This window comes from Maylandia zebra, linkage group LG17 (genome assembly GCF_041146795.1).
Source record: "Maylandia zebra isolate NMK-2024a linkage group LG17, Mzebra_GT3a, whole genome shotgun sequence".
Classification (NCBI taxonomy): domain Eukaryota; kingdom Metazoa; phylum Chordata; class Actinopteri; order Cichliformes; family Cichlidae; genus Maylandia; species Maylandia zebra.
The window spans coordinates 29,161,764-30,021,915 of record NC_135183.1 but is presented as its reverse complement, the minus strand read 5'-3'; the positions used below and the strand labels follow the sequence as shown (position 1 = coordinate 30,021,915).

The 860,152-nt window shown below is 40.1% G+C and overlaps 17 protein-coding genes and 4 long non-coding RNA genes across 50 annotated transcripts; 10 read left to right on the top strand and 11 right to left on the bottom strand.

The window, feature by feature from the left end:
* Window positions 1-15,073: 15,073 nt before the first annotated feature.
* LOC101468867 (proline-rich protein 5) lies at window positions 15,074-35,117 on the top strand. Its single transcript, XM_004548224.3, has 10 exons — window positions 15,074-15,341; window positions 20,370-20,452; window positions 23,691-23,858; window positions 24,571-24,651; window positions 25,233-25,339; window positions 27,260-27,351; window positions 27,422-27,562; window positions 31,583-31,727; window positions 31,864-32,169; window positions 34,265-35,117. Exons 2-10 carry the CDS (start codon window positions 20,427-20,429, stop codon window positions 34,618-34,620), a joined length of 1,422 nt encoding a protein of 473 aa, XP_004548281.1. The 5' UTR covers window positions 15,074-15,341; window positions 20,370-20,426; the 3' UTR covers window positions 34,621-35,117.
* A 3,003-nt stretch (window positions 35,118-38,120) lies between these two features.
* Window positions 38,121-48,865, bottom strand: napepld (N-acyl phosphatidylethanolamine phospholipase D). 5 transcript variants are annotated; one of them, XM_004548227.4, is made up of 10 exons: window positions 48,598-48,865; window positions 45,977-46,064; window positions 44,663-44,767; window positions 43,631-43,771; window positions 42,859-43,083; window positions 42,662-42,765; window positions 42,372-42,537; window positions 42,021-42,169; window positions 41,534-41,648; window positions 38,121-39,441 (listed from the first exon to the last, which is right to left on the bottom strand). In XM_004548227.4, the coding sequence occupies exons 1-10, from the start codon at window positions 48,735-48,737 to the stop codon at window positions 39,310-39,312; spliced, it is 1,365 nt and encodes a 454-aa protein (XP_004548284.4). In that variant the 5' UTR covers window positions 48,738-48,865; the 3' UTR covers window positions 38,121-39,309. The 5 variants fall into 5 exon arrangements, with proteins under 5 accessions (XP_004548284.4, XP_012773823.3, XP_012773824.3 ...); XM_012918369.3 differs by having other exon boundaries at window positions 48,699-48,864; XM_012918370.4 differs by lacking the exon at window positions 48,598-48,865 and adding an exon at window positions 47,631-47,953.
* Window positions 48,866-49,228: 363 nt separating this feature from the next.
* yeats4 (YEATS domain containing 4) lies at window positions 49,229-53,389 on the bottom strand. Its single transcript, XM_004548229.6, has 7 exons — window positions 53,147-53,389; window positions 52,815-52,934; window positions 52,634-52,700; window positions 52,401-52,495; window positions 51,396-51,485; window positions 51,192-51,279; window positions 49,229-51,092 (listed from the first exon to the last, which is right to left on the bottom strand). Exons 1-7 carry the CDS (start codon window positions 53,195-53,197, stop codon window positions 50,923-50,925), a joined length of 681 nt encoding a protein of 226 aa, XP_004548286.1. The 5' UTR covers window positions 53,198-53,389; the 3' UTR covers window positions 49,229-50,922.
* Window positions 53,390-56,327: 2,938 nt separating this feature from the next.
* Window positions 56,328-69,344, bottom strand: cpsf6 (cleavage and polyadenylation specific factor 6). 2 transcript variants are annotated; one of them, XM_004548231.5, is made up of 11 exons: window positions 69,210-69,344; window positions 67,480-67,689; window positions 67,289-67,392; window positions 66,882-67,027; window positions 66,427-66,603; window positions 65,316-65,423; window positions 63,894-64,392; window positions 63,636-63,751; window positions 63,247-63,400; window positions 62,932-63,129; window positions 56,328-56,933 (listed from the first exon to the last, which is right to left on the bottom strand). In XM_004548231.5, the coding sequence occupies exons 1-10, from the start codon at window positions 69,267-69,269 to the stop codon at window positions 62,943-62,945; spliced, it is 1,761 nt and encodes a 586-aa protein (XP_004548288.1). In that variant the 5' UTR covers window positions 69,270-69,344; the 3' UTR covers window positions 56,328-56,933; window positions 62,932-62,942. The 2 variants fall into 2 exon arrangements, with proteins under 2 accessions (XP_004548288.1, XP_012773822.1); XM_012918368.4 differs by lacking the exon at window positions 65,316-65,423.
* A 1,578-nt stretch (window positions 69,345-70,922) lies between these two features.
* On the bottom strand, window positions 70,923-170,312 carry cacna2d4a (calcium channel, voltage-dependent, alpha 2/delta subunit 4a). 2 transcript variants are annotated; one of them, XM_076875567.1, is made up of 39 exons: window positions 169,356-170,312; window positions 168,094-168,263; window positions 165,649-165,730; window positions 162,278-162,394; window positions 162,058-162,117; window positions 160,586-160,748; window positions 160,362-160,493; window positions 159,786-159,846; window positions 158,454-158,604; window positions 157,580-157,654; window positions 155,461-155,550; window positions 155,190-155,303; window positions 154,996-155,074; window positions 153,880-154,013; window positions 152,839-152,916; window positions 152,271-152,351; window positions 152,097-152,171; window positions 151,906-151,992; window positions 151,734-151,805; window positions 151,513-151,574; window positions 151,286-151,353; window positions 151,156-151,201; window positions 149,819-149,916; window positions 148,920-149,013; window positions 148,688-148,780; window positions 147,759-147,886; window positions 145,690-145,758; window positions 87,734-87,795; window positions 79,695-79,709; window positions 79,189-79,233; window positions 78,886-78,948; window positions 77,577-77,647; window positions 76,678-76,753; window positions 76,539-76,591; window positions 75,667-75,722; window positions 74,869-74,989; window positions 74,096-74,216; window positions 73,652-73,729; window positions 70,923-72,443 (listed from the first exon to the last, which is right to left on the bottom strand). In XM_076875567.1, the coding sequence occupies exons 2-39, from the start codon at window positions 168,243-168,245 to the stop codon at window positions 72,351-72,353; spliced, it is 3,315 nt and encodes a 1,104-aa protein (XP_076731682.1). In that variant the 5' UTR covers window positions 168,246-168,263; window positions 169,356-170,312; the 3' UTR covers window positions 70,923-72,350. The 2 variants fall into 2 exon arrangements, with proteins under 2 accessions (XP_076731682.1, XP_076731683.1); XM_076875568.1 differs by having other exon boundaries at window positions 145,690-145,755.
* Window positions 107,471-137,495, top strand: lrtm2a (leucine rich repeat transmembrane protein 2a). The gene is made up of 7 exons (XM_004548233.5): window positions 107,471-108,518; window positions 116,517-116,716; window positions 130,097-130,326; window positions 130,854-130,979; window positions 131,515-131,603; window positions 132,096-132,253; window positions 133,388-137,495. The coding sequence occupies exons 2-7, from the start codon at window positions 116,632-116,634 to the stop codon at window positions 133,906-133,908; spliced, it is 1,209 nt and encodes a 402-aa protein (XP_004548290.1). The 5' UTR covers window positions 107,471-108,518; window positions 116,517-116,631; the 3' UTR covers window positions 133,909-137,495.
* A 7,065-nt stretch (window positions 170,313-177,377) lies between the features above and the next one.
* Window positions 177,378-188,951, bottom strand: dcp1b (decapping mRNA 1B). 5 transcript variants are annotated; one of them, XM_004548237.5, is made up of 12 exons: window positions 188,535-188,950; window positions 188,140-188,180; window positions 187,128-187,255; window positions 181,941-182,007; window positions 181,676-181,823; window positions 181,307-181,405; window positions 181,018-181,143; window positions 180,408-180,888; window positions 180,203-180,253; window positions 179,590-179,816; window positions 179,254-179,466; window positions 177,378-179,066 (listed from the first exon to the last, which is right to left on the bottom strand). In XM_004548237.5, the coding sequence occupies exons 1-12, from the start codon at window positions 188,691-188,693 to the stop codon at window positions 178,989-178,991; spliced, it is 1,818 nt and encodes a 605-aa protein (XP_004548294.1). In that variant the 5' UTR covers window positions 188,694-188,950; the 3' UTR covers window positions 177,378-178,988. The 5 variants fall into 5 exon arrangements, with proteins under 5 accessions (XP_004548294.1, XP_076731609.1, XP_012773818.1 ...); XM_076875494.1 differs by having other exon boundaries at window positions 179,590-179,798; window positions 180,408-181,143; window positions 188,535-188,951; XM_012918364.4 differs by having other exon boundaries at window positions 180,408-181,143; window positions 188,140-188,177; window positions 188,535-188,951.
* Window positions 183,177-405,650, top strand: cacna1c (calcium channel, voltage-dependent, L type, alpha 1C subunit). Of its 5 annotated transcripts, XM_076875490.1 has the most exons (53): window positions 183,177-184,783; window positions 249,992-250,424; window positions 257,213-257,318; window positions 323,140-323,279; window positions 330,066-330,205; window positions 331,460-331,612; window positions 333,742-333,941; window positions 336,172-336,275; window positions 340,900-340,987; window positions 341,343-341,427; window positions 350,317-350,407; window positions 353,778-353,804; window positions 356,169-356,329; window positions 356,474-356,547; window positions 356,636-356,787; window positions 358,743-358,944; window positions 359,144-359,264; window positions 360,265-360,379; window positions 360,919-361,036; window positions 361,131-361,200; window positions 361,362-361,494; window positions 361,635-361,764; window positions 363,824-363,883; window positions 364,166-364,272; window positions 364,664-364,678; window positions 368,239-368,326; window positions 368,433-368,540; window positions 368,632-368,684; window positions 368,774-368,920; window positions 369,461-369,662; window positions 370,252-370,410; window positions 370,496-370,606; window positions 372,977-373,060; window positions 380,009-380,092; window positions 382,642-382,779; window positions 384,069-384,134; window positions 384,503-384,594; window positions 385,407-385,569; window positions 385,804-385,931; window positions 386,226-386,322; window positions 386,684-386,786; window positions 387,020-387,121; window positions 387,322-387,449; window positions 387,571-387,711; window positions 388,475-388,839; window positions 389,101-389,127; window positions 393,207-393,335; window positions 393,457-393,584; window positions 393,691-393,788; window positions 393,915-394,011; window positions 394,097-394,205; window positions 394,288-394,456; window positions 394,612-405,650. In XM_076875490.1, exons 1-53 carry the CDS (start codon window positions 184,660-184,662, stop codon window positions 395,113-395,115), a joined length of 6,969 nt encoding a protein of 2,322 aa, XP_076731605.1. In that variant the 5' UTR covers window positions 183,177-184,659; the 3' UTR covers window positions 395,116-405,650. The 5 variants fall into 5 exon arrangements, with proteins under 5 accessions (XP_076731605.1, XP_076731607.1, XP_076731606.1 ...); XM_076875492.1 differs by lacking the exons at window positions 364,664-364,678; window positions 372,977-373,060; window positions 380,009-380,092 and adding exons at window positions 368,073-368,138; window positions 373,913-373,996; XM_076875491.1 differs by lacking the exons at window positions 364,664-364,678; window positions 380,009-380,092 and adding an exon at window positions 368,073-368,138.
* Window positions 405,651-406,585: 935 nt separating this feature from the next.
* Window positions 406,586-410,486, bottom strand: LOC101473214 (uncharacterized). Of its 3 annotated transcripts, none has more exons than XM_004548240.6 (8): window positions 410,346-410,486; window positions 409,941-410,155; window positions 408,989-409,099; window positions 408,730-408,825; window positions 408,391-408,501; window positions 408,159-408,276; window positions 407,873-408,073; window positions 406,586-407,786 (listed from the first exon to the last, which is right to left on the bottom strand). In XM_004548240.6, exons 1-8 carry the CDS (start codon window positions 410,362-410,364, stop codon window positions 406,774-406,776), a joined length of 1,884 nt encoding a protein of 627 aa, XP_004548297.3. In that variant the 5' UTR covers window positions 410,365-410,486; the 3' UTR covers window positions 406,586-406,773. The 3 variants fall into 3 exon arrangements, with proteins under 3 accessions (XP_004548297.3, XP_012773883.3, XP_076731610.1); XM_012918429.5 differs by having other exon boundaries at window positions 410,316-410,472; XM_076875495.1 differs by having other exon boundaries at window positions 409,941-410,069; window positions 410,346-410,461.
* Window positions 410,059-417,979, top strand: tspan33a (tetraspanin 33a). 2 transcript variants are annotated; one of them, XM_076875496.1, is made up of 8 exons: window positions 410,059-410,167; window positions 412,901-412,958; window positions 413,191-413,318; window positions 413,614-413,688; window positions 416,366-416,461; window positions 416,551-416,679; window positions 416,774-416,932; window positions 417,017-417,979. In XM_076875496.1, the coding sequence occupies exons 3-8, from the start codon at window positions 413,229-413,231 to the stop codon at window positions 417,116-417,118; spliced, it is 651 nt and encodes a 216-aa protein (XP_076731611.1). In that variant the 5' UTR covers window positions 410,059-410,167; window positions 412,901-412,958; window positions 413,191-413,228; the 3' UTR covers window positions 417,119-417,979. The 2 variants fall into 2 exon arrangements, with proteins under 2 accessions (XP_076731611.1, XP_004548296.2); XM_004548239.6 differs by lacking the exon at window positions 410,059-410,167 and adding an exon at window positions 410,830-411,131.
* Window positions 417,980-421,644: 3,665 nt separating this feature from the next.
* smo (smoothened, frizzled class receptor) lies at window positions 421,645-431,864 on the top strand. Its single transcript, XM_004548244.3, has 13 exons — window positions 421,645-422,105; window positions 422,249-422,530; window positions 424,373-424,572; window positions 424,709-424,918; window positions 425,019-425,191; window positions 425,335-425,554; window positions 425,667-425,790; window positions 425,915-426,007; window positions 426,450-426,558; window positions 428,178-428,363; window positions 428,909-429,057; window positions 429,175-429,309; window positions 429,438-431,864. The coding sequence occupies exons 2-13, from the start codon at window positions 422,269-422,271 to the stop codon at window positions 430,052-430,054; spliced, it is 2,478 nt and encodes an 825-aa protein (XP_004548301.1). The 5' UTR covers window positions 421,645-422,105; window positions 422,249-422,268; the 3' UTR covers window positions 430,055-431,864.
* Window positions 428,396-433,540, bottom strand: LOC143413147 (uncharacterized). Its single transcript, XR_013093733.1, has 3 exons — window positions 433,303-433,540; window positions 429,764-429,905; window positions 428,396-429,652 (listed from the first exon to the last, which is right to left on the bottom strand). It is a non-coding gene; the product is annotated as an uncharacterized LOC143413147 (long non-coding RNA).
* cax1 (cation/H+ exchanger protein 1) lies at window positions 433,094-442,315 on the top strand. Its single transcript, XM_004548242.3, has 20 exons — window positions 433,094-433,332; window positions 434,096-434,269; window positions 434,493-434,623; window positions 435,761-435,875; window positions 435,996-436,112; window positions 436,192-436,253; window positions 436,418-436,594; window positions 436,791-436,982; window positions 437,387-437,486; window positions 437,970-438,111; window positions 438,646-438,829; window positions 438,925-439,024; window positions 439,119-439,237; window positions 439,418-439,455; window positions 439,545-439,672; window positions 440,998-441,131; window positions 441,308-441,402; window positions 441,525-441,603; window positions 441,694-441,802; window positions 441,951-442,315. The coding sequence occupies exons 1-20, from the start codon at window positions 433,254-433,256 to the stop codon at window positions 442,022-442,024; spliced, it is 2,349 nt and encodes a 782-aa protein (XP_004548299.1). The 5' UTR covers window positions 433,094-433,253; the 3' UTR covers window positions 442,025-442,315.
* A 297-nt stretch (window positions 442,316-442,612) lies between these two features.
* Window positions 442,613-451,332, bottom strand: klhdc10 (kelch domain containing 10). Its single transcript, XM_004548245.3, has 9 exons — window positions 451,091-451,332; window positions 448,096-448,317; window positions 447,787-447,941; window positions 447,522-447,670; window positions 446,983-447,067; window positions 446,499-446,565; window positions 446,363-446,410; window positions 446,106-446,245; window positions 442,613-444,845 (listed from the first exon to the last, which is right to left on the bottom strand). Exons 1-9 carry the CDS (start codon window positions 451,179-451,181, stop codon window positions 444,636-444,638), a joined length of 1,167 nt encoding a protein of 388 aa, XP_004548302.1. The 5' UTR covers window positions 451,182-451,332; the 3' UTR covers window positions 442,613-444,635.
* Window positions 451,333-453,134: 1,802 nt separating this feature from the next.
* Window positions 453,135-457,132, top strand: zc3hc1 (zinc finger, C3HC-type containing 1). Of its 2 annotated transcripts, none has more exons than XM_004548246.3 (10): window positions 453,135-453,319; window positions 453,825-453,927; window positions 454,048-454,198; window positions 454,345-454,428; window positions 454,547-454,674; window positions 454,851-454,990; window positions 455,105-455,375; window positions 455,549-455,746; window positions 456,007-456,219; window positions 456,326-457,132. In XM_004548246.3, exons 1-10 carry the CDS (start codon window positions 453,186-453,188, stop codon window positions 456,398-456,400), a joined length of 1,497 nt encoding a protein of 498 aa, XP_004548303.1. In that variant the 5' UTR covers window positions 453,135-453,185; the 3' UTR covers window positions 456,401-457,132. The 2 variants fall into 2 exon arrangements, with proteins under 2 accessions (XP_004548303.1, XP_004548304.1); XM_004548247.4 differs by lacking the exon at window positions 453,135-453,319 and adding an exon at window positions 453,341-453,473.
* A 706-nt stretch (window positions 457,133-457,838) lies between these two features.
* ube2h (ubiquitin-conjugating enzyme E2H (UBC8 homolog, yeast)) lies at window positions 457,839-482,086 on the top strand. Its single transcript, XM_004548248.5, has 7 exons — window positions 457,839-458,135; window positions 472,827-472,903; window positions 473,888-473,962; window positions 474,053-474,092; window positions 475,333-475,385; window positions 477,109-477,237; window positions 477,399-482,086. Exons 1-7 carry the CDS (start codon window positions 458,083-458,085, stop codon window positions 477,521-477,523), a joined length of 552 nt encoding a protein of 183 aa, XP_004548305.1. The 5' UTR covers window positions 457,839-458,082; the 3' UTR covers window positions 477,524-482,086.
* Window positions 482,087-482,520: 434 nt separating this feature from the next.
* On the bottom strand, window positions 482,521-492,867 carry LOC143413256 (uncharacterized). Of its 3 annotated transcripts, XR_013093891.1 has the most exons (4): window positions 492,660-492,867; window positions 488,473-488,924; window positions 485,284-485,385; window positions 482,521-483,212 (listed from the first exon to the last, which is right to left on the bottom strand). It is a non-coding gene; the product is annotated as an uncharacterized LOC143413256 (long non-coding RNA). The 3 variants fall into 3 exon arrangements; XR_013093890.1 differs by having other exon boundaries at window positions 482,521-487,235; XR_013093889.1 differs by having other exon boundaries at window positions 482,521-485,385.
* Window positions 492,868-495,588: 2,721 nt separating this feature from the next.
* Window positions 495,589-497,226, top strand: LOC101475532 (uncharacterized). Of its 2 annotated transcripts, none has more exons than XR_013093844.1 (3): window positions 495,589-495,910; window positions 496,744-496,837; window positions 496,954-497,226. It is a non-coding gene; the product is annotated as an uncharacterized LOC101475532 (long non-coding RNA). The 2 variants fall into 2 exon arrangements; XR_191108.2 differs by lacking the exon at window positions 495,589-495,910 and adding an exon at window positions 495,928-496,629.
* A 3,197-nt stretch (window positions 497,227-500,423) lies between these two features.
* On the bottom strand, window positions 500,424-517,896 carry nrf1 (nuclear respiratory factor 1). 4 transcript variants are annotated; one of them, XM_012918435.3, is made up of 12 exons: window positions 517,767-517,896; window positions 516,111-516,222; window positions 515,814-515,958; window positions 515,157-515,271; window positions 514,896-515,022; window positions 514,339-514,479; window positions 511,429-511,587; window positions 510,244-510,459; window positions 510,037-510,135; window positions 508,631-508,788; window positions 506,790-506,911; window positions 500,424-501,575 (listed from the first exon to the last, which is right to left on the bottom strand). In XM_012918435.3, exons 2-12 carry the CDS (start codon window positions 516,177-516,179, stop codon window positions 501,415-501,417), a joined length of 1,512 nt encoding a protein of 503 aa, XP_012773889.1. In that variant the 5' UTR covers window positions 516,180-516,222; window positions 517,767-517,896; the 3' UTR covers window positions 500,424-501,414. The 4 variants fall into 4 exon arrangements, with proteins under 4 accessions (XP_012773889.1, XP_012773891.1, XP_076731837.1 ...); XM_012918437.3 differs by having other exon boundaries at window positions 510,052-510,135; XM_076875722.1 differs by having other exon boundaries at window positions 516,123-516,222.
* Window positions 517,897-518,522: 626 nt separating this feature from the next.
* Window positions 518,523-531,680, top strand: LOC143413366 (uncharacterized). 3 transcript variants are annotated; one of them, XR_013094000.1, is made up of 5 exons: window positions 518,523-518,716; window positions 527,211-527,289; window positions 527,475-527,526; window positions 530,078-530,123; window positions 531,315-531,680. It is a non-coding gene; the product is annotated as an uncharacterized LOC143413366 (long non-coding RNA). The 3 variants fall into 3 exon arrangements; XR_013094002.1 differs by lacking the exon at window positions 530,078-530,123; XR_013094001.1 differs by lacking the exons at window positions 530,078-530,123; window positions 531,315-531,680 and adding an exon at window positions 528,236-528,415.
* Window positions 531,681-613,362: 81,682 nt separating this feature from the next.
* Window positions 613,363-858,120, bottom strand: plxna4 (plexin A4). Of its 4 annotated transcripts, none has more exons than XM_076875467.1 (32): window positions 858,034-858,120; window positions 829,463-830,811; window positions 815,377-815,559; window positions 722,449-722,577; window positions 708,716-708,816; window positions 691,072-691,195; window positions 687,638-687,791; window positions 685,308-685,407; window positions 684,642-684,756; window positions 673,584-673,784; window positions 672,640-672,736; window positions 670,470-670,657; window positions 667,178-667,329; window positions 662,774-662,891; window positions 661,667-661,803; window positions 660,710-660,877; window positions 660,307-660,400; window positions 658,116-658,349; window positions 657,534-657,680; window positions 656,771-657,005; window positions 655,927-656,069; window positions 651,209-651,477; window positions 645,144-645,210; window positions 643,257-643,403; window positions 642,177-642,336; window positions 637,713-637,816; window positions 634,529-634,628; window positions 631,041-631,231; window positions 625,151-625,320; window positions 620,504-620,716; window positions 617,831-617,981; window positions 613,363-617,448 (listed from the first exon to the last, which is right to left on the bottom strand). In XM_076875467.1, the coding sequence occupies exons 2-32, from the start codon at window positions 830,705-830,707 to the stop codon at window positions 617,353-617,355; spliced, it is 5,733 nt and encodes a 1,910-aa protein (XP_076731582.1). In that variant the 5' UTR covers window positions 830,708-830,811; window positions 858,034-858,120; the 3' UTR covers window positions 613,363-617,352. The 4 variants fall into 4 exon arrangements, with proteins under 4 accessions (XP_076731582.1, XP_004548308.1, XP_004548307.1 ...); XM_004548251.3 differs by lacking the exon at window positions 858,034-858,120 and adding an exon at window positions 855,789-856,280; XM_004548250.3 differs by lacking the exon at window positions 858,034-858,120 and adding an exon at window positions 855,308-855,385.
* Between the last annotated feature and the right edge of the window lie 2,032 nt (window positions 858,121-860,152).

The window sequence follows — 860,152 nt, the reverse complement described above, 5'->3', positions numbered from 1 at the left end:
TTTCTTTGCAAGCTCCTTTGACTACGATGACCTGGATGACTGAGAACCTTCACAGACAACCATGTTATAAATATGTTATAACCAACCATGTTATAAACATGTTATGACCAACTATGTTATAACCATGTTATAACCAGCAATGTTATAACCATGTTATAACCAACCATATAATAATGTTATTACCAACCATGTTACAACCATGTTATTACCAACCATGTTATAACCATGTTATTACCAACCATGTTACAACCATGTTATAACCAACCATGTTATAACCAACCATGTTATAACCAACCATGTTATAACCATGTTATAGCCATGTTATAACCATGTTATAACCAACCATGTTATAAACATGTTATAACCATGTTATAATCAACTATATTATAACCATGTTATAACCAACCATTTTATAACCATTTTACAACCAACCATGTTATAAGCATGTTATAACCAATCATGTTATAACCATGTTATAACCAACCATGTTACAACCATGTTATAACCAACCATGTTATAACCATGTTATTACCAACCATGTTATAACCATGTTATAACCAACCATGTTACAACCATGTTATAACCAACCATGTTACAACCATGTTATAACCAACCATGTTATAACAATGTCATAACAAATCATGTTATAACCATGTTATGACCAACTATGTTATAACCATGTTATAACCAACCATGTTATAAACATATGAATGACTAGCCAATTTAGCTTCCATTTAGCCATTTGGCTGGTAGAAGGGTTTTAAAGGTAGAAAAGCCAACTGGCTGCTCTCCGGGGCTCTAAGGAGAGAAAATGGGAAAACAACAGGCAGAAAACGAGAATGAAAACATGAAGAAAAAACTGTTGGAAGCTCAAAAAGCATTGGAGGAAGAGAAAACCACAGCACAAGAAGCCAAAAATAAATATCAAACTGCAAAGAAGGAGGCAGGAAATGTGATACAGGAATTACAGGAGGTGCAGGAAGCTTTTGAAGAGGAAAAAAGGAAAATGCAGTTGGCAACACAAGAAGCTGCAAATGTAATGGCTGAAGCTGAAATACTAAGGAATGAATTACTGCATGTAAAGCAACAACTTGAAGAGGAGAAAAAACATAAACATGAGGCAGAAAATGAGATTGAAAATTTGAAGAATTGTTGGAAGCTCAAAAAGTGTTGGAGGAAGAGAAAATCAAAATACAGGAAGCAAAGAAAGAAATGGAAGATACAAAGAGTTACACTCAAAACATGAAGAAGGAACTAATGAAAGTGCAAGAAGAACTTCCAGAAGAGAAAATTGAGGTGAAGGTATTCAAGAAAGAAATGACCGGCTCTGCGGTGACCAAGAAAGACTGCAAAGACGCACTTAAAGAAATACGAAAGCACAAAAAGGAAGCTAAAGAGTTCCTCAAACAGAAAGTGAAACTGGCCAAACCGCAGCTGAAAGAAAAATTTAAAGATGCCGAGGAGCAGCTCAACAAAACCATAAAAGAACTGAAGGCAAAACAAAAAGAAGAGAAAGCCGAGGACAGGAGGGGATTCTGGAGCAGACTGCTGAGAAAGAACTGACCCAGCAGCATCAAGTTTGAGGAGATCAATAGTTTCTTCCTCCTTCCCCCTCTCTCCACCTTTCTTTCACCCCATCCTTCTTCTTGGGACGTTTGTTTGTTTTTTAAAAACTCTAATCTAAATACATGTACTGAAATACAAAAATAAAATTGCCATAACTTGACTTCATGTTGCCTGATTCTTTTCTTGTGTGTCTGTGGATGTAAAACAGCAACACACTTTCTGCTCTGTGTCTTTAATTGTAAATAAATGCTATTGTTTTCATTTTAAAATGCAGTGCAACAAACTTCTGCTCTAAATCTTTTCTTTTTTTTTTAGCAAAAAGCTTTTTTTTTGCCTGTTGTGGAAGTTTTCCATTTAAATAAAGCCTGCAGACGAGCGGTGAGCGGTAGCTAACATTCTTTAATCAAAACACACAAAGAACAGACAACCAAGCTTGATGAAGTCCCTGCATGACCGCGGGACAGACGGTCAGCAGAGTCTCCCTGAGCCTAGCATGGCTCTCAGTTAAATACCTTCTCCAGGAACAAAAGGCAGTACACAGCTGTTTCACACCTTAAGGTTCACACTCCCTTGCTACTTTCCAGAGTCCTCAAAGAGACACAAGATTCTTCCTGTGGAGTTGTCTGCTTCCCCCAACTTCCTTACTAGACCCCCACCATTTGTCTTACTGTATGAGTGTGAGACATGTTAAAATCCAGTGGCACCAAGGTATCATACAATAAAATAATGTGATTAATACATAAGCAAAAGAAATTCCTATACAATCCCACCCTTTGATTCTTAAATCAAAGAATCACATTAATACCAGAATTTCTTTCCTGACATTCTGTTTATCACATCAACATTATTGTTCACTTAAGACTTTTGCACATTATTGCAGTAAATATTATTATTGTTATGTTTGTAAGTTACAAATTCAGACAGTTTTGTGTTGTCTGTGAGCAAATTGAGACGTTGTTATTGCAGTACCAGTTCTTGCCATGTGGCTGCAGCACCTAACTGCATTCAGTCTGCCACCTGCAGGTTTTACAATATATACTGGCCTACTTCCTGTTATCCAGACTTTATTAAAGAGCTTCTTGACTCAAATCCAAACAGGAAACAGCTCGTTGTGAGGTGTGAATCTGTGCTCATTATCTGATACCATGGATACAATGAACACTGTTCAGTTATACCAGAGAGAGAGAGAGGCCAGAGGAAGGAAGAGAGGAAGGAAAATGAGTTTTACCGGTACATTAAAACAATAAATTTCCATCATGCAGTTTTCCTGCTATGTTATGAATACTATACTGCACACAGCAGTCCTACAGTGGGATTGTTGGGATTTCACTCTGCACTTAGCTACACTTAGTCTTTCAAAGCTGGAAGAAGATATGAGGATACAAGAGGTGCACATTTTCAGAGGTATTGTCATTATTTATTTCCTAGCTGCTGCTGTTCGTGCTTGAAGGGGGGGGGGGGGGGGACAGATGAGGACAGATGGTACACAAAACAAATTCTGAACTTCATACACACTTGGACTATTTACACCACAAATGACAAGGTCTCATATTCTCTCTACAACAGATTACCAAGACATATTTGGCTTCTTTAAGCTTTGCATCAGATGTTTTTAATCTATCGTCCCCCCAGTATGTACATAAAACTTTCTAATGTCACCAGCTACTTGCTGAAACAGATTTAACTAACTAGAGTATATTGAAATAACAATATAACGCAGTTTTTTTATTACAGAGAAATTCAATTATTTCTCCTTCATATGGCAGGAAATCACAGACATGTGGAGCCTGAAGTTTGGGTCGATGGAGGCTTGAGAACAAGAGTGTGTGTGCGTGCACCTGCGACAGAAGCAAATCATTAATTAAGATCTAATATTTATCGATTTATCTTAATAGTGGTTTAGATGTAAAATGCATTTTCCGGAAAAAAAAAAAAACCCATCAAAGCAAACAAATAAATTTTTCTCTCATAACATTATTATCTTAACAAACACACATTTATCAGTGCATATTGATAATTTAATCTCTGTCAGAGAACACAGATAAGTTCATTTTTCAACAGTAGAATGTGTATTATATCCACAGACTGCTCACTGGTTTATGCTACAGTAACACTTCAAACCAGTAACTGAAGACTGTGACATCAACAATGAACTTGTGATCCTGTTGCCTTTGAAATGGTTTCTTTGAAGACAGGGACCAGCACTGTGCATACTTGTAATGGTCATTAATAGCTGAAGGTGAGGACAACACCATGCCCTACCTATCAAGACAGGGAGACGCTGGCTTACATCATGCCAGACAGAAATGCTACTATGACTTTAGGCATCAGCTGGTGATCTATTCAGTCGGTGACCTCATCATCAACCTGATGGACAGTGTAACTTCAATTGTTCACGGGCCCCCTCTGGGTGTCACAGAAGCTTGAGGAGGTCAAGTACAGGTTAGCCAGGTTTGACGCAGGCAAAACGTGGGAGTCTTCCACATCATGAACATTCAATCATTCTATTCCTGGATATTCTTCTTCTGGGTGGTGGGCTCCAGTAAGCAAGGGCCCAGAGGAGACGGGTGCAGGTGGCTTGAGCCTTGCCCTCGACCCCAGCGGATGGCGACACAAACCCATGTCTCCAGCATTGCCTGATGGGGAGGCGTTCGTTTCAACTGGGTGCAGCTGAAAACAATTATCATTGCTATTAGTGGGAGATGTGACAGCCGTTGTTACAGCATTGCACCACTAGGCACTCCTCCTTTGCCAGGTCTTTGTTACACACTGTGAGTGTGTAACGGCCAGTTTGACGGTCAGCAGAGTCGAGTCCCCGGTTGCAAAGAAATACGTTGCAGATGAGTGAGTCATAAGACTGACTCAGATTAGAAAATGTTGGCAGTCTGTCTGCATTTATATATTAGACTGTGCTTAACCTTCACCAGCCTGTCTGAGACTGATTGCAATCAGTCCAAATTGGTGACTGACGAGATTGCAATCGTGACGGTCACCCAGAGGCTGAGGTTGTTCAGCACCATCTACTTGCAACTGGTTGCTGAAACCAAAATAAATAAATAAATAAAGAAGCAACCACAGATTTTCTTTAAAGTCACAAGAAGGTTTCCATAATATTATTACTCCAGTGTGACTGAGACATTATGATCCCTTTTGAAGTCTAAAGTTGGGGGTGCGATGTGGTGATTTTTATTTGTTATGGTAGTTGTTTCTAATTCTTGGTAACATGCAAGCAATATAACTCTAGAATTGAACTCATCAGAAAAATCTGATCACTGACTGCTTGGGTGGGCTGGCAGCACAAATAACCACACAGGAAATTGGGTTGTTTGTAACACTGTTCCATTAAAGATGCCCTAAAAAGAGTGAACACCAGGAAAGTTTAATGACTCAAAGCAACCACACCTGTTATCAAGAATAGTTTTGAGCTACAGTTCAAGGTAAGAGAGTAATGATATTTTTGAGGAGAAAATAAGCTATATATAGCTTATTTTATAGCTCTCGCTCTCTCTCTCCCTCTCTCTCTCCCTCTCTCTCTCTCTCTCTCTCTCTCTCTCTCTATATATATATATATATATATATATATATATATATATATATATATATATATATATATGAACCTGCGGGCGGTTTATCCTTCAAGCTCGGGTCCTCTACCAGAGGCCTGGGAGCTTGAGGGTCCTGCGCAGTATCTTAGCTGTTCCCAGGACTGCGCTCTTCTGGACAGAGATCTCCGATGTTGTTCCCGGGATCTGCTGGAGCCACTCGCCTAGCTTGGGAGTCACCGCACCTAGTGCTCCGATTACCACGGGGACCACTGTTACCTTCACCCTCCACATCCTCTCGAGCTCTTCTCTGAGCCCTTGGTATTTCTCCAGCTTCTCGTGTTCCTTCTTCCTGATATTGCTGTCATTCGGAACCGCTACATCGATCACTACGGCCGTCTTCTTCTGTTTGTCTACCACCACTATGTCCGGTTGGTTAGCCACCACCATTTTGTCCGTCTGTATCTGGAAGTCCCACAGGATCTTAGCTCGGTCATTCTCCACCACCCTTGGGGGCATCTCCCATTTTGACCTCGGGACTTCCAGGTTATACTCGGCACAGAAGTTCCTGTACACTATGCCGGCCACTTGGTTATGGCGTTCCATGTATGCCTTGCCTGCTAGCATCTTGCACCCTGCTGTTATGTGCTGGATTGTCTCTGGGGCATCTTTACACAGCCTGCACCTGGGGTCTTGCCTGGTGTGATAGACCCCAGCCTCTATGGATCTTGTGCTCAGAGCTTGTTCTTGTGCTGCCATGATTAGTGCCTCTGTGCTGTCTTTCAGTCCAGCTTTGTCCAGCCACTGGTAGGATTTCTGGATATCAGCCACCTCCTCTATCTGCTGGTGGTACATACCGTGCAGGGGCCTGTCCTTCCATGATGGTTCCTCGTCTCCCTCCTCTTTCTTGGGTTTCTGCTGCCTGAGGTATTCACTGAGCACTCGGTCAGTTGGGGCCATCTTCCCAATGTATTCTTGGATGTTCCTTGTCTCATCCTGGACTGTGGTGCTGACACTCACCAGTCCCCGGCCCCCTTCCTTCCGCTTAGCGTACAGCCTCAGGGTGCTGGACTTGGGGTGAAACCCTCCATGCATGGTAAGGAGCTTTCTTGTCTTTATGTCAGTGGCTTCTATCTCCTCCTTTGGCCAGCCTATTACCCCAGCAGGGTACCTGATCACGGGCAGGGCGTACGTGTTGATGGCCCGGATCTTGTTCTTACCATTCAGCTGACTCCTCAGGACTTGCCTGACCCTCTGCAGGTACTTGGTGGTTGCAGCTTTTCTAGCGGCCTCTTCATGGTTCCCATTCGCCTGCAGGATCCCCAAGTACTTGTAACTGTCCTCTATGTCTGCAATGTTGCCTTCTGGTAGTTCAATCCCCTCAGTTCTGACTACCTTCCCTCTCTTTGTTACCATCCGACTACACTTCTCCAGTCCGAACGACATTCCAATGTCATTGCTGTATAGCCTGGTAGTGTGGATCAGTGAATCGATGTCTCGTTCACTCTTGGCATACAGCTTGATGTCATCCATGTACAGGAGGTGGCTGACAACTGCTCCGTTCCGTAGTCGGTATCCGTAGCCAGTCTTGTTAATGATCTCACTGAGGGGGTTCAGGCCTATGCAGAACAGCAGTGGGGACAGAGCATCTCCTTGGTAGATCCCGCACTTGATGGTGACTTGTGCTATGGGCTTGGAGTTGGCCTCTAGTGTTGTATGCCACATCCCCATTGAGTTCCTGATGAAGGCTCTTAGGGTCCCATTGATCTTGTACAATTCTAGGCATTCCAGTATCCAGCTGTGGGGCATTGAGTCATAGGCCTTCTTGTAATCAATCCAGGCAGTGCACAGGTTGGTCAGTCTGGTCTTGCAGTCTCGGCTGATTGTTCTGTCTACCAGTAGCTGGTGTTTTGCGCCTCTGGTATTCTTGCCAATTCCTTTCTGTGTCCCGCTCATGTATTGACCCATGTGCCTGTTCATCTTAGCCGATATGATGCCTGACAGGAGCTTCCATGTAGTATTGAGGCAGGTTATTGGTCGGTAGTTGGAGGGGACCGGTCCCTTCTTGGGGTCCTTGGGGATCAGGACCGTCCGATCTTCGGTTAGCCATTCCGGGTGTCTCTCGTTAACTAGCAGCTGGTTCATTTGTGCTGCCAGACGCTCGTGGAGTGCAGTCAGCTTCTTCAGCCAGTAGGCGTGAACCATGTCGGGCCCTGGTGCTGTCCAACTCTTCATACTAGAGACCCTTTCTTGGATATCTGCCACTGTGATGGTTACTGGACCCTGTTCAGGGAGGTCGCTGTGGTCTGCCCTCAGATCCTCTAGCCACTGAGCATTGCCGTTATGGGTTGCGTCCTTCTCCCATATGCTCTTCCAGTATTACACCTTTGCTGGTTCTGTGGAGAACAGCTGGTTTATTCTCCTGCCTTCTATCTCTCTGGTGTACCTCCTCAAGCGGCTGGCCAAGGCTGTGAGTCTTTGCTTGGCAGTTTCCAAGGCCTCAGGTATGGACAGCTTGCTGTATTTCTTAGGCACCTTATTTGTCGCACCTTTCTGCAACTCCGTTAGTTGGCTAACCTCCCTCCGTGCTACTTTGATCTTGCCCTCTAGCCTCCTTCTCCATGGAGGGTACTGCCCCTTGTTGCTGTTCAACTTGTAGCCAAGCATCTCACTGATCACTGCTGCCGTATTGTAGATCAGCTTGTTAGTGTCGGTAATCGTGGTTGTAGGTATTGCCCGTAGTGCTGCATTAACATCATCTAGCAGACCTTCTGAGGGAACTTCACGTAATCTTGGTAACCGGCTACGGGGGATCCAGGTTTCAAGCTTGGCCATGATCCTATTTTTCAGGTCAGGTCCTCTCGCACTCAACGATCCTTTTCCTATCGCACTTGGGGCTATGTACCCAATCTCGGGTGGGGGTGATGATATCTCCCCCCTGACCTGGCGTCCTGACTCCTCCTTGCCGTAGCATTTGTGTTGTACCTCGTCAATCTCTAGCTGTGAGAGCAGTCCCTTCTTTCGAATGTTGGAACACTGAGCTACTAGTTGTTTCGCCGTCATTGTGGATGTTGGGTATCGAAGAATCCATAGGTCCCTCATCCTATTCATGTAGCCCCTTCCGCCGGGGTTACTTGCGTAGTAGCATTCCAACAACGCCCTGTTTTTGTCTCTTGCCCACCGATGCCTTCTTGTTCCAGTAGCCCACTTTTCGTCAGGGTGCCCTGGTTCCTCAACACCTGACGCGGACCTTGTTGATCCGGGCGACGTCCGAGCAGGCATGCCTTCATATTTATCTGTCTCGCTCATGTCTGCGGTAGGCTTGCTTAGCATAGGGGGTCTAGCCTTAGGACCCTTACTGGATACAGACGCCCCAGGCGTATATATAGGCGTGTATGTATATATATATATATATATATATATATATATATATATATATATACACTCAACAAAAATATAAACGCAACACCTTTGTTACTGCTCCCATTCCCCATGGGATGGACGTAGAGACCTAAAATTCATTCCAGATACACAATATAACCATCCCTCCCAAACAGTGGTCACAAATCAGTCCAAATGTGTGGTAGTGGGCACATCTGCTATATTGAGATAATCCATCCCACCTCACAGGTGTGCCACATCAGGATGCTGATCTGACATCATGAGTAGTGCACAGGTGTACCTCAGACTGCCCACAACAAAAGGCCACCCTGGAATGTGCAGTTTTGTCTCACAGCAAAATGCCACAGATGCCACAAGCAATGAGGGAGCGTGCAATTGGCATGCTGACAGCAGGAATGTCAACCAGATCTGTCGCCCGTGCATTGAATGTTCATTTCTCAACCATAAGCCGTCTCCACAGGCGTTTCAGAGAATATGGCAGCACATCCAACCGGCCTCACAACCGCAGACCTCGTGTAACCACACCAGCCCAGGACCTCCACATCCAGCAGGTTCACCTCCAAGATCGTCTGAGACCAGCCACCCAGACAGCTGCTGGAACAATTGGTTTGCACAACCAAACAATTTCTGCACAAACTGTCAGAAACCGTCTCAGGGACGCTCAACTGCATGCCCGTCGTCCTCATCGGGGTCTTGACCTGACTCCAGCTCGTCGCCGTAACAGACTTGTGTGGGCAAATGCTCACATTCGATGGCGTCTGGCACGTTGGAGAGGTGTGCGCTTCACGGATGAATCATGGTTCACATTGTTCAGGGCAGATGGCAGCTGAGAATGTCCCAGTTCTTGCATGGCCAGCATACTCACCGGACATGTCACCCATTGAGCATGTTCGGGATGTGCTTGACCGGCGTATACGACAGCGTGTACCAGTTCCCACGAATATCCAACAACCTCGCACAGCCATTGAAGTGGAGTGGACCAACATTCCACAGGCCACAATTGACAATCTGATAGACTCCATGCGACGATGTGTTGCACTGCATGAGGCAAATGGTGGTCACACCAGATACTGACCGGTTCTGGGTCCCCAGACCCCCAATAGCGCAAAAAACTGCACATTCCAGGGTGGCCTTTTGTTGTGGGCAGTCTGAGGTACACCTGTGCACTACTCATGATGTCAGATCAGCATCCTGATGTGGCACACCTGTGAGGTGGGATGGATTATCTCAATATAGCAGATGTGCCCACTACCACACATTTGGACTGATTTGTGACCACTGTTTGGGAGGGATGGTTATATTGTGTATCTGGAATGAATTTTAGGTCTCTACGTCCATCCCATGGGGAATGGGAGCAGCAACAAAGGTGTTGCGTTTATATTTTTGTTGAATGTGTGTGTGTATATATATATATATATATATATATATATATATATATATATATATACACGGTTAATTAAAGGTGGTTCAGAGGAAATAGTGTTCAGAAACAATATAATTCCTGATGTTATTATTATCACCATAATTATAATAACAGATCAAATGAAAACTATACCTGTACTTAGTCATATTCCAAATCTATCCAACGCAAATCTGACCACAGACACAACTGCTCACTCACACAACATAATTATAATTGCATATGAATACTAGAAGTGATCTCTTTCAGTTCTGCACAGTCCCAAAAAACCTCACTCCTTCCAAAATCCGTTGAGCTGTACAAATCTGCGAACAAAAATAAGCTGAAGTGCAGAGCAGGCGTGACTCAGGCACATTTTTTATGCATGCAGTCTGCTTTGTGTCCAACAGTTCATTCTGTTGTATGAAATGAGAAAAAACACTTTAAAGACCAAAGATGGAGGTGGGAGAAATGGTGGTGAGGAAAATGTTTGCATATGTGCGTGTGTGGGGGTCTTCAGATGTCATGTGTGGGTGAAGATAGAATTACACAGACTGTACACTGAGAGAACAGCCAGTTCTAGGCTACAGTTTATGTAAATGTTACAAAAATAAACTTCAGATATGATTTTCCCTGCGTGAACCTACAGTCTTTAAGAAAAGCCTGCACGCTTTACTTGTTATCTTGCCAGTCAGACTATTTTATCTGTATGTTGAGGAAATTCCTGCCTTGATATTCAAGAAGAATTTACACAGATGTTGCTGTGAAGGCAAGGGGATCGTCAGCTGCCGGCCAGCTAACTGTCACAAGTGTCAAATCTTTTATCTTAATTGGTTTGTTGATTCTACTGATATTGAGAGTCAGTGCAAGCAGTCAACACCCACAATCCAATTTATGTATTACAGAAACTATTTTGTCCGAGAACTCGTGTGGGGTTTAGTCACTGCTGTGTTTAAAGCTGAACGCTAGCAGGCTGATTTTAGATTAAAACTACACCAAAGGTCATGGAAATACATTCAACAGCTGATAAAGTGTCTAACTCTGCACCAAATAGGTGAGCTAATGATTGCATTGGGTGTGTCACCTGTGGCCTCTATTTCCTCATGTGCATCTTGAGCCACAGAAGCTTTTTCTGTCAGTGTTTTCAATATTTGTGTGATAGCAGCACACTCTGTCTTTACGGTTAGAAGAAATAGCCAAAATAGCACACAAGGTTTGCAGCATCCCGACATTTTTAGGGTTGGGGTTGTAACTGCGGCTGTCAGTTTGACTTCTAGAAAGAGTTTCCTACGATGTTCTTGTGATTGTAAAGGTTTTAGTGTAACTCAAAAATGATAAGCAAGCTTTAGGAAATAACTTTATATGTCAAGGCTTATCTTAACCACAGGTGAACCACACTGACAACCACAGATAACAAGTCAGCCTAGGAGTCACTGACTGCACCATTAATTTGTAAAGCGCAACCAGGTCAATTTTCAAAGCACTTCTCGGAAATTTTGCAGCACAAAGCAGGAAGTGGTCATTGTTTGCCAAACTTTATTAAATGAAAGACAGTCAGACTTTTTCACAATATCAGATGACAGCTAAAGTAAATATGTTGATATCAACTTTATATATTAAACTACAACATTAAGACTGTTTAACAATGCCAGCCGTGCATATTAAAAAGTCAAAATGCATGCTCCAAAACTACACAGTTAAACAGATAATACATAAAGCCAAATATTTGTGTTAGTATAATAGCATAGGAACACTCAGATCATTAGTATCATGCTAGTGCTGTAGCAGGACCTACCAGTGTAAGATAAAGAGCTATTTCATGACAGTTTAAGTGTATATATTTTTGATAATGGCATAAAATAACGTGTGTGTGTTTACTCAACAGTGGTCACCTTTGTATTCTCTATTACCGCAAACATTCCCTTAGTATATAATCAAGGTCTGTTTCTGTTGGCTTCATGTCACTTTTGGCCAAAACACCAATGATTTCTTTTCTTTGTCCATCCAGTAATTATGTATATGTTTAGAAAAGTTAATTTTTGTTTTTAGATAACAAATTTTATACCAGAATCAGTCATTTAATTAGCCTACAAGCTGAAATTATATAATAGTGTCTTTAATCTTGCACTTCTTAAGCTGTCAGTTGCTTTCCGGTTATCTTCAGCTGCCCTTGAATAAAGCATTTAACCTCATAACTACACCTTGGGACGCTACTGAAGTGGAACACCCAAACCAGCTTGTGATCTGGGTAAATAAGGTCAGGTCTGACTCTTGCCCTGTGGTACTGAAGGCAGGTTAAAGATATTTTTTCCAGTTATAATATCGCAGATAACACAGATTGAAACAAGGACAGGCAGGTGAATTTGAGTAGGTTTACTAAAGCTGAAAAAAACTTTAAATTGAAATCGTGAAAAAATATATCATTTGGTTTCTCGCATTGACAACATATTTTCTAGTTTTAAGATAAATTTCTTTTTTGGTGTACGAGGAATGATGTTGTTGTTCCTGTGTTTACCTGTAATCATGTAGCTGTGTAAGCAGAGGCTGCGGGTCTGCACTGGGTGATGTGGGCTCATAAGTGGAGTCATTAATGTCATTATGTAACATTAAGTTCCCGATGCTGTTTCCTTTGGTCTGTGGGTAGCTTTTCTCCTGTCCTATCTGCTTATGCAGGGTAAATAGTGCCCTAGTTAGTCTGCTGTCCGTGTGCGTGTTTGAGTATTTCAGTAAAAGTGTGTGTTCACCTGTGCTTTAAAGAACTTTTCCTATGTGTGCTGTGTGTGTTTGTTTGTTTGTGTTGGCTCAGAAAGACTAGAGGAGATGAAGCTTGACACAAGCAAACACTGCCTCTATACAGATGGACTTCAGAGTTAGACTTCACTCTTACTATAAACAGGGTTATGTTGTATTGTAAAATGTGATTTGCATCCATAGTATTTGACTTTTCATTCTTTAAGACTATTTGTACACATGTAGTTTCAGAAGAGTGTTACATTAGTAGATTGTGTTGAGGATTTTATTCATGTTAGACCATGTTAAGGTGTTGCCTCTCTGAACTTTTATAAAATCACAAAATAGTTACCCCAAACTAAAATTGTTAAAACAGTTATTTCGGTTTGCAGAGCAGGCATCATTGGAAACACATGACAATAATTAGGTCAGGATAAACCACTGCAGAGGTGGGTTGCAAAGTGGCTTGCAGGGACAAGCTAAAGTCAGTTATGTAGCACAAATTCAGCCCTTCTTCAGTCCTCCTCAGGCTTTTTAGATTTTTATTCACCCTCCACTTGCCAAGGTTAGGGAAAGGAAACCATGATGGGGAAGTTGTCACTGTTGTTACAGTTGTTACGGAAGGTAGTTTCTCAGCAAGAAACTATTTATAAAGTGCATGAGAGAGAGGAAATGAAAACTGAAGACCAGGGAAGTGTGAGTTACCTGTTCCAAAACTTTCAGGTTTCACACATATAAGGAGCAGTGCAAAACTTTTTTTCTCTTGAAGCAATAAACTAAATGTATTTCATATCCTGTGTAGCTTCGGAAAGATTCTCAAGGTGTGCTTTGTGGTCTTTCGACCCAACAGCTTCCTTAGTTAAAATAAAGTGTTGAAAGTGTTTTGTAAAAGTGTGAAATGACTGGCATAAAACATAAAAGGCAGAGGGTGTGAAAGAGCGGGGGGGGGGGGGGGGGGGGGGGGGGGGGAGCAGATTCACATATAAAGAGTGGAAGAGTTAAAAGCATTGAGTGAGTCCAATCACACTCTAAACAGAACAATATTAATCATAGAAAATAACAAAAAATAAAGCCATTGCTTATGTGGACGCTAAGGATGACAGAGTTTTCTGAAACAGTACATTCATCCTGTACTTACTGGTGTCAAAATACACATTTAGATACAGAGATATCCAAATGCACGTCCAAACTAAGCAGGTTTCTGGTTTTTGTGGACGTGCGTTATGACACTGGGTTAAAGGAATGTCCCTAAACCAACACTCACTAACTACAAGAAGTTGTGTCATTCATTCACTACAGGCACGGCCACACACGGGTGATCAAAAGCACATTCTGTGGAGACTCGAAACTGATATTGGTGGCTGCGTTAAAAACTGTGTTTGTGGCTCAATACAGAGTGCAAACCTGACTTGTTTATGTAATGTTATCTGATTAGTGAACTTTGTCACTGTGGCTCTGTGTTGGGGTTTTATGCTCCAAACAACCATTAAAAAACAATCTGCCCTTGACCGGTTGACTTTGCTGTTATAAACCTGCTTCTTATTACAGGGGGAGGGGAGGGTGAGAACAAAAGATCTACCTGCATGTGAGTGTGATGCACTGTCAGTAGGAGTTGAATGCCTGCAAACAGACTGCAGTTTGCTGGATGTGAAACACTGAGCTCTGTGGTTAATGCATTGATCTGTACATTAGATATGAGTGATGCTAATGGGCCAAGGCAGTGCTGATCATGCCACATAGAAGCCAGTGTAGCTGCTGAGTAGCCTTGTCTGTCCAGTGGTGGTAAAAGCACAAATGTCCTGTAATGTTTAGCAAGCTGCTGTTGTATTAGTTTGGCTGTGAATTATTTCACTATGAATTAAACATAATGGGACTTCATAAAAAATGTTTGCAACCAGCTGACAAAGCTGATTCTAATGTGCCATAAAAAGTTGAATTAAGTTCAGGTTTCTCTTTCTTTATCAGTTGTCTGCACAAGGTGCATCTAAATGAGATCCTCTGACTTTCCTTTGTTGCCACCAACAGGTTATCGTTTTTCTTACAATAAAAAGCTATGAATATGTTTGCAAATTGATGAATTTGCAAGGCTTTTATTCATTTATTGGTTTATTTTACTTGTGGATCGACCTTCCATCTCATCTTTGCACCCCGTGCAAACTTTTCAGTGTCCCACAATCGAAGGAGTGGAATCTTTAAAAGATCAAGCCTCGGCTCTTTTCACCAGTGGCAGTACACGTGCATGCCATGTAGGCCTACCTGTAGGTGTTTTGTGTGTGTAGTTCACACTCTGGGCACACACACGCTAAATCACAAACATTTTCCATATTCTACCGACCCTTGCACACACACAGCATTTACGCACACACACCCCCACACACCAGCCTCCTCCTCCTCTCTCTTTCTCTCTCTCGGTTTCTCACTTCCTCCCTCTCTTTCTCTCTGTCGGAGAGTGACTTAAACCGCACTGACAGCTCACAGCTCACGCTGGCTGCTGTCTGATCCTCATATCGGATCTTTTTAGGATCGCGTGCGCCACCTTTACGCGCTCCTGTCTGGGCTGACAGGTTGGAAGGGTGCGCTGTTATTTCCCATCCTATGGAAATCCAGTCCTCACAGAAAAGCTGGAGTTACCGTTAGCTTTGCTACGCCATTTAAACTCAAGGAGTACTTGCTTTAATGGAGCGAGGTAGACGTCTGCAAAAGTGAGTATTACCTACTCTGACCCAAGTTAAGAAGAGGTGTTATCCACTAGCTGCTCGTGGTTTGTAACGAGAGAAGAACAAATACAATATATAGCAAGCACGTCTCAGATATTGAACTGAGCCCAATATATGTAACCCATATAATATGATATGGTATAAAATTATGGGTTCTCCTTTAAATGCTTTCCTACCAGGAGCTATCTTTACGCGCCATGGTACCCTATTTCTGCGTATTGCATATTTTAGACCCGCGCCCACGGGATGACAGGACAGCCTGTCTTGATGAGTGCATGTCAGAGCAGGATACTTCTTAAGCAAATATACACCCGTGGTTTCCTTTTTTATATACATCAGGACCTCCAGTTTGTGGTTTGGTTTTCTACCAGAGTGGCTAGTGCAGCAGACAAACCTGCTGCAAGACCCAGACATTTATTTCAGCACTTGTCTGGTGCAAGGGTTGTAATTTCCCTGCCGTGCTGCCATTCTGCAGAAAGAAATGTGTGCCCGTGTGTGTTTGTATGTGCGTGTGCATGTGTGTATTTTCCAGTTGAAGCAGATTAAGGGTGTTAATTTTCAGCACCAGGGCCCCAGATATCTACTTAGTCCAAACTGTCTGTTGGTGAGTGAGAGTAAAGGAGGAGGCTTTACACAGAGAGAGGTCAGGCTTTAAATGAGTGGGAGAGGGCTGGTTTTGTTTCATGCAGTGCTCATGAAATACTGACCAGATGCTGAATGAAAAATGCTCTGTAGCCCTCATAACCACAATCCATGAAACCACAGTCCCTGTGCCCCAAGCAAGCCATTATACCACTCTGTATTGTGGTGCAAGAAAGAGGCAGAAGCAGACAGGAGTGCTTGCAGACCAAGGTTTAAGCCTCGGTTCATGTGTATCATTCAGTTCGGATACATTTTCAAGAGCACGGCCAAGTGTAAGTTACCAGAGCCTCTGTGAGCCATAGACAGCCATCAAAGGAAGTTGTGCCTGTTCTACTCACTGGATTTTAACCATACATTAACATTAGCAGCTCTGACACTGAAAGCGGTGACTTTCCGGTCTCCTAAGTGTTTGACCTTGATTTCTTACTGAGCGTGTGCTTCATGTAAAAATGAGTCAAAAATAAAACAATGAAAATATGATAGCTATGAAAGTCCTGCTAGTTCATATAACTGCAGCTGTCAGGCAATAAAAGATCATGGTGTATATTGCATAGCGGCAAATACAGTTTCCAGGAACTGAAGGACGAACCACTGGAGAGTGATTGCACCTGTGTTTTAATTTAAATAGGTCATGAGTACCCTGATCATGACCTGTTTCACCTAATCACCAGTATACAGTGGGGCAAAAAAAGTATTTAGTCAGCCACCGATTGTGCAAGTTCCCCCACTTAAAATGATGACAGAGGTCAGTAATTTGCACCAGAGGTACACTTCAACTGTGAGAGACAGAATGTTTAAAAAAAAATCCATGAATTCACATGGTAGGATTTGTCAAGAATTTATTCGTAAATTAGGGTGGAAAATAAGTATTTGGTCACCTCAAACAAGGAAAATCTCTGGCTCTCACAGACCTGTAACGTCTTCTGTAAGAAGCTTTTCTGTCCCCCACTCGTTACCTGTATGAATGGCACCTGTTTGAACTCATCATCTGTATAAAAGACACCTGTCCACATCCTCAAACAGTCAGACTCCAAACTCCGCCATGGCCAAGACCAAAGAGCTTTCGAAGGACACCAGGAAAAGTATTGTAGACCTGCACCAGACTGGGAAGAGTGAATCTACAATAGGCAAGCAGCTTGGTGTGAAAAAATCAACTGTGGGAGCAATCATCAGAAAATGGAAGACATACAAGACCACTGATAATCTCCCTCGATCTGGGGCTCCACGCAAGATCTCATCCCGTGGGGTCAAAATGATCATGAGAACGGTGAGCAAAGATCCCAGAACCACACGGGGGGACCTGGTGAATGACCTGCAGAGAGCTGGGACCAAAGTAACAAAGGTCACCATCAGTAACACACTACAACGGCAGGGAATCAAATCCCGCAGTGCCAGACGTGTTCCGCTGCTGAAGCCAGTGCATGTCCAGGCCCGTCTGAAGTTTGCCAGAGAGCACATGGATGATACAGCAGAGGATTGGGAGAATGTCATGTGGTCAGATGAAACCAAAGTAGAACTTTTTGGTATAAACTCAACTCGTCGTGTTTGGAGGAAGAAGAATACTGAGTTGCATCCCAAGAACACCATACCTACTGTGAAGCATGGGGGTGGAAACATCATGCTATGGGGCTGTTTTTCTGCCAAGGGGACAGGACGACTGATCCGTGTTAAGGACAGAATGAATGGGGCCATGTATCGTGAGATTTTGAGCCAAAACCTCCTTCAATCAGTGAGAACTTTGAAGATGAAACGAGACTGGGTCTTCCAACATGACAATGATCCAAAACACACCGCCCGGGCAACAAAGGGGTGGCTCCGTAAGAAGCATTTGAAAGTCCTGGAGTGGCCTAGCCAGTCTCCAGACCTCAACCCCGTAGAAAATCTGTGGCGGGAGTTGAAAGTCCGTGTTGCTCGGCGACAGCCCCAAAACATCACTGCTCTCGAGAAGATCTGCATGGAGGAATGGGCCAAAATACCAGCTACTGTGTGTGCAAACCTGGTAAAGACCTATAGTAAACGTTTGACCTCTGTTATTGCCAACAAAGGTTATGTTACAAAGTACTGAGCTGTATTTTTCTTATTGACCAAATACTTATTTTCCACCCTAATTTACGAATAAATTCTTTACAAATCCTACCATGTGGATTCATGGATTTTTTTTTTCACATTCTGTCTCTCACAGTTGAAGTGTACCTCTGGTGCAAATTACTGACCTCTGTCATCATTTTAAGTGGGGGAACTTGCACAATCGGTGGCTGACTAAATACTTTTTTGCCCCACTGTATAGGTTTGGCTAGTTTCATGTGCAGTGCAGCACATGAAACTAGCCAAACCTATATACTTTATTTATTTATTTTTCTTTGAAGCTCCATAGTGTTTTATAAAAAGATGCATAAATGTCTGTGAATAACTTTGCATTTTTATTTTTCTGTTTTTTTTTCTTTCTTCAAAGCATGCAGTAAAAATAAAGTTGCTTTGCTCAAAACTTAAAACCATTGAAACAGTTTCAGGACAGGTGAGGATAAAGCCGACTAAAGTTGACTTGTCTGATGTATCAAGTGTGACATTCTATCTGTGTGTGTGTGTGTGTGTGTGTGTGTGTGCGCGTGTGCGTGTGCGTGTGTGTGTGTGTGTGTGTGTGTGTGTGTGTGTGTGTGTGTGTGTGAGAGGGGGGGGGGGGGGGGGAGAGAAAGCAGGGGCATTTGAGTTTGCGGAAGGATCAAATGTCTGTCTCAACCACTTTACTGTAATTTGATTAGAATAGTGTGTCTGCTTCGCTAGTCAGGCGGGTATCAGTGAGTTTATCTGTCTGAGAACTGTTTTATAGTAAAGGGAAAAAGAAAGTACACCCTTTCTCAGTTCACCTGGTACTTACCAAGTTCTAGGATTATTTAAATGCAACAAATGACATGTTACACCGTGTCATTCTTTACTTAACAAAATAAAGCCAAAATGCTGAAGCTGTGTGTGGAAAAGTAAAGCACACACCATCATTAAAAACCATGTAGAATCACCTTTAGGAGCGATAACTTGATGTAATCGTTTTCTGTATGACTCTGTTAGTCTTCTGTCGTTGTGGAGGAATTTTGGCCCACTCCTCTTCACAGCGTTGCTTCAGTTCATTGAGGTTTTGTGAGCATCCGTTTATGCACAACTTCTTAAGGTTCCACCACAGCATTTCAGTTAGGTTGACTAGGCCATTGCAGTGCCTTGTCTATTTTCTTTTTTAGCCATTCTCTTGTAGATTTGCTGCTGTGCTTGGATCATTGTCCCGTTGCATGACCCAATTTCACCCAAGCTTTGGCTGCATGACAGACGGCTTCACATTTGACTCGAGAATACTTTGGCAGGAGTTCACGGTTGACTCAGTGACTACAAAGTGCCCAGGTGCTGTGGCTGCACAACAAACCCAAACCATCACCCTTCCACCGCCGTGCTTGACATTTGGTATGAGGTGTTTTCACTGATACATGTGGTGCTTTTCACTGTGGGCAGACTTCTCCACTTTAATCTTCTCGGTCTAAAGGACATTGTTCCAGATCCAGAAGTGTTGTGCTGCCATTTTCAGAGAGAAGACTTTCTCCCTTTAATCCTTCCCAACAAGCCACACTTGTTAAGTCTTTTTTATTTATTTTTTTTAACTTGCACTGTCATGAACTTTAACATTTAACATGCTACATGAGGCCTTTAGAGTCTCACTGCATGTAGCTCTTGGGTTCTTTGTGGCTTCTCTAAGCATTTCACAGTCTGACATTGGGGGAAATTTGCTGGGACGTCCACTCCAGGGAACGACTATCTGGCAGCTATCTCGATTGTTTTCGACTTGTGAATAATCTTTCTTACTGCAGAATTTTGGACTTTGGAATATTATGTTACAACCCTTCCCAGATTGTTACTACTGTTACACATGTGGCCACACCTGCTGATGATCAGTTGGTCAAGTACATTTAATTATGAGCACCTTTGAGACTACTTACCCTATTAATTCCTGTTTATTAGGAAAAGTACATAATATCGTACCTATTTCATATCACTGTCCTGAGCTGAAGTATGTGGGTGTCACAATCTCTTTGTCTTGTATACGCCACACAGATTCCACTCTGCGATTCTGTAACAAAAAACTCTGTAACAAGTTTAAATATTTCAGGGAGTGAAACGAAAACAACTGTTAGTGTTTTCCTCTGTGTTCTCTTGCTGTGACATGTCAATATGTGCTCTGTGATAAAGATGTGTTTACTGAGGTTTCATTAAATTAAAACTGAATGCAGTTTTCTAATTTTTACAGAAGTTAAGTGGCTTAAAAGTCACTGATATTAGCTGACAAAATATATATTTGTTACCTAATAATCCTAATAATGTTTCCTTTTTCAGATGTTGATTCTTCAGTGGCAGTTTCAGGGTGGTTGCTAGCCATCTGTCGAGACTAACATGGAACGAGAGGGCTCATTTAGAAGGTAAGCATACACACACACACACACACACACACACACACACACACACACACACACACACAGAGACACACTTCACCAGCAAGTCCTATTCACTACACAGAGTTCCATTTTTTCCATCCTTTGAGACACACAAATGTTGATCAAAGTGAAAAACACACACACACACATTCCTGAGTGACCTCATTCATGCTTTCACTCATTCAAACATCCCCATTGTTTAGTAATCAGAGGGCAGCTATTTGTCGTTAAACTCGTCCTGTTGATTTAGTGCCAAAAAAAAAAGTTTTTTACTTCCAAGTTATGTCAGCATCCTTTCGTTTATAAAGTAAATACCTTTTCCCATTAGAACAATACACACCATGTGTAGTTAAGTTGTTATTGTGAGCCTCACCATTGTGTTTTATCTTCTGCATCATCCATTTTTCAGGAGGAAGCTTTTGGCTCAAGCGTGTATAGATTCAATTTCGCTCTTTCAGAGGTGCAGCTCTGAACTTAAACTTAAAAAGTCGTCCTGACTTTGACATGAACTCTGCACAGGGATGTGTGCTGTCTTTTTGCATGTGTGACTGAGCCCAGGGCTCCAGTTTCTTGCTCTGACCCATTTATGCAGAGCTGAACTAAGATTCAGGTTGACAGATGGACCAACAGCAACTATACCTTCCATCTCCTTTTCCTTATTTATTTATACTCGGCTCAGATTTTCCATTCCTTTTTTTCTCGTGAGCTTTCGCACTTCCTTAAAATTCTTTTCATATCAGTGTGTCCGCTGATTACCGATCATTCAGTATGGAGAATACCAAAAATACTGAAGGTTCAATATTAAATAAATAGAGTCATTAGTCTGTATTTACAGCTTGACTACAGCTTCTCCCACACTCTGGGAGGCAAGTGGAAGGTAAAGCGAAATCTGTGTCACCTTTAAATCCTTCCTCTCCCTCTTGGCACCATTCGAACCTCAAAGGGTTCCTTTGTTCGCCTGACACAAAAGCTCACAGGGTCACATGCTGACCAACTGGCACAGACTGGCAAAGGGAGAAAAAGAAGGAGAGCGGTAAAGTGGGAGAGAGGAGTGGGTAGAGAAGAGCACAAAGGGTGACGGTGGGAGAGAGGGAAAGTGAAAGGATATGAGAAGAGACAGAGACAGGCCTTGTTTCATCTCACAGTCATGGAGTGGGGATATGTGGTACCTTTTCAGTTGCTAGAGTAAGTACAATACCTGCAAGTATATTTGAGGGTTTTCATATTTGCTAAACAGTGACTGCCATTTAAAGGTGTTTTTAAAATTTTTGATTCACCTGTAAATTCAGAAGTGATTGAGTAAATGTTTGATAGACATTACCCAAAAATGGACATGTGCACTTTGTTTGTTTGTTGGGTTAATTTACTAAAATTTCAGTATAATTAAAATCCAAATATTAACACTTTCATTTGCAGAAAAAGACTCACTCTTACTATCTCTAAAGCGCCTTTTCCTCTTCATCTACCTCTTTGTACACTCCTCCCACCCTTCTTTTATCTTTGTAATGTCTGTGGTTTCAATCTCTGCTTCTTCTTTTTTTTTTACTGTCAACGTGCTTTGTTTGCTTTTTCTGCACCTGATCCGGCATGTGTTATATACCTTTATCCACACCCTGTTTCTTACTCTCTTTTTGAGCTTCTTACTCCCAGGTCTTTCCCCACTCTGTCCTCCCTGTTTATTTTTATCCTGTTTGACTGGCACCCATCTCTTTGCTCAGTGTTTGAAAAGCAGTATCGTTCCCAAGCTAGTGTAAACATTAACAGATGGCTAATAAAAAGCAATCACCTGTTATTAAATGCTAATTTTGAAAGCCATCAAAATCTGGAATATGACTGAAGTGTATTTGCACAGCAGCTGATACTTTCATATATTTCCCCCCCTTTGTGTAGCAAAGTAACATTTTACAGTATAATAGCTTTTAATTTGCATATGCCAAAATGAAGATCATACATGTGTTTGTATTTGTAATATATAACATAGCTGCTACATTTTCAGTCCAGTCCTTGTACCTGGCTATTTTCAGTGGATTGTTTTTATTAAGCTTCTTAACAAAGTATGATCTATAAAGTATTCAAGCATAAAAAAAGTAGTCTAACTTAAAGGGTGAACCAGTGTTGGGTCTGTATATATATATATAACAGGTGTATTAGCAAAGAACCAATTTTAAATGACATCTTTAGGCACTTTTTTACTAACAGCTTGTCACACATGCACATAATTCGGTTCAATTTCTTTACTTGAATCTACGAAAAAGGCCAAATATGACACAGTTTGACAGGCATGAAATAATATTCCATAGTATTCCCAAACACCTGGTAGCTGAAAACATATCTTGGCACAGTGTGCAGTGTCTCCTGAGGAAATGGGACAAATGGATGATGAAAGACAAAGTGGCAGGCCTAAAACGTATCTACAGCCAATGAACTGCACTTGAAAGTAATGTCCTTAAAAAATATGGAAAAAAAAAAAGACGTGACACAGGAGCAGAGAAGTGCATCTGACCTTTCAGTTGATCTGTCTGCAATTCACTGAAACCTCATCCAAAATCTTTTCATGTAAAGGTTGGCTGTAAAGAAGCCATTCTTCTGGAAGGGAAAGGGAAAAAGGCTGAGGAATGCCAAATTGCACAAGAACTGGACTAAAAATCAGTTTGACTTTTTTGGTGGAGGTGGTTAGGAGCGACAGTGAGTGTCTACATCCAGCTGCAAAACGCGGTGGAAGCTCTGTCATGATTAGGGGGTGCATTTCAGCCAGCGGTGTTGGAGATGATGTCAAAGCTGATGGAATTATGAACGAAGAAAAGTACCATCGGATTTTGATCCAACATGTAATACCACCTGGAAAATTGGCAACAGTTCTTTGGCACAATGGTGATTGCAAATACACTGCAAATGCAGTAAAAGCAAACCTGGACAGGAAAACACACAAGGGAACATTTTTGGTCATGGACTGAAGAAATCTTTCCTAAGAGAGTTCACACCAAATATTGACTTCCAGGCTTGTTAGAACTGTACAAACTTATATATCGTATAAATGGTTGTACATTCAAGTGTAAATTGTTGCATCTATTTCCCATTTTTCCAGCAATATTTGAGGAAATGAAATTAATTCATTTAGATGACCTTTACAAATAAGGCTTTTCACATCATCTTTTCCAGTACACGTAAGAAATGAAAGTTGGTGCTTACAAGCATTTTCTCTTTCTTCCTGTTGGCTTTCAAGGAGCCTCCATAATAAACTGAGGTTGGGGACCGGCTCGTCCTCCAGTCTGACTGACCTCTCCCAGGCAAAGACCCCAACAGGAGGTGGGGAGAAGGGAGGAACAGAGGAGAGCAGCAGAGACAAAGGGACCCAGCAGAGGAGGGCCGGGGCTAACGCCACCTGGAACAGGTTAGCCCTGTTTATTATAACCAATGTCAGTTTATATTTTAGTGAATACTTTATTTTGTTAATGGATAAGCCATCACACATTTTTACATGAACAAGTGCTTGTGCGTGTGTTTCCTTTACTAGTGGGAAGCTCTGTCAGTGCTGTTGTCCATGCTATGAATAGGACAGTCTCCTTTCACATACACATGAAAATACATATACGCACATGGACATCAGCTCTTTCTGCCTGCCTTCTTCCCTCAGGGTCCATCACTACCACACTTTATTTCCATCCATCCATCCCTTCCTCACTCCCTCCTCCTTTTTTCCCATTCTGCCTCGCAGGTTTCTTTCTTCTTTGGATTTCTTTCTTCTCACTCTTTTGTATGGTTGTTTCTAACGGTGTTTCTGCTTTATTCAACACTAAACAGCACAGAGTAGAAAGCAAGAGCTGTCAGTTTGCTGGGTGGCTGAAAGGCTATGTGAACAAATTAAACTGGACACAAACCTTCAGTCAAAAAAGTTCATGCCCGTCTCACTGTAGTATGTTTTACCTTTCTGATGGCCTTCCTTTGGTAAAGAAACCTTTTCAAAGTTTATTTTTAACCAGTTCTTTTGAGGTGGCTTCAAGAGCTCACCGATTGTTCAAACGGCACAATTAAAATAAAATAAATGCATGTATCTGTGTCACTCTTTCTAAATGCATTTCACCTCTCCGTGTGTTTATTTCTAGCATCCACAATGCAGTAATCTCAGTTTTTCAGAGGAAGGATCTGGGAGAAAATGAACTCTACAATCTGAATGAAGGTGTCAGGTTAGCTGTCTAGTTTTATGTCTCTTGCTGGCCTTTACACCAGTACCCTGAACTTTTAGCTGATTTGTATTTTAGAATATTTGATTAAATTATCACTGCTAAAGCTTTGATTTCCCATCTTACCTTACTGCAGCAGAATATTTCTTACTTGAAACATATATAAACATGCTTACAAGTTAACACAGGCATGTTATACTGTTCATAAATTGGATTTACCTTAAAATTGCTTTAAAGAAGAGACACTGTAACCTTGAAATTAGATGGAAATGCAGCATCTGTCATTTTAGTGTATTTAATCACACAGTGTTTGTTCTTTGAGCTGCTGATGTTCAATCATGATACTGAGCCAGTGCTAGCCTTTGCTAACTGTGGAAAGTTTTATTGAAATTTCCAGATGTTATGCATGCAGTGTGAGCAGCATCTTTTCTCATTTCCTGAGTCTGATGTTCCGTAAACACAGCATTCTGCAAACTCATTACGTCTGGTTCATTTCCAAGGAGGTATCGCTGATGATGTGTGACTGTAAGCATATCGCTTCATGTCCAGTATCCACTCATGTGCTGTTATTATAACCATTGCAGGCAACTGCTTAAGACTGAGCTGGGCTCCTTCTTTACTGAGTACCTTCAGAACCAGCTGCTCACCAAAGGAATGGTTATTCTGAGGGACAAGATTCGCTTCTATGAAGGTAAACACAAATTATTGAGAAAATAGACAGAAAGTGGGACGTATATACAGAGTGAGAAATTTGAACCTTTATTTCTATGATGGTATATCATGTTTTGAATAAAGAAATGGCTGCCAGAGACTGGTGTTTAAACAGTTTGATTACAAGCTTAAAATATAGACATAAAAGGGTAAAAATAAAATCAGGGTTGTCCCTTTAACCTTATAAAATATTTCTTTAAAGCGGTCAGATGTCAGAGCAAATTTACATGGATAAAATCTCTAAATATGCAAGTTCGTAAGTTTTTAGTTTGGATAAGAATGGCACAAACACAGGTTTTCAGGGAAATTGAAAAAAAGCACCCAATAAAAGAGCTACAGGCTCTGTAGGCTTCATATTGAATGTTAAAGTTCATCACATTATGATTTGTTTGGAAGGAAAAAGTCCCTTGGTAGCACAGCTTAGGTTTGCAAAGTTGTATCTGAACAAACCACATGACTTCTGGAACAGTGGAGATGTTTGGAGATAATGCACTTCGCCATGTTTGGAGAAAACCAAACACAGCATATCAGCACAAGCACATCATACTAACTGTGAAGCACGGTGGTGGAGGCGTGATGATTTGGGCTTGTTTTGCAGCCACAGGACCAGGACCAGGAGTTGACCATTAACTGTGAGGTCATCTGTTCAACAGACAGCTAAAGCTTAGACAAAAGTGATCCAGAGTACAGCAACAAATCTGCAAAAGAAAAGAATCAAATTGTTGTAATGATCCACTCAGAGCCCTTTTTTTTCTTTTAAACATTTTATTTATTTTTAACAGCAGAGTGTCCTGCAAAACCTTTTTTTTCCCATATGACTGTACATGTCTAAAGCTCTGATATATCAGAGCCAATTACCAGGGAGAAACTCAACAAAAGAGCAAGTTCAGAAATATTAATCTAAAGACTGCAAAAATGTGTATTAGCTGGACGTTTAACACCACCTGTATCTGCTTCTCAAGTAAATTGTGTGTCCTTCATTTTAACGGGGAAAAAACAACCTTTCGTGTCATTTAGGTTACTTATTTGCAGAGATATTTTTTCACCACGGTAAAAAAATTCTACAAAATTCTTTGCTGAGTCTTTAGTTTCAACTCCTTTGTTCATAGCCGACAAAGCCTTCTGGCTTTGATGAGGTGTTCACACTACCAGTAGTTTGTTTCAGGGGAAGTCCGAGATTAGTGTTTTATCTTAACATGACACAAGTCTAGTCTCTAATGGTTTCAAACAGGGCCAAATAATAACTTACTAAAGAAATTTCTAGATGCAGAGGTAACTGCATTAGTTAAATATTACTTTGACTGGTAAGATCGTGGCATTTTTCTGCACAAGGACACACAGAAACACACACTGATGCACACACACAGGTAGAGTGAGAGAAAGGTATTTTGTACTGTGGTAAATGTGTGACCTTTATTTGAAGCACTGCTGAATTGATATAACGCACACACTCTGATGGTGACAGATTTGTGTGACAGAACCGTCATCACAAAACCAGACAGGAAGCGATCCTTTACGTCAATAAGTAAGAAGGTTTGCGTGTGTGTGTGTGTGTGCATATGCAGAAAAATGTCCCACCAGAAATAAAAGAACAAAGCTGTAAAGTTGCTATCTGGATTATCAGATCTGTTTTTTATAGGTCAATAAGTATTTTTGCAATGACACATTTTTTTAATCTTCTGCCTCTGAACTCTGCCCTTGTGTCAAACAATGAAGCCGTGATTATAGTTCAAACCTTGAGCTTGAATTCAAGGACTCCAACAACAGTATTACATTAACTATTTGGAAACTACAGCCACTTTTATGCATAGTCCTTTAAGCATGCTTTCCACAATCCCAATATCTTTTTCCTACATCAGTCTTGATACTTTTATAACTGATCTGCCTGGTTGTATCGCAGGTCAAAAGTTGTTGGATTCTCTGGCTGACACGTGGGACTTCTTCTTCTGTGACGTTCTGTCCATGCTGCAGGCCATCTTCTATCCTGTACAGGTACACATTCTTGCAAACAAGTACTCCAATTAAAGGCCTTCATCACATTGAAACGTGTATATATCATCAGGGAAAGGAGCCATCAGTCCGTCAGCTGGCTCTCCTTCACTTCAGGAACACCATCACCCTCAACCTTAAACTAGACGAGGCGCTCTCTCGGCCCCGGGCCCGAGTTCCTCCCTCCATCATACAGATGCTACTAATACTACAGGTGAGCACACTTTTGTGGTCTGCCTCTCCCATCGTCTTCGTCTGATAATCTCTCGTGCTATCTCTTATATCAGTGTGCACCATTTAACACTGATATCCATGACTTGATGACTGTGACATGAGAGAACAGGGTAAATGGCAACAGATGAGTGGAATGAGTGAGGTGGATCCAGGTACAGACACAGATGAGGAGCCAAACTGAGCTTAAGGAAAAGTGAGCCTTTATTTTGGGGCTGACACTCACAGCCAAGAAGCAAGACAAAATCAGGGAAAATCTAAACTTAAACTGGGAAACAATAACTAAGACTTTCACTATGACTTTGAGAATGAAAACCATGACAGGATGTGGGGTAGGTAGCACAGACGACGCGACAGTGAACAAAGGGAGACGGAGGACTTAAATACACACATGAGGTGATCAGGAGAAGTGGAGACACATGAGGACACAGCTAACTCGAATGAAACATAATGACAACACAGGGGAGAGTAACACTGGACACACTAACACGAGACACGGACCTTCAAGGTAAAACAGGAAACATGACAGGCACAGACTAGACACTGAACTAAACCTATGAACAAAACTCTTAACTAGAATAACACTGAAACTTAGGATTATAATGTTCAAAACAGGACAACTAAAGACTTAGAAAATAAACCATAAAATAGAAAAAAACACCAAAATACAAGAAACTGAAAAAAGTGGGTCAAAGTGACCCAGAACCAACAGGCAAGTGTGCTTGGTTACACCCTTATCGACCACTTAGCGCTAACAGGAGGACAGACATTTGTTTAGAACTCTTAAAGATGTCGAAGAAGCAAGCTCCTTTAAGCAATTACTTTGGTGTTCCTCCACCTCCAAAGAAATGTCAGGAGTCCGAACCGCAAAAGAAGTGCGTATTCTCGGAAAAGTGGTTTCAGGAGGTGAGCTGGTTTCAAACAAATGATGAACGCACATATATGCATAATATGCCGTGAAAATCCCACTCTAGCAGATAAAAACAGTGCCTTTTATATTACATTAAAGGCACTGTTTTTGTCCACTTTCCCGAGAATACGCACTTCTTTTGCGGTTCGGACTCTTTCTGACATTTCTTTGGAGGTGGAGGAACACCAAAGTAATTGCTTAAAGGAGGTTGTTTCTTCGACATCTTTAAGAGTTCTAAACAAATGTCTGTCCTCCTCCTGAAAATCTTATGTACGCAAACGCGCATTGCAACTTCTTATCTGGTGCGCGTCTTTTATTTTGAAAGCGCACCTGCAGACCACTTATGTGCACCCCTGTTAATAGACCACACATTTAAACCAGCCACACTTTAAACTTTAACAACATCTAAATTAATTTTTTTTTAAGTCATACATCATAGAGTTGATATGAGAAGAGGATTTGCTAAAGCATTTAATTGTACCAAACTGTAAATGTGCTTTTTAATGCCCCTATGTCGTGCTAACAAGCTAACATACTAGTCTGGGGATTGACTCACTTTTGGAGCGTTGCAGTGCTTCTCAAGTAGGCCCAGAAAATATGGGTGTGTCTTGTAACTGAGGTAGCCATGTGAGCTTTCCTCTTCTGTCACCTATTGGTTTTTATTTTACTTTGTCTCTTCTTCATAACTTAACAATGTTTCATCAGCCTGTAAAAAATTGTTAAAAGGAAATCAGCTAAAAACAGTCCCCTTGATTACACACAAAGATAAAAGTGTCAAAGAGTGACTAATTCTCAGAAGGATACAGAGGAGACCAGATGAATACCATGAAAAATGTAGGTGTTGCTTAAGTAACAACAGCTGTGGTACTTTCTCTGAATTTTGACATGGTTGGAATATGTTAAAATCAAGTAAAATAGAATAAAATAAGACTAGTGTGTGGGCCATTTTTAGATATTTTACCCATCTACCAAATCTTTTAACTTAAAAGCACTTGGTACAAAGATTCCTGAGAGGTACTAGTCACAGATAAGCTGTGGTCCTGGTAGTGCATGACAGTGGGTTTACTCAGTGTTGTAGAGGATGCAGAATGGGGTTGTTTCTGTTTGGCTTAGCTTGGACATTATTATGATGACTAATTGACCCAAATCTGGTCCTTCCAGATTCAGACTGAGAGGGCAAGACGAGACGAAAATAGAAAGCACAATTTATTTATTCCCTTCTTTTATTCATTGTGCACAGATATACTGCAGAGTTATTTTAGTTTGCACACAGCGAATATCAACAGAGAGCAAAGCGGGAGAAAAAGATGACAGGTAGACAAAAAGAAGGAAGGAAGTAGGGCAGCTAAGAAAAAGGCTGTTTGTAAGAGAGGTAAAATTTGGCACTGAAATAATGCAGTTTTTGCTAATTCCTCAATTCATCTGTTCGTAATTTCCCTTTCATTCTGTTAAGCCTCTGTGACGCCAGTTCACTGAAGTCTGTGCTATTTATGTGGTTTGTTTCTGTGCTGTGGTTTTCGTGCATGGGCTTAACAATTTAGAATATTGAAACTTCACTGATCTATCCCTTGTCATTTTGAGATATTGCAGTGAGGTCTGGAGCCACATGTGTCTCATGTGTTTCATGAACAATGTTGTGGAAGTAAATTTGAACTACATCCAACTGTAGAGCAGCAGTTTGGCTTTAACTGAACAGAAACACAAAATCGGAAACTTTCAAACAGCAGAAGTACTTTTGTGTTAAAGATGATTTATATCTGTGGATCAAATGACTGTGTGGTGTAAAAGATCCACTGTGCAGTTCCTCTCCGCTCGAACTTTCTTTTAGCTCATTGTTTTCACTACCATCAAGATCATCATAATACAGATTTTCAACTTTTTGTTCAGCTGCAAAAGCCGGATCTACTAAATATTGATTTAATTTCTTTTTCTGTGGTGCCCAAATGTATGCACCTGCCTGATTTTGTTTGAACAATTATTGCACACTTTCTGTAAATCCATTAAACTTAATTTCATTTCTCAAATATCACTGTGTGTGTTTCCTATATGATATATTTAACTGACATTTTTTATTGTAACAACCAACAATTCATTTATGATTCATTAATGTTGAATTGTCTGCTCTAACTGCTCTATTCCCATGTTGTTGCAGTATATTAATGGCTAACATTGTACTGTGGATGGATTGTCTCAGTTGTTCTCCTGACTGAAGTTTACAGTCCGTTTAAAGCATGCTGCGTTGCGATTGCATTTGTCCCCAACCATCGGGAACTCTCCCATTAACTTTTATTGAGTGGAAAATAGTTAGTATTCATCCTCCAGCTTCACTGTGTTTATATTATGCTAACATAGCCATGTCGCTAGCAATCACATCCTTATATACCAGCTAGCCCAACTACAGTAACCCTACAAAAGTCACTGCTTGTTTAGTTTTTTTTGTATTTGTTTATGTTGGAAGTGATAGCAGAGCTGTACGTTTTAATTTTTTCAGAAATCTGTCAGTCAGAACATGCTATATCATGTTTAGGTGGAAACTAGCGAGCTAACTTCCTGCTAACTTCTAACTCTGTTAAATTTAATAAATCCTGTTTTGATGGATGCCTGGGTGTTTAAACAATTATTGCACGCTTTCTGTAAATCCAATAAACTTCATTTCACTTCTCAAATATCACTGTGTGTGTCTCCTATATGATATATTTAACTGACATTTTTTATTGTAACAACCAACGATTTATACAGAAAAATAATGACTATTAACAAGGTTGCCCAAACCTTTGCATCCCACTGTATATGTTTATACAAGGCTAACATTCACACCAAATTGATTCTGCTATATTTAATGTGTTCTTTTCGGCCTAGCCTCTAAAGACATACATGTTTTGAACTGAAAAAAGGTTTATCAGAGATCTTTCACAGTAACTGGCAGAGTGTTTGATAAAATCACAGAAAGCCAAATAGAGAACTTTCTCTTTCCCCGGTTTTTTCTTTTTTTGCTGCTTCTAAAGTTTCCATTAGTGTCAGCCAACACACTGCAATTACCAGCTAAGACAAACTTATGTTTTTTATGTGTATGTTTGTGTTCCTTTGATCCAGGGTGTCCATGAGTCTAAAGGTGTAACAGATGATTACCTGCGCCTTGAAGCTCTCATCCAGAAGGTGGTCTCTCCTTACCTCGGCACTCATGGCTTATATTCCAGGGATGAATCCTCCAGTATGCACTGTTCTTCCTGTCTGTTGGGTAAGTGTGTGCTTGTGTGTACTTGAAAAACTCACAAATTCCATTTTAATTCAGGCTTTCTGTGGTTTTTGCGGAATGTTTGCAATTATAAACTAATAAGGTTTCTCTTTCTGCTTCTCTCTTTTGTCTTCGTTAGAAAAACGCCTACAGTACTCCTGGTCCTCCAAACTAAGCAGTCCTCCTGTTGTCAAAAACCCAGTGGTCCGCTCTAAGAGCTACAATGTTCCCATGCTAACCCCTGTAGTAGAGTATGACATAGATTCCTCCTCAGGGAGCGGCACAGGCATCAGGCGGCATTCGGTATGTGAGATGACGTCTTGCGTGGAGGAAAGCATCCCTAAGACAAAGTCCACCATAAGTGCCCCTGACAACAACAGTAACACCAGCACTTCGAGCCTCGCCAATCACTCCTCAGCTTCCACCACCTCTGCTTCACTTTCAGGTAGGACTATATGGCTAGAGTTAATGAATCCCTTTAAAAAGACAGTGGAACTCAAAAGTAAATATACGTGTTTTTCCTCAGCTGTGCAGCGCTATTCATCTGTCTAAATTATAGATGAGTACATATGAAAAAAACTCCACAACCCAATCAAAGTTTGGGATTTTTTTTCATGATTTCCTGAAAGATTTCTTGACTTGGATAAGTGGAAGATGCATGGATGGATCAGTGGTTCCTTGACAGAGACTGACAGTTTTTTATATGTATTTTTGACAGATTAAAAATAAGTGTTAGTGTTTTCCAATGCATTAATACAAGTGATATTTACCTTTAATTTAGGTTAAAAAAAAATTAATTAATACGTACATTTTGATTCTTACTAAACTAGGAGTAACACTTCTTCTGCACAAAAAATATTACAAAACTGAATGGATTTTGGTTTTGAAGTGGAGCAACATTTTAATTTATCGGGTTAACCAGATTAGCCAGAATCCAAGATGTAAGTGAGAGATAAGTTTTCAAGAATGCAGGCAGAGTGGAGATTTCAGGCCATAATGCACAGACTTGCATTTGGAGAAAACCTGTGAAATGCTGTGCCAGGACCTTAAGAGAGCTGTGCATAAGTGAATCTCAACAAACCTCAAAGAACTGAAGCAGCACATGTGCATTTTGGTTTATTTCTGTTAAATAAATGTGTTGCTGTTCAGTTGAGGTTGTGTCTGAGGTCCTGGTAGGAACCTGATATATTTTCTTATTATGTCCTGGTATTTAAAACCTTAGAATTGACAGGGGATGTACTTTATTTTTACAATGACTGTCGATTACTGGAAGGGAGTAGTACTGAATACATTTATGAATTTTGAAATGAGCATGGTGATGTTGAAAAACAGAAGTGACAAAAAATAGAGAATTAGGAATAGCTTATATTACCAAGAAAAAAGGAAACAGAGACAAATCTTCCTTATTTCTTCTTCGTTGTCGTCTTCTTTTAACTAGTCTCGCTTTAGTAGTCATCAAAGGGTAATCTGCCTCCATCTCACCCTGTCCCTGGCATCTTCCTCTGTCACACCAACCTTCTGCATGTTCTCCTTTTGCTACATCCATGAACTTTCTATGTGGTCTTTCTTTTTTCCTCCTGCCTACCAGTTCCTCTTCAACGTCCTTTGTTCAATATATCCTCTGTTCCTCCTCTGTACACGTCCAAAGCATCTTCTGCCTCTCTCTGCCATTCTCTTCGTCACCTCTCTTATACACTGTCTATGACTTTGGATGGGTGACTCTAGCTATTTAAACTCATATAACTTCACTATCACTACTTTTTTCAGCTTTTTTGTTACACCCGTCTCCCTCTCATTCTCACACATGTATTCTGTTTTGCTTCCACTGACTTTGATTCCTCTTCTCTCCAGAGCATGCTTCCACCTCTCCAGGCTCTCTTCCAACTGCTCCCTACTCTCACTACAAATCACAGTGTCCTCTGTAAACGTCATGATGTATGGAGACTCCTGCCTAACCTCATCTGTCAGCCTGTCTACCATCATTGCAAACAAGAAGTGGCTGAGAGCCAATCACTGATGTAATCCCAGCTCCACCTTGAACCCATCAGTCTTTCCTTCTGCACACCTCACACACTGTCTTGCTCTCCTCATGCATGTCTAGCACCAGCCTCAGATTCTTCCATTTGTTACAATTTTGCAGAAATATAAAGAAATGGAGTGAGATTTAATTGCCGTATTCTTGAAAAAGTAGGATGCATGCTGTGTAGGTTTTTCACATTAAGGTCAAACTATATTATGTTACGAAATCTCTCAGAGCTGTGAGACAGACTGTGGTTTGAGATGTTTAGTGAGGTTAAAAGGCAACATGCTCTGCAGAGGCAGCAGTGTAAATCCTGAAATCACTGGAGTTATCTGGTGATGTTTCTACCATCCCATGATGCATCTGCTATACAGTGAAATCTAGACAGAAATGCTTAATATTGGCACAGCTTTATTATTGGAATCTTTGATCCAAATGTATTTTTTGCTAACAAGCTACAGTACAGAAACGTAGAGGAAAATCAGTTTCACCTCCAAAAGTTTTGCTTTACTTTGTGCAGACGGTGCAACCTCCAGCCAGAAACTCCGAACCATAGGTGCTGGAAGCCAAGCAGCTCCCCACCCTACCCAGCGTCAGCAACACTCCCCTAGCATCTTCCCCGAGCCTTCCCCAGACGAGGACACACATTGCACTGGCTCGCTGGAGTTCGACTCTTCCTCCTCCTCCAAGGTTCTGGCTCAGGACACCAGCTCTGGTCCCAGTCCTTCTTCCAGTCCGGAGATGATGATGGATCACATGATGGAAGATTCTCTGGACTCGGAGATGGAGCTTGATGGGATCTTCCTGAACTTCTCAAAACAATCTTCAGGAGGATCAGCGGACACCAGAGACAGCAGCAAGGAGAGTGTGGCATGACACACAGACCAATGTGTGTGCGTGTGTGGATGTGTGCAAACTTCACCTGTGTGATGCAGGTCTGAGCCACGACTGACATTCCTCAAACTGCTGTTTTCTAGAGACTCTAGATCTTCAGGGAATCTTTAAAACTGGATTATTTTTCTGTGTCTTGTGCTTTTTCACTAAAATCAAGTCTAATTTTATGATGCCTTTTGTAATATTTCATTGTAGTTAGTTAGAAACATCGACACTGGCCCCTGTGGGGAGATTTATATTATTCATTCACATTCAAACTAAACAATCACAAAATAAAACTATAAATGAAAACATGGAAAACACATAAAACACAGCAAAAGGGCAGAAGCATGAAAAACGTGGAGATACTTTTTGAAAAGCTTGGACAGTCAAACTCAAACTTCTAACATTTCATATGTTTTGGAAAACTACCATGTTTGACAAGCAATGCAAATCATATTTTATTAAATTACTATTAAAATACTCATTTGATTTTAACATTTTTTTTTTGTCTCTGTTTCAAATTAAGACTTAAACTGGTGGGAACTCTTTCCAAAAGAGGCTTAAGCTACAGTCAAGTAAACCACTTATTTCTAGTACATCTAAATGCTGTGCTTTTGGGCTGTTCTACATCGGTGACAGTTTTTCTATGCAGTTGCTTCAGAAAAGCGCTGCGAAAGAGCATAAAACACAGTGGAAATAGATTAAAAACACATACAAACACGCAGAACGGAAGTTGAGGAAAACGAAATGGAAGTAGAAACACAAAAACACAACGGAAGTGTTTTGGGGGGAGATATGAGTGACGGAACAGCAGCAGAATCCAAAAATGTGTGAAGGATTGTTCTGAGACACATTTTAAGGATGTGGAGGATTCGTTGGTGTTGTGAGCGAGGGAAAAATAGCAGGTAATGTGTCTTTTAATCATATGATTCATATAATATTGTAGAGTCATGTTTGCTATTAGCCGTTTACTGTTAGCTTGCTACTCTTATTCTCTCCCTAAAAACGCTTCCGTTGTGTTTCGTGAATTTTTGTTCTTGCTGGCGTTTTCTTATTTTGCTTTTGGTAAAATGCAGTTTTAAATAAGGATTTGTGTCGAAAATGCACACTGCCAGCTGAAGTTGCAGTTTTGTTCTAAAACGTCGTTCAGTTTTGAAGCATTCAAACAACAGTTGACAAACATTATTCTGCTTCTTTTTTTTCTTAATCCTTTACATCTTTTTGTCAAATCAAAATAGTCTCTGAAGAAATTGTGTGAGTCAAATGTTAGGACATGTTAATCAAAGACAGCCTTATCAGCAAAGCATAGAAAACTTGTTCCACTCCCAGATTTGGCATCTTTTACCAAACCTTATCTTGTCCCCTTTTCTTATCTCAGCTCTTCTTCCATTGTGTTAGTGTCCACTTAAAATAGCAGAAAGCCAAGTGTAAATCATTTGTCATGGAGCAACAGTCTGTCTAAACAACCTTTAATGTGAGTTTTCCTTGTTTACACATCTGGGCCTAAATCAGAATCAGCAGCATGCGCTTCCTGTTTCTGCATGAACGCAGCCGTTAAAGTTGTGCTGACAAACTGTATTTTGCGTTTTGCAACGTATATTAGTTGTTTGCGTTTACTGAATATGATCACGAGCGCTCAATGTCTGAATTAATTTTTTTTAAGTACACCGTCCACGTTACTTTCTTTTCTCTTTTTTTTTATTTGAACAATTGAACAACAAATATACATAGTAATGTAGTTATAGAAAGGGTATGAAAACTTTCACAGCTTGCAGTATCTTTTACAAGTCATATATACAAATACAAGTACGTAAACAAAAAAGTATACTTTAGGAGAAAACAAACAAACAAAATAACCGATTAAAAAAAGAAAGAGGTGCTCAAGGTATAAATAAACAACATATAAGTCAAGTGAAACTATACATTCGACACAGCTCTTGTGTTTTACATGCTTTGGAGTTGGTGCTGTTCTTTAGATTCTCTAGATAATTGGAAAACAGGGCTTTAAAAGCAAATATGTTTGGACGCTGTTGAAAATTTTGTACAATGTATGTGAAATTTGGCAAAAATAATCAGAAGATTGATAATATTTTTTTTTCCTGGATTTATTTTATGGGTATGTGAGAGGCCAAATAGAATATGTTGAAACTTCAGTTTACATGAGGGATCAATTTGTCTGAATTCATATTTGAAGTTGTGCTCCTCAAACTTTTCACGTCACTATATGGTGAGGGGGGAAAAGGTAGATGCTGCCACCTTGTGTCGTTCGTATTAATGTGCATCTGCCAATAGGAGAAGGAAAGGTGCAAACCTAGAGCAGTAGAGGGGATGCATGTAGACCAGGGGTGGGCAACTCCAGGCCTCGAGGGCCGGTGTCCCTGCAGGTTTTAGATGTGTCCTTGAACCAACACAGCTGATTTAAATGGCTAAATTAGCTCCTCAACATGTCTTGAAGTTCTTCAGAGGCCTGGTAACGAACTAATCATGTGATTCAGGTGTGTTGACCGAAGGTGAGCTCTAAAACCTGCAGGACACCGGCCCTCAGGGCCTGGAATTGCCCACCCCTGATGTAGACAATCAAAGAGAAAAGAAACACAGCATGAAAATGCAAAAAAAGAAAATAAATCTTTAATATTTGTCTTAATTACAAGATGTTATACAAGATTTTTTTTTTCCAAGAACCATTTGGATATACTGGACATCCCTGGGCAGCCATGTGCTGCTATGGAAAAGGGTTTGAATTCATATTTTATAAAATAACCTCCTTGCCTTTGTTGGGCAAATTAAACCTTGACTGTCCCTGAAATCTTTTTTCTCAAATATTTAGCTCTGGGTCGTTTGAACTTAATTGTTAAACTTATGTTCATATTAGTAATTTTAACCAAATTGTTTTCAATCCTTAATTCAGTCTGAAATCCAATCTTTAGCCCGGTCAATAAAAAGTGAAATTTCAAAACTATATCCATGGAAAATGGAATAAAGAAGGGGACTAAAGTAAATTACTCTTCTTTCGGTGCACCTGTTCAAATGCCAGCAAATCAGCCAAATAGCAACTCAGTACATTTAGGAATGTATCTGCTTAACTTTAAATTAAGCATCAGAATGAGGAAGAAATTAGATTTAAATGACTGAAGTTAAATTTGGATTTTCCCACACAACCAAAGCTAGGACTTACAGTGGTCAGAAAAAGAATATCCAGTTAGCAGCTGTTTGCTGGGGGCTTTAAATAAATTTCTAAGCCTGTAGGTGTTATTTCATACACTGACCTGTTTATTAAATGACATTAATAATTTGGGTGGTAGAAGCACAGTATTATTTTACACTAAAAATACAGAATCAAGACGCCAGAGTACTTCTCGCTGTTGAAAATGCCCACCTGTTTTTGTCTACCAGTGTGCCTGTTGCAATGCTAACACTTCGGGCACTAATGTTTGAAAAGTGTGCACATTTATTTTTTAGATCTTACTACTAACAAAAAAAGAAGAGAAAAAACAACACCATTTTAAATGCAAAGTAATATTTATTCTGTAAATCAGTGACACTGTGACATGTAAACAACATTTTTCTTTTTACCTTTATAAACCTGTTACTGCAGTACATGAGCTCAACATTGTGCTGTTATGTGTTCATACATTCAGGCATTAAAAACCGAATTTTGCTTCAACTGTGTTCAAAAACACTAATCTACTGTTGCTCTTTGACTCAAACCCATCCGGCTAAAAACGGAAAGGTAAAACTGGAAATGATCACACTGATAAGCAAAGAAACTGGTTTCACAGCATCAAAGCCAAATGTCTAAACCTGCAGCAGTGCATAATATTTGCAAGGCACGAAGCTGAACCCAGCTCAACTTCTACATCTAGACAGCACTGCTCCACGTTTGCTATCGGCACTCGGTCGCTGAGAGTTTCAGACTCTGATAATAGATAAACTATTTTTGCGTCGCTCAATTTTGAGTTCTCGTAGCACATTCAGAAAAGTCTTTGTAGTGTTGCATGATTTAACATCAATGTTGAAATATTATTACACCACAAAATCCTCTATCCTCTAGTATTTCTTTCATATTACAGCTTCTAAGATCCTGAAAGAAAACTTTACTTAAGATATAAGCACAGCAGATGTATTTTAACCAGATCCTCTGATCTGTAAAATTGTACCCGCAGAGAATTTTTCTCTCGTTCGGTGTAAAGCAGTGTGCACACCACGAAATTTCAATCACAATAATGCACACTAGAATGCAAGTTAGCATTTCACAAATACTGAGCTGCACAAAATAAGATTACTTGTTTGGCAATACAAAAAGTTTTTGGTGTTTTTAATACAGTTCAAATTTTAAAAATCTAGTTGTCTAAATTTGTTTGATATACTTTTACCATGTTTCATTTGCCACACTGACTACTACACAGAACCAAGTACAGATTCCAGGATCAAGTAAATCTTATGCCTTTTGCTTATTTATGAACCATGAGAAGAACAGCTCCTGTAGGTAGTACTGCCTACCAATGACCATGTGATGGCAGTGCAACATTCAATATTGTGGCCTAGTTTTGATTTCTAGTTGATACAGGCTGCATATACATATGCAATTATCACAACTTTTTTTTTTTAAACTGGGATTCTGCATGTTATGAATTTACTGCACTTTGTTACAGACAAATCCATAGAAACGGGCCACAAAAACACTGCACATCAGTCGAAGACGTCTTCGTCCTGTGCAGATATAAGGCGAGACTCCCCATGATGCAAAGTGAAGAAACAATCTGGTTTCAGTCCCTTCTGTTCCAAAGCCTCTCTGAGTCGAAGAGGTGGATCGAGGTAATACTGCATGACAAGAGAAAACATGCATGTTAAGATATTGTTCGAGCAGCTACTCCAACACATTCAGTTTTTGTTTAGTTCTGCAGATTTTTCAGTGATTATTACATTTATATCACTTCGATTTCAACAGAGGCTGCATTAAACTGGGACGGCTGCAGGAATACTCATGCAGCTCAACAATGAAACCTTTGTTTTACTGTGTTGCCAGAACATAATAGTGTCACAACACTATATCTAAACAACGAGCTCTTGCATTGATATGGCACTCACAGAGTAGCTCTTAGGTCTATTGCAACCTCAAATACTAACTGCCTTCGATTACAAAAAAATTGGAATGCTCTGTAAAATGTAAATAAAAAGAGAATGATGATTTGCAAATCTCATAAACCTGTGCTTTCCACAAGATAAACAGTCCATAAATGACTGGGTAATGAGTAGACCAGCTTTGGGAGAGAAATGCTGTCTCATTATTCTAATCTGACTCTGTCCATTTTAAATGAGCTATAGCCTGTTGAAGATCTTATGCCTGTTCCTATACGGCTACTTCTTTTCATGATGTAGATTTAGCCCACATTTGTGCATAACATGGTAAACTGTACTCACTGAGTGGTTTCAGGAAGTGTTCCTGAGACAATGCTTTGATTTTTCATGACAGAATCATGCAAATTGTAATGCAGTTACACCTGTGGGCTCAACGTTTTTAGGACATTACTGATTTTTAACCTTGGCCCTTGCACACAGATTTCTCCAGATTATCTGAATTCTGTAGATGATATGTACTATTTAAAGTCTTTTTAAGTCAATTTTAGAATTTTTTAAATAATTTACAAATGCAGTTTTTTTTTTTTTCTCAGGGTGGTTAAGATCACTTTGAAGAAACCCTCTTTTTATGCCAAATCATGTTAGTGACCCATTGCCAATAACACTAATTAGCTGTAAAGTGTTCCTCCAGCTGTTTCTCTTTAGTCTCACTTAGTTTATCAATCTTTTGTTGCCTCCATCCCAAATTTTTTTGAGATGTGCTGCTCCCATCAAATTCAAAATGAGCCAATATCTTTCAGGAAATGGTAAAATGTCTCTAATCATTTGATGCTTTTTTTATGTTTCATTATCAATCAAATATGGGTTTGAGATCTGAAAATCACTGCATTCTGTTTTTATTTACATTTCATACAGCGCCTCAACAATTTTGGAAGTGAGGTTGTATAATAGTAACAAAATACTAAATTGAATGCTACTGAAATACCTTGCATTATGTAACCTTTGTTGTAAAAAAAAAATAAAAAATAGAAACACCAGTCAGTCAACCTGTCAACTAACTTGTTTCAAAATGATTATATCCTCATGAGAACAGAGGAAAAAAGAATCTTCCCATTAATTTTGTGTGATTTCCTTCCTTTTTGTAGCTAAAAGGGGACCCAAACACATGACGTATCATTGGAAAGCCCAGGATGTCCTCTATTTAGTACACCAGGACTTAGTAGGGTAGCTCAAATAAGTCAAAAGATATAGAGCAAAAACACATGTGAACATTAAGCATGACCAAAGCACAAATATAAACATGTGTTTGCTTGTTAAAGAAATGGGGTTAGAGGGGGAAAAAAGACTAGGGGAGGCTCACAACTCAGATGTGTCTGTTACAACAGTAACGCAGGAGTGATCACTGGAAGTTAATCTTGGGAAGATAGTGAGATATGGACAAAATCAAATTTTGATGAGAAAGAGGTATGCATTGAGTAATGGAAATAGCATCATGACTTTAAATCCCTATAACCAATGTTTTAAAGCAAAGTTGAAGTATTCATGGTGGCAATGCCATGGTGACAACAAGAATCTTTAAATTCACTGTGCAGTAGTCCAGTGAATAGTCAATAGTTCAACATAAAACCACAAACTTAATAAACACATTGAGCCGGTAAGTGGATTCTGATGCTACAGAATTGATTATTCCATCTTTGCAAATCTCAGGCATTAGAGGGCCATTGATCTTCTATTCCAACTCTTTCAAAGAAGGCAAATCATCTAGGTTTTAAATATTTATTTAAAGAATATATAAGGGATCCATAACTAAATAAATGTATTTGTGTGGCATTACCTCATACGCGAGGGCAAAGGTGCCCCAGTGAATGGCCACCGACTGTCTGGCCTGAAGGTCCTCGTGAATCTGAACGGCCTCCTCTGGATCTACATGCTGTCCTTTCATCACGTCTCTGAAAAACCAAGTAATATTCAAGTAGTCTTTGATATCTGTTTTTGTTACAATAGGCACAGCATTATGGAAAAATGAATAGCTTAGAGGTAGAGTTAACTGCAATTAACTCTACCTACCGACTTTATTGTTGAAACATGAATGTGCCTCTAGAACAGAGTAAATAAAAACTGAATCTACAGTGCCATCATTTTCCCACATATGTTTACTTATTTAGAAAACTATTTATTTTTTTGTAATTGTGACAAAGTACTGTCTGTAGAAATGTTAAAATAATCATTAGACGTGTTCCGAATGTACATTACAAAAGCAAATTCAGTGGCCAAACATTAGATTGTAAGGATGTTCTTAATAAAGTGCACATGTGTATTACCTGGGCAGGTATGCTCCGATAGGGATTGCTGCAAGGTCAAATGGTCCAAAGCGTCGTCCTATTTCCGCAAAGGAAGAACAGTAGCCAGTGTCGCCAGCAAAGAAGAAACGATGGTCTGGACCCAAAACGGTCCAGCTGCTCCATAAAGACTGGAAAAAATGTTTTTAAAAAAAAGACCTGAATTTTATCAATTTTATCTGTTTTGAATTCAAGATAAAGATTTAAACAGAATTTGTTGTCCTATAAAAATGACAAAGTTCTGCTGTTGGCTTGTTTAGGGTCATGGCACTTCACTAAATCTTATTAAACAATTAAGCAATAATGTGCATATTGTTGTTGTTATTATCTTACTTTGTTATCATCCCATGCTGTGCGTTTGCTCCAGTGCTGTGAGGGTGTGCAAACAAACGTGACATCATCATGACCTGGGACACAGTTCTCCTCCCACCAGTCCAGCTCCATCACATTCTCACAGCCCATCTTCATCAGCCAGTCCATCAAACCCATTGGCACGAACCTGACACACACAATGCAAAAAGGTACATGTAATTTCTAATAAAGGGCACACTGTTTGACAGTGGGAAGTGAACATATGACATGAATGGAAATAATATTGTGAACCACTGATCCACCTCACGTACCAGCGTAGCTCTCCTCCGAAGCGAGCATTAAGACTGGCCACAGATCCAGCATCCAGATGATCGTAATGAGAGTGACTGATGACCACTGCATCAATCCTAGGAAGCTGTTGGCAGGAAAGTAAAAGAAGAACCTTAAAGGTGGAGGAATAAATAAAAAATTTTAACAAACAAAAATATATGTATGTATATATAGGAACCTGCTCCACAGTGCAAGGAGGACCTCTGAATCTTTTGGGTCCCATATATTGGATCGGCGATGCCCTCTGACTGAAGATTGGATCTGTCAGAACATTCACCCCATCGATTTCAACCAGAACTGTGGCATGGCCCAGCCATGTGACTCTCAGTCCTGGACCAGAGCCAGAGAGGTTTGGGTTCTGCACAAAGTATGGCTCCATCACAGGGAGCTCACGATCCAGGGCCTTTAGAGACAGAGAGACGAGGGAGAGGAACAGGCCATCCATAGTTTAAAAAATAAATAAATAACAGACAAAGTAAGATGTAAGAAGGGATGAAACAGATGGGTGCAGGAGGGGCAAATTATTTAATGCTGAAGGCCACCTTTGCTATAACTGTACTTTACACCTATGAATTTGCTAGTAGTTGGTAAGCACACCCATTTTTAAAAGTTTGAATATAGCAACAAACAGTAGAGTCTGTGCTAATAACGGGTTAACCTTTTTTCTGTTGCAGTGTGAAAGCAGCTTGTTAAGCCCTCACTGAGCTCAGCAGGTTTTCCAATAAGACCTATAAATAGTGTGTGTGTGAGATGAAATCGGCCAGTGATTCTTAGTAAAGATGTATTTGTCCTGAACTCATTTCCAAGGAGGCAAAATTTTGCCAACAGCTGTTTTCTATATAAACTTGAGACCTGCACATTTAAAAATTGATTAGTGACGCTTCACTGCGACTTGGATTAAAACCAACAGCTAATAGTAAACTGGTGATTATAAGTAAGTGATTACCTACCTCTTTACTAGAAGGTACATTGCTGTTATCTTTTTCTAAGAACAGGAACCTGAACAGCATCGAGTAGGAAGGAAAGCGCCACGTTGGCCAGGGGTTAGCCCAGCGGCCATGTTTGTCCCGACACGACTTTGTCACTTCTTCCTGCAAAAAAAGTAAATAATAGCATATTTGCTATGTTAGCAAGTCATTTTGGAATCTACAGTTGTATAAAATATACAAGTTTATTTTTCACAGGAAAGTCACAAAGTGCCTGATGCCTAAAGAAGAAACATTAAATAAAACCAAAACAACAAAACGGACACATAAACAAGACAAAGTCAGACACTAAGACCCCAAAGCCTGACTTTACCCATTTTTAAAAGCCCCATCTGAAGCAATAAAACAACTTATTCCAAAGTTTTGGAGCAAAAAGATGCCCCTTAGATAAAATAAACAAGTTCCACTCCTGACATAACAACCTAAAGAAAGGGAACTATTCAACATTACCCCAAGGTTACATAAGCTAGATTTAACAGAACGAACAAACCTACTGCCTTGTTTGAACCTTGGGATTGCGCTATCTGGGACAATGGTAAGAGTCTCTTTCATCAGAAATGAAATGTAGAAATTGTTATTTAACTAAAACTTGGAAATCAAACAGTTTGTAGAAATGTTTTTATAAATTAGATATTATCTTTTCAAGAGTTAACATCTACAAGCTAAACAGGATAGTTCCAAAAATGATCCCTGTGGAACACCACAGAACGAGGGAGGTTTTTCTGACATGATTAATAACAACAGAAAAACTTCTCTTTCTGTGAGATGAGATTTAAAGCATGCTAATGTAGATACAGACACAGCAACCACCTGATATAACCAATTTAAGAACACTGTGTGATCCATGACATTAAAAGCTGAACTCGGATGTAACAAAACACAACATGCGGAACTAGAGAGGAGGACTTCACAGAACGAAGAAGCTCTGAGGTGAAACTGAAGCCTCATGATTTGGGTTTTATTAGATAGCAGGGTGACAGTAATAGAGGGTCTTACCTCCAGTCGGTAGTCCAGGCGGAAGCTTTTGCGGGAGGAGCTGCTCTTCCTTGGAGTCCAAGCATCCACCTCTCCACCCTCAGCACCTCTAGGCTCGCCACCATCCTGAACAATGAGTACACATAGAAACTATAGTAAACTTGAATTCTTCTAAACATTTTTAAGAATTGAAAATAAACATTTAACATACAAGAACGTATTGAGAAAACATGAAAAAAATAATATCAGTGCTTTTATTAAATTCTGCAAATTCTTCTGGCGTCAAAGACTGACACATACATCAGGATTACACAACAGTTTTAAAAACACTAAGAAGTCCCTTTAACGGTTATCATGAGTTAATGACCTGAGCAGTAATTGCAAAGCCTTTTCAAAGCACCTATTTTAACATGTAATTACATTTGGCAGGTCAAAAGAAAAAGCACAGGTGTGTTTCGGAATGGGAATTAAAAACCGGTTTTCAAAGTTTACCAGGGCTGGCCTTTTTTTCCCCTCAACAGTTGGACACTGAAAAACAAATGGATCAAACTCATAGCAGTGTTGCTTCTGCACTCCTCAGTCTCTTTTTTCCCTTGCTCTGCTTCCACACTGTGTTCACAATCAGATAATAATACAGCTACACTGAAGATCTATGTAGGATTTCATTTGGTTCCCCACACAGAAAATTACTAAAGACTGAAATCAGAAAGTAACAGTTTCCTCCCTAGGGTGACTGGGCCTTCGGGATAGGGTGAGGGCCTCAGACATCTGGAGCGATCTCAGAGTAGAGATGCTGCTCCTGCATGTCAAAAGGACCCAGCTGAGGTGGTTCTGGCACCTCCTGGGCAAGCCCAACTGGGTGGAGACCCCAAAGTAGACCCTGAACCCTCTGGAGAGATCATATATCTCATCTGGCCTGGGAGAGCGCCTTGGGATACCCCAGGAGGAAGTGGAAAGTCTGGTTAAGGAGAAGGACATCTAGAATACACTGCGCAAGCTAATACCTGCTGCCACCGCAACCCAACTTTGGACAAGCGGAGGATGGATGGATGGATGTGAGAATACCAACGCTTTCAACAAAATCTTATCAATATTCACCTCCAGCTAAAAAACTAAAGCAAATATGCAACCAAATTTGCAGTGCTACCAAGCAGAACTTTGTAAACATGTGCCACCTTTTTCCATTATATTCAACAGAAGGCAGATGTCTTTTGTTGTGATGGTGCTGTATTAAGAGGATTATAGGCAAGAGGAAAAACATTTATATTTCATTTTGCGGTGAACTTTCCATTTAAACCACGGCGCCATCTAATTGCAGCTGATAATGTGCATTACCTCCACCAGGCCTTTTCTCTCCTCGAGCTCAGCTCTGTCTGAAGATGATGGCTTCTCCATGGCTTCAGCGCCCCGACCACACCTAGCACTGACACACAAACACAGTATTAACTTCACAACAGTGCTGCAAAGTCCTGCACAGCGAGCAGAACCACAATTATACCAGAAGACAATGAGAACAAAGACATTACATAAACACAACTGCAACCAAGTTATAGCCTGGCCCCTTTCACTGATAGAACTGTACTGATAACAGAACACACAAACAGCAGACAGTTAAACTGCAACACTTTGCATAAGACAAAAAGATGATAATCAGGCACAGTGACATCAGCTTTACTGTATTCAAATAAAACTATTATCTGACGTGACATTTAAATGCTTCCACTGTGTATTAAATTCAGTTGTTCAAACCTTGCCACCGCTTTTATAATTAAGGACTTGCTGGCAGGAAGAAGTGTGTTGACAGCTTTTTTCTCTTGAGTAACAGCGATTGAGAAGTAACTGATGTTCTGACACACACAAATCTAAAGACATTTGCACTGTAATTCCACTGTTTACCACATTAAAGCTTAACAGCGTGCAAGAACTCATGGGTACCTTAAACTGCAATTTTTTTGGGTGAATGTCTCCTTCAAACACGGTGGTGCAGAATTAAACTTTAAATGGAGTTTGCCTTGCCGTAAAGCATTCAAACAGGACTGGGTGTGTGACCGGAGTGAATAATGATTTCATCAGATAAAGAAGCATATATTTATGAAGGCACTTAGACGAGAGAAAGCCAAGAAGTCTAATCACAGCCCTTCCTTATCCTGCTATTATCCACAACTATCAGAGTTTGGAATACACCCTCACTATCATGCACTCAGCAATGCTTCCTTCATGGATCCTCTTATGCAAAGAGAAATAATCAGAATCAGAGAAACTTTATTAATCCCAGAGGGAAGTGGAGTAAATAAACCACTACATCTAATGCAGTTATGAAACAAAAAAACCAAAGTGCACTTGCTCTCTGTGGGGAAATCCACACATTAAACCATGCCATGCTGATGATGCACTTGGCCTCATGAATGGAACTTACACACACACCAGGTTAACAATGGGGCTCTGTGGATGACAATCAAAATAGGTCTTTGCATCTAGCCAGCATGCCTGCCATGGTTGTATAAACAACAAACAACCTCGAGTCAGGTTTTTCCTGAATTCAAGAGAAATATCACTTTACTATTGAATAAACGCACATGTGAGCTTTAAAAACTGGACAGCACATGCTAGAAATAACCTTGACACAAGTTCGAAATAGACTTAATCATATATACTGCTGTGAAATTAATTAAGAATTCATGAAAGGAAATAATTATGAACATGACAACAGCTGCCAACTGATCGAGTTTAACCAGCACATTATGACATTTATCCGTTTCCTGTTGCAAAGGTGTCAAACACGCGATAAGGATGGCAAACTGCAAACCACTACTGACAAACTAAACCATTATATCCTCACCAAGCGTAAGAAGGAAATACTGCACACTGCATTTTACCGAGAACTCGCCTAGCAAGTGTGTTCAAAAGGAAAACAATGACTCTAGGAACAGGCCACCATAGCATTATCGTATACCACAAGCGTCGTCTAACGTCAGGTTCTAGCACCTACCTTCCCGAAAACTTGAACTCAGAATACCACCAGTGCTTTCCTTAGCGAGGAGACATGTTCTCTGCATAAACGTTAGCTTCTGACTGTTAATGAGCAGCATTTATGAGGAGCTGCACGCATTTTGCAGCACAGTTTACATCACTGCAGCATTACCCCGGAGGGACTATCGACAGGAAACGTTAAGCCGGCTGTTAGCAGGACGTCGTTCAAAGAAAAAATGTGAAGTTCTTAACGCAGCAGGACGGTTACGGACCATATCTCGGTACCAGCTCGGCTTCTCTGACGTCGGTGCGAAAAACCCTTTGATCACGTGACGCGACAAACTCTCGCCGCGGCTGTGGGATATTTTATGAAGGAGAAAACCGCTGTAACGAACTATATTATTAAAAAAGAAAAAATTTTAAATCAGTATTTTAAACATTGATTCCACCGCCAATGTTACTAGTAATTATTATTATTATATTAATTATTATACCTCAGCCAAAACAAAAGTAATAAAATCATTCAATTTCAATACAATTTTATTTATTCAGCGCTAAATCAGAACAACAGTCGCCACAAGGTGCTTTATATTGTAAGGTGTACCCCACAATAATACATACTCTTGTGTGTGTGCGTGAGTGCTATTTAGTTGTGTGATAGGTATATAGCTGCACAAAAAAAGGGAATATTCTCTACATTAAATTTTGTAACTTGAGTGATGCCGTCTTTAATTAAAGACACTGCTTTTCATTTGGGATTTTCCACAGTTGTAGCAGCAGTGCAGGAGCCCCAGCTGTCTCTGTGTCACTGGTTCTAGTTCATGTAAGATAACCGAGAATTTGAATATTTTTAAGATAGTATAACGAAGAAAGCGGTTTGAAATGACGACTGAGACCCGGACACAGCAGTGGACTATGTGACTGTAGGGTTCCCATGAGGACTGTTTAAAAGAGTCTTTGTGTAGTTTATATACGACTTAACTTACCTCGAGTTCCTCCACCTGATGGACACCTGAAGGGAATGTAACCCAAGGAAACCCACTAAATTCAGTCGCGTCTTAACCTTATTAAACTTACAACTACATACCAAACACAACAGTCCAGACTTGGACAACACTGTTTCCATTGCAGGCCCTTGTATCTGACCATAATTACTTGGCAGTTTTCGGAGAAAACAACCAGAGGACACAAAGTTACGCACAGACGAGGTTTAGTGTCCGGACTGCGAAGACTGTGAGAACTTCCTGTTAGTTGCTTTCACTGACTTTCGGAAATCAGAATCTCGCTGATTTTAAACAAACTCGAGACCTTTAAGATTATTTCAAACAATTTAATTTCAAATTGGTTTTGAAATTAAACTTTGGATCTGCTCATCTGAAAATGCATTAACTAAAAACCCAATTGTGGCTGAATGAATTAAAAATGTATTTAGTGTTGTTCTTGTTTTGGTTTTTTTTGCCATAATCTAAAAATTAGTTGGTGTAGAAACTATAAATAATAGTTACACTTCATTTACTGCATTACTTGACAATCCTAAAAGCTGAATCCCTGAATATGGATTGTACAACATAGCACTGGTCACCAAATAAATTGTAATCTTAGATAGACAAACTACAGTTTTTAAATGATGAATTGATTTATTAAAGGAAAAGCTATCCAGACCTACAGAATATGTCGAAAAGTAACTGTCCTACTTGTTAAATCATGAATAAAATGTAATTAACCACAATGTTGAAAAACTAGTTGCAGTTGCCTGATTACTGCCAGACCAGGTGAATTACTAAACACTCAAAACTGTCTGACAAAGCAAAGATTCTCAAAAAGAAACACATCATGCCGATCTAAAGAAACTCAAGAATAGATGATTCTGATGGATGATGGATGTCAAAAAGTCATTGACATCCATCATTCTGAAAAGGGTTACAAAGCCATTTCTAAGGCTTTGGCACTCTAGTGAACCACAGTGAGAGTCATAATCCACATACAGAGAAAACTTGGAACAGTGGTGAACCTTCCCTGGAGTGGCTGACCCACCAAAATTACCCCAAAAGTAGATCCAGGATGTCACAAAAGAAGCCAGGTCAGAGTTCATAATTCAACTACAAGAAAAAGACTGGGAAAAAATGGCAACCAATTTGTGCCCTGAAGCTGAAACACTGTTGGGTTATGTAGCAGGACAGTGAACCAAAAACATAACAGCAAGTCTACCTTTGAATGATTTAAAAAAAAAAAAAAGAACGACCTAGTTTAAGTCCAGACTTCAATCCAGTTGAGATTATTTGGTATATTACTTGGATGACCTTATGTTCCAAACCCACCAGTGTGCCTGAATTAAAACAATTCTGCAAAGAAGAGTGGATCATGATTCCTCCACAGTGATCAGCGCCAGTTATCACAAATGCTGAGTTGCAGTCCTTGTTGCCAAGGTTGGCACAATCCGTTATTAGGGTTAGGTATAACTACTTTCTCCACAAAGGGCCAAGGAGGATTGGAGAGCTTATCTCTCCCCCTTAATAAATGAAATCCTTTATTTAAAAACTGCCGTTTGTATTTACTTGGATTTTTTCTGTCTAATATTAGAATTAAATTATGACCAGAAATATGTAACAAATATGCAAAACAAACAAACAAGAAAAAACAGGAGGGGGGCAAATACTTTTTTTCACAGCAGGTCACCTTCTTTATATTGAGAAAAAAAAGTATCCTAATGTTTATGAGCCGATTGTTAAAAATATTTACATAAAACACGAGGAAGCTAGTACTAAAGGACAAGCTATTCACACTGAAAGTCGTGTGTGACTAGTGCAAAAATGTTTGTCCTAATTGACACAGTAATAGTGACCTTATATCAGGATGACTGAACAAGACTGGCTTCAAAATCAAACCAGAGAAATGACAGCTTTGTGTTTCATCATTCTCCCTCACTGGTTTGATCATGTTTGGGGAGAACAAAAAAAAGATGCAGATGCATAGAACCAAAAGCAGACTTGATTTAGCTACAAGAAAAAAGGCTCACAACACTTTGTGATTTCTGACTCTTTAGAGTGTTGCAATAAAAAACAAAACTAGAGCATTTGTATGTTTAGAAGAGTTTTTGTGGCCGACTACATTTTTAAAGCACTTTCCTACCAACTCAAAACATATTTACATGTTTAAGATTCCCTTGGACGCTCAACAAAAATAAAATGCAAAAATCCTCAAACAAATAACAACACTGACTTTTTTTTTGTTTGTTAAATCCTTGGAGAGGGCAGGAGCACAGAAAATTGCTTCAACAACTGATTGCATCCATAAGCATATTTGTCCTTCTTTCAGTGCTCTTTATGGTCTCCGTCCTCTTCCAGTTTTCTAATCTCTGCCTTAAGGTGGTTGATGTTCTCTCTGCTGGCTTTGAGTTTGTCTTTCAGCTCCGCGATCTCTTGGCTTGTTCTCTTCTTTGCCACTTCCAGTTTCTCCTTGGTCCTCTGCTCCAGTTCACCGACTGGAGAAACGCACAGACATGAAGACAAAAGCGACTCAAAACTTGTGAATGCCTTTTTGTTTTGTTTTTTAAAACAGTGTTGAATATATGAATACATACACTCCGTCTCATGTTTGTAGGCTCCCAGGGTGAGTTGCCTCGATGTGGTCAGTAGCTGCTGCATCATGGCTGTTGGATCCTGAAAGATCTGAAACGCAGAAAAACGACGCATTCAGAGTTCTCGCTCTCAACAATAACATACAGCGATTGATGAGCTCACACAAACTGATATACAAACACCGTCAGAGTCTAAACCAATGGTACCATTTCATCGTAGAATTCAGACACAACTGTCTTCTTGGGCATGGCACTGGAATCTGACTGGAACAGCTTCAACAGGTGGTACAAGGTCACCTAAGAAAACAAAACCAGAAATTCAAGCAATGGATACAGGCACATTTTAAATAAGCTGATCCTCATAGACAACTATATATTACTTATCAAGTGCTGAGGATTACACAGTGCTGTTGTGTAAATATAAATCAGATGGCTTTTGATGTTTTTTTTCTTATAAGAAACCATACACTAAAGAAGAACCATTTAAACTGTACACTAAGAGAAATAGCACACCACACTCAAAAGTGTGTATTTCTTTTATTTATAACATGTGTATTTGAAATACTAGGGCGGTGGTTTAGACACTCACCTAACAAGTGATTTGGTGGTATATAAATAAAACTGATTAGAAAATTTTAAACTCTAGCTCTCTCCTATATGCATCTCTTGTTCCGTCTCCCTCTTCCCTTTCCCCTCACCCCCCAAATAAATCAAAGCAGATGACGGAGAGCCCGCTCATCTATCTCCTTAACCACTTATCTAATTCAGGGTCATGTGCTGGAAACTATCCCAGATGTCACAGGGTGAGAGGCAGGGTATACCTTGGACAGGTCTATAACAGAGCTAATACAGATTGAAAGGCAACTAATTTAGAACTAGTTACCCTAACATGTGTGACTGTGGGAGGATGACACTGAGAGAAGCTACGCAGATACAGGGAGAACATGCTCCACACAAAAATGGCCCAGCTGACCAGGAAGGACAAACTTTGCTTTGAGGCAAGGCTGCTAACCACTGTGTCCACATGCCACTCAAGCTCTAAAATGTCTATCATCAAGCAGTCAAAATATATTAAAACCCTTTCATTCTGGTCCACCTGTATGGTGGATTCAAACCCTGGACCTTGTTGTAAGGAAACGGTGATGACAACTGCACCACGGATCGCTCAGCTTTCTCTGAAACAGCTAAGTAACTATTTGTGTTGGCTCTTACAGGTCTCTCATTGGGATCGATGAAGAAGATCTTGATGATGATCTCAAACTCCCCCCAGCCTGTCTCTGTGATTTCATATGGAGGCTTAGTGACCACTGGAAATAAGAGAAACACAGAGAGCTTCACAGAATAATGAATTTTCTGAAAAAGTGTCATATATTAAAAATGGATAGATTACTATTTCCAGTAAATCCTTCAATATTTCATACTTGCAATGTAAAGAGTCATCTCACCTCTCAGAGGGTTACCATAGCTCTCATGTAGCTTGAACTGGATCTTTTTCACATAAGCTGACATATCCTGGTAGAAAAGTATTTTTTAAGTCTTTTCAAACAGCATTTTGTATCGTTTTTCAGGTAAATGACACATTTTGTAGGCCCTGCTAAATCCCTCTTACTGATGTGGATGCCTCACCTCATTTCTGTAAGGCTTCACATACACAGACCACTGGTGTGTGTGCCCATCCTCTTCTCTCTTCTTTCCAAAGTAGCGGGCAACATTCCCAAACACAATAGGCTTCACAATAGTCACTCCCTGCAGCCAACAGAGAGAATACAGAAATTTAAAAACAGGCATGACAACGGTACAAGTGGCAAATACAGAAGTACATAAATTGAATCCGACCACGCGATTTTCGTCAAGTTATCTCAATCCACGTTAAATTATTCTGCTCATTGTTTTAAATGATATAAAATCACAAAGTGGTTCGCCTACACTACACTAGAGTGTGGCGTTAGTTACGTTACCTTAACGCGCCCCCCGGAATCTGGACCAAATTCAGTCATCTTTTTGAACATATTACAACTAAAACAGTGCCGCTAATCCTTTAGTGCGTTATGCAGGACTCTTTGTTGTCCTCTCAGCTTTCTTGTCTAAAAACCTTGCCATTTAGGCATTAAAAGTAGGCGTTACACACAGCGTACTACCATTTTAAACTGCCAGCCAAACAAGCGCCGGAAGTAGGTAGTGCAACGTATTAATCTGTCCTGATAGAAAGGCTACCAGGATTCTAAGGTTCCGGGCCCGGCGGAAGCAAGAACGTTTGCGGCCATTACAAAAGCAACCAAACTATGGTCAATGAACCTTTTAGTTCTAGGCTTCTGTGATTTTTTACTTCAAGTGACATGATGATGTCTAACATGACTGACAATACAGAAAACAGCAATTACTTTCGGCAATCCTGTTTTCATTTGCTCATTATACTGGATATTTTCGTCACTTTTAAGGTCTAAAAATGTATTTATCTGTCAATGTTTCTAGTGAGGAAAAACGAATCACTTACGCAATGCTATTTTAAGTATTCGTTTTATCCAGCAGAACATTCACAATCGGACAGGATGTCGACTCTTTTTACACAATAGTTAAGTTTTAAACCTCCTCACACCTGATGTTCTGCACTTCTGTCCGACACTGTTTTATACTTTAACAACCCTTTACCATTATATTAGGATGGACTTAAAATTCTGTTCAAAAGTAAGCCTTCAGGTCTAACACTTAAGGTGCGAGGTCCAGGCAATCTCCAATGGCAAAACAAGTGTTTTGGCCTAAAGTTAAGAAAATACTTTTGGACATCATACGTGATTTTTAAGCAACTGCTCCAAAACAAAATTTCCTTTCCCACACTTGTTTCTAATAAAACGAAACGCATTATGCACAAATAAAACAGAACCACAAAACAAACTTAATTTGTATACTTTATTCTTTGAGAGCAAATGATAATCTATTTACCTGCAATGTACCACTACATGTAACCATTATTGGCGGTAGAAATACACCTGAACCTTAACTTAAAATCCCAAAGTTACAGTGGTGATACAAATTCAGCAAGTACTTTGCCCAAGTGAGACCATTTAATATGGAAGCTCATTTCATTTTTTGTAAAGTCAAAAACTATTTTACTCATCTTAAAAAACTATAACTTCAATTTGTAGCAGAAACATGTTTCCAAGTCATCATGCAAAGGCCCCTTTACTAGACAAGTGTGATTTTAAAATAAAGTATCTAGAAACCAGCAGCAGTTAGTAACTAACTAGCAGTTAGTGAAAACATCTTAGTCATACAAATACTGAAAACTCATAAATACATATGTATATACTTTCCAACTGCTTGTGCAGTTTAAAGACTCCCGCAGTCGATCAGACTTCTTGTTTCTTCACTGGTTGTGTTTGTAGACCTAAAAATCACTTACCTTTTCGTGCTGCGGAACAAAAGCTAACACAAAGAAAATGAAACCAAATTCCTGTACAAATGCTCTTATTCTGGAGGGCTACACTTCTGCTTAGCTTGACCAGGGCAGAACTCCATTGGAGTTACCAAATTCAATGCACAACTAAAGAAATAATTTAATAATTTAAATAAAAACGAATAAAAAAAAAAAGAAAGAAAACAAGGCACATGTATAGTATTTTCCCCAAACAGCTCAGCAGGAAATAAAATGAGGAAAAAGAGCAACTAACTAACATCAAATTAAGCCAATATCATTAAAAAACATGATATAGGGCCTTAAAACTTTCAACATTTTAAAACTAACTGTTCAGAAATAGCATCATTATATTCAAAAAGGTCCCATTTTTTTCTTTTTTTTAATATCAAAATCCAATTTACATTTTGTTTACATTACATCACACTTTCAGTGAATTTGCAAGGATACGGAGCAAAGGCACTTACATTCCCCAATAAGTCACTTTCTGAAGTATACTGAAAAAGAATACACTTCAAGAGCAAGACAATGGTTTCAAAAGATGCTGGTACAGTTTCCTGCACAGCCTGTCATTCAAATTCCTGCTGTGACTCTGAATCCAAAAGTTTTACATTCACTGGTTACGTTTGAAAATAAGGCATTTTCTAAATTGTTACGGAGTGAAATTGAAATGACATTATTAAAAGAATAACCCCCAGAAAGACAAGGTGTCAACACAAGTTTCAGATTTTTTTTGGGAGCAAATTAAAAATTTCACCAATGGCGATAATTTCACAAAAATGTGTTATGTTGTCTGCATGCAACTTTGTTCTCGTTAAAAACCATACAAAAGCACCATGTTATTGCGCTGTATTCATACTGATTTGCATTTAAGACACCCGATGACACACTGCAGCATCAAACCTCAACATACCTGTAATTTCCTGATTTCCATTAACTCACATTTTAAAAACTGGTGGTATAATCGTGTTATATCATGTGTGCTGGGAAAGCTGTGGCAATGTAATTTACACTTGGTTTTTTTTAAAAATAATTGTAAGTTATAATAAAAATAACTGAGTAAAAGCTAAACCAGTCATTGCTATTTTCCCAACCTTGCATGAAAAAAACAAACAAAAAAAAAAACCCCTAAAAGCTTCAACAAATTGCTGTCCGTCCATTTTGACAAACATGCAAAACAATAAAAATGACAGGTGGCAGAATGTTTTACACTGTACCGACAAATTAAAACGCATTTTGTTCATGGTTTAGTTATTTAGATCTATCATGGAAAAGCCTTCAAAATTCAAATACATAAAACATGTAACATCTAAAGTGAAAGGCATGTAACAAACTGGTTCATACTTCCCAATTAAGGAATAAACACTTTCACTCAAGCTTCAACTATGAAGGCTGCTTGAATTAAAATCTGATTTTAAATCATTATATGACAGAAGTGAAAGACAATTTGTTCATGCGGTGTTTCAGTGATAATTATTTAGCGGAATTACAAAATAACCCACCATCAAAAACCATTCCAAACAGCAGGGTCTTCTCTTTTTTGGTTTAGCATGTTGACTATGTAATGCAACATAAGATAAAAACAAACCAAAGTGACTACATCCTTGCCATTTACCAATGTAAAAAATAAATAAATAAATAATAATAATAATAATAAAAAATCTAAGTCAGTATATACATTTAATATAAATGAACGAAACGTAGAGGAATTCACTGAATGCAGAGTGTACCTCAGTAAACATTTTTTATTACAACACCATCTAATTTTAATCAAAAAGCAGAGACATTTACAAACGTACTAGCCATGAAAAGAATAAATGAGAACGAGAGAGTGAGGGTAGGAGAGAAAACATCAAGCACATACCTTATAAAAACTAATCTCTAAACTGTATATACACACACAATACAGCGAGCCAAAGAACAAGAAAAAAACAACAAAAAAAACAAAAGGGTGTAATGTTTGTGTCTTCTATTTGGGGATCGTGCAGGCCATTTATTTATTTATAAGTCGCAAAAAAGCATCACGCTTACTTTTCATGTCAAATAAAACATCATAAAAATAAAAGAGCTGTTTGGAAAGATTCTTTTGTCATCTTTAGTTACCATGAGTACAGAAGTTTGGATAACATAGCCTTACACAGGTCAGGGTCTTCCATCCGCTGCTCTTAAACCAGGCAGACAACAGATAGAGAGAAGGATGGGTGGAGAAGGATAGGAGAGGAGAAATGGAGGGGGTGGAGGAAGTGATGGTAGTTGTGTTCCTGTCCGGTCATGCACGGAGGGCAGGGAAAGAGTTCCTCCTTTTCCTTCCATCCATCCTTGATCCTCGTAAGCTGAAAGGTGTCAAAACGAAGGGTGGAGTTTGGTTTGGAGCCAGCCCAACAGTGAACATTTTCCCCACTCATCATTAAACCTCTACACTACATACACAAAATTTACACCAGGGCTGGGTTCAATTCACCGTCACTCTGAGCCACGAGGTTGGAGTTTGTTCAAGTCATTTTATCTTAGCAAAGGCAGTGCAGACAGAGAAGCCTCTTACACGCGGCATAAATGGCACTATGGTATTTAACTGCTACTCTTAACACTCTGTTGGCTGTGTATTGTCCCCAACCCTAGCAAAGACACAGAAACATATCATGCACAGTTCAACAGCTAACATTCAAGAACTTAAATTGAACTCTATGAGTATGTACACGCACACACAAAGAAAAGTATTTCAATCTTTCGTCAAGTCTGCGCTGCAACTACAGAAACATGGATTTCAAAGTATGTACATGCATATACACGTATATACATGTACAGATGTTTGCATGTGGCACTTAACTCTTTTAGACATAAAAATATTGATAACCATATGTAAATGCACTTAAATACCTGGGGCCATTTTGTTTGTTCCGTTACAGAATTACAAATTCAGGGATGGACAATGGTTATAGTGTCTAAATGGCCAAATTGTGTATGACCATTTCGTCTTGTTTACAATATTATTAAATGGTGTACCTGCATCAACATTAGGTAATACTTTCAGAATATTAAGTCTTACTTATAGCGTTTCAATTAATTTGGCTCTCAGAGGACTATAAAGTGCAGAAAACAGAAATAAATAACCTTTAAAACTTACAGGGAGTTTTATTGGAAGACCTGAGCTAAAAGTTTTTTTTCCTTTGACAAGTCTTTAACTATAGCAATAGGGATTTACCTTTCAATCACCTCCAAACATTTCAGTATTTGTCATTATGACCAGCAGGTTACATAACGGAGTACACTGAAAACTTTGCTCACTGTGGCAAATACCAGAGAAAACCATGGTTGCAATTTGTTTAAGCTGTATATTTAAGTGAAAAGACAAAGGACCAAAACAGTAATCAATCAAAAAAACAGCTATGAAGGAAAAAGCACATACGGCACATCTAGTGAAACCTTTCCTGCCCAAGCATACCAAGAGTTTTAATAAAACAGAAAAAAATATGACAGTGTGATTCTTACGGTGTCGCAAACATGGTCAAAGTCAGGAAGATGGAATATTTTGTGCTTGTAATGCTTTGCATAGACAAAGTTGAGCATGCAAAGTACAGGAGTCAGAAAAAGCTACCTCTAACCATAATTGTAAAGGACAGCAGCAGTGGGATTACAGTTCTACACAATTTAAAGCACCTTACCAGAAATTTGTACAATTTTAAGATGAAATGACAAAAATTGTGATAAAGAAAGTCATTTCAAACTTGTTGTTTCAACATTAAAATCACTGCTTCACACGCTGAAATGAAGCCAGATAGAACTGGTATCTACACCAAAATTCAAGTAAGTACAGGTGATTTTTTTACATTGTTTAATGATTCAAATGCATAATGAAATTTGATAGGTTTCATAATCTGAAAGGTTTTCTTTACACAGTATATGCCTGCAGACAAAAGCAGTTGAGCTTACAGCCACATCGCACATCTCAGTACTCCTCCCATAATCACACTTGACATAACTGAACTTTTCTCAAGGGTGAAACATTTAAATTATCAGCCCAATAAATCATTTATATCGGGTTCATTATATTTCATATAAAACTTTAAAATGTGTAGTAGGTGTGTCAGTTAATACAGAATGGAAATGAAACGGGACAGAGCCAAACCAGGGTCAAGCAGTCCATGAAATAGTCTCAGTCCACTAACTTGGCTATGTGCTACAAAAGGCTCGGCAAATAAGATTGGGCCAATACTTACCACTGCCTAGCTTATAGACTGCCGTCTAATCTTTCACTGTTATTACTTATGTGTGTATGATATTTCAGAAAACTACTCACAGACAGCTCATTGAGTATGAAAAAGGTACACATCTTTTTCACCAACTAACAGTTCATGTGTTATATACTGTAATAACTGTGGGGCTAAATATTAAGAATTAAAACCATGTCCATTTGCCTTAGCTCAGCTATAAAGTCAAACATTTTCTTTTTCTATATTCTGGCCAAAGGCCAAAATTAAGGACATGAATTACATTTCAACCATGTTATGGACATGAAGGCTGTTTGATTAGCTATAACCTAAACCGTTTGACTCTGGTTTGACATGTGTAAATAGCTTGGACATTAGGGCTGCACCCCCCAGCACACATACACCTACAAACAGGCTGAAGAGAAAGCATAAAAGTAACTTAAGCCTGGTACAAACACTGTGCGTTCTTGCATGGAAACATGAACAGATAAACAGTGTTAAGCACATCTCGAAACAACAAACGGCCACACTACAAGAAGAGGAGCAATGTACTTGGCACTCAATCTCAATTATTTTCCTCTTTAACAAGCTCACAAATATCAGTAGAAATGCAAAGGCATGGTGCAATGGAAAAATTGGGACATATCTCACCATCAACATTTTTGCTCGCTTAATTTTGATCTTTAGTCATTTTTACTGCAAACAACAATTTATAAATATTCTTCAAATGCATTTTGGTGCTTGACACATTGCAATAGGCTATTAGGCCTTGTGCCCACAGAGGATCTCCAACAATGACAACAAGATGGCTATTAAAGGAGACAGCAGCAACTTTCACATTTATTAGTTAGATTTTTTTTTTTTTTTTAAATTTGGACTTAAAATGAAAGTTAATTTACAAAAAAAAAACTTATGTATTTGACAAAATGTAATCTTTTGTTGTGAGGTTCTTGGTGGACACAAGGTTTTGCAGGAAAAACGTGAGCATGTAAAGAACAATTTTGTGGAACAGAGACCAGATCAACTCAACAAGCTAGAACTGACAGCTAAAATCAACATAACTCTCCAGTATTTACATGACAAATTGCCTTTAGAGTTTAAGTTACATTCTTTTGGCTACTTTCAAAATGCAGCAACTCCATAAGTTAAACCACCCCAGTTATTATTTTCCAGTATAAGAGAAATAGGCACACAAACAGGGAACAATGTGAATATATAAATATCTTTCCAGTGGGTGGAGCATAGTTCATGCTGTTTGAGTGCAAATACATGAAGATATCTTTAGTGGATAAAGCACATTTAAAATCGGGACAGATATTATTTGGGAATGGGGGCAACTGTACAGAGATGCTGTAGGGTCCACGTAACCTACTCAAGTCTGCTTTACATGCAACACTGTAGATATCTCAAAGCTTTGGCAGTAAAAGACAGCCAAAAAACCCAAAATGGCTGAAACACTATATCCAAAGAAGCCCCAAAACTTTTCACAAGTTAGCGGGTTATTCAACGTGCAACTGAAGCAATGGAAGAAAGCATCTTCACAAAGAGATTACATAACGACTTGTGAAACCCTGACTCTGAAAATCCCAGACAAAAACCAGCACAGGGCAGAAAGGCAGCCTAAAATAGTTGACTCAAATCATTTGAGAGCAATACACTATTAATGATTTTTGTATCCAACAACATTAGGTGCAAGCTGACAATTAGAATGTTCAGATAAATGCATCTACAACCACAGCACCAGTTAAAATTGAATTAGCTTGGATATAATGCTAAAAATAGACAAAAATCTCACATGCCTGCATGATCTCTTTGCTAAATTGGACCGATTAAACTGAATGCTGAAGCCTAACTCACTGTCATGAATGTTATGCAACAGTACAAGTTCTACCATAAAATTGTGACTTTCTTTTCCTGAATCATGCAGAGCCCTCTAAGGGTTAACACTGAGAATATTTTTCTGGACTAGGTTTGTGTTCTCTTGCAGTAATGTTTTCTCTGATCCATGTAAAAAAAAAAAAAAAAAAAGCTAAACTCTATTATGAAATTGCATTATACTCATTTTGACCACTACACGAGTAAGTTGACTTTCAGTTGTGACTGTTCAGGCACAGGTATTCAGTTACTACAGAAACTAGAGGAGCTCTTAAACTGTAGCTGTGATTTTTGACTAAAGTTGTTGGAAGACAAACTGTCAGCGTGATAGTGGCTGTGACCACAGCTGTGCGTTAGTTACGGTTACAGTTGTGACATACAAGGAGTCGTTTATGATAGGTCTAACATTGAATGCACATGGAGAATATATGTAACTTGTATTGAATATACTCTATTTCTGAACACTTGTGGTATTTTAACAACTAGCATTAAAGCATTTTAATAGTACAGCAAGATCTCCACTTCAGTCCATATGCAGAAATTATATTACTATGAGTGAACGCCACAATGGCCTACAAAAAATAAAATAAAATAAAAACTCCAGTGTAACCTTCTGGGGGAGCTCCACAGACTCAAAGAGCTTAGGATCTAAAAACACTGATTTTCTTAAGCTTGTGCTAGCTTTTAACTTTAAATCACTTTTTTTTTTTAAATTGTGTGTCAACATAATAGTATGATAATGCAAGTTATTATGCACAGATCTGAAATATTAACCAATTCTCATTACACAGACTCTGCAAACAATTTGATTTCAGCCACTGTTGAATACAGGCTGACCTTTGCCTCATAAAATGATTAGATGTGACACTGCGTGTAAAAACCACACCAGCATTTGGATATTCAGTAACATATATTTTGACAGATTATTATGTCAAGGGGACAGGCATTTTTCCCTCCTCCACTTCACCTCAACATCTTAAGTTAAGGTGCAATTATACAAAAGTGAGCAAACACTATGCAATAAAAACATTCAACTTGACACAGGTGAAATGTCAGGTGATATTATTGTCATGCAGATATGGCACAATGACATTAGTTTTTTTTTTAAGGGGTGGGAGGGGGCAAAAGTCATAAGATGTTGACACTGATAAATGTTTAACTTCTCTGAAATATCACAGGACAATGATAGATTTCAAATAACACACTAAAACTGGAATATGTACAACACTATGAATGAAACATTTACAAAATGTAGATTGGTCTACTACTGACAAGGTGTAAAAACAGTAATCAATTCAATCTTAACAGACCATATAAAATCTTAATTTGTACGAAATACTGTAAAAATGACTGTACAGTATTGTGACACCCAAATCTTGCCAATCAGGATTGAAGCGACCAGTACAAGCCCACTGATAAACCAAACTTTGGGAATTCACATATAATTAATATGGCAGTTCTGAGTGTTGATATAATAAAAATCAGGCACATTTGGTCCACTTGCCACAGTTCCTGGTAAAAGCCAAAATTCTGATAATTTCTACTTTATTGATGCAAAAACTCTTTAAATTTTATAAAAAGAGTAACTGCAAAAATCATCTCAACAGGTAACGTATGCTATTTTCTTGCCATGCACAGGTGCATACAACTTTTATTCTAAAATGTATTTGTTGTAATATCCAAAGCAACAAATGAACTTTGTAATTTACCAGCCTCTGAAGCCTGCAGACCAAAGAGTACAAAATACATCCAGAAATCCAGTGACTTATATTTTCTCATTTCAAAGGGACTACAGCGTAGATACAACACTTACAGACTCCACACTGTGCCAAAGTGAATACATCAAGTGTGTATTTTGCACATTTTGTGATACAATAGAAATTGTGATTACCACTGAAGAAATATGGTTTAAGTTGACTTACCTTATACCTACCTGAAGACAGAGGACTGAGTTTTGAAAGCCTTTTCGTTGCCTACCTCTTACTCTCCTCATGCAGTAATTTAATATTTTGATGATAACATCCATTATCAGATGTTTAACCATTATTTGGGTGTAAGTAGGATTTGGTTTTGGGATTTATCTAGAGCCAGTGAATCCAATGAGAGGAGGTGTGCAAACAGAGAAGACTTTAAATCTCAACTGTGCCACTTTCTGTTTCTGTCATGCCGTCTGAGCCTAAATTAGTTTGCCACAAGGTTTAAGACAAAGATGCTGAAAAATACACAAAAAAATAAAACTGGTACCCACCTCCTTTCCGGCTAACGGTGCCGGTATTCCCTCTCCCTCTCTCTTTCCCGGTCACGGTCCCGATCCCTCTCACGATGACGATCTCTCTCCCGACTGCGTTCTCTGTAATAGTCCTCATGCCTGTCGCGGCTACGAGATTTGTGTCGTCGACTCTTTTCTCTTGAGCGACTGTGGTCACGTTCCCTGGAACGTTCTCGCCTTGCAGAGACAAACGAACATCAAGTTACAGTTGTGAAGTTTTTAATAAAGTTCAAACACCTACATTTTCTTTTAGTATGTAACTACCTGTTTCAGTGTAATATTTAACAGGCTTACCTTGACGCAGAGCCATAGCTCTTTGACTCAATGCCGTGGAGACAGTCCTGCAGAGAACTGATGAGGACCTTGCAGCGGTCGTCTGCGGACACTTTGGACTGCTTAATCAGACTGATGGCTGTCACCAAAGTCTCTATAGCACTGCCATAATCACCTAAAAAGAGAAAACAGTGGAGTAAACTTTTCATCCATCCATCCTCTTCCACTCATCCTCATCAGGGTCGCAGGCGGGCTGGAGCCTATCTCAAGTGTCATAGGGCAAGCAGCCGGGTACACTGGTCTATTGCAGTGCTCTTTTACTTCTTTGAAGAAATTTAAGTTTTCCCTTACTGACAACATGTAAACGCACTTATTTAAATGTATTGGAAATATATCACCATTTGCCTTACCTGCACTGGCATCAGAAACTGCTCTAGATATGGCACTGGAGGATATGGCTCTGTTCCTGTTCATGATCTCCTCAAACTCTGCCTCACTTAGAGGGGTTCGTGATGTGTCCATGTCCCTAAAAAAATAACAGAAAAAAAAAAAGGATCAAGCATTAATTTATTTTTAATTCACAGTATCCAAGTTCTAGGCTACCCGAGCATTTTGAATGTGTATATATAGTGGTTTAATTTGTTGTTCTTCTCAGTAATTGTTCTTACCGGCCTCCAGGCCCATAATCTCCTCTTTCATATGGTGGCGGGCGGCCGTATGGGTCATTTGGTCCCGGTGGACCTCGGCTATCATTGGGTGGCATGCTGTTGTTGCCAGGGGGAGGAAAGAAGGCAGGGTTCACGTGCGGCGCTGGTGGTGGGCCACCTGGCGGGGGACCTGGCAGATGTGGTGGTGGAGCCAATGCCATAGGCGGGCCAATAGGTCCAGGAGGACGGGGTGGAAAGGGTCCTGGAGGGGGTGGGCCCTGCTGAGGAGGTGGGGGACCAGGTGGAGGACCATAGCCTGGAGGAGGTGGACCTGGAGGCAGGGGTCCCAGTGGTGGCTGGCCAAACTGCCCAGGGAAGAGAACAGGTGGAGGAGGCCTATCACCACGATTTGGAGGCCCAGCCATGGGAGGTGGAAGACCCTGGCCTGGAGGTGGAGGTCCTGGAGGTCCTGGGGGACCTGGTGGACCGGGTGGGGGGCGTGGAGGACCCTGCATGCCACCTAGAAAAAGAGCAAATTAACAAAAAAGACAAGAACAAAAAAAAAAAAAAAAAAAAAAAAAAAAAAGAACATGAAAGAAGTAAGCTCCAGTAAACCAAAATTATTGTCTAGAATGACACAGACTGAGCTCTCCACCTCTTTCTACAAGAACAAGTAACTGGCAGATTGAAAACATAAAATGTATACTGGCACAGTCGATTTGTGGACTCATTTTTGAAGTCTAGTGGCAGCCTGTATTTTTCTATGTATCTTTTGTACAGTGATACCTTTAGGTACCAAATGGCAATTTAAAGCAGGGACAGTGACACAAAGATGAAAGAAAGCCATTGCTGCACAGGACAACAATTGACGAAAAAAGGTCACAAATGACACTGAAAAATAAATCAAAGGGAAAGTGAACAGATGAGAAGCTATAGTTTCAAGCAGGCGTTGCCGTTTTAATTAAACAAGGCCTTGTATTGGACTGGACCCTTCTCATTAACACTTGACTCAGAAGATGCACTGCTATAAGTTTCCAGAAGCCCTAAAGAGAGTATATACAGTGTATAAACTGCAATGTGGAACTAAGGAGTTTGACTGCTTTACATCAATTACAAACCTGCGAAAAGAATTTTTCCAAAAGTTTAAAAATACGTTTTTTCTTGACACTGGGCCATTATGTCACCTGAAACAACTAATTTACCTAAAATGTACTTAAGCTCAAAAAAACAAAAGCACACGTTTATTTCTTTTGGTAAAAATGTTTTAAAATTTAAAATGCTGCCACATGTGGGGCAAATAATGTAAACTGTCGATTCAGAGTAAGCAATGAAGATCAGCTGCCTCGGGGCAGTAAATGTGACAGTTTAATTTGTCAATAAAAAGCCAAAGCTAGGATTATAAGGCCATCTAATAAATCAATTAGATTAATCGAGGTATTTCACCTCTGCTACGCCAGCTCCCGTTCCTGCCCCCCGGCTGGAAGGGATTGAAACTCATATCCATCAGAGGGCCATCTTGGTGCCTAACCAGATCTGGTCTCATGCCCGAGCCTAATGGGGAAAAAAGCAAACCAATCACAACTCCTCCCTTCAGAAACCTCTACCTGCTAACCGAAGGCCTGTCGCAGCCCAGCGGGACGGGGCACCAGCCACTAAGCGAAAGAAGAGATATGAAAAGGGGGAATGGAGAACAGCCTGCTACTCCATTCTCTTACTGCTTCTGACAAGCAGCCAAGCCAAGATTTGTAAAGAGGTAAGTTTGGCAGCGTACCAAGTCAAGCTTTGAGAAAACCTCTAAGTAAAGGAATGGTGTTGGAAATTTTCACAAGCAGGAAACCACACCATGAGAAGGATCAACTGTTCAACTTGAGGTTAAGTGAGACAAAAATTCAAACCAGACAAAGAAGGAAACATGCAAAGAAAGCCCTGCCAAGGGAGAGATGAGAGATCCCGCAATAGTAAAAAAAACATACTAGATCAGATGAGCCATGATCCCATGCAGGTGTGAGTAACAGCAATGCCTGGACTGTGCTACCTGAGCAGCACTGCCAGACAGAAAGCAGAACTTCCAAGTTTTTAAAACACTTGTGACTTTAAATCTGTTGTGCTGTAACATTATATGTATTTATTTTTTTTCAAATCATCACAGTCGACAATACTGAACAGAAATAAACTGACCTACAAAGTTCAATATGTGATTTAACACAACCTCTGCCAGCTGTGGTGGATCCATACATGACAGGTTGCACTTTTTGTGAGCTGTGTGTCTTTATGGATTTGCTTATATCCACAACACATCCACTCATGAACTCGTTTTGACTGCCAAGTCTCAAAAACTAATATATCCACCTCAAGTTCAACTATATATCCCTATGAAATGTGGTTAAACTTATTTTGGTAATAAGCCCACTCAGCATTCAAGACAACACAATCCATTGATTTGGAACGTTTCTGCCCCTAATTTATTTTTGATGATGAATTTTTGAATATCAATATTCATTTCTCAAGTAACTGAGTGTTGTCCCATACTACCAACACATCTTGCTAAACTAACCAGGAAGGTGTGGTGGAGGACCCCCAGGCCCTACGGGACCAGGGAAGCGGTCTCCTCCAGGGCCAGGTGGTCCGGGGAACCTGCCTCTCCCTCGGCTGCCCATGGGAAAACCGCCACGGGGTCCAGAACCAGGAGGACCAGCCTTTCCTTCCCCAGACATCTGACCTGTCTGGGTACCTGTGAAAAGACAAATACAAACTCATTTCATATGTAATCATTAATCAATATGTGCACCTGGCTAAGAGACAAAAACAAGGATAAATTACATGTATGAGTTCATACATATGCTAAGATTAAACACAGGTCATGTAACATATGTGATGTACTGTGTAGTCAAATATATTTATATTTAGAATAACTCACATTCCAACATGTGCAAATTTTTTACATAACTTCTTTTAACCAGCACTGATCTCTTCGGATAAATAAACCATGTGCACACTTGCCCTACTTACTTTTGCGTGATTGCATTTCAAACTGGCTGAGGGACTGCTTGTTGCATGGTGTGACAATGGGATTCTGACCATGGAGCTCCCTCTTTGACAGCAGCTCCATTAACTTTCTGGAGGATGCCTCTGAACCAACACACACCAGAGCAAACCTGGAAAACACGCAGAGGGCATACAGTCAGACAATTGATCGCATAAACATCAATGCACTGTGAAATTCTGAGCTGATAGTAATATCTAAACAAGGTCACTGGCACTCAAGAACATATGTCTTTAGAAACAACAGCCTTGTGGTAATACAATCATAAAACTGACTCAGTGTGATCCCACCCTGTACTCCTAACACGAAATATTTAACATACTCTTTGACTTAGTCCAACTGCATCATAGAAATAAAATACTAAAGACCTCACCCTTTTGACTGGCCATTGGCTCGGTTTTCAAAGAACTTTATCTCCAGCACATCTGTGATGCCTATCACCCGGATAGCTTCTGTCAAGTCCTCATCAGTTGTCCACTGCAAAAACAACCCCAAGCAAAATGGCATCATGTATGGATCACAATTAAATTTGTAAGTCCAATTTTTAGACAATCTGACACTCACCCATGTGAGGTTTCCTATGTACAGGGCGATTCTTTTTCCAGTGTAGGTGTACACCACGTTGGGCAGGGCGCTTTTCCCTCCCTCTGTGCCACCTGGGGCTGGCAGTGAATCCAAGTAATCCCGGTCTTCTGGAGCATCACCATTATTGGCTGATGGGGATATTACGTCATCATACAGGTCGATCTGCTCATGAACTGGGTAGTCAGCTTCCTGTATTAAGAATGCAAGAAAAGATCAGTGAAGCACTTAATATCTAGAGCTTGATAATGATTTGATGTTATTAACACCAAGGATATAATTTATCAGCTTCTATGTCTGATCTGATTCTGAATCGGTTTCCTCACCAACACCAGAATAGCAAACCTACATTGGTTTTCACCATCACATTGTACAAAAAGGTTTCCTTGTAACAGGTGTGCAAAATTCCCACTGAATTGAGTTTGATTTAATTGTTTTTGCAATAGGCAGTTGTCAGAAAAACATACCAGCACTCATTAAAAAGATGTAATTCACTATTGAATCAATTCAAGTTCAATAACACTAGCATCATGCAACTGCTTTATGCTGACCAGGAAAAGTCAATTTAGGGTTAAGGTTCACAGCATATCCAGATATTGTAGTATGATAATAATAATAACAGCATAAACTTGTGATCAGCAGATAGTCGCAAGCTTCGTAGAACTTATATCCGTATCAAATTAATTTGAAGTGGTTTATTTATGCACCCTGTGCAAAACCAATTGCTTCAATTGGGACAAATTAAAAGATTGGGGGTTTACTTAACCAATCTGCCAAAGTCGTGACTTAAATATATCCGTTAAATCATTTTATTCTAATACACTGGCTTACTTAAGTTCAAATGTGATCACCTGGATAAATTTATGCGTCGTGACTTTCCCCAAGCATGAATGCAAACTGAGTGTTTGTATTATGGGTCAAACTCAAGTATGTTTTGAAAGCTGTTTAGCAGTTCGAGACACAACACTATCTTCACATTGGCTAAGCTGAAATTATAACCACCGTCACAGAAAAGGGGCGTGTGGAGAAAAATATCTTCTGAATAGCCCCAACATTGACCTACTCCATGCTAACAACATGCCGTGTTTATTACACTATTCAGAGCCTACTAAGGTTGGGCGACTGCACGAGTTTATCGACGATAGGCTGAGGCTATCGTCAGCTATTGGCCTGACCATTGTCGGTTGGAAAATGTTTATACAACCTTAGAGCCTAAAGGCGTTCGGTTTAGCTTAAAACTTCTCTTTATCAACTGAAAAAAAGTAAAGACTTACTAGACACGACAGCGTGATAGCTGTGAATTAGTCAATGTCAGCTCGCTAACGAAAGTGCGTTTGTTTGTCTTGCTAGCCCGCCACTAACGACCATGCCAAGGCCTGAACCCAAGCTACGCCGTGAAGACGGCTGCTTTTAGCATTTACTTGAATAAATAACAACGCACATCACGAAACAACTGCAGCGTGCATATTAATTACTAAATACATGAAAAGTCGTGTTAAATGTCGACAACCCCACGAACAAACAAAAGTCTGCAAAGCACGCCGATAGCAGAGGCTGCAGGCTTGCAGCATGTTGAAAAGGCCTTGTATGTCAGAGAGCCTCTTTAGCCACAAAAGCTCGCCACTTTGTAGGTTATAATAAATATAGCAGATTATACAGATATTAAAAAAAATAACACCTATAAGCGAGGTAGGAAAATATGTATTTATTACCTGGCTGAACTCCTCCTCGACGTCGGCGTAGATGTCGATATGATCCACACCGTCCGCCATTTTCCTCTGACTACCAGCTCTCACCGCCTGCGGTGCAGACTACAACGACGGTACGCCACAAACAATGAAAAGAAGACAGGCAACGAGCGCCCCCGCAGGTTAATTTCATTCATTACAACATCACCCGTGTAGACCACGGGAAAATCTGTTGCAGTCACCACTGACTGTGAAACAAAAGCCCACCGTGTTAAAAAAGCAAAACTTATCAAACAGTTTACATGTTTATACATCCTCTTGCTTTACTTATGATTTATAGCATGTGTGACATCAATTTTAATTATATGGCCCCCTTTTTTTTTAGCCTTGAGACGACGTCCCACAATTTACTTGCTTTTGAGGATATTCCCAAGTCTGGCTTTTACCCAATTTATATGAAGGGAAGACTTTCTATTACAATAAACTGCTTTTTGTTACAATGCTTTGGACATCAGGGAAAGTTAAAAGACATCAAAACCTCCAGGGCTTTGCAGAGTTTGAATGATGATGTAAACTACCACAAAGAAAATGACACACAGAGAAATACACTTCTGTCTTTTTTTTTTAGTTTCACACAGGAGAAAATATAATGTGAAGAGACACAGAATATGTGTGTTATAATTATGCCAATCTACCGTCACATCCTTACTGACAATACAGGAGATTATAAAGACTGTTGTGTGTGAGCACTAGGACAAACTCTTGCTTTTCTTTTAATCGCTACAGTATTTATTCAACAAGAGAGCTTGGAATATAATATATGTGGGGTATTCCCCCAGCATTGTTAATGTTTTCCACTTTGCACTAGACAAACACAGTCTTTGCCCCATATTTAGTTTGTTGGGATCTGATCACCAAAACTGCCAGGCTGTCGTATCAGAACCCCCGACTGGTATAGATTTCAGAGTGAAACTCGGAACATTGCATGACCATATTTGTTTGCAGTTTACTTGTTTAGGTATTTAAATAATATCAAACGAGCTGTGAAGCAAGAGGCTTGAATGCAGCAATTTTAGAACTTTTAATTGACAATTCACTAGAGAGAAAAAAATAAATAAAAATAATGCTAATATTGCATTGGTGGTCAGGAGGATGAATTAATCTTCCCTAAAACTGCCATGTGTCTACTGGTGGTATTTGAAACTGGTTCTTTTACACATCAAATTAAATATATTTTATTAGTATGAAGATGCAGTGATTAGCAGTGTCACTTGAAAGCAAGGAGCTTCCTCTTTTGTGCCTCCTGGTCCACTGGGGCCTTTCTATATAATGTTTTATGTTTTACATTTGCCATTCTGGATGCTCTGGGATCCCCCCACAGTACTCAGACGTGCATGCTTAACTGGGGGTTTTAAGTTGGGTGTGAGTGTAGATTTTCTTTGTTTTCTGTCTATCTGTGCTAGACCTGTGATGAATTGACAGGATTTTATGCGTTCAAACCAAAGAACTTCAAAGTACGAATGAGTACAAAGCTTTGACTATCACTGAAATTCCAGTTAGAGTAATTTCTTTTATATATATTACAAAAAAAGATTTCTCAGGTTGTCAGTAGACAGAACTGAAGGATTGAATCCAATTACCAATAAAGTCATAATTTTGATAACTGTCATCCATTTACCTTTATGTGGCCAAAATAAATTACTCAAGTTTTTGTTTTAAGCAGATAAACAACAAAACCCAAATTTATAATTTTATTTAGACAGTACAAATCAGGGCCATAGATGTGGCAATGTCAACCCGTGGAGAGTACAAACAAAATCAGGACAGCTAAATAATTAACTTTCAGAAACTTAATAAGATTAACTTATATGTGTGCTTTGAGAGGCAATTAAAAATGGGTGTAGAAAAGGCTACACAGACACTCAGAGCCAAAAATGCATTTAAGTGCTCAGCAAAAAGTGCAAAATATAAAACATACAGGCAAATATATACAAAAATATCATATGCAGTTAGTTTCATAGTGCTAATTGACACTGAGATTACATTTTTATTACTGTGACATTTTATTTTTAGTGACTGAGCTATAATAGCGAGCATTGCTATAAAAGTTACATTTTAAATGAAGAAAAAAAGCCTTAAAATATACCATATATATCATAAACCATATAAAAAAAAACTATAAATATTTCTTAATCGCAAAAACATTTGTATATTTTTTCAAAAATGTAAATCCTTGGTGCCAAATACATTGCAAATGCATGTATGCATTGTTTTAATGTGAAAAGTTAGATATTTCCTTTTTAGAGTGTGACGATCTTCAGCTCATTTATCATTTCAGCATTTACAGCCCATTAGCCAGACATACATAATTAGTTACGGTATGTACAGAGAGACAAAAGACAAAAAAAGGCAGACAGATATGTAAAAATAATAGTCACAGAAACATACATTTATAGGATGGAAATAAAAAGTGAAAACATAGTTCCCATAGACGCTGACAACTCCATTCTATTTTACTTTATTGCATATTAATTTTACACAATGAGTCCAATTGTGCCTGCTTGTCCATTATTATCGTGACTCATTAGCAACACAACAGTGTCTCCCTGTATCCCCCTACTGCAGCCCTCTTCACACTGGCTATTCTGCATTTATAAAAGTCTGCAGATAATGCATTAGATGTGTTTACTGGATGTATCCAACGCATATATAATATGCATGTGTGTGGATAAATACACAGCTCATTGGGATATGGGAATTGAACAATGCATGTTTTTCTCTTTTCACTTTTTCATGTTGTACCGTGTGAATCGTTACTTCTTATTCATTAACACCCATCACAGCTAGCCGTCACCCTTCAGTCCCTTTTTGTTCAGAGATACAATGTGGAGCATAAGAAAATAACAAATGAAAAAAGTATCCATGGCAACAACAGTACAGCAAGTTCTCTTTTTTGCAGCTTTTAGTTCAAATGTAATTCTCTGAAGTTAAACAGCAACTGCTCATAACATCCAAGGTCTTTAAAGAGAGATTGTGTCTGTCGCCTTTGTGAGCAAAATGTGCAGAATCTGTTCAGTAGTTTAAAAAAAAATCCACTCAAGGATTTCAGTTTTTGTCGTCTTCTCCTTTATATGATGAAGCATAAAAGAGCGAAGTTATCCGTCATCAGGAAACAACAGCAGCAAAAAGGAGACACATGAAGGAAACAGAGGTTGACGGAGATATAAAAGAGGCTCCTCCACAGTCATCGGCGTTCTCCTGCAGAGACAAAGCAGAAAATGATTTCACCTGGCGAGTCTTCAATTTGCTACCAAGCATTGACGAAAATGTGATGTATTCAAACAGAAAATCATTTTAGGGCCACAGAAGCAGTTGAGTAATACGAGAGAAGAATGCTGGTTTTATGCATGCATGTTTAAACACATGTACAACCCAATTTTCAAAAACACAAAGATGCTCTGAAAAGGTAAATTAAAACTAGTACAAAGACAAAATATTGAATATTGAATGAAATAAAGTAATGTGCAAAAGTCTTGAGTCAGGAAACTGGGAAGGCCTTTGCTTATGACCACTTAAAAAATTACAACAGTCTTCCTCCTTGGAAAAAAAATATAAAGAAATGAGTGATGGCTCAAATTATGTTTTATTTATTCAATTTTTTTTAACATAATATATGCTCATTTAGAATTTGAAGCCAGTAACGTGTTTCAAAAAGATCAAGCCAGACAACAAAAATACTAGAAAAGTTTTATAAGATCTCACAACTAATGAGGTCAATTAGTAACATGAATAGGTGTAAAAAGAGCATCCTAGAGACTTTTTCATCAGTAAAGACAGGGAGGATTGAACAGTCTGGGTGATTAACTTAAGAGCAATGTTTCATAATGTAAACTTGCAGAGAACTTGTGTTTTTTTCATATACAGTAACATATCTTTAAATAGATTCTGAAAAACTAGACAAAGCAGAAAACCAACACTGAATGCTCTTCAGGCTCTGCATCGAAAACACAGATTGTGTAGTCAAAATTGCTGCATGGAAGTGGGAACACTTCTGAAAACCTTCATCAGAGAACACACTTTGTAGCTGCATTTACAAAAAAAAAACCTGTAGTTTGCCCACAGTGAGAATCTGTCACCAAATAGAAGCATTTGGTGCACTGTAACAGAAAAAGATAACAAAAGAGGCTCCAAGCTGCAGAGCAGCTGAAACCCTACATCAACCAAAAATGGGAATTAATTTCTCTTTCAAAAGTGCAGCAGATCTCCTCAGTTCAAAACATTTACAGTGGTTGTCCCTACTTTGTTTTGTTTGTCTAGTTTTTTTTGCAGGCATCAACTTAAGAAGGAAAAACCGCTCAGCTTTGAGCTCAGTTTTTATAGTACTTATTATTGTAATATTTACGCTTTAACAGGGTTGTATGAATATACGTGTTTTTTGATGTGTCATGGTGTGGTAAAATGCTGACCTGTGCGTGATAAGAGTGGCAAGACTCGGGGCGTCTGCGAACCTTTTGAGACTTCATCCTGTCACACTTAACTGACGAGTTATGTACAGCGGGGTCAAGGAGCAGCAACAGAAGCATAGTATGGTTTTCCTGCACGCTCATTCAAATATTACCACTAAAGACATGCAGTATAAACATTTTAAAGATATGACATGGCAGGCTCACACCCGGAATCTAACTTAACAGTGCGGCTGGTTGAGTCAGTTAAAGAAACACAACAATTTAGGCCAGCATGCTTAATTAATACACATGTTAGAATAAAGAGTCTGTACTGTAGGTACTGTAGGTCTACAAAGTGTGCCCAGATTGACTCAGTGTATAGGCAGGGTGATGCTGCAGTTAGGTTAAAACAAGCAAACTTTATGTGAACATGATTCACGTGATCCATGAATATAAACATCACAGGATATATCTGACTTCCTCTGGCTCCAGGGTGATGGGTGGGTACTGTTTGGAGCAGTCACAGTCTGCTTGCACCACCAGCATCAACAGGTTGCTCTCTGGTATCTGCTGCACTACAAACATCCTGACATAAACAAAAAGGAAAAGTGTGAAATAGACAAAAACACAGAAAGACAACCTTCTATGTAACATAATGACACAAGCCAGGCAGTGCAGGATGGATAAAATAACATAATTATGATCATTATTCACACGTGATTATAATGTCATTATATTAACAGCATTACTCAAAAACTATCATGGAGAGTGTGGACCACGTGTAGCTGTGCTGTGTTATACCACCATTAGCCTCATGAGGGTGATCACACCCAGCCTATGGTGACAACCCAGTGATGCTTTCCTCTTTTTACTCTACCCCCCACCCCCCGACCCACCTCCTAGTGCTTTTCCATCTTTGTTTCTGTCACTCACCCCTCCCCAGTCCCTGTACTTTTTTCATTCACCTCTCCTAATACTTTCACTGCTTTCCAACGAGTCACTCTCCCTTCTCCGCTTCTCAGTCTTTCCATAACCCCACACACCATGATCTAAATCAGTTCCTTTCTACTTATTTCCCTCTTTCTGCCACTCTCGTATTAATACAAACTGCTCTCAGTATGCAAAGCAGAGCAAAGCCGTAGAAAATGGATTCTGGAGGAACAATTTAATATGACTGGTGTAGGGCTTAGAGAGGACTACACTGCTATTTCTGTGTGCATAAGTGTGTGTGCGCTTACTTCTGGCATCGTCCGCACTTAATAATGCTGTTGGTCTCTTTGACTGACGGCTCATAAACAAAGCTGGGGTACTCGGTGTCACACGGCTGCAGGATGTCCCCTTTTTTCTTATGAACTGAGGCTAATAGAGAGATAGACAGGGGTCATGTTTCGAGATGAGAATTATAACAGAGCTTGTGTGTTAAAGTGTATGCATGACATTTTGCTGGTGACTGACAGGCTGAGAGTCTGTGACAGGAAATCGAAGGTCTAACGTCTCAATTCTTCACGCATCAGCCTTTTATTGCTGCTTCTTGCGTAAGCCAAATAAACCTTAGCTTGCTGCGTATGAGAGGACTAAAACCAGAGAGAGCCATAATGGCTTGTCAAAATGTCTTATCTTGTTCTGAGCCATGTTTTTGTTTGACTTCTTTAGAATTGCATTAACTTCAGTACAAATTTATGCCTGACTCTTGTTTTGAGGGACTTACCAGATGTGTCTGCTCCCACTGAAACCCACTTATGTAACAGACACAGTAAATACTTTTCTTGGTCTGAAGTATAATATAAAATAATACAGCACACCTAAAAGAATGCTTGGCTGTATCAAAGGATGATGATAATAAGGACCATTTGATTGACAGGTTTAGTGATGATGAATGATATTTTTTTAAGAATTGGTTTATAAACCCAGCATTACAGTCATTCAGAGCTGCTCTGAGGGTTGTGTTAATTTACAAAATAGAGTTGACACACACGAGATACAAAGAAAGAGTGCTTAGCCTTAATTAGCCACATTTATTCCGAATGTGAGCTCACCGTCAGCAAAATGCTCCGTGTGCCAGAAGCCACAGATATTGAACTCCAGGAGAAATCTTACAAAAGAGAGAGAAAAGAGGAGAGTGGAAGTCAGTTAGGTGGCTATCATTATAGACTAAAGCAGACTGGAAGCATATTGCATGCAGCCTTCCAAAACTGGGCCAGGACCCAAACTTGTGTCATGGGAATAATAAAATGGGTCCTCAAGTTATTCATTGGTAGCTTTGGTGGTTGTTTTTTCCCCTCCTAACTGGATAAACAGCCTGCTCTTTTATTGAGGCTGTTAGATTTATCAAGTGACTTTATCCCTACCAAGTAAACATAGAAAAAATACTGAGGCTGACTTTCTTAACAGAAAATTGCTAAAATGTTACTTCAATTAGATTTAATAACTACAGTTGTGTATTGCTTTTTTATAATGTTGTGTGTAAAAACATTAGATAAAAACAATCTGATTTTTTTCCATCTGTTGATGCGGTTAACACTATCTCTGATTTTTGGACAGCGATCCAGGCAGCTGAGAGCTTATGTTAATCATTTTTAATTTGGAATTTAATTGTTTCTCTATTATATATTTATTTATTGTGCATCCATCTGTGTTTTAAATACTGTCCGCAAACTACTGCACAGAATTTAGTTATTTGACAATAAAGAATCTTTGAATAGATTTTCAGGTAAGTTTTTTTTTTTTTTTAATTTATGGTTTAACTTTGCTAGCAACATTTTAAATTTGGCAAAACTGGTGATGTTAATAAGTAACATAAGTGCACAAAATAGTGTACCTTTGTAGAGTAAATACTACATAGTATAGGATATCGGACAATGTAGCAAAAACTGCATAGCCAATCCAGGTTGCCCCTAGCAACACTTACAGTAGGAAGTTGGAGAGGAACCACTTGAGGGCTGAAGCCAAACCGTAGAACGGCTGAAGAGATAGATGGACAAATTCTATTTAACGGAGAACTGATTTTGGGAATATTTCTGTATAGGGAGAGACTTCACTGTACATACACTGAGAAGTGGACGTGCGCTGCTGACAGAGTGCGAGTTCATCTTACACATGGCCTGGTAGTCGAACAAGGATACCCTAAGGAAACATGAGCACACAAACAAGCACACAGTGTTGCTCCTTTGGCAGTATCGACCCACATTGATTCCCTGACCCCCCTCCAGACTACCACACATGTTTGGCTGAGCTTAACCTTTACAGAATCCCTGAAAGCTATTGTAACTTACAATGATCCCAACGCTAGAATTACTTTTCAGACAACTAATTTTTTTTGTTGTTTTTTTTGTACGCAGTCGTCAAACACAAGAACACATAAATACAGAAAATCACAGAGTGTAAATATGCTCACATTGCTACTAAAGATCATCCATGCTCAAAACTAGTTATGTAATATCCTGTGTCAAATGAAGCATGACGAAATCTTTTAGCTGTTTAAAAATAGCACATCACTCAGGAGATTTCAAACATAAAAGATGGGCAAAAACTAAGCATGAAGAAAAAAAACATCCCAAGCCCTCAAACTCAAAGGGGAGCAAAAAGGAAAGGCACGGACAGCTTAATCACAAACACCGAGCCAGACGGGCGCATGCAGAGAGCATAGGAGAGAGACTGTACCATTACACTGCTTGCATACTAATGCAGTGTTTAGGTATCTAAGAACCAAAAAACAAAAGGAAAACATTTGCAAACTGCCACCCTGATTAACATAATTACACAACTACAATTAAAACCTGATAGCAAAACAGCATGGGGCTGACACAATTGCAATTACGAGCCAGATATTCGTTCGGAGACACAGGACCCATGAAGTGGCACTTCACACAAAGTCAGAAAACCGCAGGTTCTCTCAGGATGGCCGTTCAACCAGTCAATCAGGCGAGGAATGACAACCAGGCATTACCTTTTGAACATGCCCATCCTGATCAATGTGGTCATCACTGAGCCATCAATCTCGCCAAAGAACCTTCCCGCCTAACAAGAAAGAGAGAAGAAAGAAGTCTAAAAAAATCAGTGTGGCAGAACATAAAAAACTCAAGTCCCAATAATCTGATAGAGGAAATATAAGTTCACTTCTGCGATCTCCTGTCCACTTTCACCTCTGTGCGAACTGCGTGGTCGAGCATTTAGTCACAATAAACTCCCAGTTACGAAAACCTTAGGCTGCTGTGTACAATGCAAAATGCAAAGACTGGCAATCTCTAATTGACTGAAAAAGACTAGCTGCTAAACTATTATCCTATTGAAAGCTATGCAGTGAACCTGAATTTGATCATAGCATTTTTCTAACATAACTATGTTTTCAATGGACATAAAATCTGGACTTCAGACAGGCCATTATACCCATAATAAGTGCTTAAGTCTAGATATATCATTTAGTGTTAATGGTGCTTTCACAGATGTGCAAGTTAACCATGTCTTGTGTAACAATAGTCCTAATATCAACATAGAGGCTAGCTTTTAAATTGTGTGCTGATAACAACTGAGATCGTCCCTCTTTTACTTAGTCCAAAAGATATATTGATCATGATTTCCAAGAGTTGTTAGACTACAGAGGCCTGGGAATTTGAGAGTCCTGCGCAGCATCTTAGCTGTTCCTACGCTTTTGGACAGAGATCTTGGATGTTGTTCCTGAGATCTGCTGGAGCCACTTGCCTATCTTGGGAATCCCTGCACCTAGTGCATTTGTGGATGCAGTGGTGGACTACATTCACTTCTTCTATAGAATAATTGGTTTTAAATGCTCGTTAGATGAAAAAAGGCATCAAAGATCACAATGTTGTGTTTTTATGTGTTTTGAAATTGTGCATAATTGTCTGCGGAGAAATGTTCCTTGCACCTCTGAATTGGTGTACTACATTACAGTACAGCACTACCTCTGACTCAGTTCACTGATTACAGTTATTATTGATAGTCACTGTGGGAAAAGGTTGATATTTGAAAATGTAAATATGTAAAAGTAAAAAAGAGGGTACACTGCCCCAGGATGTCACTGCTATTTGGTTAAAAAAAATTAAATATTTTTCTCTGTTGGGCTGGTTAATAGTGGTTAACAGGATGAGAAGACAGTTAAAAAACACATTAACCGTTTTCACCTTTTTTTTTTCTTTTAAGGTAATAAATATTGAAGAGTGGAAGGGCCCTCAAACAATCAAGTCAAAGACTAAGGAGCACTCCAGCCATATTCTGTGAGTGCATGTGTGAGAACTCACATCATTGCGCTGTTCAGAAATGAGGACAAAGCCATTATTGTCAATCACATAGCACTCGATATCCTGGTAAGAGACAGAGGAACCAATTACTTATGTAAGGAAACATCTGTGTCGAACATCACGAACACAGATAACACAGACACCTAAATAATTTATACCACGTATTCATGAAGTGTTCACCTTTGTAGTTTTGTATAGTAGCAAAAGATAATAAATCTTATATATTTATAATAATAATAATAATAATAATAATAATGATAATACACTTTATGGCAGTGTCATTCAAAAGCAAGATATACTCACTAAGCTGTCACAGCGAAGAGGACAAATCCCCTCCACATTTGAGCACTGACAGTAAAGAAATCACGACAGGAAAATGTGTGATTATTTCACCATAATCCAACGTTAGAGAGATTTTTTTTCTTTAATCAAATCGACATCTGAGCTTAGATTAGGGCATGTTTGTGTGAGTGACACATGCTCTGTCTGTGTTTGGCTGTGGGGGTGTTAGGCTTGAGAGTGCGACAGTGTCGACAAGTGCATGTGTATGTGAAAAAAAATGTGTCTGTGTTGGTGTGAAATTGTTAATTTCTGTGAGATATGGGCTGTCTACCTGTGATGGGATCTGAGTGGCTTGTTAGCAAGTTTGTGCATGTGTAATGTTAGCATGTCTCCGACTGTGTGGATGTGAATGTGTAATCTGTTTTAACTGAGGTGCGAAGCTGATTTCACAGAGCTTAGCAGGTGCTGAGGACGTTAAATTTGGTTCAGTAGGAAAAAAAAGTGTGCGAGAAATTATTCATACTTACATCTGTGTCATTTGGCTGGGAAGACACAACGATGGCAACAAAGAGAGTGGAAAGAAATGACAAGCATTACATTATATAGCAAGTGGGCTGATTGACTACTTCTGCTGCTGTGAGCTTGCTAACAAAAAAAAGACTACAGATTATTTTCTTGAACACACATTTCAAATTCCTTTTTAATGAGTTTTCGAGCAGGCTCGTAAAACTTCAGCAATTTTGGAAAATAGTGTACAATTAGATGCTTTCTCCTAAAAAAAACCCATCAGTTTGTGCTATAAGAAAACATTAAAAGGGATCTGTATCACTGCAATCAGACTATTTGTCATAATACAAAAGTTTTTAACCATAAGCAAAGTCTGAAACTTTCCTTCTGTTCTTTCGTCTGTGGACTGATGATGAACACCAACAGTTTTCCTGATGATCTTATGTTGTCTGCAGTATATGTGGCTCGGCGTCTATGGACAATGTGTCTTTGGATTCATGGTCAGGCTAAACAGAGCATGTCGAAATGTGAATGAGACCATCTATCATCCTTTTCAATCCCATTACAGCAAAGTGTCAGTCTTTTTCTCTGCTTCCCATCGTCGCCTCCTGAAATAAACTACAATTTGGTGGACTGACAGAAGTGACAATGCTTCTCCCCCACACACTACGGGTAAATGGCACAGCTTGATGAGGAGCAGCACTTACGAGAAAAGGAACTGTCTCTTTCTGCTAACTGAAGCAGATCATGAAAATATACAACCTTGCTAATGAGTCCCAGGAATCACGCTAATCAATGTAGATATGAAGCAAAACTGATCAAAACCACCATACAAATGTGGTGACAGTAGAAGAAAAAGACAGTCAAATCAATAAGAGTTATCTTCTTTGCAGCTTTAATTTGCTTGGCAAATTAAGTGGAAAACCGCCCATTAGTTTAACATGATTTGTGAGCATGACAGATATGCGCTTTCAGAAGGCATCCAAGGTGGAAAAGCTTAATCTGTAGGGAAGCATTAAATATGTTTATTACATTACATTCATCTGTGAGTGAAATTTCTAACATGCTCTTGAGACTCTTATTTTTTCAGCATCTACAACTCTGCTAAAACAAAACAAAACAAACAATCAATAATTGTTAATAATGCGTTGATCTTCTCTTTTTATTTTTCTAATTATTTACAGTTCACGTATCATATCTCATCTTCACAGTTGTCAGTCAATCAATGTCAGGAACTCAATTCATTTAGGCATTTATATATGGTGAAAAAGAGCTGCTGAAGTTTAAAATGAGCATCAGAATAGTGAAGAAAAGCAATTTAAATGACTTTGCATGTGGCATGGTGGATGGTGCCAAACAGGCTGGTCTGAGTAGTTCAGAAAATTCTGATGTACTCTGATTTCCCCACACAACCAACTCTAGGGCTGTCATGGTCCTGGGTCATTTGACCCAGTGTTTCCAGTTTTCCTGTGTTTTTTGTCATTTTCTATTATGATCGATGTATACGTTCTCTTTACTAGTCTTAAGTTTATTTCCAGAGTGCCTGGTTATCCTGTTTTGAGTTTCTTATGGTCCCTGTTTAGTTCCTTGATTATTTAGTAATTTCCCCTTGTGTCGTTGCCCTCTGTGTGTCTGTGTTTGTATGAGTTCTTGTGCCTTCTTTCCCCTCCTTGTTTTATTCCATCATGTTTCCCCAGCCAGTCATGTCTCTCTCTCCCTCGTGTTCCCTCGCTCCCTCTCGTCTGCCTCTCCTCCACTCCTGCATCATGTTCCTCTGTTTCCTGTCTTATTGTGCAGGTCTCGTGTTTCCATGTTCATTCCGTTCAGTCTTGCCTTCCCTGTCTTGCTATGGTTATTCGTGTCAGCTGTGTTCCCCGTGTGTTCTCATTTCTCGTTATCCTTCTGTGTATTTATGTTAGTGTCTCCCTCGGTTCTGTGTCGTGTGCTCCCTCATAGCTGCGTGTACCTCTCCGTGTTTCCCCAAGTGTATTTTTATTAGAATTTTCCCAGTTTAGTTTTGTATTGGTTTTCATCCAGCAATAAAGCTGTGTTCTTTTGAGTCTACGTTTTCATCTCCGTGAGTTTGCGTTTGGGTCCTATTCCTGCCTGCACACAGCTGGTTTATGACAAGGGCTTAAAGAGAGTGGCACAAAAAGTGAAACTGTTCAGGGAGTGGCATCTCTCTGGATGAAAAGAACTTGCTGATGTTAGAGGTCAGAGGAGAATGGTCACAATGCTTTAAGTCGATAGGAAGGCAATAGTACCTCCAATAACCGCTGCTATTAAAAAAAAAAAAAGTATGTAGAAGAGTATCTCTGAATGCACAACACATTCAACCCTAAACCAACTAGGCCACAGCAGCAGAAAACCACACTGGGTGCCACTCCTTTTACCTAAGAACAAGAACATTGCTTCATCTCAATTTCTGCTGCGACATTCAGATGGTAGGGTCGGATTTTGATGAAAACAACATGAAACAATGGGTCCATCCTGACATGTATCAATGGTTCAGCTGGGTAGTGTTGGAATGGTCGTACACTAGGGGTATATACACCCCTTTGTACCATCATCTTTTGCCTTGTCTTTATGACTACAATGTGCCCATGTTCTAATGGCTGAAAGCAGCTATTAAGATGTCCCAAATGTCAAATCATTTCAAACTGTTTTCTTGAACATGGCAATGGTTTCACTGTACTCAGGTGGTCTCCACAGTGACTGAACCTCAGTCCAGTAGAGCAGCTTTGGGATGTAGTGGGAAAAGACTCTTATTATAGATGTTCATGTGACAAACCTGCAGTAATTATGTGATGTTATATAATATCAATGCCGACTAAAATCTCTTAGGAATGTTTCCAGCACTTTGTTGAATGTGTGCCTTGATAAATCAACACATCCATTTCTAAATGGAAAAGGGCACCCAACCTGAGAGTTCCCTGAGAGCATCTATGTTTATCACTAGTGCTTCCTGTTTCCTGTCCTACGCCAAATAAGAAAGAAAAAAAAGTGGATTTCCATAAATTTTCTGTAGCTGACTCCAAATCAGAGGTAATTAGTAGAACTGCCCACAGTCGCCACAGCAAAAGCAGCATCATTAGTCTCTGGTCTAGTCTGGGTATCTTATCTAATAATGCTCAAAACGTGTGTGTGTGTGTGTGTGTGTGTGTGTGTGTGTGTGTGTGTGTGTGTGTGTGTGTGTTTTACTAAGATTATGAAAAGTGGTGTATTTCTGGAATGAGACAGCAAGCCAAGACAAGATAATTTCTTTCTTCTGCAGGCTGCAGAAAAGGTCATCCATGCTTTTATCGCTATCAGACTAGACTGCTGCAGTTCACTTTACTCAGATCTCAGCATTCAAAACATCAGAAGACTGCAGTTGATTTAAAATGCTGCTACCAGACTTTTGAGGTACTAAGAGAAGTGACCACATTACCCCAACTGCCCTTCACTGGCTACCAGTGAGTTTTAGAATTGCTTTTGAGATTTTACTACTTGTTTTTAAAGCCTTAAATGCTGTAGCTCCTGTCCATGTCTCTTATGTGATAACTCCTGTGCACACCTGCTGCTTGAGATATTCTGGCAGGACTACAGTAATGGTTCCTAATTTGTGGTGCGTCACCAAGAGTGACCGGGACTTTACTTCCCGCCCCCTCAGCTGTGGAACCTGAAGATCTGAGGAATGCTAACTTTGTATCCTCTTTCAGATCTCCTTTTAAAAACGTCCTTTTTTAATGTCCATATCTTAAACGATGATGTTTTTTCAGATTCACTTAAAATATATTCTCGTTTTTTTTCTCAGTAAAATGTTGTACTGTTTTATTACATTAATTTCATTTTTTATAATCGGGGTCCACATAAGTGGTCCACAGGTGCTTATTCGCTGTCAAAATAAAAGACGTGCACCAGATAAGAAGTTGCAACGCGCGTTTGCGTACATATAAAAGGCATAGTTTTTGTCTGCTAGAGTAGGATTTTCACGGCATATTCTGCACCAGAATATAAGTAATTGCTTAAAGGAGCTTGCTTCTTCGACATCTTTAAGAGTTCTAAACAAATGTCTGTCCTCAAGAAAATCTTATGTACCCAAACGCGCGTTGCAACTTCTTATCTGGTGTACGTCTTTTATTTTGACAGCGAATGCGCACCTGCGGACCACTTATTTGCACCCCTGCATATAATTTCACGGTTATTGAGTAGTGTGATCACAAACACAGAAATAGAATGTAAGTACATAGTTAAAAACAGAGGAAGAGAAACACAGGAGTGTTCTCTATGAGATAAATAGGATGCCAAGGTGTGAATAGCACAAAATCTATCATCTTTTGATTCCCATTACTGTCGCCTCAGAACCCCTCACTAATCATGAATTGCTGTCAGACAAAATATAGCAGCAGTCGGCTGTGAGAGACACATGGAGCCTTATATTATAGGGTTTGCATTGTATTTTTTAATATCATGTATTTTTATGAAAGTCTGTTTTTCAGATTTAATCATTGTAGATATTATAATCTGTCAGCGGAGCAAAGCAATGAGACATATATTACTAGTCATATTTAATCCTTCATTTTTACACTTTCTGTTTCCTGTATTTGCATTTTTCACTGTATCTAACACACACATGACTTTTAAATTCCATGGATGTTATGAGCACAGTAGAGTTTTGTAAAAGGAGCTTCCTATTATGATCCTGACAGACTTCAAAAGGATCTTAGCTCTTGCTTTCTTTTTTCCCTAACTATGAAACTCATTTACTAATACATCAGGTTTTAAGATAGACAAGCTCCCACTGTAAGCCACAAAAGGGTGACCCTCACTCATGTGGCTTCTATTGACATGATAATTGTGCACAGTTTCTTGCCTTAATCATTTCTCAAAAACACAAAGCTAAAGCAAATTTTAATCAGTAATTAAGGCAATCCAATTATTAGTTGCCTTTACTTCATATACTGTATGTCTCTCGGAGTAAGCTAATGGTGAAGAAGTGTACAAATGAGAGGGAAAGCAATATAGTTTCTCTTAACACTGACTGTCTGTGCCCCAACACAGAGGATAAATATGACAACCCATTGGTAGCAGTATTTTTAGATAGATAAATAGGTTATAGCTGCCATGTGACTGATTATCTTTCCTGCTGAGACTAAGTCTTTCATTTAGGATTTACAGCAGGTACAGTATCTCCACCCCTCAGGGAGAGTACTTAAAATAGACTATAGAGAAGATTTCATGCACGTTTGCATGGATGGACATGCATAAACATACACAGAAAAAACAAGCCTATAGTGTAAGTACACACACACACAGACGCACAGACACAAACTCTCTAAAATAAAGATCTAGTACATGGCAGCAAGACAAGATGATTATGTAAACTACTTATGGGGGAAAAGAGAGGTTAGAGGAAAGGAGACAGCATGGGAGATAAGAAAGGAATGGATGTAAGAAAAGGGGCACTGCTGATAAGAAATGAAGTGTGGAAAAGTAAGGAGGAAAAAAGAAAAAATACAGATTTAGGAATGACAGTATCAAGTATTCACACAGTAAACAGGAATGACTTTGTGTAAATGCATCATAAATCTAGTGGATAACAACTCTGCTGCACATAATGCTAATGAGTTCATAGCTGATGGATATGGACATAACAACGCACTTGCACACAGATGGCCATGCATATGGTGTCTGCCCAGCACACACACATTACCATTAATAAGCACATATACAGATATAGAATAATATTTTCTTCAATCTTTTCTTCAAAATCCCACCATCACGACACCACAGACACAGAAACACGTGCACACATACACACTCAAAAACCTGGGTCCTGCTGTATTCGGCGATGGAAGCTATCCATCACTTAATGGCTAGCCAGATGCCTTAATGCTTTTTTAACTGCTGTCATTTACAGCCGTGGGACACGACGAGGCCAAGGGCCAAGATATCAAACACCTGCTGCAGGAAGTGTTAGGCCAAATTAAAAAAAAAAGTTTTCCCTAAATAAAATATTTTTCTGAAGGTGTGGAAGAACTCAAAAGGATACTAACCATGCAGCAGAACTACAGGGTGGGCTGTACAAAAGAAAAAGGTGGCACCTAAGGCAGGAGAGATGGTAGGACACACCCACACAGGCAACTTCAGGAGGAGGCCCTGCTAGGCCATAACATTCATATCAGTAATGCTCAACATAATGTGACGAGGAAGCAAGCAATTGACTAACCAAAATAACACAGTACAAGCTTAAGTTCTATACACTTGGTTGTCCCTGGAAACAGCATGGCAGCAGCATACTGCTGAAGAAGAATCAGAGTGAACATAAGATGTAAGAGTGAACTTTTCTTCTAGAAATTGCTGGGGAAAGTGTTTGTTTTGGAAGTTGGGGGCACATAGTCTCTAGAAAAATCAGCTCAGGTGGGGCTCGGGATCTATCCAGAGAAGGGCTGTTTTATTATAAACAAGTCTGTCAGATAAACCTATGTGGAACATCTGAACTGTAAGATGCAGAAAACAAGCAGAAACTACAAAGAAAGGTTATCTCTGATGTTAGCAGAGCTCTGTTTGTTTGCTAACAATCGTAGGTGCTAAGCGTTTGTGGACAGGACTCAGTGAAAATCTATAGGACACAGTTCTGGCAAAGCGCTGACAGTTTGAAACAATCGACCTATATCAATCAGCTGTTCTGATAATGTCTCCCTCTGGCAAATGAAATAAATAAATGCTCCAGGTGGCAACAACCACAGGTATGTGAGGTACAAAATAAGATGCATTTTCAGTATTGGATAATAGTGTAGTTTGCAGGTGACTGTTAAATGTTGGTTGTGTTGGTGTCTATGTCAGCCCCATGACTCCCAGACTGGCACCCAACTGGAGCTTTGCCCAGTGTCATTCGGGCTCCAGCCCCTCAGCGACCTTAAGTTGGATAAGCGGTTAAGAAAGTGGATGAATGAATTCAAGTCTTTGTAACAGCCTGAAAAAGATGACCTTTCACTTTTCAAACAAATTTGGACATAAAGGGATGCTTTATAAAGGCAATGAATAGCTGACCAGATTTAGCCCAGGAAATAACACACTTGGATGTCCCTGCGTCACTCAATCCAGTGCTGATTCTAAAAATCTCTCTTTAGCACACAAGATATGCAATGAAAACAACTCTAATGATGGCATTTATTCTTCCACTCCTATGTTTTAGGCAGGGTTAGCGCTCCTTTAATATTGGTAACAGTGATACAGAACACATTACATTAAGCTTTGGATGAAACAAAGTTTGAATGCTGTAATTACCAACTAATGGAGCAGAAAATGAACCTATAATCACAGGTTAAACTCCTGGAACAGACAGTGTATTCATTACCAACCACGTTTCATGCAGAATATTGATCAGGTTTATATTCACTCACTGCATTTCTCAAACTGGAAAAGCAGCTTAGGATGCAAAGTCCTGATAGGTAAAAAATACTCAGAAATTGCTGCGCTCTTTTCATCTCATTGTAAAACAAAGCTTTCACGACAGCGCTCAGCTAAAATTGAAATTGAAATCTGACAAAATACAAATCTTCTTTTGGATTGCACCAGAAATGGAAAAATGTGCATGCAAAGATATTCACAGTGTTCAACCCAAAGGAAATAAAGTAGGGGATATTGTTTGGAGGAGAGGAATGGAGTTATTATTTACAAGCTGAAGTATGTGCTGTTTTTTCTAAAAGCATCTTCAGTCTTTTACTGGGGGAAAAAAAACAAAGAGAAATAATAAATCTAATAAGGAAAAAAAAAGAACCAATACTACAGTAATTACAGGGCTTAATTTTCAAACACTACACACTTATATAAGAACTCATAGCACAGTTTTTCACTGAATAATAGAGCTGTGAAAGAATAAAGTTAATAACAGTCAGCGATGTAGCTACAAGTCAGTTTTATTTAAGAGTGCGTCCAAAACTGTCTTGTTCTCTATTCTAACATTCTATTTTTTTTTAGTAAATCTCAGTAACTTCATCTTTCAGCACTTTTACAAAGACTATAAAAAGTTTTATGGAGAGATCTTGCTCTAACAGACACTCTGTGGACCTACCTGCGCTGCAATGCCCCAAAATTTGGATTCAATCACCTCCAGAGTCATCTGGACCCCGATGGCTGTGAGAGAGATAGAAAGTGAGACATCAATCAGGTGCAATAAAACGTCTAATATAACACTGACTGGATAAATAATGCTGCAATCACTTCTCTCCGATATGAAGACGGTTTGAAAAAGCAATATTATGATTAAGTAGGGTGATAACAGTTTTATAAGTGGTAGCGGTAACAAAATATCAAGTGAGGCTAGTAGCAACATATAACTTGTATTAGTGATGCTCAAAGACGGCAGTGCTGCGGTAATATTTTCAGTAAGCAGTGATTGCTTCAGCAGCAATAACAGCTCCGTTAGTGGAAAAGGGAGGGGAAACTTTAGTTCCAGCACTTAGGAATAAAGAAAATTAATGAGCCGATTAATGTCTCAGTGAGAGACGACCATCTCTCAGCTCTGAGGCTGGAGGAGTAAAAGAGGACCTTCTGTACAGATCAGCTCTGCCTTCAGAGCTCAACTTATGAAAATCCTTTTACATTAAATGGCCTTCTGAGGCATGTGAACCTCCTATTCTTAGACATCGTGAATGTTTATGTGAGCGCACACGTGTGTGTCTCCGGCCTCTCTCTACAACACAGCACTCACAGCCAGAAAACATTAAACCTAGAATTAGTGCGTATCACTCACGCACTTACACACACACACGGCGGCAAAGTGATTGCTTCTGTCAGCTCAGGGCTGTATGTCTGTCAGCATTTCAGTTAATGCAAAAAGGAACTGTAATTGCATAAGTCCCCAGTGCGCACATACTGTATACACCGACACACATGCAACAAACACACACTCTGCGAGGGAAGATATGGCACTTCATATTAGCATCAAAGACTCAGCGTTTTTCTCCCGGCGAGCTCAGTACAGCTACTTAGGGAAAGCCTTTGCAATGCTCACAATACACAAAACAGATAAACACACACACATGCCTGCACACACACCCCTCCTTACAGAGCCACTGTAGGTACGCGTATTGTAAAGTATGTCAGCATATAACAATAATGCCAAAAAATCAATTAATCATTATTTCTGGGAAAGTGGCCCAGAAAATGTTTTATTTGTTTCTAGGCCACATTCCTGGAAATATTATAAAAGACAAGAAAAAATAAATGCTGTCCTCAGTGGTAGCTGTGGCCCTGTACAAACCAAATACTGCATTTTACACATTTGTATGCATTTGTCTCTCTTCCAGGTAGCCATTGTTTCCCCTCTCTACCATCAGAACTTTAATTAGCATGAAATTAGCGTGAGTTGTGTAATCAGTCAGCGTGAGCATCATGGATGAATTAGCTTCTGTCCGAGCTGCACTGCTGTTCTGCCACGTGGATGTCTCAACCTGGAAGGGCAGATGTGGTCAGCGAACTGAACATATTTCTTTCAATTTTGCTTGTTAAATGCAAATTATGGGATGAATTACAGATGCCCGAGGACCTATGTGTTCTCGTCGAGATCAGGATGTTATGAGGATAATGCTCCGATGTGTTCTGTCCTCAGGTGTGCGTTTTTGTGACTGGAAATGTGCTGGGTTTTGTCCAATCTCTTGAAAATCAAGCGTGATGCAGAGTCCCGGCTGTAATCAGCCTGTAATCAGTCAGGTAGACACTAAAAAAATACTAAGCTGATTGGGGAGCTGTTTAAAAAAATATCGGGTAAGTTAAAAAATATTCATAGGTGTTAAAATCTACAGACTAACATAAGTGTGATCTGCTGTGTTTTCTCCTTTGAAGAAAAACTGCCAGAAACTGTCCATTCTCATATCGCCTCTCCCTGCTGGCGCTAGTGACCTTGAAGTGTCTACCTCCACAATAATCTCAGATAAAGTGTTGTAAGGCAATAATAGAGGGCAGCAGTAATCTGCCTTTTGCCTTTCTGAGTTGGAGGCTGATAGGCTAAATCTAATTAAAATCACAACACTGATCCGTGTGTGTGAGTTTCTGAGTGTAAGCGGGAATGGTTGTGTTTTTCACAATGTGTGTGCACAACTTGCAAGTATTCAACACTTGATGTGTGTTTGATTTGCATACAATTGTGTACACAAGGATATGCATGACCCTGCATGGATGGAAGAGAAAATGTGTGCGCGCGCGTGATTGAGTGTGTGGAAGCATATCCTGCACACTCACAAAGTGTGAGGTGCAATTAGCGCAAGCTGCCAATCACTGCGCAGTACACTTCAAACAGGAAATTAATTAATGAAGAAATAAATAAAAAATTTAAGCAACCAAGAGCTGGAGTTAATTGGTTATTATACTGGCGAGACAGAGTCATGAGAGATGGAGGGAGGTGAACTGTGAATGACTGGTAAAAAGACTGAGCAAGAAGGAAAACAGGCCAGAAAAAAGGCCTGAATTTACAAGCATCTATTTTATCTCTGAAACATTTATAAAGTACTAGAATTAAGTTTTTATTTGCCTAATGTGACTCATTTTATTGCAATGCAGATAAATGATTGATCTTTGTAAATTTGATGCATATAAACACACAATAAACATAAAAAAACAAGATAATGAAGGTTGCCTCCTATTCAAAACAGAAAGTTTTTTTTTGTGCAAGCAGCTTATTATAATCCATCAGTATTATTAGGTAATCACTGATCACATGTTAGTCTGAGACAGCATCTGTTATTTCACCGAATGACCCCAAACAACATATGTTGTTAACATTACAGTGTTAAAAAGCCCTCTAGTGGGCATTGAAGTTAAGACAAAGGAGAAAAATTGGATAGATTGGTCCTGAAAAGTGCTCACAGGAAGCCTGAGGACATAGGTTGACTTTAATAATGTATTTCTAGTTAAAAAACAAACCAAAAACTATCAGTCATATCAGCAGAAAGGCTGGCTGGAAGACTTGCTAGCCTGGATCACATTTTAATGTTGGAAGTTTGCTGGTATGCTCATTCAGTATAATTTTCCTGCTGCACAGTGCAATTTAACACAAGCTGTTATACACATTGGTGTCACATTTGAGCATATCATATTTTGGTAAACAGAGCAGTTCATGTTCATGGCTGCAAGGTGGTCAGTCCTGTGATTACAAATCAAGTCCAAATCATCACCCCTCCACCACCGTGCTTCATAGTTGGTATGAGGTGATTGTGCTGATATAAAAACCAAATGTGTTTGGTTTTCATCATACGTGGTACTGTGCATTATTGACATGGATCTTCATTTTGGTATCGTCTGCCCCAGAAGTGTTGTAATTTGTTCAAATGCAACAATGCAAACTTATCCTATGCTGCCGTGTAATTTTCAGAGCGAAGAAGCTTTCTTCTGGCAAATTTCCAAACAACTTGTTCGGTTTTTGTCTAATTGTTCTGTCATGAACTTTAAGATTTAATATGCACACTGCAGCCTGTAGACTCTAAGATGTACCTCTTGGGTTTTTTGCAATTTCTCTGACTATTGCATTGTTTGACCTTGGGGTGAATTTGCTGAGAAGTCCACTCCAGGAAAAACTCAGTGGTTTCCACTTGTGAATAATTTTCCTCACTGTAGAATGATGGACTTTAAATTGTTTGGAAACAGCCTTATAGCCTTTCCCAAATTGATGGGCACCAACAATTGCTTCTCTAAGATCATTGCTGGTGTCTTTCTTTCTTGGTATTCTGTTAGCACACACCTGAATGCTCCAGCAACCAGCCAAAACGTGTGCTTTTATCATTCAAGTCCATTTGATTAGAAACACCTGAGTGCTACTTACTTATAAATTCAGTTTGAAGCAGTAAGGCCATACTTGGTTTTTCTCATACTGCTTCTGCATTTTGGGTTATTATTTATTTATTTGTTTATTAAATAATAACAGGGTGCAATATGTCATGTGTTGTTCAACTGAGGCTGTAATTTTCCTACATTTTAAGATCAGGTAAGGATAAGATTTAATATGTTCTGTGAAAGTGAAAGAAGACGTATTTTCTTTTTTACACGATTGCATTTTTTGGTAGTCAAATACTGATGGTGGATGTAAAAATCAAACCCTAGTGTCTCAAGTCTTTTGGCGTTGTGCACTTTCCATCCAGAGAAGTCGTGCAGAGAGTGGTAACCGTGCTGCTATTAATAGCTTCCCACTCTCACATATTTGACATTGTTTAACGTGTTTGCGTGAGTGTGTGTTGTATTGAGGTGGCACAGGAGGTCATCTTGTGTTAAATGATCAGTGAGCAGTTAGTGTTGATGGGTCCTTTAGCAAGACCCTGGAGTACAGGCTAAATATATAAGAACACATACACACACTGAGTCGATAAACTGCCATGCTGGCTAAGTCTCTATGCAAAGAGTGGACACTGAAAATAAGGCCACTTGTGAAGAGGTCATTTCATTCTTTTTTTTTTCTCTTTCACACAAACCTGGAAACACACACACACACACACACACACACACACACACTTAGAAATGACAGAAAGTTTTGTAATAGATGTGAACAGATATAATACACATAGCAGGGGAAAAGAGAAAAAGGATGAAAGTGAGCACACACAGCGGGCAGACTGAGACAGACAGAGAGCAGGGTGCACAAAGAAGATACCCACTGAAAGGTTGTCAACAGGGCATAGACAAAGTAATCAAAGGAAAGCATTAATTGATGTAATGGAGTCAGGTGACAAAGGTTGAGAGAATGATGGATGGATGAAGAGTGACAAGAGGGAGGGTGGGAAAAGGATAAAGGAATAGACAGAGGAGATGAAAGAGGATGAATTGATTTTTAATAATGTTATGAGCTGAAAACTCTTTTAATTTCAACCGAGCATGGCTTTTAATAATAGAGCTAGGGAGATCACATGGTTGTGCTTGAGCATGCAGCAGTGTGTGTGTGTGTCATTCTTTCACATGTGTGTCTGCATCTATTTGTGTTTGTGTTGTGGAGTACAGACTACAAAAGAATTGGAGGGGCGAGATGTGAAGGATGGGGTGTGTTTGTCTTCAGACCTACAACCCTCTAATTCCACAGAAGTTGGGATGCAAATCTCATAAATCCATATTTAATTCCCAAAAGAAGACAGAAAACTGTGAAAATCTCTTCTCTTAACAACAGTCTGTAAGCATCTGGGAACTGAGGAAAACAGCTGCTGGACTTGTGGGAGAGGAATCCTGTCACATTCTTGTCTGATATAGGATTTTAGCTGCTCAGTTCTGGGACTTATTTGTCTTATTTTGTATTTCATGACGTGCTAAATGTTTTGAGTTGGTGAAAGGTTCAGCTCACAGACTCCTCTACTACAAAGCCATGCTGTTGTAGACGCAGTATGTTGTCTAGTGTTCGCTTGCTGAAATATACAAGGCTTTCTCGAAAAGGGACATTGTCTCAATTGTCTCAAAAACCTGGATATAGTTTTCAACACTGAAGGTGTCTTTCCAGATGTATAAACTGCCAATTCTATTTACACATATACACACTATTTCATCAGAGAAGAAAGCACTAACAATAAACCAAATGGTCCTTGTCCTCTTTAGTCCAGAGAATATAGCATCCATGCTTTCCAAAAAGAAAATCAAGTTTTCATTTGTCTGACCACAGAGCAGTTTCACACTCCATTTTAAATGAGCTTTGGTGAGAAGATCACTGCTTCATACTTTTTCTTTGCATGCATAGATCTTTAACCTGCGTTTGTGGATGGCACGTTGAACTGTGTTCACAGACAGTGATTTCTAGAAGTGTTCCTGAGCCCATGTACTGATTTCCAGACAGAATCATGGCTGATTTTAATGCTGTGCCACCCGAGGCTCAGAAAAATCACAGGCATTCACTATTGAGTTCTAGCCTTATTCCTTGCGCACAAAAATGTCTCCAAGTTCCTACAATCTTTTCATGCTATTATATACTATAAAAGGCGAGCTATTCAAGTTTTTTTTGAGGAAAAATATTCTGAAATTATTTCACAATTTGTAGACACAGTTTTCTGCAGAGCGGGAATCCCCTGCTCATCTCTACTTGAGAAACACTGCCTCTTTTCTGAGCAGTGCCGCTACCATCAAATAAATAACAAGCGAATATTTTTCAGGAAACAGTCAAATGTGTCACTGTAAACATGTGATATAGTTTCTGTTTTCTATTGTGATTAAAATATGGGTTCATGAGATGGAGCTGCACTTAAACAAGATCTCTGCAGTCTCTTTAAATTTAACTAGTATTTTTTTCATTGTACTGGTAATAATAACCTACAGTAATCCATTAATACCTAACATTTCTTGTTAAAGGGTTAAAGGCTGATTCCACCAATGACCTTTTTTTGGTCTTACACCATCCATCTAGCCTAATTTAGCAGGGATCACTGAGAGTTGTATTTTCTGTGTATATAATTGTGCGAGGGTCCGCTGTGCACCAAGTGACATAAAGTTACATCATATGATGGGGAATGGAAGGTTTATTTGGGAATTGTGGCATGGTGAAACAGTAGTTAGCACTGTCAGCTCTCACCAATTAGCTTCTTGGTTTAAAGCCGTGCTGGGGCCTTTCTGTGTCGAGTTTGTATGTGTATGTGTGTGTTTTCCTTCCCTCAATCCAAAGCAATCAACTTAGACTACTTGGTGATTCTGAAATGACCACAAATATGAGGTACATAAAATGCCTGAAGCAACAAGAATAAAGTGCTGTATCAATGCAAGGTTAAATGTAGCTTGTAGCCTAAAGTGTCATGGTCCTGGGTCTGAGCGACCCAGGATCCCTGAGCAGTTATGGACTTGTTATATTATATGTATTTTTGGTGTTGCTGCCCCTCTTGCCATGCTTGTAGATATGAGTGTTTTTGGGTGTGTGTATGGATGCAGGTGTGTCTTAACACTTGTTTACAGGCGCCTTCAGGCCTGGTGGGTGTGGCCCTGCTAGGGGACTGGCCACACCCGAAGCCACACACCTGCTGCTGATCAGGGCTTGTCGGAGGAGCTACTTAGGAGAGTCTTGGAGCTCCCACCGACACAGGATCACTGAGTTAGACTCCCAAGTCAGTGTGTGTTAGTCCAGGAAGGACAGATCGTGTTTGCCCGCAGGGGTCAGTGTCTAACGGCTGCTTCCATTGTTTTCCTGCAGGAGGAGCGTGGAGAGGAAGGACAGCACGCACAGGGTGTGCAGAGTCACGACAGCGGGGATAACGAACGCGGACGCCACTGGAAGACACACACGGGAGTCTTGGGGAGCACGGGGATTAATTGTGCATCAATATTTACCACACTGTAAATAAATGCACTGTTGTTATTCAGAGCTCCGCGCCTGGGTCCTCATTCCTCACTTCCCCACGGTTGGCCATCGCCGACCGTGACATTAAAGCCCTTTGATCAGTCAGTAAGACTAGAAAAAATATAAAAAATATCAAAATTTTCTTGTCTTAATGAACACTTTCCTCTCTCAGTTTATAAACCACAATTTTAATTTGTGACAATTGTATAGCAGTTTCATTTTTGCACTTTAGAGCCTTATTTACCTTGAATTCACACATTTTCACCTTAGTCCTGTGATACAGTGGTAAGCTATCAAAGGCGTAACCTGCCTCTTTCATAGTAACTGCTAGGATAGACTTCAACCTGCCTAACACACTGTAATGGATAAGTACTTAAGAAAATGGATGGATGAATGATGACATCATTTATTTCATCATCATCATTGGACTGTGAGAGGAAGCTGTAGTAGCCAGAGGAATGAGAGAATGATGCTTAAGTACATTTAGTAGCAAAAAAGTTCAGTAGATTATTTAGATAAATACTTCTTCTATTAATGCATGAATTGTCTCAGCATTGATCAATATACCAGCTTAATTTAGCTTTCACATTTGTTCTGGGCTTTGCTTTTCTATTCTTAAAATATCTCATTAACACAATGAAATGAATTAATGTAAGATGCAAAAATATCATCATTAATTTTGGCTAGTACAAAAAAAAGCACGTTTTAACTATGCTACCAGCAAAAGTTAATTTCTGACCCTAAGTTCATGTGACTGATCACCCAGAAAAGCCCAGCGAACTCATTAGAACTTGTTTTTATTGCTGTGTTTGAATTCTTCCAGTTCATGACCTATTTAAACCGCTTCCTCAAAACCCATTTATGGGCATGCTGAAGGTTCAACAGTTAATATCTGCATAACATTACCTATCTTGTTTGAAGTCTTAAGAGTAAGTGTTCTTTATTAAAATTGAATTTGTAAAACAAGATTACTGTTTATCCGAACAAATGTCAAAGACTTATCATGTCTTTTGCTTTAGTGCCTCACTGTTTCGTAGTGTCTTGTACATGCACATAAACACAATCAGTGTTGCATGAACACAAACACACACGCCAACGCTGACAAAGAGGAAGGCAAAGCAACACAAACACGCACACAGATTACAGCCTTCCCACTTAGAAATGGCATTCGTATTCTCCGTCCCTCTGTCTCCTTCACAAACACACAAACACATAATTACAGTTTTTATCCACAAATGTCAAACATTCATCAGTAAGATGGAACAGAATGAGAGGCATTTCAGTTTTTTTCAGCCCCTTTTCTTCTCTTTTCTTTGTATCCACTTGTATCTCTGCTCACTTGCTGTTGCATATTAATAGGCTTAAGCTTAGTCTATTTGCACAAACTAAGGCACTTCAAGATGACAAACAGCATTAAAACTCAATAATGAGAGGAACGGTGCATGAATACGAAATAAAACATGAAAATAAGGAAAGGCCAAAAGGGATTTTATGATGATTTGAGTGAAATAATTAGCTAATTAGCTGCTGATGAACAAATCTTAAAAAAAGACCAGGATGTTTTAGGGCAGCATATTCAATACAAAAAAAGTCTTGGTCAGTATTTGAATTAACTACACATGCATGCATTGAAGGCCTAATGCGATATAGTGAGACAAAACACTGGCCTTAGTAAGGTAAACTATGAGAAAACACTGGGAGGCCATCATTCCCTTTTATTTTGAAATGTTACTGGAAATTGTGCTGTCTGGATTGGGTCTAAAAAGCCTAAAAATCTGTTTTCTCTCCTGCTGTTATCCTCCCATAATTGTTATTTTGGCTGTTGGCCCAGTACACAGAGAGACAGTAACTATGTAAAAAAGTTGACTGAGCTCAATACTGCTACTATATACATTTCAATTAAGTCTATTTTACGTCTGTAGATACAGTAGATGAATGACTCTTTGTAAAAGTCGTGTTTAAGAGAGACCTGATCTTACCATGTTTGGGAGCTGCAGCACATTTTCTGCAGGTGGATGAGGGCATCCTTTATCTGACTAATATATCCATTCCCACATACTTTTTCAAGGTTTCACAACCCTGACAAAAATAACAATCACTCCACATGCTTCACACTGAATAACCTTTCAACCGAAAGACCAAAAATTACTGTTTGTGTTTCCCTAAAGCAGCAATGTTCACCAAAGCCTTGGCAGATACCATGACTTTCTGATGGAGAGTGCTCAATAAAGTGATGTTGCCAGGCAACAAACTTTGTTCCAGCAAGGAAAAATGAGCAAATTGTGCTTGACTGCTGAGCGGTAAAAAAAAAAAGAAAGAAGTTTAGTAATAGTTGATTATAACGATCAATATGAAAAGAAATCCTAGCTGTCTGAACACACAAACAAGACACACACACGTAGCAAAGAAAGCCATTCATAAAACCATTCAAAACAGACTCAGGCTGATAAATACAAAGAAAGCTAAGTGCACCCACACCCACACACTCAACTACACACATACACAACCTAAAACAAAGACACACATCCTTTTGACCTACTGATTGGCGGTTTCACCTGACCTATGATCCTTAAGCTTTTTGCAGTTAAGTTACAGTTGGTTTTGTGGCAGCAATTGCCAAGAGAGACTTAAGAACACACACGCACACGCGCATGCATGCACATACACACAGACACACCTCTCTACTAATGCTCGCTAACCTCAGAGGAGTTGCTAGAGGCTGCACTGACATCATGTTACCAAAGCAACAGGCAGAGAATGGGGATTGGATGAAAGGATGATGACTCAACCTCCCTTCCTTGTTTTCCTCCTCTCTCTTACCATAATCTCTCATTTTCTCTCTGAAACTGTCTCTTACTTTGTCAACTTTTTGAAAGTCAAGGATGCAAAAAGAGTCACATGCATGGGCAGGGGGGACATTGTAGGTTTTTTTCAATTTTTCAAAAGAGTGGAATGCTGGCACGTGCCAGTGTGGGATAACTAGCTTTGAATTATTCACACAAGACACACAAATGCCCACACAAAGCCACGAATTGAACATATTAAAAACAGGACACATTCTTGTGAAACTTATTGACATATTGGAATAACTGACTAGCGCTGCTGTCATAACCCTTAAATCTTAAAGCTGATGGGTAAGAAGCGTGTTAAATGAAGGACCCGGTTTGATAGAAATGGAAATAAATGATGTTGACACAAGCTATATGTGTGTGGACCTTCTAAGCTGGCGCAGCCCACCTTAAGTTAACCTAGTTTCACAGCCTTCTTAAACGAGCCTGTTGGAGGCACACTCACTAAATCATTCATAGAGGAGAGGCTCAGAAAAAACATGTTTATGTGTGAGAGAGAAAGAAGGAGCAAAGGCGAACTGCTGTGCTCTTTCTTGTGGTCTGTATGTTTACATGGTAGTTTGTGTTCAGAACAGTGCTTTTTCTTTGCTACATATCCAAAAGGAATTAAAGTCATGACATTTCGGGCCATTAATCAAGTCTGGAATTCAATTACCTACTCAATCTTTTATAACGTGAAAGGAGAAGACCTTGGTACTGGATGTGCGTCTTTTCATATGTAATGGCCCCTCTTTTATTACCTGACTAAACTAGTTGTTTTTACTCTTCAATTCTAATGCAAATAATGCTTCTTTACCTTATACTGAGCCTCAGTGAAGCCCTTTTAGTTCATCTACTGTCTGAAACCACCCAGTTTTGCCTCATTTTCCTTTAAGCCAGCTTTCATGTGATGGATAGTCCCTTTTAAGCAGAGGGTTTGAACAGCATGTGCGTTTACTGCTTGAGGTGAGCGTTTTAGGGATTTCTCTGCTCTTTGACTGAGCTTTGAGTGAGCTGTTGGCTCACACGGATTACTATTCATATGCTGACCTCATTATTTCAAGCTCCATATTAACATGTACATTTACACATATATATGTATATGTGTATATGGCACCAATTAAGGAAAAAAGCATGAAAAACATCATCTGTAAAGTTTAGTTTTTTTTAATAAAACCAAAACAATAAGGAGGCTGATATTTGTTACACTGATTTATTACTACTTTGGACAAAGCCAGGACTGCTATCATCCTGATTACAGCTCTCTGTTCAGCAAACACATGAGTAACAAGTTATGGGCTTTTGCTGTAGTTTTCTGAATTGTCAGCTTCAAAACATGACAACATTTTAAGACGGCAAGGCCTCCGTCCCCTCTAGCTGTCCCGAGGTTTTAATGAATATGAAAAATGCTGTGAACCATGATGTTGTCATCATATCTCAAGCCAATTGAGATATTGGGTTGAGATATTGGAAATTTTGGTTCAGAGCACTACATAGCACCTTCCATGGCCATCATGACAACACCAAATTCAGAAAGATTTTTTTAGATGAATAGTTTTAGTCCTTCAAGTTGCATACAAGAAACTTAAAGGATGGCCAAGATAGTGTTCAAGGAAGCTGGACCAATTTACCCCTGGTAAGAAGTATGTTTTTTTCAACCCTTCCTTTTTCTACTTCCATGTTTCCTCTTGTGATTTCCGCCTTCTGCCTCTAATGTCTGTTTCCATCTGTCTCTAAGAAGACAGATGGGGCCTCTCCCCTCTTTATCTCTCAACTATCCCTCTCTTTTATCCCATATCTGTTTTTCTGTCTTATTGCTTTTATCTTTCTCTCTTCTTGCTTCACACTTTGTTATTGTCTTGCTCTCTTCATTTCATCTTTTTTCCAAAGTCCACATTCCTCTTGTTCTCCTTCCCTCACCACCATCTCCTCTATGCCCATCGCCACTCACTCTAACCCTCGTGCTCTCCTCTAGGAAATCCCTCTCTACCATCTGTCTGGCTGTGATGAATTCAGCCTCTTTCGGAACAAATCATCTTGGCCAAATTAATGAGACTCTCCGAGGGGATAAACTTTATGTGAGTGTGCGTGCTTGTGCGACTGAGAACGTGTATGTGCCGAAAATGCTTCATAATCCATCAACTGCACCACTTAATTTATCCAGTGACAGATAGCATGCTACATGGAAATACGTCAGAAACGGCCGTTGCACACATTGAGCTTTTTTCTTTTTTAAAGAGGAGGTCAAGAACTGTGGTGCGCCTGTTTTTGGTCATCCTCACATGTTAGTACGAACACTGTTCACTTACAGCCAGATCTTCCAACAACGATGTAAAGCTAGGGTGCCAAGCAAAAAAATACAATTATATACATAAATTAATGGACTGTGACAGATTCTGTAATTTTCCCTCTGAAATTGATTTTGACATTAAACAGACAATATGTCATTTACAAAATTTAAGCTTTAAGTCAAACGATTTAACCAAAGCACTGCATTGACCGTTCAGGAGCTACAGACACTTTTTGTACATAGTTGCCCATTTTTCAGAGGCTTAAAAGTAACTGGAAAATTAACTAACAAGTTCTTCCATTGTTTCATGACAAATTCAGCAGATTTTTACTTAGCCTGGCGGGGCGAAGGACACTGTCTCAGCCGAACTCTGGACACACACACACATACACTGATATGCACAGACTGATCCCCCCTCCCTTTCCAAACGCCTTCGATGCTTGTGCCCTACCGGGGAAGATGGCAGTCAACTGGACCAGCGCAGACATGCCGCAGGACCGGATGCGCTGTCTACACCGGCTCTCTCGTACCCTTTACCCGCCCCTGTTGCTTGTCTTGTGTTTCTATGGTGTATTGATAGTCATGTGCTTTTTGTGCTGAGGTGTTTTTTCTGTTATCAAACTGTTCTCCCACTAGGAGCTCAGTCTGAGTGTTTTTTTTCTCCTCCTCTTACCTCATGTTATGTATTTTCGTTGTTTTTTCCTATCAGCCTTCCTTTCTGACATGTCTCCCCAATGTGATGTTTGTGTAAAGTTGGTCAGAAGGTTCCTTTGTAAGTGCGCATGCGCCATTAGCGTGCTGCCTGCTGTAACCCTAATTTCCTTCGGGATTAATAAAGTATTCTGATTCTGATAAAGGCCAATTCTGCATGTTTAAATCACATTTTTGCTTTATATAGATGAAGTTTTATTAGGCCGAAAAGCAAAAAATAAAGCCGTCGCAGAGACAGCAAAAACTTTAGGAGTGCCATAATCTACAGTCTAGTATAGTCTTAAAAAGAACTGACCAACTGAGCAACAGCAAAAGGTTTGAAATCACCCTGAAGACAACTAAAGTTGATGCTCGCATAATTTTTTCGTTGGATAAGGAAATCCCTTTCACAAAGTTAAAGCAAATCAAAAATGCACTCTTGAGGGGCTGGGTTTATCATTGTCAGAGTCTACAATCAAGCAATGCTTTCATGAATACAAAACCTAGAGGGGTTACAAGATAGTAACACTCAAGAACAGGAAATTAGACTAGTAGAAAACCTCTATAAGAGTCTGCACAGCTCTGAAAAAAGCAATCTTTCCATGAAACCAAGATTAACATGTACCTGAATGATCAGAAGAAAAAATGAAGGAAAAGGAAAGAAACAGGTCATGATCCAAAGCAAACCCCGTCCAGCAAAGTGTATGTGTCAAATTATGAGCAAATGTGGTGGAGTGGTACCAGGTCACTAGCATTTACTGATAATGTGACCGCTGAGAATTAAGAGCATGAATTCTCAGGTGTGCATGGCTATATTGTTGGCTGAAATTTAGCCAATACTAATTGGACTGTGCTTTACAATGCAAATTAATAATGACCCAAAGCTGACCAGAGAAGCAAGCCAAGAGTTTCTCAAGTGACAGTAATGGATATTTTTCAGTGGCCAAGTGAAACACCTGATCTCAACCCAACAGAGCAGCTCTTCAGTTACTGTAGATAAAACTGATGCAGAAAGACACCCACAAACACGCAGCAGCTGAAGGCGGTGCTTTTGGTGATGTATTTGATGATGTCCAAGGGTTTTAGATTTCAGGCAGTGATGGACTGCAAAAGATTTTCATTCAAATATTAAAAATAATTCTCTTATTTAAATTTATGTTATCACCAATTAACCTAATCACACAAACTGAATGTCTGTGAATTTTGGGAGGAAGCTGGAGTACCCAGAGAGAACCCACACAAACATAGGTAGACCATGGAAACTTCACACAGAAAGGTCCTGGCCAGATGAAGGCAATCCTTTAGCTTAATTGCTAATTATATTAAAAAATAGTCAGGTGCTGCCGTTTAAAAGTGGACAAAACAGCTGATGTTATTAAAGTGTTATTTGGGACTAGCACAGCATGATGTTACCACTGAACAGGTACCCTGTTGCAAGGAAGCATCATCTATCTTTCTCTAAATCAACCCCTAAATGTCACTATGAATGTAAAGTATGCATGTCACCTTACCTAATTTAGTTAAAGGGTTGACCACAATAAGCGTAACAGAAAAAATTCAATATGAGGGGAAAAAACTGTTAAACGTATATAAAAGCTATACTGTATCTATAAAATAAAATAAAATAAAAAGGCTGAGGCACTGGAATAAAAGCCTGTCTGGGAAAATGTGTCTCAAGCCACAAATTAAAACATGATTGATTTTTTTATGCAGCAGTCCTCATTGACCATATTGACCAAAGAGCCATAAAACTGTCTGGCCACTATAAGGCTGATTCACGGATTACAAGGAAAAGCTGATGAATGGGAACAGGGACACCAGTCCAGACTCTGATGGAACCGTGAACATGTATAATTTTTCTCTGTGTGCAAGAAAAGACAGATGGAGCCTTGAAGTTACTTGCTCTATGCAGGAACTAGTGGTAGAAGTGCTAAACGTGCCCAGCCAGATCTGGTGTTAATACAAAGGCTAGGGCCAATTCATCTTCAGTGACACTCACCCAATAGCACAGTAAATTACGCAGCATGGGAGGAGGTAGCTGAGTGTGAGGAGATAGGGAAGGAGAGAGAGAGAGATATGAAGGAAGAGGGAGCTGGCATAAGAGAGTGAAAGAAGAAGGGGGGGGGGGGGGGGGGGGGGGGTGATGCTCCAACTTACAATGAATGCTACAGACTGGGTTTAAATTCATATATCATCAATACTGGAGGCAAGAGACAGCAAGGACTGCAGGGATTTAATTATGCCAACAAGATAATAAATAAAACAATATTCATGTAGCTAGAGAATGAATGTTTCTGTGCAACACCACAACAGGCATGCAGAAAACACAAAAAATACACTTTCCTGCTCCAAACCGTTGCAAGTAATCATTTTTCATAACACGTATTTCCTGCATCATTGATGGAACAGAACTGGCCATAAAAGTCGCCTTGGCAGGAGGTGCTGGCACTTAAAATGGATCCCAATGCCAGCATGCCTTTTTTGCCAGACATATAAACAATCCTAAAAAAAGAGGAAAAAATCCCTTGGGGAAACAAATAAATAAGCTTGCCTTGCATTCTTACCTGGTTGTAAAAAGCTCTTCCTTCTCAATCAGTGTGCAAAATTTTAAATGAACTACCTGAGCTAGAGGAGCAATCACACTCTCTACAGTGTTGTTTATTAAATTAAACATTTATCAGAATTTTTCAACTTGCTTTTAAATATGTATATATATATATATTACATGAACATTGAGAATTATAGCCACAGTGGACTCTTTCTGTTGTTTCAGAAAAGAGTTTCATTTGTAAATCTGGAGGTCTGGGACGAAGTGACTGTGCTGCTCTGGCGGGTTTGAGGAGACAAAAAGTCTCAGCACCCCTGCTACCTCTTGAAACTAAACAAAACTAAAAGCAAGCAACAATCAGCCAGGTGAGTCACACAGAAACAGCTATAGCTCTCGCTCTCTCACCTCTGTGTTTCCCACTGTCTCTCTCTCTGTGGACTGTTTAGTAAATAAAACTTTTGTCAATAATTCAATATTTGCTATCAAAAACAACAACAACAAAAAATTAAATAAGCTGGGAAACTAAAGGGGGGGGGGGGGGGGGGGGATTTAACAGTCTACTACACTGCACTCTGTGTCATTTCATCAGATCATAACACAGCAAACAGTGCTGCTGTCCGTGGTTCTGAAACAACAGCCATACTTTTCTTTTTTACACATAGAGTATAAAGATTTTGTTTTCATACAGATTTTGTAAGTAACAAAGGATTGAGCACATATTAAGCCTTGATTTTAGATCAGAGATTGGATTTTGCCAAATGCTAGTGCTGCTTACTTAATACCAGGGGTGCTAACTGTGTTCACTACAAGATGGGTGCACGTTACAGTGCAGAGGCTGGCAAACATGTCAGTGATTTACATGCAGTAGTTGAATTTAATGCAAAAAGCAGCACCAATTGTGCTTCTTTGGAGAAAAAGTAAGAACCTGATAACAAAGATGGCCGTAAGATATGAAAGGTTTTTTTTCCCTTTTCATCCACTGGGGATTGCTTTCAGGTTACATCACAGACAGGTGTCATTTCATCTGCTGCAAACCGCAAGGTCAATGAAAAAACAAAGTCAGAGTTGAAACACTCTGAATTTTGAGTGTAAAAATGGAACATGAGAGCAAGTGCCACCGCAAGGGCTCACATCTCTGACAATACCACAGAAGTGCAAGGCCTCTTTCAGATGCTAAGCAATGTATGATAATTAATGGGTGGTGCTAAGACAAAAGTCTGGCACAAGATACCAAATGTTTGGGTTTTGAGCCGACAGATGGATGCCTCTGACAAAACTGAATTGCCTTCAGTGTTCTTTCACTTGGTTTCTGAGTGGTGTTTAAAACTGCAGGAGGGGAAACATCTGCCGGTGAAAAATAAACAAAACAAAAAACCCCACAGCTTCTATTATTAACACTGGGCTTTAAGCACGATTTTTATATTTTATAACAACTGTGGCAAATAGTCCTTGAGCCTGGCACTAAATACCTGGCAGTGCCAAGCAGCTGACCCTGGCTGCTGACCTCTGCACCCTGGAGGGGATTGGCAGGACTAATTAGAGGACTAATTACTCCTTTGGGATTGCACACGAATGTGCAGACAAACACAGGAAGAGTTGCTACCACTGCTCATTCAAAAGTAGAATTTCTTTCTACCTTTAAATATTTTTTAACATCACTCAACGCTGAGATAAAATTGTTTTGTGCAACAGCATATTGCACACTCCATGCTATTCCTGTCATTCTAGCCAATCATTTTTAATACCGCTGAAGAGCATGTCCTTACAGCCAACACTATCCGGAGCTACTGGCAGCTAAAATAATGATTTCTGTCTGCCAGTAACTACGTCCATGTCATAAAGCCAGCACAGTGCCCACATTTGGACAGGAAACCAGAGAACTCAGTTGAGGTTATTCTTGTAAGTGTGTGTGTGTTGGGCAGCTGACCAATCCAATGTATTAACCAGCCTTTGTAAATATTTCAGCCTGGTAACAGACACTGACATGTGCAAACTGAAAGAAGGTGCACAGTTAGATTGGATGTCTTGAAATCCATTTCCAATTGTTTGGTCCAACCTCCAGAATGATGTTCCTGTTTCTTCTCTTCACTGTTTATTTTGTTCATGCAAAAATTCTTAACAAATAGATGTGTATTTACACTTACATCTTAAATGGTACAAACATTTGCACTCAGTTGGAAAAGTCTTTCTGTCCACCTGATAGATGTCCTTTCAAAATAAAATAATCGCCCTCCTTAAATTCTGCTCTGGTCTTTGCCATCTAAGGGAAATGTTGGGCACGCTAGCTGCTTAATAATCAGTATGTTCACCAGATAGTGGCTAACTATGTGCCAAGTTCAAAGTTACCTTATCAGGAATGCTGCAAACTTTTACTGAAGCTGTAAAATAACAAGATCATAAGAAGCTGGAAGATGTTCAAATGCTTTGAGGAGCTGCATAAGGCAACAGTCACACAGACCTAGAATTTTAAAGAGTGCGACTTTTACCTTGAAGGCAAACAGCCTCTGTTTTCGGTTTGCGTCACACTTTTCATTTTAACTGTCAGTCGGCGAGTAGTTGGCGACTACTTGCACTCAAGTCAATATCTTACATATGAAACACCAATCTGTGGAAATCTGCTAAAGACTAAAGCAATCAAAACGAGTTTTTTTGGTGCATTTTTTTCCCACCAATTTCATCTAGCCACGCCCAGCAACAACTCACCAACCAGGTGGAGATTACAGAACTGGAGCTTATCAGGGGTTTGTTTATTGGTCTCTAGGCCTGTATGAGTGAGGTCTAACACTGTAAAAATGTCACAGAGTGGCCCCATGAACTTGATATCAGCTTTATATTCCACAGTCCTTTGCATTGCACAGTTATTCGAATGTTGCTAATTGGAGCCTACTCTTTTCATTAGAGGGATGATATTATCAGCTCATATTAGCTAGTTTGCCCACCAAAGGCCAAGAGTCTGCAGAGCCTAAAAACTAAACTCAATAAGTACACATAAGTGTTAGGGAACTCTTTTTATATTTCATGTGTCTGAAATAAAATAAAAAATCATTGGTCAGTATTGGAATATCAGGTTTTTGAATAACCAAATATCAGTATCAGTGCATTGGTATTAGCATCAGTATTAAAAATCCTGTATCAACTGGGCTCTATTGGAAATATCCAAAGACAGGTGCAGCTTCAACATGAAATTTTAGACCATTTGTTCCCGGAAAGGTCAAAGTTAAGGATCATCTCTGATGTCTGGTCTGGTCTGGTTGGTGTATAATATCTATTTTGGCCATATTTGCCAAATAAAAACAGTAAAAATCAGTCATCGGTGGCTTCCAGCATGTGGAAAAGAAAGAGAGGATGAAAACCCCCCTCTGTTAACAATGCCAGTCCCTTTAGTGAAAGAGAGAGAAAAAGACGCTTGGCTCATGAGCGATTTTGGTTCAGTTTCTTATGGAAACAACTAGTCTCTCATTTGAACACTGAATCTGAGCCAAGCGATTCACATGCTCATTAACAGCACAATGTGTGTGTGTATGTGTGAGAGAGCTATGATTCAAGCCATGTAAGGAAGCAGCCAAGTAGTTATATGCTGTGTGCAAACAAACACACAGTCGCCCCACCAGTTCATACCCTACTCCCGCTTTACAAACCACATACTGTCTTACTAACACCTGTCTTAAACTTGTCAATGATATCTTCCACCAAAACGCTTCTCACAATTATTCACAAAACACTGCACAGGCATGCATAAACCTATCTAGTTTAATCTATCTAATTTACCTAAAAATGGACTGCTTTATCTCATGAGGATCACAGTTCTGTCCGTGAGATGTAAACAAGGACACACACACCAGTGCATGTGCTCATACAGCCACATGCACACACACAAACACAGCCGTTACGAGAGCTGCCACAGGGAATAGGATGAAAATGAAAGCTGAGAGAGGGAGACGTGAGGAGGAAAAAAAATCGAGGGAGGAGAAAAGCCCATGTGGCAGAGGGAGATTCTCATCTTTACTGAAATCAGCTGATCCCTCCCTCTCTCTCTCTCTCTTTCTCCCATCCTCCCTCGCTCCACTGCCACAGCTTTCTCTCTCAAATCTTTCTTCCCGTCCCCCTTCCATCAACCTCATCCCACCGTGTCTTCTGCCTCCCTTTTCTCCTACCTAGCTTCCTTATTTATTTATTTTTTGCACCCTCTTTCACATTTCTCCCAATGCCTTCCACTCCACTCTCTAGTTTCTCCTCACTCTGTTGCTCTGTATTTTCCCTTATCTCTCCTTCAGCTTTCACTCGTTCGTATTATCACGCACTCTGTATTCCACCTCCCTCTTCTTCTCTCTGTCACAGTGGGAGAGCTGCAGGCAGACAGAGGCAGCATACACTAATGTTACTATATTTGACAAGACACACACACACACGCACACACGTACATTCTCCTGCCACATGCACGGCTGCACACACGTACCGTAAAGAAAAACGGGGGAGGTGGGAGTATCGAGACACACACACACACACACACAGTCTAACAAAGGCGCACCGGAAAGACAACCCTCAAGTGTACATGCATGGATAAACACACACACACGCTCCGACGCGTGCTGAGTGCAGGAATCACAAACATAGCGACACAGAAGGGGTAGCGCATGACGCCAGCAACCTAACGCTGTTGCCTCTCTTTCTATCTCTCTCAGACACACACACACACACACACACCGTCTCTCTCTTTTTCACACATACTCACGCCTCTCAGACACACGGCAACACGCAAGCCAACGAGCAGGACAGCGCTGGACATATCATTCATATACGGAACAGATCCTAAGAAAAGGATTAACTATCTCCATCCCTCTCCCTCTGAGGACCTTAGCCTCTCTTACCTCCTCTTGTTCCTCTAAGCCTTTCTTTACCTCTGTTTTTTTTCTAAAATCCTCATCTTTTTTTTTTTACACAATCCGTCCCTTCACAATTTATCGGTGGGTTGAAGGGAAGCTGGAGGAATTGTCTTTATTCAGAGAGAAGGATTAATCTTACATTATTCATCTGACCAGGATCTTGAATGTATGGATTTTCTTAGTTGTAGTGGTGACAGCTTTTCTTCATTTTTTTTGTCCAGTCAGAAATTTTTGAGCTTTATTTCTTTCTTTTTTTTTTAAATAATATTTTTGGACGAATGGCTGATTGCAGAAAGCCATAAAGCTCGTGCTGTCCGAGATATTTGGTCAAAAGGTAAGTCTGGTTGACGGTGTTCACCCCACTCATTCATTTCTTCTTTTTTTTGACTGGAATTTAATATTTATAATGTCAAACAAAGTACACTGCAGAAAAAAAGAAAATTACATTTGTGTTTTTCTTGAAACATATGGGAATTCTAGACGGGGCCAAAAGTGCATACTGTGAGGAGGTGGAAGCCGTAAACGTCAGCCCTCGGGCTGTTTCCTGGACACACACTACACATTGACAGGAATGCCTAGGATGTGGTTTTGGGCCAAAGCTTGCAGGGGTGGGCAGTAGAAAAGTATGAGAGTTATGATTCATGGCATGCTTACTATAACAGGATATTCCTTCATTTCCTTTTTGTGAAAATACCTTAAAAACTATTGCTGTGCTGCAGTGCTGTGGAATAAACCTGGCTGTCATATTATAAAACATGTCTTAGTGGGCATGAACAGTAAATATTATGGTCTAAAGATCTCATAATATGATGTTAGAGAACAGTAAAGAAACTGAAATTCCCTCTGAAATGACTGCAAAATAAATTAATAGAAACTGTTGCTGGTAAAGAGGCTCCTGATGAATCATCTATTGAGATACAGCCTTTGGGAAATACACTGTAGCCTTTGTAAATATGCCAAATGCTCCAACCACAGATGTAGTAAAAACTAACTGCTACAAGTATCTGAAGGTGTATATTCAGTCCAATCAAATTAGTGAAAGAACTAATGTGAAAAACACCATCCATCCATCCATCCTCCTGATTTAAAGTTAAATGCTCTAAAGCTTATAAAGTCAAAACTGTTTCAATTGGACAATGCTGCTTGCTCAAAAGTCTCATGCATAACCTAAAGTCACATGATCTACAGGTCTGACTTTTGCCAGTACATCACAACCGCTGCACATCATTCTGCTATTTTTGCAGCCCTTTCTTAATGCACAGGGGGGGCGATCATGGCTCAAGAGTTGGGAGTTCGCCTTGTAATCGGAAGGTTGCCGGTTCGAGCCCCGGCTTGGACAGTCTCGGTCGTTGTGTCCTTGGGCAAGATACTTCACCCGTTGCCTACTGGTGGTGGTCAGAGGGCCCGGTGGCGCCAGTGTCCGGCAGCCTCGCCTCTGTCAGTGCGCCCCAGGGTGGCTGTGGCTACAATGTAGCTTGCCATCACCAGTGTGTGTGTGTGAATGTGTGTGTGAATGGGTGGATGACTGGATATGTAAAGCGCTTTGGGGTCCTTAGGGACTAGTAAAGCGCTATATAAATACAGGCCATTTACCATTTTTTTTTACCACAGTACAGAATATAAGCAAACCTGCTTTAATTCTTGAAATGATCTATGCTTACTTGTTTTTTATACTGTCCCTTCTACATGCTGTGATCTTACACTGCTCCAACAGTTTAATGGAAACTTGGTTGAACATTTCTTCAGTACTTTCTTTTCATGACCTTCACAATATCTTATGTAATATTAATCAATGTAGAGCCCTTGATAGATGCCATTAAATGGCACTGCGTTAATTCTCACTCAGAGGCCTCTGGGTAGTGTGTTGCTGTTTTTACCTGCTTTATAACACTTCACGGGCTCTAATCTCTTTTCAGATGGTGTGATGTAAGAGTGATTAGCTTGCAATAGCTGCACTGTGATTGTATGATCATGCAGTAGGTGTGAGGTTTCATCACCCTTTTGTGCCTCTCTGCTTTAGATAAAAATGAATGAAAACAGACTATTTTCCAAGTAACGCAGACACCTTCTGACATTATTCTAGAGAAAACAATTATAAAACTAATGGATTATGTGGCTGCACTAGTTTTGTATGTCTACTAAGAAACATGGCTAACAATTGAGGCCAGTCTGGGGGCTTATGTGAAACCACTCATTAAATGATTTAGATAATATCAGCTGCAAAGGATTTAATGAGTCTGGGTGATATTAATGATGCACTTAACTAAATGACAAATTTTACTCTTAGCCTCTTACTCCTAAGCGCTACTGTCAGATCTGGGTGGTGTTCAAAAAAAATGAGACTAGCTAAGATTGTATGTGATATTAGCAAAAACTGATCATTTACACAGAATAAAAGTAAAGAAAGCAAAAAAAATCATGACATAATATACAGTTACAATACCAAGACAATGAGTGTAAATAAAAATAGCTGTCAGCTGTCCAAACCTATCTGAAGCATAACTGACCATCTTTAGCAGGTTCTGTTTATCCACAGCTGAGGGACACAAGTCTGAAAAAGTTTTGTCTTGGAAAGAATTTTCCTTGACCTTGACATGGTGTAATATCGGTTCCATACTTATTAAAATCAACAGCATATGTTCAGTGAAATTCAACTCTTGGACAGAATGATATTCATATGAATGTTCAACATGTGGCTGCATACCCACATGCATGTGTCATAATATATCTGTACATATAACTGTACCATGTGCCTGTCAACACATACAGTACGTTGCTCTTTTTGTACAGCTACTGGCGTGTGGTTAGGCGTGTGTGTGTGTGTGTGCCATGTTGCCCCAATCTCTTCCCTCTCCAGTGTAACAAAGCCATTAAAAATTGATTTAGGGAGCTTGGCTGCCTGGCTCTGCCTTTGTCAGCAACCTGCACGGTTACACGCACATTTAACAATGTATTTGCACTCAAGTGTTTTCATGATTTTGTATTCCCTGTTAGTTTTGTATGCATGTCTGTGTGTATATAAGAGATTTAAAAGCATGGCTTTAAGTCAGGGATGTCAAACTCATTTTAGATGGCGGGCCACATCCAGCCCTCTTTGATCGTGAGTGTGCCGGGCTGGTGAAACTCTCCTTTCTGTCAATATGAAGAAGTTTGACTTTACATTTATGTAATGTATAGAATTGTGTACACTAGTTTATCTGTTGCTTAATTACTGTGGTCCAGTATGGATGGCCACGTGGGAGCTCTTTATCAGCCAGAAAAGCTGTAAAACTTATTAAAATACAATTTAAAGCTCAAAATTTATGCCCTCCCTCTTATTTTAAAAACATCCAGTGGGCCGGTTTGCATGCCCTGAGCCGTATGTTTAACACCCCTATTTCAAGTGAAGAATTTGGCTATTTGCTCAAAATCTACACACCTGCATCCAAACAGACATAAACGCACCTGCCTTTGCACACAGATATATAGAAATGAAACTGGATGACCTCCAGCTGAACCCACTAACATGACAAATCACGAATGATTAAAGCTCTTGTCAAGGTGTTTAAGTTGTCTCATTGCAGATGACCACAGTGTAGAAAAGAATTGATTTATTGCTTACTGCCTCTTGTAGCACTGAGTATCTTTGTTGTACATTATCCATCTGTTCTGCATCCTAAAGCATTTGTGCACATTTGCTATGGAGACATAAGACATGGATGGATTGAGCTCAAGATGGCAAAATATAAACATGTCTAGCTACTGTAAAAACATCACTCAGACATAAGGTTTGTTCCGATTCTTTAAGTTGCTTTGTTACATGAGCTGATAATCTTGTGGAGGACACATATGCATGTCCTGGAAATTGATTAGCAAGATCACAAAGTATAAACCTGTCAAGCATGAATGAAGTTAACTCGCTTCCTCACTATCAACAACCTCCTGCCATAAATGAGAGGAGAAACACAATCTGCCTGATTCATGTGTCTGCCCCAAGGCGTGTGGTCAAACGTTGCCCTGCATAAAGTCTCTGCGGTATGCAACTGCAGCCTGAGTGAGTACAGCAAAGAGTTAGTGACAAAAGTAGAATGTAAAGAGGAGAGGAAGAAGAGGAGCTGAGAGGAGGGGAGGAGGTGTTACGTGATTCCTCAATAGGCAGGGTCACTCTGACACCCAAGTATTTACACGTGTATGTATATAAATGCGTGCATAGGTGCATGTGTAGATTTTGGGTGCCCCCTGTCCAGGTCAAAAGAAGGTTTCTGAGAATAGCCTGGCAGGCTTGATGCCACATCACCAGTAACGTGGCTGCAAAGGTGACCTTCTGCTACACCTTCAATACATCAGTTCCAGCATACATAGGCACATGATGACATTTTGGCAAAGCTTAACATGAATGAATTGCAAATTTTAACAATTCAAATGTTATTTCACATGTGAAATTCTGGACTATTACTGATCTTGCTGATGAAATGCAATGTTTTGTTATTTATTCCCCAGTTTGTCCCACTTTTAAGGTCTTCAGCACTGTTGTTGTAACAGAACGAATAAGCATTGGCCAGTGTGATCAATAAAGTTAAATTTACTAGTCAAGATGCCCAAAGGGCAATATCGGCTGAAATATTTGTACCTCCCTCCAAAGTAGTTTAAAAATGGCAACACTAAGCTAATGAACGGCAAAAGAGAGGCCAAAAAAAATGTCAATCGCTCTTTGTCTAATAACCAGATGTGAGTTCCTTTCACTGTATTTGCAGCCATTTAGAAAAAATAATGATTTCATTGTTTTACTTGCTTGCAAAGAAAAGCACTGTTTTCCCTCCTTTGAATAAATCAAAACATAAACAGAGCCATGAATCATCTGAAAAATGGCCAACATAAAAACCCAGGCACCAGTTACAGTTCCAAAGGTGAAAAAGGAAATAAGAATTATTTCACACAGAAATATTCAATCTGATGGAAAATTAGTTCACAAGCATGAAGTTAAATCTTTGAAGAATGCACTCTTCAAATGATATACATATGAATTCTGCTGTGCCGAGGCTGTATAGGGGGCTCAGACAAGCAAGGACCCAAAAATACCCACATTTTGGTGAGTCTGTTAGTTTTCAGTCGTTAATTAATTGTAGAGACTTAAATTTGAATCACTCAGTCACAGTATCAACCAAGGTAATGTAGCTTTACAAGTCACACCCTACCAGCAAAATCAAAAATGAAACATTTGCGGCTTAGAGCTTAAACCAAACAGATGAATCTTCCAGAAGTTCCCTCCATTGCTCATTAATGCTTCTGAGTTTTCCAAAAGAAGCTCATGTGCTCAGTTAAAAAGAACAACTGAAATTTCCCAGTAGAGCAGAGCTAATGTGACTTTAATCACATGCAGGAAATCCATCTGCTGAATATCCTCGGTGCATGCCTCTGTTCCTTTGTTAAGGAGAGAAAGGGACCGAGAGGAAGAGAGGGAATGAATGAAAGCCACGAGGAGAGAAACGAATGCTGAATAAATGAAGGTCACAAAGAAAGAAAAAAAACAGGAATAAATGTGGAAATATAAGAAAACATACCAAAAGAGAATCTAAATAAAGAAACGCAACATCAGTTTAGTGCTTTATATTTTCCTCAGTGTCTGCCAGGTACTAATGAAAATAATGATACAACAAATAGGACAACTCAAACCCACACATACACATGCAAAAACACTAAAGAGGTGGTGCAGAAGAATTTTTATGTGCTTCTGTTTTACCCATTGCCCTTATTTTTACCTCCCTATTCCTTCTGGTATTTCCTGCCTTGTCTCTATTTTTCTTTTTATCCTTTCATCACTATCTTCTTACTATATCTCCTTTCCTCGTTATCCCACCTAATTCAGTGACTCCACCACTTTTTTCTCCTCTCCCCTAGTATTGATATACAACCAATTGCAATTATCATACTGACAACTGATTAGCAGACTGATAGAGCACATTGATCGACCGATACTTCTCAAAGTAAGCCTCCATGCACAGAAAGTTGAACAACACAACAGCATTATCCTCCAGCTACCTCGGGTTATTTTTCTTAACATGGCTATTTAAGGTAGTACAGGTGTAAATTAACAGTTGCTGCACATGTATCATCAAATGAGTGCAAATCACATGCGCAAATGCACCTTTGCCTCTGTTTTTTGTAAAGCACTTTGGTATGCCTAAGGCTTTTAATGTGCTCTATAAATAAAGGTTGTTGTTGTTGTTGTTGTTCAACTCGACAGCGAAATGAACCGTGTGGAAAAAGTCGGCCTGAGTTTTCCCTGCAAACAGCTAACCATCGAACAACAGCCTAATCTGATTAGTGAGATATTTCACACACTGCTGATTGGGTTGTGATGACACTTTGGGAAAAAGGCACATCTCACAGCAGCACACTCTAGCATTTTCAAAATTACACTGATTGGCCCAGGGGGGAGGGGGGTTATGAGTCAACACTGTGCCATGTCAGTCATGTCATAAGAGCTTTCTCCTATGGTAATTTCCCACTTGTAAAGACCTATTTTCACTGCAATTACTCAACAGTGACAAGAAAACTTTGTTTTTAAGCATGTGAGATAAGTTTCACTACAGTGATGTAATTGACACAGGTCATTCATTTTTCAGTCCATCTATTGAACTGATACAATAAACTTTTTTCCTCTCATTTCCTCTCTTCCCCTCTTCCACCTAGCTGGTCATGGTAGATGGCTGCCCCTCCCTGAGTCTGATTCTGATTTCTTCCTGTTAAAAGGGAGTTCTTCCTCCCCATTGTCACCAAGTGCTTGATTACCGGTGAATGCCTGATTATTGTGGTTATCTATCTAATTTTGTAGAAATCCTAAGGCAAGGGTTGCTTTGAATTGGTACTATATAAAGTAAACTGTACTGAAATTAGTTTACAGAGTTACAAGTCCAAACAACAACACATCTAGCTCTATGACTAACTCAAACAGGCCACAAAGACAAGTTTATAGTTTATAGCCGATCTCAGTCCATTCTACACATCCAGTTGGGGGCATTAACCTTGAAAGCCAACTAGGAGTGACCCTTTAAGCTTTTTTCTGAACTGAGTGGTTCCTGTCATATTTCATGCATGCTTATAGAACAAAATAACTGGGTTTGCATGAGAAGTTAGTGAGGGTGGTCACTGTCTATGCAGCTACTTTTGGAAAAACCAGTAAACTATTCTAATGGTTGTTAAATCATGTCTTTATCGATATATACTGCCGTTTCAAAACTGGTTTTTAATTAAATCAAATGTCATCTTTATGGGGGAAAGACTTACTAGTGCTTCGACCAGGGTACAGACGCAACACATCTAAAAGTCATCTTTCAGCCCACCTTCATCCCTGCTCCTCTTTTCATGTTTCATGTTTATCTGTTCTCACTCATGCCCTCTGTTGTGTTCTGGATCTTGCTGCTGCCTTGCCAATCTCATCTTTACCACATATGTGCGAGAAACGAATGGCCAGAAAGTCCAAGAACAGACCCGACCTAACAAATATGGAAGATCGACAGTCTTCTTTGAACTCTATCATAGTCCTAACTTAACTTAACAATATAAATATAAAAAAAAAACACCATAATATGTAATTATGTTTTCTGCAGCATTCTGCAATGAGGAGGTTCTGCAGATTTGCTGCCTCTATAAGGAAATCAATGAGGATAGTTTCACTGTTTCCTTTGCTAAAAGTTTTGTTGATTTTTTTTCATAGACTTGCCAAGCTGAAGCTTTAGAGAGTATGAGCAGCATTGTATCACCTTTTGCTGTCTTTGCTCAAGGGTAGTTCTGTAGCCCCACAATAACACTTACACTTGTTTATTCTTTCCATTCATCTCTTCTTTTCCTTCCCTCCCACTTTTGCTGTAATTTACAGATTCTACATTTATCCATCTCTCTGTCTCTCTCTCACTGTTGTCTTCCCATTTTCCCTCTGTGTCATTCACACTTTGTCTCTCGGTGCCAGACAGTTAGCACTAGGGGGTCTGTCTGCATTAAAGGCAAAATGATTGTGTAGACTAAAAGAAAAAAACATGTGTTATTTATGTCTATTATGTACCAGTGGTTTGTGATGACTGCATGCGCATACATAAATATGCACACTTGCCAGGATAGGTGCAAACGCAAAAGCACACTTTTAATGTATCACAAACATGAGTGTTCGCACACACACAGTATCCTGCTGCTTTAGCCTTCACTGCTGACGGCATATGGGAGTGCGCATGCATGTTTGCACGGGGGTTTTGGCAACCCGTGAGATAACAAATCGATGCGATACGGTCTCGGGATCAGGATTTGAGGTTGGATTGTGGATGTGTTTGTCATACTTGTCTTTTCTCTGTCTGTTCAGGTGATTTGGTGTGATTTTTCACATTCACCACATTGTCGGGAGCCTCATTCATGGCGCCTTGACACCGCTTCCACAGTCCCGTCCCTCCATCAGAGGAAGGCCGCAGTGCTCTGTCATGCCCCCCCACACCCACCCCCCCGGGGGCACTGGCCTTCCCCCAGCTAGCGCCACTATCTACCACTGCTACTTGGCCAAACCAGGTGAGTCAAGAAAACAAAGAGCAGATTAATAGGGACAAAATTGAGTGAGATTATGAAAAAAAAAACAAGAAGAGAGGAAAACATGCTGTTCCTCTCCGACTCAACTCCAGTCTATTTTATTCACGTCTATTGTACTCCAAACTATGCATGAAAGGAGGAACACTGTCTGTTTTGACAGCTGCTAATATTTGCATGCCAGCATGATTGAACACACACATACCCACGGACATGCGCGCACTCAAAGGACAAGGGCACTGAGCATACTGTGGCCACGTGCCAAGGCTTCCACAGAAATGCCACATTACTGTATTAATCCAGCCAGTGAGATGTAGTGATATGATATTTTCTTTCTTTAATTCACCCTATCGCTTCCTTTCCGAAACAAGATTTCCTTTCCTTTCACTTATTGTCTTTGTTTTTTCTGCATCTCACTCCTTTTTTCACCTGTCACCCTTTGCCTCTTCCTTTTATTCCTGTCCATCCCTGCATCCAAGTCTCTTTGGACCCATTATCTTTTTTCTTTTTTCCCCCCTTCGTCTCATATTGCGCGTACACTCAGTCAAAACAAAAATCCATCAGAAGTCGGGTGGCATAGCAACAGATAGGACAGCTGTATGCGTGTGTGTGTGTGTTGTGGAGCAGACAGTGGCACAAATGGTTCTCACTCTCTGAGCGATTCCAGCCAATTTTTCAGCTAATAGGCAAACACAAGGGCACTCCTTTCCTCTTTTGTTTTACATCATGCGCATGCTGAAGGAGCACATGCTGTAAATGAATGGCTTTACAAAAGAGAGAGACTAAGAGAACAGGGATCTTTGTCTTCCTGTTGGCGAGGTAAGGTATTATTGGTCCTGAGGTGTCTGGGGGGGAAAAAAAGACGCCCCCACAAACTGCTGTGTAACACCGAGGACACTAAATAACAGGGCAACACTATGTGTCTGAACCTCCAAACACCCACACAGAAACTCTAAGTCAACAGATATGCCTCCCTCTGAGCTTCTCGTTGTCTCCATACCAGCACCTTATACCTCTTCCTTTCTCTCTCTACCTGCACTTTACATTTTCTCCAACCTTCTCTCATCTCCGTATTTAATTCAAATCAGTTTAACTCGGATGCCTGCGTAAGCTTTAGTAGCATATTTGCTGTAGGGTCTACTCTAAGCTGTTCAGGAATAGTAATTCCTCTAAAATATTCTATCTGTCATCAAACGTCTCAGAGCCTTTCCTTGCAATTACACTGAATTAAAAAGAAGCACGCTGTGTTGATGCCAAAGCTCTCTCTCAGTTAAGATAAATGCACTTGATCGGCACATAATGTGCATTACAAATATTTCCAAACTCTTTGAAAACAGGTGTTTTCCCTGTCTTCCCTCTGCTTTTTCAATGTTGTTCTGTATGCCTCTTGCAAAGCAAAGAATCTCCCTCCGCTCTCTCCACTGAGGCTGTAATTCAAACACATACATATACTATATAACTTACTGAGAAACGGATATATCGAGAGTAGAAAGCAGTAAGAATTTCATTACATCAGCGCCAGCAATGACAATCAAATCATGAAGCCCACGTGTTGCTGAAGAAGTTCATTCAGAGCTAGAATTTGACAGGGAGGATTTGAAACTACGTGTTTCCACTGAATTGTCATTATAATTCTGCACGAACTGCAAAATGCTGAAGAATGGTGTGTTCAAAGGACAGAAAATGGATTAAGAAGAAAAATGGAGAGAGACTTTTGGGAAGTGTTTGTATTCTTCAGCGTCTGCTAGTTTTGGCCTTGATGGATGGAGGCTGTGGCAGACATCTTGTGGGTGTTCTGCAGTTGTTGTGCCAAATAAAATTATCAAATGCAAAAATGTATTTAAATGCTTTACCCTTTTTGTCTGGAAAATTGATACTCGGATACTAACTGACACTAAAATTACTATAGGATTAGATATTTATTTGCAACAACGCTGATATCAACAGTGCCGCACAGAACTCCCCCCATTTTCATTGAACCGTTATCACAACCTGGCCAGCACACACGCTAACAAGCTGTTTAAGTATTAGCAATTACCCACATTAGCTGCCATTATCATTAAGGTAGTGGCTAGCAGCTATGGCTAATGATAAAGTTAATGTGCAAGCTAGGCAACAAACATTATCAGGCCTGCTCAGCTGTAACTGGCAATGTTAATTTAACAGGATAACACAATTATTTGTCCTTTAAAAAGTGTTATGTTTCTCTTAAAGTCTCAGATTAAAGGAAAGAAAAGTTTATCAGCAACTACACCGAAACAGTGGCAGCCTACTTTATCAACTCTATTTGATCATCTGAAAATATGATGCCAAACCACCAGAAGACAAGAAATAAACCCAGCTGCATGGTTCATGGCATGCATTTGCACAAACCACTATCACATTACTTTAAAAACAATCCCCCTTGTGGTATTGAAAACGGTGTTAAGTATTTTTCTGGGTATCTGTATCAAGTTCGAAATTCTTGTATGGTAACAACCCAGATATCTATCTGGACTTTTATATTCCCTGGTGAATATACGAGCTAGAAAAGCATGCACTCCACAAGTTTGACCAAAATCCAGAAATACTCTAAATAGATACACTACACCATCAAGAAACGTTAAAGAAAAATGGCTAAAACGGCTAAAAGAGTTTAGACATGACAGTTAAATGAGTTAAATACATGAGTGACACAAAGTGAAATACAGGGAGCAAGAAAAAACGGGGAAACAGTGGGGAGTAGAGATGAGGAGGAAGAGGGATGTGAGATCAAAGAGGTGTAGTGAAAGAGAGCAGACAGTGAGGAAGAAGGAGGAGAGGCGAAAGAGGAGAACAGAGAGGTCTATGAGCGGCACGGAGACCATATGGTGCCTCCAGGACTCCACCATCCCAGCAGACTGTGAGACTCTTCTGACACATACACACACACTTGCACACAAGAAGGTATCAGTTAATTCCTACTCTCTCTCACACACACACATAAGCATACACAGGATCTGACTGTGAGCTTATGTGTTTGTTCCAACCCCAAACAAAGCCCTGGCTGCAGAGCTTCTAATCAAGAGAGTGATAGTGAAAGAGAGAATGACAGCAGTTGGGATTTGGCTTTGAACAGCGATATAATACACTGGCTGGGGTTACAATATTTGCTTGGAGTGAAGCCATAATACCATGACTTAGCATTATGCTTGGAGTACAGCTGTAATACAGTGCACTGACTAAGGGTGTAGCATTAGGTTTGGAATTTAGCCATCACAGTTAGTTTAGCCGCTTCAAACTGACTGCCATTAAAAACAGTAAAATGGCTTCAATAAAAAGTACTTTTTGGTCGACCTGCAGCAGCTACCAGGTTGTTAAACTGATTGATTAACAAAGTGTAATGATTTAGGGTCGATTGTAGGGTAGTCAAGATGCATACCAAATGAGCTAAAATGCCCTTTATCTCAGAGTCCCAGGATAAACTCCCACTCAGCTAGACCTTTGCTGCTTGTCATTCCCTGTTCCCTTTCCCCCCCGTTGCCTATCTCTGCTGTGCTGTCTAAATAAAGGCGAGAGGCAAGAAAAAAAAAATCCCTACCACCAGGTGGTTAGTAGCTAGTGGCACTTTTCAACCCTGCTGTGATGTTGGGTTTGGCATGAAACCAACCGCAGTGGGACACTGTGTGTGTGCAGCATTAGGGCTGGAGTAGAGGATCATCCCTTCACATAGTGTTATATGAGACTGGAATGACAGCTCGTTGGCAAACCATACAAAGCATCTGGCTAATTCAAGTTTGCGATCAATAGCTATTTTAATGTAAGGCAAGAAATAAATAAATATCCTAATTATTAAAGTCAACAAAAAACAAAATTGCTTCATTAAAGTAAAATGAAAGAGGATTTCTACTCTTTATTGTTTCTTTGTTCTATAAAAAAATGTAATTAATATTGTTCCCCTTTACTCAATATTACTTCAAATTTTCCATATAAACTTTTCATATTTTCTTATATGTTATTATATTTTATTGGGGTTTTTTTCTGTGCATATGTAAATATCATCTGCTAAAGGGTCACTGTGGCTTGCTCCCATAGCCAGCTTATTAGCTGTGTCTTGTAATATGGCGATTGATTGTGGCGAGCTATAATCTAGTTTGTTGTGGCCCTAATTTTGTGACAGCTCGGCTCAAAGGCATGCAGAAATCTCCCATGCATATACCCGCCAGCTCTTTCTTTTTTACCACTGTGTGGTTAGATGCAGGTACAACAGGAATGTGCCAGATGAAACACACAAATAAATGGTCCTGGCCTACTTTCAAAGGACACTGGCAGGGATAAATCCACTGGATGGTGTTTGTGGTGCAGATAAATCCTAAGCCCCACAAACAGCATTTTAACACTCGCCAAATGATAGAGATACAGTATCACACTCACAGCACATCTAGCACAGATCTAGCTTGACACTGATAAGCTATAATGATCATAGCAAGGCTATTCCTGACAGAAAATACTCCTTTCCTGGCTAAGTAATCACAGAAAATGGCTGATAATGGTCCTAAATTAATGGTCGATAACACAGCGTTTTGAGATGTCCTCATTTAGTCCTTGTGAAAAAAAATAAAAGCCTCTGAAAAGGTCATGCAATTAGGAAAAAAAAGATTTCTAGCACTTTGGAACTAATTCTAAATTCAGGATCAGAGCAGCTACTTCAGACCATTCTAAATTTATATATTACAATCATATAAAAAGGAGGGTTTTTTTCAGTCCTGTGACTGAAGTTCACTCTCACTGCTTCCACAAGAATTAAGAGGGTAAGGAGCAGTCAGGTGCTGCTAATTAAATGCACTTCAATTATTGATTATCTATAAAAACAGATGTTTGCAGGTCTGGAGCATTCAGGTGTGTGTAAACACAAAGCTGCATTTTTCCAGGGAGTGGATGTCTCAGCAAATTCACCCCAAGGTCAGACCATGCAGCTGCATCTCATACTTTACAGGGGTCAGTTAGCATGTTACAGGTTAAAGTTTATGACAGTACAATTAGAAAAAGACTGAACTGAACAAGCGTTCAGTTCAGTTCAGTTCAGTTCAGTTCAAGGGAACGTGGCAGCACAGCTTAAGTTCGCAAAGTTGCATCTGAACAAACCGCAAGACTTCTGCAATAGCGTCCTTTTACAGACAAGAGCAGACAAGTATTCTAATGTGAGGCCATAACATTTACATGGGTCATGCAACAAGACAATGATGCCAAGCACAGCAGCAAATCTCCAACAGAATGGTTAAAAAGAATCAAAGTGCTTGGATGGAGTACTGTCTTTTTTAACAATACTGTGAATTCAATTCTAATTATATGATGCTAAAAATTTAGTTAAAACACATTTAATTACAAAATAGCCAACTGAAGATTCAGAAAAGAAACTGGCATAAAAACCACAGCATGACAACTATTTCATATATAGAAGTTTGCGTGTGTGTGTCTGCGTGTGTGTGGATCAATACCATCTGCCTATCCATCCTGTCTGAAGAATGAGTGGGCATACATTACGACTTGTCACACATCCAAGGCAAAGTGTATTCTATTCCTGTCACGTTGATGCTGATGCGACATCAAAAGGCGGACGTCCTTCTTTTTCGTTCCAAAATTTGAATGTATTCAGCCTTGAACTACAGCCCTGGTGACTGGTCAGTACATAGTGCATCAAAGAGCTGGTGTTGCAGTGAAGTACCACGTGCAGCAGCTCCAATGAAGGTGTTGACACTGCCTGAAAATGATGCTTTCTTTTGCCAAAGCATGAATTCGTGGACCCCCCCCCCCCAACTCCTTTTTGCTTTATCTCTTTGTCTTACCTGCCACTCTTGCTAATTAATAGCCACTATCACAAACAACAATGTCAATGCATGTCACACGCTCCCACGAGGCCCACTGTTGTGTGAACGAGCACGTGTTCCACTACAAATTGATACAAATAGCAGGAATTAGAGAGGCAGATCGGCCTACACATTACCCACTCCCCGCTGCAAGTCAAAATAATGATACTGTCTTACTGCCGCATCACAGGAGAAATGGACAGGGGAGAGAGACTGACGCAGCAGGTGGGATAAAAATGGAGAATGAGAGCAGGGCTGGAGTAAACAGGAAGGAGAGAAGAAAGGGAGCAAGAAAGAGAGAAGGAGAGGTAATTGGAGGTAATCCTACCGGAAGAAGAGGTTTAAAAAAAATCAAGATTTGCAAGAAAACACTCTCTCCTCTCCTCATCACAGTGACAGCAGGAGTACAGCCTAAACCCCTACACTGTGTTCCTGCTTATCCTTAAATGCTACCAGTGTGTTTGTGAGTCAGTGTGTGCGACCATTACTTCCTGCGTTTGGTTAAGCGATTATAAACGGATGTGCCTGAAAGTCAGGCGGAAAGGTGCATGACAGAAAATAGATAATGTGGGGCAAAGAAGAACTTCTTTCCTCTCTTATCTCCAATAACATTATATGACTGATAATGTAGCTGTACTGATAGGAGCCTGACATTGTACAATATCTATCTATCTATCTATCTATCTATCTATCTATCTATCTATCTATCTATCTATCTATCTATCTATCTATCTATCTATCTATCTATCTATCTATCTATCTATCTATCTATCTATCTATCTATCTATCTAAGCCAAAAACACATGTAGTGCTGCAGTGTATTGTGTGTGTGTGTAGAGGTATTAACACACGCAGTCACACACACACACTAGCTGGCTATTTTCTGTCTGCTAAGTAAATAAGGTCTTGGGTTACAGTTGAGATCAGGCATATTATAGCCTCTGAGAAATTACATGGATGTTGCTGCTGCTGCTGTAGAAAAACAGGCAACATTACAATTCATGTTCTGATGTAATGCAGATGGTTGATTTCACGTTATATATGACAGGTTTTAAGATATTTGTTGTGTGCCATTCAACTTCAGGAAAACCACACTAGTCACTAACTGTCAATAAAATGCACCAAACACATGCTTTAAATGATATATACTTACATAATAATATATAATATTTGTACAGCATTTATCATATTTAAGGTGATATGAAAATAAAAACAAACAAGGATTAAAGCAGATTCTATAACTTCAATACAAAATACTGAAAGTGTGCGAATGCAACGGATTCATAGAACTACAAGGGCAGGTTGCTTGTTTAGGTTGTTTTTCCCCCCCCCCCAAAATACATTTTTGCCCTTTTCCCCTTTGTTGTGAGAAGACAGTGGACAGAAGAGTAGAAAGCTGGGAGAAAGATCAGGGGCCTCGGGGCAGATTCCAACCTGGGACTCTGCATTAGCCTTAAGGGCACATTAATCACCTGCTTCACACAAACCAGTGCCCTTACCCAAGCGTTTAAACAAACAAAACAGTCACGGAAAAAAATTAATGTGTACATTCAAAAAGCTGTAACCAGTAACAGTTTATCTGATTTATCACCTGATCACAAAATTAGCTGGATGGATGCCTGGATGAGGACTTTTGGGGTTATTATCTTATTCGCATAAAGGTGTGCTTTAACGTTATATCAAGGGCGTTATGTGGTATTGGCAATTGTGCCAAAAATTAAACTCTAATAGCAGCAATGGATTTGTTTTAAACTCCGAGCATAATGAAAAAAAGAGTGAAGAAACACGGGCCTGTGAGTCTGCTGCGCGGAGGACAGCTGGTCCTCCTCGTAACAAGATAGCAGCAAGTCTGTCGCTTGCATGGAAAACAGCTTGGCCCTTGGTAACATACAACTGGGCTCAGTAACAGTAGTGCCGGAGCTGATGACATCATTCCTGGGTTCAGTGTCACCCAAGGGCCCTTGAATATAAACTTACAGGCACAAGAGGCCCCTGAGGTGTCAAAAGCCGTTACCTTGGAGACATTGTCAAACATTGCCAGGTACACAGGACTGCAAAGGTCATCCCATACTGTAACATGTAACAACGATACTGTACTGCTACAAAAATTCAGAGGATACTGTAAAGTAACATATTCATCACAACATACAGTAATGCTATTAGTTTCACTTCTTAATTCAAGAAAAGAAATAAAATAAACATAAGGTGAGTCTGAGAGCCTGGTCAGCACATCAGGGCTTTTCCTGCATATAAAAGAAAGAAAATCACTAGCATTGTAATAAAATAAAAAAAACAGTTTTAAGTGGTTTTAAGTGGCATTTAATTTACTCAAACATAAATATATGTCATCCTATCACATGGCCTGTTATAACAGGAAAATGCATTTATACCGTTCAGTGAGATAGTACAGGCTCTTTGCTTAAATGCCCAAAAGCTCGATTTTGAACCAGAGAAACTTAATTTAAAAAAGCATTAAACTTACAGCAATAAGGTATTTAAATATAGTAGTGTAACAACATTAAAGAAACAAAACAATAGTAACCAAAAAAGTCCCTTTTTAGTTTATATCAAGAAGTTACTGTCTTACATTAAACTGTAGTTTCAAAGTATGTACAGTGCAGAACTTTTGTCCGTTTAATTAAAACGTGCATGTATTTCCATGCGTATGTCAGCACCAGCCATGACCCTGCAATCCTTTCCATATACAGAGAAACTATATAGACAGAAATCGCTGCCAGGGAAACAACTGACTGCGCACAGAAACACAAGGACACACATGAATATGCAAACATACACTGGCAGGGATAATCCTCTTTCAGAGATTACTTACGATAGATATGCCATTTGAACTCTCGCACAACTTCAAACACAAAAACCAGCACACATACATTGTAAATGGGTGGGCAAGCTATCATGTTAATTAAAAACAAACAGCTCTAATGATCAGTCGTTTTATTAAAATATAACTGGAAAGTCGGAAAAGAGGTTAAGAAATATGCATTTTCTTCATCAAGAGAAACTCTTCAGCCTTCATTAACAATTAAGAATGTGCCTATTATTGCACAAACACACTATATTTTCATTCTAATATGGTAAGAAATATGCATGGATTTGGAATCCAAGGCAGCAACCATTGATTATTAATACTCCTCAGGTTTGAGCTGCTTGGTGTCTAAAAGTTTCATGACTGTCACTTCTGACAACAAGATGAGGCTGTTTAGAATCTGACGAGCGATACTGCCCTTAGAGTTGCCTTGATCGAACACAAACACACTTCTGCATTTTAATGCTGCGTCTTAGTTTGTTTCCCATCGCTGAGAGCATCGCCAGCCCACACTTCCCAAGAATGTCAGCGCTTTTACAGATTGTGTTAGGGAATTCTTATAAAAGATTCAGTCTGAAGTCTGTTTGGACTGAGCTAAACTGCACAGAACCACTTAACTTATTTGGAAAGAATTCTCCCTGTCTTCCTCTAAATGTGGCAGAATATTTCCCTCCTTCTGGTTTGGCTGTGTGGAGCGCTGCATCAGAGAGGATTTGGAGAAGCTAAAATAAGCCAAAAAAAACAACAACCACCACCTCCACGAGAGCAGCTAAAACCACTCATAAATGTTGGAAGATCTGCTTCAGCACTGAGGGGAGGGTTGCAGCGGATCAAAGTCAAAGTCAAAGTCAACTTTATTGTCAATTCTGCCACATGTACAGGACATACAGAGAATAGAAACTACGTTACTCTCAATCCCTAGATAAAATAGCAAATGATGAGGATGAGTTATAATGTACAGTAGCAAAGGGATGGGAGAAGAGAGGGGCGGTGTTAGGCAACAGATATGAGAGAGTGGAGAGAGAGGAGGAATACCTTTGCAAAATAAAGCAAACGTATTCTTTGGTGCACAAAGACGACCGCATTTTGAAAATGTGACATTATATGAGAGGAGAAAAATAAACACAATTTCTCTCTCTCCAGCTCCGTTCTGCTCTCTCAGTTGTATAACAGTGCTTCTACCTCGGAGCTACATTATCCTCGCAAATCTCCTGCACTACTGTACCTTTACAAATAGCTCCAACCTGTTTTGGGAAATTCAAAGCCACTGTATAGCAAAAGCCTTCTAGATTCCTACTGAGCTGCTGGAGTGAAAGCCTGGCACTCTAAAGCGTTTCCACTACAAAGTCAGACGGCACAGGAAGCTTCGGGATACTATAAAAATCTCTCCTTTTATCCATTTGTGAAGTGGAGTTAATTTTTCCCAGAGATTAAGATTATACTGTAGGATAGAGAGAGTTCTAGAGCACTAGTACTTTTTTATGAGGGCACAGCCTTCACTTGCTGAAGCTCTTTGGATCAGAATGTAAAATAGGGCAATGTCCTGAGTGAGGGAGGTCATGTTCTGTCTGGAAAGGAAACTGTGAGAAAAAAGGGACTATTTCTGCACCAGTGCAAGTCTAAATTCTCTTAATCATGTAATATTATGATTAAAAGAATTATGTAAAAGGAACAAATGAAGTGCTTAGTTAAATTTATCAAGAATGAGGGAAAGTAGCTCACAAATAAGCTAAGAAACCAAAATAGCAATTCTTGCTTGGAAACAACTTTAATTGCTACCATCATCTAAGAAATTCAAGATTTAAAAAAAATGGGGGAATGAGCTTTATTTTGTCTTGCAAAGTTTTTAGATGAGAAACTCTATACCACTTTCACATGATCAGAAGTTGGTAAGATCACTCCCCAGTCACACAGGCCTAAAGAACAGTTAGCAAACCATCTGGCAATGAGAGAAAAATGTGTATTCCACTATTACCTGAGTTGTTTGATGGAGGCTGGTGAAAGTCGCTGTGAAATCAACCGCTAAAGTCCCATTCACCATATCTGGAGACAGGTTAGTGACCCTCTGGAAATCACTAGAGTGTATTCCGCAACTGGTTGGAGACTGGTTTCTAAAGGCTGCCGGCAATCACTAGCATGAAATTGGTTGCACAGAGGTATGTGGTCCTGTGCTGGTAGTAGCAGTAAGTCACAGCGTTCTCAGTTTCTGGTTTGTGTTTTACTAATGGTTAGCAGTTACTTAGTTAGGGTTTGTTTTCAGACAAGTTGATGAGTAAAATGCAAAATATGAGTTGCCAAGGCAATCTGATAGTGACAAAAGAAACTGCAAAGTGGATCTGGTGCAGTTTCACCTGGTGATAGCCAGCAACTTTAAGCAACCGGTTGTGGCACACAGTACATTTTTCCTTGGTGACAAGATTTTCCAAGTGGTTGCAAACTCATGAATAGCCAGGCAGGGGAGGAAAACAACTAGCTTAGAAAAAAATCATGCTCTCGAAAAAATTGGTATTTTTCTTGGATTTGAAAAGAAAAGAGGGGCAAACAAGAAGCAATAACTTAAAAAAAGACCTTTTAAGATATTTGTTGGATGATAATTGTTAGAACAGGAAAATTATAGTTCTAAATTACTGAGTGCTGACTTCTATTTAACTGCTGTAGTTTTAATTATATTGCAAACTCCGAGTGAATAATCTCATTTTAATTTCAAATCTGTTTTTGGCTTTTATCAGTAACATTTTAAGGCTATTAAAGTTTATCAGTAAAAAATAACTGAAATAAAAAGCCAATTCTGTTTCACAATGATGCTTTTGTTTTAGGCTTTTGTTATAAATCAAGCAAATTTTTTTTCTTTACAGTTTTAGCTTAAAGAGTTTAAAGTTTTAGAAAAGACAATAAAATAAATTTTGAATGAATATACACTGATTATGATTTTGGCTATAGCATTTTATCCTATAGAATAAAGCTCGTTTAGTGTATGTGCTCAATAAACTATACAGTAGACTATATAACAATTCGACATGAGACTACAAATACGTCCATTAATACATTTATCTCAGCATCAGTCAGCCCTTCATTCCATTCTGAAGGACTTCTCATTTATGATTAATTAGGCTAAAGTTCACTTTCTGGTAGTGAATTTCTTGGTTTTCTTCCTCACTGAAAGTCAATTTAGAACCAGTTCAAAAGGAATAAAACTTTATATTATTAATGCTCTTTCTCACTGCGCCATAACAAACTTCATATTTTATCAGTAATGAGATACAGAAGCCCTGAGGAAAGAAAAGCGGCTTTAGAAGAATGATATGACTTTCATATCACTCATACCTTCTGACCTTCATCATGTTGTTTTCTCTTTTTTCAGCTATGTGGTCTGGCAACCAAAGATCTATTTCACTGAGATTTGTCATATTCAGAGCGTTAAATGCCATCTGAACCACTGTGTGTGGTGAGGGGGGGAATGAACCTGAATGCAGATAAAAAATAATATAACAACAAGGGAGTGAGCGAGATTTAGTGTGGCAAAAGGGAGTTGTGCGCTAAAAATTAAATGCTAATAATATGCAGATGATGTAAGAGATGAAATCTGGTGGCAAAACAAAGAGTCCTGTCAGGATGTAGAAAGTGCTGTGTCTGTGTCTGGAGTATAGACAAAGTGGTTTTCTTAATATTACGCTTTGTTGCTGCTTAACACACAAACACATGCCCACACACACATACACTCACACACACTCATGCACAGAGAGAGATAAAGCCTAAGTCGTGCCGATAAGCAATTGGATGGAAAGAAAGTCAGCCACTGTAACGAGACACTGAGGGAATACAGAGCAGTGCCGAGAGACTTGGAGTGAAAGGGAATGAGAAAGATAAAGAGACTCGAGTGGGAGAGGGAAAATTATTGAAGGGAGAGAGAGACAGACAGATGTTAGGTCACACAGAGAAACAACGAGAAGAAGAATGAGTAAAAAAAAAAGTTTGAAGTAATAAAAAAAGAAAGAACAGTGAGGAAAACTTGAAACAAAGAGGAAGGATGTAACAGGAGAAATAAACAGAGATAATGAGCAGAAATGACGAAATGACGGTAGTCTGCAGGAAAACAAGGATCTGAAAATGAAATAAAACAAAGGGGATTTCCCTCATGAGATGCACACAAACACACACAGAGAGAAGGGAAAGAGAGACACGGTAACTAGTCTGAGTCTTGTTTTGGTTCAGCTGTGATAATTCAGGCGGAACATGTTTCAAGTTTGCATGATTTCTCAGATTTGTAGCGGAAATCTCTTCTGCAACTTTCAATCAGACAGCGATGAATCAGATTCTCTGTGCAGTTTCTAAAACGCTTTCTAAATCATGGAAATGAAAAATCAAATCAAAAACCACTTCTCCGAGTCTGTTTCCCTTTCCTCTTTAATTCTCGTTTACATCTTTCTCTACATAAAACTGTACAGTTCTGTGTATTTGACACAACTTTAACATCCTCACTGGCATCAAAGATAATCATTGTTTCTGCTTCCTATTAACGTCGTAGATTGAGAGGCTGTTTCACAGACACTTACCATGGGCTGGATAATGATTCTTGCACTTACTTTTTAATTAAAGTCATAATCATAATTTACACTTTCCCTCCAGTCCCTTCCGGTTGTACACATAATTGAAATAATAATTCACAAGTGTGTTTTCTCCTTCCTTTGCTTCCTCCCTCCTTCTCTCTTCCCCCAGTCTTCCTCTGTGTCCTCTGCCTCCTAGCTGCATTGCTGCCGCCAACCTGCTCCTGCCCTCCTCCCTGTCTCTGCTCCTCGGACAGCCTGGTGGTGGACTGCAGAGGCCGGGGTCTCTCCTCTCTGCCTCCCTTGCACCTCCTGCCTCCAAGGAGCCGCTCACTCCTGCTAACCAACAATAAACTCGCCTCGCTGGGAGCAGCTGCCTTTGCTAACCTCACTTCTCTGGAGGTTGTGAAATTTTTCTTTGCCTCAAAGCTGAACATGTTGTGGGTTGTTGTTACATTGTTGTTCATCACTGTGTGTGCAGCACAATAAGTGATATTGTCTGGCGGATCTTATATTGAGCAAACTGCAGAAAACCTCTGATCTCAGTCTGAAAAGTTAAGAAAAAGTTGACATTTTCAAGGTTTTGCAGGAAAAATTTGCATTTACTGTGGGTGGCAGAAACAAAACAATTGATAGTTTCTGTGCAATGAATACAACCTCATTAGTTACAACACTTGGCTGCTCTTTATTTATGAATGTCTCTTATTTACCATATCAGATAGAAGTAATTGCTTCTGTTTCCTGTCAAGGCTTAATGTACAATGAAACGTTTGCAGTTTTTGATTAATTCAGATTTTCATACCCACCAAAACACCACTAGTTATTTTAAACATAAGTGCCAGATTAAGTTAAAGTTATTTGTAATACTCAAAAAGATCATCAGCTACCACCAGTGTCTAAATTGTGCATAATTTGCATGTGTTTTTTAGGAACTGGACCTCTCTAATAATTACTTGGATAATTTACCAGCCGGATTATTCAGAGACATGTCCAACCTGACAAGATTGACTCTGCGCAACAACTCCTTAACAGTAATGGACAGAGACCTCTTCCAGGTAGGCACTCTAAATTACACAGCACCATACTTCGTAAAGCCTTCAACACTGCTCACTAAATACAGAATAAATGGCATTATTCCAACTATAAATCACATAGGACACTCAAATATTCCCTGCTAAAATGCATGGAAAACCTGTCTTTGTCTTCCGTGTACTGGGTGATATGTATTATCATTACAGTGTACTGAATGTGACTGAAAAAGAAAACAAAGCTGATACCACAAAGCTAAAGCTTAAGCGTCTGGATTTGAACTTCACGGGCTGTGCTTAATCGAGCCAACCTGAGCAGTTATACTTAAAAGATTGGGCCCCTGTCCAGGTGTTAAATTAGTAACAAACCATTTTCCCAGCACTTTCATCCACTAAATCAGAACAGTCAGTAGGATAAGTCTGTGTCATCACTTCACTTGGAAATGTAAATTAAAATCAGTAGCTGCCAGTAGCTACATGGGAAAGATGTGTAAAGCCAGTGGGTTTTATGAAAAAAAGTGCCCAACCATCAAACAAAGGCCTGCTTTTGATGTTTCTACAGGGTCTGAGCGGTCTTCAGAGTCTAGACCTGTCATTGAATGGTCTGTCCACAATTCCTCTCGGCCTACTGGATGAGTTGCAGAGCCTAAGGTAGGTACACACCAGAATACATTCATTTACACTGATTTTAATCGGGTGCTCACTTACAGGACCAAACACTAGAGTAAGATCACGATCCAGAATTATGAACAATGTAATATTCTCTCATGAGTTACAAGGTCAGAGTCGTGGATAATGTTCCAGAAGGAGAGCGCAGAGATCTTAGTTAACATAATCAGAAGATTATAAGATTATTGTAATTTCATAGAAGAAGGTGAAAATGTTGGAAACCTTTCTGAAGACACTGTGTCTATGCTGACCAGCTGGCACAGAAACTAAGCAGCACTACTCGTGTTAGTCAGGCCAAGGCAACAATGTTGACATAACCAGTAAGACTGATAGTAGTAGTACCAAACATTTTCAGTAAATAATTCTGTTTTGTTTTTTTTCCCCTCAATTTTAAGCGTTACATACCCATACAACACTGATTATTCTGATATAATTCTACTAAACTATTATTATTATTATTACTTTTACTCCAAGGTGGCTGTCCCTAGCGGGTAACAGGCTTCATGGTTTGGAAAGGGCAGCATTTGAGCCGCTGGCCAATCTGCAACACCTGGAACTGGGCCATAACCCCTGGGAATGTGACTGCAACCTCCGCGATTTCAAACACTGGATGGAGTGGCTGCTGTACAGAGGTGGCTGTTTGATTTATGTTACAAGAACTTTTAAAGGCTACGCTTGATTTGAACTGAGGGAAAAGGACAACAGGCCGAATGGGGTCACGAAGGAGTGGGCAGAAACGAGAGGTTATGTGGCTGGGTATTTGTTTCCATTTCTTATATTATACAGCTTCTGGCTGTATAATATAAGCGCATCAGTGTGATAATGCGCATTAACGCGCTCATTGTGCGCTTCCTTGTACTGTATCCACGTGTCTCTGTGGGCTGTTAGTACATCAGATAACCGCAGCTGCTCTCCGCTCTTTCTCCTCATGTGTAAAAATCTACATTCACCTCAGTGCCTTGGGCCCCAGCTGCCCCGCTAATGAAGCATCTCTTCTCTTTTATGCTCTATTCTCCTCTCTGCTTCATTCTGCTCTCTTCTGCTTTGCTGGGCTTAACTCCTGCTAAGTTCAGTACACCTCATAGGACACTGGACATCATAAGATGAGCAGACAAATTGCATGAAGACATTTCATAGCTCAACATGTAATCATGGCAGTAGCAGTCTTGCAGAAAGTAAGACAAAGCTTGAGAGCAGCCTGTGTTGACTACTATATATGCACAGCTGTAATATCTGGAGATATTTGTAGAGAAAGATGTGTTTGTAAAAGAGTCTTCTGTCACAGGCTGAGATAAAAATCTGGGGGCTAAATACTCATTCTGTCTTTCTGTTTTGCATTGCTTTTATCTTATTGTTTCTGTCACTTAACCTGCCCTATCTGAAAATGCAGATCAATGGCTTTCTAGCATGTGACCTTGTTACGAATACTGTGTTTGCAGGGCTGTACCCTCGTGCCACCAGTGGGAATTAGTGACTCAGATATTTCTCCTGTCTACACATGCTACCGCTTTTTGCTGAAGCCAGGCATGTCATCTCATGAATTATACAAGGGTTTAGTTGAGGCTATCTCCAACCTAGCGTTGCGGGCACAGTAAACTTGGTGTCTGTGAAGTGATGTATGACTCATCCCAGTGTTGGCACAGCCACCCCCGACCAAGTCTTTCCTACGTTTTCCGTTAATTGGTAGTGCTTTACCGACATAAGGCGCTTTATAAATGACCTCTCACTGTCCTCTTGTCTCTACACCTCTGTCTCTCTCCATTTAGGGGGGAAGGTGGATGCGGTGGAGTGCACACTACCGAAAGATCTGCGTGGGCGAGACATCCGTGGCGTTCCGGTGGAAATGTTCAACTACTGTCTCCAACTCGAAGATGAGAACGGAGGGGGTGAGGGTTCTCGTTCGGGACAAGGAGGCGGTCCTCCCTGCAGCAGGAACGCTCTCAATCCCAGCGGGTCGACGCCAGTTTCTGACAGCAGCGGCAGCACTGCTGATGATTCCTCTTCAAACACTGGAAGTGGGGGAACAGGTGGAGAGGCTCCACAGGACTGCACCCGCTCTCGCTACCGACCTGTAAGCGTGCGGCGCGCCATTGGTACGGTTGTAATTGCCGGCGTGGTGTGTGGCATTGTTTGCATAATGATGGTGGCTGCCGCGGCTTACGGCTGTATCTACGCCTCCCTGATGGCCAAATACCAGAGAGAGCTAAAGAAGAGGCAACCGCTAATGGGGGATGGAGAGGCTGATGGAGAGGACAGGGATGAGAAACAGATCTCCTCTGTTGCCTAAAGGAGTGATGGCATGGGGGTTTGGCACGTCAAAGGCTTAGGGATGAAAAGGGTGAAAATTAAAAGGGCTCAAAGAGATGAGAGATGGAAGAGCTTGTTTTAAACACACAGACGGTTATAGTATCTCTCCCTGGGACTCTCAAACTGACACCTCTCCCACTTTTTGTCTTCCTTTCTTTTTCTATTTTTAACCTCCTCCACTCTGTCGTTTTCTCTAACATACTCCCTCACACACATACCTTATCTGCTCCCAGATTCTCTCTTCCATTTGGACCCGTTCTCACTGCAGTATTCATTCCCAAACATCCCTCCAACTCGCCTACCAGCCACCTACTGCTGTTGAATTTACCAGTATATTGGCTAGGAGAAAAAAAAATTGGTTCCTCTCTCTCAGTATGAAACATATCATTTAAGTAGTTACAGAACACTCATGGTGCACGGTGAGCCAGTTTTTGTAAACCTGGGCTGAGATATCAGGGATTCATAATTTGTACGGTATTGACTGGACCAATATGAGAAGAATTTCTTGTATCAGGAAGTAGCCTGCAGTTCTCAGTTTATCTGTAACCTTCTCCTTCTCAGCCTCTCCAAAGCCAGTAAACCCCTCAAGAAACCAAGACCTGAGCACAGACCCGTTTACTCTCTTCTGGACTGATCCTCCTCTGATTTCTCCTCAACCTCCAAGACCTCAAGAAAGAAACTGACATTAATGAGGAGAGCTGATAGAAAATTAAGACGATTTGTAGATGGAAATCCGATCTACTACTTTATCAAAGGAAAGATACTGAGGCTAGATCTGATATATGTAACAGAAAACCATTTGGATTTACAGATGAGCATTCATTTATCACATTAGTGGGACTCTGGCCTGTTCGGATCAGACTTCACTTTTGCTCTGGATCTTCTGTGGACTAATTCGAGCCTGGAGGTATTCAAAAGTGAAGCTGTCCATGAGATTCTGACTTGGATCTTATCAATCAGCTCAAGGAGGATTAAACCATATGACTGGAATGTTGAATTTGCTGTATTCACCTGCTTCAGAAAAAGCTCCTACTTGTTTGATGCTTAAGATGGTTATGATAAATGTCCGGACAGATCAAAAGAATCAGATCAAATCCATGTTCTGGTGTTACTTGGACTATGCTTCTGGATCAAGGAAGATTACACCACAGTTACTGAGATCCAAAGGACCACAGACTTTGCTTTAAAGCACATGCTCTTTGTTCTGAACTCATTTTGAAACTCCTTTCACCTATCAGAGGTGAAAGTTTGCTACTATGGCATAAAAAAACTCTCTGAGAATCCTGGTTTTCTGGCAAGGACTACAAAAATTCATCTATAAACTACAAACTTCAGGCTTGTGCACTTTATTTCCCTAAACAGATTCCCTCTGGCTTCTCTCTTTCCGTCCTGTCCTCCTTCTTTCTTTCTAAGATGGATGAATTGCCTGGAGGGATTATTAAAAAAGAGGGATTAAACTAAAAAAGCTGCTATTTTTACCCCTCCTCCTTCTCATCCCTTTATCTCGCTATCTTTTTTTTCTCTATCCAGTGCTATTTGAGGAGGTTTTTTTCACACTCCTTAAAGACTCCATCCTTTTGTGCATCCCTTCTCCCATAGTCTTGTCTGTTTGTTTTTCTTGAACAGTCTGCAATATGCAATGGAAGTTGCATGAAAATGTCACTGCCAAAGAGTCCTTGTGTTTAAAAAGAAAACGTAATTATCATTAATTTGAGAGGAATCGCTTGATTAACACTCGTTTCTCAGTGCAGTCACATAAACGGTTTGAATGTTTGCTCTTTACGTAGTGTTTTCATGAGTATCCCTATCTATGGCCTGGTAAACGTTATTATTTTACAGTTAGCAGAGTACAATAACTAACTTAAGTTCCCCCCATACTAAAACTATCGTTCCCTCTCAATTTGTGATTGGCTGCGAATAAACTTATATTAATAGTGTGTTATCTTATATCTGGGTATGATGCAGATACATATTATTATACTAGTCTTCTATGGTGTGTTGGCCCAACAATCCAGAATCGTTTAAAGTAGCCGTTTACGGTTTTTCTGTATCAATTCATGATGTATGTGTTTTATTGTGTTAATGGCTTCTATGTTCTGTTTTAGATTTAAATATCTGTGTAACATTTCTTTGTTGTTTCCATTTATTTGTGTTGACTAGCTGGTAAGGTTTCTGAAAGAAGCATAGAAAGAGTTTACCAGTTTATGCCTAATGTTAATCTGGTTGGGATCATTTGGCATAGAGCTCTAACATGTATTTTTTTTTTTTAATTTAATAGCAGTGGCTTTATCTCCTACAAATATTTTTTCATAATGCGACTTAATCCCTGTTTGTACAGGATTAGTATTTCCAGGAGGACCAAATTATATCCCTGCGTGTGTATTTCATGCACACAAGTAATGTCTGTGTTTCATTTAAATATACTGACATAAACTCTGGATATGATGGCAAATGTTGATTGGAAAGTACTTGTACTATAAATAATAACACCTACCTTTTGACAGGTATCTACATGTTCCTTAAATGCTCCAAAATTTTCATTTAGAATTGCCAATGCATCTTCTGTAATCTTAAACTGGAATGAGGCAAAAAAGGTGTTTAATTTTCCTAATTAAGTGATTTCCATGATGAGGCTAATATTATCACAGGAATTCTGTAGGTAGGTAAAGTAGGCATCGAGGATTGGACTTTTTACTTCACAAAGTATGGCAGAGTTGTTGTTATGATGAACGACTGGAAGCCCTTGGGTAATATTTCAATCATGTGCAAACAGAGTTATTTTAAAATAAGAAACAGTATTTGCATTTATGAAGATACTTTCTGTCTATATTGCAATTACAAAGATGTCAAAATCTGTATCTACAAGCTTATTTTTAATGGATTGTTTTTACAATATAATAACTATGTTCAATGTGTATTTAAGTTACAATGAGAACAATTTGGAAAAGGTCAGAAAAAGTAAGTCTAGCTCTTCTGGATGCAAGAGAGCTGACTGATGACCAGAAAGAGCATCTCATCATAGAGTTCAAAACACCTTGGGTGTACATTATAACTTAAAATTTGTCAAAATTTAATAACAATGGCTGCTTCACTAACCTGAAACGATGCAGAAAGCGCTCAAGCAAAAGCAATTTCCAAATTAGCTTCACATTGGACGTCTTCATGGATGCACATGCTGACATTAAATACTGTGTGATATAACCTTGAATTTTAGAGACTCTGAGGTAGCGCCGTAACGAAAGCAAAAGCTAAACTCTGTCTTTGAATCCAGAAACACTGTCCTCTCACCCCCTGGTCTGCAGGTCTTGTGTTGTTTGTAGCTAAGTATCTTAGCTAGCTTGATCCTGTTCCTATAGTCTGTGTGCATAAAGAACAATAAATTCTAGTTTGTTACGTAAAAACTGCAGCAGCCATGATGACCAAGGGCCTCTGAGACTACACTGCTCAGAAATCTACATGTGTTGTGTTGTTATGATGATTGTGATTATGACAACGATGCTATGAAGATGGTGATGAAGCATTTCCTAGTTAATATGCATTGTTTTAAATAAAAACATATCACACCTATGTCATATTTGCATTCAGTCTAAATATAAGGTTTAAAAGAATATAAGGACTATTTATTTAATAAATATAATTTGGATTAAAGAGCACATCAGCAGATATAGGTGGAATAAGTATACAATGTCAAAAACACATTAATTAGCCTATACCTTCATATATATATATATATATATATATATATATAAGATATATATGTTTCAGCTTGCAGGGGTCTTTAACCTGTCGCTTGCCCAGTCAGTAGTACCAGCGTGCTTCAAGAACACCTCCACTGTGCCAGTGCCGAAACAATCAACGTGCCTGAACGACTATTGCCCTGTAGCACTCACACCCATAGTTATGAAGTCCCTTGAGCGACTGGTCCTGGCACACCTCAAGACATGCTTTCCCCATACACTGGATCCTCACCAATTTGCCTATCGAAGCAATAGGAGTACAGAGGATGCTGTATCCACAGCACTACACTGTGCACTCTCACACCTGGACAACAAGAATACTTGTGCAAGAATCCTGTTTGTTGACTTCAGCTCAGCATTCAGTACAGTTATTCCCTCCAAGCTGATCACTAAACTTGTGGAAATTGGAATCAGCAACTCTATGTATAATTGGATCATGGACTTTCTGACCAACAGAACCCAGCATGTTAGGTCATGCCATGACTGCTCTACCAACATCACACTCAACACTGGCACTCCACAGCGCTGTGTGCTGAGCCTGTTCCTCTACTGCCTTTTCACCCATGACTGCAGACCTAGGTATGGATCCAACTCCATCATCAAGATTGTGGATGACACGACAGTGATTGGTCTCATCAGTGACAACGATGACTTTAACTACAGGGAAGAGGTAAAGGACCTAGCTGTATGGTGTGCTGACAATAACCTGCTCCTGAATACCAGAAAAACCAAGGAGCTCATTGTGAACTTCAGGAAGGAGAAGAGAGACACCCATGTCCTCATCTACATAAATGGCACAGCTGTTGAATGGGTTTTCAGCTTCAAGTTCCTGGGGACATCTCCATCTCCAGCCTGGTCAAGAAGGCCCATCAGCGCCTCTTTTTCGTGAGGACACTGAAGAAGAATCACCTGTCTGCTGACTTACTGGGTAACTTCTACTGCTGTGCAATAGATAGCATCCTGACCAACTGCGTCACAGTCTGGTATGGGAATTGCTCTGTTGCTGACCACAAGGCACTGCAGCAGGTGGTGAAAACCACCCAACGCATCACAGGGACTCCACGTCCTGCCATTGAGGATGTCCACAAGCAGAGGTGTCTATGCTGGACATGCATCATTCCCAGGGACTATATCTTCCCAATAAACTCTTCTAGTTCCTCCCCTCCAGAAGGCTCTATAATAAGCAGGTTTAATACCAGCTTCTTCCCCACAGCTGTCACCCTACTAAACTCAGTCCCCTGCTGAACCTTTCCATTCACAGTCACTTAACCATCTACACTCCCCCTCATCCCTCCCAATGACCATGAACATTCACTGTATGCTCACATTACAGTACGTACTTACACTGTTCACTGTTCACTGTTCAAGAGTGCTACTCTTCCACTACTGTAGCTATATTCATAGCACTCTGTAGATTACCACACATCGGTACCTCTGTATATTTGTTCATAGTACATCTGCATATCTGCCCCTCTGTATAGCAATATAGAACATCTGTATACAGTTCCCTCTCCGTAAATCGCTACCTTATCGTGGTGGAGGGGTTTGTGTGTCCCAGGGATCCCAGGGGCTATGTTGTCCGGGGGCTTTTGCCCCCTGGTAGGGTCTCCCATGGCAAATTGGTCCTGGGTGAGGGACCACAAAAAGAGCGATTCAGAAGACCGTTATGTGGAAAACATTGAGGGAACAGTTTACCCTGCCCGGGATAGGGTTACCGGGGCCCCGCCCTAGATCCAGGCCCGGGGACAGTGGCCGAGGGTGAGCGTCTGGTGGCTGGGCCTTAGTCCATGGGGCCCGGCCGGGCACAGCCCGAAAAAGGGGATATTGGCCCATCCTCCCGCAGGCCCACCACCCACAGGAGGCGCCATAGCAGTCGGGTGCAATGTGTGCCGGGCGGCAGCCAGGAGCGGAGGCCCTGGCGGACTGATCCCCGGCTACCAAGACTGGCATTTGGGACATGGAATATCACCTCTCTGGTGGGGAAGGAGCCTGAGTTAGTGCGTGAGGTTGAGAGGTACTGGCTAGATATAGTCCGGCTCACCTATACACATGGCTTGGGCTCTGTAACCAGTCTTTTGGAGAGGTGCTGGACTCTGTCTCAGTCTGGAGTTGCCCCTGGTGAGAGGCGGTGGGCTGGGGTGGGTATTCTAATATCCCCTCGGCTTGCTGCCTGTATGTTGGGGTTCTTCCTGGTGGATGACAGGGTTTGTTCCCTGCGCCTTAGGGTCGGGGAACGGGTCCTGACTGTCATCTGCGCTTATGCGCCGAGTGGCAGTTCAGAGTACCCAGCCTTCTTAGAGTTCCTGGGTGGGGTGCTGGAAGGTGCTCCACCTGGAGACTCTGTTGTCCTACTGGGAGACCTCAGTGCTCACGTGGGTAACGACAGCGAGACCTGGAGGGGTGTGATTGGCAGGAACGGCCTCCCTGATCTGAACCCGAGCGGTGTTTTGTTATTGGACTTCTGTGCAAATCACAGTTTGGCCATAACAAACACTCTATTGTTCGAACATAAGAGTGTCCATAAGTGCACATGGCACCAGGACGCTCTAGGCCACAGGTCGATGATCGATTTTGTAATTGTATCACCAGACCTGCGACCATAAGTTCTGGACACTCGGGTAAAGAGAGGGGCTGAGCTATCAACTGATCACCACCTGGTGGTGAGCTGGATCAGGTGGCAGGGGAGGCGCTGGACAGACCCGGTGCATCTAAATGCATAGTGAGGGTGTGCTGGGAACGCCTAGCAGAGGCCCCAGTCCGTGAGATCTTCAACGCACACCTCCGGCAGAGCTTCAACAGCATTCCGAGGGAGACTGGGGACATTGAGTCTGAACAGACCATGTTCACCATCTCCATTGCTGAAGCTGCTGCATTGAGCTGCGGCCACAAGGTGGTTGGTGCCTGTCGTGGTGGTAATCCCCGAACCAAATGGTGGACAGCAGAGGTGAAGGGAGCCACCAGGCTGAAGAAGGAGTCCTATTGGGCTTGGTTAGCCTGTGGCACTTCGGAGGCAGCTGACAGGTACCGACAGGCCAAGCGGAACGCGGCTCAGGCAGTGACTGAAGCAAAAACTCGGGTGTGGGAGGAGTTCGGAGAGGCCATGGAAAAAGACTTTTGGACTGCCTCGAAGAGATTCTGGCAAACTGTCAGGGGAAAGCTTTGCTCTACCTGCACTGTGTATAGTGCTGGCGGAGCGCTGCTGACTTCAACTGAGAAAATTGTCGGGCGGTGGAAGGAATACTTCGAGGACCTCCTTAATCCCACTGACATGTCTTCCAAGGAGGAAGCAGAGTCTGGGGATGAGGGGGATGACTTGCCAATTTCCGGGGACGAGGTCACTGAGGCAGTTAAACAACTCCTTGGTGGCAGAGCCCCTGGTGTGGATGAGGTCCGCCCCGAGTTCCTGAAGGGTCTGGACGTTGTAGGGCTGTCCTGGTTGACACGCCTCTACAATGTTACATGGAGATCAGGGGCAGTACCCCTGGACTGGCAAACCGGGGTGGTGGTCCCCATCTTTAAGAAGGGGGACCGGAGGGTGTGTTCCAACTATAGGGGGATCACACTCCTCAGCCTCCCTTGGAAACTCTATGCCAGGGTGCTGGAAAGGAGAGTTCGTCCGCTAGTCGAAGCTCAGATTCAGGAGGAACAATGCGGTTTTCGTTCTGGTGGCGAAACACTTGACCAGCTCTTTATCCTCTCAAGGATACTTGAGGGAGCTTGGGAGTTTGCCCAACCAGTCTACATGTGTTTTGTAGACCTGGAGAAGGCATTCGACCGCGTCTCTCGGGGTGTCCTGTGGGAGGTGCTACAGGAGTATGGGGTGTCTGGCCCATTGCTACGGGCCATTCAATCCCTATACAACCGTTGCAAGAGCTTGGTTCGCATTGCCGGCAATAAGTCAGACTCATTCCCGGTGGGTGATGGGCTCCGCCAGGGATGCCCTTTGTCACCGGTTCTGTTCATAATTTTTATGGACAGGTTTTCTAGGCGCAGCCAAGTGGCGGAGGGCTTTCACTTCGGTGGCCTCAGAATCTCATCTCTGCTTTTCACGGATGATGTGGTATAAACATCTGTATACTTAACTTACTTGTACATAATCTGTACATAACTACTCCCACCTTTTACACTGCCCTTATCTGTATATAATCTGCTCTTCTTGCACTTACTGCTCTTTGCACTTCTGATTAGATGCAAACTGTATTTCATTACCCTGTATTTTTAAATGTGTACTGACAATAATCTTGAATCCTAATCCTAATCTGAATATAGGTATATGTTTTCCCATACTTTTCCCTCTTTTTCCTCTCACCTTTCATTGTTCTCTCTGGGTCCATTCCCCTCTCAGTTTTCTTGTCTCAATTTATCTTTTTGTCACTTCTTCTCCTATCATTTTTTAATCTTCTCACCTTCCTTTCTCTCATCTCTGTCTCTTTATCACTTGCTCAGTCTGGTCTATTGTGTGCCCTTTTTGTCTCCACCCTGATCTTACCTCCTTTTCTCGCTCATTTATATCCTTATTGGGTGCTTCCTCTCCTCCTCCATGTAAAATGTCTTCTCTTTATTCTTTGCCTGCTCTATCCCTCTGTCTCTGTCTTTTTTTATTTACACACACTCATCACTCTTTCCTCCTCTTTTCCCAAGTCTGCCTCTGCATCAGTAGGAATAGGTTTATTTATATACAGCATGTCACTTATGCCACAGAGATATTCTAATCCATTGCTGAGCCCTCAGACGGTATAGCCACAGTCTTTTTGTAGTCACTGTGCACTGATTTTGGATCAGCCTCTGACACAGGAAATCCATGGCCTTCATGAAAGAAGAAGAAATTAAATCTGCCACTAAATGAGCATGAAAGCTGAGCACAAGATGCACAGAGACGCTGATAGACAACTGACTGTGTTCTGTCCAGATAAACACTGACACTCAGTGGTTATACGTAGAATTGCAATATTTTTAGATACTTAAAGTCATGCAAATATTAAATATATTTTGAATTTAGGATTTATTTTAGTTAATGTGTAATTTGCAACATTATTAGGTGCAAACATTTGTGCAATTTGAAACACAGAAGTGAAGATAGTCATCATATATCCAATCAACTGAAAAAAAACAAGTTCAAACTATTTGTCTTCACATTTCTGTGCTTGTCTTTTTATTTTGGCACATGTGTGCAAGCTGTGCTTTTCATTGTGCTTACATTACCTTTCTCATTCTTCACAATGCATAAGCATGTAATGTGCATTACAAGGAGTGAATACACCTTTAAGCGTATGTGCTCGAGTTCCTTGACCAAGCAGCTTCTAAATATTTGATTTTGCTATGTGAATGTTACTCTCGACAAGAAACCCTCCATTGCAGTAAGTAACAAAGGTAGAGAGGAAGTTAGGGCAAAGGGGTATGAGAAAAAAATGACATGATAGGGAAAAGAAAAAGGAAACACAGAGAGGAGAAATGTGATGTGGAGGCAGACAGATCTGACAGCTTAGGAAAGCAGAGGCTAAGAAAAGAGAGATGTATGTGAGGATTTAAAGAGGAGCATCAAAGGGTGAAACACACTGAGTCATGTGCTTGTGAGAGACTTGGTGTGTGTATGTGTTCCTTACACACACATACCAATAAGTTTATAAAACCATCCCCTCTGAGTTTGCTGCAGCTTGGAGAGAAGTTGATGGACTTGGCATCTAGTGATGAACTTTAACTTTTGTGCCCACGAAATGGTGATTATTATATTTACTCAGAAAACACTCCTTGCTAGTACTGGGTTGGATTTGTTAGCAGCACATCCTCAATGTAACTCTCCTGTTTCACCACATCCCAAAGCTGCACTATTAGATTGAAATACATTGGCTCACAAAAGTATTCGGCCCCCTTGAACTTTTCCACATTTTGTCACATTACAGCCACAAACATGAATCAATTTTATTGGAATTCCACGTGAAAGACCAATACAAAGTGGTGTACGAACGAAAATGGAACGAAAATCATACATGTTTCCAAACATTTTTTACAAATAAATAACTGAAAAGTGGGGTGTGCGTGGCTGTAATGTGACAAAATGTGGAAAAGTTTGCAAGCCACTGTATGGTGACTGTGGAGGTCATCTGAATACAGTGAATGGACTGCTTTGTTCCAAAAACCAGTTTGAAATGGTTTGAGCTTTGTAACATATAGCATTATCCTACTGGAAATAGATCAGAAGATGGGTGCAATGTGGTCAAAGGGGTGGGCATGGTCAGCATGAACACTCAGGTAGGCTGTGGTGTTTAAAGAATGCTCATTTGGTATTAAGGGGCCCAAAGTGTACCAAGAAAATATCTCCCACACCATTATATCACCAGCATCCATTGATACAAAGCCATTGATACACTGAACCACTGATTCATGCTTTCATGTTGTATATGCCAAATTCTGACCACACCATTAAAACGTCACAGCAGAAATGGAGGCAGGCTAAGCAACCCAAATCTTCTACTGATCAAGTTTCAGGTTCCTGTTCTTGGCTGAAAGGAATGGCACCCAGTGTGGTCTTCTGCTGCTGTAGCCCATCAGTTTGAAGGCTTGACATGTTGTTCATTCCGAGGTGCTCATCTGCATACCTTGGTTGTCACACCTGATTATTTGAGTTGCTGTCGCTTTCCTATCATCTCAAAGAAGTCTGGTCATTCTCTTCTGACCTCTGACATCAACATGATATTTTTACCTAGAAGACTGCTGCTCCTTGGATATTCTCTTTTTTTTCATACGTCACTTAAAAATCAACTTTCTGATAGCCAGTTGGAACTTTGTCTTGACCATGTCTTCTTGAATATAACCACTGAGTTACAGCCATGTGATTGGATAATTAAATTAATTGTTTTAAGAGCACTTGAACAGCAGTTGAACCTGAAAAAGCTGGTGAATGTATAATTCAAAAAATGTTGTTGTTATAACCATATTTTTTGGAATATATCTCATTTATACTGTACACACATCAAATACTGTTTTTAGACATCATAATTATTTCACATCCATCTTTCCTTTGTAGCTTGTGGTTTAATGAAACCCCATAATAGATTCAGTAAGCCAAATTGTAGGTCTAAGTTCAGCCTTTTGCAACAGTGTGGATTCTAAACCAGCAGCAAGAGTAAGAATGTAGCAAAGGAAAGAAAACCTGTAAAAAATGACAATTGGCAAGGCTAAGAGAAAGACTGAAACATGTATTTTAAACTCTTTCTCATATCTCCCTTATCTCCTGTTTTCCACTTCCAAATTTAACAAGATTTTCACACCTGAGATTATTTCTAGGAAAGCTGTGGAACACAGATAAGCGCGTGTTTGTGTCAGTGTGTTTAACTGTGCTTCTGTCTATCTGTCATCGTAATGAGACACCAAATGCTGACAGCCACGCACGCAAACTTGTTCAGAGATTCTTCGCTCGGATAATTATGACTGATGAGTGTCTCAGTCACAGATGTACTTACCAGGGCAAACACACACAAACACACAAACACTAACCTGCACATCAGTGAATCAGTGAAACAAAGCCAAAGACTCTGAACGTACAAAATGAGACGCACTCACACACTCAATTACAGCTCCCTTTTTTTTCAAATGCAATAATGTGACACACTCATCAGTGTCACAAGGGGCCAGAACTTAAGCCAAACAAAGCAAAGTCTTGCTGATAATTCACACCACAGGCAATTAACATCCACTCAACAAGTTCGAATGTCATCAACAAATCCACCAATACATTTTGCAGCAAGCTGATTTTACTTGGTGAAAATGTAAGAAAATTCAGACACAGACGAGGGAGAAAAGAACAAAAGCGAGAGAGCAAACTGGAGAACAATATGCTTTAAATATGCAGGGGTTGAGTGTTTTACAAGAGAAATGGAAAATTTAGAGGCAGAGAAAACACTGAAAGAGCAATGAGAGGTAAGAGGAGATTAAAAAGAAATGAGAAAGAGGGAGGCAGCGGTGGGATGAAGCATGTGTGCAAGAGACAGATAGGGTGTGTATTAAAACAGAAGTTGTCATCCTACCTCCAGCAAGTGCAGTTTTCTTGCCCACCGTCACAGTGACAGCAGTGGCAGCAATCATGATCCTCCCTGCTGGTAGAACAACACACACAATTAGCAGGTATTTACAGTACCTTATAAATCCAAGTATGTGTGCATGCACGGATGCCTTCCAGATATACAGACATGCAGGATTACTGTATGTGCATGCGGAAAATGTTCTTAGAAATATTTATATCCTCGTACACTTAGTGATTGTGGCAGTTGAAATTTAAGCATGTCAAAAATGTGTGTTTTTTTAAAATAAAACATATATATGTGACAGGCTGACTTGGACTGGAGAGGTAGTTTGGATTAATGTAATAAATTTGCACATGCTTCTTCCGTGCATCTACTCTGAGCCTTCGTGGCAGCTGACGCCAACTGTCATCAAACCACACATACCAGCCAGATTAACATTTTAAGCCATTATGTAACACAGATTATGAGAGCTAATCGAGTAATACATTTATAACAGAAGGATGTTGTCAGTGTGTTATATTAGTCCATGTGCACCATGTTTATATTTCTGTTATTCGGTCACTAAGACGAAAAAGACACAATGACAGCATGGGAAAAAAATGATGCCCAAAAAACTATGTAACTAAGATGGCTTTACGAGAAGGCTTTCTAAGAAAGGAGAGGAGGTTTCCATACTTTAATTGCATGCTCATGCAATGAGAGAGAGAGAGAGAGAGTGAAAGAGAAAGAAGGGAAAAAAGAACGACAGACCAAGAAAAAGGCAGAAGAGAAACAAATCGAAAACAGGGACAACAGGATTTATCTGCTAAAAATCAAATGAAAAAGAGGAGGCATGCCAAGTAAAAGAAACAGTTTTCCTCTACCCTCCTCCTCCTCCTCCTCATTCTCCGCCTCCCTTGGATTATTCCCTCCCTCCTCCGCTTGGGTTTCCACCTCTTCTGCACTCAAGGTGGCGCTATAGTCAGCCTCATAGTCCCTGAATACATCTAAGAACAACACACTACATTTATCAAACTCCTAATACGTATTGGGAACTAGTTTATATTTAAAAGTGCATCTCACAAGCGTGGAAATACACCACAAAATGATTATCACCAGTCAACATAAAGCCCCTAAAATTCCTTTATAACTCTAAAAAACTATGCATGTAAGTCGAAGGAAATAGATGCAGAAAATACACAACCACTGTGTTCTGACATTAGGAGCAGCAGTGTTTCCAGCTGCACACTGTGTACTGTGTAGTGGAGATTAAATTTACATTCCTGCCCTCTGACGCAGGCTAAATCGCTTTAATGCCAACATATTTTTCAAAGCTCTTTAAAAATACATTTTATTCCAGTGGAGCAAAACAAGAGAATTTAATCCAGAGGCAGGGAAAAGCCAGGTTCAAACTTGCATGCTTTTTTTTCTGACTTTTCCTTTCTCAACTACAAAAAAAATGAGGTTAGTATGATGTGATGGCAAAGATGACACGGCTGTTAATTTTCACACTCTGATGCTGAAAACTGTTCATCAAGACATATCTTAGGATATACATCAAGCTGGATGAACTACTTTACACTTTGCCTCAATAAAAATCACATTTCCCGATCTCTCCTAACCAGTCAAAGAACTTTGTTGATGCAAATAAGAATAATAAGAATAAGAAAAACTTTATTTAGGGAAATTCACATGTCTGACGGAGCTCATCTACTATTTGTATGACACTTGAAAAGGCATACGGGCAGTGGGTGCGAATGTTCTCCTGTATCTCTTCACTTTACAACAAAAAGAGAAGAGTCTTCCAGTACTGCTGTTTCCTTGAAGATGTTATAAAGTGGGTGTTCAGAGTAGATGTTTCATGATGTTTCAGGATTTATGCAAACTGCATTAATATACATAGAGGGAAACAGAAAAGAGCAGCTGTACCCCCCTGACGGTACAAAAACTAGCCTTACATGGGGGATCTCTTTACTCAATTTGCTGAACATTGCAAAAAGAAAAAACACCATCATAAATAGTATTTCGTAGGATTTGTTTGTTTGTTTTATTTTGTGGGTGTGTGTATACTAAGTAAAGGTATGTCCTCCTACCTCTAGTGTCTTGTCTGGGCATGTAATATAGAAACTTTCCAGCTGGGTACTCAGCTGCTCTGCGGTACCACACTGGGAAATGGTCCAGGGTGAACATATTTTCCTTGTCTGTGGAGGTCAGGAAAGACCTGGGGAGAGACAAAATATGCTAAAAGAACAACCCATTGCTTAATTAACAAGAAGAGTCTTTGACACATGGAAAAAAGCAACTGGATAAAGTGGGAAACTAAAATTGGAAAACAAAAAAATAGTGATATTAAATTACCTTAACAAGACAGCCATTGCTTTTCAAGAGATATATCTAAAGAAAGGATTTACTAATGTTGAGAATAACAGATTAATGAATATACATTAGAGTTAAAGAGACTATAGTTTGGGATTGCTTGTAATATTGCAATATTGCGATTAATAGGTGTAATAATACAAATAGAGGGGATTCCCGGAATTGGAACAAAGAACAGGGGTGCAGGGCAGGAGAACAGCCAATCCCAAACCCAGGACAGGAAGCCAGAGGGACAAGCCTGGGGGAGGGCAACCCCAGGGTGAACAATAGAGAGAGTAGTGAGAGTAGTGGAAGACTTATTTGTATCTTCATCTTTGCTTAAATTGATGATTGTAGCTGTGTCTGTCATATCTCAAAACCCTGATGTCTAAATGCAAATACAGCCTAAACAGAAGTCAAATGTTTTGGATATATGCTAATTGTGTTTCTACACAGAAAATTCTCCCAAAAGATGCCACCTGGGTGTCAGGGATTAAGTTCAGTTTACCTTTAATTAACCAAGACGGGGGCATAAAGTCATCATCAGGTCTTCAATTACCATCAGTCTAAGGTAAACCTTTTATAGAGGTTTTTTGACACCAGTTTCTATTTGGTTTTGGATATAATAGCATGACAACATAGATGCAGTTGGACTTTTCTTACTCACTTGCCAATTCTTTTCTCGATACCGGCATACCTCAGAAACCTTATGAGGCCTGAACGGGTCCCTAAGAATGCTGTTTCAATTCCCTCATCCATACTGAGAGAGCAAGAGGGAGAAACAAACAAACGCACATACACACATAAAGAGGAAAAATATATGTTAGTATAGATAAGAATCACCAACTGTGTAAAAAGTTGGTGGCATGAACTGAAGGAACATTTGTGTTCATTTTCACCTGGATACGTTGAGCATAAGGGCGTTCCAGTAAGCTTCCATGGGAGCCGTGACCACAGCATCAAACAGCGTTTGTTGCAGCAGCTGCATATCACCTGTTCAGAGAAAGTATAACGGTGTGCTTTTATACTGCTATGGTCCCTGAGTTCTGGACCCTGGGCTTTGCGTTTTGCGAGTTAACGTTTCTTTTGGATTTTGAGAATGACCCTACAGTATGTTTGAATGCTGTTTCTTTTGTAACATTGCTTGTGTTACTTGTTCTTTGCTACCTCCCTTGTGGGGGTAACAAAGTATTCCCTGTTTAGATGTCTTCCTGATTCATTTTGGTTACAGTTTTCTATCTTGTGCTGAGTTTATTTCCAGTTTCGAGTCACGTCGTGACTCATTACTGTCTATTCCCTGTTCTAATGTCCAGCATATTAGTATCTCCCTGTGATTCAGTATTCTCTGGCATATTTGATGCTGAGTTGTACAAAACTCACCATTAAGTGCTTACTCCTGCACATCGCACAAAGTCACAAGTGACATATACTTATTGGTATATAAACTTAGCAGAAAAATGTATTAAATTTTTGCTGATTATTTCTTTGTTGTAACAGTGTTTCTTGGCAATAAATCAGACCAAGACATAATAAATCCTGGACCCATGAAAAACATAATCATCATAATAACTTACTGTATGTGCAGTTTATTGGATCGGATGACTGAATTCAAGAAGAAGCAAAATTAAACAATTTATTTATTTAATAAATATAAATGGCACCATTTAGGGGGAAATAAACAGCAGCATAAGATTTATTACCAAGAAGCAGCTACAAAAAAATATCCAACTAAACACACATTTTTATACTTCTGACATTGATGCATTCATGCGATGCTTGACATTAAGTCACGACTTACACTCCAGATCTGGCTCTTTGCCTGTGAGGTATTGTTCCACAGCTTGAAGCTGACTCAGCTTGCGGTGTGCTGGGTCAATGTCTGTCTCACAGTAGGTCCTACAAACGCACACATATGTCAATTAAGCATGGTGAGGACTTTCAAATATAGTCAAAGTTACTAAATAAAAACGAAAGAAAGAAAAAATAACCAACAGTTTATGCAACTGTTTCTTGTCTTAAAATATATATATTCTCCTTTGTTTATGGGCACCTTGTAGTATGCAACATGCTATTACTCCCAGAGGGTGGTGGTAATGCACCTTAGAAGCTATTTGCCAACCACCATTAAACAACAAAACCTATTTTTTTTCAATGTGACTATTTCAATCTAATATAAGATGATAAGATGTCTATAAAGAAAATAAAGAATATAACAGCAATAATACTGCTAAGAGTGAGGCAGAGATTAATGCTGCTGAAAATTGTGAACTCAGAGTCGTCATAAGCATGCAGAGCTGTAAAATAAATATATTATCTCAATCTAACATATTTATTAACATTATTAGTTTGCACTCACTGTGCAGCTGCTGCAGATCAGAGATATGAAATTTTTGATACGTTTAAACACAAGGTTACTCAGTGCATTCAGATTTAACTCTCTCCCATTTCCTAATCCAGGATCCACGGAAATCACATTAGTCTGCTACCAGATCAAAGAGAAAATTTATTTTATTGATTGAATGTTCTCTTTGATATATAGCCTACAAATGTGACCCATCAATCTTCTAATTTGGGTTCAAGCAGCTGCAATTCCAGCAGTGTAAAAGGGCCTTAGCAGCAGATTAGGATCAACATTTATACACAAAACATTTATTTTCTGCATCAATGTTTTATGCTGAATGTAAGAAAATTCCAGTGACAATGCCACACATACAGTTTGCACTGCTGTAACTTTACAGTTTCATTTGATGTAGTTTATGAGCTCTGACCGAATAAGCTCTATTTATAAAAAAATAATAGTACATCAGATAATCTAGACAGCACTTTACTATAAAAGCTGTCTAATGAAAATGTGGCGTTACCAACCGATTTCAAAACCGAAACCTTCTCCAGACCAGGTTATGTGTTCATCTTAAGTTAGGGTAAAAAGGAAGCACCTTAATTACACTGAAAACTCTGACTTTATGTGCAACATAGACGGTGTTCGGGTTTGTCAGAAGTCACCGTCAAATTAACCTATGGGTAGGACAACTTCCCAAAGTAGGACGGTTTGTCAGAACACCGGATAAACCACCCTGTAGAAAAATGGGAAACACAACCTATCTCACAACCTGTTACACTGCAAGTTAAACTCACCACTCGTTGGCTATGGTCAGATCAGGAGCCAATAAGTCGTGAAGACCTGCGTAAGAAGAGAAGTCAAGACATAAGCCAGGGTGTATGAAACCCAGACACAAACGCAGATGTACAGAGATTGGACACTTACCCTCCTCAACAGAGACATTTCCTATGAAGATATACTGTCCATATCCTTGACTCAACACTATACCCAGACTGTCAACACAGAGAAGGCCAAGACCGTTACAGTATGTGGGAAACTTTAACAAGGCAATATAGAAAATGTAAGAAGGAGACTTGTTTTGTTTATATGTTTTGTTTTGTTTTACTGGAGAATTTAAGGAATTTAGTAAAGTTTAAAGAAACTGGACAAACCTGAATGGTGTCTCATTGATGACAGTATAGTAGTAATCATTCTTCAGGAACATCACTCTTCTCTGTAAGAAAAACAGGCTTCATAAACACCACAGTGAGCACAAAAGGCAGCTTTTCTATTGAAAAAAGAGGTACACGGGACAAAAAGGGGAAATAACTGATATAATAGTCACTAAGTCTCCTTTTACATCAACAGATTCCTGAAGAACAAAATTACTCACTCCTTTATCGACTGAAGTTTTCACATCTAAAGACAAGTTTCCGGTTTCTCCTTTAACCATGGCGGTCCTCAGCTAAAAAAAAAGTTAAGCTATATCAGCAACTTAAACTATAAGTCAAAGAAAATAAGTGAAATTAAAGGGTCAAAAATGCGTGTAAGTTTATGTTACCCACTTTTTCTTCGCTGTCTTCCCATTCCACTTCTGACAGATCCACACTGTTGTAGTTGGGTTTAGGCTTTAGCTTCTTACCCTCTTTATACTGCCATACACAAGCACAGGCACACAGACAAAAGAGTATGCTTTTAAAATAAGAGGCATGTACTCATAATCCATTATCTAATACCAACAAAAAAATCCTCGTACCAGAGGTCGCAGGTCAGGATGAGACAAGATGTACCCATTATTGGTGATGAGGTAGGCGTAGCCATGAACACCCAGCTATAAAAAGACCATAAGCAGACAGCCATAAGGAAGCAAACTGCTGACAGTACTGAAGTACAGCATATATGTTACAGGGTGTGTTACTTTCTGGTTTACCTTGTATCTTGTAGCTACTCTCATCAGTTCTCTCAAGGCAACATCAGTTCCTACTACTCCCAGTAGAATCCCGTGCGATAACTTTATGAGGTAAAAATATCATTTTAGAATTTTAAATATATCAAAATCACATTAAATAGCGCTCACTCTGAAACGAAATATAAACAATAAGCTCAAATAAAATCTGAGATGATAACAGCATGAAGCCTCGATGGAGTATTGTGAACTAGCTGGAGATAAGTGAGTGACTTTTTGTTAATCTTTGTTTTCCAGGTCACACTGTTAGAGCAGTGGTTTTATTTTGCAGCCAGCTCTGATCTGAAGAAAGGACTTTTTTGATCTGTGGTTTAAAAGTTAATACTGAATCAAACAAGGCTTCCAAATTTAAGGCAGCCTGTTTCTTAGCAGATCAAGGCTGGTTCCTTCGGTTTTAACCCTATTTCTTATACAGATTTATGAATATAAACTCCCACTTTTGTTATGATCTATCACAATTTCATTTCAATTTAATTTACCATTATCAACACAAAGACACAATGTGAGGTCAAAGTTGTAAAAAACTACTTACAGTCTCTCTCTTCTTGCTGAACACAGGCATGGCTACTGAGGTCATCAGGAGCAGGCTTTGTGCCTGAGTGTTGAACAGCTGTGATACAATAAACACACTTTCAGATAAATTAGTTAGCCTGTGGACAAAAAATTAATTAATTAATAAAAAAAAAAAAACCAAAAGCAAATCCAGGTTTGTTTACAGAGTTTGAAAAAATAAGTGATTTGGAGATACTAGCTTTTTTAAGAGTTAGCTTGTTAAATTACAAGCTAACTCTTAAAAAAGCTAGTACCGGCTTGTATAGTTAAAAAAAAGTTTAAACTTTCCACTTTAGATTACATTTCAAACTGTTTAAATGAATTTATAATAAAGCATTTTGAAAAACCACTTGAAATGTGGTTTCAAGTGAAAAACAAAGACTTACAACATTAGATCAGCTGGTATCTCGAGGATGAGCTAACTTTAGCTTTAGCAAAAGCTACTGGAGCTCCAAGAAACTACTAGAGGTGACTAAAAACTGACAACCACTAACTAAACAAAACCTAAGCATGTCGTTACAAATGCTACACTTTATTTTCTTTTTCTAGCTAAAGCTCTAAAGCTAGCTCCACATACAATTACCTTTTTTGTACTTGGCAACTGAAGTTAATGGTAAATGGGGGGAAAAGCACACATGAATGGCTAAAGAATAACACCTCCAGTAAGATTGTCAAATTACAATGTAATATTTCTGTGGCCAAATGAAAGGGAGGAAAACATAAATTCATAAGAAAAAAAATGTTTAATATTAAATACATGTAATAAATGTGCCAGGGAGGTGGTGCTTTACATCTGCATTCTTTATAATGACCATAGTCTAAATATTCAGAATTAAGTGAATATGTGAATATATTTGCTTCCTTCCTCATTTCTCTTTATATATTTAGTTTTTGCATATTTGCTACACTCACATGTTTCAGATCATCAAAAAATATTAAACAAAGATAAAAACCAGTTCATTTATTAAATTTTGACAAAAATAATAATATTAAACAACAATAATAAGACAAGCAGACTGACCACACTGTCCATATAGGCCTCAGTCCAAATGATGTCATGATCGTGGTTGATGACCATTGGCCGGCTCAGAACATGGAGGTACTCCATAACGTTTTCCTGGACATCAGCCAGTGTTGAGACATGTGTGTAATAACCTGCAGAAGACACAGAAAAGACACACATGTATTGTAACTCGTATCATAAACTACTCAGATGGAAAACTGAGAAGCGTTTTTTCTTTTTTAGTTTTTGGAAAATAAATTGTTCACCTATTATTTTTAACTCAGGTTTCTGCCTTTGGGTATTAAATTTAGAAGAAGAAACTCATTTATCAGACATCAGAACACCCTGTATTCCAAAACATGAAACAAATATCCCAGCTTGAATCTCCGACTGATACAAATATGTTTTTGACGTTCTTTAAAGCTTGGCTTAGTCTAAGGTTTGTGGCATTTCTACAAGTGGGAGACAGTGACGTCAGTGGGATACCTGCAGTGAAGCTGCTCAGCGACAACAGGCTACTGAAGCTCTGCCAAGTGAATACGTGCAACATATTTCCCCTTGGTAACATCTCCCAAGAGCGCTGGTGCAAACACTATTAAGCAAACTGAAACTGCATCCAGAAGGTTTAAGCAGAAGCTGTTTGCAAGAAAACAGCAACAAAATATCTGTTTGACAGATATCTGCCTGCTAGTAGAAGCAACTATCAGTTTATGCAACAAAATGGATTGCACCTGTTATAGAGACACAGTTATGACATTTTTGGCCAGGGATATGTTTGCAGTGTATCTGTGCTGATTATCAGTTATTTAGCCATGGATTTTAATATGCTAGAAGGAGCTAATGTGATTATTTCCTAAGCTGCTGCATGATGCCTTGTAATTCACAAGAGGGCAGCACCTGATACTTAGTTCCTCATAGTGCCACCTGGAATCACCACAGGGCCAGCACACCTCTTTTGGGAGCACCAGGGGTTTCGTAAGATTCAGAAAATGATTCTTTTTTACAAAAAAATATTCTTTAATCTTCAATTTATTACTGTTGCTGTCTTCCTGTAATGATTATGAAGGATTTGTCAGTACAAACAAATGTGACAACACAAACAAAGCCATCAAATTTAAAGACACTGGGCTTTACCCTTGTTGTTGCAGGCAATCCATTTGACATTTTCAGCAAACGTCATCTCCCGTCCAATCAGATAGGTGAACACTCGAACCTGGAGAGAAAGTCAAGTGCTATATGTAGTACGGCGTGATAAGCCACGCTAATTTAATACTCAGCTACTACAGCTTTTAAAGGATGATATTTGTCTGTGCTGGTCTTTATAATACCCGTCGTTCCGGCCAGTTAAACTCTTGAAAAACATCTTGGAAGTCCTCCATGGCTCCGTCTGTTATCAGCATGATTGCCTGGTTACACAGGCTGCCCTGCCCCAGTGCAGTAGCCTAAACACATAAATATGCACATCCAGTTTAATCAGTTTTAAAAATCTGCACTCAAGCTCTGTGTATTGTGGAGGTAGGAATTCCTAAATAACTTTGCTTCGCTATTATTACGGCCAAGGGGTAGCAGTTGCTATGATTGTGGCAAGGAAAGACAAACCTCATTGAGAATCCTGAAAGACTCCTTCATTGCTTTTTTTACTTTGCCCTCTCCTTTCACATGAAGCTGTTCCACCAAAAGCTTGAAATGCTGGAGCGAGACCCAGAAAAGTAAACACACAGACACTGTCAGTGAGCCAATGCGCTTCCCTTCGGGCAAACGCAGCCGAATTAGTCACAACAGAAAAAAGAGAGCGCAGTAGAGAAATTATCCCCGGCTTCCTGGCACACTGACCACTAACACCAAAGCTACTGCAACACCAGAAGGTAATCAAGATTAATCAACACACAAACAAAGACAGATTCACATGCACATATGAGGAGGAGGAATGACCATGTAAAAGGGTTTTACTCAGTTTTAGAAAGCTGTAAGTGTGCATGAACTTCTTTTATAAAAGACAAACCCTGTAAAATGTTGCATCTTGCATAGCTCAAGGATGGATATAAACACTTCTCTAACTAGTCACTTGTATATGAAAATGCGGTTTTAGGAAGAAGTGAAATTTTAATGTGAAACATCATGACAAAACTGAAAAGGAAATGTGTTTTCTTTGGTGTCAAATACTAAAAGTATTTGAACAGAATACTTTTAGTATGAACAAAAACTGCTGCTAACTGCTATTGTCTCTGTGCAAGAGAGGGTTGAAATACAAAGCATTGGCAAAGCCACATACAACCACAGATCAAACATCTACATGCACGACCACTGCACACGGCTGCAGCTATTAATAGCACGTAAGAGGAGCTCTTGTGTCTGTGAATGTGAATAGTAAATAATTAGAACAATAAGAATAATTGCAAGCGTAGTGAAACTGATTTTATGTGCTGTAAATTATATTTAAATATAGACATTTAGTAAAAAAAGTGACTCAAAACTGTGGAACGATCTACTTTTAGAGATCAGACAGGCTTCTTCTCTACCTGTTTTTAAATCACCTCTTTACCCTGGCCTTTGACACCATGTGAGATATTGGTTTTTTTTTTTTTTTTAAGTTTTATTTTAGTTGATTCTATGCTGTTTTATCTTGTTTCGCTAATATAGGGCTGTTCTAATTTTTATGTATTATGTGTTTTATTTATTTATTTTATTCTATTGTTTTTAACTTATTTTCTGTACAGCACTTTGGTCCTGTACTGGGTATTTTAAAGTGCTTTATAAATAAAATTGGTTTGGATTGGATTGGAAACATGCTCAAAATAACTGAAATTGTTGTGAAGTATTATTAACAAAACAAAAATATTGCAAATTGCATTTAATCCCACATATCTGCTCTGTGCTATTCTGACAAATGAGACTGTTTGCTTATGTGCATTTGTACTGTGTCACTGGGGCATGTTGTGTACTGCATCTTTAACATGGTTGGCTTGCAGGTTTGTGTTAAGTAATCTTCCCAGTAATGAAAGCTGAACAAGACTGAAAAAGTGACCCAGTGTGACTTTCAGTAGGACTAAAAGTGAATGGTTATGTAGGAATATTGGAACTCTTGTATAACAACTGCAAAACTGATGATTGTCTTTCTCTACATGTGCGTTCCCTCTTGTGCAAGTGTGTCAGCCAACATCTGTAAGCCCATTCTGCTACAGAATATCCTATGTATTCACCCAATCAGATCCCTTGCTGACAGGTCATGTGACCAACTTAAAATTGTCAGCAGCCGGCGACCTCACCCAAACTGCCATGATGTGGAGGGGAGTGAAAGTAGGGCATACTTACAACAAATAAACACACACACACTGAGACTGAGCAGACTGAGCAGGTGTTGGGAAGTTAGAAAAAAAAAGGGAGGACAAAGGGATGAGAAGAAAAATAAAACAATGACATTATTGGTGTTAGACATGGAAATAATTCAAGAGAGGAGAAAAGAAGGGAAATTGGGAAGAATATTGATATTCTTAATATGTTAGCAGAGGCCGAAGTCACATACGCTCTCTAGGGTTTTACTGGTTAAATCCTTTAAAGGGCAGGTTGCTTTAACTGTGATGTGATTACGGCATAAGCTTTGTCTTCAGGGTATTAGCAAGATAACTTGGAATTATTAAATTCCAAGAGGTTAATTCACTTAATCAGCCATGAGCATGAACGCATGTGCCATTTGTCAAGAGCTGCTTGTGTGTCTTACCTCTCTGTTATCCAGATCAGCCTGTACTAGCGTGCCCTGGAAGCAGGGCTCCACGTAGCGAACATAGTCACTGTACTGGAGACAGAAACCAATTCACATAAACCAATATGGCGACTGAGCAGCTAATGAAGAGTCAACATGATTAACATTTGCAGCAGGGGACAAACAGTTGTTCGTGCAGTTTTACGACCTGCAGTCAATCACCCTGAACGTCACAAAGTAATTAGATTACACTTAATCTCTCCAACCAACCATCTTTAAATATTGACTGTTCATAATGTAACAATATTGAAGTTGTTGGACTAATATGGAGTATGATTTTAATGTGTTCAAGACCAGTTCTATCAAAGTCAAAGCTAAGTTTCATTTTGAATAGACCTCATAAAAATAATTAACTAAACCATTTTTTAAACTACAGAGTTTAGATATGAAGAAGTACTGTTTTTTTGTTTTGTATTGTTTTGCTGCACGGTCACTCGGCTGAAAGGCGTGTAGCTTTAAATTCTGGTAAAAATACATCTTAAAAGCAGGGGATTTGCAGGAGGCGTATGATTACACATGCAGTAATACCAGGATAAACCATGCTTATTACACAGATTTGTAGTTGTAGGGTTACACACAGCCAAAATCCCCCCCAAAAACCTAAAAAGAAAACAAATTTAGAAGCTTTCATGTTACTGAAAATTTGAGCCTGGCATGAACCAAATTTTAAATTTGGATGTGTGTGTGCATATGTACCTCCATGTTGACCTGTGCATTAGTTCCAGTGCATTTGTGTGTTTGGGCTTTAATCTCTATGTCACGCTCATCCAGACTTAGACAAATTGCATTCATTGCATTTGTCTTTTGTATGACTGTTTGCACATATACTTACAGCTATGATGTTAACAAAGTCATTTTCTCCCAGGGTGTCCAGGATTGTATTAATGGTGTGCTTGGCTATTGTCAGTCTGAGTCCCTTCATGCTGCCACTGACATCCACGACGATTACTACATCTTTAGGAGATGTGGCTGCTTGTATATACCTAAAAGGACATAGAGAGAAAGAAGAAGTAGGTATAAGATGCACTACAACCTACATTTCACACCAAGTATGACCAGATTGGGTGTTATGTACTGCTAGTCCAGCAGCTAGGAAGAGCAGACAGTGTTTATCCTTTTATATGTTCCTCTGTCCGTCTGTTCGGTCCCTCCATCTCTTTATTACCATCCCCTGATTTTTCCAAGCTAATTAACATAAATGAGATTTCCCCTCGAGCAGCAGGTGTGATTGGCAACTTTCCAGATTTACTCTGTCTGTTTCCTTGATCTCTGCTTCCCAGGACAACTGTATTTATGTCTGGAAACCAGACAGAGTTCCCACAATCTAAACAGTCCTTTGTCTTTGTGATAGATCTCTTTACAGCAAATAAAATGTCACATGTTTCAGCAGCAAGGAAATAAGCATAAACACTAAATTAATGATGGCTGAATTCTAGTTAACTACTTCAGTGCAACAGTGCATATTGCACTGTCGTGTACACTCACCGCACTTCATTAGTCACACATCACTAGCACAAAGTTAGACCCCCTTTTTCAGAACTTCCTTAATTTTGTGGTATAGATTCAACAAGATCCAGGAAATATTCCTCAGAGATTTTGCTCCATATTGACATGATGGCATCACATAGTTGTTACAGATTTGTTGTCTGCACATTCATGGTGCAAATCCCCTTTAACTAATAAATACTTTTTAGTTTCCTGTTCTTAGCTGACAAGCGTGGCACCCGATGTGCTCATCTGTTTCAAGGTTCAATGGGTTGTGTCTTCAGAGATGCTCTTCTGCATACCTTGATTACAACAAGTGGTTATTTGAGTTACTCTTGTCTTCCTCTCAGCTCAAAGCAGTCTGGCCATTCTCTTCTAACCTCTGCCATTCACTTGATAATTCTTGCTCCATTTCCCAAACACTCAACACCTCCTCTAGTATCAACAACCATATCAAATTCAGAGACACTTGAATCATCCTTCTTTCCCATTCTGATGATAAGAATTCTTGAGACAGTCAAATACAGTATGGGTGAACCATACTAGACTGCCTAATGGTGCATAGTAACTGTTGACTGGGAGTGATCAGATCTGTAAGTTGGGTTTGGAGCTTCATTTTGAGAGGGCTAAAGATAATCAAAAGGCATCAATGGGGAAGGACAGGGCAGTATCGCCATACCAGTTTCTGTTTCTGCAATCAAATGTGACAACACCGTTTTCATCTGGAGTCCACTGGATGCCTGAAAGAAAACAGAGAGAGTGCAGATGATGGTCAGAGGACAAACTCCTGCTTGGATGATTTTTTGGTTGAACGGATGAACAACTGATGTCAAAATGAATGCTGTGGTAGCATTGTGTGATGACAAACTGTCAAACAAGGCTGTGATGGGTGACGCAGAGGGTGAGTAAAACAAGCTGTCACATATCTTCTGTTAATTACCCTTGCTCTCTCTCACAAACACACACGCACGCACGCACTCAGATAGACATGTACACAGAGAATTTATTAGCAGCCAGACTCTCACCGAGACTGACTCATCATGTTTGACTGTTTCTTGCGCTGTCAGTTGCTGTGTAAGTACAGTACACTATTTGGCTTATGTAGCTGAATGTTTATCTACAGTGCTGTTCATGTTGTTTTAACACTGCATCATCACAGGAGAAAAGTGCAGCCAAGGGTACCATCAATTAACTCACTGTGCTACAATTCTGGGACGCACATTTGCTGGCCCAAGTGTAGGTGACTCAGACGTACCTGGATATAGCCTGAAAAAGCCCGTAGAACTGCCAAAGTACTGCCAGGTGAGAGTTGGATCCTCCTGGAAGTTATCAGCGAAAACATCATTCAGAGCCTCAGACATGTAGACTCCATTGAGAATATCAGGATCTACAAAACAGAGAGAGGTAATATATTCTACTGCCAATCTGGTGTATTATGCAGCATTTGCAATTATATTTAAGGCTTTATGGTTGTGTTACCTCTGTTGTAGACATTTGTGGGAACTTGTATGTTACTTTGCTGTATGTTGACTGGCAGTTTATTAAAATGTTCGTTTTCCTCCAATGTGAATTCTCCACCCAGTGGGACTGGATTCCCATCCTCATCCACAGTGTTGATCAACATGGAGTTATAATAGTCAAACTACAGAAAAAAGTGACAGTTGGTGGCTGTACATATATACTAACATGAGTAACCAATAAGAACAAACAGTTGGTTATAATTCAGTTATAAGTCTGTGGATTTTTATTTTCAAAAGGGCTGAAAATCAGCTCACAAACTGGATCATTAAAAGACAAATTGAAGCTCGCTCCACTCTTGAGGCTTCACAGTAGCTATCCATCTTTAATATACAGTTTGTGGTTAGCTAACAAAGAGTCCTATATTAAAATGCCTGTCAGGTCATTTCCCTTTTTGCAGCTACTGTACTGGTGATTAAAACACTGCCAAATTATATTTGGGTTTATGGTCATGCATTATCAGGTGTGCAGAGGTTTTGAGTGACAAGTGTGGGGCCGCTTTGTGTTTGCTGTTTGGTGGTGAGGGGTTGGGCATTTGATTTCTCTGGTAAAATGCGCTTCTGAGCTTGTTTTTTGCTAGCCTAATTTAGCATCCTATTTGTTCTCACAGTGAAATATAAGGTAGAGAAAAAAACGTTTAAATCTTAACTGCTTGGTGTGCGGTTACTGGAGGTTGCTGGCTATCACTGTGAAATCTGTGAAACCTTCTTGTGATTGCTTTGGTCACTAGCAGATTGTTGCAGTTACCAATGGTTCGCATGAAAGCCCCCAACTTGTCTTCTGACACTCAGCAGCTAAACACAGAGCAGTAGTGAAACTTGGCAAAAAACTGCAACGCAAATGGAAATGAAGAATGTTTGCCTTAAAAGTAAAAGCTTTGCCTTCAGTTGTTACAAGAGGCAAAACTTTTTAAGGTAATCTGTCTCTGTTTGCGGCTTGGGTCAAAACTTTCACAGCTTCACAACTGCTCAGTGACTAATTGTTGAGTCACTTTCTTCCTTGCAAACTTTGGGCAACTGTAGCAATCTACTGCCCTTAGTGTAGTTCCCTATACCTCTTTGAAAACAATTTCACTTAGCCAACCATTGGACAATGAATTGAAGAATATATATTTTTCCTAGAGTGTTGCCAGGGACTCACCAGCCAGTCTCGATGACAGGGTAACTAAGGCCTAACCAAGCTAGCTACTCAGCCAGCATTAGCATTAGCTCGCAAGTTGCTCACACTGCCCTTTTATCCAAATCACATATTCAATTCATAAAAAAAAAACTAACAAACAACAAAAATGGCAAAATTTGAGTTACAAAGCAATAGGTCTCATGGTGTGGACATATATTTTTACATACAGTGTCTGAGCTTTCTACTAGCAATGGGACTCTTATCCTGTATAAGCTGACAAATGAAAAACTTATAAGCAGATATGTCCCCCTTACCTCGAGTGTTTCATTGTACTCATGGTCCAGATCTGCATCCTCTGCTGCTTCTGCTAATCTCTGTGATAAAAGCATTACAGATTTTCTTTTTCTTTTTTAATTAGCAAAGTGCAGCATTACACAAACCTACACTAGTTTACCATGTATCAGTGTTTGATTTGATGATTGCCCATTTGATTGGCATTAAAGGTTTTTTTTACTCTGCATGCATAATTATTACCTTAACAGCTTTCATCTTCCTCCCAAGCATCTCTTCCATTTCTTCCGCAAACCTTTTCACCAGTTCGTCTCCATTCACCTCCTCTATCTTCACTGTACCTTCAATATCCTTGTATTTCTTTAAAACACACACACAATTCAATTTAAAAAGAAAGATTTGTTTAAAAAAAATGTAAAACACTGTGCCAGCCTTTGCAAGACTGTTTTAAGACAACAAAACACAATTATAAACGATTTCTACATTTTCAACAACACACGAAACCAAACAGTCCCCTCTGAAAACAGAGATCAACTGTACAGGCAACAATCCTGATACACAAACCTTCACACCAGGCATTTACAGGTGTCCTGACTTCATCCTCTCCCTCCACCCCTCACTATTTTGTACAAAGTGATGGTAATGTTTTCAAAGATTTATAATTCAGATGTATAATAGGCAGACATAAAAAAGAGTCTTAATCCTGACATGTTATTATAGCAGTGGCATTCAAAATGATCACCAAAACATTTTTAAACATATTTATGTTTTCTTTTTTTTCTAGTCCAACAACCAGTCGGCCAAATAATACTCATAGTATTTATTCACAGTAGAATCACAGCAGCTGGATAAATGCAATTTAAGGGATCCCATACAGTTACTGCATGAGGACTAAAAGGTTAATTTCCTGCACTAAAAATAATGTAATGACATTTACCCGTCTTGTTTGTTTTGTATTTTTCTGTTGCCTTTATAAAGATGATTACCATTAATTACAATATATTACAATTATTATCAAATTTGCTCAGGAAATAGATTCGATAAGCCATGTGTCCCATGCAACAGTGCAACATCCATCTAATAACTAAGATAAGTTAGATACTCATATGGTTAATAACAGATGTAAAATGAGAAAAACTCACAATATACGGATCTTTTGCAGGTTTGTTTGGGGGGAAAAGCCCTCTTTGTAGCTCCAACATGTTTATAACTGTCAAACAGAACCCCAAACACTCAATATCCTACCCAGTTTACTCAGGCAAGAAGACAGAATCACTAAGTGTTCCACTTATAACAAGAAGCCTATCGATTAGGCAGAGGTGGATGATTTATGGCTCCTTGGTGCAAGGATAAGACTTAAGCGCCGGCTGTTATTACACACCACTGGCTGAATAAAAAGACATTTTGCAGATAGGAAAGATACAGCAAATGAATAGGGCTGTTATGGATACAGTTACTACAGCAAGTGTTGCTCGTGCGATAACTGAAGCACTTACAAGCACCACAATGCTTTCTGTTTTTGATCAGGTTGATATCTTACAAGCTGTGAGGTTGGACAGTGTAGAAAACTGTTTATAACAGCTAAATCAGTAAGGATTGGTTATTTGTACAGCTTGTTTGGTTAACGTTGTTAACACACACTTTGTGAGCCTGCATAGCAGATGGTGAATGGACCTGCTAGCGATACTACAGGGTGGCATGCAGTGCAAGCTCACACGTGCTAATTACTAAAAGGCATGCCTGAATATTTGAATTAAATGTGTCATCAGATTGCTCTCTAGGCCATGCGCAGATGTTGTACAGCAAATGTATGTCAGTCTGCCGTGTTCTTATTGGCTGATGTAATGCACAGAAGGGGGAGAAATGACGAATTCACACTCTGCCCCTTTCAGTTTTGCAGCATAATGTTGTATTTTTTGTAAGATTTCTTTGTCCATTCCCAGCTTCCAGTTCCAACTTTAGTTTTAAATATTTGTGTAGCTGGTAATACAATAAGAGGTGCAGGTAGAGGGAGAGCTCAGCCCCAAATAACCTTCCCTGTATGTTCCTCTCTGTATACTTTTGCGTGACTAATCATCAATAAAGGCATGTTAACCATACCATACCATAACCATCATTAAATATAGCCTAAAAATAATCATTTGCCTGTCTGAAATGGGAAATTAGTGAAGCATACTATGTCTTGTAACATGTACTTGGGCATGATGTCTTGGGCTAGTATGTACTGTATGAGTAATAATTTGTTGATATCTGACAACCTCTATTTATAAATGTATTTTATATTAAATGGACAGTTCACCCCCAATAAAATCAAGTCCTGCTTGTTTTGATGTGAATAGCCCCATTTTGGTGAGCCTGTTGTAGAGATTTCTGTCCTATTTTGAATATAATGGAATCAAATGGCACTTCATTTGGCATGCTCAAAAGGGCAAGAAAATACATAACACTCAGCAGGAATGTTCCATCCATCCATCTTCTTCCGCTTATCTGGGCCAGATCGTGGGGGCAGTAGCCCAAGCAGAGAAGCCCAGACCTCCCCTCCCCAGCCACCTAATCCACCTTGTCTGGGGAAACACCAAGGCGTTCCCAGGCCAGCCGAGAGATATAATCTCTCCAGCATGTCCTGGGTCTGCCCCAGGGCATCCTCCCGGTGGGACATGCCCAGAGAACCTCACCCAGGAGGCATCCTTGTCAGATGCCCGAACCACCTCAACTGACTCCTTTCGATGTGAAGGACCAGTGGCTCTACTCTGAGCCCCTCCCGGATGGCCGAACTTCTGACTCTAAGGGTGAGGTCAGCCACCCTTCGGAGGAAGCCCATTTCTGCCACTTGTATCCGCAATCTCGTTCTTTCGGTCACTCCCCACAGCTCGTGACCATAGGTGAGGGTAGGGACATAGATCGACAGGTAAATTGAGAGCTTCGCTTTTATACTCAGCTCTCTCTTTAGCCGCAGCACCAATCCGTCTGTCGATCTCCCGCTCCCTTCTCCCATCACTCGTGAACAAGACCCTGAGATACTTAAACTCATCCACTTGGAGCAAGAACTCGTCCCTGACCCAGAGTGGGCACTTTTTCCGGCTGAGGACCATGGCCTTATATTTGGAGGTGCTGATTCTCATTCTGACCGATTCACACTTGGCCGCAAAACTGTTCCAAAGTCAGTTGGAGGCCATCACCCAATGAATCCAACAGAACCACACCATCCTTGAAAAGCAGAGATGAGAATCTGAGACCACCCAAGTGGAATGTTCCCTTCCAGAAATTCCGAACCAGTCAGCCGACTAATGTAATTCTCTCCTTTTTGCTCTGTTTTTGGTCTCCACCAACTCCAAATGGGAATTTCTGTCTATTTCAATAACTTGCTTGTTTTCAGCTTGCCATGTGGTCCTGGTAATTTGGCTTACTGTGCAGTTTTAGACCTGGTTACTGAAAAAAAGATAATCCAAAAACCTTGCTAGGAGCCATTTCATATAGAAGCTGCTTTTTCCCCCTATTGAACTCCTTACATGAGCTGTGTTACCATACTGACGAATGCAATGTAAATATTAATAGCTCACCCACCTGGCTGATAGTTAATAAAAATGTAACTTCATAGATGAACTGCCTCTTACCTTCTGCAGAAGTTTAGCTCCAGAGTACCTGGCGGACAAAGCAGTTATCTCTTTGCCAAATGACACGGCCCACTGCTGCACCCTGAACAGACAAAATACATTATCAATGGAAGGTAGATACCCTTATATAGGTAAAGACAGAGCTACTAGCTCAAATTAATAAACCCATTATAAAACACTGGAAATGACCAGAAATGTACACAGCAAAACATTTAAGCACTTACTGCACACTCACTACTGACAGAGTGAAGCAGATTATTTGAAGGTGATACTTAAAATAGACATTGTACCGGGTCAAGAGGTTATTCTATGCTCACTAACATGCAGCAATTCTACAAATCCTCAGTGTGAATGCCAATGAGGTAAGGTAATAGAGTTTAGAGAGCAGACAGGATGTGACAGATGGCTTAACCTATGGGGAGTCAGTCAGCTCGCTGCTAGTTTGCAGGCAGTCTTGCCAGCATCGGTACTGAAAACTGGCTTATCATTTGTTGACTTGTTGATATTGTCATTGCAAAATTTGAGCGTGTTCATTTTAAAATGTGAGGGCCAACAGTGTGTAAGCCGTCTGTACTGTCAATATTCTTCTTCAAGAGATTTCGTTTAGTATTACCATTCTGGTTAATCATAATCTTGCCGATCCCTGTTCCTGTTTCAAGGCAGCATCAAGAACTTTGGGTTTCAGTGTCATAAAACAATATTGTGATATTATTGAAGCAGGAGATCATCTCCTCTGACACTGGGTTAGGAAATTTGTGCATTTTTAATGATTTATTTTAAAATTAAACTTATTAAAATGGCTATACTGTAATTTTCGAACCAGTATCTGTACCAGTCAGATCAAGAACAGGTTGCAGAAACAACTTCAATGAACATTAAAAGTATTTTACTTACTTAATTTTTCAATAGAGAAACTTGATTTTATCCCCAAAGAAGAAAAAGATCTATGTGTACACTTATACTGTTTATTCCAGAGCAAAGACGTGTTTTTAGTAACAGCTCACAGAAAGGTGCAATGTTTCCTACTGGCATTAGGGTTGCATAGCCTTAGAGGATAAAGATCTGACCTTCTTGGCCTGAAATGTTCTGGTCGTGACACTGTTAACTGTCACAGCCATAAGGGACCTGCTGCCATTTCTTCCCTAGGCAGAGTGCGGCATTTGGGGCTTAGTGACCTATGTTGGACAGTTGAACTCTGGTGTCCCCAGAGCTTCATCTGCCGTCACCAGCCTGACTGCTGACAACACATACAGTAAACTCTTTAAGCTGTATAACTACAAATCTTATACACTGCACTGAATACAACTCTAATCTGCACAGGCAGACATTGCCTTATGGTTTTGGTCGATAGATGTAAGTATGTAAAGCCTGTTATGCAAACATTAACAACATCCATGCTAACAAAGTGCTGTGCTTCTCAGTCTCTCTCAACCCATTCAATTTTTATCACTTTTACATATACAGTCACACACACATGCACACAAATTCTTCTGCTAACACACAGCTCACACACAAACAAGGCTACTGCAGACTGACAGGACTGTATCGATCTGTTCTTGTCTTTCGTCAGCAAGGCGGTTGAAAACCGTTAAGGCGAAAGAGCTTCGTCTTGCCTTTGGAGAATAAACAAACACAGCATTTTGTCCCAAAAAGAAATATCCACCTGAGATAAACTGACCAGTAATCGTACACAGTCTTACAAAGTCAACACTCTGTGAAAGCAAAACACATTACGCAATATAAACCGGTCCCTCTCATGGGAAGGCAATCATTGTACATGTTTGAAAAGCAGTTTTACAGTAGAAGTAACAAGCCTTGTGATATGTACATATGATTAAATGCAAACATAGCAGGACTCCATCAATCTGTATAAGCAGAGCATTGGTGTTTGCCAGCATGGCTCTAGGTGACTGCTGTGCGTTGACAGCGCTAACCACTTGATCACCATGCTGCCTTTTCCTACACAAAATCTTTTCTAACAAAATAAATTGTAATTTTTATTTTTTTAAAATAAATGTCTCTTTATCTCTAGTCAGACTTATATGTCAGATTATTTGAATGTGGCTGTAGAGAGGAGAACAGTTTGGCAGTTCGCTGTACCCCACAGGTGTCCAGATGGTCCATATGTATGTAGAATAATCAGCCAACCTAGAAGGAACACTATTGACTCATCCATCTGACATATGGCTTTAAGAAGGATCATACTGCACGTAGAGCTGCCAGGGTGTGCACACAGAAATTACCTGATTTAAAAAAAGGCTGTGTGTCTATATTTGCCACTGAATGGCAGCACACTGGGTGCCACTGTGATTCAGGATACAGCCATGATATGGATATGTAAACAAAAACAAATGCAAAAATGAAATTAATTTCAGAATAAATGCAGCTTTATGCAAACACCAGACACCAGTCAACTGTCTATTTTTCTAGCGCAGTTTTACTTACGTTTCTGGTGAGATCTTCATTTGACCATCAGTCATGAGGCACAGTGAACTGGAGAGGATAATCCACATCAGCATCATCAGCCTCCCGCTGTATGGCCCACTTCTGTCTAATTTAATGGCATTCCTAGCTTTTCCCAGACTCCAGCAGTTCATCCCTGCAGCTGCCGTACGCTGGAGAGAAATTGAGGAAATCAGAACAGTGAAAAAGCATGAATTTAGAAATTTAGAAACCTACAGAGAGAGAAACCTGAAGTCTTGGCACAGATCTACACATACAGGGTGGTACACAATGCACCTTCTCTAACCGACATCTACCTCATTAACTGTGAAAAAAGGGTGACCATTAGCATTAACTTCCTCCCTTCTTTGGAATATTTAAAAGTAACAGAATTAGGCCAGCTAGGTTCTGCAGCACCACTTACAGGCTGTGTCTTAGCTAGTTTATGGCAGTAATAACATCTTTATATGAACATTTATCATTTATACCTAGATCACTCTCTGTCAAGTTAGGTTGTTGACTCTTTTGTGCATGCGAATTGAACTATATTCCAGTCATGTATGTTGGAGTTGCACGAAAGCACAGAGTATTATTGCTTCTGTAAAGTCTTGTAGCTATAATACAAAAAATTCCAACTACCACATGCACATCACTGAACTGTTATCACCTTGCAAACACAGTAAAACTAATGTACGTCTTGATCAGGAATGGTTCAATTAATTTTCTCAAGGGGCCACATGAGAAACTGGGACTGTTTTAGGAGACCGGACCAATTCTGTACTCAGAAGGTGTGTTTGATTTGGCAAACTGGTTATTGGATGCCCTTCCAAGGGGATTTGTGTCTTCCTTTGGGGGTTCACCTGAAAGGGCTCAGTATTCATTTTTCGTTATAACAATGCTAAAAAACGTTTTGGGGTTGTATTGAGTTTGATATGTGATGAATGATGAGTTTTCCAGATGCATTTAATGGCACTTCAAGTGCTATAAGGTGAGTGGCACCAAGTTCTGTTATACTCAGTCTCTATCTACAAAACAATTGCATGTATATGATTTTTGGGATGAACTACCCCATATAGTCAAAAGCTGCATTTAAACTTTATTAAACTGAAGTAAAGTGCAGTAAGTTATGGCAGAATTTTGGTCACAGACACATATGTATCACTCTTTTCATTATAAAATATTGGTCATCACTTTGTAGCACAACACCAACTCATCTTAAAGAGCAAAACAAAGAACTTGCTTTCAAGATCTTTTTGACTACTTGCCTGATAGATTATTTGTTCAGAAAAAATCTCAAGGTCCAGTGTACAGCCTTCTGAAAGACAGTCATGTATAGTCCAAATCTTAAGCCCATCAAGACGGGAAAAAAGAGGCTGGCTTTGTCACCAAGCAGGCTAAAATATGTAAAGATCCATAGTAACATTTAGAGAATCTGTGAAAGTCCAAACCGAAAGGATAGCAAAAAATAGAAAAGCATGGGCATGTGACTATAGGTTAAATATGCCATCTTAAAAACATTTACAGTTAACACTGACTTTGGGCTCATGTGGAAAGAACGTGAAACCTTCTTTCCAAGTGAAAACAAAGATGCCATCTGATGCCCAATTTAAAAGCTGGAATATTAATACACAAAATTAAGAAAATAGTTCAGTAAACCCATATTTTCAGAGCTCACAAAAGAACCAAAAAGTATGTAGGTCAAGGAAGAAAGTTGAAACATTGCAAGTGTGAATGATGATGATTCGATGTCAGCTGAGCTGGATGTCCCGGCATACAAAAGAAACTAGAAAGCTTTTGTCTCCAGTGTCAAAGGTCACTTCTGTGCACATGGGATCACAATAGAGCATCTCCATTTTTCTACGCCTCCCTCTCCAAGGCTCTTAATCTGATTTCTGTCCCCCCCATTATTGACGTCTGTTTTTCTTGCTTGCTCTCCGGATCAGCACAATCCGACAAAAATAGGAGTAAACTTCAGTCTTCACACGACTTCCATTATCGGGCAGTGTGATTTTGTTTCTTCCAGGTAAGGCACATGCACAGGTTCCAAAAACAAATCCAACCCTGCTGCAACTTCCAATTATTCTGCCGACCCTTGTGCTGACCTCACGTCTTCACAGGTCCAAAATGCAAAACAAAAAGCACGGGGAGACGACTACGCTGCTGGATGGAGGGTAAGACAGATGGACTAATGGATGCACGGATGGATAGTGGGACTTCCTCTCTCTCCAGAATCTCTCTTCCTCCTCTCCAGCACCAGTTTATACCATAATCCATGCAGGATTAAACCCCTCCTCCCTCATTGCCTCCTTTTCCCACTCCATGCCTCTTGCTCTCTCTCTCTCTCCATACAAGCACGCCAACACAATCTTTCTCTCTCTCTGGCCCTCATCTTCTCTGTATCGCTCTTTGACCCACTGTCTTTCTACTCTTTCTTTCTAGTTGCTTTTCTCTGTTTTTTTCTCTTAATCTTTCTTGTCAGGCTCTCACCTGCTGTTTTGTCTTTTCAATGCTTTCTCTTAATCTCCCTCATTATTATTATTATTATTATTATTATTATTATTATTTTTAACCAAAAAGGACAGTGGATTGAGGCTGTAATAAGAATTCAACAAAGTAAGGGGGGACACAAGAAGGGGATGTTGAGAGGAAGAGGAGGGGAAAGAACACGTTTAACTGACACAATCATAATACAAACACATTGAGACACCTAGTGGACTTTCATTGTCTCACATATACACGTGCACACATGCATTCACAATATTGCAGAATGAATCCATCAGCTCTGTCCATGTCCATATAGCACATTTTTCAAGTATGCTCTCATAGTTCTTTTTTGACTGTTAGAGACACTTTCATTCACACATTCATCCTATAATCCATTTAAAAATTGGTAGTATTATTTTAAATCACTTACTTTTACACCACTGCAAAAAACTGGAAAATAATACTGTACCTCATATGAATGTTGTTGTTTTTTGTTTTTTTGATTTTCAGGGTGCTTTTTTAAACACCTACTACAGTAGGTGTTTAAAAATCTTACTTGTGTGAGCTTTTCTAGGTTTAATAAGTAAGCACTGGGCCCCACTGACGAGATTTCAGACCCCAGAAAACAGCCCAGTAAGAAGTCTGGAGAGGGTTTCCTGGTGCAAACTACAGGGTGGGCCATTTATATGGATACACCGTAATAAAATGGGAATGGTTGGTGATATTAAAGTCCTGTTTGTGGCACATTAGTATATGTGAGGGGGCAAACTCCTCAAGATGGGTGGTGACCATGGTGGCCATTTAGAAGTCGGCCATCTTGGATACAACTTTAGTTTTTTCAATAGAAAGAGGGCCATGTGACACATCAAACTTATTGGCAATGTCACAAGAAAAACAATAGTGTGCTTGGTTTCAACGTAACTTTATTCTTTCATGAGTTATTTACAAGTTTCTGACCACTTATAAAATGTTCAATGTGCTGCCCATTGTGTTGGATTGTCAATGCAACCCTCTTCTCCCACTCTTCACACACTGATAGCAACACCGCAGGAGAAATGCCAGCACAGGTATCCAGTATCCGTAGTTTCAGGTGCTGCACATCTCATATCTTCACACCATAGACAATTGCCTTCAGATGACCCCAAAGATAAAAGTCTAAGGGGGTCAGATCGGGAGACCTTGGGGGGCCATTCAACTGGCCCACGACGACCAATCCACTTTCCAACTGTTCATCTAGGAATGCTCGGACCTGGCACGCATAATGTGGTGGTGCACCATCTTGCTGGAATAACTCAGGGAACATGCCAGCTTCAGTGCATAAAGAGGGAAACACATCATCATGTAGCAATTTCAAATATCCAGTGGCCTTGAGGTTTCCATTGATGAAGAATGGACCCACTATCGTTGTACCCCATATACCACACCAAACCATCACTTTTGTTGTTCCAACAGTCTTGGAGGGATCCATCCAATGTGGGTTAGTGTCAGACCAATAGCGGTGATTTTGTTTGTTAACTTCACCATTCACATAAAAGTTTGCCTCGTCACTGAACAAAATCTTCTGAACTGAGGGTCCTGTTCCAATTTTTGTTTTGCCCATTCTGCAAATTCTGTGGGCCGATCTGGGTCATCCTCGTTGAGATGCTGCAGTAGCTGGAGTTTGTAAGGGTGCCATTTGTGAGTAGCTAATGTCCGCCGAAGGGATGTTCGACTAATGCCACTCTCCAGTGACATGTGGCGAGTGCTACGCTGTGGGCTCTTGCTGAATGAAGCTAGGACAAAAGTTGTATCCAAGATGGCCGACTTCTAAATGGCCACCATGGTCACCACCCGTCTTGAGGAGTTTGCCCCCTCACATATACTAATGTGCCACAAACAGAACTTTAATATCACCAACCATTCCCATTTTATTATGGTGTATCCATATAAATGGCCCACACTGTACATTGTCAGCCACCCTTGAATGGCCTGTTAAGTTGCTGCAGTTTAAAAAGGTCTATTGTCGGCACACACTACTGCCTCAGTAAAAATTTGATTGGCCACATTACCCATATTTATAAACAAGCCTATGGAGTATGATCTATAAAACTGATAACAATTTGTTTCAGTTTGTCATCACATGTTTTATGTATAGAGTATCCAATGCCATTACCTATAATAAAAAATATGGTAGTCTACCAACCACTTATCTTTGTGTTTGGACACTCATGCAAGAGGGACATTAATTTAAAGAAAGACAACAGGGGAACAACATGCATGCCAACAACATGCCAGCTACAGACTACACTTAACTGTTCTTTAATGCAAATATCTAATAAGTCGATCAAATGGCAGCAACTCAGTGAATTTAGGCATGTAGACATGGTCAAGATGGTCTGCTGAAGTCCAAACTGAGCATCAGAATGAATAAAGGTGATTTAAGTGACTTTGAATGTGACATGGTTGTTAGTGAGTATTTAAAAAAACTGCTGATCTGCTGGGATTTGCTTATGTAGCCATCTCTATGATTTAGAGAAAATAGTCTGAAAAAGAGAAGATATGAATTGAGCAGCAGCACCTATAAGGGCGAAAATGCCTTGTTGATGCAAGACATCAGTGGAAAACGGACAGTCTACTTAGAGCTGACAGGAAGGCAACAGTAACTCAAATAATCGGTCTTTGCTGTATGCAGAATTGTATCTGTGAATGTGCGACACATCAAATCTTGAAGAAGATGGTCTACAGCAGCAGCGGGCCACTCCTGTCAGCTAAAAACAGGAAACTGAGGCTACAGTTTGCATGGGATCACCAAAGCTGGAAACCAGAACATTAGAAAACTGTTGCCTGGTCTGATAAGTCTTGGATTTCAGCTGTGACATTTGTATGGTAGGGCTATAAACAACAAGAAAGCATGGATCCATCTTGCCTTGTAATAAAGGTTAATGCTGCTGCTGCTGGTGTAATAGTGCTGGGGGTAGTTTCCTGGCACATTTTGAGCTTTTTAGTACCAAATGAGCATCATTTAAACACCACAGCCTACCTGAGTATTGCTGCTGATTTATGACCACAGTGTGTCCATCTTCTGATTGTTGCTTCCAGCAGGATAACGCACCACGTTGCAAAGCTTAAAGTATTTAAACTGATTTCCTTGACATGATAATGAATTCACTGTACTCAAATTTCCTCCACAGCCACCAGATCTCAATCCATTCGAGCATCTTTTGGTTGTGGTGGAATGGGAGAAGTTGAATTTATCATGTCAATAAGAACTCAAGTCTCTGAGGAATGTTTCCAACACCTTTTTGAATTTATTCTTTGAAGAATAGGGCAGTTCTGAAAGCTAAAGGGATCCAGCACAGTAGTAGCAATCATAGTAACAAAGAGGCCAGTGCATGTATGCGTATATAATTCGGGCAGGTCATAAACACAGCACCCTTCTGCACTTGTGGTATTACAACTTTTCATAGAAGTCCACTCAGGATGCTATGTCTTTCAGTATGAATCGGTATTTCTAATAAAACATAATGTATCATTAAGCTTTATTTAACTACATACATGCACCAACATATAGCTTGAGATAAATACTGCTACGATACACAGATATTAAACTCTCATGTCTTTGCATATTATACTGTACACACCCACCGAGAGAGAGCGACAGTAAAACATCTGCTCCTGCTATTATGAAAATGCTATAAAACAATTTGGCAGTGCACATAAAGCATTATGGCTGTGGTGGACGCAGGAAGGGATCAAATTGATAACAAACAGTTTAGATAGCGACATGCACCATCACACAGAGGCAATCAGGCAAGCATGTAAGTACCATGTACAACCACGCACGCACACCAGTAGTGCACAACAGCTGTGGGACTCCTACTCCCAAGCTGACCCAGATCACTGATGCTAGGGATGAAGTCTAAGCTCTGAAACTAAAGGGGATGATCGGACAACAGCTAACCTAGTCGAGAACACACTTTTGAGGAGGTGGGTGTATCATCAGTCTACAATCGGAGTCTACAATCGAGAGATGGCTTCATGAATAGAAATAGAGTGGTTTGCAACAGGGTGCAAATCACTGGTTACACTCGAGAACAGGAAGGCTAAATTAGTCTTTGCCAGAAAACCTATAAGTGAGCATGCTCAGGAAATTGGACAGATGAATCCACAATTCACTTGTACCAGAATAATGGGGAGAGAAGATTATGAAAAAGAAGAGAAATAGCTCATAATCCGAAAAGTATCATTTTTAGTGGAAGTGGCATGCTTTGAATGATGCCAGTGTTTATTGATGATGTGACTTCTGATAGAAGGAGCGAGATGAATTCTGAGGGATACAGGGCTGTACTCTGTGCTCAGGCTCAGACAAATGCTGCAAAACTGATCAGATGACACTTCACTTTTTTCATTCCAATATTAAAAATATCCTTTTTATGTTATGTTGTCCAATTTCTTTTGAGTATCTGAAAATGGGGGAGGGGCTTAAAAACATCTGAAATTCCTAAACAGCTTATGCAATACTTTTGATAAATTCCTTGAATTAAATCTGGAAGTCTGCACTTCAGTCATATCTTGCTTTTTGATTTAAAGTCCACTGTGGTGGTGTGCAGAGGCCAACTATCTGCATTTAACTGCATGTTCACACAGTTCGGACATGCAGGGATTTAGGCAGCACACAAGTGTACACCAGAGAGAATATGTGTATATTTATTATTTAAGTGAGACTTTTATTATTGGAGAACCTACCATTTGTTCTTCTTTAGTTAACTAATCGAGTTAGCTCCTGGCTCAGTTTTAAATGTCATATTCTTGTTTTTATCTGTGCAGGTGACAATAAAGGAATCTGAAGGTCTTATAAAATGCACTTTTCTATCAAAAAATTCCTTTTTTTTTCTAATCTCAATTTTAAATGTAGCTTGGCATCCTTACTTTATGATTTACATGCTAAACACACTTCTACTAACACTACGGTACTAGAGCAGATATCCCCAAAGAAAGTATTACTCACCTGTGCTCCTGCAGAGTTGGCTTATTGTCCCAGCCTGTGTTTGAAGAGTGAAAGACTGAGACTAGGAAAGTGAGAAGAATTACACGAATATTTTCTTGAAATTTAAAGTAGACCACTGCACAATATCTTCCTTTTGAGAATACAGCACTGACAAAAGTGATCTGGAGTCCCTATACAAATCAGAGACTCCGCCTCTCTGGGCAAGGGCACACACACACACACACACACACACACACACACACACACACACACACACACACACACACACACACACACACACACACACACACACACACACACACCAGAAGTCATTGATTACTCTAGGCCAGGTCTAATAGTCAGCCCTTACATTTAGCTCCATCAGCTAAAGCAATGGTCTGGAACCTCCGAGTCTTAGAAAAAAGAATATGTGTGCATGTATGGGCATCATCCCTTAATAAAAATGTACTCATAAAAAGTCTTAAAAATATTATCCATCCACCCTGACATTCACAAAGATCACCATTAACTCTTTTATTTGAATCAAAGTTTAACTCTGCTACACCGCTACTGAAGTTAATGGTAAGTAGAATCCATGACAAGGCTGGCTGAGGAGAGGAAGCAGGAAGGGAGAGGAGAGGAAGCCTAGTTTTCCCACACTAATCTACTGGGAGGGAGAGCGCAATGAGACTGTGTAAAAAGTGATGTTTGACGTTCCTGACAGTAAATAGCACTTGTGAAAGCAGACTCGGTGCCAGTTCTGGTGATTTTAGCCATATCACATGATCCAAATCTGCAGGCTGATTTTGTTTACATTTGCATTTCTATACAAGAAATCTACTTCTCATCTATGTACACGGCTTATGGCATTGTGAAACCTGCACAGGTTTTTGTCTTGAGTGTTTGGGACACTGAGTTTATGTATAATGAAATGATCAAATTGCCATTTGAAGGCAAGAGCAGTTTCACAAACACAACATCCATTAAGCGGGTACTTCCTGTGCTGATGTGGACGTGATTTATACATAAGCCCTGAAAGTGCGACCAAATGTTCCAGCGTTCCAGTTAAAATTACGCTGATGCCAGAAACCTTATTAAACTGTATTTTACTGTGTCTTTAGTTAACCGTCAAAAACAGGGAGCAATTTATTACTAAAAAAACTCACGCTGTATGATCGAGGTTGGTCTGTTCCATACACTTCACTAGGTACACCTTGCTTGTACAAAGCTTGCGCCCTTTGCCTTCAGATGTGCCTTAACATATCACAAAGGTGCTCTATTGGACTGAGATCTGGTGACTGTGGAGCCCATTTGAGTACAGCGAACTCATATTTAGAACAAAGTTTGAGATGAGGTTATGTTTAAAGCATCACATAAAACAAATTTGCTAACAGGGTATTGTGAGGTTATAATTATTATACACATTGGTTCATGGTGCAGTCAGATAGTTGTTTATACTTGAATTTGTAGTGTAGGCTGTAGAGGTAGCAACTTTAATCTGCCCTCATCTTTTTTTGTAATGAAATAGAAAAGTGAGCTGAGCCACCATCAAAATTGGATCCTGCTTGGTTGTAATAAATGTACCTTAAATAACTTTTCTTCCTCATTCTCATGGTCAATTTAAACTTCAGAAAGTCCTTTTGACCATGTCCAAATGGCAATACGCATTCAGTTCCCACCTTGTGATTGGCTATTTAGATATTTACATTACTAAGCAGTTAAACTAGAGCACCTAATGTAGTGGCTGCTGAGCGTAAATTTACTGAAATTACTTCAGGTTGTGCCCAACAAATATATGAGGACAACAAAAAAACAACAACAGACACAGTTTTTTTTTTTAACATTTAATAGCCAATAAAAATATATTCCAGTTTATGTAATGGGAAAACATCCCAGCCAAAAAGAAAAAAAAAAAAGCCCATAGAAACATTTTAATATTCTGGTTACAGAAACAGTACAGATGAGTTTTGAATTAAAACAGCATCTGACAATATGCTGTAAAATCTTAAACTTTACATTCTGATATACCTTTAAATACATGCTGGTTATTTGTACAATTTTCTTCTTGAGTAAAAAAATAGGGAATAAAATCTTCCTCTTTTTTTTCCTGAATGATATTCTCTGCTTTTGCTGCTGCTGATGTTTCTGCCTGGTAGCTACTGTCCAGGCTGGCTATGAGTTTAACACGCACGTTAATTACCAACTAAAAACCCGGACTCTGAAAAAATGTAGGCAATTTAAGTGCCGAATGAGAAACAACTGAATGAGAAATATCACTTTACGTGGCAAAAGTAGTTTAACAGTATTGTGCAAATGCAATAAAACCTTTTAAATTTTATGTTCAATCTCCACCGGGTCTACAACAAACCTGAACAATTAACAATGTTGCTGTTGATGATTTAATTAACCAAATTTTCTAAGCTTCAGATTATTAAATCATATTAATAGATCACTCTAGGCTTCATTTGTTTAGAACCGTTTATCAGCTTAGGTGATATTTAATTTTCTGAAATCTCTTTACATAAAGCGAACACAAATTCCTTACTATGCGACGTAAACCAATCACCTTTATGCCACTTGATTTAAAACACAGGTATACCTCCAAACTAGTTCTCTGTGAGGTAGTGCAGGTTGTCAGGTTCCTGTAATTTTCTTGTCTTTTTAAGCTGGACTGACATTGACGTTTTCCTTCCTTTCCCTTTCCTTCAAACACATTATAATATTCAGAAAGTGCTGCAAAAAAACCCCCTTTTCTTTCCTTCACAATTTCAGCGATTGCCGGATAAAGTTATGCCGCAGGCTTGCTCGTCCACTTCAATATGCACCAGCTGACAACAGTTAGTTAACTAAAATTACAATGTAGACACTTATCACTGCTCGTGTCTGTTAAAAAGGATAGGAATAAAAGTCATCACGACAATGTAATAACAGATTTAAAAACCTGCTGGTGGTAAAATACACAAACCTGTTATGCCCAAGTAAAATAATAAGAGATTAAAATAATATCTGAAGATGTCTTTTAGCTCTAGACTAGGAAGACTTGTTTGTTAAAGGCTGGCTGGTGTGAGACAACTGACTGAAAGGAAATATTGCTACACTTACTGGAAAAGAAAGAGTATCAGAAACATCCTGGAAAACTGGAAGGTTTGCAGCATGTTTTGTTTTTGCTAAAGACTCAAAGGGTGAGGTCAAGGGTAAAATCTGTATTCAACAGACTAAACCAAATTTTTTTTGAACATGATGTTACTTGTGATAGCTTTGTGCAACAAGAGACTTGGCTTGGAGCAAACAGAGTCAGGCTTCCTAACGATAGAGTGCAGAGGAGGTACAGAGTGTGTGTTTAAGTACGTGTGTGTGTGATTTGGAATAGGAAGTGGTGCATCCATATGAGGTGTAAGAAGTAGCCTCCGGGAAGGGTGCGTGTGTAGAACGAGGGTGTGAAGCTGCATCAATACTTGTTGCTGGAGTCCTTAGCAAAGCGGCTGGCATAGGCTTCATAGATGGAGTCCAGGAATGAGCTGTCGTTCTGAAATACACAAGCAGGCAACTTCATACAAAATCCTCAAGTGTGTGTGTTTGTTTTTGCTTATTCTCTGTTTTTCTCTTTGCAAACAAAACAACTGCACTGATTTGGCTACAACGTGAGCACAACAACTGGACAGCGAGCCCCGTTGTGAAGCCATAATAGACCACAAACTTTAAGGAATAATCACCTGTATCAGATGCAGCAGTGTGGCTTGAAGCTGACTTCTGGAAAGGATTCTGACCTCCTCCTGCAGAGGGGGTCTGGGCACAGTTGAGGGTGTGTGGGAGCTCTCCTGACCAACTGCAGACAACCCACTGCTAGGCTTTGTCTGAGTGAACATACTCGGGGAAAGGAGCAGATTTGGGGCAACAGTGGCTGGTATCCTCTGAGGCGAGATCACCTACACAGACAGGGAGCACTGTACTGTTGCAGCTATCAAGTCACCAATTTAACTAGCATTTGCCATTTGCTCTGTTTATATAATTGATAAAATCAACTACTAACTGTTTACACTGGGCTTTACCTGTAACTGCAGCGCAGCTTTCTGACCTGCAGTGGCTACAGTTGGGTTTGGAATTGTGCCTAAAATCACGCATGCACCCTGGTTTTGGGCTGGCCCCAGGAATCGAGGAGCCAGTCCTGGACAGATCCGAGGTGGCTCACTAGAGGCCAGGCTCTGCTCCTGCTGGACCAACTGGAGCTTTTGGAGGAGCTCATGAGGTGACACCATACCTGGCACGTGAGACAATCCTGACGAGAAAGCACGAAGGTACCAAAAACAAGAATTACTTTTAATGAGCAGCTAAACAGGTGCACCTAATGAAGTGGTTGGTGAGTGCACTCTACAGTAAATCATTTCCAAAAGTGTGGATTTCCGTGCATTGTGCATGCATGTACATGTATGAGCTCCAGTCCTGTGGGAAACACTGCAGGGAAATTACTACAGATAATGTGTCTTGTAACTGGGAAAAAAAATAGTTCCTCTGCAGTTTCTTAATTTAACTACTGTTTATATGTAGTTTCAAATTATTGGAAAAACTGGTTAGAGCTTCAGTAATGATCGGCTTAAGTTTGTGCACAACACTAAAACCCTGCTAGTTAGCGACTGCAAACAATAAAAAACTTGAATACTATACCTTGTGAAGGTTGAATGACTTGATTACTGGTCACCTGAGATGACAACAAACCTGGTAAAGCAAGGAGAATCCCATTAAAACTATAGAAAAGTTATTCTTCCCATAGTTTATTAGCATTGTAATTATAAAAATGTATGTAGCACACTGATTCAGTACAGGGTTAGCTTGTTTGTTTGTGAACACTTAACACAAAAGATTTTCCCACCTGTTCCCTGTGCAGCTGGAGCAGTCTGGCTGTTTTGCTTAATTTCAGGTTGAGAATTGGACAAGCTGATAAACAGCTGCTGGCTTTGTTGTGCTTGAAGGTGAGAGCGTGACACAGAATTCACCATTACAGGCTGGGAGGAGAGATGAGGGTTCTGCTGTAGAGAGGAAGGGTTGGAGCAACAATTAGGGGCCGCAGAGGAGAAAGAGGTGGTGGGTAGAGGAGGTGGTTGGGTTTGGAAAAGTCTCCTGATTGGATCAGGATGAAGCTGATGCTGGTGATGGTGTTGTTGTTGCTGATGGTGGTAAAGATGATGGTGGTGGTGGTGATGCTCCAGCGGCACCCCGTTGTCACACAGCCGGTTCTCGGGGGACTCGGACACGGTCTGAAGCACCCCTCCCACAGTCCCGACACCTCTCTGTCCCTGCATGAGCTTTGCGATGGCCGGGCAGTGCTGCTGCTGGTGAGCGCTTGAGGGACTCTGCAACAAGCCAGAAACAACATTTGCTCCATCTTCCACAGCCTTGATTCCTCCATCAGAGGCCACATTTCTGCCAGAGTTCACTGTATCATCGTAGGTGAGTGTGCGAGCTACAGGCGGGCGAGATACTTTTCCCGCTGATGATCCCAGTGCTGGAGCATTTGCAAAAGGGTCAGAGTCAGGTTTAGTTGAACGTTGCTGAGAGCCAAACAGAGTAGCCAAAGAAAGAGACTTGGGCTCAGCACCTTCATTGTCCTAGATGAGAGAAGCACAGTAGAATAAGAAAGATGATGAGTTAGAGGCACAAACAGAAACAACACTAGCAGGGTTTTATACACAACAATGGAAGAAAACCATTACAAACTCTCTTTTGTACATGAAAAATGTGATTTTAACAGGGTTAAACTGGGTGTTCTACCTGAGTGTTTGGTTTAACGGGTATTGGTTTAATCAGGTGGGGGTTTCCATAAAGAACACTGCTGCCACCAATCTCCTTTGGCTCTGAGGTTGATTTTTCCTAAGACAGGTGCACAGAGAGAATAGACAAAGGACAGACAATTAACAAAATAAGTAAATAAATACATAAAAACTATATCACAAAAATTGCCAAAAAAGTAGATTACTATAAGTGACTAACTGAGGATCCTAGAAAATACTCCCTGCATCCTATAGGTCTAAATGAACAAATGTAAATGCAAAGATTATTAGGGCTTAGCTATTCCCAGCATTTTAATCTGTGTTGTTCTAATTGTTTTATTCTCTTCAAAATCCTACAGTGTGCACATACCTTATCATACTCTGTGCGGGCTTTGGTTAACATCTGGATGATGTCCACTCCCTTTGCTTCACCTTTTCCCCCTCCCCCTGCTCTTACTTCTCCTGGGGATAACCAACCACCCTGGGACTGAGCCAGGACCTGCTCCTGCTGGGTCAGACTGCACACATGAATAAAAGAGTCTTCTGTCAAGCTTTGGCAGCTGGTCCATAACTCATTAGTCATTTTTAAGCACACCAAATCTTGTTTTGAAGATCATCCAATTACAGTTACTTACATCTTCATCCTCTGGGCGATGCGCTGACAGTCCTCCTTATCATAGAACCAAATCCCATGGATTGCCACTGGGGAAGAAGACAGAATTGAACTTTTGAGCACATTACATTAACAAAAATCCAGCAAATTATTTGCAGTAATGACCCTGTTGAAAATCTAGTTAGCTTGGTGTAATAATAAAACTGTCTGCTCAGTCCAGGTCAGCAGACAACAAAATGAGTTTCCCAGACAATTGAATGAATGTGTAGCCATGCTGTAGCACAATTTTGCTGCAATGACGTCAGTGCAGACCTAACAGATAGATAAACTGTTTATTATTAGCCCTGGTGGGTATAACCCCAGGGTTTAAAATGAGTCATTTCCCAGCCAAGCCAATAGGAACAAAAGCCAGCGATGCAATTATACAATGAAACATGGGCCCCAGGAGTGCCCTGATCTACGTAAACACGGTCAGCAAGGGAGGAAAAAGACACTTGCCCAGTTTTGTAGATGGGATGAACTATTTTACAAAGTGATTAATTTTACTGTTTGCATTTGTGCTTTCTTTTGAAAAATTTATCGTTGTTGCATAACCACTTAATTGCAGCCACTAAGGAAGGGCTTAGAATTTTGCATGGAAAAAATTAATTTCCCGTGATGTTCTAAAGAAGCCCAGATCCTGAAGTCGTTGAACTTTTTCCTTTATCAACTTGGATGTTCAACCTGCATGACAAGTTTATCAAATGAGAAGACATGTGAGTGGAGGGCTCTAGCAATACTCATGGTGCTACTCTGCCCAAGACAAAAACAACTTTGCTGCTGTTTGTTGATGTCTGGGGAAGATCCCAATCCCCAAAAAGAAAAGAGGCAAAGAGTAAAAGATATGAGAGTAAATTAAGTACAGAGAAAAACTTAAGTAACGCAAAGATAAGTAAATAAGGTAAAAAAAAAAAAAAAAAGAACAATCAGTGGGGTCTATACCATGACTAAGTTCTTATGTAATCCAATTGAATACAAGACACATTCCCACACACACACACAGACATGAACAAAAATACACACCCACTTGGCTACAAATGGGGCTGGGTAAGGCATCGAGGTCAAAGTGGATGAGGGGAACAGACAGAGAGGGAGAGGCTGAGACACATACGTACACAGAGAGTTCAGTTGAGCCTGGGAAAATAAGCCCAGGACCAAATAAGTAACTGCAGTGGGAGGCTGACTGGTGGAGCCAGAGCCACTTAGTGCTCAGTGTGCTCACAGGGGATGAGACTATTCGACAGAGACGGAGAGAGACACGGTGAAAGTCTGACAGCTGGAAAATGGAGGAAAAATGAGCAAGATGAATGGAAAGAAGTGAAGTGTGTTACAGGGGAGATCGTTAAGCACATCAAAATAGAAACATGTCAGTGAATACTAAAAAGAACCTGTGACATTTCAGACATTAGACACTCCATTTGGCCAGCATGTTGCTCTCTCTCAGTCTCAAAGAAAGGGAGAAGAAGATAAGATAAAAGATGTGCATGTGCTTTTAAAATAGAAGACTTCCACACCAACAGGACCTGTAGAAACTATATCAACAAGATAGGAAAGAGAAAAAAAGAGTGAGGGCGATAGAGCGATACAGAGAGAGAGCGAGCGAGAGAGCCGAAAAGTGGTTGTGGCCATAAGGTTACAAATTCGAGAGGGAGAAAGAGAGAGCTCCACTCGACACTGGAAATTGAAAGAGAAAGACAGAGGGGTTTTGAAATGTATGCCTCGAGCAAAGTACCAAACCAACTCGACCGGGAACTCCACTGAACGGCCACGTGGGACGACAACTTCAGCAGGACTACAACTTAAGCTTGAGACTGATATCAGGAAGAGTGACAGCTTCAAAAACCACCACAGACACAGCCTGTCTGTTACGGTTTGAACAAAATATATTGGAAACCCAGCAAAGCCTGTAAGTGATTCACAACTGAACCTGTGTGGTCCTTTGAAACCCTCTGCGCCTACGATATAGCAGCCCATCAGAAAGCACCAGCCTTTAGAAACTCTTCAACGGGACACTTTAAAAAAAAAAAAAGTCTTGTGTTTTATGTTTGAGAAACAACGCTTAAAGTTGACATTTCAGTTACTCTGTTACTGTGAGACTGTTTACCTTTAGTAGAGTCATAAATTCAGCCAAATTTACAAGCAGAAGTGATGACCAAGATAAATTTGGTACACTTTCACTGCAGTATGAGATCACCTTTGTGAAGGAAGTTCATAGTATCAGTCATGAGGAAGAGTAATAACATCCTTTTCGCCAGCGTTTAGTTTCCTGGAGGTTTTTCAGGATTTACGTGCTCCTGAAGTAAAGCAAACTGATGCTGTTGCATGAGAGGACATTTCAGGGAAAACTGGAGGAGGAGTAAATATTGACATTCACAGCTAGTAAAGTCTCATATACCACTTCTGTTACACCTTCCTCTTGAGACTTAACTGCAAGGATGTTCAAATTGCTCTTCTGCATCTGAAACCCTCATAATAAAGAACTACTGGGAAACCTGTATGTGTACAACCTGATATTTACACAGCGCCATCAGTAGATCTGTGGTCCTAAAGAAGAAAAAGGAAGCGGAGCATCGCGTTTGGCATCTATTGGCCAGATAAGTAATTACTGGCACTGCTTTTTAATATCAGTTCTGAGCAATTTTTACGTTGTGGAGACAGAAAGAGGTAATATCATCATCGGACTGTGAGAACACTGAGAGATCATGCTGAGGGGCCTGTTTGAGAGGAAACCTAAACATGAGAGGCTGCAGGAGGAACCCGAAGTCAGATTTAGAGGATTGCTGGTGACAGAGAGAGACCTGGGATATCGATACATCCCACCTGGAGGTAAGAATCTCCATATAGCCATTGATGTACTTCTTAGATCTATGACATACCAGACATACCAGTGGATTACATACCAGACGATCCGACCCACATCAGTGTTAAATCTAAGTGCTGATATTAGGGGTGGAAATGACTGATTAGGATGATGCTCACGACCTTTTACCTGTTTTATTTGTAGCACTTTGGTCAACATTGTTGGATGTAAAGTGCGTTATAAATAAAGATGCTATGCTATGCTATCACAGTACATCGATTTGTAATACACTAGAAGTCCACATTGCATGAAAGCATCTGTGCAACTGAAGAGTAAAAAGCACAGAAGTCAGGGTGTGTCAACTGTCATTATCATATCATTTTAACCGCACATCGATTCATCTTATTACCTCACTGATGTTTTTCCACCCACTGTGTTGAAACAGAAGTCTGTTAACTTCTCATCACCTAATCCTCATTCATTTGTTAACCACTGCCACAAAAAGTCATTAAAGCGCGACTCTGGTAAGTCAAATTTGTGAGTCCATTTGACATGCTTATGCATGATAATAAAAAGGCAGATTTTTGTTACCAGGGTACAGATAGTATAGTGCAAGAAAAAACAATACAATTTACTGCTGGACTGATAATGAGTTCTAACCAAAGCTGCAAGAAAGATTCGAAAATTTGTCAAAATCATAAAAATTAGATCATACAAGATTTAGCTCTATATTGCTCATCAGCAACAACCAAAATTCACAAAAATCAGCTGAACAGCTGTATGTGAATAACGGGGCAACTGAACATTACAAGTGCAGATGCTAGACAGGACTCTAAATAGTCTTCCTTTTAATCATGTAGACTAAGATATGTGCCTGGATAAATAATGCCTTGCTTTGGGCAAATATCTCCTCCCTAAATATTGCCTTGTTCTTTGGTATATCTCCGTGCTTTATTTTTAGCATTGGTTGCCACTTTGTGCCAACGGTCATTCCAGGAAGTTACAGCAGCGCTGAGAGCAACATGTTTATCTAATGATAAGATTCCACGGCCCCGTCCACACAGAGGTCATGGCGCATTAGGACTGGCAGCATTACCAGCAGCTTATGATTCAGACAATGAAGAACCATTTACAGCAATATAAATTTTGGCCCTGTTTATGCAGTTTTCTGGAAGGACACCACACAAACACCATCATCCTGGAACCGCTCAGTGAATGTTGGCTTAGTCATGCTGAACTTGAGATGTTTTTCACAGCATCTGAGGTGCAGTTTGTGTGGTTGTTTTAATACCATTGTTTGTTTCTGCTACTATTGTTTTGCATAGCTCCTTTTCTGATGTTTTATCATCTTTATTCAATCATCGTAATCAAATAGAGTCATTAGGGTAGACCATTAGGTTTGCCATGTAACCACCGACTCTTTGAGTCATAACTCCTCCCCATAATTGCATTTTATCAGAGGAAACCATCATTAACTGTGTTTTGATTACTAGTTTTATATGCTGTTAAAGTTTGCTCCTTCCATGGATAAGCTTGTTAGCTCACTTTAGATTCATTCTCCATTACTGATGCTCTGACCACAGGCCAGCGTTATCACAGATCATCTTTAATGCACCCCGAGTGCATTTAAGGCTGGTGCAAAAGGTGTAATGAGGTCACTGAGCAAAGTTTATGCCAGACGCATCATTGCTCTGAGCCTTCAGGATGTTTAATAATGGCTTTGTGTCAGTAAGAAAAATGAAGCACTACAGTAAGAGGATCGAAGCAGGCACAAGGAATTCAGTGGTATCTAAACACAGCATTCCACCTGCCATTTACTAAGCCTGATGGAGGGAGACCGAGGCAGGGAGGGAGGTCTGTGTGTGCCAGCGACTTCTGAGTGTATGTATGTGTGTTTAGATTATCAGTGACAGTTGCAGCGTATCTAATCTCCGCTGGCTGATTTTGTAGTGCTGTCAGACTCTTGTCCCAGAGCCACACTCAACAATGTGTTTGTGTATGTGGGAGCCATATGTAGGTCTCGGAGTCAGCCTGATAAAATTCACTGGAGTACCTTAGCTTAGTTCCTTATATGGAATTACTAGTTCCTACTTTAATGAAGTGCATGCTGGACTCTTTGGGCACTTTTATCATGTCATCATCTTTTACATCGATATCTTGTGGATATCGATGCAGTTGTCTTTTTTTAGTGTAAACATTTCAAACGATACAGAGTCTTTGATAGTCTTTGAATTGACTAATCTTCAGAAGTTTAGGTAAAATACTTTACTTCCCCTTTTGGTGTGATGGTAAAAACACTAGCAGTAAGAAAGCACAGTTCACATGGCATTAAATCACTGCAGTGTATTCAGTCAGTCAGTTTCTCCTTACATCGTGCGTTGCGGTAAAGCAGGAACGGGTCCTGGAGCTGGAAGTCCAGGTCTTTGGTGAGTGGCTCTGTCAGATTCTGCATGCTGAGCCGGTTCATAATGGTAAAACCATGCCTAGGAGAGGCCAACCTGAAATTTGAAGACAGCAGAATATAGTGTCATATTCTATGTAGTCCTGTGGAAAAACTAAGTATGTCACGTAGCTTGCAGAACCACTGTCAGCAGTAATAATAATTTCACTGTCTCACTTTATCAGTCTCTCAAATCATTGTGGAGGAATTTTGGCCCACTCTGCTTTACAGTGGAGCTTCTTTTCATTGAGGTTTCCAGGCATTCATTTATGTGCAGCTCTCTTAAGGTTCCACCACAGAATTTCAGTCATGTTGAGGTTGAGGTCTGGACTTTGACTGGGTCACTGCACCATCTTCATTAGTTTCTTTTTCAGTCATTCTGTTGCAGATTTACTGCTATGCTTGGGATTATTGTCATCTTGCGTGACCCAATTTCAGCCAAGCATTAGATGTCAAACAGATGGCCCCAGATCTGATCCTCATGGTGGGCTCAATTACGACAAGGTATCCAGGTCCTGTCACTGCAAAACAAGCCTAAATCATCAACCCTCCACCACCGTGCTCGACAGCTGGTATGATGCGTTTGTTCTGATATGCTGAGTTTGGTTTTCTCAGCTCTGTGCATCTCCACTTTTGCCTCATCTCTCAAAAGGACAGGATTCTTGTGGTTTATTCAGATGCAGCTTTGCAAACCTAAGCTGTGCTGCTATGTTCTGTTAAAAGAAAAGAGGCTTTCTCTTGGTAACCTTGCAGTTTCCCTGAGCATTGCTGCACCGCCAAAACTTTTGCTTTTGTAGAGGTCACGTTATATATTATTATAGTTTTGTATATTATCAAACTCAGTTCAGTTTTGTTACGTCCCGTTCATGCCAGCTTAACAGTTTGTAATTTAGTAAATGTGTCACAAATGACAATGATTAACAGTGTTAATATTTTCATTACCTTGTATATATAAAAAGAGTACCTTCCACTTCTGTCTTCTCCTTAAAACAAATAAGACAACATTAAAGCAACTCCATGTCATAATTGCTCAACCTTATCTCTGTTGATATTAACTTGTGCACCAGCTCGCTATTCTTTCAAAAAGAAGTCCAGTATTTCGACTTTTTGTAGGTGACGAAATAGTCAAAATAGCACATTTCAGGGAACTCTCCAAATATAATGTGAAGTAAAACATAACATAGCAACAACAATTTTTATTTTTATGGAAAATAACGTTAATAACAATAGTCTCTTACTCCTATAAGCTGAGTTAGTTTCAATCTGTCAAAGCGCGCCGAACGGGCAGTGACAAAGCTAAGTTAGCACATGATACATTCACCAACCCTCCGGCTTACCCACTCATTTGTCCTGTTGTTGTAAGTATACAGGGCAACTTGGCTCGCCAGGTCCACAATGTTATTGATGTATGGGTCTTGTCGCTGCAGAGCAGCCAGACTTATATCCAGTCCTTTAGCGGCAAGAGAGCTACTGCTACCTGCTGAAGTCGCTGTCATTGTTCCCTATGGAGACGCTAGCTTGTCAACTAGCTTTAACGGCTACCGACTCACAGTAAGAAGAGGTAAAATCCAAACAAACGGAAAGGAAAAGGGAGATAAATCGATGGCTGCACAGTATTCTATTTTTCAAGTTAAAAATTGATAGTTAAAAAACTAAGTCAAGCGCTCCCTAGCTCTAACTGCTACGAGTGAGTTTGAAAATGGCCATATTTCACCGAGATTGTAAACAACGAAGACGTGAGTAGTTGCGCAGCAGCTGCCGATTTCAGCCTTGACAATCAACGTCGAGAAATCGATGGAGCTGTCCTGCAGTCAACTGCACTGAATTTCCTATATATTTCCTTATACAAACCGTCCATGATTATATCAGTATGTACATTATGCTCTCTAGCTGCAGGTAGCATTCATTTAATTATATCTCTGTCGTCAGTACAGACTATACTGACGTCAGATGAGGTAATGTTATATCAAAAGGGCTTGCTAAATTATTTATATTGTCTATATATAATAATGGTATTGTTATGTAGTGTGTGTGTGTGTGTGTGTGTGTGTGTGTGTGTGTGTGTGTGTGTGACAGAAAGAAATTATATTTTGCTGTACACTGAGAGTTCATTAGTATTTTTTTTTTAATTTAAAGCTATCTTGTTTCATGCTACATTAATTGTGTGTGTGTCCTAAAAGTAAGCAGCTGACGTTTCTCTTTTATCATTCACCTTTCTGTTAAGTAGGGTATATTTCAGTGATGATTACTGATGGCACCATATCCTCTCTAACACCACCCTTCAAATGCACTAGGAGGCGCCAAAGGGATGGCTAAATCGGGCATCCATCCTTTCCCATTTCATCGCAAGAGCTGGACTTGATCTAAATGCAAAGGAAGAATACAAACAGGCGTATTTGTAAGAAGGCTTACATTGCAAATATATTTAATGTCTTGTTGTCTACATAAAAAGAAGAGTAGACACAAGCAGTCAAAAGCAAAACCACTTATATTCTAAAATGGACATCTATCCATCTTAAAAGATTTCCGTTTCATAAGAAAATAACCTCTGTCTCAGTGTCGAGATAGATTTTTCTTAATTGCATTTTTTTTCTGGTTCTGAGTCACATCAGGTGTTTTTCAGCCATTTGTGCTCAATAAGGAGTGATAAAGAGGAGAGAAGAAGGGCAAAGGCTGCCTTTTCTTGAAAGTCTTTTAGTGTCTTGTTGGACCCAGTTAAGATAGCCTACTTAGTGAAGTTTTACAAAGTTGACAGTTACAGTGAACATTTGTCAGGCATTTTAAAAGGATTTCATTTTTTTTATCTCACTGTTATGCAAAAATCTTTTTCCCCTTATTCCTAGGTCATTTCAAACTGTTTCTTCTTCTTTTTGGTTTACATTATCTACCAGCTCTAGGCTTCAGAAATGAGACACATCCTGCCTGAAATTAATACTCAAGGACAGGACAGTAACTGATACAGGAACAGGACTTTCAGGACTGTAAGTTCTTGAAATTCATCTCAGCAATTGCCATATCAGACAATATCACCTGACAATGATTCTCTATATTCAGTTCAACACATTCTGTTCTGTTTCAAGGGTGCTTGAGCAGGCATAGCAAACTCTTCAAGTGAACATATGAGCCCGGTCTCATTCCTCTTCTTCCTTCTGATAGTGATTGCACAAGACGTAATGCTCTGACTTGAAATCACAGAGAAGCTCTTCATCACTAAATTACTGTTTAGCTTTATATAGGCACTTCTTCTCATTAGTGTAACAGTGGTACGCTAACAGTTGCTTCAGTAATTAAACCTGGCACAAGTCTGACATGTAAAATCAAGAGCTGTATCAGAGTGTCCTTGAGAAAAACAATTAAAAAAAAGAAAAACATTCAGCTATTCACTCAGCCCAAGAAACACTGGATAAAAATATCTGCTTCAGATGTTTTAAGGTGAAGGGTTCACCACGCCAAGGCTGTACACAAATCCTTCTCTTAAATATGAATGAAACACTTCCAGGTCAGGCCAAGACACGCATGTCTCCATTAAGATGAAAATAACCTCCTGGTGATTTAGCATGAGCCTATTTGTCAGAGATTTAGTGCTGTGTGTGTTTCAAGGCGCACATGCACGTCTGTCGGAGTGTTATTTATCTGTTTGTTCAGGGTGTGAGTTAGTAAATGATGAGGCTAATGACTTATCCATCAGCAGGTCAATACTGCCGATAATCAGTCAAGACTGAATAGATGTCTTTAGTGGTGGACTAGTGGGGACACACCATGAGATGCTCATGATTGGCTCCCAGGCAGAAATGATGCATGGATTTATCTGGTGGACAGAGTGTTGGAATAGCAAGATTTGGATAAGCATTGTTTTCTGGGGTGTTGTGTTTCTATATGCCCACTGTGCTATACTGTACTAGACATATTGAAAGATTATTTTATATATTAAAGGAAATGCAAACTGATGTGTGCTGAAAAGAAAAAAATAGTAACATCATGTAAAACACTGTTATATGTACATATTTAAAAGTACTAAAAGTACTCATGTAAAAATAAATACACCTTATTATTCAATAGTTTGTAGAACCCCCTTCAGCACCAAAAACTCCTGTAATCATTTCCTGTAGGACCTTACAGGCTCTCACATCATTGTAGAAGAATTTTGGCTCACTCTTCTTTACAATGTTGCTTCATTTCATTGAGGTTTGCAGGCATTTGTTTATGCACAGCTGTCTTAAGGTCCCACCACAGTATTTCAATCAGGCTGAAGTCTGGACTTCGGCTGGGTCATTGCCACAGCTAGATACTTTTATTTTCCAGCCATTCTGTTGTAGATTTGCTGGTGCACTTGGCATCGTCCTGTTGCACGACCCGATTTCAGCCAAGCTTTAGCTGTCAGACTGATGGCCTCACATTTGACTCGAGAATGCTTTGGTATAAGCTGGCTGCTACTTATTTTCTTGATTCCCGTGAAAGCAGTGGGGAAACCTGCAGCCAGCTGAGACTGAAGAAGTCACTTTGATGAGTGTCGAAACGGTTCTCCCACTGAAAACGCTACGTCCAGATGAACAGAATCAACCTTTGGAGATTTACTTACCTGGATGATTGAGAATGCATCAAGATGAGAGCGTACTTTGTTTTTCACAAGTCTGCATAGAGTCCAGTGAAAACGTTCTTTGTCATGTGACTGTATCATTTATTACTTTAAGGGAATATCTTTGTAGGTGAGATAATGACCACAATGACTGAATGAGCCTTCCTACATTGTTCAATCTGGGACTATCTTCAGCCATACATCTAGATACTGGTAGACATTACATTTTTCTTCTAGGTCCTCATTAGACTTTAAATATAAAAGCTTGAGTTTATACAGTACCATGCAAAAGTCTTGAATCACCACTCATTTATTTATATTTTTCCATGAAAATTAGTGCAGTGATTTACTGAAACAGGTGCAAACTTACATAGCAATATAGTATGTACGGCAATAACAGTGTGAACAATTCAAATGAGTTTTAAAGGAAGTGTTTGAGCACCTTTATTCTCCAGTACAGCCTGAACTTTCTTAGGCATGCTTTCTTAGATCTTCTTTAAGTAGTCTTCAGGAATAGTTCTCCAGGCTTCTTGAAGGAAATCCAAGGCTCTTCTTGGGATTTTGGCTGGTTTTCTTCTTGTTTTTTGTCCAGATGATCCCACAATGCTTCAGTAATGTTGAAGTCTAGGCTCTGGGGCACTTGTCCATGACTGTGTTAATTGTGTTTCATCTTGTTTTTCTGTCCAGGTATACTTTAGTGGCAGAGCAGGTCATACTACTAGTCTCTCCAGTCTGCATGCCAAAATATCCTTGGGCAAGATACAGAACCCGAAGTTGCTCTTCATCTTTCATGTCTTGTGTCAGAGTTTTTCCCCCCCTATTTCTTTCTTTTACATGACTTTCAGATACATTTTTAAATAATTTTTAGCTCTTCCACTTGTTGTGTCCTCTGTGTGTCCTGTTTCCACATATTTGTTAAAGACCATACTGGGATATACCAAATGTTTAGCTAACAACTCTTGGGAATCACCTTGTTGGTAAAAAAAAAAAGAGTGGTTATTTTATGCCTTGTTATCTTTGGGGTCTGAATGTGTAAACACAGCACTGGATCATCTCTTGAGTTTGGTGCATGTTTTTTTTTTTTTCTAAGTTTTGCGTGAATGATTCATAGGTCAACTTTAAGTAACTTAAACTAAACAAACAAAAAAAACCCCAACTCCTCTGAAAATGGTCTGGTACAAAGAATGGACTACAAATGAGTGAAAAGGGACAAGTCTGGCACAAGTCTGACATGTAAAATCAAGAGCTGTATCAGAGTGTCCTTGAGAAAAACAATTAAAAAAAAGAAAAACATTCAGCTATTCACTCAGCCCAAGAAACACTGGATAAAAATATCTGCTTCAGATGTTTTAAGGTGAAGGGTTCACCACGCCAAGGCTGTACACAAATCCTTCTCTTAAATATGAAAGTGAAATGTTTGTGTTTATCTGAAAGGGACTCTCAAGCTCAGTATCCATTTTCTTTTCTTTCTTTTTAAGATAAAAAAAAATTAATGTTATTAAGAGATAATAAACCAGATGCTTTTTTTTCCTGTTTTTAAGGGGCAATGTTAAAAGTACACATTTTTTGATTGGTAATAAAAATAAAAACTTTCATCCAAAGTTTTGCATCTTTCTCTGTTCACCAGGGGATTCCCCTTTGATTGACCAGCAGGTTGTTGGTTTCCCACATGGGATACTAGCGTTTGAATGTTTGCCTGTACAGAGATTCCCAGAGACCAACTGGGCTTTAGACTCGCACACACATTTGCACATACAAAGGGCCTGGGTCCACAAATATAGAACAGTCATAAATAGAACTGGTATTCCATGTGCAGGCTGCATTACTGAGGACATTTGTGTATGTGTGTTTGTGCGTCCCCTGGGCAGAATTGTCTGTTCCCACGACCTGCCCTCCATCCGTTCTTCCTTCTCTCACTCATTCCCTTCCTCCCGTCTTCCATTCACTGGCCAGCATAATCAAACAGAAGCTGGTCTGGCTCAAAAATGAAGAATAAGATGCATCTCACAGTCCATCTGTGACACAACCAGTGCAGTAATGTTCAAGCAGCCATCTACAGCAGTGGGAATTTGCTGTTTTGTAGTGATTTCTACCTTCTTGAGAATTTCAGAGGCAGATATTTTTCTCCATAACATTTATTTGACATTTATGTTATATTTAAATAATAGGAAGAGGATAAACTGGTATAAATACAACTTTCTAGCCTGCTAACTCTCAACAGACATAAATAAATAAATTAAAAAAGCTGTGAAAGTAGTTAGAATCGCATCTTTATCATGTGACTCTTTAGAGAGGCCCTGTTGCTGGCCTGTTGGCTAGGAGCAACCACCCAATCACATCACCTTGACCAGCTTCATTGTTAAAATTCTAAATTTCTACTTAAACATAAGTATTAACTTTTGAATAATATGGTGATATTGTAGTCAACTGAGGCATATATTTTCTGCAGACAAAGTTCTTACTCACTGCTGAGATGCTATTTTATAATAACCTCTGTAATAAATTCTGGTATTATTTCATTTCATTCACCAGCGCAGGCATTCAACAGTCTGCAATTTCCGTCAAAATACAGTATATTAATATAACATATGATTCACAAAACACTATATATTCCTCTAAAAAACACAATTCAGTTGTCAGATGTCATCAATAGAATCGTTTATCACTCTTCTCCCTGTCTTTACTATGTCTGCAGTGACACATGTAGACAAAAAGCTTTATTCTATTACAGAATGGGTGGGTGGTGATTTTGCGCTATGGCACTGAACAAATGAATACAGGCTGGGTTGAGTCATCAGATTCACCTCCTGATTATAGCCTGCAGTGAGAATGACATGAGGCCTGCACATTGTGAAGTTTGTATTCAGTGTCAAGAAACAATTACATGGGCTGGCCAGTGCCATGAATAGAATCAAGAGTACCTTCAGTACTTTCTGATGTATTATTGAACCTAAGTATTATGTTTGTGGAGGTTTCTATAAGGCCTTCGTGCACATTTGATGTCTAATTATCATCCTCTAATTTGAAATGTTCAGATGCAGTTTTTTGTCTTCTGAATTTATTCGCTAAATAAAGGCACTCAAGGTTCTTTATAAGCCTGAGATAGCTTGTTTTATCTTTTTTATATCAAGCTGCCTGTGGACAGCTTTTAAGAAGCCAGCTCAATTTAAGAACTGACATGTTATTTGCGCAAGAAGCTCTATCCCAAAGCCTCTGTGAGCTATGCGAAGCTGACTCTGTGCCATGGAAGCCTGGTCAGAAGCTATTTAGTTAAGAGCTGATGTTGTTGACTTTGTTTGACATTTTACTCTCAAATGAGCTTCAATTCTTTGTTGTGTTACCTAAGAAAGTGAGCCCATGTCTCCAGAAAATGGCTTTGCGTGCCTCAGGGGCCAGGACAAATTTGTTTCTGGCCATGGAGCACAATGTCAAAGCCTGCTTCACTGTCCTGATAGCAAAGGAGAGCGAGAGAGACAGAGACAGAGAAAGAAAGAGAATGAGAGAGAAACATAATTACATTCCCCCCCAAAATCATTTTATTGCCCTCTAGATAAAAAGGTTCACAGTCAGTCCTTGAGCATTGACCTTCCTGAGCCCGTCTACTTTATGAGATTTGAGTTTGCATTTACACAGCATCCGAGGATCTAACAAATCAACTTCCCTGCGGTTTCTTCCTGCTTAAGAGAGCCATGAAAAGATCAGAGCTTGAGTCATAAAAGAGTTGGAAAAACCAGATATTTGGTGTGTGTGTAAACACAACGTTAGCCAAAGAAAAGAATGGGGTTGAAACAGTCCAGATGTGTGGGCACTACGGACAAATCAGATGTACACATAACTTCTCGGATCTCTGTTTGTTCCTGCAGAAATGAAAGTCTTTGTAGGGCTCAAGCCTGCCATGGATCATTATCCCGCTTTATTTCCCTTCTCTCACACACACGCAGGCACACTTTCCCCTTCTTCTTCCCTGTGCTCTCTCCCTCTCTTCCTGTCTGCAACACACACTCTCACAGGTTTCAGCACCTTTCTTTCATCGAGCCCTCTGTTCCCAAATATTTTGCATTTTGTGGGCCCTCCTCTCCTTTCACCACCCACACACTTCATCATCATCATCTTTGTCTTCCTCCTCACCATCCTCATCCTCATCTGGATACCAGCCGCCAGTTCCACACTATTCCATATACAGTCTCCCTCCTTCTTTCGCTCTCTCCTCTCTCTCTCCCTCTCTCTCTGGCACACACACACAGGCACACACACATCTGGAAACAGTCAAAGCGTCTACATGCACTGGGAGGGGGGCTACCTCTCGCTCTCTCTCTTTCTCTCGCTCTCTTTCTCACTCTCTCTCGGTATCACTGCAGAGCTGAGCCGCAGAGGCAGCAGAGGCAGAGAGAAGAGAGAGTTCTAACTCCCAATCAGTAAGACACAGGCAGACAGGCACACAGACTGACTGACAGACACACTGCCGGACCATCATGGACTGGATCAAGACAGAGAAACCCGCCTCCGGATGAGACAGGACGGCCTGGCTTCTGTTTTTGGGGGGACTCTGCTAAAGATTCGTGGAATAACCGACAACCTTTTGGGAGATTTAACCCCGTGCTTCCCGTGATGGAATATTTACGCTCTTCTCGTTTTCTAATTTTTCTCCTCTTCTCTTCCTCCTCCTTTTCTTCATCCATCACTTCCACCTCCCGTGCTTCATTCTCTCACATTTTGACACGCTGTTGAAGATGCGCCCGAATGCGTCTTTTGCGCACTTCCATTGCGACCGTCACTGACAGCGCCCGTTTTTTATAACATTTTCAATTGCTTTCTTTCTTTCTTTTTTGTATACATTTATTAAAAACACGAGAGAGGGGAGGAAGAAAGAGAAAGAGAGAGAGAGAGGTGTGAATTGAATTGAACGCGGTGCTGGTCTCATGTTTCTTGCCTAGGGCCCGGATGTACCGAGGGATGCACCGGTGCGTTTTCCCAGCCGGTTCCGCCGAAAGCTCCCTCTTTTTTCTCGCCTTCACCTCCATCATGGGGATTAGGTAATATTCACTCCATCGGAAGAAACCCTCCCCATAAACAAAAACAACGGAATACCCAAAACTGTCCGTGTCAGACAGTTATTTCTTCTTTCCTCCCCTCTTCTTTAATTTCTTTATTTTTTGGGGGCTTTCCCCCCCTCTTGTTATTTTCCTCTCCAGCTTTTTTCCCTCTCTCTCTTCCATTTACCTATAGGGATAACGCCGGACTACATTTATGGTAAATGAAAGCAAAAACATGTACATCCCGGAGGACACCCTTGAGAACCATCAAGGTATGTGGTGCCTTTTTTATTTGTAACTAACAAACATCTAACTGTGCATGAGGGAGGGAGGGAGGGAGTAGGTAGCCTATGATGTGGTCTCGAAATGGGGATGGGATGGGGAAAGGAGGAGGTGGAGGGAAGGAGGGGGAAAAGGGGGTGGTAGCTCTTCACTCATTTTCAACAGATGGACAGATGCAGCTCTCTTTTCTCCACTTCCCTTCTGTGTGTGCAGTTTGTCTATTTGATCTTTCCCCGCAGGCCCACAGCACTTTGTGCAGCAAGTGAACTTGTGCCATGATCACGCAACAGAAGGCTGCAGGTAGCCGCGAACAGATACGGATGAGGCCTTTTTCCCTTGCTTGATTTCGTCCACGCTTGTCGGTTTGACAAGCCGGAACTCTGTGAGCTCTGTGGCACAATGGGTGGGCAGTGGTCATATTTAGCCAACAGGCAGTTGTAGGCGGTGTATATTATTGTTCAAGAAACATCTGACAGCATTTTGCACAACTACACTAAACTGCAGATACAGAATGTTGACGATACTTCACAACCCGGCGTAAGGCGCTTGCCAACGAGCTCGACCACTATCGATCCCCTTTCTCCTAATCACTAGTTTTATTTTTCACATTTTAAAAGCAAGTTTTCAGTTTTCTTAGAGCTCCTTGATGGCAGCACGAGAGAAAATCGCAGAGATGACAGGTGGCAGTAGGAGGGCCTGTAGGACTTATTTGTCTGCTGAGAATTGGGTTGATGGTGTGCTATTTTTGGGATGGCAGCGAGGACAGTAGATTGTTTTGCACAAAACACGACCCAAAGTTCAACCTTAAGGAGTTTTCAAGTGTTTAAGGGAATCCGCGGGCAAAGAGTGGATTGAAATCCTGTGCCGTGCTCTGTTGTACTGTCAGTGGAAAGGCTCTGTTTGCATTGCGCAGTATTACGCGTCGCTCCTTCCACCCACGTTGCAGAGAGCAAAGCCCAGCAATGCATTCGCCTATGGCCAGCCGAACCATACAATTCAGCTAACCCTTATTTATCCGATCACTATTATCACCCTCCTGACCATCATCATCATCGTGGTCGTCGTCGACTTCATCCACCACCTCCAGCACAACCACATACCTCTTCCTTGGCGACAGGTTCCATAGCAACAGGGGATGAGGAGAGGGGTGGGGGTGTATGTGTGTGTGTGTGTGTGTGTATGTATGTAGCCTATGTAAGTGTATCCGTGCGTGCATCTGTGTCGCAGCGAGCCACCTTCACTAACAGTTTGTTTCAAGGAGGAACTCACCACAGGGTGGATGTTACCCAGGAGCCTGAGAAGCTAGTTTGATGACAGTCAGAACAGCACGATGATGTGTGTGTTCAGGTGTGTGTTCAGTCTGTAAGACAAGTGTTGCCCTGATTGCCACAATGTCCTCTTAATCCATTATTATCAACGGAAAAGATTTTTTTTGGGTCCCCTTTAAACGATATCCAAACAAGTAATGGATACCATCACCACCATGGGGTGTAAGTGAGAGTAAGCAGATGAAGAAAACTGCTGTTTAACACATGTGATTCTTTTCACGATTAGGCGTCACTTGTTATCTTGTGGGTCACTGTGCATAATGCTGTCTAAAAGTGTAGCATGCGAACTCTGCAAAATGTATTTTACTTTAGGACAAGTCAACAGCACATGGATACAGCACAGTTTAACAGTCATGTCAGCTTTTTCTAATGGAGATTGATTTATGACTTCACTTGTAAAAGTGAAGTTAAACCTTGTAACAACCTTTTCAGGTTCAAACATTTAAAAAAGAGTCAGATTAAGACTTTTAAACTCTATTAGAGAAACCTAAGTGAATTTTTGGGCCCTGTTATTTTTGGATTTAGCATTCTTATCTCAGGCTGCACATGTGGGTGGTGGTTTCAGCACCACGGACAGTTCATTCTTCATTGGTCTATTGACAGCTACATGACAGCTATTAAAGAACTACAAAGACATCGACGCTGAGATAGCATTCTTTATATCCTGCTCTACTCTAGTCATTTGTTTTTTTGTTTTTTTGTTTAATGGTGAATGAATCATTTGCATGTATGGGTCAAAGTCATAGAAACCATATTAAATTATGTGCTATATTTATCTGTAGTTTTCATTTGTTAAGAAGGGTTAAGTGGAGGGGAGGGAGGTGGATATATTTTAGGGGCCACTTAACGAGTTTTCTACACATGAAAGATGACAGCAGCCTCATGCAGTGTAGCTATAACAGACATCATGCTTTGGCTAAGTTACAGCAGTTCGGTTTTAATAATAACCACAGTTAAGCCCTTCCTGCCCCTCCTCTCCATCCAACCCTGACCTCTCTTCTCTTTATCGATGGACCTGAAAGAAAAGACAAGTCTCAGACCAGTCGATATGTGAAACTTTAGTTTACAGTTCCTGACATCTAACACCAGATCTGACATTCTCCTTCCTTCATCGATTAGCGTGCATCTTTAGATCTACCCTGTAATTCAGAGTTGATGATCATCTTTACTGCATAATCTCAGTTTTAAGGACTCTTTTGAGTGAGTTGTGAAAGTGCACTCTCGCACTGAGGCACATACAGACCTGTTGCTGCAATGCACGTGTGACCGACGGGGCTGGGAAACAAACAAACACCTGTGGAATCTCTAGTTATTGTAGAGATGCACACGCGCACAAGTATTCACACACAGAGGCATGCACACTTATTACAGCAGCAGTTTTTAGCTGTGTAATCAGCAAGTTGATTTTCCCTGTGGGCATTGTGCTAGAGGCATGATACAGCCGTTAGGGGATATTAATTGATTTGCAATTGTTACTCAGGGGTGTTGGCCATCTGCCAGTTCACCTCACTCTGTAATGACTTGACTCGATTTGCTAAACCCCTGCACTGACGTTTTTAAGGTTGTTTCTCACTTACAGACGTAAGCAGAGGTTTTTAAGTAGAAGTGGAGCTATGCAACAGCAGGTTTAAAAAATCTTCAGTTCCTATGCAGGACTAACAAGGAGGCTTAGACTGGCTTTAGGTTTGTTAGACTCAATGACAATAAACGTAATTAAAGAAAATCCAGATGAATCAAGGTATCTTTTGAGAAGTCAGATTAGCTGCAGGTGGTAAAGTTGTTGCTTTATTTAAAAAAAGGGCAAAAACTAATCAAGCATTTCTTCCAGACGTGTTTTAATTAGAATCCACAGGGGCAGAGTAGCTGCTAAGGAAGCTAAGGCATCAATCAGTGTGCTTGACATAGATGGAAATCTGGGCAATTAGGCGCCAGTCAGCTGTTACCCAAACCAGTTGTTGCTCAATATTGGTGGAATTGAATTCTTGGTGTGATAAAATGAACAGAAACCAATCATTCAACAGTGTTTTGTAACGTGAAAAGTGCCATTTAAAAATAATACGAGTCACAATTAACTTTGTGATCCCTTTATGTTAGTTTGCATTATTCTTTTTTAAAACCTACATTCATCCACAGTAAGGTAAAATCAGCTAATGTTGGGCCTTGTATCATGTCTTCAGTCACTGCAAGTTGAAGAAATAATCCTAGATACATTTGATTTAAAAACCAAGAAAAACAAAAAACCTTTTAAACATTTTTTAAACTTTTCTGTTTTTTAAAGACATACATGTCAAGCAGCAAACACAAACATAGTAGATAAAAAACAATAAAGAAAAATCCAACCTTGCTAGTTATCCCCCAACACTTTACATAGGATGGCTGTGGCTCAAGAATACGACATGCTTGTGTCCACATCTGTGAGCTACATGAGAATATAGAGACAGGGTCATCCTTCCAAGCAGTGATTTACACAGGACATAATCACCTTCAATAATTCAGTGCTATGGCTGAGATGATTAAATAACAAGTCAAAACTGCTGCATGTGTGTTCAAACCTTTATTTAAACCAACAAGGATTTGTTATGTTTTTTTCATTTTTTAAATCTTTTGCAGTTTTGCCTTTTGCATTCAACTGCAGCCCAGCATCATTATCTCACACGATCAAACCGGGCTGCTGTATGTCAGGAAAAACTGAGCTCTATATGCTGCGATAATAACTCAGTTTCCAGTACTGTAGTGGTCCAGTCAGATAGAGGAAGAACTACCGATTAGTTATTGTGATAAAGAAAATAGAAGCATATTTTCCCATGGTGAACTTAACATATCTGAACTATCATGATGAATTTATTATTATTGGTATGTAGTCACTTAGGTCATCGGGATGAAAGGTTACCATAAACGTTTATACATTGTTTTAGATATTTTTAGATATTCCTTTCTGCCACCGTAATCAGTAAAAATTTATTATAAAAGAATCCTTGAACACAAACGTTATCTTGTTAGAAAGTTTGTCAAGAGTGTTGAGGTACTTTCAGAACTATTTTGAACTGATGGCAAACTTGCGTCTATGATACTGACACAACTTTTACTTTTATTTTGGAAGTATTTTTTAAGCAACACTAGATGTCATGAAAAGATGAGCAGCCAACAGTTATTCAGTGTTGAAACGTTATCTGAGAGTCTATTCCTGGTGGTCACTGCGCTATTTCACCATTGTAAATTGTGTTTAGTAATTGATAATTTACTAAATGTTTTAACAAAAAGATAGCCATATGCTTACTTTGTCACTAACAGGTACTCTGGCTTTCTCCCACGGTCCAATTACATGCATGTTAGGTTGGCTGTAGGTGTGAATGTGAGCATCTCTGTGTTAACCTTGTGACACACTGGAGACCTGTACAGGCTGTACCCTGCCTCTCGTCCTCTGACAGCTGGGATGGGCCCCAGCCCTGCCATGACCCTGAATTGGATAAAATGAAGAAAATAGATGAACTGCAGGCTTTGGGTCAGAGAGACACAGCACCAGTGATGACTCTTGACATAAACCTTTGGTCAGTTTGACACCGAAGCTGATGTTTTCACTCTGTGTAGGCATGTGTAAATGTAAGTGGTCCGAACAGGAATGACATAAACTAAGGAGCACTAGATGGTGAAGCACTTTGCAGAAAAGTCTTCTGAAAGTCTTTTGCAAAGATTGAGCCAGTTTAACTCAGATATGTTTTCTGATTTTTAGAGGGGATAGTAGCAGAAATATTAAGCAGTGCATCAGATTGTTGAAGAGCCCCTATAATTTTGTACTGCCCTTCAGAATCCCTTTAATCTGGTGAACCCCACCCTGGAAGTTGAGCAAAACCACTTAGGTTTAGAAAAAAACTGATTTGCCAGTTACCAAATGATAATTCAAATTAACTCTTAAATAGAATTTCTTGCAAATGAGCTGTGGGCTTGCAAATAGGAATTGCTTTATATTATAGGGTCACAGACAAAAACATCTGGAAACTGCTCTCTCACACTACCCTTAATTCAGGCTTTACAAGAGTAGTATAGAATCATAGAGTCAGCTTATTGTTGACGGGATGTGTGTGCGAAGACATGTTAGTCACAGCGAGGTTGTAATGTTGTAGTGGAGGATGAAATGAGCGATTAAAGGCCAACTAGCATTAAAGAAGCTTATATTAGCATTTTAGAGAGTATAATGGCTTTAACTTAAGGATGTGACTCATCAACAGCTGCGCTTAACGTAAAACTCCATCTGAAAGACAAAAGAAGACAACACAAAGACGGTAGGAAAAGAGGGGTGGGGGGATCGAAGGAGAAATTAGAGAATGAAATGACAGATTGCATTAAAGGTAATAAAAGAGAAGCAAGACTGAGAGAGTGGAGAGCAGAGCTGGAAAGGAGGGATGGAGCAAGAACACTGCCTGGCACTGAAACAGAGGGATCGTAGAGGAGCAGACAATGGAGAGAAGAAACTGTAGGAGAAGGGAATCAAGGGATGGAACGACCATGAAAAATAGTGAGCATCGCAGGTTAGGGGACAGGGCTGGGGCCGAGGGAGAACAAGAACTGATGGAGCACAGTTGGAGGAGGAGAAGGAGGGAGGATTATCCGTGACTCTGTCTTGCTTAAGCCTCTGGTTGGATATTGGAAATCTATCCAGAGGCTGTCCTCTGCTCTTAGTGCTATCGGGCCTCAGTCTTCATTTCTGGTGGGACAATATGCCAACACCGGCAGCACTGAGTGTGTTTTGTGAGTGTATGTGTGTGTGAGAGTGTGCATTTGCAACTGGCTGCCTGCCTACATGCATTGTGCCTGCTTGGCTGCCTCAGTGTGTGTATGCGTCTGTGTTTGGACATGTGTCTTACCTCTCTGATGCAAACCCATACACAGACACACACACAGCCTCCTATTCTATTGATCTGGCTGAAGCCACAAGCGGAAATAATGAATACGGACCTGTAGCATCTTCTGCGCTCTCTACTCTTCACCACGCTCCCTCTTTTTGACTGCAAGTTCTCCGTCTCAGGTGCCTTACCTTAGCTAACCCTCAACTTATTGGCTGCTGTTTGACTATCAAAGTTCCCTAAAGCTTCACTGAGGATTAGTGCTTCAATAATGGTGTTATGGTTAGATTCTTCAATTTTTTAGCAGGAATTTTCCACAGATTGTGTTGATGTATGTCATGAATGCACAATTGATTATGTGGCAGTGAAAGTATTTTTCCACCTTACATGAATTTAATGATAAAACATCCCTGCAAAGCATTATATGCACTTCTATGTGCTTTCAAGAAAGATTTATACAAAACCAATTCTACACTAAACATAAGAGCAATGAAATTCAGTGCTGCAGGCCTATTAGGACATAGTGGGAGGGACTTGATTATAACTTATTCCACATTTAAGTCACATCTAGGCTCTTGCATGGACATATGGAAACTGGTTAAAAATTTATATTTCAGTCTTATGTGCCATGTCTATGTTTCATGTGATGCCTGCAGCATCACCAAGGATCTACAGCACCCATGTGTGTTTAACGCCTCCACTGCTCAGGAGCTGTATGCAAGTTTGTCTTTGGGTGTGTTTGCCTCCTCTATGATGAAGAAGTGAGAGAAGAGTCGGGAGCAGTCTGTCATTCATGATCTGTCATGCATTTGCCTCTTTCGATTTTTCAGCTTTTTTCTCTCTCTATCTCGCAGTTTCTAAATAATTTCTGCCTGTAGAGAAATTACTTTGAATTCTCTCATTTGCTCTCAACCCCAACCCGACCCGCCCTCCAATCAATCCGCTATCCATTTGGTTTTAGCTCACGAGGTTTAATACGTTTCCTTTCTTCTGTGAAATAATCGGTCCATCTGCCTGCATTTACTGTAAGGCTCGATAGCATTTGCTGTAGATATAACCACAGAAAAGCAAGATAGAAAACACTCTTTATTGCCCCAATGGGGGTGCTCTGCCTATAAGATCAACAGATTCACTACTCAACACAAAGTAGATAAACCACAAGTCAGTACACTAACAAGTATGCATCTGGCCTGTTGCTCTAATGTATATGCAGTAAGAGCTTTCCCCGTAGCCACACGGATGTTTTTGATAACCACTAGCCCGTTCTTTGTGCACTCATGACTTGATATTTATATTCTGTATTGCTTTAAGAAAGGTGTGTGCTTGAAAGGTTGACTGTGGAGATTTCTTTTTAGATTGTGTAAGTTTTGTCAGCAGACATTTAAAATCAGGAAGCAGGACATCCTCTGTGAAGCAGGAACGTTTTGCCTTATTTTAGAGGAAACACCAGAGCGGTGGGTCATGTTACTACTTGAGCTTTCTGAGAATTTACTCTGTCCAAATTAGTAGCCTGATGTTAGAGGAAATTGTCTTTCCACCCCGTTTCCAACCTCGCCTGATATTGTTCCCACTTTAAATGATTTCCATGTGAGAGGGGAGACCATAGCATCTGCCTCAATCTAACGTCATTGTATTTTAAAAGTGAAGCAGATCATTCAGCAGCAATACCAGGATTTGCTCCTGGTACTTGACAACAGCTAGACATTGACATTAATCTTAGCTTGTCCAACCCTGTGGTGTTTTGTATGTACGTGCACGATTTGATAAGTCTGCCGCTTTCTTAGCTATAAAATTCCACAAAATGACACTAGAAGAACAAAGGGGATGATGGTGATGCTTTAAGCGTGCAGCACCGTGAACTTCCCCCTGACGTCATCCTTTTACTGTTTATGACAGTCAACAATGTCAGCGCACGTCACGGCTGTCATTTTGTCTTCACTTCAAGAAACACATTAACTCCAACCAACATGAAAATGCCAGGAATTAAAAATAAGAAGGGGCTTTTTATAGTCTGTTGAAACACAGCAGTGTGGTTCGCGAAATGATGTGCCTAAAGTTCCCGAGAACTCGCCTCAAACTATTGCCTATAGCATCAAATATTTATGGGAACAAAACACTCAGCGATATGATATCATTATTTATGAAACATTTGTGTGCCGCACTCATTCATCACCATTTAGATTATGCAGTGTAAACACCTTTTTCAGTATTATTGTGTTATTTTCATTTAATTCTACTTGTCAGTAACCCCTCAGTAGTCAGTAAATTAGCTCAATTTCTTTTGGTATTATTGTTTTTTGGGGTATTGTTTGGCATTATTGGATAGGACAATATTAGAAGGAAAATACGTAGATAGTAAGACAGAATGGTTCCAGAAAACTGAACCATTTGGCATGCAGGTCACCTGTTCAACCAAGTGAGCTATAGTTTTCTAAAGAGCTACTAATTGATGATTGGTTCATGGCCTTCACCAATGAACCCAGATGACAAATCGCAGCAGAAATCTGTCAAGTCAAATAACAAAGTGTTCAGTTTTGGCTCAGCCATACAGATTCTAATAGCTTATTGCAATAAAAAATGCAATGAAATACTTTAAGTTTTGACAGCCTTTAAAGAAACAGAAGTGTCCATGATGTGTTGCAAATGTGCACACTTGATGTTGAGATTATTTCAGTTGCTATACTTCACATTTATGACTATCATAATCTAATCAAATGGAGTGACATGTTGACTAGTTTCTTTCTGTTTAACAAAGCAACTATATTTGTAAATAACATCCATGTTTTCATTTCACATGCTGTATTTCTCCTATTCTGACACCCGGTGACAAGTTTAACTACGGCTTGCCAGATCACACCCAACTTTGACCTATGTTACACTTGAGTGCACCAGCATGAAGTGTCAACTGTTCACACTCGCATTGAAGGAAGGACTTATGCCGTGTGCATCTGCAGTATAAGAGTAGTCTTTCCCTGTTTCCAGCTGAGTGTTCAGACGTGAGGCTGAGCTGTGTAATCTGCAGGAATGATGAAACCACTGTCCACATTAGAGAGTCTGACCCTGCATGCTCAAATATACACTGATCACATATGTGTGCGCCAGCAGTGGTCCCGACTGTGTTATGCAGGCATGCACTTGTGATTCACCAGACATAAAACACACCAGCCCTTTATCATTTATTTTCCTTAAGGCCAATTTAAGAAGGTGGGGCCTTAGCAGGAGGAAAAGAATTAAAGAAAGAGAATGTTTAAGATAGAATAATGGTACAGAAGGCACAGATCCACGAATTTCTGCAGCATGTTAGATTTTTGAGTTTGTGTTTCTATATATAGTCAAACCAGTGAATCCAGTTTTGCTACATTTTTCTTCTTTCAAATTGAATTAATTCAATTAATGATTCTAGTTGTTCACGAGTGTCCCAGCAGAAAACAAAGCATTTGGTTAAAATGAAGATTTGGAGTAAGGTCTCTTTTCCCCCAACAAGCTGCTAGTGATTTTCCATTATTCAATCAGTGCATTGCAGCAAATTGAATTTTATGCTATAATGTGTTCCTCTATTATTAGCTCCTACTGATATAAGAAAAAGTACATCACCCTTTAGAATGCATACTCGAATAAATGCTTATTTATTCATTCATTCGAGTATGCATCTTGCAGATATCTTGTTGCTGGGCATGTTTGACTCTCAGGAAGTGAGCTTTAAAAGCACAAAGGATTTCCACTCATGTGTTTTTGTCACGCTCCCAGTTCCAGAAAGTCTAGTTAGTCAGGCCTCTGGTGGGCTTGTCATAGGTGAAAAGCTGCCCTAAAGAGAAGCTGTCACCATGGGCATCTGCACGTAAACACACACTTTCCTCTGTGAGTGCATCACCCCGCTTGGTGGCGGCACCCAGACAAGACAGATAAACCTAAGAGTGGTGTGATGCAAGTCTTTGTGTGTATATGCATGTATATGTGTTTACCTGCCTCTGGGTGTTTGTAGATGTGCATTTTTTTTTCTTTTCCTTTTTGTTTTTTTGGTCGTGGGCCAAAAGCTGTCAGATCACTTCTTGCAGCTAAGAGTCACAGGTGACAAAAGCCTGTTGTGTAGCCCGGGGCACAAAATTCACTCTTTTACTTTTTCTATTATGCAGCAAGACTGGCAAAGGTTAAGTAACACCTCAGCTTGGAAGCGCAAAGGGCTGTTGGTTGACAGAGGTCATCTTGTTCTAAACAACACCATTTCCAGAAAAGATGCAAAAACCCAACATATTCTAAATCATAATTAGCACCAATGTTTTTAAAATTCTTTGTGCAACATCACTAATGAGAGGTTAGGAAATGGACTTATCTGGACTTGTGTCTGGGGGTGGGCGTCCGGGTACACACCGGCTCACTCCTTGGCGGCCGCTTGTCGGGGCCTGGGGCCTGGGGCTCGCTCGGGCCCCTTTGGAGGTGGGGTGCCCCCGGCCTCTTGGCCTAGGGCTCGGTCACTCAGGCGCAGCTGGGGGCCGGCGGAGCTCACGGGCGCGTCACTGCAACTCCCCCTGACTTCTGCTCCGCGGCTGCTGGGCGAGCCCTCATCTGGGACTCTCCTCAGCTCTTACTGGGACAGTGGCGCGGCTGCCCCTCTGTTGGTCTTCCATGGTCTCTTGTGTTCTGGGGGCCTCTGGATGTCTGGAGTTTTGATCTCCTCCATACCCGCTTCACACCCTGGAGGACGGGGCTGTGGCCCCCCCACACTCCCTAGCAGATCATTACATGGAGAAACCTTTGGAATGCAAGCATGCTGATCCACACAGGTATGCACACAGGTGTACACATGGGTATTCACAGACGCGGACTAAAGCTTTCTTGGCTGCTGCCTCAAAGCACACTGTGCGCTGTCTATCTTGCGTGCTGCACAATATCGTTTATTATTTAGTAAATATTGATATCTATGACTAGCTAGTTTATTGTGATGGTGCTTTGTTTTCTCTATTATTATGTTGCTCTTTGTTGTTTGCTGTCTCCTCTGTTTGTTTTTGTTTGTTTGTTTTTTTTTTTTTTTCTCCATACAGGTGACCCAGGAGTTTTTGTTTTTTTTTTCTCTCTCTTCCCCCCCCTTCTCACCGTCTCTTCTCCCCTTTGGTTTTCTTTCTTTCTCTCCCCTTCTCTCTCTCATTCATTCCCCCTGTCCTATTTATTAAAAAAAAAAAAAAAAAAAAAAAAAAAAAAATGACAAAGGATGAACTGAAGCTCTGCCATCACGTAATGTCGCATACTGCTGTTTCTGATGTCATTTAGAAAAAAAAAAAAAAAAAGAAAAAAAAAAAAAAAAGGAAATGGACTTATCAGAATGACTGCCATTCTGGTAAGTTCTTAGATTTACATGCACAACAGTTCAAACATCAAGAGAAGGTAGCCTATGAAAACATGATTCTTGTAGAAAAAGCGTCTTGACAACTGCTTTCGATTTTGACTTAAATCAACCAAGCAATTGAAATGTATCAGGAAAAGTCACCGGGAAAACCAAGAAAAATTATATAATTACTTTTAGGATTATTTGAAAATATCTAAGTATTTTTTGGTACAGTAACGGATAAAGAGAGAGACTGTTGTACGTATACAGTGCTCTTCTATTGTATTTAGCACTCAAAGCGCTGTCCTTCTTCCTTCTTCATCATGTCCTTCTTCTTCGTCATTCACCCAAGTGCTGTTTTCTGTGCATATGTGCTTTTAACCTAACATTCACACACACTCAGACTCGAAAGGATGCATAAGGGGCAACTTGGGATTCAGTATCTTCTTGTCTGTGAAGGTTCTCAGTCATCCTGGTCATCGTAGTCTAAGGAGCTTGGAAAGAAAAGTGTCTGGACTTCTTTAAGTTGCTTGAAGACGTTTCACCTTTCATCTTCAGAACTGAAGAAGCTTCTCGGATGAGAGGTGAAACATCTTCAAGCAACTTAAAGAAGTCCAGACGCTTTTCTTTCCATTCTTTGACATGGAGACTAGAGAAACTGGGGATTGAATAAGCAACCTTCTGATTGGTAGATAGCCCACTCTACCTTTAGATTTATGGAAAATACACTATTAAGACATGCGGTCTCAAATTTAATGGAGCAGTTTATTTATATATTTTTGAATGGCCACAAAGTCATGGTGCTTTGAGGGCTAAGGTAAAAAAAATTAAACGTTTCAATGGAAGCAGCAGCAGTAGTAGTTTGACTTTTAGTCCTTGGCCACATTGAGTTCTCATGATCTCTAAACACTTAAAATGATAAAAAACAAAAACAAAAAAACGCCTTCTCTCTGAGGACCGAGAAGACATTATATTGTAACTGGTCACACACTGACAGTAAAAAAGAGTTGCCCTTTTAAGCCTCTGTTGATGCTGGTTTATAGTGTTTTTTAAAGAAATGTCTTATATGAGACTTGTCATTAGCAAATGCACTGGTTACTGTACTGAAAACATGCATCACCCAAGTAGATTTCTTAAAATAAAAAAAACAGGGTTTATTATCGTGCATGAATTCACATCTGTGTTCTTGATCTTATCCTTTCTGTTTATTTCTATTCTGTTACTTTATTCCAGTTATTTTGTCGAGTCGCCAGTGACTCTGTTCTTTTCATCAACTCTCTCTGCAGAGATTAGGGTAGGATTGGAGAGGATGAAACTAAGGTTAGAAGGCGAATCTTGAGAAAATCCTGCAATAATTCGTCTCTCTTTCTCTCTTCTTTCACACTCCAGTGGCCCCTCTATTTTATTTAGTGGTTTCATCCCATCATTCTATCTTTCTTGTGCCACTTGTGTGTGTGTGTGTGTGTCCCCGTTCCCCCTCGACTCCTTTTCATATGAAAGACAAGGGTAAGGTGTTCTGGTATGAAATGATCCAACTATATAGGCCATAAGAGTGTCCTTGACTTTCTATGTGTGTAAAAGAGAAGAAGCTGTTATGTGTGTGTGTGTGTCCTGCCATCCCATCTATCTAGGCCAGTCTTGATGTGTGTGCTCTATGGACCACTTCCCCACAGACCACTGTATGTGTGTGTGAGAGAGTGTGTGTATTACAGAGAGACAGAGAGCAGTCCACTTCCCAAAAGACCAGACTCACTTTCACACTCTGGAGTTATAATGGCAAAAACAGGCTTGTTACATGACTCCTTTTACAGTGTATCCATGCATGTGCATGTGGACTTCCATCTCCAGAGATTAAAAACAAACAAAAAACCCAGGTCCAGCATAGTTCGAGGTTTTAAATGGCTGGTTTAACTGTTGAGGATTTTTGTGTTGTTTGTAGCTCTGTGGATAACAGTGTTTGTACATGGGTCAATCATTTCACCTATTTTGTCTCTACTGAAATCTAAAAATATATCCTTACCTAATAACTTTTGGCAAATCTTTTCTGTCATAGATGCGTATGTTTGTTCAAAGGTTTTAGTTATGTAGGTTGGTTGAGATGTTTATTGCTTCTGGAATCAAAATTGATGGCGACCTGTCTTTTTCCTGGCTAATGTTTGCTAAGATTAGCTTTTCTAGCTTTCCTTCTAATAGGGATTACTTTCTAGCTGCTGAATGTAGCATAATCCTGTTTTGATAGTTTAAGCTGCTAATTAGTGTTAGCTTTCCATTTTATCTACATTACAATCTAACCACCATCTAGATAAAATGGTAGCATAAATGTAGATAAAATGGTAGCATGTAGCATAGCTAAGTAACAGCTGGCTGGCTAATGTTAGCTTGTTACCTTGCTGCTGTAATGGAGCAATGTACTGTCTTGGTAGAGCTGTTCTTTAGCTAAATTGTAAAATTTCTTCACCAGGTTTCATGAATCACATATATTTCATGAAAGAATATTAATTTTATAATAAATGGATAAGTACGTAGCCCAACGGTCCCCGACCTTTTTTGCGACATGGATCAGTTTATGTCCGACAATATTTTCACGGACTGGCTTTTAAGGTGTCCCGAATAAATACAACAAAATAAAACCAGTACTGGTACCAAAAAAAGAAGATTTATTCATAACACATGAGAAAAGAGCCAGGGAAACTGAGTTAACAATAAAAATAAAAAAAAATAAAAAATGCTAAAACCGAGAAAAACCCAGAAAACCATGAATTTCACACCCAAGCTTCAACTCTTGCGGACCAGTACCAAACAACTCACGGACCTGTACTGGTCCGTGGCCCAGGGGTTGGGGACCGCTGACGTGGCCTATATACATTTTTCTGCTCTGAGTTAGCCAACAATAAATGTTGTAACTGTATAAATCCCAGAAAGAAAAATCTGTTCATCTGGACTTTGTATTTTCAGTTGGAGAAAATGCAATGTCCAGATGAACATAATCAGCTTTCTGGGATTTCCTTTCCGGGATGACTGAACGTGCCTCACATCTTTAGCTAATGATTGCTTTCCACAGTAGAGGTTTAAAGAGCAATTCAAGGCAGGGTTGGTTGACTGATTAGCATGAATGTAGCCCTTCACTATCAAAAGATTGACATTTAGGTATGCAATAGACACACTAACTTGTCAGTGGCAGTGGAACCTATTACCACATGTTGTTTAAAAAAAAAAGCAAGAAGGGAATGGTCAAAAAGCAATTAGCCGTTCTTACTAATGGGTGACGTCACAATGCCTATGTCCATCTTTTTATACAGTCTATGGTCTCATCTCTCAAGTAAAAAGATCCTCGCTGTTGTTTCCTTAATGTTCATGTCATTAATAGCAATGGAAGTGCAAGGCGTACTTTGTCATTTTGAATATTCTTGGAAATGAATGAGCTATTTCACACTTGCCCATCATGTATTTTGCTTACCATAGACAAAAAACATATCCTAGTAGGCAATCCCAGTCACAAGAACTCACAGAGAATGCAAAACGACTTAACATTCTCCTTGCAAAAATGGATTCAACAAATTGATTCTACATGTGTGTGCCTGTGATTTATACCAAAGTCACTGAGTATGGAACACACACTCCATTTTAGACAGCCGAGGGGAGATAGTGGGCATGGCAGTAGTTCAGATGTTAGTGTAGCTATTCGTCTTTCTCCCTCTCTTCTCTTGCATTCCTCTCTTCTTCGTCTTTTTTTCATCTCGTCTCCTCACCTTTTACCTCCCCTCTTTCATGTCCGCTTTGCATCTGTGATTAGTATTCCAGATCAATATGTCCCAGAGAAAGAGAAAGAGAGGGAGAAAGAGAGGAGATGATGGGGAGCTTTTTTGGGGATTGGCTTGGCGCCTGTAGTGATGTCATTAGAATAGGAGGCGCGACATCGCCTGTCTGTTGTCATGTCAACCGAAAGAGATTCTCATAAAGCGAGATAGATGGATAAAAGGAGGAATAAGGAGAGCGTTTGTAAGGTGTGTCTTTGCCTGTGAAAGCACTGATTTACCTCAGTGTACACCTCAGACTGTGTGCCATTGCTCTTTAATGTCTGCAAGTGTACCTCCCTTCGATGGTTTCAGCAAAATGTCATAGCTGGTCCTTTGCGTGCATGCGTCTAGGTTGCAGTGTGATAAAGTTGATGATTAACGACATTACCTCAGTGTGGCAGACGGGTAACCATGGCGACACCGCATTAAACAAACACTGTGCTCCAACAGGGACACACAGGGAGAGAGAGGGTAAGAGGCAAGGAGAGAGGGTGCAGGAGAGATGGATCAGATGGGGAAGAAAAAAAGGAGAAGAATAGCGAGATGCTTTTCTTTTTGGTCTTATTTTTCTTGCTGATTCATTGCGATTGTATTGTTGTAACATCCTGGGACCTTGATTGGTACCCACAAGTGGAGGTCAGACTCCCGCCTCAGACCTTTAAAGGGTCACTTCAGCTATACACTGTATAATGAATTGCCACTCTTCCAGGAAAGAATGACATAACTGCTTTTCTATTTGTTACGGGAACTGTTTCATGGTCACTCATGTACTGAGTGATTCAATATCTTTGGTTTCTGAAAGCTGTTAGAAACCACATATGATTTAAAGCAATTTCCTCTGGTCTGTATCCATTCTCCATCCTTCCTAACACCTTTTCTCCTTTCTGCTTTGCTTCCTCTTGGGTTAGCAGCATTGTACTCAACTTCACTTGGCTTTTTGTTTCTTTGCCACCCCCACCATTACCACCCAGCCCTTACCCCTTTCCACTCTCATGTCCCTTCTCTCTCCTCCTCCAGCTACTATGAACTCTCCTGCTTCCGTCTCCCTAGTCTTCGCTAATGAAGCAAAGATCTGCTTGGGGCCATTTTCCTCTCTATCAATATTCTATGCCAGTTATCAGGGTTCGGTTAATAACAGTGACACAGGAAACCATGTCCCACTGCTAACCCCCCACACGTATGTAGTCACGGTAACAAGGTAATATGTACAACAACCAGCATATGGGCATAAGAGACGGATATTTGGGTGACTGGTAAGAGCGATGATGATAATTCACACGTAAGTTCTCGTCAGTATTTTGTAGCTCCGTAATTAGATCATGCATGTGGGAATTTGTGAAGATATGCTTAATACTCTGATTTCTACTGAGAAAGTGTCAAGAGACTATTACAACATGCAGTCATGTGACCCACCAGTGGTAACATGAGCACTAGTTAGCGACAGTTTGCTGTGGGTTTGACTCAATCTACATTAAATTTAGTCCAGCATGAAAGGATTGGTAATTATTGAGTTTGTAGTGTTTCTACAAATCTCTCCATCACATTAATTTTCTTAACCAGTTTTGCAACCAAAGTCACTGGAGCTTAGGGTTCAAACTAGACAGGTCCCCAGCCTATCACAGGGCTAACACAGAGAGACAGAGAACAATCCACACTAACAAGTAACCTACGGCCAATTTAGTATTGCTAATTAACCTGACATGAATGTTTTGGGACTGTGGGAGGAAACTGGAACACCTGGAAAAAGCCCACACAGGCAAACAGAGACCATACAGGCTCTACACAGTAAGACATCGGCCAGCAGCTTTGAACCCAGAAACTTCTTGCCCAGAAACGACAGTGTTAACCCTTGTAGGCCGTACTTTACATTAGAATTTGCTCAGTGAGAAAAACAATTGTTGGAGGTGTTGCAGCATAATTTGGAAACCACTTCCCCCCTGAAAGCCTTTCTGTTTGCAGTTACACATTGGTAAAGGTATTAGACATCTATGTCGTCATCATCGCCGTCATCATGTTTTCCCTCTAAGCACATTTCACTTGGCCTTGGGGTGCTCCAGACTGAATATATGATCCAGCAGTTGCATAAACTTGACTCAATCCATCATTTTAGTTCTTACAAAATAGCACCTGCTTCTGGGAATCACTATTTTCCAGTCATACAAATATATTACAGATGTGTTTCAATTTTACCCTGTACTTGTTTCCTGGATATCTTAAAACTGCAGTTAATATCACCCTTTGCTTGTGTGTTCAGTTCCTTATCCTTTCTATGATTAGCTTGACTCTGGGCATTCTTCCGTTAAAAAGCTCAGGAGAAGTATTTTTCTAAGAAAATCATAACAGAAAAATTTCTATCTCCATGTGAGATATGATACATTTAAAACATAGATTAAAGAACATTATTTTTGATACCTGATATTGCTGTTCTCTTTCGTACATGATGTGTGCTTGTTAGACTATCTACTGCTTTTATCAATCGCATGTGTGCATCAGTCTTAATATTACATTCCCCTTAACACTACACACCCTGTGTGTTGTCAGTCACTGGGTGGAATATTTAAATGGCGAACTAATATCCAGTGCTTCTATATGCTAATGTTCCCCCAGAATAGCATTGGCTGTGTAGGTACTACCACTGAGCAGCTTTGAGCTTCCCCATAATTTTCTTCAGCTCAACTCCAACAACAGCCCAGTGTAGCAGCACAGTAATAAATGCAAATTTTCTCCACATTTAACTTATGCTAATGCTAATTATTACAAGTGCTAACAGCTCAACAGAACAGCAGGTTGTTGAGTGTTAATGATGCTGGATGTCACAGCACAGTAAGGCTGATTGGAGCACAGATGTTGAGGAACTTGGTAGAGTGGTTCATAAGGTGTTTTGCTGAGGTGGGTTGGGACCTAAGAGAGAGAGTGAGAAAGAGAGGGTGAGAGAAAAAAAAATCAATTATACATTTTTAGATGCTAGATCATTGGGGTAATGGTCTTTGAAGCATCCTCACCATGGGATCTCAAATTAAGTTTGGCTAAATATGGTTGAGTCTCACTGTAGGAGTCAGCTGCAGTAAAACAAGCACATAATTTGCAATAAGCTGCAACAAGTGCGATGCTTTGATTAGGATCAGGCCATGAAAGGAAGTCCCGTTCACTTCATGTCAACAAGCATGCCCCCTACTTACAATAATATTTGCCAAATGCACATTACTCATGCAGACAGTCATACAGAAGAGGTTTGTTCCCTTAAAACTAAAGCTCGTTTTCTATTTTAAATACATGCATTTGTGAATTTTGGATTTTATTTGATATACGGATAGACTTCCGGAAGTCAGAAATGAAAACAGGAGACCCTGATTCCTGTTTTAGGCACTGCCTTAAATAATTTAAATGGTTCCTGTTTTAGATTGTAGTTGGGCCTCGCTAATTCTGTTAGATATGCATTCCAACGGAAATATTACCCTCTAAATTGAAAATAAATTACTGTATCATGTCTGTCATTGTACATATATGCATATTTTTTGTGCGTTTTGTCAACAGCAGTTGTTATGACAGAGTCTAGACCAGGGGTGGGCAATCTCAGTTCACGAGGGCCAGTGTCCCTGCAGGTTTTAGATGTGTCCTCGAACCAACACAGCTGATTTAAATGGCTAAATTAGCTCCTCAACATGTCCTGAAGTTCTCCAGAGGCCTGTTAACGAACTAATCATGTGATTCAGGTGTGTTGACCCAAGGTGAGATCTAAAACTTGCAGGGACACCGGCCCTCGTGGACTGAGATTGCCCACCCCTGGTCTAGGGTTTCGGTGTTTGGCAGTTTTAGAAAGGCAATACCAATCGAGTCCCACAGTCTGAGCCAGCTGCTTTTTGACTGCTCAATCTGATAGGCTTGACTGATAGCAAGTTTCCAGTGAACACACACACACACAGGCTAACACTAGGGGTGAGCACATGCATGCACACACGGCGATGTACTGTCCTGTCACACACAACTGCCCTCTGGGAAGCAAAATGAAAATAAGCATTGTAATCCACCACCACCACCTCATCGTTCTCTCACACACATACAGACATGCGCAAATACCAGAGAGCAAACAACATCTGCAGCATCTGGCCACTCAAAGCTTTGATCTGGGGTCACATCCGAGCCATTCTGAAAAAAAAAATGTGACAGTCATCTGCCTTCACTCGTGTATTGTTTGTTCTCCAAAACAAACCTCACAAGGAGCATGGGCTTTTTGAAAAAAAAAAACACCAAAAAAACAAGTTGTACAAAGTCAGCACTTGCTGTACATGTTGTTGCAACTTCATAGTGTACACGCATGCACCTCTTTCCTCCTCACTCGCTCTGTCTTATTTACACGGCACTCCGCTTTTTTTTCTTTGCGGTCTAAGTTTATGTCCATCTCCTATTTTAAAGTTTTTATGTGTGTGTGTGTGTGCGTGCATACCTCTGTGCAAGAGAGTGTATCTCTATGTTGGGCATCTGGTGGCTATCAGAGTTAATCACCCAAGCTTCCTACGACTGGCTGTGTCACACAAACTGACTTGAACACACACAATGAGACACACACAACTTTTATTGGAACATGACAGCGCATTAGACGGTGTTGGAAAGAAATACTGACAGCCTAGCCGTGGCCAAAATGGAGGGGGGGATGGGACAAGAAAGGGAAGAATGAAGGATAGGCAGAGGGAGGGAATGAAGGTGGAGAAGCAGGAAGAAAGGTTCCAGGATGTGTGAAACGGGCTATCGCACAAAAATAGGAGGACTTGATAATGACACAGCTGTACAGCTTAAATGGATGTGAAAGAGAGGTGTGAAGTGGCCTGACAGCAAAAGCAGTATTCGTTTAGTGTGTGGGGAGGCAGGTGAATGAGTCAGGAGAAACACACATGAAAACAAAAACATCGGACTGCCCACAACAGAGTGATATCTCTTCTTCTCGTGAATTCATCTCTGAATAAGTGAAAAATTTAGACCGAATGCATTTCATCATTGCTCATCTTCTGATTGAATTGTGATATAAAAGAAGGTGGTGGGGTCTGTAAGCACAGGTCAGAGTCAAAGTCACATCTAGCAGCCTTAGAGCTGCTGTATAATATCACAAGTTCTGTGATTTGGTCAAAGACTTTTCATGGTCAGGGTCAGCAGTAATTTGCAGGGCTGAGTCAGAGCAGGGCCTCCCTGTCAGGAAGGACAGGTCAGAGCCTGGAAATGATAAATCCACTTAGGAATGTAAGACAGGGAGAGCAAGACAGGCAATTCTTCTCTGTTCTTTTCCACTAACGCCCTCTTGTTATGGGTAGCTTTAGAACTGAGATATATTACTGCCATTATGAAGTCAGAAAGGCTTTAAATTGCAGGCCTGTGTAGTTTTATTATTTTAATGGTTGTTAATTGTTTTGTTTTCAGTGAAATACAAATTCTTATGCCCCATGTTTTCTATTTGTTGGGCTCTTTTACTTTGTTAAGGCTTTGACTCACACTTTCCATTATTGATTAGCAACATTTTTGCCCGTGCTGTGAGCAAGGCCAAGTGGCGCCATGCTGCTCCATCCACCAGAGCAGTTGTCATCCTGTGTAAGGACAGCCGTATTCCATCTTAACTCCTTAATGTCAAGTGGACAAGGTTGGGACACCTGACATTCTTTGTATGCCTGCCATTCTTTCTCACTCTGTATGTTTCTGTGTGACCATGCCTTCTTCTTGACCTATATCCGCGCTGCTCAAGTCCTTCGTTCACTCTACATACACCGCATGCAAACTTTATACACGTTGCCAGCATTTGGCCGAGTTTGGACACTGGTTATTCACTTATAGTAAATAATATAGTTCAATAAAATGGCATACACTTCATGAAAAGCACTTTGTCGTGGACAGTAATATCTAAACTAGCACTCTGACCTTTCTAATACAGCACAAAATGACAGGAAATGATGTGTAGTCAATTTGCTCCACTGTTTGTTCTTATGAGACTGGATGCTTTTATTGGTTAGTTAGCATAGACGTCACCTCTTCCTCCTATTTGTGGTATGGATGCTTTTGTGTGCATGTGATGGGTGTGTCTTGTAATTGCTAAATTAAAGATTTCATCGTTTTAGGGGGAAATTTGTGTGTTTTAAAATGTTTCTATTTATTGACACCATTTAGAGCATTGTGGTGATTGGCAGCATTGCCTCACACCAAGAAAGTCCTGGGTTTGAATCTAGTATGAGGCCTTTCTGTGTTGAGTTTGCATGTTTTCTCTGGGTACTCTACCTTCTTCTCACAGTCCAAAGACATTGGGCTACGACAACTGGCAATTGGCAATAGGTGTGAATGTGAATGGTTAAATGACTGTCTGTGTTTGCCCTGCAAAAGATTGGCAACCTATCTAAGGTGTACCCTACCTATCACCCCATAACAGCTGGGATAGCCTCCAGCCCACCCAGTGAAGGAGATGATTGGATGGAAATGTATTGTTAATGTTCTCTATTTCTCATTGAAAATGTTTTTTTTTTCCTTTTTCTTTTTTTAATAAATATTGTTGTTCAAAGATACCTTACTTGATAACCAAAAAATCTATTTGGCACTGACAGAGAAAATCTGGAATTATTATCATTTTCTCTGTAAACACAGAAGTCGTGCTTGTACTGTTCTAGAAATAAACAGGCATAAAGGCGCAGTCAGAAATAGTGACATCATGGGAGGGAATCCATAATATGCACAATATGGAGGGAAAATTGGTGCCACTACTTAGTGTCTGCTGTTATATCATCCCTATACACACACACACACACACACACACACACACACACACACACACACACACACACACACACACGAGTCATGCCACTTCCTCCTGGGATGAGTGCGAGCAACTGTGCAAGCAGTGCAGTTGTAGTAAATCAGAACTTTCTCCTAACAGAAAAAGTGCAACTGAGAAACGTGGCATTGAGTGTCTGTGCTCTGGAAACCTGCGCACTCAAAGAATGGACCGAGTGTTTGCATTTGCTTGTTTTCTTCTCCACATTGTATTTACTGTTATTGGTCTTATTAATAATTAACTCCCCTTTAAAAATAACAAAAAACACCGCTTCCATCATCCCTTTGTTCATTGTACCAAGATTATTGTTGGAGTTGTCTTATGATTCTCCTCTCTGAGCGTGCTCACTCGCATCGCTTTGATTGGGTGGAGAGAGAAACACCATAGCAACAGCCAGCTGATGGATTAAAGCTGTAATTGGGGAGAGAAAGTCACTGTGATTACACACGCACACACAAACACACACACACACACGCACGCACACATATAGACATACACAGTGTCACTTGATTAAACAGACAGCGGAAGCCAGAAGAAAACTTACTTTCTCTCTCTGTGCGACACTGTTATCATTTATGTTCCCGCACATACAAACACACATGCACTCAATCAGGCTGTCACTCTCTCCCACTGCACTGTAGGAGCCAAACATGGAGGCTTCTCCCATGGCTACCACTGTTAGTATTAACGAAGCATAGACGCAGAGTTTTCCCCATTCCCCCTCCATCATCTGTGTTAATCAGCACCGTGTGGAGCCACTCCACTTTCATTACTGCTTGATTAATCCATTAATTATAAAGACATCTCTGTTAGATTATCACGGAAAAATATGAATGTGCGTCTCTGTTTGTGTGAGCACATGTGCTTTGTGTTTTTGCACATGTAGTTGGGTTTTTCTTAACTAAAGCCGTGCAGAATACACTATTATGCGAATGTGGATGTACTCTGTGGAGGACTAATAGAAAGTGCAGGCAGAGCTAGCAGTGCATTGCAAATTACTACACCCGGGCTTCTCGTTCTTGAAGGTGACATTCAGCTTCATGTAGTTCACCTGAAACGGTGTGTGTGTGTGTGTGTGTGTGTGTGTGTGTGTGTGTGTGTGTGTGTGTGTGTGTGTGTGTGTGTGTGTGTGTGTGTGTGTGATGGCGTGTTATCTCTGTCTCCACTTTAGCTTTGAAGTCTCCGCACAAATAAGAAGACCTGCAGCGCCTTGATTTGTGAGGGCTGTTTCTTGATGCTTACTTGGAAAATGATTCTGCTTGCGGTCTGCAGCCTTAGGAGAAACTGATGAAAATATTAATGCATGTCGGAGTTGAAAGCGTTCTTTAGAATCAGTCATTCGTTAGCATGATGTTTATTTGAGGTTTTTATTTAGAATCTCGCCACAGCTGGCATTTGTAATCCTTTTTTCCCCCCTCGCATGTATCCATTTTTAATGGATGCTTAATGGGTTTCATGCATTTTCCGTAATTTCTTTGTCATTTCTGGAGGTAATGCTCCTTGAATAAAGGTCCTCGTGTTCCACTGTGAACTTTCAGTGCTCCATATTCAGCTTTTCAACTTTTCAAAAGTGCAGGCCGAGGATTCTTTCTTTGTCCAATAATTGAACCAGCAGAATAATCAGCCTTTCCATTTTCTGCGGCTTATCTATGTGTGGGTAACAGCCACAGCAGCAGCATAGTTTTCACAACATTCTCCTCAGCTGTGTCCTCCTGAAATACTGGGCAGACACTTGGGGTGTGGGGTACGCGTGTCTATTTGCACAATTTATGCACCAAGATGAAGATAATTTTGACTTCTTTTGTGCTTACTTTGATGGAGTAGCTCATAGCACAGAGTGTGCCACCTAAAATCCAAGCTGACTCATGTACTTATTACTCATTACTTGAATTTTTTCAGTGTTTTGATGCTTTATTCCTATACAGTAAAATATTTAAGAGGAAAATATTGTGCTCTTTACTTGATTATATTTACCTGACAACTTAAGTACCAACATTAATTGAACAAAAAGCTCTTAAAATATTTAATAATCCTTTGTTAGACCGAATAATGTACACATTCTATCGTTCCAGGCAAATTAGTGAATTCCTGCTTATTGAGAATTTAAAAGTTAGACTGTTGGTTGCACAAAGCAGCATGGTGTCATTCTGAGCTCTGACACTATTTTATACCCACCTTTTAGTTGGGTATAGAGACTTGCTTGAACCACTTGCGCTTCAGCCAGGGTTGGAAAACTAAACATAGCAAACAAGTGAACTGTTTTACTCCTGCTTCATCTTTTCTGATGCCCAGAGCATCATCAGTTAGCTTATAGTGAAGGAGGAGGATGTAGCATCCCTCCCTAGCTGACACAATCTAACACCAACCTCCATGGAGTGGCACTCAGAAGGCATCTCATATCCCATACTCCCCCTCCACACTTAGGTTGTGCTTGCATTCCATATTGGCTTGACTCCAAGATGCTTGATCACCACCACTTTTAGCAGCAAGTATAGATAAAACCCACCATTTTTTCCAGTCAAGCCATGCCTTCAGGCTCGGACATAGTAACTCTAACCTTGTCACCTGCTCTATAAACTGCTAAGGAGTATCTCCAAAACAAGGATGACCTAATTTGGAATAAAAATTTGACCGTGTCTTGTCTGGATGTGCATTAGAACAGATCAGCCAAAAGATTATATGAAACAGCGAGGAAAGGAATGCTAATAAATTCACGCACAGGATAGAGTCTGTCACTGCTGCACATTGTCATTGTCTCCACTTCTTGCTTTCACTCTGCCTCTTTAGTTTCTTTTTTGTCTGTTTTATCATTTTGCTTGGCTTTATTCCTTTTCATCTTTAGTTTTCACCACCCTGTTTTCTCACCCCCACCCATCCTCTCGCTCCCTCTCCCTCTCTCCTTTCACCCATCACTCTTTCTCTCTAGCGGTGGATTATTTTTGGGCTGCCTGGTTAATTTCAGAAGGGAAGTCACGCTCAGTGCCAGGGAAAGTGGAACGCATATAAAGAAGCCAAAAGACAAACAGAGACATCAAATAGCTTCTCGTCTTTTTTCAGCATCTCAGCAAGACACTGCATTACAGCTTTGTTTCCAATATCTGTGGGTGCATGGATGTGTGTGTGTGTGCGTGCGTGTGCTTGGAAAGTTTTCCATTTGTAGTTAAATTATGTCATTAAATCACCTTTTTTCTCTTTTAAAAAAAAGCTGCCCCATGATCAGTTCAAATTGCAGCATTATCGATCTTTGGGTAACTTTTTGAACCTTGAATTACCTTTAAACATCATGTCTTACGAAAGTCTCAGGAGCTCGGTGTGGTGATCCTGTACAAACTGACAGCATCAATCCCAGAATTAAATAATCTGTCTATCAGCTGCTATGCTATTAGTCTGTTTGAGCAAGACACTCTGCCTCCACTAAATCACTGCAATTTACTTTAGACAGCAGCACCAATTAAAAGCTTCAAATGAACTGCAACAGTTTTACAGCCTCCCCAGAATTGATTTTTTTTTCTTTTTGCTTTAGGATGTAAGAAATACGCGTGTTTAATAATTCAAGAAGCAGTGGGCTTGATGCTGATGAATGTCGGTGATCCAGTCAACAGTTAGAGAGGTCTGAGAGCCTGAGTGGAGACACCAGATTATACCGTATTACACGCAAAGAGGATGATGGCGGTTATTAATTGAAATGCGGCTAATGGAAAGATGACATGTGTGATGCTTGAGAACACGAGCCAGTTTCGTGCGCGTGTTTTTCATCTGTCTGTGTGTGTGAGTTTATTCCCCCTGCTGTTTAATGCTAGCACTGCTTACGGCTGTGGCTCAGCGTGAGTAAGATTTACACTGTGTGCTGCGCTGACCTAGCTTATTACTGACTCCGAGGATATGTGTGTGCTTGAGTATGTGTCTGTGTGAGTGACAGCCACAGGTTACACTTTAGATGGTCTCCGTATGTAGGTGGCACATGATAGGCTTAGGGGACAATACGCTGCAGGACACACATGCACACGCGCAGACACACACACACACACAGGTGTTAATATCCTCTTGGGCATGTCTGACTCATACAGTCTGCTCTCTCTCTCTCTCTTTAACTTGGTGACTCACAGAGAGGTAGATTGCCCTCAGGTGTCATGGAGTAAGATGAATAATTCACCCCAAGGACCCCTTCACCCACTTTCCTTATCTCTCTTTTTTCTATCCTTCTCTCTTTCCCTGCCCTTTCTCTCACCTCCCCTCTCGCTCACCCAGACTAGTTCTCTTTTATTTTCCTTCTTCCTTTCTCCTCCTTCTGTAATTAGTCTGTGTGTGTGTGTGTTCGAGAGAGAGAGAAAGAGAGGGAGGCAAGTGGTTGCATATGTTGCAGCGAATCAGTCAGAGAAAGCAGGGAGGAAGAAAAAGCTTTAAAGAATAAAGAACGTAAAGAGATAACGAAAACATCAGTGAAAGTCATCAGGCGGTAGGAGCGGGGTTTGACAGCAAAGACAGAAACAAAGTAGGTGAAAATAATGAAGAGTGAAAGGTGAGAGTTAAGGGCCGTATGACGTGTGAGCAAAGCAAGTGAAGGAAGGCAGGGAAGGAATCTGGTTACCAACAAAACAAACAAACAAACAAACAAAGGAAAAAGCCCCCACACAAAAATGCACACAGTTTAGTTGCCCTGTGTTCTCCATGTCAAGATACAGGAAGGGCAAGGGTGCTATTAAACGGACTCGGTAAATTGTGTTTGGATGGCTGACAAAACACACATTTAAAGTCATACCTGGGCAGCAGTGCAGCTGGATGCATTTAGAATTCCTAAGATACACTTTTGGCTTACTGGAAACCCTATTCTTGTCTCTGCTATGCTGGTTTTGAACTCAACAGAGCAAACAACAGAGCAGCCCCATTCATTTGAATAAGAGTGTTGCTGGCTGCGAAGCTAAGGAATTATTATGTGTTCAAATTTTTTTTTTTTGTAATAATTTCTCAATGTAATAAAAACAAAGGGTAAAATAAGAAAAATCAGTGTAAACAGTGTAATTATTAGTCCAATCAGAACCACTTTAGTTATCTGTGGTAATGTAGATTTGATAACATCTCTGTTCTTAGACCTCTGTACTCTTCCATACGAACAACAACAATAAGACCCTCATACTGAACAAATCAGGCATCAATGACATGACATGATGCTCTGTGTAATATTGTCTGTTATTGGTTAAATCACTGTGAAATTACAAAATACTGCCACATTCATGCTACTCTTAACAGTTTTTTTTGTCACCAAATAACCTCATACCTTATTTATTTATTAGCTTTAATATCCATCCTCCCATTTTTTTCTGCTTATCCGCTGCTGGGTCGCTGGGGCAACAGCCTAAGCTGAGAAGCTGCGATATCCCTCTCCCCGGCCACCTCCTCCAGCTTGTCCGGGGGAACACCAAGGCATTCCCAGGCCAACTGAAAGATATAATCTCGCCACCGTGGCGTACTCCCAGTGGGAGATGTCCAGATCAAGTCGCCCAGGGGGCATCCTTGTCACATGCCCAAACCACCTCAATTGGCTCCTTTCAACATGGAGGAGTAGCGGCTCTACTCTTAAGCCCTCCCAGATGGCCAAGCTCTTCACCCCATCTCTAATGGGGAGGCCAGCCACCCTTTGGAGAAAGCTTGTTTCCGCCGCTTGTATCTCATTGTGAGGTGAGGGATCACATAAAGACATTAAAAAACATCTAGGAGTGAAAGCCTGGAGCCAGGCTTGAGGAGGGCACCCAAGGATGAGTGCCTGGTGGCCAAGCCTTAGTCCATGGGGCCCGGCCGGGCACAGCCTGAAAAAGTCACATGGGCCCAACATTCTGTATTCCCACCACCTGCAGGAGGCGCCGTAGGGTCAGGTGCGGGGTGTGTTGCGTGTTTGCGATACCAAGACTAGCAATTGGGACAGAGAGAGGTAGAAGAGAGGTCACCACCTGGTAGTGGCAGGGGAGGAAGCTGGACAGACCTTTGTCTGTCTTTGGTTGTCTCAGGATTTCGTCTTTGCTTTTTTGTGTTTCTCCACTGCTAGAGCAGTTCATAGCTGAGTGGGAAGTGGCAGGAATGAGAATTAGCACTTCCATGTCTGAGGCCATGGTTCCCAGATAGGATGGAGTCCCCACTCTGGGTCAGGGACGAATTGCTGTCCCAAGTGGAGGATTTCAATTATCTCAGGGTTTGCAGTGGTGCATTGAGGAGAAAACAGAGCTGAGTGGTAAGGCAAAGCTGCAGATTTTCCCGCTGATTTAAATCCCTGCCTTCACCTATGATCACAAGCTCTGGGTGAATACCAAAAGCATGAGATAGAAGATTCAAGTGGAGGAAATTAGTTTGCTATGAAGGTTAGCTAGGCTCCTGGGCACCTCCTGGGTGAGGTGTTCTGGCATGTCCTACCAGGAGGAGGCCCTGGGGGGATAGGTCTATGACACGTGAGTGGAGTTTGCTGGAGGAAAATGAGGTCTAGGTTTCTCTGCTTAGTTTGTCTGTCAGTCTGGTTAGCTTGGTTGCCTGGATGGATGCATTGATGGATGATGGATGTATTGATGGATGGATAGATGAATAACTTTGTGCTGCTTTATTCTTTCCTTTGTTCTACTGTTTCATTGCAGATTATATTGCATAATCATATTAAAAGGCTTGGGGCAGGTTTGAAAAGTGGCGTGCATAGGCACAGGAAAGGTAAGGAGGCTAAAGCAGGTTAAGTAGTAGTAAATCTATTAGCTTTATCAGCTGGATGCATAGAAAGGTGTCCGTTGAGCCATAAGCTAATGTGGGTAAGCACTCAGGTCAGCTGCTATCAGCTGATTTGTTGGGAGTGGAGAACTAGCCTGACTTCATGGCCTTCCTGAACTAAGGAATGCTCTAAGTAGCATAGCATGCCTCAAGAACATTCGGAAGTATGATCATTATTACTCTAGCAAACTTCACAGCTCATGTTGATGTTTTCCCATCACATACCCCTTTTTGCTGTTTTACATTCACACAGTTAAACAACATCACCATTAGAAGGTTATATTGTACTTTATTTGCATTGTGATTAACTAATGCACTATAGATATAAAATATTAGCAGGTTATAATATGTTATCATAACATATATCATATGCTAAATGCTGACATTTAGCTAATTTAAAAAACAAGAATTTATATCTGCACAAATCACCTGATTCATTTATCTGCTCTTTAATAGGTTGGCTTATGTGTTAGGGATCTGTGTTCCCATTTTGTGTCCTTAATGCATCAATAAGTTGTCAAAAATGAAAAGAAAACCAAGACAAAAATAGCTGTTTGGACAACTTAAGATTCTATTTCAGTCCGTTTCACGTTAGCTTTGAAGCTACTTGAAAAGCCTTCACTGTCATTTTCTCCTCCCTATTCACTCAAGGATCATCTGAAAACGAAAGCCTTCTTCTCTCTCGCGATCAGACCTCGGGTATTCAAAGATAAGCCCTTTACTGCAAATCGACAGGAGTAGAATGCATTTGTTGTATGAAAACAACTGTTTAACTGAAGTCTAAAAGACAGAAAAAACAAGTAGAAGAAAGACAAAGTATAGATCTAGAGATGGCAGAGAAAAAACATCAGGAAAAAAGGGATTTTGACATGAAAAGTGTTTGTTCACTGCCAGCATCCATCTGTCCGGATAGTCAGTTTCCGCTTATTTGCTCATTAAGTTCATCAAGTTCACTTCCTGTTAGGCTAGGTCACATCCTCCCTGGTATGACATGATTGGGTGAATAGCTACCATACGCTCCTACTGTCTTACATGCTCTCTCTCTGTCTCTATCGCTCTCGCACGCACACACACACACACACACACACACACACACACACACACACACACACACACACACACACACACACACACACACACACACACACATCACTCTCCTCCTCATCCTTTTTCCTTTCCAAAAATACCTTTAAAACCAATTAGTGGAATTAATTTCACTTATAGCAAGTTAATTATTTTGTGATGGATTGTAAGAGGGAGGAGGCAGGAAGAAAGGGAGGAGAGGAGGACGTTGAAAAGAGCAGAGGAACCTGAGAGGAGTCCTCAGGGGGAGTGCTAAACTTAGTCTCTCTTTTTAGTCTTTCTCTCGCTCTCTGTCACTCTGCCCGTCTGTCCGTTTGTCTTTTTTCAGCCTGTCTTTCATCTGCTTTTTTCTGCCTTTTCTCTTTTTTCGTGCTCTGTCACATAGCATTTATTTGTTCACTTTCTTTGTTTGCAAATGACATATTCAGAGTCATTTTGATGAGTTCTAACTGTACAGTTTAGCTGCAGGGTAAGACTTAAACGTGCGAATTCTAATTGAAGTATTTTTTTTTTATAAAGATTTAACTTCTGGTTCCACATGGCCCACAAAATGCATAAAGATTGATTGTTTAAGTCTTAGAAGATCCATTGCTGAATAGCGGTCTTCCAAAAGTTATTATCTTGTTACTTGAGTTGGGCTACAGAGCTCAAAAATGAAGCCAAAGCAGAAGGGCAAAAAACTGAAGTTCCTTAAATGGCCACTTGGGGCTGGCTCCAAATCAGTCCCCAAAGATAGATTGCAGTCCATGCCAGATACAGCCAGTTATAGCTAGGAGCTATATGCTAAACTAACTAAACTGTACCTTTAAATTGTATTTGTGTTGTTTGTACCATTTGGAGAATTTGAAGCAATTAAATGGCAAATTATATGTCCTGTTGTGTAATTTTATTAACAGCATGGCTAAGAAGCATGTTACTTAGCACTAATTAGCAGGTGTCTGTACAATGTACCAGCACATTCTTGGATTATCCTTGCTAATAAGGGTTGGTAGCATTAGCTACCCCTCCTATCCTCTAATGGTTAATAAGTAATTCTGATTTCAAGTAACCAACATAGTTGTAGCCATAAAGCAACTTCCATCTTTCATAGCAATAAAATAAAATACTAATCACAAAAGCATATGTGACCTAGTCTCTGTGTGTGGCACAAATTTCTTATGGTGATTTCTTATGTTATGATGGACTAGTACACATTTATTGACATTTAGTTTAGAGGTTACAAAGCAATAGTGGGCGCTATTCATTAGTAGCATCAACCACATGCAAACACTTTTTTGTTCTGTCCCCATCTGAACCTTCCTAATACTCTCTGAGTTATACCCAACATTTCCTGGATTAAGCTCTAAGATCAGCTCATTGTTGCGCAGTGACAAAACTGGTAGGAGGTTGTCCTCTGTGTGTCCTGGATCCACTGCTTTACATTGCTCTCAAGATGATGCTAAGCAAGCTTATGCCAGTTGATTTACTGAAGCCCATGCACGAGGCAAGACAGAGCAGATAAATGTTGAACACACAGAGGTCAGACTTCTGGCAATCTCTGCATGTAATCCTTATACAGAAGGGCAAAAAGTATCTTAAACAGAAAAGCTATTATACCATAAAGAAGACGCTGTCTAAGTCTGGGCTACCAGTTAAAGCTAGACTTACTTTGCTATTTTATGGGCTTTGCATTTTAGTGAATCATTGATCTCAATATTGTTTTATTCAGGTCTACTGAGCAGATCGTATCTACTAGTAATTAAATTTACTTCTCTTCTCTGCTCTTCTCTTCTCTTGTCGACATTAGTATAAACAGTAGTCTGTGGTTTTCCCTAATTTTCCCTACTGTCCCCCATCAACTCTATCCTAGTCTGGGAAAACTTCCAGTTGTAAATGCCACATGGCTTCCCAGTATTCCAGATAATTTTTTTTCCTGAAAGTCTAAAATTCTAGTGGAAACTCGGTTATACCATAACTTTTTTAGCTGAGGAATGCCTCCGGGAAACACTTCAGCCTGCGTGTGTTTTATTAGTTAGCCCATTACTTGAACAGGACAAACTCATGATGAGAAGAAAGAAAGAAAAAGTGCAAGAGGAGAAAGTAGTAAACTTTAGACACACACATAGACCTTCATATGTGTGCGATGGCGGCGTGATGGCACTTCAGTGTAAGTGCTTATAATGGGACTCGTTTGGTTAAGAAGAGAGGAATGCTGGAGAGAAAGAAGTCCGTTCGTAGCCAGCTATCTAATAGCTTTATGACTCAGACGCAAAGGCAGCCATGAGGTGCAGTTCTGTGCCTGTGTGTCTGTGTCTTACAGTCAAGCCTTGCACAAGCGGTAAATGAGAAGTCACTTGTTGTTTATTGAAACATCAAGTCTCCGAACCGCTTAACCACATATGCATACACAACTCATACTGACACATTGTGGTTTTTTTCTTGTACTTGAATACCATGGAAATATGGACACAGACACAAACCCAAACCCACACACACACACACATATCTTCAGGCAGGGGGTATTTCGCTTCTGCCCAACTCTCTGTGTGTGTGTTGAAAGTAGTCCAATGAGGCTCTTTCATACCAATATGATCTGCTCACCCTGAACTGTGCTATGTGAGCTTGCACACACCCGCTTCTGTGTATGTACACATGAGACAGTGCAGTCACTGTTTATTTTAGGTACAACAGTAAGCCCCTATAATGTCAATCACTAGATTGAGGAGAAATTGGATAGATGGATGGACGGATTAAGTTTAAGCTTAGGTTGGGTTAGGATAAGGTTATGGTAATACATATAGAACTATTACCATAGCATCCAAAGAACATTAAAAAGAAATAACAAAAAGGCAACATATTGCCTGATAGTTATTAACAGTTCTTATAAAAAACAGACCTAGTATACACAATCATGTTTTTGTTAAATATTAGAGACTGATATCAGATGTCAGTCTAGAGCAGGCTATACAGGACAGTGTAGCAGGATGAAACACATAAGGCCAATCATTTTGACTAGTGAACCAACAACTCCATGCAGCCCTTTCAAAAGCATTATGGAATATGGTTGTAGCCACTATAAGGATACTCAAGAACTACAATTGCTGGTTTTATCAACAGAGCAGTTATCAGCTAATACTAGCCAGTTTGATTAGTGTAAAAAAACTAAGTTCACCCAAGCTTCCATTGTTCCAAGGGTGCTGCTAATCAAATACACTTGTTTAATTGATCATCAGTAAGTGCGGATATCTTTATAAAAGCAGATGTTTTTGCAATTTGATGATCCAACACTGTCTGTGTATTAACAAAATGCAAAAGAGACACTTTTAGCAATGATCTGAAAGAAGGAATTCAAGCTGCGAACAAACAACTCCAAACAATTGAAAGGTTTACAGTGAGAAATGTTTTTCATAAGAAAAACAAAAAACAAAAAAAAACAACATTCAAGATAGCTGCTAATCTTCACGCAAGTAGTTGTGCCAATGAACCCTGAGTGTGATTCTCAGAGAAAGGGGAAAATAAGATGAAGTCATCTCAGACTCTACAAGCCTCAGTTTGCATGTTAAATATTAAAGTTCATGCCAGTGTAATTGGAAAAAGACTGAACAAGTATGACCTGTTTGGAAGGGTTTCCAATAAAAAGTTTTGTAACTCTAAAAAGAACATGGCAGAGCAGCTGAGGTTTGCATAGCTACATCTGAGCAAACCACAAGATTTCTGGATCAATGTCCTTTGGAAAGATGAGACCAAAGAGTTTTTTTGCCAACCTGAAATGCTGAATTGGGATCTTAAGAGTGTGCCACAAAAATGAAATTAGGCAGTGTTTTAAGGAGAGTGGGCCAAATTCTTCCATAACCATGTCAGAGACTGATAAAGTTATACAGAAAACAAGTCACAATTGCTACTGGAGGATGGGGGGCATGGGGATTTTACACATTGCTTCTGAATTATGGCCTAGTTTTTGTTAAATAAATAATGCCATGTGTTGCTTATTTCAGGTGGTATTTACCACCTAGATGTTTTTTTTTATTATTATGTCCTGATATGATATCTTTTCACCATGACTCTATGGATTCGTGTACGTGTGGTTCTGCAAATGTGTGCTTGAGGCAACGTTTCGACCGTAAAACCAGCAAACACATGATCTCAACCCTTTCAACACTCTGATTGCACAGTGGGAGGAGCCAGTTTAGTTTTACAGAAAATGTGCCCCCCCCCCCCCCCCCAAAAAAAAGAGAGAGAGAGGAAGCAAAATGAAGAGAAAAAGGCTGAATGAGAGAAAGTGAGAAAAAGGGAAAGTTAGATGTGCGACGAAAGAAAGATGATGCTACTGGAGCACTTGAGGATGACTCATCCATAAGCTGGTGATGCCTCATGGACCGACACGCACACACAAGTGCACACAAATACACACAGAATCATGCATCCTCAGACACGCATACGCTATACACAAATATTTAGTCACGTGATTGAACACACACCCAAACACCCACCCATACACACACCAGTACACCAGTCATCCATTAGTCTGAAACTGATTCAGTGAGACATGCGTGTTGGTTCAACAGCTTGTTACTAATGAGCCAAAATGGCCGCCGCCGTGCCACAGTTTCCAGGCCAGAGCAGGGAACGACGGCCCCTGGGGCAGAAAAACTGGGCGAGAGGAAGGATCAGAAGGGCTGGATTTAAATGGAGCTCATTAGCTTGTGGTAGCCATGAGAGGTCCCTGCACACTAAGGAGAAGTGCACACACACACATAACACACACACCGCGCACACACGCCCACACACACACTCAGGCATGAATGCAAACACAGATGGATTGTCTTATACGTACATTATGGACACACACAGGCAACTATAAAAGCTTTCTGCAATTTCCAGAGAAGAGAAAAGAATTAGTTTAGAGATCAGGAGAAGAGGAAAGAAGGTAAGAATGAAAGGCAGGAAAACGGAGGGAAAGAAAGGCAGAGAAACAATCATTTTTGGTTGGATAGGACCACTGGCAGGGTGGTGAGTTTTCCAGATGGCGGAGAGACTTGCATGTGTGTGTTCGTGTGTGTGATTTTTGCCAGTCGTACCCCCTTCCCTGCCTTCCCTGCTTGTCCACCCACTCAACATATGTCCTTCCATCCTCTCTTTCCTCCCTTCTTCTCCTCATCCCTAATCCATTTAATCATCAAATATTTTGTCGTGTCATTTCTACCAGTTCACTGAGTGAGCTGAAATATGGGTGGCACACATGTTTCTTTTGTCACAGGAAGTGCCCTTTGTGTTCCACTTGAGCTTTCTGATGTATTTATATCCATAAACACACACATACACACACTGTGCCTTTTTCACTCCGCAGCCAAACTCGCATCAAAGGGGTGTTTGATTTCTTCTTCTGCTGCCCAGGCCCCACATGTCCTAGTAGGCTGGGGGTAGAAAGAGCAGGGAGGGGCTGAGCTGTAAGCCTGGAACTCTCTGAGGCTCAGAACTATAAATCTGCAAAAACACCCAATTAGACGCTTTGCATTTGTCAGTCAAACATTTTGCTAATCTTTGTTGGAAATTTTCAATGCGAGATTTGTCATGAATCTGCTCCACTTTGCTGGGATTTTTTAGAATTATACATTGATGACTGGTGAAATGCAATTAATGTAGAATAAAATGGATAGATGAATGGATATTGTCAGTCTGGTTTAGAGTTTGATTGACTGGCAGTAATGTGTAATTCACATCCTGGTAATTTATCATTAATCTTTAAAGTTCATATACTGTTCCCAGTACAAAACCTTAATGTGTATAGTGTTTCTTGGTAAATATTCATGTGTTTTGTCCACACTTCTTAGGATGAGAGACACACAACAGTTTCTCATGTAAGAGCATATTTGTGCATCGTTGCGCTGGGAAGTGCTGTGCATTTGTGCAGCTGTAAATCAGAGAATGCCGTAATCTGATAAGCACAGCGAATATGCTAATGTGGGACTGTGCTCACTCGATGGATGCGTGTTGGATTATTTTTGAAGATATCCAAGCTTTAGGCCATTTAACTGACTGAAACTAAGTTTTACTTAGTGTAAAGAAAAAGAACGGAGGAGAAAAAAAATTGCAGTTTGGAAGGTAAACATCACAAGGTGCTTTGCATGATGTACAAATAAAATCACATTGCAAACTTAAAACCAGCATTCTGCAAATAAATGGATCACATATTGAATAACCTAAAGAGATATGAAATAATGGAATATAATGAAGTTGGTATAAATCAGGGCAGCACGTTGCTGCAGTGGTTAGCACTGCTCCCTCACAGCAAGCAGGTCCTGAGTTTGAATCTACCATCTGGCCAGGGCTTTTCTGTGTCAAGTTTGCATGTTCTCTCCATGTTTGCGCAGGTTCTCTCCAAGTACTCCGGCTTCCTCCCAAAGTCCAAAGACGTGGGGTTAGGTTAACTGATAGTTCTAAATTGCCTATAGGTGAGAATGGTTGTCTCTCTGTGTGTTAGGCTGGTGACTTGTCCAGGGTGTACCCCGCCTTATGATCTCACACTCGCAACCCTGATAAGGATAAGTGGAAGAGAATGGATGGATGGTGTGAAATCAGTTCACAATTTAAATTTTCATTGGTGCCCAATGCCTGTTGGGAGACCACATCACAAATGAATGCCACCAATTATAATTTGTCTAAGCAATCAAAGCACTTGCTGAGGTAGTTTGGGACACTTCTGGACAAATATCTTTTGCAGCATAAATGCTTATGTGTCATGATGTGTCTTCAGCAAAGACACGACCAAAAAATCTCACCACTGCAGGACCGGGTGTTTCTTTTTCATCTAGATCTCATGGAGCATTTTTGCTCGACAGCTGGAATGTTATTAAAAATCTTTGTTCTTGAAATGCTTGCTTTTAATTTATTCATTTGTGTGTTTTCGCTAGCTCTTGCTTAACAAATGCAGTGCCTGACTGGCGATGGACCAGGGGGTTAATTTGGCTGTCAACTTGTAATCCTATCACCTGACACATATCTCAAAAACAATGGTCCAGGATTTTACTGTTTACTCTTCTGTATATGACAAAATATATTTTGTTCATTGTTAGATTTAAATGCCACCATAAAAGAAAATAACTGGGCATGATACAGGAGAGTCAACTGAGACTATTCTGTCTGAAAACTCTGTCTCATCTAATAAAAAAAATCAAGTATAATGGGGGGGACAGTAACCTCCAGATGAATTGGAATTCCATGAAATCTATTAGTTATGGCTAAAGCGAATAAGAAAGGCAGTCTGTTGGTTATAGAGTGATTATAGAGTACCGGGGTCACAATTGTTTTTTGAGCCATTCTAACGACTGCTGTTCTGCTGGACTCCTAGCTTCTTTACTATTTCCCTTCTTTATGTTTTCCTTAATAAAGGCAAACATTTTGAGGCAAGAAGGAGACAAAAAACAATTAAAAAACAGATACATGATTCAGTGAGATATTAAAGAGAGAGAAACAAGGAGTGACATGACTGGAATTGACATCACAATTCACCGTCACTGTCTTCACCTAAGACACAGAAGAAGCCAGGATGGAGTCTGGTTTTTTTCCATTTACATTTATTAAAAGACCAATGACATTTTTATCCTGGTAGATTTAAAGAGTGTGCCGGGTAACTCGAGAGATCATAGGTATTCCAAATGTGCTTATCATCAATCTGTAAGCAACTTGTTTTATTCCTATTTCCTTTGCCTTTTTTATTGTACTTTATTAACACAGAATACTGACTGTTGCATAACTTGAGTTTAACTGCAAAAAAACCAGACCTTTGTTCCCATGGCCCCTCATCACCTGATGGGGGATGTGCAGGATGGGTAGAGCTGGAGCTATAAACTTAACGCACCCTCTGAGACTGTGGCTCTGCCAGACTGTGGAGCTAAACTATGAGCACATTCATTAGCATTTTATTGCTTGTAGGCACATCAATTAATCACAGACGTGCATAGCTCCAAGCACACACGCACACACACAGACACACTTTTTTGTCTAAACTTGACAACACTCGACAAAGAGACACACGCTCACCTTTGCTTCTGAGCACACACACAGACATTACAGCATATGTACTTCACTTGATGGCTCCCTGGTGTGTTGTACCTTAGACTACAATTTCTCTCTGGGTCGCCATATCACACACAGACATATTCGCTCATGTAATGTCTCTGTACAAACTGTGAAGACACTTATTGACTCAACAGTAAAACGGTGTCACCTCGGCTCCCCTCTAATTTCTCCATGAAGGTTTTATGGAAGGAATCTTAATAGTGGTTAATTGTAGTTTCATTTATAGTTTCAGGGCCATTTGTATTTATGTCCAGAGATGGGCAGTAACGCGTTACTTGTAACGCGTTACTGTAATCTGATTACTTTTTTCAAGTAACGAGTAAAGTAAGGGATTACTATTGCAAAATCGGTAATTAGATTACCGTTACTTTCCCGTAGGAACGCTGCGTTACTGCGTTACTAAAACCGTGATTTTTTTTGCGAGAATGTCTCATGACAGTGACGTAAGCAAGTGCGACGTTGGTGACAGCAGCTGTGTGCAGATCAACAATGGATAATATATCGAGTGCGGGAGAGAGTATGAGCGTGCAGCGTTTAAAGTGTGGAAGTACTGACCTTACTTTGAGTTTGATTCCATAAAAAGTGACAAAAACATTAGCGTCCATCGTGCGTGGGAAGAAAACTTCTTTTTACAGCGAAAAAAACCCCTAAACTTCCGAGCAAGCACCGAGTAGCTACGACGTGATGGGAAATTCACAGAGACACTCGCGCGGATTCTTCAACTGACCGCAGCACACCTGCACCAGGGTAACCCTCCGCCTACCCTGCTCCTGCTTTACAGGTGAAAATAGAGCAAAAGGACCGCTGAGTCTTTGACTTTATTTATTTTCTGCTGTGTTTTACTTGCATCTGTTTGAAAGAGTGAGTGAAAACACAAAAAATATTTTATTTTATGTGCTGGAATGTGTAGAAAATAGGTTTAAATGTTAAACTAATTTATTCAAGTCAGAGAATGTTGCATATAATTAAATGTTTTGCTTGATGCATAAAGTTAAAAGATTAAAACTGATAAAACAAGTTTTAAAAAGAGACTTTTCCATTTGATTACATTTTGTATGATGGATTATGTAGAAAAAGTAGAATTGGGCTGAAAGATCTATCACTTTATCACCTCTTCAGGTTGTAAATCGTGTTTTTAAAAAGTAACTAAGTAACTAAGTAACTAAGTAATTAATTACTTTTGAAAATAAGTAATCAGTAAAGTAACGGGATTACTTTTTTGGGGGAGTAATCAGTAATTAGTTACTGATTACTTTTTTCAAGTAACTTGACCAACACTGTTTATGTCAGAGCTCCTCATAATGACACAACTGCTCTTCTTAATGACTTTTAGTCGCGGTACAGAGTTATTAACCATTTTACAGTGAGATCGTGATTTGCACTGCAATATTCTTCCGTTATCTTTTATCCTCAAGGTATTTTACGATTTAGACTCCTTATGTGCGCTTTCGGTTATTAATTTCTCTTCTTTTTTTGAATTAACCAAGAGCTTTTGGACTATGTGACAATTTTCATTCAGTCTGATGTTCATGACCCTTAAATCCAATTCTGTTTTGGCTGGTTGTACGCTTTTCTTCTCCTAGATTAAGGTGGCAGCATCGGACGACTCTCATTTCAATCAAGTTTTAAACATCAAAAAAATAAATAAACCTTTTCTTTCATCTGAAGTGATTGTGTTTAGCTCAGAGTAAAGCAGATTTGCAGACTGAATTGGAAAATAGCCACCATAGTTGAAATAAAAACATTTCAGCAGGTGTGAAATTTAGAAATTTGCAACACACTGAAAAATGTAGACACACAATAGTCTAAGGAGCTTGGAAAGAAAAGCGTCGCTAACAAATTCACATGACTTTACAGCTAACTGTGTGGACCATAATTCCAAGATTCAGTAATAGTGATATAGCTGCTGTAGTAAGGTGATTTACATGGTGGCCCTGAGAGGCCAAACGGACTGCAACTTAAGAAAACACCAGCAATAAGAAAAACGCTGCAAAAGCACACAAAACACAACGGAAATAAGGAAAAACAACAACGGAAATAGGAAAAAACAAAACAGAAACTGGAAAAACAAAAACAGAAATAGGAAAAACAGATTTCCAAAAGCACAAGGGAAGTGTTTCAGGGGAGACAATAACCCGACGGACCAGTTGCAGGAACCCAAAACATGGGAGGTGTGTTTTATCATGATTCATATAATACTGATGACGGATTTTTAAGCTAAGTTAGGTTAACACACTTACCTCTCATCTTTTCTTTCCTCACAAAACCGATAGATCCTCCACTTCTTTTAAGTGTCTCCCAGCGCAATTCTTAGCATATTTTGGTTCCTGCAATTGGTCCGTCGGGTTATTGTCTCCCCAGAAACATTTCCCTTGTGCGTTTGGAAATAGTGATGGGAATTCCGACTCTTTTTAGAGAATCGGCTCTTTCGGCTCGCCTCACTAAAAAGATCCGATTCTTTCGGTTCCCAACCGGGGCCGTACCGGATCTTCAGGTTGTTTTAATTAATTTATTATCAACAACAATCTAAAATTATGCACAAAAGGAATTACTAATGTAAAAAAATGTGGTTTTATTTATATATGTTTATATATAAATATATATGGTGGCCCCTAGAGACAAAGCAGGAAAAAAGTGAGAGAGGGTGAGAGAGAGAGAAAAAAAAATCAAAACATGGCTCCCAATAAGCAGACTCGTGTTGTTCACTTCAAAGACCCGGCTCTAAGAGTCGTTTCGTTCGCAACCAACACATCACTATTTGGAAATCTGTTTTTTCCTATTTCTGTTTTCTTTTTTCCTATTTCCATTGTAGTTTTTCCTATTTCTGTTGTGTTTTGTGTGCTTTTGCAGTGTTTTTCTTATTGCTGGTGTTTTCTTAAGTTGCAGTCTGTTTGGTCTCTCAGGGCCACCGTAGATTTAACTGCAAAATGAAGTAGGCACTTAGCATCCTTGCTTTTATATGGGAATATATTCACAATGTAACCTGCTAGGAACAGGCTGAACTGAGTCGCTTGTTGCAAAAAGACTCGTTACAGATCAGATAGACTCCAATTGGTTGCAACTTGTAGGGGATCTGTCTACATTCATAGATTAAATGGCAGTTATTCATAAAAATTTGCCAAAGTGTGAGTGACGGCTTTCAGTTCAAATTGAACTGCAGTTGTTTGGTGTCAGATTGTTTGGCCTACGTGTGCGACTTGTGTTGTCACCTTGAGATCGAAAGTGGTTGCCCAGAGGTTGAGGGTTTTGCATGCTCTGACTCTGTGCCAGCACAGCTAAGGTAATGAACAAGTCATAAATAAGTGAAATCTGAATTGAAACGTGTGTTCTAACTAGATTAGCTGTTGTTTTTATGGCAAGGTACACAGTCACAGTGATGTTTATGAAAGCCACAAGCAAGATTCAAGTATTTCAAGTATTATTGTAGCTACAGGCTACAATGATCATTTTAAAATAAAAATGCATTCATTAATAATTTATCCAGCAGCCTTTTGTAACTTACAGTAACAAGGCAGTTTTAATTTTATGAGAACACAATTTTGAATAGAATACGAATACGATTTAAAATACAGTTTCAGCCCTGATTGAATGCTTGATCCATCTTATGATTTATTATATCTGGGGTGACCTGTATCAGCTGTAAGGTTGAGGTGATGTGTGCAGTGGTGTTAAAATCCTAAGGTCTATTATAATGTAAACATTACAGTTTATTTGTGAGAAGCTTGAATAATATGGATTTGTCAGGAACTGAGTTAATGTTAAACAATTAACAGCGTTTTTAAATGCAGGCTTTCCCAATAGGACCTGTTTAAGTTCAAGAGACAGCAGTCAAAGGGAACCTGCTGGTGAGACTTTCACCTTTTAATTAACTGAAATTAGCTCAGTGAAATCAAACTAATTGTTTGCATATGCATATCTGTGTAATATTGTTAAAACACTTAAGAAAAATCTATTTCAGATCTAAACTGAAGATTAAAAGCAGACTGAGCGCGAAGCTGTGAAATGTGAATTTATTATTGCTTAGATAAACTCAAAATATTGATTTTTAAATTTGTTTTGGCCTAGTTAACAAAAAGAAAGCTTCCCACAGGAGGCAGCTGACAAGAAAGAAACCCAGCTTTGTTCAAGCTAATTGTACTGGGATGTTTGCCTCACTACATTGTGTTGTGAGTCCTTCACTCTCTCAGCACCTGAAGACAATCTTTAAAAGAAATTTTTTAAAAAAGGAGAAAAAATCATAAAAGACTGAAAGCTTTTTTGTTTGATTTTGGTCACACAGAAAGTGGTGTTACAATTTGTAACTGCTTATCATCAACGCTCTGCTTCACAGTAACACATCTTCACACAATCCCTCCTCATCTCAGCTGCAGATTGCATCCACAGTCTCCTACTGCGGCTCCTGGAGCAAATACAATCCTTGCTTAAGGGCATATGGGGAGTGTAAGACACATTGTTATTGAGCATTTTTATTGTCTTTGATTTTGGCATTTTGGTTATTCTTTATGTTTCATTTTTAACCTCTTGTTGAACTCAAATGAACAGGCTCTTTTTAATGGCTAAGCCAGGCGACTGCTGCTGGCATAGCTGAGAGATTTGATATATTCTGCTGTTTGAAAGGTACATGGTCACACGATGACTTGAGAAAACGAGTGACCAGGCGGGCAAACGGTGACCTAGTTGGCTGCCAAAAAGATAGAGATAACAGCCAAAGCAGGCATCCATAAATATTTGAAATCTGGCTGGTGATATTTTAAAAGCCCAGCTGTAGAATCAATATAAATTCAATAATGCAGCATTTAAACCATTTAAAGAGATTATAAGATAACATGCATTTTGTCGAAAGGTTACCTTTGAGATGTCTTGTGGTGCAACTGAGGCCTGTGAGCCCCACATAACCGTGCCTCAGGTGACCTCAGTGGATCACACGATAGAGGGGTTCAACTGTTAACTCTCAGTTTTTGTAATGACTGAGAACTTTTTTCCCCACTTGGCTCATGTGATGATGCACAGGATCATTAGTCGATCCAAAGTGTACAACCGAGGAGGGTTTAAACACCTGTTACTCTCCACCTATTGTTTTTAGAGCTGAAAAGTCTCTTGGATGAGAAGTAAAACATCTTCACAAACTTAAAGAAGTCCAGAGTGCCTTCTTCTTTCAAGATCTTAAGACTATCATGACCAGGATGACTGACAACCTGCACAGACATACAGTCTTTCCAACTATCGTACTCCTTGAGGTTTGGGTATTGTTAAAGGCAATCTAGGATTTGGTGATTTGTGTCACACACCTGCTACTATAGTTATAGGAGCTAAATGAATACATACATTAATGAATAAAATTGCTGATACAGATGCTGCAGGGTGTATGCAGTATGTGATTTGTATTTTTCTTTTGCAGTGTGCTGATCCTCTAGTAGATGGTTATTTATTTTAACCTGTGTATAACCACTATCACGCCACCTGCAATGACTTGATTCTGCACTATACAGGCAAGGCTCAGTGGGTTTTGCATAAAATGACCTTGCCAAGGTCATGATTTCCATTCAGTGGGATTACAAAATGTATGCATTTACTTTAACAGAAAGGCTCTTTAGATGAACACATGCCTGAATGGCATAAGCTGTACAATGCAGGCGCCCACTGTGGCCTTTACAAAAGTAAAGGGCAGATGTGAAGTGGGAGGTGAGCCAGACAGGAAGACAAAAGCAGAATAGAAAGAAAAGGACCGAACAGGAGTTGTGGAGGAGAGTGGATAAGGTGGAACCTGCCACTAATAAATATTGCATGCCACTTTGTTTAAGCGTGTTTGTATCTCAAAAGGAGAAAATGCATTCGTTAGTGATGCTATTGTGTGGAACTTGTGTGTTGTTGGTTTAGCTTTTGACCTTACTGCATTCAGAATTTCTGCATTGGGAGTGTGGCTTATCAGAGTTCAGGAAATTAACTCTTTATGTTGTTTTAGCCAGCAAATATGTCCAATAAATGGTTAATATATACATTGCTAAGGCAGAGATTGATAGAGATCACAAACTTTAGATGCAAGGAACACACGCGCACACACAAAGACAGGTAGAGAAAACTGTTCGTATCTGGGTTACTCTGGCCTCACATCTCTCCACTGCAGATGAATATTAATAAGGAGTTATTAATATCTGCTGCCTGCGCTGTGTGCATGAATACTCGTGTATGCGAGGTCGGCATGGAGAGGCAGTGCGAACGAACCTTCCTCCTCTTGCCTCTCCTCCTCCTCTACACGTCACTTTCTCCTCTATTTTCCTCCTCCTCATGTTCACGCTTCTGTTTCCTTTAAGTTCTTTTATTTCTCGGCATCCTTTCCACTGGTTTCGCTCACGTTTTTCACCCTCACATTTGTCCTTTGTGTCTATGCTTTGTCAGCTATTAAGACACACTCCCTCTGTTTGAAATGTATTATACCCCAGTCATTCTGCAGTGACTTTTACTGTACATCACTTAGAGGGCAGATGTTCGCTGACTCTATTTGACACCTATAGTGGTAAATGGCGCAATGTTGAGACAGAAAGTGGCTTCTGACTGTTGCGTTCATGTTTTTAGGTCTTGTCTGGGTAAAGAATAGGCTGTATGACCATGCTAATTAGCTCTCAGCCAATCAAAAGCGGAGATAGACTTACTAAAACGCTGCTTCACAAATCTGAGCTCCTGACACAATCCCCAACAGATTTATGTCTCCTCTAAGAATCAAACCAGGGATCTTACTACTATTGCCAAACAATATTTAAACTCATTTCCACTCAAAGGTTGTGAAGAAGAAACACACTGTAGTTGAAATCACTCCACAGAAACTGTCTAAAAATGCCAAACTATATAATGGAAGTGAAGTTTAGGGAGGCTATAAGGCAGAATTTGGACAGAGCTACTGTAAGCTTGTTGAGTCTCTAAACTAAGCTTATGGGGTGCTCCTTGAAGAGTGCTGTTAATCTAATCACTTATTTAGATATGGAATAAGCATGCTGTCCAGAATGTTAAATAATTCCTTTGAAGGGACAGGTAGAAGAAGCCCGAGACATTACATTACAACAGATTATTACCTTAACTAAAATCCTGTTGTTGCCAAACCTTCAGGACTCTCAGCATCCAAAACATTTATTAAAGTTACTTAAAAAAAACCCAAAATCATCTCAGAGGAATTCACATTTCACTGTGTCATGAAAAAATAAGACCTCGTTGGATGTGGCTCAGACTCAAACTAGTCAGCCAAGCGCTGATTTGACTTTCAAAGTATTAAACAACTTAAAATCAACGTCTTATCTTTGGCTTAAAGTTAACCTCTGAGAATTTAAAATAATGTGTCATTATTGTAACAAGTGTCACTTCAAAAGGGATAAATTGCAAGTAGCTACATTTACAGTCCCGCAGTGAACTTCTTTTATTAATTTTCTGAAAGCTACGGCATTTGTGTGAATAAACAACCACTGATAAGACTGTTTTGAGAGTGGTGGATTTATCACACAGTATTAAATCCTGGATATACAGATTGAAAACTAATTGTACTACTATATATTAGTATTAGAGCTCTATTTTATTTTTTTACCCTGTGCTTTAAAGACGTGTCCTTTGTGATTTCCTGGGAATACGGAGACAACAACCAATCACTGCTTTAGAATCATGATTGACAGAGCGAGGGCTGAACCCATGCAGTGTTGAATACAGGACATTAATGCATAATTCAAACAACATTTACATTTTTGTGTGGAATATCCACATACACAGTTTCTTCACTTTTCATCACCAGGTATCTTGCTTAGTTTAATGAATAAATCAACAGGATTTTTATAGCTAATGCTTACACCAATAAATAACTATTACAATAAAAAAATGGCTTGAGCAACACAAATACACGCACTTGTTGTTAGTTTATTATTTATAACCAAAAAGTGTCAATATGTCTTGCTGTTACCTCTTTGTGTTGACATCACAAAGTGGGACAAACTACGTCAGCTGTAAGAGCCAGAGGTGTGTGTGCTGACTGGTTGTGTTCAAACCAATAAGAAGCATCTTACTTTCAGTGTGCGCTAAATGAGCCGGAATTTCTCCTGACAATAGGCTGCCCTTTTGCCCATTAACAGTAAATTTTCTGTGCAGTGTGGCAAATTTTCAGTTTGTTTGGTTGTCATGATTATTCAGCAATGCCCCAATCACAAGCATGTGATTTCCACTTTGTGTATTTTCCTTGTAAATTACATGCATGTCCTGCTTGTTTTATGTGTGTGTGTGTGTCTGCTGGGGAGTATCATAGATTAAGAAAAGCAGGTGTGTATGTGTCTTATTTTTCAAGGGGAGCAGGTGTGCGTGTGTGTTGAGGGTAGCAGGTGTGTGTTTGTGTGCCGTGCTCACTCGGCCAGATAATGGGCACATATGGACAGTGTGAGAGAGAGACAAATGAGAGACACACATGTGCACATACAGTGTGTACATGAAGGAGTAGACTGTGTGTATGTACAACAGATACATAAACCTTTTAACTTGCTTTGGGATTTGTGAGTACACTCGCTCCATGTATGTGTAAGTGTGCGCGTTAGTGAGTGGATGACACATAAATTGGTTAAAAAGTAGTATTAGCATTACAACTGGTATTTACGATGACAGCGATAATGAGGGTTAAGCGTGATGGGATGTCATTCAAGATCTGAAAAGCGTGGAAGAAGTGACAATCTTTGTCACTGAAATAATTATTTGTGTCGTCTTTTGCTTAGTGTCTTAGTCCAGGCATGAGGCCGAAGGTGACTGCTACAGGCGGCGAGGAAGGAGCGGTGTTGTGGATCTGATTAGTTATGGGCTAACCTCTCTTTTCAGCTAAGGAGATGGGTGAGAGCAGGAGTGAAAGAATAATTGTCAGCTATTTGGAGATGACAGAGAGGCAAGTGATGGGAGAAAGAGTGAGAAGCAGCAAGGCAAGAGAGATAGGGAAAAATGGAGAGGCGATGGGCGAGGGGTGGGGGTAGATTAATGGAGGAAGGGTGCACGACTGAAAATGAACTTGTCTGCTGCTGGAGAGTCAATGGAGGGAGTGACAGTTGTATAGATTAGGGAGAAAAGAAGGAAGGGGAAAAGAAGGAGAGGATGAGGAGGTGCGGGTTAGGGAAGGAGAAAGAAATAGAGATGAAAAGATAGAGGGCAGGCTTTTAAGAGGGTATTTGGCAATGATCAGGACCAAGAGGAGGAAAAAAATAGGAGAGGAGGAAACAGAACACTTAAAACAAAGGAGATAGTATTTTCATAAGATGGAAAACAGACCAGCTTTCGCCACAAAAATATTAGTTTTTTTCTGCGTCTTATTAGAGGTGACACATGTTTGTGCGTGCCTGCATGTGTGGACCCTAGCTCAATTAGTGTGTGATCAGGTGTCATCATCAGTTAACTGACTGATAATTGCATCTTTACTGTCCGTTCAAGCAGATCCCTGTTCAAAAGCAGACGGAGAGTGAGAGTGTAAAAACGAGTGAAAAAAGAAGCGAGGAAAAAAGACCAGATTGAGGGAAAGACTTGAGAATGATTTTGGATGGCATAATCTGATTGGTCCTTGTCTTTGTTCATTATCTGGTTGAGCCAATTAACAGAGCAAAGCGGCATAATACTTTGTAAGCTTTCCACTAATGCAGTTATTGACACTGTAAATTGCAAAGGAACCGTACTTTGCTGGTAACCAAAATTAGACCAACCGATCTGGAGAATACTGTCTGTGTGCAAGTGCAGAGCAGCAATGATATTTTGAGGCAGAGTGCTTAGAGTTGCAGTGATAGTATCTTTTGCCAGTCTTTATCTTTAAGTAGATAACAGCTCCACTGACTTTAGTTTGAATCACGGCTCATTACAGTCTCCAGCTCAGTTCACAGTGAAGTTTGACTCAGTTTCACTTCAGGTTCACTTCAAGTTCATTAAGAGTGAATGCTGACTGTCTTTACAGTACAAAGCTGGATGTATAAAGTCCCTCTGCTTCCTATTCATTGATTTGACCCTGATTTATCCCTGGAAGATCATAGATAAATTCATCACTGTTTCATTTAATTCTCATGCATTTTTAGTTTATTATTATTATATACCACAAGGGAGGGGACCCCTTGGGGTGCCCTGTGTTGTCTCCCGGTGTGACGTTGGCAGCAGATCCTTTGGGTCCTGTGGGCTTCAGGGTTTGGCCTCTGTGGACTGGCTTTGTTCTGCTGCTTGCTGCAGATGCTTGTACAGACTGGGATCTGGGGACTCTGAGAAGCACAGCAAAGAGCCTGAGGCACCGATGAGGCTCCCAAACAGTTTCTGATCAGTTTTGGCGGTGTGGTTCAGCTGGGGGAGGTCACTGCTTTTGGGGCTTGCCTTTGCTATTGGAAGCAGGTGCTTAGTCTTGCAACAATGTTTAGGTGAGTTATATTCATCAGAGTAACATGAAAGCACAGACAAAAGAACATTTATGATGAGTTAGCCTGGCCTAAATGGAGCTACACCACAAAACCTGTGGTGGATAGATGTTGAAAATGAAGAACCTTATGTCTGCGAGTCTACTAAAATAACAATAACAATAACAGCATAAAAATGAACCACTATTGCCATTACAGTGTTGTGTAATGACAATAGTGGTTTTAAGTCCTTTACACTTTTTTCTGTTCGCTTTTTCTGATGTCATTCATATATTTTTGTTTTCCCCTTCGTTAGTCTTTCAGCCTCTTCTTCCATTCATCCCACTCTTTCTCATGGTTTAAACTCCCTTCATCCTCCATCCTTTTCCTCATCCTTTGCTTGTCCCACCTCTCCCTTTCTCTAGGAATCATATTTCCATGGAATGCTGTGTTTCCATTAGAGCTGCTAATAGAATTATAGTCGGTCACATAAGCTTGTGCAACACACACAAACACATGTCCGTGCATATGCATGTGAGAGGACGGACGCACAGGAGAGACACGCGGTCAGACAGATTAGTATTATTAAAGTTTACTTGCCTCTAATCCTCTCAAACTCACTCATACAGCACACATACTAACAAACACACTCTCTCGGTGGGGTACACCCTGTGTGAGGAGCAGGCTATGTGAGATAAACTGATCACACAGCAGTACAATATGCTGAAAGTGATTATGTGTGAGTGTGTTTGCGAGTGTGCGTTTGTGAGAGATAGAGAGCAAAGGAGAAATGATGATGTGCAACAGAAGTCAGGAAGCAGTTATTAACTCGCACTGAAGGAAGATATGCTCCAGTATAAAGGAGCATCTGAGACAGAGCCAAAATGCATGTTTGATAAAAGAAAATTTTACTATGCTGATTTTAAGAAAATCTCTAAAATCAACCCCTCATTTTATTGAAAATAAATAAATAAATGAGGGGAGTGCAGTTTCAGCCAAGTAATGAGATGAAAGATATGCTCGAAAATTGAAACCACAGTGGTTTTTCTCATAGGACACAGCTGCATCTGATACCAAGTGACTTCATTGCTGGTAAATGTAAAGAGCACCTCCTTGGGCATGACTGCTCTATTCAAAGCACACTACTCTTTAAATATTTGCAGATCTGGTGCTGTTGTTTCTTACTGCATTTGTTTGTTTGTTTTTGTTGTTTTTTTTAAGACCACTTCTACCTTGAGGGCATCGCAGTTTATTTTGTAATAGAAGCAATAAAGTTTATTTATATAGCACTTATCCAAACAAATATTACAGCAGACTTGCCATAAAAAACAACTTACCCACATACACAAATAAAACCAGCAATCTACATTATTAATAGAACAAATCATAACAGAAAAGTCTGAAAATGCAAAACCGCTATATCAATAAATACTAAGAATGAATAAGAGTTCGCTAAAAGGCTAGCTTTGAGTTATATTGTTTTCCTTAAGGATGACAAGCCAAGCAAATGACGGATGTTATCACTATAAGGAGTGGAATATGGCTATCTATTCATATTTTCATATAACATTAACAGTAAGACTACATTTTGGTTGTATTTCAGTCACTAATCCCAACAGAAGGTCGTGTTAGTTGCTAGCTAAGCTAGCTTATGGCATGTAAACATGCTAAATCAAGTATTATAAGGATCTACTAAGTTATTTTTATGTCATTGCTGTATTATGGTTTTGTGTCTTGACTTCTGCAGTGCTGCAAAAAGTCCTTGATCCCAAGTTAACTTGTTGGTGATAGCTGTGAGTCAGAGTAGCTAGCTCTTTGCTATATTTCTAAATGTGTTGTGCAAAGTAAATGTAGCTGTATGCGCATAACATCTTATTCACTGTAGGCCATTTAAGCAAAGTAGGCTACGGATAATTTTCTACAATGTCTTAATATAGCTATGTCTAGCTGTACCATTGTGTTTTTTTTTTTGGTTACATTAAACTTATTAATGGTATAAAGTCAATAAAATTAGGCCTGCTACCATGAATGCATCAGTAAATCTATCTATCTATCTATCTATCTATCTATCTATCTATCTATCTATCTATCTATCTATCTATCACGCCACAGTTGCATGCAAAAAATGCTGAAATTAGTAACTAACTTCTCAAATAAGTCCAGTGTGTTGTTTCTTTCTGTCATGTGTGTATAATATTTGTGTTTTCTTGTTTTTATGATTGAATGCCTAACACAGTTATCATCATCATTGTCATGCATATTTATATAAATATTGGACTTTTTTGGATCACTTAAGTAGCATTTAAATACAAGCACATTTAAGATGGTTGTACTGTTTTTCATGGGCGTATCAGAGTCCAGTAGCTGTACATATTTGAAGATTCAGTGTGCTTGTTGAGGCTTAAGAGTTGTTGTTAGAGGCATGGTACATGGATTAAAAAGAGAGGGAAAGAAAAATAGGGAACTAATTATACTGATTAAGTAATTAGCAACTTCAGTAATGAATTTTAATATATCTTTAGTAAGGGATAAATTATTATGTTTTACATTGCCAAAAAGCATGTGAGATTTGCCAGCACCCTTCTAAGTTGCTCTTGATGAGTCAAATTCTGTGGATAATGCTACAGTCACAATGAATTTATAATCTTGTTGCCTTTGAAATAGTTTCTTCGAAGACAAGGACCAGGTTTGTGACCACTTGCAGGTAGCTGCTGTTTTCAAAACAACTTTGACGCTTCAAGATGGCGATGAAACGCTATCAGTCGGCTATCAGTTTGGCAATTACATGCAATTTGTTTGTGATGATATGCGAATTAACTCTTATAAACGCAAATATGTTAAAAATATTTTGCAGGCCAGTTCCGTTCATCGGCACAGACTGACTGAGATGGATTACGACATGTTGACAATCAATCACCGCAACTACTTGCATTCAGTCGCTGAATACGAAAATTTTTTTTTAGTCCAATCACCAGGCAACCATCCATTTTCCCTAGTCACAGGGATATTGCTGTCCTATTTTTACTTTACTGTGACTGAGTAAGAAAGCAGCACTTGCAGATGATTAGGCGATAGATGTATATACACTCTGTGCATGTGTTATAGTCACTATAGTCCTCAGGATGTGATGTACTGTTCCCTCAGGCCATCGCCCAGTGTGAGTGCATTTGTAAAAACCTGTAGCAGTGAAGTGAGAGGAGCAGGATTTTAGCAGACATTGTGAATGCCCTGTAATTGTAGGATAAATCTACTTCTCTCCTCCTCCTCCCTCTGAACCCACTCACATTTCTCCTTCCTCTGTCTTTCTAGCTCCTTATCTCTGTTGCAACAGCACAGGATGGATTAACTTTACAGAGGTTCTTTAACTTTTGGATTCTTCCTCTTCCAAAAGAATTTCACTTTATGAGATTTACGAATTCGACATTGCTAAATCTACAAAGATTAAGCTTTTCATTTCCACCATGCATTAGTTGTGCTAAAAGATCTAGTGATCTACTATATGGCACTGCAACATCGAGATAATGATATATATTCCAGTTTGTATGATTAAATAGTATATCTACTAAATCTATTGCGTTCAAACAATTTAACAATTTTAAAATTAGTTTTTCTTTTTAATCATTAAAAACAAACATTTTCTGCTTTGATATCAGTAGCTCTGACTACTGTTTCACAAACATACCCTTGTCTCTGCAAAGCACTGTTACTTCTTCCATCTGTAGAAAATTTCCATGTGCACTTGCACGCTTGGCTTTGTGTGAATAATAATTGTTTGCATAAAATTTCAGCGTATAATCTATATGCACAGTGGAAACATTTGCTGAGTTGTCAGAGAGAAGGAGGGCTGAGAGGATATTATAACTGTCTTTAATCTGGCTAAGCATACAGTATGGTTAATCCAGTGTCTTTGTTTTACACCGTCTTATTCCCACGATTTGTTTGCGTAAAACTATGTAATCTCACAGAGATTATTGTAATTCTGTCTCTCTCTTCTTTTTTTTTATCTTTTATTTCAATACAAGCATTTGTTGTCCCCAGTCTTATTCTTTTCAGGGCTAAACACATTCTGGATTAATTAATTAAAAGTGGGTATTAATCTTTAAAGCTGGGAGACCTATCATTTTAAACATGTTAGTTCCCTACAACTACACCCAAAGAACTGTTTGCTACTCAGTTGTTTTTAATCTCCCCAAGTAGACATTGCTAAATTCTTGATTGAGGGATCCAGCCATGCACAAGTGGTACTAGTGCCATCAAGTCTTTCACATGGATGTTGAAGTACTACATTTGATGGCTTGTGATGAAGACATCACAACATTGTCAAGACCTTAGACTTTCAGTTAAAGCGGTTAGCTCTTTTGAACTCGATAGCTAACAAAAATACAAAGTACAGGGCATCATAACTGATGAGTTTGTGCTTTATCCAGCCTCTTCAGAATATTCAGAATAATCTAACAAACCAACAAACTAAACAGTTTTTGAAGCAAATCCCTTCTATAAGTAATCCATAAATTTATGTAGCTAACTTCCTGTCTCCTCTGTCTTTTCTCTTTTTCTCAATTCCAGGCTCCGACTACTCTCCCCCTCCTCCTCTTCCTCGACCTCCTCCACCTGGCCTGACCAATGAGCACAGTGGTGGCACTAGCCATGGCGACCATGGTGGAGGAGGGGGCGGGGTCAACCATGGAGTGGGCGTGGTTGGTCTGGCTCCAGAGCACATCCCCACACCGGGGGCAGCCCTGAGCTGGCAGGCGGCGATCGATGCCGCGCGGCAGGCGAAGATGATGGGTAATGCCGCATCGGGTGGAGGGGCGGGGCTTGGGTCCGGAGGGCGAGGGCCCATCTCCACGGCCAGCTCCACGCAACGGAAGAGACAGCACTATACCGCTAAACCCAAGAAACAAACCACAACGACAGCCACAAGGCCGCCACGAGCTCTACTCTGCCTCACACTCAAGAATCCTATCCGCAGGGCCTGCATCAGCATCGTAGAGTGGAAGTATCCTTCAACAAACTATGGGCAAAGGGTTGTTCCCTGTGTAGTGCTTTCTCATAGATCAGATCCTTATCAATTGGTTGCATAGTCTAAAGAAAATCAGTTAAAAGTAGAATTTGTCCATGTCAGTTTCAAAATGTAAAGGGTTATGGCCCATCTTTATCAAGCGCTTTGGGTGCCTTGAAAAGCGCTATATAAATCCAATCCATTATTATTATTATTATTATTGTACTGGAGAGTTATATGATGACATTTCTATATTTTACAACTATATATAATGTTCCTGTGCAAACATATACATGTAGGATAAATATGTTTCAACTGCAAACCACGGACTTTATCTGATCGTATTTCTTTATTGGTCCTGTCCCGTTGTGAAGCCTCAAGCTAAGCTTTTTTGTTGTTGGCATTTTTGAGTTTTAAAACTGGATGTGATGAGAAAGGGGTGAATCCGAGTAAGTGATATATATATATATATATATATATATATATATATATATATATATATATATATATATATATATATATATATATATATATATATAGCAGTCTCCCAGAGTAGAAACTTGTCAGTCAAACGGTGATTCAAATCCTTCCCAAAAGCCCATAAATTCATGAGTAAAGTATTAGCAAAGGTTATAGAGCAAGGGGGGCAATTACAGTTTTCCCAGACTTCTAAAGAAAAAGATATTCTCCCTCTGCTGGCCATTGTATAGAATACAAGCTTAAAGCACTTCCTCATTGGCTCACCTTTAAGGCCCAGAAGCTACATCCATCTTTTATATACAGTTCTTACTGCAACCATATTCCACCCCCTTGTTTTTTAGATTTAGGATGAAATTATTGGAGAGACGCAGATGGAACAGCATGTCATAAAAAAATAGAATTATAGCTAATTGATGTTTTTATATGTATGATTAATAACTGGTAGAGGATGCACAGGTGGATTTACAAAAAGCTGATTCTGAAGCGTCTTTTTCTGTTATTTCAAAGTGGATTTATGTATGTCTTTTGGGCCTTTTTGTCCTACTGGACATCCATTCCCATTCTTTAATTTTAACTTTAAAATTTCTTTCCAGGACAATGAGTAAAAATTTCCATGGTCCACTGAGAATATTTTATCCCTCCCCCCCCCCATAATGATAATCCCGTTCGTATGGGGCTTTAATCAATCTCTCTCTGTCCTCTAGCTCTCAATAAGTGTGATTTTCCCTCTTCACTCAGTAGTCTTAATCCCTTCTCCCCTTCCTCTGCCTGCCCTTCTCCCTCTTTTACTACTCTTCTCTTTCATCTTACATTCTTTATTTCTGTTTTCTCACAGGAGGATGAAAAAATTGTCTCATTTTCATCCCTCCTTCACACTTCTCCCCTTGCTATTTCAAAGTGTATTTATCCTCTTTCCCCCAGGTCCATCCACACCTCTGTTCATCCTTTACCCCCACCCCCCATCCTCCACCTAGGAGTCTCAGCATTTAATAGCCAACCCTCCCTCTGTCCACCCAAATCCCAAATTCTTACTGTTCTTCCTTTCAACCCTGCTTCTCCAGTTTTGTTTTGTTTTTTTAAAATCTATTTTTAAGTTCCTGAACATAATGACATGGTTCTCCCTCAGGGTGCGAAAGAGACGGGGAAATGGAGAGATAGACAGAAATGGCCTGTGTCACACTCAAAATAATCAATAGTAGGTGCATGTCCACATAAGCCTCGACTCAGCAAGAGCACAATTGCACACGGTTCTTAGAGGAACAGAAGGAGAGGAAAAGGAGGGGTCAGGAAAATGAGAAAGGCAGGGATGTGGGCAGGACATTGATGTCGACAGGAGAGATAATGGAGCTGAGTAACAGAGAAGGGACGGAGGGAGTGAGAGATTGAGGGGAGGACGGAAAAGGTAAACAAGAAAATAGTGAGTGGAGTGGAGGGAAGGAGGTAGAGGTGTGGGTTTAGAATAGAAGGATCATAAGGGAAGAGAAGAGGAAGGAAGTAGAAAGCAGTGCAAAATGGTAGGAAATAGAAGAAGATATAGGAAGTATGTGTTTTAATGCATGTGCTGGGTGGGTTGCATTAACAAATTAACAAGTCACAATAAATCAGTGTTGATAATATTATAGGCTCTAATGGACCTCACATGTTCACACTATAAGCTAGTCTGAAAAACATTGTTCAGACTACTTGATAATGTCCAGATCAGAAAGCTGAGATTGTGCATTACTGTTAATTGTTTTACCCCTTAGTGTCTGTTAATGAACAAAAAGCAACACTGCATTTGGGCTGCCTAATGACTTCCAGACAGAAAGATGAATATGCTATACTAGCTCTTTTTGTAGCAGGGACAGATCTAAAGGGGGCAAGGGGAGCAACTGGCCCCCTGCTGTAGAAACTTGCCACATCCAGCAGCTGCCCCAACTTTTATGTCCTTAAAATACTTTTCGTCTGTGCCATTGTTTTGCCAGTGAGTACTGCACGGTGTGAGCAAAGTTGTTCTGCTTTAAAACTTGTAGAAAAATCCCTTTGTGTTTGTTTTCTTAGATGAGATAATGATACTTTAAATGGTTTTTGTGGATATTTTGGTAATTTGCCCCTGCTTTGCCCCACCATGTAAGGTTTTCTAGATTTTCCACTAACCCATTGTGGATACTACAAAATTCGTAGTATTAAGAGCTGTGCTTTGTACAACTTTACACCTGGAAAAACAAAATGGGAAGGATACTTTGGCTTTAGCTAGGTGGTTAGTTGCTAATGTCTCTTTACATTCTTTTCCTGTAAATTGCTAGCTAGAGCCTCCTTTCCAACTGTGTCATGAATATGGTGAAAGACAGGAAGCAGGAATAGTCAAGGATCAGACTCTCGTCTTTCAGGTCTTTCAGTCATCAAAAAGCAAATTTTATGACTATAACCTAGCCTAGCCTGGCACAGTGGGCATTGTTATCGTCTGAGCCTGACATTACAGGCTATATTTATCAAAAAACTACAACGAAAAAAGTGCTTAAGTTTCACAAATTTTAATTTGAACAAAAGTTTCCATTTACATAGATTCCCTCCATCATGCAGGTTAACTTGTGAATCTGCCATGAATTCATGAAAGTGGAGTCAGACCTATATTATTGAGTTTGTTTATGGAAACGGTGAGCGTGTTGTCCCGACGGTCACCTTGTGTATCTGTTATTATCGTGCCAATAACCTATCAACTGTCCAGCTGTGCAGAAGCTGGAAAATATAAGCCAAAAGCATGAATAAACCCTGAGGGCTGCTGGAACAATCTAACCCAGTGAACTGATGAGATTATTAGCCACAATTCCCTGAAATCATTCATTTAAACTGCTCAGTGTGGGAAGGAAAAGAGCGTTGGTGAGGTGACAGAAAGAAAATGGACATTAAAATGTGCTCTTAAAGAAAACTGCAGCTAAAAAGGCATGGCCTCTGAGTCACGAAGAAACGTGGAAGAAACACAATTAACACCATTAACACCAAGTCTTTGTTTTTCTGCTTTTCTATTTAACCTCCCTGCTATGGGATGTCCTTCGTAACTGCAGTGCGGGCATGCTGTTGAACATGTGGGTGACTCGGTGTCCACTCTGGTGTATGTTTTGTTTATATATGTGAGGCTTTATGCGTGCATGTCCTGTGTACTGTGAGTACCTCTGTCTCTGGAGATAGAGATCCAAAATCCTCCGCTTTTCCTCCTCTGTTACCATGACAACTGCTGCTGCTCTCAACAGGTCAATGGGGCCTGTCTAAGCTCACACAAGCACACACTCAGATTAGAGAACACACAGCAACACTCTTGAAGAACACACACGTACTTGAACACAGATGATAAAGGACTAAAACACAGACACACAGTGCTCTCGCGTGCTGTGTAATTATAGCCTGGAAACATTACCTGCACGCTGCAAGGTCAGCGAGAGAGACATCTTCCTAACTACCATGTTCTCTATATGAAATCACACTAAGTTGTAATTTTCAAAAGGTGTTATTTAGCGCATTTACAAACAGACACATGCATGCACACACTTCCCAGCTACAGCTAATAAACTCCACAGGCTTACATGAAGAATTGCACTGTTCGTATACATTTTCAAACTCAGGAAACTAGATATCGGGATATCAGCATAACAAGTAACCTCACTCTCCTCGATAGTATAAGTATAGCCCAGATTCCTTACGGGCTTTTGAAAAGATAAGAGATTATCTGAGTTATTGTAAACTGTATGTGGCGTTTATGTGATCCAACTGTACAGAGAGAAGCTCTAGAAATAACAGCTTCAGGGGTACTAGGATGCAATCCCAAAGTGAAATTCTGTTCCAAGCAACACAGTTAGCCTGTCAGAATGCAGAATATGTATCAGCCGTAAAAGCCTCTCAGCTTCATGGATGTTGATTTCAATTTTATTTACTCTGGTTAATTTTAGAGCTCTCAGTTTGCTTGCAGCAAAATGTTGATTCCCAGTGATATTTCTTTATTTCCTGTGGTCTTAAAGATGCATATTGCTATTGTTGTTATGCTAATTAATGTACGTTACGAATAGATTTGGTACAGACCTCCCAAATTTCCTCCAAGTGTTGTTTTGCTCTCAACAGCACAGCAGACAGTAGATTTATTATCATGCTGATGGAAGCAGACCTCAAGGGTTTTTGAAATTATGGGTCAGGAATGCAGAATGAGTCACAGGCCTATTTTTCAGTGGGTCCCCATATGTCTGAAGTGAGTTTAATGAGCCCTTGGTAGAAGGGTGAGTGATTAAGTTTGATGCATTTTGGTCCCAAGCTGAACGAGCTGAATGATCTCGTGGCCGATGGTGTTCAAGAGTCAATTCTTAATCCAAACATAAACAAAACATTTGCTTGATGGTAATAATTTGAAGCTCTTTCTCTTTTATGTGTTTACAGTGCTGTTCTTACAACAGAAGTTAAGCCTCTAAAATGAATAGGAGGTCTGTTTCTAGTCACACAGCAATTATTAATGGTGCAAGTAGTATGATTGCTAAAATTGTTGGGGCCATTTTTGGGGAATTACTTACCCATTTCTTATTGGTCATCTAAACCTATTGCAAGCAATACTTCAGAAGACTATAAGGCTGTGATCTGTAGAACTTGTTGGGGTTAAAACGAGAAAATCCAAAGTAAATTCAGACTTTTGCATCCAATTCTTGGTTTTTTTTGTTTGTTTTTTTTAAAGTCATTTAAGATGTGTGCTGCAGAATCATTCCACTCTGGAACAGTTCAAAGAAAACATTAAAACCCCCAAATTACCATGGCATTCATGCCCATGTTGAATGTATGTAAACTTCTAACCATATCTGAATGTTGATTTATTTTTTACCATCTGCAACTCTAAATAAGAAGTTTATGACAGGCCAGACGGATCCATGCTTTAATGATTTCTGCATCAAATTCTGACACTACCGTCTGAATGTAGCAGCAGAAATTGAAACTCATCAGACCAGGCAACATGTTTCCAATCTTCTATTGTTCAATTTTGGTGAGCCCATGTGAATTATAGCCTCAGTTTCCTGTTCTTAGCCGACAAGAGTGGCATCCAGTGTGGTCTTCAATTCCTGTAGCTCATCTACTTCAAGGTTTTATGAGTTGTGCTTTTGGTGATGTTCTTATGCAACAAGTGGCCTCAACCATGTCTACATGTATAAATGCAATGAAGTGCTGTCAAGCGATTGGCTGATTAGATTAATTTACCAGTTGTTACAGCACCTGCAAAACCGCCACTTCCAAGTCCAACAGTGAGATTCAGTGTAGTGAATAATTAAACCCTGGTCTCAAGGACAAAAAAAAAAACCCAACTGCTTTCGCGGTATGATGCAATATGTTACTGTCAGCTAATATATATGACTTTGCTGATGGTTTGTCTTCAGGATTGGAGGTTTTGACAGCTCGAGTCATCAGTACATTGCTGTTTACATTATACCTTGAGGTCTGGAGTCTAGACTAATTTGATATGCAGCCGAGAGTGAAGGCAGACAGGAGGGGAACAAAGTAAGAAAAGGAAGGTAAGAATAGAAGAAGAGGGAGGGCAAGAAGAAGGTGGAGGGAGGTGACAGCAGTGGCAGTTTGTAATTGTGTTGATGAAAACCAGAGCTCCTCTATCTCTCCTTCACACTCTCTCCCTTTCTTTCTCTTTATCTGTAGCCCTCTTCTCTCTCCCACCCCTCTCTTTCTCTCTCTCTCTCTCTGAGGCCCAAAATAATGAGGTCACTCCCCTCTGAAGGACCGTTCCAAATAAAAGCCCTCTGTGTCTCTCCTCTCTTATTCCATCTTGCTCTCACTCTTTCCTCATCCCGTCTTCCACGCGACAGGCCTGCTCCTTGCCGCACCCATATTAGGCCATGCAGCGTCTCTCTAACCCTCGCCTCCCTCCACTACGCACAAAGAGGTCTCTAAGTAAGCCAGCGTGTGTCATTGTTAACAAAAAGCCAAACTCACTGACTTTGATCTCTCTCCTTGTGTACACTCCTTGTGCACTCTGCGATGTTTATATATACCTATGCTTATGTAAAGATGTATTGCTGTGGTTAAAAATACTTCTCTGTTGAAACAACATGCTTAATATGAAGACTTTTTCTATACAAGGAGGTCAGAAACCAGAGTCTATATTATTTTGTGTTTTCCATCACAGATTTTAAAACCAACTCAGAGGTACTCCAAAAGCAGAAGAAATGTATTTGACTCAGTTTAATGTTTTTAAAGTGTACTCAAGTAAACCAAGATAATCATTGCTATGTAAATGCCTCTGTATCTCTTGTTTTGTGTACACTATTCCACCTTAACTTTTCACTCAGACCATTTGAGATCATCATCCTGATGACAATTTTTGCCAACTGTGTGGCCTTAGCTGTCTACATCCCCTTTCCTGAGGATGACTCGAACGCCACCAACTCCAACTTGGTGAGTAGTGCATGATATTTAAGCTCTTTTACAGCTCAGTATGCTCGCTTGCGGTTTGGTATAATAGATGCTGCTTGGTTCACTGGGTATGTTTTTGCAGTCCTGTTGCTTCGGCCTGACACTTGAGTTACCTTGTGTTTGTAGGGGGTGATTTATTAAGCAATTCATCAGCAGCATTTGCTGTTTTTCCTTAGCGTTCTAGCGTGTAATTTGCACATTTCCAGTTGATTCATCCTTGTATGATTTACTGTCATGAACTGTATGCGGTTTTGCCAAGTTAGCGAAGGTACAGCATAAGAATGAGCGAGTAAAATTAATGAAAGGCAGAAACTTTGGGGAAAACGGGCATGGAATTACCCTAATTTTTTGAAAAGGTTATTGATTATAACTTTTAACTTGAGTTCAGAGTTGTATGAAATATACAAAGCTTTGTGGGTTAATCTGCTCAAAGATGAGGCCTCATTTTTTGTGGGCAAAACCATCATTTTGGTCTGCACTGAGGAACTGCGAACTTTTGTTGGTGGCCTGACTTGACTTGTTTTAATTGGCTGATTTTCTTTCTTTCTTCTTTCATATTGTACTAAATGTTACATATTGAAGAAAAAATGAGTTATTAATAAAAAGAGATTTGCAAATTGTATTTTTGCATTGTTCATTCATATGTTAAGAGTTGATAAAAAGCTTTGTATTAAACCTTTGAAAAATTTAAATGGGTTTCAGAGCTACACTGACAGTAACCACAATGATGACACATTAAACTCAGCCACGATTTGATAAGCTTCTTGTGATGTTAGGAATGCTTGGCTTTTTCAGTCATAAAGTGTCCCCATAAATGCTCAGTGAGGCTGCGGTCAGGTGCTTGCAGATTATTACAGTCCACTTTAGTGGACTGAAGTGTTGTGTACTTCATTTAGCAAATCCCGCAACTGTGGTGAAGCTACTTTTCTGTCTTTCAGTGAAAATAATGCCTGATGTATTGATCTTTTGATTATGTGGTCAGTTTTGTTCTGCCTGACCGTGCTTGGGAAACAGCTGAACCAGTTTCCACAAGGCATTTGATGTGACTTACACTTCCCCCTAAGAATCCTTCAGCCTAGCCATGAGTTCATATTGAGAAGTCCTCTATTTAGCCCTCCTTTAGCACACTTGATTCTTCACATTTAGCGTCTCAGCTTCTTGTGTTTTAAAATGTTTCCAAGTGCTCAAAGGATTTCCAGGTTTCTATGACTGATATTCAGCGTGGTTCCAAACTTTTAGACTCGACTGTACATGTGATTTATGTGCGTCACATATGTGTGAATGTGTGTGTCAGCTGGCAAATGTATGCCAGTGTATAGTTACAGGGTTTTTCCTGGCTCGAATCTCTAGGGCTTGACTGTGACTGTTAAAATAGTGAGTCTATTTTAACTCATGTGACAGAAATCTATGCATTTTCTTGTTATTTCATAGAATTCTTCTATATTTGGTTAAAAACGAATGTTAATATAATGCTGGTGATCTTTCCTTTGGCTCTGGCTAAAACCTCTTTGGGAGATGCCAAAAAATCCTGTATGCAGACAAAACCTTATAGTTAGAGGAGACTAATCCCTCTGAGGCCTTGTAACATCTGGCACTCTGTTTCCAACTCTTTCTTTCCTTCTTCCTAAGGATATCTTGTACAACTCACACTTTACTATGGCCTTCACATTTCCACACATCTCTACATGTTTGGAGAATGGTTCCGTCTTGTCTTCTGAATACAAATAGCAGAAAAAGAGGCCCCATTTAGGCTTTTTTCACCTTGCATACTCATAATGTTGTGTTGGACTTACAGCACATCTGTGAATGATTAAATATTTGTTTTTATTTGTTTAACTGTATGCCAACCCTCTAATTTCTCGCATAAAGATACAGTGTCAGAGCAGGTGCATATGAGTCAGCAAACAGACAGCTGTTTTTTATCTTCTAGATCCATGCCCATCACCTACTCTCTCTGCTTATCACGCTTTGCTTTTTAGCTCTTTAATCACACTCTTTCATATAATTTGAAAGGTTCTATTTATGTTATCAAACCGTTAATAAGATTAGCAGCACAGACTGACAGAACTTGATCCTTCAGAGGCATCGAGAAAGGCTGAACTTTCAGGTGAAAAGCAGCTAGCGCAGTCATTCATGTTGGAAACCCAAATGGAAATTCTGTTTTATGTAAATATTATTTTGTCTTTCAGTGCAGAAGAGGTTTTTACTTGAAATCTGAACTGTGTAATAAGTCTCTCAGTTTTTCCCACCGTATGGAAGCACCGTAGAGGGCTTTAGTGTTCTGAAACCGTATAAAGCACAAAGCCCTGGCACACTGTGAGGAACACTGTTAGATAAAATGCAAGGCCTAAACAAAACTAGTGTCAAGTCATATATTTTAGCCAAGTTTTTCTTTTTTTTTTCTTTTTTGGACCCTACGGGTGGCCCCTCCCCACCTCCTAAGTTAATGAACAGATACAACACACACAACCACTACAGCTGTGCTCAATTAGTTTTATAACCTTCTGACAGACAGGAAGCAGTGCGCAGATGGACCAGAGTCTTAAATATACAGGCGAACCATGTATATGTAAGTGTCTGTGTCTGTGCAGTATTAACAACTAGGCAACTTAAATCAAAAAGTACTTTTTTTTTTTAGGCGGGTGGGGGGATAGATCTATTGCACAGCTGTCTGGCTGATTAATGTGTGGAGGCATCAGTGGTTCAGATCTCGTTTCACTCAGACACAGATGTCGTCAAATGTGTGACGGTACAAAAAATATGGTGGTGGAAATATTCCTCAGAGGTTTTGGTGCATATTGGCATCATAGCATCACACAATTGCTACAGATTTGTCAGTCATGCATCCCTGAGGCAAATCTCCCGTTTTACCACATCCCAAAGGTGCTCTATTGGTTTGAGATCTGGTGACTGTGGAAGGTATTTGAGTGTATTGAACTTATTGTTATGTTTAAGAAACAAGTTTGGGATAATTTGTTGGAGTTTCCATAGTTGCTACTAAGGGGTAAAAAAGTGTACTAAACAAATATCCCCTATCCTATTACACCACCGGTAGCAGCCTACTCTTTGATACAAGATGGGATTGATCAATACTTGCTGTTTATGCCAAATTCTGACCTTACCATCTAAAATCGAGGCTCTTCAGACAAGGTGGCATTTTTCCCAATCTTCTGTTGTCTAGTTTTGGCAAACCTTTGTGAATTGTAGCCTCAGTTTGCTGTTTATTAGCTAAAAGGACTGACGCACAGTGTGGTCTTCTGCTGCTGTAGCCCATCTACTTCAAAATGTGATGTGTTGTATGTGTCTCAAAGATGCTCTTCAACAAACCTTGCTTGTAACAAGTGATTATTTGAGTTATTGTTGCCTTCCTATCAGCTCAACGCACCCTGGCCATTCTCCTTTGACCTCTGATATCAACAAGGCAATTTCACTCAGGGAATTGCTGCTCACTAGGTAATCTGTCAGACACCAAGGAGCATGAGGCAGTAAAAGGCACTTAAATCACATTTCTTCTCTATTCTGATGGTCAGTTTAAACTTCAGCAAGTAATCTTGACCTTGTCTATATGACTAAATGTGACAGGCTGGTTAGATACTTGCATTAATGTGCAGGTGAACAGGTGTACCTAACAAAGAGGCCAGTGAGTGTATTTTTGTCTTTATTCAAACATCTGCCACTAAACCGATACACCGTTTAATGCTTTTTAAATGTTTTTTGGTGTTTTTTTTGTGACAAACACATGTCAGAATGAGAACATCATATTTAATAACAGTGCCTTCATCTGATAATGCCATAAGGGCCTCTTAAGAATGTTCTTTATGTTTACGCTATTTAACAACTGGCCCTATTGAGCTTTTTTTTTTCATTGTGTTTGCACAGCAGTAATTAAACCAAAGACTGCCAGAATCCATATTACTTTCCACTTTTTAATTTGCCAGAGTGTCTATTGTGATCCTCATTATATTCACATAATAATTTAGAGGATGGCTTTATCCAGAGCTGCTTTGATTAAGGACACTAACGGCCCAAATGACTCTTAATGCACATTTAGGAAGAGGGAACCTGTGACCATATTGTTTAACCAGCAGGAAACTCAGTGGCATGATCATTCCCGTTACACTAAGATAAGTTAGTGTCACCTTTCCAGTGCTGCAGACTGTGAGACAGCCCTATAATGTTAGTTTGAACCACGGAGTCTTATAAATACTGCCTTCCTCACAGCTTAACCTTAACCTTTTGTGTTGTTATTTAGTATTGTTGTAGCATTTTCCATCCTTGTTGGATATTGCTGCCATTAATTTTCTTTCCCATGTAGCTTATCATTATTATTTTTATCATTAAGTGTTTAGTCCCGTGTGATTTTGTTTGTTTACCAAAAGTTTTATTTCTTTCCATTTCTCCTTTTTTTATACAATTATCCTGCTGGTTGCATATGGCTGTTGCAGTTTGGAATCCATTTGCACAAGTTTCTGCCTTACCGTCTTCACTGCAGCAATGACACACTCCCAAGCTACTTGTTTCTCTTTTTTTCTATCCACTATTTAGTCCACCCAATGATCGATGCCACCTGTCATCAGTCCATTCCTGTGATCTTGTCTTCTAAAGTTTTTTCATTGGCATTAAATAAGAAGAACTTGCAGAGTAGCTGCCGTCAACTACAAATGGAACTGAGGAATATTCAAAATGTTCTTACAGTTATACTTTTAAGTATACTTGTAATAATGTATTTATAAATATACTCCCCCTCAACCCTGCTTTAATCATACCTGAGTTTCAGATTCAGTGTGGCACCCCCTCAGTAGGTTTGCAAGTCCTTGTTATGTAATACCACAGATCTGTTGTATTTCTCCCAGTTCAAGATTTCTATTTCTGTCTGCATCCCATAATGTGCCGCTCTGTCTCCTTGACAACATGCCCAATAATAGCAGCAGGAGAGGTTGTCATGGATATGGTAACCGTAGTGATGCGCCTCATCTGTCCTTGGTTACAGATGGGAAGGATAGGAACCAAAGTGTGAGAAAGTCTCTTCTCTCAGGGAGGATATATATGCTGCACTTTGGATCGTTAAGTTTAGAGACCACATTTTTTTCCTTTTCTTTTTTTAACTGTAAAATTTTTAAAATTTAAATGTGAGGCTAAATTTAAACACGTTCACTTCACCGCTTCTCTCTTTCCCACCAACGCCTTTGTTCTATTCAGTCACATTTTTACTTCGCTGCTCTGACTAATCAGATCAATATCTTTTAGATTGACAGAATAATGTTGCCATAACAAAGCAATTAGCTAATCGATACATCAGACTAGACACTGAGTAATTGAGAGGAGGGGTAAGAGAGCTACTGTCAGCTCGCTGTGGCATCCTGTGTGCACAAATACACATAACTAGTTAAATTTCTTTTGCGTTTCACAAGGGGTATATTTGTGTGTATCTGTAGTGCGTGACGGAGTCTTCAGTGTTGGATGAAGTAGCTGCCGGCTCTGCAGAAGGCATGTGAAATGAGCACCTTTGTATAAATGAATCACCTGTTTGAGGGTAATGGACCCTGGCACATCTCATACACACTCCTACCCAGTCTCTGTGTCTCATCTTTGCTTTTCTATCAACAGCAGTATTTGTTAACACGGTTAATTTTTTTTCTTTAAAACCAAACAGGATTTTTCTCTTTTCTTAAAGTTTATGGTGCTAAACTATATTGAGTGACACATTTTTGCTTTTTAACCACCTCCTTTATTTATGGTACAGGTTTTGCTACATATTACAACAACTAAAGTACTGCCTGTCTGCTGGTCTGCAAACTCCCATACAATCAAGAGTTGAAAAACCAAACTTCCCACACTGGTACATCTTAGGTCCCTGAAGGTTCTTATCTATATCAGATATTATGATGTAATCATGATGCCTAGCAACCACCTACCAAAGGGCTAAAATAACTCATTTTTAGCATTTATGCACCTCATAAAAGCTTCTTGTTGTTTTAATTTCACACCAATCTAACTTATATCCACAATCCTTGAATATATATCTATATATATGTGTGTTCATATTATAACACCCTGCCTGTCAAACACTTAACGATGAACTAAAACGATATTTACATGGCAGAGCAGGACAAAGGTATAGGCATGTACGATTAATTCACTGTACATAACTTCAAAATTCATCTCTGATGATTGCATAACAATTTTTTTATTGGCTGTGCCTGTTCAATTTGAAAGTGGATTGTATTTGCAAAGATTTTACCTCTTGATGGGCCTATATGTATCCTTGGATTAGTTTTCTTTTAATTAAAGTAATGAAAATTCCATTACCCATTAGTATATATTATGTTTATATTGCACATAGTTATTAAGTATTATTTATCACTGGAGCGAGTTGGACTTAAATAGGCAGTTATCTCTCTGGACAGCAGAAACCCAAACTGAAAGCTCTGTTGCCTTCCTTTACCGAGGTTTACTGTGTTGATCATGACACTACGAACCACTTCTTTTTTTGCAATCGCATAAGGTCCCTTTGACAAGAACCTTTTACAAGGTGAAATTATAGAGTGGCATAGTTTGAAAAGCTGCTTCTTTGGTACTTACAGTAAGCATTTGCCTAGATAGGGTTTCTTACTGGCCCTGGGCCAGTGAGCCATTGTTTATGTTAAATTCTGACCTGCATGTTCCTCCAAATATTGCCTGGTAAACTCTAGACTCTCCACTTGTCTTTCTCCACTTGTCTTGTTGTCATCTCATCATTCGTGCTGTAGAGGATCAAGTTGACATGCTGTTCCATTGGGTGCTACTCTGCTGGTTGCTAGGAATGTCTATTTATAGACCTCAAGGAACGATCAGCATCTGTCTTTATGTTCACTTATCTAACCACATTGGATCTATGTTTTCTTTTAGTGATAGTGATAGTGTGTGTGTGTGCGTGTGTGTGTGTGTGCGTGTGTGTGTGTGTGTGTGTGTGTGTGTGTGTGTGTGTGTGTGTGTGTGTGTGTGTGTGGTGGGGCGGTGTTGCACAGAAAATGACTTTTAAGCAAGAGATTGGAGCAACTAGGTGGGAGTGAAGGATGTTTTGACTGACCCCCAAAAATCAAGCACCTAGCCATCCAGTGTGGTTTTACTGACTAAACAAGTGGGTCGTTCTAAAGAGCTCACAGAGGGCAGCTATGATCCTCAGGTTATCTGTTAATCGAAAGGTTGGCGGATCGATCCCTGCCTCCTGTAGCTTGCATGTCAAAGTAACCCTGGGCTAGATATTAACTCCCAAGTTGCCCATGATGCCAGAGAAAGCACTTAGGCATAGATAATGTATGAATGTGTGTGTGAATGTTGCTTGAATAAGACTCAACTGAGTAGAAGCTGTTATGCAAGTACCAGTCCATTTACTGAATTAAAACTTTTATATTTATTCTTTTAAACTTTTTAAAACTTTTTACAGGATACCACACCTGCAACAAGTGAAAACTTTTCCCTTCTATATATTTCAACTCCGCTAGAAGTGGAAGACCACATAGAGCCACAGAGCAGTGTCGTCGAGCACTAAAGCACATAGTGTGTAAAAGATTCTGCTGATTTAATTATTTCAGAATTCCAAACTTCCTCTAGCATTAACATCACCATCAAAACAGTGCACCAGCGGCTTCATGGTCAGGTGTAATGTGTTGATGGCCCAGTACTTTTGTCCATATAGCTGCCTGTTTAATTAAAGGAAGCTTTTCCTGCTGCTGTTGCGAAGTGCTTGGTGAAAAGGGGTCATTTGATAGTTGGGGTTTTCTCTCTATTATTGTAGGGTGTTTGCCTTACAACAAGGGCCTGATGCGACTGCTGTTGTGATTTATAAATAAAATTGAATTGAATTGAATAGCATACGATGCAGTGCGAAATACAACCGGTGACTCTTGCAGCCACAGCCTGCACTTGCCACTAGCAACCCACTGTTACCTGGTTTGGCAATGAACAAATTGCTTTACATATGCACAGGGAAGGGCTTTTTTTTCTTTCTTTCTGCTAGAGTGACTACCAATGTTCCATCTAATTTTCCATGTGTCTGAGCTCCCTGGGCGATCCCTTGGACCACTGTGAGAAACAGCAGACGTGTGGACTGTGGTCATGCCAGCATCAAATCCATCCAAGTCACATGGTTAAAATTATATTAAATTATAATTATATTAAAATAATCAAATTACAGCATTTACATCTATGTTAGACTACTTTTAATGAACTGCTTTAGCCCACTTACAATGAAAATAAAAAAAAAAAGACCTGTGTAGTATGTTAACACTTTTGGAGGTAAAAATAACTTGAACTCCAATTTTGAAAACACAAATTTTTTATTTATTTATTTATTTTTTATAAAGCTCTGACTTGTATTATGAGTATGAGCTGTGGTCTGGGAGAGAGTTCTGTAACTCTCTCTGCAAAATACAGTATATAAAGACAAATGTTGGGCAATTACGTCTTCAAAAAAATGACTGAGTTTTGCAAACAACACAGCTTTTTGCAGCTGTTTACCTAAAAATGCAGCCAAGGCATTTTTTAAACAAACATTTCAAAATAGTTACAGAACAATCAGCTGTTCTGCATCAAATTTGATGCCACACAAATTATTTGTGCCACTCCAAAAAATAATTTCTGTCCACATAAAGGAGAACAACAGCCTGATACCTGCAGGCCTGACAGCAGGAGATGTATCACTCCTGTAACACCTGTAACATTCAGCAGTCGCCTCATTGTTCTGACACACACAACAAAACTATTGACTACACTACACACTAACTACACAAGATTTGCGTCGCAAATCTCTCACATCTCAAAACACCGCCGTCACTCCTAAAACTTCCTCCCGTTTCTTAACAACTAAATGCCACGTTGCCATATAATTTTTTGATTGGTCGACATGGTACATTTTTTGACCAATAGGAAAGGGTGGAGGGTTTTTTTGGTTTCATCTTTGCTCACAGGCGGAGAGTGCTTTCGAGATTTTTCCTTATAAAACGCCGTTTTTACTGTTTCTTCCAGCAGTAAATATAAACAACGATAGTATTCAGGAAGAAAACCAAACATAGCAAATATTTTTTATCATAATTCTGGTTTTACGTGGCCTATCAACACAATTTAAAAACTGGTATAAAGTCCACATTTTTCCCGTCAATGTCCTGCTCACATCTCCAATGGTTGTACACGTTGTCATTAACGTGGCGTCAGTCCTCATCAGCCACGCCGTTTTGCCAGCTAAAACACCGGTGTCGGCACATAAGGACGCTGCCATAGCCTGTCAACGACATTGATTAGCTCGGTATATGGGAATGTAAATCGTGTGATTGGCTGGACTATGGGATAAGGTGGCATCATTCTAATTATATACGGGAGCAGCCAGTCACTTACTTACTAACACTGCAAAACAGAATTGTTAAAGTTTTAATTTTAATTTCGATTCAGGTTAGATTTGTGCGCAGAGACCGTGCCAACAGTGCGCAATTGCGCACACGCGCAGCTTAGAGGGAACATTGGTGACTACTATGAAATAAGATAAGATAACCTTTATTATTAGTCCCACACGTAGGAAATTTGTTTTGTCACAGCAGGAAGTGGACAGTGCAAAAGTTATGAGGCAAAAATTAGAATACAATAAGAATAAATACAGTACACAACTGTACAGAATAGAATAAAATAAAATACTATATACAGTAGAATAAAATAAAATAAATATACAATAAGATAAAAATAGAATACAAATACAAATACTATATACAACTGAGTAAAAATACAACGATGACAGAAAGGATTATTGCACTTAGTATTATTGCATATGTATGGATGTGTGTGCTTGATCAGTTAAAGTCTTTATTATGGAGTCTGACAGCAGTGGGGAGGAAAGACCTGCGAAATCTCTCCGTCCCACACGTCTGTGTGTCTGATCATCTCCTTCAGGGTTTAAATTAATTCAGTACTTTGTGTACTAGCAAAGACAAATAAAAAAAATGTAGTTGGCATGCAGTATTTCCATACATGGTGCTTAGCCACATAGAGATACTGGATTATAGCTCCCAACTCGCTCCCAACTCATCATCACAGTCTTGACCTTGCAGGATAGTGCTGGAGAATAGACTTTTGCCAGATGAGGAAGCAAATGTGGAAGTAAATACTTAAAAAAAAAAATTGGTTAGTGTTTGGTTGGTCCAGCTACCAAAAAGATCGTTAAAAATGAATGATCAATAATCTACAAGTGCATTATTTAAAAAAGCAAAAAAAAAAAAAAAAAAAAAAAGCAAAAAAGAAAGCTGATCCTTTGCCTACATATTTTTGTATTCCAAAGGAAATCTTTTTAGGAAGAGTACAGGAAATAAAAGGGATAATTAATTTAAGTGTTTAGCAATATCTGCTTGTGTAGCTAACCATTTTCACATTCACACGTTTGTGCCAGGGGGAAAAAAGTGCGCTTTGACACTCAGTTTGTTTTCACACTGTTTTGAAAAGCTTTCATGGCATGGTTGTTAAACAGGAACCATTTGACTAAAGCAGAACATTTTATTATCCGCTTCGGTGATATCATTGTTTTGAACTGAAACTACACTTAAGCAAGAATTTTTCTTCCTTGCTAACCTCAGTCTGCCCCTCCCTCCCTGAGTCTTTCTCTCCTTCCCCTCACTGTGCTCCTCTACCTCTTATAAAAATGAAAGATAAAGACTAAATGATGGCAGCTGTGGCACCGCATCCATTACAGAACCACCCTTGCCCTCCTCCCCCTTTCCTCCTTCCTTACTTTTTAATAGTCCCATTTTGATGATAAAGATTTGGAGATTTCCACACAAACCTCCTGACCTCTGCCTCATTTTTTTCTCTTCTTTTTTTTTTGCGTGCATCTTTCTTTTTTTTGTGAAAACACTGTCTTAAGCATGTATTTCATGATTCCTGAGCAAATCCCTGGAAACTATCCTATCCTACACCCCCTGCTTATGCCAAATCTGCATAACACAAACCCCTTTGAGTTCTAAGCCATGTTTGTGTGTATATTTGTGCATATGTGTGTGTGTATTTGGTGCATTTTTTGTGTGGGAGGAAATATGTATATATAAGGATGTACCATACATGCTTGTAGATTTGAATTGCTGCATTGGCATTCAGTGCTGGAGTAATTTGGCAAGTGAGTAATGCTAAATCAGGTCAAATGAGCCTTATGAAACTAAAATAAAGTTTTCCTAACGCTCATGCCAATGTAGGAAATAGCATTACATAACTGTCTGAAATAGTTGATGCAGAGGTGAATTTTTTTTAAATCGTTTGTATGACGTTCCAGATGTGCCAGCAGTAATGTGGAGAGAGACAGAGAGGTGGTGAGAAAGACAGGGTGACAGAGAAGGAAGAGAAAGAGAGGATATTTTTACTGAGCTAAAAGTGTCCACCTCTGCCTCTGTTCGACCCACATTAGAGCTCACACAGAGCACGCAGGGAGATGAAAGAGTTATGTCTCTGTCCATCACTGAAACTCTGGTTCTCACTGCAACCTTTCCACAGGGAGCCGTGTCAGTCTTAATGTCCCCATTTCTATCAGGAGCATACTTGTCTTAGTTTGCTATTATGACAAATACGGTCGGCTTAAACTTAATGGCTCCTCTGCCCAGTAGGAAAAGCAGTTCATCATGGTAAGAGCAAACAAATCACAGAGCAGAGCCAAACATTACACATGTGTTGTGTAAATGTAATTATTGCAACATGCATAGAACGTCATAGAGATAGCGATAAAATTGAGCATGAATCAGCATGAGATTAAATAATGAATGAGTGATCACCAAGACAGTGGGTGGTGCAGAGGTTAGTTTCAAGTTCTGAATAAAATATGTTTAATTTTACTAAACCACCCTGGAGAAATTTGAATTTGACCTATCTATATTATTTTAACTCTGGCAGCCACATTGCTCCCAAGTGATCAAGGACAATGTAATGTGCACTGTCACGGATGGAGGCAATGAATGACTTTGCTCTTTTTAAAGTAGAGAGGCAGCTTTTACGACATTTCAGGCACATGTGTGCAAAAGCAAAAATGTACATATTAGTTATTCCACTGGTTTCTCAAGTCTGAAGTCCCTAAGCAAAGTAAAGAGCAAATGCAACCCATCAATAATGACACTTTGGCTTGGATCAGCAATTCCATACCAGCGTCTATTTAGTAAGCTGTGTTCTGTACTGTGACTGGGAGTCATTCCCAGAAAGTTGATTCTATTCAGATGGACGTAGGATTTTCAGTACAAGAAACATTTCGTCGCTCATCCAAGTGACTTCTTCAGTCTTGGCTGGCTGCATGTTTCCCCAACCTCAGAAAAAGTACAGTTGCATAACAACCAAAACTAGCACCATTTGCCTAACAATGAGCAATGAGCTTAGTTTCACGATTACTGATGCGCAAACTGATTGAGATTCTGGGAATTGCTGCAGTCGTGGCATTTTGAGATCTTACAGTGCTGTGATTGAAGACACTTTCTAGGATTTTCTTACCTGGATTATTGAGCATGTGTCAGGACACTGTGAGTCATTCTTTTTATGTGCAGTCCAGCCAGATTTAGACATTTATTAAATTTGATTATGTAGGACAGCGGTCCCCAACCCCTGAGCCCGTTTGGTACCGGACCGCGTGAGTTGAGGCTCGGGTGTGAAATTTATGGTTTTCAAGGTTTTTATCGGTTTTTAGCGTTATTTTTTAAAAAAAGTTTTTATCGTTAACTCTGTTTCCCTGGGTCTTTTCCTGTGTGTTGTGAATAATCTTATTTTTTTTGGTACTGGTACTGGTTTTGCCACCGGTCCGTGGCACAAAAAAGGTTGAGGACCGCTGCTGTAGGAAATATAGATTATCACGTAACTGAATTTACGAGATCATCCAGACCTGTTGTGACAGATAAGACCTTATTCAACTTTCCAAATGAATTTCAAAACAAGTATTGGATCTAGGATCTATAGGGGGAAACCAGTAAAAACATGAAAACCAGGCTTCATAACATTACACACATGTGCCTAGCAAATTGTGTATTTAGCAAATATCAGAGCCATGGCAACACATTGGTAATGGAAGATCACAGTAGATCTTTGGGTAGTTTAGGGTCGCAAACAGATGCCTTTTTTAATCCAGACTAATATTTGACTAGCCATAAAAGCCTGTTGTGACATCACGAGGAGAAATGCAAACTCTGCACCAGGTCATTTCGGCTCCCCCCGCTCCCCATTCCCCCGCCTCCATCCTTCCCCAAGCAGCAGGAAGCAGACTCGTCAGCAACAGATTTGCAGAATAACATGTTTTGTTTTTTTTTTCAAAATCAGCATGAAAATTGTTGTTGCTCTGTCACTCTGTGGTCACGCTCCTGCTTGTGGTTACTTTTTCGAAGCCCTGAAATGAAGTCTCAGCTCACTTGCTCACTGAATTAATAGGTGAAGCTGTGTTGCAGTGTGTACTCGTTCTGTTAGGGAGAAGTAGCTGTCATGTTGGTGTGGTATTCACTGACATTTAGCCATCTGGTCGTGGTTCTGGCAGCCATGCACTCTTTTTTTTTCACTCCCGTCCCTCTCTGTCGTGCTCTGTCTTGCTGTTACACGCAGACATGCAATGTAAAGGTTTTCATAGATGTACTCTATACACGTGTGTTGAAACTGTTGACAGTGTGCATTAGTATGATGTAGAACATTAGTGTGTGTAAGTGTGCGTTTGTGTCTATCAGCACACTTGCTAGCGTGCTTTGTGTGTTTTGCCTGCATCATCAAAGGGCTGGGTTCCCATAGAAACAGATGTTTCCATTTTCCTCCTTGGTGGCAACATGTGGCACAGTGTTTCATTGTGTTTATTTCTGTTTTTCTGTGATATACAAAGAGATTCTTAACATAGGGACATGTATTTTTTGGATAAATACATAATGAGGTAAATACAGGTAAACATCTCTATCCCTTTTTGATAACCCTTCTTAAAACTAAACCAACCACAGCGGATATGTACATAAAAGTTAAGCACAAAGAATGTTTTTTGCTCACTATGAGAAACAAAATCCTTACGTTTTTTTTTTACATTCATCATTTAGACCCACCTGGCATAAAGTCAGCAGCTCCAGGATTTGTTTTATTCTTATGATGACTCATTCACTATGTAATAGTGATTTCACATCAAAAGATGAATATCAGTTAGCTTTTGCCGCTGGGTCTTTATCGTTCATTGTTGAGAGGCTGGTGGGAGGCAGATTGGTCATGATCAATAGAGTGGCCTTGTTCATACTGTAAATTGCTGCTTCCACTCATATCTATTCACTGAAATCAGTTTAGTGTGGAATCAATAAGCATAAAAAGCATCTACTGTTTTCTGACAGGCAGCAGAGTGGGAGCATTTGTGATTAATGCATTGAGTACACAAAACCTTTGAAACTGTTGGATAACAAATATGGAAGTTGCAATTGATTTTCAGTTCTTATTTGCCGTACTACTGGCTAAATTAAAACTAATCAAAAATACTTGTACTGTTACTGATTTCATTCAAAATCTGAAGAAGCTTGATAAACACCAAGGGCCGAGAGAATAGTGAAGGTGAAGCGTGAAGGGAACAGTAGTCACTGTGGTAATCAGAAGACATGGGACAGTAGACCCCCAAATTGGGTGTGCAGACTCCAGGAAAGATATCTGAGTTTTGCGCAGAAAAGTGCAGTACTAGGAATAGCTAAAATACTACCAGGTAGACGACCTGAGCTTGAAGGACAAGACAATATATACATGAAAATAAAACTTAAAAACATAAATATATATACTTATTCAGTAAAAAAGCTAACATAATGACACCAATTATATCTCTCTCGTCTCCCACACTTTCTTTTCCTGTATCCGGCTTTGTAGGACAAATCAGGTGTGTCTATCCGTGTGTGTGTGTGTGTGTGTGTGTGTGTGTGTGTGTGTGTGTGTGTGTGACAGCGACCTCCCTCTGCTGCACCCCCCGCACCCTCCCGCTCCTGGGAGGTGACCCAGTTTCCCATGATCCAGTGCGGCTGCTTCTGCTGCGTTGTTGCCGTAGCAATAATGCAAGGTCCTTTAATGCCGACTGTGGCTGTGCCATGAATAATGGATAGAGAGAGTGACAGAGTATTAGACGCAAGGAGAGGGAGAGAGATAACAAAGAGAAGAAGTGATGGAGAGAGTTGGGATACTGAAGGAGTGTGTGGGTAGACGGGACAAGAAGTCCGAAATGGAGGAGACGGAAGAGGGGTAGGGGAAGAGAGATGAAAAAAGTACTGAAAGGAGAGGTGGATGACAGAAAGAGAGATGAGAAGGGAAAAATGGACCAAATATTCGAACTACTGAACCATCTACAGTCAGTTCAATAACAGCAATTTTGTGCACTTTGTCTCTCAAGACAGTAGCATAAGACTAGGCAAACAGCCAACAGGTCTTACTACTGACGTTAAACTTACCTTTAACTGAACATTATATATTATTGCCTGTAAGACTGTATCTGTTCTATTAGAATATTTGTATTTTATGTGTTTGATTTATGGCAAAGGAAAACTTTTTCTAAGGATGAATTCAGCTAGTTTAATTATTATTGCTGTTATTATTACAATGACATTACTCTCTTCATCTTAGTTGTCTGTCTGTCTTTGATGGACTCGTCATAGAGTTAAACACTCTTTACAAAGTACAGTAATTAAAGCTGTGTATTTGAAAATGAGCCCAGCAAATAGTAGTAACAGACGTGTTTACATGCGTTACTATTTCATATCAACATGGCTGCTTTGAGAAATTGTTCTTATTTTCAGATTTTAGCTTGTACTTTCGGTCCTGGGAAAAGGCCATGCCGATCAGCTCCTGTCTATGTCATTACATTTGCCTTCGAGAAAGTACACCGTTTTCTTTTCAGTGCTTTTATTGAGCTCCGTTTTGTTGTCTTGCACTGTAGCTTCTGAGGCGTTGAAGGGGTTAGTTTCAAACAAAACACACTTAGGTCTTCTTAGAATTCAACCAGAGGTCTGAGTGACTTATTGGTGGTCTCACGTACATCAGCGTCCTGCCACGAGGAGATGAGAGTCTGACCTTTCTGTCATTTGAAAGGACTTGGGAAATGGCCATCTGCTGCTCGAGGACCCTGTCAATCATGACCTGCCTAGATCCCCAAATAGTTGTCTTAGCAGACGCTCAGGCACATTCACCTTCTCCTGTGCTTCTGTCCACCTTCCTATAGAGCCTGATTGGAATATAAGTTGTGGGATCCTTTGCTCAATTCTACAAGATTACAATAAATGTGAACATATTTAATATCACAAGGATGTGCATTTGTGTTAGTGTGAAAGTGAGATTATCACAGAGTAGTAGCATATTCAGTTATTTTTATTCTTGCTTGCTTGTCAAAATGACTCATTATTACACACATGTAAATCACAGCACAGTTGTATATGTGATGCAAATTGATATTTTTTATTTGCCGTTGCATATGTTAATGTAGTTCATTTACTTTTAACGCTGAAGTTCTAAATGGATGGGTTAGAGACTGCTACTATACAGTCAGTGAGTAAAAGTGTGTGTGTGCTTGCTTTTATGGCTGCTGTGTAGCTTGTATTAAATCTCTGTTACTGCTGACTGCAGCAGCCACCTGTTGAATAGCATTTTCACACACTCGCACAAACACACACACACACACTCGTTCTGTGCAGCCGACACATACATACAGGGGCATGTAGAGGTGACTGCCTTTTACCTTTCTACCAGAGCTGTCAATCCTTGTGATGGCATAAAGTTTGTACATAAGTGGGTCTGAACAGGCAAAACACACGCACGCACAAACAACAAAAGCCTTCTCATTGGGTGTTGTGAATAATATATTTCACTTTATCCGAAAGGCTTTAAAGTGCCCACACAGCATTTTTACTTCAAAGCATGGTGTTAGCACATTTGCTTAGTAAAAACAATTAAAGAAAAAAAAAATACAACATGTAAGCAACCATCAATGCTTGGTGAACGGATGTTGCGGGGGCTAAAACCATGTTTAGTCTCTCGGTTTTCCTGTAGTAAATTTTTTATTGCGTTAACTGCATGTGCATAATTATGAAGAGCCAGCTCTAAGTCTGTAATAGCCTTTTTGTTGTAAACCAAGACCTCTTTACAGACAGAGCGACAGTGTCACTGCAAGATCTGCAGGACAGTTAAAAGTCTCCGACTGCAGTTTCGTCTCACACAAACCTAATCGACACGGAGGAATTTGTTCAGAAACTACATTTTAACACAAGTTTTGTGTTTCTTGCAAACACTTTTTATACAGTATCGTGCAAAAGCAGAGCCACTATTCATTTCTTTCGATTTTGCTAGGGGAATAGGTCAAACAGGTTGAAACGTGCAAACATAAATGGAAATAGAGTATATAAGGCAAAAAAAAAGGGTTTTGTTCAGTTCTAACCAGCTTGAAGGTAAACATTGGGTATGAACACCTTTATTTTTCAGCATAACCTGAACTCTCTTAGGCAAGCTTTCTTGCAATTTATTCAAGCAGTCTTCAGGAATAGTTCTTCAAGTTTCTTGAAGGTCTTTCAAGGCTTTTCTTTGGATGTTGGCTGCTTTTGTTTCACTCTCTGTAAAGATGATCCCACACTTCCTGAATATTCTTGAGCTCTGGGGAGGCCAATCCATGACTGATTCCATTATGTTTTTTTCTATCCATGTATGCTTTTACTGCATTTGCCATGTACTTAGGATCATGGTCATGCTGAAAAATGAATATCTTCCCAATCAGATGCTTTCCGAATTCTGATGGTACTTTTCTGCTTTCATTATTCCATCAATTTTGACAAGTTCCCCAAACCATGACAGAGCCTCCATGGTGTTTTACTGATGGCTGCATGCACTCATTCACCGCTGTCCTACATAAATATTGAAAATTTGAGACACAAATTCTAAATTTGGATTAATCACTCCATAACACAGTCTCGTTCAATTTTAACCTTCCACCAAGCTTCAGCAAACAATAGGTCGGGTGAAGGGTCAGATGTATGTCTCAGGTCCTGTTTCAGGTTTTTGTGGGATTTTTCCTATTTCTTAAGGATATGACTTTTAAATACTGTCAGGTACAAGAACTGGACTGAAAATGAAAAAAAAAAAGAAGAGAAATGTCCAAAGAAAAACTTTTAAAAACCTTCTGAAACTTTCTAAACCTGCGGCTCAGGCCATTTTAAACAATTACAAGAGAGTCTGGCTCTTTGGAACCAAAATGTAAAGACATAACTAATGTGTGCCTACACTTTTAATTGTAGGAGATCAAATATGTTTTGTTGTTGTTGTTGTTGTTGTTGTTGTTGTTGTTGTTGTTTTCAAATGTCTAGTCCACCTTTCTGTTCAGGTTGTAGCTAAATGTAATGGAACAGATTCCTAAACCTCCATGAGGGTGTATCTTTCCTCTTTCACTGATTGATCATTGTATCTATAAAATGTCAGTGAACAGAAAAATAATGTTATTACATTTTCCAGAGCCAAAGGTGGCTTTTTATGAATTTGTCTGGCTACTGATAAAAAAAACTTTTTATGGATTCATGAAGAAGGCACAGTTCAAAGTGGTTGACCTTTAACACATCTGCAGCACACACAAGCACATTCTGCACACTTTATCCTTCCAAACATCACATTATTCAGAAGATTAAGCAGCACATGGCTTCACGTGTTCGGTATTAGCCTTTACTATTAGTTTCACCAAGGCAGCTTGACAAGGACTCTGATGTGTGTGTGGGAGCCAAAGTATGAGACACAGACAGTGAGATGGGCAGAATAGACACAAGTACAGTATGCAGAGGAGCAGTAGCTCACATTAAAAATGTATATTTTTAAGTAATGTAAAAGTATATATATAATACTATATTTTAACTTTAAGGCTTTTTAGAGTGGTCACAATCAGAGTTGAAGCAGAACATGTCTCTCAAGAAGTTTTAGTATTGTTTATATATATTGCTAATATGACATTTTTACTTGGTTATGAAGCTTTTGAAATACACTGAGGTGATTATTTTGTGCATGTAAACACGTAACATATTATTTTGTGCACCCTGGGATGTCTGTGGAAGATTGTTCAATCACTCAACACGTCAGTATCTGACTGTTCTATTTCATAGAACAGAAAATAATAACTTGTGGGCACGAGATTTAAAAAAGATACAACTTTAAAGCGCAAATCAAGGCAGGCCATGAAAATGCAATTTCTTCCTCATTTGTGCTTTCTAAAGGCTGTTACACTGTTTTGTTCTTTTGATAACTAACAATCCTTTATGGTATGATGCACTGAGGCCCATGCAGCAGTTCTACACTGAACCTACACACAAGACCTCAGTTCTATCATAAATAAACACTGTCCAAAGCATCCGTGTTCATGTCTCTGGTCTATTTTAATGAGCCTCTGTTGCTTTGCAGTGTGCGAAGTTGCTCTCTGGTAAATCTCTCTCTTCTCTCTAGCTTCACTGTAGTTATAAAAGGATACAGATTGTTTCACAGCAATAATGACTTGGCAGTGAGATTCAAGCCAAACTTTTAGGTTGCCAGGCAACTCGAGCGACACCGGCAACCGTATATGGACATTTCTTTTTTTTTATCTTTGCTTTAGACTTCATGTCACTGTGATTCTCAGCTTCTTTCTTCTTCCACTTTCATTGTATCCTTCTCTTTAACTCTCTCTGTTTTAAATACAGTGAGGTATTTTCTTTTTCTCAAGCTGTGTTTTTTTCTAATTCTTGCACTCCAAAACAGTTACACATATTCAACTACTGTCTCTATTAATGTTTAAATTGGCTTTGTTAAAATCATGGGTGTGATAGCTAAGGGTGAAATTATGAGTTAGAAAACTTAAGAACAAGAAGAAAGAAAGTGAGAAGTGCACAAAGAAAAGATATATATGTATATGTATATGTATATAAACAGTTTAACTCTGTATGAGTTCTCTTAGTTTCAGTAAACAGTTCAACTCATTGAATCCGCTCCAGATCTTTTATCTGCTTAATTTGTCATGAAACAACAAGGGAATAGGACTCACCTGGGCATGAAACTGCTTGTCAGGGAATTGCTCAATTACATTTGAGCCTGAAAATGCAGGACAGTGTAAAAAAAATATCTGTATTTGCTAAACAGTTAATACTATACTTTTGTTAAACCCCTTGGATTAAAGCTGAAGGTCTGCACTTTAATTTTAAATCCACTGTGGTGGTGTACAGAAGTAGAACTACAAATATTTTGTGATGGTCTAAAACCTTGTGGATCTTACTGTATAATTTTAATTGTACATTTCCTTTAAGTCGGGGTGTCGAACTCCAGGCCTCGAGGGCCGGTGTCCCTGCAGGTTTTAGATCTCACCTTGGGTCAACACACCCGAATCAAATGATTAGTTCGTTACCAGGCCTCTGGAGAACTTCAAGACATGTTGAGGTAATTTAGCCATTTAAATCAGCTGTGTTGGATCAAGGACACATCTAAAACCTGCAGGGACACTGACCCTCGAGGCTGGAGTTCGAAACCTGTGCTTTAAGTCATTTAAAATCTGTGTTTATCAATTAATTCCACAAAATAAATGCTCTTACCAATTTTTGGACAATAGATTGTATTAACATCCAGTGACCCTGAGTGTTCATTGAACATCACATTTTTCTTCAGCAGTGGGTGAACCTGCAATGTAGCTACAACTAAAAGAAACAAATACAAAATTAGAACCTAAGTATGATTTTGCTTTGCAATATATGAACTATTTTTTAAACGATTTACACTTTTTTTAGTCTTTCCTATTTTGAAAACGTTCATTTAATTATGATTTTTTTTTTTTTTTTGGGGGGGGGGTTACTTTGCTCACAGGGTAGTGAAAATCATCACAACCATCATAATTTCCTTTCAGTTAGCATATTTAAAGATCCCCTTTATGTAAAAAAAATGCCTCAGCCTGTTAAGCTGAGTTTTGAGCTGCTTTTAGCTTAAGGAAATGTTCAAACACCCCATCTTTTTTCAAGAGCTTGGCAGTCATATAAAGCAGCAAGCCTGTTTGGCTCAATACAGTGTAACAAGAGATGATTGCATAGTTATGAAAGAAGATGCTTTTCCCTCTAATTATATAGCCAAAGGCTAACAAGGTAAGATGCATATGAAAGCATGCTCCTTTTCATTTCTCCCATGCTTGCTATCTCTTTGCTTCTCCATCTCTTCCAGCCTCACTCATTCGTCTCATGCGTCTGCTCCCTGATCTAATTAAAATGCCATCTTCAATTCACTGGTGAGCACCCTCCCTTCTTCTCTCTGTGCTCTGCTGCAGTGTAAACACGCTGTGTCATATTAAAAGTCTGAATCCGCTGTGTCATGATTTGGAAGCTTAGCAGCTGATCCGCCATGTTTGACAATTTGGCTGTGCCTTGTTAGATGGGACTAAGGCAAGGATTTTAAAAATACATTATGTTTAGGGCTGCTCAGGGCCGTTATTGCCTTCTTAGGAAGGAGCTGGCAGCTAGCAGGTTCATGTTGCATTGAAGGTTGCAGGTATAGATTCAGCTGCCATTTCAAATACTTTACGATATGCACTGATGTTTTTGAAATTGAATCCCCCCCCCCCCCTCCCCCCCAACTCTAGCAGTTTGATAGACTTATTTTATATCTGTCCTTGCCTTTTTCCTTTCTTTCTCAGACTCTGCCGCCTCATGCAGTCGCACACTAGCGCAAGTAAACACATGCACAGAAGTGTTTAAAGAAAACATAAGTCAAGTTCACGAAGGTGCTGTCCTCAGAGACACACCAGCGTCTTCACTATATTGTGTTCATCTGCTGAAATCTCATCAGCTTTTAATGAAAGCTGACAGACTGACAGTGTGAAGCACCATTCCTACTGGCCCAGACCTGTGATGTAACCTTGTCTGTGTGTGTCTCATACATTGTTGAATTAGTGTTAAACTCTAATCTAATTCTAATCTTTAGCGACCTTCAAGTCAGATTTAATTATGAACTCGAGCACTTGCACATTCACACACGGGAACATATCGTGTGATGCTTCACAAACAAAGGTTTAAACGTAGCTGTGAGGGGGGCAGAAACAGATGAAGTTTTGCTCTGATGGCTGACCGCTTCATCTTTCTTAAATACAGTGGGGCAAAAAAGTATTTAGTCAGCCACCGATTGTGCAAGTTCCCCCACCTAAAATGATGACAGAGGTCAGTCATTTGCACCAGAGGTACACTTCAACTGTGAGAGACAGAATGTGAAAAAAAAATCCATGAATCCACATGGTAGGATTTATAAAGAATTTATTCGTAAATTAGGGTGGAAAATAAGTATTTGGTCACCTCAAACAAGGAAAATCTCTGGCTCTCACAGACCTGTAACGTCTTCTGTAAGAAGCTTTTCTGTCCCCCACTCGTTACCTGTATGAATGGCACCTGTTTGAACTCATCATCTGTATAAAAGACACCTGTCCACAGCCTCAAACAGTCAGACTCCAAACTCCGCCATGGCCAAGACCAAAGAGCTTTCGAAGGACACCAGGAAAAGTATTGTAGACCTGCACCAGACTGGGAAGAGTGAATCTACAATAGGCAAGCAGCTTGGTGTGAAAAAATCAACTGTGGGAGCAATCATCAGAAAATGGAAGACATACAAGACCACTGATAATCTCCCTCGATCTGGGGCTCCACGCAAGATCTCATCCCGTGGGGTCAAAATGATCATGAGAACGGTGAGCAAAGATCCCAGAACCACACGGGGGGACCTGGTGAATGACCTGCAGAGAGCTGGGACCAAAGTAACAAAGGTCACCATCAGTAACACACTACATCAAATCCCGCAGTGCCAGACGTGTTCCGCTGCTGAAGCCAGTGCATGTCCAGGCCCGTCTGAAGTTTGCCAGAGAGCACATGGATGATACAGCAGAGGATTGGGAGAATGTCATGTGGTCAGATGAAACCAAAGTAGAACTTTTTGGTATAAACTCAACTCGTCGTGTTTGGAGGAAGAAGAATACTGAGTTGCATCCCAAGAACACCATACCTACTGTGAAGCATGGGGGTGGAAACATCATGCTATGGGGCTGTTTTTCTGCCGAGGGGACAGGACGACTGATCCGTGTTAAGGACAGAATGAATGGGGCCATGTATCGTGAGATTTCGAGCCAAAACCTCCTTCCATCAGTGAGAACTTTGAAGATGAAACGAGGCTGGGTCTTCCAACATGACAATGATCCAAAACACACCGCCCGGGCAACAAAGGATTGGCTCCGTAAGAAGCATTTGAAAGTCCTGGAGTGGCCTAGCCAGTCTCCAGACCTCAACCCCATAGAAAATCTGTGGCGGGAGTTGAAAGTCCGACAGCCCCAAAACATCACTGCTCTCGAGAAGATCTGCATGGAGGAATGGGCCAAAATACCAGCTACTGTGTGTGCAAACCTGGTAAAGACCTATAGTAAACGTCTGACCTCTGTTATTGCCAACAAAGGTTATGTTACAAAGTATTGAGTTGTATTTTTGTTATTGACCAAATACTTATTTTCCACCCTGATTTACGAATAAATTCTTTACAAATCCTACCATGTGGATTCATGGATTTTTTTTTTTCACATTCTGTCTCTCACAGTTGAAGTGTACCTCTGGTGCAAATGACTGACCTCTGTCATCATTTTAGGTGGGGGAACTTGCACAATCGGTGGCTGACTAAATACTTTTTTGCCCCACTGTAAATGCTGCCAGAATTCAGCTTTTATTTAACAGCTACCTTTCATAAGGTGTGCTTCACTGTCACCAAGCGCTATGAAGAATGCAAAGTGGAAAATGTTGGAAAATGTTTCGGCAATACCGAAACATTTTCCAAAATATGTCAAAGGACTGGAGTAAAGAATGGACACACTAACTACTATGATATAGAGCATTTTAATTTGTGAGGTGTCATTTAAAAAAAGGGAAATGTTCTTGTGTTTTCACACACGCTGTCTCTCACTTCTGTCTAATTTTGTCTTTTCTGTCTCACTAATTTTTCTTGTTTTCCCCTTCTCTCTCTCTCTCTCTCTCTCTCTCTCTCTCTTTCTCTCTCTGTTGCTACCTGGCAACAAGCTGGTTTCCTTGGTGATGGAGCTTAGTAGCCTCACATTTGCAGAGATGGGAGTGTGTATGTGACAACTGGTACACACGCAGAGCATGCAGCAAACACATGCTCATACTCACGCTTGCATAAATTGCAGGAAATATTTTACTGTTTTTAGTGTGAATATGTTTAAAAGCGGGATAAATAAGGCAAATGTGTCACCAGTGCATGACAACAGTTGCCATGCTAAGCATTCAGTTAAACAAGCTCAACAAATTCAACTTTGCAGTTTGAGAGCTTAATGACATGTCTAAATTAAAAATAGCCCAAGAAGAAGGATACAGAATATCATGTATAAACATAACCTTAAGAACAGTGATTGACCATAACACACAAAGTTCACAATAAATAAATAAAAATTGATGAATAATCACAATTTTCTTTATTATTTGTTGTGCCTTTTGATAATTTAGCAATTCCACTTAAACGTTCATGGCAGTAAAGCCCTGAAATTTGAATAAACTGAAGAAGATCTCTTTAATATTATTGTTATTACTGTTATTGTTGTTATTGTTATTATTATTATGCATGCAAGAAACAATGTGGTCACAAGTTTTTTGCGTAAAGCACTGATTTTCCCTGGAGATCTGGAACACAAGACCACAACCTCAAAGTTATCCACATTATTTTGGATTTTTAATACACCACGACCTAATGGGAAATGATGGCAAGATGCATAAAGTCCTGTAAATGGGGCAAGTCAGGCTTCTGCTTACACTCAAAGTCGAGGAAAAGCTATATAATGTCTGTGGTCAGGTAACATTATCTGATGTCAGTACTCACCGTTAATGATGCTGTGGAGGCTGAATTGGAGGAAAAATCTTTTCAAGGTTTCAGCATCTTTTAGAAGGCCTTCACAGAAATGCATAAAAACAGGATATCAATGACTAGGGCTTCAAAAAATTTATATATTAGCAATTACCTATGCAGGCATTACTTGGATGGCAAATGGTGCTCACATACTTTGGGTTACATGCTTTTCTTTTCATTGAATTCTGAAAATAAATATGATATTTCCCAGTACAGTAACTTCTTTTGCATGTTGTAATTTCATTAAATGTACATGATAATCACTTATTACATTGTTGCTAACAGGCTGGTTTTTATCAGCTGTTGTGTAAAGTTTGCTTTTTTGTCATCTCTGCTTTCAGATTGTGTCCCCGCGTTACCCTTTTCATTCCTTGGGAGCAAGGTTTATTTGTAAAAATGACTTGCCTGAGAGGTGTGCAGCAAATTTTAGAAATTTTTAGTCAGTGTATAAAAGAACCATGAGAAATGATGTCCCCATCTGGCTTTCACACTCAAGTTTTAGGTTGCAGTCACAAAGGAGACAGATGGGCTGTGAGGAAGATGGGTTTGGTTACAGTGTGTCCTAGGGAGAAAGAGAAAGATGTTTATCTACCGCTCAGCAGCGCACACACTCGCACATGCATATTCTCAAACTGTGGTGGTGAAGCTCTCCTCTGTTTACCATGTTTGGAGAAAGAAGGTGAACGAGTGACACAAAGACAGAGGGAGAGAAAGAAGGGGAGAGAGAGAGACAGTGTCTTCAGTGTAAAGATGACATTTTAATGAGCCAAAGAGGCAAAGAGAGATAGGAGTTAAAACATGTTGAATTGCACAGCCAAAATTTCATAGCGTGTATGTGCATTTTGTTCAACCGTTTGAAATCTGCATCATTTAGTCATACAAAGGAATATTAATGTCAGAGTTTTCTGTCTTTCCTCATCTTACAATTTACCAGCTGTTTGGCTTGCTGCTTAAGCAAAACAAAAATTTAATGATTTGACTTTTTGGTCTAGAAAATGTTAATGTTTTAAACAATTATTCTATGAATTAAAATAATTATTCTAAACAATGGAAATGGTCTTTAGCATTTACAGTTACTGTTAAGAGTGATTATTTGGGGGCGGAAAAAGACTGGCAGGTACGGACACAAGAGGGAGAGGACCTGAGGCACAGGAAGGAAGTTCTAAGCTTGATCAACAAAGTGCAAAAACTGTCCCAGAGATTAGATGTTAAAGTTGGGATATCTACTCGAGATGGGCATTTTCTGGGAAACAGAGTATTTGAGATTTACAATGCATTTTTTTTAGCAATGCTTAAAAGATCCCCCCTGGCACATTTATAACATGCTTGCTTTACCTGGCACAGCATGCACAAGACCTCATTTTCAACACAGAACCTTTTGAAGGCTGAAGCAGTCTTTTCGTGCATTTCCTTTTTCCTTTCCTTTGGTTTTTGATAGTTAGCAGCATGCAATTCTTATTTTAGTCAAAGCGTGGTGCTAACATGTTAGTTTAGAGTACTACTATTGCTAGCTAGCTAACAGCTGCGTTTAGATTTTTTTTTTCAGGAATTAACATAACGTGTGTATGTGTCAGAGCCTCAGGAAATGCTGAGGCAGCTAGTGCATTTGTTTGATTTGCGACAACACTGCCTGGTTTAGTTTTATGCACTACACTAGCAAATACATTGTGCATGTAGTGGTGTCCAATTTAAACTATTTATGACAGTGAACTTGATTGTTGTTATTGATTTTTAATACCTGCTGGAAGAGTAAAACAGTCTCTATAGTTTCCAATTGTCTTTAGTGTCATTATCTTACATTGGCTACTGCATTGTCGTATTTAACCTACTTGACTATTCTTTTATGTAAGTAAGTTGGAGGGTCTTGTTTCATTAAAATCTGGAAGCGAAACATAGTTACAATTCTTGCAGCAGGGCAGTAGCAGTACTAAGAACAGCAGCAAGTTGAACTGCTTAAGTGGGATCAGGTGAGATTTGTGCGCGAGGGTGGCTTCAACTCTGAGTGGCCTTGTCTGCTATTGCTTGCTCCTTTACTGGTCCTCATATCACAGAGAGGCTAATTGGAGAGGAATTACCTCAACAAGTCTTAATGATATGCTAGCAACAGAATCAGAGGGCTCTCCTACAACTGTAATGACTCAAACTCTCAACATGTCTCAGTGGCTTGTTCTGATTTACCTGCTTCTTAGCCAGACGAGGGGGGTGTTAATTGCTTGAAAGAACACGACAGAGCAGTGTAGTTTATGGAGAACATCTTGACAGAGATGGATAGGTTTAAAATGATGGAAACATTGTCACATTGTAAGTATGATAAATGGTTTTTGTATATTTTCGTGTGATGTTTTCATTCAGAATATATATTTTTCTCAGTTTATTCAGAGCTTTAAAGTCCAGTGAGTGCAATTATAGCAAAGGAACCACAAAACACACATACACACACTTCGTGTCGTTCTCTCTCAGTGGGTCACTGACCTTGGCAGAGATGCTCATATGATTGGCCATCTCCCTGTGGTTAGTGCGTTGCATGTGTGTTATGCGTGTACTTTGCCTGTATGGTCCTGTAGGCCATGTTATTGTCCTAGCCTGGTGTTATAGTCCATCTGTCTAGGCTGCTAGCCAAACAGATCTCTCTGTTTGCTCTCTAGTGGTTTTATCATGATGGCTATTGAATGTGTCTGATGGAAATGATATGGCCCTCTGGTGGAAATCGACTCCTTAATTGAAATATGTTTAACTTAGCATGTAAGATTGATCATTATCAAGTGAACAATTGGATTAAACTGTAATTTCACAAAGAGTTTTTTTTTTTAATTTTGCATTTATTTGCAGGCCTTTGCCAATCTGTCTGACAGTGACTGTAGTCTCTCTAAATCAGTCCACGATTGCTTGAACACAGGTTTTTTTTCCCCACCAGGTGACTTGTATGATCACCTTGCGATCACCAATTTTTCCTAGTACAAGGAGGTGAATGAGTCATTAGCAAGTCCCGATTTATGAGTAAATATAAATTGAAATGCAATGTAATGTGACAGTAGAATGCTCTAATCTGTGCATATTATAGATAGATAGATAGATAGATAGATAGATAGATAGAACATTTTCAAAAAGAAAAAAATACGGGCTACAAATAAAACTAAATTATGTATTATTGGTCTGATTTATTAGAGGTGTGACATTACTTAATTTGATTTACAAATTGATTTGTGTTGTCAGAACACTGGCATATGAAGATGTGATGATTCAGTGTTGCATTTTTACATTAATCATTCAAATTTGCTTCCTGGCGACCGTCATTATTGGAAGAAAAAGGCAAAAACAATGACAACGTAATTCACAAATGGCCCTCTGTTAAGAAAGCAGCCAATATTAAGTATTCTAAAGTGCTGGTTATTGTGGCTGTACTATCATGTTTGCATTGATTATGCTATTCTCTATGTTATCCAGCACTTTACCAGGAATCAGATTGAAGCTTTTTATATGGGCTCAGCTGATTTGCTTTCATCTTCTGCGTCCCTCACTGCCCTCGGATTGCCAGTGCATGTGTTTGTATGTGTCGTGTGGTTTACTCGTTTATCAGAGTAGTCATCTTCAAGCTCTGTTAGCCATCGCCTCTGAACTCTGAAGTCTAACCAGATCAATCTGCAGACACATGGACAAGTATACACAGATTTAACTGACTGCATAAGCTAAAAAAGAAAGCTCCAAAGCTCTAAAAAATATCCACACATCCAGAAAAGAGACAAACATTTACATAATCAGAACCTACTGTACACAAGCAAACGCACGCATCAAGTGGATTACGAGTGTCGGCTTCCAGTAAAAGAGCAGACTTGTCAGTTAAGTCTGCCTCATCTTCTTCTTCTTCTTTTTTTTCCAAGCTGCATTTCTTTGTATTATAGTCAGTTACACTATGGCAACTGTTTTTTGTTTTTAGCAAAGTAACCTGTGGTGGCAACACCTTAGCTGCACAATAGACATTAAAGTACATAAAGTACATACAGGATTAAAGTACAGTAAATGAATGGATAAGAAAAGGAAGTGGAAAGATGAAAAACAAAGTGAGTGTAACAAAGAATCCAAATTTCAGTGTAGTGACTCTATAAACTCATTAAATATTATTACAAAAGTTAATTGAGGTGTATAGAGACCACAAAAAATTTGTGCCTTCACTCAGCTTGTATAAATACCTGCTCCAAATATGTGGAAAGCACACACAGGGCACATTTATCGTACAGTGACACAGCGATTGGATAAATGTTCTTTGAAGGCATATTTTCCAGGAAAACCTTTAAACCTCTTGTGCTCTTGTAGGTGTGTCTTTTGCATATGTCATTACCTTTTAATATGCACTGATCTGTGTGAATTGTGAGCTTGTGTGACCAAAACAACAAAACAAAACAGGACATGTAACATTTGATATTAATTGCAACCCATTCAAACTTCATTTTAATCAATCAGCTTCTATTTGCTGTCACTCCCCTTGGCTTCTTTTTTCACCAAAGGGCATGGAAACCATTTCAGCAGAGCAGACAAGACTGTACTTTGTGTTTTGTTATTTAATATATTCATCCTTACACATCTGCTGTCAGACAAGCTTGTGCACATTATATATCCATTTATAAAGATATAATAATTGAAGACAAACTACTTTGCATATGACTTGGAGCACCCCTCATTTCTTTATGGGAAATTATTTGGTATGAACACCTTTAATTGTTAACACAGTCTTCTAGGCAAGCTGTCTTGTCATTTCATTAAGCAGTCTTTAGGATTGGCTCTCCAGACTTTTTGAAGCTTTTCTTTGGCTGCATCGTTTTTGTTCTCAAACCATGACAACGCATCTACCTTGATTACAGATGGCAGTTGATATCTCCCCTGAGCCCTTCTATTTTGGTGAGAATTTGAACCACAAATTTTGATTTTGATCATTTATCATTTCAAATTTGGATTTATCACTTCATAAGCCGTGTTGCCACTGATTTTCAGTCTTGTTCTTGTGTTACTTGGCCTACCACACCCCTTTCTCCCTGTTTTATTCCTTAAGAATGGCTTCTTGACAGTCACCCTTTCATTTAGACCATTTCTAATGAGGCGTCAAAAAACAGTAGATGGTTCGGCTGAAGTGTCAGTTGCACCTCTCAGGTCTGAGTGAGGTCTTTGCTGGATTTGCTGTTTCTTAAAGACATGACATTTCAGATACTGTTCACCTGTTGTAGGTAGGTTTTAGGCGTGCTACTTCTATTTCTCCAGTTTCCTTAGAAATTTTTAAAGACACAATGCACACCATGCTGAGATGCCAAGATTTTGGCTAATAACATTTTGGGAATCACCTTAGTGGTGCAAAAATAGAATTTTATGCCTATCAAACTGTATTATCTTTAATATCTTTGGTAGACCTAAAGACATGGTAACAAATTGTCTGCTTTTGCCAAAGGCTGCAAGTAGCAAAGTGCCTAAACATACCATTTAAAACTGGTTCTGTGCTGTGTCTGTTATGTGTAGACACAATACTGGATCATCCCTTGAGTTAGGTGCCTTTTCTATGCTTGAATGATTCATAGGTCAGTGTTAAGTGGTTTAAAAGAAAGGAGGAAAAAAATCACACGGTCAGATACAAGGACTGGGTTGAAAATCAGTGAAAAAGCAGCTTCTTGTGATGATGTCAAAGCCCCAACTTTCTAAGTGAAACTTTGTAAACAAAGGATTAAACATGAGTCATGAGTCAACAAGAAACCCACAATGAAAGTTCATTTTCACGCCAACTAGTTTTAAGTGTAGGTGTGATCTTTTCAATATTCTGGTGCAGAACTGCATAGTTCATCCTTTGATCAACAGGACTTTATACTTTCAAAATGAAGCCCCTCAGTTGACTTCAGGAAAATCCTGTTAATGTGATTTACAGCTACGCAGAATGTGGATATCGGGAAATGTTGCTGGCATATTTTTACATGAAGTTATTTTTCCTTTCCTTAAAATGCAACCTTATCCCCTGGCAATAGGATAACTGGAACTGTTCAAACTGTTGGTATCCTTTCTCAGAGATCATACGCACATGGACACACACCCACAGGCACACACACACACACACACACACACACACACACACACACACACACACACACACACACACACACACACACACACGCAGAGAGAGAAACTTAAAATAAAGCTGGAGTGGGGCAGCTTAGAAGAGGAAAGAATGAAGCCAGATGTTGAGACAGAAACAGGAAAAGAAAAGGAAAGAGATGGAGCTATAAAGAAAGAGAAAAAGAGAAAGAGAGAGGTATGCATGGTTTTCTATGAAGCTGACCTAGATAGAGAACTAAGAGAACTGGACACACTACGTCTCTGGAGGAAAACCGTCTCAGCTGCAGAGGACTGTGTGTGCGTGTGTGCATGTTTATATATGTTTACAGCAAACTGTGACGTGCCGTTTTGGGCTTTTTATGGTATTAAAATGTCCCTAAAACCTAACAAAAGTAGTACCTGTGCGAGAGTGTGTATGGGAGGATGGAAGGAAAGACAGAAAGATGAAGTCAATGAGCCAAACAGCCCATGTGGAGAGACAGAAATCCAGTAAGCCTTTTCATCAGTTTAATAGGATGAATGAACATTTACGTTATTATTAAAGGTGGAGGGGTCTTATTATATATGCTGAATTTGCTAATTTTTTGATTTCTGTATCAGCATGTGTATGTGTTACTACTTGTGAAAGCTACCATACTGTCGCTTTGTCTTTTGGATATGAGTGCATATAAGTATGGCAGTTTTTTTTCTACCCATTAAAAGACAGTGGTACGCCACAAGTATTTATACACATCATCTGATTGGTGAATAAAGCCTAACCAGAACCTTAAAAAATGTGTTGCTGTATTAAGTGGGATGGTATAAAATGAAAAAGAAAGGGCAGTGATGGCAAGGTTTCAGCTAGTTAATAAATCCTATCACTCTGAGATTTTAGCAGCTCTGTCTTGAATTGCATCATATTGCCATAGTATATCAGTCATAGCTGAAGATAAATGCTGCATCTGGGGGAAAAATAGCTGTTTAAATTGCAATTGCAGTTCACTGCTTGCTGACGTTTCGCCTTGTTTCAAGCTAAAAAATCTCACAGTTAGGTAGCAGTGTGTCTTGGTGGAACTGAGGTGTAACAAGTGACAACTGTCAGAAAGTATTAGAGTCAAAGAGTCTGACCTTGAATAAACAAAAATACCTCAACATATTTTGCCTGACTGAAATAGTATCAGTCAAAGCTCTTTAAGTGTTCCAGAGACAAATTAGTACAAAAATGATTATTTTCAGTTGTCTTTGGGCTTCAATGGTGTGACCTTTTTTTTAACCACATGTTTATTCATATTTAACATTAGCACACTGACCTCTGACGAGTACACACGTACACCACACTGAGTGTGTGTATAGGATCTGACTGATTCTGTTCTCCTCTACCTTCCACTTCCTGCCGTTGTTCTTTCTGGACTGTATTCCTGAGCGGACTAGGGGTTTTTAATGTTTAATATGCTATGTCCTAGGTGGGAAGGATGGAGGGAAGAAAGGAAAGCAAAAGATACCCAGTGTTTGGCAAATGGTAAATGGCCTGTATTTATATAGCGCTTTACTAGTCCCTAAGGACCCCAAAGCGCTTTACACATCCAGTCATCCACCCATTCACACACTGGTGATGGCAAGCTACATTGTAACCACAGCCACAGCACTGACAGAGGCGAGGGTGCCGGACACTGACACCACCGGGCCCTCTGACCACCACCAGTAGGCAACGGGTGAAGTGTCTTGCCCAAAGACACAACAACCGAGACTGTCCGGGGCTCGAACCGGCAACCTTCCGATTACAAGGCGAACTCCCGACTCTTGAGCCACGATTGCCCTCCATTTGGTTACATCTTTTCATAGCTTACACACATTCCAGTATCCTGAATTTTGTCTGCTCCTTTTTTTCTATTTAATGTGACTTTTATCTAACTCTACGTGGGCCTCTGTTAACTATGCGGGAACTAAGAAAATCCTGGTCCTCCAATCTGCATGAAAAAAGTTTGGTTAAGAGGTGATTCACTTTTAACTTTTTGGCATTTTTTTCTCTACAAAACAGGCAGCTGCGACATGTAATCTTTGTGCTCTACTCGCTGAATTTCCCTTCCTGTTCCCGTTCCTAAATAATTAACCAATCATGAGTCAGTAGAGCGAGTGAACAGGAAGTTTAGCATGGTCAAATATGGCCGCCGGCTCTTGCACGCTCCTCCGTGGGGGACTCTGGATAGAGGGGCTAGAAATGGCTCTCGGCTCCGTGTGTACATGTGAGAGTGTGTAAGTGTACGTGTATGTGTGGGACACGGTGACGCATCATGCAGCAGTAGTCTGAATATTTTAGCAGGAAACATTAGTGACGCTTTCTCCTCTTTCTTTCATCATTCTCTCCGTTTCCTTTTCCATCATTTTTTGTCAGTGTCTTCTTTTCCCATTCGGTGTGATGAAAAAAAAATGAAAACTAAATTATAAATTCATCTAGTCGAAGACTGTTAATAGATTTTCTGTAGCGTACAAACCCAAGGTTTTCTAGTAGCAGGCTTATGCAAATTAAATCAGAAGGTAGACAGCGTGGCAGGACTAGGTGTGCACACACTGAGTTTTATTTTTATTTATTTATTTTTTTGTGGCTTTCTGGTGGGGCTCTAGCTTCCTGCACTGAGGTTTCTTCAGGTGAAGATGTTCTGCAGCACACTTACTATGCAATTGATTGATATCACATGAATCTCTGATGTTGTGTATTTATTTTTTTGTACAATTGCACATGTGAATGTGTGTCTTTTGTGGAATAATACTATCCATGTTGTACATACAGTATGCACATTGTAAACATTTGCTATTTATCTGCAGTATTCAGTATAATAGCCAGCAGCATCTTTACTCACTTTAGCCTCTCATAGACCCCATAAATCATGTTTTATTCTGGCCTCCCGTGTGTGTGTGTGTGTGTGTGTGTGTGTGTGTGTGTGTGTGTGTGTGTGTGTGTGTGTGTGTGTGTGTGTGTGTGAGTGTGTGTGAGAGAGAGAGAGAGAGAGGAAGATGTTTAAAAATTCGTTTTGAACCTGATTCATTTGAGTATGTGTGTAAAAATTGCCAGTAGAGACTCTTTAATTCCATTACTTGCCTCTTGAAGAAAAGAAGACAGCTCGAGGCGTAAACCACTCTCACACACTTAATACACACACTGACGTTGGGCTACAGTCTGGACTCACCCTATCTTGGCTGACCATGCTGTATGTTTGGTTTCAGCCATTGTTTCTGATGCAAAGAATGTATGTATAATGCATATAGTATGTATGTGCACTGTGTACTTCATGTCTTATACTTTTCCTTATTTCACTGTAATTCTTAGTTCTTCAGTCAAAAAAAAATCTTGTCCAATCTCAGCACACAATTGACTGGAGAGATAAAGTAAAAAACAGTGCAGCCTTTTTATCCTAAATAAATTATAAATATAGAGGGAAAAAAGCATTATTTGTCCAGTTTTTATTATTATTAGTCCACAGCCCATTCACAGTTTTAATTTCTGAAAAATATAAGACCTGGCAATCCCAACACAGTAAATATAGAGGAATAACACTAACTGACCCCATATAGTGAGGATTATATTTCACAGTTCCCATATGTGATATCTTCTTTTTCCTTTAAAAAGAGACAAGTCTGAGTATAGCTGCTGTTACTGAAAGACCTTGAACTTCCTTGTCTCCCATCACTTTGTAGTGTTTACCCAAGCTAAGGTCTAGTTGTTAGGTAACCCTGTACTTTATATTCCACACTGTCACATTTCAGTCAAGGGTTTGTTTGATTGGTTTTGTGTTTTGTTTTTTTGCTTCCATTTGTAGAGTCTAAAGTAATTTGCTTCCTTGGAAGTAGTGCTACTCAGTCAGTACACTTTGGATTTCTAGTGCTTGGTTCATCTGTCATTGCTGCAATTGATGGAAATTCACTGCCTTTCAGCAATCTCCCCACATTGCCACTAGTCCCTTCCTGTTTGTATATTTAAAGAATTAAGCAGGTGACATTGCTTTATTTTTCTCACTGGAGGAGAAAAATCATAATAAGTCCATCTTAGGTTACAGCTCTGCAGCATCAAATATTCGTCTAGAGGCGCATCACTGGGATTGTGGTTGACACTAGTTTTGATCTTTTCGCAGGATTGGTTGAATAACAATAAAAATCCAGAAAAACCAACAACCTTATCCTCCAGCGTAAACATTACTGACAATCAATCAAAAGTCTCAAAGCATTCATTCAGGAGCAGAGATTGAGTTTGAAGTCATCTGCAAAAGATGCAGCAAGCAAAAATATCAGTGTAGAAGACTGCGACTTTATATCATCATTCATGTGCCAATCTGTTCATCTCTGTGTAAATGACAGTTGTCTTTGAAAAGCTCCGGAGATGTCAGACCAGAAAGAGGGAGGAGAACAATTAAATCACATTTGGCATTTTCATATGTTTTCATTATTGTTTTCAGAAAATATCGGCTCACACGCATGTACACACGCTATGTACAACAACATCCCTAAAAATTACAAACTTGTTGCCTTGGAAACACTGAGGTAGGCTTTCTGCCAGCTAGTTAACACAATGGAATTATCAACACGCGTGCGCGTCAGTGTATGTGTGTGTTTGTTGGACACAGCAGTGGAATTGTGGGTATGTTCTCTCCACGTGCAGTGTTGCCTCTCTGTTGTCTCGCTTCCAAGACACTGATAGATTCAAGATGTAATAGAGAAAGAGAGAGACTAAAACGAGAGTACAGCAAGAGAGGAAAAAATTACACAAAGTGGACAAAATGCGATATAAAACGAGGCAGAGGCGTCTCGCTACTGCTTGCCTCACTGAAACCAAGCCCTGACAATTCACGGGAGACTCACAAATCACAAGCGCTGGTTTTTAAAAGGCAAAGTCAACCTTCTCCAAGGAGACTTCTTAAAATGAGCCAGAATGAGCTCAGTGCCATTACATGACTTTATTACACAAGCAACATGTTCTTGTGGTGTGTATTTCTCTGCAAGAGGGTGGTTTAGGAAATACAGCTTTAGATGATTTGGAAATTACATCGTTTGAACAGAAGTAAAAGTTACTGGAATCGTTCTCAGAAGAACTATATTATGTGACATAATTTTAGGTTAGGTTCACTCAGTCACATAGGCCTACGACCTCCTGGTAACCTCCTGTTGCTATGGACAACTGTGTACTGCATGATCAGTTTGCGAGCAGCTGCTGGAGGTTGTTAGCAATAGCTGAGCGAAATCAGCTGCAGAGAGTGTTGAACCAAGAACCTCATTGTGATTGTTTTGGTCGGTAGAAAATTGTCACGCTTGCCCATAGTCTGCATGGAAGATGGCAGCTTCTCTGTAAACACCATTTACTCTCTGAGCTGCAGTTAAACCTGAAAAAGTGCTTTAGCGTTGCAAAGAGCATATATGTCAAAAGGCACAGATTTTAATTTGAATACTTATTGTCTCAGATTCTGGTCTGCGTCACACGGTTTCATCAATGCTTGTAAGTGTTTGCTGACAAATTCCATGCAAACTACTGGCAACCGTGACAACCTGTCCTGATAGCAATCAAAACAATCATGAGGAGGTTTTCAGTGCAGCATTTTATGCCTCTTTGCGTTTCCCTCATGACAGGTGGTTGCTACATGGTCCCTGACTGGTCTCTAGGCCTGCATGATTGGGACACTCACATCAAATGTCACATTCCAGAATTATTTGGTTTGATGTTCTTCTTTAACCTACAGCTTTCACACATTGATGTCTACAAAATTTTGCAACCTGGACCTGCTGGAAGTAGCTTTTACTCAGGCTTTGGTGAGGTCAGGCTATGATGGTGGTTGGCATGGGCTGCTGTGTTGTCAGGCGTCCAGTTCAGCTGAAAGATGTTGGATTGCTATGTGCAGTCCAATCACATTTTTATGGATCTGTCCTAAGTGGAAGTAAGTTACTGACCATATCAGGAAACACAGCCATAGACCAAGTATGTAGAGTCTTGTCTATTTACTTTCTGCCTGTGTTACTGACACCTTCACCGCTCCCCAGGATGTAACATGTTTGCTAAACAGAGATGAAATCTGACAGTTTATTCTCAAGTACTTCTCTCTAAAGCTGATCTCCAAAACCTGCTAGAAATATGAAAATATATTTTTCAAAAAAAGTGGCGAGATCATGCAGCTAATCCTGCTAAGCTTTGAACAACAGCCCAGAATCTACTTTGTGTCTTTACCCACAGGGGGAAAGAGAAAGTGAGAGAGGGAGCGCATTTGTGTGCGTGTGTGCCACTGGGTGTCCCGCAAGGCTTCGCTATCCATTGTTAGCCCAGGCCGCTTGCCTGAAACAGACCTCGGGACCACTGCTCACGTGTATGTTTGCAATTGTGTGAATCCATGTGTGTAGGCAGGTACCTCACGTAAGGGTCTGTGTACACAGCTTATTGTGTGCCTTTTTTGACAGAGGAGTCTTCAGTTACACTAATCCCAAGTCACTCACACATTTACATGAGCAACAGAAGACTTAATAATCTTTAGTGTGTGTGTGTGTGTGTGTCATCAATGACTCATCAATGCAGTGGCACAAAGCTCTGTCTTATAAAATAGTAAGACAAAGAGGGAAGGATTGTGTGTAGTGTAGTAATTATATGAACAGTGAGGGGAGTATAGTATGTTGCTCATTTGTTTCTATGTACATTATAAGTGATATGGAAGTAATATGGAATGTATCTGGTGAAGAAATGCTTTCTCTGTTAATCCTCATAAACCAAAACATTTGGGGTTTTTCAACTGAAAATATTGATGTTTCCTTAGGCTTTCAGAAACTGTGATTGGCATTTTTTATTTCTTTTGTACATTCGTACAATTAAGTCAGATTTCCTCAGGAAACACAAGGGTTTTCTGTTTTATGGAGGTAAGCCAAAAGGGTGGCTGCCAGATCTTTTAAGAAGCCAACTAGATTGAGTGCCCAGACCAACAGGGGGAAACCCAGGCTGGGCAACGAATGAACCACACTTCCTGCTGGATCTATAAATGTGGTCGAGTGGCCCTTGAGCAAGACACTTAACCTCTGCTGCTTCAATGAAGCTGCTTTGAGGCCAGTCAGACTGGTGGTTAAAGCGAGCATCCGCCCTAGGGTGACTGTGTTTTGTCACATCATGACTGAGGCAAAGAGATTGCTGTAGAGGGGATTTCCTGGTGCTAACAGCCTGATTTTTTTGGATTTAATGTCAGAGTCACTGTTTTTGGTTTTAAGCAAATCTGCGTGCAGTGAGTTAGCTTCAGGCGAGGGAATCTGTAAAGGTAGTTTGCACAGATAAGTTCATTTTATTGCACATGTCTTGTCACTAATACCCTTTAATAGCCTCTTCATTATTTATTTTACTCGTATTCTTAAGCCCGTATTCATAGATACTCATTCTTAGCCCTCTTCTGTTTTCTCACTTGTTTTATACTATGAGTGATGTTTAAACTGTGTGCATTTGATTGGTAACTTATTCCAAAGGAGTCTTGCACATTTGAGTCGGGTGTGTGCAAGTGCGCATTATGTTGGGTGCTCGTAGGTATGTAGGGGGATTACACAAGGCCCTGTAAAATCCATTTATTGAATGCTTATTAACCTTCTTGCCCTCTACTGTGCTTTTAGTGTATCAGCTTAGACCGTGAAATCTTGTTGCTCATGCTGACACACACACACACACACAGACATGATAGAGAGATGGCCACATGATATACAACAGAGCACTGCTGAAGGGCTTGTGTTTGGAACGAGGCAGGGACAAAACAGTTGCTCTCCGTTATTGCATCAGAGGTTTAGCACCACACCCACAACAATCGCCATTCCTGCAATTTACCAAGTATACTCTCCATTCTCCATCTCTCTGCATAACACTTTGGTTTTTTTCCCTTTTTTTGTTTTAAATCTGTGTGTCCCCTGCCTCTGTCCTCTCCTTTACCCTCACGTCTTGTCAGCCATCTTGGCTCCAGGTGGCCAGCAGGGACTGTGCCCCTTGAGTTTCCTGCCAGCTGCAGGGAGATTGATGAATCAGAGGTTCCATGGCGGCTCCAGCGGGGTCTCTGAGGGGGCCGGCATGGCGGACAGGCTCCATCGAACACCAAGCAAGCAGAACTAATGGGCATGCTCTTGAGGAAAAAGAGGGAAGAAAGGAGGGAGAGGTGTGCTCATATTTAGGTGAACAAAGCTGACAGACACACAGATATCAGAAATGGTTTGATTTTGAGAGGCATCCTATTTAAGCATAGATTAACGAATGAACTCCAAAGACAGGAAATGTGGCAAGGTTGTCAGTGTGCTGAGTACAAAGCTGTAGCATGGGATAAAGTACAAGGACAGGTAACAGAACGACAGATGGATGGAAAAAATACTACAGGGAGGAAGGATGAAAACAAGATTTATGAGGAGGTTGTTTGATTAAAGGACAGTTAAAGGAGCACTACTTAAAGAGGAAGAAGAATTCATTATTAAATTCCCTACTTTGAATGCTAATAGCTCAGAGATTACTAAGCAGGATTTTTTCATACTAATGCTAAATTCATATGCAAACATTTAAACTTGCATTCAAATGTTTTTAAAAGAAGTAGTCGTATATCATCCCATCCATCTGGGCTATCATGTTGCTTCCTCTTCTCTTTTGTCTTCAAACATGCATACTGGGTTCTGTAAGAGCATCCCATTTATTTTTATTCCTTTTTCTCTTCCCATACTGTCATTGGCTCGTCCTCATACAATGACAAAGTCTGAAGGACGAATCTCTTTGTGAATCTTTATGATCCGGCCACAAGTTTACACGCTGGGGAGTGTCTGCATGTGTCTGTGGCACACTAATACACAGCAGCCGGGCTGCTCTGTATATCTGTATGTCATTGTGTCCAGATCGGTACAGTGCGTCCTCTCTGGGGAGGCGTTCCTCTGTGTCTGGTCAACCTTATGACATCACCCTCTAGCAGACCATTAGGACACTTTGTCCTACAGATGTGCTTCCAATGGAGATGAAGAGGCTCAGGTTTAATGGTGACGCCACAGTGTTAGCACTGTGGCGTCCCTCACAGTGTTAACACTGTCCCTCAAATGTCCCTGTCCCTCAAATCACATCTGCTCTTCCACTTGCTATTTTGAGTGCATTATTCATTCACAATGACAGGTATGGCTAGTTGGGGTGCACTGAGGTTACCTGAAGGATGCTCTCGTAAGTGTAATAGTTGTGTGGAACACTTTATTCATCTCTCTGTGTTTGCCGTGTCATTCACATTGCATGCGTTGTGATGCATGCTTTTAAATTGTCGTCTTTAGAAAAAGTAATTACGTGTAGTCATTTTGAATATTTTCAAAATGTGAAAGCTAGCAAGACAGTCATGGTCAAATACTGTGTTTGCTATATCCAGTAACTGAACACACTTAAGAGGCATCAACACAGGAATGATTTGCAGTAATGAGGTGACCATAGAAAATCAATGATTGTCAGCAAGGTCCACCAGTAGTAAGTGTAACTGCAGGCGACGTGAAGTGATTGGTGGATGGTGCCTAGATAAACTCATCTCAACTTCAAGATAAGCAACGGAAGCGACTACATATAAGACAAGAAGATAAAAATGATTCAAAGATGACACAATGGTAGATACATTAGAGGGTTACCAAGGCAACCTGAGCTTGTAATGTCCTCTAGTGACAAAGCAGTGCGCCACGAGCAAATCGCTTCATGCTCGGATGCCCCTCTACTGTGTTCCATTTAAGAAAATTTAGATTTCACATGCTTTAAGAGACATTTACTCCTTGGATGCTTGGACACTATTTGCGGTTACCTCTTAAGTTACTGCATTTATACAGGAAACGGTTCATTCATTCAGGTGCACCACTGGGGGAGCACAGCAGTTTTTAACTGTGTTCTCTGAGCAGGTATGTCAGCACTGGTTGTGTTAAGTTAGACTGCATTATAAATGTTGAACTGGAAGAACTAACTTGTGTCTGTTTAAATAATAATAAAAGATGCAGCAACAACGATGTTTGAACTGCTTACATAAGGTGGCATGTAGTTGTGGTTTATTGGAAAGCTGTTACACTCCGCAAGTGGGTACATGGTGTGTACCGTGTACAACACGGAAGCTTAGTTATGGAAGGATCCAAAATAAAACATGGAATTAGTTGGGAAGTAGGTTAACTTGGTTATTAGCTAGGTCTACTGGTACACAACAGCATAATGATAATGTGATTAAAGAAGTCATTCGGGTAAGCTAGAACTTGTGTACTTCTAAAGTCTGATCATGATCATGTGATTATGTCCAGCATAGATGTTTTGAAGCCTTTACTTATTTTTAATATGACCAGAATTTTAAAAGGAGGCGATCATCAGGACAATATTAGACATTTGGCTCATTTGCGTACAGACTTAAAAAAAAACTTTCAAATAGACACCATTTTATATATTAGTCCATGCTGTTTGTAGTCATTGCAGTTGTGTCTCCATTTAGTCTTGTGTGCCCCATGTGTTCAGTGTTTAGGCCATAAAGCTTAGTTAGTGAATTCCTGGTTTCTGCCTGAGTTATTTTTGTTATTTTGTTATTTTAGTTTAAACAATAAAACTATTGGATGTGTTCCCCAAAAGTTGATTCTGTTCATCTAGACGTAGCGTTTACAGTCACTCATCCAGGTGACTTCTTCAGTCTCAGCGTACTGCAGGTTTCCCCAATCTTACAATGCTGTGATTGCAGCCATTCCCCAACTCTCTGTGGTACTCATGGCCATTGATCAGAGGTCTTTGATTAATTAGCTTTGATCAGTGGTTGTTGATCAATGGTCATGAGAATTTGCACATTAATGATCAAGGAACTGACCTCCCAACCCATTGTTCCTTCAGTGGTGCTAGTCTCAGTCATTATGCAAATGTACTGTTTATAAGATTGGAGAAACCTGCAGTCAGCTGAGACTGAAGAAGTCACTTGGATGAGTAACGAAACGTCCAGATGAACAGAATCAACTTTTGGGGATTTACTTACCTGGATGATTGAGCATGCGTCAAGATATTGGTTGTATTCATCCCTGATTTCGAGTCCTCCATTTGAGTCCTACTCTGCCTGCCATACAGCGAACCCTGAAAACTTTAAATTGAGATCACGTACAATCACGTTGCCCCGCCTACCCCCATTACACACTGTACTTGTCAGTGCAAGAGAAAAATCTGGCAGCATTCTTTAGGAATTCTTTGCAAAGACAAAGAATTGTTCATTTGATTCCAAACCAGAATCCCGATCTGACTTGTCTATGGCCGATCTAAACTATAGTGCTGTCATTGATGCTCTTGCTAAATATAATGCTGGCCGAAAAACACTGACATTTTGTACACGACCTGCTTTATCCCCAAGCCAAGTTTTTGTTTTTGCCCATGGAAATGGGAATTTTAACAATGGCAACAGACGCTGGAATAAAGACCGAGCAGCATTCAAGAGTCGGTTGATGAGAGGCTTATGCTAGAAGTCCAGAACAATGACTCATCATCTCTTTGACAAAGTCAGGATCAGTGGCTATGCGAATGCCAACAACACGAAACCTTCTCAAAACTTGTCAAAACATAAGTGCTGGCATGTTCACACATTCAGTATAATATAATGGTCTAGCCATACAATATATACAGCAAAGGAGCAATATTTTTCCCACCATGTTATTTAGTACAATCTACAACAAGCTTAAAAGTTGCTCTTTGGGCCACTCACAGTTTGTGAAGATAAGCATTGAATAGCTCAGCAAATTGCATGAATATGAGAATTGTTTATTTTGGGAAAAGGAGCTGATCCATTCTCAGTTTTTATCATTAAATCATTAGCATTCATGATTCACAGGCAGCAGAGGAATGGCAGAGAAAAGTCGAGCATCAGAAACAAAAGCCTCTTAATGATACAGGGACGGTTTCCTAGAGCTGGTCAACATGCCAGACTCAGCGGGAGTTTACATCACAATGCTGGGGTGGATGGTTAATGAGAGGCCAGCTTTCTCTCACATTCAGTGATAGACACCCGCACACATGGGGTCCAAAACTGAGCCAATATAAATGATTCAATCAAAAACTAATGTTGGTGTGCAAACAGCTTTTAACAGTGAAACACGCATACACAGTAAAAGGCGGGTCTGAATGCATTGCAAAAAGTTGCCACAGAAGTTATAATGAAGACTGCTATACTAAAGAAAGATTAAATAAGGTTTGTGAATTCAAGAGGCAGAAGTTGCATGGCGGTGAAGCGATATGGATAATAGAGAAACACATACTGAATAAAGAGAGGGAGCATGTCCTTGTATCTATCCTATGTGTGTGATATACTGCTGTGGGGCAGAACTCTGTGTTAGTGTGTGTGTGCGTTTGTGTGTGCCTCTGTACCTGTGTGGTTGTACACGTCTGACAGGCTGATATCCAGCATCATTCATGGCTCATCACACACACCCTGTGACTCATACGCTCATGCATACACACACATACATACAGCAGGGAGACAATGTGTTGCTAGTGACAGCAAGGGTAAAATGACAGCATGCAGACTGTAAGAACACAAGATACTAGATTCATTTTATAACCCCATTTTCCCTCCATCTCTCTTTTTTCTCTGCCTCATCCCTCTTTACGTTTCTCTGTACCTCTTCACCCCTAAGCAGTGCATCTGTAAATGGGAGAAATGTACTATGCAGTTTGTTATGGTTATGTTAATTTACAAACTATTCTCCAAGATTGTGCAACATATATTATATGTTAGGCAAATTGCTTTGGTATCTGATAGGGTACAGTTTCATTACCTTGCGCATATGTAATCAAATTAGGAACACTGGGGATAAAATAAGCAATACCAGATCACTAAAGTGATCACTAAAATACTATTGCATCAGTTTAAATTCCAGAAAGAGTAATGGGGTTAAAAAAAGAAAGAAAGAGCGACTGTAATTATCTGTAATTATTATTACAGTTGTTGTTCCTTTCATTTTCACATCACCCCTTTTTAGTGCTTTTGCTCCTTAAACCTGTCTTTTCCCTGTTTTGTAAATTATGCCACCCCAAAATCCAATTAATGCTATTTTCCCCCTCTGGTCTGCAATGTTGTTTATCCATCATTTGTTTTGGTTTGAGTCTGCCTTATCTTGAATACACTGGAGCCTAACTTCGCTTTTTCTACTCTCTACATCGGCCCAGCAAAAAAAGACCATGCTGTCAAACTCTTTAATAAATTGTCAGTATATTATTATTTATTATGAGAATATAAATAATAGATCTTTGTTAGGTTACTATCCATGTTTGAAAATTGCATGTTACATTTCCTTAGTGTTTCGAGCCGTTGCTTTTTAGCTCTGTGTCCAATTTGTTTTAGAGTTTATTGGTCTCTTAAGGGTTTCCTCTTTCTAATCCTCCTTTGACTTTCCCCTTTGTTAAATACAAGTTCATTCTTGTGCCTGTGTTTTTCTGATTAATAGTTGTTTCTCACTTCCTGTTTTATTTTGGTAGTCATTTGTCTTCTTTGTCTTGATTATCTACACATGTGGCTCATTACCCACCTCTTTTCCACTGATAACCCTTATGAGCATCTATCCAGGTCTTTTTCTTCACTCCTTGTTGTGGCTTTTATTCTTCCCTGAGTAGTTCCCCTCACATTTCTACCAGAGAGTGTTACCTAGCACACAGGGCTTTGAGATTTTGTTACCAATTGGACTTTTCTTCAAGCATAATAAACAGCTTGACTTTTGCTGAATCAGTCTGCCTCCATAGCCTGCATTTGGGTCCCTCTTCCTGCACTTTATGACACACACAGCTAGCTAACATTAAAGTTACATAACCCAATATACAACGATTTACTCCAGCATCGGCATTTATTTTGCTCGTACCAGCTGGTGGTTGCTTAGTAACTTTTACCTACTGTAGTGTGTAGAAGTCTATTTTCCAAGGTTGAGAAAGCTGCACTGTGCTGGGTCTGAAAACTGAAGAAAATCAGCACAATATTAAATAAAGTCTTATTTTTTCATGTGATTGCAGTTGTAGCCCTGCAAAAGATACATAATGCTACATATCTGCTCAAACACTCTGAGAATTAAGTGCAGTAATGTTTGTATCTTGTCACTGTCATTCCTGCTTTTTTCTTCTATGAGAGAGGTTAGCAAGTGTAGTTTGGTATTATGAAAGTAGTCAGTACAAGATTTATGGATTGTTTGTTTCTAAAGCAACCAGGTTATGATTTATGGGAGAAAAAAAAGCCATACTGTTGCTGAGTTTTTCAAATGTCTTTTTCTTTTGGCATGTGTTTCCATCATATTTAAGAGAAAGCTGACGTCCCTGAAGCTGATATCTTTAAAACACTGGAAAAAATCATCTAGTTAGAAAAATAGCTCATGCCACAAGACAAAGTTAATTTTTGGGATGAGCTGTGCCTTTAATTATCCCATCATTAATCACAATGTTTCTGTCTGTTTTCACACTCGCAGCTTTGATGATGTGTTTGATTTTGAGTGAGTCTGCACAGTCCACACTGGTTATAACAGAAACGTCGTTTTTCTTACCCCCAGTGAGAAACCCGAGAGTGAAGGACAGATTATGCAAAAACCAGCAGTCCAAGCGCATTTTAAGAAGAGTGTTACTTCTGAGTTACCTTCCTAAGTACTTTGAAGTGAGGGCAAAGTGATGAATATGGTAAAAGAAAGTGAAAGCACAGACACACATGTATACACAGGCATGCAATATCAGCATTAGTGCTGCAGTATTATGCCTTGATGTGCAAACACATGCATACAGAAAGGTTGGACTTCTTCCAAACATCTATTGACATGCACATATATTACAAAATAACTGCACAGGACCGTAGATATGTACACATACAAGCTCACATGCACTCACTCTCTTTCTTTCTTACCCTAGCTGAATCAGTAAAAGCACAGAAAGGATGAATGTTTTATAAAAAACACCCTAGTCAGCACCAAACTCTGCACTTGACCACTACACAGTCAAAAAAAATCATGTCTTTGCTGCATCAAACTGATCACTTCAGGAAGACAGTGTGCTGATTTTTTTGTTGTTTCAACAAATTTTGATATGGAGGTAAATATGAGGGCTGTGGGTACACAAAATAACCAAAAGTCACAGTCCAGCCTTCTTTTTACTTTCCTGTTATATTCCCATATGTTTATCCTGTATGATTTTTGGCACTTTACCTCGCTCTAGTTTTTGTTATTCCATTTTACATCTATCAGCTTTCCACAATCTTTCTTGTTTTCACTGTCTCCCATAAGACGCTGAACTAACCAAAGCCAGTTTAACTGTTTTCAGGTAGGCTGAGGCAATTAATTGATGCTCAGTTGGTACTAAGTCCATACCATTACACCACCAGCAGAAGGATGAACTGTTGATACAAGGCAGAATGGATTTTCATGTTGTTTATGGCACATTCTAACCCTACCATCCAGATATCACGTGTTCTTTTGTCCAGTTTTGGTCAGCCTATTTCCTGTTTTTAGCTCACAGGAGTAGCACCTGGTGTGGCAGCAGTAGCACTGTAGCAATTTATAAAGCAAAGCAACCTTTATTTGTCACATACACAATCATATAACATGTAGTGAAATGCTTGTGTCCGATGTAGCCGCGCCATTCCAGGGCTTGGTTTTAGCATGGGGGGGTCTAGCCAGGCCTCTTACTGGATACCGGGTGGGAATCAAACTTGCGACTCCCACTTCAAAGGTGTGTAGTCTTACCACAACACCTTCCAGCTGCTATTTAAGTGACTATTGCCTTCATATGAGCTTTAATCAGTCTGACCGTTCTCCTATGACCCTCGCATACGGTACTTTCACCCAAAGAATTGCAACACCCTCTTCTCTGGACCATTCTCTGTAAACCCCAGACATGGTTCTGTGTGGGAAAATCCCAGCATAGACATCCTAACCACACATCAAAATCTTGCTTCTCATTCAAATGCTAAGCTTTCTGGTGTCTAAGGGTTTTTGGACCCTGCAACTATCCTGAGACAGTGAGTTATGTGTGAGATGTGTTTGTCTCTGTCTACGTGTCTCTTTCATGTGGTTAATTATGGCCATGTCTGAAAAGGGCCACAAGCAACATCTACTGCGCTCCCCGCTGAGCTGAAAGGGAAAGTGTAGGTGGACCGTGTGTGCTTTGTTTTCTCTTTGATCTGAGAAATGCATACAATTCAGACAGATGTCTCAAAACACAGCATATTGTTCACCTCCTGATTTGTAAATGCTTTTCGGTAATTTGATTGGTTTCAGGCGGAAAAAGGAAAAGAAATGTGGCACGCTGTTTGCTATAGGCCTGTCGAAATGTAGCCGTAATTCAGGATTTGTCTTTGTAACTGTAACACAGTCTGTACACTCATACAATATCACAGAGAGGTGGAGTATATATTTTTAACAAGGTATGAGATGCTATCACAAACTGTGTTTAGTATGAAGGTAGAACAGGATGATGCTGGGGTGCAGGAAAAAATAAATCAGCATAACCGGTCACAGCAGCATGAATGATCAGAGGAGAGTGAGAGCGCAAGCTTGTCAGATTATATAAACTGAGTCAGCTGATACTGATCAGCTGAGGGTGTGTGCAACTTCAGTGCTCTGCCTAAACCGCTGTGATGCCCTGCAGGTTCACTCATCTCACTTTTTTCGCAATCTCTCCACATTTAGTGATCACATCACTGAACTCTTAAGAAGTGTCTGTCACATCGCATATGAAAAAAAGCCCAAGTTTGATTAAATGTTTGTGTTTATATATTGTAAAGATTTATATGATTTATATTTATATTACTCATGAAAGTGACCTGATACATTTTCAATTTAAGAATGAAATATGAATCATAGTAGCAACATTATGGTGTCTGAGAAAAACGATAAAGAGGCCGCATTTATGAGTAAATCATAGTATGAGTCATCGAACTCTTATGGGATACAACGCTGCTGCTGCCTTGTTTGATTTTGTATGTGCTTCCTATACTGAATTTCTTACTTATGGTGACAAAATACCTTATTTTGAGAAAAACTAAAAATAGTTAGGGAAATATATTTGAAGTCTCAGGTTTGAAGAAATGAAAAAGTCCAGAAGAAAGTCCTTGTAACTTTTGCCACATAAATAACAGAGTGCAAGCAGCTGATTTAATGATTAGATATCAGAGGGAAAAAATCTGACTAACCTTTTAGGGTAAATTAAAGGTAAAGATGAATATCAGTGGTCCTAGTTCCACAAATGTAAGCATTAGTTTCTGCTTAAGATCATTGCAACCAAATACATCTGGGTTATGTCTTTTTAAATTGTAAAACAAGTATATTGTTGGAGAAACTGCTTTTTGGGCTCTGGAGACAGGGATGGACAAGGAATTGTGCCTAAATAGTTGTACAATTATTTTAAAAGGAGAGTTTTCACAGGACTCTGTACACCCTTACTGCTTCGATTAGAATTAAAAGGTTAAGTAGCAGCCAGGTGTTGCTAATCAAATGTATTTCAGTAACTGATCACCAGCAATTATGTGCATGTCTATAATGGCAGTTTGGTAGTTTGCTGCTCTGGAGCATTCAGGTATCTGTTAACACAAAGCCACAATCTTCCCTGAAGTGGACGTCCCAGCAAATTCACCACAAAGTCAGACTGCAATGTTCAAAGACACTGCAAAAAACCCCTAGAGCTACATGCCAGACTCTGCAGGTCTGTTAGCATGCTAAATGTTGAAGTTGATATCACGGTAAACAAGTATGGCTTGTGTGGAAAAGTGAAAACCAAATGCAGCATATTAACACAAAACACCTCACACTAACTCACAAGTACAATGGTGGAGGGGTGATGTATGAGGTTTGTCCTACAGCAATGGAACCTAGCTACCTTGCAGTCATTGAGGCAACAAAGATATTCCCTTGATACCAACGTATTCTAGAGTCAAATCTGTCCAAGAGCTAAAGCATATAAGAGGAAAATAATCCCAAACATATCAGAAAACTTGCAACAAAATGACTGAAAAAAAGTGTGGTGGTACTGCAAAGACCCAGTCAAACTGTAAAGAGAGCGGTCAGTGGACTAAAACAACACTGTTAAGAAGAGAGGGCCAATATTCCTCCATAATCAAAATCGTTGGTTCAAGTTACTGTTGGTAAAGGTGGTTCTACGAGCTACTGAATCAAGGCAAACTTGTATATATACCTAGTGTCTCTTTTAATCTCTCACACTCTTACCTGTCCATGCTTGTCTGTCTGTGTTTTGGTCACATTTCCACTCTTCTTTAACTCCAGCTGACTCTCAGACCTGCTGGCTATACCTTCAGCCTTCATTCCCTTTCCTGCCATGATTATAAGTGAATGCCCATATCAGTGGAAATTTCAGAAAAGAGACTATACTCTCTCTTTAAAAAAAAGAAAAAAAAAAGAAAGAAAAAAAGTTGTGTTTCCACGCTCTTTTGTAAAGCCTTACTTTTGCTTCATGGCCTTACACTAACAAATTTTGATAAGTTATGAAATAGATCTGCGGTTATGCGGTCGTATCACTAACTCTACCAGAATTGTCAGTGCTCGTAATCTATTTGAAAAAGAACCAGAAATTATTCATATTTAAATATATATGTATTAATAATTGTTGGTTATTGCGTCTCTAACAATGACAACGAGAACGCAGAGAGAGGCAGTCAGTGTCCAAATTCAGGTGTTTCCCTTGGTTTGGCAAAAAAAAGTGAAGGTTGAATTTCACAGTCAGAAAGGAGAGGTGATAGGAAGACGGGGAGAGGCTGAAAGGAGACAGGGTGAGGACAGGTCCTCTGACGTTTCAACAGTGAAGGAGGAAAGAGAAAAATGGATTTTGTTCTGGTTCATCCTCATAATAACCCCATTAGCCATTTTAATAGTCCTCCACAGCTTTTCCCTCCATCTTTCATGTCCTGCTCTTTCTCTTTTTGACCTGTCAGCTAAAATGTGCTTCGGTCAAATCAAACAAGTTAAATACCCACAAAAGATAAGTTGTTACCCCTTTAATTGCTTTCTTTTTCTGTTTGATTCTTTGCTTTTTGAAGTTTCATTTGGCTTTTTATAGCTTGTGGGTCGCAGTTTCTGCAGTGCTACTATGGTAACAGCAGGGGAGTGGGTGTTAGCAGCTAATCCTGTTTGGGTGTCATGGTGACATTGCTATGGCACCAAGTAAGAGAGCTAAACAAGCTTTCTTCTTTTTAATAATATTTTAATATTTCATCAACACAGATTAGGTTGATCACTTAAAGTCATTGTAGTTCCATTGATTTCGTTTAAAGGACACTGTGTGCGTTTTTAAAAATAAAATGTAATAAATGTAAATTTTGTCCAGATTACATACACAATATATACTTTGAAAATGAAGTGTTAAAAAGCTTTTCTCTTCCATGTTATATTATAATACATCACTTACAAGTATGTGAAAATGAAATAGCAAAAGGTATTTTTTCACTTTCATTGGATTTTTTGTTTTTTTGACCGAACATTTATATATATATAAAAACATATTTTAATTTTCAAGTTTAAATTATGATTTTAATATAATCCCCTTACAGTCTCCATTAGAAATTCTTCAGCTTCAGATGAATTGTGGCCTCATAAGTCCCAGAAAAGATTTAAAAAGTTTTCTTTTTTTTCCTGGTGTTTTTTAATCTGTTTATCTATCTTTAGGTAGATATCGTGCTAAACCACAACACTGTCTGTCTTTGTACTGTCTTTGCACTGTACTGTGAAGACTCTACAATATTAGAATGAAAGCACCAGGCAACAGTAGGAAGGAAAAACTCCCTTTTAAAAGGAAGTGTCAAATGGTTAGAAAAAGTTATGGGAAGCAGTTGTATACAAAACACTTGGAGAGTGAAAAAGGTGAGAGGAGAAGAAGTATTCAGTGTATCACAGAAAGTCCCACCGCAGGACCTGGCTCTAACTGTAAGCTTTGAAAAAAGGAAGGTTAAGTCTAATCTTAAAAAGCATCTAGTGTCTGGGGTCCTTTCTGTTGTGAGGCGACAAGGAGAGGGACCTCCAATTTTACCTTTAAGCTGCATACACAATGTAAGCGGTTTGTAGTGATGTGGTGATCCAATACCACAGAAAGCGAATGATATTTCACAATTTCAGGTGACTACGAGCGAAATGACTGCTGGCGATGCATTGTGGGCAGGACTAGCGCAAAACTTTCAGGCGAGCGACTGAAGAGACAACAAATGAGAACGATAATGCTAAACAAAACGTTCGAGGGTCACCTAGGCAACTGGAATCTGGAATGTCCGCAAGCAATCAGCTGGCACGCAGCTTTAGAAACTTTAGGAACCACAAGCTAGCCTGTAGCGTGAGTAGCTAATTTACTATTAGGATACAAAGATATTATGAAAGTTTAAAGATATTGCATGAGGGGGACTAATTATTCCAAGTTTTTTTTCTGTGAGAAAAGGATTTTATGAAAATGATTTTTTTGTGTGTGGAAACAATCAGAATTATATTATTTATCCATACTTCCACCTATATTTTTAGAGCATCTTATCTTGCTTGGTTCACCGTGATGACTTAGGCCTATCCCTGTGACCCAGAGACAGACAAAGGCTCGTGCTTACATTCACATCAGTGGCTAAATCTGAATCCCTGAATAGCCTAGTAAGTTTAAAAAGAAGAGCATCCGCATGTAATCAGTGGAAGGAGTTCACCAAGACAACGCAGAACTTCTTTGGCATTAGCCATGAGACAGTGATGCTAACCGCTGTGCAGCTGAGTTTATTAGTTTACTTCAGTAAAATACAAGTGAAACAGATACCGTTTATGTGAAAGGAAATCCAAATTTGCAATATGAAGATAATTAGAAAAAAAAGCAGGAAGGTGATTAAAAAAATAAAACTTGCAGTGTGTCTGTTCATTCTTTCTATAATCTTTTACCCCTGGATTTAAGTTTTGCTTCTGTAAATTCTCTTCTCTAGTTCAGTCTCACCTTGCTTATCAGCTTTAGCTCCTGAAATATAGTACACATCTCTTTGCACAGCAATCAAGTGTTGCAAACATGGTGATAACTTCCCAGCACCAAATGGCACATGAAAGCATGACCCCATATGACTTGCTTTAAATGGCATGTTTAAGTGCACTTAATGACCCTGTAATGACACCATGTGTAGTTTACTGAGAGGAATTGTTATTGATTCCAGGTGCCATTCGAAATAATTGACATATCTGTTGCAGTGCTTTTATAGCTGTATGAGATTGGTACACCTCAGTGTTATTTATTCTTTTTCACACACACACACACACACACACACACACACACACACACACACACACACACACACACACACACACACACACACACACACACAGCCAAGCCACACATGTCAGTGTTTTCCCATTGTATCTCTGTTTCTCTATTTTCACCGTGTTGTGCTCTGGTCTCGCTCCACTGAACATTAACCAGCGGAGGAATGATGGAGCAATTCTAACAAAAATGCAAACAAGCGCACATACATTCCCAGGCAGGGCTGCTCGAGCCCTCTGCGGGGAGATAGAGTGGTGTGCTTGCTTCTGATAGGAGCAAATCAACATGGACAGAACAGTGTTTCCTCTAGGATTTTTTTCTTTTATTCAACAAGAGGGGAAACAGTTTTGTTGTGGCACAGTGTAGTGCCCTGGCACTCAGTGTGAATATCAATAGGAAATGAAAAAGCAGGAAATAAAGTGGCGTTTAGTGACTATAAAGCAAAATATAAAATGTGTGACTGAATAAACATATAATCTGGAATGCTTCAGACCTGAAACATTTAGAGGGGAGTTATCAATACCTACTTTTTATCTTAAATATTTCCTAAATTTCTGAAGCGAGGACAGCAGTCATTTGGCTGTAGCTGGTCATTGCTGCAAAAATCCTTCCTGCTCTGTTTTTGTTTTTTGTTTTTTTTTGGTTTTTTGCCTGTCCCGTTTGGCTCTTTTGCCATCAGAATTGTTGTCTAAAGGCAAAGAAAGATGCCCAACGGATTTACTTTACCAAATTGACCATCCCAGCCTTGCCATAATGGTCCATTTGATTCACCTTTTATTGTTTATTTTATTTTCACTTACTGAACATGGGACAGACTTGACTGGGGGAAAGAAGGGGAGAAAGAAAGAGGGAAAGAGAAACAGCTGAGAAGAGGGACGGGGGAGAAGGGCAAAAACCAAAAACCAACAGAATGAGCAGAAAAAGAAAAAAAAGAAGAAAAAAAGAAAAAAAAAGCATATATCAATCACCTGGGTCACCTGCTGAGAAAGAAAAAAGAAAACAAGCAGAAGAGAACAAGAGTAATAGAATAAACAACATCACAATGATATATGGGAATATGACAGTAAATACTAAATATTAAACATTATTGTGCAGCACATAAGATCAACAGAACACAGTGTGCTTTGAGGTAGGAGCCAAAAAGGGTGTAGTTTGTGGGTGTGATCACCCGTGTGTACACCTGTGAGCATGGACGCGCTTGTTTTTTGTTTTTTAAAAGGTTCCTTCATGTAATGATCTGCTAGAGGGTGTGGGGGGGCCACAGCCCCGTCCTCCAGGGCATGAAGCAGGTATGGAGGAGATCAAAACTCCAGACATCCAGAGGCCCCAGAACACAAGAGACCAAGGAAGACCAACAGAGGGGCAGCCGCGCCACTGTCCCAGAAAGAGCTGAGGAGAGTCCCAGATGAGGGCTCACTCAGCAGCCGCGGAGCAGAAGCCAGGGGGAGTTGCAGTGACGCACCCGTGAGCTCCGCCGGCAGCCAGCCATGCCTGAGTGACCGAGCCCCAGGCCGAGAGGCCGGGGGCACCCCACCTCCGAAGTGGCCCGAGCAAGCCCCAGGCTCCAGGCCCCGATAAGCGGCCGCCAAGTAGTGAGCCGGTGTGTACCTGGACGCCCATCCCCGGACACAAAGAACCACCAACGCACCGACGTCTGAGGGAGTCCGCCACTGGCAGGGGAAGTGGTGGTAGGGGGAGATAGGCCTCCATACTTTGGAGGGCCTAAGATGTCCCCAGAGAGGTGGCGCCTGACACCCAACCTGACATATAGACACAGACATACAGGCACACACATATACAAACATCCATTCCCACCCTCATGCTCTCATATACACTTACTCCACACTCAACCAACGTGGAGACAGACATAAAGAGACGCTGTACACACGATCACACTCCCCAAGCGTACTCTAAGCCCCGGGTCTAGGTACCCTTGCTCCTGGAGGGGGGGGAACTGCACCCAGACCCAGGTGGTGTTACCCTTTTCCCCAAGTGTGAGCAACAGATGAATTTGAATCATAGTGACCTTGACCTCAAGGTCAGAGGTAAAGCTTTCTGAAAATCTTGAGCATGCAATAACTTGAGAACAAGTTAATGTAGGGGGCTGGGGGTTATTGCTGGCAGCCACCAATATTTCTTCTTTTATGGTCACTCGTTCATACAGTGAGCTAGAACCCAAAAGGTATTAAAGGCACAGTACTGACTACTACCAATACTGAAAGTAATATATAAAATATGTTAAAATATTCATTATTCGCCTTGCAAATGCATAAGCATCACACTCTGTGTAAACCTGAGGAGTTGGATTTATTTCTGTTTTTAAAAATTCTGTCCGTCATTGAAAGATTAAAAAGTATCACAGCTTCACTGAACAGCATTTTCACGGTTGCCGGCCCATCCTGGATCATATCTGAGGAAAACTTATGTCAGCACATCAGCGGGCACATACTCATGTTATGTTTGATCTCAGTTGGCAAAGAACTAGAAGGCAAAACTCAGTCCTCCATCACATATAGTGCATATCCCACATCATCGCCGTATGTGCGTGTGGTTAATGCCGTCCTATGCTGGCGTCATTGTGAATAATAGTTACAATTGGGTTTGTCATCGCAAATCTTGTGTTATAGTTTTGGATAGTTTGAGTAGTTTTGATATTCTTTTTAAGAATTCTAATCGTTGGTTTTTCAGGGTAGTCTTTTTTTCTGATTACTCGGTTCAGTTGATGCCAGGAGGAGAACGACACCAGCGACGTCCTCTTTCTTTCTTTAAGTGATTTGTCTGTTGCTTCAGCCATTTTCTTTCTACATCGTCTTATTGTGAAGACAGGAAACTGATTGAGAATTGAGAAGAATCTAAAAAAAAAGGACAAAACGATGTAAAGGTGGATATGAACAGAAAGCTTTGGGGTGACAAACCAAGCCCATACTGCACATACTGGCGTATTTAAATCCCCCATTTATTCCAGTTGGCAGTCCGAGATGTTTAAGAGTTACTTTGATTTCCTGTGTTCTCAGTTTATTCGTTTTTACTGTAGACTTGACTTTATTGTAGTACTCGTATTCCTGTAGACGTGTGCACAAAACTGGCATGTTCACATAAGACAGAAGTGAAGTGCAACTATAATCAGGCGACATTTGTAAGAGATTGACGAATAATGATGCTATTTTTAATATTCTATATTAAAAATAGCATCATTGCTATGCTGTGGTGAGGTCTTGTCATTCTATACCACCTTTCAGTCTCTCCGCGCTCCTTAGAAGTCACAGCAGCATGATCAGCCCAAGAGGCATATTAGATGACTCACATGCACGCACGCACACACACACACTCATTCTGTATCATGAGTCATAAAGTATAGTAATCTATCTCTTCCTGCCAGTTTAGCAAGCAGCTACTCTGATCTTGATGCACTACAGTGATCCTGCGTCTCACTTCACTTTGTCTTCATTTGTACCTTTGCATGTGTGTCCCCTTGCACGCACAAATCTGTGTGTATTGTGAGCGTATACGTGCGTGGGAGGGTGTGAACGTGAACTCCAAACTCAGGACTGTGACTTTTATGTGTGTGTGTGTCTGTGTGCAGCATCTGTCTCCCTGCGTGGTGAGGCAGGACGCAGGCGAAGTCGTGATAAGTCAGGCACAACACACTCAACGGAATGCAGAAGTGGAGGGGTAGCATGTTTCAATTGATCGGGAGAAAGGAAAGGGAGTGTGTAAGCTGGAAAGGAGGTAGTGGAAAAAACCAGGAAGACTCGCTTCTCCAACCTTTCATCTGGTGTTTTTTTAATTTTCTTCCTATTATGTACAGTATCTTTCTTTTTCTTTCTGCAATCTCCAGCTTTCTTTCTCTCCTTCTCATCTCTCAAGGGTACCAGTTACCTCCTCCCAGACATCAACTAGTGTACACACATTTATCAACACTTTCTAAGTCACACACACACACTGGCTGTCTATATTACATGATTTATGCCCCTGTGTTCTTTTATTTTTAGACCAATTACTCTGGTTCTTTTTCAGTTCTCTGCTTACGTTGATAGCCTTCTAAACATTTTCTCGTCTCTGGTTTTCTGCTCTTTGGTCTATATTTGAAGATGACTTTAAATGTTTTGTCTCTGTCAAAGGTCAGTTTGACTTTTGCTTGGCTTTATGGCTTTATGGATGTAAGACTACTTGTGTGTTAAGTTATTTCTGAAACTTCTTCCAGATGCATTCTGGGATAGGCTGCCAACATTTTAACTCAAAGGAAGAGAGACAGCTTAAGAGCATAAAGGAATGAATCAATTATTTATTTAGAGGAATAAGAACTTGATGCTACTTGCTGTCTGGTTTCCACAAGAAATTTCAGCTGGGATGTGGTTTATTGACATATTTAATCTCTCTGTGTGTAGTGTGTAAAAGTGAGATCAGTTTATAAATTAAGAAAGAACTACCTCAGAAAAACAGAGGATATTGTTATACGTTGTGTACGTTCATATTGAGTTTGGTCACAGTTTTAAATTAAGAGGCTTGTATACATGTAATCCCAGTGAGCAAGAAGCTCTAAAAACTCGTAGTTTTTTCTTCTCTTCGATGTCAAAGATCATATTCTTAGCACAGTACAGTTGTCTCCAGAGGTATAACGCATTTAAGGGGAAGTAATTATTACACATAAACTAGTTATGTGAAGAACGTCTATACTTTTGAACAGAAAGAGCAACTGATAAGAAGAAAGGTGGTTTAGAGGGCCAGGAGCCAAAAATAGCTTGTTTCATACCGTTAATAGATTGATGTATAAAGTGGTATGAAGTAAATAAAGATTATTTCAAACTATCGGTCCAGTTTAGTTCCCCAGTTAATGTAACATGCATGTCTTTGACAGTGAGAGGAATCCAGAGTAAACGCCACATAGAAATGCCTCAGCCAGCTGGTATTCAAACTCTGAAATGACTGCATATACTGACATACCAACAGTATGAAATAAATCTCAGCCCTTCACAATACTCATCACTCTGCATTCTTTCTTCGTATTATGTCATTTCTTCCCCTAAAAGTTGCCTTTAAAAAAAAAAGCTACAGCTGAAATGTGCAAACTCCCTGGACCAGCATGAGAGAACACAGCATGTCATCTGTGTTTGTAAAAATTGTTATGGAAAGACAAATGTGAATCATTTTTATCACATTAGACACACAAGTCTCATGATAATCAACCTCCACAGACGGATTGCGTGTCAAGACGTTTGTTGCATGGATACAAATGTCTCAATTTCCTTTCTTTCTTCCCTTCTTGTTTTCATGCTTTTCCTTTTTTTCGTGCTTGCTTTTTTTCTTTCATACTTTCCTCCTGTCTTCTTTTCTCTCTTGCTTTTCTTATTTGGTAGTTACAGGGCTAGTTGCCTAGAAACTGGAGTTTTTTGTCTTTATGTAAACTTTGATATTCTGTATACTGCAGGAAATAAACAATGACAGTCTAGTATTTTTCCAGTCATAGACAAAAGTTCATCAGCCATATTACTGTAAGCTTGGGCCTACCTGCTTGTGTGAGTGACTGTATGTGTGTGATCTATCATTGATCTATAACTGTAGATCAGGGGTCATGACCCTTGATAAGTATAGATCCCTTTTCTTGTCATCTCTCTCCAGCTGGATGCATGAAGACAAGATGTAATTCCTGCCAGAGTCCCACAGACTGGAACTGAATTTTATAATTTAGTCTTGATTTAAACATGTTATGCAGCATGTTACCACTGTGTTCAGATCTGTGGCCTCTCAACAACTAAGAGACTGTAGTTGTGCAATAATAGACTATTTATAAAGTTGTTACCAGGAAAATCTCTAAAAATAATTGCAATCACCTGTAAGTGGCAGAGATGCCACCGCTTACAGCTTGAATATATCAAAGCAGTGTTGGTTGGTCTTTTTTTCAAATGAAATCATAATATTTGCTAAGCTATGTTTGCTGAACACACGCTGTAGCTGAAGGCTTCTGGATATCATAATTACATATTATGTAGACCTCCTTACATCTTGTTTTGTCCCCTTCCCATGTGTCAACCTTTAATTATGTAGAACATAAGCACTCGTGCTCTTACTGTCATATATATTCAGTAAACCAAACCTAGTGTCTCACTAAAAGCTCAGAATTAGTCAGTTACATTAAAGGGAATGGATTCAAAGCCATATTGAACTTGTAGTATAACCTAGCATAATTTAGACTAAGTTAAAGGTTGAAGGTTGACCTTTATATTACAGAAAACTGCAGAATATGCTGAAATTTTCTTTCTTTTCTTCTGGTGTTTATTTCTGCTTGGAGATCTGTTTTATCAGGCAGTGAGCACAGGAAAAAGTGCCTCACTGTCTACACAATTAAGTTCCAAAAACCCAAGTAGAAATTGGTGTTTTTGATTTCATTAAATTCATATTGTTTATAAAGTTAATGATTAATTATGTTAAATAATTGGCATCTAAATGTAACTTAGATTAGGATTTATTTTTTTCATTTTCAAGCAGCCCTTTACAACTGTGACAGATGATGTGATGTGAATAAAGACATGATGGAAAAAGAAAACTTTGCTTACAAAGAATCCGACTTTATTCATATTTTTTAAATTGATATTGAGCAATAGTTTTTTGAAGGTTTTGAAGGTCAGTCATCGACTGTTTTCTCACTTATTTTTAGTCCAGGCCTTGTACCTGACCAATTTCAAAGTAATGTTTTGGTTGAATGTTGGAATGTTGAGGAAACTGAACAATAGGAGGCAAAAAGAAGAAGTTGCAGCCCTGAAAAGCAGATAAACAATATCATGTCCTTAAGAAATGCGAAAAGCATCCCCCCCAAAAAATAAAAAATAAAATAAAAAGAATAAAAAATTAAAAAAAAAAAAAAAAAAAAAAAAAGGAGTCTTGGATTTGTCTACCCAGATGCTGGACCTCAACATTATTGAAGCAGTGTAGGATCATCTTGGCATTCAACATCCAATGATTTTGTGTTACATTATTCTGTAGATCACAAGTGTCAAACTTATGGCTCGTGAGCCCACTTAAGGATCTGTTCTGGCCCACTCATGGTCAACTTTGGACCTTAACTGTACCTTGCACTAACAGTGCATTAAGTCATTAAGAACAGGTCATGGGATGAGAGTGACAGCCTGAATTGTTTATTTCACCTGAGACAGAGGTCTGAAATATGGTCACTTTTTGCCTTTCTACTGGCAAAGACGTGCTCATGGTCATCCATACCGAACTGGCTAAGTTTAATGTTATAGATGAAAGGGCTGTGTAAAGTGACGCTAAAGTTTTATATGAGACTAAGTCCAATCTGCTGGTGGTAAGTAAAAGGTAAAATGTGGCAAGTATAACACATGATGACTGCATCAGAGATGAGCACATGATTTCATACAGGAGCTGTTGCTGGTATACATAAGTGCACAAAGACTTACAATAGGAAGTTTGAATGCTGATAGAAGAGTAGTAATTAGAACTATGTGCTGTGGATATTCTTAGTACTGTACTGATCAGTGTCATCTGTATGTGTGTGTGTGTGTGTGTGTGTGTGTGTGTGTGTGTGTGTGTGTGTGTGTGTGTGTGTGTGTGTGTGAGAGAGAGAGAGAGAGAGAGAGAGAGAGAGAGAGGAAGAGAAAGTCTGCTGCCGCTGCTGTTGCAGCCCACAGTTTCCATGGTAACGTAGAAACCCATCTTGGTCTCTATGGTAACTTCTTGTTGGCACCCACAGAGATAGAGAGAAAGAAAGAGATGAAGATGTAGAAGAGAGGAATGAGAAACTGAGAGAGGGATAGAGAAAAATAATTGGGAGAGGAGGAGTTGACACTTAGAGAAGAAGACAGAGCCTCAGGTGTGGCCCTAACTTTACTTGGGGTTAAAAGAGCTCGAATTCAAAGCATCATCCTCTTACTTTTTTGTCTGAGCTTCTAATATTGTTATCTGCAGCCTCACATGGGCTTTTGGTTGGCTTCATATAGGAAAGAGGTGGTTGCTAGTTCAGTCTGATGTAGGTGTTGAGCATATGACTTACATATAGAACCCACGTCGTTTAAAGAATTTCCATCTGTTTAGGGTGTTGGGTATTGATATTACTTTACCAAAGTCTTTCAAGAAGCAAGTCTTGCCACTCAGCCGTGCATCTTAACAACTCCTCTGGGCAGTTATTTCAGCAGTTATTTTTAAGAGTATCAACAATAATTCCAAAGGTAGATTGTGGAATCAAATCAGATTAGAAAACATAGGTTTAAACAACTCCCACCCCCTTCACCCCTGCAAACTATATTAATAATTCTAATGTGCAAACTTTTACAACATCGTAACCTAAATCTAAAGCGCTGTAAAAAATAAATGAAATGATTAACAGGTTTTTCCCACCAACTTATTGGGCTAAATTTAACCCCTTACTGTATGTAAAAGTCTTTAAAAGGAAAAAACAAATTAGAGAAAAGTTATAAAGTCATACTGCTTCACCTGATAACATTAATTAACTGGAACTACTGCTCCTGCTACACTGTAACTTGATTAAGCGCAGCAGCAGTACAACTGCTCAACTTCATTCACACCTGGTTTATAATAATATATACGAGAGGTTTCAATCTGGCTTTCGCTCATGTCACAGTACATCTGCTTTACTTAAAGTTACTAATGATCTTTCAGCCTTTGACACTTTCTCTCACTCCATCCTTCTAAACAGACTATCCTCTCTTGGCATCTCCGACACACCCCTAACCGGGTTCCAATCATATCTCCTTGACCGTTCCCAGTTTATTCAATTTAAATCATTCTGCTCTCGTCTATTCCCAGTCACTTTTGGTTTACCCCAAGGTTCAGTCTCAGGCCCTCTTCTCTTCATAATATACATCCTCCCTTTTGGTACCATTGTCAATAAATTTGATCTTCACTTTTATTATTTTGCTAATGACACCCAGTTATATCTCTCCTGCAGGCCTGATTCCTCCAGAATGTTTATCTGAATTAAAATCCCGGTTCAGCTCAAATTTTCTTAAGCTCAATCAGCATAAAACTGAAATCCGTATCAGCTCCAAATCCAACCTACTAAAGGCAAATCATTTCACTTTCACTATTGAACCTTTGTGGTTTTCGTTTCACCTCGGGTTAAGAGCCTTGGTGTCATCCTAGACAGCTCACTATCCTATAAATCTCACATCAGTGATCTCACTCATTCTGCCTATTTCCGTCTACACACCATTAACCGATTACATCCTTCTCTTTCCACTCAGTCGGCGTCCGTTCTTGTTCATAGTGTCGTTACCTCCTGCGTTGACTATTGTAATTGACTCTTAGATGGTCTCCTCCAAAAATCCCTCCATACGCTTCAATTGGTTCAAAACTGCCCGCATTATTACCAGAACCCCGTCCTACCAGCACATCATCCCTATCCTTCAGGAACTTCCAAATAGTATACAAGCTTCTTCTCCTCACCTTCAAGGGCCTTAATAACCTTGGTCCTCCTTTCCTTTCTTTCCTTTCTTACCTTTTGTCCAGTTATATAACTGCATTTGTGGATGTCAAGTAGACATGCTGAAGATCAAACCAAACACCAGCATGTGGAAGAAAGATGATTTAAGTGGCACCAAATCATTTCACATTCACTAATGACAACTTCGCAGTTTTCGTTTCACCTCAGGTTAAGAGCCTTGGTGTCATCCTAGACAGCTCACTATCCTATGCCAAAAAGGCTAGTCCGAGTGTTTCAAAAACTGCTAATCAACTGGGAGCTTCTTGCACAACCATCTCTAGGGTTTACAAAAATTTGTCTAAATAAGAGGAAATCTCCAGTGAGCATCAGTTCTCTGAGAGAAAATGGGCTGTTGATGCCAGAGGTCAGAGGAGAATGTGAAGATTGCTGCAGACTTATAGAAAGGCAATTAAACCATCTACTGATTGCAACCAAGTCATGCAGAAGAGCATCTCTGAATGCACAACACTTCAAACCTTGAGGCAGATGGGCTACAGCAGCAGAAGACCACACCGGATGCCACACCTGAGGCTTCAGTTCACATAAGTACACAAAAGCTGAAGATTAGAACATTACTGGCTGGTCTAATGTGTCTTGATTTGTGCTGCAACATTCAGATGATCGGGTCAGAATTTGGCAGGGACAAGTGAAGAATAGGATATTTCTTCTGTGGTACTGATTTGTGCTGTTGTAATACTTTCGATATGATACTTTTTTTGTCTTCTTCTTGCACACACATGCCTTAACACACACACACACACAGTGCGATATATCTGTGGGTTCCTTCAAAAGCAGCTTAATAGCTAATCCTGTCTTGCAGCATACACACAAACACAGAAGGTCATTGCAAATGGAAACAATGTCTGCGCTATGGTAGAATGTCGATACTATAATCTGATTGGCCTAGTTGATGGATAGGTGGTTTGGTTGACCTATCACAGTTAACTGAATTATTGCCCCCACATGCTTACCTTTCGGTCATTCTGTCTGCTTTCTTTTCTCGCTCTCTCTGTCTCTATAGTCTGCCGCTCTTCCTCGTGTACTCTCATCTTCTCTCGTCTTTTTCCAGTCACTAACCAAATTAGTCTTGCCCCTTTGGATTTTGCCCTTTACAGGACTGGATGAATTGAAGGAAAGGAGGAAGTGTGTGTTTTCTGTGTGTGTGTGTGTGTGTGTGTGTGTATGTGTGTCAGGCTAAGCTGTTCCTACCAGATGTTTTTCTTTGTTTTATGTTTCTGAGCGCCGCACTGTCTGCCTGTCACCAGCAGATACACAGCTCGGGTGTGTGTATCTTTGAGAGAGCGCGAGCGTGATAGAGAGCTTTTGTATATTCGAGAGGGAGGATGTGTGTGTTTGTGAGATTAATTACTTCCGCATACACTGCTAACACTCCACTGTGCGGTGAAGGGTCGACGGTACAAACGGTGAATATTAAACCAAATCAGTTCTGCCGGCTTTGAAATCGAAACGCGCACGCAGAAAAAAAAAACAGGTGTCGACTGTGAAAATCTCAGTTTTTATCATTAAGCTGGACACTTTTGGGCTGAAAAAGACGCTGAACAGACTTGAATTGAAAGGAGTGAAGGTTAGAAATGTAGAGAGCAGGAGCACAACAAGTTTAAGACAGCTTTCTGAGCAGGTGACTGAGGCGCAGAATCCCTGGGCTAAAAATCGACTCGCCTTTCACGTATTCTGTGTTTCAACCTGTTTAAATCCACAGAATTATAATTCATGTCACTTCTTTGACTGTCAAGTTACTTGAGCATTTCTAAGTGCGGGAAAAATCATGGTTTACAAGTTTAATCGCTTCATTATGAACAAAAAAGAAAGCAAAGGACAAGTTTTCTTGTTTTTTATCAGCCTCTTGCAGTTGTAATGTGTTGGCAGCTGTGATTCATGAGACATTTTTGAGATGGCTCTTATATAGAGCTCTTAAAAAAAAAACAAGTTTAAACACTTGAAAAAAACTACTTGAGAAAAAGTGAGATCAGTGGTTAGAAAAATGCCTGATTCCCATGGTACTGGAAATTGCTGTGTTAAGTGTCACTGCAACTGGCCTAATGGGAGTCTGATGTAGTCTTTTCTTGTTTGTTTAGCTGGATGGCCTTCGGATTTCCATCAGCCTGAACATCTAATCTTAATGCGGCTACTGTATACACAAGTTTTTCCAACATAAACATTAACTTTAGAAACACTTTAGCGATTATAGACTGATCGGACTGATTTGGATTAAACACCATTACAAACATTTAACCTTCATTCAGCAATGATTTGAGAATGTTCACTCTTTGTACTGTCCTTAAAATCACCAACAATCAAATAAATACATTAAAGAATAAGAAATTTTATTCTCAATGAGAAGGTTGGCATTCAGTTTTAAAATGCCATCCCTGTATAAACACCGGTGTTGAACTCCAGGCCTCGAGGGCTGGTGTCCTGCAGGTTTTAGATGTGTCCTTGATCCAACACAGCTGATTTAAATTGCTAAATGACCTCCTCAACATGTCCTGAAGTTCTCCAGAGGCCTGGTAATGAACTAATCATTTGGTTCAGGTGTTTTGACCCAGGGTGAGATCTAAAACCTGCAGGACATCGGCTCTCGAGACCTGGAGTTCGACACCCCTGCTGTATAATCTACAGAAGAATACATTTTTATTTTTTCCAAAACCAATGTCATGTCCATTTTATGACAGAGGTAAACAGATCTTTCTTATCCTTGCTAATCACTTATTCCTTATCAGTTTTAAGTTTTAAAAGATGTTTCCCCTCAGTGCAAATGATTTAGTATTTGAGAGCCTCAAAACAAGCCAGAAACAAAAAGAAATTTAAAAACACAAAGGCCAGCATGTGACTCAGGTGTTGCACAGTCAGTGACGTCAGTGTTGTAGCTGTCAGGAGAAAAATGTCAGCATTGATCAGAGGAAATAACAGGCTTGAAGGCATATAATTCCAGTGGATTGGACAATTTAGAAGCTGTATTGTATTGTATTGTATGTGGTTATGTAAGTCAATGATGGAATCCAACCTAAACTCTTTTGTCAGTCAGCCTGTGAAGATATTTTGGTAAATTTAAACACAGCTTCTTCAGGTTTAGCTGATTCTTCCCAGGGATGAGACTGGAGCCTAGAGAGACCTGCCTGGCCTTCTGTCCCAAACCTCTGGCCCGCTGTGTGTATGTATCCATGGGAAAATAGAGGGAAAAAGAGGAGGAGCAGGGAATAAAATGAATGGATGGATTGATAGATGTTTTTATTACCCACCCCCAAAAGAAAGAAAGAAAGAAACTGGGCAGAAAGCAAGAGGATGTTGAATAATTCTATATATAGGATGTTGTATTTGCACAGCAAGAAATAAATAGATTTCTGCATTGCTTTGATCTCATTTTCCTTAAAAACTTGACAAAACATTTAAAATCAGATATGAAAAGGGATTAGGTGGATGATGAATTGTTTACGACTTTGCAACAGTCAGAAAGTTATATGATCCTGCTCTCTTTCAAGGACATTTCAGGACATTTCCCAGGACCCCGTCAGGCTGGGGTCGGCAATATGACAACAATCCCTGAGGAGCTCTGTAGTAAAAATCCCGTTGTGTGTTTGCGTGTGCATACATGTGCACATGAAATCATTCCTTCCATCAGACAGTAACGTCGTAGGACAGGAAGAGAGCCAGTTTGATTAAATAATCAAAATGCTTTGATTGTGTACACGATTACAAGTTAGACAAATACATGTTAACATATAAATAATCAAACATGCGCACGCACACACGCATGCATGCGCACAAAGCAGAAGCCACATAAACAGCAGCAGAACATCTTGTTCTGGCTGATAAATTTGAAAGAGTAGGCAGCCAGCACTGCGAGTGCTCACAAGTCATATACAATGTCCTTAGAGTTGATGTGGGAAAAATAAAAAAGTTTTATGATTGTGAATGAACGTGTGTATATAATAGTGCTACAGCATGTCAATTTTTTCCAATAAGCCACCTCTCACGATGAAAAGATTTACTGCACATAGTTCAATCCTTTGCGACATGAACTTTGCATTTAATCTGATTTCAAATTTTCATTTATAATTACCTCTGATTTTATCTGTGTCTGTTGCTCGTTTTATGTCATGCTGCAATGATGCCCCTCAGATGAGTAAATGGACTTTTTTATGTTTGTGTCTGCACAGGAGCGTGTGGAGTATCTGTTCCTCATCATTTTCACGGTGGAGGCGTTCCTGAAGGTAATAGCCTACGGCCTGCTCTTCCACCCCAACGCCTACCTGAGGAACGGCTGGAATCTGCTAGACTTCATCATTGTAGTTGTAGGGTAAGCGATCAGAATCACACAGAAAAGAGACAAACTGCGAGGTGTTATTTGATGGTTCTCTGTTACTCCAAGTGAGTCTATGAAGTTTGACAGATGAAGCAGATTTCATAGATTCAGTTGTGTAATTGTGACGCATAGTCTCTTTTCAACAGCTACCTGACACACACAACCTCAGCACATCATTAGCAAATTAATCATAGTACCTTAGTATAATTACTGTCAACCAATGGAAGTACAGCCAAGTCAATTGGCAGCCTCTGTCTAATGTAAGAGGTAGTCATAGTGTTAGCATCTATCAAAATTACAGTAAGATAGCGTTTCACGTGGCCTTCTTTACTTTCAGTTGCAAAGGCAAAGAAGCAGCTATATTTTCTCTTGTAGCTCATCTTTTACTCTAATTCCTGTTTGTAAAACCAGAAGGGCGCTCAGACAGACTCTACAAGGCCAATCCCATATTTTGCGATTTTAATGAAAGTGATCCAGGTCTGCACTAACATTTTATAGATTCTTCTACTGCTCCTCCTTGCTCAACATCTCCACTAGGTTTCGTAAAATTCAGCTCGACTCGTCTCATCGACAGAGAGACAAATATACGGCCTTGGTGAGAAGCTGAAGTCTGTTAATTTATTTACTAATTTAACACGACAGTCATGTGTTTTTTTTTTAACATCCAACCATTGAAATAAAAAGTTCAGTTTGTGCCAAAATTATGTTCATTTTTCACAGTCGAATTGTCTGTGTTGATAGCCTGGATCAGTGCAACTGCTGTGATCTTGTCAGCGTTATTGAACACTTTCTCTATTTGTGACAGTAAAATTATTTGATTTGCAATGTCCAACCTGCTGGCACACAAAGTAATTCTAAATTAGGAAGCTGATTGAGGATATGCATGCTCTTTTTTCACAATACCTCGAGTATATTTAGTATTTTGTTGTATTTTAGAAAGATTACTGTAGTAGCCATTTGAGAGGAGTATTGTCTGCTGACAAAGCTTTCTTTAGTTCACAGAAAATCTGTGCTAAAGCTGCAGCAAACTTTGGCCATCAGTGTATTGGTGAAGCTTAAACTGATTAGCTTGTGAGATGCTGATAGCAAAGCTCTGCTCTGTTTTTCTTTATCTGCAACTCAGCAACATAGTCCATCTGCTAAATCCATTTTGCCTAAGTTTGTGTGTGTGTGTGCGTGCGTGCCTGCGTGTTTGTGTGTGTGTGTGTGTGCGTGTGTGTGACCCCCTTGCCAGCTGTGCTGTGTGTACATAATTTTGGACTTGACAGTTACATTTATGCCATAAAGATGGTCTAATTGAGCGTGTGTGCCTGTGTGTGTGTGTGTGTGTGTGTGTGTGTGTGTGTGTGTGTGTGTGTGTGTGTGTGTGTGTGTGTGTGTGTGTGTGCACGAAAGCACCCTCAGCCTGGAGGGAGCCTTTGTAAATACACCAACACACAGACATGCACATTCAGTGAGTCTTGTTCATTGCAAGTCAAGTGTTCACTCATATTAGCCATCACTAACTGAACACGCTTGGCTTGAGCCTATAACCACACACACACACACACACCAACCACACACACACACATACATCCCATCGGCTGAAAACATGGTGCCAGTGCCCATGGCATAAACACAACCTTTGCCACTCTTAAGCTGTTATCTACCCTCACTGTCTGTCTCCCTCTGTTCATGTCTCTTTCTCGATGTGAATTGTGCCTTTTATTGTAATGTAACATGATTTAATTTACAACTATAATGCACTGATGCCTGCAAATATTTTTGTTTCTCTTACAACCTTGCCAAAGGAAGTTCAGAAGGCGAAATACACGTCTGTTTGACTGCATGACTCTATTTGGAGTCATGCAGAATGACACATCAGTCTATTTAATGATTAATGTTATAGGGGACTGGATATGGATGCCTCAAAAGGCTCAGAAAATATGTATACTAGAGGGTTAGGCCCACTGAACATATATATAAACTTGGCACAAAATGTAAGGAAATTTGTGTTTATTTCTTTGTCGTAACTTTGCTTCTTCTTTGACACATTTGTAAACATATTTAAGAGTTGAGCAGCAGAGATGAGCAGTAGAGTTGAGAATGAGGGTTGCACCCAGAGGGAACACCAAATCTCCTATGCCAATGCCAAACAGCTTATTGACTTTTGATTAGTGTATTTTATTAGCTTGGATGATTAAAGTCTGAATTCTTTCTTCAGTCTCCAAATTCAGATATCCCCCCCACCCAAATTCAGATTTAGATCTGAGAATACTGAATAACTTCAAAATTTTTAGTTTTTAACTTGAGGTAGTCAGAATTCAGTGCAAAGGTCATGTATGCTCCTTTTTTGCTGCTATGTAAATCAGTCGTGAAGGTGAACATGATCATAATTCTTTCCTAATATCCCCCAAACAGCTTATGTTGCCTAATCCTAACCACTTCTTTGCTAAATAGCTAACACATTAGAAAGCACTCCACTAATATGCAAACTCAGTTTTAACTTGACATTTAACTGAATTGGAAACCAAATAAAATCCACTAGAATAGATGTGAAAAGCTAACAAACACAAAATTCTTCTGTTTCACAAGCTGCAGGGAGTGTGTGTGGCTGGGTGTTTGTGTGGCTATGTGCATAAGTGGCTGTTTGTCTCTGTGCCCTTGCGAATCTAACTGCCAGTCTGTCTGTGTGTCTGTGTATAGATGAGAAGTGACAAGAGTTCACTCCCTCTGGATTATTCACCATATGGGTGAAAGAGCTTGTACCTGGTGTTGAGCAACCTCAGACACACACACACACACACACACACACACACACACACACACACACACATAGATACTACGGTCCACACTTGGCTGGCACTTACCTGAGAGGTCATTAGTTAAGGCTCAGTAATTCAACAGGCTGTGTTCATGTGTGCATGCGCAATATGAATATGAATGAGACTCAAGTTCAGCAGTTTTCAAACTTTTTCTGTCACACAGAAAAAAATGTGTACCCCATACCCCATCCACATTTTTAATAATCATTAACAATTAAAAAAAAAAAGACCCACGTTCAATTTTAGTAACTTAAAGATCAGATTGGAAAATAAATGTTAAGAACCTTGGTCTCTGCATTCATACATACCTTGCTTCTTCATTTTTGACTTCTCTCTTTCACTCTTTGTCATCACTTTTTCCACTTTTGTTTTTCCTCAGATATATTAGGTCCATCTCCTTCCCCATGCAATTTTATGTTTCTTTCATTTTACTTTCCCTCCTTGTATTCAGGGTGTAATCAATACAAAATACAGAGTGAAGGATTCAGGCAAAAAAAAATTATCTATTTCATTTGTTCAGCATTTACAGGGTCAGAAAACTACCACGTGACACTTACTGTACTCCAGGATGTAAAATTTGGGCAGAATTAATACAAGCTGAATGAATATTTTGCTTTACACTGTAACAAAAAGAGGGGAAAAAAACAGGGAAAAAAAGCCTGTGGAAAAACTCACTATACTTCACTCAGATTCGGCACTACAGGCAATACTTTCCATGCTGTCGAGTTAAAGACGACAGTGAATGTGATGTGAATAAACTTTCATGGCCTGACCCGCAAAAAAGAATTTGTTTCCTCTATTGAACTTTTCTTGTTTGGAGAATGTTAGAAATTATTGTGAAGCAAACTTGTGTGTATTTACACAGATATATGTTCAGATTACACAGGAGTACCATACACCTTTGGATACTGAAGATGAATGACAAAACGTGCTGGGAAAGAACTTTTCCTTTCACGCATACAAAACAATTTATAAAACAATTCATTTATATTATAAGCGCAGAGTTTGTGACAGTTTGTTCGAAGAGTTTTATAGACTATGTTTGCTTTTATAAGAGATAATATAATGTATTGTGGTTTGGTATAATATTTCATGAGTCAGTCGTAGCTTTTTGTAAAAAAAAAAAAAGAAAAAGAAAAAAAGTAAATAATTTATACACTAAGAATAAACTGTGGTATCTTAGGCTGGCCAAACTCGAGGAAACCTTCAATATAAAAGCATTAAATTTAGATCAGGGTAATGATCAATATCATTACCATCTCTTATTACCCGATTTGATCCACTTTTTATCTAAATACATACCTTTATATAAATATAAATACTTCTGTTATTACTGAAGCTCACCTGCAGTACCATTACAGCCCACAAGGGGTTTCCTTCCTGCACAATGACTGTGTAAAAGATTTTATACAGTCATTGATCTGCACTGTGGGAATCACTGTTCTAGAGACTTGACTATTAATCAGAGCCTTTGAAGGATAGTAATACTAGATAGCAACTCCACATACCTCGTACACCAAAATGAGCTAAATTAGGCTTATCAGTGGGCTGATATTATCAGTAGATATTAACTGTCGATATCAGCATTTATGACAATTTATGCCAATAAATAAAAAATGTAAAAGGAGATATAGTAGAAACATCCTTCAATATATCACGTGTTTAGAACACCACAAACGCAACAACCAGCTGATCCAAGCAAAGTTGGCCAAGGCCCAAACAATCACACAGATAACTACACAAAAATAAAATTAATTCAATTCACTTAGAAAGGAAAGAACAAATAAATACCTGTAGATATATACAGACTATTTAAATCCGCAAATATGTGTCAGTCAATTTTTCTCTGTTCGCAGGATAGCAAACAAACAAACAAAGGTATCTAAAGGTGTAAAGTATGTGTATTTGCAGCATAACACATGATCAGTTCAAAGTTGTGAGTCAGTGCATCAAGGACTGTAGTGCCATCTAAATGTGAAGCAGAGACTCTGCTTTTACTTTATCACACTTTGCTACAAGTGTTATTTACATGCTTCAAGAATCACTATTTAAACATGCTCAAGCTTTTAAAACTGTAATAATTAAGTGTAAATATTTTTTTCTCAAGCGACACAAACACCCAAATGTTGACATTTTGACTTCTGTGAGACCTCTCAGCCTTTTTTCTCTTTCTGAATGCGTGCGGTTGGTACTATCTTTAGCTGTGGATCTATACAGCTCACAATGTGGTGCTACACTCCAAGGCTCTAATTACCTTTAAACACCCTACAACAAAAGAACATGCTGGTGGTGCAAAATTGTGAATCTCTGACGTACTGTTCGTGCTCAGTTTCAAAGGAGTGCTTCCCACCAAGAGAGAGGGGGAGAGAGAGGAAAAGAGAGTTAATCAAATTGAGAGGGAGGTAGTGCGAAATAGAGAGGCAGAGAGAGTGTGAGAGGGAGAGAGGGAGATATGTTTTGAGAGGCCTTTTCAAGTGGCCATTTCATCTGTGCTAATTGATAATTCTCCCTGACTAACGTGCCACTGACTGGCCTTTGAGCCACGCTAGCTGGAAAATGGTATTGTATGGTGATTTCTAAAGGATCTCGGAGAGCCAGAGACAGGAAGGGGAGAGCGATAAGCTCAGCTGGACGTACATAAATTCAAGCTTGTGAGTCACTTACACCAAAGGGATGTATGTCAATAATTTCATTGGGATATCAGTTAACAAAAGGGGGGAGCGTTAAAATGAGCATATTTAGCTCTTCATTGAAGATTATACTTCTGCTTTACACTGATAAATATGTATGGAAGCCTGAAGAGTACAGTGTGATTGCTGATCATGTCATTCAAGACATTTCTGGGCACTGGCCTCTGCTTTCCACCACACCCTGCCTGATGGGATCGGTGTTGTATTTCATCCCAAGTTCTTGCAGACCAATGTGAGAAATTATGACTTCACCGACCTCGGTTTGCACTCATGGGCACTGTTATACGACATTTCGCTTTACATTTACCACAAACTTTTACTGCTCTACAGTAAAACAGTGCTGCCCAACCTTATTGGCTTGTGACCCTTCAAATCCAAAATCAAGGCCATCCTCAGAGTGCACCTGTTTAGCTGTTTTGGCCCTTTTCTGTAATGATGTCCTTTCAGTCCCAAGGTTGGTAATTACTGGTCACTCTGACTAAAAGTCAGTAACCCAAACTATAATAAATCAGTCCCAGGCCTGAATTTCACCAAAGTAAAATGTTCACACATTTTGGTCAAAGTCCATTAATTTAAACTCATGAGCAGTTCTTGCTTAAATCTTTCTTGGCTGGATGTTTCTGTTTTCATGGAGGGTAATAACTAAAAAGGGCAACAGTGTAAAAATACATTTGACATTTTAAAAGAGAGTTTTTCTGCATAGTACCACATAACCTGACTGTGCAGCTCTCTTCACTACAGTCATGCACAGGCATCTGTGGAGCTGACTGTCAAATCATTAAAGCCACATGCCTCACATTTCCTTATCTGCGAAAGACAGAAGGAACAGATGAAACATTTTCGATTGTTTTCTTGGAAGGATAACTTGCTAAGCTGTTTTATTTTTTGCTTTCGAGTTTCTTCAAGAGTCAAATTGTGAAACGACACTGTTGACTTCACCAGGCCTTTACCTTCTAAAAATATGTTCCCAAATTTGGTTGCTGTAAGCACATTTCACTTATATTGCAATGTTTCCACTGGTGATTCATTTAGTATAGAATTAATGAAAAAAGTGTTTAAAAAGTTTTATTTCAACTGAAACCTGATATTGTGCAACACTACTGACAATGTCTAAAGTGGCAAACAAAGATGTAAAACACATGGCCATAATGACACCAACTGTGGTGGGGCCTTTACAGCTGTATCTCTTTTATTGTTTTCTTTCTCTCATAGATTCTCTAGTATGTGGAAATGGGATGTCAATGTGAAACTGATGGTTATTGAAGTCATTACCTTCTGTCTTACAGGTTATTCAGTGCAATCTTGGAGCAGGCCACAAAAGGGGATGGGGCTACTCCTATTGGAGGGAAAGCGGCGGGCTTTGATGTCAAGGCTCTGAGGGCATTCAGAGTACTCAGACCCCTCAGACTGGTCTCTGGAGTACCGAGTAAGTACTGAGAGCTATGGAAGTAAAAAAGAAGAATGAAAGAGAGAAAAGCAGGAGCACAAATGGTGCTCTGGGGATCAGGTGTGAATGGTGATTGGGTGTTGTGGGGGGTGGAATGGACCAGAGATTGAAGCTTGCATTGGTGCTTGACGCCACACATGATGACACACATATACTCACACCCAGTCTTCTTCTTGTCAGAAATGCAGAGGCTTTCAGAACTGGACGATTTATGTGCGTACTTGTCTGTGAAGACACTCTTAATGAAAATAGTGTGTTTCCACCTTTATGTGCATTACACTTGCAGACAAATGCAGAGGATGCAAGTGCACAGCTATCACTTTGTCATTTGGTGTAAAAGTGCTGAGTGCCGTTGTGCGCTGTCCAACATCACTGGGCTGTCATGGCAGTCGTGGCAACTGATCAACAGCGTGTTTGCCAGCTGACTTGCGCACAGATGGCGTCCAGTTGCTTATGTGCTGTGGAATTTATTATCTTTTTATTAAAGGCTGATCATTAAAGGAAGAAAAACATGAGGTTGTACAATCAAGACGTCTTAGCCATGCCAGTTATTCACGACTGAAAAGTGGAAAAACTGCTGTTCCAGCAACTATCTAAGTGTTCCTCACTCCATGACACCACACTAATTTTGCAGTTGCGTTTTAAAAAGTTCAAAAGAGTAACTGATTAAATTAATACAAGTGTAATCTGATAAACTGGTCTCGCCTATATGTGCAAGCCTGTGAGCTTTTTTGTTTTTAATTTAGTTTGTTTTAACAAATTAGTCAGTTAAATAAACCCACAATTTCTCCTACTGCCTTTTGTATTGTTACGCCTCTTCAGCAGCAACATATTTTTGCTCCTCTTGTTTTAAGTTATTAATATGCAGAGCACTGAGCTTTTGTTCATTAAAGCATTTATTAAATTTAACTGGAAAGGTGTTCTGCTCATAGACAAATTTGCATTTAAAAATACCATGTTTTTTTCTTTGCCTACAATTAATAGAAGTCATACTTTTCAGTAGAATATCTGTACAAAAGCAATATTAAAGCTTCAGATGAAATATAACAGCCAGCTTAAGTGCTTGCATGGTGATTCATTATGACAATGCTGGTATATGAGGTGGCAGTAATGATTTTTAATGACAGTAAGTCTCCAATCCTCAGATTTTATAAGAACTGTATGCTTTTTTAAAATGTTCTGTACACTCTCATATGCCTTTTTGGATTCTTAGCAAATGTGTGCCTCCTGCAGGTTTACAGGTAGTGTTGAACTCCATAATCAAAGCCATGGTTCCTCTGCTCCATATCGCCCTGCTGGTCCTCTTCGTCATCATCATCTATGCCATCATCGGTCTGGAGCTCTTCATGGGCAAGATGCACAAGACCTGCGTTCATAACCTAACAGGTACACACAAACACTCACTCGTAGAATACCTATTTATAAGCACTGATGCACAGATATAAATAAAAACATGCACGATCAAACACAGCCAATGGCACACAACACTTCAGTTGCTTAGATACATGATCAAAGCATGTATTGAAGTGTATGTGCAGCCATGCTTCAGTTAGCATTTATTCACATACATACAAAGTGCAAACTTTGGTGTTCAAGGTCTTTGGTTTGACTGAGCTTTGCATAAATTCGAACTCTACAGTAAAACTTTATCAGCAAACAAACCTTAAACAGTTAAATGATCACATCAATTAATTATTCAAACCATCATTTATGTTTCTGAGCAGGAACAATTTCAGCAATAATTGAAACAACAGCTACCATAAATGATTGAAACAATTTTCAGCAAAGGGCCTCAGGTATAATGGACTGGAGTGTTATTATGATGGTGTTATACATCCCCTGAGAGGCATTAGCTTTCCACAGGGTAAGTGCCAGTGGAATACTCTGCTATCCTATACATCACCCTGAAGAGCTTGTTTTGTATAATTAGTAAAACACTTTTTCCACATTGATTTTTTTTCATGGTGCCTTTGTTTGGTGTTATTTCATGGTGTCCTTTTAGCCTTTCAACCTCTTTTTTTATGTGAATGGATTGAATCTGTAACAGAGCTTCCCGTAGCAAAAAATCAAAATGTTCAGTGAGCACTGCTTGGATGGGCGTAAATCTCTCCTGCTGGGATCTGCAGTTCAAAAGACAAGCAGCTGAGTTCGAAAAGTATGCTCGATAAAAAAAGTGCAAGTCTGTGTAAACAAAAGCATAAGGAGTCATGGTCTCAAGGAGAATTTTGATAACAAGGATCCAGTCGCCACTATATATCATAAATAGTACAGTACATGGATATTCCATTGAAATGAAACATTGACTAGAGTTTTGAAGCTTGGAGCTTCTGCTATTGCTAGTGCTGGCAAATAGGGTGAACTCTGTTGCAAACAGGTGCCATACCAAAAGCTTCTTTGCAATTGCTTTGGTTGCTAGCAGATTGATGCTGTCACCCATAGTTTGCATGGAAGGCTCCAATTTGTCAGCAAACATGCTAACTAACTGGAAAAAGTATGACACAAACTGGAAGCAGAGACAGTTCACCTTCAAAGTAAGTGGTGCTTTGCCACAGAAATCAACATATTTCAGTATATTTCATGTCTTCACAGTTAGTGGCATTCACAAGGCAGTTTGTTTGCAACCTCTTTGCAATTAGCTATTGTAAGCAACTTTTCCCTGGCAATCGCTGATTACAGGGGGTAGCTGACAGGTCTCTAGACATGTATGACTGGAGCTTAGCAACTGATTTCACAGCGTAAGCCAGCAACCTCTTGCAACCAGTAAGGAATAATCCTAGCAGCCAGTGGTTAGCAGACAATTGCCAACTGCTTTCTAGGCCTGTGTAAAGTCACTGCATTGCTACATGAGATGCTAACTTTGACGAGTGAAAAACAGGCTTAAAACAAAACACAATCGAAAAAAAGTGAGCAACTTATAGTTTGCAGTATGTTTTAATATGACAAAATCTTAAAAAGTTACAGAGTTATTGGAAGTGAAACTTGCACGTGCTACCAATGCAAAATACACTTAAAACAGTGGGTTATGTGAAAATTTACAGTTGGCATCAAAGCAGACTTAAGCTACAGAGCACAAAATGTTTTTATACCAGCTTCTAAACATGTTTATTTCTGTTATAAATTTGGTTATCGTAACATGTGAATCCTTGACAAGTGACCTCCTTTTGGAGCATGCCTCAAGCAGGCTTTCGAGGATCTGTGGTTTTTGCTACTTTTAAGTTGGCTTCCTGCTGCTTGATTTCTACATTAAAAATCATGATGGGTAAAAGCTAAAAATGGCTTTTTCTATGAAGTTTAACTCACTACATCTGTGGTTTCTAAATAAATTATAGCTGTCTTGTTGAGCTGTTTTTTCCCTCGTACAACAGAAAATGATCTTTGTGTGTAATTCAGTCTAATTTTCCACCTCTGACCCTCCTCAACAGTGCATCATTAAAGCAACAAAAAAGACATTATTTGTAAGATATCTGAAAAATTAAAAAAAATGGCCATTGCCACTTTTTTCTCTTTTGTCACAGGCACTATTGCAGAGGAAAAGCCAGCACCATGTGCACCTGATGGAGCTTATGGTCGACATTGCAAGCAGAATGGAACACAGTGCAGAGTTGGGTGGGAGGGCCCAAACGACGGCATCACAAACTTCGACAACTTTGCCTTTGCCATGTTAACGGTGTTCCAGTGTATAACCATGGAAGGCTGGACGGATGTGCTGTACTGGGTGAGTCGGACACCAAAGCAGTGTTTTTGTGTTTGTGTGGCTTACTGAGTACCAGGGGGATTGGTGCGTGGAGCCTCTTTACTGTATCTGTAACATCAGTGCCAGATGAGTGCTTTTGAGAAAGGAGTATAACACAATAACAAAAACACTTGTTTTAGAAAGGTAGGTACATATACAAAGACTGAACAAATACACACACAGAGTTAGCTTCTATCTCAGGTTAATGCAGACAATACACTGTGTAATTGAAGCTGCAGATTCATTTAGAACGTGTGTAGAATCCCTACGCTTGATTTCAGTGTCAAGTGAGCAAACATGGGGCCACAGACAACTAAATATTTCCGCAGGGACAAGTTTCCCTGCTAATCAAATCAAATAGAGCTTGGTAAATTAGAACAAAAGGGCTTTCAAGATGCTGGACAAACCTTTAGAACAGCTTTAAGTGCTTTGTTGCAATTGCATTTTTGAAAGTTTTATCTTGTAGGGAAGTAAATGCATTAGCTTTCTGGCTTGACATTTTATAAAATGGTTATAAATTAGTTACAAAAAGTAGCAAAATAAATTTCTCTTGTGTTTGAGATCTACATGGCACTGAGAGGTCAAATGGACTGTTGCTTAAGAAAATAACAGCAACTAGAAGAACACTGCAAAAAAACAGAAGCTGAACAACACACCGTGGAAATAAAAAAAAACACAGCTGAAATTGATTAAAACAAAAAAGAAGTTGACTAAAACACAGTAGAAGCAGAAAAAAACAAGAAAATTCTACAAAACACAACAGAAGTGTTTCTGGGGACACAATACCGTGACGAACCAGCTGCAGAAATGACGGAAACCAACGCATGCCAAGCATTAAGACACGCTTAAAATAACCAGAGGGTTCATCGGTGTTGTGAGGCTTAAAAAGATGGAAGGTAATTTTTGTTTTAATCACATGATTCATATAATAACGTAAATACATTCTTGCTATTAGCTATTTACTGTTAGCTTGGCACTTCCGCAGCTGTTCCGTCACCTTATAGTGTCCCCAAAAGTATTCTGTTTTTTGTTTTCACTTTTGCTTAATTTTTTCTATTTCCATTGTGTTTTATTAAACTTTCACTGTGGTTTATGTGTTTTTTCTGTTTCCTGATGTTTTCTTAAGAGCCACTGTAGGGATATCACGTAAAAATGTGCATCCAGTATGTGCTTGTTGGTTGAGTTACTAGCTCTACATCCGTTCTGCTATTTCTGCTTATCTACTGCAGTTTCCTGTTTATATTTACACACAGCACGCCTATAACAAATTTGACGTGCTGTAAAATGTTAAATAGTCGAATGATTGAAGCACCAGCCCTTTGACAATATTTTGTTTGTGTTGTAATTTCACATAATTGTCAGCGTCACTTTCACTACAAAATATCAACATGCAACATTTGCTGCTGTCACAGCACATAAACCTGCTGTCAGCCTTCTCCTTTATCATCTCCCCTTTTTATCTCTGTCCCCCAGTCTTTGTGTTAAATTCTTTAATTAAGAGCCTTATCATATTATTATCTGCTAACCTAACCTTTGCATTTACAACCTCAATCTAATCAGTAATCTAATAGTCTAATAATGGGACTTTTGTTTTGAAGTAAAATCCTGGATGCTAAACTGCTTACTTTGTCAGCATCGATTGCTACATATATCCACCCCATTTATTCATCACAACAATTTCCACATTAATCTCTCTTGATACTGTTATATCTTTGTTTCTAGATCCATTCACCAATCTAAGATGAAATTACTTAAGTTACTGTGGAACTGTTTAAAGAGATTTTTTAAATTGCAGCCAGGGTTTGCCATTAAATTACAAAAGTGTTCTTAATTGTGGATCGTGGCCTGCCTGCTCTCCAAGCAAAGGATAAAAGGCTTATAGTCAGTTTTAATCATACAATTATGCCATTCTGCTATCTGCTGCTCTTTTAACATGCACCGCTCCTTTTCTTTTTTCCTGCTTTTATCTCCTTTTAACCTCTCTCTCTCTAACACACTTTCCTGTCCTTGACCTCTACCGCCCTGACTCATCCGTGACTTCATCTTCTCTCTGTCAACCTTCACAAAACCTTTTCTGTCATGTTTCCTGTTCTTTCCCTACTTTTCTCACCCACCTGTTGATTCCACATCTGTGCTACTCCCCCTTTTTCTCCTTCCTCTTCTTTCTCCTTTTCTTTCTTCTTCGCTCCTCTTTGCCTTTTCTCTCTCTCAGATGCAGGATGCCATGGGCTATGAGCTGCCATGGGTCTATTTTGTCTCTCTTGTCATCTTCGGCTCTTTTTTCGTTCTCAATCTCGTTCTGGGAGTGTTGAGCGGGTAAGAGGTTATGCTGTTGTCACTTGTGTATGTGCAGTAGGTGTGCTGTGTGGCTTTATTTACTATTTTAAATGTGATAAATGACGATGTTACAAGACTCCCGTAATGCAATCTAAAGTGCAAGTTTTTTCTTATTATTTCTCTTTTTGTTGTCATTAATGTTTTAACACATACATACACACAGACCCAGTAAAATAATAAATTAGATGCAAATAAGAGCCGTGTGCTGACAGCAGTCTCACCTCATCATTCCACCAGAAAAAGCAGAGCTAGACAACCGTAGTCCTCTGTTGTTGAGGAAAGATAAAATGATGATCACTGAACTGAGCAAAATCATTCGCTCTCTTCCCTTTCTCTTTCACTCAATCAATCCTTTGGCACAGGCCTGAAAGAAATACACAAAAGCACTCAGAAAAAGCTGCGAGTGACCCCACGTCTAGCTGTCGTGTTCATGTCAGTTTGCCCACCTGTCTGTGCTGGACAGGTAGACACATACACACAAATATTTACACATTTCCAAAACGTAACACATTTCAACTTAAAATGAACACTGCTGTGTTCCTACATGTTTTTTAGCTTACATGCACGTTTGTCTCTTGCAAGTTAGCATTTATCTTTCTTTTTTTTTTTTTTTACATTTGTGCGCGCACACACAGAGTGTTTATATTTGTTTAAAGGCATGTGCTGCGCTGTGTGTTTTGTTTCAACAAATACTGCTCGAGCAGGCTCGCTGGGTGCTGTTTTACCCCACTCTGCCAAGTCACACTGTTTCAGTACAAGCGCCTCCCGGTCTGCAGGGACACACTAGGGTATAAATAATTCACCCCTCAAGTCAGCCATGGAGGTGGAATGCTAAAAAAACTTGCACAACAGGTAAAACACAATAAGGACAGAGTGGAGTCTGGAGGAAATGTGGCATTAAATATGGAAATTATGGAACAGCAGGCTGCACTGAGTAGTGAAAAGCATTTTTTTAAGCATCCGTAAAAAACATTGTTTGCAGATCACACATGATGGTAATAATAATGATGATAATGTTAAAAAATAATTGTCAATAAATCGGCAGAGAATGGTTTTGACTTGATGTCTATTTCCAGTTCATGGGAGTCTTGGTGCACAGTCTCTTCATTTGTCTAACTACACTCTTATTTCTCCAGTGATGAAGGATGAAAAAGAAGAATTACAGTGGAAGTAGAATCACCTATGTGATTATTAAACTTCTGACTTTTTTCTTGCAGGAATACATTAATTCATTTATTTTGTTTGTCCCATGAGACTCGCAGCCTGCTGTAGGTTTCACTGTTTTAAAAGACCCGCTGAATCCACCAAGGCATCTCTTTATCATTTCTCACATTCATATTGCCCAAATACTTTGCCATGTGGCACGCTAAGTGACTAACAAATAATATCAATGCACCATAATCCCAGCAAGGAACAAGCAGAGGTAAACGGTTCCATCTGTTGGGAACTTTCACCAAGGATCTAATTCATTCCCTTATCCCCCCTTCTCCTTTCTCCCATCCCCATCATCCTACCACTCCCTGCCTTTTCCTTCAATCCCCTGTCTTCTTGTCTTACTTTTTCCTCTTTTACCATCCATCTACTTCCCATCTTCCATCCTTCTATCTCCTCCCTTTGCCCCCTATCCTGATGCCTCCTAGGTGAATGATGCTGTAGGTTACACGTGGCCCTGGGTCTATTTTGTCACCTTAATCATCATCGGATCCTTCTTTGTGCTAAACTTGGTTCTGGGGGTATTAAGCGGGTAAGGGCAGGGTCAAAGGTCGTTTGAAACTAATTTTTCTTTCTTGTCTTTTTGCTGCTCTTGGAGAATTTTGCTTCTGGTCTTTTGCTCAAGGGATCTCTTTACTTCCTTCTCCTTCCTGCCTCTTGCTGCTGCTGGCGTTTATATTTAATGAGTACAAAGCATGTACAAGATTGTGTTTCTATATAGTCCCATTTGGTTGCTTTACAAGACCATGTATCTGAGGCTTTGTGACTCTTCCAACTGAGCATTGCTGACTGCACATAGATTTTTTTTTTTTTTTTATCACTGTAGCTGACTGTAGTGAAATCATACTCGAGCATCTGGCTCAAAGACCACTGAAACCTTCTGGGTATTGTTTCTCTTACTACAAGGCTCCACTGCTGTTTCTGTAAAATAGCACTAGTGCTATTGTGAAGTGAAGTGCTCTGTTTTCAGCACTGATGCAGGGTGGAAAAACTACCATTTCATTTTGGGGTTTTTTTTAAGGAATTAATATGTAAACTAAGAACTGTTGTGATTAAAGCTGTTTATAGACCAGCAGTTAATACACAAAAACATGCAAGAAAATGTATCTAAATTCAGCAGTAACAGAAGTATATCAATTGCCACCTAAAAACATCTTAAACTTCTCAGTTCCAAAATCAGCTCTGCCAGGGAACAGGTTTTAGAGTCAGATGTCTCACCCCTGACTGACTGACTGACCTGAATCTGACTTGATACCCTCAGGAGAGGTGGCAGCAGCATTGTAGGGAAAATAATAGAGGTCTATCTGTACCAAACAGCTTGGGGGGTTTGGTAGTCCGACTCTTTGTCTGACTTGTGACTAATGATGCTGTCAGCTCACTACACAGCCTGACCTTTTACCAACTGGTTACTCCATGGTGTGTGTAGGTCTCAGATTGGCATAATAACTAATGGCTAAACAGGAAGAAGGAGAGTGACGGATGTAGAGACATAGGCATAGGGTGTGACTGTGTTTGTCTGGATTTGATGTAATACGTAAACAGAGAGGATGGAGAAAGTGGCTCGACCGAAAGAGAATGAGTAGGTAGAGAAAGGAGAATTAAAAGATGACTGAGGACAGAAAGGTGAGACAGTGGAGAATTGGAAAATGAGCGTGGAGCCTAAGGTTTTAGCACTCAAGGCCACACTCGCACACACACATACAGGATATGCGCACTGAACTGCACAAGCCCAGATCAATAGGATTGGATCTCCTGCTAATGTTCTGACAAGTGGGACAATAGATGTTTGTCCTAATGCTCATTGATCTGCTGTTGTGGGTTTGAGTTCAATCTGAGGTTCCATCATTCCCCTAAATTTCACACAGATATCCTCAAACACTTGAATTCTGCCCAGCCAATAGACATGACCAAAAAAAAGTCAATAACAATACCAAGAGTTTCATCAGTTCTTGATCTCTGGAGAGCAGTGAAACACTAACAGCCTACACAACCTCTCTTAAAACCTTTGTGCTAATTGCTTGAAATCTGATTAGGAGTATTGAGATAACGCTTAAACCTGAGCTTCAAAAAGAGTCCCACTTGTATGTTCAAAACGAACGTAGGGAAGTTTACTTCTATGTAAAATATTCATGACAAGGAGGCATTTGCTGTGTTTATTTTCCAGCAGGCCTTTAAATATGAATTTGTTCACGTTTTAACTGCAAAAATTCCCAAGTCTCCCAAGTCCTGTCAGCCCTCATCTGAATAAATTTCCTTTGTTCAGACTGGATCTTTGGTTCTAACCTGTCTTTGACCTTCCCCGAGTGCACCGTTTAATCAAGTGTTCCTCAGTTCTTTCTTCCCTCCTGTCACCTGGAAGCAATTTCACTGAATTTCATCATAATGATATGATATTTCACACTCGCTGGTCACGTTGGTTTTAATTGTCTTAAATTGTTTTTTCTGCACGTGTTCTTTGTGCACAAAAACTCCAAAATCCAGGTGAGGTGCAAACCTATAACTTTTTTCTGTAATCAATGTCTCTGAGTAGTAACTGAAAGAATGAGTTGGCGGGCAAAAGGTTCGGAGCTCAGTGATGCAGGATGACTTTAGTGCAGAGCCACCTCTCCAACTATTTGACAACAGCTGAGGCTGTGCAGCTGGTGAGGGCGCCCTCTTTGTGCCTCCCTCCGGGGTTGTACCAAACACATTGCAACCTGGGGTAGACCCAGAAAACACCACAGGAATCCCATTTCCCAGCTGGCCTGGATCCACCTGGGAGTCCAGTACAGATAAATGAAGTCTTGAACTTTAATATTTAGTAAGTTTTTACAATCGGCAGACTTTTCACTGTAGCTTTTTATCATATTAGCTGAGCATGCATCAGCCAGAAATCATCACCTGTTCCCTGCTGAGAAAAGGTGGTACAATTCATCAACAGTGCAACAGCCTAAATGAATAGGGTTCCTGCTGCATCAATTCCTTTCACTCTTTTGTTTGGTTCTTCCTTTTGTCTATGTGAATCACATGGAATCAGTCCTCATCATCTTTCATGGAACCCCAGCTGGCTTGAATGGTATTTCATTATTTGAGTGGTTGATATGTAAATAATTATTAATAAGGTATAAAGACCTATATTCTAGGAAACCAAAAGCTGCATTTGCATACTAACACCGTTTCTCCGTGGCAAAACTTTTCTTTCGTTACTTAACTTTTCTTCTCTCTGGCAGGGTTTTCCCTCTTCTTCTTTCCGAAGTATCCTTTTCTTTTAACTTGATCACTTTTGTCACATGATTTTGCCAAAACCTTAGCCAAGATTTTCAGATTCTCTTTCCTGTCTCTCTCTCTGTTTGCTCTCTCTTTCCCGTCAACTCTCTGCCCCGCTCCTTCTCTTCTGCTCCCCTCCTCCCAGAGAGTTTTCCAAGGAGAGAGAGAAGGCCAAGGCGCGCGGTGACTTCCAGAAACTCAGAGAAAAACAGCAACTGGAGGAAGACCTCAAGGTAGTTTGGTGTGTGTGTGCATGTGTGCATGCGGTTGTCCCCATGCCAGAAAAGCTGTTACAGTCTTTACCAAAGACTTAGGTTCATTGTACTGTCAGTGTTCAGTAACCTGTAACCCTTCAGTAACAGTGAGCAGGGAAAGCAGAGCAAACTTTACTTAGAAGTTACCTAAGTTACAAAACAACACAAGCACTCCTCTTACCTCATGGAAAAGTGTAAAAAAAAATAGGGCACACGAAGATTGAGACACATGATACATATTCTAAAACATTTCATTCTTATGATTCCAAACAGATGTGAAGTTTGATCTTTCTGTTTACCCATCAGTATTTCCCTTGTTTGTGTGTGAATACAGGGCTATTTAGACTGGATCACTCAAGCCGAAGACATTGACCCAGAGAATGAAGAGGAGGGCATGGACGATGAGAAACCCAGAAATCGTGAGTGTGCGTTTTTTTGACAGAAGGAAGAATGGTTCTCCGTGAAGATGATGCTGTGTGACTGAATTATTGATTGGTGGTTAGGATTAGCTGTGTCAGGATATGGTAAGACTTTGGCAAAGGCTAGCTGGAATGATTTCCTCCCAGATGCATCACAAGTTTGTCAGGATAGATGTGGATGTGTCTGCACTACATTTATTGCTCTGTCTATAAGTAGTGAGCTTTTCGTAGTTTCCTTCACACTGTTATGGCACAGTCATTAAATGAACAACTGACGTATGGGCAGAGTGACTGACAGACCGAGAAGATATTAATATTATCTGCTTGCTTTGGCTGAGAATCATCCTGAGGATTAAAACCTGTTTAGATATTAGTGGAACGTGTCAGACTGCAGCTAATAGCCTCTGGGCCCACACTGTGACACACAACAAACACACACTACTGCAGCTGTGCAAAATTAACATAGGAACACACACACGCACTGTAGGTACACCCTAAGGAATTTGTTTACTTGTGTTTTGACAGAAATTTACACACACAAATTAACACCTTGTCTCTCTATACAAACACCTCCGGAGAGATGCAGCCACACATGGCTCATGTCTCCTCAGGAATGCACTATATTTCCTTGGGAGGGAAAGTAGACACTGGCCTCTTTAACCTGGAGGTTGGAGCTCAGAAGTTAGACCTTGAAAGAGGGACAATAAGAAAGAGAGGCAGTGATTTGACAAAATGCATGTCTGTTGTATTCCTGGACATGTACCCTTAGTATAAACAGTATGGACTGTGAAGTATTTTATAAAGGCTTGGAGCTAAGCTTGCTCACACTGGTAGTGGATGAATGAATAATGAGGACTAACCACGAAGAGACAGAGCGTGCATTCTGCTTACATTCTGTGCACAGCCACGCTCATCTCTTGAAAATCACTGTGGTTCATTCTGAGAAAACACTGATGACTGCCAAGGGAAAAAAGAAAGAAAGAGAAAATCTAATGATGATCTAATCTTTCAGGGAATATCAAGAAATTAACATGGTCAAATGAGCAATGACCCAATTTACATGAAAATAAGGCACAACACCCCCGTGGCTAATCCGTAACAAATCTGCTTGTTTTCACCTGTTACCACTGTGCTCCCCTGGGCCAATCAGTCTGGCAAACACACATCAGCAGTCTCTTAGATAGTGTTTTGGCCCATTAACAAACAAACAAATACAGTATGTGGCCAATTTTAAAAATGTCACATCAAAATATTATGATATTTTTTTTTGCTCTAAGTTTTGCAAATTCTGCATCAGTGATATATTTTGCAGTGTCTTAACAAGCCAAATATGGCTGTAAACCAGAACCTGTAAGTGTTTGCTATACAGTAAACATACACACATATACATATTTTCCTCAAATAAATCTACCATGCGATCTCTGTGGATCACTTAGTTGCAAGATTAAGCCTGTGACATCTTCTAAACAGTATAAATTAGGCCATTAGATGTAGATGATTCAACAAAATGATTAATATATATGATACAAAGTTCTCTATAAGAAGGATCAATCATCGCTCTCTGTTTGTGAAGGTGAAAAATCAAGTCACTTGCTCTGTCTATTACTCTGCCTCCCCTCTCCCCGATGGATGGATCCTCTTGTGGGAAGATGAACGAGGGCAGTTTGTCCCTGCTGCCCAGGACATTTTGCATCAGCTCATGCATGCACAGCTCACATAAATGTGTGTCCTAAGAAGCGATAGGAGACTCAGAGAGTAGAATAGATGAAAAGGGAAAAGTAGATGTTCAGACAGTGTAAGGACTGCAGAGTGTACACGGACTCCAGACAATATCTAGAAAATCAGGTTAGGGGATTGTCCGAAGTTGCCTTTTATCACATGTGGCACACAGCAGCAGCAGAGGTTTGCTTCACGTGCATTACTGCTGTAGATAGTCCTGAGCAGGGTGTGCAGAAGTCACATGACACCCCATGGACTGCCTATGAATTCCCTCGATATTCACTAGTCTTGCTGTTCTTATTCAGGTTAAATCAGCATCATCGCTGGACAACCCTGCTGTCTCATGATGTTCTAACATGAGGCTCCCAAAGAAGATTAGGCTTGCAGTGCAACAGGGCTGCCCTAACATCATATTCAATATTATGAATATGAGAAGTTGATGATGTCAAGTATAATATATGTAAAATATGTGTGTTTTCTGTCATCTCAAGGGCATAGTCTGTATGCATGTCTTCCGTGCTGTTGCTGTCTACCATCTTGTTCTTGCATGCTGTCATCGTGTTTTGTTGTCCTTGCTGTTTGTGTTAGGAGTGTCTCCAGCCCACCTGAGAAGCAAGACCAGTATGCATGTCTGATCCAGTCATTCTCCTGACTGTCAGGATGGTGTTTGTGTATCCTCTGTGGCGTTGACATGTGCTTCCATGTAATTCTGGTTGTGATTAGGCCTGTGTACACCAAAAGTGGTTGTAATTACATTTGGTCTACATGGCTTCTGTTTGGGATGCCTTCTTGATGGTGCAGTGATACAGTATATTGCATCTATCCTGGAAATGCACCGATCCCCTAAAGATTTGTAGAGGATGTGACTGCTCTGTGGCTTCCCGCTGTGTGGAGTAATAAAACAGAAATTTTCAATTTATCTTGCAATGCAGTCTCATCCAGGGATGTCAAATACTGCCGTTTTGTCCGATTCTCCTTGTCTGAGATTGATACGCAAAGATGTGTCCTACAATAAACACAGAGCGATGAAAGATGTCCACATTAGGACGTTTGAGTTGTTGTGGTGAAATAAATCACAGGTTTGTTAACCAGGAGATCACAGCCTCCTGGTTTTCAGTCTTCTTTTTTCTCCTTTAAACCTGCTTTTGACGTTAGTTTTCACTCGCTGCCTGTTTAGGTTTAACAAAAGATTGGAATTTGCGATTTAATGCTACACCTTGAAAAATGTTGTACTTGCCCAGCGTGTTTAAATGCAGTGATATGAGGTCCTTTGCAAACATTATGTGACAGACCCAGTGCTCCATAGCACAGATACCAAAGGACAGCTGATTATCTGTGAGGTGTGCTGGCACTGGAAAAAAAACCCAGCAGCATTTGATGCTGTGGGAATGATGCTCTAATGTCCATTTTACAGCGGCGCCAGTGTTATAAATGTTGCTTGCTTTTAGCTGCTACTGCAAAAATGGTGTGATAGATCTTACACTGTGACATGGTAAATATGCATTTCACTTGAGGAAGGATTTTTGCTGTAAACCACAACTTAAGAAATCAACTTAAAAACAAACAAAATAGATTAAATCATTATTAATATAATTCATTTGAGCATCCGCAGTAATCTAAATGCTGTGCCACTCTTTTGTGGTAAAGAAAGAGCTGTTGATTTAGATCTGCATTCCTATGAGCTCAGTTTAGTGACTGAAAGAATGAGCTCGCATATACAAGTGGCAGAAATGACCTCTCTGAAAGGTGTCTGGTCTCAGCCTTTGAGACAGGAAGAGGTCCTTTGCCACACTGGCTGCTATACATTGGGCACTTCATATTGAAAGAAGCCATTTGATATGGTGTGATATAGTTCTACTAGGATGATTTCTAGATGAGCAGTTTCAGTTATGTTCAAATGGGAGTAGGCCCAGAGGTAGACCCAGGGCACGCTAGGCATGCTGAGATTATGTCTCTCAGTTGGCTTGGAAACACTTTTGGTGTGTCCCCGGAAGAGGACCTAACTTCTTGGAAGTGGATTTTAAGAGGTCTCTAGAAGACAACCAAACTCTCTGGCTTTCAGTATATTGTGGGGCAGGGGGCCCTCTGATAGTCATCAAGGTGTTGATTTTGCTCTGAAGTTCATGCTGCTTTTGTCTGCTTCCAATATAGACAGTGGTAAAGGTGCTAATACACAGAAGGTATGGTTATCTCTCCAGCTATCCCCTTTGCAACCTGGCCCTTTGGGCAGGAAACAGTTGATTTGGTAACAGGCTTTGTTTAGTTCCAGAGTCAACTATAGCTCAGCGAGACAGTGTATCCTGATTAAAACAAAGACTGGCTGACAAAAACATGCAGGGAATGGCTTTTAGTTAAATACTGCTCACTAGTATCTCTACATTTACTGGTAGGCTTTCCCTTTTGGCCTCACTGGACAGTATAAGAAGAAATTCCCGGGTTTACCACAATAGAGTCTTTGTCTTAAGAGTCTCAACTGCCAAAACTCAAAACTTCCAAACCCTGTAACACTTGTTGGATGAAGGAATCATACCCTTCCCAATCAACCAGAAACTGGAGAATCCGATCCACCACAGCACACCCAAAATGCTACAGACAGCATTGGCCGAATGGTCACCCACCACCCTGCCAGGTCAACGGAGGGCTAGCCAAGAGGTACAGAGAGCTGGAAGATATGGGATTGATTTGGAACACATGGAATGGAGGATAGATTTTTATGGAAGCAGGTAGTTTAAGGCACACAGCAGAAGTGCCAGTCTTGCATGCTTTCATTGCTATCTTGTTCTTACATTCTGTCTTCTTCTTTTGTTGTCCTTCCTGTGTGTGTTAAAATAATTTCTAGCCTACTTGAGAAACAAGACCAGTATGCATGCCTGGTCCAGTCATTCCACTGACTGTTAGGATCATGTATGTGTCTGTTCTTTGACTTGTGCTCCGATGTCTATCCAGTTTAGGATTAGGCATGTATACATTAAAATGTTTTCAGTTGTAATTATTTTTGATCTGCAGGGCTTCTGGTTAGGATGCCTCCTTAATAGTAGAGTGATACAATCCCATCTGTCCTGGAAACACACCAGACTCCTAAAGAGTTTGTGGAGGATGTGACGAAAAAGAAAGATGTTCAGGCTACTACTCTGTGGCATCTCACTATGCGGAGCGAAACAACAGAAATTTTTCAATACACTTAGTTCTCAGTCACCATCTCTTTTTAACCTGCCTTTTTACGTTTGTTTTCATTCGCTACCTGGCTAGATTTGAGAAAAGATTGTGATTTGGGTTCAAATATGTACCTTTACCCAGCATGTGGAGATTAAAAGATTAAGCGGTACAGGAGAGAAACAGACATGAGTGATTTTGTGCCAGTAATGCCAGTAATGTTAGTACTCTGTACCTGCAGTAATGAAATGAGGTGTGACTGCAAAGAGGGAATGCCATTTTTCCAGAAGAATTCATAGTTCTTTGTGCGTATTTTGGTATATATGAGCATACTTGTGTGAACGCTTCATGTTAGTGTTTGTGTGTGTGTGTGTGCGTGTATATTGGTCTGTCTTGCTGAGCCGTGCTCTTTATCCCCAGGTAAGAGCCATCATTTTCTGTCCCTGCGTGGAGCCGTGAAGAAAAATGCGGCTTTCCTTCGTAAGGCGTGTGCGTCTGTCTGCATGGTCCAGCACTAGTTAAAGCTTTACTGGATTCTAGACATGCAAGCAGATTGCAACCTCTCTGCTCACCTATACTCCCCACTTTCCGATGCCTCTCTTCCTCCCCCTTTTATCCACTCCCCCTCCAGTGGAGTAAGCATCTTTCTCTGCAGCCTCCAGAGTGGGGATCAGCTGCCTCTCAACACTGTAAAGTAGTTTATTCTCTTCCTTACCCTTTTTCATGCACCAACCACTGAATGATGATTAAATATGAGGGCCATATATATGAATATCCTCCGACAGTGGAGACATGGAATTTTCCCCCTGATAACTACCCCTGCTGCTGGCAAAATTGCATGTCTTTATTACATTAAAATCTTTACAGTGTTTCATGGCCCTTTAAATTACTTGAGTACATCCAAAATGTAAAAAAAAAACAAAACAAAAAAAACCTCAAAGTCCAGGGAATAGGGATACAAGGAGAGAAATAACATTACTGTGCTGAGATGAAACAACTTTTGTAGGAAAGGATCTGCATCTGCCTGACTTGTCTGAAAAAATAACAAGAGGATGTCATCACAGAAAACAACTGGAGTGATGGTTTCGTACCACACGACTCATAAAAAACACTGTTCTTACTATTGTTAGTGATGTCAGAGTCCTCTCCTTGGTTTTTCAGATTCCTTTCCCTAAAGTCCCCCTGCCCCCCTCCTGCATCACTATTAGCCTTGCTAGCTGCAATAATGAAACACAGTGGAGAAACAGCTTTGAAATGAGAAATTTAACATTTTTATAAAATCAAATTACCAAAAGCCTGCATGAAAAGATTTGTGTTGTCATTATTAAGACAATGATACAAAGTAGAATTCAGTGTCTTTTGGGGGGTTTGTGTGAATTTTTAAATTAAATATATTTTTCATTTTTGTGACTGGAAATAAAATCTGTTTTGGTTTGCTGACAAAAACACCAAAACAAACACGAGACGCTGTCATAAAAACAAATTGTTGTGGAGGATGCTTTTTTTCAGAAATAGCGCCGTGAGTTCATGTTCAAGCTCACCAACACATGCCAACACTTTCTGTTCTATCACTTTTCTGTCTTCCTGTCTTCCCTCCTCTGCCCCTCCTTTCAATACTATATGTTCCTTTTCCTTCTTCATCTCCTTCCCTGTCTCTGTGTCTCAGGTCTTTGGGGTTTTACTCTAACAATAGGCATTAAACTAGTTCAGTGCTCCATTGAGGGGAAGGCACCAGGCTGCTTTTATATTTGAAAGGCTTTTAGCCTCAGGAGAGACCAGAGGGCCCTGAGTGCTTTTAACTAAGTAGCATAGCAGCAGGTGGCACGTGTCGAGGTGAAGAAACACACAGCGTGTTCATGGCAGAGGTATTCAAGTTGAGACAGACCATCGTGATCTCTACAGCACTAAACTCGTTCATCCCTAACCATGTGTCAAAGTACAGTAACCTAATGCACTGTTCACTCACTGTAGCTTACTTTGACACATCATTGGGCTTACAAGCCATCTCTTAGGATAACCACATAATGCAAACAGATTCCTTTGGCTCAGAAAGATACACTCACTGGCCATTCTGATAGGTACACACATATCTAATCAGCCAATGACAAGACAGCAACTCAATGCTTTTAAGCATGCGGGCATGATCAAGACAACCTGCTAAAGTTCAAACTGAGCATCAGAATGGAAAAAAAATGGGGATTTATGTGACTTTCAACATGCAGTGGTTGTTCTGTGCTGGACAGGTTAGTCTGAGTATTTCAGAAACCTGCTGATTTACTGGTATCTTCCTGCACAACCATCACTAGAGTTTACAGAAAATGGTTAGAAAAAGAGGAGATATCCAGCAGCAGTTCTCTGGGCTGAAATGCATACTTACATACATACTTTGGAGTAATTTTCTAAACATGACTTCATGACCTCGCCTGGTGGATTTCTCAAGTTTCAGTAGCAAATCTGCACAAAAGACCAACAAAATGCAGGAATACATGTAACTGGACTTTTTGGCCCAGAACCAATGAGTAAATGAAAACGATAATCCCAGTCAGAATAACATTATTAATATCTTTTTTTTTAAAAATTGGTGTTTGTTTGCAGGTTTTTTGAGAGGGTCGTGGTTAAGTGCTGATCATATTATTTGGTTTCATGCTGTAAGATCATTTGCACCAGTAGGTTTTACTGAAGATATCTTATTTTAACAAAAGAGGCATTGATATTCATATGCAGTACCTGGCTCTAGTGCCCAGAGGGTGTTACAATAAGTGTTTGAGGTGACAGTAAGGGGAACGCAGCTCATTCCCGCCAGCAGGCAAAGACTGACAGAAGCAATAAAAACCAATGTATCACTTCATATCAATCTCTCCAGCAGCCATCCCCACATTCTTTTCTCCCCTCTCTCCCGCTAACCATACCTCCCTCAGTGCCTCCATTACTTTCGCCCTCCAATCCTGCCTTTCTATTTTCCTTCATTTTTTCTTCTATTCCATCCTTACCTGCCAATTTATATTACTCCTGCCTAAGGACAAAGTGCCACATTTGCAGTGTACTTGTGATTTATATAAACAAAGAAAAAGCTTTCCACCTGTTTGCAAATCTGCAAAATTATCACTGCGGCGAGGAGTAAAACTGTACTTTTTCTTTTTAATAGTTTGATTGTTTTTAAAGACCAATCCCCTCCCCACACACCATCTGTAGACTACAGATAGACATCTTTTTTCCCCAACTCTTTGGGTCTTGAAATCACAAATAGATTTTTATCAAGTTTTAATCCCCTCAAAGTAAAGCAATCCCCCAGCTTGAAAATGGAAATCCTTCTAAATACCCCCAATGTTGAATACCCAAAAGTTAAAATCGAGCACAGAAATGGTTGACTAATTTCAAAAATTGTGGCGATGTCAATAAGCATGCTAATGCTTCAGCTTAGTTTCATTCACCACAGCAGCAATTGGCAAAATTAGAATTAGTCAACCTTTTCCTCAAGTGTTGTGTCTGTGCTACCTTTTTAGCTTTAGGCATTAAGCTGTGGAATTATATTACTTTGGTTTAGCACCACAAACTAACAAGGTTGCAAGGTTTGTGTCCCAGGATTCCTAACTGGCAACTTAGTGTGTAATTAGTGTGGGCAATCAGTGCAAAATTTGGGAATGGTTTTATTGACTCTAGGGTATGTGTATAGCCGTGTGCCTTAATTAGCAGGATTGAATAATGCTGACTTTTTCATTCCTATACTTCAACAGTGGTTTTAATTAGCTTGTATGCTGGTGCAAGATAACTCCGATAAAGATCAAATGTTTAACACCAACCAAGTGTCCAGTGCTCCTCGCTACCTGAACACTGGTTGCACTTTGTAGCTCTCAAGTGTGTTGTCTTGCACCTGTAAAATTCTACAGTGTTTTCCGTTGCATAATTATGATGTCCGACCCATTTCTCCTTCTGGTTAATTCATCTCTCTTTCTGTTTCTCTCCACATCTGTCAATTTTTTTCCCCTTTCTCTGCTGCTGCTCATCTCTGTCTCTCAGTGAGCATGCCAGCCAGCGAGAATGAATCCGTCAACACAGACAACGCCCCCGGGGGAGACGTAGAGGGTGAGACCTGCTGTACCCGGCTGGCGTAAGTATCTCACCGTCTTTCACAGACACACCTTTTCTCCTCCTTCTTTTCCTCAGCTTTCTCACCCATCTTTTGTCAGGTTTAAGGACAGATTGCATCCTGCAGTATTGTGCATGGAAGAATTGCCTCAGATTGCTTATATACTTTACTGATCTCACAAGTCTGTTAGACTACAGTAGCACAAAGCTGTCAATATATTCCACATGGATAAAGTTCTGTTAGAGTAAAATTGGATCGATCTGAAGGGGAACTAATCAGAGCTGCTCCTGGAAGTGTTTTTTTTTTTTTTTTTTTTTAACTTGCTAGTTTATTAGTAGTGCTGTGCCAACTGCCCTTTTTTCCACTTTCTTTTGGCAAACTGTTGCTAAGCAAGCAAATTGAGGGAGCAAAAACTAGTTGCTAGATCGCAGTTCCAGTTAAAAAATGATTTTAATCTCGTTTTATGGTTGTTTTCCTCATATCACAATTATAAATGTGCTATTGCTATCAGTTTGCGAACTAGAGGTTTATCATTTGAACACAGTTTTTAAGTTTATCTAGTTGGGTAGTGAGTGCACACAACTGCTACACATGGTACAAGGACAAAGCCAATCATTGCTTGGGAGCTAATGAATTTTGAAAAGCAAGACATCCTAACTACATCTAATAGTATTCCGTCTTTATTTTTTCTTTCATCTCTCTCTGAGTTTCCGTTCTCTCCCTCTCTACCCACTTTTCTGTGTTAGCTGTTGAAGTGCTTTCTTCCGCCCCTGTGGGAGCTCACAAACAGCTGACTCATTCATTCCCGCTTCGCGCTCTGCTTTCATTTTTTACATTATTCAAACAAATGTGTTGCTTTCTTTCTTAGACACAAGACAGCACAGGGGCCGCGACCCCAGCGGACTTATTTCAGTACACACATGCAAACACACCTGCATAAAAAACTTGCTCACGAGCAGAAATGCATTACACAGAAACTTTAATCTTAAATTTAAACTGATTCACTCTCAACCGCAGGAGCGATAAGGCTAGTTGGCACACGTGGATGGCACACTGTTGTTTATCTGTAGTCTCACTGTCCATCTGTTATTTCATCTTTGTTATGTTGTATGTGTTTATTTGTGATCTGTCAGGCTAAAATAAAAAAAAATAAAAGGGTATGTTATATGTGAGGCTTAAGCTGGAACCAGAAATGAAACATGGAATAATGAAATGCCAAATAAATAAGAAACCAGCAATTTGATACTTACAAATTAATTTTGTAAGTAAACTAATTTTCTATTACATTTCACGACATTACTTTTTTTCTTTTTCACAGTTTCTTTTTCTTTGTTGTCATAAAGTAGTAAAAAGGTTCTGCTCTTTTGTTCAAGAACACAGATGTCTCTTTCCTTTACTAAAATTAGTAATTAGACAATTATTTGATTGGCTATGTTGCCTCACTTTAGTCACCACTAACCTTTGAGGACATGCAGTTCTGGATTACGTTTTTTTTTTTAATTAAATATTATTATTGGCTACGTAACGGTTTTTCCAACTACTCACGTTGCCAGTCAGTGTAATAAAGATGATGTATTGCAATACATCCTCATCCCAGGCATTACAGGCTATGGACATCCATGCCATGAAGCTCCAAGTGTACAGTATCTGTACTGATTTTAATGCCAGAGGAGGTTTGGAATTCTGCAAGTGTTGAGTCAGCAGGGTGTTGGTGACTTTTGCACACTACACACCTCCGCACTCGTTCATGGTCTGCCGCTTTATGGCTGCAGTTTCTAAATTCTCCCAGTTTGCAATAACACCACTTTTAGTTCAATGTGAAATATCTAGAAAGAAAGAAATTTTACAAGCTCACTTGTTGCAACAGTGGCTTTCTATTATGGTACCATGGTTGAATTCAGTGATCTCTTTAGAATAACCATTCTTTCACAAATGTTTTAAAGGCAACCTGCATGGCTAGGTGCTTTTAATTCAGAGATTAAGATGTGTGGCCAAATACTTTTGACCACATAGTGTAAGTGGCCGTAGCTAAAGTCATTTATATCTTGCTTGAACTTTCATTTGCTGATTTGGTTTCTTTTTTTAATCTTGGACTATGTTTATATATTTTAAACTATATTTATAGACTCAGGAGTTCTGCTACTCCAGCAGTTTTAACCAAACCGCATTAGCTGACATGCTGAGGATTAGACGGGTCAGAATATTTAGGAAATAAATGACATAATATTTGCTTTATTATGTTGTTTTCTTGGCGATCAGTAATGCCCTTGGTGTTACCATTCATAACGTTTAATTTAAATTTACATATCCAGAGAATGATATGTAGTGTACCCGTGTCAGGACTAGAAATATAGCCCCTTATTCTTTCTCTGTGAGATTTCAACAAATTTGACATGGAGCATTCCTCCCAGTATTCCGGAGGAAAGACTTCAGAGTATGTCAGTTCTTCTTCACATCGGCATGGAGCTGTTCCTCACAGTACAAGCTACTTTAGCACCCACTGGTCTCGTAATCAAGACGGACACATGAAGACAAGAGATGTGTGTCCTGTCAGCTCCCATATCCAGTCAGTCAGTTTAGTCTTTTGTTCAGTCAGTCAGTGAAAACATTTCATTGCTTCGGTCAGTGAGCTCGTCGGTTTATTTATCTGCTTTTACCAACATCAGAGTAGTCAGTGAAAACAATCCAAGAGAAGTTTTAAAAAATGTGGATATAGTTAAACTAATCGTGGTCATTCAGCATCCCCACAGATTTGTGATCAAATTAAATATTTAAAGTCATAAATTGAGTGATTCTTTTTTTTTTTTTTTAGTTTTATTTTTTAGATTAAAATTTTCCACCATGGGGACTCTTCTCTCAAAATGTCTTCCATAATCTCTTGTCCTCAGTTATCCATGTTGTACTTTTTCCCGTTACAGTGGTGAACAATCAACAGACATTTTGTTACAATAATAAATGACGTTTCTTTTTCACACCAGGATTGATTGAAGGAAATTCAAACTCGCAGTTTGCTTTCTTTTGACTGGATGCCACTGTATGTGTGTTTGGGGGTGATTTGTTCAAGAGAAAAGCAGGAAATATAACGGCAAAGTGCATTTTGTTATATTGTACCCAAAATCTGTTCCCAGTGGGTGCATAAAAATGGACAGGCCGTTTTTTTTTTTTGTTAAAAGCAGATATGTTCTTTGATCATCCTGTGGAGAGAATCAGCAGTTTTTGTGCTTGCGTATCGGGGAATGTTTGAGGTTGATCAAGAAACATATGCCAAGACATTTGTGATAATAAGGGAAGCTATTCCCCTTTATCCCTCTCAAATCACCCCTTTCATGTGCACCTGTCTATATGTGTGTTATGTGTGTATGTATAATCCATTCTGTTTTCTGTGTTCCAGAATTAGGATCTCCAAATCCAAGTTCAGGTTAGTACATGTTGTTTACCATAGTCTCTTAATTCACCTGCTCTAATGTCTCTAATGCTGTGCTATTTAATTGGTCAACTTTATTTTTTACAATTATATAATTACAATTATATATAGAGATGTTTTGAGGCTGTAAAACCCCTCACTACACACTTTACACACTGTTCTCAGACAGGCATGAACTTTTTCACACTTTTCACTCTTATTTATAGACCCTCAAAGTTCAAACCTTTGTAGAAAAAATATGTCCAGTATTACAGAATGAAACCAAAGGCACCCGCGGTTGCCTTTGACGGTGCAAAGCATTTCGTTGACATTGTTGTGTTTGTTGGGGAGAAAACGTACAAACAATTTGACAAGCTGAACGCATTCTGTACTGTACAGAAGACCCACACAAGATTGATTGACAGTGGTCTACAGCCCATCAGGACGCAGAACACAATGCGCTGTCAAAAAAACAAAAAACAAACAAACCAAAAAAAATAACCCCAAAAACCATGAAAAATTGCACACACAAAAAATCCGTGAATCAGCGATGTCGCGAAAGGTGAACTGTGTTATAGCGAGGGACCACTTTACTCCTCAAATAATACACTTAGACTATTTAATTTAATTGCGAGAACAATAAGTTGTTGTTACAGTGATGGAGAAAAAGCTTTTGATAAGGTAAACTTTGGATTTATTGAATCATTCTATAACTTCTGTATACCACATCATTAGCCACTGGCACTACGAATGGAATAATCTCACAAAATGACACACGAAACAGGGGTACTAGGCAAAGATGCCCATCACCATCAGTCTTCTTTTTTCTTTTTTAATTGAGCCACTCATAGCGCCTACAGTATCTGTCAAAATAAAAATATCATCTGAATCCCAACATCTAATAATAACCTCAAGATTAATCTTTATGCACACGACATTTGACTTTTCATGCAAAATCCATATTCATCACTACTTGAAACAATGAGCATTATCAAGGAATTCTCAAAAATTTCCAACCATTCCATAAAATGGTCCAAATTCTTCCACTGATATCTCCATAGCGGGGATGAGACAACGAACTAACTATCCCTCTGTACACAAAGTATTTGAAAAACACTAATGTTTCTTGAATTGGAGTCACGGACACGATAAAAAACTGTAGCGTAACGATGCATGCCTGCTTGTGTTGTGAGTGTGTCTCATGTAAAATTCAGTGTGAGCATCATGGCAGAAGCCAGTGTGTGCCATAAGTGACTATAAAAAGCACTCACGCACATTTAAACAGAAGACTGATGCAACATATATAGGCAGAGGGAGAAGATTCTCTGGTGGGCTGTGTTGATCTGTTTTAATTAGAGGAGTCACAATTGGATGAAAAATCCTCTTGCATGTTTGCTGCGGTTGACAAATGGGTCAAGTACGCATAATGCAAAGACACCCACATGTGTACAAAATCATGACAAAGTGACTTACAGTGTTTATTTGGAGAAAAAACAATTAATTGCTCGTTCTTTTTTAAAGCAATTCATTCCATAAATATATAATCAGTGTCTAGGCTATTGAAATTATGTGAAAATCTTAAGTGAAATTCATGCGTCACTACTTTTCCACCTGTAGGCCAACAAGACCACAAGCTGCTCTTCGTTAGTGTTTTTGATGTCACTTGACCAGAATAGGACAATTATGAAATTACAGTCGACACCTTATCAGTATATGAGCGTCGAAACACCCTTTGAGTGGAGTTTTTCCACACAGATGTGACTGCGAAGTTTAACGCTAGCAATTATCAGAAACAATGACTTTAATTTCCAACATGAGAGAGCATTCAAGGTGCAAAAGACCTGACCACAGCATAGAGGAAGATATTAAAATCACTAAATTTAAAAAAAAAAAGGGGGTTGGCATCCTAAAATGAGCTACTTCTCTTTTTAAAGCATTGTTTTCCTTTGTGTTGTGAGACACAATACAACATATTTCACTTTAAATTTGCCCCTTCGATCATTTTTAGAGCGCAAATGTTCTTTTTTTTTTTCAAACAGTGCATATCTCATGCTCCAGCACAGCTCTTTGTACTGGTTTCTCCTTTCTGTGAAACGCCTTTGAGGATGACTAACCCTCGACCACAGACCGAGGCGTGATGTCATCACTGTTTTGTAGAAAACCTAATTGACTCTTTCTTGTCCTTCTTCCACTTCCTCTATTTGTTTTTCACCATTCGTTTCTTTCTTTTGATTATTTTTCTTGGTTTATCCTATTGCTCGTGGGTCCTTTTCTCTTCCTTCATCTTTCCCTTTTCCCACCATTCTCTGTCCCATCCTCCTACCTCTCTTTTCTCTCCCACCTTTTCCCAACTTATTATCTCTGCTTCTTCCTTCTCAGCCGCTACTCTCGGAGGTGGAACAGGCTGTGTCGAAGGAAATGCCGGGCAGCAGTCAAATCACAAGTTTTCTATTGGCTGGTCATTTTCCTGGTTTTCCTCAACACTCTGACCATTGCCTCTGAACATCACCAGCAGCCTCAGTGGCTAACTGATGTACAAGGTACATTGCTCAACCCACACACATGCACACAAAACAGTAATATGTCTGATCTGGGCTTAATTATTGACCTCTGTGCAATTACTTTCTTTGGCATTATATTTTCATCCCACACTAATTTTACTCCCCCTTTATTTCCCTCCCCAGACATAGCCAATAAGGTTTTGCTAGCACTCTTTACTGGTGAGATGCTGTTGAAGATGTACAGTCTGGGCCTGCAGGTAGGACACTGTATCACTGTTTTGTGTTAACATTGACCACATTCTACCCTTTTTTCTACCTTTAACGTCTGCGTTTTGCTCCTCACAGGCCTACTTTGTTTCACTCTTCAATCGGTTCGACAGCTTCGTAGTATGTGGAGGGATCCTTGAAACCATTCTGGTGGAAACAAAAATCATGTCTCCTCTTGGCATCTCTGTGTTACGTTGTGTACGCTTACTCCGAATCTTCAAAATAACCAGGTTAGTGTAGACCTTAAAGCATATGCATTTGATAAGCAGAAGTTATTCCTTCAGTCCTCCAACAGGCAAGATACTCACCCAGATACCTAATGCTATACTGAACATAAAGTAACATCTTTTTAATAATAATAATATATACTTTATTGATCCCCGTGGGCAAATTCCTCTCTGCATTTAACCCATTCACTCAGTGAAGTAGTGGGCAGCCATGGGCACCCAGGGAGCAGTGTGTAGGTACGGTACCTTGCTCAGGGGTACCTCAGGGTAGCCGTTCAGTGGATTCGAACCCCCAACCTTCCAATCATGGGGCCACCACTCTACCTACTGAGCTAACACTGCCCCGTTTTACAGTGTTTCTATACCAGTGGAGCCTTAATTTTGCATTCAGCAAAGCGGAAACAGAGGATGAAGAACTAACAGGTTACAATAGGTCTGTGATGCAATTACCAAAAACAACAAACAAACTTGGATTTTATTTTGCCACAGTAATCATTTAGTGAGAATTTCCTATTGTGACTAGTTTACATACACTCATTGACCGCTTCATTAGGTACACCTCGTTATAACGGGTTGGATGCAGTTTTCCCTTGAGAACTGCTGTAATTCTTCAAAGCATAGATTCAGCGCTGTGCTGGAAACGTTCCTCAGAGATTTTGGTCCATGTTGACACGATAGCATTTGTCAGCTACACATCCCGTCCACCACATCCCAAACGAGCGCTATTGGATTGAGCTTTAGTGACTTTTGAGGCTAATAGAGTCCAGTTAACGTATTGTCAAGATTAGGAAAGCAGTGGGAAATGATTTGAGCTTTGTGACGTGGCGCCTTATCCTACTAGAAGCAGTCGTCAGAAGACACTGTGGTCATAAAGAGATGGACAGCAACAACAGCCAGGTATTGGACTGGATTCAAGGAAGGATGGATCTATGCTTTCATGTTGTTTATGCCAAATGCTGACTCGACCATCTGAATGTCGCACCATAAATCAAAGCTCATCAGACCAGGCTGACACCAACAACTATGCCACATTCAAAGTCACTTAAGTCACTGCATTAATCAGTTTAACAGGTGTACCAAATACAGTCCAGTGATTGTATATTGGCTTTTTAGACTTGTCAAGGTTTGGGAAGCATAGGGGTGAGGATCCAAATACAGGATTTCAGAAAGAAACCTTAATAACAAAGCAAAGTTTTCAATAGTAGCTTTCAATATATGTAAACAGGAGTAAAAATTAACAAGGTCTAAGAACAAAAAATCAGCACAACAAAACATGCAAAGGCTACACACAGAGAACACACTGTGACAAAGACTGGACTATTTATACACAAAGGGCTAATTAGGAAATGAATAACAGGAGGGTAAAACACCCACACACAGGTAAAGACAATGGCAGAAAGGCAGATTGGAAGAAAAACATACACAGGACGCACAAAAACACCCACTTGAAAACGGAGTAACCAAAACACTCACAGAGATCAGAATCAGAATCAGAATCAGAATGGGTTTATTGCCAGATGTTGAGGTTTACAACATTAGGAATTTGCTGCGGTGCTTCAGTGCAAACAATAAGAATTAAAGTGCTATGTAGAAAGAAAGATATGTGCATGAGATATACATTAGATATATACATACGATACGACGGTCACATTAACATGAAGACAGAGACAAAGGAACTCTGGAGGGCAAACACATAAAACAGAAACACAGAACAGAGGGAAAAAAACAATAAAGGAAACACTGAAAAGTTCAATCCTACAACTGAAACACTAAATCATGAATCCAGGATGGCAAAACATAAACTTCTTAGCAGGAAACTCCGGCAGCACTGTTAAACTGAAACAGAAACTATCAGACTCCCTTCTAGTCACTTCTAAACTATAAAGAAATCAAAACAGTCAACCTACCAAATATATTATAACAAGACTACCATTTCAACTAAATTTCTCTTCCTTTAGATATTGGAACTCTTTGTCCAACCTGGTGGCATCCCTGCTGAACTCTGTCCGCTCCATCGCTTCCCTGCTGCTCCTGCTGTTCCTCTTCATCATCATCTTCTCCCTGCTGGGCATGCAGCTGTTTGGGGGAAAATTCAACTTTGACGAGACCAGACGAAGCACGTTTGACAACTTCCCCCAGTCTCTGCTCACTGTGTTTCAGGTAATCATGCTCCACTTTTTCTCGTGAAGTGTGTCCGGCCTCCATTGTCACCTTACCTTTGTCCTTGAATGATACAAAAAGTGTAAATTTTATAATGTTGCTTAATTAAATGTAATCTGTCACTATCACGAGGCTGAGGCTTCTTTTAAATGAAAATAAATTTTTATAAGATTTTGTTTACTGTCTTCTGTCTCTACAGATCCTGACCGGAGAGGACTGGAACTCTGTGATGTATGATGGTATCATGGCGTACGGTGGTCCAGCTTTTCCTGGCATGCTAGTTTGCATCTACTTCATCATCCTCTTCATCTGCGGAAACTGTATCCTACCACAACAGGAGGTCCCCATTGTCACAAAGCACTTGCTCATAGGGAATCTTTTGGTTGTTCTAGATTGTTGCAGAGTCTTTCTATTATAATGTCAGGTCCTTTTAGATGTTGGTGCTATGTAAATACAAATACATGGAATAGCTACACCAGTAACCCAGGACATGCGGGCGTGATGCTTATACATGTAGAATTTCAAAATAAAAACATGGTGAATCAGATCCAGTAACTGACAGTCAAATTTGTTTTCTGACAATCTTTAATCCTGTCATCAAATGGATACTGGTGTTGCTGATTGTGATTTGAATCACTGAGTCACATCTGATATCTAACCCCTTGTTAAGATGCAGTTGCAGGGGAAAAGAACACATTTTGCATGCAGATGCTTTCCCTAAAGCTAAAAGATTTTAGTGCGGGCCACTGAGCGTCTGTACTTAAAAGTACAGAGTAGTTAAAAATGTGTTTTTCAGATTAAATTGTTACTATTCATCAGCTTAGCCTGCTGAATCCAAAGCCAGTGCAGGATTAGTCATTTGGCTTTGGAGTCTGCATTCATTGGTTTTGAATGCTGTTTATCTGATCACTTCAACATAACAGTCTATGAACATTAACTGATATTTTTTTTTGATTTATTGATTAGCATTCAAATAAAGTGAATAAAGAAAAAAGATTACCACAAAGCAAGAAAGCACAAGACAAGGCTAATCAAAAGGTACTGGCTGAAGCATATGCTTATTACGCCAACCCTTTTAACAAAAGATGTTTTAGCATGCAGCTCCTGTACACAGGGCTCAAAGCAAAGAATAAAACAAAGCAAAAAACAAAACAAAAAACAAAACAAAACTCACTTTTTAACCCAAGCTTCAAGTGGTCATTACAGTAACTGTAGGTTTTGGCTTCCTTTTTTAGCCCCAGGGGTTGCCACCTGTTTATAGCCAGCTTTGTTTGTGATCTGATGGGTCAGCAACATCCTTAACATCACCCCTCTGAACAGATATCCTGCTGAATGTCTTCTTGGCCATTGCTGTAGACAATCTGGCAGACGCCGAGAGCCTGACATCAGCCCAGAAAGAGGAAGAGGAGGAGAAGGAGAGGAAAAAACTGGCCAGGTAAAGCAGAAAACTGAATGGAGGCAGTCAGACAAAAAATTGTAAAGGGATAGAGGGAGATGTTGAGACCCGGCCAATCCAAACAGCACCCAGGGAAAACATTAGCTTGCAGCATCTTGGATAGCCTATTATTTCTCAAGGTGAATAAGGATGCTGACACTAGAAGCTTGAATTAAACCACTAAAATTGCTTTTTCATACATAGAATACAAATATATTATTTGGCTTTTCTCTACAACAGTTTATTATTTTTTTCAGTGTCATTGCAAAGATTAATTCCCAGCAAAGATCAAAGTTGAGTTTAAAGTGCAGCTGAGAAAGAAAGTGTTCTTTAGCACAAATCATAAAAATGTATTCTGCTTAGTTGCAATCTGTATTAATCTATGGAAAAGGTGCAACAGAAAATTGTAATTTTCCTCACAGCTGAGAAAATACCCCCTATAATTACACGTCTTTATGTTGTCCCTCTGATGTTAATTTATGTATGGAGAAGGGAAGATGCTAGAGTTGAGGATCTTCTTGTTCTCTCTCCTTCTCCAGGCTTGGCAGTCCAGAGAAGCGTCATGAAAATGAGAAGCCGCCTCTGGAGGAAGAGAAGAAGGAGAAAATAGAGCTGAAGTCCATTACTTCTGATGGGGAGACCAACACTGCTACAAAGGTACATGGAGACACACAAAGACTCAGTGAGAATATGTGTGTGTGTTCAAAGGAGTGAGAAAAAATGAATGAAATCTCATACTTCTCCGTGTCAGATTAACATGGATGACTGCTGTGGGGATGAGAGCGAAGAGAAGAATCCATATCCCGCCAATGATTATATAGGTAACACACACCACAGCCATAAATATTATGTGTTCCTATAGGTATAAGGTAAGAGGTGGTTTCATTGAGAATTTTGTCTTTGTTATTATAAAAGACTTTGTTATTATAACATTATATTCCTTCTTTATCTTACTCTCCTCTTTCCCGTTCCTCCTAATCAGGAGATGAAGACGATGATGAGCCAGAGATGCCTGTGGGCCCGAGGCCACGGCCCCTCTCTGACATTCAGCTGAAGGAGAAGGCTGTCCCCATGCCTGAGGCCCGAGCTTTCTTTATCTTCAGCCACACCAACAAGTAATCTTCCTCTCCAACTTCATTTTCTCCGCCCAATATTTCAGTCAGCTTCTGCTGCATTCGTTTTGGCATCCTTTTCCTTTAAAGAGACTAGATGAAAACATTTTGCTTTCTTTCTCGCTTGAACTTTGTTTTTTTAGGTTCAGGGTTCTCTGCCATAAGGTCGTCAACCACAACATCTTCACCAACCTCATCCTCTTCTTCATCCTGCTCAGCAGCATCAGTCTAGCGGCAGAAGACCCTGTCAAAAATGACTCCTTCAGAAATAAGGTAGCATATAAGTGATATAACGCCCGTCTACTCGATTCGAGCGCATTCATAGACTGCTTTTATACTTAAGCACTTTTATCTAACATTCACACACACTCTCACACTTCAATTAATGAATCTGGGGCAAATCAGGGTTCAGTATCCACAGCAGTATTTCGGCAGTATATCTAACAACCTTATGATTACTGGACGACCAGCTCTACTGCCTGAGCCACAGCCACCTGTAAGCATAAAAAAAAACCCATATATAACAATATAAATAAAGTATATAAAGACATACAATGCCGGATGTACAGTAAGGCACAGTAGCCATAATTAGATGCCCACACGCACACTCATTCTGACCTAAATGGATTATAGCTATAGAGGAACCAAAGCTTATTGTGAGTGGCCCGTTACACTTAATGAGATTTCGTCTCGAGCACTGTAACTGTTACTAACTTCATGTTAAGAAGATATGAAACGCCTCTTAAGCTTTGCGCTCTTTTAAACTGTTTTATTAGCCAAAAAGAAAAATGAGTAGTTATTGTATCATTTTGTACACATACAGTGTGAAAATATATTTATGAGGGTGTTTTTTGTGTTTGTTTTGCTAAATGTCAACATTTAATCAAGAAATGAATGTATTTACTGTTTTAGTGTTTGCACAGTCTGTTTTGACAATGTGTAAGAAGTTGTGTCTTTTAATTCGTATGCAGCAGCGGAGACTTCGTGTTTAGCCTCAAGGCGAGCTGTGAAACCGCAACATTTTCAGTTACTTTGCAGTATACGAAGGATATATCTGCAATTGTACTCGCTGTGTGACATCAGCCCGTTGTTCGTAAATTAATGTGGTGTTTATGACTGTAATGGAGCTGTAGTCTAATGTAAACACCATGTGTGCTGCTGTATCTGTTTTTGTGCACAGTTTCCTGTCTCAGTCAGTGAGACGTATTCCTCAGAGGCCAATAAAGATCTGTTTTATTATATTTTCCCTTGCTTTGGTGTAGGATCCTATTATATATTCTATTAGTCTAAACCAATTAACCTTAGTCTGAAACAGTAATGAAATCAAAAAACCTGTTTTTCAGCTTTTCCAGCATTTCTATTTTAGTTCATTTGGACCTGAACATTATCATTATTTCAGTAAGTTGTGGAGTCATTTATGTTATGCTGCAGCTGACCGTAAGTCCTGCTTTTTCCCAAAAAGAAGCACACATTCATTGCCAAGTTTTACCACACATTTTACCAAGTTTAGGGCTTCAAGAGTGCTTCTGCTAATGGGGCACAAATAGATTGTATATAGGCAGTGGACATCACCAACTGGTTTGTAGACTGATGTTCTGAAGCCTCTAGATGAGCATTTTGACTGTTTCTATCTTGTTTTTTTTTATCTTCTGTATAAAAATTTACTTCTATACAATGGATGAGCACAAGAGTTCGCCATCTTTTCAGGCCCAGTAGCTACTGCCATCGTTTATGTACAGACTATGAACCTAAAAAAAGTGCCTTCTAATGCTGTGTTTGGGTCGTGAGTGGCGCATCGGCTAGTCGTACATCTCTGGATTTTTGTAAATCGGATTGCGCCACAGCCACCGCAGCTGAGTTGAGCGGCCGTGTCGTTTTTTTAGAGGCATTTTAATAATATTCCAGCACAGGAGCTCAGACACATACAGATATACAGTTTGAAAACATCCGGTTTTGATTTCTTCTCCTCCTACATTAGTACTTGTGTGGTGATACTGTCTGAGTGGCAACACCTATCCTTCAGAAGAATACCGCAGCACCTTCCTGCACTGTAACGGCAGGTGTAAATACGGGTTTCTGTTAAAATCACTTGCAGTGGTCAGTGAAGCGACCATTACAGCGTGTATACTGTGGCCTTAAGAGAGTCATGAGCATTTCTGAATTCATTCAGCTTTGCTTTGTGAAATGTTAAACAATCTTGGTTCATTAAGAACTTTGTCATGGCAAATGAAACAGTGTAACAACTTTGATCTCTGTTCATTCAGAAAGCCTTTGCGTGTCGGGCAGGGGTAGTCCAAGTCCAGTTAAAATACAGTGTTGTATTTATTTTCAGATCCTGGGCTATGCAGATCATGTGTTTACTGGACTCTTCACCATCGAGATCATTCTTAAGGTAGTATTTAATGTTTGTGATGCACACTAAAGCATTCATTCACTGTTCATTCAGTTTCTTTTTTTTTTCTTTGCTAAAATTAACATTTGGCTGTCAAATAATATTTAATCATTACAAGCTGGTTCATGTGCTTACCAAAAATTATTTACTGGATTTAGATGTATAGATAGGCAAACTGTAGATGTGGTAATATAGTGTTGTTTCTGGTAAGCTAGCATTAAACCCTTTTAAAATATTGCTGCTCGTGGTAAAAGGTAATAATCAGAACTTTGACCCCTGCAGATGACAGCCTATGGCGCCTTCCTCCACAAAGGTTCTTTCTGTAGAAACTATTTTAACATCCTGGACTTGGTGGTGGTCAGCGTGTCCCTCATCTCCTCTGGAATACAGTGAGTACAGTACGATGTTTTATGGTGCATGTGTTATACCTGATCCAGTCACGTTGTAAGCTTTTGTTCACCGATATTACTAACATTTTCCAAATATCATTAAACACGCATTTGTGTTATTGTCTCGTATATAATCACACAAATTGTGACTACTGCGTGAGACACAAATCAAGTGCCTAAGTCGGAAAAAAAAAACGTTTTTATTAGCAAATTGCTCCGTGCTTTACACTTCTCTGTCTTCTCATAACAAGTTCACACTTCATTACTCCTAATCCGCTGTCTCTTTGTGATGTTTATTAAAATGTTCTCTTCTTCTTGCAGCAAATAACTCATTGAAATGCTGTGATGTTTAATATTCTATACTGCACTTTCTGTCTCTGATGCTTAATAGACTAGACTTCTCGACGTAAGTCCATATTAGTCCGTGTTATAACCCCTTTAACAGACCGTCACCTGAACCGTGTAAAGCTGTCACTTTTTTTGATTTGATATTCCTATAGTCTTGGAGAGTTTAGTCGAAGACTCACCCAAAGCAAGAACAAATAAAACCAAATCTGTCACTGAATGGTTTTGTCGAGTAGGATAACACTGAACTTGTAACGAATGAACACATGCGGTTCTTTTTGAGCCAGATCCACTGCAGAATGCATCTTTTGCAAGCAGCAACATAATTGGTTTCTACCCAGAAAAAGTGTTACATTGAGTAAATTATCCTGGGTCTTCCAATACTCTCGTCGCATTTCATATCCAATTGATGTTAATGAGTTTGTTCTTCTTTTTTTCACTTTTTGTCATGGATTTTGGGGGCAGGTCAAATTCAGTTCTCATATTTCTAGATAAATGCAACTCTCCTGGGTTATAGAAATGACGCCCTAATGCTAGAATCTAGTGGTTTTTGCCTGTTAAAAGTAGCGAGTGAGTGGGATTTTTCTTTATTTATCACAGTTAAAAGAACTGCAATGATGTTATGATCAACTAAACCACTTCTGTGATGTAGTTTTTTTTATTTTTACTCCTACAAAATAAGAACCCATTTTAAGTATAGGCTAAGTTGTAGAGAAGCTGTGAAAAAACGCTCATAAAAAAGCATGTAAAAAAACTCCTACTGTATACACTACATATGACAGATTGCTTGTTTGTGTTGTCACCCCGAGTAAGCCTCATAATGTGACAGCATGAAATATGGCTTACATCAGCTAAGAAGACAGAACTATAGCAAAACAATACCTGATGACCTCATCTATTTTTGCTCTCTTATCGCTAGTCAGAGTCCTTTTCATCAGGTGGATGGCGTGCTTCATCCCTGTCATCAGACTCCGACAGTTAAAATATTGCCTTTTAACATAATTTGATGTTTCCACGAATAACCTAGCAGTTGGTTTGACTGTGATATGCGATCGATAACATCCTACTCCACACGAGCTACCTTTAAGTGCCTTTAACTTCCACATTTCTCTGTAAAAAGTTGCACAGCGGGTAATTTTTTTCTTTTGTTTCTCACTCTTTGTTTCAAAGTTAGCACAGAGTATTGTTTCCCTCCAAATCACAACTTTACCCATCAAGAAAGTCACTCCTTGAAATCTATTTATGTTGACATTTTGAAAACACCTTCTTTTCCTTGTACTTGTGTCACACAGTGGAAAGCGTTTTTGTATTTTTCCTTCATTTATCTGAAAAACTGGCTTTTTAAATAAAGGGAAGCGACTTTGACCAACTCAGCTCAAGTATAAATAATCACGCTGAGAGAGGCCCGGTTCAGATCAGAGAAGGACTAATGCTAAAGCTCTTTCCAGACAGTTACTGTACAACTCAAAATGTCATGGTATTAATTTTATTCTTTTTTTTCCTTTGTATGTAAATCACTTTCTTTTAAAGCTCTACCTGAAAAAGGTCACACCATTTGACCTTTGGCTTGTAGTGACACTCTTTTACAGCACAGTAGTTTGCTTGTAAATGTCTGCCTGTGTCTTTATGTTGGCCCATCCGTGTTGTTTCATTATGTGTGTTTGTCCATATATTATATGTGTTTCATGTGCATTACTATGTAACAGATACACTGTTACTAATATCTGTTTTTGAGGAGCTACAGTTAGGTCCATAATTTGTCAGACAGTGACATAATTTTGGCACTTTTGCCTCTGTGAACCATTACAATGGATTTTAAATCAAACAATCAAGATGCAATTAAAGTGCAGACTTTCAGCTTTAATTTAAGGGTTTTTACAAAAATTTTGCATGAACGGTTCAGGAATTACAACAATTTTCATATACGCTCTCCTATTTTCAGATGCTCAAAAGCAATTGGACAATTGGTGGACTAACATTGATGGCCTGTTCCTTTCTTATTTCATGACACACCCAAACATAATATCTGAAGTGCAAAAAATGTTGCATTTTTAAATATGAGGCTCAAAGAGATGTCAGTGCAATTGAAGGAGGCCCTCATTAAAAACAAAATAAACTAAGGTAATAAACTTTTTCAAAAATCAGAGAGATAGGAGAAACACTGCGAAGGGCTGAAATACCACAAAAACAACTAAGGAACATGATGTATGATGATATTTCTTTAAGATTGATCTTTAAAAATATATTTAAAAATGTGCTTTGTCATTTAATTGTCCAATTACTTTTGATTCTCTGAAAATGGTATCAAAAAATGGCTTTAATTACTGAAATGTTATTGCAAACTTTTGTAAAATCACCTTGAATTAAAGCTGAAAGGGGGAAATTTATTCACATCTTAATAGCTTGATTTAAATCCACTATGGTAGTTTAGAAAAAGTTAAAAAAAAAAGTTGTGTCTTTGTCAGACAAATTATGGACGTGACTGTATGCTTTCTGCTTTTGAAAGTGACCCCTTGATAACTGATGCTAGAACTACTCGTAACATTAACAAAGTCTATTTGCTTTAAACTGTCTAAAAAAGTAAGTATGCTAAATAGTTTCTGTTTATAAAATAAATAACATTAACAACATTACAGCAACTAGCTAGGCATAGAGATTTATTTATTTAGTAACATAATACACGTTGGTCTTCTTGGGAAGAATGCTTTCACAGCTATGGGACGTTAGTTAAAATAATAATAACAGTAGTTTGGTGTAGATGATGAAATGCATGATGTTGAGTTCTGGGTTCTTGGGTTTTTGTTCCTGTTTTTCATGCTCACAGTACCCCCATTGTTTCTTTGAGTTCCTTTTTCGTGTCTGTGTTGGTGTCTTTGTTTTGTGTTCCCACTGTTTCTGTCACCTTGTTTAGTGTTTGTCTTCATATCTCGGCGTTTTTTTCGTTTTACTCTTCTACTTGGAAGGTTAGTCTTCTGTATCCAGTTTTACTTTCTATTTTTTTTCCCTCATTGTTTTTACCTGTTGCTGACTGGTGCACCTCTCCCCTCTTCCTAGCTGTGTGCCATCATGTAATCAGTTCCCAGTGTATGTATACTCCGACCTTTCTGTTTGTCATGGCGTCTGTTTTCTTACCTTCTTGTGTTCCCATGGTGTTACATGTTTTTTCATCCTCCTTGTGTTCCTGTTTGGTCTTTTTTGTATTTTGTACAATTTTTCAGCAGCCAAATAAACTGCTCACTTTCAGTTACTTCTCCTGCCTTCGACTTCTGCCTCTCGGTGCTCTCCACTCTAAGCCGTGACAAAATTTCAGTTTTACATTTTATGTAAAAACAAATCAAGGCTGTGTTAAATTCCTTTTTGTATCTGTATCTGTTTTTTGTCATCTTTCTTAATTTCTTGTGAACTTTTATTTCAGTTGTCCATTGTATTTTGTCCATTTTTTGTCATTTCATTAGCTTTTCGTTGCATCAGCCTCCACAGTTTGTGTTTAAAAGTAAAGACTCTACTGAAAGCAGTTTATGGTGTGTGTTGTTCCAACATTACAAATATATTTTTTTAAGATGGTAAGATGTGGTCAATCAAATTGGCAGGTCAGTAGTTTAATCAAATGTGTGTCTACAGGTCCAGCGCAATTAATGTTGTAAAAATCCTGAGAGTTCTGCGCGTGCTTAGACCACTGAGGGCCATCAACAGAGCCAAAGGACTAAAGGTTGACATAGTCACGCATAAAAAATACACACAATGAACACTTGTCTGTCCTCTAAAAAAAGGCATAGACTTATCACTCACTCTTATATTTGGTGGGTTTTTTGCAGCATGTAGTGCAGTGCGTGTTTGTGGCCATCAGGACTATTGGCAACATCGTCATCGTCACCACGTTACTCCAGTTCATGTTCGCCTGTATTGGAGTGCAACTCTTTAAGGTAAAAAAAGGGAATATGATCAGTTAGTTAATGTACTTTTTGAACCCTTTTTTAAAATTCTGACTAAGAAATTGTCTCGTGTTTCAATCAGGGCAAGTTCTTCTACTGTACCGACAACTCTAAGCAGACTCAGGCAGAGTGCAGGTAAGAGATCCCCCCTGCAGACGGCATCTTAATCTTTTTTCTTACAGTCTAACTACATTATGTGTGTGTATGTCTGTTTGCGTCCACAGAGGTTCTTTCATCACATATAAAGACGGGGATGTGGGGAAGCCTGACAAAGCCCCAAGAGTGTGGGAGAACAGTGACTTTAACTTTGATGATGTTCTACAAGGCATGATGGCACTGTTTGCCGTGTCTACCTTCGAGGGATGGCCAGGGTGTGTGTCTATATAACAACACAGTGCAGATGTTTTTTTATGTATATATATTACGATCCCTTTTTTTATGACCTCTGCCAATTTTGTGGTTTAAGTGAGTGTGTGCATGTCATTGTGTCTGAATTCAGATAAAACTTTGTAAGAGTGTAGAGTGGGGTCATTCTTACAATCCACATCCAAGGTCAACTCAGTAATTTATTGGTCCAAAATTGACAATAAGCCTTATAGCTGTGGTAAGTGTGGTTTCTATTGTCAACATAGAGATAGTACCGTATAAAGATTTAAAATATTATGTCACATTTGACCCCTGACCTCTTTTTCAAAATTCTGATTGATCTGAAGGTCAAAGTGATAATAATGACATGTAGAGGGTTTTCAGACTGACTAAACTGACTGTTTAAATACATAACAATTTGAATACATGCACAGTGTTCAAATATAATAGTTTTCTTTTGAACTTTGTGAAACTTCTTACTAAACAATGGAATAAATGCAATTTGTTTTTTAAATTCCAGATTTCATTTTCCGTCTCTTTGTCAGGTTACTGTACCGAGCCATTGACTCTCATGCTGAGGATGTGGGGCCCATTTACAACTACCGCGTGGTCATTTCCATCTTCTTTATCATCTACATCATCATCATTGCCTTCTTCATGATGAACATTTTCGTCGGTTTCGTCATCGTCACATTCCAGGAACAAGGGGAGCAAGAATATAAGAACTGCGAGCTGGACAAAAACCAGGTAGTGTTCGTGTATATTTTGTGTAAAGTTACTACTCGATAAAATTATTAGTACTTTTGGAGCTTTTTTGTTTTTGTTTGTATAGTGATAACTTTCTGACTTTAAATCTCGTAGTACAGCAGAGAGATTTTTTTAAAGGTACAGAGGAGTGATTCTACTGTTCTGACAGGAGCGGGAAAGTCATTGTGTCATTTAGGAGCCACAAGGGAGAAGGAATAAGAGCCAGGCAATGGGGGTTTGACACGGATGAATCTGAAGAGGCTGAACATGAGTTTTAGGGGCAGAACCACTTCAGGAGCCCAGCCAGGAGGAGCTGCAGCAGTTCAAAAAAGATGAGACTAAACCTTACAAAAGGAACGAGGCCAAGGGCCTGCGGCTGTGTTCTCTGACATGATCCATGTTTCAGAAAAAGCATGTAAATGCAGACAGAGGATAGAAGAGTAGTCTAGCTTTTTTAGCGTGCCAAAAGACTTTTCTACAGCTTTTCCTCCATGACTGTCTGGGAACAGGGCGACACACAGCTGAATACATCAGCAGACACATGTAAATGGCAAATGCTCACCTTTGTGTTTGTGTGTGTATGCCACAGCGTCAGTGCGTGGAGTACGCTCTAAAGGCTCGTCCGCTGCGTCGCTACATCCCCAAGAACCCTTACCAGTACAAGGTGTGGTATGTGGTCAACTCCACCTACTTTGAGTATTTGATGTTCACACTCATCCTTCTCAACACCATCTGTCTGGCCATGCAGGTGAGTAATGTGTGTGTACATTTAGAAAAAAACTCCCATAGAACTAACATTGCGTAATGAGTTTGTGTTTTTTTTTTCCCTGCAGCATCATGGACAGACCAAAAATTTCAATGATGCCATGAACATCCTCAACATGCTCTTCACGGGACTTTTCACTGTTGAGATGATCCTTAAACTGATCGCCTTCAAACCCAGGGTATGTTCACTACTCAAACAGCAGGCTAGAATAACAGTGATACCTGTGTAGGACTACAGACTAGAGAAATGTGAAAAAGCACAGACAAAGAGACATTTTATAATGTAATGTTAGATGAAATTAGATAAACTCACAGCTCTATCTATCAGTGCTCATTGCAGCCCGGAAGAAAAAGAGTTTAATAGTTTTTTTTAAAGGCTTTTGAGTCACAGCGTTGCAGAAGACGGATTGTTGTGCTCTAAATTCATAATTCTTTTTCATTTCCTTCCTTACGATACGATGGATTTAAACCTTGATTAGAGGAAAGCGTTTATGTGCTTAATCCCATTGTTCCCTTGTTATCCTGCTGTTGTTGCCGTGCCCAATCTAAGAACTTCCTGGTGCTTCAGCTATTTAAACAGTAACAGATGGGCATGCTCCCTCTTATTACCGCAGGGTTAGTGGAGAATCTTGAACGCAATCAACAGCAATAACATAGTTTCATATTATACTTTACTCCTTTGACTACTGTTGCATTGTACTAATCAAAAGAACAAAGGTTTTCCAGTTATTACAAAAGTTAATTGAGCTCATTAATGAAGACCATCTACTATTTTGCACACAATGTTTTCCAACCACTAATTAAATTACAAGTCTTCTGTTGTTTTGTTTTGTTGTTTCTTCCAATAATCCTCTGCAAAGTTTGTGCTTTTTATTTAAATAGTTGCAAGATGGTTATCTTGTAATGACTTTCGAAATGCTACGGTTAGAACATTTTGTCTGAGTAACATAATGCATGCTCTGCAGTATTTTAGCCAACAGTGGATTTTGGAACAATGAATTTTAGGACTTGGGAATTTACATCGTGCTGTGCTGTGTTATGTATGTGAGGAAGATGAACTGCCAGATCATGAAGGCAGCGTTTCTCTTTTTAAAAAACATCAAAGTATCACCAGTTAAGTTGTGACTCTTTACGTATAAAATACTGACGAACTGATACTTGTTTTGCATCTTTCTTTCTTGTGTTTATTGTGGTGCAGCATGACAGCAGATTCCCAAGCCACAATGAACAGTGCTTAGGACATATGGTGTTGTGTATGCTTTTCCTTGCCTTGATAAACTTTTGCCTTAAACAGCCATCGCACAGGACTGAGGAGCTCACTAATGCTTTTGCTTCTCAGGTCTCACAGACGCAAGGAATTCGCTCCAGTAATGTTTGCCTCATTCTATTTAACCTCAATACTTTTTGATAGGTTGATCAATGGATGGGCAACAGTAACACTAACAAAGACTTTTACATGTTTTTACAGTTTTTCCCACTCTTTTATATTTTTAAGTCTTTAATGAATCACATAATCTAATTATTTATTTAGACAATGCTTATTTTGTCTAATCTCTCTATTTAATCAATTCATAAATGAGTATTTGGGTACTAATGCCAAACCCTCGTTTGACTAATATTTAACTCTCAGTTCTCATTATTATTCCTAAAACTGAAAGCAACTTCATTAAAACCACTGTTGCCAAGGATACCTTCTAATATCTGCACTGTGCAGACGAATTATGGCAGGAGGAGTTTTTTCCCCCCTTTTTTTCATGTTATCTCAGCTGCTGATGACAGATGAAGAAGCTTAAAATAGATCAGCAAGATTGATCTCCATTCCCCGTCAGTGTGTGTAGCCACCAATTTAGCAATTGGTGCAAACAGTTGCGTGATATTTGTCATGCATACCTTACGACTTAATGTTTTTGTTGAAAATATTGTAGCTAGTCGCTAGTTCCATTCCTGTAAAATATGCAAAACTATGACCGAGAACGATAAAAGTCAAAGTGGTCCAGATGTGTTTAAAAAAAAAGAATAATCACAGTGACGTATTAGACGACAGTGTATGCAGACGAAACTCCAAGGTTCATTAGTGTTCAAAGACGCAGCTCTTTGTAATTACACTATAAAAATAAATGTGAATAATACCATTCTGGCCTGAAGATATATAGATGTATTTTTGCATAAATACTGCCTTTGTACCAATGCTGCTAAAGAATTGCCCACAATAAGTTAAGTAAACAAAGTCGGCTTTCAGTGTAATCACTGCCACAGCTTTGCTGAATAGCCCCGAGATGCACGTGGAAGATGTAAATAACCATTTAACCCACCATCCTTCGCAGAGCAGGAAATTCAGCTGCACTCGATGAACAGATAGCTCAGTGGAAACTTCTTATCCTTTCATGTGTTGGTTCATCAAGTGTAGCTGATTTTCTTTCTGTTTCCTCAATGTACTGTACAACCTCATACCACCTTGATAGGGGCTGCGAAGTGGCAGCAGATGTTGTTTTCCTTCTAACCTACCTTTCTTACCCTCCTCCTCCTCTTGCTCACCTCATCCTGTGTAGGGGTACTTTAGTGATCCCTGGAATGTGTTTGATTTCCTCATCGTAATTGGCAGCATAATAGACGTCATTCTCAGTGAAATCAACGTAAGTACGACGTCCCCCCCCTTCCCACTTCACTCTCCTTGTCTCTCCCTCTCTGTCTCATGTCCTCTCACTCTGTCTTACCTTCTGCTCTCCTTTCCTTTGTGGTTACTCTCTGTCATGCTGTCATTTCTCTTCATCTATCTTCTTTGTCAGCCTCCTCCTTCTCTTCTTCCTCCTCCTTCTCTTCCTTTCATTCTTAAAACCAAGATGGTCGCTGCCACGCACGGGACCCCCACTCCCCCCACCCACAGCCACAGAGGTTCCTGAGCGAGAACAAGCTTCTTCCTGGGTTTCACAAAAAGTCAAGGAAACAGAGGCAGGGTTTAGCTTTGAGCACAAAGGTTTCTGTCTTGCGTCCTCTTTCCTAACTCTTCACAGTATCTAAAATGTTGTTGGGTTTTTTGGTTTCTTTTCTTTTGTTTTTTTGGCCACACTGTGACACTCAGGTTTGATCCCCCTGACTAACTGAACTAACTCACTGACCAATCACAAACAGCCTTACGCAGCTTTTTCTCATTTTTTTTTAGTTGTGATTTTGTTGCATATTGTTCCTTACTGTTCCTGTTCCTGTTGACATTTCCTCTCATAGACAAGCATGACCGATCGCTGCTGCTCTACCTGTGCTGTCTATCTTCTTCAGACTGCCCCCTCTTTTCTTTTTTAGCCTTTTTTAAATTTTGTTGTTTCTTTCCCTTTCTACTCCTACTAAAAACTCCAGTGCTCATGTATGTAATGGTTTTTATCTTATTTTTTCTCCTCTCTCCTTTAATTTCCGTTCTTTCCATTTTTTTAAATGTCTTATGTTTTGTCCTTTTCTTTTGTTGTTTTCCTTTTCTGTCCATCCCTACACAGCATTATTTTGTTGATGCATGGAACACATTTGATGCCTTGATAGTTGTGGGTAGCATTGTTGACATAGCGATCACTGAGGTTAACGTAAGTAGTCCAAACTCCCTCCCTCCCTTCCTGCCTGCCTGCTCTGCAATTCCCACACACACAAACAGACCGAGCGCTGATACCCATCTCGCATGCTTTCAAATGATTAGGAAAACTGCAGCTGCACAATATTTTAACCTAAGAGATGGCTGAGTAAGTCTGGCAGATAAAACAGCCATATGGGGCCCAATCAAACTGGAAACTACTGGCTTCTGAAGGGTTTTTGTAGTTTTTGAGCTTTGTTTTGTTCCCATATCTGATTATCTTTGGACGTGGTAAGGTATCGCGTCCTTTAATTTTGTTTTGGTTTTTTTTCTTTTTGTGTAAGAAAATGCCTCCTTCTCAAGCAATCCTAATCACTTTTTTACTATTAGAAGCAGTGTGAAAATGCCAAATTTTCAGTGCGGCTTTTAACATTTGAAGCTGCTTGAGATATGTTTTCACGCCTCGGTCTGCTTAGTATCAGTAGCATCAGAGACTATTGCATTTGTCAATAGAACCGATTGCATTTCCTCAGCACTTGGTTTGATTACACATTGGTTTTATTTGGTCTTTCATCACTGCCTTAGGGGATACATTCCCCTGGCATGATGGACACTGTATAGCATGACAGATACAACAGTGGTATATCCAGGCCTGTTACTGTATCCAATTTATCTTATGCAGAAATTATATTCTGAATAAAGGAACAAATGCAGATTCTCATATTATAACAACAGTGTTTTGAGGGTAAGAAGAAAAGCGCTCTGAGTTTATATATAGCGAGAAAAACTTAAGGTAGCTATGAGAAACATACACGAGTTGCATTTTCTTTTGTCCAACAGTAGCAATGTGGAGACATGGGGAACAATTTGATCCATAAATGGATTTACTCGGGACCCATGAAATTTATGTAAATGTATGTATGAATTCATTTATCATCGACGTGGAGGCCCTATGGTCAGTGGTGGGGCTGAATAAGAATGAATATCCCAAACACAAGTCAAATGTTGCGTGTCTATTGTATTTACACTTCAGGGACAGTTAGTGTTTAATTCATGTGGTACTGAAAGTGCTCTTTGGCAGGAGTAGAGTTTAAGAACTGCACAGTCCTTTTCATTTATCCTTAGAGGAAAGTGCATTTGTACTAATGATCGGCCTCACCGAAGACCTTAATGTTACTTCGACATTTCTTCTACCTGCCCATCATTAAAGTTGCTTTTATGGTTTCCCTTCGATCTGAAAAGCTTTGCATCTTTTGTAAAACAAAAAACAAAACACGAGAACAAGTGTAATTCTCTATACACTTATGGTTAAAAAAAAAGAAGTTCACCCTCTGTCAATTCTAAAATACATCAAGACATTTTTTTTTTTTTAAATTATCTAGTCCTTAACAATTCTTAAAATTAGGTCTTACTTATTTAACAAAAATTGAGCCAAAATCCAGAAGCAGTGTGTCAAACATTGAGGACTTTGACTGGGCCATTGCAACACCTTGATTCTTTTCTTTTTTTAGCCTTTATGTTGTAGATTTGCTGCTGTGCCTCGGATCATTAACCTGTTACATGACCCAATTCAGCCAAACCTTAGCTGTCAGACCGATCGCCTCACGTTTGACCCTTGTATGCTTTGGTATTCAAAGGAGTTGATGGTCTATCAAAACAAGCTCAAATCACTGTTGGAGTGGTTGGTATGAGGTGTTTGTGCTGTGATTGGTTTTCTCCAAATGTTGTGCTGTGCATTATGGCCAAAGGACATTATTCCAGAAGTCTTGTGGTTTGTTCAGATGCAATTTTGCAAACCTAAGCTGTAGTGGCATAGTTACACATTCTTTTTCTACTTGTACTGTCATGAACTTTATCACTTAATAACTAACTGAGGCCTGTAGAGCATGAGATGTAGCTTTTTCCAGGATTTTTTTTTGCAGTGTCCCTTAGCATTGTATGGTTTGACTTAGAGATAAATTTCCTGCACATGGCTTCTGGATTTTGACTTATTTTTTGTTAAATTAATAACACAGTATAATATGTTTAGTTTTGTTGTTTATCTGAGGCTGTATTGAGAGCATTTTAAGACCTCCTAAGGACTAAATCAAGGACATAGCACCTTCAAGAATCAGTACTTTTACCCTAACTTAGAGAAGTATGTGTTTAATATTAGTATAATGTTGATGGAGTTCTGACTACATGTTTGAGTCAAAGTTGAGGGTTAGCATAACTTGAAAAGGAAAATAAAGACACCAGGAGAGAAGAGCTGGCCCAGTTGTGGTGAAGGGTTAAAAAGAAAGTAGCCACCCATCTCTTTTTTTGATTTCAGTCACAAAACATAGTGGTGCTGGTGTTCTCTACAGTGATCTTGGAAAGAGCTAGGTGTAGCCAGTCTTTTTGGTAAGCATAGCTTGGCTGTCCCTCAGCTAGAAAGAACAAGGTCCTTCAAAGTCAGTCATTAGTCTTCTAATCTAACATAATAAAGAGCACTAAAAGACTTTTATTTAGGAGGTCACAATAAATACAGCCTTTTTCTGTTTAAGATTGGGGATCCACATATTACCAGCTTAAAAATTCCAACTGGTTTGAAAACATGAAGCAGGAAGAGAGCATTCATAGATGTAGATCAGTACTTTATTTCATATGCAGCTTTTCCTCCTCAGATAGCACCGGTGAGGCATACAAATACAGTACAGTTACTGTATTCCAGGCATGTATGAGCTAAGCGCTTGTATTCATGCCATGAGGAAGGCATTTGTCCCCATGAGAGGCTGACAAAGCTGCTTATCGTTGCTTGGGTATGCTTAGATATGTTCTTTATTTCGTTTTTCTATTTAGTTATTAGAACAATTTGCTGTCAAGGGACTCAATAAAGGATCATAAAGTATCTTCAATAATGTATCTGATCTTGAAGCTCCTGTTTAGAAAGGCACAAATGTCAATTTAAATAAACAGGTTGAATAACCACCTTAAGACTGAGGTGTGTTGGGCCAGAGATATCCACTTTTGTCATCTATACAAGCCGCTGATGTTGCACTTAGCACTTTGGTTTGGAGATTGCCTTTGATTTGAGTGAGTTGGTTAATTGAGAGATTGATTGATTTGGTTAATTGGTTTGCAATTCCTTCTGAATGATTCATCATATTGTTTTCTAACCTCTAACCTAAAGGCATGCCCCAAGTTTGTTTGTTTTTTTCCTCCTCTTCATTTTCTCCTCTGGTAGTTTTTAATAATTTGGGCGATGCGCTGCCCAAGCTACCTTTTCTGTCTTTATCTCCTGTAGTTTTTTTCTTTTCCGGTGTCTTTTTTTTAAGAAACCCTCCGCACTCTGAGAACTCTTGACCGTTTTTGAACTGGGGCCCTGTCACATAGACATTTAAAATCTTAGCCTGCGACTGCATCAGCCACGAAACCACAAGTGAATGTATTTAACAGCCGCCATCTCCTTAGTCGCATCTCTCAAATGTACACGAGTGTACAGTGGAGTGCAGTAACAGGCTGGCGTTTAAAACCTTATCACTTTGCCTGTAGTAAATATTTAAAACATCCAATCTAAATGCACCCACTTCGCCGCTCCTTTGGGTGCCTGGTTGACTTAGATTAGCCGCATATCTTCCGGTCATTAAAACCGAATATCCCCTTAATCCTGGATCTCTAATTCTCCCCAGAAACCTGCGGGTGCTTCTTAAACCTTGTATGGTTTCTTTTACGTTTTGGTTTTGGTTTGAGTAGCAGTAGTTTGAACAGATCAGTAGTGGTTTGCTCTGAGCGGTGTCTTGCGGACAATGCCAGTATGGACTGCATCTCTTTCTCTATCTTCGGAATGCCTCTTCTTCTCCTCTCCATCCTCCTCCTCCTTCTCTTTTTCTGAGCCTTTTCAATGCACTGAACTCTTCTTTTATGGATGTTTATCTCTCTCTTTTTCTCTGTCTTTTCTTTGACGTTTGATTGTGGTGCAGCTTGCTCACATAAAATGAAAGCTGGGTAACATGGGTCTCTCGTGTGTTTCATATGCCCTACGAGGTCCACAATTATCCGCTCTATATGTAAACATGTGTTTTAAAATATACATAAATATGACAAATGAAACAAAAATATGTTCGAGCTTCTGTAACGTAAATTAACGGGTAAGAATAATCCCATGACACACATGTTACCCATTAAACTGACTGAACTGATGAAATTTTTTGCTTGAAAAAATTGCCGTGCAATGTGAGTGAACAACTCGGATCCATTTTAAATGTGCTCACATCTGCACTGTAGTTCAGCCTATATATTGTGTATATATTATAATTTGACTGTTTGATTATTTTTTTAGGACTAAATTTGTGTTTTGCTAAAAGTATATTTTATTTGAGGATCTTCCAGGGCCAAAAATTCAGTGTAGTATCAATATTTTACTTTTGATCTGTTTTAAAAGAAGATAAATGAAGGATATTTTAAGTTTAATTGGATTCTGTGTCAAAGCTTTGATTTCAATTTGAAATGAAAGCACATTGCAAACAATGGCCCTTAATCATAATCCTCAGAAAAACACTCAAACATGCCTTTAGTTTGTTACTTAGTCCACACTTAATATAAATCAGGTTATCTTCCTCCCCTATACCCTTCCGTCCTTCCTTCCTGCAGATCCTTCCTTTATCCCTCCCTCCTTCCTACAGTTGCCCTTTCTTCCAACCTTCCCTTCCCTCATCGCCCCCCCGATTGCACTTCAGTTTTCTCATACGCTCACACAAACGCACATATAGTCATATTCTCTCTTCAGGCTTGCTATGCCTGATCTCCTTTTTTATGTGAAGAGATTATTACTTTTGTTTTTCTATTATTTACGTTTTCTATTTAGAGAAGTGGTGCATCGTAAAGACTTTTTACTCTGTGTACATCGTTAGTATGTGTGTGTGTTATCATAAAGGCGTGTAGATGGCCCTGTTGAAATCCCATAAAATCCCTCATCCTTCCTTCCTTGTTTTCTTCCTCTTTTAATTTGTTTTCCAACTCTCTAAAATAATTTCCCTGCATGTCTTCCGTCCCTTCTTCTACTCTTCCTTTTCTTTCCCAATTTTCTCCTTAATTTCCTTCCTATTGTGTCTCTTAAACACCCTCTTTCTCTCTTCCTTTAAACTCACCCGCTCAGACCTTTTTGATTTTGAAAACAAGGACAGGAAGTAATGATGCGTTTATTTTGTGAGGGGTATTTCAACACGGCCATTTCTAACGCAGAGTGACGCGCTTCCGAGTCATAGATTGAACTGTTAGTTAATCTATCACTCCCAGCAGTCTGAAATGTTGCAGTGCCGGGGAAAACCAGTGGGTGGCTCCCTACAGCACAAGGTTTGTGTGCTCGTTAGTACATGCAGACACACACAAGCTCTAATTTCCACAGTCTAGCATCATCTTTGCAGTTAGTGGAACTTACAGAGTTTTATATGTTATCTTACCAGCATCTTAACTGTGGATGCTTCCTTCAAAGTAAAACTTCCAAAAAAAGCTTAATTTCACATGAATTGTGACTATTCTCTGGTGAAAGATGCACCTGATTAATGTAGGTAAATTTGGTTAAATGTAGATTCACTTAAATTATCCCCGATCATATACACATATAAGCTTTCGCACATAGACACACACTCTACGACAACTCTCACCCCCTGTGTTGCAGCTCCTGAGCGTTATTCATTTTTTTTGTCCCTCAAGGACAGAAATTTCCCACCATCTCTCATCACTACATGTTTCAGTCTTCTAGTATCTGATAAGAAGTGATTCAGCCTGATCTGGCCCTCGCAGAGGATAGGTCACTCTCTAGATGCAGTAATATCACACAAATATCTCCCTCTAATATCTGGCTCTGATGAGATTATATTTATTCACCACCATATGAGTCTCGATCAGAGATTGAACTCTGTCGGTTTGTGATTTTTTTTTTTTTTCGTTTTCAAAAAAACAAACAAACAAAACACACAGACACACACATAAACACACTTGCACCGTGACACAAACACACACACCAAGGCGCTACTCTGGTGCTGATGTTTGTTGCCTTTCCTTAAAGCCGGCTGACTCCTCCTCGTCCTCGTCCTCTTCGTCCTCCTCTTCCTCCTCTTCCTCCTCTCACCCCCCTGTGGTAAGGCCAATGGTACGCTCCGACGGTAACCTCGCCCGCCGCCCTACCTCCTCCACCATCCCTTCATCCCTCCATCATTCCATCCCTCCCTCTGCTATGCCATCCACGGTATGATCTTCTCGTCCACCCTGTCATCTCCCCCTCTGTCGCTCATGCTGTTAACTTCTGCAGCATGCCGAGATATATATCGCTGTTGTTTGTGCTTTGTTAAATGTCTATATATGTGTAGTCCTATATGGTGAAGGACACTGTACGTTATGCAGGCCTAGTATCACTGGAGTCTTGTGACTTTCCTTGGTGGCTGTCATTCTTGCCATGGCGCAAGCTGCCCCCACTTCCTCCCCATGGCTTGCAAGTTGCCCTCCGTATGGAAGTGGTATCTTTCGCGCTTCGTCATCAGTACGAGCCATCATGGTCACGCTGTCTCTCTTTTTCTCACTCTTCTCCACTGATCTATCTGTCTGTATCTGTCTCTTTGTCTGTATCTGTCTGTCTGTTTACGAATCAGTCTTGTGATTTGTCTCTGAATATTTCCAACAATTCCTTATCTTTAGTGTCTGTCTTTGGCTCTCTTTCTCTCTCTGTTACACTTACTGTCACTGTACTTCTTCTGCTCACTCCCCACCCCCACCCCCACTCTTTCAATGGTGCAATGGTGCCCACTGTGGTCCAATTGTGGTATTTACATGCAGTACAGAATTGTGATTTTCCACTCCTCAGAAGGATGTGCCACTTTTAGCATATCTGGCAGTGGAGTTTGGGATAATGCATGTTATCGGTTACTTGTCAACAAGCTTTTATCCCAGAATTACATAAAAATAGAAGTGACTAGTCATTTTTCCAAACTTTGATTTATTTGCAACACAAAGCAAGTGACTAGTGCAAATAATGAATGCAAATCAGATCAGTAATATGTTGAAAAGTAACGCACCGTGCAACATCTGTTATCCCAAACTGCAGCAGGATGTGTGGAGAATGGCAAGTTCTTTGTGGGAGCACACTGTGTGTTCTTTGTGGGATTAACATAAAGAATTAATGGCTTCTTGGAAAAATACAAGTGGCAAAGCAGATTCAGAGGTCAGAGAGGCTGATGCCGTGTTTCTTTGGGTCACATTTCATTGTTACAGTGACGAAAGATGTAGCACAGCTCTCCTCTGGTTACACGTTGCGTGTAGTCAGGTTTGTTTTGTGCATACTGGCCAGTCAGATAATGGTGAACTGGAGATTTTCTCCTTAATTTTGCATAACTAGTTTTGTCATTAGGATTGCTAATGAGCCGATATCCTTGCTTTCACCCGATTCAGCTGTAATTTGTGGTGTAAATTGTGGATATTTATTCCTTAGCTTGGCCGTTAGCTGCTGTGTTGTGTGCATCGTGCTGTACAAAAACTCTGATGTTGCCTTTGTTTTTCTGCCTTTTTGTCCTGGAGAACGAGCAGGAACAGCATAAATAAATAAATCTGTATTAGAATAGCACTCTGCTAGATGGCTGAATATTTTATCGCAGACTTATTTCCTGTGGATGACAGAAACCTTAGCTAACCTTACCTAATAAAGCAGCAAAAATTCAAATAATTGAATGCGTAAATGTCTGGAGATGCAAAATACTAGAGGCTCTGTAAATAAAAAGAGACCTAGAAGATCACAGTACACAGATGGTGTAGATATGGAGATTTACCACACAGGTAAATAGTGTTTCTACATGGCTGTCACTGCACTGGGCAGTAATAACTTTATCCTCTGGAATATCATCCTTGGATTTTCTTTCTCCAGGTGGCCAGTTTATCTGTGACAAACAATTAGCCTGTCTGCATGATTTATTGAAACAGGAATCAGCCCACAGGCTCGGATTTTTGTATTGTATCTACCGTGAGTTGTTAACAGTGATTTATGAGAGTGCTTACCTCCATCGATGGAAGACTCTGACCGTCCCAGTCTCAGATATTAGATTTTTAGTCTATAGCAGTGCAGAATAAATGCAGAAGATTTACTTCAGAGGTCCCAAAAGTGTTTAAAAGCCTGTTTGTCAAATGTCAGCGCATGGCTAGATTTACCTGTAATTGGACGCTTTCTTTGTTGTGATTATGGTGGCGGTGTGGTGAGGTCAAAGAAACAGCGTTAAGGTGTATCAGATGCTTGTAAACATGAATGAAGCGGATTCAATCAGAAATGTCAAGGGATTTTTCCATGAAGTCATACACGTAAGCATGACTGCCCGATTCTCTCCCAGATCTCTTGTGTCAGTTGATTTTGATGGGATTTTGTAGGACGCAAGTTTCCATTTATTAACTCTGTATGTGTGTGTGTGTGTGTGTGTGTGTGCGTATGTGTGTGCCTTTTATTCATATTAACACTCATATGTGTGGGTGGAAATATGGATACAAATGTTACTTGTATGTCTGTGTGCATATGCATGTTTTCATGATCATTTATGCGCGTGCGTGTGTGTATATGTGTGTGTGCGTGTGCGTTTGCTTCATTTCCCTATCTATCTGCATGTGTTCCCATGCGTCCTGTGTTTTTTTTTCTAACAAAAAAAAAACACCAAACCCCACCAAAAGGGACTGCAGAACTCTGAAGAGAACGCCAGGATCTCCATCACCTTCTTCCGGCTGTTCCGCGTGATGAGGCTGGTGAAGCTGCTGTCTCGCGGGGAAGGGATTCGGACCCTGCTGTGGACCTTCATCAAATCCTTCCAAGTGAGGGGAGAACCGGACACAACATGCTAGAATAGGGGGGTTGGGTTTACACAGGGAGAAGTGGCTCTCTTTGTCCTTCCTTTCAGAGCTCTATTTGCTTTCACTTAAGTTCTGTTTTTTAAGAGATTTTACAAGACATTTTAATTTTAACCACACATTTAAAGTCTGTAAATTAAATTTAAAAATTATTTTCAGTTCTGAGATGCATGCAGCTATAAATGCCCTTGTTCTTGTGTAAATCCAGCCTGGTAGAGTCTCACAAGCTACCTTTCCTTGCCTCGCCTTGTCCCTCCTCATCCCCACCTCTTACTTGCGTAGAAGGTCAGGTAGATGCTATTTAAAAAAAAAAAAGAGGGATGGTGTGAGGTAATGGAGAGGATGTTTGGGAGTCTAACTACAGAAGCAGATTATGAAGTTTGAAAACAGGAAAAAAAATCCATACCTTAACGAGAAATCTTTTCTTCGTCTTTCCACTTCTCCTCTTTTCTTTCTTCTTCTTCTTCTTCTTCTTCTTCTTCTTCTTCTTCTTCTATTTATTACCGTCAAACACCCTGCGCCCTACTACTAACCCCTGAGAGCTCACCATTCCCCGTAGGCGAGTTAAGCCGTAGACAAGTTTTGTTTAACGAAGCACTCCACCAAAAAAGTGAAATCATTTGATAGAGAGTTGTGGGGACATTAAAATCATCTGTTCTCTCTCTTGCGTTAGCTGAGACGGGCCACTTCATGTTGTACTACTGCTGCCTGTTTGAACCACAGGCTTAAAAATCAGCAGTGGTTGTGAATATCATTTTGAGCTATGCATTAATATTTTGTGCGCTTATAGAATTTATTTAATTTATGAGCAGGCTTTAACTTTTTCATTTATTCATCATGACTTGGCCCTGCCCTTCTATACACAGGAGTAATATTAGCCAGGAGCACAGTCCTGCACTTTTGCTAATGCGTCTTAATATAGAAAAACAATGTTCTGCCCTTGTTTGGTGCATGTGCTGTATGTTGGGACTGATCTCCTGGCTAAGTCCAGAGAACAGATTGTATTTTGCTGAGGTTTTTCACTCTGAAGTCAGATGATTTGTCCTGGATTGTTTTTGGTGTTGTGCCACACAAGACTGCAGATCCATTCACTTTCACAAGTTTGAAAAAAGAAAAAAGAAAAGAAAATAATAGATTGTGACTTTGAAGATTAATTGGACGAGTGAGATTTGAATGAAAATGAATGGACTCCAGCTCTGGTGTAGGATAAGCCTGCAGAAAACTTGCCACTGATGCATCTCTCCTCTCTTCAGGCTCTGCCCTACGTAGCTCTGCTTATAGTGATGCTGTTCTTCATATACGCCGTCATTGGCATGCAGGTAAGCTGTCAGGTTGTTATCCCCTTGTTTCCCTCCCACTGTTATCTTCTCTCACCTTCTCTCCTTTAGCAAGCCTCCGTCCTGTGTCTGTCCCCCTGGAGTCTGTTCCTGTTTGGTCAAGTTGTTATTTTGCTCTCCCATTATCTTCCTCTCTCTGTTGCTCTTTAGTTACTGTTTGTCTTTGTCTCTCTGCTTCCTCTCTGTTTCACCTGGAAGCTGTTGTATTGTTTGTTTCACTGACGATGAGTAGGAGACACTTTGGTTTGATTTGCTGGGGGATGTCTGGCCACTAAATGTGACCGACTTTCACTTGTCAATGCTGACATCATATGCTGTGTGCTGTGACTACACCCTCCCCTCCTATACAGATGTTTGGTAAGATAGCTCTGCGGGACCACATGCAAATCAACAGGAACAACAATTTCCAGACATTCCCTCAGGCGGTGCTGCTGCTCTTCAGGTAAGGGTGATTAATTTGGGCATTTGCTCTTTTTTACTCCCTCATCGTCTTTGTTATTCCACTTTTCTCCTAATCTGTATACTTTGTTTGTGTAACTGCTCTGGCATTAAAAACTGCCAAATCAAACATGCTAGTCTATATGGGAGCAGCCAAAAACAGCTTGATGTTGATTTACGACAAACGCCCTGAAGGTTTTCTTCCTCTTTTCTGCTTGGTTGTGATGATGGTAAGATTCCATGAAGGGGGACAAAAACCACAGAACCTGAAAGGATGGAATCACACATAATTTACTAGCATGACACCAAGTTTATTCTCCTCAAGTTCAAAAAATGTCTATCCTTTCTTATTCTGGATACACCCCTACATGGAATATATAATAGCACTGAGTCTCCATTAAGAATGACAGTATACTTGGACACTTGATAAGCAGAGGAACTCAAAACTGAATGGATAAAAATCATATATATATATATATATATATATATGTATATATATATATATATATATATATATATATATATATATATATAAGTGCTTATACATAGTCATATTTTATATGCTCAGATGTAATAAGAACAAAGTCTAACATCTGCGTCTCTCTCTTTTTGTCTTTGTAATAATGTGCATGTGTGTGCTTCACTCCATGCTTTTATGCGCGAATGCATACATGCGCACATGCATGCATTTCAATATGTGTGTATGTGTGCCTCTTTGTTTCTGTTGTGTGTCTTTCTCACAACCGCATGCACGCCGGCATTTGCGTCGGCGTCCATGCATATTTGGTTGGTTGTGTGCATGCGTCTGTCTATCAGATGTGCAACAGGTGAGGCGTGGCAGGAGATCATGCTGGCGTGTTCACCCAAACAGCCGTGTGAGAAAGGATCAACCAATGAAAGCAGCTCGTCCAACGAGGACTGTGGCAGCCAGTTTGCCATCATTTATTTTGTCAGCTTCTACATGCTCTGTGCCTTCCTGGTGAGTACAGGCACACATCTAATTTTAATTAGTAAAAGGAGAGTATTTCATGTGACTGTCATAACCACAAATAGCAAATTAACATATTTCAAAATGTGCCAGAAAAATGACTTTGAAATTGTGTGTTACATTTAATAGACTGTAGAGAAATGTAGTACATGTTGATTGAACTGGCAGGTCTATAATTGTTTAGAGTGGTACGATAGAAACTTATGGATTTCTGATTTTCCCCAGATCATCAACTTGTTTGTGGCCGTCATCATGGACAACTTTGACTACCTGACGCGTGACTGGTCGATCCTGGGGCCACATCATCTTGACGAGTTCAAGAGGATCTGGGCTGAATATGACCCAGAAGCTAAGTAAGTTTACAAAGCTATATTTGCCACTTTTCATCTGTTTCAAACATATATTCATGCATTTATTTTGGCTGTGTATTTTTACTGCTTATAGTTTAGTAGACAGGGAAGCTTTCTGCTCAAAACTGCTCAATTTATTTCTTTAATTAAATCCTTAGTTATGTTCAAGTAGTTGAAATAATCTGTCCGTGCATCCTGTTTCTACTGCAAAAACACTCCCTGGAGTACTCTCTATCCGTGGTTGAGAATCACTAGTGTAGAGCGTCTCTAAAATTCAACATCTATGCTGGTTTTTAGGGGGAGAATAAAACATCTTGATGTGGTGACTCTGCTCAGAAGAATCCAGCCTCCCCTCGGGTTTGGAAAGCTCTGTCCACACAGGGTGGCTTGCAAGGTAAACACACTTGCATGGCCACACAAATTCCTAAACAAGGCTGCAGAGTTATCAAAAATATACATAACAGCTCAAGTACCATCACTGCATGAGTTAAAAAAAATCCTCATGTTGTGTTGTATTAGAGTGGTGACATATGCACAGCTAATAACGCCTTGCACAATGACTCAAAACACATACTGACAACAAATCGTACCTGGGAAAATATCTCAAAAAAATCTCTCTAACGAAAGATTAGCGTCCTTAGAGTTGAACTGCTGTCTGCGTATTTTTAACAAACTGTCAGCTGCCAGTATCTGTTGGCAGCTGTTAGGGCAATTCACTGTGTTAAAAAGGTGCGTGTGTTTTTCATCTCACGTAGCGTCTGGTGTCGATGAACATGCCTCTGAACAGCGACGGAACAGTGATGTTCAACGCCACACTGTTTGCCCTGGTCAGAACCGCACTCAGGATAAAGACAGAAGGTAAAAAACACGTATGGGGGCAATCACTAGCACACAACTGTAAAGGTCACACATGTACGCACCAGTGGGCACATCATCATACTTGATAGCACAATGTGAAATTGCGTGTTTTCTTATTTTGCCCCACTTTTTTTAAAACCTATTTTATAGAGGGGTTGTAATGTAATTTCCAACTATGGAAATTCTAGTTTGAATCTACAATGTGTACTTCATACTGTGCTTTGTGTGTGCAGGGAACTTGGAGCAGGCCAATGAGGAACTGAGGGCAATAGTGAAGAAGATATGGAAGAGAACCAGTATGAAGCTCTTGGATCAAGTAGTGCCCCCTGCTGGTGGTATGTACACCCTGCAGCACAGTTTCTTATGCACAAATATTTAAGAAGTGAATGTTTCCAATAGACATTACTGTCACCTTACTGTGGTCAAAACCTTGGTTGCATCACTTGCAGTGGAGTTTCTGAAAAATCTTGCAGCATGTTAATTTTAAGCATTAATCTTTTTTAATAATGATGTTGTTGTTTTTTTGTTTCTGCAGATGACGAGGTAACAGTCGGGAAATTCTACGCCACCTTCCTCATCCAGGAATATTTCCGCAAGTTTAAGAAAAGGAAAGAACAAGGGCTGGTGGCCAAGGTGCCCCCCAAAACCGCACTCTCTCTGCAGGTATACAGACAAGTTTTGTCCACAGTAGAGCTAAACATTACAGAGGTAGATTTCTGACATTCGAAATTTGCTCCTGGGTTACAACATGATATGTAAGCAACACTGCTGTGTCTGTGTGTAGGCGGGCCTGCGGACATTGCACGACATCGGTCCGGAGATTAGGAGAGCCATCTCCGGAGACCTAAATGTGGAGGAGGAGCTGGATAAAGGTGTAAAGGAGCCTGTGTCAGCGGCGTCTGAGGACGATATCTTCAGGGTAAAGGTTGGATACACACACCTTCACTCACTCTCCAGAGAGAGAGAAAAAGAAAGAGAGAGAGAGATGATCAACGCCAGCTTGAAGCCGTATTGCATCATGCACATAAACATGCATTCTTGCATGTGCTTAGTCAAGAAGACATAATAAAAAAAGCCTCATGTTCCACCACATAGCTTGGCTACAAAATGCTACACTCACTGAACTATATTTATGGATTTTGGGGGGATGTGTGGGGTCCAATGAAAATAAGTTTTTAATAAACACAGCAGTATTTTACACACTATAATCACTAAACAAATATTCAGCGCTGCAACTGTAAGGATTACATACTTACACATACACACAGCTCCTTCTACAGTAAGAGGGTGAGTTATGCTATCGACCTTTCATTTTCGCCACCATTATAACATTCATATGCTGTTTTGTTTAGTTTTTTTTGCTGCTGTATTTGCATTGTGTACCAAAAATAGACAGCCAAATGTCTGTGCCTAGCTAAAATGAAGGTTAATAGAAAATAAAACTCCAGTGTCCAGTTTATTTAATTTTATCAGTCTGCTTTCATTTACTAAAAATGTTCGGAAGTTTTTTGCCTTTTGATAAAAGCTTTTTGCTTTGCATTCCCATCATTGCTGCAAGCAGTGTTTTGAATTATGGATGTTGGGGTGTGGTGCTGTACATTATTAAGATATTCTTTAACTTAACCTTTCCATTTCTCTTCTCAACTTTTTGTGTTCCTCCATCTCAACCGTCTCCACCCACACCACAGCGCACAGGAGGGTTGTTTGGCAACCATGTCAACTACTACAACCAGAGCGATGGCCGTGGGTCCTTCCCGCAGTCTTTCACTACCCAGCGTCCCTTGCACATCAGCCAAAAAGGGTCACCTTGTGAAGGCGAGAGCCCGTCTCATGAGAAGCTCATGGATTCAACTACTTTCACCCCTTCCTCTTACTCCTCATCAGACTCTAACGCCAACATCAACAATGCCAACAACACTGGCATGGCCGGGGTGGCAACCCAGGGCATCAGTCGATTCCCGAGCCCATCTATAAGCACTGTGGATGGGCACACGGGGCAGCCACTCACCCCCATTCTGCTGCCAAGATCTGCATGGTGCTTTCCTCCAAAGAGGTGAGTGCAGGCTCAACAGCAGCTTCCATTTACACCTTGTTTTGAACTTTTCTGCTTCTTTCCTACTTTATGTGCTCCTTGATTGTGTTGTGAATAATTTGCTTTCCTCTTCCATAGCCCAGGCATTAGTACAAATATTTAACTGCCTTGTTTTAACATAATTAACAAAAAAGATGTCCATATAGACATAAATAATTCAGCTGTTTATTTCTTTTTACTACCTGCTTTCTTTCCCTGTCTTTTGTTTCTGGTGGCGAGCAGGACGTGTTTTTATGACAGCCTCATGCGGTATGTTGCCAGGGGACAGAGAGAGAGAGAAAGAGAGAGAGTGTGTGTGTGTGTCTGTAATCTCATAATGGCATATAAAATAACATAGCTGTCAGGGTGCTATAGTAACACTTGTTGCTATGCACACAGTGCTTTATTTTGCAATAGCAAAAAGCAGGCTACATGCTGTTACTATAAAAATCAGCTACCAAAGCTGTAGATAGACTGTTTGGTTCAATGGGGCCAAACGTTTCCTATCAAGGCTTCTCTGAATGCTGGGTTTTTTTGGGGGGGGTTGGGGGGGGGGTGTAATATGACAGATCTGGGTTAGACACTGTATAGAAACATACAAACATCTGAAAGCTTATACTTATTTGCTAATTTTAATGCAAATGTGGAAATGTGTGCTCTACGCTCACTGCCACTTTAATAGGTACACTTTGCTAGTACCAGGTTGGACCCAGTTTTGTTTTCAAACTGCCTTTTGACACGATGGCGTCACGCAGCTGTTGTAGATTTCTTGGCTGCACATCCATGATGTGAATCTTGCCTTTCATCACATCCTAAAGGTGCTCTACTGGACTGAGACCCTTTCTTGGATGTCTGCTGCTGTGATGGTTGGACTGAGATCTGGTGGCTTTGGAGGCCATTTGTGTGCATAGAACTCACTGTCAAGAAATTAGTTTGGGATTATATGAGTTTCATGACATGATGGACTGATTCTTATATAGCTGTATTTGAGTACTCAGTGTTTCATGCAACATTCTTCATTTACCAGTTCAGGCTCATTCATTAAAGACTTTTTTCTACACCAAAGTGCTTTTTGTTTAAGATTTACAGACATTATTACTCCAATGGATGCATCAGGAGCACATTGGGGTTCATTATCTTGCCCTTAGAATACTTGTATGAGATCTAGACTAGAGCAGCCAGTGATCAAACAACCAAACCTTCCTATTAGTAGATGACCTGCTCAACTGAGGTACAGCCACCCCAAATAATGTGCAGCCATCAGAAGGTGGGCACACTGTGGACATAAAGGGATGGACATAGTTAGCATCACTATCCACCTGTACTATTGATGCAGGTTGAATCCATCCTGTCATTTTTTTTAGGACAAATTCCGAGTCCACTATCTGATTGTCACAGCAGTATTTTTCAAAGATCATTTTTCATCATGAGCTTGAGCTTGTGTAAAATGTCGCCTTATTTTCCTGTTTTTAGCTAACAGGAATGGCACTTTCTTTAGTCTTTTGCTGCTGTAGCACAAGGTTCAGTGTTGTTGCATTTAGAGATGCTGTACTGCTGCCTTCCTATCAGCTCAAAGCAGTCTGGCAATAACACTCTGATAGATATCTGCATTAATGAGCTCATAAACAGGTTTACCTGTCAAAGTGGCCGGTGACTGTATATTCATGAAATTTGGTTTATATGTTTTGAAAGTTGTGCTTTAATTGCTCCATGTCAAGTTAAAATATATTACCAAACTTTGCATTTATTTTGATTTTAGTGGCTTAATTTCTTTCGACTAGCATCCCTCTCTGAACGACTTCACATATTAAGTCACTGTATTTGTAAGGCTTTAAAAACAGCAGTCAGTTAATATGTATATCATTGCCTTGATTTATTTTGCCCACTTGTTGGGATGTTGAGCCAGCTTTACACTTTAGTTACGATAACTGATTGTGTGTGCTGGCATGTATGTCCGCAGTTTTTCCCATTCATTAGGCCTACTTGGACAGTAATGAATCTAAAATAATACACTTGAGTACAAGCAAAGCAAAGTATAAGCTTTCTGATGGACTGGATTTAATCAGTTCAGTAACAGGTTAAGATCCACCAAGGCTTAGCCAAAATCATCAAGTTAGGTCGTTGTTCTAACCCAGAGTTTGCCGTGGAACCGTTAGCTGATTAAAGGGACATCTGGCATTTTTAGTTTTTTTTGTTTGATTGTTTTTTTCCCACATGATTTGTTTTTCTTCACCACACTGTTGTTTGGGGAGGTTTATGTGCTGCTTAACAAAAATTTAATTAAAAATTCTGGGACTTGAAACTGAAACTTGGCATCATATTACGCCTCTTAATTCGAAACTCTGGGAAACTGAAGTGCTGTTGCCTGGAAGTAAAAACACATCTGGTGAAGAAGAAGAGAATAAAAATTAAATGCCAGAATGTCTCCTTAAAGCTTGAGTATTGGGTATGAAATACAGTTGTGGTTAAAAGTTTACATACACTCATTGTAGGCATGAATGTTGTGGTCATTTGGAGCATTTAGTGATTTCTTTGAACTGTGTTTTTTTTCCCATGAGGAATGGTTTTACTGCATACATTTTTATTAATTTAAAAAAAACTGAATTGCATGCACAAGTTTAAATTTATTTTGAATTGTCTCTAATCCACACAGGGTCAAAACTACACATACATGCTCAAGCATATAGATGCACCCCCTCTAATATTTGGTTAAATATCCTGTGGAAAGTTCCACCTGAACCAGATGATTTGGTAGCCCTCAACAAGCTTCCAGGATCATTCTGGCTGGATATTTGACTACTCTTAGCAGAATTGACAGAGTTCGTTTAAATTGGTTGGTTGAAGTTGAGTCTTTGGGAAGGCAGAAGCTTAATGGCAGCCTGCTTTATCCATTCTAAAACCTGCTGTCATCTGTTTTTGGGGTCATTTTTTGGATCATAGCTTCATCTTTACTTCACTTCACTGATGTCAAATGTCTCAGTCTTTGTTCCGTCTGAACATAAAACATTTCTCCAGAAGTCATTTGGCTTGTCCATGTGGGACTCAATATATACATGCGTTAACTTAAATATTTTAATAGGTGGTTCTGAAGGTTCTACGATCTCTTTTAACTTTGATGTTTCACTACTTTGCCAAAGAAACTACTGGAAGACGAGTGTTAGTATCCACAATGAAGCATTTTAAATCCCAGTGGGCTGAGAAAATGCCAACCAAGAAATGAGCCTCTGCTCCAGAACCGACACCTTTAAGCTCGACTGATATTTGCAGCTGCCCACATGGGTGAGCCAAATGGCTGGTCTAGGTGGAACTTGCCAAGGGAATTTTAATGGAAAATTGGTGGGGTGTATCTATATATTTGAGCCCATGGGTATACTTTTGAACCTGTGTGGATTAGAAAAAATCCAGAATAAATATAGATCTTGTTTTTAAACTTATTAAAGATGTATGCTGTACAATTATTCCACCCTGGAAAAAGAACATCCCCAAATTACCATGGCATTCATGCCCATGATGAATGTAAATAAACTTCTCACCGCAACTGTGGATGTGACTGGGAAGAAGACATCTTTGAGACGCAAAGAGAATTATAACCTCCTCGCACCAGACAAGCACAAGTATATTATAAATTGGATTTGAATCTTAGTCTCCTGAGGGAAAGTCTCATACCTAACCCATCGTACCACAGATTCTGACTCACTACATGGTCTTGCTAGCTCTTTACGCTACTTTTACAATTCACTCGGTCTGGTCTGAACATATTTGTGATTAGCCTGTCAGAGCCCAGAGAAGGTGCATGAGTCTAGTTTCCTATCAGACAACTGTATGAAAGGTTGCTGTGGAAATTTCCTTCTGTCCAGTGACGCCAAAAACGCCAGCTCCAGCTTTTTTCTCTGATAAGCAGTGATTCGCAGAAAGCAATAGCCTCAGATTCTGGGACTTTACTGACCTTCAAATGATGATAGCAGCATAAAAAGTACTGTATTAAAATAGAGCTCCCTGAGAGCAACATTCCTTCAGAATATAGTCTCTTCTGTGTTTTTTAAAGATGTCTGAACTTCAGTCTTGCTATCAATTGCTATAATCCAGGTGTTGCCTTTTATTGCTATTCACCATTTTGCTTCAAGAAAATAGCTGCAATATCCACCCGCTTCTTTTCAGACTCTCCTCCTCCTTTGCCTTCCTACATGCAGTAGCTAAGCATCCATGGGTTTCTCCTTTCAGTTTTATTGCAAATAATTTTTAGTGTATTTACATGTACTTGTCTGTCTTCCTGTTTTTCCGTGTGTCGTGCGTCTTTATGTTCATTCTGTGTTTTTTGTTTGTTCGGCCGTTTGCTTGTTTGTCTGTAGCTCAGACTCGTGTGACAGTCATCTGCCAATCATCCGAAGAGGGGAGGGGTCAACAGAGGAGACATACGACGAGAGCTATGTTGAAGACAGGGTGTACCATGAGGATGACCACTCGCTCTCGTCTGACATGTAGCGTTTAAACACATATGCACTCAAAAACAGCAACGAAAAAAAAGCACATTTATTCCCCAAGCCTTTAATATTTCACAACTTTTTTTCTTTATTTTATGCACTTGTGTGCTCTTGTTAGGCTGGTGTATCACGATGAGACTTGTAAGCAGTTGACTCCCATGGAGGAAGCGGAGGAAGTCGACGACAGAAGAGGAGGAGGAGGGTGGCAGTCTCCCAGGAGGGTCTTCCTCTGTCCCACTTCTCTGGGTGAGAAGACCCACTTTTTAAAAAAATCTTGCGTATAAATTGCGCCTGCTGTCATTTACGCATCTTTACGTGCTGTGTTTTTGCATATTTGTGGCATTGATGTCAGGGCGGAGATCGTCCTTCCATCTGGAGTGTCTCCGGAGACAGTCGAGGCCAGACGTCTCTCAGAAGACGGCTGTACCTTTACATCTTGTACATCATCAGGTAGCCTCAGGACGCCTACATAATAGAGGCAAACACACAGAGTTACAGATGCACATAACAAGATGTGCAAAGAAATCATAATCCTCCCGGCAGCTCCTCTCTAACTCTCTCCCTCTCCTCCTCCAGGCTCTGGCTGTAGCAGGGTTGAGTCCTCTGTTAAGACGGAGCCACTCACCGACCCTCTTCAGTCGGCTGTGCTCCACACCTCCAGCAAGTCCCACAGGTTAACCAAGAATTTTGAAGCACTTTCTGTCCTTGTCATATTAAATCAGTGAGAGAGTTCTAACTAATGTTTATACTTTCCTTAGCTCAATGCAGTGATGCCTCCTACCAGCGAGTTCCCTCTCTGAGGCTAGAGGGCTCCAACTCCCATGAAAAGCTCAATACCAGCTTGCCCTCTGTCAATTGTGGCCCATGGTAAGAAAATAAAGCTGCTCCAAAAACAGTTTAAGCACAAGTGACGTTTTTAAGGTTTAAAACAAATCACTTCCCCTCCTAGGTACAATGACAGTAATGGGAATAGCCCGGTGCCCAGTCCTAGCCCCACCCCTAGCATGCCAGCGTCCAGTCAAAGGGCACCGAGGCCGGTGTCGCTCACTGTGCCGTCGCTGTTGGGGAAAGACTCCAGCTCGCTGTGTCACGGCAGCGCAGGCAGTCTAGTGGAGGCAGTGAGTATGAGTTATATGTAGCTGTATCTGTGTATAGGATCATGAAGGATATTCTCTACCTGTTATTTAGCATATATTCAACACCACACTGTAACACGTGACACATTAAACCTTTCTCCTCTCTGTCCATCCCTCTTAATCTTTTCCCTGTCAAGGTCCTAATATCAGAGGGCTTGGGTCATTTTGCTCAGGACCCCTCGTTCATTGAGGCGACCAAAGCGGAGCTGGCTGATGCCTGCGACATGACCATCGAGGAGATGGAGCACGCCGCCAACAACATTCTCAACGGCACCTCGCCCACAAACGCCACATCCAGCACCTCCTCCACCTCTCAGCACAGCCCTAACGGCAACGTCCTCCCCTTCCACACAACAGCAGCAGCAGCATCAACGCACAGGGACCGAGTGGTCGGCTTGAGTCCTAGTGAAGGTGGGGGAGAAGCTACAGGAAGCAGAGGCTCCATACACGGTCCCTCCTCTATAGAGGAGCGGCAGGAGCTGCTAGCCAGAGAGAGAGAACCAGAAGAGGAGGAGGAAGAAGAGGAGGCAGGAGGGAGGGAAGAGGGGCACTACAGAGGCTCGCTTGTGATCGGAGGAGCACGACAGAGGAACAGCGGGCTGTTGGAGGACGAGGATATGGAGTGTGTGACAAGCTTATAGGAGTCAAGTTAATGGGTTCGATCGACGAACTGGCCCCTCTGACATCATCAGAGACTGATGCTTGTCAGGTGCTGCTTACAGCACCGCGGCTGGCTCTGTCTGTCCCCACCCTTCACATACACACACACATATACAAACACACTCTGTCGCTCTGGAAAGTGGCGGCCAGTGATGCAACCTTAAACACTTGGTTATGACTCTGTTAGTCTATGAGTTAGTATATGGATGGATGTTTGCTGTAAAAGCGATATACTCTACGAGCGTGTGCTTACGCACGTTTGTCAGTGTGATCTAGGATTTTTTTTCTATCTGTGTGCGCATGTGCGTGTGTTCTCCACACGTGTCTGAGTGTGTCTCTAAAGTGCCTCACAGTTTTATCATGTCCTCAGAGTGTTAAGCGCAGAAAAGTAGACACAAGCAAAAAAGAAAAGAGACAAAGGGAAGTATGACTGAATGAAGGTAGACAAGAAACAACACAGCCAGGAAGTCCTTTCTATGGTTCTCCTGCAGACAACATAGTGTGTTTAATGTTTTCATTTCCTACGCCTACTTTGTGTTGTTGTTGTTTGTCTGGCCGCCATGACACCAGGTAGGGGACAGCAGACCAGCTTTTGAAAGGGGTCAGTTTGGATTACAGTCTGACCACACCCACTTGAGGTCAAAGGTCAACTCCTCCTCTTTGGTTCACTGATGATGAAGCGCTGTATTGAGTAAAACAGGGATGAAAAAAAGCCCTGTTTGAAATCTCATTTCTCCTCCTCTTCCAAAGCTAAGGAACCATGGAGCACAGCCCTGCCAGCCTGGAGGTAGGATTGAGGTGACACACCACCTCCAGCCAATGGGGGGGAAGGATTTGAGGGATGGTCCAACAGCCCCAATAAGGCTGCAATAGGGATGGGGGGCCCAGGCAGAGGAAGACACTCTCTGGCCAACAGGAAGCTAGCCAGCTCTTTTTATTTTTATTCCACCGCTGGTCAGGAAAACTCCAGCGAGAGACAAACTTGAATCGTCTGTCAACGTGATCTGGCTCCGCCTCCTCCACCGGGTTTCCTCGTTTGGCCACACCCACTCGCTGCCCCGAACAGGAGCACTGGGTGGCTAAGCAGAGACAGCGAGCCCCCCCTTTCTGCCTCATACCTCGCCGTTCCTCACTCCTTCCTCCCTCCTCTTTGGTTACTTCACCATCCCTCTCCCTCCATCGCTGAGTCTTTTTGCTTTGTCAGCCCTCGGGGAGGCGTGCGTTTGTCGAACGGGGCAACAAAGATGGCGGGGTGCGCGGGAGAACGGGAGTGAGCGATTGAAATGAAAAACAGACTCTGACGTCAATCAAAGACACTTCCTTCTCCAGGACCCTCCTCTTCCTCTCAGCGTGGAATCCTACTGGATTTGCTGCCACACACGATTTCTACAGACCACGCCCACTATGTATTTAACAGTTCAATATTGTGCAAAACTGGCTAGCCATGACTATTTTTGTTTTATATTCATGATGTTATTGGTTTAATTTATCCTTGATTTGTTTGCACAATCGGGGTGCTGGTCTTATAAATGTATTTTTGCTCTGTTTATTTTAGGAGAATTTTAAGAGGTTTTAAGTAACGAAGCAGGGCGTAGTGTTTGTGTGCGAGTGCATAACTATATTTGTGCGTGCGGATGTGTGTCTGCGTTTTAGTACAGGATGTATGAATGCGTGAGATAGAGTGTGTATCTTTAAAAAAAATTGGGGAGGGGGGGTCTTTCTCTCTATCAGTATGCACCTTTTACAGATTGTATCTATTTATTTATTTATTTTTTTCCCAGAAGAGAAAAAATGTGTGCGTGCGTGTGTGTGTGTGTTTGAGTGATTTACTTGTGTATTCTAAAAGCTGATTTTAAGCCTAGACAGTAAATTAAGGTAGCATTACAAGTATGGTCTTGTTTGTTTGTATGTACGTGAGGGTGTGTGTGGGTATGTGCGTGTATGTGTGATAATGGGCCTCTTTAACACAGGGTTACCATGGACAGGCATGCTTCCAAAGCTTTGTGATTTCATTAGCAAGATTTTTACTTTTTAGCCAAGCTGCAGACTCAGAAGCTGCTCTGTCTTCAACAACTAGTTTTTGCATAACTTTTCTTTATTTCCCCACTCAGAGGTACTTAACTGTAAGGTCTCCAGCAAGGTCAGAGTGAATTATAGATCTTTCAGGCATTGCAGTTTTTCCAGACGGTAAGAAGCCTTTTGGCAAGTTGCTGTTTTTCTTAATCATGGCGGTTGTTGCTCTGAATTTTAGAAGTCCCCTTATTCATAGCGGCACAGTGACAACTCGTAAAGGAACTCAGAGTGGGGGTGGTACCCCGCGTATCACACATTACACGACCATTTGAGTTTAAACTCCAAATTAACTTTTAGGGCTGGTGTACAGATGCTGCAAGACTTCTGAATCACACATCTTTATATGAGGCTCGTATCATAAAATGTATTTTTTTATCAGGGATGGTTTCAGAGATAAAACCGACTTCCTGTTTGTGATATTTATGATTTACTGGTAAAGACAGTTTTGCTGAAAAAATTAGCATACAAGCAGGAAATTTTACTGATAATTATAAGACGATGATAATTGTTTGGTTAATGTGATAAATTATTAGATAGAAATCACAAAGCTTACATTTTGGATGGAAATTGTATCCTAAGCTACTTTTTTTCTTTATAAGTAGCCTGAAATTTTGTGATGGATCGTTCTCTTTTTTAACTCAACCCTTGGGTATAGTTTGAATACACTGAAAGTACGACCACTGCAAGGTATTTCATTCAAGCCTCAGCATTTTACACAGGGCACAGGTCTCACTTCGGTACTGTACCGTCTCCAAAAGCATTCCTGACATCAAAATCACCTCATTGGTACCAACTGCCACATGTATTATTATTATCATTATTATTATTTCTACAATTTAATAGTATTTAAAAGTGAAATCGATAAATATGCAGAATGTGTGCAGGTAAGAAATAAAAGGGGAACAGATTCATGAAATTCAGTCTTAAAAATTTCAGAATCAGAGAAACTTTATTAATCCAAGAGGGAAATTGAGTCCCAGAAGGACGAAGATGAAGCTTATTATCAGTTTTATTTTCCAAAAACTAAGCATCTTCCACCTACACTGTAAGACCCTTAAATACAGGTTGTCAATGGCCTAGCAGATGGATTCTCAAATAGGGAGAAATCTAATTGGTGTTAACAGCACTTTCAAAATGCAAAGTACACCAGGAGAATACCAAAAGTCACCAAACAGTGCATCTTCATGTTTTAGTTATGACATTAATGAGTCATTTTAAACCTAAATCACAAGTTTCTCTAGTTAATTCCAAGAAAAATTCGAATACACTGCAAAAGCTTTTGCCATTTCAAGTCATCAGCGATGTTGAACGACCACCTAGAGACACTCGTATGTCTTAACTTATGGCCATTCGTTTCTCTTTAATTTACCATTAAGGACTTACTGTCGAGCTCTAATTCCTTCATGTTAAGCAGAGCAGCTTTGTGGCAGGGAAGGGAGGTATGCATGGACACACTGCCATACACTGCGTCCTGTGCCAGTACCAGACTTCTGACATTATTATGCAAACTAAATGTGAATGTTGAGTATGTTCTAGTGGCAGTGATGATGTTGTTTTGTGGTTATGACACTGCAAACTCTGAAAAAGTCTGTTTTGTCAAAAGGAATTAACCCTCCTAACTTATGCCCCCCAAAAAATCATTTGCCTTCATAAAAATACTGTCAACATTTCTTTGAATTATTGTAAAAGCACCTCTTAAAAAATAATAATTTGCTGGCATAAGCTGACAGGACCGTTTGGTGGCTAGTTTTGCTATAAGCTGCAGATCTGGGTAAAGTCAAGAATGTTAATACCTGAAAAGTAGCACCAATCTTTGTTCAGTTCATCAAGCTGAAGTTTAGTTAGCCCTGAGTTTAAAAGTCAATGGTTCTAGCTGTTCTGCTGCAGTGGAGCCATCAGCTTTTTACTATGACTATTTTATCAGCTAGTATATCAACAGCCATGAATGTGGAAACCAGTAATGAGTGACAGTATTGGATAGGAACATTTCCACAAGATTGCATAACATATTATAAACAGTCCAGGACCATCTCCAGCTGATAAATAATGAATTAATGTACTTAGACTACATTCACTTTACTTTTGTGTTCCTTATAAATTTTAGCCTATACATAAATACACAAAGCAACCCTGCAAATCAGAAGTACCACCCAGGCTTGGTGAGTGTGATTTCAGAATTAAGAGAGCTGTGGTGCCCCCGTGTGGAGTGGAGCAGCATTGCCATTTTTATGTCCCACATAGAATAGCACGAGATGTTGTGTTGCAGCGTAACGGTATGAGTGGGTGTAATCCTGCAACCCACAAGATATGCAAAAACAATGCAATAACTATGACTGTATACAAGGATCCTGAAGTAAATATGTTTGTGAAAGTGAAGAAAAAAAACAACAACACAGTATCATGAAGCTGTATTATTTTCTGTTTGTTATGTTTTTAAGTCACCTTGGTGGTTTCCATGCCAGAAAACCTAACATACTTGAAATCAGGTACATTGCAGTGAGGTATAGTGCAGATGTATTTATTTTTCATTCTCGTCGCAGGGTGTAGGTCGAGCATGTTCTTTTTTGTTGTTGTTTTTTTTGACGCAGTGACCTGAAGGTCAGTGTTTTCCTCGTGAATTAACAAGCAGTCAGTGGAGACGCAACAAAAGCGACTGACCATATTTCCCCAGGTTCCCACTTTCTGACTGTATCTTTTTATGTTGCTTATTTCCCCTTTTTGTTTTTTTTAAGAATTAAGCTTGTTGGGTGTAAACATTGCATGAGGTTCACGTGTTGACATTTGAGCGTTCCGGGTTTTGCAGTTGTTTTGTTTGATTCAGGTTAAATATGACTATTTAGTGTACATAAAATGATTAAAAGCAGTATTTCTTCTTCAGAACTGACTGGACAGCAGTTGAAGAGTCCACGGAAGGGGATTTTGCATATCTTGTGTCTTATGTGCTTTTAGTTTATTTTCCTGATGCATAACCCTGAGGAGGACAGTGAGATGAAATTTAAGAACAGATAAATGATCAAGTTTAATATTTTTCCTCTTGCATTCAGTAAATAAGGCTTTGTGTTGCCATATTACTTTTAAATTGATTACTGGGACAGACTTTGATTTAAATCCAGGTTGAGGACAGATAGGCAGGAGTTACACAGCATATATTCAAATGTTTCTACTCTATAGGATGATATTCTAACATTTTTACTATTCAGTGCCAGTCACAAATAATTTACTAGGCTTTTATCATGCTGCAGGTCATATAAACACTCATCATTATGAGTAAAATTGCATTCTATATTGGTCAAATGTTTGTGTTTCAGCTCAAATGGAAAATAATCTTATACAAAACCTGCAAACAAATCTACTATAAAGACTGGTGTGTAGCTGTGCTGTAAACAGTCAGTGTGTAATATGATATTGGTACCAACCTGCAGTGAGGGCCCCTTTGAACAGAGCTGACTGATTATCAGGAAAAGCTCAGGTATAATCATTTGCTTTGATAGGGACCTAATATGCTTTTTCATATTTCTGTCAGCTATATACTGTTACGATATCCTCATATTTAAAGCTTCAAATAGCGTATGTACGAGTATTCCGTGTGAGCCAAAAGCTCAAACTTCTGACTGATCTAAATATTTTTTTTCAGATGTTGGCTCTACATAAATATACATATGCATAAATTATCCCAAAATGGTCATTTCGGGCACATATCTTTGACTATGAGCACAAAAGCTCTGCCCGCCTGTGCTTCGAACCTTAGAAATTTGCCTTAAAGGAAGTTGAAACATCTAAAGTTGCTTGTTTCAACTCATTTCACTTGTATTTATATAGTGCTTAATCACAGCAGCAGCCACATCAAAGAGTTGTATCTTCTAAAATGAAAGGTAAATGACCCCTGAGCAAGCACTTGGCGATAGTAGGAAGGAAAAACTCCCTTTTAACACGAAGAAACCTCAGATAATAAATGAACAGAGAGGCTGCACTAAAGCGCAGTGTAAAGTAAATAAGATTATTTTAAAACGTAAATCATGCTAAACTACTCTGGTAACATCTGAGAATAAGAAAAACAATATTAAGCAAGCATAATGGATCCCCTTTAGTCACGGCTCATTTCAGTTTGTGGTAAACGTGCACCAAACGTGCGTCTGTGAAGCTCTTATCATTTATTAGCCACATCTTCCACCTTGAATCCACTACGTGTGAGGGGGTCTTTTTGTATACTTGTGCTCTCTTTTCCCACATAGACAGATGACAGCGGGTTTAACAGGCTGATAAGCTGTAGCCGTCCTGGATCTCCACCTGCAGCCAGTTAAACTGTAAACAAAGCCCCTCTGCCACAAAAGGGTGCAGTTCAAATGGAAGTAATTTCCTCAAGTGAAAGCAGAGCTGGAGTGGGGAACGGCTTAGTCCCTGACAGATGGGTGACAATCTATTCAGCGGTCGACAATGGGAAGACGTGGGCGTTTGGCCTGAGAATGTTGAACGCAGAGATTATTTCATCATGTTTGGATTTCTGGAGGGTGATCTGACATGGTGGATTATACAATACATTTAAGTAATGTTTTATGTGCATAGGGATATAAAATATTGGTCCTATATAAATGATGATATCTTTTGTCTCACCACTAGCCAATGATTGTATATTTTTATATACCATATATAGCAAAATATTTATGAACGTATGATATTTAATCGCCAGAATGTTAGATTAAGGAACAGGAAGGACACTTCTATGTAGGCTTGCTGACTAGAAGTCAGTATGAATTCCCACTTTAATGTATTTTTTAAGCAAAAGGAAGCAGCAGGAAATAAGGAAGCACCGAAGAAGAAAACTGAATGTTTAAGCTATGGACGTTTATGGATGTTTCATAGTAAATCGTGGGGCTTTTCAACTTATTGCCCACATTCTGAGCTGTTGAGGAAGATTCGGAAAGGTTGCTTCACAATCAGCTACACCACAGGAAAGCAATCCATCGCCCCTGCTTGTGACTCCAAAATTAAAAGGCTCAAGACCCCAACTTTAAGCAGCAGACAGATCCAAATCCTGACATGCTTTTGCTCGTGTTTGTTTTTGTGTTTTGGCCAGAGGTCTGAAACGTCCTACCAGCAACCTGTACGTGCAGGTCAGAGTCTGGTTATTACTCCTACTGTAGCACTGAGAGACGTGTCTCTCTTCAAGTAGTCCTACATCAGCAAAACATATACACACTGTACATTTTTAACAGACCTAACCAAAAATGGCACCTACCAAGGACTAGATATCTTTATGGGGGGGAGGGTTTGAGCCGTTTAAATCGTGTAGCCTCTTTTCTTTTTCTTCTTTTACTTCCAAAAAAAGATATTGGAGGACTTGATCTACATGTGTGTGTAGAGTCATTTATTCATCTGCGTTGTGTGCAGAGTAGGAAGTCAAGTATTTTTGCGCCTGATGAACTAATTCGATAAGATCTTTTGTCTGCATTTACAGTAAAAGCTCCAGACTCCAGTGCAGCAATTTGACCGTTTATTTCAAAGAAAGCAAAATGAATTCAGGTTGGTTTTGCCATATTTATTCACCAACAATGTTATCTGCTGGATTTAGCCTGGAAATGCAAACATGGTCACTGCTTCATAAAATCTTGACACTGGGAAGCCACAAAAGGATGACAAGACTGATTTTTATCGTTACGGAGAAAAGCTGCTGTACATTGAGAAATTTTTAATCTGTTCAGTATTTTAAAAAAATGAAAATAAACTAACAAAAAAATAGCATTTTACACACTTTTTAGAAGTATTAGAGTTGTGTGTTTATCCTTAACTTTGCCAGTTCGGAGAGTGTGAGGCTGGAGAGCAGAAGTCTTGTAATCTTTCCCCGTGTCGGTCACTCAGATCTCCTCACGTGGATCTACCATTGTTGCAGCAGATGCATATTATATTTTCTTGTAAATCAAAGCGTTTGTTGATCACTGTTTGATGCCGACAAAGATATTTTAAGATGACTATTTTGAATATAAATTGTATTTTATTTTCCAGGTACAATTAGAATAGCCAGCTGTCGTAGGAGTAGAATTAAAATCATCAAGAGAATCACCTCAGATGTTATTTTGACTTCGATGCTAATGAACGCTTTGGGAAAGAGGGCAGAAACGGAAAGCGGGAACATATTGTTACATGCAACTTTGTACTGCATGTCTTCTATTTTAGATATTAAATAATAGGAATATTATAGCTATATTATAGGATATTAAATGACTGTTAGGGGCAGGTTGTTGCAGCTTGTGGGATGGATGAAAGAATCTGGTTTTATTTAAAGAAACATCCTTATCAAGTTTCAGGTGCAATGCTGTGAGTTTATTTATTTAAAAAAGAGAGAGAGAGAGACTGATTTTGTGTGAAGATTTACGTTCATCTGTTTGTTGCTCGTGCAAAGACGCGATCTTATGAAGAAACATCACAGGTCGGTAAGGAAATGCAGTGGGGCACAGGTGCATTTCATTCAGTCCTTGATGGACTAAATGCGATCAAGGACACGCAGCCTGTTTAAAACTACAAATTTGGGTTACATGATCATTACACGTATTTAATCTGTTGGGATCAATGAAATCAAAACATCTTCAAAGTAGAAGTGATTGATTTAGCTTTAAATAAGTGATCACTGCTGAATTTCATAGCCAGCTCTTTGCATGTTAAGCAGCACTCGCACATAGCAGCACCCAAACAGCTGATTTTAATCATTTTTTCCCCTCATAGCACGACGTTAAGTCATCAGATATTGGTGGCGACGTTTTTCCAGGGCTGCTAAGCTCTTAGCTGAACCTGATAGATGAAATTTGCTTGCCCAGTGGGTTTAGGAATAATGTATAGACTAGAATTCACTCATTGTATAGCGGCACCTACAACAGCACCTTTTATGTGAATATTTAGTATGACTGTTTTGTCAGGACCTCAAAGACCTTGTGTGTTATCCCGCATTCATTCCAAATCACAGAGAGCCCTGCCTGGCACTCAGTTTTGACACTAAGATTGAGTCTTTCCGTAGCAGCAAACGCGACTTTCTTTGGGATATTACTTCAGAGGTGTGGCAGCAGCTTTACAATGCAGACTTGACTGTCAGCGGTTCTGGTTTTGGAACAGCTTTCACCTCATTAAAACCACGAATGTCTCCGCCTGTATCTGCTTCTCCACTCTTCATTTTACAAACAAGAGCTATTTAACATTGCATCGCAGATGAGAATTATTTCTCCAATCACCCCGTGAATGTAGGATACAGTTATATGCTCTTACTCACACCTGAGGAGTCACTTTATATTTGTAGATTTTCCTTCTACGTAGCCATTAATGGAAGAGAGATGTTCTGACCAGCACAGACATAAAAGGCCTCAGTTGAGTTAGAAACATAGAGGTCTTGTATCTGTTTGTGCGTGTGCAGATGCAGCTTTAAATAGATGAGTGGGCCCATTTGAGAGCATCATGAGTGTTTTCTTCCATTACTGATGATGCAGGAGCATCTCTTTAAGCAAAGAAGGCACTTCCCTGCTTTTGGCCAGCTTGATTTAGTGGCAAGAGAATCGCAGCTCTACGTACAGCACAGTCTTTATCTTCTTTCTGTTCCTCATTTATATATCAGGGCTATGCTGCTCTGTATGATCTTACGTGTACGTCACTACTCATGCAAAGTGTTAAAGGGCCATTAACAGGACTGAGCTGTTTTTCTTCTTCTTCTCTGTCAGAGAGACGTCTGTTGTCAATCCTTGAGTTTATTTTTTTGGAGAGAGGTGATCACACAAAGACCAATTCCTTGTAATATTAGTAGTGACGCTACTGTTAAATGTAGTATTTAATAACAGCACTATTTACGATCAGAAAAATGAACTAGAGTGTGTTATTGTGCTTGGTAGCTTTGGAGACAGATGGCCATTTTTTTTCTTTTCTTTTCTTTTTTTTGTAACTGAATTCTTTAACGTAAGCCACTCCCCCTCGACTGTGCGAGGAATTTCATTTGTTCTGAGGTTGCTAAGTGACATGATCTCACGATTGACACAACCTTTTTATTTTTTCTTCCTCTCGTTCTGCTTTTTTTTCTAAAAGAGAGATCTTGATTTTTTTTCTCCTTCATTTCATTTTAGATTTTAGAAAGGGAAAGAATACAAATGAAATAAATCAGAATATTAATTCAATCACTTTTTCTACTCCTATTTTCAATAAAAAGTGAAAGAAAAAACCAAACAAAAAGTTGATTTGTAAATAAGTAATGTACAGTTTGTATCTGTAACTTGTCAGTCTGTCATTGGTGACAGAGTCTGTCTTGCTTATAACGCACGCTACAAGTAAATAAAAAAGGAAAAAGTATATTTAGACTGTATGGTCCCTTGAAAGCAAGTTTTAAATTAATATCTGATGTATATTCCTGTAACATTGCATTTTTATCTGAGGAATGATGTTATTAAAAAATTGCAAATAAATTGCATTTCCTACAGTGGTGTGTGTTTTTCACAGGTCTCTATCCTCACATGTTCCTCAATAGACTAACTCTGGCATGACCTAAGTGCCGTGAATGCAATACGGTAAAACTATCAAAGGTCCTGAAAAGCTATTGTATGGACCAGCTATTTCACAAAGAACAAGAGGGTCTCATACAAAACAAAACACTACTGAGTTCCTTCTAAGAACTGTGTGGGCTTTTGCTCTCTAAACATGTCCAACTTTGGAAGAAAATGTGTTCACTCTAAGTTTCCAGATGCCTACGTTTGTAAAGGACTCTGTGGATCAGTCCTGGCTCCTTCCAAAGTTTGAATGCAGAAGGTGTCATTGAGGGAGAGGTGGTGTGCCTGATTTGCAGAAACTTTAAGGTGAATGCTGGGAGGACATTTCCTGGCTTCTTCATTGTAACAAATAAATGTTAATCACTTCACCTGGCAGCAGTGAGGTGATCCCGCACAGTAAGACAATGCCAAAGAAACAACTGAAACTTGAAATGACACTCAGGCGCTAACGGATGTGTAGATTGCACCGGTTTTCTCTGACGTTTCGGGTTGTGTCCTACAGAGTTTTTGTTCCCCTGCTGAAAAAAAACACCTTCCACAAGTCAGAATTTAAAGTTGTTGAAACTTTGTTCAAGTGAATACATCTAAATTTTGAGAAAACCCCCAAATTTTAAGATAATTACATTTTTGACAAGAATGCCAAAAAAAAAATTCAGTGGCACAAGAACATTCATAGGATTCAGCTCAAAGGGAAGGCTGCAGGTTTCTTAAACAGGGATGAAGTTAGAATAGTTTTACAGAGAGCTGAAAAGTGAAAGTGTTGCATATTTAACCAGCACTCCACCCAGAAAGCTTCATCATCAGATTTTCTACACTACAATGTGAGCGAGTGTAATGGTGTGTGAAACTAAAATGAAATTGACATCGCTGATGGTAAGTATATGCTCAAGTGCACTTTAATGCCTGCCGAATACACTGAAGAAAACAAAGCTTATACTTCCAGCGATTGCATGGTTAATGCTTCCCACACTTATTTCTTCGTACAGAAGGTAGTTCATTCTGGAATTCCAGTTTGAAATATACTTGTTTGACTGACAATAAAATAAGAACTGCAAACTACATGTGGGGTTTATGAGTGGCAAGGTGTCTTTTCAGATTCCCCTGCTGCGAGAATTCTCTCTCGCAGTTTGGACACTTGAATGGTTTCACCCCATTGTGGCTGAGTGTGTGTCTCTTTAGGCAGTTTAACGTAAGGAAACGCTTGGGGCATTCAGAGCACAGGTATGGGCGCTCCCCTGTATGAGAGCGCATGTGGACATTTAGGTGACTTTTGCTGGAGAAACCCTTCCCGCACTGGACGCAGGTGTAGGGCGTCTCCCCCGTGTGAGACCGAGTGTGCATCAGCAGCTCGCCCGAAGACAAGAAGGATTTCCCGCAAGTGGTGCAGAGGTAGTTTTTCTCCCCTCTGTGCATCTGCATGTGTCTCGTGATGCCAGCTTTGCTGAACCATTTCCCGCAGATGTTGCACAAGTTGGTGGGACCGTTGTGCAGGCGTTCATGCTGCTTGAGTGCATACCTGCACAGGAATCCCTTGTTGCACTGGTTACAGATGAATATTCGTCCTCTCTTATGAAGCCTCTGGTGCTGATAAAAGCCTGATGGGCTGGTGAATCCTTTCTCGCACTGGCTGCAGCGGTAGGGGAAGCTGTGGAGCTTCATGTGAGCCTTCAATTGATTTGGATGTTCAAAGAACTTTTCACACATCGGACATTTGGTTTCTTTCTCTGTGAAGTTTTTGTTCACAGGTCGCGTGCTCAGAAACCTTCTGTCTTCCTGCTTGGGCTCTTTCCATCTACGCTTTTCCTTATTTTCTACATTGTCATTTTTCTGCTTGCATTCCCAGTTTTTAGCCACACTTTTTGGTTCGGTTTTCCTCCGTTTGTCTGAGTCACCTTTTACTTGATTTTTCACAGCATTCTGACGTATCTTCTTCCTGACTTTTTTCCCAGAAAAGTTTGTGTGAATAGAAGCGGTTATCTGGTGCTCACTCTGGATGTGCTCCTGGACTTTTCTCTTTATGCGATGTGTGAATGAGCACTGAGGGCAGATGAATAAACAAGAGAAAGGACCTGAAAACAGTACAAAGCACAGCAAGTCAGAGAGATAAGACTAACTGATTCAAGAGTAATATTGGTCTCCTACTTTTTTTTCTGACCTGGTTTCTTTTTTGGCAGCCAATCATTTGCCGTGACATCAAAGCTTTGACTTGATTCTTCTTCTAAGCCCTCCAGTGATGGTGTTTGTTCTTCACTGTCATGATCTTCCTGACTATAAGCCTCAGTGAACCCCTCTGCGACAGTTTGAGAAGGGAGGGCTAGTGTGGACAAAATGACATCGTCCTCACTGCTTGACCGTGCTGTCAGAGAAGAAAGCCCGATAATATTACACATTACTCACTCATTTATAATACTTCATTAAAAAAAAAGAAAAAAGGTTCCCACCTGAACTTAGAGTCCCCGTCTGTCTGTGATGATGCAGCAGGGTCTTCAAACTGAAGGGTTCAGACAGATGGAGTCCAATTTCTTCTGATACAGGTGTTTCATTGAGCCAAGCTGCTGTCTGAGATGGAAAGAAAAGACCACAGAAATGCAGGTTGTAAGAGAACAAAAAATCTTAGAGGTTACAAATTTTGATCTCGTGCTGCAAATTACTTTTGTAGTACTGCTGGAGTACCTGCTGCAGGTCTGGTACTGGCAGCAGCTCTTCAAGTCTGGACAGAAAGATGGACACAAGCTGCTGGATCCTTTGGTTATAGATGGAGCCGTAGTTGGCAGGAAAAACCTCCTAAAGAAATCATATCTGAACTATAGGTTCATCTACTTGATGAGAAGCATAGATTATAGGTTATACATTTAATACAACATGTAAATTATGGTACTGTGTGCAGAAAACGAAAAAAACAGATTGTGGCTACCTTGTGACTGATAAGTTAGAACCATATGAGCCACTGATTGTAGCTAAATCAGAGGCTTCAAAACTTATGACTTGTGAATTTTTCAGAAACCAACTTACCTGAAAAAAGAACTCCTTCTCAAAAGGAACATTCAAAATGTTCTGAACCAGGCTAGCAAAGTTGCTGTATGATGTCTTCAATATATCAGAACTGGCCTGTCAAAAAGAAGACACACAATACAGGAAAAAGGTTTTTTTCTGTATTTTTAATCTATTTTTTCCTAAAGCTCATTGTTTGTCTAATTTTTTGTTTGCTTGCTTTTTTGTCTTTTTAAATTTGGTGATGAAACAGCTCTGAATTGTCTTTAAAAACACCCACCATCTCCTGATTAGAGCTCAGCTCAACACTGCAGGTGTGGACTTTATCTAGTTGACTCTGGATCATCTGCAGGTTGGATACACCATCACCTCGACACAGCTCAAGAACCAGCTGCAAAAAAAAAAGATCACGACATACTGTGGAAAAAAAACGACTGCCACTATGAGCAGAAGCACAATATTTAGGCATGTAATAACAAGCAACACAAAACACTTCAACTTCGAAAGCAAGAAAAATGTAATGAATGAAATGATGAATAACAGAACTCGTGCCTTACATTAAGTGCTATGAAAAAGTATTTGCCACCCTCCTGAGATCAGATTTTTGTCTGGTTCTCACACTTACATCAAACAAGTTGGAATATTAGACGAAAATAAGCTGAATAAATAACCTAAAAAAAAAAAAAACTTTCAGGGCATGACCCGATAGCTGGACATTCTCCTTTAGGATTTTCTAGAATAGAGCAGAATTCATGGTTCCACCAATTATAGCAAGTCATCCTGTCCTGAAACAACAAAGTAGCTTCAGACTGTCACACTACCACTTCCATGTTTTACTGTTGGTATGATGTTTTTTTAAAGAAATGCTGTGTTACTTTTATCCCAGATGTAACAAGACTGTTTTGCAACCACCTGGATGAGTTGTCGATGTACTCTTGGAGCACTTTTGGTAGGTTGGCCACACCTGGGAACGTTCACTAATGTTCCAAGTAGTTCAATTAACTACCAAAGCCTTTTAAATGTGGTGAAAATGTAAATTGTGGTTAACAACAATATTCAAAACCTACCATATATATTATTACTTAGACATGCACTAGCACATTAAGGTGAAGGCAGGAAAAAGACCCTCTGAGGGGCCACATAGATAAGTACTACATTAGTATAGGTTATTAATTCCTCATCTCAGCTTCACTGACATTAAAATGTATTTACAGTTGGGACTAATCCCTTACCCTTGCTCTCAGGCCCAGGATGAGCTGAGCCTTCTGGGTGGGACTGAGCAGCTCTGGGACCATCTCTGTTGCCAAACTGATGAAGTCCGCCAGCTTGTCATACTGCATCACTTTGAGCTGCTGCGCTACCTGCCACACGAAGGCAGACATGAGTCTCACTGGAGGGACAAGGAGACGCAGAGAGGCTGGAGGAAGAACACGGTCTGCCGAAGACACTGGAAACAAAGGTTTTGGAGTGAAAGCACCACATAATTTAACTAGAAACTGCAATTAACAGGTTACAGCTATACGAATAGAGAGAATTAGCAACGTTAGCTTAACAGCCTAATTGTTTTAAGAAGGCTTCTCTGAGCTAAAGAAAATAAATAAACCTACTAGCAAACAAACGCGCAACATCGCACAAACCTTCGCTTTTCCACGCCATTTTCGTATTTTATATATTTCTATAAAATTGACTGATTATTACTTCTGCAGACATCCTAATAAACACGGAAATAACCTCTAGGTAAAGCGGATGTTATGACGATATCGTGCCTTCAAAATAAAAGCAGACAGCGAGAGGACAGTTTGAGCTCAAATGTGGTTCACGTTTACTTTTTTCTAATAGACTAGAAAAGAAAAGAAAAATCATATTTTTTTTCCATATGCTATTTTTTGCCCTTTTTTGTCTCTAGTGTTGCATTCATACATGTTTACTTACAATTGGGCTTTTATTTTTGTACTTATTGATAATGTAACCGTTGTTTCCAATTAATAAAATCCCAACTCAGTCTTTTAAATCAGTGCTTGGACCCTGTTAATATCAGGGAACATTTAGTGCAAAAACAAAACAAAACAAAAACACACACAACAAAAAAAAAACACAGTGGAGAAAAAATGGGAACACCCAGTTTTTACACACCCTGCTACTATCAACCAGGGTCGGCGGGCAGCTGGGAACTCGTTACCTTACTGTTATGTGTCAGCATGTCAGCAAATCAGTCGTCGTCATCATGCTGAGAGGTGTTCGGTTTAACTTTAGGAAACACCTTTTCCCAGCTTTTGGCTCTTTTTGCGCGCAAACTTGAATAAAGACGCTCACCTGTCGCCATGGCACGAACAAGCAGAGGCGCACCTAGATCTGACGAGGAGTTTACGTTTGTCAGCCCAGCTGTGAAGTACCTGCTGTTCATATTTAATTTTATATTTTGGGTAAGTAATCGCGCGCTATTATAAAAGCATTGACTGACTGATCTCTGCGTGTGGTGACCTTCATTTTAGGAACTCTGTGTGCTGGTTAATCATTTGTCTTTGGAGCTTCCAGGGGACGTTTGACTAACAAATAGTTCAAAGACGTTTATGCTGTGATTTCAGTTATGCCAACCATGTAAGGCATCACTTCCTTGTCAGCGGAACACTTTGCTGCTTTGTTTCACTTAGTTGTTCTTTAACTTTGGTGTTCAGAGTGAAACTGAGGGAAAGAGTAGAAGGGAGAAGGAAGTATGGGTCTCACTCACAAAGGCATACACACAAACAAATACACCAGGTGTTCTCAGCTCAGTGTTTAAACATTGACTAAGTTTTATTCTCACTTTGAAAATCAGGATTGGATTTGGTCACCTCAGTCAGTGCTGTGGTTTGTTTCAGCCACCAGAAAATGTGAACACAAAGGAGTTTTCCCAGTTTCACTGATTTCCTTTTTTGTTACATACTCAATGCCAAGCAAACTTTCAGGGTCAATGTGCTCATGGGGCCACACATTTGTTTAATGTCCCCACCTCACATCTGTTTCCTGACAGAGGTTGTCCCCTGTGCCAGGTTGTGCAGGTGGTGATACATCTCTATTTCAACAAATGACTGAATAACATCATTCAAATTAAAATTCCGCAAATTATGTAAAACTGCAAAGCTCAGAAGGTTGGTTGTAAACAAAACGTTCCCATCAGTGGGTTGCGGTGTCAGGTGACCGTGGGCCAGAACTTAAGGAGATTTCTTACAGCATTTTTAGAGTTGATCTCTTGTTGCAGATTTAACCAGCTGAGGTTTAGATCCATGTGAGGAGACTAACCCTTTTTCAGGAAAATTAGAATGCTTAAACCAAGATCTGACATGAAGTTTTAGTGTTTTTCTTATGTCCTTGCTCAGTGTTTGTAGTGTTTCCTTTGCACATTCTATTATATTTGTAATTGTTTCATTTTTTGCATGGTTTTTTGTTTTTTTTTGTGTATAAGTGTGTCAGCAGTATTGAGGCAGTGCTCGTGTACAAACAGGATAAGTCTGTAAAAACTTGTATGGAATGTGTTGTCATTTCTGCTCCCTCCAGCTACAGTGAGTCTCGTAGTGCGCGCCGCTTCTTTTCATGGCAACTACTGACTCGTATGCAGACATGAATTACCTTCCTAATATCACCCCTGTGGGTTTTTTTTCCCTTTTTTTCCCTTTGACTGTGAAACTAAACCCTTCCAAAAAGACAAACCTGACCTCTCTCTCCCACCACATTAAGGCGCAGTGTCTGCAGTAACTCGATCTATGTCATTCAGGCTGGGAAGAGTATTTACTATTATTCTATTGAGACTGAGAAAGCAGTGCAGAGTGAAAGAGCCTTTATTTTTTTTAATGAAGTCTGCAGGTTGCTGTAGGTTAATATAGTCAGATTAAAGCAGAGAGACTGGAAGAATCTCCTAGTTTTAACAACCAATTGTTGGTGATGCAGTTTAACACTGATTCAGAGTGAATGTTTCTGGAAAATCATCAGTGCAGCCTTATCGGTGACTCATGTGTAGCCACTGCACATTTTTCTTATTATTGTAATTGAGTGTTCTGGAAAGATGATGATGCACCCTGTACAAGCAGAAACATAAGAGAAATATTTCTTCATATTCCCCTCGAGTGCATATTACACTTCACTTCTAATTTTTTTTTAATTGCCCCAAGGATAAAGAAATCTTGGGTAATCTTTTTTTCTATGTGTTTGTTCTCAGATAATTTCTCTGGTGTTGGTGTTAATCGGAGTGTATGCCCGCATTGTGAAACACGCAGGTAAAACAATTCTCTATTTATGAAGCATACAGTCTTTTTTAATAACACAGTGGGAGTCCCATCACATATAGGTAGAGTGCTTTTGTTTCTGTAAGGCTTTGTTAGTCCACTTTTTCACTAAAAACATACTTGAAAATGCAGTTTTTGAATTATATTTCCAGAAATGTTTCCCAGCCTGCCCTCTCTGTCTGTGTTATCCTTTGAGTGTCTTCTCTCTCCCCTTCTGCTTTAGAAACAGCGCTCGCATGTCTCGCTGTGGACCCCGCTGTAATGCTGTTGATTGTGGGGGTCCTCATGTTCATCATCACCTTCTGCGGTTGTGTGGGGTCCCTCCGAGAAAACCTCTGCCTCTTGCAAACTGTGAGGAAGAAGAATTTAATGGATTTTAAAGTTTTTATTATATCTTTAAGGGTCCAGATGCACAATCTTTTAAGATCATTGGTTATATTTGTGCTATCTATGCCAAGCAAACAGGTTACACTAGGAAACCATTAAAATATTTTGCTTCTAGAGTTCACTAGTTGTTCTCTGCTTTCTTGCTTAATCTGCACATTTTTTTTACAAGTGAGGCGCTCATAAGCAACAGCTTCATGGAGACACAGGAGGAGGTTTAAATTACAATGTGGTAACGACTGCTCTTTTTCCCTCCTCCCAGTTCTGTATCTGTCTGATCGTGATCTTCATCCTGCAGCTGACTGCTGGTGTCCTGGGCTTCATCTTTTCAGATAAGGTAATCGAACAATATGGACTGTTCTATCAATCAGAATAATGTAAACACAAATGTATTTCAGTTCTCTGTATTCTCAACTCTTTCAAAACTTAAATAGGTTTCTTTTGTTGCTCATTCTATAATAAATAACTTTGGGTGTAATAGTCTTTTGGGGGGCTCTTTATCATTTGATGATTTTTATACAGTTTTGTTTTATGTTTATACAGAATATCAGCACTAGTCATATGAGAGGTTATACAGTAGCTTCACATTAATATAAAACCTTGAAAAGCACGCTCCAAACTGGTGCTTAAGACTACTTCTTTTGCCTATTAATGATGTTGCACATGATATTAATTTTCTTTTAATTAAAAAAAAACCCAACAAACAAACAACGACAACAAATAAAAGTCATTTTAGCTCATCACTAGTTGGTTGCTGTGCAACATGATTATATAATATATTGTATCGTGTATAACTAAGCTTTTGTGGATATAAATTTGACGTGATTGTCGTGAAATAAAAATAGATTGCTTTAAAAACAGGCCATTATTTCCCATTGCTAGGAAGATGCTTAGTTACCTAAATGAAGTTTTTGGATAGAAAGGAGATGTTATTGTTGTAAGATTTAAATGTTGTTTTCAATTTTATCTCACAACTTAGACATTCACATTACTCACACTCTCATAACACGTACATATAGGATCTTGGGGGTGGGCACGCTACACGGACTCCAAATTGCCATCAGGGTGTACACCTCACCCCTGGCGTCGTTGCTCACCTCTCAATTTTAAATACACGTAGACATTGAGGGCTATCAGGAGGGGCTGTGCGCTTACCTGCTGCTCTCTGGCAGGTAGCTCCATGTCCTCCTGGGTTTTAAATGCACCTTAGAACACACATGCATCAACACTACATATGAGCGGGCAGAGGGAGGTTTGGAGTCTTCTCACACCCCCGTTCTCTGTGGCCTGCTGGAGCGGGGGGGCTGGGAGGAGGAGTTGGCCGTCCGACTGGGGTCTGGAATGTGAGGCCTCCCTGCTGCTGCGGAGTCGGGGCGGTCTGCATCTCCCCACCGCAGGGAAAAGGGTAACACCACCTGGGTCTGGGTGCAGTTTCCAGCTCAAGGGGTACCTAGACCTGGGGCTTAGAGTACGCTTGGGGAGTGTGATTGTGTGTACAGTGTCTCTTTGTGTTTGTCTCCACGTTGGGTGAGTGTTGAGTAATTGCATATGAGAGCATGAGGGTGGGAATGGATGTTTGTATATGTGTGTGCCTGTTTGTCTGTGTCCATATGTCAGGTTGGGTATCAGACGCCACCTCTCTGGGGACATCCCAGGTCCTCCAAGGTTTGGAGGCCTATCTCCCCCCACCACCACTTCCCCTGCCAGTGGCAGACCCCCTCAGACATCGGTGCGTTGGTGGTTCTTTGTGTCCGGGGATGGGCGTCCAGGTACACACTGGCTCACTCCTTGGTGGCTGCTTATCGGGCCCTGGAGCCTGGGGCTCGCTCGGGCCACTTCGGGGGTGGGGTGCCCTCGGCCTCTCGGCCTGGGGCTCGGTCACTCAGGCACGGCTGGCTGCCGGCGGAGCTCCCGGGCACGTCACTGCAACCCCCCCTGGCTTATGCTCTACGGCTGCTGAGTGACCCCTCATCTGGGACTCTCCTCAGCTCTTTCTGGGACAGTGGCGCAGCTGCCCCTCTGTTGGTCTTCCTTGGTCTCTTGTGTTCTGGGGGCCTCTGGATGTCTGGAGTTTTGATCTCCTCCATACCTGCTTCATGCCCTGGAGGACGGGGCTGTGGCTCCCCACACCCTCTAAGAGATCATTACATGTAGGAACCTTTTAAAAACAAACGCGTTCATGCTCACAGGTGTACACACGGGTGCTCACACACACAAACTACACTCTTTTTGGCTCCTACCTTAAAGCACACTGTGCGCTGTCGATCTTACGTGCTGCACAATAATGTTTAATATTTAGTATTTACTGTTATATTCCCATATATCATCATGATGTTGTTTATCCCTTGTTAAATGCTTGTTTTCTTTTTTCTTTCTCAACGAGTGATCCAGGTGATTGATATATGTATTTTTGTCTGCTTATTTTGTTGGGTTTTGTTTTTTGCCCTTTATCCCCGTCCCTCTTCTCCGCTGTTTTTTTCCCCTCTTTCTTTCTCCCTTTTCTTTTCCTCATTCAAGTCTGTCCCGTATCTAGAAAGTGAAAATAAAAAATAAAATAAACAATAAAAGGTGAATCAAATAGACCATTACGGCAAGGCTGGGACAGTCCATTTGGTAAAGTAAATCCATTGGGCATCTTTCTTCGCCTTTAGACAATAATTCTGATGGCAAAAGAGCAAAACGGGACAGGCAAAAAAAAAAGAAAAAAGATTTAAATATAGGATGATTTTAAAAAGGTTTAGGTTGCTAGGCAACATGATGACGTTACAAAATCTGACGGAGATGAAACTCTTCAAGGCCCTAACATGTACATGTGTGCCACGTTTGGTTGCTCCAAACTCCTGATCTTGTCAGAGTTGGCAGCCAACGAAGCAAACAACACACACAGGGAGAGAGGTTGTGTATTATAAAATGAGAGCGCCCTCTGCTGCACGTTGTCCATATTAATCTAGATTTATTTCATTGTTTTATTTACTTTTTTTATCCATAAAATACTTTTTCATTTTTCTTTCAAGGCAAAAGGTAAAGTGACCGAGGTGATCAACAATGCCATTGTCCACTACAGAGATGATATTGATCTGCAAAACCTTATTGATTTTGGTCAGGAAGAGGTAAGGATTTAGCCTGAAGGTGGAATTGTTGGGGTGATGGCAGCCTTTTAGGTGGCTACTCCATCTTCTGATCTCTTCTGTCTCATCAGTTTGACTGCTGTGGTGCTTTGAGGTACTTGGACTGGTCACAGAACATGTATTTCAACTGCAGCAAGGACAACCCCAGCCGAGAACGCTGCTCTGTCCCCTTTTCCTGCTGTATATTAAGAAATGACACGGTGAACTTGCTTTTAAGAATATGCTGATACTGATTTTTGTGGTTCATTTTTGTTGTTTTTCATGTGTTTTAACTGTGTGCTCGTTTGCGGGCAGGTAATCAACACCATGTGCGGTCACAACATTCAGGAATTGGATTACATCGAGGCTGGAAACCGCATTCACACCAATGGCTGCATAGACAAAATAGTTGATTGGATCCACAGCAACCTGTTCTTACTAGGAGGCATTGCGCTGGGACTGGCTATACCACAGGTAGAGGATTACATACCAACACTCACACAGCTTCTAATAGAAGAGACACATGTTCAACCTTCTGTCATGTTTTCTGGTTTGCAGCTGGCTGGAATGCTTTTGTCTCAGATTCTGATGAACCAGATCAAAGACCAGATCGAGCTGCAGAACTACAACCAGAAACACAGCTCTGACCCGTGGAGCTGATCCAGGAGACACCAAAGTCTGATGAGGAGAACAGGAAGCATGTAGACACCAGCATAATCGGGGTTGATTGGTAGAACTAAACCAATAGAGTCCTTTGAGCCTGTTATGATTCTTGGACAAAGGACACACGGACAGACCAAATGCTGACTTTTGAAAGGGTTACTTTAAAAGCAAACTTTATACCCAAGCAAGGGCAGAAGGTATATTTGGTGCTCAGGATGTTACGTTTTAGTGAGGAGATGCAGTCGAAAATATCTACAAGAATTAAAAAAAATTTATTTTGTGTTATTTTATTACAAAAGTTTTTTAAAAAAAACTTTTTTAAAAAGCAAAAAGCATAATTTTACCATCAGTGAGGTGGCTCAGATTTTTTCAATGTGCTGAAAATTACTGTAAATCACATATTGTTTAATGTCATCCTTTAGAACTGTGTCTGTCACTCAAGTTCAGCATACTTAAAATATGTCTTGAGACAAGGCCAAGCCAATGCATACAGACCATTTTGTGAATAGTTTCTTCCTCTTTCGCAAGCTTGTATTACCTCAATGCTCCAGAACCTCCCCCACCCCATGAACATGTTACAAAGTTAAAGCAATAACATACAGTATGATAAACAGGTTTCGTTCGACAACAACCGCAAGCAAATGTTTACACTGCTGCTCTGACCTTTCACAATCATGCTGCCATGTTGGCCTGCTCAATTGTTCTGCCAAGACCTCACACTGCACATGATGTCATCGCCTCCTTTCATTTTGGCCAGCTGACTGCCTGCATGGCTGTGGAGACGCGGGATTTTCTTGTAGGGTGTATATTGAAATACGTTGCCATTGCAAATAAATGTTTGCCAAACCACACAGTTCATATTCTTGTGTTTGGACTGAACTAGTTTAAATTCTGAATCCTTCTTGCTCTCACTTTATTTTAAAACTAAAATATAGAAGAATTCTTTTAAAAAGAGGAAAACAAATGTCTGGAGTGCTGTTGAATCACCCTCTTGAAGTAGTTATTCGTACAAGCCAGTTTGTACTTTGTGACCCGTCACTGTGCAGACTGACCTCCCCTGACTGAGGGGGGAAAATATTTATTCACTCTGAAAGCAAAGCAAAGTCTGGTTCTATTGAAATGTTTTGTCAGGATTAGCTTCAGCCTAGTCATAAATGTTTACTGCTTCATGAAGCTGTAAATTTACAGTACTGTGCAAAAATCTTGAGCTACCCTTTTTTTTTTTCTTTTTGGTATATTGCTTGGAAAATTGGAAAGGTGTAGCAGTGACTTATCGACACACATGGAAATACAGTATATAAGGCAATTCTAATGAGCTTGCGAATCAGTATTTGGTATCACTGACTTCATTCTTCAACACAACCTCTATTAAACAAGCTTTCCTATAATTTCTCGAAGTATTCTTCAGGAATAATTCTCCAGGCTTCTTGAAGGGCATTCAAGTCAAGGCAATGGTTGTCTGTCCCTGTGTGTTGGCCTTGCGACAGACTGGCGACATGTCCAGGGTGTACCCCGCCTCTCACCCTATGACAGCTGGGATAGGCTCCTGTGAACCTGAAAAAGGATAAGCGGAAGCGAATGGATGGATGGAATTTTGAGGAGCAGATTCTGGGGGTAGGCAACTCCAGGCCTCGAGTGCCGGTATCCTGCAGGTTTTAGATCTCACCCTGGGTCAACACACCTGAATCAAATGATAAGTTCATTACCAGGCCTCTGGAGAACTTCAAGACATGTTGAGGAGGTAATTTAGCCATTTAAATCAGCTGTGTTGGATCAAGGACATCTAAAACCTGCAGGACACCGGCACTCGAGGCCTGGAGTTGCCTACCCCTGGTCTAGTCCATGAGTCAAAGTGTTCTAGTTGATATTGCATGCACAACTGGAATCTGAGGTTACATTTCCAGGTACATAATTCCATCAATGTTGACACAATCTCCAACACCACTGGCTGAAATGCAGTCCAAACCATGACACAGCCTCCACTGTGTTTTACAGATCCCAGTAGACTACTGGACCTCTCTCCTGACCTCCATACATATTGATAATGATTTGAACCAAAAATTTCAAATTTTGATTTAACCCTCCCAAGGACCTGTTTCCTCTGATTTTTCAGTCTGATGTTTAATTTGGCAGACCTCAGCCTTTCTTTACTTCTTTTTTTCTATTTCCTCTGTTCCTTAAGGACATGGCTTTCAGGTACTGTTCATCTGTTCTAGATATTTTTTAGCCCACCTGTTCAGTTTTCTCAAAATGTTTCAGTTTTCAGCTAATTGCTCTTTGGGAATCACCTTGTTGGGGCAGAAATACTATTTTATCCCTGTAAACTGTGTTATTGTTGCCATTTTTATAGATATAGATTCTGACAGGCTACTATGAATAAAGTGTCTAAAGATCCTATTTGAATTTTGGTCTTTACCAAGTTGTCTGTTAAATGTAAACACATTTTGAGTTAGGGGAGTTTAGGGGGTTAAATCAGTGGTAAGTGGTTTAACAAACAACAAGTCCTCTGAAAATGGTAAGGTACAAGGAGCGAACTCCTTGGAAGCAAAGAAAATGAAAATGGGGAGTGGCTCGAGACTTTTACACAGTACTGTACATATTCATTAAAAAGAAATGACACAAATCCTGTTCCCTAACTGGAAGAGTTAACTGGCACAATTTTTACTTCTTACCCAGGGAGCTTTGCGTGGCCAGAAGTCTAATGTAACTGTGAAGAAGCAAACACCAACATGACCTCTTATCTCCACCCCATTTCTCTCCCTGGCAAATGAAAACCTCTGAGGAGATCTCAACTTCAAACCTGATGCCTGTGATGTTTAGGAGCGCACACAGTCCTATGTTTGTAGCAGCCTTTTTTTTTTTTCTCCCAATTTAAACATGACATGTCTTTGTGAGTTTAACTCCCCTCTTAGATTCTCACTTCATTAGCACTTTTCAGAGACCTGAAATTATGTAATTATGCAGAATAAACTGATGACAAAGTGACAGTTCAAACCGCAGTATATCGCTCCGTAGGTGTCCCTTATTCTAGTCAGTGAATCAGTGTGTACATGAGAGTTGGAGTGAGTGTGTGTTGGCCTGGGCTCTAGTGCTCTGTGTGTGGTCCCCGCTCCTCTGACTCACTGAGGCAGCCGTGTTACTGTAGGTTTTAAAGAGGCCCAGACGTGCATTACACACACACACACACACACACACACACACACACACACACACACACACACACACACACACACACACACACACACACATACATTCAGGACAGAGCAGAGCTAACCCAGATTCACTGCGAACACAAAGCATCAGCAGTCATCCAAATACCACAAGTGCACTCTCCAATTAGAGCAATATCAACAACATGGTGGAGTTTTGACATTTTAGGTATGTGCTTTTTCTGGTATCCCGCCATAGTCAAAAGAAAAGAACGATAAGTGGATGAGCCTAAAATAATTTGACTGTGTGAGTTCTGTCCGTGTGTTTGTGTTTTTATTAACAGTATAGCCACCTTAACCAGAAAAGAGGAAGTTCAGACCATTATGAGTGTCCCAAAGGAAACTAATTTTGAGTTGTGCCCCTCCCTCTCTCTCCCATACACAGATATTCCGATGTCATAATCGCTAAGCCTTCATGTAAACAAATAATAATCCCACACGATTAATAATAAAGGTTGTGGCTGGTGAGCACCGTAAGACATTTTATTTTCACTTGAAAGTCTTATGTAATGCCTGCACATGTACATTCCAGTGCAAGGAGTGTTTACTCTGCATAACTGTGACCAAAAAACAAATGTCATCAGCACAGATCAGCCTGCACGTACACTTTCTGTACATCCAACGTTCTCCATGTGTGACCTGCAGGTAAGTGGCTGCTCTAGAAAGCATTTTAAGCACCCACTGTTCTTCATTTCATCCACAGTTCATGTTATAATATAAAAACAAACGGTTGTATTACCAATATACATACTTTGAAGAGATGCATTACAAATGCTGGACATGCTGATGTTCTACACTTACACTCTGTGATCAGAACTTTGAGAAACCCTGATTTCTATTCCACTGTTAACACTGTTGTTGCAAAATGCATAGAAATACCATACCCATACATATTTCTTATTATTTCTATTTGTGTATCCTATTAGCTTGTGATTTCGTACCTATTCAAAGATAATGAAAAAGCTCATAACAGAATTATGCAGGGGCTGTTGTATATGCAATGTAATTAAAATTGCTCTGAAAATGTCTGAGGGTCACCTGGGATCCTACATGGGGATGAAAGAATGCAAATATTTCATCTTTACTCCCTTCACATTGTCAATAAGAATAAATTACAAAACCCTTCTCACATGAGAGTTAACCTGTCAGACCGGAGAGTCGGTGCTGTTTTGGGGTGGTGGTCCTCGAGATGAGAAACTCTGAGAAGGTCTGCCATAAGGCACATTCTTCTACTTGCAGAGGGGGATGGGAAGGGAGGTTTTGTTGCCCTGGCTTTCCCCCACCATGTGCATACCAGAGATACAAAAAAAAAAAACCCCAACAACCAGCAGACAGTGAGTGCAGCTCACAGGGACTTAACAAAAACCTCTCATCAGACACTTCACCCGGAGAGAAACACTTCTTCAAACTCATACAGAGATATAGGATAATTTATCACCTTATTTTTCTGCCACTATAAAAAAAGAGGGGGGTTTTGGAGAAGGGGTGGCGCATGTGAGCTGGAGATCCTATTACAGAGATCCAGACTTTTTCATGGCAAGTTTTTTTGGAAGTTGGGGGAGGGAAGAAGAATCTGCAACTTTCCTATCCAGCTTAAACGACACAAATGGATACTTTATTACCGCTCTAAGATCACCATCCGCGTTTTCAACACATGAGGACATTTTGCGCGGCGGTTAGATTTTGGATAATGAAGGAATTCGGGAAAAGCCAAAAGGGATCGGATGAGAAGTGCAGAATGAAACAGTTTGGAAGGACTTCGGGAAAACTTTAAAGTTAGTTTTTTTTAATTTACCATGCCGCTTTTGGAAACCTATCCTAAATCTAAAGAACAGAGCAACCCATCTTGGTCTTTCTGTACATTAGTTTGCTGAAGCACAAGAAAACAAAGTGATTTTTTTCTCCCTTTTTTGCGCAGTTGAATCCCCCCCTTCCAAGATGTCTTCCAAGAGTTGGAGCTCCATTGTTGGATTTTACGGGATGCTTTGCATCTGGGCTGCCTGGCTTTCTGGCTGCGGGGCAGTGCTCTCTCCAAACGGGACGATATTTGAGGATACCTGCAAGAAAACCACAACTTGCGAGGTGCTTAAATATAACACGTGTTTGGGATCGCCTTTACCATACAGTCACACTTCTCTGATCCTGGCGGAGGACTCCAGCACCCAAGAAGAGGCTTTTGAGAAGTTGACCATGTGGTCCGGTATGATTTGAAAATCATAATTCATATTTGCTACTTTAGTACGTTTGTCTTTTATGTCAGAGAAGTCAGTTTCTTGATACCGCATGTAAATAATTAAGAAAATGCTTTTTTCTTTTTCTTTTTTTTGTAGTAACAATTAACTCATTTAGCTTTTTAATAAGCCGAAACTCTGAAAATTGGCTGTTTTTCAGTCAATATACCGTATTTATCAGTATTTACTTTGTATTGTTCTATTGAGATAAGATGTTAAATGCATGATAATGGCCTGCTGTGACAATTCACAAGTACTCAGGAGGTTTAAGTAATGGAAAAGATCCTCGAGAGGAAAAGAGGGGTTAAAATCCATTAAAGGTAACAAAGGACAATCATTCAAAGATGTTAAGAGCGGAAACAAATGAAGACCGGCTGATAAAAGGGTTTTTAGATATTCCGCAAGAAGACTTTGACCTTCATAAACTCTCACTAATGACCTGTCAGTACCAGGCCAGCCTCACAGATCTTAAAGAGTATCATTTGTCTCGATTTTTACTAATTTAGAAAATCATTCTTGTAAACAATAATAAAAAAAATTGCAAGTATTATAAGGTGAAGTCTGTAACCATGCCCGTACATAAGTGTTACACGGATGGAAAAATAAACTTTTTTAATTTGTAAATTTTTAATCCCAAGTTTTTATCATCTAGACTATAAACTGACCTATAATTGACGTCACGAAATCTCACTTTGTCAGACTGCCAAACCTCAAATCTACAATAATCAGAAACAATTTTAGCCATAAGACCTGTAAGACCTCTATGACTTGATGCAACATAATTATAACAATTATGTATACTGTATACAGTATACACAGAGTGTTCAGTTACTGTTAATATGTTCCATTAATAATTCTATTTTGAAAACTGTGAAAGGGGCTATTTTGATATGAAGCATATATCTCTTATAAAACACATTTAAAACATATACATTTTATATGGGAGGGAATGTGGTAGTTTTCATTTTCAGTCACACAAAATGATTTTTATGTCATTTTTTTGTCCATATGTGTTTTATTTATTTTATATATTCATTTATTTATGTCTGAGCAACAGTCAAGAAAAGTATGCAGTTAACTACCTGCTGGAATTTGAATTGAATTGAATTGAGCCGTTATTTGTCACTTGCAGTTGCCTGCCAGCGAAACTGGCACTGCATCATTTGTGCAACTTAAGGAACTTGTGAATTGGCCATAAACACACAGTAAAAGACTGTCTGAAACGCAATAAATACAAAAAAAATCTTATGTTTAATGTTCTGTTCAATGAAAAATGAAAAGAGCTCAACAGTAGCAACAATCTTACTACAAAATGAGAAAACACCACCAACTTAATGCTGCTTCCTTAGCACCTTATCCCTTCACATATCTGGAGAATAAATGTAATATGGACGCCTCAATATTTGTTTATTCATCATATGTTGTCATTGCAATATTGAACAAAACATTGAACATTGTAGATTTTTCTCATATTGTACAGGCCCACCTTCTCTGTTTTCCACTGACTGAGTTGTGGATTACTCGATTAATTGCTATTGTACAAATAGAACATGCAAGTTAAAAGAATCAGATTCAGTCAGTCATATTCAAAGTGAATAATTTCTTTTTCCCTTTTTGCATAACTTCTCTTAATATGTACATCTCCACCTCCGGCTCTTGGAAATTGATAGGAAGTGTATAACGATCATCACTGTCATCATCACTGGTCTCATAAATCTAACTACTCATGGGATCATTGTCATTCTTGTGGTGAATCTATCATCTCTAAGTTAAATGCCACAGGAAGTTTCAGTTTTGTTTTTGTGTCCTAGGTTTGCGGAATGCCCCTCGCTGTTGGTCGGTCATCCAGCCTCTGCTCTGCGCCGTCTACATGCCCAAATGCGAAAACGGCCGAGTTGAACTGCCCAGCCAGAGCCTCTGTCTGACTACACGTAGTCCATGTAGCATCGTGGATCGGGAGCGAGGCTGGCCCAGCTTTCTCAAATGTGACAAATTCCCTGTGGGCTGTTCGGTATGTTCAATTGTCATGTAATGTCATGTGAGACTTTTTTTAAAAGTCCGGGCTCAGAGGTCAGGGTCCAGTAAACAGCAATGATTTCAAACTGTTAGGCAGCTGTAAGACTACCCATTATATCCTCTGTTTGCAGAATGAGGTGCAAAAGCTGAAGTTCAACACATCGGGCCAGTGTGAAGCTCCTCTGGTGAAGACGGACATTCAGTCGAGCTGGTACAAGGACGTGGAGGGCTGTGGTATCCAGTGTGACAATCCTCTGTTCACTGAAGAGGAGCACAATGACATGCACGCCTACATCGCTTACTTTGGAACCATCACCCTCCTCTGCACTTTCTTTACCCTGGTGAGACAAACTATAACGGTATTCATTTTTGGGGGGGATTGGGTCACATTTAACTTAAGCCACATTCTCGCTTTGTTAATTATTTCTCTTTATTTTTCAGGCCACATTTCTTGCAGACTGGAAAAACTCCAACCGCTACCCAGCTGTCATTCTCTTCTACATCAACGCCTGTTTCTTTGTGGGCAGCATCGGCTGGCTGGCCCAATTTCTGGATGGCGCACGTGAAGAGATTGTATGCAAGAGCGACAACACGATGCGACTCGGGGAGCCCTCGTGAGTGCAAAACCTCGATCTCAGCGTTAAATATGATACGATTTCATGTGATTTTTTCCCCCTCCGCATGCCCCCCCCCAAAAAAAAGAAAAGAAAAAGAAAAGAAAAAAATCACAGAAATTCTCTAATCTTGCTCTTTTCAGGTCTTCGGAAACGCTGTCATGTGTCACCATCTTCATCATCGTCTACTACTCCCTGATGTCAGGTGTGATTTGGTTTGTCATGCTGACATATGCCTGGCACACATCCTTCAAAGCTCTGGGCACTACTCACCAGCCACTGTCTGGTAGAACCTCTTACTTCCACATGGTCACCTGGTCCATCCCCTTTGTCCTCACTGTGGCCATCCTAGCAATCGCTGAGGTGTGTATGAGGCTTTTCACTAAAATTCCTCATTCTTTGAGATTTTAAAATGTTTTACAACTGAGGTTGGTCAGTTTTATGATTCCTTTTGTCTATGCCTGGTTGTCTAAAGGTTGACGGAGACTCTGTGAGCGGGATCTGTTTTGTGGGCTACAAGAACTACAGGTATCGCGCTGGCTTTGTGCTTGCACCCATTGGAGTGGTGCTTGTTGTTGGTGGCTACTTCCTCATTCGCGGTGAGTTCCGAAGAACTGGTTTGTCATGTTTTGAGCTCAAAGAGCTAAAAAGAGACACAAACTGTCATAAAAGTTACTCTTTAATCTTTGCAAAGACTTAATTAAAACATTTCTCTGTTTCTAGGTGTTATGACATTATTTTCCATCAAAAGTAATCACCCCGGTCTCTTGAGTGAGAAAGCAGCGAGCAAAATCAATGAGACTATGCTGCGACTTGGTAAGTTCTCTACTCTCGCCTGATCAATATCAGAGAGAAACCATCCTGAGAGTTGAAACCTGGGCTTAACTGCTTGTTCATCATAGAAATCAGGCATTTTAATAATGCAGGGGCGTAATTTCCTGGGGGGTTATGACCCCCCCCCCCCAAGTAATCAGACCCAACCAATATACCCCCCCCCAATAAAATTATGAATTATCTTGCACAAATAGGCTGTTGATTTTCTTTACTTCTTTACTTTTCTGTACTATTTCAGTTATTACCAGAAAAATAGTTGCATGTTTAATCATCTGCCATTTGACCCCCCCTCCTCATGTTCAGCACAAAGTTACGCCGATGTAATAATGCATTAAGGTTTCTTATTCTGTATGATGTATACAAGGAGCAAAGCGACTAATACCTTACATATAATTTGTTGTCCTTGTGTTTCTTTACGATACAGGAATATTTGGATTCCTTGCCTTTGGTTTTGTCTTTATAACCTTTGGCTGCCACTTTTATGACTTCTTCAACCAAGCTGAGTGGGAAAGAAGCTTCAGGGATTATGTGCTGTAAGTTGTGTTTTCTTTTAGACGGAAAACATATAATTTTATGTGTTTTTACTCCTCACACTAACAAAGTCACCACTGCTATTGCACAGCATATTACCCTTTCCACCTTAAAGGGACCACAATGCCAGGCCCAGGATGCATATCTCCTAAAAAATAAATAAATAAATACCTGAATTTTTCCAAATATGTCACATTAATTTAAAGTAAACCTATTATGCTAATTTCTATCTCCATATATTTATAATTGGAATCTATTAGAGTACCTTTGGATAAATTGTCACTATAGCCTGACCGATTTTTAAGACCAATATTTGGTGATTTAAACATTCCATATATTGGCTGATTTTTTTTTTCTTTCAAACACAAAACACATAAATAGTTTCCCCCAATATTTGTTATTTGTTGTTATTTATGAGTCCTAACATAATATGATAATGCAGTTTAAAAGTACTCTTCCTTTATCGTTACCAGTCGTTGATTACTTGTTTACACCCTGCCTGAGTCTACTTGGATCAGCTGGTTATTGTGCTGTGTTCTTCCCGAAAATGTGTTGTCAATAGGGAGGTTGCAGAGTTCCCTCTGGTGGACAAACTAAGCAACACTTGTTACATGCTTAAAGGCGGTTTCTTCCATATGTTTTATACCACAAAAAATGTATCGGCCATTAAAAATCCCAGTCCCAATATATTGGCAAATAGCTAATATTGGTCCACTAATATTGGCTCCACTCACAGTATTTAACGTTTGCAGACCCTCATGGAGACCTGCTCCTCTCCCTCTAAGGCAACTTTCTTTTCATTGGCTACCCCTTGTAAACAGATGGTTGAATGGAAGGTGATCGGGGTGACCATATTAAGGATACCCCTTCTCAGTGACATCATACACTGAGCAGTCTGAGGCCTGAGATTTTGGCTCTCCTTTTAGGATTTAACCAGCTGATCTCTTGCTGATTAGGCCAATGTGCAGCTACCTGTGAGAACTAATTAACCAAAGCATGTTAATATCATGCATTAGTTCATTTCTGTTGCATTGACATTTAGTTGTTGTTTAAAAATTTTAGAAAAGGTAAAATAACATTAGTTTTTATGCTATTAATCTTTTATTTATACACTCATTATGCACCAAAGTTTTGATTAGGTGGAACTAAAATGGTCAGTGGTAGCGATCAGTATGGAGTCATTCGAATCCTTGTCTGGACTGAAGGAAGTTTTACCTTACAGTTTTGCAGCAGTTCAAGTCCTAAGGTGTTAAAGTTTACACCTGCTTGCTTCAAAAGCTGCTTTATACCTCAGCACTTCTCAGTTTCACCCTCCGCATCCAGTCACACACAGATATCCACAACCTGATGCACACTCCAAACCGCCATCTAACCACTCAGCATGAAGCAGTGAATGCAGCCCTCTTTCCCCACCGTGTTGACACTGGCTGGACTGGAATGAATTTTGCCTCAAAAATGTAAACCACTCTCTCCCCACCCTAACATGTAAAAGACCTTCTTATTAACCAGATCCAGCATTTGAATGCACCTCAGTCATATGACTAGCTAGAAGGTGTGGGAGGCACACACTGTGGGCACTGTTGGAGACACAGACTAATCGTCTCTGTCGTATTTTCAACAGGTGTGAGGCCAACGTGACAATCGCCTCTCAGACAAACAAGCCCATCCCAGAATGCACCATTAAGAACCGCCCCAGTCTGATGGTGGAGAAAATTAACCTGTTTTCCATGTTTGGGACGGGTATCGCCATGAGCACCTGGGTCTGGACCAAAGCCACCATCCTCATCTGGAAACGCACCTGGTGCAAGTGAGCAAGTTAACACAAACTTCTGCAAACACGTATCTGGTGTTATGGCTATAGCAGTGAAGAGATACTGTAGGTTAGGATGATTATTTGCCCTTTTTTAATGTTCTTTAAAAAAAAATTAGCAACAGTCTGTTTTTAAAATCATTGTTACACGCCTGTCCATATTAATATGTACAGTGATAGCGGTGTGTTAAATGCCTGCTCTTTGTCCAAAATAACTGAAAAGTTTGGATTGTATCCCCATCACTTCAAAGTATGAAGACACGCACATGCATTTAGTCCTGTTGTGTACCCCCAGTGCATGCATTTCAGTTTGCACTGTTGACTTTTTGGGGGGTTTGCATTTTCAGTCGAGGCCAAGGCTTTCTTACTCTGTATTTTTCCATGACAGAGCTTGATTGATGATTTTAGCATTTTATCTAAGGTCAAATGGCAGCTGTTGGATTGCAAAACATTAGGTCTCAATCTCTTGCTATCAGTGGATCAGGACTGAATTTTTGTTGTCAGAAAAATTAATGTAGCCATCCGTCATTCTACTTTGCCAGGATCATCGGCCGTAGCGATAATGAACCGAAGAGGATAAAGAAAAGCAAGATGATCGCCAAGGCATTCGCGATGAGGAAGGAGCTCCACAAAGATCCAGAGAAAGAGCTGTCCTTCAGCATGCACACCGTGTCCCACGAAGGACCAGTGGGTGAGTATATCATTGAACTAATTCAGATAAATACATCTGAGTGCAGAGATGTCATTGTATTGACCAGTAAATGGGGTTAGGGTTAGTTAGGGTTAATTTTTTTCTTCTTTTTCATAGCCGGAATCAATTTTGACCTAAACGAGCCATCAAATGACATGTCATCAGCTTGGGCACAGCATGTGACAAAGATGGTGGCCAGGCGAGGTGCCATCCTCCCACAGGACATTTCTGTTACTCCCACTGGTACACCAGGTGAGCTCCGGAGACCATGATTCTGGCTTTACACCAACTCCCTTGAATATAAATTTCAGATCAGATGTTCTAGACCTTGGGTTTAAAAAAAAAAATCGTAATCTTTACTTTCTATTATTTTGTCACAGTGCCCCCTCCAGAGGAGAGGAACCGCCTGTGGATGGTGGAGGCCGAAATTTCACCAGAAATGATAAAGAGGAAAAAGAAGAAGAAGAAGAGGAAGAAGGAGGTGCGTCCGGTTGAGGAGATGGTGGACCACCAGGTTTATCGCCAGCGTGAGTTTGGTCGCAGCTCAGTGCCCCGTCTGCCCAAACTGCCTCCTCATCCAAGCCTGGTTGCCAATCTGCAGGAACAGCAGAGACAACAACAGAAGATTGAGGAGGAAGTTCTGCCTGGGTCTTACCCAGACTTCCAACCTTCGCGCCGTCTGTCATGCGAGGAGAAGTGTCCCTACCTGCAGTACCAGACCAGCCAGAATGGCTATGGCCACAGCATGCTGTCTGACCCCCTGACCTTCAGAGATCGTCCAGAGGATCTGGGTCTTGGTCCGCGTTACCCTCCCTCCAATTGGCAGCCTAGTGCGTCTTCACGCTACCCTGGAAATATGGATATCACTGATGGAATATCAGAAAGAATGGCCCACGTGGCTCGGGTACCAGCAGGCCGGAGGGCTGGTTACGGACCCATCCACTCCAGGACCAATTTAATGGAGGCGGAGCTTATGGACGCTGACTCTGACTTCTAAAATCATAGCTGAAATAGACTGTTTTAAGGTGTACGTACATAGCAAGGTAAAAAAAAAAGTGCTGGATACTTTCGCAAATTCTTACTAAAGTGCAGCAAAATCCCAATGCCTGGACGTTAAGATGGAACAAAGCTGGTCATTTTTTTTTTCTTAAAAAAACGCAAAGGGATAAAATAGAATAAAAAGTGTTGTGTATAAGAAATTATTTTTATATTTTATTTGTGTCCAGTAACATTTTAAAAGCAACTCCAGGATGATAAGTCAAATAAGGCAGCTAAAACCGTACATGGCTTGAAACAATACAGAAACCCAGATGTCTTTATCCTGAAGCACCGACTCATTCGTCCGCCTGCATCAGCTCCAACCTGCTGGTTACAACTTCAAGCTCTGTGTGTTACGGTGGGACCCGACGCTCCGATCGGTGCCAGTCAAGGATGAATTAACCAGGTTTACTTTTCCTGGGATTATCAATGAATGACTTCTTTAAAAAGATTTCACCAATTCTAGAAGACTATTTTAAAATGCCTTTTTATTGTTGTTGCTATATTTAATATTTTTTATTGACGTCTTATGTCACGAGTATTTCATCACTCCTAGGGCAGCAGAAGCTGCATAATGCTGTTTATCGCAAGTCTTCTCTTGTATTATATTTTAATGTTTTGCTCTATCTTCAAGCTACTATATATCTATTAATTGTTTGTTCTTATGTACAGTTGGGGTACTAACCATTACCCACACGCCCCCTCACCCTATAAATACTAATAATTGCTAAATGCTAAATGTTCGCACTTCCTGAAGAATTTCTAATACACACTGGGACTAAAATGAAATTAGATCCACATACGATAACTCATAGCTTCTTTTACACTTCATTTTTGATGCCTTAAATAGTAAAGCCTTTTTTTTCTTTTATTAAATAAGCTACTGTAACTGTGTAGTTATATGTACACACTCTGTTGCCTGGTGCAATAATTCTACACTTTCTGCTTTGATTGGAGGAAAACTTACTTTACAGTTTTGCTGCATTGGACTGAAATGAATGGCTCTCTTTTACTTGTACATTTCAACTTTTCTTCTACATTTTTTTGCAGCTGTATTTCTACTTTTTCTTATTCTGTTGTAAATATTAAGTCAAAACTGCATCCTCCTCAGTTCAGTTAAAAAAATTTGATAATGCTCCACAAGGAGCTTATTCAGATCTGAAAATAAAAAGTGCAGAATTTTCCATCTCTCTCTCTCTTTCTGTGTGTACTGTATTAGCTGCTCATAGATTTCTCAATCTGTTATATTTCCAATGTACAAATCACTCGATTCTTCTGCTTACATGATGTTGAACAAAAGGGAAGAGTCAACTGCTCTATAAAAGAAAAAAAAATCTGCCGCTGTACTCGTGCTGTAACCAAATGATCACCTACTATCGTCACGTGTGTTTACACTTACTGTGGATAAATGATGCTGAAGTAAACTGTGTTAAATCGCTACTTAGTCAACACAGATAAATTTTGTTACATAGAAGTGTATGAGAATTATTTATGTTATTAGTAGTTGCCACACTGCCACACTATGAATTCAATAACAAAAAAAAAGCTGATGTCCACCTAAAAAGTTTGTGTTAAAAAAAAATAGAAATGAGGATTACTTTTGAAAAGTAATAATTTCTGTTTTTTTGTAAGCTGTCTGAAGATTAACTGTGGCGCTTTGTGTGTTTAGTCTCCAAACTGAGTATAAGAATACTGTCACTTTTACTGTGCAGCTGTATTTTCTTTTGTTTTGTTTTTATATGTAAATAAAATTTTAGTGAAAAGTGAAACAGATATGTGCATTTTTTTTCTTCGTGTTTTGCCTTTTGTAACAGTTGTAATCTCCGCTACGACTCGAGGACAGGAACTTTTATGACATCCCATTCCAAATCGTTCCACGTTTGCAGCTACAATAATTTTTACTCTTCCAGGTTTTCTACAAAATTTTTGGGCAGTGTGTAGGTGTAAAATTTTAGCCCATTCTCTGTTCTACTTCATTCCAAAGTGGTTGCAAGGAAGGAGGTCAAGTTCTTCTACAACAAACTCATCCAACCATGCCTTTATGGACTGAGGAACAGTCATGCTGGGACAGAAGAGGACCCAAATGTCCCCACAATGTATGAAGTACAGAACTGTCTAAAATGTCCTGTTAAGAAAAGAATTAGGATTTAACTTTAGTCATATTAAAGTCGCCAGGCCAACCCCTGGAAAAACTGCACCACAGTGTGGCCCAGTACTTTTGACCGCAGCGTGTACTTGCAGCATGCAGCTTGCACTAATGATGTGCAATACTGCAAATTTTGGTATCAGTCTGAAACCAAATAAATACAGGGCCTGCATTCCCTATACCAATACCGATCCTGATACTTTTAACCCCTAAAGGCAGCTGGAGGGTAGGACAGTCTTTCATGATTTATGAGATGAATCATAATTTATTTGGAAATGATGAACACACCTGAATGACTCTTAAATCACTGTGATATTTTCTTTCCACAATAATTAGCTAAGACAACAAAACCAAAACACACCTTTCAGGTTTAAATATATTTTGAAACTGTGTTTTTTTTGAAGAGCTGGAATGGAAATGTGCCTTTTGGGTCAGCTTCTGTTCTTGAAATTTACCGCAGGCTATGAATAAAATGGACATAACAATCAACGTAAACACTAGTAGGAATCAAAGTAACTTACATGCCATAAGAAATAACTTAAATTTTATACATAAAATTAAAAAGCGAGGTAAGTGATAAAAAAGTAATTAAATATATAACTTATATTATATATTATTATTATATGACCATATATGATATATTATATAGATCCAATGGGGGCACTAACATAAGTACAGTTTTGGTTTTATGAGATTTGGAGAAGAAAAAAACCCATAATAATATCCGTATAAAAATAATATTAAGAAAAGTGAAGTTGAAAAAATAAAATAAAGTTAGGCGCTCTGTCTGTATTTATATATCAGAAAATATAATACTCTTGCTGTTTCCCGTCCGCTTCCCCCACCGCCCACTTCACCTCGTCCTAATGGTTGACTGCTAATGCCAATAGCAGCTCGGACTGCACAGAATAAAGAGGGAGGGAAGTCAAGTCCAGAGGATTACAGGATAGGAGCAACGCTCGGAGAATAAAGTGTCATACCAAAAAAACCCAAAAAACAACAACAACCCAAAATGTCCCACAAAAACTGTTTACTTTTACCGGGTGATGTGGAAAACTTACCAAGAATATCCGAGGCTGATTCATCGTCAGGTGAGACCAAACTATTCAGCGTGTGCTCCTCCACACCTGCGCAGATCCTTTCATGTAGACTTTTAAAAAATGACGTTTTGAGTATTTTGTCAAGTTTGCGTTCCACGTGCTCTTTAAAGTCGCTTTCGGTTAAAAACAAAAGTTAAAACTAATTTCAATTTGTATTTTTGTGGTCATAATTCTATTGAAAACGACGTTGTTGCTGTTGTTAAACCTTAATGTTTAAACAGATAGCGTTGTGGAGGATAGCCTGATGGTCACAGTTGTATTGTATGTATGTATGGAGGTCATATGGTGCTTCCTTGGGATGGTGTTTAGTAACGTTCCTAGAGGCAACAACTGCTCACTTTAACTCCGTTTAACCTATTTTTTTTCTGTTTTGATTTAATGAAAAAATCACATACTTGCTGCTGTTTTCTTCTTGCAGTAATTTCTTTTCATTTTAATCTTTGCCTTCCACTGGCTGCCAACCATTAAATCAACTGCTTTTCATGAACCATAACCAGTATGCATTCCTTTTTTAATTTGAAAGCCCAGCAGGATTCTTAGCGCTGCATTGCAATGCACTGATAATCAGTCTTGACTGATTGCTGTTGAGAGCATGGGTTTTGTATGGACTCTGTATGACTCTCAGGAGGTTTGTGTTTGTCACACACATTTTCATGGAAGCATGTCGGTCAGCTAACACACTATGAATGGAACTGATACGCTGTTCTCTTCTGAAAACCATACTTCACGCTCTTTATAATGTTTCCATATTTAGAGACCTGTGTCCATCAAGAACAGCATCGATATCCACGGCAACTCTCCCTAACTGATAGGCTCTGTGTTGGGGCCCATCATCTCGAGACAGGCCCTGCAGATACACCCTCCCCAGATGCTTCTGGACACCACTTCTGCCACTACACCCCAAAATGTTTTTTTGGTGTCCATAGAGGTGAATATGACATTAGCTGAAACTAGAATAAAGTAGCAGATACCTGACTGGATTTAATAACCCTAGTTGGCTGGTTCTGGATGATCAAGACTACCTTTCCCAACATGGCTAAAGCATTATAAGATTCTGTGTATATGGACATGTGAAATGTTAAAATATAGAGAGGTTTAAATTAGAACAGGGTAGAAAAGTTGTTTTGGTTTTGTTTTTTTAATCTGCACAGGGGGGCATGTCACCTCAGCCCGGTCTTCTCCACCACGCAATGGAGAAGATGGATGGCATGAATGCACCACAAGGACTACAATCAGAGTTGACAATGAAGTGGAGGCACACAGGGAGGCCAACAACTACAAGGTAGGAAACCACTCAATCAGGGCAGTGGTTACGTGCTAAACAATTACTACATACTACGGCATCTAATTTCTCACTTTTTATTCATAAAGGAAAGAAAAGGGACTTGAAGCATTTTAAAATACACATGTGAAAAGGATGCACAGCTTTCGCAGTAAATTTAATATGAGTCTAGGGCAAGAATTTAGAAATGTAATCACACAGAATCTTTCATTTCTAGTAACCATAAACTTTAGTGGTTCTGTGATAGCCGTTTGAGGTATCAGAAGTGACGCAGAAAAACATGGGGTTGTGTTTTGGGGCTTTTTCTTCTCCTGTAGTCTGTTATCCATGCAGGCTTAAGGGGGTTTTACTCACTCTGATGGAAAACGCTGCTAAACCGCCTGAAACAGCTCTTCTGTTGTCCTGGCATTTCTTCTGTTACTGTGTTGCACAAAAAAACGTACTCCACTTAATACAGATGTTAACAGCAATTTACGGTCTGCTAGTTTTTCCTTACAGAAGATGCTTTTACTTTATGATTGAGGATTAGTGGGCTAATTTTTACGCTGGTAGGAATGTTCCCACAAGAATAGCAAATATATGTTCAGTGTTAGCATGATGTGCCTGACATTAGTGGTTGCTTATTACGATAAAGCTGTAAACATTTATGTACTTTTTTCAGTTTCACTTCTTTGTCTTTTCTTTCTTCTTCTGCTTCTTGCTTCTTGTAGCCACCTCTGTCACACCAACCCTCTACATGTCTTTCACCAAATTCATGAGCTTTGTATGTGGTCATCCTCCTTTTTTTTTCTCCCCCCTGCATGGCAGCTCCATATTTAATATACTTTGTCCACTTCCCGGCACATGTGCAGATTGCCTCTAACGTTGTCACCAAACCAATCAACCTGAGCTGTCCCTCTGATATGCTCATTTCTAGTCCCGTCGAAACTGGTCCCTCACATTATTTCTAAACTGTGGTAAAGCTGTGTTTTTAAAAATGGCTACATGTAAAACAAAAACTCGGAATATCTCCAGAATGACACTAAAGCTTTTTCTTTTTGAGTCCACACCCCTGATTATGAACCTGTGAGTGTAATACACGCACTCAAAGCTGCAGGTGTTTTTCTTTTTAACAATAATACCCCTTTATTTCTTCAGTTTGGTTTCAGAAAATGGAAGGCCAGTGTAACGGAGAAGCCCATTGAAGACCAATCGGAGATCATGAAAGAGCTGCACTCTGACCTTAGCATTGTTAAGGCTCAAGAACGCCTGGGTTCCTTTTGCCTTTTTTTCATATTAGAACTCTGTTTAACTCCAGCACGCTCATACATGCAAATTCGTGTTTCTTACGCTAAAGAACTAACCTGCGTTTGTGATTTCTGTCTCTTCTCAGGTTCAGTGGTAACCTTTGGGAATGTGTGCTATGTATTTTTATTTGGTTGGTGGATAGCGTTAATCTACATCCTCATTTCTGCTGTCATGTTTCTGACAGTGGCAGCTTCTGCTTATGGTATGTAGTCTTTAAAAAACTGCAGCACTCTTGTTTTCTGTAAATCTGGAAAATAATGCTAATGAGTTTCTTCTTTTAGGAAAAGTTTGTGTCACATTGGCATGGTACTTTATTTGGCCATTTGGGAAGTGTATTGAGAAGGTAATGAAGCCTTTTAATGTAATTTGTGTACTAAATTTGATACTGTGTAGACGCTAGAGTTGCTATTTTAAGTTTAAAAATCAGGATTTTTAATAGGATAAATAGGTTTTAATGACAGCATTCAGTTAAAATCCTCTAATAAGAATTTATTAATTTTTTTTCAGGTTGATAATGTACTTGATAGATTCTCTGTGAACCCTCCAAACTGTGAGGTTATTCCTCATGAGATGGACAGTGAGGACCTTGTCGTGAACAAAGACTCTGCATCCTTAGTGTCTTCACCCCCACCTATCCAGATCCCTGTCCCAGAACTGCCACCAAAGAATACTTCAAAGCACTGGGTAAGAAAATCATACTGACCTCAGTTATGTGGTGCTGTGCACAGTTCTGAAATATTTATATAGAAGTTTACATTTAATTCAACCTCAGGGAAAAAGAACAAAGAAATGATTAGAATTTTAAAAAGTTGCCACGGCTTTCACGTGCATGACGAGTGTATGTAAGCTTCTGACCATGAGTCCTAATCTGCCTCCACAGTGTCGTGTCAGCACTTGCATTTGGTTGTTACTTGGTTACCCTGTCCTGGCTGTCATGCACTGCCTCGCCTGTGTGCTGTCCTGGTTGCTGGTCTTCACCATCCCAGTAGCAAAAATCAACGCTCGTATACTAACCGGCGTCCTTCTCATGGCACCAGAGGACCTTCACATCCACACACTGGAAAAGGACAAGGTTATTTACTGAAACAGATTGATGTTGTAGATATCAAGGCAGAGGATGCGTGAAGGATTTCCCCCTCCATTACCGCAATGGTTATGCTTTTCAAAATACCAACCGCAGTGTTGTTACTTTTTACAGCCGCCTTATTAGCCATGATCCTTTGTACTTCCCACAAGCTTTAAATGTGGTAGCGTGTGTTTAATGCTGTCTGTGACACTTTGTTCCTTTTTTAAAAGAGCAATTGAACCATATCACAAAAAAAAAAGTTTTCAGTTTTCACATGGCCTCAAAGTGAAAGTATGATCAAAACAGTTCAGCAAAACTGAACTGTGTATAACTTGTTAATGTTGGAGCTAATCAATTTTAATGCATGTTTACTGAATCTTTTTTTTTAAATTCTACGATCTCCCTTGCAGACACAGGCATGTGGAACCAGAGTCCTCTTATGCTGTTATCAAGCTTTCAATATGCATTACTACAAATACACAGTCCACGGTATCAACATTTTCGCCCTCAGTATCCTTTTTAAGTTGTTAGACATAAAGTAAGGGGCTCAGTTACAGTTTTTAATCCTCAGCCTGAAAGGCCTGGGGGATGATCGCTGAGCGGTCTGGTGACACTCAACTTTGTGAACACGATAACCCAAGGATTGTAGAATTGATACCACAGATGTATCGGCTAAAAATGTAGGAAACGTTTTGGTGACCGTGACCACAAGGTCAAGGCCAGAGGTCAACTTTACTAAAAGTCTTGTGAAGGAAAAATAATTTTTTAAACTATGTTGTAATTGTATTTACTCAGAAAGATATGATATAGGCCTTTCGTCTTCATAGCTTAGCTATAATGATAATAACCCTTCTGCTGTCTGATTTCTGTAACTGTATAAATTTTCAGGCCAGGGCAGACGTGCAGAAAAGATGTTCTACTATAGCCACTAGTATTTTTACTGCTGGTCTGTCCACTGTCTGTCTGTTGTCCTTAAACCTATGCCCACTGCAGACCTGCTTCCGTTGGTATTTATCACTTTGATCATTGGTTACGCTGACAAAGAAAACAATTACTTCAGAGCCGAGACAAAGTTTGCTACAGCCATGATTTCCATTATTCCCCTGTCTTATTATATTGGCATGGGAATAGCCAGGTAAAATTCTTTCATTTTATTTTTGAAGTGATGAAAAATTATAGTGGGTGAAATTCAAACTTCACTCCTTTTTTATTTAATTGTTTTTAGCCTTTGGTAACTATCTAGCCCCAGCTCCTTTCATCTGTTTTCCCTACCAACAAGTAGGCAGCGAAGCAAGTCTTGGACTGCAGCTGTTCATGATAGTCCTGCTCGCAACCAGAACCTGCAACAGGTGGAGGATTTTTAAACTCAGAGGCTGCACAGCAGTCCAAGATTATCGCAATTGAGGTCTGTCCACAGGACAAGAAACACTCTGATTGACAACTGAGTGACACTGACAACTACAACAATAGCAAATTTGCCTGCTTGCATGGGTAAAACACCAGATGGCACTAGCTGGGGCTCGCTGGTTAGCGGCCTCTGAATTTATGAATTAATGTGTTAGTATGTAGCAAGTTAATCCCACTGAACGTTTTCAGAAACTCTTAACTACATATAACATTTCAGTTCTTTTTGTTTATTTTGCTTTGTATCTGTGTATACTTCCTGCAGCATTTCTGCTCAGTGTAACTTCGCAGTGGGAGCGGTGGTGAACGCAACTTTTGGCTCCATCACAGAGTTGACATTCTACATCACGGCATTGCTTCAGGGACATCATGCTGCCACCAAATGTTATGAAGAGGTTGTCAAAGCTGCGTTAACTGGCACCCTTCTTGGATGTATACTGTTCATACCAGTAAGAGCAGATGAATTGTGCCCATTGGTTATATTCGCAATTAGATGTCTTAAGCAGATGGCTGTACTCATTGCATAAAAATTCTAACTGCACAGGGTATATGTATGATCATTGGGGGTATTAAACACCAGGAGCAACGATTTAACAGCCGTTCAGCTGGAGTGAGCTCAGCTTTGCTCTTCATATCCATTGGAGGTAAGGATGGCAGATGTGCATAAAACAAACTGAGAAACAAAATTCTTCCAAAACCTGAGTCCAAACCCCTTCCATGCTGCAATATTGTCCCTAGGTGTGTTTGCACCTACCCTGTTTTCAAAGACCTTTGGTAATCTGATGTGTGAAAGTTGCAGCGATGTTCCCGGCAATGCCACTGTGTCCTTCGTCTGTAAAAACTGTCACTATGACACGGTGGGTGGCTGCTTCTTCTTTTTGTATAGAGTTATAGGGTATTTTGTTATAGATCAGCTCAGTAAGTACACTTAAAAATGTCCAAAGGAAAGACTCAACTTTTAGGTTTTTCCAGGGCGACATGTTGCATCTTATTTTATTGTTGATTTTTCATTCTTATCTTGTTTGTGTTCACAACAGAGTCAAAGTGAGCCCCATTTAATTCTATCCGATATTGAGTAAGTCTTGATGCTTGATTGCACAGCACTTCTCCAACACGATCAGCTTGATATTGTTTTGAGTGATAATTTTTTTTCTTTTTTTGCAGGCCTCTTATGTACACAATTTCTGTCCTTCTGCCTGCTGCATACCTAATTGGCCTCATCTTCACACTGAAGACCCATTCCCACATCTATGATATCCATATCAGCGATGGTCACGGGGGCCATGCACACGGTCAGTACACACAAGAGGGTACCAGCACCTCCAACCCCACTGGTGAAATCACCACCGGCCATCTACTTGTCACCAAACCATGTATTAATGCCAGTATTATTGCCCATGGGCCACGTTGCAACAGGTGTGTTGTGCATGCAGTTTAATCTTTTGGGGAATAGGAAAGTGAAATGATTGCAAAATGCTTATTGCTCATTGCATTCCTTATTACCAAGCATGTGCAGTGTTGCAATAAGGCAGTTTTGCATGTAAAAACCTGTGAAGATTAAGGGAATTGCATTAAATTGTTTTCTAGGGGAAAAAGAAATGCAAACCAGCTGTGTTATGGAAAATCTTAAATAAAACTGCAACCAGTTCTGCAACCAGCAAGACTGGTGAGCATTTTGGAGAAGGAGTTAATAAACACATTGCAGACAAAGAACTCTTACATGTTGGCCCATCTCACTATACCTTCAGCCCCATCCTTAAAATCTTCTCCCTCACAGAGAGAATTATGATCTTGTTTTCTGCTTGGCCGTCACCTAAGGATTTACATCCCTGATAAGGAGTCGTCGTCTCACTATCTGTTTAACATCTCCCATGAACTAACAATGGCCTCACTGTGTCAAGTGTGTGTGTCGAGCATAAGGCCCATTTGTAGTGCACATGCATACTACTAAGTGACAGTGAGAAAGTGATATTACTATTACTAATGTGGTATGATTCAAATATATAATTAATACATCAGAAAAGAAATCTGTCATGACAGCTGCAATTTAAAAAAAGCCTTTCTTTGAACGTTTATGCATTAAAATAAAAAATCATGAAATATAACTGTCATTGTGTGTGTGCCCAACAAGATCTTGGCACCTCAAGCCATTAAACATTAACTCATTATTCTTTATTTGACTCTCATGGCAGACCAGTAATCAGAATTAGCAAATTAGAAGTTTGTATTTTTGTTTGTTTTAGCAAAGTCTGGATGCTAATTTAAAATGTAGCACAAGCTAAAGGTGATAAGCAAGCTGGCTTTTAGAGGGGAACAAGATTGCAGATCATACCTCATAAAATGCATATTTGGATGTCCTTATGGACTGACTGTGTGGAATGATCTGTGGGTAGATCTGGAAATGTTATTTGGTTGAAAGAGCCTTTCCTCTAGAGAGCAGATTACAATCTAATATTTGCAATGATAATGATTTTGGGTTTTCTTTGTTTTGTTTTGTTTTTTGGGTTTTTTTTTTTTTTTTTTAAAGTTAATGAAATAAAGGGCACTAACGGTTTAAGGTCATAAGTACTTATTGTTAAACCTGTCAATGAGCTCATGGTATGGATGTTACAAGCAGGTCACCATGTTGTCCACTGGTCCCGGTGGAGGGCTCTTGGAGTGCTGATTGTTGCCACAGTGCTGATGGCTTGCTGTGCTGACCTCTGCACTGAAAACATTAAGCCCTTTCTGACCCATTCCTCCATCTCCCAGGTATTTCAATACATTATTATGCTTTTTTTTTTTTTAATAAGGAAAATGTAAAGGGAAAAACTCTAAACTTTATTGAACAAGACACCTGTAGCATGTAGAATGAAGTGGAAACCTTGTATTAAAGCTGACCAAATATTATAATACTGAAGTTAACTGCTTATCTGCTTATGCTGCAGTACTTCATTGGGGTCACGGTGTTGGCCATGGTGCCAGAGCTTCCTGAGATTGTCAATGGGATTCTTTTTGCACTGCAAAACAATATCAGTCTCAGGTTTGATAACATCGTCCCGTTATATTATCACGTGTGTTATAACCCACCTGGATGGGCTCAATTTTAATCTGGAGTACTGGAAATGCACAAAATATTAAACCTTCCTTGTCCCCTCTTTGCAGCCTTGAAGTGGGAAGTTGCATTGCTGTGCAGGTCTGCATGATCCAGATTCCACTGCTCATCCTCTTCAATGCATTCTATGTAAGTTAAATTGATTATTATTTTGTTTGTGATAATTCCAGTTATGACATTTCAAGCTATATATATTATTTTTTTCCTCTTTCCTCCCAGGATGTTGGCTTTATGCTTGTGTTCAGCGATATTCATCTTTGGGCTAGCATCTTTAGTGTAATTGTGGTCAATTACATCTTCATGGATGGGAAATGTGACTACTTTCAAGGTAAGCAATATCAGGATATAATACCAGAAATGTAAGTATTAATTTTGCACGAATCAGATGTTATCAAGGACTTTCTCATATGTGCATTTGTCAAAGTTTTTCCTATGTCAAATATCTTGCTTATATCCACTCGTTGTCTTGTCTGCAGGCACGGCTCTAGTGGTGGTCTACCTCATCCTTTTGGCCCTTTACTTCTTTGCTCCTTCTCCACACTCGTGTTAATGTGCCAAATAGTAATTTTGAAAATTAAACACATTAAAAGATTTCTTAATCTTTGGTGGTTTGGGGTCAGACGCACAAAATGTGGGATCAGAAATGTCATGTTGAAGATTAAAGTGAATATTTGGGTTTTTTTTATATTTATATATATGTATACACATAAAATAGTGTCTTCCAATTCTGTCTGTAATTTAAAAACGTTTTTGCTGTTGAATAGAAATGTCAATTTGTGGTATTTTTCTTGTTAATCGTTGTAATATCTTGTTGATATTTGATATAATAAACATGTTCATTAAAGAAAAAAAACTTTCTGTATTTTTGCATTTTGACTATTAATCTCTCAGCTTTTTCATTTTGATATTTTGCCTTTGAGGTTATGTTATTCACTAGCATTTGGGCAAATTCAGCTTCACAAACACAACAAATACAGGGATGTATGACTTTGATCTATTGTGGACTTTGAATAAAAGCACTTTGAATAAAAGAATAAAAGTGGCAGCAACGATCCATGCAAGAGTCTTACACTGGACAATTCTAGTGTGCGTCATGCTAAGCATTAGTACAGGAAAGAAAACTGGGGGGGACAGAGAGCTCTTTACAGAACGCCTTTATTTAGAGACCTCTTAACACGACACTCATACAAGCCCAGTGTACAACATTTTCGGGGTCACCTGTAAAACTGTGTCCCAAAGTAACGATTTGATGTTATTAAAAAAAAAAAAAGGGGGGGGGGGGGGGGGGGAAGCAGGTAATGACATCATGCATCAGTAATTTGGAACAGCAAAGGGGGAAAAGCAGAAGAAAAAGGAACAAGGTAAAAATAATGCAGGCAGACTCATGCATATGTGACCAAACCATCTGGCAACATCCCATCATATGTATATTAAAAAATACATATGGGATCTTGTCATAATCACATTTTGAAGGTGAATATTATTTGGCATCTGTAAACATGAACATATTTTATTTAAACACTTGGTTTTTAAGATTACAGGATATAAAATTACAATCTTGGCCAGCAACATGTCACAATATGCAATTATGGGACTTTTAATTTACTTGTAAGTCTAAGAATTTTGTCTAAACATGCAAATATCTGCCTCTATTTGTCAAACCTCAATATCAGTTTGGGAGAAAGGCACTGCAGTATAAACAGATGTTCGTGTAAGCCTGCTACTGAAGCAACTCCCTGTGCATCATGTGTCTTAAACAAAGAGGGAGTAAAATTTTAAACAGAATCAAGTCTTTATTCAAATATAATCATCTTAAATATATCTATATATAGATATATATATATATATATATTTTTTTTTTTTTAAGCACCAAATTCACAGTGATGTGTAGCATGGTTTGGTTTACAAATGAAACCTGCAAGCAAACACAATGAAAAGGGAAAGAAAATAATAAATTATCTTGAACATACCCACCTCGCTTCAATTTCATCTCCAGACTAGGCTGCAATATGATGTATAATGAACAATACAGGAACTACAGAGGTCCAGACACAGGCAAAACCAGCATTTAAAACTTCCTTACATGCCAATGAACAGCACAGTGTTTCTGCATGTTTTAGGCAATTCACCACAAATAACATAAGACTCTTTTCACGGCATGCACTAATTTCATTTTTTAGGATTTGAATGCTTTTATATCCCAGGCAGATGGCATGTCTTTTTGTTTTTTAAGATATAAAAATAATTTGGAGAAACTGGAAATTTAAGATTACTTACAGTCAAAGTTATGCAATGATCCACTTTGACATTAAAAGCTCAGAGAAAGGTTATTGTAATTGGCTGATCAATGAACCTTAGAGAGTAAAGTGAAATAAAAAGGCCAGTGAGGAAGTCACAAAAACATTCACAATAATCTAAAACTCTACAACAGGTCAGTAGAAATGAAAATTATATATTAGATAGGGAATTGTATTAAATTGGCTAAAATGTGCAAAAAACACCGCCATGGTTCAAACCACCATCTGCCACTGTTTCAGACTGATGTCAATACTATCGTCGCCTCTGCATGAAGAATTTTTTTTTTTTTTTAAAGATGACAAAAACAAAAAACCAAATGTCCACAAATGTGTAAGACAAAAATGTGCAAACTGCAACATCAGTTCACGAAGCTACCCCACCCTCCCCCATAAAAAGTGATTTCATTTTAATATACATGCATTCGTCATTCACACTGAACTTTTAAAATTACCAGATAATGCCGATTTGGACAAAAAACAAACAAACAAACAAACAAACAATGGGAGAAAACAGTGTTTGACTTCATGCTGGGGCAAAATAAACCATTTCCAGCTGTTTGATGAAAACCATGACTGTATTAGTTTGACACAAGTGCAGGGACCAGTGGGGGGGGACAGGGTCTTGAGTAAAATCCATAAAACATTCCACATATACTCTGTTCTTCATCACTTTAACTATAAAAAAAAAGGAAGAAAAACAAAAGAAAAAGGCATCCCATTGTTTTTGGTTTTAAGGCGAGGCTACGTCAGGCGGGAGGGCAGGGCGGGGCTTGGGTCACCCTAAGACTTCCTGTGAATTCAATTTTGTACTGAGCCGCTCTCCTCGCTGTCCCTTCCATTTTACGTGTTCTTGCTCCGCTAAGTCTATTTCAAACGTTCAGTGAGTTCCTGTGTGAGGCCCAGGTTGAGCAGCTGCATGGTGGGGAGTGAAGAAAGGTGGGGAAAGGCCTTGAGGAGCTTCTCCCAGCATAGCTCCAACAGGCTGGGCACAGTCAGCCAGATCTTGAACAGAGAGCCAGTTCTCTTGTTCTCATGGATGTTCACCACACCACCATGGATGTACATGCAGCCAGCCTGGGTACAAAACAAAAGAGATGGGGAAAAGGTACATTTTACAGTGTATACAGCTTAACAAGGTTCAGGCTTCTAAACTTCTTCAATGTCATCATTGATTATCCAACTGGTAACAAACAAAATCTTTTCATTAGGTTCTCCTTGCACCTTCTGGATCACCAACAGTTTTTTATTTTTATTTTAAGAGGACGGTTCCATATAATAACTATAACATCAAAAACAAAATTAGATGTCCACAAATATAGACAAAAAACAGCCATCATCAGGGGCTTAGAGCCAATCACTGGTCTCATCCACACATTGAAACTATCTATCACACCTCACCACATGTCTTGCAGCACCCTCTCATATTTCTGCCACTCCTGGGTTCATGCAGTAATACTGATCCTCTCTTGGCACCATAACTTAATGTTTTATCTAGATCCATAAAGTGCAAGTCCTCCTCCTTAATACTTCTGCATCAACACTCTCAAAGCAAACATTGCATCTGTAGAGCTCTTTATTGGTGTGAAGCCATTCTGCAGCTCACTGATCGTTACCTATCTTCTTAACCTAGCCTCCACAACTCATTCTCATAGCTTCACGGCATCACTCGTAAACTCCTTCCCTCTGTAGTTACTACAGCTCCACAATTGATCAATAATGTGCATCAATGTCAAAATTGTCAAGTAGCCTCAAGTTCTGAAATGTGAAGCCTAAAACCTCATATTTACTAACAGTCAGGATAGGGATGATTGTATAAGACTCATATTTTCCCCTCTTTTTTTTAAAGAAGAAAATGACCCTGCTTTTTATTGGATTTACAACATTTTCAACATTTCTGTAAATATTTTCCTCATAGTATAAATATTTACATAATGAAATAACCAGTTTCATTATTTATTTATACCAGAATGATATTCACTTTGTAAATTATATATATTTTGCAAAACGGTTTGATAAACCATGCTGCGCTTTAGGGCATCACTCCTCTGTGATGGACAGATTGCTGTAAGCACTGTCCTCACAGTTTGTCATATTTGGATTTACAAACAGATGCATCAGCTAGAGGCTTTACAGAGAGAATCTGCAAACCAGAAGGTGACGTCACCATGGCTTTGTCCATCTTTTTATATAGTATATGCTAGGAACCCACGACAGCTTATCTAACATGTAATTTCACCTTCTGTGTATACATTTATATTCTGAGTTTGGTGAGTACTAAGGTAATTTTGCTACTTTGAAATTTAGACTGATCCAAAGAAATGGTATTGTACTAACTGGGGTAACAGCAGCACAGTGAAAGTAGGCTGGCTCGGGCATCACTGCTGGTAGTTTGCTCCACTGGAAAGTCTGAAGGTTGATTTTCCACAGATCAGCTAATATCAATTCCCCATTGTAGCCTCCACAGATAAATACATCTACAATAGAAAAAGCAGATAAAAACATTAGAATGAGAGGATGTAGTATGAAATTACAGTGCTTAATAAGTGATACTGGCTATACAGAAATATGTTCTTTGGTATAGCAGGCCTCACCGTTGCGTATCTGCACGCAGCTATGGCACCTTCGAGGAGCAGGATAGCCTGTCAAAAGCACAGATATTTTAGCAAAGTGCACTACTGTTAAGGATAGCACAGGCTTACAGTTAATCATGATGTGAAGTATACAAACCTATCTTTTCATGAGGTTTAGTTGTAATCTCCTCCCAGGAATTGGTTTCCAGATTATAAGCATGTATCTTAAATAAATAAAAAAAATTAAAAAAAACATTTTAAAAAGTGACATGTGTGAAAAATGACAGACTTGGACAATTATCAAGATGGAAGACACTTCTACTGATAAATTCAAAATATTTCCAAATCATCTGATCAGCTTTTGCGTAGAAGTACAGATATATAAACAATGACTAATGCTAGCATTTTTATATGCTTTTTTAGTAGTAGTGTACAGATTTTTTATTTTTTTTTGTAAAACCAGAGTTTTGTTTCTTCTCTTTTTACCATTGGCACACTAAACAAATCCTAGGGAGTTCAAAAAAAGACTAGACTTTAGACTAAGACTATGAATACACCAGGGACATGGATTTTCCTTAGCTGGAACCTTAGCTGGTGACAAGTTACTTGAGGGTATATAAAATCTTTCAGTGGTACAGTACCTTATCTAAAGGATATGATGTCCAGGAAGTTCCTCCTCCCAGAATATAGATCCTCTGTCCATCATGTGCTATTTCATGCCTATATCTGTGAAACACACCATGACAAGGAATTTTAACATTTTAATACTAGTAGAGATGGAAAGAGATATGTTATCAGAAAACTTCACTCGCGATACAATATTGATTCTGCAATAATAATTCCGGCGACCTTCCAGTTACAGATGCACTTCCCAACCCCCTGAGCCACGGTCGCCCAATTATTATTAATAATTCTTTTTTGCTTGCAAAATGATTTTCAAGCATACCAACAATGTCACTATAACCTGCCATAAATGTTAACATAAGACGGAATCAGTCGGCAATTGAATGGGGTCAAAGTGGCAATTATATCCAATCTGTTTCTGATAATACAGCAGTGAACTGCAGAGAAATTTATTGTATTCTATAAAATATTGATATTTGGTTTCCCTGTATTGATACAATATTGCCAAACAAAATATCCCCCCCACCCCTAATGCTAAACTCCTCTATCATCATACCGCTCCTCGGGCAGGTCATCGGGAGGGTTGTTGGGCTTAAGGTGGATCCACTCTCTTGTGGTCAGGTCCAGCCTGTGTAGGTCTGTGCTGTAGATATAACCTGTTGTCCCTCCAAACACGTACAGGAAGCCGTTTATAATAACCATTGCCTGGAGGCAGAAAGTATGAAATGGCAGATAAAACACTGAAACAAAAATTTTACGTACAAATTTTTCTAATTTGAATGTGGTCGTCAGAAAGGAGGACGACTGATTTCTGTGGCTACCTGTCCATAGATTCTGTTGGGCTTCTTCCCTCGACAGTTGAGCAGCGACCATCGTTTGTACTTCACGTTACAAACGTGAACGTCGTTGCCATTATTTTCACCAAAGGGGATTCCGGTGCCCCCAAACACCAGGAGGTTGTTACCGTGCAAAACAGCTGCAGAAAAACAGCAACACCAAATTTGATTTTCATATGTGTTTTGTTTTTTTTTGTTTGTTTGTTTGGTTTTTTTGGGGGTGGGGGTATGAAATACCAACAATGTGTAAACACTAGTAAAATGTTCAGAAGTACTAAATACACAATGCTTCACCTGACATTGATGCCAGCTCTGTGGGCATGTAGCCCTCTGTTCGGATCTGCTGCCAGCAGCCTGTTGCAAAATGATACCTCCATAGCTCCCTGAAAAGTGGATAGTCTTCATTTTCTGAGCCTCCTGACTCATCGTAGTCAGGGTTGTACCCACCAAACACATACAGGTTAGTGTTGTCAGCGACGCAGCGGTGCCCACTGCGGGCAGGTGGTGTGCGATGCCCTGGAAACAGAAAAAAAATAAACAATCAAAGCCTAAAAATGACGATGAGGAGTACCATCCATCATACCAAAAAGCTACTACTTGAGCTAAATGCTGCTCTTAATTTTATGCATGATTTGGACTTTGACACTGCTTTACCAGATGAAACAAACTTTTTTTTTTTTTTTTTTAAACTGACAGAAAAAAAAAAGGTATATAAAAAACATTATCCAAAAGTAATACAAGTACTTGTAATAACAGTGATATGCCGTGGTCATATCACCCAGCAATCAAATCAATTAAAGCGTTAGAGTATAATCTGCATATGCATCTAAAAAGTCAAACGTTTTTTAGAACTTAAGACTAGTTATAGCTCCAACCTGACTAATGCTCCACCGGTTATATACATAACATGTCAACTTTCATATTCATAACTATGAGAAATTCTGCATTACAAGAGTCGTTGTATGACATTTACTGGAACTTGGGAAGAAACGTAAAGGCGTTAGACCAAGAACGCTATATAAGCTCAAGATTATGATCTATGTTAACTGATAAGAATGTGCTTAAGGTTCAGTATAATCAGCATTCATTACTAATTTCCTTGGCTGTATTGCAGTCTTTAGGATTACCATAAATAATTTTTACAACAGGTCAGCTGGGATACATGATGGATGGAGCGAATTTTAATGCAGTTGCATAAATCCTTAACAGAGAGGAGGAAAGGAGTTACACAGAAGATTAAAAAAAATCCTATTTTCTTATATTTAATTTTTTAAATGCTATTGGATAGATATACTAATTGAGGCAAATTACTGTGAAGCCGCAGTTACAGGGTAATTTACTAACAATGTGCTGTAATTTATATATAAAGATGCAGCCAGTTCACCTCAGTAAAAAGAAAAAACAACTTTTTGTAGAAATAATGCAAATTAGTGGCTTAAAAATCCAGAGGAAGGCAAAGCGCTGCATGCCTGCTAACTAAAATAATCCAGTTTAAGCTCAGGTTTCATATAATTTTTTTTCCTCTGAAAACAGCAAGGCAATCATGATAAATGAGACGAGGCTGAATAAAAGTGAATATGCTTTTTATATAAGAAATAACTCTTCTATCAGAAGAGTTATTTCTCAGCACTGTGCAAAGGGGTCTAATGATTAGGACTCAGGTGCAGCGCAAGATTGATCCAGAGGAGAACTGCATTATTAAAAACTGTCCCGCCCTATAAACCTGAAATCTGTGTGGAACAGCTGACCTGTACCATGCGCAAAAGACCACAAAACATCATTTACAGTCAGATGATGAGCCATCTCAGTTGCTATGTTACTATCCCATGTGCGTGAATGCGCACTTCGCCTTTTAGTTTTAATAGCACATTGCAACATTTAAGCATTAATTTAACTCCCCAAACCTTTTATTAGTTACAGATTCAACAAATGGGGTTTGCCTCTAAACACGCACGCAATTTTTTTTCCAAACACAACTTTTTTTTTTTCCAGCACTAAAGTTTGTGCAATTTGCAGTAAATTGTGTTCCGAAGACTTTGTAATTTACACTGGTGTGACTCATTTAAATATTCTCCTCCTGAAAGTGAAAATACAAATACATTTGGCATAATACCAGCCTCAAAAAACCCCTCCTGTTCACATACTGACACTTAGTCTCTTTCGTAAATCCAGCAGCTTTTTAATGTCAAAAGAAGGGTTTGTGCTGCTGTAGACGTTAGTACACCTGGCCCTAGATTTTTCTTCTTTTTAAGCCTACAGTGAGTTTTTCCACAGACTGTTCTCTTTTATAAGACCTCCATAAAACAAAAGGGTCAGAACATGTTGTGGTGAAGGAGGATGTGCGTTTTGTAGTCCATCTTCTACTCATTGTAGTTTCATCAATACTCAGGCACACTATGGCACCTATTTGCTCCTACTGTCTTGTAAAACTTCATATGAGCAATAAAACTACAATATAAGTATTTTATCAGTCATCAAGATAATATTTCTCTGTAGATCTATGTCAGCATCCGTTAGAGTGACCAGTTTTGGTCTTTGCACTGCAGAATTTCCCTTTCCTGACCAGCTTGTATCTGTAAAACACAAAAGTATACAGGATCTCAACTTAGGATCTACCACAGGCATAAGAGGAAATAACTAGCAACCAAAGAGCAGTCTATTCTTTGAAAATTTTATACACACAATAGATCAGCTCAGATATGTTTGGGTTTTAGTTTTTAGTTTTTTGACCAGTAGAGGTTATACTGAAGTTATCCTCGCTATACGTTGCTGGAAAATATAGATGTAACACATCTCTCCATGACTGAGAACATACCTAATAAGAGCTTTAAACATGTTAGTGGACATGGCTCTGTGATCCGCTTAAACCATCAAATATTTTATCAACCCTCAGCATAAACCACAGATACACACAAAGCTTAAACCTTCAAATTGTTATAAATAAAACCTTAAATCCATGAAATCCACTCCAGCCGATATTAGAACATTTACTGTAGCACACTGCAGCCGATAAAGCTCTATGCAAAAGTATTATGTGCCATTTTCTCCTGTTAGCTTAGATAGGATCGCACCCAACACATCAAAAGATAATCAAACAGAATTGCGGGATGTTGCTAGCCTGAATGTAATGCTTTAAAATATCACGAGTAAAGTCAAAGTTTAAAATTCCTGACTCAAAGTAACAAGCAGCTGATGTAAATGACACAGACTCAATTTGACTGTACAAACATGATAACGTCCAGGTAAAGCGTAACGTCGTTAGCATATCTTGCTAATGTTTTTGACCGACCTGCTAACGTCACACCGTGCGGCGGCCGGCCTGTCAATTTCTGGAATTTATTCAGCTGGTCTGGACTGTGAGCACATTCGGCGTCCGACATCGTCTCCCCCTTTACAATCCAGTCACGGAGAATGGCACGTCAAATAAAAACAACATCTCATAAGAGCCGTAGAATCATTTTACGTTTCAGTCAGTTTGGAAGACATCCACAAACGTTACCTCCCCCCGCTGTGGATTGGACTTGGCCAATCACTGGACTCGTTATTAGGACGTTGCGTCATTAGATGTGGGCGGGGCGGCGCTTGCCGGTATGTATCCACAACACAACAGTTTTACTTGGAGTGTGGATGGCCCAAAATGCGTTCCCAGGCTATATATATATATATATATATATATATATATATATATATATATATATATATATATATATATATATATATATATATATATATATATATGCACATATTAAAAATACAAATAATGAAAAAAAAATGTTGTTATTGCTTGCACTGTACAGACCTAGTCAAGGTTACCAATTACCTTCTTTTAACAACTGAGAGTGGAGACAGATTATCATTTAGAACATGAAGTGGCATTCTTATGTTTGGGGGGAGAAACAAACAAACCATTAAAAAAAACTGTCACCATGGGCAGCTATTCATTATCTAGAGATCACATCACCTGTGGTGCACCATAAGGTTCAGTTTTAGGTCTTACTTTGTTTTCTATTCATGTGCTTTCAGTTGGAGAAAATACAGTTAGTGAATCAGGAAGTGCAGAGGATGAGTAGTAAGAATTGGGGGCAGCTATTAAAGACATACCTGGAGATGTTTAAGACAGAGGGCTTTTGACCAGATTGTTTAACACAGTCTTGGAGAACATGCCTAAGGAATGGAGAATAAGTCGAGTGGTAATGATTTTCAAGAACAAAGGTGATGTGCAGAGCTGTAGTAAAAACAGAGTTTAGAAAGTTGATGACCCAGACCATAAAGACAGAGTGAGAGATGTGGAAACTAGATTAGGAGGAGAGTTGAAAATCAGTGAGCAGGTGATGTAGGCGATGGCATGTATGTAAAATTTAATGTAATACTTTTAGTCAATAATTTCAATCACTAATATCTTTAGTATTTTCTTCCCTAATGTTAAAAATATGGTCAGATAAGCAAGATGGGACAAAAATGTTTCTGCTTTTATCCAAAAGTCCTCGATGAAAATATATTGGGACAATGCTGGGCCCTCAGAACGCATCATTCTTACTCAAATGCCTCCAGATCATAAAGTAGAACTGTGCTGGCTTGAACAGAGACACATTTTCCTACTATCTGGTGATGCAATATTCTAAAAATTGAGCTAATAACAGTATCTAGTGGGATGTGTTGCAAAACAAATCTCCACCAAATAAGAATTTCTTCAAAGCGACTTTGTTTTTGTCTATATAGCATACCTTATAGTTGAAAATATTCATGTTTTCATTACATTTGTGTTAGAGCTATTACTTATTTGAAATTTAATTTATGTAGCTCTTTATTCTACAACAAACTACACAGCATCATATGGTGTCTTAAGAAGCCTCCACTTCAAACTACAGCAGAAGATATTAATGGATTACTAATCTTACAGTGTAATATTGCCCAAAAAAATAAATTCAGAAGGGGGAATTTTGTATGCATATTTATTGCAGTTTATTGCATCTGTATAACAACATTTAACAAAAGATCCATAATAAAATACAAATTTAAAAAGTAAAATTTTAACCCTAACCCTAAAGAAATTTTAAAAAATTTAAGAAATTAAATTAAATTTAAAAAGTAAAATTAAATTTAAATTAAATTTAAAAAGTAAAAATAATAATGTTAAAAACACACAAAAAAGTACATTTTAAATCCCAAATTTTTTTTATATTAAATACCAAATAAATAATTCTTTACATTTAAACATTAATAACAGTCAATCTATGAATTTAGCCTTACGGAATTACGCTTCTGAAATTTAAGCTATGTTCACGGTGAAGAAGTGATGTTGTTGCAGCGCTGTGGTCTTGCAGCATCACGAAGCGGAACTGTCGGTTTCAGGGTGTATTTTCCGTGGGACCGCAGAGCCGATCATGGCGACTCTCGGCGGCAGTCGTGGGGATCGTCTCGGCAATTCTAATCACAACAAGTCTGCTATTGTTTCCCCGGAAAAAGTTCGTGAAATTCTCAATGAGGGGGTGTCGTCAACAGGCGTGGGTTCCAACAGGTGCGATTCTTTTTTTTTAATCAGAGAGCGCTCATGGTTCAATTTAAAAAGACGGAGAACAAGTTGGCGCTAGCTAGTTTGCCTAGCCACTTAGCTAGCTGTACTTTTAGCTTCATTCAGTCAGCATAACGAGAAGACGGATGAGATTCCGCAGGTTTGGATGCATCTAAGCTAGGAACTGGCACGCCTTTGTGCTTTCATTGTTGTATTCATCGGGCAAGTTTGTTATGGTAGCATCTGAATTGTCGCCACTGTGTACAGTTAGAGATAAGAGGGGGTGGGGACCTTAAGTTTGGTAGTAACTCCTTACTTTGCAAGTTTGCGGTTTTGCTTCCATCATTAGGTTAAACGAATCGATTCTATTCAGTAGTGTGCGATTAAAAAATGAAAATAGGAAACATATAACGTGAAGTACGCATAGCTTTAACCAGTTATATTTGTTTTATCAATCATGTAAATAAAACTGCATACTGAAGATGTGTTTTCCCCTTTTTGATGATTTCAGTGTACAAGGGGATTTGAATGTGCTGGAAGTGAAAAGCAACTCTCAAGCACCTTGCGAAGCAACGAACAAAGAAGCCTTTTTCTCAAGAGTGGAATCCTATTCAATATCCTTTTTTCCCTCATTTTGAATCAGTATGAGCCATCTTAGTTCTTGTTTTTATGTTATGTTGTTATTATTACATGTCCTTGCTGTATGTAAGTTGAAGTTTCCCTTAGCGCCGCACTGTTTGAAATGGGCAGGCAAACCACGCATACTTTCCCCTTTGATGTGTGCCAGATATGGCTGGATCAGTGTTGGCTGTGATATGCTCAAGTGCTGCAGCTGCCAGGCTTTCCTATGTGCATCCTTGCAGCCAACTTTAGACTTTGAAAAATGTGAGTGAAACTTAAAGCAACTGCACAATAACAACACTAGAGGACAAACAGGTTGTTTTGGGGTTTTTTGGCAAGGTTAGGTTGATATTGTTGGGCTGCCAAAATTTTTTTTTTTTAAATTGAAGCACATCTCCTCTTTTAAACAGATGAAAGCCGCATTGCAGAGATATCAAGGCAGCTTCAGACACAGCATGAAAAGTTTTGTCCTTGGCCTGACTTTCCATGTCCAGGTGGGAGCAAGCATTTTGCATAAAACGTATATATCAGCAAAAGTAATTTGCCTTGAATAAACTTTGATTTTCTTTTTTGTCCATGTAATGATCATGGTAAATGTTGCTTTTATTTCAGAGCGTTTCTGGCTTGTTCCAGCCTGTGAACCATCGACACTTCTTGCTGCCTTTTTGGAGCGCTTCCAGAGCGCCTGTCTCCTTGCACAGCAGCTGCCAGCAATGAAACCGGAGCAGCTGAAGTCTATGGTGAAGCTGCAGAAGGGCTTCAGCCTTTTTAGGATACTGACTTCAGTGCTGTTTAAAGCATTATACATATTATTTACATTAGAGAATACACTTAAAAGAATGCATTATCGAGATTATAGAAACAGTTGTCTGAGTCACTCCTTCACCTATACTTATTGGCCACTCTTTCCTTGCAGTCTTTGACAGAGGACGTTATCAGCAGTATGCTGCAGGTGATTGAGGAAGAACAAAAAAGAATGGGAGAGACTCCTTGCTCTGAGCCTTTAGCTATCCAGATGGCAGCATGTATTGTTTCTCTCTGCGGTTGGGCAGCAAGGTGAGATGTAACTCGAAACTCCTTTCATAGAAATCAGTGTTGTCATATGCTGACATTAAAAGTTGCGTGAAAATTTAGAAACATGGGACAAAAAAGTGTTTTTCTCCATCTTAGTCCTGCTCTGCACGCCATGAGCCTGCCGATCCTCACCTGCTCCTACTGTATGCGCAAGGTGGGCTTGTGGAATTTCCATCAGATGGAGGGAATGGGAGGTGAAGCAGACAATTCAACAAATACACTGGGCACCCCTGTTCGGGCAACCAGTCCTGCTTCAGCAACCCCAAATGATGGTCAGGGAGAGCATTCGACTTCCACCTCACCGAGCCCTGCTACAACTCCTTGTCGCATGAAGCTGCGGAGCCAGGACTCCACCCGCTCTGACCAGGTAAGGAGGAGGACCAGGCGTATTTCCCGAGCTGTGCCATTAGCTGGAAAAACACTGAACCACGCTGTGCACAAGCTATGATGCACGCTTATTAATCCGTTCAATTAGAACAAGTGAATGTAAACTTCAGAATATACTAAGCTGCTTCTATGCTGTCTTGGTGTATGTTACAGGGAGAGGGTACCTCCTCCCCAGTGGCCTTGCGTGCCCGGAGCAGAGACTCACCTAGCCCCAGCGAAGAACTGCCAAGCCCTTTGACGAGGGGCAAGAGGCCCGCAACTCGCAGTAGAGGACAGGGAGATGGCTCAGGGACTGACGGCACTACTAGCCTGCCTCCAAAGCGCCTGTGCCTCTCATCAGCTGGTGGTCTAGTAAGAACTAACATTACTGAGGTTTTTTGTTTGTTTTTGTTGTGGTTTTTTTTTTTAAATGATGGCATCAGACTTTATCTGAGGGAATCCGTACAGTCCTGCCTGGTTATTCAGCCAGTGTTTCAAGAGTAATTTGAGTATTTTGTTTGGTTTACATTTCAGTTAGAAATTTTGTTAAATTAAAACATGAAAGACAAACATTCCCTTTTTTAAGGCAGAGGTGTATAATACAAATGTTGACTTACTATCTCTTATTTCAGGATGGGCCCTTGCCCAAGAATGTATTTGACCCCTTAGCTCAGCACAGGGAATGGTGTCCCTGGATCTCCGTAGGAAAGGAGAATGTGGATCCTGGGGCTATCCCTTTTTCAGAAAAAGGTTCAGGACTTTATCAGCAGGGCTGGAAAGCTGCTCTGGACCTCCTCATGCCCATGAAGAAGAACTCCAGTATAGACGAAGGCAGTCCAGCACAGGCAAGACAAAAAGTTCAAATATTTATATTTCATAAAAAAAGAGTCATCAGACATGAATATGATAGATTTACAGATTTTTGCTTTGTTTGTTTGTTTTTTCTTCCAGGGCCCCCGTGACAAATCTAAAAGGGTGTTTGCTATATTCCGACAGTGGCAGGTTTCCTCTTCGCCATCTCAGTAGACTCTTTGCAAACAAAAACAGCATTGCAACACTGAAGTGATGAACTGACCTGCACTCTTGTTTGTGGTACAGAATCCATATTATGAATTGACAGGAGTGTCAAGTGTTATTAAATGTAAGCCATCAATTGAGGTCTTGTTTCTGTTCAGTGTTTGTCAAGGACAAATAAGGTTCATTGTGTCATTAGACAAATGAATGTGTTCCCAGTAAACAGTAAAAAATGTGAATGAATGAATGCTGTGGCTTTTTAAAAAACATTTCAGTTCGGCTACAAAAGATTTGGGATGTGTACCGCCATCCACATGACCACAAAGTCTGCTTTGGTAGTCCTTGATGACAACGTGATGGTCTGGATTTTTGTGGAATATAGAAGATCATGAGAAAGGGCCACATGGCTCTACACTGGAAAGATGATGTTTACCTTTATCGTATTTTGAGTTCTTTGCAAGAGCAGTAAACATTAACCTCAGATTAGCAAAAAAAAAAAAGACTGTGAGGAAGTACTTATGTGTGTATTGTTTTGCTTAAACACCAGATGGATACAATAGCTGTCCTCGAAGAGAGCAGAATCTTTTTGGAGTAGTGATGTTTTGTTTTTTCTCATCCGTGCTACCCGGTTTGAAATTCTTGATTTTCTGTGATATTTCGTTACCGATGCAGTTCTCACTATCTTGCATGTACCTTTGTCTTTGTAGACGCTCCTAAAAGGGTTTAATAAATTGCTCTTCTGAATGTTTGTTTTACTTTGCATGTCGTTCTTCTGAGATTTGTAAGATAAGGCCAGTCAAAAAATTTATGAAATTATATTGTAAATCCAAGAAAAATGCACACAGTACAAATGTGTCAGATGGCTCTGCTTCACAAAGATTTTTTTTTGGAATGTGTTTTTTTAAGTTTATTTTAATTTTATTTGCTGAAGTGTGTTTATGTGCATGAGTGTATTTATGTATAGATAGATGGATAGGTATTGTGGTCTTGTAGAAGTGGTATTTTTAGCCATGACCATTTTATTTATTCTTTCCCTAGATTAAGTCTTGTTTGTATTCTATAAATAAGATATGAGGTATATTTCAGCTTCGCATAACTCTGGGGGAACTTAGTCAGTTAACAGAAATGAATCACAAGACTGATGCCCCCCTCCCCCCCAAAAACATTCACTGTTCTTGAAATGGACTGTCGGTCTTGCCAGACATTTTGGGGTGCAAGTCCTGACAGCCAACATGTGGGGGTGACAATCTGGAGGAGCTGAGCCACTGCTCGCAATTATGATATCCTGAACATCTTGAAATATTTTTTCCAATATATCAGTTTTTAACTGTAAAAACAGGCATGTACGTGTTTCCAAATGAAACTTAAATATTAAAAACTGATATTTTGGATAAAACTACAAACATGGCCATTTATGGTGACGTTTGGGTCGCACATGATATGACGTCATTCGCGGAGGGATCCCTGTGTCGGAACCATGGTCATATCGTTGAGAGGCAGTGAACGGCAGAGGTCTAGAGACAGCTCAGCTACTCATTAGGGCAGAGATACGTTGAAGTGGGAAGACGTCTCGCTGCGAGCATTTCTGGAGGCAAATGTTAACTTTCGGATAGTACCGTTTGCTAGACTATCTAGCGTTCCGGGTGGCTAGCTTTCAGCTTTCTCACGGGTGTTCTGCGGTGGAAGAAGCAAAAATGTCGTCTCCAAGTCCGGGTAAAAGGCGAATGGATACCGATGTGGTGAAACTGTATCCTTTCTGAACATAAACAACAGTCTCTCAATCGCTATCTGGTCAGCTATGTGCTGAACAGTTTGTCAACGTTATATGAGTGAACTCTATTGGTGCTGCTTGTTTTTCTTGAAACCCCCCTCAAGCAGAAAATGCTTTCACAGTGAATGACTGGTGTTTTGTGTAAACAACATTTTGCTAGCAAAGCCAAGTGTTAGCTAATTCTGTCCTGCGAACCTTCAGTCGCTTATCGGGACAGCTGTATTAGCTAATCAGATCGGTCACAGGTCCTTCCGGCATTTTTTTTCCATCGCAATATTATTTCTTTGTAACTAACATTAGCTGTCTAGAGCTTGCTCTCCAGCTCTGAAAATTACTGCAATGTCCGCACAGACGCCGACGTTTTTCTCCTTATACAGAAATGTTTTGCTACACCACCAACAGATGTAGCAGAGGTAGACTACCTAAAACACCTTGTGGCAATTTGGTTTCTTTGTTCACTCCTCTGTTTTATGACGGGAATCAAACTCAAACTGCCCCTTTCACACGCTTACACAGAACCTTGTTTACATAACGTAAGCCCAACTGAAAACGCTGCTGCTTTTGTTCTAGTCGCAAGACGTTGGCGTTATTGCTGCGTGTATAGCGATCTGGGTTTACCTAGCTTTGCTTTGTAACCCCACTAAGGGTTTGGTATGTGTGTTATTGGATCTACCACTTGACAAGAAGACCTGCAACGAGCGTTGTTGAACTGGCGTGCTAGTCAGTTGGTTAATTTCAGCATCAAAATGGCCACCTGATCAGTGTCTCTCACTGTACTTCAGTGTCAACAGGCAAATGCATGCAGTACTAACTTGTCTCATTTTCGATGGGTGTTAACGTGTAGTTTTGGACATACTGGATCTGGAACTGAGTGTGGCAGCTGTTACGTGGTACAGCAGGTGTCAAGTCCCCTACAGTCATTTTCACTGTGGAATGTTTGAACTTTTTGGCAGCATCTAGTGTGTTCTGCTTTTCAAGTCGTCGTCACCATGTTTACTCTTGCACCGCTGCTTTATTTGTTTAGCTTCACTCAGGGATGACAGAAGCAGTTATAAAAGTGAATCATAACGTCAGATTTCCAGTCCATGCAATGTTCCAGAAGGAACAGTATGAACAAGTAGTTTTGTTTTTGTCCCAGAACAGTGGAAGCCAGCTTAATGATTGGGTAGCCTGTTACTAGCCGGAAACCACATGAGGGAGGGACTTAGAACAGCTGATGGGATCGCAGTAAAAGCTTTGCAAATATGGGGTTAGAAGTGGGCTGGTCAGAATTAAACCAAAAACAAGTAGAAGTTACCCCAACAGCTTCAAACTAATAGTTTTTAAATTAAAATATTGACTGTGTGTTGTTTGTTTTGTTTTTGTTTTCAAGCTTGGGCTTAATTTAATTATTTCTGACCAATAATATATAACTCTTTGAATACTATTTATAGCATTATATTTTTCTTTTTCTTTTTTTTTTTACTGCAGTAAGAGATTGGTGATGAGTATGTAAAGTTTATTCTTCCCCCGCTCGACACCATTTATGTGTAAGGTGTAGCAACTGTGACAGGGTGCTGAAACGGACAGAACAAGAGTTGTAAAGGTTGTAGTGTGGACACCCACACACAAAGCATTGGAGTGTAGTAAAACCCCTCTCCTTCTTGAGCTACTTCACTGACAGGCAAGAGCAGGTTTGCTAAATACCGCCTGCTCAGTTTTGTACAGTGGCCTGAGTGTTTAAACATACCATCCAAGACTAGTGGTCAGCAAGTGTTAAGAATGACAGCTATGTGTGTTTTAAATGTAGATCTTAAAGAGTTGGATTTGATCTTGAGCGGGCAGGTCTCCAGATTCTAGTAGGCCCTTCTTCTAAACTATCAATAAGAACCTGTTTCTGTGCTTGCTATCAATGCATCTCCCCCTAGTGTAACCAAAACCTGAAACTCACACTGGCTTTTAGACAGACGCAGGTTCTGAGAGGCCTTGTGCATTAATTTGCTTTGGCCACCGGAGAGCTGTGAATCTAGAACGGAGGCCGTGCGGGAATTCGTGAAAATGAATGTCAGAATGACCTTAACATGTAGCACCACTCAGTTAAGCTTTGTCCCAAGCCAGCCAATACTCTGCAGCCTGCTTTTATATGCTAGTACTCACTACTCTTTGTACAATTCTGTGAAATATTGATAGAGAAGACATTAAGCGTTAGTGTACAGTGACTTTCCACTGTAATACGTCTTCCTGCTAGTTCGTTCCCTCCTATACAATATGAGACAATATTTATTGACCGCTTCTTGACAGACTGGATTTCTTAAACATTAAATTAACATTAATTTCCTATCATCTGCATAACCTCTTGACATTTGGTATTCTGTCTTGGTCTCGGTTGGGCTGATTTTGATGTCGAACACAATGTTCTTGAAGGAGCTTAGCACAGTGTGTCACTTCTAAGAGCTTTACATTCAGCCTGTTGTGTGGGATTGACTGCACATATTGTGTAGGAAGTTGTGCTGTTATTTGCATATAATTTTTTATTGGTCTTGTTGTTTTACAAAGACTTTCAGGTGGAAAGCTCCTGGAATTTGAGAACAGGTGAATTACATAGCACTAAGCCTATTGTGCGTGCTAAAACAGGTCATTTTAACAAGGCTCTTATTATTGACTTCTCTCGCTTTTGCTTGGCATATAATTGACCAACAATAAGACTTGGACATCTTTATGTGTGACAATTCTAATTTATCTAATGTAATTGTTACAAAATTGGTCTTTCAGTTAACACACTGCAAAATTGTTTATTTAATTAAAAATGGGAAAACCAACAGAGAAGAGTTTTAAAATGTCTCTTCTCTAGGTGCTAAAAATGTAATTAATATGAGATGTAAAGACTTGAGGTGTATATTCTGCTGTAAATAAAATTTCACTCTATCAGAGGGGATGTTTGGACATCTGATGTCCTCAAAATGACATCCCAGCTGTACTTTTCAACCTTTGAGTTCCTGCTGAAAGGGCTCTCTGGAGCATGGCCACCAGCAATTTTTATTCAAGTCTGCTAAGAGTTGCGCAGAGGGGTGTCAGAGGCTTTAATCTGCTCCAGTATTCATCATAATACCTCATGTCAACATTAGCATATACCTCCTTTTATATTGATAAAGGTGTTGCACATCACACCTCTCAACTTGCAGTTTTCAAGGAGAGTTCACATTTTTAGACTTTTTTAAATTATTTTTTAAAAGTAACATTTTACGCAGCAGTCAACCTTTCGCAATCTGATTTATTCACTTGTCCAGATTCATGGGACATTTTTGATTGTCCTCTCCAAAGCATCCCTCCTCCCTTGCTAAGTGTAATACCAATCCTGAGCTTTATCTCCTCTCTGCTTAGTTTTTTTTGGCCCATTGTGCCCATGTAGAATGACATCCGGACAGCATCAGCGGTAGGTTCTTTTGTGTTTCCCATTTAGAGAAGCCCCTGTGACCCACCCCTCCCTCTCTACCTCCTGCTGCTGCGTCAGGCCATGTCGCACAGTCACGGGCAGCTAAACTGCACTCAGTGCTATTATTGCTGGACTGAACTAACTAGATGCAGTTTATTGTAGGGAAGGAGCCAGCAGTTGTATGCTCTTTCCTGACTGATTAAATGGAAGGCACAATGAACCCATGAGCAAAATGTGGAATGCCCTGGTCTGATGAGGAAGTTGCATAAGCTACCAGCATGCTTTGTTACTGGGCTGGAATAACTACACAGTAGTTGACACAAAGAAGTTCATAGAAAACTTGCTAACTTCAATTTTATTTTCATTGTGGTTGCAAGATAATGTGACGTGCTGTAGGTATAAAAAGTGTAAAGCACAGTTGTCCTTTGCCTCAGTTACTCACCATACTATTACTCCCACAGGCAAAATATCTGAAAGCATACAAAAAAATCGAATTGAATATAAAATTCGGTTAAATAGAAGTCTTGTCAAGATTTTGTGGGTGTTGAACCGCATGCATGATGCTGTCAGTTGACACAGTTTTTATTATCTTTATTTACATTTGGTGCATAACTTTGCTTGTGTCACTGCAGGCGTGTTTAAAACATATCATCCAACCGAGCTCCTGCTTTTTATCGTTTTTAGGACTTTGTGAATGAATGCAAGGTAACAAAGTCAATTGTGTATGAGGCCCCTACTATTCAGGAGGTGCCACACTGATTGACAGTCCTGTTTTGGGGGTCCAGGAGCAAGGCATCGCTGACAGTAGGGTGTTTGAGGCCCTCACTGTTAATCCCATAGTGTATACAGCGAAGCTTCCTGCACGCATGGCTGCGTTCCCTTGGAAAAACAGATGGACTGAAGTTCCTCTCTTTGTTTCGCATGATTTTTTTTTTTTTTTTTTTTTTTTCCCTCCCCTAGCATTTGGGAGTTCAGCCTGGCTCTGTCACTCACATGCAGAGGTGCTTTAGTGTGGAAAATCAAAGGAGTGACAATGGGGTAACTAAGTTTGGTCATGTAGGCCAGAGCCGCTGGATCTGCCTGTTTAAATGTTGCAGTAAAACCACTGCAGCTTTTATTTGCTTGAAATTAACCTGCATATAAAGTAAAAGGCCCTTATCAAAAAAATGCAACCTATACTTACACACCCTATACTTGCCTCACTGTGCTAATCTGCTGCTGTTCATTTCTCATCTGTGTCAAGTTGATAAAATTAACCCCGCGTGTTTCTCTAATTAAAGCGAATTTCACCATAGCCATTTCCTGAAAATGTCTCTTGAGTTTTTTTGTGTTTTTCTCTGTACAATAAGCAGCACATCTTGTTTATTAGATTTTCTCATTAGACTGCTGCTTCAGATCCAGGCCATTGTTTTTCTTGCACTGGCTCAGTTTTGTGTTAATGATCAACTCATTTGTATGTGCATGCACGTAGCTCAAATGCACGTGCGCACACACAGACTCTGTCACTACTGCTGTAAATAGACTGTTGATTTAGTGAAGGGCTGAGAGGAGGAGCAGCTGAAGGATTCACATTTGATTGCAGTGGGTGGGCTCTCATCTCTCACCAGTGAAGACAAAGAACTTAGTCTGCTCAATTCTGAGCTCCTCCGGCTCTCACACTGGGAGGTAGCCATTGGTATATTGAGACTTGCATCTGATGAAAACTAAATCTGCATTGCAAAGTGAATAATACATTTGGCTAACTCTTGCATGTTGAGCTGGCTATTTACGGTTTATTACTAAATGAGTAAGGGTAAAAAAAAAGAGCTTTTCAATTTTGCTGCAAGTGCAAGTTGTTGTCTTGTGCAGATGGCTTTTACATCTGGTGAAATTTGAAATCTGTATTATGTTTAAAAGGTTTGCCCAAGGTTTATTATTCTCAGGAGCAATGATTGTGCATATTTGAGAAAGCAGTCCTATTAAATGTGTAAAATTATAGACTGTGGATCTTTGAAGCAGAAATAAAACAGACATATTTATTTTTAATTTATTTCCCATCCACCTTCCAGTGAGTGCGCCGCTTAACAGTACCAGACATTTACAATCGGATTTCAGTTGAGTCAGGCCTTTGGGGGCATATGTCCATTGATATGTAAAGCCTGCTGCAAGATTTTCTTTTGCACAGGCCCCACACACCGGTCCTCCATCAGCATTCAGACTCTTTATGTCTCAGAAGGAGCCGGAGCTGATTCTAAAACAGACAGCTTAAGCCCAGCTTTGCTGAATAACACCACACTTGAGATTTAAACAACAAAAAAAAAGCAAAGGATAGCCATTTCCATTCAGCATTTCCAACATGCTCATTTTGTGGTGGGTGTAAAAGAATGCTTCTTTGTTTTTCTAAAGCACAACTAGACCTGCACCTGTCCAAGGTACAACCTGTTACCATTGAGCAGATGTACCTTTTGCATTGTTTAGCCTTTTAAATGTGAATTAACCATTTCCCCCTGTCTTTTAATTATTTTTTTTGTAGCTGTGTTATCTATAAAATTTTACAGTGTAAAATAGATCACCATATGGCCATGAGTTAAATGGTTGTCTTTTTTCATGAGTTAAATGGTTGTCTTTTTTCAGTTAGTAACACAGACGGAATATTTAGTCTGATTATATCATGTAAAAAATTAACTTTTGAATATAAAATATTAAATTCAGAAGCATGTAGATGTTTGCTGCCACCCAAAGGTGCTGTACTTGCAAGAAGCACATATTAGCATGTGAAAATAACTATAGAGTAGTAAAGTATAGTGTGCAGCTTAAGAAATAGTGACATATTTTATCCATAGCAGGAATGCAGTTCACTAAACGTTTTGACATCTGGTATTAGTAACAACCATCTTCATTTACCATAATTATCAATCATCGTCTTTGCTCCCAAAGAGCCAGCTTATTTTGATTGTTATTTAAGCAGAGAGATAGGTAAGCTAACATAGCTTTTTTTTTTTTTTTTTTTCCAAGTGCTCTGGTGGAGTGAGCCATAATGCTATTGTGGTATATTCTGGCTTTCTGCATTTGTCTAGAAAGGGGGTTAAAAATGCCCAATAATAAAGTGGAGAAACTATGCAAAAAAAAAATAAAAATGGCACTGAGCGAAGGTGAGGGACACAGAGATTCCTTCTATTCTTAGTGAGATGTTGGAAAGACATGAAATAAGCAGAAGGCTAACCTATCTGCTTCCACATTACTGATGTAGTTTGAAACAAATTATCAGTAACATTGTAGCACCAGAGGTTTTTACCTACAGCATTCACAGTTTCAGGAACAATTTGAATCAAAATGAATTTGGTGTAAATCAAATTCTCATATTAGTAAAATCCTTTGTTTACTCTTTAATTTATGTTGCTGTTGTTCTGATTCACTGTGTACTTCAGTTCCCCGTTGTGTACCTTGCAATCTTTGTAACGTGGTGAGCAGAGTCTGCCTCAGTGCACAAGCGTGGAAGCATATTTGCTGGCATTTCTGGTGTATATCACTACAGGATTGTTTAAGTAGTGGATGATGATGATGATGATGATGATAATGATAATAATAATGATTTGATTTGATTTGACTTTTTTTGTTTGGCTTGTTTTACTTTGCAGACACTCTGAAGAACTCTTACTTAAAGTCCTCTGCATTGGATTAGATTTAACGGAGAGTTCATGTCATTTTATGAGCCAGTAAAGCAACTGGCAAGTTTACATATTATATAGATTAATTATTTACATCTTGTTAGATATAAACAGAACCACTGTCGTATCACTCTTGTAAATACAAGGGTGGGTTTGAGCCATCTGTAGACTAGTTGAATTGCAGCTGCAGGCTTGATTCTGTTCTCATTTTCATTCCTCTTTAGCTGACCATGTATTCACAGGATTATCTGTCTACAGAGTCGATGAGCTGGGGTTTAGTTTTTTTTGTTTTTTTTTTGTTTTTTTTGTTGTTGTTGTTTGTATTTTAATTTTAGTTTTGTTTTTTCAGGCTGCAAATCCCCATTAACACCAAGCTACATTTGTTTTTTTTGTTTTTGTGTTTTTTTTTTGTTTTTTTAATTTGTCTTTTCTTAATTAGCAATATCGGAAAATGCCCTACTTGGGGAAAGTGTTTACTTCAGGGTAAGAGGGAGACTGTAGGTCAGTGAGGTTTTGTGATGATGACTGCAAGGGGAGAACAGTGTTTGTTTGGTGTGGAGTTGATTAAATCACTCTCTCTCAGAAACACCCTGCCTATCACTCGCCCTGCCTGCAGTGGCAGGATGGTTGCTGTGCTACAGTAGCTGCCTCTGTTTTCAGGCAGAGTGTAGTGGAGGTCACACAGTAATCTTGCTCGGCTCGGCGCGGTGCAGTAATACATACAATGTTGAATGCACAAACACATCCAGATTTAAACACAGGATTGGACTTTAGCAGGAACAATCCACATGTACAGATAAAGTTGTATGCTGGCAGAGATTTTCAAAGAAGTACACACTCATGGTCTCACGTGCTCACATGCATAATTCATGTCTCTCAATCCATTTTTAAACAGGAGGAACAGTCTTGTTGGTCACATTGACTTTGTTGTCTGTTTCTGTGTTTTTGTCTGTTTTTCTGCAAATTGCAGCTTGTATTCATAGAAATAATAGTTTTCTACATCAATGGTTAATGGGTGTGAATGTGTGTTTCTTTTGGTCGTTTATATTTGTCTCTCGGTGTAGGAAGCCTACCTATTGCATACACCCTGAGGGCAGCTGCTATATTTCCTGCCTTTCATCTCCAAGGCCTTTGATTGTATATTTTTTGCTACAGTCTGTGTGTGAGGGAGTGAAAGTAAAATAGAGATGACTTTCTTAGAGTTCCTCATCTCCAAACACAGAAATATAAATATGGTACTCTCTTTCTAAGTTGTAAGTTTTTCATTGAAAAGGGAATTTGTAGCTTGATATCTTTCACTTTACTACTTTACATCTTGCCTCTGAACCTTTCGCTTCAACAATTTTCTATAATTTTTACCACATTCCGAAGTCAGATTCTTACCTAATGATAAGGAGGAATTTTAGGACAATCATTCATTTCTTCTAGTGCTGTGTCATATCCTTCGTGGTAATACCAGTCTAAATTTTGAAGTTATATAAAGGTGTAATATCGCTATAGCATTGCCATGTTAGGTTTCCTTGTATGCACAACAGCTGGATGAGCCTGGACATGTCTGAGAGCAAGGGCTACAGTGGTGTGAAAAGGTGTTTGCCCCTTCCTGATTTTCTGTTTTAACTGTTTGTCACATTTAAACGTTTCAGAGCATCAAACACATTCAAATAATAGACAAAGATAACACAAGATGGCACAAAATGCAATTTCTTAGTATTAAGGGGGGGTGAAAGCCCTACATGGCCCTGTGTGGGGAAAAAATGACCCCTAAATCTAATGACTGGTTGGGCCACTATAGCTGCTATCTTTTTCAGCGCTATGAAGGAATTTTATCCTACTTGTCTGTGCAGAATTGTTGTAATTCAGCCACATTGTAGGGTTTTCGAGCCCGAACTGCCTTTTTAAGGTCATGCCACGGCATCTCAATCGGCTTCAAGTCAAAACGTTGTCTGGGCCACTCCAAAATTTGTTTTTTGTTTTTCTTAAGCTATTCAGAGGTGGAATTGCTGGTGTGTTTTGGATCATTTTCCTGCTGCAGAACCCAAAGTCCACTTCAGCTTGAGGTCAGAAACAGATAGTCGGACATTTTCCTTCAAGATGTTTTGGTATACAGCAGAATTCAGGTTCCATTTACCACAGCAGGTCTTCCGGGTCCTGAGGCGGCAAAACATCACACCAGACCATCACACTACCACCACTGTATTTTGCTGTTGGTATGATGATGATGATGATTTTCTGAAATGCTGTGTTACTTTTATGCCAGATGTAAGGGGACATGCACCTTCCAAAAAGTTCAACTTTTGTCTCGTCAGTCGAGAGACTATTTTCTCAAAAGTCTTGAGGATCATCAAGACGTTGTCTGGCAAAACTGAGATGAGCCTTTATGTTCTTTTTGGTCAGTGCTTTTTGTCTTGGACCTCTGCCATGCAGCCATTTTTGCCCAGTCTCTTTCTTATGGTGGAGTCCTGAACACTGATCTTAACTGAAGCAAGAGAAGCCCGCGGTTCTTTGGATGTTGTTCTGGGGTCTTTTGTGACCTCCTGAATGAGATGTTGACTCCAGGGAAGCTTCACCACTGTTCCAAGTCTTCTGCATTTGTGTATAATGCAGTGGTGGGCAACTCCAGGTCTCGAGGCAGGTTTTAGATCTCACCCTGGGTCAACACATATGAATCAAATGGTTAGTTCATTACCAGGCCTCTGGAAAACGTCAAGACATGTTGAGGAGGTAATTTAATCATTTGAATCAGCTATGTTGGATCAAGGACGCATCTAATACTGACCCTCGAGGCCTAGAGTTGCCCACCCCTGGTATAATGGCTCTCACCGTGGTTCACTGGAGTCCCAAAGCCTTAGATATGGCTTTGTAACCCTTTCCAGACTGATAGGTGTCAGTGACCTTGTTTCTCAGGTGCTTCTTTAGATCATTGCATGATGTGTTGCTTTTCACCTTTATCAATGAAACCATAATTTAAAAACTGCATTTTGTATTTACTGTTTAGCTTTGTCTAATGTTAAAATTAGTTTGATGATCTGAAACATGTAAGTGTGACAAATATGCAAAACACTAAGAAATCAGGAAGGAGGCAGACACTTTTTCACACCACTGTATGTGTTAGCCTCCATCAAAGATTTAACATCTAAAAGAGACCACCTTCAACATCCTCCAACAAAGCACAGCGCTTTACTAAATATGCAAGAAAACTGCGTCTGCTACATGTTTCTGCTCTTGAGACAAAAACACACACCAGGCTACAAAGGTAGAGATACGTGCACCTGTTCATCTGTGGCGCAATAATAAAATGACTCAACAGAGCATTGCTAGCAGCTACAATGGCTAGCTGTCCATATGACAGGCAGAACAAATGGTGGATGGAAATCATTAGTGTGATTGCATGGTGGAAAATTAGGACTTAAAGCAACATCCCAGGTACAAAATATTTTTCAGTCTTATGGGGGAGGGGGATTGTTCTAGAAAATGTTATTATAGATTGATTAACACCCAAGTCTTTAGACTTGCTGCTGCTTTAGTCTTTCGATCTCCAATAGCAGGTTTTATATGCCATTCGTTTACAGGTAAGGGCACATCTAAACTTCCAAACTCTCTGACTCTCGTTTGTGCTTGTGGTCGAGTTGTTGTTGCAGAGGATCGCATACTTTTTCTAGCCTGGCATGTTGATGACGTGGAAGGTAAAACAGTGTGCATGTTATTAGCTTAGTCAGATTGCATGTGATTTATAATTCTGACTTGGATGAAGCTCAAGTCACAGTTTATGTAATTAAGGCTGAAATCTTGGTAGTTTCAGGCAAAACTGTAAATAACTGACCTGTGCAGTCAGTTTGATCGTTTGATTTGATTGCACGTCATTGTCCTTTGATGCAATACATGAATTGGATCAGATGAATGGAATTGGCTTTTCCTCGACCCCTGCTGTTCAAAAACGGCAAGAGACAGGAACATGCTTTGAAAATAGCCAGTGCCTCCCATCACTAGATCAACAACTGCTGTCTCCAAGAGCGAAATGTTTGAGCATATTTGACGCCACATTGTTTGACAGTATGCTGTTTATGATTCTCCGTCGTGTTTGTTTTCTGTACTTGGAACGAGGCTGGTTGCGAGGGGATATTTTGATCCTGGGTCAGGCAGGGATAGAGGCCTGAATGGACCAGAAAGAAAACAAGACATGTCTAGACCACAACTGTAAATGCTATTTACTGCATATTTTTACATCTAGGTATTTAAAATGTGTTTTATAGGCTACAGAAGAAATATCAGGACAACATTGACCTTAGTCCTGGAGTAACAAGGTAATTGTTAGTCTGAGAGGAGCTCTTTTGTACCTTTTTTTTAATTTATTTATTTTATTACTTTTTTCATGTCTAACACTGTGTTATTAAAGAGTGAGCTGGCATGTTGAAGTCAGTATATCCTTATAATAAAGTCTGGTAGTGAAGGAATTTAGGTTACAGTTCAAGGCTTTCTGTTATCTGTGTGGATTTATGTATGTTCTCCTAGCTTGATTGGGCTCCGTGTGTTGGATTATATTTATTGACTTACCTGTTTATGTGATTTTAACTATATAAATCCAAGGTCAAGGGTTGAACAGGCGATCTTTGCGTGGGGGTGAGATAAGTAATGATATAACTCTGTAGTTAATTGTCCTTTTTCCATTAATTCTGTTTGGGTATTTGGGATTACCCATGCTGGGTGACAAATTATTTAGTTATATTTTAGTTCCCCTTTTATCAGCTTATTTATTTTAGCACTTCATATTATAACCTTTTAAGATGAGGTGCAACATTTAAGTGTGTTGCACTTTTACACTGCATGCTTATACCTTTAGAGCCTTTTGTGATCCAAGTGTGTTTTACCATGTTTTCAAGATGTTAAAGATACAAAGTATCTCATGTTACAACTAAATGCACCCAAATCAGTCACATGTTCTTAAAGGGATACACATGTAAATGTTGCAGAGGTTCTATTTTCTCAGTGTTTCTGTGCTTGTTGACATTGTTTATTCGACTTATTTGCCAAATCTGAACACAGTCGACTTCAACAAACCAAAAACAAATCTAGAGTTGAGCTCAGTTAAGCTAGTAAGTTGGTTGGCTGTGTTTTTCACATTCCATCTCAATCCATCAAACAGTTGGGGAATTTACAACTTCCCTCTGTTCTTACAGACATGCCAAATTCCTTTTCTGTAGTGTGAGAACATTGTCAACAGAGACCTATAGTTATTTATTGGGTAGAAAAGGCTATTGGGTTAGACCAGACAGATGGAAAGAATCACATCGAAGTGATATTAGTTTTGAGCTTGTGTCTGAGAGAGATTCTTCTTTGAAATTCTTCTTTCCTTCATCTTTAGGTTAACTGAATCAATCAGTGGGTCAAGTGTACTCTACACGTTAGCCTTTTTAGCCTAAATTAAAAAGCTGGAATTCATATTGCATTCATGTGAACCATATTTTTTTTCTTTTAATTTTCGAATAGAAAGTATAACCGCAGTGATTGAAATTCAAATCGAGCTTGGTCTGGGTGAAGCTGCTGCTGACAGATGCTGAAACTGGGTGAATCTGTGGCTACATGTGACTGCTGTTTCCTTATTAGATGAAAACTGATAGATTTTAGTTGGATGAAAGCAAGTTACATGTCAGTGGTGTCTGTTAGCATTATCTTACTCTATGAGATATTAAACGTACTCAACAGTTTAATATTTATAGGCCATCAGGACCCTTACATTTGCATTTCTATTTTGTAATTTAGGTAAGTGTGACATCATATAGCAGGGTCGATTTTTCGCTGCCTTCCTAGTTAGACTGGCCAGTTTCAGTCAGTGTGCAGTGTAGTTACTGTTGTTTTAGCCCCATAATTCGCTTATCACCCACCACACCTCACGGTTTCTGTTTCATACCACAACACACACAGTCTGTATCGTCCTGTTCCTTGTCACTGCTGCCTTGTCTTATATAGCTTTTAGATGTGTAAATGCCCTTTTTAGATAAAGAGCAGAACTAGAATAAAATGAGGAATTATGCGAGTGTGAGCACTGAAATATGATGCAGGAGTTGTTTCTTTAGGCACTGGGCTTGTTTATGTTTTCCTAGTGACCTTTAGATGAGTATTTAGTTCGCCTTGGATTTTGCATCGGAGACCCTCATAATGCTTACTTGACTCCAGTGTGAGTCAGAACAGAGAGGTTCCTCTTCTGTCTGAAATAGACACATTTCCTTGTTGAAGCCAGGGATTCAATCTGCTCCTAGCAGTCTCTACCAGAACTTAAAATAACCTTCAGTTTGATTTAACCCTTTGGGGTCAGTGATGCTGCTAATTAGATCCACACTAAATCAGGATCAACAAGACAGCTGCTTCTGTTCGCTGTGGAAAACGGTGATTCATGTTTTTATTATGATCTCCTTTGGTCACATTTAGGCAAAGTGATTTCTTTTTGGTTTTGTAAAAACAGCGGTAATTCAGAATGCTTAGTGTGATAATGACTATTTCTTCTTTTCTTTTTTTTCTTTTTTTAAAACTTTATTTATGTTATAATTATAGCTATGACTGGAGTAGCAAATGAAAACACAGGCTGTTTTTCTTTACTAACACCTTTCTTTTAAAAAACAAAAACAAACAAACCTGGCTCATGGTAAAAACAGGAAATCATTGTTTTTGCAAATATTTGTAAATGAAACTTCAGACAACACATCAAATGTATACATATTGTTTTAGTTTGATCCCAGAAACAAGTTTAGGCTGAAAACATTGAGCTGGGATGCTAAAAATACATCTTATCTCAAACATCTCATAGCTAATTGGGCTCATTAGTGACATGACTTGGTATAAAAAGCATCCCATGGAGGTTTTCACCACTGTATGAAAGACTCCCTGGGAGCATTAGTGCAGCTCACATGGGTAGCTTTCACATCTATGAAGGCACCAATAATGCCCAACAATATATATAGTTTTTTCAGCTATATATGATACTATAGAAACCTCCTTTTCTGATATTACCAGTACAGTATTAACTGTATATTTTGGACTCTTAGGCTGTCGGCTCCATTAGTTACAACTATGAGAAGTGACTAAAATTAGCATTTCAGTTTGTAGACATGCGTACAGTGAGTACTGTTTTGTCAGAAGTATGTGTGGTAATATCAAGTTCTAGAAAGCCAAGGTGCTCATGGAGAGTGACACATGGAAAAGAGACTTGGAATAGTTAGCAGATGAAGGATGGGTGAACACTTCAGTCAGCATCCTGATGTTAATTCAGTGTCCCGAGGGGCATGGCATTGAGCTATTAGTTGCAATAGATAACGCCTCTCCAGGATTATGGATTAAAACAATTAAGTTATTATCATTTGTCAAAAGCTGTCATTCCTCTGTTTAGTCTTCATAATTCACAGTGATACAGACAATCATGTCAGGTAGGAGAGAGGAAACCGGGCAGGTTATTCTTGTGCATTTGTCTACCATGCAGGAAAATATGTGATGATACAGGAAGCAACCACAGCTCACTGACTGTTTCTACAGAAGCCAAACGATAGAATCAGTCCTGCAGTTCTTTGTTTGTTTATGTGTATGCTTTTCGTGAAGCAATCCTCCTTAACTGTCCTACAGCATCGAGAGCAAGCATGAAGTCACCATCCTCAGTGGACTCAATGAATTTGTAGTGAAGTTTTTTGGACCACAAGGAAGTAAGATTTTCTTCTTTCAGTTTTTTTGTTTTGTTTTTTTTCTCATTCCACAGACATTTTGAATATTGCTGCTGAGACCTTATTCAGTAACATGTTCTAAAATAATTAAGGGGTTATCCAGGGTACCTTTTTTTTTCCTTGAATGCAGTGCTATTAAGCAAGCATTTTAATGTATTTTAAACCAGCTATTAACATGAATGCCATCGCCATAAAAACAAATGAGATGTTAAGATTGATTTACAGAGCATGAAGTGACAGTAAATGTGGTTGTGAGAGCAGCCGCTGCAGGAGTGTCAGTCTCTTTGTTTAGAACATAAAGTGCTTTTTCACAGCAGGCAAGAAACGCAAAACGCAAAACTAGAGCTGAGGCCACGAAGTGTAAAACGGAAAGGAGCTAGGCTTGAACAGGCTTGAGGGGAATTTGGATGAGGAGTGTGGCCTCATCAGCAGGAAATACTTCTTTCATATGCTACTTGTAACATCTGTCACACTAAAACCACTGTCACTTACGCATCAGCAAAGAGGGGAAGTGTGTGTTTGACCCTGTTTATGTTGCCTCGAAACAATGCCAAATAAAGGGGAACTGTCGTCCCCATTGCTGATCAACCGTCATGTGCGTTATCTGTCATGTATGTGCTTCTCAGTTTCAGCACAGCACACGAGGGTCCTGTTACACACAGCTATTCTGGGCAAGCACCAAACACCCCCGCAAAATCCGAGTCGCTTCCTCTTTGATGTCAGCGTATTATTTGAAGTGATTTGGAAGTAAAGATTTCTCCTGGGCTGAAGTGCATTACTGCATAAAATGACAGATACGTGATGAGGGAAGCTCATGTGTAGCAGAGAAAATTGATTATAACACTGTTTTTAAATCCATTTAAATACACGAAGGGTGGAAGATGATGTTGAGGCGAATAAAAGTCTGTCGTCTGCACTCAGCTTTGTTCTTTTGTTATGTATTCTGTGTCCCCTCCTTATGTACAGCACCGTATGAGGGAGGCGTGTGGAAAGTGCGAGTAGATCTTCCTGATAAATACCCATTCAAATCACCATCAATAGGTACGAACTCTAACTCTACTTTACATCCAGACTTATTCATCTTAATTTTAGTTTTTAGCACTGTCCTAACTTATTCCATGTCTTTTTCAGGATTCATGAACAAGATTTTTCATCCCAACATTGATGAAGCGTAAGTTGCTGCACCATTTCAGACTATTAATGCAAGTATTGAAGCTCAAGAATTCATATTTGTATGTTGTCAAGTCTTGTTTTGAAAATGTTCATGTTAAAATGTGAAAAGGATTAACCTAACTCAGTTATAGCAGTGCCATTGGCCATCACGTTCATTTTATGCTTGCTTAATGTTCACAGATGACAAAATTAACAGCTGAAAATGTTTGAGTTGTATTGAAAGGGCAGCAGGTAGAGTAGCTCATCTACCAATCGGAAGGTCGGTAGTTCAATCCCCGGCTCCTCTAGTGTGCATGTCGAAGTATCGTTTAGCAAGACACTGTACAACTGTGAGTTGCCCCAAGGTGCATCTATAAGAGTGCGAGTGTGTGAACATTAGGTTCAAAGCGCTTGTACAAAGATGAACAGTGGATTGGACTAGCTTTGAGTGGTCAAATAAAGAAGAAACGCACCATATAAGTACCAGTAATACTGTTTCACTGTGATTTCCAGTAATCTTTGGGCACCAGAAAATGATGGCAAAAAACAAACCAAAAAGAGAAGCAGGAAAATATTGGCCAAACTTGACCAAAAAATTCAGAATTGCTGTGTTTTTCTTTTGTTTTTCTTATGTTTGTAAGTACGTTTGTACCTGCTCGGTCAAGCTCTTTGCTTTTCTGAGTCCGTAAATCCACTGAACAGTCCATAAAGGTGAGCAGGAAAAACTTGTGCCTCCTCCCCATATGTGACAGTGTAGCGTTTCAAATACCAAAAATAGCAGGGCATCTAGGCTGTTCTCACCAGCAAATGATGGCAAGTTTAATAGAAACATTTTTATTAGCCAGTGGGTAAGGTCTGTAATAAGTGTATTTATATAACTGTTGATCTCTGTGGCTAGGAATATGTCAACAATAACAATCTAAAGCTTAAATTACTGAAACTTGACATTAACTTACACAGCAACTTGGTTTTAGTTATATATTTAGTAGGGACAGGCCGTTCTAGTCACATGATATTTCACAACTTTCAGAATTGACAGGAAATATACAGCTGAATGGCCACAGTTTGCTCAAAAGCTGCTGGGAAGTACACCTGTTGCATCTAATTTTGCATTTCTCTTAACAAACGTGAAGACATTTTCAAAACAGGATGGCTCTTTTGTAGAAAAAAGAAAAACTCTGCGTAGCAACATACACAGATTCGTCCTTGCCTGCCTTTGGCCTTTTAACCTGTAACTCTCTTTTCCCTCTGTTTCCCAGATCAGGAACGGTGTGCTTAGATGTCATCAACCAGACATGGACAGCCCTTTATGGTGAGTGACTACACTCTGTGTCTGTATTGAGTTCCCTCTCTGAGGGTCGTGTGATTATGTGTGAAGAACTTGACAAAGTGCCATCCGCACAAAATAAATACTGGCAGCTCCTCTTTAGCAAATGGTGTACTGTTGCTCTTTAATCTACTTACTGTGGGGAAAAGTGAACACTAACAAGGTAATACTCTCAACCAGCAAGGTCAGAAAACAGTCACCTTCGACAGGAGTGAGTTATTATCTGTCAGCTGTGGAAGACATGCCCACATATACTTGATGGGAGCAATTATACTCAGTTACTTTCCCTCACTGTTGCTGGTCTCCCTGCTTCCCTGGCTTCCCCGTGCCCTTCTCTCAGTAAAATTCCCCATTAATTTCCCATAATATCCACTTCACAGGGTTAAAATAGCTGTTGAGTAGTATAAATGACTTTACTGTAATATACCTAGCAGATGTTCCAGCATCCCTTGGTATTTATTTTAGCTCATGTTCCTACTCGGGAGAATACTAAATGCTATTTACAGAACCAATAAAAATGAACTGAGAATTCATTCTGTCTTAATTATTTTCCAGCGAATGTTGTATTTGTGTGGATTACTGTAGGTTTTGTTGTGTCGGATGTTTAAAAAAAAAAACAATAACAACAAAACAAACCACACAGAAATAAGCCAAATGACAGGAATAGGCCAGTCAGCCAAGCATTGTGTAATGAGCCTATACAAAGGAAGAGGGAGCAAAAGCATTAGATTTAATCTTGTAAACACCAAAAACCATGGAAAAGAACTGGGGGAGTGTTTGCTTTCCTTACATAAATGGACCCAACAGTGACACCTAGGAGATGAAAGTGTCATCTCAGGTTTTGGACTCTCCCTCAGCTCTGAGAGAACTAGCTGAGAACTAGTGAAAAGCGGTGTTTTTTTTTTTTTTTTGTTTCTTCCTGTGTGAGTTTATCAAGCTCAGAATTTTGAGTTAATGCCCAACTGACCCCTTTTAAATTAAGCTAAACTAAGCTATGATATGGTAACTCAACAAGAGCACCCAGATTTTTATTGGGCACATAACGGAATGACATTTCTTTACCAGGTTTATTCAGATTAGAGGTTACATTTACGAGTTGCCCGAAAATAACAGCCATTAAATGAACAGCAGTTCATATTGGAGAGCTTTATAAGGTTACATGCTTTGGGGGCAAACCCTAAAACTGTCAACCTGGAGTTGGGGCAGTCCACTTTCCAAGGCAATGGTAGAGTATCTAGTGGGGAGACATGCACAATGAGAGTATTGGAGTTCTTAATAGCCAGTCAACAGCCAAACTGTGAAACACATAAACCTCTGGATTGTTGAATTAATGCATGCGCACATTAGAGCATCAGACCAGGCATCTCGAATCATTATTACAGTAAAAATGTAGGTAAGTGTACTTCTGTGTTTCTTGGTTTACCATATCTAATGTGAATTAGCTTTTTTGTTTTTTCCGAGGGCTTTGTTGGGATAAACCAGATTATGTTGGCAGTGTGGATTAATGAAGCTGCAGTGTTATGTAACTTTAAACATGAAGGATAGATCTGTAACTTGGAAAGGAAAACAAAATTCTAATAATTATTTGTAAAAAAATAAATTCTAAAGCGCCTTTTCTTTTCTTTTTCTTTTTCTTTTTTAAATCAAGTTTTCCTGGTGACTCTACAACTTCAGTTCTAACCAGTAGGTTTCCTTTTGTGTTTTTCAGATTTGACCAACATCTTTGAGTCGTTCCTGCCCCAGCTGCTGGCCTACCCAAACCCCATCGATCCCCTGAACGGAGATGCAGCTGCTATGTACCTTCATCGGCCAGAGGAGTACAAGCAGAAAATCAAAGGTTCAACCTAATGAAAATATGTTACCTGCAGCAATCCATGTTTTTTGTTTCCAGCAGAATATAAATTTGTAGAAGTATTTTCCTTTCAGGAGGTATTTTCCTTTTTATTGCAGACCAGCCAGCTCACCTTTTTAAATCTGTTTTCTCTATTTCTTCCGCAGAGTACATTCAGAAATATGCAACAGAGGAGGCTCTGAAGGAGCAGGAAGAGGGGGCAGGCGACTCTTCATCTGAAAGCTCCATGTCTGACTTCTCAGAAGACGAGGCCCAGGACATGGAGTTGTAGTAATAGGAGGGTTCCCCCATCCTGCCCCCCCTAACCCCCACAGAGACTATATTTGATTTCCTAACCATGAGAAAGCAGACTTATAATATTCATATTTAAACAAGTTGATTTTTTATTATTATTATTATTATTACTACTAAACAAGGATTTTTATGGATATATAGCCTTTGGTGTGTTTGACCTCCCCTCCCATTCTGTAGCTGTTTCTCCTCACACGCATCCACGTTCTCTGCCTGTCAGTCTGCTCATTTGTGTGGTGCGTCATCTAAGAAGCTTCCATGTGAACATCTGATTTCTCTACACAAATCCACTTCATAAAACTTCCCTTTTGACCTCAGCGACATATAATTTCCTTTCTTTTCCCATAATACCAGTTGACTCTGACCATTTTTGTTAGTTGGTCCCCATCAGATCAGGTTAGGTCTTACTTGCCCTCTCTGGTGTACGTCACCACATATTTGGGGGGGTTTGTTTTGTTTTTTTAAATGCACACACTGACACACAAGTGTCCGAGCACATTTTATATGAAGTGCAGTGCCAATAGACGCTAACAAATCAACCTGGAATACCTCTTAAGCATATCTCTTAAAACATATGAACAATATGAAATCGTTTTTGGGGTTTTTTATCATTCAGTTCAGATTCTACATGGACTGTTACATTACTCTTGCATTGCTCTTTGTTACTCTGTTGACCTGCAGCTGCCTGTATATGTTTGCTGACCTGTTTTAGCTGCTCTCCCTTTAAGTCAGCCTCCTTATGATTGGCTGCCCATGATAAACAGCAGGCGGAGCTTCTTGTGCTTCTAGCCAGAGCCGTGTACATCATGCAGAGCCAAGAGTAGGAAAACAAAAACGTATCAAAGCGAGCATTTAGAGCAGCCTTTTCATGTAATGTCCTCACTATGTGAAACTACTTGTTTAATTTGAGAATCCAACATAATGCATTATAAGCAACAATACTAAAGATCTGTTTTGTACAATGTATGCTAGCTGCACAAACTGCACATGTAAGGTCAGTGCACACAGGCAGTGAAGACAGAAGGTAGCTCTAATATAGGTTTTCTTTTGTGGGCATTCTGGTCAGACTCTCTTGGTATTTTGGGAACTAAAAATAGACCAGAGCTACACTTTAACCATCTGACCGTGCATGTGCATTTTATACTCCACATCAGGAGTCACCTCAAACACACAAGCACCAGACTGTCATTGTGAAGGGAGGTCTCTGTATTACAATCAGCTGTATATGTGTTTTTGAAACACATTTCTAGTAGTGTTATTGGTCCTAAGGAACTTTTCTGACTATATAAATATTTTTTAAAAGGAACAGCACTAAAGTCTGTTTTAATCTCAGTAAAAAAGCAACAAAAATGGTCATATGGTTACTGAGTGGATCTGAGTGAAATTTAAAAGTAATTTGTCCCCCTCCCTGTTGAGGTTAGTGTTGTATCAGTCTTCCTCACATTCCACTGTTACTCTGGATTTGCTCCGATGCATGCTCTCCATGTTGGTCTGACTGGTACGTAACCCCGGTGGTGTCGAGTGGACTGTCTGCTTACAAGGATCTCTTTTTGGATTACGAAATACGAGCCCTGTACATGATAACTAAACTGTACAGATCTGAGTTCCTAACTTTAAAATCAAACAAAGGAACACACCTTGTGTTATTCACTGTGGCGGGTGAAGATGTCCATCTATGATGCGTGGAAAGGAATTGCAGTCACATTTTTGAGTTTTGACACTTCTGTGTTTTTTTTTGTTTGTTTTATTCCTTTCTCTACTTTAATTTTTCCCCCAGTTGGGGGGTGGTCAGCGCGCTTGGTTTGTTTTTTAATCTTTTTTTTTTTTTTTTTTTTGTACAGCGTATACCTTGTACAGTAAAAAGACACCTCTCTGTAGCCTCATGAAAATTCAGTGTTAACCCAAAAACACTGACTTAGTGTTGCTCACGGAGGCTAACGCGGCAGACGGACTACCTAGAAAACCTTGAAATGTATTCACTTCGTAGATTGCAGTAAGAATCACTGGTCGCTTTGTGGCGGATTGTGGATCCCAAGTGAAAGATTGAAGGCAGAATTCCACTTGGGAGGTCACCTCATCACCTCTGATTTCGACTCCCTCTTCTGTGCCTCGTCATAAAAAGGAAGTCCACAAAAACCACGTCTTCAAAAAGCCATGAAGGTCATTCATTTAAAAATTAGAAAGGCACATCGCTTTAACCTACAGTCTTCTCCCGTTTCTGCGGTTTGATCCTGTACAATTTGTGATTCGACGTCTAAATTTTCAGTCTGTTGACAATTAAGGGAATTACCCAGGGCTGCGAATGGCATTAGGGTTTATTTGTGGTAATGTAGGATTGTTAGACTTGTATGGCTCAGGTTTGAAATTTAGTTGGGCTGTATCTTGGATAGTGAATAACATTTTCACCCAGGTGATACTGAAAGGATGGAAATCATGCTAATGTTTGTTGAGCAGTGTTTTTGACATGTCACAATAGTTAGTTTTACCGACTTCGACTAAACATTTGCTACATGGCTGTATTACAGATAGCGTTACATAGTTTGGTATACTTACCTGATAAAGCATCGATGCGTCATCTGATTCTTAGTCTGTTTTGTGGTTATATGTGAGATGCCCCATAAACATGCCTGCTTGTCATCGTCTTTCAGATTCAGAGTTGTACAGGGGTGTGTGTGTGAGTGTGAGAGAGATTTCAATCTAGGATGACCTGTAGTGAGCCTGATAGATCTAACTGTACTGAAATCTAAAGTGTGGTTCAGCCCTTTTCAAGACGTTGGGTTTTCTCTATAAGCATGATCTATAACATAGTTCTGTGCTCTTTCGAATGCAGACGTCTCCATGGTTTGTTTTTAATTCATCTGATCAGTTTGACCGCTTTGAACCCGGGATTGTTATTTCTTTAATCCGCCCTGAGGATGTTTTGAATGTCAGCTTGGGTTAGCTCTCGGCAGAGTTAACCTTTGCTATAGTTGACACATTCAAGGCAGTTGAAAGCAAAGTGAATGTTATACATTATTTTGTGGTGAGGTTTGTGATGCACATCAAAAGCTAAACCTTACCCATGGTGTGTGTGTGTGTGTGTGTGTGTGTGTGTGTGTGTGTGTGTGTGTGTGTGTTTGTATGTTTGTTTGTTTCCCCCCCCATGCAGCAAAATAAAGAAAAAAGAAAAATTGTGTATTCGCACAGAGAGGGACCCACGTTTTTTTTTTTGTTTGTTTTTTAGGGTTTTAAACTTGGTCCCTGTTGGTTGAGCTGTGGTTCAGCTACACTGATAAGAATTTCATGTTAAGGTTTTTTGGGGGGGTTTTGTAACAAGCAACTCATAAATCTTGTTTTACTTGACATCTGTGCAGTATTGTACTAATAATGTACTAGATCCAAGGTGACAATTGTAATAAAAATGGCACATTATGTTGCAGCAGTGCTACAGGGAGTTGACAGCTAATTTTTATCTTCTTTTGTTTTGCCCACCCCCCCCTCCAAAAATCTTAAGATTGGTTGTCAGGATTATTTGCAATAAATTGATGATATACTCAGCTGTGGCCTGGTGTTCCTCTGGTAAACAATCTTCTCAATGGCCAATCTTATTTTACTGATAGCTGCCTTTTTTAAAATTCGAGTTATCTTTAACTTAAGAACTAAAGAAGACATCCTAAAGCCAGTGAATGATTACACTTCCCACTGCAACTTGAATTCTAGAGTATTTCTTTAAAGATTGAAGCATTTTTATGTTCTTTTATTTCATATCCTTTTGGCTTGTTTCCCCATTCACTTCTTTCAGACAACAAGCTTGCAGGTTTAAACAGAGACTCCGCACATCTATATCATTGATGCTAGGATTCACAGAGCCTCACAATTGTGACTGTAAACCTGCACAGGAAGTCCAGAGCTGGGCTACAGTCTTGCAACTATAGCCACACTCCTCTCCCAGAACCTGCTGCATACAATAAGGATGAAGGATTTGAGTGAAGTGACTGGTCTATTCATCTGTAGACGAGACTCCCAAGGCCCTTTCTCTGTTTTATCAGCACAGCTGCAAAGAGCAGGAACCCTCATCCTGTAAAGTCACCTCCCCCATGTGTTGACTCCTCGAGCAGTTGCATGCTTCTGGTGTGGAGTCGAGGCTCACCTCCCATCCTGTCTTGTGCTTGTGTGGATTTGTTCCCTGCGCTGGCCGACTGCTGCCGTCAGGGGATTTAGCAGGCACACGCAGCATGGAAAACAGCAGTTTTGATTTAATAGAAACTATGTATTTGGTACCTAGTGTGTGATACTCAAGGGTTTAAAAGTCAAAAGGGTTTTGGATTTTTTTTTGGTTTGTTTCAGTAAATCCATTCTTTGTTTTATTTTTTTTTCCACCTTCTCTGCCCTCATGTTTTATTTTGTTTTGTTTTTTTTTTTCTTTTCTTTTCATTGTGAAGTGGGCATGCTTGTCAAAAATGACAGATGCTCTCTATTAATAGGCTTATAACCTCATAAATAGTTGTGTATAAAATAAACTGTTATAACTTCTTTTTTAATAAAACATTCAATGTGTATAGATGGTCTTTGTCTGAGGGTGATTATTGTGCGATTTTTATCTGCACATTTTCCTGAGAGAAATTGTGCACTTTAAACTCCAGATACATACTTACTGGTCACTTTGTTAGATAAACCTGTTCAGCTGCTCATCAATACAAGTACTTTATCATCATCATCATCAGAAACTCATCATCAGAAACTTTATTGTCATTGTCATGAGAACAACGAAATTAAGAATGGTCCCCGATCATTGCATCATCAGCCAATCAGCCAATCTAATGGTAGCAATTCATTACAATTACTCTGTGTGCACAATTATTAGGCAAGCTGGATTTTTGAGGATTAATTTCACAACTACAGTGCACTCGGTCAATCCAAATGTTAATGAACCTAAACCTGAATGTTTAAGAAAGTAAAAGTGAGGTTTTGTCTTTAAGAGAATGAGAATATAAGCACAATTATTTGGCAACTATTAGTGTGCAGAATTATCATGCAACTAAATGAAAAATGAGCATTTTCCCATCTCACTAGTTTATTTTCATCTGTTAAAGTGAGAAGAATAAAACCACTCAAAATTTACATATAAACATTTCTAACATGTCAAAAAAATAAAATCAGTGACCAATATAGCCACCCTTCTTTTCAATAACTGTCACATGTTTTTTGCTCTGTTGACAATCAACTGTTTGTGCTGCAGCAACCACAGCCTCCCAGACACTGTTCAGAGAGGTGTACTGTTTCCCTACACTATAAATCTCCCATTTAAGCAGGGCCCACAGGTTCTGAATAGGGTTTAGGTCAGGTGAGGAAGGGGACCATGCCATTATTTTTTTCATCCTTAAGGCCTTTACTGACTAGCCATGCAGTGGAGTACTTTGATGCATGCGGTGGAGCATTGTCCTGCATAAAAATCATGGTCTTCTTGAAAGATGCAGACCTTTTCCTGTGCCACTGCTTGAAGAAAGTCTCTTCTAAAAACTGGCCGTAGGTTTTGGAGTTGATTTTGAGGCCATCATTAACCCGAAGAGGTCCAACAAGCACATCTTTAATAATACCAACCCATACCAGTACCCCACCTCCACCTTGCTGGCGTCTGAGTCGAAGTGCAGCTCTGTGTCCGTTACTGATCCAGCCATGGGCCCATCCATCTGGGTGCAAAACAGCAAAACGTTTGATGGTTCTGTGGTCAGTCACACCCCCAATATCTTGGTAATTTCAAGAGTTCTGCATCCCTCTGAAAGAACTTCTACAATTTTTGACTTTTCAGAGTCCTTCAAATCTCTTTTTTGGCCCATTTTGCCTGAGGAAGAGAAGCTGCCTAAAAATTATGCGCACCTTTATATTGAGTGTTGATCTCTTTAGGCCACACCCTCACTCATTACGCAAATACACATCACCTGATATGCTTAAATCCAATAGGCACTCAAGTTTATCCAGCTCGAAGTTGGAAAATATGCATAAAAATTATAATACGGCCAAAATACTCACTTCCCTAATAATTGTGCACACAGTGTAAGCATGTAGACATGGTCAAGAAAACCTGCTGAAGTTAAAACTAAGCATCAGAATGAGGAAGAAAAGGGATGTAAGTGACTTTGGACATGGAATGATTGTTGATGCCAGTGTGGTGTGATGAGTGTATTATATGTATGAGCTTTTCAAACAGTAAAGGTGCAAAAAATAATTGGAATATGGTGCTTTTTAAAAAGAAAAATCATTTTGTTGATCCTAAATTTGTATCAACAATTATTTTTTATTATGGATTAACACACAGAATGGTTCAAAATAAAGATTTCATTGATTAATTTCTGTTGCAACATTCAGAGGGTAGGGTCAGGCTACTGCGTGAACAACAGGACAGTGTGGATCCATCCTTCCTGGTTCAGACTGTTGGTGGTGTAATGATTGGACCCTTCTGTACCAGCTGAGCATGGTTCCAGTGCCACAGTCTACCTGACTATTGTTGCTGGTCATGTCAGGTCATCGATGTATGCCCAAACTGTTCCATGGTGCTTCCAGCAGCCGTGTCACAAACATGCCACTGAGTTCACTGTACTAAATTCACCTCCACAATCAACATATGTCACTCCACTAGAGCACCTTTGGGATGTGGTGGAGTTGTGGTTTGGATCATGGATGTGCAACTGACAAATCAGCAACAACAGTGTGCTGTTAAGCTCAAGCAGGTGACCCAGACGCTGTGAGGATAATGAGGCAGCCAGGCTCCTCTGTGGGCCACTTGCTGCATGTCTTACCCCTGTTTTCCTTTTGTATCCTATACAAATACTACCAGAAGACAATCTGAAGAACCACAAAAAGAATACTTTGTCTCCATCTGGCCCATTGTGTCCATCTGGGGTTAGACACCATAATATGTAAGCCTCAAAACAGTATTCTTTTCATCTTATGGCACAGATGTGTCTGGATACTTCAAATAATCATTGAGGCTGGTTATAAACTTCATCAGTATTACATCTATCGTGCACAGGAGAATGAGATTCAAGTTTTCGGTTTTCTTTCTTTCCGTCTAAGACTCTCACTTCAGGTTTTCCTCTCAAGGTCCACTTGACACGATAAGACACGGCAACTAAGTGGCAAAGTCCTGGATATAAAGCAATGCATCTGACTTAAAGGTGCCTTCAGCTCTGGACAAATTGCCCAACCTTGTGATTAGGAGGGGCAGCCAATCAGAGGAAAGTTGACTTAAAGGAAGAGATGAGAGGCTGAGCTAAGGACCACTATAAGATAAAGAGGGCTCAATTTAAAGTGTGAACCATGCTAATTCGCTTTAGTAGAGGCTAAGCTGGAATAGAATATAACATAGTATAACAGGTCCACTTTAACTATCAACTTATTCCACTAGGTGTCAGTGTCGAACTGCACTCCTGTGTCTGATATCCCCCATCATGTTTGTACTTAAAGTCTGGCATAGTCTCTGTGAGTACTGTGAAACTTGAGACTCACATTACTACCCCAGTCTTGCCGAATGACCTCAGACACACAGCACCTGATCTACGGAGCATATTTACCTTTAAGAATGCTATTCATGGGTAAAGAATCAACCTCTTTCAAATTTAGGAAGACGTGGAGAGGTTTGGCTTCGGTGTGTAAATCAGTATTAAATACTTCATTGATCTGTCTAAGAGCTGTTAAGATTGTGAGAGCTATAGGGATTGGGGTTTTATTTTGAAGGGAGATATTGAGCTGTGTGCGATCAACCTTGCTATGACGGCAGTCTCAAAGTTCAGTGCAGTGTCCGCCAACAGGCCAGATGAGGGCGCCGCCTCCTGCTCCATCCTTTGTCCTCAGTCGCAACCCGCTCTGTATAATCACAGCAGGAGAAAATAAATGCTGTGACATAAGGCTGTTTAATCCTCTCTCCTCTGAAAAATGTATTCTGTCACGCAGCAATCTGCTCTCCCTTCCTGTCTGTTCTTATTGCAGTAGCAGTGCAGAGCCACATAATTACTCTCTTATAGTTCTGTGTTCATTTTTCTTTTTGTAAATTTGCTGTATTGTGTATCTATTTCCTTTCTTTAGGTTATGTAGAAAAAAAAATATAAATTACAAACAGCCTTCCAGTACATCCTGCATACACTTCTATTTTTCCTCTATTGTATATTCAGTGCCAGGCCACAAGCCACAGCGTGTCGGAGCCCTAGAGGGTCTTCATCTTGGCCTGGAATGTCAGTCAGGTGATCAACAGGTCGTGGTTTGTGTGCCAGCACAGCCAGAAAACATGAAAAAGATTCTGCCACACAAAGATTGATGTAATAAGGGAAGACCTGGTGAGCAGCCAGATCCTCCACATCCTGAATGTCATCAAGGAGTTCTGCAGCAAATTAGTAGGCTACTGCACTTCAGCTACATGACAGATTTAAAGATTTTAAAAGAAAAGAAAAGAAAAGAAAGAAAAGAAAGGGCAACAGCAGCTGACCTGACTCGTAATCCCTAGTTTGAGTAAATCTTGAAAAACAAAAGCTTCTAAAACTGACTTGTGTCTCTCATTTTGCCATCTTTGCATGTTAGAAACCTTATCTTTTAAACACACACACACAGTCTGTAAAACATGCAAATCCGAAGTCTAAACTAAAAGGTGACATTTGTCAAGGTTATGAGTAATAGTGATGAGTAATGTCACCTTTATGTATAAAATTGGCAGGGTGAAAATCTGACATCTTGTAGCAGCATATTTGCATGTCTTGTAATTAGGATGTGTTAGTTTAAATCTGAATTTGGGCATTCCAAGCAACAGCAGCTTTGATGACAAATGATGACAGGCCCACACACTATATGCTTTATTTTATGCAATATGGCTAAGGAGTATTGTTCAACCTCTTTCTAAAGCCCGACACCCTGTTCCTGCATCAGAAAAGGAGGATGCAGGGAGGGAGAAGAGGGCGAGGCTATGTCTCCACACAGCCCTGACCTCCAGAAGTCCAGCAACCTGAGATCCTCAATGAAATATTTAAAGCTTCTGTTTTATCCGCAGTGCGTTGGTCAAGACAAACTGCGGGCCTGCATGACGTAATGCCAAAGCCATTCACCAGCTGTCTGATTGGTCCACGCTGAGCAGGGTGGTCAGGTGTCCTGTGCCTCTGTGGCCTTTTAAGGCATTATGATGCCCCGAGGCTTCACATTAGACTCATGACTATCTGCTCCAAGTTATGATCAATCACGGTTGGCTACAGCACTTTCCACAGCAAGGCTTTTAGCAGTGATCCTGCCTTGTGTGCACATTCTCTAACAAAGGCAATTTCAGCCAATCTATGTGTATAAAAGAGACAGTGTATGCTTTTTTGTGACTTTAGGCCTCCAGCTTTATGGTTTAATAAGTTACAAGAGCAGAAATTAGATTTTTTTTTATGTGCTGTAACCTGAATAAATTTGTATTAGGTTTAATGTATGATTTTTTTTTTAAAGCATATACATAATAATAAATTGAGCCAGAGTGCAAGGTTTCTCGTGTTGGTGTTAGGTGGCAGGCAGTGCTCTCTCATGTTACAAGCTCTGTTTCACTGGCACGGCAGGGGGTGGACGAGGTGGCAGTGATGCCGGTGCAACAGCAGCAAGCGGTACAATGATGCTGCTGGGTCTTTACTAATAGATGAGCCGCTGATTAACACGCCTCCCCAACCAAGACCACCACCGAGCTGCTTGTTCTGCAGAGCCTAAAGCAGGAGAAGACAGCAGGGAAACAGTGCTAGTGATGACAGGTGGTGCAGGAGTCATACAAATCACCTTGCAGAAGTTGGTTTGTTGGGGGGGGGGGGGGGGGCAAATACATGATGATATATATAGATGATATAACAGTAGATTCTACTTTCTACAAATAATAATAATAATAATAATAATGATTAAAAAAAATAGCAGGACTTAAAATCTAAGCCAGTTTATTTATTTATTTTTGCAATTTGCTTTTGTGTTTGTTTGTTTGTTTGTTTGTTTAAGCAAAACTGGACATTCCTGCGAAAATATACATTTTGTTCGGGTTATTAACATTTTCCCGATGTTGCATGCTTTGATCCCCCATCTGAACAATTAGGTTGAAAATTCATATTTTCTCAAAAAGAATGAACAAATCATTGTCATAATCCTCATGATTTAATATAATTGAAATGCAATTATATCACTAAGATGTAATTATTGTATCCAATATACCCAGCAAATAAAGATAAAAAACAATAATTGCAATGACTGTATATGATATAAAAGATCAATCAGTATTTTCTCCTGTGACATATATATATATATATATATATATATATATATATGGATGGAGGGCCATAGGATGAAATAATAATAGGGCAAGATTTAGTCTGTTGTTCGAAAAGAATAACTGAATAGATTAAAATCAGGATATTATCTCTCTCTCTCTCTCTCTCTCTCTCTCTCTCTCTCTCTCTCCACACACACACACACACACACACACACACACACACACACACACACACACATATATATATATATATATATGGATGGAGGGCCATAGGATGAAATAATAATAGGGCAAGATTTAGTCTGTTGTTCGAAAAGAATAACTGAATAGATTAAAATCAGGATATTATCTCTCTCTCTCTCTCTCTCTCCACACACACACACACACACACACACACACACACACACACACACACACACACATATATATATATATATATATATATATATATATATATATATAGAGAGAGAGAGAGAGAGAGAGAGAGATAATATCCTGATTTTAATCTATTCAGTTATTCTTTTCGAACAACAGACTAAATCTTGCCCTATTATTATTTCATCCTATGGCCCTCCATCCGATCCCTCCGCTGGCACCTGTTTCATCTGGCTTCAGCACGACAGCACAGAACCAAATGAGTATTTTAAATATTCATCGAGTGCTGCTCGTCTCCTGTATACACTACCGACCTCTCACACAGATGATCCGGGGCTCCAATTTCAGAATTTCCAGGTGGAAACCACTTCAAGCCAGTGAGGGGCTCCGTGCTCATGCTCTCCATCAATTGAGCACCAACGACGAGTCGCCGAGGATTAATTTCACTGTCGCTACTCACTCTGAAATGAGTGTAACCAGACCCAGTTCCATCACCTCTAAATATTAGACGAGTTTTGTCTGCTTCGTTATCTGCCTCATTATCAACAGCAGGTAAATGGACTCTGTATGGCCATCAGAGAGGACGATGGGTAGTACTGGCCCTTATATATTAGGCATCCAAGAGTGAACTAAGGACACTCCGGTGATGTGCAGCTCTGCGTAAAACCTGGAGGAGGATGAGGACGACATGAGAGGCCCACTAAAGGCCCAGCGCTGCGTCAAGACACCAGGCCCACATCAGGTTCGCCAGGTTGTATGGTTTTCACTGGAAGGAATAATAAATAGAAACTTATAAATCAACTATAATGTAGGTGACTATAAAAAGAAAAGAAAAAAGTAGAACCTGTTATGTCCTACAGTGGTGTTACAGCAAAGGCATTTTTCTTGCTATCCTCGGACAGGAAATGTTACGCAATCTGCACAGAGTAACCGGCAGTGCAGGCTTTAAATGCAGTGTTTGATAATCATTAGCCATCTGGACGTAGTCATTTGATCTTACAGCATCTCGACCCAAGAACTGCAGCCTCAGCCGACTAAAACTAATCCCGTGATGGTGGTAGTGTGTGGGAGGGGGTGCTGGTGGAGCTGGGATAGATGTCCCAAAAAGTCTATCTGATGCACGGTTGCTTTATGTTCTGAAAATGCATCACAGGCCATGCCAGTCAGCACCTAATCTTACGTTTGGTACATCAGTTACTTTCTTTATTGTGCTCACTTTTTAACAGAATGTGAAACACTGAAATAGGAAGCGGATGCACTGCTTTATGCCTTTATTTTATCCCTCTTCCTCTCATTGGGAGAGTAATGTGGTCTGCATGTGCTGCAAAGATGCGAAACGATGGTGCACCAGTGATCTATATAGCAACCCAGGCCTGCAGGCCATTAGCCAGGCACCAGGCCGGTGAGGAACCGTGTAGTTGATTTTTTTTAAAAGCATTTACAGAGGAATATCCTACTTTTCGAATATAGCCTACAATAAATATTGAATTTTAAATTCACATTAGAATGTATAAAGGACGAAAGAACTGATTAAAATCAATTTAGCCCACGTGTTTGCATTAAGATTGCAGAAAAATGCTAAGATGCAGAAGAAATAGTCAGGTTCTGTAAATGTTAATTCTTATCATGTGGTCAGAAAGGCCCAATTTAAATTTGCAATTTTCCTCTCATTCCTATTTTTTTTTTAACTGTCTAAACATATTTTAATGTCTTAAAATCCACGCGGGCTGTAGGACAAAATAGAATAATCTCCATGTTCCAGCTGGAGAAGAATCCGACGCAACCTTTTCTCGGGTTAGCCCAGTCAGAAGAGGGGGTTGGTCCAAATTATTTGTCAGGAAATCGTTTAATCCGGAGACAAAACCAATCCTCATCCACCCAGAGTGCTGCAGTCCCGGGGTTAAAAACAGCGCCCTGTTTGAGGTCTCTTCAGAGAGATCCACTCTTAAAAAGACTGTAGAGGCCCTCAAACGCAGCAGAGCAAAGAGAGGCTCGTGAAGGTTGGATTATTTGATTCGTGGGAAGAGATGCTTGAAAAATGTGTTTTTATTTGCTACCGGGCAATTCCTTGCATGTGTGCTCACAACTCTAACCTAGAGAAGGGAGACTGGATAGAAGCTGGGTTTGATCCTAGACAAAAAAAGGAAGAAAAAAGACCACTGTTATGAATGCAGGTAGGCCAAACAGAGGTGCGTTTTGTACCATTTTCGGTTCCTTGCGCATACCATTTAAAGGGTAGGGGCCTGTCTCATATTTCACACACAGAAATAGCTCTAAATTTGTTAGTAAAAGTAGGATTCAAGTAAAGATTTGAAACAAAAGGACGTTTCAGAAAATTTAAATATTAAAACGTTGGCGAATTTCAGTGGCTGTAGTTTCACTCTTGTCGAGTGTTGTTGCCGCTTTGTGTGTCTGCGCTTAAAAAGGTGCACGGGGCACCTATCTTTCTGTAAGTGTGCAGCCGGAACGCGCAGGTAAATGGGAGGAGGTTTCAGTGTGGGGAGGGGGAACCGGTAGGAGAGAGAGAGAGGGGGATAGAGAGGAGAAGAGAGGAGCGCAGGGCTGAAATTGACATTTGATACTCAGGAAGTTCAGGAGTCTGCTTGGATTTCTTTTGTTTCATTGTAATTCTGCAGTCCTGCTGTGGGCAACACAGACGGGAGGTTTGTGTCACTTCCACACAATGTTAATAGCGGAAAATCCTTAAATGATAATGATAGGTTAAGGACTAAAATGTGAGTTGGGTCCGACTTCTGAGCGGTTCGTGACGCACGACGATTGACTGAGAGGAAGGTACGAACAATATTTCGGTTTTTTGTTGTTGTTGTTTTTTAACGCACAGGTTAGTTGTTTAAATAAAGCAGCCGAATACACAGGCTAGCTTAAAGAGAGGGTTCACATCAAATGAGAAAAGATGGGCGAGGAGGCCGTGTTACCTACCAAAATACTTGGCTAATATTGCAATTTGTTTTACTTTGTTTTTTTTTTTTAAAAGATGAATGGTTAATGACCTACTAACAGATCAGTCGTTTTATAAATCTGGCTATTCGAATACTTCAACTTAAAAACTTCAACTGCTATTAATTCAATTTAATGTAAGGTACTACTTTTGTTTAACCTCTTCTGGCGTGAGGGTTAAAAAAATCCGCACAAATAGTCCGTTAAACGTGGTCGAAATTAATATGAAATAGACTAAATAGCAGAAATGCGAAATGTGTATACATATATATATATATATATATATATATATATATATATATATATATATATATATATATATATATATAAAATATTATTTAAATAAATGTTCAATTTAATGCAGTTGTGATAATTAAATAGGCTCTTTTTTATTTTCGGTGATGCTCGAGCTTTGTGGTATGTAATCACGTTGCACCTGCTTCTATTTCCGTCCAATACCAAGAGAATACAGTGAAGACCTCAACCTAATCCTGCGGATTAATACTGAATTGGGTATGTTGAAATTTTTTTCTCCTTTTCTTTTCTTTTCTTTTCTTTTCTTTCCCATTTTTTAAAATCCCTGTACACTGAGGGTAATTAGGATTGTATACAGGGTGTGTGGTGTTATGAAACAGGACAGTATTCCTAATCAGGCCAAAAAAAAGGGGGGGGGGGGGGGGGTTGGGGGTTGGGAGGGGTCCCTAAATATAAACGTAAAAAAAATATAAGTACTTAGATGTGACTTGAAGTAGATTTTTGTGTGTTTCAGGTCATAAGACTGAATTTAGATCTTGCTGCAGGACTTAGAGGAGTGATAAATCCTCCTGAAATAACCGTGAAGTTGAGGACTTGTAGACTCCCTATTCAGACAAATGCGATTAACAAGGGGCTTTGGAGCAGCTTTGAGGTTAAATTAACGATGACAGAAAGAAAAGGAAGTCCGGACTTTGCAGTGTTAACATTTCAAAAATATACAGCGTGTCTAATCACGATGAAAGGGAATTATGAGTGCTTCCTAAACATCCCTTTGGACGTGTTACATCATTTCAGGTAATATTCTCATGTAATCTTGGATTTTTAATAAGTTGGCCTATGTTTGAATTCATGAAATGTAACTATAGCGCCATGTTTAGGTTTAAATTAAGCTGTCAAAGACGACATCAGGAAATTGTCTGTGAGAAAAGCTACATAATTATTGCAAATGTACAAACCTCACATATGTTTTTTCCCTTTGACAGTTGGTCTTCACTACACATCAAAACAAGATGGCTTTTTAAATTGTTTTTTATTTCCCAGATAAACCTACATTTATCGCTAACAAGAGCAGGTTTCCATGTCTTAAATTATTGAACAAATTGAATAAATTATTGAACAAAATTATATAAGTAATGTTTTCTCTGATTTCATTTTCATTCAGAAATACTGTCCTTGTTTTTCTCTGTTCTACTTCCATGAGTAAGAGGCTCTCATTTAAAAACACCTTACTAAAATCTCATGAAGCTCCTTTCTTAACTAATTAAGGTATGGAAAAACACGGGCAAACCTTTAAAGGACACAGGTTCTTCTTCTTCTTCTTTTTTCCGGACTTGGCTTTTTAGTGGTATTGATTTCTCCAGGAAATGGCAATGGGAGTCTAGCTCAGGGAGCCATTTGGGCGTCTGAAGAATCACTTAGTACATGGTTTGATCGCTGGAATCAATGGGAGCTCCGCGCACTGCAGGGCCCAGGGTGAGGGAAGCTAATGGCTGAACCAAGGGTGGGGCGTCTGGGCCCTGCCAGGACAGCGCTGAGGACAGCTAGCTTCTCTCTGATTCGGATTATCTGTGGCGCAAAGATTCTTTTGACAACATATCCAAGGTCAGGAGATGGTTTGAAGGTTATGATTCAGCTGCAGTATCGTGATTTAAACCCTTTTATTTATTATTTCGATGTGAAAGAAAAGAGAAATAGGCTCAGTTGTTTGTGTATATTTTTGTAAGGGAAGCCTTGCATATTTATTTGACAGACATTTTGAATTAGTTGAGTTGCTTCATTGCTGATATCTTAGTCTGACTACAGTCTGACTGGGATTTGTTGTTTTTAAAGCTCAGACTCAAATCACAGATACACCACACGATATGTGAATTTATCCTTATTTTCATTTCACTGACACAAAACCTGCAAGCCAGCTTTTACCTGTACTCATACTAGTTACATGTAAACTCTTGAAATAACAACAACATCAACAATGATGAAAACTTTTATTTTATCACAGATTTTAAAGATTAACCCTTGTGTGGTGTTCGTATTTTTGTTACTCAGCCAGTGTTCATGGGTCTGGTGGACCCGCTAGAGTTTTGGCTTTCCAAATTAACACTATCAAACAATTTTATGTTAAATTACTCAACAGATGTTTACTTCATCCCAATTACAAGACATATGAACAGCAAACATGGTTAATTTTTTCCCTTTACCTTTGTTAGATCACATTTATGAATTAATGTGCTTCTCGTTTTTCTTTTATATAAAATGTTATAAATAAATCAGTTATAATCAAGTGGAGTGAGTGGAAAGACACAACACATTTACACGTGAAAAAATAATTAATTGTTTAATTTTTCTTTTGAAAAAAACTGAACACGGGTCTCACAGACCCGAACACCATACAAGGGTTAAAATGAATGGGTCGTTATAACATAACTGATGCACCTCAACACAAATACAGCAGGTAAATGAAGAGGTTTGTTAAAGGTGTCACACTTTGAGCAGGTTGATTGTGTAGGGGGAGGGCAGGAGCCAGGATGTAAAGGGATTACTGATCAATCCACGTAAGGGTCATTTATGTGCCAAACCTAAGTTTAAGACATCGGTGGGTTTGATAACTGATCAGTGAAGTGCATACATGTTTCCTTGTTTGGTCTTAGCAAAAAAGCAGTGGCTAATGTATTTTGTCAGTGTTATCCAGTTCTGTGTGAATAAAAAAACAGCGCCTGTTCCTGAAAAATCTTGGACTTTCACTCCCAAATATTAATTGCTTGACTGTTTAGTAAAAAAATTAAAGAGAGCAAAATCCATCAAGCGTTTTGTTTGGCTTGATTGTGTGTGGGTAAGATGTTGAGATTCAGGGTTAGTATTGCACGAAACCTTGTAAAATGTCCTCTAGATATGTTATAAGCAACAACATAAAATCCGACTTACCAAAAAAACATTAATAGTTGCTTTATAACTGCATAACATGCTTATTTATATGTAATTATCAGGTGCGTATGCTGTCAGGGTTAGCTCTCTGTTCCTAGAAATCTAAAAGCGGGAGTACAGGTGATTAGACGGGAACAGGTAGAAGAGGGTGTTTGCTCACTCGTAGGATTGACTGGACTTATATTTAGTTGCTCACATTGAGGCACAGTGGCTTTGACCTGTTACTCAGTGTGTGGATCAGTCCACTGCAGTGCAGTCAGTCTTGAGCTAAGCTGCGTCACTGCAACACTACGGACATATTGAAGGCTGTGGCTGTTCTAAAATAATTTCTTCACTTGCTCTCATTTCTCTTTCTCTTCTCTCGCACTCTCTCTCCAGGCTGTTGCATCTGCTCTGCTCTTGTGGGTTGGTGGTCTAGTTTGCATAGTTTTGATGACTGTCCCTTGGTGTTGGGGTGACAATGACTCCTGTTCTGTGTATGGCACTGGTAGAATTCACTGTGAGAGCTCACTATCAGTGAATTACCATAGGGCCATAAACAGAGCAGAGAAAGAACCACTTGATGACGATGCCCGTCTATCGCGGCTTACTTTCTGTGGCTCCTCTCTCTTGTGCTTGTGGGTGGGGTGAATGTGATGTAATGACTCTGGTGCGGTTGCATGAGCTGTGCTGCGCTCATCTTGCTTCAGCATCTTTCTGTCCTTAGGTGTCTCTATAACAACAACTGCTTGCATTTGGATGCCCCAGCCACTCCTCTTCTTTGCCCATTTTGGCACTAGCACATTTTTGCTTCTGTATATATACTTTGAGCAATTATGTGTAGTGCCAATATAGGACAAGACAGACTTCCATCGCTTTTGCACAATTGTGGATTGATACATTTGGTATTTATTATTTAAAATGTGCTGATGATTGAACTCTGAATTCTCCTTGCTGTACCTTTGGTTTCATGTATTTTGGCGGATATGGAGCTGACACTTCTGTTCTAGTCTGTCTTAAACCACGACCCCGGAGGATGATATCAGCAGAGCAGGGCTATGAAATAGCCAGCTTATTCTTCACATCGTTTCATTGTTATTCTTGGTTTAAAAATAACACTTCTTTCTATGCTTTTCAGCTTCAGTTAAATGCCATCTCGTCTTAGTGGCTTCAACCATGTTTATGGCTCATTTGTAAGAAGAGGCCCTACAGCTATCAGGTGGTGTTTGGCAATGGTAGAACTCACACTGGTGAGGTAGATGGATCCGGTGGTTCTAGACTTGCCAACTACTGCCTGAGAGCATCCACCAGCTGAGAACAATACGGAGACAAAAAATAGCCCCAAGCAGAGAAGCATCTGAAGCTCATTTAAGTCAATGAGTGAGTGGCTGACGGTGGTGAAGGGTGGGGTGAGACTCTGTTCCTCCCCTGCACACCCTGGCCTCAAAGCTCCAGTGACTTGGTATAAACTTTTTTACGAGCAATTTTAAAGAACAATCAGGATCTAGATAAAACTTCCGAAGTGTTTGGCTTCTTTAATTCAGAAAAGATGACGTGCAGGAGGCAGGACAAGTAGAAATCAATTTTTAGCTTTGGGAGACGGTTTCACCTCTAAAAACAAGAAGGAAAAAAATCAATGTAAGTGTTTTCTTGAAACAAGATATTTGAATGCAATCAATGAAAAAGTCTAGCACTGCATCCTAAAGTATTACCTTGTTCTCCACTTTGCAAGATCGGGCTGACAGTTTTACCGCATAATTGTTCAAACATGTAGTGGCGGATTGAGTACTTGGACAACAAAACATATATTCAGCTTACTATTTCATTTGGACAAGTTTAGATCAGAGGAAAAAGAAGAAGCAGAGATTTTCAGAATCAATTTTTTTTTCTGATGTAGGCTAAACTAACTAATTTGGGGCGTGGGGACAGGAGAATAAACAATAATGATGACAAACATGATTTTTAATGGAGAAACTGATACTTCGCAGTTTGTTCCATGAAGATAATGTAATTAAAATAATGGTTCATCAGTCAGTCTTTGACAAGTGGACAAATGAGTGCAGCTCTGCAGTGCTCCACTTTATGTCTACAGGTTCAGCTCCTCCGCCTTCAGCCAGCCATCAGGGGGTTCCTCTCTTAGCTCCATGGCATAATTGGCAAACCGTGCGGTGTCATCTTACCCTTCTCTTTTCAGTGCAGCCTTTTCCCCTCCTCCCTCCCTTCCCCAAATGGAAAGGGTGGAGAGTAAGGCAGTCTTTCAAATGTTAGTTTGGTTTGCTGTAACAGCCCATTGACAGTTTGGCGCAAAAAACAAGCTCCATACTGAGCTTCATATATCTGGGTCAGGGTCTGCTAATGTAGGTGACAGGGGGATCTGGGGATTAAAACCTCTTTATCTGCCTTTGCTTAAATCCTGCTTTATAGCCTACACTTCAGCTTTAGCTAATATGATTTGTATTGTTTGCCTGCAGGCTAGCTATATTTGATCTACGTGGATGTCATCAGTGGACCTTTGCAGAGGCTCTTTTGCTTTTTGTGCTGATTGGCCATTAAAACAGAGAATGGGTAAGTGCTTAGATTGTGGCGATACACATATTACTTGACATAAAGGATCTCAGCTCTGACTGATATTTTCTGGGCAACTGATTCAGGTTAACTGCACTTTTTGTCTCGTGTTACAGATATATCACGCACGTATAACGCCTAACCGTCTGGGCATGAATCTAAGGATTTGACATGTTCTTAATTGTGTGTGCACACCTGCTGACTCATCACTGAAATGCGTCGTTGTTTATCTAGCATTCATATTTGCTTGTGTGTAATGCAAATAAATACTTTTAAAAGACCGATCCATTGTGTCAGACTCCGTCTAACGATCTTCTTTGCAGCAAAGTGCATTGAGGGATAACCCTTGTCAATTCAAGGCCTTCTCCAGATGGACCGAGCAGCTCAGGTTACACCGCATTTTTCAGTGCCCCCTCTATCCCACAGCCCCCCTGGCCCCTTTCTCTATTTCTCTCTCTCTTTTTCTGTTACACACACACACACACACACACACACACACACACACACACACACACACACACACACACACACACACACACACAGTTTCCTGGGTGGGTAGAGTTGAGCTGAGACAGTGCTTCGCCTGTGTTCTAATGCAGGCTACTGAGCATTAGTGAAATGAGATTATCATCGTTCTTACGCAGTGTCTGGGTTGAAGGTGGACAGAGGTGTGAGCCGGGAAGGTGAGGAGGCCATTATTAGACTACATTATGGGGGAAGACGCTTCATCAGCAACATGTCGGCAAGACGCCTAGATCTAAATTGAAATTGATTTAGAGTGAATTGATTACATTTCCACAGATTAGAAAAGTTTCCATTTTACACTAGAGGGGCATGCATAGCTCAAAAGCAGGGTTCCCTGCCCTAAGGAGCACCTCAAAGGCAGGTTACTGAGTTCATCGACTTGATGAGAGATGCATTCTCAAGTTGTGGTCCAGCCCTATGGGCGAGCGGTAAGAGATTATGTCTTGTTAGAGCAAGCGGGGGCTTGGACTGCAAGTAGTTTGCCCATATGTGTGTGTGCATGCATACACGGGCATAGGGCCTGGGATGCACGTATTAAGAAACGATTAGTAGAGATTAAAGCTCTGCCCCAGAGTCTGCTTGCACGACTCCAGGCAACAAGAATGACCAACCCCTCCCTTCACACCCTGCAGTGCCCCCTGTGGAGCTGGGCCACTGAAGCTCGTGCTGCAGCCTAGTCTGCCGGCGGGGGAGAATCAATATCGCTGCCTCTTCTCTTTTGAGAGCTTTTCCACCACTAAATATATCATATCAGCTATATAAATCCAATCCATTATTATTATTATCACCTGCAGGATGGAGTGCAGGCACTCACACTGAAACCTAGTTGCCTAGATTTTGGTTTGATTTTATGTCAGATGATCTATCTGAAGTTTGAAAGTGTGCACTGCAGTGTGGTGCACCATGATGTCTGCAGTACCTCCGTGCAGCAGTCGAACTTCTCATACGAAGCAATTGGTACAAATGCAGGTGATGTAACCACCTAACAGGTGTTCATTCATCCAGAAGAATGAGGTCTACAGTTATTTAGGTTATTTAGGATGTTTATTCTCATGGCACAGTCATGTACAAACCTTCATCAGGGAGTTAAACACATTTCACATAGGAAGGATAGGAGCCTTCAAAAAAAGGACCAGATGACACAAAGCCACCAACTTTTACTACATTTAAATCAGAATTACCAAAACATAAAACCAGGTTTACAAAAACAAGTCAAATCAAAGTGGTAATTTAAGTCAAACTACTTAGTAATTTATGAATCTGAAAAGCTTGTTTTTGAATAAGATACCTATGTTACCTCTTCATGTGGAAAAAGGGATTCAGTTATTTAACAGGCATGTAATGTAAATGGGTTAATGTTATGGAAATGTAGTGTCTAACTAATATTGCCTGTATATGGCATATTTGAGTTCTGCTAAACTATTCTGCAAGCGTCTTTTTCTTCTACTAATGTAAGAGACTTTACAGCCGAGGCATTCTAGCCAACAAAATGAGGTTTTACAGTATTTAAAATTATTCATAGTAAACTCCTTTTGAGAGGAGAGGTCAAATAAATAAAGCAACATTTTGCTGGAAGTTAAAAACATATATTATTATCAGATATTTGAGCTCTTATTTTGAAATGAAACTCTCAAAAACTCCATTATCAACTTTAAATAGAATAAAGAATACATTTTTAGGTGAAGCGCCAGCATTATATGATGCAGTGGGTAAAATTGGTGACAGCTATCCCGAGGCTTTTATCTTGTGCTATTTTGGTACTACTTTGATCACAAATTTAAAAAGATGAAACGCACTTTATGGATGGATACTGCAGAGTGATCAAGAAATAAAGAAGGGAGAGACTTAGCGAGAAAGAAAGCGTGCTAATAAAACCTCTAATCTGCAGTGACAGTTTGCATACATGTCACGCAGTGTATGACTTCACCATTATATAGAGACTTACATGGAAAATTACCATTTCTCTTGCCCACACAGATGCACACAATACACTTGACCTTATTAAGGGGTCCAATCGAAAAATCCCAGAAGGGAGTATATAGTTTAAAAAAAGAAGAAGAAAAATAAGGTCTTTTTCATCTGTGAATGCAACCTGGTTCGGCTTTAATCTGGAGGAAGAGCGGGATATACACTGACGCCTGATAGATTAAGGCCCGAACGCTTCTCTCTCTGTTCTGCTCTGCAACAGAAGGGCCCTGCTCACAAATCCCAGGCTTTAAAGCAGAGGTTTCGGGCAGCTTATGATGTAATCAAGGCCCATGTCTGTCACGGGAAAGGTGGGGGGTGCTATAGAGGAGAGTGTGGAGGTTATTGGGCTTTCTGGCAAGTGCACCATTACGGGTAAAAGGTGGAGAAATGTGGTATTTCTCAGATAAAGGTAGAAGGAATGAGGCTGTAAGGTCATCGTAAATCTTTAAAAGTCTGCCCTAAACAAATTATATGCTGAATATGATCATTTTCAAATCCATGTTTTTTTTCCCGTGTGATTCACAGAAATATTTTGGTGTTTTAGTGTCTCTATTTTAAGGCCACCTTCCCTTTAAGCCAACTCTTTTCTGATTCTGTCTCTGGCATACAGATAACTTGGAAAGCAAGTGGGTGGAGCTATGTCTGAGATTGCCATATTAGGGATATGATCTCTCACTGATATACAAAGACAAAAGTGAGCATCGTAACACTGAAAAGCACATTTAACTTTGGCTTTACATGTATTATTAGTCATTTTTTATGGCTATCTTCAGAATTTGAAGTATAAACTATACTGAATCAAATGAATGACTTGTTATCAGACCTTTACCAAAGTTGATGGCATGCTGAAGAGGCGATACAATCATTTGATTCAGCTGTGTTGGAGCAAGGATGGATCTAAAAGCTGCAGGACAGCAGCTGTCGAGGACTGGAGTTGGACACTCCTGCTGTAGGATATCACAAAACCAACCTGCAGATGCCAAAAAGGTTTTATAGAGCTGACTTTTCACATGTATGTTTGATGTTAATATGACAAAATCCACTAATTGTTAGGCTTTTGGATCAAGAGTATAATAATACCCGAGAAACTGGATGAATGGTGAACAGCAGCCATTTTATTGGACTTCATTTTTTCCCAAATACACAATTTTGGTGAAAGTCACACCAACTGTTACACCTTCATCAAACAGAGTTGATTCTCGGCAAGCATGGTTTTTTCGTGTGGCAAATCCTTTCGTGGATCACAAATAGTGCAGCTTCTGTCCAAGTATGACCAGCTTCCTGTGGCATACAAAGTGATGGAGACCACCGAGTCCTGCGTGACATACAAAGGAGTTCATGTTGCAAATAACACGGTTGCCTCCTCGAATCCATGCACTAGGAAAAAAATGAAAAAAAAATTTGGTGGACAAAAAGACTGCGTCAGTAAGTCCTCTCCGCCATCCAACAGTTAAAAAAAAGAAAGTTATCCTGAGTCTTTGCAAAATTTTGGCATGTACTTGGATTACAGTAGAACAAAAAAAGGGGAAAAAAACCCAACAGGGCAAGACTTTCTGGGAGTGTCTGCATCTCAGATGCTGTGTTGTACAGTGAGAGAATTAGTGAGTTGAGGTGGGAACAGCAATTGTGAATATGGCGAAACACAGGAGTGACTTTCCGACTATGGCACTGAATTCGTCATCCTAATAACAGAAACAGTTGAGCATGGACAATATAGTGAAAAATCCCAAACAAAGACAAGAGACACACTCAGTGAAACAGGGGTGGCTTTCCTCCCGAGCTTTTTGGTTCATCTTTGTTTTAAGCAAAGGTTAATTGTAAAGAAATAAATACTAAATACTCAACTTCACAGAGCTAAAAAAAACAACCCAAAAAACAACCAAAAAAACAACGCTAAATGGGAAAAATACACCAACAAACGCAATCTCTTTACATAGTAAACACAATGCATTGATAACACACTTCCCCTGTAGATGCACATTTAAAAATATATTTGACATTGTACACAGCATGATGTCTCGGAAAACAGAACAGATAAACAAATCTCCTAGGTGGCCAATCAGTGCTTTCTGCTCCTTCCAAGGTCACTGCTCCAGGGTTACGACCTCCACTGCCTGGCCGTCCAGTGTGACAGTGTTATCTATGCGTGTGGCGACAGGCGCCATTGCAACCTGGACGGGCCGGTTACCCTGGGCAAGGCTGGTGACTACCGTCTGGTACATGCTGACTGGAATCTGGACCAAACCTAAAGGAAAGAAGAGGACAAGTTGGACTTAAACATGCAGCACCAGCATCACTAATACATTTTTTATTAGTTTAAACTGCGTACTTAGGTCACAGGTATGTTAATATTACAGGGAAATCATTCACAGGTGGACACAGGTACCTTTTTTGAATAAACCTATTAGACATTTGAAGATCTTATACTCCTCACTGGTTACCCAATTCTATTCTACTGTCCTCAGAAATCTTGTTTTTGTTTATGGTGGCTCATTTAGATGCTGGCTAATTTAGAGCGGGTTGTCTAGTATTCATTAGGTTGGTGACTCAATACCCAGCTCCTGCACCTGTATGCAGAAGTATCCATGGGCAAGATGTTGAACCCAAAGTACCCTCCATGCATTTCCATCTAGGTTTGCAGACATGAATTAGTGTTAAAAATGTGTTTGTGAATGCAGATTGCATTGTTAGATTGCTGTGAAGTTGGGGATTTTCACATGGGAGTCTCTAAGGGACTGACTCCGTTTTTGAGATGGCCCAAAGTGGTCCTTTTTCTGGATCCACAGTTTATTTGGTTTTGTTTTTCAACCCCACAGGTTGTCAGCTCTTCTGCTAAGAAATTCTGCTTTTACATTCTCTTGCTAGAGGAAATCCTGTTGACGGATTTTATGTTTTACACGGGCCTTTGGGAACCCATCAACTCCAGGTAGTTGTTGGTGACAGGAGGCAGACATGTTACAGAGAAGGCATTTCTGAACAATGACCCAATTGAACGTCCTCGGCTTACTTCCCCCATTCCCAGCTCCGTTTGTGCGTCTCTGCCTGCAGGGATTACTGCTGCAGTCACGTGGTGCTCTGCCCCACCCTGCAAGCTGTCACAGTGTCACAGGCAGGCAAGAAGGTCAGCATAGGGGATGGCAGTGGCTCATACCCACTCCCATTACTGCAAGCTTAGATGCTGGATGTTACAGGCAACCAGTCCACATTACAAATGAATCACTTAAAACACATAACCCAGATGAAACAAGGGTGGATATAATTGTAACTGAGAATAAATAACATTTTGAACAAAATAAGAAAACAATTCATTCAATAATAAAAATGGAACTCTGCTGCCAGGTAAGGTCGTAATTGTTGGTCCTCTTTGTGGCCTCTTGCTCACCCCTCTTGACACTTATTTGTGACAGTGTTAAGCTGTTCTAACAGTTATTATGAAGGAAACCTTATAGGGAGCGTGGCTTTGGCCTGGCACAGCAACATAGACCTGGGATGAAGTGCAATCTGTAATTGAAGTGCCACTCGAACATTGTTACTTAGAGATGAAGGGTCATGCCTTGTATAGCCGTGTTTATATATGTGTCTTTGTCAGTGTAAGGCAGGGGTCAGCAACCTTTAACACCCAAAGAGCCATTTGGACCCAGTTTCCACGCAGAAGAAAACACTGGAGCCACAAATACTTTTTGACATCTAAAATGAAGATAACACTGTATATATTGTTTTTTACCTTTATGCTTTGTGTGAACAACTAAGGTGTGTTGCTTATGAAATCCATGAAGTGCTACAGAGAAAATTACATTTTATTTATGTAATTAACACATTTTGAACACTTAAAGAAATATAACAAAAGGAAAGACACCTAGCTGAACTAAAATGATCCAAGTAGCAAACAAAAACTGTTGTGAGCCGCCACCCTCATATCGCCTTTGGGCTTTTGGAGCCTTGACCTGACTTTTAAAAAAATAATTGGAAAAAAGCACTATGCTGCTAAAAGATGAAAAATTCTGCCTAAATATGTATTTTACCAGGTTAATGTGTGTGGCGGGGCGTGGTCTGCAGCGCCGCTGCAGGGGAGGCGGATGCACGTGAGTGGCACCCACAATCACGTCTCGCCGCCTTAATGTCTGCGCTATCTATGCTGTTGTTGGTATATGTCGGGCTGTGAGCTGAAAAGCTACAGCCGGCTGTATGCGTACAGCAACCGTGTGTGAAAAGTGGTCAATAAAGAGATGCTGAAAAGCATGTTCATGGAAACATCGTCGGGTCTGCCTTGATATGTTTACAATGGGATTTATGCTCCTGAACCTCTGCGCACAGCGTCTGCAAATCGGGGCTGTACTTTCATCTTTACGCAGGACTGTAAGCTGCCATCTGTGAGGCGTGAGCGGTGTTTGTTTATAACATAGTTCATGGTGGAGAACAGCTGCTGACAATGTGGATCCGAAGATCCATAACTAGCCTACCTTGGGTTGAAAGTCTCGATATATGCACGGCGTTTCGGCGAGTACACCGGCTTCCGCTATTGCCACACTTATTTTGAGCGATGAACAAAATAATAAAATATAATTTTATTTTTATATTTCAATATCACAATAATCTTCCAATTTGGAACTACAAGTTAAAAAAAATAACTAACATAAATAAAATACACTTCAGCTAAATACTTCTAATTTATTTCCCCAAACCACGTGGAGCCGCACTATAAGGACTAAAGAGCCGCAGGTTGCCGACCCCTGGTGTAGGGTTACTACACAAGTCAATCAGCAGTGTAACCTGGCTGGTGCACTTCAAACACCAGTCTTCTCTGCTGTGTAGCACTACAGTGATTAGCGAAGGTCAATAGTTGCGAGAAGGGCTGGATTTGGCAGCTCCGTTAGATGTTTGAGTGAGCTATTACAGCCAAATGGCTCTTCGTGGTTTAGGAAGCAACATGCCAAATAAATAAATAAACAAAGCCTGCAGATGTTAGATTTGAATAAGGTGAATCCCCATTATAGGATATGAATGCAGACGTAGCACCTATTTTTGCATTTGCTCAATGTTTTAACAGGAAACTTTCATGATGATGTTATTTGGTTTTCTAAAATAGTTTGGCAACATGAGGTAATGGATACAATTGTTTTGTAGTCAACAGCCTGGCAATTGTTATAGCCTTTTAACCATTAAACACACCATGTCTCCCAGCTTTGCCTGCTACAGAACCAAACTGATTCCATTGGTTTCTAAAACTCCCACTAACACAAGTCTGATTCGTACTGTGATTTAAACAGAAATTCCATGGGCACACACACACACATATATGTATATATATCTATATCTATATAAATATAGCAACAGAGCTTGGGGGTGTCTGCTGACAGCTGGTCAAGTGATTAGACTATGGACTGATAATGGAGTGGATCAAAGCTCTTAAGGAGGGCACAAGAGGGACCTCTTCATGCCCCTGGACTAGTGTACATTGTGTGTTGGTGCATGTTTGTGTGTGTGTAATATGTGTATTGTACTGATCAGATGACATAATAAGTAAAAGATTGACAGCTTGCAGGCTACAAAAGGTTTCCCAATTCAATATCCCGATTCGTTTAAATTAACCAGTGAATCAAATTGTTCAACAACAATAAATACTCAGGATGCAGCTTTGGCAAAATGTTATTGCTTATGAAACATTAGCCCCATGTTTAGCCTTGAGGCTACTGACGGAACATATCCACGAAATTGTTGTCAGTGCTATTGAGCAAAGAGGGAAGGCTGTCACTGCAAACTAGCCTAGTCCCAGCAGACACACGGCAATAGCAGCGTTTGCACTATGCATTTACGGAGGGTGAACCTCTAATAACGTGTCATTAAAAGAAGGGACAAGATGCACACATAAATACACACCATCTGTCACATCAGCACAGAGCAGATTACAATGTGGGGGCTCAGAGGCCTCGCAGTTGTTCTACGGGTGGGAAGCTTACACTTAGTGAGGCTAATTAGAAAGGCCATTGGCTGGGGAGCGCACACAAACACCAATGGGTAAAATGTAATTGCACACATTTACTGATTAATTTTTTTTATTCTATTGTAAAGTACACATAGAAAACACATTTTAGAAAAATATTCCTCATTCCTTACCGTTTGTCCATGAAAGTCTACCAAGAGAATTTTTTTAACGTCAAAACTTGCCATTTCATTAGGCACACCTGTTCCAATTCAATTTAGATTCGATTCAATTTTATCTTATTAATTTTAATATAGTGCCAAATCACAACAACAGTCACCTCAAGGTGCTGTTCCACTGGTCAAAAATACTAATATCTAATCAGCCAATTATATGGTAAATGGACTGATTCTTATATAGCGCTTTTCTACTCTCCCAGAGTACTTAAAGCGCTGTATACAACATGCCTCATTCACCCATTCACACCCACTCATACAAGCACTTCTAAACTAAAGTGCAAATTAATCAACATTCACACTCATTCACACTCCGATGAACGCATCAGAGGGCAGCTTGGGGTTAGTATCTTGCCCAAGGATATTTGGCATGCAGACTGGGGAAGCCAAGGATCGAACCTTCCGATCAGTACCTGATCCGCTCTACCACCTGAGCCACAGCCACCCGTGGCAAGCAACTCAATGTAATCAGGCATGTAAACATGGTCAAGATTACTTGCTAAAGTTGAAATTTAGCATAAGAATGAAAAAGAAAGTGACTTTGAGTGTCGTAAGGCTGTGGGTGTCATATATGCTGCTGATCTACTGGGATTTTCCCACACAACCATCTCTATAACGAGCAAGCAGCAGTTCTGAGTAAAATACTTTTTTGATGCCAGAGGTCAGAAGAGAAAGCCAGATTACTTCAAGGTGACAGGAAAGCAGCAGTAAGTCAAATAACCACTCGCTGCAACCAAGGTATGCAGAAGAGCATCTTTGATTGCACAACATGTGGGCTACAGCAGCAGACGATCACATTGGGTGCCACTTATGCCGGCTAACAACAGAATATCAGACTATCTTCTGATAAATGAAAGAATCTCTGTATGTGTGCGTCTGTTTTGCACTTTTCGTGACAACCATTAATCAGACCTACTTTAAACTTGATGGTTGGACTGCAGGGCACCTGAGGAAATATATTGGCAAGGCTGGAGTCATTCCAGAGAGCGGTAATCTAATCTTTGGGGTCCTCGTAAATAATATAGATAAATTGATTTATGTGGTCGCCAATATAGATAACATAGTTTATATATAAACTACCACTGTTTGATTGTTTGATAATGTTACTAATGTACCTGTGATTGCAGGCAATGCAGTAGTGAGGTAATAACTATGACTTTTCAGACCTTCATTGTCTGTACAGTTTAATGCTGCATACCAAAAAAACACTTGACTTTTTTTATAATTATGTAATTGCTGTAATTTGAGGTGTATTTTATTTTATGTTGCTTCAGTGTTTGCTGTATTTCTGATAATTGGGTACCTGTGGCATCTTGAACCCCTGCCAGCGCCCCAACAGCAGCTGCCGTCTCTGCCAGGACAATTTGACCTCCGCCTTGTAGTGTGGCTTCTGCCAGCGTCGCTACAGCGTGAGCTGCTGCCTCACTGTAACACACAAATCACAAGTGCACTATATGTAAAAAAACCCCCATATTTCTGTACATGCAATTTCAAATTAAAACACACACAAACAAGAAATTAGGCTTGAAGATGCAATCTCCTGGTACAAAGCCCAAAAGCTCTCTCACGCAGAGTCTGCTCAGAGAGCCAAGGGTTATTAGAGAGATGTGGGGTGAAGACGCAGGAATACATGAGCTATAAGAGGCTTTTCTAGTCTGGACTTACAGAGAATCGGTCACATCACTCCAAAGGACAGGTGCTATGGGTCTAATAAAGCAATTTTATATACTGGATCTATGCAGCAGAATTACTACTAGCTTATTAGCACACCAGTTTCGCAGCTTTATGATAATCAGGCTTGAGGCAGAAATGTAGAGAGACAGAAAGAAAGGAAGAGGAAATGCGAGAGCTGAGACAACAGATTCTTGATGATGCAATCAAGTGTACCAGAAACGACACCGTTTTTTTGTGCGTTGTTTCATTGTTTAATATGTGAATTTAGATTGGATGTTTAAGCTTGCTGGGGTTTTTGACTATGGCTAATAAATCTTGCATCTCAGGTAATATTTAATCGCACAGAAGGAAAACAGTGAGGATAAGAGGCTCTGCACCTCATCTGTAGCTGGAAAACAGACACAGAATGTTCCAGAGACGGCAGAGTGGAGAGCCCAGAGTAGCTCAGCTCAGGTAAACAGCAGGAAGGGAGGGGAAATGAGAAGGAGGGGGTCTCAGGTGGGTGCAGGTAACAAGCCCCAGTGGGACATACCCATACACATCTGAAATGATTGCCAGGACAGGACTGCAGTGAAAAAAAATTCTAACATGGCAGTATCTAGGTGACTGATTTCAGAAACAAACTGCTGAAAAAAATGTAATTCAGGAAGTGGGTAGCCAAGGGTTAGCTTCTTTTAACTGCGACCGAAGCCTACAACAAACTATTAACCTGCTTCTGTTGTTATCCTACAGGAACTTTAATTTGTGACTATAATAGGACTGAAAACATTTTTTTCTTTTTCTAACACAGCAGCCTAAATGAAGTAGAGATGTAATGCTGTGTATTTATACTCACAACATCTCAAATGCAGCTATTTTAATCTGCTCTTACCTGCATATCAGCAGGTAAGAGCTGTTAGAACGTGAAATATGTGCCTAACAACTAGTTTAATGGTTCTACACCGTGCATGCTGCTGGTATAAAAGGGTACAAGCTAATTATTTAGATGCTGAAACAGGACAAAAAGTATCTCCAGGGAATCCAGTAACCTGCTCTGACACATTTGTCCCATTTTCATCCAGCTGCTTATAGCTGCCTGTGCATTTATGACATTTTTTATACTTGTTAGTGTTTTTTTTCTCTCAGTGAAATTAAAACTTGACATGATAATAACATTTTTTTTGTTTAAAAGGTTCTGGTATTTTCTGGTGACAGCACCAAAACTTTCTTCTCTGTTAACACATTTGTAGGCTTAGGCTTAACAACATAGGGATGTTAGCTACTATTACAACAGACTATTTTGTAATTTTTTTTTTAACCTTTTTAAAAGTTGTCTTGAGCAAAGTTTCTCCAGATCTAAGTTTGCATTTTTTAGTCCTGTCCTTGTACCTGGACCGTTTACACTGCGTGCACCCCTTTATAATAGGTTAGAGACCTATTATAATATCTCAGGAAATCACATAACATAATATTCAGCTCTCTCAGAATCACCTGTTCAGTGCCATTGTAACAGTGGCTCCGGGCTGAATCTCTTGGCTAGCAGCGACAGCAGCTTCAGCTAGGGATGCCACTGCCTGCGTGGCCTCTGAAGCTTGAGTCGTTTGGATTGTCATCTCCCCGCCCTGCAGGGTGGCCCAGCTTGGTTCCACCTGGAGGAAAAACAAAGTATATACTTAAGTTTACATACACTTATCAGAAGCATGAGTGTCATGGTAATTTTAGGCTTCTTCTTCGAGCTGTTCTTTTACTAGGATTAAACGATTATATAGCAAACATAATTTACATTTTCTCTGTTCCACACAGGGTCAAAATTATACACACAGGCCAAAATATGAACATACGCTCACAACACACTAACAGGATTTGTTGAAGGTTCAACAATGTGTTTTAACTTGACGAGGCCAATTAATTCTTGCTAGTGTTCATTATTTAACTACAGCTGGTAGAAATGACCAATACTCCAAGTAACTCAGTGAAAATCTTAAAAAGGAAAATTGTAGATTTCCACAAATTGGGAAGATCTCTTGGAGCCATTTCTAAATAACTAAAGATTTCATCAGTTCAAATAGTTTTATGCGAGAACAAGTTTTTCTGATTTTCACCCCTTTGCCAACTTGGAAGAACACCCAAACTGTCCCCCCTGATGAGAGGCAATTGTTTGGGATATTCAGAAAGAACCCAGGAACCACCAACGCTCAAGCCTGCCATGAGCTGGAAACTGCTGGAACACCAGCGTCACTGTCAAGCATGATGGTGGTAGCATCATGCGCTAGTGCTATTTGGTAATCAGTGGTACTTGTACATTACACAATGTGGATCGAATAAATAAGACTACCTCCAAGTTCTTTAAATCAGAACAGTTCAAACTTCGACACAGGTTTTCTAACAGGGAAATGATACATCAAAACTAATTTTAGAGTGCAGAAAACAGGCTGACGACATAAAGCTTTTGTAATGGCCCAACCTCAACCCTACTGAAAGCTTTTGGACCACTAACCAATTTAAATGAACAAGAAGAGTGTTAAATATCCAGCCACGTCTAATGCCAGAAGCTTGCAATGGTAAGCAAAATGGTCTGGTCAAGGTGCAATATGCTAAGCTACCAAATATTAGTTGGATATATGTAATATATATGAGCCTGCATGTATACATTTGGCCCTGTGTGGATTTACACTTCTGACCATAAGTGTAGATGAACATTAGCAACGAGGTAATGAGACTGAGCAAATATTGCCGGTATTAGATTGATGGACTTGTGGCTTTAGTTTTGATTTTGTGGTATTAAATAGAGTGCATTTTTAAGAGGCTATGTGTGCAGTAAATAACTTAATGTGTTTCAGTATGGTTTTTGATAAAAGAACGATTTCTAGGCACGTTTGAACGCATGTGGGTGTTACCTCTCCCTCAGTTACCGTTGAGTAGTTAACTTGTGCAACTGTCACACCAGGCAGCTCCGACGCATCCGCAAGAGTGGCAACTGTGTGTCCTGTACCGACCTGAAAACAATACATTTCCACCAAGTGCATTAGGCTCTGTAAAAAACAACAAGAAGGGCAAAAACTCCCACTCAGGAGTATAAAAGCCATGCAGTGAATAAAACGCACCTGGATAAGCGAGACTGTTCCATCTGGATTGTTGATGGTCTGTACCACGGTTTGTGAGGGCACAAGGTGAGCGATACTTTGTGCAGTGGTCAGGTGGTGCTGGGTGGTGGTTGCCGTGGTTACCTGCTGGTCTTCAAAAGCATATAATAGATCCTCACGGCCATGCTGCTTATAGCAGTTCTTCACTATGGTTCGCAACGCCTGCGTCCAAGAGACCTGAGGAAGTACAGACACAATTTAATGTCAGCAAAAATTCTTAAGACTGATGACTCTAAGGCATGGTACATCTCTTAATATAATCAGATGATAAATATGAATTATGTACAATGGGATTAAATTAAACCGTAATAATGAATAGACATGCACCTGTTTCCTTTGCTCTAAAGCTATCTCAGAAGATACACAGAAAACACAAAATAAATGACAGAAAAGGTGTTAACAGCTGTGCTGGTTCTACTAAAAGTGCATAGACTTGGCTTACCAGCACCTCTAAAGCCTGTTCTTCTCATGCTATATTAAGAGGAAAAAATAATGAGCTTCAAAGGTGTGCATTAGCTGTAGCTTCATATTTAAAGTGTTGATTCATGAGTTGTAGCAATTTTCCTTGAGGTCTGCAAAACAATTTACTACTATATTCTGCTGTATGTATGCTAATAAAACAAGCTTACTGTATCTTTTACTCCTTCATATGGTATCTTTGCGTCTTTCTCTGGTATGTTACATCATATGACACCAATCTATCTTAAAGCGACTTGTGTCACTAAGGAAGCAATGATCCAAATCCATCCAAAGTTGTCTAGGATGGCTTAGTAGTTAGAACTACTGTTCTAAGTTAACCAAATATGGGCATTTCCCAAAATGCCATCAACTATGTCTTTAAGGACTGTTATCACTGTCACTGAATTACACGTGGCAGGTGACTCTTGCAAAGGCAAGAGCTCTGGATCTTTAGACACCACCAAACAGAACTAGCTAATGTAACAGAACAGGATTAAAACACTGTGTAAAAAGAATCTTTCTCATGGGTGGACAATACAACATCTGTTTAGTTTGTTGTCACTTTCGGATCTATAAAAATCTTTTGTTGTTGAGTGATATGTACTCACAAGCTACATTCATTTTGTGCACTTACAACCTTGTACTCTTTCCCAGCAAAATATCACGTTATACTAGTGTTTGTCTTACTCTCTGTTTCTGCTCCTCTGTGCGCACATCACTGCGAACGTTGGCCCAGGGGATGTCGTCGGGCCACCACACTGGCTTGCAGCTCTCTTTACCCCAGCCAGGCTTCCCTCTGCCTGTTGAGTACTTCAACATCTCTGGGATAAATGCTCGCAGCTGTGCCTAAAGGAAAATAAAAGAGGAAAAAAAATGCATGGAAAAAACAGATTATATAGACAGAAATATAATGTGCAAAGCTGCAGGGCATACACGCCCTTGAGCAGGCTGCGAGAGGCGTGCATTAGGTACCTGCAGCATGTGCTGAGGTGGTCAAGGCCTGAAAATAGAAACAGACCTTCTAAAAGGAGAACAATGGGGTCAGGTTTACTAACAGACCAATCTATGGCTATGGCTCCAGCTTGACGTATCAGACAGACACTGCGAGCACATCAGAGGTGATCCAACAGACAGCCTGTTCCAACAAAGGCTCCAGGACACTGAGCAGAGGTATTAACAAGGACGAGACAGTCAGTATTGTTAAAAATTAAAATTGACTGTCAAACAAGGGCACTGCATTAACTCTGTGCTAATAGGTGCACTGTACAGACTTATTTCTTTATTGTCAACAGACTCTATCAAGACGGTATCAAGATGGGGTGGCTGTAGCTCAGGAGGTAGAGCAGGTCACCTACTGATCGGAAGGTTAGTGGTTCAATCCCTGGCTCCTCCAGTTTGTATGCCAAGGATCCTTGGGCAAGATACTAACCCCAAGTTGCTCTCCGATGCATCCATCAGAGTGTGAATGTTTGTTAGGAAGCACTAAAAGCTTAGAAGAAACGTGAATGTGGCATGTTGTATAGATGTAAGAATCAGTCCATTTATCAAGTGCTTGTCCACCGTTTTGGAATATCTTACAATGAAGTAAAAAGTGCTGATTTTGCAGGTGACCAGCTGGTGAAAATGTTGTTGCGCTAAAAGCTAAAAATCCGAGCTTTATGGTGCATCTAGTTTCTAAACTTGAATAACAGCTGCCTGACAAGGTGAAAAAGCGAGCGGATGACGTTCTTAATCTCATCTGATTTGCTTGTTATCGATCGTCTGTATGCATACTTCATGTGCAGTAGTGAGTGGCACGCATACGCACTGCCCATCATGTCGACAGAGCCCGAGCAGGCGCGCGCTTACACTCACTGACATGCCGAGGTGGGGGTTTAGTGCCAGTGTCCTCGGCGTCCCGGTAATATGCAAGCATCACCGGGGGATTATATTGCACAATGAGGCACTGCAGCGTCCGCCTGCCTTGACATCACAAGCTAAATTTGGTTCCGGGAGAAATAAATCCCTCCCTCCTCCCCGTTAGGCCCCCCTTTTCTAACTCACAGTCACACAGCTCCTCAGTGCATCACGCAAACAGATATGAGAAAATGGATCTTGATAGAAAATGGAGTGTCGGTGCTTCGCGCCAGCTTTCGAACAACAAACCCTCCACGTAATGGAGCTCCACCAGAGCCAACACTAGCTCAGCAACCTGCATTAACCTGCGAAAAAGCCTTGTAGGAAAATTATTCTCCCATTTACACCTGCGATGATGGCGACGTATGTGGATGTATCTGTGCAAGGCCAGATGGCCAAATTACAGTGGCTAGCGAGTTAAGTGGCATGTTGCCCTCGCACCCACCACCCCACCCCAATCCTAATCCTCCAAGCAGTGGTCCAATCAGACTTCAGGAAGGCTGTTATGTTGCTGGGTTCCTGAACCTAACAAGGCAAGGGGGTAATTATGAGCTCAAGCTAGTCGTGGGATCACCTGCTACAGATGCTCCATATATCTGACAGACTAGGGCCTCTGCTTAACCTCATTTGGGATTTCTTCAGCTGTATAAAATTCTACTGCAGATATCCTTTTAGAAGACATGTTTCTGATACGAACTGGGTGTCTCTACTAAATTAGCTTCCTCTCATCTCATTCCTTGGCCAAGGTTTACTAGCTTTTCCCAGAAGGACTAAACAACTTCCTGTTTCCAACGCGCAGCACACACATATCTGTAAAAACACCCACCCCACACCTTTCCACCCGGCTTGTCGAAATTGAGTGAGGCAACAGGTTACTCGCGATAATCTCATCCTACTACTTCCAGAAAAACAAGCTCCAACTAACACCTGGCCTCCAAGGATTCATCCGGCACTGGGATTGGCTAACGTGCGCCGAGGGTTGTGGATCGTCTCTGAGGGCCACTGTCATGCTGCCTACTGTGACGATGATCTAGAGAATGCGTCAGCAGCACTGGGACGGCGGAGTAAACAAGCCATGCTCCCCTGGGCTGAAAAGAAAATTCAGGCCTGCCAGTGGTACTAACGCTACGATGAACGGCCTACAATGGCTGCTCTGCTTATCAAAGAGAAGGATTAGCTTTTTCTCAGATTAGAGTTTATTTTAATGGTGATGCTGCTCTTCAGGATGAGAATAAATGCATGACTGCTGAATAGATTAATCAAAAACATCAAAAATGAGCTAGTGGACAACACACCTACAAATAAGCATTTGACCTTGCTACATGTAGTTAGCTAAGCTCTTCCTCTCACTAGTTAGAAGACATAGTTTAAACTTCCTGGTTTGTTAGCGGCTGGTGCCCTCTGCTGGGAGTAGTGTGTGTGTGTATTAGTGAATTTGTACAAAGGAAAAAGCGAGTAAACTTTAGCACTTCTAGAGAATAGAGAGAAGGCCTTATTTAGATTTCTGCGGGGAAACTTTGTAGAGCCTACAGCATACATCTAAGTGGCTGAGGTTGTTGCTGGCAATTCCTATATTGATTTTATTGTCCTTTAAATTGACATGATGATTGTTATTCTCTCACTGATAAATTCGAGTTTGCAGTTAAGACGTAGCTACGGCGTAGATTCCCCACTAAAGAATAAATCCGCAGTAAGCCTTACCTGGGTCATCTTATCCACAGAGACGGGGATGCCATCAATTGTGAGCGGGGGCAGCTCTGAGGCGAGTTCTCCACCTGCAGGGGCATGTTCAGCCAGGGCGTTCTCCAGGTCCTCCAACAACATGCTCTTATACTTTCTTACCTAGTATCCATGAAAGATACATCACAGTGTGTCAGCCTGAGCTTTTAAGAGTGATAGCAGGTTTAAATAAATCACTGAAGAAAACATTTGCTAGTAGATACCTGGTCAAAGATAAGTAACTACATGCCTTTTTTTTGGTTATGTTATTAAGACAAAATCAATATGGCCTTTAATAAATTATTATTAGCTATAAAATTATGAGTATTTTTAATACACAAATAGTTTTTAGGAAGAAAGATGTAAAGCAGATTCAGTTTATCTAACATGCAGTGTATACTTATGACAAGGGAAACACTGCATATGACTGAGAGGGCTTCACTGAAATAAATGAAGGAGAACACTGAGGTTTGGTGTGATGGTAAGTTTCACTGTGTTACAAACTAATGCTTTCTACCTGCTCTATTTATAAGACTTACCACATTCTCCAGAGGAGCAGCACCAAACACCTTGAACACAGGGTTGGGTTTGGAGGGGGAGATGCACAACACTATGGCTTGTTGGCCCACTCTAGTGGTGTACTCATCCAACGTGGCTCGCAGTTTCCTGTTAACAAACACCATCCTTTACTTCTGTGTTCAGATTAAAAGCTACAAAGCACAACAACAATTCTACCCTAGGAGCTGAGCGAGGGATATTTTGGTCACCGTAGCTGCTGTCAGAAAAGCTATTAGATCCACCTGAGCAGACGAGTCTGCTGTCTCTTACGGATGGAAGGGTTGGATTCAAAGATATGAGGCCTTTTTCTTTTCTTCCCAGTTGCTACAGCAGCAGCAGCTGCCATACCCACTGGCCCTGAAAGAAAGAGGAGGAGGAGAGATTTTACCAAAGGTAAAAAGAGACAAAGTATTTTCCTTCTCTGATTTGAGCTTTTAAAGCCCATGTGGTTGTTACTGTTTATTGTTCTCTTTTTTTAAATATAAAATATGTTTTTAAAAAGACATGAAATAGCATTTCACCGATTTAATTTCAAATCATGTCAACTTTCAGGGATAAAGATGGAAAAAAAAACAAACATGGCAGAGGCTTGACAAAGGCAACGCTGCCTACACAACTAATCCACTGGCGCCACCTGTTGCTCAATTGAAAGCATTTTGCTTAAATTATGGCATTATGGGATTTACCAGGCTTGTATAATTAATCATAGCTGCTAAGAAGAATAAAAAAATAAACAAAAAATGGTCTGTTGTAAGGAGTTGACCGTCTAATTTGCCACAAACTTTGCAACCTTAATAACAATTATCAACATAAGTCTACAGGTCGTGAAGCACTTCTGCTTGTAACTTTGATCAGACCCAACTAACACACTCTGGAAACAGCACAGAGTTTAGACTCACCTGCAGCAGCCAGGTGAGCTGTGACCTCATCAGTGCCAGCCGAGTTGAGGATGTCTGTGTCATCATATGGATCGTCATCTGGCGAGGAGGTCGAGTCTTCCTCAGCGCTCATCATGGATGTGTCAGTCAAGGTGGTCACATGTACCTATACACGAATCAATGAATGAATGAACCTGGGACTTGCACTTTAGTGGGGTGTTGAGATTTCTGATCTGGGTCGGTAATTTAACAAGATGAGTGATTAATATCAGTAAATTTGTTTCTAATTTACACCATTTATTATGTTTGTAAATGCACCTGCTGACTGACAGCGCTAGCCTCAATGGTGGTCATGTGCTCTGTCTGGTGAACGGAGTGCTCATCCATTATCAGCCAGCTGGTCTACACAGCTAGGTCCACAGTACAGTTACTGAGGAAAGAAAGAGGGAAGTGATCAAAGCACATCAAATTTAACGAATACTGATATGTTATCTTAACAAGACAATATGCTGGTATTTATTTATACACTTAAATGAATTCATATGCAACAAGAATTTGGAAGTGTTACGATATTTCAGACAAAACTGTGACCATGCACAGCTGCCACTGTCATTTATTTTTACAGGGAGAGCTGTCTGATGAAGATAGATGCTATGGTGTCTTTGTGTTTGTGCTTAGTGCACCACTGCCGCTCTGCCTCCAGAGGACGTCATACTGCATTAATAGGGAATTTCATTTGGAAGAGTATTGTCTGAAAAGAACGTTTCATTTTTTTCACTCATGTCTGACTGTACCACTTTCACTCTGCCCATAGAGGGCACTTATGTTAGGTGTTACAGGTGATGAATTTGGAAGATGTGCATTCCACCCAGTAATAGATAGCTTAGCACAACTTAGATACAAATCACAATTTAATGTCCAACTAAAGGGTCTTTAAAATTGTTTTGACAGTATGGGAAACTCCATATTAATTTGGAAAACTGGATATGTGAATATGTGGAGTTACACTGTAGTGTGGCTGAGGAAAAATAAACATATATTGCACACTAACACACACACAAATGCTTATGTTCACTCCAAATCAATCAACTTACAGGGTTAAAAGGTTTATGAATAAATGAAAGGAGACCGTTTCATGTAGATAATCTGCTTCGTTGATACAGTGCAAAGATGATTTATAGAATAGTTTTATAATCATGTATCTGCACGCACTGTTTTAACTTTTACAGTGGCCTACAAGAACGTCAATACTGGCCCCCCACCAAAATAAAAAAATACATAAATAAATGCAACTGAAATTCAGGTCATTCATTTCAGTCTAATATATTTATTGCCAGCTGCAGTACATGAAGTCTAGACACTGAGGAGACCAGTGATGCACGAAACGCACAACTCCACAAGAATGTGTATGTGTAACCAATTTAGTGACCTGCAACCAGCTTAATTTTGCATAGGACCGGATAAAGAATTGATCGTGCCAGACAGTAATGTACAGTTAGCCGGATCTGCCGGTCTACTGTCAACGACTGCTTCACTGAGCTAAGCTAGCAATGCCCTACATTCAGCTAATTAGCTGCCTAGCTAACCATTTGGCGGTATAAAGCCGGTCGTCTAAAATAACACGAATTCTGCCAACAATTTTCCACGTTCAGACACTAAACAGAACGATTACAGGGCGCAATGAAAGCCATCGTAATGTAGCAGCTAGCACGAAACCCGCGCAAAAAAATCACACAAAAACATAACGCCATAACAGGCCCGGGCCTGTGGGCTCATCCTCAGCTATTCTTCTCTCTCCGAGGTTGAAGTCGATACGCGCCTAGATCACGATTCCCCCCAAAAACAGATTTAAAATACAATCCGACTCCAGTCAACATCTAAACAATCTGCATCGTTCACCCCAACGCTGCCGGGTTCGATGATGCGGCTGCGCCGGGGCTGAAATAGATGGAGATTGCGCGGTAGGGCACTAACCTCAGAGCGGCTGCGCTACTTCGGGCCTGCGCCGTACAGCGGGGATGGAGCCGAGCTTTAATGGAGGACAGAGGGGAGCCAGCACCAAACACAACTAACAGACCGCACACAACAGTGAGCTGCACTAGTGATGCTTTCAAGTGCCTGCCGCGCAACCGTAAGAGTAATACACAAGAACTGAAACTACAATAACAAACGTGCACATAAATACTTTGTAGACATTGTTTCATTGTTTTCTTTAAACTGATTCTAGTTAACAACTCATTGACGATGTGTCAACCTGACATAAATATTAAACATACCTTAACTTTTTATTATGTCAGTTTTTAAATTCTCGATTTTTTAAATGAACCCCTACAAAACTGTTGAAAATAAATACGTACTATATTCAGAGCCTTTATTATGTTTTTTGGAGAGGGAAAAGTAATTAAAAATGAATGAGGGTATGGAAATATGAAACATAAAGTTTATCTTAGTAAATAAAAGATCAAACTAAGTAGTTTTTGCTGATTTTCCACGTTTAGAAAACCTGGACGTCACTAAATGTCCAGTTTAATATAACACGGACCTTTTTTCATTGCAATGAAGCCCATAGCTTACGATTCTGCACTGAAAACTAACTTTTCCTGTACTCATTGAACGCCACATAAGACCTGTCGAACCACGCCCCTTTCTATTCAACGGCGGCAGGCGCCAGAAGATGGTCGTTATTCAAAAGTGGTCTAATCCGGTTTGGCAACAAACAAACACGAAACCACAAAAAAATAAAGTATCTTTATTTTATGTTAATAAAAGCTACTCCCCTACTCAGACCCCATCATTACCAAGTAAAAAAAAAAAAAAAAACCTCACCCAAACAAACAGAAAACCCCCCAACAACAATAGGCTATGGTCCTGTGACATAGAGATGCCAGGCTGCTTTCTGTAATGAACATAGGTTCTTCGAAGAGGTTAGTTGACTAAGCTGTTACTTGTTCATTTTCTCGTGTTTATTTCTTTCCCTAATAATACACAACTAATTTGCACAACTTTAATTATGAGACTCATGCAAAGTTTTACGCGGAAACATAGCAAGATCGGGCAGTAGCTGAAGGATAGCATTTGAACCGGTTAACACAGATTACAGAAAATCATCAACCCAGATCAGTGATAAAATCGAAGAAAATTTGAATTCAGATTACACTGTCAAGAGTTTTGCTATGCCGATTTTAAAATAGTGAAATATTTTCATAGTATCAGTTAAGTCATGTCTATCAGATTACCGCCTTGCTTAATAGTTAGCAATTTTTAAAAATAGATAATTACGTTTAATATAGTATTATATGTATAATAAAATGGAAGATATGCATCATAATATTGTAAAACGGCAACAACAAAAACTTGAAACATGAACCTATAAGATGCACGCTACAGGGTAAACATGCAGCTTTTTGTATTTTATTTGTTAGAAATTTTTTATTAATTTGAATTAAAGCATTTTTGTGCAACTCAAAAATAAAGTTAAAAATTAATTAGGTTTCTTTGTTGTTTTTAATACCAACCATTCAGTGCTTCTAAGCTTTCTGCAGCGTTCTCTGTATCAGTGGCAGATATTAAAGTGAAGTTTAGGGTACTGCAACCCTGAACACAGTTGGTATCTTAAACACCTGGTGGGAGAGTGAGCTACACGCATAAAGAGGCAAGTTTCTCGTGCACTTATATTTAATTTCATACGTCCTCATGGGGGCAGTGTTGCATTACAAATCAGTCATGGAGCTGAGCTCTTCAAGTTTGTTGTAACAGGAGATGGCAGTAGGGCATCATTGATACGGCCCTCTGCAGGTGCCCTGGCATGTATTCAAGATGATGGATGTTTTACATTAGTGTGTGATGACAGCAGCTTATGTTTGTGTCTCACTAAATGTCAGCAAGTATCATATTAAAAAATCTGGCAGGAGAGCTGCAGAGTGTGATCCTGCGTTTTACAGCTTCCATACTGTGTAGCTGACCTTCAATCCTCGCTGTCTCACTGTCATCCCTCTCTGTCTTACTTTGCTTTCTACAGACAGACATGTGTTTTCATTGTTTCCTAAAGCTTCACAATGGATCTTTATATAGAAAGAAAAAGTGTGTGTGTTTTCTTTGCTGTTCCACACAACATGCGTTGAAATTTTAAGAAGAATTTGTTGGATTTTCTTTGTGAAAAAGTCAACCTTTAGCTATATTGTTTGCCTGGACTTTTATTCAGTTTTCTGACTCAGGAGGTCATTTAAACATATTTTTTTGTGGTAACTAACTTGCACTCTGGTGCATAGATCATTTTAGCAGAGTCATAACTGCTCACAAATAATTTTTATGCCATTCACAGAAGTTGTTTCTCAAGGGCACTGCAGTGTGAAGCAATATCCTTGAAATAGGTGATGATGTCACATAGATGGACTGAAAAGCTGGAGAATGTAGAAGAAGCAAGGTGCTATTATTTGGCCCTATTCTACTTTCTCTATCATGGGCTATGGTTGGGTATAGATAAGGTTTACAGCCTGGGGGTCTGGAATCAATAATGGATGTAATTGGTGAGCTGGAAGTGAAGATAATTGAAGGTAATTGTGTGGACCGTCACCAGCTTTGTCGAGAGGTCAAGTTATCGAAGACGAGAAGATGGCGGGGATGGTAAATCACTCTCTCTCCCCTAGACCTCCTACTGTATACCTATTGTTTATAGCATTAGTTAGTAATAACACCTTTGCATTTTATTGACTTTCTTTTTCAAAGCTGAAACAATAGTTCCAAGAATGTGTTCGTCTTCACGTAAGTTGTTATATTTGCTCAGAAAAAGCTATATGACCTTGTAGTAAACTAGATCTTTTGCATCTTTGGGCCTTTTGGTGTAAAGGTACAATTTACAGATGTTAGATTTTAAGGTTGTGCTGTTTGTAGTGGATGCTTTACAAGCACGTTGTTACTATTCATACTCTCAACTCTGTATAATGCCAAACAGATCAGATATTTCCTTGTATCAGCAGCCTCACCCTTCTGCTGTTCAAACTTTCTGTTTATGAGGGGGACCCAATTAGAAGAAAGTTGGCTTGAAGTTACAGTAACCTGTTTCAGACACTGCATAGCCTGAGGGGCTGCATCAACGCCTAGTATAAGATGATTTTCATTTCTACTTGACTGGATTACTGCAACATCCTTTTTGCAGGGCTTCCTAAAACAACGTTCAGTAAGCTGTAGCTTAGTCAGAAGTCTGCTGCAAGGGCATTAATGGAAACCAATAACAGATACTGGCTTCCAGAATCCTACAGAATTGATTTAAAAATATTTTATTTATATAAACAAATCTTAAATGGTCTGACAGTTAATCACTTTACATCCGAGTTTGCCTTCTTAGATCTTCCACTGCCAAACTGTTAGCTACGCAGTACTCCTCACAGAAAAAAATTGGGGATGCAGCTTTTGCACATTATACCCACAAACTCTGAAACAGCCTCTCCCTCAAAATATTAGAGAAGTAGACTCTAAGGCCAATTTCAAGAAACTGTTATAAACACGCTTTAAATCTGGTATTCAACTAGTATTTCCACTTAATAATAATACCACTGTCAGTTCTGGTGAGACTCGATTCAGTAGTCTGGGAGATACGGTGCAAAGTTCTTCTACTTCTAAGTTTGCTTCTTCATTATATTTTTCCTTGTTTTTTTTGTGGGACTTTATGTATTATTTATTTTTATGTATGAGCTGTTTATAAACTTGTGGGTGTGCATATATGCATTTTTAATGGGTTGTTCATTTGTTAAATATCTCTTTTAATATATTTATCAACCTCCTTAACCCCCAGAAAAGCCCTTTGAACCCATACATGTTATATTGGGCTATACAAATAATTGAAGTGGATTCATGTTTATTTTGAACTGTGACTCATAAAAAGGCACGGTACTAGAGTGCAAAGATAAAGAATGGAAATTCTGGAAAACGGCATAATAGATATCAGTCTTTTTAATTTTTATCTGGAAGAAAATTGTGCAGCCACTTCATTTAGTCACTTGATATGTGCATGTTGTTTTCAGTTTTTTGTCAGTACAACCAGTGCAGTTGTAATGCTGGCCCATAAAGCAGTGAACTGATGCACTATTTTGGCAGCCTTCATTAAGAATATGGTGTAAATGTTTAATTTAAAAATGTCTGCTAGTCAATATAATTCAAGAATCACAGTGCAAAAACTTATGGCCAGTGCATATGTAGATGCTCAGAGTAACTGGTATGCTCTGAGTCTCTTTGGCATTGTGTATTGGACTAAAGCAACTCATAGAATATTAATTAAATTCTTTCATAGATTCTTTTCTCCCAGTGAACTTTCCAGGGGCAGAGAAGTGTTTTAAAGGTGAAATGTGTCCTATGGTCAGCAGGGGGCACTGCAGTACTGTGCATTAACTTAAATCTCAACCTCTGCAAAAACTTCACTGGTGCTCTGCAGAGTCATGGCCACTGAATGATATGACACTTTCATTCATATTTCACTCTAAGAACATTCAGCGATTACTCCCATCTTATAGCTTGGAGTAAAAGGATTCCAAGATCTGCACTCTCTTATCTTTCTGTAGATTATATCTGCTTTAACACCGTAGCATTTTACAGTCCAATTGGTGTTCTGTTTCAGATAATGCATTTTTGTTTTAAGTTGTCATTAGTGATAGATAAATGAAGGAATGTATCTATCATAACCTTGAACACTCAGAATACACTATGGTTGTGTACTCAATGTAAAAAATAACATTATTGTAGTTCTGCTCTTCTTTGACAATGCAATGTTCAGTATAGACTTCCTGTTAATTTTTTTTCTTAGTTTAAAAAAAACAAACCAATATTTTTATGTAAATAAGATTTACATTTTCATTGTAGGTTATAGTCCCTTAACGTACTTAAAGAACATGTTGAATGTGTACTGTAGATACAATTTAACAGCTTTACAGTATTTGTAAGCATCACTTGTACATCTGTAAAAGTTAAAATTCTGAAAAAGGTGTCTTGTACCAACTCTGGATGTACTTACTTTAATATATTATAACTAGTTTAGTCAGAATGGCAGAAATAAGCCTCTTCCCAAGGGTGGCTTGGCTCTCCCTTGGAGAAAGGGTGAAGAGTTCAGTCATTCAGGAGGGACTCGGACTAGAGCTGCTACTCTCCCAACTCAAAAGGAGCCAGTTCAGATTTTTTTGGGCATCTGACTAGGATGCCTTCTGGACACCACCTAGTGAAGGTATTCTGGGCATGTCCTACCGGGAAGAGGCTGCAGGGCAGACCCAGGACACGCTACAGAGATGATGTCTCTCGGCTGGCTTGGGATCGTCTTTGTGTGCCCCTAGATGAACTGGAGGAGGTGGCCAGTGTTACGTCCCCTGGCTAGTCTAGGGGGTGAAGGGATGAACATAAAGGTGGATGGTGAAGGAGGAGCCAAGATGGTAACTTTAAAAGGTTTATTTAATGCTGGTGATGAGATTTGGGTTCAGACTGAGGTATAACTTCAGGGAGAGCCAAGGCCAACATAACAAACAAAACATCCCTGATGTAAAAATAAAAGAAACTTACCTAACTCCAAAGAAAACAAAATATACAACCTATAACCATAACCTACCTAACAACACATAAACTGGAGAAAATGGGATGTCAAAACAAAAGGCAGCTCTCCCCTACAAGCAGTCTGAACATGAAAACAAAAATGCACATACAAGTCACAAAGGCATGCAAGCCTGCACAGGTATGGCAATCAAAATGACCAGAGGGCACAGAAACACAGCTCCACAGGCCTTAAGTAGTGCTCCGCTGATTAACAATTATCTGGACTCTGAGCGGCATCCAATCAGGACGGAGGAGGTGGAGCCTAGACAAAACAAAGAGTTAGTAGGGAGAAGAGACATCCTCCTGGGGGGATGTAACACCAGGAAGAGAGGGAGTGCTGGGTTTTTCTGTTTAGACCCGGATAAGTGGTAGAAGATGAATTGATTGGTAGCTTAGTTAGTTTAATGTTAGCATATTAAGCAGCATAATTGCAGAAATCTCAGGCCTTTTTAAAAAATGTTTTTTTTTTCTTAGAACTGTCTTAAAGCCTACAAAGAATATGTAAACATTTCAAAGTGAACACAAGAAATCCAACAGGAGCAGTGGTTGTGTTGACAAACAAAAATGTGAAAAATTTTAGGTGCATTATACGGCATCAGTCATTTGCTTTGATGTTGCAGCCAAAGGTTTCCAGGTGATCACAGAACTTCACAGTCCTCCTGTCATTGGTTGGCTCAGAGGTACAGTAGCTGCTCTAGGATTCCTTCTTGTAGTTCCGACTTCCTGGGGGAGCCGCTGAAGGATGTTGTCAGTGATGAATACTCTTTGTAATCTAACGGGATATTGGAGTGGAAGTGCTCAACATTCAGCTGGAGGGAAAGGGGAATAGAGGGAGAACATTTACACAATCTTATATACATGGAAACCATGAAGGGACTTGGTATTGATTATATGTTTTGACACTGTTTTTCTGTTTTTGCTTTCTATATGTTTCAGTCTTGTTTAATCGTCTGCTCTTCCTCTTTCCTCCACCCTCCCTTCACTGTTTCTTGTACTATGTATTTTGATTACAAGAATTAGTTTCAAAACAGAGTTGGTGCAAGTATTTGAAAAAGAGCAATTACTACTTTATATAACTTTGGAAGACATCAGGTGTGTTTTCACTACAAATAATCAAGTCAAGACTTTGCCTTTATTCTTCAGGCACAGCTTGTTGTTAGACGAAACTAGAGTATGGAGAAGATCATCATCAAGGCAAGAAAAACATAACAGGAAAAAACAAGCAGCAAATGTAAAGGCAAGAGGCTGAACTATCAGTAGACTGTCTCTCAAGTGTCTATTTCCTTCTCCCTTCACAATGTGTTCCCATGCTTAATTGGAAATGTAGTGTAGGTAATGAACCCATTTATAGACTCATTACAATATTCTGCGCTAGCAAAAGGTATTGTGCTGAGACACAGGACAAGAGCTGTGGAGAGGAGAGATTAGAATGGAAAGAAGTGAATACATGAAGGACATTCATAGATGGGAAAATATGAGACTAAATATTTTGACATTTAAAAAAAAAAAAGGGTATCTCACAGGTGTACTTTTGTGTCTTTGTGCGTCCTGATTGTTGTGATCAAGATAATTGGGAACCTGTCACCTTGTGTTGTACAGTGAATGCTTGCTGAGAAACATGGAGATATAGCCATGTTGCCCCATGTCATACAAACTCCGTTTTTTTTGGATTGCAAGATTCAACACCACGACAAAAATCATAACTTTTAGAGCAGGTCAGCCTTATAGCAGTAACTGGTAGCGATCAGAAAAGGTGAAATCGATGAGAAAAAGAGAAGAAATATGCACGATAAGATGCAAGGGTTTATCTCCACTCCTCACTCTGTGCTATACTTGGCTTAGTTTGCTCTTGCTGGGAGTTACAAGGTCAGATTATCAACACTCTCATCTTTTATCAGAATCAGAATCAGAATCAGAATACTTTATTGATCCCTGGGGGAAATTATTTTTTGTTATCATCAGTATTCCAGCACCTATGCTGGTTGGATCCTGACTAGCCAAAAAAACATGTCTAGGAGAAAGTAATGGGGACAGAAGGGTACACGTATAATAAAAAAAATGTCTGAGCATTCATTCATAGCTTATTTTAGTAAATACTATCTCACAATCTTTGCGATACCTCTCATCACATTTGCATCATCACAAGAGTTTACTAAACTTTACTGTTATGTTTCATCCCAGCCAGCTAAATTTTCACATAAGTGCTCACTAAACCTCAGCGTAGTTAAAATTCTGTTTGCACAATGTTTGAGAAAATTCTATTAGTTACAAGCTGTGTACTAGAACCACGACCTTAACTCGTGATGATGAAGATGAAATACAAAGCAGAGTAATGGATTCACCTGCCATTTCCTGTTTTAAATCAAATAACCCATGGTTAAATGCTTTGGAGAAGTGCATATTTTGATGCCAGCGACTCACTCTGTCATACTTAAATGGCACAATGTTTTCTCTTTGACTTAATGAGCTTCATTAAGGTCTGACTCACTAGTCTTCTGAATTTTTGTTTTTTTTTCTTCCCCCCTCTTATGCTAATTCAGTAACAGGAATTGCTGTTTTCATGCTGGGTAAAGTGCTACAGTGCACATCACTTCTTTGCTGATCTCTTACTTGACCTGTTGTCTACATAGTGCGTCTTGTCCATGTGCAGTGTTATGAGTACACCCATTATTCAGTAGCTTGTAGAACCACCTTTAGCAACAATAACTCAACGTAATGGTTTTCCATATAACTTTATCAGTCTCACACATCATTGTGGAGAAATTTTGGCTTATGCACAGCTCTCTTAATGTCCCACCACTGCATTTAATCAGGTCGAGGTCTGGACTTTGACTTGGCCATTGCAAGTGGGATCATTGGGATCATTCTGCTGTTGCAGTATAGTTGTCCATTAACCCCCTTAACTGTGTGATTGTACAGATTTTTTTTAAAATAGTAACGTGTGTGTGTGTGTGTGTGTGTGTGTGTGCGCGCGCGCGCGCGCGTGCTTAAAAACACCCAATCCACATGCATTATATTTATCTACCAATGAAACACTAAGAGGAATGGGCTGGGGTATTGTCATGTGATTATAAGGCCAACTGGACAGTTACCAGTGTCAAACCTAGGTATGTTTGGTACTTTTCAAATACTTTAGTTCTTTCATAGTGTATGTTTGTAACACTGGATGAGAAAAACTCAAATCATCATCCTGAATTTGCACTCTATCAAACATATCTAGATTTGACATTGGCAACCCCCCATTTTGGCCTTATATCACATAACCATATGGCCAACCCATCCTTGTTGGTGCTTCATTGGTGGATAAATGTACTGCATGCAGACAATTGAATGGTTTTAAAGAAAAAAAGTTGTGCAATTTTCTTTTTTTCCGTGCAATTAGTGGATTAGTGGATAGGTATACTCGGTGTCTTCTATTTATAGTGCCGTCTACAATATAGTTCTTGATGAGCCTGATGAATGCCACAGGCCGAAATGCAATGCTTAATAATAAAGCAACCCTCCAAAAAAGTCATATTAGTTTGATTTTTTTTGTTGTACTGTCATGAACTTTAACATTTAACATGTTAAATGAGGCCCTTAGAGTCTGAGATGTAGCTTTGCTATATCTGGGCGATACTGAGGCATTTTGTTAACACACACTTGAATGCTGGCAAAACTTGTTCTTTTATAAAGGACATCAGGACATCAGATTAGCAGCAACTAGCTGCTACCTACCCCCTTATTTCTATGGAAGCAGTGAGGGTGTATTTAGTTTTTCATACAACTGCACAGATTCCTGTGAAACTTTCTTTTCATGACTATATATCCAAATCTATTTGTATTTATTTATTTATTTTTACATTCAAGCCTTCACACCGCAACCACTGAAACATCAAGAATCCGAGATGCTGATTCATTTAAAGCTGGAGGACAAACAGCTGACGAGGTATGAAAAGTAACTCTGTTTTTAAAGGCCAGCCACTTTGACTGTTTGTATATGTGTGTGTACTTGTGCTGTCCTTGCTCTAATTGACCAGCTGTGGCTACGTGTTCGGCCTCCTTAAAACCCCCATTGATCCCACAGCCATTTCACAACAGGCCTTATTGCTTTGCTTGTGCCCTCTGTTTCAGGCGTCTGCAACACCCCTGAAAAGGAGTAGAGGAAATAGTGGGGACTGAGCAAGTGAGTGTGCAAGAACTGTGGTGTTTGAAGTGGAGGGGTAGTAATGAAACTGTACATTAGGATGGATATTCTAGAAGATCGGTGTGTTTTGCCACTTTATGGTTTCCAAATCCTATTCATTGAGTCAATGAAAACTACGATACGGCATGCAGGAGTCGATAAATTGATATCTGCAAAAATGAGTTAGTAAAGATTTCTGATGACATAGGCAGTGTGCAGCGAAACATCCCACATTTGCAGTTATTAAAATATAAATCTTTTCTTGAATGTCAAATTCAGTGACAGTAATTTAGTCTAAGTAGAGTACATTAACGTATTCTCATTCAAAATATATAATTGCAGGGCTAAATGGGTGTTAAGTATTCTTAAATGCATGCCGTGTAACCTCAAGGTCTGGGTCTGGCTTGGCCAAGAACCATTCGTCACCCCTTTGCTTTCTTCTCCCGTGTGCCTTATAAAAGCAAAAACCTTTAAAAACAAATAGAATTGTAATTGCTTTTAGCTGTGGGCTAAGGTCAAGGAATGTGCTACTCTCAAACTTGGCTGGCTTTGATTGCAAGCTTAAGCACATTTTCAAGGAGAGAAACTTGGAAAAGTCTTGGTTAACAGAATTCCATCTGTTTTATAGTCGATACAACAATGGAGATCTGCCAAACACCGCACACCTCACTCTGTAATGTTATACAAACTTTGACCTTTCTCCCTCCAGGACTGTTCTCGGGGGTTGTGGGCCAGGGTCAAGGCCATTAAAGCTGGCTTAATAAGCTGCTGAGGCCTCCATCTGCCCAGCCCCCTCCTACTGGTCCATGTGAGGCCTGAAGGTTCAGAGTCAGCAAAGCTGGAATCTGGTCCTGTCAGCAACCTTCAGAGATGGTTTGAACAGTGTGTCTTGATGGTAGTCTGTCTTTATTTTCGGCATGAATGATACTTGCTGATACATGCTGATCCCTCTTAATGTGCAGTCATACTCATGAAGCAAGATTTTTTGGCGTACTTGCATGAATCCACAGATTTTTAATATTCTTTGAATATTAGCACATTTGGCACTTTCTTACTGGCGTTTTCGAAGCAACTGCCACTGATAAGTGTAGACAGCACAGGAAGCTGAAGGAAATGGCACATGCATCAGACTGATACTAAAAAGAGAATAATAATTGCTGAAGAACTGCTAAAAAATGTTGCACACTGCCTACAAGCATATCAGCGCTTGCATGGACCCATAATTTGATATGGTATATTACCATTACTATGGAGTTTTATCTGCTCTGATAATGGTTGATTTCACACTGAACAGAGTATTTTGCAAATTGTTCTTATCAATTTCATCACTTTTTGGGGATCCAGACATGTAAAATTGATATTTTACCATCCTGTGTCCGTAAAAGAGTTGTTTTTTTTTGTTTTTTTTGTCCTGATGAATGTTTAACATTTGAGTTTTTGAATCTGCTTTTCAAACCGCTGGCCTATTTGCGGGATTATACATACCAGCCACCAAGATCAAATACAGTTCTTTTAACTGTGTCATCATTATTTTAGTTTTACTTTTGTCTTGTGGCTTTAGGATTGTTTATGTCCCTATATTTTCTAGTCAGAAGAGCATGAAAATAATAGAGCAGTGCAATCGCTGTGGTATAGTTTTAGGTGCAGACTTGTTTCTTTTGACTAGGTTTGGTTTGGTTGTGTGTGTGCGTGTGTATGTGAGAATGTGGCACATCAATGGTCCAATCAATGACCACATCACCACCACGAGTCTTTTTGTACTTGTTTTATGGTAAACTTTGTGTTAGTTTCCATAAATGTTTGTTATACGTAAAGGGGTGTGCAACCAACGCAAACATACTTGCTTGCAGTCTTCCAATGAAGCAAAGAGCATATAGCTGATAGATGATGCTTTGCATAGGTCAGATGCTAACTGTTTGAAAAGTGGACCAGAACAGAGGAGGGAGTGAGAGTAACGTTCATAACAAAAATGACGAAAAATGAAAAATATTCTAGAATATTCTATTATATTGTTCTAATAGAAGGATAAAATTTATTAATCCCAGAGGGAAATTAAGTGGTCATAGCAATTTCAAAGCAATCATATAAAGTGAATTGTAGAAATAGAGATATAGGTAGGTAAATACAGAGATATAAATATAATACAAATATGAAAGGACACAAGTATTACCCTAATGTTCCTTGGATATTAAAAGATGTTATAAGTGCACAGGTGTGCAAGTGTACATTGTGGCGTACAGAAGTGACAGAGTCCTCTTCAGTAATGTGGGTCTCACCCAGGTGGATGAGTTAAATAGTCTGATAGCAGCAGTAGGAAACGACCTCCTGTCTTGTTCCCTCAGGCAGTGAGATCGAGGGAATCTGTTTCTGAAAATGGTCTTCAGATTGTCCAGTATCTTATGGAGGGTCGGAAATCGTCTTCGATTGGCAGTTTTCCACAATTCCATGAAATAAACAGAACCAGAAACTCCGATGGCGGCTGCAGTACAAAGACACTTTTCATTGTTTTTAACATTTGGTTTTTTTCGTTCTTCTTCTTTCTTCTCTGCAGCTGACAAGGACCAACAACATCAAAAGCAAGATTAGCCCACAGACAGGTTGTTGGTGACACTTTCCCCTTGTGACAGTAAACAGCTGCAACATATAGACAGTAGCCTAATTAAAAGCGGGTCTTTACTCTCCTCTGTCACTATGTACTTACTTAAGATGGAGTTATTGTGAATTCAGTCTTTTTTAAATGCTGTGAGGGAACAACATTAAATTTGAAAAAAAAAAAACAAAACCCCAAAAAAAACCCAACATCTATTTTGAGTCAAAGATGAACTGATTTAATTTTGGTAGTCAAAGGTCAAGGTTACTGTGACCTCTCAAAATTAATTGTTTTCCCCATAACTCAAGAATTCATACATTCAGTTTTGACCGAATTTCACACCACTGTGTAATAGGATAATGTGATGAACTGGTAACATTTTATAAGCAAAAGGTCATTGGCCTACATTGCTTTGATATGATTGTGTTCTGCAAAAATACCTGTCTAGTTATAATTCAACACCATGAGTCACAGAACTGAAGGTGAGATGGTGACTATATTTCAGTTTTGATGCTCATTTAGTGACACTACTTTGGGTGCACTCCTATTTAATGTCTTCACTGCATATGTTATTCTGAAGAGTCAATGTAATGAGAACATACCACATATAGTGCTTTATAGACATACTGCTTTGTTAGCACCATCTGTTTAAAGAGGTGCTGTGTGTCACTCGTTTTCTGAAAGTACTTGATAGAAAATTAGGAATGTAAATGACAAAAAACTCTAATACACAGATCCCCTTCGTACATGTTTAGTACTGCAGTTTGTTCTACAGTGTCTTACTCTTGTGAGTCAATGCATTTTTAATGTGGACTTATTTTCAACTGAATAATTTAGTGCTTGGTCAGCAACAGGGGTGATCCAGAATCCATCTGATGGGGTAGAAAGAGCATGAGGGGAAAATCCAGATGCAGAAGTTTGAATGGGCCTGAAAATGCATACTGGAGCACAGCGTACATGGGTCATTATGTTCAGAGACGAGTCCAGATTAGGGCAAAAATGTGGAGAAGATGCAGGGATTGCTATACTAACTGTTTTCTTTACCATAGGGTAAAGATTTTGATAGGGGCATTGTGATGGTGTGGGGGGTCATCTCTTACACTGGAAAAACAAGGGTTTTCAACATTGGAAGTACTCTCAATGCAAAGAGAGATCCACATGATATTCTGTAACTGGTAGCAATCTAATATCTCCACAGTCCGGGACCGAACTTCATCCTCCAAGATGACAACGCTCTCCTCCACAGAGTGGGCTTTATCAGAGGCTACCTTGAGAATTTGTGAGTCAAGAGGATGGAAAGGCCTCTCTACAGTCATGACCTCAACCTCATTGAACAATTGTGGGATCAGCTTAGGCGTGCTGTTCATGCCAGACTGACCAACATGACCACATTGGCTGACTTGCACCAAATGCTGGTTGAAGAATGGGATGCCTTCCCACAGCAATGTGTAACCAAGCTGGTGACCAGCATGAGAAGGAGGTGCCAGGCTGTGTATTGTTCGTTCACTACCGAGGCCCCAGTGAATAAACTGGTTTCTTCAGACTTAAACCATTAATATCAATAAATGACACTAAAAAAGAATCAATTGCAGAATAAGCTGTTTGGCATTGGGAGAGAAGATTTGTCAGGTTTTTCATGGGTGCGATGAGGAAATAAGCAGGCTTTTTCAACAGTACAAGATTTATTGTTACAACAAGGAATGATCAACCAAACACAAATTTTCAAAGTTTTTAATAATATTATTTGTTATGAAGAACCATGTCATACTCATATAACACTGAGAGAGAAAGAAAATATAGTGGACCTCTATGACACAGGTAAACAAGTTATATCAGGGTTTGGATTTGCATACTTGTCAAAATCATCATTTTTAGATTAGGTTTGTTAACTGTGAGCTAAATGGGGGGGAATCAACAAAGTTTTCTCATTTCTCTTTCCTAGCTCCCTTCATATCATACAGACAAGAGTGTGTTCGTTTGTTTTATTGCATTAGAGCATTATGTAAATATGTATATTGCCATTCTCTTGAGGGAGACTGCACTGATGGGGCTGAATAGAGCATCCGGAGAGGGCAATTTAACAGGCAGCGATGAATGCCCTGTAACATATGTCATCTTGTCACACACACAAGTTGACGTCAACATCATGATGCAGAAGAGCGGGCAGGCCCATCTGCGGCAGGGGTAGACCCGGGCATCCGGAGCGCTTCGTCTCTTTCATTTACCACGGCTGGGCGCTGAGTACGAACGCAGGGTTTGTGAATGGCCTGTTGTTAATGAGGCCTCATTCGGTGCAAGGAGACACCCAGGGCTACCGCTTAGTGGCATGCCCTCGGCCGACATGAATAAAAAAAGCAGAGTGGGATCATTAGGCCCCCGGATGCCCAAGGGGTCCGGCACTTTAATCACGTTTGCGTAATGAATGCAGCTGCTTTGAATCACTGCTTATTCATAATGTCCACAGATGCGGTTGTAATGCAGCGTTAATGTTACTGCTGATCTGCCAGAAGTCGTGGGTCTGTGTGTTCACAGACAGGGGCCACTCTGTTGGTTGGATAGTGTAACAATGGTATGACAAGCCTAGGGTCACGTTAGATTGATCAACACCCAGAGATTTCTTCCTTTGCCCTCATGAGTATGGACAATGCAAATTCAAATGTTGGCATATGGCTTAGAGTCACAGAATGAGGGTTACTTCACATATTATGCAATAAGATGGCTTCTACATTTGCGTTTTCTTGTATTTTCAATGGGCATAATCTGAGAAGAATCCCTTTCTCCACAGTTTTCACATAGTTTCCAAGTCTCTGACTTTCTGCTGAGAGTGCAAAGTCTGTTTGAAGTGGTCCTGCAATTTGAAAGTATGATGAATTGTGCCAGACTCCAACAGTTAATGATCAAACAGTTTGTTTTTCCATTCACTAAAGAAATGAATGGCACATCACTTTTCTTCCTTTGTACCAAACTATAGCTTGAGAAAATTGCTAAAATTTCTATCCTTAGGTGGAGAAATGATAACATGGTTTGTTTGCTTTTATGGAACCTCACAAAACCTTTGTGATCACATCCTAATGAGTGACCTTTTCTCATTTGTCCTCTTCAGAGACTCATTTATGCCAGCACCAAGCTTTTCCCTCAGCTGTGGTCGCAAACAGCGTGTCACTCTCATCTTTTTGATGTTCTCTCAACGCCTTTATGCTATTCAAAGAGACACTGAGTGTTTCTATATGTTAACTTGTCTCAAAAGTAAATTCATATGGATAATCTTGTCAGTTGGCCAGTCCTGGATCACGTGCACTTCAAGGCATCTGTCTCTTTGACTCTACTTTTCTTTCTCTTTACGGTTATCATTGAAATTAAATTGTGCCTAAGGGATTTGGAGTAATTGTGTACAGCCCCTTAACAATGTACATTAGTTTTTGGAGTATAATGTTGATCACTGTCTCCTTTGAGACCATTGCATGCCTGCTTTCTGTCCATGCCAAGGCATCTGCCTTCTCACTATTGAAAGTTAGAATTAATCCTCAGAAGGAGCTCCCATCCTAAATGGGTAAATTAATTCTGTTTGGTTTAAGTCCTCAAGTACATCTGGACTGTCTAAAGGGACGAGAGCAATGGCTGCTGTCTCAAATCCCATCTTTTGTGAAGCCCAGGTCTGTTCATGCAGACACACTACGCAAGCATAATGCCTGCTGCAATTTTATCTCAATTTCTGTGTATTTGCATATGCATAGGCTGAATCATTGTTGTCATTTTAATGAAGAGGGAAAACTCCCTCACAGGCAAATACAGCTAAAAGAGACCATTTTAATGGCAGACATGCCTTCATGATCAGCTTTAATAGGCAGCTTTAAAGGGGAGCTGCATTGAAGTGGAGGACATTAAGGAAAAGCTTAAAGTAGCTCATAAACTGCTTGAATCCTTGAACGTTCACTGTCATTATCCAAGAGGATGGACAAAAAGCATTCAATTTCGAGTATCTTTTCCCATCATTGTCTCCTGTCACCCTTACCCGATTTGTGATTTCTGAAGGAAGCATCTGAGTGATGCTGATGTATGAACAGATCTAAGTACTTTTTTGTCTTTCTTTACTTTAAAGGATGGTGCTTTGCACAGACGTGCCTTTTGTGGTCTACCTATTTGAAGTTGTACCTGAAGAGTGATATGAATGTGTGTAAAAGTGCAAATCATAAACGTAAGGTGCACAATGATCTCTTTGTGGAGTTCTATAATAGCAGTGCAACTTTGCTGTCTAAACAGCTATCATACTAAATATGTCCTAATACTGTTACATGCCAAGGTCTGTGAAATAATAAGTAGGACAAATGAGAAGAGTGCAAATCCTTATGGATAAAGAGAGGATACTAAAACCACTAAGGTAAGTGTAGTTGTGGTCAAAAACTGGGGTCAGGGGGGATTTGATATTCTGAGATGGAACAGAGCCATCACCAGGGTGTCAAAACATGTGCAACAGTGTAACATGTTAGGATTACATTTTAGACTTTCACAACATTAGCACGTATCTGCTGCTGTCTCAGCATCAGACACTACAGGTAACCTTAACTGTAAAGTTAACTTTGGGAATGTTTTGACAGCTTGCAAAAGGCCAATAGAATGCTATCGAGTAGTTCTGATGATGTTTTGTTTCATTGGGGTCATTCTTTTCAGCTCATTGGCACTGTGCTGAACTTCTATTTTATATATATATATATATATATATTAAAAAAAATAAACTGCTTGTGGAAAGATGCTAATATCTATACTGATATGGACCGTGTAATGTGTTAGGAACAAAAAGATGACAGAATGTATGATAAAATAAAAATTATCAACCTACAGGGGCTGAAAATGGAAAAAATGATGCATCAGGCATCATAGTTAATTTTTGACAAAATTTCATTACAGAAACTTAAATTGCTACTCAGTGGTTTGTATGGCTCCCACGTGCTTGTATGCATGCCTGACAACACTGTGGCATGCTCCTAATGAGACGGTGTTCTAGGGATTCTCCTCCCAGATCTGGACCGGGACATCACTAAGCTACTAGACAGTCTACGGTGCAACATAATGGGGTTGGATGGACCAAAATGTTAGGATGTTTCTATTGGATTTAGGTCAGGCAAACATAGGGACTAGTTAAGGGTATTAATTGCTTCACCCTCTAGGAACTGCCTGCATACTCTTGCCAGATGAGGCCGGGTATTGTTGTGCAATAGGACAAACTTAAGACCCACTGCGACAGTGTAGGGTCTGACTATGGGTAAGGATTTGATCCTACTAAGTAATGGCAGTCAGGTTACTGTTGCCTAGCCTGTAGAGGCCTGTGTTTCACTCCATGGATATCCTAGTGGTTGATGTCCTGGTTGGTTCTGGTCATCTATGGGAAATGCAGATTAAGTTTCGTGGTGCCAAGCAGTGGGCAAGGGCCAACTATAGCACGTTGGGCTATTAGACCACCTTCATGAAGTCTGTATCTGATTTGTCTGAGACACTGACACTAATACTGCTGAAGGTAATTTTGTAGGTTTCTAGCAGTGCTTGTGCTTATCCTGATCCTCCTTGTACAAAGGAGCAAATACAACTCCTGATGGGTTATGGGTTAAGGACCTTATATGATCTGGTTGAGCTCTCCTACCTGCCTGTCTCCTGGATTCTCATCCAGTTCTTGAGACTGTGCTGGAAGAAACAGCAAGACTTCTGGCAATGGCACATAATGATGCACCATTCTGGGTTGACACATCATCAGTTCAGGTATCCTCTCATGCTAAAAAAAAGAGCAAAAAAAATAAATAAATAAAAAATAAAAAAAGAGCAAAAAAAATGTAGCTGAAACTGATTAACCCCCCCCCCCCCCCCCCGCTACTTAACTGACCAAATCAATATCCCATAAGTTTAACTGACTGATTATAAAATGTTTCTTTAATAGTTGTGCAGTGTAACTGACACTAAAATTAGTCTACTTAAGGTTATCATAAGGTAATACTTATGATAACCTAAGTACATGTATCCTACCTATATATGTTTACCTACTGAAAACATTTTAGCCATTGCAACATTGTTTGTTTGTTTTTTCGCAATTGCAAACTGTTTCAAACAAAAAAGTTAAAGCATACTTCAAAATAAAACAAGGATACTATGTTGGATTATGTCAATTAGAGATGGCACAATACCACTTTTTAATGTCCCATACCGATCCCGATATCATAAATTTGGATATCTGCCGATACCGATATGAATCTGATATTTTGTAATCAATAAAACTGTTTTTTATAAATATCTTGCTGCATTTTGTAAAAGTTCACAATTAAGTTTTAAAAAACAAGAGACTGAAACTATTCTGTCATACCTGCAAAAATACACTGCACCCAAAACATTTTATAGTTCAGCAACACTGATCAATCTAATAAATTTAAACCTACACCATCCCCCCTATTCTGGTATTTTTCTGGTATTTTAAAGAGTACTTAGGTTGCTTAATATTTCCACTATCTAATAGGGTTGCCAACTCCCAGCAAAAATATTAGGGAACCAACCCCCGCCCTCCACCTCATGATGCTTAATTGATGTAATCAACTTAAATTTAATGCAAGTGTAAGACAAATGCACAGAAATCAATTATTTTTCTACAGTAATTAAATGGATTCAACATCTTTCTTCAACAGACTTGCAGACTGCACAGATTGTACCTTCCCAAAGGAAAAAGTACTATAGCTTAATAAGGTGTATATATGACTTATTACTTACTATATACAATGATGGATTTCTATACATTTAATCAGATGACCACTTTTTGTTGTAAGATTCAGATAATTATTTATTCAAAGTTTTTAAATGACATAACAAAGAAAAGTATTTCTCTGTGCCCCCCTCTCCCTGTTAATGCCCTACCTGGCCCCCCTGGCAAAACTTTGCTAGACCCGCCCCTGCACAGTTACCAGCCATCAGCTACGTAAAAAAGGATCCTGGAGTTATTTATCTCTCAGAAACAGTTCATAACTTCTCTTCAACTTACCTGTTCAGCTCTGATGATTCAGTAAGGACATCTCCTGGTTTCATCTTCATGTTTCACTCTCACTACATATCTAAACGGATATCATGACCAGCAGCTTTTACAGCCGTGGCTCCAGCAAACCTCAGCTGATACTAGAAAGTAATATTAAATACATTCTAACAACAGCTTATCACGCTTAAATGTGCTGCTGTTGTTTATCCGCTGGTCTCCTCTTTCTAGCGCAAAGTGGGCGATAAACAAACAAGAAAGACGGGACTTGCGGCAGAAAAGCCGATCAGCTGATCATTGATCAGTTTCATGTTTGAAGTGGTGGTGATGATTGTGATCTTATTGGTTATAGCCATGATGTAAGAGGTCCCATTGAATGACTCCCACTATTATGCTAGCATGTGTAATATGGTCAGTGCTATGAACTACTGCTTTATTCACATATTTCATGCTTTTAATGACCATGGTTCATAATGGCCATGTTGTCATAATACTACTTTCATTAGGCGGTGAGTAAGATTAGATTGCCCTGTATATGAGTATGTATGAGCCTCCTTGACTTTCCAATTCTTATTAGTTTGTGCTGAAGTATAATTTTCTTTCTGTACTTCACATGTTACTATAATCTCTGAATGTTGATCTACTCACTTATGTTCTGGTTTATTTCTATCTATTTGGCCCAACATCTGCCCCAGTTTTGGTGTGGATGTGCATGTGTTTTTCTATTTCCTTTAGTGAGGCCAACAAGCAATGTTTCGAAGACTGATGATGCTGAGGTGAATTAGACATTTGTGTCACTGGGGTTTGCGTTTTGTTTTTTGTTCTGGAAATATTCCTTACTGCTTTATTACTTCTTTATAACTATGACTTTTAACATTTTTATCCCTATTTCTTATTATATGGCTCTCACTATTATTTATTTAAGTACTAAGGGTGAATTTTCCATGGGTCGACTAGATATTAAAGTTACGTAGGAAGTAGGTTCACTTTTTATTTTTTTGCGTCTTTGGAGAATGCTATATAATTTTCTTCAGTAAAATGATTATTCTTTGCTTGTGCCTGGCGGTAACTAGTTTATACTTTAGTATTGGAGCATCTATAAAAAATATAAAGGGAAAACAATAACAGTGAGACACACAGGCTGAGGAAATACAATACACTTTTGGCCTCGGGAATCAGCAGAATGAGCAGACTGCGCATAACCAAGTGTTTACAAATCTGTACAAATGGGAAAGTTTCTTGTTTGCAGCAGTTTCGCATATTCAACTATTTAACATGTTGTTATTAGGTAGGTCCGTGATTTGGGTTTGTTTTCTGTTCAGATTTTCCACACCATTGGGAAAATCTGTTTTCTCAGATTAAAACATTAGTGCACAATGCTGTTGGCTATTACAGAGAAGTGATGGTTTGAAGATGAAAATGTTTCAAGTATGATCTTAACATTGCCTTTGACATTTCAGCCAGACTCAATAATTCATTGCACACATCAGCTTTGTGGATTTACAAGCCTATCAGTTGTTTTTGGTTTGCTTTAATCATCAGTATGCAGCCACATGTTTGTTAAATGGTCTCTCTAACCATGTGATGCAGTGCCGTTATTTGATTATGCTTTTCAAAACATTGTCTGAAAAGAAGAACAATATCTGGGTAGTGTTTTATGTTTGGCCTCTGTGTCATAAGCATAACATATCTTATAAGTTTAGTCAAATGAATTTCACTATCGTTTATGTAATATATGAAGTCGCCACATAGTAAATGCCAGTAGCTTGGTGGCTATAGCTAGGCTCCCCTATAAATTGAAATGGAGCTTGGCTTACTGCTGAATTGTTTACCTGTACAAACATGCAAAAGTATCTATTTTAGCATGTGTACTTTTATTTAGGTTTTAATATGCAGCATTTCAAAAATCATTGTTATAATGTGATTTATTTGTGCATTCATTAGCGATCTTAGATCCTGTATTTTTGTTACATGTCTAGGCAGGCCACATCAGACTTGGTGTTAAAATTGTTGCTGTTGTAATTGCTACCTGAATAAGGTCAGGTTCAACAATATTTAGCATGTACAGGTGTAAGATGATTAGGCGTACAGTTGAAGCTGTTTTAATGTCATTATCAGTGGAAGTTGTTGTCAGGTATACTATCTATATATATCGAAAGAGGAACAGCAAGTGCAAATGAAAGGATAAGCAGAAAGGGGAATTTACATATTATTAATCCATTTTCTCTAAAAATAGACCTTACCATCTGTTGTCCCCTTGGAATGAATCCTCATGCACAGAACTTTGTGGATAAATATTATCAGTCGGGAGAAAGGGCTTTGTTCACTTTCTAATCCAACTGTTGTTAACTGGTAATGAAGCCAAAATGAAAGACTTGACCTCTGTTTAAACCCACGTGTTATTACAGTACGTGCACGCATAGAGTGTGCATAGAATGGAACGAGACATGAGAAAATGAATGAATGATGGCGAGGTATAGAAGAGGTTGGGATACGGAGAACTGTAGAGAAGGTGCAACTTTCAACTTGGCCCTCATCCAGCCTGCATATCAGCTGTCTGTTGAGCTTTTTCAAAGGCAATTTATTTTTAGATATTTCAAAAACTCATTTGAAGGCAATTTTCACTCCATGGCTGCAGCCCTCGCCGTTAGCCTCTTCCCTCTACGCCAGTCGCATCCCCCTCTCATGTGGCACCCGATGTGTCGCAGAGCCCGTTTCTTGGCATCAGCACAGTTTTGATTTAATTCTGAGGGCCATCTGTAATCCCCTGCAGGACACAGAGGCTCGTAGCCCCACACAACCACACCGCTATATCTCTCTCTTTATCTGCCTTTCTTTTCAGTTTCTCTCCCAGGACCTTACCTTTTCTTTCTTCTTCACTATCAGCAGCCCTCCCCATCCACCCACCTACCCCCAGGCTCATTCACCCCTCCGTGGGACTGTCAGTACATCTCATACATGCAGGGATAATGGGATTTCAGAGAACCAAAGACTTACCTCATAAATTCACAGACACCGATATGAAGCTGAGGGGGACAACTACTGATGTTCAGTTTGTATTTAATAGGTTATGTTTGGTAGTTGTTATCAGTGCATAATACACATGCATATCATCACTTGCTGTATCACTGAACATATTGAAGGCACTGTTTCCTATATATTGCCCAGTTCACTTAGTTAATATAAAGAGTTTGAATTTGAATAAAAATTTTGACAGCCTGAGATGTTCTCATGCATTTCCAACTTTTAAAAATAAAGTCCTGACAATAAAGTGTATATTAACAGAAAAGTAAGCGCTTTATCTTTTCCTTTTTGGGTTGGTCTCATCGTACTAAATCATTTTAAAAAGGACAGCACCTGAAACACTTTACTTGCCCCCATCCCCACAAAAAAGAAAATCTGGACCCATTTCCTCTAGACCATTTGAAGCCCTTGCACCTCCTTGTTCCTGAACTGATCACACAATTTAAGTCTTGGCAGTTCAGTGCTTTGAGTGGATGACTGGACTGGGCCAAGAGCATCTCTTCCTGCTCGCTTTACCTCCCGGCAGTGACAGCAGATCGTGTTATTGACGAAGCAAAGATGATGTGGTATTGCTAGAGCAACGTGTATCACATTCACATGTTGGTTGACAACCTGCGTGTCATCTCTCTGCCCTCTAGCTCCATCACACCTAGAGAAATGGTTGAAATGGAAGATGTTGCAGCGTGAAACATAAATGTCAATGTTCTTAACTCTTGCAGAAGTTTAGAAAGCACATATTTGCTACCAAAAAGTTCGACTAGCTTGGTAGAAATATCTTTCCCGGACATTGCTCTTCCCAGGCTGATTGGAACTTACTTTGAGAGTCTGGCTGTCAGGGTAAAGCAGTTTGGCGGTCAGTTGACTCTGTAAGCTCTGGTCAGAGATAAGCACCTGGCTGGAGAGCTTTTCCATTTCCTCCCAAAGCGCCCAATCAAGTAGTGGCTGCAACTCAGCACTAAAGAGACCTAAATACTCCTCGTTCTTCCTGTCTCCCTCTCCCCTGTGGTCCCACCGACTCGCTCTCTTTCTGTGTTTCCTTTTCTTTTACTCTCTTCAAACTCTTACTTACTGTCCCTCTCTCGCGCAAAAAGCTCCTGTGAGACAAAAACCACCCAGCGCCTTTTATAGGCTTCATTGTCACTATCAAATATTTTATCGTTTTACCAATATTTATCTTTGCAGTACCTGTCAGGGGACACACAATATTGAGTTTATGATGAGGTTGTCCAGTTTAATTCCACTTGTGGACACTGGAAAAGCTTTGGCTGACTGAAGTGGCAGGGGTTGTGACACCTCTGCGTGTGTTAATTGAAATGATGAAGGAACCACCATGCCTGTAGTCTTTAGCACCCTTATTCAGGCAGAAAAATCAGACCTATCTTTTTTTTTTTTTTATGTTATTATGGTTTTGTATCTGGATTGATAGGTTTTAAAGTAAGATAGACTTGGAGGAGGATGTTTATTGGTTGAATAAAGATGAATTTGCCACATGAATTTGCCAGCAATGCCCCAGGAGAATAAAAATTACTGATTTTAACTTTTCCAGATAAAAAGCAGATATCTTAGAGGAGGATTCTGAGGCTTTAAGATAATTGAGATATGGATTATGCAGTAGCAGCTCCAGCTCAATATCAGTCTGAGGGCCTGTGTTTGTAAATTGAGTGTGAAATGCCATCTGATTTGTTTTTAAGATAAGTTTGGCCTTTACAGGTAATTGCACTGAATGAACTGGCGAATGGGAACGTGTTCTTCAGAAATTTGCCCTATATAGCCTGTGTTTTCATTTTTAATTATTTATCTTCCTGCTGATTTGATAAATTTCCTTTTTTCCATGGCTTGTCAATGGGAAAAGTCCCATTTAGGCTTACAGTGTGAGGGTAAGACGTTATGTACTTAGTGTAACATTCACCACCCAATTACAACCGCTTAACTTGCTTTCAAAAATAAGATTAAATTTACACGACATCTTTGAGCTAATTCTGCTGTTGTCAGTCAGATTGTTGCCCTTTTTTTAACACCCTTGCTTTGTCTTTGTCATCTGAGTGGCTCTGGTTTTTCTTTCCTTTTTTTCCCCTACCAACAGCACGTGATGTCTTTTAAAAGTGCTGAGTCAGTGGATGCTATGATAGGCCGGCTGATGCTTTGTCTTGCTTGTAACCTTTGCTGTTCCTCTGATGTCCATAACAAATTGCCCCAGGGTATCAGCGTGATCATGCAGTGGCAACACAGCGGAGGAATAACAATAAGCCTAACCATGCTGCAGTTGTGTGTCTGTGTGTGTGCACGCGTGTGTGGTGTTACTGCAGCAAGACAGTTTTTAATTACACTCTTGAGTATCTTTATTTTCTTGCAAACTGACATTGTGCTGCCCATTTCCGTTCAGTCTCCTGGAAGCCAATAAACTGATTAAAAATGCCTTCCTCGTGTGTGAACAATGCTGGGTGGAAAAGCGAAAGATTACTAGAAACAGGCTTACCTTTTTTCAGGCTTTGGGCCCAATTTTAATTTATAGATATGTGGAAATTCTTAATTTCATGTCTGCTCACCTGGTAATGTCCCTTCGTATGCAGGAACCACTGGCTTTAGTTAGGGTCTACATATTTGAGTCACGTGAGTGCTGCAGAGGTTGTAAAGTTCTCTGTTCAGTACACGCTCAAAGTCCTTGATGAACAAGCAGATGATTTCAGCAATGAGCTGCAGGGGGAGGACTTTGCATGGATAGTTCCACATGTGCACAGTGTTTGTACACTTGCTGCTCGGTCTCCTGAAGACAGTATATCTAATTTCAGATTTCATTAAGTTCTTTAAAATGTTAAAGTATTTTTCAAGAAGTGTATATCTATATATCTTCCTTTTTTGACAACCAATTTGTGGCTACTGAGTCTGTACTTGGTTATCCTCAGTCTCTGCTTTTGTTCTTCTTTTATCTCTGACAGCAGAAAGATTTTCAGCTAATTTATAATCTCTTTTTAAAGCCAGATAACTTTCTAATCTACTTTGGTTTTTATTTTCTTATTCCTAGTGTTCCAGATAGGTTTCTTTGTGCTTTCTTATACTTTTAGTCTGAAAACAATGGTGCAGAATTATTTCACAAAAACCAAGAACTACACTGGTCAGAATTATTAGTGTCCCTGCTAATAGTCAGTTGTGTATCCTTGTTGCTGGTATCAACCCGTAGTCATTTATTGTAGTTTATAACATCCTCACACACATCTCCTGAGTAATCCCAGCTCCTTCTGTTTTGGCAAATCTCTCAAGCTCCTCCATATTTGATGGTCTTTTGATGATCTTCTGGAATGGAACTTGGTCTGCAGTTTACTCCACAGATTTTTAAGTCTAGGCTTTGTTATTAACATACTTCAGTCTGCACTGAAGGTGTCTCTTCTGCAGAAGTGGGTTTTTTCTTGGTCTGTAACCTCACAGTCCATTCCTGTGTGGCTTTCTAATGATTCCCATCTTTGAGACTACAATTCCCAACTTGGCTAAGTCATTCACAAGTGTCTTGGCAGTTGTTCTGAGGTCTTTAGGTTGAATTCTTGCAGGTATTTAGTTGCAAACAAAATGCATTAAAATGCATTAATTTATACTTCAGTATGTGATTTCTTTTTTTTTTTTTTTTTTTTTTTTACACAGTAGGCAGCACTGTTGCCTTAAAGCAAGGAAGTCCTGGATTTAAATCCATCGGCTGCTTCTGTGTGGAGTTTACATGTTCTTCTCATGTCTGTGTGGGTTCTCCCCAGGTACTCCAGCTTCCTCCCACAGTCCAAAATTATGCATGGGGTTAGGTTAATTGGTGATTCTAAATTGGTCATAGGTGTAAATGTGAGTGTGAATGGTTGTCTGTCTCTCAGTGTTAGCCCAGCAAGACATTGGCGACCTGTCTAGGGTGTGCCTTTTGCCCTGTGATACGTGGGATGGACTCCGGCCTCTCACTGACCCTAGTTTGGATAAACCCTCCCTCAAGATGTTAGGCAGGCATGCTCTGTGGAGGTTTTTAAAACCAAGCTGAAGACACATTTGTTCACCCTATCTTACATGTCTTAATTCTATGGCTTTTAGTTTTTAAATTTTTACTGTTTTTAACTTGTATTGTCTTTTACCTGTATTGCTATGTATCGCTTTTATTTTTTAAAATCTTTTTAGTTTCAAATAGTTGTACAGCACTTTGTTTGAAAGCGCTTTATAAATAAAGTTGTTATTATTATTATTATTATTATTATTAAATGGGAGAAAATGGATGGCTGAAACTCTACAATATAACATACCTATAAACGTTAGCATATGCTACTTCCGGTGCGGAAACTCCTGTGGGGAGCTTTAGACACTAGTTATTTTTCCCAAAGTCTTTGAACTCTTTTGCTTCTTAACTCTGCAAGGCTTGTTATGTATTGTGGGGCTCTCTTTGGATTTCTTGATAATACTTCTCACTCCAGCTCTTGACTTTTGGAAAAGCTGTGATAATGTTTTCTTTTGTTTTTGCTTTCTCCAGTGATGACTCAAACCCTTTGTGAAGTTTTTGGCGTGGTATGTGCTATGGCTCAATAAAAGGTCAGTTTTCTAATGCTAAAAATACCTGGCGTTTTTTTTTTTTTTTTTTTTTTTCCCTGAAATAATTCTGTTATTGTGTTCTAAAAAAAAATCTATGTTATCTAAAGTAAAGCAGCACGTTTAGGAATGCTGAATGTTGAAAATCCCTTGCTCTGTTTGGGGAAAGAAAATCTATTTTATTTTGACAAGAACTTTAAATTTTGCGAGGGGCGCTAATAATTTTGTCCTCATGTACAATTCTGATGTATCCAAGCATCCATCCACAACAGAAACTAGCTTACACATAAAGTAGTGAAGAACTAAAATGCTGCTAGTCCTTCTATCTGGACCTGATAGGCTTTTTCATAATCAGGGTCATTCCCACGGGACCTATGAGGCCCCATCACACTCTGAGCTCAGCATGATAGATGAGGGCTCTAACCGTTGAGCCAAGCTAGCGCTAACACCCTCTGTCGCTACCTCCAAAAATCTGAGCCACACATACACCATGATGCTGTCGCAGCATTGCACTGGCACACACTCTCATAAAGTTCCAAGGGCATCGATTCAACTCTGCTTCATTAATATGTATTGGAAATTATTTCCCACTTTAAGGCAAGTCCTGTTCCCCTGAAGGTTAGGTCCACCGGGAGTGTGTGCTTGTACATGTGTGTAAAGTTTGAGCTGTGCCACATAAAGTAGATTTGTAGTAATCAATGTGCCATGAGTAGGTTTTTTTTTTTTTTTTTTTTTTTTTTTTTTTTTTTTTACTCAGTGATGGTATGTTTTCAGGTTGTTTCCCATTGTTAACAAGTCAAGAAGTTTGACCAATCTTGTGAAATTACCAATCTTTATAAACATGTGTAGAGAGCAGAAATGGGAATGTATTTGCCAAAAAAGCAGTCTTAGCTTGTGATAATAAGTGGCAGACAACAGAAAGTTGTGGCCATGATATTTGGCGATACCTGTGAGCACTCTAGGTAATGATTTCTCATGATGTTGAGTATTGAGTCGTTCCTGGTAGTGTGTGTGGCGCATTTAATAAAACTCCAGCTGCTTTATGCTATCCAGCTCACTTGTTCACAACGCAGTGTGCAAAGAGACTTTCCAGTATTTTGTTTTTGTTTTTTTGGTCTCAAAACAGCTTTTATTTGACAGTTTGGTGTACCTGGAGCAAAACACGAAAGATTGGAAACAGATTTAGTTTTATGTAGCCAATATTGAAGCATCAAATAGCTCTTGGATTGGGCCCAGTTTCAATCCTGTAGATTGGCTTGGAACACTAATAGAACTCCTGTAGGACTACAAATGTTTTTGTGGGGAAAAACAAAACTTAAGCTAATTACTTCTGTGTTTAAATGCTATAATGCCAGTGAAAGAGAAGTGCAGCAGTAGGTTCATTAATTTTGTCAAACTTCTGTTTTATAATAATTGTTTTATTCTTTTTCTCATAAAATCCAAAAACCTCCATGGAGGTGATTTTTAGTAAAACTTGTTTACTGTGACATATTGTATGTCTTTTAACGTCAATTATTTTGCCTCTAATTTTACTTCTATGAAGTAGACCCAGGGCACTCTAGCACTTTTAATTCATTCTCTGATTAGCGCCAATCAGCATGTGTGTGTTTTTGGGGTGTGCGTTCTGCCATTGTTTCTTAATGGGGCATAATATTGGCAGACATGGCACAAAGCTGCCCTCATTGGGGAGCTTGTGACACCTGCGGCTGATTTGATTAAAGTCAGCAGATCTCGTTCTAAGGCTGCTCATTACACCAACCAACAAGGGACCCAGTGACAAAACCACTTGGCATATATTTTAGCTAGGTAGTGGGAGATTTAGGTAAAAATTAATGAGAGATGGAGGGGACAAGGGACCACAGGAAAGACGGAGAGGGACGAAAACTTTCTATTGAAAAGATTCTATAAGCAGATTGACCTCATGTGTGGGACTTGGTAACTATTAATACAATTTTTCATCTTTACATATAGCTTCCCCTAAAGGTATTATAGACCTCTTGTTGATGAAATGTCAAGTGTAATTTTAATGTGGCTCATGTTTAAAATATGGGCTTTAGGTAGATTAATAGTGACCCTCCCCCAAATCATAGTTTTCACTCCCTGGAGCAAATGAAAACACACCAACTTGCATTAGCATTATAAATATACTGCCGGATGTCTAATATTAATCCACAGAAAATATCATTTAATTTTTCAAAAGAGCAGGAAATGCTGGCCTCTTTTTAAATTGAAAATATCATGATGAAAATTTTTTACTGCAAAAGGCATCACACACATTTATACAGCCTCTGTAATACATAAAGAAGATGATTCTCCGTCTGCATCCTTTAGAAATAAGAGATTTAAATGGAGGTGTCAGCGCGGCGAAGATGGATAGGTCTCAGTTAATGTGTTTTTTCTCACTTGGTAGGAATTAACTCCTCTTCTCAACTCTGGCTCACCAGGGATCGGCAGAGTAATGAACCCTAAAAGGAAAGCACTGATCATGTTTATCTTTTTTTTTTTCCCCTCCCAGTGCCTCTGCTGCCACAAACCTAAATTCCTTGACTCAACCCTAGACTTATTGAGGGAGTCAAAGCTCAAAGCCAATTTCACAAACATTTTCTCCATCTCCTATTTACTCATAGATGTGTGCATTGAAGGGAAAAAGAGAGCTTTATTGTATATGAGTTAAGATTTGTGTATAGCCTCCGCATGATTGTTCACCTGCTGAGGAGGGGAGTAGATATTATATGTGCAGCTGGGGAGATTTAATCTTCTTATATAAAGCAGAGGACAAAATGATTTGTTTTGCTAGTAGTTTTGTTATACGTTTCTCAAGCTGACCAGTGTGTAGAGCTGGTGACAACTGGTGTAGCAGCTAATTGTAAGTGACTCTCATTTTTGGTTCATTGGATGCTAGAGTGAGGAAAGTTCTCGCTTGGTGGTTTCACTGCTGTTCAGATGCTAATTGGAGCTATCCACACCTCTGTGCTCTTCCATGTCCCTTCACACTGATGATGCTTTTTCAACAATTTCCAGCTCAGGCAAACACAGACTTCACAAGCTGTGAACAGACATTAACTACTGGGACTTAAAGTCTTTGTGGGCATTTTTTTTAAAAATGCAGTGACTGTAAATTATATTCATGAATGAATGAATATAAATATAAATATAAATAAATATATATATAAATATATATATATATATATAAATAAATATATATATATAAAAATATATATATATAAAATTAAAAAAAAAAATTTTTTGGCCAGCACGGTGGTTAGCACTGTTGCCGCACAGCAAGAAGGTCCTGAGTTCAATTCCACCATCAGGCCGAGGTCTTTCTGTGTGGAGTTTGCATCTTCTCCCCGTGTTTGCGTGGGTTCTACTCCGGCTTCCTCCCACCGTCCAAAGACATGCAGCTTGTGGGGATAGGTTAATTGGATAATCCAAATTGCCACTAGGTGTGAGTGTGAATGGTTATCTGTCCTTGTGTGTTAGCCCTGCGACAGACTGGCGACCTGTCCAGGGTGTACCCTGCCTCTCGCCCTATGACAGCTGGGATAGGCTCCAGCACCCCCCGCGACCCTGAAAAGGATAAGCGGAAGCGAATGGATGGATATATATATTTATGCTATTTATGATCTGTAGTTATAATCAACTTTAGGAAAGCAGTTAGCAAGCCTTCTCTCTTTCTTATAATATGGAGCCTAACGGATCCATCACCAAAGTATGCATCCCCTGCACAAACAGAATAAAATTCCTTTTTCGCCTTTTCTTCACCCCTTATAAGCAGATTGTATTTCATGCACAGACATGCAAATGACTATGGAGAGTTTTTGTTTATCCTTCTCAAAGATGTCACTGGTAGCCCTACTACAAGCGAGGTATCTTATGTCGCAAATTGCATCCTCAGAGGGATTCCATGACACTCTGCCTGGTTACCCTCCAGTTTGTTGAAACTGCACAGCTGTCAGGGCAGATGCAACACTGCATGGACACCTGCACATTTGCATGCAGACTAAAATAGAAACTGTGCATGTGTGGAGAGTGCAGCTGTCTTTGTGTGTCCAAAATACCTACCTAACTTCATTAGTTAATTACAGTAAGCTACTGGTAGCTAAATTTGCTAGCATGATATTGTTTATTTTATTTTACTTTTTTTATATTGTATCTACTATAATATAACAACAGCTGTATAAAAGTTAATCTCTAAGGTTGAATTCTTGCAGGTATTTAGTTGCAAACAAAATGCATTAAAATGCATTAATTTATACTTCACTATGTGATTTCTTTTTTTTTCTTATTTTTTTTTTATTTTTATTTTTTTTTTACACAGTAGGCAGCACTGTTGCCTTAAAGCAAGGAAGTCCTGGATTTAAATCCATCGGCTGCTTCTGTGTGGAGTTTACATGTTCTTCTCATGTCTGTGTGGGTTCTCCCCAGGTACTCCAGCTTCCTCCCACAGTCCAAAATTATGCATGGGGTTAGGTTAATTGGTGATTCTAAATTGGTCATAGGTGTAAATGTGAGTGTGAATGGTTGTCTGTCTCTCAGTGTTAGCCCAGCAAGACATTGGCGACCTGTCTAGGGTGTGCCTTTTGCCCTGTGATACGTGGGATGGACTCCGGCCTCTCACTGACCCTAGTTTGGATAAACCCTCCCTCAAGATGTTAGGCAGGCATGCTCTGTGGAGGTTTTTAAAACCAAGCTGAAGACACATTTGTTCACCCTATCTTACATGTCTTAATTCTATGGCTTTTAGTTTTTAAATTTTTACTGTTTTTAACTTGTATTGTCTTTTACCTGTATTGCTATGTATCGCTTTTATTTTTTAAAATCTTTTTAGTTTCAAATAGTTGTACAGCACTTTGTTTGAAAGCGCTTTATAAATAAAGTTGTTATTATTATTATTATTATTATTATTATTATTATTAAATGGGAGAAAATGGATGGCTGAAACTCTACAATATAACATACCTATAAACGTTAGCATATGCTACTTCCGGTGCCGAAACTCCTGTGGGGAGCTTTGTTTCCGGTGTCCTATTCGCGCCTGGTTTACGGTCCAAAACAAGTTAAGCAAATGAATGAATCAAGCGGCGATTTACATTTCTATAGATGTCTTGGGCATTTACCCAATATATCTGTAAATGATGTTCATCAACTTGTCGATATTTTTCCCCCACGCCTCAGAGCAAAAGAGAAAAAGGATTCAAATGTTATATCCTCAGTATCTGTAAACAGCGGTCCCTCGTTTATTGCGGGTGTTATATTCTAAAAACAACCAGCGATAGGTGAAATCAAGTAGCCAATTTTATTTTTTGACGGTGCAAAACGTTTCGACGACATACAGTACTGCACTTCAGAGTCACACTGCTAGCGATTCTGTACTGTAGGAGCCTCTCTCTGTACAGGAGAGACGTCACGGAGGAGATCGTCTGCAGCGATCTTGCACTAAAAATCTGCGAAACAGCGAGGTGAAAGGTGAACCGCGTTATAGCGAGGGACCACTGTAATTTTGAAGGTAAGTCACAACATATCCTTCGTAAATACTAATGTATAGAAACCGTTACCAGCAATCATTCATTTTTTGTGTGGCTTTTTTCACGGTTTGTTAACATGCTGTGTAGGTGTGTACTTGACTAGCTGATATCGACATAACGGGTAAAAATCTGGTTTGACTATTCTTCACCTGTAGTTTGAATGCTGAACATTTGCCTGTTTAAATCATAAGACCAGTCACTACAGAGATATGCTTCTGAATGTGGACGATGTGTTTTCTGCATGCAGTAATGCAGTTCTGCTTGTGGTGAGTGATGTAAACAACTGATCGATCCAAACTCTTTAAACGTCAAAATTGATCATTAGATTTTTCGTGACACAACAGTGGTGAGTGTTTCCACCTTCTGCTCTTTGTAACTTAACGCGATATTTCCGTTTTCGAGTTTTGGACATGATTTTGGAGTATATCTTCGCAGTAGCGATTGACCGCAAAGTAAAGCTACCGGAAATGTACAACCCCACATCTGGTCTCAAACCAGGAAGTTAGCATTTTCTCGTGCACAGGATCTATTTACCCTAAAAGGATGCTACTAATTTAACATTTGTATAATCACTAAATCATGGATTCTTGTAGCTCGTATCTAAAGCTGCTCTCGACAATACAAACACTGGAATTGTCCACAACAGTTAAAGTCAAATGGAAATTAACAGTCACAGTAAATTCAGGACTTGTGATTAAATACTAATGCAGAACTAGTTATAATCCATGCCTTGCCTCTTTGGATAACTACATTATTTCATTGCTGAAACAAGATGAATTTGCATAGCTATCCATGTTGGAGTTTGAAGGACTATCTTAACAGCTGAGGGAAACAACTCATTTATGATCATTCTTAACTTCTTGATTTGATATTCTTTGACCTCCACTTTAAGCTGTGCTAAGCTTTAAATCAAAAAGTCAGGTTAAATGACTTCTAGTTTAATCACTTTCAGTTTAAATTGTTAGATTTTTTTCCCTGTATTACCATAAATGGCTTAATACACAAACGGCACATTTTCTGGATGAATAAAGAGGCCACGAGACCTGCCCTCTGAAAACTGGTGAAGGCTCTCTGTTATAGTTGTCACAGCCCCACAAGGCAGTGCCTGACTGAGCTTTTGTCCTGTTTGTCCTGCCTGGACATGGTCCTCTGCTTCTATGCCTTTTTTTTTCCTCTTAAGTTGACATCCGTGACAATTACTTTAGGCCTGAGGGACAGGATGCAAAAGGACATGCAAGGGCACAAATGAAGTTCTGAATGCATAAGGGCACATTGTGCATGCATACTGTAATGGTACACACAGTGAATCCAAACGTCCCTGACAAAGACCTCCTTTTTTACAATTCTTTGTTTTACTGAAGTTATAAAGTTTGAAACATTATTTTAATATTTCATGTAATCACAGGTGTGGTCTGTTTTGATCTGGCATTGAACTGTAAGGAATTTTTGAGTGTGTTCTGAAAAAATGCCGCATTGACACTGCTTACAAGTGCTTTGTATAGAACATACAATGTTGTAACTTTCTCCGGTGTGAAGACACATCCAGTGCATATTGACGTTAATTAAAGCGAGTCTTGCTAACAAGTCAACTGTTCAGCATTATCTAGCCATCAATTAAATTTGTGTAATGTGCCCAATGAATAAATTTTTCCTCTAACAAGATAACCATCTATCAGTCTTTGTCATCTATTGAAAGGTGGTTAATGAATGGCCACTACAGATAACCATAAATAATGCAACATGCCTTATCAAGGGGTTTGACTCAGCCTACCTGCTATTTAACGCTGACTGATTTATTCCAAATTCTGCACATTTATCTGAAGAAACTCATTCCAGCACTCTACCCAGATCTCTTCCAATAAAGTCTTGTTTTCATACAATTTGAATACACCAATACATTAAAAGTTCTTCCATAAAACCTTAATATTATGCCATAATGGCCTTTATCTTATACCACAAAAAGTACTAAACTATCCCGAGCTATCACTTTCTTTTGCTTTCATTCACTGCAAGCATTGTGTCTGTTTTCCCTGTTCCACGAAAACAGTCCTAAAAAGTGAAACGTTCATCCGAAAAAGCGCTTATTGTTCTTTCATTGCACTCCTGTGGTCTGTGGATGTGCCAGAGTTAATTCCACCGGATGATAGCCAGACTCTGAGCTTCAATTTGATTATAATCCACCTCCCTCATCGAAGATCAGCCCTACTGATTGCTGTGTGCTGTGTTTGACAAGATTAAGCCCCTTTTCTCCCTTTTGTTATACATGAAGATTGTGTTAGATATGGTGATTCTAGTGAAGCTTTATTTGAACTGATGCATTAGAAGTCACCTAAATGTGGACAAATGGCCATGCCAGGCCTAATACAGTAGGAGAATGAATTATTGGATCCCCTGCTGATGTTCTAAGTTTGCTCATTTATAAAGAACTGAACTGTTTCACATTTTATGGCAGTTTAATTTTAATTGAAAGAGAAAGAATATCAACAAAAAATCCAGAAGAAAAGTTATATAAAAGGCATGCATTGATTTGTGCTGATTTGCATGCCATTTAGTGAAATAAGTATTTGATCTCCAAGCAAAATGTAACTTAAGACTTGGTCGAGAAACTTTTGTTTGTAAGAACAGCTATAAGACATTACTTGTAGTTGGTCACCAGGTTTCCACACATCTCAGGAGGGATGTTTTGTCGCACTGCTCTTTATAGGAGCTCTCTAAATCTTTTAATTTTCTTTGCTGGTGGCTGAACTTGAAGCTTTAGCTCCCTTCAAACTTGTTCCACAGGATTGAGGTCTATAGACTGGCCAAGCCACTCCATTTCTTCTTTAGGCACTCTTTTGTTGGCTTGGTGTTACGTTGTGCGTCATTGTCATTCTAGAAGACTCGTCCACAACGAGGGCTGCCACAAACGATTATTTTGATAGTCGACTAGTCACCGATTAATTTTGCGATTAGTCGACTAATCAGATCATCATCCATCGAACGTAAAACGTACAGCTTATTGCACCAGCAGCATCTGCTCTTATATAACTATCATTAGCTTACAACTTTAAGTGTTTAAGGTATGTGCTAACTAAAAATAAAGACAAGATGATAGTTTATTAAATTTTAATGAAGTTTACAGATTGTTTCGGTGAAGTTTAATAAACTCCTTGCTATCTAAAATATAACGGGACATCGGAGTATATTCTTGAGCATCTCACACTTCTGATAATCAGTTGTCTGCTTGACGTTTATTCAGCTGTGTAAAAACTATAACTTTAATCTCAGCCAAACCGATTTACTCAGGAACAAATAAAATACTAAGAAAAGCCAAGCAAGAACATTTTTAAGTTATCTAAGTGAGTAGTGAAAGACGGTGGTGGGTTTGAAAACGATTTGTCGGGAGTCCGGTGTTCTCACAGGCTCTAGTGAGCCTTGCCCCCGGCTAGCTATCGAGCTAGTGGGTAACAACCATCTCCGAAAACGTTGGAGCGCTTTTGAAAGTATGTGGTGTCTTGATAAACTGAGCAGATATTTGAGGTTTACACAGCTACATTCTCGCCTGAAAATATGTTAAACGTTTATTTTGTGACCCAGAAAGAATAATAAGAGTGATATTAAAACTAACTACCTGCCGCCATTGTTGGAAACTGAGCTGGGCTGCACTATGAATTCTGGGACACAGCTTCTTCTTCGGGGTTTAACGGCAGCTGGCATCCTTGTACATGCAGTGCTGCCATCTTCTGTTTCAGTCCGTTATTACACTCTTAAATCCTACTACTCATTCCTGCGTCTTTTGGGATCTTGCAAAGCTTCAAACGACGCGTCGACTATTAAATCAGTCGTCGACGATTTTGATAGTCGACATAATCGTGACTAGTCGACTAATCGTGGCAGCCCTATCCACAACCCATCTTCAGTGTTCTGGCTGAGGGAAGCAGGTTCCCATCCAAGATTTTTTTTATATGGCCCATCAATGTGGTAAAGGTATCCTGTATCCTCAGCAGAAAAACACCCCCAAAGCTTAATGTTTCCACCTCTGCACTTGACTATGGGGATTGTGTTCTTTGGCTCATCCTCAGCATTTCTCTTCCTCGAAACACAGTGAGTTGATTTGATGCCATAGAGCTAAGTTTTGGTTTCGTTTGACCACACACTTGCTCCCAGGCCTGCTCTGAACCTGATGTTCATTGGCAAACAAGCCTGTACATGTACCTTCAGCATGGTGGCCTTGGAGATGCTGTAAGAGTTCACTCCATTACAGTGTAATGTGTTTTCAATAGTTTTCTTCTTGTAAAGGAGAATGTGGTTCCCACGGCTTTCAAATCATTAACAAGCTCCTCCCATGTAGTTTTGTGGCAATTTTTCAAATAATCATCCTCACCCCATGAGGCAAGCTCTTGCATGGCGCTGCAGACCTAGGGTGATTGATCATTTTATATTTATTTTATTTCCGAATAATTGCACTAACCTTCTCATTAAAGCTTGCTTGATTGTCTTGTAGCCCGTAAGAGACCTGTGCAGGTCTACAGTCTTGTCCCTGATGTCCTTTGACAGCTCTTTGGTATTGCCTATAGTGGTGGAGAGGTTGGAATGGAAGAAAACAGTTATGTGGACATGTGTGCTTTATACACATAATAAGTTTAGATTGGGAGATTCTGTAATCGAATGATTGATGGTAATCTATGTGCCACATGGACACACTGCCTGTCTGTTTGAGCCAGAGGTTTGCCTGGATTGTAGGGGATCAAATACTTAGTTGACTCAATGGCATGAAAGCTACTTTATAATTTTTTGTTATGTGTTTTTTTTTTTTTTTTTTTTCTGGAATTTTTTGGTTCATATTTTAAAAATGAGAGATAATAGTTCCTTTTTAAGCGAGCCAATTTACAAATTCAGCAGGGGATCAAATAATAATTTCCCTCCACTGTATTTCATACATTATTACTGTATTCAAAGCAGTGACTGTTGTCTCCAAGGGAAAACTGGTGTGTCTTGTTTACAATGCTCTGCTTTTGGGGAAGTTGTAGGTGACCTATAGTAACCTAAATTCACCTGAAACAAAAACAACTGCGTTAGCTCCTGCTGACTCCATATGTTTACCATTAAATGAAGTTGTACTACTTAATTAAAGTCCCATAACAGCTGCCACATGAGACAATGCCAAGTCATTAAGGCATTTTACTCCTAAATCCAATTAAACTAAAACCGGTGATTCAGCTTATTCAGCTTGGACATCCAGTTTCACTCATTTAAACCCAATCACTATATACACCACACCAATCAAAAGGGCTTCCAGACTCTCATAACTCCTTAATGGTTACAGATTTTAATAAGTGGTGCAGCTATAAAGCAAAGTATAACTCTATAACTACACGATTTCTCTCTTGTTTGATTACATATTTTCATGTTTAAGAAGTAATAGCCAGCCCTGCTGTGATGGTCTGTGTGATAAATGGCTGAGTGAAGCAGAAAGGAGTCGCCTTTTTTACAACGAACAGGAACCGTTTGCCGCAAGCAGGTCCGTGAATTGCCATTAGTGTATATATAGAGTCCGTACTGTCAATTTGATGATGACATTGTAAAGGAGGATGTTGGTTTTATACATTAAAAATAATGCCATGGAAGTTGTTTTTTGTTTTTTTGTTTTTTTTAATGTGGGTTTCCTTTGAGCTGATAGCATTGAGGCAATCAGCAAATCAGAAAGTAATATCATCCCAACAGACATTTTTTCTCATCCATGTCATGCATTTATGTGTAAGGTTGTCAGTAAATTTGCAGTTGTGGGGAGTGAACATACGTGCATTTTATTTATTTATTTAGTTTTTGAATTGGCACCTTATTTCAAATGTAGTGTTTTCAAATGAAGCTCACTAAATATCAAAGAACATGCATACTTTTTCCAGTCTTTGCTAGGTGTGATTTCTAGTTAGAAAGCACATTATTAATATTAATGTGGGATAATCTTCCTCCTCTGACTTCTTCATTTCTGAAAGTTGTTTTAAAGGATAAGGATTGCTCAGCAAACTATCACGATGATGCCGATGGCAGCAGGTGAAACTTATTCCTTTGTTATTCTACTCCAGTGCAAAAAATAAAATGGAGTGAAAGTTAACTTCTAAACCGTTCAAGTCACCAAGTCAAGACATTTTTTTTAACTGACATTAAAATATATTTTTCTTGGCTCTATGGTGTTTCAAATGTGATTGTTACGGTTCACCCCTTCATTTCCATTCCTTTATTCTAATCGTGTGAAACATCATATTGGATTCTTTTTTTCCACAACAGGAATTTTATATCTGCTATATTTTCTGTGTGTTTTTCAAATGACTCAGGCCACACCGGGGGATTGAAGGCAAATGAAAGCAAACATAGATAAGTGTCTTCTGTCAAAACCTTGCCACACATCTCTGTGTGCTTCACACACCAGATAGCCGTTCAGCAGTATATACATTATTATCTCTCCGTTACTGAATTTTAAAATCTAAAGCAACATAAAATGAAATGGAATAAAATGTGAATCAAATTTGAGTCATTTACAAAACCGTACATGAAATTTAAAAAAAAAAAAAAAAAAGTTTGTTCCAGTAATAAATTTAGGTGAACTTTGTAATAATGAACTTGAACAGAAACTAAAGCTTTTATGGATTTACTGCATATTTGTTGCCACAGGCTATGACCGTAGTTGCCTGGTGACTTTCTCTTCATACCACTCCCCTCGTCTCTCTGACCCAAAAGCCCCAGCAGTCACAGAAAAGGATTGGCTGAGATTACTGCGCTCCACTGCATCAAAAACGACCTGCCCAGGGGCAAATTTGATTGGTTAAAACGTAGCATCCGTAGCTGTTTTCCATGTGGAAGAATGGAAGCTCAGAGCAATGCACCAGCGGAGCAGGTTCATAATACATATTTATACCTGCAGTCTGTGGACCATTTATACCTTTACACTTTTCATTTATGTGTTGCTTCTTATCTATTCACCCCTGGCTGTGTTCCTCATTTATGTGGGGAGATTTGCCTTTTGTGTATTTCTACTATTATCTTATTTATTTATTTATTGTGCTGCTCACTTTTTAGATCAAAACCTCGGGGGATTTAATGATACAAGCAGGTGGCAGAAATAAGAAAGTGGTGGCCTTTAAAAAGGAAACTTTGGAAAGACTTTCGTTTCTTCAATTAAACTCTATTTATTATAGTGTTTACAAAGATAGCCATATAGCTTTCACTCACTCCCAGAGTAACTCTAGAATTACATCATATTTTATTCATTACTTATGCATTTCCCCCTTTAACATGTAGTGTTATTAATAGGAAGTGCAAAGGATTCAGACTAGCCCATAAAAATCAAAAACTGCACCTACACATCGCCCCTTTAAATCATCTTCTTATGCACCTTTGATAGGTTTCACAGGTATCACAGATTTTTAGTCTGCTTCCTGAAGGTTATCATTGTGACCACTTTCAGTTTTGTCATGTACCTCACATTTGAGACTTCAAATATCAGCTTGTGTTTTAAATGACACCAATTTCATGTGGATGATTGTTGAAGAGTGCAGTTTCCAAGGCCGAAGGGGGCGTGTCAGTTTAAGAAGGCATTGCGCAATACATTCTCCAGGATTAACTTGTCAAATCCGAAGGTTTAACTGTCCGAAATGTCTGAAAAGTTTCTGGAAGAGAACATTCAGCACAAATGACATGAACTATGTGCCAGCCGACTGCACATAGAAAATGCAGGAGTCTTTTACAGATGCAAATACAATCTTTACTCCCCACCCACCCTGCAGGGCACATTTGTCTCCTTAAGATTTTGTCCACTTTCCTCCAAAATGAATATCAAATTGAATGATCATCATTTTGACCCACAAGACAGAATGCAAGGTGAGACAGAAAAACTTCCAGGAACCAATTGATAACTATTAGTGACAGTGAAAGCAGCCCAAAGGTGCAAGAAAAGATCATCTTAAAGGTGAGACCAACCATATTTAAATCATGCATAATATTTGATATTTATGTAGCTTGACGGTGGGGTAAAGGTGAAATGGATCACTAAAAAAGGTTCATAATCTCTTTTTTAATGAATGATACACTGATGTCACTCTGCAGTTTTGTGATGTTTCTTTAATTTCTTTGCTAATTGGCACGGGTTAAGGCAGGATCAGTTATGAACTGTGAAATCATTGATCAAACTGTATCTACTATAGTGCAATAATACATGTTTTGTTTTTGTTTTTTCTTTTTTGCGGAGCTCCTTGAAGGAACATGCAATAATTTGCAGTGCTATAGGTTTTTGACTGACATCAAATTCTGCAATTGTGAACAGGGCTGTAATGGCAATGGAAATCTTTGCAGATACAATTGCTGGCTGCCATTATACACCAGGGCCTCTTGTGCTTTTGTGGAGAAGACATAAAATTGCTGTGCTATTATCTCACAGTTTCCCCTCCTCCTCTCATCATCTCTTCTTGAATAAAGTTGCCCTAAGAGCGAGATAAGCAGGGAGTGGATATACTGAGTTGTTGTTTTGTTTTTTTCTTTTTAAAATGCTCAGACAAACCTGAGCTTGCTGTCAGGAATAGTGATGAATAGAGTTGGTGTACATGATGGGTTTGACTGTCTTTTCTATCTGCAGAAAAGGGGATGCTAAAGAAAAGTATTTAAGGTAGGTTTTTGAGTAAATGATTCAGTGGTGTGTAAAGGGATTTCCTATTTTCTACATCGCCCCCGCACTGCCAACCCCTCCTACCATCTCTATAGTCACTTAGTTTCATGCTTGACCCTCAGCCTATCCAAATGCTCTCCTGCTTCTCCTCTCACCATTCGTAGTCAGTTTCCCTCCCACATGCCGCTATTTTCTTCACGCATTACTCCATCCCATCATCATTTGTCTGTCTGCTATTGTAACTCATCAACTCTCCTGCTGTTTTTCTGCTATTTTCTTTTTCCTCCCTTCAGTCACTCCTTCTCGCCACCCCTTCCTCTTCGTTTTTTTTTCTTCTTCTTCTTTTTTTTCTAAGACTTTCTGCCCACTACCTAAGGGAGGGGGAACGGTCTGATGAACATGGATAGCCCGGAACAAATCAGTCTATCGATCTGTCGTTGTATCCCTCGCTCTGCCCCCCTGATCGTCAGCAGAAAGCAAAGTGTTTATTAAGCGAAACCTTCCCAATCTCCCTCTTCTCCCCCACCAAAACGATCGCTGTTCCACCATCCCCCTCACTTGGTAATGGGGAAGCTGTTCCTGGGACCTGTCCACCCAGTTGGGACTTGTTGTTTCTCCCAATTACATTTGTTTAAATGTTCTACCTGCCAGGATTTCTAACTTTTTATTTCCTCACCCTCCCTCCTTCCGCTGTCTAATACAGCCAATTTAAAGTTGGCCTGCACTATACTCAAAGAGAGAGAACAGAGCTAGCTCTTATTTATGATGATGCATTGCAGCAAAGGAAAGCCACAAGGAGGAGAGTGACGTGGAGTGAAGTGGAGTGTTTATCAGTCATCTGCAGTCTATAGGGCTTAAATTGGGCCTGAATTTTGTACAGAACGATTGCATTATGGGTTCTTTTGAAAGGGCTGAATTTGATTGAAATGGAAAGCAGTGCCTTCTTGCTCTGAAAATACATCAGTGCTGATTAGATTATGAAGAACTGCAGGGGTGGAAGGGAGGGTGTTCGGAGTGGTGGCAGATATGAGGGTGAAATGTAAGCAAAACATACTGTGCCTAACAGACAAGTGGGAAAAGGAGGAGGAGGAATCTTTAATGCTAGTTCCTTCAACCAAAACCGACAGACTGCAAACACAAGAATTTCCTGGATCTCATGATCTTTCTTTTTGGCTGAAGTAACCTCATATCAATACGGTATTAGCCGGAGTTAGAGGTTCTCTTGCAGAGCAGACCGCCTTTACTTTGACTGACAGACAGAATGGATCCATGCCATTCCCAGCCGCAGAGCTCCCAGGTCTCGCATAATCAATCAGCCATTAATGGAGTAAGTGGCTGTGGAAGGATATTAAATGTTAATTGCTGTAAGGTATTGATAACCCCAATTGATCTCCTAGATAATTGCAATCAGCGAAAACAAAGATACATTATATGAGACTAAGCCGACTTCAACTGAAGCCAGTGCTAAACAATGATGAATGGATATATGGATGAGATGTTCTTTGGTTCTTTTGTTCATCTCTTGGGTGTCTATCCATTTCTGAATATTTTAATAATGCAACCCTTGGTTAATTCTCACTGGTCAATGCTTACAAACATGACTATCTTGTAAATTTAGGCAAGTAGGTTTCTTAAATAATGATCACCCATTCAATTCTTATTTGATATGAGTAACATTAAGTTGCCTTTGCCTTTCATAGCAGAACAAAGAGATGCTGCAGCTGTATTCGTCAAGTCGGATAGTCAATAGAAGCTGCAGAATAAACCAAACTAAATCCTATTAAGCATGGTAAATTAAAGAAAAATCTTACATTGCCCGCTCATTTCCGGTTTCATTTTCTTTCTTGAAATCCGCAAGACTAGCTTTAATGGTTCACAGTTAAAAATTCTCTTTTTTAAAAAATCTTAAAATAGGCCTATTGCAGACGTTTGTTCTTTTTCTGGTGGAAAAAAGCATTTAACTCATCTTAAATCCAACTTTATTCAGATTGGCTCGCGACAAAAGATTTAAATGGCAGATTGGTGTTCACTTCTATGGTCACAGTCAGAAAGTATGCTGTGAATCCATTGTAAAGGGCAGCAATATAAAAATATAAAAAACATATTTTTCCAGCAAAGTCTAGGTAGGATACATTTTAACTGGTTGCCATAACAGTCTAACAAATATACAGTTCCATGTAGTTTCGTTCAAGATGAAAAATTACTGGCTTGACAATAAATCTTTAGGATGTGAAGAAGCTTTCACTTATCAAACTTTGTCTGTGTGTAGTGCTTTCTTCTTTTCCTCTTTATTGCCTCCTTCAAAGTCTATATTCTGAGTATGCTGTCTGCAGTCTTTACAGGGAAATGTCTGTAAATGACTTGTTGGAAATGTAAGACAGCAGCAAAAGTCAGTTCATTATAGATTAACCCCTCACTGAAGGTCGATTACAGAGCAAAGCAAATCTACAGCCTCCAGTTAGAAGAGAAAAGTCAAGACTTTTTCGGTTCAGTGTACATGCACTCATGCACACACAGTGTGTGTGTATATGTTAATGTTTTCACATGAGCAATTCATATGCTTGTGTGTATGTGTTTGATGATTTAGGGTGGGGTGTGTAGATAGTTGCAGCAACTCCCACGCCACCTGAGAGGAATTGGCAGACCCTGGTGAGGCGTCGTTTCAGAATGCCCGTTGAATAATGCATGGCCTCAGAGCATTTGGACCCTCTAATACCACATCACTGTGAGACACTCCTCCTAAGATCAATAACACTTAGAAGCTGCTTTATAATGAAGGAGACACTAAAATTCCATCATCAGGTAATTAGTTGAACTCTGCCTCCCATTCCTCCCACCTCTCCAATTTTTTTCTTTGGCCATGGTGCAACACGAGGCACATCACTTGTTAAAGAGCGAGTATGAGTGAGAATGTGGAGGCTGTGGATTCCCCTTTGATGGAGTGTTTCTTGAGGTTTGATGAGGAAATTTGTCAAGGCAATTTGCAATGTTTCAACGCCAGAATTTTAGGGTTAAAATTGGAAAGTTCCTCTCTGGGATTTTATGTGAGTGCTCGCTCTCTGATTGTTTGCAATATTATTTGCTCTCTTCACTCTTATAACAAGGCATAGGGCATATTACATTCAGTTTTTAACACCAGTATAGATGCAAGTAAGTCAATTTTAAGGGTGAATCCAGCCATTAGAGGCTGGGATTGAAGTATGTTTTTTTTCAGTCACATACAGTCCATTTTGTATAGAAGCCGCGTTCTGTGAGAATGCTTTTATAATGACTGAAGGAGCTTTGCAGACAGGAGCACTCTCTGCTCTACTCCTTTGGGAGGTCAAGGGTCAGGAAGCAGTAATGCAGTGTAAATGTACTGGCATGGGATTTAGAGTTCATTAGAGGTCCATTATAGCCTTTGAATGACATCACTCACTTTTGGAGTAGGAAGGAAGAAGTACCTGCAGGTGTGCAATTTATCATAAAAGGCCTGTGGCTTAGTGATGTTTTTTTTCTGTATGATCTAAGGTGATCTAAAGTGATGGTTAAAACTGTCTTCTACTCTTACATGTGCAGTGAGAAGCTTTGAATACATTCTGTAGGGAAGCAGTAAATCACCTCAGCTCATAAATGTTGTTCATCTGTATATAGTTACAAAAAGTAAAACTTAAGGGCAAATCCTTTATACTGTAGGGTCACTTTCTTGATCTAGAAGAGGCTATAAATCCTCTTTTTGCCCCTTCTACCCCCCTTTATTCATATTCACTAAAAGCATCTGCAAAATCCAGTGCTGTCGTTTGCAAGAAACCAAATTTATTCAGTGAGAGCAAGGGGGGAGATTACCATTGGGCAGCTTACATGCTTAATTTGGACCAGGTCCAACTTCTCATTATTAATCTTTCTCAGTGTTTATTGCGAGAGGTAGGGGAAGAGGTGGAGGTAAAGAGGGAGCAGTCATGGAGTCATCCATGGCTGTATGGTTCTACAGGGGATGTCTTCTCTTCACTCTCTGAGTTCCTGAGGTCAAGCTTAGCTCCAGCGCTCTTTGGCAGTCTAGAATAATAGAATAATGGCATAATTAACTGGCAAGAAGATTTTACCCTGGGGACGTGCTCTGCTGCTCCATTAGAAGAAGCTGGAGTCTTGGTCCTGGCTGTAATTAGGTCTCCATGGGTTCTAATTGTCCTGCAGTTTTACAGTTTAAATGGTATGACTTTGGTAGATTGGGATCTACAATAAGGGAAGCTAAAAAAAGAAAAGAAATGTGTGTACACAAGGACAGAGTAAGTTTGTTATCAGTGAGAAGTTTATTGAGCCAAATATATTTTTAGCAGATGAATAAAAACTCAATCTTCGAGAATAGCCGTCACATTCTTAGTCCATGGTGTAATTTTGTAACATTGGCTGTACTGTCTTTGCAGATTGGAAGGTTGGAGGGTGTAGTAAGACACACGTAGCTCAGTCATAAGATACAATACAGATCATTAGGGGTATAGTAGTTGTGAAGCTGAGGCAGCAGAAACAAATAACAGTGTTTCCAGTTGTAGCTTCAGCAATGTGTGCTAACTCAGTAAGCTGTGTTGGAGCAGTCAGATACATTGCAGTATACATTCCTCATGTTTGCAATGATTGCCAGATTTCTGATGTTGCTTCAGAGGTGGGAAATAGGTAAAATATTACCTTTGTGTTAAATTTACAGAGTTATATCCTTATAATATTATAATCCACTGTGCAATGATCCTTTCACACTATGTGCTCTTTAGTAAAAAAAACCAAAACGTTTTTGCGCATTAAATTGGTTGAAATCTTGCAAGTGCTCAGCAGCTTGACAGTAGACTGTTACTTTTCCATCACCCCGCACAACATTTTGATATCTTATCTGGTTCTTGCAGCATCACGTTCTTAACACAGAAGAATGTGTGTCTTTAATAGTCTATTGACTTTCTGAAGCTTTAACAATGCACTGGCCAGCAAGTTCTAGTTCTTCCACCCTGAACACACAGCTCTAACTGATCCTCCATTGAAAGATATAGCAGTAGATATTGGTTTTTCTACACAGCCACTTGTACTGCACTGGATAGAGAAGAGAGCTCTTCTTCATTCCTGTTTCTGATTTATTTGAATTTTCATCACCTCAATTGATCGAGACCCTTTACTCAAGGGACAAGATACAGACTAAATGACTATTGACTGCCAACTGTTTGAAAAATGCATTTGTCAGACCACCAGTGCTATTGATGAGGGTGTATTAAAAAATGTATCTGGAGAATCAATGCAGAGGAAGGAGAAAGTCCATAGCAGTAGACTACCAGCGAGTGTTTTGCTCTCTAATTTGTGCTTTCTTTCTATCTGAAGCTCTGACAAAATTCCTCTTTTTCTTTATGCCTTTTCTTTGTCTCTTAGTGCTTATGTGCTAACTGCTGCTGGTGCAATGCAGTAAACTAGGGGAGCTAGAGACGCAGGGTGTGTGTGTGTGTGCGTGCCTGTGGAGTTGTAGCAGAGGCATCGACAAGCATCTGTGGGTTTACTGTCTCCGTAAATCCCACTTACCCACTGCACGCATGCAACCGCTCCACATCAAGAGATACTGACCTTTTCTTACAAGTTCTTTTTTTAAAATCTCAGTGCAAAACGCCAAGATGAATCACTTTGGAATTTAAATGGCACATGAATTCTTTTGGGTCAGTAATGAGGTTTAGGATATCGGAGAAATTACAGAATAACTTAAATTAAAGAGTGAAACCAATTTTCAAAGAATATCTTATATTTGTGTTGTTTTTTTGATGGGCTTTCTGTGTTATTGTCATCACATGAAACCATGACAATAATGAACACACTATGCTCTCCAGACAAAACTGGAAGAATCAGATCACTGTCTGGTGTTACCTTTCTCACATGTTGCACACAACGGGACACATAGTTGTGGTCATATGTTTACATTCACTCATCATAGATATAATAATTTGGGGCTCTTAAGGATTTGTTTGTTTTGTTTTTTTGTTGTTTTGTTTTCAGGGTGGAATGGTTGTACAGCATACATCTTTTTAAAAAGCCCCCACAAAGTTTGTTTGCACAGACCCAGCTTTTAGCCACAAATTTTCAAAAAGGTTTAAGGTCAGTACTTGAGGAAGAACATTTCAGAAGCTTAGTGTTAGCCTGCTTTATCCATGCCAAAACCAGCAGGACAATGATGCCTTGGCATCATTGTCCTGCTGGAACACTGATTTGTATCCAAATTTTAACCATCTAGCTGTTGATCTGAGTTGAAGAAGTTGGAGATAGTCCTCTTCCCTCATTATTCCATTCATTTTGTGTATACCAGTATGTGTTGATACAGATTTGAAAGCCTCATCTTTACTCCTTCAAACATATCTCTTGTCATTGTGACAATTGTCTTTGTTTTTGTCTCATGTGAAACATGAAACTTTTTCTTCAGAAGGCTTGACCTTGATTTGTCCATGTGGGTACCTGCAAATTTTAGTCAATTTTAAGCTTTCTTGGTCAGCACGCTCTCATTCCAGGTTATACAAAACTCTCCACTGTGGACAGTGATGCTGGTGTTCCAGTAATTTCTAATTTATGGCAGGCTTGAGCCTTTGTGACTCTACGATTTTCTGGATGAACCCCAATCAGTTTCCTCTCATCTGAGGATGACAATTTGGTGGTCTTCTTACAGACCTTTATAAAGTGGTGACACATCAGAAGAACTTGTATTTGCAATTGTTTGACCTGATGACCTCGGGACCTGCAGTTGTTTAAAAATGTCTTTAAGAGACCTTCCCAACTTGTCCAAATTACTATGGCATTCACCCATGATGAATGTACTGTATGTAAACTGTTCAACTTAAAAGGTTTACCTTAACTTTAACTGTACTAACAAAAAAGGGTTACTAACAGCTTTAAAGACTAGCTAACATCATTTCTTGGGAATGAAATGTAAGTTTTAACATACATGCTAAGAAATATCTAGAAATTTCAGCACAGCACTGCACGTGTAAGGACCGCTTACAGCCTGATTACTAGTTTGAGTCAGAAATCCTTTTCCGCTGCATGACCAGACGCTCAAATCTTCATATGAAAACTGAGATTGCAATTAGGGTATTCTTCACACCCCTTGCATTGTCTTCATTTATTCAATATTTGAATTTGCAAATTGTGTTTGAATTGCAGACTAATCAGAATTGCAGTCATTCATGCAGAAATGTTAGCTGTCTTGGAGCTAGCTGTACATTTTGACGATTGTGTTTGCTGTAGTATTTTAATGTCCTCATTTCATGACTGGCTAGACTTTATGGAGGAGATGATGAAAGGTGCAACAGTCCTCACCATCTCGTATATCATGTCCTCTTTACACACACACTAGCTTGGATTATCTCTCCTTCTCTGTCTCTCTCTATTTTATCTGTCCCCATAAGCTGACGTACCTTCCAACTAATGCTCTGTCAAGATCATTAGGTAGTGATGGACAGCTTTTGATGTATGTCATCATTCACTGGTAGAATGTGTGTATGTTTATGGACTGAAGCAGGAAGGTTCAATCAAATTGGAGGACCTGTGTAAAGGTGTGCAGAGTGACCTTTGAGGTTTGAAAGAACAAAACACAGGAGGATGGAATGATGATGGGCTGAGATGAGAGGAAAAGAGTTGGGATGGCCTTGATTTAGTTTCGCCCTTATTGCCCTGAAAAAAAATAATGGAAAAGAAATGGTGCTGGGAATATGTTTGAAGTGCTTTGAAGTAATATTGATAGTGTTGTTTATAAGTTAAAAGCCCAGCAGATGAAACAACCAGCTGTGTTGCTCCAAATGAAGCAGGTAGACCTATTTATGTCTGATTTTGGCAGTAGTGATATGTGCCTGTTTAATTATTTTTGTATTTCAAGAGGTCAATTTTCTGAAGCTCTCTGATTTAAAACCAATATATTTTCAGTGCAGACTAAACCAAAATGTGTGATTGATCAGGGTACAGTCTTAATTCTTTCTCTTATAGCAGTGTAATGTCATTTAAAAAAAAAAAAACAAAAAAAAAAAACATCAGAAACAGCAGTATGCGACATTACGTGATGGCAGAGCTTCAGTTCATCCTTTGTCATTTTTTTTTTTTTTTTGTTTGTTTTTTTTTGTAATAAATAGGACAGGGGGAATGAATGAGAGAAAGAGGGGGAGAGAAAGAAAGAAAACCAAAGGGGAGAAGAGACGGTGAGAAGGGGGGGGAAGAGAGAGAAAAAAAAAAAAAAGAACTCCTGGGTCACCTGTATGGAGAAAAAAAAAAACAAACAAAAAAAACAAACAGAGGAGACAGCAAACAACAAAGAGTAACATAATAATAGAGAAAACAAAGCACCATCACAATAAACTAGCTAGTCATAGATATCAATATTTACTAAATAATAAACGATATTGTGCAGCACGCAAGATAGACAGCGCACAGTGTGCTTTGAGGCAGCAGCCAAGAAAGCTTTAGTCCGCGTCTGTGAATACCCATGTGTGCATACCTGTGTGGATCAGCATGCTTGCATTCCAAAGGTTTCTCCATGTAATGATCTGCTAGGGAGTGTGGGGGGGCCACAGCCCCGTCCTCCAGGGTGTGAAGCGGGTATGGAGGAGATCAAAACTCCAGACATCCAGAGGCCCCCAGAACACAAGAGACCATGGAAGACCAACAGAGGGGCAGCCGCGCCACTGTTCCAGTAAGAGCTGAGGAGAGTCCCAGATGAGGGCTCGCCCAGCAGCCGCGGAGCAGAAGCCAGGGGGAGTTGCAGTGACGCGCCCGTGAGCTCCGCCGGCCCCCAGCTGTGCCTGAGTGACCGAGCCCTAGGCCGAGAGGCCGGGGGCACCCCACCTCCAAAGGGGCCCGAGCGAGGCAGACCACCCCGACTCCGCAGCAGCAGGGAGGCCCCACACCCCAGACCGCAGTCGGACGGCCAACTCCTCCTACTAGCCCTCCCGCTCCAGCAGGCCGCAGAGAATGGGGGTGGGAGAAGACTCCAAACCTCCCTCCACCCGCTCATTGTAGTGTTGATGCATATGTGTTCTAAGGTGCAATTAAAACCCAGGAGGGCATGGAGCTACCTGCCAAGGAGCAGCAGGTAAGCGCATAGTCCCTCCTGCTAGCCCTCAATGACTAAGTGTATTTAAAATTGAGAGGTGGGCAACGACGTCAGGGGTGAGGTATACACCCTGATAGCAGTGTAATGTTGAAGGGGTTCAAGTGTCTGAGTCGAGAGGACTTTGGAGATTTTAATTAGGGGATAAGGGGGGGGGGGGGCATGAACCCAAGCTTGCTTATCTCAAGTTGGGTAGGTAAATGGCTGAAGGTTCAAAGGTCCAGATATATTGCTTCCTCTGGGAGGAATGCGTGATTACGCAGGCACGTACGTGTGCGTGCTTTATGTTCACGGACACCTACTTGTGTGTGTACGGTTTCTGACTCCCAGGCAGATAACAAAACTTGTATGTGTGATGAATGACACTGTAAACATTGAACCAGGCCAAAACTGTCCCCTGAGGACCGTCCACGTTTGAATGAGATCAGCAGAAAAAGTCCTTATCAAGCCTGTTAAAGGCCTTTCCTTTGCGTTAAGACGGAATGTGCTTTGCATCCTAATGTCATAATCTATTCTTCAATAAGCCTGAACGCAGCAGTTAACACACCCTCTGATAGTATCACACTGTGTCCTCACTGCAGCACAGGTGAGTCCTGCCTGCTACTGATAAATGATTCAAAAAAGCAATAGAGATGGCTAAAATATAGCTGACATGACACCGCCTTCTGATGTTATCAGAGGAAACTGCCACAGCCTCCATAGATACTGAATCTCATTAGAGACACTGAAGTGTTAATTTTAAGGGAGAGTATTTTCCATCTCTTCATAATTCAGAGAGACTGTTGACGTTTGAAGGGCCCTGTCATGAGGTGCCATGTGTTCCCTTGTGGATGGTGCCATCTGGCATGGTTACAGTGGGCTGCCGAGGCCACAGTGAGGGCTTTAACAGCTGATGTTTAACTGGCACCAACTTGAACCCTAAACTAGGCCGAGTGTGTGTGGGCAGCAGCACTCCCACACCTACAGTCTGCTAAGTTGTACTGCCTCTTGATGACAGATGTGGCAGTGCGAGTGCCAGAATCTGCTAGAAAATAGATGACTACAGGCATGTTTCATGTTGGGACACTGTAGGTGCCAACATGAAATCTCAAGACTGCTGTAAAAATAAATAATAAAAATATAACATTTAATTGGAAGTGCTCATCAACCTGTCCTCTGTTTCGAGTGACAGAGGCTTTTAGAAAAAAGGTGGAACCACAAAGAAGAGTACAATGTAAACCTCTCAGAGAATGAATAATGGATTATGGAGCGAAAGAAAAAGATAATATGGGTGGAAATAAAGAGAAATGGGAAACTGATGATTGACAGTGACAGGTAAGATAAGAGAGGGTGATCAAAATTCACCAGCTCACATCTGCATACATGCAACAGGCACATTATGCAGAAACCCATCAAGGCTAGGCTGTTGATAGCTTACGGGTCCTGCAGTGTTTTTATCTGCACAATAGAGCCTCAAGAAGTGCGCTGTCCATTTTATCTTGGAATTGGGAGTTATCTTTTTACATTTTGTGAGCTCATCCAAACTTATCCATCTTTCAAAAATGCTGTTGTCAGTACAAATACCCAAGTCTGATTCTTCTCTCACACACTCTATAAACGAGATGCCTCTCCCTTGCTTTTTATATTTCTAAAAACATTTAAAGTGGTGACTCACTGTGTGATTGATGCCACCTTCAAGATAATAAGCAGTGCTAGAGCATTAAGCTCAAATCGCTCTGAAAATTACTGTTTCTCAAATTGTGCCTGTGAATCCGATTGCCATCTCAACCTTGTTACTGAACTTAGAAGTGAAACGGGGAAAAAAGTGAAAACATTATGAATTCTTGCACGGATATACTGCTTGACATGTGCGTTCTTCATACTGAGGTCAGATGTTAAGGTCAGAACAACAGTACTGAACTTTTGGCTTGTTTGTTGTTGTTTTTTTTTTATTCAGTAAGGTTCAAAATGAAAATTCACATCCTCTGCAATAACACGGCTTTTTTTTTTTGTACTCTCTTCTTATGGTGAGGTCAGTTCTTTCTGGAGAAGAAAAAATGACCCAGCAAACGTTTTGACCTTAAATAGCCATCGACTGGCATTTATTTTCTTGACGTCTCGCTATGGTTGAAAAACAGTTGCAAAAGGAAAGCAATGCCAACTTTGAGACATACAGTACTCTGCAAAGATCCTGAGCCACTAATTTCTCTGTATTTTAGTAGGAAAATGTAAAACGGGTCAGTATTTTGTAGAACTACGTTTATTCTTCAACACAGCCTGGACTCTTAGGCAGCATTCTTGTAATTTCTTTAACTAGTTTTCTGGGAATAGTTCTCCAGGTTTCTTGAAGGAAATTCAACTCTGTTCTTTGAATGATTCTGCCTTTTGTTCTGTTTTATGTCAAAATGATCCCACTGTCAGACACGTGGAGTAGAGAGTGAGTATGGACCCAAATTCAGACAGCGGAAACAGAACTGAACTTAAACTAAGAGTGAGCCTTTATTAATGGTTGACATAATCCAAAGGAAAAGGCAAAAGGGAAACGAAGAAGACTAACCTAACCACACCTAAACTGGGAAAAATAACTAAAACCTCAATAGATGCCTCTGAAAGCAGGATGACATGGCAACCTAAAACATGAAACTCGAACATGGACATTAAAACATGGACCAGGCCACAGACACAGACCATCCGTCGAGAAACAAAGGAAAACACACACAATATATACGCAGTGAGTAACGAGGAAATTTGCAATAGGAGGGGTACACAGCTAAACCTAATCTGACATGACGAGACAAAGGGGAAGCAAAACTGAATATACTGAACACTGCACAAGGACTATCAAAATAAAACGGGAAGCATGAGCCCCGGGACGTCGGGCTAGCGATTTTGCAACCCCTGGAGTTTAACACTATGACAAATCAAAACAGAGACAAGACTAGACACTGACGAAGGGAGAACATAATCACTACAAACTGAAGGAAAACAAAAGCACACTCTAAGCATGTCAAAAGAATAACTAAAAACCTAAGGGCTAGAAATGATCAAAAGGGAACATAGTACCAGGATTCCAAACATACATCACCCAAAGAGAATAACTCAACTGAGCATACTATTACACCCCAAAACAGCCCAGTCCAATGACACCCACACTGCGTTAATAATGTTGAGTTCTTTCTAGGGAGGCTGATCCTTGATTGGTAGTGCTCCACTGTGTGTTTTTCTATTCAGGTATGCTTTTAGAGACTTGGCAGTGTCTTTGAGATCATTGTCATGCTGACAAATGAAGCTGTTGCCAATCAGATGCTTTCCAGATGGAATTGCAAAGTCAATCAAAATCTGATGGTACTTTTCTGCATTAATAATTCTAGGAATTTTGGCAAGATCTCCAATACTTCTAGTGAAATGTAGCCCCCCAAACCATGACAGAGCCTCTGCGGTGTTTTACAGATGGATCCACTACCACTCAAAGGACACACTCACTGTTGTACTGTACCAATCTCCTGACTTCCTCCTGCACACAGGGCTGTTCGATATAACGATATATATATCGGATGACGATATAAAAACGTCTATTGTTTCATGTTACCATCGTATTGATGGTCACTGTAGAATTTATTTCTTAAAGTTCTCCCTTATATTTAAAATAACCATACTACAGACGGACAAGCGACTGCTTTTATGCGTTGTTGTTAGCAACAACGATTGCGTGGCTCCACCGTCCACTTGTTTATATTCCACATAAGCCTTTCACAATAAAGCTGAAGATCCTGTTGAGATTTTTCAAAGTAAAATGAATCACGCGAAATGGTATGCAGAGTGTTTACGATGAGAAGCAAAAAAGAACCGTCAGGTGCTAAAAAATAAACCTTAGAACAGGCTTTTCCCAGCAGCACGCTGTGTAATAAATACTGACAAAGAAAATGTGGCCATTTCAACTTATGAATAAAAATGTATAGCTTCATGCATCGGTCAAAACACTCGACTCCAGGTACACGACGCCCAGTTGAAAACAGTAGATGGATGAGCGAAAGTGCTAGATGCATCGCTCCGGATTTCTTTCTGTTTCTTAAGGACATGACTTTAATTTGGTATAGATACTTTTGTGGGCTTGACGCTTCTTCTTTTCTCCTCCACTTGTCCATTATCATCAAATTCTTTTTAATTCTCATCATAATTAGGACTGAGACCTGAGGAACATCATCTTGTTCTGACATGTTTCTGAACAATGAATGCAAGTAAAGATCCTTGAATTCTTTAAACTGCACACAATGTTTTGGAATCACCTTGTTAGTATAAAAATACTATTTTATATGTGTCGGTATACTGTGTTAGCTTTTACATCTTTTGTAGATTTGACTAAAGAAATCATGTATTTTAGTGACAGGCTGCTTGTAAAAGTACCTAAAGATACAATTTAAAATTGGTTCATTGCTAAGTCTGTTACTTGTCAAGTCAAAACTGGTTCATACCGTCTGCTAGATGCCTTTTTTATGCTTGAATAATTCATAGGTCATTGTTAAGTGGCTAAAAAAAATCTTCAGAAATTGGTCAGGTACAAGGTCTGGAATGAAAATGAGATAATGAAAAAGCAGCTCAAAGAAAGACTTTTAAATTACCTTCAGAATACTTGGGTAACTATTGCTCAAGAGCACTTTAAAAATGACAAAGTCTGGCTCCTTGGGAAGAAAATATAAAGAAATGAGGGGTTGCGCAAGATTTTTGCACAGTAATTAAAACGTGCTGTTAGCCCAATGACTTTCCGTGACTTTCCAACAAAAAAAAAATCGATAATAGTTTCATATTACCCATAAATCAATCTGAACAAAATGAAACTGTCGATCAAGAGAGGAGGAAGAACGTCAAAAAAAGGTACCATAGAACAACTTAATTTACATGTAGATGAGACTAAATGGCTCACAAGTTTTATTTATTTTTTTTAAAAAGGCTGAAAATAGTAATAAAAATCTGCGTATGTGAAGAAGACATTTCGTGGCTTTGTCTGCTCAAAGACTTTAATTTATTTACTGAAATAATCTGAAACGTTCTGTTTTACATGTGAACACATTTATAAAAATGTTTTTCCAGTGTTTCCCTGGAAAACCATACATGCATTTTTTGTCAATCTGAGTAAGCTATTTTTAAAATTGTTAATTCCAATATTGGTATGTATTTAAATGCCTTGCTCAACTGTACGTTAATATAGTTTGAGTGCTAATCATTCTCACTCTGATCACATTTACTCCATATCAAACACTTCTAACTTTACTAGTTAAGAGGGCGACTTCATCACAGCGTCATGTTTCCATTCAGTCTCACTAACATTGATTAACGTAATCAGAGATGCTGCATCTTGCACATAAATGAGTTTGAGATTGACGCTTCAGTTTATTAGCCACAAACTGTCTGCACTGGTGAAGTGTAATTAATGCTCTCACGCTGACAGCCAGTGCCATGCAAGCCACAATGTTGTTGTTCTCAACACAGCATTCATTTTTAAACTCATTGTGAGTTTTAATATTGGCTTAAAGATTTTAGCAATGCAGCAAAACACTAACATTTAGGCTTTAAAATGCAGAGTCCGAACCAGTGACTGACATCAGATTCTTTATCATATAAAATTACCTAAAGAGATGTTTTTGAAACAACATATGAACCTTTCCACTAAAAAGGCCCAGACATTTGGAGCTAGGACAAACATGGCTCACATTTGACACAGTCAGTTTTACTTGACTTTACTGCACCTACATTTTGATAATGGAATAAGCTGAAATAAGATTAGATATTCCTCATGTAAACATTGAGCCCCAAGTTGATGATTTTAAAATTATATTCAGTAATCATTTGGCGATTGATTCAAATTTGCAAGCTTTAAAATAAGAATTTATCCCAAGACATATATTATGACATTAGGGCCCAGACCCCCCTGCTGTTAGGCAGATATCCGCAAATATAAAGAAACCACAATTACACAAAGTGTAGTAGAGAGTTTTCAACTATTTGTATTCATTGCATGGTTATATCATCATGCTGGTGCTCAGACATTAAGTTTTTTTTCACCATATCTGTGTTTACATTTCCTTCTTGCTTTGTGCTTAGACTGATCTGCAGGTAGCACCTGTTGCTGCTTTGTTAATCATCGTTTTGCACAGATTGTCTCTGGCCCTGTTCCAAAACCCAATATAGCTGTTTGCATAAGGTATAATGACTGAACACTGTGCTTGATTGAAACACGCAGTCAACAACTTAGTAGCATAGCACTTACCACAAAAAACTCCTCATCTCTGAACGAATGAGATCTGAACTAGCATTTTATATTCAATTACCTCTATCTTAAGTGGTTGTTATGTCGTTCAGCACCTGAGAATATCCTACCTTTAGAATTTCTTTTAGGTGTTTAGCCTTGACTCAACATTAGATTCTAAGTGGGGTTGTGATTGATTAGCGCTCGCTCCTCTCTCAGTAGAACAAAGACTGAAACCACCAAACCTCAAACTGTTCCGTGGGTGCTGCAGATGGCAGCCCACTGCTCCAAGTCAAATTCATCTATTTTGCAAGATAAGTGATTCTTTTTTTTCACCATCTTCTATAAATGTGAGCAGTTGACTCGGGTATTGACGAAGAAGAGTCAAAAAGTTTGAAACTCTGCTATTAACTTTTATAAAAGGTTAATAGCAGGTTTTACTTGCCTTTATAGATACCAAACTCCATCTACCTGTAATCTCTAGGTCAATGGTCAAATGTTTAGTTAATTAATGATCGTATCTAATCAAATTCCATGTTAGTAGAACAAGCATTACATCAATAGCCTTTAAATATTAATGGTTTTTGGCAGCAGGAGGAAAAGATTTGTGGACTTGCTCAAAATCATGCGTGACTACTGCCCTAATTAATATTTATTCTTAATCCGAGTCAACTCCAAATTATTTGACTCTTCCTATTTTAAATTGAAAAAGGGGTTCAGTACACTGCAGTGATATATCATGATCCCGCCTACCTTTGCAGTCAGGCAGGTAAGATTTTCTTTGGTTGACTGCAGCCCTTCTTATAAAAACCTCATGCATTTTGCAGAAGTGATCACATTACATGAAGGGCTCTTGCATAACTACACTGTTCAAGTGAAATAGATTTACAGTAATGTGTGGTGTCTTTATTAGGGGAGCCTCAAATAATGACCTGAGGTTAGACGTGCTCGGAAGTTGATTTCACAGGTAGCTGTTCAGTTGCGTCATAGCGCTTCAAGCTGTGGATTTATCGAGGCAACGGAGCCAAATCTATTTATCCCTCTGCTTGAAAAAATATCCTATCTTTCGATTCTAAAAAGCTTCGATCTTTCCAACATTGTGAAGAAGTCTGTCAACTCGCTTTTTTTATTTTTTTGTGAGATGTGATAAATTACTGATGGTCTGTTTCAAGATTTATGACCTGCTGTCTTGCCTGTGTGGCATTATGAAGTTGGGACGAGTGACACATTCTAATATTCTACACTTAATGGTGAATAATGTCACACACAACTCTCACAGAGCCCATAGGTATCAAAGCAGAGGAATATTCAGTATGCTCAAACTCAATTTGAAACCCACCGGTGGGAAAATGGCATTTCTAATGGAGGACGGTGACCATCTGATTTGAGGTTGAGAGCGGGCTGATCAGAGGTATTTTTCTGTGGCATTGCTGGCGCTATCAATTTGAAATGGTGATTTGGATGGCAACGCGGTGGCCTCGACAGGTAATCTGGTACAAGCATTAGTGCCTGTTAAGTGGCTGGGTTTAAGTGTCACACCTTGTCCATCAGTCTTTATTTGGCCAAACACGGACTTTCCTTTTGCCCTCAGATCCTTCTTCAGCGCAGGTAACCACACGGTGATAGGCTGGCAGAGGTGCTGACACCCCAAATCGACAACAGAGTAATGTAGTGTAAATGAATGAACTGACCCGCCACGTCAACTGCCATCAACCCCCAACCCTTTGTAAAGCCATCCCCCCTTTAATCCCTTCATCTAACCACTCAACCTCCACGATAAGGGGCTGCAACCCTGGAAGAGCACCTAATAGCAAAGGTTGATTAATGCTAACAGGCACGTGCTCATGAAAAGGGTAGAAATAACGAAGGACTTTAATATCCTCATCAGATAGGAGCAGATTAATTTCTGCTTAGATGTGATGATATTTCCTTGCAGAAACACTTAAAGCTAATTTCTAGTAAATGGATGATGCGTATATCAGCACAGTTAAATATCTGACAGAAACTGGAGCGCATTTTCCTATACTCTGTAGAGCACCAATAAATAACAGTGATATTCAACCACAGACATATCCACTGTCTTGTAATTTCTTATGCTCAACAAGAGTGTGCTAAAATTTAAGTCAAAGCTTTGAAATTAATCGGGTTTAAATTACAGATGCCTTATTAGCCCCAATCAAATCATATTTTAAAGCACTCACAGGATTTTGTAAGAATATCAAATATCACATTGTATAAAAATGAAAGCACAAGGAACTGTTCCATCATGGTATTGGATCATGGCGCAAATGAGAATAAAAATCCATCATGTTAAATGTGTTAAAACTTTTAAAATTCACAGTACAGGAAGGAAACCCACTGACTCTATGCTGCTTTTTGTCTAAATCACAATGGAAAGCAGTCAAAATTCAAGCTGTGAGAGATATAATCTGTTAGCAGCCAGAAGTATACGTTTTCTATTAAATCTGTACAACCAGGAAAACTCAAGCAGTGTGTGGATGGTTGACGGGTTTGCTGGCAAAAAAGATTTGGACGTCTGAGTGTTTGTCACTGGCAGAGCCTCCAGATTTTTGGAGTTCTGCTTCTGTTACTGTTGTTATGAACAGTAATTTTTATTCACTTTATTATTTGAAGATTCTTGGTTGCAAATAATCGATAAGGTTTTATCATAAAGTTTCAGGAATCTGCCAAATCTGACTAGGTTCCTCTTCAAGATCTTCTTCTCATGCACTTCTGGACCTCTCTGCTGTTTTTAGATTGCTAACTGGATGATCACTTGCACCTTGGACCTCAAACTCGAACAACTTATGGTGCTGAGGATCATTAGTAGGGCTGCCACGATTAGTCAACTAGTCACGATTACGTCGACTATCAAAATCGTCGACGACAAATTTAATAGTCGACGTGTCGTTTAAAGCCTTGTAAGATCCTGAAAGACGCAGAAATAAGTAGTAGGATTTAAGAGTGTTATAACGAACTGAAACAGAAGATGGCAGCACTGCATTGACAAAGATGCCAGCTGCCGTTAAACCCAGAAGAGGAAGAAGCAACTGCGGTATCGTAGCTGTGTCCAAATTCAGGCCACATCCTTTGGAGGCCGCATTTGAAGGCTGATTATGTTACAGCGACGTGACGAAGGCTTTCCAAATTCGAAGACTTCTGCAAATGCAGCCGACAAATGCGTCCTACTTTTCCTCAGATTTTAAGGATGGGTCGGGCTTAAACTTTGTGGCCCAACCTATCTCAGAATTCATAGCGCGGCTCAGCCAATTCCAGAAAGCCGCTTACTCTTTCTGGGTGACAAAATAAACTTTTAACATATTTTCAGGCGAGAATGTAGCTGTGTAAACTTTAAATATCTGCTCGGTTTATCAAGACATCACATTATTTGCAAAAGTGCTCCGATGTTTTTGGAGATGTCTGTTACCCACCAGCTCGATAGCTAGCCGGGGGGTTCAATGGTCACTCGAGCCGGCGAGAACTGCGGACTCCCGGCAAATCGTTTTCAAACCCCACGTGGACTTTCGCTACTCAGGTTAAACATGATATATAAGTCACTTAGATAACTTAAAACTGTTATTGTTTGGCTTTTTTTTTTGTGTGTGTGTGTGGGTTTTATTTGTTCCTGAGTGAATCTGTTTGGCTGAGATTAAAGTTACAGTTTTCACACAGCTGAATAAACGTCAAACAGAAAACTGATTAAACGGCAGTGTGAGATGGTCGAGAATTTCCACCAGTGTCCTGTTATATTTTAGATAGCAAGGAGCAGACTGCTGAGTTTATTAAACTCCACTGAAACAATCTGCAAATTTCATTAAAAGTTGAATAAACTGTCATCTTGTCTTTATTTTTAGTTTGCACATACCTTAAACACTTAAAGTTGTAAGCTGATGATAGTCATATAAGTCCAGGTGCATGCTGATGCAATAAGCTGTACGTTTTACGTCCAGTGGATGCATGATCTGATTAGTTGACTAATCGCAAAAATAATCGGTGACTAGTCTACTCAAAATAATCGTTTGTGGCAGCCCTACTGGTTAGAGCGTCACAACATAGCTGGGCTATAACAGAGTGCATGTTAGAGAAGTTAAAGAGATGTTAAAGAGAAGAAACCACATTTAAGTTGAGAGATTAGAAACTAAATTTGAAGAAGAGTTTCATTAGTTGAGGAATTGGATGTCTGATCATATAAGTACATTTTTTGTTCTGTTTGCTTAAACATCAACAAACTGTTCTTTAGTGCTCTTATGGTGTAATTTTACCTTTAGAAGTGGGTATTTGTTTCTTATTGATGCCCTTTGCAGTGGTATTTCAAATGCCAGTGAGCATCTTATTAAAACACAGTACATTAGTGTATAAAAAGGGAAGAGGTATGAATACTCTTTAAATCTCCTGCATACATTTCTTGCTTGCATTCTCACTTGCAAATGTATGTGTGTTGATGAGCAGGATAAAAGGCTGGGATGATGGATCTACTCAGACTGTAACCAAGTTAAATGAGAGACAAATGCTAAAAGGTGCACAAGCATTGTTCGTGGAGGATAAGGGATGTGATGGCAATCACACCCTTGACGAAACGATTATCCTTCCTCTCAGTCTGCTGCCACAGCTGACACTGAGGCCAAGATGGGAGCATGCGCTCCACTGATCAACTCTCTCATCGCCTCCATATTTCTCCTTCTCCCCTCATTTTTTTTGTCCTCTCTGCACCTAGCTATCACTGTAATTAGTGCTTCTGTCATTGGCTCTGACATGGGTTTGCACGTTAATGTGTGGTTGTTACAAAGCGAGAAGCTCAAAGTATGTTTGTGTGTTTGCATCACGGTGCGTACTTGTGTGATGGGGGATAAAGCGGAGTAGCAATAGGTCGACTCCCAGAGCGATCGATTCTCAATCGCCGTAGAAGCACTTTCCTCCTTTTTTTTTTTTCTTTTTCTTCTTCGTCTTTTTTTTCTCTTTCCCAATTCAACACATGATTAAAGCCGGCGGGGCAATTACCATTCATCTGGAAGGAGACAGGAAGAACAGGCCCTCAAAGAAATGTGAGAATCAATCCATTATGTGCAGCTCTTTTCCTCCCTCTTCTCCCTCTCTTCTTCTTACTCCCTTCCAGCTCTGTGGCTAATCTTCCCCTGCCGCCTCCTTTCTCTTCCTCTCATTCTCTTTTTCTGTCTGTCCATATTCCTCACCTACTCACTGCTCTTTTTGTTTCTGCATTGTAGACTAACTTATATCTTTCTGTCACCCATTCCATCCATCATTACCATTGCTTTGTCAATGTTCTCATTATCCTTGGTCACCATTTTTGCTTCCTTTAGCCACATTCAGACATTTTTCCACTTCTCCTGTAGTACTACTCCCTGCAGTATCAGGAATACGTCCTCTTGCTTACTGTTTTTCACAAAGAGAACACTACAGCAATTCTGTGATTTGATGTCTCTCCAGATTAATATTTCTCCTCTAAAATAACATCTTTAAAACTTTCCAAAAAAGGCAATATTGTTTCTATTTGAGTAAGACTTGTTATCTTGTAATTTGGACATTTTGACTTTACTGTGTAAAATGGCTTGATGTGACTATGTTTTGATTTGGTGATACAGAAATAAAATCAAACTTAAGGTCACCCCCAGATGGCTTGAGGGTCTAGGTTTTCATATTAGGGACATCAGATATCATGTTCTCTTCAATTTACGCAAAAATTTAAAAGGATATTTAGTTCACTTCATGTTCTTCAAATGCACACCATATGAAAGGTTTTTAAGACCCAATAAAACATAAAAAAGATCATGCAGACAAATTCTTAAATTCAGTCTATAAACTCTTTTCACTTAATGAAAATTAAGTTAATTTAAAATTTAAATCGCTTGTATAGTCGAGGGTTGTGCAACCCCAACTTTTTGTTTCACAGGCCTGGAGAAACCTTTGGAAAAGTTTAAAAACAAGTTATATGACACCTGTCCCCTTCAAAATGTACTTCTGCAAGCTGTCTGTAGCCTCCTCTCAGCAGCTGTTTACTTTTGCATGAGCAGTGTTTTTAACAATATATGGATAACATTGGAAATCTTGATGAAATTCCCGCTGGTGGCAAAATAACGAACCCTGTTCTTTACCTATACCACAAAAAACAAACCTAAGATTCAGAGAAAGTATGATCTTTAGGGGTGTAATGTTCTCAGACTGAGATATTGCACTTCCCATCACGCTGTTCTCCCAGTTAGTAGTAGTTGGTGGTAATGCAGAAACATTGTAGTAATGCACAACCAAAGGAAAAGAAACATAATAACAAACATGCCGGATTGGCTGCTGGAAATGAAAGTTACAGTAACCACAAAATGATTTTTTTTTTTTTTAAAGAAATTGCGAGGATTTTAAAAACCTTTTACAGAGCCTATGATACGTAGGCGTTTCTACAGTCTCTGTAAAAGGTTAAATAGTCTCTATAAAAACATTGGTAAGGTACTTGCTGCTTGTGAGAAAAGTGGATAAGGTACAGTAAGTTCACAAGCTGCTTAGTTCCTGTGTAACACATCATTTCTGTATATCCAAATATCATCCATTTGTAGACGTTTAATTTAATCTTTAACAGAAGAGAGACATTTAAATGAATTGCATACACATAAAGTAGCATACACATTCAAAAAGGGTGACTGTATACATCCACTGAGTGAGAGCAAACTTGTGTGCAACAGCCTGTAAAATCAGCTCATTTATGATCCATTTTGCTCATCTCATTCCTCATGAGAAGTGATAAGCAGCATGTGTGTGTACATTTCCACCTTTGATGGAAAGGTGGCAGCTGGCCACAATCCACGGCCTGAGAACTTGGCTTTTTACACCAAAATCACACAGCCGAGTCCTCGTTCATCAAAACTGAGAGGTGTAGACTCTCTTCCCTGACGCAGCAGGAAAGCGTGACTGATTGAAGTTGATTTCCCCTTGCAGAGCTTTGCATTGCAGCCGAGTAGAGAAACACGCAAAGACGGTCGAGTAGGCAGGCGTGGACGGGCTTGTTAAGTAGCAACCAGGCCCCCACAAAGACTGTTGAATTGCGATTACACTTGTGTGGAGACAAGTGAGTGGTCAACTGTGGTGTGTGTGTGCGTGTGTGTGTGAGAGAGCAGAAGTAGTGGAAACATGGGCATCAGATATCAGATCATGGCCTTTTTAAGATAATAATCTGTACTTGATACAGACCAGCTGCTGTGACATGGAACTGTGAAAGTTCCATGTCACCAAAACAGAAATGGGGATCTTATTTGTACAAAATTTTAACACAACAATGACCAAACTGCTGCAATGGGTTGGTTTGGAAAATTTCTAAATCTCTGCAGGAACATCCCCAAAATAAGTACATGTATTGCTAGAAGGATAGCCAGCACTGCTTGAAGCGAGAAACACTGAAGCACGTTCTGAGCAGCTGCTCAAAGGCACTGGGAAAGGGATGGTATTGACAGAGGCACGATCAGGTGTTGAAGAGATCTTGCCCCATCAAACTGACACCTTCATCAGTGCTGCAGACAAGACCCACTGCAAAACCATCTGCAGGCATTCCACCCTTATACCATCAGCATCAAATGAAGTTCTCCAAACACATTGTGGTAGTCCAAGTGTAAGAGCAGGCAGTTCCTTGTGAAGATTGCTTGTAAGACACCTTAGAAAGAAGTTCAAAACTGCGTGGGATTAAGACCCCGTCATTTGGCAGGTTATTTGGCATTGAAGGAGTGAAGATAAAGAAGAGCATTTGCCTCAAGAAAGGCTCATCTCAGTTGATATCTTAGAAACAGGAAAAATGGCCAAGCGAAAGGATATGAGTAAATTTGACGAAGATCAGATTGTCATGGCTAGTTTTACAGATGTTCTGGGTCAGATCATCTGTAAAACTGCTCTGCAGTGGTCAGTGTCTATCAAAAGTGATCCAGTAAAGGTAACAGTGTTGAACCAACAACAGGGTCATGGGTTGCTGTGGCTCACTGATACATGTAGAGAGCAAAGGCTGGCCCATATGGTCCGATCCAACAGACAAACAACTGTAGCTCAAATTGCCAAAAATGTTGATGCTGATTCGGATAGAAAGGTGTCAGAATACACTGTGCATCATTATTGGTTGTGTATGGGGCTGCTGACAAGTCGGGGTGCCCATGCTGACCCCTGTCCACCACTGAAAGCACTGACAATGGGCACATGAGCGTCAGAACTGGATGAATTGGTTCAGGAATGGTTTAAGGAGCACAATAAAGAGTTTGAGGTGCTGAATTGGCCTCTAAATTCTCCAAATCTCAAACCAGTCTGTGCGGTGTGCGGGGCAAACAAATCCAATCCATGGTTGGCACACCTTGCAACTTATGCGACTTAAAGGATCCATTGCTAACATCATGGTGCCAGATACCACAGCACACCTTCAAGGGTCATGTGGAGTCCATGCCTCAATGAGTCCGGGCTATTTTATTTTATTTTTTTCATCAAAAGGTGAACCGACACGATATTAAGCAGCTGGTCATAATGTTATGCCTGATCAGTGTATAATTTACTTGACTGCAGCTGTTCCAGCTTCTATAATGAGTAAATTCAATGAGCATAAAAAAAACACACTTTTCCTATACTCATTAGGATAGGAAGAGGGACTACAGCAATACTTCTAGACTGTCAGTAGTTAGTAAAGATACGTTTTTGTCTGCTAATCATGTTTAAGTTTCCAAAAATATTGGATTGTTTGAATTTCTTGTAGCTGATGATTATCCTAAATATACGCTTAACTAAGTGAATGTAAAATGTTACCATCTGTTTCACTTCTTTTACTAGCATAGGACACTTGCTTTGTTTTTTTTAAATTGTATTTCTATTTCTGTCTCACACGTTCATTTAGTGAATTTCTTCATTTTAGCTGCCATAATTAAAATGTTACCTTTAAGAATGATTCATAAAGAGAATAAAGACAATTTACTCAGTGCAGCTGTTTAACTGAATTTTGCTACAAGCATGCAAATCGGAGCGAGACATGAAACAAAACAATGTTTGGATTTCGTCCCTCTTATCTATGATGGCCATTAACATTTTCACTTTTCCCCCTGTCTCTTTAATTTCCTTTAAAATGCTGTTCCACATCGCTTTGTAAGCCTAATGGTTGCCCCAAATGATTCCTTTTGTCCATCAACAGAATTGCAAACAAACACACATCACCATAAAACACTACATTGCCTCCATGTCCTGAAGGGGATAGAGCAATGAAATTGATTGATTATCAGCGAACAGGATCAGAGCAAAGATGTTCTCTGGAAATTAATGAGGCCATTGTATTAACACATTTTCTTTTCATTAGAGTTCACACTAACCTCTATTCTAATAAAGTGCCAAGAATAAAGAGTGCTTTTAAGGTGGCAGACCTTCGTTGGTGGTTAATCATATAAATGACACATTACCAATTAAGCCCCACCAGCGCTGGGCGTTTAGGCTTTTAAGTGGGCCCAGATTACCCTAAACCACTCCACTAAGAACTTTTAATTACCATCCCTACCAGGAGAAGGCCCAAGTCAATGAACACATCAATGTGTGGATAAACTCATAACTTGTGTCTAATTGCCATGATTGACTTTTAGGGTTTTTTTTTTCTTTTCTTTTTTTTGTATTTCTTGTCAAAATGTGCTGAAATTGTGTTTATGGAACAGAATATCAAGTTGTAGACAACAAAATCTGCACTAAAGAGTCAACAGTAGAAAAAACCAAGTCAGAAGTAAGGTCAGGAGAACATTTTATACTTCTCACTGAGCTTAGATCTGCATTAACATCTGGCATGGGAAGTTTTAGATGAACTTAAATGTAAGCAATTAGAGAAGGTGTTTCATAAAAAGCTCATTGGGCTTGTACAGCAAGCGATGCTAATCGCTTTTTGTGTATATCTCATTAGGCTAGATGGAACTAAAGCAAACCACCATCCAGAAACAATTAAATTATATGCATGCAAAGTGAAATCAATTGTCAATTATGTTATCGTGTCATTTCATCCAATGAGGTGTGGATTTTTTTTTCCCATTGTGCTCATCTGTCAGTGCGTCTGCAAGTCCTGCCATAGCTCTGGTGATTATTTGACATGAGACAAAGTTTCCTTTCGTATGGAGCCCAAGTTATGTTGTTAATTAAAAAGAAGAGAAAGATCCTGACAAGGAAGTTAAATTAATTACATGTTGATGTTCTTGGAAAGTAACAGAATGTGGTAAATTTCTCTTGAGACTGAAGATATGGCCAGCTAACTGAGAAATTTAATTCAGCTTTAGGAGCTGCTATAAAACCACATGATGCATTTTCATGAAATAGTCAGGGGGACAGGAATAATAGTCAGGAGAATTATAATTCAGTGAAAAAACTGCTAAAATAATAAAATAGTTTTCTATGTAAAATGCTTTTGTTGGGTAAAATCAAAGAAAAGTGTCTGGATTTCCCCTGGACACACATGCTGATTGGGAACTTATTTAATTGGTTTTCAGGACCTGATAAAGCAGAGCTGGCATAAGAAATTACATATTGGGGGATTTTTTTCCATAGCTGAAACATAATTTTTTACTATTTTCTGTATTAAAGATAGCATAGCCATAGTGACTGGAAATAAAGTCCAACTAAGACACATTTACTACTGTAAAGTGCCCAAGGTCAGGTTTCTTTACTATAGCTTTATCTGTATTCAGCGACTGATCAGCAACTATAAGCTTTAATGGCTACTAATGGATACAGATTAAATAGAATGGGGCATGTTATAAAAAATACAGGAATTTTATATAATCATACAGACACTTATTACAAGATTACGATAAAAAAAAAAACTTTTTTAAATGCACAATGTATAAATCCCCTCCATCACCATGATGTGCTGTTATGTCATGGTGATGGAAGCATTGTAGTAGTGACAACAAGAGTATTCTTGCAATAAATACAAAAATCGGGCTTTAAATCAAAAGGCCACTTTAGTAAGCGAGTAGAAGAAACTTAAGCCGCAGAATTGACTGCACTTTTCCCTCTTCTGAGAAATGCAAACTTCAATCCACACCTGTACCTCGAGTTGAGGATAGCATCCTTAGTTCTACAAATTTGGCAAACAAAGCTTGTTTACAAGACGGCATCTCATGAGGTGTTTGTTTTTCAAAGGCTGTCAAAGTTCCCTTTTTTGCCTGTTGCAGTGAACCATGTAATGCTATTAGTCAGCTTTTGCATTTCAACACTGTGAGAGAGCATCAGAATTCTTCACGACGCTTTTCTTTCTCTCTGAGCTCATCTTAAAGCGGCTCTGGCAGCAGCTTAATTTTCACTATCTGCAGAGCCATGGCCCCTTCATGTTTGTTATTAACTGATACACAGCTCCATCCCAAATATGTTATTTATTTATTTATTTTTGAAGAATTTGAGCAAAGTATCTGAGGGCGATGGCAATGTTGAGCTATTTCACAGCCCATTTCCTAATTGCCATCTTCACCTCAATCAGCTGTGTTTTCCACCACTCGGCTTACTGTTCCTGCTTCTGACACTAACAACAAATGCTCTGCTCACTGTGCCTCTGCCCTGTAATACACACACTCCTACAGACAGTAACACGTTGTCATAAACACACGCACGCACAGACGCACCTTACGTTAACACACAAAGACCAGCTGCCTGTCAGATTGGAACAGCTGGAATAAACACGTAAAAACCAGCGTGCTAAGAGGTTGCAATCAAATTCTGAGCACCACCAACACAATTGGGGAAAGGATGTGATGAACAGATGGAATGTCAGGCAGCTGACTGAATGCTGCTCAGTGTAGGAGCCAGACTTCGGGCTCCCCAGTTTTATATTATAGGATTAGTCACGATGGAAATTACCATGAATGTTAAGTAGCTGGCAGTGGTGGAACGATAATTCATATCCTGAAGTAAAAGTACCATAACCACAATGGAGAAATATTATTATAGTACTATTGCATGTAAAAGCCTTCAATTCAAGCTTTCACTTAATATACTGTTCTTTTTCTTGTATTTTCTTGTATGTATCGGTCATTCCATCTCTGCTGTGATTTGTTAGGTCATATATCAAATCATGCTGTATATAAGTGTATATTTAAAATGGTCTGTCAACCCACTTCCAGCATGTTTTTCTTCTCACTTTGAAAGCTGAGACCGTGTTTGAGCACATACATCTAGAAAGCTATTAAAGATAAAAAGCTATACTTTTCACTGGCAAGAAAAATTATTCAAGATCTCCAATTTGGGATATATACAAAAAAAAAGTCTGACTGTTGGCTAGTTAACATTTTTTTGTGTCAAATTTTAAGTTTTAAATTTGATCGGACACTAATAAAAACTTAGCAGTGTGGCATTTTCTGAATGATAAATATAGTTGTACTTAGACATAGGAACAAATATTGGTGGATAAAATGTTATAATTAGAAGAAAATTGTTGATTTTCCAAATGGTGCTGTAATTATAATTGAGAATGTTTATTTTAACATCCCTACCCCTAACAATGGTCAAAAGCCTTTTTTGTTATGAATGAAAGTTGAATTGGTTTCATGTTACTAAAAAAAAAGAAACGACAGGATAACAGTATACTTTGAGCCAATATTCCCAGTGTCCTCAGTCTCCAGACTTACATTTGAGATCAGATGTGTGCTTCATCATGTACAGATGGGTTTGAAAAGTTTCCATTTCCACTTCAGAATGAGGGATTTTGTTTTAGTAGTTTTACAGTTTATTTTTGAAACTTCCACAATGGCATGAGGGGCAGATGGTGTCAGAAGGCAACAGATTCTGTTTACAGAAGCCAGGTGGACAACAACACAAATGAAATTAGGATTTTAGCGAAGGGAACTTTAAATATAGGAACTAAAAATGACAGACTGATAGACTAAGTGACTGCTTACACTGTGTTATCAATAATATAGCTATGCCAAGATACTGTGGTATAAAAAAAAATGAAGCAAGAGACAGAAAACACCAGTGGGCAATTTCAAAAATCTACAATTACCTTAACCCCACTAACTGCATGTCTTTGGACTGTGGAAGGAATCTGACATACCTGGAGATAATCAACAAAGTCCCCACCCAGAAGGTGGATCCAAACCCAAGACCTTCTTGCTGTGAGGCAACAGTGCCAACCAGCACTACCATGCGTTGTATTTATTCTAACTTTATATCAGCATAAAATAAATGTAGGTATGTACAACTAAGTTGCACTTTAGTATGGGATTTTATTATCTTCCAGTGGATAACTGTAATTGGTGTTAAAAGCTATGACCATAGAATCACACACAGCGACATACAAACAGCTGTATGTGCAGTCACACACCATTCGCCAAGTCACAAATTGCACGATTGAATGGACACTACCCTGTAATTACAGACTTTGACAATATGGCTGCTGCCCTCCATTCTTCAGACTCTCTCTCACACTCCCTCAATTTGTCCCGAAAGCCACTGACCTGTTGGCTTCTCTATAATGACCACTGAAACGGGTCATTCAGTCTTACTGACACAGCCTGAACATTATGGTATGTCAGTATTAGGGATCACAGCTCCAACAGTAATGACTGCTGTTGTGGATCACAGTCTCGGTTAATGACCTCTGCTACGGGTTGAGGGAAATGTCCGCCCTGGTGCCTGTCTCACTCTGCCCATCCGTCTGTCAGCAGACCTCTGGAGGTCACAAGTTATTTTGGGAGACATACTGTCAAAAGAATTTTTGAATACATGCATTCATCTATCCATACATGAAAGAAAACAGACACACACCACCCCAGTTGGTAGCCCCATGTCCATTAGAGTGACATGGATGTTGACCCACTCCTCCCCGCTTTATCTAGCAATCCCACTACTGGGAGTCTGGCCCCTGGACACGATGACATGGCAGGTGACAGATGGAGGGAACACATGGAGAATCATGGTCTGCCTTCCTGGACAACATGCCGGCTCTGAAAAAGGATGTACTATGTAAAGTCTTGTAATTTTAGGCTGTAAAACATAGGTTTCAGAATTTGATGCAACAGATTTATGACAATACAATGCCGACTACGAGGATGAGCAAACAGTATATTTTACAGCTATGCAGTCACATGATAGATTTGTAGTTTTACTGAAATAAGTAGTCACACCACGAGCAAAATTAATTGCTACCCTGCCATCTGCTTGGTTTCTGAATAGTGCCAAAGGCTTAGGGTTTAAAGGAGAATTTATTTCACTGTGGCACATTTCCCATTTATGTGTCTTTAGAGGCTCTAAGTGTCATGCTAACTTTAAATTCGTCACCTCCATTGTAGCTATTTGGGACGCAAGGAGTCGCTCTGATCTGATCAGATGTGCCGGCCGACCTAATCACAGGCATATTCTTCTGCGCCCGCTTTTTGTGCCGAAAGCTTTCATTTTGGCAGGTGTTTGCACTGGACTGGGAGTCGCAAACCAGTTTGTCCCTGCTAGTTTTGGTGTTGCAAGAAAAGGGTATTTACCCCCATATGGTCTGAGCAGTCCAACTTGCTTTTCACTTGGGTGTTGGTGCTGTTTGTTGTCTCTCTCTCTTTTTTTTTACTCACCCCAACTGGTTGTGGCAGATGGCTGTCCTCCCCGAGCCTGGTTCTGCCAGAGGTGGGTTTCTTCTAAAAGCAAGTTTCTTCACTCCACTGATGCCAAGTACTTTCTCATAGGGAAATACTGGTCGTTGGGTTTCTGTCTATAAAATAGTTGGGTCTTACAGCATAAAATGCCATCAGATGATTGTTATTGCAATTTGATGCAAGATAAATAAAAGTTAATTAAACATGTATAATTTCTCTTGGGCTAATTTGGAACAAAAAAAATTAATCAGTAAATACAAGCTTGTGAATCAGAACTGTAATATTCATCTAAGCTGCAAATTCATTAGTTGTAGTTCAATAGCTGGGATCACTGTCATGGATGGATACATGGATATTTTCCACATCTGGTATAAACAGATTTCCAACTGCATGAATAAAGAAAAATCTCCTCCTCAACTGACAGCAGTAGCATTGAGCAAAGAAACAAACACCAGAGTTTTGTTTACAGGATAGGCCTGTCTGTCATTTGACTGTCTGTGGTTCTTTCAGTATGACCATCTATCAAAGAACATGGACATTTACAATGTTATCATAATGGACAGGTGAATCCGCCATTGTATTTTGCTGCGAGTTTTCCTCAGAAGTTTATTTTGGAAGGATTTTGGTGGTCAGCGTAGTTGGAAATATATGTTTTTGTTTTTGCTACGTTTCCATTGCTATGAATACAAAACACACTGGCACATCGCTCTATTCTGTTTTCCTGAAATGAGTGCTCTCCTTCCTCGAGGGGTTTGAATTAGGAATATTCTTTGTTACCCAGAAACAAGGGTACCACTTAAAGGTAGCATCTCTGAAAATGCTTGCATAGGTCCAGTGGGAGCAGAATTTAGATGAGCCTGGAGAGTGAGCATAATCTCCTCAATTTCATTGTTTTTTGCAATTTGTACATTATTTCCATGAAACACATACATCTCGAGCCCGTGCTCAGAGATTGAATGTGCCGAATGTAATTCTGTCTGTGCTCCTCTGGGCGTTGTATAGGTGTTAGTGTCTTGACTGACTTTAGCTCGGATGCCTGAGGCCCTGATGGGATCTGTACCACCCATGTACCTCATAATCGCTGTGGAACAACATGGTTCTGCAGCACAGAGTCTCTACCTGGCCATAGGAAAGGTTGTATCCGTTTCTTCTGCATTTGCATGCATTTGTCTGGCTGTCTGCCTGAGTTTTTGTCTGTTTCTCTCTGTCTGCTCGTATGATTGACTTCTGTCTCTCTCTCCCCTCCATTTCCCTACTCTCTCTCACTTCTGTAAGAAGATTGGATCGTTCAGTGTTTACATAAAGTCTATCACCATGGCAACAAAAGCAGCTTGTAAGCATCTCCACTCCCAATTATCTCCTTTCCTCAGGCATCTCGGACTCTCTGCGCTTTCAGCTGTCCCCAAACATTCTTATTCAGTTTTTACACTTGCAAATACTTCCAACCAAACACACATTTCACATAAAGTATGTGGTGACAGGAATGTGCAATAACGGATAAATTATTTATGCCAAGTGAGTGAAGTTTTGATTTTATCTTGTTATTTTTTTGCCAAACATAGGAAACACTTTGTTGTATTTACACTTAATATATTAAATTAGTATATGACATAAGAACTATTATTGAATGAGCCGCATCGTATGAGATTTGCACCCATAAAAACAAAACAAAAAAAACCCATACCTGATTAATATTTAGCCTTGAGTTTGGTTTCTGTGGAGGCCATTGCAATGCTTCCAGTGCAGCTGATAATTTTAGCTCTCTCTGTCTGAGCATTTATGCATCTGCTGGACCTCCTCCAGTGTTTTCAAATTTTGGCCCTTCAGTTTTTTCGTTTTGGGGAAGAGGAGAAAGTCACAGGTTGGCAAAGTTACCAAATAACTTGGTGGTGAGCAACAGTTACACTGGCGTGGCATATCTTTCTGAGAACTGAAGAAAAAAAGAATCTTCCTATTGAACTTTATTGCGATTTCCTGCCTCTTTGAAGCTAAAAGAGCACACACGAACACATGAGATATCAGTGAAAAGCTCAGAGATGTCCTCTATTTAGTACATTAGGACTTAGTAGGGTAGCTCAATAAGTCAAAAGATATAGACTATAAACAAATGTCCAATACAGAGGACATAAATGAATGGGCTGGTTCTCAGGATGATATGAAACTCCTGCTTTTCAGTGTGCTTTGCTGGCACACAAAGTTAGCAAAGTTAAAGTGAGTTGAGTCAAGCATTTGAATCATCACTTTATAGCAGAACTGATCCATAGGGACAAATTCAGGGTGCAAAACTGTGAATGTCACCTGGTGCACAAATAAACAGCCTTTGTTGGGGAAAATGAGCCAAAATTAAATGAGGTATGGCTTATTTTATTAAAATGGCGGAGTCATGTAACAAAGCAGTTGTATGTGACAAAGCAGTGGTAAGGAAATTAACTGTGAAATAAAAAAAGGAAAAGAATAAAAGATGATAAAAACAAAGTTACAACATAGCAGAAAAACTGCATTAAAATCAGCCTACGCATCGAGCTTTTTAAAATATCAGGGGGAATGTGTGTATTTTTATTTTATGAGGCTGACATTTTGCTAGTGAATGAACAGGTGGTTACTGGGGTCAATGCTCTCAGGCGGAACAAGCCAGGTGGCTAGTCCTTTGTAAGATGGAGCACTTCTCTCTTGACTGTGACGTTGGTCCCCATGGGTCATTGAGTCCGGATTTGTATTAGTATTTAAGACTGCTGCCACACAGATTTTACAGACACTTATTGGCACATGCAAACGCTGCAGATGTGGGATGACTTTTTATCTTTGCTACTGGCAGTTTGCCTACCCAAGTCTTTGCCTTAGGTAGAGTGCTAGAGCCTTAGCAGATGTTGTTTAGAGCAGAGTTTCAAAGAAGAGAGCATTATAAGGAAACTTAGTGACACTTCTGGTGAAAGTCATAACACCATTATATTATTTTTGCTTTCTTTTGATTCCAGGTAATGTAAAATATCCAAGCCACCCAAAAGCAATGCTTTTTATTCCTCTTTCCAGGGATTACATGAGCTCAATTACTCTAGATAGATAATCTAAGAGGTTTTATCTGGTGTGTAACTGAAGTTTTGTGTCTCCTTTTATGGAGTGTAATTTTTTCTGTTGTTGTGGAGGTGAATGTGAAGTAGCAAGGTTGGGAGGGAGAAGAGGCATTAAGGTGAAGGATAGCAGTGAGGCTCACCAGGCAATTATAAAAAGATTAGGAGGAGATTTGAGATGTGAAAGATATTGTACTCAGATGCTCATGCACATAGACAGACCAATCTTGCCCTCTCCCACTCACTCTCCTACACACAAACACAAAGCCCTGTAATTTAGTTGGCATATAGAGAGAGAGAGCCGGCTGGTTCTCTTTTCAGACATGTCGAGACATAGAAGCCAGCCAAATGGTCACAAATATAGATGATCGGGCTGATAAATGAAGAAATATGTCCTTTCCTACTGTGCAGTTTCTATCACAAGTATGTGTGGTATAGCTAATATTTGATGTTGTCCACCATTAGCCTCAAACTGGACTGTTCTGAAGGTGCTACAATTGGAAGATTGCATAGAAACTGACTGAAAATAGAACGTGCACACTTAAAGATGCCAGTCATGTCTGCGTGTGCAGTTAAAGGAAGTTAAGTCTTCATAGGTGATATAGTTAAAAATATTTCCATGCATAAGCTGTGTAATTGTAGTTTTTCCTCTAAGTTTTAGGACCAAAACTTAAGACTTTTGCTTTAAAATGTCATGTAGGATTTTGGCATATAAACTATGTGGGTTTACTAATATAAGCATACTTTATTAGGACTACTTTTATGTAAACTACTGAGTTCATGAGATAAATATTTCATGCTGTCTGTAAAGTAGAATAACTCTTACAAAAATATAAAAGAAACACAGGCTTAGATGGCTTTTGTATATATGCAAAATCAGAAGAAACCAAATTGTTTGATCTTGTCCATTTGTCTGTGTCCATCCCTTAACCTGACATTGCTGGAACGCCGTGAAGTATGCACACACTGCCAACATTTGTGCTGATAAATGGCTATATTGTGCCATACATGCAAATGCACCACCCTGTAGTCAGTTAAAGGGTGACTGACACAGATGAAGGTTTGATCTTTGTGTCCATATACAACTCCCAGCTGACCAACCTTTAATCTCACCCACTTAATTATGCATGATCCCTCCATGTGGGGCTTTAATGGCCTTTTTTCCTCTTTGTCTAACTATCATGTAAAAACTTTGATATTTGCCCCTATGTGACAAATTAGGTGCATCTTAAGTTATCATATGGAAACAAGTAAATAAAAAAACTATTCCTTGTTTTTTTTCTGACTTGTAAGTATTCTTGAGCAATATACTTTCACATTATAAATAATTTCAATTTATAATAATTTTATTTTTTACTGCATATAGCACTGGCTGTGCCAGTGACTGAAAACAGGCTGACTCAGTACACTGACACTGCAGATGACACTAGATATCATTTTAAAAAATGTTTAAAAGCTCAGTCATATAAAAGTTCAGTGAACTTTTATATTTTTTGCATATTATATCGACTCAAGTTTTCGATACTTGCTTTCATTCTCATATTGCTTCATGACTTCGAGATATTATATTTGTTGCTGATACCGTGTTGAGCATTTAACTTGCTTATTTAAATAACCTTCACTTGCAGAAATATAGACACAGAAGTGGTTTAAATGTGAAATTTCAGGGTTTTTCTAACTATCATTATTTTAAAGGCATGTCAAAACATTTCTTGTGCATTAACTGGCTTATAATGATACAAATTCAAAAGCCCTTTCCTGAATGACCTTCCTTTATTATCCAAAAACACATTTTCTATGTCTCTCTTTTTGTCGCTCTCAAACTCTCTAATGTCCCTGATGACCTGAGAACATAGTGTTGTCCAACGCCATTTCTCTGGATCAGTTATGAACATATGGATATCCCAGGAAGGACAGATGTATAGCCATTCAGTTATTGTAAACACGCCAATAATATCAATGATGGGAGGCTAAACAGCAGGGGGTGTTTGGATCTCTAAACATGTCAATATGTTTGTTTAAGAGACTGAACTGGGCAGCATTCAGGCCTTTGTTCCTCGACAAATCCATTTAAATGCATAGATGAAATCAATCTAAAAGAGTGCTTAGGTAATTTGAGTATAAAGTGAGTGGTGTGTCCTTGTTTTTTTGTTGTTTTTTTTTTTCTTTCCCCAGTTTTCACTCTGACCTCACACAGATCCCCACTAGAATTATAATGGCAAAAGTGGGATGGAAACTGTGCTACTGTATAGGGGACAAATCCCTTTGCTCTTGGGAAACAAGGTCATCCACTAACCTTCTGTCTCCAGCTGCAGAGCAAATGCTCAAAGGGAAAGGCCGCCATTACCGGCTCCCCAAAGAGGGTATCAAGTCAATTCCCAGTGGGCACCCATGTAAACACATACAAACGCTTCCCACAGACAGATGAGTTTGAGCTTTCCGTCTCTGACACACACACACACAGTTTCAGTCATGTCCACACTCCCCTCAATCCCTCTGACCTCACCTCAATTAGCGAGAGACATCTTTGTTTGGTTTGCCGTGCCTAATTAGCATGGTTCACCACAGAGCAAGTGCTTGGTGAAATTCATTTATCAAAGGCGGCTAGGACAATGCTTCATGTCACTCCATTAGGATTACAATCTCTCTCATCATCTCTCCAGCTCATTGCATGAAGCCATTTGACAGTTCTGAGTGGGGGTGGCGGGGTGGATGGAGGGAAGGGGCAGATCAGTGTTATGGAGCGAAGGATGGAAGGTAACAGCATGTAAAACAGAATGCAAGTGAGAGAATACATGCGGATATTGAGCGAAGCAGACAAATCATGTTAGCAGGAGACACGAGGAAGAGAGCAAAAAGAGCAGAAAAAAAATGAGTGGCACTTCAGAAAGTGGCAGATGGAGCAAGAGAGAGTTGAATAGATTTTATGAAAGACAAATAAGGAAGACCGAAAGAAAGAGGTGGGGGGTGGGGACTCGAGGGTATTCATACGCAGGCCAATTTGAATCAGTGTAGACAGATATGTGTATGTGTATAGACAATTCTGGCAGTCTGAATCTCAGTCTTTCACACCTTCCCGATGAGAGTGCCGCGTAATGGATCCTCGCATGTACACACTGCCTATAGAGGCCACTGCAGGCTTCAGCGTGCATCTGATATTCAAAGCATCTTCTGTTCTCAACGCATACACAATAACACACGCCCTCGTGCACATTTTCTCACAGCCTCTAAGCCATAAATGTCAATATAAAAAGAAATGCTGGCACATCTCCCTCTCTCTCTGTCGCCGTCTGTCTCCGTTTTGCTCCTTCCTTTTGGTAAAAAGAAATTGTTTATCTAAATTGCTAGAGGATATTGTGAATCATTTTTCAAAACGTTATCATTTGTTATTTTTCACATGGTGTGCAAATTGATGCAAGGGTAAGGGAGGGGGCGCTGGGGAGGAATGGAGAGAGACAACCATCAGACCATCAATCATAGCAAAGTAGCCCACACTGACAAGTAGAAGGTCTCTGGCATTTTTGACTGATTTGATTGATGTGTTTTTGAAGTGCGGGGGGAGAAGGTGTCAAACTTCCTTTCTGGCATGGAGTGGATAGATCATGCATCACTCTGTGGCACTCAGCTGGGATTGGCAGTATACTTTTAAATACTTTGTGTGGATCTACTTTATTAGGTGTTTCCCATTTTAAGAGACGCTGCACATTCTGACTTCCATCTGTTTACTGATGGAAGTCAGTAAACAGACTGAAAATTGTTCTAAACCAGTGGAGAGTAATGCTCATTATGGCATTCAGTGATGGGGATTTATCATGCTGCATGAGGGATCTGAGATCCTGTATCTGATTAGGATACTAAATAGTTTAGTTTACTTTAAATGTATCTTCTTAAAGTGATTCAAATTTAAATGTGGGTTGGCTCTTGCATTTAGTCTGCTCTTGTGGCAGAAAAGGAAAAAAGACCTGTTGAACTATTGTAACTGTATAGTGGGAGATTCCCCAGTTGACATATAATGTGAGGTGTTCTTTAAGTAATACATTGCAGTGACCTGTAGTACAGAGGCTCTGCTGTGGCATAGATGTGACATTCGAAGGCTTTCAGCTGCTATACAGCATTACTATGTACACTACTTTAGTCTGTGTTTGAAAGCTTTTGAGTTTTCCCTTGAAGGTCGTATGAAAGTTCAAATTCTATTATTTTTAGCCTTTTTACTAGGCTCACGTCTTAGAATGGAACATTTCTTTCTCTTTAAATGGCATTGGTGCTTTTCCTGTGTGTGTGTATGTATCACAGAGTTGAGATGGAAAATATGATGAAACATGATAACGCTGAGGAATTATTGCACCTTCACCACAAATCTGTAGTTCATAATAATCACTTGTTTAGTTGTAAAAAGTGTTGGGGTCATTACTGAAAAAAAGATTTATTCCACATTAGTAATGCTGTATGCAGCTTAATTAGAGAGAAAGTAATTTGTTACACTCCTCGTTACATTACTTACTATTATTAATCCCTAAAATTTTCCCTAAAATGTCATAATTACTAGTTAACAATATCACTGTCCCACACACAAAAACAAAGCCCCATCCTTAAAGACACATACATAATCTTTGTTTGCAAAGATCAACACAAGCCCTAAGAGATGTTTGTCATGGTACTTTTATGTTTCAGTGCTTGCTTTAATATTCTTTCATGATTCTTATTCCTGGTTTTGGTTATCTTTCATATATGATCCTAATTCTTCCTTCCTGTGTATTTTTCTTAGCCTGTGTTTAGTCTCTGTCCCCATGTTTTCTCTGTGCCTGTCCTGGTCCCACGCCTCATGTCTCGTCACCCTTCGCTCTGTGTTCCCTCTGTTTCCGAGTCAGTCACGTCTCAGTGTGAAGCCCGTGTGTCTGAGTAGGTGTCTTTGCGTATGTGTTGTTTCCTGTTTTACTTTGATAGTCTCCTGTGCTACGTCAGTGTGTCTAGTTTTGCTTCCACTTGTCTCGTTATGTCTAATTAATCCCAGCTGTGTTTCCCTCCTTTTTCCCCATTCCCTCATTACTCCCTTGTATATTTAAGCCCTGTTTTTCCTCTGCCCATTGTTGCGTTGTACCTTCTTAGTCCTGTGTTTTCCACCGTGTTCCAAGTAATTCTAATTCTCAGTTCCTGGTTTAGTTTCTGGTTTTCATGTTTGAGGTTTTCGTTTGTTTTTTGCAAAGTTTATTTTTGTATGGAAAGTCTTCTGCCGCATTAAGTTTCATTCTGTTTCTGAGTCCTGCATTTGGGTCCAATCTCCTGCCTGCCACACAGCAAACATGCCAGTGTTAAAGCGATTGCCACCGTGATTGTTACTGTAGAAATATGGTGGAATTGGAAGCTACAATCCTGACTGCTCATCACTGCCTTTGTTACCTGCTGAAGTTTTGGCTCTGGATGCTGGGCTGTGGTCTGCATACACTCAGACCTTTGACATCACTCTGGGTTCTGGACTCAGTTTACATTTCAGCATCGTTCTTTCATGCAATAAAAATAAAAGTAATGTCCATACCACCATTCCTCAAAATTGTCTATCACTCCACCATCTTCTTCCTCTGGCACATGAACTGAAATCAGCTGATTGCCATGCAAGAGCACTAGAAGAAACAAGAATGTTTGATTTTTTTTTTTTTAATTTATTTATTTATTTTTTCCCATCTGCTCAGCATGCAGATATCTGAAAAACCTTTGTGATGCGAGTAACAACATAAGTGTATCTGTAATGTAATTGCTGGATTTAATGCCATAATGTGCTCCATTACTGAAATTACAGTATCCCGTTTCTTTGGAACACATTACATGTATGACCAACACTGGTCACACAACTGTTTTGTTTATGTATCAGTAACCTCACAAAAAATTTATAGTGGTCCAAAAGTTAAACCATCTCATAGCTTAGTCATACGGGCCTAAAGACTAGTTAGCATTCATGTGGCAGCCACTGGTCACGTTTTCCCCGGTTGTTTAGTGGTAGTTGCTGGATGTTACTGTGAAATTGATTAACCTTAAAATTGACCCCCTGGAAACCTCTGGCCAGGGAAGAGTGCGTTCCATGACAGGCTGTTGCTAGTTGCTTGTGTGAAACTGGTGGCAAAGGGGTATACAGTATAGTTTTACACACAAAAAAAAACTTCACATGATTGCTTTGCTCGCTAGCAAGCTGCCTTTAGTTTGTGTGAGAGAAAGCTACTCACCAAGTTGTAGTGAAACTGGGAAAAGTGCAGCGTAAACCGGAAAGTGAGACCCACCTGTCTTCGAAGTTACAGTTGTGCCTTTTGAAACTTTGAAGGTGAATGTTCTCTGGTATCAGATTACGTTACATTTATTTCCAAGTAGTTAGCTCAGTGGAGAGTTAGCAGGTGTTTACAGAAAAGTCCATGTCTTTCATGCATTCTTCTTCTCTGATCAATACAACCGCAAGAAGGTTTTTAGTGAAGAACCCTCTTTAGCTCATCAGCTAGCAAGCTCCGGTAAACACTTGCAACCAGTTGGGGAGTACCCATTTTTTACTAGACAGTCTCAGGCATGTGTGACTAAAAGCGGTGGGGAAAAAAAGTTGAGGTGGTAGTTCACTGGATTAGTGAATAATGATGAAAACTGACTCCATCAATGCTTTTACATGTTTTTTTCCCCAAATAAGCATTGATTTGGTGATTGGAGGGCAATGTTAAAATTAAACAGGTTAAAAATGAAAGGCCTTTTGCATTTATCTGCTTTGCCAGCTTTTGAGTAAATTAGATTTTAAAATGTTTAACAATTATCTGCCAACTGTGTTCAAGACGAGTTTAATTAGGAGTTACTGTTTTATTTTACAAGGCTTTACTTATTTCGATCTTCAAACTGGTAACTGGCTTCTTTTCATCAGTATATATGAGTCAAATCAAGCATTCTTAATAATGTGCAGTGTGTCCAATTAGTTAAAGAATGGTGTGTTTTAAGGTTTTTCCTTTCTTTATTCAAATCAGGCAACAAAGTATATATTTCATTTACATTGACATAGTTTTCCTTTTTTCTTTTTTCCCCTTGTCCCTTCCCCTCCCCTCTTTTTTTCCCTTCCCTTCCTTCCTCTCCCCATCCTTTTTATATAAAATATAATTATCATTATATAAACAATCATATCTATGTCTATACATACACATTTATTATCCTAAACAAGTATATTCAAAGGAGGGAGAGAGGAAAAGAAAAACAAAAAAAAAACAAACGAACCCCCCCCCCCCCAAAGAAAAAAACAACAACACCTGCGTAGGCCCATATATATAATCTTGGGGCAGATATGAGAGGAGGCCAAACCTCTCGGTTTTACTTATTAAAGTAATCTATAAAGGGTTGCCAAATTAGGTAAAACTGTTTAACATTATCTCTTAATGAAAATGTAATTTTCTCCAACTGTAAATGATATGTTGTGTCTCTTAATAAAGCAGAATGAGTTGGGGGGGCTTTATTTTTCCAATTTAGAAGTATAAGGCGTCTTGCAAGCAATGTTATAAAGCTCAGAGCACGAATTTGTTTATTATTTAAGTTTTTAACTGTAGCTACACCAAATAGTGCCATTACTGGGTCTGGGGGGAGCTGTTTTTTAAAAATATCAGACAAAGTTTTAAATATTTTAGACCAGTAGGTAGCGATATTAGGACATGTCCAAAACATATGTGACAATGAGGCAGAATTCTGGCCACATCGATCACATCTTGAATCGGCCCCTGGAAACATCCTTGAAACCTTCAATTTAGACAGATGGAGCCTATGCAAGACCTTAAATTGTAGCAGTCCATGCCTGCAGCAGACAGAAGTGGAGTGAACCAGTTCTTGTGCCTTAGTCCATTGATCTTTAGTGATGTTAGTAGCCAGTTCTTCACTCCAAGCATTTCTCAAGTGGTCCAATGTAGTTGTACTGTCTATTTGCAAAAGTTGGTTGTAGATCCTAGAAATAGCTCCTTTCTTTAGCGGGTTCATTAAGAATAGATCATCTGAAACTAGCTTTTGTGGTTCATTGGGAAAGGATGGAAACGTTTCTTTAATAAAATGACGTATTTGTAAATACTTGAAAAAATCTCTGTTTTCTATGGAAAATTTTTGTTGAAGTTGTTGAAACGAAGGAAAAAGATTATCAATAAACAGATCCTTGATTGTGTGTATCCCTTTGGAAGTCCATAGCTGGAATGTTGATCCTGAGAGCAATGTGTATGCTTGATTATGAATTAATGGTGTAAAGATTGAACATTGACGCCAATGAAAATGCTTTCTAATTTGAGACCAAATTTTTAGTGAGTCAGACACTACCGGATTTTTACATTTATGCTTACCCAGATCTGAGTTTGAATGAACCAAAGATTTAAGAGTATTGGAGAAAAAAGTCATACTTCATACATACTCATACAGCATTGATTTGGTGATTGGAGGGCAATGTTAAAATTAAACAGGTTAAAAATGAAAGGCCTTTTGCATTTATCTGCTTTGGCAGCCTTTGAGTAAATTAGATTTTAAAATGTTTAACAATTATCTGCCAACTGTGTTCAAGACGAGTTTAATTAGGAGTTACTGTTTTATTTTACAAGGCTTTACTTATTTCGATCTTCAAACTGGTAACTGGCTTCATTTCATCAGTATATATGAGTCAAATCAAGCATTCTTAATAATGTGCAGTGTGTCCAATTAGTTAAAGAATGGTGTGTTTTAAGGTTTAACAGAGTTTGAAGTTATAATGCTGGACTTTATATAGTGTTAAAAACCATATCAGCATACCAGAGATTTAGCTTCCTTTTCCTTTGTACATCCCAAGACGTTCTGAAAACGAGAAGCTTTTTTTTTTTTTTTTTTTTTTACTATTTCACACCATTCTTTCTCTGAGCATAAAGGGTGGCAAGGCAAGGTGACATTTGAAAAGTGCATTTCCCTCTCCACTTTGTCTCCACTCTGTCAGTACATTCTTTTTCCTTAAAGACAACCCCCTCCATCTCACACTGTCTCTACACACACCCACACGCACACACTCTTCAGTGCCCAGTGACAATGATGTCCCTGGTTACCAACAGGGCTGTTTGTGTTTGCTAGACTAGAATGTGACCTCTGGGCACCTAAATGACACTCTTGCTGGCTGCGGTGTGACCCAAGGGCCCATTACGAGTCATACCCGACACTAGATCTGTCACATATACTCCTGTGACGAGCTGTTGGACATTTAACTGTCAACTCCCGATGGCAGGTTGTCAACACCTGTGTCAGGTTGATCGATTAGCAGATTGAGTCCTAAAACCTCGTCCTTCCACCAGCGCCTCCCTTTTTAGGCTGATTAAAATATGGGAACAATCAATTATATTTTGTTTCGTACAGGCAGCGCATGTGGTTAACTCCCTGGTGACAGAGTTTCTGCACGTTTAGAAGTTAATTGCTCAGCTCATTAGCTGCAAGTGTGTTTCAGGTTCATAACGGTGGGGGATTCAGTATTGTCGTTATGTGATGAGATGTTTTAGAGTGGTGATCTTTCAACCCGAGGCGTAAAGTGGTCTGAGAGCTTTGGAAAAACAAACAAACACACATACAAAAAACCAAAACAACCACCAAAATCGTATGATCTGTTAATTCCCGCATCCATTTTTAATGGCCTTTGAAGAGAACACTTGTTTTTCCTCACCAGCGCCATTTTGGCAGCAAGGTAAACAGATGGATACTGACAGTGAGCGAGCGTCTCACAACAAGTGTCTCACTCTGCCGTATCTCCTGTTTGACAGAGTACAGCAAGCATCCTTCCATTTTTTTCCTATGTGTATCTAGTAAAATTAGTAGCAACATTTATATTGCAAAGAAATGGGAGGAAACACTCGTATCAGTTTGACAGATTTTCTGCATTTACAAATAATGAGGTTGTGCCTTGTGGTTTTTTTCAGTCCGTAGTTCATCGTTTTTGTTATATCTGACTTATATAAAAGGGACTTGGTTTCATTCCTATATGTTTAATAACTTTAAAAGATCATACCACCAGCTTCCTGCTTTTTTTTCACTCTACCCTGTCACTGTTCCCTTCCTATTTTTCATTAAAAATGTGCTCTGTTGTCCCACTTTTAAAATTCAGAGTGACTCTTATCACGTATGCGACATTTGATTCTAAATACAGCCAGACATAACGGATAGCCGCTTTTCATTCTGCCAAACGCTAGTGTGAGGATTACTACTGTAGCAGAGCTGGTGTGACTTTAAACGCACATATGAACATCTAATTCATTAATCAGCTTCTGCTGACGGCTTGTGATCAGCAGAGAGATTCAAGCTTTCAAGGACTTGTTGAAGGTTGCTGTGTGCAGATCTGTGATTGCTGTGTAAATTGATTATAGCTGTGCCTCCCTCCAAGGATGCTGCCAGTCAGCTCCAAGCAAGACTTCAGAGCCAAAGTGTGTGTTTGAATGGTGATTGGATATTAAACATTACATCAGCATAAGCAAGCATACAAACACAGTTTACATACATGTGCTGTATTCTGCACGCGTTTACAAAATGGCTAGCAATGTTCACAAAAAGCTTTTTAAGAACCCCAATTATGTTGTTGGTTCAAATATACTTGCAACTTGTTTAATGCAAGTTGAAGTGCAATTCCCCCTTAAGAGGTCCCCATCTGCAGTTGTCATTTCGGTTTTGGTTAGTTATTCGGTGCTATAAACACATGTTGTGGCTTCATTATTGACAATTGTAGAGTCCGAAATCCATCTTGCTATCATGTTTTTGTTATTTCAGATGTGAAATAGAAATGGACACATCTTGATTTATTGGATGATGATAATATGTCAAGACTTCGATGCTTTAATAATTCGTTGGGGCTGAAAAATCAACAAACTGCAGGAATACAGCAGGCACGTCTGTGCCGCGATCTCTAGGGATTCCATCAAGCATGCAGCACCGTCCCAGAAACGGATTTTTGCATAACTTGAAATGGCTCTGCAGGTGTCATCTGAAGCTGTGTGAAAGATGTAACAAAAGTCTGTTGGAAACATGATTTTTAAGACATGTGCCAGATTTGATTGTTATGTTAATTTTCTCTTTCCTGATCAGCACACTGTATTTATTCTCTTCCTTAACAAATTAGCTGCCTGTGCTTTATACCTGTTATTGGATGTGAGTCCTTTTGCCCCCAAACCCTGACACTTATACCCTGACATTTATAGACCACCGCAAGTGTCCTGCTGGCAGCCGGCAGCCCACTCTAGCCAGGTGCTAGACGGTGTCCTGTCAGCTGCAGGCTACATTTTGAAAAGGAACAGATATGAAAAGGATATTGAAAAGGTGAGGGATGTAACGGGCACATGGATTGTGGGAGTAGAAAATGAGAGGCAGTTTGAAAGAGAGGGGTATTTAGAGGAACAACAAGAGCAACGGGTACAGAGGGAAGATGAGAAAGCAAGCAGAGCCAGGTGAAGTTGTGTTCAGTCTTCTGAGGAGGGATGTTTTGTCAGCTCATACAGACTGAGGGTTATCTGTCTCCCCCAGCTGTGCCACACAGCTGTCACACACTGCTATGCTCCACTCTGTCCTGGCATCCTGGCACACAGCTCCTTCTGCCCACTATTATCTGGCTCTGTGTGTGTGTGTACTCCATATTTGTCAGCTTTTCTGTATGCAGATTATTAGCATAGAAATGAGCAAGTTCAGGTTCTTTATGCAGCAAGTGAGTGTCTTCTTGCCCTTTCTCACATCTCTAGGAAAGTCACGCTGAATATCACTCTAGCTAGTCACCAACCTAGAGCATCTATCCATGTTCCTCTGTCTTTTAATTAATCAAGTCGCTCTCTCCATGATGAAAGTTTTCTTTTCAAGGCAGTCTTGGAATCAATTTGCAGTTATTTCCCAATGGAAGCCATGTGCCTTCTCCACAAAAGAGACCAATCTGCAGTCTCCCCACCACTGCTCTCACCACCCCAACCCCGCCGGGTAAGAGCCTCAATTACCCAGAGTCTATCACTGCAAACAGCCACTTTGCAGCCAACCACCTGTGACTCGGACTGTGGGAAGCTTTGGCTACAGCCTGGCTGTGTGGGGGTAGAACAGCCAAAGTCATGGGCTGGGCAGCCAACCATTGATTAAGGGAATCAGTATTGATTAAGGGAGCAGGGGACATCTGGAATGAACCAATTTATGTCCCCACATCAATTATTCAAATGGCTGCCACTGAATTGGATTAGAGGTAGATCTTCCTGCCATCGTTTGTACCCCTCTACAATCTGTACCCTCTCAGCAAGCTGTCGTCACAAGTCTCTCGACAAGTTAGGTTCTTGAATTGCAAAGTTTTTAGTTCACCACCAGTTGTTTATGCACTTTTAGTGCATAAACAACTGGTGCAAGTCACTGGGCTCTGCTCAGATTTGCTCTGCTAAATAAAGCATATTGGGCCAGCACTGGGACACCCCTTTTTTCCCTCATCACCCTCGATCACTGGCTGATGCCTATAGCCTATTGCTGGCCCACACTGTGTTGTTAGATTTGTTTCTCAGTTTGCCCTTCTGTCGCTGTGTTGACATCTTGAAGGCTTGAACGCAGCACCGAATGGTACAGCTCGCTAAAATCTGGGCCAGAGGGTTATTCATATTCATAATGTTGGTGCTGGAGAAGCTGTGAAAACGTGTGTGGCTTTGTTCACATATGGTTTTTTTTTTTTTTTTATTGGGTGAGGGTGGGGGGTATTTGTGTTAATCCCTGTGTGAGTCTGTCTAGTGGGATTTTGCTTTGTGTATCATACAGCAGTCAGATCACAGAGGCCAGGGCCAGCGCTGAATCCAGCTGATGGGCTCCTGTCCATTGTAGACAGGCTAACATGGCGGGGATATGTGACATGACGGGCCAGGGACAAAAGCCCACAGGTGGCTGACTATGATACAGGGCTGCCCTTTGTGTGCTGGCTCACCAGATCGGCTCACAAAAACAGATGTATTTTTTTCCTGATATTATCATCGCCAATGTTTGAGTCTGTATTAAAGAGCAGCAAATCGTCATTTTCTCTCAATTTCTTCATATTTCTACTCTTTTATCTTACACACAATCAATATAACATTACTCATGATCATCCTTTTGTGCACTCACTAAATTAGAAATTGTATTTATGTATTTATTTTTACCTCTGGATAAGCTGTAAAGGCTTTAATGTCCATATGGGTAACTTTTGTTTTGAGCAATTTCATTTTGACAGTTCAAACAATTAGCATATCACCATTTCTCTTAGCAGTGGTGTTGCTGACATAATAGACGACAACAAATGGCTTCTGTATTGCATGTTTCATTAATTTTGATTTAAATTACACTAATTTACAACAACAGATGCTTCAAGGTGCTTTAGACTGTAAGGGTAAAGATCCTACGATATCGCAGACAACAGCTCAACAGTCAGATGATCCTTTATGGGCAAACATTTGGCGATGGTGGGAAGGAAGAACTCGCTTTTAACAGAAAGAAGCCTGTTAGAGCCAGCTTCAGGGAACTGCAGCCATCTGCAATAACTGGTTGGGGGGAAGAATGGAGGAAGGGCATATGAAAAAAACATAGGAGTGGAAAAGAAATACTCATTATATAATGTGAAGCCTATAGCAGCATAACTTCTGTAAGGAATGGTTCAGGGTCCCCTGAGCTTTATCTAAAAAGACAGTTTTAAGGCTAATCTTAGAAATAGAGAGGGTGTCTGACTCCAGAATCCAAACTGGGAGCTGGTGCCACAGAGGAGATAAGTGAAGGCTCGGCCTCCCATTACTTTTGGAAACTGTAGAAAGTCTGTGCTTAAAAGTCTCTAAGATATGATGGGGCCTGATCATTCAAAACTTTATTTTAGGATTGTAAATAGAGTTCTGGATTTATCAAGAGCCAGCAACAAATAGAGCTAATATAAGAGAAATATTATCTCCATCTCTCTGGTCCCTGTTAGTACTACAAGTTTAAGGCTTTCAGAGAGCGTTTAGAAAACCTGATACTAAGAAATTCCAGCCTACAAGTCACAAATGCATTAACTAGTTTTTCAGCATAATTCAAAGGTGGGAAGTTTCTAATTTTAGCAGTCATGCATTTTTTTTTATGTTAGTGTTGTTCCACTGATTTTTATTAAAAAAAATCTTTAACAGTATGGTTTATTTTTGGGTCATTACTATGTCTCAGTCTCAGCTGCATAACTGTGTATGGCTAGAAAGCTTGAATAACAGTTAATATACTTATAATAAGGTGCAGATTTTCACCAATACCTAGTTGGTTAATGGCATGCATATTTGTAGCACACCGGTACCTATTAAAGCCTTAGTTTCCATGGACACTCTCTTTTTTTTTTTTTTTTTTTTTTTGTAAATAACTAAATTACAGCAAGTTTAGTCAATTTGTTCCTGGCTTGAAGAAAAGCTTAAAAAGATCTCTCAAGTGACCCTAAGAAGAGAGAGTTCAGTTGTAGTCACCTAACGCATATTTTAAAAAAAGAGAATGATTAAAAAAAATACCCATTTTTTTCCCCTTTAAGTTGTAACTCATTACAGGCTCTGTTCATTGCAGTGTGTTTGTGCTATGATGGATTTCCTAAGTATAAAAAGGAAGGAAACGAATAACTGTGCAGTTTAATAAGTCTCAGAGTAGTTATGAGCCATGCCTCGCATTAAACTGGGGGATACTAAACATTGTCTTTTTAACTAATTGAGTTATTTGGTCATTAAAATTTATGGTTTTGTATTTTATTACGTAAGAATGGCGCATATTTATCAGGGTCTTGTTTTGTGGTACCTGCTCATGTTAAGAGGATACTAGTTTTATAATGACAAAAGATACTACTGATCTGAACAATAGTTATTGTTGAATACAGTATATGTACCTTTAATATAAAGTTGTTTTGTTGCATATTGCTTTAAAGTAATGGCTTAGGAATGTTTTTTGAAATTCCAGTTTAAAACCATTCCAAGAGCACAAAACCGTACCGATCTGCTGCACAGCTGTAATCCATTATCAAGAGGAAGAACGTGCCAGGCATGAAAGCAGACAATAGAATCAAAATAAATTCAATGAACATCTGAACCAGATAATCAATTTATTGTATTGTACAGGCTCACGCAGCTTTGGTAATTCGCTGGAGTCCGAGGAGCAAATGGGCTCCTTAAAAGGAATTCCATGGATCTTATTGATTAGGAGCTGAAATGCGGGGAGGGGGATTTAGAAGAGAGATTGTGTGTGCGTTATAGGTGTAATAATGTTTACCATAACAGGCTGTTTTTCTTGACTCTGCAACTGTACAGCTTATTTATGCAGTGGAAGTAGTCAGCAATGCTGGAATGAAGGTTTCAGAGATGGAGTTTGGTATCATCAGAATAATTTTTAGCATTTGCACCGGTTATCCTGGAGTTAGAAGGTGATGCATTACACAGGACTCGAGTTCTGTCTGGTAGAACTATCGCACACTTATACTTTTACTGGTTCGACTCAGCAGACTCACAGTGTACACCTCAGCTTGAAGGTCACTTAAAGTCTTAGCTCTAAACCCTTTGACAGATTTGTATCTTTATTCTCCATCTGTACTATGAGGGGTTTTTCTGGATGTATCCATGTCCGTCTCATTTCTCTCCCACTCTATCCCTCCTGTTACCAGCAACACAAATGTTTACCAAGACAGAACAGATGGAGGAGAATAGACTAATATCGGAAATTACTTCCATCTGCTTGTGTGCAGTTGTCAATATCTGAGTCCACTGCTGAAATTAGACCCGTCAACCAGTGTCCAGACTGTTCTGCTATCATCAAGTCATCCATCCTGCCAGTCTGGTAGTCAGAAAAGCAGCCAGTGATAGCAGCCACACGAAAAATTCAATTCCAAAACTTGAAATCACAAGCAAGAGCCAGATGTTTTAGTAAAAGTCTTGGCAAGGATGAATGCTTGCCAAACTGAAATACTTTCTACTTTAGCTCAATATATTCGTGAAGCTGTCCTTCTATGGACACAATGCAGCAACTTAACCTGCTGTAATTCAGTGAAGGTGAGGAGATACTCTGAGGGAATGTACTGAGAGCTGCTGATTCTGATACAGTGTGAATAATCATCGTTCTACGTTGAATAAAAAAACTACAAAGTTAGTAGAAATGAGCCCAGTTGAACATTTTTTTTTGCTTTAGTTCTGAGCTGAAAGTGGTCATATATTAAAAATGTACAAATTATTATAATTAAATAATAATTAAAGGGCCTATATGGATAATATCTTTGGTAATATTCTGTGATGGATTTCATTGTTTTGTGATTCAACTTGTGGTGGTGATTTTTTTTTATTCTAAATATTAACCCATGCAGTTACATGCTTTCATGCACATTTGTGAAGCTCAAATGTGGATGAGAGACCGTATTTATGCAGAGAGTTGGAAATTCACTAGCAAGGACACAAATGTAAATGACTAATGACCATCCATCCATCCATCCATTCGCTTCCGCTTCTCCTTTTCAGGGTCGCGGGGGGCGCTGGAGCCTATCCCAGCTGTCATAGGGCGAGAGGCGGGGTACAGCTAATGACCAATAATAACAAAGCAACAAGTTAGGCCAGAGGCTGTGGTTTGAGGAAGGCCTCATCGAGGATCAGCTCCCAGCTCCACCGAAGATGCGTATGACAGAGGTTGACAACAGATGATTTAAAAAAAAAGAAAAATAAAGAAAAAAAGAATCGAGCTGTTTTCACCTTCTAATACTTGACACTTCTGGCTCCTCCCCCTTTAGTCAGGTGGGTGGTATTAGCCAAACCAAACCATTAAACACAACTTAGGTATATGTGCAAGCAGAGGTGGGACCAAGTCATTGTTTTGCAAGTCTCAAGTAAGTCTCAAGTCTTTATCCTCAAGTCTCAAGTCAAGTCTCAAGTAATGTCAGGCAAGTCAGAGTCGAGTCTCAAGTCACTGGTGTAAAAGTCCGAGTCAAGTCACAAGTCTGAAACTTTGAATTTCAAGTCCTTTCGAGTCTTTAAAAAAAAAACAACGAAAAAATAATGTTGCAGTTATGCTAAATGTAAATATTAGACCATGTAATTTTAAAATCTGTGTTTTTCTCAACACATGACAAAATAGTGAACTTAGAAAATATACACAAATTGTGAAATTGCACCTCTATAAAATGCAGCTCAATTAAACCTAGCTCCAAGAATAATTTTCACCGACAGTTCTGAGATAAGCTGCATGTTATTCTTGGATGCGGTTGTAGGACCAGCTTTAAAATCGCATGACAAAAATATACACATTAAAAAAAACTGTATCACCAACGTAGCCTGGAAAACATTTGCTAGTTAGATGAAGTCAGCTATCTCATCTTAGCATATTTATATGCATATTTATAATCATACGGTTCTTGGAGTGAGTGCATACACTCATGAAGTTTAGTAACTTCAGGTCACTGCAACAAGCCCAGGTACAGTTTACCGACGGATGGGTACAGGACCTTGAAATGCACCGTGTAGAACGAAAGACCATCGTACGTATCATAAGTTTACCAGTCTCACAAATCGTCGTCATAAATACACATTCCTTAACCATTTATTAATAGGACCTTTGAGCTCAACGGTAATTAATTAGTAGTGGAAATAATTTCTGGTAGCATCACAGAAATGTAGCAGTGACAACAATATTGTATGCTGTAATCGTACTGGGCAATTAGTGATACAAAAAACCTGTTTTATCCTGTGAATAAAAGTATATGTTTTTGTCAATGTACCATAATAACAGAAGCGAAACGCAATATTGTGTCAGGACAATTCACTATTTATGCACAATAAATAAAGGAGCATAGCGCGACAATTTCTGTTCAGCGCCAGACTTGCTTGTAATCTATATCACCAATTATGTTATGAAAATGACGTATTAACTACTAAAAAACACTGACCTTCGTGTAAATGCTTGGAGCAGACTAACCTGTGAGCTGGAGTATTCTGGGACGTTATATTTGGTCTTTGAATGGCTGCAATCCAGGCCATCCATCGCGTCTTTGTTACTTCGGAAACATGGCTGAACAATTTCTCTTCAACGACGTAATCCGATAACAACCGATCTCTTTACCCGTCGGCTTCCCGTGGCTGTCATGCGACCGGCTATTGCAGTTAATCATACAACGGCTTCTTGACATTTTTGTGTTTCTTTTTATCGCTGTATAACTGATTTTAATTGAAAGCCTGCGTGCGCTAGTACCGCTTGCCACGAGTTCCCAGAATCCTTTGCGGTTCTACCCGTGAATGACGTCACATTTTCAATCTCTATATAATATGCATGTTAGATTTTATATTTGGGGTAAAATATCAAGTCTTTTCAAGTAAACCGGTTCAAGTCCAATTCAAGTCCCAAGTCATTGGTGTAAAAGTCCAAGTCAAGTCACAAGTCTTAGAACATTTTTTCAAGTCAAGTCTAAAGTCATAAAATTAATGACTCGAGTCTGACTCGAGTCCAAGTCATGTGACTCGAGTCCACACCTCTGTGTGCAAGTAATGAGCATGCCACCATGCCATAAAGTGCACAAGCTTGGATTTGAAAACTTCCTTGTATCTTTCTGTAACATTAGTTTCGTTCAAGTCTTTCTTTGTGAGGGAACTTTGACCTAGAAGCTGATGGTGAGATTAGTCATTTGAATTGCTTTGTTGACGGTAAATATAGTTTCTCTTCTTGAAGATCAGTCTTTTTAGCTAAGGTGACCAAGGAATGATTATGGGTTCAAGTCCCTAAAGCAGCAGGTCCAGCGTTATTGATTGTCCTGCCCTGTAACCCTGCATGCCCTGCAACATGCCGAATGTCTCAACAGCACCAAACCGCTCACTACTTCTTCTTTTCCATCCCTCGACCTCCATGTGGATGGACCTTCAGGTTTTTTGTTTTTTTCCCCTCCATAGCCACATCACATCAGTGCTTGGGGATGTGATGGCAGGGTGGGGATTTGAGGTGAAAGAGCTGTGGTGATCATGGGAGTGTGGAAAACCATCCTCGGTGCAAAGCAATCATAGCCGGCCCTCGATCATCCTGCCCCTCTGATACCTCTATCCAACCTTTCTCAACCCATCACCTCACAGAGTTGCCTCTCTCCTCTTCCATTATTCCCAGCTCACTAGTCAGAAAATTAGGGTAACACTTGGCAGCCCCCCCACCTCTCCCTACTGCTATTTCTCCCTCCACCTTCCCTCTTTCTATTTCTCACCCATTACTCCCAGTTCACTGGTTGGTATATGGAGGGTGACACTAGGCCAATTCAATCTCTCGTCCTCGTCAGGTACTAAGCCTGCTGGAGTGCTGCAGCCTCTCACATCCATATATACCCGTCCAGCAGGTTGTCACCCTGTTTTCTGCATTTCACACTTTCGCTGCCCTCCTGTGCTGCACAGAACTTTCTATTTCCTCATTTGTCACTCCTGTTTTCCATTTACTCATTTTTTTTTAAACCTTACCTCTGACTTTTTCAGCCCCAGGTGTTTCAGGGAAGGTGTTTTAAAGATGGCCTTGTTGTAATGAAGTAGTGTTGTGCTTTATTGTGCAGCTGCACCGGTTGGAAAAGTTGATGTTACAAAGAGTTTCCTGTGAGGTTGTGTGTTTTGTGAGATAACGAAGCCGGTGAGCCAAATTAAACTTAATACATTAAAGTGTGCATTTTGGCTGCCTTTGATGTACGACATTGAATAATGCAGGTTGCAGAGTAAAATAAACCAGTTATGTCTTTACTGCAGCTAAGCTCTGCAGAGTGACATGCGCTTAGAGGCAGGGATTTCCCTCCTTGATTTCCTGAATGGCTTCAGGTCTGCTTGACTGGCTTCAACTGGAAGAAGCTTACAGGTTCAGCTAATCTTTTACCAGTGCGACTGTTTACTTAATATTTTTGACCTGGTTATTTGGTTACATCATGTCAGGAAACGCCTCTCATTAAAGACGATCGGCTTTTGTAACTTGTCTCTTGACAGTATAAACGGGAGCTGTGGAGGTAGCCCATGAAGCTTATTTTATTTCAACACAGATTAGGAGCTAAGCAGCATTTGCATAAGTTGGCAAAGTTAATAGGCTGACTTGCAGCCAAATACAATGAGAGGTCCAGGTCCAGTAAGCCAGAGTTGCACATTAGTTGGAAAATTCACTATTAGCCAGTTTCCACATTAAAAAAAAAAAAAATCCAGCTTGGAATGCGGAATTAGAAAACTAACAAATTTGGCAAGATGCAGATGTAGGATTTTCTTTTTTAACTTTAAGGTGATGACATGTTTTTTCTCTCTCTTCCGTTTGATGTCTGAACTGTTCAGCTGGTTGAGGCCTGAATCTTTTGAGGCAATTTCACTAGGCTCATTAAAAACTTTCATCATTTCTCCTTCTGTTTTGAGACCTTTTCTGGTCCCACATAGATCTTTAGTTCCAATAAGATGCAGGAAATACCCCCTTCTTGGTCTCTAGAACCTTAAGACAACAAAATACATTTGCTCTGTTTTGTTGTGTACTTCCTTCTCGAATAATCTTTTTTATTCTATCACCATTTTCTGTTCTCATTCATACAGTTTTTATGCCCTGTCACTTTTATAGTACAAGTAATTTTTCAGTTAATAGGATACTGTTTGTGTTCTCATGTTTTATTTTTATACATTACGGGTCTGGGGTATATCTCACTGTATTTGTGTATTGTATAAACCGAATCTTAGGATGTTGCTTCAAAAATGTGATGTAATATCTCAAGAACCAATCCTCTACATTCTAAATTGTAACAATGAATGATGTAAAAACAGTGGCTTAGGACTATAATTTTTAAGGATGCCATTGGCATACCTACTTGCTTAAATACCTGACTCCATCCAGTGCTACTATCTGCTGCTCACGACGGATCAACCAGCTTTTTGTACCTCAGCTTTCATCCTCAATTCTCAGTTGGCAGGGATGTTTCTTTATGCTTTGCTAGCCGGTGTCAGCCTCTATGATGACGTTAATGGCTTTAGCTGAATTGGATGTCATTGCTGTGTGATAGTCTTCAGATACATTATGATTGCTGGATGCAAATTTACATATTTATTTAGAGGTTTACCCTTGAAGCCACTTGCATTCAGATCCAGATCCACGGTTTCCTTTATCTTCCCCAATGGTACTGTGGGCAGGATTGATTGAATGAATGAATGAATCCATATTTTGACTAATTTGGACACTTAAAGTCTAAAATTATGTGGACAACCTTTTTTAAAGATTTAAAGATGGTGTTTCTTATCATCGGAGAGATCTTGCAGCTACAGTACAGTTCTATCCCTTGTGTATCCTGGCATGTATAAAGTCAACAGCAAGGGAGTAATGAGAAATCCCAGAGTACAATTGACTCTTTGTCATGCATTATTGTGTGGCTTTTCTTTGCTGCTTTGTCTGGCACCCCACAGTGGGGGATTTGCGATGGCCTCTACGTCCCTGAACATACCCTGTAGCGACTGTCACGGGAATTGAAAAGGAAATTAGTGCCATCCAGCTCATAAAGACACAGTGTAGTCTTTATAAGCTGATTGTTATGGAATTGTGTTACTTTGCTTGCACTGTAGGTAGGTTTTTCTCACAAACTGGCACAATAAGGAACAACGAGACTCGTGAAATGCTTGGTTTCATAATAAAGTTTATTCTATATTACAAATAGTATTTTGTTCTTGACTGCAAAATAGGAATGCATTATATTTACATACACAGGTATACAATTAATTATAACAAAGTTAGAGAAGCTCGCCTTATATCCCCCAGGTTTCGTTTTCATCTCTCAATAAGATACTCTTTATCTTTCAAATATGATCTAGTAAAAGTCTTTTCTAGCATGTTTGTGTAACATCTGCTATAACACTGAGCTAGGAGGACATTTTTAGTTCCTACAAAACGTTTGAAGGTGGAAACTTTATCTGTGCTCTTGGCAACGCTAGGTGGCTACTACCAGACGACCTTTGTTGCCCGGGAAGTGACAGGGTGAGGGGGGGAGAAATGAAAGACAGGATGAGACACCGGGGGAGCAGACTTGCAATCACAGCCAAGGGCTCTCACCTTATTTAGTAACACACAGCTGGGAACAGAAACCTGGATGTCCCTAAAATTAATCCTAAATTGAAATAATAGAAGTTCTGTATGCTGCATGAGATGTGATCAAAAAGTTCTGTGAATTTGGAAATGAAGATGAACAACCATATATGATTAACACTAGCTGATAACCCTGAAGGTGAAATCCCAAAAGTCCAATTTGCACATTCAGAGTGTGTATATAGTAGAGCCCAAACTTGCATGGAACAAATGTTCCAGTAGGTTCTGTATCCTAAATATAAACTCAGGGTTCAGACTTTCCTTGTCTGAAGTGTGGTGTGTGCCACGCAGTGCACTCGAAACGCAGGGGTTCTGTGGCCACACAAAGTCTGTTCGCTCAACATTTGCCAGACTTGCCTTACTGTGACTTCCTCCAGATCTGCTAATTGAAACTCAACTTGAAAGGTTGGTTTTGAGATGCAGTGGAGGACATCCAGTGTACACTGCAGAGATAAACATTCCCAAAACCTTTTGATCACCTCTCAAAAAGCTGCAGAAAGTTGTTAACAGACAATGACCCCTCTAAAAAAAGGAGTCACTTGTTAAACTCAGTCTAAAACACAAGTCTAATAAAGCTAATGCGCCTCTCCTGCTATGGATGATAAATTAGAGGTATAGGCCTACTTAATTTGTTCTTGGTGTTCATTTTCACATCTTGCGCTGGCAAATTGAGGCAATCCTTCGTTGCTTTTTAGGACGTGAACCTGCATCTAATCACACCCGTCTGTTTTCATAACTGCACATATTCTGTTCTTTTAAAAAAAAATGGGCAGGCTTCATCACTGTAAAGGAGGGATTTTTTGTTCTGGGAAGTTGAGCATTTATCACGATGAAATACTCTAACGCAGTTTTCAATAGGAAAAAATAAAATCAATAAAAAGAACAAATGTTCTGCCTGACCAGATTTAAACTGCAGAGGCGGCACAGCTGTCACACACAAAGAGTGCTGGTCTATAATGGAGGACACAGTAAATGGGACAAGAAAATCCAAAATGGGGTACATGCTGTCTTTAAATGACATCCAGAAAATGAGCAGTTGTGTTGGAAATGACTTCAAAAGCCCCTAGCAGTTGTAGATGTCTCTAAATATCTTTTTGCAAGGCAATTCAATTTCATACCATCCAAACAGGTCAACATGCAAAGGTATACAGTAACTCCTTTATTTAGCATCTATCACGTCACAAAAATCATAGGGACGAGACTGTGTCATAGGGGGACTGGTCTGGATAAAGGTTCCACCTTAAACGAAAGTTATAGTTTTTATAACATGAACAATCCACTTTTTCCATCTTGATTCTTCCAAGCAAAAGAAAGATAAAAGAACACATCCACATCATCATTGCAAGGCTTAATTTTCTTATTTTTCACTTTTTTTTTTTTTAAATAAGTTTCTTAAATTGTTTACGTTTTACATGCGCTTAAAAAGCCAATAAAGGACCCAAGGTGGACCTAGGGCGGTCTTCACACATTCACATCACCACATGGGGCACGTTGTCAAGGCAAAAGAAAGGGCAGAGGTCAAAATGTACGGAGGGCACCTCCATCTTTCCATCGCTCTCTCCCATAGTGGGGATTCACATCCAACAAGTCTTATCTATGTCCATCATTTTCTGTTTATCTTGCCGTGATGCTCACGTCTTGCTCTGCTTTATCAGATCTTTTTTTTTTTTTTAATTTCTTTTCTTTTTTCCTCTTTGAGGTTTGGAGAAGGCCGCCCCCTGCCGCCACTGAGGACAACTACACTAATACAGACAAGAGCGCCTCAAACAGTTACACACTCAGGAGTTGGGGTTTTTGCCGTATGCAACTAGCTACCATCTCCAATGCTTGTGCAAAACAGAAAAACTGGTAAGTCAGGAGCTGGACGAAAAAGGGGGTGAACGGTGTGCCGAGAGCCAGAGAGACCCGGGATGATGAAAAGAGAAAGGAGGATCGGATCACCTCGCCCACAGAGCCTCTCACCTCGACACACTGAGGTCAGAAAAATCACACATGTTGCTTAAAGTTCAAGTCACAATATTTTTTTTTTTTGTCTTAGAAGTGGTTGTCTTATACATAGTCCTTTGTTTGTCAGTTCCTCAGTGGCACTTTATAAATACATTTTTGACCATTTTTGAAAATTTCAAGCTCCTTTGGTTTTTGGCTGACCAACTAAGTCCGTGTCATTTGATTTCTTCACACAAAAGTCTTAAACTTGGGACATTCCGGGAAAGAAGTGCTACTCTCACAACAGAGCCTCTTTAGGTAGCACACGCTGTATTGAATCATTCTTGTTTTTCTTGATCAAGCAGTTTCTTACCCAGTGCATTTCAGTCAGCTCTTCCCTTTACGTCCTCCATTGTTGGCGTAGAAATCTGGGCAGTCAGGATGTTGGGTAGCTGCTGAGTGTGTGTGCGTTTTGTGTGCATGTGTGTGCTTTGATAGACCGTCGCAGCGGCGACACAAGGTTGGAAGTGGCAAGAGCCAGGCAAAGACTGCTACTGGTGTTTGGAATAGCAGTCAAAACACTGTCTTCCAGAGTTGGTTGTGTGCTTTTTCTTTTTTTACAAAGGATCCAACTTGGGCGGGGGCTCCAGGGTTTCATCTAATAGCTTAATTTTGCAGTAGCTATATAAGCCAAATGGAAGCAGAAATCATGAGCACTTTCTTAAATGTATGCTGGGCCAGGTAAAAATGTGTGCATGTCGCAAAGGGCTATAGGCTGGGGATGCTCTGGTTTGTAAAGTTCATCATGGTTCAGTAAAGGAAAAGTTCAGAGAAGCGATAATCCTTCCCTTCCCCCATCAGTCTTTTTCTTAAATACAACTCCAGCTACATTAAAGAACACAAGAACATTCTAGGCTTGCCTGGATTTGCCCCAGATTTCACGGATATGTATGCTTTGCTTGAAGGTACAGTGTAAACTTGGCAAACCATCCTTGCATGAATTTTCTTCAGAGGTGTTCATTTGGCTTGCAGTCATCAGTGTTGATGCTTCCTCTTGATTCTGTATATTTAATATAGAACTACAATAAACTGAACTCTAGAGATGGTTTTATTTTAACTATCCTATTCTGAAAAGTTCTCAACAAAATGGACACCCAACATTGTGGTTTTTAAAGAATTACCTATCGGTGTAAATTCTTGAAGGCAACATAAAAATGTTTTTCCCCTCTTTCCTTCCAACAGGGGGGATCGACACATTGCCAATATGGCCAGCTTTCAAGCAATCACCCCTTGAAGCTTCTCTGTGGTGAAGCTGAGGGATCCCCCACATTGCACTGTGGGAAACGCCAACCTCAGCTCCGGGCCACCCCTCGCATAACTTCAGGTAAACTAGTCTATGCAGCAGAGTGAATGGGAAGAAAAAAACAACAACAACAAAAAACAAAAACAGGAAGCAGAAAAAAAGTTAGAGGAAGAATTCATCTCTGAAAGGCTGAGGGAGGAAGTCACATGATGAAAAAAGATGGGGACAGGTCTTCGCTCAGGCACGGCTCGGTTTCTGACGGGGTCTCTTCCCAGTGCACCCTGGGAAGTGCGGTTCTCAGCTCTCCAGACTCATGAAGGCCACCACCTGCTCCAGCTTAAAGGCCAGCCTCTGTTTCCTGGCTGCATCGTCCTGCTCCAGTGCGCACACAATCTGCCGGCGTGACCGTGAAAAAGACACACAACGCTATTACTAAAAGCACTCAACATAACAGGACTTTAAAAATCCAGCAAATTACTATTTGTGTTACTATAGAAATTGATTGTAGCTATTGATATACTGGCTTGGATTTGGGGAGTGCTTGAGCTTGACTGTCCCACTGTACCCAGCTGGCCTACACTCACTGTTCTTGGCTTCAGGTAGTCCCTTTTACTTCCCACATTTTAATACACTATCTGTTCTTTCATTGACTTTTCATGACTTTTGGGGGTTAAATGCCTGGGCGTGGTACGATTTGCCTCTTATAAGTACCCCCTTAGTTAGCGACAGCACTGATGTGTTGCCCAAAGGTGTAATAGGTCCCAGCATTATGTACCTCCTCAGTGTATTTCCCCACATAGGAGTAGATCTCGCTGAGAGAGCTCATGGTGTTGAACTCATTCATGTGCATCCGCGACTGCTCTGCCAGGTAGGCATTCATGTCTTGGTCACTGATCGCTGGCATCTTGTTAATGTCTGAGTAGTATCTGTGAAGAGAGGGCAGGAGGAACAATACAAAGAATTAAGGTGTGTTTACAGCAGCAAAAAAAAAAAAAAGATGCTAAAAGGAAAAGTGCTAAATGATTTTGAAAGCAGAATATGCCCAGTTATGTATTTTTACACAGATGTTTACTTCGGAGTTCATCGTTTATGAATGCCTGACTAATGCGTGGAGCATAGAGACGAAAAGCACGTTTCATAGTAAAGTGACCTAAATGGAACCTGTAGATGCAGAGAGGCCTCATGTTTTAAAATGGAACACTGCAGCAGCATACAGTATACTCACACACGCCGCACTGAGCTAAAGGCAATCAGTCACTGTCAGCAGCAGCTGTGTTGCCCATATCAACTGTGTTGATTAAAGCTGCTTATTTACATATTAAATTCCTGGAGCTACAGCCACTTGGGGACAGGCCCGTTGTATGGATGGATAATTCTGGGAGTGCGTGTGATGATATTTGCCAGGAAACAAGCTGTCAGAGCTAACAGAGCAAAGGAGAAGGCAGGTGGGTGTTACTCACAGAGGTCATAGCTGTATTGACACTGCACAGTACTGAAAGCTAGAGCTCTGACCTGGGCCCTGTTAGTGTCATGAACATGAGAATGGACTCAACAAGCTCATAACATTCACTAAAGCAAGCATAAGCAATAAAGGGGGTGGGGGGGGGGTGGGGGGGGGGGAGAGAGGTGGTATGTATGGAAAGCAAAATTAAAGTCTTCATTGTATAAATCACAAGATAGCTGTAGGCCCAGCCACTACAGTTAGGTTACTTTTTACTAAGTAAGCTAGCTGTTCAGTAGTTTCTTTGTTGAAATGTGAAATAACCTGTCACAATATGAAATTGTGAAAGCCTCAAACTGAACTGATGTGTGACAATTATGCGGATTAAAGACTGCTGCAGTGTTTGCATTTTTGCTGTTGCAAAATATCTTTTGCAGCGATCACTTTCATTACTAGTGTTGTCGTGTTAGGTGGAAAATGTGAGTATATCTCTAATGAGATCAACCCCATTTTGGAATTCTTCTTCACCACCAACTTTTTAAATTTAATTCATTGAAATCTTTAAATACCGGTAATTAGTTGGTCAATTATTTGCAGAAGTGAAATAAAAATACTGCTTTACCAATTTAACATCCAGTTTGTTGCAAGTGCCGATGTCTCTACAGTAACGTTTACTACTGAAGTTTAAAAGCCGTTAAAGGAAAAACCACCACACGTATTCCATACTTTTAAAGGTATAGATTTATATGCAAGCAGTCTTGTATACAAATAATGTAATGACAGGTGTGATGGATTTGTCATTGTCTGGAGACCTTCAACTCCCACATCAAATTCAGAGCAGGTGGCAGGAGCTCACGGGTCTGCTTCACTTCACAACACCTTTTTAATAACATCAACATATTGTAGCAAGTAAAAAGCTTTGGGATATCGTGGCTCTGCCCAGCTGCATAGCATGGAAGTGCTGAATGCAGTTGTTGTCTTATGTAATTTATTAGTGGCTGAAGTGGTGTTTCAAGCAAAGTCTCAGCAGGGTAGTACTGAGCGAGACACACTGATTTCAAGGGATGGAGATATCCACTGGCCTGCTAACCAGCTAAAGCAGCGTCCTCTCTTTCTAACCAAGATAGAGGAGGAGGGAGACAGAGAACAGTAGGATATCTCGTCTGAACCTCTACAGTGATCAGTTTCTTTCTGACCTGTAAATCCCTTGCTGTGGCACTTTGGACAGTAAAGTGAAACGGCATAAGATCCACTTTTGACCATTAGTGTGGCTCTTTAAAAAAGATTAAGACAGTTTCACTTTGCAGTAATCACTGATTTGAAAGAATCATTTGTAAAAGTACAAAATACACTGACGCCATTCTGTGATACCAGGCATTCCCTGTTTATATGCAGTTATTAAAAAACAAAACATGCAACCAGCATTTTCCCCTCACAGTAGCAGCTGCTCTATTCTGTCCATGCATATCTTTTTTATGCATCGCTTATAGGAGACCAGAGAGAGCCACACAATCCCGAGCCTGAATCCCCTCATTTGGTTCCACCCATTCAAGCACTGCACATATATTCTCATCCTGAGGCTTGCTTTGCAACAACGCTACAGCCACATAAATACTCGGAACCACTTCACAGTACCCCATCTTTTATTCAGGACCTCTTTGCCTCCCCTGCTGACAAATAAATTTAATAAAACTTCCATTTTAACAAATTACCGGCTTCTGCTGCCTGCAACTCTCAAAAATGCTTCCCTTGATTTTTTTTTTTCTCTCCCCTCTACTCACACACACTGGCTCCTATGTCCTGTAGATCTTATGCCCTGGGCACTCCCATCTATTCCCACTGCATTGTAATTTGGATTGGGTTTCACAGCTCATAGATCACATTGCTACAGTCGCATTGTGTGTGCTGGAATGAAACACGCTTAATGCAGGTTTTCTGATGGTTCTTTCTCTCTTCATCTATCCAGTAATTGGTGTGTATGCACATGCGCTTTTCTTGACAGCTTACCTCTCCACCCAGCTCTTGTAGCTGGGGATGTCCTTGGCATAAAGCAGCTTGTTGGAGGGTGAGTCTTTCCCAAGGCGGTGCTCTGAGGTGGAGCAGGAGTCCATGAAAGTCTGGGCCACCACAGACAGACAGGCGTCTGTGATGCTGCTCTTATGGATGTCAAACACAAACTGGGGGTTTTTAATCACATTCACCCAGAAACGCAGAGGTAGGCTGTCAGAGAGGGAAAAGAGAACAAAAAGTAGTTTAGTATCAAACTCAAACTCATGCAGCTTTTGCACTTTAACTTTTCATTCCCTGATAAATAATTGTTTGTTGCTGTTTTCTTTAAATTCCTTTTAATTTTCCCAATCTTGATATTTCCAATTCTGGACACAACAATATGAAATTCTTTAATATAATTCCTTTCACCTGTAAAAAAAATAAATAAAGGTAGTCTCTTAATAAAATCTAAAACTGAGTCATGCTAACTAATGTAGTCTGTTAGGCTTCCTGTGGGGAAAAAAAAAAAAAGAGTTTTGCAGTGATTGTTCAGTTCTGTCTCGGTGACAGAATGCTTGAATAGCCATTCAAATGGGCGAACAAAGAGTGTGAAGTAAAACAACAGCCTATGTCCGGTTGAGCTGCTCTGAGATTAAGTCCCTAAATGCCGTTTTCAAATTTGCTACAGCCAGCTAGTCAATAGGCATGAACATATTATTCGCCAGAAGGGACGAGGATTCATTCACTTTGCAAAGCTAGTACACAGGCCCTGCTGTTGCTGATGTGCTCTATTTGATGTGTGTGCTCAATTCAATAAAGCCTTTATCTTTAAAACCAGGTGGTGGCTGGCTCTCATTTTTTTCCTCGCAGTGTCCAGGGGTCCTCGCTGGGGGCCGCGCAGTGACACAGTTCATATTGCCTTGTTTGTGCAAGTGGGTCCTATTTTGTGCCCGTCAGGAATAATAAAAATACACAAGTCTGTTTATTTGCAGGGCTTGTTTCTGCCAAAATGAATAGATATAGGGCCAGCTTTATCTGTGTATTGCTGTGAAAGGGGCTCAGGTGGTATTAAGAAAAAGCTGAGTGTTACTTGGATCTCTGTATCTTTACTTTTCTCTGGGCTCTGCGCTTTTAGCTGATGTGACAAAAATCAACAGACACTGCTGCAGTCTACGCTACACAGAAGTTTCTGCGTGTAGGAGAAAAAGAGTATAAAATGTAAAAAAAAAAAACAAAAACAAAACCTGAAACACATTCATTTAAAGTACCGCCAATGTTCCTCAACAATCCACTGAGCATTTATTCTAGTACAACCACCCACAAAGATATTCAGCTGTAATGTAACAAAAGAGGATTTAAACTCAGAATGAGGAAAGACTCAGCATTATGACTTCAAAATTAATCTAAGCAAAAAATCTAGTGGGATTAGGTGCAGGGATCAAAGGAATATTAACACGGCTGCTGTGCTGTCTTGATTGTTGACAAGCTGGCGTTTCAATGGGGCAATGGATTCTAAGATGATGAGATTTTGCACAATTTTGTGTGTGCAAAATTACCACCATAATAAGTATGCCTTATCCATTGAAAATAGGCAAATCTGAGTTTACTCCTGCTGAGTAGCTTTAGGAATCTGAATGATGGTCATGATCGGTCCTTTTGGTTAGGGATTAGGTTAAATATCAGCTGCCAAGATCAAGGGCATCTCATATCCTAAAGATTTTATGCTGGCAGAGTAAGAAAAGGGCCCACTGATTCATCACTTGAAAGTGCAGTCATTTCAAACTGATAAAAGGGTGTGATATAGTTTAAAAAACAAAACTGTATAATTAAGCAAGCAAAATAAGCAACAGTTTAGACAGCATCTTTACCAAAACTGGGCAGATGTAAATAGGAGAATTATTTCTGTTCTAAAGGCAAAATGTGACCAGAACAAATGTGATTCTAACTAGTTGCTTTTCTCTTATTTTTTGAATGCATCCACACTTTAACACTGGTACCTAACAACACCTGCAAACAGCTAAGTCCCCCTTGTGGTCCCTGAAAACCACCTCATGCAGCCCTTTGCATCTGCAATTTTAGGATGGTTCTGCCCATTTTGTGGAATGGGCCTAATGAATTAGCTTACCATTGGCAGGAAAAGAATCACAGATGTTGTGATGTACAACATCTCACTGGTGCCATTATGGCATAGACATGCAGTGAGCTAAATTTGGAATTAACAGCTTTATAAAGGTGACCTGACTGAGTTTGGTTCCAGTCAGGGCCTAAGTAAGCAAAACTGTGCTATTTTATTCCTGTGATTGGCACCTTATACTTAGGTCTGCCACAGTGGTAGTAGTAAGCAATCTGAGTAGGATTCCGTTGCAGTATGATGGCAGAAAAGAGGGGTGTATGTGGCAGTTTTGCACAATAATTAAAATTCTGTCTGTTCCATCCCAAAATGCAGCGCATATAGACGGACACACGCGGACCAAATACAGAGGAGTGAGGATGAGAGCGGACACTAACACACTGCCACTAATCCAAAAGATACCATCTGGAGATGCTCTGGGAGCCAGTGACTCATGTACGCACATACTGACTGTACACACATACAAAACATGTTACAACTCTGTCACACAATACATACAAAACTAACAGTTTAACTAAATTTAACTTTGCACCATGAAAATACAGTTTATTTCAAAAAGAAGTAAAACTGCTGAAAAAGAAGTTTAAACTGTTAAACTGTCCACACCTAGTACATTTGCCTTAATCATCTGTCGTGATTCTGCAAGGTGTGCCACCAACCACGTCATAGGCATAGGCAAAGTTACTATGCATCTCTGTTGACAGTCAAGCACAAGAAAATGCTTGAAGAACTAATATCTACATATCTAAAGGCTATTTCAGCCGTTAAGATGTGCAGGACAAATGATAATTAGGTTTTATAGTGTTTACAACATGCCTTTTGCAGTTTGGTTTGATCTGAATATATCTTGGTGGTCATTTACACTCATATTTAGCACTGTGCACTTTGCACACTGCTCAATGCACATTTTAAAATGTAGTGTAGCAGCATCATAGAGGTATAGAAAGGCATAGTATTTTTTTTTCTTTTTGATAGTCTTGCTTTGATATAAAGGACTTGGACTATAAAAGTTCAGCGATACATTAAGGTCACTTTCAGGTCTTTAGGGTGTATGGAAACGTGGTCAGCATTAATCATGCCAAAGCAACTGTCTGCTTTTATTTTAGAAAAATTATGAAAATTTTCTCACTGAATGGGGGAAAATAGTGGTTCACAATCTGATTTCAGTATAGATTTCGCAAACTTCTAAACATTCGTCTAATAAAAAAAACAAAACGGTTGACTGGTAAGCTATAGCAACAAATACACTGGCATGATATGACAATGGTATAAGGCTGAAGGATCTAACATAAGTTAGGCTATATCAGGGGACACAGAAGGAAGGGAACCCTCAAGGTGGGGGTAGTAGTAGAATATAGGGGCTCCTGCTGCAGTTGAAGTTAATGGCGTGTACAATAACTGTGGAACTGACAGGTTTAATGGGATGGGGGCTCAGCTTGGAAGGGACACTGACATTATTATTTTCTACCATGAGACAAAACGAAGGCTTCTGTTGAAGCCAAGATTGCAGTCTTTTAAGATGAGGTCATGAGGTTATGCATATGCACGCGCGGGGAGGTGCTTAAGGGCACAATCATACGCACGTTCCACACTGAGAAGGTATTTGTGGTGGCATCAGCACAAACTGTGCTCAGTCTCAGTGGCTTTTTCTCAGGCTGTGCTATGATAAATTGTGCTTTATTTATAGCCCTACAGTGAAAGTCTAATGGGGAGAAGCACGTCGACTTCTCAGAACACTTAACACACACTGTGACTGGCCCGGTAACACAGAGAAAAACCCTAAAATTAGGCTCATAAGATAAAGTAAATAATATTTTCCTTCAGCCTCTCCCTACCCATTCCTTTATGTCTATTCGTCCCTCGATACACATAAATTTTTCCTCCAATATCTGTGGTTCTCCTGGGCCTTGGGTTGAGTGATGCATGCTGGGATCTTGGCAGAGGCTATGAGGCTAATGAGATATTAGTGTGCATTTAACTCCCACTGTGTTCACTTCCTTTTCTTCACCTTTTCATTCCTCTGCTCACCCCATTCCAGGGCACTGTCAGTTATTTAACCCCAGCCAACCTTTTAAGGTGGACTCACAGGGGTCAATATGGTATAAATTAATCAGCAGATATTAATTTAGAGGTGTACTTCTGCACCCGGGAGTGAACATCTGTCACTTTAGAGAATTCCACAGTGACAGGAATTTTTTTTTTTGGCCCAGTTATCCATGATAATAGATGGAGAGTCTTGGCAGCCAATTGGATTAGCCCCTTGTGGTTGGCTTTAATGAAGATTACACACCCCTGTGGTTAATGGATATTAGGAAAGGAAGAGGCGTATTGTGAAACTTGGCTCTGACAGGGCAATACCCAGGCAATGCCAGAGTGCCTGTAGTACTTTTAAAAATCAAAATGCCCATCAATGATCCAAATAACTGTTTAAGGAGTCTTAAACATTCCCATTCTGTGCGCTTGACACCAATTACTTGGTGTGTATGCATATTTCCATATCAGCACCCACAGCATATTTAGATTCAGATACTCACCAGTTGCTCTTCCATGTGTGTCGGACATGCGGGTCATGGATGTTGTGTTTGTCGGCCTGCTCATCCAGGAAGTCAAACATATATTTGATGGCCAGTGGCAGAGCGCTGCCTCGATGGGCTGTGCTAAAGATGGTCTCAAACAGGTCATCCACAAACTTCTGTAGCGTACCCTACAGAGCAAGGAGAGGAGAGTTACAAAGATTCAGTCATTCTCTCATTTTTCAAAACTTCACTAACAGTAGCAGAAATGCCATTAATATGTATATTTGTTTCTGTGTCAGTTTGAGTTGTGCAGTGCACGACACTTTCTCTCCCAGCGCCGATGTTTATGTGTCTGACTCATATCTCACAGACCCTGCCCTTAAATCTGCTTGCAGCTTTGATGGGGGAAATTGTTATTTCACAGCTGACTTTTAATAATATCTAGGAACAGGAGGCGCATCTCCTAAGCCTCTTTGTGCTGCCGGATTAGCTCCCACACTGCACCATTGACCCTAATTTGATTTAATGTTGGTGACTTTAAGAAGGAGGAGGAGAAGAGAGACAGAGAGTGAGAGAATCTAATCCTCTTGTAAAGAATGAGCTGATGGGATGCACGGGAAAAAGGCGAGAGCCAGAGATGGAAATGAAACCACACAAGTTTCCTATCAGAAGAAGAGGCCATTGAGTGTGGCAGATGAGGTGTGTACAGGCATTGGCAAATAAAAATCCAATTTGGGTGGAGCGGGTGACCAAATCACAGAGTCAGGAGAGATAGAAGGGGAGAATGGGAGGAGGGAATCCTGTTAGTTCGACAATCATGGCTATAATTCTAATGTGGCCCACATTCCCGGCAGCTTACCATTTTTCTATGCAGACGGTATCACATCTCTATATCAAGCCCACGTGCCTTCCTAGTTGCTAAGGGAAGGCCTATCGGGTACATGTGTGCAGAGACAGTGAAATCTGTGTATGTGCCTACTAGTGCTTAGGCTGTGACATTTTACGTCATCCTCGATCTCAAGGGGTGCACCACTATCAACACTGTCATCATCACAGGGTTCTCTTGGTCCCTGGTGGAGCTGAAACTGCCAACATAACCCCCCCACGACCATCTACCCTGTCATTAGACTGCACTCTAAACACAATGTGTCATCTGGATGTTTTGATGCCATCTGCCTCCGCATTGAAATGCAAGGAAAGCGACGTTGGGGATAGCAATGAAACAGGGAGGCTGAGACAGGCGCGCACACACACACTCTCAAGTGTACAAGTGGAGGGAAAATGCAATCCTTCCCTGCACCAGTCCACACACGTGAACACGTCCTGTACCCACACTCAAGAGTGTCACTGATGGAGCTAATATGAGAGATGTGAGTGGCGTTGCCAAGGAGAGGTATTTATTGGTAAGGTGAAAGCCAAACGCAGTCAATTACACTGCCTGTCTGCCCAATCATTTCTCAGCAAGAGAGATGGCCAGCCAAGATAAACTGGTTATTTCTCAAAAACAATCCATCTGGAAAGACGATGCGCTGTCCGTAGTCAGAAGCCACCTTCCTGCACTCAGGAACGAGATAATGGCAAGAAAATGGAGCGACTCACAGAGGCTGAGAGGCGACGTGTGCATGTGTGAAGGTGTGTGGAGAACTATACAGTATGTGTCATGACGATAGCTGCTTTGTTTTTCCTGCCTCATCCCATTCTGGGATCTGTAGTTTGTTTATTAATTTCTTTCATATGCCCTGCACTTCACAGTCACTATTGCGCCTCTCTTTCCCTGTTAACTGATCACCAGACTTGTTGGTTTTCCGGTGTGTAGAATCTCACCACTAAATGTCAGCAGATTGCAGATTTTTAGTCACCCGTTTTCATACACCTCCCAGTTCTACTGCATAATCCTGCGGTGCTACGGTGGCCGCTGTAGGACTAACAACTCTGGTCACTGTTTAACTGTAGTGAGTGTATGCTGTCAGCAAGTGTTTCCCTCTCCTGATGTGTATATCTATTAACTCTGTGTAAGGAGTTGATGAGTCAGCCAGTGTTAGTCAAACTTTCTTCAAAGTGGCGCTAACATTGTTGAACTTGGGCACTTTGGTCTCATACGATGTGGGAATCTACTTAATTGGTTTATCAGAACAATGGTGTTATTTTTAGGACATAAGCATGGCCTTAAAGGTGGCATTACGTTAGCTTTTAATCAGCTGTTCATCTTCAACAAACCAGCGTCTGCTTGTATGTATTCTTAATGAATTCATTCATGAAGTTTGTGAAAATACGTTTTGGAAGATGCAAGTACACACTCGTGAACAAGACCCCGAGATACTTAAAGTCCTCCACTTGGGGCAGGAACTTGTCTCTCGCCCGGAGTGGGCACTCCACCCGTTTCCAGCTGAGGGCCATGGCCTCAGATTTGCAGGTGCTGATTCTCATTCCCACCGCTTCACACTCGGCTGCGAACCGTTCCAGAGCGAGCTGGAGGCCATCACCCGATGAAGCCAACTACATCATCCAGAGAAGGGAGCGGGAGATTGACAGACGGTGCAGTCGCTGCTGTAGCTGCAGTGATGCGGACGCTGTACCGGTGGTGAAAAGAGAGCTGAGTATAAAAGCAAAGCGCTCCATTTACAGGTCGATCTGCATCCCTACCCTCACCTATGGTCACGAGCTGTGGGTAGTGACTGAAAGAATGAGATCGCAGATACAGAAGCGGCGGAAATCAGCTTCCTCTGAAGGCTGGCTGGCCTCTCCCTTAGAGATAGGGTGAGAAGTTTAGGTATCCAGGAGGGGCTCAAGTAGAGCCGCTGCTCCTCCACATCGAAAGGAGCCAGTTGAGGTGGTTCAGGCATCTGACAAGGATGCCTCCTGGGCGCCTCCTGGGCGAGGTGTTACGGGCATGTCCCACCGGGAGGAGGCCCAGATCAGACCCAGGACACCCCGGAGAGATTATATCTCTCAGCTGGCCCAGGAACTCCTTGGTGTTCCCCCAGACAAGCTGGAGGAGGTGGCTGGGGAGAGGGAGGTCTGGGCTTCTCTGCTTAGGCTGCTGCCCCTGCGACACGGCCGCAGATAAGTAGAAGAAGATGGATGGATGGAAGGTAATTACCCACTAATCAATGTATAAGTATGAGCAAAATATTATTTTTTTTAGTATTTAGTATTAAATGACCTCAAAAAACAACTGACTGCAACTTTAAGTGTACTGACTATAAGTATGTGGTATCACTAGTTCAAGATTCTTTATTCGTCACATGCATAGTTATGCAGGTATAACACACATTGAAATGTAACCTGACACGCTCCTCAACTTGTGCAAAAAAGGGGGGGAGAGAGGAAGAACATTATGTGAATGTGCAGTAGTAGCATTGTATGCTAGTGAATGTACAGAATGTACATTAAGTGTAGTATTCCAAGTCAAGGTAGAGACAAACGAAATATGGTAAATAATCACATACTAACCTTTGTCTTTGTCAATTCAATTGTATTTATATAGGGCGAAATAGTTCCCCCAAGGTGCTTTATATTGCAAGATAAAGACAGTCCAATAACAATGACTGAATAAATCTATTAGACAGTCACGGTGATATATCTACTCAAAAAGGCAGACATCAGTGTTTCAAGTTGTATGGTATTATGTAAATGTGCGAGATTCTACTATAAGACCTTTGGATGGGCCTATGAGTTGCCATGCTAAACTTGGGAATAAGTCTTCCTCCAGATCATGGCAAGCTGTCCAGGTGCAGAGGAAGCGAAGAAACCCCAAAAACCCCACCAAAATTATGATGATTACTATGCTCAGTACTGGGATGATGTCAAGCTGATATGTAATTTTGTTTTCTGCAGTGTTTGTAGTGCCCTACATTGATCCTGCACAATTCAGCCATAGCTCCTAAACACCTTCCAGTGTAGCACGGTAGAGCATTAAGGTACTCTTTGGTAATCTTTTCAGCAGAGCGACCGTGGTATGTGTACGTTAAACTTCTGTTTAACAGCTACAATAAATCCTTTAAGCTTACAGCTGTTACTCTGGGTTTCTCGTCTATTACTCCACTGTGAATTCATCTTAGCTGGGTGCCCACTTGCAGGCTAAATCGCCTCAAATTATAGCCAATTTGTCTAACTGTGGACAGATAAGTATCTTAACTCCCTGAGATAACTTGTTTAATCTGCCCAGCTAAATGCAAATCAACAATTCCTGATAATAAAAAATGAGATTCTGTTTTGCAGATCTATAGTGGGATTGGTAGATGGGATGATAACGTGTACTGTTTTAATGTTAAGCATAAACTTTTTCCACCCTACATTGCAAATATCTTAATGATGTGTTCGGTATCAATATGAACAACAGAACGAGCAGCGTATCATTAGTTTAAATCATTTGTGTTTAGATTTTGAGCTTAGATCGAGATAAATAAATATAACTGGAAAGGGTTTCTTATTGCTGTAAATGCTTTTGTGGTTGTAGAGGCTGTTGTTCACCGGAAAGCAAACACGCTTTCATAAAGACAAAAACAGCAGCGGCAAAAAAAGAGGATTTGTTTGCCTATTATCTAGATGTACTATTTCAAAGACAAGTTGGAATTGGCACAACCAAATTAGTTCCATGTTCCTGCTCATTAGCCAACATGTTCCATAAAGGATGATCATCCTGCTTCTTCCCTCTGTGCCTGTTTAATGGATGTGCTACCGGTGTGTTTGAGACACTCCACTTTAGACTCCTGACACTTTTCATTTATATTGCATATATTGAACTCGGTTTATGTTCTCTGTGTTAACAGCTAAACAAAGACATTCAGAAGATGAAAAGTGGAAGTGCTGGTGAATTTAAAAAAAAAAAAACACATCCTAAACATTTTCAGCTCAGAGCCTCCCACTTTCTTTTACCCTCCCCATATGGCTGTGTGAGTCTGATAGAAAGGGTGTATTGGTGTTGGGGGGAAGAGGGACAAGGTGCTTTAAGAGTGGATTGTTCATTTGCATTCAGCTGTTGGATCAAAGTCACATTTTCCTCCAAACCAAATTAACTGTATTTTTTTTTTCCTTCTTAGGGGCCATTGTCGCAAGACGCATTCAAAGAGACCAATTTTATAGTCATTTCTATATTTGCCTGATAATTTTTTTTTTTTTATAACAGAAAAACCTTCACTGGTTTCATCGGTCTTTTCTTCTTTACCCTTTTTGATATGCTGCTGCATCAATGCAACAGTAATGAAAAAAGAAAAACAAACAGAAATATCCATTTTCTCGTTCTCACCTGAGGGGATAGAGGAATACATTTGAATAATCTTTTCCACTGAGATGACTCATCCAAAGTAAACATGAATATTTAAATACAGCGAGGGATTTTATTCGTTATTATAACACGGGGTAAAAGATGGAGTGACCTTTTAGCCTTTCACCTGCTGAACTGCTTCGGTTAAAGATGCTACTGCTGAGTTGGATAACTTTATTTTGTCTGGTTTGATCATATAAATTGTGCGCGTAGTATTGGCTAAATTGAGCAAGTTGCTAGATAAAGGAGACCTATTATGCTTTTCTGATTTTTCTCTTCAAATTAAACATAGGGAAAGTTTATTTGAGTTAATGAGAGAGGATATCCCTAATGTGGTCATTACAGAAACGCAGCTCTGTCTGTGAGCACTGTACCCCACCCACCAGCTGTTCAGTCTTTGTTTGTGAGGGGCAGCTAATCAGAATAAAGATAACTTAAAAGGAAGTTAAAACATCTTTTTTTTAAAAACAGTGGATAAAAGGATGGGCTGCACCAAAGCCCAATATAATATAAATAATGATTATTTGGCCAGTGATTCATGCAAAGCTACTCTAGTAGAGACGAAGAACAAAAATATGGACCTAGAGGTTAGCACAGTAGGTCCTCACAGATTAGTGTCTCTCCTAAACATAGATTGCTAACCTTGGTGGCCAGAAGTCTTGTCAGGTAGATCTCAGAGACCATCTTGCTCCCGCGGTCGCCCTCTTTCTGGTCTCCGTGCTCGTGGTTCTTAACCAAGTGCCAAACCTTCACCCCACTCTCCAGGTCGGGGGTGATCATAGGAGTACGGGTACGAAGGCTGTCGGGGCTTCCAGTGTACTTGATCATGTTTTCTGTGAGAAACAACATGCTTCAGTTTATGAAATGCTGCTAATTTATGCAAAACACAGAGTCAGATAAGTGTTAATTTTCTTTTATAAAAATCATTAAAAACGTTTTGTTTTGTTGTTCAGATAGTCACAGAAGACAGATTAAAGCTAAATCAAACTAGTGAAAAGGAAAAAAGAAAGAATCAGTCACAGGCAGCACAAACACAATAAAAAAAAGGAAAATGCAACCAAAAAGGCAAAGAAAACTATAACCTGCATGTCAGCAACAGAATGTAGTTTCTTGGTCTGAGGTTTCCAATTTACAGGTGTGTGAGATTGGATATGAAACTTTCAGAAAGTCTGCATGGTTAATTTTTCATGGCTTCTTCTCCAAGTGACAAGACATAGCATTGCCGCCTGACACAAAATCGAACAGGTGTCAGACGAGATGAAATATGTATGGCCCACCCAATGGCCGGAGCGGCGATGACATTTCCAAACACATGGCTCAATGAATGTTTACACAGTGTGAAAAAAAAAAATTGATCAGTGGGTGCGGTTTGGAGAGGAGTGTAAAAAGAAAAAAAAAAAAAAGAGTGATTTTCACCGTGACAGAAATCAATCTGTCCAGAGAGAGAAGCAGGAGGAGTGTATGGAGAAGAGAGTCTGCGGGAAAATAAGGGACAGCTGGAGACAACAGATACAAAGTGTGTGTGTTTTTATGTGTCTGTGTATTGACTACTCATATTTGATCGCAGTATGATCAACTAAAAAAATTCAAACGCCTGCGTCTCCTATAGGGCACTTCACTGAGCGTTATTTGACTGTAGCTTTGTTACAAGGTTAACAAACCACATACACTATATGCAGGACAAGCGCGACACAAAATGTGGTGCTTTGAATTGTTAGCTTTGCCCTTGTGGTATGGCAGAACAGTGTGCTCATTTTGTGGTAATTATTTATTCAAGAAGTTGGAGAGCTGAGGGTGATGCGTAGTGAGTGATACACAGGAGAGAGAGAGTTTCTCTTTCTTTTTTTTTATTCTATTCTGATCCAGTTCCGCGCGCGCTGTTATATTTCCCGTGTTTCCCTTCTTTTCCTTCTTGTGGTTTTTTGATGGGAACATTACATCAAAGATCAAACACAAAGGTTTCTCCTTTCATTCTCCAACTCAACATGTTATAGAGAATGTTTGTCTGAATCTTTGAACTTTTTTCCACAACTTTCTCACCAGCCCCACTCCTCTTCCTCCTCCTGCTGCTGCTCTTCAGCAGCTCTATTAAATTCACCCTTGTCTATTTCTTCACTATTTGGCTATTGTACTCAGGGAGAGTTCAAAGTCACTCTCAAGTACCACACTAGTTGTGAAGTGCATCACACTTGCATTTGAAGTCAGTCCCTTTAAAAATAAATACATATAACTAAATAAATAAATAAATAAATAAAAAAATAAAAAATAAAAAGATATATATATATATATATATATATATATATATATATATATATATAAAAATATAAATAAACCTGCGGGCGGTTTATCCTTCAAGCTCGGGTCCTCTACCAGAGGCCTGGGAGCTTGAGGGTCCTGCGCAGTATCTTAGCTGTTCCCAGGACTGCGCTCTTCTGGACAGAGATCTCCGATGTTGTTCCTGGGATCTGCTGGAGCCACTCGCCTAGCTTGGGAGTCACCGCACCTAGTGCTCCGATTACCACGGGGACCACCGTTACCTTCACCCTCCACATCCTCTCGAGCTCTTCTCTGAGCCCTTGGTATTTCTCCAGCTTCTCGTGTTCCTTCTTCCTGATATTGCTGTCATTCGGAACCGCTACATCGATCACTACGGCCGTCTTCTTCTGTTTGTCTACCACCACTATGTCCGGTTGGTTAGCCACCACCATTTTGTCCGTCTGTATCTGGAAGTCCCACAGGATCTTAGCTCGGTCATTCTCCACCACCCTTGGGGGCATCTCCCATTTTGACCTCGGGACTTCCAGGTTATACTCGGCACAGATGTTCCTGTACACTATGCCGGCCACTTGGTTATGGCGTTCCATGTATGCCTTGCCTGCTAGCATCTTGCACCCTGCTGTTATGTGCTGGATTGTCTCTGGGGCATCTTTACACAGCCTGCACCTGGGGTCTTGCCTGGTGTGATAGACCCCAGCCTCTATGGATCTTGTGCTCAGAGCTTGTTCTTGTGCTGCCATGATTAGTGCCTCTGTGCTGTCTTTCAGTCCAGCTTTGTCCAGCCACTGGTAGGATTTCTGGATATCAGCCACCTCCTCTATCTGCCGGTGGTACATACCGTGCAGGGGCCTGTCCTTCCATGATGGTTCCTCGTCTCCCTCCTCTTTCTTGGGTTTTTGCTGCCTGAGGTATTCACTGAGCACTCGGTCAGTTGGGGCCATCTTCCCAATGTATTCTTGGATGTTCGTTGTCTCATCCTGGACTGTGGTGCTGACACTCACCAGTCCCCGGCCCCCTTCCTTCCGCTTAGCGTACAGCCTCAGGGTGCTGGACTTGGGGTGAAACCCTCCATGCATGGTAAGGAGCTTTCTTGTCTTTATGTCAGTGGCTTCTATCTCCTATATATATATATATATATAGTGGGGTGTGTATGGAGGGGGGGTATTCCTGGCATCCTCCTTCTCCTTCTCTCCCTCTTCTGTTGCACCACTCACCTTGCCCTATCTGGTCTAATTTAGAGCTGGAGAGATGAGGTGAGACCATATGGAGATGAGACAATGCTAATAACGTGGGACCACATTTGAAGTGTCTGAAGTGTTTGTGACCAGTGAGGCTTAGCCCTTTGATCATCAACAAACTTGATGGTTTTTCAGGTTCAAGGAGACGTGTAGAAGGCACACAGGAAAAAACACATGGAAGGATAAGAGGAGCCACTTTGGATTCTCAAGAGGCCGGAACAACTGAGGAAAGAGTGCGTTTTTGTCTCTTCATATTTTAGAAATCTTGTATTTCTGGTCCACCACTGCTGACATGCAGGGTCCTCAAGTGATACCATCCACTGCTGCAGGGTCAGTGAGTTACTCTAACAACACCGGATTATTAAACAAAATGGACAAATGCAATATTTTTATTCCTTGAGTGGATTGTTTTATTTCAAATAAATTTATACGTATAGTTTTGCTAATAATTTTCATTTTCATTACCAAGCATCAATTCCTAAGATATTTCTTTTACTGAGTTATGAATACATTAAAAAAAACAAAATACATATAGTTTCTAAAGCAAACTCGGTCCACCTAAGAAAGTGGCTCTCTGATAACTGAAACTTATGGTACAGAAAGAGGCCGGCTTACCATATTTACTTGCAGAAGTTCGGGACACGGTGGAGTTATTTACAGAGTTGTAGGCTGTAACTTGCTTGGGAACCAAGGCCATTACTGCATTATCAGGTACCTGAAACACAAATATAATGTAAATCTCTCTTCAAAACAATAGCAATTTTCTGTGGTATTTCTTTCCCCATTTGTACACATTTCTGACACAGCCACTAAGAATAGGAAAAAAAAACATATCACTGCGTAGGTGTCACTTTCTGTATTTCCTTCCATCTATTCTTGTTTCGGGTGAATAAACAGAGAATATCTTATTACCCTTATGTGTTTTGCTTTGCCCACACATACATATGATGACTGACAGTGGGAGGGAGAGTTTTGCAGAGCATTGTGCAGGCCTGTGTGAGAGAGGATGTCACAAAGTCTCTATTCAATAATACCTTTCCTCTAGGGTGGCGTGTTTGTGTGTGTGTGTTTGAGAGCATGTGTATGAAGATGTGAAGTGTGTGGAAATGAATGAATGAATCAGTCAATTGCATGCTCCTCCTTCCCCAGTCTGCCAAATAGGATTCAATTAATGAAACTGGAATGCAGCCTCTCCCACCAGTACACACACACACACACACGCACGCACATAATGCCTCTATTCTACATAAAATGACTACCCAGGCTGCAGGCTAAGCCCGGGTTAATTGAAGTGATCTTTATCACCGTGTGGGTGGATGCAACCGAGGGGGTGGGGACTTCAGCCCATGTGTATGTGTGTGAGGTCCGGGGCGTTATTAAGATTGCATTGTTATTTCACCCTTTCACTCAATCTGCTCCTTATGCATAATATGTTTATATCATTGTCTGTATGAGGCCCACAGGGCAGATCTCCTCCCTGATCACTGCTCTTATATGTCGAACCCATATGAAATAAGCAGAGCGCAGTGGAACATAATAGAATGTGAAAAAGAAGGAGTGGCATTTGGGGAAATAACATTTGGAGAATAAAGGCAGAAAACAGAGCACACTTTCCTGAAAGAGAGGAGGCGGAGAGAAATGTCTCATTATGGGCCTGAAAGATCAGATATGGAAAATGCCATTTCTTCTTTTCTTTTGCTTGTAGCTACCATGTGACGTTTTCCCGAATGAGAAGTTTCCACTTAGTTTGCGATGCAAACTGTGACAGTACAACCAAGTGCGGGGGGGAGTTTGGCTAGTGGCAGATCAAAGCTGATTAGTGTAATAAAGAACAGCACATGATTCTATTCAGTGTGTCTGGTTGGCCATATTAGCTTCAGATTGGACAAACAATACTGATGGAAAATGTCTGAAGGAAATGGCAAAATATAGCTGCACATCTGGGTTCTTTAAGATGGCATCAATCAATAGAGGGCATCAATGGATTTGATCTCACTCACAACGATCTACGGATTTCAAATCAGATCGATCATTTCAAAGAAATGAAGTCAGTAACAGAAGATTAGAAATGCTAAATATGGGACTGCAGATGCCCTTGACTGCAGCTTGAATGTGTTTGTGATGTCCCCTCCCCTTCTAGCTCTGTTTAGCCTCCTGACAATTTCACAGACGATGCCATGTTTTTTTTTCTCCCTCTCTCGGTCTGTCAAGGATAAGGTGCCCTTATTCCCCAGCCTGAAAAAATGAATTAACTTCTGTCTTCATTATCTTATCTCCGATTTGAATCAGCTCCCTAATCCATTCCACCCACGCTTCATACTCACAGCCTGTTGACACTCGCTGCTGCTGACATTTAATTTAGGCACCACGTAAACTGCACTTGGAGGGCACAGTCGCTACTTGCTCAACTGCTTGAATTATTAACACCTTATTGACAATACAGGCCTGTTTCCCCATCCAAACTCCTTCCATGTGACTGGATGTGCAGTTATGAGTCATGTGGCACAAAACACCTGCCGATTCGTGTCAAAGTCTCTGTGTAAATGCACCGATGTATTTAATGAGTGACACATCTTTGTATTTTGTGCATTTGTCTTCGTTTGACGGTCTCTGACCAGTGATGTGTGTCCACGCCAACATTAATCAAAGTCAAAAACAAGATGATCCCCGGAGGCAGCACACCTGAAGCCCACTCCACACAGGGGATTACTCCTAAGTGTCACTGTGCTGTTGGCAAGTTCCTTGCCTCACCTTGTGAGCCAGGCAGATAACATGTGGTGTATAAGGGGATGTCCTTATCTGTCAAGTACTTGATAGATAACTGCAATAAGTGAACTCTGAATTATCTAGTCAGCTTAAGGAAAAGGAGAAGATGAGCTGCAAAAGCAGCCACAGATAGTGAGATGATGTGTAGTAAAGAAAGGGAGACAGATTGTATGCAATACTAAATGCCAGGTGCTTGTGCTCACTATCAAATTTTCTTCTAAAAAAATGTGAAGTGATACATTTGAGGTTTGCTGCTGAAATGCAACAAAAACTTTTCTAACTTTCTTTAAAGTTTTTGCAATTTCAAAACTTTGTGACTTAGCCCATAAAAATATGAAATAAATAAATAATAAAACTACCCGATTTTAATTTTGACCTCAAAAAAAGGATAGCTCAGGATAGGATACAGGAGCATGCTTGATATTGTTTGGCATTCACATGTGCAGCATGGGTTTGTCCATGAGGAGGAAGTGTTTGAGAGAAAGGACTGACGTCTTTAGGTGCTACAGCATCAGAACCAGCATACTCATCACATTATGCTCCTTGTAATTTTGTGCTCTTGCTCAAAATGGTATTTAAGTTAAGAACTGCTGTCTTTACACGCTGTGGAGACGCAGCACGTAGAACAAACCCACAAGTACATGTGGGTAAGAAGGCGATCTAAAAACAACAACTACATTAAAAGCAGTGCTTTGCTGCCCCAAGAGGCTATCTATAAACAAAGATCTGCCATTTTTTATTTAATTACAGCATTTCTTTTTTTAATGGGTGTAGTCGTGGAACTTTAATTACACCTTGTAATGTGAATTTCTGTACTGTATTAACTGCAAGCCCGAAATTATAAGGTTCAAAGTTTCAGCTGACACCATTCTCTGTGCAATGTGGTGTAAAACTTTGATTTTCACGTGTACATGGGCGTCCACACCATCGACAAACACAAAGCAAACGTTCGTAACTATTAAATCACTGGAACACAATAATGAGTTTAATACAGGATCCAGCTGCATTTTTCTGTATACCGCTAAAAGCGTACCTGATAATGGGACAGCATGTTCAGTCTCTTCCAGTCACCTTCGATCTTTGTGGTGATGTCCTCATCCTGCAGGATCATGCGCTGTCCTCGACCCTGACGCCACTCTGCAATTGAGATGGAATTTAAAAATATATATATTTCAAATAATCTTCTTATAGAAATCCATCAGACCAGGTGCCGAAATAATCCTTTAGGAGACACAAATGCAAAACATAAAATAGAGATGTAATGATTACACAGATACTTGATATCTCTGAGAAGTTAGAAGACCTCACCTTGCAGCATGTATAGTCATCCCGTTCTCAGTTTATTCTCTCGCTCTCTGGAGTTTATCTTTATACCCCTTTCTACTTCTACTCGTCTCCCCACATAAGAGCACTATATCCCAAATTACACAACAGCCAGACCGACTGTCCTTGAGGAGTCCACAGAGGGAAAACAGACGATGCCAAACAGAAAAGTCTGAGTGTTATGCTTTCAGGCCTCCCCCAAAATAGTGATACCTTAATCAAATTCAGGGATCCAGTCAAACGAAACATACATAATCCATCCCACACACAGCCCGTTCAACTGATTATATTTACTCTTTAAAAATCTCACCATATAATTTAGGAAACAACCATTCTTTCATTTAATAAACATATTTTTAGTCAAATATTATTATTTGTAAGGAAAAAAAATAGTTTTGTGTTATAAGGTTGAAAAGTTCTGATGGCTCTAGTTTTCTTGGCTTCTTTTTATAGCTTGTGCCTAATTCTGTTAGTCAGATATATTCGGATTCTACACTGGCTGTTTCTCTGTGTAGCAATCAGAGTCTCCCTATGGGCTAAAAAGTTAGTTTCTAACTCTGGCTTAAGTTTGCAATTCTTAGATGAAGAACAAGCACACACCAGAGGTAAAAAAAAAGCACAACTTTTTTCTAATAAGAGTGTCAAACATTATTTTATCATCACCTTGATCTCTTTTTTCTTTGCTTTCCACAGAACAATCAATTAACATTGTCTAATAAGACTGAATAAAGTCAAAAGGACATAAAAAGGTCTTTGGGTGGGGGTAAAAGGTTAGCAAATAGGTAGAACTAAAACAGAAAATGCTTCTGTGCTAGACGACTACAAAATGCGAGTTAAATTAATCACCCTCCTCCTCTTTGCTCTTTTCTCCATTTGTTTTGCTGGTGTACTCGATGGCTGTGAATATAGGGTTTGTGCACTTCTATTTCTACCCACAGAACTAGCCTTCACGTTTCAGCCTCTGAAGGTACTATTGGTTCCTGTGCTTCCTTCATCAAACTTTCATCTTCATCCCGCTGCCAAGCTGCTCTTAATGTTGTTCAGAATCTCCACCGAGGCGGACCACAACACAATTCAGCGAGACAACAAAATTGCCAAAAAATTGTGCAACTTCAATACCCAGAGTCTGCTGACCATCTAATTTCCATGCTTTTCAAAACAAGCAACTTCCAGTCCGCGTTTTTCAATGACTAGGAAGGCTTTTACATGACCTTACATCCAAATTACATCTGCATTACATATACAACAGGCCTTGTAAATCTGCGCAACCTCACTACAAAGCAAAACAAAAGCTTTGATAGAAACATCTCACGATACCCCAGCAACATTATAATGAGTGAAAAAGGAAAGCCATCTTGAAAACAAACAGGCAGATGATTTCTCTATTCTTTTTGCAGACATCATGGGCTCTATGAATATGTTATTGTGCCTGCACTACTTGCTGAGCTTCCCACTTCTGTCGGCCACTGTCATCTCCTATTCTGATCACAAACAGAGAAACAAAGCGACAATCACCGCGATGCTTGGTGAGGCCTGTCTTTGGAGGATTGACCAGAATTGTGTTAGCAACTGAAAAATCTGCTGGAAATACAGATTCTCCTGTTGTTTGTCTATACAGTTCATCTTCCCATAAAGATGCAAATAAGCGCCTGTCTCCAGGCAGGGCTCAACAGACGAACGGGGAACAAAAAGAACGAGAGGAAGGAACAAATAAAAGCATAAACCTGGTGTGAAAACTGCAACAAACTGAGATCACACGTATTCCCAAATCCAGTGGTATCTAATCAGGATGTGTGTGTGTACACTTAGTCTTCAGGGGAATGAATAACAGCTGAAGGTAAAGTGAAAGGCTGAAGGTGACTGTGGTACTTGACAAAGAGGCAAGACACAGGTTTGCTACTGCCAGCATTTGCACAAAGACACCAACACACACAGGGCTTATTCTTTGTTCCTAGGTCCTATCTTCATTTGTACTCTACAGAGGACTGCAGCAGAGGGCAGTGGAATTAAAAACAATACCCCAGGATAACAACGCTTCTGGCAAGTTTATCTCAAGACAGGCCTGCAAAAATCCTATTATCCTTATCAACAACTGTGTGTCAGAAGTTACAAAAGCCACTGGTGTTACCTGTACATGTAGTTAGAAAATAAAGTGAAATAGAATATGTGTTTCCACTGAAGAGTTATCATCAGTGTTAATTGTGCAATACCAGGAAAAAAACAAATCACAGACGTGAACGGATATGTCAAACCTGTTTTAAGTCTACTAATGGACTTGTGATTAAGAGAGAAACTTCTTTTAATCTGTGCAGCAAGTGTTAGAAATACATTTTAATAAAGTTTCTTTCTAACATTATTTGAAATGTCTACTCATAACAGAGTTGTTACACTCCTCATTAGACGGATACAAGCACTAACCACACGGTGTGAATGCTTAACCAAGATGTAGGAGTGTTTAGTATTGAAGGTAAAATTGCTACATGCTTACACAACACAGTTTCAGTTAGGGAGACGCTGCCTTGACCATGTGTGGGGGTATAACATAGTGTTTCTATACTGTTGATAGCGTAACTAGATACAAACTTTGAGGTACCGGTTAGAACTGACACAAGTGTAGAGTAGGTAGGTATTTTCTCACACAGGACAAGACCCCAGATTGAGGACGAAGACCAATGCCAAGAGGAAGGACCACGAGGAGAACGAATCAGGGAGCGCTAAACCACGGCCTCTTCCCAGCGATAGCCAATCACAGATATATGCGTGTCTGATATATGCTTTGAATTATAAATATTTTTCCACTTTTCTGTGTGCAGACTGCCTGATATAGAGAAGTCCACAGCTGTGCAACTCAAATCTCTAACCTTTTGATAATAAAATAGTGTGAACTACTAGATTGTCGCCTGAACTTCACTCAGAAAAAAAGAACACCACACAAGTGGGGTGCAAAATGTTTAGACAGCACTGAAAAAATAACCAAATTGCTCTATACACGCGTTCTCTTCTGCTTACATTTATTCATTCTCTCCCTTATGCTTGCAATCACACACACACACACCCACACACTCGCACTGAGCGAGTGACCAGAGAACTCCAATTGCCAATTCCCTCTTGTAATAAAACAATAATAGAACAACACGTCCTGCCCAAATGGGGCCATAAAACAATTTCATCCAGGAGTGTTGTCAAAAGGCTAAACTAATCTTTTTACTTAGCTGTCTCAGACAGATTCCCTGTGGTATATTCCTAGCCCATCTGAGAGCTGAGGTTGGTTATAAATATGCTATTACCAAAAAACAACAGGGGTTTGAAAAAATCCATCTGGCAAAATTAAACCATAAAAAGCAACAGTCCACAGTGAAAAGACAGCCTGTAGGTATTTGGCAGGACAACAATAACGGATAACAATATTATGCTCACATGTAGTAGGGGTGTGCATGTGTACCCTACACCAATAAAGGTGTACAAGAACCCCTGAGCACTACAGTAGGATGTCTTGCCAAGAAGGTACATAATTGCACCTCTTTCCCCTAACAGTGGCCCATTAAAGTAATTACTTGCTTTAGGAAGGAAGGAAAGAAACACACAGAGAACGAAGGGAAGAAATAAAAAGGAAAGGAATGGCTCGCTGAGCGTCGCAATTGATTAGCTGATCAATCATCTGACTCAGACGCTAGTTGACATCTGAGTCGATCGATGGGAAGTTTTGGGAGGAGAGAGACCAATCTCAAGACATCTGAGCCATCACAGCCAGGAAGTCAAGTCTCCCGAGGTAAAAAAAAAAACAACACAAAACAACTTCTCTATATCTAAGAGGACTTTACTTTTTAAGAAGGCCTGGGTAGAGTGGAGAAGATAAAAAATAAAATAAAATAAAAAATCGATGTCTGTCTCAGCTCAGCCAGCTTCCTCCAGGCACACGAATAGATCATTTCTATATTTCATATTTTTTTTGTCTTTTTGTGTTTTATTCTTGTTCGTATTTTCTTCTGGACCATTGAGTCCACAATAAAGGCTGTCTGATCTGAAACACTGAATCTTAAGAACTGTTTTGATAAGCTGAACAGTATCTACAGGAATGTGAAGGAGCTCCCAATCATAGAATTATTTCAGATTTCTATTTCATTATTCTATTTTTTTCCCACACTGTTCACATAAACAAGGCAAAGATTCATACCCAGGTCCATATCAGACGCTTTCAGGCGGTGTGAATGCGGGACGTTCTTGTAGATGGCATCCAGTATCTTCTCCTTCACTTGGCTTATGGTGTCACAGTTTAGCACCTTAACCTGGATCTCTGGACTCTTCTCATTTTCTGGATGTATGCAGTTTACCACCTGAAACACGCACAAAACCATCACTGTGGTGAGTCTAATAAGGAAATGCAATAATTCTGTGCCTGCCAAGGGGTCCGTGAGAGAACTGCAGGAAAAGAAAATATTCACTATGGAAACTGCTCTTTTCTCAGAGCTTGAGACGAGAGTAATTTGCTACCTGAACTGATGAGCACTAAAGTAGCTAATTATAACAATATTATCATATTCATCAGCTCTTACAGTACTGCCTTTGGGTGTTGGTGGCAATACCTGAATTACAAGATGAGCACAAATACACGTTAAAGGGGTGAGAGAATAAACGTCTCATCTTTTATAAAAGCATCATTCCAAACACGTATGCCCACGTTGTACATAAAATGAAAAATTCCCTTTAAAAGGGTTAACTATCGGCAGTTTCTAGACATTTTTCTACTGCAAGAACTGGGGTGGGTAGAAAACTATTGGTGTTGGAAAAGACAATGTGAAATATGTATGCAAATCTGTACTCCCAGAATGCTGAGTACAAACTGGTCTGACACTAGAAGAGAAAACCGAACAATGTCTAAGTTTCCCCTCCAGAAACAACAACGGTCACAGTGGAGCCAGGATAACAGACAGATCTGGGCAGTAAAATAGAGGTTCCATGAGGAGCGAGCTTCATCGTCTGTGCACTTGTGCAGACACATACACAAACATAGTCTATTTCCTTCCTCCTCATCCCAAAGCCCTGCTCTTTTGCTTGACAGCTCGGGTCTCAACAGGAAGTGAGGTCGCCCCTCCCGTGCCCCCTTCATGTCAAGCGTAACAACGACAACTTTGTGTCCCATTGCAAATCTCATGACCAACCACCCATAACCAACCTTTTACTCTCGCCTTGTCCCCGAAAGCATATTAAGTGTCCCCAGTGAGCCCTTGGACCCGTGGGCAGGTGAACCCCTTACCAGCGTCTTGTAGTCAATCTGTTGTCTGATGAGCTTGTCTTCACTGAGCGAGTAGCGTGCCTCTCCTGTGATGGAGTCAATGGGGCCTTTTTCCATCTGCTGCTTGATGGCACAGAAGAGGGAGAAAAGAGGCTCGCCTGCACACTCCTGTGAAGAGATTTGACGAAAGGGGGACGTTTGGAAAAGAATGAAGACATTTTAAAGCCTTTTTTCTGCGCTCAGCTCACTGACAGCGAAGCGTATTTTTGTCTCAGAAGATAAAATTTTGTGGTGGGTTTTTATAACCGCTTTACTTCCAAGTGTTGCTGAGTAAGACTTATAAACGTCATGTTCCCGATAATATTGCACCTGTTTCACCTAAATTAAAGAAAATTGTACCACCTATCAATATAGAGCCATTGCCGAAGTTAGGGGAAGGTTTGATGGATAAACAATTTTTTAAAAAAAAAAGTGAAAACCCTCCCCAAGACACTCCTGTTTATCAAAAAGAAGAGACTGGCCATTTATCATTGTTTATATTTATCTCCTCCAGCTGCAGAAAAGTGATGACTACGGAGATGGCGGAGAGAAACAGGATGATTGTGACATTTTCTAGACTCAAAGGTGGAGAGAAGTTGTGGTTTTGCTTTTAGTGAATAGTGGTGTCCTGTGAAGTAAAAAGTACACCTCAGTGCTGCATCAACATGTCAGTATGCTTTCTAGCTAAAAAAGGACAACAAATCCTCCAAGTGTTAGATGAATCTTCGGTGGCTGTGGCAGAGAGGCTGTCTTTTGAATATTATGAAAACATTTTCCAAATGGAAGCCCAGACGACACACAAAATATGCCGTGTGTACGCTGTATTTTATGCACACTCATAGGCTATTTGTGCTATTCCTGTACCCAGCTGTACTAAAGGTAAACATCTGATTTAACAGACTCAAAAAAGTACATGCAGAGTTACAGGACATCAGACATGATTATGCTTGTGCTATATTGATATATCCATACGCTGGAAACCAGAACAACCAGTAACAATAATTCAGCTGTTAAATATTGTTAAAATTAGGAACACTGGCCAACTGTCCTATTATAGTTCCTTACTATCCGAACTATTAAGAGGTCCCTGAAAAGCCATCAGTGGATCCAAAACACCAGTATTAACAGGGGCTATCTAAAGAAATCACATTTGTCCCATATTAGCTTCTCCTCACGGGCTTCATGAAAAAAAAAAAAACAACCTCAAATTAAATGTACCATCATTACCATCATAATTTATAGTATCATATTATCCCAATACAGCACTTTATGTCAGAGTGCAGGCTTACTTGTGGTTCCCAGAGTTTTGGAAAAGTGCAATGATAGGCAAAGCCTTCAGCTATCGGCTCCTCTCTTGTGGAACCATTTTAGATCCAGTAGGCAGAAAACCGTTTTATTTTTAAGATTAGACTATAACTCTTCTTCTTTAAAGCTTATATTTAGTTAGGTGACCCCGAACTACCCTTTTGTTATGCTGCACAAGGCTCTGGCTGCTGGGGGACCTGATGCACTGAGCACCATGCCTCAGCACCACAGTTTTTATGCTTTGTCCTATCCGTCTTCCTTTCCCCTTTCTTCTCAGCTCAGCTTTTTGTGGCATATTGCTGAAGTGCCTTGCCTTTTTGGCATGCTAGGCTAACTGGTGATTCTAAAGTGGCTGCAGGTGTGGATATGAGTGTGAATGGTTGTTTGTGTCTTTGTGCTAGCCCTGTGTAGGACTTGTGACCTGTCCAGTGTGTCTCTTACCCCGTGTCAGCTGCGATGGGCTCCAAGCCCCCCTGCAAACCTCAACTGAATGAATGGTTAAGCCAATGGATGGATGAATGGATGGAGAGCAGGAAGCATAATCACAGAAAACTAAAGAGTTACCTTCAGAAACTTGTAGAGGAGGAATGTAAACCAGTTGGTCAGCATTTTCTCCGCAACAGACTCGGTCCTGGAAACAGACAGCGACAAAGCACATCATGAACATATGATCCCTGTGCTCTTATTACATCATTAATATTCAACACCATTGTCAAATATTAAGTTGAAAATGATGGCCACTGCCATTGAATACGCCTGGGCTATGCAAACATAATTGCAAAGCCATGTATTGGGAAAGCCTTTGCACGTGCTATATGATGGCCTTTCAGACAATCTTTCGGCTTGCCTTTATGCTCAGGCACGCCAAGGGCAGCTTGTCTACAGTGGCAGGGATTTTAATATGAGGCAAAGCAATTAAAAGCCTTTATTTGATCCCAGTGGATTGATGTCGTTAGGGGCTGGAGCGGCTCTGTAATAACACTGGCCTCATTATCAAGCGCTCCCTTGCCTATTCACTGGACTAACACTCGATCCGTGCACAATAGAAAGTGAATGAATACATCTCCCTCCCTTTCTCTGCCTGGCATCCATGCTCCACTGGTGTGGCAAAATGGTGTGCATCTCTTTTTGTGTGTATGTGCTGACCTGGGCTAGCAGAGTGAGTGATCCCATGTGAATGGCTAATATGCATACATAATAACAACAGTGGTGGCAAAGAGAAAAGGAGGATAGGCAACGATCGAATGTCTTTTGACAGCAACCTTCTTGGCCAGCAGCAGGGGTGTGTGTGGGCAATCTGTCAGAACACCTCAGATACACACCCACACACCCCTGCCTCCATCCTCAATGAGCAACTACCATAGGCATCAATATTTCAGGATTAGTGTCCATTGTGCCCGCTTGTGTGCGTGTAGATTTTGTCCCTAGTGTTTCGACTGCCACCTGCAGCCCTCCCACCCCTCACCATTCAGACAGCCTCTTAAAGGGACTTCAAACTGAGCTGTGAGGAGGGGGGGCTTCATGTCTGCTGTGCCAGTGGGCTGGTCTGGTACCCCCCTCTCAACACTGGCACAGCACCTGGGGGGGATTAACTTCCTGCCTCTCACTGTGCCCGCACTTTTATTTTGCCGCCCTTCCTCCGTCCACAGATCCAAGGGTCAACAAGGTCACGTTTCATCTTTTCTTTCATGTGTCCTTGCTCTCTCTCTTCCTCCTGCTGGCTGCAATATTCTGGATCCTGTAATCATACACGCTTCCAAATCCTCTCCATTTCCACAAATGTAGCCTATCTATCAAAGGGATGAAAGGAGCATGGAGAAAGGAGGAGGTGCACTGGCAAGGAAGGAGTGAGGCAGTACTGAACAAGGCAAATGAAGAAAAGAACTAAAATAAATAGCTTGCCTTTGCCTCTTTAAAAAAAAAAAAAAGAAAAAAAAAAAGAATTCCTCAACTTGCTTTTTCTTACTCCAATCTCCAATGAAAGCTGTGTTTGTGTGTTTGTGTGTGCCTGGACAATTGCAAGGCTGTTTTAAGGCTAGTGTGCAAAAAGCACAAATTAATCCCACTGCGCATGTATTCAGAAATTATCATGTGTGCTGACTAGTGTTTATTGTATGTGTCTGTGCATGCGTCTGGCAGTGGGTGGTAACCCTGCAGTGCTAAGAAGTCTTGGCACAGCCGCACTGTTTCGCTTATGCTCATTCTCACTCATAGCGCACTCTGTGGGGAACGAGGATAAAAATGGCACTGTGACGGAGATGTTTGAACATCTAACATTAGCGTTCGGTTTTATAACTTTCGAACAATGTTCTCCAAACCTTTACTCGGCTCAGATTCAAAACACAGCACAACCTATGTTTGGGTTAATGCAATGAAATGTGCCGTGGCGTGTTGGCATGGTCGAGCTTGTCTGCTTGGCAGACAGACAGTGGGACAGTGAGCATTGAGAATGAGCTAGAGCTGTGGGGACCTGGCAATATTTCGTTCCCATTGATTACCGAGGTAGGATAGATGGGACTCCATGCCTCATCGAGTATTTAACCTTTTCGTTGGCCACACCTGCAAGTTACGTGCATTTTAATGTCCATATGACACAGTTAGTGTGACTCATTAATCAATATCCAGCCAATTAAGTTATAAAGAACCTTTCGTGTCACCTTTAATCAAATCAAATCACTTTTTTTCATTTACTGATAAACTGTTTGTTCACACTTTAGAATACAACGCAGCTCCTCCAGAATAATAGAGTTACAACAATATTAACAAGTCCTTACTCTGTCTAACAAACAATTTCTCACATTTTAAAAGCTGGAACCAGAAAGTATTTCACAGTTTTAAATTAAATCAATTTAATAATGAGTTGTTAAAAGTCCAAAATATATCGTGACAATCAACAAAGTATTATTTCATGACACCTATCCGTTTGTCTGCCTGTCTATCAAATTCAGCTTGAGGTGTCTCTCTTGCATTAAGGGGAAGTAGTAACTGCAGTTTCTTTGATTTTAGCCACATGCTAAAGCAGCACAGCTTGAAATGAGAAACCATTTCTATTTGTCACTATGGCTCTGGGTGGGTGAGGAAGATTGGTCATCATAAGTGTCAAACTGTCTTGCAGTGATGGCTTGCTACTGACTCGGACTTGTTGATGCATGTGCGCCGACATTTATTGCATTTATTGCTCACACCCAAACAGAGAGAGCGCTTATCCTTATACAAGGGGCCCTTCAGACCTGTGCGATGACAGGATGTCTGTGCATGAAGCCAAAGCAATATTGTGATTAACACATGAACATATTGGGTTTTCATCTTTTGACCAAAAATCAAAACTGCTATTTTAACGCGTCGACTGTCGCCAAACAAAACTTAAGGCTGCAAGAAAGGCAGTTTAACTCTGCATGATGAGGGATGCTGGTGTGGGGAGGCTTGGAGAGATGGAGGAATGAAGCAAAGAGAGGAGTTGAAGGAGGAGAATGCAGCAAGGAATGCGACAGATGGTTGTGGAAGGCTCTCGTTAGTTAGCTTGCCTGGTGGTTGTGCTTCAGCACAGGTTGAGATGGGACAGATGGAAGGATGTGTGTTCGTGTGTGGAAAGAGAGAGAGAGAGAGAGGGAAAAAGGCACACACACACACACAGATTTCTTGGAAGAGGAGGCAGTGGGTATCCGTGCTCAGATGCTGTGCCAGAGACACCCTGCTCACGCACTTTAAGCATTGATTTAGCAATCAAGAAAACAGGGGAGGGGAGGGGGGAGAAGGGGAGGAAGAGCTGGGAATATAGATTGAGGGAGTGAGTATAGGAGAGCAAGTGAGTGATAAAGATAGTGACGATGTTACACAAGGGACACAAGCTTCAAGCTTCAGAACTGAAGACAAACATGAGAGAGAGAGCAGCGAAGAGTGAGACGACGGAGTCAGGTAGTGAGGGAGGAGAATACTGAAAATGAACAAACAAGGAAAGAAAAAGAAAAGAGACAGAACAAATTAAAGAGGGACTGGGGGGTGGAGTGCTACTTCCTCCATCTTCACAGCCCCCTGCCTATATATCTGGGCTATTTTCAGTTGCTATCCAGCGACGCACCAGTCAGCCCACACTACAGGGTGGCAGAGCTTGCTCAAACTGCCTTATCACATCTGAAATGCATGCTGGGTTGTTGGAGAGCTAATAAGCGCAACGGTGGAGGAAGAATGAGATAAGGACAGTCTGATCAGTGCCAATCACAATCGTGTGTATGACAAATAGGGATTCAAACTGGGTGTGGATGTGTTGTAAACATGTGCTCTTTCCTCACTGCTGGCTGAATGCAATGACATTGTCGCCGGGGTTTCCATCTGCCCTGTCACCAAGGGTGAAGAGAAGGAAGTGTCAAAATAAAGTATCTTATATTCGGTGTCTACAGTTGTTGGTCATGCACAGGTCGCTGTAGAACTTTCTGTGACTATTTCCTTGTGAAGTTAATCCTAAATTCACTTTTGAATCAAATTCTCGTATGAGATTAATAATTATCTGCATGGAGAGCACACACAAGGCTCTGGTGACGCATAAACTGAGTGATCAAAGAGCTGCTCTCACGACTCGCCTGCGTGCCTTAAAGTCATCAGCTTTCCTCAGGTGGTGACACAGCTTTAAGTATCTGCATTGTCCTTGACCGCCTCTCCCTGTCTCTGCTGTACGCGCCATCTCTTATGCTGTATCTACTGCCGGGATCAGCAGTTACTCCATTGTTTAGTGGCTGCACCATATTCGGTGAGCTCTGGCTGCAGTTAATCAGCTTCCAGCCCAGACGGCAATAATTTCTCTCTGCATCACCAAGCAGAGCCTAAACAGGCGTTCATGAGGTGAATGTGCCCACTGTCTTCTGGATGGTACGGTGAACAGCATTAATTTCAGTCCCGTCTGCATATCCTTGCTGTGTTCATGCATTTGTCTTCGTTGGCCGAGAGTGAGTGAGGGTGTTTTTAGGCAGAAGGAGAATAAGAATTAGAATCGAAATGAGATGGACAACTTCATTTATGATATGCTTGTCAAATTATCTGGGGATGCCAAGACTTGAGTGACAACCTGCAAGTAAAAACAACATAACATGTGTGTGTAGTGTAAGTATCAGTGAGCATGCACGCGCTACACACGTACAGCTGTGAGGAAGCCGGTTCACTCAAGAAACCATAATCATCACATTTACCAAACACTGTAGGCAGGAAGCATAATCACATACAGTGCTGTGTTCAAGTGCATGCCATTAAGGCTTTGACTGCAAATCCAACGGAGGATTGTGATTGTGCCAGAGTGCAAGCTTTTCACAGTCTCACTTTCTCCCGTTTTCATAAATGAGTTTTTTTTTTTCCTCTTGAGCTATTTGAAATTGGATTCAGTGCTAATTAATTATAATTATTTTGCTAATGATGTGCACGGTAATACACTCTGGTGTTTCTGAGACAGAGCCAGCAATTCAAGGTCACAGGAGTTAATCCAAACATGTCAGGGGACACATCCAGTGCTTCACAGTAAAGAGGAACCTGTATAAAACGTCCATTTCTATTCCAAACCAACAAGAATACCAAGCTAGGTTCAGAAAAGCAGATGTTGTGTTAGATAACGCATTTTATGTGTACCTATAGACTGATCTGCTGTAACTTTATGACCAGTGACAGGTGAAGTGAATAACCCTGATTCTATCAAAAGTGAACCAAGGAAAGAAAAGTTGTGAACTAGGAACAGGGTCCAATAGATGAGCTACTGTTGCTCAAATTGCTGAAAAAGTTAATTATGGTTCTGATAAAAAAGCGCTAGAACACATAGTGCATCACCGTTTGTTGTCATTCCTGCAGACCAGTCAGGGTGGTCATACTAACCCCTGTCCACCAAGTATGGGCACTTAAGCATCAGAACTGGACCACAGAGCAATGGAAGAAGGTGGCTCAGTCTGATAAATCATGCCTTCTTTTATATGCGTGTGTTCCATGTGCTTTGCTTACTTGCAAACACTTGGCACCAGGAAGCACTATGAGAAGCGAGGCACTGTGATGCTTTGGGCAACCCTAACCCTAGCACCAGGTGGGTACCTACTGGTGCCCTGTTATTTCTTCAACCCTTGGGCCCTGTCATCCATGTGGATGTTACTTTTGACACATATTACCTACCTAAGCATTTTTGCAGAACATGTACACCTTCAGCAGGATTTAAACCCTGCCAAAAAGAAAAATGGTTCACAAAAATTTGAGAAGCACGACAATGAGTCTGAGGTGTTCACTTGACCTCTAAATTCTTCAGATCTCATTCCAATCAAGCATCTGTGGAATGTGCTGGACAATTAAGTCTGATAAATGGAGCCCCCCCCCTGCAACCTATACAACTAAAAGGATGCATTGCTAACATCCTGGTGCCAGATACCACAGCACACATAGTGGAGTTCATGCTTCGATGGTTCAGGGCTGTTTTGGCAGCATAAGGGGAACCAACACAATACGGTCAAGCATAGTACCATTAACTTACTATCAAAAAGGTAGGATATGTCTTGGTTAGAATATACAGCAAGGAAGACTAAATTGTCCTTCACCAACTATGTAACTTCAACTTCACTGATATCACAGTCTAACAAGTGCTCTACTTGGTTTTCATGCCTGCTCATTACCTGCGGAGGAGCAGTTTGGGGTGGTTTTTGCTCTCGAGGTTGCGGTCTATGAGGTCGGACAGCAGGTGCTTAAGGACATCAGTGGCATACTCCAACTTGCTCTGCAGCACTGTCATGATGAGTGAGGCCACATTGCCGCGGTCCCTCATTGAGAAACCACGCTGGGCCTCCAGAGTGCGAATAAAACACAGCAAGAAGATCTTGTTGTTAATGAGCTGACCAAAGAGCTTCAGCCCTTTCTCCACCTGCTCCTGGCGGTAGCCTGGCACCTGCACGGAAACAGAAGAAATGTTCACTTACTTAAAGAATACAGACTTTGAGTGGTACATTCAAGGCCATGACATACAGACTCAATTACTCACTGGGTAATTCAAATGCACTGCTATTTATTACCTTACAAGATGTACAATGTGTTAAGTCTTCTTTTTAAAAATGACACTTTTAGGTAATGTTTATACAGATAGCATGTTGGACTAATCACAAAACAGTCAATAGGATTGAGAAAGTGACTCTATTGTGAACAAATTTTCCATCTTGTCACCCTCAAAGCATCACATTTCCTCCACCTTGCTGAATAAAATGCCAAAAACCTCTTAAGCAACTTTTCTCCTGCTCTACATTGTTCTGTTATTTCAATCGTTCTACAAATGTGTTTCTTTTTTACCCAAACACAAAGTTAAAATTGGCATGTCCATAGTCCATAGTGTTGGTGTTTTGTCCATCTTAATCCTTTCCTCTTATTAGTCTCCTCTTATTAGATGTGTTTCATCTATTCCCATCTTTGCCCTAAAAGAGTGTCCTGAGGAAAACTCTTTGCTGCAGTTGTTGGGAACACTTGTTGAGAACTGAATTCTCGCTCCAACCCTCTGAACCAGAAAAACCTTCGTGATCAGTTGTGGTCAACTTCCCTCAGTACACAATGGAGGACATAGTGCTGAATGGAAGCATGGAAGAAAAAAGTTATGCATCAGGATAAACAGGTTTTCTTTGATCATGACCATGCTACAGACGTGATTCAGAATGGGATGGAAAACACCGGAATTAAGAAAGCTTGATATGACAGAGGAATTCAGGGAATAGCAATACTCGTGAGACTTTGAGAGAGTTACTCGTCAAGGTTGCTGTCTATCGCCTCTTCTCTTTCGTTTATATACTAAACCCTTGGCACAGCCCATATGACAAAGTGAGCACATGAGAGGAATAAATATTAAAGGGAAAGACCATGTCATCAGCTTTTTTGCAGATGATGTCATACGATATCTTGTGGGGCGATAGTGGCTCAAGAGTTGGGCGTTCGTCTTGTAATCGGAAGGTTGCCGGTTCGAACCCCGGCTCCGACAGTCTCGGTCGTTGTGTCCTTGGGCAAGACACTTCACCCGTTGACTACTGGTGCTGGTCAGAGGGCCCGGTGGCGCCAGTGTCTGGCAGCCTCGCCTCTGTCAGTGCGCCCCAGGGCGGCTGTGGCTACACTGTAGCTTGCCATCACCAGTGTGTGAATGGGTGGATGTGTAAAGTGTAAAGCGCTTTGGGGTCCTTAGGACCAAGTAAAGCGCTATACAAATACAGACCATTTACCATATATCCACAAAATTCAAACTATCATTTTTTTGTTTAATGTAATTAATACCTTCGCTGAGCATTCAGGGTACAAAATTAATGTGGTTAAAAAAGCCATGCTTGCGACAACATCATCTAAATATATAAAAAAAACATATATGAAAGAACATGAACTTTGTAATAGGCAATATTCTGGGCTATCAAGTATCGCAGGGGTGGGGGAACTCCAGGTGCCAAGGGCTGGTGTCCTGCAAGTTTTAGATATCACTTTTGGTCAACACACCTGAATCAAATGATTAGTTAATTTCCAGACCTCTGGAGAACTTCAAGACATGTTGAGGAGATACTTTAGCCACTTAAATCAAGGACACGTCTAAAACCTGCAGGACACCGGCCCTGGAGGCCTGGAGTTCCAAACCCCTGAAGTATTGCATAATTTTAAAACTATGTATCTTGGGAACATTATTAAATGCATTGCGTGGAATGACCTGTACTTGATAAAAAACTTTATTGAGAGCCGCAAAGAAAGCTTTAACAAGAAAATATTCTAAATAGGTTTCGTAATGTTCAGATTGAAAGAATTTTTTTTGATAAGTGGAGAACACACAAGGCCTTATAATGTCCATACATTATAAGGCACCAAGGAAAAGGTATGAAAAACATTTATAGGCTATGCGTTTTCGTACTTAAATGTATATGTAAGCATGTATATGCAGGACATTTGCAACTGGCACCCACATTTTCTTTCTCTTTTCAGTTTAGTTTTTCTCTGTTCCCTGGAATTTAGTTGATGTCAATATCAAAATTGTGAACAAAACTTTCAGTAAAAAAAAAAAAAAGTGTCAAAATATTTATTCATTTAGATCACTTTCTTTGCAATTGCACGTACTATGAGTGTTTATGTTAATCAGAAGCACCGAGACTTGTAATAACAAAAACTATAAATTAAAAATTAAACTATAAATTAATAAATACACTATTTCCCTACATAAAAGTGCAGTTTAAAAGTAATAGGTTCATCCCATTGAATAAAAGATGGAAAAAGGGGGAGGAAAAGAATAAGGGAAAAGGATGAATCTGGGGAAATGAGAAGTTTAACATTTTACACTCTTTGTTGCACTTCATCTAAAGATTGAGAATAAAGGCAAGTAAACACTGAGCCTCTTTAGGGAATGTTTATTATTTTGATGCTGCTATATAAGCTGAAAGGGAGTGCAATGATGTGAATTTCCCTTGTCTGAGCCCAGATCATCCCTGCACCGTTTAAACAAGTAACTTGCTACACATTCCTCTCTTCTCCATTTTTTTTTCCACACAAATAGCACCTAAGGAGATTATGTCTTTTTATCTGTCAAGAGCACTCGCGGTAAGACGGCATCTCTTTGCACCCAATGCAGCTGTCAACCAGCATATGTTCTGTCTTTCCACCTTTCATGGAAGTAGCTGTAATCTGCTGGGAATTATTGTTATATTGCAAGCCTAATTTCACACTGCTTGCCAAGATGTGTAGTGTGTCGGTGTATGCATGTGTTGAGCGTGAGATCGTTTTCTTTGTGTACAGGATGCATACTGCATGACATGCAAGGAACACCGCGTGTGCTATACCTGTATGTGCTGGCTTTTGATTGACTAATTTTTCTACTTACATTTCTAGCACCTGGCATGTCTTCAAATATTTTAATACTGACAAAACTGCTTAAGTAAACCTAGACCAGCTTTCCAGCAACTGTGCTACTTCCGTCCACAGTAGACAGTCAAAAACTTGATACGGCGATATCTGATACATCAATAACAATTAAGTAGTCATCAGCAGCCCGAGACGAGCTTGCTGCTTTTTTCAGTAGGCTCCTTTTCCACATTATGCTCCTTATACAGTTCAATATTTATGCCAATTAAAATATAATTAATATTGCTTATTACTGGGAAATTCTCATCAAGGATACAGAGGCTAACCCTGAGGGCAGTGAAATAGGGGTCCAACATTCTCTTAATGGAACAAGACGACCTAGTCAATTACGGCTGTCTATCAATGTCACCAACTAAGGATAAATGACTTGATTTTTTTTCTTTTGCTTTTCTGCCTGTGATTGACTTTTAATTTGCTTTAAGGTGGGGAGAGAAAACGGCACAGCTTCTCGTATCATTAAGAATTATTAATGAGACCACACTCCTGAATTGAGGGCTGCCTTGTTTGTTTTTGAAAAAGCGTGTTGTTGTCGGCCGTCAAAGGGGTTTTGTTTACCAGACAGCGACACAAACAACATCGGCGTCTATTTCACCCACTGTGCCCTACCACATTGTTAATTTGCTTGCTCATTTTGCTCTAATTTCAAATAAGGCTAATTGTTTTGCATCAGTTATTTGACGGATAAACAGTTAGACACGTACAGTTACACACTTGATTGATGAGAATATAGGTACAAGTTCTTATATTTACAGCTGTCTTCTTTCACGAATGTATTGAAAACTACAGCTTTCTATTTAATTGAAATGCTCTAAATATTTGACCTGGGCATGCTAGTGGAAAACTTCACTTTACGGCCTCCATTTCTGATTTGTGTTGCACTTCTCACAGAGTCACTGCTGCTTAGTGAGTACTTTGCAAGGGTTTGCAGATAGGTTCCAAACAAACTATGGGAGACCATGGCAATCTGCTAGTGACCAAAGCAATCTCAATCTTGTTTTTGGAACAACACTCAACCTCCTACGACAACTCGCTAACAAGTAAAAGGGAACACCTTTTTTACCTAGTGTGTGATTGGTCTTTAGGTCTGAATGACTGGTGCTTAGTAAACAACTTTACAGCGACTGCCAGGAACAATTCACAACTGGTTGAGGAGTATTAATTTTTCTTTAGCGACAAGTACTTGGTGGTCACCAACCGGCCTGGATGACTCGGGGCCTTATATAGAGTCTGTGTGTCAACAATTTATCACAAACAGAGAATCCTAATAGAAAGTCAATTTGAAAGAGTAGGAATGTTTTCATAGACTAAAAGTGCCTATTTATTTTATTTAAAAAGAAAGAAAGAAAGAAAGAAAGAAAGAAAGAAAGAAAGAAAGAAAGAAAGAAAGAAAGAAAGAAAGAAAGAAAGAAAGAAAGAAAGAAAGAAAGAATAAATAGTTGCATTTTCCTTTGTAATAAAAATTGGTGAATCATACCTCCAGATCTCTCAGGACAGGATGCTCCTCAATGCCTGGGAAGAGGACTCTCATGGTATAGGTCCTGTAGTCCAAGAAGGGGATACCTGCACCATCTAGATCACTGGTCAATTCATGGATGTCTGTCTGCAGCTCTGCAAATGCTAATAAACCAAACAGAAAATTGTTTATTAGTATATATACATATAAGTCTTACATAACTCTTAGCTAGGCTATAACCTATTATTATATAGATTTTACCATATAAAATAATATCTAAAATAGTATCTAACATGGTCTGCCAGCAAAACATGTTATTTCTTAGATGTTTTGCCTCTACCCTGCCTTCAGTTTATCTATCTTTATCTTCCTGTTTATCTGCATGAGCTTACCTTTTGTTTCTTAGTTGCTTCCTGTATAATTTTGAAGGGCATTTCCTTGTGGCTCACTACATTTTTACTTTTTGATTTTGTTTTATTTCTGTCCTCATTATTACCTGATGAAAGGTACCTCTTTCCTATTTTGTTTTTAAATTCCTCTAGCACAAAGACAGCAATCTAAAAGTTAAAGTGGATAGATATTGGAGGTACCATAGAAAACTAGGTACTATTTAAAAGGAAAAAAAAAACTTTACAACCTACCTAATCACAAACAAGTTCTTGTCACAATGATGATGTGGTAAATGGACTTGTTCCTATATAATGCTTTCTCATAACCTATTGATTAAATAGGAAATTTCTAGTATTGCTAACAAAGATTTAATTAAACCGTGTAAATAGATTTAATGAACCAAAATTCTTTAGATGTTCTTGGAAACAAATGTGTAAAATGAATATACTGATCTGCACTAGCATGAACCTCTTACCCTCTTTGCACTCTAGAGCCACACGTGACTCCAGGTTGTCCATCTGCATCTGCAGCCTTTTCAAGGTGAGGTCACTCTCACGAGACTTGCGTTTATAGGCAATGAGCACTGCCACGATGACAAGGATGAGCAGGGCACCGGCTGCAGCAATGCCAATGATTGCAGTGCTGCTGAGGGGGCTGTCGGACGTGATGTGGACCGAACCTGGTGAATTCTCGATGCCGCCCACACGTGCCTTATGACAGTAACAGACAAAAGGGGAGATTATAGCTATTACATTGATGTGGTTAAGTCAACGTCCAAGCTCAGACACACAGACAGACATATTGATTTGTGTACACACTTCTGTTTGTTTGGGCATCAACTAATTCTTTCACAGTGTTGTGTCCATTTTTTTTCTATGATGCTGGGTTCAGGTGGTAAGATCAGGAAATGCCTTGTTCAAAGTGGTCTCTCTTAAAACCACAAATGGAATCTTCATTGAGTTTTCTGGGGCTCTAATGCTTCTTATTGAAGGCTTATTTGTTTGTGTTTTGTCTGCTTGTGGGCACTAACCGCACAGCTGATTGGATTAGAGCCATAATCTGAATGGGAGTGGACAAGTGGAAGGATAGAAAGCAACGCAAGGAATGTCTGTTGGTCTGTCTGTCAAACTCTCAATCGATTTTTAGGTCTGTCAGCCTTCTCCAACACTGCCTGCCTCTCCGTCGTTTGTCTGTCTTGCTCTATGTCTTGACGTTGCGACATGTGCTGTGTCACTCACCAGGATCTTATGTCGACCAATCAGATTAGGGGACTCGCAGAGGAGCTGGTTCTCTGACACTGTTAAAATGCAGGGCTTCTCTCCAATCAGAACTGTGTAGTTCAGCTTTCCATTTCCGCTATTGGTCGCTGGAAGGAAATTCCGCCCCTTCAAAAGAATAATGATTGATGTTATTGCTGTCAGCGTCAAAGTGGAAGGGTTAGAGAAATAAGAGTCAAATGATATATGTTTATGTTTATCTATATATTCGTACTGCAAAGCTGGGCAAAGATATGTTATGTGCAATGCTCTACAATTTATTTTACTTGGGTATGCAAATGATCAGTTTAAGCTGAGCTTTCTATACCTATAATATTTAACCTGAGACATGGTACTGATCTCGGGTTAGTTTTCACAGACTAACCCAAGATACAGATATCATTTCTAAGCTGTGTACTATATGAATTTTAAGATATACACAATCATTACTGGCAAAATATCTTAATTTAAAGTCTTTACATTCAGACAAAAGGCAATAAAAGATAATAAAATATTATAACAATGAAAACTGAGTGTATATGCGGGTGAGTGATATCTTCCTACTTTCAGTATAATGGGCGATCCAGGTTTAAGCTCCAGGACTCCGGATGGACTAATCGGTTCAAATTCCGGATTGGGGAAGTAGATGAAGTTGGTGTTATTGAGTGTGATCTGCAAGTCATCCAATTTAAAGCCGAACTCTTCAGGTCTTTCAGGTACTTCTTGGTGTCTGGCTAGGCTGATGGGCAGCTCTGGAGCCTGGCACACCATAGTTGTAGGACCTAGTATGTCGCAGAACTAATTCACAAAGAAAAGCACATAAGTGAATTTATCGCCTGCAAATTACTGCATTTATACAAAAATATAGATTATTTATTAACAAATTTCTCGTGGTTGGATCTCAGCATGCATCATACCCAAACTGCCTGACTGTGTTCCCAGTTAGCTCACTCACTTTATTGGCAGTGCTAATGTGCCAACCCATACAGTCAAAAGTCATTAGTGTCAGCCTTTTATGTCACACTTGTGCATTTCACTAAACCCACTGGAGACACAATAGAAACTGGAAGCTCCTCCATTTCCAAGTGCAAAGAAGAACCTGTTGTATTTTCCTCAAAGGAAGCCACTAAATGAGGTGCAGTTAGAAAGCTTGTGCAGTCTCACCGCAATCACGCTTTGATGTGTGAAGATTCAGGAGTGATAACTAAGTCTTACCATCCCTTCTTTACCCTCCACAAAGAACCCTCCCCAGCCTCTCATCACTTCTTTATTCCATCCTGTTATTCCTGTCTGTGATCTTTTCTTCTCTCTTTGACAAATTCTTATTCCCTCAGTCATCTTTCTCGATCCCGCTTTTTTGCTCAATTACAGCGCCTCACATCTTTTTGTGTCCCACTCCTGTTTTTTCCCCTCATTCTCGTCTTTGCTGAGGTTTCTCATTTGACATGTGATGTTATTTAAATTGCTCATTTGGTGTCAAAACCAGTTTTAAAAACAAAGACAGACTGACGCGCAACTGTCAAACGACGCACACCTTTCAACATCCCCTTAACGTTTTCATTCCTCTCCGTCTGTCAGGGTTTCATTCTCAGACATTTCACATTTTCACACTAACCTCTGCCATGCAGTCATTCAAACTATTGCCTGTCACCCTAATTGGCTCCTTGAATATCAAATTGACAAATCCTGCAAGGACATCTTTGACAAGGATCATGCACTGGTACAAGAAGGTAATAGAGGAAAAGAAAGAAAGAAAGAAAAAGTAACAAAAACTCTTTTTGCGGACAAATGCTTTGGATGTCCATTTTTACTCCTTTTCATTTAGATCTGAGCTGTGTCAGATTGAGACTATATCGTGACACGCTGAGACACTTGAGATACAATGCCTAAAAGAGGCACATCTGAGCACAGATGTTAAACGTGGTGTCGGGCTATGCTTAAATGGACCAAGAAAGATAGCATTACCACCTTTTGTTACTTCCTTTTATTTCAAAGAGATCGCAGAGCCCCAAGCATGGCATTACCTATCCTCGCCTGGGTAAAGAGGCTAATCACTGTGGTTTCTAATTCAATATCAAAGTTCCTATTTGTTACACAGTGGCGATGAATTACATTATTCCCTATTCAGTTGCAACCTGTTGATTTTGCACTGCAGTGCCACTGAATTTTCTTCCTAGCCCTACAAATAAAGAATTTAGTAATGCTCTGGACTAAATGAAACTTTATGGCTGACTATATAGCTCGCCGTGTTCATTTAAATTAGCCACTTTCTTTTGTTCCTGGGCCACATTAGTAAAAGTAAAATAAAATTGCATGGAAATAGGTCAACAAGTATTGATTTTTTTGTGGTTTTGCCTCTGTGTACCAACACAGCGGATATTTAAATCAAACAATCCAGAATTGACTAAAGTACAGACTTTCACATTTGACTCAAGGGCTGTAACAACACTTTACCACTAACTCTTTAGGAATTACATGTGCACCTATCTTTAGACTACAAAGGAAGTGGACAAAGTGGTGTGGGCTGTCATTTCATTATTCCATGACAAATTAAGCAGATTTCAAGAGATCAAAGACATAGCAACAAGTTGCAAAATTATGGACCTAACTGTGAACAATGGAATGCATTGCAACACAAAAATGTATACCTGAAGATGCTCCACTCAGGCTCTATCTTGGTTAATTGTGTTTTTAATAACACAATTAACCACGAGGTGATTGTTTGATCACCCACGCTGCATCTACATTCACTTACATTGAGTGTCTCATGGCCATTGTATTTGGCTCTGATGAGTGGTGTCTGAATGATGTCCAGATTAGTTCCTGTCACCGTGATCGGAGTATATCCACTGAAAGAGAAAAAGAAGGGGAAAAAGAAAAGACGGTTTAAAAAAAAAAAAAGACAGCTCAGATTGCTTTGACAAATGGTGATTTGAATTATTTATTCATTGCTTAGTTTATGCACCCAATGCAAAATTTGTACGCTGTAAATTTTGTATTATGTTGCAGTAGACGATTAAACCTTTTCATTTCCTCCTGACAAGGATCTGACAATAACCTGTGCTGCTGAGATATTTCCATCCACAGGACGCAAAATATTCTGTTGATATCTCTCTGCAGTGAGCAACGAGTCAAAGTAAACAGACAAAAATGTATACCTGAAGATGCTCCACTCAGGCTCTATCTTGGTGATGGTGGGATCTTCCACATATTCAAACTGGAGGTCTTTCTGAAGGTGGGCCCTATCTATGCTCACAGACACAGACACATTTCCAATGCCATGTAGGGAAGCATGGGTTCGGCAAGTAAGCCATAGGCCACCCCTCCTAAAACAATGACAGGATGAAACATTAGTTACATGTACTGATATGTTAGTGGTACAGTTCAACAGACAAAAGGAGGAATCAGTACAGTGGTATTTAAATGTAAAGAAACCCAAAAGCCATCTCTCTAGTCAATATCCTTTTTTAAGCAGACTACTAAATTATTCCAACACTAAAAACGATGTAATAGTTAAGACATTTGAACGGTTGGTTAAATAGACATTGATCCATAATGTATTGACTGAACTGAGAACTGAGCATTTATCAATGCCAAATGGTACATTGCAACGATGCTGTATTTGCCCAATCATTTATGGTGCAATATTTATCATCACTGAGTAGAAATTTGAATCTCAAAATTGGAAAACCTCTAAGTCAGCGCTATTTCTGCTCTCAAGGTATTTAATATATTTCTGCAGCTGTGTAGATGGTTAAACGTAGACCTTCAGCCTGCTACTGTGACAGGGTTGAGCACAAAGGCAATTTGAAGTACTTAGCATTAATTTTCATTTGTCTTTATGCAGTTGTTTTAATTGAATTTAACATTTGTGCGGGGTCCAGCTGCAAAACTTTCTTTTTCAGCAATGGGTGTACTCAAACCCTTGATTAATCATAATGTAGCAAAGTTCCTCCTTGGGCATTGTGATATTTCATTTTATGTGTAAAAGTAAGATATTGTTGTGATGTCAGAAAGGTTTTGTACCTGTAGTGTGAAAGAGTAGCTTTACCTGACCGTTTAATTGACTGTTAAAGTGTGACTGACGGGGTCAGCGCTGGCTTGTTCCAACTAACCTCTGATAAGTGCACGGCTGGTCCTTGAACATGACTGACACATTGCTCCCAGCATCAAAGTGGCTGCCAGTAATGTTGACGACAGTTCCCCCAGAGACTGGCCCACGGCTTGGCGTAAGACTGATAATCCTTGGAATCTGGTAAAAACAATAAAAAAATAAATGTTATTGTAACAGCCTGTTGGTAAGAAAGTCACTTATAGCTGATTCATAAGCAGTCTGACAAACAAAGAAATACATTCCCCTGAAAATGGCCAGAAAGTCTCGCTCAAATTAGAAAGAAAGTAGGGATAGTTCAAGACTTTTCCACAGTGCTGTACTTTAACCTGCACCCACTGATTCCACTTAACGTGTTCTCTGATGAAAAACTTTTGTAAATTAAAGTAACAGTAGCAGCAGATGCAGTTCAGGGGAAGTGGGGCATAAAGTAAATCCTCCTCCAGTCCATTTCGTGTTCTTATAATCTCATCCTTAGCCTGCTGTGTAGTGGGACATCTAGACCTAACATCCTATAATCCTGTGCAGGGAGCCCATTGAGAAATAAACCCAGCCAGCACCCATTAATGGATAGCAGTAAAAATGATAACACAGCATAAAATACGTACATAACATTAACAACTGCTAATTTATTTCAGAAAGCGAAAGTGTGAGAATAATTATACGCAGAGTGAATGTTAAAAAAGGTGTAATGTGTGTTTTCATGTGTTAATGTTCAATTTTTATTTGTTATTCACTTCGGGTTTTTTTTATCAACGTTCGTGTTTTTTCTTCATTTTCTTCTCATTAGTAACTGTCAGTCATGTCTCACGACTGATACATGCATGACAGAAAAGCTGAGAAGCAGACTCTCAGTGAGAACCACACCATGTTGGAACACAGCCAAAAAAGCAACATGTACATACATGTTCTCACCTACTTAACACAGTAGGTGAGAAGACTGATCAGCTACAAGCAAGGTGCTAACATGCCGAGGGTGACACATGCAGTATAGTTGCCCTTCTGCTAATAGAAGCACACGTTTCAATTTTTAACCATCAAATTGCTAGTTTTTTAAAGTCTGCAAAACTCCACATACAATTACACAAAAACAACAGAAGTTAACACTCACCACAAAGTAGTAGTACTTGGAGGATTTTGCCATAAATTCAGATGTGCACTGCCCGACACAGACCTGCACGTTCCCAGTATACTGGCTCATCTCAGCTCTACCCATCTCGCACACAATCCTGGAAACAAACATTGGCACAATTGTAGAATATGTAACAAAGCATGTGTAATTGCACAGTTACTTGTACTATACCAGTTGGCGTCGCTGGGAAATGCAAAGCAGGTTATTTAATAGATTTATAGCTAGACCTGTCTTAAAGCTTGATAAAATAATGCATTATTTGCCAACAGCTTCACCTCCCCCGCGCTGCCAACTTGTAGGAGAGAAAGCAAAAAGTCTCCATCCTTTTACATATGACCTCAAATGCAGCTACCTCTTCTGCTGGGTCAGCATTTGCTTAGAAAGTGCTGGCACACAACTTTCTTTCTCAGCAGAAGAAGCACGGGGTCTGTTGATAAGCCAACTTTAAACTAGTTTTAATAATTTTACAGACCGCACCTGAAAGGAGCCAAAGCGCTGGATTAAACTCGTATGTCAACTAAATGTAACCTCCTGAATTAAAAAAAAAAAAAAAAAAAAAGATTATTGGAGTTGTGTGTGCTACTGAGGGAGGAACTGTGCTCTGTCACCCACAGCATTGCTTCTACTGTATAAGTGCACTGCTCTGACTTTAAATTAGTTTACATTCATATACATTCTGCTAGTCAGAAGATTATGCCAACTTTGAGATCATATCTCTTATGCAACCACCAAGACCACGCTACATTGAATTGTTAAGGATATGTCAAGTTGCTAACACACTGAACTAAGTGCTGTTTGTGTGCTTAGGGAAGTGTTTTGCCCTTCAGGACATGAAGTGTTCAGCTGTGGTCAAAGTTCTTTCAGTTTAAATCCCATAACAGCAAAGGTCTGTGACTGTGCTCACACAGAATCTATATAATATGCTTCAATATTTAGTACGTAGTATCAACAGACTCCTGCTGTAGGTTGGGCTTGAAAATGCAGAGCAGGATTTTTCCATTTGAATTAACATTCGTTACATTCAAGCCTTTGCCAAGGGAGTTCACACAGTGCTGACTGAGAACATCTGTGCCACATCAGTCCCTCTGTATTCTGCAACATGACAGAGTTTTAAATACAATGTCTCTAGCGACATTCCTGTAGTAGTGGTAAAGAGTGCAATTAAATCCCACTCAGGAAAATGAATTAATGCCTCTCCACTAAGTTCTAACTTTGTTCTGCAAGTTCTTAATTCAATCTGCTGGAAAAAAACGTATCATCCTGATATCTTTTATGCCAGTATGTCCAGCACGCATTTTGTCACTGATAAGAGTCAAATGTACAAAGGCTAGTTTTAGACTATTCCATAATGTCGAGGTTTACGCACTCACCTAATAAATAAAGGGTTTCCCATTCGAGCCTGGGAATAGACACAAATCCCTCGGAGGATTGTGCCAGGAAGGGCATCTGGTATAAATATCTGTGCCAAATCAAATATGTGCATCCAGCCACGGTGCCATCCCCTTGTAAATAAGGGAGCAGCTGAAAGAAGCTTGGTTGTAGGCTACAAATGCCTTAGCTAACAACAGTAGCTAAAGCATTGCGTGACATTTTCATAAACTGAGTGTCAGTTTAATTGAAATTGAATTAAATTGAACTTTTCAGACCTATCTTGAGTATTGTGGGGTCCCTCCAGTGGATACAGTTTTCATAGTGTGAAGTAGGGTTGCCAACCGTCCCTTAAAATACGGAATCGTCCCGTATTTCGAAACAAAAGTACACGTCCCGTATTGAGCTAATAAGGGACGCACTTTGTCCCGTAATACAGTGAGAATCAAAAGTAGTCTATAACTTTTAATGGAATTCACGCTTTGTTTGAAAACATAATTCCCAGCCCCTCTCCTGCTTTGTGACCAATGAGCTGACAGCACACTTAGGACAATTCGAGTATGACAATTCAGATTACCGCTCATCTCATTGGTCAAGGAAAGGTCGCTTACGGAGAAAATACCGGAAGACAACAGATGACCACAACAAGAAGCATGGCCAACAGGGAAACAAACGCCGACACTGCGGTGCAAGTCTCGGACGACAGTACACCTAAAGCTGGGCGAACACTGTGCGATTTTTTCAGTCACGTTATTCAGCTCCTGCTCAAACTGCACGATTGACTCGCAGGGGTTAGAAGTTCATAGGTCACGATGCAGAGTCTCACACTATACCGCCCGATGCTCTGATGCGACCTGAGTGCTCACACTGTGCCTCCATAAAATGAAGGTTATAACAGAAAATCTGTCGCTCGCTCTCTCTCTCTCCGTCTTTCACTCACACAGACACACCACCACCATCAACTTTGCTAAATTGCTAATGAAAAACATTGATCAGGCAGCTGTGATTGAGCAGCAGTGTAGATCCAACTATTTTCACGGTTGTTGTGTCGTGATAATTTCTGAGGCCACATCGAAAAGGCTCGGATGAGCTTTCCAAAGTTCTACAAGTTGTACCTCCATCGCTTGTGTCCAGATCACACGCTGCACTGCCGTGTTGCGGCGTCTTTTTCGCCGACATTTGTGTTTGCGCGTGAGCAGTGTGACAAACTGCGGTGACACCCTCCCGACCAAGCGATTGATGATCGGGAGCTGGTCGTGAGGTGTTAATCGCGTCTCGTTACCCCACGTATACTACACGATACACGACGCACGATGAAGGCCAAAATCGGGCTGATCGCCAAAACGGTCGCACGACTCAAAAATCGGCTCAAAATGGGCCAAAAATCGCACAGTGTAAGCCCAGCATTACACTCACACAGACACACACACCACCACCATCAACTTTGCTAAATTGCTAATGAAAAACATTGATCGGGCAGCTGTGACTGAGCAGCAATGTAAATCCAACTATTTTCACGGTTGTGTGCCTCCATCGCTTGTGTCCAGATCACACGCTGCACAGCCGTGCTGCTCCATCTTTTACACCAACGTTTACGTGTTTGCGCGCGAGCAGTGTGAGCGGCTGTGGTGAGACCCTCACGAGCGATTGATGATCGGGAGTTGGTCGTGAGGTGTTAATCACTTCTCGTTACCCCACGTATACTACACGATGCACGATGAAGGCCAAAATCGGTCCGATCACTCAAAAATCGGCTCAAAATGGGCCTAAAACCGCACAGTGTGAGCCCAGCATTAGAGCAGCAATGTTTGTTCAGAGAAAGGGAAAAATGGGAAAAGGAAAACACCTGGCTGGAAAAAGTTAATATGGGCATGTGCAGTGAATATCAGTGCTATGTGGCCAGAAGTGTGATAATATAATTTATTTTGTGTAATAAACAACTGTAAGGATAGACGATTACAACAAATAGATGACTAATACATAAAAGTAATACATAGATGAATAATGATGATGAGTTAAGATGCGTAATCATGGGAACAAGCGGGTTTACAAACAGGAGCAGCTGATTAGCATTAAGCCAATTGTACTAAATGCACTAAATGTGCACTGTTACAAGAATGTTTTTCTTTCTATTGTTTTCTATTATTTTAAGTTAAGCAGGACAGAGTTCTTTTAAAGAAAGATTTACTTATATTCTCAAAAGTTAAGCATGACAGGCTTCTGTTTAAGAAAGAGACCTGTTTTATCGTGTTAATGTTGTCATTTTGAGCTAAAAATAAATGGCTAAATGATCATTTGTTTCACATGTGTTCATATCACAAAGAATACACATCTACTTAAATCAAATTCAAGTCAAATGGTTAAAAAAATAATTTCACACACAAAAAAAGAGCTAGAAAATTCACCACACTGGGAAGGGTGAAGACAACTGGGTCGCCCGGCCCTGGCCACGAGGTGTCCCTTATTTATTTTTCAGGGAGTTGGCAACCCTAGTGTGAAGAGCTGTAACCTATCTCTGTGTTACTTCAACCTCTATTGATTGGTGTGCCAGAACTGAGACAAACGATCACACTCAATGGAATAGTCTATGGAAATTAGGGGGAACCTTTTGTATTAGAACCTCAAGAACATTGGATACATTTTTGATCTATTTCATTCATTCAGAGAAGGATTACAGCCTAAAATAGGGAAGCTAGCAATGGTGAGGACAAACATGGACACCATTAGAGGGGTTTTTCCTCATCGTAAGCAACCGGCATTAGTGTTTGTGTGATTACACTCATTACCACAAGGTCAAAGGTTTGGCATTGCAGCTCTGAATGAATGTTTTTAAGCTGATAATGACCATTTCATGATATGTTATTTAATGCTTAGTCATGTCACCTTTTTTAATTGCTCATTATGTGAAAGCTCTTTGGGGTCCTTTGGGGTCCTTAAGGACTAGAAAAGGGCTATACAAATGCAGGCCATTTACCTTATTTTTTTACCATTTACTGTGATCAACATGTGACTTACTGTTCAGCAGGGATGTAGCCCTCACGTATTGGAGTGCAATCCACTTCAGCCACCTTCACATTACCCTGAATCTCCCTAAAGTCCAGTCCCAGGTTCTCACCATGGATAGTCACAAGTGTGCCACCTTCCCTGGGGCCTCGCAGAGGGGTGATCTGTTGGAAATGATGATTATGAACATTATTTAGTTTCGTTTTTTTTACGCAACACAATTATTTTCCTGACAACGTAAAAATAGAAAGTGGTGGAAAGCTAATTCTCCAAGGTAATGTGCATGATAACAGCAATGAGACAACATATATAATTTAGTTAGTTTTGTTAAGTAGTAAGTTAATCCATAATTCATTGATAGTTTAATGAATTAACATAATAAATCTCTCACATGTTTCCATTAGCTTTCCATTAACTGGACAACCCTGTCCATTCTTTATCCAAATCTGTGTAATTAGGTTTAGAGGTCATTATTTTAAAAGAAAACTGTATTTGAGGCTTATCTCAAATGAACAAATAGGCATGCAAAACAATGTGAAATCTGAATGAACCAGAATATGGCACAAAAATATTCATGTTATAAATTTGTGGTTGTACAAAAAAATAATATCACAAGGGTGTTTCAAATGGTAGTCAACTCTTTAGTTTATGGCTGGTTTTCACAAGGTCCTTGGGGATAAGCGCTCAAGTTCACACATTAGGTAGCAGTCTGTAGCTTGGGGAACGGGACCGATGCAGTGATTGGTAAAGGGTCAAGACTCGGGGTCAACAACTGTCATTTCTCTATCTGGTGTACACTGAAATCTACTGTGAAGTATTTCATAAGATTAACTTATATCATGGCATCGGGTGACAACTTTGCAGTAATCACAATGTCCTTTGATTTATCAGTAACATCTCTCATTGTTGATGATGTGGTTCCAACATCCATCAACACTTTACTCACACAATTACTTTTTGGCCAGTCAGTGTACGTGTGAGTACACATCATCAGGCCCGTCCAGATGGATGGATGTGAGAGATGGACACAGAATAGTCTATGTCTATCTGTCTCTGCCAAATAAAAGTCCTCTAGGCTTCATGCTGCAGGCAGGAGCCCAGCTTTAATGGTGACTGTCATTTCTCTGTGCAGTGTAAAAGTTGGCAGCGTGAACCCCTGCGGTGTTCACAGGTAGAGTGCTGTGTGAGTGTGTTTGCCTTTATCTCATAGCTTAAAGCGTGACTTTCCGTATGTCACTACCGCAAGCACGTCAAAAGCATTTAATTTGACTATTTGAGTACTGAACTCACCAGTCAAATAACTCAGGCAAACTCAAGCCAGGTCATGCACAACACAAGTCCTGCGACTGTCATATGGGAGATATCGTTATCGTATGCTTCGGCGTCGCTGATTAATAAAGTTCCCTGCTGATATCTTAATGAAAAAACAGAGCCTTCTGGGAACAGGGCTACAATACATGCAATTAAAAAGATTGCACACAATGCCTCGTGGCTCTCAATTTATTAACAAATATGGAGCGGGAGAAGGACTTTGAGGGAAGCTGGGAAGGAAGAAGCAAAAGAAACCAAGAGAGAGAGAGAGAAGGGAGAGCGAAGAGGAGAGACGCAATGAGGCGTTGATTAGATATGTGACTTTGACAAGATAATTGACGGTTGGGTAGAGGCAAACACTTAATCACTTCTCCCTCTCTCTCTCTCCTTTTCACTTTTCATCTTTCTATGTGAGTCTCACCCTCTCATTGTTGATGGGAGATGTCATTATAATGAAGCGTATTAGAATGCATTAGGGCCTGGGTTGTCTTGGGAAAGTCCTCACTCCTCACCCACTGACAGTTTTTATGGGGGACGTGAGAAGGCTGCAATATGTCCCCGCTGCAGCCTCGGGGATGTAAGGAGAAATACAGGCCCATCTCCAAGAATAAATCCACTGCTCCGGGAGAAGACAAACATTAGAGAAGTGGAATGACAGAGTGCAAATGACTGATCCAGACTCTTTAAATAAGTGTAAGGGTGGGGGTGGGGGACAAAATGTTACCATCATGACATCACTCTTCTTAAGAGTTGATTTTGAACGAATAAAAATAATGACAGTACTCTGGGTCATCTGTGAGGGTCGAGTAATTACAATAAGCCCCTTTATTTTTCTTCTTATGACTCCCCCATGTTTGTTTCCCTCTATCTGTCTTGCTCCTTTATTTAGAAGCAATTCGGGGGAAATTAGACAATTCTGTCGTAACCCATCAGGTTAACATCTCATGAGCGAGCAGCCAGATTCCTTGTGATCAGGCAGTTACTTGAATGCCGCTACATCCAGGATGATAGAGGGTCAGATTCCATTTCCGCACCCCTCTTCCCACTCTCTGTCCGTATCAATCTCCAGGACAACAAAAGGGATTCCCCTCGTTGTCGTTTTTATCTGTTCTATGTTTCATCCACAGTCAGTCATCATCTGCCCTCAACTCTCCTCCCAGGAAAAGGATGCAGAGTGGACCTTTATATCCATCACTGGAAAAGTGGACCCAGGTAAAAGGGGGGACTCTTTTCAGTCATTCAGCCTCATGTGACTCTTTTCTGGCTCAGCCTAGCCATCCATCACTGCCTCTCCCCCTTCCCCCAAATCCACCCTCCTCTTCCTTCATCTGGCAGCTTTCCATCCATCTTTCCTTTATGTCCTATTATCCTTCATCTTGCTGACCCTTATCACTGCTGCTTTCACCCTTTTTATGTGTCTTGCACAGGTCAAGTCTATTTACCCCACATGGCGCTGGGTTAAGCAGGGATTCACCTGAACATCTGTGCAGCTGATTGATAACTAACAAGAGTGAGGATGATTTGTCTCTCTAGATCTGTATATGTGTTTGTACATTGACATTTCGAGTTAACGTTGGCAAAAAATAACTACTGTCCCCCTACGGTTTGAAGAAAAGACATCTAAAATGCTAAATTACACGACTGCTGTAATTGTAGTTCTCGTATGCCATTATCATTGAAACTTATTTTTTTTCCTGTGATGTGTTGCTGCACTACAAAAAGGTGTAAAACATATCCTTCTTCACAAATGGTGTCAGACTGAATAGCTGATAATGACTCACAGCCTCTGCCATTATGTTGAGATGATCGACTGCCACACCGTCAGTGAGGTGATGAGTATGACTATGTTCCCACGAGCGCACTATAATTAAGGTGTGTATGTATGGCCTTTCAGGCAAAAGGTTTTTACAATAATAGCTGGATTGATTGGTCCGTATATGTGCTAACGTGTAAACTGTGTGAACACATGTGGACGCTGATGCATACGTCTCACCTTGGTGATCCGTGGGTGGGTGCACTTGCTGTTGATGCCGTTGTGCTCTAGCCACGTGTTCTCATTGGCGCAGTGTTGCTTGAGGGTGCAGCGGTTCTCTCCTTTGCACCAGACGCACCCAAACAAAGGGTCCGCTTTCAGACACAGACCACAGCTTCCACGTTGGGCGTCGCATTTGTATAGATGGACTGCGCAGGCGGGAGGAGATAAGACAAAGATAGACGGGAGAAAGAAGGGAGAAAAGTGAACAAGCTTTTTACAAATGATGACTCCAAATGCAGCTAAAAATTATTCTGGGCAAAAATCAAATAAAGTAACAAAAGACTTCAAAACACAAAAGAAACTGTTTTATAGTTTACCCAAATCACTCAACATCTACATAAAGCTGTTTGAACAATGCAAAAAAATAATAAATAAACTGAATATTATGATAGACATTTGTTTACATCTTTGTCTCATTATCGCTCCATCATCATCTCTACACACTCCCTAGGCATCCCACCCTGCCTCTGAGTTTCCTACACTACTGCCGCCTGCCACTCCTCACCCACCGCACATTTAACATATCATCTCCATGGCAACAGAGCAACCATTTTCTTTTTAATTGCCATTAATTTTGTATGTGATCTGCCCATCAAAAAATAACTAAATTTTTTAAAAAGCCCTATAGGCCTCTTCCTCCACAAGCAAACAAAGGAAGGAAGAGAGTAGTGGAGGAGTCTCTAGTTCAAGGTTCTCTAACTTCTGTTGCTTCTTTGATTCTGCAGTTATGCTTAAGGATATGTTTTGTAGAGCACATTTGACTCAGACACTCATGCACACAACCAGAAACACACACAAACACTCTACAAACTTTGCCTTACAGCACAGTGTCATTTTGGCATATAATACACATTTTAACAACATGCTTCTTATGCCTGACTCCACTGCCTTTGGTTAAAATAAGCTGTTTTCCTGTCAGAGTAGTATAACCCCCAGCATGAATCACTTAAAGTGGTGGATTGTCAGTGGCCAAACTGAATCAAGCTCAGCAGCTGAATCCTGAATTCTTAAAAACCCAGTGCTGATATACCATGAAAGGATGAAAGGTTGGACATAAAAAAACTAAGAAAGGTTGAAATAATAATAATAATAATAGAGAAATGTAATGTACTCCCCTGTTCTCTACATATAGAGAAAGAAATAATAAATGTAATTTCTTTACTAGGGCTTAGTAGTTAGTGTTATATCAGACAGGCCCTAAAAGCAAGTTCAGTTACAGTCATAGTAAAACAGCTGAGCTCAGTGCTTCACACCAGCTGATGGCTTCACCTGATACCAATTTAAACATCTAGTTGGTGATTTTTAAGCTGCTTTAACCCACCCACGGTTACTGACCATCTGCAAGCCACTTTGCAACATGCCTTATAGCATCTCTCATGCTGTTTCTAACTTAATGCCACATTTTTTGTCATTGATGTTTTCTCATTTGTTTTGTATATGATGCAAAGGTTTTTTTGCATTTGCTCTTCCAATTTCTGGGACAGAGAACAGAGCCATACCACAAAATAAGAATGACTACAGATAGAAATACTCTCTTTTATGCCTATAGTGGTCCTGGCTGAAGTGAAATTTATGTCAGTGCGCTTTACTGAATGAATAAAATAAAGGAGAGAGGCAGTGGAGACGGAGACTGAAAGATTGCCAAACTCATAGAGAGGTGTCAAAATAATAGAAACAGCAGAATTGGGGGACATTATGTTTGAACGGTAGTGAGAAAACTAAATTTAGAGAGTTTGAAAAAAGACAAAAAGACAACAGTGATGTGCTGGACAGGCAGACGGGGAGACAAAACGAAAGCGTATGAGAGGATGTGGTAAAGTTAACCACTACATGGCAACATCAGGGAATGGATGCTGCACCTCAGCACACCACCCGCCTGTTGCCATGGAGATGGGCTCCAAGGGCAACAATGGGGAAGCAGCAGCTTTGGAGTGTGTCTATGTGTGCATGCACATGTGTGTTTAAGTGAGTTTGTAAGAGACTGTGAACTCAATATGTTCTTCTATGATACTACGAGAAATATGGAAAGAGCTGATATGCGTGTGCGTGTGTCCGTGTGTGGATGTGCATGTATGCACATGTGTGTGCCTGTGCCTACACAGATGCTCATGCATCTGTGCATGCTTACCTTTGTTGTGGGCGGGGTTGTCGATGCTGAAATCTCCGTTCCAGATGACGGTCAGCTCCACGGGAAGACTGCTCATCTCCATCCCATCATAGAAATACTATCACCATAGCAACCAGAGAGGGAAGGAAGAGACATGGGAAAAGCAAATGAGAGATACAAAGTCTTAACTGTTTCTCTCTAAGTTTGAAAAAGCCTGTGGTATCAAAATACTTTTTTGAAAATGCAAAAATCCATCCTCAACAAGTTGCTGTACACATGTGCACACGCGCGCACAGTGAAAATACACACACAAACTCAAACACACATGCTTTAAACTCACAAACGCACACTATACACACCAGCGAGCATTGAGAGATTATTTTTCATTTGGTTCTGTAACACTAGCAGAATGGAGGGTTGGTGCAGGAATCATCATTTTCTGCTAAATTACAGTTTCCCTCCTTCACAGCTCAATCAAAGTACAATATTTGGAATGTGCAGTGATTATGCGCACAAATCCCACAGTCATCTTTACTGACATACACACTTCGAGTGATGAAGATAGACAGGAAGATGGGATGTTATTGTATCAACAGACAATTAGCATCAAGACCAGCATAAAGCCTTTTTCATGCTCATCCTTCGTTCTTGTCAATGCATTATTCAGTCAGTGAATGGAGAATCATTGCAGCTAGAGACAAAGTTAGGCACTTATCTCATCTACCACCTGTCTAGCTGGAAGACCAAAAATCCCTCAGCTGGAATCAGTGTGTGCATGTGGCTGTATGTGAAGGAGAGAGATTGCAAAAACATCTTTTATAGGTAATCTAACTTTTATAGAAAAAGTTTGCAGACATGGGCCATCTGTACAAAGATAGGTGTAGGTGGGTGGTGGTCAAGGATAATATGTCACACAAGCTGCGACACTGAAAACACACAGACACCCACAGACAGACTCTTCTCACCGATGTGTTTTGACACTGCACCGAGGAGCTGTTGAAGCGCAGGGCAGGAACCCGGTGCTCGTTTCCTTGGATGGTGAGCAAACACTCGTAACCCCTCTGTCCAGACTGTGGCTGAGGAAGGTTTTTAGCCCGTAGGGTGATGGGCTTCACCACATTGACAGGCACCAGTATCCTTTCTGCAGGCAGCAACTGGGGACACCCCTGGAGGCAAAGCAGCAGAGAAACAAGAAAGGTGGTCAGTGGGTCTAATGCCAAATTGCAAATAAAACCTCATTACTCAAAGAGATCCAACAGTGTCGCTGTTGAGCTTTTGCTTAAGTAAGCCTTTTGTATATTTTGATTCAAATGCATTCTCCACTTCACTGTTGTTAGAAGTGCAGTTGATTTCTGCAGTGTAAGCACTGTCTTAAAGTGACTTGCACTTCATTTAATCCACAGACCATATGAAAGATGAATGAAAGCTTTTTAAAAACATGGATTCACAAGTAAGAGAAACACGCCTGCTAATTAATAACCAGTAAAATCCTAAAATATCTGTCAGCAAAACTGAAAGAGAAGGATATCTCTTTTGTCAAATTATCCCATTAAACATTCTTCAAAAAGGAACCGAGACCATAAACACAGTGCACAGGTCCATCAACTTCAATTAGCAAACACCAACAAGTTATAGCTGGCTGTGTTGAGACACCTGCCAATCAAAATCCCTCAACTCCCATATCTGGATGAAAAGTGCAAATGCATAGGCTAGCTACCCACAGAGACCAAAATAGTTTTTTGGTCTCTGTTTTAATGTAACTTTTGTAAAGGTTTTGGAGTGAAAGTCGTTTTTTTTTGTCCTTTTGGTTCTCTTGATATTCCCAGTAAGATGTGTCACTCTTTCCCATCATTGGGGTCAAATGCAGCACTGATCTCCTGCGAGGCTAGCCCAGTCTTGCTTATAGGACTGTTTTTTGCAAAAAAAAGTTCATACCTATGCTGTTTTTCATGATGTGAATAAAAAGAAAACAATTTAAATCGGTTTAATTTTTTTATTAGGCAGTAAGGAAAGTTGCTGCTTGCATCAGGGCATTTCCTAAAATCTGACTAACACACAATGAGCTGCAAATTCACAGAGACATTCACACTTATCATTTATCTCACTAGATAGCATACCACCTAACAGTACTTCACAAACATTAGTTTAATTTAATGACACTTCAGTATATTTTCAGTGTTTAGTGCTTTTATTTGTTCGATTTTCTGTTGAGTAGAGGTCAGCTGTGTTTCCTACAGGCCCGTGGCCTGCTCACATTCAACGAGTGAAGGTCAATAGGTACTCTAATGTCATTACCCACAGGAGAGGAGCATTAATGATATAACAAAAAGGTACTTATTCTGATAGACTATGAGCTCTGAGTTTGAATTTGTGCATTTCCTTTTCAAAATCTAGGGTCTGCTGTGGAAAATTTGTGATTTTTTTCTGTGATACTTGTGCCCATGTTAGGTGAAAAAAAATAACAGAGAAAGGGGAAGACCAAGACAGAGGTAAAAGTCACTTAGCAATTGGAGGTCTAAAATTAACAGCCAATCAATTCAGGTGTGACTAGCGGGTTAAATATAGAGCACCTATGACTCGCCTGAAGGATGAAGAGGAGAAAAAGAGAACAGGTGAGGAGAGGGGAAGGGGTGGACAGAAAAGGAAAGGCAAAGACCACAGAGGATAACTGAAACAAAAAGCATTATCAGGAGAACAGGAAAGTGACTGACAACCAGAAGTTAAAGGTAAAATGGGTGGTAAAGCAGGGTAAAGAGAGAAAATGAAGAACAGCGCTTCCCTAAGTACTATTTTCTCTGAAGGGTAGTTGAAATAGAGAGAAAGAGATGGCAAAATTGGTCAAATGAAGGAGAAGAACAACAACAAAAGAACACAGCAATGGGGGGAAAAAACACCGTTAAGTGTATGTGACAGGACGGGCTTTAGCATGTCAAAGAAGGAGAAGAAAAGACGGTAAAAAGAGGGAGAGCAGATAAGGTGAGCCCCCACGCGGATGGAGCTGGGGGGAGTGAAGCATAGCGCACGTTGAACCGGGTGATAACACTTGTTTGAAGTTCATTAACAGCCACTTGATTGGGTTAGGCTAAGTGAGTGACTGACTGGATAGCTGTGTGGTGAGAGAGGGGAACGCTCTGTGACACTATTCACAAAGTCATTATAGATAAATGACACACAGGGTGAGGGAGTTCAGCAGTGAAGGAGAGGAAGGAAGTTGCGGTGCATGCGTGTTTGCTCTTCCAAATCTCATTTTCCTAAGAACGAAGGGTCATATTTGGTGAATGAAAATGAGTGGGAGAGCAAAGAGAGATGCAATCCATTTTTAATCATGTCTCTTCCAGTTAATACACTTGAACAATGGGGGACAATGAATTTGATCTGGTTTGTGGAAATGAAGGCATGGAAAGCACCCGAGTATGACTTAACACAGGGACTTATGCTGAATTTTCAAGACACAGATGAACACTGATAGCCGCATATGATGACGAGGAGACAGGATTTCACACACGCAAACATCACAGGAAATAGATGCATGCATGCAAGCGCAGTTAAATTGCACCGTGGTGTTTGAGATGAGCAAAATTCCCCTTCTTTTGCACATGCGTGTAGACTAAGGTTAACAGAAATTTTACTGTATGTACAAAAACAAAATCACATTACAGTATAAAATGAATGTCATCAACTAAAAATGTTATGGACTGAACTAGTTTTCCACTTTAGTAGAATGGTTAAATTGCATTTTGATCAAAAATATGCATTGCTGCTGAAAAGACTGAAAAACTTTAATGTCTTTGCCAGACATTAAAACATTGTTGAAATCTGGATAAAACATTAAAGGTGAAAATCTATCCTTTCAGATTGATGAAAAGATTAGAAGAAAATGTCTCTTTACATTAAAAGTTGGTTGAAAAGGACTTGCTTCTGCAAAATCATTACATAATCAGCAGATTCAAACCTGTACTGTGAGCCTTGGTCTAGAGGCTCATGCATACAAGCTCACCGCACTGCACTATATGATGAAAAGTTGACCAACCACTCTTTCACACAGGTATCCAGGCCACTAAAGGTTCTTATCCATATCAGATATTATGATATCATAATTGCCTTAAAGTCAATGAGCCAAAATAACCGAGTATAGGACATATAAGTGTATTTATACACATATAACACTTGAAGACGCACTTTATTTTCATTTTGTGAAAACAAAATCAAATTAATTTCCTCAAAAGTTGAATATTATGATACAGATGATACACCGTGATGTCATTACACTGTCTGGCAACCAGCTAACAACAGCCTAATATGAAATTTATAGTAGTATAGCAGAATAGGACCCGAGCATAGCAGAGAACTCATAAAAAATTGACTAATTGCTATATTTCATTACATTTTCTCAATGCGATGAAGTATAGTACATCTGTTTGCCAACAGCACAGACTGGAGGTTGTGTGACTCTCAAACAAATGTAGATTTTTTTCCTTTTTTTAAAGTGACATAATGGAAATGGTGGAAAAAGAAGAAAATAGTCTCTGTGGAGGTTGAAATCTTTCGAAGTTGACTTTCCACATTACAATACAGGGAGTGCAGAATTATTAGGCAAATGAGTATTTTGTCCACATCATCCTCTTCATGCATGTTGTCTTACTCCAAGCTGTATAGGCTCAAAAGCCTACTACCAATTAAGCATATTAGGTGATGTGCATCTCTGTAATGAGAAGGGGTGTGGTCTAATGACATCAACAGCCTATATCAGGTTTGCATAATTATTAGGCAACGTCCTTTCCTTTGGCAAAATGGGTCAAAAGAAGGACTTGACAGGCTCAGAAAAGTCAAAAATAGTGAGATATCTTGCAGAGGGATGCAGCAGTCTCAAAATTGCAAAGCTTCTGAAGCGTGATCATCGAACAATCAAGCGTTTCATTCAAAATAGTCAACAGGGTTGCAAGAAACGTGTGGAAAAACCAAGGCGCCAAATAACTGCCCATGAACTGAGAAAAGTCAAGCGTGCAGCTGCCAAGATGCCACTTGCCACCAGTTTGTCCATATTTCAGAGCTGCAACATCACTGGAGTGCCCAAAAGCACAAGGTGTGCAATACTCAGAGACATGGCCAAGGTAAGAAAGGCTGAAAGACGACCACCACTGAACAAGACGCACAAGCTGAAACGTCAAGACTGGGCCAAGAAATATCTCAAGACTGATTTTTCTAAGGTTTTATGGACTGATGAAATGAGAGTGAGTCTTGATGGGCCAGATGGATGGGCCCGTGGCTGGATTGGTAAAGGGCAGAGAGCTCCAGTCCGACTCAGACGCCAGCAAGGTGGAGGTGGAGTACTGGTTTGGGCTGGTATCATCAAAGATGAGCTTGTGGGGCCTTTTCGGGTTGAGGATGGAGTCAAGCTCAACTCCCAGTCCTACTGCCAGTTTCTGGAAGACACCTTCTTCAAGCAGTGGTACAGGAAGAAGTCTGCATCCTTCAAGAAAAACATGATTTTCATGCAGGACAATGCTCCATCACACGCGTCCAAGTACTCCACATTGCTGCACGCAATGTTTTTTTTTTGTTTTTTTTTTGTTTTTTTTTCCTAAATGACATCAGAAACAGCAGTATGCGACATTACGTGATGGCAGAGCTTCAGTTCATCCTTTGTCATTTTTTTTTTTTTTTTTTTTTTTTTTTTAATAAATAGGACAGGGGGAATGAATGAGAGAGAGAGGGGGAGAGAAAGAAAGAAAACCAAAGGGGAGAAGAGACGGTGAGAAGGGGGGGGAAGAGAGAGAAAAAAAAAAAAACTCCTGGGTCACCTGTATGGAGAAAAAAAAAAAAAAACAAACAAACAAACAAACAAAAACAAACAGAGGAGACAGCAAACAACAAAGAGCAACATAATAATAGAGAAAACAAAGCACCATCACAATAAACTAGCTAGTCATAGATATCAGTATTTACTAAGTAATAAACGATATTGTGCAGCACGCAAGATAGACAGCGCACAGTGTGCTTTGAGGCAGCAGCCAAGAAAGCTTTAGTCCGCGTCTGTGAATACCCATGTGTGCATACCTGTGTGGATCAGCATGCTTGCATTCCAAAGGTTTCTCCATGTAATGATCTGCTAGGGAGTGTGGGGGGGCCACAGCCCCGTCCTCCAGGGTGTGAAGCGGGTATGGAGGAGATCAAAACTCCAGACATCCAGAGGCCCCCAGAACACAAGAGACCATGGAAGACCAACAGAGGGGCAGCCGCGCCACTGTCCCAGTAAGAGCTGAGGAGAGTCCCAGATGAGGGCTCGCCCAGCAGCCGCGGAGCAGAAGTCAGGGGGAGTTGCAGTGACGCGCCCGTGAGCTCCGCCGGCCCCCAGCTGCGCCTGAGTGACCGAGCCCTAGGCCGAGAGGCCGGGGGCACCCCACCTCCAAAGGGGCCCGAGCGAGCCCCAGGCCCCAGGCCCCGACAAGCGGCCGCCAAGGAGTGAGCAATGTTGATGGTGAACAGATCAAAACACTGACAGAATCCATGGATGGCAGGCTTTTGAGTGTCCTTGCAAAGAAAGGTGGCTTTTTTTGTCGCTGATTTGTTATTGTTTTGTTTTTGAATGTCAGAAACGTATATTTGTGAATGTGGAGATGTTATATTGGTTTCACTGGTAAAAATAAATAATTGAAATGGGTATATATTTGTTTTTTGTTAAGTTGCCTAATAATTATGCACAGTAATAGTCACCTGCACACACAGATATCCCCCTAAAATAGCTAAAACTAAAAACAAACTAAAAACTACCACCACAAACATTCAGCTTTGATATTAATGAGTTTTTTGGGTTCATTGAGAACATGGTTGTTGTTCAATAATAAAATTATTCCTCAAAAATACAACTTGCCTAATAATTCTGCACTCCCTGTATAACCTCACAACCAAGCCCTGTATTCTTTGAGAGATTTGTGAGGTATCATTCATCGTGTATGTTGAAGTCAAAAAAACCTCCCTAACCACCTTTAAATAAACATCATATTTTGTGACAGAAGAGATAAACATGAAAAAGGAGAAATACATAAATCTCGCTTAAATACCGATTATAAATGCACCATGCGGAAGTGAAATTACAACCGAGGCAGTGTGTATAATGGTGGTAGTCTGTGTTTTTTGCTACTTAGCTCAAATTTTTCATATTTGTATGTACACATACACACTCAGACACACTTGTATAACAGTACGATCACTGCCAGCTCTTCCTGAGGCCAAGTGGGCTTTTATTGGTTTGGACAAACACATGCATATCCCCTAGCTGGCTAGAGATGCTCATGCTGCTGGCAGTGATGCTTGCTGTTGCTGTTGAGATTTATGTCAGTGTTAGGTAGGTTTAATGTCTGTGTATTTATTGTTTCCTTGTCTAGCTCAATGACTGAGGTGCACCAAATAGCAGGGGAGGAAATGCAGATTCACAGACAAATACATTCATACATATAAACACATACAAATCATAAATGGCAGACAATGACAGAAAACTTTGCACTCTTTCAAAGCCGTACCTATAAGTGGGGTTCGAATTACAGGTTCCATGAAAGAAGAAAGGAAATCAGTAGTTATTTTACTCAGATTCCCACTGCAATCCAATAAATCAGGGGTTAAATTAATTTGTGGCGCTCGCATAATTTACAAATTACACTAACTAAATGCAAAGGAAGCTTTTCCAGTGGCTCAGAATAATTATTTCCAGTTTTCTAGTTCCCCGTGAAAACTACTGACAGCATGTTAAATGGATTATTTAGAACAACAGGAAAACAATTTCTGGAAAGAGATGTTGCTGTTGTTTTTCCTAAATTTAATTACGTGAACATATTGTGTATTTGTGGGGATCTTAAAATCCAGGACATATTTCACTGAAAATATCTGCATGTGTAGAGACAAGTAGAAGTTTTTGGAGGGCTTTTTTTTTTTTTTTTTTTTTTTTAAAGGGGGAATATTAAAGTGGGAGAGATGGGAACTACAAACTACACTTTGATGTGGATTGAACTAGCTGCTTAACTGTATGTGTTTTACTTTATGTGTCTGTCGGTGCGCGTGTGGTGCCGGGAGCTTCACTGACACTCTTCCAGTCATGTAATCAAACACTTGCAGTAAATCACTAAGGAGAGTATCTGTCAATAGCATGACTCATCATAACAACATAATAAGCTAAGACGTTTGAAAAAAGTCGGCGCCTCTCCCCACAAATATGTAATAACTCTTCATTCTTCCCGTCTCCATCGCCGCCTCGATGTTTTCTTTAACCTCACCTCTGATTCTCAGTAATGCTTTTTCCCTCCTTCATTTCTATCTCTCTAAACGCATCCTGTGCTGTTTGATCTATCTCACTGACCCTTCTCATTTCTCTTATCAACTCTCTCGCTGATTGCCCTCCCTCTTTTCTGACTCCTTTTCTTCTTTGGGACCTACTTAGATCTGATAATTAGAGCCTCGTGGGAGGTGTGGATGGGTGGAGATAGGGAAAGTGACAGAGAGTAGGAAGCAGAATGGGAGCTGTGAATGTAAAAGCCCTTGGCATAGTTTGAAGCTAAGGAGGGAGGGAGACTGAGAGAGAGACAGAAAGAGAGAGAGACAGACATAATTATAGAAGTGCAAGGTGTGAAGATGAAGAGGATCTTAAGTTTTTATACATGCGCACACACACTTAGTGGTTACCAAGAGCTCCCCTTAACAAGCCTCTGTTTTATCATATCCAACAGAGCCTCGGGCAAAGACACTCTCCACGTTCTCTGCTCTTCACTCGTTTCTCATCCCTGTTTTTATCCCACCATCCATTCCTTCATTGCCTTAAAGTTTTCCCAAATAACTGGTTCCTTTTTTCCCCTACTATATCTGTTATTTTTTCCTCCTCTCTGCATTTGCATCCATTTGTTTTTAAGAACTGTTAGGATTTATTAAAATGTGTTTTTTCATCATTTTCCAGGTTATGAAAACATTCAACTCAATAAACCAAATGTTCATATTTCAGAATACAGAAGCAGCACTGAAGCACATCCCACAGAGGAATAAAAAACAAGTAATCAGGGCTTCATCCAAACCACTTTGTTTCATCATTAACAACAAAAAACTAAAGTTAGTTAAGTTATAATGTTGATTGTAAAAAACAACAATGAAAATAAGGTAAAGTACGTACATGTACAACTATGGTAGGAAGACTAACTTCATCTGTCAGCCCAGATCTTAAAACACATTGTTGGTAATCATTTCTCTGTTTGCCATTTCCGAATAAATTTCCCTAACTTCAGGGGTTTGTTTAAAGCCTCTATGATCATCTGACTGCTTCTGTTTCTTGTTATTGTGCCTTTTTTATTCCCGTATTTTTCAGATCTTACCTCTTTAAACTTTCACTTTCAGCGCCTTTCTGTAATTTTCTTTTCAACTTTGTTTCATTTGCTTTCATTCTCGATTTTCGCATATCCATTTTTCCTCTTTTCTCTGCAAATGCTCAAACTGGTCCTCAACAGTCAGTGCGTGTGCATGGCATTGATTTGTCCATGAATTGAACCAAAGCACCTCGCGCTACCATTTCTGTCTAATATTGGCAACTAATAGCTATTACAATTGGCATTTAGGTTCTTTAATAACATTATCCTGATCACTTGATCAATAATTTCCTAGTAAATAAAGTCTACGGCATTGATCACGCAGTCAAGAAGCAAATAATCAAACAACAACAAAGGACAAGGATGCTTTATGTGCCAGGAGATAGTGATACATCTTTGGTAACATTAATATTTGTGTGTTTTTTGCATCTTCCTACCAACTGAATATATTAGGGTAAGGCTTGGCAGAGACTCAGGATATGAACATGCTGTGTTATAGACGGAGGAAGAAGAGGGGGAAATATCCCCCTGTGGTTTTCATCAGACAAAGAGAACAGGAAGTGTCCCCAGTTTCATCAGTGTCTTTAGGTGAGACCATGTGTGAATTAGGGAGGAGAGATGAAACAGAGCTAAATATGTAGGAAAACAAATATTGTTCACTGGGTAAACACAACCTATTCACGTCAATGCTGCAGAGGTTGGAAATGACTGTTGGCTCTTTCTACAGTGAAACTGAATGAAGCTGCAAGCACGTCCTTTGTCACTGAGACTCATCAGAATGATGGCTAAGTCCTTGACATGTGTGGAGGGTAAACAGGGACACGCCCTTAGTTAATGTGCCAACAGGCAAATGTCTGATCCGTGTGCCCATATCATTGCTGGCATGAATAAAAAGGCATTCACCGTACACCCAGGCTGGGCTTTAACGCTGTCCTCCGATGCATACTAACAACAAGCTCAACCAGTAGGGAGATTTGCCTGGCTCGATCATTAGCATAGAGTTAGGGGATTATTCAGATCACTTCCTGAAATCCCCTAATTGTAATAGTACACAAAAATTCATGTGCTGCAGTAAGAGGCCATCCCGTTTCAGAGCAAAGTTGACTTGATGCCTTTTGTGAAATCTGAAAAATCTTCTATGGCTGTATGTGAGTGTGCATGCTATCAAGCTTGTAGAACTGTGTGTCTGTTAATTCAAAAAGCCCACCAAAAGGCCAGCAGAAAAAAAACATGACCCTGGATTTGAGGGGTTAATTAAAAGCAAATTAAAAGTCATTAAGCCTGCAAAACACCTGTCTTTTTTGAAACAACATGTCAAAAAAAAGGATGTCATTAATGTGCTAATACCAAAATCCGCCTTGCTTTATTTATGGTTTTCTTTTAGTCAGCAACACAATAGGAGAGGATTCACGCGTTATTATCCAGAGTCAATATTGACCACCGGCGCCTGAGCTAATTGGAAAAGTAAACCTGCAAAGACTCACGCTTGGGCCTAACTAAGCAGAAGGTTCAAAAGGATAATGGAAACGGCGGAAAAAGAAAATAATATCGTCTGAGCAGGTTGAATGGCTCGGGGGAAACACGGGTGGAATAACACAATCGAGAGCAGACTGCTCATCAAAGGAGACAATCTGGCTAAGCTTGTCCCTGCCCGTCGTGCGGCGTCTGCCAACCTAGACATGAGCACTAGTGATCTTCATCATAGCTCACCTCAGGCTAAGATTAACAGGCCACTCACTCCCTGTAAAACCCTCCCCCTGAAAGCCACTGCGAATTGTCAGCAAACAGACAGGCCAAAGACAGCCACACACTGTATATACACATAAAAATACAGAGAAATGCAGATACCCGTGGAATAATGTACCCACAGGCCCAAATCACGGGGACATCCCCTAAATTTCCTTTACCTCGCCGCTTTGCCCTAAAGGCTACTACTGCTGCAGCCACTCTAAATCAGCATGAAGCCTCTCTCTCACAGGATCGGGAGTGGCTGCTTTGGGGGCATTCACTGAATGTACCCCATCCAGTGAGTGGCTTGTCCTCTGCAGCAGAGCAGCCTAATTACAGTGGGTTCTGTTTCGAAGGGAATAGAACTGGCTGCCAATACTATTGATAATTCACACAGACTAAGCTGTCACAGGGAATAGGGTTGGGCAAGTGGAAATGACTCAGTTTTATTAGCTTCCACTGCCCTTTGATGTGCAGTCAAGAGTGAGACATGCCAAGAGGCTCATGCCAGATGGAAGCACTACAGCTGAAAGGTGTCTCAGTCCTTTTAACATAACTCTTTTTGCATGTAAAACCTCCACCGATGGCTATTAGTCTCACATAGCCAAACATTTCCCCTCAATTTATTTCACCATGTTTTATAACTTAGCTGGCTCAATACCCAGAGGCTGGACTGAAGCTGGGCAGCAGTAAAATCTGAGGATTTGTGGACAATGTCTTAACGGGATGTAATTTGACAGTCTTTAGATCTATAGACAGAAGTGATGCTAGAAAACATGGTCCCCCTTGAGAGCTGCTTAAACAACAATTCTGACAGCACATCTTTACAATCCCGCCTAGCACCGGCATCGTCTACCTTCTGGGTGCTACAATGTGTTTCAATACCTGTACAGGTTGAAAATAAAAACAAAAACCAATGCAAACTTTTAATCTCATGCTCGGTTTGGGACTCACCTCAGGCTTCTTCACTCGACCCTCCTGGAAGGAACATGTGCGAGGGTCATGGGTACAGTCATGTCTGTATTTACACCAGTGGCACTGGTAGGGACTACTCACACATGACAGACACCTACAAGGAGAGCATAGTTTTGAATTAGGACTAAGCAGCACCAAATGCACTGAAGTACAAAAGCTCAATGTAACAACTTCTGTGCACAAATGGATTCTGCACATAGTTTGTGGCAGCTTTTCAACAATATAGAGGAATTAGATTTGCAACAAAGTATCTGTTTTAAATGTACTGGACCTCACAGAGCACTCAAAGCACTTTAGACAACATATCTCATTCACGTTGTCTACGTATATACACTTTCTACCAAACATTCCCACTACAATGAATGCATTGGGAGTAACCTGTGGTTATTGCCCAAAGATATTTTGGCACCCAGACTGGGGCAGCCAAGGATTGAACCATGAACCTTTCAGTAAGAAGACGACTTGCTCTACTTCCTGAGCCAGAGCCACCCCAAAGGTCAAGGAAGCAAGACACAAACTAATTGCAAGTGCTGCATGCCTCGACTCTTTAGTTCGGCCCCCCAGATATTAATACAACATAACTTTGGCATTGTTTTATACACTCACTGAAGTGCAATTAGAAACTAATAGTAGACATAAACTTACGATTTGTGCACACTGCAATTGTAGAAAACAAAACTTGTATTTGCAAATGCCAGGCCGGTCTCTTTGGACTTGAGATAGAGCTGCACGATCTGGTGGTCACCTAGAGAAAACAGATTAAAGTCAAAATTAACGGTTTGATACACAGAGGTAGGAAGAAAGCTTTTGTACTCTGCTAACAAAACAAAGAAACACAAGACAAGGACAACAACAATGAGAACTAACAGAAGGAGGAATTGCCTTTGTTTCAGAACACGTTACTTGAAGCCGTTATTGACAGCTTCATTCAACTCTTCAAACAAGTAGGAGAAACAAAACAGTATTATAATGGTAATGTTAGAGTGTCACCGTTACTCTTTCAGCACAGGCAGGGGGTCGACACCACTTGTATGATAATCATTTCATTCGCTTATTCAAATATCATTTTACGACGTCGAGTTAGATGTCGTTTTAAAGAAAAAGAAAACGACTGCACTGCTAGGAGCTACAGGTGATCAGCTTGTTGCAATGGTAAAGGCAGTATGTCTTAGCAAAGAAAGAGAGTAGAAGAAGAGGGTTTTATTGGGTTAACTCTGCCTATTCCTGGCGTCTTACAAGAAACAAAAGTTGGCGCATATCCCTCGGGATGGACAATATTCCCCTGGAAAAGTCTTTGAGAGAGTCTTTGACAAGGTAAAGGAAGAAGAAGATGAAACGGAAAGTACGTGTGTGTTTGTGTGTGTCTGTTCGAGTGTGCGTGTCCATGAGCTTGCGCCTCATCTGTATTTGGTGTGTCCTTTTGTCTGGCACTAATGAAGGAGTTCATGTTTAATTCAACAGCCCATCCACACATCTAAATGCGCTCTCTCTCTTTCTAGACTACCTATGTGTCTCTCTCTCATCCTCGCTCTCTCTCTCTACCCAGGTCTCCTCACTTCCTTCCATGTTGCAACTCCTTCGTCTCCCTCGTGTCTGTCCCCCATCTCTCCAACAAAGGAGGAATCATTCATCAATCACAGTAAAGCACCACTGACAACGGATCTGTCCTAATTAGGCCACCTAAATGTTACCTTGAAGCCTGCTAACACTATCTCTCCCCGCCTCTCGTCACTTCATCCATCGCTCTCCCTTTTCCCTCTTTCAACTGAGCTTAGACTAATGAGTACTAGTAAAAATTGAAGATAAAAGACACGAACACTTGGAATGGTTTCCTCTCCCTAAAACAGGAAAACCATATGTTTGTGAGAGTGGAGGGTAACAAGCAGTTGGTAGGGAGAAATGTTGTATGGATCATTTGTGGATGACTCAGAGTACATATTTGCACATCAATGTTTGCATGACTGCAGCATTACCAGCTTTACATGTGACATAGCAAACATTGAACAAACGTTTTTTTTTTCTTCTTCAAATTCCCCAAAGCACCCCCAGGCTCCCTTTCAGCTATACATGTACATGTGTGCTGTCTGTCTGTGGATAACTTTATTGAAATGATTTCATATGTCTGTTAGGCACATATATGTGTGATTCTTCTGTTCTTCTGTTCTTGGAGCAATCGAGGAATAAAGAAAAACGCGAATGTGTATCTTTGCATTTGAATCCATTATATAAACAATGTAGAGACTACTTTTTTTGCACGACGCGCAAACAGTTGAAAAGATCTTCTTTAGAGCCTTTCCATCATAAATGGTAGCATTACAGCCGAATCCTAATATTTTTTGTTCTCTATTTCTTCTTTTAGAAAGAAAAATCAAGGGATGGCAATTTCATTATCTCAACACGAGGACACATAAGTGTTGGTGAAGGATCAACTGCCTGCAGACAGACCTTCCCAGATGGGAGTTTTCTCAATTAGAACAAGCTTGGCCACCCAAGAGAGAGAAGGACAGGGTTATCAAAAGAAAAACTCCATGTAAATGAAAACGATCAGTAAGGCAGTGGTACACAGGGAAACTGTCCACAGAGATTATATTATCTCTAGGCTACACGTTAGCTGAAATGCTGTAGTAAAACCACGCTGTGAAGTGTGATTTTCTGCTTTTTACACCGAGGTTAACTAGGGTCCCGTAACTCCCTCTAGAGCGTATTCATGTTAAGGTAGGCGAGAAGAAAAATCCCACATTCAGACAAATAACTAATGTTCATTCAATTACTAAACATATCCTAAGGCAGTGCTTCAAGGCCTGCTGAGTTACTGATGGCAATGAGAAAACAAAAATTCACAGAACACTCATTGCCCTAGGACAAGCATGCTTCTGACAGAAGGGAGAATATCCAGATGTGCATGTACCTGAGAGTCAATCAAGTCCTAATCTAATACGTGATGACTCCAGTCTTCTTCTTCTTTTTTTTTTTACCTTTGTCAACGATTATTCGTGGCATTTCCTTTTCAGCGGGCGAGGAGCACTTTATCCGATTTCCCTCCACCAAGCCATTCATCTCAGCCAGGTTCTCAAATGTACAGTTGACACCTGCAGAGAGTTCTGGAACATTATGGGCTTCCAACACCAACTGCAGAAAGGGAAAGAAAAGTGATACAAGCCGTCAGATATGATAAAAGAGATTAAGGCCAGCTAAAGCTAACACATACATGACAGCACGAAAGCCAGTTTAAAACATACATGATGACTCATATCCAGGTGCATTTTATAGCTGCCCTGCGGTCTAAGATAAACAAGTGAGACAAGATAAACAAGCCCTAAATGTAATTTTATGTCTGACACACATCTGTGAGAACTTCACATTTTCAGATAAGACTGCTGAGCAGGGAACTCATGCAAGGTCACTGCAGAGTAAAGATCAATCAGCACAGTGGTCAGTGGCCAGAGGGGACACTGGGAGGGTTCTTGAACCAGGTGTCAGTTGCATATCCTGGCTGAATGTCCACACAACATGGACACCCTCTAATGCATTAAGACATAAAACTGAAATTAGTTCCATCTTAACAGGCTGTATCCAACTGCCAAGAGCACTGATACCTTTCTAGCCACCTTTCATTATGCCTTGTGGCATTGTATGAGCTACATTGATTTTTCAGTTCCACATTAAATTCCTGGCTGTCTGGCTCTTTGAGAACAAAAGGTGTTGTGATATAAAATGTTTTGGAAAAGGTGAATAAAATGATAAAAACAGAAAACTCAAATCCAAAGTAAAACTCAAAGTGCAGGATGAACTATTAGTGAGAAGATGAAATAGTGAGAGTGCTGGCACGCAGGGTGCTGGACAGCAAGTGAAAAGAAGACTTTTGAAATAAAGAATGCAAATTCCTCCTCTTCATTTGAAAATGCTATGCAAGCTCTTTCAGCTTCTCAGGAAAAAAAGGCTTCAGGTGAACTAGTAACAGTGGGAGACAGAAAAATTACTCCGTGGATAAAAGGAAGAGAAAAAAAAAACAGACTTGGGGAGCAGATGGAGAGGGGTCAAGACTGAAATATACATACTGACGGAAAACTGTGTCTGCAAGGGGGCTTTGGTCTAGGCATTGATTTGAAGCGTAGCCTATAGTAGTAGTAGTGTTGAAAGCTGCCTCAGCGCCAAAGAAGGGCTGACCTGAGCTGTTTTTATATTGCTATTTAATGGGTACTGGTGTGAATAGATACACAACATCCAGCATAAAGGTGGACACTGCATGACTTTTCTCTCTCTCACCTCCTTTATTTCTCGTCTTCTTTATTTATTTTTCCTTTTAAGAAGGAAAGGCGGACAGATGTAGAGTTCCCTCAATTACATTTAGAGCCGAGCCGCAGCAGTGATGCATGAGTATGGAAATAACATACTCATCTTTAATAGGAACAGCCGACAAATGCGCGCGCACAAATGACCTCCGGTAGTTTATAAAACACCATGCCTGACGCTGAGAATATGTGTTGGTGTTCATCTTAGATGGGTGAAAAATATCCTCGCTGCAGAGAGGATTTATTCAAACGCAGTCAACGCTACAGAGAAGACTGACTTAAACTTTATGTCTTCTTATGTTTATTATTAAGCAAGCTTTAAAGCAGACATGATTGTTTTATTTATGACCTTTTATGTCCAGAAGAGTGACATAAAAGTAAGATCTAAACTTAAGAGTACATTATTCCTGCATCACATCTGGCATATAAAAAAAAAAATCTATGGAAATATCAACCATATAAGCAACAATTAGCTCTTAAAAGCCCAGATGCAATAGAGCAATTTCATTTTATAATAACTTCCACTCGCATTTCCTCTTGACTTGCTAACGTCTGCACCCATAGCATAGCAAAGCAATGTAGGGAGAAAATTAAGAAAATGAAAGAGAATTACGACATGTAAAAAGACTACATCCTCTGTGTGTGTGAAAAACTGCATGACACAGCTGTTCCATCTGTCCCTCTAGAAGCATAATAGTATTATAACGAGCACAACCCCTTCTTCCTCCAGTGTTGGCTGTGATCAGCCAGATATATTTATGATGACTTTTGAGGCAGATCCTAAAACTATTTGCTCAGAAAGTTATTTTCTGGAACTTCTGGAGCTTAGAAAATAATGGCTTCATCTAGAGTAGGTCCAACTTCAGCGGTGATGTGTACCCGTTTCTGTCAAGAATTTCTAAGCCTTATCTTTCTCAACAAATATTTAAGAACAAAAAGGTCAAACAAAAGCCTTTGTCTGTTAGGCAGAAGCCCCTGGATGGGATATGTCTGGCAAAAGGTTAAACACTTGAAAGGCTTGAGCAACAACGCGCACGCACACACACACACACTCATAAATATCATTTTTGTGTTGCAGAGGAATTCTTCTTCTTCTTAAAAAAAAAATGCAATCCGCACGTGACCCTTGATGCAATGGAGATCTTTCATGCTGATTGCACTTTATGAGTTAAAATTGCACCACCGTGTTAACCTCTGATGCTGGGTACAGTAAGGTAAGTGGAATATTTATACTATATAACACACAGTGTTACTGCAGTACTTTCTAGTAACGTCAAAGATGCTGACATTTAAAACATTAGCCTCTTGATCCTGTTCAAATCAAAGAAAAAAAAAGATTTTGTGTCGTGGTGAAAGCTGACACGGGGATACACCGAGATAGTTCGAGCGCTTGTGTTTCTCCAGTTTCTGCAGAGACATATTTTTATTGCAATGGATCACAGCCTCTTTGCACACCAATCAATACACTTAAACAATAAAAACAATTCAGACCCTTTAAATCTGGCAGCTGTTTGAGAATGAAACATCCAGGGGGAAAAGTGGTGCATTTGGCTGCCAACAATCACAATAAACACAGCCGAGCTAAACTATACTCTGTCAATGATTGTTGACATTTGTTGGGAGACCATTTCGTTGGACGGGATTGTAAGTTGTGAGGTCGGGATTTGAGGAATGCCTGCTGGCAGTCAGTAAAATCATATAAAGCAGGATTACAGAGTTAAAACAAGCTACTAATCAGTATTTAGAGCGTAATTCCACCATATTACAAATTATGCTTGAGAGTGTGATTTTGTCAATCTGCCAGACAAGATATTCTCACCAGAAACTTATTCAATTATCCTCACTTTCTATTGCAATGTGGCTCCAGTAAAGCAAATGCACGTTTGGCTGCTAAAAATATTCCATATGCAGTCAGAGAAAGATATATTTAATTACTTCAATTTAAAATGTGACTAAATTTAATCTTCCAGGTGACACAAAGAGGAAACTGATGCCTGATAGTATAGGACATGTAACACACACAGGGAAAAAACACAAGGTTTGCGCATCTAAAGCCCCAAACAAGCCTTTGTTTCCATTTCAGGGTATCTGATTCAGTGAGTTTGTTTTCCACTCACCGTGACACTAAACTGGGACACGGAGATGTTGTTTGGATGGACACTGAGACGCACACACTGCTTGATGTCGGATGCAAAGCGCCGGGGCTCTGATGAGCGCTCACATTTCTCCTTTCTGGCACACCTGGAAAAAGAACAACAACAGGGAGTGTTATTCGTGGAGACAAATACACACATGCTTATTGGCATATGCATGCCTGCAGTAACCTGACCAGGGCTTACCCCTTTCCACCTGTTGGCATCTGGGAAAAAGAGAATGTCCCTCCCCCTCCCCGACAGTTGGTGCTATACACATTTATCATATTTCCTCTCTGGCAGCGTACCAGCCTCAGTGTTCAGTGAATGGAAGGCTGGTCACCACAGGGCTGGGAGCAGTTACATTTAAAACAATGGTTGCTCTATATGTGGAAGTGGAGACGGCCCATTGGGAAAGAGGTAGTAGTCCTCTTCTTTGCAAAGTCATCTTAATGACTGGCATTCATGGGCAGTGCCAAATGCAGGTGGATATGTGGATGTTGTTTGGGACGTGGGATAGATTACTTCTGTCTAATCCAGTAGAATACAGCGTTTTGGGGAGCTGGAGTACTGGACCATTTGTGGTGTAAGAGGAGTTTACTGACTCATGTTCCAAAAACAATCCCTTGATAGACTACAAGGTCATTTCCCATAGCTGGGCGATCTAAATGAGCTCGTAATTAAAGGAGTATGAGAAGCGCAACTGGTTCTCACCAAAACTGCTGCAATGGAAAGTTTTCACATTAAAAATTCCAGTAGAAGTGGCTGGGAAACACAATTATTTAAACTGTTGTTAAATATATGCTTAGCGAGAAATTCTAAAAAACAGCCCCAGACTGTAATATCACCTCAACCTTCTTCTCTACACAAACACCCACATGCTCTTGTTCTAATCGAATCCCCTCATAAACTTATTCAAGTTTAATCCCCTATTGATTCAGACAAAAACTTTCTGTGCAATTAACAACCTGGAAAATCCAGAGAGCGCCCTAAAACTCCTTTAGAGGAATAAAAGGCTGAAAAGAAAGAAAGAGGCCTTAATGAACGAATGAAAGAAAGACTTTCGAGGTGGTTGACGTCTGAGATACAGTAATACCTTATGCAGAAAGAGGCTTTTTTCTCCTGAATTGGACAGACAGAAGGAGGGTGGGTTTTGACCTGACATGAGCATTGTAAAGTTAAGCGGCCTAACGTGCTGCAAAGAAGACAGACAAAGAAAATGAAAAGAAATAATCTGTTCGAGAAAGGCACAGAACAGGAGGAGGGGTAAAGAGCGCTGCCGAGAGAGAAACAGAGAGAGAGAGAGTGTGGAAAAGAAAGCACAAGAGAAGCACGACTTAAAGGAATGCAACCATTGTTGGCTTTCTGTGAAGCTTTCCCTTCTAAGCTGGTTTGAGTAGGGGTTTAATCGCTTCAGGTTCCTTTGTGCTTTTCAATCACTGATGTCTGTGCCTCCTCTTCTAGCACTGATTTAATAAGGCCGCATCATATAAGTAACCCCCCAGGCAAACAACCCACATAACCCCCCCCTGCCAAGAAAAGCACACTTTCACCGACAAACACTGATCAACCACGACATTAAAAGTGCTGATAGGTGCGGTGCGTGACATGGATCATCTCATTAGCATGCAAAGTTCTGTAGGAAAACCTTGGGTTCTGGCATTATGCGGATCTTACTTTGTACTCTGACAGATACCACCCACGTAAACATTGCTGCAGACCAAGCAACACAATATTGGACAGGCAGTTTTAGCTTTGCAGCAACATTCAAAATTAGATATAGTGTTACATGCGTACCATTGGCTTCTGTTTTGATTCATATTTTAAGCAGCATTCCAACTTTTTTGGAAATAAGGTTCTAAATACTTGCTTTGTATGTGCTTTTGTGCCCATAATGATGTTTGTCTTTGTGTGCGTTCCTTAACAGTGTCACGGTACATTGTGTTTTGGTAGAAAAACATGCATTTCATGCCAAAATCGCTGGCTGTATTGCATTATTAACATTAACTGGCACAATCTCTTTAAGTGAATCATCACTATGCATGATTGCCTCATTACTAAATTCAATTCAGGCCTAATACATTTAGAAAATGTTCAACAGATAGAACAATTCCTTAAAATTTCAAAGAAGGAATTAGATGTCCTCTCACAAATGACACATCCTTGAAGATGAACTGACCGACCTACATCTGGAGTTGTTGATCTTCCCCCCCCCCCCCCTCTTCTTTTCTATAATATAGTAACTCCAATCTCTACAGCACAGTTACAGTGAAAACATTGCAGAAAAAGTTACCAGACTTTTGAAAATGACCAATAAAACAAACCCTAGTAGCATTTTGATTTATGAGGGATAAGCTCAGGGTTGATAAATATCTGCTGTCCCTTGCTGAACCTTATTATGACCCAGATTTATGACATCATCTTTATGAGACTCTTGCTGCTGTAAATGACAGTGGTGGAGAGGATGATGACGATGTAGGAACACAACAGTAAAGAGAATGAAACAGAGTAAACAGGACAAGATGCGAGGATGTGTAAATGCTGAGTTTGCAGTGAATAACATTTTCAAATTTTACAGTTTTCTTTTTATGTGTTCGTTGAATTGTTTATTTTTGTCCAATATTCACATCTACCAAGATTTGCAGCTGATGTTTTATCATCCGCAGGACTTATAACGCATCTTAATGCAGTTATAAGACGTAATGATGCAGTATGAGTGGATGGTTGCAACAACAAGACCTGGCATAGCTGGACTGGGACTTGTTAATACAGGATTATGAGACAAGGTATGATCCTCTACTTTAAAAAGTGGACAGGGGGCAATTTGTTTTGGTTGTTATGTGCAGTGAAGATGGATTAAAAAAAAAAATATCCTGACTCACTGAATTTAATCTGCTATAGATTAATTTCACACCTATAGAGAAATATAGAATACATATAAGTATTTGTACTCTGTAAGACCACATTATTCCAGTAAATCAAATCTGTTGTCATGTGTAAAGTATGATGCCAGTGATTAAAAACATGAATACAATTAATTCATTTTTTAATTACATTTATTTTCAGGATTATGTGTTTTGTGACAGTCCTAAGAAAAGTGCAGAGGTGTTGAAATACCGCAGCTCAAACATCACCGCCTGACCGACACAGCATCAACACCTTATCTCTCACTACAAAACACACAAAGATGGTTATTATTATCCATCATTTTGTGATGATCAGTTTCATTCATGGTGACTGCTGTTATTCTAATAGTTTGATAGCAATTAAATGCCTGCCTTCGTTATTTAACAGCTGGGGTTAAGGTAATAGCTCACTGAAACATAACTAAGAATATTTACAGGAGGTTTGTAACATTTCATTTGCATGTGATTACCAGCTTTTATTAATAAACTGAAAAAATAAAAAGACAGAAGGAATGGAGAATTCTATTTTTTCCAGGACTTTGAAGGGAAAAGTCACTTTCACCTTGGTCAAAGTGAACATTTTGCTTTTGCCTTCAGCCCTGTAAAGTTTTCCTTCAATGAATAGCATCTGCATGAGATGCTATTCGTTTGATGTAAACAGATGCTTAAAATTGAGAACACTTTTGTTTTTTATATATCACAACAATCCTGCTATATTTACTTTTTACTTTGATTTTTCTGGTTATTCATAAGTAGCCCTATCTATAATGTGTGAGTAAACTGAAATAGCTTCTGTTAATGTTGAAAATATTTTTCATGGTCACGATTAAATTGGTTTTGGGTAGATCATCAGACATGTATCCAAGCTATTCAACATCCCTCAACTTGTTTACTGATCTTCTGTTAAGCTGTTTATGGAAAGTGTGGGTCTATAAATGTTGCCAAAGACAATGTTATAAGATTGTTTGTTGTAAAGCTACTATTTAAACAAACTGTACGCACTAAATCACAAGATGAACTAGAAAGAAAAGGTCTCTTTTTGCAAGAGTGTTTCTAATTTCTAGAACAGTTTCACTTTGGCTTTCTCTGGCCTTGCAGAAACTGTATATTGCATCTGCACTTCAGAGTCTTAAGGTCACAGAATTGCTGAGCAGGTTTAAACAAAAACAAAGGGGTCAAATAATTTCTGTTTGAGTTCAACAATGCAGAGAAAGTGACTCAAGAGAAGAGGGAAGCTACCGATTTTTTAATCTACCTTCCTAATAATGGGCAATAGAGCTGATGTCTCATTTTTTTGTGTTCATCGAGATCACTGGCATGGTGGAGGGATACACCAACAAAACACAGGCTCGCTCTAGAATCAGCATTTTCTTAAAGCACAATGCAATGTCACCCACCAATCACGCAAACATTCAGATCAAATGGTTCATCTTCCACCAGCACACAGTCACAATTCATGCATACCAATGCTCTGTTTAGTTTGATTAAATAAAACCTCCTTTTATTTTATTCACTCCCAGCAGAGAATCCTACTGAGATGCTAGTGGGTAACCAGTTAACAGATGCATATGAATATTTTCATTTACCAAATGGTCTTACATCCTGATTGAATCTCTAGCCAAAGCATAGGATAGCTACACACATTGGCTATGTCCATGCCGGGAGAGGGGAGAATTTATCTGGCCATTTGGCGACTTGGGTTTTTACTGAAAGGATGTTTAAGATAATGCCTTACATGGTTTAACTGATGTAAGTGATGGGCATTATCAGAGGAAAGCACTGGATAATTGTTTTCAATTACGTTCCACGCGGATCCTGAAAGGAAAGAAAGATTGCATCATTTGTAACAATATGCAACAATCTCACCCTTTTGTAAACATCAAAGAATAGAACATTTAGAGGACCCCCGAGATCAAAGCGATTTAGATTTCAAATAGCAGTCATAAAAAGCTTGACTCGGGCTATCTGTTCCCTTTTTTTTTTCCAGAGAATTAGACGTACAACATCTATTCATTTGGATAGTAAACACTGCTGTTGTGAAGAGCTGTTTGACTGACTGGCAATGACACGTTATGAAAGAACAAGCTGAAAGGATTAGATGGGCCCTGAATGAAAACTAATCTGCACTCTTGTTTCTCCCAGCCTTTGATAAGGTGACACAATTATAGAGAGAGACTGGGCAAAGGGCACAGAAGGAATTTTTTTTTTTAGCTTTGGCAACTGTTGGTGAGGCTGTCACAGCTATTAAAAGCAAGACAACCTTATGAACAATACATTTCACCACAAAATATTTATCATAGCTACAGTATTGTATGCAACATATGCGTACAAGCCAGAAAAATAGATACATAGTCAACACTAGGAGATGAATTAAAATGACATGCATATGATTTTACCATGTACCATTTAGCTTAAAAAGGTGACATGATTGATGTCATGTCATCGCAAAAAACACAATGGGTAGGTAATATCAACTGTGTACAATACTCCTTTGTACTTTAAAGCATTAAATAAGGCACATTGTAATGCCACTTTATTATGAATTAAAATACTTAAATTTGATAGGATTTGTTATATATTACCCACAGTTTTTTGTTATATTAACTGTTGTTTGTGGTGATTCAATGCCCTACAAATAGGCACTCTGTAGTCCAACTAAAAACCAATTACTGTGCTAACCATGCATCATCAGACACCATATAGAAGTCTATACATACTAATAGCCTCGGCCTATATAAAGTACCTTAGAGCAGGGGCTATGTCACAGTGATTCAGTCAAATGACACTTCAACTTTTAAGGTGGCTACATCTCACACTTGCACATGTGACCAAACACACGAACGCAGCTGAACACACATGAACACACACAAGAGTAAGCGTACCTCCTCCTGCTATCATTAAGAGTGGTGGTCCTCAGAGCAGAAATCCGCATGAAGGGGCTGGCGGGAGAGTTATTACCTGGCCCACTGGCCATGACCCTGTTACTCCGGTTTGTGTGAACCGGTTTGTGTGCACACATGTGCACACACACACACACACACACACACACAATCTGTCTTTTATAAGGCCATACTTGAAGACACAGAAATTGCAGAATCTCTGCCCCAGGTCTAGAAATCTCTGAGCTATCCCCTTTGCATACCACTGGTGCAAGAACACCAACTGAGTAGAAAATTATACAGTAAGACTGCTCCTTTGCACAGGTTTTAAGCTGTATGAGACTTTTTTTAAAAGAACCTATTAAAGTATATATAAACTGCATACCGTAAATATGTAAACAGTTAGAAATGCTTTAATATGTGATCACCAAAGACTATCTGATGACAAAATATTTTTGCTAAACATCGTGATACCAAAGTGCTCACAAAGCTTACAATTTGGATATAAAGTCGCTGCAATATTAAATTCTATAATAGCGTCAAATGTAATTCGTGATGGATGACCGGAAAACAAAAGTGAGGAAAGGAGAGGCTGACGTCACCAATATTCTAAATGGGTGTCATTAGCTCAACAACCTATAAATCTTAAAACACAAAAAAACCCCAAAAAAGATGCTAGCACTAGGCGGTGATTAGATTTGGCAGCATCAGCCCTGGCCTCCGGGCATCAACGAGCAGCTGTTTCTCTGCCATGACTTTTAGTGCTATGCAAATTTAGCAGTAGTCAAAAGACACGGCAACAACGTCTTACTCTCTCACTTCCACACACTAACAAACAAACAGTCCCCTGGTAGAAACAGGCGGTGGTGACATGCTGTGACAGGTTTATTAGGCTGTCGTTTTAATCGTGTTTGATGTGACTCCTGGTCCAGATAATGCCATTAGACCATACCAGGTATGCTGGTTAGCTGAGTGCATGTGAGAAAGGCAGAAACCAAGTAATTAATTAGTAATGTTATACTTTTTTAAACCTATATTTTTTTTACTTTGTCACTGGAAGTCTTATGATTATCATCTTTAAGCACCCATAGTGAGCAAAGAAAATGCGATACTTTAGATGGAATAAAGTACGCGATGGATTTAAAAGGGAACAGTTTTGAAATGGCTCACATATCACTGTCCTGTTACTACATCAACACAGTTTGACCTGGCATTCATAAGATAGAAGCCCAGACAAAGAAACGCATTAGTTTACTATTGCTGTGCATCTACAGTATTTCCAGAGGTTCCATGTTTTAGGTTCCATGTTGATGTCTTCATACTTCCCTTTAAGGGGGACAGCATGGTTGTTTTCAATGGAGTTTCAACAGTGCACTCAGCTTTCATCTTTATCTACAGTACATTGTATTATTTCCCTTCATGTGTGCAACTATAGATAGGGGCATATGATACTGTTGATTCAGGCAGTCGATATACAGCCTGGGGTGTTAAGGTGTGTTTATTCACGGTCACAAAGCTGTTTCGAACTGGGGACATTGACAAAACAACTAGATGGGTTCATTTTAAATATGTCATACATCTCAGAAAGCACAGCTTTTGAAATGGTCTTGCCTATTGCATATTCTCAACACAATCTCATACTTTACTGTGAACATTTCCTTTTTGCCTAGTCTGAATTTGAGCTAACAAGGAGCTAGTCCATGCCGCATATTAATAGCTGGCTTTGTTCACTGTGAGAAGCACGCTCATCATCTGAGGTATGCATGAACAAAAGAGCACAAAATATGGCTCAACTACTGAGTAAAAAAATAAATCATACCCCACAATCCCAAATTTGGATAGCAAATACACCAATTTTTTTGCATATAGTCATCTAAAATCAGCTAATTACACCTAATATATCAAGACTAAATATAGATCAAGCGATTCAGCCTTTCAATGTATGATTTGAAATGAACACACTGGTGACACTAATGCTGAAACATCAGTAGGGATTACCGTTGGATTATATAACAAGGTTATTATGTTGTGACTTAGCTCTTGTTGCCATAGAAACAGCTATGTGACGGGACATGTGAAGTGATTTACCTGAGTACGATTCCCCAGAGGTGATCTCTCATATGGTCTGTGTGTGTGTGTGTGTGAGTGTGTGTGCTTGTGAGTGTGTGTGTTTACCCTCACATCCTCATCAAGATTACCTGCTTACAGAGTTTCGTTTACTTAACCAGAAGATTCCTAATCCCTCCTCATTTTCGCTGTGAATTTATAATCAACCTCTTTCTCCCTTCCTCAGTTTACCTCATCACTTGGAATACATCACCATATATCTTTACTTCCTTTGACTCTTGCCATGTCTCTCATTCAATCCTCTCAGTCTTATGTCAGTTCCTGTGTCTGGTTCATGCTCTGCCAGACAAAGGCAAGACACCTTCACCACTATGTGGGTGTGTTTATGTCCATTTCCCAGTGTCTGTGCTTCCCTGTGTGTGGCAGAGTGACAAAAGGTGACAGTGAGCAATGGTCCTGACTTAAAAGTGGGTGTGCTTGCTTGCGGATGTGTGTTGGGGTTAGGTAGATTGGTTTGTGTGTGTGTGTGTGTGTGTGTGTGTGTGTGTGTGTGTGTGTGTGTGTGTGTGTGTGTGTGTGTCTTCACACAATGATGGTGACAGTTGAGAGGGAACTGGGATGTGCAGAATTCCGTTCCGTCCTGATGCCCCTGTCACTTCTTGGCCTTGTTCCCTTCCCCTCAACTTCCCTTCGCACCCACCAAGAGGTGAGGGGTGAAATCAGTCACCCATACACAGGGGTGGCCATCCTCCCCTGGCCACAGACATCAGAGCAATGCCACAGATCCAAGAATCTCAAGATCAAAGAAACAACTGCATACATACTCTGAGAGTTGGTCAAGTCATCTTTAGGACTTTAACAAACTGAGTACAACTTCTTAAACACTGATCTTAGCAGTGCATTAAGAAGTGATTGAAACAAATTTCAAATAGCTGGCGTCTTTATATCTATATGATGCAAGAATAAGACTTTCTAGCCATTTCCCTTCACTGGAGGTCTATCAATGACTGGATATGCTCATACAGTAACTTTTCAGAAGATGAATTTTATAAAGACTCCATTTTCTCTCAGTTAGCTTCTAGCTGTACAAAATATATTTACAAGCACATTCACAAAATAGATACACCTCATAGGCATAATCAAAAAGTTCTGTGAATTCTGAGATGACTGAAACGGGACTTCTAAAAAAGCAGAAGTGCAGGCACATGGAGAACAGCACAACTTTATGCACCTCATATATTGTGCTACTTCCTCTTGGGATAAACTGGTGCCAAATATTGAATACTGTTCTTAAAGCATGCAGGCATTCTACACGCTTTCATCCAATAATTTCCAGACAGCGGGGGGAACACAAATCATTAGATGTGAGACATTATATGAATTACATAATAGTGTTAACGCACAGTCACAGACACTGACACCACAGTGCTATAATCAAATAATTCTTGACTGTCATCTTTTCTTGTATGCCTTTCCATCTCCAATTACACAGATACCAGGAGACACATTGGATAATTGTTTTAGAGTATATTGAGTATTCCTGAATATTTGTATCATGGTGCCATCATTATCATGGGACACATTATATTACGTTGAGACTTGCTTTGTGATTTCAACCCTAAAAGAGACTAGACTGCATAACATCACTGCTGTTGTAAAAAAAAGAATAAAGGGATGTATTGGAATTAATAGAATTTCAGCCTACTTGATCTTGGGAACACTGCAACTAAAGGTGCTTAAAGGTGTTAGGCCAACTGCTAAATTTGATGCCTTTTAATATTGCAAAAACTTTGTTTTTGTGTTGACAGTCACTGTCCCTGCTAACAATATATTTCAAAGCACTTAGAGCTGTCCTCCAGGGGCAGGTTAGTGGTCGTTGCAACCAAACACAATGAGTCTATGGCGGCATGCTAATTGTGGCACTGCAGTTTAATTAGCATTAGTGTGGCATACCACAGTAATGAGCATACTGAGGTAATGGATGGCTGTGAACACAGCGACAGGTAGCGGTGGTGTAGAATTAATGTGTGGGTGAGAGAGGGGAGAAAGACAGAGAGAAAAAAAACGTTCAACGGATCTGCCAATTAGCTTTTCCCTCCGAAAAGGTTATTCGTTTGACAGCACCAAAGATGTCTTGGGAATACAAAGGATTGAAGGGGCAAGAAGCTTGCAGCATGACTTGCAAGTTTTATCAGCCATTTTGTGTTTACTAATGACTTCCTGAACTTTTTGTATCAGCCTAATAAGCTTGTACATATGTTGTCAAAGGAGCTTGCAAAGAAAACACATGTACATATCTTAGACAACTGTTTATGGAGACGTGATTGTGGGACACTGGCATACAACTGCATAGAAGCATTTAGATTTATGTTATCCTTCATTTACTATGAAACATAGTGGTACTCCAAAGACAATATAAGTTGTGGGCTTGTAAAACTTTACAAGTTTCAAGCAAATTGACACTTTTAGTAGCAGTATCATCTGGGTCCACTGATTCATTAGGGTGCCCCAGTATAATCACAGTTTACCTGTAGAGATTTACTACTGGTTGTACTGACAGATCTTATCTGATAAGCTAGAACATGACATCTGGCTATTGCCAGAAGCATGACATTACTACTCCCATTCCCATTAGTGTGCAAAAATCCCAAGCCATCTCTGATTTTCTTTATGTTTTGCTCACAAAATTAGAAACAGATGCAGTGATTTATTTAAAAATATTTGTAAACTAGAAACTAGTGTTTCAAATATCCATCCATCCGCTTCCACTTATCCTTTTCAGGGTCGTGGGGGGTGCTGGAGCCTATCCCAGCTGTCATAGGGCGAGAGGCGGGGTACACCCTTGACAGGTCACCAGTCTGTCGGAGGGGTAACACACAGAGACAGACAACCATTCGCGCTCACATTCACACCTATGGGTAATTTGGATTAATCAATTAACCTATCCCCACAAGCTGTTGGGGGGATAGTGTTTCAAATATATAAATGTAAACAATTTTTTAGTTAACAATATTTGGTATGATGACTTTTGTTTCTCAATACAGCCTGAACTCTTTTAGACAAGCAAGTAATCTTCAGAAATAGTTCTCCAGGATTTTCGAAGGACATTCAACCTTTTTTTTTTAAGATGTTAGCTGCCTTTTATTCTGTTCTCTGTCAAGATGATCCCACACTGCTTCAATAATTTTGTGGTCTGGGCCCTGTCCATTGTCACACTGAAAAATTATGCCATTGCCAATCAGATACTTTTTCGATGGTGTTACATGGCAGAGCAAAATCTGAAGTTACTTTTTTGCGTTAATAATTCCATCAGTTTTGACAAGAGCTCCAGGACCACTGGTTCAAATGCAGCTCCCGAACCATGACAGTCTTTAGCCTCCACAGATGGCTGTAGAAACTCACTGTACCTCTCTCTTGACCTGCGTACATATTGACGATGGTTGAACTAAAAATTTCTAATTTGTTGTCACTGATTTTTCATCCAATTCTTATTTAATTTGACATACCTCATCCTGTTCTCCCGGTTACCCTTCTTTATAATGGGCTTCTTGACAGCCACACTTCCACTGAGACCATTTTCAATGAGGCTTCAGTGAAAAGTAGATGGGTCAGTTGAAAGGAGTTGCATCTCCTAGGACCTGTGTCAGGTCTTTCTTGCATTTTTTCCTCATTTCTTAAGGAAATTACTTTAAAACTGCTGTAGATAGTTTAGACCTGGCACTTCTAGTTTTTGTTTAAAAACGCTTTGGGAATACCTTCTTAGTGCAATAATGTTTTTATACCTGTCATATAATGTTATCTATGGTCATTTAATAACTAAATTAGTATCAAACAACTAATTCAGAAAGACTGGTGCATAGAAGGAGAAATATTTTTCTTAAAAATATCTAAAAATATATATACATTTAACTAAGCAACTGAGAACAAATTATGTTTTTGTGACAGGCTGGTATCAACAATGTGTTAAATACAATTTAAAATAGCTTTGCAAAGTTGTTTGTTATGTGTGGAAATAACAATGATTCATCTCTTGAATTAAGCAACTTTTTTATGCTTGAATGATTCATACGTGAGTGTTAAGTGGCTTTAAAAAAAAAACCAAAACCAAAATCCCCTTCAAATAGTCAGGCACAAGGACTGGATTGAAAATGGATGGAAAAAGCAGCCAGACACCAACTTCAAAAGACTTTGAGAAAGGCTGAAGAACAACACCACTTTAAAACTGACAAGGAAGTCTTGCTCCATTGAAACAAAATATAAAGAAGTGAAGGGTTGTTCAAGATTTTTTCATCGTACTGTGTAGTGCACTCACACCTGACACAGATCAAAGGGGCAAAAATAAAAATGTAAAATAGAGCAAAACACATTTAAAATTATGATAAATAAAAAAAAAATGCACACTGTAAATGGACTAGTGGAAGTAACGGTAACACATACGAACGTGCCCAGGAAGAATATAGTGTATGATAACTCTGCTGGAGATGGAGTGTAATTTGAATGGTGATATTGGAAAGAGGTAAGAGTAGGAGGAGAATAAGAAAATGAAAAAGTGAGAAAAGTGACAAGGAGAGAGTGATTTCAGTGCTCTGGGAATATTACCAATATCACAGCCAAAAGCAGAGATTGAGATATGTCAAACCAATTATTAATGTGAAGATATCTCAACATTAGCACGACTTGTCTCGAATTGACACTGATATCACAGAGGAATGTGTGATATTCTCAAAATCCATGCCAAATATGATGACATTCATTTTGACAATGGTACTTCTCCAAATATGGTTTCCAATCTGTCTGGCTGTCATGCACGATAGGCGTGTTGACAGCGTAGTTAACCACTTACAAAACTGACAGCTGACAGACTGGCATTACAGGGGGTAACATAACCACAACGTGGCTGTAACATTTTGTTATATTGGCTCCCTGCAGAAGTGCTTCTGCTTTACTTGGAAGGGTTGGTGTGTGGATGGAAGTAACAGAAAGCTTAATAAGCCCTATCAGACTAGCATGTACCAAAAAAACAGTGTAAACACGGTTGAATATAACAAGTATTGACTAATTTGTCAAATTCTGACATTTAAAGATAAATCTTTTTAAAAGTGACTTGTTTTGAAAGTGAAATGTTTTCACTCTGCAGCGTAGAATAAATCATGTAATGCATGCATGTAGGAATGCATTTATGGTTGCTTCTGCCCATATGGATACAGGAAGCCTATAATATGCTCACTCTTCTGTAGGAGGCTTTCCCCTGATTGACAGTGTGTGGTATTCAATGTCAATGGTAAAAGAGTAGGGGGGAAAAAAGAAAAAGATGAAAAGGAGGAGCTGCTTCGATTCAAAACTTTCCTTTCACCTGCTGAGTTTGACAGGCATTAGCATACGTTTTGCATCTTGGCAGAAGATGGCATGAGACGGCCGAGTCTGTTTAGCTGACAGGTGAGGCTCAAGGTTTAGTGAGCCCTCCCCGCGGGGAGGGGCGAGGGAGGGGGGTGTCTGATGTAAATTTTGATGGATCTAAACATATATAGTGGGGTTTAAGGGATTTTGCAAATAGTAGGATAAATGGAAGCATATGTCTTCACGCAGCCGTGTGCATTCAAAGTCAAACATGTGAGTAATTATTGAAGATATTTGTCTTTCTAAACAAATGGTCAGTGTATGTCAAGGACATGACTGCTATCAGAGAAGCAGACACACACACACACACACACACACACACACACACACACACACACACACACACACACACACACACACACACACACACACACACACACACACACACAGCCAGGTGCACCATCCACTCCTGTTGATTTCCTCTCCTGTAATATTGATTGCCTTTCTCCTCTTCCCCTGGTGTTCTCTCTAACAGCTCCTCTCACCGATCTATAGAGTAAATAAAGGCAAAGCTGATAGAGAAGGAGTGTGTGTATGTGTGTGTGTGTAAGAGAGAGAGAGCGAGAGAGAGTGTGGGTGTGTGTGTGAGGGAGTGAGAGAGAGCAAGAGAGCTTGCAATTCTGCTTTTGCTCGGACCAGTGAGGTGATTTCAAGGTTGATTGGAAAAACAAACTATCTGGAAGAACACTTTTGAAGAGGAACCGCTTGCTATCCTTCCACTGAACACCCCTCTTTCCAGCACAAAGTGAGTGTGGGTGGGAGACCGTGTATGAGTCTGAGCTCTTCCTGGTTCGGCCCTTTTGCTATACGTTTGCTATATGTTATTAGGCCTTTGCTATGTGTGTTCAAGTCTCTGGTCTGTTGTCAGTGTACTAGGCCAGGTGCCTGCTTTCATCCTTTGTAAAAATATCTTCAGGCTTGGCCAGACCAGGAAAAAGCATTTCACAGGATAGCGATGCATTGAGTGTGAAGGCAGACAAACACACAAGCTCTATATTCCTATATTTATGTTTTTCCCTGCAGACTTTTCCTGAGGCTTTACATCATTAAACTGTTGTCATTCACTTACGGAGCTTACTGGTTTTCACTTCATGTCATAATGCTAGGTTAATCACTTCTATGATTGAGCAGGACTTGTGACCAGTCACAGAGGGAAATGGAGGATTTTGTGCTTGTCGTTAAATCATTACTTTAGTAAATGTGCCGCGTACAAGCAGATAGGCGAAGGTTGCAAGCTATACAGGCTTGTTTTGGTTTTATTTAGCAGCTTTCACAATTAGAAAATGTGTTTGAAAATGTGCAAGCTTTACTGTTCAGTTTTGAGCTGTTGTATACTTAGTAAACAACGTATCAGTCCTTTTCGACTAAACTACTTCTTTGAGCAACAGTACTTTATGTTCAGAATCCACTGATCGACTCTTGCATGCAGCTATCCATCAATAATTGTTCCTTTTTTGTGTTACAACAGAAATATGGTTCAGCCAAGACAAAGCGGAGGTGGGTGAAGACGAAAAGAAAAACGTTAAACATTTCTGTCTTCCGAATATCAAACAGTTCAGCTTTCAATTGCTGAGATGCCTGAAGAAAAGTGCTTTGGATCAACCATGTGTGCATTTTTGTGTATGAGTGTACCAGACCTACACAACAAGGACAGCCTAACAGTCATGCTACCTTGCAAAATAAACCCTAGTTCTCCCACTTTCTTTATCCTTCAGCCTGTTTAACTTGTAAAGCTTCCTTTTTTGTTTTGGATAATTGAAAAGCGGCCATACAAAACAACTATTCAAAATATAGAAAACTGGAAAAAAGGACATTTTAAAAATACTCTCGAGAAAGTATTACATTTTACTGAGAACTACAGCTAAATGTGAAGATTGGCCATGTGTCTGTGTAAACACTTTTTCTTTTTGGAGGTCTGCTGGGATGTTATCTATCAAGCTGTGAATCAAGCCTGTTAATGGCTTTGCACTACTACTGACCTTACATTAAATAAAGTGGGTAGGAAGGAGTGGAAACATACATACACAAATATTAACAGACTGCATACATGCTTCAGGACCTTCAAAGCATAATTTTCAAGCCCATGTCATCTCAGTGGATTTTTATGTTTCCAGACACATAATTATTTTCCAATTATCCTCTAGAGACCATTAAAAGTAACATGTTTATGTGGACTACAGAGTATTATGGTGTGTAATGCATTTGTATCTACACACGCATATTTGCATGAGCGACGGCACAATCCATGCACAGCAGTCAGTAATTAGTTGTCTGTGGTGAATTAGTAAATATACTCAACAGCTACATCCATCCTCCATTGTTTTAACATGAAGTTTACAAGTCTGTTATTAAACTTTGTTTTGCAATTTTCTCAAACATAATCAAGAAAAAATTCAATGGTTAGGAAAAAAACACAGCAATAATGTAAAGAATATGAAATTATCCTTGGTGCTGAGGCCTAAATTTGGTAAATTAGGGAGCTATACAATAAATAAATTAACGGGCTAATAAAACAACAGCAGTGGTTGTGGCAGGAGTATAAAGTCCTGTCTACCCTGTGGTCGAGGTGGAACTCGGGGGGGTTTCAATTACACCAGGACCAAGTTAAGAATTCACATGCTGGGTAAGGGGGATGGACTTTGAGAAAGGTGAACCTGTGGTCGATCAGTCCCAATGGGTTGTGCATTTCACATTTTGTGGCTGTGTGCTACCGGGCTGTCTGAATGACAGAATGTGTGAGTGCTGATAGGTCCGCACAGGCTCACACACCAAACACAAACTCGCATGCACACAGCACACCTGTAATCTCTTTTTCCTGCCCTTGTGATGGTCAAACGTCTAGACACCTGAGATCGACTCAAGAGGCACTTTGGTTATTTTCTCGCTCTCTTTGGGTTCTATTCTTGTTTTCGGTGACTTGACACTAACTCTCAAGCAACAAGGGCTTGTGTGTGAGCATTCGTGGCTTATATGTGTGTGTTAAGACAGAGGTGAGCTGAAAGGGCTAAGTGTGACAGACCAATCTGTAACCACCCATTTCCTCTGACTGTTAGGATACGAAAAGTCTTAATGAGTTTGTAAGCACACATAAATCCATACTTAAACAGTACATATTACCACACATAGTGAATTGGTGATCGTGATAGAAATTAAATGTATGGTTGGAATTACTATATGTGTGTGACCTTGCTTATAACTTCTAATATGTGGCGCTCAAATGAGTGTTCACAGGCTGCATCCTATGTGCATCCTCTATTTTTATTTCTTATGTTCTGTTGCACAAACAGATACTTTTTTCGCCCGCCTTTCAGACACACTCACTCCCTGATCATTGAATATGTCATGATATCCTTGATACCTTGAGTGTTTCTTAGAATTTGCCAGTATCTATTCTTTACTATTCTGTTCCCTTAGCTCTCTCTTTATGACCTTGCCATTCATCTGTTATTCCCTTCATCTGTCCATCTTCACTTCTCTGCAGCTTTCAGTATGTTCCTCTCACACTCACCCTGCTACCCTGCCCTCACTGTGTCCTCTCAGTGCCAGCAGGGATGAAGGTGCTAAATGTACTCAGTCTCACTGATACACACACCTACGCACATTTACACACACTCTACCCCAGGGCTAGAACCAACACAAGAAACCAATTTTCAATTTACAGTGGAGTGGGAAATCTCCCTGCCCACAGCAAGCACTATCTCCCTCCCATCTTGAGGGACAAGGGTTTGACAGCAGCTGGGGTGTTTGCGAATTTGTGCTTATCTATGTGTGCATGCTTGTGCATTTCAAGGAAACAATGAGGGAGACGGTCTTAAAAGCAGGAGCAATAAGAAAAGAGAAGACGAAGGGGAACAGGGTGCAAGAAAAAGTAAATCATTTGTTTTTAATGAACTAATCTTGGAGATGTCATTCAACAGTTTTCTACAATAAAAGAAGCTATCACTTGCTTAGCGTCAACTGGGCTTGGTGCCCACTGGCAGTGCCCACCAGTATCTATGCTCTCACCAGGTTCTAGTTTCAGGGGTAGTAAACAATGCCAGTGGTTAGGTTTGGTAATGGATCTAAAGGGTGGGGTGGGGGGTTGTTGGCAAAAAGCTGATTCCCCAGGAAAGCAATCTGAGACTTGGCCTGCGCTGGCTTCAGGTGTCCCTAAAAGCTAAAAGACTGCAAAGGATGGAATGCTGGGCATGGACCCAGGCGCCACATAGAGGTAGGGGAGTCTAACAACCCAAAACACCCTCAAAATGTCTGGTATGTTGGAGGCATAACAAATGAAAGAGAAGCAACTGAGCAAATACAGTATTTGTATGCATCAGGGGTAAGCAGGAAAGAGAGAACTGCATGTGTGTTTAGGTCTGAGAGAGTTCTAACAGGACTTACATGTTGTGCAGAACACACCAGCCACAGTGGGGATCTCCGGATCCAAGACATTCGCTGCAGGTTGTGTACTGACCACACGCCTCCACTGGGATCCTCGACAGCTGCAATGAGATACAAATATCATTAACATACAGCAGAAAGCTGTGTGGCTGCATGAATAATGCGAGGATGAGCAGAAATACCAAAAGGAGAACATTACCACAAGACACAGAGAGGGCCTGAAACTAGTGAAAGTGATATATAATATTCTGAAACAAAACAGAAACATTGTGTTCAGGTTTTGGCAGAGAGACATAATGATACATTTTCAAGACATCAAATAAGAAAGTGCAGTGAGCAGGAATCTTTGGATAATGGTGTCATAGACAGCTTCTTCAGATCAGCAATACTGCTGTTGCAATTAGCAGTATCTGTCTGCTGTATGGTCGAGGTAAGTGTAGGTGCAGAGGTGACGGTGATAGTAACGCCTTTTACTGAAAACATAATATATAATATATTGTTACAGAGTTATTGTTTCCATCTAGGATGACTCAGATCAACACAAAATGATCATTAAAACAATTATGCTAGTTGTAAATTGTCTCTATTAAACACAATTACATCATGAAGATGTGGAAGATTCAATTAAAGCCTTCCTTTTATCTTGATTTACGCAACAGCCCGAAAAACAAATCCATCTAAAGCACTAGTTTTACCCACTATACTGTATAGACACATAAATTCTTTTAGTTTCATGACCGATTTCTATTAAAATGTTATTTTTCGACAGCTCCCCCGTTGCTCCAATCGACCTCGTTCCATATGGGAAACTTGGCCACTTGGGACAGCCGTCCATCCATTATGATGTATAGCCTTGCCAATTCAAAGTGGCATTGACTGGCACTGATTGGCATGGGCCATGAGTGACCGAGCACAAGGGGCAAAGCTGAGGTAGATCTCGGGCTGTCCCCCTCCTCTTGTCTCCATGGTAACTGCATGGTGCAATAATAGGTGTTGCTGGCACTTTTGATAAATGAGCCGTCATTGGTAGATGACCGCTGTCACTCAGGCTGCTCTGTGATGACAGCCAAGAAAGAGAGACAACATCGTCGGTGTTGGACCGATGTGGGTAAAAAGGGTGCACGTGTGCCTACATACTTCTGGAATTACTAAAAAACAGTGGAAAAAAATTGTTAGAAGAAAGGTACAAATAGTTTGTTTTTTCTTTTAACATCCAAGTTGAGTTTCTTCAACTTTTTCTCACATGAAACTTTAAAAAATTGTTTCTTTTATTTTAAAACCCACTTAACATAAAGGAACTAGAAGGCTACACTATCATTGTGTGTCACCCAGCGATAGTATACATCCGTGGTATGACTTAAACCACTGGACCTAGTTTCAAGAAAGTCTCAAAATTTGGCAGTCACTTTGGTAACACCCCCAAGCAATTATTGTACTATTTAAATGAAAAGGGAGACAGTTAAAACAGATGCAATGTCCAATGAGATATAAAAATGCATGCTGTCATATCTGTTATATTCATTAACCGACTCCTCAAACTAAACCACAAATGTCATGCTAATTCATGCTATGAATATGATTAGACAAGAAAAATAATATTCTATCCTACATGTTTGCTATTTTTAACAAGTACAGGTATGGCTGCCATCACACAATTGAATCTATGGGCTGCATGTGTCATGTGCAACACGACTGACTCATATGGTGCCCTGTTCAGCTTTTAATTGGCTCTTCAGGGGCAGGGCCAGGACACCTTTACCATTACAGGATTCTCCAGTGCATATTTATTAAGGATTCTTTGAGTGATTCACTGAAGATGTATCATGGAGAGGACAAAAGTAAGTCTTACATCAAAATACTCAATAGACTTATTATACCTTTGCTGAATACTCAAACCCATTATCCTGGATACCTGAGAGACATTACATTTATAGCAAAAAGAATTACAAAAATATAGATAGAGAAGTTTGAGTAAGAGGTCAGCTCAAGCGCAACTTGCTAAAGAAAACATGGATTTAATGCCCTGTTCGCAAATACTAATGCAGTCATGGTGAGTACTGATGTAATTTAGGTCTTAAATCAACCACCTACAATATGAACTGAGGATCAAACTGTTTTGCATACTGCTCTCTCTCTGTGTACCTCTGGATATATGAGATGTAATTATACATGTCGTTGCAGCACATTTTACTGACTAAATTCCATATTTGAGGGTATGAAAAGGACCATAATTAAACCATGCAATGTAGGGCATGACAGAATGTAACAAGAGATCAGAAATGCCTGTGCCTAGTGGTATCTCTAAAGCACAGCCTGCCACTGACGGCGGTTCTCTCTGTTGGACTATCACACAGCACATCTCTGCCTGACAGCCTCTCTCAAATAATAATAATAAAAAAAAAACCCCACACAAGTCAAGTCAGTTTTGCTCACGCTGATGGTGGAAGTCATATTTCAAGACATATGCACACTGATGCACAAGAACCACAGACATCCACATACAGTACTACTGGAGTCATGCAGTGACACATGACGGAGAAACTCTAAAAAAACATACTAGTGCATTGTTCCTTCTCTTTCTCGCGACATTTATGCATCTTTGCAAGTACTATAAATAGCGTACTCGCTTGCAAACACACACACACACACACACACATACACACACATTCTAAAACAGATTCACACACAGCTGAATAAATTCAGAGGGGGCGTATTTCCTTGTCAAAGTCAAGAGGAATCCAGCTTGCTATTACAGATTAGAGACAAAGCACTTCTGTGTGCTAAGCTTGTGTCTGCTCTGGGGGAAAAAAAATAGCTAGTATTTTTTGCCCTCCCTACTGTGTAGAGGCGTATTTGCATTAGGTAGATAAAGAGAATGAGTTTGAGATGGAATCGGGGAGATAGTGGAGAAATGGTGTGTGCACATGATCAAACTCAACACTGATCGTCATTGCACGGTGCATCTTGCGAGATAGATTTCCTGCTTTCCTGTCACTCTCCACCGGGCCTGCACCTCCTCCTGCAATCCAGCACTGCCTCGCCCCACTGCCAGCTAAAATAAGCTCTAAGTCACTAAAGAGAAAGGCCATTGTGATAGCCTATAGTGGGATTTCAGCTCCAAAAAGCCTTATCGTAAGAGTATATGAAAGCACGATTTCTCTTTGCCGGTGCATGTGCGTATTTATGTCATCTACGTGGCCGTGACACGCCATCAAGTGGTTTGTCACCTTGTGATCTGCCATAGAAACTAAGCACCCAGACAGAACTGTAGCAAAAGATGCCACTGTATCTTTACAATTTAACACTTCATCAGTGGCAGATATGCTGATACACACATCGCCCACAACTATACACCTACACAAAAAAAACCTCACATGGAATTAAACTTCGATTATAATGGAATGAACCTCCTGATGCCTATCAACGCCTCAGATGCCTGCATCTGGGGAGATGGTTTTATTGAACAGATAAAACATACACACAAACAAAGGCAAACACACACCACCATTCAGAGCATGGCAAAAATGATGGGTGCCGATGTGGCTCCTCTGTTCCAGAGCACACATCCTGATATCATTCATTCTCCCTCTGTTTCTATCTGTCTGTCTCTGTCACTCAGATGCTCTGAGGTGTGTAAGATCATACATTCATCATCTCTCCAGAGCTTCGCTCCTCTATCGGACACACACACACACACACTTTAGCGAGCAATACTTTTGTCTCCTCTTTTATCAAAAAATTGAGGGATTTGGTGGCTAAACGACCCAATGCACCCCTTGTCCCTCTCATCTCGATATCACATTCATTTCATGCTATCTTCTTCGTGGGCTTTGCCAGTGAGACGACCATTACGGCTTGCAGTCTCTCCACTATGACCGTGCTATCATATCAGCAGGGATAAATACAAAGGATGGGGTGCATGGCATTTATAATTCCCTCCGTGTTTCAGGTGAGTAAATGACAGCCATTACACCCTGCACTCTCCCTCCTTTCACAATAGGGAGAGATGGAGGCTGCTGAACATAATCGTGCTTTTTAAAAAAGGCAGAGATCACAGAAGTACTTGATACCCTAATGTGTGGGGAGGAAGATGAAGACGCACTTGATCATTTACTGTGGCGGCACAATGGCATCAAATTATATATACAGTTTATATGTGTAAGATGGGTATCAAGGGAATTGGGGTGTCAGGGTGGGGGCCTTTGCATCTTCAAATTTTTACTTTAAAACCTTAATCATTCCACTAAGGAAAGACTGTCTTTGTTTTTCTTTGCTCCCTCTTTTACTCTGACTCCCCTTCTTCTTACACAATGCCAGGGGCATCCAAGTCAACCTGCAATGGGGAAAGTGATCATTTATTAAATCGGCAGAGACTTTTATTATCAACTAATTCTTCAGCCTAATCTCTATTCCTCTCTTTATCCCACTCTTTTCCTGCCCACTCCACTTGTAATTAAACAGGGATTCCACCTGCAGCTAAACTAAACCACTCCAAATGAACAGAGAGAGGGAAATTAAAGTGATAGCCCAATCCTGCTTCACAGCCTGTAGGGCACACTGAACTTCTCTTATCTTTTCTCTTCTTCCTCCCGGCTAGCTTCGTCTTTTTCTCCTTCCCTGGTGTGAGTTTGTTCATTAGTTCAGCACAGTGTTGGCAATCCTTTTGGCTGGGAAGTGAAATTAACAAGAAATAATGTGCTAAATGTAAGTAATGTGGTGCTTTTTGGTTATTTTCAAACCAACACATTGCAGTGCATTTGAGAACGATGTATTGCTTCTTACAGCAGAAGAAAGCAAAGCAGTGCCAGTGTGCATGCCACCATCTGTATTGTTTTAAAGTTTACAACTCAAGCTTTTTCAACTCCCCTCAAATACACCCACACCCACCCAGGGTAAAGCTACTGATCATTTATTCCAAGTGGTCAAGCAGCATTTTGTTTCTTGTTTACTTCGCCTTATAAATCCTGAATGTTCTTGTCTTCTAACGCAGAATGTGAGTTGATGCTTCATTTGCTTCAGTGTGACTTCCTTTTTTTGTCTTTCTGTATCGCACCTCCAGCTGGATGAAGGTGCGTTAAAGTCAAATGAAGTTAAAGTCAAATGAAGCGAGGGACACGTCAACGATCCACTGCCTCGTCACAGCCGACGTCCCACTCAATCCGTCAGCCACCAAACAATGGTATTATATCACAAACTCAGCTAACAGAGCGGGCCAGTGGCTGCAGGTTCAATATTGGTTTCATTTGACGTTCCAGAGGTTAAATGACAAAGCCATCTATTGCACTGTCAGGATTGTCAGCTTAAGACAAATGACTCTGTTACAATCAATCATTTTTATTTATCCTATCACTCCAAAGACAGTGAGCCCTCCGTTCAAAGAGAGGAAAAAAGCAGGTGAACAAGCTTGAAACAGTTTAGTTTATGCTTACTTAAATTTGGAACCAAGGTTTAAGGGCAAAAAGCAAAATCATATCAGCCACCTCATCCGAGGAAGGTCCCGGGTTCGTATCAAGGCTAGGGCCTTTCTCCTTGTGTCTACTTGGGTTCTCTCCAGGTATTCTGCTTCCTCCCACAGGCCAAAAATATGCATGTTAAGTTAATTAGCAATTCTAAATTTACAGTGAGCATGAATGCTTGTCTGTCTCTCTATTAGCCATGCACCAGATTGGCAAACTGTCCAGGGTGTACCCTGCCTCTCGCCTTATGACAGCTTCAACACCCCCACAAGCCCAAATTGGATAAGGCGAAAAAAGATGGATGCTAATGTTGTCCTATTACTGTACATAGTTACTGCAAGAACCAAGACATGTTGGTCAGTAAACACAAAAAAAGTACTTGCACAGAGTCTAAATCTGCACAGAATGCGTCATTGGGCCCTTGGATAAAATAAGGCCTGTATCATGAAGAAGGAGTGCACTGTTTGGACTATTTCCAGTAGCCAAGACGCTCAGAGATGATGGTGACTCACTTGAATGACAATTTTTTAAAAAAATCGAATTTCTGTCTTCTTTTATTTAGTGATGTCCTTGCAGAAATTAGTTGAACAAGACTGTGAAAACAGACTGAGAAACATACTGCAACAGGGAAAAAGTTAACAAGTGAGACAACGGGAGAAAGAAGAACGGGGTAACATTAAAAATGGGACTTTGTATCAGGGAAGAGTTCGCTTCAACCTTGTCTGCCCCACTTTATTGACATTTTTCAGAAGCTTGTCAGGCAGCAGTGATCGCGACATATCAGCTCTCTTCACTTGCCTTGTTAGACCACAATGTGCCTGTAGCTAAACTGGGACACAACATAATATGCACATCTAAACACCCTCGTAACTTCCATCTGCACACTAGAGAGGTGAGAGAAGCCAAATTCCAAGAGATGTGGTAGAAAGTTTCCTGCTGACAAAAATTAAAGGACGCTTGTACTAAACGTCTTGGATGAGATGCAAAGGCGCAATACTTCTACAAATTGGCTTGTCGGATTTCCCTTGGGGGGGTAAAAAAAATAAATCCATTTGACTTTGAACGATCTCACCCACTATGGTACACATTTTCAATAATTCACACTTACAGATCTACATTTGCTACGGTGAACATAAATAATTTAGCACAATGAGCGTGGAAGTCACAGTACTTTCCAGCAACGGTTTATATGCTGAATGAGAAGCTTTAGTATAGGTGGGGAAAAGAAATACCCAAGCACGAGGGCAATTTAGGAACATGGCAGAAAACAATCTAACCACTGGCTCACAGCTCAGTGGCTGGCAGGATAAGTTAATGCATTTGCTGTGTTTGCTGTAGGGTAATGGTATAGCTATGGGAACACTAAAAGATGAATTGAAAGAAAAAGACACAGCAAACAACCTCTGGAACAGCTCTCGAATGCCCTCAAACACATGTCAAGGCTTGGCACAGTCAGCTGCTGACTAATGTGCTTTGCCATTAAAATCATATTAATAGAAATTACATTCTCCTGATTGGATCCAAGTTGTTTTTACTCCAACTGACATAAAACCCTACTTAGAGCAGTGGTTCTCAGCATTTTTTCTGGCATGAACCACTTCAAAAGCTGAAAAAGATTCCCGCACCACACGCCACAATTTTTCAGTCATTAAAAAAAGATCCGACTTAGCTTCAGCTTTGCCTTCTTTATTTTCCTATTCAAAACACATTCGTTTGATTTAATTTAATTTTTCCCGAGTCAAACAAAGATCACAGTTTCAGGGCCACAGACTTAGCCGTAGTGTTTGTGGACATGTACCATATTCTTGTTATAATTAAAAGTTATGATTCTGTGCATTTCACCAAAGCCATTAATGGAAAGCTTGCAAGATTAATGCAACGAGATCCCTCTCTTTGATTGGATGACCTTTATTTATTAAATATGGAAAAGAAAGAATGTATGCGTTAAAATAAGCTTTTTATATCAGAACTAGTCACAATTCATCACTTCAGAGGGGCAACGAATATATTTATAGCTTTTACTAAAAATGTTGCTGTGTGGTGTGCACTTCAACTCCCTTTCACTAATGGTGAAATGATCCCGGAGATCCAGTGACACCTCCTCATTCATTCTACCCAGGTGTAGTTGACAGATGAACCAGTGTTAACAGAATAGCAACATAATAACGGACTACGCTACCAGCTCATATTAACAGTGGGATTGACCTGCCCTTGTCACTCAAACTGCAACCTTAGCATCCATAATGACACCCAGTTCTATAATCTAACTGTCCCCTTTATACCAGAACACCTATTTAGCCCACTAATAGGATGACTTGTGCATGCGCGTGTGCACATGTGTGCGTATGTGTGAGTGAAAAGAAGATCCAATTAAAGGACAGCCAATCACTGAATTAATGAGGGGAAGGCAGGGATGACAGATTACTTTACTAATATGGAATTGGGGGGGGGGGGGGGGGGGGGAATGGGGGCGGTGGGAGATTGGGGGATGGTGCTTGGTTTAAATGACAATGGGGAGTCAGATACAGTTAGAAATGGGATACAGATGGAACGGAAGGGGGGACAAGAGAAAACACAAAAGACTGAGCCCTCATGTACTTTCATTTGAGAAAATATCAGGGGCAACAAGAGGCAAATTCTGTAACCCTGAAATAAAACAAGACTAACAAACATCACACAGTCACAAGATGGAGCAAAGAGGCAGGAAAAGGCAGCAAAATGAATAAATAAAACACGCAAGGACACGAAAGAAATACAATGTCGACATCATTTTGAGAACACACAATACAGCGTGAGAATGTGTGTTTGTCTAAGTGTTTGGCCAGCTTCCTTCTCTAATGAGTGTATAATTTGACACAGACAAGCAGGGTATAGTGTGACTCTCAGCACGATAGTCAAACCCTGAAGGCTGATTTATACTTCTCTGCCAAGATGTTCCAGTAGTTCTGCCCCATTGTAACTTATTTATAATTGATTACAGTTAATTGCCAACTGATTTAGGCAAGACAAAAAGACTATAAATACAGCGTGACACACTTAAAAAGTAATCATTACTTTAAATGCACTTTTAAATTAAACTGTAATTCTGCACAGAGACTTTATAGCTACTGTTAATTTTCTGCTGTCATCCTTGGCTGGGTTTTTCTTTTTCTTTGCAATGAGAGTGACAATATTCACCTTTACACTGAAGATGGCTCTGCTAGTTAAATAGCAGATACCAATACACACGTTCTGTCAAGGATAAAGAAAAAAAACACTGGGCTGCAGAATCATTATAAGGCCCAACTATTCATGTTTGCTTTCTTTCATTCCCGGTGTGATTTCAGAGTGATGATTGCTGGGGGAACAAAGAGTGGATCTCTCTAGCATTAATAGACAGACGAAGCTTCCAGAGCCTTTTCCCATCTTTGTATAAGTTGTCTTCATTGTAAATTTTGTGAAAGAGAAATATGAGCAACAAAGTAGTTCAGCTTTATTCAGGTCAACTTTACTTCCAGCAGAATCTCAAACCTCAAAGCCTCTGCTTGAATCCATTTCTACTGTATCTTCTTCTAGGAGAGGTCTCGTCCCTCATAATGATACGCTTAATGTTACGATTATGTGACTTGTGTGTTATCAGAATCAGAATGGGTTTTATTGCCAAATGTTGAGCGGGTTTACAACATTAGGAAATTGCTGCGGTGCTTCAGTGCAAACATACTGTTATAAATTACTCTTAAATAGACATGAAAAATAAAAATAAGAATAAGAATTAAAAGTGCTAAGTAGATAGATAGATATATACATGATATATACATGAGTGCAGGTGGTGATCAGTGCCAAACATGGAATGATGCAGTGAACACAGCGTAGGGTCATGTGTTAGTGGTGGGAACAGTCATACGGTTATTGTTCATGTGTTCAACAGCAGAGGGGAAGAAACTGTTCTTATGGCGAGAGGTTCTGGTGCGAATGGACCGGAGCCTCCTGCCTGAGGGGAGCAGGTCAAACAGACTGTGTCCAGGGTGAGAAGGGTCAGCTGAGATCCGAGCTGCACGCCCCAGTGTCCTGGAGGTGTACAGGTCCTGCAGAGATGGGAGTCTGCAGCCAACCACCTTCTCAGCAAAGCGCACAACACGCTTATGTTATCTCCTTTACAGTGATGACATCTCAACCAAACCGAGCAACTATATAAGATGTGCTAGATAATCCTCTCCACTTCCAACAACCCAAATGAGAGAAAGGTTTAAACATTGGGGTTTGATCCTGCCAGTTCTGGAGACTCAATCCCAAAACAGAGCAACCAATTATTGCAGCATGTCATGCCCAAATACCATACTAACACACTTTGTATTTTGTGTGCCAAATGTAGTACAATAAGAATCATTCTTATTAACTTCTTCTTTACTTTTGACAAAAGAAGTGAGCTTTAAATTAATTTTTAATGCTCTTTCTCTGCGTCTTCTCCTCCAGTATAAGTATTTGACCTTCACTGTTCGGTGCCGAGTTCACACAGCAGCCAGAATCCAGAGGTATCCCCCCTCTTGGTCGGGCATCGCCAATAAGAAGGGGAGTAATTCAAGGCTATGCACAGTATGGGTCCAGCTACATCGACCAGCTTTGTTCTGGCCTCCTGTTGTGGGCACCCTTGGTCTTCTCCTTCTATCCCTTTTTGTATTTCTCCTTCTTTTCAAATATCATACTCTCCGTCTTTGAGTATCTGTGTCCCAGGCCCCAGAAACAGCAGGTGGCCTGTTGCTATTGACCAACTCGAGCTGTTTTAATAGCGTTTGACACTCCTGGGAATTGGCAAATGTGTATGTGTACGCTGGATGTTATTTTAAACTGCCCCAGTGATCCAGCAAATAGCGTGGTAGCCAGCACTGCGGTGTGCTAGGGTGACCACAACATGCCCTTTGAACTTGGCACTAACTGTTAAGGCTGACAGCCAAGAAATTTAAGGCAATCTGCGAATAAAAATCAGGCGCCAATTCTTTTACGTTGAAGCAGCAGATCTGCATTAAGGCCAAAAGCAAAGTAATGTCATGTATGTTAATGGCAAATCTTATGCGGGTAATTTATTTGTTGATTAAATGTGTGATAAATAAAAACAAACATGTATTATGTCAGATTATATCTTTGTTTGAGTTTGTAGACGACTTATGAAAAGCTGTTTTGGCCTGAAGCAATGCCGTGACAGGAAACAGTTCAACTAGACATTGCAGGAAAATCTTCAAGAACTAACTTGCTGAGAAAAAAAAAAAAAGACATGCTGTGCAAAACTATAATTTCAAAATACTGTTGCGACATGTTCTCGACATTTCACATGCAAGAATTTAGGTTCATCTCCTTCACTAATTGAAGGCACTTGGAAACAGCTCTGATTCACAGAAAAATCAGGACAGTGATGGCAAAGTTGCATATTTTAGCTGTCTAATCGACATTGAGAATTACAAATAGCTAGTTTATACTGCTTACTTAGGACACACTGAGGTATTACATTGAAATAGAACATCAATAATGGACTTAAAATAGCGCTAACCTATGAAGGTGTTGCTCAAACATAAAGCAAATAAATGAAACAAAGTTACTCTTAGTTGTATGTCTCATCCTTTTCTATAAACACTTCAGGACTAAAGAAGAATGTGTGTTTGTGCACTGGATTTATCTGTGTATTTATCTGCATATTCCATGTGGGGTGTTCATTAACTGCTTTCTCTATTTGTATGTATGGTAATTCCCAAATGTTCCTCCCAAACAGTTAGTGTAGGTTAGCGCCGCAACTGGGCTAATAGACTAATTATTACCAAGGCCTTATGCAGACACACACACGCAAACACAGACATAAAGCACACACGCACAACGACTACAGGACAAAAAATACTCCACTCCATGCTTCTTTTTTTCAATATAAGCTAATTGGCATGCAAATTAAAAAAATACTAAATTTGTAACACGATGTTGTGCAATAAAAGCGAGACATAAAGAAATCTAACGAGGGTTAGTGAGGGTAAAAAAAATGGAAGTCAAATATTTTTAATAATTCATTTGTTAATCTGTACTATTTTTTATAAAGCCAATTACATGGACTACAATCTAAGAGAAAGGGAAATAAAACACAAATTCTCACACTGCTGGTTAACAGATTTGCACAAAAGAGTAGTAATTGGATGCCGTGACAAATAACATCCTAAATGTCCTTATTTTGCTCACTTGTGTTCCTTTGCTTTCCCGCTCGCTCTACAGATGGGCTGACGAGGAGAGGCAATGAGAGCACCATCTGAAAGGGCACCTTCAACTCACTGATATTTTAAAAGGTTATCACGATAATCTGGCCACTTAAAATGTGCACACATTTACACACGCATTCACACACACACACACACATACACACAAACAAATTGCAATGCACTACATTAGTAAATAGTGACACTTCCACGGTGCCAGAGAGGTCTATAATCCTCTGGAAGCTACAAACAATGTGCAGGGGTAACAACTGATGCCAACAAAACAGCAGTGGCCTTCTGTGATTGTGGGTGGCAGGAGATAAAGCGGCGAGAGAGCGAGCGTGAGAGAGGGAGTGATATGCACATTATCCGTACTTCAGAGCTCCTGCAAAATTATTTCTAACAGTCGCATTAATAATGAACAGCAAACAGAGACAGCGATTCACTGGTGGCTTGATTTGGCCTTTATGATTTAATTGCTAACAGTGCCTCGTGGAAAGTGTTGCAGCGGTTAAATGTAACTAAATAAATGCTGCAATTAGATGCAGTTCTGAGGTGCTGATGCGCTACATCGGCAAAAGCACTAAGTCACCTGCAGATTGCCCTTACAGGAGCTGCTTGGCCATGGAAACCCATGATGTGAAGCTCCCAGCTCATAACTTTTGTGGTGATGTTAACACCAGATGAGGTGTGGAACTCTGCGCCTCAGCATTCTGTAATCCTGCTCCCATAACGTTATGTCGTCTGTCAATTCGAATTGCTGTGGGTCCAAAAATATATCCACTTTCCAAAAAACTGACTTGTTACAATTGTGGGATCCTATTACAGGAGCACAAATTCTCCCCAAATGACCCATTCTTCATGATTTTAAAGGCAGAATGCATTGCTGGGTGCGTGATTTTATTCACCTGTGGCAATGGGACTAAAATTAAAGCTGAGTTCAAAGACTAAGAGGTGTGGCCCATTACCTTTATTGTTGGTGCATTGTTAGGCCAAAGTTTAAAAAAAAAGTATGATCTTGTTGAGATATATAAGGAGCTTTTTACTATTCTATATAATATTTCTCTTCTGCATTGTCCCGTTTCTTTCCTCTCACCCCAACAGTTGGGGTGAGGGGTGAGAGCCTGAGCCTGGTTCTCCCAGAAGTTCCTTCGTTTTAAAAGGGAGTTTTTCCATCCCACATCCCAAGTGTTTGTTCATTGTGGCTCAACTGATTGTTGGCAATTTTAATGTATTATTGTAGGGTCTTTACCTTCAAATATGAATCATTGTGCAATGAGGTGACTGGTGTTCTTGATTTAGCACTATATAATTAAAATGGAATTTGAAATGAATCTACAGTATCTGTAAGTATCCATCAGTATGTCAACAGATTTTTCAGTTATTTTAATGCTGTATTGATAATTAAGCTACTATTGGTAGCTTCAGTTAAGCAAAATGTGTGCTTATTTCTTTGACTGTAAATGAATTTGTCGTTTTATGATTGTGACCTTGCTTTGGTCATCATGCTTTTGTACATGTAAATTACGATACAAGTCCATGCCTGTGTTTTGTGGTGAATATAAAGAGAACGTGAACATCTAACATAGTCAGCCAGTCAGGGAGGTGTCCATTTACGTGACTTTTCGTGGTGCTATTTTGGCAAGGTTTTGCCTCTGATAGGTGTTCGCCGACTCTGTGTCTGTGTCCATTACATAGAGTGCTGCTATTTCACTCCACATTCCATGTCATCAAAGGTACCAAGAGAGATGTGTGAATCTGCCTGCTCAGACATACACACACCAGCACACACCAAAGTGGACTAAGACCACTCTTCTCTCTCGCCATAATTCAACACATTTATTCACTCCAGCTCTACCCTCACAGCCTGTTTCTATAAAAAGACATGGTCACAACATCCAATGGTCCATCTAATCCTCTTCCCTCCTCTAGTCAGGCTGTAATGAAATCCTCTATTGCCATACCAAAGGTTATTCTACCCTGTGACATAAGAAAATGATAAATGCCAGTGGTTATGATACTGAGTCAGCAGGGAGGAGTTTTGATGTATGTGTTTGTTTGTGTGTCTGACCTGGGTCTCAGACATGACATAGAGGTAGTGATGGTCAGAAGAGAAGGCCATGTCTCTGAGGATGGGTCCATTCTCCACAGCCTGCACAGTCTCATACTGAAGGGCACGGGAGGAGCCATCTACACGAATCTAAAAACGAGAAGAGAAGCACATTAAAAGATTAACATACTGCATTTATTATACATTTTCAATCACTCTTTCACAACCATTGCGCTCATGGGTACTGCAATCATGACATTAAAACTTCACATGAATCAACTGCTAAGTCCAATTACATAAATGTGTAACTGAGTAAATGGCTAAAGACATAACATCGAAATAAAGAACAGCTGAGGTGCAAATAAGAAACACAGGAGAGAAAACGGTTGCCTTCCAGGAAGGACTTGGCAGTGGAACAAAGGTGGTATCTAGGACAACAAAGTGTGCAAATACAAATGAAGGAATCGTTTAAAAGGTAATTTTGGATGTTTTTATTAGCTAAACTGCCCAGGATATACTGACTTGGGATTTTTGCCTTGCATCAAGGCTGTCGGTGCTGTTGCTGAGAAGGACATCTTTCTCTATCACAGTTTAAGCCATTCAAAAGTGATTATGGTAATAAGGCATCTGGGCAAGAGGTGTGGTCTATGGGCCCCTAGGTGAGTTTATTCAGCAGAAAGTGCATGGAATTGAGCCCACGCACACTTGCTGATGTGATGGAAGTGGTCTGGGTTGTGCCAGAACATCTGCTTACATTGTGTTTCTCTCTCTCTCTCTCTCTTACTCTTACACACACACACACACACACACACACACACACACACACACACACACACACACACACACACACACACACACACACACACACACACACACACACACACAATCAGATTGATTGTGTGTGCTGCAAATGATCCTTTCCAAATCTTGTCCTCTGGCTCCATTTTTCCAGTAACACAAAGTCCTGACTCTACCTAACTAAGCAACTTTCAGCACCCAATAGAATAGACAAACACACACAGACACACACGCACAGCCCTTTCTGGGTTTTTTTGACAGGTGTGAACTAAGTCTTGTTAAAGTTGTGATGACTCTTGGTAGTTCTTTGTGCTCTTCAGCACTTACGGGTTCACAGGTAACAGGCATAAACAGGAGATAATTGGATAGGAAGCAGATGGTCGACTAGACAGATGAGTCATTTTTTGATTAATTATAATAACCCTAGGACATCATACTCTGTGTTCTGTCTGAATATCATAACCTGATACACCTCAAGTTAAAGTCTCTTTCAGGTCAAGTAGCCTGACTGAACCGTTCAATAAAAGGTGGTTATCTTTGTTAAAGGCTGGATAAAAAGGACTAGTGGGCATTTACGTTTTTTAAACTTCATCTTAAGATGGATTTTGAGGAAATTACTCTAAGTTTTTCTCTCTCTCATGCCTTTGAATTTCCATCACTAAACTTTTAAGGTAATGTTAAGAAACTCAATCAGGATGTTCTTTATAGTAAGTGACAATGTTAGTTGGTTCTACTTTTCCTTTACTCTCTACATAACAAAAACCAAAGAATCTGCAGCTCTTTATAGTTCAAAGCAACTTTCTTTTTGTCTTTGCTTTGACAGTCAACTATTGTAGAGCAAAGAAAGAAACCTACTATAAGTATACTGGCTGCAGCTTAAGTGCTGCCCTGTCCTGCTGTTTCTACTGATATCCCATTTCACAACATCGCATTTCTTTAAACAGACACCTTGTTTAACCCCGACTTCACCCCACTCTCCCTCCTTTTGTTTCTCATTCATTCTCCTTCCTCTCTCTTTTTTTTCAGCCTCCTGCTTGGCTCGTGTAGTGACCTCGATCTCAAAGAACCTTGAGTTCTTTTTTTCCACTGGGAGCCATTGTATGCAGGGTCAGTTGCAAAGAAAGGAACAGAAGGCAAATAGGAGAGAAAGAAAGAAGAGAAGGAGGCAAGAAGAAAGAAACTTTCTTGTAAGCCAGAGCTCAATTCAGCAGGTGGGGTTATCTAATCTGCCCAATTGGGGATGTTAATTTTAGGTGCTAAGCATATACGCACAGCATTCATCATTTGTGCATGTGCATGCATGGAAACATGTATCAGTTTACCTCAACAGCATGTGATAAAGGTCTCAAGTCATTTGCTGTGTAGAGTTAAAGGGCTGACAGTCTATAGCGGTCACTGGATGTAGAGTTTTATTGTGTTGGGAGAGATCCACAGTCACCAAGGAGCGAAGAGGCTTCAAGGGGAAGTTCCTGTATATTATCCCTCAATCTGACCACCAACAAAACAAACGAGCCACCAGGGAGCATGGAGCACGTCTGCAAGAATGCAACGCTAGCTGGTTTAGTCACACTGGGACCAGAGGGGAACGCACAAGGGAGAAAGACTGATTTAAATCAAGGACCAGTGGTCTTGTTTGTACAATAATTGGCACATACAGAGGGGTTTGTAGCTTTTAAAACAGAGTTGTCTTCATCTTCTTTTATATCAATCTCTGCTCTTAGAAGAATTAATATAAAATATCCACTTAGTGCATGAAAAGTCCTTTATAATTAGACAAAAAAAGACTCAACAAACAAAACAGCATACTACTATACCACTTTTATTTTCTTGATTAAATGCTAAAATTAATGACATGGTTTGTTATGAACCTACTAATCCTACATTCATTATCAGAGACAGTAATTATGAATATATCTTAAAGTATTTTTTTTTTCATCAGCCTCAAATCATTAAGGCAGCCACACTGGTGCTAGCCAATATTATCAGATTCCTTTTCAACAGTAATAAAGTGGATTAGCTGTTCTATGCTAAATGGATTACAATGCTAATCTCTGCTATCACATTAGCACTACACAATAGACATTCACTGCCAGACAGACTTCATTTTGCCTCAGAGTAGTGGGAAGGTGAGGGATGCTCTAGGCCCACATATAGATGAACATGAACATGCAAGTGATTGTGTGTGTAGAAACATTAGCAGTTCACTGTCTCTCCCTTTCACACTCCTATACGCACACATACAGGCTTCCTGGCTGGAGATGCTTGTAGGAGATACTCTGGGAAGAGCCGGGAAATTTACTGGCACTTTTGACTCAGGGCGCACACACAGAGCATACAATATTTTTTTATATTCCCGACTGTGCCAGGAGGACCATGCAACTGATTCACACCATCACAGTTCACATATAGGAAAATCCTCCACAGAGTGACTACTTTGTCCAGATATAGCATCCACCTAGTGGCTGTGACAGACAACTACAACAGCTGCTATTATGAGCAGTCGGCTCTGCAGTGACAATGTTGTAGAGACACAAATAGGATCTTGTCTCAGTGATCATACTGTCTCAAGAATACATTTAGTGCATATAAAATATTTTTATATAGGCCTTTAAAGCTATTGGGCCCGACTATTACAGTCTTATTTGCAATCCACCAAAAAAGCATAAGCAGAATGTGAGTGCAGTGCTGATCAAAAAGAATGCATCTAACGGCTATAGATAATTTAATAAAACAGTCAGAGTGCAGAGAAAAACAAGCGGAACATCATATGCAGATGGTACTTCCTGCCTTGACTGTGTCCATGAAAAATCATATGCCTAAAATCACCATTTCCCTCTCTCCATGGGGCTAACAGCTAGCAGAAGGTGTGATACAGACGGGGAAGCCGTTCCGGTGTGAAAACCACAGGATTACCCTTGCTCAGTTTGCTCATATTGGCACTCTATGCTACAAAAGCACATGGAAGGTATGGTATTTCCTCTAACTGCATGCTTGCGGGCTGGTAAAAGCATAATGCTAAGAATAATTCACGTGATGTTCAAAAATAAACCCTGTGTGTTAAGTGTAGGGTTATTTTGTATAAGAAAAAAAGGGAAAAGCTGTAGAAATGTATCAGAGGACAGTAAAGAAAAAATACACTAAATAATATTATTGCAATATGAGGGACACAGACTGCTTGTAGTGTCATGGCTGAATCAACAGACACCTTCCATATCCGCAGTCAATAATGCTGTTGCCCCTCTGGAACCCTCTTCCACTAAAAATTGCCCTTTCAAATTCAGTACCTCTGGTTACACATCTTAGAACATCTATTGATTTGGGATAATCTCTGTGAACTTGGGCTGCGATTGTGTAGAAACCACTTTACATCAAACGGTGAGAAGGCTGGTCCGCATGTTAAGACTAGACTAGTTAATCATCAAGAGAAATAAAAATACTGCTGTGATTAAATGGAGACGCTACGGGTACGACCACAATATCTAGATAACAACACATTACCTAGAGCAAACTGAAGGTAGCACATCATTAGCTTTCCCTGCTTGGAGGGTCACAGTTGGAAGCTGGAGCATATCCCAGTTGACACTGAGCGAGAGGCGGGGAACACACTTGTTGCCAATCAATCACAGGGCTAACACAGAGACACAGTCAACAATTAGCGCTCACACCCACACCTGCAGTGTATGACCAATTTGCACTAGCCAGTTAACACGACATATGCTTACTGGCCACTTTATTGGGTACTGAGTTGTATCCCCTTGTGCCTCCAGAACTGCTTAAAATCTTTATGGTATAGATTTAACAAGGTGCTGAAACATTCCTCTGAGATTATGATCCAAATTGGCATTAAAGCATCACACAGTTGCTGCAGTTCTGTCATTTGCACTTAAGTGATATGAATCCCACTCCATCACATCCCAAAGGGGCTCTATTGGGAAAAGATCTGAGGACTGCAGAGGCCTTTTAATTACAGTGAACTCATTTTCATGTTCAAGAAATCACTTTGAGTTGATTTGAGCTTTGTGACACGATGTGTTAAAACTGGGGTCATAAAGGGATGGACATGGTCGGCAACAATACTCAGGTAGGCTGTGATGTTTAAACGATGCTCAATCATCACTGATAATAAGGGCTCCAAAGTGTGTCAGAAAAATACCACCCACACCAGTACTCCACCAACAGCAGCCTGAATTACTGACACAAAGCAGATTGAATCCACGTATTCATCTTGTTTATCCCAAACCTTGATGCTACCATCCAAGATGGCAGAAGTGGTTATGCAGTCCACTTCCATGTGCCTCGAAGTTCAGTGTCTTGTGGATTTGGAAAAGCTCTTCTGCATACCTCGATGAAAAGTTGAATGTTTTGCACTAAACAAAGTGAGTGTACATGGACTTTGGGAGGAAACTATTAAAATTGAGCTTCTGAAACAAACAAAAAACTTCAGGAGGGAAACTTTTTGAATATGAGTAAGGAGAGTGAGCGAGATTGAAAAACTTGTGTCCTTTCCTACTATGGCATGGATTTTGGGGTGGCAAAAGGAAGGCTTGTCACACAGAGTTGCAGTCTGTTTTGCATGGCACACTAACAGGCCATGGCTGGAACACACACCATGACCAACATGCTGCTAGGGGAAGCCAGAATAAGCTGCTGACTAAAGTATCACTACGGTCTGACACGTGTCATGCAACCACAGTGAGGTGAGTGGGCTGGAGCGGAAAGTCATCCAAAGTCATACAGCATGCTGGCAAAACTAAATTTCCACAATATTTGTGACAGAAATTTCCCTAATCCTGTGAAACATGCATATGGGCAAACTCAGTGGTCTGCCAGCATCTCTGCAGCTGAAAGGGTCATGAACCCTTGTGTTTTGGATATGCTAAAATAATGCTAGTTTTCATTGTTTATGCTTCTTTTTAGTCGATAGACATAAATATATACTTAAAACAGAGGTAGTTAAATAAATTGATTAAGGATGAATATTTAACAAATGTGGCTACAGGAAAGTAGTGGGAAACTCCTAAGATAAAGGGAAAATAGCTTCATTGGATACCAAGAAAGGAAAAGGTACAGATAGCCACATGAAGGAATATCCTTCAAAATAAAACAGGAAGTAACAGAATCTAACTAAGCTAAATGGAAAAATAGAATAAAGTCAATAAGAATTCAGATTTATACACCTATTAGTGTCACTTCACTGAAATATGAAGCAATTTAATTTAATTAAGAGACCTTGTACTATTTTCACAAGGTACATTTAAAGATTTACCCTATAAGAGACTTTCTCTGTCACTTTACTTATTCTTTCGGTTTTACAAACTAAGTATTTTCAAAGCTATGACAAAATACAAGCAGCACCATCAAGTTGTCTGCAGGTCATGTATATAGGAGCTTCAGCTTTTTCCAGTTTTAGATATCAGTCATAAACATTCTGGACAGAGCACAATACGGCCAAATGCCAAAAGACACCTCAGCCTGACTTGCCACACTCAGGCTCAGGTTTTCACCCTTGTTTTAAAGCAGACAGCAGAGTGTTAGGTATTCATCCAGGCAACGCAGGACATATATTAAGAGCCTAGAGAGAGACACAGGCAGACAGACAGAGACAAGGGAGAGCAACATTCACGGTGAAAGAGACAGGAAAAAAAAGAAGAAGCAACGTATCGTCACTACATAATGGCAATGTGTCTCTCCACGCGTTCTATTCATACCGACAGCAACACAATGGTGGCTGTCTGATTGCCCAAATCTGTCCAGCTCGCTAAAGCATATGGCAGACTGAGAGAAAAGAGGACTTGGGGGGGGGGGGGGGGGGGGGGGGGGTGAGCAGAAAGAATAACAGAAGGAAAGGGGGCTAGAGGCAGACTGGCTCCATCTCTCAGTGTCAATCAATGCCAGAAAAAACTCTGCACTTCCACATTCAGTGCCTCGATATTTAGCTTGAGGCGAGATGGACCGGTGCAACACTAGTGGGAGAGTGTAGATAATTTGACATTAATCTCAGGGTATTAACAAGGATGTCGCACCCAAATGTGGGATGCCAGGCTGGTCGTGCAGCATTGTTAGAATACAGAAATCTCATATGATCCGCTAGCTATTGCCAGCAAGAGTTATTAGGGACAATCAAAGACAGACACGTGGTTTTATCCTGAGAAGATGATGTCTGGCCAGGACGCTCTAAATCTGTTCCATTTCAACAAGTATTGTAGGTGACACATAAATTACTAATGCTATGGTTTTTCTTTCTACATCTACATTGTCTTTTGGCAGCGTATTTTATATTTTATGACAAGCTACAATAGAGTCATCTTGTACTTATTCAAATGGTACAACACTGACTCAGTGGTTTACAGCTTTCCTTTATGGAAGTAAAATATTCATTCGGTTTATTAAAGACAGATTTAAAATCTTTTCCCCCCTCTCAACTCAGCGCCTCTGTATTGGAGGATGAGTTGGCAAAAAAAAAAACCCCACTGACTGGAACTGAACTCATTCTATGCTTTAATTCACTATTCTCTGTTTTATGTTTGCAATTAGGCATATCTGCTACACAGCAGGATTTTAATTAATGTCTTTCCCCGATGCCTTCTCTGTGAGAGAAGGTGCTTTGTGGGTGCAAATCAAGGAAATGTCATTGTTAGCGGGGAAGCAACTACAAAGATTTGCATGGCCATTGTCAAAAATGTGGAGAAATACGACTTCTACAATGGCGCCCCCGTTGAGTTTAAACTTCTTTGGGTTAATTTTCTGTAGATGATTTATTTTGGCTTGGCAGTTTAGGAATAGGAGGCATGGCACGATTAAAAACTAAAAACCCCAAAACAATTGCTGGTCTTTTTTTGATAGCTCCAGTTCTGTTCAGATTAAGCTGGTCGTCAGGGTGTACCCTGCCTGTTGCCCCATCATGACCCTGAAGCAGAAGAAGATGAATGGATTAACTACCTTTTAGATTTAACTGACTGACTTGTCCTGCACACAATCCAAATACAGCACAGACCATTTCCTTGCTGGTTAGAAAACTAAAACGCAGGTAGCAGATGACATAGATGTGGCAATATAAAGTAATAAATAGGGGAAGTTAAACACAGAATCAGACATAGCATATGTGCACTTAATGCGACTCCAGTAAATATTTTAACTACCTCCCTCCTGAGATCTGACACTAAATCAGGCCGAGCTGCAGGGGGACCCCTGGTTCGGTGACTGACCGCTGTAGCATTTAAGGTGTGGTACCTGTTAGCCTGCAGGCCCATGTGGCCTACTAATCTAACCTTATCCACCTGCTGAGAGATAGAGAAGGCAAGAAGAGAAGCGGAGGACAAGAATGTTATTGTGGGAGATGATCGTGTTGGAAAGGGGACAAGTGTCCGGAGGCTTCCTAACTTTCCCCCCTGCTCTCCTCTCGTCCCTCAATCGCCTCCGTGGCTTCAAAGGATGAGTGACAGGTTTCCTCACTATCATTGCCTTCAATTTTGAGCTGCCTTAGAGCACTGTGACCAGGCAGGGGGCTCACAGCTCAGCTTTTGTTACTCATTTCCCAGCTCTGCTATTTCTCCGCTCTTTTTCCATCTCTCTCTCTCTCTGCTGTTCTGTCTCCATCTTTAAGTCATGAGGTTGTCTAAAATACCTGCAGGCTTTTGGCCAGTTCAATCTAGAGAACATTTGTGACCTCTTGACTTCTGATGTCTCACTCAGTTTCTCTCATTTACTTTTTCTCTGCCCATTCTGAAATTTCTGAAAGGTCTCTTCTGTCACAGCTGGGACTCTGTACTTTACATGTTATCTTCCATTCACTGTCTGCAATTGCCTTACATGTCTTTAGATTAAAGATCATTCACACATGTAGATGTCTTGAAGACTTTTTTTTTTTTGCTTCATTACTCAATACAAAGTCTCTTGGAATACGGTTAGTGTTCATTGTTGCTGAAGTCTGTGTGGAAGTGGGCAGGAGGGATCCAGTGGGCAAAAATACTTTGCTCTTTCTCTGCAGTTGGCATCAGCTGCTCCATCTCATATGCTTATGTCGAGCTTTATGTCTTTGTCGACTACTGTTTTACTTCTGGCAATTTCCCTTGCATTATGGATCACCCAGTCTGTCTTATTTGGAGTCATATCAGGAAATTAGATGTGAAAGGTGGACCTGACCTACCTCATTAGTGCAAACAAATTACTAGCCAAGGAAAGCCCATATGCATATTTGTCATTCAAAGCTATCATTTCGCCTAAAGTTCTATGTTACTTCATTTAGTCTGCAGTGATAAGAGCTGCTGTTCCTGAAACCTATGCTGCAGCGACTGGCAAAGGCAACAGCATAATATGAGGGCATATCACCACCCGTGTCTCTATTAGCGGTGGAACCTGGTGGCAGTGCCACTGAGTAGAGTGAACCCCATTATATTTTGAGACCAGAGGCCATAGTGTGAGAGCTAAAAGGCTTTGGGACCCATTAATGAAGTCAACATGCCCCCTGGAGAAGTGAGGGCACCATATCAGCCTATTGTATCAAACCAAGCCTTTCAGCTGACACAGCATTGCAGAAAACCAGAGCTACAGATGCAGCTCATCGGGATGGATGTAGCTCACAGTCGATTGAAGAGTGTACTGTATACGAAGACAAGTATTATACTCTGAGGGCTATGGTTTATGTGTGACATAAACGGAAATGCTGTATATGGGCATTTGTCCGCACTCTGAGAATTGCAGGGCCCAGGACACTGGACATGTGACAAAGCAAAAGATGGTTAGCTTGATGTTAGAGAAGCAGAGGAAACATGAAAAAGCAGCAAATGCTCAAAAGGAAAACAATGGGAATAAACATCTACCTGTTTCCTGTTTTCTCTCTTTCCATTTCCCTTAATACACTGGATCTATTTTTATTGTTATCATCCTATTTAATATATTTCTAATAAAGCTTATAGTTAGGGCTGGATCAGATGAGCCTGGACCATTATAACTGTCTTTATACACCGTTGCTGTATTTAAACATTAGCACTCTGTCCCTCTCCTATAACTTGCTTCTTGTCCTGTCCTCTTTCTGCTGTCTTCTCTTTACCCTCAGCTCCAACTGGTATTGGCAGGTGGCTGGCCCCCCGGAAACTGGTTCTGCCAGAGTTCCTGTTAAAAGGTAGTTTTTCCTTCCCGCTGTTGCCAAGTACTTGCTCATAGGGGATCGTGCGATTGTTTGCACTGACTGTACAATATAGCACTGCATGTTGAATAAGCCAGCACAGATCTGAATTATTCCATCTCCAAAGGGGAAGAGAAACATGTGGCATCTGATCCGATACAGATAGGGCACTAACTCAGCAGGTGCCTATGATGGTCTCTGAAACCCAGCCATGCATCAACAAAGGCAAGGAAGATCAAGACTGCTGGGAATTTTTTCAAAAATCACACAACTCTGCAAAATAGTTTGGGGCAATAAAAATAAAGTGATGATATTCCCAAAAGTAAATGATTAACACACGCAGAAGCAGTTAATAACTAAATTAAATCTACATTTGGTTTAACCACTCTTCGCCTGTGAAGTAGAGGTAATGCTCCTTGTTACATTTAAGCACAGATTTGCAAATTACTTGCAGTAATGATGTTGAACTTTTCTACTGTGAATTTGAACCGTCTCAGTTGATATTTCTCTTCATGTAATTCCAAAGTCACCAGTGCTAAAAACAGGGCTTTACAAGGACCATCCTGCTGCTCTGATGGTGCTGAAGCACACATAAGAGTTTTAACATCTTAAGTGCAAAAAAGTTTTATTTAATTACAACAACTGTTTTTCCTTTTTTTGTATTTATCAGAACTTTTGTTTATTTATTTATTTTTTTAAATATCAACTGGGAACTTTTAACTGAATTTTTTATCAGTTATCTAAATCCTGCTTCCCTCGCTGTCAATCACCAAATTATCTAACCACTGAGGATAACGAGCGGAGGATCTGTTTGTTGGTAAACCTTTGATCAGTCTTACACATAACAGGTGTATATTTCTCTTTGGGATGAACATGAGGTTGGGAGATAAAGGTCCAATGACAGACTTTGATCAGCATTCAAAGGATCACTCGCAAACACCCCCCTCTGTGACCTTTATGCATCTCTTAGCAAGGGGTAACAGGGGTAGAGTGTAGCCTTTTCTTAACAGAAACATACTCTGCTTCTATAAATGTCAATCAGTAGCATATCCAACAACGGTGCTAGAGAAGGGTCAAGTCCACAAAAAGATGTCTGGGTCTGATAATGGCCTAATGACAGGCTCTGATCAACTTTAGCCAAGGTGAAAGCACGACTTTGAGAAGTCTTTTTCCATTCTTTACCAAAAAAAAAATCTTTGTTTTAGTGGTTTTCTATCTCTTTTTTTACCTGCTTATCAGTCTGCCCTCTTTTCTCTGGTCAATACTTATTTTCGGCTTGTTTACCAGGACAAATAGAGCAGTTCATTGACTTCAAGGGTGTGATTGGTGTCCTGGGAGATAAACACAAACATATAAATACACACAAACTTATACTAATACAAGTGCAAAAGAACCCCCCAAAAAATAACAAGAAAAAGCTCAACAATGCTGGACTTTTAACCACTAATGTGGCAAATAAAGAGTCGACAAAAAGGCAGTGTGTATCTGTGTGTGTGTCTATATGTGTGTGTGTGTGTATGTGTGAGTGCGCACAGGTGTGTGAATAATAGATGGGGAGCTGAGAGCCAGACGCTGTCTGAGAGCAGACTTCATCCTGGATCCTGTTACCACACACTGCCATCAGAATAACTCTAGAGACACAGGCATTCTCTTACACACACACAAACACACACACATGCCTAAAGTTCAAGCACAAAATATGTGCACAGTTTTGTGCCCACACAATCCACACCAGAATCCAAAAAGGTCATCTTAACACTACCTCTTTCTTGAGTCTCTGGTCAGGTATAATCACAGAACTGGGTAATGTGACCTTGGAATAGAAAGTTTTCTTAAAAACCCACAACTGTGAGGAAGGAAACTGTTTTTAACATTTTCCTGAAAATATGGTATTCTTGTTTGGTAACATTTTAGCAGAATCACACATATGCACAGATTCAATTTATTGATACCTGACTTCAGCCGAAGACCACTCATATTCATGAATTCATAAATTATCGATGCTCTTACCTTTCAGACCTGGGCAGATCTGTGTGTCTATGCATGTACGCACCAACATGTGCTCTGGAAACATTCATTGTCTACCATTCAGTTCAATGTTGTGGTGATTTATGAGCTTCCTACCAAAGTTTCTGAGTAAATAGGAAAGCACCTCAAATACAATTCCTCAGAGATAAGCAGGTGCAAGTCTCTGTGTTCCGCCCTTACAAGTGTGATTGTGTGTATGTGTGCATATATTTGTGCATTCCCTTGTTTTTCATCCCCAAGGGCACTTCCTTTTTCCTTTCTCATCTCTCCTCCTTGCCTTTATTCCTTTATTAAACAGACTGGCACACTCCCTCTATTATACCTGTTTTCCCACTGAAGTGAAAAATTGCATTGCTGGTCTAGCAGAGAGAGAGGGAGACAGAGAGGCAGACAGTGAGAAAATGAAAAACAAGGAGGAGGATGGGGAGCGCGAGGAATAACACTGCACTAAACCCTTGAGGCATGTGTTGATTCACCAACTGCTATAATAATGGAAACGTTGGAGGAAAGAGAATGAAAAAGAGCAAGGAGACTAAAGGCCAATGTCCACTGAAAATGGCTTGGATGCAGTCCATGACGCCTGTTTATGTGTCTGGGAAAAAAATACATAACTGTTGTTTTAACAGCTTTCTAGTCAGTCAGCCGCACAGGGCCTGCAAAAGCAAAGCCTCATGATACAGTTTTTACAAGCGCAGTTAATGTGCATTTCACATACTGCAGGAATCTGCATGCATCACTGGATCAAAACGATTATCAGTGTGTCGTGACAGATGCCAAATAATCAAAACTGTGTGCTCGTTTTGCTTAAACTGTAGTTAGTCTTTTGGAACTAATAATGCCTAGTTAAAGAATGCTAAAAGATTCATTTTTAGAAGAAATAACAAGGATTTTTTTCCCTAAAAGTATACTTTATGTATAATGAGTTAAGTGCAATAACAAAAGAAAAACAGCTTACGTAAAATTAGCCCGAGCATGTGTTTTCTTAACTTGGTAACCATGCATACAAATGTAATACTTAAAGTCCTGCACACAGGTGATTGAAATGTGTGACCATGGACTCCCTCTTTTGTAATTATTTGAGAGCAATGTTTCTTCTTCCTGTGTTTGCTTGGCAATGCAAATACTCTGCAAGCAAGAATTTGGCTTTGCTATGAAAGCCCTCCTGCTTCATAACAAAAAAATGCCCATTAAAAGAGAAATACGAGGAGACAGACCAGATATACTGCACGTATCCCACAGAAACAGGTCAGTTGCTTAAGGTCACTTTTATTTTATTTTCTCCTGTCCATGTCTTATTCTCACTCCAAACATCCACCGGAGGCGAGCACATTAATCACAGCACATAACGCAATTTCATTTCTATGTCTCACCGTATGGGGTACAATACCTCACCCTGAATTATGTCTGACATACTAGAAATATACCATTAGGCTGAGACCCTACTTTAACTTTAATACAGTAACAGGGTTGCTGGAGGGCTTGGCACAAAAAAATAAAAAATAAAAACAACAACAAAAAAAACATAATGTATTGCTTTGTGTGACACTTATTACTTGGTGGTATGGCAATTGCTTTCCGTTGTGATGTAAGCTAAATAATGCATTCTGTCTATTCCTGACCTGGTCGTGCATTGCTTGCTGAAAGCATATCCCCTCTCTTATAATGAAGACATCCCAACTACTGTACAGTATATTCCACCTCTTACACTGCCGCTGCAGGAGGGTTTTTCTAAAATTAGCACTGATTTATCAGGGGAGCACATTAGAGTTTCACGCCCATGCATTATGTGATAGTATAAAAGCAGTGTATTGTGCATGATAATAGAGGCTTCACAGTGGGAGTCAAATAACTTCACCCAATAAATAAATGAGCGTGTTGTTTCAGGATGGCTGGTTATCTAATCACAAAGACAAGGGAATAGATAAAAAAAAAGAAGCATGCAATCATGTTCAAATGAAACTATACTTTAGCAAATGTGTTACACATAAGCATGTGTGTATGTGTGAGCCTGTGGGTGATTACACAGGCAAAACAGGAAAAAAAAACAAACCCCACACACACATACTGCTGTAGAGTGACACATTTAATCCTGTATCACTAACCTGTTGCCTGAATTGTTTCCTCTTATTGACTGGTCATACAAGCATGTCTACTCCATGCCTGGGCTAAAGACTTAGCCTTTGGATTTTTACAGTGCCCTGTAGTTAGAGCAGTAAAAGCAACCAGGACACTGACCTGATTTCTAAGGTTCAGACGTATAACTTTTACCAACTCACCTGCCTGCTTATGCACTCTTTAAAACACGCATAAACTTCCATTTCAACATCATAAAAGCCAAACTAATGGCTATAATCACCCAACAGATAATGTTTATAGGTTTAGAATTTAATTATGGGATTGACTGGAATTTATAGAGTGCTCTTCTAGTCATACAGACCACTCAATATGCTTTAGACTTCAAGTCACATTAAACCATACATTCATGTAGTATTTTACCTCTCTCACATGCGAAGAATAACCAGTTAACCTGACATATGTGAGAGGAAGCCATGTAAGCCCAGGGAAAATATGTATATCCATATATCCATACACCCTTATCCACAGTATTTTTGCTGTGCTAACCACTATATGCACTCTGCATTTAGTTGAACTGAATTTTACTTTATTTATAAGGTGCCAAATAGCCAACACTCTTGCACCATCTGCCACAACTAGTTGTAATAGAAATAATAGCATAACTACTTTCAAAAGATCAGTTAAGACTTTAAAAGTATATCTTTAAGAGATGATAAAGTTAATACAAAGTGACACTCAGTGCTTTTGAAACTTTGCCTGCAGCCTAAAACATATGTTTGGTATACTCTTCTGTATTTTTACTATTCAAACAGTTTATTTAAGGCATTGGGATAATTCGTCTTGGTTGCTATGAAAGTTCAGCTAATACTCAAAGTCATTCTCAGGCTTACTTCTCCCATTCCTCCTCTTTCTCCCTCTCCTGTCTCCACCGCCTCCCAGCCTTGTTATCCACATCCCTTTTTTCCCCCGTCTACCTATTCTGCCCCTTTTACGATGTGGTATATCAAGGTATGACAAGAAAACAGACAAACCATGTGCCACTGGCAGAGCAGAGCAGCAAGCCTGAATGACAGAGAATAAGAGACAAAGAGAAGAGATTGAGAGGAACCGAGACACATCACCTGCAGAATGTTAGATAAAGATGGGTATAAGCTGCACTAAAACTTGAAGACAGATAAAAGTTAATTCTTTTTCGGGGAGAGACAGAGTGAGAGAGGAATCTAAGAGGATATTTGGTGAATAGGGCCTGTCAGCTTGCATTGCGCAGAAATCCTCTTATACCTCAAAATTTCAATTAGGTGGGGAAGCGTTTCGGTGCAGTGCGCTTCTCTCATTCTGCACAGGAAGTACAAGGTGCATGAGGAGGGATTTGTCACAGCAGCGACAGGCCTTCTCCACCTACATTATGATTCAAAGACACACACACACACACACACTCTCGCTCTCTCTCTCAAAGAGTGTGCCCCCCCCCAAATGCCAAAGCCATTTCGAGTGACAACAGTGGTACACTTGATGCTACTTCAATGTTCAGTGAGCAGTGTTGCAATTGAGTTTGTTCCACTGAAGAGGATCTGAAATTTAAACTCCACAGGTTTGTGTTGTGCTTCTGTCATCTGTATGACAGCTACAATTACACTATGTGTCAACCCTCTCTAAATGACACTGACTTAGAGTAATTACAATGCCAAATGTAACAGCCCATTTTCATGGTCTGCTTTTATTTAATTCACACCTGAGTGTTTTGCTTTCCTTCTGCATTGTCTGTCGCCAGCTCCCTTAAAGCCTCACAGGTGTCCCCTTAAAAATCACCCCAAGTAGTATCAACTAGAACTGATGTGCATGTAGATTATGCAAGGCAAAAAAGACTGTGTTACATCACTTATCTGAAGTCCTTTTCCTGAAATTTCTGACCATTTGATAAATAAAACCCCACTTAAAAAAAAAAAATCATGTTTTTTTTTTTTTTTAATCCATTACTAATCTTGGTAATTTTCCATTGGAGAAACAGCAAAAAATCCTTTGATGCCAAAATGTTTTGTATGCAGGTTTAAAAAAACAAAAACAACCTTGAACTTCTTTAACTGAATATGTAAGATCATTTTTGCAAAATGTTGCACCATCACAAGATTTTTTTAAAATTATTTCTATTAACAAAACAGCATGAAGTTCAAAGAGGACTTGGATCCAAGTGTGCTGCATAATCAAAAGGAAACTTTTGTCCTTCTGGGTGTGATAAAACTTTATTCACCCGAGCAACTGCCTTCAAACATGGGTGACAAAAAAGCTTCAGCAAAGCCTGACAGGTCAAGAAATATGAGAAGCCAGAAGATGTGCAATTACCAAGTTTTTAAGAGGCAGTATACTTAAGAGTAAAGCAGAATATATTTTCTTGGCTGCAAGGCAATAGAAAAAAAACCCTACTCATAACCACTGTCGTGATATTTCTATTCCCTTTTCTAACATTTTCCTTCTCCTTTTGGTCCCATTTCCAGGCAGGTTTACTGCAGCTATCCACTATGTCCTTCATCTTCTCACTATCCTAACTCCCTCCCCTCCAAGCAATTTACTCATTTTGCTATCTAACCCTTCAGCATTCTTCACAAACTATCCATCTTGTTAACTCTCAGTCCCACACTTCCACAAACCTTCTCTCCCCAAATCTTTTTGCCCTTTCTTTCTCTGTCTATCTAGCCCTTCTGGTCCTTTCTTTCCCTAAACTCTATCCTGTCGTTCTGTTCTCTCACCTTTCCTCCCGCTTTACTCTATTCCCAGCCTCCCAGCTGGCTTTCATCTTCCCCAGGTTAGATTACTGTAAGGCACTGCCTGTCTGCCAGCATTCCTGAAAGCTTTTCATCTCTGCTCTGATTCATCTGGGGAGACAGACAGAGAGAACGAAGAAGAGAGTGAGGAAAATAGAGAAAAGGGAGAACTGAAGAGGATGCTAGGAGAGGAGAGACAGAGGAACAGCGATGAAGGAAGAGCGTAAGCCAAAGAGAGAGATAGAAAGCTGTGTTGCGTTGCGGCTATGGATTTCAGAGCCTTCAGTGGTTAACCTGCACTGCACACTGCACCGTGGGCTGATGGGAAATTTCCCTGCTGGTCTCTTGGCTGTCTGTGAAACGCCCACTCAGAGCAGAAAGCCCACCTCTCTGGGGACACACAAATCTGCTCACCCATATATGTACACGCAGTGGCTGAAGCAACATGCAAAGGAATCCTTTTACACATACGCAAACTGCATACAAAAAAAAAGACATTATCATCTGAGCAAACACTACAAGAAAATTTAAATAACAAGAGTTTAAACAGAGAGAATCGTGCATAAAAATTAAATAGGAGAACCAAAAAAAAGATCACGATAAGGACCAGTTACTGTTTACTCCTGCTGAAAAGCTCACTTATGAAACATACGCCCTTCCCAGAAAGCAGATCAACAAATCTACAATCTACCGAATGAACTTGTTATGTTTTTTGCATTTTATTTGAATGTTGAACAGCTCTAGCAGCATGATAATATACCTGGAGATGTGTTTATGGTGTAACTGAGTCAGACAGGCACCACTCATCTCTACATAGCAATTTACTCAGCCTTGAGAGCAGGAATGCATGAGATGCAAATGCAACAGAAAATGTGCCCAAGTGAGCCTGTGTATGTGTGTGTGTGTGTGTTCTGCCCACATACATGCGCTGACAGCTTACAAACAGCAGTACAGGTTTAATTACAGAGGGCCCTCCAGCTGTTTATTGCTCTGCCTCAGCGTGCTTGTGCATTCCCTGTATGTGTTTCTGTGCAAGTGTGTCAGCATGTGTTGCTGTGGAAATGGGGAGACTGTGTCAGTGGTTGAGTATCCAGCTGTAACTACACTGGAATATATTTACATTCATGTCCAACAACTTCGAGGCTTGGTCGCAGGGAGAAGAGCATTTATTCTGATGTGTGGATATCTGTTTAACTATGTAAAAGTGGGTCCTGTGTGTGTTTTTCTGTGTAAATAATAGCACATATGAAGTACCTGCCATCTTTTAACTTATTAAATCATCTACAGTTATAATTTACTACAAATAAGCACCAAGTATTCAGTATTTTGCGCTAAAACAATCTAAAACATCTATTGATTTTTTTTCCCCTTTTGGTGCAACCAATTTATCATGAAGTACCAACTGAAATCCACAACTTGTTTGTTTTATCTGGCCATCACTACAAAACTAAATAAACTAAATATGAACACACACACACACACACACACACACACACACACACACACACAGAGCAAATAGCTGGAGACAGTTTTATACTGATGTTAATGACAGTGGAGGTTCAGAACTCTGCAGTTATTGAATCACTTTTATGCACTTTGCATGTCAGCACTTGGCGACCCTACTCTGCAACTTTACATGGTCCATCACTTCCTGTCTGAGTTATTGCGGATCCTAAAAGCTTCCACTTTGCAGTCCCGCCACTTATAGATGATATTGGAATATCTAGGAGGGAAGAAATCATGTTTCAGTACTATGCTTTAAGTTAATGAGCTCTTTAGAACAACCCTTTTTTCCCCAATGTTTGTAAATAGCAGACTAATTGGCTAGGTTCTTGATTTTATAAGCCTGTGGCAATGGGAATCAAAACGCTGGAATTCAAATATTAAGAGTGGCGGCACAATACATGTGCATCTCAAACTAAAGCTTTTAACTCAAAGCTGTGACGCTTACTGCCCTCTATTGTCTGTAGTGTACTCAGTACACACCCTTAGTGTGCAGATTCAGAGATGACCTGAGACAGATGAGGGATGATTTAATAGATAATTAATACATGAAGTGATCAGCAATTAAGAAAACAGTGTTTTTTTACATCATTTGAAAAAGAATGCAAATTCACAAGATATATGATCAGCATCTCTCTCATATTGCATATTATTGTTGGTGGAGCTAAACATTAAATAAGGAAAATTATGGATACATCCATGTGTTTTCTCTTGGATTTAAAAAAAAAAAATTATTATTCAGTGTTGGAAGGAATTTCAATTTCAAGTCTTCAAACTAACTTGCATTCTCCTTCAGACACGCAGTCACAATGTCACATCCAAGTCTCTTTGTAGCAGGACCATCGTCTATGATGGGCCTGTATGATGATACAGTGCTATAAACTATTAGGGGGATCCCTGCATGTGATATTTATGGGCCTGCCAGTCTTCTGGCTCTACTCATAACTCCCACACCCTTTAATCTTACTGCTGTCATCTACTGTCACTGCCTTATGTCTGTGGCCTTGGCTAACTGCCAGCTGACACATGGCACTATGTGTTTGTGTGTGTGTGTGAATGTGGACCTGTTAAAAACACCATAGAGCAGTACAGTATTTATGTCTTTCAAGTGTAGAGCAAAAGTGACATGTAAAAAAAAACAAACCCAAAGTGCAGTGATACTAGTTACAATAAAGACGCCTCCAATAAATAAACAAAGGAAATAAATCAAAATCATAGTGTGGGCACCAACTGCTATTCAAGTATATAAGCGAAACGCATTGCATTGAAACAGTAAAATTAGCAATTTCATTAAGAAAGAAAAAAAAACATGAGTCCACAAAATGTATATTTTCACATATTGAATAATTAACACATACAGTCATGACAGCTCTTAAATACAACTACAAAGTGTGATGCTTATTGCCCTGAATTATCTCCAGTTTTCACAGTCCACACCCTTTGTGATTCAGAGATGACCGGAGGCAGAGGAGTAGTCTCAGTGAATTAATGAATAAAGTGAGCAGCAGTCATAAAAGCGGACCTTTAGAGCATTTGAAAAGGGAAGGGAGAACTCTGTCTGCACACACAGACAATATAGACATACATAAACACAAATACAGCACAGGCAAGAGCTGAGCCTTACTCTGTTGTAATGAGCATTTATCAGAAAAGCCTTTCCATAAGTTCATTGTCCCTTAAAACTTGATGGGAAATTTATGTGATCATCCAAGTAAGTAATTAATCAAATGAAGTTAAAAAAGTTAAAGAGCAGACATGGCAAATTCTCAGTAAAACAAATATATAACAATGTGAAAAATGAATACACTTCAATAATATTATTTATTAATACTACTAAAACTACTACTACATGCTGATACTACAGCATTGTTTGGCTTCTTCATGGTGTTGGCAAAATGATATATGAAACTGCATTGAGAAATGTGCAAAAATAGCAGCAGCAGATGTTGTTTATATGCTAAAATGGGTCATTTTAGCCCATTGCTAGGCTGTTGCTAGGCAACTTCATAATATTAGATATAGATAAGAACTTTCAGGGGCCTAAGATATAGCTGTGTGCCAAGTTAGGTTGCTCAAGCCCTAATGATCTAGGAAGAAAAAGAACTGATTATGATGATGGGTGTGAGTGACCAAAATATACTTCTTCCATTTTTATTTACATGGTAAATAAAACAGCTATGATTTTTGGTTCATAATTAGATGGCTGCTTATGCAGAAATCCAAAACTCAGTCCACTTCATAGCACATTAACATAATCCAAACACTTCGTTGCCAGAGTCTCCTCAGAAAAAGCAGCTAAAGGGCTGCACCTTCCTCCATAGCAGGTTAATTGCACAGTGTGGAGGAGAGTGCTGCCTCAGTGGTTTAACTTTAGACACAGACAGATGGCTCCGCTCACCCTTTTCCTCCTTCACTCTTCCCCCTCTCTCTCCCTCTCTAAGATGGGAGCGGACCGTCATTATCTGTCGGGAAGTCTTCAGGTGGACCGGCTGAGTAAGCACATTGACTAACCTCATCCATTTTTCCTACACACTTTTCCCATTTTCTAGACGTGTAGAGTTACTGGAACTAACACTGCCTAAACGGTATAGGCAGCACTTCCAAACAAACAGTGTATTTAATCAGTCGCATTAGAAGTTGCTGACACTGTGTTGTTTAAACTAGAATCGATAAATGCAATTAATGACACAAAATAAAGTACAATGCAATTTTTTTTGTTAGCTATCATTGTGTGATAAAAGTAAATGTGGTTCTTGTTGTCGCTACTCAGCTACGGTAGCCTGCGTAACATCAGTCTTTGGACAAATTCACAGCTGTGCAACTGAAAAACACAGCACACATATTGTTCAAATGGCCATACTTAAAAGAAAATTGATCTCATATTTAACAGCATGACACACAATTTGATGTTTACAAATCTACAATCATCCTCCATTAAAGGGCTGTATTGTTGCTTTGCTGGCAGACCCAAGCAATTTCAAGACCCCCTCCCCACAAACATACACAGTCCAAATCCCTTTCCTTCACTCCTAGGTGTTAAACTGTCCCATGTAAGCCCTATCATTTCCATCTCCCAGGGGTTATATATTTTAGCAAGCCCAGTCATAGCCCCTTAGCTTCTCATGATCTTTAAACGTATGTGTCTGTGTGTGTGTGTAAGGGTCTTAGGCCAGGAGATGAGGGCTCCAGGAGGGGACTGGTAGAAGGATTAGCTTTTCTGTTCTCCTCCAGCTCTTTACCATTTTAATGAGGCAGGGCCAGAGGGTCTTTCTTCTGCCCTAGCCAACTGTGTCATAGTCTGGGCCTGGGGACAGAATACGGCTGCAGTGGTTCAGGGATGGTTCTGATACAGCATTGCCATTGTAAGGGGTAAATGGAGTGATGAGAGGAAAACCAGAAGGGGTGGAGGAAAGAGAAACAGACAGATATGGAAATGTGTGAGGGCACGTGCACACAAACCTCTGTGTGTTTTCTGGAATAAAAGAGTAATTTAGGCCTTTCTATGGGAATACCTCCAAAGCTCCAGTGGTATGCACCCCGATAACACAGAGAGGGCCCATGTGGATTAACACTCAATTGAAAGGACTGTAATAACCTGCTGATATGAATATTATTACTTCTACTAGGGAAATACCTGACAATTTTCCTTTCAAAACTTCACAAGCAGATAAGAGTTAACTAAGGGAGGAAAAATTGAGTGCTAATACTTCAGTTTGAGTTTGCAACTTCATGTTCACAAAAGGCAACACACATAAGGCTAAGTCAGTAAAATACAACTGTGACTGTACTGTGGTGAGATCAAGCTAAAATAAATTATACAAACACTTCTTTTTAAGTCTTTAAAATGTAGCCCCGGTCAATGCATTATGTAGCAGACATATTTAACCAAAAAACAAAAAAGCTACTGACACAAAAAGACAAGATTTATGGCACCACAATCCATAGGACGTGTGTATATGTCTGTCAGCACTACTCGACTGGCTCTGAACTGCACTTCCAAATCCACATGGCGTTATGCAAGGTCCACTGGATGCTTTAAAGTAAGACAAAGCTACTGTCATTGGAAGAAGCCATAGGGCTGCCATGGGGCTTGACAGGAATAGACAGTGGGAAAAGCAAAAGGTCTCAAGGCTGTAGTGGTGTGTGTTAAGATCAAAGGTGTGTTAGAGTGTGTGTCCCTAACGTGTATGTGCTTGTCTGTGCTTTTATTCAATGAGACCTCAAAAGAATCTAGACTGAAAAAAAATATATAACAGAATCTGCAAATCCCCATGGCAAAACAAAAAACGGTCCCCTGGTAGGGTGTCTCTGTGAGTCTTCTCTCGTGGACAAAAGACCTGACAGTCATCACAGGGGGTCAGAAGGATGGTCAAAACTCAAAGATGGATACAATGGCTCTTTGGCTTTCCATGCAGGCGCAAGCACACACACACATACATACACTTTGAAAGAATGCATGCCTAATCAACCTTGTTGAAAAACACAAATAACCTTGAACTGATGATCTGTGTGTGTCGCTGATAAAGGGTTCCATTAAAATAAGGGAACTCGACTAGCCAAAGAATGCTACTGATGTGAATGCTTACAGCAATGGCTTTTGAATTTGTTAGAACTGAGAAGCCCATGAAGAGGAGTCATTGATTCAGACTAAAGTCCACTTCATGGTGGTTTTGGTATTGAGAGGGTGAGACTGAGAACCATTTCACAGCCACTTGGCCTTAGGGCAAAAATGCCCTAGGAGCATGCTAGGATCATTGCTGTGACCTAAAGGTCATGGGGTGGAATGCAATCATTACTGTCACTAGAGCTCAACTTTGGCTTTGTTTATCTGTCTTTATCTTTCTCACGCATGCACTCACAGCAATCAAGTCTTTCTCTAGTCATCAAATAGATACAGCAACCCACTTTTCTATCCTTCGTGACATCAACTGCATGCCATCGACTTTCATGTCACATTTCCATAAAGTTCTTTTAAAATGTCCTTCCCAAACTCTCAGCTTTTACACTACAATTTATTTCTCGCTGTCCACCATCATCTCCCACTATCCCCTCAGACCTATACCTGTAGTCTGCTTCCTTGTTTCAACAAGGCTGCTTCCTCAGACCATATAGTTCCAAGGCAGGCTAAATCATAGTCTGCCACAGGCACTAAATAAGAATAAACGCCTCTGTTTTACCTGTACAGCTTCCCCGAGGGGACACTCAGACTGGAAGGCAGCAAGTATTCTTGCCTTTCTCTCTGTATTTCACCGATCTAGATTCACATTCTCTACATCGCGTGTAACTGAAAAACACAAGAGGCAAAGGCCTTTACTTTCTCCACCAAAGAAATAGGATGAATGCCTTATAGTGTCAGGAAGCGAAAGGGAGGTGTGGGGGAGGATGCAGAGAAAGTGCAATGCAGTGGAATGGGAGAAGTGATTTAATTGAACAATAAGGCAGTCACCAAGGCTAGCATATACCTGGCTTTGGAATCTGTAGGCACACAATAGAGGACTGTTTATTAGAAGGTAGAGGGCAGCGAGTAGGAAAAAAAGTGTGGGAGGGAAAAAATAATATGAATACATAAGCCTGAAAAGAGAATCTAATAAATTTTAATATATTATTATTATCTAATCAGTCATTTTTTTCTAAAGACACTTTGTCCAGAGTCCAGTGGAAAAACTATGTCTGATATGTTGATTATCTTCATGCATGTAGTAAAACAGCTTCGGAACAACACGGCACTCGTGGTATCTGGCAGAGCAAACTTTAGCGTTTAGCATCACATCTTAGTCCTGCAAGTTGCAAAAAGGAGGAACTGTAGATCAGACTTGTTTCAGAGCAACTCCAAGTGTCCAAATCTCAGTGATTCAGCGATGATCAGGATGGTGACCAAGCCAGGCCAATTTTAGAATTGCTCTGTCTCAGTAATTAACCAGAACAATTTGGCTTCTGTCAAAATTCCTTAGGTTATTATGTGCCCCACTTCCAGCACCCAATGTGGCTACTACTAAATCTGTCTGTCCACATACCGTATAATATATTCCAGCCCTCAACACAGACCATTTTCACAGATAATAATTAGCAGTGATTCATTATTTTATAAGGATTAACTGTGTAAGGATTAACAGCAGCCTGTAAGTTGCTTGCAAGCCACATATACTACAGCTAAAATGTTCCACGAGCATGATGTCGCTCCTGAAGATTTATAGATCCAACTTGATGTCCGGTGTGTCAGTTCCAGTTGAGCTGGATAAATTGAAAAGATGTGCAGGCAAACACATAAAAAATTACTCCTGTTAAAGTGTTTCATTTCAAGCAGCAGGTGTGCGTTAATTACTACACAAACTGAACCCAACTTATGGTTCTTTGTCGTTATTGCAGTCACACACAGACTCGTACCCCTGCTCAAATATCAGATCAACCTTATTTCTACTTGAATCTACAAGATGTGCAGTGGCACATGATGTACAAGCCGAAAATCCCTGCACAACTTTCACCCAATGCCCAGATAATTAGGGAACTCACAAATGACCAACATGTTTGTCTTAAGCATGTGCCCTAAGGCTCCGATGTGCATGTGCGTACACATGCCAGTGTGACTAATTATTATTTTTTTCTTTGTATATTAGTGTGTGTCACTGCTCCTACTGACTGCTCTGCATTTTCATCTCTCCTTCTCACATTGTGCACACAGATGAAAGTGGGACTTGTGTGTAATTAATTGGATGTGTTTGTAATTAGGGGGCGAGAGAGGGAGAGATGCAAGCAAGCCTCCTTTTGTTTTGTCTGTTGCGCCTAACAACAGCACAGGAAAATAAAAACTGATTACACAGAACACTAATTACCATGGAATTATCCCCATCACTTCACAGGGTTAATTCTTATTCTACGTGCGCATGTGTGTTTGGGTGTACATTCGCGCACGCAAATGTGTCTGGCTTCTTTCTACATGGTCATGGACATATTCTTTGGTATGTAGAGAAGCATAAGTGGGGGAATATTTACTTAACATGAAAAACAACTAGCTTGTTTGTTGACAAAAGACAGCAAATTATTGCTTTCAGACAAAGCTCATTTGTGCGTGCTCAGATTTGCATGAACTAAAACATGAAGTCATTAAATATACCTTCAACTTTGTTTGATATTACTCCAGTCACACAGGCCTGGAGACTGGTTGGCAACCACCAGTTGCAAGAGAACTGTATTATCTGACCAGTTAGCATGTAGCTACTGAAAGCTGGTGGCAGTGACTGTAAAAAAGACTTCTCAAACACACTTTCCATTTGCATTTTAAATAAGTTTCTCTAGAATTCTGCAGTGAATTCAAAGAATGTGGATTCACAAACAAGGCCAAGCAGCTTTTATAAATTGTTAAAGAAAACAAACAAACATGAAACTGCTCTAATCTATCTTCAGTTGGTTTCAAGACTCAAGCTCTGCAGTTGTTGGTGCCGCTGATAAGCTTATCGTCTGCAGCTTTTATAGAAACAAACACAGACGTACAACTGATACCAAGAGACTAAATAAAAAGCATCCGAAGCTCAGAGAGTGAGCTTCTACTGGCATGGGCCTGCAAGGAGATCTACTACACAAATGCACACGCACACATATAAACTCGCGCTGACACACTCCGTGTCACTGTTGAAATATCAAGTCTGAAAAGTGTGCACATTCAAATTACAGCACAGAAAAGAGACCTGCTGAAGTCTTCACGGTAAGATTATTTCAAGATTATAGCTTGTGACACACACTGCATATTATTGAAATGTGAATATGACAGACGGCACAGGCAATGGCAGCAACATTTCTGATCTTGAAACAGTTAAAAGGTGCATTTTCTCTCACACTCACAGTCGTAATTCTTTTGACATATGCACGCCAAACTAAAGTGCGAAGCTTCAAAAAACTGTTGGGATCAAATGCAGCGACAAAAAGACAACAAACCAAACCATACCGATAGATGAAAGTGTGAGAACATGTGAATTAAAAGAAAAAAACCCAAAACATGTATATTAAATCTAATTTGGAGGTGAGGTGGACCTAAGTGGGAGCACCCTCTTCCCTGTAGATTGCAGAAATGGAAGCGTGGATCCCTCTGGACCTGTCTCTCTCCTCCTTCTCTCGCTCTCTCTCCCTCTCTTACTGCATCCCTTTGTTGCATTGCTCGACTCGCCCTGTGTTACCATGGCAACAAGGACTTGTGCGACATGGTGAGGACTATGGAGGGAGAAAAAGCGAGGAATAGCAGGAAGGGAAGAGTCTACCTGCAATCCAAAACCTGCAGCAGGAACTCAGAGGGAATCGAAGAGGGGAGGAGAAGAAGAGACAAGAGTTCATCCCCAACTTACGTTCTCACACAAATATTTGTCCTACAGCACGACTCCTCTTTCCTGTCCCTTTATCGCCGTTCTCCTCTGCTCTATCCCGCTTTTCTCAACTCTCTCGCTCTGCGCCTCCAACCATCTCTTCCTCTTTCGTCCCCTTCTCTCCTATTCTGTTAAGCATCCTTTCTTTCCTCCTTTTCTACTGCACCCTCGGAAATAAATTAGCAATGACAGTGGTTTGGGTGAAGGAGAATTGTAATTATAAAAATGTCACTCCTGGTTATTCTTAGGGAATGAGGAGCCGTTACTGTCTGATGCATCTGCACTTTGCTGCACATAGAAGAATGAACTAATTATGCTTCATTCTATTTACAGGGTCATGTGAGTCATAAATAGAGATTATAGCAGATTTCTCTTTACGCATAGGCAACTGTCACATCATGTGAGAGAATGTGACTGCTGGACCTCCCGTGTCTCAGTTTATTCCCTCTAAGGACTTTAATTATATCTTCAGATGTTCATAAGATGTGCATGTGGACTTGGCTGCACTGTAAACTAATGGTGTGTCCCTTGAATGTTAACGATTGACTGCAGGTGTGAGTAAAATTAGCTGGATGTCTACCATCATAGTGGGAAGTGGGCAGATCGTTTTCTTGAACATTGCAACAAAAGGTCTCGCGAGAATGTGTTATTTATATTCAGCTGCATAGATAATTAATTGGATCATAGGAAAAAGGTGTTCTTTCAATTCTTAGCTGTACTATAGAGATTTATTAACATATTTTTAATCTTTTCATAACCAAACATATTATTATTATACTTTCTACCACACTGTTATGATACTATATGATGCTTATGAGGCTTTAGATGCAGTGTAGAGTAACACACTCTATATCTTTGACTGTAGGAGTCACAACTAAAGGCAGAGCTGTCGGACTGATGTAACAATCTGACCTGAGCAGGGCCACTGTGCCAAGCCTCCCATCAGACAGATAAACATCTTCATAAAAGGATTTATATTGGCTGTCAGAGTGTATAGATGATATCAGGAATATATAGATGAAACATCCATGCGCAGTCACACCTACATGCATGGACACAGATAGAGAGAAAGACACATCACTCAGATGGGTCCCACCGCATTCATCTTCGCTATTTGCGCTACCAAATGATTGTGAGCTGTGTGATCTCACTAGCTGATTCTGGTTCATATTTAAGGTATTGGATAACAAGAGGAAATCACACAGAAACCAGATGTAATCAGATTCCGGTTTTGCACCGGCACACAACTGGATCATGTCTTGACACATAACACAGGCAGCCTGCTTATCCCATCATTACTGCGGCTCACATTCCCTTTGAAAGACAACATAACCCAATTACCAGCATCCTGTTTTTGACAAAGGCAATACACGAGTGTGTTATTGCATTGGGATGGATCTTACTGAAGGTCACACATTTATATCCTGCCCTACAACACATCTTGCCTCTTTATCCCTATGGCTTTAAAGTCATGTTGACTGTCTGATACCATGTTTAATAAAAATCTGCCATCAATCACAGGATTTTAGCCCAGTACATCCAGAGCTGGGCAACCAGCATAGCGCACATATGGAAAATGAGTCACTAGACACCTTGCCATTATCACACACCCTGTCTGCAGTAGCATTTGCCAATTTGATACAATTAAACTGTCATATAACATGGTGGTAACACCAGCGCTGTCATCCATTTCCCCAAAGTGAGCCAAAGACATTGTATATCTTTTGGCTGGTGACAATTACAAGAAAAAGCACATTATAAATTGTAATATATCACATTTTATTGAAGGCTGTAAAAGATTAGTTAGCATAATTAAAACTTAGTTTATGTTTGACATTGTGGCTCCTGGCTGTGGCTGGCACATATGCATGATAGGTAGACTGGAGGTAGCTGTCTGGGCAGGACAATATTTATGGTCATGAATGTGGGGACAGAAGCTTAAGAGGGATTGATACAGAATCTACTTCTTTTTTAAAGAAAAGTTGCACAAAAGCTTGAACCTGATTACCTAAAGCCAATGAAAAACTTTGCTGTCACAGCTTGTATACACCCTGACCAACATGTCTTGTATAAACATGGTTAAGATGATAAACATTTAGAAAAAGAACTACTCAGTGTGAGACTTGCACTTAGGGCTGTGGGTAAACCTATTTATTGTGGACCAGTCTGCAAGTCTCCACTAGTAATAGCAAGTTGTAATAGTTTTTCTGCCCTGTTGCAATACAGAGCAAGTTGATGTGTTACAACTCACTTCTATGCTGGTTGTGAACCACTTTAACACCCTTTCCCACCATCTTTACATTAAATATGAAATTATTTTCATCCTTTAGCCTCCATGCAGTGTATAATTCAGAGTGTCTCTAATCAAAAACTGTCTCTCCTCACCCCATCACTCTCTCGCAAAATTTAAACAGCCTCTATTTTAAAACTCTGACACTGAATTCAACAAGGTTCATAATTGCTTAGCATTAATTACAGTAGCTGTGGATTGTCAACTTAATCAGTGACAGCATTTACCTTCAATTAGCTTTCACTACAGTCTTCTTTAGACCCAAAAAGACTTTTTGAAAAAAAAAAAAATCATCACCGCAGTTTAAGTTTCAAGGAAAAACGGTAAACACAGTAGGGGAAGATACGGAAACACAAACATATCAAGTCTGCACAAGAAGAAAAAAAAAACATTTAAAACCACTGAGATTCTGGCAGTCTCTTTCAGTGTTGAGTTACACACATAAGAAAATGAAATAATTAGCCAGCTAATTGGAATAGATGCGCTGGAGAAGCTTTTTATGACTGCTGTTGCCTTTTTGTAAACATAATAAAGTAAGCTGGGATGGAAGGATGGAGGCAACGGTGGAAGGATGGAGGGGTGATATGATGCAAGACCCATTCATTAACAGAATCCATTAGTGCATGAAAATAAAGCAGCGGAAGTAAAACAAACAGGAAAGACTAATTATGATGTGCTGAGTTGATACAACACGTGGGTTTTGCATGTCTGTCAAGTGTTTATTTGTAGATTAATATGCATGTGAGCCCACTGCCATGCGTGTTTCAGAGGCTTACAAAAGTCGTAAACACAGCACTGGTAAGTGTTATCGGGCCTCTCGCAAGGTTGCTATTTGCTACTTTAATTAACACACAGCCAGAGGGAGGCTTCACTGATACAACTGCAATGCACAAACTCTCTATCAATGTCCCTACATTGCTGCTTCAGGCCCGTACTATTTATTGTTAATACTGACAGGCACCGGCAATAAATCAAAGTGAAGGAAAAATTCAGCCTCTCTCGCGCTTCACATGGAGCAAGCTGATGAGAGAATTTGTAAAAACAAGTTCAACACGAATACATAGTTTATGAAGAGAGAAAGTCAGCGTGTAATCCTGTCAACGCGGCAAGGATACGTTTAAAAACCTTTAACGCTTTGTCAAAGTCAATTTGCTATTTTGACACAAACAGAAAGCTACAATATGAAGTGCGTACGCAACTGCATATATGGTTGTAGAGTTTGTAACGTGTAACTGTAAGATTCCTGCTTGATTATAATGAAGTAGCTCGCCGTGTGTATGTGAAAATGGGTTCTCACTGACAACTGATACATGTTCTTGAACGTACTGTGTAAGGTAAATGTCGGGTACCGGGTCGTGTGACCTAGTGTTTGAATTTTTATGTATCTTTTGTAGTCATTTGTGTTCTAGTTTAGCTCATCTAGTTAATTTCTAGGTTAAAGTTTAGTCCTAGTTTCTTAGTCCCTTTTGTCATCTCTCCCTGGTCCGTGCGTCGACCTGATGTTTCATGTCTGTGTGGCTCTTGTCAAGTTCGTGTCATGTCTATGTCTCTTTGTTTCCTGTTTTATTTTGAAAGAGTCTGGTGTTCTTTGTTCATTGTATTTAGTTTTTTTCTCCCCTGTGCTGACTCTAGTCAGCTGTGTCCTCATGTGTTTTCACTTCCCCTAATCATCCCTGTGTGTATTTAGTCTCTGTGTTTCATTCAGTCTGGGTCGTGTTGTCTGTGTAACCTTCCCTGTTATGTCTCGTCATAGTTGTCACAGTTCTCATAGTCACAGTCATAGAATTAGTCTTCAAGGTGTCATAGCTTATCACGGTTTCATAGTCTCGTATAGAGGTCTGTATCATAGGTTTTTCATAGTCCGTTTTCCAGTTTAGTTGTCTTGCCTGCACTCGTCTTAGCTTTTGTTTTGCCTTCTGTTATCGGCCATAATAAAGGCTCGCTTTTTATTAAAGTCACTGTGGCGTGAATAAGACACGGCGGGACCACGGAGCAACGTTCAGAGTCATCTTTATTTACATCTCACCACACCACAACACCCCCAAACCCCTCAGTCCCCGTGTTTTTAACTAGGCGGGCGTGATTAAGGATGCCGTGCAGGTGCGTCCGCCCTCCCTGCACGGCACCGCAGACCACGCCCCACCACAGTCACATCACGTCTCCTCGCCTGTGCCTGCTCTTGGGTCGTGCTCTAACTAATACACCGATGCACCCCGCTGTGACAGTAAAGGAGACAGGACCTATTAATATACACTTAAAAAAGTTTTTAAATGCATTTTTATATAGTTTTACAGTGACAGACAAAGACTTACATCTGATCATATTCATTTCAGTATGGTCCAATGAATCTTTACCTTGTGACAGAGTAAGAACACTATGAAGTATATCTTCAGTAAAGCCCAATCCCAAAAATTTAAATAGGAGCAGATAAGAGGAACATTAATAGAGTTCAACAACCCCTTTTTTGTCGTCTTAATACTCATCTGATGACACTGAAACAAATAATTATCAGTTGCCAATGTAATATATAGGCTTCACACACAAAGGCATGCAGTGCAGCGAACTAGAGACACTATGCAGAATGCAAACATCTGTAGAGATATAGATCAATAGCATTAAAAGTGATGCTTTACAGAACTGAATCCCTCCTCATCTCCCTTTAAAGTATGCATCTGAACCGGTGGTGCCTTTCTACTTATTCTCCATCAAAAGCTCTTTGCCCTCATGGTCACGCGCTTGTGTTCCCCGGCATTGGGCGAGAAAACCAACAGCAGCAGAACATAAAGAGAGAAAGAAAGCATGAAAAAAAATTAAAAACAATACAGTAGTGTGTTCCGTCATGAAAAATGTCAGAATAATGGAGGGAAAAAACAGGACAAAGAGAAGGGTTGAGGACAATGAATTATACAATTTACTTACAAAAAAATACTGTACTTAACACTAATGAACCAAATAATTAGCCTTCTGGAAAGCCTTGTCAAAAACATTTACAGGCATGCAACTAAAGCACGAAGAGTCCGATTAGGGGAGAGAAGCAGGCAATGAGAAAGATCAAAACAAATGACAACCTTGATGAAAAGTTGAAGTAAGCTCCAAAGGTAAGAAAAGAAATGTAATTAAAGTGAAGGCAGAACATAGGCATCCGCATATAAGCGGAAAAAAAAAAGTGAACAAAAGAGAAACTGGGGTAGATATGCAGATTGAATGTGGCTAAGCATGACTGCAATGCATCTATGATTCTCTGAACCAGTTCATAAATAGAAAAAAGGAAGGAACAAAGCAAGGAGCGAGCAAGTCGAAGGAAAATTCTAGTGTTGAGTCCCAATGTGTCTGACAGTGCAATGGATGATTTATGGCGAGCATTGTCTGGCGATGTAATTGGCCGCCATGTTGGTTTGCTTTGCGAGAATGAGAGCATGAGAAAAGTGGAAATATCTAAGGACTTGTGCGGACTGCATCCCAACAGCAGCAATCAAAGTGAAAGGTGAAGGGTTAGAGACAATGAAACAGAACGAGGGATAAAGGAAGCGCAGAGGAAGATAGAAACACTCAGTAACAAAGGCTTTGTACAATGAGAATAAAAACTACAGTAAAAGTACACTCACCTGCTATATTCTTACACACAGCTGTTCAAAAGCTCCTTGATACAAATATGTAATCAGCCAATCCCACAGCAGCAATTCAATGCATTTAGGCCATATGGTATGATATGCTGAAGTTCAAAACTGAACATCAAAATGGGAAAGAAAGGCAATTTAAGTGACTTTGAATGTGGCATGGTTGTTGGGCTGGTCCGAGTATTTCAGAAGCTGCTAATATACTGGGATATCCCCACAAAACCATCGCGCAGGTTTACAGAGAATGGTCCAAATAGAGAAAATATCTACTGAGCAGCAGTCTCGGGCTGAAAGCCTTGCTGATGCCAGAGGTCAGAAGAAAATGGCCAGACCGCATCAAGCTAAAAGGAAGGTAACGGTAACCAGTCGTATCAGTAAGTATACAGAAGAGTACCTTTGAATGCAAAACACATTAAAATTTAAAGCCGTTTGGCTATAGCCAAATTAAGGCAGGTCTGAAAGCAAATGTCTGTCTGGTGTCTGGTGAGCGTATATTATACAGATATATGTATATTTAATTATATTTTAAATGGGCACTGGTGAGAGAGCACAAATGTTGGCTAATCATTGTGTACTGAATAAACAGGTGAGTAACATTTAATCAATATTCGAAAAGCGTCCAGTGATGTAGCCATAGCTCCGTCTCAACTTGACAGTAAACGTGTGCTTCACGATGAGATCACCGCCACCAAGTCAAAATGAGGTCATACTGATTTCAGTGATTTAAGATTGACTGCACATTGGTGCAGCTCCAACCCTCAAGGGACTGTCATATTTCCATAAAAACAACAAATTTATCTTTTTACTACATTACTGCCTTAGATCAATCTTGGCTTGAGAACAAAGAGACATGTTTCAGTGCTGACAGTGGAGTGTAATCAAGTGCTTCACCCATTTAAAGTGACTTTAGCCTCATGTAAGTTAACAGTGCAGAACAAGAGAAACACTACTGCGCATGTCAAATAGGCCCCGTAAGAAGAAAGAGATCAGAAAGTCTATATCAAATAAAAAGAGGAAAATGATTGTTCATTGGTGTAAAATGAATGTCAATATATGTCATCAAAACAAAAAGTTAAATCATCCACTTTTTATATATATAGCATTTGATGCAGTTTTGTAAAACAACTCTTCATTTCCAAATAAATTACTAAGGCTATTCAATCATGTACTTGTTCAAGTGGGCAGTCATGTTTGAAGTCAGTGCGGGGATATTATGCTGCTCTGATGTGTGAATAGCATTAGTTAAAAAGTGCTATTTGGTTTGGTGTTTAACTGATATAGTCTTTGAAAACGACATCAAAGGCTCCTTTGTGTTTTTATCTTTCCATCCTGAAACTGGTTTGATGGACACACACTACACACACCTATCCACACACACACAAACACAAAAAGAGAACGAAGAGAAAGACCACACTACTGTCATCCGAAGAGCCAAACAAGATAAACTACTATCTCTAATGTTCTCCCTGTAATGCACCTCTATCACTGCTTGCTCACTTGTTCCCTCCTATTTTGTCTCCACTTTTCCCGGCAGTTCTGACACTCAGCACAGAGAAGTTGTTCTCACCATTTTCTCTGTGTTTGGACGAAGCCAGTAACTTCTCTCTTTAATGAGCATGTCGTGTTCCCCTCCTCTGCTCATTCCCTAAACGCACCCTCTCAAACACTGGCAGCTTGAAGGGTAAGGAATTGTGTGTGCACGTGTGTGTGCATTAAGCGTGTTTATGTGGAAGCATTAGAAACAGGAAGTAAAGATAGAGATACTGTTGTTGTGTGACTAGACCGGGCCAGTAGCTTGTTTCTGATGAGTCATGTTCCCTTGCTTTCTCGATTCTCTTACCACAGCCCTCAAACGGGGATAGTTTTCTGAGGGGTGGAGAGAGAACATGGTAGGATAAGTCAGGGTTGAAAGCAATGAAATAAGAGAAGGTTAAAATTCAAACTAGAAAAGCAAAGGAAAAAGGACAGAAGACAGACAGGCACCCAAACAAGTTCAAACAAGCTGTAAACTAAAGCTGTGAAGAGTCTGGCACAACAGTATCAGACACGCACTTTAGCATAAATGGTAGCATGCAGGCACACATCCTCTAACAGCCCGGGGCAACGATGTCAATCCGCAAAACCCTTCTCACCAAACTATAATCCCCAGATTGCCAAACCCTCCCCCGATGTTGCATCACTGCTTTGGTCTGTTGGATGACATCACAGACTTTCCTTGAGGTATAGATCAGTGAGCATTGTATACCAGACATCACATATACCACTAAAGCTCCTTAAAGCCCCCAAAAAGGTAGCGAGAAATGGCTGATTTGCATAATGGCTGTGCTGTTAGGAGGTAAAGCAAATCAGCCTGTCACCATTTGGTAACCTTTACTATTTCACAGGCAAAAGAAATATGATATGCGAGCTCCCACCAGGAGAATAAAAGCATAATTTTACCACAAGGTCAGAATATCAACCAATTATACTTAATACATTTTTATGTCGCAAAAGCTATAGCTTTAGTGCACAGGTAGACTAGTATATAGAAGAAAGAATACTGAAATAAAGATAAAGCCTATTATACACAGGCGAGTGTTAAGCACAGAACACACACACACAAATGACAAAAGCCCAGGTTCCAACTTCTGTCTTGGCTGTGAAAAGAACAAAAAAAAAAAAAACTGCTTAAAACTTTCTGCCGGAACCAGGTGTGGATGAATATTCATGAATGGAGTGAGTATCAGGTTGTCGTTCCAACTACTACAGTGTGATTGAGTGAGACAGTGCTTTTGTGTATGTTGTGATGGTAGGGGGGCAGCGAGATTGCTTCTCTATGCCTTTGTGTAGGTGGAAAACTGGCCATTTCTCAGAGAGGGACAACTAAATAAAGACGGAGGGTGAAAACAAAAGCAGACCAACTGCAGCTCTGAATATTCATGAGAGGTCGAGTGACTCAGAGCAATTCAAATAACAAGGAACAGGAGGGAGGGTATCGTCCCACTAATTCCTGTTCGGTTAAGTTTTATTTTGGAACAATACTGTGCAACATGTTCAGTTTTGGATTATATAGCTGAGTGCTTTGAAGCGGAGTCTTTAAAAGAGGTGTCTCTGGCAGCTGCTGCGCATTTTGATCGTCAAACTTTAATCAGGGTGGAAAAGTTTAGTGGGCTAAAAAAGACATTAAATAACTTTAACGTGCAAACAAAGCTCTGAGTGGTTCCTGTAGAACAGTTTCAGATAATGTGAAAAAAAACGAGCGAGAATCGGGCAAGGGTAACGTCCAAATTCTCACATATAGCACACACAGCTGGAAATAGTCTCTCTCACACTCACACACACACACACATGGCCATGCACATACACACAAATCTTCAAAGTCTTCTCCTGAAGAAGGTGCTTTATCAAAACACGGTCCCTGAAAATGTTATGGACACATTGCCAAAGGGTGAACACACATACACACTTGCACACATAAATGCAGACATGCAGTCTATCACGCTAAAATGCTATCAAACCAAAGTAAAAAGTTGGGTAGCACTTCTCAGATTGTAGCACATTACCATGGGAACACGGTTTAACAGCTGGTTTGCATGCTAGAGGTACGCTGGTATTCACCCTACATAATTTAAGCCCCATTTAGATGTGCTGTGTCCAGTCAGTGATCTAGTGGGAGCAATGGCAGCAATACCTATTTTAAAAGCAGGAGGGGGGAAATGGACAGAGAAGCGCCTTTATATATGATGTCCAAAATTTATGGTGGATAAGTAAATTGGGGGAGTACTGAAAGGGGTCCAAATCTGTGCTGAGAGGCTTGAAGAGGTGAAGATGACTGCTGATAATAAGCAAAAAGAAGTCTTGAGGAAGGGAAAGGGAGCGGTGGAGAATATGAGTATCCAATACAAAGGGAGGTGAAGAGAAAATCTGAACTGAAGCGGAAACTGAGAAAACAAAATCACTGTTTCATCTGCAGAGAGAAAATAATACATTATTTATGTACTCCTCTGTTTCCCCTACAATCAGCTAGGATTGTACACTTATACCAGTGAGTGGGGAGAATGTGAGAAGAGGGATAGAACGTCTGACACAGGAGTATAGAGACTGAGAGAAAATATGAAAAATGAGAAGAAAAGTGACTGCTGAGTGCATGATATGATTAGCATTTTAATGTGTTCCAGACGTAGCTGTGAGACCAGCAGCTCACTATGATTCCACTGAGAATGATAACACTAATAATAATGGCTTTGTATTTAAGACTGCTACATGCACGACGGAGGGAAAGCACTCTAGTGCTATCTGTCACTTATTTGTCTTCACTTCAGTACATTCTCTTCAGATAAAAAGGTCACCACGGTTGCCATAGGTGATCAGTAATCGAATAACTTGATTTATTATTTGCACTGAGAAGTGACTGATGTTATAGTTGCCGTTAATCAATCAGAATCAAAATCAGGACTTCTGACTTGCAGACAAAGTTACCTCAAGAAGTGAGTGTGTGCATCTAAGCGGACGACCTTGCCACGTCAAATGTTGTCACTCATAATATGACAGAAGGCGGAGAGACAAACAGTGAGTCAGCAAACACCCTCAATGAATTACAATCAGTCCAGATGGGCTGCTGCTGTGTCATGAGAAATATCCAGCAAGTACAGACAACATGGAAAAGCTGTGTACTGTGCAATACACGCAGCACAGTGCGACTATATATTGCACTACATCTGCATTAATTGAAATTATTGTTATCTTACAACATGGTAAATATTTTTAAATTTATATACATTTACATTTGCTTAGATTTAAATTAAGTTTAAGGGAGAAAAACTGGCACAGCTGTAGCTACTTGTATCCAGTTTGCTTGAGAATAACTTAGAGCAACAATTATAACTCCAAATTTCACGGATGTTTCTGTTCCCATTTTCATCTCTACCTCTAATCACCCGTCTTCCTTTTCACTCTACTCCTGCAGCTGTCCAGACTGCTGTTCCACTGAATCTCCTCCAAGCAAGGAGTGATCACACCAGCCCATGACACCATGCTGAGACATGTGGCATTTCCACTGCAACACATCTCATCTGCCTAAATTAGCATGGATTACACTATCACATGAGCAATTAAATTGCATGGGAGGATGACAGGGCGTTCAGGTGGAGCGGGTGGAGGCAGGTGCAGCCAGGTGGGTCTCGGATAGCTTTTTAGGGAGGGGCGTGCAGAGTTGAGAGTGTTAGTCAGACTTAAAGGGAAGTCAAATTGTAAGGATGGTGGATTTTAAAAAAAAACACAAAAAAAAACAAACCTCTGTAAACTGTGTGAAAGGAACTACAACCAAAAAAAAAAAAATTAAATCACAGGTTGTCCTGCTTACACACTTTCTCTCTCTTGACACCATCTCAGCCCTCTGACATCACCTGATGGATTAAGTGCTTTTCATCTTGTGGCAGGGTTTTCCATCCAGAGACAGCAATTGAAAATCTAGGTAAGAAGTCCTGTTAAGAGCTTAACAGCTTCCTTTGTGACGAGGAAGGAAAAGCTCTGGTTAAAAGGTCAATGGGCTTCCACTTAAAGTCTTTATGATAACAGCAATGACAGCATACGCTGGCATAATAATTGCTGTGGCGATGCATTTTGGCTTGGAAGCATCCTCAAAAGCTGTGCTGCCGAAGTTAAAATCACACCAGAATGACAGACTGAAGAATTACCTTTTGCACTATGTCCAACATTGTGTGGAATAATATTGGTGATACACACACTATGCCTTAAAAGATTGAGACAATGCAACCTCCTGATATTTCCTTATTGTGTAGATTTGTTTTTATTGTGTATCATGTGTTGAATCTTTGGATCTTTGAATTCTCTTCAGGACAAGATATTTGAATTGAACAAAGAATATTCAACTGGACCAGTGTGCTTGAGGTCAACTAAATATCAAAGCAAAGTCTGGGAAAAAATGAAACAAAACAAAGCTAGTATAATAATTGCAATAATTCAGTCTTTAAAAAAGAAAAAAATGGGGCCATATGTGAAAAGAGATTAATCTATTCAATTTCTAAAAGGATTTTAGCAATTTAGGAAATGTTTAGGAATTTAGGGAATATGTCTTAGAAATTTTTGCTAAGCAAGTACATTGCAGTTGTACGTTAAGCAGACTGTAATCATTAATAATAAAAAATATAATTTTAAAATCAGATGTATGGCTAATGAAACAGGAGAAAAGTTATTATTGAGAATCACACAATGACCTTGGACAAGAAAAAGAAGAGATTTCTGCCTGGTGTTAGCAAGACGAAGGATGAAAGGCTGTACTTCGTCAGAAAGTGCTACGGATAATATCAGAAAAATGTAAGGGATGTGGCTTCAGAAACCGACCTGAGTTTTAAAAGAACGGTGGGAAAAGAACTGATGGATGTACAACTATGTCTGGTTGCATTACTTTGTGAATGACCTCTGGCTCCACAGAAGAAATCTTTTGAAAGAAGAGAAATAAAAACATCCAGCTAGACTTTTGTAAAATGAACGAATGCTGCCAAATACAAACATCTCCGGGAGAAAGTTGTTTAAACAGATGGACAAGTTTAGAGAAGTTTAGATTATTTCGCAAGTCACATGAAGGTTTCACTGACACAGACATGCTCCCCGCTGTGAAACTTGGCAGATTTGGGAAGCAGGAGAAATGGAGACAAAAACAGGAGATGTGAACAAATAGTGGGAAAGGCTATTAATCATTCCCACTGTAAAGATGGGTTACCATTGGCAACATCTATTGTGGGGCAGGAAGTAAGAGTGATCAATATTGTCGTATTAATGAAAGAATCTCACGACTGTTTGTGCATATTTCATCCATCTTGGACATACAAGTGCTACGTTTCTGTATTTTATGTGCTTGCTTGTTGTTTAGATGGAGCACACTTCATCATTATTTGACACATTATTTGGTCACCATCTGGGAAGAATCACCAAAAGCCAACAAATGTGTTGGAGAAGTAACAAAACAAACATTAGCGCTAAAAAGTGGAGTTTCTCATTATGAGAAAGGCTATGAGACTGACAAGTAGTAGATTTTGTAATTTCACTGGACAGCTTTAGACAGCACACATGTGAGTATGAGATAATAGAAGGAGGTGGAGTTTAGCACTGATGTGCATGGATGTTTTGTTCTCTTCACAGCTCTTGAAGCAGTATATACCATTCTGTCCAAGCAAACACTGACAAACTTACACCGACACACAGCCAGTAATCTGGTGTCTGACACAACCAAACAAACTACGCATGTAGATTTTATGAAAGCAACGTCTCTCTAAACATAAAAGATTAAACAGTTCCATGTGCACATGCACACACAAATGCACAGTGCTGCTACCACTCAAAGCTCTACAGTCATTACAGCATCCTCTGTGGACCTAATGTGTGGCTGTACTGTAAACACCGCTGACAGTGCAGTGCAATATCTGCCTCCAGCCATATTATTATCAAGGTCTCTGTATGTGTGTGTGGATAAGGGAAACACGGGATGACAGAGTGCCATCATTGAAGACAAGTCCCAAAGGATCAATACTAGCATCACCGCTGACCAAACACACAGGTTTTTACTGATGATTTAGCAACATTCACCTGTGTCCAGGTCTGTGAGTACACACAGCTTTTACTGGGTTAATAAAAACAAAGTAAATGTCAAAGAGCAGAACTTTCTGAAAAACAGAAGAAGGGAGAGACAAGAAAAACATAAACATATCAGAGGGAGGACAGAAGCTCCTAACACACACCAGATGCTAAACTAGCGGCATGGTGTCTGCTGTGCCAGCTGCAAATTGATTAAGAGAGCCTCTGGCCAAAGGGCAATGGCTCAAACAGGATGGCCACGCAGGTCACAGACAAAACCCCCACAAAACCCTTGGAAAATCACATGGCTACGTTTTTATTTTTTCTTCAGTGCTTATTCAGTAGTAAGAGGCAAAAGGTAATGCTGATGCAACAAGAACATTGTCAATTAATCCCTACATTGGGACTGGAAACTGTCTGGATATAGACCGGATGTGTATGACAGTTTGAGTCCATATAACTGCAAGAGTGTACAATACAAGTGAAAAAAACTAAGGCTAAAAAATCAGTTACTAAATTAAATAATTTCCACATGAACACGATAAGGATAAAGCTATAAATCTGATTTTTATAAGGGTATTTGTTTAAAAGTGACCATTTACTAGTGGACTCACATCCTTTCATTAATTATTCATAAATTAATGACTTAACTCTTCAAGACAGGTCTGACACATTTGCCTTGCATAAAACATGGTAACTGCTCAGAAATTACACCACTGTATAAATGACTGTCTATACAATGTGTGTCTTCAATGCGTTTACATACCTGAAATTGGTAGAGGGCCATTTCAAAAGGCGAACGGGGTCGAGGCATCAGGGAAATATAAAAGAAAGAGAGAAAAGTGGGGAAAAAATGTGTTAATATAAGTGTATTTTTAAGGCTGGGATAAAATAAGAACTCAGAGAATGAAATGCTCAATTTACACAACATAATAACCATACATGTCAAACTAATTCAACAACATGCCACAGGGGGTTGTCTGTATGAAATGAAATATACCCGGAATCTAATTTTCTTCTCTTTGTGTTAACTCTCAATCCCTGTTAGCGGTGACAGCACCCACATCCTGTGCCCATGTTGTGCCAGTGAAGCGGGCTGGCACAAGGCTGACTGGCGCTCTGCGGTGCTGTGAAAATGCAGCAGCACAGTAGCAGCCTTAGGTTAGAAAGATGTGATTCATTAATCAACACTCCCCGCAGGGAATAACGCTGCCTGCTGGCAAAGCCTTTCTTTCCATTCTCCTTCACTCCCTCCTGACTAGCCACTGGACAAACAACACAATAGTATGTTGTACACATACACCGTATGTACAGGCACACCGGTGTGCATCTCACTCGTAATTAAGCCACCTACACACACACACACACACACCAATATAAATATTCATACTTGTTTTGCAGGAGCTTTGTCTCCTGAGGCTTATCTGTGGTAGAATGGCTTGGTTTGGGGAGTGACAAGACTAGGAGGATAATTAGTTGAAGGCAGAGTGGGAATTTTTATCTAAAAGCTCCAGATTTTCTTCACTGTGTTGGTCTCTTTGGTCACCCCTTTACATTCACCTCTCATTTTCATTTATGTAGCCACAGTAGTTTTATTAATCACTGTCAACCATAATAGGGCCTGAAGCAGTAAGTAATTGGTGGATGCAGCATTATGCTGAACATTATAGAGGCACCCCGTTTTGTTCTGTAAAGGTAAGAGGACCTTAAGGGGATGTATATTTTTGCCTATGATAAGACTTGAGGACTTTAACTCAAACCCTCTTTTAGATAGTGATAAATGAAAACAATTTCTTCCTGTTCACCTCACTTTGGAGCCTTTGAGAAAACTAATTTAAGTGCCATGTTAGCTAAACCACTCTGTTGATGCTGTGTTTCCTATCAATACACAGAGGATGAGTGTAGCTCTAAAAACTCGCATGCCATTAAATGCCCCGAGGTTCCCAGCCTCTTGTTAAGTGCCGGTTTAGCATCAGGAGCCACCGTGCAGTCTGCCCCATGGAGCCCTCAGATAGACATTTTAAGAAGACAGCATGGCTGGGATTAGAGATAAAAAGCCATAACTGTGCAGCCTAAACACAGTGTGATGCAGTATGTTTCTCACATCGACCTACAGTAAACAGTCTTAATGCATAAGCTTTAGCATGGAATAGAGCTGAAAAATGGCAATAGTTTCCTCTGCAGGTTAAAAAAAATGAGTCACTGGGGAAACAACTTCTGAGAGTTTTAGATATTGAGATGGAAAAACAGAACATAAGAGCGACTCACTGACAGCGTTCACGTACGGCTTCTGAAAGAGCTGGAAGACTGTCATCTGCACACAGCAGCTGCAACTCCAAGTGCCTTTGGCATGGCGTTTAAAGAATAGGAAAGCTGAACAGAGGTGCAATGTAAATAACGGTCACCCCTGTCCAAACAGCCTTTGTCTCTGGCTGACAAGAAGCAGTACCTTTTCCATGTTTATAGCTCAGTTTGTGTGCTGAATGCAATTTGTGGGGCTGCTGCCTTACATTTAAATCCTACTAGGCTTAAGAAAACTGTCTTGTCTTTTAGATTCTACAGCTTCACTGCTTAGACGAGTATGCCACCTAATACCAGTGTTGCTAATACTATACTCTGAAATTAATTTTTTTGTGTGATAATAACAGATTAACCCAATAATCTAAATGCAAACTCACATTTCTCTAAAACATCGAAAAGCTAGAAACAATATCCATTAACCAGCCATGAGCCATTCAGTTTTGCCCGACTGCACTGGCTATTAATTGAGGTAAAGAAGCGGTGTTCACAAAAACAGGAATCTTATTGATCGTCCAGGAGGCTGACCAAATAAAAGGGGCAGACTAATTCGGCTAAAACAATACATAAATTGCCTGTCCTGTCAGGCACCAATGGGTGTGACTAGATGTCAACTGATGAGACAGACCGGCCACTTACTTCGGATTAGATCTGCTTTAAGAGAAAAGAAAATCTATATTGAATCCCCTAAGGAACCAAAGCCACTGCAAGTCATAAGTGAAAAGAAACTGGACGCACCAAGGCACATCACTCCACCTCTCTCTATCATTACCATACCACGGTGGGTCAAGACCCTGTTCGCAGTGAGAGCAGGGTTTTTCTGCTGCGAGCCACTTCTATCATCATCATATTTCAAATTCACCTTACCAAAACATATGCGGCCACCCTGAGAACACTCTCTATTTTACAAATTAGCATTTAAATACTGCAAACAAGTTAGGAGGCGGACAGTGGAGTAAGGGAGAAAAGAAGCGAAGAAACACAACAGTGCATGAGAAAAATATGGAAATTTTGATTAAGGTTCAACAGATGGGCGTCGTTTAGAAGAGCCGCAGCTGACATATCTGGGTACCGAGACTGGTTCTTCTGCAATAATGCTGCAAGTAAACACTTTGAGGACGGGAGGATTGCGGTGGGTGTGTTTGTGCATGCGTCTCTGAAAGCGTCCATGTGTGCACACATGCTCCTGTACTTCAAATACTTCAGGGAGCAACAGAGGGGGCTTAAGCACTTCTTGTCTTTGTCTGCACACTGCCTTCACACACTTGACTGTGGCTCAAGCTAATTACCTGCAGAATTCCCAGCATTATTTCACACAACTAAGACTGCTCTTAATATGGCTGTAATTACCTGTCGATAGGATATAATTGACAGTAACAGCAACAGTCCTGTTCCTTAGGAGAGCAGAGGCATGTGGGAAATTTGCGGTCAAAACATCAACAGTTTTTCTCCCTGTGTGACAACAAAAGATCTAACCTACTATTACATTTTTAACCTATCACCATATATGAAATACATAAATTGTCTATTTATGCAGTCCTGTTTTGTTCTTTCCTTTTAAATATTGTCTAAACCTTTCATTTTTCACACTCTCTCTCTTCAGACTATATTTCTCCGCCATTGTTGTTCTCTTTCATAGTCCCTCATCTCCCTTTCTTTCTGTCTCCTCTGCTGTTGACAGCTCCCACAGCTCTTCTTTGCAATGCAGCAAGCGCTCTCCTTCCCCTGCTCCTTGCGTTTTTTTGCCCTGTCTCACAATCTGTTAGCTGCACACTCTCACCTCCTCGCTCCATTATTTATTGATCACTAAACAAGGGGCAGAAGGAGGGGTTGTGTGAGGGCCTGAGAGGAGGTTGAGCTGTATTTCCATAAATGATATTTAAGGCCTCTGAATCGCAGTCCCCTGAAAGACATACTGTAGGGTCATGGGATGTGAATAAAGGACAACCTGGTGTTGATGAAATATAGGCATGTTATAAATATGACAATAAGGGGACAGTGAGGCGATGGTAGGTACAGTATAAGTGGCTTTATGGTGAATCTTAAGGAATTTAGTAGTTAAATTCAACAGTTAAAAATCGTTCAAATCGGTGAAATGGAACACAGCCGCTCACACTGCCCTTCATTTCTTCAGCCTATCGCAGTCAGACCAGTTTAGGGACACTCAAACCTCCCTTTCTTCTTTGAATAAAAGGACAAATGGTGCACCTGGCAGCCTGGCTGGGGAGCGCTAAAATCGAAGCGACATTGTATGTCATTAAATTCCTCCACACCACTGCAGATTGTGCTGATTCAAAGGCACTGCCAGTAATAGGAATGATGTGTGCGAGTGTGTTCTGAGAGCCCTGTAAAAGGTCAGAGATGGTACTGGAGTCTCTTGTCAGCATTTACGGTGAGTGGTGTGGCAGCGGAGAGAAAAGGTTGGTAGTATCTTTTCATTTTGGTTTCCCTGGGAAATAGCTGTGGAAATGAGGTTGTGTTTCACGGCTGTCTTCACAGCACTCCACACTGGCGAAGAGGTGAGAGAAAGACAGGAAGTAGGTGGAAGTAGAGGAAATGCAAGGGGATGCTGAGAACTGCTGAAAAGACTGGTGATGACCCATGGAACTGGCTCAAGGTGAGCATTGTGTGTTGTCTTGCCAAGGCCGAGGAACTACCTCAGCAACCGCAGCTGCAACGTAACACAGATGCCAGGAAGCACTCAGATATGCTTAATTGGGGGATACAGAGGTTTTGGATCATGCACAAGCAGCAACAAAGGTTGATTATTACACTGGAACACTACTGAGCAGTCGGCTAGAAGATACACCTCTCTGGTTATGAATACAGGGAGGAAAGGAATTAAACACACATGACCTAACAAGGCGTTGGGATGAGGTGGGTTAATAGACCTGCATGTAGGATAAACATAACAGGCATATTAGCAGGGCAGTTGGGAAAACACTGGACACAGGGAGGATAGCAAAAAGGAACTACTTCAGGGAATGAGCCGGCTCACTTACTCACTCTCGGTATCTGTTAGGTCTTCTCTAGTTACGGTATTAATGATATATTGGCCATAATTTAGCAAAGCTGCATGTTAATCATTCATCACAGTAACTATTCAGTGTGTAGGAGGCTGTTAAATGGCTACGCAACCTGTGTGAGACAGAGAGCAGAGGGTTCCCTTGGGCCTTAGTGGAAAGAAGAAGAGCAATTGATCATCCTCTGAACATTCATCATACTAGCCTAGTTTCTAATAAAAAGTCCAAAGGGTTGGGGAGGGGAGGTCTGTTCATATGCATGTGTGTTGACATGTAAGAGAGAATATAAAGGGGGGAAAAAGGTTTCTTATCCCACTTGCAATTCAGCTGTAAGAATATTTCTCCCACATACATGTGGCCACAAAGTGATCACGACCCTCAGGTTAACAGGAAGCAAAAACTCAGACAACAGATACATGATGCCAGAAAAACATTATTGTCTACAGAGCATACATAAAAGAACATTACTGTGCATATAATCTGTGACTTGACCTCAACGGATTGGAGCAAGGGAAGCAAGATTGCATGATTTAGTGCCATTATGTTTGGTTTGCGACAAAATTACCACATATACATAAGCATGGCATAACTGAAAACAACGAAGACGTGAATATTAGCATGTAATAACAGTTAAAAGCTTAAAAGGAACTTCTGATACATTTTATTTCAAGTATTTAAGTAAACCATACCCTCCTCTTTGTGCAAAGAAAAACTATTTCTAAGAGCCATCTTTAAAACCTACATTAGACAAGGATACATTTTTGAAGGACGAGCATTTCCCATGAGCTTTTCATCCTACCGTACAACATGATGCTGATGCTAAATAGTTTAAAGCGTGAAACGGCTCCCTTTTGTACGTTTAAGGCTGTCTGAATTTGCAGAAAGTCGAACAGCATCCCAGCGGTGCAAGCATGTGCATGCCTGAGCAAGGGTGTGTGTGTGTGTGTATGTGTGTGTGTTGTGGAGAGCTGGTGCTGACAGAGAGAAGACGGGGAACATGACGGCATTAACAGTAAGCAGGCACGCTGTCACCTGAAGACAAGGACATGAAGGGAGGGGAAAGAAAGAAAACAGGGATTACAGAAAAATAAGAGAATGGCAGAAGAGAGAGGACTAAAGAGTGGAAATAATGCAAATGGGCCAACACAAATGCGACAGAAAAGCAAAAGTGAACACAGGAGGGAAGAAAAAATACGGAGATGGAGAAATTCTAGGGGGAAAGAGGAGGGATAAAAAAAAAAACAACAGGCCATCTGGTGGGTGCAGTAGAGATCATTTGTGTGTGTGTGTGTGTGTGTGTGTGTGTGTGTGTGTTCATGTATATTGAGTGAATGGGCTCTGAGTTTGATAGATGTATGTTTAAAACAAGCATAGTCTCCCACTCACATATCCTCTGCTGGGAAAGAGAGGATGCCATTACCATAGAGCAGGCGGTGGACATGGCCTCTTCTCTAACCTTGCAAAGAGGAGTATGGTGGTGTATTTGGGGATCCAAACACACACACACACACACACACACACACACACACACACACGCACTGTTCAAACATGTACACACTTCTGATGTTCCCTTGGGAAGCCACCTCAAACAAATGGTTGACCCATGCGTGCATGTTTGTGTGCGAGCACGCATGTGTGTTTTTCAGGCATTTGTCGTCACAATGTCTAGGTAATAAACAATAACAGCTGTAGCCAGTCCTAATTAAATACCTGTGCATCTGCTCCTGGATCTGTCTCGCTTCTTGTGTCTGTTGTATTTGGTAGGTGGCAGACAGAGTTTCTTTGTGTCTCGATGCATCATTCTGTTATTGGCAAAGTTTTACTTCTTTGCAAACACTCTTAGTGGGTTAAAAAAAAAAAGAAAAACTCTCTTCAATTGCTAATAATTAATCGGGATCAACGCTACCTGATGGAACCACTTTTAATGGTGCATCATAAAAGATATGACCCACGCTGGATTTGACCTCGTTTTTCAACCAAAAAGGGAGCCATGACTGTCATCATTACCATTCATACCAGAATGTGAAAGAGAAAAAAAATGACATATGAAGACAGAAAAACGCGGGAGAGGAGAAGAAGGCAGAAAGTCAGTCAGTTAATCACTTTTGGACGTAGATTTAAAAAAAAGTGCGATGAAAGGAAAGCGGATGCTTCTGTTGTGATGACGATGAGGAAGATGAAAGATGGAGCAGACAGAGACAGAGCTCTTTGTGCATCATCAATAGCAGCCAATGTCCAGTTTCTAACCACGAGAGCCTGTCTGTCCCTATTCAACTTACCACCTTCCCTCGGGCTACCTCTCGCTCTAAATTGAGGTCAGATGTCAGCAGTGTGTGGGTGTGTGTTATGCACGCACCAGAAGGGACATCCAAACTATAAGCTTGGGTCACCGTATCCTACACCAACATGAACAAATAGCACATGAGAAGAGATACATCATATTCCCCTGCTCATCACACCCAAGGAGGAGGACAGACAGCCACGTTTGACTCTCTTAAACATTGACCGCCACTGCTGTCATCCAAAGTTTCACAGTTAACTGCTGTCTATAACAACACGTTATCTATATAGCTTTTATCTCACATAGTAATGTAGTAAATCAAACATGTTTAACCTGTGTGTCAATCTCATCTCCTAATGCTTTGTGTTTTTGTTTGTTTTATTTATTTTTTTAAATACATGGTATTCCTGCATTTTTTCGCTTGTTTCCTGCGAGCCTGTCCAAACCTGTCCAGCCTAATGGAGACATCAGAAAGTGTAGCAGCTAATATACATGGAGTCATACTTGTTAATGGTATACACAGGACCTGTACAATCACTCAATTACTCCGCTGACACACTCCATTGTCTGGACAATGGGTAGAGCCAAGTCATGCATGCATAAAGCAAAGGTTCTGGGTCTGTGTGTGTGTCAGTCTTAGCCCCAGGGATGATACTCGGGGCAATTATTCTCTCCTCTGCATTGTGTTTAACCCTTGAGCTCTCGGAGTGATACAGTGCCACAGAGCTGAATGTGTCTAGACCACTTACTGATCACTAAGGGCAAAAGAAGAAGTCAGCCTCCGGACATGATTGACTGAGATTTATGAATGGAAGAGGAACAGAAAGGATGTTTAGAGCATTTGGAGAAGGGACTCTGCAGGAAATTGCTGCAATTCTGATGAGCACCAGTCTGGATATTATTTATATTTGCAAACAGGTAACTTGGACAAACATTCTGTTTATGAAATCTAAGACAGGAACCTCTAAATTAAGTTGTGCTTATCACCATTAAGCCACTTCAGTGAAACAGCATTATTCGTGTTGCTCAGTTAAATAAAAAGGATGAAAACCTAGATGATCAAATAATGGCTGGCTTTAAATACTAGCTGAAAATCTGATTTAAAAAAAAAAAAAAAAAAAAAAAAAGGTTACAAGACATGTGCTGTTTGCTTGGTGTGTGTGTGCTGTGAGCCCGCACCGCACAAAATGGAATGAAAAATGACACGGGACCTGCTAAAATGTGATACCCGATCTCCCTGCTGTGTTTAGATTATCTCTATTGTATCAACACATGCTTGAGTGTGTGTATGCGTGCCGTGCACCAGGGGATTTTTGGTGCTTTTAGTAATCAATAGTGTCATTCGCTTAAACATATGGTAGGTTACTTATTAGCTGGGATCATCAGTCAAAGCCCACTTGACTCCAAGAGTCCCTGTAAATCATAAAACCGGAGAGCTGTCCTGCAGACCTCTTGCGTGTGCACATTTTTTAATGTGTAAATGCAGAAGTGAATGCACTCAGGAGACATAAGTTATCTATTGGTGTTTCACGTAATTCTTGCCAGAGAAGATAAAGAGCATTTACGGATCAAAGGAAGGACAAAAAAGCTGCAAACACAACAGCTGCAATTAAAGGACAAGCACTTTGCCACATGAAGCCCCCCCTTCATAGGGTTTTGAGAGCTTGTAGTGGGAGGAGATGGGAATAAGGGAGTATGAAATATGATGGGTACTAGTGCTACAGTTTGCCTTAGGGATGCTTTCTATGGCTCTTATTCCATCTTCTACTTCACTATGGAATGTTGTGTATTGTAGACCAGTCAATACACTACCCCCCTCCCTCGAGGTGAGACCTCCTAAAACATGCATGAGTTTATGAGCTGGGAATGCGCCACCAAAGGCCTTTAGGGCATTTTGAGGTGGTAGAATATCTAAAAGCTAAGTGAGACCATCTTTTCAGGATTAGGTCTAAGGCCTCTCCACCTCCACTCTAATGCTCTTTTACTGTTTCTGCCCTCATCGGATTTTCCTTCTGCTTTAGCTCTCTTTTTTTTTTTGCTTCTTCCCAGTCAGACATATGGCTCTGTACATATCAATCAGTCCTAAAGCCTTAACCCTTGGGGCAGGTATATCCACAGCTCGTTCGGTGTAATAAGAGAAATTCCCATGGCTATTTTACAAAGCTTAAATTTTAGTCACTCCATCCGGAGCAGTAAAGAGTTTATTTTAAAGAAAACGGTTGGGTGCCCTTTATCTCCAAATTTTTAGAGTCCTTTAAGACTTTTAAATTTCAAATATTTTGTAATATTTTAGAAAAAAATGAGAGAAATAAGAGGTAGGTGAAAGGAGAAGGAGGGCGATATGGGTTGATAAATGTTTGATGAGGCCAAATGGCCTTTTGTGTGACACAGCTGCAGAGGACCAGGTGGGTTTTTAGAGTAAGGGAACATTTGGCGGCTGTGGAAAAAACAAAAAAATAGGGGGAAGCAAATAGGACACATAATAGAACATAACCACTGAGGGAAAGCTTGCCACAGAGTGTGTTTTTCACAAAGTTATGATAAAATTATTCTGTTCTGTGTCTAAAATTACTTAAAGGAATACTTTAGTTACTTCCTACGATGTACCCATTTCCTTTCCACGCGCTTAAAAAAAGAAACTTGAGGATCAATGCCTTGTCATGGCTAATGTGCACCATCTGCAATCCTTCATATTCAAAACTGGGTCTCGGTATCAGAGCATAGCTGACACAAATCACCACTCAACAGCAAATGTGGAGCAAAGAATGGAAGTAGGGATGGATAGACTGATGGATTGAGAGAGGGAGGACAGCCACAGCTGATGGAAGAGAGGACATCCTGCTTACCAGCACATTAATCATTCACACACAGAAGCGGGACCAGAGGCCGACACGATGATGCGAAAACCAAAACGATCAGAACACTTTACATGCAGCTCCTGATCGGAAACACCGTCACAGAAGGGCAAGGGGAGGGTTCTCCATTTATTTATTCAAAATCAACACTGCTTATCATTTTCCATCCATGGCTTTACATCTTCCTTCCTCTCAGCTACACACTCTCCTTTACCTTTATGATTTTTGTATTTAGTTGCTCCTTCCTCACTGATAACAATCCCCGCCAGGTGTGGAGAGGCATCCAAGCCCTCGCCAACTACAGATTGGTGAGGGCTTACTAGCCACAATCAGTCCGACTCGACCCGTACCTCTGCCCCCCCCACTGCCACTCAGCCCCGGATCCCCACAGGGCTACATTCTCAGACCCCTACTGTACGCCCTGTACACCTATGACTGCACACCAACCCACCCAACCAACGTCATCATCAAATATGAAGGTGACACCACCGTGGTTGGGCTCATCTGTGATGAAGATGAGACAGCGTGCAGGGCACATGTAGAGAACTTGTCCCGCTGGTACTTAGAAAATAACCTGAAGCTGAGCATCCTAAAAAAAATGAAGTCATAATGGAACTCCCCACCACCACACACCTCACCAATCTGAGCCATAGTCTGAGTAACCCTCATCACTCACACCACTCATACCCAGACTCTACTCAGACCAAGTCTTTTCTTTGCACTACTTCTAAGCACTTTGCAACTTGTTCTGTAATGTGTACCTTTCTCTAATTTGTCTATAAATTTCTCTTGTTTTGTATATATCCCGCTTTATTGCATATATTTCTCCTTTTTGCTATTTATTCCTGCTGTGTACTATTTACATTTAATTCTGGCACAGTTGGTGTGCAGCACCCACCATTTCTTTGTACACGTACAATGACATTAAAGGGTTATTCCTTTCTATTCTATCCTCTCCAGCTCTGCATTCCTTTATCCACCTCACCCTCCTCCTCCTCCATCAGACACAATGATGGTTAGTGAATATTACACTCATCCATTCTTCTTTTAAGTGCCACCATTATGGTTACCAGATGCACTTATGGCTTTTTACGCCCATTGATTGGCACAATCAATAAGTCATCTTAGGGAAAGTTTGGAGACACTATATTAGGGCTGCCAGACGCTCTTAAAGCTTTAAGCAGTAATTTGTATGGAGATGGGAGCTACTTCATTATGTTAATGGTGAACAGCAGATGGGTTGAGGTTGGATCTAAACGCCTTTTGCCTGCTTCCGGTATTTTAGGATTTTTTTTAATTCCCACAGACTTACTTACTCTGTTTCAAGTGTTTTTTTTTCTTTTGAGGTCATCTTAATGATGCCAATGTCCAATAATTATGTGTTTCACAGCCATTATCAACTGTATTGTAATATAATAAAAACTGACTGTTTACAGTGGTCAAAACATTAGATTCTCTAATTACATTCATGAATTCAAATTAGATTCTCCACATTTCTGTTTATGGATTTTATTTTCTATAAGTGGATTAGCCAGTAAAGCACCCTCAACACAACTCCCCATCCCACCGGCACACTACATGGACTTGAAATGATTTCAGAAATTACTGTGGAAGAAATAGCCACAAGCCTTTACTCATTCAAAGTTTTAGCGTGAACTTTTTATAAGGAAGAAAAATGCTTTGGTGCACAAATATATTCAAGAACACACTGTTATTACAGATTGACTGCTCCTGGCATAATTAGTCAACATTCACTGATATGGACCTAAACAACCTCTCCCCACTTAGAACTAAAACTCATTTAAATTTGCATCACAATCCCTTAATGGCTTTTGAGTCAGAATTGCCAAATCATAAGTAGAATATAATATGCCACCTTGCTTTAAAAGAACTCTTGACACAAGCACCATCATGACAATAGCCGTCGTCACCATTATGGATGGATGGATGAATGAATGAATGAAACCATACAAAATCATTTTCCAAAATCAGAGCCTTCCACTGCTGTCGAGCACTTGGACTACGTTGTACCACAGATAAGCTCCAATTGCTTTGCTATCTTCCTACTGGTCACCAAGCTAATCTGACATCTTAGGCTTGCAATCAGGCTGAAGCAGGTGACACATGACTGAACGGCTGAACAATGGGATGGAGGCTGGTTCTCAGATAAGAGAATTAATATTGATTGCACATGCATGTCAGACAGATCGTGTCCATTAGGAGTTTCACAGCTCCGTTTAGTCTCGCTGGTAACATGCCGAGGATCTGGGCTGAATGGCGGGAAGGAAGGAAGTTTTTGTTTTTTGTTTTGTTTTTATTCAATCAGTTTAAAATTGAAACGTTTTTAGGCCGATAACTAAGAAGTGATTTCAAGACAATGAATTTTCAGAGTTTAATTTGTTCCTATGATGAATTTGTCAAATTTTATGTGTTTTGTTTTTTTGTTACTGCCAATTTGTTTTCTGCGTGTGCCCGCTATGTAAACTAAAAGTTGATTAGCAAAATTATTTTGTTACTGGCTGACTCATTTGTTCCAATGCAAGGAGCGGTTATTAAAAAACAAAACAAAAAAACCAACATTTTCCCAGCAGACAGGTTTTCACAGTCTAAATAAGGTTGGTGATATTTTTCCACAACCTCATTCTCACAGATAAAGCATAAATCAAAGCACTTTCACTCATTCTGGGTAGTGTAAGTAACACCCAAATATAGATCAGTGCATAAGAGTGCGCATGTTTATAACCATGTGTGAGTGAGAGACAGAGCGCTAAGAGCTATAACTGTGGGAGTGTTTTACAAGCTCAAAGCCCTGTGCCTGCTCCTCTAATTCAGCACACACATTGCACTTTCAGCAGATCAATGATCCCCTTGTGTCTTACACACGATCTCTCTCTACTCTCATCCACCCATATATACCCTCTAAGGTACACAAACCCATGCGCGCACACCGATACATACGTTCAGTCCTGCTCCTTTCAGCCTCCCCTCACTCCTGCTCTGTTTCTCGTGTACTAGTATATGTGCTCTCATACACCCCCTCTCTTTTTCTTTCCATCCCTCCATCTCTCTGAAGCCCTGAGCAATTACTCACCGAGACTCTAGAGAAGACTATAAGTGAGAGGGGCGGGAGCGACTCAGGAGTTAGAAGGACAGAGGGATGGAAAGAGTAGAGACAGAACGAGGGTGAATGGAAACTGCCTGTAACTGACAGCACAGAAGGACTTCAGAAAACAGCTGCTCTTCAAAGACCAAAGTCAAAGTGTCACATACGAGTGTGCCTGTGTCCCATCTGCAGAAACATGAACGTTTCCCTGCATGCGTGTGCTCATGTGTGAGGTTGAGTCTGCAGAGTGGCGTAAATAGGAGTGTGTTTCTGAGGGAGGTCGGTCACAGCAGTGTGGCACAGCATCATTTATTCATTGGGGAGGGTAATGTGTGTGTAACATCTGGGATGCACTTGCTCTATACACAACACACACACATATACAGGGCACTTCTGGAAAGCAAATCAAGTCTTTTGGACCAGCTGTAGCTCTCTTGCTGCAAAACACACACACACACACAAAAAACAACAACAAAAAAAAAAAACAGTTGAAATATCCACACAATACAGTCATAACAATGACTGTGTGTGTGTGTGTGTGTGTGTGTGTGTGTGTGTGTGTGTGTGTGTGTGTGTGTGTGTGTGTGTGTATAGAGTCCACGGCCTTCACTAAGCTCTCAGGTTGATCCATTTAAAACACAATAGAGGATTACATTCTCATCTGGCCACTGGCTTCAGTCTGCACTGAAAAAAAAAACACTACAACTCCAATTCTAACTTGGCACACAGTGTGTCTGTGTATACAGAAGTGTGTGTGTGTTTTCATATTTTACGCAAGCACCGCGGGTTACAGTATACAACTGTCTATCATGCTTGTCTATCAAATATGGATGTGTGCGCTTGTGTAAGCAGGAGGCTCAGGCCTGTCATCTCAAGGGCAGGTTGGGAGGGGGGTAAGACGACCCCTCTCCAGTGTGGAGTGGTTGTGAATTGGTTTTGGCTCTGGGCTAAATCTCCTCACAAACACCTCTTCGTTTTCTCCACAAGACCTGAAAAAAAAGACTCCTTTCATTCAAGCTGCAAACAACACATTCAATTCATCGTGGTTTGAGCCAGTCCTTGGCCAAAATGCAGGTGTGAATACACACACACACACGCACAGACAATGTTTCTCTCCCACTATCTCATTTCTGCAACCACCAAATTATTTTCAAAACAATAATGAACCCCTCATGCAATTACCACCTCCCCCATCTATTAAAGCACTCCACTCATTCTTCCACAACCAAGCAACTTAGCCATAAACCTCTGTGCTCTCTCGCTCTCTCTCTCACACACACACACACACACACACTAACCATTCCTACATACCCAAACCCCCCACAAAGTCGACGACAGTTGCAGTCTGTCTATCCGGCAGCATTCAGGCCCCTGATTAAACCAGTGCTTATTGGTAATTAAACACTGTGCTTTGTGGCAGTATCCAGAAAGCTGTAAAGCACTCCACCTCCCCAACACATAGGCACCCACCCCACCTCCACTGGCAGAGTGCCGTCCCCTCCTCTCCTCTTTTTCTGCCTTTCAGGGGGCCGCAGGTGGCACAATTGGCAGTAATGTGTTCTAATTGTTGGCAGCGCTGTCTGGGTAAAGATATGTAGTAGGGAGCAGGAGCTTGGCTGGGATACAGCAGGAAACAGAAGAGGAGGGAGCTGATGGGGTGTAAGGCAGAGCTAAAGGGGAGATAAAAAAAAATGGAAGGACAGTTTGGAAGAAATAAGTGAGGATATATGGAGAAAGAAGTGGCAAACACAAGAAGTAACAAGCCAAGGCTAGAATCTAGAATTTGGGGGAAGGAAATTTAAGAACAGGACATGAATAATGCAACACGAAACAGAAAAGCAGAAGTGCAAAGTAGCAGCAAAGAGTAGATATCAACTAGTAGAATCCGTGGTTCGCATTGTGTCCAAATGTTTCCTTCGCCCTTGTTTTTCAGGTATCTCGGAGAGAGGCTCCCTAGGGTTGAGGCTTAGCTAGAACTGCAGTACAGACAGACACAGCATGAGCTGCTGTAGAGAGCAGTTAGAAACAGGCCTAAGTTGCTGAGCTCAAGATCACATAAGCCCCTGAGGTTATCCAATACAGAAATGCTGAGAAGCGAGTGGAGTAAGGTGAGTGTAGACTTAAGTTCGGTGAGTTTATACTGTTTTATAAAGAATCTTTGCACATATTTTGCACAAACACTGCAATGATGAAAAAGTGAGGTGCCAGAATCAATATACTATTGATTAACACATAAAACAACATTTTTTTAATCATCTGTGATGTAAAAGATGTAAAAAAAAATAAATTAAAAAAAAAGCTTAGAAGGTTTCATTTTAAGATGATACTAAGAAAATATATCAGTATGACAGCGGTATAAAATGAAATGAGTCATATACCAAGAAGAATCCACTGGATATGTGTGTGAAAGGCAGTGGATAGTGACTCAGCTTGTCTCCTATGGTGCGACAGCACCTGTTCTCTATTACTTGTTGACAGGTGTTGCCATTCCTGCTGAATACTGCTACCATGGCCAAAGACAGATGGAAATGAAAGCCAGAAACTGCCTTTTGAGCAATAAGTGAAATGCAATAGCCATGGAAAAACACTCAATCTGAAATCTTTAATTGCAGTTAAACAACAACATTAACAAAAAAAAAAAAACCTTAAACATTTCTGTGAAACATGTCTTTTCTTGGTCTCTGACCTGATTCTTTCCTAATTATTCACTCTATATCTTTGACATCACTAGTCACATATGACGCCACAGCAAAAGAGAGAGAGTGATGTTACTTTTGATGATGATGCCAGCAGCATCAGGGCCGACAGGATCTGCCAGCTGACTGCGATTGATTGCCTAGCAACAGTGAAAAAGCCCCCAAAATGAGACCATCCCTCATTAAAATGGCCTTGAATTCACAAGTATTTGTGTTATGTCAAACAGCAGATACAATAGAGCAGCAAAGAAATGCATTGCAAATGTTGTTTGCTAGTTTTAAAGTAAATCAAGCACAATGTATGACGCTCAGTCCTCTTTGAGAATGTTCAAATATATGTAATGATATGCTGTATTGGTTCCAATAACATAAACATGCTACACTAGTAGCCTCCATCAAGCGGAGATACAGATCTACCCACACATATACAATGCACAAGTCTTATCTCTGTAGACAGTTTGCCAAGTGAGAGGTGAAACTCCACATGAGTTGACCACATGTTGATAATCACACACTCAATCGTGCTTATTTCTCTTGCAAAGTCACTTTATGTTGTATTGCATATGTGCACAGATGCAGACCTGTGTGCACATTCAAATATATGCTATCACAGTTTTATCTCTCCCTCTCAGCGGTGGCTTCACAAGCAGTTGGGTCATCTCCATGCAGGTGGAAAGTTTGAGAGAAAACAAAACCACTGGAATGAAAACTGCACCGAGCTTGTGAGAAAAACAGTCGTACACTGTAAGGCGCTGCAGCAGCATCACCATGGCAACGGTGAAGAGAGCATGAAGTGTTGGGAGTCAGAATCTCAAGGTTACTCAATCTATTCATGTTTTAATAATACCACTCCCTTATGAAAGGAATATTACATCCCTTGTAAGTATGATGAAAATACATATCAGATCTTTCCAGCCAGTGTACTTCTCAAGTGAACACAAAGAACTTGCCATCAGGGTTAAGACAAGGAAATGAACTGCATATCTTTTGATTAACCAAACCCAAGTTCATTATTTCAGAGTATTACATGGGAATACCATTTTTGACTTTGTCTAAGACTAGTCAAAACCGCTAGTGTGTTTTCTCCTTGGAGCTGGGAAGAGACTAAGAGCAAGGATGGAGCCTTGGAAACCAATAAAAAGCCAGCATGGGTTACAAACAAGAACAGGGAAGTGGGGAAGACAAATTCATCACAGCATTAGCAGCTTCCCATGGTCCAAGTGTTAAGCATCTGTTTCCCAGGTGTTTGTGTGAGAGGTGAAGAAGCAGGTGAGCGGCTGGCACCGCACTGATGTCTGTGGAAGTAGGGGTCAAGGAAGCCTGCTGGGATTTGAGTTTACCTCCTGATCCGTCTTTGGGCACATGTGGCCAGCTTAAGCCATAAGCAGTGGTGCTGAAGAATAGCATGGAGCATGGAGTTAATGAGAGAAAAGCAGGTGTATGCTCCATCTCTGGAGAGTTTCTGTGTGCAATTACATGTGCCTTTGATACAGTTAATTACATATAAAATCTTCTATACAGTGACATAATGCTATAACAAATAATTCATATTTTCACATATGTAAAATCAAACACTACAGACAGAGACAGTTTCTGCTGTAAGTGACAACATTGAAAGAAATACAGTACATGATTTTATATGCTAACAGTTCATTGTTTAAAACACCTCTGTAACACAATGTCATACAGAGGTGTTTTAAATAGAAAGTGCTGATATTAATCTATTAAAAGTTCAGTAAAGATATAATATGTTGCTAACCCACATGTACAATAGTGTCCATCTTAACAAAGTCGCTATCCGATACACAAGGGCAGAAATCAGATCTTCCCCAAATTCCTTTTGTGGCATGACACAATGACCACAAACATAAATCCAAGCCTGTAATAACATGTCATCATTAACAAGATGTTACGCAATAAATGTTATGGCTGTCATAGAGCCCTTTTTGAAAGTCCATCTGGGACTACAAAAGCCACCCAAACAGCCTTGAGGCTTATAATCACTTCAAATATTGACTGTCTGCAGATTTTTTCTGTTTACTTTTATTTGTGTTAACTTTATTTAGGAATATTAATAAATACAAACTATTCAAAGGTTCTGTTTCTACAAGCATCCTCACTGTACTGTTACACAGCACTCTGTAGGCAGCATTAAAACATACGCATCCATCACATGCACTTGTAAACAAGCACTATAAAAAAATCATGTACAAAAGTTCAAAGGAAATACGACATATCCACCTGCACTTGAAAAATTGATCTGCCGATGAAAAATGAAATCTGTGCTGAAGAATTTGTTAAAAATCTTACAACACAACGATTTTTATTGTGGTTCACCACAATAAAAATCGTTGTGTATAAAGTCTAAAATATAAATATAAAGTGTAAAATAGCCATTACAACTGTTTACAGGACTGACCCAGTGATATGCAGTTACTATTCTTATGTTTACTCCTTTCCCTGACTGCTTTAGTTGTTTTTGCCAGCCCGTCTTTCCCTCTGGAAGAAACCAAACTATCACGACTCGCGCGTTTATATCTGCACTCTGTGGTCTTCTGTATGCTTTACAGTGCACTCTACAACAGCCACTACCTCTGCAGTATCAGCATCCACTGAACCTTGACAGGACCAGTGCAGTGCCGGTGGAGCACTTTCTTCAATAAATTCATGTTATTAAAGAGATTATAGAAACCCACGAGGAATAAAACAAGCGCCAGCAGTAGCTGCTGTAACAAATTCGAACCTTTTCGCCAAATAATTGTGGCAAATTCAATTATGTTTTCAGAACTGCGGGGACTGTAAGCATTTCATTTATTTAAAGAAAATAAATGAACGAGACTTGCAGCTGGGTCCGTACAACGGCACAGGAAGAATTTGCACACTTCTCTTGAATGTCTCTATGATATGCATAGGTGGAATGCATAAAAATGAGCCCAGTTCCATGACTGCTGTCCGTGGTACTGTTGATACCAATCTGAGGGGCTTCTCTGGTCACTGTCCATGGTGCTAAGCTAACACTAAAGGGAAATTTGTGGAACTTCTGCAGTTGCCAAGAGTACTATCATGAAGCAATTATTCACACGTGACCTAGATATACTCTATATGCTTAGCCTGCAGGTTGTTGCAGTGCAGAGCATTTAACCATTTTAGCTACAGGGTTAAAGAACATTCTGTCTTCACAAACTTTGTATAACTAGAGCTAGGAAGCACACTCTATAGGGGCGTTTCAACTTTTAGACTCCTTCTTTTCTTACAGCAAAAGCCTCGCCTCTTCACTAAACTGATTTAGTACTGCATAAATTCAGACAGAAATTTACTCTGTTACAAAGTCAAATTAATATAAAAAAAAAAACCCCACTCGGCTCTGAACCTGCAAACACACAAACAAAAATGTTTTTAGTCGTGAAATCTTTAAAGATATTTTTGGCTTAATTAAGCAAATGTTGGCGATGGAACATCAGAGCGTGAACCACTAAGACGGGCAATTTCACTGCTCTCTCCTCTCTTGTATAAACTATTAATTGATCTCTAGGGATGTTGGCTCTTTAAACTCTTCAGAAATAGCGAAGACTATATCACAACCTTTAACAGAGAGCGGGAAAGTCCCCCATGGGTAAAATAGCTGCTAGTGCGGACTGGGTCTGAAAAATCTTAACTTTGTCTTAGAGGCTGTCTGGAGTACCTAATGAAGTCATTATCACATTTGTGGATCCAACTAAGTTGTCAAAAGACGCAAAGTTTAGATCAGTGCACTATATTAGAATGTTTTAAGTAATATCGAATCGTCCTCTTCCGATTATACGATGTCCAAAAGAAACTGAGATAAGTTAAAGCCCTGCTGTCGTAAATTCAAAATGGTAAATGGTAAATGGCCTGTATTTATATAGCGCTTTACTAGTCCCTAAGGACCCCAAAGCGCTTTACACATCCAGTCATCCACCCATTCACACACACATTCACACACTGGTGATGGCAAGCTACATTGTAGCCACAGCCACCCTGGGGCGCACTGACAGAGGCGAGGCTGCTGGACACTGGCGCCACCGGGCCCTCTGACCACCACCAGTAGGCAACGGGTGAAGTGTCTTGCCCAAGGACACAACGACGAGACTGTCCAAGCCGGGGCTCGAACCGGCAACCTTCCGATTACAAGGCGAACTCCCAACTCTTGAGCCACGATCGCCCCAAAATGTAGTTCCAGCAACAAACCAACCACCATAACAACTTTGAGTAATTTGGCTGAGGATTCCAGCCATTTAAAATTCAGATGTCTCTCCACTTATGAATGATACATTAGGACTGGGAGGTTATCATCAGTGCAGAGCGGGACCTTGTGTGTCCATGAATGTGTGTGTTTCATTATTAATGAAGGTACAGTATACCATCTTTTAAATGTAGTCATGTTTAACTACTGTATATAAGAGACGGAAGGGGAAAGCAACATTTTAAGAGTAAAAGAGTGAAAACAACTCCCAGCAGAGCAAATATCTGATCTGTTTATGTGAGCTAATAATAAAGTTGAAAGGTTCTAGCAGGGTTTTTTTTTTATGTTATTAGGTTGAAGTGCTCACTGACATCATAAGAAGCAGATGTCTTCCATATCATTGTTCCCGGAGCTCTCCATATCAGCTAGCCACCATCATTTCTCTGTTGCAAGTAAGAAAATCAACACACCACAAACAAGTAAATCTACAATAGACAGTGGTAAAAACCATGGTTTGTGGATTTTGCAACAAGTTACATACATACACGCAAACACAAACATATATTCAAATTCTACCCCGCTATCACTTCCCAAAGCTCCGATTTCAAGCACAGAACCAGACAAAGACAAATCAGTTCTAATAACAGGAGAGACTGGTGAAAGGTGCCATGATGTAACAAAGTGTAAACAAACACAATGGAACAAATCACTGTTTGTCTCGACACGACGGAAAGGAGACGGCACTTGAGACCACAGGAGACCAGGTAGCTTTCCATCAGACAATAAGGGAACGGCGAGTTCAAAGTGGAGAAAGGGCTTGGTCACACTTGCAATCTGCTTACTTATTTTTTGCTTTGCTGTGCTAGAAATAAAGCCCCAGAAAGCTAGTGCAAATGAAAAGAATGGTCATGTGTGCACCATTTGGAAAGCAGAAACAACAGTTTTGTCTTTGTACTGTTACTTTTGAGCAAGTGCACATGTACAGTTACATTTTAAAGTATTGATAAGGTTAGATGATTCACACATGTGTTTAAAGTTCAGCAGTTTTGTTCAGATGGTCAGCTGTGTCTCAGAAGCCAGAGTGGGCTGTTCACTAATGGCAGGAGATAGTGTCCAAAGTGTCCTTGGACAAAATACTGAACCACAAACTACCCTGATGCATCAGTATGTGTGTCATAAACAGTTGTATCCACACACTAAAGCAGTGTGTGAATGGATGAATATAGTTTGAAGTGAAAAGTTCTTTGACTGATAAATAAGACTAGAAAACAGCTGAATAGCTAGTCTATTTAGAAAAATAGGGACAAGTATATTTCACCAATATACAAAAGCCATGACTGTATACACGTGATTATCAGTTGTGGAACAGTGGATACTCAAAAGGTGCTGCACCTAAACAGTACATGATCAGGCAAGCCTATGATTCATCTTCTTCTACCATGGGAGATATACTGACACAGCACAGTGATAAACAACGGAAGAGGAATCCCCACAGGTCACAAAGGGGAATCTTCCCCGAGTGTTTGAAAGTATACATGTGCAAGCTCGTGCACATATGTGTTACTATCTACTTATCATCATGAACATCCATCACAACAAGCCACTGAATAATTCAAAACTACAAAATAAAGGAACATCCTCGTGCATGCTGAAGAATAAATGGCTTCATAAATGATGAATGAGAGGATGACGAACCAAAAAGGTCTTCTATACTGCAAGCGACTCTTATTCATTTTCATATGTGACACTGTGTTCACACCCATGTGTTTGCCTGCACATTGAAAAAGTGCAAACACTCACATAAGGGCATATTATAAAGCGCTTTTTCTTTCTGCTTCCCCTAGGGGTGAGTTACGGCACAAAGCAGCTGGGAGTTGGGCCAAACAATTTTCTTTAATACAACAACAACACTGGTCTTGATACTTAAACGCAGAGCGGCACTGCTTATTTAGAAAATATTCATAGATGTGGAGGAGCGCTGTATGGCAGAATCAGAAAGACAACAGTGGAAAAGAATAAGAAGCAAGGAAGAGAAGACTGGAAATGAGAAGACAAAAGCAATAACGGGGAAAGAAAAAACACTGGTGCTTATTGAAAGTGCCAAAGCGTGTGCACGCACACACACACCGCAAGGATGGAAATGCAGCATATGTCCTCAGTAGTGCCAGCTGGAGACATCTGGTGGCAAAACTCCACAGGTCAAACCAAGTGACATGCTCCCTGAAGCACTGCAGGGGAACACACATGCGTCTCTGTGCCAAATGATTAAAACTGTCACTATGATTAGTATATACCATTCATCTTGGAACACACATGTAAACACACACAACAGATAATAATGATATTCATATACAAAGACAAACTGTTATCAAAGAACCCTAATTTCACGTGAATCTATAAAGAGTGATGATGATGTAACTGTTGATGTATTCAACAAAAAGACAAATCAGGACATACCAGAGGGGAAAGAAGGGAGGATGGAGGAAGAGAGATGAACTATGACTAATTTTATACAGTTATAAGGTTTTGTAAGCCTGTAATCCACAGAAAGCTACTTTAAAGGCTTACTGAAAGTAGAAAAAAACCTGAAGAGTAAACTGTGGTGCAAACAGACGCATGAATCACCGGGACACTGTTTGATTATTAGTGTAAACAATACAATAATTGTTTAACCGTTAAAAATATGCTCTTAGAAAATCCAGATGCTGCATCGCTCACATGGGCGGTAATGTTTAGTCTGTTAAAAATCTATTTAATTTACAATTTAACACACTTAAAGTAATGTGCGCTTCAAATAAAACACAGAAGACCCAGTTAGAGTGCTAAAGCATGTAATCTAAGGACCATACCTAAAGGTCAAGTGTCTTATGTTGAAGAGTTGCAATAATGGCAGAAGAGCATGCCTGTCATGCTAAATCTGGCTTCCCTGCTTAATAAATACACAAATCAGAAGACATAACGGAAACCTACTGCAGGCCATTTGGGGACACAGTGCTCAGCAGTTGCGCAATACATGGAGGAAATCAGCCAAAAACATGAACACATGTTTTTGCAATAAAAGTTGCCCAGCTTCCAAAGAAATCTGGCTTCAATCACTCACTTTCCAACAAATGGCTCTGACTTTAGTCCTACACTTTTTCCTAACAGCACATTTACAAAACCACAGCTGTCTTTATGAAGCAAAACCACTCCACCCATATCCCAGTTTCCTCGGTGCTGTTCCTTTTCAGGATTCAAGTACCTTATTATAACAAGGAAACCCAACAAAGCTCTAAGATATTGCACTCTTCAGCTTGGCTGCGCTGCTGAGGAGCAGTGCAGTAAAACAGTGCTCATCAAGCTGTATGGAGTTTAATGTTGAATTAGCATTGGCTCACAGCTTCCAGTGCAAACAGACAAACAGAAAAAGAGATATGATTGTTAAACTGGTTGTCCAGCATTGCTCATTAGACTGAAGAGAGAAATACTGGCACAGCCCAATCAAGCTGTGTGTGTGTGTGTGTGTGTGTGTGTGTGTGTGTGTGTGTGTGTGTGTGTGTGTGTGTGTGTGTGTGTACTAGCAGTTACAGTTGTATTTGTGTGTTCCACAGAAGTCTGTGTGCTCATTAGACTGCCTGTAGAGAGAACAAGAGCCAGAGGCCAGAATCAGACACTCAGACACACACACACACACACACACACACACACACACACACACACGCACGCACGCACGCACAGGCGGACTGCTGTTCAGGCTGCAATTAGACCAAAACACAAAAAAGTGACAGAGTTAAACTACACTCAACTACGTGATCAAGAATACAAATTAGACAGAGGACAGCAGGCGACTGAAGGCAGCATTCAACATAGAATTTGAAACACAATTAAATACATGAAAAGCTAAGCAAAAAAAAAAAGAGGACTGAAAATTGATTAGTGCAAAAAAATCCACAGGCATGCAGAAAGACACAAAAGCTCCAAGGCAAGGCCATCTAAACCCTCTGTCAACTGCAAATCTTCCCAGACATTTACACCACACGCTCAGCTTATCATTCACCACCGCTGACCCCCGTCCTTTGGCTGACAGCCTGCAAAACACACAGCCAAACAAACACAGCAGAGAAAAGGGCAATGTCCATCTCTTGTCCAGGCCATCATGAACTAAAGCATCCAGTAGCCATGTCTGATTTCTCATTAGTGCTCACAACAGAATGTCTGCTTGAGATAACCATTTTCCAAGCAAACACAAACTCAACTTCAGCAAGATGTTTTTTTCAGTGATTTATTTACACCTTCTTGCACATTTCCTGTTCTACGCTATTTGAAATCTTCACAAAGCATTTGAAACATGCAATTCCAGCAGAAAAGTTGTAAAACACCTAAGTCACAAAACTGCTTTGAGTCATCCTCAGGCGAAGGCAGCCACAGTTCAGCGTTACTCTTCTGAAAGTTTGGAGTTGAAATCTTGCACAGACTTTCCAATTAGTCATATTATAATGTCATTGACTTTCAAGGAATAAATGATGCATCCATGGGAAAAATCGAGTAAATACAGTTTTAATTACAATGTGTAAGTTCATTATTTTGTTTTATTTCTGAGCTCAATCATCTCAGACAAAACAAATATATTCAGGAAGAATTGAAATAACATGCTGCGATGAATTTTCAATTATTGGTCCTAAATCTTCCTCAAACAAAGCCCTTTTTTTCTTTCCAGGTTACTGTGTTTACCTTCCACGGTGAGGGCGAAACGCAACATTTTTTCCTGCGAATGGTGTGAAATGTTGTGCATCCTGCCATAAAACATAATGGGAGCAACCATATAAAGCACCTGCTTCGTGCACTTAAAAAGTTAAAGGCCAATATATCAGAATACAGGGAAAAAAATCGTCTTTAGGCTAAATGATTCCGTGTATTTGAATGACTTTGAGAAATTTGTGAAAATTTATTTGCCTCCTTTGAAACACTTAACCCATCTGTGACTATTGATCCAATAATTATGATAAGCTTTAATCGTTTTCAGACAGCTAAAGAGTGAATAATCCAGTTTATTGGTTTAAGTATTGTACTTAAAATGTATGATGATTAAAATAACCTTTAATTATATATCCAACAGTATGAGTACAGTGGGGGACATGTTAATGATATGGTGAACAGACGGCACTATTGTCATTCCTGTCACTGAAAGAGAAAGAGACAGAGGGAAGTAGAAAGGGGGAGAAAGGGGTGTGTGTGTATGCCCATGCATGTGTGCACCCACACCCATGTGGGTTAGAGCCAGTAAGCACATTTGCTGAACCCATCATTAAGTTCTCTTCCCTTGTGGTTGATGTCAGTGACTAGACAGGGAGACAAAGCCTGGGTCCTTCCTTCACATGCTACCCAGGGGAGAGGTTAGAGGCCTGGGGGAGAGAGCTGGGGTGAGACAGCGCTTCCTGGGTGACAGACACGGAGCAGGAAGGGAGGGAGGCCAACAGAGGGACGTAAGAAGGCATGGTTTGATATATGGAGACAGATGAAACTACCACATTTTCCTTCTTATTAAGGAGCAAGAAAGGAAAAATGGTTGAACCCTTGGCAAGCTGGCGTTAGGGGGCATAATTAGTGAGGTAGACACACGTGTCCCTCATTGAGGAGGGTCCCCTGGGAAAGAAACAGCTCAATCAGCAGCCAGCTGCAGGTAGAGGGGTCGTGTGTTCTCGCATGTGTGTGAGCCGAGTGCAGGTGCCCGGGTACAGCTGCACTTTCATCCTTTGCACTCTGACTCATTAATTCTTATGCTACATTAAAGGGTGTAGTAATACACAAACAGACACACACACCTCCACTGAACACCAGCTGACCTAAAAGTGTCACTTGCTGTCTGAACATCATACAGAGCAAAGACACATCTGAAAGAAAATCTGTATGTACAGAGTCACCTCACTTTTTGCATGCACTGGCTTGTAAATGTGCTAGGAGTACATCTAGGAATTAAGTTCACTTGTGGCCCAGTACTTTGTTTAATTGGACTGGGCCACTAAACACTGTAAGCAAAGTGGCAATTTCCTATTAGCATATCCTATCCTAAGACATACCATGAAAAAAAAAAGTTCTTTCCATTTGAAAAGAAATGGATGGTGTGTCAGAACTAAATTTATAAATGGGTTGAAGGGAAAACCAAGCAAAGTCATAAAGGAAGCCAAGGAGAGCCAAGGAAGATCACTACAGTAAAACTATGTTAAGATAGTGCAAGATTATTAAATATTTCTTTGAGTTTTGAGTCTTCACAGGAGCACAGTACCCTCAATATTTCTTGAAGTAGAAAAAAAATGCTCCAGGAATTTTCTTTTAGTTGGTCACCCATCCAAACGCAGTAACAGAGAAAGAAGGACCTTGAAACCCAGCAGTCACTCTAACAGAGCTTTAGAAGTCCTCTGAAAAGATCTGAACCATCTCAGGTGCACTTCATCAGACAAGCATTTTTATTTATTTATTTAATTATTTATTTTGTTAGTATGATAGACAGACGTAAGCCACTCCGGGAAAAGGCACACGAAAACTCACTTGGAGTTTGCTAAACCACTTTTTAAAGGAAAGCAAGAAGAAAGAGATTCTTTGGTGCTAATGATTCACTGAGAAATATGTTCAGCACTGTCACCATTTGGTTAACATCAGGCACAGGTCATTATCTGGCTCATGACATCCTTATACTGAAACACTATCAAAGTAGCATCATGTTATCAGGGTCCTTTCCTAGCAACAATCACAGGGAAACTACTCTTACAAGAAAACCTAGTGAACAAAGTTTGAAACCATCGGGCTACAACGACACTGAATTAACCCCAGAACAAGACCTTAGCAATCCATGAGCAACACATCAAAGATGCTACACAGAACATCTACCTCAAACCAAACCGACAATGTAATGATTTGGAAGGAAAGAAGAAAGGAATAAACTATATGTGCTTGTCTATTAGAAGATTTCTTTAAAAAATAAACACGATGCAGAGTCTGAAGTCAGTGAATATAAATAATATTTTGCATTAGGAGTTTGCATTTCCTTGCAAGTTCTTTGGTGGTAAATAAACATATTTCCAAGGTACAGTTGCATTACCTGCTAAAGGCCTTTACAAATGTAAAAGTGTTTGAATGTGTATATAAATGCGCTGGGAGTTTTTAATAAGAAGCCTCAAGGATTTTCTCTGGCAAGGACAACAGACAATCCACCTTAGAGAGAAAAAAAGAAGAAAAGCAAGACTGTGGAAAGAGAACTGGGGGAAGGGGAAATGTGAAGCCAAACAACAGCTGTTGGGATTACTGTTTAATAAAAGCTGTCATATGCATGCACTTCCTCATGCCCCCTACAGAGCAAACCAAAAGACAATGTTGTGTGGAGCCCAATAACCTCACAGTCAACATCACAGTCAACCCACCGCCCTTTGGGACCCTTACACCACAATGCCAGGCCCCCGGATCTCTCACCAGGCCTGCCATGCCTCCAGGCACACCTTATGTGATTCACTTATTTTCCATTTCTGCATATGTTTATAAGTGCATGGGTACACGGGCAGAATTGCGCTGTTTTCAGCTGTGTATAAATAAGTGTGCATATGTGCTTGTGTGCGTGTGTTTCTCTGGAGAAGGAGGTGGGGGTTGGTGAGGGGAGGGGTGGCTTATCATCAGATAAGCTACCTCATTTGGGCCGCTTCAGGAGGAGTGAAAGGAGCTGTGGGGAGGCTTTCATCTCTGAGACAGGAAAAAAAAGAGGCAGAATCAAGATGGAGTGAGTGTGAAAGAAGATGAGAAGGTGGGTGAGAGGGTGAGGAAAGTGGGGGTGAAAGGAGGAAGAGAGTGAGATAAAGAATGAAAGATAATCCAAGAGGATGTTTACTTTGGTCCTGCTGGCAGAGGACAAAAGAGGCCACTAATACGTACTGCCCCCTATAGGGCCACAGGATATTGAGTGGTGAAAGGAAAAAGTTTATAGAAGAAAACACACTTCGGGGTTACACTGCAACCATCCCATCCCTCTCTCTCACAGACGAATCGCTTAATTAAACATGAGCTATGTAAGTGCCGTCTGTCTGCCTCTGTTGGTCTGGGTATATGAGTGTGTGTGTCTACTATGCATTCATCTCGTCATCATAGATAGCACAAGGAGGCCATTTGCAAGTCAAATTCAGCATTTAATGACACGGGAAATCATCTGAATTTATTGAAAGCCAGCATGGAGAGAAAAGGAGCTTGTTCAAGTTTCAGATCAAAAATGCATAAAATTGCCTGCAAATAGAGCTTTGAGTGTTTCTGATTTTGAATGATGGGATGTGTCAAGGTGAATGTGTGCTGGACTGATAGCTTGGGCCGCTCGGGTAAAATATCAACCTCTTTATTTGATACAGATTACAGATTTGTTTATATGAATTCGTCAAGTTATGTGCATGTATCTAGTGTCCTAAAGCCGCGCATTTGTAGGCATGCCTATGTGTCTCTTGTGCATACTGTTGTGTCTGTCGTCTGGTTATACAGGATCAGATCAAAGGGAGTTTATTTAATTTGGCTTGTAGGTGCTCAGAAAACCATGACCATCAAAAATTATCTAGTAAAACAGGATAAGCTATCCACCATGCAAACAGAGAACACACATTATCCTAAAGATGTGTATGAATAATAAAAATTAAACCCTTCAAAATTCCTGCGAGTAATATAAGAAATTTGCATTCAGTGTCACTAGGTAACAAAGAGCAGAGTCAAGCTCTATCCTCAAAGAGGTGAAGCTCCAATTAATAAGTAATACAGGGCAGCGGCAACCATAGTTGTTAAAAAGCTCTCCCATGGCAACTCCTGTCAAAGCATGCAGTTGCCATGCACGCACCGTCCATGAAAACTGTGTTTAAATTAGAGACAGACAGAAAGTGATATTTTGGGTGGGGATGGAAAACACAAGAAGAAGGTTATAGATTTGTGATGGTCTGCATGCATCGCGCTAATTGGAAATGAATAGGAGCTCGTTGTTCAAGGAGTGTTAATCAACGTCTAATCAAGTCTCAGCACAGAAAGGTAAAGCCATGGAGGACACCCTCTCCTTAAAAATAACTAAATACTTTAAACAAGAATCCTTATGTGCGTGAGTGTTTGCATGATAACCTTTTGCATTAGTACAAAGGGAGGGCTAATTGCAAATGATTTCACTAGTGAGTAATTGGACAGTACTTCTCTTCTATGGACACAAATATATACATCCAAGCCCACATTAATTTGTTGATGGCCTTTACTTAATCTAGAGATGCTCTCACCAGTGAGCCCAATTAGTAAGAGGCAAATATTGGAAACCTACTGTCTGATTGAGGTGGACAAAGTACAAAAAAACCCCAATAATTAAACCACGCAAAAGAATAAAAATGATAATATTTTTTTTAAAAACATCAACAAGACATTAAGGCTGCTGTTTTTTTTAAACACAGACATAGTTGTTTTTTTCTGTTATGTTTGGCTTATTAGGTTATTTAATGGCATTATTTCCCAACCATGTGTTTAATCATTATTTGCGTAATGCTTGCCATTTGTTGCACTTAAACTAAAACACACCCACAAACGCACACACACACACACACACACACACACACAGACAGACACACACACACAATCAGCCATTAAAAAGACCAAACTGATGCTAAGTAGGAGTGCAGAAGGCCAGGCAGTGACAGAACATTTCGTGCTTACAGATACCAAAGCAAGAGAGCGGGGCAAAGATGGTTTCAGAGTTGTTGATCTCATCAAGATTAATAGAGCTAGACGGGAAAGCGTCTACAGAGAAAGACTAAGAGAAACACAAAGGTATAGCTTTAATGGGATCAATAGATTGGGCATCAGTGCAAGGTCAGTGGCTGTGTCCATGGTGACCCATCTCTCTCTGGCTAAATGACTCACACCAGGTAGATGTAGATTCCTATCTCGCTCGCTCATTCACACATCCTTTATTGGCTCCTTTCTCTTCACCCACTTCCACTCAGTTCGTCTGGCCTTTTCTGGGTGTTTTGTTCATTAACGCCACGTAATTCACCTTGATTCCCTTTTTTAGTTGAATTTTCCCTCCGCTCTCTTCCTCTGTCCCACTGACTCATCTCCTCTCCTTACACACATTTTTATTCCTGCAATCTCCCACCTCCATAGCGACAAGACACACCAGACTGAGTATTTTGTACCTCACTGCTTAAAACAGTGCATATGTCATCCCACAGTTTGGCAGGATTTTAAATGAAGTATTGCACTGGCTCATGGCAACAAATCAGACGCATTTAACTATTATTTGTTGAGATGTCACACGATGGGAAACTATGATGTGGGAGGAAACTTCACTATTGCAGATGCTGTGGATTGTGAGCACAATTACTGCTTATGCTGTATTTCACCTTTACGCTGATGTTATTTGTAAATGAAGCTAAAGCTCTGTGCACCTGAATCTCTTGCCTACAGCTGGCTCTATGCCTCACTTTCCCCGTTCTACAGTATTTTGTAATTTGTCATTTTAGTTGACATAAGAGTGTAGCCCTGTGTCCTGTTGACTGAATTATTCACCGTGGCACAGCAGGGCACACCTCATACTGTTACCTAACCTTGGCAGAGACACTGTCACAGCAGTGGGAGAGAACATGTGTGCGGGTGGACTGGAACGGGAGGGACGCCGAGTTGCACACAGAAGGAAAGACAGAGTATATAGAGATGAATGACTTGTAGAGGAAAAGCAAATGAGTGAAAACATGAAAGAGAAAACGGAAAAAACATTCTGATGAAAGATAAAGAACTGGACATAAAAAGTATGAGAAACAAGGGAAGCGCACTCCTTGATGGCAAATAAATTTAAAAAAAAGCTGGAAATATAAAGTAGACGCTTGAATAGAGAGCAGGCAAAAAAAGAATTGGGAATTGTGATGATATGAGAGCAGGTCTAAAGTCTAGAAAATTATGTCACAACTGCTATAAAAGGGAGAACAGGGAGAGAGCGAGGAGTAGAAGTCCCTCTGCCTTCATCTCCAATAATAGTCTCTCACTTGCGTATTGCACTCTCTGTACTGAAACTGCCAGTTTCCTTTCCCAAAACAAAGCCCCAAAAATATCACTGCCAGCACATGGCACGTGCATTCACAAAGCTGCGTGCATGCATGCGTTTGTGTGTGTGTGTGTGTGTGTGTGTGTTCCAGCTCCCATAGCTGTGGGGAGTGAGGAGCATAAATAATTGAAGATGAGGGAGAATCCTGCCATCCCAAAAGCGAAATACCAACTGCTAGACTCGTTTTATTTTATTCATTAAAAAAAAAAGAAGAAGAAGAAGTGGGGGGGGGGGGGGGGGGGGGGCAAAGTTGGGGAGAGGATGTGAATAACGGGGGGATAAAAGAAGATGTCAGACCAGAAGGACACAAGCTTAGTCTAGTGAAGCCTTAGTCGCCCCATTAAACAGCTGCACTTCTACTGCTCTGTCTTGTTTGACATTCTCACTGAACACACAATGATGTTCACGACAAAGCCGGGTCACAGGTCAGGGGTCAGAGTTCTGAAGGTTAAGGTGAGGGTTGAGGTCAGAGCCATTTTCAAAAAAAAGAAAGAAAAAAAGCTCAACAATACACTGATGCTATATGACCTTGGCTGGATAAACACATGCTCACCATAATTGATCCTAACGCAAAGGGGAAGCCAAAGCCCATGAATAAAGATAATGTTATTATTGAAGAGTAGATTCATTGGTCCTTGCTTTATTTATGTTTCCTGTCATAATCTGTTACTAGTGCTGAGCAAATTGCAGAGTAAACGATGACTGAATGGTTCAAAACCACAAATAACTTAATGCTATCACGTTTTAAATAAAGTGCTTAAGTGCTTAATGCTATCGTAAAGTGCTTAAGTAAGAGGACAAACAAAAGACTCAGGAAATCAAATTATCCAAGAGAAGCCATTACCGATTGGGTCAAGTTGGCACACGAGACTTTTTTGAAATGACAGTCCCGTTTACTCCAGGTGGAAGATCACAGTTGCCCTGCTATTTTATATCCACAATCAAACTGTAGGACCTCTGAATAGAGATCTACCAACCGTGCTCAGCACATATGGGCGCATTTTTCGCTCTCTCTTTCCCCCTGCCTTGGCTTTGGTGGTGGTCAGCTTCAAACTCATTAGTCGGTTTGATAGATAAGAGGCTTGCAGCTGGAAAGCCACAGCACCAGTGGGTTTTGTGGGTTGTAAAAGCAATCTAATCAGGTTGTGCCAATAGGAATCTAAGGAGTTTAGGGAGGGAAAGACTCACTAATTTGTGGATTTAAATTGGATTGAGATTTCGCTAAAAACCAGATCTAATGTGGCAAATGGCTGTAATCTGAGGAGGGGCTGCACACGACAGAATCAAGCATAAAACAGACACAACCATGAGTGACAGATGATAAAATTCCCAGAAAATACATAAAGCTCACCCTTGTGAACCATTATTTGCTGGGTTCTTCCTTCTGCTCTGAATTCCTCCGACTCATTTCCCCCTTGTGATTTCTGTCACTGCATTCATATTATGTTATACATTTGTCTTTTTTGTGTTTCTCCTTCCCTCTTCCCTTGCCCTGCCATCATGCTCTCATCTTATTTTCTATGCTCATCAACGCGATTTCTTCTTCCAACCCCCTTTTTCCTCATAGTAATCCTCTCCCCCTGTCCCTCCCTCTACTCTTGCTGTCAGATCTCTCTATCCACTCAAGGCAAATTACACTTTTCAGATTACACCCCAATTAAAGGCCCCATTGGTACCCAGTTTGCATGCTGCAGCTCATCTCTGGAAACAGAAAAATGAACCGTCTCTGTCTGCATATGCAACCATGTGCACGGCAAAAAGGGCTTTTTAAAATACTACCGTCTGAATAAAGCATATGTGCGTGTTTGCGTATGTCTAATCGCAGACGGCAGCCCCCTGCTAAATCCCTATTAATGATCCTATTTACACTTGTTGCCAGATTGATCAAAGTTTAGCAGTTGTGTGATCCACTGCCTTTTCATCTCAGCTGGTTTTGGAGGGGGAGAAGCAGTTGCCTGCTACGTGTGTGTAAAGTCTGCGGGTGTATGGAGGGAGGTTGTTAGTTGGCACAGTATGAGGCGGTTGGCACAAACAAGGGCAAGACGCCATGATATAAAGGCCGGGAGCTGGGCGGCATTTATGCCATGTCAGTGTAGTGTGTGTTGCTGGCTGTGATCTGAGGGTTAAAGGAAAAGCAGCCGTTGAAGTGAGCAGCTGGTTTTTAGAAGTATTTCTCCCATTGTAATATTTAATTAGCTCACATAAATATGATAAGTTCCTCTGGATAAATGTGCTGCATGCAATTGTTATGACCTCAGTTATCATTTCATTTCAAAAGCCTCAAGAATGAGCAGTATTTCTGAAAGCAGGCGACTTGAGCTGCTTTGCTATGAAGAAAAAGCTAGTCAGAGCTGACAAACTCCCCCAAAACTGACTAAAAGTCAAAACATTAATTGATGTGAACTAATAAATGCAATATCAGATTTCTTTAACGCAAAAGTGTTAGCATATGTATTGAAGGCAAGTGAGGGAGGGATGGATGGATGCATTAAATTGGCACTAATCTCTACCTCGCCTTTTATAACTCAGAAAATATGCAGATTTAGTTCTAAGAAGTTAGCCCTCTGATTTTTTTGCCCCACATCCAAGCTCCAATTGTTACTTATTTGTGCAAAATTACCATCAATTGTACTTGAACACCAGACACTCTAGCCTAAAGTGTCATTTAAACATAATTACACTGAAGCATGGTGAATAATTACCAAACAAAAGCTAAGTTATGGTTCACCCTCTCTGTCAGTGAGCACACTCCCAGCTTCCTGTTTTCTCTCCATAATCTCCTATTGATAGTAACGCCAGATTCCTATTGCCCGGCTGGCACAGACTGACCAATGCAGCTAGATCCTTGACGAGGGATTAACACGTGTAACTGTGCTGTTCTGAATGAGAAAGTCAAACTACCTCCCTGTCGGTCTTCCACTCAGCGGGGTTTCTCCTTTTTCTCAGTCTCTATGTCCCTACTTGTCTCCTCTTGCATTGTCCCCTCAGGTGTTAACTGTGTTAATTGTTGCAAAGGGGAGACTGTGAATTTGCTGTAAAATTTTGTGTCCCTCATTTATTTGCCACCAGACCTTTTGCACAAAGAAGAGGCTTGGAAGGAATTATAGTTGGATAGCAGAGACAAATACAGATAAATCAGAGACGGGAGGGGAGGCAGAGAGAAAGCAAAAAAAGGGATTTTAGTTGAAGGAAAAAAGGAGAAGATGAAAGGATGAGGGATGGCAGAAAAGGGAAAAGGATTGCTGGGGTGTTTTATAGACACACTCCTCTTAGCCTCCAGGATCATTAATCATTCGGACAGAAGCCCTAACAGCATATACATACACACTTACGGACAAAAACACATTTCCACTCACACAAGTTCTCTTCCATTGTCTTTATGGGCGTTCGGTTTCGGTAAAAGCACTTCCCATACTACATTTCAGTCATCGCGCCCATAAGCAAGTATTAGCTTGTTAAAACAAACCCATAAACGCAACCATGCCTATTCTTTTTAGCAAAACAATCTAAGCTTTATGGCTTACCACTTTCACCACAACTAGTTTCTACTTTTTATTACTTTGTATTGTGAAAACAATCCCTAACCTTAACTAACACTCTTCAGTAATGGATATTGATCTTTTTTTTTTTTCATTAGTGAAGCTATCAGTCCAGAAACTGTGGTGTTTTATGGAAAATGTATATTAAACCATTAAAATAAACAGTATTTTAGAAACACAATGTGATATTAATGTGAAGCCACCAAAACCACTGCAGTTTATGTCAGAACTTCAAGTCATGCAACTAATTAAATATATAAATATATAAAACTATGGAGCCCAGTAGAAAAATCTTACATAGTCTGTCTTCCAGATGGAGAAGAAGATGTTTTTATATGTCTGCAAGGAAATTACCCCTTCACTCCATCAGTGCCTATTCATAGTCCTATTGGCATGCAAATTTGCCACTGACTGGTATCAATCATCTCCTTTTCCTGTCCAACAGTGAGCCCACACTGCTGGAGTTGACATTGAGTTGAGTGCCCACCTCAATGATATAATGGCAGTGTGTGTATGTGTATTTATTGCATTGGTGTGCACATAGCCCTGTAGAGTGTGTTAGATTAGATTGAGTAATATTTTAAATAAATGGGCTGAGAAGGTCAAGGAGTCGCCTATGAAGCACGTGAGGATGAGTGAAACAATCAACTGACGGAGAGGGGAATAGGAAATATATGTGTGTGTGTGTGTGTGTGTGTGTGTGTGTGTGTGTGTGTGTGTGTGTGTGTGTGTGTGTATTATGTCTGTGTGTGGAGTGAGCAGGTTTAAGCATATGGCAGAAATGCTACATTTAAAATGAGGACCCAAGTGCAGACAAGGAGGCAAGCAAGGAGACGTGAACAGGAGCCGTTGAACGGAAAGGTTGAGAAAACGCAAGAAGAAAGTTATAGATTTTCTTTTTTTCTGTTCTAAATGGAAACCGTGGTGCGTGAAAAACCCTGTTATCTTACCCAAGGGTTGGATCTGTGGCAGGTCATTCATTGTCTGTAATGCCTTTTATACTAGTGGGTTTGCATACACCTCGCTGCTGATGCATTTAAACAGAACTAGAGTAAGCACACTCCACAACCTGTTGCTTATGTTGCACATCATTTAAAGGAAACGCATCATTTCCTTTACTTGGAAACTACATCGAAATGTTGTGCACCATTTACAGGTTTGAATGTGCCCACAGACTTTAAATAAACACTACTATCTGAACAGAAGGAAGACTATTGAGGAAGGAGCAAACCATCACAAAAGGAAAGAGAAAAGAAATAAGGCAGGAAATGAAAACAACAGAGATGGAAAAGTTAATGGAAGCTTTTAGAAAAAAAGGGTATATTGCACTGCAGTGAAATCTGCACACTTGTGACATGAATATGCATAATTTGACGCCAAATCGTGTGCAAAGCAGAATTTCAAATTGTCCAGTTAACTTCCCCGTTGAGCTCCACCAAATCCCATAATAGTAGATAAATAGTTGCCTAGCAACAGACCCTAGCAACAGCTGCAGTCTAGATATGCTATCACTGTGCGGGAAACTTGAGGGGAGACATACCTTTACTTTCAGAAAGCAGCCGTTTATTAACACAGAGCTCAGGGAAAACATCAAACTGTACTGAAATGGATCTGCCATATCAGTTGTAGTGTAGACACAGATCCTTTCCCTACTGTTTGCTACCACAGTGAATCACTTTTGATGAGTTAGTGTTCGGGGCTGGCTCACATTTCTGTTGACACACAAACGTGCACGCGCACACATACGAGGGAAAATATCCAACTGAGACGGTATAAAAGGTTATTACAGTCTGTTGGCATGAAGCGGGACAATTTCATAGCTCTGAGTCTTAAACTACAGCAAGTTGAGCAACAAAGAGGAGAATAGCTTTATGGGTACGGTATACATTTATATCTGTGTATTCTGTATATTGTGTTGGCCTGCTAACAATACTCACATCCATTTGTCTCTTTAAAGCGTTAGTAGCAGGTATTGATTGTGCCATTTCTCAAAGTTTTTGACAAGCAGTTTTTACTGAATTGAACTGCATTAACATAGGCTGCATAGATGGCCTTGAGCACAAGCACATCTCCTCAATTATCTGAGAATACTGTTTAGCACGCTCCAGCCGGAAGACAAAATGCCTTTTTCTCTCAGCTGATGAGTAATTTCACTCCCCATCCATAAATCAATTATGCATAATCCCCTGATACAGAGAATTAGTGGCCATTTAACATGAGGAAGTTAAGTGTTTGAGTGTGCCGGGAGTGAGCACAACAAAACATGCGACTGTTTAGAGGAGCAGAGTGATGATTTGCTGAGACATGAAAAGATGCAGTGATGTAAATATGCTTTATTTCATCAGGACAGTGGATGGGATTTAAAGGGCTATATAACACTACGTAAGTGTTGCTTGCCATGGTCTTGCATTGTGGCTAACACTCCTAAAAGAGCACAACTGCTGCGCTATAGCGTTAACAAATCTTATCATGTTGATTACACCCACTTGACAGCAATACCCAATATAGAGATGCTAATATATTGTTACATATACACACCTTAGATGTGATTTTCCATAAAACACCGTTTTTATTACAGACTTGAAGTTTTAGAAAACATATGAACAGCATGTGAAGAGAAGATCAGAAGACATATAACAATTATGGGACCAAAAAAAGAAAACCCACTGTGTATTTATAGTTATTCTTCTCCAGAAAGGGGAGATAAAGAGCATTTAGCTTCAACAATCAATAAAGAGAAAGAAAACACAAGTGATGAAGGAGGAAGAATGTAAAATCTATCATTTAATATATTCATAAGCAAAAAGGAAAAAAACATTTTTATGGCTCAGAGCTCTGTGGGGCATTCTTCAGGGAGTAATGAAGCCTAAATAATATTCTCCTAAGAGATAAGAATGCACCCTTCATTCCTCCTCCTCATTTGCTCGTTTTGTTCGTTTTGCATATTATCCAAAATGCACTTCCCCCACCCAACAGCCCACCACTCCACCCACAAAACAAAAAAAAACTACACTGCTCCCAAATTGGCATCAAGAGCTCATTATTCAACTACTGATAGACACGCTGGCTCCACGTGCGAATCAGAATTGAGTGGCTCGTCCAGCAGCTGCTAACCTGCCTGACGATCTTGAGAAAGATTGGCGCGTGGAGTTAGAAATCAGCACCGAGGAGCAATGTTAAAAACATAAGGAGCGCAGCCTGGACAAGGAGAACATTCGATGACGGGGAGACTGACAAACAGAAAAAGCCAGTCCTGTGGGAAAACGTGTAAGCCTGAAAATTAAAAAAGTAAAAAAGTCATAATGAGGAGAGAGCTCCTACATTCTCTGGCATCCCTCGCTACCTCCCTTGTTGTCCTGTTTCTGCACCCGTCTGGTTGAAGCAAGCTGATGTTTCCATTTCGGAACGTGTCTCCCTTCGCTTGTCTTCGTCAGCCAAGTCTTTAGCCCACGCTGTGTGAAAGAGGGTGCCTGCCAACACGTTCTAACACACACAGTTACATCTGTAGCGTGCTAAGCCGGTAGGGAATTAGAGCATAAACTGTAGGGCATTGTATCACAACACAAGGTATTTGTGAGAATAAATACAGCTAAAACAACATCCACCTTTAAAAGCATATTTAAAATGTGATAATGATGCAACAGGATGCAAGAATGAAGCATGCCGTGTTGTCTTTTAATGCACATTTGATGGTTGCATTTTTGGATATTCCATTAAAAATACCTAAAGTAAGGACAGACTGGGTTTGAACTCCAGCAGTCACATAAGCTCCTGCTAAGAATGCACACACACCCTGTAGATGTTTCTTTTCTTTTTTTTACTTTTCAGAGACTCACTGACTTGGAGCTCACAGTTAAGCTGCTACTGCGGATGAGAGCCAACAATGATGGTGGTGGCAGAAGGAGAGGAGGACAGTGGTTTGGTTGGTTTGCCAGTTGTAGGAGCAGGCAGCTGAGACTAAACGGCAATAATGGCCTAACGAGAACAAATCTGGAGAGCCAAACCAGACAGATAGCCACAGCCTTGTGCCTTACTGGCTCTCTCATTTCTTTGTTAGTCAAATACAGTCACAGATTTTTTTCAAAAAGCAAACAAAAAAAACAACAATTAAAAAAAGAGTTAAAATGTTGGGTGTGAATTTGAAATCAGACTAAAAGACGTGTCAGTTTTTCTCCCCATGTTTTATCACATATCCAGTAAATACAATCTCCAGCTTTCTCTCTCTTTGTGTGTGCACCTTTTCTGTTGTTGTCATCCCCTCCCTACATCCTCTCCCTGTATCCAAACTCCTTGTCTAATTGATATTCTGCACATTTGGTGACTAAGGTTTTTCTCCTTCCCTTCTGCACTAAGGGTTTAACTTTAATGAAAGGGGAGAGGTTGATTACATATGGGGAGCAAAAACTAGGCCTCCATCTCCAGGGAGGAGCGTAGTAGATGAAATGCTGCGTTGAGTTTTATTTCACAATGAAAACAGAGAAAAAAAAAAAGGAAACTGGGGCTGGGGGGGTGCGCGCATCAATATGTCCTTGGAAGTCAAACTTCCCATTGTGCTCAAGTGTCAGGAATCAAGGACATGGAAAAAGGGATAAAAATATATATATAGTGTTGGTGCTGGCATTTAAGGGATTTAGGCAGGTGCTACTGATACAAGGACACACTAAAACATGCACACTCACACCTCTCAGCACGTGCAGCACCAGCTTGGGAGGTTTCAGCACCACTGTGATGAATAACCTATATCTTTGACTATAACAATAAGAAGTTATTGGACAAAGGTGTTGCTGGCTGCTGTCAGACAATTTCCACACATAGGAACACGTGGTACTCCCAGTGCTTTTTACCTGTTTGCTTACAGGTTGATGACAGGCGTATATATTATTTTACTTGTCGATATTAAAACTTGTTACACTAGCTCAGCTGGAAACCATAAGGTTGAGACCAATTGCAAAGCTCTTCTAGTGCTGGCACAGAATTATATATTTGACTGTTCGTGGAGGAAACATTTGACACGATATTATGATTTATTTTCTTTTTTATTACACTCAGTTTCTTTCAGTTGTATGTACTAAAATGGAAATTATTATCTGTGCATGTGTGTAAAGTATGGATTGTTAAAGCTGCTCATGAGTGTTTGAAAGCTGGGCAGAGGAAACGAGAGAGAAGAAAGAACGCCATTCATTATGGGGCTAGGCAGCAAAAACAAATGAAATATTAGAGGTGTGCATTCAGGATGTTATCACTTTGTGCATGCTTTTTTCTTGCTGTGAAGTTGCATTTTAAATGGTTACAATTTTTTTCCATCAATCAAAAATAAAACCAACTAATGCCTCATGTTTCTGACCCTTTGCTTTGGTACTCCAAATTATCAACCCTTTTTGTTTTAATTGTATCTAGAACCTGATTTCTGTGACAAAATATATTCACTGAGTGCATTTTCTTAAAAGGCACACAGCTTCCGCAAGTCACACTGGATATCTGGGCAAAAACAAGTCATGGAGTTAGAAGAACCCCACCAAACCACCAATTAAACCACCAAACTCTTTGTAGAATTGCTCTTTTTCTAAACCCAGCAAGGGTGAGTGTGTGAAGGTGAAGGAGGTCACTTAGAATTCAACACTCATGCTAACAGTGTCCTCTGCAGAGATGAGATAAACTGCCAGGAGGACAACCATCTCAGCAGCACTTCATCAATTAGGCCCTTATCCTAGAGTACACAGACAAAAGCCACTTTTATGCAAAAGACATCTGACTTGAAGACACCAAGAAACTTTATCTGTGACATTGACCTAGTTAATAAGATCTCTTTAGTGAAGCATTAGTTATTTTAGCATCATGCTACAGGGGTCCTTCTCTGAGCTGAGAGAACAATAAATCCAGCTACAACGGAGCTGGAGTACCTTAAGGCAACTCTCTCACTGTCCTTGAATAGCCCAGCCCGAGACCAGACCTAAACCTCATAATCACTAACATCTGTGGAGTAAAGCTGAAGATTACAGTGCACTTTCCATCCAGTGTGAATGATCTGCTAAAGCGAATGGGATAACCTGCCCAAATCCACCTGTGTAAAGTCTGTGCTGTAGACAAGAATACTTTAATCTTCATTTACTATGAAATCTGTCTTCTGCGAGGTGGTCTGAATACTTACTTAATGAAACTTCAGTTTGGTCCCTTTTAATGTACAAAGATTTGTTTTTATTAAGTCTTGAAATGCAGACTCATTGGCAAAATGGCAAATTTATGAACTTGAATTTAACTCCACAACAAAATTGCGCAAAAAAGTGAAGGCATCAGAATATGGAACATATTGCATGCATCCAGACACAAGCGATACTTAAAAACCTTCATTTTCAACAAATTCTGCCTCATTCCTTAAAAACTAGGAGTGTCTCTAACTGCATAGAGGCAATTAAAATTCTATGTGTGCAGCTGGGGGGAAAAGCGCCCACAAGCTTTTGGGAAGGCTGGTGTAACTGAGATAAAAATCCACTTATTAAGCTCTGTGTTGGGGATGGGAAAAGAAAGGGTGTGGAGAGTAGGTGAGACAAAAGGAAAAGACTGGGGATAGGTGGGCAAGATGTTGTCTCTCTTTACGTGCTGCTTCCATCTTTTTCATCTTTCTCCCAGCATTCCTCTCAGTCTCACACCCTTTCTCCATCTCATTTATTTATTTACTCTCTCAATCTTACTTTCCATTTCTCCTGGCATTGTGTGTATATAGTAGTTTCCCTACCTGAGATGCACTTCGGTGTCTTGATTTCAGACAGACAAACAGACCCAGGGACCCTTTTAAAGATGTTTACACTTGCATCTATCTAATGGGCAAGTCAGTGTAATCTAAATTGCAACTCGCATACACCACCGCACCTACATTAGAGGGTGTATGTGTGTCTTTGTGTGTATGTGAGATGAGTAGGAGGAGAAGCTAAGCAATATAAGAATGTGCAAATAAACCAAAACAAACAGGTGCTGCTCAAGGAAGGTGATGTTTGCAAGAGACTTAATACGTGTGGTGGCTAACGGAAGCTTCTAAACACATAAACACAATATACCGGCAGGCACGCGGTAAGACAATGTCTCACTGATGTATGTCTCTCACTCACGTGCATTTTTCCACCTCAGTTTACCTGTAATCTCATCGGGTTTAAATACACCCACATACGTGCAAACAAACAGCCCACTCAACAGTACACTATTGCATCTGCAGTCTCAGGAGTCCCCTTGCACTTGAGCTAAAGCTATGAGATGCAGCCTAGCCTAGCCCTTCCTGCCTGACTGCCTGCTAGCATTTACTGCAGGGAGGGGAGAGAATGACCCAGTTGTGAGGCAAACTATTCACTGCAGAGAGAGAGACAGAGAGAGACAGAGAGAGAGAAAGAAGAGGTAGAGGAAAGGAAAAGGTGCGCAGGGGTGCTGACTACCCCAAAAGACCTACGGTGAGCAATGATTGGCTACAGGCGTGCGAGGAAGGAAGCAGTGATAGAAGGAGGAGAGACAGTGGGCTCACCTGCAGTGATGTGTCCTCTATAGCTACACAAACCTGAGCCATACATCACAGAAATTTGAAGAGAAAGCAATATTGGTGAAAAAAATTGAGGTTTAGAAGCGGGGTTATTTAGCTTCCAAGTACCCAAAGGATATGCATAACTGGAGATATAAGGATGCTACATGTCACAAACTACCACTAATATTAAAAAAAAAAAAAAAGATGGGGAAAGACAGATCATCTACTAATAATGTTAAGATAAATTAATTACATGCAAAATGATGCAAGTCTGTGTAACGTGAAATTAAAAAGACATACTCAACATGAGGAACGTTTGATTGGATTTTAATGAAATGAACTAATCCTCATTCATCAGGAACTTCAGTTACGACTGGTTTTGACAGAAAAACTTAATATTAAATGTGGAGTTTGGGGCAGTTTTTTTTCTGCCTCTATTCTTTGTGTGGTTTAAATGCTATTCTTGGGTACAAGAACATAAATTTGCAGTATGGGAGGTGCTGATGGGAAATTACACTCTGGCCCTGCCAGGATTACTGCTAGCTATCTATCTACTGGAATGTACAGGAACACACTGTGTGATTAGTTGCTAGACATTGTATTGATTTTCTACTTCTGGAGCACAAATTAACTACGGCCATTCAATGATTTGACACGCAGGCTAATACTTATGCATAAAGCAAAACCTGAATGAGAAATTATACGCTTAAATTTTATATGAGTGGAGCAACTGTAAACTTTCTTTTCCCGTGCTATAGCTGGTGATTCCTTATCTTTTCACCCACTGCTGACATGAGTAGAAGTTTGTGCCTGCGTAGGTGTGTTTGTATGTGTATTAGAGGCAGCTATGCTTGGAGTGTTTCTCTGTGGTTACCTACTTAATGATCAATCAGTGGAAGAGAGAGGTGCACAGAGAGAGAGCTTGGGCATAATTATCTACCCCTGTGGTAGCTTGACACGGGCTTGTTATATGGCCGAAGAATGTTAACAGAGCTGCTAATTAACTGTCTGAGCACATATACGCTCTCAGAGAGAGGTCGATCGAAATGCTTATCTTCTACCATCTGGATGTCTGTGAATAAAATTAATACAATTCAATTATTTTAATTATGCTTAGGATGTTTGTATATTAGAATCCAGATGTTTTCTCATAATATTTTAGTTGCTTTTTTGCTTTCTTACAACTTTTTGTTTCCCTGTATATTATGCATATAAGTACTTGCATGTGTTTGTGTGACATGGAAATCTGTCTAGAGGATCTTTTTGGATTCAACATCAAAAACAAGCAAAAAATGTCCCTTGGTTCCCTTGGATTTCCTTCAGTATGTCACAAATCACACCTTCAACTTGAATTTTATTTCAGGGGAGAGGACGAAGAACCAGGTAGGGTCTGTGGTGAATGATATGAGGGGTTTGGAGTTTGTGTGGCCAAAATAATAATGCACTAGCATGCTGTTAGCGCAATCAGGATGTTTCTGCTGAATGTTCTCCCTCGGGTATCTCAGGAGGTTACAGCAGAACTTCATGTTGATGGTCTGGCCTTGGTGGATACTCATATGAATGATGGAAAAAATGTTAAGTATAACCCTGGTAGTGCAGCTGACCTGATATACCACTTTTGGGCTTAAACACTGTTCACACTTCCGGGTTAAATTGTTTTTTTAAACTGCTCAGTTCTCATCATCACCATGATTTTTGGCATGAACCTCTGGTCAGATTCTCAAAGTTAATCTTTTCAGGTTTGAGATCACATTGGAATTGCAGATGTTTTAAAGCAATCCAAAAAGAAAAAGAAAAAAAAACAGCTGAAATGGCCTTGAAGGGAAAATTGGATTTAAATCTGGTATGCTTTTCAATTTGTATCAGTATTATATGTCTCATAGCTTTTTGATTTCACCTTATTTTAAAGCTGTCGTGCACGAAGAACAGTTGCATGTATTTGTATTAAGTGACAACATTAAGTGCAGTTAAAATTTTAAAGTTACTAGAAATGGAGGCTTTTTTAAACATACCGTAACTCTGGATGAGTCAAATGATAAACATAACTCGTTGTATATTGTTTACAGTTTTTTGTCTTGATCTGTTGATGTCAAAATGATAACACGGCTTATTTCATGTGACGCATTTGTAAGTAAACTGGTTACTAACCAAACGTCAGTGTTAGTGACGGCGCTTAACTGAATAAAAAAAACAGAAAAAAGGTTTGACTAAGTTTAGAATGCTTCATAATAGAAGCCCCATGACTGCCTGGCAAAGCTATCCGAGTGAGCAGCTTGTAAACACACACAAGCTGCCAGCTTTTCTCACTGGACAGTCACACAACATGTTAATTAGAATAGAGGGTGGAGGAAAAGGGAGAGGAAGGAAGCACAGAATGACAGACATATAAAAGCACAGGAAGGGGGAGAAGAATGAAAGGAAAAAAACTCTTTTCTGCAGGTGTTTTTGTCTGTTGTGATTCACCTGCCATCTTCCTTCTGTTTGAAGTTTCTTAAAGCCATCTTAACACAGCTGAAATGCCAGCTGACGGTGTAGCACACTATCTGAGATACTAACAAGCTCCTTGTATATTTACTAAAAAGGGATCCAACTTAGGCATCCACCACATTCACAAAGTGAAGCCCCACTTTTCAAGTAGCTCACTGATAGCTGTAATGTTCAGAAGGCATTTGCTTGCATTAGATGCAGTGCTAGCCAAAATTCATGTCATGTCCACACATCATAAATTCAACAGTCAAAAGAGAAATACGGTTGCAGCGTTTTACTCCACGCCAGGGAAAATGTATTCAAACGCACGCAAAATAAGACAAGAAAATAATTTAAACTGACAAAATAAAAGGTCTTTCCCAAGGTCTAAAAATTCTGACATTTTAGTACTAGATTAACAGCCCTGTTAGGAAATTAATAAACATCAGGCATGAATTATACATGGGATCAAAGCATAGACTCCAGATTCCTTGGCAGCCCTTTGATCTGTTTATGTCCCCAGACCCTTACTTGTCCTTCTAAATAGGTAACCTCATCTTAACCCTGAGCCAACAACATGTCAGGGTCAGATAAAGTTCAAACTGTCAAGAAACACAGAGATCAGACTGAAGTTCGCCACTCTCTAACTTCTCTGCTGGCTCAAGCCATTCAAATGCACATACACACTGTGGAGAATAGCCACTCAAATCACTCATAGCTCAATATGCTGCCACATACTCACAAGAGTGAAATGAACATCAAACTCCATTTCACCACTCTCACCCTCTCACTTTACCCTTTCTCAATATTCTCTCCATCTCTGTAGCTTTCATCTTTTATTCTTGCCTGCCAATTTTGCCCTCTACACTCTTTCAGTCTCTCAGTGCAGAGCTCTGCTTTCTGCTGCTGTTCACCCACTCTTCCTCCTTCTCGTTTCAGTGAAGATCTGTGTAAATAATAAAAAAAACAAACATCTGAGCAACCCTTGTATCTGCATATTAATTCAATTTCAGCTGAAGGTTGGAAAGCATTAAGTATACCTATAATATAACATCAAACTATACACTGAGATACTTAAATGACTAAGAGTTGTTATAGCAAATCATTGAGTTACTGCAATATAAACAACAGTCTGCAACACCACATGGGCCATTCATAGCTGGGGGCTCACCTTTGTGATACCTCCAGCTGGAGCTTAAAACCACCGAGTGCGCGCGTGTGTGTGTGCAAACATGGTGGTGTCAACCTGCAGTGAAGCAGCTGGTTACCAAGGTTTGGTTTTGTATGTGTACATGCATGTGTGCTCAGCCCGGCTCAGCTCCTGACAGCTCATCAATTATAAAGAAACCTTGGAAAGAAGGGATAAGGCCATGCTACAGCAATGGCATCTATAAATACACCCCCTGAATGACACAAGTAACGTGAACAGCTATTTTTACATACGATCACACACACCCACACACAAAGGCTAGCAGCCAAGTACACTGAATGCACAAGCAATGTCATCCACTAAAGCAGGGCACTTTGTGTATCTGTTGAGTCAGGCCACTGCTGACTCTGCTTACCCGAGCACCATGAGATACTGTGTCTAAATCAAAGGAGAAATTGCTTTCCTAACTAAACGCCTAACCCATTTCCACACATAAGCTCTGGATGATGTGGGGAGAATCGGGTCCAAGCATTGTCTGAAGTTGCACTTTCTCACACGAAGCACATAACAGGAGAAGCTCTGCGTCAGATGCACTCATATTATTGGTAAGGCTAGAGGTGACAGCTCAGTATAAGGAGGCAGATAGATAAAACCCCAGCTCCCTCACTGTGAATTCTCCAGACAACTACCTGCACTATTCATACACTGGCTCAGTCAGACATTACAACACAGGTATTGTACAAGCTGGCAGGCCAAGCTACAGTCAGTGTCTGATCTGACTGATTCAGAAATTTTATTGCTGGATAAGTTCGAGCTTTGCCATTCTGTGCTGGATTATTTTTCACTCTGTTTTGCTCTGCATCCAGCCTCTTTCTACTCTCTCACTCACACAGTATATCTCTGTCCGGAGCTCTTTATGCGTCTCTTATTATGGTTTCATTTAACTTAGCATAATTCCATGTTTCATTCTACCCACCATCCAATGATGGAGAACTTTAGTGTGTCCAAGGAGTCTACAAAATCTGAAATAAAACAAATGAAGTTGGAGTTGGCTGAAGAAGCTGATACCACGACATGAATCATATTCATGCAACTTTATATTTACTCAACATTTCTCTCTCTGGTTTATCTCACATAACCACTGCCTTAAACCATACTTAATTTCCCTGCTCTTCTACTTTTCCTACCCCCATTTCCCCTCCTCTGTTCAACACAACCTCATATCATCCCCAAGCTAAAGCTAAGGCTTCCTTAGTGAATACAACACGGATTCTGCCTTCTGCCCATTCAGACGGCCTGGCTACTGAATGAGGGTTTTTGTCGTGGCACACGAGGCAATCACTGTCTTCTGATCCTCTTCCCAGGCCACTAATGGACTTTACTTCTCATTAGCTCCCATGATTTTCTGCACACAATTGACCAATATATATAGAGAGACTCATATACAAATATGAAATGCACACACAGGCTATTAACCAACCCCATAACTGTAGAGAAGGAATGGGAATTGGGGTAGAGGCCTAAGTAAACCTTGTCCACCAAGCACTTAGCAGAAGACGATCCATAGAAAAACAACTGGCTGGGAAGAATGGTGCACTAAAAGACTCAAGAAACGAAGCATTAGGTGAAGGAGGGTGCAAGATGTTGGAGGACGTTCCCTTAGACTTTCCCTTAGCAGAGTAACAGCAGGCGCTAATACAGCGAGACAAAGACACTAGCGCTCTTAGAATGTGTGTTAAATCAGCCTCATAGCCATGAGCTGGACAGCAGTGTCATCAAATACCAGCCTGCTGTCATCAGATCAGGTTATCCTATCGTTCACGCCGTTTATTGTATCAGCATAATATTTACACTGTGTGTGCTACACCGTCAGCTTCCCTGGGAATTAAACACTGAATGGATCACAACACACTCGGATACGTGCATGTGTGTTTTGCCTCCACTCTATACGTTTAATTCCGCACGTTTGGAGCAGCCAGTGCTACCATGGCAACTCACGTCTGGGCTTTTGCAAGCTAGTGTGGGAGCAGCAACACACACACACACACACACACACAAAACCCAGGCAACTAGCAAGACTGCTGTGGAATACTTAAAAGTAGGAGAGCATTGACATTCTGGGAATACTTGCTGAGCACTGCAGCGGTTTAGACCACTGCCCAGGAATGAATGGGCGACTGGGTGGGGTTTGTAATGGCTACTGGCCAAGGTGATAATAGCTGTGTCTGTGTGCGAGTGTTCGCGCCTGTGTTCAAGAGTATTGTGTTTATAGCATACCCCGTCCTGAAGCATATTTCATCATTAACTTTAAGCAGTTAATCCTCTGCTCCACTGACCACGGCTCAGCTCAGCCCATTTCAATAATCTGCATCTGGGGCTAACCAACCTATCATACACACACACGCACAGACAAACGCATACACACTTGCAAAACAATGACACAATCAACCCGTAAAACATATGGGACTGGTCCAGCACAATAAATATCTCAAGAAAAATCTCTCACACCTGCACACATCTATCTTCACACAATCTATTGTGCTGACAGAAAAGCCAGCTAGAAAAAAAATGTTCATTTATTAGACGAGGATACCGTAGACAGATAGCAAAGGGGAGGGGAAAATCCCATTGCTGGAGAGATGGGTAATGAGACAGTCAAGGCGCAGTAGGCTGTATTGCACTTGAACAGAAATTGACAGGGGTTGAGTCAAAAGTGAGAGTTTGACCTTTCCCTTTCCAGCAACAAACATTAACCATTCGGTGTTGAAATTGACCTGTTTTTTGCTCATGCAATCTCCCCTGACAACTTTAAATGACAGATCTCCCAGTTTCTATGCAAATCCTCTCCTGCAAGAAGCTATAGCTTTGTAAACTATCATTTATTCTCCACCGCGTAACCCTCTCTTTTCATTTCCTTGTTCCCTTATCAACAAAATTCTTCTTGGATCTTCTTCTTTGTTTTCTCTGTGTCTTCCCACCTCCTCTTTTCTTCCATTTTTCTCCATCTGACTGGGACAGATTGAAATGTAGAGGCAGGAAAAAGAGTGCTAGCTGCCTTTTTCCCCAAATTCTGTGAAAGGCTTTGATTGAACCATGCGTGCATCCAGTATCTAGGACAGAGAGCTTTTCCAACCTTCGCATGTACTGCCTCACTCATTTTTCTGTTCCTTTCCATGTCAAGTTCAAGGTTAGCTGCTCATTGTATTGAGTGCCAATGCTCCCCCATTGGGACGGACAGAGGGGAGATGCATTAGCACCTCGGCAGGTGGCCTTCAATCTCATCTCTCGACTCTCTTTTCCCTCCACACGTTCTTCTTGTCCCCTAGTCCACCTCTCGAACCATGGCCCCATGGGGATACCTGGCCAGCCTTTGTCCAGTAGTGTGTAGATGGACTGCTAGGTGTGGGTGCAAGTGGTCACTGATGCATGTGTGCATGCTTATCCCGATTCAAACAATAATGTGCAACGTGTGAGTATCACCGATGTGAACCTCTTATGTGTAGTACGACCAGATGACCATGAACTAAACCAAAGCCTGCAGGGGGTTAAGGTTTTCCCCTTGACCTGCTGGTGTCTACTGGCCTGCAGTAAATGGGTTTAAACCTTACCCCAACCACAGCCTTTTATCTCCATCATATCCCCATCTCCTCCTCAAGCCACAGGCCAATGAGCACACAAACTGACCGACAGACTGGCTGAAGGAAGCCATATGGTCCATTCACTTCCACTAGCAGGAGGTAGCCATCAAAGAGCTTTCACAGCAATTCAATTCAGAACATACAGAGGGAGTGAGAGAGATGAAGGGAAAAGGAAGAGGGAACTTATTAAGAGAAGGGCAAATAGAGGTGGCAATAGGGAGTGAAAGCAAAGAAACAAGGAGAAAGCAGTTGCAAGTTTGCTGAAGAGTGCAGAGGAAATGCAGCTCTGTAATAATAAAAAAAAAAAACATGGAAAAGGTTTCCAAGTTTTACGTTTTGTTTGAGACAGTAAAAGCCAAGCATGGCTGTAGTTGTGGGCATATACAAAACCCCACTGTTTAATAGTACTGCTTTCTATATGATAACATGATGGTGTTATCAAAGTCCACTCACTCTAGACTCTGTCAAAACAGACTTTAGGCCATACAGCCACTTAGCATTAATGGGCATCTAAGGCAAGTGCTGATTTGTGTGAATGTGCTTTAATGTGTGTGCCCTTTACAAGCATAGAACCTGTATATGTTAGGAATATGAGTGCGAAGTGAGAAATTCAAGCTCGCCCTTACATCTCAAAAGAACTGCCACAGAGAAGAAAAAGAGTAAAACTGAATACTGGAAAACCTTACTCTCCAGACTCTGGTCACCTGCAACTGATCTCCATTTTAGTTTGAAGTTAAGGTAGAGTTCGGTTAGTTGTGCATTGTCTTAGTTCAGGATGAGTTTAAGGGCTTGATGATAAATTAAGCTAATGAAAATCTAATCAGCACAGCCATGGCATATCTACGTCTGTACTCTGATCCGCAAGCCTCACATTATGCTAGCAAAATTTTATTCTAACCTCTATTACATTAAAGTATTTCACAGGCAAATTGAATTTAATTCACTCAGCGCCCTGCCCAGCTCAACGTCATGATGCCATAAACGTGAGCCTGTAAACACTAACATTTATCTCACCGAAACGCCACTCCATTAAACCCGATCCACTCTCTTTTACCGTAAATGCTTATATTTACTCTGGGTGATGTGTTAGTCACAAGATCATAAATAACAGTGAAAAAAAAACTGAGACTGAAAGACAGTCTGTGAGTGAATCCCAGAAGAAGGAGGAGGGGGCTGAGGGGTGGAACAAGTGAGGTGGGGGAGTGTGTATAAATCAACATCCATTAGCCGAGGGGTTATAAAGTCACTGATGAAGGAGGTGGACTGAAGTTCAGACTTTTTATTGTCTTGTTGTTGTCTTTTATTGCCTGTGATGTCATCTAATGGTATACAGTTAATGACATGGGAGGGGAAGTATATACATGGGAGGGGAGGATGTGGCTGTAATAGCCCAATGTGTGTACAACTGTGTTGACACAGAGTATTGATCACCTTTGTGTGTTAGATTTTGGAGGGTTTTTTTTTTCTTTTTGCCTGAATATAATGAATCTGAACAATCCTGCAGACTGGATTCACACAAGAATTTAGTGGAAGCAATATAATATAAACATTATAGAAGAAATAGCATTCAATTTGCCTGTGTGTATCAGCAGAAGACCTTTCAGCACTGGGTCCACATTCTGATCCCAGTAGTATCTTTGTTTCCTCTGTTTTTCATCCTTCTACTGTCATCACACAAACGCTCTTCCTCCTTTTATGACTTTCATTTCTGGAATATAGCTCATCTCTGTTCAGCCCCTGCTGCTCAACCCTACCTCGCTTCCCTCACTCATCTCTCCTGTGCTCCTCTCCTTCCCCAGGCCTTTAAGACTCACTGGCCTAACCGCCCTCTAGAATTAGTCTCAGTCATGGCCTTATAATACATATGTGCGTGTGTAAATGTGTGTGAATGTGTGGGGAAGTACAGTGAAAGTACAGGTTGCTACCAAGTTCTATCACACCTAGCAGCAGTGCATCATCCCATTAACTCTGAAAAGGGCTACCACATGCAGGAGGGCACAGGGGCATGAAGGGAGTCTAAGGTGGTAACCACAACACTCCAAAGCCCAGCTTATCCAGTGCTGTTTAACTCTGAGGAGACAAATCTTGTTGAGTTAGAGGCTCTTCTGTCACACAGAGTGTGACATGTTCTTCTAAGACAAACAGTTATGTTCACAAAGACACTCACAAATGCCCTAGTTAAAATAATTCTAGAAATTTTTAGAGAATATTTTTGTAACCTAGGATCATTACTACAACATTCAGTTACTACACACACAGATGTGAGAAACCCTAAATTATAAAGGATGGGAGTGACTCATAGTTCCTTTCATCACCAGGCTATGAATTTGCCTAAATTTCTTAATAAATGATGTATTAAATTTTATTCTGATGACTTAATTTGCCTCGAGGAAGAGCTAAGAAACTTCATCCAATCAATTCTGCAACATGCTGATCTGGGCTGTCTAGCAACTTCTGCAACATGCTGATGTGTGCTACAATCGGCCCCCAGGGCTCTGGATTTTATACAAGTCCAAAGTGAGGGAAAAGTACAGCGGATACCACTGATACAGGCGAATACGAGTGTATGTGTGATATATGGTGCAGTGGATGAGGAGGATGTTGAGAGATACCAGATAGGCTTTACTGTAGGAATAAACCCCCAAAGGGGCACGCCTGATCCCCTTTCCTCAAAACACACACACACACACACACACACACACACACACACACACACACACACCCGCTTTCTCTCTACCCTGAAGTACACACACTTCCTCCATCCGCTCTCCCACTGTTTTATGTACACACCTACACACAAACACACACGTCTCTTCTACTGCGAATACAGCCGAGTCAGCTGATTTGCCTGAAAGTCAATCTGCCTTCTTACTACTATCCTTCCTCCAATCCAGTAGTCCCCAATTCCCAGCCCTTACTCTACGTTCTAACTGAGAGAAAGCAAATCTCTCCCTCTATCAATTCAACCATCTGTGCTATCTTTCAACCTATATTTGTCTCCCTTACCTTCTTGACTTGACCGCTTTTTGTTCCCACGAAGACCAGTGAGTGGTTCTTGTAGACGTAGGCAATGACTGAGGACATTTTGTCAACGGCGTCAGAAAAGAGAGGCTTGCCTCTCACCATCTCAGAGACGCCCAATGGAGCATTCATGTCCAGGCCACAAAAGTCGTCGTCAATGGTCAAGAGCTGCAAGGAAAACAACAATTAGCACAATCAGATTTTGAGGTGCTCATTTGGCAAACTCCTATGAATTCATATCTTAATTTCTCGTGAGAACAAAAATACAACATCTGACTGTAAAGGGTATTTCTATAAGGGAAGATGAGCAGGGTGGAGAAACATTTTGGATGTGAAAGATAATCTCTGACCATTGGCTGGCCACAAGATACAGCAAATGTGGGGGGAAAAAAGAAGAGACTGCAGTCAGCCTCAAGTTCTGTAAAAATGCCAGAGGCTGCTCTGTCAGGCACAATTCCCTACCGTCCACCCAATGCAACAGCAACTGTAGAAATGCCTGTGCGGCAAGATATCCAATGTGAAGTGATTCAACGTGAACTGAGTTTAAAAAAAAAGAAAAAAAAGGAAAAGCAGTGCAGCATTATCACAGGGCTGTGAGGCAAAACACTGCAATGCATTTAAATATATATAGAAACTGATTTAGAGCAGGGAGAACTACAACTCTAGACGAGGTTGTTCTGTTACGCTTTCAGTGTAGACATGCCGCTGTGATTTTGTAATTACATGTAGATAGGTGTGCTTCATGTCCTATGCCTCTCTACACTTTATGTTTGCATGTGTTTAATCCTGTCAGCTGGTATATTTTCTGCAGTCACAGTGGGCAGAATGACTTATAGGTTTTGATAAGAGAACAATGGCGTGGTGGATTGGTCATTATTCGGAGCGCATGGGTTGAAACGCTTTTTTTCCAGTTTAGGACTGAAGCAGCCGCTGCTTGATTAATCGCTTCGTAATGTCGTGGTTTGCTGCAGGGTGAAATGCAAATGCACGTGGTACCGCTTTCCTTAAAAAGAAAAGAAATTATCAAAACCATCAGTAAATTTCATTGTTCATGATAGCCACACTTTACTGTATTGACTGTATCCTGAAAGGTCAGCCATTAATTGTGCAAATGGATTCACTTCTTTGACACCAGTGTCCTCACCAGAGTCGACAAAAAAGTAGAGCAATGCCTTATAGTCAATCCACACTAGCTGTGCACTGGTAATTGTACCGCTGGAAAAGTTATTTGGTAATAAATCCAAAGGTGAAGCACCAGATTCAGCTACATTTTGCTGGACGGTTCTTTGAATGTCAAAAGGAAGCTTGTTAAATGCAATATAAATGTACACTATTAGTCCAGCATTAATAATTGGCAAAATGAGGTTGACAGCATAAAGTTAACATTACCCGAAATTATTCATTTAAAATCAAAAAGTTTTCATAGTAAAATAGCAAAAGGATTATCCTGGCATGCAACGGAAATCCAACTGAATTTTCAAATCTAGAAGTGTGAACTGTCAGGTGAAGGTCCCTTTGATGGGCAGAGTCATCCTTTGAACCATTTTTCCATTTTTCTTACTGGAAGTGCACCCTGTGGGCTTTCGAGAAATCCTGCAACTACTGGGTGTCTCCAAACAAGCTGTCACTAAAGGCCACCATCATCATCAGAAGCCTCACACCAAGCCAGAGTGGAAGTGTGGGATCTGCTTTCATTAGACAAATGGAACATGGTTGCTCTAGGCCGCAAGCCTCGGGCTATAAAGTGGGATTGTATAGAGCGGTAGGAACGATCGATAGAGATGACCTGAATTTAGGTCAAGATCATGCCATATGGTTAAAGGGTTGAGATAAGGATAAAAAGGGACAGGAAGAGTGACAGAAAGAAAAGGGGATAAATGATAGATACCAATAAGACAGAGATGCCAAAGAATCTAAACAAAGATGAATATCGGAGCACAGTGAAAACATACAAGTAGAAGACTTTCTCCCTTTTTTTTTCCTCTTTTCTCGCCTTTCCTGACATGACCTTTTCAGAATGAGAGGCTGCCAAGAATGCACTCCCTGTCCTCTAAGTCATGTGGTAGCACTATGCTAGACTAATGGTGCTCCATTCCTTAAAGGGTCAACTGCCACCCTTCAAACCCCTCCTATTTTTCTTCAGTAATGTGTAATGCAGCTTCCTTGCATCAATTTGTACTACTATTACTCCTCATCTATGTGACAGGAAGAAAACACCCTCTAAATGCTGCATCATGCTTGGGTTCAAAGGTTAACAGAGTCTATTAGAAGCAATATGGACTGTGCTTTGTAGAATTTCAGGCTTCAGTGATTAGAAACTTCCTTGGACAATGACTAAAGTGCAGCCACTCCTGCAAAGATTAATCATGTTTCATTAGTGCAAAAACATCATTCACATCTGTGCATCTGTGGGTGATGCATGTGGAAGAAGAGGATGTGTTTACGTGTAAAAAAAAAAAAAAAATGAGCATCTGTTTTATCATTTCTTCCCTCTAACGCACAATTTTTCCTGGTTGCCAATCACCACCATCTCCATCCTCCACTTTGCAATCTAATGAAATACATTTTGTCTGTCAGTGCTTTCAGGAAGAAGATGCATTTTTATTACACAACCACCAAAAGTGGCAATTCTTACTGGCAAATAAATAACAATATATAGCTCATGAGACTGTCTGCCAGTGCCATCACTGCTTCTAACATGTTTTATTCCTCTTCTTTTTGTCAGCACATCTAATTTCTTCCCCTCGCATATTTATTAATTCTCAATGGACCTTCTTTTATAATGTGTTTCATCAAAGACAAGCGATCACCTTCGGTTCACTCAGTATGAGCTCACTCTTTATCCCAATATCTCTTCTTTTCTGCTAACAAATGAGTGACCCAAAACATTGAAGTTTCAGTCCCTCCAAACATCTCAGTCCACAGGAATAGGTGGTCTTGGATTTAAATCAAATAGATGCACAGGTAAATATAGTTGAATATGTCTGAAAATGTGGTACCTGTTTGAATAATAGCAGGCTACTGTAGCTACTCAAAAGCCTCTAAAGTAAACAAACTAATTTCTTGCTCAAGCCTGGCAGGTAAGTCAGCCAGCATCCCACAGCGTAGCAACAGAGGAGAAAGATAGAGAGTTCCTCCCTAAAGACAGAGGGACAAGAGAGCAGAGTCTCTGTATTTGGACAGAGGCCAGGCACTGAGGCAGAATCAGGTCACTCTCAGCCATATCCATCTCTCTGCTTCTGTCCGCCTGCCAGCACCAGTACAAAGAGAGCTCTCTTCTGGATTGTGCAGAGGAATCAGTAGATACAGAGTGGAGAAAGAGAGAGGGGGCAGTGAGCGCACGCGGAAGCGAGAGAGTTGCTCAATGCGATTAGTGGGGGACTGAAAGAGATCCGCTCTCCAACGCTCTCTGATGTATGGCCTAATCTGGGCTTGCGCTGTTGTGAGGGCCCATTCCATCGGCTGCAAGTTCCCAAAGTTAATGGCACACGTTAAACCACAGAGACGTTTACTTCATGTCACTTGTCACTACTCAACCACTAAAGGCTCCAAAGAAACAATTTCTTGCAAATTTAGCTTTTCTTTTTCATTGCGGTTATTATCCTGCTTCTGGCACTTTCAATTACTTCACCGATCAATCTATTTTTATCCCTGAACATTTGTTGACTATGATTAGCTTATTTTACTGTAAACCTCCTGATTATAACATGGCGACCATTCTCTCACAAAACAGCCAATGAAAATAAAGTATCATAGGAGTTGCTCTTTGCATAATTAGCCACTTGGATATCTGGTATTTTCCTTTTGCCCTACTGTGCTAAATGACTAACCTGCCAGGATGATTGGTGGCATTAGGGAATTATGTCATGACTAAGTGGGTTTGTAACGTTTGGGTTTTTTGTTTTGTTTTTTGCAAGATAAAATGTCAACATTTGATTTTTCTATAATGAAACATTTTTTCCTGTATAGATCCTGCAGCAACAGGAGTTTTAGAGTAAAACACAGAACACTCACAGCTTACACTTCAATTTCAATTCCTTATGAAAACTTGCAGTTCACAATTGGAAACAATCTAAAACTTAGTTTTAAGTTTTTAATGATTTTTTTTGTTTTGACTGGGTCATTAGTAACCATTTATCTCATTTAAAAACAGACTTGTTCAGATCTCTGTTTATGTTTTGCAGTAGGAGCATTAACTGTAACTCACAGTAGTTCAGGAAGATGATGGTACTTGTATCTTAGGCAAAATAGCCATCATTCAATATTACTCTCATCCTGTTAAAGAAAAAACATCTTTATGACTAGAGTAGCCTAATGTGCACTATTCCCATTCCTAAGTCCAGATTCAAAAAGGGAGAGGCATTGGCAAGGGGCAAGCTAATGTCCAAAAGAAAAATATAATTTTCTACCAGAACCAAAACCACCAGGTAAAGTATATCTATATACACAGAAATCGAGTCTGTTAGCTCAGATGAGCCTACACTGTTTGTGTGACTAAGAGTGAGTGTGTTTCACACTGTGCTGAGACACAGTCTATCCAGTTACTGACCATTGCACTTGTGACCATGACATACACACACCACCACCACCATAAAGTAAAGGTGCATGTAATAAGTGCATAATGCAATCTGATGAAACTTTGCTATATTATATTGTGTGTGTCTATCTATCTATCTATATATATATATATATATCTATATCTATATATATCTATATATATATCTATATCTCTATATCTCTATATCTCTATATATCTATATCTATATATCTATATCTATATATATATATATATATATATATATATATATGTGTAGTGCCAGCATTATGTACCCTCCTAAGGGTTCCTTGTTCATTCTTTAGTCCAAATATTGCATTTCTTTCCACAGATGATTTTTCTATTTCCCTCTCCACAAATCTGTCAGTTTTGGAAACTGTCCAACCTTATGCAAGCTTTTTTGTTTTCTGATATTTGTTTCAGGCATAATAAGTGAAATAGGAACTCAGCACCAAAGGGGAGAATTGAATTGCACAGCAAACAAGAGTTCAACACGTGGAAGTAAAAAGTAGTGACCCAGAAACCTAATAATATGCATTAGCAGAGACAGGAAAATATATGGATAGAACAATTCAAAGGAAAGCAGGAATATAAACTCAAAAACTGAATTCATCTTCTTAAAAATAAATGTGCAGTGTAGTCAGAGTGAATCTTTCTGATGGCTGAGGTTCATTGCTTTTTGCTGCTTTGTTAAGGCATCTACAGGGCATTCCAAAGGAGACTGCTTTTTTTTCAGTTCTCTGACTGAATCGTGATCAAAATTCAGTCTGAATGTACAGGTGTCGACATGGACTACAAGAGCTGTCACAATTAGGCTTATCTTCCTCTTTGTATAGGACCCTGGGGACTTTCTTGACAACCAGTAACAATGATTAGGACTGAAGATGAATAAATATGTACAGTGCATGAGTGAATACACCCCTGTGTAATATTACTTATATGTCAAATGATTCCAAATTGTATTGCCTTACAGTGATTGCATTTGATGTTAGAGAATGAACAGTAGGAACAAATTAAAGTATATTAAAATATATTCTTCAGTTTTTTAGATTTTTTTCCCATCTTTGCTTTGGGTTGGTTTTCTCTACCGTTCCCTTCAAAATACTCCAAAATTGTTCTATTTAATTCAGGTCATGCAGCACAGAGCACGTGGACGAGTCATATTTCCCTTTGGTCTCCTTTAGAATCTCGTGTGATTTTGGCAGTGGGCTTTAGATCATTATTATGCTGCAATATTTCTTTTCTGCAAAGCTTCTAGAGCAGCAGTGTCATCTTGTCAGCCAGTGTTTTGGTATATCCATGGGCATGGTGTCATCAGCACCTTAAAGCTCACGTATCACTATGTCATCACACAGTGCTCCCCTGCCAGTTAGCCCAGGGGCAGATTCAGGTCCAACATGTGGGTCAAACAAAAGCTATCTAGGTCTTATATGATCAAACAATGGGTCCTGTAGTCTTCTTTAATCTCGCAGTTTTGTGTCTCGAGAAAAAGTTTTACTTTCACATAGAAGCTGACATTAGGTAATGTTCTTCAGACTGCATGAGCTGTCGAAGGGAATCCAATTTCAGCTGATACCTCCTGTGCCAGGTGTGAAGTACTTGACCACCAGTTTTTGAGAGACTCTGCAGGTATTGCACAGAGCAGCTCTGTTTACAGGTACTACAGCTGTAATCTATACCTCCTGATTATAGACATCTCCACTGATTTTGAGTTAATCACTAATCTCACTAACCTATCCTTTCCATCAAAATCATCATCATCGTGAGATTTTTGCATTTATTTTTCACGTGGAATCATGATGTAATCAATATACAGAATGATTGTAATGTTTACAGATGACAGTTTTCCAGAAATAAGTTGTTTTAGTGTCAATATTTATGAGAAGTAAGTCCATCTATGCCATAAAGGGGAATGCAGGTTTTAAAAATTTACCTCCTGCCTCCTTTTCTATGGGTGTATTTTTGCTAGAGTTAATTTTAACACATGAAGTTAGCCTGACTATTCTTTTACCATAGAACCTGTGTATCTTAATAGACCTGCAATAGATATGCTTGCCTTGGGTTAGTAAACATTATACTACTAGTTAAGCAAATCTGAGCAAACTTCACTTTAGCATGGATGAATAAAGAGTTGCCAATCAAAGCACAGGTTACTTTTTAAGTGATCAAGAAAAACAGGGGTATTTGTTTTTTTACTGCACACAGAGAGCTTTTTTGTTTTTGTTTTTGTTTTTTTAAATATCTTAAGTCTTTCTTAAGTTGTTTTTTTTATTGCTAAATAAATGCTCTATTTTCCAACTTTAAAACTGAGCATTTTGCCACTTAAATGTAATGGATATGGTTTTACTCATGTTTGTTGTTTATGCTGACATGACATCAGTCTTTACAGATCCTTGCAGTTACAGAATCTTGAATGCAAAATGATGGGAGAGAATAAATATACATTAATATTAAAACATACGCTGTTGCAAATGCGTACATTACGCGGAACACATGCTTGCTGGGGTCTGCCTGAAACAAAGTTGATTTATTTGTGTGTTCTGCTGGCAGGTTTCAATAGGAGGAGGCAGGCTTTGATAAACCGGTGATATTTTGTAAATTCATGTTTGTGGATGCTTGCACCTGCCAACTGTTAGCTGAGCAGTTACAACAGATAATAAATATTGGTTAGGGAAAACAATCAAATGAGAAGCTAACGAAACAGCGTGACAATTTTTGGAATGAAACCGAGACATCGCTAAAGCAGAGCCAGAAGTGAGAAAGGGTGGGAGAATATTGGAGCTGAAATAAGGTGCAGAAGTGGGGGAGAGAAAAAATAAATAAATAAATCACTGAATATCATAAGATAGGTGCTTCAGATAACTCCCTAATCCGTGTTTTCCTTTTCACTATGCACTGGCGGAAAATCATTTTGTTTCTGGAATGATTAATGGGGAGATTATTTTCACTCAAAACTGATTTTGAAAAATGCTGCATGTATTACCAGCAGCAGACAGCTCATGAGGTACGAGCTACAGCCACTAGTCACAGCTGCTGCAAATAAGTGCAACAGCTACATTTGCTGATTTCACTTGTGGATATGTTAAACTTGTGCTGAACGCTCCCAATAAAAGGCATTAGACAGTTATGTTAGAGACAATTGTATGCAAGAGAGCGCTGGGTTCCCTCTCCCATTGATTGCTGCCCTGGTGAGGGTTTTAATCAAAGTCAGTCCCTCTATTTGACAAAGTCTCACTATTTAGTGGAGCTCTGAAAGTGTCACATGACCAACATTACATAACCTTCTGTTTCCACTGTGGTGGCCTCAATTATAGCATAGCTGTTTGTTGTTTAATAGAGTTAATATCTAAAGCTCCTTTATCTTGACAGGAGAGCAGGCTGCTTATAAAGAAAGCTGTCTATTGAAGGATAAGCATTTCCATCAGTGATACATATTTTTATGTATCTAGTCTCATATTTTATCTTAGCAAATATTAGTGCTGAGTGCTGATATTTGGGAATATAAATAAAAATATTGGGAGGAAAAGGAGCATAGAGAATAGTTTTAAAACACTAGCCAATGAAAACAGCGGGTATAAGAAATGAAAGGTCCCGATTCAGTCAGCATTTTCAGGTCGAGGCCATCCAGCATGGTGTATGGTGGAAGAAGCAAGAGACACTTGTTTAATCACAGAATAATGATATTGTGATGGATTCTGACCTTTAGCAAGTCGTATCATGTATGGAGATTTAATTAGCGAGACAGCCAGCAAGCAGGATAGCGGATATGTGGATGGAGTGGGGTGAAGTGGGGAGTGGGGAAGGAGGAGGGGGAGCAGTCTGGAGGTCCTTAATGAATCCACTAGCCCTTCCCTTCCTGAGGATGTGGCCTAGACTGACTCATCAACAGCAGCAGCAGCAGCCAATAACTGATTAAGCTCCGCAATCAGACAGAGGAGGGATGAAGATGACCAGCACGGGAGACAACATCATTCAGAGGTTGGTCAAACACAGAATAAAACCGAAGCGAGAAAAGTCGATAACCTGAAAAGTGAGCATGGGGGGAAGACGGAGACTGCAATATTGCAAGAGTTCCTTTCAAGTGAAGGATGAAACAGGGGAGCGATGAGCACACGTGATGGGGGACTGTGAGGGAGATCAAGAAAAAGACTAAAGGAAACAGCGGCGGCCGAGTAGAATAATCTAATTAATTGGAGTGAATTCAGAATGTGAAGTCGATAGCACATGACAAATGTGAAAGAATAGCCCGTGGCATGTTAGTTAATGACATGTAATTAATGATCATTAGCAAAAGGGATAAGGGGACGACCGTGGCCTGCCAGCAAGTTAGAGACGACCTTGCGCTTTTCTCATCCGTGTTTGGATGGTATTCCTCTCTGCGCTTGTGGAAAGCACTGTAAGGGGAAATAAAGAAGATAGGGGTAGAGACTCCAAGACACTGAGACAAAACAAGCATGGTAAGTATTGGGGGACAGGCAAAAGGAGAGTGGCATGTGAAGCGAGCAATAAGTCAAGGATGAGTGAGAACAGAGCAGAGAGCGAATTTACTGCAATCCCGCTGTTTTGTTGTTCTGTTTTTTTCTGCTGACACAGTGATGGAAACAGGAAGCTTTTTTCTTTTTTTTATAGGTCGCATGCCATTTCACTATGATCTATGGATGCAGACCCTTTGCAGACTTATACTGTTGAGCATGCATTATGTGGCTCAGCCAAGCATGGCCATTTGGGGTAGAGAGGAATCACCCCCCACCCCAGCCACACACACAGTTTCTAAAGCTCTCTCACCCTCTCTGTAGATTCCTTTCTTCTCCTCCGTGTCTCCCTCTTTGCATCTTTCCCATTACAACATAAAGCCTCTTAAAAATGGCATAGGGAATCAAAGGTCTGAGGAAGGAGTAAGCATTTTATATAGCCCTAGTCTCACCTTGCATCCTGTTAATGTGCCTTGGCACATTATTCACATTTAATATGTTATTACAAACCAATGAAGAAAATATAGAAATCTCATTTCTGCATTGGTGAATAAAATGTAAACTAAAAACTGCAACATCCATAATAGGAAAAATAAGTTTTGCGATTAATTTAATAGCAAAACTTAAGTAAAATATCTTTAAGTAAAATCAAAGTGGTTGATCAAATTTCTATTGTTTTTATAGATTCTAAATGACTATGCTTAAAAGGAAAATGTATGTAATCGAAACTTATTTAACATTTGTGATTACAATGTGATGCTACTATCTGATTAGTGCCACTAGTATCGAGTGGACATTGTGGCTATGCCTGTGATGCATCTTTTCTGGCATAGAGAGTGGTTAGGTTTATCCACATTGGCTGAGAGCGCATTTAATCCATATCAAAAGTGTGTGCGTGCGCGCCAATGTGTTCACATTGGTCCATACAGCCAGACTACTCTAATGAGCCTCGGGGCTGCTCATCCTCTCCCTAATTGGAGGAAAAACATATCATATTGGAAATACGACAGCGTTTGAAAGGGAAAAAAAGTATACGAAAAGCAAGAAGCAGAGAACATAACGTGTGGCTTGATTGAAATGATCCGCTGTTTTAAAGGACCAGAATTATTTGGGGGGGGGGGGGGTGTTCCCTCCACCTCAAAAGCTGCTGCTTTTTCCTGTTGCAAGAGGACACTGACCAGGGCGAATTATACTAAACAATATCCCCATGTAAAAAGCCAAAAGATCGGAAAATATTTCTAACAACAAAATAGTGGAAATGACTTCCTGTAGGTCAATGAAAACTCCAAGATTTCAAGAAACTGTTTACATGATGTGGCCCCTGAATGTTTTAAAAATCGTTCATAGAGCCCTTTAAAAGGGTTTTATGAATGAGCAGTATCTACAAAGACACCCGGACAACCGTCCACGTAAAACTCACCAATTATTTCATTAGTTACACCTTGCAAGTACCAGATGGCATTCAGAACTGCCTTAATTCTTTATTAAATAGATGCTGGAAACCTTCCTTGGGGATTTTGGTCATCAGATGTAAACATCGCGCAGTTGTTCTCCATTTGTCAGGTGCACATCTCTAATCTCTAATCCAAATCTTTTATTCTGCAACAGCTCAAAGGTGCTCTACTTGATTGAGATCTAGTGATTGTGGAGGCAATTTGAGTACAGTGAAATAACCAAACCAATTTGAGATGATTTGATGTGGCATGTTATCCTGATGGAAGCAGAAGATGGCTACACTAGGGTCGTAAAGGTCAGCACGAAAAATGGTTTCCACAAATTGAACCAAACCTATTCTTTCATGTTTATCATGGCAAATTTTGGCCCTGCTATTCACATGTTGTAGCAGAACTCAAGACTCATCAGACCAGGCAATGGTTTCCAGCTGAAAGAACCTATCTGATATGCTGCAACAGTTAACACATTGTGCAATCAGAGATGTTCATACCGTGGTTGCATTTCAGTTACTGTTGCTTTCCTGAGGGCTCAAAACAGTCAGCCATTCTCATCTGACCTCTGACATCAACAAGGCATGTTTTTTTTTTTTAAACACAGAGAAGTGTCACTCACTGGATATTTTCCCTTTTCCACAGTAAAAGTCAAGCAAATCATTTTTCTTCCCCGTTCTGAAGCTCAATTCGAACTTCTATAAGCCATCCCGACCATGCCTACATGACTAAATGTGATGAGATGCTGCCATGTGATTGGCTCATAAGATATTTGTATTCACAGTCAGTTGACTGGGTGTACTTAAAGTGGACGGTCACAATCTGAATTCTATAGTTGGTCCAAAAATGATTAGTAATTTATCTATTAAATCAATAAAATTTTATCCAGGAGGGAAAAAAAGAAAAAGTGTGAAATTATCCAAGCCAAGTAAACCAAAAGGATAACATAAATATTTGTGTGTGCAGTATACTATGAGCCTGAGTCACTATTGTACACCCAAGGACTGCACCAATGAACAAAAAATTTTCAACTATGTATCTGAAGATATCCGATTTCCCTCGCTGTCATGCATCATTTAACACAGAAAGGACCTAATCTGGAATTAATAAGCAAAAATTCATGAAAATGAGCCACGGGATATTACAAAGAATATCATCAATCACAGGCAAAGGTGAAAGTTAAGTTTGTTTACAAGTCTTTAGTTTTAGATTTTAACACATAATCTTTATAACTCTGTGACTCATTTGCATATTGTGTGTATACACATTTTAGTAGGATTATTTAAGTCTTTCACTTCAGCTCTAGTCCAGCTCATTTAGATTTTTCTAAATCTATCAGCAAGCATATCACATAAGAATGTAAGCATTGCCATTACTTTATTAGAAAATCTTTCTGCCGTTAAAAGCCTCCATTTCCATCTCTCCAGTAGCCATACTCACAAGTGTGGCTGCACATGTGTGTGTATGTGTGTGTGTGTCACAGCTCATCTATCTCCTGCAGAGTCCACCGTCACTTGTTCAGCAGGGTCTAATTTATGCGCTGGCGGTGGCGCATGCTGAAATGGCATCATTTCTCAGCGCTAACCCCTGTGTGCTCCCTCACACTTCCTTTCCCTGCTGACAGCTCCACCCTAGGCATGATTTATCAGGCCCTCAAGCAGCAGACAAAGGTGCCCTGGCACGTGTGCTGTGCCACAGAGGGATTAATAGATAAACACTGTGATTCCAGAGCCAAACACAAGAGAGGGTCAACTTCATAATGTCTCACAGTGCCCAACTGAGGTCAGAACTATATGTTGTGGACAGCAAGAGGAAGTTTATGTTCCTTAGATCAGCGGTCTCCAACCTTTTTTGCGCCACGGACCGGTTTATGCTCGACAATATTTTCACGGACCAGCCTTTAAGGTGTCGCGGATAAATACAACAAAATAAAACTAGTACCGGTACCGAAAAAAAGAAGATTTATTCATAACACACATGAAAAGACCCAGGAAAACAGAGTTAACGATAAAAATGATAACAAAATAACACTGAAAAACGATAAAAACCCTGAAAACCATACATTTCACACCTGAGCCTCAACTCTCGCGGCCCGGTACCAAACGACTCACGGACCGGTACCGGTCCAAGGCCCGGGGGTTGGGGACCGCTGTAATAATCCTCTAGCATGCTGTTAGAGCAATCAGGATGTTTCTGCTGAATGTTCTCCCTCGGGTATCTCAGGAGGTTACAGCAGAACTTCATGTTGATGGTCTGGCCTTGGTGGATACTCATATGAATGATGGAAAACATGTTAAGTATAACCCTGGTAGTGCAGCTGACCTAATACACTACTTTTGGGCTTAAACACTGTTCACACTTCCGGGTTAAACTGGTTTTTTAAACTGCTCAGTTCTCATCATCACCATGATTTTTGGCATGAACCTCTGGTCAGATTCTCAAAGTTAATCTTTTCAGGTTTGAGATCACATTGGAATTGCAGATGTTTTAAAGCAATCCAAAAAGAAAAAGAAAAAAAAACAGCTGAAATGGCCTTGAAGGGAAAATTGGCAAGATTTAAATCTGGGATGCTTTTCAATTTGTATCAGTATTATATGTCTCATAGCTTTTTGATTTCTTATTTTAAAGCTGTCATGCACAAAGACCAGTTGCATGTATTTGTATTAAGTGACAACATTAAGTGCAGTTAAAAGTTACTAGAAATGGAGTAACTTTTAACTGCACCGGTACCGGTCCGAGGCCCGGGGGTTGGGGACCGCTGCCTTAGGTGAAATCGAGTTAAGAAATAGTTATGTAAAAAAGATAAAAAGTGAGCACGTTTTATTTAGCAATGCTTGCCATGTAGCAAAAGATTACAGAATCACTCTTGTGAAGGTAATTTTCTGTTTCTTCAGGTTCGCTGCTGTTATTAACAGAGCAATATGAGATCAAGAAAAACACATGAAACAGCGTTGGCTGCTTGTGAAGGTGGTCTAAACATGTAACAGCCAATTTAACCTTGTTTTTTATGTGCACAAAGTGAGAAATCAAATGAACTGAATCACTGAATTTATAATGCTGTTATGGAGAATGGAATTATGGTAATTTGGCTGAGCATTCAGCTGCATTGTTTAAAGGGCGAGCGGATTAAAAGAGGCAGTGGATGGTTAACATCTCATCGTAATGGGATGGAGCGTGAACCCACCCAAGAACACCAGTTTTTGTGAAGCCCTCCCACAGTGCACCCAATCTCATTATACTAACACAGGATAAAAACTTCAAAATTCACTTTCCTTAAAGGTAAGGCTGTAAGGCTCTTCGACAGGAAAGTAATGAAAACGAGAAATGATCAGTGGTTTGCTTTACTTCAAACACTTTTATGTCTTTTTACTAAGACTGAAATGTGTGAAAGCTAATGTCCTGGACTAGATTTTAGCACCGGATACCATAGAACAAAATGCAGCATATAAAGCAGTTTGTACTTGTGTGGGTACAGTATGGGTGGAATAATTAGAATCTACTGTTACAGCCTTGTTTTCTCTATCAGCATCTCACTGCCCTTGTACTGTCATTAAATTGGTGCACCGACAAAAGTCAGTGTGTGCTAAAGTGATGCCTACCGCACTGCTGCAGGGAATATCTTTGACTTTCAGCCAAGCAAGGTCCAGGGTGCCCTCTCCCTTGTAGCAGGACTGTAGCCTTTCCTTGATTTTCTCATTGATCTTGCGCAGAGAGAAAACACACAATGCAGAATCCTGGGAGGCCTGGCGTGGACGTCTCTTCTGGCCCTTTGAGAATATGGCGAACAAGACATCATCATCTGGTGCCACATCTAGCGAGCGTGCCAGGATAGCACCAGCTTTTGACAGGTAGGCTGCCTCAAGTAATCGGTACTCCACGTTGTCGCTAATGCATCCAATAGGCACCTCCACATAGGAGTTGAATGCAGTGTCTGCCTTGCAGAGGCGGACTATCTTAGAAGTGTAGACCTGTTCTCGACCAGCAGAGGACGATCCAGTGGTCGGCCCACCTCCCATTTCAGGCTGCAGTGTCAGAAAGTAAACAAAGTTCCCACTGGCAAAGCCATAAATATAGTATATGTCAAAGTCTGGAATGACAGTGAAGGTATCTGAAGGGATTTTAATCATAGAGGCCACAAACTCATCGTGGAAGACATATGCAAACATGCCGTCCTCCTCTGAGTTTCTGGCCAACTTACGGCTAGAGATGGTAGGGAAGTATTCTGGCTTGCCATCCACTGCTGTGGCTACAAACAGCATGTCTGGAGAGGCGTTGCCATAAGAAACAATGACACCAAACACAGAACCACTCTCATTAACACCAGAGAGGTAGTGTTCCTTCTTGTGGAAGGGCTCTCCTAGTTTAAATAGGTCATCCAGACGAAGGATTTTACAAATGCCCTGGTAGAGACTGCCACAAGCCAGCAGCCGGTTCTCCCGATAGTCCATCAAAAGCATCTTGTTGACATTGTTAGTGAGTGTCAGTGGCTCACTGCAGGGTTGGACAATTCGTGGTGGATAGCACTTGCGATTGTCTTCATCCGGGCCAGTCTCATGGGATTTTTGGACCTCTAAGTTTGGGGACAGTTTGTATATGCGATTGACAGCTCCCAAATAAACATTGCCATTACGATAGTCCACAGCCAGGTGATTAAATGTCCACTCAGGATTCTCTGCATGAAATGATGCATACTCCTCCTCCTGAAGTAACGCTGTGATCACTTGGGAGCCAGCAGTATGAGTCTGTGGAGCTTGCACCACTGTTTGTGATGTCACAGGAAGCACCAGACTAGATAGGAAGCAGCATAGTAAGAAATAGGTCCGTATCCTAGTGAAGGACGTCATGGCTGCACTGAGGGTGGGACTGGTGAGGAGAGGGACAGAGGCACAATCCAGTACCGTTGGCCTATCAGGATGAAGCCTCTCTTCAGATGGGAGACATCTTGTACCTAAAGAGAAAAGAGACAAAAACCTAATGAAACACGGCAACTGTCACATTGTGTTGATAGTTATTATGTTCTAATTTTATCTGGCACAGATAGGCCAGAACATCTTAATGAGTAAAACAGGTGAAGAGGCCATACATCTGAGACTCCAGAGCAATTTATAAGAAATGGGCTGAACAGAAAAAAAAGAAATGAGGCTGAGGTACTGCACCATTCTAAAAAGCTGGCATGTAGACACCGCTCGGGCGAACAGGATCATTTGGGGGGGGCGCAGAGAAGAGAAGTAAAGCATCGTCTCAGAGGAGGTGATCACAATGGCTCTGCACCATCTCTCTGCATGCAACCCTGCCCCTTTCCACCCCTCCTTGCTTTTCTGCTCCACTCACCATGCACCTAATTGATTCTCCCCTTGGAGTAGCAATTTGCATGCTTTGGCGATTTCTCTCTTTTCTCCCAATAGGGCAGCTCACCTGCTGACACTGCTAGCAGAGAGTAAAGGACCATCTCTCCCTCTTTAAAGCACCTACATACACACACGTGCTTTCACACACAAAAGGCCGAAAAAGGTACAATTAGGGAAAAAATGCAAGCGGTTGCAGAAATAAGCTTCCCTGTGGTCCTCAGGTCATTTGCACACTCAGCATTGCACATGCAGCCATAACAAACACACACACACACACTACATGAAATCAAACGACAATGAAACGGATGCACGATGGAGTAGGTAGAGCTTTTATAGCTGTAGTGTCAAAGCACTCAGCACACATTAAGACACACACCTGCACAGATTATCAAAAAGAAAATACAGCACTTCCTGGAAACATGGGGGTCCCCTATGTAAGTTCTGTACACCCAATGCCAGTGGTAAGCTGGGCATTATGACTAGTGATAAATACAATAACAACGTCATGTAGCTAAAATTACCACGTATTAAACTCCACAATATTGGCTTCATAGCATAGTGGTTTGATCCCATGAGGAGACACAATCTCTGGGGTTGTGTCAGTAAAGACATTCAGTGTCAAAATCTGCTAAATAAAACATGCTGAGCTACCTGCTGAGGCACCCCCTGTGAATAAGGGGACAGCCAAAAGTAGCTTAAATAAACTCCACGTTATTGAATCAAATCTGCCAGGATTGTTTAAAAATATAGGGTTGTATTTTTCTAGCATATACCAAGAGCACTAAAGAGATGAGTATGATAAAGCAACACCTAAAAAAGCAGCACAAGAAACGTCATCTTCTCTTATCATATTCAATTTATAGCAATCTGTGCACTGCTGTGTGAGCGTGTCGTGTGAAGACACGAAAAACTCTTGACGTGTCACTCATAGTGAAGTTGAAGTAAAATGCGAGGGCTTGTCTGTCACACTTCATGCACATCTTTTGACGGAAGAAAGGCAGGTTTGCAGAGCAACAGCACAGTTCTGCTCATTGCAAAGTTTTTAAAATAAAGATAAAAGTTTCAATATCATCTGCACTTGTTCTAACTACTAACAACACATTTTCCACATTGCTATTATAAATTTGCAGACTTTAAAAATCCGAATTCTTTTGGAAGCCTTAACCTTCAAGATCATTATGGACACTTGAATGCATAAACGATAGTGTTACCCAACATTATCTTGCCATGGAACTTATTTTACGTCTATACTCAAGCAATCATAAGTCACGGCGGTGTAAAATGCAACCTCACTGCAATCTCACCAATCTCCCCTCTATCTCCTGGCAGGCAGAGGGAGAAGAGCAGAACCTCTCAGCTCATGATAAGAGGACCAGAGAGGGTGATGAAAATGATAAAAACTGATATAGAGAGGTGGCATGGCTTCAGATGAGTGTGCAAAGAGCAATCATTACCATAGGTATGACAAAGACATAAGATGGGACAGAGAAATAAGCGGCCAAGACAGGAACATGGATAAAAAGCATGCAGTAGATTGGAATTCAGAGACAGACATAACAGACGTAGAGTGACCAACACTGCACAAAACACTATAAACAATGTAAAAATTAAATTAAAAATTTTTTTTAACAAAAACACACACAAGGCAGTTTGAACAAAATAAAAAATAATTGGAGGATTTCTTTATTCATTTATATTTTTCTGCAAGACAACTGTGCTAAAACGGTTCCACTAAAAAGTTCTGACATTTCCAGGTCTTTACAATCTATAATCTATAGTTATATGTTATATATAAATAGACAGAATCGAAGGTGGCAAGTTGATAGGAGACTAAATGGGAAGTGAAAGAGCGTGAAACATAGTGGAAAAATAAGGGGTAGATGCTTTTATATCACCTTCAAATCCATCATGAATAAAAAATACGGCATTCACTCACAAATGACATCCCCCCCCCCCAAAAAAAAAGAAACAGTGAAAAAAGACTCCATAGTTTCCATTTAAAAATAAATTGAGAGCTTTACAAATAACAAACAAAAAATGGGGGGGAATCTTCATCAGCAGTACCCCGATATAACAGTGTATACCTCACAAATCTATTGCTGAAATGCAATTACACTCACTGACGGGTGGGGCAACCTTGTTTAGATGCCGTTTGTGAATGCCTGCTGATGATCAAGGTCCATTAATTAAAGCCTGCTTTAGTTCTGAGTGTGCGCACTCACACACAACATAGTTTATCTTGCTCTAGTTATGTGCCATTATTGTCCGACTTTTCCCTTACTGCCTCAGTATGCATGCTCATTTTAAACCTAGGTACAACAGGTGGTTAAAAGAATGAGAAGTAATTTACTCCATGACACCAATAACTTCTCAACTGTTATGCTTGCATTGCTAATTCAAATGTGTTACATCTACAGATAAGCAAGCAAATAAAGCAGATAGGATGAGAAAAGGTAAAGGAGACTTGAAGTTATGTGACCTAATTGTGTGTCTTGGCTGCTCTGGGCTATCTGCCATGTAGAATTACACTACAAATATGAGTAAAGTAGCACACACACTGTTGCACACAATCATGTGTTTGCAGCTCCGTAGACATCAAAACCTGTTAAAGAATTCATGATCAACACTCTTTCTCCAGAACACACTTCCAGTATCGCTAAAGCTGTGGGCAAAAAACAACACTGCATGTGTGCGCCTGTGTTTGTGTGCATTATCTCCAGCTCTGTAACTCAAAAACAGAGTTTGAGCTCAGCATTTAGAAAAAACAATTGGTATGTTTCCATTGTCTCACTTTGCTTTGCCTTTAAAAGCTGTCAGGAGCCAGTCAGAGAAGAAATCACATGATTACTATAAAACAACAACGTAAAAGGCAAGACATACTGAAACTGTCATTTACATTACATTCATGCATTTTCACAACCTAATTGTGGTATCTTGCTTTCAGGGAAACTGTTGAATGAGAAGAGGAGATGAAAGAGGATTGAGAAATCAGAGAAGCAGTGAGGAGATATGTGTGCATCCTTGTCATGGCTACACATCACAAATATGCAGGCAAACAAAAAAACAAAACAAAAAAAAAGAGTTTTTACCTGCCTTTCATGCACACAGTGTGGCAGTCTGAAATTTTTCTCAAACAACCCACAGACAGGAAGTAGCGTTGCACCAGTGTTTTGACCAAGCATCAGCATCTACCCTGCACATATGCCCTGCTGGTATGAAGTTTTGTTTCACGTCAACTTGCAAAACCCAAATGTTCCAAGATAGTATGATAAGTAAGAAATAGTATGATAACTTAACACACTATCTTTGAACATCTGGGTTTTGCAAGTTGATGTAAAACAAAATTTATCCACCTTTTTTCCACTTATGCCCTTCAGGCCAACTTTGACACCTATAACTAGTTTAGAACCACCAGTTACCTCTCAACATACTTTTGGACTAAAGGAGGAAGCTGGAGCACTGAGAGAGAACCTATGCAAGAGTGGGGAGGCCCCAGCTTGGATCAGAAACCAGGACCTTTCTGCTGTGACGAAACAGTGACCACTACACCATCATGCTGCCCAATTAGTTAACATATAAGTAAAAGTGTCACTTTTACTCATGAAATAGATAACAAAAAATAAATAAATAAAAAATAAAAGTAACAAAAACACATCTTATCATTGGATGACGTAAAGCTAATTTCAGGGACAACAATGTTAAGCGAAACCATCATGGATATGACAGGAGCCACTTTGCTTTGCCGACAACTGTGTAACGGAGAGGCCTGGCTAGAGATGACAATTTACGGAGACAACAAAAAGCAAGCCTCAACAGAATAATCTTCTACTATTTATAGCGTGACAGGGGGCATTTATGTTGAAGAAATGACTTGGAAATGAAGAAACTGTCAAAGCCTTTGGTAAACAGCTTAACTTCTCAAAGAGTAAAAATGCTCAAAAATAATAACTGACAGAAAAACACTAAATCAAATGGGATTAGGAGATTATGAGTGAGTAACATGGGGAGTAATTATAGATAATTCATTATATTCTAGAGAAAACAATGTTTCCAGATTGTTCGGATAATTTTTCACAGGATCAAAGGGGGAGGGGGATGGATGAATGACAATACATACATTTATCAAAGGAACGGGCAGTGATGACAATGATTAAAGACAAGTAGTTTGTTCACTTGCCTAAAATGTAGAGATGATGGGATAATTTCAGAATGGACAGATGATTTTAAGTCACTATTGCTAAAAATGGAAATAATCATCATCCTTTTGTGGCTTTGGCTTAAGTGGTAGCGGTGTTAGCCATTGCTCAGTCCACTTGTGTCCCCTTTTTTCATGTAATATTGGTGTGTATTGTTGATTTATATCAGCTGGCAAGGCTGGGCATAGCAAGGATGGTGTTACAGGCTAAGGCCCCTACAAGCACAGCATCAGGCTATACATCCACTCTTGCCTGTCCACTCAATCTGACTGCACAGACCTATGGGAGGCTGTTAGTGCTAATGGTCAAGGTGGTTTGGATTGGGTGTGAGATGTGATGTACTGTACTGTAGTAGCGCAGTGAAAAAGGGCACTACTACAGAAGTAGTGGTTGCGCACAGCTGCACTTGTAGCATTGTTAATAGCAAAGTGTATGCATTTGTGTATGTATGAGAACTAGTGTGGGACTGGAACTTTGAGAGCACACAGATGAGAAAGACAGGAAGAACAGAAAGAGACAGTGACACAGAGGCAACTAGAAAACTAGCAGACAGAGATGTGTGTCCCAGATCAGTGGATGTACTGACTGGAGTAGAACTCTCCCCATATTAAACATGCCCCCCTCCCCCCTCGAAAACTCAACCCACCCCTCTCCCATGCTGAGCCCTTGTACTGATCAGAGGAATGAGCGTCACTCTGCATTGCAGCCACACACTGGGACTGGAGGAAAACATAGCGTTGCTACACTCACCCAGCAGAACCCACAAATGCACAAACACACACTCGCGCACACCCCCACTCCAATCAACTCACAAACCTCCGGACCACAACACAGCACGACATACGCTCTGACTTTACACTTCTGCATAAAAAAAATCATACCAACACTGCAAATGGAGAGTAGCATTGCTGGCAAATACCCAGCTACACACGTTCAAACTGAAAAACAACTGTGTGCAAGGTCTGTTGATATGTTGATGTATATGCATGCTTTTGCACTTCACATTTTCATTTCTACAATGTTAGAAATAGTATTAAGAAAATGAGTTTACAGCTTGACCATCTTATGACACAGTTTATAACCCTCGTGCTTTATTGCCAGTTCTGACAATTCCTCAATTTGATTAAAGAGTTTGTTTAAGGTATGACAGTCTGAATTTGTGTTTTGAAACTGTTATTTTCCTGTTATTTTTAAGGTGGTCTTGAGCAATAGTTCTCCAGCAATATAGCCTCAAAATTGCATCAAAATATTTCAAGGGGATTTTTGATAATGATATTTCTCATTCACTGCAATCACTGATAAAAATAAATAAATACTTTCATCAGTGATTGCTACGGAGCCCTGCAAGGGACATGGGAGAAAAAAAAATTACGATGAACTTTTGCGAGATCTCGCAAAACTAACTCGGGTCGCAAAACTTTTGCGAGATGAATTCCAACAATGGCGGCAGCTACTTAGTTGTAATATTACGCTTTCTGGGTCACTTTTAAGATATTTTGAGGCGTGAATGTAGTTGTGTAAACGTCAAATATCTGCTTGGTTTACAAGACATCACATATTTGCAAAAGTGCTCCGACGTTTTCGGAGATCTGACACCCACCATCTCGAAGCTAACGGAAGGTCAAGACCTACTACAGCCGGGAGGAACACCGCTCTCCTGGCACATCGTGCCTCAACCTCCGGGTCGGCTTCGAGACCAGCAGGTCTTGGAAAAGTTTTGCGAGATCCCGAGTTTGTTTTGCGAGATCTCACAAAAGTCCATCTTAATTTTTTTTTCTCCCATGGCCCTTGCGGGGCTCCGTAGATTGCAGCTGGCAGGCAGCAGCCTTTATTAGTGCAAATAAGGTGTGAATCTATTGCCACAAGGTGCCAGGAGGAGCAGCAGCGTTATAGTGCAGTTGTAGTAACACAGCAGTATATACAGTAACACATTATAACATAAATGAAAGCACAAAGGCAGCCTAGGTAGTGTTTTCAATGGAAATTAAGGTAAAACTTAGCAATGTGTGTAACTAGTTGAGTAGATATTTTAAAAATGCTGCCCCTGCTAGAAGGTGCCAGAAATAGTAGTCCGTTAAAGGTGTTATTCCTATTTTATTAATGTACATCAACAACTACCAGTTTAGCAATGTTACGATGCCACCTCTTGCTCTCTCAGTGAATGAAGGTTGTAAATGAGGAGAGGAGAAAGTAAACAGATAGCAGTTATGCTAACCAACGCGTTTCTGCAGTAATTTCATGTAAAAAAAAAAAATGTTTTAAAATGACAGCTGCATGTAAATTTTGTCAAAATAAATTGCACTGCATTATAATGAAGCAAACAAGGCAACACGTAACCATGTTCTGCAGAGGGATGTGAATGCTAGCAAGGGAGAAAACAAGGCTAGTGCTGCTAAGGTTAGCAAAAGTTTGGATGCTATTGAAATAACTCCTTTTTGTGCTACTGTTGCTGTCAGATATGCCTGGGCTTATCTTATCGTTGCTGTGTTTGCTAGGAAATATAAAGACATGGCATCTGTATATCATTGATATCATGATATGACATTTGTTGGCACGTTTTATTAAATCCCTACGCCTATTTCTTAGCAAAATGGAAAGGTTCAAGATGTTTGCACTGATGTGTACATGAACACTAATGTGTACAGAACACAGACAGACCTGTATGTATGGCCATGTCTTCAATGGACTTTAGTTCCCCAGCTACAATTACTTGTTTTAGATCCAGGAGGCAAACCTCCTTCTGCACTTTAACATATAATAACATGTTGCTTGTAAAAGAAACACAAGCTAACAATTGCTCCAATTCAAAAACAGTAATTAAAAACTATTACTTTGGGAGGCAGTTACAAACCTGTTCAGAGCCATGAACAAATCAGCGTTGCTAAATTTCATTATTATTGTTATTAAGCACAGCAAGAGAAAATTAAGAATAATTATGTAGCTCTCACTTACACACACACAAACACACACAAAGGAATAGACAAAAATTTAAGCAATGATTAAAGAGGGCTCAAGTCCAACATTTCTATCAAGCTAAGCTAACCCCTGCTGATACAAAAAAAAAAAAAAACAGATGGAATACCCATTTCTCTCAAAGTAGCAGTGGAAAGGGAAAACAAGGAGGACACAGAGGAAAGAGAGAGAAAGCAGGGTGTCCTTGGTGTTTACATCAAGACATGGATTAGCAGCATGGATTACTGTCACCAGATACCCTGTCAAGATCAGGGTTAGGAGGTCTAATCCACCACAGAGCTGTTGATATTACAAAGAAAGCCTTGGGATTGTACTGTCAACTGGGTACATATCACATGAATGGAAGATAACTGACTGAGAGATTCAGACTTTATAACCACAGATGTAGCAATCAGCAGTGTTTACAAGCATCAAGGCGCTGTAAACAATGCATTTTTTAATTATTAAAAGCAATAACTGAGTTTTTAAAACAGCAGAAATGACCCCCCCTACTCATTTTGTTTAAAGTAGATTTCTTATTCTCATTTTCAGCTCCATGTTTTAATTCTTGGACTGAGTGATTCAGAGACTTCTCATTGCCTTGATGCATATCCACAGTTAAACCAATGACTTTCACTCACACACCACATAAAACACTCTTTATATACTGCATGTCGTTGTTAGCAGGTATACATGCGAGAAATGCACTAAAATACCAAATCACTAGTCACTGTGTTACCCGGAATACCAGCACAGAAAACTTGGCAAGTAATTCTGCTAGCATAATAAATTTCAAACTATTTTAACACCTCTAAAAACAGCCTTCAAGAGCTTAGCAACACTGTAAATATGCCCACTCGCTTCACTGAAACTGCAGTCAGAAGCCATTTGGTCCAGTTATCAATACATGGCAAACATCTCTGTGACATAATGTTACCCAGTAGCTTCCGGTTGTCATTCTCAAAAACTGCCGTCATGAATGGAACACACTTGTCTTTTGCCTTTTGCCTTGCACTAAATCCAGCTTTACAATGGGCTATGTTAGCTAAAGAGTCCTCGTTGCGTTTGCATGAATAAAGAAATGTTTAGGCTTTTGGCTTTTACCAAAAAAAAAAAAAAAAGGTGGTATTGGTGATTTTTTTTTTTTTTTTTTTTGGGGGGGGGTCTTTTAAATTCTTCTATAGAACACAACCAACTTACTTTTACTTCACTATTAAATAGATAGGGGTACCATAATGTGAGCACAGCTTCATATGGTCATATAAAGAAACCTCCTCCTTAAAGTGAAGCAGACAGATTATATATTACTAATAGGGAAGACTGGGGGTAACTGTAACATTTTCCCTTTATAACTCAGAGTACTTGAAATACACTAGTCATCTTTTGATGAAAGGAACATATGTATGTGCGAATAGTACAAATAGAAGTAAGTAAAGTAAATAAGGGCAATTATAACACTGAATAAATATATCTTATTAATCATTTACATCTCAAACAAAAAAAACTGCAACGTAATCACATTACTGTAGAAGTATCTAATAATGTAACTTAAAAATGTTTAGGCTGTATTCTCTCATTTAGCTGTCAGGTGTTGTAGCTCAAATATTTGACGATAAAATCTAGAGAGAGAATCCTAATGAGCATGTGCAGGATAAGCATTTTTACTGTAGGTCGTTTCTGCTGCATTACAGTTGCCCCATTACAACTGGCCCAGTCTCCCCCACAGAAGTAACATGTATATGTTTTGCTATACTGATCCATTTTAAGTGTGAGGTACTCGAGTTGTGTCACAAACTTTCTGCTTTCTCAGACTGAGTGTCTCTACTTTCTTTTCATGCTCCTAGAGTGAGTAAGAGCATTTCAAAGAAGGGGTCTAGGCAAAGATCCAACTGAAGAACCCCTCTGGATTTTAGAGAAATAGCTGACATCTGCCCATCCCCACTCCTTGCTCAATCTCTTTCATTTTTTGCCACTCGTTCTCTTTTCCTCTTTCACATCTGAGACTTACAAATCCTCCTTAGTGGGATGGCGTTCAATCGTGCTCATTTTTCTAAACACACGCTCTGAGTCGGCCCCTCAAGAATGTTTTCTGTGCAGAAAATAATCTGTGCATTGTGTCTTCAGTTACAATATCATTCATGGCTTTAGTATAACACTCAAAACAGTCCTTGGATCCAAAATAAGGTCACTCAGAAAACATACTCACATACACACTGATAAACTCTGCACTCACACACATTCTTGGCTCGGGCTGGGCCATTGTGCAGTGGGTGCTGATGCGTGCTGTGATTGGGAGAGTGTGTTATCGGTCCAGATCAAGAGGCTCTAATGTCATTAGGACTGTTGAAGAGCCCACTGGCCTGTCATCAGCACATTGCTCGTTAGACTGTGTATGACTTCCTGAATAGGAGGGGCTTTTGGGTTTCACATAGAGCAGCGACCACAAAAGGGTGAACTTAATGAATCTCTAATCAATTATAGTCCCCACAATGATTAAGAACCCATTAAGGATTGTAATCAGACGATCCCTGTTAAGAAACCCATGATGAAAGAGCGTCATCGCTATTTGTTAATTAACTGCAAAACACAGAATAACAAAACAGCAGTTGAAATAGATTTAAATGATAAATAAAAGGTTGAGTTGAAGATGACTGTGGCAAACTTTCAAGTATGATTATGCGAAGAGTAAAACAGGGCTTTAATGTTTCCCTTTAATCTATATTTAAAAGGAAGCATGCATGCAGGAGTTGATGATTTTGCATTAAGATATAGGCATGTTGTGACACATCAACTTACTCTGAATCAAAAGGAGATATTTTGCTGTAATTACAATTAATGCAGCCAGGAATCCTCCTTCTTAAAGGGTGTTGCTAGGCACTGTCTGACAGCCGCTTTCATAGAATAAATTCAAAGGCTCTAGCCTTTTTTTCCACCATTTCTCTCTCTTTCCCCCCCAATTCCCTTATTCCCTACTCTAACGCGCAGACAGGAATGCAGGGCCGTGTATCTGCTCTCACTTCCATCAGCTGCCGAATGGCACCACCTTAAGTCCTCCTCTTTCTCCATCCATCCGTTTTTCCTTACCTGTACCTCTTCTCCTCCCAGCTCCTCCCTCAGCTCTTCGGTTATTTCACGAGCCAAATTTCCCCCCCCCTCTCCTGCTCTCTTTATCTGTCTTTTGCCTCCCTCACCCTCTCTCTCCAGCTCATCCCTGGTATCCCTTTCTCCTCTCAACACAGTAATTAATTATGAGTCGTAGTTTGCTCGAAGCTGAAATGACTGTGGATATTTTTGCTGCGGTATGAGAAACACTGAAACAAGACACTTCAATGTAGCGTGCTCTGTGTGTTTTGGTTAAAGCGAGTGAAATGGGTTTGCTGCTACCTTTAAGCCAGGATCTGCTGCTGCTGCTGCTCATCAGTAACTTTGCAAGTGCTCTATCTCAAGCTCTTTCAATTGAAGCTCCTCACCGTCACACCAGCATGACCAAAATTACCGTCCAACCTTAGCTTTTCATAGATAACACATAATGAATGTCGATTGCCGAGGAGAAATAATTGCATTTTAGAAATGTCAGAGATGCTTGATGTGATTAAGAAATAGTTTGTTACTTAGTTCATCAAATAGAAAGCAGGGGCAAGTTATTATAACTGTTTATCTTATGTAATAATGTCAGCCGATGTAATTTTAAGATGTTTGTTGCAAAATATTAATGAAGTTGTCGGCACGGCATTAACAGCTGCACGAACACAGGCACCTCTGAGGTTTTAATAATCGCTAATCAAGTCTCACTGAGTTGTGATAAGACTTCACTTCCAACAGGGTTGGCATCCTTAAAGGTCTTTCACATTAGCACCCCTTCTCTTTATCCCACCTGTGTCACTGAGCAATATCCGAGCGTGCCAGTGCCACTTACGCACTTATAAATCAGGAATTATAACACTTCATTTTGCAGATGGCAGACTATAGACCTCCAGTCATTATAAACAGTATACTCTAGCTACAGACGATGATGTTTAGGGTTATACTTGCATCAAATTTACAGGAATTTATGAGGTTTATGTAAAAAAAAAAAAAGAAAGAAAGAAAGAAAAAATGTTCATTTACAGAATGCATATACACAAAACATGCATGTTACATGTAGTAAGCAAAGCACATCAATCTGACACTTTGGTAGTAGTCAAATGCATATGAAAGCAGCACAGCTTCAGTCTGGTTTCAAACACTGTTTCTTCCTGGCAAGATGTTCCAGTAACAAAGACCACAAGAGTCTGAACAGTACCAGGGTCATGAAAATAGGACACACCAATTAAATAATTAATTATACCTTTACTTTCCTGTTATTACATGCCAAAATGCTTGCTGTGAAAAAGCCTGATCATGCAACATGCAGGCACACTTTGAGTACTCACTCACAATAGATCAGACCTTAAGAAGAGACTGATCTATAGAGAGACTACTGATGCCTTGAGGGAAAGCACATGTAAATTGTCACCATAATATTTAAATACATTAACAAGGATAGAAATCTAACACTGCTGGTAGAACAAAGCCAATCACAGAAGTGTCAAATAGTCACAACAGCACCAGTGCACACAGCTACACACCAGATACTACCCTATAGTACTTTAAGGACAGTAGAGTCAGTCAGACTTAAAATGAAAGTATCTGCTCATATGTAAGTCAAGTTCTGTAATTCACATCAAATAGGGGCCGCTATCACTGACATCCCATATGCTTTATCATGCACTCAGACACCGAGACACTGCTGGCATCCATCAGGACGGTGTTTATTTTCAGGTGCTTACAGCTCTTGTGGCACCAAAGAAGAAAAAAAATGAAGAGACTATTACGCCATGACAAAATAACTTCTTAAGTCGCCTGTTGACTAAATCGGGTTTCCTAGCTGAGTCTCCGTGCAGGATCAGACCTGGCCCAGTTCAGATGTTTACTCATGACAGTTTCTTTCATTCTTTACATTCATACCTCTGTCTCGTTCTCCGTCTAAATCCTGTGTGACCCGCATGCAGCCTCTTCTTTCCTTTTCTTCCTGTCTCTCTGTTCCGGAGCTAAAACAGACTTGACCTCTGAGATTAACTTCTTAGACATGAAAGCTTGATAATTTAGAAGGCTTTGTGGTGATTACACTAAAATGGGAAAAAAAAAATCCAGATTTCTTTTTCTTCTCTGATCTCTCCATCTGTTTCTGCACTATTTCTTCAAAAACTGATCTTTCAGATGTGCATGTGTATAAGGTGCATGTGTGCTCTGTTAAGCTTGGTATAAAGGACAAGGAATGAACTATTGGACAAAACAAAATTATTAATCCATCCTATTGTAACCCACTCCATCTCGCTGTCTCTCTGCCTCACACACATATACACATCGCTGTAGCACCATGCACATCTGTGAGCCTCATCACTTCCGTGGATGATTTGGTTTGCTTAAAGCTCATGGATTACGGCTCTCCCTCGTAATCCATGGAAGAAAAGTCTTAAAGATCTCAGCTTCTGGTTTACTACGCACAGCTGGAACAAGGTCAGTTGACTGGCCTGTATTGAACTTGTTATTCTCTTTGTTTCTCTTGATTTATCTCCCAAAAAATGTATCCAGGCCCTGCTGATCTACTAAGCCAAGAGAAAAATCACTGTTATTATGATTAAACGATTACATAAAGTATCATTCTGAAATTATGCTCAAGTTAACCAATAAACATTATTTTTAATTTATACTTGGTGGTCTTTAATAAATAATTCGAACACCCACAATATGAGAGCGGCACAAGCTACCGCCTTACAAATGATCACCGAGTTGAATCAGCGTATTAAAGCACTAGAATCACAAGCTATGCATTATTGCTAGCTTCAACTAATGTGGCAACAGTCTGTTATTCAGAATACGGTTACTTTTATGTTAGAGAAGAGTCAAGGTGGAGTCAAAGCAGTGTGTGGAATTGCTGCGGTAAACAAACAAAGACATTTGGCTCAAAACTTCTGTGAAGAGATTGTCTTGTTGAGTCTCCTGCAGCTGAGTCGGCGTCACCTTTTCTGCCTCACAAGCTCCCTTTCCTCTCTGTGAACCCTGTCCTCGTATTCCCTCTGCTGCTGGACGAGGACAGCCTCACTTTCATCAAAGTCTCTCCCCATGCCAGCCAAAAGCCTGCGTTGGTCCTTGAATGTCTGCTGATGCCTGGGCTTCTTCAGGAGGACTTTAATCCTGTGCTTGCATATCCTACTAAGACTGCTGCTGCGACTTGATTTAGATCCCATCAGATTAGTGGAAAACGGTGCATGTCGGGAAGACACTTTGACTGCCTCAGTGGAAAACTAAATACTACATTCCATTTTAATGTTTTGGGGTTTTTTTTGTGAATCACAGCAAATAGATGTATCTATTAACAGCTCTAAATTCTGATAGAGACACTGATGTACTGTCATACAAAGGAACTTGTCATTGTCACATATCTCTGATTGTGTCTCACTCTTGACTTCACGGGTGCTTCAGTTAGAAAGAAAAATATAGCCCAGTCCCCACTCTTCTTCTAGAAACAGCACACGTCATACTTTGTCAGCCTGTTCACATGTCTATCCACTGTAAATTACCTAAGTATAGACCTTGTGGAATGGATGGAGAATATTGGGCATGCTAGCGAAGACAGAATGTCTACATCTGCAGAGACTTGCAGCCCAACCGTAATGGTCTGGGAAAACTGAAATATTAGCAGTTTGACAGCATGTGTCAGAAGTGCCCTTCTAGCTGCTGAGATATTCCATTTTTAAACACATTCAGCCAATGGTGCTGTACAACTAGTACTACCACAGACCGAGAGGTAGAAGAAGAAACGGTTGATAAATGAGCAGAAGTATAGAAGTGGATGTGTCACTTCCCTAAAATGTCAAAGAGAAAATGAGAAAATCATTATGATAAGGAATTGTGGTGATTAAATAACGTGATATTTTAGCCGCTCTGCAAACTAAACATGTTCACTCTTAATTCAGATTATTTCAAAACATGTAACTACTGTGGGCGCATGCATCACACGTGCACATCTGTGATTTCATGTCATTCTTTGACTGTTTTATGAAGAAAGCATGCAGTTTTTACACTACTAAGACTGAGAATGGCATGGTTTAATTGGTAGTAATTGCCAGTAATTGTCAGTAATTGCCAGTAATTGCAAGTAATTGTCAATAATGACAGTGCAGGGTCTCCTTTGGGCTTGTTATTAACATGTTGACAATGTTAATATCTAATTAATGAGTCCAATGATGCATCATGGGAGTCATTCATGCAAAAGAGTTTATGCACCCTGTGTAGATAAGCAGTTGTTGTTGAGGGTAATGCAAACACTAACACACAGCTTATATGAGCACCTAGCTAATAAATTTCTCCTGCTATGCTGTAGCTCGTTGAACTATGAGAGCTCAAATAAGGATAATTCAAAGAGTATAAACTAGAAGGACGGTGGAGCTAAAACCCTAGACACTAAGAATGATCTGAAAACTAGATGCAATGCTCATTAAAAGGGTTAATTTGGACATTTTAAAGTAATATTTCAAAGTATTTCATACAGTATGCAAAATAGACATAACTATGGGTGATTTCGAATTTGTTTTTGCACCATTACAAAATAAAATGTCAACCAAAATCTAATGTTTCAACGTGACTGAGGCATATAAACAGTTAAACGTGCAAAGGTGTGTGTGAATATGAAGAATGTGCAACATACACAAAATCCCTCCTGCTGCAGGATCCCTAGGGCATTTTGCAGTATCATCTTCCCACTACAGTAACATGACTTAACATGTCTTAAAACTTGTTTAGCGAAAAATGGTCAAAACTTAGAAAGATAACAGCTTTCTTCTACGTCTTGTGTCATTATTTGTTGGGTTAGATTGTGTAGTGACCCAGGACTCCACACACACAAAGAGAATCATTGCTGCCAAGAAGTTTTAAAAAGGTGGCCCCACATCAATAGTCTTGTTACACAGGACTTGTGTTGTCAACTTTTAACCATCCACTGGGATCAGGTTTCACAAAGCAGGAATACTCACTTTCCAGGACCGGGCTTATTGGCTGCCGAGATAGACGCCAAAGGAAGCACAGCTCTTAAGCACAGAGGCAGAGCTACCCTACAGATGCAGGACTATTTACAAATCCGCCAGCTGACATAAATTAAAATATGTCTGTGCAGAACTGCTGGACCCTAGTATAACTAATTTGTCTGCTGATTTTAGTCTCAGCATATATGTTGTCAATATTCAGTGATATGAAAACTTTTTACAGATAAAATGCAGAAAAAGCAGCCACAGTTTGCCCAGTGGAGCTGCTCCAGCTCATTGGTTAACTACTCTTGGTACAAGAGTGCAAAGTGTGCATCAGAACTGACAGACGGTGGTGTTCAGCCGGGTGGCGTGTACATTGCAATGAATTTACATTAAAAAAGAAAATCTTCAGCTGAGATATGTGTGAGCGCCATCACAACAACTAAGATGTGGGTAAACTGAGTTTAGGCAGGTTTACACTTCATTACATGCCTTTCCACAACCACTCCCTTCCCTCTGCATGGTTCCCCTTAAACTTTCCTTCTCCCTTTAACTCCATCTTTCAAAGCCTACGGCATAAACACATCAGACAAGCTTTCTAGCCAGTCATCGTTCACAGTGGCAAGTGAGAGGATGCAAATTATTATCCAGCGTGTTACCCCTCTCTCTTCCTCCCTCTCATCCTCCCTTGCTTTCGTCTTTCCCCTGCTTGTCATGGCCATTTTTATACTTTGATTTTCTGAAAGCTTTACCTCATCTCATTGCTTTTTCCCAGAGACATGAAGAAAACCCTCTCACACACGCCGACTTACACATGGACAGAGACACACCACATAACTATCTGGTTGCCAGATTTGCCGGTGGGCCCAGAACAACCCAATCAAAGCTCAGCTGGAAGGACTGCCATGACAATGCATAACGGATGGACAAAAAAAGAAGGGGGAGGGAGAGATGAAAACCTTGTGCTTTCTCCAGTTACGTTTGTAGACTCGCAGAGAGAGGGGACAGCCTTTTTTTTTTGAGCCAACAGAGGGAAAAAGTGAGAGGGAGAATAGCTTGATGCAATACAACAAAGTGGCTAACCTTTCCTCTGCTAGTCTGTCAACTGGGGATTTGGAGCATTATGTCTACAGGAACTCCCAGTGCTCTGTGTGGGAGGTGGCAAAAAGGAGATGTGTGCTCAGTACTGAAAGGCTCTATATGCTCCAAATCAGCCACAGAATTAAAACCAGACAGGTGAAGTAAAGAACATTGATTATCTTGTTACAGTGGCACCTACCAAACTGTGGGATATATTAGGCAGCAAGTGAATAGTCAACTCTTGAAGTCAATGTGTTAGAAGGAGGAAAAATAGGTAAGTATGAGGATCTGAGCAACTCTGAGGGGCAAAGTGATGATGATTTGCTGCCTCAGCCACAGCATCTCTAAATCAGCAGGTTTCGTTTGCTGCAGTGGTTAGTACCTAGCAAAAATAGCTGAACCAAAAACAACTGGTTATAATGTAAATATAGCTCATTTACGCATGTATGGATAGGAGGCTTGTCCTCGTCATCATGCACATGCTGACTCCTGTTCACCACCTACAAATTCTAAAATGGCCATGTCAGCAAAAGAACTGAACCATGGATCAAAACACATTTTTTATGTCATGTGGAAAGCCACAGGTGGGTGTATCATTTCCTTGGAAAAAAATAGCAGCAGGATACAATATGAAAAGAAAGGAAAGCCAGCAGAGATCGTATCACGCCCTGGGCAAAGGTTTAGCTGAGAAACCTTAGGCCTTGGCCATCATGTGGAGTTTGACATGTACCACTGACCTAAACATTGTTGCACACCATGTACATTGCTTTTTGTTAAAGGTATTCCCTGATGGCAAAGGTATACCCGGCAATATCCACCATCTCAGTCAGCAGGTTTTTTCCAGCTGAGTTTCCCTACTCTCTTAGCACTACCTTGAAGCTTACCAAAAGTTCTTTCCAGTGTGTCAATCATTTTTCTAACTAATCAATAAAAGATAGCTGCGGCCCTTTGGTCCATTCTGCTCAAGATGGAAGGATGGGAAAAAAATACCTAAGGGTATGACAAGTGCCAGACTACAAACACTCCAGCAGCCACTAACAAGACTCAGCCAATCCAATCAATATCTACAGTGACACAGTCATCACTGGTTAGAATATCAACAAGCATCAATGATCTTCCGATTAATATATTAAGAGATGATGTTCCATCTCCTTTTGGTGTCATATGAAAGGTAAGAAGCTCAGAGAATCAACAATCCGTGTTGCCTTAATGCCGCTTACTATTTTTCAAGGTAAGCATATGAGTAATTACAATTGCTGTGAAGGGGTTCTCAATTGACAAATCATGTTGCCATAGGAACAGTTGTGTGGGTAGCAGGTAAGGACGGTGTGAGTGACTATAGGGGAAAGATTTAACAGGACCTCATTTGACTGAGCTCCAGCATGCAGAAAGATTTCATTAAATCAGTTAATGATCATCAGTCCCACCAACATCACAGGGAAAGCGTGACAACGAGGAAAGTAAACCAAACAGATAATTAGCAGATAAATAGCTGAGGTGAGGTGCATGTCCTAAGTTTAACATTCTCGTGCAATCATCGCTTTTCGGAAAAGTTTAATCAAAGCAATCAATACGATCACACCGAAAGTCAGAGACTTAAAAGAATGACAAAGGAAAAAGGGTTTTATTCCAGGAGAGCAACAAATTGTTCACCACAGCAGTTGGCGAGAATTGGGCCTTGGCTAAGAGTCAATCACTGCATTTGCACAGACACGAGCCATTCCAAATCCCATCAGCAGAAGAAAATAAAATATACTCAAGGAAGGCAAAATCCCAAACTCAAAAGGGAGTAGCACACAGAGAGAAGAATAACACAAAACCCAATGTAAGCCTTGTTAAGTCTCTCCTTAATATCCCCAACATTATGCTGCTAGACTATGATATATCCTGGGGGGGGAGGGGGAGACAGAATAAGGTGGGTGATGTAGGGGAGGGTATTACAGTAAAGTAGATCCTCCCTTCAGCCTTCTGGCTATAGAACAGCAGGGGTCCTTTCTGAACCCACTGTTTCACAATTACTGTGGTGACGCTGAATACTGATGCCCCCTGACACCGCCAACACTCACAGCAGACAGGAAATGAGAGAGAGAGGGTACAAGAAAGAGCAGAACAGAGAGTGTGTGGGGGCGACAAGAATGGCGAGACATATTAACTTTAAATACTCCGGTCATCTCAACAAATATATAGTAATACTGCTTTCTGTGTACTTTACTGCAGCATTGCCGCAGAGTCTTTTTTGGATTCCAAAAAGAAAAATATTGCTGAATTTCCAGCACTGAAAGACATTCTGGTCCAAAGACATTGCCACTCGCCTTGGCGCGGTAGGCTGCTCGCAGGCTTGGCAGACTCAAGTAGCTTAGAGCAATACAGACTGATTTGACAGGCACACAAGAGGCGGTGCAAATTCAAACAAGAGAACCAATCAAGGACAATGCTCAAAATTTGATCGCATACTGGCAAATGAGTGCTGCCTGTCTAGATGTGGATTTGCCTTTATGAAATTGTACCCTGGATTGTGTTGCACTTAAATTTTCCTCGGAAGCTTTGTTGACCCATGTTGTCCAGAAATATTCCAAAGGAAGGCATTACTGCAAAAAAGTACCAGAGCGACTATTTAGTCAAAAGATACGCCTTTGTGGAAAAGAGCATATTCAAAAGTGGATTTCTAATCACTACCATTTTTATAAAATTCCATTCTAAGAAATGTAGCTGATTACAATTGCCTGTTTTGTCTAGTTTATTTACATAATTCTGTTCCATAAGTTATGTACTCCAAGATTTACCAGACATGCATTTACCAAAAAGCTGGAAGAAATATTTGTCTACTTCTCATTACTTACTAAAAAAAAGCTAACACTTTAACTGCTCACATCCCAAAAGAAACCGCTGACCTCTTTTAGTACCTAGCGCTGTAAGCAGGGATTCTCTTCTCAAGCTGAAATGTTAACTTTTCTAAAGAACAGCACTTATTGAGGTCAATCCAGAGCTATGATAGCAATAAAGTCAAAGCGGAGTAGGGACGAGAGTGTCAAGCACAAACATGCTACCAATAACCTTTGCTACAACAAACTGACAGCCCTGCTGTTGCTCGAGAGGATGATCCATGGACTCACAAACAACATACTTGTATTTTGGCTTATAAAAAACATACTATAAAAGCATAGTTTCTTATTGCATGCTCACTTAAAACAAAACTTGTTATTCAAAGAACTGAATAATGAGATAAATTTTCATATGATGACTGGTTGCATGAAAAATATTGAGAAGGTTTTGTCAAAAATGGATTCATAGAACATGCGTACATGCTTGCACGCCCATTCTTCCAACAGGCATGATTAAAACACCATTAGGCGCCTAATCCTTGCGTGGACTTGAGGCCTCGGTGAAGGAGTAAATGAGAGATAGCTAAGGGGAAAAAAAATGCCCTAAGACCGTCTGCAATTTTCTCATCATTTCATGCATCTGAAACAAAACTAATTTACTGCTTGTCATGCTCGGCTTGGCACACACAGGCATAAGAGCCAATATGCCACAGCGTGTCATCTGCTGCTGCATCAAAGAGAGCTGTTTATACATCAGACTCACGGCTCCATATGAATCATAGAAACCTGGGAGAAACGCTTAATATGGTCTTATCAAAAGGAGCAGTCTGGCAAACCCACTGATACGTCGGTGACTTTCCACATCTCCCCGATTCTCATCTAAAACAACATCCCATGTCTCCTTCTCGGTTTATATCCTTCTTCATAGGTCATTCCAATGACACAACAGTCTGGATTTTTTTTTCTGCCCATCCCCACACACAAATACACAAAGATAAAGTTATGTGCTTGGCAGCTTAGAGTGTGGCAGAAAGATATGGGAGGAGAGTGCTAGAGGCAGAAACCATAGGAGAGAGAGGAGAATTGAGTAATAAGATGAAAGAAAGCATGATAGAAGCCTGGAAGGAGAAAATAAAAAGTGGTGCGACTGTGATACAGTAGCGTGTACATGGATTGGGGTCCATTATAAAGGCATGCAACGGCTTAATAGGACTCTGTGGCCAAGATGCTGACTACGGTATGTGTCTACATACACACATGCACTCACATGTTCTTCTTCCGCATATAACGGCTAAACTATTCAGAGAGAACAAAGATTCTCATTAAACTGGACGCGGTGACATGTATTGATTTCTCCCCACAGAATTCACGACGCCTATTGTTTGGAGATCCTCACTTGATATCTCTGCTGTTATTGCTGTGCAAACATCAATATGCACCTCTTCAGTGTATTAAAAAAAAAAAGGGGTTAATTACATACTTGTAAGCAATTATTCCCTTAATGTAGCATAGAATCTACCCACCCGCTCTAAATTGGAATTTAGATTAAAGCCATCAGGCCGTCAGTCAGAGATGGCATCTTCAGTGTCAACTAAAACCCAATCACACATTGCATACCAGATTTTAAGCTTACTCCAAGGTCATGTCCATACAGACAAGATAACAAAGATGGGTTTTATGCATCAATGGAATGATAATTCAAAGTGTAACACCATGTATTGCGCTCACCCTGAACAAAGAAAAAGGTTATCACGCTCCAGTAAGCCAAGAGAATCTAACTTTGATCAAGTAAGAAGGGATTAATAGACACCGAAAAATATTTCTTCCAATTTTATACTATCCCTGCCTCTCTTGTTAAAGAAACATGTCTCCGACTGTCCTAAAATATGGGAGACAGATTATAGTGGGGAGAACAGTTGGTGACATGGAAATACAATTTGCAATCTCCTCGGTGGTGTTTGGTGGCATGAGAGAGGAGGGAGTCTAATTGGACACAAGCCTGTGTCTGGTAGTCCTGTCGCAGCCCACAGGGTTGTAAGTGTGTATGAGTGAGTGAGTGCGACGGAAAGAGAGAGAGAGACATGGAGTGAGAAAGAGAGCAACAGAAAAAGAACAAGAACAAACAGAGAGCTCCATTCAGGTCCAATCCACAGACACATCATTCAGTCTGACATGACGATACGTCTCTGTGACCCGAGTATTCATATAGGACCTCGCCAGCCAGTCACAGATGCATCATTCACACCCACACAGAGACACACAAGCACACTTCCGCTGGGTCTACACTGCTACCAGGCATTTATATCGCTACAGCAAATCTTACTAAGAGTTCCCACTCATATTCATTCACAATTCCCCCCCCCCCCTTGACACGAACACATTGCAAAGATTTTCTATGGAGCCTATTCTTGCAAGCGGACCGCTACCAAACTGCTATGAGCATCTTTTACTGCCAAGGTTGGAGTGAGAGTTTATCCATTAGCAAGCCATAATATTGACAAGGCTGTGCTCTCCGGGTCCAAACCCCAGCCCTCTAGCCGTAACACTGGCCGACAGACAGGGGGTTGTATGTCAATATGAGGCGCTTACAGGCAGATAAAGGATGCTGCTTCAATTCCTATAGGCAGGCCTTGATGGACAACACGTCGAGAGAAAGGGAAACAGACGGGAAGGGAAGGAATGAGAATGAGTACTGCCAAGTGCTCTGAGAGCTAAGAATTTAGGACTGAGCTGGAATTTGGCCGAAGGGCAAGGAGGCTGAACACAGATGACTCGCAAATTGCTCAGGGATCAAATTTTTTTTTGCCTTAAGACCTTGACAGCAGCTGAGCGCACAGACAATTTGAGTAAAAAATGGGAACATTCAGAAACAAGATAGATGTGCATATTCTGAATGCATGTTTTGGGGAAACAAAACACAGAAGGCTGTCTTCCAGCCTAAATCGCAAAGTGCAGAAGAATAAGCTGAATGCATTTTTCCTGTATGCATGTTGCTGTTCACCACCTCATCACCACAGATAGTTAAAACACCAGTTAGTGGACGACTAATCAGTAAAGAGACATATTTTTGTATTCATTTGCTTTAATTAGTAGTTACAGAACCGGGTGAACTCTGATGCCAATGTTGCCCTCTTTGCCAAATGTATGAATTTCAGTCACTTCACTACCTTCCAAACCCACAGCACAGCTAAGCAAATGTCATAAAACATTGTGTATAACAACTATTTCACAGTCACTTATTCAACTTGCAATAACACATAATTCACTGTAGGAACTGAGACAAAATCAAAATTAATGCCAGCGTCAGCCATGTACATGGGCTCAATCAATCCACTTAATCCTATGAGCCACACTGCCCCTCATGGACTGTAAAGCACATAGCCTCGTCCCTTCAGCCATCCTCTTGCACTGAACAAGCATGAGACTTTTGGTGAGCTCATCAAAAACACAACTAGAAGTACAATTTTGCGAGATAGTTGTGTAAAAATGCTGCCGCACTCCTTTACATTAGGGTAACATCAAGTAGGGACTTGAAGGGCAACACTGAATTGATGCAGTGAGTGTGGAGAGCAGGTGGATAGAGGGAGGGGAAAACCAGTAGAGGAGCTCAGAGTGCTCACTGTGGATGCTGTACTACAAATCTGCATTTTTGGTTGGCTGCAGAAGCTGCTTTCCGTGCACGAGGTGCAATGGAGGGTGGGAGGAAGGAAAGGGAGGAAGGAGAAAGCAGTGGAGCAGGAGATGGATGGAGGAGACTGAAGAGCTGCATCATACCGCGGGGCAGAGCTTGCACAGTTTGCTTAAATCTCTAGAAATCGCTTCAAGTGACCCACAACAAGGCTGAGCCAAAGGGGATGATTTACCTTGTGTACAACCAAAATCTAGACTAAGTCCAATGTGCTGACAGCAAAGTGCCACAAGCTGCTGTTATCAGAACTACATGCACTATTTCAAGACGCTGAATATCTTTAAGTGATGAGAGAAAAATTTCTCATCACTCTATCACTGACTTTGTTGCATGTGATCTACGAAAAGTGAAAGCATGAGAAAAATCTATTCTTGTGGATTATTGTTGGGATCTTCTCTCGGCAGGTCAATCAGCACTCCAGACAGCCACAGCTGGGTTTATAAGCTACTCAACATAAAAAGGCTTGAATATCATTTAAGCGAATAAAAGTGCCTGTGGCAAAGACAACAATGTCATAAATGCGCCTTTAGTGTCTTCTTTTGTTACGACATCAAAGCAATTGAAATGATCCCTTAATCCTTTTTTAAGTTTAGCCCTAAATCATACCCGTGGTGTGCTCCGACATGAAAATGAAAGTGCTAACATAAAATCCAAGCCTTAAGATAAAGTTACATTAAACTGAGTAGCCTGCTACCCGAGAGACCAAATGCCATGTAGTCAGGTTTTTCGTCTAAACCTAACGTGAAGTACATCCCGCAGTGCTCTATCCACATCGGTCAAGTTCAAAAGCCTTCAGGCTTCCACGACGGAACCTACGACCGTGGGTCCGCACGGGGAGAAATGTCCCAGTGTTCAGTTTGAGGCACATTAACGTGGGTTTTCCTGCAGGTTGAGATAGCTGACAAACCGTAGATAAGAAAAAAAAACCAAAAACGTCAGGAAAGCGCAATTAAACGAACAAAATAACTAAACATTGTGATATGCACATGCTGGATTGTGCCACAGTGAAACTGTTTAGAAAAGTTCTTTAGCAGCGTGCCTGAACAGGGTCAGGCTGCATACACTCAGCCCTGCGTGGAAACCTAAAATAATAGGAAATATTCCAATACTGAACGGTTTAAATAACTTTTTGAAAGAACTTTGACAGAAATTTTTGAGAAAGGTGTTAACTTTTTGTTAAGGCCACAGAAATGAATAAATACCATATGTAATAAAACATCGGGTAGTTTTCCATTTCCATCTTTGTATTTCGTAAAGCTCAGCCACCTCCAATATCTTAATTTTGGTCCAGGAGTCTGAGCGCCACTACATACCAGTCCTACACATTGCTTCATCCTCCGAAGACACTGCGTAAAACCGACGCGGAATCCCCGACAAATAATATCGTTTTGAACCGTCATAGCTACCGCTGCAAGAGGAACGAGCACAATTTGGGTACGCACCTCTCCGTCGCTCACATGGGATGAAGGGTACGAATAGCCAATGAAAACGGAGGAAACTCGGTCAACTTGAGGTCCCAAGTTAAAACAAATTGCAGAATTTGTTGGGGGGTTTTATCCTACAATTCTTCCTCGGGGATATAATGAGACGATCCAAATGGATTTTAAAAACAAAATCCGACCGATTATCGGAGTGCGCAGAGCGGGCATGGCGCAGCTAGAACAGGTGCAACACGCCTCTTGTCACCTGGCTGGTGCAGTGGGGAACCTCAAACCCGGCTATGATGCCCACCACAGCCTGCAAATATAAGTCCCGGTTGTGGGAACTAACGCAGTGACAAGCCTCGTTCCTTACCTGTAATCTATGCAGATATCATTCACAGCCGCAGCCGCATCGACACTGCGGATAAGAGGCACGTCCAGAGCAATCCCAACTCCTTCTACTCTTCCCCCCTTCCCCTCACAAAAAAATGAAATGCTTAGAGTAATGTTATATCCTGATCAGACGGCTTGTCCACTTTAAATCCCCGGTAAAGGTGTAGTTAGAAGCGATTCCTGCACGGGAGAAAGAAACAGCAGCGGACTTCCAGCAGCATCCCCGATCAGCAGGACTCTACTAAGCCTCTCAGAGTGTTCTGAGACCCGGGAGCCGCACCTCCCATCTCCCGGCGAGGACGCACTTGGTATGCCGTTGGAAAAGCCGCTGCGCCGTATGGGATACCGCAGGAGGCTGTGCTTGTGTGCGCGTATGTGTGCGTGTATGTGCGTGCAGAGAACGTGTGTGTATAGATGTGACTCAGTGCGGTGCTCCTGCTCAACTGAGGTGCTAAGGGTGCTGCAGCGGAGTGCGAGAGAGAGAGAGAGAGAGAGAGAGCTGGAGGGAGAGAGAGAAAGAAGGAGAGAGAGAGAGAGAGAAGTAGGCTGCTGCCTCGGAGTTTGCAGCTTCACAGCGAATCTCCAAGCCGGGAGGGACTTAGTGCACGGAGCTTCGTCCGCTGTAAAAGACGACTGTTTTCACCAAGGTTCATGACTTGCCGGCAGTAACCTCTTAGATTGGAGGCGAAGTGGAGAGTGTTTTCTTTACATTTTAAGACCTTGGCAACTATGTCTATAATAATAACACCGAGTGCGTAAAGCCTACAAATAAAAGCACACATCATCACGATTATCAATATGAGACTATAGGAAGTGTGACAACTCCCCATATGGGGTCCTGTGTAGTTGCTTTGTAGGCGTCAGCATCTCTAAACAAGAAAAAAAAATACATTTCCTAGCTTAAGAGATAAGCAATTCGAAAGGTATATTTTCCACCTAATAAAATAAAATAAATGTGGTATGATGTGGGATTAAATGGAGCCCGTGCCTTGTTAAAATAGAGGTTTATACAGTTAGGTATGGGTCCCGTAGCCAGCAGACGGTTTATGTAATGCATTCATCCCGTTGAGAATGGGATTTGGCAATGCCAAAGGGGAATTTAACACAAATACGCTACAATACCGGGGTGAAATGATCAGATCATCGGATTTGAATACCTAATCGCAGGATCATTTAAAGATAAAGATTGGGCAACACAGCAGCATAATTACGAATCCTGCATAGATGTGGGGGATTAGAACCTGCATTGCATTTTTTTTTCATTGATGATCTTTAAACGTGCCTCAGGAGCCCCCCCCCATCCCTACGTTTTGAGCCATTAATATTCGAAAAGCCTAATTATGTAATCAGGAATAAGCAGCGTGGGGGCTGGAATAATGCATTTTTTCCATAAAATAGCTGCCTTATATTCATATAGAGAATTCACAAGAAATCCATCATCATCATCGACTGAATTTTGCACACTAGGAACCTGCCCAGGCTTCTTTCGATTAATATTTCCAGTTCAAAGATAACTTTTAAAATGTTCCCCGGTGGTCTTAAATATTAGAATTTGATTTGATCTGGCAAAAATCATAATGAAGACGAGCGCTAGCTATTCAAAGAACTTGTGGGGAGTAAAAATTCGTTTCTATGGCATGCATCCTTGTTTAATGTCTAATCCTGTGGTATGCGTTTAGGGGTCGTATAGAGCGGTTTGGCGCTTGCTGCAGCATCCTCTCCCTCTTTTCCTCATCTCCCTCCCTCCGTGCTCTCGCTTCCAAGAGAGGTCCCTCGCTTTGAAACACTGCATCAGAGCCCCACCTACAGGCCAGAGAAACTTTACAGCCACTGACGGTGACAAACACAAATGAAGGCTGTAAGTGCTTCAGCGACTCTGCAACGGTGTGTGGCCATTTGTGACTGTTGTTTGCGGTAGCGTTTTTAATCTTTAAAAAAAAAAAAGTTGTACCAGAACATTAACGTGGCACGAATGTAACACAAACATCCCAGAAAACTACATTATAATGATCTACTACCTACGAACGTCATTTATTCCTGCCTGTAAATTAAGCGAGCGGAAACAGAAACACGGCACATCTACTGTAGAGAGTCAACGCAGAATTACAGCATTACGGTGGCAGTATTACAACACTAAACATGTTAGTCTGAGCAGATAGAGCAATTTAAACAGTCGTGCAGGATTAGTAATAACTGCTTCATATGGTCTTGGTCTTTACTCTCACCCAAACTTCTGCCTTACTGCGGGGAAAAGAAAAATGTGCATATTGGGACATTCTTTGCTCTATGTGTAGCTGCTTCTCCTGCTGGTGGGGGAGGGGTGACTGATGGCAATCAGCAATACTGGCAACACCTGGGCCCGGTGTGCCACCCCTCCTGGAGCTTGTGTTGGTGGGGCGCTCTTCCCCATTAACAGACAGCCCGTATTCACTGGTGATTTTCGACCAGAGCCACATCCTTCATGAGGAAACTGAAAGCATAATGCCAGAGTAAAGGTTTGAAAGCTAAAAACGGTTTATCTGATTTTAAATGCTCTCACCGTAATCAGTTGGATTTGTGTATTGACAGAAACACTGCCCCAATCTTTATGGCATACAAGGTAGACACACACAGCTGAGCCAATTAATAGTTTTAAACTGCCAATGACAGGTGTAGTTGGTAAATTCGGTGGTGCAGGTAAGTGGATGAGTAGAAACTTGTATGCAATCTTGTATGGAGCAATAACCAAACCAAATAACTGGTAGAAAATTAAAGGCTTCAGTACTGCACCAGATGGGAATACAAGGTTTAACACATTCAATGCAATTAACCCTGACATCCATTCGTTTCAAAGTCTTTTTGACTTTTTCCAAGAGTTTGAATACACTTATCAGAATCTGTGGCCAGATGCACCATAGTTTTGTGCTTTGTACGTCCTAAATTTGCTATTTAACAGGTTAAAATTTCTTGAAAAGTTAAAAATCAATACAAAAAAGGGGGGGGGGATGGTTTATTAAAAAAAAAAAAAAGAAGTGATTTTTAGATTCAAGAATTCAGCGATACCTCGGAGGAAAAGTTACCCCTTGTAAATCATTTTAAGCAATAAAACCAATGTCTTTGTTTTGCTGGGTGGTGATGGTTTACAAAAAATCTCTTTGGAAAAGCAGCAGATTTGAAAATGTGTTCATTTGTAATACTCCGGTCTTCATGTCAGATTTTGAGGTCATTTAGAGGATGAAAAGCATAGATACTGACATACCTATTGGCCACATTTAATTATTCAGTGCCAGCAGAGCTAAATCAACAGTCTGTGGAGCTCAATAATCAGATAACTTTCAAAGCACAGCAAATCAATAGTGCTGCAATCTACAGTGACAATAGTCATTCTGTGAAAGGGTCAGGATCGTGTGACCTTCTGAAATTAATGTAAAGGGCAATGGTCTGTGTTCAGATCAAACATGCTGGGATCAAATGATAATAGGGTTGTAATTTTTTTTTTTTTTTTATCATAGGAGTGCAATCATTTCTGTGTTCTGCATGTTCATATACATATTGATTAAACCCAAGGACATATTTGTCTTGACATCTTAAATATACAGGGTGTTTTTACATAAATGACAGACATGCGTAAAGTAAAATACTTTAATATCTACAGTTTTCCGTGAAAGCAAACTGGTGCTGGTGATTCTTATGCATCTGTTTATGAGACTTTAGCTAGCTCAGAGCTAAATAACAAAATAAGTTTACATTTATTGGTTGCCTCGAGATTATTATCCAAACAATATTTGTTTGCTTTGAGCAATCTTGCTTTATCGTTTTTGCTCTTCGTTTAAAGCCAGTTAGAAATTCAAGGTTGAATAAGCAAGCTTAGTACAGTAGTTGCTGAGAAAAGGACAACAACTTCAAAGACCGTGAGTAGTTTCTTTGGAGCTATGAAAGATAATTAACGGTCTTTCCCAGCAATTTAAGTTAACCATTTGCTAAGTTTTTATTTTTTCCAAACAGTATATTTGCTTTTCAGCTTAAAAAAATGAGATTAAACACTGGTTCATATACACTCACCAGCCACTTCATTAGTTACACCTTTGTAGTACTGGGTTGGATCCAGAACTGCCTTAACTCTTCATGGCATGAATACAACAAGGTGCTGGAAACATTCCTCTGAGATTTTGGTCCATATTGGCATAATCGCATGACACAGTTGCTGCAGATTTGTCAGCTGCACATCCAAGATGTGAGTCCCCTGTTCCACCACATCCCAAAGGTGCTCTATTGGACCGAGATCTGGTGACTGTGGAGGGCATTTGCATACAGGAAGGTCATGTCATGTTCAAGAAACAAGTTTGAGCTTTGTGACATGGTGTC

Bases quoted from the DNA above. Each gene is read 5' to 3' on its own strand.
- cacna2d4a (XM_076875567.1), bottom strand. From the start codon at position 168,245: ATGAACTGCTGGAGTCTGGGAAAAGCTAGGAATGCCATTAAATTAGAC. The intron at 75,723-76,538 runs GTAAGTGTTGCT...CTCTTTTGTAAG, and splicing joins TTCCTCTCCAACTTCCTACT to ATTTCTCCTGGAGTTCAATA. The intron at 73,730-74,095 runs CTGTGATGTTTA...GCTGTACATAAC, and splicing joins CAGAGGAAGTCAGATATATC to TCGTCAGTTAAGTGTGACAG.
- klhdc10 (XM_004548245.3), bottom strand. From the start codon at position 451,181: ATGTCGGACGCCGAATGTGCTCACAGTCCAGACCAGCTGAATAAATTC. The intron at 446,566-446,982 runs GTACTGTACCAC...TATTTATTTAAG, and splicing joins CATCATATCCTTTAGATAAG to ATACATGCTTATAATCTGGA. The intron at 446,411-446,498 runs GTTTGTATACTT...TGCTTTTGACAG, and splicing joins TAAACCTCATGAAAAGATAG to GCTATCCTGCTCCTCGAAGG.
- cax1 (XM_004548242.3), top strand. From the start codon at position 433,254: ATGTCCCACAAAAACTGTTTACTTTTACCGGGTGATGTGGAAAACTTA. The intron at 436,113-436,191 runs GTATGTAGTCTT...TTCTTCTTTTAG, and splicing joins AGTGGCAGCTTCTGCTTATG to GAAAAGTTTGTGTCACATTG. The intron at 441,132-441,307 runs GTATTTCAATAC...CTTATGCTGCAG, and splicing joins CCCATTCCTCCATCTCCCAG to TACTTCATTGGGGTCACGGT.
- plxna4 (XM_004548250.3), bottom strand. The intron at 722,578-815,376 runs GTAAGGGAGACA...TCTCGTTTTTAG, and splicing joins AAAGCGGTCAAGTCAAGAAG to ATTCGTGTAGATGGCTCCTC. The intron at 660,401-660,709 runs GTATACATTTTT...TTTCTCTTTCAG, and splicing joins CCTGAGTGGAGCATCTTCAG to TGGATATACTCCGATCACGG.
- smo (XM_004548244.3), top strand. From the start codon at position 422,269: ATGTCTTCCAAGAGTTGGAGCTCCATTGTTGGATTTTACGGGATGCTT. The intron at 424,919-425,018 runs GTGAGACAAACT...TTTATTTTTCAG, and splicing joins TCTGCACTTTCTTTACCCTG to GCCACATTTCTTGCAGACTG. The intron at 425,555-425,666 runs GTGTGTATGAGG...GGTTGTCTAAAG, and splicing joins CCATCCTAGCAATCGCTGAG to GTTGACGGAGACTCTGTGAG.
- yeats4 (XM_004548229.6), bottom strand. From the start codon at position 53,197: ATGTTCAAAAAGATGACTGAATTTGGTCCAGATTCCGGGGGGCGCGTT. The intron at 52,935-53,146 runs GTAACGTAACTA...TGTTGGCTGCAG, and splicing joins ATTCCGGGGGGCGCGTTAAG to GGAGTGACTATTGTGAAGCC. The intron at 51,486-52,400 runs GTAAGAGCCAAC...TTGTTTTCTTAG, and splicing joins TCGATCCCAATGAGAGACCT to GTGACCTTGTACCACCTGTT.
- LOC101468867 (XM_004548224.3), top strand. From the start codon at position 20,427: ATGGAACGAGAGGGCTCATTTAGAAG. The intron at 25,340-27,259 runs GTAAACACAAAT...GTTGTATCGCAG, and splicing joins CAAGATTCGCTTCTATGAAG to GTCAAAAGTTGTTGGATTCT. The intron at 27,563-31,582 runs GTGAGCACACTT...CCTTTGATCCAG, and splicing joins AGATGCTACTAATACTACAG to GGTGTCCATGAGTCTAAAGG.
- ube2h (XM_004548248.5), top strand. From the start codon at position 458,083: ATGTCGTCTCCAAGTCCGGGTAAAAGGCGAATGGATACCGATGTGGTG. The intron at 458,136-472,826 runs GTATCCTTTCTG...ACTGTCCTACAG, and splicing joins GATACCGATGTGGTGAAACT to CATCGAGAGCAAGCATGAAG. The intron at 472,904-473,887 runs GTAAGATTTTCT...CCTTATGTACAG, and splicing joins GTTTTTTGGACCACAAGGAA to CACCGTATGAGGGAGGCGTG.
- zc3hc1 (XM_004548246.3), top strand. From the start codon at position 453,186: ATGGCGACTCTCGGCGGCAGTCGTGGGGATCGTCTCGGCAATTCTAAT. The intron at 453,320-453,824 runs GTGCGATTCTTT...TGATGATTTCAG, and splicing joins ACAGGCGTGGGTTCCAACAG to TGTACAAGGGGATTTGAATG. The intron at 455,747-456,006 runs GTAAGAACTAAC...CTCTTATTTCAG, and splicing joins TCTCATCAGCTGGTGGTCTA to GATGGGCCCTTGCCCAAGAA.
- cacna1c (XM_076875490.1), top strand. From the start codon at position 184,660: ATGCTGAGGGGCCTGTTTGAGAGGAAACCTAAACATGAGAGGCTGCAG. The intron at 360,380-360,918 runs GTAAAGCAGAAA...CTCCTTCTCCAG, and splicing joins GAGAGGAAAAAACTGGCCAG to GCTTGGCAGTCCAGAGAAGC. The intron at 394,457-394,611 runs GTGAGTATGAGT...TTCCCTGTCAAG, and splicing joins CAGGCAGTCTAGTGGAGGCA to GTCCTAATATCAGAGGGCTT.
- LOC101473214 (XM_012918429.5), bottom strand. From the start codon at position 410,364: ATGGCGTGGAAAAGCGAAGGTTTGTGCGATGTTGCGCGTTTGTTTGCT. The intron at 409,100-409,940 runs GTAAGGGATTAG...TTTTTTTTGCAG, and splicing joins TCCTGGGCCTGAGAGCAAGG to CTGGTTCTTGAGCTGTGTCG. The intron at 408,074-408,158 runs GTGGGAACCTTT...CTTCTCTGACAG, and splicing joins GACGGGGACTCTAAGTTCAG to CACGGTCAAGCAGTGAGGAC.
- nrf1 (XM_012918435.3), bottom strand. From the start codon at position 516,179: ATGGATGAGCACTCCGTTCACCAGACAGAGCACATGACCACCATTGAG. The intron at 515,023-515,156 runs GTGGATCTAATA...GTTTGTTAACAG, and splicing joins CAGCAGACTCGTCTGCTCAG to GAAACTGCGAGCCACGTTGG. The intron at 514,480-514,895 runs GTAAGTCTTATA...CATGGATACTAG, and splicing joins CTGCTCCTCTGGAGAATGTG to GTAAGAAAGTATAAGAGCAT.
- tspan33a (XM_004548239.6), top strand. From the start codon at position 411,030: ATGGCACGAACAAGCAGAGGCGCACCTAGATCTGACGAGGAGTTTACG. The intron at 412,959-413,190 runs GTAAAACAATTC...CTTCTGCTTTAG, and splicing joins CCGCATTGTGAAACACGCAG to AAACAGCGCTCGCATGTCTC. The intron at 416,933-417,016 runs GTAGAGGATTAC...TCTGGTTTGCAG, and splicing joins TGGGACTGGCTATACCACAG to CTGGCTGGAATGCTTTTGTC.
- lrtm2a (XM_004548233.5), top strand. From the start codon at position 116,632: ATGCCCCCCCACACCCACCCCCCCGGGGGCACTGGCCTTCCCCCAGCT. The intron at 116,717-130,096 runs GTGAGTCAAGAA...CTCTTCCCCCAG, and splicing joins CTGCTACTTGGCCAAACCAG to TCTTCCTCTGTGTCCTCTGC. The intron at 130,327-130,853 runs GTTGTGAAATTT...TGTGTTTTTTAG, and splicing joins CTAACCTCACTTCTCTGGAG to GAACTGGACCTCTCTAATAA.
- cpsf6 (XM_004548231.5), bottom strand. From the start codon at position 69,269: ATGGCGGACGGTGTGGATCATATCGACATCTACGCCGACGTCGAGGAG. The intron at 67,028-67,288 runs GTGAGGTCTTTA...CGTGTTTTCCAG, and splicing joins GCCAATGGCCAGTCAAAAGG to GTTTGCTCTGGTGTGTGTTG. The intron at 64,393-65,315 runs GTGAAATACCTC...CTCTTTTTCTAG, and splicing joins CGGGAGCTGGCGTAGCAGAG to GTGGCATGCAGGGTCCTCCA.
- dcp1b (XM_004548236.5), bottom strand. From the start codon at position 188,693: ATGACAGCGACTTCAGCAGGTAGCAGTAGCTCTCTTGCCGCTAAAGGA. The intron at 181,144-181,306 runs GTAGAACACCCA...TCTCTCATCTAG, and splicing joins CCGTTAAACCAAACACTCAG to GACAATGAAGGTGCTGAGCC. The intron at 180,254-180,407 runs GTGGGAAAATCT...TTGCTTTACCAG, and splicing joins TCCAGCTGCACAGGGAACAG to GTTTGTTGTCATCTCAGGTG.
- napepld (XM_004548227.4), bottom strand. From the start codon at position 48,737: ATGGAAACAGTGTTGTCCAAGTCTGGACTGTTGTGTTTGGTATGTAGT. The intron at 43,772-44,662 runs GTAAGACCCTCT...CTTTTTTTGCAG, and splicing joins GCCTGGACTACCGACTGGAG to GAAGAAGTGACAAAGTCGTG. The intron at 41,649-42,020 runs GTAATACACATG...TTGGTTTTTCAG, and splicing joins ATCGGAGCATACCTGCCCAG to AGACGTGATGAAAGGACAGC.